General features: G+C 39.4%; 12 protein-coding genes across 19 annotated transcripts; 5 read left to right on the top strand and 7 right to left on the bottom strand.

Moving 5' to 3' along the window:
• Positions 1 to 187,164: 187,164 nt before the first annotated feature.
• On the bottom strand, positions 187,165 to 202,033 carry ATPSCKMT (ATP synthase c subunit lysine N-methyltransferase). 2 transcript variants are annotated; one of them, XR_014618255.1, is made up of 7 exons: positions 201,921 to 202,033; positions 201,297 to 201,580; positions 198,603 to 198,740; positions 197,523 to 197,573; positions 193,602 to 193,892; positions 189,172 to 189,244; positions 187,165 to 187,199 (listed from the first exon to the last, which is right to left on the bottom strand). XR_014618255.1 is itself a non-coding variant. In XM_084283133.1 (5 exons), the coding sequence occupies exons 2-5, from the start codon at positions 201,576 to 201,578 to the stop codon at positions 193,695 to 193,697; spliced, it is 669 nt and encodes a 222-aa protein (XP_084139259.1). In that variant the 5' UTR covers positions 201,579 to 201,580; positions 201,921 to 202,033; the 3' UTR covers positions 193,029 to 193,694. The 2 variants fall into 2 exon arrangements, 1 of the variants encoding a protein (XP_084139259.1); XM_084283133.1 differs by lacking the exons at positions 187,165 to 187,199; positions 189,172 to 189,244 and having other exon boundaries at positions 193,029 to 193,892.
• Positions 202,034 to 202,229: 196 nt separating this feature from the next.
• On the top strand, positions 202,230 to 209,801 carry CCT5 (chaperonin containing TCP1 subunit 5). The gene is made up of 11 exons (XM_084306856.1): positions 202,230 to 202,417; positions 202,769 to 202,829; positions 202,917 to 203,081; positions 203,579 to 203,777; positions 204,871 to 205,063; positions 205,788 to 205,937; positions 206,274 to 206,393; positions 206,832 to 207,017; positions 208,028 to 208,165; positions 208,374 to 208,554; positions 209,511 to 209,801. Exons 1-11 carry the CDS (start codon positions 202,313 to 202,315, stop codon positions 209,636 to 209,638), a joined length of 1,626 nt encoding a protein of 541 aa, XP_084162982.1. The 5' UTR covers positions 202,230 to 202,312; the 3' UTR covers positions 209,639 to 209,801.
• A 15,444-nt stretch (positions 209,802 to 225,245) lies between these two features.
• Positions 225,246 to 235,301, bottom strand: LOC311206579 (serine/threonine-protein kinase SBK2-like). 4 transcript variants are annotated; one of them, XM_084282008.1, is made up of 4 exons: positions 235,174 to 235,299; positions 227,441 to 227,630; positions 226,471 to 226,673; positions 225,246 to 226,210 (listed from the first exon to the last, which is right to left on the bottom strand). In XM_084282008.1, the coding sequence occupies exons 2-4, from the start codon at positions 227,619 to 227,621 to the stop codon at positions 225,641 to 225,643; spliced, it is 954 nt and encodes a 317-aa protein (XP_084138134.1). In that variant the 5' UTR covers positions 227,622 to 227,630; positions 235,174 to 235,299; the 3' UTR covers positions 225,246 to 225,640. The 4 variants fall into 4 exon arrangements, with proteins under 4 accessions (XP_084138134.1, XP_084138133.1, XP_084138135.1 ...); XM_084282007.1 differs by lacking the exon at positions 235,174 to 235,299 and adding an exon at positions 234,352 to 234,373; XM_084282009.1 differs by lacking the exon at positions 235,174 to 235,299 and adding an exon at positions 233,719 to 234,021.
• Positions 235,302 to 255,519: 20,218 nt separating this feature from the next.
• Positions 255,520 to 261,670, bottom strand: LOC311222651 (carboxymethylenebutenolidase homolog). Of its 2 annotated transcripts, none has more exons than XM_084307048.1 (6): positions 261,593 to 261,670; positions 259,050 to 259,277; positions 258,162 to 258,269; positions 256,880 to 257,022; positions 256,100 to 256,191; positions 255,520 to 255,761 (listed from the first exon to the last, which is right to left on the bottom strand). In XM_084307048.1, the coding sequence occupies exons 2-6, from the start codon at positions 259,262 to 259,264 to the stop codon at positions 255,582 to 255,584; spliced, it is 738 nt and encodes a 245-aa protein (XP_084163174.1). In that variant the 5' UTR covers positions 259,265 to 259,277; positions 261,593 to 261,670; the 3' UTR covers positions 255,520 to 255,581. The 2 variants fall into 2 exon arrangements, with proteins under 2 accessions (XP_084163174.1, XP_084163175.1); XM_084307049.1 differs by lacking the exon at positions 261,593 to 261,670 and adding an exon at positions 260,363 to 260,845.
• Positions 261,671 to 276,690: 15,020 nt separating this feature from the next.
• LOC311206287 (carboxymethylenebutenolidase homolog) lies at positions 276,691 to 281,748 on the bottom strand (the record flags this gene model as incomplete). The annotated part of the gene is made up of 5 exons (XM_084281546.1): positions 276,691 to 276,870; positions 278,366 to 278,457; positions 278,878 to 279,020; positions 280,802 to 280,909; positions 281,543 to 281,748. 5 exons carry the CDS (start codon positions 281,746 to 281,748, stop codon positions 276,691 to 276,693), a joined length of 729 nt encoding a protein of 242 aa, XP_084137672.1.
• Positions 281,749 to 298,936: 17,188 nt separating this feature from the next.
• Positions 298,937 to 346,494, top strand: MARCHF6 (membrane associated ring-CH-type finger 6). Of its 2 annotated transcripts, none has more exons than XM_084281854.1 (26): positions 298,937 to 298,997; positions 302,751 to 302,850; positions 303,715 to 303,788; positions 312,499 to 312,642; positions 314,113 to 314,185; positions 316,181 to 316,349; positions 316,897 to 317,089; positions 317,400 to 317,461; positions 319,975 to 320,007; positions 321,421 to 321,472; positions 324,425 to 324,483; positions 326,387 to 326,467; positions 326,896 to 326,964; positions 327,090 to 327,164; positions 327,980 to 328,114; positions 328,569 to 328,688; positions 330,844 to 330,944; positions 331,393 to 331,530; positions 333,108 to 333,309; positions 335,105 to 335,174; positions 336,361 to 336,542; positions 337,649 to 337,783; positions 338,126 to 338,215; positions 339,634 to 339,766; positions 340,730 to 340,865; positions 343,606 to 346,494. In XM_084281854.1, exons 1-26 carry the CDS (start codon positions 298,979 to 298,981, stop codon positions 343,694 to 343,696), a joined length of 2,736 nt encoding a protein of 911 aa, XP_084137980.1. In that variant the 5' UTR covers positions 298,937 to 298,978; the 3' UTR covers positions 343,697 to 346,494. The 2 variants fall into 2 exon arrangements, with proteins under 2 accessions (XP_084137980.1, XP_084137981.1); XM_084281855.1 differs by having other exon boundaries at positions 298,948 to 298,997; positions 302,754 to 302,850.
• Positions 346,495 to 361,683: 15,189 nt separating this feature from the next.
• ROPN1L (rhophilin associated tail protein 1 like) lies at positions 361,684 to 368,356 on the top strand (the record flags this gene model as incomplete). Its single annotated transcript, XM_084306938.1, has 5 exons — positions 361,684 to 361,814; positions 364,502 to 364,625; positions 364,804 to 364,968; positions 367,290 to 367,465; positions 368,293 to 368,356. The coding sequence occupies 5 exons, from the start codon at positions 361,684 to 361,686 to the stop codon at positions 368,354 to 368,356; spliced, it is 660 nt and encodes a 219-aa protein (XP_084163064.1).
• A 454-nt stretch (positions 368,357 to 368,810) lies between these two features.
• On the bottom strand, positions 368,811 to 375,123 carry SNRNP48 (small nuclear ribonucleoprotein U11/U12 subunit 48). Of its 2 annotated transcripts, none has more exons than XM_084306923.1 (9): positions 374,973 to 375,123; positions 374,747 to 374,860; positions 374,486 to 374,546; positions 373,599 to 373,673; positions 371,900 to 372,088; positions 370,858 to 370,979; positions 370,365 to 370,480; positions 369,212 to 369,376; positions 368,811 to 369,082 (listed from the first exon to the last, which is right to left on the bottom strand). In XM_084306923.1, exons 1-9 carry the CDS (start codon positions 375,006 to 375,008, stop codon positions 369,043 to 369,045), a joined length of 918 nt encoding a protein of 305 aa, XP_084163049.1. In that variant the 5' UTR covers positions 375,009 to 375,123; the 3' UTR covers positions 368,811 to 369,042. The 2 variants fall into 2 exon arrangements, with proteins under 2 accessions (XP_084163049.1, XP_084163050.1); XM_084306924.1 differs by having other exon boundaries at positions 369,212 to 369,373.
• Positions 375,124 to 407,481: 32,358 nt separating this feature from the next.
• Positions 407,482 to 444,743, top strand: ANKRD33B (ankyrin repeat domain 33B; the record flags this gene model as incomplete). Its single annotated transcript, XM_084282992.1, has 4 exons — positions 407,482 to 407,910; positions 433,939 to 434,068; positions 439,231 to 439,371; positions 443,893 to 444,743. 4 exons carry the CDS (start codon positions 407,482 to 407,484, stop codon positions 444,741 to 444,743), a joined length of 1,551 nt encoding a protein of 516 aa, XP_084139118.1.
• Positions 444,744 to 462,375: 17,632 nt separating this feature from the next.
• DAP (death associated protein) lies at positions 462,376 to 508,201 on the bottom strand. Its single transcript, XM_084283128.1, has 4 exons — positions 508,098 to 508,201; positions 501,911 to 502,007; positions 466,639 to 466,681; positions 462,376 to 464,920 (listed from the first exon to the last, which is right to left on the bottom strand). Exons 1-4 carry the CDS (start codon positions 508,150 to 508,152, stop codon positions 464,801 to 464,803), a joined length of 315 nt encoding a protein of 104 aa, XP_084139254.1. The 5' UTR covers positions 508,153 to 508,201; the 3' UTR covers positions 462,376 to 464,800.
• A 91,563-nt stretch (positions 508,202 to 599,764) lies between these two features.
• CTNND2 (catenin delta 2) lies at positions 599,765 to 1,125,508 on the bottom strand (the record flags this gene model as incomplete). Its single annotated transcript, XM_084281644.1, has 22 exons — positions 599,765 to 600,025; positions 602,866 to 602,939; positions 610,128 to 610,259; positions 614,442 to 614,568; positions 635,338 to 635,422; positions 638,778 to 638,988; positions 668,579 to 668,729; positions 679,116 to 679,289; positions 684,933 to 685,118; positions 689,090 to 689,207; positions 729,424 to 729,607; positions 745,301 to 745,514; positions 765,962 to 766,094; positions 833,821 to 834,073; positions 851,598 to 851,792; positions 872,153 to 872,453; positions 872,583 to 872,855; positions 880,909 to 881,081; positions 903,378 to 903,494; positions 903,974 to 904,008; positions 996,041 to 996,153; positions 1,125,380 to 1,125,508. 22 exons carry the CDS (start codon positions 1,125,506 to 1,125,508, stop codon positions 599,765 to 599,767), a joined length of 3,639 nt encoding a protein of 1,212 aa, XP_084137770.1.
• Positions 931,179 to 934,631, top strand: LOC311207097 (very low-density lipoprotein receptor-like; the record flags this gene model as incomplete). Its single annotated transcript, XM_084282996.1, is given in 3 exon segments — positions 931,179 to 932,117; positions 932,119 to 932,402; positions 934,481 to 934,631. Coding segments are annotated over 3 exon segments (1,374 nt in total).
• Positions 1,125,509 to 1,153,433: the final 27,925 nt, after the last annotated feature.

Below are 1,153,433 nucleotides of genomic sequence, written 5' to 3'. Positions count from 1 at the left end.
TAAACACTGGGTGAACAAGTGTACAATGGTCTGCAAGTTCTGCAAAGTAGTAGTAACAAAGGCCAACATTGAAAGAGAATCATAACTCTTCATGAAACTCCCCCTATGGTATCTCCTGATCATGCCCTATAGCTGGAAGACGGAGGACTCTAGGCCAAGCTCAGCTCAACTCCACAGTTGAAAGCCAAGACCAAAGAAGGAAAAGCAGAAACTCTTAGCAGAGCATATTCATTGGTGTGGGTGCTCACCTATATTTTGTGTTTAGGGCCAAAGGTCTACTTGGTACAAAGGAAAAATAAATGAAAGGGAAGCAAAGATTAAAAGCAAACAGATGAAGAAAAACATCAAGGTACAAAAAAGGAAAAAGTAAGGAGAAAGCAAAAAGGCAAAAAGATGGCACTGGCCACTGTCATGTCAGACAACAAAAAAGGCTTATTCAAGCATATCAATGGCAAGAAAAGGTCAAAGGAAAACATTGGACTAACATGGACTAACATTTGAAGTGAATGGTCACCTAACAAAGCAGGATGATGAAAAAGCAGAGGCATTTAATGACTTTTTTTTTTTTTTTTTTTTTTTTTCCCCTCAGTATTTAATAGTAATTACTGATCTGCCTGGACCTCAGACTTGGAAGGTCATGACTGAAGGAGCAGTGACTTTCCAACTGTGATATCCAGAGTTGAAGGGGAATGGCTGTATCAGCTCAATGTTCAGTAGTCCATGGGGCCAAGTAGAATTCACCCCAGAGTGCTGAAGGAATTAGCAGATGTTACAGCTGGACTCCCCCTCAACAAGCAAAGGTTACAGGAGTCTGGGGAGGTCTCTGGTGACTGGAAGCTAGACAATGTTACACCCATTTACAAAAAGGGCACAAGAAAAGACACAGGAAACTACAGACATATTGGTCTAACCTCAGCCCCTGGAAAAGTTATGGGGAAGATTGTCCTGGGGCGTACTGAAAGGCATTCAAAGAACAAAGCTGTTATCAGGTATGGTTAATATGGATTCATCAGGGGAAATTCCTGCCTTAGTAATTTGATCTCCTTCTATGATAAGGTCACTCACTTGGTGAGTGAAGGGAAGGCAGCAGGCATAATCTTTCTGGATTTTACTAAGGCCTTTGATATCATCCCTCACAGTATCCTTCTGGACAGACTGCCCAACTGTGAGGTGAACGGGTGCATGCCACTCTGGGTGATGAACTGACTCAGTGGTAGAGCTCAAATGGTTGTGATAAATGGGGCTACATCTGGCCAGTGATGTTCCCCAGGGCTCAATTCTAGGGCCAGTCCTGTTTAACATTTTTATCAGTGATCTGTATGCGGGAGTAGAGTGCATCCTCAGTATGCTTGCTGATGATACTGAACTGGGATGTGCTGTGGATTCCCTGGAGAGATGAGAGGCCTTCCACAGGAATCTAGATAGAGATCTAGATAGGGATCTAGGTTGGAGCACTGGTCAATCATCGGCAGCATAAAGTTCAACAAAGGAAAATGCCAGGTTCTGCACCTGTTATGGAGTATTGCCAGACACAGGTACAGACTGGAAGATAAGTGGCTGGGGAGCAGCTCAGCTGAAAGTGACCTACGGGTGCTGATGACAACAGGCTTAGCATGCCAGCAGTGTGCACTGGCAGCCAAGAGGTTAAACTGCATTTTGGGGTGCGTTAAACAAAGCATAGCCAGCTGGTGAGAAAAGGTGATTCTCTCACTATCTTCAGCATTGGTGCAGACTCACCTTGAATACTGCATGCAGTTCTAGGCCTGACAATATAAAAAGAATATTAAGATAACTTGCAAGTGTACATGGGATGGCAACAGAGCTGGTAAAGGAGCTAGAAGGCATGTCCTATGAGGAGAGGCTGAGGACATATGGGTTGTTTTGTCTGGAGAAGAGGAGGCTGAGAGGTGACCTCAAGGCTCTCTGCAACTCCCTGAGGAGGGGAAGAGCAGAGGGAGTCACTGGTCTCTGCTCCCTGGTCACCAATGACATGACAAGCATGAACAGCATAAAACTGTGCCAGGGAGGTGCAGACTGGACATGAGGAAAATGTCTTTACTTTGAGAGTGGTTAAACACTGGCACAGACTTCCTGGTAAGGTCGCTGATGCCCCATGCCTGTCAGTGTTCAAGGGGTATTTAGACAATGCCCTCAATGCTTTAACTTTCAGTTAGCCCTGAAGTGGTCAGGCAGTTGGACTAAATTATCTTTGAAGGTCCTTTCCAAATGAAATATTCTATTCTATTCTCTTTCCTGTCCTTGTATCATATGAAAGAGTAAAGGGTCATACCCCATGTGCCTTCTCCAGACTTCATCTGATTCTTTGAATCTCAATTTTCTGTCTTCTCAGCCTCCTCTTTCTGGCCAAAAACTGTAAACATCATTTTAGGCTCAGGATGCTATGGATTTCTTTTCTATTAATTCCTAACATTTTCTATTTTTGACCACCTCTGAGAGTCAAGCTGATAATTTAACATAACTGCCTCTTGCAACTCCAGTATCTTGTTCCTGAATAACGACAGCACGTTTAGAATCTACCACTGTTTGTGCAAAGTTAAGGTTGTTTCCTTCTGTGTGCATCCCATTACACTTATATAAGTGGAATTTCATCCCCCCTCTTAACATCCACTCATGCTATATTCTGAGGTCTTTCCACAGAATTTGTAGTTGTTCTCATCTTTGCCATCCACAATAACTCAGTATCATCAGCGTTTGCCCAATTGCCTCTTGCAGTACATGAAGAATGACAGATGAATTTTCCTCAGAGTGTATTAAACAAAAATGCCAATATTCATCTCACAAACACCTCAGCAAAATGCTATAAAATGTTGTTCCTATTCCATTGTGATTTTTGACTAAATTGGGAAAAAAAAAATAAAAAAATGTCAGGATTACTACTTTAACACAGAGAGTTTGGGATTTCTTAACAATTTTCTATTGCTCATATTCTTTCCTTGAAGAACAGCATAATGGTCTATGAGATTATTACACATTCAGATCAAAATGATTATTTTGAGTTGTAACTTTAAGATTCAGTGATGAATACTGACAAGAATTTTTTGAGCTTGATGTTGTGACCAAAAAAAAAAAAAAAAAGTCAAAATTACAACTGGCATTCAAGTACTTTAAACAATGGTCAGATAGTGAGCCTGGTTATTTCTAGAGCTCCGCTGTGGTTACTTAGGAACTGAAATACAATGCCATAGTCGTGCCAATGAAAACCATCAATTGTGAATGCAGAGCGCCAGACTAGTTCACAGTTTGCATCAGTGCAACTCATTTCAACTTACAGTTACAGTTATGACTGGCCACAAGTTTAAAACATACAAGCAACAGATGATTTAATTTTTTTTGGTCGACATGTACTAAGGAGATTCAAATTTCAGACACAAATCTCCCAATATATATATTGGATGGTATTTCCCCATACTTCTTATTTGTCATTTCAACCAATAAAATAGTAAGTTGCATTTATATAAATATGCAATTTCAAAAAAAGAAAAAACCCTAACTACTATCTCAGATAAATGAGAAAACCTAACAAGTGGTTTTATGATGAAAAAAAAAAAAAAAAAAAAAAAGTATGATTAAATAACTCATCTGCAGAAAAGCTTAGTTAAACAGTTTAATTCTTAATGTAATGTCTCTTTGGCTTCTGAATACATTAAAAAAAAAAAAAGGAATAAATCTGTGATCAAAAAAAAAAAAAAACAAGTTGTAAAAATTAGAAGTAAACAGAATGTGTTGTTGAAAAGAAGAAAAAAAAAAACAGTTTCAACATAATTTCAAGGTACATGATTCTCTTCAGATAATTCCTATTTTCAGTGATTCAATTAATGCTGAGAGGGAAAGTGTGACTGGGTCATTGCTTCCAGCACATTATGGGCCCATAGCTGTCTGCATTTCCTTTCCCTTTTTTCAGATATTTAAGGAAAAAAAATCAACAGGTAGCACTTGAGAGACAGAACGGAGGGAACGCTGTACTCTAAGACAGAACTTAACATGTAGCCAATATACAGGACTGGACTTTTAAGACAAGCTGTTTCCCTTTATCACTTTAATTCTACCTGGCCCCATAGAAAAGTTTTAGCTGACCAAGATTATTCTTCCTACTGTAAAGGCTCCACCAATTTACACATCACTCTTCCCTTAAAAGGCTATTAACGTTGCCATTTTAGGCTAATGCATAATTATCACTATTATTTTAACCATTATGCATAACTATCACTATCATTTTCTACATAATTGTCACTACCACAGAAAATACAAAAGCATAACTGGGTCATAGTTCTGCAATACTCAAAGAATTTTTGTTTCCTCTCTTTGAAACAGGGCATTAAATCTTTGTATACTAGCCATCAAATACCCTATCAATTTTAATACAATAAAGCATTGAATATGTTAAATAATCATGTTTAAGAGGAAGGCATCAAACTTTCATATGAAGAGTTTATTCATTATGCTGCAACAAAAGAATATAAAGTGTATGTTACACTCAAAATGTTCTTACAGGCAAGAAGGAAATATACCGTGTACACATAACAAAGCAGTTACAGTGAGCCTGACTGATATCTTAATCATCTAAACAAAATATAACTAAAAAATATTAGTAATCTAGTTATAAGAACACTGATATTTACAGCACAAAATATATATATATTAAAAAAAAAAAAAATGCACTCATTAATAATAATACCCATAAAAGCATTGTTCAAGAAAGTTTACTAAAACTTACTTTTTCTCTGGTGGGGAGACTGCAAGAAGTCATTAGAACCATCCTTATGGCCCTAGGCAAGGTGGGCTATACCTCGTGCTTTTCATGACAGATGCATATCTGTTCCTAAAAAATCCAGTGGAGGGGGCACCACAGCCTTCATGCATCAGTACTCCTATTATTCTATTATTGCAGGTTTTTCCTCTCATTTATCTAAATAGCCCATGTAACAACCGCAGCTGACTTCTTCTTATCCCAATTGCAGTGAAGAGCAGTTAATTTTCTCCTTTTTGCAGCTATATGTAATGTTTAAATAGGGTATAATAATACTTTTTTTTTTTTTTTTTTTTTTTTTCAGGTGAAAAATCCTAATTCTGTCATCATTTCTCCTCAGGTCACATTTTCTACACTTCCAGTAGTTTGTGTTCCTCTCTTCCAGACTCTCTTTTGCTCTAATCTCACCTACAAATTACACCATTAGCTTTATCTGAAGGATCTTGGACATCACTTGATTCCAGACCTCTCCCTTACTGAAAACGTTACCTTCATCACATAAGATCAAAGCATGCCTTGCTGACATGCCCTCGGGAACGAGTGGCTATCATCTCAAGTTCAATATAGCTATGAAGGTCAGACCAGACCTTCCAGCCATCTCTTTCCTGCCTTCACTCCAAATTCTCAAAGTTTTCTCACCATCCTGCCAGTTGCAGGCACCCATAACCTGGATGCCAGCTTTAATTTAGACTTTCAGCTATGCCTGCAGAACCCTCTCTAAAATGGAGCCTTTTTCATCCATTTATGCTGTTAAAATTCTCATTAAGGTCATAGTTATTTTACAGCTCACTTACTGTAGCATCTTGGCCCTGACAAAGGCGTTTTTGTCACAGGCATATCTGTTTATACACTGCTGCCAAGACTGTCTTCAGAGCCCAACACTGCGATACACTCATGCAGTTCTTTGAATTTTTGACTGTTCCCCTCACAATAATCAAACAACAAAGAGAACAAAAATTCATTTTTAAAGACACTGACAACTATTCTCATTTTATGAATAATTTTTCATTTACCAAGGGATGTGGTTCAAGCTTTAATTAGTCTACATATTACCCATCTGTTTATTTGTTTAAAAACGTGTTTCATCAAATCTATATTGATCTCCCTATAAACATACATAACTTTCCTCTTCCATATGCCCTTCATGCTCACCTCGTTTCTGCAGTGTCTAAAAATCTATGCCCCTCCCCCAAAATCAAAAAGACAGAAAGAATGATTGCTCTGCTACTGTGCAAGACACTAGCCCATTTAATTGACATTGCCCAATAATCTCCATGCACATGTTGGTTTGTCTTCACTATTTTGCCCTTTGTTATGGTGGACAACATCCTCTGTTACATGTGTCTGTTACACAATGTCTGTATTGTGCTTGGGGGTTCTATGAACAACAATGATAATAAAATTAATAGTTATATTGTACCATATGGAAACTGAACTGATCTAACCCAGCAAATAAATTCCTCAGCTAGGATCTTGCACAAACATCATGGTTTAGAAAGTTTAGAAAAGCAAAAATGTCTGCCAACATTGCAACATATCTGTGCTCATTTAGAGTTCCAGAGGCAGTAGTCCTGCTAAAACTAGTATAATTATATATAAGTGATGTTGGCATACCACATAAAATATGTCAGAAGGACAGAAACAGATGTTTCCTGGACTGCATGTCCTCAGTGAGTTTTACACCATCACTTTGCAAATAAAAGTGAAGTCCTTTTTAATGAAGTCAGTTTCTCTCTTTTTCCTGGAAAGACCACCTGTTTTCTGGTATTGTACAGAAACTAGTTCATAAGTTACCAATTAAGTTTTCCATCACTTAGGCCTTCTAGGCAATTCTGTTATTCTGACATTGTCTATTTCTGTGTTAAAAATGCCAGGCTTTGTTTGTATTGTACTCTGCCTAATTCCTTACTGCTGGAATTTAGGGTTAACATTTTAACTCATATGTGGTTTCAGAACTGCCTTCTAAATTGAAGAGACAAAGCCTACTTATATAACTTTTCTTCCAACTTTTACCTGTCTTGTACAAGAAATTAATAAACAACTCTGTGCTGCTATTCAGCAGCCAAGTTACATTTGCTCAGACTTTTTATTTCAAAACTGCAAGTTCTCTATGCTCTCCATAAGCTTTCTTTTGCAGAAACTGCAGTATCCTGATTCTAGTGTGCAGGTATTGCAAGTTCAGGCTTTTGTTTTAAATGAATCCTACCCCTGTATCTTACTCATTATCTTTGTAATGAAGTCCAGTGATTCCGTTCACAATCTCATATAACTTCCATTATCGATGCCTTTTTACTCAGACTGTAAAAATTATTTCTATATATATACAGATTCCCCTACAGTTGGTCATACAGTGGTATAACCTTCAAACTATTTCTCCAAGATCAGGATTTCCTAGAAGCATACAGATAACCTTTACTGAAAGCATATGTACATTAGGTATGCTGTATCTCAAAGAAAAATACTAGTAATTAGGAAAAAAAAAAAAAAAAAGACAGCAAAAAGAAACTCTTGAGGAGCTAGGAAGCATAGATTATTCTCAAGTATTATCACTGAAACAAATACATATTTCTAGAATCTTTGCTATCTGAGCATTAAGGAAGAACTCCCTCTTCCTTAACAAGGAGGGAGATATGAGTCCAAATTAATATATATTCTGGGACAGCCAACTTGAAGCTGGCAAATGTCGTTCCAATTTTCAAGAAGGGTAAGAAAGAAGACCATTGTAATTACATGCCTGTCAGTCTCACTTCAGTGCCTGATAAAAATATAGAGAAGATTTTCTAGGAGTTATTGAAAAAAACCTGAGACAATGGAGACATTGGTCAAAGCCAACACAGGTTCTTGAGGGGAAAGTCCTGTTTAACAAACTAAAATTCCTTTTATTACAAGGTTACCCACCTAGTTGACCAAGGGAAGCCAGTTGATGCAATCTTTTCGGATTTCAGTAAAGCTTTTTTCAATGTTTCTTACAGTATTCTTCAGGGCAAAATGTCTAGCATATGGCTAGACAAATGCATAATATGATGGGTGAACAGTTGGGTGATAGGTTGGTCTCAAAGGGTTATAGTAAATGGGGTTACATCAGGCTAGTGGTCAGTCACTAGTGGGGTTCCCCAGGGCTCCATTTTATGGCCATTTCTTTTTCATGTTTTCATAAATGACTTGGACACAGAACATGAAGATACATTAAGTAAGTTTGCTAATGACACTAAATTGGGTGAAGCTGTTGACTCCCTCTAGGGTGGAGAGGCCTTGCAGAGAGATCTTGGTGAATTACAGGGTTGGGCAATCACCAACAATATGAAGTCCAACAAGAGAAAGTGACAGGTTCTGCACTGGGAATGGGGAAATGCTGTCTATACATACAGACTAGGGGAAGTGAAGCTACAGATCAGTCTCCTGGAAAGGAATCTAGAGGTTTTGAGTGACAGCAAGTTGAATATGGGTCAACAGCGTGCCCTGGCAGCCAAAGTGGCCAGCCATATCCTGGGGTGCACCAGGCACAGCACTGCTAGCTGGTTGAGGGAAGAGATTTTCTCACTCTGTGCTAGTGTGGCCTCACCTCAAGTACTGTGTGAAGTTTGTGGCACCACAGTATAAAAAGGACATAAAATGATTAGATAGCGTCCAAAGGAGACCTATGACATGGTGAAGGATCTAGAGAGCAAGATGTATGAGGATTGGCTTAAGTCATTTGGGTTGTTCAGTTTAGAGAAGATGAAATTGAGGGGAGACCTTGTGGCGGCCTACAGCCTCCTCACAAGGAGGGGGCAGAGAGCCAGGCACTTATCTCTGGTGACTAGTGATAGGACCCGAGGAAATGGCATGAAGCTGTGGCAGGGGAGGATCAGACCAGATATTAGGAAATAGTTCTACAACAAAATGTTGGTTGGGCACAGAAACAGGCTCCCCAGGGAAGGGGTCATGGCACCAAACCTCCCAGAGTTCAAGCGTTTGGACAACATTCTCAGATTTATGGTTTGATTTTTGGGTGGTCCTATGTGGAGCCAGGAGTGGGACTCAATGGTTCTTGTAGTCCCTTCCAACTCAGGATATTCTACGACTGTTGCTTCACTATAGGCATTTCCTGATTAAGTGGTTATTGTCATGGCCTGATTCACATTGGATTCAAAATCATAGACTGATCCTGAAGTACCATTTTATAAGACTGGCTTTCTCCTTATTGTGGATAGTTTAATTGTGCCAGAGGACTGAATCCTTTGCCTACAACCTTAGTATCAGAGGTTAAGACAACCTTTCAGAATGAATGTCTTGAAGGTGAGGATGAAACCTTAAGTTTCCTTTCTACCACTACATGAGTTTGATACACCTGCGGCAGCTTGTATTGCCCAGTAAATACAGATATATTCCTCTGCTCTGGCCAGGCTTTCTTAAGCAATGAAGGCTCAGGGTTATATCTATTTCATCTAAGTTACATAGAAAATATTCCTCGTTTGTTTATAGATGCTGAGATGAATTGCAAGAAAGCCATGAGGTACAATTGCCTTAGACAAACTGTAAGTATTACAATTGGCATAGCTGAATTCCTTCTTATTTTTCTTATTCTCTGAGTAGGAGATCAGAGAAAACCCATGCATGAGACGTCTTTCCTGATATCTGCAAGAGTCATAGAATCACAGAATGGTTTGTTTTGTAAGTGATCTTAAAGCTATCCATTTCCAACTGCTAGATCAGGTTGCTCAAAGCCCTGTCCAACCAGATCTTGAAGAATTCCAGGGCTGGTGCATCTACAGCTTCTCTGGGCAACCTGCTTCAGTGCTTTACCACCATTGTAGTAAAGAATTTCATCCTAACATCTAATCTAAATCTACCCTCTTTTAATTTAAAACCATTACCCCTTCCCAGATAGAGTCTCACCCCATCTTTCTTGTTGGCACCCTTTAAATACTAGAAGTTGCTATAAGGTCTCCCTGGAGCCTTCTCTTCTCCTAGCTAAATAACCCCAACTCTTTCAGTCTATATTCATAGGAGAATTCTGAGATCAGACTTTCTGGAGAACCAACCAACCAACAACAAAAAAGCAAACAAACAAAATACTTGGAGGTTTTTTATTGTTGTTGGTGGTTGCTTGGTTGTTTTTTATGGTGAATAGGTCTTTAACTAGACTTCACCATTGAATAATTGATCCATGGACAGCCCATGAAAGGGGTCAGAAATCATCTCCTGAATGTATTTTTTTCCTAAATGGTTGGTAACCTATGGGAGATAAATGGTAATTAGGGTTTAACAACATAGCTGATGTTATGACCTAAACTTATTTGCCTTTTAGGCTGGAAAAATAATGAATGGGCTCTTACATTTTTGTTCACATAAGGACTTAGGGATGTATTGTCTGAGGACATCTGATCAGTGGAAATCTTTAAAGGAAGAAGGAACATCTTGCAGATTACCTTGATTTCTTTGCCTCTAAAAATGTTCATGTATCATCTGCATCTGGGATCAGATAGCAAGGATCATCCAATGGTCCGAGTGAGCAGTCTGCTACATGAACCAGCAACAGAGATTTTATGAGAAAGATGCATCTTTATGAACATTCGCAGTTTAAGCTGAGATAGGAGACATACGTAGCTATGTGACATTCCACAGCTTGATACAGCTTGATATACCAACCTCTGCCAGCTCTGTAACGGAGGAAGGGTGACGTCTGGCTTCAGGCACCGCATAAGTGCAAGCTGACATGTGGCGTAACAGTCTGAAACAGTCTGAAATCTGTGGCTGACAGATTTATCTTGGGGTTACAGATGACTGTCCAGATGGACTGGAATCCCCTCCTCTGGAAGGTATGAAATTGCTATTTGCAGACCACTTGAGCTCTAGTGAGTGACAATTCACTTCATTTTTTTTCAGGTTCAGCTGTTAAAAAAAGCTGAAGTTCAAGGATTATAGTGTTGTCCTGAAAGCTATACCTTTGAGTAATTATTGAACAAACATAACTGCATTAACTCCATATGCACAAGCAGCTGATGGACACTTTTTGTAAACAACCTTAGAACTAGGGAAAGTCTGAATGATATTACATTGCTGTGAATCACGAATATTTTATGGAAAAGAAATAGCTCACCGTATGGAAGCATGTGTCTTAAAGGAAGCTAAAAAAATGTCTTGAAAGTTTAAAAAGAAAGTGAGTGAGAGAGAAACGAAAGTAATGTTACCATCTTGAGTCCAAGACCCTCCAGTTTTCTAAACTCAAAGACAGAAAAAATACTTCTCCTTTTTTTTCTGAAGAAACAAATTTTTGGTAGTAGAATTTATTTCCTTGATTTCCAAAGATATTTCCTATCAAATGTATATCAAATAAAGTAAGACTGTATTAATTTCATATACTATTCATGAAAGACATCCATGAAAATTATGAGAAAATCCACAAAAAGAATATGCATATGATGACAATACCCCAAAAAGATAACTTCTAAGAAAAAGAGATAACTTCTAGGACCTGACCAATGATTATTCTAGCGCAATCTCAAAGAAAAGGTAAAGATGTTATCTGAAAACAAAGTTTGGGAAGAAATGTCACTGTTATTCAGCACATCAAACTGGCATTATCTTGGTTATATCACACATTGATTGTATTTGCAAACAATGGTAGATTTTTAAAAGGAAAAGAAAATTAATTTCATAAAGTGCAAATGGTTACCTATCACCTTAAATTGGTAAGTATTTCACAGCTGTCTGACCCTTGTATTTAAAGGGGTTCCACCAAAGGAGCAAGATATCTATGGGCAGATATTATTCCTGGGACTTTGTATGTTATCTGTTCAGTAGCTTAAGATGTTTATTCCTGCAAATAATTAAAACCTCCAGCGAGTTCTCTTCAAAATATGTCATGAACCCTTACTCATTACAATTATTATAGAAATATATATGGAAAAAATAAGTAATTATAAGGACAAAACTTACAGTGTTACTCATAGAAACTTAGTTACTCTTCAGGAAATTTAGCCATTTTTTCATTTTACATGTAGTTTGACACTCATTTCTGTTCAAAAAAGACAGATGCTTTGTCCTGTCAATAAGCAATATTTATACAGCAATGTTACTTTGCTAGGCATAGTTGGACTGCAATAGTGGACTACTTCCTCTACTCTTTTTTAATCTAGGTTTTGGAGTTCTTTAGCCCTGGGAACAGCTGCCATTAAATAAAGCTGTTTAGCTTTCTTAGCTACTAGAATGATAATGGCTGGGGTCATTTTTAGGTGACATCAGGATATCTTCTCTAATAGGCATCACTAACTTGTCTTCAGGACCTAAATGGATAAAAAATAATTGATAAGAAATCTCTGATCAAAGGTATTTCAGTCTTCAGGATCAGTATCAACTATAGACAGCACCTCTTGCAAAGCTCTGAAAACTATTGGGAGCAATGTAAAAGCAGAACAGTCTGCACTGATGTCATGACAATAACTTAATGATGAAGGGCTTTTGGAAGAAGCTGAAGGGCAAGTCCTTGTGACTCAAGATCTGTGTCTCCTTTGTTAATTGGGTGTTCATCATCTCTGTCTCTAAAAACTTCTTAGAGAGTTCTTGAAATTGTGACCACATGAGTATTAGGCCATTTTCATTAGCAGTATACTGAAGTGGGAAGATAATTTGCTTCTACACCTTAATAAACTCAGCAGTAAATTTACTGTGAATAGTACTGAAGAGAAGACAATTTTCACCAACAATTAATTAACTACAATTGTTTTTAGAATCATGACTGCTGTTTCAGTGTTGTCACTGAAACATATGGAGATAAATAAAGTATACTATATGTAGGAACAAGAGAAACCTTAAAAACTAAGCTGGCTGGTAAAGCAGCATCACTAGTGTCCTTACCAAAATGTCATTTTGAGCTCTGTTCTCAATCAGAAAACAAAGACAAACAGGACGAGCAATATATATAGAGAGAGAGATAAGAAGGTATTAGCAAAGGTGTCTTAATCCTTTACACATTCTCTACCTTTGCACAAGATGGTCAGCACTAAGAACCAAGCTGCTCCAGTTACTTTCTATCACCTGTCTTGGGAACTACATCCTTTCTGACAGCAAGAGACAGATCACAGAATTTAGAGACAGAAAAGATTCACGTTCTTACTTTTTGCTTTCAAAGAGCAGTCTTACTTTGTTGTGTGTCGATATTTCCTTCTCCTTGGAAGAGTCTTACTGACAGATGGAGCAACTGAATGTTTTTTCCTAAAACAATGCAGATAAAAATTCTGTCCTTCTGGGAGGAGCACAAGTCTTGTGTTTTGAATGCAACTTTTCAAATCAATAGGAAGCAAAATCTGATAAGACTTTTTATTATTATTATTTTTTAACATTATTAGGGAAGAAATTGGAATAAAAAGTGGTAGATTTTATAAGGAATTCATGCCTACTGGCTTGAGAAGCACAAGTTAGAGAATGAGCTACAAGTTAGAAGACGTTCATATGCTGTAAGTGGGAGTTAGATAACTGCTGACACTCTTTCTTTTATTTCCTTGCTGGATGAAGGGCTGCAAGAACTTTTATTTTTGATCATACACTTCAGCCAAACAACAGCACAAAGATATACACAGGCCATGAGTAGATAGAGTGGTTTCTTTACAGATGAACACTTAAAGAAGAACCACAGATTCTGTGTCACAAAAACAAAGGTCAAAAAAGGTCCTTCTGCAAAGTTAATAGCATCTGTTCAGAGAGCAGGAGGTTTAAAGCTTAGATACTTTTTCCATATCACTAAGTTCAGCACTAACAGCTCAGTCACAGAGACAGTTTTTCTTTTGATATTGACTTGGACAGTACAGATTGCTGGTTTTAGTTTTGAAGATTTTGTTGTTGCCTTTTTTTTTTTTTTTTTTCCCCGTTTTCTTGGTTTTTAATCTGGAGAAATCTGTTCCAAATGAAAAAGTTTAAGTGTTTTCACTGAATGTATCTAAGAGTTAAACTTGCCTGTGATTTTTACGGAATTATATAGAAAGACTGCAAAGAGAATCTGATTTTTGGAATCCAGGGCATTCAGTAGACAAGAAAAAATCAGAATCATCTTTCTGATGAACTCAAGTTTCATTACCTGTTTAAAAAGGTAAGCATAGTATACAAATGATTCAGTACAGCATAGTTTCAGTTGATTACACCTATCTGCACTTACCGCATTGGGAAATAAACAAAAACAACAAATAAACACCATCATACTCTAGGTGGTGAAAGAAGCATGGTTAAGGAATAATATATAGGAAAAGATGAGCCTATGACATATGGATGACCCAGTCTTCCTAGTGCAAGCCCAGTCTTAGAGAGAAGACATCCTCTTCCAACCCATGGTGCCTGTGGAAGAGGTTGTATTCCAGACTTGCCACTACCACCTACAATAGTTATGTCTGCTCCTCTGCTAGCAGTGTAGCTTGTATACAACGTGTAAAACCTGCCAGGCTGCCTTAGACACCAGCTCGATTAATTTTGTATTGAAGCAGATGATCCATACTGGCTCTGCTGCAGTAGTAACAAGAAGCAGATGCCGGAGTCATATCATAAATTGGCAGATGCATCTGTTCAGCTGAAGTATAAAACTTTAAACTTTGTTTAGATTAGGAAATTTTAACCATCATTGTAATTGTTACCATCCCATGTAAAGATTAGGAAAAGGAAAGTGGTGTGATTACTACAAGATCCTGCTATAACTGAGATATGAGTTGTTAAGTTCCTCATCTGTCATCCTCCAACTCAGAGCCGTTTGGCATGGCCAGAGCACAAACTCCACTGATTCTTTGTCCCACTCCCCAGTTTCCCATTTTCCCATCTTTGGACAGGCACTGACTATAAGATGTTATCCTATTTTGTGTCCAAGCCATAAGACCAACATTTCTAACAAAGCTACGTATGAGTGAGTGTAGGAGGTTGCTCCCAGGGGAGTAACATCTCTTATTTTTTTCTAAATAAGAAAAACAAGTATACTATACAGTTAGGGCTAAGCTTTCCTGAAATGTATTCGATGACCCAGAACAGATCTCCAAGTGCTTGGACCACCTCCATCTCTCTTACTTGCCAAAACAAGCAATAGCAACAATCTATACAAACAATAGAGGAATTTCAAACCTCAGTTCATACCGTATGAATGCTTTATATCAGGGGGATTTTTTGTTAGTTTTCTAAATTTCCATTTTATTTTCTAAATTGTTTTGTTACTGTAAATATCATACAATGAACTTACAAATTAGGACATTTAATTTTGGGGTTATGCTTCACGTATTCAAGACCACAGGACCTCTATGTTGGTGTGAATTTATTGAATATTTCACTCCTACCCAAGCTGCTGAACAGGCTGCATGCCTTTCCTTTGCAGAAGAAAAACACATTTATATCTTCATGTAAGTATTTGTGTCTTTTTACCTGTTCATGTATAATGGAATCAGTTTGAAGAAAAAAAAATAATCCTTTAATCTCCCCCCTTAACCAAGCTTACACAAGTGTAACACATGGCTGTCAACTGACTCCAACAACAGGGGCTCCTCCATGTGTACAGGATGTAGATCCCTGTGTGTACGGGGTGGAGATCAGCATCAGGGACTGAAATGCTCGAACCATGGTCAGCACCCAGTCGGTGCCTTTCAGTATCCGGTTTCAAGTGTCATTTCCAATGCAGCACTGATGAGCGTTTGCCTGTGCCTGCCGCTGCAGCTAGACAGCACGTAGCATGGCTTACCAGCACGTTGCTGACCTTCAATCAGCTACAAATTCTTTCTGTTGTGTAAATGAGACCTTACACAAAGAGAAGTTCCCAAAAAGATTCAGAGCATTTCACGGGCATCTCACTCCAGGGGAACAAGTACCTCTGAGGTAAGTTCTTCTCTTTATAGCAGTTCATATAGTCCAGACAGGTGTTAATAGCCAAATTCCAGATGGATCATCACTCCCCCTTCCCTTTCTATGCTGCCTGAACAAGGCTGGAGAAGGGATTTGCCACTACGCTGGGATAATGAGCTGTCTCAATCCTCTTCTTCACTGATCTTACCACAGTTGCTGTATGGCTCTCATACCTTTTTAACAGGACCGACCACATATTAATCTAGAGTTCAACAGAAGGATCCCTTCACAACCTGTGTTCAAAAGAGGTGTTTAATCTCCCTTCAGGACAAAATACAATAACATGATTCAAGTGGGAAAAGGTGGCAAAAGAAGATACTTGATGTATTGCATTTACTTCAAATGCAAATTGAATTTTTTTAAAGGCCAAATCCCACTTTATGTGAGTGCTATTAATTAAGAACTAGCCAACAGAGAACTTTAAGAGAGGTATTGGTAAAAAATTGTCCTTCACAGAGGGGATTTTCTATAAAGGTTCATATCTACATTCAAATCTATTCAGCTTCTCTTGGCTAGAAAAGTAGACAAGATAGTAACCCACAAACTCATCCAGCTTTTCATGCACTATCCAAAGGTGATTTAGACCACATCACAAAAACCTCTGTAGCAGAAACTACAGAGGATCTTGGTGAAGTAAAGATCAATACGTGACTTCTCATTCGAGCATTCTGCTGCTAGTAACCTTGACAGCTGCAAATAGTGAAGCCAGTCCCTGCCAGCATTTCTGGATGAACAATCTACTCATTTGCTTCTAGCAGGTTATCTTTTGTTCTGATGAGATACTTGTCTACATATGAAAATGGACATTTATCTCTAACATAAGTAATGTATGTCTCAGACAACACAGAGCATAAGATGTTATGCAGCCCATAATTGTTATGGGAATGATCTTTCTAAGCTGCATTGATTTTACATCATAACATTTTGCAGCAGGATATGACAAATGCTGCCTTCTCATGCACCTCAATATCTTCTGCACTGATTCCCCTAAGAGCTACTTGTTGCACATCAAATAACCAGAAATGCACACGGGATATTTCCAAGGAATTAAGGTACTTGCTGCAGTACTCAACAGAGCAATTAGCTACAACAGCTCTGGGGTAACACATACAACAGGACTTCAAGCTTGCTGTCAGTAAGCTATGATTCATGTCCTATCTCCTATCCCTGAATCACTTTTATTAATTTCCCAGCAAAATAAAGAAAGGATCAGAAAAAAACAAAGCAAAGGGCAACAACTCCATCATTCCACAGTATATAGAGCAAAAATAAACTTCCCCTTTGCATTGTTACGGTCAAAAAAGATAGACACGATGGTCTGCACTACAAAGGACTACTAGAGCACTGCTGAAGTCTTGAAGAACAGAACCTATGTTATGTTTTGTTTTGTTTTTATGGGATTTAGGCCTTCTCAGGTCTCATTTCGTACTTTAAGGAGATAACAGTTTGAGGAGTGGAGGCAACTGCCAAGCAGTTCATAAATTTAATATTCTGTAAGGCTTTCTATTTCTTGCCGTGTGGCATACTAACCAAAGGACAAGTGCTACACAGTATCATTTTGTACATAAGTTACCAGTCAAAAAAAGAGCTAATTGAGAAACATCTAACAAGAAACACAATGCTAGAAATCTCTAGGAACAGTAGGGAGCTTTCTTTCTCTAGGGAAATTTCCAGAGAAGCACTGCAAAACTATCTTGCCTCACATTATTAAACTTTTCACCAAAAATCCGGACTGCTGTAATAAATTCAGAATAAACAAAAATCAGCAAAAAGACAAACAACAAAATATTTGTTTAAATGTTAAAGCTTAGGTGTATGCATGATTGCTAGTATGTCAGCTCCCTTTGCCCATGCTTCAACTAATCAGGTGTCATAGGAACGAGGTAGCAAGTGTTGACTGGATGACAACAATGCTTTCTAGGAAAGCTGTTACAGTTCATGTAAGCTGAGTAAACACAAAATGAAAGAATGGTCAACCATATAGACTAAACTGGATCACATTCCCACTTGTCTGATTGGGAAATCAACCAAAATCCATTTTCACACTCAGTCATCAGGCTAATGAGAGACATCAGGTGACTCTCATGAGAGAGAAGACAAAAATCTCAGCAGTAACTCACAGTGTCACACTATGCCATAAGGATAGTCATTAAATTATATGAGTCTATGACAAAGGCAAAGAGTATATTTACTGCCACAATTGAGATCTATGCACCTATTTAGAGCAGGACAGTAAAAACTCAAATATTTGAAATGCTGCTCAGGTTTTACTCCACTACCAAAAATTTTAAGCACAAACAATTCATTTGGGGCTACAGTTTTTTTGATGAGTCTCTCAATTTTGTTAGTATTCGGCATTCCAAAGATTTACTGCCATAAAATTTGCTCATTTGCTAGCATATGCCGTTTAGTCCTTCTTTGTTCCAGTATTTTCAGGCATTGTAGGTTGAACTGTTAACTTTTCTCATTCCAGATTCTCTTGATTGATTTGGGTGAGTAATCATTCATTCATGTTTTCTTCTGTGCAGAAATATGATCCCCCTCAAAGAAAATGGACATGAGTAACAAAGGCTGCTAAGAGTGTTACCTACTCGGAGTAACTCAGGCATTAGCACTGTTGTTAGTATATGAGACACCAAATCATGTGAAAGATTTTCACTGTACATGAAATATAGAAAATATCACTTAGATTTTTGTGGATATTTCAGGTTCCTCTTGAATATTTTGATAAATGTCAATTATACTTACACCCAGATTCTTGTGCAGAAAATCAATAAAATCTCTGCCTGGTTTTAAGGACTCCTCACATTAAATCCATACAGTTAGAAATCATTTATCCCTGTCACTGGATCCTACATTCAGATTTTTATGGTGTTCTAGGAAACAAACAGAATATTGATTTACAAACACACAAAGCTGTGAGCCTTTGATCTTTTGAAAGACCTTTTGAGCCTTTCCATCCTCACCATCTGAGTGAAACCAGAGTTAGAAGAAACTGAGAAATTATGGTATTTGTTTATATGCCACTTTAAAAAACCACCTGGAAAAATTCCAAGTTGATTGATATTACTGAAAGACTCTACACATGAACTACAATGAGAGAACTGTGAACAGACACACTAAGGCTGCAATCATAAGAAAGAAAATCTAACAAAGGGCACATTGTAGAAGCAGAAAGGGGCGTTAATGGCAAAAATTAGCTTCCTGCCAATGTCTATTAAAAGCTGTGTCTAAACACTTATGGATGACCCATCAGAAAGAAATCTATCATAATTCATGTGCAGAGTATCTATAATATTAAATTCCATGTTCATTTCAAACACATTTTTATTTCTACAATATTTTAACCCATTTCAGTTTCCTGCCACTAGTGTAATACCACCTGTTGGGGTTGGTTACAACAAAGTACCCACATTCGTGTCAGAGGGAGTGATCTAATCTTCTTCAGTTCAATACACTAGATTGTTTTGCCAGGTACTGTTCTAAACCCTGAAAGTATCATGGTAGTTTGTATGCCAGAATATAAAAAATATCTTGTTTGCCAGATGTGAATGCTTGTAAGCCTGAAGATTTTCTAAATGTTAGAGCAAGACCTTTAATATATCTTTCTTAAAAGGGGGAATATAACATGCAAGGGCCATCATTAAAATAGATCCAAGAAATGAGAAGCAGTAGGAGTTTATGGAAGGGAAGCACTTTCAAAGGTATCAGCTGTATTTGCTCAATGATGAAGACTAAAATTTAGACAGAAAATAAATTTCATACTGACCATTACACTGTCTAGCATCCTGGTACCTACCTGTCCAGAGGAACCTGCAGCTATGCTACAAAAGGGGAACTGGCAAGAAAAAGATCTACAAAAAGCAATGTGTGTAACATAAAATATCAAATACGTGAAGCTTATGCCTTGGCACGCACACTTTCAGAGTCTTTGGTATCTAATTTTTAAAATAAGAAAGAACCTACTCAAGATTTCTTACTTCGGAAGAAAGTTGCCTAACCATTCCCTATAAAGAATGGAAGGAGGCAAGAGGGACTGTGGTGGTACCACAATCCCTTGCAAAGCCCAGTATGGTCAACTCCAGTCACTGGAACTCAGTAGCTAGAGCAGTTAGAGGAGATGTGAGTTCAAATCACTACAGGATGTAGAGGTAAAGGAAACAGGGTTCCAACAGAGCAGATGAGCTCTCCAAATAGCACATTACTGTTCAAAACACAGTATACTTTCTTCATCCTCTTTTTTGCCTTCTTCATATGGTGATGCAATAAGTATGGTTTGCAAATGAGCTACTGGGTTGGGTATCTTGAACAGTTAGCAGAACAATGTCTGTCTGCAGATGCTGTTATGTCTTACATATCTAACTGTTCAGCACTGTTAATGTACATAAATGCGGGCAGTCAAAAATTATTAAGAGTAGACAAATATGTACTTCTGAATTAAAGGCAGAAGAGTTATGTTGCACCAATGTGGGTTTGGATAATCTAAGTTGTAAGGCACAGGTGCATAGGTTTTTTTATGAATATATAATATCTGCCATGAAAATTTGAGATGTATTCAATCAAAATATATCCTTTTTTATATTTCCAAATTCCACAAAATCTCCAGGTTCCTAAGTTGTTTTTTGTTTGTTTGTTTGTCTCATTTCATGTAAAAACTAGGGAATGGGAAGAGAAAGAATCTCTATGAATGAGTTTGTTCACAATTATGTTTGCCATTATTACCTGTTTGGGGTTTCTAATTTGACACATCAAATCATGATGTATTTCACTACCAGCAGCACATAATGACAGCAAGTTTACATTCCTGAGTCCATTTCAGTCTATTTATTTCAATGATGTTCATGGACGTGAATGACCAGTTTTCTGAAGAGCAATTTTTCTCATGAAAGGATTAAATAGATAATGATATTACTCTGGTGACAATGATGAAAGGTGCAATGTAACCCGCTGAAAGAGAAAAAACTTTCAGTCAAGGTTTTTGGGAAACTATTCCAAACAACCTCAGACAGAATTTAAAAGTCTGTAATCATTCAGGAATCAGTTTTACTGCCACTATAGTAAATGGGAGTTTTGTTAGTACTCCCATTCCTAACAAAGAGAAAGAGGAACAGATTGGGAAGAAATCACTTCATACAAATCACTATTGAGTCAGACACTGAGAAGAAAAAACAGAGCTCTCCTGAAAAGTGAACAAGATGTCAGAAGAACCAACCCAGCAGCAGCCTCCAGGCTGCTCCTCAGATTCTCCTCCTTTCTCATTCTCTTGGCTGTCATAAAGGTTGATAGAAAGCTTCTTTAAATGTAGGCTACTAACCATAGTCAAAGAAACAAACATGAGAGATTACATTTCTAACTTTTAAAATCCAACTTGCTAGAGCAGGCTGTCAAGATTAATGAAGGTGAAAGCACTAAATGAAGTTTCTTCAAGGCTGTTTTAGTATATTTCACTGGGATTTAAAAATCAAACCACATCTGATAACTGCCTGAATGTACTGTGACTATGTGCTAGCATTTGCAAGCAATTCCAGTTTGTGTATTGTGATGAAATAATTTATAGATATATTTTTAAAAGAACAAACAGAATTGAATTGAAAATGTTAGCCTCATTTTCAAGTTCAGAGATTTGGAAAGACTGTATTTTTCGTTCTATTGTCAGCTTGCTTATTTATGTTGCATGAAGCAAATATGAAGGATACTGTTGCTATAATGGAGAAAGAAACCCGGGGTGGTAACAATGCACTGGCTGAATTGACTTACGTGGAGGACTGAAAAGTTTTTAAGAGAATGACCTGCCCTATCCTGAACAGCCTTTCCATATGAACTTCTTGAAGACAAAATGTCTCAAGAAATTGCATGAGGAAGAGTTTAGTTCAGAACAGTTATTGTTTGAAATGACAGGATATTTTAGGAGCAAGCAAAAGGTCACTGCACTGTTAGGATGAGTCTCTCAAACCACTTTATTTTTCAAAGGGGGTGGGTAAGTGTCTGCAGAAGTAAAATGTCAGTGTAACAAGACATGGTGACTTAACATCTTAGCAGATGCATTTTTAGCAGCAGCGGTGCCATTACCCAACCCAAACTTTGAAGCAACCAGTGTAGAAAGGAAAGGGGGAGGTGTTGCCAGGCACATGGGAAGTAACAACATAGAGAGTCAAATGGAAACCTGAAGAATGGAAAGCAAAAAAGATTGACCAATGACTAGCAAAGTGATCGTGAGACATGACATGACACAGCAGAAACATGAAGAAAAGACAGGGAGACGCCATCTGGCACCTCATTCACCCTGTGCTAGATGAATGAGAAGAATCAGAGAACGTCAGAGAGGCAATGAGAAACTCGAGTCGTCTGAAGGTGGCAGAATGGCTGCTCCCCAAACCAGTGGCAAACCCTCCCTTCACAACCTGAAAGGTTGCCCTGGAGCAGCCTTCATCAGAATTCCTCATGGCAATAGATTGGTGTGCATCAGTTTTAACTCAGCAGAGAACAGGTGGAGTGGGCATACTAGCAAGAGAACCATTGTCATGACAGAGAAATCTCTGACAGAATTAAAACTACTCAAGTTATAAGCCCTTAATAGCTATTTTCATGTCATTTTTACTTGTGTTCTGCTATGGCTCCTCATTTCTTGCCATTGAGCTGCTGCAGTAAGGCTGTATTCAAAACCTGGCCCTGAAAGAATTCTTGAATAATGTATCTTATACTTCTGTAGCAGGGCCTACAGACTGTTTTAGTCTCTTTAGACTCCTATAGTCATTTTTGTCATTTCACCTTTCTCCTTCTCTTCCTGGGATTGATACGCTTGTCTCCTCATGCTCCTGTGGGCTGCTGCTACCTCGTCCTTAGCTAATGGCTTTGGGAGCAAGCAGGTAGATATAACTGGCTTTGGACTGCATTCTTCTGCACGTTCACCTTTTCTGCTGGCACAGGTCACTGGTGTGCTTCTCACCAATTCTGAACCAGTAATCTAGATTTTAAATGTGCCCAAACTGAACAGCACAGACAGACATGATGAGGGGAAAAAAATAAAAAATATTTGCATGGTGTCATGGTAAAGCAGGTTTGTGTAAAATTGCCTCTTATTCTCTCATTTTCCAGCTACTGCCTGAGCTTGGTGTATGGGAAGTGCTACTTTTCTTCTTTGTTCATCTTCCCCTACTGTCACTATAAAGTTGTGCAAGGAGGAATCCATGAGTACGTCTTATGTTGAAATTACATTAATATTATTTTAATTTTTCTTCCCATTGAGGTTTTCATGAAGTCATACTCTTTGAACCATGCAGTCTCTTCATTAATTATATGCAGAGACACAGACTCTCCTGATATACATCTTCTTATCCAACACATACACTTTGGTCTAAAATGAGAACTGTGGTTGGTGACTGAAGGTATTTTAACTATCTTAATATTAGAACTAGAAAAGGGTCTTTCCACGGCAGATTTTCCAAGGGAATAGCCTTCAATTAGCAAAGAGAAAGATCTATATATGATTGTAACAAAAGATGTTTCCTTATCAAGTGTAGAGTGAAGCTATTCAATGACTATTTTGCTAAAACCTGAAATACTGGAGGACAGAAAGAAAGTTCACAGAAAGGCACTATGAAATGTTAGGGAGCAAGAGCTGAAATACCTGAAATTAAAATGATGGTAGGAAAACAACAGTAGACAATGTTAGAGAGTGGTTAGCAATACAGAATCAATAGAACTAAACTTTAATAAGTCGTAACAGATGTCACCAGAGTGCAAGAGAAATAAACACCAATGTAAACAGAAGAAGAGCATGAGAATCTGCTGTCATAAACCAACTCATAAATATTGCAGCTTATTATTTTGGCAGTGCTATGGAAATATTAGGTATACTTAGCATATCTAAAGCATTCCGTTATTCCGGGATTCCACCAAATCACCATGCAAAGTTCACAAAATACAGAGCTAAAAAAATTAACATGAAAGAGGGTATGGGAAAGAGCATCACAGAAGGAGATGCACTAGAAACGTGAAATGTGGAGAAAAAATGTCCTCATAACTCCTCAAATATTTTAAAAGAGAGTATTTGAAAACACTGTGCCTATAGTGTTATTTCAAGGTGACATGGTGACTAATATATTTCTAAAAGGTCATGTGTACTCTGCATCTTGCAATGGTTAGGTAGTTGCAAGCTGAAATACTTCATTTTGTGCCTCATAGTCAGATAAAGGGAACAACTGAAAAAAAAAAATAAGTTTCTTTGGCAGAGCATGAATGAACACAGCCTGCATATCAGACTTTATCAGAGCCCACAGAAATGTAAGCATAACAATTAAGATCAACCTGGTCTCCCTTAGAGGAAGAAGTGGGACACAGAAGAGGTCTTTCTTTTTCCTTTACACTCACAGCAACCTATATACTGAAAGCCAGAGAAAAAAATAAATAAATTAATAAACAAGTTTAAAAACAATAAAGCTTTTGACAGGGCAGAAATAGGTCATTTTAGCAGTGACATTTGAAAAATAAGTTTCAGTGAACCCAATAAAAATAAAATAAATAAATAAATAAAAAGAAAACAAAAATAAAAAGAAGCCAACCACAGCAAGCAAAGTTCAGCAGCATAGCTCTTCAAGTGAATCATCTCAATCTTCCCTGGATTTTTGTTTTAATAACAGGTATTGAGCAAAAACCTAAGTCATCAAAGGTAGAAGAAAAAAGTATGTTATAGAGACAGTACATCCATCTCCAGGACAACAACCTTGACCTTCAGCACTGACAGGGAGCAGAGAGTGGGATGGTGCATAAGACACTATAGATTTTATAGAAATAAAAAGATTCAGTCTGTTAATAAACAATTTTTTTTTTTTTCATATTCAAGAGTTTATGCAGGGACAGCCTGCCTGCCACAGAGAAGCTCATTTTACATCAATTTAACCTTCTAAGACACAAGATAAAGCAAAACCAGACCAACAGACATAATGAACCCTCCAAGACACTGCACCATTTTGGACTACATCTATGCAGTAATAAAGGATATGACTGCAGCTCATGTAGAAATCCGAAAACTAGCTTTGCACTATGTGCACTGGATGTTGCTACCCATGCACCAAGGAACGTGTATGATTTAGTCTTAAGTATTTACCAGGATTTGGAAAGTTAGCAGCTTGCACAGCAATTCATGCCACAGTAGCAGCACAGCTGTCAGTACCTGAGCTGGCAAGTTCACAGCTGAGACATCTCTTCTCAAATTGTGATGGTTTTTTGATGATACTTTAGAATGTAGCACTGGCATTCACACACTACTTCAGGATTTGTATTTATTTTTTGTCTTTGCTTGAAACTGGGAATTATTATTCATACAAATTGTATTGATCTTGTGGTCCATGTCAAGCATGTCAAGGCAAGATGACTAGAACATTTATAACCCATATATTTTTGTTTTAAAAAGAAATGCGATTTAAAAGAGTTAAACAGTATTTTAAGAATGGAGAAAAAAAAAAAAAAAGTGAGAAAGAGAGGGGAAAATAAAATAAAGAATTTGTATCTTGGTGTTCCTGTTCTGCCTTCTTTCTATGTCAAACTTCCTACAATACCAGGCCTCAGGCCTCAATAAAATAACTCTCAAGTTGTGCACACATGTAAACTGTAGACATGGCACAAGGCTTTTGACTGAACATTCAAATGATGTTATTTTGATTAAATTATTTTTGATTAGATATTTCCAGTCATCTACAATGAGTAATCATGGGTGGAAAATGGTAAAAGAGACAGTAAATAATTAAATGACAACTTCTAAGTGGAAGAGTGTCACATTGATATTCAGTTCATTTTTCACTTACAGTGAAAATAAAGATTTCTTGAAACATACTTACATGGTGATTTTTTGATAGGTATTACTTCTAATTTTCACTAGAAAGACAAAGTGATTATCTTTCATGTTATCTACTAAAGAAAAATAAAATCTATTGCTGGACAGGAATCTAAGTGAAAATGGACTACATTTTGGTTCTTTCTATCCCACGTGCTTCATCATACTTGACTCGAATGGGGGCAACTTTTGTTTTACAGTAAGTGCCCTTTTATTTTTGTTCTAGTATGTTGCAAGTGAAAGAACCCGTGAAAAAAACTATGTGACGTATTACACACAAGCAAAATTAATAACCTCCAGGAGAAATGACTGCCTAATTCTTACAAAATACCAGCCTGGTTCTCAGCCAACTGGTGTCATGTTATTCAGCAGTTGTTCCTGAGTCACTGACTTTACAAAATCAAGATATTTCTAAGTGGATGGCATACTTCAATACATTTAATATCATGTAACACAAACAAACATACCATGCTAATCTGAAACACCTCTATGCACATTTTCCATAGCTTATTGTGAAAAAAAAGTGAAAGCTTAATGTATTTAATTAAGTTATTCAGGAGGAAACATGAGGTGAGGACAAGCAATGGATAAGGAGAGGTTAGAATATGAAAAAGTAGCAATTTCAACTAACTACAGTCCCAACCTGCTTCCTTACCTGCACATGCCCTGTTTAGCTATTTATAACCACTTTCTAGAGTAAGAAATTAGACAGGGATATTCAATAGAAGTTTCTTCTTTTATATATGAAAGAAAATAAATTGCAAATGTTTTTTAGTTTAGAAACTGGCATTAACAACTGGGTTCTTGGCATCAGCAAGGGAAAAATATAAATCATTAAGAGAACATAAAAGAAAAAGAGCAAGAATCACAAATAAAATGGTGACATGCAAAATTTCAAATAGACAAGAAAAGATTTTGACTGTTACTTAGTGTTCTTCCTTGTCATTTCATTTTATACTGGGAAGATTATCTGACAGACACAAACACTTGTAGAGAAAGCAGATCCTCTGTTCAGTTACAGTTATATTTAAAGTAATTAATCCATTCATTGAAAGTGACAAGACAATCCAGGATATATTTTATTCAGTTAATAAATAAAACTCCAAATAGTTAAAAATATCAAGCTTACCATGCCACTAGTGAAAAACTTACTGCTGCACAGGAGGATGTGTTTTACTGTTCCCCAACATGGAGTACATGAATGACTGATGTGGTAGGTGAATTCCTTGTCCATGTCAGGGGGTTGGAACAGGGTGATCTTTAAGGTTCCTTCCAACCAAAGCCACTCTATGATTCTTTGACTATGGGCCACAGAAGACTGCACAGGGTGAAATGGAAAGAAATTGGATTTTGTTGAAAAGGTAAGGGACTAAATGGACATCAACACTTCCAGGTTCCACCTAGACTATTCAGCTGGTGAATGTACCAACCAAGAAGGAACATGGCCCGGTTTTATAGAGCAGATAGGATCAGTCAACCATATCAGCAATGGCGGAATATTCACAGGCACGTATGAGCAACAGAAATGAAAGAAAGCACAGTGAAGGCCATAGTTCCTTGTTGGGTTTTACAGAGCATGAAAATACCAAACACTTTTTTTTTTTTTTTTGGTCTAGATTTGTGGAGACAGCTCATGCAAAAGCCAAGAAGCTGCTAACGGATAAACATGTCAGTCATTAACATTGGACCTAAGAGTCTTAGTTTGCATTTAAGTAAGCCTGGGAACCTCTCTGGAAACTTCCATTTCTCCCTTTAGGACTATTGACTTGACTAACAATTTCATTTTTCAATGCAATGTGTTGCAGTAATCATGCTTGGCAATCACAAGCATGAATTAGCACAGCCAAGTTGAGCGTAGGAAGACAGGGTGCAGTTTCCTGTCCAGCCTCAGGCAGAAAGGGGACATTTTGCACAGCTGGCACTGTGCACGTTTGCAAAAGCAATGTAACTTGCAGAAGGCCCCAAAGGCTTACATTTTGACACATCCCAAAGTTCAATCTAGTTAAAGCGCTTCCTTTTGCCATAATAATAATAATATCCATACATAATTTGGAAAGTAAAAAAAAAATATCTTTAAAAAGCACAAAAATCTGTCTAGCAGCAAACTAAAAGTTGTGTCAAAAGCTAGATCATAATTTGTCAATGCAATTATGTTTTTCAGAAAAGAAGAGAAAAAAAAAGCATGGAGAGAAATGCTGAATTGATTGCAGATTTCCTTTTTGATAATTATTCTTTTCACTCTCTAAGCAATCTCAAACTTATCAATTGTAATATTGTAATTTTGCATGTCTGGTAAAGTGATCCTTGATTTACTAGCAATATTTTAGTCAGGAAAGGAGAAATAACTGTAGTTCTAGTACAACTGAAGACACCTTATGTTCTTTCTTGAAAAATGACTGCAGTTTGAACCTGCCATTCTCACTTCCTGCCTCTGACTCATAATCAAACTGTTCTTTTATTTCAAAAAAGGAATCACAATTTTTTTGTCTGAAGTTTGACTGGTGTTAGACAACCTTTCTGTTATGAAGAAACATAGTTTTTTTCCTATAGATATTCCTCTACAGAGCCAAGTACGATGCAAGCACCAGTAGGTGATCAATACAGGATGCTTCTAGAAAAGGACATAAAAACTGAAGCTGATCAATTATTTTTCATCAAAACATTTTCTAGAAGACCAATAGGATTTTGATTAAAAGTCTTCTAGGTTTCAATTGAAAAAATAATTTCAAAAAATAATTTCATGGTAAATGCAAAGGTGTTGGTTTTAGTAAGGGAAGTACAGTTGAGGGAAAGGTAAACAGATGAAAGGGCAGCTACAAACTGTGGAGATACTTTTTCAGGAAGAAGGGAAGAGAAACTTTTGAAATTGTCCCATGACAAATCTGGGAAGCTTTTCTGAACCAGTTGTAGACAAAACCTGCCATATGATTAAGCAGTATTCCTGGGGCAAAATGCTCATCAGTAAAATGTCTAGATACTTTATCTGCAATATAATTTATGAAACCTCTGCACTTACCTTTCTTTCTCAGCCTAGATGTTCTTACACATTAACCTGCCATAAAGAACAGAAACTTCTTATGCACTGAGAAACAATGCCAGAGTGTATGTGATTTCACTATACCACAAATTGAAATGAAAAGCACTTAGTAAATCATTTAGTTGTTTAGAAAATTTGTTTCCAGGTTTTGCCAGCTGAGACACAACTATTTCAGTTCATATGTGACAGTCTCAGAGTCCTTATCCATTCTAGACCTTATACATGACACAGCAAGGAACACACAGATTATTTTGCAGAAATTAACATTATTTCTGTTTGCTCCTCCACAGACATTCCACCAGCAGTGGTTATCAAGGATATGTACCACCAAAGTATCCTGTTAAATCAGGGTCACCACATCTTCTATATTCTACATAATCAGATATCTATGACAAGAAAATCCACCCAATTATCACCCTTAACAACTTCTGAACCACATCTGTTTCTGTTGGGTTCTGTACTGTGGCACAGCAACATTCATCTCTCTGTGACAGAAGAATCACTGGAGGAAGATTGGACAACTCTCCACAAAAGTGGTGCTGACAGCCAGATGTGCAGCCAGCACTGACACAAAGATGCTGTTAAAGTTTCCAATAACTGATTTTGCTAGACTTCTGTAACAGACCTGTACAGAGAAGCTAGCCAAAGAATAAGTTTTCTGGACTGGAAAACTTTTCTGGAGTGTAAGACCTGGCTTTAAACAACCCCAATTAATAAATACTCTTGAATTCTTCATTTATTTTTATGTGAGAGCCAACAATAATAAGAACCACTGGGAAAAGGAACGTACCTATTTATCCCTTGATTTGTTTGTTTTTGGTAGCATTTAAAATTCCAGAGAAAATGTTCAGTGTGGACACAAGCACAAGGCCCCATCTCCTCTTCTCCTCCTGGATGATAAAAAGAACAAAGAAGGTACAGCAAAAAGCCTCACAGAATTATTCATGTAGGAAAGGACCTCAGGAGGTCATTTCATCCAGCATCCTCCACAAAACAGGGTTCACACTGTATTCAGATCAGATTTATCAGGGTTTTATAGACCCCATGGAGTCATAGATTCCACAGCCCCTCCAGGAAACCTGTTCCCATATTGACAATCCTCACAAAACAAAACATGCAAAAACAATGAAAACACCTTATATTCAGTCAGAAACTGAATATAAGTATATAAGTATAAGTATATAAGTATAAAAGGAGGTGCTGGTCTCTGCTCCCTGGTCACCAATGACTGGATGTGTGGGAACAGCACAAAGCTGCACCAGGGGAGGTTCAGACTGGATATTAGCAAAAATGTCCACCATGCCTTTTCAAAGAAATGAAGTCATTTTCAAAGGAATGAAAATTCAAGGAATAAAGTCTTTTCAGCCTCCCTCATGTTTTCATGACAACTTGTTTAGGACTGCACTAAGTTTTTCATTTACCCTCCAATTCTGACAAACTGCCTGAAGTGGCATGTGATAGCAACTTTCTCCTTGCTTTTCTGTTCTCTGCCTGCTCTCCTCGCTCTGCTCTTTAACTTCTTTCGCTAAGAAGATCTTAATTCTAAGCATACTTCAAAAGAAACATTCACTCAAGAATGGAAACCTTTAAACAATGAATAGTCCCAGCTCAGCTCTTCCCTGTTTCTGTTCAAGTAAACCTCCTGAAAAGCATACCCAGTCCCTCCACTTCAACTTTCTGTAAGACAGCAACACACAGAAGGCCCTGAAAATGGTCATTGTTTCTCCTCATTAACATAGCCTGAATCAAAGACCGTCTTTTTGTCCTTGTCCTAGAGACAAGTTATCATCTGTAGGCCATGTGCGTATTTCTGTGTAGAGATTTACAATGTGTTGAAGTAGTGAGCCAATGAACTGGATTGCTCTTAATGTCCTCCCAAAACAATGGCAAAGCTGAATTACTGAGGCTAACTACTGCTCTCACTGCTAGCTAGATAGCCTATTTAAATCCTAAATACTCTTCTGAAACTTCAAAGAAAAAACAAAACAAAACAAAAAACATCTTTTTTATCATTATTGCATTTTATGTATGCTCCCTTCTCTGTTAACTTCTTTTAGTGCTCTTAATTTTCTTTGGTTTTCAACCGCAGCTTCATTTTCTCCTTTTCAATAATTCTCCTTTTTCAAAAATCAATGCACAAAATCTCTCTCAGCTTCAGTCTCTGAACTCTTATTATTTGCCTAAATAGAACTGGGGAGGACAAAAAAAAAAGGAAGAAAAAAAAAAGAACTGTTCAGTGTTTTCTTTTCTACCTTTAGTACACTTTTCCCTTTAATTTTCATCTAATATTTCAGTACATTGTCTCCCATAGTATTATTTCTTTCTCTCAAAGGTGCATGATCTTTCTGAATGTAATACCATTTTCCCTTCAACAGCAACCTCTATAGCTTACAAGGGTGTCTTTTGATGTCCCTGACCTTTCCTTTATAGGCTAACCTCTCATTCTGCTTTTATTTAGAATTATTCAACCACCAGAAGTTCAAGCCCCAGTTATTAAAAGCTTAAAACTTTAAAAGCTTCATTTTGTATGTTTGAATCACGCTCACTTTCTCTGGAAAAGCTAAGTAAACATGTCAGATAAGTAGACATAGACTAGACTAGATCTAATGGACTTTAATACATGCATAGCACATCTTTGTACAAATATGTGAGTGTATTTGGTATCAGAGACAGCAGTGTTAGTTTATATTCAGGTGGCCAGCAGCTGGAAGGACCAAGGCCAGAGTGAAGATAAGACAGGTTTGCCTGAAATCATAGACATAGTCATGCATGTATGCACATTTCATGGGCCCTGCCACTGCTTTATTGCCCTAGACATCACTAGAAGTATATAAATAAATACAGAGGACTTTCTGTGCATTTCTGCTGTCATCCTCTCCAACTAGTTTGGTCTCTGTATCCAGTGCTGAGTAAGGACACGCTGCAGTCAAACAAGGACTGCACGTTGTCATACTGAATGAGATACAACTCTATTGCTTATTGCATGTCATACTCTACAACTTAATGGTTATTAGTAAAACAGAAAAGCAAATGCAAATATTCTTTGGGGAGCAAAGAATATTTGGGTTTTGAATATTCTTTGAATATTGAAATTTTGAATATTCTTTGGGTTTTGACAGTGAGAGAAATTATTATTTTTATTTCACATAGTTTACAAGTGCTGAATGCTATAAAGAATAACACTTTTTTGACATATTTCCAAATTTTCTTCAACACTCATATCAAATGTCTACAAAAGTTTGAAGTCCTTATCCAATTACTGGTTTAGAGAAAAATGTATATAAATGAATGAAATGAGAACAGAAAGAATCCTGTGCACTGGTACTGGAGTCTGAGAAAACACAGTGCCCAACAACCACCCAAACCCCAGCTTGTGGCATGCTGTGCCTCCTGGTACAATTTGAGGGATTCTTGAATCTTCGCTCTGCAGTGGTCCAGCTTGTCTGGGGAAGAGGAAAATGCTTTCATTCAGCACGGGTGGTAGCCCAGCAGGCAGGGAAGTGCCAGGACAGGATGAACACCACTGCAGAGAGCAGCAAAGACTGTCCTCAGTTCTATGGTTAAGTGCTATAACTGGTAACTCACTGGCAACCTCCTGTTATCACTAAGGTAAGTGGGCACACATGCAATCCCACCTTCCAGACAAAGCTTGTGAGAGGCTCTGTACTGCCCATGCATTTGGCAATTTGGCAAGTTCAGAAGTCACAGCAGGACAGACATCACTCTGCTCAGCAATCCAGTCCCAGCAGGGCAAGGGCAGCAGGAATCTTGCTGCTTGCAGAGACAGGTTCAGTGAACCTGGGATTTTTTCTGGGATCATCCTACTATCAGACAGAGGCCAGTGTTAGACTCAGTGTTAGACTCCAATGCCCCTAGTTCACCTAAATCCTCTTTTTAGTCTCAACTATTAATCTAAAAATAAGCTCTCAGGGCTAATATTGACTGTCTGTTTGATACATAGTTGATACACAGCATATTTCTAGAGACTTAATAATACAATCCCAGAAATAATGTGCTGTAAAGACAATAAAATTCCACAAAATCTTCGTTCACAGATGTGTCATGACCCAATTTTTCCAAGGTGTCTACGAATAAAAAAGTCTACTGAGGAAAAAAGCACCAAAACGTGCCCTGAAATCAAGGAGATGAATATCTTGAACATTCTGTTGCTGAATAAATGTACACTTCAAATACACAAATTATAACTGTTATCGATAAGTCATTCAGCACAACAAATTTTTTAACCCATTCCCTACTCAGCAGGAAAAGCTGAGAGAAAGCTAGTGACGTATCATGGCCTTTTCTCATTATGTTTTTACATTTATGCATAAAAGAGTAATCACAGTCCACTTTGAGCTTCCCTCCCCATCAACCTTAAAGTCTACAATTCTGAGTCCACATGTCTTGTAATATAGCCATAAACCTTGTTATCATTTTTTACCTTTTCTTTTTCCAAGTTTTATTCCATAAACACTACTGTTGCAGATCTGTCAATACTATCAGTTTAGAGGAATAAAGGCAGCTGGGATATACATTATGCACACTGAATTTATCTATCCAGTTATGTGTTACTTATGGCCAGTGAGTTTGAAATCTGTAGTGATTACATTGTTTTCCATACTTCCAAGCACATGAAAAGTGACACACATTAATTCCTCAACATAGCAATGCACAACTATGGTGTGAGGTCAACATCACATAAACGAAAGGCCCAGTGTTTGAGGGTCAAACCAAATGCTGTCCTCTGCATCGTTGAGCTCTCTTAAGCCCTCACCAAAGACTGTCTCTAAAGGTTCAGCTTAAAAGCCTGACAACCAGAGAGGCCAGCCAGGCTCCATTTTCATTGCACCTTCCAAGAACAGGCAGGCAGGTCTAGCTGTACAGCGTACTCTCTGCTGTGGGGCATTCATTCACCCAGTGCTCACCAGCAGCAGCCAGAGAGGCCCACACAGGCACTGTGCTACCCCAGGGACCAGAACAGCAGCGAGACCCTTGAGTACAAGAACTACAGTAGCAAGCACCACACTGGTCTGCTGAGCCTAAAGCCTCCCTCCAAAAGTGGCCAGCTGAAGATGCTAGGGGATTTCTTTAAAAAATAAAAATAAACAATTCTGTGTATATCTTCCTTATAGTCAGGGATAGGCCTTCTGAGTCTGTATCCAGACCAGAGGAGTTTTTAGTCACCAATTGACCTATTCTTTATGAATACATACAGAGTCACTTTCAAAACCCATGTAATACTTATAGCCCTCCCAACATTGCATGGGCAGTGAATTCACAGCACAATGGTACACTGTGTGAAAAAGTACTTAATTCAGTTTTAGAGCCAATAATTCCATTGGTTGACTCAAGTTCCCATATCTTGAGAAATAGTGACTAAATTATTTCTTGCTCACATTCATCATGCTGTCCTGATTTTATAGATCTCTGTGATACCCTGCCCTTCTGAGCTAAAAGGTGTGAAGTTTCACCTTGTTCAGAACACATGCCCTGCTCCTGACCAAACTCACTGCAAAAAATTGAGATGAGTTATGGAAAGAGCAATGTTAACATGACATAAAACAACCTGAATAACAATCACCACACAATTTTGTATTCTTATCCCCTCCAACAAGGTCTTGAAATATCTAAACAAAGTTTACACTGAGGCTTTGTACACCATCTAACAAAGAGCTAGGCTGCCAGCAAGCCTTTCAGGCAAACTTGCCAAAGTGGACAGAAGCAGCAGCAGTTCAAAAAGTTCTGTTTCTCAGATGGGCTTATTATATTAACCTCAGCACAGCACTTCCAGATCAGAGCTGGCTTCAGGCAAAGCAGAGTGCAAATTACTGAAAAGGCGGGGGAGGCAGGCTGCACAGTGTGTAAGGCAGATGACAGCAGAAAGGCAGGAGCATCCCTTACGTGAATTGGAAAGCAGTGTGCCGTGGAAAGAAAGCCTGGCCCTGTTTATACAGTGTTCCTGCTGAGAGAGAGTGAGCAGAGCTGCACACAGAGCTCAAGAGGTGACTTGACCAGGACTAGGGCTCTCTGCCAGTAGTTTTAACAAGAGCAGTAATTTATTATTTTTTTTTCCCTAAATAAAAAATCTGGAACAAGAACAACAACAACAAAGGCTTTGTTTGATGTTTCATAATTTTTCTGTAATTTTTTTTTCCCAGGGAATGGTAATTCAGTGTTTTCTGTAAGGAAAAAAAAAAAAATATATATATATATATATGTATGTATATATATGTATATATGCTTAAATAAATGGAATAACATTACTAGGAGATGTGAATAAGAAAAGCTGAAAGAGTCCCTTACTCAGAAACTATTCTTTCACTGTTTGCAAAACCATCTTGTGTCTATTGCCCTGTATATCCTGATATTAATTAACAAATAGTCATTTGACCAATATATAGGGTTCTTCCATATTAAAGATAATATTGTGCTATGGATGCTGTAATGGCATGGCAGTTATGTTTCAGTGGTAGAGATCACCAGTTCATTTCTGCGTGCTTTAGTTCAGATGAGGACACTCTTTAGCTGAGCCTGTACACACTTCTGCTATTATAACCACTCAGCACTTCATTGTTAGTTGACTATCCTAATAAAATGGAACTTAAAGAATAAAGAATAAGGAACAACAAATACTATATCAGAATTCTGGGGATGAATATCTGGAATTCAGCTTTGGTGGTTTAAAAAACATATGAATTCCATTAAGGGATATTTTATTTCATTAATATCTTATCTACCTATGACTTTATAATTTTACAGGAATTTGTTCTCATAATATTCACATGGCATCAGTAGTGCCATTTAATCTGTTAGTAACTGTTTATACTCTTACAAAGACAAACATCTATTTCTAGGATGTCCCAGTTTGCTAGAAGGTAGACAAGGTGTTTTATTTGTTTGTTTGTTTTTGTTTTGCTTTTTAAACATGATTGCATGCATGTTACCAATATAAATGAGATTATTCTCAAACTAAAGCAAATAGAGCTGAAAACAGAATTTAGCTTAGTATTTATATGTACTTAAATTCATTAATTACAATTTTAATAAGATTAAAAATGAGTGTCTTGCAAAAACAGTTAATTTCACTGAGAAAAAATCTTCTGCTATCATTTTTTGATTTTATGGCATTACTGCAACTATTCATATTTATTATATAATTATTTTATCTGCTATATAAATGGAGTTACTTCTAAATTCCTTAATAGAAAATAATAAAATTATATTACTATATAATTGTATATATATAAATTAAAATTGATTTCAAAATATATCTTCCATAAAAAATAAAAACATATATTTTTATAAGCTCTTAACCCATGGTTCTTATTTAACAACATAACAACATTATTGTTGTAATTATTTAATTTATTTCCTTTTTGTTATAAAGCAAATTAAAAAAAAAAAAAGGAATAAAATCATACAGAGGCAAATACCTAACTTTATCTTTGTAAATCACAATACTGAAGCTAAGGGAATCACCTACATGCAAGATTTAGGCATATATTTAGGCATAGTAAAGTGGTGCCAAAATTACCAGGAATATGTTCAACAGAGCAATACACAGGTGAAATGATTGCCTTAAGGGAAAAAAAAAAAAAAAAAAAAAAAAGGCTTTTTTTTTTTGGTTTTATTCATGAGAAAAAAAAATGCTGTAATAGCAATAATGATAGAACAACATGAATTCCTAGAGAAAAAAAGTGAAAGAAAGGGATAGCACTCCACTGATGCCCAGGAAATGCTTTGGGATGTCACAGTATGGTATCATTAATAAACCACAAAGCAAGAGGATGCTAAACGTCTTATAGTCTTACAGTTACCAACACTGTAGCAAGGGATTTAATCACTGTAACGTTTAAGTTGATCCAACAGAACACTTGTCTCTGGTTTAAAACTGAGTATCTTAACATGTAGTTAATTAAAACAACAAATTAATGTTGTCTGATATTAATTCCCAAGTCTGCAAAACACTGAATTCTCTTCAATTCCATTGCAAAGACTGCAAACATGACAGTGCTCTGTTTTTTTTTTGTGGAAGCAACTAAAAGGTCAGAGTCAACATCAAATGATAATACAGGATCCTACACACTTCCAGCTGGATATATATATTTATTTATTTATTGATAAAGTCTAACCAAAACCATTTTGTAGCTAGCAGCTAAATCCTCACCCTTGTCTCAACAGCTTACTTGAATATCTGGTCTACGGTTGAGACTAAATTCCCTAAATTATCAATACAAGGAGTCAATAATAGAGTTCCAGACATGAATGTCCTTTCTGAAGAATTTCTACCAGAGATTTTATTTTAAATCTCTTTGCAGACCCTACTCTTATCTTCAGTGAGCACGGATAAGTTAAGACAGGTATGCAATTTCTTGCTGAATTTTGTAAGGGTAGGCCTTGATATTTATCAGCCTGGCAATAAGCAGGACTTGACAACATGTACAATTTTGGACTATGACTGCATCCTATATGGTGAGTATTCACAGGAAATAGATAGCATTTGTACCCATATTTGTACCTCAAATTTTATGTATTTATATGTATATATATATGTATATATGTATTTATAATACATAAAATTGTTTTATTATTGTCATCTACATTTGAAATCAGAATTCCATGTCATATTTGAAATTGTCAAGGGAGACTGTCCAAATTCTAAAAATAAAGGTGGCTTTCAGCTTTTCAAAAAATAAAGGAATCCCAGCATCAAAACCAAACAGGCTGAATGGCCAGGCCCAGAGCATGGTGACTGGTAGAATGAAGTCTGTAGGCCAGTAACTAGTAGTGTACCTCAGTGGAAAGAGGTGACTGCACCTGAAAAATATAAACCTCTTCCATATTTGCTCCCAACAAGCATTTTGAAAATTTGTGGTTTATTAACAGAACTCATAAATGAAAAAAGATTAAATCTGTTTTGCCACACTCCTCACCTGCATTTTATGGGCTTGAAATTTCTTCAGTCAGTAAAAAACTATTTTTGATAACAGTCAACATTTCCCAAGAAAGCTTCAGAAAACTACTTTGCAGCTTAGTGACTCAAAATAGAGATCCAATGAATACTAAGGATATAAGCCTGTGTAGGAGCTACTCAACACTAGGTGAAAATTGGAGACTGATGAAGTGAAATAAGATCATATTCTCCATCAAAAATCAGTTAACTCTGATTTAAAAAGTTAAAAGTTAAAAAACAAACAAACAAACAAAAAAAAACAGTACTATACGTTGTGCTCTTAAAGTTGTTATAAATTACTTGAATATGTATTTTTAAATTCATCTTTTAAATCATGCTGTATGTTACTGATAATATGCTCTTTTAATATGCTAATTTAAGTATACTCGTTCTTTATTCTCTGTTTACTAGGAAAGGTAGGATATCTCTATCATAATTAATCAGATATAAATACATATTCAAATAATTTATAACAACTTTAAGAGCACAATATACATAACTTTTTTTTTTTTCTTTTTTTTTTTTTTTAATGGCAGACATTACCTGTTGTCTGGCAATCTCTTAGAGTACAGAAGACAGCTCAGTACTGTGCTTTGGAACTCTTCTCTTATTCTATTTAACAAGTTCAACAAATATTGGAGAGATAACATTATAAAGAAAATATGCTTGTGCTTAATTTACTGAACCTTCCAGAAATTAATGTAAAAATGTATTAATAAAATCAAATGGATGTTGTATTATAAAAATCATTGTCCCAGTAGCAGTTCTGAATTCTAATGTCCAGGGTAATAGCCTTGTTGCTATCAGAGTACTACCCAGTTTGAGAGAAACCATGTCTTCATACCTTCAACACAGACTGAGAGACCAGTTCCCAACCTTTTGGGCCTTTGGATTAGATCATCCATAAACATTACATAATAAACATTTCCTACAAACAATCATACATCCAGATCATCCAATTTTTAATGTGAAACATTATTTTAATAATTGCCTTTATAAAAAGTTGTTGGTTTATAGAAGTAAAATGTTTTGTGCCCTAGTGGGAATAGCAAGATACGTTACAGGGGATGAACAGAGCTCAAGAGCTCTCTAATATCAGCACCATCAAGCATAGGATAATTTGAGTGACAAGTCTGAAATAAGCCTATTGAGAAAAGGAACATAGTCCTTGGACAGATTACTGACAGCCCTATAGGCCCTTGCCAGAGAGATCACCAAGCCTCATAGACAGCTCCCAGCAAAGTGGAAAAGAGGAAAGAAACCAGCACATTAACTTTCACTTGTGCTCAGCCAGGGATCACAGCCTCTGAATTTGGGTTCACTGAACTTCCTAGGCAAAGACAGAAGTATTTATCACTGCTGACGCAGATGCTGAACATCAAGTGGAGATACCCTGCATATGCAGTCTATCTTTTCATATCAGGCAAACAGCAAGTGGTCATGTCTCTGAGAGTGGGCACACATGACCTTATTTGAGTAGTAGGGCAGAAACTGAGTGTTAAAAATCCACATTCAGATTATGAAGCTATCTTTTGAGAGGCAGGGCACCTGTGAAACACAGAAGAGTATTCATGGTTCAGACCAATAATTGAACAGTAAACAGAATATGAACAGTATATTGAACTGGACAGGTAGAGCTTTTACGTGCTTACTTTAGCTCTTGAGTGCTAAAAAATGGACTTTACAGTTCAGTGTGAGAGATAGCCTCTTAAGAACCAAATACCTACATGGACAAAATAATGCTTTTTCTTTTGACGTATTATCTACTGCCAGGAGCTGAGAAAATCCACGGGGCCATGTGGAGACAGAATGGTAGAAACTTTTATCAAGAACTGTGTCAGCCTACAAGACAGCAAAAACACTCCCAGTGCAAAGACCTTATTGTTACACAGGACTCATTTCCTTCCTCTGCTATGAATCCTGGTGCTACTGATAATATTCCCATTTTTTATCTCTAAAGAAAGTCATCAGGTCATTCATCTCAAGACTGGTGTCAGACTCTAGCCACTTTTCTTTTCTGATAACAGTAAAAAAAAGTAGTTCTAAACTCCTTTCTTCAGAGGTGAATAAGGACCTGCTCCATGGCACTGGCAAGTCAGATGTATGACTCCTGTCAAAGAGCACTGCATAGGATGGGTGGCTTGAGGGCTGCAAGTACTACAAGCAGACTCTTTCCAGGTTCAATTTTTCTGAAATTATGGCCTATCATGCTTGGTGGAAGATGGGGAGAGTGAAGTAAATGGTTTGATCAGAATGGTCCGTTGCAGTATGAAAAACTTTGTCTCAGTGTTGATACGTGAAGTACAAAGAAGTCTGGTCCCATTTCCTACTGTCAGCAAGAAGCCTGAGAGCACTTTCTCCAAGGAGAAGGAATTTGAGAATCATACATTAGCCTCCACTTTGAAACTGAATAGCACACCCCAACAAAACACAGCTATTAAGCTTCTATCAAGAAAGGACCATCTCAAAAGTGCAAAATCAAAGCAAAAGTATCAAAGTAAAGGGAAATGACGTTTAGAAGTTATCAAAAAAAAAAAAAAAAAAGAAAAAAAAAAAAAGAGTTGTGACTTGGTACGTTGTCTTCAATGCACTTGGAAGAGATTATACATGGTGCAGCATCTTTCACAATAATGATTTGAAGAACCCGACCTGTCAGCACTGGTGCATTTTGAAGTAATGTTAAAATTCATTTTTCTAGTGACTGAGTTGTTAATGAGCTACCTCCAGGTATCTGTAAGGCTTCAGAGCAGGACACACTTCAGAATCAAAAGACTATATCTGGGCATCAGTTTAGATGTCTCCTTTGCAGAGAAGACAGTTCTTGGATACCACTTTCCGCCCAGACATTGGGCATTTCATCCAATTTTGAACATTGCCCTCTCACTCTGATTAAGAATATTTACTCTCTAATCCTCAAACACGCTAAGTACTTGAGAAGAAAGAAGCTTTAAATTGAGGCAGAACTCTGAGACAAGCTCTCAGAAGTATAGGCAAACATATTTATTTAGAACTAATTTAAGCTGTTTTAAAAACTGTTCAGACTTAATACTTACTTTTAAAATGGCTCTACTAGTGAAAAAAAAAAAAAAACGTTTTTATTTGACCTACCAAACCAAACGTTCTTTCAAAATGGGCTCTAATATAAGCTTATTAAGTTATTTAACAAATATAATGATTTCTAATATTTTTCATAGAACATATGCAGAGAAGTCACTGAGTTGTTAGATTACTCAAAAGATTACTCAACTCTAAGGTTTATTTTTAGGTATTTAAACATATTTATAATCTTTCCCATTAGCAATCTTTAATTTCCATTAAAGAATCCATGCATTGTTGTTTTGGCTAGGGTAGAGTTAATTTTCTTTTAGAGGCTCACACAATTCTGTGTTTTGCATTTCTGATGAAAATAGTGGTGCTCAGACACTGATATTTTAGCAGTGCTTACACAGAGCCAAGGCCTTTCCAGCTCCTGGTTCTGCCCTGCCAGCTAGGAGGCGAGGGGTGCCCCGGGAACTGGGAGGGGACACAGCCAGGACAACTGGCCCAGGCCGGCCCAAGGGATGCCCTACAATGTGCGGCCATGCTCAGCAATAACAGATGAGGGAAAGGAGGAGAAAGAGGGGGACGTTCAGAGTGATGGTGTTTTCCCAAGGAACCATTACACATGATGAGCCCTGCTGTTCTGGAAGTGAATGAACACCTGCCTGCCACTGGGAAGCAGAGATCAAATTCCTTGGTTTGCTTTGCTAGTGTGCATGGCTTTTGCTTTACCCAGTGAACTGTCCTTATCTCAGCCCATGAGCTCTCGCACTTTTACCTTTCTGATTCTCTGTCTCACCCCACCTGGGGAGAGGGAGAAAGTAGCTGGGTGGTGCTGAGCTGACCATCGGGTTAAACCACAACACCATATATCAAGCAACAATTAAGAACAAAATGGACTGTATCTGTTTCTCTTTGTATTTTTACTATTTTGCTGTACACAGGGTAATTTTGGAACTGGAAAAAAGGGATTATCCTTAACACTGTATCTTGGCTTTAGTTTAATTAGCTTAGCTCTGCTTGTTTGCATCTTGTGAAAAATAACACCATAACCTCCCTTTTTTCAAAGCCCGTTAAACAGCTTTATATATCATACCAATCAGATCATTTGCTCACTAAGATTTCTCTTGTTTTAATCATTCTATATTCATATTTTTAAACTTTGTGGCATAGATCATGATCTTTATGAGTATTTTCTACTGTTTGAGAAGTTAATCGATCATTTACAAGGATGCTTTAAAAAAAAAAAAAAACTTTTCAGAAAACATCAGATGTTCTTGAAGGACATTTGATGTGATTCTATTACAATCTTTCCTGTCAGATTTTGTTGTTAGTTGAAAAAGCAAGCATTCATACATAAAAACTGTGCTATGAAAGGAAAACATACACATTATTTTCATTGCTGACATAAAGTTCCAATGGTTGTCGCTTTTATTTCAGAATGGCTCTTGCCTTCAGTTGTGCTTCTAGTAGTAAGTTACTGATATAAAAACAGACACAGACACCTGTCAGAATTTGCTTCCTGAGACAGCAGCAGAAAACAAACAAACAAACATTTCTCCTCCTCCTCCTCCACACTGAGCAACTTCAGTTACAAAGGCATAAAGATGGAATGAGGGAACATCCTAGAATATGACTTAGAAGGTATTTATCAGCAACAACAACAGCAATAAAACAAAACAAAACAAAACAAAACAAAACGAAAAAACGGGAGTAATTGTTATTCTTTTTTGTTGTTAATAGCAATCTCAAAACTTCATAAACAGCACAAACACAAAAATTTGGAATAACAGATATCTGGACTCTAATTATAACTTTGTGACTGATTTGCTGGGATCTTGAATCTCTCAGTACTCCAGCTTTGTCTTCTGTAAAATGGATCTAGTAGTTCATGCCTAGTTTTCAAGACTACCCGAAATCTCAGAGGGAAGAAAAAATCTGATTTCAAACTTAACTTTCAACAATTACATTCAAAAAGACACTATTCTTTTACTGAGAATCACAATTTCCTTAAAAGGAAGGCTCTATAAAATTGCAAACTTTGTATTGAGGAGTTTTCCATAAACATTGGACAAAGAGAAGCCTTAAAATTGAACCCTGCTACCAACCCTACAACTGTATCAACCTCTTTCAACTTTGTTAAAGTAACTTCATTTACATTACTTTTTCTAATGAAAATATAATAAACGTTTTGCCCATTAACAGTAACTGATGGAACACACTGAATCCAATAAACTGCTATACAGTTTATTCCTTTTTTGTCTGGTTTAGCTTAAAAGTTTAGAAATAAAGCCTTCTGACCAACTTCTGCAATGTATTGATCAAAATCATCACCTTTCTAAAAAGCTGAAGAAAATACACACACATAAAAAAAAAATATCCTACAACCCTGGTCTCCGAAATCTCATTTATGGTAGCCCTCAATGACTGAAAATGAAGCTCAACTGTCATAAAGTGTGTTGTTGTTTGGTTTTGTTTTTTTAGCTATTCTGGGTAGCAATCTTCAAAGCTGCATATTTTATGTACTCAGACAAAGATAGAAATAAATCTGAAGGGACTCTTTTGTTACGGCAATTGTGGAAAATGTTGCATCATGCTCTAAGGAGAAAGGTCACTATGAAAATTCAGAAGAATTGCACATGAACTTCCAGCCAAGTGCGTGTCAGTTCCTGCCCATTAGCACTACTTCCTGCTTGAGTAAGGTGGAGAAACTACTCACTAGATCTGAAGACTTTTTGTGTAATTCTGAGATATTAAAAAAAAATAAAAAAAATAGGAAAAATGTCATAGTACAACAATATAAAAAGTCTTTTGGAGAAGATGAGGAAGTAATGACATTAAATCAAATCATTCTTGCCAAATATATGCTGCTTCGTATAAGCTTTTACTTTATTTTACCACAGACATAATTCCCTGTTTTAATTATTTTCCCTGAATTATGATTCACTGTTACTGTGGAGTCATCATCAAGCTTTCTTCCTTTAAAAGTTTCCTCTGCAACCAACCAGTTTTCAGTTAGTTTTTGACAAGTGCCCTCTTATAAGCATCCAGTCTCCACTGCCCTTCCCAGACCGTTAGGGAGCACTGCCTTAGGCACCCACAGTTCCTAGATGGCCGAGCCAAACACAAGAGAGATCTATGACACAAGATCTATAAACACAAGAGAGATCTATGGGAATCCTTCTGGTCTAGCAGCTGGGGTCTATGCAAACAAGATACCTGAAATTTCACAAGTTGCCTTTATCTAGGCACACCATGCAATCCCCAAATACCAGTCACAAGTAAGAAGTGCACATACACAGTCTCCGTGAACAGAGATAAAACACAGAATGATCTTGAGAACATCTCTCACCCCTATCCGATAAAACAGAATGATAGTGTATTCAGTGGCAATATCATGGCAATTGTTTGGCATTATCAAACCATTCGAGTTTTCCAAAGCAACAGTGATGGCCACATCACCCTTCAATTTACTGAAGTTTATTTCATACTACCACTTTTTTCTTTTTTCTTTTTTCTTGTCATCATGATGCATTCCACCTTCAGTTCCAGTGCCTGATACATTATTGCTTCTCTTAATAACAAGGCAGCTGGGAGCCAGCTAGGTCCACAGCCTTGATTACACCAACTTGTTCATGGATCTAATACTTTCCCAAACTCCTCAGAGGCTACAAAATAGCCTGCCTGCTGGCTAAAACATAAACTATATGTGTCAATGTTCTCCCACCAGAGTCTCAAACCTCACAATGATGACCAGTAGGGAGGTCCAGAAAAAGCCATTCTTACAGGAAAGATAAATAAAAATGAATACTTTGTGCAGCAGTAGTAGGAGCTAATAGAAGACTTCTGCCCGTGTCCAGTGAACTCTGTAGGAAACCAAGCATAAAAGGAGGCACATTAGTGACATTATGTGCTGTGACAGTAATCTTTGTATTTAAGGGATTAAAGAGATTTCACTCACTTCTAACATTTCCCTTCCTCTCTAAATATTCACGAGCTTGTAGGCAGTTGCAGAAGGACCTCACGTTGCAACGATGCAACAAAACAGCAGACAGAGTTCAGTGCCAGTAAACACCTGGAATGAGCAACCCTGACTGCACACGCTGTAATGAATGAGCTAACTCTGATCAAAAAGAGGTCTTATCCTCACTGCTAATAGTTCTGTGGAAACAAAGAGCAAAATGCTCATTTGTGACCAGAAAGAACAGAACATCAGAAAATAAAGAGAGAACAAAGAAGAGTTCATTATGTCACAGCATATATCTGTAATGTGCTCGAATTCAGAGTTACCTGCTCCTTTTTGCATTTCAAAAAATACATTATTACTAGAAAAAGAAAATCAAAGAACGAGAACAATAACCCTTTTGTGCAAACTGAAGGAACACAATTAGACACTGCAGACAGGAAAAGGAATGATGGAAGGGGTGCAACAGAGGTCTGCAAAATGAAAAGCAGCATGCAGTAGGTGAACAGGGAGTGTCTGTTCTCTGCTCCTGATAACAGGAGTGCTAAGGGTCAGGAGTTGAAAAATATCAGGCTTAAAGCAAACAGAACGAAGTATTCTTCTAACACAGAGTGTGATCAAACAGCTGGGTTAACTTTGAATTTTCTAGAACATTACAAATGAATTCAAAAAAAGGATTAGGCAAACTAAAGGAAGAAAACTCCATTATGAACATTGAAAGACAAAAATGCAGATGTGAACACTGGCTTGGGAAGGAAGCCCTTATGGTACAATTTGCTGGAAACTACATGCTGGATTAATTGTGGAGTAGTCAAATTTACTGCAAACAACTTCTCTGTTTAAACTTGCAGCAATCCACCAGGATAATGTCTGGAAGTATGTGATATTCTTGATTTGAAATCTGAAATGCACAAATGGTCTCATAATTAAAATCACATTGCTTTTGCTCCACAAGTGAAATAAACAGCAGGAGATTTAAAAACGTCATCAACACTACGATTCCTGCAGAGTGAAGGTGAGACAATTTGGAGAGGAGTCAGATGCAAATGCTGGATTATTATAAAATCCTTTCCCTTTATGGTTCATATAAATTTTGTATATGACACAGTTTCTGTAAAAGTTAATTCAGATCCCTGTAGCTAGCACGCTATTTCAAGAATCAAGAGAACTTTGTCCTCACCTTCTTACCTCTGCTGCTGATTTACTAACTGCCTCACTTCTTTTGTGCTTTAATTATCTCACCTACAAATCAGAGATTGTAAAACATTTCACACAAAAAAAACAGCCACTTTATTGAGATCTATGAATTAAATTCTCATTTACTGATCAACAACCTACAAAATGAACCTGACAGAGCAGCCCTGTTCAGAGACAAAGGTGCACTAATTTGAGTAATCTGGCAGAGATTAACTCAGAAAGAACAGTTCCTCATTAGACTGATTCTAAAAGATGTCTTTTAGAGAAGTCTCTGTGCATTGCCAACATCTTAGTTCATTTCACTGCTTATCCCTTTTATCAGGATTTCCACAAGACTTTTTTCGGAGCTTTTCCTGAAGATTAGCTCCACAGATACTTGCTCTTCCCCAGTGTCGTGGTTTAACCCGACCGGCAGCTAAACACCACGCAGCCGTTCGCTCACCCTCCCCCCTCCCTCTCTGGGACGGGGGAGAGAAATGGAAAGTGAAGCCCGTGAGTTGAGATAAAGACAGTTTAATAAGACAGGAAAAAAAAAAAAAAAATAACAAAAATAATAATAACAATAATAATAATGATGATACAATGGGGATAATACGAAAGTAATAATAGTATGTACAAACAAGTGATGCACAATGCAATTGCTCACCACCCGCTGACCGATGCCCAGCCTAACCCCGAGCAGTCCGGCCCCCTCCCCCCGGCTAGCCACCCCTATATATTGTTTAGCATGACGTCAGATGGTATGGAATACCCCTTTGGCTAGTTTGGGTCACCTGTCCTGGGTCTGTCCCCTCCCAGCTCTTACTGCACCCCCCAGCCTGCCCGTTGGCAGGACAGAGCAAAGGCTGAGATGTCCTTGGCTTAGTATAAGCACTGCTCTGCAACAATTAAAGCATCGGGGTGTTATCAGCACTCTTCTCATTCTAAGCCAAAACACAGCATTCCACCAGCTACTAGGAAGAAAATTAATTCTGTGCTAACTGAAACCAGGACACCCAGGAAAATGGGAAGGTGACGGAGGAGACTGTCAGGACAATTCCTGGTGGGGGAATGGTCGCACCTGCACCTCATTTCCAGCAGGTATCTTGTTGCCTGCACTTTCTTGGGATGATGGCAATTTGACTGAAGTAGTTTTTCAATATTGGGTACTCAAGTACTACACAAACAATGACTTGTTTATTCAAATAAGATATTGATAATGCATTAGTGTCAAGGTCTAAATTTCTATTAGTAACTTTTTTTGTACTTGTCTTTTTTTTTTTTTTTTTTTTTTTTTCTCGCACAAGGCAATGACTAATCCAAGCAGAATTTTGTTAGCTGTTAGATGCAATACTTTTAACATTCATTTTGTAGACAACAATACAGTCTGGATAGTTCTTGCTTTTTGTAGAGAAGTTTGCATTCCTATCAACCAATATCATATTAATACTGCTCCAACTTTAGTTAAATACTCTGAGACTACTGGTAGAGAAGGTGGCCTTCCTGATACTGGGGTGACGTTACAACAGGTCTCTATATTTTTCCATTTGTCTGTTCCTTGTACACGTAAATCACAAGGTTAACATTGCCTTTACATAACCCCATACAGTATGACTTAACTTTCTAAGAGATAACTCATGCTTTCGCCTGTTCTCTGATAAATACAATCATCCAGGTCATGCAACCTAAATGTGTTGGGGCCTGTTACAGGGTGCTTTCAGTTCACATTATTCAATTCTTGAATATTTGTTTACCCACAGATCCCATGTGATGCGTGTACTTTTAGCCCGCAGGACACTGGGAGAATCATGTTACAACAAAACAAACAAATTATAAAACTGAATCAGATTATGGCCAGATATCACATAGAGGCACTTTCCTTGCACTTTCATAAAAATATAAAAACAGTAGAAGAATTGTAGCTTTATAAATAGTGTGTACCTGAGAATGTTTTATGTATCCTTAGAAATAATAGTACAAAAAATAAAAAAAAATATAATTTAAAGTCCAGATATACAGATCTATCAAGATTACCACTTTTCAGATACAGAAATACACCAGTATAAAGCAGTCAACCTGTCATCATGCAAATATGATTAAAACAAGTGTGCTTATATTTCACGAGCTGTATCATTCTTCATTTGTCTCAAAAGTAGAAAATATAAACTGTTAATATGCTATGTCAGGACAATACTTGTGTACAGCCAACAATGCTACTGAATTTATGTGCTTGAATGTAGCTTGCTTTCACTGATAAATGAAAACATATATCACAGTCAATTTCAGCAGTAGATTCAAATTGATGATACACCTCAGAAACTATATAAACATTCCAGATTGCCTGCAACTTGAAACACATTTACTTTTCAAGGAATCATGCAATGAACGCCAAAGACTGAATTCAACTTTCCCTGTGGTTAGTCTCATATGAGGTATTCTTATAAGAGTTCAGCCCCACATGACAATAGCTCTTTTGAAACCGGTGCAAGAAATTTGGACAGTAACAAAAAGGAGGAAAAAAAAAAAAGTGAAATGAAGGAAGGAAAACTCTACAGCAGAGAGCAAACAACCCCTCAAAGCTTCTGTGGATAGGTTCTGTTGCCTGAATCTAAGACAGACCTTCAAATCAAACTTATTGACATTGAGATTTCCCTGATATTGAAGATGCAGTAATTGTTTTCAAAAAAAAAAAAAAATTATTGCTTGTTCTGTCCACTTCAGTTTTCAGTGTGGAGCTTTCTTAAATCATGATAAAAGTGCACATTGCTGTGACTCAGCTTGCAATGATTTTATTAAGCTGGCCTGAATAGAAGGATGATGGAAGGTAAACACTGCTTTCCTAACCCGCTTTGCCATTGCTCGTTAGGTTATATATGTATGCCTTGGTAAGCAAGTCATATGAACAGAAGCATAAAGAAAGAGATCATGTTATGGCTCACTTACCGTCTGCTTTTCAATTGTTAGCATGTTAAAGCTGTGTTAATTTAAACATGATTTATTTTTTAATCCTGGCTGACCACAGTTGCTTCATATTTTTAGAGATTAGGGAATTTACACAGAAACGTTTGATCATCCTCACCAAACATTGACTTTGAGGATGATCTTTGAGAATTCATCTTGAGATTTGTGATTGAAATTTATATTATTCTAAAAGCAAAACTTTATTGTTAACTATCATAATTCATTGACTTATCCTAGATTTTAATAATGTTTGCTTAGAAGAAACTTATTTTAGAATTCTCATTATCATGTTCTTTGTCTCTCCTAATAGTCCTCCAGATTATTTTTACAAATGTGCTGTTCATTAAAAAAAAAGGCATACAAAATGTAAAGAAGCAGAAGTAACTGAATCTGGCATGACATTGACTGCAGATGTACAAGTTTGTGTAAGATGCACGTAAGTAACGTTGCATGGTAAGTAACAATGCTGGCAACAAATGCATCCCACATAAAAGTCAATGGATTTAAACACTCAGAACATGTTAAAACAGTAACAAGGGCAGTAAGGGCAATATCAAAATAATCTAGAGGTGCAAGCAAGCAATACCCATAAGAAAAAGTAGAAGACTGTGGATGAGAGTTTGCTTCATTTTCAGGACTGGCATTGGTTTCAGTGAAAAAGTTACCTTCTCCATGACAAAGAGCCAAATTCACTAGACTTGTATTGGCTAAGAAGCACTGTCCATAATCTAGATGAACATACTACTTTCAGTGCAACAAGGAATGACGCACACCAAGAAAACGTAAAAGAATCAATTTTTATTGGAACAAAAACCACCTGGAAGGCTGGGTATAATATGCTTGGATAGCTAACATATGTAAATTTGTTTCCCTGGAAATCAGTATGTGTAAACTTGTCTGGCTGGTTACCAGGGTCTGTCAGTGCAACTCAGAACCAAAACACAGGTGCTTAAGAAAAAGAAATAAATCTCAACTCACTTAAATTCACTGAAAAATACTCAGATTTGAAAATCTAGTGTTGAGTATTTATGAGACAACAAATACTACAGCCATTTATTTCCAAAATGCAACTGCTTAAATCCTGCTGATACTATGCTTTAATGTTAGACCTGTAAATTCAAGAGAATAAAGCCAGAATTACACCTGAATACTGCAAATTCTTGTAATTTCAAATTCTTATAATTTCACTGTGATGGACACAATTTATTTAGTTGTTTAATTGTTTTCTTCCAGACTTCATACACATTATTTTAAAAAGAGATGACTGGTCACAGGGTAATCCTGAAGGAAAATGGGGAATGGCTCATTTTTTTGATATGATTGCCCTTATCCAGGAAAGTGGTCCCCCGGGTTCAAGGGCTGGTTTAGAGACAAAAAGAAAGCAGGTACAGTACACAGTTAGCAAGTGTGAACTGTAAGAGAAGAGCTGTGAAGTGTAAGAGGCTTTTGAATGTAGAACAACAACAAAAAAAAGTGTCCTCAGGTACCATGGATATGCTGCAGGATATTCTGTAATCCACCCCACCACCAAGCCAACAGGAGAGCCTGAAAGTAAGGATTCCTCCTCCACTTAAAGGCATGGGGAGAGTTAATTATGAATTCTTCTTAATCTAAGCTGTTTTACCTAGTCACTTTTATTTTTCCTCTCTATTTAAAAACTAATTTTTCCTAAGCTATACTTGAATAAAAGTCAGCTCCTTTGGGTTTAAAAGCCATTTTGGTCATTGTCTTTGGGGAGCCAGTTAATAAGAGAACATGTAGGCAGATGCACTTCAAAGCTTTGGCTGGCTCAGTTACACTGCACTTAAAATAATGTTTTCTGAAGTGTGACTGTAATTGTGCTTGGACTCTCTCTAAAAATAGAACTCCTGCAAGCTAGAAAGGGCATGGGCATTCTTTGATTCTGAAAATCTATACCATATAATTTCTAGTATCTTATCAAGTATTATATTTGGCTGTTAAAATGTTTATGAATCACATCCATTCTGTGCCATTTGCCATTTTTTTTCATACATGCAGCACTATTCTCTGTGAAGCCACATCCAGTAAAGTAGTCAATCCACAACTCAAGCAAAAGAAATTACAACACAAATAAACCACTAAGTAGAACTAAATTCACAAGGAGGGATTTGGGGGTGGAGGGATTTTAGCTCTTTTTAGGTATAAATTCTGTGAAGAAAAATATTTTAAAGTATTTTTTTTTCCCAGTTAACGTTGTATTTTGTAAGCTAGTGATGATTAGCACTAGTTGCAATAAAAATAAATTTCAGGACTGAGACCACAAGTTTTGAAATAGACACACTGAAGGGACTCTGCCTGCTGTGATCATTAGGAATCCAAGGCATAACTCACCTGAACGGAGAGGAGTGGATTATAAATTACAGCTAGATTCAAATTACATTTTGACTTTCCATACCCTTTAAGAAAAATAGGAAATCTGAGTAAGACGTGAGTATCTCAAATCAGTTTGGGGAGAAGTCTGTGCTCAGGCACATTAAATGGTGAAGGAGATCATCTTTTCCTATAATCCTGACTCCCTGCTAACTGATATCACATCTGTCTTATTGGGTGGAACAGGAAACACACATCTATTCAACTCCCTCTTGACTCAGGTATTATTATGTTTACTAGGTGAGGATGCAATAGATTTATTTTTTATGTGTTTGTGTTTCACTCCTAACCATAACCCTTACAAAGACAACAGTATGATAACATATAGGCATCATTAGTTCCACAGCAAGACATGTCAACACAAACGGAAGCATAAATGAACAAGTGGAGATAAGTCCTAGTGTAACACATTACTGTGTACGTAGTTTTGAGCATCCTTCACATCCCTCATCAGTTCATGCGCTTTAGAAGGGCTCAGTCCTTTCTTAGCTGTACTTCAAACTGCAAGGGGAAAAAACTCTCAACCTTAAAGCTCACTGGTCTCCACATTAACATAAATCAGATTTACCAGTGCAGGATTACTCAAGTACAAATGCTCCAGCACTAGCTTCTTCCTCATGCGTGATGATTACCATGTCACCTCTTGTGCACCACTTAAACAATATTCAATGCAACACAAATATCCAGCTGTCTTGCTAGAACATGATTCAAATGGGACAAGGAGAAGGCTGGCTGAAAAGTTACCTCTTCCCGTGAAGCTGGGAGAAAAATGAACATTTACAAATGAGGTTGTTTGGGGCTCAGTTCAGAAGGTGCACAGCACAGACACCTCACCAATTCACTTGAGTGCAGTATTTGAAATAAAGACAGGACCCTTTCCACAGAGGTTTATTTTGGAATTGCTGTGCATTTGACCAATTCCCAGTAGGACTCATCTATTGCAAATTAATCACGCCTTTTCAGAAGTAGCTGACCTTTCTTCAAAAACGTATTAGAGTAATTTGAAATAAGGCACTCTTACTGTGGAAGAGGCGTATGCCACAGCAGGAGCTAAGTCAGGGGTACCAAATTTAATGCAACACCCATTCCCAATCTGCACTAACTCTTTGCAAACAAGGCCAAAGCTTTGTGCTATTTTGGCTGCTGTGCTAGCTGCAGATAACCCAGTTGTAATTGATGTTGCTAAATATGCCCACATGTGCAGAGTCCTTCATTTTACCCAAATCAGAAGGCTGTTGAAAATAAACTATGAGTAGAGTAACACACTCCAGTTTTTGCATATGGACTCCCTGTGTGGATATTGTATCCCACCTGGAAGGAGTATCTGTACTGCAGAAAGAATGGTGACTGCCGAATATATGCTGCTACACCTAATTTAATTTTACTAGTTCATATACTAATGGCTGCAGCAAGAGAGGCATAGTTGCCGACCACATAAGCAGCACATGAGCACTGCAGGCACGGCCCTAAAAGAGAAGTGAGCACCTGTTTGTGTCTGGGCAGCAGGGACCCATTTTTTTCATGACATCGAGACCAGTGTCAGCCAGACCACACCGCTGGCAGCAGCACAGCTCCTGTGGGCACCCTCTAACCAGCTGCAGGCAGTCAGGCAGATTAGCATGTGCTGTTTGAAAAAGTGGTGGGAGGTAACCCAGTTTAATTCACTTGAAGCAAATGGCTCTCAGGACAGAGAAGGAAAAGCAGTATCAGATGGTCAAGATCTTTACATTTCACTGAAAATAAATGATCCCGTTCCTTCTCTCCTAAACAAACCAAAGAACCTGGAAGAGGCCAGCACAGAGTCCTGATGACAGTCCCCAAAGGGCATAAGCCAACCAAAGCAAACAAGACTTCTGAAGAAGAGTATGACTGGAAGGCGTGCAGACAGTCCTAGGAATTTATTGAGAATGCTCACTGATAAATAAAACATGCATGAAGCTTTTTTTTGAACATTTTTTTTTTCAAATGATGTCTCGTGCACAAACTTCATGTTGTAGGCAGGGCTCAGGATATCTACCAGCTTGTTTCTCAGCTCTGACCCCTTAGCTAGGATGTTGTGGACAGGGACACAGTGAATCCCAAGGTGAAAAGTTCTGGGATTTTATTTCTTGTTTTTAATTTAAAATTCACAACTTTATCATGCTAGTCTTGTAATCCTTTATACAACAGCCAGTTTCCTAACTACTAACCATCATTTCTTCTAGGTCCAACATCCCTACTTTGATGAGCAGCTAAGGGCAAGAAAAAAGACACCTGGAGGAATGAATAGCAGGTTTCCAATGATGAAGCTGAATGCAGAACACTAAGAACAAAGATTTTATTATTATTATTTTGAGCTCATCACTCAGAGCAGAACAATGAAACATTTCTAATATGCATGGCCCAAGGCCAAAGGGCTAAGGCAGGAGAAGCAACTGAGCATCCAGGTAAGCACAAGGCATCAACTGTATTTATCAATGGATTTATTCATCAATGATCCTAAGCTTAGAGGAGTGATAAATAGCCTGGAGGGCAGGGCTGCTGCTCAGGCAGACCTTGAGGCTAGAGAAGATGCCTGACAGCAACCTCAAGAAGTTTAGTGGCAATAAATCAACAGCAAGACAAAAAAAATCCTATATATGGGAGAAAATAACCTCAGCTGGACATCCACTGGTGAGGGAAAAGCTCTGCAGAAAAGTGACGTTCACAAGTTAGCAGTTCACATGCGTTAGCAGTTTGCCCTTGTGGTGAACAGAGGCAAAGAGACCGAGCTGTGTTTGCAGCTGAGCAGCCAACAGGTAAAGGGAAGGGGCTGCTCCCTTCTGTTCAACACATGTGAGACCATACTTGGAGCACCATGGGCAGTTTTTGCTTCCCCAGGGACAGAAATACACTGAAATACTGAATCAAGTCCAATAGATGGACTCTTTGAAGAGAGCTTGAAAGAATTGATCAGGAATATCTATCTATGTAACTAACCTTATGGTGAAGACACATGAGCAAAGTTGCCCAGAAGCTGTGGAATCTCCATCCCTCAAACCTTGACTAGACAAGGCTGCTGTGAGCAACCTCACCTTCGATTTTGCTTCTTTGAGTGAGGGTTGGACCATGTGATCTTCACAGCTCCCTTCCAGTTAACATCAGCCTATGATTCTACAAAACGATACCAAGTTCTTGATATCTTCCTTTCCATTTCTCCAAAACACACCCTTTCTTTTTAAGAAATGCTTAACTCTTCTTCCATTTACTTTTTTTTTTTTTTTTTTTTTTTTTTTTTTTTATCTTCCAGAACCAAACTGAATAAAACTGTCCCATATTCTTATTTTTCCTTTCCTTCTTTCAAGAAGCCTCAAAACACCTTTCTATATCAAAGAATTTTTCTTTTTCTTCAGAACAGGTGGCTAGAAATGCCCTGTTCCCTAGCATACTTGCTAACAACATATCTCTGGCAGCTCCCTAGGAATTAGGTCGTTACTTGAGAGATAAAACTAAACTGTAAAGGTGACTTAGCTTCTCAGAAGGAGAGGCAACTGTTTCTTTTTTAAGTAACTTTACTGATGACTATGAGATTTATGGCATGAGGCACAATTTCTTTTCCTAGCTGGGAAAATAATTTTTCATCAGAGCTGAAAGTGGTGTTTCTCTCTCAAAATTCATCTTCCTTTCCTCATTGTCAACTGTGCATTTTGTAACACTGAAAAAGAAGTTTAATTAGCCTAGCACATGGTCAATACATATACTTTCAAATATACCTATGTCTACAATGTCATCCAAAGGATTTGAAAGATACTTTGTATTATAAAGTACTCATCCTCAGCTCTAACACTGCTTCCATCTGCCTAATACAAATGCTTCTTACATTAAATAATGATATGGTTTTAGAGTTTCTTCTGGTTTGATTTGGAGTTTGTGTTTTTCACACATTTCATGTTACTCAGTGCTAACACTTAAATCATTATATTGAGATCAGGATTTATTTCCTGAAAGATAATGAGGAGAGAGAGGTATGACAAAAATATAAGACAGGCAGTTCCAATTGCTAGTACAACTGTACTTTCTGGAACTTATTTATTTATTTTTCATTCTGTCCTTTCAGTAATTTAATAAATGAGATACAAAAGTTCTTGAAAGTTAGAAATGTGTTAGCTGGTCAGAGAAGAAGAAAACATGCAGCATAACAAGGAGAAAGGAAGGCAATTAAGGCAACATAAAAAGCACTGTTCCTGGCCCCAGAGTTATACATAAAAATAAGTGTTGTATAATGTTTGCAGATTTTTATTAGTATTATGCACTGTCTATATAGCACAGTTCACATATCCCATTACAGCACACATAAGGTCCATAAGAACATAAGGTGCATATATTAAAATGCTTTCGGTTTATTCATCTGGATCTTGCTTAAGAAAATTAAGTATATTCCAGGTCAGCAAAACTGTTCATCTGACAATTGTAAATTAATAGTGTTATTTATATTAACTTTCTTGGGTCACAAGAGAAATTGACACTAATCACCAACTTGCTGCTCCAACTATTTCACTAACAATAGTAATAAGCCAGCATAAATTTTAACAGAATAAAAGCCTGATGTAAACAAACTGTCCCTCAATATTTAATTAAAATATAATGAGGAACAGGAAATACAGTCCTGGGTACTGTTTAAGGTTGCATGGCACCATTTCAATGTCACATCATGTGTCACATTTGTTTATTGAGAAAGAAGTGCATGTGACCCCTGGGTACAGACTTACTGGTATAATACCATGCATTTTAATGTTCACTTCTCATTTTGTGTATATTCAGGAAATAATCATTTTATCCTTTGCATTCTTGCACACCTTAACCATCAACAACAAGGGCTTTGCCAAAAGCCTGCTGAAGCCTGTGAAAGTCTTTCCTTCAACTGCAGTGGGCTTTCAATCATTTTACATACTACTGCTGCAAAACAGAGACATTTTGTTTTTTTAAATCCCTTCGCGAAGCACACATGCTTAAAGCAAAATTATTAGTTTGCTGGTTTCGCTTAAAAAACACATGAAAACTTGGCGAGAAAAATCAGAGAAAAGCATAGTACAAGCACTTATTTTTTAATCCGCACAGCTGCTTAATGACAAAAAGCAACTAACATCATACGGAAATGTACTCACTTGATTTTAGTATTTATAACTCGAGTTAGTTATTTATGGAGTTTTAATGGGAAAATTGACCCATATGAGCCAAAAATTCATCATAGAGCAAAAATGTATCTATTTTCATATCGTGCAGGCTTTGTACCTCTAAATGAAGACATTCATGGCATTAATAATTTTTGCAGGATTCCTCTCACTCACACCCAAACAGAGGAGTCATAAGTGTAAGGCTGGGCTTTGTTTACATTCTTTCTGAAATACAGTAAGAAGAAATGAACCTGGCTACAAAACCATGAACACTTTTTTATTAATTCTGTGATTCTGTGATTCTGTGATTCTAAATATTCACCAAGGGTAAGTGTACAGATAAATAATATTGTAAAGCAGAAATTACCAAAGAAGTGACTAGGTCTAAAAAGTTCTTTGTTTATAAATAGTATCATAGTACCACCTAATTTAGGACCTAGACCTACAAAAGAATGCAAAGCCTTTTTTAGGGGAAAAAAATGGGGGCAGGAGGAGAAAATAAAAGGCAAGACAAAACAAACAAAAGTCTCCCACACCTTAAAGACACTTCTGCATTACAAGAATTCACCTTGAAAAGGAAAATGACTACACTCAAGTCAGCTCTACGTGAGCCAGCTCACTTCCAAAAGGTACGGGAAAATGGGCTGTAAAGTCAAGGACAAACATATCTGGGCTCTAAACCTGGCAGTAAAGGTCTGCACTGGGTGACTCATCAGCAAGCAGCAAGTACCAGCTTGGAGTCTGTGGCACAACACTCATCCGTGAGATTAGGTGAGAGGCTAAAGTTGATCTGATTAAACTGATGCAATGCGTCAACAAGAACTAACCTGCAAAGAACTCTTATAAACCTCAGTACAGTTAGTTTCAAACTGAAAAACTGGATGACATCCTTGACAAATCCTGAAAACAACAGCGAATTGTTTTGCTTCACATGCACTCAGCCTCAGACTGCCTGTCAAAACTGTCTTACCTCTAAAACCTGTGGAGGAAAGCCTGCTGAGCTCTAAAGTCACTGGCACTACCAGGTTGGTGCCATTGCCTCTAACCAAAAACTGCATGCTGAGAGACAGGATTGCTGGTTCCTAGTCTTTACAAAGAACCAATTTCAGAATGCCTTGATGCATCTTGATAACCTGCTAGAAACCTGGGTTCCGAATCTCTGCTCAGCTCCAAACCATATTTCCATTTGCTTGACAGACCCATATAAAGCACTGATTTTAGATTGTTTAACCAAGGCAGTCTGCTGAAAACACTAACTGGTGCACTCCAACATAACTGCAGATCACTTCAGGCAGTCCTTCCACACCCCAGGTGAATAACATAACCGCTGAATAAAAGGAGCATAGAGAAATATGCTCTTTCCTTTCAGGTTTCATTATCTAGAAGGCTTTCAGAAAAGTTTCCACTGATGTAATTGTTAAATTCAGATTGAAATTGAAGTATTTTTGGTTGAATAAAGCCATGTTTCTGGGGAATAAAGGATTATTAAAATAATAATCCAGAGCCACATAAAATACCCTGCTTCTGGCCTAGAGGATTCAGAGAAGAGAAATTCAAAAACAGTAATGTAATTATATCATAGCATGTTTTCTTCCTGCTGGAAATAAGCCGAGGCAAGACATCCTAACAAAAGCAATTCTTCTTAAGGCATACTATGTGCTTTCTCTCTCAGTCACAAAATTGCTGAAAATGTTCTCAGTAAAGCAACTTTAAGAAATACGAACTATGAACTATGATTCTTGTAGACTCTTAAGAAATTGTATTCAAATATGTAGGCTCAGTTCTGAAAGTTTACTTGGGTACCCTTCTAATTAAATCTGTTTGTACAAATAACTGTCTTAAGCTTACCACTATGACTTCAAAAGTGGTGAGACTCAGTGCAAAGCACTTCTTTGACAGTGGATATTTTCTCCTGGGTTTTATGGCCACTTAGAGAAAGCCAATACTACATCATAGCACTACTGTGACAAGAGTTCCACAATACTTCCTCCTGCATTACGTGCTTCCTTAGTCAGCCCCTAAAATAGTACCCATTAAATGTATCTCATAGTTGGATAAATGTAATATTTATTTTACAGTTGACTCTAGAAATATGCTACCATTGCCCTTCCTGGATTCTGTCTTGTATCCTTCATAGTGATCACATCTACTGTCAGCTGTGAGAAACAATACTCTTTCCAGAAGCTCCATTTAGCAACACACTCAGTGACTTGTAAATTGAACTCAATTTACAGTGATTTGAAAATTCTTCTTTTGGTTGAGCAAAGATCAGAGAAAGAGAAAAGGAAGAAATACATCCAGCAGTTCCTTCTGTGGCCATGTAGATGACAGTCCTGCTCCTGATGCCTTCAGCTGAACAGTGATGGCAGCAGAGCTTATGTAGTCTTGTTTTTCCCTGCCACCATGAAAGGAAATGCATCTATCTGGCTGCTTGACAGGCAAACTGAGGAGGTACATGCAATGTACTAGGTTAGGGTTACTGTTTGTCTGTCCTATTCTCTATCTGGTTTATCTCCTTATTTGATTTCTTCTACAGAAAAAGGTATACAGCTCATGGCCTTCTTTCTGTACTTAACTTCCCACACTCTCTGCAAATATTAAGACTAAAATGTATGCTGATTATACTTTAAGTTTTAAAGTCCAAGCTCCAAAAGAAAAGATTGCCAAAAATAAAGAGCATTTCAATGGTCAGTATTAACTCTGACATTCACATCATGTTTTACTTCTGTAGCCTTTCCAGCTTTTTTCTTTTCCCTGCCTCCCGTGCTGAGCTGATTTTGTGAGCAGAGAAAATAACTCGGGTACAATTTATGCTATCTCAAACCTCTAATAAACTAAACATTTTTCAAACTTTGAAAGAATCATGATAACAGCTATGATTTCATCATTTTAATGTTCTGTTTTTGGATTTCATCCAATAATGGATGTAGAAATTATGATTCTTCAGATGCATCTTTGATAAATATCACCAATGTGCTCATGCTATACAGGACACAATGATAAATGTTGTCCGTATCAGTGCCATGGATGCTCAAAGACTCACAGGGGAATAGGTTCCTGTAACAGTTCTTGTTCACTTGCCTGCCTAAAACCTGTCATTGATCTTTGGAATGAAAAATTAATCTCTATGCATTTTCATATTCGTGAAACCTTCATCTTATGACTATGCCCAAATGAATGCATCTGTGATAAATACACATCAGACATACCAGACTTCTGCAAAATGCGGATTGTTACTATACTAAAACATCAGTATTCAGGTTGGCTCCAAAGCCTTGAAAATTGATGCCAAAAGACTGGAACATTTGGAAAAACTTTGGTTGTAGCCATAAGATGAATCTAAACAAAAATAATACTTCTTCGTGTCTGCCCCACAAAGTCAATGCAATGCTGAACAAAGCAACACCATGATTAATATTCAACAGAAAATTGATCATGATGAGGACTGATTTTAATCTTTGTTTTTTGTGTTTTTTTTTTTTGTTTGTTTGTTTTTGGTTTTTTTTTAGACTTTGATGTATAGCCAACTAAATTCAATAGCATTGAAGAGCCTGCAGATTCAATGGAGTTTGGATTAGACCTTTAGTTCTTCTGGCTGCCTAGATGTACTGATTCACAGCGAAATTGTTTCATATTTCTATCTGCAAAAGGGAATGCATCATCTTGACTTTTAATTTGATTGGTTTAAATAAAAACAAAACAACAACAAAAAGTTTTACATTGTAAAAATACCTACGCAGTAATCTATATTATTTCTGTGATAAAAATCTTGCCTAGAGAATTACTAGGACCGTAGTGAGAAACTCTGAAGTCATACTTTGCATATCTGAGATTTCCGGTTTGGCAGGAACCTAAGCACATATACAAACAGAAGACTGTTCTCTGTAGCAGAAACATACATGGCAGCTTGCAGAACTTCAGAGTGAAGTGATGAAGGAACGTCTGAATAGAAATCTCATTGTTTTAAGACTGCTAAGACTGGAGACAGAAAATGAACAGCAATCACGGGAAAAACATATAAATGAAATGGAATTTTAACTTTCAGACAGATACCATTTTCACTTTTTCTGCCACTTGACATATGTTAATGCAGCATCAAAGGCAAACTAAATACTTACAAATACTAGGTATTGGTAAAGAGCATAATAATTAAATCTATCAGAAATTTGAATGAGAAACATTAGTGACTGCACGAGTCTTCCTCAATTATAACATTGTCATTTCTAATCCAACTCATCTATTCCAACCGCTTTGCACAGTTGTATTAGGTTAACACTGTAAGGTTTTTGTAGAAAGGAGGAGGCTGCCAGGGTGGCCTCTGTGAACAGAGCCCAACAGCTGCCCCATGTCAGACAGCGCCAGTTCCAGCTAGCCCCAAAATAGACACACTGCTGGCCAAAGCTGAGCCCATCATCAGTGCTGGTAGTGCCTCTATGATAACTTCAAAAACTGCTGTGTGACAACAGCTGCTGGGAGAATGAGGAGTGAGAAGCAGCCCTGCTCCAAGATGAGTGCAGCAGGAGGGCAGGAGGTGCTCCAGGCACAGCACAGAAGTTCCCCTGTGGCCTGCGGAGAGGCCCCTGGTGGAGCAGGCTGTCCCCCTGCAGCCCATGGGTCCCACATGGAGCAGATCTCCACGCTGCAGCCCAGTGGAGCAGGTGGATGTGGCCTGGAGGAGTCTGCAGCCCATGGAGAGCCCCTGCAGGAGCAGGCCTCAGGCCGGAGCTACAGCCTATGCAGGAGAGAAGCCTATGCAGGAACAGGGGATCTGGAGGGAGCTGCCACCCGTGGGGGACCCGTGCTGGGGCAGTTTGCTCCTGGGAGATGGACCCCATGGTACAGAGCCGTGTGGGAACAGTTCCTGAACTGCAGCCCATGGGAAGGACCCACACTGGAGCAGCCCATGGACTCCATCCCATGGGAGGGACCCCATGTGGAGCAGGGGAATAGTGTGAGGAAGAAGGAACAGCACTGCTGAAGCACAGCACAACCCCATTCCCTACCACCCTGTGCTGCTTGGGTTGGGAGGATGTAGAAGGGTCAGGAGAGAATTTGAGCCTGGAAAGACGATGCGGGAGGAAAGTATTTTTAGTTTTATTTTAATTTCTCACTATCCTGTTCTTTTACTGTCAGTAAAATAAGGTAATTTTCCCCAAGCTGAGTCTGTTTTGCCCATTACAGTAACTTATGAACAATCTCCATCCTTATCACAACATGAGTTCTTTCATTTTATTTTATCCTGTCTTGCTGAGAAGAGGGATTGAAAGAGCGGCTGGGTGGGTGCCTGGCAGCCAGGCAAGGTCAGCCCACCACAGTAGTCAAGCTACTCTATTATCCTCATCTCCCTGTTCTCACTGTTACTGTCTAATGCTCCCATTCTTTTCCTTTAGTCATTTTAGAAGCATGCTCTACCATTCTTAATTCAGCCCCCTATGAGCACTACCCATGTCTCTATCTGCATCTGTCTCCCTGCTTCCTTGCAGAACTGGAAAGGCAGAGCTTTTAAAATTTCAGAATCTGTTTGTTCTGCTTCTTATCACCAGCTGAGCACTCTAAAATGGTATGCAGTAAAACCATTCAACCAAAATTGGCCTTAGTGTTTCCTAGCCTCCTTGTCTCTACTCAGTTCCCACCCATTTCACATCTTTTTGTGGCAACTGACTGTATGTATTTTCCTACTAATCCCCATAAACAGCTAGGGCAGTGTCCCGGTATGGCTCTTCATTTGTCTTACTGCCTGCTGCTTCTGTAGTCTCTTTCCCCCCACTCATCACCTCCTAGGGGACCCAAGCTAAAGTTCTGCTTGGTGCCTACCAGCATGAGTATCAGTGATATCAACTCTTTCTAGAGTCAGCTATAGTCAGAGAACATGATTTCCTTTCCCTGCTGCCACCCCTCTTCACCCATTGTATCCTGTCCTCTGCATTAGTTTCCCAGTGTGACAAAACCAAATCACATTTGGGAATATCCAGTCAGGGCACTAAGGGCAGGCAAATCTTAGGACAAAGTTGTCCATGCAGCACCCTGTCCTGGGTCTTCACAGACTGCTTGGCAATCCAACATCCACCTGTCAGAAATAGGCCCAGCCAACCCACATTTCTCTCACAAACCAGCACTTCATGAGTGGCTGCAGCTTCCTCGGCCCCTCAACATAAGGACAGGCTCCTCAAAACCTTACGGCATGTTTAGAACAGGCCACGGAGGCCCTCAGCTCTATGTGGCCATCTACACTGCAACAGGAGAGGGACAGGGAGACAGCCCTTGTAGTAGTCACACAAGACTGTCAATAGAGAAGATTTATTCACACTATCAACATGCACATGGGGAGCAAAAGAGCTGCCTAGACAGTAAACATATTTCTCTTGGCAGAAATAATGCGGTGGTTAACTAACCGTTCTGTCCTGACTTGCTGCTTTGGGGCAGTGCTTCAACTTTACCTCTCATCACAACTCTCACAGCTGGATCAAGGTCACTCTCTGCCACCTCTGGCCACACTGGCCATCTCTGCTCACTTTGGAGAAGATCTGTAGGCTTTATCTGATGAAAAACACACAGATTGAAGGGAAATCAAGGTAACAGGTATAATAGGATCTGGCATGGCCCTGGCATCTCAAGGAAAGGACAGAGCTCCTTGCAGACTTTCTGGCTGGGCTAGAAATAATAACTAGTGCTTGGCACTCTCTCTGCTGTAGCTGAAGCCTTCTCAGTCACAGTCCACTCCTTAATCTTCTTGGCCCTCTCCTTTTCTCTTGTCTTTATGTCCTATGCTGTTTTATGTCATCTCAGAGGCAAGATTAATCACTTATTTTTTGCTCTCCAAGATGTCTCTAAGTTTGCAGGTTCTTTAACAAGAAATGTTCAAAAATCCCTTCTCATTATTCAGTTATTTTTCTCTTCCACCCCACCCCCCCAGTTATTTTCCTAGGCATTTTTATTAAAGTCTCTCTCTTATTTCCATATCTGAAACTCTTCTCATTCATATTCTTTACCTTACTTCTTCCCGGAGACACACACACACAAAAAAAAAAAAAAAAAAAAAAAAAAAAAAAAAAAAAACAGACCATATGCTTCCTTTCTGATCTGTATCTTTATTTACATCAGCAACAACCCCATTATAATGAAGAATTCATGGTGTTAAGAACCACTGAGTGTGAAGCTAGTTTACCGTAGCCCTAAAATGGGCTGTTAGCAAGGAACAGTTGAAGGACTAACATTTTCAGAAAGCATAGCTAGTTTTGAAAGAATATGTTTCTCCAAGGCTTAATTTATCCATGAAAAGTTTCACTGATTAGAACAAATATAAGAGGCTTTCTTATAAGTTATCTAGTTCTATAAAAAGACTAAGGTTTCTCTTGTGCCTAAACCACTTTGAAAATATTAAACAAATATTTACAAACTTACTTACTGGACTTCCCAAAGCCATTTATGTTCTTATGTTATTTTAGCTTATGATTGTGATTGAATTTAATGGGAAAAAAAAAAAAAAAAAAAAAAAGAAGATTATGCACAATGTGTAAGAGTCAAAGAAATACCCTTATAATGTATAACGTTTATAGATATATAAATCTGTTATTATTCTTATCTTTAAGAAAAGAATACCACCTGAAGAGCCACCACACTATAAGGCCAATCTTTCAAAAAAAAAAAAAAATTAGTACCTGACTTAGAAATGAGCTCTTAATTTGATGTTACCTCTTGCAAAATCATTTATAAAATACTTCAATAATTGCTTCAGAAAGCGCTTACAACCCTCAGACTATCAAATATCTTCACTTTGAAGTTAGGGTGTTGTGATCACACACAAAATGTATTATGCTACTTCTGGTTGCCAGCATATGAACAGAATTCTAGTTTTTCTCAAATCAGTCCCTTTATTCTATGTTTCATCATTTAAGTGAATAGACGTATAGCACATTGCTAAAGTAGGAGGCGTTTTGTTGTTGAAGAAGAAAATCTGGTTAACAGCGTACCTTTAAGCAAATTCACAAGTTTTACTATAAATTGTCACTAACATTTATCTCCTGCACTTACTTCCATCACTAGCCATGGTTAAACATGTGGATCAGAATTCTGCCTGAAGGTAGACTAAGAAAATCTATAATCTATTCTCCAAGCAGTAAACTTAAACTGTTTCCATCCATTGCCTCTTGGTTTTATAATTGTACCCAAATAATATTTGGGAGCAACTGCTTATTGCTTTGTCCCCAACCAGATGAAACTAGGGAAGCTATCTGGTGTCTTTATGCATCATTACTTCCAGTCCACACTCTTGTTTTCACCTTACATGTGGACTCAGGATACTATAAGGCACACGAGAAGCTAAGGAATGTCCCAGTGGATCAGATCAATGGTCCATCAAGCCGAGTGCTAACTTTTGAACCTGCTGATACTATGTCTCCACAGCTTCCTGCAGCAGCAAATGTCAAAAGCTCACAACCTGCAACATAACGTTCTCGCTTTTGACTGCTTTAAATTTCTCTGCTGTAATTTTTCCATAATGCCCCTCCATTCTTGCATTTTGGAACTGATGAACAGCAGTTCTAACAATCCCTACCTGTTCCCTTCATGACTTTGCAAACTTCAGTCATGTCACCATTCGGCCTTTTCTCCAAACTGAAGAAACTTAAATCTTTTAAGACCCTCTTCAAAGGCTGCTTCACCCACTTTATTATTTTAGCACTGCCACTCTGTATATCCCTTCCTCAATGATATTACATCCTCTTTCAAGTCAGGAGGACAAAACTACATGCTGCACAAGATGTAAGTGCACAAGGATTTTACAGAACAGTAAAATAATGCACTCCATTTTGTCTTTAAAATCCTTCCTGATAGTGATCAAGATTTATTTATTTTTTGACTTTTGACTTCTAACATTTTTCTGTCGGCTTCTGCAAACTGAGCTAATGGATTTCAGAGAACCGTCAGGGCAACATTTATGACAACTCCAAGATCTCTTTCTTGAGTTGTAACTGCCAGTTAGGAATATATTAAATACTACATTCAGAGTGTTCTTATCTAGTGAATAAAGCTTTAGGAATAAGTCACTGCCTTTCCAAATCTACTCTGCAAACAAAATTTGGGCTATGCAATGTTATAGCATACTTGCTTATTTAAGCTTAACTTCCATTTACAAATAGAATATAGATTGCAGTCTTGTTCTCCACCCCTCTAGTCCCACATTATAGACCACTTTTCTGCAGGGGACTTGTTCCCACCTCTTTTTAACCTGGCTTCTTGAAGAAGCATATCTCATGCAATTGCACTATGTCTACATGTGATAATTTGCCATTCTATTTCCCCAGTTACCTTTGAACTTGTCAGCCAATTTCAAACACATTCAATAGAGGGAATTTAACTGAAACAGGAAACTGGCAAGAAAAGAGATCCCAGTCAGTGCCTGTGCTGAAGAAACAGATATAACATGCAGTCATCCTTAACAGAAAACCTGCACAGAAAGAAATTTTCGATTCCTCAATTGTACAAAAAGTTTAATTTGGAGTTTGTACTTCAGTAGACATCAGAGAATGTAATCATAAGATACTAATCCATCAGAGACCAGTCTTCATTAATTCTAACACTCATAGTAGTACATATTGATTTACTTCAGGTAATGACTCACAGGAAACCACTTAAACAGTTTCATAGCAGGAGGGGAACCTGGGCCAGCTGCAGCCTCAGCTGGAGTTGCCAACAGTCCCTCTGTTCTGGCTTGAAGATACTCCTGGATAAAATTTTCTAATTAGCAGTGTGACTAGCATCCCACAGACCAGTACAGAGGAAGAAAATGAAGAAAAGTGTAAAATAGCAACTTCTTATTACTGCACCAAAACCCACACTTGTAGAACACAATCACAACTAACTGCAGAACAGAGGCTGGTAGTCAGTTTTGGTGGACAAGATCAAGAGCGGGGGGATTGTCCCATGCAATGACCAGGCTTTAGCTGGGAACTTTAGCAGCAAGGAGGTGACAGCTCATCTCCTGTAAGAGCAAACCCCTGCCAGTGGCTGAGGAAGCAGCCCCTGGTCCATGGTGAATGATTTGGCTTTGCTGTAGGACTTCTAGGAGAGGCAGGGACTGCTGTGCCCCATGGGAGCCAGTGTCTCCTCCTTGCCACACCATATTGTGTCTCCCCAGAGACAGGGAATCGAACTTAACAGAGAGATGACAATACATAAAACCAGTTAAATAATTAGTTATCCAGTGTCTCGCCAGCTTTATCTGGAAGTCACTGTAGGCCCAACCACACTCCAAAATCTCCTGCCTCAGTGCTAAGGACTCAGGATGTCAAGAGACCTAAATGGCCCTGACCAGCCTCACCTAGGCCTCCCCTGCACTCCTGCCTTCAGGTGTGCTGCATTTGGACAAGTCTTTGGCCATGTCTCCTAGTCAGACCTATGCTGCAGGTGTCTTTTCTCCTGTATGGACCCTACAGACATGCTGTAGCTCACCTCGTGTCCTGTCTCTCACCACCTTTTCCTCCTTTTGACTAGTCTCCCAGATTAGGCCCTTTGCTCATCACTGGCCATGTCTGTGTGTGCTCAGTCCTGTGTCTGCTATAGGCTTAAACAGAAACCCAGTGACATCTCAGCATAAGCAAGTTACTTAGCTCTCCAAGAGTGTGGACTGATACTGCCTAGGAGCTCTAAAACTTGTGGTTCACAAGAAAGAAGAGTCAATTCTTTGTCTCGTCCCCACTTTAAATTCTCTTTGAAAGCTGCCATCAGCCTCTCAACAGATTGCCCTTCTCCAGCTTTCTTTACAACTTTTTCAACCAGTAAGCAAGACTTCTAATTTGCCATTCTGAATACAGCTGGTGGTCTCCCTTCTTCCCTTTCATCAACTTTTAAAAGATCACAAAATCACACTTTGAGCTGAACAGCAAAACTCTGTCAATAAATAAATAGATAATAAAATAAAAAGCAAACAGCCAAAACACACCACCACCAGGTACAGACCAAAAGTTATTTGAGAATAGACCATAACTGGTAAAGCATCAAATAACAGTGACAAACAAGATCATAAAATCATAGAATATCCTGAGTTGGAGCAAATGTGGTAAGAGTTATCTTTTGAGCAAGAATTTCTATTCTCTTCCTTCTGGAATTCCCATTCAAAATATTTTTCCCCAAGTATAGCTAGAAATGAAAGTTAGTATGCCAAAAATTGAAAAAAGTGAACAAAAAAATACAGATTTTTGTGCATGTGTGCACTTGCATGGCTACTGTTAGCTAGAATCAATTTAGTTAAGTTCTAATTCATTTGTTAAATGCAATGTTTGTTAAATTTGTTGGGGGAACATGGGTGAGAGCTACCAAATTATTGTAGGAATCTGACTTTTGCACAGAAAAACAAGGAAAACCAGTTCTCTCTACTGCTAAAATCAAATACAGTTCTAAAACCCAAAACTTTCTTGTAGTTGCAGCTTTGATATTCTCAAACACAAACAAGTGCTGGAGTTTTTCCTTGGGAAGAGCCATTCTCTGCTAATTAACACATTGATTAACAGATAGTACTATGTATTAACTGTATAAAATGCATATTTTTATAGAGATCTATGTACTACACATAAACTAAAACCAAGCCATGAATAAATTTAAACATATCTTGTGATAAAGACATAAAATTACATTGTCCTAACATAACCTTAGCAAATGGAAAGCACATTTTGAAACCCCCTACAGTTGGCTTTTGAAATATATTATCAGTTCTAAGCATAATTTCTTCTTTTTTTTCTATCTGCTCAAAACACATTACAGTTCTAACAACTTGACACACTATAAAGTTTAGTAACCTTCTACATTTTTAATCAAAATCAGATATCCCCCTCTTCAAAGAAACTCCTTTTTCTGTACACTTACCATCAAAGCTCTTAGTTCACTTAGGACTATATTTTTCAAATTCAAAGTTTTCCCCTGATAATTTCAATAAAGATCCTAAATTAGAGCTTTATGTATGTAGGCAGCAGCCTCATACGAGGAGAAACAACCTGCACCGGATGATGCAATGCAAATGGGAAAACAGACAACTTATCAAAATACAATAGCTTTCCTCTTCTTTTAGAGAAACTGATACCTGGAATGATCTGTATTAGTGCCGCTGTACTAACACTATACCAACATGATCTGATATTTCAAACTAAATGATATACAGATGCTTAACTTCAGCATTTAGAAAAAAAAAAAAAAAAAAAAAAAAAAAAAAGGAGCTAGAATACTGCAGCATCCACAAAGATCATGTTCAGTATTACATAAAAATCCCTGATGGAGGACAGTATGGACCTTCAGTCTGCATGCATCCCCTGACAGAAGACTTGTATTACACATAACAGAAGAAATAGCATGCTATTGTCTGGATCTGCACTACTTCTTAGAAGGAATCTCTTCCATTCAGACACACAGAAAAGGAAGAAATGGTTAGCATGGATTCAGCAGTAAACAGAACAGAATAACCAGTCTGTCCCCCAAAAAGGGAGATTGAAGTTTGGCTGCTTGCTTTATGATTTTAAAAATAATTTAATTCCAGAACAGTTCGGAGAGAGAAGTCACCAAAAAATAAAATAAAATAATATTAATAATAGCGGAACTCACAGAGCAACTGCATCACATGGTGACAGTAATGGTCTGTATGCTGGGGAGTGGAGGAAGGAAGAAAGGGGAAGAGGAAAGGATCTGGAAAGTGAGAGGCTACAATTTAAATTAGTTCTCTACAACAACAGCCTCAATCATCTCAGGGTGTCATTCATTTGGATTTTGTAAACAGCCTGAAACAGCAGATCCAAGAGGAATAAATATGGCTTCTATTGACTTTAATGATGTGTTAACTGTACCTTTGTTGTGAATTTGGCCTCTTTATTGCTGATGATTTTACTAGTAACATCCTACTACCTCCAACACCCTTATTGGTAGAAAGATTGAAGAGAAATCTAAACAGCTGTTAATGTCTTCGGCTACCCTTCATCTAGCTTTTTTTTTTTTTTTTTTTCCCGTGGTGAGGTTGAACTTTTCAAAACATAATGGAAGCACACTGAAAAGTAAAAACAAATTCCCCAGCAAATATGCCAGTTACGTTTCAGTTTAAGATGATAAAATGAACACACAAAGCTGCTGTAGAAATCTGTCACTGTTGAAGGGCCCAAGGATTTTGCTACCAAGCACACCCAGGGCCCTCAGCAGAGAGGAATTAACCAAAGCTGGAAATAATGCTGTGACCTGCATGGTTCGTAAACCTCTAATCATAAAGGATGCACAGCAAGACATTGTGAATCAATGAGGCAGCACAGGAAAACATTTGCAGTTGGATTTTATAGACATACTTTGTTTCTTTTTCACTAAAACAAGACAATTCTACTGTACCCAGAATTTCAAATTAGGCTTTACAAGCAACAATATTTTACTAGTAATTAGAGCTAGTGGCAATGTTTTGTTGTTCTATTTGGTTTGTTTGTTTGTTTTCCTTCTGCCCAGGACATATTTCCTGGTAATAATCTGGAAAGTTTTACATCTCTTCCCTTTACAAATGATTAATATTGTACTGGGAGGAGGAATTTTAAGGTGCATCTTTACTAATGGAAGCAGCATAAATTTTAAGTCTCGAAAATGCAATCCTTACTCATGCTGCTGAACGCTTGTTAAAAGCAACAATCCCATTAAAATTTATCAGTTTCCTTGGGTGAATTCACCAAATACAAAAGAGCAGCTCGGGGGCACAGAGGGCACATTTCACTGCAGATGGATTACAGAAAACCATCAGAATACTTAGGAATAACCCCACTACTGGAAAAACTTTCCTTGCAGTCATACCAACCTCAGTCTCTCTTGGAAACGTCTGAGGGTAAGAAACACACAAGCAATAGCATAGGCAGGGTACTGCAATCTGCCAGCTCCATACTGTGCTTGCTACAAATCTTACACAGGGTGTAGTAATGGAACATATGTTATTTTGAAGTACAAACTACATATATATACAAAAAAAAAAAAAAAGGAGACCAGAAGGATAATCTTGTATTGTCGTCCTGATTCTTGCACGATTGCAGTGCTGGATCAGTTCAAGAACTTACTCTCATATGAGCCCATTCCAGAACTATAAATTAATATGAATCCAACCCATGGAGCAAAGCATGGATTAATATCTTCACTCTCTAATGTTGAACTAAGAACGGAGCAGTTCTTTCCACCTTTCTTAGGAAAGCAATAGAAATGTAACATTTTTTCTCATTGTGCTATAGGAAAGATGCCTCTGGGGGAGTGGAATAGAATTAGTACCATTCAGGGAAAATATCATTGTTAAGGCCTGTGACATTTGTATGTTCTTTGTAATATAATTTCTCAAATCTCTCTGCATTTTACCTTTATCTTGTCATTTCATAATATATGATCAGAAATGGTCTTTACCCTGTCACAGAAAACCTTTTCCAAGAAAATCTGGAAGTGACAAATGGAGAAAAAAACAAAGCTTTTGCAGAAAGATAAGAAATTGCTAAAACAAAGGGACAAGCTGATAAGGACACATCTTTGAGATCATGAAGTTATACCTTCTTATCTGGTTAGATAAAATAGCATTACAATAAGTTACAACAGTTGTAAGAACAACTGTATTTAAGTTTAAAATAAGAGTGTGATAGGTTATGAGTCACCAGCCACAGCAGACAACTGCATTTAAACTTTAAAATGTCACTACTTGCTGTTATTGCTTTTGTGAAATTCTAAGCAACTCTTAAAAAAAAAAAAAAAAAAAAAAATAGTCTGTCAACAAGTATGTCTCAAACATCATCTTTTCTCTGATGTCCAATATGGCAGTGTGTTCCTAGTTCTTAGTCTTAAGGGGCTTGCTTCTAAGTTTTATTAACAAGAATACCCAGTGGATCTATTTCAATCTCTAGTTTAAATAGAAGTTATTAATTAAGAAATCTCATATAAGAAAAGCTGATCAGTGCTGACCCTCAATATTTTCACATGCTGTGATTCTAGATAAATTTCTGCCTTAGTCAAAGAACTCAGAAGCACTATTTTTTTTGCCTTCTATAGTTTTATACATCAGTATGAATATACAGTCCATACCTGTTTAAAATGTTCGCTTTATTTATTTGCCTATGGCTGTGCATTGTTTAGTTTCACAGCAACACAACCTGGAAAATCTTGACATTAGGAGTATTGTAAAAACCTTTCATTTGTATAAACAGCTTCAGAAACAAATAACTTTTTCCCAATTACATTTCTCTTACTTGGGAGTATTTTGCTTCAGCTATCAAAGTCTACCTTTTTTGTTGTTGCCCTTACAACAACAAATTGTATAATGAATTTATTTATTTCAATAACAAATACAAACTCAACAAGCTGTCCTTAATCTACAGGCTGCCACAAAGGAAACACATATAAATGTTTCTTTAATGAATATTAATTTGTATTTTTCAATTTCATTAGACTTTACTTGCCATGAAATGGAAACTGCACTTCCTGAAAATGACTTGCTTTCTGATTCTGCAGATGAATGAACTAGCCACAAGGCCAAATTGATGGGAGGCAAATGGGGAACAAAAAAGAAATGCACTTAAGAGTTGCATGCATACATAATTATCATCCATACGTTTTCAGACTTAAACTGCTTATCTTTCATAAATCTCAACTAGTAAATCTTTGTGAAAATGGTTGAATCACAACAGCACAATAGTTTCTCTGTCCTCAGAATGGAGCAGCTGACAAGCACAGACCAGCCTATAGAGCTACAATAGGTTTCTACAGGAGTTGTACCATATAAGACACCTGTTTTACATAATTCTGCACTTTTCAATACATGGCAGGTTACAAAGTGTTTGGGGAGGCTAAATGTCATCAGGAGTATCCTGTTTACAGAGGGGTAAAAGCAAAATAAAAAAGGGAGGCAAGAACTATCCATATCCAACCAAATAAAGACATATCTTCTCCTAAAATAGAGACTCAAGAGAAGGTAGGGGATTTTTGTTTTAAAAAAGAAAAGCTAATGCAGCATCTTATGAAAGAAAATTTTTCTTGGGCATGTCTAGAGAAGTTATGCAGTACTGCTGGCACATTTCTAATAACATACTTCCAGTTTTACTAGCTGGTCAAATTACAATGAGGTACAGCACAGCCAGCCTTTATTATTTTAACTCTGTCTAAACACAGCCGTAAAGGTTTTTACAGCCAAGGTACTTTGATATCTACAATGAATTTAATTAATGCAGGCTCTTTTAGAGTATCACACAATAAAGAATGGTTTCCAGCCTTTTTAACCCATGACACCCATGCTTCAAACAACTCAGTACTCATGAATTAATCACTACTTTAACAAAGTAGAGGTTATGGTCCCTAACCCGAAGAAAAGGGAAAATCTGTGTAGACATCAGGTTTTAGCTTTTGTTGGCAGAAGTTTTTGAAGAAAAATATAACTACTTAACAAGAAAATGAGATTTAGGGTCATTTTTCTTTTCTTCGAGGCTGCGTGTCCCACTGTTACAAGAATTGCAGTGCTTTAAATATTAAACTCACAGACACAAGAAAGCAAATAATGGCCTTTAATTTCGAGTCAGGATGACCGGACACCCTTATCATGACATTGTTGAAAATGATTATGTCAACGTCAAAATCTTACTTCAAAGAAAATACAAAAATGATCTCTGGAAAACCTTGGTTAGACATGGTTAAAGGGAGTCACAGTGAATAAGTTGGTCATTGAGTACAGCTCTTACCTTGAAATAAGCTACAAAACATTTTGTGTCCCTGCAAATGCTCTCAGAGACAGGAAAAAAAAAAATACAAAATTGCCAGCACCTCAAGAGAGCTACTTGACACACTGCTTGAATTTTGTTTCTCCTGCCTCCTTGTTGTCTTTGCTTTACATTCTCTTTCCCTGCCTGTTGCACATATTCTACTCAGCTGATCTTCCTGTTTCTAATGGAAAAGTTCACTCAGTAGCATTAAGCAGCTCTTGCTTGCGTGATTCAGCACATGCGAGCGAGCTTCACTGAAGCCAGAGGAAAAGAGGGTGGGCAGTCTCCTTGGGTGCCACAGACTTTCTCAGATGCTTTTTTTCAGTTCAAGTGAGCATTTGGCTCACATTTCTCATGAAACGTTCAAGCTGCTGCTTAGCTCCAAGAGCAAGGAGGGAGGGCTATATCCTAAAGAAATGTAAAACAAATAGCTGATCCAGCTGCATCCAGGCTGAGGGGGATAGGAAGCCCTGGCTACCGACATAGCACACTTCAAAAACCTCTCTCTCCCCCTCTCTCTGAAGCAGCACTGTGAATATGAATTTCTTGATTCATTCTTTCTAGAGCTACAGCAGCTATGGAATTTATGTTTCTGTTGAAAAAACTCTGGGAACCATCTAATGTTTCTGGCTACATTTTTCAATGGAAAATGAGAAGGAGCTGCTGTAGAGTTTTGAAATGTGAAAGGAAAACTAGACTACACCTGAGAAAACAGGAAGATTTGGGACAGCATATTGAAAGAGAGCAGCTCAGGAATATTAAAACGCATATGGAAAATATTTTATTTACAAAAAAGAAAGAAAGAAAGAAACTGTGTGCAGTGTTAATTCTTAACAAAATAACATTTGAAGGGGGAAAAGAATCAAAATAAAATAAACATTTGTGACCCAAAGACCTACACATGTAAGCAGGCAACTTAACTGTATAAATGAACCAGAACTGACCATAAAGTGACGCCAATTCTTCCAAACCAACATCAGAAGCAGTTTTGGGTCATTACATCCACTACCATGCTTTTTCTGCATACCACATAATATAAACACTTTCATAATATAACAAGCTCCATTTAAAACACTTTTTTTTTTTTAATATTTTTTTTCTTGCCTAGCTTGTACATCAGAGAACATATCATGATTCAGATATATCCAGTGTTACGTGTATGAGCAGACAACAGCACAAAGATTCATGCAGCAAGATGCAAAATTGTAACAAATTTGTAAACAAATGCTTTTTTCTTTTAAACAATGGCATCTGGCCTGAAGGTATCTTATAAAAGCAGATACTCCCTATTGTAATCTGACTTCTACTCTCAGCTACACCAAGCCAACACAGATTTCAGTCCAAGATCTTTGTTGCAATTACTTCAGAACTACCCAGATGAAGAGGAGACAGATCACATCCTTTAGACCCATGAATTTAGTCTCTTGACAGATGAACTTTGACAAATCTAGCAGGAATGGTTTAATCTATTACCACCCCTAACTCTCCACATCATCCCTCTCTGGAGGCTATCACATCCCAACAGACAGGAATGCATGAGTTGGTCACTCCAGTTCACAGTGCAGTACATCAACTTAAACCACTGCTGAAGGTGTGGTTTGTGTGAATTCATCAGGCTATGAGCTAAACCTATATAGGCTGTGCACGTTTTAACAAATCTGCGTAGGGGTTGGCAAGTTTGGAGATAGCAAACCTGATACAGCAGTACCTTTACACGTGCAGCTACATTGATTTGCTCAGTGAATATGAATAAGATCTTGCGGTCAGATGAGTATGGGCCTTGGATGAGCTGATAACGCTTACCTTGTCCGGGTGCTTAATTGGCCATACCTTCTGATCATCCTTGTATTTTAATTGGCTCACCTGATACATTTGTATCCAAGGCCTTCGCTGTCTTATATAAGAGTGCTTAAAATAAAATAATGCAATTTATATTGAAAAAATAATGTCAGTCAGTAAAAATAGCTCAGAATTTGATTTTTTTTTGTTGTTGGTGGTGTTTTTTTGTTTGTTTTCTTCCTGAAAGGAAAAAAGACTTACTGCTGAAGCCTAAGCATCCAGGCTACTAACATCACAAAATTATAGCCTCAATCATATATAATTTCTAAGTGCATTTTACCTCTTAAGGAAGGCCATACCACTGAAATCCAATCTTCTGTTATGAATTTCTCCCCAGCTTTCTGTAAGTGTAACTCAAAAAGGTAAAGAAAATCAGTGGCTAACAGAGATGACAAATCAATTGTCATATATGGAATACTGATTTAGGAAAAAAAATAGAGGAAATTTAGAAACGATTTTTTTGTTTGTTTGATTTGGCAGCCAGTCATTAATGGGGTTCCCCAGGGCTCCATTTAAAAACCAGTTCTCTTTCATGCTTTCATAAATGACTTGGACAAAGAATTCAAAGTTATAGTAAGTTTGTAGATGACACTAAACTGGGAGGAGCTGTTGACTCCCTTGAAGGCAGAATGATCCTGACAAATTAGAGAGCTCAGCAATCACCAACTACATGAAGTTTAACAAGAGCAAGCACCAGATTCTGCACCAGGGATGGGGCAACCCTAGCTATACATACAGACTGGGGATAAGAGGCTAGAGAACAGCCCTACAGAAGGGGGGGGGGGAGTTGTTCAACAGCAAGCTGAATATGAGTCAGCAGTGTGCCCTGGCAGCCAGGAAGGTCAGCCATACCTAGGGATGCATCAAGCATGGCATTTCTAGGCAGCTGAGGGGAAGGATTGTCCTGCTGTACTCTGTGCTGGTGCGGTCTCACCTCAAGCACTGTGTGAGAATATATTTCTCCTGTCAGTCGTGCTCTGTCCTAGCTAACAATTATTAATCTCTGACTTCATAAAATATCTGTGATGCTGAACTGTCAAAACCCATCTGTAGTATTTTATATGACTGTTACTAGTATGCTCAAGATAATAACTGTTTGCTTTATAATACATAAAATTATAAGCATACAATGATAATCTACCATGCAGATTCACTTTTTACATTTACAGAACAACATAGGATGACTTTAACAGAAAAAAAAAAAAAATCCATTCTCTTAAATTATAATGGATAGGAGAGATTACAGCTCTGAGAAGATTAAATATTTTTTGTATAGAGAGGGAAGAAAAACAAAGGTTGCTATAGCACAAAATAAAATATGAAAGTGCATATATAAAGAAACTGAAAAAAATAAATATAAAATGGCTAGTTTGTAAGTTTAAAATAAAGTAGATTTTGCATGGGAGATTAGAATCTGAATAGAATCCAGTGACTCTAGAGTTCCAGTGCATTTCCCATGTCTCCCTATACTTTTTGGAGCACGAACACTCAGGAAAAACAGCATCAGAAGTGGTGACATCTTTAGTGTTTGGTTGATTATATCAACATCTCTCAACTTCTGAGTTCCAACCCCCCCTCTCTTTGCTTCTCTTTTATCCTCTCTCTTTCTTCTTCTCTTATACACACACTCCTGCAGCCTGTGCTACTGAAATCTAGAAGGTCTGCATCAGTCCCTAAACCAAAACTTATTTGTCATTAAAGCTTAAAAAAAAAAAAAAAAAAGAAAAAGGAAAATAACTGGAAATGCCCAAATGCTCCTCTATTTTCCTGTCCCCAACATCACTAGAAAATAATTGCTTCTTTGAAGTTCATAGAAAAACGTGAAAAAAGCATAGCAGTGATCTTCAAGAATATATCTGGGAACAAGACAAAATAACAAAATAATAACCATTATGAGGAATAAAACATGTTCTGCAGTACATTGAACAAAAGTACAGCTGCTATGTAAGACAGTGCAATAAACTCATCTTAGGTGCTTGTGCACAAAATAATTGCTTTTGTGCCCCATAAATACATAGCCCTTCTTCCTCCTGCTCACTTGGATCAAAGTATCCTCCTGCTTCCAGTTTAGACCTCTCTTTATCCTTTCCTTAAAAGGCTGTTGGCATACACAGATCAAGTGTTCCCTTTGTATTCATCAAGAAGATGGGCTTAAAATCTAGATAGTCCAGCTCAGAAAGAAATATATAAAAAAAAATAAAATAAAAAATCTGTTCCACCCTTGTTTTCCCCATTTCCTTCCTTCCCAGTTCTTAAGACTAAGAACGTTAGGGAATAACAAGGGTGCAGGTGATCAGCTCTTTCCTTCACCCCATAATTTTTCAGTTGTAAATCTTATCAGGAGCTATGCACTGCTCTGCTAAAGACGTAGAGCCTAAGGAAAGGGAAGGCACACAGACTGCACAGAGGAGCCAGTACACAGCAGGCACAGCCTAACAGATGAGATGTGTTTTATTTTACACCACAGGATTACAGATACCTCTTCCTTTCCACGGCCACCCTCATCTACTCATCAAGTGGACACTGGAAGTTCTCTAGGTTAAAGATCCAGCACCTCATTTTCACTGATTCCCTCATGTTTTATTGAGGAGATAAGTTTTAATAATAATAATAATCCATGGTTGTTCAGACTAGGTTTATTTTTCTCTTCCAGTATTTCTGTATTTGCATATGTGTCCCTGCAATGTAAGGGTTGCAGTGGAAATTGCTACCCTACTGTGGAAATGCTCAGTAATCACTGCAGTAAACCTTGCATAACATCCAGAAAGCAGCTTAGACTTGGCTCCAGACAGCCCTCATTTACATATCCAAATGTATTTCTGTAAAGCTAAACTAAATGTGTGTTTATCACGCAAGTCATACATTCAGAACTACCGTGTTCTCAGCCTCTTCTCCACAAAAAGGCAAGCCTTCAGAAGGGAGCTAGAATTTATTACCAGGCTGCCAGTTACCGTCAAGCAGAAGCCCTTCTGCCTGGGAACACACACTAATTCGATTCCTGGACCAAAACTAAAACTGGCCCAGAGCAAAATACTTATCCCCATTGCATAACCAGTTACATCCCCTAGGGAAAAGAAAGTACACAAACAAAAAATACCCACAGACACACACAAACAGAAAACCAGGGGGGGAAAAAAAAATCCGTTTCCCCTAGGGTGAAGATTTTCTTGGATCTTGTGCCCATCTACCATCTCACTAGCTGATTTAGTGCTTACAGGTATATTATTGATCTACAAAAAGCGACACTTAACAGCAAAGTAGCAAAATTTGCTGATGGCATGCTGATGGTGATTTAATTAATTGGTTAAAAATAACATGATTGAAGTCCCCTGAACAGAACAAGCACTATTAAGGATCAAACTCTGCATCGTAATTAGGGAGTCTCTCATCCTATTGAATATATCCAGATGAATTACTTACAAAAATTATTTAATCAATAGCTAACAGTGATAATCCCCAAAAGAATGAATAATGTGAATAACAATGTATGCAAACACATACATTTGTTTTTTTGAAGACTTACCTCAAAAAAAAAAAAAATAAAAAACACTGTAAGAAATTGACAGTAATTTGGTAACAGTTCCTCACAGAAAATAATAATAATTATTATTATTATAAAAGCAGAACAAAAGTGGAATCTTAATTAAAGAAAAGCTTCAAAAAGAAAGTCATAGCCAAAAAAATAAGAAATATATAAAAAAAGAAATAGAGTATTCGGAGTGTGACAACATCACAAGGAAAGCAAAAAACATAAAAGAATAAAGGTGAAAACAGGAGAATTGAAAGTAAAAGTGCACCTGGCTCTATCAAATTGAGATGAAATAAGTCAATATAAACATTACTTGTTTACTATTGTCTTAATATGCTCAGAAGGGATATTTCCTTAAACAGCCATTTAACATAACCTTTACTTTAAATAAATAAATAAATAAAGCAAAGTTATTCACAGGAGAAAAGAAAATGCTGAAGAATGCCGAAAGGTGTTGAAATTAACTGAAGTGTTAAAAACAAATCTGCTTACTGACAAAAACTACTTTCACACTGTATTTCTAAAGGTCAGATTAAAAAAAAATAAATAAATGTTAGGTGAGTTAGGTGCTATATGACACAAAGGCAAAACTGAAAGCAAGCAGACCCCAGACTGCAATCCCCTTCTCTAGTTGACACTCAGTAATGTTAAAGGCATCCAAACACTACACACACTTCAGTCTCTGATCTGAAGTCCACAAACAGTAACTGTGTGCTCAGAAGTGCCTCCGTGTACCCTTTCCAGGCACAGCCTGAATGGGATTCAGGAACTGGGAGTTCCCCTACACAAGTTTGCTGAAGCACTAGTGTGGTAGCCATCTGAGAACACTAACAAAATCACAATTCTGCAAATGCAGCTGTATCTCTCTCCCGGGCTTTGGGATTTTTATACTGAATTTTGCATTAAGCAGGTGTTGGATAAAATACACAAGCTGACCTGGAAGAAAGGACAAGGTCCGGGATAACCGTATGTTCCTAGCTGAACACCAAGCATGAAATTCTTCTCCTAGTGCAGGTGTCTAAGCTCCCTCTACAGTCAAGAGAGGGCTAACCAATGCAGCCAGAGGAGACCAGATAGCAACTAACATCCTACAGCAGATGCATTGGTGAGATGAATCAATGCTGACCAGCTGACTCCATCACGGATTATGATAGAGCTTTGACACCAGCCTAAATAAAATTAGCGCTTAACTTGCTGGCACCTAAGGTTAGGTAACATAAATCCTATTATAGATCACTTGCTCCTGCATTAATACTGCATTCAGTATCAGCAAAGTCCACCTTCCTTGTTGTGCACTAGTGGAGATAAAACTAGAGGAAAGGGGAACATCCTTATCCAAGCCTAGTACGGCAACAAGCATGCTTTATAAGATGAGAAATAAAAGTATGATCTCTCAGCTGAGAAAGGCAGCCAGCACTGAATTTTCCCCATCCTGAAAAAGTATTCCCACTATGTTATGAAAAATGTGCTAGACGCATTCAATCATTCTCCCAAAGGAAGTCTGGTTTGTCCCCAGCTACATTATTAGATAGAGCACAGACTCTATAACAACCCTCCCTCCTACAACAGGGCTGCAAATCCCAGGCACACTCCCAAGAGGAGAGACCATGCCTGAGAGTGAAGTAGCTCTCTACACAATTACGTCTTCCCATTCTTTTTTATGGGATGGCTCAAGGTAGGATATAAAAATATTTAGTACTGTACTCCCATTTAGGTACCTAACACTTAGTGGACCTAGCTTACTCACAAAGCTGCTTTGCACAATTCAGTTATAATGTCTTTTCTGTCATCTTTTTTTTTTTTTTTTTCCTGTATTGCAACTGCACCCATATAATAATATTAACTTGACATATTTCCAGCTGAAGAATATTCAACTACTTCCTACAATACTTATGGAAATATCTAGGTAAAAGAGAAGTCATACATCCCAAGAGCAGAAAGGTCAGTTCAAGGCAGAAAGGTAACTCAGTCGTTCATCATTACTTCCCATCTAACATTAATATGCTTGAGTATGCTTCCCCATTACTGAGCTGTTTCGGCTTTGAAACTTACCGAGATGTACAGTATTTTAGTGAATGGCAAAGAAAATTATATGCCCATGTTACAATATATAATAGACTAATAAAAGCCAAGGTCATTTTAGGGCTGAAGGCAAAACAGTACTCCTCGACATCCTGTTCCTGAATTCATAGACAGAGTGGTCACAAAGTGCACCGTATTCGTCCAATGTGAATAAATCTAGAGATATGGAGTTAGGAAAATGGCTTTGGCTCTCACTTTGATATGCAAAATCCTATCAAAAGAAATACCAAATTATACCCAAATTTTGTTCTGAAGGAGGTTTAGCAAGAAATACAGAGAATAGCATTCAGACATGTAGCACCTGTGCCATCCTTTGCTTCTGCTATTAATGGACAAATTTAACAGTCTGAGGAGATCATTACCTTTGCTACAGTATACATTGCCCTTAATGCATCCTAGTGAAAGAGAAAAATAGTTCAGGCAGCAAACACAAAGCTTTTTTGACCCTTCTCAATCCAAAGTTTTTAAAGAAATGCAATGCATCCTTATTTCCAAAGCAGAATATTTCAGATACAGATGCACACACACACAATCACATATACATACACACTCAGTTCCGTAGCCTGAGACAAGAAACAAAAAATACCACGTGCATAATGTTTGTCTTGCAGCAAGGGGAATAAATGTGGAGATCAGTTGGGTAAGAGGGGGGAGATGGAACAGGATGGCTGTAGGGCTACTTAAGGACCATTATTTTCAAACCAGAAAACCACAGTGCATTGCTTGCCATGCCAAACAAGATTCTAGTACTGTATCCTATAAACAGACATATTCCAACTTTTCAGAACTTTCAGAGGCATAATTTTTTCAGTGACAGCTGAAATGTAGCTACTTATGTAGAACTGCAATGCACTTACAGTCGGTTCCTTCCTCATTGCTGCAGGCGATCACCCTGTGTCCTGGACCAGAAGCAATAAATGACTTCCAGCATTAGGAAAGAAAAGCATGGAGAAAGAAAAGTCTTACATAGAAAATAACAAATTATTGTTATCATTAGAAAACAGACCAAAAAAAAAAAAATGTAAACATTCAGCATTAGTCCAAGAATATACAACTTAGCATTTTTAAAATCTCTGACTGGATTGCAATATGGAAAGGAAGCCTGAAGTTAGACACAACAATATTAATAAAATACATCACAAACATTTGGCTAGTGTTATACCTTCATACCATTCCTTTATGATCTAAGAGCACATCCCATTAGTTTTGTACACTCACATTATGAAGAATCTTCCAACATACATATTCACTGGGGCAAGGTGAACTTACAGAAGAATATTAACTTTGATTTTCATACGAATAAAACTCCACTCTGAATGTAGCTTTTCTGAACATTAATAAACTTAACAACTACACAAAAGTGCAGTATAAAAATGATGAGCCAGTATCTTTTTAGATTTGAAGCAGTTCATTTTGAACCATAATTTCTGATCAGCTTTATGACCAACTTAACGTCACATAGAATGGTTTGGGTTGGAAGGAACCTTAAAGATCAGCTGGTTCCAATCCCCCTGCCATGGGCAGGGACACCTCCCACCAGACCAGGTTGCCCAGAGCCTCATCCAGCCTGGCCTTGAACACCTCCAGGGATGGGGCATCCACAACCTCTCTGGGCAACCTGTGCCAGTGTCTCACCACCCTCTGAATAAGGAATTTCCTCCTTATACCTAATCTAAATCTCCCCTCTTTTAATATAAAAACCATTCCCCCTTGTCTATCACTATCTGCCCGTGTAAAAAGTCACTCTCCCTAGTTTTATAAGTCCCTTTTAAGTAGTAAAAGGTCTCCCCAAAGCCCCCTCTTCTCCAGGCTGAACAACCCCAGAGCTCCAGCTCTCTGATCAACTTCATGGACCTCCTCTGGTCCTGCTCTAACAGCCCCACATCTTTGTTGTGCTGGGGGCCCTAGCACTCCAGGTGAGGCCTCACAAGAGGCAGAGCAAAGGATAATCTCTTCCCTCCACCTGCTGGCCTCACCTCTGTTGATGCAGCCCTGGACTGCAAGCATACACTGCTGGCTCACATCGAGCTTTTTGTCCCCTAGAACCCCCAAGTCCTTCTCTGCAGGGCTGCTCTCAATGAGGTGTTCTCCCAGTCTGTGCTCATGTCTGGGATTGCCCTGATCCAGGTGCAGCATCTTGTAGTTGGACTTGTTGCGCTTCATCAGGTTCACATGGGCCCACCTCTCAATCTTGTCCAGGTGTCTTTGGATCCCTTCTTTCTGCTGTATCAACATCCAGTGGCCAACTACAGAAAGCCCTTAAAAACTCTGTTGGATAAGTAACAGTGTCCATATGTTCCTACTCAGCTAAAATAAATGCAAACTGTGATGTGACATGGCAACAGAAATTGATCATAACATTGAGATACTGCTTCCTTGGAAATCCCAATGAAGTCTCCATGCAGGAAATCAAGTTTAGCTTATAAAACACTGCCCTGTACTCCCAAAGTGAATAAATTCAAGTTTGACCACTTTACAATTTTTGTGTGATACAGAGCTTACTTTTCCCTCATTTTGGCAAATCTGTTTATGGAAAGTTCAAAGAAACATGGAAAGCAGTTGGCAAAGTGGATTCATAGATCAATGAAGACACAAATCATAACGATTTTTTTTTTTTTTTGACAATGGAGAGATGCTTTATTACTCATGTAAATTAATGAATGATCATAAAAGTAAAGATCACACAGTTACAGCTCGAGCAACTTTGCTTGCTGTGTTTAAAGCTAACAATATCTGGGAAAACTTAATAGCTGTACAACTTTATTTGTACCATGACATTTCAAAAACAAACAGAGAGCTTGATTTTATGCTAGGGACAAGTTCATTATGTTAAGAACAGAAGTTACAAAGTTTATGAATAACATCAACCATGAACGAAGAGAAGTAAAGATAATTATCCTTCTGCTTTACAGTTGAAATTTTAAATCAGATGCACCATTAGTGAGAAAGGAGCAGACTGTTTTAGGGAAACAAAAAGTGACCTTTATGTGCACAATGATATTATCAGCCTTAGCAAAAATATGACTCCCCCTTACCATGAAGATGTCTGCACCAAAACAAAGAATGAGTGCACGTGGTGGAAATCAGCAGCTTCCAACAACTGCAGAAATTCTGTTTCCACAGCCAGCTTCTTTAATTGACTTGCGTAGTCAGCAGCCAACTGACTCCCTTGATAAAGCCTCAGGAAGATAGCCTTAGCCACAGTTGCATGAATACTGTCCCCCAAAAGCTGCTCCAAAATGTTGACCAAGACATCAGATATCTAGAGCAAGGGGACACTGAGCAGCCACATGCAGAGGACAACTAAGTCTAGGGCCATTAAGAGCTGGGAAATTGTTTCTGTTGATCAGCTTATATCTGTTAGGTTGAGCACTGGGAAGACACTAAAGGTCAGCTGCACGTGACTGATAGATCTCCACACTCTCATCCCAGCTCAGCTGAAGGAGCAGGGGTTATTCTGGGTGCCGAGGATGTTCAAAAAGGCTGAAGGGGGTACATGCTACTTCTGTATACTCACCATAGCTCCCTGCAAGATCCGGAGGTCATGCAGGAGTTATGCAGCTAATCCACGAGGGAGGACCAGCTGAAAGCTAAGAGTGAACATAGCACAAGCAGGATTGCCACTCACCACAGCATAGTCCCACCACAGGCAAATGGAGCTGGGTTGGTGAGAGCACCAAGCAGCCCACGGTCACCAGATGATGCAAAGGCAGAAAAAAATATCAGGTCTGAGGTCAGTCTGGGAAATCCAAATGATAATTTAGGAATAATAGAAGACTGACCTAGACATAGACTTACCAACAACAGAGGCCAAAATGCAGCTCCTGGGCCCATGGGCAAAGGATGCAAGGTAGAGCCAGGTGAACCTGATTGGGGCCATTAAGGCCTATTAGTGCCCTCAGAGCCCTGACACATATTGCATGTGTAAAGGGAATTAACCAAATTTAACCTGAAAGCTCTTATATAACACTTAATGTTTATGAACTATGGTTTAGTATTTTTCTGCTTGCCTGTAAGATAGCAATGATATCACTTTGAGACCTCAACTTCTAAAGTACTTACTGATTTATGGATTTTGTTTTTCAGATTCCTTCATAACTGCTGTTCCACAATTCCGTATTGCACAGATAGAGTGGTCTGGACTGAGTTCATGGAGAACTGAGGAGTCACAACAAATCTGAGCTGGTTCTCAAACTGAATTCAGTATCAGACCTGAGATTCTTCAGAGATACCTTTAGGCTGCAAACTGCACAATACTAAGATATTCTGTTTATTGTGTTGGTTGGTATACGTATTTTTGCTGTGGAAAAAAATTATAGTGTATCTACAGAACAAAGAGATACAAAGTCATGATGATAGCTGGTGATTGAGAATAAATTAATTAATTAACATTACTAACAAAACAGACAATATCTACACTGATTTTTTTTTTCAAAAAGGTTGGCATGGCTTGCCACCATTAATCCACCGATTAAATAGCTTTTAAAAAAAGTCAGTAGTACTAGATTTTATTTACATGCCAAAAAATGCAGATGACTTGCATATAATTAAAATCATTATTCATTGCTCCTTGTGTCCTTCTCCCCATAACAATTATAAAGATATGCATGTCTATTCAAAGGCAAGAAGAGCTTCTGCCCTTTTTAAAGGCCTAAGCAACAATTACATCACACTTGAGAGCACAAAATAGTGAGCTATTATTTTGATATCAGGGGACACCTCAGAAACATGTGAATGTTAAATTGTAAGAACATACTTTAAACTGACAAATATTAACTCAGCTTTCCTTTTTCTACTCCATGCAAGTTTTAGTTAAAGATTTTATAGTATGTATTAATATTTAAATTTTATCAACACAAAGGCCCTCATTCACCCAAATATTCCCCTTAAGAGATTTAATATTAAAAAAATATATGATGTGATACTTAGTAAAACTGACAGATTCTTATGAGAGCAATTCCATTAATTTCTGAAGTGTTAATGTCTGTGAAAAAATACTCCATTAGCAGAAGAAGATTAGCAGAAGTCATGAAAGCTAACACAAAAATAGTTGTACTGTCATGGCAATTCCTTATTTTACACGAGAGATAAGGTTCCCATATGCCAGTTCTTGCCTTCTCAGTTTTAGTCTTCCCTATCTAGTTCTGCTCTTTGAAGCTGACAAAAGCATATCAGATTTTTTATTCATAACAGAAGATGTGTTGGCATAGTTGTTAACTCAACAATGCCAGTCACTAAAGGCAGAGAAGATATTATGAAGTGATTCTCAAATAACTTAGGCTTGGTCAAATTTCATTAATGCAATGACCTGAATTTTAAGTAAATTGCTGTTGACATGTTCCGTGATTCTATGTTCTATATTCTATGATTATATTATGATTCTAATATCTTCAGGTTTGTTTTCAATAAACATCCTTGTTTATTTCCTCTCATGATAGAATATGTTTTCCAGACCTTTGATTCTCACTTATTCCTTGTACTTTTCCCAGTAAGGTGATGCTTTCCCAAATATGTGTGCATTACCCCAGTAAAGCCATGGAATAAAATCCTGGAGTAAAACCAAAAGCATTGCTTAGAACAAAAGAGATTTCTTCATATGTCTTGGAGCTGTGTTCCCATTCACACACCTCAGTATGGCATTTACCTCTCTTGCAAACAACAGCACATCATCAGTTCAGGCTTTGATCTCCTGAAATCTCCAGAACATTATCTGCAGAACTATCATAATTTCCCCCTTCTGTATTTGTACATCTTACTACTATTGCCTGAGAGAAAAAACTTGCATTTTTACTTTTCATCCTTATTTCTCCAGTGTGTTCAGGAAAAGTAGAGAGGAACAAAGGAGAATACATTTTCAGGTATATACATTTGAATTCAAGTCTGGGATTTTAAGCTCAGAAACTGAGTGATAATTACAGAAGGAAACCAACAGAAGTGTGCTGTGAGGAAAATATTGTATTTGGTGGAAATGGGAAGCTTTAAAATCAGTTGGAAAGGGAATAGATCAGTGCACGAAGCACCTAGTAAGTTCTAGGTTTGTTAAATACACAAACAGGAAGAAAACAACTAGAAAATCCTTACAGATTAGCTTCCAGTCAAGAAAGCCATCAGTGTGCCCTTGCTGCAAAGAAGGCTAATGGTATCATGGGCTGCATTAGGCCAAGTACAGCCAGCAGGTTGCGGGACGTGATCCTTCCCCTCTGCTCAGCACTGCTGAGGCCACACGTGGAGGACTGCACCTAGTTCTGGGCTTCCCAGTACAAGAGACATGGAAATATTGGACAGAGTCCTACAAAGGTACATGAAAATTATGAAGGGACTAGAGCATTTCTCCTTTGAGGAGAGGCTGAGAGAGATGGGACTGTTAGGCATCGGAAGAGAAGGCTCCAGGGGGATCTCATCCATGTGTATAAATGTGTGTAAATACCTGAAGGGAGGATGCAAAGAGGATGGAGCCTGGCTCTTTTCAGTGGTGCCCAGTGCCAGAACAAGAGGCAATGGGCATAAAATGGAACAACTGGTTCCCTCTGAATGTTTGTCACCACGCAGGTGACTGAGCACTGGCACAGGTTGCCCAGAGAGGTTGTGGAGTCTTCCTCCTTGGAGATCTTCAAAAGCCATCTGGACATGGTCCTGGGCAACCTGCCCTAGATGTCCCTGCTTAAGTGGGGGATTGGACAAGACAAACTCCAGAAGACCTCATCTAATCTCAACTATGTTGTGACTCTGTGAAGAGGGAAAAACTGAGTGAGAAAGGGATCTGGGTGAGATGAAGTGTTACCCTCTTCCTCTCCCTGCCCCCCCCCCCCAAAAAAAAAAAAAAAAGCACACCACCATACAACAACAAATAACAAAACAAAACAAACAAACAAAAGCAATAGACTAATACACAAAACAGAGGATACCAAGTGTAACAAGATAAAACTTTGTTAGTAGTAAGGGAAGAAAAAGAATTATAGCATGGTTCCACTACTAAAGACAGAGAGAAAACTATTGACATGGAACGCTGGAAAGCAGAAAGGTTCAGTAAAGTGTAAGGAATAAAAAGACTAACTATGGTATTCACCCAATTTATTCTAAGATTGTATTAACAGCATAGGAGTTCAGCCTAAAGGAGAAGGAACTAAATATTCTCAGCTAAATTAAATATTCTCAGACTGCACAGTTTGCCTGAATTTCATGCAAACATGGTTAAAGACTGAACTGGCCTCACAGCAATTAAATTGCTATCTGTAGAACCTCAAAGAAAAACAAAATATCAAATGACTAGAAAAAGAAGCATAGGCCATATCTTTAAATAGGTGGAGAAAAAAATCAGGGGAGTTTTCAATCAACATTGATTCATAGAAAAGTACAAGCAGAATTGTAAGCACAAAGGTAACACACACGAAACATAAATAACAGCTAAGGCTGATTCTTTATGAATAAATCATATTAAGCTAATGTAATGTGCATCTTTGGCAGAATTGCATGTCCTGTGAATAATGTAAAGGCAGTAAAATCAATAAGTTATAAAGATTTTGGCATGATCTCATGTACCATTTTTGTAAGGAAGCTAGGAAACCAAGGTCAAAAGCTACAGAAGTTACAAAACTAATAATTATAAGTACTGCTATGTAGTTAACAGGTCTTCACACTGGTCTGCATGGTACTGCTAGATATTTTCATTAATCATCTGAATAATGCAGCAGAACATCTATTGTTACTATTAAAAGACGTCAGCAAGTTGGGTAGTAAGAAAGAATGAACTCAGAAGGATCTCAAGATATCACTGAGTGGTAGTTATTAATACCCAGTCATGCAGTGCAGTTCCTGGGACAGTAATCCTCAGTATAAGCATCCTTACTATGCTAATCTTAAACATATTTAGAGTATTACAACAGTCTAATTAGAAACTGAAAAGATAAAAGTCACATTAGTTTCTGTTTCACTCATATGACAATGGAAAAAGAAAACTATTGTACTATGAAAATATGGAAGATTTATGTTGTACTTCAGCCTGCTTCCAAAGTTAGTGTGGAAGGCACTCGTGCTTTGCTGTAACATACAATCAGCAAAAAATAGGATAAAACAGAACTAAAAAGTTACAGTAAGCATTTAGAAATGCATATAAGTCAATTTTAAGAATCTTGTTCATTCTTATTAATCCTTACAAGATGACCTAGCAGAGATCCACATCTAAGATGGATGCCTAGATATAGATCTGCCTACAGCTCCTTTGCAGTCAGTAAACAGAAGCAGGCACATCAAGGTACAGTTATCATATCCTAGCATACACAGTTGATCATACCTCTGTATCCTTCTCTCCATTGACCTTAATGGAGATTGCACAAGTACTCACACACATATCTCAAATTAGAGGAGCACAGTCTTGTCTTCAGTATTTAAGCAGATATTCTGAATTGTGTGTGCTGTCAGAAAAACATCATAATGGTGCCACAGTTCTGTCTTTCTAACTAGGTTATCACAAAATCAATGAGAACCTCAGGTTGCATGCTTCAGTCTACATTTCGGTTGCCAGGTAGGCTGAAGTTGATGTATGAAGGTTATAAAGAGTCATAAACAGGCCTTAATAACTCTGAGCTTGTATTTTTCCAAAGCAAGTAGCTGACCTCCTACCTTCTAAGCTTTCTGAGGTTCCTCCGATTAGAGACATTAACTTCCGTGCTGCTTTTGGATAGATTTCCCCATGTGTTCCCTTTCCACCATGGCTCACAATTTCTGTCAGATGGTTCAAAAGAGGGAACATTCCTGTGGCTCTTTGTAACTTGGTTAGGACTGCTCAAACTCTGGCCTGGAAACATCAGCAGGGGTTTTGCCTTTGATTTCAGTGGTACTAAAATTCACTCACACAAGTTTTGGAGCACAGGGTGTGAAGAAAAAAGGAAAGGGGAGGAAGGGGGCGATTCTCCTTGCGTTGTTCCTGTACAGCTCACATTTTCAGTGGAGACATATTGCTTCATGATTTTCATTACCAACTTGGAAGAATTTATATTTTATAATTAAAATGCATGATCAAATTGTTCAACAGCATCTTAGGGTGATCAGAATGATGCAATGGCTGCCACCTGTTCTTCAGAGAGGTATCTTCCTGAGTCATACCCATTGTCTACTGATAATACAACCACCAACCACTTTCAAATGCAGCTTAACACTGTACGCCCAGAGGCAAGCTGGGCTAGTTCTGCCAAATGGGAATTTGGGGGAATATCAGTGGCTGCAAAAAACAACCCTCCTCATAGGCAGATGAGACAAGACAGTCCTCTAGAATTTCAGGGATTAATTGTGCGTATATCTCTCCCATTTATCTAACAGCTACTTCCAGTTCTCATTGAATTCCAAAAACCCACAACAGTGGTAACAGAGAGAAAATTAAACGCACCACACCATCTTTTCTCCTGTTTCTTTCATGTGTTGAAGAACCGATGTCAACTGTAGTTATGTAACACACAAAATATTACCCTTTGATATTACTGAGAATTCAGGAATTAATGACAGCCCAATGAAATATAGTGCTATGAATGAAGCTTCACAGCATCTTGTCTGATTTTAAAGGAAAACTGAACAGTTTTGTAGAGGATCATGAACTTTATCTGGCAGAACATGCGTACAGCAGCATACTACATTACATGGTTTCAAAAAGCAGTATTAGTTTTCAAATGAGGAAATAAAGAAGCCCTTACTGTTCTTGTGATATGGAATATTCAGTGAAATAATTCCAACTGCCACATAGAGCAGTTAATTTTTTTTAAGATAGACTTTTAACAAATTTTCTCTTCCCCTAAACTCACTACAGGACATGACAAAGATGCAAGTACGTATTCACATCAGGTCACACTGAAATAAGCTGAGGATGTACTAGAATAACCCTTGAGACAGCCAGGAGTGGGTTTCTGAGAATGGCAAGCTGGAGCTGTGCAATATGGGGGCAGCATATCTTCAGCTCTGACTACTGCATATTTCTTCTGACAGTAGAGGTGTTGACCTTCCTGGAAGGCTTTACTTTTAGACCACTTCTGTCTGATTTAATTTTTTTCCCTCATTTTTTCTAACAAAATATTTTATTTATGGACATTTCAGCCTAATATTTTTTTTTCCTACCATAATTCTGAGTGGCCTATTCTTCTCAGAGGCATGAATTTCTGAAAAGCAGATAGAAACCCAAGGTCAGCACTTGTTGCACTCAGGGAAAGACAAAATCTACTTATCTCACAGTGTCCTGTTAATGTCCTGTCTATGTTGATAGAATACATGGGGAAAGGGGAAATTTTGAGTGACTGAGGAGAAAATGATTCAAAAAGAACTGGTTTTCTGATGATAAACACAAAGAGACATACTTCCAAGACATCATCCTTGGAAAGCGTATGTACTGGATTCCTAACTGGCCAAGGTTTGACCTCTGATGCACAGCGGTTGAAATAGAATCCCAGAATGACTTTGAAAGGGATTGAAAGGGACCTTGAAGACTGTCCAGGTCCAATCCCCCTGCTATGGGCAGGGACACCTCCCACCAGACCAGGTTGCTCCAAGCCCCATCCGGCCTGGCCTTAAGCGTTTCCAGGGATGGGGCATCCACAGGTTCTCTGGGCAACATCTTTCAGTGCCTCACCACCCTCAAAGTAAAGATTTTCTTCTTATATCTAATCTAAATCTATCTTTTTTAATTTGAAAACTGTTACCACCTTGACCCTGATAAAGTGTCCCTCCCCAGATTTCTTGCAGGCCTCCTTTATGTAATGAAAGGCCCTTGTAAAGTCTCCCTGAAGCCTTCTCTTCACTAGACCGAGTAACCCCAACTTCCTCAGCCTCTCTTCATAGCAGAAGTGCTCTCTGATCTTCGTCATGGCCCTCCTCTGGACTTGCTCTAATAGGTCCATGACTTTCTTGCGCTGGAGGCCTCAGAGCTGAATGCTGTGCTCCAGGTGTGGTTTTACAAGAGCAGAGCAGAGGGGGGGAATCACCTCCCTCAATGTGCTGGCCATGCTGCCTTTGATGCAGCCCATGATACAGCTGACTTTCTGGGATGCAAGCATACATTGCTGGCTCATGCCGAGCTTATCATCAACCAACACCCCCAGGCCCTTCTCAGAGCTGCTCTCAATCCATTCTCCACCATGCCTGTGTGTGCTTGGGATTGCAAGGTGGGACACAGGTGCAGGACCTTGCACTTGGCCTTGTTGAACTTCATGAAGTTCACACAGGTCCTTCTCTCAAGCCCCTCCAGGTCCCTCTGGATAGCATCCCTTCCCTCCAGCGTGTCAGCTGCGCTACACAGCTTGGTGTCATTGGAAATTTGCTGTGGGTGCAATTGATCCCACTGTCCATGTCACTGACAAAGATGTTAAACAGTGCCTGTCCCAATACAGACCCCTGAGGAACACCACTCATTACTGATTTCCAGTAGGACATTGAGTCATTGACCACAATTATTTGAGTGCAACCATCCAGCCAATTCCTTACCCACTGAGCAGTTCATCTGTCAAATCTGTCTCTCCAATTTAGAGAAAAGGATATAATGCAAGAGCATGATAAGAGCTCTTCCAAGCTCTTCCATGGATTATATATTTGGTCTGTAGTGCAGTGCTGATAATATTGTAAATAATAACAACAACAACCACAATAATAATAATAATGACAACATTACACAAACATTTGCACAAAGAATCGGTCTAGTTTTAAAATTCCACACCAACTATTCTGTTGCTTTCTGATCCATACAGTTAATCAATCATCACACCTAGTTTCCAAATACAAGACTAGAGGAATTCAAAGTAGTGCTGAAATTGCTCTGTGCATAAAATTCAGTCTTCCCAAAGAATGATAAAAATAACAATCTTCCCAGGAAGATGGAGGACATACAACAGTTGTCCAGACATAAATCATAGAAAGGAGAGAAGAAAAATTTGCCTATATATCTGAGCAAGAGACTATTTGTCATTATCTGTGCACTCTTTCAATGAAAAAAAAAATAAAAAATTGTTATGATAAAAAAACGGTTATGATAAAAAACAGCTGGACTAACTAGACCTTTTGCTGCCTAGTAAGCTATCATTTTTCTCAGTGTGCTCTACTTTGAGACTGGGTAGTTAAAAGGAAAGTAGGGGAAAAAAAGTATCTAAAGAATTGGAATTGTTATACTATACCTGGACAACCTAGTCAATGTGCACACTTTCTATTAGAATGATTCAGCACTAATTTGATTCACCTTTGCACATATCCATGCATACATGCAATTTTTGTCAGTTTAGTACATCTCATACAGATAGCAGAACTCCATACAAGCAACATTATTCTTCTGCTCTAATATCTGCAAGATCAAACCCTTAGTAATTCAGCATTTGCCTGTGAAGCTTAGGCCCTTTACAGCACCCCCTTCTCAGTAGGTTTCTTCATCATGAAATGAAGCATTTTGAGAATACTAGAAACATGAAAATCAAAGCCATAGTCACACACAGATTCCATCTTTAGAATACTGTTCCAATTTTCCCTTTGTAATACAAACATTTGTACCTCTACAGTAATGTATCTTCATTGCAGGATGGGGAGAGAAGCATTTTTCCATTACTTCAAAGGTCTGAGTGGACCTTTGAAAGCTGTATTAATTAATGGAATTCCTAAACTCACAAACTTTTTCTACTTTATTCACTGTTTAGTTAGAGAATGAAGTACAAAGTAAACATTAATTCTCTTATAAAATTGTCTTGGAGCTGTTCTTTAAGAAAGAAAAACAGTGAGTTCAGCAAGGAATAGGTGCTAAACTTTAAGTGCAATTGCAGCTTCAAAGCACCTTGTGGATGCTTAATCTCAAACCTGTTTTCACTTGAATTGCTTAGAAACTCTTGTGAAAGTATTTCAGCCTTTTTATCAAAAAAAAAAAAAAAGTGAGAATACTCCATTAGTTCATCCAAACATTTTCTGCAAGGTGTTAGGGAGAGTTTCAATCATCTCTAAGACAAGGTACTAGAATAGTAAACTTAATTTAGACATAATGCAAGTATATGGCTCTGGATTGGTCACAGTTTTGGGTAGTTCAGCTTATAGCTGACAACATCTCAAAGAAAGGTTCAGTTACCTGGTTCAGAAACTGGGCTGTGATCACATAATGGCTCTAGTCCAAAGCATGCAAGAGGGACCCTTTGACTTAGGATTCAAAATAAGGCAAAAATTTTATTCCTAATTTGAATGGGGTTGGGTTGGGGAGCTGGTCCCCAGTCCTGGTCCCCAGTCCTGGTCCGTTTTGGCATCGCAATCAAGCTGCTCCTATTTCTTTCCAGGGACAGAGGTGAGACTTACTGACCTGTAGTTTCCCAGATCCTTCCTCCTGCCCTTCTTGAAGATCCGAATGGCACTGGCTTTCCTCCTGTCTTCAGGCACCTCATCTGTTCTCCAGGACCTTTCCAAGATTATAGAGAAAGTTTCACCGATCACATCTGACAGCTCCCTTAGCACACATGGATCTAGTAGCTTTGTAGTAGAACCCCACCAGTGTGTCTCCCATACCAGCCCACCCCTTAATTCTTATTCAGAAGCTCTCCACCTGTCCATCACCCTCGCCCAGCTGGAGCTGGCTACACTCTAATTGCTCCCTCACATAAAGGGCAACCCCACCCCCTCACTTCCCAAGCCTGTCTCTCCTGAAGAGGACATAGCCCTCCATGACTGCATTCCACTCATGTGAGCTGTCCCACCACGTCTCAGTGATCGCAATGAGATCGTGGCCCCACGACCAAACACAGATCTTGAGCTCGTCCTGTTTATTTCCCATGCTCCGTGTACTGGTGTACAGGCACTTTAGGGAAGCAGCAGGTACGGTTACCCCAGGGGCATGCAAGAAGAAGGTACTGGATGTATTTGTAGGCTTTTCCTTGATGTCTCTGATATCTGGGGGGGGACAGGGGGGGTCAGAATAGCTGCTAACTAGTATGACTATTGCATGGGACACCATGCAAGTCTCTGATATCTGGCCAGGAGACTAAGGAGAGAGGGAAAGCTGAAGAAAGACTAAAAGACAAAGCTTGCAGGGGGTGCTGCACAAGTCTCTGCCGTACAGCCAAGTTGGACAAAGGAGAAGGACAAAAGGGAGGAAGACTATGAGCCTTCAGCACGAGAGACCCCCAGAGGGACAACCAGAGCCTGATACACACGCTCCAGTAGGAGGGTTTGGATTCTGGAAACTAATTATAATAACCCTGGTTGCTTTAGAAGCAGTAATGAATATGTATTACCCTAGGAGCATAAAAATCAGCTGCTTGATGTAACTGGGGTGTGTCTTGGTGGAGCAGAGACTCCCGGCGCACCCAGCGCTGTTTGCTTACCTCTATTCCTTTAGTAAATTGTAAACTTTGATTATAGTCCTATTTTGAAGACGGAGCTATTTATAACAGTAGTGAGGACTTCCCCCAGCCCTTCTCTGTCCCCTTTAGCTCCCCTCCCTTCCCCCATCACACCTAGTTTAAAGCCCTGGTAATCAGCCCACAGAGCTTGCGCCCCACTTGCCCAGTCCTGGTCCCCAGATTTTTGCGCCAGGAACATGATTCCACAGAGCCTTCAAGCCTTTCTGTAGCTTTAAAGATGCTGAAATGCTTAAGAACTAGTTCCCCACCTGGCACTACGAATCGGTGCTTAGGGCTAAAAGCTGAGGCTCTTGTCTGTTATGTGAACAGCCAGGGAGACTCAGCCTTCCTTCTCTGAGTTCGGTGCTGCCTAGCCTTAACATTTTAATTAAATGTCATTTTATCTCAAAGTTTCAGTGTGTTTTAGCACTTTCGGGAAAGACTGGAGAGAAAAAAAAAAAATACAGTCAAAATACGGTTTATTGGCAAAATATTTTAAACAATTAATTAAGAGAAACTTAAGTACTTCCAAAACTTTTTAATGTATGTACGTATGTATACACATATTTATTGCTAAAAATAAGTCATTGCATTGCATTTCGATGGAAGTGACCAGTGAAATAATATCTCATGTACATCTGTGTACAGTTCAAATGAGAAAATGCTTACTCAAGTCTACCCCAGGAAATTGAAACATGATCTGCAGAAAATGAAGGGTTTGCTTTCTGTTCCACGATTAGTGATATCCTCCTTGATGTGCAAGGAGTTCCAGGTCACATATTGATACTCTATGTGTTTTTTCCTTCTACGGGATGAAGCTGAGGGATCATCTACAGTGATCCAGACCCCCTCTGTAAAGAAATCTTGGAACAAGCGTTGGCCATCCAACAAAAGAATATAAACTGGAAATTCCTACTCATGTTTGGAGAATAATGAAGTCCAAAGTTCAAGGAACATGAACAGGATATTGAGGACAGTACCAGGACACCAGGACAGTGTCCAGCCTTACTCAGTTTTTCATAGAAGCCACATGTGCTCTGTTAAATAAAACTTCATACTTTTTTTTTTTTTTTTTCCTAAATTACTTCCCTCTCTGTTATCTTTTATCAGTTTGGGAAGGTTCTGCATTCACAGTTACTGAATCAAGAACAGTATTTGAGCATGACTTTCTAGACTGAGGAAGCCCTCCCAGTTTCTGTTCTTGCAAGCTAAATTGCAAGTACCTTCTTGTTATCTCCAAGCTTGATATAGTAAAAAAAAAAAAAAAAAGCTTCAACAAAGACCCCATCTACTCATAAAGTACACTTACAATGGTATTAAGATAGATTTGTGCAGCCAAAGCAGAGCAGAGGATGGAGGCTTATTTGTTTTCCAAGTAGCATATTTTCACAGACTCACAGAATAATATAGGCTTATTAGATGAGGTCATTCAGGCCATGAGCAGTCAAGTCTTAAACCCCTCCAAAGGTGGAAATTCCACAGTCTTCCTAGGTAACCTGTTCCTGTATTTGATCATGGCAAAACTTATTTCCTTGTTTAATCATTTTTCTCCATGTCCCGACTTCTGTCCTTTGCATATCATCCTACCACTCTGTACCAAGAGGAATATGGCTCCATCTTCTCTGCATACTCCAATAAGCCAGCATAGACAGCAATAAGATCTCCCCTAAGTTTTCTCTTTTTCAGGCTGAACAAACCCGGTTCTGTCCTTGTATGTCAAGTGCTCCACTCCCCTGATCATCTTGATGGCCTCATGGGAATGGGAATGGGCTCATTCCCATACATCAGTGCCCTGTATTGGGGAACCCAGAACAGGACACCATACTCCAGATGCAGCCTCACAAATGCCAGAGAGAAGAGATCACTTCCCTGAAGCTGCAACCACATCCCTGGAGCTGCTGGCTATATTCTTGCTAATAGAACTCAAGAAGATGTTGGCCTTTGATGCTTTAATCTGGGTGGCCTTTTTGTTTTAATTAATTCTATCTCGAATCTATACTTCACAGGAAATTAATACAAGCCATTCAAAACTGAAATAAGACTACTTACATGGATTGTCAGTTGTTTAAACACAGACAGCAGGAATTGGTTCAGTTACTATGCATACTTACACCTGGGGCCTTGTTTATACCCAAGAGATGTGCAGATTTAACTCGCGCAGCTTTCCTCCAGCTCTGTGGACACAAATTGGCATGAGAGCGTTTCAGCAACTAAACCACTGTCAATAGAATTACTTGTTACTTACATCATGGTAAATGAGGGTTAGGTTTTAACAGTTGTGAAGTAGAAAATAAATTAACAGTAACAAATGCAGTACATACTGGTAGTTATCCCTCACTACCTCCAAGCCCTTGACAATATGCCCAGTTATAAAAGTGGTAAGACTTTTGAAACTTCTATTACTTTTCACACTGTTAAGGTATTGCCACATAATGACTTAAATAATCATTTACTTTTTGATGAGAAAAGGTAAAATACCGCAATTTTTTGCATCATATTCATTTACCTCTTTGACTTAGTTTAGTAAGATTTCAAGACCTCTCAAACAACAGGACTGATTTTTTGCTGAAATGACTTTAATAAAAACAGGGGCATTAAAGTTTTACACAGAATATTGCAAAATGCCAAAGTATTAATCCAGGGTAATAACTCCTACAAGCATTACTGAATTATACATTTTAAATTACAATTTTCAAAAATGGGAGCAGGCATATTACAAAACTGAAAATAAATTTCACAAAACCTATTTTAAGTATTCTCTATGCAAAGAAATTCCTGTGAATTATTTATCATTTTCATTAACACAGTCTGGAAATGTGTAATTTTATCTGATTTATGTCTTCAGATTCTTGTAATGTTAAAGGACCTGTTTCTGCAAATTTTTAGGCCCAGGCATACCACTAAATGCACACACACATACCCACTTCTAGAATTCATGAGATTCAGTATTGAAACTATAAACTAATGCTGAATGCCAACACCATTTAAGTTGTATTATATGTATATTGTTTCCTTCCAACCATTAAATATTTATTCTTCTATATTACACCAAAAAACTCATGAACTTCCACCCAGTTTTCATGCTCTTTTAGAAGTGTATAAAATGTAGGCTTGCAAAGAGACGTGATTCCAAGAAAGAAAGGTTTTCTTTCAAAGTGGAACACAAAATAATTAAATCAAAAGTATTCAAACACCGATTAACATTTGTCTTGAGGTTCAAATAATGATTTAAACTAGCTCTTATGTTATCAGAACCACCCAGACCCTCTCCAGTACATGAGAGAGATGGACAGATGACAAGAGTTATCAAAAATTATAGCTGCTTAATTGTTTACATCAGACAGAAGGCAGTCAAGAAACATACTGCTACAGAGGTTTAATTCCTCCTCCCCATTGCATTAGCACAGTCCTTCAGTGCATGAAAAGTCTCACCAAAGTCAGTGTTGAAAATTTTTACAGGAATTTTCAACCTAGATATATGGAGGGGAACTAGGTCCCTAGTACTCTCCTAAACTCCAAAAATATTTTAGAACCTTTTAGTCACTGTTGAGCTTTGCAGACATCTAAACCTCTACATGCTAAACAGACACGTGTATCAGTTAAAATTCAGGTCGTTTATTAGTCAGTAATTAGTGTCACTGAGTTTGCTTACAGATGGCTTCAGTTTGCTATTCTTTAAAACCCACATACTAATTGGAGGGGAAAAATAAAGAAAGAAAGAATAAAAAATAAAAAACAGAACTCAGGTTTTCCTGTCTAATATGTGTCTAGCCATAAATCCACTGAATCCATTTCTCTTTTTCCAACATTAAACTTACCAGTTGCTGCAATGTCTCTTTGGCAGACACTCACAAATAAATGTACTGAACTGGGCCTTTCTAATTAACACATATGAATAAAACTCAGTCAGGATGTCATTGCATTAGCTTGAGATGTGCATTACAATTTGTTTTTCATAGTGTTATCAAAAATTTCCAACTGCCAAAGACTAGCTAAGGTGAGGCAGAGAAAGAAGTGTGCACCTTTGCTGCAATTGGGCAGACATAAACAAGGCTAAATCCTTTGTATGGATTTCCTGAAGAAATCAAGAACTCAAGAAATCAAGATTATCAAGAACTATCTTCAGCATGATGAAGATTATAAGTGAGATTTAATCTGGGGGTATTAATAGCTATCTTGACAATTTAATCTCTGCAAATGTTATTACTATTAAAGGAAAAAAATTTATACGCATTTTGCTGAGGCTATTAGCCTGGAAGTTCATGTGGTGAGAGGTATTTCTTACTTAGAATATAAATTCTCTTGCACAGTATGCATTTTCCAAAATGAGAGAGTACATTGGTTTCCAGCCTTTTTAATGAGTGATAAAAAGAACTACAGATTTATTTTTTTTTAAATCTTTGCCTTTGCTTTGGCACTCATATACTACAGGTGCCTACAATTATGTGGAGGCACACACAATATTATCACTTAGATATTTAACGTCATAATATGCCTATCTAGACAGATGACTAAATGAGGAACTTTGTACTCAGATTATATCATTACAGAAAATCACATCTGAAATCATTTTGCCCACAAAACAGTAGTAGTAAAAATGGAGAATATGACTATTTTCCAAACAAAACTCATAATGTCAATATCAACAATTTTATACCCTTGAATGAATGCTTCTTACATATTTTCATATCTTAGCCCAGTAAAAGTCGAAATCTCAAACCACAAATGCTGGATTTTACAGGGATATGGGATACAAATATACGTCTTTAGGAAAGTGTGTGAAACCACAATATAAAATTATATGTTTTCCATAGAAAATCCCTGTGATTCACTAATTTTACAAAGAAAGCAAAAGAAGAGCAAAGAACCTAACAACAAAACCTCCAAGATTTCAATGTATTCACTCAAAGTATTGGTACAGGCTTATACTATGAAAAACAGAGGGTATGAAGCTCACTGTTTCTAAATGAAGTACACTAACATTCTTGATTAGCAAAACGTTAATAAAGAAAAATTTTTAAATGGTACAAAATTGATTATAAAAAAGACAATATCAATAAAATTAATGTATAATCTCTTCTCTTTCAAGATTGTCTATTAATGAACATTCCTTTAATATTTATACATTTTTTTTAAATCATGTATATTTAAATAAGATGGAAATTATGTCACTCTCCTCACACAGTAATCCTATACACTAACTCAATTCAAAATAGGTATTTTTTTAAGTTAGAATCCTGTCACTCATGCCTTGTATTCAAAAGACATAATATTATTTATCCCCAGCTAAAAATCATGGCAAGACCTAGCTCTGTGAGAATTGTGTAGCTAACAATAGCAGCAGGAGTAGCATTAGTACCAGAAGTATAACAGAAAAAAAGGGCTAAGAGAGAAATAACCAAAGCAAGTGTATGTCCCAGCTATCATTCACTCATATTTGATTCAAACAAAACATTTTTTTCTGTGTAAGACATTCTAGAATTAGTATAAATCTAACTTTCTTCCTAATATTTTGAGATGCAGGAATATTCACAAATCTGTTGTTCAGTAGCTATGTAAATCTGCCTTTTGTAGCACCACATAAAGCCAGAAAATGATGGAGAAAGAAAGACAAATAATTGATGCCAACCATTCAGCATATATCAGAGCAAATGAAAGAAATTCATTTTGTCTCATTCCAGGATGACAGCATTGTGATTGACATTGTTTAGCTGGTTGCTTAGCATTTGGGTCAGCAGACCAAAATTGCAGTGAAAAGACAAGACTAAGCATTCTACGATATTTTTACAGTGCTTCTACTTCTGGTGCATTTCTTCACTGGAGAGAAAAAAAAAAAAAAAAAAAAAGATTTGAGATGAATATAATTCCATCGCTTCAACAGAAACTAAAGTCCCATCTCAGGTGATAGAAGAGGAAACTTTTTTGGGACCTAGATTCTTGAGATGGATGTTAACTTTTTCCAAGACAAAAGCAACTCTTTTCCTCCCAAGGACAAGCAAGAAAGGATCCAGAAAGAGAAACTGTTTTATTTTCCAGCAAGACAGGACATACAGCAAGACAGTATTCTGGTCTCCAAAAACAGAAACATTCATTAGCAAACCTTCCAGTGTCTTCATAGGAGGCCAGAGTTGTTCTCTATATCTTGGTCTCATTATGAACTCCATCCCAAATTCAGAAATAAAACCATAAAAACGACACATCAAAAAGACAGTGTCTTTGGCACAGTCACATCCCACTGACAGATGCAATTAATTGTGTCATTGTCCCAGACTGGTGCTGTTTTCACACAGTCAGACTTCGAAGTCAGACTTTGACTAGCAAATACATCCATTTAAAATGCATGTTGAAGTCACACTTCTCAGAGGGTATCTGGTCAGCCAAACAGATGGGCATAAATCTAAGTGTCTGCTTCAAGCTTTGTATATGGATTTTCATCCATACCTGCTATAAGCAAAAGTGTGTGGTGACTATAACAGCACATAAAGGGTGCAAAAGCTAAGCAACACCTCAAGGACTGAGTCTACAAAATGAACTCCATCACAAATCAAGACCACTGTTGCAAGTTCCCCTAGAGTTTCTAGTATATAGCACTTCCAGTAGATTTTCTTTCATTTTTCAGTCTCAGCAAGCCATACATTAACTATACTTACCCTGTTCAGTACTATCTTAAGGAGGCTTTTGACAGCAACCAGTCTATGATACATTCAAAATCAAACACAACTGGCTTAACACTCACATGCAGAACTGTAAATATACATATGCAGTGCTCAGAGCTTTTTAGTTTTAAAGACAACTGTATACCTGCCAATATTTCCTGAAGCAAGAAAGATTCATATTAAGGACACTTTCTTAAAATTTGAATTGTAATTTTCTCTCACCATTTCCTGTTTTCTGGGGACCTGTTGCAGGCCTGAGGAAAACTGACTGGGTAGAAAGGTTTTACACATGCCCAAGGACATATTTTTCTCCACGTAGTCATAGATCAAAAGACAGTGAAACCTTCCTCTGCCTTTGCGTCAGATGGGCTCAAAAGCCACCTTAAAAATTTAATTCAAAATTAATCCTTGTTCCAACTTTAATTTTGTAGTCTGGTGAGTGACAGAATGACAAAAGTAAACCTGCCATACTATATAACTGCTTTAACTCTGCCACAAATTAGTCACTAAACACTCTTCAAAATTTCTAGCTAATTGTAAAAATTGTAAGGCATTTTGATACTAAACCATGCTGATTAGGAATGAAAAACTCATCATTGGGCCCTTGAAACCAGAGAACTTTCTTTGCAATTTATAGCAAAATAAGCCTAATATTCATTTAAATTTTATAATACAGTTTTAAAATGTAAATATTCACACTACAAATTAACCTTGAAACAACTTTGACATTTTCAAAATTTCTTTGAAATTTTTTTGAAACTTATAAGACACTGTAAGTAGAACTTTTGTTTCCTTCAAAACATTTTCTTCAAAAACATGTTCTTCTAAACATTTATATATGTGCATTTGATTTATGCGCAAAATGTAGTTAGTAGAACATAACCTACATCTTTCTTCCAGTGACTGCCCACATCCATTTCCATGGGAAGGTTACTTCAAATGAACTCCATGCTCAATTACCAGTGTCTTGGTGCCCTTCGTTCAGGCATTAGCTGAAGGATTGTATTACCAAGACATGCCCACAGTGAATTCCTCTGCAATAAAGGAAAACTTAAGTCTGGGATTCAGACTACTAAGCAAATGTTAAGATATAAAACATTTTTCTGTGAGGTCCCAGATATACCTTGAGCTGTAACAGAGTATACTATTTATGCAGAAAAAGTTTTAACTATGTGGAAACGAATTTTCCTTTAGACCTGTAGCTATTAATTCAAATAGTCCCTCCAATATCAGAAGGAGGGCTGTAAATGTAAGAAGACAGGGTTCTTTCAAAAACAGAGGTTTGAGGTGTGAATTAAGCCTTAGAGGAACTGAATTTAGTCAAGAAAATTGTATTGAGGTGAAACTTGGAAGCTATCTTTGCAAGAAATTTGCAAGGGTACATAGGAATGCATTAAATCTGGATTATTTTGTCAGTAAACTCCCTTTGCCCAGGAAGAGCAGCAGTGTTCTAGTGATGAGGGATACTCAGTATTCATGCCATGAAGTAAAGGTGCTTGCACAAGGAAGTTGAGTGAGTGGATCCAGACTTGGGGCAGGCTCTGAAGTTGCTCCTGAACAGACAGATGAGGAAGAAAGGCACAGACTTGGTCAGAAACACATCTCAGGTGTGCTTTTGACACCATCTGATTAAGGACCTGAAAACCTAATCCTTTTTCTTGGTATTTATCACAGAGGGGTTCCAATTTCTAGGTTACTCATTTTAAACTACCATTTCATCAAAAGATGTCCTCCTGGACCTCAAGAAAACAGTTTAACAGTTAACACTACATAACAGTTTTGTCACCAGTAGCTCAGAAGCAGATCCAAAATGTTTTACAAGCTCTGAAATTGCATATTCACATGGGGTTTCCAGTCTCCTCAGAATCAGTGTCCTTTTTATGGCTGCCTAAATAGGGCACACAAACAGGAGGTATGAGGTCTGTCACATCAAAGCTGGGCTGTGGGAGAAGCTAGGAAGGGCACCTGCTTACAGACCCTGGCTTGAACTATCCAAAAACCCAAAAAGTACATTACCGGGAGAACTGCTGTTCTGGATAGACAGGATGTTTGCTTGAAGAATGCATGGTCCTTAGCCAAATAGTCTAGAATTTGGAGGCAGAGTGACACTTAGATATCTTATATGTGTGTATTTTCTTGAAAGCACGCGGAGACAGAGAGATGACTAAATCATAAAACAGCTTGTAATGCTAATTTAAGGAAATAAGTTTAAGGCAGAAAGGCTTTCTTTGACACAATATCCAGTACCATCTCATTGAAATGTAAAACATGTAGGATTCTGTATCTGAACTTGGAGACTTAATTCTGAGGTGCTGAGTGTGTTCTGAAGACAATAAAGAACCTATTATTTGAACAAATGTCTAAGTATAGTAACAACAGCTAATTTCAGACAAAACAAAATGCTAATATGACAGACAGGAAGTTGAAAAAAAAAAAATCAGAGTTAAATAGATCCTGAACATAAAACCTTTGAATAGAATGTCCTTGATTCATTGAAGTTCATAACTTCTCCATGTGTCACTCCTACCCAGAGGCAGGGGAACAGAGGTTAAGCTGAACAAGTCTATGATCAGTCCACCGTGAACAGCTATCAGAGAATAAAACATTGACATTCTTAAATTTACAGATATGACAGTTTTACTTCCTTAAGCCAAGGATAGATTATGATCTTTCTTTTCTGTTATGAGAGGATGGAGAGCAACACTTCCTACCTGGACTAATATGTCACCAAATTAAGAGGAAAATAACAAGTCAACCAGGAGGTGGTGACAGTAGCAGTAAAGGAAGAGATGGGTGATAACTCTTAGATGTTGGCAAGGCAACAAAAGCTCAGCTGAGGATTAACTGCCAGAAGAAGCCTCAAGTGATGGAATCTCAAACACCTTTCCTGAGGTTAGGTTGGCACTGGAAACTATGAGTTTTGCACCTACGAAAACGGGCAGTTATATGGAGACAAAGGCACATCACAAAATCACCATGCCCTTTTCAAGTAACAAAAGATACCATAAATCTTCACATTGTGATTCTAAAGAGTAAATCATTAACTTAGGAATGTATATCCCTCATGCAATTAAACTAATAGAGTTAAGAAGCATCGTACATTTAGCAGAGGCTCCTCAATGAAAGCTGTGAAAGCTGGAGCCCAGCTGACCTGTTTGCCAGAATATAGAAGCAGAGGCCATCAGGCCATCAAGGGTCTTACATTCACAGTAAGCAGAAGATGGTCCTGGTAGTTGCCTAGACAAACTAGAGGGACACGAAGCTAATACTGTTACCCAGAGTCTCCAAACACCTGCAGCAATAATCTATAAATTTATCTTCCTTGTTATTTTCTCTCTGAAGTAGCTGCTATCTTGAAATTTAGCAGCAGAAATAAAGAGCATCTTTTTTTTTTTTTTTTTTTTTTTTTTCTCCCCGTATTTGTCTTTCTGGTCAGGGGAAAGAAGATGTGGAACATGGCCAGCTTCAGAATGGCTTCAGTTACAGGCAAGAAGGTTCTGGATGATCCTTGTCAAGTATCATCTTAGTCCATTAGGAAATTTAGTTTCACTCTCCGAAAGACATAATTTTCTAGCACACGGCAGAGAAAACTGAATGTGACCATTGTGTGTGGTAATTCATGAATGGTTGTTTCTATCTTCTCCTCTGAGACAGAAATACTGAGCTTTAACATAAATTAAGGAAGGCTGTGGTTCAAAATCAAAACTGGGGCCACACTCGGAGGCAGAATAATGGTTTGTATTATTGAGGTTATCAGTACAGGCTGCTGTACAAGTCAAGAGAGATGTTTCCTATGCTCTCCACCCTGCCCTTTCTGCATTCTTCATGAAGTAAACAATTGTCAAGAAATAACATGTAGATCATATAATGCAACATAATAACCTAAGAAGCCAGATTTTTTTTCTTTCTGGCTTAATTTAACAGTTCAAAATACATAGTTCAGAACACATTGCAATAATGCTCTTAATCCATACCTGTTCTTTTATAAGGAGAAGACAAATATACCACATTACAATCCCCAGCATACTTGCTATATTATATCAAACATTAAAAATATGTGATTTAGCAAATGTTTATCTAGGTAATAACTTAAAAATGACCATGCTATTTGGACCTCAAAGATTAGCTTCGTACCACAGAAGGAAGAATATTTACATGATGCTTAAACTTTTTTTGTTGTCACATGTATTCTGTCAGGAAGATGAAGTACTTGCCCCGCCGCTTGAAAGCAATAAAAAGGAAATCATAGGAAATGACCCATAGATTTGGCTCTCTGCCTGCAGTGATGGTGCTCTGCTATGGTGAGAGTGCACTGGCTTTTTTAAAAAATAAATAAATAAATAAATTTTATCTCACAGCAGTGGTATTGTTAAAAACAAAGTTCTCTTAAGTGCATGGAAGGGAGAAAAATGTTGTCTCAGGTTTTAAGGGTTGCAGAGCTACAAAATATGTTATATCTGCATGAGCTACAAGATGAAAATAATGCACTAACAATCCCCTTCACAATGATAACCAACCACCAAAATGTCAAACAAAAGGCTGAAAACCTTTATTGAGTCAGCTGCTTGTCAGTCTTCTGACAAATATGTCAGCTCTGGGTATTTTAGTCAGCAATTTCAGTAACAACCAAATGGCCTTTTGTACACAGAACACGAAGACAGCCTTCGATTGGCACAGAAAATAAATCTCAGGCTTTTGAACTTCTTTAATTCTCGCTTTTCTGGGGGATGTGTTGGAAGAGATAAATGGCAGCTTTACTGATCTCCTTCTTCACATTGATCCAGAAGGTAATTTTATTCAGAAATTTTATAAATTGCAAGCCTCATTTGAAAATCTGGAATTAAACGTTGCCTTCCAATGTAGGTCATCAGCACAATTCTCAAAACAACTTGAAGACGGCAGGCTTTATGCACAGCATAACAATGCTCACAAATAACTACCCAACTGGCAAAGAAGGGCGTGCTGAACTAAAATCCAGTTTCAGGGGCAGATTGGAAGTGTTCAGCCCCTGATTGTTCTGAAACTTGGTGCTTCATGAATTTATTGATTTTGGCAAGGAATGTTTATCAGGTCTATCTCTGTGGGCAAAACCCCGGCAATGTCTGCTATTTTTTCTTTTTCTTTAAAGTCACTTTTCTCCTCCTAAGAGCCACAAGGGATGGAGGCAGATGAGACACAAATTTAAAGCAGACTAACAGTCTGTTTATCAGGAATAGCTCTCCCAATTTGGTGAAAATTATGCCATGTTTGCTCCATAATCACACCATAGCTCCATTCAAAATCTGAGTATAAGGAACCCACTTCAGCAAAAATGCTCAAAGAAAATCTTATCTGTAGCACTGATAACCCTGATATCAGTAGGTGAGATTTTCTGTAACCAGAGAACAAGAGGTGATGGAGAAAAATGGACCGTTTCAGACACCTGTGCCAATTATGCTTAGTAAGGAAAATACCTTCACATTGACGAGTACAACTGGCTGCTGTTCATTACTCAACGCCTAACCTACCAGTTCATACTGTGAATGTTTTGGAGGGACAGGAAATGGATCTCCAGTACTCTTGGGAGCACTAGCATGAGGCTGGCAGTTCTTAGTGAGAATCAGTCAAGAGCAAAAGTTTAAAATAAATAAATAAATACATAGCAATGACAGCTGCAGGGTAAGAATGCAGTTTTGTCTCTGTGCCTATTTAACAGTTGTCTGGCAACAGCCATGTGGCAAACCCAGCCATCTCAGGGCCCAGACAATATCATGGCTCACAAAGGTGACATATTGCTCAGGTTTGCTTCCAGATGGCCTAGAAAGAATCGACTTGCAAGTCCAAAAGAGACTTGATTCAGGAAGTCCTGTTATCTCTGCTGTCAATCAGTGCCCTTTGTAACAAATTTCCTTAAGAACTTGGTTGAGACATCTAAACCTCTATTTCTTACCTCATTGCCTACAACAATTCTGTATCATGTTATCTTCACACTGAATCTCTCAGAAATACTGAATATACATACATTCACAAAAATTGAGTACATCTTAAGAAAGACAGCTTGGGAAAATGAAAATTTTACTATACCTTTTGGTTCTTTTTTAAAGTATTTTACTGGAGGAAAAAATTAAGAAAAAAAAAAAAAAAAAAAAAAGAACAGTAAAAGATTTGCTGTAAAAGATGACTATTGACAATTTTGACTCCTGAACGTCAATTTGTTCATTTACTACAGCATGCTACAGTAGCACTACTAAATCAGTAACCTATCTGCATTGACGTATACATATATTTATGGTATATATATATATATGGTGCCCCAACTGCTTTTTTTCTTGTTTTACAAAATAAGTTCTGCAGCTTAAATACTGTAAACTGATAGCCATCATAAACTGTCAGTAGGGCAGAAAGGTATTGATTTTCTTTCAGGACACTGAAGCCCAGACAGAAGTGCATACATGTCGCTGGAAGTCTTTCTATCAGCATGACTTCCCTCTGGAATGTCCACAGAACAAATAGCTTATAATTAGAATCCAGTGCTATTGTGAAAGAGTTACAAATAAAGTCTGCCTTTCTTTTAAGACAGATTATTATTATTATTATATTAATATAATATATTAATATATATATTAATATATAATAATAATAATAATAATAATAATAATAATAATAAAGTAAATAAAAAACCTGAATATTATGAAAGAAAATGGCTTTAAGGAAAAAAAAAAAAAACTGCCCTGAAAGATCAAATTAATATTTCAAATGTCTCTCATATCCCTCTTCTGCCTACTTGACCTTTCTGAAACCATAAATGGAACTTTGAGGTCTCAGAAAAAAAAAATAAAATAAAATGAAAATACTCATTTTTTCAAAGCAGATATTCACACTTTATTTGATCTCAGCAAATTTCCAGTACAAGTTTAGAGACCTTTCTTTTTTCCTTTACAGACATCAAGGCCTTCTAGAAGCTTATTCCCACATGAAATGATAAATCTATAAGTAAGAAAAGATGCCTAAAATTAAGAAGCCCAAGTTAGAGCTCAGAATTATCATTCTTTAAATATTATGAAAGAGGTAAGCTAAACATCAGAGAGAAAAACCTGAGAGAGAATTTATTCAGGCTGCTCATCTATGAACACTAAGTGACAAAAGCAGTTTTCTGGTAGTCATTACACTCAGTTTGAGTTCCTAAAAGGCCACTTACTCTGATACTCTTACAGTTACCCATGAACTTAATCAGAGCACTACTTCATACGTAATGATAAATTCAAATGCAAAACAGGAATGTGAATAGTGACACAATAACAATCCTCGTTTACATGAATTCACCTCCATAATTTTCAGCAAATCTACAAATTCAGATGGATCAGTTATACTTAATCCTGGAGAATAATTGAACTAAAAAGCCCATTTTAAAAAACAAACTACCTAAGGATTGATTGCAATATTTGTCCAACTCTTTTGCAGAAAGACTGTGACAGCAACCTCAAAAGAATCACTGACTCAAAATAATCAAGGTTCCAGCAAGAAAAGTGGAGACATTCTGAGAATGAAGAAGCAATATGACCTTTTTTGGCCAAAGCAGATTATCATGTTGCATCAGTCGACACAGAAAGAATATGAAAGAGGTGATAGGAAGGGAATCCATTGCAGCTCTGGAAATGCAATTATAATTCTGGGAAATGAGAACCGATTTACAGGCAGCTCTGACAAATGTAGTCCTTATAAAGTTGTTTGAATGCATCAGTCTATGAGTCAGTACAAATATGCAATATCTGAACTGATCTTTTCCCTGCACTGCCACATTTACCACTTCAAGAATATAATGTATATAGTACATATGTATATTTTTAATAGGTTTACTGTACTTTTTATTTACAATAGTTTGTTGTTTTCTTTTTGGCAGCTATGATATGCTCAGCCAAAATTTTTACTCTTTGTATCGCAAAAGCATAAGTGACTTTTCAGGGCAGAAATTCTTTGTATCTCTGTTCTGCACTCAGGTGTGGAGGATTGCCACACCGTGGTTTATGTCACAAATCAGCAGGTCAGGAGGTCACTCCTCTGAAATGGTTATCCACACACCCACATTGCCTAGAGCTATTGTCTGATCTTTTACTGCCCTTTCTTTCCAAACCAGCAAGGAAGTCCCGTAACATTTCTGACCTGCTGCAAAACTTAATGTCTGTTCTGTGAATGGAATTCAATTTACACCCCAAACATCATTCTTTTCCCTTGATTCAGCATCAGTTTTTACAATGCCATACTTACACCAGGATATAAAATGCACTCTTCACACTAATGCATTCAGAAGTAATTTCAATGACAAATGCTGTTATCAGAGATGTGCAACATATCTGACATATTGCTGCAGGACTATCTGTTTGGTGCCAAAGCATTAGCTGATAGCATCCATTCACCGAGAAGAGTTCAGCTCCTCAGGAGGCATTCTCTTAAAAGTGGGTTTTAGCCACTTCAGTTTGACAACTTCTGCTTGGGAAAAGACTAACACAATAGAACTACCTAAGATTTTCAGCAGAAATTTGGAAAAAAAAAATCTCTTACATTTAAACAGGTGAAAAGCAGCAAGAGATTACTTGACATTTTAAGAGAAGGTAACAACAAAAACAAATAAGACTTGTCATGTTGTCCTACACAATCTTACTCTTAGCACAACACGTACAAAACCCAAAGGTGATATGTGCAGAGGTGTTAAAGAACAGAGTGCTTCACTGCCGTGCTGGAGATTGGTGGGAGAAACCAACAGTTGTCATGTGGATCTGAAAAGTAATGAACTCACCTTGAAGTGACAACAATAAACCACCACTAGGTACATGCCACTGCTGCTGGGATCCAAACTTACCATTAATTTGATGACTGTTGTTCATTATCAATAATAACTGATCATAACATGACCCTGCATTGACAGACATGATCCAAATGGAAGAAAAAGGAGTCCTTATCTCAGATAGTGAAAGGTTTATAAAGATCAACAAATGTAAAGGAGTAATTCAGGAACACGATGAAACAGGTGTTCGAAGTTCTGGTGAGCACTAAAGCCAAATAGCAGCAGCAGCCCTTTTCCTTGCCATCAAAGAAAATAAGGGTTTTGATGGAGGCAGATAAAGAAAAGGTTTGTGGTTTTGCTAAGGCATACCAAAGAATATGAATAATTTGCAGACTACTGCAGACTATGTCATATATTAGATCTGGGTGGAAAAACAGATTATATCTTGCATGTTGATAGAGTTGATTTGGGAATATTCTCAGGTAAAACAGTAAAATCAAATTAAAGTTACTTACTGTTTATTCTGCAATCTAAATGCAGTAAAATTTCTTTAAAGTGGTCAAAATGACTAGTAGTAATACACAAAAATGTGAAAACAGATCTCTCTTCTTTTTTTATCTCTATGGTTTAAATGAGATATCTTTTCCATTTATTCTCAGTATTATCATTACTCTCGTTGTGACTATAGCATAGACAGAATATGTTCCTCACCTCTTATATATAAGAAATTTGCTGGGCAGAATGCCTCTGATGAAAAAAAAAAAAAAAAAAAAGAAAAAAAAAATCTTTAAAAAAGAAGAAAAGCAAAAAGAAAACCAGCAAGAGTGCTGAGATTAGCTTTTCCAAAAGAAGAAAAAGAAAGATTAAATATGGCAAAGTGGGGAGTCTGGTAGAGAGAAAATGAAAGATTTTACCAATAGTTGCTTCCCATTGTCTAATTTAATATGTAACTTTAACCTTTTTTATGAAATACTGAAAAGTAGGACCTCAAAAATAATGCAGCATAGCTTAATGGCATAAAGATTTTAAAGCAAAACCATGCAATGTTACATTTGTGACAGAAGGAGTGGGGGTGCTTTAAAGAACAGGGAACTTTTAAAAATAATGGCAGCAAGTAAAAAGGGCTTTAAAGAAGAAAGCATTCAGACAGAAGATAAGTATCTAATGTTGAAAAGAACTATTTGTAAACAGATATCTGAAATCCATTTTGATGAAGAAAAGAGTAATGCCAGCAAGTCAATAGTACAGTCAGACACTAAAGATTTTCTCATACTGTGATAATGATGCAAAAGCAGCATGCTCTAAATATTACACATATCTTTAGTAACTTAATTACAACTAATGGGATATTTTTTTAAGGCCAAAACACAGGAGAAACCTTGGAAGGAATTTTATAATTGCTTAGGGATTGTTGTCATGGTATTTGACATCATATCATTGCCATAAAACCAGTATAACCACTGGGGAAACAATGTGTAGGTTTGGAAATCAGACAGGCAAAAGTGAAACTTTTTGTTTGAAATTGAGCAAGTTTCCATGCTTCCACGTGGAATATTTACACGATTTGATTTTTGTGTATGTTTTATGCTCAGCTTCAAGTATAAAAAAGCCTAAACACATTTACACAAGATTTTCATCCATACTCACTCATGATGTGAGTATGAACAAAGAGAATTTCTTTCCGGTTGAGTTCGTGGAATAGGACTCCATTTACTTATACAAACATGAAACCAGTGTTCAGATGATTCAGCTGAGAACCAAAGGAATGAAAACATGAGAAAAGAGATGGAGCTGTCCTGATCAAATACATTTAAACAGGAAGGCTTTCTCTTTAGGCATGCTTATAGAGGCAACCAAGATCCATCCTCTTTCTGTCCTTAGCAAAAAGGTTACCCTTTTACTTTCACATCAGGACTTATCTCCTGCTCTTTTGGATGCTACCCTTTAAATCCTAGACTGCCTTTGTTAACGGCTAGACAATTCATTGATTTGCTGTCAATATTCTAATACGAACTTCACTCACACTGGTCACGCATGCATATTTATCCTCAGATTGCAACAAGCATTGGCTTCTGATGAGTGTAAGTGGACTTGCAGAATGAAGATCTCGGGAAGTGGACAATCTATTGATTCTTTCCCCTCTAATTTGAAAGAAGGTATACAAAATAAAACATAGATTTCAACTTTTTTATTTTAAAGTTTCAGATAGGAAACAAAGAAGGGTCATGTGCATGTGTTAGGAGAGATGTGCTTTTTCTATAAATAAAATATCAGCAATGTCAAATTTGATGATTATCCATTTAAAAGGACTTTCTGGTGAGCCTGAGAACATTCATTGCATTTCAGTTAAATTTTGAGAAACCTATGTATTTGAACAAGCTTTTCTCCACTTAAATTATAACATATAGAATAAGTGATAAACAAGAGTCAACATAACCAAAAAGGCAGACTAATTTCTATAATTAAATATATATATATCTTTTCAGATTCTCAAAATAAAAATTCCAATAAGAAGAAAGTAGGGGGAGAGAAACTCATCTTTCCTCTTATAAGATTTATTTAGTGTATTTTTCCTAAGACAAAGGCAGAAGCAACATCACTTAGCATACTGAAGAATATTCTTCTAAAATTGCCACATCTTGTTCCCTAGAAACTACCTCAAACTAACAGGCAGCACAGAAGTTATCTGCTAGAGTTTGAAGACTGAATGTACATATAAATACATGTATTTGCATATATACATGTACGTATCCATCTGCATTCAAGACCATGTATTTAGAATAAGGTTAAGGGTGTACATTTATGATTACTCAGTCTGTCCTTTAACAGGTTCCATCATTACAGCTTGCAAGAAGAGGAGGACAAGATTCTGGTGAATCAGAAGATGAAAAAATATCTAAAAGACACTGTTTTATGAAAAAATATATATAAATTTTATCAGAAATTCTCTATGCACTCTGGACTGTATGTCCTTTAAGAGCATTATTATACTTTCTTCAGGTGAAGTGTGGACCAGCAAAAAGATGACCTATGTTTTACTCACAAAAAAAATCATCTGAAACTGTTCACATTTATTTTTTCTCTTGATTTACAATATTAGGCATTCAACTGTAAGGTAGCCACAGTTATCCTTGTAAACACCTATTTTGTGGAAAAGAGGATATTTACAGTGGGATGTTCTCCCCGAACACACTCTTTAAGAATAGAAAAGGTGGCAAGAAAAAACTTATCAAGTTGTACAAGGATTATTACTTTATTTCAATGAGGCCAGAACTCTTCCTCTCCTCTAAATCTCACTCCAACATTAGAATCACAGAATCACAGAATCACAGAATTTCTAGGTTGGAAGAGACCTCAAGGTCATTGAGTCCAACCTCCAACCTAACGCTAACAGCCCTCCACTAAACCATATCCCTAAGCTCTACATCTAATTAGAAATTTAAGTTCAGCCTTGCTTGTGGTGAAGGAGAGGGAAAATAAAAAATTCAGCATATTCCAAGAAAGACTCAGCTAGAGAGTCACAAGGGAAAAGATCGCTGTCACTGTTGCCTATTTTGCATACAGAAATAAATGATTCACTGAGACAACAGAGGGAGGCAGGAGGGTGAGCAACAATCTCCAGCCTTGTGATTAGGCTGCACGTACAGGAGTGTGGGAGACGACGAATTTTTTTTCCTTTTTTTCAGTGGCCTTCTTTTCAGTACCTTCTTATTTATTTATTTATTTGTTTGTTTATTTATTTATTTTAATCTAAAGACACATTAGCCAGCCCAGACACAAGTGAGCATGCAATGTGTGTCACAAGTATCCTGTTTGAACATTCTACCATATGTCCTGGCTAATCAGCACCAGGGGTACAGCACCATGACTTCCTCTGCCAATCTTCACCACCACCACTAGACTTCTAGACTTGCACAAAAAAAAAAAAAAAAAAAAAAAAAAAAAGTTCATGAAGTTCATGCATGTGAGGTACAACAGCAATGCAGTCCTGGAGATCAGGACTCGCAGGCATCACCTACCTTGGTAATCTCACACAAGACAGCTATAATCTCATCCTTGTTTTATAGCAATATGTTAGTGTTTAAAAAGCACAAACTGATGCTTTGTGTGAGTATGGCAACATAGCTCTTGAATCAGCTGAATTGGGTACTGCAGGCAAAGTAGCTATGTTGGCATTGTGACCTTGCAGAAAATCTATGTTATCTGTCTCTGAGGATCCTGAATAGTATGTTATTTTGTACATATTTCATATAAAAATGAATATGGTGTTACAGAATAATACTGAAATTTGGAAGGCAATGGATAGGAGCCAAAAGGTCAATCTCCTGTTGAGAAGTTATCTGGAAGATTTCAAAAAATCTCAGAAGAAACTTCTTAACAGGTGTATATGTGCATGAAGTGCAGCACCTCAGAAGAGCAAATACTGAACAAGTCGTTTTTCTGATCAAGTACTGTCTTCTGAAATGTGGAGGTCTTCTGAAAAACTTGAGGTCTCCTGAAACTTCTGACACCACATAAGTGGCAACAGTATCACTAGTGACATCCAGTGATTACTGAAATGTAATTCTAAAGGACAATTTGCTGATACAGTAGAAAGAGGGAGAAACTGATTTCCCAGGAGTGTTGTACTGATGATAAATACATCTGATTATAGGACACCATCTCTTCTTCTTTTGAATAATGACTTGTACATGTAGGACTAGTTTTCACTGTCCTAGACTGGCAGAAGACTTTGTGGGCTTACATACAAGATGCCTCAGGTACCACAAATAGTCTTAACTCATGTCTGAAGTGGTCATGTAGTCATAATATGCTTCATACCAAGGCAGGAGGAGTTGCAACCATGTCAATAATCCATAGGCAACACAATGTCCAAAGCTAACAGGACAGGCAGTAGCCATTTAAAGCCAGGTTGGATAGGGCTTTGGGCAACCTGTTCTAGTGGGAGGCGTCCCTGCCCATGGCACAGGGGTCAGAATTAGATGATCTTTAAGGCAATCTTTAAAGATGAACTTAAGAAAAGAAAAAGGGGAAGGGAACATTTTTTTTTTTTTTAAATGGCTTCTAAAACTAAAAACTCAAGAGCTAGCAGGGAAAAAAGTCTGTACAACTGAAGTAAGATGCAGGTCAAGATCTGAGAGGATGAAAAATTTGTTCTTACTCAGTGAAAAAGCTGAGGTGAACTCTGAGAGGCTATTTACTCTTTCCCTCTTTGAGATGATTCATGGATAGCACCTCTCAGAGATGGGGTAGGGATTTGTCTCATGGGTGTTCCCAGGGAAAACTTCTTCAGCAATACTCACATATAGTCACATACCAAGTGTGGACATCCATGAAGATAAATAAAGGAAAATAAAGGAAAATTCCCACTAAATAAGACTTCCTGGAGAAAAGCAAAAATAATCAGATGAAAGACTAAACCATATGTGTTCATTTATACATATATATATGTGTGTGTCTTAACATCACATTGAATAAACTGTTCTTTATGTCCTTGGCAGACACTAAAATAATAAAACTACAGCAAGGAAGAGTTAGGCAGGGCATTAGAAAAACAGAAAGGATATTCAGGCACTTGAATCTTGCCATAAAATCTCCAGTACCCAAGAGCAGATCAGACAATCTGTTAACATCAAAAATACAGCTGAGCTCTACTTGCAGGGGTAATATTGAACGGGGGGAATCCATTAGCTGGCCTCCAGATCTCTGTTCTCACCCTATCTTTATCCCCATGATTGAGGAAATAGTTCTTAAGGAAAGCCTTGCTACAATGAATCTTAGGAATGCTTTATTTCTGTGACAAATTCCAAGCTCAATAGTGTATGTTTTCCAGCAGTAGTGATTTCAGAGGTGAGGTTCTATGAACAACACAGAAAAAGCTGGTTTAGCTCCCTTGAGACCTCTTCTTGGGACAATTTGTGTTTGTCAAACATACACAGAACTTGCAGCAGGAATTGGAAAAATCTAACCCTGTGATAAACTATTCTTAAATAATTCATGTGTCTCTGGACAGTGACCAAAGCCTTGTATGTCTTTTGGGAATTCTGAAATAGCAGGAAATGTAACTTTTTATTCTCCACAACTCAAGTAGTTAAAATAAATAATTCTAATCAGCTCTGTTTCTTAAGCCACAAAATCCTCTCTAATGACACCATGCATAATTTACCAACTAACTGTCCATCCTCATGAACAAAGTATCACTATCTATCTGAGATGTACCTCAGAAAAAAAAAAATAAAAATCACCCTGACCATATAAGTATTTACAAGTCTAACTTTTAACTGACATTTATTATAATCAGTTTTTTAAACCTGATATGAGAATATTCTCCCCTAAAGTCATCATCAGCATTCTGGGCATAAGTTTCTTCACTGAGGCATAAAGAATGAAGTGTTCTAAGATTAATAGATATATTTTATAAAGTAACATTAATATGATTTACATTGTAAAGCAAAAAAAGTGCAACTTGTTTTTACAAAAATACATTCCTTTCTATTACTTGGAGATCTGACTGCCCTAAGCATCCTGGGTCTAAACCTGCTATTTAGTCTCTGCTAACTTAGCCTGTTTTGCATCAGTCCTTTCTGCCAAATACAGTTCCCATGGGCACAAGGTTGCAAGAGACAAAATGGATCATATGTTAGACCTAAGTCTCTGCAGATTCTGATCTCAACTGATGGGCAGCTTGGGGTCCTCAACAATACTTTTAAACTCAAATTATCTATATTTATTACCAACGTTACACGGTTTTGAAAGAGAAAAGATGACTATTTTGGTCCCTGAAGAGACAGATGGGTAAGTACAATGCAGGATTAATTCAGAGCATCATCACACTTATTTCAGTGAAAATCCTGGTATAGTTGTGGAAACACCAGAAGATCTTTGGCAACAAATTTAATAGCACTAAAGTCATGGTATGTCTATCCCTGCTGTCCAATGTACACTACAGGATGCACCCTAGATGTTAGTCTTTTCTGTTGAAGCATTCCAGAACTAAAGAGATATTTAGGGATAATTTCCCACACCTACTCAGAGAGAGGTATTTTAAACAATTCAGCTGCCTTAATCTGGAAGAAGAGACATCTGTCGTAGTCTAAACCACATCCTGTCATTCTCTCTGTTTCCTATTCTGATGGTGAAGTTCTGTTGAACCCCAGGTTTAGGCATCTTCTTTCCTCATACAGCAAGCAGCATGACATGCCTAAGCCATGGCCCATGGAGACAAGTAGTGCAATGTCCACTCTATCTGTTCTTTCTTCTGTCTACTTAAGGGAAAATGATGCTGATTAACATAGAAAGTCCTTAGACCTACATTTTGTTGTGAGTTTGTGTGACTTTCAAGAATATCACTATTTTTCCTGTTAGACAAGATAGTAAATTTTGTTGGAGGAATTGTTTGAAGACTGTGTCTTCATTCTTTCTGATTTTTTTCAGCGTTGATAATGTCATGTCTTGATCACAAAAAACTCTTCCTAGCCTCACTTGATCTGTTTTCAGTGGTAATCCATTTCTCCAAAGCTGGTTTGCTTTGGCTGTCTAACTGCAAATTCCTTTGTATTTCCCATATAAGAATATGTATACACAAGGATGAGTACTACCACGCCCAGTTCAAGTCCCATTTATGCCTTGGCCTAGTCACAACCTATGTATGTTGACATACTCTACAACATTAATGATACTTTTTCAAAAAGCATTGGGAGAAGTAGTGAACAGAATGAGCTAGGACCTGCTGCAGAGTTAAAAACAAAATAAAATTGCATGTTAAAACTGTCTATGTTGATTATGCATAAATGATCAGGATTTGTATAAGCATTCACTCTTCAGATTTAATTTAAGCACACCGATGATACTCACTGGAGTATACAAAAATATATAGGTTACATCAGGTTGAATGGCATAGTCATGTTAAAATTCTTAGTCGACGTACTGAGAAACTGATAAAACAACCAAATGAAAGCAAAAACCTGGCATTAGTATTTGCAATATGCTAATTTAAAAACTAGTTTTATGGGACATAGCTCCAGCAGTAGAAACCACCTCTAAACACTAATGTATCAAATATACTAAGAAAATAAAATGAATTTACTACTGAGAACTTCCCAAACTGGTATGTAGTTTTAGTCAACAATTCCAAAAAGGTGTGGAAAACACTTAAAACACAGAAGTAGATCAACATTTGACCTGAAAATGTAAAATAACTAGAGAAATGAGTGAAAAGAAGATAAAATGTGAAAATAAAAATGAATATTATAGAGATGCCCAAAATTAGGATAAAAAAGATAAGGTTAGTCTACCCAATAAAGACCAGGTGATCCATCATTTTTATATAGGTTTAAGGTTTTTCACTTGTTTAAATATTAACAAAGTTCATATTTTGTCACCAATATAGGATGCAGAGTGGAATAATACAGCTTTCACAGGAATCATCAAACTCTTCTTCATTTAGTGGGAAAGAAAGCATAAATAATGCAGAAACAAACTATTCAACTTTTTAAGTTCGAAACATTACTGTATTTTAAAAGCAGTCAAAATATGAAAGGCTGTTACATAAGCATTTATCATTTATACTGTTCTGTGTTTTTTACTTTTTATATTATGGATCCATAAAATTAGGTAGGGAACTGTAAAACGTAATTCTCTACCCTGTGGCAGAGTGATTATGATTAAGTACATAAATGAGTGTTGCATATTTAAAGGTCAATTATTTCCATTTATAAATGGATTAATGCAGTTCTATTTTGTTTTTCAAAATAAAGGCTTATTCTTTTAAAGAATGGCATTATTCTCTTATTTCATCTGTCTTTTATAAACCCTCTTTATGTTGATGTATAAAAAACATTTGGACCATTTTTCTTATTGATACGTAAAGAACCCTAGTACACCTAAGGGGGGGAAAAAAAAAAAAAAAAAAGAAAAAAGAAAAAAGAAAAAAAAAAAAAAAAAACAGGAGAAAAGTATGATGTTGTAAGTGAAGCACCATGCCCTACTCAGACAGTAACATCACATGCTTTTCTTAGTGGTTCCTTTGAGTGCTAATAACACTTTGTATATCACAACTTTTAACAGTTGAGAGCAAGTGGCCCCCAAAAAGTCAGTACAGAGTAAGACAGCTATCAGAGCAGACGTGCAAAAGTTCAGCACCTCAGATTTCTTCCAGCTGTATTTTGGGAGTAAAGGGGGCTGCCGAGTTTCTTACAAGAATGAAGCAACAGGAGATGCTTCTGACTTCCCAGCACTGAGCAGACAACCTGGTTCCTTTTGAATTCTCTGCAGCACAGTGCTCTCAGGAGCAAACCTGGAGTACAGATACTACCTATGTGTGTATAGATGCTGGTGTCTCTGTTTAGGTATGGCAAAGCAGCAGCATGCTGATATTCTCTTGTACATAACAACCACAGCCTACACTGTTCAGGAACATTTGTCTCTTTATGTTGCCTGAAGGAACAACTGTACTGTTTTTTATTACTTTGTCCCACAACATGCCTTAACTTTAAAGGGTAAATAGAAAATTCAGGAATGTGCTAGAAGAATTTGCAGTTTGACAGAAAGATAAGGTTCAAAAACCTCTAAGTGCCTTCAAAACCACCACTACCTATATTAGTTTCCAATCTCCAAGTACTTAAGACTTTCACTATGGTGTTTTTTTATTTTTATTTTTTTTCCTTACAACAGTCATATAATCAACAGTTACAGTATTGCCTTACAGGAATAAAATGAAATGTTTATTGGCTTTTCAATGTGGTAATGTCAGAGCTTGGCACACCAGAACCCACTGCTGATGGAGTCATTCTTGCTTGTGACCCCAAGACCACAGAGCCACATTACATCCTCAGCACAATTCACAAGCAATTCCCATTCCTGCCCCTGTTGTGCCCATTGCAGTGTAAGCTACTCTATGATGCACTTCAGCAGCACAGGCAAGCTCCATAACGTTTTCTGATGAGTGTAGCTGCCTTATGAAAATACAACTCTACAACTCACTGTTGTGAAATTTTCTTCTTAACTGCATTTATCCTTCTCTACACTACATTATGACAGCTTGGAATAGGAACATCAACTTGAAAAACAGACCTTAAAACGGCATGCCTGAGACACCAAAAGCTTCAAACTTCATTTACATGTACCAAACTGTTGTATGAGTACAGACAATACTTCATTTAACAGGCTTAGCAGAGCTGATTAAACTTTGCCTCTGCAATGATGCTTCCCAGCCACTCTCAGTGTCTGTCTGTGTCTCTGTGAGTGGTACATGTTAAAGTATAAAATTGAAGGGCTAAAAAGATGGCATACAAAAAATCCAAAAGCATGCAACTTTAGAAACAATTAAGTAGGATGCACTATTTTGTTGAAAGACAAAGCCCTTACAACCCAATTTTCCCCTCTACATGTGAAAATACCCTTGTTACAGCTTTTACTCCAACCATGTCAGCTACGAGCTATCAACCGTTATACCACCACTCATTTCTTACTTAGGTTTTATTAATAAGCCTGAAGTTTCAAAATGCAGAAGAATGTGACCTATGCAGATAGGGACCTATGGACTGTATTTAGTTTTTCTTATTATTATTTTTTTTCTTTTTCTTTTTCTTTTTTTTTTTTAGGGGGGGCAAGGGGGGAGAGGGGAGGTTCCACTACAATGAAGCACATCGCTGCTGCGTCTTATGTAGGACCATGAAACACTGGGGTTTCACTGATGATTTAATCAAACGAAAAGGTTGTCTGTGGCTTTTTTAGGATAAAAAAAAAACAAATGCAGAAGGGCCTCTAGTCCTGCTGCTCTCTTGCATGTAAGTAGAATGGATACACGCCTGATTCCAACATGTCCATTTAACCACATTGCATAAGTCCACACAGGGTAAGCAATCAACAGGCTTCCCTGATGCAACATTCCTTCTCTGTTGGAAAAAAATAAAGAGAGAGAGAGAGATCAGATTAAAATATCTGTCAGAATCAGGGTAGGGCATATCACTGGAAGAGATCACAACCTGCTTTCACTTCCTGTATTACAAAGGCCACTGTGTCTGGCCTGTATCTTTCAGAACAGTAAGTCTGGACTGAAAGACTTTCAATGGTGATAAAAATCGTCACTCTCAACTGTTAATTGCTCTGTCAGTCACACACATAGCTAAACAGCTATTCCTCTTCTAGATTAAAGAGCCAAGCTGCATGGGAGAGTTTCTCCCACAGATCTGCAGTTCCATCACTTGCACCCTCCCCATGAAGCCCCAGTTCCTCAGACTGAAGCGGCTTCTCACAGCAGTGTAGGGAGCTCAGTGTCTCTGCACCGAGCCACATGCATGGTAAGGGAAACCATCAGAGGCTGCCTGTGGACACATGATTGTGTGTCACTGTTTGTCATAGGGTGTACATGTGGGTGCAGGGAAAACATCATGTCAAGCAACAGCTGCTTCAGCAGCTAACCAACTTGCAAGCCAAATAAACAGGACTCCCTGCCTCTTCATACTGTCTGCAGGGCAGGACAGAGGTTGAAAATGTTGTAGTGTACAGTGCCACCACAATGGCCTCAGCCTCTAACTGGTGCGTTTGAGGAGCAGAAGGTGCTGTGTGGCAGGGTCTCTGTATGGAAAGACAGGAGCATGGCAGTGTCAGAACAGTTATGTGCACCACTGACTTGGTCACCAGTATTGACCTCATCTAGAACAGCAGCAAGGGAATCAGTTTCTGACATAGGTGTTTCACAGTCATGGCTCACTTACTCCAGGGAGCTGCTTTTATAGGGCACAGGATCCCTCGCAGTCAGACAGGGTCAGAAAACTCAATCAGGGTGAAGACAGGAGTGCTGGAAGCAAGAGGTCATTGTTAATGCACATCAGAAAAGTATCCCTGGATGTGTTATCCTTGTGAGGGATCTTGAGACATGAATCCCAAAGCACCTCTTTCAGACTCTCTCCTACATGACAGTTCTAGGAGACAGAGATATAAACCAACACCTGGCTAGGTGATGCGGGGTGTGGCGGGGGGGGAGAGATCCTGCAAAGGACTATGGCAACAAAAGATAAAATACGGAGAAAAAGAAAGAGGTTATATACCAGGAAAACTGTAGATGTATAAGGAAGGAGCAGCAGTCAAAATGAAGCACTGAGAGACAGCAAAGGATGGCAAAATGAGGATGCATATGACATTTAGTCCTTGATACAGTGCAAGAAATGCTTCAATATAGCACAGGAGTTCTCAATGATTCAAGAACATCCTTCTGTGTGTTAAGTACTGCATGGTGAGGTGGCACTTTGTTGGTTCAGACCCTTACAGTTGTTCCAAATGGGCTCCAGAGTTCTTCTGGATTAGTTTTCCCTGAAAGAAATCCCGTTCACATACAGCACGACCACCCTGAAAACTGAGTCCACGTGCAGTAAGTGGAGACATTCATGGGGGGTTGCTTCAGAAACGCATTACTGCTCAAAACCAGGCTGCTAATGTACACACAGCCCCAGAGATTGAGATCAATATTCAGCTACTGTTTACTCAAAATGTTGATACCTAATAACAAAGGAAATACAATATAAATGTTTGAGAGTGGTACATGATGATGCACTCCCTAAACAATTAACTCCAATTTGATAAGTTCATGGCAATAAATTCCCTAATTGCAAAAGGAAGTGCTACAGTCTTCTAATCGTGACTGAATACAGGAAGATCTCTTCATCATACATTATTTAAGTGGACTCAATCAAAACAACCCTAAATTACGTAAATACAGATCTCACCTCTGGAAATGAAGCCTACTTGGAAAGTTAAAATTAATTCAGTAGTGAGACTGCAAATCATTTGCGTATCCCAAATAGAAAACCCTACATGCACTGAACCGCAATCATGTTATTGTTAAAGCAAAACTACAAATATGAGTCAGCTGCTGGCATAATGTCACTGAATTTTAAGCTGAAAACATCCTTGAATGGAAATATGAGAAATGCAAGAAACTCTTCTCTCAGTGGAAGAGTTCAAGGCTGCACGATCAAGTATAGGCACTGATATATTCATTATCTATCCAGCAATTTCCAGATCTAGATATCTTGTCCTTAAAATACCTTCAGGTGTTTTCAAACCACCTGCAAAACCCACAGCAGCAAAGACCAATCACAGAACTTAAATATGGTAATAACAAGGGCCTGGAATAAAGAAAAATAGAGCAGAAATCCCATACATTTGACCTGTTTGAAAACATCAGCTTGCCAGTCTGATTAATTTGTTTATCTTGATTTAATATACCAGCGAAGGGAAGTAGTTAAGAACAATTCTCACACTTCACAGTTTACACTGTGTTTGCAAGAAAATGATGAACGTTCATAGTCAAGGCACTGTGTTTGAGAGTAACAATTACAGTGAGATCACACAGAGCAATTAAGAATATATCTAAATATATGTCATTGTACCCTTCAGGATTTCCTATCACAGTTGACTGCCAGAAAAACTGATCCCTGGAACACCTCTTTCCTGAGGCCAGCTCCCCAAGTTTATCAGAAACTCGAAGACACACTGGACATGAGTCTTCCATGCCCTTGCAGATGTGCAGTGATGAAAAAAATATGGTCGGATTTTTCTCAGTAGTGTAACAGCAGATAAACATTTCTGTTGCATAAAGCAAAATACAAACCATCCCCATTTTGACTCTAGCCAACTACTCTCACAGCACGTTTTGCACAAACCATATATTTCTAAATCCTTTGTAGGTGTTACTGAAACAATTATTTGCAACAGCCCCAGTTACAGGAATAATTGATCATCAGGCAAAGTCCTTATCAGACAGCAAATAACTATGAGGATGCCCTTCCTTTAACAATGACAAAAAGGAACCGAAAGACAGAGGAGTTGACAACCCACCTGTTTCCAAATAAGCTCCCATAAGCTCCATAAATCTGGAACTGGCTCCAAAAAAAGAAAAAGCCTCCTAGCTGAGGCTGTCCTTTCCTAGAAGATCATTCCTGCATGCAGAATTTTCTCATGGATATTTATCATACACTTAAGCTGTCATGTCAAACTCCTGGAGGTGAATCTGCCACAGTATAGATATAAGGCAAATAAAAAAAATAAAAAAAAAAAAAGAAAAAGAGAAAGAAAAAAAAAAGGAAAAAGGAAAGGAAATGGAAAGACAAATTAACTAACATGACAAACAGTAGGAATCAAGACAGCTGAAGGTGTTATGTATTATCTTAACCAAATTTCATATTACCATAACAAAATTCCCTGTTGAAATAAAATGATACTATTAAATCCACATCAGTGGAATAGCATCTGCTAGTATCAGAAGGAACCCCATCGATTTTGTTTCCTTTTTCTGAAGAGCGGGAGAAAAAAGCATCTTCTTGCAACAGTCACTGCAAAACTAGTGTAGTAGATACACAAATAGAAAATTATGGTTTGTTAAAGACATTGAATATACAAAGGCCAAATGGTTTTAACTAACACATTTGCACACACAGACAGACAGAATTGCAACTACTTATAGCCTTCCTGCCTCGCTTCTCAATAGAGGCCCAGCAGTCATAATCTTTCACACCTAACTGTTCTTTGGCGTCACTGGTTTGGGTCTGGCAATGCCAAGACCCTTCTCATTCTCATTCTTCTTCTGTCCACTTATCCCAGCGTGGTGTGTAGCAGTGATATGTTGCTTCTTATGGCTCTGCCAGGTCACTGAAAGCTGATATTACAAATCAGAATTTTGGGGGTGGGGTCTTGAAAGAAAAACAAAAGAAAATGTTGGAACTAGGCTACTCCCCCATACCTTGGAAAAGAAATAAACTTTATAAAAGAATAAAAAAGTATTTCTCAGAAGAGCAAGCAAATACAAACAGCAGCCTTTATTATTAGAGTTTTCAGCAAATTCAATACCACCCTGCAAAGCAGAAAGCTTTCTGACCATACAAAAATGTGTATTTATTCATTAAACAAATGAATTGCACTATTCAGCCTGTAGTCACTCTGAAAGACCACACAGATCTTACCAGCAGTTAGAGTCTATCAAAGGCTAAAAGACATCTGGAACTGTTTGTGTGTTCCACGAGACAGGAAGTCAAGTTTGGGGCCCCCCAGTGTAAGAGAAACATTGACAAACCAGAAGGAGACAAGCAGAGGCCACTAAAACAGCTGGGAACTAGAGCACATGGGGCAGGACAAAAGACTGAGGGGACGGGTTTATTCAGACAAGAAACAAAGGCTTCAGGCTGATCTCATCACTCTAGTCATCTATAGAGGGAAGCAGGAGAGGGGACAAAGAAGACGGAGCCAAACTCCTTGTAGGAGTGCACAGCAAAAGGACAAAATGTCATGGCCACAGGTTGTAGTAAGGGAGATTCTGACTACAGATAAGGAAAAAGAAAATTTATGATGAGTGTGGGTAACAGCTTGAACAGGTTGTCTGGAAAAGCTGTGAAATCTCCATTCCTTGAAGATTTCAAAATTTACCTGTATAAAACCCTAACTTTGAAGGTACCTGCTTTGAGCAGGGGGCTGGATGAGATAATCTCCAGGGTTTCCTTCCAAATCTAAGCCAACCCTATGATTCTAAGTGCAAAGAGTTGTAATGATACCAGGGGATGACTGTAAATCAATGTACTGTATCAGTGAATTCATTCTGCTCCCTACTTTATATCTAAAACCATTACTGTAGATGTTAGACAGATGTAATTCATCATGCTTTCATGACAGCTTCCTGCAAGGATAATAGTGTAACCCATGATGAATATATACTGCTGTGCAAAAACAAACCTGCACACACTGTTATACACACAGAGCTTCTCACTGAAAGATTAAAAAAAAAAAAAAAAAAAAAAAAAAAAAAAAAAAAGTGTCAAGACTCTGAAGCAGCAAGGGAAATAAAAAAAAGAAAAAAAAAAAAGAAAAAAAAAAAAAAGAGTGTTCTATCTTTGAAATCTTCTTTTTCCTTCAGCATTAATCTATTACTAGTCCTTCCTGTCTGGCTGAAGTTCTGGCTCTCAGGTAAGAAGTCCAGGTTACAAGCCCTTTGCATGCAGCCTGCTCTGCTGCACAGCAACTCGGATAAATCAGTGGACTTCAGGGTAGGGAGCACAGATGAAAGACCTTAGCAAACAGGTCAAGGTATGAATGCAGAGTCTGCAGAGCCAGGTGGGGAGTCTGAGAAAGAGTCGTGACCACTTACAACTCAGCAGTACAAATGTCAAGCAGTTCATTCCAGCTTGCACAGACCACACTTCACAGGAGAAAAAAAAAAAAAAAAGAGGAAAAAGCAGAAGCTGTGTATGGTTTGTGCTATGGCTTCCCAAAGAGTGCTTCGTTTACCAACCTGCTGGTTGTTTTCAGATGGCTGTTCATCAGCTTTTCCTGGTGAAGAAGATCTGCTTTGTATAAATATTTAAATGGTATCAGAAGGAGATAGTGAAGAGGAATGACTTTCTAAAGCTAGTAGCCAAAATGCTCACTTAAAAAAAAAAAAAAAAAAAAAAAAAAAGAGAACTTGGACTCTGGTTACATTCCCAGGAAATATTTATACGTACTAAAATAATGTCAATAGAATTTGAAAACATTTTACAGTCTTGCCTCTCTGGAGACTAGTTAATTCATTTTTTCTTGGAAAATGAAACATGAGTTTTAAAGCCCCTTCAGACAGAGAAAGACCTGAATTTACACTTTTCACATTCTGGATCAATATTCTGAGGCTTGTGCTCTCGATTAGAAGAATATTACTGTTATCACCTCCCATTCCTAGTAGCAAGTATTTGTTTCTGCATTTTTTCCTGAAGCCTCTCAAAGTAGTACCAAGCATAAATCGAGTTATCACATAAGGCTCCATGCAAGCAACATGTGCAAAAGCACATTAAGGCTTCTCCTCTAAAAAACGATTTTCGTTACCAGCACAATACTAAAAGCATTGCATTTCTCCTTTGGCTGTTACCACTTTCTTTCACTTTCCTGAACTCTGCCATATGTAAGAAGATAAATTATGTATTGATTTTTCCTTTGTTTAATAGCCTCATGAACAAAGAGGCAGTGATGTTGAAGATGGTGCTTCTGGGAGAGAATGGACATCAACAGCAAAGTATTTTGAAGCATAGCTCTCTTCTGGCTGTTTTTTCTTCAAGCTAACAGACTTATCACTACAGAAGCACGCTTCCAGAAAGTGCATTCTACTGATTACTCCCTGCATTGGAGCAAAGGAGAGCCATATGCATCTATCAGTATAGCTTTTCTGCCAACAGTCTAGCACAGCTAATGATCCTTTTCTACCTCTGTCCCCCTCCCTTTGCTCCTTCATATGTTTTATGAAGAGCATACTATCCTCAGTGTTGGTACTTTGGGGCTACTCCTGTACCTGGTAACGTTAATGAGCCCATAAAAACTATTCCACTGCTAGAACTGCCCCAAGTTATGTATCACTGGCAATTTTGGCCTTAGGTGAACAATCACTCTACCATTATTCAGTGTGCTGTCCACAATTATGACTACAATAGGTTACTTCTTTATTGAACACTTCAAATCCCTCAGCTATAAATGGCAGAATTTTTAACATTCAGCAGTCAAACATATTCAGTCTGTCTCCTCTTAAAGCATATTTTTTGATGGTGAGTTAATTTAACCAGGTTAACAAATACCATGAAGATAGCCCCCTCAAGTTTTTTTGTAATTTCTTATTTGTTTTGTAGCACCTTCTGAAGTCCTCAGCCAGACTAGAGACCAGCTTTGCCAGAGGCTGTATGAATAAAGTCAAATTGTTTATTAAGCCGTACTACCACAAGAGAGCTACCACAAATTTTTAGGCTTTGCTTCAAAAACACACTAACACTGTCAATCTTCTTTTGATCCACAAACCAAATAGTTGCACGTATCCCAGTGGGACCACTCTATTTCATATCAATATTTAAATGCCTGTACTCTGAGGTTCTTCTTTCAAAAATTCAGTAGAGTATTTAATTGTATCTTGCTCTTGTACTAGGAGATACAAAGGAAAATATTATTTAACTTGTACCAACAAATGTGACACTAAGGAACGATGTTCACCCATCAGCTCAGAGCACCACTCTGTGCTATTTTTCAGGTTGAGAAGTACTTTACTCCACAAATAGCCCCATTTGGGTCAATGGTAAGACACTATACTCAGTGCATAAAAGCAATACATTTAAGCTTCCTGGAATTAGCTATTATGAAATTAACTATTAGGAAAGGAAAACTGCAATGCATAGGGAGCTATCTGCATAAATTATATTATTTGATTTTTTTTTTTTTCACTCGATGCAGAATCATTACTTACTGTTTAACTTCCTTCTTTCTTACACAGAAAGAAATACAACAGGACAGACACAATTTTGGTTATGTCAGAAAAGCGTAAAACTTAATGAAAATCTATGTGAATCGCAACTAGAAAGCTGAAAGCAAATCCATTCAAAATTTGTTTCCCTCCACTCTTAGAGATCCCATATCCAGTTCAGTAATTCAGGTTACATATCAATGAAAACAGACATTTGTAACAATACAGTTTGAAATGATGGGATTCCAAGAGATATGCTACACCCATCACCTATAAAATAAGCATTTCAAAAAGTTTATTGTTGACCAGTTGCATATGGTTTTTGCTGGAGAACGCATTTAGGTGCAACACGGTTCCTTGACAGGACCCACAAAGTGCAAAGTGATAATACCAACATAAAACACAACCAACAGCATTAAAGCCTGGCTTACTTTTATTTCTGTTAGGGTCACTGTGTCACTAGCTTAGGTGTGTTTCTCTGCTCTCCTCCTGTGCCTCACCTCCTTGGCATTTTAATTTTTATTTTTTGAAAATCCAAGAAAATTAAAACTGAATTAATGCAGCATTAAGGGCAAACATTTAAATATGCAGAGGTCAGGAAAATCAAAAGCTATGGTTCTCAGAGCAATACTATTTAACCATACTGATGACACTTTACATATAATTGATTGCATGTGCTGCTACTAACAATAATGTTAGATAATATAAATCACTCACCACAGCCAAGTAATTATTACTATGGAAACCTTTAGATTTTTTAATTTGCATGACTTTTTATAGCTATATTTTTAATTGTGGCAGTAGAAGATTTTAGATTTTCTCATTTGCTTCATAGTTTTTCTATAGTATACTTCAGCTCCTCCAATACGCTCCACAAATAGTTACTTGACCACTCAAAATGGAGAACTGGAAATGCTGGGATTTTTACTAGATAGAGCAAACTTCAGGAGATTTCAAAAGTTCTCATTTACAGGTAACCAGGAACTGTGAGTGTATTATCAATGAAAATTTTGGACATTTCGCTGCAAATTTATAGAATTCTCATGAAAGAGTTCTCTCACTGTATACAACAACTCTTCCAAGGTTTAAGAAAAGTTCAGAATGTGTTTTAAATTCTAGCAATAAAAGCACAACAATTGTAAAGGCTTGGAGATACTGGGAATTCAAATTTATATTCAACCATCAAGAGAAAAACACTTCAGTGTAAAAAAAAAAAAAAAAAGGTGCTACCAGCTCATGAAAAGTAAGCAACTTCCTTTTTAAGGAAGAATAACTATGCAGAACTAGCAGCAAAAAGGTCCATATCCATCTCATTACAAAATGTTCTGAAAAACAGCAACAATAGGAAAGGAAAATCATCAAATTCAAATGCCAGACCAATCATCAAACTAGGAAGCTAAGATTGTATCTTTGGGGTTCTTCTGATAACAAAGCACAAAATCATAAATCATGAATTTTATTTTTCTTTCCTTATTGAAAGGAAAAAAAAAAAAAGAAAATACCACTTGTAGACGTCCATTTATTAAGTCCATAATATTTACAAATTGCCCTCTGAGCACTAGGCTATCTTGGTTATGTTCCTTAGAAGCTGGTACTATAAGATGGCTTCTAATTCTCCAAGCAGTTAGTAAACATTTAGCTGAGATGCAAAAACCAAACCCACAGTGGACTAGGCTTTCATACAATGAAAACTGAGTTACGATCACTTAGACCTTCACAATTGGCTTAAGCTGACTGTATCACAACAACCACCATCAAGAAAAATGGGGTTATTGTCATAGGGTACTCCTTTCTGAGGGGAACAGAGGGCCAGACCCAACCCACAGGGAAATTCTGTCACCTCTCTGGGGCTAGGGTAAGTGAAATCACTATAAAAGTCACCTGATATGGCCCTCTGATTATTACCTATTATTGTTTTTTTCATGTTGGCTGTGATGAAGTAGCAAAGAGAAGTCCAAGGACAATCAAAAGGGACTTCAGGGCTTTGGGACAATTGGTTAAAGAATCAGGTGCACAGGTATCATTTTCCTCTATCGTTACAATAGCAAGGAACAATATTGAAAGGAATAGGTCGAATAAGTTAATTATACATGACTCCAAGGGTGGTGCCACTGGCAGAATTTGGGGTTTCTTGATCATGGGAAGGTCTACATGACACCAGGTCTAACGGCACCTGATGGGATGCACCCTTCTCATAAGTGAAAAGGAATTTTGTGCCAAGAAAGTCTTGTGGGTGAAGTGGCAAGTGGTGGCCATTTTAGCCATAGTGACCATGAAGCAGGCAAATTTAAAATCCTCGGTGGTAGAAAATCCTTTGGTGGCAGAAAAACTGCCACCAAAACTTCAATCCTGTGTATAGGGAAAGCAGATTCAAGCTGCTCAGGGAACTAGTTAGTAAGGTCTCCTGGGAAACTGGTTTTGAAGATATCAAGGTCCATCAGTGCGGGTAAATTTTTAAGACCATCTCCTAATAGCACAGGAACAGGCAATTCCAAATTGTCCGAAGTCAATCAGGCAGGGCAGAAGGCAAGTGTGGTGGAATATGGATCTTCTTCTAGAGCTTAGGTGGAAAAAGAAAGTGTATAGCTGCTGGAAGCAAGGTCAGGTGAAATTGGAGGAATACAGGGACGCTCTTTGCCTTTGTAGGGAAAAAATTTGTGTGGACAAAGCTCAATTACAGCTGAAGCTGGCCACTACTGTGGGGAACAATAAGCACTTTTTTGTTGTTGTTTGTTTGGTTGGTTGGTTTTTTAATGTCAACAGCAAAAGGAGGACCAGAAGCAACATTGGTCCAATACTTGATGAGGATGGTCGCCTCACAAATGAGGACATAGACAAAGCAGAGATGTTTAATGCCTTCTTTGCCTTTGTCTTCGACACTGATAATGGGCTCTGGGACCCCAGATGCCCTGAGTTGGAGGACCATGACTGTGGGGGGAATTATAAACTCCCAGCCAATCCTAAACTTGTGTGGGATTTGCAGCTCCACCTGAACACATATAAGTCTATGAAGTCTGATGGGATTCGTTCCAGGGTACTCAGAGAGCTGGCTGATGCCATCATGAGACCTCTTTCAATTTTCTTTCAACAGTCGTGGGAGTGGAGTGGTCCCAGTTGATGGGAAGCTCACAAACATCATTCCAACTTTAAAGAAGGACAAGATAGAAGACCCGGGTAATTACAGACCTGTCAGTCTCACTTCAGTGCCTAAAAATTGTAAAATTGTGGAGAAAATTATTCTGGAAGTTACTGAAAAACACCTGAAGGACAATGTGGTCATTGGTCATAGCCAACACGAGTTCACATGGGGAAGATCCTGCTCAGTAAATTTGATTTCTTCTTATGACAAGGTCACCCATCTAGTTGACCAAGAGAAGCCAGTTGATACAATCTTTTTGGATTTCAGGAAAGCTTTTGATACTATTTCTCACAGTATCCTTCTGGAAAAAAGTTTCAGCATACAGCTAGATAAAAACGTAATATGATGGGTGAACAATTGGCAGATGGGTTAGGCTCAAAGGAGTTTAGTAAATGGGGTTACAAACAGGCTTGCAGCCAGTCACTAGTGGGGATCCCTAGTGCTTCACTCTGGGGCCAGTTCTCTTCAATGTTTTTATAAATAACTTAGATGTAGGACTAGAAGTTGCTTTGAGTAAGTTTACAGATGATACTAAATTGGGTGAAGCTGTTGATTCCGTTGAGGGTGGAGAGGCCTTGCAGAGAGATCTTGACAAATTAGAGGGCTGGGTAATCACCAACTGCATGAAGTTTAACGAGAGCATGTGCCAGATTCTGCAGCTACAATGGGGTAACCCTGGCTGTATGTACAGACCGGGGGATGAGGGGCTGGAGAGTAGTCCCATGGAAAGGGATCTGGGAGGTTTGAGTTGCAGCAAGTTGAATATGAGACAGCAGTGTGCCCTGGCAGCCAGGAGGGCCAAAAGTTTCAGTCCCAGCTCAGGAAAAGAAGGCCTCTATCAGAGCTAAACACAGCTCAGTAAATGAAGCAGGGAAAACTAATACATGTTTGTTTCCTGGTACTTTTGAAACACAGAGCCAATAAAAACACCATGTATCAACCAAGCACTGCAAAATAAAATACACTTCATAAAAGGAAATAGAGTGGGGTTTTAATTTAAATTCTCAATGTTTATGGGTCAGACAAAGAATAACTTAATTAAATCAGTCTGCAGATACTGAGTTTTACTCAAGAGTTTAATAACATATGCTGTGCCTGACTGGGATGGAGTTAATTTTCTTCACAGCACCATACAGGGTGTTGAGTTTTAGATTTGTGAATTTGTGACTAAAACAGTGTTGATAACACACCAGCATTTTGGCTACTGCTGAACAGTGCTTGCACAGCATGGAAGTTTTCAAGGTTGTTTTTTCTTTTTTTTTTTTTTTTTTTTTCCCCTCACTTCTTTTCTCCCCACTCTGTCCCTCCAGGGAAGTGGGCTGTAGGTGAGAAAGAAGCTGAGATGGGACACAGCCATGACAGCTGACCTGAACTGACTAAGGGGATGCTCCATACCACACAATGTCATGCTCAGCAATAGAAGCTAGGAGAAGGCAGGGAGTATAATATGTAGGGTTACATTTGTCTTCCCAAATAACCATTACTCGTGCTGAGACTCTGCTTTCCAGGAAGGGGCTGGAGATCTGCCTGCCAATGGCAAGTGAGGATAAAGTTCCTTATTTTGCTTTGCTTGTGTATACAGCTCTGCTTCACCTATTAAAGTCCCTTTGACTTGACCAATGACTTTTCTCACTTCTCCCCTTCTGATTCTCTCTGCCTACCTGCTGGAGGTAGTGAGGAAGCAACTGGGTGAGTGCTTACCTGCCAGTCAGGCTCAACCTAGCACATAAAACAAAATGAATGCAATAATTAGATTCTGCTACATATACAGAGCCAAAGCAGACATATGTGATTTTAGTTCCCAGCTGTTATATTCGGAAGAGTAGTCTAGAGTGATAAAGTTAGTTGGTAGTGCAAAATAACAGGGAAAAAAAAATAAAAAAAAAAAATAAAAATAAAAATAAACAGATTCTCAGTGTCATGCATCAAATTCATGAACTTTGATAAAGGCTTAAGGAGAGAACATCTGAGTGGTTGCTGCCAGGCAGTTCTAACTATTAAGAAAATTCATTAGCAACAGACAGAAAATTAGAACTAAGTGCAGAGAATGTTAGAAACACCTACTGTAAGGAGAGGTCTTTTACTGAATATTAACATACTGAGAGGGAAAAGGAGAAAGATCAGAGGAAACAATGTAAGAAAAAAATGTAAATGATTTCATATTCTCAAGAAAATGGAGGAATATCCCTTCATTTTTGGACTGGAAGAAAGTTTCTTTCGAGGAAACTTATGGCCACTGCTAGAGAGCCTCAGGAAGGAAACTGTTCCATGATCACCCTAATAGATTAATCTACTAGTCACCTATACCATATTTCATACTTTGGCCACCACTTTCTTTTCCACTGCAGGAACAATTAACATCACAGAATGAGAATCTTCCAGGAGAAATCAGAACGGAACCTCAGAAACTTGTCACTCTGTTGAGTTTATTCTTATAAAAAAACAACACCAAATTCTAAGCACTCAACAGCTTGTACTTATGCACAGTTTGGGGTTCTCATGCATAGCTGATGCATGTGCATCATACGTTCAAGCACATCTTTATTCAGGCCCAAGCTACAAAAATGATAGCACAGTGAGAGCAGAGACCCCACCTCACAGTTCTTTGCAGAAACATTCATAATGGCTTTTTCTGCCCCAGGAATAAGGCAGTTATCAGGTTTCTGGACTTCATAATTTCTATAGCTAAATCAATAAGGGGTGGGGAAGGAGCCCAGAAGGCATGCCATGCACAGAAGAAAAACAAAAAGTCTTGAAAAACATTGCACTGTTTGCTAGGAGTGGCAGACACTAATGAATAAAAACGGAAGAGGCACTACAGAGGATTTTGCAACCCTCATATTGAAGTGTGGAACTGCTCCACAGCACTGGATACAGTGAAAAATACAAAACAAACGTGCATAATTTTGAATACCTAGTGAAAAAAAATAGTATTAGCTACCTAAAAGTTGCTTGCTTGAGTGTCATTTTCCATGAGTTGTGCTACATGTAATTGCTCTAAAACAAATGAATCAAGATGTGCTCTTGGGTATTCTGCAGCTTCTTCAGTAATTAATTCAGGCCTCTCACCACCTGCATTTGATAGAGGATCTGAAGGTAAGAGAAGGAGTTTTGTTTTTGTTTTCTATAGCTTGTCTCATTATGCAGCTGTGTGAATGAGCCCTTGTCTGTACAGTCAGCAAGCAGAACAGAACTCCTGAGCACTAACAACTGTGACTGAAATCAATAGGAACTGCAGGGATATTGTGACTTTGAGAAACAGTTTATCCTTCTTCAGGAGCCTAATTATAGAAAGGTTGATTCTAGAGCTGCATACGAAGTTTTCAGTACTGGTGAAGTTTTTTCAGTTTAGATTCATTTCTGGAGGACAAGATCAGGCACACTGTGTCAGACAGGCTAAGTCCCAGGGCATGGTCAGAAGGAAAAAAGAAGACCTTTCAAGAAGGTCAGCAGAGTTCAGAAGTATCCTTGAATCTCTTTGTGCACAAGGGCAACAGGTCCACAATCAACAATGTATTCTAAGAGCAACACATAACTGAACATTGCAAATGAACAGGCCCAGCTGGGGTGCCCATGAGAAAAATCCTTCTTTTATCTATGTTTGTGTGTTGCACGCATTTGCCTAGCTAAGTTAAGTGTGGAGCATTTGGCATTCAAAGTTGATGCAATGAAGATGTCCTATCAAGGGAATTTTAAAGCTTGTCTTTATTCTCTCTCTTGTAAAGCATTGCTATCAGAAGGAGTTGAGTGGTTCATAGTGGTCATAGCACAGGGGTCAAAAGGCCAAGCTGTGCAGCTATAGGCAGTTCTTTAAGGAAAGGCCTTTGTTTTAGAGTACAAGAATTGCAGATAGCACTGCAAAACATTACATCAAAGAACATGAATGCATCAAGAGGGAGGTGTAAAATATAAAGAGATTACCCTGATCTTTCAGCAAGTTCTCCTGGGTTTGGATTCCATCCTTTTCATGGCATGGGGCTTAAGTGAGAAGTAGCAACACAAAATTCAGTGGACAACACGAGCAACTCCCTGGCTCAGGCAGTGGGATGTGGCTGTCAAACAAAACCAAAAAGATACTCTGCTGAGACAGAAGATGCAGAACCTGGCAATAAGTTCAAGAAGTCCTGAAGATATAGGCAGCCATGGGATAGTTAATTGAAAGTTAATTTGCATTATCTGCAAATAGTGTCTCAGGAGGAAATAAAGAGTAGTTGAAATGGCACAACACTCCACCTACCTTATGCATACTGCACACAACGGAAGATAGGAAATAAACATATTCAATGTTTATGAAAATATTCAACAAATCATGCAAGAGTAGTCCAATAAACCTACAATACCAATGCGGATAAGGAACACTATTTGACATGAAATATCCAGAATATACACAAAGTTTCAGCTTACTGCTTCTAAAAAGTTACTTTTTCCTCCTATATTTTAAATCAGTAGGCCCTGATGTGCAAAATACTACTCCACATTCCAGTGTATTAGGATATATGCAGAGGACAGTGCATTTGAAATCTTTGTAGCTTTGAATTTTAACACATTAGAACTTGAACGCTATCTACTTTCATCTTTTGTTTCTTGACATCCAATTTCCCTTTGTCCATCCATTCCTGCTATTTCGTTTTTTCTCAAGAGCCTCTTAGAACAAACAAACAAAAAAATCCCAGATAGTTAAACCCAGTGGCTCATTACCACTCTTCTGCATCAGTGTCCTTGTCATACCGGTCCTTTGTCCCTGATTAACTTTAGCAATGTCTCATATTTTCCCACGTCAGACTTTATAGATAAGATTATTATGCAGAACAAATGCATTTAGAAGTACACATGAGAGTATTCTGAAGCAATGTATTAATATCTTATGTGAAATGCCTAATCAATTACAGTTTAATATTGAATATTTAAATTAGCCCTCATTCCATGACTGAAGAGAGCTTCTTACAAAAATGCTGATATTGGTTGCTTTTACAGGAAAAAAAGAGCAGATCTCCAAAAGGCCCTGCTGGAAAGACAACGTGGGTCAGGGAGCAGCAAGGGCGAGTGCCTCCCTTTGGGATGGGGAGCCAGCAGGGCCTGGCAGCCAGGCCCCATCCTAGGGTATCCTAGGGATGGGCCAAGGCCAGGCCCATGGCCAGGCATGCTGGAGGCCAGCCTTGTGCAGCATCTATGGGACAGGCAGCTCTAGGGGGTGGTCATGCACAGTCAAGGCTAACTGTGCCCCCAGAGCCACGACAACTTGCACAACACCATCAGCAAGAGCTGGAAAGCAGAGCACATGAAAGTTTTGTCTAAAATCATAAAAGTTTCACAGTCACCTAATAAAATTTTACCTGCTGCTTGTAAACCCCACAACATCCAGTTAAAGGTCTTCACATTTATTTGTTTTCCAGTATAAGAAGTGCATGGATTTACAGTGGCTTCACAGAAAGGGAATGTCTCATTGGAGACTAAAAGTAGAAAAACACCTGTAAAGCTGAGCAAGGAATATATGGGCCTGCTGCTGAATGAGGCAGGTGATTTAGCAACACCAAACACAGATAAGGCCAAGGTATCTAATGTCTACTTTGCCTCAGTCTTCACCACGGTATCCCACACCCCTGTGATTAGTGAAAGGAGTCATGAAGATCTACCAGCAACCTGTGTGGACTCAGCTAGGGATTACTTCAGATAATTCAACTCATGCTAGTCCATGGGATCCAACAGGCAGCATCCAAGAGTACGGAAAGAGCTGGACAATGTCCTTGCAAGGTTACTCTGTATTTTCTTAGAAAGCTCATGGATATCAGGTGGTACTTGACAACTGGAGAAGGGCGAATATTGTATCCATCTTCAGAAAAAGCCAGGAAGTAAACTGAGGGAACTCCAAGCCCCGTTTTGCGGGAAAAATCACAGAGCAAGTCCTCTTCAAGCATGTTTCTGGGCACATGAAGTAGTTTAAGGTGACTGCGAACAGTCAGTACAGATTTACCAAGCACATATTGTCTTCTAAGATAAAGGATTACATTCATAGATGAAGAAAGAACAGTGGATATTATCTACCTTCAGCTTTAGAAATATGGTTGACTGTCTCCCACACTATTCTTGCATCCAAATTAGGATGTTAAGAACTGGGTTGGTAGGCAGATAGATTGGTAAAAAGCTGCTTGGATGATCAGGCTCAGAAGACAGCAATTAGACAAACACACTCAGTGACCTTGAGAAAAGTGATGGCATGCATTCTCAGCAACTTTGCAGATGACACCAAATCAGGAGAAACAGCTGAGATGCTTAAGAGCAGGACTTTTGTCAGAAGGGACTGAATGGGCCAGCAGGAGCCTTATGAAATTTAACACGGATAAATTCGAAGTCCTGCACCTAGGAAGGCTGGTGAACAGCTCTACTAAAAAGGCAGACAGCCAGCAGTACACCCTGACAGTAAAAAAAAAAAAAAAAAAAAGGCATGGACTCAAAGTCATGGACTCCTGGGTTGTGTTATCAGGAGCATAGCTTGCAGATAAAAGCCCTTATTAGAACACATCTCACATATTGCATCCAGTTTTGCTCCCTTCCATTCAAAGAATACATTGATGAACTGAACCAAGCCCAGCAGAGTTCAGTGGAGTGCTACCAAGAGGTCAGGAGTCTGGAGCACTTGTTGTAATTATACTGTCTTATAGTATAGAAGGTCTCAAAATTTCTCTAGATCAAGGTGTGGACTTTTTGCAAGTGCTGTCATTACAGTAATACAGTTCTTTTCCAGAACATTCTAGATTATATAACCCTTTGACAGACAAGTAAAAAATGGAAATCACAGCTGAATCACAAAATCACAGAACTGTTGATATTGGAAGGGTCCTCTCACTATGCCTAATCCAAGCCACCTGCCCCTGCCCAAGTTTGATCAGCTAGATGAGGCCACCAAGGAAAAACAACATATGCAGAGGAATTTTTTATTCACTCTCCTATTAAAGAAAAGTTCCTGCCTTTCTGGAAACCTTTGTTTAAAGAAGAAAAACAACGTGGCACCTCCTCATCTGGATGCGAGCAAGCCAATCTGTCTTCTCTCCTCTAAACAGTAACAAGAATATTTTAAGCACTGCTAGCATAAAGTTGGTGAAGTACTAGAGCTGTGCAAATCTGGCAGAAGATGAGTGAAACAAAGACAGATAATTCTTAGGAAAACAGAATGGTTATGGTCTCTCAAAGATCTGATTTTAAATGTCCAAACAAACTTTTGGGGGGTTACTTTCTTTCAACTCATTGAAACCTGGACACACAACTACAGTTAAGAGCCAAATCCTTCACAGATCAACCAAAAGTAGTGCTATGGATCCCTAATTAAGAATTGTCAAATGCTAGAGTAGCAAAGTAGATCATGCCTTTGTTCAAACTGAAATATTACCTAGGACTGAATTATATTTTTTGTTCATCTTAACATAGGCATAGGAGAAAATAAGAAAGTAATGAATTGAACAATACGAGGGCAGGGCTAACGAGCTTTCCCGAACTAATCTGGGAAGGTGAATTTTAAATATATCAGAGAATGAAATTATTCAACCAAGAGTTATTTCTTCCCCACAAGAAGTTACACTTTCTCACCTCGAGTGCACAATAATTTATTTATGAACCAATTAACTTTTAATTTCACAATTACTAGTCGATATTTCATCCAAAATAGAGAAAAGTATCACTTTTTTTTTTAATATCTGAAGGTTTATTAGTTCATTTTCATAACACAGGGGCAAAAAAATATATAATTAATACATCAGTGAATTCTACTGTGCAATATAAAGTTTTGTAAGTGACTTACAAATATAACACTTCTAGGACCCTCTTCCCAGGTAGCTGTGTTTCCTAAAATGTCACCATATTCCTGGAAAAATCATACCTTAGCCAAAGGCAAACCTTTAGCTTTATGCAGAGTTTCTTTCCTTCTTCATCAGGATGGAAGTTATCTATACCAGTAAAGCAGGTTATTCCTGCTTCTCCCCTCCAGAGATGAAATGCCTCTGCTGCTGCCAGTAGTGCATTGCATTTATGTGGCCTTGTCTCAATGAGAATATATCTTTTCTCTACAACTCATGTTAAGACAAAAGGGAATCAATATTTAAGAACACGAAGTGACAAGTTCATCAGGAATAGTTAGCAGGGATTTACCTAGGCCAAGTTGTGTTTGACCAACCTGATTGCTTTCTATGATGAAGCAACTATCTGTACAGACAACGGGAGAGCAGTGAATATCAGGTCAAGGGAGCTATCACATTGAAGAGGCCACAGCTGGTAAGCTGTGTGCAGTTTGAGGCTCTGCAACCCATGAAGGATGCTGAGAAGCGGAAGACCGTCCAGTAGAAGACTCTCCAGTAGATGGTCAGCACTTGACCCATGAGGAGAGGTTGAGGGAATTGGGCTTGTTTAGTCTGGCAAAGAGGGTTATACAAAGATAGGTCTAATAACAGACTACTACAGCTACTTGAAAGGTAGTTACAGTGACAATGGAGCCAAACTCTTACAGTAGATCATACTTGGCAAACCAAGAGCAACAGGGAGTAGTTGCACTTTGGAAGACTTATGGACATCAGGAAAAAAATCTTCACTAGAAAGATAGTTTAGCACTGAAATATGTTATTCACATAGGTGGAATCCATCCTTAGAGGTTTTCAAGACTGGCTAGAAAAAAATACAGCTGACTTGATTTGGAATATGTAACAGTCCTGCTTCAAGCAGGAAAATGGACTAGATGGCCTTCAGAGGTAACTTCCAAACAATTTTATGATTCTGTGAAAATGTGTGAGAAAAATGGCACTGGCCAATGTAACTTGCTTTTCACAGTAATGCTTAGAAGGATTATGGTATATGCCTCTTGTTCATGAAGCATCCTGCATAAACGCAACCATATTTGCAAAAGGACTAATCCAAAACAGATGGATCTCCCTTTACGCTACCTATAAAAATAAACAATGATAATGGTTTAGGACAGTACTTCACCTACTTAGGAACTGGACGTATTTACTGAATTACTAATTAACACTGAAAGGCAATTTCATAGGCCGAATGTAGTTTAGACTTGCTTCTAGAAAACAGCTTCAAATGTCATTCCCTTTTCTACATATTTAAATGTATCAAACTTTTTTTTTTTTTTTTTTTAATAAACATGGCACCTTCATCACAAAAGTGCCAAAAGCTTCTAGTATTTGCTTAGGGAAAAGAATCATGAACATTATACCTCAACTTCTTGGCAGCTCTCCCACACAAATATTGCTTTGCTTCTTTTAAACAAGACTGGAAATAGCCACACACACACACAGACTTGAAATTAATAAACTACAAATTAAAAAAGTGAATTTAAATCTGCAAGAAAGTAATGACATAATGAATTTCATTCATGTTTTTCAGTGTAAGTATGGCACAGTGTTGCATTCCCACTGACAAGTAATGAACATATACCACTGAATTTGGCTTCTTCCTGACTATGAAGGAAACCCCTGGATATGATGCCTACCCTGCCAAGTTGTCTTTTAAAAATCCTGCCTCCTACTATGCACATTATTTAATACATACATATTAATATACACACATATTAATACATACATATTCTAGTGTTATGCCAAATGCATAAATGGTCTATGCTGATTATTGACTAGTGATTCCAAATAATTTAAAAGTAGAATTGTATTTGTAAACTGCATTAATTGGTAGTATCCACATCATACCTCCACAAAAAAAAAAAAAAAGCATTAGCACAGGACCACATTCTCCTGTACCCCAGGATCAGAACTGACAGCAAAATCCCAGGCAGTATCAGCTGGTATCAATGCACACTGTCTGACTCCAAAATCAGTTCTCCACTGCTCTTTATACTTCAGCATATATCCACTACGGCACTTAACTGCTCTTTCAAGGAGCAAAGGGTATGTCTGGCCTTCACTACTGTAACCACAGCTCATGTAGACATTCATGATAAACCCAAAGCACAGAGGCTGGATACTGCTGACGATGCAGCCACAGCAAGACGCATGCTCAGGCCAGTGGGTAGTTTTTAACCAGCTTCCCGCTGCAGCTGTAATGCTGACAGTACCTGAGCTAAGCAGCTTCTAGCTTGCTCAAACTGGCTCACCCAAACCGCAGCTGCTGTAACACAGCCATACCACAAGTCCAGCACTCGGCAGCCATAGCCATCTCCAGAAGCATCCCTCAGCTGCTGACCAGCCCGGTGCTGGTTGGAGCTCCCAGGAGCAGGCAGAGAACAGAGACTGAGGTGAAGCGCAGGCCCCAGCGGGACTGTCAGAGAGCCCCACTGCCACCCCTGGGCCCGGCCTGTACCCAGACACCGAGCACGCCCCAGGGGGCAGCCCCACAAGCAGACAAGGGTAAGATCCCCCCCTCTACCAAACCAGAGGGTTTAGTGACATCGGGCAGAGGTAAACTAGTTTTAAATGTGTACACATGCAGTTGTACAGCCTCAGCAAGAAAGGCACTGAATGCCACCACAAAGCACATCACCAGCCTCCGCCCTTTCTAGGTGCTTGTGTGTGTGTTTGGCAGTCGTACTCCAGCTCCTGGATGAACTCTCTAGGAGACAGCTTTTTCTCCGCTCCTTCCTAAGTGTTGACAGGTTGAGAGGTTCCTGACTGACAATCCCGAGTGGAGACAAATGCCACTCTCTGGCCACGAGTTCAGCACTTCCTCAGCATTTCGCACTCTCTAGCTTAATGGGCTATCTACTCAGCTACATTTTTGAGTATTTCTATTGGTGGGAGGCTGGCCGAAAGCACAACAGACACCGGTTGAGTCAGATCATGCTGCTCCATTTTATTGCCTGAATAGCCTAACTTTTATAGTGAACTTTACAGGGGCGGACAGTGCTTCACACAAGATTATTGGTCAAAAGCACTCAGACAAACAACTATAAGAAAACAACCCCACCTGCAAGAAAAGAACCCCACTTGTGATTAGTGGTCACGTAGACCTTGTCCCTGAGGCCAGCTGCTGGTAACAATATTTTTCTGAGTTCCTTAACTGGGCGATGTGGGAGTCATTGCCGTGGGAGCTTCTCACAGTTACCCTGGTAGCTTGGTTTGCTCAGCTACAGCAGGCCATGAGATTTTCTAAGGCCTACTTCTGGTTGCTTAAGGCAAGCTCAGATCAAACAATTGTTCCACGGACTCATGTCCAGGCCCTGTATGCCAATTCCCAACATCTATTCTGATGTGCATGGCTTTCCTCAGCTACTTCACAGAGAGGTCTTCCAAAACAGGATGGTGTTCCTTAAAAAGCATTGTTGTACCCATTCCTAAATCTGGACAGCGTCTGGACAGATCCCAGTAGTAGCAACATGGTCATGGCAAATGTTGCCCAGAATATGGATGTAAATGTTCCGCTCTAGTGTCAGTGGAACAAATTAGTGTTTCCCTAAAAACAACAGAAAAGTACTTCGTGCTGTATAGTCCCATCAAACAGATAGAATTCAGTAAGCTGTACACAACTCAGTGCGTATGTATATATGAAGCTACATTTCACTCAGTGAAAAAAACATCTTACTTGAGCTGACATTAAACTATTTTTGTTAATGCTTGAACAGTTGCCCTAGTAAAACATTAGTTTCTCAATTGGATCAAACTAATTTGACTAAGAATAAGCAGGAGGAACTGTTTAATTAGCACTACTGAAAATATTCTGCACCAGACTTGATTTTCTTCTCAGCATCAGGCTGAACTCATTAAAAAAAAAAAAAAGAGAACTGAACCTTTTGCTTATAATCACCTTTGGAAGACCAGCACTTCAGACAATTTTCTAATTGCAGAAGAGAAATTGCACAAAGCTACTATTCAAATGCATCTATTAATTTACTTTTATTTTCTGCTCAGCCTTCCAAAACTAATTATCTAGCACTGAAGTTAGAAAATTGGAGAGTGAGCCTCAAGAGGGTGGTTTCCTAAAAAATAGTATTTAAGCCTTAGGGGAAGGGGTATTCTACAATATAATGTTTGTGAAATTGCCCCCACTCCCCCCCCCCAACAATCCCTGTAAAGGGCAAGCACTTCAGCATTGTGTATTTTTTATTTTCACGCAAGTGTCTTACAAGATCAGATAGTTATGTGGCAGATGAAATACACAGCTGATAAATGTAAAGTAATGCATATGGAAAAAGAGTTTCACATACAGAATGATGGGCTCTGAGGTGACTATAACTAGCCAGAAAATACAACACAGATTTGCATTATGACAGTAGCAGCCATGAAAGCAACCACTGAGATTGCCTCTGATAAAGAAAAGAACAATGTACAAAAACAAAAGCACAAAAGGCAGGGTTTCCTGCTCTGCATTTATTACTTAGAAGGCGTGCACTGACTACACATATAGCAATCTGGGTGCAAGAAAACATAGGAAGCCACCATTTTAAGTTAAATTTTAAAATAGATTTTGTGACTGTGAGGAAATTACTTTCACACGATGTAATTCATCATCACCTAAGTGGCTGGCATAAAGTTCATACATCAGTGCTCCCACTGGACACCCTTAATCTGGACAGTATCTAGAAGGAAGGGCACAAGAATTACTACAGTAACTGTGTTACCCAAATGTTTTCCATTGCAGGAAGCAATCCTTATACCAAGTTTAAGACTTACTTTGGCTATGTTTAAAGCACAGCCAAAGATCAAACTATGCAGTCTTAACAGTAAAGAATGGATGTCAGCAGATGGTCTTAAGTATCTTCCAAGATTTACCTCTGAGTCTATACATTGTCTTTTGAGTGATCTCAGTGTTTTCTTGCTTACAAGAATGATTTCTCTTGCTTAATGCAGAAAATATGTCTTACAGTCATCTGACTGTGTCAATCTTCTTAAACACCACTTACCACAACTATAGCTAGAGCACGGATGGGAAGCCACTACTAAGAAATGTACAAACACCTTCTAAAAAGGTACTCTCTCTGCTAATTTACTTCAGTAGCAACTTCATCTATAAAATTATTGACAATCAATTCTTTTTTCAATGTAGAGCTTCAAGTATTGGTTTCTCAATGATGGAAAGAAACAACACCTAACATTGTTCATTAACAGGTGCTGCAGAATTCTGCAACTCCATCTAAGGTTATTGTGCATTTTAATGAACAACAAAGTGAATCTACATGTCTACATTAGGGTTCAGCATTGACAGCAGTGTTCAATACATTCACTAGCTACAGTAACATTACTATTCACAATTATCAAATACAGTTAATCAACTACTTTCACATAAGCATCAATAAAGAAGATGAGCACGGGCATCACAGAAATCTTCACTCCAGCTTAAAGCTTAGAGAAGAGTAACTGTGATGGTTACAGATCATGCAGTGCAGAGAACACTGAATAGTGACAAGGAGCACTGAGATTAAAGAACAAGCCAGTGCCCTGGCTGGGCAGTACCAAGTCAAATCCTCAGACAGTCTAACCAGAACCCTGTGCAGGAATCCTGTAGCTTAAGGAAAGCACTGCCCCAAATCCACATGAATTCTATCCCATATCTCACTTGTCCAAAATCACCACAAGTCAACAGTAATCTCTGGCAGTATGCTACCTAAATTTTAGCAAGGAATTCTATCTTCTTTAGAGAAACTGAAAATATAGTTTTTCATTTCACCTCATTAATTCTAGTTTTCTTTAATTGCATCTCTTATACAAACCACAGCTATCTACTCATAAACTAACCATGGGGACTCTTGCCCCATGACAAGAGTCTCAGATTCCCTGGGAAGAAATAAATACTGGACAAGAAGCCTATGGCTTGATGGTATTTTCATTTATGAAAGCAGATCTCTCTTTACATTTTGTGGTGGAATGGGCAGAAAGGGCTCCTCATTCAGACCAATGTGACTGACATCAGAATCAGACTTTTACTCTTTCTCCTCAGAAAGAGACTTGGAATCAGTAAAACCAGGCCTAAGCTTTTAATAACCTTCTCGAAGAAGAGCTTGATTTGAAAATTTACACCACAGAAAAGCAATGGAAGATTACTCAGCACTGCGGGATAAGATTTGTTGTTAAAAGAAATAAAGAGAAAATGCAATTTAAGAAAACCCTAACTATAAAAAGAAAGGTAATGCGGTATGACAAAAGCACAGGAATTATATCTAGAATAACGCACTTCTTATAGCTGCAATTTAATTATTATGAAATATCTTACACTAAGACTTGAATAAAAATGGAAAGAAACAGGAGTAATATCTAAAGCATAAAAATTATTATATTTTATGGTGTTTCATCAAAATTATACCTAACAAGATATAGAATTATGTACTTCACAAGAATAAATCATATGAAGATTTGGAATATGAATTTAACCACAAAAAGAAAAAAAAACACCTTATGATAGGCCCTGAGTAAAAGTCTTTTTTTTTAAATTCAAGACTATCTGTAGCACCCAAGTAATTAAAAATGAATATGATTCAGAACTATTAAAGGAAGAAATTTGTGTAAGATAAACTAAATCCATTTCAAAAGTTTGAATCCTTCATCAATGAGATAGTGCATTGCAATCCCTAAGAGCCTCATGCACATGAACAATATTCTGTATAAATATAAATATTATTAAATAGGTATCACTATTACAGGGTAAAATAAAATACTGTTTTTTTCTGTAAATGTGTCTCCTCATCCCTGCCCCTGCACAAAGAGTAAAAACACAAAGAAAGATGTGCTTGCAATAAATTAAAGCCCTAGATGCATCTAAAAATAATTATTATATGAGTCTTCCAGCAGGTACATGCCAAAAGGCCTGTTAGCTCTAAGAAAGATCAGGGGAAAAACAAAACTGAGCATTACCCTCTCGCAGGGTAGAGAACACTATATGCCTGAAATGTAATCAAGACTTAATTTATTTGGGCACCACTTCCTAACAATCTTAAAGAATATTTCCACTCCAAACATGGAAGCATATACTAAATACGGAGTTTCCAAATCTTCTTTTTTTTTCCCTTCTATCTCCTGACCTCCTATAGAGGATGTCTTCACTTCAGTGGGCTATGGATCAGGCTTTTAATTAAATGACCACCTAACATAAATTTTCAGTATTCAAATGGTCCAAAAATACTTAGCCTGATCCTCTTCTTCCCAATTGATCCTCTTCTTCCCAATTGCTTCCTCTCTTTGTAAGCAGACCAGTACTTGTTCCCCCCCAAAAAAAATGTTTTAAAAAGATCAGCAAAATGAAAGAGCTATGAGAATAAAAAACCTCTCAAGATTTCCCTTCTGCTATTCTTAGAAAGGGACTCACTCCTTCAGAACTGTAATGTCCCTTTCTTTCCTTTTAGGAAGTACCACAGTTCAGAGGGAGAATCCAGCTAACATCTGCAGGATGTTGTGAGAACCATGGCGGTGGTCATGAGATGAGAACTCCAAAACTACTACAATTTTTAGGTGACTCTACAGGAAGCGTTCTGTTATTTTGCTCTTGTTTTTGTAATAGACAAAAGACATGTAAACCAGGTGGCATTATAAGATAATGTATAAAGGAATAAGAAGTATAAAGGAATTCCAGTGATGTCCATTAAAACTGAATTCAGCTGAGTGCTTTTGCTGTGCTTTAAGAAACTTCTTTCTAGATTTTAGAATTTCCATTATGTATGTAACCTGTATGTATTGAAAAGAGGCAGAAATATATTGCGAGCATCAAGCACATTAAAAAGACCTAGAAAAACATGACATTTTCATGACATCAAGATCATATTTGTTCTTCTCATATCTGAATATTTATAAAAATAATTCAAATTGTGTTAGTAAGGTTTGGAAAGAAAGTGGCAATACACTAAGAATGCCAAAATGAGAGTTTGAATCTTCATCTCATCTCAAACTTTTTATTTTTTTTCCCCATTGGATGCATTCAAGAAACAAGAAGAAAAGGCATTTCTGATCTCTCTGAAGTTCACCAGCCGGCTGCTAAATAGCAGCATTCTAGTTGCTAGGCTACACCATGTTTTGCAGGTTCCACGCAGCCTGAAATTCATAGCAGAGGACATTGAAGAGAGACTTGTCTGTGGGCAGAGCACCATTTCTGAGGGTGGCATGCTTATTGGCAATAAGCAACCAAAAATCAAACCACCACAAAGCTAGATAAGAGATTCAGCTACATTGTCTCCACAGTCCAAGAAACAGTAAAAAATAGTTCACCAGGTGAAAAGAGAATTCAGTCACCATGTTCAGTCAGTCCGCTGCAAATGGAAGTGTTGAGAACAGGATTTTTCCCGTGGGGATACAAAATGGAAAACTAGTTTGTTTTACCTAGACCTTTGCATTCCACTTTTTCTCAGCCTCACAAAGGAGTACAATGGTATCGGTTGCTGGAACATCTCACTGATGTAAAAGTACCAGTACAACATAAAAACAGAAGCAAAGGAGTCCCCAGGTGCCATTGCCGGGCCTTTCAAACCATTCATTAATCTTCTTCACCTGGAATATACAGGTATATGGACGGTGAAAACCATGCTGAGGAGACACTGGGGAGAATCCTTCTCTCGTGGCTCCTTTTGCCTTCAATTAACTTGAAGAAAAAGCCTTCTGAATGCTTAGATGGGACCAGAGAATGGTGTTGAAGTTGTTCGGTAAATCCAAACTTTTTTAAGAATAGGGAAAAAACATAAACTAGCATCTAATTCCTCTTGGATAACAACTTCCAGATATCATTCACATAGGCATTCTCTGATGTAATCATGATATAAATCCTTTCTAAGCTCTAATCTGCACACCTGCCTGGTGTCTACCCCAACTTCTCTGATGTTTTTCATCCCAGACTTCAGGTATTCAGTTCTGACTGAACCTCAGCCTCATTTCTTCTCCAAGTACTGTTCACCCTGATGTCCCAGGTCATGACAGGCCTTAGCAGTACCCCAAGTCCCCTGCCTACACTAAATGTAAAAGAAGGAAAGAGTAGAGAAACTGTGCTACTCACTAGCTACAAGGATTCTGCAGACTGCTCAGTTCTTTCTGCCATTTTCTTTTGTGCTCCAGATGCAGCAGGAAAGAAGAATGAGTTCAGCATATCTCCATGGCAGACTTAACTGGATGCCTCTGCCTCTGAAAGTGAGCAAACAAGGTAGCACAAGGCACTTTTTTTTTCCCCTACTACTGTTCCACCCATTTTCAAAAGAAAAGAAACACCACCATCATTCAGTATGACAAACAACAGCAACAACAACAAAAATGCTTAACAGTGCAAAACTAAAATTGCTGCTGAAGAATTCTGTAGAGGCTAAGTCCTGTGCACTGATTAAGACAGCTTTATCCACCTTGCGGTGAAAGGCAGCTATCTGGCATCTTCAGCACCATGTGTCTAAAGATTGCTGCAGGTAGCACTTTTCTATAGTAAGGCAGGTCAGTTGTAGCACTAAAACAAGGGGAAGGGGAAGGACAGTGGAATTCCATCATATTAAATCCTTCTGCCTCGTTAAGTTTATGAAGATAATAAATATATTAAATTGCAATATGGCATATGAAAGCTGTAGGGAAGAAACATCTGAGGAAAGAGGAATCTAAAAAGGACAAAGAACAAAAGGGTTAATTTTTTGTATAAAAATTGATCTTCCTAGTGCTTGTGTAGAAAACAAAGTCTTTTGTTAATGATAGCAACAATGATGTCCAATAAATCAATCTAACAGGGCAACTGGTGCATAATTTACAGCAAGAAAACACACAGGAAAATATTCAATTTTCCCTGCAAAATTTTCACCACTTAGTACCTCATTAAGTACACAATATGCCATTGAAACTTTCTAAGCCATCTTTGAATAAATATCTATAACCTGTAACTTTTCCCTAGTGGAAATCTTTAAAAAACTTATTTTGCAATTTCTAAAATACTGTTCTAGCATTTTAATCAAACTTCAGCCATGTAACCAGAGTAACCTCACTTTTCTAAAACATAACGCTCATCAATATGCTAGATACATCATTCATTCCCATCAGTCAATCAGAAAGTCGGGTGGATGAAATGTGAAGTAAACATTCGTTTGAGATAAAACCAGAATTGGTAGATTTACATTTTAGTCACAAAGCTGCACTTCTGTAGTGTGATCTCTTGCTAAAAAATACTACTGCTCTGCCCATTTTCAAAAGTACATGCTACATTTCACTTTTAAATTTACTGGTGTTTATTCCAGTAATTCAGAAGTAAAGAACATAGAATTACACAGGAGCGTTCAGAATAAATTCAAGATAATTTCTTGGTAGAAACACATAGAGGAATACAAATAACAGCTTCTAAAACAAAAAGAACCTCCATATTTTATTTCTAACTCACGGGCATTAAGGATCTGAAATCTGAGTCATGACTGCAGGATATTCATCCAGGATGAAATTCTTAATCAACTGTTGTAAAAATTAGCTCTCAACATCATTCTGAATTAAGTATGAGGGTTTTTTTTTCCCTAAAATACAACTGCTACTGAAGCTTAAGTGGTTATGGTGTTCAATATGCTCTGCAGTTCCTCTCTTAAAGACTTAATCACTGTGTGTACATACAGAAATTGTTCTGGGACTAAAACACTGGAGCTAAATACTGTATCATTCCAATATTACTTGTTAAGAAAATACTGACAGCCTTTAACAGGAGACTGACTTTTGGATTGGACATTTGAGTGTCCTATTCATTTCAAACCTATTCATTTTCTAAACCCACAGTCAGAAAGATCACATTTGTTAACTGAATGGCCCTCTTGCCTTTATACTAAGTAGTACATTAAGTCATTCTGGAAAAATAAGTTCAGGAAGGAGTGAAACCACAATATACCTGTAACAAAAATGATAATAGCAGAATAATTTCACATTATGATAGGAACATTTAATTTTTTTAACCTGTCTGGCTACCGGACGAGTGTGCAAATGGAGGACTGAGAGATGAATGCTTAGGATCGATGAACAGACAATTCAGAATAAACTGGACTTTTAAAATGCCTGGGAAACAGCACAAATGGATATGTGACTATTTTAGTCATACAGTTCATTTTATAACACTACCTGTAGTGATAACAATTTAGCATTTGCTGCAGACAGGGTCTTTAAGAAGATGTGAATTAGAGTGGTAAGAAATAATCTCTCCCCCCAACACAGAATAATTCCAAGAGCTGTTCCAAATAGGAGAGAATAGAGTAACATTTGGTCAACATGAAAGCGATCTCATATGACAGCTAATGAAAATGAAAGCAGAACTGTAACCACGGATGCTTACTCTGTCTCTATGTTGCAATATACAAAATGGATTATTAGAGTACTCCATTCAGACTTTTAAACTATGATTTTACTATTGCTATGCTCTTTCCAAAATTTGAGTGGAATGCAAAGCTTAATAGCACTCTGACTGAGTTATACTTCAATTACACATGCATGATGGCTCTGTGATGCTATTCAGACCCATTAATAGATGAAATAGAGGAACGGAACAAAATCTGTTTAAACTACAAATCACAGGCAATTATTTCTGCATGTTTTGCATCCCCCTTTTAAAATAGCCCTTCTTACTATTAAAGAATGAGGAGAGGGACAGTTGTCCAGACTGCAAACTAAACAATAGTATCTGCTAACCAATAGTAGATACAAGAAACTGCTGAGGAAGAAACAAAAAGCAGAAGGAACCAAACAATCTGTTACAATGTTCCACTAAGCCACTATGTAAGAAGAGCTCCCATCAGGACAACAGATCCAGGCTAGAACAACTGGGACTGATATGGAATTCCATATCCTGATATGGAATAAATCTTCCATCAGCCTTGCAGATTTAGGAGTAATATTAAGGACTGCAGAATATTGGGAAGATGAGCAGAATCCCTCACAGAAATAAAAACAGGAGGTCTTGCTGATGAAACAGCGAGAGAAAAGCTATCTGTAAAAGATGGTAGATCCTTGCAATTTCAATAATGTTTTTCTGCTGAAATAACATCATGTTATTGTTAGATTTACATTTTAGTCATAAAGCTGCACTTCTGTAGTGTGATCTCTTGCTAAAAAATACCACTGTTCTGCCCATTTTCAAAAGTACATGCTGCATTTCACTTTTAAATTTGCTGGTGTTTATTCCAGTAATTCAGAAATAAGGAACATAGAATTATACAGGAATGTTCAGAATAAATTCAAGATAATTCTTTGGTAGTAGCATTTCAGTCTTACATAGGAATGAAGCAAAGTTTCATTGTGGCACCAAAACTAGACGTAGTGTTTCCAATCAGAAAACTCAAGAAATTCATGGGGATGGGTTGTGCTAGCAAATGTTTCTTCATTTAAATAAGCATAGTGCCATAAGGTTATGCACCCAATGACTTGGTAAAGGGGAGTTCAGGCTATTTGTATAGGTGCTACATGTGGAATCAAGTACAATGAAAATGCAAAAGAAAGCAGGATTTTTTCAACACAGACATTGTGAACTCAAAGCACATCATGACACTCACATACAGCAGGCTGACAGGAATATTTCTTAATGTGCACTCAAATAAATTCATGCACACATCAGACCAGATTGAAGATGTTTTCTTCAGAGGAATACTTTACTAGAATGTACTTTAACAGAAACACAATACACCAATTACTGTGGAAACTCTTGCCAAAATGTTTTAGCATCAATTTTGAAAGGGCTGGCAATAAAAGGAAACAATGAATTCATACCAATTTATAATGATTGAATTACACTGCAGAACTCCTTAGCTAACATATGTATGACTGCATAAAGTTAGGCACAGCAAAGAGAGTGACTACATTGCACTATTTCCTTTGCAACACACTATTACATTTTGATGTTGAAAGTCAAAAAAATGACAGCACTAATGAAGCAAATGACAGTGCTAATCTCTCTCTTCATCTGAGTTTTGAAAAGAAAATGCCTCCTTACTCATTTCAGGATCTCAGCTTAATTGCTACTCAAAAAGCATATGTGAGACTGTACATTAATTGTGATCTAGAACTGTCCATGTACACCAGATAACTGTCTGTTTTATAATTTGCTCTTAATTAGCTTACAGAGAAAGCAGAATGTACTATGTAGTAAAAACTCTAACTTTTTTAAAGTTTACAGTCACTTACTAGCATGATATCAAATTGATAATTAAGCCTGGAATAACAGCACAATATTACTGGGCTGCAGTATGGCTTTTACAACTAAACCTCATGAGACAATTCAGCAACCTGCCCAAAGACTGTTTAGTAGACAGCCAACCACTCTAGGGATCTGGGATCCCAGCTGTGATCCACCAGACAGAGCTCTGCACTGATTCAGGACACCTAAATTCACCACACGAACTTTGAAGAATCATTTCAGATTTCTGTAGAGCAAAACCAAAATTACTTGTCTGCTTCTGAGAGCTAAGATTAGAAGATAAGATAAACAGCAAGAATTATGATAAATACAGCTGGCAGGATTGCTTATAGTTAAGGTTGCTATACTTTACTGTCTGAAACACCCCCTTTCACTTTAATAAAAATGTTGCCAGACTTTAAACAATCTACTTCCATGCTGCATCTCTGCTTCAACCTCTTGCAACTTCTCCTTTCTCCACTCTTGCATGCAACCCTAATTTAGTATCATTTGATGTTTCTGCACACCCTGTCATGCCAAACAAAGCCTGACTTTTTGCCTGTACAAGGGGAGAAGATGCCTCTCCTGGGAGTCACTCACTGTAGTCTTCAATCTGTGGGACACTTGCATCCTTTGTTACGGGACCTGGAAAGGTCTGCACCAAATGAGTCATGGGACTGCAGGAGACAGAAGGATGGTCATATGATTAAGGCAATTTAATACCTTCCTGGGAGGCCTGATTTGATCTTCACCTTCTCAGACCTGAAGCTCTCAGTCTTAAGCAAACTAAACTTCTCACAGCTGATCACCAAATGTTCTGCGTGTCTATCTGCTGAGGCTCCAGATGAAATGCTGAAAATGCTGATCATGTGAAAAGATACATCTGAAGACCCTGGGAAGTCTATTTTCATTTATATATATATATATATATATATATATATAATGCCATGCCTGGTCTTTTAAAAGTGCATATAAAACTCAAGAACGTGTGACAATTTCAGCTTTAAGACTCTTTGTACCTCATTATTTTCTCTGTAAAATGAAGACAAATTATTGCTTTCTTAGCATATTCCTTTCACAGCACCTCTGTGATACTTGTAAAACTATCATCCTCAGTAGAAAATTTATATTAAAAAAAGTGTTTTCAATTTTCAGGAGAAAATTTAAATCATTCATTAAATAAGGTATTGGGGTAAGTATGGAGGGGATTCATTTACTACAAATTGCTTTGCTATTCTGTTTGCTGAACTCTGTGATTTGTATTTAAGCACTATCCTAATGCTGAACGAATCTTCATTTCAATATTTCCCAGTTTCTAGGTACTCTGCTTATGCTGCCGCTCTGCTGTCCGAAAGATCACCAAGCTTTATATCACAAGAAGAAATATATATTAAAGGGCATAGAAACAAGGAATATTTGTGGAATATTAAAAATTACTGAGTGTGGTTTCAAGTTCAGATCAAACTTTCTCAGTAATTCACATTTGATGTGCTCCAGCTCATCCTTCCCCAATTAAAATTTGTACGTTTGCCAATAAAGATTAAGAGATCAGCAGTTCATTTATCATGTTTGCTTGAGTTACTCATCTCTAAATCATATGCTGGTTCCAGCTACTTACCACACAGCAGTGTTGGAAGGATTGATTAAAGACCCTGGTTTCTGTTGCTAGTGACAACTACGATAAAAGCACTTTTGACTGAAGAGGAAGGATTGGATCCAATGCCATGAAAATACTGTGTTGAAATATAGCAAAGTTTTTAAATCTAAAGATGAAAGTATGTTCCAACAAGACAGATGTACTTGCTCTGATAAAACAGAGGCTATGAAAAACACGGCCTGCTAAATACAAATTGTGTGAGTTAAGGAAAGATAAATAGAAAATTGTGTGTTCACCTGAAAAATCTTATATATTCCAGTAGCTGAAAACCGTAAAGAATATTCAGTTTGTTTAAAGTTTTCTAAAAAATTCATTAACAACAAAACTAAGTATGAAAACTCATCACCAAAAGCCATGGCAGGGAACAAGGAATTAATGTTTAAAGGGAAATAGAAGGGAATGCTACAAAGATAGCAATTCCTGTGATCATACTGATAAATTCACTTGAATCTGTTTGCTTCCCATAGAGGATCCAGTGCTCAGCAGTGAACATTTTTTCTGTCTTATTTGCAATACTAAACAATTTGAAAGATTTGAAATCCATCTCTTACTGATTCCACTCTGTTTTGCTGCAGGGTATTTTTTTTTTATATTTTTTTTTTTTGGAGAGGGTTTTTTAGGTTAAGTCAGTCAGATCTTAAGCAGCTAGCTGTATAGTACATCTGAAATATAAACCTTTCATCCACTTTGGCAAAACTCAAATTATAATAATGACTGGAACACTTAAGCAAAGAGGAGAAATCAAAGGATTAAATCTGACTCTCCAGGAGAGTCTCCAGGATAAAATGAAGCCCTAGAAGATTAGAAGTATTCATGCAACCTCTTCAGGAAAACCACTCTTTAAACATTTAGAAATGAATGTCCTGGATAAACAATGCTTTGTTGTGTTTTTTTCACTATAGAGGTACCAGAAGAGAATAAAATACACTCACCCAAGAAAGTGCACCTCAGGCATGTTTTTATCTTATTATTCAAATAGGAATTTTCTGACCTACACCCTCGGTTTACTTACTCAGCAAAGCTGCTCATGGTTTCAGTATAGATTCTACCTTCATAAGGTGCATGTGGAAAGAGTACACCAGGAAAGTTAAGTGGCAGTAATACCTATAGAGGACAGCTCAAATGCATCCACTTTAAAATTCCAGGCTATTTTGATGATGCTCGTGAAATTTTAGTAATCAGCTCGTGATCATAGTTTAAAGGAGGCACCACTGAAATTAGAATAATAAAGGCATACACATATAAGAGTATGAGTATATACTTTTCTGAGTATATTTTTTCTCCAAAAGTTAAATTTTAAGAGTTAGGAAAATACTGAATTTGGCAGTTGTTCTTTGCTACCACCTTGCATTACTATATTGACATTACTGCATGACCCTGGCTCCATAACAGACTCTGAAAAAACACAGCAATTGGTCCAACTAGACTTTTCCACTCTTGCTGTTTCCTCACATACCCATAAAGTATCAGTTACCCACCTGCATTCTCAGGACTTTTAAAAATACATTTAACGTGCTAGTGAATGTTTTGATATAGCAAAAATACTCAAATTTTACCCACCTACTCCAGGGTTTTCACCCTAATGGGCAATTGAAATCTACCACAACCAATCAGTCATTTCCCCTCCTCAAAGGAAAAGGGGGAAAGAATACAGTGAAAAAGGGCTCAAGGATTGAGATAAGGACAGGGAGATCGTTCACAAATTAACATCAAGGGCAAAACAGACGAAGCGTAGGGAGAGTAATAAAATTTATTGCCTATCAATAGCAGACCTGGTGAGCAAAACTAATACCTTCCCCATTCACCTTCTTCTAGCAACTTTCCCCAAATGGCACAAGGGAACGAGGAATAGGGGCTGTGGTCAATCCATGACACTTTGTCTCCACTGCTCCCTCAGGGTCCCTCCCTGCCCCTGCTCCCCGTGGGGTCCCTCCCACGGGATGCCGTCCTTCCCCAGCTGATCCCACACGGGCTGCCCACAGGCAGAAGCTCCTCAAGCACTGCTCCCACACGGCTCCGTCCCACGGGGTCCATCCATCCATCCCCCAGGAGCAAACTGCTCCAGCACGGGTCCCCCACGGCTGGGCGGCAGCTCCCCCCAGACCCCCTGCTCCTGCGGGGGCTCCTCTCCATGGGCTGCAGCTCCAGCTTGGGACCTGCTCCTGTTGGGGCTCTCCATGGGCCGCAGCCTCCTCCAGGCCACATCCACCTGCTCCACCGGGGGCTCCTCCACCCACGGGGGGGCTGCACCGTGGAGATCTGCTCCGTGTGGGACCCATGGGCTGCAGGGGTACAGCCTGCTCCACCAGGGGCCTCTCCCTGCACAGCCCACAGGGGAACTGCTGCTGCCTGCCTGGAGCACCTCCTGCCCTCCTGCTGCCCTCACCTGGGGGGGCTGCAGGGCTGCTTCTCACTCCTCATTCTCCCAGTAGCTGTTGTCACACAGCAGACTTTTTTCCCCATATCTTAAATCTGCTCTTCCAGAGGCCCAACCAGCCTCGCTCCTTGGCTCAGCTCCAGCCAGCATCAGCTCCCTTTTGGAGCCGGTGGGAGCTGGCTCTGATCTGACATGGGGCAGCTGCTGGGCTCTGCTTCCAGAGGCCACCCCTGCAGCCCCCCGCTACCAAGCCTTTGCCACATAAACCTAATTCAGGTACATGCCAAGGACCTTGCCTCTGAACACCCTGCAGATCCTTGCAATTACATGAAAACAACATTTTGGGTCACAACATAGCTGTCCTTTTAATGGGTGATGCTTCAACACAATAACAAAAACTATAGCGAATGATACCCTTAGCAAACATCCTTCAGGGGTTTACAAATAGGAATGGAATTTAATTAATTTCTCAGTAGAGTTTTGCAAAGGTGCCTAGGCATAACAGGCTAGGTCTGTAGAACCTGGAGAAGGCTGAGAGGGGATTTTATCAGTGTATATAGATATGTTAGGAGAAGGTGTCCAGAGCATGGGGTCCACACTCTTTTCAGTAGAGCCCAGATACAGGATGAGAAGCAGCAGGCACAAAGCGAAACAAGGAAAGTTCCATCTGAACATGAGGAAAAGCTTTACTGTGAGGGGGACAGAGCCCTGGAATAAGTTGACCAGAAAGGCTGTGGAGTCTCCTTCTGTGGAGATACTTAAAACCTGCCTGAACATAGTCCTGGGCTAGGTGCAGTAGGTGACCCTGCTTGAGCAGGAAGGGGTGCGCTGGGTGTCTTAGGCAGACAGGAGCTTCCCCCTGGAAATGCCCCTGAAGGCTGCCAGTCAGGAGCTACTTGTGATTCTTCCAGCCAGACAGGAGAGCTCTTCCTCTGAACGAGAAAGCAGAGAAGCCACAAAAACGTTGAGAAGGTTTCACCTGAACACTAGCGAAGAGAGCAAGGGTGAACCTCAGACTGACCCCCACCACCCCTCCACCTCCAGGCCCCGAGGACCTCGGCAGCCCTCCCACAGACTGCCCGTGTTGTGGCGGCACAGCAGCGCAGAGACCAGGCGCTCTCCTCCCCCATGCCTTGGGGCACAAGCAATGGCACTTCTTCATGCTCTGGGGGCAGGGGTAGGTGTGGGAGATGGCCCCTGAGAAGGGCTCCCGCAGGACTTGAGCATCAGCAGAGCTTTTATTGACCTGGTGCTGCCTGGTCGTGCCTCCCTTGCCCATCTGCAGGATGTCTGGGTGCTTTGCCCCCTCTCAGATGCTGTCAGCATGGGGGGCTGCACCACTTGCAGGGAGCCCGGTCGGTGGCAGGGGGGTAGTGGAGGCCCTGCCCCTCCAGAAACACTGCTGCCACCGTCTTGTGGCACAGGGAGCCCAGGCACAGGATGAGGAGGGGGCTGGAGGCCAGGGCACAGGAGGGGGCTGGAGGGCAGGCCCTGTGCCTGAGGGGCAGCCTGTCTCTCTGGCAGGCAAAATGGCCAGGGAGAGCCATCCCCAGGAGAGGGGCCCTCTGCCCCCCGACCCTCCTCCTCCTGCCTCGTGAGGGCGTCTTTCAGGCCACCGACACCTCTCCCAACACAGCCACGTCTGGCCATGCCTTGGCCACCGTCACAGAGGCTTCCTGATGTCACAGTGGCATCTACCCCCGGATTGTTCCGGGCCCTATAAAAGGCCCCTGCGCAGGGCCCGCCACTCGCTGAGCTTCCAGGTCCTCTGACGACAGCCACCATGGATGGAAGGAAGAGGACCTGGAGTGGAGGCTGCCCACGCTTGCGTGGGTCCGAAGAGGACTCAGTCCTCAAGTCAAAGAGAAGAAGGCCACTGCCTGTTCTGAGGAAGTGGAAGAGGTCCGGCGCCCGTGGCATAGGAGCGGTGCCCTGCGCTGTGGAGCCCATGGAGGTGGATCTGCCTCCGGATGAAGACCTGATGGAGGTAGATCCACCTCCAGATGAGGCAATGGAGATCGACGTGCCTGGGCTCCCTGCCGCCAAGATCCATTGGCGGCACCGCAGGAGCAGCCAACCAGCTCCATATGCACGGCCCGGCCGCCGTGCCTCATAGCACGGCCATCCTTCCCTTCCCTTTCCTTTCCCCCATCCTCCATCCCCCACCCCCACCTCGTCCAGAGGTGTCATCTCTTCTGCACGGAGTCTTAAAAAGTGGACGAGAGGGGACTTGGCTTCCTCTGGGATGCTGCACCAGGGCGGCAGAAGGAACCCCTCAGAGAGCCACGGTGGACCTTGGGACCTGGAGCCCGGCGATGTCTCTGTCTGAGGACAAGAAGGCTGCCCCATGGCTGCTTGAAGAGGAAGCCACACCTTCCATGGCAAAGCACAAAGAAGAGCTGCAGATCAAAGCTGTTAGGGAGACAGCTGCTCCTCTGAAGAAGCAGAAGACTTCACGTCTGCCGGGAAGAAGTGCTGGAGCGCAGCGTCACTGTTCACTCAGAGAAGAATGAATAAGAGCTTCATTAGTAGGTCTTCCAAGACCGGGCAATAAATAGCAATAAAAATATATATATATAGTAATAAAAATAACAGAAAACCAGTTTCCTCTCTTCTTTGGGGACAATTTAGTGACTGTGTCTGGACTCCCACATCCCCTTCTGGTGTTCCCAGTAGAGGAAAGATACTGATGTGTGTGCAGTGTGTGTAGTGTAGTGTGCCTAGCCCAGGGCATTCAAGACAGCCTGGGCCCAGGGCACACGGCGTACAAGGGCAGGCTGAGGGAGCTCCTTGGGTCAGCATTAAGGAGAGAAGGCTCAGGGGTGGACCCGACTGCTGCCTACAGCTGCCTACTGGGAGAGTGTAGAGAAGATGAAGCCTGAGACTTCTCAGTGGAAAGGCAAACACCCCCATGGCCACACTTGCCGATGGAGACATCCCCATGGATAAAAGAAAAAGATTGTCCCCACAAGGGTGCTCAGATAGAAGAGGTGTCCAGATAGGCAGCACAGTCTCTGTCCTGGGGGACACCTGAACTTGACTGAACAAGGTTGGATGTTCCCAGAGGTCACCTTGCCCTTGGTGTGCCACTCAGGGATCTTCAGGCAGATGTAGTCCCTAGGCTTCCCAGATAAGGAGAGGAGGCTGGTCAGCTTGTTGCTTCTTGGACCCTCTGATTTACCTTTCCTGAAGATGGTCCCAATGCTTGCCTCTTTCTAGTGCTCAGAAACCTGCCCCTGATCCACGTGAGGTCCCTCCCACAGGATGCTCTCTACTGATCTTTCAGATAGATGGGGAGGACGCTGCATCCCATAGTCTGAGGGTAATGAAGAAAGATTTCAAGGCCTTGGGACAGTTGATGAGAGTCTGGGGCACAAATCATTTTCTCTTTGCTCTTTCCATTATGGGGTGATGACGTGAGACGGAATAGAAGGATCCAGTCCATTTTGAGCAAGTTTGCTGATGACACCAAACTTGGAGGAGTTGTGGACTCAAATGAGGGCGTAAAGGCCTTACAGAGGGATCTGGACAGGTTGGAGAGCTGTGTGATCACCAACCACATGAAGTTCAATAAGAGCAAGTGCCGGGTCCTGCACCTGGGACGGGGAAACCCTGGCTGCACGTACAGACTGGGCGATGAGACGCTGGAGAGCAGCCTAGAAGAGAGGGATCTGGGGGTCGTGGTAGACAGCAAGTTGAATATGAGCCAGCAGTGTGCCCTGGCAGCCAGGAGGGCCAATCGTGTCCTGGGGTGCATCAAGCACGGCATCGCTAGTAGGTCAAGGGAGGTGATTGTCCCGCTCTACTCTGCGCTGGTGCGGCCTCACCTCGAGTACTGTGTGCAGTTCTGGGCACCACAGTATAAAAAGGACATGAAACTGTTGGAAAGTGTCCAGAGGAGGGCTACGAAGATGGTGAAAGGCCTTGAGGGGAAGACGTACGAGGAACGGCTGAGGTCACTGGGCCTGTTCAGCCTGGAGAAGAGGAGGCTGAGGGGAGACCTCATCACAGTCTACAACTTCCTCGTAAGGGGGTGTCGAGAGGCAGGAGACCTTTTCTCCATTAACACTAGTGACAGGACCCGCGGGAACGGGGTTAAGCTGAGGCAGGGGAAATTTAGGCTGGACGTCAGGAGGGGGTTCTTCACAGAGAGGGTGGTTGCACACTGGAACAGGCTCCCCAGGGAAGTGGTCACTGCACCGAGCCTGTCTGAATTTAAGAAGAGATTGGACTGTGAACTTAGGCACATGGTCTGAACTTTTGGGTAGACCTGTGCGGTGTCAAGAGTTGGACTTGATGATCCTTAAGGGTCCCTTCCAACTCAGGATATTCTATGATTCTATGATTCTATAAATGGCTCTGTGACTGGTGCTACAGGCAGGGCTTTGGGTTCTTGGGAAATGGCTGATTTTATAAGACACCAGGCCTGACAGTAAGATGCAGGAGAGGTTTATCTCACAGGAGCAAAAAGATTCTGGGACAGGAACTAGCAGGGCTCATTAAGAAAGCTTTCAACTAGATCCAAAGGGGGACATGGTTGTAGCTGGGCTTGCACCACTACATCTCTGCATCACTGACCTAGCAGTGGTGAAGACTGGGAGACCTCCCACCCCCTAGGGTGACATCAGCTTGCTCCCTGAAGTGCCTGTACACCAATGCAGGGAGCATGGGGAATAAGCAGGAGGAGTTAGAAATCCATGTTCAGTCGGGAGACTACGATCTAGTGGCAATTACAGAGACATGGTGGGACACCTCACGACTGGAATGTGGTCGTGGATGGGTATGTCCTTCTCAGGAAAGAGAGGCCAGCAGGGCGAGGTGGCAGAGTTGCTCTTTACATGAAAGAGCGACTACTTTGTATTGAGTAGTGTCTGGGGTGGATGAGGAGCGAGTTGAGAGTCTGTGGGTGAGGATTAAGGAGCAGGCTGGCATGGGGAATACTGTTGTGGATGTCTATTACAGGCCGCCAGAACAGGATGAGGAAGTTGACGAGGCCTTCTACAGGCAGCTGACAGCAGCCTCGCGATCACAGGCCCTGGTTGTTGTGGGGATTTCAACTACCCTGACATTTTCTGGAAGGCCTACTCAGCCAGCCATTCGCAGTCCAGGAGGTTCCTTCAGTGTATTCATGATAACTTCCTGATGCAACTGGTGGATGTGCCAACTAGGAGAGGAGCGCTGCTGGATCTTGTCCTCACTAACAAGGAGGGGCTGGCTGAAGCGGTGAAGGTTGAGGGCAGCCTTGGTTGCAGCGCACGCAAGATGGTGGACTTTAGGCTCTCATGTGGCAGGAACAGAGTACCAAGCAGATCTGCAACCCTGGACTTCAGTAGGGCTGACTTTGGCCTTTTCAAGCTATTTGCTAGGGGAAATCCCATGGGACAAAGGAAGGAAAAGGGGCCCAAGATAGCTGGTTAGCGTTCAAGGACTGCTTCTTCTGAGCCTAAGAACAGAGCATCCCAACAGGTAGGAAGTCAGGAAAGAGAGCCAGGAGACCTGGATGGTTAAACAGGGAACTACTGGGCAAACTCAAGTGGAAGAGGAGAGGCTACACATCATATAAGGCTGTTGTCAGAGGATGTAGGGAGGCAACTACGAAAGCTAAGGCCTCCATAGAAGGGTCAAGGACAACAGGAAGGGCTTCTTCAAATACACTGCAGATAAAACTAACAGTAGAGGCAATGTAGGCCCACTAATGAATAAGGTGGGTGCCCTGGTGACAGAAGATAAAGAGAAGGCAGAGTTACTGAATGCCTTCTTTGTCCCTGTCTGTAATGCCAGAGGCTGTCCTGAAGAGACTTGTGCCCCTGTGGCCCCAGAGGAAGTCAGAATAAAGGAGGAGTTTGCCTTGGTTGATGAGGGCTGGGTTAAGGACTGATAAAGCAAGCTGGACATCCATAAGTCCATGGGTCTTGATGGGATACATCCACAGGTTCTGAGGGAGCTGGCAGAAGTCATTGCTAGGCCACTCTCCATCGTCTTTGGTAAGTCGTGGGGAATGGGAGAGGTGCCTGAGGACTGGAGGAAAGCAAATGTCACTCTGGTCTTCAAAGAGGGCAAGAAGGAGGACCCGGTTAACTACATACTGGTTAGCCTCACCTCCATCCCTGGTAAGGTGATGGAACAACTTCTCCTTGGTGTTGTCTCTAGTCATATCAAGGATGAGAGGGTCATTAAGGGCAGTCAGCATGGCTTCACCAAGGGAAAGTCATGCTTGACACCAACCTGATAGCCTTTTATGAGCATGTAACCAGGTGGATAGATGATGCAAAGGCAGTGGACGTGGTGTATCTTGATTTCAGTAAAGCCTTTGACACCATCTCCCACAGCATCCTCACAGCTAAACTGGGGCAGTGTGGTCTGGACAATTGGGTAGTGAGATGGACTGTTAACTGTCTGAAGGGAAGAAGCCAGAAGGTTGTGGTCAATGGGACGGAGTGGAGTTGGAGTCCTTTATCTAGTGGAGTCCCTCAAGGGTCAGTACTGGGACCAGTGTTGTTCACTATATTCATAGATAACTTGGATGAGGGAATGGAGTGCACCATCAGCAAGTTTGCTGATGACACTCAGCTGGGAGGAGTGGCTGACATGCCCGAAGGCTGTGCTGCCATCCAGCAGGACCTCGACAGGTTGGAGAATTGGGCAGGGAGAAACTTAATGAAATATAACAAGGGCAAGAGTAGAGTCCTGCATCTAGGCAAGAACAACCCCAGACACCAGTAAAAGTTGGGGACTGTCCTGCTGAAGAGCAGTGAAGGGGAGAGGGACCTGGGGGTCCTGGTGGACAGTCGGATGTCCGTGAGCCAGCAGGGTGCCCTTGTGGCCAAGAAGGCCAATGGCATCCTGGGGTGTATCAGAAGGGGTGTGCTTAGTAGGCTGAGAGAGGTTCTCCTCCCCCTCTGCTCTGCCCTGGTGAGACCACATCTAGAATATTGCGTCCAGTTCTGGGCCCCTCAGTTCAAGAAGACAGGGAACTGCTTGAGAGAGTCCAGTGCAGAGCCACGAGGCTGATTAAGGGAGTGGAGCATCTCCCTTACGAGGAAAGGCTGAGGGATCTGGGTCTCTAGCTTGGAGAAGAGGAGACTGAGGGGTGACCTTATTAATGTTTATAAATATGTAAGGCTGATTGTCAGGAGGATGAAGCCAGGCTCTTCTTGGTGACATCCAGTGACAGGACAAGGGGCAATGAGTTCAAGCTGGAACATAGGAGGTTCTGCTTAACCATGACACAAAACTTTTTTATGGTGAGGGTGACAGAGCACTGGAACAGGCTGCCCAGGGCAGCTGTGGAGTCTCCTTCTCTGGAGACATTCAAAACCCACCTGGATGTGTTCCTATGTGACATGATTTTAGGTGTTCCTGCTCTGGTAGGGAGACTGGACTAGATGGTCTTTCAAGGCCCCTTCCAATCCCTCACATTCTGTGATTCTGTGATGCCATCCTTCCCAAACTGAGTCTGCAGGGGCTGCCCACAGGCAGCAGCTCTTCATGAACTGCTCCCACACGGCTCCGTCCCACGGGGTCCATCCATCCATCCCCCAGGAGCAAACTGCTCCAGCATGGGTCCCCCACGGCTGGGCGGCAGCTCCCCCCAGACCCCCTGCTCCTGCGGGGGCTCCTCTCCACGGGCTGCAGCTCCGGCCCGGGGCCTGCTCCTGCGGGGGCTCTCCATGGGCCGCAGCCTCCTCCAGGCCACATCCACCTGCTCCACCGGGGGCTCCTCCACCTACGGGGGGGCTGCAGCGTGGAGATCTGCTCCATGGGGGACCCATGGGCTGCAGGGGGACAGCCTGCTCCACCGGGGGCCTCTCCCTGCACAGCCCGCAGGGGAACTGCTGCTGTGTGCCTGGAGCACCTCCTGCCCTCCTGCTGCAGTGACCTTGGGGGCTGCAGGGCTGCTTCTCACTCTTCTCTCTCCCAGCTGTTGTCACACAACGTTTTTTTTCCCCATCTCTTAAATCTGCTCTTCCAGAGGCCCAATGGTATCTCTCCCTGTCTCAGCTCCAGCCAGCAGCAGGTCCCTTTTGGAGCCGGCGGGAGCTGGCTCTGATCTGACATGGGGCAGCTGCTGGGCTCTGCTCCCAGAGGCCACCCCTGCAGCCCCCCTGCTATCAAGCCTTTGCCATGTAAATCCAATACATACTGACACATAGGTACCCATGTAAAACGCATATATGTGTGCATGTGTGTTTCTCTGTATATTTATTTATATAGTCCTTAATTCCATGTCAGGCTAAGACCTGAATATACATATCTGGCCCTTCCTTCTCCGCTGAAAGATTTAAGGGAAGGAAATAAATCACATGGATCCAAAGAAATTGGCAAGGAAGAGGAGCACTTCAAAGTTCCCCTGCTTTTCGGTATAGCCAGCCACTTCTTTATGGTCTATTTAGGCAAGCAACTTAGTCACTTGAACGATATGGAAAAAGTATCTTTTGGCAAATGTGAGCTGTGTCTACAGCCAGTAGACTTTGCTGGTAAAAACTGTATAGATTAGATCTAAATATCTTGCTCCATACCAGACACCTCTTTTTATTCTGCAGTCTCCAGCTGTTTCTTGTACTTTATTCAGATACCCAAAGCTTTTAAAAGTTGGACTGAGCAGCTTGATAGAAAGGATGTAGGCTTGTCTTGAATCTCCTTTCAGAGAAGAGAAGCATTTGGGATTCCTGCAGCCTCAGAGGAATTTAGTCAGTGTTTAACCACTGCATGCAAAAACAGCAGGGTGCAGAGGAAAAAAAATGAGTATTTCCCCTATGCAGTTTGATCAATACATCTCAAACCGAACTTCCATTTCAGCTGCAATTTACAAATTAACAGAACTGTAACATTTTTGAACAAATGAGAAATAGGGAGTCAAAGGAAAGTGGGGGGTAGTACTGTAATTAGATATTGTAGCTAGAATTCAGATCCCAAGGTGGGACTGAGACATCCAAAGAAAAATCCTACAGGGTGAGTTTTCTTCTCTCACTCAGTTCAGTGATCAAACAAAAATAAAGTAACACCCTAAATCCTTTTCCCATAAGAAGTTTCTTCAAGACTTATATGTTGAGTTTGGAGATAAGGTAGTTCCTCTTCATTTGTTTTCCTTTCTCAAAACCAAATGGCATTTCTGTGTTCCTGGTAACATGAAAATGATTGGTAGCATACATCAAGCAAATAAATTAATTGAATAAAACACATCCATTCTCACAATTACATGGATGTGATTTGGTTAAGGTTTTTAAACTCAGAAAATAAAGAGACCTTAATACTAGAGTAACAGAAAATCAATGCTTTTCGTATTTGAGGAGTGGAGGTTTCAGCTATGGATCAACAAATCCATGCCATTTCCTGGTTTTCTCTATATAAAAAGAATCATCAGTCCTTTGAGTCAGTCAAACCTCTGAAAGAACATATGTCCTGTTTTCTCTCCTGGAATAGCACAAAAAATAAATAAATAAATAAATAAAAAATCCTTTGCGCTATTTCTAGAACCTCTTAACTACAGATAGATGGACAAACACCTTTTAACTTATTCACTGCCAACAGCATGTCTGGTATTTGAAAACATGTCATTACAGGTAAATAGAGACAAGCAAGAAGTGAATGTATATAAATAAATTCTCTTTACTGCTTTTTTTTTTTTTGCCTTTTTTTTTTTTTTTTTTTTGCTTTTTGCTATTATTTATATGTCCTATCTATTTTGAAGAAATTATTTTCATCAAAATGAATCTGATGTCTTCTGCTGGAGAGTGAATACACTAAGAAAGGTCAAAATGCATTATCATCTTGTAATAATTATGAATACATTTTTTCCCCATAGCTGGAAGGTAAAGCTAATGCTGCCATTAAAGATTTCCAGATACAAGCTGTTTCTTTGGACTACTACACAGCAAGTTCTGTAGCAACAGACTAAATAAAATCTCCTGAAAGCTTATGAGGTTCTACATAGACCTTGATCTTCCCTTTCCACCATATTCTCCATCTTTCATGTCAGCATGTTAATAAGTGCCCTGGATTGCTCATTAGTTTTATGATCTCTTGAGATAGCTCAGAAGTGGAGGAAACATTTCATTGAATAAACTAACAGTGGCAAAGATCTCCACTTTACAGGTATCATTGTGCCACATTATGTTTCACATCTAACATACCAGGTTTTCTGTTCCCTTTGCTGCATAAAGCACGATTTCTTTCTGATATTTGTATTCAGGACAGTAATTGGATTGGAATACTATTTGAGCTGTGAGAGTATTTATCCTTGTATCAGAGTTTTTTAAAAAATTGACACACTTGAGTAGTAATCCACAATAAAATAATATTGATCTATATGAAATACATGACAACTTTCTGAAAGTAAAGCAGTAATCATACAGAATCACTACAGTCACATAGCACAATCACAACTAGTATTAGTCTGGTCACTGCTCATTGTTTGTGCCATTATAAGTGGCAATCTATAAAGGATGCTAAACTAAAGGTTTCAGCTAAATTATTGCATATATAACCTTGCAAATGTAGCACAGAACATAAAAGAATGGGAGCTTGCAAATACATGGGAGAATGTGGACAACATATGATTTAAATAGCCACGTTCTCAACAAAGAATTTGGCATTAATTCTATATTCTAGTGCTAATTTTACAGCACCAATGGTGTTATTTAGTGCTATCAAATTTATAGTTGATAATTCAGCACAAACAACTAACACAGACACTTGTTTTGTTACCCAATAGCAGAACAGGCAAGCAGATGCACTTAGAAACATAGAGAATATAAAACTGAGTTCAGAGCCACCTGATGTCATAAAACATCTCAATGTTAATTCCCAAGAAAAATGTAAAAGGGCATTGCATATGCCAAAAGCCCTAACTGACCTTGAGAATGCAAGACGCCAAACTGGTCCCAGTGATCATGCTTACTGTTCCCTACACAATTACAGACACGTACAGCTTTTTTCCCCCACTTGCTCCTATAAAGCAGTTATGGGCTGTAAGCCCAAATATCTTTGATAAGTTAAAAACTAAGCCTTTTAGAGAAAAAAAAAAAAAAAAAAAAAAAAAAAAAAAGCAGCACCATAAAACCAAAATCATAATATAAGTCTATAATCACAGAATCACAGAATTGTCTGTGTTGGAAGAGACCTCAAGATCATCGAATCCAACCTCTGACCTAACACTAACAAGTCCTCCACTAAACCATATTGCTAAGTTCAACATCTAAACATCTTTTAAAGACTTCCAGGGATGGTGACTCCACCACTATCCTGGGCAGCCCATTCCAATGCCTCACAACCCTTTCGGTAAAGAAGTTCTTCCTAATATCCAACCTAAAACCTGGCGTAACTTTAGCCCGTTCCTCCTCGTCCTGTCACCAGGCACATGGGAAAATAGACCAACCCCCACCTCGCTACAGCTTCCTTTTTGTGTACCCGTAGAGTGTAATAAGGTCGCCCCTGAGCCTCCTTTTCTCCAGGCTGAACAAGCCCAGATCCCTCAGCCGCTCCTCGTAGGACTTGTTCTCCAGGCCCCTCACCAGCTTCGTCGCCCTTCTCTGCACCTGCTCAAGCACCTCGATGTCCTTCTTGTAGCGAGGGGCCCAAAACTGAACACAGTACTCGAGGTGCGGCCTCACCAGAGCTGAGTACAGGGGGACGATCACCTCCCTAGCCCTGCTGGTCACACTGTTTCTTATGCAAGCCAGGATGCCGTTGGCCTTCTTGACCACCTGAGCACACTGCTGGCTCATATTCAGCCGACTATCCACCATCACTCCCAGGTCCTTCTCTGCCTGGCAGCTCTCCAACCATTCCTCTCCCAGCCTGTAGCTCTGCTTGGGGTTATTGCGCCCCAGGTGCAGGACCCGGCACTTGGCCTTGTTGAACTTCATGCAGTTGACCTCAGCCCATCGGTGCAGCCTATCCAGATCCTCCTGCAGAGCTTTCCTACCCTCAAGCAGATTGACACACGCACCTAACTTGGTGTCATCTGTGAACTTACTGAGGGTGCACTCAATGCCCTCGTCCAGATCATCGATAAAGACATTGAAGAGGACCGGCCCCAGCACCGAGCCCTGGGGAACTCCACTAGTGACCAGCCTCCAGCTGGATTTGACTCCATTCACCACGACTCTTTGGGCCCGGCTATCCAGCCAGTTTCTAACCCAACGAAGCGTGCGCCAGTCCAAGCCAAGAGCAGCCAGTTTCTTGAGGAGAATGCTGTGGGAGACGGTGTCAAAAGCCTTGCTGAAGTCAAGGTAGACCACATCCACAGCCTTTCCCTCGTCCACCCAGCGCGTCACTTTGTCATAGAAGGAGATCGGGTTCGTCAAGCAGGACCTGCCTTTCATAAACCCATGCTGACTGGGCCTGCTCGCCTGCTTGCCCTGCAAGTGCTGCGTGAGGACACTCAAGACAATCTGCTCCATGAGTTTCCCTGACACTGAGGTCAAGCTGACAGGCCTGTAGTTTCCCGGGTCTGCCCTCCGGCCCTTCTTGTAGATGGGCGTCACATTTGCTAGCCGCCAGTCAACTGGGACCTCCCCCGATAGCCAGGACTGTTGATAAATGATGGACAGTGGCTTGGCCAGTTCCTCTGTCAGTTCTCTCAGTATCCTCGGGTAGATCCCATCTGGCCCCATCGACTTGCGTACATCCAAGTGCCGTAGCAGGTCACCAACCATTTCCTCATGTATAGTGAGGGCCACATTCTGCACCCCATCCCCTTCCGCCAGCTCAGGGTACAGGGTATCCGGAGAGCAACCGGTTTTGCCGCTGAAGACTGAGACAAAGAAGGCATTAAGCACCTCCACCTTTTCCTCATCTTTTGTAACTAAGTTCCTCCCCGCATCCAGTAAAGGCTGGAGATTCTCCTTAGTCCTCCGTTTTGCATTAATGTATTTGTAAAAACATTTTTTGTTGTCTTTAACGGCAGTAGCCAGATTGAGCTCCAGATGAGCTTTGGCCTTTCTGATTTTGTCCCTGCACTGCCTCACAACATCCTTATAGTCCCCCCAAGTGGCCCGCCCTCTTTTGCAAAGATTATAAACCCTCTTTTTCCTCCTAAGATCAAGCCACAATTCTCTGTTCAGCCAGGCCGGTCTTCTTCCCCGCCAGTTCGTCTTTGGGCACGTGGGGACAGACCGTTCCTGCATCATTAAGATTTCCTTTTTGAAGAGCCTTCCTGGATTCCTCTGCCCTTCAGAACTGCTTCCCAAGGGACTCTACCAACCAGTGTCCTGAACACTTCAAAGTTGGCCCTCTGGAAGTCCAATACAGCATTTTTACTGGTCCCCTTCTTGGCTTCTCCAAGAATGGAGAACTCTACCATTTCATGGTCACTCTGCCCAAGACAGTTTCCAACCACCACATCTCCCACCTTCTTCTCTGTTTGTGAAGAGAAGGTCTAGCGGGGCACCACCCCTGGTAGGCTCACTAACCAGCTGCGTCAGGAAGCTATCTTCCACGTTCTCCAGAAACCTCCTAGACTGCTTTCTCTGGGCTGTGTTGTGCTTCCAGGATATATCTGGGAAGTTGAAGTCCCCCACAAGAACAAGTGCTGATGATTTCGCAACTTTTGTCAGCTGCCTGTAGAACTCTTCATCCGTCTCCTCATCCTGGTTCTGCGGTCTATAACATACCCCCACCAGGATGCTTGCCTTGTTGGCCTTCCCGCTGATCCTAACCCAAAGGGACTCAACCTTGTCATTCCAAGCCTCAAGTTCCATGACATCACAACTCTCTGATATAGAGAGCCACACCACCACCCCTTCTGTGCTGCCTGTCCCTTCTGAAGAGCTTATAGCCAGGCATTGCAGCACTCCAGTCATGAGAGTGGTCCCACCACGTCTCCGTGATGGCAACCAAGTCGGAGCCTGCCTGCTGCACAATGGCTTCCAGCTCCTCCTGTTTGTTACCCATGCTGCGTGCATTAGTGTAGATGCACTTCAGCTGGGCCATTGCCTTCTCTCCCAACCTTGCCATTGTTCCCCCTGGCACAGCTCCAACAATCCTTGCTTCAGCCCCATCCCCCTTCTTACCTAGTTTAAAGCCCTCTCAATGAGCCCCGCCAGCTCCTGGCCCAGGATCTGTTTTCCCCTTAGAGATAGGGACCCATCTGCGGCCATCAGGCCGGGTGCCGAGTAAAGTGCCTCATGGTCGAAAAAAACAAGATTTCTGTGTTGGCACCAGCCCCTGAGCCACGTGTTTAACAGGTGGGCTTTCCGTGTCCTCTCTGTACCCCTCCCTGCCACCGTAGGGATGGACGCAAACACCACCTGCACCCCTGCTCCATCCACTAACCGTCCCAGTCCCCTAAAGTCTCGTTTGATAGCCTTCAGGCTTCTCTCTTCAATATCATCACTACCTGCCTGGACTATCAGAAGAGGATAATAGTCAGAGGGGCGAACTAGGTTGGGAAGCTTTCTGGCAATGTCCCTGACCCTGGCCCCAGGGAGGCAGCAGACTTCCCTACGGGTAGGGTCAGGCTGACAAATAGGGCCCTCTGTTCCCCTGAGAAGGGAGTCGCCTACAACAATCACCCTTCTTTCTGTCCTGGTGGAGGCAGTCCTGAGGCGTGGAGTCGACTTCCTCGCCCTAGGCATCCTCCTGGGCAGACTTTCTACCTCTTCCTCAGCTACCGGTCTCTCAAGCTCCAGGGCCTCAAACCTGTTGTGTAAGGGCACCTGGAAAGGCGGGCGGCATCGCCTGTGATGTCAAGCAGGGACCTGTCTCCATTCCTCCTCAACTCCTAGGTCCCCTGCCTCTGCCCGACAGCAACAGGGCAGGGGGTCCACCCCCATTTGGGGTGTCTCACCCCGGTGCTTGTCCTTCAGGCCACACAGGGAGTCACTCCACAAGTCTATCTCTCGCTCACACTCCCTGATATCCCTCAAGGTCTTGACCTACTTCTTGAGTTCTGCCACCAGGCAGACCAGGTCGTCCACCTGCTCGCCCCTCACGCACACAGTCTCTCTGGCCCCCACAGGTGGTAGCAACAGGCTCAGGCACTCCCTGCACCCAGAGACCTGAACTGCCACAGTTTTGAGCAGGCAGTCGGTCTGCGTGTGTACAGACTTCCTGGAGAGTGCACTGTGCCTGGTGTTAGAGAAAGCGCTTTCATAATTTCAGGGCTGTTTGAGGATATCCTGGCAGAGCTAACAGGGGTTTCTAAAGAAACTAAGGTGAAATACTGCAGGTTGTGATCACACTGTTACCACAGGGACAGTAACAGAAACCCAATATTTGCCCATGGGGGTTAACTGTGATTTGGGAAAGTTTTTGTTGTTGTTTCAAAAATTTAATTTTCTTCAGTCTTCAGAACTGTCAGACTGTATTATACAAGAGCTTTCTTTTTATAAAGTTAACTACTGTTGTGAAGCATAAGCCAACCAAATCTACTATAAACAAGCCAAAATAACCAGCAGATGCCAGAAAACACATTCGTCGAAGGTAGTGGTTTTTATTCTGATACCTGCATGATGGCTGATAGCAATTCCTCTGATCTATTAGCTGGCAGAACGTGCTGCTCAATACAGAGGCCATGTTCCACGTCAAGACTGTTGTGGAAAACAATTAATTGTATGCCTTTCACATATCCATTTATCTAGCTTGACCTAATACACACTAAGTTCAAACCAATACAGAGACAAACAACAGAAAGATAACACTGAACTCAGATAAGAATCATATTCAAGTAGGCAGAGTAATTATACAGCATACAATCAAATTCATATACTTACATAACCTAGCTTAGCACTGTCTCTTCAGAAATGGAAGAACTATAGGAAATCTGGAACGTAGTACAAGGTTTAAATAATGGACATTTTTAAAATAATGCAAAAATATGATAAAAAAAAAAAAAGGATTCTATTTGTTAATTTAAGTGAAAAGCTATGCATGCTGCCTTTATATTATGCCACTAGTAAATTATTGCGTAAGAGCTATTAGCACTTACTGAAAGACATTGTTTTCACAGTGTGCAATGTGGTGGTACAATGATCCAATCTTTCACTGCTCAAGTCAAAAGCTTATCTTTTCAAACAAATCCAAGAGCAAAGTCCCACATCTGGGTCGGGGCAATCCCAAGGACAAATAGAGGACGGGTGGATTGAGAGCAGCCCTGAGGAGAAGCGTAAGGGTGTTGTTTGATGAGAAGCTCAATGTGAGCCAGCAATGTGTGCTCGCAGCCCAGAAAGCCTACCATATCCTGGGCTACATAAAAAGAAGTGTGGCCAGAAGGGCAAGGGAGGTGATTCTCCCCCTCTGGTCTGCACTTGTGAGACCCTGCCTGGAGCACTGCATTCAGCTCTGGGGCACGCAGCACAAGAAGGACATGGACGTATTAGAACTAGTCCAGAGGAGGGTCACAAGGTTGATCAAGGGGCTGGAGCACCTTTCCTGCAAAGACAGGCTGAGAGAGTTGGGGTTGTTCAGCCTGGAGAAGAGAAGGCCCTGGGGAGATCTTATAGGGGGCTACAGGAAAGCTGGGGAAGGACTCTTGTGTCAGGGAGCGTAGTGATAGGACAAAGGGGAATGGTGTTAACTAAAAGAAGGGAGATTTATTTTAGATATAAGGAGGAAATTCTTCACTCAGAGGGTGGTGAGGCACTGGCACAGGCTGCCCCATCCCTGGAGGTGTTCAAGGCCAGGCTGGATGGGGTTTTGGACAACCTGGTCTGGTGGGAGGTGTCCCTGCCTATGGCAGGGAGGTGGAACTGAATGATCTTTAAGGCCCCTTCCAACCCAAACCGTTCAGTGATTCTCTGCTTTTAAATTCTCTAAGAGTAAAAACTTCAGGAATGTCTTACCTTGTCTAGGTCTTCCCATATCTCCATATTCACAGGGCTATTTTGGGAAAAGAAAGATGAAAAACCTTTTGTGAAACTTTAGAAGAAACATAATACCAGTCTGAAACCACATATGATAAATGTCAGAACAGACATAACCTCTAGAGAAATTTAGAAGATTTTAAGTTACATTCTCTTCATGTAACCTTATAGTTTATACCTGCAGCCCCAGTATGTTAACATGTTTCTCAGAATCTAGTTCATGGTGTCAGTGACAATGGCAGCTCCTGATGTAGCTTGCAAGAGTGGATGTCAGAGTAGTATATCTGATGGTATGATTTTGAAATATACAGGGACTTGAGAAACAAATTCCTATCTGTTTCATAATCTCCCTTGAAGGAAACATGACCAAGAAATGTGAGCTCTACAGACACCTGAGGGAACCATTTAATGGTCTCCACAGACACAGTAGTAGGTGTGGAAAATATTTGAGGGAGATTTTTAGATGAAAATATAAATGCTTTGCAGAAACCAATACGGAATTTTGAAAGTCCAAGATTTAGAACCAAAGTAAAGAGTACAAAAATAGGTAGGAACAGAAATCACTGGGACACAGCCATATGCTATAAAGAATCGGTAGGATTAAAAGGGCACTAGGAAGGGCAATGTATGAAGAAAGGAACGAGGCCCTGTTCCTTCAAAAAAATGCTGGTTGTAAGCAAAATGAGAATATGGGAAATACAGAAGGTAAATGAAACAAATGAGCTTCCTCCCCAGGTACAAATTTAACCTCTTTTCACCAGTTCAGGAATACTTAATTTTCTGCAGTCCCCTTCCTCTCCTACAAACTCATAGTGATCAGAAAAGTCCAGGGAGAAAGCTGTGGGCTGGGCTGCAACTGCTTTCAACACCGAGCAGCAAGGCAAAGAAGCCTGAGGCAATGGAACTGCACTGACAGGAAACTAAATGGAAAGTGTTGTATTAATTACCATGAAACAGATAAGCTCAGAGATTCAGTGATGCCAGCAAGGATCCTGTCACTCTCCAATCCTAAACAGTTAACTGTAGTTCAGAGAGCTGAGTGTATCTGATTTGTCTCATGGCAACAATCACTGGTAAATACTTCTGCAGACCTTTAACAAAGACAACACAACAAGAGCACTTTAAGTTTAAAACGAAAGCCTAGCAGTATTTCAACAGCAAACTTTCAACTGCAAAGCATTTCAAGAACCTTTCCCTTCTCCATGAAAATCCTCGGAAGAAAGAGCACTAGCTGAGTTGGGGTAGAGCTCCTGCTAACATCTGAATCACTTTGCTTAACACAAGACAATACACCAAAGAGCAATGAAACTAGAAAAAATATATAAAGACTTATGGTAATCTTCAGGGCTGACTCACTCAAATTCAGTGCTGGTCACAGCAGAGTCTTATCAGTGACTTCAAGTTCTGGCAAACAGACACTGCCCTCTGGCTACAACTGGCTTCTCAGTTACTGACTGGCAAAGATAGATTCCTCTTAATAAAAGGCAAAATCTGTAACATAAGAGAAACAACTAGTAAAACAGTGAAGAAACATATAAGAAAGGAAGGTCAGAAACTTTGCAGTTGAATTCCAAATACCTGGAATTTAATAAAACACATGTGAAATGATGGTTAGAAAATCCATCTTAACAAAAAATAAATAAATAAATAAATAAAATTGCAAATACATAACCCACTGAAAGACTTCCATCATCACAACTTGCTCATAACTGATCAAAGTTTGCCTCTTGTACATTTCATGGAACAGTTTTAAATTGAAGGAACAGGTTTTGTTTTCATAAATGAAAGTTTTTCAGATACCCCTGAATGTTTTTATTAGGCTTGAAGGTTTGTCTGCTAAGACAGTTGGTCTCCCTTTACTACTCGAATTAACCCTGACCCAGATTCCAATAGGAATTTAAAATTTGTATAATACGTCAGATTTAAGCCTGAGTTTTGTTTTTGTTTTTTTTTTACTGTTTCAGCTGAAATCAGTGGGACCTGGGGTATTCTCATCACCCCAAAGCTGTTCAAATACAATTCTCAGGTGAGGAGTAATTCTGTCTTTTCTAAGCCCTTGACAAAGTATAAAGCTTAAGGGAGTATGTGAGATTAAGTGAAGTACATTTAACATATACCAAAATGAACTTGGAAAGATGCTTGTCTAAACATAAGCAAGAGAGCATTTAATGCTACACATAAGCCCAGTATCCCACAGTGCTCCTGTTCTCAAATCTGGTAGTAACAAGGTGATATTAAAGAGTACCCAGCAGAAACTGCAAGCAGATTTAAAATTGACCAAAGAGGTTTCCACAGAGAATACTGACAGGACCAGCACCACAAACACATTATGTACCAATATGTGCCAAAGAAATAACTGCTAATAAATGTAAGTTGTGTTGGATATGCTACTCAGATTTTTTACAGTGGTCAGAAAAAAAAAATGAAAGATTTACAGCTACTGTAAAATCTCCTTGGATGCTGACATCTACAGAAGGACACTTCCCTGCACTTCAGACACTTCTTGGGCACTTCCCTGTTCTTCAGACATTTTTCTGCAAGTACGTCTAGAGTTTACAATGCCCAAAGAACTGCCAACTCTCAAGGACAGGTAAAAACAACTGTGAATGCATAAGAAACACTGTTATTTTTATTGAACTATTTCTAGGACAAATTCTGAAAATAAATAAATAAATAAATAAATGATAGAAGTAGTTAAATATTTTCCCTTCCCATACTTGAAATTTCAGCATAAGAATTTCAGTATATCTTCTCTACTTACACAATTAAATTCAAGATGCATGAATAGTAATTATTTTTTAAATTAAGAACTCATTACTCTTCTCTCAAATGACAAATTACTAGACATAGCAATATCTCGGTAATCATCTGAATACTTATAAAGGCTTTTTTGAATTGCATTCACCTGCCTGAAGTACCAAAAAGTAACCTTTAATCTCAAACTTTTGAAATACATTGAACATATTCAATATTCATACACATTATGGGCAGATTACTGAATTCGGATAATGACCTCTATTCACTTTTCCAATAAACTCATACAGTTAGGTCTTTATTTACCTATAGGCATTTTTCCATGCAAAGATTAAACATGCTTCCAGCTTTCTGATGATTGCTTGAAAATACAGAATATTAATGCAGATATGATTGTCTTCAGACATCCAGTTTTCTGAAAAACAGATGCCATTTCTCACTGTAAAAACTCATGTCCCAAAATACTACTAAAAGAAAAAAAAAAAAAATCTGGTTACAACAAAGTTAATCTTCAAACATTAAGAAAACAACTACTGCAGAATTTGCATTATTTAGAAGATACTGTGAAAAGTTTCCATCATATTAGGGGGGAAAAAATATGGGTCTTTTTTTTCCCACCTTCATAATAATGTGAACCATATTCTGTACAAAGACTATCCCACTCAATTTTCCCAAGGCTTGACATACTTTTTGAAAAAGTACAAATTTAAACTTGACAAAATTTAAAGAAATCTAGTGTGAGACCTGATATTTAAACTTCAATACATTTTAAAATATATTCATTGATTTTTCTGCAGCAAGGAAGTCAACAATTTTCTTCCAATTGTTGTGTTTACATGACAACTTAATTCTAGCCAGCAAAATCCTCTGCTTAACTGTAACGACATCAAAACAGAGACTTTTTGTTATATAATACATTATATCACAGTTGGTAAAATATGATTTTGTTCAATGTCAATGTGCTTTCACTTCTTCATGGGAAATCAATTGCTAAAAACATAGGTAAGTAGGCAAGAACTTGGAACACGGTTGAAATAGATTTTTTGCAAATATGTGTATGCATAGCCTCAGGTCATTGTTGTTAATGCCAAGGTTTCCTAAGCAGCTCATTTCTCCAATAAGCCGTTTACCATAAGACTAAAGCATGAGGTGATATACTACATCAAAACCTCTGATTTTAGAAACACCTTCACAATTACTGATCTCACATTTAAAGAAAAGCAATCCAAGAACATTAACTGCTTGAAGACCTTCCAGCTACAGAATTATCAATAATTACAGAATAACTATGTCTCTGTAAACAATCCATCATTTCTTTTTATGATACTCAAATACTTCAATGGGAAGTGTTTGTCAGGTTGAGACAGTGACACAAAAATAGATATGCTACAAATGGATTTATATAGGATCCCTTAATGGTAAAAAGCATGTACTACAGCATATAGGCACTGAGCTGCAAGATTTACTTTCAAATGATACAGACTTGGCGTTATTCCACTCCTGTTTCCTTATCATTTATCTTACCTACCAGATATACCACACTCTGAAATTCTGTTTGCTTTACAAAATCATTTCATTGCTACAAGAACTATCATTTAAAATCTTCACATACTTTCCACAGCTACTTTTCTTTCATCTTTTACCTCATTTTTTTCTTCTTCTTCTCTTTAACATCTGTCTCTATTTATTTCCAAATAACATCCATCTTCAAAAAGTAACATTATAGGTTTGAGTGTCATTCAATCACAGGTTGCCAGCATCAGATAGAATATTACCACTATTGATCTTGCCACAGATACTTAGGTCATACTCAGCAAAATTTTTGCACAAAATATATCAAGCATTATCTGTTCTTACTGGTAATTATTAACATGAAAATGTGTCACAATTAGCTCTGTTTTCTTACCTAAGCATGTAATGTACATAGTGACTTTAAGTTACTATGCATTGCCTTGTACTTCAGCATTCATAGGCAAATTGTCAAAATTTAAGTCAATACAACAGAACAACAACAATAAAGAATACCAAAACAAACAAACACCTTCCTTCAGCCTACCACTCAGATCTACTACACAGACCATTTTCATTGAGAATAAAATATGTACAGTTCTTGCTTTATTTGGAATTCAGTTTGTGGAAGGGAACTCATGACTGACAGATGAAAGTTTTCCAAGTAAAATACATGAACGACGAAATACCTTATTTACCTTCTCAACATGAATGTAAGACACTAAATTGTGTAAATAACAAAACAGGAACCCTAGTTCCATCTACTGACCAAATGTTCTCTAGTTAAATATGTCGCTCTTGTCTTAAAGAGACTGGTTTAAGAATCTGCTAATATATGAAATTCATTATAAAGATAAATAAACGGAAGTTTTATAGTTAATTATCATGAATTATAATGTTTTCATTGCAACACAGTAGTAAAAACCTTTGCTTGGGTTTTATGTTTCTGTCTTCACATAGTATGCTAAAAAATAAAGTAATTCAGGAGGGAGAGAAAAAAATCCATCTTTAAAAGACAGCAGACTACGATAACCCTATTAACATGATACTGTACATTTCTGTTTTGACTGTGCTACAATGGAATGCTATGCTGAATTATGGATTGCAAAATAAAACGTATTATAAAGGCCTGCACATTAGGGTGTTAATTATACTCCATATGCAAGTTTTCACATCAGTAGGTTTAAGCATATCATAAGATCAGGAAACCATGACAGCCTTTTCAGTTTAAACTTACCATGTAATTGTTAGTCAGAGTTGAGGACTTAGGGCACGACCCAGAGTGGCATTTGACTGAATAGTAGTACAGGTACCTGTCTCGTTTGTCGTTTAAGTCTAAAAAAGATTTATGATGACAGAAAAGAAAGGGCTGTAAGATAAAAAGAGGAGTATTCGTGTTGCCAAAAAATGTTTATGGATAGAAAATGAGCAGGTTTGTTCTCCTGACCAATGGCATCAATGAAGCAAGGAGAAACACACCCAAGGGTGGCAGTAACCATTTCATGCACTCCCCAACTCTTCTTTTGGGTGAAGGAGGAGACAGCAGAGCAGACAACAGGTCTTTCTAGGGGAAAAAGGTGGGGCAAAGCCTCCCTAGGAGAGAGCTGGAAGTTTCCACGTCACTTCCACACCATGATAATGCACAAATACCATTGATTTGCTGAAAATAAGGTGAACACGAGAGTTAAGAGAGGTTTAAGAGCTGCTGCTTGTTGTTTTCCTCTGGTGGCAAAGGGTCTGCTCTGTCAGCAGCCAGGATCCCGATGACAAGGCTCTCCTTCAGCACCAGTTACTGGGATGTGGGACTTCCAGCTTGCAACCCCTGTAGCAGGAGTTGCTTAATTATTCATAGCGAATGTAATAGCTCTGTGCCCCGGCACTATAGGGGCACAGACTTTAAATTCTCTCAGGCAGAGAAAGGTTTATAACACAGGCAACTGTAATATTTTCCATTGAAAAACAGAAGACTTCTGAATACTTAATTTCAGTAAGGAAGAATATTCCAGTTTCATTCAATTCAGTTATATCCAGTATAAAACCAAACATTTGTATCAAAAAATCAGAAAACAATGCAATATAATAAAGATCTGATATTTATATAGATGAGATATTTTTATTCCCATTCTTCTACTATTACATCAAATAGTGCTCTCTGAAATAATATATAATCTAGGGGGAAAGGGCTATAATATATGAGTTGTCCTCAGCTTTTGTAAAGCTAGGATTGTCACTCACACTTTGAAAATGAAAAGATTGCAGCTAGAGCCGAATTATCTATATACAGCATTGTATGGTATGTTGCATAGAAACCTGTGCAATATTTATCAAGTCTCATTTACTTTTAGAAAATACAATTCCAGGGTCAAAGCTATTTGTACATTAGGTCACAGTTTAGTGAATAGCTTTAACTGAGAAAAATAGATAAATACAGAAATCAGAATGTTTTCCTTCAACATTTTCCTTCAAAAAGTTAAAATCCAAGAACATTTTGTTTACAGGCAAGCCAAGTATACCAACTATTCTTTGAATATCTACACTCCGTTCATTTTGCTATATACAACGATTTTTGGTCTGCCATTTTCATGGCCTTCATTACACTTGGCCTTTATCAAAGATTTAGATGTCATTGCATCAATATAATTCCTCTCCTTTACATACGTTCTGAAAGAGCAAAATAAATACCTGTGTCCTAAATTCACCTTTAAAAATGTCTTCAGCAAACAAGAATCATTTCAGAGGCATATTGTCTTAATGGCTCTAAATGTCATTAAAATACATTCACAGGGAGCAAAACACTTATTTTAGCATTTCTTCCAGATCAGAGGTCCTAATATGTCAGCGTTAGCTTCCATGCCCTGTGAACAAAACTAATTCTATACAAAATGAGGCATGAGTTAAACACTTAACATGAGAAGAACACATATATCATGAATAATTCTGTCTTTCACAGACTTGCTATAACTAAAGTAACAAAAATTATTAAATATATTTCAAGAAAAATAGTTGAAGCCAATGTAAGACAAGCACTAGTTCTAATATCAGATCTACCAGGTAGGGGTAGAAGGAGCAAACACTGCAGAAATGCAGGCTGTGAAGATATCAGGAAGTCAGTCACTGTACTTGTGTATGAGCAGTGCTACAATATGCATTGATGTCTCCATTGTTTAATCTTAATTAAGCTAATAAAATAGCAGCATCAAGCTTGTTATGCTACTATCCTTCACGTTCTGAGTATCAAAAACAATGAAACACAAAGCCGCACATTGAATAGGAAAAAGGGAAAGTAGTTTATCACAAAAGCAGAAAGAACATAGCATCCCATCTAAAATATAAAGGGAATAATTGTACAAGGGTTTGTAGAGATAACTGCACTGGAATAATGGCTTCAGAGTTAAATACGTTAACATACTACTGGTATTTTGCAATACTAAACAGACAAATTGTGGCCCAAGTTTCAAGCACAAAAGAAAAAAATTCTTAACCTGCCTAATTACTATGAGGGACAGAGTAGACAATGTACCCAAATGTGTGAAAACATATCAACAAACCAACACATAGAAATAGTATCTAAACAAAACAGAGTTCTGGCATTTAAATCTTTTGCAGAACACACTAAATTTGCATGTTTTTTTTATTATTATTTTTTTTATTTTCTTTCCAAAGAGAATAATGCCTTAGATGGTTCGATGGTTCAAACTAATGAAGTGTGTACAATCTTGCTCAGAGCCATATAGCGCTGTGCGCCTCATCATTAACTCTTGCTACACCTGAGAAATTGATAGCTTGTAAAAACAAAGAAGGCCAAAAGACCAAGTGTCAGTAAGCAGAATAAACTTTTGACTTCTCATTAACCACCCAGTGCTGTCAGAGGTCAGGCCAGGAGAGGAGCAAACTCAGGCAGGCTGGTAATAAACAGATACTGGGCTAAGAACCAGGCCCTACACTAGGCAACATCAGGAGCCAGGTCATGGGAAGCAGACCTGGGAACAACCATGGAGTGCATCCATAATCAAGAAGCCTCTCACTTACAGAACGACTGAAATAAAAGCACCAAGCAGGCCCACAGCCCCATTTCCAGCCTGCTACACTCAGGCTTTCTGGTGTGGGTCAGGATGAGAAACAGCTGACAAACCTGTGGCTGCTGAGTCTCTGTCCCCTTGTCAGTACTGGTTGGTTAAGGAGGACTCTGAATTTGCCTTCAAACATTTTGGGACATGATTAGAAGCCTACTATAGCACAAAAGATTATGCGGGGAAGTTCACTGAGCAAATCATGACTTTTCACTGAAAATAAGTTTCCAAAGGGCACTGAGGTCCTCTGTGCTTCCTACCACTGGCAAACAGTTACATCCAAATTAATTATGCCAACAAAGTCTTTTCACATGTGGTTTGGGGCAAAGTACAACAGGATTCAGTCACATTTCAGGCTTACAATTGTTCCTGAATGCAAGTTATAAAAGTAAGGGCATTTATCTAGAGAAATCTGTGATAGAATAAATCTTACATCTGCCTTGTATTCCATTTCTTTCAACATCTCAGGCATTTTTTTTTTTTTCTTTGCCTATAGAGCGAGCTAGTGCCAGGAAGTGGGCAAACAGGACTGAATGCTGAGGTTGCCTCTTTTAAACAAAAACTACCACATCATATTGTCTTGTGATCTCATCATAAAAGCTTTCTCTGGAAAATGAAAGGTTAGCTCATCAAGCAGTAAATGCAAACAATAAAATAATGTTGTCCCTTCACTGTTGAGATCGTGAGGATTTATCATACACAAGTATTTATTTTTAGCCATTTTCCCCATCTAACCTTTTATGCTATTATCATTTCAGTATGGGGGTCAGGCAGATTTAGTACAATGACAGAATAAAGTTAACATTCAGCAGCTCTGTTGGAGTTCTCTGTTTAATGAGACAGAATTGTGCGCTACAAGAAAATAGTTGTTTGGATACCTTACCATTAACAATTGGCCTAGGAAGAGAGATTGAACTACATCCAGAAAGGCTTAGATGCAGCAAACTGAACACGCTCCAGAAGGATTATCCTGTACTTCAAACATATGTTGCACTACAAATATTGTGACATGCAATACCAACCAGCAAAAGGCTGAGGACTACGTTGATGCTGTTTAATTGAACAGGAGTAAAAAGACAGTGTTCTAGATACAAGGCTTACTATTGATTTAGAAGTCTGCATCTCAGTTACAGTTTCAATTTTCTTTCCAACAGCTTCAAATAGTAAGATTTCTTAGTGACCTCCACTAATATTCATGTACAAAATGAGGGCTGAAACCTGTTGAAAAAGGTATTTACTCTTTTATTTTTATATTATCCATACTGAATGAATACTAATAAAGGCGAATGTGTGAATAACATCACACTCAGGAACCAGACAAACAGAATGAAGCTTCTGAATTATCTAAATGCATGCAAACAGTAGAGAGAATATTGACCAAGGTTTTGTTTTGTAATTTAGGTCTTGTTTTTGCTACAGTTTCATCAAATTCTGCAAGAGTAATTTGAGACATTCCAAGTGTAGGATTCAGCATAATTGTCTATGATCATATAAATCTCCACCTGCAGAAGCTGTCTGCAGCCTTGGCACTGCAATCAGCTTCATTTTCCATAGGCCAAAGGCCAAGGAACCATTCAATCAGCCAAGAGCCAGCAAGTATAAAAGTGTAGTAGGTGCAGACCAATTACACTTCAGAGAGATTTATTGCTAGCAAAGGCTAATTAATATCTTTACTCACTCCATCTAGACATTTTTTTAGGAGATAGAAAGTTAATTCTCCTTTGTAAGTCACAAGAGCACTAGCAGCTATTAATGTCTTGCCAACAGCAAGAAAATTATCTCACTTTTCTTTTATGTGTCATTGTTAGCAGCCTCTGCAGCATTCACTTCAGAGGATACACCTTCTCTTCATGCCTAGTAATATTTCAACCCTTGTAACTAGCTCTCACATTGGGATTTGGCCTGCTGGCATGCACTTACCCAGTTTGTTCCAGAAAATACCAGGAGACAGCAATTAAAAGAACCTGATCCTTCCAGTAGAGACAGAAGCCCACATGAAAACTCCCCTGGGTGAGCCTCCAGGTTCTCCTCACTTGCCAGATGTGCATTGAACTGAGGCTTTCAGCTGTTCCAGCTGGGGCTCTGCCAACACACAGGTACAGCTCAGACCTCTGGCAAAGGGACAAACTCCACCTTGCCAGAACTTTGGCAGATGGCTCCTATTCAATCTACATACTCAGGAGAGCAAGACTGTAAGAAAAAGCAGTGCTAACATGAATAGCACTCACTGAAGCTTGTATATTGAACATTTCCTTCTTTTCTGCATATTTCTGATGGACATCTGGTTTAGTAACATTCAGGATACCCATCCTCTCATTTTTCAGACTCCACTTTCCCCCCCTTTTCTCCTCCCCATTCTTTAGTTGAGGCAACCAGCATCTGCAGCCTGGGCTGTATTTGCAACATTCATTCCAGTAGGCATTGAGAGGTCTTTCTAACTTTGTCTCTGGAAGATACAATCTCCTTTTGCAGGTTTTTGTTTGTTCTCTTCAATCTTGCACTTTGAAAAAAAAAAAAAAAAATTCTCTATTCAGGAATGTCTTCTTTAAAATATAAATTAATATATTTGGTGAAGGCACCAAAGTAAATCCTCCTATTTATACCTTCAAGACTATGATTTAAGTAAACGTTTCTAACATAGAAATAATATCTCAAGACTCTACTAGTTTAACTAAAACTCCATAAACCTACCACCTAGAAAGGGTGGGGAGGGAAGGTAGGTGGGTGGGTGGGCGTTGCAGATAGGCCAGTGGTAGACAGGACACCGCTGATATACAGGTGAAGGTTTGACTTCTGTCTGGAGAGCAAGTAACAGAATTTGATCCAGAGAGTGGAAGGCAATTGAAAATAGCAAGAACAATCTGAAAGAAGTAGAACAAGGATTACAGTCTTTGCAGGTTGTGCAACTTACAAGTCCCCTGTATCAACCAAATATCAACAGATTACTCATGGAACATGTTCAGGATATGAAACATTTTATTTTAAAATCAGTTGGTATGAAGTTTTTCTTAAAGTGCAAGTACATTTATGCTATAGTTTTTTACATCTCAGTACCTTCTGCATTACGAAATATATGAGCTGAAACCTGTTTCTGAAATCTTTGGTGTCTAATGGCACCACGCACCAATAACACACCTGGCCCACAACACAGGAGGAAGCACATTTTTACTGAGACTGACTGGTATAAATTCACAGTGCTCTGTGGGATAAACAAACCTAAGAGATATGGATTGTAATCTATTCTAGCAGACTATCCATACAAACATATTAAAAAGCTGGCATTTGCAGCACAGACATTTGATCATTGAAAATTAAAGCTCTGTTACACAATCACTCAGAAAAACAACAGCTTTCTTTAGAGCAAAACTACATGACGGTAGGCAGTGTTTTGTTTGCTTGTTTTTTGTTGTTGTTCTTGTTTAAATCAATTTCCTATATTATTTTCACCCTTAATGAAGGGATCTCATCTTTCTTTTTAATGCAAACTGCAGGACAAGTGATTTTTCAAATAGTTTTTATCAGCATAATCTGTTACTATTAAAGCTGTCTAGTGAACAGATACTCCCTAATGCCTATGGATATAATAGATGGCTTAACAACTCCATAATAAGGAAAACAATTTAAATCAAGGGCTGCACATTTCTTCTCTATTACTTTCCAATAAGCATTTTGAAAGCAGGTAGCATAGGCTTCTTCCTTCTCAGAGGCAGATTTAATTGTTTTTCAATTCAGTTGGTCTTTCTGGGTTGTTCATTCTCTTCTCTGCCTTTGCTGAAAAAGTGTATTGATTTTTATCTGATCTTATGGCTCTTGCTGTACCATCAATGTAGCATGACAGAAGTGAATGCTGAACATCCAAGCCTTACTATGGTTGAGTAACATTACCTAATCAGTGGGACTGAGCAGCAAATCCACTATTTTCCCTAGCAGCTTTTGTTTGTTTGTTTTAACTCTAGTGGTCTGAATAACGTGTATCAACATGTTGGAGCAAAGTAGCCTTCTGCATAAGGTGGTGCAGGGAAAAGTCTTTCCATTTGGGGGCTGGGGAAGGGCTGTCACTGATCTTTCAATAATTTAGGTTGCAGAAAACAGTTGCTGTGCATAAAACTGTCTCAAGCAGCCTTTTCTGTATACTCATTCTGAGCTGTTTTTTGATTTTGCAAGACTGGTCTGATTTCGTGATTGCTTTTCGTGATTTGGTGATAAGAGACAGAAACCAGCAATGGTGTTTACTGTTTTGCTGCTGGACTAATAACCTTTAATTATATTTACTTAACTGGTAGATAAAGAGCTTTGATTACCATGGTGAAAGTAGTGTATTTGTTCATGCATCATTCAATGTGGATTTTCCTGTATATGATAGAGAAAGCAGTATTTTGTCTTGGGGTTGTTCATGTTTAGAGAGGATAAACATCAAGTTTTGACTCTTACTTTTGAAAAGTTGGCCAAAGCAACTAGCCTAGGAAGACACCAGAAATTTCAGCAGTCTGTTTTCCAAACAAATAGAGCACATAACATTGCTGGGTTTGAGTTGGTTAAGCTTATCACTGTCAAATATGTTCTGAAATAAAAGATCAAGACAGTAGCTGTACTTTAAACCACTGGTAATCTCAGGGTGAAATGAGCTTGGGCTTCCAAGGACAGTGAGTTATAACAGCAAGAGCTGCAGCCAATTCTTGTGAACAGAAAAGTTTTTAATTCTGTTTTACATGACATTTTGATAAAAGGAAGTCATTGAGGCCTAAGAAAAACAGTCCTTTGAGTTCATCTCATTTTTATCTATGAATAATTACAAATAAAAAATAAGAGTTTGAAATGAGAACATGTGAGTTTACAAATGCAGACCATGATGGGTCAATCCAATGAGTTTCTGAAGAGAAAAATCTTATTTATGCTGATTTAGTGACATGTCAACAAGGCATTAACACACAGACAATTCACAAAGGCTAAAATAAATAAATAAGGTAAGTAAAACAATACAATAAGAAGGTCACAATAAATACAAATTGTCTGCAATACAGCATAGTTAACAATGGTGGTTTGAACTTTTCTGTCATAAAAAATGGCAATGATCAATATACAGAAGAACCAGACTGACTCTCATAAGTTATGTGAGACAATATACATTATGTATTACATCTTTATCAAGTCATACACTTAAAAAAATAAATTAGAAGTTTTATTATGAAGTTGCATCTATAAACAGTAACAGAAGGATCCAAATGCAGTTAAAAGCTAGTAACCAAGAGACATCAAATCATAAGAGCTATTTGATGTAGCAAAGGATATAAAAAAATGTAACATTGAGGAATGTAAAATCAAAATCAGGAACGTGACAGACACAACCACTGCAGGTGCCATGTCTTATGGTCATCAGTAAGAAGGCAGCACCAAATGGCAGGTGTGATCATCCGACCTTTGTATCTCTGGCTACTTTAGTTGTCAAAATGCACAGGTAATGCAACCATTCAGCCAAAAAAAGAATTATTTTAGCTGAAGATGTGGAGATGCAGACATGCCATTGCAGACTTAGAAGTCTTCACCATGGTCCTGAACAATTCAGCTCTTTGCTTCAGTTTTTGCAGTTGTATAGGGTGAAGGCAATACCAGCCAACCCTACAAAGCGTTGTGAAATTTACTATTCAGTAGCAGTTTGAAATTGAATACTGCTGTGTTAGCATCACGATTTACAGCAGGGGTGAACGCAATGCTTTCCAACGACCTTAATTTTCTTTTTGATCTTTTTAAATGCATATAATTTCCCTCACAGTTAATAGGAACAATGCACGCTTACCAAAGGGAGAAGGCACTTGTGTCTCTTTCTCCAACCTAGAAACTTCCATTCAGTAACCTTTGGCTTCGTCTATTGCCAGAGTATCAGTGATTATACTTACATTTTCATTATATCAATATATTATGATATTTTTTATGATAGAAATTGTGCTGTAAGGACCAAAACTTAGGTTATGTTAGGTTATGTGGCAAAAGATCACCCGCACACCCACAGAGGAGCACAGAATGGCAATGGGGACAGCCCAAATAATCCCCTGCCCACTCCCATCCCAGCAGCCTGCCAAAGGGCCCAGAGGCACCACGGCAGGCAGGAACCCCACAGGCAGGGTCAGTGGGATTCCCATCACCACGAGGCACAGGGAGCAGCAGCTGGAGTGTCCTTCATTATGTAATGCAGGGGAAGAGCACGTGGGAACTGCACAAGACTTGCTACAGGATGTATAAGATCAGACAAATCCTCATTAAAGATCCAGTATCCAAGTCTCCTGTTTCCTGGAAGAGTGCTCGAGACTATCTAATTTTCATGCAGCAGACAAATAAACCTCAGAAGTGTGCTGTTTGATCAGGATTTTTATTAGAATGAGCAAACAACCTGATTTAGACGGTTTGTCCAGGAGGCTTACAAGAAAAGAGGGAGCACTTCTAAGAAACTTAAGCCATTTGTTAAATCAATATGGATCTGACCTACGCTATACTTAACTCATGGTGAGCCAGCTGCTGAAGCCAGCAACTGTGTTCATATTAGAAACTATTTCTTCAGCTTCTCAGGGTGATAAATGCAGTTTCCTTTTGAGTTGGTAATGTCCTCACTTGGAAGGGGTTGGGTTTATTTGTATTTCAACACAAGATCCTACCATCCCCATCATAAATAGCATTGGTATTCATGCATCGTGAACGTTACTTGTTCTGTTCATGCTCAGAATCTTTGTAAAATTGCTTCAGTGTGAGATCTGTGTTTGCAAATAACCTTAATTGGTGTTTGATTGGTAAACAGTTATGAATTAACCATGCAGGTAGTCAGAGTATAAATCTGGCTTCTACATGTGCAGAAGAAAAGGAAGAAGCAATGAAATATACAGGAACACAGATGAGAAGCCCTGTAGACAATTTAAAGAATGGCACATTTGTACATATAAATTATTTCAAATTGTGTGTGCACTCTGAAAAGCTTGGGAAAAAAACATGGGAAAGAAAAGGTACACTTACAAAAAGAGCTATGTAGTGCCAGGGGACAAAAAAAAAAAAAAAGACATAAAATTTTAGGTGGCTAGAGGAATGGTGACAGGGAAGGCCCCTTGCATTTTGATTATACCCCACACCACACATTTCTCTCCCAGAACTTACACTTCATGCTCAAGTGTTTTTGTTTTTCATTCCTTGTGCTCTCCTCACATTTCCGTTTTCAAAGCTAGAATTGATTAGAATGCACCTGCCCTCACAGGGAGATACGAAGTTGTGTGCTTACAAGAAGAGGCAGAGATTCATACATTGGTATAATGCAAAGGTTCAAGGCTCAGCAGCCCAATGCAAGGGACAAGAGAAAGACAAGAAAAATCCATTCCTTTGATAAACTCATTCCCATTGGCCCATAATGTCATACCTAAACCAGTACTTTTTAGTTCAGTAACTCTCGGATGTTTGTTTAAGACACAGTAAAATTTTCCAATGGAAAGACAAGACTACAGTACCAAATACAAACCTACTGACAGTAGACCTGCCTATTAAATTACATCTGGACTCCCCAGAAGCAGCCCACAGACCTCAGGTTGAAAGCCATTAATTTACTGCTTCTGACCTTGCAAAGACCTCTGATGACCTCAAAACCTCATCCCACAGGCTTTACATGGGACTTCCAAAACTTACTTCATCTAAAAAAAAAAAAAAAAGAAAACAAAACAAAAAAAAAACCATCAACATACAGTAAGCGCAGAAGTATCCCTTCACATTTACTGGTAAGCAGTTTTTACTTTTTTATTTATATTTTTTTTTAAACCAATCCTAGCAGTTCACTGGATTGTATTACAGTGATTTTTCAAGGACTACGCAGCAATTCACAGCAAAAACACCAGTTCAACATTTCAGCCAAAGCCTCTAATAGAAAACCCAACATTACACTAAGAAAAAGAAATCAGCAAAAATCCCACCTGAACAAATAACCCAAGTGAAAAGGACTACTGAATGGATAAAAAGCCTGTATTCATTTCCCAAGTGATGAAATATAATAAAAATGCTCAATTAAGTACTTAAAACTACTAAATGTCCAGAACCATTGTAGACCTAGGCTGTTTTTCAGTCTAATACCATATGGATGGATGTGTTTTTCTTTCATTTACTGGAAACAAAAATCATGCTATGTCAGCATACAGGCAGCTAAATAAATCAAGTGGGTTAGTTAAATACATGTTAAAAAATGTTACAGAGAAAGAGGACATTCCTGCAATATATTTAGTATTTCTGCAAGGTTTGCTGGAAAAAGGCAATCAGTTTACAGAAAATGAAAGGAAATGGGAAGCCCTGATGAATTTATGAAGACAAATAGTCAAAACTGTTAAAGACAGTATGAAAAATAAAAACAAACGCTGAAATAAGAGGAAGATAGCAGAAAAACAGAATGCAGAAAACACTGTTAACTAACCATGTAAAAGTCTTCCTTGGTAAAGCACACAAGGATGAGTAGAAAGATTATCATAGGAAGAAAAATACTGAAAATACTTATTTTGCAGCCTTCACACTTGGGGTGATTTTTAACTGTTAAACACAGAGGCCACATTTTCTAATCAAGATTTCAAGAACTATTCTGGCAGAAACATGTTACTTCAAAAAAACAAATTGTGGTTACTTTACAAAACTAGAGATATGCTGATTTTGGACGAGTAAAGGAAAAAAAAAAAACCTCCAATCAGAATTTCTTGTCATTAAATCTGATGTTAGGCTGCTCTCTTTGATCATGAACCCAAAGGATTCGTGGTACGGACCACTTGAACAATGCTTCAGTATTTGCAAACCAACATAAAAACAATCTAGAGAAGCCTGAGGTGATCTGTGAAGAGTTAGTGTTCATTCAAGCACCGTGGTATCCAGCTAACTCATTTCTAACTCCCATTTCATCACACCCTGTTCTTACTAAAGATGCACCCATCCACTGAGAAATGCACACAGCTAAGATGTGAGTCTGTCAAAGTGCTTTTGAAATAGTTCAGACTGCCATACATGGGCTGTGAGGCACCCTTCTTTTCTCCCCATACTTCAAAACATAGAAGATGAACAAGATGCTGCCTCTGCTTACTTCCTTCTTGGATCTCAGAATGGTATTGTGGTGGCAATATTTGTTAAAGCTTACATGCATGAGAAAAGTCTATGTTAACACAAAAACAAAACAAAACAAGCAAACAAACAAAACAAACAAACAAACAAAAAAAAAAACACAGAATTTGGGAGATCTCTATCACCTTATGAGATGTGTCCTTCATTAAAGGCTTTCCCTAAGCCTGAGCTCTCAAAGTGTTTTCACACCAACCATACTCATTCAAGCGGCCTTGTGGAATGTGGTAGTGTATTTTAAATTTGATTCCTTATTTTCCTACCTGTCTACAGCTCATGAGTCACAAACATACAGCAGCACAGAGACAGAGGCTTAGCTTCCTTGGAGTAGTGTTAGATTATATGACAGCATATAATCAGACTCCAGAGGGTAAGTCAAGAACTTCAATACACCTACTAACACAGAAATGCCCAAAGCTCATAAAATATGTGCACATTTCACAAACAATTCTGGGCAAGCTTAGCTGAGACTTATGTAGTTACACTAACTGTGTAGTACATACTGAGCGACCTGCATATACAATGGCTCTCTTGAAACCATACCACTGTCCTTCTCTCTAGAAAGTCAATTCGTGTCAAATAGAAAACCACAAGATTATGTAATAGGAGCATTGGTGCGACTGATCTTGCACTACAAAGCCCGTGGGGACACGACGTGCCTCAAAGAATAAATAAAAAATAATTTGAAAGTCCGAGTCCAAAAGAACTCCAATCCATTTTGTTTTCAAACAGATCAAATTCTACAGGATTTCTGGAAAGCATTACTCTTTCAGAAATGTAGCAGCTTTTTTGCTAAGATCTGGCAGCACGAGGAAAGGATGAAACAAGTGGCTCCCAAAAGTCAAGTCGTTCTACTAGAAGATGTAAACAAAGATAAACTACTGTTGTTTTGTTTTTTTCCTGCGTATCTGAATTACTTCGGTATTGAACAGCAGTGTAGCTTGGGGGTTTCCTTCTGGTGGCTTCAGACTTGTGCTGTAATTTAATTAAGCCAGTTCTCTATGGCTTTCTTGGTTTCCATAAGTAACAAATGTGTACTTCGAAGCAGCACATCAATGAAATCATAATCACCTGAGCAATTGGAAATGTATCAACATAATAATCTATACAGTGATAACTGAAGCCACAGTTGTGCTCCTCTGATAGTTTACTTGATTAAATACCAACACGAGTGACCATGAAAATTGAGGATGACATGACAAAAAGCGCTTTCCCAATCCTCCTGTGTAAAGCAGAGGAGCTTGCTTTCTGCTTTACACTTCAGCCACGGAAGCAGGAAATGCACTGCATTCCTCTATGTAATAAGGAATAAAAAAAACCTATGGACCACTGTATACTTCAGCAGAGACACTTAACAAAAGGTAAATGTCCAGAGTAAGAAACAGCCCTCTGCTTCATTTTAAGAGCCATCATAAATTTCTCTTTGCCTTGAGAACTGTACTTAGTGTACTTAGTGTACTTTAGTTCCTAAAGCTCAGGCCATCAAGTCTTTAATTCCTTATCTCGCCCTCCTTAACAGGTATTTCTGGAGCCATAGGTGGTGACTAAGAAGCCCGCTCCAAAGTCTTTACATGTAGAATTCAGAAATTCAGATTTACTTTTTAAAAGACAAATAACTGATAATGCAATAGACAAATATATAGCCAAACAAAAAGGAAAACAAATATCTACTTCATTCCTTGCAAGCTAACTTTAGTGACCACTGGTGAAAGCAAGCAGTAGAAACTTGGCCGAAAGCACTGCATGGCAGATGAGTCACAATTTACCAAAATCTTTTGCCTCTTCTCCTTTATAAACATTCAGGGAAGGACTCTTGGCTTAGTTACCCAACATCCCCTTTGTACCATCTTTTTGGTGGAAATATTTTCAGACTTCCTTTGTCCAAGATTTCAGCTGTATGGCCTTGGGATATTAAAGTAAGTGCAGACATTCAGATAAGCCACTGTAGTTCAGTCCTATCATTGTGTAGTATTTATAGCTCTTAGATCGTGGTGGAAAGAGTTTAGCGTAGTTTTACAAGACCCACTATGCTACACGGCAGTGAAATGCTGTAAAAGATGGTTTACTAGCAATCAGTGTTCTTCAGGACATACAGCCCCAGTGCTCACAGCTGTGCCTTGCCATATGTGAGGCTGAAATAATCTCTCCTTTCGCAGACTCCTGAGGATACATCTGCCCCTTTCTTCTCCTGTTTTGTATACCGTATAAGGAGAAAAAAAAAATCTACTGCATCATTTCATCTCCTCAGTGAGGATTTTATTTCACATTCTCCTTCCTCCTCCCCTCCCACACACACACACGAAAAAGCTTGAGAACAAGTATACCTGTAGCTACACATCCCAAATAACAACCAGCTTCTCTTCAAGTCAGATACCTTAAACTCAAGAAACATGTTTTTGTAACTGCTAATGAAATGTCACAGGGTTTGTGTTGACCCAAGAGCAGCATTTCTCTGCTTCTCTTGGCCTGAGCTAATTTTAGGTATGGTAACAACTGCCTAGCAGTCAGGTGGCAACTCCCTAACTTGTTCAAGCTTAGATCTCCAGACAGCACTTGTGCAGAGGTCTGACAAACTTACATAGTCACTGTGCAGCAAAGGCTTTCTCCTTGGAGATACTCAGAAGCTGTCTGACACAGACCTGGGCAACTGGCTTCAGGTGGCCCTGCCTGAGCAGGGGGCTTGGACCGAATGACCTCTGGTTTTAGGCTAGCCAATTTGAGCATTTGAACTCACACATGCTTCCCATAACAGTACTGAACCCTGTTTTATCCTGTTTTCTATACTAAAGTTTTCTGATTCTGTAACACTTTCCAATACTTTTCACTAAACACACCAAGTCCTTTAACTAAACCTTTCTGTGTTTTCAGATAACCAATGTACTTCAGTTATTTTAGAGAACATACATCTCAAAATCCTGGTCTCCATTTCATGTTAATCTCATCTTCCAGCTGGTGAAGTCAAAGCTGAAAAATTCAGTACATGAACACATTAGATGTTTAAGATTCTGTTGTTGGTGTTGTTTCTAAACTTTTACTTTCGCTTCCTCTAGGGCACTTCAAATCATAGGCCCAAACGGTGTCTATTCCTTCTCCTGTAGTATGATCTGGGATCCAGCAAGGGAAAGGAAAACGACAGGCGATGATTCTGGCATTAGATTCAAGCTCTTCTTTGAGCTTCTTCTCCAACTGTGGCATCTGTGAGGCAGCAACAAAAAACTTTCAGGAACAGTACAAAACAGAAACATTCTCTAATCTAAGTGTCAAAGACAAGTCCAAGGTTTTAGGAATATTTGAAAAAAATTAGGAAAGTATTCCTGATGTATGTTCTGTTTTGATGCACTGACAAAGAATACCTAAACCTAGAAAATGGTTATTGAGCCCTGACCAATGAGAACAAGGAAACTGTAACTAAGTCTTTAAAATTAAATTACAGTAGATAAACCTTTAGTTTAAAAAACAAAAACAAATAGACACACAACCACATTAAGGCAAGACTTTGCATTTTCTAATTCATTATTTTCTTCAGTGAGATTCTTCCCTGCAGACAATTAGAGTTTAGCATCCGAAAATTATACAATTTATAACACCTCAAGTTGCGTGATACTCAAAGGCCGATGCTTTTCATGATTTCCAGTCTAACGCCAAGATATATCTTGGGAGGCTCAAAACCCCACATCTGGTCAGCAGACCAAAGCAAGCATTCTGCTCTCACTGTATGGCAAAGTATTGGTGTGGTACACAGCACTGAAACTGTGCTTTGTTGGCTCCAGACTATTAACAAAAACGAACACCTAAGTCCCTGCACAGCACTATGTGAAACAGCACATACCACCCTGCAGCTTGCCTTGGTTGAAGACCTGCTCCGTACAACTTTCCTCCATTGGCTTTTGTATCAGCTCAATTTTTGCTACAGGAAATATCATTGCCCCTCCAGAACTGAGCAACACTCTGCCCAGGTACTTTATCTCCCATAAGTATGCCAAAAATGCCTCTACGGATTAAGTGAGAAATGAATTAACACATCTATTTTCTTTCCAACCCCCAGCTTGCTGTTATATTGGGGGCTGGGAGGACGCTGCATAGATCTATTCATTTCTGTCCTTTGCAAAAATCGGGTGTTATGCTTAAGTAGATCACTGCACATCCATTTGGAATTCCTTCTGACAAATGATATCTATCTCAGCGAGTAATTATAGCAGCGAGCTCCAAAATTAAAATATTTTTACTTTGATATTGTGGCAGAGCATTTAACTATTAAAAGGTTGAAAGGATAGTAATTATCTACAAATACAGTTCAATTCAAGTCAGGAAGGACACAAGATAAACAAAAATTTCAAACCAAAAAATACAGAACACATTAGAAAACAAGACTGGCTTTCAAAAACGTTTTCAAAGGCTAAAGCTAACTTCAACTCTCACATACACGCAGGGCCTACCTTTGATGCTCCATCCCACTATAGCTAAATTTAAGCTTACAATGGGATATTTTAGGAAAATTGTTCAGAGGTTACTCATGGGTATATTAGATCTATGAATGCCTTTAAGTATTCTGTGCTCTGATTTATTCCATACAGCAAATGCTTTTAAACATTTTTGCTTAAATAAATGAGAAAAATAAGCCCAATTTCATATCTCAAACTGAACTAATACACCAGAAGAGACAGGACTAGGTTGTTATAGCAATTAATGCAGTCCACAAACATGGTCCTAGCCTAACCTTTACTGAGTAATTATGAAAAACAGTGGTATCTCATGTCTCAAATTAGAAGATTTCATTAACAGCTCAGCCAAAAGCAATTGCATTCTTGAACCAAACTCAAAGTAGTTTTAAGCTAAATCTCTCAGTAACATTAAGCGTTATAACCATACTGTATTTTATATCATTCAGATTTTATTTGTTACATCTATATAGATAAATAGCTTAGTAAAAAACTTTTGTACAGGACATATTTAGTTAAAATTCAACTGCAGTTGTGAACATGAACACCTGGTAAAAATTCTGTCATCCCACCCCGAGCAAGTAAAAGTCTCTCTGCAATGACTCATTGATAAACACATCTTCCCCCAGATGCTTGCAAGAACAGAGAGGTCTCAGAGTCTTCACTAAAGATCAATACATCCCAGTTCTGTTAGCTAATCTTGGATGTGAAATAAAAGCACAGTGTGACAACATCAAACCAGACCATTATTACTATAAAAGCTAAAGACATTTATTGCCCTCAGTCAAAAAAAAAAAAGAGAGAGAAAATGCATTAAGAGTTTCTAGAAAATCAATTTAGTCATTCAGGAGACTAAGCATTCACAACAGAGAAAGTAAATTTAAAGAACATTATGAGCAAATTAATTCTCAGGACACACTGTAGTTCCTACGTTTGGGTCTGTTACATTTATGACAGTATTTTATTGGAAGAATTAAGACTAATATTTGCTGAATTTACTGAAGTTATTCTGAGACTAAAGGGTACTCTTTCTATCATAGTAGTATAAAAATGGGGTAAATTAGCTGATTTTAAAATTCAGCCAGTATTTCAACTAATCACCCTCACATTCTCCTATGGCATTTGTTTAGTTTACTGAAATATCTTTCTTCCCTTGCACTTGTGCTCTTGGTGCAACTGCAGACTTTGTGACTGCAGATTCAAATCTCTATACTGCCCCCTCCTGGAATTCAGGCCAGAGAACACGCAGCATTCAAACCTGGGAACATCTGCAGCACGAGCACTGCAACAGCTCTCGCTAATACGCCACCAGAAAAGTAGGAAAAAACGCATTTTCACTTCAGTTCTCACCACGAGTTACAACGTGAATCTGAAGTAGGTATTTTAATTCCCATGCTGCTAAAGGAAAAATCAGAGAGTAAGGAAACATCATTATGCTTCTTGTTGTGTCTTCCTGTTACTACCACACCAATGCATATTGCACAGTATAGCATCACGTAAAGCTCTTCGCTCCACTTCATCCCACATCTGCCCTAGCACAAAAAAATAAAAAAAGCAGCAGTACGGAAGCATTTATATATTTCCATTTCACTTCTCCATACGCATTCAACATATATAGAAGTTTCTAATGATAAATATAGAAAATGTAATTTTTCTCTTCTGTAGTAAAAAAGAAAAACTAGATAAAGCCGAAAGTCAAAGTAAAAGTCCTGACTGAATTTATCTAATATACCAAAATAGTCTCTATGCAGTAATATCTACAGCAATTTTGAAGAACCCATGGGACACGATGAACATAAGCTACAAAGCCCTCCTAAAAAGCAAAGAAATTTGTACACTTGTTCTCTAGCAATTACACTTGAAGTATTTGTCTTTCTTCCTAAAACCCTCACAGTCTAAAATGAGCAAGGAATTATTTCAGAATACTAGCTACTAGCCTAATTTGAGGTCATCCCATTTTTAGATAATCTAACAAAAGTTCAGTAACTTCCACTGACAAGTTCACAGAAAAGCAGCTGTAGCCAGTTTCTTACTCCCTCCTCTCCCTGCAAACATCACTTTTTTTTCCCAGTATGAAAACCTGAAATTTTCAAGAATTGATCTATCACCTTCTCAAGGCAACTTAAGTACGTCAGTTTTCATTTTGATTCTGAACTTCACTAATTGATGGTAAATACAACGCTACCACTGCTGCCATCCAGGAATGCTTTTAGAGCTCCAGTCTGCACACCATCACAAGTTTTACCAGGTTTTATCATGGACATTAATAACCAACGATGAAATACCTAAATATTATTAGTACTACCTTTGACATTTTGTAAGTTGATTTATTTTGCAGATGAGTACCTTGATATTAAAATAACTGTGCAAAAATAATAAAACTTACCATTTGAGGTACCCCAAAAATAACAACATTTGTATAATGGGAAAAAGAAACCTGAAAAAAAAAAAAAAAGAGCCTTAAAGAAATGAGCACTCTAATTGGAGAAGTTCTCACCATTCTCTCCTGAACCTTCTAAATACACTCCTTTGAACAGGGATTTAGACCAACAATAAGAAAGGAGATCCAATATCAAGTATTCATCACACAAACTTCCACATACAGACAACTTTATTCTGCTGAGTAGCAGAAAACTACTGCCAGGTCAAGGATATGGCTCCAATTTCAGGAGCACGAAGAAAATCAATTTAGAAAACACTGTATGATTTTATTCACTGTTATGTTTTCCCACAACTCCTATATATGTTAACATAAGATATGTTTTAAGTTTGCCCCATCTTGTTAAATGTTAGTTATTGGAGCTTCCCATTGCAATGGCTGGGTTCTTCGAGACAGTGCCCAGTTTTCCAACACACCTCTTCTGAATAATGAGAAAAAAAGACTATATTTACACTTTTTACCGATTCCTTGTATCTACTTTACTCTTTACAAAATGCTACTTAAAGAAAAAAGACTGATGGGAATAGCTGGGGGGAGACAAACATAAATATAGCAAAAACTAAGTCTCATTAAAGATGCAATTTTCATTCAAATGAATGCACGTTGAAAAAAACAGCATGAAGCAACACTAATAATCAGGTAACATACTGCACAGCTACAGAAGAACGCACATCTAATGCAATACCACAAGACAGCGTTCTTGCACATTAGGTAACAAGAGTCTTGTTACCAACTCCACAGAAGTAGCTCTCAGCGAAGCCTGACATTACAGTAGCCCACATCATTCAACTGGCAAAAGTACGATGTAGTATGCTCAGAAAATCTGTACTGGAAAAGCACAGCAAGTCACTACAGCACAAAACCAGCAGAGCATTGTAAACGTGCAGTGAGCCTTGTTTCTATGCTGTAAGCACTCTTCTCAAAGCCCAATACAGCATCTTGTGGCCAGACAAATACAATTCTTCCAAGAAAGTATCTCTGAACTATGGAAATCTCCCATTCATTCTTAGGTACTCCAGCACCTACCTTCCACAAGTCTGAGATATAGAATTTGGTGTTGTGATGTACCCCATCTCTCCAGGCACGGTATCTGGAGTACCAGACTAGCCAGGGATTTAACTCATAACCAACAGCTTTGAATCCCATTTTGGCAGCTGCTATCACCTACAAGGAAGAGAAGAAATCTTCACTTAAAAACAGAGAGAGTGCTAAAAGGTATATTCATCCAAACAGGAGAAAGGACAGAATTTTATTTCCACGTCAAAGGAACGCACATTTGGAAGTAATAAGATTTTAATTCCTAAGAGAATGGTAGTATAGCAAACAAAAATTCAGATTATATTTTGCTATTATGATTAGTTCTGTTGAAACTGATATTCACACAAACAAAATTAACCACTTAAACATTCACAGGACAAAGCTGTAAGCTTGTACTATGTCTACAGCTCACATAAAAGTTTAATTTAACATATTCATGGCACTATCTTAGAATTCAAGAGTACCAAAACTGACCCTGGGGACAGTAAAACACATAAGCAGATACGCTCAGAATTAGAGCATTCAACCTAGTTGAGAAGCAGTGAAGGGTAAGGCACTTGAAAGATCCCTGCATCAAAGCCAAAATGACCTATCAATGGAAAGTCTGTGAAACCAATCTGTTGACATCCATAAAAATAAAAATTAAAGAAAAAAAAAATCACAGAGCAGACCTCAAAGTGTATCTTTTATCTAATGTTAAACTTCACACATAATTTTGAAAAGGCAAAAGGTAACTCAGTTAACAAAATGTATCAAGTATACTCCCTCAAATCAGACCTTAATATTCAGAATCATTACGCTGTATAGCAAATGTCTTCTAACTAAATCAAAGCTTTTTTTTTTTTTATTTTTTTTTGAGGAAACTTCAAACCAAAACAGCACACTAATTTTTAGAAATATTAAAATCTAGGACTGAGCCATAATTTAAAAGGTTACTGCCAAGCTTTAATCAGGAAAAGCCTTATCAGCTATGAATTGCAGGCAAGGTAGAATCAGGAAGAAATACAAATTTTTTAATACAACATCTCAAACAGCAGTATCACACAATGTGCTGCACAGTATTAAAATAACGCCACTTGCATCACACACACCAAATTTTCAAATATAGTAAAAGAATCTGACATTTTCACCATGCTTGAAAATAAAATATGTTCATATTTGTTCACAGAATACACCATGTAAGTGCTAAATATTTACAAACATGAACAGAAGCTCAACTTTTTTCAATACAGATGCATTAAGGCAACACTGAGCATCCAATTTGGGGCACCTGGCTCTCCAAGCAGCCTTCAGTCTCCATTTAGGCACTAATGTGCATATATACACATGTATATTTATATATATGTATATATATAGGTGCCTACATATGTAGATATATATGGAATTGGAATAAAATACGCAGTAGCTAGTCAAATTAGGTGTCTCGGATAAGGGTCAAAAGCCAGAATGCTGAGTAGAGAGGACATCAGAAACTGCAGTTCTCTTGTACCTATGTACTTTTCCCTAGGTCTTACTTAGGTGCAATTCGTTCACAGATTTGGATGTCCAAATACAACTGCAGTATGGACAGATGGTCAAATCATTCACATGAAATATGGACAAAAGCAGTATTCAAGAAAGATCTTCCTTGTTTCCATCAACAACCCACTTAATGCACCATCCTGTTATGTAGGTGCTTTAAAAATAGTACCCAAAACGCCACAACTACAAAAAAAAAAAATACTATTCTCTGCAGCGCTCTCCCTCACCACCACTTTTGACAAATGGAAGGTCTGGGCAATGCCCTGAAAGCACAGCATCACTTTGGCTACCCAAAAATTTTCCCCCAGACCTCCCTAACTTCTTTTTGCATCTATTTCTGCCCCAAAACTCCACAGCAAGCTGTTGAGCTCAATCTTAAAATAATTTTGCAGTGGGTTGGATGAATCCTAACTTTGCCACATAATGATAAAGACCAGAAACTGACACTGAAAAATGGGTGTTACAATACTAAAAACATTTGAAGCCAGTAAAATTGCCTGTCCTATATACTAATTTCCATACAGAAAAAGCCTTGAACTAGCTTCTGTACTGAAAGTCTGCTGAGAGCAGAGCAGCCTTTCCACAGTTGTTTCCTACCATTCAGCTTTGCAGTGGCTCTGGTTTACCACATTCGTGTTGAAATGGGGCAGCCAGCAGTGTACAATGGCATTAAGACTACAGTTTTAATGATACCATGATATTTATTTTTGTAATCCATCATTCCTTTCTCATCTTTTTGTTCTTCTGTCACTTTTATGCAGTAATCACAGAGCTGCAGCTCCAAAAGCAGAGGGTTATTTAAGCTCACAGCCTCACATGCTGCAGCTATAAACCTATGTGGAATACAGCTCTCCGGGAAAACACAGTGCCAATACTTTAATTACATCTTTTTATGTGAACACAGTGCAATGCCTCCCAAGCAACGAGATGAGGTTATGATTTGGGATGCTACTTTGTCAAGCTGAGAGTAAGGCTGGAACAAAACTATCGATTGTTCACCTAAACTAAACGTAAACCATTCTCAGGCTTGTGCCTTTGCATAAAGCTCAGTAAAATACAATGGGTGTGAAAAACATTGGTAAATATGACAAAGCAGAGGCCGGGAGTGGAGTATTTGCTGTTTTGCTGAGGTGGAGAAGGAAGGAGACGTCTGTAACTTACAACGCGGCCATCCCCGCTGCCAATGTCAGCTAGAGAGCCGCTTCTGCCCTGCAACATTTTCAGGACATTCTGGATCTGCGCTGAGGTGGCGGGGACGAAGGGCAGGCACACCTTCCTGAGGGCCGGCGCCAGGAAGGGGGTGACCACGGCGTACAGGGCCACCAGCACCCCGCCAACTGCGCCCGTGGCCAGTAGTCCCCACTGCCTTCTTCTGGAGGGCTCCTCAGGGCTTCCTTGTGCGAGTGGAGCGGGGCTCTCGGCCACCAGTGCTTTGGACACCATGCCTGTGGACAAAGATTAACAGGGGGATGGCTTCACTAACTGAGGGATTAACGGGCAAAACATCATGATGTGACACGTGTAACACAAGGGGGGTGCTTAAACACTTCAGCTGATTCCTAGGTCTTAAAAAAAGTTAAATAAAAAGTCAAATTATTGCATATAAGCGGCTGAGGTACTAGGTTTATTGCTCATGAAGAAAAAGAAGAAAAGACACCTTGCCCTCCCCCCCCGACCCCCCGCCCCACACCCCACAATGAGGGACCCCCCGCCGGCGGCCTTATTTATGGAGGAGGACCCTACCACCCCTCTACGGCGGGGGGGATAAGGGAGGAGAGCGAGCACCTTTCTGCACACGCTGAAGAGAAGATCCGCACGGCTCCGTTCGGCAGCGGAGCTGTCCTTCCTTATTCACTTTCCGTCACCTCGCTGCGGCCCGCCTGGCGCCCGAATTGCGCCTAATCGCATTCCCCACCCCCCCCGCGCCGCGTCGCGCTGGTGGACGGGGCCGCGAGCGCCGCGCAGCGCCCGGAGCCCCCGGCCGCTTCCAGAAAGCTCCGCCGCGGGCGCCACATAAGTTCCCCCCTGCGAAATATGTCGCGGGGCGGCCCTTTGCGCAGGCGCGGTGCCGCCGGCGGGCGAGCGCGTTGCGTCACGGCGCGGCGTGCAGGGCGGGCGCGGCTCGTGCTCGGGTGGCCGTTGGGAGCGGTTGGGGGCCGTTGGGAGCCGCCGCAGCCATGTCGGCCATGGGGACGCTGGCGTTTGATGAGTATGGGCGGCCCTTCCTCATCCTCAAGGACCAGGAGCGCAAGACGCGCCTCATGGGGCTGGAGGCGCTCAAGGTGAGCGGGGGGGGCCGGCAGGCGGCGGCGGGGCCCTGCCGGGGATGGCCGCCACACGCGGCCGGGGGGAGCCGTGCGCTCGGTTTTCCTCTGTGAGCCTTAAACGTGCGAGTGAGTTGTTTTTCTATAAGCCTTGCCTCCATGTGTGACAAAAAGGCTTGTGAAATACCTAGCCTAAAAGCCATGTGCATGTGTAGGTCTTTTTCCAGTCATAGTTCTCTGTTGCTACTTAAAATATAACATTTGCCATACTTAACTACCACAATATAATAGTCTTTCTCTATATTTCTTAGTTTAATACTGCTATTTGTGGACGCAAAATACTGATTTAACTTTTCCGTTCTTTTATAGTCGCACATAATGGCAGCAAAGGCAGTGGCAAATACCCTGAAAACATCCCTCGGGCCCAACGGTAATAAATCACTTTAATTATTTCTACTTACTAATTGTTTTTTTTTCAGGGGTTTCTAGATTTGTCCTCACGTTCTGTCTTTTTCAGGCTTGGATAAAATGATGGTGGACAAAGATGGTGAGGTGACAGTAACCAACGATGGTGCTACCATCCTGAATATGATGGATGTGGACCACCAGATTGCCAAGCTCATGGTGGAGCTGTCTAAATCTCAAGATGATGAGATTGGGGATGGAACTACAGGAGTCGTTGGTAAGAAAAGATTTTACATCTAGTTTGGCATTTCTAGTTTTAAAACCAAGTTTCTTAAACTATTTTAAGAAATCACTTATGGAGTGACAGAGGCTTTTCTGAAGCATGTTTTTAGAGTATTTACTGCGTCAGTATTCTTTTTAGTTCATCTGTTAGAAGTTTTTTTAATCCAAAAGATGCTTTTGTGTCTCTCTTAAAGTATGGCAGCATTTGAAGTTAGTGTTGGAAGGCCTCTTTGTACTTTCAGAACTCTTTGCATAATTTTCTTCCGTAATGATCTTACTGTCTCCTGTGCTTTTACAGTCTCAATGCAGTCTTCTTTCTCAGTAAGTAGGGCATTGATGGTATTATTATTACTGATATTATTACCTAATAACCCTCAAACTGATACTGCAGAATAAATCCAAAGGTATACTTCTTAAGCTTTTGATAATGTATAATACAGGATGCCTCCATCTGTGGGAGAGTGAACATCATTTACAAATTTTGTTTTACAGTTTTGGCTGGAGCACTGTTGGAACAGGCTGAGCAGTTGCTGGACCGTGGTATTCACCCCATCAGAATAGCAGATGGTTACGAGCAGGCAGCTCGCATTGCTATTGAGCATCTCGACAAAATCAGTGACAGCTTCCCAGTTGACCCACAGAACACAGAGCCTCTGATCCAGACAGCCAAGACAACACTAGGCTCTAAAGTGTAAGTTCACAAAACCTTCGAGAATATTGACAAATGTTTATATTTTCCATACGTACATGAAAAATTACGAATACTTATATTTTCCACTTAAGTTGGAAGGAGAAATCCTTGATGCTTTGATGAATTATTAAGTTATTACTAGAGTTGCTGCTCTTTAATGTTTCTTTGATTTTGGCTGCTTTCTCAATGGACTCTTATCTCTGGATAAGAAACTGTGAAACCCTTGTTCTCTAAAGGGGCAACTCCATGAAGTTAAACAGCTGCAAAATCAATTTCGTTCTACCTATTTTATTCTGTGTTTGTGCATCATAGCAAGTGCAAACTTTGTAAAAGTAGCTACCTGTTAGTTCTCTTTTTTTTTTTTTTTTTTTTTTTTAACCCAAAAAGACATGTAGTGGTAGTTACTGGTTCCATAAGTGCATTTTTATTAAAAATACACAAATCTAAATTAAGATCTTGGGGGTAAAAGTGAGCTTTCCATTTGTACTGTAACGTTTATTTGCTATATAGTATGGAGTAAATGAGCATCAGTGTCATTTCCCAGTTTTATTTCTTGGGACAGTTTTTGTCTGTCCCTCTTTGGGCACTAGCTTTCTAAGATATTGTGGAGTTAATACCTAAAATTATAGGAAACGCATGAGAGAGAGTTAAAACAGAAAAGTACAGAGAGGGATGTCTCTCATTTTTAGTTACTGTGGGCCTGTTTTTGCAAAGTGCAGTTTATGATTGCAGTATCTTTTGACACATTGTAAGAGCTTCCTATGCAGACGTGTCTTAACGTTGGTTTCTGGGACTAGAGTATTTTGAGTAGTTAGTTCTCCTTGCTTGTTTCAAATCTGCGTCTTGCAACTGTGTTCATGAAGACATGCGTTCTGGTTTCTGTCATGTTTGGCATGTTCAGGTGAACCAGTGAGCAGGACACCCTCTCTTCATACAGCAAACAAGCTATTAGTAATACTAATATGTATATATATATGTATCTGCACATACATATATATACACACATATATTATGTTTCATATTGACAGAGTTAATTTCTTTCTTCTGAACTGTATACATGTAACACATCTTCCTTGTATTCTCTTTTATTTAGTGTTAACCGCTGTCACAGACAAATGGCAGAAATTGCCGTGAATGCTGTACTGACAGTAGCAGATATGGAACGTAAAGATGTTGATTTTGAGCTGATCAAAGTGCAAGGCAAAGTGGGAGGTAGACTGGAAGATACGCAGCTGGTTAAAGGAGTGATTGTGGATAAAGATTTCAGTCATCCGCAGATGCCTAAAGTAAGTGAACACTCTGGTTGTCATCTGTAACAGTTTAAATGATTCTGCATAGAAATAGACCAAAGATGCTGTTCTAGCATTGAAGCATTTAAACACCGCTGTGGTTTGGCTTGTTGCTTCACTCATGTATCAACAGAGGAAGGGAAGAGGAATGTTAAATTCTTTGTTGGATAGGACCAACTTAGAAGTCACAAGAATCTTGAGAAATGATTGGGGAGATGATTACTGCACAACTAAGTGAGAACAAGCATAAAGTGCAAGTCATTTGTAGAGAGTAATGCGAAGAACTGTGTTAGAATTGAGAACCAAATGTCAGTGTACTGATTTTTAATGCAACTCAGTATCACAAAACTTGTACTGTTACACTCTGTGAGTTGGAGTGTTGTCCTGTTTGGAACACCATAGAAGTAGTATTTTCAATGGTCACAGTAGGTAGGAGTTTTTTTTTTTATTATTATTATTAATTTAATACTTAAAATAACTGGTAAAGATTGAGTGCTTAAACGGTGTCTAGAAGGTGTGGAATTTCTTTTGAATTAGTTCAATTTTTGATAGAAGTGTGTGGCTGTTAGTTAAAACTTCAGAAAGAGTCAAGTGATCTTCAAGGTTCTTTCTGTCTCTACCTTTTTAACAACGTCTGTACATTGTGCAAATACAAGAAAGAGGTGTTACTGTGATTAAAATGCAACCTTTTCATTTTATTTTATTTTATGTTAATGTACAGGAGCTCAAAGATGCTAAAATTGCAATCCTTACTTGTCCATTTGAACCACCTAAGCCCAAAACCAAGCATAAGCTTGATGTCACATCTGTGGAAGATTACAAGGCACTGCAGAAATACGAGAAGGAGAAGTTTGAAGAAATGGTGAAGCAGGTGGAGTGTTCAACGTTACTTCTCTGTTTTGTAACTTTTCATAGCCTTTACACAAAACAGCATAATGCATTGATTTATTTCTGCAAATGAGCTACTAATCCAGATAAGAGGCAGCATACAAGGAATTGTAAGGCTGTGAGTGAAAGTTAAGTTTATGGAAGTAATAGATAACACTCTAGTTTGAAATGTACTTTCAATTCTGTATGCGCCACTTATACAGATACATGCCTTCTTCAGAGAGTTCTGTTTTGAGAAAAGTGCAATTAAAACTGTTAAGAAACTTGTCTTCCTTTCTGTTTTAGTGCTGATCTGTAGATTGTTGTGTGTTGATTTCAGATAAAAGACACTGGTGCAAACCTTGCTATTTGCCAGTGGGGTTTTGATGATGAGGCAAACCACTTGCTGCTCCAGAACGAGCTGCCTGCTGTTCGTTGGGTTGGTGGACCTGAAATAGAAGTAAGTAAAATCTTCAGAAACCAGGATTCGCACCAGTCCTCGTGTTATACAGCCATATTATACAACCAGCTTGTTGTGTAGTGCTGTACCAATTAAGTGTGGGCTTTTTAGGTAGAACTGCATAATGAGGTGTGATATTGGTAAATATTGGAGCAAAATCACTGGGAAGATCTAGGGGAAGAAACGAGGATTATTGGGGTTACAGTCTATTATTGGTGTCCGTGCGTATTGCCTGTTGCAGATTTTATGTGGCTGGAATTGCTTCTCCTTTCAGTCTTAGTGTTTGTAGAAACAAGGCATTGCCTGAAATCTGCCCTTTGACTGAAGCAATGAGAATGTAACTTTGGAGGCATTTGATAGATTCGTTTCTATTAGCTTATGCTATTTAAGCACTATGGAAAAGTCTTCTCAAAATAATTGATGGTTGTTTAATTTTAGTTAATTGCCATTGCAACTGGAGGGCGCATTGTTCCTCGCTTCTGTGAACTCACACCAGAGAAGCTGGGGTTTGCTGGTATCGTCCGAGAGATCTCCTTTGGAACAACAAAGGACAGGATGCTCGTCATTGAACAGTGTCAGAATTCTAGAGCTGTGACCATTTTCATTAGAGGAGGAAATAAAATGGTAAGGTGCTTAGTTTATGTCCTCGTTTTGTCTGGGATAGAATTGATCTTTGTCCTAGTAGCTGGTGTGATGCTGTGCTCAGATTGAGGATGAGAATAATGGTGATAATGCACTGATGCTTACTTGCAGTTAGCAAGTGGCTGTGTGCTGTTTAGCTGCCTACCAGGTTGGATCACAGCAGTTCGTTACTAATGTTTGATGCCTCAGTTGTTGAATGTGTAGTTTTTTTCATATTAAGAGCACGTTAACTCTTCAATTATTTTTATCTAAATTTTACTCTGCACTGTGGAAGAATTTGGGGGAAGTGGGGCTATAGGCAACAGTGACTGCTAAGTCACGTTAAATTCATATCCCATGTTTTTGAATGAAAATGTTATGTTTCTCACTATTAGACCATATTGTTTGTAAATAGAGAAATAATTTTATTTGTGGGTGCTTTTTTTTTTTCTCATGGAAAGGTCATTTTTATGAGTAAAGATATATTAGTATTTTTGCGAGATCAGGTTTTCTGTGCTTCTGTATGTCATTTCTAATTTATAACAGTTTAAAAGAACAGAATGAGACCATTTTTAATGCTTCTCTACTTAATCTAGTCATTGACTGAACTGTTAGTGTGGAATTACATTTAGTATAGGTCAAATTCTACTTTGGGTGAAAAATGGGAAAAAAAGAATTTTAAGTGCCAGTCTAAAGAGTTCTTTCAGAAAACAAAAATGCTTCATGAAAGGTTAGCATAGCTTGTTAAATCCTTCTACATCTGTTGGAGTTGACACAAATTGCAGTCTGAAAATAATGTTGGCATTTACATTTGTGGCTTTTGTCTTGGTATGTATTTTTCATTCCTTCTCTGCTACTAGGAAGCCAACACTTCTGAAGTAGTATAGTATAGCAGCAGTAGAGCAGTGAAGAGATCCTCTAGTTCATGTGCAGTTTTTGTTTCTGTACTCGGAAATTCATCTTCGTATCAGTCAGTTGTGTGCTGTAAAGTATGTGCCATGTTCTAATTCCAGATCATTGAAGAAGCAAAGCGATCTCTTCATGATGCATTATGTGTGATCCGGAATCTTGTCCGTGATAATCGTATTGTGTATGGTGGTGGTGCTGCTGAAATTTCTTGTGCCTTGGCAGTCAGTGAAGCAGCAGATAAGGTAAGGAAGAAATATTCTACAACTCTCTTTAATTTCCCATGGAGAAAAAAAGGATTAAGACCATTTTAAGAGTTTCCAAAAAGCTTCAAAGAGCTTCCAGAAAAATGCATATTACAGAACTTCCTGACATTCGCTGATAACCAGCGTTAAAGTTTTGCTTCCCCTCTTTGTAAAGTTGTTGCAAGTGCCTTTTTATGTTTTTTCCTAGTGCCCATCTTTGGAACAGTATGCCATGAGAGCTTTTGCAGATGCTCTGGAGGTAATCCCCATGGCCCTGTCGGAGAACAGCGGAATGAATCCGATACACACTATGACTGAAGTACGGGCTAGACAAGTGAAAGAAAATAATCCTGCTCTCGGCATTGATTGCTTGCAGAAAGGAACAAATGGTAAGATGTGTAATGGGGAGAAGGAGAGAAGCATAACAGGGTTTTCTTCCTCAAAAAATGAAAAAGGTTATATTTTGTCCCCCAGCCCCTTTTTTCTTTTAATTTTTTTTTTTTTTTTTAAGATGTCTGTCACTTCAATTATGAACTTTTTTCCCTTGTCCTGATAAATGGGAGTGGGAGAGACACATGATGTCTGATAGGAAGAAAACGTGTAACTGCTTGAACCAAAAGTGACAAGATTAGTTGTAGATCCTGCTGACCTGGTGGGACAGGAATAAAAACTATTCACTAAGAGGCAAAAATGGGATGTGTTCTTAGCACTGTATTTTTAGTGATCCAGTTTACAGTGCAGTCCTACCAACCAACAGTTGTTCTGAGAAACAGCTTGCGAAGAAGAAAGCAAAAGGTTGGAAATGTCTTTAGGTAGTCTTGTTCACACTGCTACATGCACATATATAGACCTATAACAAGCAAGTGAAGGCTACAAAATCAGTGTATGAAAATACGTTTTCATCTGAATTTACACTGTTCAAATTCTTATTTTCATGTTCCTTTCAGGAAAAAAAAAAAAAGGCAGTACATTTTGGAACACAGCATAAAGCCTTGTGTTTGTGTAATGCATAGCCCTTCCTTGATTAGATGTCTCTGCATTATGGCACGTCAGCTTTCAGTGGTCATTCTGCCCCTAGGATGCTTCTAATATTTGTATATAGAAGTACAGGAAGGTGAAGTTATGATTGAGGAAGGCTTAATTGGGGAAAAGAGTTTGATCTTAATGTTTTATGGTCTTTGGGAAGAACCCAGACTTAAAGCTATAGTTTATGCAAAGTATTCATTAACTATGGTGGGCAAGAGTAATTTAGTATCTTTAACATTATATAGTAAATAACTGTCTGGGTTAAACATTACATTCAGGTTTGAGGAAGCCATCTAATTCTTTCACATGTCTTTTACAGATATGAAACAGCAACATGTTATAGAAACCTTGATTGGTAAGAAACAACAGATTTCTCTGGCGACTCAGGTCGTTAGAATGATTTTGAAGATTGATGATATCCGTAGGCCTGGAGAATCTGAAGAGTAAAGGTTGAAAAGCAAGAAACATTAAGGGGGCCACAGCAGTAGCGAAGACGGTAGTACTCTGATGCTTCATCTTCAGCTATTTATTTTGGACACTGTTTCAGATACTGTAATGGCTAATTGTTGGAAATAAAACACAATTTAGCACTGATGGTTTCAGTACTAGTTTTGGAAGCCTCATTGCATTTTTTCTTAGAGGGGTGTGAATGTTCTTAGGGAAAAATTCTTGAATGTATGGGGAAGGAAAAAAAAAAAGCATGGATAATGCATTAATAGAATTTTGTAGGTCCTTTTTCCATTGCTCCTGCAGCTAATTCCTTTATCTGCCTGTGAGCTAAGTCTGCAGATTTTCATTTTAAGAGGTCTTCTGTCCCTCTTCAGTGAAGTAAGCAGAAAATTATTGTAGCCTCTGGTAATTCTTAAATATCTCAAGTATGAATTTTAAATTTGGCAATGAAAAATATCCAGATTACATGCTTCCAGTTCTCACTTGTGGTACTGAGTAAGAATTTTTTTTATATCAAGGCAACCTGTGCTTGTTGCATTCCTGGGTTTTGACAGCCATTGAGTAATTACAGTGTTAGAGCCATTTGAACAGTGGCATGTATGAATATCACATTACAAGAAACAAGCTAGATAACCAGTTCTGCACCAAATATGACCATCTTAGAAGTTCAGGGTTTAGGAAACCCTAAAAAACAAGGTTTTAGGAAAGGGTTTAGGAAAAAAGATTATTTGGATCCTTGCAGAATCTTCAAACCAATTCTCTGAATACTTTAACTTTCATTGGGCCTGTTACCACTCACATTTAGTGTATTCCTGATTGATGTGAAGGGAGGAGATTTTTTACAGGGATATGCATTCAGCCATGCGTTTAGTTTTGTTTTTTTTTCTTCCCAGAACTTACCTATGCTACCAAGAGTAAATGTACTTACTTCATAAGTCCCAAAAATGATTTTAAAATGGAGGAGTAAAATTTACCTGTAAGCTGCCTTGCATCTTTGCATGTATAATTCCTAGTAAGAGGCAAGTAGCAAACCAGAAATAACATGTAGTTTTTTGTTGTGGGGTTCTGTTAGGTGTTCTGGTTTTTTTGTTGTTGTTTGTTTTTTCATAGTAGTACAGAGGAAGCTACTTCTCTTGCCTCTGTTAGCTAGCATGTTCTGTTTTAGTTGTGTTACGATTACCACTTGAGTGAAACAAAATCCTTCAGTGAGTGTCAGTAGAGGAAGGTTAGAGAAGTCTGATTTTTATGGTGTGAAAGTTCCAGTGCTGGTTATGATAAAAGTGTATTTCCATAACTATTTAAGAAGGAATCCTGCAAAGCTTTATTTTAATTAGTTAGAAACTGACTACCGTAACTTCTGTTCGTCATTGTTCTCTTCCAAAATAGGTTTATTTACATGCAGATCAATGAACAGAACAGTTGCACAGTTTTACTGCAGCTGAAGTCTGGTACTTGGAATTGATTCATGGCTGTAATTGTGAATAAAATCCCATAAATCCATTGGCTCATGTAGAGCCAGCTCTTACTTTGCTTAATAGCTCCAAATGAACGTGGCTATAGCTAGGACTTCCAAGGAGTAGTTTAATTGTACTGGTGGAATTGTACATAGGATGAAAAGGAAGTGAGAAAATGGTTTGTTATTTGTGTTTCATTAGCTTTTCCCTTCAAGTCCTTGCCTGTAACAGTGAATTCCATGACCAAATTATTCAAAAGCTTCACCTCTTTCAGTAATATTGTCTTTTGGCACGGCATAGATGATGTGACCTATTTAAAATGGGAGATGCTCAGAAGTAAGGCAGTGCTGGACACTGCTTCTCTTGTTCTGAGTTTGGTATTCTGACCAGGAGACGTGAAGGAGGGCAGGCTCTGCAAGCAGCACTGCCACTAGAGGGGAGAAAGCTGTGGCGATGCTCCACACATTGTATATGGAATCGGTTCACAGCAGCTTGGAGCCTACAGTTTATGTGTACACCAAATTGTTCTCGCTATCAAAAAGAAATGCAGCATGTTATGCTGGTAGTTTCTAATGATACATGAGTTGAAATCTGGCCAGATTTACATCGTGGTTTTTAGCATTTTTTTTTTATTATTCCTGGGAACATATTTCTTTAGTAGTAAACTGCCTAACTGAGAAGTCTCTAGAACAACAGGGAAGAGTCCAAGAATTGCAAGATCATGTGTTTTTGTTAATCTGACTGAAGGAAATAAGACTTTGTGCTCTGTATATAAATATTAACCTTCAGTCAGACCTTAGTATTGAAAGTTTGAAGTTCGGTGATGGAATGCTGAAAAAGATCTAAAAATGAAGAATTACTCTTTTATTAGAGACTTTGATTTTCAACATTTAGTAGTATCAGCTACATTGTTGTTATTTAACATACATTAGTTACTTGAATTTATAACATATTAGTTGTTTAACATATATTTAGTTGTTACTGTTGCATAGGCAGTTAATTGGAAGAAAAGCAACATTCAGCTGAAAACATTAATCCAGATTAATGGAACTGATGCAGCTCAAACTGGTACGCTCTCGGGGCTGATGTAAATGGATTTGTGCTTTAACAGGGCTGTGGGAGTACCAGTATTTGACTTCATGCTGTGGTCTGCCCTAGTCACATAAAGTGGAGGAGACATCTGAGTGATGATAAAGCTGTGGCAGGCAAACACAGACGTTTAAATTACGCGTGTTGTATCTGTAAACGTTAGTACTTTCGGGAAGCCTTGCCTAGTGGTGTGTGTATTTGGGGCTGAGGATCTGAGGCACCCCACGTTCCCTTCAGGTCCTACTGCTGCTTTACACCAGGGAAAACACGAGGTTCGCCACTGGAGGGCGATGAATGCACACCCGTGTTGAAGGGACTGCGGACATGGTTAAAAGCCAGCTGAAGGAGCCGAGCAGCTCTGCCAGCATCACCCACATGGCATGCGTTTGTCAGCAGCAAGAGCTGAATCTTTGTCAGGGGCTCAGTTGCTTTGACTGATTTCATACACGTTCCACGTGCCCTCTTAGATCCAGTTTTCCACATTGTCCTAGGGCCCTCGCCCCAGCCCCTTGCTTTGGCAGTAGTTGTGCTGCCAACTGCCTTCCTCCAGCCTCACTTCTCAGCCTCCTGCTGTGCTCCTGAGGGCCTGAGCTCCTTCCCTCCTCCCCTCTCTGCTCGTGTTGGCAGGTGCATGAGGTGAGGTTGCCCGGAGCCCTGCCCGCAGGTTCCCCCATCCCTCAGTCACACCCAGCCCGTGGCAGCCGCTGCCTGCTGTTGGTCCAGGGCCAGGCCTCGGGCTTTGGGCGCGTCCTGGTGATTCAGCTTAACTGGGGCTGAGAAGATTTTTTCCAGGAACAAGGTTATGCAGAGCTGTGAAACAACATTCTTGGTTTTCTGCAAACTGTTGCTTTCTAGTACAAACATATTTTTCCTACACTTAAGAAAAAAAATTGCTGTCTTTCAAGTTGCCCTTTTCTGACCGTTCTGCGCAGGGAAGGCAGGTCATGACATGAGCAGTTCCAGTCTCAGCAATCCCACCTGACGAACAGGCAAGCAACCACAACCAGGATCCTAAATGGAGCCAGTCCAGCAGTCTTGCTAAGCAGATCATGGCTTAATCAATTTTGCTGTACAGAACAAGTCAGGTAAACTTCCCTCCTCTGTCGCTGCTGTGCCACGCACTGTTAAAAATTGCTGTTGTAGTGGCTGTGGCTGTGACAACCCCTGCCTGAACCCTCACCATCACCCAAAGAGGGATGATTCAGTTGTGAGGAACTAGCCTCATTTGTCCTCCCTGCGTAGAAGCACCTCTCCATTTCACAGCTTGGAGGGTTTCCCGGGAGCTCTCTGCCAGGGAACATTTCTCGCCATGTTAAAGAGCCAATTAAATGGACTGACAGTGTTTGCTTTGTAAACAAGTCCTCTCTGTGATACAAGAGAGACGTTTGCTGAACACAAATGATTGGAGGGTAAAGCTCTAGCGTGTGCCCTGCAAGACACCAAGCCTGGGACACATGTGCTAGAGTCTGCATCTCCATGAAGCTTCTCCCTAGGGTATTCAGGAGTGGTCTCTGTGCTCTGGTGAGGCTCCTGGTGCGCAGCGTGGGCACTGAAAGGAACAGCTCTCTGCCAGCCGCTCGGTGCCTAACTCCTCTCTGAAGGTGGGACGCTGCTCTCAGGGCCCTGATGGACCTCCCCTTGCTTCCCTCCCAGAGCTTTGGCTGCTTGTGTCAGGGCACAGCTCTGCCACCTTGAGGTAGGCTGCTGGGAAAAGGGCAAGGGGTGAGGAAGAGCTGGGAGAAGCCCTGGGAGATGCCCTTCTCCTTCCTCTCAGGAGCATTCTCTCTCAGCGTGCTCCTGCTGCTTCCTGACAACGGCCCCACATCAAGCCTGCGATCAGTACTCGCTCTGCCTGATGTCTCTTGCGAGGGAATGAAGCCTTAACGCCAAAGACAAGTTTGGAGTGACAGAGGTTGAAAGGGATCATGAGTCTCAAATGATTTGAGGAGAGACACGGGAGTAGACAGACACTTTCATGCTCTCTTTCTCTGAGGTGAGCAGACTGAATAGAGAAACTAGATAAGGAGATAAGAAATAGAGAAAACCAAAGCAGATGGAGGTGAATGAGCAAATATAATCCAATAATAATAATGAGCCAATGTCCAAGGTTAATAATAAACCCTAAAATAAATATAAACCAAATATTTAAAGGTTTGGTTTGCACTTTAGGGTTTCATGCTCTCTGATACAGCATAGCACCTTTTTATACCATGCAGAGAACACTGTCAGTTTCCATAAAATTTATACATAACCAAGCTGGTTCCTCAAACACGACATTTATTCCTTCCCTCCGGGTCAGGAGGCAGCAGTCTCCCTGCTGGCACAAGCAGGGCCCGTGTACAGAGGGGAATATCTTGTGTCACCTCAGCTGCTCTGGCCGCGGGGCATCAGGGCCTCAGACTTTCTCAGTTTCAAGAAGCTACTTTGATTTATGTGCCTTATGCCACCTAGTTCTCGGTGCATCGTAAAAAACCCGTCCAGCATTAAAGCTGCCGTGTGCCCACACTCTAACTGGACTGTCTCGGGATGAACTTCTCTGCCAGCTGCTCGTACTCGTCACTCACCGGCCATTCCCATCACCCAGCCCACAAGTGAAAAGCCCTCGGCAATCTCCTGACCTTTCCCCCACGTGTACACCGCCAGCTCCTCTGCTGCCAGACCTGTCTCCGTAACCCGGTGGCAGGAGCTGATGGCCCTCATGCTCAGCCGGGCTTCCAGCAAACGTAATGCTTCTCCAAGGACCCTGCAACCAGCGGTCTTAGCTGACATTAGCTGGTTTCCTATTTTTTGCATCCAGCTACTGTGCTGGCTGGCATTTTGCAAATGCCGTGACTTGGTGATTAGATCCGTGGCCTTCTCATTAACACGTCGCTTGTAATTGGAAGAAGGCCACAGGCCAGGAAAGGCAAGTTTCCAGCGGTGCCTTTGTGTTAAGGGCAGCACTGGTAATTAAATTTTAAGAGATTTTGAGTTCTAGTGGCCAGGAACACAGCTCGGCGGGATGAGAGGTAATGTGTGGAGAGGGCAGGGGAAGCAGCAGTATCTGAAGGGACAGAAAACCTGCTTAGGAAAGATCCTCTGCTGAGTAACTTTGGCACAGCATTGCAGTGGAACATCATCTTAATGCTGGTTGTGCTTTTCAGCTATGTTGACTCAGTCCCTAAGAAAAGCTACTGCGACAAATCCCATAGGAGCGCCATTCCGGGCTCCTCAGGATCTCTGTCAGGAGAGGGACAGAGCAGAGCTGCCTTGTCCTCTCTTCCTTGACAAAGAAAGCTCACAGCAATTTCTCCTCTTTTGCTAATGCGAAAAGTATATAACCCTCCCCACCAACCCAAAAAAAAAAAAAATCCCACTTTGAAGCTAAGTGGGGAGAAGGAGTTGCTCTGTTGATGGGCGTGATGGGGATGGCCTACCTCCTGTGAGGGTTTACATGGTGCCACAGATGAGACAGCAGAGGTCAAACCCACAGAATAAATAATTTAGCAGCTCTGGTGTCTCAGTTGTCCAGATCAGAGACCTGATCCATGCATGGTGAGTTCATTCTGTGTACAGTTTACTCACTGACAAAAAGTGTGTATGTTTATCCTCTCTGCATACTAATATAACTGAATTTCGAGGCAAAGCTGCAGTCCCAAAAAAGTAGGTTTGAGAAGGCTTTGAAGACCTTTTTCAGGAAGCCATTCATTCATTCAACACTTCCATAACTGTTGGCCTACTCAGCAGCTCTGTAAAGAAAGAAAATGTGGGGAGGTGAAGAAATACAGTTTATTCCTCATCTGAGAGGCTGTGAAGTCTGTCTCCAGACATGTTCTTAAAAAACTTCCTTCTCAGCCCCTGGACACAGGCAAGAAATCCTTATTTTCAGTAATGGCCCAGACATGACTGGCATGGTAGTTCTTGCCTGACAAGCTACACTGAAATGTGATTTTCAGTCTTTTAGCAATATATCTTTACATAAGCTCTTGCCTTGTCTGCAGGCTGACAGGTAGTAACCTTGGTTCCTTGCTGCAACAAAATGATCTGGCAAGGAAACAATAAGCAGATTTTTGTCTGAAGCAAAAACATGTTCAAATATCATACACACACAAATAAAGACAATGAAGCTAAGGCTAACAAGGGAGAGTTGCAAAGCAATCATTCTTTGAATCAGTGTAAACATTTCTGCCAGCATCCTAGGAGATCCTGGAGTAAATGGAAGAGCCAGAAAAGGGAGCTGAAAAATATCCTCCCTAAAGTGAGCCTGTCTTGAAAATGGTGTCTGCAAAGGTTCTGCACCTCTAGCAAAGAGTTTCCCATTTCTTCCTTTTTCATTATCATCTGATTAAGATCACCCATGTGAAAATAGTTTCCCCATGCCATTGTCCTCAGACCTTAAGAGCAAGCTGCAAGTTTAAAGGCAGGGGTGTGAAATCCAATCTAGTCTTCAGCATTTGTCCTGATCTGCTACTCTCCCCTCCACAATTTTAACATACAAATGTTCCTGCAACAGTCCCAGCCATCCCCCAGATAGCAAGCTGAAAATAGCCAAAAGAGCCACCAAAGAGAAACAAAATCCATATCAGAACTTGGAAAAATGAGCACCCATGCCAGAAAAAAAGAAAATGAGAACACAGGAAACAGGACCTGAGTCCACACAGGCACTGCTGCTCCTGCTTTCCCCAGCATCAGGAATTCACAGCCTATATGGCTCTTGGGGAGGTATGTGCTTAACACAGCTGATATAAGATCCAAACAGCATGACTATAGACAGCTCTATTTTAAACAAGATGAATTAAATGAATCATTAAGTGACCTGGAAAGGAACTGCCAAAGCTGGTCAGAGGAAATTGCTTTGACTAAGCAGAGAGATGTTGTTTTCAAAGCCTTTCATATGGAACCCAACCCCAGCAATAGAAATGCCCCAAACATTTTGCTTCTGTGGGAATTATGTGTGGGGTTGTGTAAAGATATATCTGTGCCAGACTTCATGAGTTACCGGCCCACAAACCTTTCTTCAGCTACAGCAAAATGATTTTGTTTTAAAATGAGACCATCACAGACTTTTGTGTCATTCTTCCTGTATTTGCTGTGTGGCAAGAGCTGTGTAATTTAAGTCACAAGTGTCAAACTCAGGTTTGTCCTATAGTTATAACTATCACGTAGCTGGGTGGTAGGGTTGTGCACTTAGTCGCCATTACTTTCCTTGGCTCTCCAGGAACTCCGAGGCTGTTCATCTCCATGGATGAGGCAATGGACTGATCTGAGGCAGGGGGCTGCTGAATGAGATCAACCAATTGACTGAGCTCGTAGCCATTTTCACAATTAAGCGTTTGACTAATTGCTGCAGGAGTCTTCAGATGGGAATTTTGGGCTGCCATGGAGAATCCCCCAGGCAGCTCCTGCTGTGCCCAGACCAACTGATGTGTGTCGGTGTGCAGATTAACGTCCTGGGTAGAGAATCTGCCCATCCCAGAGATTCTCAGGGGGCATCGGATGCAACCCTGATCAAGCTGTATGTAGATGAGATACTTAGAAAATAAGTGTTCCTGCAGATGAAGAAATGGATGTACAGGACAATCTTCTGTAGATAGTTCAGGTACTCAGGAGATGTTTGGTATGTAGTTTAAGATAATTAGTAGCAATGGACTATGTACATGCTGGAACAGTTGGTGGTGGGTGGCCAGTCATGCAAGTGCTAAAATGTGGACAATGACATCCAACTAGACAGGTGAGATGAAAAAAAAAAAAAATGTAAACTACCTCACTCCAGCAACAATACCTCCCCATCCTGAGGTCCCATCATTCCTATAGCTGCTGGCACCTGGCAGCCCCCACATACCACGTGCCATAAGATGAGTGATGGAAGGAAAGGAAAGGACAGGGGCATCCTGTTACAGCCAGGTCTTTGCCAGCCCTATCCAATTCCTGAGGTGCCCTTGTGCAGCCAGGTTCCTGTGGGAGGGTGGCAGGCTGCTCAGGGCCATCAGAACTGCTGCCTACTGCGGCTCCCTCATAATCCCCAGATTTCCATTATCCAGAAGAGGCCAACAATTTCGGCAGTCCCTGTGGGTAGCCCAGCAACAGCAAACTCAAACAGAGATTGTCAGTGGCTACCTTCAAAGACACGCAGAGAGCCACCAGGAGGCCCAGCTTCCCCCTGCCCCAACCTCCTCCAGCGCTGGGAATAGAAGCGCCCATCCTACTGCTCCCAGCAGTGCCCGGCCAGCAGCTGCTCCTCACGTGAGCGCTCTCATGAGCTTCTAGCTGAGTGATAAGCCACCCTGGTGGGATAAAGGTGCTGCAGTCTTCTCTGAAGCACTATGAGCACTATGAGAACGAGGGAGGGGAGCCCGGCCCAAACGCCCGAAACTGAACGACATGGGCAGGTGGTGAACTTCCGTGCCTTTGGAGCAGTCAATAGGGATTGAACACAGGAATTGCATGCTGTACTGCTGGTTTATGTGATGGATCCAGCCATGGAAAGACACGAGACTGTCCCAGCACAGAGTTCATAACATTATTGTGTATAGGCACCCATGTATTTGGGAGGCATGGCCATCATAGCTGTGCTATGCTTAAGGGTCTGGATTAACCAAACTGGGTGCCAAGAATGGCCCCAAGTACATGGGGCTTGTGCAACATTGCTGCTATGGACTAATATCCCTCACGCTGAAGAAGGGCACTAACCAAGGGATTCTTCCCTCCTTCAGGTCCTGAGGCACTTTTGGGGATCTTCCTTGTGTGCTGCTGTTTCTTTTCCTTCTCTTTCTTGCTCTGTGCTCCACCCTTCTCTCTCCTTCAGCCCCATCTCTGCATCACTTGCCCAGATCCATGAGCTGCAGGGAATTGACCTGTAGTTGACACAGGGCTTAGCACATCATAAAGGTGCAAGCCATTAAATGTGTTTCAGTTCCTCCTGAAATAGCGGGCTGAGCAGCCAGGAGCTATTCAGTAGCTTCAGAGAGAGGTGCATGGTAAAGCAGAGAGCGGCTCTGCAAAAAGGAGTGTCAGGAGATAGGAGTTCGGCCTGCCCTTGCTGGGCCTCCATCTCCCCCTCCGGCATAACCGGCTGAGGCAGGCACAGAGCAGGGCTGGGGACAAGGGCCTGGGGACAAGTCAGTCTGGGTTAAAACCCGAAAGGTGCTACCAGAGCCCCGTGTGCGGGCAGGAACACCGTGCTGCTCCACCCTGAGACACGGGGGTCAGCCAGAGACACGAGTCCTCGGTGTGGGGCAGCTTGTAAACAGCGCAGAGGGGTTAGAAGTGCAATTAGTCTGCGTGACAACTGTGACCACCTTCTGTCACCACCCTGGGCCGGGCCAAATTCCCCTTCCTCCTTCTCTTGCACAAAGCTGGGCCAAGGCACAGGGCCTATAAACATGCCCAGCTGCCCATCAGCCCGAGGGAAAAACACAAACACATCCACAGCAACGGGCAGCCCTGTATATGGGCAAGCCCAGACCATTGGCAGGCATGGCTGGCTGTCAGACAGACCTTGGATGGGGTGTGAGCAGGGAAATCCAGGACACTGGAGAACAGTTACAGGATTTAGTGGTGGTCAGTTCTCATCTTGCGGTCAACACCAGCACTGACAGTCCAACACAGCTCAAGGAGACTTAAAAATATAGTATGGGTAGCAAGGTACTCTGCAACCCAAGCTACAAGGTGTGGAAATTATTGAACCGGTTCTTATGATCTCTGTGCCTAAGGCACTTTTCTCTGGTTCACACACCTCCACTCAGGGATGCCAGATGCAGTAAATAAAGGGTGATGACTGAAACTCCATGAGCCATTGCGTGTTTTCCCATCAAGGACCAGCTCTAGGAGCTCTAGGAGCAAGCAGCTGGGCTGCAGTCACGGCCAGCCTGCCCCTATGTCAGTAAGGATGAAAGGTAACAAATTCCCACCATCTGTATCCCCCAGCCACTGCCTCTTTCTATTCCTGTGCTCAGAGGGACACGTGTTCAGAGCAGGGTCATATTTTGTGCTTTGTTTGTTTGTGTGCTTGTTTTATCAAGGCTCTGGCCTGCTTTGTCTTTGAAGTGAAAGCCAAAACTCAAGAAAAAGCAGCGTGGGAGGATGCAGCAACAGGCACTTATACAGTCTTTCATCTGCCCTATCATATTCTCTGGCCTGAGCTTGCAGAGGACTGGTCCTTCACTAACCTTCCTAAGAAACTTCAGTCACAATCCTAGCAATGGCACTTAGCAGGATTTAGGTGGGAGGAGATGGAAGTGAATGTTGGAGTTGACATGGCAGGTGGCAGAAGGCAGAAGAAAGATTATATGCTGCAAGCTTCCAGAAATGAGACCAGAAGTTTAACTGGAGAGGGCTTGAAGGTTGGACCTGTGCTCTGCCTTTTGCTGCTGGGTCAGCCAGTCTAATAGGGTGGCTTTCATTAGTCTTCCTAGAAGGGGGAGATGGCACTGACACCACCATCCAGCCTGGTCCTGTCCTCCATTTCATGTCCTGAGTCCAGCCAGCATCACAACACACTCTGTTTTCTGGGGGCAGCTCTGACCTGTGGTTAGTCCAGGTACTTTTCTAAAGCACTCCCTTGAAGACTCAGCATTTTAATTCCCAGATGATGTGTCTGTGACCCTGTTCAACCACTATTAAGACCTGAGGTCCTCATTCTTATGCGTGCCTTTGCTTTCACATCTCTGGTCTGGCCTAGTGAACAGCTTCCACTGCTTCCTGCCAACACTTTCTAACCAGAAGGATTGTTGTGACCAAGGGTTAAGGGTCCAGGCTCAATCCATCATCCTGCCCTTGCAACACAACACAAAGGTGCTGTAACTGGCCTTTCCTGCACCATGTAGGCTTTTGCTCAGACTGCTCCTGAGCATGGCTATTCATGAGCCATACAGAGTGTGCAGTGGTGGAGGAGAGGGGGCAGAATGCCTCATGAGGTGCACAAGGAGATCAGGAAATGCAGACCATGAGTCCTACTGAGAGCCTTGGGATGCATGCACGGGGGCACTAGGGCCTGGGTTCACACTTCTTGTCCCGCAGTCACCGTAGCCAGAGCCCACATAGCGCAGTGAGCTCCGTAATTGCCCAATTTATCTCTTCATTCCATCCCGGAGAGGAGTGAGGTACCAGGTCTTTCCCTCCCCTTTTGCAGCCACCTGATGCCTCTTTGGGGACGACACCAGATCCACCCCATACCTTGTGCCTACATGAGCTGAAGCGTTGCCCTTTACGCGCTGGGCGTCTGGCCAGCCTTGCTGCTGTGAGCGGCAGAGCGTGCAGAGGGCCGGCGTGTCTGCACGCAGCTCCCTTCCATTCAGCCTCTCCCAGCAGCTGCTGCGGGGGTGATGGGGCCAGCAGATCTTCTTTCAGACCCCCTGGGGGTAGGTTTCAACAGGTCTGTTTGTTCATTGATTTAAGAAATCCAGATGCAATTATGGGTAAGCCACTGAGAAAAGGAGCTGGGCACTTTGCTGTGCTCGCTGCTGTGCTCATTGTAATCCTGCCCACACCACCATCAAGTGCATGGTGCAGGCACACTGTGGATTTCATCACTAAGCTGTACACTGCACAGCTTTCTGGCAGCTGAGACCCCTTCCACAAATGTTTCAAGACTGTGACAAAGGAGACAGGCAAACAGTCCTGGTCATCGCCACTGGTCACTGCAAAACAGCATCTGCCACATCACCTTTGTCACCTCACCTTGATCCTCATCTGCATGATTGGCTCCTGCAACAAACAGCCTTGGTACTGATGGAATTGGACAGCTTGACTTGTTGCCCAAAGATGTCAGTGTTTCACCAGTTTAGGCTTGCTTTAATGTGTAATCAACTCTAAAACCTGGCTCATCCTTTTTCCTCAAGCCAGTTTTGCACCTTGTGCCCAGCTCTGCAGAGACCACTGCCTGCAATACTGAGCAGGTCCAAAGCAAAGATACTGGGAGTCCTGCACATCTCTAAGTGCAAAACTGAATGTCTTTGAAATGAAAAATGTTGCAGAATAGCAGAACAACTGATGGTGGACAGGGTCTCTGGAGATTGCCTAGTCCATCTTCCTGCTCAGAATAGGGTCAGCTAGAGCAGGTTGACCAGGACCTTGTCCAATCATGTTTTGAATGTCTCCAGAGATGGAGACACCACAATCTCTCTGTCTCAGTGCTTAACCACCCTCACTATAAATCCATTTTTTTCTCATGTTTAAACAAATTTTCCCATATTTCAATTTGTGTTTATTGCTTCTTGTCCCAGTACCCAATAAGACTCTGACCATGATTTTTTTGCACCCTCCCACTGGACATTTATAAGCATCAATAAAAGTTCATAAACACGAAGGTGTCCTTCTATAAGAATGTTTTTTATTTCTATGTGCTCGTGCTGGAACACATTCCATCTACCTCTAAGATAATGCATCTTGTTTGAATACACCCACCCTATTAATTTATCCAGACCTCTTTGGAAGGCCTGTTCCTGTTGCTGTTTATCAGCCTATTCATGTTTCTGCCATCTGAAAGTTTTTGTCTCTGGTGGTTTTGTACATACCTTCAAGTCATTGATGGAAATATTGATCAGTTTTTATTCTGCTATTGATCCCTACAGAAACCAACCAAAATAATCAAACAGCATTCCCAACTGACAATCATTTCTTCTGTCCGTTGCAAGCTCTCAATTCACTTAATATATGCTTTATTGACTTTGCATAGTGAACCTTCTTACTCAATACAATGTACTATAATTTTATTTATATCAATAGGTCATGCCTCACAAAAAAAATATACCAGAAGACTATGAATTTACTCGATCAATCATGATTTCATCAAGCACAATTATCAAATAGAACATCGAGGGTCACATTGCACAAAGCCATATTCTTGTTCATTAATTCTCTATTAATAAGCACCTGTATTGGATTTTCTGTTGTTTTTCACTGGAAATAGTTAACCTATACTTGGCCTATAGATCCCTTGGTCTCAGTGCATCTCCTTTTTAAATACAGGAAATCCACTGGTACTTCTACACTCTTATGCTATTCCTACAGAAATCAAAGAGTAATTAGAGACAAATCTCTGTGGGCCAGAGTTGAGTATCATTTATTATGTTCTGGGATAATGAAAGACTCAGAAATGGAAGCAGACAGCAGAAAACTGTATCTTGAAGGTGAGCACTGTGCTGATTGATAATGTAGGGCTGGGAGTTGGAAGGAAGACACGAGGAATGAGTAATGTAGGGAGCAGGAAAAGGACAAAATAGTATGGTGGTGATGTTGATGAGAGAGAAACAAGAAAAATGGGTTCATCAGGTAATGAGTGGTAGAAAAGGAATGTTAGTGTGGAAGCTAAGTAGGAGTAAAATTCCAGTGAGTGAGAAGAAGCTGGAAAAAGAGAGCTGGTGGTTGGGAATTACAGAAGAGCATGTGGAGAAAGGGACCTGAGGCGAAAGAAAAACTGAGATGGTAGAAAGTGTGGTGCTGGAACAATTCATTTTTTGGAATTTACAGAGTCACTGAGAATGGAAACTGAGCTGGGGATGTTTCTGGCAATGGCACTGTGCTGAGAGCTGGAAGGGATTACCAACTGTAATTGCCTGAGGACTGGAAAGATGTAGGAATGTAAGAAGAGCTTCTAATCCCTAATTCTTCCCTTGCTATCCTTTTCCAGGATTAAAATGTATGCCTAGAAGGATATTTGGAGATTAGGCAAGGAGTGTTGCTGGAGGGAGGGGAGGGATTACAGTAGTGATGAGAAATGGGATAAAGAAGGTCTTTTACAGTGTTATGCAGGCATCTAAAACCACATAGAGGACATTGTTTTAGGTCCTGAAGGCAGTACAAGGGAAATGTGCTTGGTTGGAACTGGATAGTTTTGGAAATGGTTCCTTGGGACTGAAGGATTCAGGATAGGAAGAGGGAAGAAGTGGTAGTGGAGGCTGGTACAGAGAGGGGCTGGCTCTGTGAGGGGATTAGGAGTGGTCAGTCTGAAGGAGGATTAGGAGTGAGAGCAAGGCAACAGTGTAGGACTGCTAGGAGAATCAGCAGGGGAATATAGCTGGGGTTATTCTGACGGATAAAGTGGCCTGTGGTTACAGCTCTCTGTTAGCCTTTCATAGTGATGCCCATGCCAACCATCCTCACAGCACTGTCTTCTCAGCTGAATCATATATGTAGATGTTCACGGCAGTGAAGTCACCTTTCTAGTTGCACTTAGGCCACTTGAGAGAGAGAGGTGAGTTGTGCTTTATTGAGGATGATGGTGTTTGCAAAAGGCCATTTTCCTGAGTTAAAGGAGCTAGAGAGAAACTGAACTGACACTGGGACTCCTGCTGTTAACAGCCCATCATCCAGAAAAGCCCACCTCTCATCTGGTCTGCAATATAAGCAAATGTGAAGAAATGCGTGACCTGTGGCTCCCTGTGGCTCTGTCCCTTTGATGAGGGAGGCTTTCAGAAGGAAACTCCTACTGAGCAATCTATATGGTTGGCATTAAGTATCATTTCAGGAAGAAAAGAAAGTAGATGAAGAGAAGCCCAAGAAGTTGCGGTCACTGTAGACTAAACAGGACAAACTTCAGAGACAGTGAGGGGAGTGGGCAGCAAAGACATCCTTATGTTAGAGATAAGCCTTATGTCTAACTGCTGACAGGAAAATCCTCAAATGGTTTGTGCAAGAACCCATGATAGCTACCTGTATGCTAACAGCTGTGCAGAGGGAACATGAGTGGCAAAGATGAAGCCAAACCAGAGCTAGATATGTTTTAGAGCTCCAGAGGCAAGGCACTGATCAACATTGCCACAGTCCTCACACACACCTGGCTCCCCTCCACCCTTTTCCTGTGCTTATTTCCTCACAGCACCCTGTGAACACCCTGCCATATCCACTTGCTGCTACCAAGTTGAGGCTGAGGTCCCTCAGCTGGTCCTCCGAAACCCCACCTCAGTGACTTCCACCACCTTCACAGCACCATTATGAGTCCCCAGCTACTGCCCACAGTGACATGCTGGGGGCTCCCAGCACCTCCATCCCACCTCTATGAAGCCACCCATTCAGGGACCCAGGCAGCATAGGGAGGCCCCTGCTTTGAGATGGCCAGAGGCTTTGTCATGCCCGTGCTCTCCCACAGTAAACAGCCCCCATTTTATTATGATAGAAGATGAGCCACATACAGACACACAAGGATAAATAAATATCTTACTCTATTTCAAGGACAAGACAGGCACTGCAGCCTCTAGAAACCACCCCTGAGAGGAAGAAAGTGGGTGCTTCACACAAAGACCACCACTTGCAAGAGAAAGGAGATATTTTCAAGCCCCAAGGAAGTACAAGGAGGTGGCACTGAGCAGTGGTGGTGAGGACCATGGCTCCATGGTGGCACGGACAGTGCTGTGGAGAAGTTTCTCTTGGGGTTACCATGGTCTCTCAGCTGCTCTGCTGGAGGCCTACCTTGATGCCTCCAACCCTGAAGCTCCTTGCAAGATGAGACTTGCCTTCCCTCCCCCATGGAGAGCAGTCTTTAGGGCTTCACAGCAGCCCCCTCACTGCACCCGTCCTCCAGCCGCCAGGGGCAATCGACATAGCGCAGAGCCCCGCCAACAGGGCCACGCTTGGCAGGATCTAGGGCCAGCAGGCTCCGCAACATGAGGGCAGCCTCTGCTGTCAGGCGTTTCCAGTGGCGAGGCAGGTTCTCCTCCAAGCCCGTCTCCTGCCAGAGCATGAAGTCCTCAAAGAAAGGGTCATCAGGCAGGCTTTGCTCCCAGGGGAAGTAGCCAGTCAGCAGGCAGAACAGCAGCACGCCAAAAGCCCAGGCATCCAAGCTGGTGTCGATGGGCACCCCTTGGGTATCAGCGGTGTTGCTCAGCTCGGGGGCAGTGTAGGGGATTACCCCAGCCACCAGCTTGAGCTTGGTACCCTTGGGCCGTGTGAGCCCGAAGTCAGTCAGTTTGATGCGCCGGCACTCCGGATCAAAGAGCAGCACGTTCTCCGGCTTGACGTCACGGTACACGAGGCCCCGGCTGTGGATGAACTCCAGCGCACTCACAAGCTGCTTGGCACACTGCTTGGCAGCCGGTTCAGGGATCCCATCCTGCATGGGGAGAGAGACAGGCAATAATGCGCCCTCATGGCATTTTGGCAGCCCTACTAAGGTGGTGGGCTCTCATCTTTACTCTGCATTAGGGAGTCTTTGAGCTTCTGGTCTTGTAAGCTCGAATCTTCTTCAAAGCTATAGACCCCAGAGGTGGGAGACCCATATGCCATTGACTCCTCTCTCCCTCTGACCCATCCAGTTTGCACAGAGGCCAAACACTACAGTCCCAATCCCCACACCTTTGTAGCAGCACTCACCCGGGGTTTGATGATAGAGATGAGGTCTTTGTGCAGCGCTGGTTCATAGAGGAAACCATAGTACTGGCTGGATTCAATTGCAATTCCAAACATGCTAATGATAGCAGGGTGGGTGGCAAGGGACAGTGCCACGCAGTACTCATAGAGGAAGGTGTGCAGCTTGGTACTGGCTTTGGGCAGCAATTTGAGAGCCATCGGAGTCCCTAGGAATGGGAAGAATGGGTTAGACCCTGCTGAAAGTCACTCACACCAAGACCAGACAGAGAGAGCACAGGGCAGCCATGGCTGTGGAAACTCACAGCCACAGGGAGGTCTCTGGTCCAAAGTTTTGTATGGAGGTATGTCATACTGATACCAGATACGAAAACAGACACTGCTACTTGTGCGAGTTTTGAGCTAGTCAGTGCGTGCCATGGGAACACTGAGTAGAGGAGGGGAAATTCAAGCTACACAGGCTCATCAGTCTGACCTGAGACTGCTGGAGAAGGCACCATCAGGGTCCTGAGAGCACATATATGCCTTAATGACCTTGACCAGCTCTACCTTGGACATCCATCCCCATCCCTGTCCATGGGCCCAGAGGCCCCATTTAAGCTCAAGCCCAAGGCTTCATTCCTTGTCTACACTGTGCTGTAGGATTGCTGGTTCCAGCTATATGATATCCATGCCTGTGCATGTCCATGAATGCTGTTGATCTTGACTGGTGGATTGACATCCCAGCTTGACTTTGGACCTACCTCATCACCTCAATCTTGCCTGTTGCTCTGGGCTGCCTCCCTGTCTTGACCCATTCCCTGGTTGGGGTCAATGGGATGGTCCCTGGCTGGAAGGCCACTGCCCTGCTGGTTCCTCTGAGCACCCCCTGCCACTCCTGGCACCCAGCCCCAGGGAGCCACTAGCCTACACGGTGTCCTGGCAAGTGGAAAGGAGACGAAGCACAACAGCTCATAGGGTGCAGTCAGTTCCTTACCTCTCTGCCTGTGGGTCACTAGCACCACATGGCCATACTTGCCCCTGCCCAGTTCCCGAATAACCTCATAGTGCTCAGCCACCTCGGTGCGCACCAGGCTCTGAGCCGTGATCTCCAGGAGCTCATCTAGCACGGTTGGTGCTGCCGTCACTGTTGCTGGTGCAGCTGAGCTCTCGGCCATTGCTGAACGCTGCAGAAACACCACAGCCTAGGTCAGGAACAGCACACCATGCACAGAGCAAAAACAGATCAGACATGCCACAAACCATGCCATGGCCAGGGATGCATTGGGGCATCATCTGTGCTGGGGTTGAGTCTGTGCTTTTATACAGTGTACTTCTTGGCAAAGCCCCTCTTTATATCCAAGGTCCTTGTCCCTGAAGGGAAGCTTTTCTTGTTTAGCCCCCTAATCCTTCCTGGCCTCCAGCTAGGTGTTCATCTCTCCCTAATTATAGGCCCTGGAACCCCTCCTTTCAAAGACCCAGATGTGTCTATGTCTGTATTAAAGCTTGGCCTTCCAGGCCTCTTCTTAATCTACACTCAATGGTGTTCAGCAACAAGCAAAACATGAACAGTGTCCCAGACTGCGACATGTGACCCAGCTGTATTGCCCTTCTTAGCCTACCACAGAGAGGCCTTGTCTCCAAACAGAGAAACCTGTCCCTAGCACTTACTGAAGGAAGTCTTTAAGGTAGCAGCATGGACATACTCACCCTTAGGCAGAGGCACAGCTAGTGCATGACAAAAGGGGGATTACCAGTCAGAGTATGGTGTGCACTAAGCAGGCCAAAGGGAGCTCAGTACCTCCTATGCTGCCCTTTCTGACACAAAGTCACCCATCTGCGTGGCCAAGAAACTTAGGCAGGAAGGAAGGGGAGGTTTAGGTTAGATGTTAGGAAGGACTTCTTTACTGAAAGGGTTGTGAGGCATTGGAACAGGCTGCCCAGGGAAGTGGTGGAGTCACCATCCCTGGAAGTCTTTAAAAGACGTTTAGATGTAGAGCTTAGGGATATGGTTTAGTGGGGACTGTTAGCGTTAGGTCAGAGGTTGGACTCGATGATCTTGAGGTCTCTTCCAAACTAGAAATTCTGTGATTCTGTGTGATTCTGTCAGTGGCATTTTGTGCTAGACCCAGCTGCTTCAGACCCATTTCAGATAAATGCTTTTTTTGGTCTTCCTAGCCTAATACAAAGCAGCATTTCAAAGCATCTGTGACAGGACTCTTTCCCTCTGCTTCTTCTGCTATCCCCCTGTGCTATGAACACAGATGCTCAGTCTTCCTGGGCCTGGATGACAGAACCACAGAAACGCAGGATGGCTGAGGACAGAAGAGACCTCTGGGGAGCACCAAGAGCAACCTCCTGCTCAGGGCAGGTTGATCAGGACTGTGTCCAGGTGGGTTTTGAATATCTCCAAGGATGGAGAAACCACTACTTGTTCCAGTGTTCGATCACCTTTATGGTTAAAAAGATTTTCCTTAGGCTTAAATAGAAATTCAATTTGTGCCCACTGCCACTTGTCCTGTCACTTAATACCACTGAGAAGACTCTGGCTGCATCTTTTTTACGCCCTCCCATCAGGTATTTATGCATTATATACATTGATATGGTAATTCCTTCAAGGCTAAACAGTCCCAGCTCTCTGTGGGTCTCTTCATATGATGGTCTGGTTCCTTAATCACTTTTGTGGCCCTTAACAGACTCTCTTCAGTATGTCCATATCACTTGTTTGCTGGGGAGCCCAGAACTGGACCTAGCACTGCTGATGTGGCCTCACCAGTGCTGTGCAGAGGGGAAGGATCACCTCTCTTGAGCTGTTGACATCACTTTGCCTAATGTAGCCCAGGGTGCAACTCAAGAGCCTGAGGGCTGTAGCATTCTTGGGCCTCTTGGTGTACAGTAAGACAGAGCTGTGGTGTAAAATTAGTGCTCACTTCAGCAATTACGAACTCAAAATCTCTTCCCATGTAACATTCTGACTGACATGATGCCGTTAGGGGAGGGAACAGGACCTCAGGTTGCTATAAGGCAGATGGCATCCTGGGAATATGAGTGGGAGCAGAAAGAAAGAAGCCATTTTCCTTAGGTTTTACATTGCTCTACCTGATATTATTGCAATTCCTTCACCTTACGGCCCCCACTGCTGCTAAAGCTGGTCATTCTGTACAATGCAGTAATGTCGCAAAAGAATTATTCAAATCTAGGAAAACTGCAAATATGCTGGATTTTTATAGGAGCGTAGGGCTGCTTGTGGGAGAGCTCTCCTTCTTTTCTCTTCTCTTCTTGTCTAGATTGTATTGCTAAACTTATCCAGTTCAGAAGTACCAAGTAACTGGCCCTGGTTTTCTGAAAAGGCATTGGCTTGGTGTGAGAGCCAGCAGCAGCCAAAGTTAGCACAGTCCATAGGGAATTCAGCATTGAACAAATGTGTGCTTGGGAGCAGACAAATGAAGGGTGGGGAGACACAGTGAAAGTCAGTCTGGAAAGTATTTTAGAGATTTTGCTTTGATGTCCTCCTGTTTACTGTTCAAACACAACAGCCTGCAAAACTGCACACAGCAAGGGCACTGCAGAACCTATGTATGGGTCTGCTTTGACACTGACATTTGCAAACTGCTGTTGTCGTATTTAGGCATTAAACAGAATATCTGAAACAGCCTTTTAAAGAGTCCTATCTAGGAATATGGAGAACAACTTGAACTGTAATAGACCTTTGAAAAACAGACTTCCCCATGATATTAGATAGGCTAAAGTCACGCTAACTAGGGAACAAAAGGAAAGATGTCAGCTTGCCTTGTGCCAGATATGTTAGATTTATATTTGTGATAAAATATAAAAAGAAGACCTGTAAGACAGTAATTCTCCTATATCAAATTCATGGTCTTATACAACTTCTTGTCAGCAAATGGCTCACGATGTTCTCAGATAACTTAATTTCTCCAACTTGACTTAGATAAAATTTCTTTCCTTGTAGGCTGGCCACCTGTTAGTGCCATCTAACCCAAAGGCTGGAATCTTATCATTGCATCCACCTAATGAATCATTCAATGGAGATATAATTTTCAAGCACCTATATATTCACTAATCTGCTTTTATTAGTATTGAATTATTTAATATATGATTAATCTATTCTATATATTACATGATTCATTAATTGTCTCCTATTTACTGTGTGAAAACTTGCTTTTGTGAGTGGGAAGATATTCTTCTCTGTATATTGGTTCTCACTCCAGCTCAGCTGGAGCCAACTTGTTTCAGTCCATTAACTTTTGCAAGAAAAATAACCAAAAATCTCTTGTGTCTTTCCCTCTCACTTTTCAGATGAACTGCAATATAAATGGCAAGGATCCTTACCTTACATGGTTCACTGGCATGGAATTGAAGATTGTCCAGGTACAGAGAAGAGAATCAAAGTGAAATAGACATCTTGGAAAAATAGATCAGCCATAGAATACATGTAGAGTGTCTTGAGAGACGGTGACAATCCTGTCTATCTGACCAGGACTCCATACAAAGGAAGCCTAAGCTGCAGCCACTCCAGAACAGTTTGCAGGATTTGGCCCTTGCTGTCCCTGAGCACTGATATGAAGTTAACATTTAGCTAGAAAGTTAAGTGAGGGCTACATTTGGGCTACCACTGAGCAGAGTGTGTCTGTGTGTCTAGGCAACCTTTGTTACCTTCTGGAGTGCCATTTGCCCTTTGCAGAGTGACCAGCATTGGGAAGGACGCCTTCAGGGCCCTGGCCAAGATGCACTCACCGTTTGGCTGTGCTGTATTGAAGGCAGTAGGCAGGGTCCTTTTCAAAACTGTTCTTTCCTCCACTATCCTTCCCTGCTTGAGATCCTGATTCCAGGCTGTCAGTGTGTGAGAAATCCTAACTCCACAAAGAGTGTGTAATTCCAGCAGAAAGAAATTCACACCCTTTCCACCATCAGGAGATGCTACCCAAACTCCTGAGGAGCTGAGGAGGAGCTAGCCTATGGAGATACAGTGTCTACGTCTAGGTAATGTTACTCTGCTTCTTCAGCCAAAATGATTACTATATTTTGCCCAGAAAAGCACTTCATACATGTCAAGAGCCAAAGTAATCTCACTATAACAGAAACAGCACTGTGATCACAGAGTCACAGAATTGTTTAGGCTGGAAGGGACCTCTTGAAATCATCTAGTCCAATTCCCTTGCTCAAGCAGGGGCATCTGGGGCAAGTTTTCTATGAAGGTGTCCCTTTGTATTTGATCACCGTCACAGCAAAACAAAACAAAACAAAAACCACAAACACCACAGCCATTTTAGTTTGTTTAGATTGAATTCCTTGTGTTTTAATTTGTGCACACTGTCTCTTGTCCTATAAATGGGCTCTAATGAGAAGAGTCTGGATCCATCTTCATCACTGCCTCCCATAAGGTATTTATGCCCATTAATAAGATCCCCTCCGAGACATCTCTATTCCACACTGAAGAGCCTCAGCTTTCTCAGCATCTCCTCATATCACAGATGCTCCATTAAAAACATCTTTGAGCATACAGCATATAGGGACTATTTTTTAGTCTGACCTTCTACGGAGTATTAACCCAAACCAAATAACCAACAACAGCATTTGGGGCACCTCTTACCAAAAATCATGCAGGCTTGATACAAAGATAAACTGTGGTCAGCTATAAAAGCCAGTGTTAGTTTTATGTATTTATGTGATATCCTAATATCAGTTTACCTCCCTGCTGCTGTTCATCTAGAGAAAAGACTTTTCTAGTGCTCTATAAGTTTCTTCTGACTGTTGCAGGGTTTATAGGCATCATGGTCAGAGGTATGACTAGAGCCTATAAAGACATATTTAATCTACTTAGATTGAGTAAAATTAGCAGGGTGCAGCCTGATACTCAGCATCTGTATTTAACCAACACCTTACTTGGTCTTTCCAAACCATCTCGCACACTGCGCTTCTGTAATATCCACATCAGCTAGTTTAAAAAGAGGTAGGATGTTTCCAGAAATTGTAGTCACATTTTGAGTTTTTAATAAACATCTTCATGCTGTCAGATCAAGATACCTGTAAGTCTTCTTATTGGTTTAACATCTTCCACTAACCTTCTGTCTAATTCTCAAACCAAGACCTTCTGTCCAACATATCTCTTTCAGAGTGCTGCCTGCCTTGTTTCTACCTCAATACTTTTCCACTGCCCTTAATGCAGCACATTTTACTTGAATAGACTTAGCATATCCAGTAATTCAGATCACTCAGGGACTCTGTTGTTATCAAAACACCACATTTCTGTTTCAAGGCTGTGTAAGGACCTGACCTGCAGGGATTTTTTCATTAACAACTAAATCTTTGGTGGAGGTTCTGAACCATTCTCAGCCTCATATTTGTTTATACAGCACCTACTGGAAACATCCCATCCAGTGAACATTCTCTAAAAAAAAAAACTGTACAAATGCATTCTGGCATTAATCAAAATCAGTAAATCACATAGTTTGTAATGGATTTAAGAACAAGCAAACTTGAAAGACTCAGTATAGTGGAAATTATCATGTTTTAGTGATGTCCTCATGCTACACGATTAATTTCATTAAATCCCAGCTCTGTTCTAGGACATTTACCTTTATCAATGATCTAGAAGAAAGCACTGAAGTCATGAGAAAATGCTTGCACATGACACAAAAATGGGACCAGGTAATCAATACATTGCTTGACAAAACTAGTACATGCAAACACACATATAAAAAATCATTATAAATGAACAGAAAAGACAGAAGTTTAGTCCGGCATTGGGGGAAGAAAAAAGTTAAATGTCATGGTAATCAGAATGATCTAAATTCTTTCTGCATTTTTGTAAATAGAATGGGTGCTGTGTAAACCCAGAAATATAGATCTGGTATACCCTTACTTCCTTTGTAGGCCTTAATGTGTTGGAAGATGTAGAATTGTATTAGAAATCGACAGCAGTGATACAGATACACATCTCAATGACACAGACACAAGTCCAAGAGAATAATGTATGAGAGTTACTAATGCTGAAGATTCAACCTTTGCATTCACTCTGATAAGGAGAACATCCACAAACGATCAGATGCACGAAACATCAGCCACAAGAGACAAACGAGAATTTTACAGATGTTAAATTGAAAAATAAGCTTCACTCTAAACCAAAAAAGAACAAAACAAGCAAACAAACAAAACCACTACCAACAGCAAAACAGATACAGCCATTCAGCCTTACTCGTATTAGTTACAATAGAAGGTAGCTAGATTTCTATTAGTTACAATAAAAGAAGATACCTGTTGTGAGACAATATGCCTCTTGCACTGAACTTTAGTTTCTGGAGAGTTTTCTACACACAGATGCCTTGAGACAGCGTGAAACTTAATCTCTGAAAATCAGCTGAGTTAGGAAAGCTGTATTTCTACAGAGCTGGCCACCTGCTAATGACTTCTGCACTGGAACTGAGAATATTGTGCACCAATGGCCTTTGTGTTTTCATTAGAAACGCATTCCTTTGGTTTGCTCTGCCTTGCATTATTATTTATCCACTTTTTATGGTGTGCTTTTTGTTTCTTTTTTTTTTTTTTTTTTTAATATCTTTGGAATGTCAGAAATCTACTAATGTGAAAGCCTGGTTTCTCTAGGGTAAATTTCCTCAACCATTTTGGAAGGCAAGCTGATGTCTGAGGATCAACAGAGTTAGCTATCGGATGCTTGCTATCTTTTTAATGGAACTGGTGAGACCACAGTTCAGCAGACTAGCACTGGTGTGCACAGTTTGACTGAAAAAAAGACCGGAGAAGAACCACGAAAAGAACCATGATTATGCTAAAAGGGCTGACAGGAAATTTCCAGGGCAGCAGCCTTTTTTTTCACTTATTATATAGATAGTGAGAAAGTGACTCGATGATTTTATGATCTGCACATACCTTCATAGGTACTAGGAATTTGTTGAAGAGGCTCTCCCACTAAGTCATTATAACAAATCCTGAAAGCTGAAATGAGGCAATTTCAGACCTCAGATGTGATGCAAATTTTATGAAGAAGGATATTTACCCCTAAGAAGCTCATTAGAATATTCCTCCATCTTTGGGGCTTTTAACCCAAGAATGTGGATTTTTTTTCCCTATAAGGTACACTCTAGCGCAGACCATGTTTAGTACAGGCAAGAGACCAGAGCATATTAGCACAGTGGCTGTTTCTGGCCTTTTTACTGATAGATTTACGAGCTGCTTTCTATAACAGGTCCGCAAGTTAGTGCTTAATCTCACCGAGGAGAACAGCCTGGCTATCTCCTCCTTAGCACCGCGCAGTGCTCTTCTCAGGCAGAAACACCCACCAGGCTCCCCACGGACAGCCCCATGAGTGTCTCCCAGGAAGCAGTAAACCAGAGCCATGGTCAAAAATCAGCAGCCATCTCTCTGGGAGCAAGCCACATCATGCTCTCCTCCCAGCCAACACGCCGGTACCGCCGCACCGTCCCACCAGGCACAACCGCTAAGCGATCCCCCGTACGTAGAGCAGTGTTTTGGGGCAGAGACACCCAAGGAGCTCACCACCACCAAGACCACGCTGGGCACCAAACATGGGGAATTGGGGCACTCCACATTGTGCCAGCACGCGAAGCCGGAGGCCAGTTGGTGAGGGGTGCTTGGCTGAGCCCCTTCACCTGCCCACCCAGTCGGTGTCATCCTGCCACGGCTGCACCCTCTCTTCCCACACACCCTCTCCGTCCGTCCCAAGCCTCTCACCTTCTCCAGCGGCGCAGGACAGACAGCCGTGGACAGCCTCGCCTCTGCCGCCTCCGCTGCCTCTGGGCTGTGCCGAGCAGCCGGAGGGGCTGCCAGGCATTACGGGGCTGAGCGTGACGCTCCGCCCCTTCCCCAGCCTCTGGTCCAGGGGGCACACCGCCCCGGGGCTGAAGGTGACCGCTGGGGAGAGGAAAAAAGGGGCCCAGGGGGAAGAAGGGGGTCATCCATCAGCCCCCTTCGTGGAGGGGGAAGTGTCGCAGGGATCGGGGTGGAGTTGTTGTTTCTGCTCTAGCCGGGCCATCATGAGCCCCAGGGGTCCTTCAGCAGATCCACCCTTTCCAGACCATCCCTACAGCTTGGGCTATCCCTGCAGATGAGGGAGCAAAGCTGTTCCTCCGTTTGGTGCATGGTCCTTGCTCTGGGGCCACGTGCCAAGTCAGAGTATGGCTGTGACTGTAGGGCTGAGGGCCACTGTGGGCTACCAGCACTTTCTCTTGGCCACCAAGGGGACAGAGACATTTTGGTTTCAATTGCTTCTTCCAGTGAGCACCAGAGACTAGGTGCAAACTGTAACTGGCTCAAAGTCATGTCACGGGGGCAGAGGTGAAAGACAGTCTAACATGGGACAGCCGTACAGCACCTATAAGCATAGGCACTCTGGGTCACCAGCACAGGACTGAACCTTACTGCCTGCTCTCTGAAGGTGGAGGGGTTTCCCCAAGGGCTTGTCTCTCAGGGCTCTGGCCAGCACAGGGGCAGCAAGGTGAGATGCACTGGGCTGCCATCACAGACCTGTGAACAGCAAGTCTGCTGCCACCCAGAGATGGTGCAAGAAAATAGAGGGCAAGAGCAGTAGCATAGTCAGGCTTTCAGCTGTCCCCGTGCTTCTGGATAAGAAGGTGGGGAATGAGGTTGTGGTGCTGATGACCTAAAGGTCTCATGCCATTCAAGGCTGCCCCTTCACACTTGTGCTTGAAGGATGATTCCCCGGTGATTGGGAAAGGCCTTCAGCGTGCAAAGCTCCTACTGCAGAACATTACGGTTGGGCTGGTGGGAGTGTATAGGAGAAACCTATCCAATATCCAAGGAATCAGCTCCGGGATAAATGGTATGGTGTAACCATAGCTCCCCAGGAACATGGCTTCTGGCTGTGTGGGGTCAGAATGGGTGAGAGTACACAACTCAACAGTTGAACTGAGAAGGGTCCCTGAGGACTTGCTTGAAGTCACAGTTACAGGGCAACACTGGGAAAGGAACCCAAGTGCCCTGACTCCACAGTCCCTCTCTCCCTCACTCCAGTCACTGATTCAGACCTGCTTCCAGATCTAGGAACTAAATACAGCAGTCTTCCTCATTTTCCAGCTGTTTTTTTTTTTTGTTGTTGTTGTTTGTTTGTTTGTTTTGATTGGTTGGTTGTGGTTTTTTTTGTTTTGTTTTGTTTTGTTTTATTTAAGCAAATAGATTTCCTTTATTTATTTATTCTGGGCACAGAGCAGCTGTTGGAGGTCCTAGGGCTTGCTATCTTACTAATTAAGCCTGTACTTGGGCATTTCAGGACCTCCGTTAGTTTAACACCTACACCTATCTCACCTATGCTGCACACATTTTATCGCACTGGCCACCAAGATATTGGACAAAGTCAACAGAGGCAGAGCTGCAAGTATAATATAACCAAGACTGCCTTTGTCTTTCTGAAAGTTTGTCCCAGCTATGAACTTGAGGATACCAGTACTTGAGTTTTGTTCAGACCTTTCAGAACCAGCTTAGTGCCTGATGCTGGGGTGAGAATAGCTCTTTGATTTTCCCCATTGCCTACCCACATCTTCTTCTATTAATAAATTTGTGAACTACAAACACTTGCATCCCCTCCAGCCCCAGCAGGCAGGCAGGCAAAACAATCTGCAGGGTGCTACAAGGTGGGGGCTGCCTCCTGGACAGGGAGCTGGGGCCCTGAGCTCTCCTCGGCACAGGCAGGGTGCTCGGAGGAGTCCACCAGCTGCACAGACCACTTGTGCTCTGAGGTCATTCAGAGCTACCCCATCGCTGAGGAATCTGCTGGCCGCCTTCCTGGCAGCGCGGTGCAATGTCCCACCTCGCCTGCATTCACACACAGAGGAGGGAAGAAAGATAGTCCACCAGCAGACACATTCCCCTCAGAAACAGCACTACACTCAGGGCTACAAAGCATGGGGACTGCACTGTTGGGTGCATTGGGTGCAGGGTGGTTGCAAGAGGCAGTGCCGCTCCCTTCGGTGATCGCTGACCCCAAGGCCTCAGTGCAGTGTTGGGGCAGGGCAGTGCTCAGGCGGTGCTGTTCAACCTCAGTGCAGGGATGAGGACTCACAAAAGGTGTATTTTAACCTTTTGCATTAGGATGTCTCCCAGTCACTCCTCCAGGGCTTAAAATAATATACAATATCCAGCAACCAGGGTGCATATCAACATTCTCCCTGAGGTTCAGTGACTTATCTGTCACCATAGGTACAGGCCTAGGGACTGTCCCGGTGGCAGCTCAGTGCACAGCACCCACCCCTACCTGGTGAGACGGTGCCATCGCAGCAGGATGAGTTGGCGGGGTCTGGTCAGCTTGAGGATATCATTGGAAAGGAAAGGTTGTGGTGGGGCTTCACAGGAGAAATGACTGGGCCTGCAGGGGAAGAGTGGACTTGGACAGTGGTGCAGAGACACCATGCTTTGCTGGGAAAGCTACCTTCTGTCAGGGCACAGAGAGGGGGCAGCTGGTCCCTAAACATCATGAAGCCAGGAGATGAGTGAGATACCAAGGCTGGCAGGACAGGGGCTGTCCCACCACAGTGCCTCTGCAAGGCATGTGGGACAGGCCCAGAGATGGAAGCCAAGTTCTGCTGAGGCAAGAACTCAGGCAAATTTGTGGTGATAAGCAGGTCCGAGGTCCAGCTGAGAAGCTGATCTACAAGTCAGGGACAGTCCCAGTACTGGTAACCCATGTAAGATACAACCTGGTGACTGCCAGGCAGAGCTGAGATCAGGCAGGGACTAAAAGCCAAGACCTGAGCTTACCTGGAGCACCTGGTCCCACATGGTGAGGGTGTGAGCTGAGCCCCAGGTGAGGCTGGGCAGGGCCACCCATGCCCATTAGCACCCTGAGGGCACTGACACTTTTGAAGAAAGGGAAAATGACGGTGCCTGCCTGCCTTTCAAATTTGCAATGGTCTCATATCTGCCTTTAGCCATGGCTGCAAAGCAACAGATGCTGTGTCTCCCTGAGGAAGGCTCATCCTTGCTGTGCCACATCACCCCATTTCTATACCTTCATCTGCATGGAGCAGCAAACCATCTGCCACCCCTTGGAGACCACTGCTGCTGGGACACCATCCCTGGTGTCAGTGTCTCATCTAATGCCAAGCAACTGCCTGGGCTTCTTCTGAGGTTGTCGTCAATATCAGGAGAGAAAGAGATGGCCCCCGTGGGGTGTCAGCAGTGAGCACTTGCTTTCTATTTGGGTGGCAGGGGCATGGGGAGCACTCACAGCTGCGCATTTGTGACACACATCAGCTGGCCTCTGGTGCTGGCTGGAGCAACACGGCATCAGAGTGTGGAGAGGTCCCTCTCGAGGCCAGCTGATGCTTCCCGGTGCCCACACTGGCCTGCTTCATTTTTGTTCAATTTGCTCTGAAAGACATCAAGTGGCACAGGCTCCTGATTGCCTGTAACAGCGCCTTCTTCTCTGGAGAAAAGATGACAGGGGAGAGAAACTGTAATAGATATAATAAATAGGTATAATAAAACTTTGCGGTTATTCCTTAAGGAATAAATAAGATGAAAGGATAATACTGCTTACTGCCTCTTCAAAGGACAAGATACAAGCACTAGAGGCAGGACCAAAACAAGCACAAGGCTTCCCCACCCAGGCAGCATGCCTTCAGCTGTGGACACCTTGCCTCAGGAGAGGGTGGGTAATAAACATTTATGTGGTTTCATAAAATAACTGGACAGAGACGCTGCAGAGGAAAAGCACTATTAAAGACAGAGATTCAACATCTGTCTCAGACTGCTGGAGGCTAGGAGAATATTTGAGGGATTTACTACATACTTCCCTGCTCTTATATCTCCCACAAGGAATTTGCCACTGGATAGTCTCACAGCCAGGCTATAGAATTAAAGGGTCTTTTATTCTGATCTGTCTCAGCTGTTCTCATTCATTCCACTAATGAAACGCTTTGGTGACATTAATATGCTGCAGCACCCCTTGGGCAAAACTAGCAAGGCAATAAGTTCTGTGGCCCCACTCCACAACCATTTATCCCCCAAAATTCCCATACCTCCTATTCAATTAGCTGGTGAGTGAGCTTTCAGAAGGGTCAAGGAGGTGAGATAGGAGGGAGCTTGTCTGCTACGTGGATAAGAGATCTTACAGGACAGGTGTCCGGAGATGGAAAGGAGACTAGCCCTAAACTGGAACATCCTGGTTTGTTTGATGTTTCTTGTAAAGAGACACCTGGGAATGCTTTGTCTGCAGGATGGTGTCAGAGCAGTGGGCAGCAAGCCAATCTTTCAGAAAACAATTCTTCAGTAACCGAGGGAAACAGGAATTTCTCCAACTTTTCTGAATCTGTTGAGGGAAAGGGATTACTTCTCTGACAAAGACAGTCTGGTCCACCTTGCTGTCTTAAGAGGAAATTATCTCCCAAGAACTGTAGCCACAGTGAATCAACCTTGGATATCTCAGGCTTGAAAGTAATTAAGAATGTAAGAAATGCCTTATTAGACCAACGGTCCACCTAACCCAGTGTTTTACCTCCAATAGCAGGAGTAAGAGATGATGCTTAAGAGCACAGGCCTAGCCACTTTCTGCAGTCTGTTTCCCTGATCCAGCATCTAGAAGTTTTGTGTTATGGAAGCTAGAGGGTGCAACCCTGCCCAATTCTTGTAGTATCATAAATGTGTTTCATCCTTTTTTGAACCCACTGATCTCTTTGGCCTCTACAACCTTCTGTGACATCAAGTTGCACAAGTTTACTCAGTGCTGTATGAAGAAATTCTTTTTCTTGTTTGTTTTAATTCCTCTTATACTAACTTCCCTGTGTACCATCTAGTTATCATGTTGCAAAATTTCATGAAGGACAGATCCGCATTCACTTTATTCACCATCTTTATGATTTTATAAACCTCGGTCATATCTTCTCTCAGCCTTACCAACTCCAAACTGACAAGCTGCAGACTCTCCAGTGATTCCTCACCAGACAAGTATTCCATCCCCGTGATCTCTGTAGTTGCCCTTCTCTTTACCTTTTCTAACTCCATCATCTTTCTTGAAGGAGACCAGAACAACCCACACTGCTCAAGATCGGGATGCATGGAGGTTTTATCCAGCACTAAAATGGCACCCTCTGTCTAATTCTAATTACCAACATTGCCCAGCATTTCTTTTGGCTGCTGCTGCATGAGCCAATTTTAGAGGGTAATAAATGACAGGTCTGAGATCTTCTTCACAATTTGCAACTGTAGATTTGAGTTCTGAGTATTGGCATCTTGTAGGCATGGGTTAGATTATTTTCTCTGAATTATTTTCTCTAAACCTTACATCTATCTATAATGAAGGTCATCTGAGGGTTTACTGCCAAACCTCTCTGTTTTGTGGGCATCTTCTAAAGTTCCTTGCCATTAGAACAGTATTTCACCACCCAAACAAAGTTAGTATCATCCTCAGACTTGACTTTACTGTTTAGTCCCTTGTCTAAATCATCCTTGAAGATGCTGAATAAAACTAGTCCCGGCAGCAACCCTTGGGCTATCCTCTCTATTCATTTTTCTCCATCCAGGAAAGTGCCAGTGAGCCCTACGCTTTGCTTCTTGTCCTTTGCTCATCCTTCATTCCATAAAAAGACCTTTTGTCAAACTTAGTTCCTTTAATGACTTTTGATGAGGAAACTTGTCAAGGACTTTCTGGAAGTCCAAGTGTATTATTTCTCCTGGATCCCCAGTATCCACATGCTTATCAACTCCCTTCCAGAACCCAGCATGGCAGTAATGCAGAATTCCCCTTTACAGAAGACGTACTGACTCTCTCAACAGACTGTTTTTCACATACTCATCAAGCTTACTTTTAGACACCACTGTCTTGTCACAGATGGACGTCAGACTCACTGGTCATATTTTATTGTGGGGGTTACACTGGCAATCCATCAGGGCTCTGGCATAGAGACATTAAAGACAGTTTATACAGCTTGGCCAGCAGTCTGCAATTTCACATTTGAATTCCTTCAGGACTTTCAAGCAAATGTCATCCAGTCCTGGTGACTTATTAACATTCAAAGTATCTATCTGGTCTTACTTCAAAATAAGCTGTCTGTTCTGACCAATCTACTGCAAATACAGCATCAGGAGTGGAAATCTCCCCAACAAACATGGCACTTCCTGCTCATGGGTGAAAGAAGCAACTGTATTCCAAGACTTCTCACCCAGACATGCATAAAAGGAAGGAGGGTGAAAGTTTCCTAAACTTCCTGGGAGAAGTATTCGAAGCCTGATGTCTTGGCAAATCCACTTCTCAAAAGCTGGCTTCTCATGTCTCTTTCCCAGAAGCATGACAGCTAGCGTGGCTGCTGCTGCATCTGCAAGGTCATACTATTAAGAGCTAGAGGCAAGAAAACAAGATTAGTATGGAAAAATATAATATGTGGAAACTGGACCCATGTGACACTAGAGGGTGATATTAAACTATGGAAAAGTTCATTAGCTATATGGATTCACTTAGCTGCTTTGACATTCAGTGCCACAAATGTGAAATCACAGAATCACAGAATCACAGAATTTCTAGGTTGGAAGAGACCTCAAGATCATCGAGTCCAACCTCTGACCTAACGCTAGCAGTCCCCACTAAACCATATCCCTAAGCTCTACATCTAAACGTCTTTTGAAGACTTCCAGGGATGGTGACTCCACCACTTCCCTGGGCAGCCTGTTCCAATGCCTCACAACCCTTTCAGTGAAGAAGTTCTTCCTAACATCTAACCTAAAACTCCCCTGGCGCAACTTTAGCCCATTCCCCCTCGTCCTGTCACCAGGCATGTGGGAGAACAGGCCAACCCCCACCTCGCTACAGCCTCCCTTGAGGTACCTATAGAGAGCGATAAGGTCGCCCCTGAGCCTCCTCTTCTCCAGGCTGAACAAGCCCAGCTCCCTCAGCCGCTCCTCGTAGGACTTGTTCTCCAGGCCCCTCACCAGCTTCGTCGCCCTTCTCTGCACCCGCTCAAGCACCTCCATGTCCTTCTTGTAGCGAGGGGCCCAAAACTGAACACAGTACTCGAGGTGCGGCCTCACCAGAGCTGAGTACAGGGGGACGATCACCTCCCTAGCCCTGCTGGTCACACTGTTCCTGATACAAGCCAGGATGCCGTTGGCCTTCTTGGCCACCTGAGCACACTGCTGGCTCATATTCAGCCGACTATCCACCATCACTCCCAGGTCCTTCTCTGCCTGGCAGCTCTCCAACCATTCCTCTCCCAGTCTGTAGCTCTGCTTGGGGTTATTGCGCCCCAGGTGCAGGACCCGGCACTTGGCCTTGTTGAACTTCATGCAGTTGACCTCAGCCCATCGGTGCAGCCTATCCAGATCCTCCTGCAGAGCTTTCCTACCCTCGAGCAGATCGACACACGCACCTAACTTGGTGTCATCTGCGAACTTACTGAGGGTGCACTCGATGCCCTCGTCCAGATCATTGACGAAGATATTAAAGAGGACCGGCCCCAGCACCGAGCCCTGGGGAACGCCACTAGTGACTGGCCTCCAACTGGACTTGACTCCATTCACCACGACTCTTTGGGCCCGGCTATCCAGCCAGTTTCTAACCCAACGAAGTATGCGCCAGTCCAAGACAAGAGCAGCCAGTTTCTTGAGGAGAATGCTGTGGGAGACGGTGTCAAAAGCCTTGCTGAAGTCAAGGTAGACCACATCCACAGCCTTTCCCTCGTCCACCCAGCGCGTCACTCTGTCATAGAAGGAGATCAGGTTCGTCAGGCATGACCTGCCTTTCATAAACCCATGCTAACTGGGCCTGATCGCCTGCTTGCCCTGCAAGTGCTGCGTGATGACTCTCAGGAGGATCTGCTCCATGAGCTTCCCTGGCACTGAGGTCAAACTGACAGGCCTGTAGTTTCCCGGGTCAGTCCTCTGGCCCTTCTTGTAGATGGGCATCACATTTGCTAGCCACCAGTCAGCTGGGACCTCCCCCGATAGCCAGGACTGCTGATAAATGATGGACAGTGGCTTGGCCAGCTCCTCTGCCAGTTCTCTCAGTATCCTTGGGTGGATCCCATCTGGCCCCATCGACTTGTGCACATCCAAGTGCCGTAGCAGGTCACCAACCAGTTCTTCATGGATAGTGAGGGCCACATCCTGCTCCCCATCCCCTTCCGCCAGCTCAGGGTACTGAGTATCCAGAGAACAACCGGTATTGCTGCTAAAGACTGAGGCGAAGAAGGCATTGAGCACCTCCGCCTTTTCCTCATCTCTTGTAACTAAGTTTCCCCCCGCATCCAGTAAAGGATGGAGATTCTCCTTAGTCCTCCTTTTTGTGTTGATGTATTTATAGAAACGTTTTTTGTTATCTTTAACGGCAGTAGCCAGATTGAGCGCCAGATGAGCTGTGGCCTTCCTAATTTTGTCCCTGCACAGCCTCGCTACATCCTTAAAGTCCTCTCTAGTGGCCTGCCCACTTTTCCAAAGCTTATAAACCCTCTTTTTTCTCCTAAGATCAAGCCACAATTCTCTGTTCAGCCAGGCTGGTCTTCTTCCCCGCCAGCTCGTCTTTGGGCACGTGGGGACAGACCGTTCCTGCGCCATTAAGACTTCCCTCTTGAAGAGCGCCCAGCCTTCCTGGACTCCTCTGCCCTTCAGAACCGCCTCCCAAGTGACTCCACCAACCAGTGTCCTGAGCAGCTCAAAGTCAGCCCTCCGGAAGTCCAATACAGCGGTTTTACTGGTCCCCTTCCTGGCCTCGCCAAGAATAGAGAACTCCACCATTGCGTGGTCACTTTGCCCAAGACAGCTCCTGACAATCACATCCTCCACCAGTCCTTCTTTGTTTGTGAAGAGAAGGTCTAGCGGGGCACCACCCCTGGTAGGTTCACTAACCAGCTGCGTCAGGAAGCTATCTTCCACGTTCTCCAGAAACCTCCTAGACTGCTTTCTCTGGGCTGTGTTGTGCTTCCAGGATATGTCAGGGAAGTTGAAGTCCCCCACGAGTACAAGAGCTGACGATTTTGCAACTTCTGTCAGCTGCCTGTAGATCTCCTCATCCGTCTCCTCATCCTGGTTCGGCGGTCTATAGCAGACCCCGACCAGGACGCTATCCTTGTTGTCCCTGCCGATCCTAACCCAAAGGGACTCGACCTTGTCATTCCCAGCCTCGAGTTCTACAACCTCGAAAGACTCTCTAATATAGAGAGCCACACCACCACCCCTTCTGTGCTGCCTGTCCCTTCTGAAGAGCTTATAGCCAGGCATTGCAGCACTCCAGTCATGAGACTGGTCCCACCACGTCTCCGTGATGGCAACCAAGTCGGAGCCTGCCTGCCGCACGATGGCTTCCAGCTCCTCCTGTTTGTTACCCATGCTGCGTGCATTGGTGTAGATGCACTTCAGCTGGGCCATTGCCTTATCCTCCGGCCTTGCCATCGTTCCCCCTGGCACAGCCCCAACAATCCTAGCTTCAGCCCCATCCCCCTTCCTACCTAGTTTAAAGCCCTCTCAATGAGCCCTGCCAGCTCCTGGCCCAGGATCCTTTTTCCCCTAAAAGATAGGGACCCGTCTGCGGCCATCAGGCCGGGTGCTGAGTAAAGTGCCCCATGATCAAAAAACCCAAGATTTCTGCGTTGGCACCAGCCCCAGAGCCACGTGTTTAACAGGTGGGCTTTCCGTGTCCTCTCTGAACCCCTCCCTGCCACCGTAGGGATGGACGCAAACACCACCTGCACTCCCGCTCCATCCACTAACCGACCCAGTCCCCTAAAGTCTCTTTTGATAGCCTTGAGGCTTCTCTCTTCGATGTTGTCACTGCCCGCCTGGACTATCAAAAGGGGGTAATAGTCAGAGGGGCGTACCAGGTTAGGAAGCTTCCTGGCAACATCCCTGACCCTGGCCCCAGGGAGGCAGCAGACTTCCCTACGGGTAGGGTCAGGCCGACAAATAGGGCCTCTGTTCCCCTGAGAATCGAGTCTCCAACAACAATAACCCTCCTGTCTTTCTTGATGGAGGCAGTCCTGAGGCATGGAGTCGACCTCCTCGCCCTAGGCATCCTCCTGGGAACACTTGCTACCTCTTCCTCAGCTACTGGTCTGTCGAGCTCCAGGGCCTCAAACTTGTTGTGTAAGGGCACCTGGGAAGGTGGGGCCGGAAGGGGAGGGCATCGCCTGTGATGTCGAGCAGGGACCTGTCTCCATTCCTCCTCAGCTCCCAGATCCCCTCCCTCTGCCCGACGGGGACAGGACAGGGGGTCCGCCCCCATTTGAGGAGTCTCACCTCGGCACCTCCCCTTGAGGCCCTGCAGGGAGTTACTCCAGAAGTCTATCTCTCGCTCACACTCCCTGATGGCCCTCAACCTCTCCACCTCCTCCTTGAGCTCCGCCACCATGCGGACCAGATCATCCACCTGCTCGCACCTCACGCACGCAGTTTCTCTGCCTCCCGCCGATGGCAGCAGCAGGCTCAGACACTCCTTGCATCCGGTGACCTCAACTGCGGCATTTTTTAACGGGTAGTCGGTCTGGGTGTGTACCGACTTCCTGGAGAGCGCGCCGTGCCTGGTGGCGACCATTATCGCCTAGCTACGGCTGTTGTTAAGGAGGTGTTGTTTGTGTGTAGGGGGAGCGCTCTGCCCTTCCTGCGCGAACTGCCGCGCCACTCCCTTCTGATGCGCCACGCCCTGTTTGCCCGCCCTGTTTGCCCGCCCTGGTCACCGCGCTCCCTAGGGGCAGCTTTTGAACGGCTGGGGAGGGGGCGCTGCTGGCTCCGCCTTCGCCTCGTCAGCCTCCCTCACGAGGGCTGCCGGGTCCTGGCGGCTCCCTCAAGTAGGCTCGATGCCGGAAAAAATTAGCCCTGCCTGGCCCGATCCCCCGCTCCGCTGCAGAACGCGTCTGCCCCGGAGCCGATCGCCTCGGCAAATGTTACATCTAAATGTTACATCCAAACCCTTCAGGTATTCATTTTTTCTGAACTGGTGACCTCCCAGGGCACAAATCTCAGTTTTCATTGTCACCGTGGTCCAGTGATCCATCTCTGGTGTGAGATGACACAAATACCTAGATACATGGATGGCTGAAGACCTGCAACAGAAGTGAATAGGGAAAAGACATGCAAATATGCAAGCAGAATCAAAAGAGACAGAAAAAATTCCTTGTCCTGGTGAGATGTCATTGGATGGATAGCATGTAAGGGTAGGGAACTCAACTTCAGCAACCTTGCTACCACAATTCGTCTGTCTCCACAGAAAAATGAGGCAAAAGAGTCTTGGCCATTTTCATCAGCACCTCATTCCTGATAACCTGGAGGTTTGCCTTCATGTAGTCACTGTCTACTACTGCGGTGCCTGGAGATGTACCAGTTTGCATGGTGCATCCAGGGAATTGCCCTCTGAGGGACAATCTGAAGGCATAACACAAGCTATAGGATGCCCAGTGGTGCTCCAACCCTTGGGAAACTCAGATTTAATTTGAGCCTTCCAGGGAGGAGATTTCCTCAGCCTCTGTGGCCATGTGAAAATGGATGCTTTGCTCCTGGGAGGCTCAGTGTCCTCCCTCTTGAGCGAGCTAGAGAAAACTGCTGCTGCTGCGAAGTCAGCAGGAATTGTTCCAGAGGTGAAAAGAACCAGGATAACCCTGACTTACCTCCTGCTTATACCCTGTCACAACTGGTGACTCCAACAGTTCTCAGCAATTTCACATACCTGGTAAAATATTCCCATGCTTTGTGAAGAGGCTTTTATCTTCTAAGCCTCAGTTTCTAATCACAGAATCAGGCAGAAAGGACATGTCCAGGATAAACATATCTGTCCTATTGTGGCCTGAAATGTGCAGGTCGTCATCTTGTTGGTGTTACCATGCAATGGAAGGTTCTTCTGCGAGATTTTTCCCTTACTTATGAGGAAGTTCAGATATTAAAATTAACTTTTCAAAGAAATGTGTAGTTTTGTCTCCTTGAGTTGGACAGCCCAGAACCAAGCAAGCACCAAAGCTGCCAGAACTTGAAGTGAAGACAGCAAACAGTGCTCAAAACTTCTCAGAGATTCAGGCTCTGGTTGTTTCTAGTTGAACCCCCAGATTGGTTTTGTACGTACAGGTCTGAACACCAAAGCCATCATGTGAAACAAGTATGTATAACATATTCTTATTTCTGACATATGGCAATGCAAACACACAGCTGTGAATGGATGTACCTAACAGGTTTGGAAAACTCCTGAGTAGGCTTGGCTAGTAGGAGTGGACATACTAAGATGCTAAACCAAAATGTATAATCCAAACCATATAAAAAGGGAAGCTAAAAAGACTTTTTGGCCCTCTTTCACATCGTATTCTTTTTCACCTCCATAGATCCAGTGTAACTCCACCAGCTACAATAGACTCTCTTCATTCTGAAGCACACTTTGGCTCAAATTACTCTAATATTCCAAAGCTAGCTAGCTAGATAGATAGAAGATAAGCCTAGAAATAAAATTATATTTTAAATAAATGTAATTTATTTAATAAAATAAAAAATATTAAATAAAATTACATTTTTTAAAAAATGTAGTAAGGGTTCTTTTTTAAAAGCATTTTATTTCCTGGAATCTTCTAGAGACATTTAATTATTATTATTATTATTTTTAATATTTAATTATTTTTATTCATTCTAAAAACAAAAATGCCCAAATTACTGGAGGAAAACAGAGTAATGAAAGCAACTGCTTTTGTTATTGACCAAGCATCTGGTTTCCTGGGAGAAGTGACATTGCTGCTTCTTGCTGTAGTGCATGTCTAGTCCAGCACCAGCCAACTCCTGCTGAAAACCTTGCAGTGTGGCTGAGCTAGCAGAGATCATGGACTAGCATTGCAGAAAGCTGGTCTTGCCATGTGGGCACATGGCCATTTCCAAACAAGTCTTCACTTATTTCCCAAAAGTTCACTTACGTCATTGCTAGCAGCATTAGCCATTTGCTCAGATGAGGCTCCAGGTGTTTTTCTCCATAGCCACTGTTCCAGACTGGTCAACACGACCAGCTGTCAGTGATAAAACCAGGACATTAAGTAGATATTTTCCTCCATTAGGAAAGATGTATGGCAAAACCTCTTCCATGCTAAACATACAATCTCTTTAAAAACTATCCGTCTCTTGGAGTCTATGAATTACACTTCACTATTTCTTCAGAAGAAGAAACAGCTAGGGTATTTATTATGATCTGGCTGGAGCACAAATTAGGTTCCTCTGTGTAATGTTGCTCAGTGGCTTTCTGCCACAGCTTGGAAAGCTGAAAGCTCTCTAGCTAATGCATTATTTTCTTTCAGTGATCTCATGTTCAAAGCATCATTTCCTTAGCCGGAGGCTCTCCCATGGGGTCCGTAAATTCTACATTCAAAGAAGATTTTAATTACTTGGTGAGTGACAAGCTGGAATGGTGATGCAAGTCCTAATCCCTTTCTCGAGTGGTGAATTGAGCTTCTCATCATTAGTACTTCAGACATTATATCAAAAATATCATGGGAATAGTAGTCACCAGTTTACAGTAAGCCAGCTGGAAAACAAGACATGGAAGGTCTTCTCCCCACCACACCAGCCTGCAGGGGTCCCTGCCAGACCTTCCCCTCCTTCCTCCTAGCAGTATGGCATGATACAGTGCACACATATTTCTTCTCCTTTCTCTCTCATGTCTGTTCCTTCCTTCAAACCTACCTGCTTGCTTAGGAGAGAGAAATTAACATTCAAAATGTGTTCCACTTCATTCTTTCATGTTTTGCCTTTTCATTTTTTTTCTTTGAATTATTATTTTTCCTTTGAATTATTTTCCAGATCCTTGTCTTTTTTTTCAAAACATCATAACACGTTCCTCTTCTACCTCCTGTGCTCCTACCTTGCTCCTTCCTTCTATCAGAGATGCACAAACCCTCTCAATTCTGCATAACTCTGATTTTCAGCAGCCAACACCACTCTGATCTCTTCAGTGCCTGACCCCCACACCATTCCCTTTCCTAGGCAGCCCTGTGCTGCCTTTGTCCCACCTGGTAGTTCCTCACTCCCTGCCTGTTTCAGTTTCATAAGAATCCTCCTGCCTTCTTCTTCCTTGTCCTACCAGAAGGAGCCTGAAGTTGTGCCATCTCTGCTTTTGCTCTCTGGCCTCTGCTGCTCCACCTGCAGCCACCTGCCACAGGTAGTTGCTTGCAGACATTTAGCCTGCAAAAATAGAAAAATGAGAGAGTGAGGTACAGAGAGATAACTAGGGATGGGCCTCAGCAGTATTTTGTAGAGTCAAGAAACAGGATTAAGTCAGCTCTAGCCATGTTGCCAGCCCCTGTAGTACAAGCCCAGTCCTACCTGGAAGCTCTTTGGCTATGAATAATGATTTTGAGCTGACATAACCTTCTTAGTAAAGCTCCCTGCTAACAAGGCTGCACAGCTTTAGCCTGGCTCAGGCTACAAGGGTAACAAGTTCATGGCTGCTTGCAACAGCCTTGACAAAGCCAAACACAACATGTTGCTCTCTGCCTCGATGTTATGTAGCAAAGCGACACCAGCACGCGTGGGCTGGAATGAGGAGCAAGAAATAACATTGCTGCAGGGCACTGCTACTTTCATTCTTCTGGCCTCGACTGATTTTAATGACGTGAATTTATAGCTGCATTAGCTCAGAGGGTGCCCCTATCATGTTTTATGTTTATTCTACCATTTATTATATTCCGCTATAAATCTATTTATCATATCTGAAAATATACAGGGTAGCAATGAAATCATCCCATTTTCCCATAGTCAAGTTCAATATAATCTTTAGTTCTTTAGCAGGTCCTGATGTGACCTCCAAGTACTTTGTGATGGAGAGAAAAGCCAGTAACAGATAAAGATAACAGACCTTTGCTTAAGTCACACAGTAGAGTACTGGCACAGACAAAAATGGGACCAGAAGGTCCACCTTGCACAGGTCCTTACACCAGGACATGCTAGGAACCCCACTAACAGTTATTTTCTCCTTGGCAGCCTTTCAATTATTGCAGAGAAATATTTTTAGAGTCCTTTTAAGTACCCTCAGATGACCTTGACCCCTTTAGTTTCAACATCCTAGATTTTTGTGCTACAGACACAAGCAGATACAACCTATAAAGTACAGAAACCACCATAGAAAAGCTTTCATCTCACCTCCTAGATGCTGAACCCCCCCCCCGGCAATTTGTAGAATCACAGAATAAAAAGCTGGACCCAAGCCCCCACTCAAAGCACCGCTAACATTACTGCTTCCTCAGCGCCTCTTCTGGGTGAGCCTTGGACACCCCCACCACCTCCCTGGGCACCTGTTCCATTGCTGACTGCTCTCAAAGTGAAAATTAATTCCCTTATAACCACTCAGAGTTTCCCATGCTGCAGCTCTTGTTTGCTGCCCCTCAGCTTTTCCTCTCCATGGTCTGCCCCTGTAGGTAGCTGAAGAAGTCTGCAGCCAGGTAGAGCTGCTGAGGCCACAGCATGTCTGTCTCAAGACTCATGAAGCCCCTGTGTCCTCTTGGCAGCAATTTCTGCATTTGCTCACCACAAGGGTGCAAAACCAGACTCAGGCTCTTAAAGTACCCTGACTTACAGAGAAGACCTTTGTACAGGAATACGCCTGGACAAGAAGTGATCTCTGCCTAACCTTGCTTTGTGGAGATTTCAGCTGTGGCGTACAACAGAAACAAGTCCGTTCCTTTAATTTCAATCCAGGTTGTCTGTGTCTCTCAGGAAATAAAAATCTGAGTGAGGGCAGAGCTGAGCCAGCTGTGTGAGCAAAACAGAGACAACCTGGGACAACAGCAAGCACTCGTTCTGCTGAAACCAGCAGAAGCTGCTAACCCACCCTGGGCTGCTGGGTGCTACACACTACCATCATGGACAGTGACAGTCACAGGGAGATCTGTAACCACTCACTACTCTCTAAAGCAGCATCATAGAGTGCTGCAAAGTACAGTGTTTGCAAGTATAAACAACATATGAACTACCCATCCCCCCTGCATCTTTCCCCTTGCATCTCTTTCCCCTTTCCCTCCTCAAAAGAGTCAGAAGAAGCTACAATGTTTTGTCTCAGCCCTTTTTATTTTATTTTATATTTTATTTTATTTTATTTTATTTTATTTTATTTTATTTTATTTTATTTTATTTTATTTTATTTTATTTTATTTTAATGAAAGCAATTTTCTTAGTTGTGGTTGGCAGGCACCCAGCTGAGGTATTTTGGTAGTTCTCTAATTTTTCTAAAGATTCTGGAAAAAAAGAATGAACATTAAAGAAATCTTCAACAATTTGTAAGCACAACACCTGGTAATAAATAAAAATAAAATAATAATAATAATAAAAAATAAAGAACAGTTTAATAGCACAGTTGGAATAATTTCCAATCCCCTTAACAAATAACATTATCATAGCTCTGCTGAAATTCATGGCAAACTACCAGCCCAGATGCAAAATTTCCTCATCAGCTCTCGATCTAGCTGTGGCAGGAAGGAAAGGAAACGTATTGCCACAGGTGTCACCATCTGCTCCATGGTCTGAAAGAAGAACTTTGTTTTGGAGCTTTATTAGCCCATTCCACTCCCTGCTTTCTGAAGTTACATGCTCTAATATTTGCTGGGCTTTGATATACTTCAGTGCCAAAGACCAGAAACAGGCAAATAAGCGAAGTGTGCCGAGGGAGATTTCTAGGGGCATAAACAGGAGACAGGCACCAGACTCCCATCACTCTTCTCAGGTAGCTCTTCAACAAAGTACTCTCTGTGGGTCTACCTTTACTTTTCTTTACCTTAAATGAAATTAAGCCAGACTGTTTTGTGTCCCTGTGACAAGCATACTTCCCTGAAAAATGGTCTCCTCTCTACAAATTACTAGAGGCTAAGCTACCACTCACTGCCTGCCATGAAACACATTGAAAAGTCAATAGTTAAAGGAGCAAAGTATGGTTTGATTAAAAGCTATGCTAGATAGGCAACTACGGTCGTAAATAAGAAGCTTAGTATGCCTGTGGATGTGGCCAAAATGAATTACAATGAGGCCCTCAGATGGGCTGGAGCTAAATCTACTGGTGTGGTCACCTCTGCTACTTCTTCCATCAATTCCCCATGTTCCATCACATTTAACTTCTGGTTGCTCCTCACAGCGCTGAAACCCCTCTAATCCAGCACAGCAATCACTGAGCTTCTTCCTTAGGGCCTACTCTGAAGAAAGCAAAGCCAAAAAAAAAACCCTTAGAGACCCAGCAGCAGAGTTCCCTAGAGCTAGATGTTGCTGCTGAGTAACGCAGATACAGCCTGGGGAAGGAGAGCCAGAAGGCCAGAAGATGTCTGAACAGTTCATGGTCTGAACTTTTGGGTAGACCTGTGCGGTGTCAAGAGTTGGACTTGATGATCCTTAAGGGTCCCTTCCAACTCAGGATATTCTATGATTCTATGATTCTATGTACTTTTTTTATACTAAGTAAGCACACATTGTTTTATGGGAGTTTTGGCACTGCTGTGTGTGTGCATGTGTTGGGGGAGTGCATTTCTTTGTCCTATCTGAATTCAACCTGCACACTGAAAGCCCACAGCTGTTTAGAACCTGGAAGCCAAAGAAGCTGAGAATAGTTGTTAAGATAAAATATTGACTATCCGTTTTAGGTACCACAGTAAAAAGAAACAGTAAAGGCTAGCTTAATAGAGAGGAATACAGAAAATATAAAAGGGTTGAAGGAAGAGTCATCAAGCTGATTAGAAATTGTTGCTATAAAGATTATACCAAAAATCCATAAAAGAGTTACCGCTCAGTATGTAGAAGCAGAAGCAAATGAAGAACTAGTAGTAAAGTCTGGGTAACATAAAATTGATTATAAAGATCAGATGCTATCAAAATATTTGTGTCAGAGAGCAGAAACAAGGACACAGAATTCAACTTCCAAGAAGATCCAGTGAACCAGATTCAAGTTGTGTTTTAATATTTTCTTTAACGTAAACGACTTCAACCTTCTGGAGATCAGGAGATGATCAGCAGTATGCATGATAAGTGTTCTTGCTCTTCACAATGCTGGTGTCCATCCACTATGCTCTGTTTTCCTATCTTTTCCCAATCCCTGTGGTTTTCCACCAGAAGATTTCTTTCACTTTAGCCTATACAGTTTCCTTCCTTAGTTTAACACTTTCTCAGTGGCCAAAATCCTACTCACCCTGGAAAAGGTGTGAGTAGGATTCTTCTAGGTTCTCTCTTCCTGCAAAGTTAAAAAACAATAACTACAGGTTCCCCTCAAGGAAGAGTTTGGCAAGTTTTCCTGTTATATTGGTTATTCAAGGCTGTTAACAAACAGCTTTGCCTACCATATTATTTACAGAAAGCAAAAACCTTCTGAGGTTCCTGGGTTGCCCTCTCCCAAGGGAAGCACGAGCTGGCAGCATGGCTATTCAAATTTCTTGTCACATGCTGCAGTCTCAGAAGGTAGAAATGCATATGAGGTGTTTTGAAAAAAAATTACAGCAGATTAACATTTCATCTTTCACATAATACACAGTGCCAACAGGGAATCCCTCCCAAAGATGATTAAATTGGAAAGGCACAGACTGTTTGAATTGGATAGACCTGTAAACGTACCTTGCTGGCAGAAGGATTTCTGTAACCTATATGTCAGTGCTTTCTAGACACAAATAACATTCTCAGGTGCCAGTTTTGTTAATGTGTGTGTGATTTTTAGTAAAGAAAATGTTAACACTGGCAAAATTCTGAATTTTCCATGTCAGTTCCCATATTTCTATGGTCCCAGTGATGGCAAATATGAATAAATGATGAAATGCAACACCTGCCCTATAGCAAGCCACTCTGAATTCTCCAAGGATGATTAATTTTGACAAAATACTACTCACAATACTATTCACAGCTTCACTATTCCCTTGTCTCAGAAAAAATTTAGAAAAGCTTAGCTCAGTTCCCGGAGACATCTGTCTGTTCACATTTAAATAAATAAATAAATAAATAACAAGAAACATAACTCCAATCTGTCCAATCTGGAAAGGCTTGCTAGCCAAGATATTACTGGTTGTCTCCCATGAAGCAAAGTGGTGAGCATTAAGGAAAGACATCAAGATCCTTTTATGTAAAATCCATGTGAGGCAATAGTTGTAGGGTGTTTCATTTCATCACCTCTGTCTGTTCTCATAGTAACCCTGGCAAATTGGGTAGGAATCCACATCTAGGAACTAAATTCACACTTCACATGTGGCTTTCTGAGCCACATACCCAAGTTGCTGCCTTCTGGGAAGGTTTACACATTGCAACCCTCGCGTTGCAGCGGAGCTACATAGACACACTCATGGGACATGGATGCGCCAGTGAGCAAAGGTGTCTGCATGTCTCTCCCGTGCACCAGTTTCTCCTGTACGTGGACAGGAGAAAGGACATGGATATACATGTATTAGAGTGAGTCCAGAGCAGGGCCACAAAGATGATCAAGGGGCTAGAGCACCTCTACTATGAAGGCAGGCTGAGGGAGTTGGGGTTGTTCAGCCTGGAGAAGAGAAGGCCCCAGGGAGACCTCACAGTGGCCTCCCAGTAACTAAAGGAGCCCTACAGAAAAGCTGGGGAAGGACTCTGTGCCAGGGAGTGTAGTGACAGGACCAGGGGAATGGCTTTAAACTAAAAGAGGGTAGGTTTATATTAGATATAAGGAGGAAATTCTTCACTCAAAGGGTGGTGAGGCACTGGCACAGGCTGCCCAGAGAAGCCGTGGATGCCCCATCCCTGGAGGTTCTCAATGCCAGGCTGGATGGGGCTTGGAGCAACCTGGTCTGGTGGGAGGTGTCCCTGCCCATGGCAGCAGGTGGAACTGGATGATCTTTAAGGTCCCTTCCAACCCAAACCATTCAGTGGTTCTATACGTGCTGAGTCCAGGACCATGTCAGGACTGTCAGGAAGCACAGAAATGTCTGTCCAGCCCTTCCCTCTGCCCTTACATCACAGGGGAGCAACATGAACCCAGCCCAGTTACAGGGCCTGGGAGTGCAAATTTAAAGATCTTTTTTACAATTAAGGCTTTCTGTGATTGAAAATTTTTATGCATCTCCTTGGAAAATAAGTGTATGTAAGTAGTGTTACTGCAAAAGGGTTTTACAAAATATTTTGGTTTTAAGTACATTTTAATCAATATAATCTTTATTATTTTATTATTTCCTTAAAATATCATTTACTTTATGGACATTTTATGTCTTCTACATGTATTTATTCAGCCAGTTGATCATATCCTTTCTTCCTTCCTCAATATAAGGTTTATCCTGAGGATTGATATCTTCTCTTTTACGGTGTACAAAACCATGAGTCTGTCCAGGGTAAATTTTAACTTTATAATCAACTTTACAGTTTTGTTTCAGCTTCTGCTCCACCTCGGTGACCTGTAACAGAACATATCATCTTGGCTGCATACTGAATTAGCATGTTATGTATTTACAGACCTCAAATCAACCTAATCAACCTTTTTTTTTTTTTTTTTCCCCTCTTGCCTCTTTCCTCCTAGCAACTCCCACGTATAAAACAACTGTATTTTGCAACAGAAACAGAAAACATTTTTTAGTGTCACTGTAAAACTTTGGGGATAAACAACACAAATTTATGTAGAACTACAGTAAAGAGGAAGAAAATTCATTTTCTGTTTTCTCCTAAGTAAATATACCAGATTACAAAACAAGGATGGAAAGCATACAAAGATAAATATCTTTGATGGGAAACTCACTTGCTCTAGTGGGACGATATGATCATTTTCAGCAAAAATGAAGAAGGTGGGGTGAAGCAAAGTGGATCTCTCGTCAAAGAACCTGATCACTCCTATGGAAAAAGCAAAGACATATGAAATGATTCATGTTAGTTAAAGCGGTTAAACCACTATTAAAGATAAACAATCACAATGAATGCCATGACCTGGTGGCCTGCTGCCTGTGCAGACCCCAACACAGCTGACTTAGTGAAGGTCCCTGCACTCTGACAGAAGGATAGCAAAACATTGCAGAATATCACTATTGCCATGTCTTTTCCTGTGAGCCTAACAGCAGAATAGAGTACAGACACATATTTCAAAAAGATTTTCCAAATATTGAAAACCAGACAGTGGGCAGAATCCTGCCTGAAGACTTATGGAAATGGAGGTAGGTGAGATCCTTAGGCAAAGACCCACCTCACAATAGCTGCTGGATCCTAACAGGTATGAAAGATTTGTACAGAAACTATTTCGTTGTCACCAGTCAAGAGGAATCTGAGACATGGTGAGGCCCTTGGTGTCCCTTGTACTCTATGGTGCACAGAAGCCATCCTGGCTTTGCCACTCAAACCCTGATGTTTAGGATTGTTTCTGTGCAAGAATGTGGGTGCATAAAGACAAATTGTGTAAAGATTTTCTGAAATCATATCACCTTCCCCCATAAGATGTCACGTTAAGTTTCGTTACAGTAATGTTCCTCTAGGATAGCTCCTGCTCTGGTCATGTTCTCTCACAACATAGCAGACCTTTGACACTTACCATAGAGGGACACCCCCGTCTTTAAATGAGGATTTTTCAGCATCAGATGTTGTACTGCTGCTCCACCCCAGCAGAACCCAATGACACCAATATCCTTCACACCACACTGCTCCTTTAGATACTTCAGGACAACATCAACTTCTCTAAAAAATATAAATAAAAGTGAGTTAAAGCTGGAGCCTGGTTCCACAGTGGCTGCGGCTCAGAGGCTGATTGGGCATTGGTCTGCTTGTGGAAGGTAGAGAACTTTTGCATCATTTCTGTTTTTTCCTCTTTCCTTCACTTATTAAATTGTCTCTATCTCAATCCACAAGTTTTCTCCCTTTTTTATTTTTTTATTCCTCCTGTTCTCTCCTTGTCCTGCTTGCAGGGAGTCAGAGAGTGGCTGTGTGTGTGCTTGGCTGCTGGCTGGGGTCAACCCACAACACTTGCTTACAATTACTCATTTCTACATGTAAATTATAGGACAAACCACAGGTCAGAAGACAGGAGAAAGCATGTGAAGTCACTCTTCCCACATCACTGTAGTTAGAACCTAAAGTGATTTTATAAACAGCAACAAAATTCACCAGTGGCAATATGTTCACCAGTGGCTTACATTAGGGAAAAAAAAAAATGTTTAAAAGAGACACATCCAGTCAAGAACATCCTATTATCACAAATGTGACTAGAGGTAAAGTATTACCAGGGGACACAAATACTTCATGGAATTGTGACAGCAAGTTTCAAATTGTTGATTAAAAATCAACAGCAGTATTATGTAATTAAGCCAGGTCAGATAAAAATGGTTAAAAATACAGCTAGAAAAATAGCAGCTAGAAAAATAGCAAAACAGTATTATTTAAAGTTGCTGGGATCTGATGGGGAGCAGGACAAATGTTCCCCAGTTAAATCCCATTCGGTGACTGTGTTTGCACCTTAACAGAAACTCATAGAAGATGTGCCTGCCCATAGGAATTGAATCAAAACAAAATGGAAGAAGCTTGCTGTATCCCCTAGCCTTTGTTGATGCTTTTCTTTTGAGTCATTGATCCCCCTTTTACTCTCTGCACAAGTAAATAGTGGTCACTCCTATTCTTGTTCAAAGATCTGCTTTTCTCCAAAAAGCATTCCTCACACAGCCTTCAAGCTTAACACTTGAACTGCACAGAATTTTTGTTTCTGGACATCCATCTGTATTTGATCCATTAATAATTTAGGACCTAATCCTGCATCTTTACTGATGCAAAAATTCCTACTAAAGAAGCACATCCACAAGCTGGACCATGAACAACAGTTGTACTTGTCTATTTTGCTGGCCTGTCGAGTTTTCAGCCAATCATCGAAAGAAGCCCAGTCATTCGAAGGTTTCCACCCTTCTTGTCCCACAAAAAAATCCGGGCAGATGGCTCTGCAAGAAAAATAAAAACATTTTATGCCCATGAAATAACACTGAGAAAGGATCGAAGGGAAGTCTGTGTGTATTACAAAAAATTCATTTTATTGAGTACACATAGAATGTAATCTCCATCAAAGCATTTTACATGCAACCCTCATTATTTTTCTGTCTGATAAATACAGTTAGCATAACTTCCAGATATTTGTTTTCTTTTTAAAATTCATTAATTAATCTGTCTTTTTTTTTTTTTTCTCTTTAACTGCAATTGAAAAACCTTAGTGGTTTCCTACTAAATTAGAAAGAAAAGAAAATCTACAATTTACACAGTCGATACATTTGGGCAAGAAGGAATGCTAACCCAGTAATACAGGGAAGTGGATATACAATACTCTTTTCACGTATCTGAGACCTTATTTCTTTCTCTGGCACAAGCTGGTACAGTTCACTTTCACAGAATTACTTTCAGCTTGCCTGGAATTTTTGCCATAGCAGTGAACTTGCGAACGTGCTATGTAAGGGAGGAGGATGCAGCTGTTTCATGTTCACAGAGCCATTCCAGTACCCCAACTAAAGATGCAAAATAAGACTTTTTCCATTTCCTCCTTTCCTTCTTTATTTGTCTATTACCTCGTTATGGTGGGATTGCTCAACAATGATGCTTTAACAGGAAATTCTTTACAAAAGCCTGGAAATGAAGCCTACGAAATTGTTCATGTTTGTATGGTTTCAAAAATAAAATAAATTAAAAAAAAAAAAAATGGAAGGCATTTGCAAAAGAGTAGGATTTCTTACATGTATCCATTGGCTGTTAGCATATCAGCCATGTATCTCGTGTTTGGGAGTTGCCATCCAAATATATCATGAATCACGATCACAGCTTTGTCTGTGCTGGCAGAGGGTTTGGAAACATAAGCCCTGATGTGCTCAATTTGTACTTCCTGCCCACGGCCGCCGTAGTCAAACTTGTCTCCAATGTCACATGGGCAGGGCCTCAATTCGTTAGCCATGTGTGATATCACCCTGGGAAGAACAGAAAACATTCAGGTGTGAATATCACAGCACACCACGCTGAAACAGACCAAAACACAGAGGTGTCATAGACTGTTGAATTTTTGAATCACTACACTTACCAATCATTGATAGATCAAAAATGCAACATCAGTCAATCAGCATATCAGGATTTTTTTATAAGTAACAATCTTGTTGGTTGTCTTATAAACTATTATCTTATAAAATTGCTTATCTTATAAACTCTTCTGCGGGGACCTGGCACATAACTAGGGCTTGTGTGCCCTACAATAATACAGGAAAAGTAAAGAACAACCAGCCAGGCAACTGTCATAAATTAATTACATAGTGATGAAGCTAGCTCTTTTAATCTACATCATGCATGTGTCCCTGCCAGGAATGCGTTCTTTGTTATAGACAGTAAATGCTTAATACAGGACCTTGCATTTTGGAAAAAAAAAAAAAAATATATATATATATATATACATACACTAATAATAATAAATAAATAAACAACAACAACAACAACAACAAAAAAAACACTTGTGTAGAAAGACATAATTACACCTTGATTAATTGTGGTATTTTCCTGGACGTTTAAACTTCCTTTAGCAAACATATTCAGAGTCAAGAAATCCCTTTTCTAAACCAGCATTAGCCTCAGATACAGCAGATTTTGAAAGAGGATGTTTAAAAAATGCGTCAGAAAAATGTACTGATCAGTGGAAGTTGGAATATAAAATTTTTAATACTAAAAAAAAAAAAAAAAAAAAAAAAAAAAAAAGAGAGAGAGAGAGAGAGAAGGAATACATTCAATCTCCAAGATAGAAAAACAAGGAAAATGAATGTAAGGAAAAATCCGCGAGTTAAGCCAAATATTTTACGAACAAGGTAACAGTATGGTTAAATTATTACAAACTATTGCTTAGGTGAAAATAAACAAGTTATTCACAAAGGTCAAAAACCACCAACAGAGGCTAACACAGGTTGGTGTAGATCCTTACACTCTCAGGTTAATGATTTTATACCACTGACCTTAGATTAACCAACTGGGTGGTCTGACTTCATATTACTGCAAAAAGACTCAAATAACTTACCTGAATATGCACAGGGAACCTCCAAGTTATTCAAGAATGTGGAGAGAATTTAGGTAAAGCTTCGCCTAAACTTCCTCCAGACAAAGTGCAAAGGTCTGTGAGCACTGTCTAAGAAAACTTTGCTTAGTACAGAAGCAAGGATGTTCAGTATTGACTGCACCAAATGTGCTCACAGAGAGAAACAGGAAAAGCAGGTACCAAACAGTCCCTGAACTGGCATGACTTAAATAGCTGCAGCCCTAAAGGGACAGCTGCAGGAGAACCAACCAACAATCAACCTTACTGATGGGAGATTTGCACAGATTTCCAGGAACAAAGATGTCCTGTATTTACATAATTTACATTTCAGAATATCCCAAGAGTTAGCAAAGCTAGGTTTTCACAGATGAAAATTTCAAGACAAGCCGTATCTTATTTGAAAGCTGTATTAACTGTAGGCACACATATATACAAATCCTCAAGTTGTTTGTTTTTTTTAATAAACCTATGTGTTTTTCATATGCTGTAGTCTCATATAAAGGACTCATAATTTAAAATAAGTCTACTAGGAAAAATGAATTAATCAACAGAATTTAAGCCAAAATTTAGTTTAAATGCATAATCAAAAAGAGTAGATAACTGCTTTTCCTTAAAAAAAAAAAAAAAAAAAAAAAAAAAGTTAACTAAAATCAGAAAATATAACAAGATCAATTGAATATTAAAGAAACAAGTACTATTTCCAATTTCTGAGATTCTACTGAACTATTCCTTAAAAATTTATCTTTCCCTCCCTTATATACAATAAATAGTGTTCTAGGAGGAGCTGTAAGCCCACATCCATCACTGCACTCTCTCTGTTCTATCATCTCCACCTGCAAGCGCTTGAGCATTTGAAGGCCAAACAATAACTTTAGCTTTCAGCAACCTGAATCTACAACTAGAAAAATATAAAGATATGCTCTGTGGCTCTTTCACTTTCAAGAGGTTCTCCTGAGTCTCTTCCTGAGATGTCTTCCCCATCTTGAGAAGGAAACCAACAGATTTCCAAACTGCCACCTGGAATAATTTGGGAAGAAAGCACTCTGGTACCATTTAAATGACCATGGACTCTTCAAAAATGCATGTAGATAATGTGCAAGTCCTCCAGACACACCGAGTTCAGACTCAGCAGGCACTTGCTTTATGTTTCTCACGAGGAAAAGCTGTGAAAGTTAAAACCAAAACCAAAAACAAGCAAACAAACACACATACCTGTAGCACAGCCAATGTGTGAGACAGCAGAGCCAAGCCACAAGAGTGTAGCAAGGACAGCAAGCACTGAATGGGATCGCGAAGAAAGTGCTAACTCATAAAATGGAAGGGGTGAGTGCAAGGATCAAGTTTCTTCAAATAAGAGTTGCGTAATTTACTGCCTTTATCTGTGCATATCACAGAGTCACAAAGCTAGAATTTCACTTTTTTTTTAAGCCTTTAATTTTCTTCTGAGTATAAGCAGGGTGTGCTACTGTGACAAGTCATGCTGTATGTGGATACAAAACGTTCCCTGTAGCTTATACAAAATGGTATTAATATTGGTAGTTCTTCTTAACTCTTACGAAACATGTTTACTTAGCTGAGCAATTCATTTAATCTTTTTTTTTTTTTTTTTTTTTTTAAGGGTGTTCCTTTGTTTTTGAAGGTTGGGGTAGTATCACTTTCAAACATTATGCTCATGTTTTTATTTCTTTAGACTATTTATCCATTGGTAATAGAGAAATCTGAAGTCATCAGCACGGTGAGGTAGTGACATAGAGACATTGTTTCAAAGCCCTATACAAGACAGAGCATAGCACAGGAAAAATATTTTCTCTTTCAGCATGAGAACAAATAAAATCTGAAAAGGCAGCAGTTGTGTAGATTGCTCTACATATAATTATAATAATTATTTTAAATGCTGATATATTTTTATCCTATCAGAACATGTTATATATTTTTTCCCTTTTGAATTAAAGTGACTGCCTGATCCTTGTATCCCTCCCATTTGGCTTTCTGATCTTCTTTTTGTTGCATAATCGGTTTTATTCTTTAAAGAGCTTTATGTAAAAATAGCAGTGAAAGTTCACTGTTTCTTCACAGGTACATCTGAAAAATAGCACTAAATGCACTTTTGTCCCATGTTGACAAAGTGACGCGTTTTGCAATTTAGTCCTCACATATAAACTGTTTGCCCATATTCTAAATAATCTTATCACTATGACTTGCTTACAATTCCAATTACAATTGCAGCAATTCTTCCAGAAACTTCTCTTCACTGGGATTGCTTTGCCCCATGCTCACTTCCTTGAGTGACTGTACTGTGCCTGTGGAAACTTTCCTTTATATAAGACTATTTTCTATGACCTTAATATTAACATTAAACTTTATAAATTAAACGGGTTTTAATTTAATCTCTTGTTGATTCTGTGTTCCCTGACAATCCATTCAGATTTTCCCCTTATAACTTTTAATTAGAAGTCAAAATTTAATTCAAAACATTCACACTCTCCGTATGCGCAGTTGATTGTACTTTGTACTATAAACTCACAATGCTAGATCTTACACAGTGAGTTACAGTTTTATCATGAAGACTTGACCACACTTGTAGTAACTTGTATTTACCCTTTCAACTTCTAACAAATGCAGCATCTCAGTTGTTTTTTTTTTCCTTTTGCTTAGTCACAGTATTAGTTTTACAGTACACATGCCATTTAAACGTTTATGAATGACAGCCGTTCTCTAAATATATGACCTGATCATCCTCTTACACAACAGCTTACCTTGTAATGCTAAGGGAGCTCGACTGAATTTAGGATTACCTAGGTTTTACACTGAGGTAATTAAGACACACCAGACTTCCAGACCTCTAACAATCTTCTCCTGGGAAAAAAAAAAAAATGTTACAAGAGCTGTATCACCTAGGCAACAGGTAGATTAATACATTAGGTATAGACAGTATCTTATCAAAAGCAACACTTCAGCAGCAGCCACAGGCCAGAATTAGAGTTCTCCTGGCAAATTCACAGAAGGTAGGTCCATCAGTGGCTATTCAACACATTGCCCCAACAGGCACATCCAGCACAGAAAGACCCAAAACCGCTGCTTGCCAGGATGTGGAGTAAGAGGAAAATTCCCTAAGCAGCCACTGATGGCCACCAGTGAAGGCTGGGTGTTGAGGTAGATGCAATCTTGAGATGATGCAACATAGAGATTTTTGCTGTATCATCAATGGAAAAATTACGTAACAAGATACATTGCACAAAAACATTTAATATTTCTTCTTTAAGCAGTAACCATGGTTTGTAATCCACAAAATAATGCCGTTTGTCATTTGTATTATACTTTTGATTTCTGAAACTGTCGGGAAACTGTCTATACAGTATCACAGGACCAGTATCTCAGTAATGTGAGAAAGCAGTACCCCATTTGAATAACCTCAGACTCCAAATTTTGAAAAAAGACATGCACAATAAAGTCACTTGTTAAATAAATACCTGCCACCAGGGTACCAGTCAAAGAAACCTAGTGTCTCAGAAGGAGTTCCACCAGACAATCCATTTGTGTCCCTAAATTTTGGGCCTGTGATTTAAGTGGTACCTAGGTGAACAGTGGCCACAACATATAAACATTATTCTACTACTAGTACAACTTATTTCAAGTATTACACTAAAACCCAAGGAATTGTAAACCATTTCACAGCATATTAAGACATGACACTGTTAAGTGACATCTGAAACCACCTCAAAAGAATATAGCATGGAATTATGAGTTAGAATCTACTGACCAAAAAAAATAAAATAAAATATTGTTTCCTTTTTTCTTTAATTTCAACAAGCTCTCCCTCCTAATTTTCTAAAATGTGCTATCAAAAATCTCCACAATATGTTACATGATTACGTTATAAGTTAATTGATTGTTTTTCTATTAAATATATTTATCCAGCCAGTTGATCATATCTTTTCTTCCTTCCTCAATATAAGGCTTATCCATCTCCTCTTCTGTGATGTACAAAACCATGAGTTTGTCCAGGATAAGTTTTAACCTGATAATCAACTTCACAATTTTGCTTTAGCTTCTACTCCAGTAGGGTGACCTGTAATATAGAGCAGAGTCACAGTTACATTAATATAGATATATTCCATGCTGCCAGTCCTTAGTTTATTCATCATTCAACTCCCTGATTTATCATGCAGGCTAGACACTAATAATCAAGCTCCCTATGGAAAAAAACAAAAAGTAAAATTATATAAAGAAAAAACACCATTGCAATAAGGGTCTAGAAAATCTGTTAGAATATAAAGGTAGGTACAACAACTTACAAAGATATGGATACAATAAAAGTACTTCCTACATACACAACATATGAAAATACTAAATAAACTAAAACTCAATAACAAGCCTCAATCAGACACCAATGGATGCAATTTGGCTTATCATATGTGGTTTATGAGTGTATGTGCCTGGAAAGCTTGAAAAACATTTGTATGTATTGTTTAGAATGACATAAATGAGGGCAAGATATCTCTTTTTTCAAGTTTTAGGAACTCGTGTCACTTTAGTGTCACTTCCAAATGTTATATAAACACCAAATTTTCAGGGACCTTTGGGGAATATGTAGTCTAACCCTTACTGTCAGCTACAGCTCGGGGCCTTGTCCAGCTGGGTTTTTAATACCTCCAAGAATGAAAACTTCACAACCTCTCTCAGATTCAAATATTAAAGCACCCTCAGAGGATTATTTTTTTTCTTATGTTTAAGTGGAATTTCCTGTTTCACTTTGTCCCCATTGCCTCTTCTCCTTTCACTGAATACCAATGAAAAAAGTCTGCCTCCATCTTCTTTATTCCTACCCATTTCTGTGTCACTGCCTCCATCTTCTTTATTCCTACCCATTTCTGTGTCACTGATGACTTCAGTTAGCACTTTGAAAACCATGTGTTCTTTCATCTCACTAAGACTTATTTAAATGTGTTTTATTTTATGGCTAATCAATCATGAGCATGACAGTTTACCTAACAAATCTTTCTTTCTCTACATCAGACTATGTGTGCAAGTGTGAAAAATCCAAGTGGAAATTCCTGTAGACCAGATCTCCAGTTATGAACTTGGACTTGTGTAGGTAATGTGAGATATCCTTTTATGAACATGTACGCATGGGAACAAGCACATCATCCTGCATGATGGCCTCACTTCACAGGATACATGGAGACATCTACACGTAAGGCTTATTAACTATCACAGTGCAGACACTCATTAAGGCTTCACAGCAAGTAGTTGCCAGTAATGTTGGGGAGTGGAATGACCAAGTGCTCGTAAATCACAGACTGAATGTTTCCTCAGCTGACCTAATTCTATCCTTTGTGTTATATTTCTTAATGTTACTTCTAGGGTGTGGGTATTTTATCATTTTAAAGTTCATCTTTCTATTTAGCACACAAATTTGACTAAGAAAATTTGTAAAGTGAACAGAATTTGTGAAAGCTGGATGAGACAAAGAATCACATTAAAAAATCTCCTTCATTGCAGTACTAGAAATTTAATTAATATTGAACATTTTTTCAATTTCATGAGTATGATCTCCCTAGCATATTGGCTAGAGTAGAGTGTGCAGCAAGAAAAATTGATCATTTTATCAAAAATTGCATTTAGGCACATATATTTGCACACAAGGGAGAAGAGCTTATGTTGTAAGTGAAATAAAAAAATAGTAATTCTCAATACAGGTGTTTTTCTGTGCAGTTTAAGTGTACCTTTTATACTGAAGGTAATTGCTCATGGGCTTACCTTGTTCCATTTGCTTTATACTAACTTAAAAAAAAATATCAAATGCAGATAAAAAGAAGAAACAGTCTTCTAAATCACTGTTCCTCATCATATCCTTGACTTTATTTAACCCACTAACTTTACACTTTTATGTAAAAGTTTTTCTTTTACATTTTTCTTCACTGTGAAGTCTGATAAAATTATCATGCCTAGATTACCCAGAATCAATAGGAAAAAAGAAAAAAAAAAAAAAAAAAAAAAAAGCATACAGCAAAGGATTGCTCCCTGAATAGTCCAAAACTGCAAGAGGATTTTTATAAAACTTTTTCACCTGGGTTACTGGAAATACTTTCAAAAAAGAAAGAGATTTCAGGAAAAAAAAAATATATATATACATATATATAGTTTTAATTCTTTTTCTAAGTTATGCAATTCCTTCTAAGTCTGCCTCCATTTTTCTGCTTATTTTTTTTTAATAAGGCTGAGTTCTGGCTTGTAATTCAGGAGGAAAAATTAAACACAGAAATGAAAGAAGACAGATGTTATTTGCGTACTTGATGAAGGGGAATGAAGTCATCTTTTCAGCAAAAAATAAAAATGTAGGGTTCATCAGATAGGACACATCATCAGAATCCTTGATTAGACCTAGAAAACATTAAAAAAAAAATGTCAATTGACTTTTAAGTTGAAATTCAGATTCAGCACTCTGTTTATGCAGTGAAAAGTTTTCCTGTCTTATGCAACATGTACCCGTAAATGTCATTATGTCAGGAGCTTTTTAACAAGCTACTGTAAGCATGGCTTCTAGAAGAACACCCTTCTAGATTAAAACTTTATTTTAGTTAGTTTCTTGAGCTACAGATTAAATATCTGAATTCATAGGACTTGAAAGATGTTTTCTGTGCATACAACGTTGAGTTACTCTGAACTGATGGGGGAAGTCAATGTTTTAATAAGTACCCCCAAATCTACATTCTAAGAACAGTTTAGCTACCCCAGCTTCTTGAGCAGAGCATAAAAGGACAACTGACGCTAAAATAACCACTGTCTAACTACACGGAGTAGCTAAATCAAAAACAACACTTCCTGTATGTGAGTAAAGTCCTAGCCCTGCAGCATGCCGTTGCAAAGCAGTAGTAAACAGGAAAAGGGAACTGAATTGGGAAGGTGACCCAAGGACATGTATGTCTGTCTAAACCTGAAGCAAAGACGCAGATCCTACGATTCATTATGAAACTAGAAACAAATGTCCTCACCACCATCTTCCTTGCATAATATCCTTCCTACTTTGCTCAAAATATGTCATCAACTGAAAATCTAATTTGAAGAAACAATGCTAGATCAAGTACCTCAGCTATACAGTACACATACTCATGTGTACCTGCTTGTATTACATCCTTGAATAGAGAGGTACACCAGCCCTTAATTTGGGATATGTCAGCATCATGTGATGTGCAGCAACACCACCCCAGCAAAAAATGATGACCCTTAATTTCTTAACACCACACTGGTCATTTAGGTATTTCAGGACAGCATCAGCTTCTCTGGAACATATAAACAAATGCAAATTAAGCACCCATCGTAAAATCAACATTGTAAAATTTGAAAAGTAAATATAAATATGCATGTGTCCCTCTACCGTGTTGCTATTATATCTTTTTCATACACATTAAATAAACTATTATTTCAGGCAAATATTATGGCTTGCTAATCTGAAATCATCAAAGAGATAAAAAAAACTAATGGAATTAAATAAAAACACAACATGGATAACATACATCAAAGGAAAGCTACATGGATGGAAAACAGATGATTTTTTTAAACACCTACCTTAGAGGTAAAAATGCTTAAAACTCTCTGAAAAGTTGGATGATTTTTTGTTTTGTAAATGTAGACACAAAAAGTAATAACAACCTCTCCAGAGAACACTATTCATTAGACAGTCAATATGTTGACAATAACTATAAGTTCAGCTCGGAGATGCTTGCTGCAGGAAAGTCAACATGACAAACATGGAAGATGTTTTGAGGATTTATAGTGTCAGTTGAAATACATCTGGCCCAGATGCTGTATTCTGGAAGTATCCATTTACCCCTGAAGTACCCCGAAGGCCCCTGTCACCATGCAGAGGCAGTAAAGTATCAGAGGGAGAGAGGTAACAGTTAATTGTTTTATATCACCTCAAGACTATATTTTCAGCCTCACAAATACTACCTAATCTGTTGTCCCACCACCACCACATATACATATACAAATGAAGTGCCAAAAATTTTTCTTCACCATAGCTGACATTTAAAACATGTAAATTGCCTGTAAGAAATGCCAGGCAGAGCCCAACCCTTCCTTCCCATTCCAGCAGAGAGAGGACAGATTCCAAACTAAGAAGTTTCCACAACAACTGACCCCTCTGAGACGGGAGCTCTCTGGATGTGATTCAATTATGCCTCCCATAACCTTCTCACCAAATACCTAAGCCCTGCAACCTTCAATGTAGCTACTCCCCACAGACCAAGAAAGAGATTTGCTCTCCCAGTAAGTTAATTAGTTTGATTTCTAATTAGTCTGGCCCCTTCACAGTACTGTCTTGCCAGCAGCTGCCTTCTGTTATTAAGGCAGCAGAGCACCTTTGCTAGAGACAGAAGGTCTTCGATGATAAATGCTTGAGCAGCGTTGCACATGTGCAAGTAACAGACATGATCTCTTCAGGGGCAGCACACTTTACACCCTAATATTAACAAGTTAAAATCAAACACAAGGTTAATTCCAGGCTAACTGGAAACCAGGGTAGATCACAGATCACTGTTTAAGTGGTGTTCCTTGAGGACTGCTACAGGTGTTAAGCACTAGCTTCTGTTTCACGGTGGTCCCAGTTTCCTCATGGAAGTGACATGAGAGTTGTCTGTCATAAGAACAGCCAAATGGCTGTGGGGTACTATCCATACTATCCCTCCTTGAATTTAAAGGTTTAAAGATTTTAGTCAATGTGATATGCGGTTCCCTGACACCTTACTTGTTTATTTTTCTGGGATCTTGAGTTTTCAGCCAACCATCAAGCCTGGATCAGAAGGCTTCCACGCTTCTTTTCCTGCAAAAAAAGTCTGGGCAGATGGCTCTGTGCACGCAGACACACATAAACAAAATCAAAATTAAATAAATTCATCGACCCTTAGACTTTTTGTCTAAGGGTTGTCTTGTTGTGGCCCTTCATACAACAAAAAGCTTCTACCCAAGCAAAATATTGTTTTTATTTCTTTTCCTCAAGAAAGTCATGTTTTTAAATACCATTGTTAACTACTCTACAGAAATGCCTATATACTTTACAAAACATTTCTAAGTATATATATATGCTTTTTTCAATGTTTCAATGAGAAATGATCAAAGAGGGTCCTGATTACAATTTTAGGTTTTGCATACAGCATTATACCACTTAACATAAATCCACCATTAAAGCATTCAAAATAAACAAAGGCAGCTACAAGAAATAGTTATTTACTACAGAGCACATGATGGGGCTTGCTTATGAGCTAGGGAAAAAAAAAAAGAAAAAAAAAAAAAGGATGGACTGACTGCTTTACTGCAGACATCATTTGGTGACTGAAAAAAGAGACATAGAGTAAGATCCCGCTCAGTACTGAAGAGCTCCTGCATCACAAGAGTAGCTAAACCCTGGCTCAGGATGACCTGAGATGTGCTGCATGACCAGCAGAAGAGGTGATGCATTCACTAGAAAGAAACAAACAGGGACTCTTGAGGATGCCGTCTTTAGGTCACCCTTAGATATTGCTGTGTGCTCTCCCCAGCACAGCCCACAGGGCAGCAATGGGATCCCTGGGAAACAGTTATCTTTCATTTATTAAATGCCTTTGTCTCCTTTATCTTCTAATGGTAGAAAACAAAGAGTGGGATTTCTTGCAGAAAACATTTCTTACCTGTGTCCATTAGCTGCGACCATATCAGCCATGTATCTCATGTTTGGGAGTTGCCATCCAAATTTGTTTTGAATCACAATCACAGCTTTGACTGTGCTGGCAAGTGGTTTGCAGACATATGCCTTGATGTGCTCAACTTGTATTTCTTGCCTACAACACTCATAGTCAAATCTGTCTCCAATATCACATGGGAAAAGCCTCAATTCATTAGCCATCTGTAAATCTGCAGGAAAGCAAGCAGGACAAACAGTAATGTCATTTATTTGCATCAGTAACTATGCTTATAGGTCTTAATCTTCATGCAGTCCCCACATACCCCTAGTAAAATGAACTTTGTACCACAAGGTTAGAAGTAAAGCTCTAGGCAGCTTGTAAAGCAGCTCCTGGCGCTGGCCCTCTTTGGTTGCCATTCATGAATTCCAGTCAGTCAGCATAACCATAGTGTGTAATAAGCTCAGAAGAAGGGCTCATGTCAATCCACATCAATCCATCATTCCTAGCTTTCTGCTTGGAGCAATCCAACTTGTGCTAGCTACATTTCCATGTGAACTCCCAACAAACCATGCCTCTCTTGTGGTCTCCCACCTCCTCCTCATGGTCTGGCACCTGGTTGTCTTTTGCTGTTACTCCTGTGAGACTCCACTGCCAGCAAGCCGCTCTTCTGACTACTTTTCCCTTGTAGTTTTCACTGTGAGTGTCCCCTTTCTCTTCCTTTATGGGGAATCCAAAGCTGCTGTTGCTTACAGGCACTTTGCTGATCCCCCAGTATCACCTGTTGAGTACAGCCCTTTCCCAGGGAACTCATCGTTAACTGGCATCTCTAAAAGTTCCCATAAATCAGCTCAGAGAAGGTAAATCAGCAGGGGTTTCTCTGCACACTCTGTAATCTGAACTAGAATGGTAAAAAGAATATAGGGATGTACACCAGGGTTGTTTATGAGTACATCACAGATACCTAAATTTCTAGAGTTGTACATTTTAAAGGACAAACTAGAAGCTACTTTATTTCTCCTCAAGTGAAGAAAGGTTTCCAAACAGTTTATAGCCTCAGAGATTTTCTCGGAAGAATCCCGCAAGCTCATTTTAATGTCTTGTTCCTTTCAACAGGAGATAGGCCACTGTAGGACCTTGTGTTTAAAAAACCCAGTTAACTTCTGGTGCCCTCTGCTCTCCCCCTTCCACCATGCAGTAGGTGGTCATACACAGCTTTTTTTTTTTTTTTTTTTTTTGGGCCCATATTAGGAAGCTGTTTAACCTGATACTGTTGCCACTCTTAACAAATCAAAATGGCAATGTTTGCTTATTAACAAGGGACAGTCTCTCTTCCCATGTAAATGAATCCACTGGAATAATATTCCTTGATCTGGCTGGTGTCATTTCTAAAGTGAAATCCAGCATGCTGGCAATAAAATTCAAATGCGCTTTTCAATGATTAGATATGCTTGCTAGGAATGTATCTTAACCATTTATACCCTTCTGGATTTTCTAATTAATTCTAGCAGATGTCAGCGAAGACCCACAATATATCTCCAGTATTCTCTCCCCTCTTCAATTCCTCTACTACAAATATACATAAATAACATGGTAAATGGTATTAAAACCAAAACAGGAAAGCACAGTGAACAGCACCACAAATTACCCCAAATCCTGCCTCTTTACATCAGTTGTGCTGTCTTCACAGGGCAACGTGCTGTGGGGTGACACATGCAGAGGTTCCCAGCACCAAGAACTGGCCCTCTTAGGGACGGCTCGCCACAGTGCTGTTTGTGAACAGAGCTTCCAAATCAACCTGAAAAAACCCTCCAGAAGATGCAGTGCAGTTTAACTAGACTAACTGCAGCTTTTCCAGCACCTTTCCCAAACCTCAGGCAAAGCAATGGGAAGAGATTTCAAATGCACGCTGTACAACTGATCAGACCTAGAACAACTCCCCTACCACTGTGATTACTGTTTTCCCTCACTTTGCTCAGTTCATCTGAGCAGTAAGCTGGCAAAAATCCATTTATATTTAAGTAGAAGTCCCGTTTCTTTTAAAAGTACCCTAATATTACATGTCAAAATACAAGCTGTGTTTAAACAAAAATAATGGCATTTCCAAGGCTAGTAAACAAAAGAAATATGCTGTATTGATAAGTATGATTTTAGTCATGTAATGACTTGAAGAATGCTGATGAGTTATGTATAGAAAGGAGAAAATCATCTTGTACTGCTGAGGTTGCTGCCAGAAACATGCCAGAGTTCACTGCATAACCTGTGAACAGCAGTGAATGCCTGCTATAAAATATTAATTAAACTGACATAGATGTAGATTATAAAATCTACATAAAATAGTTCACAAAAGGGATTAGTAGAGATGTTGGTTAGACAATGAAAAAATAAAAAAAAAACAAAAAACAACAATGACAAAAAAAAACAGATTCCTCAACCCACTCTCAATGTAGAATTTATCTAGTACTGTTAAGAAAAACATGATTAAATAAAAATTGGAGGAAAACAGGATTATTGAAGTTGTTTATTAATTGAATTATAATTTCCACCCATGTGTAATTCAACCACCACAAAGTTAATGAGAAGGAGTTTGTTGGTTTAGGGATCGGACTGCTTTTGCAGTTTAGATCAGCTGCTTGTACTTGTAGTTGAGATCAGTTCATCGTGAAACTGCGCATGAAACACGGATCAAATGTGTCTAAAGCCTCAGACACGTGAACACTTCTTTACATATGAAGTACTCAGACTTGATCTCCACCTAAGAAATCAGATGCATTTAGGCCTCCTATAAAAATAAAACCAAACAATAACACGATTTTCATAAGACCTAGTTTTGGCTATGTCTGATCTGTGAATTTTGAGGTCATGGCACAACAGCATCTGTGCTGCTATCCCACCCACAGAGGGGAGACTGGAGCTCCAGTATCAATACAGAAATAGACTAAAATCAGCTCTAGTTTTAAACACCTCCGTGCCTTCTCCCTCATCCCTCACTTTGTTTTTGCCACTGCTCGAAAACACCTTGTCAGCCCTTTTGCTACTTCCTCTTTGGCATGCTACCAAGGTGGCAACTCCCCATCTTCTCATCCAGCAAGCCCTGGCCCTCTAGTGCTAAGCGTGCCAGAGACAAAACTGGAAAAAAGTGGTCTCCATAGGAGTCTGCTATAGCAGGGGTTACTCCTGCCTTTCAGAGCACTGGTGGTGCTTGTATGGCAGAGGATCAGACCTACTAGCTGCTGTTCTTTGGATGCTATTTCATCAAATATATACGTAGGTTGCCTAAGGTTTGTCCTCCTTCAGTTGTGTTTCAGTTTGCTGGGTCATCTTAGTGTGACTGAGCTATTTGGCCAAGCAAGTTTAAATAACAGAGAATTACAAGATTAACCTATCAGAGGGAACTAGTACTGTTTGTCATGATTAAAATCTCCCTGAGAAGCCCAGCATATCTCTTATTTACATTTGTTTGTACAAGAAGAAAGATCATACTCACGATGAGCAAGCATAAAAAGAGCACACTCAGAGTACAACTTAAATCATGCTTCTTACAGCTCATCGGCTTATCAGGCTTTTATGATACTCCAAGACAACCTGATTTTGCTGTGTAATGATAAGCTGATCTTTCGAATGACCTTTCAAATAATAAACATTCAGTCGTGCAAAATAAAACACAAGGTGTAAAGATAGTGTATCACAACCAGAGCTCCCTCTTATAAACTGGAGAGTCATAAGGAGGTGAAATTCCACGTTTTATCAAAATCCATCAGGCTACAGTGCCTTGCTGCATACAGAGACAATATGCAGCAGCTTTCTGCTGACCAGTAAGCCAGGTTTCCTCTGGGACTATGTAGTGGGTTTACGTGGCAAGGTTTTGGTAGCAGGGAGCCGTAGGGGTGGTTTCTGTGAGAAAGATCTAGAAGCTGCCCCATGTTTGGGAAGGGCCCCATTGTTTTCCAGATCCGAGCCAATAAGCGATGTTGTTTTGCGCCTCTGTGAGAGCATATTTAAGACAGGGAAAAAACGCTGCGCCACACAGCAGCCGGGAGAGTCAGTGGAGCGAGAGAACAGCCTTGCACCAAGGTCAGTGTAGAAGGAGGGGGAGAGGTGCTCCAGGCGCCGGAGCAGAAGTCCCCTGCGGCCTGTGGTGAGGACCATGGTGAAGCAGGATGTCCCCCTGCAGCCCATGGAGTACCACAGTGGAGCAGTGTTCCACACTGCAGCCCGTGGAGGAGACCACGGTGGAGCAGGTGGCCCTGCACCGACGGAGGCTGCTGCCTGTGGAAGACCCCTGCCGGAGCAGATTCCGGGCCGGACCTGTAGCCCGTGGAGAGGAGCCCACGCAGGAGCAGGTGACCCGGCAGGAGCTGCTGCCCGTAGGGGAGCCAGGTTGGAGCAGTTTTCTCCTGAGGGATGGACCCCGTGGTACGGACCCATATCTGGAGCAGTTCTGGAAGAGCTGCTGCCTGTGGGAAGCCCACGCCGGATCAGTTCATCAAGGACTGCATCCCGTGGGTGGGACCCCACAGCACAGGGGACGAGAGTGACCGAGAAGGAGCGGCAGAGAAGAAGTGCTGTAGACTGACCATAACCCCCATTCCCCGTTCCCCTGCGCCGCTCGGGGGGAAGAGGTGGAAGAGGGTGGATGGGGGGGGAAGGTGCTTTTGGTTTTTTTTCTTTGTTTTCTCACTTCTCTCGCTTGTTAGTTGTAGGCAATAAATCTTACTATCTCCTTATGCCGACTCTGTTTTGCCCGTTACAATAATTATTGCGTGATTTTCTCGTCCTTATCTCAATCCTTGAGCCCTTTTCACATATTTTCTTCCCATTCCTCTTTGAGGAGGGGGAGTGAGAGAGCGGCTGTGGTGGAGCTCGGCTGCCCACTCGAGCGGAACCACGACAGACTAGTACACCATTACTGCAGTGTTTGGCAGGGACCATTCAGAGCCTTATTACTGTGGTTGAAGCCGAACCTCCACCAACTTCTCTCGATGACAATGAAGGAGCAGGGCCCCATCTTGTGGACATTTCCTGGAGTGAGTAGGGCTGTGACAGCTGCTAACCACAGCCGTTGTAATGCAGTGCTGAAAAGCTAGCTCTGATAAGGATCAGCATCAGATCTTGCCTAAAATAGAGATTTACGTCTGGGCTGGGCAGCTAGAATTTATGTGAAGAAAGCTCCTCCTTTCTCTCGAGGCAAACCATCCTCTCTTTTCTGCAGGTGTGGGGAACCCTGCCCAAATTAAGGGTTTCAAAGACCTGGAGAAGAGTCTACACACTGCCTGCAAGCTCCGTACTCATGCACTGGGGAAAGGTAGATGCAGGCAGATAGGAATGAACAGGAATGAAATCAAGGCACCCATCACCACCAAGGTGGACCAACCAAGCCTGGTAACAGAATCACAGAATTTTCTAGGTTGGAAGAGACCTCAAGGTCATCGAGTCCAACCTCCAACCTAACGCTAACAGTCCCCACTAAACCATATGCCTAAGCTCTACAATTTAGCCCAGGCACCAGAAGCCACAGCATCCACAGCTGTGGGCTGTGAATGGCAGGAGAGCCTGGCTCCCCAGCAGGGCTTGAGAAGCCCTGGGCTGGCCACAATGGCTCAGACAGAGCATGTTTGGGGAAAAGTACTGGGAGGTTTCTACATCTCTTCTGTAAAAGCTGCTCGCACAACCTGCAGCTCTGTCTCACACGTGCTATGCCACAGCTGCAAAACCCGGCTCATCAGCTCCAACTGAGGGGGCTCCCCACAGAATATGTATTTTGCTTTCCCAACTCCCTCAGGTTTTTTATTTTCTTGATAAGCAAAAAGTCTTATCGTGCTCATACACACACTCATTTACTACGAAAACCGTGTTAACGTGTGGTACTGTCTTCACCAGCCTGCAATATTTGGAGGATTTTTCTGAGGCTACCTAAGAACATGGTGACAGCAGCACCAAAGCCCAGAGCTCTCCCCCGGGAAGTGTGAATGCTGCAGGACCAGGGCCAAGATGTTCGGCTGAACAAGACAAAGCTGGTGACTTGGTATGCCTGCAGGTATCTGGGGTGGGGAGGCCAGGAAGGGCCCCAGAGCTGCTCTGGGTTGGGGCTGAGCACGGTGTTCGCCTTGCAGTAGTGTTGTTGGACACACTCAGCCCTCTGAGGTTTGCAGAGAATGGTGGGAAAATGCATGGGAAATGGGAAAATGCATGGGAAATTCTGTTCAGTACAGCAATACATGTATATCTGAAACAAATATGTTTCAGATAATAAAAGTATTGTCTTCATGCATGCAAAAACAGGGTGTCTTCATGACAGCACCTGTGAATCCTCATACCGAAATAAAAACTGTAACTCAAGTAATGCCAAAATAAAAAGTCATACCCACAAGGACAGAAGAATGGATAAGCAGTTTCATTACTATTGATGTCATAATGCAGAATAATGAAGCAAATACGAAGCAAGATAAATTCAAGCAACTTTTTAATGTCTAAAAGTCCTTTAGTCCAACTTTGAGCTCACAATCTTCTGTGAGTCTTGTAAAAAATAAAGAACTATAAGTTAAAATGTTCCTAGTTTTCAAAATAAAATATCTTCCGACTGATTTCTTCTCTATAATTTAATTAAATTGATCTCTAATTGTGAAGCCTAGTGTTACTTCATGGTTTTTGTCAAATAAACATTTTGATCCAGTCAATCATGTCCTTTCTAGCTTCTTCAATATAAGGTTTATCATCAGGTTTCATGTCTTCTGGCTTCAGTTGTGCAAACCCATGAACCTGTCCAGGATAAACTTTAATTTTATATGCAACTTTACAGTACTGTTTCAACTTCTCCTCCAGTAAGGTAATCTGTAAAAGAAAGCATTTTTCTGTTAGCTTGTGGTTTTGTACGTTTGCCAAACTTGCCATTACTCATGTTCCTACATCTTTGCCTTTTCTCCACTGTTATGTTTGAAGCAGGTTTTTGTTGATCAATAGATGAGAAAACCCTGCTGTGGAATGTAAGACTGAAATGGTTTTCAAAAGTATGGGTACATCTAAGAACCCTCAACAGTGACTGCAAAGAGTTTGGCAAATCTCGTTGCTGTAAATGAACAGGTGCAATTATATTCAGAGACTTTATACGGCTTGTAACCTGATTTTAAACTCTGATCTTGAGAGAACATATTCTCTAAATCCCAATGATTCTCAGTCTAAAATATTTTGATAGTTAAGAAAAAACTGTTACTTATTTTTAGTTTACAACAAAAAGGCATTGCTCTTGTGCAATCTTCAGATGTTAAGTATACATACAATGTTAATGATTATTTTCCTGCACACATATATATATACATATTTTTGTGCTTATTCCCGTAAGAAACTCAGAATATAAAAATAATGTTCACCCGCGCAAGCTTAATTCTACCTATTGTGTGTTTCACCTCATGTAATATATTTCTTGTTTATGTTTCTTTGTTCACACAACCCTTTATTACTTAGTGCAGAAAACAATCCATTTGAGGATGTTTTTTATTAAACTCAGGATTTTTTCATAAAAAACTGCACAGGGAACTCTGAGAGAGAAAATCTCAGGAGGAAAAGGTATGGTTTCGAGGTGTAATGTATGTATTCATGAAAACTGTGTTTCATGGGGGAGGGGAAGGACGACTTTAACCAGAAAAATGGATGATGAATGAAGAATTTGTAATTACACCAGAGGTAGTATGTTATCATTGTCACTAAAGAGAAAAACTGTATGCACAGAAGAGTGCTTCAGTTTCTATCCATGTATTTATCCAACCTTTCAGATGAGCTTATGATAGGGGTTATTTAGGAATATAGTTGGCATCCAGGATTCAAAAGAGGGTCCACAAGTAGTGAGCTTCTTTTTTATAAATTCACAACCACTCTTTTGACAGAGTTCATTTTGCCTTGTTGTACCAAAAGCAATTAATCATTGATCCACATCATCTGAAAGTTCTGTTTTTGAGCTGGTTTTTTGTTTGTTTTTGTTTTTGTTTTTTTTTTTTTCCATTCTGGGTCCAAGTTCATTAGGTTTACTACCCATTCTCCCATCCATGGCAGTAATATCCATGTCTTTAAGGTGTTTGATTCATACCAGTTGGATCTCCCTGCTCAATTTCACACTCTATCCAGCCACTGAGACCAATCACTGGTCTTTACTGCATTTTTCAGCCCCAAAAGGAAGTTTTGAAGAACCTAAGCAAGATATGTGGGGAGTTGAAATAGAAGCAAAACAATCTAGTCTGTCTGTTTTTTTGTATCTGAAAATAGGTTCTAACAAGCTATGGTTTCTGTGTAGGATAGAAGAACAAAGGAAAAATAAAAATCATTTCCAGCTTACCTGGTCATGAGAAATAGTGTGGTCTTTCTCACCAAAAATGAAAAATGTGGGATTTAGTAAGTTGTATCTTTCTTCAGAGTCCCTAATTATTCCTGTAATGTGTTTGAGAAACAGTCTGTCAGTGAGGTTAACATTCTTGCAAGATGAAAGAAAAATTCAAAGACAAAATTTCTATTTAGGTTTACTTGTTAAATACATTTTTTACTTCAGGACAGCTTCTATTCTGATGGATGAAAAAAAAAAAAAAAAGGAAAATATTGTTCCAACTCTCTAAACACTAAAAAAATACTTAGAAAATTTATGTGCCAAAGGAAATACTTTTTTTTTTTTTAATTTTACACCATTCTTAAATATTGATATCAATATAGCATACTGCTGAAATAACCGTAATTAAAATCTGCAACTCACCTTTGAGTTTAGTATTTACAGAAATCATTACAAAGCAATAACTAGACTTAGAAACTACATATAGTGGTGTCAGCCCATGTAAGTTTTCATGTATTCTACACTACCATAGAGGGACACCCCAGCGTCTAATTGAGGATTTCTCAGCATCAAGTGGTGTACTGCCATTCCACCCCAGGAAAACCCAACGATACCAATCTTCTTTGCACCGCATTGTTCCTTTAGATACTTCAAGACAACATCAGCTTCCCTAAGACATATAAACAAAAGGGAACTAAGGAATCTATAGCAGAATCAATATTTGACAATTTAAGAAGTAAATTAAAAGAGATACTTTTTTTTTTCCATCGGCACCCCCCAGTTATTTAAAACAGAGAATACATTAAGGAAAAAAAAAAAGAAAAAAAAAAAAGGGCAAATTGCAAACCAAAGCAGTAGCTTCTACTCTTGAATGAGAGTTAACATCTGTGGTCCTAGTTTAGTAGCCATAAACAGTTGTAGGTACTAAAATACTTACCTGAATCGTGACCCGCTCCTTTGTTTTCAAAAGAAGCATTTTTTTTAATTGAATCACTTTGTTTAGTACAGAACAAAAACCAAGACATATCTGCAAGAAGAATAGCACCTTACTTTATGGAATGTGGGAACAGATAAGCTTCACTGTGCTATCTCTACAGGGTTCACCTATTTAGATAAAGTTTTATCTTAAGCATGTCATGCCTGTTGCATGAGTTAATGTTAATAATATCCTACCAAGCCTACATGCAAAAATACTATATCAAATTAGCAAGTACTCCAAATTAAACTGTCAGCAGCTATAATGTTTAAAAAAATAAAAAAATAAAAAATTAAAGATACTGTGTGAGGTATTGTATACAATGCATAAAGTATAAAAATTGTTTTTAGTGTAGACCAGAGCAGGTCACATTTTCAATTAAATTTTTATTACTAACTTTGTAAGTGTCAATAGTTTATATTTCTGATTATCTAAATAATTTTAAATTAATTTTAAATGCAGACCACATATACTAATAACTATATTTTCAAGTATTAGGCATATTAGTATGGTCATCACAGGTTTGCTTAGGATGACAAAAAAGCAGTACGAGAGTGATATCATCAGAATATCATGTTCTAGGCCTGCATGAGGAGCACAGCGTGAATGGATGGGCTCTTTCAGAGCTAGTTTATTTGAAATGGCACAAGAAAAGTTACGGGTATGTCGGATGAATTTTTATAGGTATTAGTCATTTGTTTTTTCCAAAAATTCAGTCTCAGCTTCTGCGACTCTACTGTCAAAATCTATGCTGAGGGATATTGACGTTAGGGTGCGAGCGCTGGAACCTCTTGAAGGGGCCAGAAACACTTTGTGCTGTACGAGATGATAGCTGAGTAATAGGGTGTCACTGTCTCACTATCATTATCTCAAGTTTTAGGCTGTGGTAATAGATGCTGAAGAAACAGGGAAGCTTTGTTACAGGCACTGCTTGGATCTACAGAAAGTAGTTCCTGTACTTCACAAATAGAAAAAAAAACAGTGCAATTGATCAGATGTCTCATAGATTTGGGTCAGTCTTGCAAATTTTGATCTAGTGCTGCTCAGGAGATTATCTCACCTACTATCATTTACAAGGCAGAAAGCAAGGTGAGCAAGTGACAAGTGGCAGATAGCTTGAGCACTTGTGGAAGAGTTTTCCTCCTTATCCTGAGGAGCTGAGGCAGTCTCAGCACTGGTGAGCGGAAGGGCTGTGAAACACCAGTTACAGGCCTGTGCAGGCAGCATGACATAGTTAGAAAAGGGCCCATGGAAACGAGATGGGGACAGTAAGTAGAGTGATGGATGGAGCAGATGATCTGTTCCAAATCTAAAGGCAGTGCTGAGGACCACAGAAGAACCACCCAGAATAAATGACTGTGTGCATGCAGCCATCTTGCCTCACTGTCAAGTGCCACTTTAAACACTTCAGACACATATAAATTCCCCTTGTTTGCTGAATGCTTTTTAAATTCAAGCACAAATATGCATCTTACCTATCTACTTTCACAGGATCATGTTCTTTCATCCAGTCAGCAAAGTCATGCCAGTGATCAGTAGTTTTCCAGGGGTCTTTCCCCTTGAAAAAGTCTGGGCAGATGGTTCTGTGTGAGACATGGAAACAAGTCAACTTTCACATCCAGGTGGGGTGAATCTGTGGATGTCTAAATGTTTTCTTATGTCTTTTCTACTCCAGAGTACACACCTACATGGTTATCATCTGAATCATATTCTACTCATCCTGTTCTGGCAATCGGCAGAGCTAAAAGTATATGTCTTGCAATGGAAATTAAAAAAAAAAAAAAAAAAAACACAATACAAAAGTAAAGGGATAGAGCAACCCTCCTGATTATATATGAACAAATATTTAGCTCTTTGCTAGTAAAAGCTAAAGCAACCCTTATTGTTGTTTGGACTCCAAAAGGCCTGGTATGGCAAACTTACACAACTTAAAAGTGCATACCAACATTGTTATTGCTTATCTTTTAATCACCTGCACTGCCACATAAACACAAACACTGGCACTTCATGACCCTCCTTCTAGCTTTTTGCTCAGGGAGACATTTCTGTTTGGTCAGTTTCAGTAGCTTTGGTGGCCACGGGAACATTTCTGTTCACACAGAGTAAAATGGTCTGGCTGCCCTATGTGTGTGGAAAATGTATACCATGCTTAGCTTTGGGCCTGGTGATCTATCAGTGTATTTCTTAACAGAAAAATAGTAAAGATGGGTGCTTACATGTATCCATGACCTGCAATCAAATCAACTATATATCTAATGTCTGGGAACTGCCATCCAAATATATCATGAATCACAATCACGGCTTTGTCTGTGAAAAAAGATGGTCTACAGACATATGCCTTGATGTGCTCAACTTGTACTTCGTGTCCAAGGCACCCATATCCAGACCTTTCTCCAGTGTTATATAGGAAAGGATCCGCCATTTGGAAACCTGGAGGGGGAAATGAAAGAAAAAAGAAGAGTGAGAAAGTCTAATTTGCTAATACAAGATTAAGACAAATAAGGGCAAATGCAACCTGCAGAAAGTAATTCAATATTTTTTTTTTAAATAATATTTACATCCTTGTCTGAAAGGAGAAAGTGGAATAATGCAAAAGCAATGTTCCTGTGCAGAATGGTTCTTAGTCTATAACTTATTAAGCTGCAAAGAGGGACAGAAAGCTACAAAATGACAAATAATATGTTCATGAATGTCCTAAGTCTCATGTCACTTTTGTTTTGTTCCCATGCAACTCTTCAGCACTGGCATGAAGCGGTACAGCTTCAGATGTTGTACTCTTCCCAGATGTAGGAGAAAGTGACCAGTTGCAGCAGTCACATGTGTCTTCAGCTGGAATCACAAACTGGTTTCTCTGAATTATGTGAGGGTAGGCACAGCACTCAGCTGCTACAGAAAAGGATAGCATCCAGTGCTTCTTGCAGCCCATGGCACCCAGTCCATTGGGCACAGCTGGCAACTGGCTGCAGTGCTGGTTTCCAAACTAGGTTGCAAGGCCTTGGGCCCATACGGCTTTGAAAGGGATTGCAAGAAAGCAAGCAAATGCCAGAGAAGTTAGAGTCAGAAGTTGTTCTGACTGTGTCTGGCACATGGAATGGACTCTGTGCAAAAAGTAGAATCTTATCTTTTAATTAAAAGTAGTACTATAATCCATCTGTACAATAAATCCAATTAGGTCTTCAGGAGCAGCTTGCTAAATTAAAACAGGTTCAATGATAGCATCACTTTTTTCTTTTTTTTTTTTTTTTTTCTTATGCATTTAGGCTGCTTTATGCCCAAGATAATCAGCCTTCCCAAAGTACATGTATCATCTAGGTACACCATTCTTCCACCAGAAATCCTCTCCTAACCCTGGGGATGGAGTCATCAGGTCTGGCAGGTAGAGCACTGACTTTGACTAGATATGCTTTATCACCACAGCAGCTCCTGGATGTTAAAGTGTGCTGCAGAGCTGTAGGAACTGGACGGATGTGACATTACTGCCAGAATCAAGCTGCTTCACAGATAGCCATGAGATGGGTGATCTTACACAGTGAGTAATTCCCTCTGCTGATAACTGAGAGGTGATTACACTTGTTAATTGTTCTCCCACATTTTCAACATCTGAATGCCTGGGTTGGTATTAGGAAGCATGAATTATCCTGATCTTCAGGGCTAAAACCTCCATTGCTTTGGCATTACATGCAAGTAGATGTTGTAACATGTGGAAGAGTGTCTCCTAGCTCATGTTCCCCATAACAGGACTGAAAATGCTTGAATGATGTCTGTTTTTGAAAAAGTACTTCCTATCTTTTTTTTTTTTTTTTTTTTTAACCTAAGATGAATGAGTGCAAGAGCCTGCTTGAAGAACTGACAGGTATCCCCAAAGTCAGCTAACACCACTGGCTTCTGAGATGGCAGCCACGGTCTTAACCCATTAGCACCTTTAGTTCAGAAGGGCACAACCTATGGTGTCCCCTTCAAGGAAATAGTGTTTAGGAGGCATTAAGCTTTGCAATAGTTGTGAAAGAGCCTACTGTCTATCTTTTGGTAGCTTCCCAGAAATCATTTCTTTGGCCTATCTTGATTGATTCCCAGCCAGCTGGCTCTTCTCCAGGAACCCGGCTGCAAAGACCTTAATAAATAGCCAGCCACACCTGAACTGCTTAGAAGTCTTTGATGGGATCCTGTTTAGTCAGAAGCTTTATTTGTTCCCTCCCGCTTTGATCTGTGCAACACGGTGTAGTGAAGCAACGACCCAGGATATTTCCTACCTGTCCTGTCTCACCTCATTCCCTCTTGCCACCGATTTCATCCATTGCACTTTTCCTCTTCCTGCTTTCCCCACGGCCTGGTTCCAGGCAAGCAGAACCTCACCTCTACAGCCTGCTTCTCGTCACTGAGCTCTAGCACGGATGAGACATGGGCACTAGCACAAAGCAAGGAGCAGGGGAAACTACTGCTACCAGGGAACAAGCAGAGACATCCATGAGTTTCAGGGCATCCTTTTGCTGGTTTAGAGAAAGCCTCCTTATAGCTTCTTTGTCTCACTTCCTTGGTTTACTGAGTTCCTCAGTGCCACCCAGCTTTTGTGCAAGTAATAAAAAAAAACTGAGGAGAATCATTCAGTGTTATCACAAGGCAAAGGTGGGCTCCCTTGGATGGCAGGACAGACCCAAACTAATTCATTTGTAGGGAGCAGCAAATAACATGATTATAACCTGTCAAGTCTTAGTTTTCATTAAAAAACAAACAAACAAAAAACATAATTGAGAGGTGAGGCTAATATTCTTTCAAAAACAATCAGATAAAACTGAGGAAAAGATATTCCTAAGGATAATCCCCACATCTCGTAAAGTGGATAGGAGCACATGATCTCACATTGCTTTGCTTTTTGCCAGGACCTAGCACTAATGCTGCCAAGATGTGACATGTCTGCCTTTTTCCTGGGTCCAGGGATAACATTTTAAACACCAGTGGTAATTAATTTCAATGATAAATGCTCCAGTGGACCAAACAAGGGAAAGAATGGGAATTCATTACCATAAGGGCAAAAGAGATTATGGTCCTGTAGCATGATCTTGCTACTGCTGGCTATAAAATAATGGCCAGTAATTCCTACAGAAAGCCCCCAGACTGTGAAGTAGGATGCCTCCCACAAAGTCAGGCAGTCTAGAGTTAAAGCTTCAAGTGAACGTACTACCTCCCTTACCTATTTGTGCCAATGTATGATGACATTTAGAGGGAAAAGCGTTTGGGTTGTCCTCAGACCTATTGCTATGCCGCAGCTGCAGACACTCAAAATCTGATTTTTCCCAAAGTTGATATCCTCTATCTGTACCTTATCTGCTCCTTAATACTTGTCTTTATGCAGTTGTTTTTTTTTTTTTTTTTACCTTTTTTTTTTTTTTAATGAAGTCAAAATAAAAGTCTTTCTTTAAAGGAGTGGTTTTTGCTGAATGTTTTGCATATTTTTCAAAGAGCTGTTTCTGACTGCTTAGCAATTTCAGATTTCTCCCACTCAACACAGTTACAAGCAGTTAGCCTCCCTCTGCTGCCAGCTCAGTCTTCGTGGACCAGTTTGCCATGACATACCTGGAGTACAGGATCCTGCGTTATCCCAGCTCGGTTCCTCTGCTCGGTGAGATACCAGCTAGGCTTCCCTAAACACAGCAAGAAGAAAACCCGTTCTGCTGGCAGTTTTGCTCCAGCTGCTGCTTCTGCTGCCCATCCAGTTTCCAGGTGCTTTTCAACTCTTCTGCAGCCCTGAGGATTGGGAGACGAGGAGGAGACGCTCAGCACACAAATCATCCTGACCGGAAGGGGTGGAGACAGATCATGCAGAGAGGCAGGGTTTGGTGGATTCAGTAGGCTCCAAATCAATTGCCTTTTACTCCACCTTTTATTTATTTTTATTATTTAAGGAGTTTAGAAAGCAAGGTGCACACCGATGCTAAACCGCACTTATTTTTTCATCATCTCTAAAGATGTGTAATTCCTAACACAATAGCATGGAGAGGTTGAAAGAAGGACTAGTGAATCTTCTTACTAACAGACTTCAGTTTTCCAGTAAGATTTCCCTTCCAGACCTGTACACTACAAAGCAACTGGTATGTGCAAAAATGGTATGAAGCAACGTAATGGTGCGGCCATTTAAGACTGCAGAACCTTTGGACCCCAGCATTTTTAATTGACACATCTAGCACCTAGTGGCGCATCCGCTAAGGTGCTGTTAAGTTCAAAGATGCATTTTCTTATAGCATATTCACGCACTTTTGTTGTCCACGATAAACACCTTTAATGGAATTTGTGCTGAATGAAGCCGAGTATGTCCTGGCAAACTTACAGCGTAAAAACTAATGGAAGGCTCCCCAGCACACAGACGAAACATATTATGACCACACCCACAAGTATTCTCAACAAGTCTAAAAGTGTTCCAGGTTATTTTTGATCGGACTTGCTTTCAACAAGTCAAAAACATTTGAGTCTGAACCGGTTGTTATTGATGGTGACTCGCTGAAATTTTCCGTTCCGATTTCCATAATGGCTATGTATGCAAGGAACATTAGTTCAGCCCTCGGGCTGATGTCTACTGTAGGTTTAATTTTCTCTGTGTGTGCACGTGATTTATGTGTGCGAGCGTGTTGGGGTAGGGGAGAGAAATGAAAGAGACAAAAGAGCTAAATGAAAATGACCATATAAAGGTCAATAAACAAATTTTGATCCCAAGTGTGCGATAAACTGTGGGACAAACAAGTCCCACGATTGCTCTGTAGATCCTGGGCCGTACTCTGTGTGGTCATGACCACAGGGTAATCTGAGAACTGGTGGTGGTTGGGTTCAGTTCACCCAAACTTCAGACATCTGCAATTAGGATGGCCATGTCAGCAAGGTGTCTACGCCCCCACAGCTGCCGTTGAGACCTAGGGTATGATTCACACCCTATGGGTGTCTTTAGCGTGAGGTGGATGGCCCCCGAGATGTCACCAGATGTGCTGATCTGATTGTCACCAAGTTTAATGGCCTAGCGCAGGTGTAGGTTGCTGCGCTGTGAACATCACCAGTCAGGCAAGGTGAGTCCCACCTCTGTGTGCTGCGGGAGCCACATGCAACTCAAAATTAGGGTTTGTCACGACCAGAGAGAGGGTGTTTTTCTCTGTCCTGTCATACCTGTCATTAGCTTTGCACATCAAGATTGTTTAAGAAACGATTAAAAAGATTGCTTGTGTTGCAAGGGAGGGAGTGGGGAGACTTCACTGAAAAGATCTGGTTTGTATGTTGATATTAATGACATCTGGCTTGAGTTTGTCTAACCCCAGCTGGGTAGGCATCCTGTAGTCTGATCCACAAGACTCAAGCACTGTCTTTCTACTTTGCTCCCCCTGGATTTGGGTCCAACTGAGCTGTAGCCCCCTGTGCAAGGAATAGACCAGCAGTACCAGGCGTCTGATCCAACAAGCATTGCAGCAATTGTAAATCCTGTCTTTCTGCCCAGCATCTCTTTGAGGGTGGCTAGGCTGAAAGGAGAGCAAAGGGCTAGCTCTGCTGTAATGCATGCCTTTGCCTGCATGCTGTGATTGTTTAACCTGCAAACCCTACGTCATTCAGATCTCCCAGACTTGCAGAAACCACCTCTTTCCCCACAGGATGGAATCATATCTGTAATGGGCTCAGGGTTGTGGAGTTCACTGTACACATGCATTTCCTATAGTCTCAAGCAACTTATAAATTTATTTTTTAATCGTTCTGTAAATAACTCTGTTTTTAGGGATTTACAGAAAAGAAAAAAAAAAAAAAAAAAAGGATATTTGAGGGTTGGAGTGGTCAAATTTCTCCTTCACCTGAAGCACACAGTGCGTATCTTTTGCTGCTTGTTTTGTTGGTTTGGTTTGGTTTGGTTTGGTTTGGTTTGGTTTGGTTTGGTTTGGTTTTACCCTGAAGGTTTGCACCAATACTCCTGGTTTTACAGAACGGGGTGTGGAATAAAACCCCAAAGCAAAACCTCACAGCTGTCAGCTGCATTTTTACCTGTGTGTTAACATAAGAGACAAGATCCTAGGACATGCAAGCCTGCTGTCCTGAGGCAAAATAGACAGATACGCTCTCACAGATAACTAGTGATACATAAAAACCCAGAAAGGCAAGTACTCTGCTGGCATCTAGTGCAGAAGTGAAAGAGTCCAATGGAGAGGCCAATGTACAGGCTTAAACATGCCTCATTTACCTTCACCTGGTACAGTGTTTGGAGTGCTGCTGGTAGCAACAGAGTTGTCAGAAAGCTGAAATCATCACAAACACTATATTTACGATGTGAAAGCCCTGTTCAAAGCACCTGCAACGAGTGATGTTCTGCTCGCAACTTCAGCCCGCAGAAGCTGCAGGCAAGGGAAGGGGGATGGCGGGGCTCGTGGTGGGGTTGCTGCTGCTGAGGGCACCTCGTGGGAGCTGCCAAACGGAGGAGCTGGTGGAGAGGCTTGGAGGAAGGGAGAGCTGAGAGGGATGGAGGGGTAGGGCTCAGAAGGGCTCCGTGCTGCAGATGCATAAATGGTGAATATTTACCTTTTGAGGAAAGAGCTTGTGGGATCTCGGAGGGTGTATTTTGTGAGCTTTACAGAAAAAATGCGGAGTGTTAAGTTTAATTTTGCAGTAAAATGAAAACTATTTTAATGTTGTGGATGATATGCACAGAGGCATATCAAAATTACCTAATGCTGTCCAGGTGCTTCTAGGTTATTCAATAGCTCATCATTTTATTAAAAAGCACTTCTAATGGAATTTCAGTACAAGGCACATAATTCTAAATATTCATAATTATGAATATTAACAGATATATATAGGAAAAATAGTAAATTTTGAAGCAATTACTCCAAAATTCCTACTGACGATCAGAGAAGCATTATTGCAAGGAATGCATGAGCAAGACAAGAGAATTAAGATTACATGGATAATTGAACGGATTACAGGATCATTTCCCTCTCTAAAACCTACACATTTGTTTTATGCAATATGTCCATTATTTTTTCTTACCAAACATTTTGTCTTCTTCTCTAAAACTGCTAAAATTCGAAATCCAGAGATGGCTGAGAAGTTCTTTTTCTTTCAGTTGTTCATCTTTAGGACTATTACCTTCAACGGTGAATTAATGCCACATATTTAATTACTGAAAGCTGGATTTTGTGTGTAGAATCATCCCCACAAACAATGATTTAAAAATACTTGTATTTGGTCTAGTTTGGTCCAGGGAATGAGACCTTTTCCTTTTCCTTTTCCTTTTCCTTTTCCTTTTCCTTTTCCTTTTCCTTTTCCTTTTCCTTTTCCTTTTCCTTTTCCTTTTCCTTTTCCCTTTCCCTTTCCTTCTCCTTCTCCTTCTCCTTCTCCTTCTCCTTCTCCTTCTCCTTCTCCTTCTCCTTCTCCTTCTCCTTCTCCTTCTCCTTCTCCTTCTCCTTCTCCTTCTCCTTTTTAAATTTTCTTAGTACAAGTTCTCTCCTTAAGCACAGCTCATCTACTGTTCATTTTATATTTCAGGAACTTTCTGGGATTAATCAGCTGTAAGCAGGTCATTTTGTTTGCCTATAATTGTGGCTGTGTTTGCACTGAGATACAAACACAATTTTGGTCTTCAATATAAACAAAATGTCTTGGATTAAAAGCTGGACCTTGTGCCTGTAGATTTTACTGCACTTTTCAGAAGAGGGAACTATCATGAGTAGAAATCTGGCTTTTCTGTAAACTCCCATTGTGCACTTGAACAGTTTGATTGGATTGAGAGAGATTTTCCAGGAGATCCTTTTCGAAACATAGAGGTTCCCAAAATTTCTGCTTACATATGACCCCCCATAAACCATCTTTCTTCTAGATGAACATTCAGAGGTTTTTTTCCTAGCTCAAAAAAGGGTAAAAGTTTGCTACCATCACTGGTTATTGGTAAATTCTGGCAAAAAAAAACTACTATACTAATCAGTGTTTTAAACTTCAACATTAAAACAGAATGACAGGAAAAAAAACCTTCCTATGACTGCTTGTCTTTAAAACTTCTGTTTTCCAAACTTGTCTCCACATTAGTAATTTGGCAATAATCCAGACAGCTTTGGACTGTATCCCACAGAGCAATATAGACGCCCATATGCAACATCAAAGCAGCAAGTTAAAGGAAAGCAAGTATGAGGCCTTCTAATTACATTACAAGATAATTATCATACATAAATCAATTCAGAGCAACCAAGGTACTTTAATAAATACATTTGCAGAGAGCACCTGTTCTTACTTTTTTTTTTTTTTCTTTTTAAGCAAAATAAGGAACTTTGGGCTAGTATTAAAAAATTACGTTTCAGTGCAGGCCTGTAAATTGTTGAGTTTGTGCGGAGAGTGGGCCTGTTTGACAGTCTGTGCAAGTTCAATGTAATAAATTTCTAAAAGTCCTTTAGCATATGCTGAAGTAAATACTGAATGGAAGGTCTCAGAAGAAAGGTCCCAGGCAGTGGAGGAGCCAGCCCACCACATGCTTTATGCCACCATACGTTGGCATAAAGGATCAAAACAAAAGGACCTCAGGTGCCTGATAGACCTGTGAAGAGATTTCAGAAAGCTGAGAAGCAAAATGCTTAAGTCCACCTTAATCCTTTGCAAGATTCCTGTCTCAGGCCTTTTGATTTTCCTCTACTTCCCACAGTGGCTTGCCTGTACCTGACAGAGCAGCTACAATACGTCAGGCCCCTTCCAGAGCCTGGTCTTGTGCTGCGGCTCATACATCAGGCCAAGCTCGTCTGTTCATTACAGCCTGTTCTCCTGGCTCAGTAGGAGAAGAAAAAGCAACCTGAAACCCATCCCCACCAAGCTGGCATAAAATTTCCAGTCACCTGCTTGCCTTCAAAGAGACCAACAGTCTGCATCACAACATATTAGCTTCCCCTGATCTCTTGGCTTGCTTGGAGGCTTGCCTGGGGAGCTGAGATACATGTTTTCAAGTGAAATCACAGCTTGCCACAGACCACAGTGGCTTTCTTCTCGTGCTGGTGCAAACCTTCCCACCAGCCTGGATATAAACAATGAATGAGTTCTCCAGGGTGTGGACGATCTCTGGGCTAGCTAACTACATAAATAGGGGGAGGGAAAAAAGGGAAATTAGCTATTTTCTCCCCAAAAGGAATTCCTTGTGTGTCCCTGCCATCATGTACTCTCTCTCATGAGAGAGAAATAGATTAACATTAATGAGATAGCATTTTCCTGAATGTCCATTCAAGAAATGAAACTTGGATATAAAGGAGACAGGAATAACTTTGTGGGAGGAAGTCTTGTGTAGGTCCTGAAAGAAGGACCCAGGACTTTCTGTACAAGACATATGCTCATAATCTGGCCCTGAAGACTTACATATATATACTAGGTCAGAAATTCTTGTTTAAGCTACTCTTTCTTCTATGTTCATTCATGTGTGGACTGCCATACCCACATGGCTATTTGTTACCCTCTATCTTCTCTGGGAGATCTTCCCTATACATATTATGATATGTATAGGGAATTTAAATATATATATATACACATTTAAATATATATATATACACACATTTATATATACATATATATATATATTCATGCGAGTGGGAACCAGAAGCCTCATTCCTTTTGTTTCAGTCAGATGTAGGTATACTATTAGCTATTCCAACACTCCCTCTATGGTTTTAAGCAGAAATCAGTGCCTGCTGCTGATCTCTTCCCTGAAAATTTCATCAAAAGTGGCATCAAAACTGAATTTTGGTCATGTGGATTCTTATGACAATATACATTTATCCAAAAAAAAAAAAAAAAAAAAAAAAAAAAAGATTATAGGCAGCTTATTTCTACTCATCAGCATCAAAAACAACAACAACAACATATAGTTTAGCTACCACAACCATTTCTATATATTATGCAAAAATCACAAGTTCCTTCCTCTAGGAAAAGACATAAATGCCTGTATTTTCAAACTTAGGAGCTCTGAGGCCTTAAACAAACTCCCAGGCACAACTACAAATTATGTGAGCTGAGAGCAAACAGTAAGCATGGCATGACTCAGAAGAACAGCAATGAAACTGCGCATTCCTCAGTGAACTTGTGAATTATGCAAATAGAAAGTCAGAAATTAAACAAGCATCCTGCCTTGGCATTTGTAATTAAGACTCTTCATTAGCACACAAGATGCTCTTATAACATGTTTGTTAAAAAGCCTGTTTTAAGTTTTCTGCTTTGATGGGGTAAAAAGGTTTTGTCAAGTCTGAGAAACCACTGGTTTCCCTAAACGCAAACTAGATGCTGCACATTTCACCTGGGTACAGTTCAGAGTAATTTTGTATGTGTTTATGTTCATTTTCCAGTCAGCTGAACTATTGGCAGTCCTGCTGCTTACTCCTGGAAACCTCCCAGAGAATCTGCATGCTTCAAAGGCTGTTAGGAATTCTTTATATTCTTTAGATAGGGTATCTTTTTGAGGAACTCTTCTTTTTGTGATCTGCCAAGAGCAAATGAAACCCAACAATTCTAATCTCCTCACCACAACCATACCTTTCTTTTCTCTTGTACTAAATGCCTCTCCATTTAAATTAAATGCTAATTTTAAAAGAGGAAAAAATACTTTTTTTTCAGAGATAATTTGGAAACAAATAAAAAAGTTGTTGTTGTTGTTGTTGTTGTTTTGGTTGTTGGTTTGTTTTGTTTTTCAGCTTGTATCCAGATTTTAAAAAGAACATGACTGAGATGCTGAAGAAGAAGCCAAGCTCAAACCAAGCTCTGAAGAGACATGTCGGTTTTTGCCCACATCTTACAATGCGCTGCACTTTCTTGAGGCCCAGCTCACTTTTATGCCCTGGGCTCCATGGAGGAGTTTGATTTGTCTATGGAGCACAACAATAAAGACATATGGCAATTTTGTAAGTACACAGTGCTTAGGATGGACATGCAAGTGTCAGTTTCCAACTTTCATTAAAGTATGGTCATGTTAATTAACTGAGAATGAGTAGGCAAAGAATTTTACAGAGCGTCTGTGATTGCATGTGATATTAAAGTGCAGAAGATTAGTAAATACCTCTGAGAAGTTGACAGAGATTAATATAGCAACTGGAATATAGTACACAGGGGAACTGTGATGGAAAAATAGATTGAAAAGTCACTGACCTGTAGTTATGTTTTAGGAAATGGTTTGTTGTTCTGCATATTATAAATATGGGTTTTCAAAACCAGAAGGATTTCTTTGAAGTCTTTCTTCTTGTTTCTTTCAGTGACAAAGTAAATTCAACCCTATTTTGGTCATGATGAATGACCTAGTATTGATCTTACATCCAAAATTTACAAGCCAATCCAAAGTATACTGCAGGCCCAAAATCATTTATTTCATATCAAATCATATCAAATCATGGAAGATATATTAACATAAATACTTCAACATACGTAACACAAGCATACATTATTAAAATCCATATTTTGACTACAATGACAAAATCTAAAGCAGAAAGCCAATTGCAGGCTCTCTTTGCTGCACAGACTTCCAATTCAGCTACACTTAGAGATCGTCTTTGCTCAGACAAAATAGATAGCTCTGGATCCCTTCTCCCATGACCTACTTGGATTTCCTCCTGTAACTGCAAGGTAGCTGCTAGTGAGGACACATCAGTCCACACATGCATGCTGAAAAGTAGGACTGTGCGGACGTGCTGCCAGACAAGAGCTCATTCATTACGACCAGATCCACACAACAAGCTCTTGGCATGAAAGCATTTGCTGTGTCAGTGCTGGAGTGCCTGCACTTGCCCGTCTCTGTCCCGTGCTTCTTTGCCTATGGGCAGCAAAAGTCTTCCTCCTGACTTTTGACTGCTTGACACTGCTGAGACAGCATTTCACCAGGTAGCATTTTGCATGGAAATTCCTAGATTTAAACCTGAAATCCACTGTGAAGTGGAAAATCTGGCACTGGCATGACAGTGACTCACTCCTACCTGAGCCCTCATCAAGGTTAGAAACCTTGGGCAAGGCTAGAAACTCCGGGCAGGTTGTCCCCACGTCACCCAGAGCAGAGTGACAAGGGACACTTCCCACAGCTGAGCAGAGGTGGAGGCCTCAGCCCAGGTGCTCCTGGAGGAAGCCCTGACTCCTCAGGTCTTTCTGGTTCATATCACCGTGCTCCCAGGCTCCACGCCTGGTTGGCCCATTGCAGGCATCTCCCTGGTCAGCTTCTACTCCAAGTCCCTAAGCCACCTCCATGGGCTGACACAGAGGTGCCCTCTTGTGGCACCCACACAGCACCCTCACCATCCTGCTGCCCTTGTGCTGCAGGCCCCAGCAGCCATGAGGCTTTCACTACATTTTCACCATGCCGAGGTCAACAGCAGAGCATATGAGCAGACTATCATCTTCTCAGGAGCCATTTGCGTTGTGCTGGCTTAGCAGTGGGCTGGGCCCTGCGCGTCCCCAAGCAAATTGTCCAGTTATCTCATTACAGAAGGAATTGGGGTGGTCAAACTTGATTTACCCTTCATAAATCCACACTGGCTCAAATAATGTCTTGTCATTCAAAGACTTGGAAGTAGTTTGCAGGGAAATTTGTTTCATGACCTTACTGTGGACTGAGGTTAGGCTGACTGACCTGCAGTTCCCTCAACTCTACTTGGCCTTGAAGATGGCTATGACACTTGCCTTTTTCTTTTCATCAAGGACTTCCCCCTAAAACCAGTTCCGGACTTCTTCCAGACCCTCTCCTAGCCTCTCGTCTCCCAGTTCCCTGTATACACACATCTCCCCACTCTCTACACTCCTCTTGGCCATGCTCTTCACTGTAATCCTTTCTACCATATTTTGCATCTCTATAGCTGCTGACTGTTCCCACACTGCTGCATTGTAGGACCCTGGTATGTCTTCTTCCTTCCTGGAAGAAGATCAGTGATAGAGAAAATAATGAGGGAAGGGAATTGATCTTGAGGATCCAGGAAAGAGATGAAAGAGAAGGAAAACCCCATATCCACCCTGAATATAAGAATGTCGACTAGAAAAATCTTGTACAGGTTTCTGACAGCAATTTGTGTACTCAGGCCTCAGCTAACAATGAAAAAAAAAAAAAAAAACAGACTTTGAAAAGACTCCTACTTCTGATGTAGGAATAAAGTAGACACTAAAGTAGGGAGTTTTCCTGTTTTGAAAAGGATAGTTTCCAAATAAGCTCGTTCTCAGGAGCTGAACAAGGATGCTGGGCTGAACTGCTCAATTCGTCAGATCATCTGAGGACAAGTCTGTGAGAAAGAAATACCAAGCACTGCCATTTCTGTGTGTATCAGCATCTTTGTGAGATGACTCCTCCTTTAGGCTAAGGTCCTGGCAGAGGCTCATTAACATCATGACTGCATTCAAAAACTCGTAAATCAAAATATTTAATTGATCCACAAAGAGCCAAGAAAATTTAGTTTTGAATGTTTGATTTTCCATATCAGTCATCCAAATGAAAATCTACCTCACTGAGACAAGCACTTTGTTCTCCTGTTTAGACATCAAAAGCATTAAGAGGTTTCTTCACTGTGTTTGCCAATCCTACAGGAAAGGCAATATACACAGTAAATGTGTTATTGCCGTAAGGAAAGAAACCAAAGCTAGCTATTATGTCACATTCTCAGTGTGGAAACTACAGTGAAAGGAAAGCTTCTACAGAAATCAGACGACCTCATAAAACAGAGGCCATTGACTAATCAACCTGTAATAAGTCTGACCTTTGGACTACAGCTCCCTTTTCCCTGGCCAAGACAACCCTCACCCCGTTTCCTGTTGCTACATATGTTTGAGAAAAAGTAATGACAAGTCATTAGAAATCTAAGCCCTTCCATATTTCCCTCCTACTCGGTGCAGGAGAAGCAGAGGCAGTAACACAGGTGTCTTTGTAAAAGCTATCTATAGTGACTATGTGGGTAGAATGAAGGTCGTTCTCCACAATAGACACATTCTTATTTTGGCAACGCTCACAGTTTTAAATGTGGTTTTAACTTCAATTTAAGTTGGCTGGTAGGCCTAACCTCCAACAACATCCACACCAGAAGGTCAAGAAAGAGGTTTCTGGCAAAATAAGATTGCTCCTGCTAAATGCTAAGGATAAACCCTACCTGATGTCATCTGTAATGGTATCTTCAAAGATTTTTAAAGATAGGACAACCAACATTCTCAGAAGGACTTTTAAGCAGTCACTTGACATGTAACACATTTCACACAACACCCCCTATTATCAAGGGGAACAAGGAGAACTATACAAAAATATAAAAATCATCGTTCTAATCTAATGACACAAATATCAAACTATCTAAGAATTTCACAAAAGGCTGATGGGAGTGTTTAAGGTACAGAAGCACATGCCTTAAATGATACTCCCTTTGGTAGGAATGGGGTATTCTGGAAGACAAACACGGGCCATTTTTTGAAGCTGAGCGTCTTTTGAAGAACAACAGCACCTGCAGAACTCTGAATCCTAGGCAGGTTAATAACAGCCATCACCTCCACACTAAGCCACACAAGGTAATAAGCTCCACACAGGGAGATCACAAGCAAGATGATAGGGCCTGTATTACATGGAAAATCCACTGTAACAAATACATGTGAAAAGATCTCTTCTGCACTTCAGCAGTGCAATTTGCTGATGTGCATTCTGCAGATTTTCAGAAGAACCAAGTTCTGCAAATACCTCTTTAATACGTGGAAATGGGTATCTGTCAGTCATCCAAGTATTATCTAGCTCCTTGAAATCCAGACACAGATAAACAGCCTTGCGTTTTCTCTCAGTCAGATCTGTTCAACAGAGATTTATCCCGTAACATCATTTTAGGTAATTTTTTTTACTTGATAGAAAATCATCATCTCTCACTGAAAGCAGTAGTGAGCATCATTTCTTTCTTGGTTGTGTTTTTAATAATCCATAAAACATATCTCATAGCCAAGCGTCCCCTCAGAAATATTTTCTAAAATAAGCAGATCTGGAGCCTACATAACTGCTGTGTCTGATGGTGCTAGGCCACTACGTCCATCCCTAAATTTATATTGGGTGCATTACCACTATGTATCTTATAGAATACATGCAAAATATGAAACAAATTCACATTTTCATGCAGGAATTTTGATACTTTAGGTAGCTACTACTTATAGCCTGGGCTCAGCACAATGCAAACACCAGCTGAAAGGAAACAAATTGGTTCACACAGAGGCTTCAAAGTCAGCATCAAGCACTAACGCAACAGCCTGAGCAAATCCTCCTAATGTAGCTGTAAACATTTTTGTATGTGCAGTATATCTAAGACTACTTTCCTCCATTTCCATGTCAGGAATCCTCTGGCACAGCAGATACCTGCTGAGTAGATGCAGTTTTATGAGTTATTGTGGCCAAATGGCCAGTTGTCAGGACATGTGTCCTTCAAAAGACTCTGCAGCACACCAGGAAGATCCGTGGTGACAATGTTTTTTACCCAGTGTCTTAGTAGTTCACAGAACTTTTTAATCTCTGATTTTGTCATGCTAACTTTCTGTAGGATGTACTTTATGCTGTATATCAGAGTGCTTAATCTACTTTTAACTTAACAGCACCTCCTCTGCCATGGGGACTCTTTCTAGATTTCCCTCACGGTGGTTGGTAAGTTGCTCAGGAACCAGATACCTATTCACTCCAGATGATTTATTAATATAAACTAGAATCCACTTGGTTTTCTTTAAGATAATCCATCATGTTGTCCACATTTCTGTAACTTGCTGCTTATAACCCCCTGACCCATTTTTGTGATGAGTCAGGTGGACAGCTAAGGAAAAGAACTAGGACAGCACATTGGAAGTTAAGCTGCTGCCACCTCCAAATGAGAGCCTTCTGTGGCTGGAGATGTAATTTAAAACAGAAATAGTGGACATAGTTCCTTCTTTTTTTTTTTTTTTTTTTTTTTTTTAAGCTGATTAAGAAAATAAATGTGTTTTGAAATGTTCAGCTGAAGCAAACTGAAAAGCATTAGCTTTTGCTGTTTGGCTTTTTCAATACTGCAAACTTTAAAACAACTCTAAAAACGTAAGGGACACATTTCTATGAAGTTATTTTAATACTGGAGAAAATATGGAAATGTTATGGTACAAATGCTGCATGGTTTCAATTTTTCAATTTTCATTTCATATTTTCTTCAGAGAACATTTGAAAATAGACAAGATATTTTCTAAGCATTTAAATGTCACAAAACATAAGTGTTTTGCCAAAATAGGACCACGTTCAAAATAATTCTTTTTCCACTCCTCCCACTCATTCTAAAGATGTCTTTCCTTTTGCCATGACCTTCTGTGATTTGGGATTACATCTATCACTATCTTAGGTTCCCACCTATAAAATTTCCCCGTTTCCTCTGTTACTCAGGTTATAACTTATTTGAAGCAGATATTATTTTTTTTCGGTATGTTTGTTCAGAGCCTGTTGACACTAGTTCTTGACCTTGATCACAGTCAGAAGCAAATAACAGTCTCCTAACATCTTCCTCTGTACGAAAAGTTAAAATTTAGGTAACCTGTATGTATTGCTCAGGTGAATAACAGGCAACATATTACTGGATAGACATGTATTAATAATATGTTCATCAAAAACACACAGAAGGCTCAGAGACATTTAATTTAATTTACAACAAAATATTTTTTTCTGTCCTGTTTAAATTATAATGGGCTGCCTTCAACTCATGTTTACTAGTAAACTATTGTGTAGCCCATACTGAACCACTGGGTAAGAACAAATTTGGGGGATTAATTCTTTCTAACTGCTGAGCAGATGGTATAAGTGTAATGTTAGGTAGTTTAAATGGTGGAATAGATAGATAAAGGCAGGAATAAGATTATTCCCTGGCAGCATGTAGCAACTCATTTCAAAAGTTTTTATCTGATTTTAAAACACTCTACCTTAAAAGCCTGAAACTGGGAGAATTGCGTACATTAATTATGGAGAATTACATGCGTTAATTATGGAGAATTACACACACTCATTTTGCCATGGTCTTTAAATGCAAATGGTAATTCAGGGACCTGTAGATGACATTTAATTTGTATTTATTGCCAAGTGAGCAACAACAAAGCTTGCACGTTTGGAAGCCATAGAGTTGGAGCTACAAGTGAAGGTGGAAACTGGACTGCCCTGTGTCTTGGTGTGGTTTGGTTTGGGTTTTTCTGTGTTTTTTTCTTCTTCGAGTGTTCTTGCACACAGAACTTGAATACGCTGCCGTTTCTACAGTACCACAGTGGTGCTTTTTTAATATGTGGAATGAATTGTTGGGATGAAAATGAGCTTTTAAAATAAAGTGATTTTCAGTCATAAATGGGAGAAGATGAAAATAAGCTTTTAAATAAAGTCATTTTCAGTTTTGAGTGGGAGTTTTTCCCCCCTGCCTTTTCCGGAGGGAGGACAGGAGGAAGACCTCCACTGCGTACGTGCGTTGTACTGAAGTGCTTTAGCTACACGCTACCGGAGAGCCACCCCTCTCCTTCCCATTTCCTTGAATTTGTGGTGAATCTGGGGCTATTTCTGCGAATTTTTGTGCTCAGCGCAGGCCTTCCGAGTCCTCCAGCCCTCCGCGGCGGCTGAGCGGGGCGCTCTCCCCTCGCCGCCCCGCCCCGCCCCGCCCCGCCCGCCGCGGGTCACGCCACCCGGCCGGCCGGCGCTGCGTCAGCCGCACAAGATGGAGACCGCCGAGGAAGGTACCGCGATCCCCGCCGCCTCCGCCGCAGCGCTCCCCGCCGCCCTCACCGACAGCCGGGCACGGCCGGGAGGGGGTGAAGGGGATCGGGAGGAGGGCGAGCGGACCGGGACCGGGACCGGCAGCGAGCGAGCGAGTGTGGGGGGGGGTGGAGCTGACGGGGCTCCCCCCCCCCCCCCCTTCCCGGCTCCGTGCCCGTGCCCGGTGGCTGCGGGGGGCGCGACGCGAAATGGCGGCGGGCGGAGGGGGGGGAGGGAGGGGGGGGTGCTGCCCTTATGTAACCGTCACCGTAGCGGTAACCGCCGCCCTCACTGCCCGTGTAGGGCCGAGGGGCGCTGTGGGATCGGCCCGGATCGGCAGCGGGGCCCTGAGGGGCCGCCGGGCACGGGATGAGCCCGGGAGACCCGCTGGGGCTGGCCCCGCAGCCTGGCGGGTGTGCGAGGCGCTGCCCCCGGCCCCCGCTGCCCTGCCTCGATGCCTTGAGTGCTCCCTTCTGCCAAGGGTAACGCCGCGCTTAGCTGCCCTAAAGCCTGCTCGGAGAACCCAAAATATAAAGCGATGCAGGAGCCCAGGTGGTTCCCTCTCTGTTTTACAAGAGATGAGTACCTCGCGTTGAAAAAGTTGTCCGAAAGATTGCAGCGACGTGTTTGTAACGCGTAGTTCCCGTTTGGGGGTACTGCGTGGCTTGAAGCCAAGCGTTACATTGCTGTGCGGCTCGAGCTGGCAGCGCAGACCCTTCATCATAAACCCAAACAAATAAAGGAGCTGCGCGGTGCTTCTCGGCAGCACAGGAGCGCTGCTTGCCATCCCAAGCAATACCTACAAATACGCGTTGTGGTAGCCGGGTAGTTCCAAGGAATAGATAGCGTCTTGGCGTCTGCTGGTGAGGAACCATTTTCAGCGGAGCTGTTTATCTGCTGTCACTTATTTCCCAACTTGAGAGAATTGAAAGGGAAACAGTGGTTGAAATAAGTCAGTGTCTTTGCAGAGCGTCCATCGGGTCATGCTGTAAACAAACTGGGTACTTGTGGAAACCGGTGGTTTATCAAAATACTTGTGTGCTTAAAATCTATCAACTTCTACAACTGCCGCAACTCCTGAGCCTCTGTAGTCCCACTATTGCATGTATTGGTTAAATTAACAAAGTGACTGTTGAGATTTTGTGTATTTGGCGTCTAGTCGTCCAGAAAACCTGATTTATAGCAGACTGTGAAGTCGATTCTCAGCAAGGATAAATTGAGTTCCCACTGTTCCAGTAGTTGGTAAATGCATCTTGGTGGACTTAAGCCAAAAAATGTAGTTGATCATTTGTAGCAGGCTGTTAAACCTGGTAGCCTTTGGTCGCGTGTGCTTCTACAAAACATGATCTGGTGAGCAGTGGCAAGACCAGGAAGAGAGAACAAAGCGGGGTTGTTAGTTACATTTTAGGGCACTGTCTTCATTAATTAAACCTTAGTGCTGTGCCCTGCACTTGGAGTTTTGGAGTTTAGACTTCTATGTGTTTTGTTTTGTTTTTAATATATTTAGTATATGCATTTATTATTACTGTATACAACACCTTACATTTAGTATTATGCTCTTGTCAATGTTACCCTCAAAAGCTCAAAAATAGTAGCATTAAAAGTACGTAGGCTTCACAGTCACTGTCCATAAATACTGCTGGGACATGGTGACTTCTGCTGGGGTTTCAAACTTCAGTTCCCACTATTAGAATTTCATAGCACTTGCCAATGAACCAAAGAGACTTCCCAAGATTAGAAAGCTTTAAACACTAGCAGCTGAAAAGACTTTGTGCCTTAAGGAAAAGGAAAGCCGGGCTCTTTATCGTGTGGCAGAGCCCCAGCTTCTGCTGTATGTTTCCAATGGACTTTTTGTGACTGTTGGTAACCTGTTAACGATGATGTTGATTCACTGATGGTGGCCCTTGGTTTCTGGTAGGACTGGTGGTTGACTGAGCTGTGTTGTAGAGTTAGCAGAAAACTGAGTGGATGGTAAGAGTTCAGAAAAGAGAGGCAGTTAAGGGCAGTAATGGGCAGCCCTAAGGGGCAGCTTCTTTGCCTTGGACCCAATGTGGCAGCTGCTCCTTGGTAGCACCTGACAGCACCAAATAGCAGCATCTGCTGTTGACAGGTGCCCCTGCTTCTTTCTAGCTAAATCATGTTTTTGCTAAATAGCCTGATCTTCAGTTTTGGATGTTACAGTGGTGAGCGTTTCATTAGAGAAATGTGATGGGCAGAGGAATGTTCTCAAGAAAGAACTGTATTACCCAAGGTCATTATTTCCTGAACACATACATGACTAACAGGATGCCAAGTGTGTGTGCAAGTAGAAAAGCAGTGTCTGTTACACACTGGAAATCTCCCTGAAAGTGACAGTGTATGGGTTTTAAGGTGAATAGTTTGACATGCTGACCCTCAGCAGGGTTTGTTGATTTGAAGTTGTGTTGCTTAACAGTCCAGATTGTTACTTGTTTTGTGTTTATTCGGGTTTATGGAACAAGTGGGAATATCTAGAAGTTCTCGTATCCTTTGAAAACCTAAAGTTTAGGCATAACTTACTTCAGTAAGCTAACAGAGGAAGGAAATCCTTTCCCTAATACAGAATTAATCTATTTTCAGTAAAGAACGCACCGTTCTTCCCAGCAGTTTCTGCTGAGAAAGCCAATGGACCATTAATGAGTGGGTTGGTTGAGAGAGCTCTGGGGGTCTGCCAGGGAATATGCTTTAAATTGCTTTCTGTGGTGTCAAAGAGCATCCTTAAGGCGGCAATGTCACGCCAGCTTAAGCCAGTGTAGCTGCTGGTTCCCACGTTTTCCTTCTGCCCCGTATGTTTGGTGCTGGCCCTAGTGCTGGCCAGACCCTTTGCAAGGCTGCTCTAGCCTGTCAGGTTGTCAACCTGCCATGGGGAAGTAGGCCTGTTAGGAGTGCTGGAGGAAGGTGGGGCTGCAGCAGCTTGAGGCTCTACCCTGGCTGTAAGCTGGAGAGAGCTGCCGTGGGCAGTCACCCGCAGGAACCCTCTGCGAGAAAAAGGAATCCTTTGCTTCTTGGGGAAAACCAGGGGCTTGTGGTGTTTGCAGCAGCATGATGTTGCTTCGTACAGCTCTGGTGGACGTACTCCTTGTGCATGCTTGTAGCAGCACCGATGTGGTGCTGAATGTGCTTCTGGTGGCCTCACTCAACTGAAGTAGCAAGCTTACAAAGTACCTATTCACATTTGTTGTATTTGGTTTGCTTTTCCTGTCATCAAAGAGCACAAAGGAACATGCGTGTAAGGTTCAGTAGTGGTAAATGTCTTCAGTAATTGTTAATCATTGGTAAATCCCTTCTGCTCAGCCTCTGTTTAACTTGTTCAAAACTCGGATAAAATTACTCCATTTTGAAGTTTATAGCCACATGCAGGGGGACTATCCTTAACAATCTAGATGGTGTTTCAGGTGTATTACTAGTATTAATTTCTGTTTTTATGCAGAGTACCCCTACATATTGGTGTGTATATGCTAGAAATCTTAAATATATAATAAGACAGTGGTGTTTGTTTGCTTGTTTTGAATGAGATGAACAGGGAGATAATGTTTTTTTTTTTTTTTCTGGTTGTCTCTGAGTCTTCCACCAGATGAAATCTAGCTCCCAGACTTTTTCACTTTAAGTTACTTTGGCTTCATCTTGCTACATGGCAAAGTTTCTGTAGTGTATAATTTGTTTGGTAAACCTGAGTTCTTTAAGCAGAAGAGTAATAAGCTTTATGTCCTGCTCAGCAGATATATGCAGAGTCTGTCGGTCTGAAGGAACTCCGGAGAAACCCCTGTATCATCCATGTGTGTGTACTGGCAGTATTAAATTTATTCATCAGGAATGGTAAGTTCTGTCTTTTTTTGTTTGTTCATTTTTTTAATTAAATGCATTAACATATTTCTAAAAATGGTACCTCCTAAGCCTTCATGTTAACAAGTAAGAAAAGCAAATTCAGAGGCAGCACATTAGTTTTAAAGAGCGGGTTGGTTGGTTGGTTATTTTTTTTAACACGATGGCTCATTATAGTTCACAAAGAATGTAGTAATTGTATACAAAAAGGAAGTACAAATAGTTATGTGTTTCAGATGACAGTTTTGCTCACACATCTGCAGAAAACTGTAAGCGGCCAAATCAGTATGCAGATTTTTTTGTATCTGCTTATAATTCTGAATGAAAACGAATACCTGACCTCATACCAAAAAAACAAAATGAACAGAATTTTGAGGTATATGGTCTGTTAGGGAAATGCTAAAATGAAAATTAATTCTGGTCTGTAACACACACACACATATGCACACGCTCTTTTTGATTGTATTTTAATAGTCATTCTTTCATGAATACAGTGGTTTTAAATCTTCATTGTGTGCATATGTGTCATATCTTGAAATATTTAAGGATTGGTGTCTGTGAGGATACATGCTCTGAGGTGTTGGCCTTTTCGGTGACTTACATTACTGACGATGTACATTCTTTGTGTAAGTTAAGTAATAGAAGACATGTCATTGTTACTCATAGTCAGCTCATCTTTTCCACTTTTGAAACTTCTGTGGCCGAAATGAACATAATAAGCATGCTAGTTTAAGTCCTCCTTGCTAATACCAATATTCTTTATGTTTGAGGGTAGAGAACTGGTGTGGGTTTTGTAATGGAGGGAAAAGGGGAGAGAGATGCAATAGCGTGTATTAATGGGATGACTTTTTGTTGCAGCTTAGTTCAGTGGCTTAAACACAGCAGAAAAGAGTACTGTGAATTATGTAAGCACAGATTTGCTTTCACACCAAGTAAGTATGTTTCACTGGTTCTATTTCTTCAGAACTTCATTTCTTTTTCTCTTAGTATTTGTGAAGTCTTTTCATTCAGCATGCTAGACCCAAAGTAATTGTTTAATTTCTGAATTCTTGTTTGAATTGCAGCTCTTATTATTGCAGACTGGTTAAGTAATACGATGCTTTCATAATGTTATGCGAGCTGTAATAGAAGTCTTTTTTCATACATTTCCTAACTGCCTCAGTCCCATTCTTCTGTAGTCAGCATTACAGTGGATGGTATGTTTTCACTTTATTGATAAATTTGAGCGTTTGGACCTCTGAACGTTGAGGTGAAATCACAGCAAAATTCCAGTTTGAAACACAGCTTTCCATTACCTTTGAACTGCCTGCCTGCAACACTGCTTCGTGACTTCTTTCAGTTTCACTTCAAATGGTTTTGACAGATAATGTAAACAATAATTACTCCACTTGCATTGCACTCAAGGTACAGTGTTTACCCAGTGTTACATCACCTGTTATGTTAGATTCAGCTGAATACCTTAGTCATCAAAATGACTACATCTCTAAATAGTTCCCAATAGGATTCTTAATTATATTTTGACCAACAGTAGTAGAACTCAGCGGGGCCCTTTAGCCTTGTGACAGGCTAGGCTCATTATTTAGTATTGCCAACTTATTAACTGTTGAACGGGTAAAGTGATTCTTGTGTATGCTACAGGTTTTTCTCATTAAGCTCATTTGTGCCATTTTATTCTTCACAACTGCTGAACTTGGCTCTTCACAGTGCAAAATGTATAATTTTTTTTTTTTGACTGATCGGTATCTGCACTGTAAATGCAGTCTTGAGTCGGGAAAGATACTGTGGTTTGAGTATTTTAGGTGTTTGGTACGATCAAAATAAAAGCTCCCTTTTAGTGTGGCTGGTCCCTGTTAAAAGGATCCTCCCCATTCAGCCTTTAGCAAGGGTTTGTTTATCTTCCTGTGTCACACACTGGTTGCTCCCCAGACTTAGCACCCTCAGTGGTTTTCTTCTTGGCTTCCCACATTGCACAAATTAGAAACAAACAAAAAAGCTTTTTTTTTCCTACTAGACATGCTACCACCGTGTGCAATGTCAGGTACCTAGCATAGACTTCTCTGCTCCTCTACACAGCATGTCTTGTTTCATCATTTCCCTCACACATAAAATGCATGCAATGACACTTTCCTTAGTCTCTGTTATCCCTCTGCATTTGGAGGATAATCTGGATGTGTGGTTTGGAAACTGGATCTGCGTGTGGGATCTGGGAAATAGTCACAGATGCTGGAGGGAGAATGGCAAGGCAGAGATGGAACTGGAGTTGTGGTTGATGTATATGCCTGTCATCCAAAATGAAGATGGATCTGGCCTATAACCGTGCCAGGTTTAAAACACTTAGCAGTTAATTTACCGTGGCATGTGGTGGAATAAGCACATGTGTAATCAGTATCCGTGCTTCAACTGGCAGGCACTAAGTTGAGGAAATGTAATTGTGCAGTAATACCAACCAGTCCTCTTTTAGTTCAGCTTGATTTGCTTATTGAGGCTGTCGCTGTCATTCTGGCAAAAATGATCCTTTGCTAGTGTAAGAGAGTGTGTGGAGTATTCATAAAATATTCCCAGTGTGTGTATTCTTTAAGTCCTTCACTATCTTTACGTTCTGTAACATCTTGGGACTTGTTTAGCACCTGGACTGCTGGGTTTGTTAGCCTTCGTAAGGGAAGGAAGTAGGAGGTTCAGCCCGCATCTTGGAAGGGGCACAAAGAACTGATTTTTCTTTTGAATAATAGCGTCATTCTCTAAAGTGTCTGGCCATGTAGGCAAGTGGCCTGATTTTCAAATGCACACTTTGAAGCTTAAGTTTATATATTTTAAAATTCATTCATTTTTTGCTGTTCTTCAAATTATGAGTTCATCCAAAGCTATTTTTTTAATAGTTGTATTTTTGAATGATGCCAAGGGGTTTGTTTGTTTTTAACTTGTACATTTTCTTCCTGAGGTTTTGAAAAGCAGCTATTTTATATTCTTTTCCTACCCACATACGTACTTTCCTCTTTGTGATGTGCTGAGATGTACTTTTCTTGATGTCACACTAAATATACATAAGCACTGATCCATGAAAAATGAAGCTCTATTTCCCATGAGGAGGCAGTTTCTTTTCTGTAGAACATAACATTAACATAAATATCTTCAGAAATGCAAATACAGAGGTAGACTAGTCTGATACTCAGCTACAGATGTGGATGGGTTGATCCCTTTGCTTTCTAAGCAGCTGCATTGCTGATAAGTGGTGGATGTGACACTTCAAGCTTAGTAAATACAAAGGTGGTAAAATGGAAGGAAGCTGTGTGGGGAAGGTGTTCTTCAGTTTATAAATCATAATCTGAAATAAGCTTTTGATTTATGCATGGAAAGCTACTAATTCAAGGTTTGCATACACTTGGAGTTTTTTGTTAGTATTGTTGTAATCCTAATTTGTTACTGTTCTTTCTCTTTCTTGCTTCCCGCCTTTGTTCACATGTGAGAATCACAGAATGGTCTGGGTTGGCAGGGACCTTAAAGACCACCCAGTTCCGACCCCCTGCCATGGGCAGGGACACCTCCCACCAAACCAGGTTACCCAAAGCCCCATCCAGCCTGGCCTGGAACACCTCCAGGGATGGGGCATCCACAGCTTCCCTGGGCAGTCTGTTCCAGGGCATCACCACCCTCATTGTAAAGAACTTCTACCTATATCTAATCTAAATCTACCCTCTTTTAGTTTAAAATCACTTAAACTAAAAAAAAAAAAAGCCATTTTAAAGCCATTTAAACAGAAAACAGTTGCAAGCACATGTAACTGTTAGTATCAAAGTTTGCTGTCTCAGGAACTATTTATTCCTGTGAATCATATAGAATGAGCTCCTGAGTGGTCCTGTAGCAGACTGAGATTCTCCACACTGAATATGTAAGGTTGTTTGCTTGTTTTTCTAATTAATCCATTAACCTTTATACTTCTTTAGATTCTCTTAAAACCTTCTGGATGTGACTAACATGTCTAGCGTAATGTGGAAGAATTCAAGGTTCATAGACTATGACAAAGAAAAATAGGTATCTCTGCAAAATTGTTAAAATGTAATTGTATATTCATGTTCTTAAGTAGCTTATGCAAGAGCATGGCTTAGTAATTGCATGTTGTTTGTTGTAGTACTTCATTTATTAAGCTCTAAACTGCTGGATCTTTAGCTTTATACAAAATGATCTGTGAAATGTTATATGATTATACTAAAGTGAGTGACCCATTTTCTTGGGCTCGTTATCTACAGTAATTAAGATTTCATGGAAGGATATAATGGAACAATTCTTTTGCCTGGTCATTTGGACAGACTAACACAGTAGCCCATATCCTCAACCTATCTAGATAGTCTAGTTTGGAAAAACAAACTTCTGAAACACAAAGTACTACATGTGGGTATGGGGTTCAGTATATCTGCTGACAGCTGCAGGCTGCACAGAGAACATGCAGTTGAAATTCATGAGATTGTTAATTTCAGACATTGTGTTAGGGCTGTGGCTTGCATGAGAAGGGGTGACATTTTTCTCATTTTGCATTGGGAGTCTGGAGCAAAGTCTGTGCGTACATCTCAAGAATGTAAAACGTACCTGTTTTTACTCTGATGTATATAGACTGTCATGGTCAGGGCACAAGGATGATTGAGGTGGTATATAAATGACTTGCAAAAGTAAGGGTAGATGGGGAAATCTGTGCATAAGGGGACCGTTGAAGTGTGGAGATTCTATGAAGTATGCTAAGTGACAGTTTTATCTAAGCAAAGTAAGATGTTCTGCTTTTTTCCATGCTGGGCACGCATGTGTTTAGGTTATGGGCAGATAAATAGGCAGACTCAGATGGGAAAAGAGTGAGAAATGAAATGGGATACAATTGCATTGTGACAGCTGTGAGGAAAAATAAAACTGTTAAAACCATTTGAGCTGTCGTAATAAATAGTGATTTATTTATTTATTTTGGATACAGCATATGTCTGAAGATTGTTGCTTTTCTTTATGCAGCTCTGCTTCCCTCAGTGAACAGTAAGATGATGTGTAGTAGGAAGAAACTCGTAGGAGGCATGAAATCCGTAGGTATAATATAAACTGGCAAAAAAAAAAAAAAAGACATTCAGGATCATTAATTCCTTCTAGGGAAAGATTTGCATTTTCAGAATGCTGCTGGCCAACAGCATGAAAACCACAGATAACTCTCCGTTGTACTTTATTAGCTCGTTATGATCATATATCTGAGTTCTCTGCAACTGTTTGCATGCTTCACAAATCAGCCACTTACTACCTTGTGTCAGAACTAGCCATAAGTGGGGGAGGTGAACAAGCTTGTAGCTTGCTTAAACCTGCACAACCTGTTCTAATTCACTGGGAGTAAGCCCTTAGGACACAGGGAGATTCTTGGACAGTCACTTTGGTATCAGTTGAAAATTGCTGATGATTCTTTGTGGAAGTAGGATTGTGGAGGGATTGTACTGCTGCTGCTTCCCACGGCCTTTTTTTTTTTTTTTTTTTTTTTTTTTTTTTTTTTGTAATACAAGTCATAAATGTGAAGTCTGAGGTTACCTGTTTTTATAATATTGTTACGCTTTACGTCATCATAACAGTCTTTTTTGAATACCTGTACATGTTTTTATTGCTTAGGCATTGCTCTGATAAGAGCTTCTTTCTGTACTGCCCACATCATCAGGGCTAATAATTTCTGTATCTCCTTGGAAGGAAAATTGTGTGTGCAGTGTAGTTTTTCTTTTGGATTAACTTCTGGTACTTGGAACAGGCTGGGAAGGAGAGGTTAAATGGAAAGTGTTAGTTTGTTTTATTTCTTGGTAAGTTTACTGGGAATTACTCAGATTCAGCAGATTACCCCTATTGTGTTTGTCAAAACACAGTTGTGTGGTGCTTCTGCTAAATAGCCTCAGAGGAAATTGGGAATGCTAAGAATGCTTCCTGCAATAATTCTGAAAGTATCAGTCACTTTGGTAAGCTAAAGCATTGGGAATTCTTTTCCACTTTTCTGTTGTGGATTTTTTGCCAGCTGAAATTTATTGATAGCTTGCTTCCCTGAAAAGTCATTGTCTAATCGTTGTCTGCCTTCCTACTTTTTTTTTTTTTTTTTCTAGGAGAAGGAAAATTTCTAAAGCCTGCCTTGTATTTTTCCGACTTTATTGGTGTCAGTGTAGTACCCATTATAAGATTAGTGGCATGAGCTGTCTGTTTTGGAGAAGGAAAATTAATATTTGTATTACTGAAAATGTCAGAATTGCAGGGAGGAAAAAAAAAATTAGTGCTCTGCAAGTAAAATAGCTGCAAGCTCTGCAAGTAAAATAGCTGTTAGAGTGCACAGTTGTGACCTAAGAGTCCAAGAAGCTTCTGGTTGTTCTCCCATGGCATTGACAGCTGAAAAAAGCTGAGCTAAAGCTGTGAAAACTCATGCTCAACCAAAATCTGAATTGCAAGCTAGAACTGTAATAGAAAAAAATACTGCTTCAATTGTCCTCCAGTAGAGAAATCTTTATCTGGAGGAACTGTGGTAAAATAACTCAGGAGATTGACTTCTCAAACTGTTCTAGGAAAGATATTGGGATGGGAATTAAGGGATGGAGGAAGGAATGGGAGGACAAGTATGAGAAGGAGATAAATGAAGGATGTAAATAGGGCAAAGTCTTGGGCCTTATACTGGTGGTGGGAAGTGGAATGTGGAGAGAAAAACATACAAGTGACAGACACAAGCAGGGGTGATTGCCTGTGAAAATCATTGGTAGAAAACTTCAGTGCTGCAGATGTTTGCACACCAGGGGTTCCTGTAGTGCTAGGAATTTTTTACATTTTTACACCTACCTGAATGGTGCAGGAAGATTTCTATCTTCTCAGCATGGTTCTTGAGTCCTTTTGAAGTAGTGGAATTTGGGGTCATAGTCACTGAGCAGCTGCCCACGTTCTTTTTCTGTTTGCTCTGTGAATTAGGATTAGCACAAATCCATCTGAGATTTATACGCGCACACACACCCCAAACATGAGGTACAAAATTGGGAAACTTTTGAATTGCAGAAGTTGATAGGCAGTAATGAAAGCAGGCTTTTTCTCTGGCTTTATTAGGTCAACATGATTTGGAGAGCCCTCAGTAAAACAGGAGTGAAAATACTAGATAGGGATAATTTCAACAAACGTGTATGGAAATAGGGAGGTGACTAAGCACCATTTAGTTTGTTAGCTTCCTGGACTACTGTTTGTTGTACTTTTCTGTTTGGATGGCTCAAAGGGGAAGAGAAGTTGAAATGAGCTAGGAATAGCAGCAGAAGCTTTACATATTCTGAGGTGTGGCAAAGCAGAGAAATACAACCCTGCTCTCTGCACCCACCTACCCAGCTCCTGGCATCATCGAGAATCACCAAACTGTTAAGATTTGGGGAAATGTAGCTTGTCTCCTCTGAGTAGGAGCTAAATTCAGCATTTATCTGAATGCTGAGTAATAATCCTAAAGCCTTTAGAAAAATTGGTATGTAGAATTACTAGCATTTATAGCCACTGCAGCTTTACTGAACTTTACTGAGGATGGGCATCTTCACTCACAGAGGGGACTGAGTATGAGTTTGGAGTAATTCCTAAAACACATTTTTTGTTTTTGTTGTTTAGCCATTCTAACTTCTCCCTAACAATTACATCATTAATGCTTAGTTAATATGTTGTTGTGGCCTCTTTTGGAGTTCCAAAGAATTGATCAAAATACTTTTTTTGAAAAGTGAAAAGAAGTAAGCTTCAGAGTATCTGCTGAGTTCAGTTTTGTCTGAGTGACATAATAAATCTGTGACACGTGCACATCAGGTAACTGCTCTTTCAGTATCCCTAACAAATGTCTGCTCATCCGCTTTTTAAATTATCAAGAATGTTAGTTTAGTATGAGCTGAGTGTTTGCTAGCAAGTCTTTAGTATTTTCTATGGTACTACCAAAATTGTAAATTGGCAGACATCAAAACACGTGCCCTACTTTTGAATTGCTATTCTGTGTTCTCACACCTGTGCTTCCCTAGCATATTATATTTTAGTCCTCTTCTTTTTCTTTGAAATTTAAAACCAGTTACTGTTTGTCTTACTGTTTTGCTGTTACTTCAGTCAGATACAATCCACATATTGTTGGAATGCACCAAACTCCACATTCTTTGGTATATTGATACTGCTCTGCTGTGTTCCCTTCTTCTCTTTACAATACAGAAACTCAGGGAAATATCCCTAGAGAGTAAAAAGGTCTGTTCACGTAGGGGCTTTCTCTCTGAGATTAGTAAAAAGGTGGTTAAGAATGCAGGTAGAAGGGATGTTCATTAGAGAAAAGGGGGATGCAGGTAGATTTCATGAAGCAGTGTTTCTCAGACTTTTAAGTATATATATATATAAGTAAAAGATTGTATGAGAAGGAAAGGAAAAAATCCCTTATGGTTCTTAAAAAATGACATTGTTTATGTGGTTAAAAGTATGTCAAGTTTTTTTTAATTAAAAAAAAGTTTAGTGGTTAAATATATTGAAGTCTCCAAGTTCAGCTGGTCTTAACATAACCTTTAAACATCCAGGCAGCAGTGTCTGTACACTTAACTGTAGTTTATCTTCTTCGTTCAAGTCCAATATTGATACCGTACATTAAGACTTCTTGGCATCCATATTAGTGTGTAGAAGCTATTTAAATGTAATGAAGTTATTAGAAGTAGATTTCTTCTAATTGTTTAACGCATAATGAAAACTTCAGGTAATCAGTGTCTGTAATCTGAAAAATATGATTTCATGTTTTCATAGCATGTGGGGAAGGATAGGTTACATGTAGAGATATCAGAGGTAATTTGATAAAAGTGAAGATATGCTCAAGGTTAATGACCTATCAGGCAGCATTTTATGTACTGACTGTGGTAATAAAAGTGAAAGCAAAAGAAAAAACCTTGTCACCCTTTTTCTTGGCTTTTGAATATGGTGGAATTTATGTAATACATATGTGTTGACTTAAAAGTTGAGAAAATTTACTATTTTAAGTGTCTGTGTAGACTGAGAGACTTGCCTCATGTTCCTTACTAGAAATTTATATCCATTGAAAGTAAAAGCCTTTCTACATAAATTTCAACATCTGTAGTTAATTGGTTGCATTCATTTTTTCCTGTTTTTTTTTTTTTTTTTCTGTGCTTTCACTTTGCTAGATTTTGTGCTGTTGGTTGGCAAGTGGAATCTAAATTATCTAGCACAAATAAATTGACAGAATGCAAAATTTGTAATTTATCTTGTTCCATGTGCTCTTTTGTTGAACTAGATTTGTAATTAACAGAGATCTCTTTCAGGTAATATTGAGTTGGAGGACTACTGAATTCAGCATCTGCTTTTTCATGCAGGCATGAGCTTATTTTGAGATAATTAGACTCTGCCATTGATGTAATAAAGCTACTAAGAAAACTCTTAGTTAAAAGCTAGCATGGAACCTATTAATTTTCCTATTGAACTCAGTACACAGTGTAACAAATGTGTCATGAAGTTTTTTGCTATTTGTTTGCAGTGATCTGTTGGGAATCTATAGAATATGCTTTTTCTTACAGTAGGCTTTTTGTCAAGTACAAACATTTTGTAGTTGGCAGGACTTTTACATAAATGCTTCTTTAAAGGAAAAGCTGTTTCATAAGTGCCTTTTCTACGCAGTTTATTCCCCAGATATGCCTTCACGGCTTCCAATCCAAGACATCTTTGCTGGACTGGTTACAAGTATTGGCACAGCAATACGATACTGGTTTCATTATACACTTGTGGCCTTTGCATGGTTGGGAGTAGTACCTCTTACTGCATGTAAGTATAAATTTTTTGCCTTGTAACACTCTTATATACAGAAGAACGTGTTGCTTGCTGCAGAAATATTTTGTGTGGCCAAAAAAAAAAACCACAACAAATAGTTCAAAGACATATCCAACTTACTTTCACTCAGAAATTCTAGCTATTTGACTCTTGAGCCAGCCCTGCAATGCATTTAAGGTGTTGAGATAGGACAAAATGCATAAAGGGGCTTTTAAACTTTTGTTTCCCTAAAATGCATCTTCAATTATCATCTCTTAAATCTGCATGGAAGTTTTAATTTGATACTCTTTATTAACATTTAGCTAGAAGAAGAACTGTCTTTTTTTTCTAACAATTAAAAATGAAAGTGCAAATTTTCTGTTGGTATGAACATTATAATTCTTTATAGTCGTAAATAAAGTGAGCAGTGAAACTGCATAGAAAAATTAAAGGCCTATAGATAGTAAAAGAATTTGGCAGAAAAAGGGAAGAAGTTTAAGTTGCTGCAATATCTAGTTTGAAATTTACTTTTCAAATACAAACATTTCAACAAGGTAGAAATACCAAGAGGATGAAAAAGAAGGGAAAAGGAATATAGTGTTCAGTGAAGGAAATGATTGGAAAGGCATCTCGACAAACAGAGTACCCCTTGAACAAAAGAGCAGGAAGCCGGTAAATGAACCTCCCTAGACAGTTTCTCAGTATGTTCTGTGCTTTTAGTAGTAGCTGATGCTGGCTTAGTTCGAAAGTAGCACAGTACCAAGGTCAGCTGTAAAAAGGTGATCCTGTTTCTGCAGCCTGTCCTTTCTGTGCAAGAGAAAGAACTTCTCTGGACATGGAGTAAACAAGATTACAAACTGCCCTAGACCAAAGCAAAAAATATTTTCAAGTCTTTCCATGGCTGATTCTGAAGTAGGCTATACATATGGGTAAACTCGTTTTAAGATTGTGACTGAAAAATGGCAGTAAAAAGCTAACATTAACTAGTATTAAGTGACAAAGCAGTGATCTGAAACACATAGCCAAGAGTTTCACCATTTCGTTATCGTGATACAAAATGCGTATGCAGGTTCAAAATACGATTGAAAAATCAATAGGAAGGAAATCCAGCAAGGATTAATTAGCACAGGTATTTTGGCAGTGAAACATGTGAGAATGTACTGAGGAAGTATTGCTGCAAGTACCTTTAACCTGTTTCCATACTCTTCCTTAGGCATTTGTTGATGTGACCAGTGTTGGAGACAGGTCTAATTGAATATTGGGTCTAACAGCATGGCAGTTCTTTTAATGTCACCTCATCAAGTACAGCTTTGTTCCATGTGTCGTATGTGGTCTTGAGTTCAGCTGACACACCGGAAGTTAAGATTTTTGCTTGTGCTACAAGTTATTTAGAAAGTCAGGTGAAAAGAAGGTACCTGTGATCCTTCCCAAATGAGGTCATAACCAGAAACAACTTCATACCATGCTTGTGTTTCTCTTTTGCAGGTCGTATCTACAAGTGCTTGTTTACTGGCTCTGTGAGCTCACTACTGACACTGCCATTAGATATTCTGTCAACGTGAGTACTTCACCAGTTTATTACAAATTGCCTTCCTCATCAGATAACGGTGAAAATGGTCCCTCAGTGTCCTTCTCTTCCAGCTTTTTATCTTCCATTGTCTTACACTAGGAACTGTCCATTTCCCTTTGCATAATGGGATGTTTGGCCCTCTGCTTTACAGCACAAATCATTCCAATTTGAAGTTCTGTTACTCGATAGCTTTGGAGATGGAAAGCTGGGTTTATAAAATGGGTCCTGGTTAGTGGCTTGAAGATTCATATGTGATGTTAAGAAAACTTATGTGGCAAAATTGTTTAATTATAATAATAATAATCTCCTTTAAGTACTTCTACAAGATTTTGTAACAGTATAAACCCAATGCTACATAGTAGAATGTTAGTATATATTACTATGTATAACAGTGGTATACTGTTTGCTTTGTTCCATTTTTATATTCTGAATTTTATCTATCCTGAATTTCTCATGTAATAGAGTTTTTTTTATCTGTTTGCATTTTAGTTAGCATTTATATTTTAATGTTTCAGTCACCATACATTGTTGAGTATTGTCCCCTTTTGTCTTTTTTAAATCAATATAATTTAAAGAACTACTAAATTATCAATACAACAGAATTTCAGTTTTTTTTCTTAGATCTGTTTTTTTTTCATTCTCTTAAACCTGAGGAAGTGAAACTCGGTTTGATTAGAATCACTTGCAAGTTCAGCAGATGCTGAATGAATGTCCTGTCTTGTTTAGATAACTCATCTCATTTTTTTGTTTAAATTACCTGCAGTTGAACTATTTGATTTTTAGGCACTGGGGCGTGTTACATTTCATTAATTTTTGATAGTCGGGAGAGATGCTCACTTGAGCATGTCTCTTACAGCCTATGGAATCTATATTTAGGGAGAGAATAAAGGATTCAAAGTTTCACACACTATTAAGATTTGACACATATTTCTTTGACAGAGTCTATTTCCATAGCATCTCATGTCATCTTTTCATTTCTGGTCCCTGTGGTATTCACCGTGTCGTGCAGGCAAAAGTGTTTGTGTGGCTGCGTGGAGAGTCAGGCCGATACTTCACAGGGGAATGGCAAAGTACAGTGATAGCATATTTCTTCCTTATTTTAAATGAATTAGTGTCATCAGGCTGTTCCCTGAGCAAATTCACTGTGGCTAAAGAGTAATGCAAGGGTGGAAATAGTTGGGAAGGGATACCCTGAATAGGCATGAGGGTTATTTAAGTCAATTTAAGTACCTATTGCATTATTTGGAGCCTAGTTTCAGCTAGCTAACTGAACTTTGTTTTGCTCCTGCTTTACAGTTAGATACGACTTGATAGATTGGGATTTTTAAAGTGCACTGTGGAACAGTAAATGTCTGGTATAAAAGACTACCTGAAAAGTAGAGTCAAAGGCAAACCCAGTTGTTCCATTTGTTTGGTTAGGATAGCTCAGCAGATAAAATGTTTCAGTGGATGAAATTATGCATCTTGCCATTTAGACACATCTTTTATTGTATTGAATCCAGATTCTATATCTAGAAGAAATAACTTTGATATAGCAATTTAGCTTACTTAGTGACAATTGTATTTCATTTGCATACCTTGGAAATAGTTTTTCCTGAGCTACACTTGAAGCTTCTCTTCATCTTGTGTCACCACCTGTTTCTGAGGAATATTTCAGTTTAAACAGTAATTTAATTTTGAAAGCCAAACTAGAGGGAAATACAACGTTTTCCAAATCAGTGTTTATCTTGGCACTTAAGATCATTTTTATACAGGTACTTAGAACCTTCCTAAATGAAACCTCCTTTGAACAGATTTTTAAAAACTAAATAAAATTACATCTACATAGTTTCTTTACCTAGATAAACTAATAAAACCAACTTTTCACACAAATGTATGTTTTTGTTGATTTGAACTAGGAATATCTGTGGTAGTTAACAATGACTAAGTGCAGTCTTAATAAGCAAAATAAATTTATAATTAATGTTTTTCTCTCTTTATCAGGGAGAACTTACTGGCTGACTGTCTGCAAGGTTGTTTTGTGGTGACATGCACTCTGTGTGCATTTATCAGCCTTGTTTGGTTACGTGAACAGATTGTCCATGGAGGAGCACCACAGTGGTTGGAACAAAATCAGCAGCAGCCACTCAATGGTGTTGGTCAACAAAATGAGGTAAAACTTAACTGCCCAGTAGTTCATAATAAATTCAGGAAATATGTTGATGTGAATAAAAAACACTCAGGCTGGGCCTTGTTAGTGTGTATAGGTCCTTGATCAGAGGGTGTAAAATATGGAGGCAGAGTCGTCTTGTAGTATTGAGTGACAGAACAAAAAGTAATAGGCACAAATCAAAATAGAAATTACATAACGCCTGTTTTACTGTAAGGGCAATCTGCTGCTGAAACAGGCTGCCTAGAGAGGTAATGGAGTTACCAAAAACCATATGTAAACAGCACTGAGCAGCCTGCTGTAGCTGATTTAAGTAGGTGGGATGACTAGATGACCTCTAGAGGCTACTCCCAACCTCAGCTCTTCTGTGAAGAAGTCTTGAATGTCTCTCTTTTTTTTTTTTTTTTTTTTTAAGAGATAAATTGTTGCTTCTCAATGCTTACCTAAATAACTAAATACTATTTGTTACACTTTTTGTTTTTCCTGGATACAAAATAAAGTATAGAGAGTATGATCAATTTACCTGAGTGCTAGTCACCTGTTTCTGCAGGCTCAGGCTGTTGCAAATGGTGGTGTTGAAAATGCCGTGCTTGATCAACCTGCTAACCCAGCTGCTGAGAATGCAGTTGTAGGCGAGAACCCTGAAATTCAAGAAGAACAAGTAGATGAAGAAGAGGAGGATAATGAAGATGAAGAAGATGCTGTAGTAGAAGATGCAGCAGATGCAAACAACGGAGCACAAGGTAACAGGTGACTCAAAACAGTAATGTTCTAATTTTTTTTAAATATAAATGAAACTTGAAAAATCAAGCTGTTGTAACTCGAGGAAGCTAATTGTATAACTTCCCACTTCTTATTATTTACCTTTTGGTTTTGCAAATTTCATATATTTCTTTTGAGTATTAAAGCATTTGCTTGCTGAAAAGCTATCAGCATTCGTGAGTTGAACATTACGCACATAAGCCCTTTTGTTCGTTTAAAGCATAGCATAGAGTAGTTGAATCTGGTTTGGGGTGAGTCTGGCAGCTGTAAAAATGGTTTTTGTCTCCTCAGATGACATGAACTGGAACGCTTTGGAATGGGATCGAGCAGCAGAAGAGCTTACTTGGGAGCGAGTGAGTAAGAATAACTTCTGTGACATTTCTACATATTTCTGATTTATACTTGAAATGATTTGCAGTATTTCTGTAATAAAATCCATCGGGATATATTTGGATACTGTTCTCTAGTGTGAAAACTGGTAGTAAGAGTCCTTTACAAACCCGAAAAGGTCATTGTATTAGAAATAAAATATTATTATACCCCTTAAACATCAAAAAGTCATTTCATTGATGTGTAGTTCAGTAACAGCTTAAAACCTATTAGCAGAGACTTTTCTGAAGTCTTCAATTTGGTGAGGTTTAGAAATCAATTACAGTTCGCATTAAAGATGCTAGGTCAAATGAACAGTGCGTTGTGTTGTTGATTATAGTTTAATGCTTTTATATTCATGAAAGCATCGATAACATCAAAACTACTAAAGAAACCTGAAATTTTGGTTAGGTACTTTATTTATGTATTTGAAAAACACAGATATACTTCATAAAAAATGATGGAGCATTTTAATATAATACTGCTTCTCTTTTGTTTATGGATCAGAGGTCCCATAGTTAGACATGAGATGTACGCTGTAATCAGGCAGCAGTGTAGAGGCTCAAGAATTAGATCAGATATTGATCTAAGCCACTTAGATCAATATCTGAGCTCAAAGCTCACTGCACACAACAAAATCTACCTGAAGATAGATGAAACGGCTTCATTTCGTTTACCGTTACCACTAGTGCCCAAGGCAGACAGTTGTTTGTTACAGTTGTTGCCTTGAACAAGGTCAAGAAATTCAAGTTACATCACGAGGGACAAGCAGCTAAGTACCAAACAGCCACTCACTCACAACCCCCAGGTGGAGTGGGGAGGAGAATAGGAAAAGTGCATGAACTGATGGGCTGAGATAAAGACAGCTTACTAGGTAAAGCAAAAGCCATGCAGACAAGCAGAGCAAACCAAGGAATTTGTTGCTGTTTCCCATCAGCAGGCAGGTGTTCAACCACTCCCAGGAAAGGAAGGCTCATCATTAATGCATGATGTCTTCTTGAGAAGACAATCATCATTCTGAATGTCCCCACCTTCCACCTTTTTCCAGTTGGCTGTTATTGCTGAGCATGACGTATGGTCTGGATTTATCTGTTTGATGAGTTTGAGTCAGCTGTGCTGGTTGCATCCCCTTCCAGCTTCATGTGCACCCCCAGCCTCCTTGCTGGCAGGGCAGCACAAGAGGCAGAAAATTCTTTGACTCCGTAAGCACTGCTCTGCATCAACTAAAACCATCAGCTTGCTATCACCACTACTTTCATCAAAAATCCAAAATACAGCATCATATAAGCCTGTATGAAGAAAACTAATTCTATCCCGATCAAAGTCATGTCAGGGACAGGTCGTGATCTTTGCATATATCTAATGGAAAGATGCTTAGCTTGTTTGGAGAGGTATTCAATGAAAAAGAGCATACATACACTCAGGTTTCTGAAGCCTTTTATTGCGTACATCAAGAGGGAAGTCTTATTTTTGAACTTAACTTATGTTCTAGGAAATGTTGATATATTCCTAATGGAAAATATTTTGATGTCTCCACGAATATATAAATAAATTTTAGGAAAGTTGCGGAACCATTTCTAATCCTATTGCTGGCATAGGCAATAGATCTCTAACATTTAAGATCAAAAGCGGGGGAAGGCTTCTCTGCTGTTTCATCTTGTGAAAATAACATGCAAGCTTTCTGAATTTTCAAAAATCTCTCTGCATCTTTGTTTACTTGGTACAGTATGTACAACTTGTAGCACAAAACCCTGGAACAAGTTAGCTTTGAGCCTGGAACTTTATAGCAGTAATCATATGAGTGTCAGGACTAAAGTAGTAGAAAAACCTTGAATTGTGGAGAAATAGACATCCTATTTTTGGCAGTTCTGTGGATGCTTCCTCTAAGAGCTGTGCAGAATGATGGTGGATTTGTTTCCTGTCTTCCCTAGCTGTAAACCAATTCTGTTCTAAATTTAGTAGCATACGGAATAGCAACATTATCCAGTTATGAGTTACTTTTTGCATCGAAGGTTAAAATAATACTCTTCCACTTCGCTCAGTGAAACATAAGGTCATATTTTGAAACTAGGAAGCAAAATAAAGTTGTTCCTTGTTTTAATAGTGTATTGTTTAGGTGATTTTTAAATAGTTCAAACACTAAAATTTCTTACAGAATTTAACAAAGACTTTTGTATTTATAATGTCTTGGATAGAAGTAGCCTTATAAATTAGGTGGTTACGTGGGTGGTTTGTCATATATAGGTACATATATATATTAAGATAGTCTATATGGTTATCACTGCCTTTCATCAGCTAAGTATACTGTATTTAATGAGAAATTAGTTTCTACCTTTATCATTAAGAATTTGTCTCTGGATTTTGTTGAGTGAGCAATAGAAAAACTCTTGACTATTGGACATTTAAAATTAGAGTGTAAAAGGCTTCTGTGATGCCAATATTAGACATGTTACTTGCATTTTTCTGATGTATAAAGATAACTTTCTTATCTTCACAGATGCTTGGGCTTGACGGATCCCTGGTTTTTTTAGTAAGTGAAATCTTGCATTTCAAGAATTTCTATAACAAGCTTGTCTTAAAAAAAAAAATAAATAAATAAAAAAAAATTATATTTGAAGTCCTCATTTTCATTTAATGTAGATTCTTTAAGGAGATCTTCATGTAATATCATGACCAAGCAAATTGTATATTTTTAGGAGTTTCACTTTGTTATTATTGAAGTAGTGAAGTAGTGCCCTCATTTTGCCTTCTCTAGTTTGCTTTAATACCAACAAAATAGCATCAGTGATTTATTTATTTTTTTTGGTATACACCAGATTTTAAAATGTAAAATATTTAGTTCTGTTTCTTGACTTCGTTGGCTTTTTTTTCTTACCCCCTAGATTTTTTTCCCTGTTGCATGTTATTTTAATTGATATCAGTATTAAATCTTGTTTAAGATCTTCACAGTAATTAGCATAATGAAAATTATATCTTTTTGAATTGATTCAATTTTTTTTTCTGGTTAAGAAAATTGAGCAAAGCGTTCCTTAAAAATTGGCTTTTTAACACTTGTCTGTTGGTGAGCCCATGTTGATTATCTCCTTGACAAACTCTTATGTATATTGCATATCATCTAGTGGGCAGTTTCTTACAGTTTACTTCTAAGATTGTCTCTACTGCCCATCCCACCTGCTTGCTGGGGATACCAAACGTTGAGTTCAGAGGGAAGGGAGTGCAGAGTCAATGGCAACAAACTTTAACTCATCACAGTTACATTCGTCAGGTATCATCTGATAGATCTCTATTTTAAAAACAGAAGCCTTTTATATTTTAAAGGGAACAAGTTTTGCTGTCTTCCAGCGGTGTAATTTTTGCTTTATTTTGTGCGCGAAATAAATAGAATTCTTAAATATTAATCTATTTACTAGATAATTTAGTGAATAAACATCTCATGTTTGAAATAAAGTAGCTTACATGATTAGTAATTGATCTCAGTAATAATTAAAATTCCAGTGTACTTACAGCTGAGTTCACATCTTAGCTAAAAGTTCTAATAGTGCTGTCAGTTCTGGAGTTAATGCTGTCAGTTTTGTTGATAGGTTTCTTTTTACAAACTAATTGTTAAAACTCAAAAGAAACTTTTCTTATTTATAAAACAAATATTCACATACATTTTGTGTAACTGCTTTTAAAGGGAACAATTTATATTGATTTTAAAATTAAAGATTTTTCTGTAAAAATAAAAATGTTAAAGCCAAATGCTAATGTTCTTATCCAGGTAGGTATCCATGAAAAAAACAGATGTTTTCATAATCTGCCCTAACATGAGATGTGCAAGTTCTGGTAATAAGAGAGTTAAAATATGTTTAGATAAAAACAAGAAAGTGAAGTCGCTTTTTTTAAAATGACTGACATTTATGTACTATTTTCTTCTTCCCTTCCTCCCCCATACTCCTTGCAGGAACATGTCTTTTGGGTGGTATCTTTAAATACATTGTTCATACTTGTGTTTGGTAAGTATCATTTGCTCTTAGTTTAAAAAAAGTTATTTCTTTGTAAATTAATAATTCAGCCTAATTTTAAAGCTAAACAGATGTTGTGACTTTTAAAAATAGAACCACAAATGCCCTCAGAATACAAATAATAAATCTTCATTGCTTTTAGCATTATCATTTAATTCCTTTAAGTGTTTAGTTTGAAATAGGAAATCTAGCAAAAATTTAATGATGTCAGCTAGATCAAAGGAAATAGCATTTTTGGAATGCTGGTAAATTAAAGGAGGAACCTTGTGGAATTTCATTTGTGAGCAATTAGGAAAGAGTTGGGTATGTTTCTTTTTATAGTTTTCCTTAGATACAGTCACATCACTTTTTAGATCAAGAATCCATTTTTGGAGCTCAAAACTGGAGGGAGAAGGCAGGAAGAATGTAGCTGGCTCTGTAAAGTTGTCAAATATAATTCCATTTTGTGTCCTAGACAAATACTGAACAGCTTTACTTAGTTCATACAACTAAATTAGTCTGACTTACTTTTTTAGGCAGGTGGTGCTAACAAATTTAGAAATGTGTATTTTTTGAGATCCTCCTGAGAGGCATTAGACTGTGGTTCAGTTTCAGTTCTGTTTGTATGTTGTACCTCGAGTGACATTGGAGAATAACAGTCTTTCACTGTGCCTTAATTTTGCCTGATTTACCTCTGCTACTGTCTTTCTGAATACAGTGGTCAGGCTCATTTGTGCTGTTAATTTGACACAAGTTTGTATAGAAGCAGCATTATTTTACATGCAGGGTAGGTCATTTTATAGTCTTGAAGAGATACTGGAAGCAAAATTTCATTTGCTCTTAATTACCATCATAAAAGTAGGTTGGTTATGATGCCTTTTTTTTTTTTTTTTAAGCGGTCTTTCTTGGCAAAAGACATTGAGCTTTAAAAACTGAAGCCATACTGTAGATAGGATATTTTCCCTTTAAAGTAAAGCTCACAATACCAAACCAGTGATTTGAGCATTAAGTTACTGAAACAAATGAGATCAAAATAAAGTAAAAAGAATCATAATATAAATTTTAATTCACTATAAACTATAACTTTTCTAACAAGAATGTAGGAATACACTTGAGTTCTTTCGTTCTGACAACTACAGATTAAAATTAATTATTAATTGGCAAGCTTTTATTTGCTATGAAATTTAGGCTTTTTCATAGCTGATAACTCTGAAATACCTACGTCTTTTATTTAAATTTAAGAACAGCTGAACAATAAGAATAATCACCAAAGTTGTCATATAGATGGTTTTTCAGTAGCTTGGAATGTGTTTTTCAGATTGGAGACTAACAGAATAGAAGGTGAATGACTTTCCAGAGCAAGTGAGACGGAGATCTGGGAATTTAATTTGTGTCTCAAACCTATTTCTAGTATCTTCCTCGCTAAGTAATGCTGCCTAACTTGGAATTGCCAAATCTTTAGTTGTTAGTTTTCACAGTCGTGGTGAGTTAAGTGTCACAGGAAGTACTTACTAGTAGATAAAACAGAGGGAAAGAATTTGGATCTTTGGAAAGAACGTTACTGGTCCAAAAGTTCTCCTATGTTGTTCTCTTCAAGTTGATTATGTTTTGAGTTAATTCTTAAGTGCTGTAGCTCGTTACAGTACTCAGAGGGATTCCTTCATGTTTCCTATTAAAAAGGGTCAATTAAAACTTCTCTTTTAAAGAAAGTTATTTTAGAAGACATGATAAACTGTGTACTGTAATCTCATAAAACATTCAAAATAAAAAACACATGGCTTCGAAGTCATGAATTTCCTGTCTGTAGGAGTTGTAGTTATGTTTTTTTCATCTGACTTTTCTCCTGTTCTCACTGAAGAATTTGAGGCCTCTGCCTATCTTTCACATTTTTGCCCTTCTCAGTAACTGATGAGTCTTTTTTTATTTTTATTGAAAGGGCCTTAGATTAACAGTTTCTGATTGTTGTTGAAGGTAGTGCATGTCCTGATAAATCTTTTTGCAGTTTTTTAATATGTTGGTTTGTATAGAAATGAGGAGAAGAGAGAAAATCATTATGCTTTTCGTTTAGGGATATGTTTGGTCTACAGTAGTACACAGAGTGGGTTATCATAGAATCACTTAGGTTGGAAAAGACATCTGAGGTCACCATTGAAGGCAGTATAGGCAAAAATGAAGGTTATAGACAAAAATGAATGCAAAATAGCCAAAAAATGCAGTTATTGCTTCTCTTTTACTTTCTTGTTACATCCCTCTAATCCCATAGGAAAGTCAGCTTTGAACTCTTGAGTCCTTTGGAGCTTAGTTAGACCACAGAGTGAGCTAAAATGACTGTTTGATCTTGTTACAAATGCAGAGATGTCCGGAAGCAGTGAAAGTACTGTGTGTTTGAATTCATTCCTCCTGAGACCTCAAAACTGGCAAGAGCGAGTTCTCAGGAATGGTGATAGTTCTTAATACAGTAATTCAGGGTAGAAGTAAAAGCCTGAGATGCTCAGTTTCTCTGTATCCCTTCACTGGACTGTTGTTTCTCCTTGTCATCTTCAGAGCTTTCATTTTTCATAATCCTAAAACTGAAAGCAGTAAAAGTGAATCGGAAGCGTGGGAAAGTAAATATTCGTACCGGTTCCTATAGCAGTGTATGTATGAGAATGATACAATCTAGTATGTAAGACTGGGGAAGGGAATTAATTTACACACTGCAATATGAGCTAAGAAGACTGTCATCTTAGTTTGTGCAGGTTTATATTGTTTGTAGTCTTTCAGTGTGAGTTCTAACCTGACATCATAAAATAGTTGAAGTATAGCACAAATATTTGTGTAGTTATTTGAGGTTTTTTACCAAAATTGATGAGAATTGGAATAATTACCAGAGGAATAATTACCATACATCCTGCAAATAAGACTCTGATTAGCAGTTCTCATGGCCTTTTTTTTTTTTTTTTCCTTTTTGCTTACATTATGCAGCATTTTGTCCATACCACATTGGTCACTTCTCCATCGTTGGCCTGGGCTTTGAGGAATATGTAAGTGCTATTTTATACTTTCAAAATGTAAAAGCTGCCACTGTTCGTATAATCACAGTATTTTTGTAGGATCTTTACACTTTTATTTGTGATACGAATTGTAACCTGGAAAGTCTACAACTTCTTGTAATCTATGTTTAAAAATGTTCTCTCACTCTTTCACACTTACTCTATTATTTAACTTTCAAGTGAGGTTTCTTCCTTTTACAAAACATGCATGTATGGTCTTCTTTGTGGTTTTGTTAACAGCATCTTGTTCATGTACATTTTTAGTGTGTAGTGGGTAACTTTTACATTTGGTGATGGTAGTTAGTGAAGGCTAGGAGGAGGTGTAAGATAATGCTTTGTTTCATATATGGAGTCTAATGGTAGAATATACTGAGTTGAAAGGGACCCACAGGGATCACAGAGTCCAACTCCTGGCTCCACACAGGACCACACAAAAATCCAACCATGTGTCCGAGAGTGTTTCTCAAATGCTTCTCAAACTCCGTTGGGCTCGGTGCTGTGCCCACTGCCCTGGGGAGCCTGTCCCAGTGCCCGACCACCCTCTGGGTGCAGACCCTTTCCCTAACCCCCAGCCTGACCCTCCCCTGTCCCAGCTCCATGCCGTGCCCTCGGGTCCTGTCGCTGTCCCCAGAGAGCAGAGCTCAGCGCCTGCCCCTCCGCTCCCCTCGTGAGGGAGCTGCAGGCCGCCATGAGGCCTCCCCTCAGCCTGCTCTGCTCAGGGCTGAGCAAACCAAGGGACCTCAGCAGCTCCTCATACGTCTTGTCCTCCAGACCCTTCACCATCTTCATTGCCCTTCTTTAAACACTTTCTAGCAGTTTTTTGTCTTTTTCATACCATGGCGCCCCAAATTGCACACAGTGGTCAAGGTGAGGCTGCAGCAGCACAGAGCAGTGCAGGACAATCCCTTTCCTTGACTAGCTGGCAATGCTGTGTTTGATGCAACCCTGGACACGGCTGGCCCTTCTGGCTGCCAGGGCACACTGCTGGCTCATATTCAACTTGCTGTCAACTGGAACTCCCAGATCCCTTTCCACAGGGCTGCTCTTCAGCCACTTGTCCCCCAGTATATCCATGGTTGTCCCTTCCCTGGTGCAGAATTCAGCACTTGCTCTCATTACACTTCATGTTGGTGATTGCCCAGCTCTCTAATTTGTCAGGATCTCTCTTATAAAAACATAAGAGATATGGCCCTAAAATGGAGCCTTGAGGAACCACACTAGTGAGTGGCTGCCAGCTTCATGTAAGCCCATTTACTAAAAGCCTTTGAGTCTGACCTGTCAGCAAATGGTTCACCCATTGTATTAGGTGTTTGTCTAGATGTATGCTGGACCTTTTGTCCAGAAGGATACTGTGAGAAACAGTATCAGAAGCTTTCCTGAAACCCAAAAAGATCCCATCAAGTGCCTTCCCTTAGTAAACTAGTTGGGTAACGTTGTTACAAAAGGAGATTAAGTTTGTTAAACAGGACTTTCCCCTTCTGAATCTGTATTGGTTGTTACCAATGAATAGTTGTCTTCCTGGTGTTTTTCAGTAACTCCTAGAATAATCTCCATAAGTTTACCAGGCACTGGTAAAATTTACCAGTGAGACTGACAGGCCTCTAATTACTGTGGTCTTCTTTCTGCCCTTCTTGAAAATTGGGACAGCAAAAAGGTTGTTACACGAGTGAAGAAAAGTGTTATGTGGCTTTTCCAGTAAATGGAACGCTTTCTGCTCTCAATGGAGCTATGAAAAAAGTAGCAAATTAAAATATGTAAAAACTAAATTAACTTGTCATTCTTCTTGAAGAGTTGAGATTTGGACTCTGTCTTAATTGTGTGAAATAGAGATGTAATCTTCTAAGAGACTGATAAATCTTCCCTTTTTTTTTTTTTTTTTTTTTCCCCCCTCCAGGTTCAAGCATCTCATTTTGAAGGGCTGATTACAACTATAGTTGGATATGTTCTGCTGGCAGTGACTCTAATTGTTTGTCATGTATCCTTTTGCCGTTAGTTACCTGATTCAGGTTTTACATGAGTCATCTTTCTGGAGATATTTTGGGGATGTTCAGAGGTGTTGCAGATGCAACTGATTCACTGTTTTGCCCTGCTTTTTCTGTGAAATTAGAAGAAAAGCTTTCAGTTTTCCTGGACCTTTTTCAAGTTGTGAGTGGAACTGCATTCTTCAGAACCGCTCTACGTCTTTCATGAAACAAAATCCTAGGATATTATGGGGGGTTAAAAGCATACTTGAATGCCTCTGGGTAAATTTTGAAGGTCTATCCAAGAAGACTAGTGAAGAAGCCTTCCCCCCCTCCACTCCCCTTTGGTAAAAGCCGCATAACATAATATTTTATATTAAATTAAGAAATGCTGGGCTTGTTATAAAGTGCTTTTCAGTATTTTCTTGACAGAATCATTTAGGGTTTGGCAGCGCTTGTTAAGTTCCAGCGATCACGTCGTTTGTTAGGAGTTTGCTACATTGTTGTCAAGGTAATCCCTTTTTTTGTGTAGCAAAACAAATAAAACACCTTTTTTGCATTTAAAGTTATGTTATAATTTTCTTAATTTCTGTCAATCTGAGTTGTTCTTTACTTTTTTTTTTTTCCACCCCTAAGGTTTCCTTGTTAGTGGTGGTAGAAATTGGTGTGTTTCCTCTCATCTGCGGCTGGTGGTTGGATATATGCTCTTTGGTAGGTATAGAAATATGGGATAATTTATTTTTTTTAAGTGTTTATATTTAAAGGAAGAAAGTTCTAATGAGAATTGTTGATACGAGTTGGATGACACATTTACTGTTCTTGTAAACATAATGTTTCTAGGGTGAGAAGGTTGGGTTTCTTGTAGGCACGTAATTTTGTTTGCCTTTATGTGACTCATAATACTAACATAAGTTAACCTAGTAGAACTAAGCTAATAAGATTGTAACCATTTTTACTGCATTTACAAGACCACTGTGATAATAAATTTACAGGCAAATTGGTGCACTGAATATTTATGGTAGCTGTCTTGCACGAGATGCTAATGACTTCATGGTATAATAGTTACATGATCTCTTTTAAAAAGATTCTTGCTGTGTTTCCTTGGAATTAAAAAGGACAGCTTAGTAAAATTTGAAAAGATTTTCCAGAAAAGATTAATTCTAAACAGAGAAAATTAATTTCTTCTACCCTTCGTAGAACTGTAATTTTACTTGTTTTATTCCATCACAGTGCTACTCTGTTGGAACTGATTTATAACGTATGCAGTGTATATAAATGCTTGAGTTGGCTTTTTTCTTCTCTCTGTATGTCATGGATCAGAAATTGATCTTCACTTGCTGTTCTTAATGTATTTACTTAATGTTCATAAGTATTCTTTTTATTTAAATGCTATAATTATTTATGGATGCATGACTCAGACATCTAATTTAAATGTCAAATAGTGTGTATGCACTAGGATAAACAAAATAAGTAATTGTAGAAGTTCGCCAAATTTTATCTATATTTGTTTATTACTTACCTTTTAGGAAATGTTTGATGCCACCCTGAAAGACAGAGAATTGAGCTTTCAGTCTGCGCCAGGTACCACGATGTTCCTGCACTGGTTAGTTGGAATGGTTTACGTCTTCTATTTTGCATCCTTCATTCTTTTACTGAGAGAGGTAAGTCTATAAGGACAAAATTGTTAGGCAATATTAGTTAGAGAAGCTAGCATGTTGAGCTGTTAGATCTTTTGCAACTGGATATTGCTGTTATTGTGTTCTCTGTGGATTTCAGTTTTTTTTGAAAATGGCAGCAGTGGTTCCTACTGCACTGGAAAATTATGACAGAGTATTCAACGTTTTCAGATTACAGAGTCTTCAAAAATTTCAATTGTTAAATATTAACACTTGAAGGCAAAGCTTGTTAATAATTTAGAGAATTATTGCTTCTCTAGTCCTCTATGAAAATGCTTTCCTTATTCTTTTTCTATATCATTTTGTTGAACCATGTTATATTTATACACCCGTTGTTATTTTTTTTAATGTGTAGCAGAGTTACATAGAATGTAACGTGAATGATATGAAATACAAAGATAATTTTCCCTTGATGATTGTTTTCTATTTCCCACTTTAGGTATTGAGACCTGGTGTCTTATGGTTTCTCAGGAATTTGAATGATCCGGACTTTAATCCTGTGCAGGAAATGATTCACTTGCCCATTTATAGACATCTCAGGAGGTTTATATTATCAGTGGTAAGGACTTTTCTTACAAACTTCTGTACTTGGAAAGAAAACTTCATCTGCTACTTTTAACTCCCATATACAATACTACATATTTAAGGAAAAACATTTTCACCATGAAGGTGGTCAAACTCAAACTGGTTGCCAACAGAATTTGCAGCTTTTGAAATAACAAAAACTCAACTGGATAAGGATCTGAGAATCTTGATGCAATTGGGTTTGCTCTGAGTAGAGGGTCAGACTAGTTTACTTTAGAGGTTCCTTCCAAAACAAATTATTCTTGAATATCTTCCCTTTACACAAAATTGCAGCAAATGTTTGTGTATTCAGCCAACAAGTGTTTATTATTATGGGTATTGTAAATCACTTAACTGCTTCATGATGCTCCCAGTAATTGCAGTAAACATTTTTGGTCTGGTTCAGCTAAAGCAGTGCAGAAAAGGTAGAGTAACTTTCTGGTTAAGTTTTGTGTTGAATTGCACTGATGTAGCCAGTGGTGTCTGTTTCCAGATACCATTCCATGATACTGGAATCAATGAACTTTTTTGTGATTTCCTTTAAATTCGTTTGTGTAAAGTCTGCTTAGCAGGGCAATAGAGGGAAGTGTCTCAGGCTATCTTTAAAATAAGGTCCTGCGAACTGTGAAAACCAGTGTACTGGAAAGTTATTTAACACACAGCATTACATGCACCTGAAGTGCTGTGAGCAGTGAAAGCTCATAGAGAGATCTTAGCACTCTCTATTAGAGAGCCTGTCAGAACATTAGAGGAGTTGACCTGTTTGCCTTTAAAAATATTTCCTTTGTAGATAACCACAATATTCTAGTTCCATTAAACATTGTGTCACAGCAAGTGGCACAAATATTGGCAGGCATCTGCTTGTTCCCAGAGGTCTTAAACATACGTTCTGTGACTGCATTGGAACTGGCTGTTACTTGAACTTCAGCTTACGGTTTGCTTAGCTAATTAATTCAAGAACTTTTGCTGGCCTCATGCTGGAATACGAGGCTCAGGATGGTGATGGTTTACAGGTTGCCATTTCAAAAAACATCAGACCTTCCAAGTTGTTTCTTTTTCAATGTTTTTAAGGAGGTTTTTGTGTAGAACATGAACTATTAAGTCCAAAAACAGGATTTGATTTCCTCCTTGCATATTAGGTATGCAATACTTGCTGAATTTTTATTCTCTAGTGGCATTTTTGTATACTGTGTAAGAATGTATTTAAAAATAATCAATTTTTAATTTGGTTCCTTAAGGAAGTGGAATTTATAAAAGTGTGTGGTTTCCATACTTCCCTCTTCCCCCCCCATGCTTTGATCTTTCATCTAGTTGACGAAATGAAACCTCAAAAAGAGTTTTGATTTTTTACAAGTTGCTTGAAAACCCAGCTGCTAGGAAAAGAGAGAAATCCAAAATTCATACTCCTGGTGTTGAAGGGGAAAGAAACTAGAACTGTTCAGCATTATTCTGTCAGTGCTTATTGAGCCAAAATCCTGTTTGGTGCTCGAAGGTGTTCACCATGAAATGCAGTGTATTTGGTCTGCCTGGGGTGGAGTTGATGTTTCTTCAGAGCGGTCCACGTCCTCCTGCAGTTTGGATTTGTGGCTGAAAGTGTTATAACACACCAGTGTTCGTGGCTATACTTGAACACTGCTTGCACAGAATCGGGGTTTTCCCTTTCCTTTCTGCCCTGTTCCCTCAACCTTCCAGCAAGTAAGCTGAGTGTGGGTAGGGTTTTAGGAGCAGGAGATAAACCTGGAACAGCTGACCCACACTGACAAAGGGATGAGATTCCATGCTGTATGGCTTGTGCTCCGTAATAAAAGCGCAGGGAAAGGAGGAAGAAAGGCAGAGTTCATGGTTATGGCATTTGTCTTCCTGAGCATGTGCCCTGCTTTCCAGGAGGTGGCTAAACATGTGCCTGCTGATGGGCAGCGGTGAATGGATTCTTCTTTTTATTTCACTTGCACGTGCAGCTTCTGCTCTCTCTATTATTGTGGTTATCTCAATCCACGAGCCTTCTTTCCTTCCTTCTGTTTTCTCCCCATCCAGCAGGAGAGGGGAATGAACTAGCAGCTGGGTGGATGATGGGCAGTTAGCCCAGGGTGGGCAGCAGAGGGTTGGTTGAATCTGCTACTCAAACTAACTGGTTACCTTCCTTGTTGCAGATTGTCTTTGGATCAATTGTACTGCTCATGCTCTGGCTTCCTATACGCATTATTAAGTATCTTCTGCCTAACTTTCTTCCATATAATGTTATGCTCTACAGGTACGTATTTCGTTTCAGAAAGATGTTTTCTCAATGCCCATGTAACTAGAAGAAAAATGTATTTGAGCTCTTTGAGCATTAATGTGACATGTTTTCACAGCTAAAACAAACTGTTCTAGAAAAGTAAAATGTCAAACCATGTGGATACACAGTATAACTTGTCAAAAAGCTGTTAAGAAAAACAGCAGGCATTTGGGGTTATCTCCATAATGATAACTGTTTACTTTCTGTATTCCTCCAAAACAGCTTTCTCTTAAACTTTTTCATAGGGAGGTTAGTGTGTTTGTTTTTCATGTTCATACCTGATTATGAATAAAAGAATGGCTGTAACTGCATTTATTTTTAATGACAAGGTTATCGTTATATTATTGTTAGTATAATTCAGTGTAACAGATTACTAACAGAATGTTGCCTGTGTTTGATTTCCTGCTCTTCCTGTTGTTTCTAGTGATGCTCCAGTAAGTGAACTTTCCCTAGAGCTCCTTTTGCTTCAGGTGGTGCTCCCAGCTTTGCTAGAGCAAGGGCACACAAGACAATGGTTGAAAGGCCTCGTACGAGCATGGACTGTTACTGCTGGATATTTGCTGTAAGTGCAGAAAGCCAAAATCAGCTCCAAGCCTTGTGTCCATCTTAGCCCTTTTTCAAATGAAGGCAGCATGCTTTCAAGAGAAATATCCCAACAAGTAGCTTTAACAGTTGTTTTATAGATAGATATCTGATTTAAAAACAAACAAACAACAACAAAAAAAAGTATAGTAAGTTCCTGTGTAGGTACTTCCTTCTGTGTTGTACCTCAGGACTAGTCCAGTAATTTTTTGGTACGTTATTAGAGCACTTGCTTAGTAAAATTATAAAAATCTGACTAACAGGTTGTTAACTCTGTTAAATATGTTAAATATTAAGCTGAAGACGCTGATACCTTAAAATTAGGTGTTTTAAAGGTAGATATCACTCTCTCAAAAGACAACTATAAGTGTGTCTTTGTAACGCGAAGTAAAGGAGTAAATGCACAAAACGAGGTTCTTTAATTTTGACTGCAAGCCAGACTTAATGTACCTGAAATGATTTTTGAGTTCATGTTGTAGTCAAGAAAGAAAAAGTTGATTTTGTTGCTATATTTTTTTTAATTTAACTTCAGAGTAGATTGGCATTCTCTTACCAAGTCTAAGCTGTCTGAGACTCTAAGAAAATGAATGAGAGAGACTTTTTACTCCATTGTAGTCCAGTGTATCTTTTCAACTTCTCATAAGGACCTGAAACTGTCACCACCACATTCTTAGTTTGTATTTTGGAGAGTTACTCTTGGAATGCATTTATCAGTGTTTTTATAGTATTTAAACGTGACAGAAGAAGAGAAATGCAGATATGATAGAAATGGGTTTGCTTTCTTCACTATCACGGTTGCTAAGAACAACTGCAAAATATTTCTGTAGCAATTACAGTTGAGCAAAGATTAAAATTCTTTACTTGGGTTTTATTGAAAAGCAAGCAGTGTTGTGAAAATGCTTTCATTGTCTGGTATTAGAATATCTGCATGCATCTCACTGCTATAAAAATTCTGCTGCAGCTGAGGAAAGTTAACTTCTAAACATTCAAGATCTATTTGCTAACGAGGTATGCAGGGAATATGAATAGAATGTGTTTTAAATAGACTGGTTCTGGGGCTGATGTTCTTAAAAAGTTGTGAACGGGTTTTGAATGGTTTGGAATCTTCTTGAAAGATAGTGTAAACGTGTCTATGGTAAAGCAGTATTGTCCCTGTGCTGTTGAGGTTTGAAGGCAATTGTTTCCAGTAGAGCTTAGTAGCAGCAAAATAAAATCTTAGTTGAACTGTCTGCTTACGTGAATGGGAATATTGATGCAATTTCCCTTTTATATGCACAACTTCAATGCCAGGTTATGTTTTAAAGTAAACATGAGTGATCTTTGACTGTATTTCCACTGTTCTAATCTGCATCCGCACTGGCATTTTCCTTCCACAGTCTGTGTTTAAGAAGACATGGAGTAGTTCATCAGAAAATGGTTTATTTTACTTTTTCAAGATTCTGCCAGTATTCCTCTATAAGTTTTGTACTCATTCAGAGTATATATTATGGCATTTATGCATCTGTAAGATTTTCATTCATATCAAACAGGACAAAACTAAGATTTTGGTTGTTGCAGAGACCTGCATTCTTACCTACTTGGTGACCAAGAAGAGAATGAAAACAATGCGAACCAGCAGCCAAACAACCAGCATGCTCGCAATAACAATGCCATTCCGGTTGTGGGAGAGGGTCTTCATGCAGCCCATCAAGCCATACTTCAGCAAGGAGGACCCGTGGGTTTCCAGCCTTATCGCAGGCCTTTAAAATTCCCACTCAGGGTAGGTATATCTAACAGATTAAGAGAAGGGCATTTGAAAAATAGCTGTGGATTTTATTTTTTTTTAAAGATTTGGCCCACACCTTCTCAGAAGTCAACTGGCAGATCATGTTTTGTGTTCTGTACAGTTTGCAACTTCTTGAGTTTTAGACTTTTCATTCTATTCTCACGTGCAGCTTTTTTCAGCTTTATAATGTGACCTTCAATTACTATTTTATTTATAGATGCTACACTTACTATTGTGTATTTTATTGAACTTCATGTCTTATTTTCCTCATGATTAGTAATGGAGTAATGGTGTAATAAACTCCAGCAAACAGGTGCCTCAGGAAAATCTGTAACAAGGCATAGCTTTCGAGAGGGTGTACTCCAGTCTCGTAGCTGAAGCGTGTTCTAAACTCCTTTCCTTTGTTGTAAAGTTAAATGGAAAACTTCTGTTGTGTCTGTATTACACAGAAAGGTGTTAAATTACTTTAAAGTTCTAAATGTCTGCTATTAGAAAGGAGATGCTTCTTGGCAAATACTTAACAGTCAAAAATAATATGCAAGTCAAACTAGATAAATTGTTTTGGTTGTACCAGATCTCTGACTGAGTTAATCAAATGTAAATTTCAGGAGAGCTCATTTACCATGGCTTCAGATATAGCTCAAGGGTGGGAATAGTGGCTGAAGTTAGAGCAGTGTACTGTTGGCCTCTGAAGTTTCCTTAAAATGCTTAAGCTAAAAGAAATCTCACAACAGTGTACAAAGGAAAGGGTTTGTTTGTTTGTTTGTTTTTCTGTAAGACTCAACTAAGTAGAACTGAAAGCAAATCTGGAAGGATTTCAGGACTTAACAACAGTTAAGTCTGTGCCTGTTCTAAGTCGGGGCTTTTTTTTTTAATTCCCTCCACTGCTATTTTTACTCTTTGAAATATCTCTCTGCAGGAGAGCATGAGCTACAACAGTTCCCACTGTTGCAGAAAGAACAGTGGGAGGCAGTAACTCAGGGATGAAAGGACTAGGGAAACAGAATGAATTTGCCCCCCACATAGGAGATGCTGCTATACCTGTTTAGTCCTACCAGGAAGTCAAGGCATGCTTTTGACTCAGACCAATTTAATCTAGAATAAATACGTTGTTCTTACTGAAAGGAGTGGTCCCAGTCTTACTTCTACGGCAACTGCTCCTTTCTTCCCTTCTTGATATGCTGATCAGTAAAGTGGTCCAGATGAAAATGGATGCATACACACAAGGTGTTGGTTAGACACATTTGAAGATTCAGATAAGATTATGGTGTTATTTTTAAAGAAACTATGTTGCTTGTAACATTTTGAGTTTGAGTCAAGTTCATACAAAGTTGCTGGGATGATGGACAGGTTAATTGAATTTAGTTTGGCTGCTAAGGGGGCAATTAGAGGGCAGTCATATCTTTTGTGATCTGCTAATATACGGCAGCTGTAGTGTGGATATGCTACTTTCAAGGGGAACAGGTGTGTTAAACCAGAGGCTTGGAAAGTCCACCTTTCTCTAAGTGCCTTTGTATTTTTTTGTTGTTGCTTGTTTGTTTTGCTTTGTTTTTGTGGATGCTTCTGGATAAGGATATGGGCTGAAATCATCGCCCTTTTAAATCATTGCATAGTATAAGTTTTCAGTAATTTGGGGTGCTGACGTTGAACTGATGATGATAACTAAGCAGTTACTTGTTCAGCTGCCAAAGATTTTCTGTTCATCTGGTGTACTTTTCTGTGTCTAACATTTTAAGTTGTTCTTCGCAGACTTCTTTCTTATAAATAGTTTTTCTCTTTCTTCTTTCAGATATTTCTTTTGATCGTTTTCATGTGCATAACGTTACTGATTGCTAGTCTTATCTGCCTTACCTTACCAGGTAAGTTCGTTATTGTAAAACTGTGATTAAAAATGCAGACTAATGCTCAATAATAGCAGGTGTTTCCAAATCACACCATAAAGTTAAAAGAAGAAAATAGGGAGAAACGATGTCTCGTTTTGAAAGGTACACCATAAAATTGTAGAAGCCTAGAATTTGAATGATAGAGTTGGTACCTTTACATAAATGACAACTCAGTAGAGAAGAGATCAATATTTACTTTACTTAGTTACGTTTTTTGTTTTGTATTTTTTAAGGGAGAGCTCCAAGTGTTGAGACTCTTCATAGTAAAATTGTGAGAAAATTGATACCCCTTGCGTTTGCTTTGCCATTTAGAAAAGGAAAATAAACAGGCTGTTACCTGGATTCCTACAGTATCTTAATTAAATATTTCTGAAAGTGTTGCCATGACAGGTCACTAGGAGACTTTTAAATAATATATGTGCTGCTTCCAAATGTGTATGAAGAAGCAGTTTTAACCAAGTCAAAAGTATTTCAGAGTTGTTATAAATAATTCGGAACAACTTAAGACATGTAGATTTGTTGGAATTCTCTTAAATCTGGCTACCGTAGTACCATGTCACTTTTACCTCCTTTTATTAGTGATCCTAAAGTCAATAATATATTGAGGTGTGAGTTCTAAATTTTGTAGTGGTTTGAATAACATTACATAAAAGTAATTCCGTGGTAGTATTAGTGAATAGAAACCCTATTTAAAAAATGAAACAGCAAATGTGCCTTGCCATTTCATTAGAGTGCTTCAGAAAACCTGATAGTAAACCTTAAAAATAAACAAATAACGTGAGGCAGTGAAATAGCCTAAACATCACCCATAAGATTTCAGTTCAAGCTTATGCAGTGATCCATTATTGCCTTTGAAGTTCTGAAGATTGCTATTTAGGCTCTGAATAGCACAACATTCAGTGCTTTGTTTTGTGCTAGGTCAGGTGACATCATTGGGGTAATGAAATTTTAGAAGAAAATATCGTATGTATGTATTCGGCATCATCTACATGGTTATTTCTGTAGGGCTTTGCATGTTCGTGCTTTATGGGTATAGTACCAAAACACCATTTAATGCTAAAAACTATTTGTGGATTGATAATTAGCAATGAATTTGGTAAGTATTGTTATAGGCATCCTTCCTTAATATATCAAAAGTACTTAAAAGTGTTTGTGTTTTCAGTATTTGCTGGGCGATGGTTAATGTCATTTTGGACGGGCACCGCCAAAATCCACGAACTGTACACAGCTGCTTGTGGTCTTTATGTCTGCTGGCTTACCATCCGAGCAGTGACTGTGCTGGTAGCCTGGATGCCACAGGGCCGTAGAGTCATTTTTCAGAAGGTCAAAGAGTGGTCTCTCATGGTGAGTCTTACGAAATATTTCTACTGAAGTATCAAGGGGAAAAAAAAATAAAGTAGATTACATAATTGTTCAAATTTTCCTTGCCAATTTTGCCCTGTAATGTACTATATTTTCCTTTTTGAAGCTCGTGCAGGTTACATTCCCATTGCATGGGCTAACTTTTGGAAATGTTAAGCAGTGTACATGATTTGCATATATGTTTGTTCACGTCTTTTTTTGTTCCTGTAAAAGTGAGTATGTTGCATATTATCCCATATGTGATGCGTCCTCAAATATATCGACATTTTCACATGCACCTGAAAGATTAACCGTTACTTCATTAGTAACTCAATGTTGTCAAACAAACAAAACAAAACAGTAAAATAACGGATAATGAATATGTCTCTGAAAAGTAACTTGGTGCATGTTTTCAGGAAGATCTTTATAATCTGTCTGATCTTCCAGAGTGTTGTTCAGATTAAGAATTTTATAGAAAAAATCCTTTTATTTTCAGGAGTTCTTGCGTAATATAGTTCTTGTGTAATATTCTACCTGTTCCTTAATCTGAACGTCTTAATTAGGTCATACTAGTTTTGTATCTGATTTTTGGGTGACATACGTAAATTAAGAGAGAATTCTAGAATGAAGAAATATTCAGGCATGTTATTGTTAGTAATTCTTTTGCTTAAGTTAGATATATTCCATTATGGATGAACTTGTAAGATTTGGTTTTAACTGGAGAAAAATCTGTAGTTTTGGAAAGATTCTTCTAAATGCTTGGAAAATATGTACGTTCCTCTACATTCTTGTAAATGTTTTAGAAAAGTACAACGTAATAATGCCATTGGATGGTATTCCTTACTGATAAAATGCAAGTCTGTGGTTTAAAACTATATGGATAGTAATAGGTACAGTCATGTCTTTTTCTGGAGAGGGCTTAGAATAGGACCTGGTCCTGAAAATTTTATAATTGCTTTTATGGGTGTCTATGTATATGTGAATTAGAAGTCTGTAGTGTTTTTTTTTTTCTCCAGTTTTATCTGGTTTTGTAGTTCAGGTTACGTTTTGAAGATTTAAAAATAACAAATCATGACAAACATACTAATTGCATGTCTTGGATGTTTTAGATAATGAAGACGTTAATAGTGGCTATACTGCTAGCAGGTGTGGTTCCACTTTTGCTTGGTCTTCTGTTTGAACTGGTCATTGTCGCACCTTTGAGAGTTCCTTTGGATCAAACGCCTCTCTTCTATCCCTGGCAGGTCAGTTGCTCTCATTCTTCTGCTGCTATTGATCCATTTCTTTACTTCAGATTAATGTTAGTCTGTTGCTGTAAGTGTAAGGCTTTAATTTTCTAGTTACTAGCAGAAGCTGATCTTCCCAGTTCCAGGGAGTTGAGTATTTTATAGATGTTAAGTGAGGGTGAGTGTCCTGTCTTTCTTAGGAAATGGCAAAAGATGATGCCTCTTTCAAACAAATTCCTCTGTAAATAGAAAGTAATTTTTTCATTTCCAAGTAATATTAAGAAGTTACTCTAAAACTTTTCAGTCATCAAGGTATTTAAAAAGTTATTAATGCTAACTAACCCATTTTTATGAAATTAGGACTGGGCTCTTGGAGTTCTGCATGCCAAAATAATTGCAGCCATAACTCTGATGGGTCCTCAGTGGTGGCTGAAAACTGTTATTGAACAGGTAAGAAAAAAATGTCAATGTGAATTACCTGTAGAGTATGTTTTGACAGATGTTTTTTTGAATGTGTGAGTCAGAAAATTAAAATCACTGTTGTAGCAATTGAGTAATTTGAATAACTGAGTAAAACTCAACTAGTCTTGTAGAACTCCTTTAAGTTGCAAATCCAAGTCCATTATGGTACACGTAAGAATAAAAATAAACCTCAGAAACTGAAAATCAAGAAAATGCTGTATGTATATGCAGTTTATCAGGTTTTTGTTAAAGTGAGATACAATTCTTCAGATGAATTCATGTGTGTTCATATTGGGGATATACATAATGTTCACTGCTCAAAAACAAAATCTCTGCGGTCACTGGAGCTGTAGAGATTCCCTCATGCATACACAAAGATCTGAAAGATAGTATTGCCTTTCCCCTTTGATTAAGTTGGTGTGAGTGGTTACGAGTTGCACAGCTTGTTGCTTTTTTTGGCACGAGTAATTTTTCCTTGAGTGTAACCTCTAAGTTCCACACTCGCCTCAATAATGCATCTCACTTGTTTCTTGGAAAATAACTTTTCAGCCCTGCATCAAATGCAATGGCCATGGTGCAAGTCTTGACCTCTGTACAAAAGGTTCCTGTCTTCATTAGATGTAGCCCAGAGTCCCAGTTGTTGAACCACTTGCTGATCGTTTTAGGTGTCACACTGTAGAAATGTAGCCTTAATTTTCTGAGTACCTCTCGCTTCATGGCACAGCTCCTTTCATTTCAAATGCTTTTTCTGGGCCTGTTTGTTATACACGTGCTCTTCTGAGCCATCCTTAGAAATACTTACACCCAAGCTGTGGGACAGAGGCCCTTGCCTAGCTCTGTGTGGTAGCTGTTTGAAAATGATCATGTCCCATGATTAGTCACGTTCAGACATCAGTTTCTAGTCATAATTACAGAAACCCAGGAGTTGGGGAGGTGCTGTCTTCACAAGCAGAGGCTCTGGTCTGCCCAACTGAGTACATACATCCAAGAATATTTTAGAACCTCTTATTTTTGGCCTCCGTTGCCAAATATAATAGGTTTGCTTTACTAGCAGCCACAGGATCTTTCAGCACAGTTAACAGCACAAAGCAATCCCAGGTCACAGACAAAACCGCCATTCCACAGCTCTGTTTAATAATCTTTTGGGTAGTCTTTTACACTGCTGCAACCAAATCCCAACATTATTTCAGATTGTTATTCTCCAGGGAGCTATTCAAATGATTTCCTGAGACACTCATGGTGTAGATTGGCATTTTTTTTTTCTTCAACTCTGACTGTCATGGTTTTCTTCACGTTGGGAATATCGTTTGCATCTCATGAGGAAAGTTGTGTAAAACCTTACTACTTTAACCACAAGGTGTGGCTGTCTTGACTGATCCGTTCTATTTCTATCTTGTTCTTCTTAGGTATATGCAAATGGCATTCGCAACATTGATTTGCAATTCATAATCTGTAAACTGGCAGCACCCGCGATCTCTGTTCTGTTACTTTCCCTGTGTGTACCATACATCATAGCTTCTGGGGTGGTACCTTTGTTAGGTATGTATACATCGTGAATACCTGATTCTCTTCTGATGCTGTAGGGCAAGGTAAACATATCCGTGGAAATAAAACAGCAAGCTCTAGGTTATTTAAACAAACAAAAGAGCCAACACTATTCTGCCAGCAAATGTAAATGCTTAAGGGTTTCTGTCATCTTAAGTCTGGCGGCTTTTTTGTTTGTTTAAGAAATTCAGTATGTTATTCTGACTGGCTTCCTAACACGCAGAATACATCAAAAGTATGGGATTAAATAATATCTAACTGCAGAAATGTAGGTATCTAGCTGGCTTGGGAAAGGGATGTTTTATTAGTTTCCTTTGACAGTCAACCTTAAATTTTATTCTTTCTCTAAGAGCTATAACTGAGCTGAGGACATCTTTTCTGACTTGTCACATTTTGAAGGAAGGTTAGAAAAGTGAAAATACTGGTTTTGGTTTGAGACTTCCATTCAGTATTAAGGTGTTTCCTTTTTTTAAGTGTAAATATGGATTTATTTTTTTTTTCAGACTTTCTTATCCCCTTATACTTGAATGAAATAAGTTGCATTAGAAGCAAGATGTGCTTTTTCATCGACTGGCTGCTTTTTTGTTGTTGTTGTTGGTTAGTTTTGATGATAACGGGATATTCAAGAAGTCCTGTGTTACTCTTCAGTCTCTCATTTGCATGCATACTTCTACAGTGTCAACTTGTTGTTGATAAGAGGTACACAAAAGTCAATAAGGAAGAAAAGCTGATGAGGGCCACTGTTTGCTGGGGATTTTCACTGTATTAATGGAAAGCTTTCTGCTGTAATGCTTACGATGACCAGGACAGACAGTTGTCATGTTGGGTATCTGGGATATGTGGACATGTTACTTCACTGCCCTACCACTGAAGTTACAGTATAACAAAAAGCCGAAGCGGGAATAATGTTACCTTCAGCAATGCCAGATTATGTGAGGGTTGTATTTTCTTTTGTAGGAGTTACTGCTGAAATGCAAAACCTAGTTCAGCGTCGAATTTACCCTTTTCTGCTCATGGTGGTGGTTTTGATGGGAATCCTCTCCTTCCAAGTCCGCCAGTTCAAGCGCCTTTATGAACATATTAAAAATGACAAGTGAGTATATAGTATGTTTTTGTTAGGGGTTTTTAATTTATCCACTTTAATGATAACCTTAGATTGAATTTAGAGTCTTAGGGCTAAAAGCGATTTTAAGAAGTTTTTTAGACAAGTGACTTTCCAAGGCAGATTTAACAGTAAAGTGTTCTTGGCAAGTGTTTTACCTGTTCTTCAGGCAGACAAGCAAAGGAACAAACTCTCTTTATAAATGGAAGATACTCCCCTATGTCTAACTTGAAGGTTTGTTGGTTTTTTTTTTTTTACCCCATATGATGCTGGTTGCTTGTCTGTCTCCTCTCTAAGCCTTGAAGGGCAAGTGAGTGTAAAAACTTATTACATGTTTGGAAGTAAAATCTTACATCCATCTGCTGCTTATAAAACGGTTTCTTCAACATTTTCTGCATAATGTTTTTTCTTATTCTTTCTAATTGTTAGTCTAATTAACCTGTTAAAGTTCAGGTGAATGGATAGTTTGTCTTTACCAAATTTTGCACACTTCTGTGATGATTTTACTAATTATTACTCTGCATTACTCAGATGCATGATAAAAACTATTATTTTCCCGTTGTTTTTCTGGTTAGCCTGAATAGTTTCTAAGCTTTTGTTGTTATCCTTATTACCCATGTTTAAAATGCTTGTTGTTCTCCAGTCATTTAAAAACATGCCCTTTCTTCTCAAAGTTGATCAGTAATGCATCAGGTGTTACAAAGGATCTGTTCCAAAGCATTTTGGTATAAGTATGATTTAGTTTTTTAGATTTGAGTGCAACTAACTGATCAAATTATTCTGTAACTTTTTTCTATTCTAGACAATTCCATTTTTAAGTTACTAACCTACTCCATTCTCTGTTTCTACATTACATTTTTATGCATCTTATCTTAACATTTTTCTGAAGTTGAAAGCAACAAGAAATTAAATGTCCCTTTTTTTTTTTTTCGGCAGGCATGTTGTTTTCTCACTTTTAACTGTTGAGTACTAGAACTTTTGTTTCCATCATGTTTCTCGTACATACAAGTACATACTTCATAGGGCCTTTTCCTTAAGACATTTTATTTTATGTCCCTTCCTAATTAGTGCAGTGTGCAGTTCCACTGCTTTGGGGGTTATTTGGAAAAATAGTTTTAAACCCCAGCAACTAGCTTTCTTAGTTTTGTTTTGCTCTTTTTTTTGTATAAAAAAGGAATAAATGTGTTACATGTTCATGTCCTGAGTTGCCATACAACAGATCTGCCTTCCACTGTCTACAAAAAGAGTCAAATCTAAAATGAACTTATTTGAACCTTAAACGTTCTGAAGTTACTGATACTTTAAAAGTGTGTGGTGTAAATGTACAATTAATAAAATCTATAAGTATTAGAAGAGTTTTTACTAAAATTAAACCCTAGGCTGCTCAATGTATATTTTAGTACCTTGAATTTTATCATGCATTTTAAATCTTTGTTCCCAACATGCCTTTATTTGTGCATGTATATATATATATTTTTTACAAATGTGCTCTCAGCTAAATGTTAATATATTTTAGGCAGAACGCATATTGAATTGCAACTTGAATTAATATTGCAAGTTTCTTTCTTGCAGCCTACAAACCTGTGAAAATATCTAAGTGTAAATTACTTTGATATTAAATGAACTTATCAAGGAAAGTATTGTAGCCACCCTTGTAGACAAGAAGGTTGTGTAACATAAGTTAATGATCTGATTATGATTACAGTACGCAAAGCAGGCATAGTCATGCTAACCTGTAGAGGTTTATAGTCTAGAAATATGCTTAATTACGTCTTTTACATGACAAATTTCAAAAGAATATACAAATTTTGTGACGTTCTCCAATGTGCAAACAATATGTCATGGTTTGATTATGTTGAAGTGGGAAAAGGTGCTAAAGGAAATAGTAAGTTTCAGTTGGCAAATTCATGGGAGCATATGGTTCTTTTACACATAGAACCAACAGACAAATAGGAAGCACATAAAAGAATTTATATGGCAAAAAGTAGATGTATGAAATGATATAGAGGAGGTAAGGAATAATGTGAAAGATGAAATCTGCTAAGCTGATGAGGCAATGTGATGTGGAAACGGAATTTAATAAAGTAATCGTACAGCCCTTAGGCCCAACCCTGACCTGAAATATCATGAGAATATTTTCTCTCCCTTTAAGAAGGACTGAGCCATGGTAAAAGACCTTCATTTACGATACTTATTTTTTTTTTCCAACAAAGGTCTATTTTCATTGGATATATGAGCTGAGCCTCTTGTACTCGTATGATGCATGTGCCAGATTCTTTACTGGAGTTAGAACCTCATTAACACTCATTTGGTTTTGTATTGAGTTGTTGTTACAGATGTTTTGTTCATCTGGGTGAACACTGCAAAAGTGTTCATAAAAGTATCATTTAGCAAAAGGGACTGGCTTTACAAATAATACTAAACACGTTCCTTTTATATATATTTCAAATCTTATTTGAGTTGTGTATTTCTGGTATGAATCCCAAAGTTAAGGCTCTAAACACAACCCCATAATAGGTATATATTCCATTGTGAAATACCTGAAAGTTGAGGAAAAAAAGATGCAAAGATGAAGACTGTTGAAGGCAATTGTTGGGGTGGGGAGTCATGTGTAGAATAACTTTTACTGACATGAGAAAGCTCCTTCTGCAACAAAGGAGATAGAGTGGATTTATGGTACAGAATTGTAGTAACTTCTGTTCAATTATTGCTGTTTTTATTATAATTTCAGATACCTTGTTGGACAGCGACTTGTGAATTACGAACGGAAGTCTGGTAAACAAGGCACATCAACAACTCCACCTCAGTCTTCGCAAGAATAGATGGTCATATTAAACATCTTGACCTTCCCTTTGCCTTTACATGTCCTTTTTTCATAGACTTTTCTTCAGTTTTTGGATATCTCTCCCAATAATACTCTCAGCAGTGTTTCGGCTTCTGTTTGTAGCATCCAGATAGCAGTTAAGGCACTGTTCCTTATCTGTGTGTTCTGGTGTTATCAATGCTGTCTGAGGTCTGTATATGTGTAAATAGAAGTATCCTGACACCCTAAAACCTTGGATTAAAAAGAATGTGCATTGTACATCTTTAAAAAGAAAAAAAGTATATTAATTTATTAAATCTAGTTGTCACTTTATTTTGGACTGTTGTTCTGTTGACAAACAATGTGCCACAAAGCAATAGTGCAAAGAGGCAAGATGTTTTTATAAAATTTGGAGCTTACTTTATGGTGTTCATAACAGTTCTTATTGTAGTAAGATCGTATGATTTTTCATGGATGGAAAGGCCACACAGAGAATATCAGAAGTAAATAGCTGTCTTACAGTCAGCAGTGAAGTGGCTGTGGTGAGAACATAATGAACTATGTCTCTTGCGGTCAAGTCTTTTTTTTTTATTATTATTTTGTATAACACCAAAGCTGTTGTACATTTTCTATTGCCTGATTGTTTTTCATGTGTCTGAGTTTGTAATATTGTACAGTTACTGTTAAATCAAGAAAAGATGTCCTTTTCTGAGAATTCAGATGTACTTGTTGAGGCTCAGCTGGGTTTTCTGTTTGTTTGGGGGTTTTCTGGGGCTTTGGGAATCAGGATTTCCTGAATTGAAGCAGTAAGTAAAAACTTACTGAAGCTAGGTGATGGAAGCATTTAAAGGTACCAAGAAAAATTAGATAGGTTTACCACTTACCAGTAGTAGAATTTTTCAAGACCTCAAGAGAAGGGATGAACCTTATCTGATGTGTTTGCACAGAAACAAAGAGCATAGTATAAGCAACATTCTGACCTGGTCTTTAATTAAAGAGTTGGAAATCTTTTTTTTTTTTTTTGTTCCTTCTTTCCTGTGAGTTACCTAAGTTGCAAATTACAGTGTGAATTTTATATTATACAATTACATTTAAAAATATATATATTCTTTCAGAATTGGTCAGCATGAATTTTTTATGGGAGTAACCCTGAGGAAGTCATGCATCACATGCCATTGATTGCCTCTGGGGCAGGGGAATATATGTTATTATATATGCTATTAAACAGGCAAAGAAAAGTTAGGTTTCTTTGCAAGGACACAAACAAGAGCCACCAAAACAAGTTTGTGTTATTTCTATATAGAGATAGAGTTCTTTTGCAGTAATTTTTAATGTAGATGTTTTGAAGAAAATACATACCAGTATCACAAGGCTTTAAGTACCATCAAATCTAGTGCTAAGGTTGCAATACTTTTCTTAGATTAAATGGGGAAATGCAAGTATCCATTGCAGTAATCTGAAAATTGATGGAATGATTAAATTTGCTACTTGGTACGTTGTCCTTCAGTATTCTGCACTTAACTGTATGTGTATCTAATTAATACTTGAGAATCTGGCAGGTGCTTGGAGCGTGTCATCTCCTTTTATTAACGTTGCATCTCTGATCTGATGTGTTCTGCGCTAATTTGGTCCAGGCTCTGGTGGTGGTGGTGCATTTCCCAGTGTGCGGGCTGTCCTGTCATAAGGCAGTGAGCACACCAGCCGAAAGCATCAGCACCTAGTGTCAGGAGGATGGGGCTGTCACGGTCATAAGGACAGAAACTGCTGTTATACAGAACTATTATTTTCCTGAAAGCTTTGAACCCATAAATACTAGCTTTTGGAGTGATTTATTAGGATTTTTTCCAGTGAAATGAAGTCATGGAAAAATAGCCACAATATTTCTCTCTAATTCACCTTTGCTGCCTAAAGGCTAAATTGAGTATTTACCCCCGAATATTTTTGATGTGCATAAATGTTGCATTTGAATATTTACAGTGGCGTACGTTGTGGGGCAAGTATTTTTCACAAGATTGCATTCACTGGTAACATCCATCCTTAGTTATGCCACAATTCTGTCCTTGACAAATCTTTTGTAAACAGTTCCAAACAGATCTTATCACTCAAATATTGCCAGCACTACTGTGCATCATGCGGAATTTTCAGTTCTTGTAACATTGTGTTTTTATCCAAACTGGTCTTAACATTAAAATTTATTAAGAAAAAGCCTTTGTGCTGTTCCTTATTGCTGTTGATTTTACAAGTCATGGCATGAGAAATAATTACTTGGTCCAGTCTTGTAATGTGAACTGTAGCTATTTTGTGGTGGTTTATGTTATTTATGCTTGCTCTCTGTTAATGAGAGCTGGTTTCAAATGAAACTGTTGTTTGGTTTTGCACTGCATTATAGATGATGGGTGTGGAGTGAAATTTCTGAAACTGTCCCTTGTAAGATTCCAAAGAACAATCTCATCTGTCTCCTTACATTAAGTGTGTTTGGGGAAAGAAAGCTGTATAGAACAAGAGCTAAATGTGACATAACTTTTTTTTATTGTTTTATATTTTAATAGTTTGCCTTACTGTGCTGTGTACTCTTCTGGGATAGAAACTTGATAGCAAGCATGCAAGTGAACTGGCTGTTGCTAGGACAGCTGACAGGCTCTGTACCAGTGGCTTCCATCTGTGCTAGTGACACAGCGTGCAGTGGGGGAGAAACTGTGTGCGATTTCATCACAATTTGTGCTGACCTTGGGTCTGGAAGGGGGGGGCTGGAGATGTGTACTGGCTTAATTGTGTCCCCTCTGTGGTGTTGAGTGGCTAATGCTGTTAGTAGGTCTACAAGCCTTTGTCCGCGACTTGTCAGATGGCTTTGTAGCCATCTCTTGCGTAACAAAGAAGTTAATTGCAGCATGGCTTTGACTGTTTTTACACAGGATGTTTTATATTGATTAAAAACAGCGAGAACTCTGCATCTTTTCCCTTGACTACCCCTTCTCCGCTGGGTAAAGCCTAAGTTTCTTGTTTACATTTCTGAGGGCCCTCTGGAACCTGTAACTATTTTCCGTCGGCTGCCTCCTCGGCGAGGTGCAGGCTCCAGCAGAGATTGCAGCGCTTGCATCATTTTTCAGTTGAGCGCATTCGTCCCTTGCTTCCCCCTGTGTGTGAGCAAAGGTCTTCATAAAAATGTTCACAGCAGCCCTGTTACTCTTCAGAGAATTCTGGGGAAAAAGAAACAGAAAAAAGAAAAAACACCTTTACCTTGTGTTTACAACTGACAGTAGCTTCTTGATTCCACTGTCCAGCGGGCTGATAGTGTTGCTGCCCTGTACTTTGCTGTCTGTCCATTTGTTGGTATCTAGGTTGTAAATTCTTTGTATCATCCGAGCAATGACAGGGGTTCTTGGCAGAATTTGTAATAAAAGCATTAAACAAGGAACTGAGCCTTGACAAAGTTTAGGATGCAGGAATCCAACATCCAACAAAGTTTAGGATGCAGGAATAGAAGCTGTCTTCAGAAGCAGATAAATTAATTTTTACAGTGTCAAGGTAAGTTAGCTCTCTTCCTCTGATATCTCAGTTATTAATTAGATCAACTGGAACTGAAGAATTGCAAAGTTACAAGAATTGTATTAAGTCTGGGATTATTCCAGTGACAAGCTATGCTTGTGCTTTTAATTTCTTTGTTTAGAAGTCAACATCAATTGGGAAATGAGATGCTGAAATCAAAGTTTCCTAATAATGGGTATATTCAGAAGATATTTCCAAAGGTCAAATATTTTTCCAAAATAAACAATGCTTGGAAATCCCCCAATAATAATAGGGGGATGGAGCAGCAACAAGACTTCACAGCTGTACACATCGGTTTTGATGCCTAGATGCTTGCTGTTGATGCTTGTTGACTGCTGTCCAGTGCCAAAGCTGCATAGGCTTTATTTTGTTTTCCTTCTGTACAAGGAGAAGTTAAACATATTTGGAGTTGTCTGACATCAGGTTGGAAGGTGGGAGTTAACCTTACTAACGGGATGAATATTAGCTCACTTGGTCTTAAGTATGGGTCCTGCTCTTGGAAAATATGTTTTACCAGGAGGGAAGAGCTTCCTTGTTGCTTACAAAAATACAACACTGCAAAACTTGAGACTTGTTTATGTTGAATAGAATTTGTATTGGAGTCTTGATAGTGAATATCTGGCATTACATGTTAAGAATGTGCAAAATCGGTTAAAGGTCTCAGTTAAGTTCAGTATGAATGGGCTGAACTTAAACATGCTGCTGCATTGAAGTGGAGTTTTAATAGAGAATACTTTGGCTAGTTGTGATTAGGAGTGGTGGAAGCAGGAAGAAGCTGAAGAATTTAGAAGATAAAATCAGGTGATCCTGCTATAAACCAAGTATGTCCATAGATACACTTCCCTTCCTTGTAAAAATCATTTAGTAATTGGTAAAGTGCAGGGGTAAAAGTGCTCAGTGTCTAAGGCAAGAATTTGAAGTACTTCCTTCACTTGAAGCTACACTTGGGTATATTTATACCCTGTGTTATAACAGTTTTATCAGCTTTATTTTGTTCCCAAAATTGCCTTTAAAACTTAGGGCCAAGATTCTCAAAATGTTGTATGACTGTCCCTCATGATGTGTCTTTGTGATCTCTTTCCTTCTTCACCAAAAGGGTTTTTTTACCTACCAGCCAAATGACTAAACTCTGTAATCCTCAGTTTCCTTAAACAACCTAACATTGACCTGTTTCATTGGCAGCTGTCATCACACCATGACTCCATGAAGCTGAAGCCTCACTCCCTTACTTACCTGTTGAACCTAATTTTACTCACTATTTCAGAAGTGACTGCTTTCTTATACATGTATCTCTGAGAGGTCAGGATGACCCCAGAAGATTCCTGAGAAAGAGGCAAGCATTGGGACCATCTTCAGGACAGGCAAATCAGGGGGTCCAAGAAGCAACAAGCTGACCAGCCTCCCCTCCTTATCTGGGAAGCCTAGGGACTACATCTGCCTGAAGATCCCTGAGTGGCACACCAAGGGCAAGGTGACCTCTGGGAACATCCAACCTTGTCCATTCAAGTTCAGGTGTCCCCCAGGACAGAGACTGTGCTGCCTATCTGGACACCTCTTCTGTCTGAGCACCCTTGTGGGGACAAACTTTTCCTTTTATCCATGGGGATGTCTCCATTGGCAAGTGTGGCCTTGGGGGTGTTTGCCTTTCCACTGAGAAGTCTCAGGCTTCATCTTCTCTACACTCTCCCAGTAGGCAGCTGTAGGCAGCAGTCGGGTCCACCCCTGAGTCTTCTCTCCTTAATGCTGACCCAAGGAGCTCCCTCAGCCTGCCCTTGTACGCCGTGTGCCCCGGGCCCACGCTGTCTTGAATGCCCTGGGCTGGGCACACTACACTACACACACTGCACGCACATCAGTATCTTTCCTCTACTGGGAACACCAGAAGGGGATGCAGCAGTACAGATGCAGTCACTAAATTGTCCCCAAAGAAGAAAGTGGCTCTCTGTTATTTTTTATCACTTTTTTATTTTATTTTTTATTGCTGTTTATTAAATTATTATTATTCCTAATGAAGCTCTTATTTGTTCTTCTCTGAATGAACAGTGATGCTGCGCTCCAGCACTTCTTCCTGGCAGACGTGAAGTCTTCTGCTTCTTCAGAGGAGCAGCTGTCTCCCTAACAGCTTTGATCTGCAGCTCTTCTTTGTGTTCTGCCATGGAAGGTGCGGCTTCCTCTTCAAGCAGCCATGGGGCAGCCTTCTTGTCCTCAGACAGAGACATCGCCGGGCTCCAGGTCCCAAGGTCCACCGTGGCTCTCTGAGGGGTTCCTTCTGCCGCCCTGGTGCAGCATCCCAGAGGAAGCCAAGTCCCCTCTCGTCCACTCCTTGGGACTCCGTGCAGAAGAGATGACACCTCTGGACGAGGTGGGGGTGGGGGATGGAGGATGGGGGACAGGAAAGAAGGCCACCCTGCTGGCGAGCCAGCAGGATGGCCGTCGATAGCTTCTCAGCTACTTTGAGGATCGGAGGCCAGGCCGTGCATATGGAGATGGTCGAGTGCTCCTGCGGTGCCGCCGATGGATTTTGGCGGCAGGGAGCCCGGGCATGTCAACCTCCATTGCCTCATCTGGAGGTGGATCTACCTCCATCAGGTCTTCATCCGGAGGCAGATCCACCTCCATGGGCTCCACAGCACTAGCTGCAGTGCAGGGCACTGCTCCTCTGCCGCGGGCACCACTACTCTTCCATCTCCTTATCACAGGCACTGGCCTCCTCCTCTTTGCCTTGAGGAATGCGTCCTCTCCGCACCCACACAAGGGTGGGCAGCTTCCACTCCAGGCCCTCTTCCTCCCATCCATGATGGCTGTCGTCAGAGGACCTGGAAGCTCAGCGAGTGGCGGGCCCTGCGCAGGGGCCTTTTATAGGGCCGGGAACAATCCGGGGGGCAGATGCCACTGTGACATCAGGAAGCCTCTGTGACGGTGGCCAAGGCATGGCCAGACGTGGCTGTGTTGGGAGAGGTGTCGGTGGCCTGAAAGACGCCCTCACGAGGCAGGAGGAGGAGGGTCGGGGGGCAGAGGGCCCCTCTCCTGGGGATGGCTCTCCCTGGCCATTTTGCCTGCCAGAGAGACAGGCTGCCCCTTGGGCACAGGGCCTGCCCTCCAGCCCCCTCCTCATCCTGTGCCTGGGCTCCCTGTGCCACAAGATGGTGGCAGCAGTGTTTCTGGAGGGGCAGGGCCTCCACTACCCCCCTGCCACCGACCGGGCTCCCTGCGAGTGGTGCAGCCCCCCATGCTGACAGCATCTGAGAGGGGGCAAAGCACCCAGACATCCTGCAGATGGGCAAGGGAGGCACGGCCAGGTGGTGCCAGGTCTCCCAGCAGTCAATAAAAGCTCTGCTGACGCTCAAGTGCTGCGGGAGCCCTTACTGTATTATTAAACCATTCATTAATGTGGTAGATAAAAACTCTGTTGCACTGAGAATCTGCCGTGGCATCACAGAAATCACAGAACCATAGCCTCATTTAGGTTGGAAAAGACTCTTAAGACCATCAAGTCCAACCATCCACCTAACTATCAAGTCTACTACTAACCAATGTGCCTGTGCGCCACATCTGCACATTTCTTAAATCCTACAGGGATGGCAACTCCACTGCTTCCCTGGGCAACCCGTCCCAATGCCTTACCACCCTTTTCTTGAAGAAATTCATCCTTATACCCATCTAAACCTCCCCCGGGGCAACTTGAGGCTGCTTCCTCACGTCCTACCATTTGTCACCTGAGAAAAGAGACTGATACCATACTCGTTTCAACCTCCTTCCAGGCCATTGTAGGGAGTGGTGAAGTCTCCCTTCAGCCTCCTTCTCTCCAATGTACCCTGCTTGGAAATGATGCAGATATGCCATGACAGGAAAACAATAATGCGATGTAACGTAGCATTGGGCTTTTCAACTTGTGGAATATTTCTGTTGTACTGTTTAGAACATGTACCACAGTCAATTTCCGCTTTAAAAAAATCCTTTTTTACCAAAATGGAATCTTGGCAGTGCAGTCTATGAAATGATTACTAAAACATGACAGAACACAAAGATGAAAAACTCTTAGTGTAGCATTCACTGCACTGACTCCGTGTCATTTTAAGTTCCTGATACAGTTTTTAAATGTGCCTGGACAGCTTGAACTGTATCTCTGGTACTCAGCAAATAGCAAATGACTGTACTTAAAACACCTGAAACTGCACCAGCTTACATACAGAGTTCAGTGAGCAATGCACTTAGGCATGAAGGAGGCTGTCACCAGCCTTTTATTTCTTCAATATAATGCAGGAAAAACCTATATTTTCAAAGCTAGGCTTTAAAGCTAATTTCTTATACTACTATTGCAGTGTTTAAGCACCTCACAGCCTTCACCTCCTCTTGTAGTGTCTCTGTAAGATAGAAGAAGACACCTTGGACACTGAGATAAAACAGAATCACAGAACCACAGCATTACTGAGTCTGGAAGGGACCTCTGAATATCATCTCGTCCAAATTCCCTGCTCAAAACAGGGTCAACTAGAGCAGGTTGCTCAAGGTCATGTCCAGTCAAGTTTTGAATATGTCCATAGATGGAGACTCTACAACTGCTCTGGGCAAACTGCTCCAATGCTCACTCACCCTCACAGTAAAAAAAAAATACATATACATATTGACAAGATCCCTCTGATCCTTCTCTAAACTGAATAATCCCAGCTCTCTCAGCCTTCATCATATGAGAGACGCTCCCGTCCCTTAATAATCTTTATTACTTTCCACTTCACTCTTGCTTCAGTAAGTCCATGTCCTTCTTGTAGTGCAGACCAGGGGAGGACCCAGTGCTCCTGGTGGAGCCTCACCACTGCTAAGTAGAGGGAACATCACCTCCCTTGACCTGCTGGCAACACTGTTCCTGATGTAGCCCAGGGTCCTGATGGCTTTCTTTTTTTTTTCAAAGGCACACTACTGGCTTGTGTTCAACTTGGTGTCCACCAGGACCCCCAGGTCCTCCTCCGCCAAGCTGCTTTCCAACCAGTGCTGGTGCATGGGGTTATTCCTCTCCAGGTACAGAACATAGTATTTTCCTTTGCTGGGCTACTACTCTAAGAAACTTCCAGGTCCAAGGAACTGGGATATTTTCATGAGTAAACAATGGATTAGCAGAGCTTTGAGAAGTCAGCGTTGGGCTTTGCACCTTAGTGCCCACGGGCATGCAAGATGCAACAAAGCCTGTGGTGGCATTTTGTTCTGCCCAGGCTAATTGGATTTGCTTGTCGCTTCAAGTTGTGCCGTAGCAGAAGACAAGACTACCTGTTATGTTACAAGGAAATACTGGAGGAAAACCAACTTGTTTCTTTGTGCTTTCCAAAACATTAAATATAAGGTGTAAAATTAAGCCACACTGTGTATATATGAGTGTGACCATACACAGAGGGGACATACTTGACAAGCAGAGTATTGTGGTACCAGTGCTCTGACAACTTCTGATGCAAACCTTGGAAACATTTAGTTGGGATAATATATCACTTATTTACTGCCTTTTTGAATTCTTCAAGAAATTTGACAAACTAAAGCTCTGCTCCTCCCTATCTAGGAAAAAAAAAAAAAAAGTAAAAAAAAAAGTAAAGGCTAAGTATATTTAAAAAAAAAATGTTTTAAAAGCAGAAACACAATTGAGTAGCACCTGGAGAGAACAAAACCAAGGGTCTGGGGTGGTTGTCAGCTTCTGTCAAACATTTATAACTATTCCATAAAGACGCAGTCTTAAACTGCAGAAAGATTATGTAGGATCTAATATTTGTCATATTATAGTATTTGAGCTATAATAATCTTAAAATTTAAACAATCCACAGTATTTATTTAAATTGATTTTTATCTGCATTACTACTTGCAGAATCCTTGGGGAACATCTCATATTTTCATTGAAAACACTGAAAATAACATCGACACATCACAGGCAACTGATTTATCACCGTTTGAGGGATAATAGTTGCAATAGTTATTGGAGGATTATTGAGTTTATCACCAGGCAGACTCGAAAGAGAAAGTTAAAGCACGTATGTAATACGACATAGAATTGTAGAGAACAATACACGGCTTCTTATCATATCATGTGTATACTGATGTTAAAGTTAAGAAATCTAATTATATTCACTTTTCTCTCTGTTTGCAAAATGTAGGGCACGCACACTATTAAAAACGTATTGTCACTGTAGCAGAATTTCGCTTCTGGCAATATCATAACTCCATTTAATATCCTTAATTTAGTATTTTATGTTTAACACGCAGCTCTCTCTGGCTTAAAAAGATCTTCAGGTAGACTTATTAAAATTTTGAAACTCTGCATCTGAAATGGGCTCAGATACTGTAACATAAATAAGTTATTGTGCTCCATACATGCTATTACTCTGCTAATACTATCTGCAAAAACAAAGATACTTCTGTGCTTATATTTTATTTGGACTTCCTGAATTTCCACAGAGTAATGCAATAAAACATGAATAACCATAAAATATATAGTAATACAAACAGAAATTTTAAATTTATATGTGTTTTGTATTTTGCTAAGTCATTTCGAGTTATCTCCAGCATATCAAAATTGTCTTGAACGGTAATAGCTGTGTCACCCAGTTTAATGGCAGAAAAGTAGCAGCTGCTGTGGTTTTGGTTAGTAGAATTGTTAATCTTAAATCTCAGAAGAAAAAATACCACAGGTTATTTATTTATTCATTCATTCATTCATTCATTCATTCATTTATTTATTTTACCCAGAGGGATTGCTGAGAGACTGAAATTTGATTAAATTGTCTCTGAGTACAAAGAAGTTTTGCTCGCATTTGAAAAAAGCAATAAAGATGAACTTGGTGTCAGATAGCTTTGACTTCTGGTAGACTTAGTCCACTGACAACTAACCATCAGCTGTCTAACTAGATGGTTAGACTGAAGCTAGTCCTTTAACTGCAGGAGAGGGAGGAAAGTGGAACATTAGAAGTTAACCTCACAAATGACAGCTGTTGAAGCTCACATTGCAGGGGGCAGGTTCCCAGAGTTTCCTTTCTCCTGTTACATCAATTCCTACATCTAACAAAGGTAAAGCAGTCAGGAGCTGCAGCGAATCCTCCCACTGCCATGGGCCTCCTGGGGCTCCCTGCTCTCTGCGACACATTAGGTCATGCCCTGGGGCTGCACTGATGTGAGCATAGAGGTTCAAAGGGGTGTGTGGGCCACACAGCAGGGAGATAGGCTCCTTGTCGACCAAGTTGGGCTACAGGGCACTCCCCAGTGCTGCCAGGTCTTTTTCTTGTCTGGAAATCAACTGGTAAGATCCAGTTCAACTCTAATTTGCATGTGTGGGCCAGAAGTGAGACCAGATGAGATGAAGGACAGACATGGCCCTCACCACAGCACCAAAATACTGTCCACAGTATTTTGCAGTAATGCCATGCAGTAGTGCAGTAATGCCATGGATGCTTCCTCACTTAACTCCATTGCCTAAATCCCCTCTGCTCTGTCCCGGGGAGCAAATACCATGGAAGGACTGGCATGCATACAGCTGAACCCTTCCTTCAAAAAACAGTGTGGCCTGACCCATCATGATGACCCATAATGGCGAATAGTTTATGATCCTTGCTAACTCTATACTGTGTCCTGGCACTTTCTCAAAGAGTACCAGCCAGTGCTAGCAGAAACTCTGGACATTCACCAGGCAACATCCTGTGAAGCTGTGTCCTTCCCCCATTTCACTTCTTAGCCAGGGTGCAGCCCCATTTCCTGCTAATCTGGGCAGGTTCACTTTGCTGAGGAGCTCTGGGTGCCTGCAGCATCAGGCTTCCAGCACAGGCTGCGCCCTTGTAGCATTTCTCCATGAAGCTGCAAAGCTGCTGGAGTGCTTAGGTTTGAAGGAGCTTTAGGCGGAGCAGAGTGGAGGATGTCTTACTCCAAGACTGGCTCAGCACCATCAAGGCACGCTAAGCAGCATGTTAAACCACCTTCCATGCTCATGGAGATGGGTCAGCATGAGTCTGAAGGACATGATCTGTTCCTGATTTTACCTCACAGAGATAAACTCTTTCTTTCCTTACATATGTATCTGTACCAAACAGTTAGTTCATACAAAAGTTTTAAATTTATATATAGAAATGTTTTGGAATATATAATTATAAGCATGTAAATCTATATTCATTTTACAAGCATGAGGACTTGATTTTTACAAAGTACTTTTACAAATGAAGTAAATTAAACATCACCTTGGAAATGAGCATGTAGCTACCAAAATGAGAGATCCTATTTCTCTACTACCGAGTACACACAACCTGATTCAAACACTAATGAACACTGATGTTGTTAATCCTATTGCTACCTCACAAAGCTCCCAGTTACCCCAAGCAAAGGTTTTCATGTCTCCAACCTGAAGTGTTACTATGTTATGTACTTGGGCAAAAGTCCAAGTTCCCCTATTGTGTGTCCTTCAAAGGGAATAGTGGTTGGACGCAGTAATATACTACAGGAGCAGCACCAAAGTCTAAAGGAGATGGGCTCCATAAGTCTCAGATAAATTTAAAACCACTCCAAAAGCAACACACCAGGAGACATCTGAAATATTTTCTCTGGTCGACAGAGGCAAAAATAACTCATTGGGATTTCTGGCAGCATTTAGCAGCAATGAAATGCAGGCATCAGATGGACTGCTATCCAGCATACAATAAGATGAGCTAGGCCTGTCCTGGGAAGAGACCAACACATTACTCTGCACTGAACCTCCAGTTTCAGGAGGTTGAAGGAAGTTCCATTTTCATAGTGTTGTCACATAACTTGTAGTGGGAGAGGGAGAGGGCCTGGCCTGCCTGGGACCCCTGAAGCTAATGTGCTATACTTGGAAGACTTTGCTAAATAATATGGGTATTTCAGATAAGAGGAAGCAGGATAATTATATGTAATATTTTTTGGTATCTTTATCAACAGTCATTTCAGAAGAACAAGGTTTGGGCACTTCAGTTGCCATCCAAATGGTGACACAGATACCTGGAACTGGAAAATTTCAACACAGCACTACAGTCAATTTACAATATTGCAGTTAATTGTACCTGACAGAGCTGAAATAGTCTATTACTCTGAAGGACAGTACTGTGCTCAGACTGCATTATTCTAATTGGCAAACTACTTAAAGTCCCCATTTGGCCCTTGTTATTTTTATTTGAAACCTGTAAAATCGCTATGTTATTCATCCTCACAACACTGAGTAGAGGGGTATCTAATTCTAAATTCTTAACAACTCCTTTCCATCTAATGAGCTTTTTCTGTTTCTAGAAATCAAGCTACTTAGATGTTTAAAGTTGTACTATTGTACACGGACTAATCCTTTCTTGGGAGCACACATGCACTTTACTAGGACAGGATTCAGAAACATGTTCAAGCACTCAGTGGTTGTCTTACACTATTCTTGCTGCCATGTGAAGTTTGCATGCTCCTTAGTATGTGTCTCTCCCACGCCTACCAGCAACCTCTGAAACAGCTGAACCAAAGATGAAGACCACTAGGGAGCACTGGCAAGACCATACTAAATCCATTTGGCTGGGAGCTGTACTGGGTTTGCTTGGTAGCAGGAGGGCTACAGGGTTGCTGTACAGGCTCTCAGTAGGCAGCTGTAGGCAGCAGTCGGGTCCACCCCTGAGCCTTCTCTCCTTAATGCCGACCCAAGGAGCTCCCTCAGCCTGCCCTTGTACGCCGTGTGCCCCGGGCCCACGCTGTCTTGAATGCCCTGGGCTGGGCACACTACACTACACACACTGCACGCACATCAGTATCTTTCCTCTACTGGGAACACCAGAAGGGGATGCAGCAGTACAGATGCAGTCACTAAATTGTCCCCAAAGAAGAAAGTGGCTGTTATTTTTTATCACTTTTTTATTTTATTTTATATTGCTGTTTATTGAATTATTATTATTCCTAATGAAGCTCTTATTTGTTCTTCTCTGAATGAACAGTGACGCTGCGCTCCAGCACTTCTTCCCGGCAGACGTGAAGTCTTCTGCTTCTTCAGAGGAGCAGCTCTCTCCCTAACAGCTTTGGCTGATCTGCAGCTCTTCTTTGTGTTCTGCCATGGAAGGTGTGGCTTCCTCTTCAAGCAGCCATGGGGCAGCCTTCTTGTCCTCAGACAGAGACATCGCCGGGCTCCAGGTCCCAAGGTCCACCGTGGCTCTCTGAGGGGTTCCTTCTGCCGCCCTGGTGCAGCATCCCAGAGGAAGCCAAGTCCCCTCTCGTCCACTCCTTGAGACTCCGTGCAGAAGAGATGACACCTCTGGACGAGGTGGGGGTGGGGGATGGAGGATAGGGGACAGGAAAGGGAAGGGAAGGATGGCCGTGCTATGAGGCACGGCGGCCGGGCCGTGCATACGGAGCTGGTTGGCTGCTCCTGCGGTGCCGCCGATGGATCTTGGCGGCAGGGAGCCCGGGCACGTCGATCTCCATTGCCTCATCTGGAGGTGGATCTACCTCCATCAGGTCTTCATCCGGAGGCAGATCCACCTCCATGGGCTCCACAGCATTTGCTGCACCGCAGGGCACTGCTCCTTTGCGACCGGCGCCGGCCCTCTTCCACTTCCTCACCAGAGGCAGTGGCCTCATTCTCTTCGAGTTCGGGACTGAGTCCTCTCCTGACCCACTTAAGGGTGGGCAGCCTCCACTCCAGGTCCTCTTCCTTCCATCCATGATGGCTGTCGTCAGAGGGCCTGGAAGCTCAGCGAGTGGCGGGCCCTGCGCAGGGGCCTTTTATAGGGCCCGGAACAATCCGGGGGGCAGATGCCACTGTGACATCAGGAAGCCTCTGTGACGGTGGCCAAGGCATGGCCAGACGTGGCTGTGTTGGGAGAGGTGTCGGTGGCCTGAAAGACGCCCTCACGAGGCAGGAGGAGGAGGGTCGGGGGGCAGAGGGCCCCTCTCCTGGGGATGGCTCTCCCTGGCCATTTTGCCTGCCAGAGAGACAGGCTGCCCCTCGGGCACAGGGCCTGCCCTCCAGCTCCCCTCCCGTGCCCTGGCCTCCAGCCCCCTCCTCATCCTGTGCCTGGGCTCCCTGTGCCACAAGATCACACAGACACGCAGAATTTCTAGGTTGGAAGAGACCTCAAGATCATCGAGTCCAACCTCTGACCTAACACTAACAGTCCCCACTAAACCATATCCCTAAGCTCTACATCTAAACGTCTTTTAAAGACTTCCAGGGATGGTGACTCCACCACTTCCCTGGGCAGCCTGTTCCAATGCCTCACAACTTTTTCGTTAAAGAAGTTCTTCCTAACATCTAACCTAAAACTCCCCTGGCGCAACTTTAGCCCATTCCCCCTCATCCTGTCACCAGGCACGTGGGAGAATAGACCAACCCCCACCTTGCTACAGCCTCCTTTAAGGTATCTGTAGAGAGTAATGTCGCCCCTGAGCCTCCTTTTCTCCAGGCTGAACAAGCCCAGCTCCCTCAGCCGCTCCTCGTAGGACTTGTTCTCCAGGCCCCTCACCAGCTTCGTCGCCCTTCTCTGCACCCGCTCAAGCACCTCCATGTCCTTCTTGTAGCGAGGGGCCCAAAACTGAACACAGTACTCGAGGTGCGGCCTCACCAGAGCTGAGTACAGGGGGACGATCACCTCCCTAGCCCTGCTGGCCACACTGTTTCTTATGCAAGCCAGGATGCTGTTGGCCTTCTTGGCCACCTGAGCACACTGCTGGCTCATATTCAGCCGACTATCCACCATCACTCCCAGGTCCTTCTCTGCCTGGCAGCTCTCCAACCACTCATCTCCCAGCCTGTAGCTCTGCTTGGGGTTATTGCACCCCAGGTGGAGGACCCGGCACTTGGCCTTGTTAAACTTCATGCAGTTGACCTCAGCCCATCGGTGCAGCCTATCCAGATCCTCCTGCAGAGCCAGATGGTGGCAGCAGTGTTTCTGGAGGGGCAGGGCCTCCACTACCCCCCTGCCACCGACCAGGCTCCCTGCGAGTGGTGCAGCCCCCCATGCTGACAGCATCTGAGAGGGGGCAAAGCACCCAGACATCCTGCAGATGGGCAAGGGAGGCATGGCCAAGTGGTGCCAGGTCTCCCAGCAGTCAATAAAAGCTCTGCTGACGCTCAAGTGCTGCGGGAGCCCTTCTCAGGGGCCATCTCCCACACCTACCCCTGCCCCCAGAGCATGAAGAGGTGCCATCGCTTGTGCCCCGAGGCATGGGGGAGGAGAGCGCCTGGTCTCTGCGCTGCTGTGCCGCCACAACACGGGCAGTCTGTGGGAGGGCTGCCGAGGTCCTCGGGGCCTGGAGGTGGAGGGGTGTGGGGGGGTCAGTCTGAGGTTCACCCTTGCTCTCTTCCCTAGTGTTCAGGAGAAACCTTCTCAATGTTTTTGTGGCTTCTCTGCTTCCTCTTTCAGAGGAAGAGCTCTCCTGTCTGGCTGGAAGAATCACAAGTAGCTCCTGACTGGGAGCCTTCAGGGGCATTTCCAGGGGGAAGCTCCTGCCTGCCTAAGACACCCAGTGCACACCCTAAGACACCTAGAGGAGGGGGTCTGGGGCACTGCTGCCCGTGGGGGACCTGTGCTGGAGCAGTTTGCTCCTGGGGGATGGATGGATGGACCCTGTGGCACAGAGCCATGTAGGAGCAGGTCTTGAAGAGCTGCTACCTGCGGGCAGCCCCCACAGGCTCAGTTCGGGAAGGACGGCATCCCATGGGAGGGACCCCACGGGGAGCAGGGGCAGGGAGGGACCGTGAGGGAGCAGTGGAGACAAAGTGTCATGGGTTGACCACAGCCCACATTGTCCTTACCCCTGCACTGCTTGGGAGGGATGAATGGGGGGGAAGGTGGTTTTAGTTTGCTTCACTTTCATATTCTCTGGTGTTCTGGTGTGCTAGTGACAGGCAATACATTGCATTAATCTCCCTATGCCGAGTCTGGTTTGCCCATAACGACACTTGGTGAGCAATCTCCTTCTCCTTATCCCTAGAGCCCTCCCCACCATATTTCTCCCCCGTTCCCGTTGAGTAGGAGGGAGCGGGAGCGTTCAGCTGCCCAACAAGGTACAAGCACCACAGCAGCCTCTGCAGCATACCCAGGTTTTATCAAAAGACTACACAGGCAATAAAAAGCGTGCTCTTTGTTTCCCAGAGACTAGTGAGTGCTTTATCCTGATCCCGCGTGCCCTTCATCGTCCAGCAGCTGGACGCCCACCCAGGCGGGAGCCGGGCAAGGCGCCCCCGGCCCGGGCAGCCACCCCAGCACCTCCCCTTCGGCTCCGGGCCCGCCTGCTGCCCGGGGCCAGGCCCCGGCCCCTCCCTGCCGACCGGCCGCGTTGCCCGGGCAGCCTCGGCCGAGCTGAGCCGGGCCGGTGAAGCTGCGGAGCCCCCCCCGGCCCCGGGGCCGTCCCCTCCCCGGAGACCTCGGGCAGGCAGGACGCGGGGGAGCGCTGCGTGGGGCGCCCTGCTGGAGCCGGGTAGACCTGGCGGCCCCCAGCGGGCCCTGCCACCCTCGGGCGTTAACGGCGTGTTACAGCAGAGAGGGTCACGCTCTTGTTTATTTATTTTTTTTTTTTTTAAACTGCTTTTTCTTTGATTAAATTCGGATTCTTCTCCTTGGCCGGTTCCCGAGGACACATCAGCACACACAGGTATTCCTTCCTGAAGGTTTTCCTGCTAAGTCTCTATCTTATCCTCAAAATGAAAGCGTGTGACCAATGTAGTATTTAAAAGTCTGCCCCCGATGCAAACTTGCTGTGCCAGAATGGCGAAGAGGCTGTACCCTGCACCCTGTACCCCTCTCGGCTTTCTTCCAGTCCTCGGGCACCTCCTCTCTTCTCTACAACCTCTCAGAGGTGATGCAGAGTGGCTTAGCCACATCCTACAGCTCCCCCAGCACTCATGGGTGCATCCCACCCAGACCCATGGATGTCTAGGTATCACGTCTGCCTAAATGATATCTAACCCGATCCTCCTCAACCGAGGGAAAGCCTCCTTTCTCCAGACCTTCTCTGTTGTCTCCAGAACCAGGGATTCCTGCGGGCTGTGAAGACTGAAGCAAATTTATACACACTAAGTTAAGAAGTTAATCTGTACTGAAATGACAAGCGGTATTTAGTTGTCAACACAGGTGTTTTTCACACTTGTGTATGGTTTGATTTGTCTGAACTCATTGTTCTACAAGTGCATATGGTGGTAAGTGTGAGGAGGAAAATGAGTTATCTAAAGATAGGTGTTAAAAGTTGTAGTTCTCTTTGCCTGGAGCTATGGTTGGAGACCTAGCTCCAGTTTTTTGCTTGGTGTTACCATCGAGATTAAGGTTTGTAGAGACTTCCCATTGCTTGTCTGTTTACCCTAACAAGGTTATGTCCTCTAGCAGCCCCAATAAGAAAGGAGGCAGTTTTGGTAGTAATACTTTTCCCCCCATGCATGCAGACAGTGTTTTATTTTCATCCTGCATATGTGACCTGCTGTTTTGTTGTTATTTCTTTCAGGTCCTGGTAACTGAATTTGAAAAGACCATGCCTCTTCCAGAAACCATGTTTTGTGCTGAGCAGATCAAAATTCCCCCTGAGCTGCCAGATATTCTGAAGCAATTTACCAAAGCTGCTATCAGGACTCAACCTCGTGATCTTTTGCAGTGGTCAGCTGCGTAAGTATGGTGTTCTCGTAATGATGTAGTGCTATGAATACGGAACCACAAAGTCTTGATGGTCCTTTTTATTGTACAAGGGAGCTGAATTGTACATTAAACAACATGTATTGCATACATGCTTCTGTGTATTAATGGAACCTGTTAGCCTTTCAAAAATAGTATAGTACTCGATGTATTTTCTGCTTCACTGACATTTAGGACTGGCATATCTGTGGAATAGCTTGATTTTCATTAGAGATAAATGACTCTTTTTTGTTGTTGTTAATTGCTATCCTGAAGACCAAACTATTTTTTTTCTCTCACGTGAGAGTTAATTCTCAGAATATAAAGGACATGTAGAAATAGCCATTTAATTCTTAAACTTGCTTAGATTACTTTTTTGTTTATTTCCAGGAAAAAATCTCCTTAAACATTAATAAAAAAGGAAAAGGTCCTACAAAGTTGTGACTTATAGGTGCTAGTCCGTATAATAAATTTCTCACTGTGAAGTTTAAGATGTTTAAGATGTTTTTGCTTCTTTAAGTTCTATTTTTCTTTGACCTCAACTGCTCACTATCATTTTGTCTTGTTGTCATGGTTTAACCCTGTGGCCAGCTCAGCATCATCCATCTTCTCACTCCCTTTCCCCAGGTGGAGTTGGGGAGAGACTCAGAAAGGTAAAAGTGTGAGAGCTCATGGGCTGAGATAAGGACAGTTCACTGGGTAAAGCTAAAGCCGTGCACACGAGCGAAGCAAACCAAGGAATTTGTTCTCTGCTTCCCATCGGCAGGCAGGTGTTCAGCCACTCTGAATAAAGCAGGGCTCATCACACCTAATGGCTCCTTGGGAAGGCAAAGAGCATCACTCTGAACATCCCCCTCCTCCTCATCCTCCTTTCCCCCAGCTGCTATTGCTGAGCATGGCCCCACACAGTGTGGGGCGTCCCTTGGGCCAGCCTGGGCGAGCTGTCCTGGCTGTGTCCCCTCCCAGCTCCTGGAGCACCCCCAGTCTCCTTGCTGGCAGGGCAGCACCAGGAGCTGGAAATTCCTTGGCTATGTGTGAGCTCTGCTCTGTGACAACTAAACCATCAGCGTGTTATCACCACTTTTCATCTAAAATCAAAACAGCATTGTGTGAGCTCTGTGAAGAAAAGAAACTCTGTCCCAGCCAAAACCATGGCACCTGTCCTACAGCTTGTGTGGAGAAGTGCTCCGAATGGTATTTGTGAGAATGTCTAAATTGTGAGGAACTGAAAACTGTCTGTACCTGTGTCCATGAGGGAGGAAAAGCTGTTAACGAAGCTAGGTTTGAGTCTAGCTAGTCCATAAAAGAAGTGCAGCCAAATTGCTACAACTGCAGCGTTGGAGGAAGACAGTGGGAACATCTTAACAGTGCACTGTTAGTGCCTTGTTTTATACCACGGGAATATGATACTCATGGTGCATGGTGTACCTCCTCATGAGGGATGGGTAGGGAACATGCTGAAACAGAAATCAGCAGAAACAGCTACTGCCAGGTTGCTTAGGGAGACTGAAATATGGGTCTGATTTGAGCAGGGGCAGCACCACACTACCCTGGCTGTGCTGCTTTCCATGCTTGGGCTGTGGGACACCTTGGTTAAATGTTGAAGCAGCTTGGTCGGAGCTGCTGAGGAGCTCTCTGGTGTGCACCCCTCTTTCTGGAATACGTTCTTATGTGAGGGCACCTGAGATGGAATAATGCCCGGATTTGGGAACCAAATGAAGTAGAGGCAGGCCATAGTTTCATACGTGGTGCCAGCATTGCTTGAGGAACTTTGTGTCACCTTGTGTTGTAGTGTTTGTCCATAGGAATAGTCAGATGGGAAAACTGATCCAGCCGAAAAATAGCCCAGCTGTTACACCAACATACATGCAATGTATTTATTTCTGTTTGGTTAAGTGAGTGTGGTTCTGCAGTGCTGTTTGCTGTGCTTTTTTGGCAAGTATTTGCACAGCATGGGGTAGCCATGGCATGGACATGAATGACCAGCACATATGAATGAGGAAGAATGAAGAAATGCTCGAGTTAGACCCACGACTGCCTGAATGAAAACTGTTTTGTTTTGTTTTGTTTTGTTTTCCCAGTTTAGATTGTTGGCTACTTTATGGCAGAGATGGTAGCTCTAAAGGCTGTGGTAGCCTTATAATTAAAAGGATGTGCATCTCATTCTCTTTTCGCTCTATCCCTAAATTTTATTTCAGAGTGGACAGAAATAGCACCAATGCTTATGTGAATGCTGCAGTGCTAACAGTGTTGCCAGGGGTTTTTGGGTAGCATGTGGGGGGAATGTTAATTAAATCAGCAGTAAGATGCTCATCGGTCTAATAGGAGAAGTCTGTGTGAGGTTGTGCAAGCACATTCTGAAGTTAAGAACTTGCTGTCCGCCGTTGCCAAGCAGGGCTGAGTATATTGTGCATAAAATAGGTTAAGTTACTTAAGAATTATTGGAGTATTATAAAAAGGACTATGTAAAGTCTTAAGAGTGTGGTTTCCACTAAAAGAAACGGTGGAATTACCCCCTGGGCAGGGGAGAATAGCAATCCTGCATGCAGAGAGCTTGCTTAGTGCTGCTGCCTATGTGTGGGAGCATGAAGATTCGTTTATGGAACTGTAAGACCGCTTACTTCTGTGTAGCTTTTAATCATCCTACGCATTAAGCTATGTTGCTGTTCCCATTCATGTAGGTACTTTACAGCGCTGGCAAAAGGAGAAGCCCCTCCTGTGAAGGAGAGGGTGGAAATGCCTTTAGCGAAACAGAAAGAAGACGCTGGTTTGACCCCAGGGCTCCTTAAAGTCTTGCATAAACAGGTACAAACCGGCCTTTGGCAATAGTGACAAATGCTAATGTGGTTTTCTGAGACAAAAAGATGTTGTAGACAGCTGGGGAGACTGTCAAATACTTGATGTGTTTTGGGGAGGGACTTGTGTTCTTAGTTTCACTCTGGTTTTCAGCGTTCTTAGTGTGGTGGTATGGTTTTGTTCACAGCTTTCTCCTAAGGGCATGGTTAGCGTTGAAGAACTGAAGGAAAAATGGAAAAACCTGTGCTTGCCCGAGGAGCAGCTAGAAGCTATCCTGCAGTTGGATGTCCATGATGAAGAAGAGGTGGAGTGGATGAAGATCCTGGCACTGGGGTGCAGCGTGCTTGGTGAGGTATGTTCGCAACGGGAACCTTCAGGACCAGCACCTAATGGTCACGTATGAGTATAAGTAATGCAAATGGACCTTGGGGTTAGGTTGTGTAAAGGTGCTTTTGTGTCACTTGGTGTGCATCTGCAAGCTGCACCTGGCTAAATGGCTCCTGTGTTTACTTCTGCTCTCTGACAGCTTTTTTTAACCCAGAAAGGGCGGGCTGTGTCCTCACTTCACAGGGTGGCAGTAGAACAGCAGGCCTGGCTGCGGGGAGCTTAGCTCATGAGAGACAGGACGATGGAGGCATGGTGCTCATGGCTTCGGTGCAGAAGTCCACAGAGCAGAGCTGGAGGGAGAAATTAAAACATCAGTTTCTAATTGTGTAGCTAATTACATTTTCACAGAAGCAGTTAATGTTACTAAATCTGCATTTAATTCTTTTAATGTCAGTAATGCAATCTCAGCAGAGCATTTTAACAGAATGATAGATTATAAAGTACTTACACTAAGCTGATGTTCTTCTGAAGGATAATATTTAAAGGCTTCTGCAATAGGGAATAAGGGCTACTAGGAGGAAAATATTTTTGAATGTTGAGATATCCAGAAGTCCTAGTTCTCCACTTGAACTGTATATTTCTTGATTCCAGCTCCTCCCTTTTTCATTTTTGAAAATGAATAATTTTGCATTCTTCCCCTTGTTAAAAAACAAAATGAAAATAAATAACAATAAAAAAAGCAACATAAAAAAATGCAGTCACAGGAGCATCATTCTGATGAAGCTGTGCAGCCTAGATTTACCTCCTTTGTCCATCCTTTCAGATATTAAGAGACTGATTAGATTTTGGCTCTACATAACAAAACTTAAACTTCAGTTTCCTAAACCTGAAAGGAAGAAGCTCACAAACTGTTACATTCATTTCCTCCAGTTGTAAATAGCATCCCTATTGGAGTAGGGTCACAGTTAAGATACAAGACTAGACAAGTAGAGTCCTAACCTAGAAGCATGTGAACTTCTTCATAACACCAGTCAACCGAAGTATTTTTCTGTAAAACTGATCTGTATTTTGAGTCTTACCTGTTGAGAAATAACCACACGAGTAGCCTGTTAAGATGCCTTTAAAAGGTGGGAAATTGAGTGGGAATAAATCTACTGCGTTAAGTGAGGAAATGAGTAGCAGCTTGGCATGGGAGGAGGAGGAATGGTGATAAAGTGGTAGCAAAGTGCTGAGGCTAGAAGGCCATGCAGAGATTCACATCGTGTAAGCAGCTGTTTCTCTGTCCCCAGAGAGACCTCCTGTAGGAGGAGCTACATTAAGTAAAAACTTCAAGAAGAGGTTTTACTGAAGCTGCTACTGCTTCAACTGTTAAGGGATTATAAAAACAAGACTTCTCCGGCAGGTATTCTAGATTGTTGAATAGACATTGCATTTATTTTGCTTTTTTTTTTTTTTTTTTTTTTTTTTTTTTTTTACTATTAGGGATTTTTTTTTTATATATACAAAGTTGTTGCTGGCTTATTAATGAAAAGGTAAAGGTAAATTTTGAAAAAGTTATAACAAAAATATGACTTCCTGGGTTAACAAAACCCTGTTTGTTTGTTTTAATAGTGTCAAACCAGTCTCTCACTCAATGCAATGCCATGGCAAATTTTTCCACACTTCCCCATATAGCTCAGTATGGATAGGGCAGTGGATGATAGACGTTGTACGGAATAAAGCATTTTTTTAAGCATACTTTGAACTAACACTTTGAGGCATGTTTTTTGTTGCTCAGAGAACTTGAACCTTTTTTGGCTTTGATTAACTGAAACATTCTTGAAATGTTTTTGGCCTCAGTGTTTTTTCTATTAACTATTAAAATGGAACTTGCATACAAGTAGGAAAACAGTAAATTCCATCGTTCCTAATAAAATAATATAATAATTTTTTTATTTTTTTTTTTTGGTGGATTTGTCTGTCTTAACTGCTGCTACAAATTCATTTAGACCCGTTGAGATAATGTGTGTGTATAAATGGATATATTAAGGTCTGAGTTTTTACAGTAGCAGAATAGAGCAATTTGGCCATATTGGAGGTATGGCTCAGAGTACCCTGTGTGATCTTTAAGCATTACAGCATTATGGTATTCTTTATTTCTGTTACTTGAACTTTAGTATTGTTTCCACCTCACAACTTGTACTGGCTGGTAAATTTGATAATGAAAGTTAGGTAATGATGATTAAAGCCTTCATTTCATCTACACTTGATTTTCAGTGGCTTACAGTCTGCATTTTGTCATGATGTACAAAGGATGTTCATGGCTCTGATACTTCTCCTTTCATATCTTGACTGCCCCCCCCACAGTCCTTGCTGAGTTCAATGAAGTATGCCTGCGAAATTTTAACAGAGGACCCAGAAGGTGGAGCGGCTCGTGTTCCCTTCGAAACATTCTCCTACCTTTACTCCTATTTGGCCAGTATCGATGGAGAGATACCGGATGAGAAAATTCAGGAATTCCTCAATGGAATTAAAGAACAAGCGTAAGTATTCAATTCAGCCATCAATTTTAATATAAGCATCACTTCTGGGCTCTCTGCAAGCCTGTAATTGTAGATGCGTAGTCTAGCTTCTCTTGGGTGTAGCCATACTTACATGAGTAAAAGCTGACTAAGGTTAGATCAAAAGTGTCAATAGTTATTTTCTCTGAGTGGTCAGCCTTGGGGGTTTGAGCTGTTAAATGATAAATTTTTATTTTTCCACTTCTGAAATATTGAAGTTACTGCCTGGTGATGTGGTTTTCCCCTTAGGAAGCAGTTACAAACTGCTTTGTATCATCTGTGTGTTAATGGTAGTGGAACTATCGGTGTCTTATGGGCTGCTCTTGTGGTGGTTGAGATAATAAATCAGAGAGAAAATAGGAGCTCCCACTTGAAGTCTGTGAAGTTTCTATTGTGTTTCTCCCACATTACTCCCCCCTGGTGCAATTTTTGTAGCATTAGCTATGGTAAATTGTCCTTCTTGGAATGGTCTTGGCATTGGTTGCCTTCGGTTTGTATAAAAGACAAATACTATACATAGTCCCACCTGAATTCATCCTGTTTTGGTTTTCATACCGAGTTAGTCTTTTTGGAATGGGTCTTTCTGTCTTGACCGCAACCAACTTCACACACAAGAATCCAAAAACGCACAGGCACACACATGAACTGAACTTTTGTCATTAGCTACCAGATTGATTTTTACTTAGAACCGTGTTTTAATAATAGCACTTCTGCTTGCAGTTAATATAGGCCTCAGTTGTATCTTGCCTTGCATGCTAGGATTTACCATATGTGCTTTTCTAAGACATCTGCTTTTTATTCCTTTCCAGTGACCAACAAGATGGCATGGTACAGCTCAGAAACTTTCTGAGCCAGCCTTCAACGCTGTTTTGATCAAGCCTACCGTTCTGGACCAGGTGAGGGTGGAAAAAATAAACAGAAGTAAGTAGCATACAAGAAGATTCTTTTCTCCAGGATTTTTTCTTTTTTTTTTTTTGAAATTACCCTTTATCAGACATTAGTTGTGTGATTATATTGATTTCCTGCCTCTCAAATAGATGCAGGCACCTTCAGAGTGGTACTTTGACTCATTTGTTTATACACAGTGAAATGTATTTTGCTATGAATCTTTCTGTCTGTACTTCATAAAGACAAAACTATGTGTAGAGAAGACTGGACAGTGACAAGTGGTGCATTTCTCATTATCCTTCTGTACAGCACTGATTTTTTTCTTTTATTTTTAACTGGTGTAGATTGTCTTTTGACTACCTTGTCTGCAAATTAGTCTGACAGAGATGAATAAAATCTGAGAGAGGCTGTACTAAACTCAAATAGACAAGAGATCAACATAATTTATTAATAGATACATTAGTCTTACACATTTACACATTTTCTGGCATACACTGCTTCCATCCTGACAACCCCTGAACACTATTTCATTTTGTCTCCGAACACAGCTGTGAAGCAACACCAGTATTATGTTCACAGAATTACTGGCCCTGGCACAACACAAGTAGCAGTATGTTCTGTGCAAGTAATTCTTTGAACAGCTGGCAAACAAAATCATTACGTTCTTGGTCCTACTTCCTTCTTTTATGGCTGTGATATTTGTCTTCTTCCCTGAAAGGAAAAAAGAGAAGTGTGCATGCTGTTAGATTGATACCTTATTCTCTGTACTAAATTCTTACACACAAGGGCTACAGCTGCCTGACTCGGAAGCAGGAGTCAGCTGACACCATTTAAGCTCACCTCTCTCTTTTTCTCCGTGACTCTCTGTCTTTGCCTCGTTCACGACTCCTTTTTCTTTTACTTGGACTCCTGCTGGTCTCTCTCCTGTGTCTGGTGCGTTCAGCGTCCTTAGAGCTTCCTCCAGACTGCCGCGAGTCCACTGAAGCAGACCGTCTGTCTTCCCTTCTGAAGAACAGTTATTGATTGGTACTGATATTATTCAATAAGAAGCTTTGCAATCACTATTGTTTTCAGTATCACTTTTGCAATATACTGCCTAATAACAAGAGGCTTAATGAGTCTTCTCCATCTCCCCCCAAAATGCAATACCTCCCCCAAAAGAGGTCCTGGGTCAATACCCTTATATGCACCCATTTCAGCAAACTAACTAATCCAATTATCATTTCTTACAAACCTTGCTCCTCAAAGCTGCTCTAATATTGCAGTCTTATCTCTACTTAAGAAACAGGAGAATGTGGAAGGGATTCATTCTGTTTTGCTTTAAATCCCCAAGTCTTTAACCACCTGCCCTGAGCTGCTACCTCCCATTAGAGGAGCCTGCAAGCTTGACCTAATTCCTTTATTCACCTTTACTTTAGTGCTGAAAACAAACACCTAAAGTGTCACCTTTCAGTTTGTTTCATCTCAGTGAAGAAGCGTAAGTAGACCAGGTAATAATTCCACTGACAAATGCATTGTGTTAAGAACTCAAGAAGGTCCAAATATTTAGTAAACTTGGAAAGCCTTTTCTTTGAGGTATTATATTTTACTGTACCACATGACAGAATATGCTACAGAATAAGAAGAAATCCTGCACTTGTATTTTCAAGTATCTTTCTGTTCCCAGCTATTATGTGTATGTTTGGACACAGGGAAGCAGTGCTTGTTCCCCAGCTACATCAGAAACTATCTATCCATGTGGATCACTTACAGCTCATCTTCTTATCCCTGAAAGAAAAGTACTAATTCTTTTTTCTCCATCCTTTATGTAGTCAGAGCTGCTCAAGCAACAGCTTAACAGAATTGGCATACAATAAACTGCATGTGTCTTAGCTGAAGGTAGTATGTGCTATATAGAAAGCAGTACAGGATAACACTACAGGCTGTCACGCTGCTCTGTCCACGCAGAAAGGACATTTTAGCATTCATGAGGAATTTGCTATCTGTGACATACCTTCCTGAAGATTTTGTCTTTCCTCCTTCACACATCTCTGCATTATCTAGCCTATTCTCCTCCTGCCACTGACTGCTGAGTTCTTCCATATGTACACCAATCACATCCCGAATCACCTGCAGATTAAAGAAAGATTTTAAACAACACAAAAGCAGCATGCCATGGTAGTTGCCTATGACATACTATATATCTTAAAAACAAACAAAAAAAAAACCCACAACATTTCAGTATAAATTTAATAGCACCATTTCACAACAGTCTGGTGTATCTGGTTGGCATTTTCACATTCAAAATTTACTAATGTCAGAAATGCTTCAGTTATTTGTAATTTGCTTCAACTAACCAAAACAAGAAGATTTCTCTATAGTTTGCAATTCTTAAGGCAGAGCACAAGAAGCAGAATAGATGTCTTCTCTCAATGGGTGTATTGTTTATACCAATATAAAGTATACAAAAAAACCAACAACTCATATCTTTGTCTTAAGACATTCACCTCAGTGTAAGACTTCTTTGTGATGTGAACGTTCTTAGCCCTGTACGATTGCCGTCGCCGTTTGTAGTCTCGCATTTCAGCCAGAATTTCAAGATGGGACTTTGGACCTTTCTGACTGTCATCTAGCAAAAAATTAGAAGTAAAACAAATGGCCATTAGCACAACATTAGCACCTGTGGGTAGGCAAGTCTGCTGGATTTAGTAAAAGGAGTCTGAAACAAAATACACTGTATTGTTTCTGAAGTTTCTCCAATACTTAGTAGCAATTATGGACTTAACACAAGCTTCCTTTCCAACTTTCTTACTGTTTATACAAGGCTAGAAAAACACCACGCAGATGTTACTATGTGATCTGTCTCCCAGCAGTGACCCAAATCAACATACAGGGTTGCAGTTTGGTCAAAATGCTACAAAACACAAGCCATGTATCCAAAGCTGGTATTACTGTAAGAAACAATGATTGAGAAAGCCAAGTTCTGTTGAACAGTTACCTGTATAGATAACAAACACTATCTGCTAAGCACAACAGGGTCACAGAATAACACAGAATAACACCAAGTTTCACGTGGTACAGTTACACAGCAGCACGTCTCAATAGTGGTAGGAGGCCTTGTCCACTATATCCCTTGCTATGATGCTCAAGAATTCAACTGAATGACTGCACCAACCTGCCTTGTTAGGCTTTTTTTAATTTTAAATGATCTTTAATCTTGCCATCTCTTATAGTAAATACTGTTCCAAACTTCACAAGTAATTGTCAGTATTAAGACACCTGAAGTCAGTTGCTATGACAGAAGATCTATCCATTAAATATACATAACATCTATGCCAAGGAAAGAACACCACGGCTTTCTCAGAGCTGTCAGCACAAAGACTACCAGACCAGTATTTTCTGATGCCAGACTGTCATTGTGACTTTGAAGAACAGTATGTTTTTCCTCAATAAAAGTAGCAAAATTCATGTTGGCTTTCACCAAAAGTCATCTACCTATATGACATAAAAGCTCCGAGCAATAAAACAGCAGTAGGCCATCTTCCAAACCTTGGGTGATCTTTGCTGCTAAATCCACAAAGAGATCGCTGTCATTTTCTGTGATTTGTGACTTCGACCTCTGTTTCTTTGTTTCCTCAACAACATAATCATAAAGAGCAAGGCGGTCAGCTTGAGTCAGGTCACAAGTGTAACGCTTATGATTTTGAGGAACTTCTACAGGCAGTGATGAATAAGATCCTGGAAGTTGAACAGAGAACTGTTATTAGTAAGACAGCATAATTATACAGGAAAAAAAAAGGAAAAGGTCAGCAATGCCATAAACATGCATGCTATGTTCATCCTCCCCTTATACATCTGTAAGAAGTTAAGTCCTTCTTCACTTGAAAGGGTAACACAGGAATTTTATTTTTAGAATGCACTGTTCTTATAGGGTCACAGAAGCCCATAAAAGTGCCCTAACAGTTATGTGCTCGTGATTTTACAAGAATCCTACAGCTTATGATCAATACCAGCCTTCCTGTCCTATTATACAGCTACTTTTTTTTTTTCCATTTGTCTTTGTTGACAAAGACTTCCAATTAAACAAGCAATCTCAAGTCAGTAAATCTTAGAATAGGCCAAGACACCACAATAAAAATCACTCTGTATAGTTTTAGTGAGATCTTCATAGAAGTGCAAACTTGGAGTGAAAACTGCACAGCAAACACTGGCATCTAGTGGCTCACTGACATATCTTTGTGGTGCACCGGGTGACAAAAGGCTTAGTTTCTCTACTTGGATATACACGTGTCAAATTGAGTTACCACTTCTCTCCAGAGCAAAATACACTCGACGCACTCCAAAAAACACAGTGCCAATCAGATGAAGGCTTTGCCAAGCCAGAGAAAGAAGAACGGCGTGGAAATCTATGCCTGAGCAAGCGCTGCTCTATTTGTCAGGTCAGGAAAAGTACAAGTGCACTTTTCCTTCTGCACATGTGCTAGCCAAACCAAAAGTGTAAAGGCACAAAATGCTGCATCCTTTAGGTGTTGCAGTAACTTCCAAACTACATGCTGCAGCTTTACACTGGCTCCTATAGGTGGCCCTACTTTTCTACTCTTAGCCTCAACTCTTCAGGAGAAGCATAGGTCACAGTCAACCTACTCTACAGACTAGTCACAAAACCCACTGAAAAACGAGACAAACTAATGTGCTGAGAGCATCGGCAAAGGACATTATTGTATGTGTAGATGTGTATCTATTACACAACTATGTAGAGCCTTGAAACAATCCAACATAATACTAATGTGAACATCGCTCAGTTTTTGATCTATGAAATGTTGGACAAGCGCACACAGTTCATGTTTAGCAACTAATCCTTAAACAAAATTAAAAACACAGTCCTCCTTTTTCCTTTCCTCCTCATCCATTCCATGAACAAGAAGTCTGGAGGCTGCTTGTGAAGAGCTGGGGCCACACAGGGCAGAACACAGTACCAGAAAATACAGGCAGAAAACTAAGTGTATATAATGGGATGGGAAGGAAAGGACTAGTGCTTCCGAAAACTCTTGAGTTTTGCATCTGAAGAGAACTAGAAGTCTGAGTACAACAGACTCAAATTCTTTTACCTGGTTGACCTGAATAAAGAAAGTTGTTACGCCCCAAAATAAAGACAAGAAGGAATATTAAAAATTAACTTTAAAAGATCCTTCACAGCAATTCCACAAGAGAGCTAAAGAAATCATCTCCATACCTGCATTCTACTTACCTTCACTGTAGCCTATGCCTTCTTTCACACTTTGAGCTTTAGCTTGCTGAACAATACGAAACTGGAGATCTTTATCTGCAGATAGAGAAGAACTTTTACATCAAGTAGTTGGTAGGGCCAGTCTTTATTCCCCAACCTCTATTATGAGATTTATGGTATTTTACAGAACATTGTAGTTTTATTGATGCATAAGGGAGTCTAAACTAAAAGTGTTTTATTCTATCCCATACTTGAACTATGGGGAGGAGGGGTAAAAAAGGAAAGGATTTCTGGGTTACAGGGATATGGAAAGACGTGTATGTACATTGGAACTCTCTCCTGTATCGTTACTGTATGTCCAAACTCTAGGGCCAGTTTTTCTGCCTTATTAAAGTGCTTTTTAATGCACTTTCTGCACTTGATGTACAGAAGAACCTAGATAAATTACCAAAGAAAAACGATTCTGTTTTACTATTAAAATGGCCCAGGGACCTACAGAGCAGAATTACACAATGAAAGAGGTTAAATGAATAAGGTAAAGTAAGGCAAAGCACAGTGACAAGACAAAATAAATCTATGTGATGGAAACACTCAGTTTTTCTAAGATGTCTTGGAGAGTTTATGGGCAAGGTAGTGCAGTGTGCTGGTGTGAGGACACAGGCTTCACCACACCTGAGGTGCTCCACACAGGCCACCCCACAGGAGCAAGGATGGTGTTAACAGGTTGCCCAGAGAGGTTGTGGTGGCTCTCTCACCTTAGAGAGACTCAAAAGCCATTTGGACACTGTGCTGGGCACGCAGCTCTAGGTGGCCCTGCTTGAGCAGGGCGCTGGATCAGGCGACCTCCAGCCTCCCCTTCTGACCTCAGCCCCGCTGCAAAGCGCCCCCACACCCACCCACCCGCTTACCCATCGCAACGCCGGGCACCTTCAGGTTTTCGTAGAAGAAGCTGGAGTCGTACATCTCAGCCTGCGGGACACAACAGCTTGGTCACAGCACAGCAGCCCTACCTCATCAAGCCGCCCGTGGCGTCCCCAGCCCACAGCCCTCACTTGGGGTCCCCGGGGGGATCCGTGCATGGGGGCTACTTGCAGCACCTTAAAAGCCCCCATTACCCCCCCCCCCAATTCCTCCCACAACGCAGGACCCCCCCTTAAGCCGCATCGCACCTGCTCCTGGTCGGAGTATCCCATCTTGCGGAGGCGGCAGGACGCCGCATGCCTCTCCAGCGACGCCCGGGGCACCCGGTGATGGCTGTCGTAGGGGCACACCACCCGCTCCACCTGCCGGCCAAACACAGGTCAGCGCCCACGGACACCCCAAGCTCCCGCACCCCCGAGGAGCCCACCGCCACCGCCAACGCCACCGCCAACGCCACCGCCCTCTTGCCGTTACCAGGTCGCCCAGCCACACGGCGCTGCCGGCCGCCATCGCCACCGAGCGCCACAGGGAAGGGGAGGGAAGGAGACGCCGCCGCCGCCATCTTTACTCCGGGCGCACCCCGAGATAGGGCGGCGCCATTTTGTGAGGCGGCTTCAGCCCGGCTGCTGAGGGCGGGGAGGGAGGGAAGGGGCCGAGGGAGGCGCCGCTCCGCTCCGCCCCGGCTCCTCCTCAGCCTGCCCCGCCGGGGGGCAGGGGTACCAAAGGGTGGTGCTGCATAGCACAGGGAGGGAGGGGGTGTGCGTTTCGTCTTGGCACCATCCCCACACATGCACAGCCCAAGGGACAGCGTGGGAGAGAGCCACAGAGCTGGCACATGCCCCCAGGAATCCTGTCTGCTGTTTGACCAAATTACAAAAGCCTTCCCTTAGATGCTGAGGACTCAATAAAACTGGAACATAAAACAAGGGAAGAACAACTATCCTAAGAAATAAATTTAGTGTGATTGACAGTTTTTGCTCGCCTATTTTTGTCTTCTGTGAGAAAAGTGCATATGACTCGAAAGACGAGTCAGTGTAACAAGGCGGGGTGGGGTGGAGGAAGCACGACAGATGTAGCTGCCAGAATGACTCTTGTACATCTGCTTTCCTTAGCAGATTACAGCCATTTCTCTCCTGCACTGTGAATTTGAGACTCAGCTGGGGTTTTAGCCCTCTGGGAGATTTGCTGGCTCTCGCTATGTTTGCCTGAGGATCTTTGACTTCACACAATAAAGAATACTTGGAGCTGAAGACTTCCCATCTGCCCTTGCCGTTTCATCTATGCTGTAGCAGGGTGTGCTGGCTAACATTAGCACATTTTGTCATAAGAGTAATGAGAACAGCTGGGCAAAATGGTGCTGACCATCTCATCTCCACTGGAAAATGCTGTTTCTTCAAAATTACAAAAGTCAAGTTCAACAAAATATCAAAGCAGTTGTTTTTTTTTTTTTTTTTTTAAATAATAATTTGCTAGAATTAAGCTAAATTTATAAGTAAAAAAATATATATCAAAATAAGATGATATTTAAAAATCAAAATCAGTATAGATAATTTGCTCTGTTAAACCAGAACATTTTGTGTGATTCAAAATAATCCTTGGGTGCTTTTTTCCCCCCCTAAAATAACAGCTCCTGTGATCATTTTTCCTCTGGCCTGTATGGATTTGATGAAATGGCTGAGCAACAAACCACCGGGGTGAGTGTTCTCCTTTCTAGAGCTGTAGGAGAAAAAGTCCAGAGAAGCTTCATTCCTGTGATACAGTAAATCCAGTTACGAGGCCGCTAGTGCACAGACCACAGTGGGGCCTGGGCTAAGATTAAGCCTCTGAAATAGGTTTACAAGAAAATCAAGGACAAAAGGTGAGCCAAGGCCTTTAAAAAGTCCATCGGGATACTGTGAAGCAGCTCCACGACACAGCAAGTCAGTGTGCAGCTTCACGGGGATCCTCTGCGGCAGCACCGAGTGCCCCGCACCCCTGTGCCAGCTGAAGTGGTGACAACGCTCTGGGAGGAGATGCTCCAGCTGGTCCTTGGGTAGGGCTCCCAAAAACTGGAGGACAAGATTTTAGGTTCAGCAGTGCCTTGAGAAGTGGCTGTAGTCACAGTGCATCCCAGGGATGCCCTCAGGGCAGCTGTGAAAGCTGCTGTGGCTCTTGCTGCGTTTGTCACTTTGGGGCATGAGGGGATAAGGTGCTTCCATGAGCCACTTTCCCAGCTCACAAAAATTCACAGCACTGCTTTCCCTTACAGGCAACAGCACACTTACATTGGTTTCCCATCAAATGGGAGGTGAGATCACCACAGACGTTCAGCTACATAGCCTTTTGTGGCTGATTCCAGCCTGTGGCATACCCTCCCCTGCACGCTAGGACCATGCTGGCTGCAGGCCAGCAGCTTTGTGAGCCTGTCATTGAACGACACGGCTGATAACACACCATTGAGTTTAACACATATCTGCCTCCGCGGTCCCTTCTGAGGAGGAGAGAGGAAACAACACAGCTGCATTTCCCCACGCAGAACAGCCTCCCAGAAGGGGGTACGTGAACACAGCCTGCCCCCCTTGCAGTGCTGCAGTGCTGAGTATGCTGGGAATCTGGTGCTCTTTCTGAGCAATATTGATCTCCTGAGGAAGTCACTGCAGGAACCGGCCCCAAATACCCTCACAGTGCAGCAGAACAATCTGAAACTGCAGGATATGCAGAAGGCACAACAGGGAAATAGCGCATACATTATGGCAGCATAAAGGCTGTACAGCACTCCTGGGGAACTCCATAAGTGTACCACCCCTCCTTCTCCTCCAGATACAATTTATACTGCTAGAAAATCCAGCTGCTTACACATCTGATACCCTTTAATACTGCTCATACAGGCCAAACCTTTCTGATGATCATGCACCAGGGGTGGGAGTCTCATTCTGAGAGACAAAACCCTTCCTCACACAAATCACACAGGGAGGAGCATCCCTCACCCATGGCTTGCATTTTTATTAATTCGCTGATAACAAAACCTTGCAGGCACTCTGCAGTCTTTTAAATATGTATTTAGAAGCATATTGGCTCCTTGAACAAAATGATTTGTTTCCAGTGTAGCAGAGAACATGCTTTTCATATTTAACATTCCCTCTATTGCTTAGATTCATTCTTAGAGGTGTATTGTGTTAAAAGTTCCTTCTGGAAAAAACAAACAAACAAACAAAACCCACAAAACACCACCACCAACAAAAACCTATGAAATCTCAAACTATTCATTCTTTTTAACATGTTTCTGGTAAAGAAAATTTAAATAAGCATTTTAACATGCTTTTCAGGCCTTGCCATGGCGTACTTGCATGTTTCTGGAAAGAGAAAGGTCCAGGGAGCAAGGGAAAGCAAGCTGAAAGATGAAAAGATGCTTCTTGGGACTACTCAAAGGCCAAAATGGAAACAGCCTGGCTTATAGCTCCAGGCAGCCCATGCTGGCTTGGCAGGTAGAAAAGACAGCTTTTGACCTGCAACTAGAATAGATTAGTGCTGGGCCCCACCCCAAGATATCTGGCGAAGCTGCAAGCTAGCACAGGGCCTGGAGTGAGCAGCCTTCTCCTGGCAGCCACCAACACGTCCTGAAGCTGGGGTGTGCTCCACCAGGGCATAAAACTCATTTTCTCCAGGGAAGATGTGGTGCCCGGGTTGATAACCCAGGGTTCACTCAGCAACCTACTGAACTAGACAGAGATTTTGTCAGGAGAGAGCACACAGGCACTTGAATTTTATTTTTTGGTCAGTGCAGCTATTGCTCCCTGCTCTCCTAGACTTCAGCTAAGATGCTACGCTCCAAATCCGCAGCACAGGCTCAGCTGGATCAACCTTGTTATCTGCAGGGACACGAGGTGAGCTTCTCTAGCAGGCGTGAATCAAATTAGAGAAATATTCTTCACGGCATAAGCAGACTCCTCAAAATTCCCCATGCCAGATTCGTTACCAGAGATTAATTTCCATCATTTGCTGTCTGAGTTCCAGCTTTGCTGCCCTTCCAGGTCACCCCGAGCCCTGGCGTGGGGCAGAGCAGGTACTAATGGTAAGCAGAGAAGTTGGAGATTGCTCTCAGGCCTCATTATTTCCTCTGCCACGGGAGCCCAGCTGGTTTATTCATTCAGCTCTGTACCACCCAGAGCCTGCTATGGGTCCTTGGCTCCTGCATTGTACTGCTTGCTGTTTTTTACCTTAGCCTCGTTCACAATTACAGCCCAAGGTGTATGTTACAAACTGCACTACGCTGGACACTCCAAAATTGATTTACAGGTGGCAGCTCTAGCACCTGCTAATGCCTTATTGATTCCTCTTTTTGTGTCTCCTGTGATCTCCGGTGGAGGCAGCAGATTTAGATCGGCGGATCAGATTGGCATGACCCTTATCTTTAAAGATAAAGAATCTGAAAGCTTGGTGTTGCCCCCGCATGTCAGATTTGCACGGAGCCTGGATGCCAACCTGTGCTTGCACACGGCAACAAGAGGTATTGCTGCAGGAGTACTGCCAGAAAACAGCCTCGCATGATGGACCTGGAAACTCACTGAAAGCAGGTGGAAGCAAATCCAACCTCCTCTTGTGTGGTGAAGCTTTAATGTGGGTGGGTTTGCTCCTGCGTGGACTTTTCCACATAAGCCCTCACACCTTCATGGCTGCTGCACTGCGATCTTTGGCCCTTTTTCTGCTCCTGCTTTGCGAGGAACTCTCCAGCCAGGCAACGCCTGCTGCCTGCTCAGCGCCGAGGTTGCTCACCTGCCTCCTTCTCCTGAATTTTGCTTCCAGCACGTTAATTCAGTTAATGCCCTCAATGATAAAGCATCGTGCCCTACACGCTCTCGGTGTGGCGACCCTTGTGGCACAGGGTTGCTTGTCCTCTGTGCTGGACATGAGGAAAGAACATGCATTCATTTTAAAGCCACACGAATGAGGTCTAATTGATTTTTTTTCTCCCACAGAGGTGAGACCCAACGATTTACCCATCTGCTTGCCATTTCCATGCACCAGTCTTCCTGGAGTGGCTTTGCAGCCGGAGCTGGAGGTGAGGCTTTGTAGCACACCCCACCAGGAGCTCGGTCTCTGCCGAGCAGAGGTGTCAGCCCTGGAGGCAGCTCCCTGCTGGTGAACGTGGGCCGAGAGCCCTCAACGCCCCCAAAAAGCAAGAGCTGAGCATCCAGTCGGGCAGGGGAGAGCAGACAACACACAACCACCTCTGAAAATGCGTGTCACTGCCTCTCCGCTTCATTTCCCACAGTAACAGCAGCAAGGGCTAATGGATGAAATATTTGTTAATTTGTTACTTGGCCCGAAAGGTGTTGCCCGAGCAAGGAGCGCGGTGCGTTTCCCTCCCTCTGAGCATGTACCTGGGGCTGCAGCCACAGGCTGCTGCTGCTGCTCTGAGCGCTGCTGTCACGGCTTGACACCAGGCCTTTGTCCCTGGGTCGCTGCTGCCCGTGCCTGGCGTGCGTTGGTAGGATTTTATTTTATTTCCTGAGCACAGGGAGCTGGCCCAGCTGATCACCTGCCAAAGATCAGCTGGAGCCCGTGGTCCCCTTGCTGCCCGCACCGCCCTTTATTAGCAGGGCACAGGAAAGTGCTTTCTGTGGGGGAGAGCATCCCTCCCTTTGTGCCACCTGCGACCTGTGAAGCACCTGGAGCCGCGAGGTGAGCCAGCTGGGTCCCAGCCATGCTCCACGGCCAGCTGGAGCCCTTCCACCCTCCAGCAAATGCAGAGCCACGCTCAGTGGCCAGGCACGCGCAGGCAGAGCCGCTCGCTTCTGCTGCCACCGCAGGCTTGTGCAGCTGCAGAGGTCGCCCTGAAAACGCGGCCTCCTGTTATTCTCTCGGTGAGCAGTGGTAGCTGCCCCTGGGTGTTTTCCTTTGCCATTTCTTTCCAGAAGGGTGTGCGAAGCAAGCGACGTGATTTTTAAGCTGAAGCAACGCTTCAAAGGAAGCGCTCCAGAAGGGGAAACTTCACTCACCCACAGCAGTCTCGTGGAAAAAGGAGCCAGCAGCAGGCACAGCACCGGGCGGGTTTTATAACAAGCCTTGTGCGCTGGGTGTGGATTTGCAGGCACTCCTACCAGCATCCCCCCCTTGCAGGAGGATTAGCCCGGTGGATTACGGATGCCCTTGAAGGAGGCTGGCGTACGCTCAGGTGCTCTCAGCACAAGAGCTGCACCCCAGCAGTTTGGGACCACGAAGAGCCGGGAACCCCCTGCCCAGAGGTGCTCAAGGCCAGGCCGGACGGGGCTTTGGGCAGCCTGGTCTGGGGGGAGGAGTCCCTGCCCATGGCAGGGGGCTGGATTTATATTGTATTTATATTTATATTGTATTTAAGGTCCCTTCCGACCCAAACCACGCCGTGGATCCGATCCTGGGCTCGTTGTCGCGGCCTGACGCCAGGTGGAGCTGCACAAGCGACAGCGAAACCCCTCAGCTCACCGAGACGCTGCCCTGCAATGCCCGCCCTGCCTGGCTCGTCTTCTCCCTGCTCCTGCCTGGTGCAGGCAGAGGTGAGAGAAATCAGGCCTGGGTCCCTCTGCAGAGCAGCACAGACCCAGAGATATTTTAGTAGTGAATCAGTTACACCAACCCCTTCCCGTAGCTTCTGGAGGGGTCTGGCGTCTTTACATCATGTAAAGATCCTCCCAGCATAAACCTTGAGCATGTCTTTCACGCGGCCTTTTCCTGTTTTATTTGGGGGTTTTCTTTCCCGACTTCACAAGGACCCCCCGAAAAACTTCCCCATCCCCTTCCCCATCTCCTTCTCTGTCTCTGTCCCTCTCCTCTTGAAGCTGCTGAAAATTAGCAGCTCAATTTAAGAGCACTTCTGTGCTTGTCAGCAGCTTAGCCCGCTGCAACAGCGTCTCCGACCGCACAGAGGACACCAGAGCCTGTCGGTGACTCCTTCATCTTTATTTTCTCTTCAGTGTGAAGTGTCAGTGGTGTAAGCCCAGCGGATTTTGGAGGGCTTTGTTTGCTATGACACAATCACGATGGGAGTGAGGCAAGGTTCCTCCAGCCTGGCACTTCTAAACCTTCCCCGCAGTGGCAACCCTTCACTTCAGCCTTCCCTGCCTCTTGCTCAGAGTGCAAAATTTAAAAAACAACAGCAACAATTTCCAGAAATAAGAGGCCTCCAAGTTCATCTGGAGGTATTTTTTCAAGAGGCTCCAAGGAGTTCTCTAATATCGCTTTGTCTCCCCTGTGCTTCTCCAGCCTCACTTGTGACCCGGACAAGCTGGAAGCTGGAGATTTTTAAATTAAGGTAGAAAACCCCCGGGGAAATGAGGCAGCTGTTTTTCTAATATGTACACAGATATCTAATGCATATTGATGAATTACATATACCATTTATATTTATGTTTAAAAGGTCAACAGTGTATATTTACATACACGCACGTATGTATGGATGCATACAAGATTGTACATAAAAGGTCAACAGCATGAGTAAGAAAAACAAGCTGGTATTTCTAGCTCTTCTGTTTAATTTGAGAGACACTGGGGGTCACCTAGGACGGCAGCGAAGGCTGGTGGCAATCATCACCCTGTTCTGCAGGTCTGTAGGATCACCTGCAGTGCCTTGTAGCCTCAGAGAAAATCCCCTCACACACTCTTTTTCCACTCAGACTGGGGAATTCAACAGGGCACTTTATCATGGGGTGCTTTCCATCGACTTACTGGGGGGGAAAAGCAACTGAAAATTAGAGTATAATTTTCCCCAAACAAGCCTAATTTAAAACAAACTAAATGGCCTGTGTGAAACCAATCAAGGAAATAAATTAAAAAAAAAAAAAAAAGATCTGGTTAACAGATGGTCCCAGAGCTAAGGGAAGCTCTGAAATGAGCTCAACCACACTAAGCTGTTAGAGGCTCCCAGCAAACAGGCCAAAATAGCCACTGCTAAATGCCGGAGTCATTATCAAACACACCAATCTGCCTGTAAACGAGACAACGTTTCTACTGAAAGCAAGACTGTTAAAAGTACAACCTCCTCATCCTGCATATTTGTGGTGACTGCTGTTATTAGAAGTGGGTATTGCTGTTTAAGTGCCAATAATGAACTTTCATCCCTTGCTTCTCTTTCTCCTGTCAGCCCAATATAGGTCCGAAGGCAAGACGTGCATGGCCTTACTCTTCCAGTCTTACCAGGAGGTAGGAAAAAAGCAGTTGCAGTTAATCTTACTTTTATTCCCCTGTTCACACCTCATCTAAAGATTGATTGGGGCCCTGACCCAACAAAGCACACAAATGCACGCTTAGCTTCGAGCAGGCCTCGATTTATAGTTCCAGTAACTTCCCAGCAATGGGAGCAGGCACGTGCTGGCACTCCATGCTCGAGTGCTTTGCTGGATTCGAGTGCTTCGGGGTACAGCCTGCACAGTTCTGTGTTTCTGACCACTGTGTTCATCTCCCTCCAGAGAGCACTGGGGCAGGAACAGGACTCAGCTACGCCTGATGGTTAAGGAGGCTCCACTTCCAGATGTTGAATGCAGATCCCCTTCCGCTGCAGCTGTAGAAGAGACAACACAACATGAGACGTCTCAAATTCTTCTCGTCTCTTTTTTCCAGTTTTCTAATGATGTAGGGGCAATGTGACCGGCACTGCACATCGCTGCTCTGCTTCCCTACCTCAAATGTGCCAGAGGCAGGATTTGAATTTAAAGGTGACAAATTGGAGAAACAGACTGCAAAAATAATAAGATGGAAATCTGTAAAGACAAGTGCAAAGCATTACACTTGAGCAGGAATAATCAATTTCCTGAGTACAAATTGGGACCAAATAGCTAGGAAGTGTTAGAGAACAGGTTCTGGGGATTGCAGTGGGTCATAAACTGAACAGACCTATGAGAGATTGCTATGAAATAAGTGAACATGTTAAGGGGGTCAGAGAACCCCTAGCTGCAAGAGAAAAACCCCAAGAGAGAGAAAAAAGGTGTAGTCACCAAAGATCTCCAATCTCCCTATAGAAACTTTGGAGCAGTAAGAGTTATACATGAAAAGAAATCAATGACTAGAATCACCTGTCCATGTTTATTTATGTGTTTGTTTACAGCTTAAATATATTTTTAATACATTAATAGCCTTTAGATAGAAAAAGCCAGCTATAGCAAGCCCCTGTCTGTTCTCCTTTCTCTATTTCACACTTCAGGCTTTGCAGACAGTAAGGAAGATATCTGTGCTGCTCCTCCGCAAAGGCATTGATGGCAGTGGTGTTTCACGTGTTCCAGTGCCACAAAGGTTTCACTGCGCCTCCAAAAAATACCATGTAAGAAAAATGCAAAGGTGCAGCAGCACAGACTATGAAATGAGGCTGTGCTCTTGGCTTCCCCAGTGGAGAAGGATCTGGCTAATGGTGTCCAGGGAGATCAGATCCTGCCCAACTGCACATTGCTGAAGAGGGACATCCACAAAACCAACCAGCCAGTTTCCAAAAAGCGTGCCTCCTGAGTCCCTCACAGACTTGCTTGGCTTTACCCTTCTAATCTCACTAGCAGGAAGGCAAATCTGATTGCAATTAATCTCACGTGACAAACAGAGAAGGGAGCCAGAAAGGCAGGAGGGCTCGCTGAAAGCAGCAGTGAGATGGGGCAGCACAGCCAGGACGTGAGCTCAGCCTCACCCAGCTGGGATCGCCCTGCTGGGCAGGGCTTCAGGAGCAGGCAGGCTGTACTTCCCCTTGCAGCTGTGACTAAAAACACCCAAACTGCCCATAAAGCAAGCATGTTTAGTTTTTTTTTCCTTCCAGTTCTTCCTCTCCTTTATCACTACCAGCATATTCATGCCACTGTCCCAGATGAGTAAGATTCAACGTTATTTATTGAGTTACACTGCTGCGAATGTCTACTTCTCCTACGCAGCCACGTGCTCAGCAGCTCTCAGCTATCTCCCACTGAAAAGGAAATATTTTGGTAGAAAAATGACACTTGGCAAGGCTTGGTGCCATCACACTCACCAGGCTGAACTGGGGTTAAGGAGAAGGGTGAACATAGGGGAAAGAATAACATTGCTCTCAGCATGAGAGCCTGTCTTCTATATTCACAGCAGTACAAATTGCTGCTAAGTACTGGTGTGAGGAAAAGTATTTTCTTATGCATATTTATAAAAATGCATAGAAATAATTTGAGAAGCAATAGATCACCATGTAATGCAAAGTAAACTGACGTATATTTTCAGAGATTGGTCTCATAATACCTACACTTGCATTGAAAAGACTACAGAGGGTAAACTGCTTATCATACTCCTCTTAATACTTTATTCCTCTTCTTTTAAGGAATGTTTTTAAACTGCTGCATGTATTGCTTTTCACATTTCACTGTTTGTGTTAGAAGGTAAACCTGCCCTAGAATAATAGATTACCCCATCTGTAAGCGGTGCAAAGGTTAATGCAAAGATTTTTTGCTCTTGTTAAGCTGCATTAGCCAATATGATGGCTTTTTCTAAAATGTAGTTTCAATGGTTCTGCTATTTCAAAATATGTTTGACTATTTTGCTATCTTTTTTTTTGAAGCTCATTATTTCCCAGCTGGGAATAGAGCAGACTGTGGGCTGAGGCAGCTGGCAGATGGACAGGGAGGAAGAACTGCCATCCCCCAACAGGCTTCACCCACACTTGCTGGGGAATTGCTTTCCTCAAAGCACAGCCCCAATTTAGGTTAGCTGGAAGCAGCTCATTTTTAAAGAAATCTTATGATACCCAGTGTTAAGAGAAATGAAGTAAAGACTTCTGAGATGCATTGCTACTTCTCACCCCACTTTAAAGCAGTAACTCCCCCTACAATACATAATAGATTAAAAAAAAATAAAAATCTACCCCAAATGAAGACTTTTTAACTGTTTTCCCTCCTCATGTTTCCTTTTCTTCTTCTGTCTTGATCTATGCATATTCAGAACTAATTGGGAAACCCACTCTGCTAATTTTCCTTTGGGTTTTGGAAGGAGGAATTCATCAGACATTGACAGCACAGAAATACCAAGTACTCCAGTCAAGTTTTTTGAAGGGGCTGAAGAAGGAAGTCCATCCAAGCACGCTCGTTTAGACATCTGAGAAAAGAAGTCAGAGTGGACTTCTGAGTGATGAGACCCAAGGATTCACAAGGAGCATCTTCACTGGTGCTATCTACAGCAACGGCAATAAACAAACAAACAAACAAAAAAAAACACAACACTATTTGTTTGTTTGTTTTGCTTTTGTTTTCTTTTCTTTTTTTCTGATCTTCCACTTCAGACACAGTTTGACTATGCAGCTGGAAAAGCGAGTGAGTCTCTTCCACATATGTGCTCCGTATTCCAAAACATACAATAAAATGTTCATGGTGCATATGGGGCTTGGCTGTGCAGTCGCTGTGCAGGCAGCGAAGCGAGGGGCTGGACCACCGGGCTGGGCCATAAATGTGCTGCTGCTGCACTGGTGCTTTATTTCTGGCTGCAATTCAGAGCCCTGCAGAGCACACCCCCAACAGGACGCCACGTCCCCTCCGAGTGAGCCCTCGCTTGACTGCTGCAAACTGTGGTGACAGTCCGGAGAGTCATGGCAAAAGTGACACAGCAAAGTTCCTCTTTCACTGCCATTTACCTGTTAGCTTAAAAAAAACACAAATTCACATGCCTTCATCGACACCAGCCGCTATGAATGACTAAAATTCATGACTTTTCCTAGACATTTCTCCTGTGGTAGAGTTGGCATGGCTAAATTATGGTAGTTATTTGCTAATGACAATATTTAGGCTCGCAGTAAGACTGTGGATTTAGGAGCTTCCATCTGTCCAGCCAGAGGGTGGCAACTACAGCACCTTAGGTGAGTTGTTCATTTCTTTGTGGCTGTAACCATTTCCAGCCCCCAGGAAAGGCACAGCACATCCAGGAGTCCTTCAGGGACCAGCAGAGGCTCACCGTGACAATATTCACTGGGTGATCACAATGAGTTATCGGAGTCATCCTGTGCTGCATTATGCTTCCTCGACCAAAAGCAGCCTCTGCTCTACGAGAAGATCAAGCATAGTAGCTGGGTCCACAAACAAGCTCTGGGTCCTCCCAGGCAATTTCCAGCTCGGCTCCAGGAGTGCTGTAGTGCTGTGACTGACTGCTCCCCTGAAACCGACTGCGCTGGCACGGCACTTGTGTTCTGTAATTTACAGGGCTAGAGCCCGAGGCTTTAAATCCCTTAGGACAGGAGACCTCTTTTAGCTGGGGTTATACAGAGTGCATAATAATAGCCCTGTGCCTAGCACAGTAACGGCCTACCACGTCTACTCATTATTACTGATGATCATGTTACGGTGTTAGTAACAATTGTCTTTATGCCAAGACTTCTCCAGGAAGCAGCTGGATGGCAGAAGGCACTAAAAAGTTTCCCTCTGCTATCCTGACTTGTGGCATGAATAGGTAACATTAAATCCCTGTAAAAAATACACAGCTCAGGCTTCCTTCCTTCTCTCATTAAAAGGCACTTTCTTAGGGGGAGGTTAATTATTTAACGAGCTATTTGATTCACCTCCTTAACCCACTTTGCCTGGTCTTCTGTGGCTGGCTGCCCCGATGCTGCCCGTGCTGTGAGGATGCTGGGCATGATGCTGCCACTCCTGCCAAAGGCAGCTGAAGGAGGCTCCTCACAGCACAGCTGGAGGCTGCCATGGCTGCACATTTCCCACCTGTATCTACCACCAACAGCCCTTGCTGCAGGGGCATGCAGCCAAGAAAATACACTTGCGTGTAGCAGGAACCTCCTTCCTGGGGCGTGGACTCTCTTGGTTGAGTTGCAGCTCTACATCCCACATGCTGGCCTCTGCCTCATCCCAGCCCTCCAGAACCTGCTCTGGTTTTAAAATGCTTGAAGATCCCACAGCATTTTCTACCTTAGCAAACACCTCTTTCATAAATCTTTCTTGATCAGCCACAGCAGATCCCTATCAAGTGACTTTGCTGAGAAAAGACCATTTTCCGAATGTTTAGACCAAGTGCCTTGCTGCTGGCTCTGTGAGCACTGGTGTTTGTGTCCAACACGGAGTGAGAGGGCTGACTGGGCAAAGCACTGCCTTTTAATTTCAAGAGAAACCTGTGGTTTCAAGCAGGTCAGTGTTGAGGCCCCTCAGGAGAAATTAATTTCTGAGCTGGTCATAAACATATTTTCTAAGCCAATGCCCCGTATTCTACTCCAGCACATATTGTAAAAATTACAGAAAAGAAAAAAAAAGTGCTTTAAATGGCAATTATAGACCATTAAGCATACTTTAGCAAGGCAGCATTACGCCTAAAAGACAACCAGAGTCCCATGAAAGAGCCAAGGGAAAAATTAACAGCGCCGGCAAGAACGCTCAGTGCTGTGGAAATCCGTCATTAGCCACGCGGCCGTGCTGCAGCGGCTCAGCAAAGCAGCCGGTCCGATGCCCATCCTGCTGGTGCCGACCATTTGCAGGACATGGCTGGTGGTAATGACCCACAGTTTTCATCTCAGTACTGTAGGGTACGTCCCAGTCACTCTAATATTGGTTGCCCGTAAAGAAATATCGTACCTGAATAGTAGAAATAAAACCTTACTCACAAGGTTTTATGACAGACCTTTACAGGATTTAGTTATATTTTCATCTGAAGCCCAAGTTAAGGCTTGCAGACTGCTTTTAAATAAAAGCATGTTAACTGCAGATGATGAGAGCATTTGTTCCAGCTCAGTAAAAGACAAATTGACTTGATTAATGAGTACCTTGCTGGAACACTCACTTTAATCAGAAGCTTCATATCAATAGTTTTAATATATCAAAGATAAGGAGAGGTGGAGATTCGCTGATTGCTTGTTAACATCACACAAAGTTTGTCTGCTTCTGCCCTGCAAACTTTGCTTCTGTGCAATAAAGAATTTCTTGGCTCCTAATCCAGACATTATTTTTTCAAGGAGCTTTCAGGAAAGGAGGGCTCATAGCTAGTGTAAAGGTCTTACCTGTGTTTCTAAATGGAGTATTAATACTTTGTGTTATCTCGGGGAGCTCATACTGTTGGTTCCTTGAGTTTCCTTAGTGAGACTGAATACATTACTCCTATGTACAGTGGAAATTATTCCATCAATACTTGTAAGCAACAGAAATATTCAATGAAAAGTAGGACACGTGCTATTTCTTTTCTCTGTAGAAATTTCTTGGAGCATAAACTTAAAACAAAATAAATCTTGCAATTTTGCTTCTGGGTGAGGTATATTTTCCTGACTTGGCCCCGTTTGCTGCTGCTGGGCCCATGTGTCAGCCCCAAACTGAAATACATTCACTGTACCACCGACAACATGGCTACGTCTATTTTTAGGATTTGCACATGCAGCCAGCGAGCTGAGCTAGCCACACATAATGCAAACCTCCCTTCCAGCTGCTGAGCTCATTAAAATCTCACATATAACACTGTAAGATGGAGCCCATCACTTTTCCAGCAGAGGCCGAGCCACTGATGCCGAGTGGCTGCCCGTTTGGTGCTGTGCCTGTCTGTGGCACATCACGTCTGAGGTTACACCTCCGTGGTAGTCCATCAGCTGGAGCCATAATCATCCAAAGGTTTTAATATGCTCTGAGGACTGTTTTTCAGGCACTCTCCTCTCTGTACAGCTAATGGGCTCAGACAGCTGCCCCTGTAACGAGTGTGTTCTCATTAGAGTATTATCTCAAGGTATCATTCAGCGAATTTACTTTTCTGATGTGTTCAAAACACTGAAATGAAATCAAAATATAAAATGGCACAGTATGGCTTAACACACTTCTGTTCCTGCCGTCAGGAAGCCCTGTGGCAGTCGTAGGAAGAATGTCTTACAGAAATCCCCAGACCCTCATTCCTAGGGACCTCAATGAGCTGTGTGTCTTGGCTCAAATGCGCATTCAGCCTGTGGGGATAAGCTCCACACATAAATATAAAGGGAATTATATATGTGCCTGTGTAATACACACATGCTTTCAGGACCCCTTTCTATTTGAGCTGTAGGCATCAATCCATCGATTGCCCTCCCCAGTATGCTCAGCTGCTAATGATCAGAGATAATATACCAACTTTTCCTGAGAGCATGCTTGAACTCTCATTATGTTTGGGGCACAAAAGACTTCTTTTGACTGCAGAGCTATGGAAAAGATCAAGCTTTAGGGAGTTACGACACAGCAGTTTAGGACCAGCTGCATGGCATCAAAGCAGTTGTCTACCTGAAAGTGCCCCAAACCAGATGTCAATAGGGAAAGGCAAGTGGGTATTCCCTCTGGGCACCCTCCAGAGGTCTGTACAGCAGAGAGAGTCCCTTTAACTTGCTTTGTAGCCCCTCTACCCAATAACAGGTTCAGGCTGGAATGAATGAGGATTTTTTTTCACAAATTCAGCTTCTTTGACCACATGAATCATTGAGGGTTTACTGACAACCATTAAAACCAAGCGAGCTAAATGTTTTTATCTTGTAGAGCTGTCCTTAGGGTATTTAATTAAAAATAGGCTCCTGACCAAAAGAATTTCATCAGATTATTTCTCATGAAAGCATTTCTGTGAAAGAAGGTAATTGCTTGGAAAAGACTTATCCCATGGCATGTTCTTCTATTATAAAAGCTGTTTCTGCTTATATTCCAGGTATTCTGCCAAGAAATGAAGGACCATTACTGGGTATATATCTTATTTTCCCCCCATATAGTATTTCAAGATAATACAACGAGGATTTGACAAAAAACAGTTGTTGCTTGTCCATTAAAGCAGCAATTAAACTCTTGGCTATCATGGGAGGTTTGATGACAAGGTTAAAATTAAAATAAAATGATCCAATTCTAAAAAACAGTGTTGGTAGAAACACGATTATAGGTTTTCCACTTTCTCTTGCAATTTAGTCACTTGTCCATGAGATCTTCTTGCTTTCCACCCCCAGAGATACTTCACGTACATGGAAAGCTACTTCAGCGTTCATTCATGCAGTCCTCCCATAACACACCTGTAAATTGCTTTTATTGTCGTGCCTATAGCTAGAGGAATGAGGCCTAGAGAAAGTGACCGCTCTGTAGCCACAGGAGAGGTCTGCACAGCACAACAGCCATTTTCTCCAGTGTCCAAAGGTAAGATGTTAAATCATCTGTTGGAACACCCCCACTCGCTGCTGGTCAGGCCTACAACCTTACTCCTGCAGCTGAAAGCCCAAGCTATCATCTTCAGATGACAACGCCTTACTAAAGTTATTATTCAACAAACAGGACTCCTGTTTCACACCTAAATTCTGGCATTTTAAGCTGTATTTTTATATTGCAATTTAATACATGAAAAATAATTAAAAATAATACATTTTAATACCATATACAAGCCAAAAAGGAATATAGTAAAATGGTATTGTTGGAGGAAAAGATAATGTTAAAATAAATTCAATAATATTTTTGAGCATTATTGAAATATTTTTCTGAGATAATGAAAGTCACCAAGTAGATTTAGTTACATGTAACATGTGATTAAATATACTTTACAAAACATCTAACATAACTTTTCATTTTTTAGTTGGAAACAGGCCTTTTGAAAAACTTCCCCCAGTTCAAATCACCAGTGATTAAGATCTTGTAAGCCAAATGCTTTCAGTTCTACCTGTCCAATCTCATTTTTTTGTGATTCTGCATTTACAGAAAAATCTAACCAAGTTTTGGGACACTTACTGGAAACTTAGCTTTCCCCAAAAGCCGTCCATCTTCCTTCTGCCTTATCACAAGGAAGGAAGAACACTTTATTCCAGCAGTCCAGAATTGCTTTACTTCTGTTTGGGGCACAACTCAAGGCCAGCTATCCTCAGTATGTGCTAAGTGCTTTAGAGCAGACTGCACCTTTTTATGCAATAGGTTCTGCCATGAGAGATGAGCAGTTCAAGCAAGGGGATGACTTGTCTTTCCTATGAACTAGCTGCTGTAGAGCTGTTTGACAGTGTAATTCAAAATGAAATTGGGCAGCTGGGTTTAAACAAGAAGGGAAGAACATTTTACAGGAGGTGCAATGAGTGCTGTACTTTATTCCCTCACTGGCCCAACCTGCCTGCATCAGAATCTAGTGCAAACTTGCTCTCTCTCTTTGCACTGGTGTCAGCCTGATGAAATCCATGTTTTTTCATACTTGTTCTTCGATAGCGTTCTTTTTGATCAAATAAAAAAACTTGCTCCTTTGCCCCCAAACATCAGCAAGGCTTTATCTTTTATTAATCGAACATAGCACAGGTGACAACTTGGTTTGCCACCTTGATTTTGATAGAAATGCCAGGATGGCCTTCCCGTTCCTCCCAGCCCACCCCCTCGTTCTCACCAGCTCCCCCACCTCCTCTGGCCAGCAAAGGTGAGCAATAGGTCATGGTCCCCGGACTAATGAGCTGTTCCAGCACCTCTTTCACTGCCTTATTGCCCAACTAAAACTGGTCCAATAGCTATTAATGGCAAGGGAATCAGTCACCCAATTTAATGAGAGAATATTTTAACCTCCTGGGGGACATGCCACTCAGAGACATTATTTTTCCCTTTTCCCCAAAATATAATTAACCTCTGCAGAGTGTGGAAAGCATAGGCCCTGTGCACTGAAGCCTTTTTATTTATTTAATGAAAAATAAAATAAACACACACCTCCCTCAGCCCTTGGTGCACCTCATTATGCTGAGCCCTCTTCTAAAGCTGCTCTGGGATATTAGCACTAACACAGCCCTGCCCTAACGCAGTGAAGAAATGAGATGTCACAGCCTTAGAGGCATGGTGTGCCAAACAACACCACACAACGTGTAACAGCATGCCCCTACAATGTTCACCTCCATTTAGGCATAGACTGACCTTTTCAGAAGAAAGATGGCCATACACAGACATTGAACATATTAATAATGATAATTAAAGTGGGGTATTTTAAAACACAGCACTGGGTAACCCTGCTCACACCCAGAGCCCTGGCACAGCTGCCCTGCTGGCTGGATATCCTGGGCACAGACCCACAGAAGTCTTGAGGTGGTTCAGATGCACAAGTCCTAATGAACCGTAAGTGATGTAGGCACATTTATACAACTGCCCTCGCTCTGTTGGGCCAGTTTCCTCCCTCATTATCCCCCAAGAGCACAATCTGCCCAGGTGCTGTGGCAGAGACGTACAAGAGTTAGAGTAAGGACTCACCGGCTGCTCTCTGGAGCGCAGCGGGGTGGATATCAGACCTCCCTCCCGTGTAATTCGGCATCTGTGGGTTTAGCTCAGTTACTTTAACCAGGGACTAATCCATCACCGACGCTTGAGTAACAGCACAGTTATTACCAAACATTCGATGTGTTTTTCTTCCCCTGGTAAGAGACTTTTACAATCTTAGCTGGCCCCTTGGCTGACATAATTCTGTACAAGCCTGGAATAATATGTTCTTCACTCATTTTGTCATATAATAGCCTCTACAACACTGAAGCAGATCAGTGTCCATTTTCCCTTATTTATCCCCCCCCAGAACAGTGCCTTTGTGTAAACCACGTCTTTCATCATTCTCCATTTGACAGCGGTAAGTTTCTTCACCACGCTAAGGAGGAAATGTTTTATTTACTCCACATAAAGCAAATATCCCAGAGAATTATTCCTTGATTAAGCATTAAGAAAGAGGGTAATGAAAGATCTTGTTTCACCGGACAACAAATTACACCTATTGGCCATGGCCAGCCTAAGAGTAATGCAAGCAAACACAGCGATGCAATAATTCCCCTCGGGATATGCCACACACAGTTCTGCAGTGAAGTCAGCTGAGACTCTCTTGGTCAAAATGTCATTAGAGACATTAGGAAAATGCCACTGCTTGCTGATTTATGCAAAGTCCAGGGACTCCTCAGAACAAGAGAAAATGTTGCCTGTGAATTTTAAGTCCAGCAAAAATATGGTTTCATACTGTTTCTGTGAGTATTTTTTGTCATTCCCCTCTTTGTCCTAAAAAGAACAAAAACAAATCTTGATTTATTACTTGATTCAGACACAGAAGAATAATTATAAGAATATAATTATTACACTGGAATAATGGACTTTGCACTACAAAGTTGACAGAAGATTAAAAACTTTTTTTGGGGGGTGGGGTGGGGTGGAGGGATTGTTTGTTTGTTTCTGGTTTGTTTTTAAATTAATACCATGCACCTCTCCAGAGGATATATATCTGACCATACTGCTCTTTATCCAGCTCCTGAAGCTTTAGGCAGAGGAATGTCTCTTCTTTCTTTTTTTTTTTTTTTTTTCCAGTTTCTTTTGAATGCCATTTACCCATGATTCTATTAGGAATCAAGCATAATTAAATACATTTCTTTTGCATGGTGGTAATATAAGCAGAATTAATATATTTGATATGGGAGTTACAAACCCAACCTGCCTTTTAATTATATTTCATTAGAAATACCCCCGTGTCATTGGTAACAGTGATGCCAGGTCTACATGTCAAGGAGAGAACCCAGCTCCAAATGTCAGTTTTCCACCAAACCACAAACATACCAGTTCTGTAATTACACTGCTGAGCAGATATATTATTATTTGTCAGATGCAAATTTTTGTTTGTAACTTCTGAGTAGATAAATGCATTCTTCCCTAAAAAAAATTATTGGATATGCCACTTAGTTTATGCACAACTTGCTAATACTGCTTGTTAATTTATAACAAATAGCCCTCTGCCTTGTATTCAGATGGGGATACAGACAGGAATTGCACATCACTTCATTCTGCTCTAGCAGCATTTTAATTAAGGGAGTGGTCACCTTGATAAAAAAGGCATGCAAATCTGATCCAGTTGTGGCATGTGGAATTCCCTTCCAGAGACATCAAACTCATCAGAAGCTATGTATTTAGCTTCTGATAATTTAAATTATCAATTAGCATTGATAATTTTTGTGGACTTTTTTTTTGGGGGGGGGGTTATTTACACTTGTATAGAGTTCTTGTTAAGAGCTCTCCTTAACCTGCTAGCAGAAGTAATACGCAATAAGATTGTATACATGCAAAACTACAGTTTTCTGATTTTGTCAGCTAAATCCTATTTCCTCCAAATCTTATGATTTTCTAATTAGGTTTACTGCTATGGTAAATTTTCTCTTTTAATTACTTTCTCTCTACATGGCACAAAAACATAATTGAAAAGCCCAATGTAGAGAAGTTTTGCAAGCTATTCTAAGGGAAAAAAAAAAAAAAAAAAGATGGTCCAAGATCCAGTGAAAGCTGTGAAAAGCCTCCCTTCTTGTGTCTTTTGGAAAGGGCCCTAAAGGGCAGAACAGAGTGCTGCCAGACTGTCCACCCACAAAGGTCTGGGCTCCAGCTTCTGTTCCTTGCACAAAAAGGTGGAAAATAGCAGGTAACACCTCTGCTCCATGCCCATGCATTCCAACACACAAGCCCAATGCATTTATACAGCCACATACGTAGGTGCTGATACACCAGCCCTGTTCTTAGAGACTCTCACTGTAGGAAAATGAGAAAATAAACTACTTAACTGTGCAAGTAATTTCAGCTGGAGCCGATTATCCATCTGCTAATGCAGTGCAGCCTGGAAGCTTTGCCAATGACAGATTAAGGTCAAACAAATGATCATTCCTAGGAGATGCGCTCCTCTTCCTAAACGTGTTTTTCTTTTCACATGCTGCCCAGCAGTGAAATCAAAGAGCCAACAATTATGTTGTATTAGTACATGTTTTGAAGTGAAGGTACAGCAAGTTCCTAGGGTAACACCAGGGTCCAGACAAGCCAGACAGGGTTTATAAGAAAGAGAGACCGGTCTAAAGAGCTCAGAGGCAAAACAGACAAAGCAGAGGAAAAACTGCAAGAAGACAGCACTGCTATTTTATTTTACAGTTGTGCAATAAAAGCAGACGCCTTGTGGGAACAGGGCATGAGGTGTGCAGACACTTAAATAACAGCAACATTAAAGCCCGCACCCAGTGGCAGGGTGAGGCCAAAACCCCTCTGTGATATATGCAGGGATAGTTTCCCCTGACCTGAATTTATGCCAACTTGTTTTTGCAGAAGCACTTTTTCTAAAAGGCCTTTGGAGATCTCTGACAACCCCAGCCTGAGCAGCTGGGTGCGCTCACACAAACTGCATACAACTGAAAGCAAAGTCTTCCTATGGAAACTTGAGCAAAGTGAGTTATAGGCACTGCTAGCTCTGCGGCCTGAAATATGAAGAGGTCAGACAGCCTGGTGATTAGTAGTGTTCAATTTTATGACTGAAAGTTTGCAGAGAGAGGTAATTCAGGCTTATGTCAGGCTAGGATGCAGGCAATCCTCATCCACTCAGGCACACTGCTTTAGAGCTCAACCGTTGTGAATCTTTGCGCCAGCTGTCCTGCCTCTGACCACAAGAAAACACTATTTTTTCCCAGCCAGGGCGCTGAAGATGCAAGCTGAGGATGGCCACGCCACCCTCCTTTTGCAGAGCAGCACAATACCCCCTGACAAGGGACGGATGGATGCTGCCTGGGAGCCGGGTACCTTACGTAAACCCAACATCCTTACACCACTAATCCGCAGATATCTCCTGAGGGCTTGTGTAATGGGCTGGTGGGGTGAGGCACCCACGGGGTCTCCTCCCAGAGAAGCTGCTTTGTACAGAGGGTAGGAGCCTGCTCAGTGCATCTTGATGCATCAGAGCCCCACACATGTCCTCACACAGGGACCACAGCACAACCTAGGTATGCAGAGTTGGGATTAGAAACGGGTTGAGTTGCATTTTTGAAGGGGATAGAGTAAAAGGAGGAGTTTGCTGAAAATGGAGAGAGTCTGGCAGAAATTTGTTTTTTCTTACATTTCCGTTCTTCTAAGGTAGTGCACAAACTATTATAGTCCCCATCTCCCCTTAACTTTTATATTTCATTGTTAAAAAAGAGAGAAAAAAAGGAATAGAAGTGAAGTAAAGCCTTACTTCTTAAAGAGAGTGGTTCACTGTGAAATAAGTTTTGTCACATACAAAGAAAGCTTTTTCAAAGAAAGTAAAGCATAAAAATGGGTCATAAATGTCCACTGATTTACAGTATGCTGCTGCTGGAGGTGCTTAGGACAGATTTTTTTCAGTGCATGTAGGGTAAAGAAACATATTTGGATAACTAATACATGCCTAATTGCTTCTATCTTTCCCTCAAGAACTATACAGCACCTATATTTTACTATTTTTCTATAACATGGGTATGCTTCAGTTGCAGCAGTGAACGTTCCATACTTTCAAAAAACAGATCAAGAACTTTGAAAGGAAAGAATCAAGATCCTCTGAAAACAAGGAACATACAGCTAGTGACCACTAGACAGCTTGGTGTAATGGGCTGAAAGAAAGTATCTTTAGGAAAAAGGTTTCATTAAAAATTTTATGGAAATCTGATTTTCAAAAAAAAAAAAAAAAAAAAGTGCTTTTTGTTGTTCCTAAAAATATGCCAGAATACGATTTTTTCCTTGAAAAGAGCAAAACAAATTAGGGTTAAAAGCAAACAAACAAAAAACCCACCAAATTTATAAAAGCAGACTTCCTAAAAAACAATAATTTTTGCCTGAGCATTTGAAACTCAAAGTTTTAAGGATTCCTTGCAATGGGAAAGTGTTAAGCTGCCTTAAGCATAGAAGGACCCGAGAGGCTAAACCTTGTTATGGAAGGCTTGGTATCGATCAGGAACTTCTCTTCGGAGGTCCAGCACGGATCTATAGCTAATGAAACTTGCCCCCCACTAACAGAGGTGGGTCATGTGAATTGGCTTTACAATGTCCTGAGGCCACACATAAAAAGTATACAGTGAAGGAACAGAAATTAAAGGCTGACACAGAAAAGTAGCCAAGAACTTGGTGGGTTGTAGATGCTGGACTGCTAATTATTTCTAAGGGGGGAGCTCTCTAGCCAGGCAATATGGTGAGGGAGCACCCAGCTACCACTAGCCTGTATCTTCTTCATCAGAACCATCAGCCAGGTATACTTCTAAACCACTGATTCCTAACAGCTAAGTTATGCAGAGTTTTTACTAATTAATGACTAACCTGTGAAGGCATTGAAATGCTGCCTCACATCAGCAAGCATTCAGAGAGTGGAAGCTGCATCTTAGGTCTCAACAGAATTAGTTCAGACAAATCACAAATTTGGGGGCTACTCACAGTCTGTACATCATTTTGTAGGAAATGTATTATGGTAGGTCACAGGTTTCAAGCACTGCCACATGCAAGCTTTCAAAGATCTTGTACTCAACAACAGAGTTAACCACATAATCTTCAAAATCACCAGGTATTTAAAATAGCAGACTTATTATTCTTTTTACTTACTTTTCTAGTTTAAAAATGCCATTACAGATAAGCTGGCAATTTCAGAAGCTCTGACTTCTGGTGGAAAAGGAAAGAAAAAAAAAAAAAAAGAGAGATTATCATGAGACATCTAAAAACTGAAAAAGTTGGTTACCCAGGACCACAGCCTACTCCTATTGCTCACAGGGAGCTTCCCCACTAGCTGATATCTCATTCTCAAAGTACTACCAATGGATCCCAAAGCTTTTCAAAGCACTTTAAAGTATCCTTCAGTAAAACCTCACCCAGGACCCTTTAGCTGTGTCAGCAGCCTCCCTCACCACCTGGACCTGGCAGGTAATCCCTATTTCAGAGTCTTCAGATGGGGCACGTATCAGAATTGGCATGCAGAAAGATCCTCAGTCCTCCTTCCTCCACACCAAAAGTGAACCCACCCATGGCACTAACGAGGGGAGGTGGATGGCAGGGAGCGGCAGCACCTGTGCTGTGTGGCCCCACCACCATGCAGGGGGAGGAACACCACCTATGGCAGCACCCGTGCCGCCCTAGCATCTGCAGTCCAAAACAACTCACTGCAAAACATTCAAATAGGGAAACTGTGTGTGAATTGAATGTGTGTCTCACAGCACTCAGATCTTCATCTCTTGCAATTCTGTGGTGTTTCAAAGCATTGCAAATGCATTTGCCTTAGCTGTCAAGGGATTCGTTACTCAGAGGTAAACAAAAGTTGGGTGAAGAGCATGGCGTATACCACTAGAAGGAAACCTAAATCCCAGTAACACAATTGCAGAGTTAGATATAAATGGGTAAGCAAAAGCCTAAATTGTTAAATTATTAGGTTTCTTTTTAATTATTACTATTTAAAAAAAAAAATAATAATTTAGTCAAGAACAAAAGAGAGGTATGGGAGGAGTTTTTTTTAAAGTTAAAGGCCATTTCATTCTTAACTGGCAAACTGTCCTTCTCAATCGATCAGATAAGTGTTTCGAAATCCCAGGGAAACCTGTTAAAAGCTTATCTCTTATGGTTTAACTTCAGAGCACGCAGTACAGCGTGGCACAATGAAAAATCTTAGAGTGGTACTGACAGATTTGTTACAGCAAGAATGTGTTTCCCTATCTCAGTAATATTATTAGAAGATTTTTACCTTTACAACAAAAATTAGCAACAGTCTTTCTTTTTCTCAATTGTGTTGTAACCCATTGTTCCCAAAACAGCATTTTCAGCAGTGTTTGCAATCAAACACAGCTCAATATACAAGTCCCTGCTGGTAAACCACATTGCGAGGTGATAAACAACATAACGGTTTTATAAACCAGTCAACAAAAAAAGAAAAGTCAGTTTGCTAGCAAGTTCCAAATTCTCTCTGACTATTTTTTCAGTAAAATCCCTCCTGGAAATTTCTCGGAAATGTTAAGGTTTATGCTTCCTGCTTGCATTCTGAAATGGCACTTTTTGCAGATCACTTAGTTCGCACTGAGCCCTTGTACCAATTACGCTTCATTATGTTGCTTGTATTGCTAATAAGTCCCCTTTTTAGCTGGCCTCGTGTTGGGCAGAGCATGCCCAGGATGCTCTGTGCCCCCAGGCAGGCCATGCCATTGCTGGGTGGTAAGGAGAAAAGGGAAGCCTGACTTGACTCTCACATCTTCTAGGGGGAGAGAAATGCACAGTGAGGGTGGTTCAAAGCATGTGAAGGATGAGCTAAGACCTCTTGTTTTGAGTTGTATCTTCTATACTAATGCACTCCTGTCATGTCTGCTGAAAATGGGAAAAACTTGGTTTTGGCCACATACATAACATGAGAGAGGGGGCTAAAAGGGCCAAGCAGTCCAAAGCAATTGTGTTTTACAGTTAAGTAAACCTCACACCTTTAAGAGTTCTACAAAATCCATGCATTCTTGCTATGCATTTTGAGTGCCAGATGGTCAGGACTTTACTAAAAAATTGCTCGTAAGCAAAAAGAACACATCGGCCGTACTGCTCTAGGTCTGTATCACTGCTTGCCACCATACTCTGGGCTCCTTTTCAGACTGGGTTTTTTGGATGCAAAAGAGAATTGACTGCCAATCCTGTCCTGAAAAGATGCCTTGACCAACCATGTCCCGTCCCTGCTACTCCCTTCTGGGAAAACAAGATGCTCTCTCTTCCCTCTTCTCTCGTCATAAGGAAAGTACGTGTGTTCATCTTTTCCACAGCCACCCACAGGACGGGTGATACATTTTTCCTTCACCAAGAGTGCAAGTTCCTTCATTAGCATGAGACAGGCTGTAGTGAGGGAAACTAGAGGAAAGCTAAGTGCAACATAGCTTCAAGAGCAACTGAGATTTTAAAGGAAAAACTCCTCCTAAGATCTTGGTACAACACAAGTATAAATAAATAGAGGGGGTAATTTAAGTGCAGATGTCTTCTGCTGAACATAAGACAGAACCCCAGAAACTAGAGAGACTCAGGGTATCTTTGACTGTGACCTAACATTGCCCTAATCATTAAAGCAAGAATGTTTAACTTGGTTACACCACTGTCGGCATATACATGAGTTCAGATTTTCATGATTCCCAAGAATGCACAGTCCTTTTGACTTCATAGGATTTAAAAATTTGCAATTCATTTCACTCATTTAGCTGTTGAAGTACAACCATATATTTTAAATTGGAAGACATTGACCTTGACCTCTTTATTTCAGCTTCACCAACTGAAAGGCAGAGATAACAATATTTACCTATCTCAGTGTCTTCTGATTATTAATTGCTGTTTGTGAAGCAGCTTGACAGTGGAAATTTCATCCCTCAACGCTGCCTTCTTACAGAGGAAATTAAAGACTTTCTTGTTGCTGGATGTGCAAGAAGCAATCAAAAGGAAAACACACAGGACTCGTAGGATGTGTCCAAAGAAAACACAACCACGCGGAAGCATATATTTCTTTTACTGAATCAGTCACAGATTTATTTATTTTTTTTTTGTATTTTTTTTTTTATCTTTAAAGGAACAAGAACAACACAGGAAGGAGATATCATAGTCTCAGTTTGGTGTTACTTGTTAACTAGCCTGGTATTGAGGGCCAGTAAGACCCATACTATGCTTTGAACTGTAAACAGCTCTTCATTTTCATAGACTATATCCATGTGGAAGAGAGCTGCGCAAGGCAACAGAGATGAAACCAGCAGAACTGCATAGTTTGCCACAGAAACTGAGTCAATGTTATTTACTGACCTACCTCTCTAATTTCTTCTGTAGCAAATGAAAATACGTTTGGTATTTTCTTGCTAAAGGGTGCTGACAAAAAGAGATACAACGGAGTAAGAAAGGTACTTCAAATTGCATAATTGATGATCACATGGGAGTTACGGCTTCTAAGGAGGTACACTATAGGTATAATATTCAGCTTTTACTTGAGCGTCTCCTGAACAAGTCCCATTATATTTTTGATTTGTGAAAATTGCATTATGAAAACAGCAAGAAACAAGGGAACTTTCAGATGAGACAAATGTCTATTTATTTTAACCTGGCAGTATGACAATTTAAACGATTCCAGGAAAATGTTAAATAAATAATCTCATTGAAGAACACATCTCTGTAAAGATGAAAATGAGTATTTTCCTGTTAGAGACAATAAAAGCTAACAGATACGTGCACAATAGGAAAATAACAATAGCCTCACAGTCATTCTATGAGTTTCTAAAATGTTTTCAAAGCACACATATCTTCACCAGGGCACTAATTCACTAAATTGATAAAATACATGCATAAAACATTGCCAGAATATTTAAGCATATCTGTCTTTCAGTTCAAACCACTAGTTAATTGTGTGATTGCATAGTCTGGTGAAACACCAGTTAATGCCAGAAAGACCAATTATCTCAGGAAGAGGTGGGAGAGAGAAAAAAAAAATAAATCCTCTGAGGCATGATTCCTGGCACATATAAGGAAATCACATTTTCTGATATAAGGTATTATTATTTTGATACCTTATAAGTGCAGACTCTGAAGTAAAATTTGAAGCAACAAAGTAGTCTTGTATCCAAGCAGCCTTGCTGGAGACCACTTTGTTTATCAGTGCTCTGGTTTAGATTTAACTATCTAGAAGAAAGAGTCTGAGAACAATGCAGTACACTGAATATAATAACTGTGTTTGACTTAGATGTCACAAAGAGCCTTTTACAGTGTTTACTGGATGGCATTTGTTACATTCTGATAGGAGAAATAGCTTCAAGATGATGACTTGTTGCCTTGGTGGAGGTACACACTAGGTATTTCGATGGATTTCTCTAGCCATTTCCATCCTCCCAGCTGTATGATTTTGGACAAGACATTTAAACCATGAGTCATTTAAAGCAGTTGAGCGGTGCCAAAATAAGACATCTGCATGTTTAAAGTTATATTTTGCATTGCTCTGCTGCATCTGAATACTCTCTAATTCAATTTCAGCACCTACCAAATGAGAATGATATTAACTTTCACAACGTGAAATCAGATTCTGTGCTGAAACGTGCCACCCGATGCAAGGTATATGTTAAAGCACTCCAAATTCTCACAAGAGGGTGCCTGCTAAGATGAGTTGGTACATACAAAAAAAATTGGGCAGCAAAACTTCTAGATCTTGCCTTTAATTTCTTTACTTTGTGAAATCATTTCTTTTTCTGTTTTTGTGTCAATGTTTTTCCAGTTCTGCATTGCATTAGATAGCAGTCTCCAGCTCTCAATTTGTATTAGACAAAACTGAAATAAAAAAGAGGATTAAAAACATAATATTTCAGAAACAGAAACTAGGTCACATATTAAGGTTTTCTCAGGAATTTGCTGGAAAAAAATCAGAATTAGAATGAATTCAGTACTGACTTCTGTACAGTTTACTGATGCTGGAGAAAACGGTGAGGACAGAAGGGCATATATGTGTGGTACTTGGCTGGTACTTGGTACCCATGGCTTGAAGTCAAACACCTCTTCCAAACTGTAATGCCGTGTCCTGAACATCCCAAAAGTACAGAGATGTATCATTATTGTCACTCATGAGATAAAACTGAGGGATGGGTAGGCTCTAAGCCCCCACAGTCATGCAGGAAATCTGCAGAAGAGGAGTGAACGGATCTTAAATTTTAGAAGTGCAAGGGTAGATGTGCTACACATTTCGTCCATATGGAGTGGCATCATCAGGCTTATTCATACCAGTATCAACACAACCTATTTTTGGTTGCATAATTTGACAATAAAGTCAGAGGAATTATTTTAGGAACATGTGAAGCAACTACATAGCTTACTCTCTGTATGTGGAAAGAAATCCTATTAGGGAGGAACAAAAGATTATGGTGTAAAGATAACATTGCTTATTAATTTTAGATCCCAATTCAGTAATATGTTTTCACATATATGTGGGGAGTCCTCTGCTACACAAATTTCAAAAATAAAATAACAGTTTGCAAATACATTCTCTTACATCCAGTTAAAACAACAACAATCCAGTTACAAACAATCAATCTTAACAATCCAGTTAAAAACAACAACAAAAAACACCAACAAATGAACCAGTAATTATAGTCTTAGAATAGAATGTACATGGGATTTTTCCCTAGTCCTTTTTATACATTTATTTATTTATTGTATAGTATTATTTTATTAAAAGATAAATTAAGCTTACCATTTGAGAAACACTTTGCTCTTCTACTGTCAATATTCCTTAGCCGTTGTCCAACAGAAAAGACAGCAACTGACATATCAAACAATGACTGTTGCAATGCCATTATGTGCAAATGTGTAATATTTTAAGAAAGACTATGCAAACTAAAAAGAAAACAACAACCACAACAATAACAACAACAACAACAACAACTTTAAAGCAGAGATTTTTCTAATCCACTCCCCAGAGGTGGCAGAGCCATGGACAGAGATACAATACAAACTTCTGTTTTCCCTCAATATTTTGATAAAACAACATACGAACCCAAAAAATACTTCTTCATCAGTTTTCTGATGAAGCAACGAGACAGAAGCAACGAGAAATATGAAAATAGAAGTTGCACACTGGAGAATTACTGGAAGCTTCAAGGGCCTTCTTCATCATTAACATAGTCTACAGTAGCATATATTAGAAAAGAGCAGCTGGAGTGGAAACTCCATCCATCTCTATCCCCCCCCTTCTCTTGCACTTGCTCCTTCACCACCAGCCTTCTACCCAACACCTTCAAAAACATCAGAACAACACATAACAGCACAATATATTCAACGTGCCTTAGCAGGAGCATGCTGCAACAGTTTGAGCTCCTCGGGGAGCTCAGTATGGGCATGGCTTTCAAGGTTCAATACAAGCTAAGCTGAGAGCACATAGATCCAGTACCATTCCTTAAGGAAATAAGCTTTTTTTTTTTTTTTTCTAGAATAAGTCATGTGTTAGATTTCAAGTAGAAAAAAAATACAGATTCATATTAAAAGCAGAACACCAGTTATGATCAATCATAGCTAGTAAATGAACTGAAAAGAACCAATATCACATTTTTGCACTTGGGCCCCTCTATTATATTAACTGGACAGAGACACCAACAGGCTGGTACCACAGATACTTTAAGCACCATTTCCTCTGACTGAGCTCCAGCTGGAAAATAACAGCAACTGAGAAAACACTAACATTTAGCAAGATGATTGCTAATATTTCCTATTCTCTGGCTCCACTCTCATCACTCAGCTCAAGGCTTTGGTTTCTAGGAAACATCTTGCAATTTCCACCTGTAGCTCTTCAGCAGATGTCACTTCTCAGATCAGGCAGGATTTCTCATCAAATATTGGCCAGAACTTAAGAAAACTGAAGCTCCAATACTGCTCCTTCTAAATGGGGTGGACTTTATAAATGGTGTGGTCATAGCAAGTGCTGTTAGGTTCACAGCACTTTATAAAGGCTCTTCCTCACACTTCCCTCCAGTCGGGTGAATACTAAAACAAATTCTGCCTCTCTAGCAAGTGGGATCTGCTCTGGATATTTTAATCTCCTGACTTGTTAATTCCCATCAATAAAATTTGATCAGATGTTGATGATAATGATGATAGTATTGGGCTAATTGCTTCAAGATAATCTTTAATTTTCTTTGCTTTTTTGTTTTTACTACAAAATTTCTAAATACAGTATTTAACTTAATAGACATTAACTGGTACCTCTTCTAGATGAAATGTTTGAGGCTGTCCTCCTACAAAAGCCACAGGAACAGCTTTTTTGATAATTTGAAAACATGTGCAGGCATTTTTGGCCTTTCTTCACATTGTTCTAATGCAATTTGCACACTGAAGCACAAATGACAAGAAACCCCATTTGCCATGCACAAGCTGGAGGAATTTAGAAACTGAGCATAATCTGGTTTAAATATACAACCATGCCCAAGCAGACCAGCATTGGTGGGAGCCTCTGTGCTGGCAGACAAATGGCTGTAGCATCACCTCAGGGACCTGCACAAGGGTTTATGTCCAATTACCTGCACCCTTCTGTGGTAGCTCGCTGCTCACTGTCAGGCTGCACAGAGATTAACTAATGTGAACTACGGGCTCGACAGCACTTGTAAAAGCAATGGAATTAAATGGGAAACATGGTCACTTCTCTTTATTAGGAGTATTAGCCTGACTCCTTGCTTTGAGAACTCAAGGAATATACCACTGCTCTTTGAGAGAAAGGGTGAAAGTGTTGAGCTTGGATGAGAGAAATGTTTTCACCTGAGGTCCCTGCACAGTGTCTCTACAGCTGTGGGAATGGACTGAGTCATTTCTCCTCCACTAATCAGCAGATAAGCTAGATTCTGAACATAGGAAAAAATCCACAAATTTTCAGAATCAAACTTTTTTTTTTTTTTCCTAAATTGAAATAATTTCTGTATCCCTCTAGGTGGAATCAGGGTGCTTTTTTTTTTTTTTTTTTTTTTCTCTTTGAAGTTTTTACTGCCTGCATCTTCATTAACATATTTATTATAATTAGATGATATATACTTAGTAAAAAAAAAAAAAAAAGCCTTTATTCTTGTGCATTTATTTCATAAAACTCAAAGCAAATACATTTGATGAATTGGTTCCTACAGATGAGCCGAATTTTCACCAAAACCTTTTTGTTCCCATTTTGTTAAATTCATTCTTTTAACCTTTCTGCTATTCAGAGTTACTACAGGCAGAAGTCTTTCTGAGCACCGAGCTTTTATGATAAGTTCTGGCTGGGAACAATGCAAACGTTCCCTGTCAGCAGCAGGGTCTCAAGGAAAATTGAAGCCCTTCCAAAACACAAGTGGTGCTCTAAGAAATCACATTGTGTTGGCCAGACCGACGGCCACACTAAGTGAGCAGGGAACAAAAAGTTCACTGAACGGAGCCCTTAAACTCCACAAACCGGTAGGCAACAGGAGTAAAAAGTCAGTCCCACAGCGCTGTCGTGCTGCAATTAAAGCCATGTTTGAAGTGTGTGACTGGGGAGCAGCCAGAAGTGATGGTGTTGGGGAGCAGGGCCCTTGCTGTTCACAGAACTAAATGGGAACAGGCAGCATCAGCACGCCCATTGCTGGGAATGAACGTCAGCCCTGATCTCAGAGGTTTCTGGAGGTGAGCAAACAGTTTAATCTCATTTCTTCCCGGTTTAGCCTCTTTGCAGAGGCAGCCAATCGGGGAGCTATTTATTGCTAATTCTGATTACAGATATCCATCTGCTAGATGCTGGGCTAAACCCCCCAGCCGGGCATCGGCAAGAAGCTGCTGGGTTTGGTATCAATGGAGACATCTGCTTTGCACAAGGTTTTCTTGCAAGATTACAAGCACTCACTGCTCAGACACCTTTACACGTACCTTTGCTTTCCCTTCAATTCATACTCTTAATTTTAGAGACGTGTCTCATGCTCTGTCTCACCTCACACAGAAAACTTGCTTCTCTCTTTTCAGACAGGCAGGAACTTGGTCCCTGGACCAGCTAAAGCTTCTCATATACCCCAGGCTCACTTCAAACTGCTGTGGGAGAAACCAAACGCCCTGTTTGGTTGGCTCGTGGGCTTTCTCCTACCTTCTCGCTGCCAGAGAGTTGTGCTGATAAGGAGCTTGAAAAGGGAGAAAGGCTACAGAGGAACCGTGGCACTGTGACAGCTCGGTGTACGCACGCACGATTGCTCCCCAAGTAATCTCTCGATGCCTTGCACAGAAACTATGTGCCTGGCATCTGCCTGCACGTGTTCAGCTGTCGGTGCTGTGCTTTCTCTGTTCATGAACTGCTCACAGTAAAGTGAGCTCTCCCTTCCGACCCAGAGCTCTGCAAACTGCCCTCCTCCCCCCCTCGGCCGGCAGCCCCTCGGCCAGAGGCAGGCTCCGGGCGCCTCTCTCCCCCCTCGACGAGCCCATCCCGGGCTCGGGGGCTCTCGGGGGCTGCCTCTGGGGGTCCCTCCGGCCCCAGGGGCTGGGGTCCCGCCGCTCCCTCTCCTCCGAGGCTGTCCCCGTCTTTTTGCTGCGCCTCCCCGGAGCAAATCGCTTTCCAGACGTGTCCCTGATGTCAGCGCGCTAAGCCCAAGCCCCAATCTGCTCCGAGAGATGCTGATCGGCTTACGGGCCGGGAGTTTGCTCGCCGCCCTTCCTAAACCCCAGACCTGCCTCCCAAACCCCTCTCCCCTCCCTCCCGGACCCGGAGGGATCCCCTCAGCGGCATGGCCCGGCCCGGGGGCGGCCGGCGAGCAGGGGGCGACGAGACCCCCCCCAGGCTCCGGGACGCCTAGACGGCGTGCCGGGGTGCCGGTGTCAGGGGTGTCGGCGACAGGGCTGTCGGTGACAGGGCTGTCGACATGGTGCTGCTGTCGGGGGCCGGGGGGCAGCTGGCCGGGGAGCGGGTCTGCCCCGCTCCGGGCTCCGGCAAGGAGCTGCCCGAGGCGGAGAGCGGCCCCGAGCAGGGGGCGGAGGGGGCTGCCGGCCAGGGGCAGGGCGACGAGGAGGAGGAGGAAGAAGAGGAAGAAGAAGAGGACTGCGAGGAGTACGAGGATTTCTCCGAGCTGCCCGACACCTGCAGCATCGCCTCGGACGACTCCTTCTACCCGCCGGGGGGGCTGGAGGACGAGGCGGAGGACAGCTGGTCCCTGGAGCAAGGCGACGGCGGCAGCCCCGAGGCGCTGAGCCTCTTCCGAGCCTGCTGCACCAACAACGCCGTGGTGCTCCGGGCAATCATCCGACAGGGCCCCGAGGAGGAGGAGGTGCGGGAGACCGACCGCAACCGCCGGGTGAGCAGCCCGGCACGGCCCGGGGACGGGATTTGGGGGGCACGGGGGGTGAACCGCTCGGGTTTTGGGTCCGCAGCCCCGTGGGGTAACGATGAGGTGTGGGGGAGCCGAAATCCCGCACCGCCAGGGTGGGCAGCCCGCTGGGGGGCAAGGCTGCCCCTTAGGGATCTCTGCTTTAGGACCAAAGCTTCCCCTTCGCCATCCCGTCCCTCCCCTTGTCACATCGAGAATCTGGAAAACTGCTCCAAGACTGCCTTCCCCTCTCTGCTTTGTGTTTATTTCTCTTCAGCTCTCCTAAAACTTTCGGCTTGCTCTCGGTTCCCAGGACGCCGGGGGCAGAGTTGGGGGAATTCCTGCTCTACAGTCAGACTTGGTGGAATTCACCTCCTATTCACTTTGTAGCCTATTTTTGGATCTTGTGTCATTGCAATCTCTGTGATTTGGTTTTTGGCTGTTAGTTAGCTAACTGCAGGGCTGGAAGGGTGTTTCACTAAGTCAGAAAGTGAAAACTTTTATGGGAATGTGCAGCTGGGACACTTGAGTTACACAGAAAATTAGCAAGAGCAACTCCAATCACTTGTTTTTCTACCGTTTATATTGAAACTAACGAAACTAAGTAATTTTTATTTGTAATTTGCATAATTTACTTGCTGTTTGCATGAAGAATCTCCAAAAAATGTCTGTGACTACTCTGTAACAGGAAGATTTTGAAGGAAAGCCTGAGTGATTTTAATTGGGCAAGTGACTTGCAGGTTTTGGCAACTTAAGAGGTCTTTGCATGGCAAATAAGACAATAATTTGGCTTGGGACCTGTTCAGAGATGGACTTTTCTTTGGTCTTAATTGTATTTACCTGTAGGATTTTTCCTACAAAGAAGCTTTTGTTCCCTCATACAACTGTTTCAGCGATCCAATTCAGTCTATTTCTACAAAAGCTACCAATGCAACAAGTTGTATTAACACATGCAAGGGGCAGCCAACTATGCCATGGGGTCGGGAAGGAGCTGCAGAGTGTAGAAATGCTTTAGATCTACTTTTCTGCCAAAGGCAAGGTATAGTGCAGGTACACTCCTTGCTGGTATCACGTGAGATCCAAGCCTATGTTGGAGCAGGTCGTGAAAGCCCTGCTCAGGTCCCTCCATCCCATGCATGAGGCTCAGGCCTGTGCATGTGGTGCTGGCCTGGGCCTGGGCCACTGACCTCCATCGGCATGTGTTCATCAAGGCCTGACAAATGTGTGGCAGTAGGGACAGTTCTGGCACAAAATGCCTGGAGCTGTCCCTTCGGGGACACTTTTGGTGGGAAAAAAAATCAACAAAACCAACAAGTAAAATAAATTCTGGAATTCAGCGACTTCTGGAAGCCTCACTGGTGACATGGGGAATGTGAATTCAATCCTCCCTCTGCCTGAGGGGATAGGACCCCACACAGAAGTAACCTAAAGACAGCAATGCAGAGCATGGCAGTATGACTCTTTGGACTGATGAAAATGGGATGCTAAAAGCTGTTGGCCCCATGGCAGGACTCCTGGACCCTCTTTCAGGCCCTGTGTGGAATCAGTCCATGAGCTGGCAGCCTGGTTAAACCACAGTGCGTTCTCCATTGGGTTTAAATAAAATGTACAAGAAAACAGATTTCTCTTCCGATTTTGTGCATCTACTGCCAGTACTTTCCCCAGCCACTGCTGCTCAGAAAATCAGGGCAAATATATATTATTTTGCAAAAGAAAAGCCACATTTCTTGGGGAATTTTACCTGACAAAAGTTAAGTTTCTCTCAGCAATTTCTTTTTCCCGTGGAATTTTTGCTTCTGTTAAATTTGCAAGTTATATAAAATCATCACACATTACACATAAACAAAACTTATTTGTACTGCCAAAAAGTAACGTAAGAAGCTACATATCATATTCTGCTCGTGCTAGCTCCTTTTATTTATTTATTTATTTATTTATTTATATTATTTTTTAATTCCTCGTATTTTTAATATTAGCTTGCAGAGTCTTCTTTTTGGCCAGGATGCTGTTTGTTTACAATGGTATCTTGCATCTTACATTTATTGGAAAGCACCTTTAATGTTGTTGGGTTTTTTTGTTGTTGTTGTTATTTTTTTTTACACTGTGAACAAATAAGGTGAACTTTCATTTCTTCTGAAATGTTGTTTCTTTTCTGTGTGAGGCAGGAGAAAGAAAACTTGAGAATTGGGGTGGTGAATGGAAGACTGTCCAACTGAGTAAAGTGACTATTTTCATGTCTCTGATCTGATAACTTCTGTAATGTTTGTACTGTGCAGTTGCATTTTCACATTCATTTTTTTCAAAAAAAAAAAAAAAAAGTGTAATAAGTAACTGTAGTAAGACAAGGCCATATTTTGATTCCCAAAGTAATTAAACCTAAATCTCAAAATATAACATGAGGAAGAAACTTCCTAATGGTTAAAATCTTAAAATGAATTTGGGAGCAAACATCTGGAGTTTTGGCATTGTTGTGTTTTTAATTTTTGACCCCAGCCCTGAAGTGATTCCATGTGTAAATTTAAGATTTGGAAGAAATTATTTCCAAAAATGCTAAGATCCAAAGGTAACCTTACTTCTTACATATTTTTTTCTTGATCCTTTTATTGAAATACACCAATTGTCTGTTTTGAGTCTATTTTCCAAGTCTAAACAGTGACTTTTTGCAGGGTTTCTGCAGGAGCTGACTTTTCCCATGCTGGGTTTTTGAGCTGCAGGATCTCCCGCATGGGAACCACCTGTCAGGCACAGGCTTTCATTAAATTCACCTTCCTGCAGTAAAACAGACTTCGCTACACCCAATTTATTAGTCACCACATGTAGCCTGAAGACTGTCTCATTTTCATTGCCATGAAGAGAACAGCAGTTTGTACCATTGTCTGTGTATGTTCCCAAAATGCTTCATCCCTGCATCCTCTGCTGCCTGAGTGGGGAGTCCTGAAAGGCCTCCTTGATGGTGTCTCTTTCCTCGCCTTGGCAGGTCTCATACCAAAATATTTGGAAAACAATTATGACAACATATAATATACTAATTGCAGATCAGGCAGGATTGCCTCTCATTCCTTAATGTGTTTACCTGCTTCACATTGGCAGTATTTACTGTGTTTACCTGCCTCACACTGGCAGCATTGAGGGATCTGCAAATATATATGAGAAGATAAAATCTTGGTTCCAGTGAAATCTCTTGACCTGAGTGGGACCAAAACACCATCCAGATAATGACAGTCTGGTGACAGACTTTTCACCAGGTGGTGTGGGGACTTCTCCTTACTGGCTACATTTTCAGGATTTCAGGTATTTCCATTTCATAAGTTTATCATAATATTAAATCCTGTCTGGAGACAAGGATTATGTATACTCAGAAAAAAAGAATTTCAAAATTTGTTATTCCCTAACCACAAATGAGAGCCATGACAACAGAGAAGTCAATCAAGGAAGGGAGGAAAAGAAGACAAAGAACATCCCCATGCCAGATTTAAAATAATCACTGTTGCTTATCCTCAGAAAGGTTTTGTGTCAGCTACCAAAGTTGTATAATCTATTTTATTATGTATGCTGAAGGTCCATATTTTAGAGCTGATATATGTGTAAAAATGTTCTGTTGTAGTCTTCAGCTTTTCATTTTTATGTCAGTATTCAAGGGGTCTTTCACCCAGCTCCACACATAACCAGGAACCACTACTTGAAAACCAATTGGAATTAAACACCTTAATGTTGTAAGTACACCATTATACAGTGGAGATTGCATATTTGTGATCTTAGTTGCTCCCCTTTAAAAGGTGTGAAACAAAATAATATAGGTGGCTCCGCTTTTGAGCTCTTACTTCTCCTTTCGAAAATATTCTTAAATCCATCTAGGAGCACAGCTAATTTTTCTCATAAATGCCTCATAAAGGATGCTGTTAGTCTGTACTGCTCTGTAGCAGGTTGTGCTTTGAGGCATGATAGTTCTGTAGCTCTGTCATCAAACAGGCTTGAATCTGTTTGTTTGGCCTTTCTCTCCTTTTTCTTTTGAAGGAAGAAAACAGTTTCCAAGGTTGTTGTTATTCTTTACAATCTAAGTTTCTTTTGATTTCCCCTCTCATTAGCAACTGATGTTAAGTAGAAAAAACAAAAGAATAAACACCTGGGGAGAGATAACAATGCTTCAAAAGCCTGGAAGTTGCTGTACTCAATAAGCAAAACAAGGTAGCAATGTACTGTCTAGACACCTACCTAAAAAGATTGTGAGAATGTGGGGTTGTGCCAGCCATGGCAATAAGTCCAGTGAAGTAGGAGCAGGAGAGAAGTTTCCCACTGGGGGTCTGCACCATGGTGCAGTGCATGAATTAGGAAGAAGGTTTCTGCTCATTCCTTCTCTGCTCTGCAGAGAGCTGTGGATTTCTCCAGGGGGTGTTTCAAGGGTCTGTTATGCTTGTGCTCTCTTTGTTGTCCCCTCAAGCCACTGCTGAACAGCCTCCCTCTGCTGGCTTTTGAGAGAGTTTACGGAGACTGCCCTCCTTGTCTGGGCTCCGTGAACACCTCCTGAAGCAGATAGGGTGCATAGGAGGGAACCAGAGACTGACCCCCTGAATCGAATGGAGATGTTTCACAGAATGCAACCTAGATTTGGTTGTGAGTTTCTGGCTGTAAAAGGATGTTTCAGAATGGCATTGCTCACCTAGTCTCCTCGGTGGACTTGTAACAGGATTCAAGGCATAAAACATTTATTTTTCTCCTTGCCTTGCACTGCCGACTGCTCCTCAGCAAGGCAAAATAGCCCACAGACTTTTGTGCCACCACAGCTAGACTGCCTCAGGTTTCCAAGCTAGTTTAGGTACTGTTACCCTTCAGAGAGTTATGCACGGTGAGTACTCCATGGAGATGACACCTGAATTTACCTTTGCCAAAAGGCTGTACTTCTAAAACTGTGACTGGCTGAGGGGGACACGGAGCTAGTGGTTCCCAGTTCCTGGGCAAGAGGGTACTGGGCTTGATCAGGCTGTTCCAGAAAATCATGTATTACTAAAAGTGCCAGAACTTGTGTAACATGTAACGTGGTTGTTTGTTGTTTGTTCTGTCTACATGACGTGAACTTGTAGAAATGAGAAATTAGGACTGCAATATTTTGCAGTGGGAGATAAAGTTCTCTGTCGCATACTACTTTCAGCTGTTGTGGCACATGGTGTCTAAGTCATCCCATGTCAAAAAAAGAAAAAAAAATGTCATCTGCTACACTTGTGGGAAATTTTTCATATTTCCATAGGCAGTTTCAGTTCCCTCGTGTTCTCTCATGAAAGGTATTCTCATGGGAGGGATTGCATTGAAACTTAACTTCATGACATTAAACCATAAAAGGGAATTTTTTAGGGTGGAATTAGTTTTAAAGAGACCCTAAAGGCAAAAGTAGTGTAATTTAATCCTTCAAAATAGTACAGAAATACCCAAATACACCAAAAAAAGTCCCTGGGGATATTTACATATTTAAAAAGGAAGTGAGCGAGCAAAACAAAGCAAGGAATAGTAGATGGCAAAATACAGAAACAGCTCAAAGTGAATTGTGAACCCTTCACATATTGTATTTGCAGCTCAAGCAAAGCCATCAAAAAGGAGTGGATAGACCATGGAAAATATGAAGTCATAGGCTAAGAGGGAATTTGTTGAAACAATCACAGCATGGACCAGCCTGATATAAATGGGCACTTGGAGGCATCATCAGGATAGTGTAGGCAGGTTAGATGACTGCCTGCCCTTGTTAGGTGACTAATGCCTTTCTAAATCTGGCACAGACACATATCCTTTAAAATAATGTAGAAGAGATATATACATGGAACATTATTTCTGTGGAGTCAAGAGAACAGTTAATAAGGATTATGAGGGTGCTTAGAAATAAATGGAAACCCTTTGTCAGACCACTGTAAATGCGTAATGAGACCCGCTGCATCCTCCACTCATTAAGCAGTTAGTAAGGCATGATTCGTACTTAGTGTCAAAAGCAGCATTCGCTAACAGAAGCAACTTAGTGGAATTGATCGATACAGATTTGAAGATGTCATCAACATGAGAAACTTGTACAAGTTTAATCTGGTTTCAAGCAATGCAGCTATTAAAGAAAACAGATGAAGAGCAGTTTCCTTGAAGAATTTTGACAAATTGTTTCTTGTAAAGTGGATTGAACAGGAGAGAGGATTTCAGCCGGGCAGTAGCCCAGAAGTAAAGGTCATAAAAATCCTTTGTTCCAATATAAGTGGTATTTCACATCAGTGTCTTAAGTATTTGGACTTGCAGAGCTCCTCAGTGACGATCCTGGTTACCCAGCTGAGCACAGGTTTACTCCAGATGTAATAAAGTATAGCTACATTAAGAGTCTAATGGTATTCTAATGAGACTGATTTCTGGGAGATTTGTCATTAATAATTATGACAGATTTATAATAATGTTTTCAGTAGAACATGTCTGTAACACGGATAAGAAATGTAACCTTACTAAGCCTTACTGCATTTCTCCAGTACAGCCTTTCAGGTTTATTTTACTGTGCACAACGTGACACTGTTAATTTCCTCATCCTTTAGGAAATGCAAGTTCATATTCTTGACAGGGGACTATGGAGGAATTACTCTAGAAAGAATACTGACACTAATTTTTTCACTTACATGCTCCTAAGTTCCTTTCCCTGAAATTTTGTTGAGGCATAAACTGCTCTCCAAATTTCAGGATTTAGATAAATGTCAAGTTCTTGTAGTTTGCTATTTGCTATTATAAAAGTGCTATTTGGAAGGAATGCATAGGTATTATAGATATCTATGCAACTTCAGACAAAAGTTCCTTTTGTTGCTGAAACTGAAAAAAAAAAAATAAAAAAATAAGTAGGTCTAAAAGAACAGGCAGAAAGAAAGAGGCAAAGGGAAAAAGGAGCTCAGAAAAATCCATTAAGAACAATTGTCTTTAGAAAATTCTGTTTTAAATCCTATAATAAAGGATATGGAAAAAGATAGTGATATTGCTCTCCTCCTTGCTTATGGTGGGGCTAAAGACTCCAACACAAAAGACTTAGGTTTTTAACTGAAGCCTGATAAAGGACAAGAAATCTATAGAAGCATCCTGGGACATGAAATAGAAGGTGATTTTTCCTTTTGGCTGTCTATCCTAGCTGTCATATATCGTCTTATAGCAGGAAACGAACAATTCTTAATAATTTCTTCCTGGTTCTGTTTTGCCTCCTTTCAATTTAAGTATTGTAGTTCTGTTTTTCAGCTCCATAGAAAGTCTTGCACAGATCATTAGTAGTGTCAAAGGTGCCTTAAAAGGGACTCCGCTTTGGACTGAGAAACCTCAGAGGAAGCATCAAATTTTCTTAATGCTTCCAGCATAAAATCAAATCTGTGACAGAGTTTGTGTGTCCTGAAACATGTCAGAGATGTTCAGTCCTTCTCAAAGAGCAAAAAGGCAAGAAGTTTTTCGAGGGATGGCCATCAACTTTCAGTAATGATTCACCTCTAGGAATAAAACAACCACAAAACTTGAAGCTCAAGAACTATATGAAGATGTTTAAGAGGAGTGTTTTAAAGAACTTGCATGTGGGATATAGACAGCGTGGCTGCTGCAAATTCAGCATCAAAAGTTCAGAAGTAGGGGGCATCTTCCACTAGTACAAAACTATACAAAAATTCACATTCCCCAAAGCATTCGGTTGCTGTTCTTGCTGCCTTAGGTTTTCTGTGCCATGTGTATTTTCATTAATAGATTTTTTTTTTTTTTCAAAGAGGATAAGACCAAAATGAAATGAAGCTGGAGGTCTGTACTGTTTTGTAGTGGCATTAAAACATTCATTTTTGAGCCATTCATTCAGTTTCAGTGAGCGCTGACATATCTAAAGAATGTGTGACTGTATGGAGAATCCCCTTGTTTTGATTCCAGCAACTCTACTGATACCTGGCATACTAAAATGTAAACTAGTGGAAGTGATTTGTCTCTGAGCAATGTTGTTCTTCTACATTCCTCTGCCTTCCTCAATGACTAAGATATCTAATGTAGATTATAAGAGTTTTTAGTTTTCAGTAACACTTCTCTATGTGTCTAAGATAGCACAAATGCTTGACCATAAGGGTATTTCAGATCTTTGGACAAGGAGTGCCCCTCCTCACTTTTCAGACCTCATGCCTGACCTGAAACAAAGTGCATGGCAATACCATCTTTCATATATATAAAAAAAAAAAAAAAAAAAAAAAGTGGAAGTTAAACAAGATGTCACTGTTAAGAAGCATCTACTAATTCTGAAAAACTGGGTCCTGTTGGGTTTCAGTAGGCTATAGAAGCTTCAAGTACACTGGGAAAGGATGTGGATACAAAAGTCCAAAAATTCCAGAATTCAACTTTGAGCTAAGTAACAGTGGGTCCTTGTACACGAAGGTTTTTGGTCTTGAGGCATGACATCTAAAGAGGAAAAATAAATGTTTCCATCTCAGGCATTGGATTCAGAATTTCCTGCTAAATGAAACAGCATGGGAGCAATGGATATAGGTAAAGGCTGAGGGTAACAACAGTTTCTCATTCCACATCTGTCAGAGTCATTGAGAGTTTAATTTTGAGTTATCTTCATGTCCGTTGCTCCCAGTAGTATTGGAAGTAGTGATTTGGGTTTTGGCTTCTGAAGGACCACTGTCACCACTGCCATGTTGAAGGGAAGAGCTGGGCATCCCTCCCAGCAGGAGGCTCTTACTGCTTTTCCTTCCGCTAGTACACTTCTCAGAGATGTGAGATGTGTTTGTTTTCCACTCAGTCTGGCTTATCTCTGGGTTTCAGGGGCCATTTCAAAATGGTTTTGAAATATGTATGTGCCTCTTTTGCAAGTGGCACAGGAATTGCTTTTTTTTTTTTTTTTTTCCATAATAATTTTAGTCATGTGATCTTCTGTATGTGCTTGGGAATAATATAAACTGTGAAAATAAATACTGAAAAATGTTGAACAGGGAATACAATCAAAATAGCTATTTGGATTTATTCAGACATTTCAGCAGGTACTATTATATTCAAAATCTGTCCTACTGTTCAAGAAGTCGTATGCTGGAAGATAAAAATTCCAAAGACCTGTTATACATAGTGGTAATAACTACTGTGCAACAGAGACCAGCAAAAATCAGGTAATTTATCACAGTACTGTCCTATGTGAGTAGGACTTCATTTTCAGAGAGATTCAATAGTAACTCTTGCATTACTTTACAGGTGTTGGTTGCTTAGAGCCAGATGAGCTTAATGCATATCAGGTTTATTTTAAATTACATTTCATTAAAACACAATTTTCTTCCTCTACAGAAAAATGATATGTGATCATTAAGTAAAAATCACTGCTAATTTTGCAATAAAGATTGATTTGGAAAGAGTTGGCAGCATTTTAATGTAGAGGGACACATTCCATAAGCACAGGCTGTGTGATCGTGGCCAAAGGAGATGGTCTCTGGCACTGGAGGATGTGTCCAGCCCAGCTCACGTCCACCTTGCCCAGGGTCAGCCCCTCTGGAACGGGTCAACAGTGTCCACACATCTAGCACTTGGACGAGACCCAAGTGGTTCTCCTAGTTTGTCATTTATTTCAGGCTTTTCAATAAATGGCTAACTATTTTTCTGTGGGTTCTTCCTGTTGTACTGTGGAGTCAAATATAGCTGCACAAATGCCACTTACTAAAAACTGCTGGTAGTTTTTAAAATAGAAATCAAAATCTCTGGAGTATGTGCAAGCCATGAGGAACTCTTACTGCCTTTATTGGAGACAGGAGTTGTCCTTTAATGCTTTCATAAATAAGGCTGCTCTCAGAAGGTTATATTATTAAATTATTTAAAATGCTATGCCACATAGATATGGATTTATTCATCTCGAAGGGTTCCGCCATTAAAAACAAAACCAAAATCCCTCCAACCTGGGCTAAGTATAATTTTGTTTCATGCCCAGAATATTACAATAAGAAATAATTAAGTACCATATGAAGGGAATGGTTGTCACAGAGTCTGTAGTTGCACATCTGGCAGCAAATTAGCAATTCAAATCGCAGCCACTATGGGAAAAACCCACAATGTGGAAATAGTTCCCATTTTTCAATTCTATTATTTTCTATTATGTCTGTTAAATTCTATGGGGAGTAATTTGAAAGCAAGCTGATTCAAAATGGGAATGACTCACTGTCAGGCTTTTGTTGCTTCATGCATTTCGGATGTATAATGTTTCGAGCCTGACCCCGTAATACTTGGGTGGCTGATCTGGTGATATGTTAAAACCCTCTCACATATGTGCTAGGTTTTTGCTTTTGTTTTTGTTTCTTTGTCTTTTGCCTCTCTGTACATGAGGGCCTGTCTTTGAAACAGCCCTTAAGTAGGCAAGCACTGATGCTGAGACCTGCCAGCCACCGCCACTGCCCAAAATGAGGCCCTGGAGGGAAGTTTGGTCAGTATTGCTACTAGAGGGGCAGGCTGGCACGTGAGCTGTTGTTATTAGTTTTATGAAGAGGAAAAGTGGCAAGTAATTGAATACATTCATTATGCTTGAAAAAAATAAAAGGAGGTCTTTGGCATTTTTCTAGAAAACCTAGTAGGTATCTTGCTATTTGTAGCTCCTGCGAAAAAATCTTGGCATGCCATTTGCTTGGGAAACAGGAAGACCAGCCATGTACTCATAAAAGTGCCTTTAGGCATGGATGGAAGAAAAGCAAAGCAAAACCAGCACCAGCCCATGTTGAGCTGCTGTCCTCTGGCCGCTGACTTAGGGGAGGGCTGAATCTTCCTGGCCATCTGCCTCTCCTGTACGGGAAGGATGCTGCTACCAGTTTTGCTTTGCTTTGTTTTGCTGCTTCTGGCATTGGTGGTGTTTTCTCCTGCTGCCACATGGGCTGTGGGCATTTCTCAGCCAGAAATATTCTTCCTCATGAAGGTACAACAGGGTTAGCCATGTGCAAAGGTATTCCTGAGCATAATTGCTTGTGGCATAGGACCCCTAATTGAGAACTAGGTACTTCATAATCGTGTTAGCGCCTTACCTGAGCTAAAATAACCTGTGTGCAGCTGGCTGAATTCAGGTGTCTCAATGCATTTACAACACTCATCTCCACACAAGTTCTCTTGAAGTGCACTGGATCCATGACATAAATGTGAAAAACTCCCTGAGAAAGCGAGGTAATTTGATGTGACAGACAAGAGCTGCCTCACCAGTCATACCTGTTACAAGAAATGTAGCTGCCTGGAGACTTTGAAAAAGTTGCTTTTGAATTTTAAAAATACAAGCAGATACCGCAGGCCTTTACTGCCATACATTACCTCCCAATCATCCTGTTAGTGATACGACGTGAATCAAATTGAAATATTTAATGCTAAACAGAGACACTTTAGAAGCAGTAAGGCATATGAGGTTTCCAGGAACAAAAAGGAGGAAAACAATGAATGAAGGAGGGAGACATAGTGAATGAACGTCAGCCTTTCTCTTAAAATTTATCACCCAAATTGTTCTTCTCTGAGATGCAGGATTGTGAAATGTCTTTCACTCGCTATTGCCGTTTTATCTTCTGCAAGCACTTTTAGATTGACCCAGTTTATGCTTATGGCAGGCAGTGCAGCTGATTTATGAGCAGAGCTCCCTGTGCAAGGAGCCTCCCAGCAGGACTGCCTACAGGTGGGTGCCCAAGGAGCAGCGCTGTTTTCATGTGCGGCTTTGAGATTGTTGCAGTACGTTTCATGGACTGCATGCATTCAGTGAACAGATCTCCCTCCAAGGATTTGAATTCAAATAAGAAAGGAAAAATTTGCCTGGAGGTTTCTAGCAAGGTGATGCTGCTTCTCTACTTCTCATATGTCAGGTCTAGCACTTTGTTCTTGCTGTCCATAAAACTCCCAAATGACCTGACCTTAGATGAGGTCTGAAACAAGAAACTGCAACATTCAGTTAGCAACTGTAAACCATCTAAGTAAATTAGCTTTTACTCATCAAAGAAAGAAAAGAAAAAAAAAATACAACAACATGTAGCTTCTGAAATTGTGACAAAGATGCTTTGCCTGATGAGCTGCAGGTGGAAGCTTGACCACACGGCCATACTTGTTCATATTTTTTTGTTTCTATTTCATTTCATTTCTGTAAAAAATAGCCTTTCTCATCTGTGAAAGTGAAGGAAGATCTGAACAAGCTTTCCTTTTGTTTTTACCACAGTGCAGTTTTGCTGCACAGACCTAAGTCACCTTAATTCCTGTTGAATTAAAAATAAAAGCCAGTGGAAACTGAGCTTCACAGCCTATCTCCATATCAAAATGTTTCTAAAGAGTAATGAAAAATTTAGTAGACTTGATAGGGGAACTAGAAATGACTTAGATATTTAATTATAAAGTCTCTGAAAAGATTTTAAATCTCTGTAAGTTTACTGGTGTTTTCGTTCTTAAGTGATTGTTTAGGCCAGAGACTTCTGATGCAGAAAGCCACATGCTGATGAAGTTCCTCGTGCCACAAACAATTTACTATGAACCAATGAAGATATATGGAAGGTAAAATGCTATTAAATCAGTAATTTTTAAATCTAGCTGTGAAAACTATTCTACTTGTTCATGAGCTTAAAAAAGAGAAGGAAATTGTAAGTTGTCAGTTTTCTGACAGAGGCATGACCTTGATATTTCCTCCCTGAGCTTTGTAATCCAGCTGAGTATAATGAGTTAGCACACAATTTTTAACAGAAAACCAAACAACAACAACAAAACATGTCTGACTTAAAAATAGAAACAATCATATCCTGCAAACAGTGCTTTCTTTGGAATCAGCAAGGTGCACACTGCCTTCTGTTTACTGCTCCTGTATGAGTCATTGCCATTGTGTGGCTGATACCCTCTCATGTACTTCCTGAGGTGTGGAAGGGGCTTTTGGGTCTCATTCAGTAGTGCTGGCACGAGAGTGATGGACTTCTGTGGGGAGTTTTAAGTTCTCTGTCAAATGCAGGGTCTGGAGGTTTAGAAGGCTACAAAGTGTACACGTCCCTTCTTACCTTTTCAGGACTGGAAGTGTTAGCTGTACATTTATTTTCTTTGGAAAAGAAGTGGGAAAGTCAGTCCTAGGAAATGAGACATTTGGCATCAGATGATAAAACACACATTAGAAAAAAGAAAAAGAAAACATCACCACCAAAAACAAAAGCAACAGAAAATGCAGACCTTAATGCATTAAATTCAGAGATTATGGTTGAAGAAACAGCATAGATGTGGATTTGGTGGCAGTGAAGGACAGTGCTTGTGGCTCCCACGGGTCCTGAGGTCCAACAGAACAGCAAGCTTGGGGGCAATGCCTTGTGCTGTTGGTGTGCCCCGGCTCAGCTCTGTGGGGAGATCAGGGAGGCTGGATTTACATAGAGCATTTCAAGGATGCTCAGAGGGGTCTGCTGTGGAAGGAGGATGGTAAATGGTCCACACACTCAGTTATGGCAATGTGACAAGGAGCCAAGTGCTAAACAGGTGCAGAACAAAATATTTACCATTTAGCATCTTTCTTGTGGTATATTTAATCATCAAGCAAACCTGGAAATGCCACTCTTCTGGTTTTATTCAGCCTACTGCAAAATTATTTGCTTTGTCCACAAGTGTGGCCTTTGAGTAATTGCTAAAAGGATGAGGGCTAACTTTATAAAAATGACTGTTATTCATTTATAGTGTAGAAATGTCAGTTAGGTTGCTTGTTTTTTGTTGTTATCTTCAGAATAATGTATATAATTAGGCTGCAGGACTGAAAATTTACATTAGGAATGTCATGCGTCACTTCTAACTAAATGCCAAATTTATAATAATAGAATCATAGAATGGCTTGGGTTGGGAGAGACCTTAAATATCATCTAGTTCCAACACCCTATAATATTTAGTCTCACCTCTATATGTTATCTTCCTTTCAGACGCAGAAATACCTCTTCATCCCACTGTTTTATTCTCACTATTCCTGTTTACTGCTAACCCTCCTATGGGCATCCAATTGTTGGAGAGTTTCTTTATCACACTCTCCATCTTTATGAAATAGAAAAATCGCCCAGATGTTAATGGAATCATTTTTACAATATTTCTTCAAGGAAAATGTGTTTCTTTGTTCCCATTTCCTAGTCCAGCGCTGTGGAGTTGGGCACCACAAAAATGAAGAAAATTGTGTTTCCAGGCCATCTCTGCACTGGTTTAATGGCCTAGCGTCTCCAAGCAACCAAATCCATTTCCACCAGAGGTCCTCATTTACCATATCAGGATCTCAGCAGTTGTGGGTATACCTTTGTTTATACCTTTAGCAGAAAAACACTTCCAGTTTTCTGCGCTTGCCAGCCGTTTTGCTAAGATGGAGCTCTCTAACAGCAACAGATCAGCCCTGACAGCCTGTGCGACCTCGATGCAGTACAGAGCCAATGGGAACTATCCTTCTGCTGTACAGATCCTGGGAAGCAGCGCACAGAGCTGATGGATGTGCAGGCCCATTTGTTAATCTCTAATTTTTTCAAGACATGAACAGTTATGGCTGCAGCCAAATGTGTAGTTAGATGAAAGTGCGAGCCCAATAATTGCTATGATGTTTGGCAAACACTGAATGTAATAACGCGTTGTTATAAGATTTAATAAGACGAACGTACTGTTCTTGTGAACAGTAATAGCTAACACAAACTGAGATGGAGTGCATCGGGTAGTCAGCCAATATTTTTCTGTATCCTGTTATTTTATATAAAGGTATTCATTTGCTGATCTTCAGATGGAGAGATTGGAAAGCTTTTGTGGTGAGTCATGGGGATAAAACTATGTTTATTTTCTTTTGAAAGCTCTGTGCTGCTTTGGAGCCAGCTAGGCAAAACTATTTTTCTTTTGTTTGCTTGGTTTTATTTGTTTGTTTTGGTTTTGTTTTGTTTTGTTTTTAGTGTGTAGTTTCTGACTGCGTATTGAAAATTCTCTGTAAGACAGAAATCTTTTCTCCAAGGGCCTGGAGCATCATTCAAAAGACCCTTAGTGTGTCTAGATACTGCTCTCATTAGTGAGCCACTAGCAGGAAAAATGCCAACACTGCCCCGAAGTACCCAAAGACCCTGTGTCACTCCGGTGTAATTCTTCAGTTGCTGTGTCAAGCTCACTGCAAACAGCTCTGAAAAACTCTGTCAGATATGTTTGATATATACCGCTTTATTTATCTGTTTATTTATTTATTTATTTGGTAGCAGGTTTCTTTTCAGCAAGAGGTGTTATTTTCTTTGGAATACTGTGTTTTAAATGTTTACTATTTCTCTTATAGGCACAAGTCCTTAAGAGGTAGGTTGCTTATATGAATTCCTGGAGTCCTGACCCAAATATTTTCCAGTTTTATAGAGCAGAAGAAAAACAGTTTCTGGATTGTTTGACTGAAAGAGTATTCCATAAAGTGGATATACTCTATTAATGATTTAGCAGTCCTTTATATAGGCAGGTCATCTTTAGTAATTCTAGGTATTTGAATATAAATATGAAACTACTCCTCCGTCTTTTTTTTTTTTTTTTTTAGTTAATTCTGTCTTCTTTTTTCAAATCCAACAATGTATCAATGATCAGTTCCCTCCCTACATATCTTTATTATATAGGTAAATGAGGTGTACTCATAACATGATGAGAGCCTTAGGTCCAGACACAGAGGCAGAAGACACTTTCCTGCCTTTATGGCATGAAACTAGACACTCAGCTGAGATGGATGGCGTGGCCACAGGCTTTGATAAGAGGAAGAACTGCACAAATGGCAGGTAGAACTTCACTCAGCTCTTGACACTAAGTAGTGACATACAGTTCAAATGTGTAATGCTTTGGCTTATTCAACTCCAGCTGCAGTACTGTAGTTGACTTAAGACAGGTAAGGTCTTCATGCTAGTGTCTCACTTGGATACTATAAATACAATTTTCCCCTTAATGGAGCTGTTTGCTCATGTATTGATACTGATTACAGCTGCAGTGAATGATGAATCCTTACGCAGCCTATTGAGATACTGAGAAATTTAAAATTGGACTGTATATTAATAAACAAACAAATAAATGAAAAGCTGCCTAAAAGCCATCCTCTTCGAGATTAAAATAAATAAATAAATTGAGTCTACAAAAAATGGCCAGCTACTAGAGGTAAAAATGTCCCCTCTGAATTCGATGTCATGGTGCATGTTTGCTCAAATTAAAAGTCAAGCCAAGCTTCTTGCAGGTAAGCATAATTGTGGACCAGCCTGTTCCCTAAGCACAGTGCTAAACAAATGTAAGGCTACTTGCTAGGGCTTGAAAGCCAGTAGCAACAGTGCTCTTGATCTAGCCAAGTACTTGTCTCTGATTTTTCAAAAATACCATCCTGCCTTTTGTTAAAGCAGATGCATTTCTCCTAGGGTGGTGCCGAACCTACAGGTTCCTTACTGGGTTTCCACTCCAGTGGCTGTATGCATCAGTTACTGTATTTATTAAATAGCAGAACAGTAGCTGGATGGTTTAATAGCGGGAGTTCTTGCTCTCTAACCAGTCATGAATGTTACAGAGTTGTCAGTGCTTGATAGTGTAAATCACAAGAGCACAATTTTCTTTGCCCTCCATCAAAGCGTTTTCGTTATGGAGATTGGTCTGTGCCTCTATGTGAAGTTTGATTTGAGACACACATGTGCATCCCACTGCCACACTGTGTGGGAGCTGGCATGCAAGACAAGTAAGGTGCAAGACAGCTGAGAGCTGACAAGCCTGATTTATATCATCCTGATTTATATCAAGCTCTTTCTTAACAAGGTTTGGGTCTGGTGTGATTCCACTACGAGATGGTTCAGAGAAATATAGGCCAAATGAATTTACAGAAGTTGGAGGAAAGGAATTGAAATTTCATGGGAAGTCTTTCCCAATATGACTACAGGAGCTCACTGCCACAAGAGGGTGCTTGCAAACTCATCACTGGCAGCGTCTCTTCAGAGAGCTCCACAATGAAAATGCACTGCACTAGGGCCTTCAAAATGTTTTTTTATAGGAGAGGGAGATTAGAAACAATGATAGATTATGAGGGAGGAGAAAGTTGTGCATTTATTTATCACCCAATGTCAAATTTAAAGTTATTGTTTTCAGACAAAGATTTTATGAATCATTATTTTTGGAGAGATCTCCCCCTCTCCCCCAAAAAAACAACATCCTATGCATTCAAACACTGTGTAGCCTCTTGCAACAGATCTAGGTTAGAGGCAGCGTGTGTCTGAAAGAACATAACAGCAAGAAAAATGCATCTATTGAACACATAGAAGAAGAGCTGAATGATAAGCCTTAAAGACAAGGGAAGTATTTTGTGACAGTTATGTTAGTGCACAAAATGTGTTTCACGTTGCTTCTGAATATGCATATTGATAATACGATAATATGATAATAATATAATATGAATATTATATTTATAAAATGGTGCAAACTCTTCTTTTTAATTTTAAATGCGTGTGAATGGATGAACGGATGTGTGTGTGTATATGTGTGTGTGTGTGTTTAGAGGCCAGAAGAGAAACGAACAGTAGCATTCATAAGGCCCAAGACATGGAGTTCAGATCTAAACTGATTTCTGCACATTCCTAAATTTACTGTGCTGAGAGAGGACACTGGACTGAAGTCACATCAGGTCTGGGTTATGGTGTTAGATGATCTGTCTTTCATTTTGTTTAGATCTTAGGTCTTTTGCCTTTTTAGGGGAAAAAAATGCTTCAATAGTGTAATTGATAGGAAGATAATTATTATAACTCTATATTTTGAAGTCACTGAAAATTGAGAGATCCCCCAAAATGGTTTCTATGCACTTATTTCCATAGAAAGTCTGATGCTTATGACAATCTTGTTTTACTTTCAGTGGTTCCCAGGCTCCCTGCAGCTTTGCACAGCATCGGCAGGAGCAGTCAAAGCTCCCAGCCAAACTTATTCATGGGGGGAAGTGTTCAGTGCTGCCCTGTCTTAAATCCATCACTCGTTGGAAACAACAGTTCTGAGCAAGGCTTCCTAACCTGCCGTTTATTTTATGAACCAGAAATACTTTATCCTTGTTTACAGGACTGTTTACAGCCCTTGGAAGCCTTGCTAAACATTGTATAGGAAGAAGGTGAAAGACAAAGATGTGAAATTGAGATCAGCTCACCATTCACTGGGGCAGGATCCCTGTTAAAATGAAGTCCATCATTTACATTGTTTTCTGAAGTCAGACCTCTTGCTTCTGCCTTATAAATCTCTCTTCCCTTACTTTACTGCTGGAGAAGACTGATCTGTGTCTAGCACAAGCACTGAAAAGCAGGCATAGCAAGGAGGAACGTACAAATTTGGCTGCCATGTATCCTGCATTATTACTGTCAACACCACCAAAACATAGCACTAAAATTTGACAGTATTAACACTGATTACTATGTGCTATAAAACAGTAAAGCTGGGATTAGTAAGGTTGCATTATTTGTCAGGGATCATCACTTCTTAGTAGTTGTACCTAACATAATGGTCAAAATAAACTGAAAATGTGAAATGTAACCTGATCAAAATAGTGTTACTTCCCCCGCCATCTCCCCACAGTATATTTTGTCCTTTACAGCCAGGCCCTCGAAAGCAGAAGGCAGAACTTTTCCCCAGAAGCAGAATCCTGGTCTGTTTTCAGTGGTATTGAACCCAGAGATAGCTTCCTATTAATGTATGGCTAATGGAAATAAACTAGCCTAAGGCAACTGCTAGATGGACTGTCCATTAATTTTAAGTACATTTCATTTTTATTAAACACCATTTCCCTAAAGTTTCCTTACATATTCCTTTTCTAAAATTGCACCTTGTTTACTTCTGCTGTGAACGTGTCACATACATTGCTTAATTTTGCATTGATCTTAATACATTGAAAGTAACTTTTGTTTTCAGTTGTATAACAATGATCCCAGTTCCCTCTCTTTCCACATAAATTTCTTTATGATCTTTATAGGTTCTGCTCCACAAGCCTACAGTCACCAGCAGTGGCATTTCTCCTACCTGATGGAACTTAAGGCTGATCAGTACATTTCTAATATAGTCTCACCAGCTGTCACTGTAAAATTGTATATTGATTTCACAACATTTTTTTATTTATCATGAGTGTGTATACCTGCTAACATCTTGAACAAATAAATTATCTACATATATATATGTAGATAAACTTGTATCTATTTCAAGGGAAGCACATTAAAATTCCTAACTCAGGTGCCCAAAAGTTAAAGTATTCCTGAGTTTGTGGTACCTGCAACTTGCTCTTATCTGTGTGTTCAGGTCTTCAGTTCTTTATTTCAAGCTAGAGTTCAGAGAAGAAACAACAAGAAAACATTTTTCATGCAGTAACATGATTCTGATTGCTTCTGTTTTAAGAATAATCATCAAGTGTCATCTGACCCCACAACAAAACATCTAGCAATGCGATCCACTTTCCCTGCAACTCAGCTGTGCCCCTCAGATCTTTTTATTTATGCAGGGCTGTTTCTACTCCTGAATGCACTCTGCTCTTGGCCTTCTGCAGCAAAGAGGATGATAAAAAGGATGAAAGGGATAAAAATGGCCCTGCTTCTGCTCCACGCACTACAGCAGTCAGGATGGCGAGGTACTAGCAAGCACTGGCTGTTGGTCAGGTTATACAACCAAAAAATGCCTTCTGTACTGCAGCAGCTCTCCAGTCCTTTACACACAGCATGATTTGGGGAAAGTGCATGCAGAAGATGGCAAGGATAAAGGAGTGCTTTGCAGACTGAGAGAAGAAGTGGCCCTCTGTGTCTGAGCCTCGCTTAGGAGATGAAGTGTGGTGAAGGGCTCCTGCGCAACCAGCTTGCCTCAAGGGAAGGTCATGAGAACTTCCTGCAGGAGTGAGAGGGAAAAAGGATTGCTACTTTCTGTGTAGCAGTCCTGTTTTCATCTCATTGAGTTCATTTTTCTTGTATGCCCCTTAGATCCTCAAGAAGCAGCTTCCCAAGGCTTCTGCCAGCTGCTGGTGTTGCTAGTAACACCGAGACCAGTTCAAACTGTACATGTTGTTGAAAAAGAGACATCACACGGCTTTAATTGCCCACTCTTTTTACTCGATTCATTACACAAGTGGTTTTATTGGTTGTGTAATGCAAGCTTTTGCAAGTTCATTCAAAAATGAACTTTCCTGAAACTATTCTTAGAGGCGATTACCGAGATTTAGATTAGACGAGGTTAAGTAAAGACCTTTGCAGAGATGATACGTACGCTAAACTATACGTTTACTTAAAGACATGTAGCGTGACTGATACAAGGGGGGGTTATTGCATAAGTGACATAAAACATATCCCACAAAATGGAGGGGGAAAACTGTGGTTCGTCATCTTCCTGTTTGAAGACCAGCCCGTGTTTGTTTCTCCTGGAGTAGGATTTGCAGTGTAACATAAATCTGTTTGTAATGCCCTGAAGCAAAGGTGGCATTTTTGTGCCTTTCATGTTCAGCTGCTGGAATGGATAGGGTCCTTCAAGTTTGCTTTTGGGTACAAAGTGCTGCTGTAGGCTGCTGTGTTCCTCTGCAGATCATGGGGTTTTGCATGCCGCTGCATCACTTCGTGCAGGAATACTCTCCCTGCTTTTGTCTCATTGCTTTCCTCTGTGGAAACAACATCTCCCCAGGCCAGGTGTCTGGGGTTTTGTCCAAACAACGGTTGGACAGAAATCATTGAAATTCCTGATTTTTTTTCCTCCAGTTTCCAAATATAAATGTGTATATGACTAAGCTGTAACAGTTCTTTCCCTCAAAGGTCAGCCTGAATTATTTTGTGCAGATAATGTTGAAGCTTATGCGCCTGATGGATTTCTGTAGCACATAAACACCACTTGTCATGGGACTGATGACCTGAATAATTACCTCATCTCAGTCACCACTGACATAATCAACTAAACCAATTACACTACAAGCTCAAGCCACTTACAAAAGTTTCTCAGGTTGTTTTATATGGACGGGAAGTTTTCATGCATTGTACACAAATTAGTATATAGCCAATAGTGATGCTCAGCACTAAATTTTACTCTTCGCTAGTATGTAAACGTGTAGTTTCCCTGTTAACTCAAGCTCCAAACGGTTGCAGAGTATTTAACGGAGATCCAAATTTCTCTCAGATAATTTTGGGAGATTTCTTTCTTAGACTGATTGTTTTGCTTTATCTAATTAAAAAGAGATACACTTTAAGGTTATGTATAACATGAAATATTAGATTTATGAATTATTTTTATTTTCAGAAATTAATAAGAAAAAAAAATAAAAACAGCTTTTTATTCCTTTATGTTTTATTGATCTTCCTTTTCTGTTACTCACCATATAGTTTGTGTAATATGCTTTTAATTTAGACATAATTTTTATAGTTCTCCCTGCATATGATTATGGATTGCAGTGAATCATTATCTCATTTAATTGAATTACAGGCTGGTTTAATCATTGCTGTTAAACCAACCTTGCAGAATTGTCATTAATACCATACAGACTGTATGCAAAGCAAAGTGGACAGTTGTTTATCCCGATGTTTATAAAAAGATGAGAGTAGTGTCAAATGAATCTTCTGCCAGACTAAATTTCTGTTTGGGATAATAAGCAAAAAGCTATAATAATCTGTTCTCATTTTCAACATCTTGGTGGAAAATACGTTGCCTGAAGAGATTTTTTTAAAAGCTAAAATAATTGTGTGTGGTATGTGATTTGCTCTGATACTCAGCTTGAGTTCTTTATTGATCCTCTAGTACTTTTTTTTTTTTTTTTAATCTCTATTATCCATAATTATCTAGTTTACAAATAGCATTACATCTGTAATTTTGTCATAAAATCTGATTTATAAAATTGTCTCCTGAGATATCCACGGTCTCACTTAATCAGACACATTCCTGTATCGTTAGCCAACAGAGCAAAACAGACTGTTTTTGTAGTGGCAGCATTATTCAAGCCCTACATGAAATCAAAGGCACATGAAGAAATGTCAGTTTAAGAGGAATCACAAGTTTCCCAAGACTATTTTGTTCGATTTCAAGTTTATGCTTCTATGGAAAATTTTTATAGAATACATTTATTCCAGTTACAGAACAACATTGCGAATCTTCTTGAACATGGCTTGAGGAAGATGTTGCAACATCTGGTTAACTTTAGGTAGCCTCATGCCTGAAATTGTCCATTTAAGTATCAACCTAGCAATACTTTATGCAGAATATATGGAAAAATGGTCATTTATCTCAGGTTGACTACTTCGCTATACATTTTAAATAAAATACTGTTAATTTTGCTCTGTCACTTCAAAACAAAAATGTTTGTTAAATAAAAATAAATATGTCATAAAGTATAGGAAAACTGTGGGGCAGCTCTGTGTAGTGCTACATATTCCACAGAAGAAATACAGAGCCCTCCACACCTGGCAGTATCATTTGTAGTTGGGAAAAACAAAAACAAACCAAACCAAACAAACAAACGAACAAACAAACAAACAAAAAAAAAACACACCACCAAACTCTTACTGAGCTCAATGTCACACACACACACACACACACACACACTTTCTGTGAAACAATCTGCAGTAAATTTTAACATAGTTGATGTGATGGATGGCTCATACTTTCTTGTTTGTCACATGGAGTCTGCATGTGATATCTGAAGATGAAATAGTATCTCTTGCACAGCCCAGGGAAGCCAGCAGCCCCAGTCTCCTCTAATGAAGAAATCACCTTTCTTACAGTCCAGAGGCAGCAATGCTTTTTCGCATTTATGGTCTCCTCAGCTCTTCTTCTGCACAGAGAATTGAAGCAGATTTTTTGCCTGTCATGTTTCATTGGTCTTGGGGAATGACAGGCAGCAACCCTGGCTGCTGAACAGGAGAGAAGAGGTCTCAGCCAAAAAAACAGCCCTTGGAAAGCAGGAATACTGTGCTTGCATGGTGTGACACACCATAGCTATTCCTTCAAGTCATTCATTATTATTATCACAGAGTCATAGAATTATTAAGGTTGGAAAAAACCTCCAAGATCATCTGGTCCAACCATCACTCTACTACCAACGTCACCCACTAAACCATGTCCTAGGTATTATCAATCTTTCTTCTCGCAAAGCACACACACTGACCATTTCACAGCTGCCCTAAGACCATTCATATGTGGAGCAGAATAATTGATGCCTTGGTAGAATATTAATGAGGTGAAGTGTCATACCTTTTGTGAGGATAAGCAGATGACTCAGGCTCAGAATTTTCTAGATAAAATTAGTTTATATTGCTTTATGTTTATCTTCTGAAAAACATTGAGCACTCAGCCGCATTTTATTGCAGTCTGCTAAGATACAGGCTACTGCTTTACTGACTGCTTCAAAAAGCCATTTGCTGAAGACAGTGTCATATCAGTCATAACTATTAATTGAGATTTTTTGAATGAGCTTAAAACATATTATGGTGGTGGATATTTGGTAGAGGAAGTTAAAAATGTGATGCACTGATTGTGTGTGCTGGCTAATCTGCATTAGTAACTTTCAGGAAGCACAGTGCAGGCAGGGCAAGAAATGGGTGCAGGGAGGAAAAAAGGGGGAAAAAGAACAACCTGAAACCACAAGTTGTCATGGTGTTATTGAAGCAGGTTTGGGGAAATAACAGCGAATACGAGGGTTTATTACAGATTTCATTCTAAAGCTGCAGCCTCCTGTGACTCCCTTCATACCTAAGGCATTCCTGAGTGCTAGGCCAAGGAGGGCAGTCCTGCAGCACACCATCTCTCCACTGTGCCATGACCCAGGGGGGAACTCACATCAGCTTTACAGCCCTGGACAGTGTCAGGAAGCATGTGGCACTGTAAATGAGTTTTAGGGTCTCAGGCAACTGCTTGTCTTGCTGCTCAGCCAGAGGACATGGGTCATTCACTGTCAAATGCTGGGTTGTTGTATTCCTACCTGAGCCACTTCAGATTTCTCACGATTGTGCCTCGGAAATGATTTTCCACGTTGCTGCACCATATCATCCCCCAGCAAGCTCCGCTCTCCGTTGTCTTTCCTTTTCCTTAAGCAGACAGTCTTTGACAGCATCTTTGGAAAACTGAGTTTAGAAAATGTTGATATCTAACTAATCTCCTCATTTTGTAAATGCAAATGGCGAATGAGACTGATTTATTCTGAGATAATTTGTGCCTCATATCTCCCGAAATCAGAATGTTGGGATGTATTGGGCATGTCGTTAATGCTCCGTTTGTTGGAAATGCCCACCGAAAGTCAGCAAATGGTCCCTACATACTGTAATGCCAAAGCTTGCTTGCAAAAAGAACTAATGCTCGTCAGTTTTTTCTTGTCTTACTGCTTGCTTCACTTTTTAAAAGAACAATAAATAAGCCTTTTATTTTTTCCTTAGCATCTGGTAAATAATTTTGGAACACAAAATTCTGTTAAAATATTTGTGAAAATACATCTCAGACACTGCATGAAACACATTATTCCCTTAGAGACAACATCTACATATGTACTCTAAATAATTCACATGACTTTGCCGTAAATACCAGTCTCTTCAAGAATTTTTCATTAAACATTATTGTCAAGAATTTTAGGCCTTTTATTGTCAAGAATTTTAGGTCTCCAAATTATTGTATGCTGAGTTTTCTGATACATTGGTCATTGTCATTTTTCTGAATGATTGAATGGTGTTTCATATCTGCAGAGTTTTTGGACTTGTAAAGACCTATATCCCAAACATTAGGTGAAAAATGAAATTACTAGAAACTAAAATAATGTTCTAGTCCTTACCAAGTTGTCACTGACACAGTTTTCTTTCTTTAAAGCTATGAGTGATTACATTGTAGCAAAACTTGGATGAATCTGAACAGTCCCCAACAAAAGAAATCTTTTAAAGTAATGATCTTACCCAATGATGCAATTGCAAAATATCATACATAGCCCGTGAGTATCCCAAAGACCTGGCATTGCCTCTGTATCTTAATGAAGCCGATCGCCAACTAAACCAAAAAGACCATCCAGAATAACAATGAGGCAGGACACTGAAATATTAATACCTGGTTATCATGGTAATAGATCAGAAGCCGCAGTTGTGGTCATTTGGTGAATGTCTCTGCCTCAGCAGTGTCCACAGGGAAAAGAAATAAAAAGAGCATTGAGGCAAGAGCTCTCTGATCTGGAGAGAACTGAGCCACGTGTTGGCCATGCAGAGGGACTGCAGGAAGCTTTGGTGCATCTGCAAGCACCCGTCTCCGCACCCATCAGCCCCAGGCAAGCAAATGCTGGGCTACTGAGTCATCCTGACGACTGGGGATAATGGATTTAATCCCTGTGGTCAAGCAAGGAATCAGGATTACGTACTGTAGTTCCATGTAATTAATGACGAGTGTGTCTTGATACATTTTAGAGAAGCTCTCAGTTCATTGCCTTGGAGTGAAATGCTAGCTGAGCAATAAATACCGCACTGAGTTATAAGGCTCACTTCCTGGCTTGGCTTCTCCTGGAAGTTTTACAGGTGTCATAAAGCACATGAAACAGGAACTCTAACCCCAATTTTATGTTATTTGTGCTCATCAAAAATGTCAGGTTCTAATGGGAAACCCCAAACATTTAAGGACAGCAACAGGTAGCACGAACACATGGCTCCTCCCTATCACTTTCCCTTCAGAGAACAAGCATTTGTTTTTCAGAGGATTAATATTCAGGTAGGGTAGAATTCATCTTACCTGTCTGGTTCATTTTATTATACAATAAAATCTGATTTATTCTCATTTGGATACGGAGTATATAGCCGTATGAGCATGCGACACTTACAAACAGTTACTTTCCAAGTGGTACAATATAACACCTACTCTCCGAGGTATTTCTGAGGAATGACAAGTGTCACTTGCCAAAGGGAAGAGATAAAAAGCAGTGTTTTGGATCAGAACATTGCGCCTGGAGCAGATGACTAGTTATGCTGATACCTGTTCAGTTCTTCAGCCTAAAAAATAAAATAAAAAATAAAAAAATAAAAAAATAAAAAAATAGCAGACTACTATGCTGATTTCTCAATGAACTTTTCTGAGTCTAGTAAACCTATCTCTCTCTTTATGCTTTGCTTACAGAATGGTCTTATTGTTGCCTGTTACCAGGGGTATGTGGATATTGTAATAGCCTTATCACAATGCCCTCACCTTGATGTGAACTGGCAAGACAACGAGGGGAACACGGCCCTCATCACAGCTGCGCAGGCAGGTAAGGTTCTTTGCCTCGCCTCTTGTACAGGGTCTTAGGAGAAACGTGTGTTGTGACTATTATTGCCAGTATTTTTTTCTCTTCAACTAGTCCATAGTAAAAAGCAAAAAGCCCTTCTTATACAGCCTCAGCAGGACTCAGCGTTGACCAGTGCTGATTCTATCACAGACCGGCTGTATTGACATCAGCCGTGTTAATCCTGATGCAGACTGGAGTGAGAGCAGAGCTTGTCTCCAGGCTGTCTTTTATCCCACCCAGCATGGTGATATTCTGTCAGCAAGTGTAACAGATCACATACGTGCAGGGAGTGCTCCCTAAAGCAGTACCGGCTCTAAGTGCACATACACAAAGCAATCTGCCGATTATCTCTGTTAAAACTGCGACAATGAATGTTAAGCCTTTCAGCAAAGCTCTAGCTTTCTTTTCCAAGTGGTAACAAAACGCTGAAGCATATGGATTAGGAAAAATCTGAGCGCGGGGGCTATCCCTTTGTAGTCTGAAAGCTATCCCCTGGGCCTGCCTGGCTCTGTGTCCATGGGTTCCTTTCCTTCAGTCAAGTGTGCTCCTCAAAGGCACTTTGTAAGGACTGCACACCGAGTCTTTACCATTTCTTCTCACAGATGAAGAATTTGGGAGATCATTGGAAATAACATTCCCTCCCAGAGCCTGCCTGTTCTTCTCTGGCTGGAAGGAGGAAACAAATTTCTGTCAGACAGCGCCAGTGGACGTTACAAGATTGGAGTGCTTAGGGTTTGATTTTAACTCAGTAATATTGCCACTAAGAATTTCCACTTAGTAACTAAACTTTGCTCTGTGTTGTACCAAAAAGTGAACAGTGCTGAAGATGTCACTACGAGACAGGTCTTAAACACTGGAGGAAATAATAGGAACCACAGTTGTCACGTTTCTGGCAAAGCCATGGGTATAGCAGTTCTCTAAAGAAAGCAGAGAAGTCTCCAAAACCCTCGTCTACTTCTATTTGGCTGCCTAACATGAATCTGGACTATAAAAGGTTTAACATTAATACCGACTCCTTCCTGACCCTTATAACTCATGCTAATAAGCTCAGAATTAATCCGGGGGGCTGACATTGACCTGACTCTGTCTGCCAGCACTTGCTATTGATTCCCAACGCAACTGGAAACAACTGCAGTCAGCAGAAGCTTATGCAAACTCCTAACAACTGGGATGTTTTCCCCCGCCTGCAATAATCCCCAGCTCTGGCGTTGACACCAGTTATTTCATTCATTATCACAAGATACTGCTGTAGCATTACTAGAGATTACCATGTGGTTAACGTTGCAATCAGAGGAGCTGCAGCGTGCTAGATGGTACTTAATTACTGCTGAGCCTTAAGTATTAACACCGAGCAGTGTGTTGTAAAGAACCGAAGGCAAAGTCTGTACGATCTGTCCTTTAGTGGTGGGTTTATTCAATTTTTACTCATAGGCCATGGAAATACTAATATTTCTTCAAAATAAATTATTCACAGAGATCACTGCTATTTGTGACAAAAATACTGTTTTTGTTTTGTTTTGTTTTGTTTTGTTTGTTTGTTTGTTTTTCTTGTGAAAAGTCTAGTAGCAAACCCACTTTCTTTCAGTTAATTGCAAGATGATATCAGATGTTTTCAGAGAGCACTTCTGGTTTTGTTATGATGCTCTTCTCAGCTGGCCCATCACTGACGGTCTGACCCCAGAAAGCAGCTTTGGGGTGGGAAGAGGCCACGGTCCTGTGGGATTCTTCTGTGGGCTTCAGGGGCTGCATCTGCACAAGAGGGCACAAGTAGTGGGGAGACAGCAGGGAAGCCTCTTTACTTTCGCCAGAGGAGTTTAAAATCCACACTTGCTTATGCAGGTTCATGGCTGCCTAGACATGCTGCTCCAACCTAGACGGCAGATTGAAGCAAACAGAATTATTTTAAAGACCAGCTGAAGTCTCAGAAGATAATTGAATTCAGCTCCTTATACCCATCTGCTTTTGATGACTTCAGATTCACATATTTCAAAGAACCAATCTGAAACTGAAGGTCTTCTGCATGGGTTGACCTGAAAAAAAGTAGTCTGGAGGGATCAGTGGAAAGCAGTAGGTTCTTAATAAGCTGATTAGTACAGAAAAATAACCACAAACAAAGCACTTAACTTCATGTGTCAATTCCAGTTTAGAAACTTAGTCTGCTTGCTTGCCCTTCTCAGTATTTCTTACAGACATGGGATGCTTTCTCAAAGGGAGCTTGCCCTTCAAAGCTGAAAGTTTGTTGCAGCCTGCAGGGGATGGTGCCCAGAAATGGGTGCTGAAGCAGACGCAAAGTCACCTCGTGGCAATACGGGGGCAGCATGGAAAAAATGGGAGATTGATGAAAATGAGTGAATGGAATAACAAGAAGTGGAAAGAGAGGAAGGAAGGGAAGTGGTCACAAAAAAAAAAAAAAAAAAAAAAAAAAGGGAAAAGGAAGGGAAATTACATTAATTAGAACCTGCTGATTCTCAGTCTCTGTTCATGAGGACGTAGTTACATCAGTGGCAACCTATGATAATTGGTATGTACTGGTATTTACAGAGAGGGGTTTATTTGCTCCCTTTTAAACTATAGATGTTATATGATACAAGAACCAGTTCGGGGCAGGCTGCAGCTCTTCAAACACAAAATCACAAAGTAACCCAATCTCTTTTCATTAACGAAGACATGAGAACACAACCACCTAAAGCACACAGATCATAAAAGATTGGGTTCCATCTATCCCCCAGAAAGCATTCACTGCTCAGAGACCACACACAGTCTGTGACAGAGCATCTTCCTCACTACGCAGATTATCCTTCTGCCTGTATTACACAGATTATTAGGTAGCATTGTATTCATTATATGCATTTCTTTTGTGGCAGCAATTAAGCGAATTAAGCTATTACAGACATCTGTGCTGATCCCTAAATGTGTCTCGCAGGGCAAAGAACTGTGCCCTTAGCATGCCGGTTCTGCCATGGGGTAGATGAGGCTGGCAGACAGCAGGAGCCTGATCCGAATTCAGTACGACCAGACCGGCTGAGGCCACGCTCATTTATTTCAGAGCTGCAAACAGCTTTCAGAGCAGGCTTTAAATCATTGAAGGCTCACCTGGTTTACGATTTAGATATGCGCTTTTGGTTCCTGCAAATGCAGGAGAACTGAAGCAAACGTTGTGGCCTTAAATCAAAAGCATATGACACAGTTTGAACAAGAACTTGGCAGCTCTGAGTTTTGCTTTGAATTTGATATTTGTTTGAACTTGAAATTTGAAGCAAACCTCAGAGGACAGAGATTTCTGCAGATTGAAACTGAAACGGTTTTCAGGAACCCTCATGACATGAAACTTCTGAGAATCACAAACCTCTTTTTTCCCTTTCCCTTTCCATTTCTCTTTCTCTCTCTCTCTCTCTTTTTTTTTTTTTTTTTTTTTTTTTGGTATTTTATTGCTGGGTTTTGTTTTTTATTCTCTCCATATCATACGAGGCCATCTGTAGTCCCCTGGAGAGTTTTGCATGAACAAGGCCTCTCAGGATTGACTCTCAGGGATCACCCTAGATTTGCAAAACATCTCTTAATGCAGCTATGGTTTTGGCAAAGCAAAGAACATCTTTAATAATGTAATAAGTGCTGAAAAATCTTCCTTCTTCCTTTTTTTATTATTTCTCCTTGTTTCAGTTCCTGTCTCTGATTTTTGTGGTTGAAAAACATTATTTCAGCTGTTCCAAAACCATCCTGAAGCATGCTGTCCGTAGACAAAATACAGCATGTCCTGCAAAACAGTGCGGGAACAAAGATTCTCCTGGTAGTAACTGATATCATGTCAGGATTTGGTCTCACGCCATAAAGTCAGTGAAGCTGAAGCCTCTGTGTTGAGTAAGCAGGACTGGGTCACTTGATCCTGCCATGAACCCAGATCACTTTTGCTTTGCTCAGTTTGCTGTACCTTTATGTTTCATTTGCATCAAACTGGGAGCTCTTCACCTGATTTTCCCTGACTCTGGCATTGTTAAACTGATCTGTGCTATCTCCACACGTGCTCAAGTTTCAGCAGTTTCCAGCTATGCAGCAAGGTAGCAGAGTCCAGCAAATTCTAGGAGACCAAGAGCAACACCTAGGAAATAAATTAATTGGTAAAGGTTTTCTTAACTTGCTTTCCAGAGTGCAGGACTGTGTTGGAACAAAGCAATGGCTGATGAATTCTGCACCAGGTGTGATACCACAGACTTTAAAAATCATCCTGTATGAATTATAATCTGCTTCAGTTACATTTGTAGATGAATTTGAGTGACATGCATCACAGAATATTCAGCTGGACTGCAGAGTGAGATGAGAGAATATTTTTACAGCTCCTAGTAATTAAATTGTGATTGTTGCAGCTGCCTGACAGCCTGCGTTATTTTATAAAGCATCAAAGCATCATAAAATGAATGACAAGTGAGGGAAAAGCTGGTTTGGATGACTCATAATGGCACTAGATATTTTTTCCTGTTCTGATAGTCCAATTATAATGGCTTGATGTTTTAATTGGTCTTCCCACCATCTAGCTAGAGACACCTACAACTACTTGCTACACCCTTGCTGACACCAGTTATCTGGGCTCATGAGGCACATGACAAAAATAAATGTGTGGGATACAAAGCAACGTATTTCTTTGTCTAATATCAGGCCCTTAGTGGTTTGTTAGTAGTATTGGCAGGAACCGCCACAACTGATTGCGTCTTAATGGAGCACTGTGAAGGAAAGGCTCAAATTTGCCAGAGGAGTGAAAATGCTGAATCTTTGCAACCACTTTCCCAGGGGACAGGCAGTACTACCCATTGATTCAAGAAACGGAGACCCCTTACAATCTCTTCTGGCCTTTAATCATTCCCTTACCTCAGAATGATTTGCAGAGAGGACCCCCCACTGAGAGCAATTTGAGGGAAGGTGGGAGCCCAGGTTTCTACACTCCTATCCCAACACTCTTGTCACAAGACAGTGCCATCTAATGCTAAAGCTAGTGACTGCAATGATCAGAAAAGGACACGAGGAAAACAGATCTCATTAATTGCCTTAATTTTTAAAGTTTCCAAACCCGCAGGATCGATTTTTGGTTTTGCCTTGAGACTGCCTCTTAATTCTGTGGTGGATTTTCTCTGTTATTTTTCATTTCTTTAAAGGGCACATAACCATTACAAACTACTTGCTGAACTATTTTCCCGGGCTTGACATTGAGAAGAGGAACGTGTTCGGATTCACAGCACTGATGAAATCTGCAATGCAGGGACGAACGGAATGTGTGAAAGCCTTGATGTTGGCAGGTATGCAAAGCACTTTGCTGCTTCTTCTTCATCATCTACCTGTAAATACTAGACAGTCACACACAAGCAACAACAAAAATTGCCTCTTGATGTGTTTTTCTGAGAGGTGTGGTGCAGCCTTCCCTGGAAAGGGATGCAGACTTTAATGAAACTGTAGACCAGGAGGTGAAGCCACATGCTGCAGGTGGAAGAGAGCTCTGCTTGTCTGTGAACCCTCATCCGTGAACTCTCCAGGTGCTCTCGGTGCCAGATTTATTGTCTCCAGGACAGGTCAGGGAATGTGATCGCTGAGATTTGTAGATGGTGAGCTAATGAAATTTGTGACACACCTGGGAAAGACATGCAGATCTCTTGCTGCCAGCTGCTGTGGGTGTGATGGTGCACAGGTGGGTGATGGTAGTGTCACCATGGGGCCTCGTGGCCAGACCTATACCTCTCCCTATAATAGATAACATATGAACATCATTGCTATTTAGACCAAAAATCCTACAGGTCGATTTCATTGTAGACTGAGATGCTGAATGGGTGGTTTATTTCAGCTGTTTTGCTGTCACAGAAGTCTAACCCTTCATAATTTGAGTGTTTTAAGTAGAAGGCATTTGTCAAGCATAATGGTATTACTTTCATCCATTTTCATAATATCCAGTTTATAGATGTTGATATGGCACAGAAAATGCTTGAATGATATGGTAACTGACATTATTTTCTGCAAGATCCTCTAGCTTCTTACACTGGAATCAAGGTTTTGGAGTCAGATCAGTCACTTTGGAGTTGAATTTTTATATGAATAAAAGTTATAAAATTACTTTTAGAGCTAGAGCACTGCTAGACACAGATGCAGTTTCTGGACTAATATCTGCTTTGTGCAGATGCTAGTTCAGAATTTTCCAGTGGCTGCTATAAGTTATCACTTAAAATGAAACTTCAGTCACCAGACCTTAAAATTTATCAAATTGACCTGATAGTGTCATGGCTTTCTATTACTATCACTGGAGATCTGATGGAAACTTGTTCCTTCTGTTTTGGTCACTACTGAGTCCCAGTTATTAGATTTCTTGTACAAAAAGTATCAATATCAAAGTTGAACATATGGTTGCTGACTCTGTCATCTGGATAGCCACCTTCTCTTTTTCATGTTACTTAAGCAAACAGAAGATTGGGAAGAACAAACTTTCAGCCAGCCAGAAAATAGGTTTGTTAGCCTCCTATCAGGTTTACCTACAGAAAGTTATATTGGGCTGTTTGTTCATTAGGAATAGTGAGGATAGATACATTGGCTAAAGAGTAAAGGATTAATATACTCCAAATTTCTATAGTGCAGTTTACTTACATGTTTAAGTGAGTATTTTGTGGGTTTCAGCTTAAAATTGGGGCCACAAAGGAAATATGGCAAATTGCCTGCACCCCTTTTAATATCCGATTACTGTCTAGCATTGTATAGTCTGGAGAGATGTAGGGAGGGAGCAGCTCATTCAGAGTTGGGGGCTGAAGGGAACTGAGTGACTGCCAGCAATGAAGTGCTAGGTTGCTGAAAAAGGTGAAATAAATCATTAATGAAAGATTTGGGGAAAAATCAGTTTCACAAATAAAACAACCCCTCAGGTTCTAGTTAAATTCTATGTTAAAAGGTAAGAATAGTTGGAAATATAGGGGGGAAACACCTGTAATTAGCCATGGACCTCTTGCAGAACCTATGCCTGTTGTACAGCCACAAAAACAGGTGTGTGTCTTGAAAAAAAAAAGAGTTAGAGCCAGGCAGTTTTTAACCCCAGTATCTGCTTAATGGCTTGGGTAAAACCTCTGTTTTCTGGCACCTACTTAGGGCCATGCAGGAGGTCAGTGAAGAAAAATAACTCACCTTTCCAGCTGCCTAAGTAGGATTTAACAGTCAGATGGAGCAGAGGCAGCAGCAGAGTGTGACAGATGGCTAGAGCTGAATTTTCAAAGTGACTGCTCTTCCCAAAACTTGTGCTCCTGGAGGGTAGCCAAGGTCAATCACTACACGACGAAGGTGTGCTGAGACACTTGGCCATAATGTCTGCTCTTTCAAAGCAAATCGTTGAAACACGTGGATTTGCTGTTTCGGAATGCAAAGCGAGTAAGAGAGGACCCGAGCCGCTCACTCGCGGGCAGTTTGTCACAGGCTGCTGCACGGCCAGGGCCGCAGCGCTGCCAGCAGCCAGCCAGAGAGCCCGGGCAGGAGTGCAGAAATGCCAGCCATAACTCACCACACGAGACCCATTGCGATCTCCAGTGTACACTGAGTGCTGCTTTAGTAAATCCACTGGAGTGGAAGTGGATCTAGTGACTGGGCTTTAAATACTGTGTGTGAAACAGCTCAGTGATAGACGCCTGTCTTTCTGAGCTCTCCCGCTCCCTGTCATTAAACTCCGCTCCCGCCTGGGAAAGCTGTCCTATGGTTTTGCTTTCTTCTTTTTGGTCTGACGCCTATTCCTAAGCCATGTGCTGTCTTGGGACCCGAGTCTGAGGAATATTCTGGAGCTAAGAGCTCCCTAACCCAAAGCCCTGCTTCTTGCAGGTCTTCTGAGTTACCATGTGTGAGCCTCTGTGCCGAAAAAGCCCTGCTCCGCTCTACCCCTGTCCTGCTGAGCAAGCCCAGCAATGCTTCTTAAGCACATGCAGTGGTGTTTGACATTTCCAGGCCCACTGCAATCCTTTCAGAGGGAACCAAGGGGGACTCAAGCCCCCACAATCACACTGAGTGTTGTCTGAAGGGAATCGCAGAGCTGATCTTTAAGTTCTCCCTTTCCCTGGACCCTTTGGCACAGCAAGACCAAGCAAAAGGGGCCTGACTGCCCGTCAGGAAACCCACTAGGATCTGATGGGGGGTCTGAGATGGAGAGCTGAAACTGTAGCTGTCTAGTTAATATTTAAAAAGGGACAAGACTATTCATGTCTTGTGCAGGTGACACGTTCTGTTGAGTGACACCTTTGTTTAGAAACGCCTCTGGATTTGTACAGAAAATCAATACCACTGTAGTAAATCACGCCTTAGAGAGATTTCGTGATACAAGTTACAAAGTCAGCATTGATTTTTGTTGAAAGATCAGGATTTCCATACTCTGTACTATTGTTTCCCTACATAAAGTTTCCAAAACACCTGGGGACGCATCTGTCAGGGATCAGCAAGTGTGGGCCTCACCTCAAAGGAAGGTGAGCCAAGGGTGACGGCAAGGCACACAGAGGAAGCTCTAGCTTCACCAACAAAGGTGCTTCTTTAAGAAATTGGGTGGGTCTAGTGGCAACAACCACGGTCAGCCTGTACTGCTGTGACTGCCAGGCAGGCCTGTGGTGATGAGGCAAGTCCATAGGGTCAAAGCCTGAGATCAGACCAGGAGCCAAGCCTGCAAGTCAGGGGCCAGACCAGCAAGGCACAAGACCAGAGACAGCTGCAACACAGCTCAGGCAAGAGCTGAGAGTCCGAGCTTGAATGCTGCCACCAAGCAAAGACAGGGAGCCCCCAGTGATACTTCTCACAGCACTTTCTCACACAGCTTGTTTTTGTTTGGGACTCATCCAGGGTGCCACAGCTGCAGCATATCAGAGCTGGCACTTATTTTTCTTGAAGATAATGGTAAACAGCTGTCTTCACCTCTTGCCTGTTTACAACCAGAGCATACTGTTCCTTAAAACATATATTTGGACCCAGTTCCTTTAGCTACTACTTTTCCTTCAGTAAATCCATGCCTGTTATGTGTACAACAAGGAAACATCTTCCACATAGTTTACCATGTTTCCAGTCAGCTCTAGTGGGAAGGAGTGCAGACACAGGCAAGTGTTAAGAAGGGGACAGGAAAAGTGGCTAGCCTGAAAGGAGAGAGTCAGGAATAGGAAATTTGGGTAGGGTGGGTTCAAAAACAGGCTAGTGAAGTGGAAGGACATGTTTTTGTGTACCTTTTTCCATTCTCCCCTCATTGGTTTGTCTGTTGCTTCTGCTGTAGTGAATGTCTTCAAACCCAGCTGCCTTTGAGCTCTCACAATCCTTTCTTGTCTCTACAGCTAATGAACTCTCTGACTTGATTACATCTTTCTCTTCTTTGCCTCCTTCCAGACTGGGTCAGACTTGACTCTTTGAAGTGCTTTCTCTTGTAGCAGTCATTTTAAACTTCGCTTAAACTACATTTAAATCAAGATCAACTTATTTCTTAGGGTGCCGCCTTCTATCCACAGCCCAATCTGAGAGAAATAGTTTATCATAATATTTCTGTCTCTGCACACTTCTGTCTCCCAAAGCAATGTGACAGAATGTCTTTTCTTTCATGCCAAGATCTGTGTAGGTCAGTTATGTGTTGGCTGTTTGAGAATGGTGCTTCAGCTGGCAGAGAAGCCCATCAAGAAGCCAAAAGTTGTAGCCCATTCATATTTTAGCTTAAACCTTTTTCAATATACTCAAGGTATCTACATTGCCAGTGATACATATAAACAAAAATTGAATATGAAAGTGCTCAGAAGTATGGGAAGTTTCATTAATTAACAGTATTTGTTTTTCTTTTCCTTGAGGGGCCAATGTTCACTCAACTGACCCAAGCCGTGGGCTGACTTCGTGGGAATGGGCTTGTTTTACGGGAAGGTCAGAATCTGCCTTCATCATGCAAAAGCTGATGGATAGACCATGCCCAGAACAGTTATGTGATCAATACAAACCAGAATGGCCAAAGATGAAGGAACTCCTTGCCAAGGCTGCGGAGCCAAAGACCTGTTTGCAGAGGATTTCTGAGTGCATGAGATCGGCTGTCTCATTTCGGGTTTTCCATGGTCCAGAAGAAGACGGGGTCCTTGATCACATGGTGAAGGTGACCACAAGCTTAGGCAGCCCATTCATTGCTCTGTCATGCAGGACTGTGTGCCCAGGAAGCCCACCTGCTGTGGGAAAACGCAGACTGGCTGTGCAGGAAATCCTTAGGAAGCAGAGAGCCGAGGAGATCCGATCCCTGGACAAAGACCATGTTAGCAGCTATGAGAAATTATTTCAGAACTCCAAAATCACATTGATCCCCAAGAAGAAGGACCGGCGAGCCAGCCTGCAGCCCGTCAGCCTTGCAGTGTCTCAAGTGAACACTATAGCCACCAGGAAAACAAGCCTCTTGCCGCTCCACCTGCTCAGACGGAGCAGCGTGAGACCAGGATTTGTCATCCCCAAAGTCCGTATCAGCAAGGCTCCTCCACCCACCTTCCAGCCAGAAAAGGCAAGAAGGAGGAGCAGTGCTAAGGACGACCCCTATTTGCAGATTCCTAAATGGAGGTACAAGGAGCTAAAAGAGGAGCGGAAGAAAGCAGAGGAACTGGAGAAGAAAAGAGCCGAAGAGGCTCAAAAACAGAGGCAGGTGTCTCCTGCCAGATCCAGGACCTGATTTAATGGCAGTGAGGAAGGTTTGAGAGCCATTAGTCTTGTTATCTGAGCAAGATAGCAGACTGCGTGCCATCATGCATGCCTGCTGTTGCTGGAGCTGGAATACTGAGCGATGGCCTTTACAGTGCATAAACAGGGCAAGGGCTATGCCTCGGCTTGTCTGATCATGGACGTGAAGGTACTTTGGGGTGGGAGACAGAAAAGTTTACCTGTCTGCTCCTGATAGGAAGCTTAAGAGGTGCCGTCCTTTTATGGTTTCCTTTTTTGCAGTTCCAGGTGAATGACAGAGGAGCACCTTGAAAAACAACACGTATGAAAGGATCATATTTTGCGTTTGTTCATTTTGCAATGGACAAAATTAAGGAGTTGTGCTTTTGACACTAGATGTTTTTCCTCTCCTTGTATAGGTAGATGTATTTCAAAGTTTTATAGTAATAAGGAAGAGTTTAAAATACACCACAGAGTCTCAGTGGGCAGTGAAAATCCAATCCTATAATTGTTCTGAATATACCAAGCACTTTATATTATATTAATACAGTAATCAAAGTTTAACACAGTATAGGTATTAAACTGTACAGTCCTATATGGTCTGTATGGATACAATTCTTAATGATATTGTTTTGTTGAGTTTAAAAAAGGGCTGTATGTGAAATATTTCTATAGTTGAGGTATTCGCATCCTCTGCAGATATAAATCAGGGGCAAGGACTGATTTCTTTGGAGCAACAGAGAAGCTGAACTAATTTTTGTATGTCACAGTCACCTAACATTTGCCTCCCCCATTAAGTTTCCCTGAATCCACCATCTGTTGTCTCCTCTTCAGTCTCAGGGATTTCTTTGTCTTTGCATTTAACTGTGAAATGAGGGAGATGGTGAACCACAGGTGGGCTATTTTTTTCTTTATATTTAAATTCCTATTTTAAAAATAAAACAAAACCACCAGGCTTATTGTGAGTGTCTACTTTAGGTCCTTTTTGCATTATAGCCAGGACAGAATAATCATGCACCTTCTGGAAATTCAAGCAATTTTCCGAGCTATCAAATCTAGCCATATGCTATGAAAATCCAGTCAGTATCAGGCAGCTCAGCCACTGATGTTTGGAAACCATGGCCGGATTCATTGTGAGCTTTGATATTATGCACCTGGGTGCCCCCAGAGGGCAGGACACTACTCCCCTTTCTCAACACTGGAAGAAAACACTTCCTGGCACTGAAGGTAAAGCAGGAATGGACTATGACGGTCCACAGTAAAAGACTGCCACATCAGACATCCTGTCCCAGACCCTGAAGCCCACTGGATATGTGGGGACACACTGTCCTCAAGACTGTGAAAGCCATTCTCCCATACCCAGATGTGATCTAAATTGTTGGGTTGGCCAGAACAGCACATTGTGGTTATGGAAACACATCGTCTAAACTTGCTGCTTAGTTAAAAATAAAATAAAATAAATAAATAAATAAATAAATAAATAAAGCACATTCATAACGGTGGAGTTCAAAAGCAAAAAGCAGATGCTACAGTAAATGGCCATATTTTTGCTCAGGCTTTGCTCCTGTTTGATAAGAAATGGGCTGTGGTGCGCTCTCCTCATGGGGTTGCTCTGCTGGAGCCCAGGCTGACCACAGCTGCTGCTCTGACCAGCTTCTTCCAACAATTAAATACAGAGAAAACATTTACACCCTTCACTCCCACAGCACAAAGGCTGGCCAGAGTCTCAATGAACGTGTAAAGAAACTGTACGTGTCATGGCAGAAATAAATTCAATCGATTGCAAACCGGTGCCCAGGCAGGTACTGCCAGCTAGCAGGGCTGGGGTCAGGTCTCCACAGAGGTTACAGCAGACTCGTGAAACAAGGATTTTCCACAGATCCTGTTCTTTGTACATCTTGCTGGAATAGCTGTGCAGGCTAGTCTGCTTTACCAGATAGCCCTCCAGCCCAGAGCTGATGGAATAAGCATCCTGCTAATAAACCTCTCCAGCACTATGAATATAAAGAGGATTTTGGTCTGCAACTGCATCAGGTCTGTGCAATTCACAGGCACTAATGTTGTAATGGGTTTTCTGTGACTGGAATATAAGGTAGAAGCTGAAGTAATTTCTCTGGAGGGTAAGAAGATGCCCTTTTAGCCATCGGTGGCAGAGATGTCAGGATGGATTTTGATGTGGTACACCATGTTGAGTGGTTTAACTACTAATTTCTGCTTACTGCCAGCCCAGTGTACTTAAGAGTTAGCATTCGGATTCAGTGTCGGAAAGCAACCTGTGCTGCAGGGGAATTTGCACTCTCAGGACCACTTGCAGGGGACACGCACTTACCAGGTGCTCTCAGGGATTACCATACGGTGTGTTAGATACAGGGGCTGAAAATGAAGCCTGTTTTCTAACCCTTTGTACTTCACTGTGTAAATGTGTATAAATACGTGGTGTTTCCATTAAAAGAGGCACAAGCTGTTGAACTTATCTGTTGACCTTATTCTTCAGAGAGCAGTGGGGAAGTCGCCTGCCACTCCTTGGTGCAGGGGAGTAGGGAGGGGCAGGGGCACAGCTACCAGGTGGTGGAGGAGGAGAGAGAGGTCCCTGGCACAAGCTTGGCAGCTCCAAATGACATCTCATTGGGTGAAACGCAGAGGTGACACCCTCTGACAGGTGTCTGTGTTTCTTCAAAGCCCCAAAGAAAGGAGCCTGGGCAGTTTTTTGGGTGCTCAGGAAGGTCCCAGCCTGTCCCCTCACGCTGCTTCTGAGCCTGCTGTGGCCAGACCCAACGAGCACCAGCAGCAGAGCTGCTCAGGGGTGCCAGCTGTAAAGTAGGGCAAAAAGATCTGCAAGAAACGGGAATTATCTTCACATTTTTCCTCCTTTTAGATCATCACAGGTAGAGTTACAAACCAGTGCAGCCATCTGGGTCATTTAGAGAGGCTGTTCATTACTTAGTTAATTACTCACCAGGAGAGTGTATTCAGCAGAGACAGCGGACGAAGAGGCAGCCAGCAGTCCTCTCCAGGCAAGCTGAGCTGGATTGACAGTTCTGCAGACTCTGTACAGTAAATTGTGCAATTAAACCTCCGAATTCCCAGTCACTAATGAAAAGTGCTAAGCTAACATTATTAGAGATAACAACCAGCAGAGGTAATCCCCGGGCAGAGAGGAGAGTGGACAAGAGGTAGTGGAGGCAATGAAGGGGGAAGAAAATGCATTGACGATGCTGTGATTCCTCTGATCTAAACCAAGACTGGCTTTTTGACCCAGCCATTTCTGGCTATTGTGCAGACAAGAGTTAAAAGCAGTCATAAAGGTTTGCTGTGGTCCACCAAGAAGTATATTACTCAAAGAAAATGGGATTCAGCATGGGCCTCCTTCAGTATCTCCAAAGTTTCTCAGGGCTGGCTTTTCTACTTGTTTCAAGTAACCTTTTTCAGCACCTTTTCACACCTTCCTGAGCACAGAGTAATTGGTTTGTACAGCATATGCAAATACATTGATATACTTTCTTAGAGGCAATGGTATAGATATTGAAATGTTTTAAGCTTCTTTTTTATTTAGGCAATGAATACCCAGTAATATGTCACTGCAATCATTAGGAGGCAAAAGTTATTGCTACAAAAAAAAAAAAAAAAAAGCAAAACCTCAACCCAAGCCCCCAGCCCCTCAGTTATCAGTTGTTATCGGTTGCTCTGATGTAATGTAGCTGCAGTATATATCCCACAGAACATGGGGTGGAGAAAAGAAAATAAACAGATTAGAAGTAATATGAAAAAAAGAGCTTATTGACTGGATAACGTACCCAATTACCACCGTGTCCAGTAGCTATCTCTTCCTTTGGTAACACGTACATTAAATTTTTACAAGACAAATTTATCTTGTTCTTATTTATGCTAGAAACAAATGAGTTGATAGCCTGAATGGGGTCTGCTATGTCCCAGGATGTTCTTTTGGAGCTTTTTATCCAGCAATGCCTTTGGATGCAGAGTTATGAAAGACTTGATCTGAGATTGGGGAAAATGCCTTTGACGATGTCTTGAAACAAAGAGAGTCAAATAAACAGGCTGGCCATCAGGGACCCTTGTTAAATTGTAGAGCATCCAGTCTACCAAAATGTAATCTGTTCAGATGAGTACAAACTCAAACTAACAACCCACCTGCTGTTGTCACCTCAGCGTGGCCAGCACTGCTTGCCTGTGTTGTTACCACACTGCCCATCCACCACGAAGAGGCAAGCAAGCAGTACTTTTTGATTCACGAGCAACAACACTTAGGTCCTTCCATGGACTAAAGATGTTCAAGGCTACCAGGCCTGCCCTTTGGAGAAAGAAGAGGAGCAGAAGGCAAGGAGCAGCCTGCAGAGCCATGAGAGGCTGTTTGTAGGGCCTGCACAGATCAAACAGTGAAAGCTTGAAAACAGCTCATTCAGAGCAGGAGACATCCAGTAACTGTATAGACACATTTCTGCTATTGCTCCTCCTTAAAGTCCAAAATCGTTCCTTTATGTTAATAGAGAGGCCGAAGGTAATGAACACAAACCAACTTTAAATAGTTTGTGAGGCAACAGGCTCCTGACAAATAAAGCTCTTCAGCTGAATAACTCACACAGTCCTGTATCAGCTCAGTCCTACCAGGTTTTCCATGGGAGCTCTACAGGCTTTTTATCTGATCTTCCTGGGAGCACTGTTTCTCTAGGGTCTCCCCCCACAACCCAAATCATAATAACAATAATAACAACAATAATAATAGAATGATAGAATATCCTGAGTTGGATAATAGTAATAATGATGATGATGATGATAATTGCAATGCTCATTTTAACTGGTATTTAAAAAAAATGCTCATCATCCCCACATAATGTTTCTCTCAAACCACTTCCTCTGCTTGCAGAAGGCCAAGGGAGAAATATTTCCAGGGAAAATCAGTTTGGAAAGCCCACGAAGGACTGGGAAATTGCATTAGGATATAATGTTTGCAGTGTTTCTGACCACAGCTCTTGAGTCATCCAAGTAAGCAAAACATGTAACATTCATAGATAACTCCAAGGGTACGGCAGGGTGTCACAGTGCTAGAAAAGAGGCCTGGGTTACACAGAGCATCACCTGGTAGTTGAGAAGGGCCAACTCGTATTGCTCTGGAGAACAGGGATTTTCTTCTGCCTGGAGAATTCCTGAGTACAGTTAAATGCAGCATTTAAGGAAAACCTTATAAGCTGTGCACTCCCTCTGCCTTGGGTGTAGAGCTGCTGACCACTAAGCATAAATTTCATCAGCCAGAGCCACACTTAGACCAAGACATGCTTTATAATGTTAAATATTCTGAATAAGGACATCCCAAATGTGGTGAACTGAATGCCAGGGAACACCTTAATTCCCTGCCTTGTAATTAAATTATATTAATTATGCATGGTATTAAATTAAACCATACCCATAAAAATATCTGTAGGTAACACAGTCATACATTATTAATACATATAGTAGTAGAATTATATACTTAGCATTTATATATTCATATGTATTTACAATTTTTTTAAAATATACACATACAAAAGGCCTCTCACCTCCCAGCGATGATGTAGAGTGCTCCAATATGTTAATGGTGACCGCTGTAGGAAAGCCAGCAGTGAATAATTGTTCTGTAATAGCCTTTCATTCAGGCTATAATACAGAGGCTACAGAGAGAAAATAGACCAGCTGCCTTTTCACTGAACACTGTGGAGCTCTTGCATGGAAAAAGGCAGGGGGTTCTGTGAAAAAATTATACTTCATTGGGTAATTAAAGTTTTTATGCATATTAATTTTGCCTAGTCAGGTTAAAATTTGGCACTTCTCTCTGCATGTTTGAATTCACAATGTTGTTAGCATTCTTTCGTGGTTACAAAACCACACAGAGGCTTGTGGATATTTAGCAGGCCAAATGCTTCTGGTTTGGGCTGCTCTTAGGAAAGCAGGAGAAGCTGGGGAAATGGTTTCAGGTGGCTCCTTTCCCCCCTCTCACCACAGCAGCTTCCTACATGAGTGGTAGTTTGTTTGCACAAGCCCTCCTCCCAGACAAATAAAAAATGAATGCAAGCCCTGAAGAGACAAATGTGGAGAACCCACACCAGAAGGCTCCATCCTGGATGCATTTAGGCACCAATTGAACTGTGAGCACGAGTAAATGTGGATCAAGAGATGCTCCAGCTTCTCTGCCCGGTGTGTGCACATAAGGTATTTTTATCAGGGCTGTAGTAACCAAGACCTGCTCAGGGCAGTGTTAGCACCTGAGGTGTTTCTGAGGATCTGTACTCAAGGTGATAAAATATTTACATCCCAACTGCATCTGGCAACCGGATCTAAGGTTTCCCCATGCTTGCTGCTGCCGTATTGAAGCCAGTTTCTTTTAGAGGCTGGTCATGTTGGGATGATCTGCTTCATTATGTGACACAAATCAATACGTGGTTCAGTTAAGTAATTGCCCCACTAAAAGCCCTATTCCAACACAAGGTGAAACAGCATTTCAAAAGAATATACAAATGCAGTTGTGTTGAAAATAGACATGTTTTATTACCAGCTTGGCTGCTTTCCCAGGAAAGTGCAGTGAAATAGCTGCTGCTCAGGATTTGACCAGTTTCCATGGCCTTAGAATTGATCACTTTGACCACCTGGTATAATCTCAGGCTCCCCAAATGTATCATTATAACTGAAATGAAACTCACTTTTGCTGAGCAACGGAACTGAACAGACTAACCGTGCTAGATTAATTTAGGCTTTTTTTTTTTTTCCTTGAAAATTTGTTTTGCAAACTCGACTTCTGCTAAGAAACTCATTCAAAGAAGTACTCTGTGGATGTTTGACTTGATCAGTTTTTTGCTTGTAGTTTCTGCAAACTATTTTTTATTCTGTATATGACGGATTGGATTAGCCTACATTTTTTTTTTTTTAAATACATCCATGGTCACAACGAGCAGCATTTGCATGTGGTTTCCCAGCCATCATGAGGCATCCCTCTCTGAGAGCCTTTCTGGGCTTCCCTGGGGCTTTCTGCACCAGTGGTGCTACGAGTATTTATGAACCTTAAATTGAGCTGTCATAAGGCTTTCATGACTGACCTAGCTGCTGTGCTCAGACAAAAACAAGGCTAACATGCTGGACTTCAACTGCAAGTCAGCTCTCCAAAAAAGACATAACCAGCTACCTCAGTAAGGTCATGTCTGTATTTAAAATAAATAAATAGCAGCTGAACTTGTGTAAGTGAAGAGCTGAGTTGAACAAATAGGTACAACAAGCAACACTCACTCTCTTATGTTGGTTTAAATCAGGCTAATACTCACTTTGCTTACACATACAGTTTCTGGACAGACTTGAGCCCTGGGCCCATCCATTTCATTTTCATAGAACCACAGAACAGCCTGGGCTGGAAGGTACCTTAAAGACCACCCAGTTCTGGCCCCCTGCCATGGGCAGGGACACCTCCCACCAGACCAGGTTGCCCAGAGCCCCATCCAGCCTGGCCTTGAACACCTCCAGGGATGGGGCATCCACAGCTTCTCTGGGCAGCCTGTGCCTGTGCCTCACCACCCTCTGAGTGAAGAATTTCCTCCTAATCTGTAATCTAAATCTCCCCTCTTTTAGTTTAAAGCCATCTCCCCTTGTTCTGTCATTATCTTCCCAAGCAAAAAGTTGCTCTCCATCTTTTTTATAAGCCCCATTTAAGTATGGAAAAGGTGGATTAAGATCTCCCTGGAGCCTTCTCTTCTCCAGGCTGAACATCCCCAGCTCTCTCAGCCTTTCTCCATAGGAGAGGCGCTCCAGCCCTCTGATCAATTTGTGGCCCTCCTCTGGACATATTCTAACAGGTCTACATCTTTCTTGAGCTGGGATGGGTTTTTCTTGTAGCTTTCATTTTTCCAGCAAGACAGCAAAGTCCTTGCTTCTCATCCACAGCCCATGAGCTCTTTGCTACACAGCAGAGTCAATGGCACCTCCAGCTGCAGCTCATTGCCTCTTACTTACCCTCAGACAATTAGCAGTCTCCCTTTCATTAACACGGATCACAACTTTTGCTTGCAACTTCCTCAGCAGCATGCTATGGCTTTGCATTATTGTTTGGGTGACTTTAAAGTACTGCAGTGCAGGGTGAGGAGCCACACTGCTACAGTCCTGCTCAGATAGCTGCTCTTCTTCCATCAGGTAAGACACTGGCTTCATCTTTAATTCAAGGCTGTCTTTAGAGGATCACAGCCCCAGCTCAGGAACAAAGTGGGCCTGACAGCAATCGGAGGCAGATGATGAAATATTAATCCATGCTTTTGTGACATCCAGGCTCGATTATAGTAATTCCCTGTTTGCAGGTCTTCCCAAGGCTGCCTCCTCCTACAAAGCACAGCTTGTAGGGAAGTCAGCCACAGGGTTTAAACACGTCCTACAGACAAGCAGCTGCCCTCTGAGCCACCAAGCTTAGAGCTTACTCAGAACCATCGATCAGTTCTTTATGTAAATGTATGCTGCAAGCAGAGCGACAGCAGCAGTTATTTTTAGCCACTAAAAACATGTCTCAGGTTCAGGATGTGTCCTACCTGCATGAAAAAGAAATGGTGAAAATCTATAAATGCAGTAGGAAAGCTCTGTCTCTTCCCTTCCTCAGCCCATCACCCCAGGATACGGAACATGTGCTACATTGGTCATGCTTCTTCAGACCCATGAGATAAAAAATGCACATGCTTTCCCCAGAAAAACAGTAAGCTGACAGCATCTTTGGCCTGATCTTCCCGCTAACTGCCTTCCTCAGATAAATGAGATACTGAAAGCTTTGCTTAGAAATACAAGGCTAAAAATTTTTGCCTCATATACCACCACCACACACCACGTTTTTGAATGCCTCCAACTTCTGGGGATTCCAGTGAGCTATTTAAGAGATTTATGAAGTCATGAAAGCAAAAGCCAGGTCTGTGCAGTCTAAATGACATTAAATCCCTGTGTTGCCATTTCCCATTAGCTAGACTCTTCTGCAATCGTCATGGCAGCCCAGAAGACACATCAGAGATGACACTTAGAAGGGATTTAAGTCAATTGGGGGTAGAGTGACAGAATGCACGGAGACAAGAGGGGGACAGATGGAGGCAGCAATCCAGCTGCAGCAACACATGAGATGAAGCCAAATTCTAATTTAACAGCAATTGTCTTCCACCAGGGTTATTTAAAAATTACATTAATGTGTGGACGTGAACTTTGAATCTTCCCAGGCAATTGTGGGTTTGCACCCACCCCAATAACCTTCGTATTTCTAGGTCCAGGGTGGAGCTCATTAAGTAGCATTGCCTTCTCTCATATAGCCCGAATGCCCCCCACATCCCACCAGGGCAGGGATATTTATCTTGCCATAATTACCAAACCCAACCTGACTAGCTGATAATACAGCTTGTGGAACAAGTAAAAGATGCTCTGAGCATGAATTGATACATGCTTTAGATTGAGATATTTCATTACTTCAGCCTGGGCAAGATCACTTTTTAAAAGCCATGCAGTATTCCAGCATCATCTTTCCTCAGCTCCTTTGAGATTTTTCATAAATATAGCTGAGGCAGATGATGTTTGGATGGGGTTGTAAAAACTTCCTGTGCAGTGGGGGAGAATCGTGTGCGAGGATGAAGCAAGAGATGGGGAGCATGGCCCCAGGGACACTACAACCAGCTGAGCCCATCCCCTGTCACAAGATGCAGGACATGCAGCAGTTTTTCATCTGCTTTAAATGGAGTTATTGAATTAAATATAAAAAGAAATGCTACAGTCAGTACAGGAATCAGACATCTTATTTTGATATGGAGTATGTCTTACCCTGCCTTCAGCTTCAATTTTAATGATGCTGCCAATTGTCAGCTTCAGCTTTCAGAGTCAACAATGCCATTACGATGCATGAGGAGTCTCTTGTTTCTCAGAAATGGTGTTTCAGGTGGCCTGCAAACTCCTTTATCAATGTGCTAGTGACACTGTTCACAATTTCAAGATAACATCATGAAAAGCCTCATGGTGGAAAGGAGGGGCAGCTGCAATTCTTGCTCACCAAGCTGCACCTACACCTCTGCAGCAAGGTCTATACCTGTGCAATCTTTCAGGAGAGGCTCACACCTTTCTTAGGGTTCCTTGAAAAGCACTGTTGCTAACATTAATTATACAGACATTTTTCCCTTGAGAAAATATCTGCTGAGTTAGGCAGTGAATGCTGGGATGCTGGCAGGGCATGGAGCTATTTAAAGGCCTTTACACATCTGTTTTCACAGGCAAACCCTATCAAATTGTAACAATGACCACATGCATTTTACTGTTAAGCAATCAATTTTGATGAAAGATAACAAAAGCCTCCACAGAAATAGGCTAGAAATTCAGATCCCTTAAAATCTGAGTCCATATTCTGAGTGCCACACTCCAGGCATTGCTGTAAACACTGCTTACTGAGGGACTTGTGCATGCTTTTATTAAGCATCACCAAAAGACGTTGCCATACGTGGTGGGTAACCCCACGCATTTTGTGTGTGGTGCAAACTCTAAACATATGCTGTGGTTTGGAGGCGAACACTTGTGTCCCCCCCCTCTCCTGCCAGCAGCTCACCAGTAGCAAGCCTTCACAGTGTCCGCAGGGCTGGATGCTGCTGGACATCAGGAACACCCCATGTGCTGGGGCTGTCAGAGCTGCCTGAGCCTCACAGGCCATGCAAGATGTTGCCCAGAGCAGCGCCCCCCCCCAAGCTCCTACATCAATGGCATTTGGGTGTAAACCTCAGAGAACCTCACCAAGGACGGATGCAGAGATCACATTCTGGTTAAGACCAAGGGCTGTACATCACATCATTCCTACAGCTGACTGGAAGAGACCAACACACGGTGACTCATTTCTAATGGCAGAAGCTTTTGAGAAGACTCACAAACACTTTTGGGTACTTCAGAAGATCTTTTAGGCTTTGTTGCTGCTGATTGCTCAGATGATCAAAGACAGCATTGAAAATCCTTTTCTTCGAGTATCTATTTGCTCTTTTCTCTGCCGTACAAATTTCTGTCATGCCTGGACTCTCCCTGTGCAGCTGAGGAAATTCTGTGGAAGCCAAAGGCACCTTTTCAGCATTACTGTTTATCCCCTTGCTGTCAGCTGGGATTTCAGCAGTATAGTTGCCTCCAGCAGGGCAGCTCCAGTGAGGATCAATTTCAGGCAAGTGGGACAGGAGAGTTTGGGACGGGGTCCCTAGAAGACCACAGAACAGCCACCTTTTCTGCAAGAGCTGATGGGAAAGGTGAAGAAAAAAAAAAAAAAAAGGGGGGGATCTGTGCCTACAGGAATGATGAGGCCAGACAGGTAAAAGCTGCTAGTCCATCACACATGTATTTCTCCCTCTTACACATTACGTCATGATTTGCTTATTCTGAGTGCTTTAGAAAATGTAATCCTGAAATATTATGGGAGCTGTATACACTCTTTTCTGAACTGCACCTTCCTTAAGAGGTCTCATGTCTGCTCCTCCCAGCTCCAACCTCAACAGGACCAGGTGCGTTTCCAAGAATGCCGCCTGTAACATTTCCCTCTCACAAATTCACAATTAAATCAGCTCAGTTTGCTTCCACAATCTTTTGGTAATATCCTCCTCAGATTTTGTCCATCTGCCAAACCGTCCCTCATCAAATCCACAGAAAACGCCTATCTGGCTTCAGTGGTCAGTAGTGATTTCAGGGAGCAGAAAAGACGTGTGCTCAGCGTGAGGTCTCTCTGGGTGCTCTTCCAGCCACTGCCTTTAGACACCCTGGACAAGCTTTCCCCTCAAAGAAACCTAGCCCAGCACCAAGCAGCCCCAGCTGCTATACCATTTGCAAGGCAGGTGTGGGAGCCAGGCCAAGGCATGGCATGGCAGCCTGTCCCTGAGAGATGCCAGCAGGTGGGACAGGCCTAGCGTTACATGCTGCTGCCTCCCAGGGACTCCAGGCTCAACAGGCTTGGCTCACAAGTTAAGTCCCTCTTCCTATCCCTTAGCTGGTGGTTTTTCAAAATATTTTTCTCCCTTGTTACTATTGGAAAAGTCTGTGAAGCAAAAGAAAGCCTCACCCAAATCAGCACTGATCAGATGGAAGTGATGCCACAGCCAACTCCAGCAAATGCTGCCAGCAAGCTGCATGGGGACAGAGGATTTCTTCTCAAGAAGCATTTCTGTTAAGCATGCATGGTGAAAACAAGCCTGCCTCTCCTTTTACACTTGAACAGGTTTTGCTGCACAGCTGATGGAAAGCAAAAAGTCTTCAGCCGCACTGGTATTAATGCCAGCAAACATAGCTGAAAATACACAGGGCTCATATTCATTGCTTGGAGCTTACATTACCCATTAGAACTATAATGCTATCGAAGTAATATTCTCTATTTACATCAGCACTAGCATTTTACCATGAGTGCATATCATAAGCTAGCAAAAAGCAGTAGCCCATAATGAACACAAAAGTGCCATCTTTAGACACCTTTCAGCGCACTAGTGCCAGGTCACTAATGCTGTTTAGAATTGCTTCTCAGGGTAATTGGTGCGCCTCTTATTCCTGAAGTGCTGTGCTTTAATCTTTTCACTCCATAATCTCAGCTCCTTATGGACAGTCACAGAAATATTCTTATTTTCAGAACATAAAGGACAATAAATCAGGAGTGAAGTTCCCGCTTGATTCTGACTATTAAAAGCCTTTCAATAGTACCTATTTCTGGGCTGAGCAGGTACTTTGCCAATTGCTTTGCAGTCTTGCTTGGTCATAGGATAAGCAAAAAGTGAAGCCTGAAGTTAAAAGAAACTGAAGAACAATAAACCTGGGACTGCTTTTGTAGATTAACTTGGGTTTCTTACCATACCCCAGAAAAATGACTGTGGTAAGACTTACATTTCTGCTTAGATATACCATATACTTATTTATTAGGAATAGAAAAATCAGGGAAATTTTCCCTAATTATTAAAATCAGGTAATGCCGAATTATATAACGTATACATAAATATATATACACCTACATATTATATGAGTGATTATTTTGCTTCCTGTCTAGTAAGCTAATTTACTCCACACTATGTTGTTCAATCTTTTCCAAAATAATTTTTTTTTTTTTTTTTTTCCCATTAGAAACATCTTTTTTTCTGAAGTTGCTATTCCAGCAAGGATCATTGCATGGACAGTTGCTCCTGACTCCAAGGAGCTCTGTTAGTTCCCATCCTCTGTTTTCAAAATCCTGAGACCTAGGCAATGAGACACTGAGCTTCTATTTTACATGACAAATTTTGTTTCACTCCCTGAAACCAGGGCTTTACAACACATTTGGGAGTCAGCAAGAAGCCCAGAAGCCAACATTAGTGCAGTGGTTTAGTAGCCACCAAGCCCCAGAACTGAAGCAAATAAAGTTGTCTAATACTGACATCCCTCTGCAGAGCTCCACAAGAGTAATGCACATAAAGCAAAAGGTCTGCCCTCAAGATTTCTCTTCCACCATTTTTCAGGTTGATAGGCTTACGAGGTCTGAAAAGAGAGACATTTGGAGGTCCATATTTTAGTTCGTGTAAGATCTAGCTTGACACTCCAGTCCTGCAAAACAAACCTGAAGTTAGCTTTAGGCCTTGGAGAGTATCACTGATGTAAGCAGGACTCCCTAAATACAAAGTAAAAATCCTCTCTGAAAAACCAGTAGCCTTCACAGGATGCAAAAATACTATTTTGCATTACAGAAACCTGAATCTGTAGGAATCATCAATCCTCTCAAGATAGATCTGGTGTTAACATGTTGTGCATCGATCTGGGGGCTGGCAGAGGGTTCTGCCTTTTAACCTGCTCCCGGATGAACAAAGTCACACCTTTTGCACGGGGCCAATCATCCGGGGGTGACACACGCCGTGCACAGTGACAGCCAGGAAAAAAGCTGTCTATAAACTAACCAAATGCCACGAACCTAGGAGAGAGGCGCGTTCGGAGTCACGATAAATAGTCAGATCACGCGCTATACTTTCCATAAATATTTATCTTAGAAACAATTGGCTAATGGTGAACCAGCTATTAGCATGTAAAGCAGAGCTCTTACACTACAAAGTATAGGTTTCCAGTGTATACAGTTTAGGAGCTATTTGGCACGGTGAAAAGCAAGGCTGTGTGTTTAACAAACGTCCTCATAATAGGCTGAATTGAAAGGCTTATTTAAGGTTTCAGCCTTTCATTCCCGACCCCTCCAGCTGTCACAATTGTCGTATCAGCAGCAGTGGGCTGATGTTTATTCTGTTCTGGATGATAAATCAGGCCCTAAAAAAGAACTCTTGCATTTGCTATTCATTATATTTTACCCAGCAAGTAGGGATTAGGTGGGGAATCTGCTTCTAATGTATTTTTTATTAGCAACTCGGATTTAAAGCAGTGAAAAGGTACCTGCAAGAAGGATGTCAAAGGTGTTCATCCAAGCTATGCGTTCCTAGAAATCTGATCTCACTTTGTTGAATGCACCTGGGATGAATAAAATATTAGATCTTAGGTTCTAAATCTGACTACTTTCTTTCTTTGTAGGTATACACACACACACTATAATATTAATTAGGTCTCACTTCAACTGAAATACATCTCAATCCCACAGCCTACATGTGTGTACACCCAGTGCTGGCTCTTGCAGCAAAGAGAATGCATTTCTTTAAATCTTTTGGGTTAAAAGAACCGTAAGGGTGATAAAATTTGTTTGCATTTGTAGATTTTCCTCATCCAAAGTTCTCTCCCATGCAAAAAGATTCAAGGCCATGTAGATTTATGGATCAATGAATTGTATGCTTAGTACAAAATTAAGCAGTGCAAACTGTGGTTGTTGTGTACTATAGGAAATGGTCAGTGTCTGGTCCTGAAACATGATGAAAGCTCAGTTTTTTTTCTCTTGTGATCTTCTAAGAGCACTTTCACAGAACACTACTGAATTAACTACTAGACCCAAAGCCAGGTTAGTTGTTGTGTTTTTTAATGCATTTGCTTCTCCGTGTGTACAAAAGCCACGTCAGTATCTTTCTGAACATGGTTTCAGACATCCGCCGACACCTGACACATCTACCAAAAGTGACTGGTAAGAAGTTACTTTACTCCCTTTCATAACCTGATGCTTGTCAGCCAAACTGAAGGATAAAACACATTTTGCTGAACCAGCTTTAGGCACAACAATGTGAGAATATAACAAAGGTAATCCATGTGTCCTACTCTTGGCTGGAGAGAGCTCACAGCTCGTTAACAGCTAAACGATTTTTATAATCCTTAAAATCACTGTGGATTACAAATGCTTTTCTTTTTTAAAGCTGGGAGTGACCTACAGAGCCCTAGCCACTTGAGTTTTCTAAAAATACCTTCAATACAAGCTGGGCAGCAGAGATTATATTACAGGGGGTCCTTTCAAGGTCACTTGCAAGATTTATGCTCGCAATGGCTTTAACGCCTGTGTTTCAGTGTTATCCCAACCTGGCAGGGTTGGGCGTGAATTTTTGGGGAAAAAAAAAAAAATGTCAGCAGCATCCATGTGTGCCTGTCAGCTCCAAGTAATATAAAATTATATTTAAGATTGTATTCTGTTCTCACCTGAAATCAGCATCCTCAAAGTAAAGGGAACAGTCTTTGTAACATACTTCATTCATGGAGTGCTTTGTAAAATATAACACATTCCACCTCTCCTCTGGGGCTTCCTATCTACACACCCGTGTTAACATTTTATGAGAAGATTCGCAGAAATAATATACACCAGATGCAGTCTCTTTTCTGATGCAAGATGAGGAGAACCAATAAATGTGTTTTTAAAGGCGACCCAAGAATACAGCAACAAGCAAACTACAAGACTCTGCCTTCTTAAGAAAAACCTATACGTGCCAGAGGTGTCAGAGAAATTCTCAGGAAAAAAAAAATGAATTCCATAGAAGAGTAAGTTAAGTACCTTTACTAATTATACATAATACAATCCTGCACAATACTTACCAATGCTACACCGACAATGTACGTTATTTTTAACCATCTGTTGAGGAAGTTTGAAGATTCACCACTGTAGGCTTGACTCAGTTTCTTCTCTAGGCTCTTACACTCAATATAATCTGGATTCCACTTTTACTGATAAAGCAGATGTTATCTGTAACCACTAGTGTGTTGAAGACATTTCAATGAAGACATTTCAACCTTATGAGCATGGAGGCTTGTGCACAAAAAAACCCACACAGATTTCTCCTTTACATGATCTTAGCATCTAACGAGCTACATCTCTTCCTGCTCTAACATTAACTGCACCCTTACTGACAGACCCACATTTTCCCAAATGCAATGAATATATCGTAAAGGTCAAAGCATTGACCTAGACTTCAATCTCATTTAAACTTGATATACCAAAATCTGAAGGGGACACGACAAGTGGTTTATACTATCCATACCCTCCTCCGCTGTGAAGACTGTAAGCATTCAGAATAATGTTGTTCTAAAGTTACAAAAACATATGTGCAAGCCATCCCCTTCACCTCTGTATGAAAGAGATTGTTAGGAACATTTTCATTAAAGAGTCAAGGAGCACATAATAATTATACTACCATGAATAAGAGTCTAAGACTTCCATTTCAGTCTATCCAGTGAGAAAATGTTAAGCCATACTGTTAAAATTAGAAGTAAATAAACTCTAATTACTACTAACTGCTGAAAACAGGGCCATGGTACTTGGAATAATTATGGACAACTCAATCAACAAGCATGCCAGATGTCACACCCAAGTATTTTTCCAAAATTGAATGAAAGAAGACAGTTTTTGAACAATGTAGTACATGACCGCTGAGGCTAAGGAGCTAATATTGTAATAGTCTCAAGAAAGCAAGTCTATCATATTTGTACTGTGAGGTATTCTTTATGTTTAATATATACACACTAACCATATACTAAATACAGGATGCCAAAAATATCAGAAAGCTTCCAAAAACCCTGTGGTCACTTATCCAAAGTCTTATGTGAATCACTTGTGTAACGGCACGTACAATGCAATGTTACCACTAGTATTACAGGAAGCCTGCCAACTCTTCTGGTTATAAAATTTTCGTTTCTGAAAGAAGACTAGGACTTGAAAAGTAGCAGAAAATGTTAAATCTCATTTCCTTTACCATACTGATTTATTACCAGTCTAAGATCCTATACCTTGGCAAAGACCTAGTGGGGAAACTCCAGTTTCATAGTGGAAGACAGCAACTTGCCTTCTAGTTGGAAGAATTCAAAAACAGTTCATCCACTATGTCATAAAACCTCCTAATAATTTTCAATAACTATAAAATGTTGATTAGTCTTGTGGCATTCTGTACTAAAATTCCATAAACCCCACAAAACTCCACCCTGATTTGCACTGTGCTTATAGAAAAATGAGCCCAATATACAATCTCATGCTTTATTGTTGCATTATTGTCACTTTGACAGTCCCAGAAAATTTCTTTTGCAATCGTTTAATATTAATATCTGAACACCTGCTGTGCAATATGTTATTGTGACATACTTACTTACTTAGAAAGTATAATAAACACCAGTATAATAATCACCAGTAGACAATCCAGATCACCAGTTATGATTCTTTATTCTCAGCAAGGTAACACTTTGGTAAGGCAACCTATGCATCAACATGGATACCTTCCAACAATACAGAATATGCTTTCATACAGAGACATTTTCTAACTGTATAGGAATTCCTGCACTCTAAAAGGCACTAAAGCTATCTTGGGAGTCATACTCCATTGTACAAACGTATATATATCCATCTAAGTAATCACAGACAAAATTCAGATACTGTCTATATATGCTGTATATATATATTGCATTAACAACCAGGAGCAGTTTGTAAGTCAAAAGCACCTGTATTCGCAATTTTTAATAAAAGGCTAGAAATATGGTGTTGCTTGCAAAAGGTAGAAACACACATTTGTACCTGCTGTTACTAGACACAGAGTAGAGGTATCCAGCCCCACAAAATTCTGTGCAACTATACCAAAGTACATTTAGTTTTCCACTACAGTTAATAGAGTTGAGAGTGATTCAGGTTGTCTTGAAAATGTTGGTCACGTCATACGCACACTGACTGTTTTGACTACATTATTGTCTACAGTTTGAGTGTAGACACTACTTCAGATGTAGACACAAAACTAGAGCTGAATCCCATCCACATCATTCCCAATCATGGTCCATGCACTATAGTGCAATCAATAGTCCCATGCACTAACAATGAGATGCCACCCCTTGCTGTCCTGAATCTTCCAAATGTTCCTGCCAGTGCATTAGCTCACATAAATATTCCACAAGGTTCAACAATTCTACCTTTATGAATAAATTACTCATTTGTGAATCACTTGGACACTCATGAGTGGCAATGAACAAGGCCTCAGAAGTACCGACATCAGAAACAAAGCATATTTAAAAATTATGCATATTCTAATACAGAATAATTCTTAAAACCAATGTTCTCATTCTCTAAGACAAGTAGTCATCTAATTAAATTGAAAATAAGGACTGCATACATGGATTGTACATCCCTCCCTGGGTGCAGAATAAATATATGCATGCATGCCTATCCTTTGTAGAACACCTTTTCCATTTCAAGCCTACAAATAGATGGACGTATCAGGTCCCTTTTACCTACATGAAGCGAGTTATTTTGCTTGTGAAATGGGCCATATTTCACAGAATTGTTGTTTTAAATCAGTTATTCAAAGAATAATTATTGAAACTGCAGATATTTAAGGAAAATCCTAAAGAAAATTGTTTTGAAAACCCCTGTTCACTGTTTTTCCTAGTATTTGCTTTTAAACATAAATGAACTAGTAAAGCACCAAGTGATGACAAACTTTAACTAAGCTGGCAGGTAAATGATTGCAGAGCTAGCTCCTGTACCCAGTTTTTGAGGATGTTAGAAGTTTTATGAACCTACACGGCATTAAAACCTGCACTGTATTTATAGTCAGTTAAAAACAGAAGTACACTTTAAAAATGTAGGTGGAATGTTTAAAAAAATATTTTTCCTGGGTTTTATAGAGATGAGTTGTAGAAGGAAGATGATAGAGCTTGTGATTTTTTTCTTTTTGAACTGTGTAATGAAAAGATGTGATTATGTGGCCTAACCTAATCAAATTGCTTTATCTGAAAGGTAACTTTTATTCCCTTGTACCATTATTGTCCTTACAATAAAGAAAGGATGCACAACAGAGGTTGGGTCATAAACCTAAACACATTTAATGATGTTACCACTTATCTTCCAACAGTGATCTCAAAGTGTAATTTAAAAAAGAAACCAGATTTTTCTTCAGTTTATTTTAAGTTCAGTTCTGGAAGGTCCTGAACTGCTTCAGCTTGTTATTAGAACTGAGAAATTACCACCTCATAAAAATACAGGCCGCAGTGGGACCCATGAGATCACAGATCGGTCATCTACAGCAGCAGCATACTTGTAATTCTGACTGCTTCTTCCTCTCCATTCCACAGACTTCCATACGTGCAGAGCCTGCACTGAAGAATTTCAGCAAGACTACGAGTGCGAAGGGGTAGAAAGAGGATTCAACTGGATTTCTGTCCAATTGAGAATATATTTGGACCCTTTTATCATTTCACTAGTTCAAATCAGAGGGCACAGCCACTGACACCTAACATTTTAGGAAGCTATCTATGGAATCTGTCTGTCTCACACACAAACTCCCTCCAGATAATAAAAGTACCAGTACAAAAGGGTTGTTCCATACTGATTTAGCATAAAAACTACATAATTATCTGCTATTGTAATGCCAGAACTAAAAGTACAAGCTTTAAGCTCATTAATCATATTCATACTAAAGTTTTGTCTTGGCAGTAAGAGAGTCTTATCAAAAAATCCCACCCTTGATCTGCAAATACTAAACAGAGAAGGGGAAAATTCTCCATCTAGTATATCAACTGAATGTCTTCATTCTTATTAGCCCTTTGGAATTAAAGTAGAAGAAACAGAATATAATTTTAGGGGTCAATATTACAGATTTGATAGTGTAAATCGTTAAGTGTCATTGTCTTCTCTCAAACATGTTCACTGATGGCAGTTTGGCTGAGATTTTGATGGAGAGCTCACTTGCGAGGTTGGTGAATATGCTGCTTGACGTGTTGAGGGTGAGGAAGCTTTTCCACAGAAGGATGTGGTTTCTGATGAGCCACCTGAGCTGCAGCTGGAGGGAAGTCCTTATCACCCTGTTTGAAGAACACATCAGGAAAAATTTAAGACACCTTAGATCCCTGTGTTCCGTTTCAAGTGGATATAAGTTGTTTTTTTTTGTTGGTTTGTTTGTTTTTAATGTAAAGAGCAGATGCAAAACAGTGCAACATATTCCTCTAAGTCCCCTGTACATGTACTATCTTGCTATTCTTTCAGACAAGTTCAAAATTTCACCTGCACAGATTTAGCTTCTTCCAATTATACATAGCACCTAAGAACACAGTATCTTAAAGCAATCCAATGGGAAAAAAAAAAAAAAAAAAAAACAACGTTTTAACTTCAGCATTTAATAGATGCTTGTGCTAAGTCACTCTTCACTGTCTCCGTAGAGTCAGATCTATTCAATGTACTTGGTTTTCACAACACAGCAAGAAAGAGGAACTATTTCACAAATAATCTAAGGCAGCTTGAGAAATGACCTGCACAGGAAAACCAACTGTAGAAATGCTAGTTCTGTAGGAAGAAAGGCAGGATCTAAAACTACTTTTGACTCAAATCTTGGAGCTCCCTAGCTTTTAAGTTTAACTTGCTCTTCTAACAAGGTCTGTTAGTCTTAGTTCTCACTTGCTACTGTTCTACAGTATCAGTTCACATGTAATCCTCATGTCACCAACTTAGAACTTTCTTTTCTAGGGTCAGTCCCATGAAGTTTTCAAAAAGTAGTGGGAAACAACTTCTCTCAGTCCTCAGTGACAGGGAGAGAACAGCACTGCAAATTCTGTTTGGAAAATGGGACAAACACAGGCAAAAACAGTCTGTATTCCATGGGTTCATGGGGTGACAGAGTTACACAGAAATATTTTGTATAAAGCAGACACCTCAGATTGCCTGGTTCACATCTGACCCCATTCCAACCTACTCCAAATTCTTCACTTCTACTCTGCCAGCATTTTATTTTTATCTTGATCACGAGGTTAGCTTTTTATATTTTTTCTACTTTGTTCTCTGCTCCAAGCTGCTTCTAATTTTCAAACACCTCTTCTCAGAATTAACATTTTCTACATTCTTTCCCCTTGATGCTGTTCTGCCTTTTCCATACCTCTCTGACCCCTCACACCCTGTTGTCTCAAACAGAAGATGCAAGTGCAGCTCTTCTCTGACTTGTTTGTAGACATGTAAACCACCTTACACACCCTAGTGATAACCATCATGTAAAGCCAAGGTAAAAACCCTATGCACAAGGCACGAATTATTGACCAGATAATTAATGGCTTGTTAACACTGATGATTAAGCTTATGGATTTCCAGGTCTTGCTTGTTGTTAAAGGTCAGGGAACAAACACCTAGAACTCCCTGTACCCCAAGGCACAAAGGGTAGCTCCGTGTCTTCAAACATGTGTCACCACAGGCAGAAGTGCTGCTTCTCATCACAGGTCAAACTGTAGCAGCAGGTTTACATGCAATTGCCTTTAAAGACAGGAATGCAGTAATATCTGCCTTAGATATGAAAAGAAGATCCAATAAACTTTAAGTGCTGAAATTAAAACAGTGGAAGCCATTTCAATAATTTCAATTTCACACAAAACCCAGACAGAATGCTCAAAGGGACTGAAACAAATGTAGAAACCATAAAGCTCTTTATAATAAAAGAGAAAGGGGAATGAAAAAGATTAATTTTGTTCTGATCAGTAATAATTCTGAAAAGCCTACAATCATTTTCCTATGGCTGAAAGAAATTTAATGATAATCTTACCCGAGCAATGACACCAGAGATGAACACCGTTGGCTTAGGTGGGCTGAAAAAAAAATAAAAGGGATTACTTTCACCAAATATTTAGAAGGTAAAAATCAAAAGCATGTAACACATACAATGAAAAAAAAAAAAAGTGGCATTTTTGGCAATTAATGTTTCAAATAAGAAAAATTTCCTCTTCCAATGACTTTTGCCTTATTACAGCCAAGAACACTGATACAGACCTGTATGTTCTGACTGCTCTTACTTCATGTTAATTGAGAGACAGCAGTGAAAGGCTAGTCTGAAAGCTTACTTTGTTACTTAAAGCTGAGAGTCTTGGTTTGTTTCCATTGGTTTATTAATCGTCCAATTTTATATATGAGCTGCCTCCAGTATGCTTTGGGCTTAGTATATTTGTATTGCAAGAAAAAATGGAAACTGCAATGAGACTAAACTTACTGCTGTTATGGAAAATAAAATAAAATCCAACTTTATATAAGTCAGTCAAATGAATTACGATTCCGAGTCTTAGAAAAAACAAGACCTAATACTTTAAATCACAGACTTTAAAGCAGATATTTATCTACTCTATTACACAGGAGAACTATGTCCACAATAAAACAAATGCTAAAAAACATAAAGCAAACTCTGCTCCACTTTTTGATTTGCAGACTTCCATTCACATCAATAGGAACAGACTCAACAGTAGAATTCAACTCACACTTGGTCAACACAAGGAATCAGATTCCCTGGACCACTGACCTACTGAACTGACAACCTTTACAAGAAGACCAAACTGCAGACAGGCCAGCACATGTGGTGGTGAGCATTGCCATAGCGCCTACATTTCATACGCTCAGCAACTTTGGTGGCATATGGTAAAACCATACACCCGCGTGGAGGTCTGCAACAGGATCAAGAGCAGCAGCTTCACAAAATCTCTGTCATAGAAAGCTTCTAAAGATTTTTGGTATGATGCTATGCGAAGTTAAGGTGATAAGCAGCACACTATGAGACCTTGATATAATGGTCTAATAAATATCACCTGAGCCCTGATTAAGTCATGGTATTGCTAGAGTCTCTGAACACTCCAGATGTTTAAGAAAACTCACCAACCCTAGAAATTTTAAAAAGTGATAAAGAGTAGAAGGATTAGAAAAAGGGGGGAAAAAAAGTTTTGCTTTATAATAGTTCCATTTCAAAGTACCAGTAATATTTCCTGCAATGAGAAAGAGTATTTTGTTAGCTGAATTAGCACCTCTTCAATCTAATTTTCTGTTAATATAAACTAATATCAAGCAAAGATCAACAGCAAAGTACTTTCATTTTACCCTGATTGTACTGAGCCAATTAGTACATTACAGTCTGGATAAGATATCTTGTATGGCGACCAACAAACTCAAAGAAATAACTCTGAGAAAACACAGATGTACTGTGGTGGCTGACAGCTCCATTCATAAACTAACACCATGACAGTATAAAGGAAATGAATGGCAAAAACAGAAAAAAGACATAGCAAGTTCTTTAATTACACATGGGATCTGGCTTTAATCATACTCAATGCAATATCAAACAAATTGCTGTTTCCCTATTAACAATATTAGATTGTGAGAAATTCAAATCAGATTGATTTTTTTCTTATATTCTTACTATGACCTTTGAGTGTTCACTATGCTTGGGTGATGCACGAAATTCAAATCAACATTTCCTGAAAAGAGCCTATATTTGCTGAACGTGCTATGGCTTGTCTAACCACCACCATGCCATACTTCTTGCTTTAAAAACAAATGTTTCATTGTTTTGGCCAAAATTGAAAACCAGAAGGAACCTCTAGCATAATGGTTGTTTCAAATTGAGCTTTTTCCACTGTATATTTTAAGTCTTCTCAGAAATTCTGGTATCCTGTTTAGGAATGTAATGCTGTTAATATTCAAGGAGCCTGAGCTCACAAGTGCTAAGTTCCCTGGGTACACAACAAAGTTGGACAGAGATAGAAAATACCGTACGTTTCTGTACTTATTTTTCATTTAGTTGTCTGTTCTTTTGTCTCAGGAATTAGGCTGAAGATCATATAGCGATCATTTTCATAAAAAGTTATGCTAAAAGCCAGTCAGAATTCTACATTTCAGGTAGTAACACAGATGTAGTTGACATCTCCCTGTAGAGATGAAAAGAAATCAGTAATACCATTTTCCTGGTAAGAACTATATCCTTTGTATATGAAGACTATACCTTGAACTCTATCATGAAATAATGTATTTAGCCTTGTTTGTGTACAGCTCATTCTGGGACTGTCATTAGCAGCACTATCTTAAGAATAAGAGAGTAATCAGGACTCACAGGTGGGGTAGTCACCAGAATGCCTTATGCCAACTTGCCTAAAGTTAACGCAGAACATTTTAGGATGGCACAGAACACAAGGGGAACAACCTACATGGAAACCAGAGTTGTAAAAACTTACCTACATCCAGCCATACTTGGAAAGGATTTGACATCAATTTTCACCCTTGTTTGCCCTCCTTGTGGTTTTTTGATTGAACTCCTCTTGCTTTGTGCTAGATTTCCAGCCAATGGGAACTAATGAGAATGCTGACCTGACTTCCAGCTCAAGCACTTCTACTCTCCAAAGGCCTTTTGTTGTTTTTCTTTTTTTCTTTTTTTTCCTCAGAAAACCCTGCATTCATTTCTGTCTGACCTGAGCAACTGCACTCAATAAATGCCGCAATGAAGCTTCACCTCTGTAGTTAACTGATGACAAAAGCCAACAAGTGAACACTTCACTCCAATGGAAGTAACACCAGCCGACCACTGAGCTCATTTACATACGTTAATTATTCTTTAGCAGGGAAAAAGACAGAAGGCTGGCCAGAAATGTGAATGATTGAATGCACCTGTATCCTTATGATTCTATCTTAGAGCCACCGTCTTTTTCCTAATTTCTACTAGATCACATTGTCCCCGAAAAAATCTTTAAAACTTTAATATTATCAATTATCTCAGATGATCTATTGAACCAGAATCAGGCCAGAGCATCTATAATCATACACCTATACTAATGAGGAATTCAACTGACCAGAGAAAGACCTGGATAATCACTCACTGAATTTATTGTGAAGAAGATCATCTGCAAAAAGATTTCTCTCATTAAAAATGAAATTAAAGTATGAATCAAATCTCCACTGCCAGACTCTCAAACCATTGGCTTTGTCAGACACAGATCAGCTGCCAGGCCCGTAATTTCGTAATCACACTCCAGGACATCTAGTGCAGTTGTGGTATTCCAACATCACTCGTTATCCTTCCAAAGAGCTTACCAAAAATAGATACAAAACTAGAGACTATGCATAGGCTATTATTGCTACATTTGTAAAACACTGTCAAGTGCTTTAAATTCTATTGGTGTTTTATGTAAAGCACAACCTACATTTCTATTATTTTGTAAGCCGTTGTGGTTGCTTTGAGGATATACTTAATCTGATGAAAATTGGTTTGACAGATGTTGTTTTGAAGATGCAGCATTCCTTTGTTTAGGCATCAGTAAGCAAGAAAGCAAAAAAAAATTACTTTCTTACAAAAATTGGACTTGTTTACAAATATATGTTTTAAAGCTATTTAATGCACACATTTGTTTATCATTAAATGATAGCCTTAGCTGATGTTGTGCAGGAATACAACAGTGTATTTTCCCAGACTGCTTATTGTGTGTCAATATTTTCAGAGCGAACACTTGTTTTATTATAACGGAGGAAGAGAACGCATCTGTCAAGATTTCAGTGCTCAAAGAACTTACCCTGATTTTACATTTGCGACGCTGCTAAGAACGGCACCTGTTTAACTTCCGAATCTCCACTAGATTCATTTATCCTGATTGTATTCACATAAAATAAAGATTTCCATTATTTCATAATACTTAGCTTAAATAAGGTCTTTATCTGACATTGCAAGTAAATGGAATACTTGAAAAGATCATTAACTAGATGAAATGAGGCATTAATAATACTAAAATCTTACGTCTTCACCTCAGAGGGATTGGTTGAGCTCAAGTCTGACAGAAATATTGTAAAGACAAACACAAAGGCATTACTGTGGAATCTCCTACAGCCCACGGAAAACATGCAGAGGTGGTTATTTATCCCATTCCATTTGAAACTTAACTAATCAGTTTTCCAAGTTGTCCTGGTTTCAGTTAGAACAGAGTTAATTTTCTTCCTAGTAGCTGGTAGAATGCTGTGTTTTGGCTTAGGATGAGAAGAGTGCTGATAACACCCCGATGTTTTAATTGTTGCAGAGCAGTGCTTATACCAAGCCAAGGACATCTCAGCTTCTTGCTCCGTCCTGCCAACGGGCAGGCTCGGGGTGCAGCAAGAGCTGGGAGGGGACAGACCCAGGACACAAGTAAATAGTGATTGTTATAGTCATTAACTGAATCTGTGCAGTGTATGCACACACACGCACAGGCTACGTACATATACAGAGTACACAACTTTTTAAGAGTGGTCCAAAGCACAGGAAGGAGCCCAGCCTCTGCCCTGTTTGCAGCACCTGGATTGCCTAGTACCGTGTTACTTGACAGGGTGGATCTGACGCCAGTTTCCAGTGGCTGGTTGAGTGGCAGTCCTGATCTGGATAAAAGATGGTAAGCATTACTCAAAGCATGATTCAGAATAAAAGACTGCATTTAGAGATAACTAACTAGGAAATAGAACCATGGATCAAAGCTAGCACTCAATAATCACTGGCAATTGGAAAAATGAAAACACACTAAAACAAATAAAGAACAGGAAAAAGCAATGGTAAACATAGTACCTCACAATATATGTCGTATAAAATATTGTATTCACTCCAGGAACACCATAACAAAAGAATCAGAGCAGAAATAAAGATGGAAAAAATAACCAAGAGGGCATGCAGAACCTTCTACGTGAGTAAAGAGCTAAGACCTATTTGCGCTCTGTATACGCAAGGCTGGAGAATATTGTTCCCATTTATCTTCTTTATAGTATACATAGAAAATAACACTTGCAGAAAGTAAAAGACATGCATTTAAAACTGGTAATAGCAGACACCTTTAAAATACTAGAGAATTAAATGCAGAACCTCCTGAAAATAAAGCAACATTAAGACCAAGAGTTTAAGGAGATTCAAAACCAGAATTAGACATTTATACAGCTTAAACACATTCACATCAGTATAGAAACATGAAAAAGTTGTAAAAATGCTGGTATTCTGGGGCTCAAGTTAACCTTGAAATTACAAGGACTACAAAGAGACACCCGTGCAGAGGTTAAACTTTGAAATTTCATTATCTTCTCTGTCTTCGATTAGGTATCACAAGAGATTATTTTCCTGATACATCTGATTCATCCAAAATTCATCTCAGTACTGTAGATCAGGGTATAAGCACAGACTCAGGATTCCCAGTATGGAAATATTTAAACAGGCTAGCCTGCTTTAAAAAGGATAGAACTGAACACATGACAGTCTTTTGCGAGGCTAGAATTATTTTTTTTTTTTCAAAATAGGTACAAAAACAGTAATTGCTCTAAAACTACATTAAACTGCATTATCTTCTAAACATGTGTAGCTCATATTTGTCTTTTCCTCTTTGTGGGAAATAATTATTTGTCCTCTTACCAGTCGTCATCATCTGCTGTTACAGGGGCCTGGCAAACAGACGCATGATATAATGGCATGACATATTTTTCAAAGACTTAGGAACCACAAACAATGTCACAATTTTTAACTATCAAAAAGCAATGGTGAATTTTTTGTGTTTCCTTGCCTCTCTCAAGCCACCCAGTGGCATGCACTGACCTGTAGCTGGCCTCTCTAACCATGGAGTGTGAAGGAGCAATGCCAGAGACCTGCTGCCAACTGGAGAGGCACCCGCACTGCTGGGCAAAGGCAGCATGCAGACAGCACCTCGCCCCTCGAACACCCCAATATAGCAAGGACTTGAAAAGGGAGAATAACCTTCTATTGACCAGCTTGCACTCTATTTCTTTGCTCATTTTCCAAGTAAACACACCATGCAGTCTCCTTAACAAGTTGCTTAGGCAAGCAAAGTGAATAACATTAAGTAGTATGTTCAATCACCCCTTGATCCCCCAACTGTTCCCTAGTTAGAGCAGGTTTTATACCTTGTGCCTACCAAAACAGTCGCTCTATGAACAAAAAGTCCTCAAAATACTCTAGTCGGAAATCCAACTTCAGTCAACAAAACTTCTGACTTTAATCTCGCCCTTGGCTTTCTAGAATTAAAACCGTTTTGGCAAGTTGTTCAAACCACCTGGCTTAATCTTCAAGGTTACTTGGAAATTCATATATTCTGGTTATGAAACATTAAAGCTAACTATTCTTAGTTTAATTCCTTTTTAAAGATGTCCAGATACTACTTTCTAGCGGTGCTTATTTGAATTTACGTGGTTGCTTTTAATTTTGGCATTGTCTGCAAAAATAAATTCTGAGATGATTAAAAACACACTGAGATGATTAAAAGCACATTTCTCAGCAATAGAGAAAGACTAACAAGAAGCACACTGCTCATCAGCTTGCCTGAAATACTTTCCAATTGGCTGTAATGCATTTAGGTTATTAATTTTCTGGACAGAAAAGTAATAATTAGCCTGACTGACTACCAGAGGGAAATATGCTAGTTGATTGCGCAGGGACGTACAGTATCTGATATTCCATGTTAATTTATCCTGTTGAGGTCATTTATTTATCTGCCATAACTTTCAAACCTTTAAGATCACCCACAGGATGGCACTGTTGAACCTCTGAGTTTTCTGTACAGTAAGTATACACCATCGAAAAAATCCAGGTGTTGTGGCAGACACTAAAACAAGTAAAAGAAATGTTTCCTCTCGATGAACAGAAGTGTGTGTATATGTATGTGTTCATATATATTTATATATATGGATACCCAGGCATACACATACATGCACACACAGCCACACGCTACTTTTAGAGAACAATTTTCTTGTCCCCACGTGTTTAGTTTGTGTCCCAATATATCCCATAAGCTAGGTTCCACTCTGCTCAACCCTTTTCTTCCTTAAAGCTTGCATTTGTCTGCATAGGAAGAGCCTAAAGCCCTAGCAGGACATTGTAATGACTATTTGCTTGGCTATTCATACACAAGCAAATTGTGTGTCCTGATCTTTTAATGAGATGGTAAATCACTGCCCATTACATTTGATAGCAACCGATTGACATTCATTGTTCTTACAATCACCATCAACTAGCCGCAGCATATGGCCTGATTAATCTCACCAGATCAATCTCATTCATCTTTGGGTTTAGTGCATGTTTTAGCCATGGAGAAAATTATTTAAGAAAGAGAGATTGCTATCCACAATCTCTCATCTACATTGTTGTACAAGCTATACAGAGAGTAAATTTCTTTCTTGCCTTCTTCTGATCACAGAACAAAGACTTAAGTATAGTTAAGTATAGTCTGAACCTTTTCTATAGGCTCAGAGGATTTAGAAACAGTCCACAGTTGGTTTGTTTACTGGGGTTCAACCTCGTCTAACTGCAGCATTAGCCCACATAGCATTTGTAGCCCCTTAAAAAGAAAAATGAGAGCTACGAAAACTGACATAAAGCAAGTAATAATTAAATGCTGATAACTCAAAGGAAACTCTAAAATAAGGAATTAAGAAGGGCAGACTTCAAGCATTTACAAAATGGTTGGCCAGCAAAGACCATGGTGCCAAGGGAAGAGAGGACCAGGTTTTTCACTCTAGTCACACAGTTAAGTGCATTTCAGAATATGTTCCCATGATGGTAACACGCTTTCAGACTGAGAATATGACAGCTATGGGCCTGCACTACATCATCTCAGCATCAGAGATACATTATTCAGTTGCAGCACTGTTGCAGGTCCTCCAGCATCTGTAGCAGATGGAAGATGGAGTAGAATTTGAAAAATGCCATTGACACTGCACTAGGAATGTGTGATGTGAGTGCGATGAAGGGGATGCAGAAGTTAGAAGCTAATGAGAAGGCTGAAGGCTTCTCACTCCTGTCCTGGTGAATTTGTTCATCTCAGAGACACGCAGCAGTGGCCCAGAACGTCCCAATCACAGCTGTTAGAAGCCATACCTCACCCTCGCCTTCACACGCCTCAAGCCATTAACTAATTCAGCAGACGTGCACATTTCACTCTATCGCTTTCAACAATTGCATTATCTTTCCTTATTACTCCAAACGACACTCTAGACACAGAGAGACACGTATGCATATTCATGTATGTAAATACTACACCATCTCCCACATCCACAGCACTATTACAAGAAGCCTCCTTAACCCAATTCTGCACTACACATGCGGCGCAGTTTCCGTGCTGCAGTAGCGCCTTACTGTTGCATGAGTCTCTCCAATGCCAACACACAAATAAATCAGCTTTTTTGTTACTCCTGTGGATGTTCACAACTCCCCCTGCAGCAGAAGAGATCGTGACAAAATTCTTGCCCATTTCAAAATGCCACACCTGGGAAGGCTCCAAGCACAACCAAGGGTGCTTTGGAAGGTTATGTCTTGCACTGTCAGATCCCAGGCTGAAGATTGTGCAAGTCGCCTGGCCAGGAACATGCTTTAGTTCAAACCTTTCCAACATTATTGACACAATCCTCCTTACCATCCAATGGCAAGTGCAATTTCAAGGGGAATGAATCTTGTCATAGGAATAAGAGACTAGCAAATCTTAGAACAAAAACATCCTCTTAATTCAGACGCAGGAAGCAAAGGAATCATGCTTGCTGTATTCTTGTATTTAGAGCTCATAAAGAAGCAACAGAAGACAGAGTTTAAAAAATGTTTTCAATTTAACAGCTTATTTCTAATATTAAAAAGTAAGCAACAAAAAAACCACTAGTCACTAATGAACTTAGCCCAGTTAGGTTTTTAATACGACAGAAGGCACAGAACAAAGCTCTCAAAAAAGAGATTCAGTTTCTCAAAGTTCACTTAAACAAACAGCATATAGCAATTAAATAGCACATAAGTTTAATATGCTATTTAAACAAATATATTTAACAAATAGCATATTTGTTTAAGTGAACTTTGAGAAACTGAATTTCTCCACAGAGAAAACAACCTCCATTGACCTGCCAGGAAGCAACCACTTAATTCCTCTGCTACCACTGCTACCCCCATGCTGCTGATCTGTGGTGCTAGGACAGTCAGAATCTTCCTTTTTCGTCTAGAAGCATCCAGCCACCTGAACAGTCAGAACAGATGGTTTCTTCCCTTCTTATTTATCTTAAGGGTTTAATCCAGAAGGTCAACATTTGATATTACTAAAATCAACTGCAGAACTTCCACTAATGTCAGTGGGACTGGAACTTCATACTGAGGAAACACACACAAAATGACCCTGAAGAAATCAATAGCAATGGGATTTAAAGCATTACAGTTTGAGGATTTCAAGAGGAGTTCTTGGATGTTAAACTTTCACTCACTGTGAAACAAATGTCCAGATTTTTAAGTGATAATAAAATCTGTGGCAATTCAAATGGATAACGGATCAATGTGCTGTTAAATCTGAATATAGTTCTGTAATAGTAGCCATTCATTTAAATGGGATGTAGGAGTCTTCAAGCAACTAAAAACCCCTGAATGTCAATACCTATAGCGATTTTTCTGTTAATCTAACAAAAACAACTGCTAATTTTCTAGTTTGGTCTGTTAGATCTGTCACATCCTGGTACATTTGTTTGAATGGCATGTATTAATAACAGCTACAGAGCTTCTGTTCCTTAATCAAGTGTTATAGCACCTGCAAGAGGGCAGCTAACCACTTGCCTACACTGGTTTCTACCATTCATTACCAAACACTTAGTATAACATGTTTAGATTACACCTTTCTCTGTGACACATACATAGCTCTGCTTCTTCGCTTTGCTTTTAGAGGACAAACAGATCAGTCTGAGGAATTAAAACAAGCAAAACAAGAGTCTCAGCTGAATTTAAATTCATTAAACAGCAGTAATACTGTTGGTACTTCATATCAGTCATTTGCAATAGTATTTTACACTGGTCGTTTCCATGCAGATGACAACAGAAATAAAAAGACTGTAAAAATGACTCATTTTACCGTATCCACTACCTGGTGGCGCATTTCTTGCTAGAGCGCTGTCTGAAGTTATGTTTCTGTAATTGTAGCTATGGGGTGTCCTCAGCAAGAACACGGCTTCTCCAAAACATCTGCATAGTGGTAGTACCTCTGGCTACTGTCTGGATATTATTAAAAGAGACAATATAATAATGGGAGTTGACTTAATATGTTATCACCTTCCTTACCTTTGAAATCAGGGACAACAGACATAAGTAAAGCACATTTATTTTAAAAATAAATTGCACCTAAGCATCAATCCAAGTTAAATTAGCAAAAAATAAATAAATTTTAGAAGAACCCTTGATTCTCCTGTACACTTCAAAGAGCCATTTCTGTCATCCTGTGTGCACTTGGACATACAAACATTTTAATTAATAATTTCCTAATGAGATAGGACATAGCTTTTCTAGAAATCCATCAACATCTAAAGGTGGAGAACTCTACCAATTCGGTAGGTCATTTTTACTCTGCAGATGTCAACAGAGCAATGGAGTCCCAGTAAATCACTGAAAATTAATGGATAACATATGATACCGGAATGAGGTTTTCAAACAATTAAAAAAATGGAAATAGCAATTACTGAAGTAAGTGCACCTTCCATCACACACACACAGCCAGGTGTGTGCATTTGTAACGCTATAGTGCAGGACAGTTCATAAAGCAGTGTGACTGATGGCTTATTCTTTTCAATGTTCACATTTTGAAGAAATATTTTGTAAATATGAGACATTTCAATTGCAAAAAAAATATATATATACTTCTGTTTGTTTTTCAGTTCATGCTTCTATAACATTTCCTTATGTCCCTTCCCACTACTAAGACTCTCCAGGCTCCTGGGACTTACAGCATTACTGCATAATGCTGACTATTTTAAGAATTCCGTACAAAACAGCTCCGTTTAGGTTTAACTACAAAAGCAAGTGGTTAGAGGGAGATCAACATCTGCAGGAGCAGGAACCAAGAGGAAATTTTTAATGGTACTTTTTGGTAGAGGGTACAAGGAAGGCAATGATCCCATCCTCTCTATTTCCCCAACCTCTAGCTGCCTCTGTCTCTTAGCTCCCAAAGACTAGCTCTCAAATCAATAGCTTTTTGTTTGTTTTTAATGGTAACACATTAACTGTGCACAATGGCAAATTAATCATCAAATTGTTTATTTTCAGAGGAGTGAGGACTACGGGTAACACTGCTCCAAACCTGCTGCTTTCCTAAAACACACCTCTAACTTACTGCACAATCACTTCACATGTAAATAAAAAGATTGGGAATTTGTAGCAACCAAATTTTGCTGCAGTCTGGAGCATAAGATGATGCACTGCCTGATTCAGGTAAACTCTTCTGAATTCATGTGATCTTATAAATAGCTCAAAACCTCTGCAATATGTGGTCCGTGGCCACATATTCTCGGTCTTGTAGTGATTCCCTTCCATATGGCAGGTGCAAATCAAGTGGTGAGGCAGGACTCTGCCCCCAGAAACATGCTGGGGTCCAGTGAAAATTAAGTCTCTGATGGAGGATTAAAAAAACAGTCAGGGGAAGTACTACAGGTTTTTGGTCAAAACATGATAGTTATGTTTATGAACCCAAAGAACAAAAAGCCATAACAACTCCGGACACTTTTACTGCTTGTTTTTGTATTCATTTGTAATCCTCCTTTCACAGTCTTTCCTGAGATTGTTTTATAAATTGATACATATAAACCTTCAACCGGCAAAAAAAAGTTTGCAGATTTTTCATACCAAATACCTACCCATTCATTTTGAGTTTTATCACCACTAAGAAAGCAGAATGACCAGCTGTAAAGAGAACACCTTTAATTTATCAAAAGGCCAAACCATTTTCTAATTTTCATCCTCTATTTTATGGCAAAATTTTGTATTAACCAGTGTGGCATTCCTATTATGAACCTGCATGTTCAGAAGAGAAGACAGACCTCTTGAGTATACTCGCTCTGAATTCTTGCTGCTATGACATTAAAATTGACAGAAGGGTATTGGGCTCCTGTCATATTTATTTAAAATCTTTATAGAGAAGAAGTCCGTCGAGACATACCCTAGGCACCCAGATGACAGCAATGCTATTGCTGCAACATAATGGCCAGCTGCAAACTGAAGTTTAATTTCTTTTTTGTCTATCAGAGGGATCTTGTCTAGATACTTCCAGTCGCAATGAAGGAAATTTCCACAAATTTTACAGCAGCAATTCTCGCACGTTGCTGTACATATCAAGGGAAGTAGAAAGTAAAAGAGTGTAAAGGAGCTTCAAGCAATAAAAGAATTCTTTTTTTTTTTTTTATGAAGCTCTGCTACAAAGAGCAGCAACATTTCCCAGTGCAATACATATATACTAGCACAACCCACTGTTCAGAGAAATCACAAAGGAAGCACGCTACTCGTGCTGTGCGTAGAAGTAAGAAGAGAGGGCCCATTCTTCCCAAGGAACGGATAGCTCAATTTTTGCTTGTTATTTTTTAAATAAGAGGCATGTAAGTACAGAACAGTAAACTGTAGGGGCAAGAAGAGGGAAAGGATGGGGAAAAGGATTTCCTAAAACATGGTGGAAGGTGAAGTTCCTGTGACAGGCCTAAATAACAGGGCAGTAAGAGACATCAAGAGAAGCACTTCTTGTTACAAGAACTAGGGCTGAAACCTGCAGGCTCAGATGTGCTTCCATTAAAAAATAACCAGGGAGGCAGTTAACAGGCAGGTAGGTATTGCAGAGCTCAGTTCATTGCAACAGGATCACTGAAGTACAGCAAGAGGACTGGTGAGTTCTTCAACAGGGCACTGAATAAAACCCAGAATATCAGAAGCGAGAACTAACATCCTAGTGAGATACAATTAAACCACCTTGCAACTACAGTTAGAGCAAGGTAACAATTAATCTGCCTTACCTCCAGATTGGTAGTGAAGATCTCTTACAAGGATAATGGAGGACTGAAGCAAAAATGAGATTCGTTCAAATAACAAAAGCTGTTAATAAGGATGCAGGAAGGGAAGCCAACCCCTACCTCACAGCCAGGCACACATAGCCCAGTAAATATTCAGCATAGTATACCTCTTTATACAAGGAAATAAACACATGCTCAATGCTATCTGCCAGAAGTCTGAAAGTTCAACCTACCTTTAGCCTCAGTCATTTGGAAAATACAGCCTTATGCTGCAAGTTAAACAACCACGTTTCTTTACTTACTGCAAAAGCACTATGGCCTTAAAAAATACACAGCTTTGACACATTCTGATCCTTCATTTTATATTCACAACACACTTTTAAACACAAATCTAAAAAAAACCTCTCTGGCTGTTCTATATATCCAAAGTTTGTTGCTTGAACTCCTGCAAATTTCAGCATCAAAACTTCTCATGGCTTCAGGCACCTGATAGGAGCAACAAACTACAGGGAACACTGATAAACTGAAAAGACACCTTAGCTTCTGATCTTTCTGCTAAAATGGTATTAAATTTGCTAACTTTTGTTAACCTTTCTAAATGCAAATCCTGCCTAATCAAAGCCACTTAGAATTATTAGCCATAAATGTACCTTGTTTTGTAGATAATACAAATAGTAGAGAAAGATTATGAAAATATGTTGCAAAAATGCCATTGATTTGTCCATGAAAACCTTTCTTGTAGATGTTGCAGGGCATAACTAATGGGTATATTGCCATGGGCTTACTGCCTGGTCCAAACAAAGAACTCAGCTACAACCTTATTAAGCGTACAAAGGGAGCAAACATTAGAATTTTTGTGCACTTTCTTCCCCCTTTTCCACGTGTTTCCCCCTCAAACACGTATTTTATTCATGTCACACGAAGAAGTGATCCAAATGTTTTGTAGTCTATGCAGGGACAACGAGCACTCTCATTCTGCCAAAAGAGAGTACCAAAAGATGCACTTGCAAATAGGAAGCCAGCAAGTGTCAACAGCAGGCAATCACCCAGCCTTGGAATCTGTTCTGTTCTGGCACAGCGCGATCACGATGCGTGACATGAAGGATATTCCCAGCCTGTGCTAAAGGGGGAGCGAGCTGTGATCATTATCAGAAGTAAAAGAAGTCATGCTGATTTGCATCTGCATTTGCTTTGCAAAGCTTCAAGTAATAGTAGGGTGCCAAGGCAGAATGGAAACTCTACATTAAATTCTACATGAAAACATTAGTTGGACCCATTCATTATTAAGAAAGCACACCTCTGTGTAATTCCCGTCCTTCTTTAGACAGAATCACAGGATCATAATCATCTATGCTGGAAAAGACCTTCAAGATCATCAACCTGACCTATCAAGTGCCATCACTAAACCTTGTCCCTTCATGCCACATCCACACATCTCTTAAACACCTCCAGCTACAATGCTTCACCATCCTCTCCACGAAGAAACTCTTCCTCACATACAACCTGAACCTCCCTTGACACATCTTGAGGCCATTTCCTCTAGTCCTAACACTTGCCACCTGAGAAGAGAAACTGACACTCACCTCAATACAACTTCCTTTCAGGTAGTTGTAGAGGGCAATGACGTCTCCCCTGAGCCTCCTCTTCTCCAGAAGAAACAACCCCACTTCCCTCAGCTGCTCCTCACAAGCCGTGTTTTCTATTCCCTTCACCAGCTTTATTGCTCTTTTCCACACTCAAGCAACTCAGTAGCCTTCATGGGGACCCAAAACTGAACACAGTATTTGAGGTGCAGTCTCACCAGTGCCACGGACAAGGGGACAATCACTTCCCTAGTCTTGGCCACACTATTTCTGACAGAGACCAGGATGCCATTCACCTTCTGGGCCACCTGGGCACATTGCTAGCTCACATTCAGCCAGCAGTCAAACAGCACCCCTGCTCCTTCTCAGCTGGGCAAGTTTCCCAGTTGCTATACTACTGCATCGGGTTGTTATGCCCCAAGAGCAGGATCCTGCTTTTAACCTTGCTGAATATCACGCAATTGGACTCAGCCCACTGATCTAGCCTATCCAGCTGCCTCTGCAAAGCCGCACCTCACACACTGGCAAGCAGTCTCGCACAACCTCCCCATCAACTAATCAAGTGCTCAAAAATTCTCATATTGATTTCGCTTAATGGTCTCACTGACATTCTTGGCATAGGAAGCAACTTGATCACCTGTTATTATTATTTCTTTTAGGTACGGTAATCTTGAGGAAAAAATCGATTAAAAATCTAAACCTGGCTGACTTGAAATTTGGGTATTTACATGAATATAACCTGCCCTAGTTTTCACACGGATTAGGCATTCACAATTCCATCTGATGTAAATAGGAATACTGTATCTCTGAAAATTGTGAAGAGTCTCAAGCAGGGTACTTGCACTCGAGAAACCGCTTCTGAATTTTCAGTAGAACGTAGCCTGAATGACCGCTGTCAGAGAAGCACAGCAAAAGGCAAACATCTGACATAATCCTTGGATAAAATGCCAACAAAAGTTGAGAGCGAAGGCACTGATTAAAGAGGACAAAGCAAGATAGCTTGTTGTCCACAGCTTGGTCTTGCTTCTTCCAGTCTATGTAAGCTGGTTTTCTGTATCTAACCAATATTCTCCTATAAACAACTTGGCTGCGATAAGGAAATGCAACATTGTGCAAAACGCAGACTTGACAGCCAAGAGAGCTCAGTCCTTCAAAGTACAGAAGAGACAAAGAAATCAGAGGCAAACCTCAAACACCATTGCTATCGTGACCTTGTTCCTGACCTGTACTTCGTGATCTTCCCTGGTGGTTTTCCTGACTGTTAGCTCAGGCTCTGCTGGCCATGCCAACAGGCACCAGGCTACAGATAACAGGCTCATCACTACACTGTTGCACTTGCTCAGTGCTCAGGGCAGAATATCTCTGGAGATTCAAATGCCCATGGCAATTTGCAGCATGTTCCACTTGGAAGACCACTGGGTTTTTCTTCCTTTGTATGTCACTGTTATATTTGATTATATTTTATACAGTGTGTCACTGCATACGAGCATTTTTTGCAGACACAGTTATCTCACACTGGCACTCTGTTGGTCAGAAATCAAATCAGACAGTTTGGACCAGTGGGCTTGTAGAGATAACCAAGAAGTAGCTTTCAGTTGTCCCACCGGAATCAGTAACCACAGTTACTCCACCCACAATTAGTAACATCCGGGAATACCTACACAAAGCTTCACCCTGAAAAAGCTAAGTGACTCTGCTAGATCATCCAGGCTCCAGCATTTGCTGCTTAGATGGCTCCTCCTAGACAGTGGCACAAAGGAAAGTGCTTCCTCCCAGACAACTCTCACTAAAGGTCACTGCACTTTGGATTGATTTAAAATTGCTGTCTTGGATTATATTACTCCTTTAAAATGATACACGTCTCTTAAGGCTGCTCACAGTACCGGAAAAAAATAATTCCTAACCTATTCACTGTACTTACTGTTTACACAATTCATAAAGCAAAACTGTCTTCAGTGATTCCCCTGACTTTTAAGAACTACAAGAACCACTAAATCTGGAAGACAAACACCACAAATAATAAAAAATCACAGAGCTGTAATTACAGGACACTCCATTACAGAATTACAGAAGGGCTGATAATTGCAGGGGACCTCTGGAGTCATCTGTTTCAAACCACATCCAGGTGGCTACTGAAGATCTCCAAAGAGGAAGACAAACCCTCTGGGCAACCTGTGCCAGTGCTCCATCATGGCACAGTAAAGAAGGCCTTCTTGGTGTTTAGACAGAAAGAATCTCTCTTGCCTTCCAGTTTGTGCCCACTGCCTCTCATCCTGGCACTGGGCACCACTGAAAAGAGCCTGGCTCCATCTTCTTACACCCCCCTTTAGGTATTTTAGCCTTCTCTTCTCAAGCCTGAACAGTCCTGGCTCTCTCAGCCTTTCCTCATCAGAGAGGTGCTCCAGACCCTTAATCAACTCTGAGTCAAGTACAATTCTTACTGTATTGCAAGTTTATCTTGTGTACTTCATGAAAACAAAAATTCAACTGCAAGGGTGGGATTGATATGCCAGTTACAAATAAAATTTTTTTGAAGATTAATGGACTTTACTGGTACATACAAATAAGATCTTTTCTTCAAAACATTTTATTTTCATGTAGTTTGATGAATTTGGCTCACAGCTTTTCACTTAAGTGAAACTTTTAAGTGCCAAAGATAGCTCCATGTAGAGCAATTACAATTTTTGAAGTTGAGACATATACAAGATTACATAGTATTATTCTGCAATAAATACCAAACATAACCACTGAACTATAAATAAATTATGATATACACATTTACTTTTTTACAACTATGTACATACACATTCCTCTACAAAAAGCAAAATAGGAAGTTTCAGCAGTAGAACACTTGCATCCCCCCAAAAGTTTGGGATTTAAACAAGGTTTTAAAATTACTACCTACATAAAACAGTTTTTACATAGCACTATCTGCACAACAGCATTCAATTTTCTCTTTCCTGGCATTCATGAACTTAGCTTCTGCTAAAAGAATTCAAGCATTCTAATATCCTAGCCTGCTTTGCTTAGAGGAGCTATAAGCACATAGGGGCACACTGAAGTATAGGAGTGTGTAATTAGGATACTGTTACACAGATACTTAATGGATTGTCTGCCTTAAAAGACGTGTTTTTGTTATGTTTCGTAGATTGACCAGCACTAGTCTGATGAACAGCTAGGGTTCAGCCCAGGACTGAACACTGCCAGTATCTACTTGTTGAAGGATCTTCTGTCAGGGTGAGGAAAGAACATCGCAAGAACTGAAAGTTAAACCAAGAAGGAACACAAAGAAAACTTTCAAAATCATCAGCAATCTTGAGATGAGTCTCCAGACTCTAAGAAGGTCAAATGACAGACTGTACAATAAAATCTATGAAGGTACTTCTTCATAAGGTCTACAATTATTAGCCACTTCAATCAAGAATCATTTCTGATCGTGCTAACAGCTGGATGGGATGCTCACCTGTGCTACCAAGAACTGGAAGCCAATGGCATTCTGCAATCCTAAGTGCCAGTAATCAAACCTGTAAATCACACACCCTCTGCCCAGCAATGTTTTAAACTGCTTCCTACTGGGATGCAGAGGAAACATTGGGAAGCATACCGTACAGACAGGGCAGCCCTGAGAGGTCATTTCATTTCTTGTTTCTCACAACTGACGAGGCTGCGTGTCAGTGCAAGAAGGTAAGTTGCCAATTCTAACAAAGCAAAGTACCTTCTAGGGCCCAGCCTCGATTCACTTGATCCAACTTTCCTGTGTATTCCTGTTCTGTACTCTGGCAGCGTAACTTCATGCATTACTCCTCACTTTCTCTAGTTCTAGGAACTTCATCCAAGATGTCTGTCCCAGTGAAAATGAATTCTTATCCATCACAGGAACTGTTCTGAGGCACTAAAGTACTTGCAACAGAGGAACGATAATCCCACATGCTCTGCATTATGTATTCTACAAATTGAGAAATGAGACACACAGGACAAGGTATCTGAGAGAAAAAAAAAAAAAAAAAAAAAGGTAGTTTAAGAACACCATACAGATTGGCTAAGGATTGCTTTCCAGAAATAGATAATTCTTGTAATTTATCAAGTAAGGGAAGGTTAAAAAAAAAAAAGAAGCACACCAGAAGTCACATGAGGTGACTTCAGAAGGGTTGGATTCACATAACGTGATTCACTGGAACACCTCTAGCTATACAGAAGTCAGAGCATATTACTACTCAACTTTTAAAAAAATTCAACCTGATGCTTCTTGAAATATTCATGTATGACTGACAGCAGAACTCAGACAGATCCCACCGGGACTTGACTTCCCACACAGCAAAGAGGCTACTTACCCTCTGCAGGTAGAATTCTTCTCACGGGAGGAAAAAAAAAAGTGGGGTGTAGCCCAGCTGTTTGAATAACTAGCTTCAATGGGAAGGTAAGTTGTTCTGCCACATGAAAACTGGAACTTTAAGAAGCAGGAGCATTACCACAGCTTAGAGGAGAGCCTCAGCTGATGCTTCCTTGTCAGGAATGTTCCCTCCAGCATTTGTGAGAGGGGGGCAAAAAAAAATATAAGGGGTCCTTGAGGTGATAGCAGATAGCATTCATCACACAATGGCATAAGAACACGGACAAGGCAAGATGCGTAGGTGCTTTCAGGTGTGAAACAGAAGTCTTCATATTTGAAATATAAAAAAAGTACACAAGCCCAAAAGCTTGTCTAAATTTCCAATGGTCTAATGAGATATTTCATCTGTGTTTGTACGTTATGCTTTGAAAATATTTGTGCTTGCAATTATTTACTAGGCCTGTGCTCAGGTAGAGTGAATACAGCTCACCCTGTACAAGATTCCTCAAAGCTTCATAGGTCAAATGGGACTTCCTGCAATTTCAGCAGACTGCAATATCTACCAAGAACAACACATAAAACACCATCTAATCTTTATTATCATTGCTTCTGTGTTGTCCCTATTATATACCCTTACACAGACAAATCCCAAGAGGTCTAAGTGCAGAAAATATGAGCTTCACAGGAAAAGCCGGAACAGATGAATACAAAAAAAAAAAAAAAAAAAAAAAAAAGATTGGGATTTGCAGAAGAGAGGAAGAGACACCTGAAGCTAAACCAGAGAGAAACCTAACACAGAGTGCTAAGTGATAAAATACAGGCTGTAGGTGACAAGGCCAAAGAAGAGATCAGAAAGTTTTACATCTAATACTGTGTTTTTCTTGTCCTGGTGAACAGCAAACTGAACACGCCAGCAGTGTTCCCTGCCAGCAGAGAGGAATATGGGGAGATTGCGTTGGAGATTATCTCCTTCTGCTGAGTACTCACTGGACCACATCTGGAATACTGTATACAGTTTTGGGCTTCAAATATGTAACACATCAGTATAGTAGAGTGAGCTCCGTAGAGCCACCTAGATTACCAGGGCATTGGACCACTCAGCCTGTGAGGAAAGGCACAACGAACTGGGTTTGTTCAGCTGCTTTGGGGGAAACCTAACAATAGCCTGCCAATGCCTACAAGGAGGCTATCAAGAAAATGGAGCCATGCTCTAAACAGCAGTGCATGGTAGCAGGATAACAGGCAATGGGCATAAATTGAAACGAGAGGTCCACATGGGCTGTAAGAAGGAACTTGCTCTGAGGACAGTCGAGCAGTGAAACAGGTTGCTCAGGGGGATTCTGTGGGCTCCGTCTTTTCAAGACCACACTGGATATAGCCCTGAGTATCCTGGTCTGATTTCATAGCTGACTCTGATTTCAGTCCAGACTTGAGGTCCTCTTGAACATGAATTATCCTATAGTCCAGAGCCTGGAGCATGGTAGTAACACACTGTAGTTCACAAGAAATTTAGAAGCATAGTACCCTAAACCAACCTACACCAGGCAATTTGGTTCCAGTGATCAACAACAAACCTTTAACAAAGCTGATAATAGCTAATGAAAGCATACTGTAATCAGTTCCCTGCTATTTATCTCATCAACAGCTATTTGCCTTCATCTGTTCCCCTCCAGCTTGGCAATCCGCAGTTGAGAGATTTTTTGAAGTCTCGCCATTGCCTTTGCTGTCAGCACACACCTGTAATCAGCTCCAAAACGCAACTTATGCTTCCATTTAACAATAGTCTGAAAAAAAATAGACAGGTCTTTCACAGCTCCTGCTGTTTTTATAAGAAAATTGCTAAATCAAAGCTCAATGAAGGTTAAACAGATTTATTTGTATTAAGCTTAGTTTCACCTAGTAATATTATTCAGGCTACCTGAAATCCCTCTTGCAGCAGCAGGGTGAGTAAAAGGAGGATAGCTTTTGTTCTTCTGAAGATCACTTTTCAAGGGTTGAAGGACTGCACACAGATCATCAGATGTTAAGTCTGCATGGGGTCTGCGTGCTTTTAAAAAACAAACTGGAGAAATCTGAGAACAGGTTTTATCACACATCACCATAATGACCATCACAACAATGAACATCTGCAGTTTCTTATATTCACTGTAAGTATTTCTCACTTCAGCCAGAAGAGTAAATGATAGCAGCAATGAGCTGTCATCCTCTGCACTGGCCAGCACTGCATGAGGTAAGGACACTGCTAGTACTTTGCATCTAATTCCTGGCCACATAGTAGTAGCAAAATTAGAAGCAAATAAGCTTCTCTGCACTCCTTTCTGTTCTTCAAGTTTAACCTCTTCTGCCATTCCACTTTGAATATTGATTTCAGTCTCCTCCTTCCTTTCCCCCTTCCTACCTAGCTCCATATAAATTTCAGCAGGCTTCTCACTCACTAGTGGGCCCTCTGCACTATTGAGTACAGTTCAGGTCTCATACTTGAACAGCTTCACCTTCCCATTATCTTTTCAGACAATTACAATCTCTTCTTCCAAGTGCCCTGAATCTTGCTTTCGTCCTAGAAAGACACTCATCCCCTCAGGACCTTTAATTCTTCTCCTTATTAACGAGCTCTGATAAATCGCTGCTTGGAGACATTAGGCCCTGCATATTTCTACAGCCAGGATCCTCTGCTGATTTACATCTTGTTGCAGAAGCAAAGTGGAAATTCAGGAAGTGGCACATTTCTCTGCTGCCAATAACCAGTAACACTCCTAAACTGAAAATTTAACAGATTGCAAAGAAGAAGAAAAAAAAAATAATTCTTCAGGAAGAAACAAATGCCTACATATATTTATTTAAATGTCAATTTAACTTGACAAGTTGTGCTAAAATCTTTCTGGTACTGTTGTGCAGATGTGGCCACTATCACAAACCAAGAGCTGATCAATGTACATTACTTCTTCAGGAAAACTAAATAACTGGTGGAACAAAGCAAAGATAAGAAACTAGTGGTAAAGGTAAAGGCAGCTGTCTTCAAAGACAGCACTTAATCCAGGTTGGTGCCTGAAGTCTTACTTTGCTGAGAAAACACTGTGCTTCTAACTTCAAAGTTGGTCTCGCAGAACTGTTTTGCAAGATTCTTTTCATTTTGGAGAGAACCAAGTGCGTTCCGTGACTGCCTAAAAGGTAATGCCTAATAGCACTCGTATGAAGAGATCGCAGTAAAACTGATTACTCATTCAGCTGGTTCCAAGCTTACCTATACCAGTTGCCAAGCAGTTCTTTTCAGTCTCTGGTTTGATCAGAGAAAATGACTTTGTTGTCCTTTTAATTCCAACTGTAAAATAAGCTTGCAATTAGTTCTTTAAAGTTCAAGTGATTCTAATGAAATCTCTTATGACCAAAAATGCAAATTAATGCATTCTACATCTTGATAGTTCTACATCTTGATAGTTTAGGGAATTCAGATTGTTCTCTGTCCCAGATACACCAAAGGAAAGGAAACACGAACAAGACCAAAAACATAGGGCTAAACATACTAATATGTCACCAGAACTAGCAGTATTTTTATGCTTGCGCTAGTTAGCAAAGATTACAAAACAAAACAGTTTTTAAAGCCTTTGATGAAAAGAGTACGAAAACTTACATTATTTCTACAGAAGTGCAATTTATAGGCACTCATTCCTGAAAACATGCATGTTTCAGCTCTTCCTTTCTCATTAAGTCAAACAACAGTTAGATAATACAGCTGAAAACAATTTTGGTACCCATGTATTGAGTTTCCCAGCACATCAAGCTGTCAGCCTAACAATTAGTTTCATTTCAAATTAAACCTGACAGGCAGTTCCTTGATGAAAGAACATGTGTTAAATTAACTAAAACATCTCTTCTCTTTCGAAATACCTCCTTCACCAAGCACACAGCTTTTGCAATAGCCTCTTCCTACTAGGTGACTTTGTTCTTCCTGTCATCTCACAAATTCTTACCGTGAACACAGCAAACCTCTAACTTACCCTCAGGTGGTATACAAAATGAAGACTTCCCTCCCTCCATCCCTAAAGAAAGGGACACAAAATCTGGACTTAGGCTCCCCATAATTCACTAGTGTAGCAGCTAATAATTTATAAAAACAGAATGGCAGAGAGAACTTCTACATTAGTCTACTAAGGGAGGATGACACTATACTCTGAGGAGCTGATGCTTAACAAACAGTGTCCTCTATACTTCATTGTTTATCCTCAGCCAGATTCATTGAGGGCAATTATCAATGCCCTCAATGCTTTGCAACTGAGATCTACAAAGCTGCTCCAGGAGAGAGAGCAACAAGAACCAAAGAAACACAACGAGGACAGTGGCCACTTAGCTACCAGAAATTCAGGACACTGAAGGACAGCTGTCTTCTCATATCTAAATGAAAAGAAACACTCAGAGAAATACTAGCAAAATTAGCCTTAAAGATTTCCTCTTTTTCATTTAGCATCAGCCAGTGTTCCCTTTCATTCACAGGCTCATCTTGCCTCAGGAAAAAGTGTCAGACACACAGCAGTTAGCAAATTATGTAAGAATCTGATAAGGAAATGTATTCCTTCTATATCACATGTAAGTTGTTTTTGCTTTTGTTTTTTCTTTTAGGACAGTTGATACATAAATTACACTATAAATATTGCTATTTTAAGTCTTTTTAAACCCTGCAAAGCTCTCACTTGCAATGACATCACATTTCTCAAATGTGCTTCTGTCATTTTTTTGCTTGGACATCTAAAAATACAGTTAAAAGCTACCCAGTCATCTGACATTTCACCAAACTAGGAAACAACATAATTAAAGTACTAACCGTTGGTTATACAGATATAATCTGTCTCAACTCAGTCCTTACACTCTCTTAGACAGGAAGTTCCAGAGTATCTTACAAAGCTGATCTGTCTCTTTAACAGATTTGGAGTATGTCAGATTTTTACGACCTCCTCAGAGCACTCTTACAGCACAATGCATTGAAAAATATCAAGTTCAGCAGCAATATTTATTGCATGCCAGGTATTGAAGAATAAAACTATTTAGGATTTACAGACAAAACCAAAACGCCACATTTGCTTCATTAACTTAAGTAAGAACCAATGCATCTGCACAGACTACTATTAAACTTATTGACAAAGTCAACTTCTGCATCTTTCTGCACTGAAACTGCAGTGGATTCAGCTTCTCAGTGATCTGTTACAGAGCACAAGGCAGCAAAGGAGGGACATTGGTACCTCAGAGTAGGAAGGCTAGCAGTTATCATTTGCGACTCCAAAAGCCTTAGAAGCTGCTTCCCTGGTTGGCCTGGAGAGTGAACACAGGGCTCAAAACCAACAATAACCTCAGGCAACAAACTCTTCCTTGCAGGTGGATGCAAGGGGAAGAGGATGATTCGCTTTCTGGCTGCAGCCTAGATTTGAGTAATTTTATCTGTTAACTAGCACAAAATTGTGTTAGCCCATGATTAGGGCTCAAAGGTTAAAGCTTCTAACAAAAGCAGAGCTCTTGCTACAGAACAGAGAGATTCAAGTATTTTATCAGTTGTCTTACCCTGCTCACAGCACACTATTTCTAACTCCATCTTTCTTTCTTTTCCTACTACCATACCAGAGACAGGAATCTAGCAAAGATGGCAAGGTACCACATGAACATTTCAGACAGTAATCAGACTGCAAGCATCTCAGAAGTGTTACCATGTGTGAGGCAATACAGAGACTACAGTGCACTTGAAGGAATCTTTATCAGCTTCTCACATTGCTGTGATGCATGATCATAAAAAATTCTCTACACATAGATCAGTTTGCTAGGAGACCTACCAAAAAAACTTCAGTCATTTCTTTCTAGCTTATCTGAGAATGGACACATGTTCAATATTTTTATGTTCACTGGATATTTGTCTTGTGTTATGGAAGAGGGCAAATAAAAGCATCGCACATCACCTCTCGACCTGATTTACTGCTACTTCTGTTAGGTCCTTCTTATTTCATAGTATTACAGGATAGACTGCAAGGAACTTGCAGCAGAAGGTTGGGCTGGTCACTTCCAAGTGCTGCAACATTACTGTGACTTGACCTGTCAATTTTTGCATACCTTCAAGAAGGATTCTGAAAATCTCCAGACATCTTCAGGGCCTGGACACCATCATCATTACAGATTATCTTTTTCCCCGCTCTAATACCTAGTCAGATTTTCCTTTGCTGCCATTTGCAATCCTTGCCTCTCACTGTGGACTGCTGGGAAAAATCCACCCCCATCTTCTCTACAATCACTCATTAAGCTGTTTACTTAACAGATAATGCAGTGATCAGGCTCTCTAAAAAGGAGAGCCTTTGCCCATGAAGGCTGTTTCAAATGCACTTTGAAGATATTGGTACAAGATACCAATTTGTTTCAACCAACTTTTTTGTTTGTTTTGTTTTTACAACCTTTGTTAGTGAAATTTTTGAGTATAATCACAGAATATCCCAAGTTGGAAGGGACCTACAAGGATCATAGAGTCCAACTCCTGGCTCCACAGAGACCACCCAAAAATCAGACCATGTGTCTGAGAGCACTGTCCAAATGTTTCTTGAACTCCAGCAGGCTCAGTGCTGTGCCCACTGCCCTGGGCAGCCTGTTCTAGTTCCTGATCACCCTCTGGATGCAGACCCTTTCCCTAACCCCTAGCCTGACCCTCCCCTGCCCCAGCTCCATGCCGTTCCCTTGGGTCCTGTCGCTGTCCCCAGAGAGCAGAGCTCAGCACCTGCCCCTCCGCTCCCCTCGTGAGGGAGCTGCAGGCCGCCATGAGGCCCAGCTCGCTGACCTCTGCTCCCAGGCAGACCCCAGCCCTGACCCACCACCTCGCCTGGCTGCGATGGGAGCTGCCCCAGGACCCCCTGTCCCTGCTGTGGGACTGGGGGCACTGCTTTGCTGCACCGTGGCAGCTCCAGGCCAGGTATGCACTTTGAACTGGGAGGTTTTGGCTTGGTTCCCAGCACGCAGTACGAGCCACATAACAAGCAGGCTTCCAGCACTTGCTTGGCTAGCACTCCCAGAGGTAAGAGGCCAAACGTCTTCAGAATGCAATTCTTGCCTCCGGAAATGCTTCTCTTGCCCTAGCTTAAAAGGATTTACTTTCTAACGATGTTGGAGAACGATGTTGGAGAAGTGTCTCTGGTCTCAACTACTATGTGAGTAAGTGATGGACATCAGTTCTGAAAAGTTATAAGATTGTCTGTAATTACTAGTTCACGAGTGCTACCACAGAAGTCAGTATTTACTCTGCCAATCAAATAGGAACACTTTGAGGACACTGTCTCCAAAACATCATTTCCAAATTATTTCAAAATGCCTTGCAACAGATGCACCAGAGACTTGCACCCTAAATGAGAATTATCACACCAGGAGTGCAGTAAGGAGGACACGCAGAGAAGCTCATTACCGAGTAGCAAGTCATGAACATCAAGTACCAAACACTGAATTACAGCAACTGTATTCCACATGCATATTTTTAAGGTTTCTTCACATACACTGGCATTTCATCTATTCTAACAGTTTACTTTACGGAAATCAAAGTACACGAAGGAGTACAGAACCAAATTAAACTTCTAGATCAAAAACATCCATGCCTTGACATCTATCCAAAGACAGACTAGCTTCACTGCAGGATTTATTTGCAGAGACTATGCTAGTTAGACTAACGTGATACTTAAGTTTCTCATCTATATTTATCAGGTTTTCTCAGTCTTCAACTGAAAAAACAGACAAATCTGTACAAAACCTCTGCCAGATTTTTAATTTTTTTTTTCCAGCTACTCTAACATTTCCTTCCTTTTCCATATTTCGAAAGCTAAAACGTGATGTTAGGGGTTTTTTTGTTCTCTTTTTAATCAAGCTGTGTTTGGCAGATCATGAATCATCAACCAACACTGCAACTCATACCTCCCTTCATCTTAAAAAAGAAGAAATCAAACGAAATTGTATAAATTGAGGCTCCTATTCCCTTTGCTTTAATGATCATTTTCTTCTCTCTTTTCTGATACAAAAGCTCAATCTGTACTTATGCGTGTGACTGTAGTCTGAAAAAAGAAGGAAAGAATTAATATTAAATTTATGCTGCAGATTAAAGATAATGGAAACAAATCTAAATAAAGCCTAGATGAGTTAAGGTGCTGACCCATGTACTGATGTGCCAAAACTGAAGTCAAAGAAGCACTCACTGGCAATCAAACCTAAAATTTAAGAAGAAGAAAAAAAACTTGTATATTGTTTTGTATTAAAGAAAACTCACAGCATCTAAACCTGGAGACTATGTCTTGGAATTTGGTCATACACCACAGCAACGAAAGCATCTCCTCTTTCAATGCATTAGCAGTCCTAGGCTTACAGTACTGCATACATGCTAAGGAATGAGTCCCAAAGAAACTCGAACTCATTAGAATTAAGATTTATGTGAATCTTGCTTAAGTATTTTTTGCTAGTTGCAGTTTAACAGGATGCCTCTGACCAAACTGCAATCGTATAAATATTACAATAAAGTCAGAAGGCAGCAAGTCTACTGCAGCAAACGCCTTCCTGGCAAGTAATCTGCTGCAAGGGAACAGCTAGCTCTATCAACTGCAACAGCAGACTAAATAAAACTCTGATGATACAGCAAGTGTTTTCAATGTTTTCTTTAATTCTCTCATGCCTTTCTGGCTTCTGGTACCAGTGTCCTGGAAGCAGCTGAGTGAAATTCCTTTCTGTTTTGCCCAATGACAGTTTTTTTTTTCCGTTTTTTTTTAAAGATAAATCTTAAGTTTATTTTAATGCTCAACTGCTTCAGCATTCAGTGCCTGACACAGTTGAGGCAGAAGAAACTTAACAAGGGAGAGGAAGGTGCTACTTGAAAAACTAGAGCCCCCCTTGGCACACATAGTGTCAGTCACACCTCCTACTCATTTTTAGCTCATGGCAATTTCACTTCAAACATAGGTTTTTGATTCTAAATAAATGAATAGCATCTGGTCCTTTGGCAGCTTTTTCTTCATAGAAATTCATACCTTTAGCTTCAGAAAGGCCCCCAGAGTTGCCGAGTATTTAAATAACAACAATTTGGGCTTAGTTGGCATAATGAAAAACATTTGATTATACTGTTGGGTTTGGAGATTCCTGTGTGTTATAATGCCTATGTAATACCTCTTTCAACATTGTTTTCTGCCTTCAAATTAGCAGAGTGACCTTCATTCCATGTATTGCACTACTTTGGAAAGAAACCAAGAGAAAAGCACAATGCAAAATAACTGCTAAAGTTATTGGCTTAAGGTATTTTACTTTTTGTACAGACACAGTGTCGTGCTAAATAAGCTATGTCACTCAAGGCACTACTTCCCTTCAGATCATTCTACTCCCGCATATGACTAAGCTTTTCTCACTTTCTTCATCACACAGAATACAAATCACAGGCTTTCATTCTTCTAAAATCATTTTCTTATACCAGCTTGGCTGACAATTCAACTCAGCTTTCTAGCTAATTTCATAAGACAACATATGTTTCTTTGGGACTGAACCCTGCTCTCACTGAGATGGATGGTGTATCTTCTTATTCACTTTGAGGGGGGGAAACATCAGATCTTTTCTTAGTTCTTTTCACACATGCACACAGTACTTGGTGAATATGCAAAGAGCTATCCATATAATACCATAACTAGCACTTACATTGATGGATTTATCAACTTACTGCTTCAAGCATCAAGAAATACTGGAAGCACGCAACAGTGTTTCAGTAAACTCATATCTTTCTGTAAGAGAATGCTTCATTCACAATCTCGTTTAGCTTCTCTTCCATTCCCAACATGCACAGATGTTTTCACTGAATCAGAGATATTCACAAACTCTTTTCTTGCTTTACGAAAGTTCTGCATTTAAAAATCAGTATTATGTATGCTATTTTTGTATTTATAGTTGAATCTATAACCATACATGCACTTGATAAGGTTCAACACAGGTCATGGTAATTATTTTGCTACTTCTCCTAGTGACTTGTCATCTGGAGAAGGTATTGTCCTGAAACAATTGCATGAACATTGCTAATACTGTTTTTGTTTTCATAATTAAACAAATTATGCATGGATTAACAGATGCTCAAGCCTAATAAAGTTAATCATAAGCACTATGCAAAAGATTAAGACATGAAAATGAAGAAGGAGGTGGGAAAATATGTTGAGAGCAGTACCACTTATGGAGAGGAGAAGAATGTGATGTGTAAGAAGCTGTTCTCTTTACTGTGAAGCAAATTTAAGACTGAAGTAGAGATGAAGAGGATGGGGGGATCAAAACAAAACAACATAAAGTACCATCTTTTGTGAAAAGAAAGATGTCTTTGAGAAGTTGAAAGCTACTTTCCCTCACTGTGCTAAGATGTTCTATTCTCTGCTTAATAGTATCACAAAATTATAGTTGCAGATTTTTGCAGCCTTTTTGCAGCAGAACTTCCTTCTACTCTTTGGAATATTTAACCAAGTAAAGAAAAAGTTCAAGTCACAGCAAATTCTTTTATGAAAAGGAGATAATGCCCAACGTTTGCTGAAGCTTGCATCTTTTCCAGAAACTGCAAGCATGGCATTTGCAGCCAGGTTGTGTTTTCCATTGCATTATCCCCAGACATTTCATTCTCTAAGGCTAACTGCCTCCAAATTCCATACCTAAGTAATCAGAGCTAAAAGACCGAAGACATGAATAAAATCCTCAGGAGTCATACCAACTGTACCCATACAGTTAATTTAAATAGTTTTTTGGTTTTTTGCTTGACCATGTGAAAACTCACTCTTTGTACATAAACTTTGTATCAAGCCAACCTAGCTTGCAGAGCTAACAGAATGAGGCCCCCAAAAGATCAGGAAAAAGAGTGGTAAAATAAATGTGAATACTGTCAAAGAAAAGAAACTGCATGTAGATGACTAATGCTTGTACATACTATCAATTTACTCCTTCAGAGCTGCCTCCACTAGCACAGTAGCACAAGGGGCCTCTTAAGGCAACAAGGTGGCACTGTTGCCAGAAAAGGAGTCCCAGTCAATCCTCGACCTACCCAGAGATTTTCCTCTCAAAAAATTAAAGCAGATGATAGAGCCTGTCCTACTCCACCTCTTAAAAAAAAAAATTTGTTTTGAATATTCACTACACTAAATCAATGCCCATTTTTCCAGCGTTTTGTTTTTATAGATATAGGAACATAGAGTTTGTTCAAGTGTATGTTGGTGAACTAAATGAGACAAACACTAATGCGCTATTCATTCTGAGCATGTGCAGCAGTGCTACACGTTCACAGGGCTCTGGTTTCTGTGCTTAACAAGCTGTAAATTCTCTCTCTCTCTTTTGTTTTTAGTTAGAACTTTCAAGGTTTCCTTCTGTCAAGCATCTCTGTCTCTAACACAGACAATATTAGCACAAATTGGACTGAAACATCTTCACCCATGATGTTAATTACCTCCTACAAGCCAGTGCAAGTGAACTGAACACCAGATGTCATTTCCAGTTCCTGGCTACAGTGAATGGCAGCTGCTTCAAAACTGAAGGGTCAAGACTTAGACTCTACAGCTCCTGCCTCAGTTAAAATAACCAGAAAAGGGTGAAGTAACAAGGAACAGAAATAATTTCCAGCCTTCCCATATTTAGGGTGTAAAGAAGTATACACGTCTGCTCTAATGGCTTAGTTGTATCATATTTTTTTTTTCTGTCAGAAGTTTGCATAACAAGGGACACTACATGGCAAAAAAATAAATATTTCAGTGACAGCAGACTCTTCAGTGGCAAATGAAAAATGGAAATATTGCCTGCAGCTTACTTCTTGTCAGTTACAAGAAGGCTAAGCGAGGGAAAGGAAAAACAAATTGATTTCTGAATGAAAGTATAAAGCCACAGCCTAGACTTAAAAGATTTCCACTGCACTTCTGGAAGAAAAAAAAAGCATGTGTAGCTTAACTAGAATATTCAGGCTTAAATAACAGAGATACCTGAAGAATGACAGGGAGCTTCAACAATTCCTCTCTCACTGTGAAACTGAGTAAGAACAGAGACAGGCTCTCTGACATATGGTCACCCATATGCTTCATTAGCATGGTTTTGCTTTTGAGTCCCCACGTTCTAGATTATCCTCTTCAATTTTTCTTGTTCTATTGCACAATAAATACAGCCAAGGCCAATACCCAGATCCTAAACTGAATTAAAATCCAGGCTGCATAATTTATTCTTTCCATAGTTCAGGGGAAAGTCAGACGTTATGCTAGATTCACAATTTCCAGGTAAGCTGAAGATACAAACCACATACAATTTACGTATGTATACTGAAATACCACTACTGCATTTATATTCAGTAATTAGATCCCTGTAATTACCCCGGTTTGTATTAGAAATACAACAAAAGAAAATGAAACACTCTTTAGTCATGAACGGCTTTGCAGTTTATCCTGTTTGTTACAGAATAAAATGAGCCAGATTTGCTTTACTTTTTCTGAAACCATCCAGATACCAATATATGATTATAGTTTCTTCTTCCTGAGGTCCTGGAGTGACAGTTAAATGAAGTTGTTGTGCGAAAACTGAACGAGTAATTCTTACGTCAAGTTATCTGCTTTTCAGTATTTATTACGGCTACAGGCAGATTTTGGCACAGGAACTGAGCACGACGTTACAAATCTCAGTTAAACATGCATTCTAATAAAGTCCTGAATTACGAGCAGCCTATTTGTTCCAGATGACAAACAATCCTGAAAAATGACGGTTTCTACTCATAACCCTACTGCTAATTGTTTCACCTTCATCCAGTAGCACAAAACTTTCCAGCAGTATGTAATCAGTATGACTGTCAATCAAAACTGCAGCCATATCTGGTGCAGTTTTGTGTTTTTTTTTTTTGTGTGTGTGTTTTTTTTAAAAAAAAAAAAAAAAAAAAGGAGTCAATGCAAATCTTAAGCAATTACAGAAACACAAGAAAAACAATACACGATCACACCAAAGTTCATCCAGACAGTACACTATCTCCAACCAAGCTGATCAAAAATCACTGTTGTCCTAAAGAACATGTGGGCCACAGACCTCACTCATCCTCACATTCAAGTTCACTGCTGACATCCTGACCACAGTGGTGCCACTGGTTTTGGATGCCATGAACACATGATTTTTAGTTTACCTAAATCCAGCAATGCAACTCTTCCCTTCCTTCACTGTGCTCTTCTCCATATAATCAGATCCAGCGATTCCTCTAAGTAGAACTTTATTTATAGCAGACATATAAAGACATATAAAAATACTTCCATTACCATTCAAGGCTGAGAATTGTCTTGTAGGAAGAATTTAAAATTAGTATAAGATCGTCTTACCACATATTGTTTTAAGGAATCACAAACCGCCACGATGACAAGTCAACCTACCATAAAACGGCAGGTTGTCATAACATTTTTATTTTAGAAACCAAGACCGAATAGAATACTTTGCAAAGTAAATTACAGTAACTGGATTGCAAGGTGTTAAGTAACTAAGAAAGAATTATTTAAGATCTACATGGTGAATGTTATTTTAAAGGCATCTTTGTCACTGTGCTGTTAGTTACTTCAGCTACCTGTCTCAGCTTTGCTTATATCAATGCTAGGAACACGAACCCAATGCCTTATTCTGCAAAAACACTGCAAAAACAATGTTCTCTGTCTCAAAAGCAACAGGTACTTTTATGAGCTCTAGCTGAGAAAGCTTTCTTACTCAGCAACTATTTAGATTCCCATGCTGATGTGCAACCTCAGACAGGACACATTCTTAGAGTTCCCAGGGAATTTTGAAAGAATTTGAAATCTGCTGCTGCAATTTATTGCCATTTCCACTATTCTGTCCTTAACTAAGCCTACAGTGAGATTAAAATAATCACTAGGTCAATCTTAGCCTCCCTCTTAACATGCACAAATTGTTACTGTGTTTTATTATTTTTTGTTGTCAGCTGACAGTATCACCTAGTAAGAACTGCTTGAAGGTCTACTGTTTCTTTTGACTTTGAATGCAACAGGGAGCACAGATTGCATCATATCAAAAATACTACCTTAAAATTGTTGTCTTAAAATGGCAGACTGAAAATGTAACAGGAGAAAGTTAAACATCTGCTCTCCTCCCCTGCTTAGCAAGGAGACATAAAAGACCAGCTAGCAGTGACCAAAAGCTACACTGATGCCAGAGAAACCAGAACAGAAGGCTAGTGGCTTCTTCTACCCCTGCTGATAAACCTCTCTCCATTGGCATCAGAAATACAAATGTTTTAGAACATCACCATGGATCGCCATGAGCAGTCAGAGAAACTCTAAGGGACTGCACCTCCCAGAATGAAAGCAGAGGGCACACTGCAACCACGTAATTTAAAATTGGCCAACTGCTTTATGTACTATGGCCCATGGAATTTGCTTTTTCTGCCTATAGCTTTGATTTAAATCAAAGAAAGGAAATTCAGACCAAAGCTGTTAGTATTAAAACACATGCTCAAGAATAATTGTATGCATATGAGTGCCTAAGGGACAGATAAAGGATTATCTACAAGAAAACCAAAGTAAAAAGCAGAGTCTAAGCGTGTATTTTGACAATGAATCGATCGGATGGCTAAAGCAATGGATTTTGAGGTGCAACAGCTAACTATACCCTAGTTAATGAAGTAGCTCCAGAAATCATTCAACTTTCTACTCTCCTTTAGGCACAAAAATTGCTCCTGGACCAGCTTTATGGTATTAATAGGGGGCATGTATTTGCCAACCTTTTATTTAAGACCATGGGCTTCCCCTCCTAATCATTCTGTTGGCTGTGCTCTGTTTTGCATCGTGGATTGATCTCGGGGCACCTGACCTGGACTTGCTGCAGAGAAAGCTGAACTCCAAGGACACACCTCATACGTGCCAGCTATTATTGGGCATCTGGAGCAGAGAACCAGGCTAACTAATCTCCAGAACACATGTGCGTGAACATTAAGTTCCCAGCACTGTTTCTTTCTGTACATCTTTTCCCTCTGTAGATTTGCTTTTACTGTGCCACAGTACTTGCCCGACCAGGCACAGCCAAATATATCAAGGTAAAACTTTAACTTTTCCCTACACTGTTTGACTGAGAGACAAAAGTGATAAACTTGTTTGAAGAAATGAATAAAGCAGATAGCTATGCTGTACTACAGGTTTAGATCTGCGAGCAGCCACAAAAAGTCCTCTCATTTGGATCCTAATGAGATTGCCTCAACACAACACCGGCATGCCAAGAAAAAGGAAGAAATGGCAGGTATAAAACATACCGTAATTAAAAGCATGCATTCCCAAATTTAACTACAAAATACAATCTCTTCCTTTGGACAAAACTCAAGTGCAATACAAACTCTGTTGCAACTTAAGTTCCACTAAGCAGAATTACAAGATGACTAATTTGGTTAAAGTTTATTTTGCATTTAAATATATAAATTAAAATTACTTTCTCTTTCACATAAACATGTCACTTCTTTCCTATTCACATTCTGATGTAGTAAATAAATTAGTTTTATTCACAGACATTTTCACAACGCCTGTATTTTCTTACCATTGTTCTAGATGTTAAATAAGCATTATGTAAGTCTGCCTACTTACCAAAGTACAAGAATAGCTATGCTTTTTTTTTTTTTTTTTTTTTGCCTTGAGCAAATTGCAAGGACAAAGCAATGCTAGTACATAAGGATTTGGGGTAAATATATTATTGGCTACAAAGAAAAACAATAAGCCAAGGAAAACAGAAAAAAAAAAAAAAAGAAAGCTTTTGTATAAACACATAGCTTAGTTTGTCGAACCTTTCCTGCCTTCATTTCTACTTAGATTTGCCGTGTAGCAGCTGTCTGTCTTGGTATCCTCCAGCACCAAAAGTGAAATTACCATATAAATAAAAGTGGCTAATATTAATAACTTGATTTTTACTTGTCTTTGACTGCCATATTGTCAAATACCACTCAGAAAAGGGATTATGAACTGAACAGCAGAAGGAATCAACTAGCACATGGCAAGAAGACTTCACGTGTGGGATATGTAGGCTGACGGTCTAATGCTTGTGTCCAAATGAACCCAGACTGTTTCTGCACAGTCTGAAATGATGTTCAGAGATTTTTAGGAAAGTTGATGTCTTTCTTTAACTGCATTTTTTTCCCTCTATCCTTCTCTTACCTGACAGAATCATACAAAGGAGGCTTGACAAGGGAAAAATACCTAAATTCCCCAAATATCTCAAAAGAACATACAACTTGCTACTGCTTGAAATCGATTTTGATACCAGCCATCCGTACCATTTGTTTACTATCTGCAAGGAAAAACTGCTGATAACGTTCAAGGTGATGGAAATTAGCTGCAGCATATGCACGAAAACAAAATGCTCACCTGCTGGTTTCCCAGTCTTGGTCATCCTTATCTTTTTCTTCTTTGGCATCAGAATTGTGTGGGTGTTTCTGCACAATCCGCATCCCCCCTGCTTTCACTGGACAAAAAATAATGGAGAAAGACACAACAAGTCTCAGTCAAACCAGTGTATGCAAAGAAGAACACTTTTAAGGGTGACACATCCCCCTCATACACACTGTATTTTGCACAGTAATTTAATAATAATCACAGTTTGAGAAAGGGGCCCAAGCTGTTTAGAAGTGGCAAATCTAAGGAGCAGCTACTTCAGGCCTGTATCTGCCATCTCCACTCATCCTGAGAGGCAGCAGCTTGTTTTATCACCCACTTTCAACAGTTTTAGAAAACTCAACTCCGTTTTAACTCTTCCCCCCACCTCTGTTAACTTGTAGCCATCAGAAGAAACCAAGGTGATGGCTTGCATAACACTACACAAAAGTCCACAAACTCGAAAATTAAATACTCTCATAAAACAAGAAGGGCTGAGGAATCTCACTTGTCATTTCAAGTTAAAAACTACAGCTATTATATAGCCATATTTTGTAAATAGCACAGTAAAAAGCAAAGTTTAGGAGGCCTGCTAACTTGCATTTAGAACAGAGCTTTTGATTTTGCAGAACAATTACCACATTTCAGATCCTTGTCATGATTTAGTTTTAGAAATGATGCAAACACAAAAGAATCTCTCTGACACACAAAATAAGAAGTGAAAGCAAATCCACTGATGTTCATCATCTATCCATGGTAATGCTTACATTTGAAATAGGAGCTAAACCCAGACTTTAACACTGCAGCTACTAAGTGGAGCAACAGGCAGGATGGTTTTGACCTGCTTTCTGTTTTAGTACTGCAGGGCTTTGTGTGCTTCAGCTATTGCTATAGGTGCTTACAGTGAAACACGGGATGTATGAGGCATCTTGGTAGCTAACTGGATGAGTTACAACACTGCAACCAGTAACCAGCCAGAAAACCCCTCGGGCAGCCAAAAGTCAATGAGAACACCTACAGATGTGCTGGTCTGTGCTGGAAAGGCCACGGGCATCACACACTGCCACAGCACAGAAGTGGGTGACTGAAAAGGAGCTGAAGCAGCTTGCCTGTGTGGTTAGGGGAGGCTGGGACCTCTGACAGCCCTTTTGTACCCAGCCACAGAGAGATTAAGGCACCTCACAACCACTCAATACCAATCCCTGAAGCCTAGGAGCAGGTGAAGTTCTTAGTTTTTAACTTAGTTTTTCAGAGCTGGGACGAGCAGACACTCCTGGGCACAGGTTTCGCAGCCTGCTTCAGGGAAGGAAACAAAGGGAAAGTGACCTGCCCCAAGAAGAACCGCACGTTTGGTCCCTGGATTTGTTAAAGATATTTTTAAGCTTTGTGATATGTGAAAGACAGAATTCTGATTTGATAAAGGACCTTAAAGACAAGCAATTAACAGAGGGGAAAAAAACACAACTTCTATAGACCATAAAAATTATGGCATTGTCATGCATTGAAAAAAAAAAAAAAAAAAAAAAAACAAACACAAAACAAAACAAACACACAACGTATTAACCGCTTTTGTATTCTCTCCACCATAAAACCTACAATACTTAAATTTGTGAAATGGTTGACATGGCACAGGGAAAGGCAGAAAGATGAGGTATCAAATAAACATAACTTCAGAGATGGCACAAAAATAAAAATCCCTATTATTTTTTCCTGATGCAAAGTCCTTATGCATTCAAGTTGGCTCATAAAAGCAAACACTGAATTCTGTCAAGTGCTGTCCTGTTCTAACGCCTCCATTTAACTTAATCAAAGTGCTTGATACATCCACAAGCTAGAATAAGAGCAAGACTGATCAGCTAAATAGCTGACACTGTATGCCACATCTGAGACAGAAATAAACTACATCTAAACACTTATGCTTTTACAAATCCAAGTATTCATCTGCAGTCTGTAGAAAACCTATCAATTGAACTAAAAAGAGTACAAGGCTATAGAAATGATTTATTTTTAATCTACAATCTGATGGGACAGCATCAATCTGCAAAAAAAATCCTAAAATCCTTACTTGCAGCACTTGTTTTACTTTACCTTCAATATTTTTTTATTAGCAGTAGTTTATAGACTCAAAGCATTGCACAATCACTTCCTCTTAGCTCAATTTAAAATCACTTTTTTTGTGGAAGATGCTATTGCCCATCTGCCAGGTCACAAAACAGCATTTCCAGACAACACCTGCACGCTCCCACTCTGCAGCTTTTCACCATCTAACAGAGAACTAAGGGAAACAACACCCAAGGACTTAGCACTAACTTAGCTGGCCAAAATCCCTCCCTGCCTACATAATCTATCATCAGGCCACCAACCCCTTGTTTTTGCTATTTGTCACTCGCAAGGACATCCAGCTAACACCATCAGATTTTTCTGCAGATAGAGTTACGAAGGATTAAAAAACAAATAAGCAGACGATTAAAGGGCATGATAGCAAGTGACCAGTGCAACAGGTTTGGGTCTTTTTCCCCCTCACTAATATCTACTGACATAGTCATCTAGAAGCACATTGGTGCATAACTGAATGATCTTCAGTAACCCAGGGTTACTGTGCAAATCTGGAAACTAAAAGAAGAATCCAGCTAACAAGTACAGTAATAATCTGAATGTCTGAGAACAAAAGTGAAATATTTATATAAACATCCTGTATGTGGAGCTGAGGTGCATCTATGCCACCCAAGATACAATACAGCCATACCCAATCTGGTTTCAAAAGACTCCGCCTTGGAAGAGAAAGCATCTCTTTGCCACATAAAGCACTTCTGTTTTCAACAGATTTCAACCCAGCTACGTGCCAGTGTTGGGCAGAGAAGAAATGATTATATGCACCAACCTAAAGTAAAAAATGCTCCATTTGTGAGATTTTCTTGGATTAAGAGGATTCGTCTATTTCTTATTTGCCTGGTTTTTACCTTATAGCTTCGCAGATGCTTACTACAGTCATTTTGTTGCTTAAACGTTATTCTTAAGAGAACATGAGCTCAGATTTTCCTACAGCAAATCCTTCACGGAGCGGAAAAAGGATTTAAATAACTGAGAAATCACCTTCCAAAACACTGCCAAAAATAAATGCCCAAAACAGGAACGTGTCAACAATTGGACTGGGGGTGGGAAGACGCCAGTTCCCGCACTGAAGATGGGAACTGACGGGCCTCAGGCTGCAGTTACTGAGGGGGATCCCGGCAAGGGCAGGAGCCCAGGGAGCAGCTGCAGGTGGTGTGGGGAGCTGACGAGAAGCCACGAGCTCCTAAGGTGAGAAATAAAGAGGGGATCAGCTACCGGCAACAGCAGAAGTCTGTTTGCCTAGTTGCTGGATGACAGCTTAGCTTTGGTTATCAGCTATCGCTTGCCTTGTTTGCTTTGAGGGGCAGACAGGAGCATCTTGTTTATTCTGTGACTGGCAGCCTGTGTTCCTCTAAAGGGTACACCTCTGCCAGACACCCTATTGGAAATGCATTAAGCAACCACGTCAATCGATTAATATTTAAGACGCTCTGGAATCAGTAATCATTCTCATTTTACTTACCCCTTCCTGACTCCTAGTTTCCAAGACTTACTCCTGAAATAAGTCAGAGACAGCACCAGGTACATGCAGAACCACTGCTGCCTGGCCGCTGCTCATTTAGGTAGGTGATGTTCAGTGTCATGGCCTGAGGCAGTCCCTTCTGGGCAAACCTCCTGGTGCAAGAGAAGTCACCCACTGTACTAAAAATCAACAGTACAACCAAGACCTTTAGCACCTCCCTGTTTTCCTTCAGCGTAGTATTAAATATTAATACAGAATTTATTTCTCATGAACCATATCAATATAATGGAATCTGTTATTATAAGATGCATGAAAAGCTAATATTGAGGGAAACTTTAAACAAGCCCTTCCACATGCTTAAGGGAACATACATTAGTGTCTGACAAAACAAGAATAGAAGTAAGAGTTATTATATGCCACTATTTCATAGAAATCCTGGCTTAGAGCTATTTTTTTAAATGTAGAACAAAAGCACATAACCATTTCCATGAATCTATTGTAAAGCTTCATAAATAAACTATTAATACAATCACCTTGCTTTATTCATCCACAGTAGCTATTAGAAGAAATGAACAGCTGAAAGCGTAATTACACAGCCCTTTGCAGAGTGACTGCAAGCCATACAAACCTAGTCAGCATGGTATTATGGACGCATTGATCTTACTGACAGATGGAAATATATATATATGGGTCCCAACTTAAGCTTTATTAAGTTTCAGAACGGAGTTCAAAGTCGCTTCATGTACCCTGTTGCCAACCTGGGGTCTTAAGGTTTCCTTCCATTTCATTATCCTTTCTATTTTCAAGTGTTTTTCTTGTCTTTCCCCCTCACCCCCCATGGGAAAGATCAATGTGGAGAGGAAGCTAACAGACTGCATGCAGTCAGTAAGCGAAGGCTAACAGCACATGTGAAATACTATGAGTTTGTCAATTCAGCTTCAATTTCACGATCCAAATCTTTCCTAACTTTTATGCACGCGATTCATACTCAGTGGGGTAATACATCCCTAATTACAAAAACAACCATATGCAGCAAAAACAGAGCTGTCGAGCCATTAGTCAAGAGTTCCCCCATTTGCATCTTCGCCTTGCTAGGAATTAGCCTTTTTATTTATGAGTGCTATTCCAGCTGTATACAAGCAGTCATTTTTTGTTGTTGTTCTCAAGAATTCCTTACTTCTGTTTTATTAAAACTTCTGTGCAAACTGCCATATGGCTTTACGTTATCATTCGAGGATGTAAAACGGCTTGGGATAGAGGATTAAAACCCAGCTTCAGCCTGTGCAGTAAGTATAAACTGCCATTAGTCAGCACGTTTATTGTGGATTCTCAAAGTGTTAACAGGACAACGCGTCAGAGGGACTTTCTTCTGCCAACCAGTTCAAAACCACCCTCCTGCAGGAATGCCTTGAGGATACTGCAAAACATGGGTTGTCTCTGGCCTCAAAGACAGGGCTGGCGATCCCCTTCCAAAGCGGAATTGGTGCATACGCACAGAATACCCTCAGGGTTGCTACAGACCTTAAGAGGTACAAAGGTCTTCAGCTCGTATGTGGATGCAAGTCTTAATAGGGAAAAGAAAATACTAAAATGCTCTGACAGCAATGAAAACCTGTATTGTACTGCAATTACAGTTGAGCACTGTGCATTGCTTGTTTCTAAAGGTGGCCTGCGAAGGCTGAACTAGGCCTTTAAAAAAAGAAATTCCCTCTGTTTAAAAAACACAGGTTTTGAAACAAAACTTGAAAACATACAACAAAATAAATAACATGGTCCCAAAGCAACTAACTAGATATAGATGCCATTCATCCTTCCTCCCTGTCAGCCGATGGTTTAGCTGTGTCCTCTGGCTGCACCACTCTAACATCTCAATAATTTCTTCACACCGAAACTGACCTGAAAGTGAGTGAAATTGAGGAGCTACAGCAGCAAAAACCATCGACATCTGGCAAATTAATTTGCCTTAATTACCTGAACCAGCTCACCAGCAGGGCAGGCACGGGCTAAGGCTGGGACAGGGCGGGCTGCAGAAGGGGGGACAACTCCGCTTTTGCCAGGGGATCAGTTTAACTCGGCTGCTGAATTGTGTTTGCCAAGCACAGGAAAGCGATTACCTCTCGCTTTTTTTTTTTTTTTAAGCTATTTAAAGGAATTTCAGGTCGCTATAGGAAGGAAGCAGAATTCAGTTCGGGTACGAGGACTGCTGTGTAACAGGCAACGTTGCAAGCTAGGAAAAAGCTGCCGGTGCAGGGGACTGAGGTTCCCCTTTTCATAAAGCAGGGATGAAGAGGAAGAAAACCACACAGCAGCAAGACACAGCCCGGCCACACCGTGCTGCGGAGCTGCGGCTGGCCGCCCCCCCAGAGGCAGGCCCGGCTGCTCCCCATGCCCGAGCACTGCCCAGCACGGCCGGGCTGGGCAGGGGCAGAGGCAGGGGCAGGGGCAGGGTCTGGCAGCTCGCCTCCCCCCTGCCCACCTCGGGCTTTGCCGGAGCAGCCCCTGCCCGCCCAGCCCCGCTGCGTCCCCCCCCTCCCAGCCCCGTCCCCGTCCCCGTCCCCGGAGGCGAGCAGCGCAGCGCAGCAAGGAGCGGGGCGGCGGCGGCAGTACCGGCAGGAGGGTGTCCGGCCCGCGTCTCGGCTTTCTCCTTGGGGGGCGAAGACATGGTGGTGGCGGTGCTGGTGCTGCTGGTGGCGGTGCTGGCAGCGCCCCGACCCCGCTCCCCGCCCCCTGTCAACGTGGCCGCCCCGGGGCTCCGCCAGGCCGCGCCCAGGCACCGTGGGGGCGGCACCGGGCCCGGCCCGGCCCTGCGAGGCCTCCCCGGGCACGGAGCGGGGCGAGCCCGGACCCAGCCCCCAGCCCGCAGCCCCCAGACCCCCCGCCCGGGGCTGGAGGCTCTCGGTGTTGGCAGGGCCCGGGGCTCAGCGCTTCCTCTGCGCCGTGAAGTGAGCGCTGTGAAGCCGCCGCCTTGCTGGTTTCATTTTATTTTTTTTATTATTTTTTATTTTTTTTTTGCGCGCGCGGTTTGTGCAGCCGGTTCCTGCCTCTGAAAACCGCGTTTGGGTAGCGCCTGCTGCTTTAGAGGGCAGTACGCCTTTATATTTCATCATTAAGTTTGGAAGAGAACTCCAAGATCACCTGGTCCAACCACCCCCCTACCACCAATGTCACCCACTGAACCGTGTCCCCAAGCACCACGTCCAACCTTGCCTTGAACACCCCCAGGGACGGTGACCCCACCGCCTCCCTGGGCAACCCGTTCAATGCCCGACCACCCTTTCTGAAAAGAAATGTCTCCTCAGCGACTCATCGGCAGCTCAGGCCTTCACCTTCACCTTCTTCTGCCAACCACACACGCATGTTAAGTGGCGTGTACAACGCTCATCTTGCTTGCACCTCGGATCTCCGTACCTTTTCCTTTGAAATCACCCCGCTGATTCACACCCATATAAGATGTCTTTTTTTTTTTCCAAACACTTTGGTTACACTATCAAAACAACACAGAAAGGTATTGAGCACAGTGCCGAAATCAATTATTTTATCAGCAAAGCGTAAACCGTACAAGCTGTTTGGGTTTTCTCTTACAACTTGCCGTAAGGAAATCTAGCCCCCAAAAGCTGAGCAGGTAATGGCTGCAAGTTGAACCGCCCAAAAGCGCTGCAGTCATACTGGCTTCCAGGTGTACCACAGGGAAATTAACGTAGCCATGTGGTGCAGGTCTTTTTTTGCAATTACTATATTACCCTTGCCAAAATATAAGTAATGGATAATGGCATGAGGGGATTTTTGGCAACAGACCAAAGTATAATCACATCACAGTATCCTTAGCAGTCTGCATGAACAAATGTTATCAAAATACTGTAACTCAGTTGTTGCATTTTGCTGCCGGGTAATTTAATTTCCTTACACATACGGCACTTTGAAGTCTCAGATTATATTTTCAGTTGTCACCTTCTCTGTAGCCTAACACAAATTACTCCAATTCCCCTTCCAGTCTCTGTCAGAGTCTGTTCAGATTATAATTCTTTTTCTAGGACAGAATTATCTCCTAAATGGAGATTATAATGTTTCCCTGTCTACTTTCCTCTTGATTTGAATGAAAAGATTACGTGTTTGGTTGTTCTTGGTTTTCCCAGGTATGCTTGGCTTGGAATTCCCTCTGCTGGTTATGGCAGTCAGTATGATTTTTTGCTGTTGCAGGTTTTATTTAAACCAGGATAACATTATAGAAGTGAAATTCAAGAAAATGTGCTTTATGACATTAATTTTTTTTCCTCCGAGAATCAGTAATACTTTCATATTTCAGTGCAAGGATTTGATGTGTGGGGGTGCGCTGCAAGGAAGCATTGCATCAAAGTTGTACTTGGCTGTTGTTGGGAAAGCTGCCAACATTTCATAACGCTCCAACACTTGGATGTTGCTGTTAATACAAGTCCTTGTATAAAGGCTTGCTGTGGCTTCACTCCTAAAACGTAACATCCACCCTGAGTACGTGTCAGAAATGCAGGGCTGGAACAGGGCATTTCCTGCAAACGCAGTTGTGCGTCAGATTTGGGAGCAGGGATTGCCAAGCAAATCATCCTGGTGCAAGAACTGGCATGGGGGAATAGAGATAAGAAACAGAGATGCCAAGGTGCAGGAGGACTTGGCCTGGGTGGACAAGGAGGTGACGAGAAAGAGTTGAGTAGGAGGCGGCTGAGAGGTGAAATGAGAATTGTGGCAGCAGGGAGAGTACCAGGGTGGGAGAGCAGAAACACCTCTTGTTGTGCAGTGAAGGGAAGCTGGCTGGCTGGATGTGGCTAGGATGGGAAGCCCAGAGGGAGAGAGGAAAGGCCAAAGGTAGGTCAGGCAGGAGCAACACCCAAAGGATCAAGCTGCCGAAAGGGAGAGGAAAGGATCTTTGCTGCCTTCCAGAGCCTGAAGATTCTTGGGTGGTGTTGTACTTACGTGTACGTATAATTACTCATTTGCATAAGTAATGAGCCTGTGCAAAAGCTGTCTCTGTGCTGGCAAAAGAGCTATATAGGTTTCAGTATGCCATAGGATAAAATTTCATTTTGAGTTATTAAATTTTTTAGTGTATTTGAAGTGTTTCAAGAGAAGCAAAAATCCAAATTAAAAATAAATAAATAAATAAATACATACATACATATATAATATATTGAGGTTTGGAAAATCAAACAAATGAGAAAATGACATAAAGGTTCTAAGAGAAATTTCGTTTTTGTACAACAGAGCACTTGGTTTCTTGGCAGATCTAAGGCTACAGGCATTCCTCCTGCTCGAGGCATTGCCGTAATGTCCTTCCCGATGATGCCAACAAGCAAGAAGTACAGAGGTGGGTGGTAGACATTAAAATGCCAGGAGCTGTCAGTCACTGACATTTCTAACAGTCCTGTTATTTCTACCAGGAGGCACGAAGGATAACAACTGTGGGAAACTTGTGAGGAAAACAGGCAGAGCATTTACAAAAAGTTGGCCCAACTTCCACTGCCAAGCCAGCCACACCTGGTGCTGACACCCGTGTCTCAGGGGTTGTAGCAAAGGCAAGTTTCTACTGGAAAAGCAGTAACCAAGAGCTTCACAGGACAGGGCATCAAAATGCAGAAGCATGGTGAGGGAAGAGTACATAAGTCAGGCTGCTTAGAATATTTTTATTTCCTGCTTTAACCTGTTTTGAAGACGATTGTTTATTTTAGAATAAGAGCACTCTTGTGAAAGGTTCCACAGCACAGCTCTTCAGTTCACGGTTAAGAGCTCCTAACAGGCATCTCAAGCATCGACAGTGCTAACCGGGACAACCAGGAAAGAACACTCTCCAGCCACTATTAATTTTAGCTAAAATAACAAGCAGAAAGAAGCTACATGTTTTGTGGTAATGGTGGAGGCAAAAACCCAGCTTTCCATGTTCCTTCCCATCCCACAGTTAAAGGAAAAAATAAATAAAGAAAAAGAGAATAGGAAAAAGCCCTTTACAGAAAAAATCCACATGAAGAGATTAGATAGGAAAGCATGCAAAAGCATGCTAATAGAAACTATTTTCAGTTGCACTTGGCCGTTCACAAGACTTCTGACAATAATACTAGGCTCTTATTTTTGTGCTCGATAGCCCAATGTATGTTCAGTAAGCAGTCTGTTTTAAAATAGGCAGTCTGTTGAACTATGATTAGGACACCGTTTATGTCTATTTTGAAACTAGTCCACAGTCCTTAACAGATGGCTACAATTTTTTTTTTTTTGCTTCCTCTTGGGCCTGCAGCAAAGCTTTATGTTCTTTCTGAAAATATTAAAACATGTAGAAAAGCCTTTTCTTGGTTCAAGGCAGGGAGAAATTACAGTAATGCAATCTAGGGTCACTGAGCACTTGAAAGGCAGCTAAATACTTTGCTACAACCCCCAAATTCTACCATCATCTCCAGCACACGCAAGCACATGTATGCTGCAAACCTTGGGGAGCATGATAAATTGCTCTATATTTAGCCAAGGGTTGGGCAAGACTCATTCAGAGAATAGGCTTGTGTCAAATTTATAGATGAGCATAAAGTCAATGAAAACAACTAGCTGATTTTGATATGCATATAAAACAATTTCACCTGAAAAGTTGTGTTGTTTTTTTTATTTGTTTTTATTATTTTTATTTGTTTTTATTATTTGTTTGTATTATTTGTTTGTTTGTTTTTTGTTTGTTTGTTTTGAAAATTGGGCTGTTTTGTTTCAGTGTTTTAAGATTTGGGTATTTTTAAAAGATTAAAAAACACGGGGAAACTAAATGATTTTTATCAGTTCTCCACATAGTTCTAATCCTTCGTGACATTTTCAGGATAGCATTTCTAAGAAACAGCAGATAAACCAAAGGGATTTTTTAGGGGGGAATTTTATCCTTCACTTTGACCTTTTGTGTTTGTAGATTTTCACTTGTATGTGTCACCACCCACTAATAAAACAATGGTTTCACAATGTGATACAGTCACAGCATGGGAAAATTTCCCACTTTTCCTCCTCTGTAGAAATAAATAAATCCTTTATCAAAAGCCCCATAATGGTCATTTCAGGTCTGTCCACTGCTACTCTGCATTAAGAAAAGGGTGCGTTTTTAAGACTATGGTTTGCTAGGAACTCTTCAGAGATTTTGTGCCATCCAGAAAGGCGATTTTGTTGTAATGTACAGATCTGGGAAACAATTTATGTAAAAGAAAAAACAAGCAAATTTGGGGCAACGAGTAACACATTTTTCCACTCTTCCCGTACCGACTTTTGTTATATTGTCTTAATGATTAAGTCACTTGGCTTGCCACTGTTTGCTGGTTTCTTCATATCTGGATGGTATGATTGATTCCATGTTGTTACTCCAACTGCACTGTTATTCTGACAAGAAACACAAATTTATTTGCTAGCTGGATTTACTAATTCAGTTTTCCAGGAAAACCTATATAATTCATTTTTTTTTCCTTTGGAGCTAGAGTAGGTTTCCACTGGGGCAAACACATAAATCTGTGAGTGTTAAAAGTTACTGAACTGAATCATAATGTGATTGTAAAACTCAAACCCTCTTTCGTCTTAGTGTTTTATTAAATTTTCTTGGAAATGGTTCTGCTAAAGTGTGTGCAACAGGTCTATCTCAACAGAAATGTGGAATGATATTTTCATAAAGAAATGTTGCAACCTTATATCGTCACTCTTTCATTATATTGTCATAAAGTTCAGGCTTCTGCACTGTTATCAAACGTAAAATCAGCACAAAAAGCAATTTCTTGGTGTGATGGATTACTCCTGAGATGCCAGTCACATTCAGGAGGTTCCTAGCAAGCTAGGAAGTTGTCCTGTATACCTTTTTCACATAAGAATCCTATTTTTTCTGTAAGTAGTTTTCTTAGATGTAAGTATTATTTTTTTACATTTGCTTCTCCCCATTGTTGTTTACAATATTATTCTAGCTGCTAAGTTTTTGGAACAGTGCATGCTAAAGTGACATAATTTGATGCTAGGTGTTTTTTCTTTCAAGACCAGTTTCAGGGTTTTTTGTGCTGTATGGCTGAAGCAGAAATTGGTTTGGACTTCACGGGAGAATTCTGCCTTTACAGAAAACCCAAATGGAAACCATTATCACAATATAGCCTCATGTTAAGCTAAAAGGTAGTGCTTTCCACTGAAATTTTTATAAATGTGTCTACTATGAAATGCTGGAAGGAAAATAAAGAAAAATAAAGCGAATAAATGTCTGTAAGTTTCCATAGACCTTGTGCTATAAAACGGCACTGTTCACGCTTGCTCCAATGCAGTGCGATTCAATTCTACTTTAGGACACAGTGATAATACTACAGAAGTATGCTGACATGTAAGAGTGATATAGCAGCTTATAGATTCAAAGGAAGGAAGGACAGAAGGAGGGAGGAGAGCAAGGGAGAAGGGAAGGAAAGGAGGGAGGAAGGAAGAAAGGACAGGAAACTTCAGACTATCGGGAGAGATAAAAATGGACTCCAGGCCTCTTGGGGCACAGTTCTCTCCATTAAGTCTCATTAGTCTTGGACCTTTTAAAGAAAATTGCAATATATTATCATTACAGATAATGGATACATTAGTGTTGCCTAGTTAGAGGGTCTTGCTTCTCCAGCTCTGTAGATGACAAAGCTTCTTTTTGCACAACTGTGAGTGTGCACAATCTCTTGGTTTTCTGGGTCACATGGAGGCACTACTACCAGTGGAAATGGTGACTGTGATTGCTCCTGTGAACTACTGCCACATCCAAGGTACATGACACCAAACTTCATCAATTTTAGTGTCCTAAGATTCTTTCAGTTCCTTCATAGAAATTGTTTTTGGTGTCAGAGGGAATTTTGTGTGGATCCAAGTGTGGGTTGCTGGACCTCACATCTTAGAAGCCATTTAAGACTGTAGGATCCTAAACCCTGTTCAACCTTTTAGTACCTGATGTGGTGACCCTCTTGGTGCTAAAGCACAAGCAACTACTCCTAAGCGACACGATTAAAGTTGGTGTTCAGCTTCCCACAGTAACAGGACCTGCTTTATCTAACCCCACTTCATTCATCCATGAGATAATCCTATTTAAAAACAAACAAACAAACAAACAAACAAAAACCCAACTTTATCTCCTGGAGTAGCCTTAGTTTCAGATCTCTGTTAGTCAACCTAAGGTTTCTGTTAACTCTGCAGAAAATTTATCAATTGCAAAGTTTGGGTATTTACTCCATGCAATATTTATTTATGTTCCTTCCAGAGAACATTAAGTAATAGACAACAACAAATTATATCTTGTGGTATATATTTAGTCGAAATGTGTCTTTGTCTGGTGTAATGTAGTGTTTTTTAATCTTGGAACAGGCCATAACACATAGCTCAGCTGTAAATCTAGCCAATAATTTTCCTTTAGAAACACTACCTTATAGAGAGAACAAATTGATAAACAGCAAAAATTCCCTTTTCAGCTGAATCCTAGCTGCCAGATTTCCATCCATAATTGTACCTCCTTCTTGTTAGAAGGAGTCTGAGTGTGTCAACATTCTTATTGATGTTTTCTGCTGAATGCTTTGTTATAAAATGAACATAATTAAATGTAAGTAGACTGGTATTTCATCACAGCTCAAGGGTATAAGGCTAACACATTCTTTCTCCTGTTATCTCTCTCGTCCTCTTTCTTCTTACATGAAAAGAATGCAAAGTATCACAGTTCTTTAGGTTTGGGATGTCTTATGACCTCTCTGCAGGAAACTGCAATGTTTGAACAATGTTGGAAGGATTATTTTATTTTTCAGTTGTATTCCAGAATTGTGTCAGTTTAAATGAGCATATTTTCAAAATATTTGTTGGCTGAGAGCTAAAAGTTATAAGACATGCTTGAAGTATGCATCTATATTTTATTTTTCTTTGCACAAAAATTCATTTTTTTATTATTTCTCTTTTTTTTTTTTTTTTTCAATTGTCCAGACTACATAACTTAATTTAATTTAGTTGCTAGTATTACATTTTCTATATTATTCATGGAAGTCTAGTTTTATGGTTAGCAATTGTCCCGTGTGGAGCATTTATCAAAATATAAACAGAAGGTTTTTACTGTTTCATGCTTGTACTGGGTCTGGCCGGGATGGTGTTAGTTCTCTTCCTAACAGCCCCTATGGTGCAGTTTTGGATTTGTGACCAAAACTTTGTTGCTAACACAGCAGTGTTGCCTGTTGCTGAGCAGTGCTTGCAGAGCATGGAGGCTTTCTCTTTTTTTTTTCTTTTTTTTTTTTTTTTTCACTCTTTCCCCCACAGCAAGTAGGCTGTGGGTGGGCAAGAGGTTGTGAGGGGACACAGCTGGGACAGCTGACCCGAACAGACCAAAGGGATATCCCGTGCCAAATGATGTTCTGATCAGCAATAAAGGTTCAGGAGAAGAAGAAGGGGAGGTGTTTGGGATTATGGCTTCCTCTGAAAGGAAATTCTCCATAAAGTTTTTGTTTAATCTGGTGGCAAACTGATAGAAAATTCTGTAAACTGCTAAATGCAGAGTCTGACGTATAGTGTGATGACTGATATCTGTCATCATACTGTGTGTAAGCACGTTTATATATTAAAAAATAAAAATAGGATATGTAGAGGTATATTTGTTGCATTTATAGCAGGTATGGATAGACCAGTTGGAATGTCATATCAGGAATCATTTCATTTTCTTCTCTTCTCAAAACACCAAAAGAAAGGTAAGGCACACTTCAGTGTGCATCACCTACTGCATAACTAATAGCCATGTGTGAAGGCAGAAGTCTGTGTAGACTAATGATTGAAACTCTATCATCATCCATAAGTAGGGGGCATGCATCCTCAGCTTTTTTCCAAGAAATCTAAGTTTGACCATCTCTCCGTCCCAGATGGAAGTGGGACTCCCGCACATTTCCATAAAAGCCATCAGCCCTGTACTCAGAGAACAACTACTGACTGACCTCTAGGGGATGTTGCCAGGTCCTGCTCAGTGAGGAAATCCATATCATGCAACCTGCAAGCATCACAGAGGTCATTTTTCTCCAAATTTACTTTCCTCAAGAACCTTAGAAAACTCTTCAGAATGTGCTTTTGTAGGCTCTCAGTGTCTTCGGTGCAAAATAGATTTGCCTCCCTTGACCTAGCCCTTATTCAGGATCCATAATGCAAAGGCAATGCCCTGAGCATTTCACTGTCTGGGGAGCTAGTTTCCCAAACCAACCTGTTGTCCTGAATTTGAAATGAATTGTCTCAGGTACATTTACTCAGCCCCACTATATCCTCATTTGGAGTAAGATGCAATACCATCAGCAGTGCACCACAGGCCCCTTCCAAGCTAAGATCTAAGTGTCCCTCAGCAACACCTCCAGCTGTTTGAATAATCCTTCTTGTCCCCCTTCTCGTTCTGATTTCCATCTGCTCCTCCTGGGGCAGAGGTTGCTCTTTTGTGGGTTTCTGCCATGTTTACCTTTTCATGGCAGCTTCTACAAAGAAACCCTCTGCCCTCTCACAAGCCCATAGGGACTCCTTGCCTCCCTGCCACCACAGCCTGCCACCACATGGTTGCGTACTACTGTCTTTTTCCATCAAAGTGCTCAGGACAGTAAGCTATCAGAGAAATCCCACTTCCCATTTCACTGCCTATATTGCATTTTGATGAACTACCAGAAGCTGCACTGGCCACAGAGACACCTATTGACATTGCTTTCTTGAAGAAACACTGTCCCTGGATCTTGAATCCCAGCAAATTGAAATCATGATGGTGAAGGGGTAATAGCTGAAATACCAATTTTGTGTCACAATTTGCAAGTTGTGTTACAAGGCAGTAGGAAAGAATGACTGATGCTGTTGGGCCAAGGAAAATGTATGTCAAAGAGCTAATTGAGGGTCACCACCATCATTTATGGACACCCTGAGGATGGGAGGGTGGTGGTGGTGAATGGATCATTGTGAATTCATCGCATCCTTTTGTCAATACCTGTCCTAGAGGAGTAAAGGGACCCATATCCTCCTTGCAGCCACCTCATTTATTATTTTTTGATAGGCCATTTCGTTCCAGCCCTTCACTGACTTTAAATTCTTGGCTGCTACAGTACTCCCGATTCCCCCTCAAGGACAACTCTGCTAGAAATATTGTCTCTTATGGGTCATCCTTAAACTGAGCCTCAAGTTCATAAAGATTAAGTGGAAAACTTCTGACTCCCTAAACTCCCTTCCCCTTCTGCACAAGGATTAGTGCTCCTTCCTTGCCCTTTTCATCTAGTCCTTATTGTTCTTCGTGCCCTTTTCCCTGGCACAAACCTAGCCTTAGTTTCCAAACCTACATCTAGCACAGCAGCATGAAAGTTTACAAGCTGTCAGAAAGTCAGTGTTCTGCGTCAAATCTGAACTTCATTAAGAAGCTGGGAAAAAAATCCTCCTTCCCTTTCCTCTCTCCCTCTCTCCACTACTTGTCAGTGCAGACCTATTGTCTGGAACCTGCTGATCTGTCACTCTGGCTGTCATTATCAAGAGCCACAAGCCACACTTCACTCTGCTGTCCCCTGGTCAGCCGTTAATTCCTGTCTAAACTCAATCACAGGTTAAAAGCCCATCCTTCAAAAGATGCTATTTGCCCTGCCTCTGTTTCTGTAGTGCTTGCTGCTATCTGTTTTCTCCTTCCTCTGCTCTACTGCTATCTTTTCCCAATGCAGCAATGAAAATACCTCCATATATTCCCGTTCCAAATGTTGTCTTTCTAGATTAGCCAGTCCTCTGTATTGCTACCAGCTCTGAGCTTGTGATGGAAATCCCTCCACCAGCAGATTGTTCAGGAAAGAATGCCCCATTTCTTTGCTCTGCTCAGTCCAATACATCAGATAATACCTGTTGTTTTGCCTGCCTTCTGTTCACATAATCCTCTGTTTGTCCTTTGGAGACAGTCCTTTGGAAGACAATCCTGCAGCATCAAGCTCGCCCTCAGCAATTGAAATTTATATGAAAACAATCTAGCTGCCTTTTACCTTTTCTCATATCTCAGGACTTCCAAGTCCTCCAAGGGAAAAAAATAAAAAATATAAAAAGAAAAATCCCAAGCAGTCTCATGTAGTCCCCAAGAGCTTCTGTTCCATCTGTTGGTGTGTTTTTTGTGGCCTGCTGCTGATACCCCTTACCCCATCTGGGCATCTCTGCCGTCCTCTCAGCTATATGGGGCTTTACCTTGGGCATTTCCTCAGCAAATGCTGGAACTCCAGCCAAGGGAGCCAGTGCCTGGAGAGCACCTCTGTTCCAGTGGCCCTGGGGCACTGCTGCGATGTCTGAGAGGGTGAGAACCTGCATGCTGCACTGAACCCAAGTAGCTGGATCGTGAGCTGAAAATGATCCAAACCCCATGCTACAAATGTAGCCATCAGCTAGCGATGCTCTGCAGACATCAGCATGACAGGAGCAGACATGGGCTCGGTTGCATGTCTGTAATTGCGTCTGATAGCCAGGTGTGGCATAGTCCATTGCTATGTGTGTGTAAAACATGGGTGAAGCCTGATGGGAAATAAAAGCTTCTGAATAAAGCAATACTTCATACTGATTTTCTGAAATATTTTGGCTTTGATCAGGTTGGAAAAGAAGCATATTGGTCAGCTGATTCACTGTTTGCTAATGCTCAAACCAATGGGTTGGCTACGTCTGGTTTGCTGAAGAGAAACCATCATTTTCAAAGAGGCAAGGGCAATTAATAGTCAAGACAAAGATCCAAAGTGAAGGATCACCTTTCACTTACGAGGTGAAGGTTCAAAATTATGTGAGAAAAGAAATTTGATTTTGAGTGCATTCTTAAAACATATTTTAAAGGAATGTAGCACAAAGGGTAACATTATTCTCTCAGCCAAGATCCGTTTGAAGTCTGGATCCTCAGCCAAGAGAGTGTGAATTTCTGACAGTCTCTCAGCTGCATTGTAATGGGTAAGAAGAAACTTTAGAGGCAACATAAATAATGACCAAAGATCTGCATATGTTTTCCATTTCCTATTTGCAGCTTGACATTAGATAATTTTGCAGCCACCTATTTTAAATCCCACAGACCAACATTCTTCTTCCTTTTAATGGTGGCTGGCTTGAATCAAGGATGATTTTGTGGTAAATAGGTAATGACTTAATCCCATAGGTGCAGCTATTCTTAGAACTAATTTCGTGGAATATTCTTGCAATGCCCAGTTTCACAATGCATTTTTCCTTTCTGGAGCCTGTATGACAGGGGTCTAAGTGGAAGAAACATTTTCTGGTGCGAGTGAGGGAAGCAGCAGAATGGGGGTTAGAATGTTTAACCTACGAATTATGCCACTTTGGGTGCGAGAATATTGCCGTACACTGACTGAAAGGATTTTTTAAATGTCGACTTTCATAAAATGAAAGGCATGCAGCACTGTGAGAAGCAGTAGGAAGATGATCTGTTATAAATATTTGAACTCTTGCTGAGGTATCTTTTCTCCTTTGTCCTCCCCGGAACAGCTAAAACTAACACCTCTATTGAGCTTAAAGGACCAGGCCAGTCAACTGCTGAACAGAGAGCCTTTGTCACCTAGAGGAATGAATAATTAATGTAGCCTCACTAATCTGATATCAAAGGGAAGAAATTGTAAAGGCAAATATACCTATGCATAGGGGAAAAAAAAGACAATAGTAACATCCAACCAGGTGTGCATAAGTGCTTCACACACATGAACCTGAGCTGAGGGTGCAAACTGAAATGCTTAATGGAAATAGGCTGACTGAGAAACCAGAGTAATTTATATATATATATATATATATTTCTGGTAAAAGAAGTGAGATAAAGGCAGAAAAGATTTCTGAGCCTGTTCAAAAGGAAGCAGAGGAAGTATTTCCAGCTGAAGATTTTGGACTTAGGAGATGAAATCACTGCTGCTAAGCTTGGCTATTCTCTAAGGTAATGAAAGATTCAGGCTTGTTGTATTTCTGTAACTTCTACAGTATATTCTGCCTCTGAATATAACTTAGGCAAATCTAGAGGTAGAAATCCATTTCATTTTCGATTCATTGTCAGAATATTTCTTTTAATGGTTCTTTCTCAACTTTTATGTATGTGTGTGTATATATATATATTCTGAAGATATTCCTATAAATTTGAACCAGCTGGAAGCTTGGCCACATTTTTGCAGGTAGATACTGTAGACTAAATGTTCAAAAATGTGCTAGAGACAGTGCAGTCCACAGAGACAGTGTGGAGAAAAAAAAAAAAAAAAAAGAAAAAAAAAAAAAGAAAAAAAAAAAAGAAAAAAAAAAAGAAAAAAAAAAAAAAACACAGGGTGAAAAGGAAAACAGGCACTGGTGAATAGCAAGTGTAAGCACAAGAAAATGTTTGGAGATTAGTAAGGTCCCCAGCAGCTGCAATGAAATTTATGCATGTTTCTGTTTTGGAAACAGCTAAAAAACTGTACTTGCGATCAGAGATGGAAGTGTGGAAAAGATGGGGAACTGGCAGCACAGAGCAAAAATGCTCTGGGGGACTGTATATACTTTTTTATCTTACTGTGTGTAGTTCAAAGACTTCTCTATAAGCAAGTTGCACCAGGCTATTTAGGTATGCAGTTTTAAATAAATATCCCAGATATTTCTGTTTAAGCTTTAGCTCTTCCCTTCCCTTCCCTTCCCTTCCCTTCCCTTCCCTTCCCTTCCCTTCCCTTCCCTTCCCTTCCCTTCCCTTCCCTTCCCTTCCCTTCCCTTCCCTTCCCTTCCCTTCCCGTCCCTTCCCGTCCCTTCCCCCTTTTTCCCCTAAATTCAGGACAATGAAAGACTTACATATGCTATATACCAAGTAAGACAGTCTACACAAGAATTTGCTTTAGTTAAATAGAATTGTTTTTAAGCCTGGTTTAAATTAAATCAGGACATTTTTCTGTTTCAAAGAAGGCTTTAAGTATGTTCACTGTCCACACTAGAGACAAACTTGATACAAGAGTCACAAAGTACTTCACTGCCAAGAAGGTACAACTGAGAATTCATTATTTTTTCAGATAAATACTTCAGGAAAGAAGCAAGAATTAAGAAAACCTGACCGCTTAATGGAAAACAAACAAGCAGGAAATTCTACATACATAGCATGAAATCAGACCACAAAATCAGGAACAAAAGATAGAAAGTGCAATTTAACAAGCAGCATTAAAGCAAGTCAAGAGCATTGATACAGGCAGAGAAATACATAGCATTTAGCGTAACGAAGAAACCTAATGACCAGTTCAGAGAACTTAAACTATGTCATGTTTAACACTTTGAAAGATGAAGAAAGATTCAGTGACATGTTATTGTTTTTAATGGATTGAATCAAAATCTGAAAGGCTGCTGAGTTGCCAACTCATAGGCAAAGAAGAGCATGCATAAAGTCACATTTATCCCTGCTCTGCTCAGCACATAAGTGAAATCCATTCACTTTTTTAGAAAAATCCGTGTAACTTCCTGCTGCGAGGTAGGTGGGCCGTTGACAGTCTGTTGTGGGGAGAGGAAATGCAACTCCTTGGTTTAGGGTGATGTGGGGGTTTTCTCTTCTCCAGCAGTCATACATCTTTGTAAAAATACAGCAATCAGTGGAAGGCAGTCTGGGTAGAAGGCAGACTGTACATCTGCCTTCGTGTCTACATCTGCCTACATATTTCCTACAGATCTAGGAAATTTTAAGAATTTCAGAACTTGAAGAGAAATAAAGGACAAATTTTGCAATAATTTCCCAGGAAAATGTTCTCATTTTCAACAATCTGTGTGTACTAATGGAGGTAACCATGAGAGAAATATGGAAGGCTCAAGCATATGCGATTCAGTAACACAGAATGGCAGCAAAGGAATAAAAGCAACTCTGATAATAAATGTAAGCTAGGAAAGGAAAAAGGCATAGCTGATAAATAAGAGAGTCCATGGACTAAAAATACCTAGTGGTAGTGGTAGGAGACCATTACATGGCTGACTGCAGACTAATTGCATTTGTTCAGTCATTGCGAAAATGGATACAGATGGGATGCACAAGTTTGGAAATATCCTACCGTTCAAGAGAAAATAAAGCGAATGTTACGTGATAAGCCATTACCTAAGATGATGGTGTTGGGGAGAGCTCAGAGGATCATATGTCTGAAATATTCTTTGCTGCTTTAGCAGCTCTTTTATTTATTTATTTTTACATTTTCTTGTCTCTCTCTTTTTTTTTTTTTTTCTTTTTCCCTGTCAAAAAGAAATGTAGGATGGTGACTGGGGATGCATATCTTAGCCAGTCAGGTAGGTTTTCTTATTCTGCCACTGACTCGAGTAACATAACACTTCCTTGCTTGAAACAGACCTTTGTTTTGTGAAAACCTACTAGATCTGGTTGCAGAGCTCCAGTGGCTCAACAAGTATTTTGCATTTCCTTCACTGCTGTGGAATTTCAAGCTCTTACTTAGATGCCTTAGAAGGCACAGTCCAGGTTTTACAAGGTTTTCCTAAGTAGAAACAGATGGGAAACAGCTAATATCAAAGTTAACAATTCCTCTGAGGTCTGAATACGTTCCAGATTAAGAGGGAGGGGAAAAAAAAGCCCAGGCCAGTCTTTTGTATCTGGTTTTCATACACTGATAGTACACCTAGTGGAAACTGGGACTCACAGCTGTTAATCCTGACTGCTCTGATTTCATTACATGGTTCCTGTGAAGTCTGATCAGGTCCCAGTAAATCTTGTGCTGGCCAGAGGGGGAGCATAAAGCAAAGAAACTGTCTTCAGCTGCATAAGCAACACAGAATACTGTTCATTATCAAAATAGTAGGAGGTAGCTCATGTGTGCCAGGAAGATCTTCCTTACCAGTTAGTGTCCATCATGTCCCACAGAGAGTGTTGTCCAAATGCTTCTTGAACTCTGTAAGGCTCAGTGCCATGACCCCTGCCCTGGGGAGCCTGTCCCGGTGCCCGACCACCCTCTGGGTGCAGACCCTTTTCCTAACCCCCAGCCTGACCCTCCCCTGTCCCAGCTCCATGCCGTTCCCTCGGGTCCTGTCGCTGTCCCCAGAGAGCAGAGCTCAGCGCCTGCCCCTCCGCTCCCCTCGTGAGGGAGCTGCAGGCTGCCATGAGGCCTCCCCTCAGCCTGCTCTGCTCTGGGCTGAACAAACCAAGGGACCTCAGCTGCTGCTCCTATGTCTTGCCCTCCAGGTCCTTCACTATCTTTGCAGCTCTCCTTTGGACATCCTCTGATAGTTTCAAGTAGCAGTTTCTAATAGCTTCTAGTAGTTTCTAATAGTTTCTCTAATAGTGTTACACCTCATTAGCAAAATTTTAAGATGCACTTGGCGGTCCATTCATCTTAGCAGCGTGACTATGACAGTTGGTATGGATCTGTTACAGAGCTGTTTCACTTTCCATCTCAGTACCTCAGGTAAATCAGCTTTACTACATGCATGTGTGTGTTTACTCATCTCTCAGAAACACAGTGACAAAAAAATAGCGAATATTTGCAAAATGCTTTGAGATTGCAGGATAAAAGCAGAATGGAAATGCAAAAGACATCTTGTGCATAGATTAAAGTCTGAAGATTAAAGTAGCATTGTGCAGTGAGCAACACTGAGACATTTATGCTGTTTCTTCAGACTGTCAGTTACCCTAATAAAGAGTCAGAAGGTCCCTGAGCTCTGGTAATTTAACACAAATTTTCATTCATTTTGGCTATATTGCTACAAACTTATGCAACCCATACTAATTAGATGAGCCATGGGAGCTCTCTCTATTACAGCAGGAAGAACCTGTGAGGAAGGACCTTAAGACCTTTTAAGAAAACTCTAGAAGAAATGAACCACAGGGAGGATTGAAAATATACAGGAGAAACTCAGAAAATTGAAGTGTCAGGAAAAATAAAGAGCTTGTGAAAAAGGGAACAATAGGGAAGGGGAGACAGAGACAGTGATAATAGTTTCAATATCATTTAGAAGAAGGAAGAGGTCAGGTACAGCAGCATGCACCAAAGAATTATGTCTGAAGTTCACAAATCAGGAGGAAAAGCTCACTCTGTCTACCAGTAATCCACCTTTTTCAGGTTTAACTGACAGCAACAGGGGAGACTTAAAAAGCACTCCTGCAGGTACATCGTAAGAAAGTATGGGGGACATCACTATTCATTCTGTGAAAGACAGATGCTAAATATTTAAATTGATTTAAATGCAACTGTTCCATTGTAAGTCAGAGAAAATCTGTAAGTGCATCAAAGACACACAAGGATTTTGGTAGCAGACTTTCCAAGGAAAGGACCTGAAAAGCAATTACCTGAAATGTAATATCTAAACATCTGTCTTCCGTATCTGAAAAACAGGTACTTAAGCTGGTGTGACAAAGTCATTTTCCAAATGTGTGGAGTGTGGCTGCAAAGCAAAGGCTCTAACTGGAATTCACAGAACTGCTTCCTGTGTACTTCCTACCTCAGAAACCTTCATGTGACCTACCATCTGAACCTACAACAGGCCGATGAGAGGTGCCTAAAGCAGTCCAAATATCTCACAGCATCACTGAAGTCATGACTTGTCTTGCTGAGTGAGAGCAGAACTTCCAGGTGCTCTGGCTGGAAGGATGAGGATGCTCTGTCGAAGGGAGTAGAACAACACCAAAAATATTACAGAGGTGTTGCACAAGTAGTTACATTAAACACTATAGTCTTACCTTGTATTTTATCATTTTTCTAAAGTCTTTGACATCAAGTTTTGCACTTTTATGTGAATTTCACTATTTTTCACTTTACTATGTGTAGCTGACTGTATGTTTTGTTGGAACATTGTGGTGTTGTATTGGTCACTCATGTCCAATCTAACAGTTGGCTATCCTCATTTGCCTGAATTAGTTGTTTGCAGTTTTCTATGTCCCATCAATAAGCAGGCCAATGTCACCCATTGCTCTCTGGGCTGGGACTGCTGGTTTCCCTCTGGGAGGGCTGAGGCTCCTGTGCTGGTGACCAGGTTTGATTGAGGATGCCCATTGGTAATTTATCTGGCTCAACGCCCCTCTGAAAATGATTGACAGTGATTGCCTTTCTGAGCTAGAAGGCCACAAAACTTTCCAGCTCTGCAAGTACAGTTGTGTTTTCCATGTTGTCTCACTAGCACAGCCGGGATGACAGGAGCTGCGGTGAGCAGTCAGTCTTTTCCCTCACTATGTTTTACTGTTGATCCTGTGACATTTCTTTCATGAAGTGCTGCATGTACATTCAGATCAAACCAAACTGCCATTCAAGTCCCTGTATGTTCCAATGAATGTACCATCCCCTTGCGTATCATGAAGTCTTTTCAAAAGTTAGTTTTATTAGGAGGGTCAGGAAGAGTATCCAGAGCAGCAGGATTCACTGTGTGACTAGAATGTCTGGGCAGAAGCTGCCCAGAGGTTTGACATGATAGCAGTTTTAACTTTCATCCTGGGAAGTGAAGTACAGGCTCGATAGTGCATGTTTGCCTGAGTCTAAAAGTTTATTTGGATGTGGCGCCATGTTGATGATAGCTTCTGGCTGTCATAATAAATAGTAGCTTGTGGTCAAGCCAAGATACACATCCCTTCTATGCATAGCTTCATCAGTTTATGATATTTACCAAGAAATCAGCCTTCATGATAAAAATTAGTTTGTATAATTTCTCATTATGCCTTTGACATCTGATTTATTTAGGGTTTCTTTTCTTAAATATTTCATTGTCTTACTTAATCACCCCTCAGTAACTAACATTTACAGCACTTCAGGGACTTCCCTATCTTCAGAGAAAGCATTGACTGTCTGCATTTTTAGCATAGTTCCAGTTTTACAGTACTTAATTAAGTATCCAATTAACTTAAATTGTGAAAATTTAAATGGGCCTTTTGGTCTTGAATTGCTTTGCTAAGTAGTTATTATCTAGCAAAGTAGTTATTTAGTTAGTACATTTTACTTCAGGAAATTCTTAATAGTAATTGCCTTACCTGATTCCAAGCTGCACTAAATACTCTGTCTTTGTCTTCACATCTTGCCAAACATATTTTTCTTGCTGTCATGACATTTCCTACTATATATGTGTCCTGATACTTGGGTCATATATCTGGTGAATTGAGCAGAAGTTTCAAGTGGCATGACTTAGGTTTTGATGGCACTAGTCCTTAGGTGATACAAATAATATGTCTTTCTTAAAAAAAACAAAAAAAAAGATTTTAATGGGTGACAGGCTTTAGGATGGGTCCTGAAACCATTATTCCTGTCATAAAGCACTTGGTCTTAGTGAGACAGACTCTTCATACTTTATTGAAAATTAATGAATGAGAAATAGAACAGAGTAGAATTTGAGTACAAGTTTGATACATACTGCATGACAAATTCCAAAATATTAGAAAGAATAGCAGCCAGATAGATGGCATATGTACCTAGGAGTCAGGTCTCTGCAAGATGGTATCTGAGATGGCCTTAAGCAAGTCACTTAAGAGTAATTCTCTGAAGAGAATTGTGCATGCGCCATAATGCCTGATGTAATAGCTCTTACGTTTGAGGTCACCTGGTCACCTGAGTGGGAGCTCTCATTAGGAAATGGAAACCAAAGTTCCCACTTTCTCCTATGCTTGAGAAAGGTTCAAATGCACATCAATGTGGGTTTTGTTTGTTTGTTTGTTTTTTCTAGAAGTATATTCTCAACATTAAACAGTTAGATACCCCAGTGGAAGGGAGCAAGAGAGACTGTTCCTTCAGGGACATGCCTCTTGGCTGTACTGGCCGAAGCATGCCTAACCTAAGGATCCGTATTATATTTTTAGAGATATGTCTGACTACTCAGCTGCAATGACTACATCTGTACCAGTAAGCTAAATAACACTAAAGAGTATTCTGTGGCCCTGAACTCTGTAGACCAGAACTGGTCTGGCCCAGCTTGTACTGAGTGCATCCACTACATAGCAACTAACCTTAAGGCTCCTCCATGGGGTGCTTCTGAATCTTTCATCTCATAGTGTCTGAAACAATGAGGGAGCTTTAATACAGCCTGAAATGAAATGAAATGAAATGAAATGAAATGAAATGAAATGAAATAGAAGGTACGTGCTGCATGCATTACGGTATGGCACAACAGCATATAAAAAGGTTTGAGATTGCATGGTTGCCTGCAATAGCATTGAAGGACAGTGCAGGTGTGGTGTTTTTACCTGCTATGCGTCTGAACTTCACCGCAACTACTTCACTCATACCCCCTCCTCAAAGTAAAAAAGGGAGAAAAAATGCAATGGAAAGGGCTCAAGCGTTTAGATAAGGACTGGAAGATCACCACCAATTATTATCATGAACAAAACAGACTCAGTGTAGGGAGATTAATATAATTTATTGTCTATCACTAGCAGACTAGCACAGTGGGAAGCTAAAAGGAAACTTAAAGCACCTTCCCCCCATCCATCCTCTTCTGCCTCCTCTTCCCGAGCAGCACAGTGGAACGGAGAATGGAGGCTGCGGTCTGTCTCTGACGCCTTGTCTCTGCTGCTCCTTCGTGGTCACTCTCTGCCCCTGCTCCATGTGGGGTCCCTCCCATGGGATGGCATCCTTCCCAAACAGATTCACAGGCAGCAGCTCTTCAAGAACTGCTCCAACATGGCTCCGTACCATGGGGTCCATCCCCCAGGAGCAAACTGCTCCAGCACAGGTCCCCCACGGGCAGCAGTGCCCCAGACCCCCTCCTCTAGGTGTCTTAGGGTGTGCACTGGGTGTCTTAGGCAGGCAGGAGCTTCCCCCTGGAAATGCCCCTGAAGGCTGCCAGTCAGGAGCTACTTGTGATTCTTCCAGCCAGACAGGAGAGCTCTTCCTCTGAACAAGGAAGCAGAGAAGCCACAAAAATGTTGAGAAGGTTTCTCCTGAACACTAGCGAAGAGAGCAAGGGTGAACCTCAGACTGCCCCCCCCTACCCCTCCACCTCCAGGCCCTGAGGACCTCGGCAGCCCTCCCACAGACTGCCCGTGTTGTGGCGGCACAGCAGTGAAGAGATTAGGACCAATCCTCCCCCATGCCTTGGGGCACAAGCGATGGCACCTCTTCATGCTCTGGGGGCAGGGGTAGGTGTGGGAGATGGCCCCTGAGAAGGGCTCCCGCAGCACTTGAGCGTCAGCAGAGCTTTTATTGACTGCTGGGAGACCTGGCACCACCTGGCCATGCCTCCCTTGCCCATCTGCAGGATGTCTGGGTGCTTTGCCCCCTCTCAGATGCTGTCAGCATGGGGGGCTGCACCACTCGCAGGGAGCCCGGTCGGTGGCAGGGGGGTAGTGGAGGCCCTGCCCCTCCAGAAACACTGCTGCCACCATCTGGCTCTGCAGGAGGATCTGGATAGGCTGCACCGATGGGCTGAGGTCAACTGCATGAAGTTTAACAAGGCCAAGTGCCGGGTCCTCCACCTGGGGTGCAATAACCCCAAGCAGAGCTACAGGCTGGGAGATGAGTGGTTGGAGAGCTGCCAGGCAGAGAAGGACCTGGGAGTGATGGTGGATAGTCGGCTGAATATGAGCCAGCAGTGTGCTCAGGTGGCCAAGAAGGCCAACGGCATCCTGGCTTGCATAAGAAACAGTGTGACCAGCAGGGCTAGGGAGGTGATCGTCCCCCTGTACTCGGCTCTGGTGAGGCCGCACCTCGAGTACTGTGTTCAGTTTTGGGCCCCTCACTACAAGAAGGACATCGAGGTGCTTGAGCGGGTGCAGAGAAGGGCGAAAAAGCTGGTGAGGGGCCTGGAGAACAAGTCCTACGAGGAGCGGCTGAGGGAGCTGGGCTTGTTCAGCCTGGAGAAGAGGAGGCTCAGGGGCGACCTTATCGCTCTCTATAGGTACCTCAAGGGAGGCTGTAGCGAGGTGGGGGTTGGTCTGTTCTCCCACGTGCCTGGTGACAGGACGAGGGGGAATGGGCTTAAGTTGCGACAGGGGAGTTTTAGGTTAGATGTTAGGAATAACTTCTTTAACGAAAAGGTTGTGAGGCATTGGAACAGGCTGCCCAGGGAAGTGGTGGAGTCACCATCCCTGGAAGTCTTTAAAAGACGTTTAGATGTAGAGCTTAGGGATATGGTTTAGTGGGGACTGTTAGCGTTAGGTCAGAGGTTGGACTCGATGATCTTGAGGTCTCTTCCAACCTAGAAATTCTGCGTGTCTGTGTGATCTTGTGGCACAGGGAGCCCAGGCACAGGATGAGGAGGGGGCTGGAGGCCAGGGCACAGGAGGGGAGCTGGAGGGCAGGCCCTGTGCCCCAGGGGCAGCCTGTCTCTCTGGCAGGCAAAATGGCCAGGGAGAGCCATCCCCAGGAGAGGGGCCCTCTGCCCCCCGACCCTCCTCCTCCTGCCTCGTGAGGGCGTCTTTCAGGCCACCGACACCTCTCCCAACACAGCCACGTCTGGCCATGCCTTGGCCACCGTCACAGAGGCTTCCTGATGTCACAGTGGCATCTGCCCCCCGGATTGTTCCGGGCCCTATAAAAGGCCCCTGCGCAGGGCCCGCCACTCGCTGAGCTTCCAGGCCCTCTGACAGCCATCATGGATGGAAGAAAGAGGACCTGGAGTGGAGGCTGCCCACCCTTAAGTGGGTCGAAAGAGGACTCAGTCCTGAAATCGAAGAGAATGAGGCCACTGCCTCTGGTGAGGAAGTGGAAGAGGGCCGGCGCCGGTCGCAGAGGAGCAGTGCCCTGCGGTGCAGCAAATGCTGTGGAGCCCATGGAGGTGGATCTGCCTCCGGATGAAGACCTGATGGAGGTGGATCCACCTCCAGATGAGGCAATGGAGATCGACGTGCCTGGGCTCCCTGCCGCCAAGATCCATCGGCGGCACCGCAGGAGCAGCCAACCAGCTCCATATGCACGGCCCGGCCGCCGTGCCTCATAGCATGGCCATCCTTCCCTTCCTTTCCTTTCCCCCATCCACCATCCCCCACCCCCACCTCGTCCAGAGGTGTCATCTCTTCTGCACGGAGTCTCAAGGAGTGGACGAGAGGGGACTTGGCTTCCTCTGGGATGCTGCACCAGGGCGGCAGAAGGAACCTCTCAGAGAGCCACGGTGGACCTTGGGACCTGGAGCCCGGCGATGTCTCTGTCTGAGGACAAGAAGGCTGCCTCATGGCTGCTTGAAGAGGAAGCCGCACCTTCCATGGCAGAACACAAAGAAGAGCAGCAGATCAAAGCTGTTAGGGAGACAGCTGCTCCTCTGAAGAAGCAGAAGACTTCTCGTCTGCCGGGAAGAAGTGCTGGAGCGCAGCGTCACAGAGAAGAACAAATAAGGGCTTCATTAGGAATAATAATAATTCAATAAACAGCAATAAAAAATAAAATAAAAAAGTGATAAAAAATAACAGAGAGCCACTTTCTTCTTTTTGGACAATTTAGTGACTGCGTCTGTACTGCTGCATCCCCTTCTGGTGTTCCCAGTAGAGGAAAGATACTGATGTGTGTGCAGTGTGTGTAGTGTAGTGTGCCCAGCCCAGGGCATTCAAGACAGCGTGGACCCGGGGCACACGGCATACAAGGGCAGGCTGAGGAAACTCCTTGGGTCAGCATTAAGGAGAGAAGGCTCAGGGGTGGACCCGACTGCTGCCTACAGCTGCCTACTGAGAGCCTGTACAGCAACCCTGTAGCCCTCCTGCTACCAAGCAAACCCAGTACAGCTCCCAGCCAAACGGATTTAGTATGGTCTTGCCAGTGCTCCCTAGTGGTCTTCATCTTTGGTTCAGCTGTTTCAGAGGTTGCTGGTAGGCGTGGGAGAGACACATGCTAAGGAGCATGCAAACTTCACATGGCAGCAAGAATAGTGTAAGACAACCACTGAGTGCTTGAACATGTTTCTGAATCCTGTCCTAGTAAAGTGCATGTGTGCTCCCAAGAAAGGATTAGTCCGTGTACAATAGTACAACTTTAAACATCTAAGTAGCTTGATTTCTAGAAACAGAAAAAGCTCATTAGATGGAAAGGAGTTGTTAAGAATTTAGAATTAGATACCCCTCTACTCAGTGTTGTGAGGATGAATAACATAGCGATTTTACAGGTTTCAAATAAAAAGAATAACAAGGGCCAAATGGGGACTTTAAGTAGTTTGCCAATTAGAATAATGCAGTCTGAGCACAGTACTGTCCTTCAGAGTAATAGACTATTTCAGCTCTGTCAGGTACAATTAACTGCAATATTGTAAATTGACTGTAGTGCTGTGTTGAAATTTTCCAGTTCCAGGTATCTGTGTCACCATTTGGATGGTAACTGAAGTGCCCAAACCTTGTTCTTCTGATATGACTGTTGATAAAGATACCAAAAAATATTACATATAATTATCCTGCTTCCTCTTATCTGAAATACCCATATTATTTAACAAAGTCTTCCAAGTATAGCACATTAGCTTCAGGGGTCCCAGGCAGGCCAGGCTCTCTCCCTCTCCCACTACAAGTTATGTGACAACACTATGAAAATGGAACTTCCTTCAACCTCCTGAAACTGGAGGTTCAGTGCAGAGTAATGTGTTGGTCTCTTCCCAGGACAGGCCTAGCTCATCTTATTGTATGCTGGATAGCAGTCCATCTGATGCCAGCATTTCATTGCTGTTAAATGCTGCCAGAAATCCCAATGAGTTATTTTTGCCTCTGTCGACCAGAGAAAATATTTCAGATGTCTCCTGGTGTGTTGCTTTTGGAGTGGTTTTAAATTTTCTGAGACTTATGGAGCCCATCTCCTTTAGACTTTGGTGCTGCTCCTGTAGTATATTACTGCGTCCAACCACTATTCCCTTTGAAGGACACACAATAGGGGAACTTGGACTTTTGCCCAAGTACATAACATAGTAACACTTCAGGTTGGAGACATGAAAACCTTTGCTTGGGGTAGCTGGGAGCTTTGTGAGGTAGCAATAGGATTAACAACATTAGTGTTCATTAGTGTTTGAATCAGGTTGTGTGTACTTGGTAGTAGAGAAACAGGATCTCTCATTTTGGTAGCTACATGCTCATTTCCAAGGTGATGTTTAATTTACTTCATTTGTAAAAGTACTTTGTAAAAATCAAGTCCTCATGCTTGTAAAATGAATATAGATTTACATGCTTATAATTATATATTCCAAAACATTTCTATATATAAATTTTTAAACTTTTGTATGAACTAACTGTTTGGTATATAAGGAAAGAAAGAGTTTATCTCTGTGAGGTAAAGTCAGGAACAGATTATGTCCTTCAGACTCATGCTGACCCATCTCCATGAGCATGGAAGGTGGTTTAACATGCTTCTTAGCATGCCTTGATGGTGCTGAGCCAGTCTTGGAGTAAGACATCCTCCACTTTGCTCTGCTTAAAGCTCCCTCAAACCTAAGCACTCCAGCAGCTTTGCAGCTTCATGGAGAAATGCTACAAGGGCGCAGCCTGTGCTGGAAGCCTGATGCTGCAGGCACCCAGAGCTCCTCAGCAAAGTGAACCTGCCCAGATTAGCAGGAAATGGGGCTGCACCCTGGCTAAGAAGTGAAATGGGGGAAGGACACAGCTTCACAGGATGTTGCCTGGTGAATGTCCAGAGTTTCTGCTAGCACTGGCTGGTACTCTTTGAGAAAGTGCCAGGACACAGTATAGAGTTAGCAAGGATCATAAACTATTCGCCATTATGGGTCATCATGATGGGTCAGGCCACACTGTTTTTTGAAGGAAGGGTTCAGCTGTATGCATGCCAGTCCTTCCATGGTATTTGCTCCCCGGGACAGAGCAGAGGGGATTTAGGCAATGGAGTTAAGTGAGGAAGCATCCATGGCATTACTGCACTACTGCATGGCATTACTGCAAAATACTGTGGACAGTATTTTGGTGCTGTGGTGAGGGCCATGTCTGTCCTTCATCTCATCTGGTCTCACTTCTGGCCCACACATGCAAATTAGAGTTGAACTGGATCTTACCAGTTGATTTCCAGACAAGAAAAAGACCTGGCAGCACTGGGGAGTGCCCTGTAGCCCAACTTGGTCGACAAGGAGCCTATCTCCCTGCTGTGTGGCCCACACACCCCTTTGAACCTCTATGCTCACATCAGTGCAGCCCCAGGGCATGACCTAATGTGTCGCAGAGAGCAGGGAGCCCCAGGAGGCCCATGGCAGTGGGAGGATTCGCTGCAGCTCCTGACTGCTTTACCTTTGTTAGATGTAGGAATTGATGTAACAGGAGAAAGGAAACTCTGGGAACCTGCCCCCTGCAATGTGAGCTTCAACAGCTGTCATTTGTGAGGTTAACTTCTAATGTTCCACTTTCCTCCCTCTCCTGCAGTTAAAGGACTAGCTTCAGTCTAACCATCTAGTTAGACAGCTGATGGTTAGTTGTCAGTGGACTAAGTCTACCAGAAGTCAAAGCTATCTGACACCAAGTTCATCTTTATTGCTTTTTTCAAATGCGAGCGAAACTTCTTTGTACTCAGAGACAATTTAATCAAATTTCAGTCCCTCAGCAATCCCTCTGGGTAAAATAAATAAATAAATGAATGAATGAATGAATGAATAAATAAATAAATAACCTGTGGTATTTTTTCTTCTGAGATTTAAGATTAACAATTCTACTAACCAAAACCACAGCAGCTGCTACTTTTCTGCCATTAAACTGGGTGACACAGCTATTACCGTTCAAGACAATTTTGATATGCTGGAGATAACTCAAAATGACTTAGCAAAATACAAAACACATATAAATTTAAAATTTCAGTTTGTATTACTATATATTTTATGGTTATTCATGTTTTATTGCATTACTCTGTGGAAATTCAGGAAGTCCAAATAAAATATAAGCACAGAAGTATCTTTGTTTTTGCAGATAGTATTAGCAGAGTAATAGCATGTATGGAGCACAATAACTTATTTATGTTATAGTATCTGAGCCCATTTCAGATGCAGAGTTTCAAAATTTTAATAAGTCTACCTGAAGATCTTTTTAAACCAGAGAGAGCTGCGTGTTAAACATAAAATACTAAATTAAGGATATTAAATGGAGTTATGATATTGCCAGAAGCGAAATTCTGCTACAGTGACAATACGTTTTTAATAGTGTGCGTGCCCTACATTTTGCAAACAGAGAGAAAAGTGAATATAATTAGATTTGTTAACTTTAACATCAGTATACACATGATGTGATAAGAAGCCGCGTATTGTTCTCTACAATTCTATGTCGTATTACATATGTGCTTTAACTTTCTCTTTCGAGTCTGCCTGGTGATAAACTCAATAATCCTCCAATAACTATTGCAACTATTATCCCTCAAACGGTGATAAATCAGTTGCCTGTGATGTGTCGATGTTCTTTTCAGTGTTTTCAATGAAAATATGAGATGTTCCCCAAGGATTCTGCAAGTAGTAATGCAGATAAAAATCAATTTAAATAAATACTGTGGATTGTTTAAATTTTAAGATTATTATAGCTCGAATGCTATAATATGACAAATATTAGATCCTACATAATATTTCTGCAGTTTAAGACTGCGTCTTTATGGAATAGTTATAAATGTTTGACAGAAGCTGACAACCACCCCAGACCCTTGGTTTTGTTCTCTCCAGGTGCTACTCAATTGTGTTTCTGTTTTTAAAACATTTTTTTTTTTAAATATACTTAGCCTTTACATTTTTTTTTTTTACTTTTTTTTTTTTCTTAGATAGGGAGGAGCAGAGCTTTAGTTTGTCAAATTTCTTGAAGAATTCAAAAAGGCAGTAAATAAGTGATATATTATCCCAACTAAATGTTTCCAAGGTTTGCATCAGAAGTTTTCAGAGCACTGGTACCACAATACCTCTGCTTGTCAAGTATGTCCTCTCTGTGTATGTTCACACTCATATATACACAGTGTGGCTTAATTTTACACCTTATATTTAATGTTTTGGAAAGCACAAAGAAACAAGTTGGTTTTTCTCCAGTATTTCCTTGTAACATAACAGGTAGTCTTGTCTTCTGCTACGTCACAACTTGAAGCGACAAGCAAATCCAATTAGCCTGGGCAGAACAAAATGCCACCACAGGCTTTGTTGCATCTTGCGTGCCCGTGGGCACTAAGGTGCAAAGCCCAACGCTGACTTCTCAAAGCTCTGCTAATCCATTGTTTACTCATGAAAATATCCCAGTTCCTCGGACCTGGAAGTTTCTTAGAGTAGTAGCCCAGCAAAAAAAAATACTATGTTCTGTACCTGGAGAGGAATAACCCCATGCACCAGCACTGGTTGGAAAGCAGCTTGGCGGAGGAGGACCTGGGGGTCCTGGTGGACACCAAGTTGAACACAAGCCAGTAGTGTGCCTTTGAAAAAAAAGAAAGCCATCAGGACCCTGGGCTACATCAGGAACAGTGTTGCCAGCAGGTCAAGGGAGGTGATGTTCCCTCTACTTAGCAGTGGTGAGGCCCCACCAGGAGCACTGGGTCCTCCCCTGGTCTGCACTACAAGAAGGACATGGACTTACTGAAGCAAGAGTGAAGTGGAAAGTAATAAAGATTATAAAGGGACGGGAGCGTCTCTCATATGATGAAGGCTGAGAGAGCTGGGATTATTCAGCCTAGAGAAGGATCAGAGGGATCTTGTCAATATGTATATGTATTTATTTTTTACTGTGAGGGTGAGTGAGCATTGGAACAGTTTGCCCAGAGCAGTTGTAGAGTCTCCATCTATGGACATATTCAAAACTTGACTGGACATGACCTTGAGCAACCTGCTCTAGTTGACCCTGTTTTGAGCAGGGAATTTGGACGAGATGATATTCAGAGGTCCCTTCCAGACTCAGTAATGCTCTGGTTCTGTGATTCTGTTTTATCTCAGTGTCCGAGGTGTCTTCTTCTATCTTACAGAGACACTACAAGAGGAGGTGAAGGCTGTGAGGTGCTTAAACACTGCAATAGTAGTATAAGAAATTAGCTTTAAAGCCTAGCTTTGAAAATATAGGTTTTTCCTGCATTATATTGAAGAAATAAAAGGCTGGTGACAGCCTCCTTCATGCCTAAGTGCATTGCTCACTGAACTCTGTATGTAAGCTGGTGCAGTTTCAGGTGTTTTAAGTACAGTCATTTGCTATTTGCTGAGTACCAGAGATACAGTTCAAGCTGTCCAGGCACATTTAAAAACTGTATCAGGAACCTAAAATGACACGGAGTCAGTGCAGTGAATGCTACACTAAGAGTTTTTCATCTTTGTGTTCTGTCATGTTTTAGTAATCATTTCATAGACTGCACTGCCAAGATTCAATTTTGGTAAAAAAGGATTTTTTTAAAGCGGAAATTGACTGTGGTACATGTTCTAAACAGCACAACAGAAATATTCCACAAGTTGAAAAGCCCAATGCTACGTTACATCGCATTATTGTTTTCCTGTCATGGCATATCTGCATCATTTCCAAGCAGGGTACATTGGAGAGAAGGAGGCTGAAGGGAGACCTCACCACTCCCTACAATGGCTTGGAAGGAGGTTGAAACGAGTATGGTATCAGTCTCTTTTCTCAGGTGACAAATGGTAGGACGTGAGGAAGCAGCCTCAAGTTGCCCCGGGGGAGGTTTAGATGGGTATAAGGAAGAATTCCTTCAAGAAAAGGGTGGTAAGGCATTGGGACGGGTTGCCCAGGGAAGCAGTGGAGTTGCCATCCCTGTAGGATTTAAGAAATGTGCGGATGTGGCGCACAGGAACATTGGTTAGTAGTAGACATGATAGTTAGGTGGATGGTTGGACTTGATGGTCTTAAGAGTCTTTTCCAACCTAAATGAGGCTATGGTTCTGTGATTTCTGTGATGCCACAGCAGATTCTCAGTGCAACGGAGTTTTTATCTACCACATTAATGAATGGTTTAATAATACAGTAAGGGCTCCTGCAGCACTTGAGCGTCAGCAGAGCTTTTATTGACTGCTGGGAGACCTGGCACCACCTGGCCGTGCCTCCCTTGCCCATCTGCGGGATGTCTGGGTGCTTTGCCCCCTCTCAGATGCTGTCAGCATGGGGAGCTGCATCACTCGCAGGGAGCCCGGTCGGTGGCAGGGGGGTAGTGGAGGCCCTGCCCCTCCAGAAACACTGCTGCCACCATCTTGTGGCACAGGGAGCCCAGGCACAGGATGAGGAGGGGGCTGGAGGGCAGGGCACAGGAGGGAGCTGGAGGGCAGGCCCTGTGCCCGAGGGGCAGCCTGTCTCTCTGGCAGGCAAAATGGCCAGGGAGAGCCATCCCCAGGAGAGGGGCCCTCTGCCCCCCGACCCTCCTCCTTCTGCCTCGTGAGGGCGTCTTTCAGGCCACCGACACCTCTCCCAACACAGCCACGTCTGGCCATGCCTTGGCCACCGTCACAGAGGCTTCCTGATGTCACAGTGGCATCTGCCCCCCGGATTGTTCCGGGCCCTATAAAAGGCCCCTGCGCAGGGCCCGCCACTCGCTGAGCTTCCAGGTCCTCTGACGACAGCCATCATGGATGGAAGGAAGAGGACCTGGAGTGGAAGCTGCCCACCCTTGCGTGGGTGCGGAGAGGACGCATTCCTCAAGGCAAAGAGGAGGAGGCCAGTGCCTGTGATAAGGAGATGGAAGAGTAGTGGTGCCCGCGGCAGAGGAGCAGTGCCCTGCACTGCAGCTAGTGCTGTGGAGCCCATGGAGGTGGATCTGCCTCCGGATGAAGACCTGATGGAGGTAGATCCACCTCCAGATGAGGCAATGGAGGTTGACATGCCCGGGCTCCCTGCCGCCAAAATCCATCGGCGGCACCGCAGGAGCACTCAACCATCTCCATATGCACGGCCTGGCCTCCGATCCTCAAAGTAGCTGAGAGGCTATCGACGGCTATCCTGCTGGCTCGCCAGCAGGGTGGCCTTCTTTCCTGTCCCCCATCCTCCATCCCCCACCCCCACCTCGTCCAGAGGTGTCATCTCTTCTGCACGGAGTCTCAAGGAGTGGACGAGAGGGGACTTGGCTTCCTCTGGGATGCTGCACCAGGGCGGCAGAAGGAACCCCTCAGAGAGCCACGGTGGACCTTGGGACCTGGAGCCCGGCGATGTCTCTGTCTGAGGACAAGAAGGCTGCCCCATGGCTGCTTGAAGAGGAAGCCACACCTTCCATGGCAAAGCACAAAGAAGAGCTGCAGATCAAATCTGTTAGGGAGACAGCTGCTCCTCTGAAGAAGCAGAAGACTTCATGTCTGCCGGGAAGAAGTGCTGGAGCGCAGTGTCACTGTTCATTCAGAGAAGAACAAATAAGAGCTTCATTAGGAGCTCTTCCAACACCGGGCAATAAATAGCAATAAAAAATATATATATAGTAATAAAAATAACAGAAAACCAGTTTCCTCTCTTCTTTGGGGACAATTTAGTGACTGCGTCTGTACTGCTGCATCCCCTTCTGGTGTTCCCAGTAGAGGAAAGATACTGATGTGTGTGCAGTGTGTGTAGTGTAGTGTGCCCAGCCCAGGGCATTCAAGACAGCGTGGGCCCGGGGCACACGGCGTACAAGGGCAGGCTGAGGGAGCTCCTTGGGTCAGCATTAAGGAGAGAAGGCTCAGGGGTGGACCCGACTGCTGCCTACAGCTGCCTACTGAGAGCCTGTACAGCAACCCTGTAGCCCTCCTGCTACCAAGTAAACCCAGTACAGCTCCCAGCCAAACGGATTTAGTATGGTCTTGCCAGTGCTCCCTAGTGGTCTTCATCTTTGGTTCAGCTGTTTCAGAGGTTGCTGGTAGGCGTGGGAGAGACACATGCTAAGGAGCATGCAAACTTCACATGGCAGCAAGAATAGTGGAAGACAACCACTGAGTGCTTGAACATGTTTCTGAATCCTGTCCTGATGAGGCTATGGTTCTATGATTTCTGTGATGCCATGGCAGATTCTCAGTGCAACGGAGTTTTTATCTACCACATTAATGAATGGTTTAATAATACAGTAAGATAAACTGCTCACATAAAATGGTTTAATGATGGATGTCAGAACAGTTTGTAGATTGGATTTGTTTTAACATAGGCAAATGTGTTTCCTCAGGCATCTGTGGGATTACTACTAATAAAAGGAATGAACGTCATTAAATTGGTAACATCATGTGCCTACGCTTTTATTGTCATTACTTTTATTATGTTTTACTGGATGTTTTGAAACGTGAATCGTAAAACACTCTTTGCCACATATACCAGCAGAGTTGAACAACCTGTGTTCATTGCAGTGTTACCCAGTGTGTGCCCCTCATGGCATGTATTTAAATATATCTAAGCCACCTACACAGGTTAGAAGAATACCACTGTATCAATTAGACTGATAGAAGAATCAAAACTAAATGATGATGCTATAAAAAATGCAACTATTATTCTCTATTTAGAAGAGAATGTTAATAAACTTTTTTTCTTCTTTAACTGACAAGTCATAGCTATACTTCGGACTGAAGCTGAAATAAATGTTCTAACAGGCAATTCAGATTATTACGTTAAAGTACAAAGCACCAAAACTTAGTATTTATGTAAAGATATATTTGGAAAAGTTTTGTGTATTTTTTTCTGTTAAAACACATGAAAGTAAGACAAGTTGGGAAAGAAGTCCTAAGGACAGCATCAATATTAAAGCCACTGCAGCAGAACAAATTTAAGGACAATACAGATTCCCCGACAATACTGAACCTCCTTAGGGTTATAAAATAACAGCTCTCAATGAATGTGTCTCACTCTCATGTTACATTAATCTATAAAAATTTACAAAATAAATTTAATTAAGAGTCAATACCAGCAAAATATCTAGTTTCTCATTTGCTTGTTGAAGTAGGAAAACAAACAAACAAAAAATCCACATTGTTTTATTTATCATTATTTATCTTTATAAAAAACATATTTGCATTATATGTGTGCTATATAAAACCTGGATAAGGAACTTAGTAGACAATCTTTCCTCCATGTATGAAATTCATTTAAGTGAGCATAGTAAAACTAGATAGATTAGACTAGATTAGATTATTCACTCTTCTGTTACCGTGGTTTTGCTGCAAAGGAATCAAGAATTTGAAAAATTATATGAAGTATATTTCACTTCAAGTCTGAAATCCTGCCTCTGGCAGTGGCCAGTCCTTGGTGCAACAGATGAGGGCAGCAAAAACAAAACAAAACAAAACCTATAATTTGTCTATCCAATCATGTAATACTAAATATCTAGGGGAAAAATTTCATCTTGACCCTTACAAAGATCTGGATCTTTGTAAGTATTCCTTACAGTATTTATATTAAGTATAATACTTTGTAAGTATTCCTTAAAGTATTCCTTACAAAGATCTGGATCTTTGTAAGATCTGACCCTTACAAAGACCCTTACTAGATCAAGAGCAAGAGACATGAATGCCCATGTTTCCAACATTTGTGCCCTAATTTAATCCAATGTGACTTTCTTGAAACCTGCTGCTGGTAAAAGAAGTACCCAATGTAATACATATGTATGTATATAATGTATGTATATATATATGTATATATTTAGGTGTATCAAGTAAAACAAAAACAGAATACTATATAATTTTAGTAACACATAACAGAATTTATTCTGAGAAGTCTTCCACATTGCTAGTTTCATTGATGAAAATAGCATTTAAAGGTCAACTGCAAATTGTTTTTAAAGTATTCCTTTTCTGAGGTTTTTGCCCTGACAGCTGTACTCTAAAGCTTTGACAAGTTTCCAAGGGAACTAATGGCTACAAATGTGACTGATGATTGAATAATACAATTTTATTTCCTAATGCAGCTACTAAAGCACAATGTCCTTCCTGAAGTCTTTGTATCCTTAAAAAGCAACCCTTATTTCTTCACTTCTATTAGGAATACGTAATTAGTCTTCATTATTACACAGCAGTATGATTTATCTTTTTTCCTTCTATTCATGAAAGCTGGGAAAGGATATGTACAAGCAGACCCACAGAATCATTTGGATAATATTTCGATAGATTCTTAGGCCAGCATTGCAGTCCTCAAAAACCTGTGCTCTGCTCACTCTTAACTTCCTCAAAGCTCCCTCAAAGTTACCCTTTTTTTTTCTTCTTTTCTTTTTTTCACTGTCCATTTGTATCACACTTGCACTTCCATTTGTGAGGAAGCTTAGAAATCTCAGTTTTGACAGGGCAGAGCGTCTCAAAACCTACTCATGCATAAACCCTGTTAGCACCCATTAGGCAGGTACTTCTCCACCTATTTTGCCAGAGGGCCTCTGTCAACAGGCACTGCCTAAGTGCATTTAATGTCTGGCTCTGCTCGAACTGCAGCAGTGGCTGCCATTCCTCTTGATTTCCACTCACTTTTGCTCACAGCACCTCTACAGTCCCGTGCACTGGCTCAGGAAACCTGAATCAAGTCTCTGCTTTTGCTAAGTGACTGCACCGCCTGCTTTGCAGGAGTTGATTTTTGGAATCCTGCTTTGGCAAGACATGAGTGAAATTATTTGCTCCTTTGTATTAGAAGCTTCTTAAAAACACCATCCAATTTATGGAATGAATTGAGAACATCATCCTGGAAAAATGGCAAACTTTTTACAGTGTTTATGATATCTCGTTTGGTATTTTATGCATCCAGAAGCCCCAAGGTTTCTGTCCTCAGCACAGGTTCCCTGAACGCAGGTATTATTCCCACTTCACTACACTAATCTGCAAATACTGTTTCACCTGGGAAGGTCATTCTCCATGACAACTCAAGCCTTGGGCTCCTGGCTAAAAATAGCAAGAGGGATCCCAGCTGTGTCAGTCCTCTCTGCAAGGATGAGAAAGGAAGCCAGGAGGGAGTTGGCAGGCCCTAAAAGAGGGTGGCTGGGAGAGATGTGATGTTGGCCAAAAGCTCCTGGAGGATAGGGGAAAGAAGTCAGCTGGTGGCAGACAAAGAAGGACCACTACTGACCTGTGAGGGCATCAGATGAGGTGAGCTGGTAGGAAGTACGTGGAGGCAATTCCTCATGCATCTTCTGGCTGGCTTTCCAAACTCCCTTCCATGACACGATGCACCTGCTGGGAGCTTATGTGAGTTAAGGATAACCGGGCAGGAAGAAAATGAATTAATTGAAAGAGATTAGATAATCAAGCCACCAGATATAGCTCAGGTAGCTCCTGAATCATAAACTGTGGAGTGCTAGGAGAAGGCCCCTGCCCACCGGGCCACAGCTGCTACTGCCATGATCCCCTGCCACCAAGGCAGGGCCAGGCACGGCCTGAGGCCTTGTGCTGCCATCTTCCTAACGTGCCTCTGACCTTCTGCTAGCAACAGCAGTAACTGTATTCACTTGGCTGCAACCTGCTCGCCCCCTTTCTTACATTTTGGTCATTTTTTTTTTTTCTCTAGTTTTGGTCATCGTCACAAGTAAGATACAGATTGTTGGACTTCTGGATCAACCTAGTATGGCTGCACTTAATTTCCAATGCCAAACTCCCTCTTCTCCTGCTTAGGGATGAGTAGCTGAGGGCAGAAATAATGAAGGTGGAATTAGACTACAAAATTCACGCTCAATCTTTCTGTTCTTCCTTTCTTAGACAACAGATATTCCACAAATCACTTCCAGTCATTCTTGAGTCTCTTCTGTTCTTGCCAAAAAGGTAGTTTTCCTGTAGAAAAAATATTTTGTTACCTCATAATGACAGCAAAATAGATTTTGGTGTCCTCTTCAGACAGAAAAATTCAAGCACTCATTATGTACTGTACTTATGCAAAGCCTTGAGCCAGCTCTGCTTCAGGTTACACATATGAAAATCGCATCATATCTTTACTTAACCTTCATCATGTACTTTACTCAAGCAAATTCCTTGTGAAATAAATGTAGAAAAAGTTTTGAACTTTTCAATAGCTGCAATAAAAATATCTATTAATAAATAATCCTCCAGGACATTCACAATGCTTTTGAAAAAGCTGGGTCTCTTTTCACTACGGTACACTTGCAGGAATGTTTTCTCTACCACAGTGGGCCATACATCAGACAAGACCACAGCCTACCACTAAACCAAGGTACACAATTTCACTGATAAAACTTTCAGAACATATGATTTTGATTGTTCAAGAACTGACAAAAGTAGAGAAGAAAGACCAGGGAGGTCAGTCTCCTCCAGTGTGCAGGGCAAGTTATCCAATCATTCTGAAAGATGCTCCTGTCAGATTTCATTCAATATTGGTAGCACTCCAATTTTAGTATCTTTTGTCTTTTACTCTCTACTTGATCTGCACAATGCATCCACCCCCCCCCAGGTACAGAGAGATCAATGGCCACATGTTCACTGCTGCTGTAGGAGGGCTCACCGGCTTCGGAATCATTAAAAAATGTATTCGGCTTTGATAATGTGCTTTACTCGCAGTGTGTCACTACATTATTCTCCATTCTATGCTAACCTTCATCAAAATCAAATATAAATTAAAAGCAAGAAAAGGAAAGACTCAACTTTTTAGTTATACTTAAGCTGTTTGGCTAAAGTTATACTGTCATACCCAGATCAATAATCGCATCTGACAACATCAAGTGAACTTTTATGCTTCACTAAGGGAAAATAAAATAAAAGTTCATATAAACAGAATTTATTTTCAGAATGATACTTTTTCTCCATTACTTTTATAGGTATTTATAGTATTAAAGTATATAGTATTATAAAGTATTTATAGGTAGTTGAAATATTTCCGAAAGATCTTAACTGCAGCACCCTTTTAACCCAGTGTACATGGGCTCTGATTTTAAATGCAAGAGCTAGCTTATAATACGCATTTAGGTGATCTTCATCAGTTCTCACAACAGAAAATTTCTTTTTTTTTTTTTCTTTTTTCTTTTTTTCTTTCTTTTTTTCTTTTTTCTTTTTTCCTCTTTCCTTTTTCCTTTTTCCCTTCCCTTCCCTTTTCCAGCACACATCTTTCCATGTCAGCACACAGCATGGGCAGAAAAATGGACAAAGAACTGCTTTAGTGATTGAAATTTTGCCCTATATTTACTGATACCGAGAGCAGCTCAGCAGTGAATTTCAGTAACAGCAAAACTCTTTGCTCTGTCAGAATAATTTCCTAGCTTGTAAAGGATGTCGACAAATGAAAATGCAATTTCAAATGATCTTTATATTTCTCTGTACATTTAATATGTAAATTTGGCACAATAGCACTCTAACAAGTCCATGTTCTGCATTTCAGTAACTACAAGACACAGGAATACTCTTACTACAGCTACTACTATTCCAAGTGCCTTAAATGTTGACAAGTGGCAATAGCAAGGAATACCTCCTGTCTGGTTAGTTTTGTGCTGAAGTGTAGTGTTTGGTTTAAGGAGATGTTTGATACATCTCTGTGGAATCAACATCTTCCTTAATGTTCAGAAATGGCAAATACATGCATTTCTTTTTACTGCTTGCTGAAGGCTATGTATCTTTACTTCTTTCTTTATATTTTTGTTGAAAACCATTTTCTTGTTTGTTTGTTTATATAAACATTAATGTCCAAAATCCATTCCTCACTTCCAGTGCATCTGCATACAACTTTTTTTAGAGTAAGTCCATAATCAGTGAAATTTCTTGTTCTGCCCATTCAACATGGCAAGAACCAGCCACTTATACCAGGCACTCTTCTGAGATAACTGAGAAAAAAAGTTCTTACATCAAGAAACAGCAAGATTTTTTTCTTCTTTTGAGGTTGCTTATTAAATGATTTATTTTGCAATCATATGCAAGTATGTTAGAATGAGGCTCTATCTTGTGGGAAGGTTTATGAAGCACATGTATCTCCTGTATCCTAAAAATAATTCTAGTTGGATTTATGTATCTACTTTGGGAGGGCCCTAATGTCAAACACATGGAGGAGTGCTTCAAGGACTGGACTAAGCTAAGGTAAGAGCCAAGGATAAGTGTAAAGATCAATGCAGACACGGGGAAGACAGGCAGAACATGTAAGCACATGGTAACAGAAAACATCTGTGAGAAGCAAGATGGTTGGTTTTTGTTTCCAATTTAATTGAAAAATAACAGATATAACCTATGGAAAATGTTAAAACTAGCAGAAATAAAAAGTTATTAATGAAAGGCATATTTCTACTATGAGTTTATCAAAAGTTGCTACAAATACTTGGCCTTCCTCTAACATAATTCATATTTTTATTTTGCAGGGTCTTGGCAGATACATGAAACAAATCACAACCACACTGCAGCTTTACCCACTGAGGAATAAAACAGATGACTGGAGATCCCCAAGATAAAAGACATCCAAGTCTATAAATGCAGCATGTTGCAGTATCTGTTGTAGTCTTACTTGGACTTAAAAACATACAAGACCCCAACTGTCTATCATAAAAATAAATAAATAAATCTCAGAATGTTTCCAGCAAGAGAAGAAGTTTGTGTTGATAGTGTTTTACTTCTGCTTTCTCACACTAGAGGAAAATGAATTCAAACTGGAACAGATGTTTGAAAGAAGGTCTTAGCATTACAAGAAAAAGAGAGATTTGCAGGAGGCTAGTAAAAGAGCCTTGTTAGAGAAAGGAGTGTGAATGTTATCTAAGAGCAGCAACGTGCAGGATTTAATAACAGGAGATAAGAACTATTTAAAATATTGGACAAGTAGGAAAGGTGTTCAGTGGAGCACTCAACCACGACTCAGAAATAACAGTTTCAGCTGCTTCCTTGTAATGTGGATAGTGACCTGCAGTTTCTTTCTCCTCAGATATCCAAATCAGTAGGCTAGGGGCATGTTCTTTCTTTCTTTTGTAGTTTCACAAGAGGTGGAACTAGTGTAAGAGAAGAAATGATGTCTACCCCCCAGTCTTTTACATCAGAGTGCTGTAGCCTGTTGGTTTCTAACTTATCACAACACAATGAACACGAATGTCCCAGATTCTTCCCACGAATAAGGTAGGAGATGGTTACTGTAACAAAATACATCCTTTTACACAGCTTTCATCTCCAATGCCGTGCAATATGCTTCTCTTTGTTAGGGCCTCTTCTGCTTTTGGGAGTTCTGGAGCCTGATGGTCAAAACATGCTTCAGAAGAATTATATCAGGAGAGAGATGAACCAGAAGCTCCCACTTCAGTAACTGAGCTGTCATATACAATCTATTTCTGTCCTCTTCATTTTGTAAGACATTGCTTTTGGCACTTGACCCTGGGAGAGGATGCAGAGAGGATGCAGAAGCCTGAAGGGAGCCACGCACCTTCCTCTATGTTAGGACAAGGCAAACAGGCTCTTAAAGAGGACAAAATGTAAGACAGACATCTCAGATTTTTTTATTTTTATTTTTGGTTAGGTAAGCTATCCGCCTAGAAGAGCCAGCCAACTGGCTTGTATGGATCCCTTAGGCATCTATCCTTCTGTCTCCATGTATTATATAGAGAGCTTAAGCCTGAAAAAAAATCTGTATTCTACCTCGTTGATGGTTCCATGACACTCCTGTGGAAGATTTAAGAGTATGAGAAGAAAAGGTTGTGACAGATGTTAGTCAAATTGTTTCACGCTCTACTGGAAGGTCCTCATATGAAAAGGAGTGTAGCCTAGTTTAAAAATTTCTGCCTGTTGATGGTCAAGATCATATAAGGCTTTTGTTTAATGGCGGCTCTTGCCCACATAAATCTAGCTGGAAATCTTGCAGCATGAGTGAAACTCCATTTGAGATCAGAGCACATCTTTATTATATTTTTCAATCTGCCTTATACTTTTAGTACCTATCTACCTAGTCTGTAAATTCAATACACATTTTTAGTGCATCAGTGTTCAGATGACTAGAGGCCAAGATGTTCTGATCCCAGTACAAACTTCTCATTGTTTTATCACAACAAACTTGTTAGTCGAAAAAGCAGAGGCTGAACACAATGCCACTAGCTTTGCCTTGATGCTTTTCTTTCCCATGTCCCATCTTCCCAGAACACACAGCAAAGTTATTAAAAATTGAAAAGTAGAACTATTAATGAGTCTCAGCCAACATGACATTTTATTTTTTTTTTTCACTGCATCGAAGAACCATGCATATTTTTCCCAGTGTAGCACAGCTCCTTAAGGCATCTCATCATAAAAATGTTGGCTCCAGACAAGGAAAGAGTGAAATGTTTAGCCCAACCTAAGTCAAAACCTACTGAAAAATCCCCTTCAAGAAAATGTAATGCCACATTTGTTGACCATGCTTTCTTTCTGAATAGTCTGCCTGTAGCACTATAATTTGCAGATAGCTCTCAGAATTCCCAGAAGATGGCTGTTGAAGCTGGTAAGCAGCTAAAAAGAGCATCAAAGGTAAGATTACTAACAATATAGTTGAAATGATGTGTGAAAAGCTGAAATAAAAAAGTGAATAACTTTGAGTCTGTTGCCAGAGCAAAGACAGAATACTGAGGACTACACATTATTCAAAATTTGTGGGTTTAGTTTTGTTCCCAAACTAGCATGCAGACAACCTTTTGATTTTTTTTTTAATAGTCTTATTTGTGAGTAATCCCATGAGTAATCCCATTTAGCCCAATATTTTGAGGTAAAAGCCCAAATGATTGATCTGATGTAACATCTTTCCTATAGTCTAGACTGCAGGCAGGGATTGACACTATTCTGCAATGGCTGGAGTTAATGAATAAAATATTTTCATGTTTTTAGCACTAAAAAGCCTATCAATGAGTAGCCAAGCTGCAGAGGAAGGTATTAAAGACCTCACTACATAAAAAGACAAACAGAAAGTAATTTGATTGTGTCTTGAGATGTGCAAGACTACACTGCAGACTAAACACAAAAGATTTCACTATGTTATTTTTCACACATTTTTGCATCTCCCCTTCATACACATTCTTAAAACCTTTGTATATTGCATTTTCGTCCTTACAGGTAAGCCTGTCTTCTGAATGTGAGATCATTTTAGAACATGGACAGTTTGTAGCTACAAGTGCCCTTTGCTGTCTGCACCATTACACAGACAGTTCTAAATTAGAGTTGTTTTTGATTTCCATGAGTGGTTTCTAGGAAAAGGTGAACACTGTCTAATTTGAATTTTAGTTTCCATGAGTTGACATTCTTTGCATTATAACATTTGGTGCTCAACAAAAGCAGGAAACAAAAGCAGAAAGCAAAATTTTGCTTCAATATTTCAGGGAACAGGCCTGTATCCCTCTTGCACACTGCTGCTTAATTGCCAAATCTGTTTCCAACCCTTCTTTGCTATAGTTAGCACGTGCCTTATTACTCTGCTTTAATGACAGCTACCATCAGTTGTGTTCTACCACTTTAGGGGGAAATCAGACATTTTTATCTCATCAGAAACTTGAGGGAAAAGACTTTCAGCTCACTCTGGGAGGACACCTTTCTCCTTTGCGGAGCCTCATGTGGAAATCACTGGGTCTCTTAGTCAATGCATTTATCTGGTGTGTTTTGGATCAAAAGGCTGATTTCTTAAGAAATCCTTTGGTGCAGTAGTGCAGTTTTGAGGCAAATCCTATTTCCATTTACCACCTTTTGGTAATTTCTCAGCGTGACTTAGGCGCACAAAAGTAGATCTACTTCGAGGAAACTCAGCTGGAAGTTCTTCTTCAAAAATCACTCTAACTTTTAAATGGGGGCATTAAGTTCTGAACTAATGGGTGGGACACATCCAGTTTTCTAACATGAAAGTTTTTCTTTTCACCCAGGGTTTGCAGGCTGTGCCAGAAAGGAGGAGACTCAAGGAGCATTACAAACCAAGCAGGAGCTGAGATTCATGAGCTGTCCCATAGCAATGCAAAGAAGATCTCGATGTAGTTTTATTTTCCATCCCTTATTCATTTATTGCATTTGAGGAGCTCTCTCCTGACTCTCCACTCTTCCTTTCTGTTCCTCTTTTCTTCTCCGGTCATCCAGATGCTTGTTTCGCTTTGTCAAAAATTGATGAGGATTTCATTAAGCAGGTTGTGTCTGGGTTTTCACCTTTTCTCATGTAGGAAAAGACCCCATGTTCAGGATTTTTTTCCAACCTAGTCTAAGTAGCTGCTTTGGTCCAGAGGAGTGAAGTCTTTCCAAAAAATGAAAGGCTATGCCCTTTCTGTCTGCAGAAAGAAAGAAAGAGAATCATTGCTGTGCTTTTTTGTGTCACGAAAAGAATTTCTGCATCAGCCAAGACTTGCCTGAGCATCAGCCTGAGATTAGCTGAGGCTCAAGTTAACTTTGTTCAAAACTTGGCCTGTCCCCCAGAAATTCAGCCTTTGTTTGCCAGAATCTTTATCAGGACTCAGGATACACCCACTGCAGCCTTAGGACCAGATTAACTTTGCATTATTACTTATTTTTTATGAAGTATAACATAATTCCTATCCAAGCATCTTACTTATGTTAATTGGCTGAAATCTAAATGTTCTAGATTTTTTTTTTTTTGTGAGACCATTTGGCTGTCAGTACCTCACAAACATGCAGGATGGTTTGCTCTTTTCCCATCCACCACATTATAATTTGCATTCAAGGTGCATGCCATCACACTCTTCTTAGAGAATGACGGTGAAGTAATTCCAGAGCAGCTCCACTGACTCCAGTGGAAGCTGAAAGTGTCCAGTGCCTTTGAAAGTCAAGCTCCTTATTAAAGACTTAACTCCAGACATTCAAGTCTCGATAAAACTTATCCTTCAGTGCTCAAATCAGAGGATAATAAAGGGGTACAGAAGAGAAACACATAAGAATGATACAGTGTAGAGACCTGGCAGCTTTTAGGCACACAAAGTAAAGAAAGGAAAGAACTATGAAACAGGAGCTTTGAAGCTTTTGGGGAACAACTTGGAAGTCACAGCCACTCTCTCAGGCAAAATGTCCCAGCTGGATTTCACAAATTTTATACAGATTCCCTAAATTCTTAAGGTTTGAACTCCCTGTTATAGACCTACTGGAAGAAAAATTTCAGGAAGGATTCTCAGAATTCCCTGCTAATCTGACTGTCTTGAGAAATGTGATTTAGATTTCCAGTTCTCACTTAGAGCAAAGCTAACTGTCCAAAAAATAACAGTGACAGAATTGTTTAAATGAGGTAATCTGATGAACAAGAATAGAAATTATCTTTTATTATGAGTAAAACTTTCAACCTAAAAAATGCAGTATATATACATGGAAAAGAATAGAGAATATTGTAAATAAGTAGAATAAATTCTGTTTCTATCGTCTAAGGAAACCTGCTGAATTTGAGAACTGTTCTGCTGCTTGTATTATCACCATATACTGTGGTTAGATTCACTGAAGTCAGGATATAACAAAAAATTCAGGCCTCTAAAAGAAGCAGGTTTTACTTCTGGTCTATTCATGATGCAGGTAAGGGATTTCATAGTATGCCAATTTCTGCCATGAAGGTAAACAGGGTATAAATATCTAAACAGAGACAGGTGTTCCCTGGTTAGTAGATCTTGTGATGGACCTGCAAACTGTTGACCAGCTTAGCAGTAGAAGGTGTATCTGAATGCTGAGAAGACTTCAACAATGATATTGTGAAGTGACAGATTCCTTAGAGTCCCCCTCACCTTCTGTGTTTGTTTGTATTCAGCTCTGAGTCACTGCTGCATGACTTGGTTCTTGAATCTGGGAAGTCAGTCTGCTTCTATCTCATGTCAGGCTTGGTCTGCCAATAATGTAGCGTGATCTCCCCTGACACGCAAAGGCCAACGTGCTGGTGACATACCACTTATTAACTTATTAATGCTACAAGGACTGAGATTATTTATTTATTAATATATATATATTTTTAGTTATTTCACTTTCAACCCTACTCTTCTCCTGTGCATATGTATCTGTGTGTGTATGTGTGATTTTAAGGAACTTTAAGTGCCTCCATTTGTGCTGAAGACTCCAGCTATGAAACAGGTTTCTGAATTAACACAGGCTAAGAAAAAAAAAAAAAGAGATGAAAACTGTACAGGTAGAACAAAACAGTTGTGAAATCCTCTTTTCTTCCTCAGTTGACTTAATGATGAAGAATGTCTTCCCATTCTGTTCCTCAGTGATTTAGTGGAGCTAATATGATGGCATATTTTTTATCTAATCTCTAATTATTGCATTAATATAAACTGTGCTTTGCGAAATGCAGTGAAAACCTCATTGTGCCAATGTGTTAAAAAAAAAAGGTGCTGAAGCACTCTACAAGTTTGAAGTTTAAACTGTTTCCTTATTTACTGGACTTAGTCTTCTCAGGTTAGGCCTGAAAATAAAATGAAAATAACATCATACGTTGATGTGGTTCACACAGGCTAGCAATGCCCATGATATAACCAAGTCCTTATAGTAAGTATGTGTTGTCCTAGTAACAACACCCATGATTAATGTAAAATGTGATGTGTCTTACCAGAGAAGGTACTACAGAGTAATCACTAAATTGTTTTGCCTTCAGAATCTAAATGAGTTTTGGTTTAAGCCTTGATTATTTGTTAAGAAAGTCCAGTAGATATTTGATAATTTGTTAATGCATTTGTTATATTTTCTTGCAATGTTTGATAATTCACTACATTATCTTGCAAGATAACATTAATTTAGATATTTAACACATTGTATATGCCATGAAGTTGAACATGAAGACAGGCTTATGTTAGAAGAACAAATCAGATATTACATGTTTCTGGAGTAATTCACAAGCATCAAAATTATAAAAAGGAAAAGCCGAAAAGCTCCATAAGCTAGAAGAAAGTATTATCTTACAATGAGATTTTTTTTTTCTCTCATATTGTGAATTCTTGTGTTTGAGTAGTTCAGCATAGGAGATAATGGCTTGTTCAATAGCACCAGAGCTGACTTATTTGAGATTAAATAAGTCACAGAGACCTGACCAGCTCTGCCTGCACTCCTGCACTCTCAGGACTCCAAAGGGTGAAATATGCTATTTGGTTGGAGTAGCCCATAGCATTTGCAGTTTTTTGCAATCAACAAAGGCTGCTGCTGCCAAAAAGATTACTTCCTGTAGCCTAGCTAATGCCTGGGAGCACACGTAGAACAATCTACATCCTGCAGTATACACAGAAGTCATGACTGCAGTAACCCAGAGAAACCCTCTAGCACCCATGACTTAGGCAAATCTTGTTTCAAGCTAATCTGCAACCAAAATGTGATCATCTTCTTCACTCTCCACTGCCCTGTTTCTGATACAGAGTGCCAGGGACCAGAACTGCACATCCGAGGCAACGTAAGGCCAACACACAAATTTTCTCCTACAGAAAATCCGTATTAAGAGAATTTAGCAACTTGCTAGACTTTTTGCTTTGAGGGCCATTATCCATGTTTCTTCTTGAGAGAACTAAATCCTTCCTTTAAAACTCTAAATCCTCTATAATGTAATAGTTATCACGGCTGTAAGTGATAGTGACAGATGGTCTCAGATGCTATGACCCTAAAATGTAAAATATTCCAGAATATCAGTGAGCACGTCTTCTTAAATATAAGGCTTAGAAAGCAATAATTTTCCATGGAGTTTTTTGGTCAATTTGCTGTATTTTCCAAAGGTTTCAAAATGGAAATGCCTATTTAAAAATGCCTTTTTAAATAGTAAATTCTCCGTGATAATAATTGAAGAACTACCTTGTGATTTCAGAAGCTACAGTATCTGGGGAGGTTCTGCACAGCACAGGGTCATCCTGGCATATATATATATATACTTTTTTTTTCTTTTTTTTTTTTTTTTCAGGAGTGAAGCTTTGCTCAGCTGCCGCTGAAGGGAAATATATGATTAGTATCAGAAAGATCTACTACTCTTTGCTGACATACTGAGGTTTTAATTTTATGCTCATTGCTGAAGGCCCATACTTTGTCACCCTCGCTTAGCTCCCTGGAATTTCGCCTTGTTATACAAATCCTTGCTTCATGGAGATGCTGTAAAATCAACCACAACTAGATAAAGACCCACAATTGGTGTAGCCCTAGGCAAAGTAGATATCTGCCTTCTGGTTAAAGACTTGGGGAAGTAAAAGTGGGAGTAGAGGAGAAGAGAAAGGAGGAGAAGGAGGTTATTGCTGATTGTGCCTACAATCAGTCCTAAAAGCTGGTCATTGCTGCAATCCCAGAGGTATTAGGTTCTCCACTTGTGAGATGGAGATGGGGACCCTGGCTCCTCCAAGCAGTCACGGCTACCACCTCCCTGCTTTCTGCTCCCTGGCAGTTCCCTGAGTAGTGAGCCCAACTCAGCAGGACTCTTTTCTAATGACAAAAGATTGGCATTGGTCTGTCATCCTTGGCTGAGAAAAATTTGATTTTGCTTGTTTCCTATGCCTTTAGTCAGTTCTGCTTATCTGTGTCACAGCTGAAGCCTGAAGATAAGGGATAATTTAGAATTTGGAAAGGTACCTAATTCATAAATAAAATATTATCTATACAGATCTTCTATTCCTCTGTGAAGTAGTTTAGATTGCATGACACAAGCTCAAAGGAAATTGAAATGTTACATCACCTGTAGTGCATACCATAATCCTCTTCAGCCACAGATGTGCATCTTCTTGCGATCAGAGCAATCCAAAGGGAACTTCAGCTTGCTAAGCACTGGAAGCTTTCCAGAGCTTCCTTAGCCAAACTCACAGCATTACATACTCAGATGCCAGTCATCAGGTGCTGTTGTGAATTGGAAAAATCAGGCAAGGAACACTGGAAATGAGCATTTTGCCCAATTTACGCAGAGGGAGCAGGTTGGTTTGGCATGATGAAAAATTATCAGCTGAGGTTTTGTGGCTATGACAGTGAGGCCTGATGTTACCTGGAGCACTGAGATGGCACTATCAGACCTGTCCTTCTGATCAGGGCTTTCCTGTTTGTGACATGACTTACATCACCTCCTCTGGCTCTCCAGGCAAACATCCTCTCGCTGTTTCATGTCCATCCACTTCTTGCTTTGCTCAGCCATTTCCTCGCTTGCTGAACACCTGCTCCCTGCCACTCCTCACCCAGCCCCACCCTGAGCTGACACTTTCCCTGCCCTTGCTCAGTGGATCCCAGGGAAAGCAAGAACTATCTTCTGCTCCACCCAAGGATTTCTCTTGACACAGGCTGCAGCAGCCAGGACAAGGCTCTGAAATAGGGCAATGGATATCACACAGAAAACCACAGACACTGCAGATGTCAACTGCCAAAGCTGCCCACTTCCTTCGGTTGTCTCTCCACTGTGTTTGTGGGTCTGTGTGCAAGAAATAGCATGCATTAATGCTAACAGAGTCTTTCAGAAATGTTGTTTCCACTGATCTTGCAGTGTAAATATCCTAATGATACAAGTAAACATCCTGACTTTTACCAAGGATATAATAAACAGAAAAACAGCAGAATAAATAAGCATGCAAACTATTCATAAGCACCTAGAAGATAATGAGGTGAGGTGGCATATCCAACATGGACTTCCTAATTTGCTTTTATTTTATGGCAGCATTACAGGCCTTGTGCATATGGAGGCAGCAACAAATTTCATATATCTTGACTTCAGAAAGATATTACCCAGTCTCTAAGTGAGTCGGAGAAGCACAGACTACTACAAGAATTACTTTTACACAGGGTGGAAACTCTAGAAAAAGAGACAGTATCATAACAACAATTCACTGTCAAAATAGGAGAAAATATGTCAAGCAGGTTTCCAACAAGGGTTGATCTGTAATCAGAGTTTTTTTTTAATATTTTAATGAATGATATGGATCAGGAAGTCTGAGAATAGAAAATGGGACAGTGGAAGCAATGGAAGGGAAAGTAGGACTACTGAATCTGCATTTGGTGTCAAACTATGAAGGACCTTACAGAACAACTTTAGGATTCCTGATAATCTTGTCAAATTGGAGGAATATTCTGCAAAGGAGACAGGGTACCATTCTGTCATAATCAGTAATATGCTTGGGCAGGAACAATCTTTTATATAAATGGAGGGGCAAGAACATGCAGGGTAGTAATTCTGCAGGAAAAAAAAAAAAAAAAAAAAAGCTTCATCACGAATAACATGTCTGTCATGTCATGTTACCATGTTATTGCTAAAAAAAAAATACTAAGCCTACTATATTGGGAACTATTTTATATTCTTATGTATCTATATACAGGTAGAGAATGAAGGCATTATAGCTCAGAAGACTGGATTCTGCTGCAACCAACATTGCTAAGGACTCAGCAGGAGTTTTGGTCGCATGCTTTGAAAAGGATATGAAAAAAAAAAAAAAAAGCACTGCAGAGACAATGAGTGCTGGCAAACATTACCTACAGAGAAAAGTTAGTCAGTTGAGGTAATTTAATCTAGAGAGGATAATGTCAAGGAAGATGTGTGGTAACAGTCTTCAGATGTGTAGAGATGTTGCTGCAGAAAGGAAGTGAATAAGCTCTTCTGTATGTCTGTAATAGGCAGGGGTTAAAGTAATAGGTTTAAACTCAGGAGGAAAGATTCAGGTTAGACATCTGGGTATCAGGCATACTATTTTTCCCACAACAAATAGAAAATTTAACTCAATTGAGGTTGATTTGTCTCAGTAAGGGGACTGCATGTAATGGGCACTCAGAGAATGATCAGAACTTATCTGACAATTACTGAATTAGATGTTACTCTATTGAGGAATGAAGGAATGAAAGGAAAATTATACAAGTTGTGATGTAGAGAGAGGAAAAGTGTGGAATCCAGTGTAAATAACATTGCAGAAGAAAGATGAAAGGAAAATTGGAGGCAGTATGCAAGAGGAAGCAATGGGAAATAAATTAGGGTGGTGAAAGAAAGTGAGGATGCACCCAGAATATAATAGGATGGGGATGGGGATGAGAAATGAGACACCCAGCACAGAAGTCTCAGTCGTAACTAGATCCCATGAGAGGTCTGGGGTATAGACAGAAAGATGGTCAGAAAGATCCGTTTTCTCCTAGATACTTCCAGACCAGCTGTTTTCCAGACATTTCCACAAAGTTCTCTGTTTACATTCTTCTACTTTCAGGAGTGACTGTGAAACCTATGAGGAAAGTGTTTCATCACTTTCTTCTTCCTTATTTTCTCACAAAGGATATAACAAGTGCCTGTGCTTCCTTACTTTCTCACAGCAGTTCATTGCACAGCCTCAATGTTTCTCAGTCACTGTTCTGAGAGATCAACACTTCTGCAGACCTGGCCCTGCTTGCTTTTGGGTACCAAGGAACTAATTACCCTGAAAAGTTTAATAATGAAGGAATCCTGCAGTAGGAGGTTGGAGAATAAAACACATTTCTCCATGGCACCATTCTACTGTCTCGTCTCTTCTTTTTCTTCCTGCAGTCTCCATCTTTACTTACCACATACTTCCTAAAATCTGCAATATAAGAATCGAGGGTGCCATACATGTAGGAAACCATGTAGTTTGATGCTTGATTACCTCTTCCATCTGCACACAGCCTGCTCTCACTTCAGAAGACATGGCAAGGCAAACATAATATTTCTGAGGGTCTTGCAGTAACATATTGATATCTTTTACTGCTACGGTAGTATAAATATAAATTAATCATTATAAACTTGCAGGGTATAGTTGTTTATACTTCAAGAAAGGATGTATAAATAGCACAGGTGGTAGCTCCTTTGGGGCACGTAGTTACATTGCTCCCACTTTTTGTGTGGGAATACAAAAGAATCACCAGCCACAAGGATTTCTTAGGGTAGTGCTAATGTCAGTGGCAAAATGACTGGGAGGAGAACCATCAAACAACATGCAAGAGGAAAAAAATGAGCCATTTGCTTCCTGTAGCACAAAACATAGCATTGCATTTGAACTGCCAAAGATTTTAACTGCAAGGATCACACATAGGATGTATATATAGCTTACTGAAAAAAAAACAACAAAACAACCAAACAAAACCCAACCAATAGCAACAAAAAAACCATCAAGTTCTTCTTAAAAATATGTTTTCCCATTAACGTTTTTAGCCGTGTGTCTATTATTCATTTATTGGCTAATTCTACACAGGTGCATTGTCTTGGAAGTTTATGGCTTTTCCCCCTCAGCAACACTGTTTAATGTGATGAACAATGTTGTCACAATGAGCTCTAATAATTTTCCCCTTAGCCAATAATTCACTGAATTACAGCCAGACTAGAGAATCTTTATGGAGTTAGAAAGAGCTCCCAACAAACCCCGTTGTGAGAAAAGAAAGTGAGCACTCTGATGCTTCATTGCCTAGGACAGGCCTAAGATGACTGTGACACCAGTTCAAGGAAGCCACAAGGCCAGGCCTGCTCAGGTTATTGGGGGGTGGGGAATGTAACTAAACTAAAACACAACTTTTTTCCCATCTTAGGAACACATTCATACATTAAAAATTCAGAAGTCTCCATTTTTATGAAGCCCTCTTTCTCATGCCCTTTTTTTTTATTCCTTTAGGGAATACTTTCTGTCCACCTAACTAGATCACCACTAACATCAGTGTTCTTTTTTAATACAGGCTGTTTAACTTGGTAGTGAATCTCAGAGAAAAATGGCCTGGTAATGAACATTAAGATATCAGGCTGAAGGAAATGTCATGAACAGAAGCAAAGCAAGGACAAACTAATAACAAGCAAATAGTCTCCAAGTCTTTTATGCAATAAAACTCTGAGAGGTTGAATACAAAGCCCTAGTTCTGTCATTTTGCCCTTTTGAGCCTCTTGCAGCCTCACTTTTAAGACTATTTCCCAATCACAAGGGAAAGAAAAATGAAAGTGGACAACTGTGAGGTCCCAGCAACCGTACAGTGTGTCTCCCCACACCCTGGACTGACACACAGGAACATTCCTACTGTACAAAGAAAATGTGCTAATGAGCTTATTTCCTCCCCCCCTCAGAGATAAAAGGTAGCTTTCCTGAAAGGGAGTTGCTGTTAGAAGTTACCATTGAAGTAAATCAGCAGCAGACAGCAGGTTGCCATCATTTCTGGATTTCACTGAGACCAGAGGAAATTATATTCTTGTTTTGAACAGCAGATAAATTTCTGCAGCTGAAAACAAAATTCAAAAGACTTACAATACAAATCTACCCCCCTCCAACACTTTAACGTCATTTAACAGGTTCTCTCCACTTCCTTTTCCCTGCTAGTGAAAGTGCACAACTTCAGTAAGAATTCTTCACACAGGGACTATGAAACCTCAGCTCTCAACCTTCCTCCACTTTTTCATCAGAAATTTTCAAAAAAGATGAAAGCACTAGGAAGCATTTTTTGATGTCCCAGGGTATTTCCTCCATATCAGAAGTTGAAGAGGTTCCACAGACAGCAAAATATTTCTTGGTTTCAACAGTGTCTTTGTGAACAGAAAGACTATTAAATGTTACTTTTTTTTTTTTTTTCTTTCTCCTTAGTGATGGCTTGTGTTTACTTTATACAAATTCACCAATCCTTAAAAAGAAAGCTGTATTTTCTACCCCTCCCAGACATGGAAAATGAAGCAACTCAAGACTTCAGTCTAGCTTCACCATCCATTCAGTTCCCTTGATTGTTGGTATGGACCAACATGTTTGATATGATATGCTGGTAGTTAATGACAGAGTGCCTTCTGGAGCATGAAAGCATGCATTGCTTAAGCACTGCCTTGGAGCAGTAAAACAGCTTGTATTCTACATGTTTCTCTTTAGGCACAAAAACATCACATTGCTGCTATGACGTTAAAGGTCAAAACCAAATGGTTTATCTAATTGCATACCTTTAACCACCCCAGACGTAGGTCAGACAGGAAAAGAACAGAAGGTAGCTTTTTCCAGCGAGCTAACCATCATGTGCCTGTCTGCAAATGGAGTAGATGCTGTGAGAACATCTCAGAATAAATGTGACAGACACACAGCTCAGAGGGCAACCTGTGAAAATTTACAAAGCCAACTCATGTGGAGCTGCGAGACAGCAAATCAAAAACACGCAAGTAAAATAGTTTTACAGCTGCAGTATACTGTCAATTACTGCATGTTGCCCTGAAAAAGAAGGAAAGAGAGAGAGAGAGAGAGAGAGAGAGAGAGACTGAAGAAACAGCAGAAGTTGTGCTGAGGTTTACCACAGAGTCCAACCGAAAGTGAAGTTCCTGTAGACGATGAGCTTGTGCTCAGCGTGAGTAGAACCAGTACTGTTCAGGTCTATCAGGATGGCTCCAGAACACTAAATCAATGCTGGACTCGACTCAGACATTTCTGTACATATTTGAATCCATTATCCCACAGATCCTTGGGAGCCTATCACTTTCTTAACCTATATTATGTGGTTGGTTGCCCGCATACAAATATGTCTTTTGATATATATTGTGTAGCTGCCAAATCCTGTATAACGTATAGCTGTACTGCTGTGCTAGGCAGAGATTTGCTTGTTGCACTTAATATGCAGATAGCAATTGTTGCACTGTCTCAATACTACCAAAAACATTAAAATGCAAACTGCAGTTTGAGTTATTACAGGAGACAGTACTGTGAAGATGTTTGACTGTGCAGTTTGTTCTAAAGATTGAAGTTCAACATAATGTGATGTCCATATAAGAATGACTATATCCATATGATTTTCTGTGATAGAGGTTATTCCATGAAAGCATAAAAACTCACGATTTTTTTTTTTATTATTTTATTTTCTCATAACTATATTTCAGCAGGAGGCCTTTTCATGAATTTAGGAGAGTCAAATAAAACTGTGGTACTGACAGCCTTTCACTGCGAGGTTTTGAACAAGTGCTAGCAGAACTTTTTGAAGATTTTCCACCATCAGTTTGTACCCTTGGGAGCTTTCTGGACAATACTAAATTGGTGTGTGTTGGGGGGGGGGGGGTACTTACTCTGAATGGTAGAGCTTCAATTCAAAGGGATATCTAACAGTTTGTGAACAGTCATCAGAAATCTGAAGCTCAGTAAGGAGAAATGCAGAGGTGGACACCAAGCTGAGTAAGAGCTACCAGTAAGCTCCCTTTAAAAATAAGGTGTGTAAAAAAAAATTGCTTTAAAAATAAAGCAAATGGTGTTCTACATTAGGAAGCCACATTAGGAGAAGCATAGCAAGCAGGCCGAGGAAGATTTTTATTCCCCTCTGCTCACACTGGTAGGGCTTGGAGTATTATGTCCAGGACATATCTCCTCCTTTTCAAGAAGGATGCTGAGAGGCAGGGAAGAGTCCAGCAGATGGCTACCTGGGATGACCAGGGGCCTACAGTTAGGGAAAGATGGCCTTGTGTAGTCCAGAGGAGAGGAAAATAAGGGACCATGTAACAGACGCCCACGGCTACTTCAAGGAAAGATGGAAGAGCTGGGAGACTGCAGACAACTTCTGGTGATGGTTTTATTTCATTCCTTTGAGAGCATATGCATGTTGCCCAGGGCAGAGGAACAATTCAGCAGCAAATTACTGAAATCATAATTCAGGTTTGGGTATTCTAGCAGAAGAGTCATGCCTGACTCACTTACAATGGGGAAAAAACAACAGCCTCAAACAGACCTGTGGATTTAAAGCTGCAGCTGGCAGCATACATGTACAAACACAGGACAGAGTCCCCAGTGGGTCTTGAGCTGGTTTGGTTTTGGGGTTTAGCAGATCTGACAGACTTCTGGTGTGCTGTTCTGTGGTTTTGATAAACCAAGGGTGAATGCCAAAGCCAGACGTGCCACATATTATTTCCCTCTTCAGGAGTTCCAGAAGCTATTTAATCCTCAGCATTTCTGCATTTCTGCAAAGTAACGTGCCGCATAGCAAGGAGCTTTAGTGAGTGCACTTCAGCTGCCTGTAGTGGGTACATTACAAAAGCAAAATCAAGCATCTTGCACAGCTGGAGAGCAGCACAGATAAAGCTTTTTAGACACTAGGGAGGTGTTGGTATGGATACTGTAATAATATGCACAGTTACGTATTCTCATACATCTTCACAATTACAGAGAAGTTTCTGCAAAGCTTAATGGGAGTATGGGGATTTTCCATTTTTTGTAAACCAGAGCAGATTTACACAATGCATGTGCCTCAAAGTCCTTGTTCACTACAAAAGAGGTGATCTGTATGTGTGTAAAAAGTGACTACACAAAATCATGGTAGTGACACCCTGCTCACAGCTTTTAATCTGACAACATCAATTCTGCTCTAGGAAGTCCCTTGAGTGATGGCAGTTTGCTGCTCAGAAACTATTCACACTCAGGGAGAGTGAGGATAGCCCAGGATTGGTGGGTAGGGGATATGATAAAGGTGAGATGATGATTATTTCCTATGTAAATGTAGTCTTATATCAAGAGATCTGCTACATGTTCTGCTGAAGTCTTTGATATATGCCTGACTGACTCATCAAACTGTTCCTGTCTGGACACCAAAAGAGAGAAGTTTATATCTCTCAACTGAAGAAAGATAAATGCAAACCCCAAATTCTGCAATAAAGAAATGAAAAATTACAACTTGAAAAAGTAGTTATATTGACTACCCACTGACACCTACGTTATGCCTGCTGAACCTTAAAGGTTTTTGTATAGCCGCATGAATCATTACAATATGGACATACGAGTTACAAAATTTCCTATTTTTACCTTTCCTATACTAATTGTAGTACACACTTAAAGCACACATTTTAGAAGGTGCCGGCAATTCTTGCTGGTAAACCCAAAACTTATAATTTGTCTCCTTTCTCTTCCAGTGCCAACATTACAGTAGTGGCAGGGCCTCTTCATCCCGTTCCTTAAACAGGTGCAGCCCTTTCCTTATGGAGCTAGGGCACAGACAAGTGATTACTTGTGACTTTGCTTATCAAGTTTCTTCTCCACAGAGAATGATTTTCATGCTGTAAAGTACTTTTCATATTCTGCAATGTATTCATATTTCTAGGGATACAGCCATAACTGGAATAAACTGGAGTAGCTCCACCAGCATCAGTGATTCAGATTTTAATATTTATTAGTATTAATTTAACACATACTGACTTTTTGATACATTGTGTATTAAAATTGTGTATTGAATTCCAACATTTATTTTCACAAGTCAGAATTATTAGAAATGTCTGTCAATACTGTTTTGCAATATGCCTTTTTGAAACATGTTATTAGGAACTTATTGAATCTATTGATCCAGAAAGAGTAGGGTGGTAGGACTGCATTTTTATAGACTGCATGTTGCCTTCATAAGCCAATTGATCTAAACAACCTGCTTCACGCTGGAGCACGACTCTTTCTGCGTTAACTGTTATTTTACCTCTGTTATTAAATTACTTTCTAATTGAGATATGTTAGATTAAATCATTTTAAAGACCAAACAAACAGCTCCAAATTTGATTAATTTGCAATTCATGAGTCACACTGAAGTCAGAAGAGGCTTTGTTTAGCAGCAAATTAGTATTAAACAATGCAAGTTCATGTTCATACAATATCACTGAGAACCCCATTGAGAATATGCCTTACACAAATAGTTTCTGACTAAAAAGAACAAATCACCAAGTTTATCAGTTTCTTCTTGATTATATTGTAAAAAGATAGGAATATTCACACTGAATTAATTGTAGTAGCTGAGATGCAAAATTTGACATCTATAGAAGAGGAAGGCCCACATTCCTGACAATGCAGTCACCCTCCTATTTTTGAAGAAAGAAAATCAACTGCAGTGGAATTACATAGTGGTATATTATCATGAGAGAAGAGTCAGGCCATGACATCCCTTATATTATGGAAAGACAGCTGATAAGGTTGTCATCTGTCCTATTGATAGGTTGTGGGGGACAAGGAGGAGTGGAGGAGGTGTTGTTAGTTTTGTTTTTCAGAAGCTTTATTTTAAAGTCTTAGCTCCTGGAATCATGATCCTACTCTAGGATTTTATCTTTCTTCTTTTAAACATTTTAAAAATCTTGGAGACTGCTGGTCACCAGAGATTGCCTGTTTTTTTTGTTTGTTTGTTTGTTTTTCACTTGAATGCTCCCTGAATTTCTAGTTAACACTGTAAACAACCACTCATACAACTGCAACCTTCCTGATGCAGGAAAGGAGAACCAGCTCACGCTGCTGTCTCCACTCACTGATTCTTTCAAAGGTCACTTGAACGCCTTCTTGTTTGGCAGGTGTTTGCCACCATCTTGTCCTTTCCTTCCCCACATGAATTTAGCAATGTTTGTGTTTTAAATGTCTATATTTAGCATAAGTATTCTCTCTTTTTAAAATTAACCCTGAAGGGTGGGATGGGAGGTCATGACTAGGGACTATACTGACAGTGGATATACTAAACATAATCCCCTTTCACGGGAATTATGTTCTATCTTCATAAAAGACAGATCATTGGCTTAAAGATGATCATGTTAGCTCCCTTCATAGAAAATAAAATAAGCACTTCCAGAAGTCATTCCTCCAATAGTAAGATGAGTCCTTCTTTCAGAGGAAGCCTATGAAACTAGGTTAAACTAGGTGCCTCGTAAGTGGCTGCAGTGTGGTGGGACACGTCTCTACCTCTCTGTAAATACTGAAGAATAAAAAAAAGCTGCACCCACTACAGACTGAAATTCAGCATGCTGGATAATATCCTTAATGGGGAATACTTGAAAATTCATCCCTGATAACTCACCCAGAATTACAACAACAGGTCACTGAATTGCTATTTATAGTGAAGCGTATTATCATTTATCTTACTCAGGCTGAATGACCTTGGGATTTTTTTTCATCAGACCCTTGAAATTTCATTTATTGCCTAGTCTCTGGCAAGGAAAGGAGGCCAGCTACATGCTCTGCTTGCTGATGTGAACATAGAAGCACTATTTGCTACAGCATTCTAGCTCTATGTTTCAGCTTTTTACCACTGTCCAGTGTCAACAGCAGGCTGTTACTGACAGTCACACTTTCTAAAGAAAGGAGAATCTACTGAGTTTGAAGCTAGCACAAGTGCTGCCTTTAAGCAAGTGCTTTTTTTTGCTGTTCTTTTTCCCCTCTTTTTTTTTTTTTTTTTTTTTTTTGCCTGTCCTTTTTTGTCCCCCCCCCCTTTTCTATTTTTTTACATTTTCTTTCCTGTTTGCATTTTTTCTTCAGTGTATATAGGCACACAGGACTTAAAGAACTACCTGTGCTGAATCCTGTCCCTTTCTATCACATGCACCATGAAAAAAACTTTAAAGGTGAGATGTAACAACCCAAAATATTAATATAAAGGTATAAATATAAAACTCGTAGTGTAGAGAGCTTCCTTGATCCTGGTCAATTAAAAATAACCTCCTGAAAAACTCATGGTGTTGTATAGGAGATAATCATCACTGCCTTTGGATTACAAATAAAGTTCCTAGCCACATTTCCAGTTACAGACTTAATATGGTTGGGCAGCCTTGAATGCAACAAGGAAAACTTGCCACAACAATTTCAGGATATTCCCTCATTTTTGTCATACTCTATTCAAATGTTTCAGTGATCCTAATGCAAAAGATTGCTTTTGTCTTTTTAGTCAGTTGAAGGAAAATGTTTTGTTCAGAATGATTAAGCATGGATAGAAAGGGTGAGAGTGTACTTATGCTGAATCTTGAGAAAGACAAAATCTCAGCGCACTCAGAGAAACCCAGAAGTTCAATAATGTGTGATGACATCATGTGGCCAGACTGATGTTGTGTCTGAAGCTTATTATCTCAGCACTCTTACTATCCCAGTGTCTGCACGGTATCCCATCACATCCAAAGGGAACACCAATAACTGGTGCAGACAACACAGGGTGGTTCACTGGTGCTTCTCTGTTCCAGGGAGAGCAACTTTTATTGTTTTCAATCCAGTGCAGAAGAGCATTATATATATATATATATTATTTTTTTTGTGTGTGTGTGAAATGATGCAATTTCCCACATAAAGGAAAACTGGGTTCCCAGGCATTTGCACATGTAGTTAAATGCATAGACACATTGGTACAAGCTAAGGTGCCAGGGCACTCTGGCTCTTGCTAACTTGATAATGTGACCTTGCAGCTTTTATAATATGCTCCCTATTAATGCATTTCTTGCACAATTGCTTATAGTTCTTCAAAAGCAAGCCTCAGCATGAGAAAATCAACACAAGTAGTCCTGCCAGTGGGCCACCAGGGTCATCATGTGGCTAGAACTTTTTATTCTGATGTTTCTTTATGTTGAGGCAAATTTTTAACTGAAGTGTTTTGTCATTCTTTATTCATAAATGGCTATATTCTCAACACAGCACACAGAACACAGTCCTTCAAACTAATTCCACATTTATATCTGGTCTCCAAGCAGCCAAATCACCTCTCTGCAGAACTGCAGCATGCTCCTGCAGAGCATCCCATTTGTTCTTTCCAGGCTGTAATCACTTCATCGCAGTGGGCCACTTGATGCCTCACCCTAGCTCTTTCACTCACAGGCGTGAATGGAAGTGCTTTTTGACACTAACTTCAGGTAGCTATTCAAGTCCTTTTTGTATGGAGACAACAGTAACCCATTACTCCAGCCAAGATTCCTGCTGGAAGCTCGGTGAGGCTATCAAGACAGCAGGCACATACCTGCCTCACACTTAATGGGTAAATCCTCCCATCCATCCCAAACTGTCGTTACATTTTCTGCCAGTTGGTTTTACCTGGTTGTCTGCAACAATAGATGGATGCCTTTTACTGGAGAGCATAAAATATCTAAGGGGGAATTTTTTCTTTAAGTGTTCCTTCTCTGGTTTATTTAGTTACTGCATCTTGCAATGGTACAGAGGATGGTGACATAGACATATTTGACTGCAGCAGCCCCCAGGAATTAGTGCTTTGGGATTGAGAGCTAGGCCAGACTACACACAGAGGATGAACTAAGTGTCTGTATTTAGTTCTTTGTTTTTCACAAAGCCTTCTCCAGGAACATCAGCAGAGTTCAACCGGAAAGGAAAAAGTTCTGAATACATTTCCATCCTGGCTCTTGGGCATGTGAGCCTGAATCCTCCCAAATACACTAGAGAGGTTCTCTGAAAACCACACTTGCTGTGAAGGGCCACTGTGGCTTTCTGTATACTGCTCTGTCCTGCTGGTCTGATGTCAGGGTGTCTGAAAAGACAACCTCCCAACAGGCTCCCTCACCCTCACAGCCTGGTGGCCCCACCAAGGAGGACATCAGTCCGTCATCTGGTGTCTTCTGTCTCTAAAGTCAGCCCTGTTAATACCACCAAAAAATATTTTCCTCCTATATCACTAATAATCCTGGGAAGTGGTGTTAATTAAACTTACCCTTTTCTCTAGTCATTACACCAAATATATAGGTTTGAACACCAATGGCTTATAAATAATACTGAGACTTTAATTTTACAAAGCTTTTCACCCTTTTTAATCACATACCCCACCCAGTTATTTAATTCCTCAATGTTTTCATTTTGCTTCTTCTCTTCCCTACAGTTTGGAATAGGTAGTGCTGAAGCAAAATAAATCCCTGTTATTTTCAGATCAGCTCTCTACATTTCTCCTCATTGTTTTAACAAGTATCCATTTCCTTGTTTCATGCACTGTGCAATATGTGGTCTCCGTGGACTCTGCAAATTATTCCCTGTAATGTCTACCAAAGGGCAAACTACTGGCAGCGCAGCATAATCTCACCAAGCCTCCCTTCTTCATTTTAAGAAGCATATATGAAGATATCCAAATAGTATGCCACATGGGGCCTATTCATAACCTAATCAGGCAGTTTCAAATTTGAAACATGTTATTCCAACAGCAGCTTATAGAGGTAGTCGCTAATCATTAGGAAAAATAGATATACCATTTACTGCTGGATATTATACTGTGCACATTCTCTCTGCTATGTGGATCCATGGAGAAATCCTGACTGTAGGCACATTTTTTCCTGTCCCATACAGTTTAAGGAGTTCTCTGTCAGCTGCTTATGGGCTGTATGAAGAGAATCAGATCTTGATAAATCAGAGCTGCTGGGAGTTCAGAGGGTTTGGACAGTTCTCCTGCTTACTGTCTTTCCAAGATCCACCAAGGACCTGGGTAGGATACTTCCTGTATATGAATGGTAATAGCCCAATAACAAAAACTGCTGTATCTCTGGATGCTCTTCCAGTATTTCTTCTATTTAATTTCTTTGATCAGTATTTTAAAGACTTAGATTGTTTCTAAACACTCCACAGTTATTCCCTTCTGCATCTGCAAATGCATTTCATAACAATTTCAAATACCCAATCACACTGGGAAAAAATGATTCTACACTGCTCTCTGGTTTCCAATGCACCATATTGAAAGGTAGCTTTTAATTTTTCAGTGAGAGCCCAGATACCTGATCGCTAGAGTCAGTACTCATGATTTGAGATAAAAGAAAATTGCTGCTATAATTTGGCCTTACAAACCCACTGAACCATTTGGATTCTGCCTGCTATAGTACTTGTGCACAGCTTATCTCTGTCCCTCGTGCATGGCAGCAAACATGCACCAAATTGTATAAATACATAAATACATTTTATTCACTTTTTCCCTCACTCCTTTCAAATCTACAATTTGCATGTACTATGTGTGCATAGCTCCTAGCAAATCACTGTAATCAGAAAACGTCCAAGTACCATCTGGTGTTCGCCAGTCCAGCATGATATTAGTCATAAACCTGTAACTACCCATAGCTTTATGCCTGCTGCTGTTGCAAGTAGGAGCCACTTCACAGCAGCAGTGGGAGAAGTGCTCCCACTTTTGCAAACACACTGGACTCCCACATGAACTTTGGGGGTTGGAGATGGATGATCTTTAAGGTCCCTTCCAACCCAGACCATTCTATGATTTTATGATGCTAACATGAGGAGAATAACCTTTAGATTTACAGAAGTGTATAACTTACTGTGTGGCACAGAGCTGGTCTGATTCCATATGTGCATGAGGCAGTACCTCATAGCATTTTTTAGATTGTGTCTAATTTCTCTTCCTCATAAGCCAGGGTTTTTGCTTGGTCATGACTGCTATAGTACATTATATGCGGGCAGTTTTTGATTTTGATTTCTAAGCAAGAAGATCATTCTGTAGGCAGATATAGAAGACAGTATCCCAGAGAGAAACAAACAAACAGACAAATAAATAAATAAATATGTAAAGAATCCTGGGAGATGGGGCTATTTTTTGTTGTCGTTTTGTTCATTTTTGTTAGTTTGCTTGTTTGTTGATTAATGACTGCTTGTGTTCCATTAATTTCTGTTTTGTATTAGTGGTAAAATATAGGTATGTTCTCACAAAACTGGGATTATTAAGAAAGAGTTCAATGTTGCTTATTGGGTTTAACTGTACATTTGATGCTGTTAATAGCTGGACGTAGTCCAGACTACTGTAGTCTTAAAATTTACCATGAATAAGACTGTAAGCAAAATAAGAGATAATTGAGAGACATATCAGCCACATCTTGATGTCCTGGCATCTATATTGCTAAATCTTGTTCTTGGCCTTAGTATTCTTCAGAGCTTTCCTTCAACACAGAGCCTAAATATTATTTACACTACTTTCAAAAAATTTACTAGTTTTTATTCATTTGTTTTTCTCAGGAGCACAGAAAGGTGACATCTTTCTAATAAGTAGGCCTACAACCAGAGAGCAAGATGAAGAGCGAGTATGCTAAACATCACCCAGGCTGCATGCTTAACACTAATGACATTAGCTTACTGGCAACCTGCAATAACATACCCCTATAACAATCTGTCCAGAGATCACAAAATAATGACCCTTCACTTGAAAGCAGACCTGGAACTGTACCCTTTCAATTGCAAATATGTTAGTCATCATTCAAGAAGAATGATTAGTCTTAATGTCAGTAAACTCAGAGACTAACTTAACCGTCTTCCCTGTCCACCAATCTGTTGCGCCATATGTCCAAGTCTACAGCAAAGACGTGTCTCCAGAGAAGGTGGCATATTTTGTGCCTTGAGACATCTGTCACAGCTGGGGCTATGCTCTGCCTTCTGAAATTCCTTCACCTGTGTCAGCCACTCCATCATCCCCCATAGGTGACATCCCAATGAGGCTGCTCACAGAGTTACTGAGCTGCTCCAGGTGACAGGAAAATGGGGAATGGTAGTCTGAGGCCTTACAAACTAAAAGGCTTTCCTTGAAGCCCGTCAGTATCCAGACAAATGATGGAGCGTCCACAGCCCGGAAGCTAGCCAAGACAAGCTATTACAAAGCAGCTAATAATACAGGAGCTGTAGCACTGACAACAAACATTATATGCAGTGCCTTGATTTATTTGCTGAGAATTAAGATGTGATAAATGTGTAGAAGAGCACTGAGACACAGAAACCGAGGACTCTCAAGGATTTGAGAGCATTTACTCTGCTTTTTTTCACTTGGAAGTGAATAGGAGATGCAGTTACATGCATTCACGTAGCTTCTGAGAGTGTTGATTTGTGCATCTGGGTGGTTAGTCTAAGAGGCCTGTGTTTCACTCAGAAATGCAGATCATGGTTTGCTTCTTCATCAGAAAATTTGATTTAAAAATGCATGCTTCCTAAATTCATCTAAAATATCAATGAAAGTAACTTTTGTCCCTGTAATAGGTAGGCATTACTTTTTCCTTTAGTAGGTAGTGGAGCTTAAGACCAATCCTCAGTGAGGGAGTATAGGAGACTCCTTCATCATCCAAAAGAGTAGCTGAGGAGATGAAGCCAAGTTTGGAGAAAAATCTTGTGATGGGGGAAGGACTAGAAGAGGAAGGATTTTCCTCACTGAGATTTGTGACACAACTCGAGTTAGAAGTTATGTGATGTTCTGCATGCTAGTTGAGTACAGGCAAGAGTCTGCAAGAGGGCTGACCATAGTCCTAAATATTTTCAGGACCATATTTGGCTATATTTGATGTGTGGATCATGAACCTGATTCTCTTGACTGAAATCATATATTCAGCTGTGTACATGGTTGAGCTGATCTCCTCAAAACTTTGTCTCCTGAAGTAGGTAGAAAATCTCTCTTGCTTAGAACATCTTGTAAGACTGGGATCTCAAGAAAAACTTTGAATATATATTTAATTTTTTACAAAATACATGTTATAAATATTTACAATCATATATATGGATACCGAATAATAAATATGTAAATACATAATATACAATATGCAGTGCACAAACAGGTAATATACAATATACCTATATAACTAAAATTATAAAGCTTTACTTTTATAAGGTATAAGAAAGAAAGAAAGAAAGAAAGAAAGAAAGAAAGAAAGAAAGAAAGAAAGAAAGAAAGAAAGAAAGAAAGAAAGAAAGAAAGAAAGAAAGAAACTCAAACATCTTTGATACGATTTTCGAGTTATCTTTTATCAGTTCTTTTATTGCTTTCAGCCTTCCTTGGAAAAAAATAATTGAAGTTCACTGCAGACCATGATTTCTAATACTCAAATGAATTCTTCTCTCCCTCTGTCTCTTGGCAATATTCTGTACAATTTTTAACCCTATTTTTACTTCCAAAAACTACTATGGCTCCATGGCCCTTAAATATGTGTTTTACTTGTTTAGATCAAAAAGTGATGCTAAGCTAGGCACACTTTACATTTTTTTTCTATTCTCTTTTGCATATTCCTAGTCTCTCTTGCTATACGTAGTGTAGCTAGGCCAAGCTGGATCTTCTGTGGGGCAGTATTTATTGAAACACTCATAGCCTTCATGCACCAGTTCCAGAGCACCTGAGTGCTTAAAAGAGTGTGTTGTGGTAAGTGGTATAGTGTTTGCAAGAAGCGCTAGCATGTACAGAAACAATTCTACAAATAAAGAAAGAGGTAGAAATTCATGTACCCATCTGCAGCTAGTCCTTGGAGGTCTGGTGGAGGTCTTGATTTGTTTGAAAGAGGAATGGAAAAGAAAAGTGAGCCCAGTATGTTGCTCCATATTTTAGAAAAGCTTGTGAAGAACTCCAAAAAGCCTTACAAAAATCTTATTATTTGCTAACCCCCAAGGAACAGAGTACCTCATAGCTTGTGTATGCTGAAATTTCTTCAAAAACTGTGAATCTCTTTGAACTACAAAATGACAAAGCTGCTTAAGATACCCTTTGTGTGTCAACAAAATATATTTTATACAACAAATATAAGTTGTGATTATGAAGTCAGGCTATACAAAGAAAAAGACAAGACTGCAATATAAAAAAAAAAAAAAAATTCAGAAATGTCATATGCCTTGCTGTCCTTGCCTTGAGTAGCCTGGTCAGACTTTATTACTTAGTTTCAAAAGGAAAATAAAATTTCAAAAGTGAAATAAAAGGGATTGGCTTGTGAAGGGCCACAGGAGATATGAGAGCTGGAGAGGCTGTGTGAGTGGAGTAAAAATTGCCATTGCTGGAAAGAATATTAAGAAAAGATACGATAAGAGGCCATGAAATATTGCTTCAGCTCAGGACAGAGAGCTGCAACTCAAGAAAGAGATATTGGAGACATTGCTGAAAGTTCTCCAAAACCATTGACTCAACGTGCAAGAGCATCCAGAAAAGCCAACAAAACCCTCTGCTTCTCTAGAAAACATATTGGTAAGAACATGCAGGGTGCCCAGTACAGAAACTGGCAGTCATGTGCTCTCTGTAAGAAATGGACCCTAATTCTGAACCCTCTGGGCATTTCATACATTCTTAATAAAAAGTGCAGTAAAGGATAACGGGGATCCCTTATTAATACCGGTCTATAAAATGTAAGCAAGTGGACACTTGGTTTATTCCGTAATCAATCAAGTGCAAACAAACAAACAAAATAATAATGAAGTTGTTTCACATGTTCCAAATTCATGGAAATGATTGTGAATGACATGGAGTTAAGTAGGTCGTTCAGCCCATACTTGAGCCTACCCACCAGATAGGGTAACAGCAAGAGAAATGTTTGTCTATTAATCCCCGAAGACAGGAAGAGATTCTTTTTGTGCATAATCTGTTAATCACAGTATGATTCGGGTTGGTTTGTTTGTCTTCTGGCACAATTATTCTATTGTCCATGTGGAAGAAGGGAATTAATTCACAGTGTATTGCTGTCACTTTCTGCAAAGGCAAAAACTTAAAGAGCAAGTGTTAAAAAGTAAGTAGTAACTTCCATAAATGAAAATACGTTTACTCTTGCTCTCTTAACTGTGGCAATCATGAATTCAGGATAGGTTGCTGTGTTCAGTTTTTCTCTGCACAGATTATTTTGAACAAATTTTCTCAAGTCCATACCTCTCCGATGGTCATGTCCGCCAACTTTTGCTGTTTCTTTTTATTTTCTGTCAATGGATGGAGTGGGTTTTTATTTCTCATTGTTGTTGTTGACTTTGATTTTTTAATTATTATTTTTTATTTTTATTTCAGAACAGCTTGAGGACCTGTGCTGCCAGAGTTGAGCGCTGTGCTAATGAGAAATATCTCCAGTAGCACAAGGGAAGCCCTAAATCTAACAGTTGGAAAACATTTTATAATTACAAAGCAGGAATGAAACCCCAGTTTGTGACAATGTGCATGATTTTGTATGAACTCTATTTTTACAACTTTTCACCCTGACAGAAAACCCAGGTTTTCAACAGCCAGATTAATGGAAGTTTTAGGACTTTATTGTTATTTTCTTTCTAATTCTAGGTTGCCTTTATGCTAGTATTTAACAAGATAAGTTAAGCCACCGCACAAAAGAGATTTAAAGAAAAAATAATAATAATAACTTTAACTTTCTAGCTTAATAAAGCCTTGAAGATTTAGGCATGTTTTGCTGTTCTGGTTTTCTTCCTCTCCATGACCCTCTTATTAAACATGGATATTGTACTATGAGAGACTCTGATGTGGGGCTTTAGAAGTTACAGCACAGTAATGTTGCCAAGAGCTATTCTGAGTGCTGAATCTCTAAATTAAAAGGAAATGTCTGAAAACTCACCTGCAATATTACTTCCATGTGAAGTTACAGCTATAAAGAATGTTTTGCTGGAACTCTGATTTAGAGAGACTTTAATTGTTACTGACGTTTCTGGGAGACAAGTAATTGTTTTCCCTGTAGCCTCAACAAACGAGGACTGCTTCTGCAAAATTTGAGCAGTTTGAACAAAACTGAGCAGTTTCAGAAACTCTCTTTTGTTCTGCTCGGGGAAAACGCATTACAGAAATTTCTAAACTTTAAATGCTTTATCTTGTAAACCTACTCTCTTACCCCAGTCAGCATCCAAAGTGCAATCCAACTTGCTCATACCTAGATAATACAAGAGGACGATCCACATGTCCTCGCGGTGTTTCGTAATTGCAGGTGCCTGGTATCACAGGATGTACGGCATCTGCAGCATTCTCGTTTCATGGTATCTGTGTTCAGCCCTTGTGCCAGGACTTGACTGACAGCAACAAGGGCCCACTTCAGGTTTTAGAAGTCCCTAACAAAACGTTGGCTTGCAAAGGCTAGGGGAAATTAAATTAAACTGGCACTTGCTCAATGACCTAATCTTCCTCACTTGCGAGCAATGAATTAGCTGGCTTAGAACAAAGAGCAGAGCGTAAAGGAAGAGCAAGAAAAATGTAATGGGAAACATTACATTTAGATGTAGATGTATATTAACTAAATATTCATTCCCCAAAGTGTATCCACAGCTATTTACAGTTTACTGCAGTGCCCCATGAAGCAGTTGCTTCCCATCTCCTGCAGCAAACTCTTGCCCACACTTTGGGGCTGTGAAGCCCCTGGGCTCTGTGCCAGGTCCAGCAGGAGAGCCCCTGCAGCACTCGTGTCCTCCGAAGCCCCACGACACACCCCAGTTGAGCTGCTCTGCTCACAGCCTGGCTCTCAGCTTCCATCCTCAGGCACTCCTGCCTCTCAGCAGAAATACACGTCCTTGGCAGGCCACCCTGTTTCTGCAACCTTCTGCTTTGCACCATCCTGCTGCAAACTGCCTTAGCTTACCTGATGTGACCACTTACCACCTCAGGAACACGTAGTTCAGGCTTTTATTATTGCAATTATAATGTTTATTTAACTTTATGGCTCTTTCCTTTAGTGGAAGCATTCGCACATATATTAAAAGAAGCCGTGCTCCATGGATCTGTTTTATTAATCACTTCTCTCCATCAGATGTCGGCAGGAGAGGCTTTTCTATGTTTTCAGGCATCAGTCACTGTAGGCTCCTGTGCAGAATCCATGTGGACAAGCAGGGACTATCTCTACACGAAAAGCAAGAGAGCATACAGGTATCACCACCTGTGTTTTAGGGCTTCAGTCCACATGCAGATGAGACTGTCACACCAGACAAACCCATTCTTCAAAGTCAGAGGTAACGCCACCTCCAAATTCCAGAAGACAAAAAAAAAAAAAAAAAAAAAAGAGCAAAGGTGGCTGGTTTTGCTTGAGAAGATCTTATTGACAGCAGCAGTTATGAAATCTGAAGCCCAGGACCCACTGATGTCAGAGCAGTGACTTTGCAGCTCACCAGAGGCTGCTGCACAGACTAGACATGAGCCTCCAGGCAACGCAAAGTGTAAGGACTTGAAGTTTATGGGATGACAATTTTTTTAATCTTACCTGCTACTGTTGGATTTGCTTCTGAGAGAAAACGAGAAGGCTTTGTCAGGAGCAACTTGGAAGAGGTCACTGAGTTTTGGGAATGCTCTTGATCTGGGTTCAATGCTTTGAAAGAGAGCAAGCGTATCTCTCGGTTACCATTCAGCAAGAGCACAGGGCAAAGGGATGGAGGATGAGCTGTACATGTCCAAAAGAAAGGCTGGAGACCTCCAGGTATATTTTTTTGGGGGGGAAGCAGTGCTGCTTCCAAGACACCTATGGAGCAAGGACATGTAAATTGAAGCCTAATGGGACACAGGCCCTTCAGCATTTACCAGCTCATGCTCCAAACTGCATGTGACAGGACTCCAGATGGTGTGCAAATGTGAAGGGGATTTGCCTGGACCTTTTCCTGCAGTCAATTCCCCAGGCAGCTTTTAAACTCAGAAAAGCCTAGGTTCATTGCAACGCAAACTACACTGCTTACACTTGTGAATGGAGAAAGCACAAAGGTACTGGGGTTGCAACCCAGAAAGAGGGTGGAAAAGGGGATCCACAGAAGGGTCTACATTCTGCAGAAGTCAGGAAGCATGCAGTCCATGCTGTGCCGTTTCTTCACATAACTATAAGATTTCAACTGCTATTAGTTTAGGAGCTGGAAATATTTCCCCAAGTAGTTCTTAATGTCTCAATAACTGGGTTTTGTTTATTTTTTTTTAGAGAAAAGTTTCTTGTTTTAATTAAGCTCAAAATGTTGGTTGCATGACTGGTTTTCAATTCCTTCGTTCCTTCCACACTGCCTTTCTAAAGAGATCTTTCTCTGAGCAGCCTCACAATGTCTTCATCTTCATGTTGCAAGGCTGTGGTAATTAGCTGGAGCATTGCTGAGTTTGTGGAAATCTTGTGAGTAAAGTCATTATAACAGAGTTTAGTGTTTCAGCCTATTGCTTTTATTTGCAAGATTATTGGCTTGATAAAAGAAAGAGATTTTGACAAGGCGATGGCTGTAGATACTTGAAAAAATATCTCCAAATTCTTTTCTTAGTTAAGTGTACAGTACAGTCCCTTATTTAAGGAGCATTGTGACGCTGTGGGTAGGAAGTTCAGGGAGATGGTGGCAAGTAGCTTAAATAATAAAGCACAACACTGTCACCAATTTAGTTATGAGTCTCCAGCTGTGGCTAACCTCATATATTTGCATCTTGTTACCACTTTTTATGGGTTCACATTTCTTTTTATTTATTTATTTAATTTTTAAAAAGCAATTCAGGAATTGCCTACTCTATTCTACTTAGCACTGATTCAGAAAACTTATGGATGCCCCCTCCCTGGAATTGTGCAAGGCCAGGTTGGGTGGGGATTTGAGCAACCTGTTCCAGCGGGAGGTGTCCCTGCCTTTGACAGGGTTGAAATTAGATGATCTTTAAGGTCCCTTCCAACCCAATACCATTCTGTGATGCTATGATTCCATGAAAAAAAAAAAAAAAAAAAAAGTTATAGATTTCAAAAACATAAGCAACAAATCAGTGTTATTAATTAAAGCACAAACTTAAAGGTCTTCAGAAACAATGTCCTCAGCTTTGAAAAGTGCAGTCTCAGAGAGGTAAATCCTTTCCAGGCAAGGCAGGCATCTGCCAAAGCAGCTGTCTATATAGACTATTTAGAGTGAAATATTTTGATAAAGTAGGTAATAAACTGGTGCTGGAATAGGTACAATAACAAAAGAAAGGTGGACATGTTAGCAATAAAAGCCAGCTGATGGGAAAGCCAAACAATTGGTGCATGAGTTAGAGTCTGACTTAGAAATATACCAGGTGTTAATGTGCTCCAGTGACTGAAATGACTTTTGAACCAAAAAGGTGTGAAAAATTTGGGCCAGGATAGGGATGGCTGCCTGCCTAACTTCCACCTTACACATCTGATGATGTGAGAAGAAAGATGATGAAAGATCAGCTTGGATTCAGTATTGGAACATGAATTCAAAATTAATATGTTTTAATTTCCAGTAATGATATCCAAGGCTATGTGATGGTGTTTAAATAAGAGAGTCTGTACACCAGACTTATTCATTTATCTTGGTAAGAGGGTAAATGGTGGGAGCCAAAGACAATTTATCAGTGTATTTTCTAAAACCTGTTTATTTCACATATGAATTTATTTCAGACCTGAAAGTCCTTATGGCTAAATAAAATAACTCAGTGCAACAGTGAAGTATTCAAATAATTTTCTGCAAATAATTTTACGACAATTGTAGCTCTTTTTCTGCTAGCAAATTATTTGCCAACAGGCTATGAATTTTGAGTTTGTTCCAAAACAATTTTCAACACATTTCTTGCATATAATTTTTGTCAGCTTGCCATGATGAGTATTCACTGTTTATTTGTGCCATATGAATATTCATTCAAATTTGCAATGATGTTTTTCTCTACTGATTTGGCAACAATCATGTACGCAAATAATTCATTGAACAGTTGTAATTTTTAAATAAAGCCTTGGTCTGAAGTCTACCAAGAGCATTGCAGCACTGCGAATCAGCTGCAAGAGATGGGGTTCTTTTGTCCAGATGCTCAAAAGCATTTGCATTAGTACGTTTGAAGTTTGGCTCTTTATAAAGCCCTGTGAAACTACCGTCCTCAACTTGTCACCTCAGCGTTACAGCACAGACTCCAGCCACAGCTTTCTGCGACTGCTGAAGTCTGAGCTACAGATTTCATAGCTTATTCACAGACTGGATAATCTATTATACACAAGCTGTGGTAAAACCTTGCCCTGTAGAGGCACGGCTGTGTCAAGTGTTCCATGTTTATGCAAGATGCAAGTTTTCAACTAAAGCTCTTAAAGGGAACTGGCTGGTTAGCAAGGGGACTGGAAAACAACATAATACAGCATAATGAGGATAATGTGTTGATTATGTGCAGTGACGATGATTTTAATTGTCCAATTTCATGATAGAAAAAAGAAAATATAAAAGTGAAAATGGATTTTGAAATGGAAATGGATTTCAGAAATAAGAAATTTTCCGTGTTCCATTGCCTCCTGTATTCTTACTATACTTGCATACTTTGTTTTTTATTTTAAAACAGAAGAGAACGTAATTAAAAGTACATTTGTGTGCAACACTTTTTCTGCTGCCTTCACCATTTTTTTATGTCTCTCAAGCCAACAGAGAAGCCATAAGGTGATTGTGAGGCTTTTCTTGTGATTTTGACTTGGTAATCACATAGTTAGCATCATGGTAGCCTTTTCAAAAACGTTTTCTATCTCAACAAAGTGTTGATAAAAAAAGATAGTAAAAGTGATACACAGATATTGTAAAAGGGTAGTGAGGTTCAATCATTTATGTGACAAAATTTTGGGGCAGTATATTGTGAGCTCCTCTGCAGTGATTCATTCTAAAGCTACTTTCCAGTTTACAGTCTCCATGATTGAGTGGAATAAAACCTGGAAATAGAATGAAAATAAAGGACTTCATCACTTTGGATTATATTTAATGTTTGGAAGACTGAGAAATTTATCATATAGCCGGAATAAAGAGTTTCTTTTTTCATAATTGTTCTGTGTGATAAGGTATATCTGAAACGGAACATTTTGGAAGAAAAGCAAATACATTACAATAACTGTTTAAGGTATCCTTTGTTCACCTCATTGTTCTTTTGTTAAAAGGAAAAATCATTAAGTCTGATGGTCAGATTCGTTGCTATACTCTGCAGATAAAAGGGAACAATAAGCATGGCTTGACTAAATGTTTAACATAATTTACATTTTACTTGGAATAATGGATCTAATTGCTTAATCTCCTGTTCAACATCCCACCTCATTCTTAAAGCAGAGAGCAACTGGTACTCAAAACAAGCAGTGGTTCTGGAGCTGGCAGTGGGACATCAGCTATGTGTGGGACTGAAGATGTGTAGTTATACATTTATATACACTTATACATGCACACTTACATATAAATCTGTGTGTTTGTGTGCACATGCATGCAGAAGAACCTATGCATGCAGATTCTAGATCTCCAAAATAAAAATAAAAATTAACCAGACAACACTTTTGGAGAGTTATAACTGATTTCAATACTAATATTTCCTTCTATTTATTTGTTTTAAATAGGCATGCAATTTCCTGTCTGAACCTCTCCTCGTCACATTATTTTGCCAGACAAAGACAAAATTTATCTTCTTTATTTTCTATTCCATGTTCTTTCTCAAAGAAGAATCTCAATTTCCTTCTTCAATATAGATATCTACTTCAAAATTATTATTATTTTTCCCTGGAAATTCTGCATTCCTGGCATACCTGCACCCTATAATGCAGCTACTTTGCAGTTTTAAATTCTTCTCCACTCTCTACACACATTGGTCACATTCCCCTCTGCACCATGGATCTCACTCAGTTTATCTTGGGCAGAATGATGAATTTGCCCTGTAGACAGGGAGTCAATTCTTAAAATGAAGTTAGGTGTTCATTAAGAGCAATGATGAAGTGATGCAATTGCAACTGCCTCCTAGCAGCGTGCACAGGCTGCTTCCCTCGTGGCTGCCTTAGACCTGGCCTCTCCTCTCCCATTCTGGTGCAGCTCCACAGATGATTTGAAAAACATTTTGTCAGGACTTGGATTTCTCTTGGTGGTCCTACCATCAGTGTATCACTGCCCTATCTATACAACACTACTGTGAAACCACTTGTGTAGCAATGTATTTAATATTTTGAAATGGGGTGATGAGCCTTGAAACAGCATTTCAAAAGCATTTTATTGACCAGCACTATTAGTGTGGTGGTGGCAATATAGTCTTTTAGTTAATTAGCTTTGCTAGACATCCCATAATCCTCCTTCTAAGAAAGAAAAATGCCCTGGAGAAGTTTTTCATATGCTTTGGAACAGAATTAGTGAACATTTGGGCAATATTTTATGCATTGTTTTATGTGAGATAAACTTGTCTTGGACAAATTGATCATAAAATCTGAGTAAAACCTGCATGAACCTATGGACTCCTGCTTCTGTACTGGGAGGAGCAAGGAACAAGCTCAATAACAATAGCTCAGCTGACCTGTTGGAGCTTGTGTGAGGAGCAATGGCAATGCCCGAACTCTTCCCTTCTCCAATGAGAAGAGGAAAAGCTCCGTCATTTGAAGTGGTCGATTCAGTAAGGTTGAATGGTGAATGACTTCCCCCAGTTCTCCCACACGATTGTATTAAGAGACAACCAGTTAACAGTTCACATGGATCTTTCAATAAAAAAAAAAAGGTGGTTTTTTTTTTTATTTATTTTTCTAGAAATAAAAATTGTTCTCATTAACACAGTAGTTAATTCTTCAAAACATATGTTCAGAAAGTTTAGTAAAATCTATTTCTGTGCAAATGATGTGAGACTTTTGCAAAGTGTTGTAGAAAAAAAAAAAAAAATACAAAAGAAAGCACAAGCTTCTGTCTTCTCACAATTATATGGGAGCCTCCAGAACTTCATTGACTTATTTGATGTTGAGGAGTGTTTGAACAGTTGTGAGTAGGCTCAGACTTACAGATGGTGGTGTCTCTGGTCTAAATGACATATCTTGCCATAATCGAGATTTTTAAATTATGGAGTATAAATAAGCATGAGAAACTAAGACGGTCTACATTGCCAAGCAGAGGCTATGGGGTGTGCTGGGGTGTCCATCTTCCCAGCTCTTGTTATTGCTCCCATTAGCTGTTGTTTAGAAACTCATCGTGGATTTGCCCCTGACTCTGTGCATGGTTCTTGTTTTGGAAGGGAACTAGGATGTGGAAGCATCTTCTTCCTATGAAACAGCGATGGACCCCAGGGAGCAGGATGGGGGCATACCACAAGTATGTTAGGTTAGTCTGGGTGCTGTGACTATCATTTTCTGGTTTTAGTATTGATCTTTGCAATCTTGATGGACCAAATCTCCATCTGTGACATCATTATGAATCTGGAGATAACACGCATAAAGGTCCAATTGGATTGGATCACTAACTACACCACAATTGTGCTAAGCCAGCAGCTGAGATAAATACTTCAATGCCAAATATGCTAATACATGCTCACACACAAAAACTGAATATATGTATATAATATAACATGCACAAACGACAAGACGTGATTACGTAATTGCACTCAAATTCTTAAAAGAGTATGCACTTAATTAATTTTACTTTCACTCAGTCTTTATGAATTTCATCTTTAACCTTCACAGTCAAAGTTATGGCTCAAATCTTTTGGCTGTTTTATTTAAAACAACAACAACAACAACAAAAACTATGTTATAATGTTGAGAACTTTTTTTTTTCCCTTAAAAAGGCAATTTTGCATTTTAACTGAGATTATTATTTATAGATTCCAAGCCAGGTGCTGTAAGTAGATATCAAGATGCTATGATAAAAAATGCAAATAAAATTTGAGAGAGCAGATACTGTTCTCGAAGAATGAGAAACTAAATTTTAAAGATTTCTGTGTCTTTTGTTTGTTTGTTCTCTTCAAGAACTGCTCCAACATGGCTCCGTACCATGGGGTCCATCCCCCAGGAGCAAACTGCTCCAGCACAGGTCCCCCACGGGCGGCAGTGCCCCAGACCCCCTCCTCTAGGTGTCTTAGGGTGTGCACTGGGTGTCTTAGGCAGGCAGGAGCTTCCCCCTGGAAATGCCCCTGGAGGCTCCCAGTCAGGAGCTACTTGTGATTCTTCCAGCCAGACAGGAGAGCTCTTCCTCTGAACAAGGAAGCAGAGAAGCCACAAAAACGTTGAGAAGGTTTCTCCTGAACACTAGAGAAGAGAGCAAGGGTGAACCTCAGACTGACCCCCACCACCCCTCCATCTCCAGGCCCTGAGGACCTTGGCAGCCCTCCCACAGACTGCCCGTGTTGTGGCAGCACAGCAGTGCAGAGATTAGGACCAATCCTCCCCCATGCCTTGGGGCACAAGCGATGGCACCTCTTCATGCTCTGGGGGCAGGGGTAGGTGTGGGAGATGGCCCCTGAGAAGGGCTCCTGCAGCACTTGAGCATCAGCAGAGCTTTTATTGACCTGGCGCTGCCTGGCCGTGCCTCCCTTGCCCATCTGCAGGGTGTCTGGGTGCTTTGCCCCCTCTCAGATGCTGTCAGCATGGGGGGAACCCGGTCGGTGGCAGGGGGGTAGTGGAGGCCCTGCCCCTCCAGAAACACTGCTGCCACCATCTTGTGGCACAGGGAGCCCAGGCACAGGATGAGGAGGGGGCTGGAGGCCAGGGCACAGGAGGGGGCTGGAGGGCAGGCCCTGTGCCCGAGGGGCAGCCTGTCTCTCTGGCAGGCAAAATGGCCAGGGAGAGCCATCCCCAGGAGAGGGGCCCTCTGCCCCCCGACCCTCCTCCTCCTGCCTCGTGAGGGCGTCTTTCAGGCCACCGACACCTCTCCCAACACAGCCACGTCTGGCCATGCCTTGGCCACCGTCACAGAGGCTTCCTGATGTCACAGTGGCATCTGCCCCCCGGATTGTTCCGGGCCCTATAAAAGGCCCCTGCGCAGGGCCCGCCACTCGCTGAGCTTCCAGGCCCTCTTACAGCCATCATGGATGGGAGAAAGAGGACCTGGAGCAAATGCTGCCCACGCTTGCGTGGGTCCCAGGAGGATTCATTCCTCAAAGCAAAGAGAATGCTTCTGATGAAGACCGGTGCCCATGGCATAGGAGCGGTGCCCTGCGCTGTGGAGCCCATGGAGGTGGATCTGCCTCCGGATGAAGACCTGATGGAGGTGGATCCACCTCCAGATGAGGCAATGGAGGTCGACGTGCCTGGGCTCCCTGCCGCCAAGATCCATCGGCGGCACCGCAGGAGCAGCCAACCAGCTCCATATGCACGGCCCGGCCGCCGTGCCTCATAGCACGGCCATCCTTCCCTTCCCTTTCCTTTCCCCCATCCTCCATCCCCCACCCCCACCTCGTCCAGAGGTGTCATCTCTTCTGCACGGAGTCTCAAGGAGTGGACAAGAGGGGACTTGGCTTCCTCTGGGATGCTGCACCAGGGCGGCAGAAGGAACCCCTCAGAGAGCCACGGTGGACCTTGGGACCAGGAGCCCGGCGATGTCTCTGTCTGAGGACAAGAAGGCTGCCCCATGGCTGCTTGAAGACAAAGCTGCACCTTCCATGGCAATGCACAAAGAAGAGCAGCAGATCAGCCAAAGCTGTTAGGGAGACGGTTGCTCCTCTAAAGAAGCAGAAGACTCCATGTCTGCCGGCAAGAAGTGCTGGAGCGCAGCATCACTGTTCATTCAGAGAAGAATGAATAAGAGCTTCATTAGGAGCTCTTCCAAGACCGGGCAATAAATAGCAATAAAAGATAAATATATAGTAATAAAAATAACAGAAAACCAGTTTCCTCTCTTCTTTGGGGACAATTTAGTGACTGTGTCTGGACTCCCACATCCCCTTCTGGTGTTCCCAGTAGAGGAAAGATACGGATGTGTGTGCAGTGTGTGTAGTGTAGTGTGCCCAGCCCAGGGCATTCAAGACAGCGTGGGCCCGGGGCACACGGCGTACAAGGGCAGGCTGAGGGAGCTCCTTGGGTCAGCATTAAGGATGGGGGGGGGAAGGTGCTTTTGGTTTCTTTCCTTTGTTTCTCACTTCTCTAGCTTGTTAGTAATAAGCAATAAATCTCCCTATGCCGAGTCTGTTTTGCCCATTACAATAATTACTGCGTGATCTGCTTGTCCTTATCTCAACCTTTGGGCCCTTTTCATCGTATTTTCTCCCCATTCCAATTTGAGGAGGGGGCGTGAGAGAGCGGCTGTTGTGGAGCTCGGCTGCCCACTCGAGCGGAACCACAACACAAGCAGATCTGCAACCCTGGACTTCAGTAGGGCTGACTTTGGCCTTTTTAAGCTTGTTGCTAGGGGCAATCCCATGGGACAGAGGAAAGAAAAGGGGCCCAAGATAGCTGGTTAGCGTTCAAGGACTGCTTCTTCCAAGCCTTCCCAACAGGTAGGAAGTCAGGAAAGAGAGCCAGGAGACCTGCATGGTTAAACAGGGAACTATGGGCAAACTCAAGTGGAAGAGGAGAGGCTACGCATCGTGGAAAGAGGGGCTAGCCACTTGGGAGGAATATAAGGCTGTTGTCAGAGGATGTAGGGAGGCAACTAGGAAAGCTAAGGCCTCCTTAGAGGGGTCAAGAACCTTGTGAGAGGGGTCAAGGACAACAGGAAGGGCTTCTTCAAATACACTGCAGATAAAACTAACAGTAGAGGCAATGTAGGCCCACTAATGAATAAGGTGGGTGCCCTGGTGACAGAAGATAAAGAGAAGGCAGAGTTACTGAATGCCTTCTTTGTCCCTGTCTGTAATGCCAGAGGCTGTCCTGAAGAGACTTGTGCCCCTGTGGCCCCAGAGGAAGTCAGAATAAAGGAGTTTTCCTTGGTTGATGAGGCCTGGGTTAAGGACTGATAAAGCAAGCTGGACATCCGTAAGTCCATGGGTCCTGAGGGGATGCACCCACAGGTGCTGAGGGAGCTGGCAGAAGTCATTGCTAGGCCACTCTCCACCGTCTTTGGTAAGTCGTGGGGAATGGGAGAGGTGCCTGAGGACTGGAGGAAAGCAAATGTCACTCTGGTCTTCAAAGAGGGCAAGAAGGAGGACCCGGTTAACTATATACTGGTTAGCCTCACCTCCATCCCTGGTAAGGTGATGGAACAACTTCTCCTTGGTGTTGTCTCTAGTCATATCAAGGATGAGAGGGTCATTAGAGACAGTCAACATGGCTTCACCAAGGGAAAGTTGTGCTTGTCACCAACCTGATAGCTTTTTATGAGGATATAACCGGGTGGATAGATGATGGAAAGGCAGTGGATGTGGTGTATCTTGATTTCAGTAAAGCCTTTGACACCGTATCCCACAGCATCCTCACAGCTAAACTGAGGCAGTGTGGTCTGGACAATCGGGTAGTGAGATGGACTGTTAGCTGTCTGAAGGGAAGAAGCCAGAGGGTTGTGGTCAATGGGACAGAGTCGAGTTGGAGTCCTGTATCTAGTGGGATTACTCAAGGGTTGGTACTGGGACTAGTGTTGTTCATTATAGCACTGGAACAGGCTGCCCAGGGGAGCTGTGGAGTCTCCTTCTCTAGTGACATTCAAAACCTGCCTGGATGTGTTCTTGAATGACATAATTTAGGTGTTCCTGCTCTGGCAGGGGGATTGTACTAGATGATCTTTCAAGGTCCCTTCCAATCCTTCACATTCTGTGATTCTTTGTGTAATTTGAAGCAAAATCTTTTATTGGTCTCAGCATTAAAAATTTCCATTCTATGGTCAAATATGTTCAAAATGTCAGACAATAACTACTTGCATCAAGATGCTACCTGTTCTCAGTATAATATACTTCAGATGTCAGAGAAAGTACTGCTTGGTCAGTCTGAAAGCTGTAAAATTCACAACAGAGAAATTACAAGTTGCTTTACTGAGCAGTGTCCAATATTACAACTAAGGCGGCATAAAAGCAACAAAGGAAAATGTCACCCCATTGATATACACCCAGCAGAGCTGTGGTGCACTGACTTGTTCCAGGCCAGATCTCCACAGTCTTTTTGCACCCTCCACTAGGTTAGAACATTATGAAACAAGGATGTCATACAACAGTTTTTGAGGCTAAATATTATGTCTGTCATTCAGGCTCTGGGAAGTGAATAATATCACTTTCAGGGGAGAAGAAATGTTATGACTGGAAACTCCACTGATTTACCTGGCAGTGCTAAGGGAGAAGAAACTGGAGAAACTCTGTACTACCTTCAGGGTATGGAGGCATGTTATGCAACTCGATAACAGAGCCAGAAGTTAGGGCTCTGATCCTGGAAATAGTTCACAGCCCTGTGCACCTGAGCATCTGTGAACGGCCACACTGAGCTGTGGGTCTCTGAACATAGGCAGTGGTACTCATATACAGAAATGCCTTCAGGATCAGGCCCAAACGATCAGAGAAGTCGTGTTTCTAAGGCCTAGTTCTAATCACCAGAAGACAAGTTGAAACTGAGCAGTACTGCTGTCCTAATAATACAGTGAATGTGGTTATCTACCACCCTGTAATTGTCTAAATCACAATAAAAATAAAAACAGGTCTAAACAACATTTTTATCTTTTTCTTTTCCAAAATATCTCTTATTTCATTTCCACCTCACTGACCCTGTAAGCTGTTTCATTTTCATATTTTGCCAGACCTCTATGTCCTCTTGGAGAGAAATAACTGTTCTCAAATTGTGAGGGCTTGAACAGTTTCTGTTTGCTGATTAAAACTGGAAAACGTCAACCCTGACTTTAGTCCTTTAAAAATTAATCTTTTATGCACTTCTGTTGTTGTTTTTGTTGTTAAAATATTCCAAGTACACCTCCAAAATCTCCTAAAAGTTAAATTAACATCTGGTGAAGGAACTACCATGCCAACTTTTATCCTCATGGCAATGCATATTTTAGCCCAAAATTCACCTCAAGATAAAAAAGCAGAGGGGACAGCAGCGATTCAAGACCTGTCAGGTTATGCTTACCTGTCAGGTTTCTTTGTATCATCTGCCAACTAATTAAGGTAACCTTGTCACAGAATTAAATTAACACTCAAGTGAAATGACAGAGCTTTAGATGTCCTGGTTAGAGGTTAGCCCATTTCTCTTTTCTGCAAGTGGCTGTTGCACACATGCTTTCTGATGTCCCACTGAAATTTCATTGCAATGCTGAGTCTTTTTAAACATTAATACCTTTTCCTCTAGTCTTCAGTGAACCATTTTTTATCTGCTTTCTTGTTGAATTTTATGTATAGTAGCCAGACAGAACATCTTGGGTAGCAAAACCACAGGACAGCAAGGCAGGACATGGTACCCAGTTTCTCTGTTTTTACTACAGACACACTCTGCAGACATCAGCTGCTTGATTGAAGACATTAAAAAAAATATTGTCAAAGTCATATTTGTCAAAGTCACGTGAAATCTTTGAAAAAAATACCTGACCATGAAATTTTTATTAGAAACTTTAAAGTGCTGAATATTTTACAAGATTTGTTATATGATTGGTAAGTTTACCTGTGTGCATTGTAGTATCTTGATTCTTCATCCATATAGCAGTGCGTTGATTCCTACGGATGTTTGGAGCAAAGGAAGCTATTGCTACGTACATGTAGAATGCTCAGAAAGTAGTGACTGAGGTTTTGGATGGCTTCGCAAAAAATAAAGCTTCTCATCTCCTAAGCATGTGTAATTTGAAAGGGAATTTATGCTTTCAAGTCACCTTGGAAAAATCACTGAGACAAACACACCAAATGGATAAAACTACATCCTAGTGCATACATGCAATGCCTGCTTTACATGTGATTTTAACAGCAGAACAGAGATGTGTTTAATACAATTAAGGTAAAGGGAACACGGTAATAAATATAGAAAGATTTCTGAAAATTGTGTGAAAAGTCACCTGTACTAATAGTGGAGCTTAATTGTATAATAAAGTAGACTTATTTATGAAAAACTCAAGTAAAAGAACCTGTTTAGTTGGAAAGACAGTACAATCACATGAACAGTGAAAAAATGACAAGAGAAAAAGGAAGCCAAAGAAGCAGTGTCAGCTCAAAGTAGAGTTAGCTGTGAATTTTATAACTCTCCAGAGAAGGGAGGACTCAAGAGATAGAAAAAAATCACTTGCAAGCTCATCCAGGCACGAGAACAAATGGTAAGAGATACAAACAGTCTTGCTTACGTTAGAGGTAAATAAGGTATATTGGAAATGAATGCTGAATTAATTAGCAGTGCTTGGAGCGATTATTTTGCAAGAGTGCAACATGAAGAGAACGCAAGAGAGGAATTAAATCATGTAAATCCAACTGGGATGAGATTGGTTGTATTTAGAAGGAGCAAGTCATAAAAGCAGGTAGGGAAATGAAAATGAGGAAAGTATCTTGATGAAGTGCCAATACATTTGCTGAAGTGACTTGTTATGGAAGGCATGTTTGATTGCTTTCCTAAGTCAGAGAAAGTACTAAACAAGTGTTGTAAAAGCTTTGCAGAGCTTATATTTAAATGTGGAGAAGTATTAAGCTCAGCACAAATTACCCAGTGAAATGGTGCTGTAGAATATGAAGCCTTGGCATAGATTACTGAAAGCATCTGGAGAGACTGAAATTTAGAGGTGTTAGACAGTTTCACGGTACGAAAGAATGGAGTTAATGGAAAGCTTGCTGAATGTATTTTCTTGGAAATTTAAATAAAAAAGGTAGCTACTGGAATGGTCTTTGTACAAATAGAAAAGGCACACAGACATGTAATAAGAATGAGCAAGCTGGTTTGGAGAATTTGCGCATGCTGTCTCTGGCAAAAAAAAAGGTACTCAAAAGTGAGAAAATATGAAGGGTACTACCATAGGATATGATGTCATTTAGTGAGATGTGCAACAGCTTGTGATATCGTATTAGGTAAATGTTGTCAATGGTAACATTTTCTTACTTAAGCAGGAGTTAGAATGATTGTTGGTAGGACTGAAGCCTCAGTAGGTGGTGAAAGGTATCCTCCTCAGAGGAAACAGAGGACAAGACCTTAGAGGAAGCTAATAATAAAAGCCTTTCCTTCTTTCAAGGGCATGCTGACTAAATTCTAATATCTTTCTTCTTGCTTTTTTATTGCACCTCAGGTCTGTGGTGTGACTCTCTTCTTTCAAGAGTCATGGTTAGTCACAGTGTGGGAAATCAGTATGCCTCAATTTCTGGAAATTCAATTGATGAAATGTAAAATTCAATCTACTTTGATTAGCCATCTTCAAATGGTTAGCTGCTATATGAAAGGCTATAAGGAATGAATAGGGCATTTTAGCGCAGGTTGTTACAATCAAAGTCATGCTGGGGAAAAAAAGGCTGAGCTTTGCTAGTGGGGCATATAAGCAACTCAGGACAGTATTAGTAGGTTAGTTCTAATACTACAGTGAAGTTACAGTTGTAGGAGGGATTATAGACCTTACATTCAGACAAGATTTACCAGGAAGTAAATTTGCAAGAGATGCTTCTATACAGATATGGTAAAGTAACCTCCAGATGTCAGTAACTCCATCCAAGGAAAACTGCAAAGAAAGAACGTTCATAACTTTAGTCTCTTCTCTGAAATGTCTGTCATTATTAAAAAAAAAAAAAAAGTACAAAAAAAAGTACTATGGCATTTGAGAATAAAAACAGAGATAACTTATTAGACACCTACTCAAACATAAGCAAATAACCTATATTGTACATATGTTCAGATTTCTACATCTTTTCACAGGAAATGTATGACTATGTATGTAAAGCATATGTATAGATAGACACTAGAGCATATCTTTGGTTCTCCCACCTCACCTTTTGAAGCAAAGGGCTTTATTCTAACACCTTCAGTGCTCAAGTTTATGACTACATGGATGTGATTATAGCCATCAGTCAGGCAGCATGTTAAATCCTTCATAAGACAGACGTCATATTGCTCATTCTACCACTTTTACTTATAGACTAAGGAGGTTAAATCTAGGTCTAGCAGTTGGACTTTTTTCATTTGAAGAGTCCACATCTCTTATTCAGTCCTTGACTTGTTCTGAATACTGCCAACAAATATTGGCTTTGTGATGCTTATTTTTTGTGTGTTGTGGTTTTGAGTGATTTAGAGTAATCCATGTTCTTCCAGCTCAGCTCTACAGATACAGAACATGTCATGTATTCTCATAATGATGTTGTTTTACAGATATCTGTTGGAAGATAAAAGCCTTTTAAACAGAACGCTCTCTTCAAGCAGTTAAGGCCAGGTTGGATGGGGCTTTGAGCAACCTGCTCTAGTGGGAGGTGTCCCTGCCCATGGCAGGAGATTTGGAACTGGGTGATCCTTAAGGTCCCTTCCAACCCAGACCATTCTGTGCTTCTATGTGTCTATTAACCCAGTGACTAGCTACTGCCTTGTTAGTTCTGTAATAAGTTATATATTATTTTGGTCTCTGTAATTATTTTCTCTGTGTTAGGCTAGCTTACAGTTGGCATCAAAAGCCATGGACTGTGCTCACACTGTTTTTTTGTGAGAAGAAACTATTCCTTAATGAACAAATCTCAGAAGCAAAGTTGAATTTAGTCAGAGTGCCCCTGAAGGAAGAAAAGGCTTTTATGAAAAACTCTAGGTTACATTTATGTTTCTAAACATTAAAAAAAAAAAAAAAAAAAGAAGCTCAATTTAATTTATTTTAAAGTGGATGCTTAAATGCCTCCTGCATGTCTGGAAAGTCCAAGACAAGAGATGCTCCCTGCAACACAAGATGTTTACTGACTTTGATTGATCAGAAGAACAAAGTAGTTCTGAAACCAAGTTTTAACCAGGATGAAGATCCTTAGGCACCCTCTGATGTAAATCCAGTTTTAGGATCTCATTTTTACTTTTGTGAAGACAATTATGACAGTTTTACAATACGCACAGCTCCAGAATCTATTGGGCTATATGAATTGATCACACGTCACACCTGATGTTTCTGAAAAGCAATAGAAAGTCAGTTATGCACTATTTGATTATTGCTGTAAGGCATAAACATCTTCAGTGAATTAACAGAAATTGCAGACAAATATTTTGTTTCCAGAAAAAAAAATCAATAGAATCCGTATTTTGCTACATAGCTCTATAATAATGAAGGAAATTAAATAAGTAAATATTGCAAATAAGTTATCAAACACATAAAAATAGAGGCAATCATCCTTTCAGGGGATAATGACAACAGCATAAAGAGAACAAAGAAGAAAAATAGTATATGGTCTTGTCTGTCCACAGTGAATTCTATCTACATTTTAAAGCACCTGTCTAATCTGCATCAGATTCAGCCAGACACAGCCAAATGATCCTATCGTTCTGCTTTTAGAAAATGGAGGTCAAGAGGAAAGGTTGAAGATAGCAAAATCACTTCCTGCTGAAGCGCAATACTTTTATTGTCACCTGGAGATCCCTGCCGCCTGAGCTCGCCTTAAACTTTTGCTCCACAGAGCACTGAGTCTTTTCCTGTCATCCTCCAGCAGGAAGGAATGACATGTGGCATTCTCCCCTCCTGAAAGCTTTCTGTTTTATTAGATCTGACCCCGAATTAACACGTGCTGAAGGATTTTTTCTTTTTCAGCAAAGTAAGCCAAACCCAAAGTTGAGCACATCTGTGGCTTTGACAGCTGAGAGCTGACTGAAACAATATCTCATTAAAATGATTAAAATTTGAAGTCCTCACCTATAAATTCACTGTTGCAGGCGTGGTAGGGAGAAGAAGCAACTCACCTTCTGGTGGATTTTCGTTCTGGAATGGGCACAGACACCGCGCTGTTTTGCAGGTCTTGGTCCTGTCTGTGCTACACAGCAAACCATTTGACAATACCTCTTGATTCTTGATGTAATTTTAGCACATCTTACACTTGTGAAGAACAGACACACGTTTGAAACTGAGCTAATTTTCCTTCCCTAAGCTTTCCAGGCCTGGGAAATATTGAACTGGAGCTCCTTGCATGCAGAGAGCATCCTCTTCTGGTATCCCTCCAGTGGGGGAAACGTAATCTTCCTTACACATTTGCTGCTAACCAGGTTTTCTTCTCCTTCCATCCTCTTCCTGGCTGGTTCATTGGTTTGTGGGCACAGAGACGCTCTGCAATGCTTACCAGTTTGGCTGGCCTTGGATGCTGCTGCCCAGGCCTCAGTCTACAGCTGTTCAATTGGTTATACTTTCTCCCTCCTGTGTCTGGATGAATACTTTTGCTCTCACTTACTGCTGACACCAGGCAGTTGTGCAAGACTCAGCAAAAACCCCAGCTAAGACTGATAAATGCTAAGACAGCTTCAGAAAAATGGATAACAGATTTGCTGCTACAGAAGTTTTTAGGACGATTTTTGCAAATACTGCTAAAATAGGTTAAAGACCAGACAAATCCAGACAAGGCCTGAGGCTTAATACAGTCTGTTATTGTCAGAACGTTTAAAAGTTGCTATTAATAAAAAACCATCATTTTCATTAATACCATTACTGGTTGACAGCCTTCCCGACCTCAGCCTAGGCCTATCTCAGTGGCAGTGCCTGAGTCTGGGGAAGCGCTGGCTCCTCTGTGGCTCTCCTTAGCTCTTGTGCCTTGGCTTCCCCTGTAGCCTGGTGCCCCACATCCCTTTCCAGGGTTAGGGGAGATCTTTCAACACACGGCACTGCAAATGGCCCCAGGACCTTTGTGTTGCAAGTCTCTTCAATTGCATCAAACCTGTTTGCCTTCAGTAGGCCTCAGCTGCCTTCAGTTCCTGGTGGCAGTATTTCTTAACTTGCTTGCTGACCACAGTACAGCAGCAGAAGGGAGAAAAATAAAGACCTAACAAGGAGGTAAAGGCAGCGTCCAGTTGTGCCCCATGTTGTTCCTTGCTTTGCCAGTCAGGTCTGCAAAAAATTCCTGTGATTTCGCCTTGCCACAAAGTCCTATCTCACTTAGGGCCTACAAAGTTCTTTACACATGGGAGACTCCTAGAACAGCCTCTTCACTTTAGAGTTGGCTCTAAAGATCACAAACAAGTGTTTTGTTGTTGTTGTTGTTGTTATTTTTTTGAGTATAACTTTTGCATCCCGGGACTGGTTGCTATTGCATTGTAGTAAAGCAGTTTCTTGCCCCAGGCACCTAATTGGCTCAGTCATCTACACACATACAGTTACAAAAACTTCTTTGTTTAAATTTTTTTTTTTTTTTTTTTTTTTGGCAAAAATGCCTCCCAAACACAATGAAATGACTAATGCAAGCTGTACCTGTTACAGGCCTCGCCATTCCAGTTGTCTCTCCTTCTCTCCCCTGCATGTTCATAGAGCACATCTCCCTTTGTAGCAACTTCTCCCCTCTGGATAGCTTTGCAGGTAGAATCGCTTTTATTCGTCAGTCACTAGATCTATCCATATGGCACAGAAGAGTGAGTAGCACCTGGCATTTCTTTGTTAATAGCGTCTGAATTACCTGATGTTCCCAGTGGCTTGCCTATGCTGAAATTGCCCCAATCTGTTTCTTTTGTAAAAAAAAAAAAAAAAAATCTTCTATATCCTTTTAGCTAAGATTATGTATTGAAACTATATCAGAAGCCACACACCAATAAAACAACAGCTAAAACGCTTTTAAACAGTTTTGCATGCCCCTAATCCCAGGGCGAGGGTGGGTTTTCTGCGTTTTGCTGGTTGGCCGTGCCGAGGGCTGCTCTACAGTACAGCCTGACCCCACCACCCTATTTTATCTTGTTTTTCTGTCAGCATGGCAAGGTGCTCACCTCCTGTTTGGCTTCCCAAACTCAGACCCGTGTGCTGAGAGCTGATAAAAATATTGTTGGCCGTGCTGCAGGGCTCAGGTGGTGCTTTTGTAAGCATCCTTGCGATGGGCAGCGAGGACCACCAGTGAGCACAGAGAGGAAATCCCTTGGAGTGAAGAGTCCCAGTCTTTCTGGGATAACTCGCGATTGCTGGATGTGCTATTGGAAACACAGTAAAACGTTATAATTTCCTGTCTTGTAGCACTTTTTTAATCTGAAACTTGTATGTAGGTATGTACACCATTAGCTAGATAAGGTACATACAGCTACCCTGATAAATATGGAACTTCACAGTCTACCTTATTACATTATTTGTATTTAAATCACGGTGCTGTTAAATCAGATTTTATCTTAGCCTACACTTATACATCTAATTTTAGGAAGTCATAACAGTTTGTCTCAATCTGTCTTTTTCAATTATAAGTATTAACATAACTTGTCCTTTTACTTAACTCAAAACACATTCCACAGATTGCTACATCAACATTTTTATTGCCCTAAACCCTAATTATGAAAATAAAAAAACAGTAACAACAAAAACACAAACCACATCCCTTAGCTGTGGGAAGGGAACCCACACTTTTCCCCTGTGTTAATGACTGCAGCTTTAATTCACCTGGTGTCTGGCTTTCAACTTGAAATTCCCTTCTGACTAATGTGAAATATTTTATCACACCCCTTGTGCTCCCTGAGGGAGAGCCTAGGCCATGGGCATGGCCTAATGTGCATGATTTAACGTGCTATCAGACGATGTACATTTGAAGTATCCAGGTTTTTATTTAAAAAATTGGCTATCGTGCAGATTTTGTTCAGGGCAGATCATTATCCTTACCTACTAAACAAGTGGCTTTTTAATTCTCCTTTCTTCTCACCACCCCAAGAAAAACTCAAACCCACGGTAGCTTAGAAGAAAAGGGTTGTTTTTTAAAGGTTATAAATCTTTTTTTTTCCAAAGTGACATATTTGCTATGTGACATGTTAAGCTTCCTATAGTACATGCTCTTTATTTTTTTTTCTTTCTTGGTTGATGTCAAGAAGAGGTAAAAATCAATCGTGTCTGTGTACAGCAGCCTGAGTTCTCTGTCACACATTTACTCTTCAGCCTCGATATGTTTAGTTATTAACATTTTCTGCCTATATAACTTTCATGTACAGTAACTAAATTATTTAAAAAGCAACTCTCATAAGGGTTATATATAAATGAAAAGCTTTATATCAATTAATACTTTAATTGAATTTGTGAAAAACGGTGAATCAGCAAACAGCTGTGATTTCGCTTTCTTAGATTTAGTGCTAGGTTTGACATATCTCCTGTCTGAAAAATAAAGTATTTCAGTGTCTGAAAGTACTCATCAGGCTACTGAAATTAACTGCAACAATCAGTCACTTTTTATCCAATTTCTTAAAACCATGAAAATAAAATTAGAGAGAGCTGAAGGCTATACAGTAAATTTTGAGAGACAAGTCCTAAGAAATAACTGGCCTTTTTCTTCTGCTGTCTACTAGTGCACTGCAACCTTCAGCATGGTGGCTGGGATGTCCTTGATGCTTTCATCCTGTGAGATGTTTGCACCAAAAGTCTTTGACACTTCTGTCTTTGGGCCTGGCCCATTCCTCCCTGAAGTTACTGGAAGTCTTTCCAGGGACATCTGTTGGCTTTAATAAGTGAGCTAAAGGTTTAAGCTTTGTAACAGTTTAGCATGTGCTGTCTTCTTGGAAACCAATACCAATGCCCACACGGGAAGGAAGCTGCTTTTAAAATTGCATTAAAAGCGCTAAAAGTTGGCTTGATTGGGAATCAGTTTTAAGGGTAATGTTTAGGCATGGTGTCTTGCTAGCGGGCCATGTCTGGCCAACACCAGGCCTCATGTGCAGGCCTTGCAGCAGGCCATGGTGTGCAGGTCTGAATGACGTGGCCCTGTCACGATCATGCAAAAAAAAACCCAAAAACTGGGGGAGTGCTGGGGAGAAAGAACCTGAAGTGCTTGTGCTAGCTGGTCACAGGCCTGGGCCTCAGCAGACTTAATCCTGGAAGTGCTCCTAACGCAGGTGTATCACCAAAGGTGACAGTCACTGCTTGTCTCCTGGTCTTTTCTGAACATCCTCGGCAGTGGTGATGCCCCCCTGCAAGTCAATGGCTGCTGTGTGCTGTGTGCCCCATTAGACCGGGGCAGGCAGGAAACTCACATCTCCCACTTTCAGAACAAATGTCTGAAAATGGCTTCAGGCCACTATTTAAAAACTGGTGAGCCCTCTGGAAAAAAAGAGGTGGCACAGCACAGCTCTTTAGGAGATGCTGATCCTACCGGGCCTCAAGAGAAAACAATGGAGTCCGTAGTCACTGGAGCCACTTCTCAGCTAGCTTGGGTTCAGACCCACCTGTGCGGATAGTAAAGGCCTTGTACCAGCTGGGTCCTTGAAGGAATTGTGCCCTGTGTGCACAGTGTCCCCGTACCTGCTGGGCAGACAGCACTGCCATGGAGGATGTGTGGTGGGGGAGGGATTTGCAAAGAGCTGCCTCTGTTTTAGCTGTCGAGCCTCTGTTTTCGCTTAAAGCCTCTGATCAGGAGTAATCCCCCTCCTCTGTCCTTCATAGCAGCCAGCAGTCGGGTCGCTGCCCTTGTGCCGATTGTGCTCAGCGCTTGGCTTGCTGCCTCGCAGGACAGAGCTGGAAGTGCCCAGCAGTGACCTGTGACTTCCCTCTGCTGTCCCCTCTCACTTGGCTAGTGCAAAGCTTTGCGTGCAGCATGTCGCTGCTATGAACGCCTCAGTGCATCAGCCTGTCAGTAATATTTGATGATCTCAGTGCACAACATACTGCCAGGCCCCATTCCACTGTTGGTCATTAGGGGCGTGTACAAGCCCTCTGTTTCTGTATGTTTATGCCCTTATGCCCCCTTTTTTCCCACTCCAATCCAGGTTGCTCCCTTCACACCTCCCACTCCCCACGATAGAAGCAGTAGCACTAAGCTCAGACTTTTTTCTGCTCGTTGGCAGGAGGGGGTGAGTAATAAAGGCAAAGGAGTCGAGAAAGCCTCTCCTGCAACACTTTTAACAGTAGACTAAGCTGTGCCAAGGTAGAAGCAAATAGTCAGCATTCCTAATTTTAGTTGTAAGTCTCCCTGGCAGGACACTTCTGCAAGTCTTAGGCAACCTAGTCCCCGTAAACACTCCTGAGCTGCTACATGTGGAGGAGCCAAGCTCCTCAAACATGCAGAAATAAATTACTGGCTTTCTCTGAGTTCCTTGGCCATAGTCTACTTAACATTGGTGCAATTTTTAGTGTGCTCCCATCCAGTGACACCAGCCTTGAGGCTTTTCAGCTCTTTCAGCCTTACTTAGGGGTGAATTGGGTGTTGGTACTGTTCTCAAAAATACATTTCCCCTTCCCTTGCTGTTTAAAGTTGTGCTCATAAACCTGATTGGGGGTAAAGGGGCAGGAATGACTTGAGAGATGATTAATATCCAATTAACAGTTAAAATAAGGGAACTGCAGGGGGTTGTTGGCTGTGTGAAGCTAGGAATCAACCTATGGAGTCCACTTCTGAGTTTAAACATATTGCACTATGACCAACAATTCTCCACAATACAGTAGGATTTATTAATAGAAAATATGTCAATATGAGTTTGTCTTTGTACATGTTAGCAACATGTACAGTGAAACACATTTTTTCTCAATCTATATTTTTATAGCTCTTTTTGTGTTATTTGACATAACCATTTATATTTTGGGCTTAAATATGTTATTTGTCAAAATGTACTTTCAGTGTTAATATACCTTTAAAATCATAGTTTATCTTTTAAATATTGAATTCACTTTTTTTTTTTTTTTTTTTTTTTCAAATCAATATTGCTCATGTTAGTGCAAATTTGTTAATCTTGAGATAGGTTAACCATTCCTTCCAGACCATAAACAGCATTTAATAAAACAGTGAGATTTATATAGGTCTACACAACTGATCAAGATTCTAATGCGAAGCTTGTTAAAAAGAAAAAAAAAAGGAAAAGAAAAAGAAAAATCCGACATTTTACAGTACATCAATTGCATTTTATACATTTTTTGGAACAGTTTTGTTTCTCCTCTATTTCTGTGTGTGATCTAGTACAAGAATGAAGGGAACAGCAATAGGCAATGATACTTTCCTCAGTATTAAAAAGAATGCATCATAAGTATCCCGTTCAGTATGGCAGCAGTGTTGGATTTTCAAGCCTGGAAAAGAAGCCAGGTAATTCCACACTTCTCAAAACTCAGTACAGCAAGAGTGAACATTATTAGTTGGAGCACTTGCCACTACAGAAGAATGGAAACGAAAGAACACAAACTATAGACAAAAGGTATTTTATGCCACTTCATCAGTCTAAAACGTCTCACTTGAGCAATGGTCAACGTTTGACTCTAACTAATTTCTAAGAGGAGCTGCAAGGGGGCAATATGGCATTTAAGTAGTTTGAAGAATGGAAATATAATCCAGTTTACAGTAACGTTCTCTCTAAAGGACTTTAAACAGAACCATGGGTCCCTTCGGCCTTTTTGCAATCCTGCATTTGAAGAACTGCACAAATCTGGTGGTTATTAGGCAGGCAAGAAGAACTTCAAGTTGCGAGTGACATTCTTTATTAAAAAAAAGTTTTTATACTGAAAATGTGCTTTGTTCAAAAGAGCACTGCAAATGTCACTTATTAAAATCAATGTAATAAATAAAATATAAACAACCTGTGTCCAAAACTATGAATAATATTTTCATCTACCTCACTATACATCTGGCCCACTGTGCCCCTCCCACCCACCCTTTTTTAAACGATTTAAAAATTTTTTTGCATGCGATTTTTTCCCCCTGTTTACTACAAAGAGCAGATAAGGTTACATATCGTACACCGGGAAAAGCTGCCAAAAAAGATTAAACTATAGTCCTAGATTACCAAAAACCAATTCTACATCACAACACCTGCCTGCATGAACTACTCGGTCTGCATCCTACAGAGCAGGCAATGATTTGCAAGAGACTTCTTCCCCCGCACACAGCCAGAAGTGTGTCAGGTGATGTTGAGACTATTACAATGACTAATCACAGAAATGTTTGCAACCTAAAACAAATTCCTTAATTGTAATTTAAGCAATTTACAACTACTCCTTTTGTGTTGGATCTTATTCTGTGGAAACTGTATGCCAAACTCTTGGCTGAATCAAAGAAATGCTAGATGATGATTATTTATTTTTTTTTTAAGTTCCCAAGAGCTAAGATTAGTATGCTAGCTCTTCTGGTCTCTTAGCCTAGTTTCCTTTCCTTTTGTTTGTTTGTTTGTTTGTTTGTTTTTTAATTCTGTTGCTTACTTTTTTTTTCTTTTTTTTTTTTTTTAAATTTTTTATTTTTTAGGGTTTTATTTTAAATGCACAGAAATGGCCAGTATCTTTCATATTTGAGGAATGCATTTTGGGTGTTGGGTTTTCTTTTTGGTATGGGTTAAAATAAATGATTGTCCAAATGGTTCAGGAGTTGGACCCTTCTGTAGCCTGAAGAGTTAGGAGACTCCAGACTTTAGTCTGTTGGGTCTTTGTTTTCCATTCCCTCAGGGAGATGGCAAGATCAAACTCTCTTCCTTGAGTGCTTGCTGGTTGGTGGCTGGAGAGTAATGAAATTTCTTTCCCCAAGAAAAGATCAAGAGATGCTATTTTAAAGGAAATGGCACCTAAGGGTGAAGGACTCATTGAAAAACGTCCTACAACCCCTTCCTTTGTGAGTATGTGGCCTAACAATTTTGAATTACTATCAATGGTTAATAAAGTGAGTAAGAGAAAGCACATACTGGAGTTTCCACTGTTTAAAAAAAAAAAAAAAAAATCAAATAAAAACTGAAATTTGAACAAGGAAAACATTGGATGAAAATAGGTCTTACACCACACAAACGCACACGCTCAAACACATACACACACACACAGAATACTATGCATACGTGGACACACACGAGTAAGAATGTATATTTGTATGATAGATTCCTGGAAATAGACATTCTTAGCAAATATGGATGACAGATCAATTGTAATTTATTTTCTTTTAACACTGTATCATCATAAAGAAAACTGGTATAAATGAAAAAAATCTATTTCAAATATCTACATCTAAAATTTTAGGCAGTGAAAAAGCACTTTGTTGACAAGGAGTGTGGAATGATGAATGTTAATTGTCAGAAACTGCTGAATGCCTTTTTTTTAGTTGCCACAAACAAATTCACATATCAGAACGAACAATACTGCTAAATATTCCTTTTTTTTTTTTCTTTTTTTTCTTTTTTCTTTTTTTTTGTTAAAACGCACCGGGGAGAAGAAAACAAAAAACTGGAAATTCATACATCTTTCAAAATTTGAAATTGAAGCAATATTTAGAACCATAGATGAAGAAACACTGTGGCATTGGTGTAATATACACAATGCACTTGTTTTTTTTATCTGTAATGTACATCAAATACTTTACAACAATGCATTAACAAAAGGCAAGAAACATCTTGCTGTACAGAGGAAACCCCAAATGCAACTTGAAGCCTAGATTCACAATGAATGAGGATATTAAACAAAGTGTGAGAAGCTGTTCCCCATAAAGTATGTACGCTGCTCAGTTACTTGTGCTTAACTCTTAACCCACATCCACTGTCATGTTCTCCCTACTTCCTTCAGCCACATTCAACACACAGCACCGAACTTTAGACTCTACAGGCCAACAGTAAAGTTGTCCCACACGTAAAATATATATATGTGTATATATATATATATTTCTTTCTAATTACTCCCAGGTTTAGCTTTCATTTCTTTTAGCCTTCTAAAAAAAATCTCTTATTTTTTTTCCTTACTGGTTATCTGGGCCTTCCTACGGAACAGGCTTTAACAAACTAAATTTGCAGGAAAAAAAATGTCTTGTGGTATGCATGCACATGCACAGTTCCTGGAGCTTTTGTATCTGCCCAAGTCTCAAACCCAGGAGTCGGGAGAGGCTGGATAGTGGCTTGTTTCATAGTTAAGTTCACTATAGGGACGAGCAGCTGAATAGAAGTCGACGTAGTTGCCAGTTGACTTTAGTCCCAGGTGCATGTTGTATTCACTTGCAGGTGGGCGATGATGCACTTGGTCCTCAAAGAAGGACTCATCATAGTTTCTGGTTGAATTCTGAAACGGCTGATATGGTTCATAATCTTTTCTGCTGGGCTCCTGTGGAACTGGCTGTGTTGAAACCTGAAAGATAGCAACGCCCGCAGGTTGTTAGATGCAAGATGTTGTTGTAGGCAACAAGAGGGAAGAAGGAGCAAATCTCATTCTGTTTGTCATGCTGGAAATAGAAAGTTGTGCATTGTCTTAACCTCTGCCCCAAAGCAGTGCTTGGTAGTCAATTAATTCCACAGCTCTGCCTTGTCAGTACATTCTTTACATTTTCATTTATTATTTTATATTACTGCTGCTAACAGATGCTGCTGCTTTATTTCAAAAGTAATTCAGATCTGGATCTGAGCAGTGTAGCTCACAGTAACTTTAGTAAATATAATCTGTATATATGGCTTTCTGACTACTTCACAGCTCTACAATGCAAACATTGTTGGCCAAAACTCAGCCTTGAAGAATCTGACTGGAAGCGATACACACTCCAAAGATGTTAAACATTTTGCAGCTTCCTTTGCCACAGGTGAGATTGAGTAGCAGCATATTGTTAAGAACCAAGTAATAGTCTTTGGGGCACTGACATGAGAACATTTCAAACTAAGTGCCCTGAAATGTGTTCTTCTGCTGCTGTTAAGTTGAACCAATTTCTTACCACTGCCTCAGCGCTTCACGTTGACAATCTTGTGTTGTTGCAATGTTCCAGCAAGTTGCCTTGAGGTTGAAGTATTTATGATACACAGAAAAAAAAATCTCATGCAGTCCTCTAACCTAAGTAAGCCATAAAGTTTTTTTCAGACAGCCCTAGTGAGACTCTGCTTTTATACTTGGGGCTTAATGAAAATCTGAAGTTTATAAGCATTTACTAAGTGTCTTTGTGACTGCAAAATGACACAGACTTCCAGTCTTCAGATGGTGTCTTTTCCAATGAGCCACCACTGGGAATATCGATGCTCCAACATCAGTGTTAGAAGAGTTTCTGCAGAACCTGCTGACTATGCACAAGCTCGTAAAGCTCCTTCAAGAAGAGAGGAACAGTGGCACTGCTGGACACCATGATTCTACAATATTCTTTGAAAGTGTCTGTATTGGACTCTATGCACAGAATGCAAAAGGCAGTCAGTGTCCACTGCCTTTAACAGTCCCTCAAGTGATCTTACAACACTGGGCACAATATTAGAATGGCAACAGGAAGCATAACAACCTCCTGAAGATTTCTATTTCATCTCACTCCACGTGTTCAAACAAAGGTGCTTCATTTTGGACACAGAAGAAAAATTCTATACTAAATAATGTATTCATAAGCCAAAAAGATAGAGCTGGTTGATTTTTTGAGTAGAAAATAGTGGACTGAGTTAGTACTTTTTAATTTTGCTGGTTAAACACATTATTTCTGATGGGTCAATCGTAATCTTGACATTTCATTGAGACAGCCAAGTGGGAAAAGGTGGAAAAGCACCCTTTTTTGGGCTCTCACTCCAAAAATCAGATTAGTTCATTCATGACTGAAGCTACATTGCAGCAGCTGTTAAAATATACCCTTACTTCCTCTAAGTACTGTGTTGGTTAGAAGGGCTTTATCTCTTTAAAGGCAATAAAAGCAGAAACACCTCCATGCACTAAAGTGGCTCACACAAACAAAGGATATGGTGCACCGCACGAAATCCTGTCTTAGGAGCAAAACCAATAAAGGGAAAACGGGGGCACAGAATATCAGAAACTCTCCTCACTATAAGTTTGTGAATTGAAACTGAAATATCATTCATTGAAAATGAAATTTCAGGTAATCTAGTAAAAATTTTCGGGGAAACTTCTTTTTATCAATTCTACTAAATATTCCTTTACTTGTCTGATGTTAGCAATCATTTAAAATGCTTGTCTGAAATGTTTTTTGGCCTTATATCTCTATTTGAAAAATGCTGCAACTTTTGCACATTGCATAAGGAAGCTATGAAAACATTAAGGAATTGTGGTAATTAAGTGTAAAGTAGCATTAGGTATAAAAATGAAACAAAAGCCTATGACTGCAGAAAATGTTTTCTAGGGACTGAGGAAATACTGTACTGGAAGTATATGGCCATATGAATGAAATACATGTCAATATTGTGACAGCTCTTTTTCTCTTTCTGTGAGGTTGTGTTAGCTTGGCACCCATGCTGCCAGTTACGCTTTTCAAATGCCCTACTTTTCCAGACATACTTTTTGCTTTCTGGTTTTCAGGGACAGGGCATTTTAGAAGCTCAACGTTCCTGACTGAATGGTTTGGATGTATACACATTAGTTGTGGAGTGGCAAAATGACAAACCTGAGGGCATAAGTACACACATAAGTACATAAGTGTATACACATAAGTACAGTGCATATGCCTCTCTAAGAGATAGAGGAAAGTGCCTTTTCCAAGCCTGTTCAATACTTGAGTTTCTTCCAGAACGACTAAGCCTCTGACTCATGCGGTGCCAGCAGTAATGCTGAACGTCATGATGGATACACCCAAGTAATGAGATGCCAAGTTCACTGGCATGGGACATCACGAGGTATTTGACAAAGCAGAAGTGCCCATTATGTTAGTTTGGCTTTTAGACTATGCATCACAAACCCAGAACTTTAAAGGCATTCAGGTCTCAAGCCTGTCTTGATTTCATTAAGAGTTACCAGCCTTAATACCTTAGCTAATTTTGCGCATATGCTGTCATAACCCATTGGAAACCCATTTTTGAAACTTGGGCTGAAATTTTGCATTAGCATAAAGGATATAATTTGCCTGCAGCCAGTGGAATTGCTAGCAGTTGGTCAATCAGATGATTCATTTATTCTATCTAGATTTTTTTTTATCCTTGTGATATTTTTGGTAGTTTCCATTTGAAAATGTGACATTGGTGTCTTGCCGTCTAGAACAGTAACATTTTAGTCTCCCCGCTTACCTGGTTATGTTTGATATCTTCAGCAGGTGCACCGTAAGAATTCCTGTACAAAGTTGAGATGCCAGTGCTCTGAGCTGGAGAGAGAAAAGAGGAAGGAAAAGCAGTTTTACCAAACATACCTCTTTGGTCTCAAAATGAGTTGTTAAGGCTTTATTTAATACTTACATAGTGCCCATTTCGCGTGCACAAACATTTTTAAAAGCGTTTGCAATCTTCCATTTTCTCTCCCTCTCACTAAATAGTCTTAATCTTTGATTTGTAGTACATGCATGTACATGGTGTACACTTATTAATGGTTACAGGCACTATGTCATGTTCATACCAGTCTTCTGCACTTCACACATAAATCAACAAAATAATTTCATATACAGCTAGCATTCAGTAATATATTCCAGATTATACATATGATTTTGTATCACACATAGGCTAAACAGGTAGCAGTTGCAAGTAATGAAATTAAGAAATATTTATCTCCTTTCAGGTCAGTTGAATGATGTTATACCAAATCTTATCCTACAGTGCTTTTGCTATATTGTGAACTCATTCTTGGGAAAACTGATTAAATACAACTGAAAAAATAAGTTATGCAAAAATGTAATAAGCAGTTACACCAAAGAGATCTGGCCACGATAGTCTCAAATCCATAAACTGCTGTCACTTTCTTTTCAGATGTCCTACTACTAAAACACATGGACAAAATTGAGCTAAGAGTTTGAAATCAGAAGTAACTCTAAGGAAAAAGACAACATCATCGTACTGCTTTGCAAAAAATATATTGCCCATCCTGCTCCCACCCACATCCCCCCCCCAAAAAAAAAAAAAAAAGAAAAAGGCAAGAGTTTTTCCTTCAAGGCTTTAACCTTTACTGATGAACTGATGATCCTGATTTGGGTATCTGCCTGAAGCTCAGCCTGCTGGTAGAACCAGAAGCATTGCATGCATTTCTCTTATTTGAAATAATATGAATAATACGAAGGAAAGATGTGTGGCTGCTGCACAATATTCTTACTGGATTCGTGTTATTAACTTCCCAGATATTTGAACCAATGTTTTGATGATATAATCATGACTCTCATTATAAAAGCATGTGCCTGAAAGAGAATTTTAGAAGTAGCTGTGAATCAGTCCCCACAGGAACTGAAACACGTTGCCCATTCAACTTCTCTCAGGTCTCTGTGCAATGGTATAAAGCCCGGAGGCACCAAAAGATGCTTTTAGTACCTTTGCAACTCAAAACTTTGAGGGCAAGGACTGAGCAGCAGAGCTGAAAGCTGGCTGTGGGACCCATGCTAGTCACGTCACTAAGAAGAGCCACTGTTACTGAAGAAGTAACCACTCCTTCTTCCCTTTGCAACCTGCTAGCATGGACCCCAGCAGGCAGAACTGCCCCCATCCTTCTTCCCCCAGCTACTACACCCTCTGTGGAAAAAAGAAAGAATGGAATGGTTGATCATCAAAGTCGACTGTGAAATGCCAATTCTGATCTTCACATCTGCCACAGGTATCGTGCTGAAGGTACAATTTTTGACAGAGCTTGATGCACGGTCTCCTGTTGTCACTTTACAGATCTCAGGTGGTGCTCTTGAAGTTCTCCACTATGGTCTTGAAACGGGCTTATATAGTCAGGTGATGAGATTTAACAACTGGGGGGAAGAAAAACAACACATTTTTTTTCACTTGATGACCATGAGCTAATAGGGGTGAAAAAACCTCTTGGTTCTTCATGTGCTGGATGCAGTTTCTAAGACAGATGACAGTTCTGTGTAGGAAATGTTGCAGAGCCCCACAGGTCTCTGAGTAGTGCAAAGGGATCCTTTCTGTGAAAGTGGGAAGTAAATGAGCTCTGGTAACAGACAACGGTTGGTCTTTTTGGTGGGAGGTACTCTCAATTTTGCATGTGTGCCATCAGGTGGTAATAGATGGTAGTGATGCCTGCTTGAGTAGTTTATTGTTTATCTTATTGCCATAGATGTTAGCACTGAAGGGTTGATCTACAAAGGTTCTCTCTGTTCAGGCTGCATTTTGTCACCAAGCTTGATTGATGTGTGAGACTTGACAGTTATTTTGGTGTTTTTTATGAATTACAGCTGCATCCTCTGCTCTAGTGTTTGAAACTCGCCCTCCTGAAGACAGCGTTTGGTATTAGAGGAGCCTGCATCAGCATTACTGTCTACGGTGCTCCTTATGCCTGCGTGGCTCTCAGCAGTGCCAGTGCCAGACCCTTCTGTGATACCAATTTTTTTTATGCTGGCTTTATGAATTCTTTGCTTGCTCCATGGAGTGCTACAAGAAGCTGGCTTGAACAAAATGGAAGCGATACTCAGTGTGTTGGACTCTCATTAACAGGGAAGGGCTTCTTGTAACTATTTTCGTTTCATGCAGATAAATCTCAAGCAAGACTTAAGCTTCATGCATGCAAGTTTTCAGGCAGGCAGGACTGAAAATATTTGATCTGGAGAGGACAATACTATTCATAATTGTTTGCTGTCAAGAAAAGAAGAGGCGCAACACCTGAGGGTTTTATGGAGAATATGATGAAAAATAGTAGATTGGTAACATGCTAGTTTACATAGTATTCCCACAGGCAATCAGAAAGACTTCAAGGAGTATCATGACCGTTCCATCTTTTTACAGGTAAATAAAAGGGCACTAGGATCCTGTATGCCCCTAACAGCTATGATTATTAAAAAACAGAAACAGTTCAGAGTTGGTGCATATCTGTCCAACACAGTACTGTGAAATATGTTGTATTTGTCACATGCTAGATTGAAGACTTGCAGTCTTACAGATCACAGATTCTGCGATGGAAAAAAAATGGGTAGTCTGTGTATAAAAATAGCTGCAAGGTCTGCACTGCTGATTTGACTGCAGTCACATGAATGCAAATCCACAAATTCAAAATGCAAGCAAACTGTGGTATTCTTTTTGTAATGCGATAAAAGGGAATACAATGACACATTAAATGCTTGGAAATGAATGCCAAGAGTTCACAGACAAGAAATCTTGGCTTTGTCTAGCTGCGAGGCTGAGATAATTCTGTTTCTGGAGGAAATGTAAGTCGAGCAATGTAGCTGCCAGTAACGCATGCCACCCCACTCCAGTACCTGCTTCTGAGCACGCAGGCAGCACTCCTGGGAACTCCATTCCCCCTCTGCCATGCCTCAGTGAGCAGCTGACTCTTGCTGTCCAAAAGAAGGGGGCGAATATAAAAGAAAGAAGGGAGAGAATGAGCCAGGTATTGGGGTGATTAGTAACTGATAATTGATGTTACATGGATGGGTGTCATCACGGAAAAATTATCAGAGAGAATTAATGAAACGATCTTATTTTTTAAAATGTGGCAGAAGAAGGGAAAGGGGTACAAGGAGCAGGAGATGGAGATTTTCCAGCAGCCATGCTTCCTTACAGAGATGTAAGAATCTTCACTGCAGATGAAATGATTCCAGAATTGATGAGTGTGGGCGTGTGTATTTTATGTAGCATATAAACATCAGCGCCATATAAACATCAGTACAAGATAGTACTGAGAGGTACATCTTACTGGAAAAAATTGTGATGGTTCTAAAGTGAGTACTATGATCAACCTGCAGCACTCGGTGGTTGCGTTGTATAAAAAACAGAGAAAAATGCCTTATTTTTTTATTTTCTTCATTCAGTTTTAAAGGTGATATTGATTTAAAAAAAAATAGCTTCCCACAGAAGTCTTCACAGCTGATGAGAACTTTGAAAATTACGTCAGTCAATGGTTTATGTGACAAAGTTATCATTGACCAAAGCCCTCCCCGTATATCTCAGTCACTTGGCTCATGGTTTAACATTCAACTTTCAGTTCCCAAAAGTATTCATTCAGAACAGATTTACAGACACTTTCAAATAATAAGGTACTAACCTTTTACACTCACAAACACAGACTGATATTAAGAAAGGAAAGATCAACTGGGCAGCTAGTTATCCTCTGCCAGGATTGCATAGCCTGCTTTTTTTACTGCCATCAGCAGGACCCCATTTTCTAAAATTTATTTCAAGACAGTAAAGGCAAATGCTTCTGTGCCTCACAAATATCATCTAACAGAGATCATTGCCTGTCATTACCACCGCCACCTTCTCCTGTGGTGAAAGGGCACGACAAAGATTACAGCGTACTGTGGTTTCTTAAAGTAGTAATAAGTTCAAGTAACCCAAGCATCTCTATCTACTATAACAGACTGTGGCTGTTTGTGTTTAGACAGTGCAGGGACTTATAAGTAAGCTGAAATGAGAAAAGTACAGATGATAGATTACTGATAAGCAAAAGAATAAACTAATCAGGAGTTTCTGCTGGTGGAAGTGAAGATACAGGAGGCAGACTGTGATGCACATATTAGTTCAGTAAGGGATTTAATAAAGTGAAAGAAACTTTGCAGTAGAGTCCCATGATAGTATACAGTAAGCTTATCTTCTTTGTTCTAAAGGAGAGCACCAAGGCATAAATAACGTTATCACATTCATTTACAGTTCCTGTGTTTTTTTTAAAGGACTATAATAGTTTTTGTCTTAAAAATATACTTTAGGTGATAAAATTTTATTATTGGTTATTATTTTCTACAGAAAAGAGAAGATGGATTGTAAATATACAAGGCATCATAAACCTGCAAAGTGAAGAGGGCAATGAGAACTTTGATATTGTTCCTCTATTTTTTAGCTGTCCTTGTGAAATCAATATAAGTTATCATTTTCAGCCAAACTGTTTACTTCATAGATTCTCCATTTTTTCCCAGAGGTTTCCTGACAACTCTCCACAATGGCAAGAAGCCAACATTTCTACTTCAAAAATCCATCAAAAAACCTTCATTTCAGTCCCAGCCAAGAGGTCATAAAATTTTTGAACTATAAACTGAGAAGAGCTTTGGAGAAGAGCATGGAGACAGGTGTGGATAAATTGGGACTACATCTGTAGCTCTACACTCTCTGTAAATCCATAAGTCAAGGAAAGCTTTGTGTAATAGATCAGCTTGGCACAAAACACAGGAGCAGCTCAAAATATGTATACGCCAGGTGGAACTTGAAAAAACATTTATCTAAGTCCCATAGGCTCTGTGGATGTATGAGCTGCAATGCATTATTTGATGCACAAAATGAAATACAGGCATTAGAATAAACTTGCTACATGAACTTGCATTAGACTAGAGAAGTAAAGCCAAAATGCCTCACAATTAAAACCACAAATACTGTATTTTATATTGTTCTTTAATGAAATATTTATTGTTTAATTAACTACAGATACATTATACAAATTTCATGTCCAATGTTGAAAAGCAGGTCTCCTTCTGTTATTTTCTTCTGTTCTTAAAATAGTGCTTAATTTGAGCCCAGACCAAACAAGCAGAGATTTGGTGATCTATCTGAAAGAGAGAGCAAGTGATTTGTTAATTCCATATCCATTCATACAATGTCTATACAAGATTTTGAAATATTATAGAACTTTTCAATTTGTTTTTGATACTCCTCACTGAGCTCAGTAACTGAAAAATAATGGATAGTCGAGCATGATGCTGAGAGCCTTGAGTTTTCTTATTAAGAGCCAACCCAAAAGATCAATAAGAACAGATAAAATACAAACACATATTAAAGGAAAACAGGATGCAAAAATCAAAGTAGAGCAAAGGTTGCTGGGGAAGTACAGACCTCAGGCTCCTAAAATTATATAGAAAGAGAAAGGAAATAAAGGAGAACGTAAGTACTACAGTAAAGGACAAAATGAAAAGGGTTGGGGAAAAAGAAATCAATAATGTTTTGAAGTAGGAAGAGACATGAAAGAATAAGTTACTATCTGCAAGGAAGCACAGAATTTCCATGCAAAAACCCTTTCTTGAAAACATTCTAATATAATCTGGTTATCTAATTTGCAGACAGAGCTAAAATGAAATACTAATGCTTCTGCCTTTTCAGCTGCTGTTCTTACTCCTTAGATTCCCTCTACCCTCTACCCGGATCCTTGAAAAAGCAATGAAAAAAAAATTAAGTCTTGTCCTCACAATTACACAAGTAATGACCACTGAAGTGTTTATAGTAGTGTTTTGTGTAGTAACTACGAAACACACAAAATGTTATAGATACATTAAATACAGTACCTTGACAGAACTTTCTGCAATTCCATGTAGTATCCTGCAGAGGCGATTCAAGACACTCATCGTTTCTGTGGTTTCCGTATGTTCTTGACTGTCATTTCTCTTCCTCTGACTTTTACTGTCTTGCTAATTAATGTTCTGTTTTGCATTTTGACACAAGTTCAAAGCCTGGCCTTTAGATTTTGATTACACAACGGTGTGTAGCAAAGAAGAAGCTGTATGAGTCATATCATGTCTTGAAAGCAGACACTGTAGCATGGAGGGCTTGACACTAATCAGCACAGTACTTGTGTCCCTGTGAGCTTAGGACCACCCATTCTGGCATTCTCTGAGCAAAACCTACGCAGGGGGAGGGGGAAAAGGTAACAGGCAGAAAGTGCAGAATAACTCCTCGCTGGAATTTTTTACTTGCACCAAGGTAACATTTGGTGGAGAAGACACCATGATGCTCATCGCTGTGTAAATATAGTAAAATGCTCAACAACAAAGGTTATGGAAGTCTGTGCAACAGTGATTTTGCAGAGAATTAAAGAAGAGATGCTGTACTAGACAAGAGTCAACATTTTGTAATTACTGAAATGCTAACAAGTTAATGAGCTCACTAGGAGAGAGAGGCCTTCACTAAAACCTGCAATAGATGCCGTAACACACACCACGAACATTTTGTGCATTTGAATCACCCTAGCTAGGAAAGAAACAGGGACAGACTTTACAAACTGCTGCTGAATCTCCTAGGAATAGGTGACATGTAAAAACATCTAACTGGTCCCAGAAAGCCAATCCCAGCAAAAGACAGACATTAGGGATCACCACAAGTGCTAAACCATTGTCATGCTTACAGAAACAGCACTAATTAATATAAGGTGGATTTACCCACTTCCTTCTGAAAAGAAAACACAATTAAAAAGAAGTGTACAAGTGTTTTTAAAGCCTTTTCTGTTATAAAAAATCACGGTCTTCACAAGTCATTTTTGCAAAGCATTGTATCATTAAGATCAAATACTTCTTCAGTTGTATTTCTCAAGGTTGCTAAAACTTTGGAATCAGCCAAAGCAAGTTAACTCTGTTCTACATTACAATAAACTCAGACAACCCTATAAAATCAGCCGTCTATCACAGCTGATTTTTACATATGCTATGTAATTATAATCTCACCTGTCATGGTGTCTTTCCTAGAAGTGTGTTCTCCCTTATTTCCATGGTAAGTGGCGTTTGTTCCAGTTGATTCATAGTCTGTTTTCCTTTCTTTTAGGCTGATCATTTCCCGGGGTGAGGCTGGGGCACTTGCTAGATCATAAAAATGGATTTATTTTTTCTCGCCACATATCACTGAATGTACTGTTTAAAGTAAACATTTTAGTAACGTATGTATTTGCTAGCAGATTAATGTCAAGCTGTTTGAAGAAACACCTCCATGTTATGAAAGAAAAGAAAACGTGCTGTTATTTCAAATACACTACAAATGTTTTAATACGATTATTAACTCCAAATATCATTTTCACCTTTTTTTTTACTTACACCCATCATCTAAGGTGATCATTAAGAAAAAGTACAGTAATAATAGTTTTTTTTTTCTCTTTTATCTTTTCAGACTCTGATGTGTCAAAACTTTCTGGTATATGTACTTTTGCTTTTCTTCTCAAAATGGTCAATTAATTAACTTTCAACTGAGTAGAAAAAAAATATAAAAGGAGAAAAGCCCTTATAAAATGGATTCCTCCCTTCTCTGTTGAAGATAAACAAGCCCATGAAATAGTTCTAAAGGGAATGGGAAGAAAAGAAAGATTTTTTTTTCATAGAAAACATGTAGGAAAGAATCCCTAACACTTAAAGGTAAGTCTAATAATTTCTCTGTCACTATCTATGTAGGAACAGTTGATATTAAAACACTATTTCTTTCATCATGTGCTGGGAAACTCTGCAAGTGTTTAGAAGCTGAGACTGCTGAAAGAAGGAGGTTGGGGGGGAATGTTATGGAAAAAATTGGCTCATACGATTGTTCCACAATTGACTCTGAGTGAATAAGACTGACTGTCAGTCAGTAAGAAAGATGCTAACTGAAACTCTTGCTACAGCTAAAAGCAGGGAAGTGCCAGGTGACTTGTAGTGCCAGGTTTGTATGTGATTTTAATGCACTGGAGAATGTGAGGGTGGCGCTGATCACAAAGACTCACAGCTTGTGATGCTTAGACAGGAAAAGGGGAAAAAAGCAGGGACAAAAATAATGGATTGCAAGTGAACTGACTTCACTGATTTAGGTGTTGGGAGATACCATGTGGTTTCCCTGTTGTGGAGGGAATGGGAGGGGAGGGAGTACAAGGTGAGCATCCCAGAGCCTAGTAAAGGCATAGTGGTAGAAAAATAGATAGACTGCTCGTGCGTATTTCCACACCTTCCCCAGCTGCCACCCAGACATTCAATATATGTTAAAATAGTCTCCAAAGCAATAGCAATGTCATTTAAAAATAAATAAATAAATACATACATACATACATAAATAAATAAGAAACGTCTTCCAGCATCTCTAAACAATGTTATAATTTTTAGTTAAGGAGCAGGGAAGCCTTCCTTGCACAGTGATGCTGAATTCTGTTCAAATTGGTTCTGCTGGCCCTAGCCTCTGAATTTACAGAGCAAATATGGGACAGATAGCTTTTATTATGGAGGTATTAAAACTGGGGATTGCTTTTAAGTTGCTTGTCAATACTGATGTAATTCTAAAGATGATAAAGGCAGCAAACATGAAGATATGAAGAAACGTGACATTAAGTTACCATATCATCTAATGGGGACTTGACTCCCACAGGGGACAAAACAGAATGCATACCTTGAAAAGGTAACTAACACTTGGATGCATTTTGTTTCACGTACTCTGGTAACACTTTGAAGTATTCCAGTGTTTTGAATACAACTGACTGATAAGAACAAAACCATTTCTCTCTGTTCCCTGTAGAAATTATACCTTTCCTCTCATGTTAGAACAATTGCCTTTTGGCAAGTGTTAAAATCCAGAATTGCCTTCCTCCAGAGTTTTTATTGGAAGCAGAGATATATCGAGTAGTCGACATATTGAGAAGTAACATCAAGACTTTCTCCTCTTATTCTTAAAGTACACAAAATAGACAGAGCTTTCTACACTACTTACAAGTACTGTATCACCAAGTCCTCGAGATGGATGGGACATTATGGGTTCATTTACTTCAAACATTTACCCCAAGGTAGGATGCACTATACCAAAATAATTCTTGACAGACTTTTGTCTACAACTACAGATCTCTGATGACAGAGACCACATAACTGCTCCAAGCAGTTTATTACAGCGTTTTGTTTTCCTACCATTAGAAAATGTTCGATGTCTGGCTAACCTGACTCCTTGCTGCTCAATATTTTAATTCGTCTGCTATGAAAGTAGAGAAAGTTCACACCATGCCTCTTTGCAGCTGCCTGTTACATGTTTGAAGACTTGGTGTGTACCTCTTCTCGCTGCCCTCATCTCGTCTCTGTTCTTTGAGTTAAACAATTACAGCCCATTCAGTGTGTCCTCATATCCCAATTTCTCCATTTCCTGATTTATGTTTGCAACTGACAAAACCCCCTAAATCATTTCTAATGCACTTTCATCTAGCTAGATATTCCCCTTAGAACTTATTTGTAAATGATCGGATCTTTGTTTCCCTTTGGGCAGTTATCTCCAATGTCTCAGGACAACTCTGAATTCTAACAATGCCCTCCAGGGTAGGTGACCCTTTCCCAGGTTTACGTCACCTGCCAAGTTAACTGGCACCCTTTGTGTATTACCAGGATCATTACGAAAAACATTGCAGAGTCCTGGACTCAAGACAAACCTCCAAGGAAAGCAGGCTTCCATTTAGCAAAGCATCACACCTATTCTTTAAGAATGGTTTTCAGTCTGTTTTGTGTTGCCACGTTTTCTGGACTGTTTGCAAACTTGCCCTAGCTTGCCTATAAAAATCACACGTGAAGTAGTTTCACCGATTATTGTAGATTTCATTTACTGGCTATTCCTTTCCACAAAGCCTTGTGACTATGCTGTGGAAGAAATTCAGGTGGAATTATAAGAAGAAATCCTATTGAATCAATGCTTGGATTTGATATGGGTACTACCAGACAGTAACTTGTACTACAATGTAGAAGTAGATACTCCTAAGCAGCATTTATGTTCCTATAATCTCTGAGGTATTCAGATTGTGATTACTTTCTCCAACAGTTTTCTAGAACATAAATCTGAGCTGACTGCTCTGTAATCACATGGGCTCCTCTTCCTTCAGAAACAGCCACTATGTTTGTCCTTTGCTAGCCTTCAGATGACTCCTCAGAGCAGTAAGATTCATAAGAAATATTTTTTGAAGTGTGTTCTATAAGCATCAGAAGTGAGGAGATAGTCCTGGGCAGAGATAGAACTAAGGTCTCAGGGCCAGACATTTCAAGTGCCTTGCACTTGTCAAAATGAGATTTTGAACAAAAAAGGCAAAGAAAAAAAAAAGGAATTCCTTGCAAACCGACTTGTGTAATGACAGTCAATAGCAGCTCTCACTGGGCTGTACTTCTGGACACTTCAAATTTCCTCAGTGGTTGCTCTGCAGGACTAAGACACCACTAATAGATACTTAAAACTATTTTCGTAAAAATCCATCTACTGCATGATGCTGATGGCAATAATTGGTTTGGCCTATTTTAATTCTAAATTCTTAGTATACCTATGGAATGGCAGCATTTGATTGAGCAAGTAGTAAAATTGTTTTACTCTGTTTACCTTAAAGGAATTTCACTGAGAATGGTTTTATCTAACCAAGATATGTTTTACCTTAGAATAAGATGATGAAAAAATGCTCAGATTTCTGAACAGAAAAGTAAATTAACACGGAGGTGTAAGTTGCCATACTTACACTAATTCATTGCAGGGATTGTACAGAATTAATGATAGCTGGTCTAAATTTGTCATCAATATTACATGAAGACCTGTAGTCAACCTTTTATTAAGCTTGCATATGCATGTGTATGTACACTTATATACACATACACACATTCACATATAATCAGAATAAAAGCTGACATAAATCATGTGGATCTTTCAAATTCTGCCAAGTGTACAGAGCAGTCATAAACAGCTTAATGGTTGTCATGACTAGCAAATAGAGTAGCAGAGTTTCCTCATGCTATCAATAATCAACCTGAGATTAATCTCAATCAGGAAAACACTGCATAGTAATTCATAAGAAAAAGTTAAGTAATATTCTTTCTGCTGTAGAAGTTGGCACATTGTCATGCAAGAAAAAAGTAAAGGTAATTCCTACCTTGAATAGATAGTTCAAGTAAGAGTAAATAATGCATTTTGTAGGCTTTCATCATTCTTAACAGATCTGCATGCCAGTGACATTGCTTAACAGAGAAAAATGACAGTGATGGATTATTTCTGTCTTTACTTCAGCCCTGGAAGCCTGCACTTACCTGAGCGGTTGTTAGGAGACATGCGCACGGGAGAGATGGAGGGCGTGCGTGATGAAGAGTATGGTCTTTGCCGATCCCTTTCTATTGTTGAAGATGAGGCTACAAAGTGATACTGTGACCATCCATCCTGCAACATCAAACATTGTGACAGCAGTCAGCAAATTTGCCATACAGTTCTTGGCATTAAGCAGAGAGTATTTTCCTCTACTTTTTTTTTTTTTTTTTAAACTACTTATATACAAGTAGACTACTATCTTTTTCCTGCCACTGGGTGGCAAATACTCTTACTGGTGCAGGATTTGATTTGCTGACTGTACTGAAACACCAGAACAATCAAAATGCAGAAAGTTCTGTAAAGTAACATATTTCGGAAAGATTCATATTATGAAAACACTGAACAATGTTTTAAGTTATTTGTTTAATAGTTCTGTCTTTTTCCTTGCCTCTAGTTTCACATTCTAAATGATCTGAAAATATTCCAAGTCATGAAACTGCCTGTTTTCACAAGGTTTTGCTTTAAATCATTTCTGTCTTATTAGGAAATGGAGGAAGTAGATGGTGAAGCTGCAGGATTATCAAAATTAATGTAACTACTTGGGTATCTGCAGTCTAGTAAAGTACATTAAGTGCCCATTTGTTCAAACTGAGTGAAAAAGAATCTATTCATTTTCCTCATTGCATTTTTCTCCAAGATGCACAGAAAGAAATTGTATGTCTTGTATTTAAGACTGTGGTAATAGTGATGCATTTTAAGAAAAGAAACAAAGTAATAAAAATGTTAGAAACTGCCAGTTTTGAAATAAAAAGGGAGTTTCACATTTCGTTCTTGTATACAACGTCACACCCAATAATTATGAACTTTACATTTTAAAATGGAAACTAAAAATAATATTTTGAAAGTATTGTGAGAACATAAATTGACTTTAGCTAGTGCCCTTAGAAACCACAATATTCCAGATGTCTTAAAGTATTTACAGATTTTAACCACCTTCATCACTGCTTAATGTTAAATCTAACTCTGTAAAACAAATTGAGTTTGCCCAGTCTAACACTCAAGATACAGTCTAAAAATGCCTACTTTCTGTTGTGCTCAGTGGAAATTGAGGCAAGCACCTGGCATGGCACTAAACAAAAAGTTGCAGTGAAATACTGTGCTGGATAAAAAACAAAAACATTATATAATATTGCCAACAACAACAACAAAAAAAAGCTGGAATTTCACTCTTGCTTACGGAAAAACAACTCTGCTTTGGGGCTGAAAAGGATATTTCCACCATAGGCTGCTCCTGACACCCAGCTGTGATGCCCACCCTCTCCCACCTCTGCCTTGGCACAAGCCATCTCTCCAGCTTTGTGCCCTCCACAGGCACCAGGCTCTCTGAGCTGCAGTAGGGGATGGCTTCAATGCTTCCTTTCCACCAAACTTCTATGAAATGGAACTCAGCAAGAGTGTAACAGGCTTCTCTTTTGAAAACAGCAGGAAGAAAGAAGGCACTTACATTTGGTGCAGAGGGAAATGTTGTAAGTATATTAGGAGAGACAGACTTGACACCTAGCTACAGATTCTGAACGTCTGTACTCCTTACATAATGCATTTGTGTAAACACGGGTATATCTCAGTCATGAGTTTAACAGAAAAAAATGGAGGAGAGAGACATGGGCCATGGCTTTTCTAGTGGGATCATTATTTTCCCTAAAATAGGTAGTGAGCATATGTCCACGGGGGTCAGTCATGTTAATGAACTGCATCTTGTATTTCATGACAGTCATGTAAGAAACTATGAGGAAGAAAACCGGTTAATCAATATAAGATAGTAAGAATTCTTGAAAAAGAAACAGCTAATCTTTAATACTGCTTAAGCCAAAAATTTCTATATCTAATCTTTCATTTCCAGCAAGCCACTTTTACACAAGCATTGTCCTCCAATGTGGAGGGAGGATAAGAGCGCTAACAAAAACATCTGTAACCCCCTAACTACTTAATGCTGAATCAAATTGGAAATTATTAGAAACCTCTCAATACATGCATATAGGTTTTTAAAAAGAACTGATGGCTTATAATTAACAGCTTACATCTAATCATCTTATCCAAGCATCAAAACTGTAAGTAAAATACTTTTGTGTTATTTAACTTCCATGGTATTTTTTCTACTATACAAATGAAGCCACAAACATAAGAAGCCCGTGCCTTTATCCTGCTGAGGAAAAATGGTTCCCCTCTTTCTCATTCTCCAGGGTCTGAAGTTCTTTTAAGAAAGGTGACCTCTATAATTCACTGTGTTACATTTTGCTAACCATTTAGTTCTTTTAAGCAGACTCCTTTGCTGAAACAGAAAATACCAAGAGGACCAGACTCTAGATCTGATAAAAGAAGAAGGAAAAGGCTATTTATTCCCATCTACCTGCAAGAGAAGGAGATACCTGCCATGCTGAGGCAGTGCAACTCTGAAATGCTTCCAGCTCCATGTATCTGGATGCACACATGGCCATGCACACTGTCCTTTTGCACTTTTGTTTCCCACAAATAACTCCCTGGCATGTGGGTCACAGCAGAGGCATAGCACTCCCTGATGCATCCTTTGATCGAGATGATCAAGGGACTGAGCCTGCGGAGTGTGCTGGAGATTTTGTACCTGTTCCAGTACCTCAGCAAAGCCTGAGCTGCTTCAGTGAGACTCTGGGATTGTTTGCAAAGGGAACCATCAAGAAATTCAGGAAAAACTCTTTACAGAAAGGTCAGCCCCTGATGAAAGGAGGTGTACAAAGCCCTTGTTACCATCTTCCATCTTTTCCAGATAAATCTTTTTTCAAATTATCCATTAAACGATGAATGCTTAGTAACGCTATGAATTACGAATTATTAAAGCTAGAGTGCAAGTTTGGATTTTCTAGATCCTGTCCACATTAGAAACTGGAATTGTACAAGCTGTGACAACTACAGTTAGAAAATGAATGTAGGAGGCATGATTGTGCTCCATGAATTGACATAAACTTCTACAAACTTACAGTGTGAACTTAGCATGTGAGTAGCTTAAATAGTTTATTTTTATTTTAATTCAGAAAAATAGTGACCCAAACCTTCCCCTAAGTCTAAATTTTCTCCCATTCCCTACTCCCTCCTCTCTCTGTATTGTTCACATTAATATCTAGACCCACTATTCTGATGGGAAGTGGGTGAAATCCCTGTAATGTGCATGGTCCTACAGACTGCAGAGAAACTGTGTGTGGCACCAGTTCTGTTCCGTGGAGTATTAACAGATACTTTGTCAGCATTGCTTCCTCACCAAGAGCATTGCAAGGTACCTCACCCATTAGGGAATGAAATCCAGCTGCAGCTAGGATGCTAGCAATGGCATTCTTCTCTGTGGCAGACTTTTTGCCCCTCTTCTCCCTGCAAATCTTAACTTTTCTCTTTGCTGAGGGTAACGTCTGTTGTAAAGTCTTCAAATAAAATGTGCTATATAACTTTCAAGTTTGCAAGCATGATCAACTCAATAAGTTGGGCCAAGAGTGAACTTTAGCATGAATATTGCTGCGACTTGGCATTGCTTTTGACTAAACAAGGCATATTACTGTCACTGTATGAACAACTTCATGGTGTTTCTCAAGAGCATTATGGCCAGCTCACAGATGCCATAGTATTTCAAAACGTTAATAATTTTAAGTGATCTGTCTTTAGCTCTCCTCTGTTAGAAGAAAAAAGTTCCTTTCTTTGGAAAGGTAAACAGTTTGTAACAAATTCATTAAAGCTATCCCCATCAACAATTCCAAAAGCTATTAGTGTTAAATATTGAAACTAATTTTTAAGAGCCTAAAGGGAGTATTTTCAATTTAATGCCGAGATAAATACCACCTGACATGATGGCTGCTTTCATTAGTTTGTTTCAGCTCTAGTGCCTGTAATGAAATTTAATTAAATTGATTTGGGTACTTAAAGGTACAGTATATAAGTGTCCTGCAGAGACAAAAGCTAACTCAACAGCCAAGTGTGTGAGACTGCATTTCAGAAGCCAATTTACCAGCCACAAACATGATCTAGGAGAGGAAGAGGGAGACAAAAGGACCTGACAGATTGAAAAGAAATTCAATGTAGTTCTGTTACAGAATGGATGGCATTTGTTAACTGGCAGCAATTAATTAATAGGTAGCAACTGCACACTACAGGAAGGCACAGAACAACCAGAGCACAGAAATATCATCCTGTGTTCCTACCATCTCTTCCAAAATATCTTCTGTTGGGCTTTTCTCTATATTTTGGCTATAACGAATACATGCATTTTCCCTCAATTGCACTCTGTTAAGTCAGATGTTAAAGGGTATGTGTTAAAGCTCAATCTGCGATGATGTGTTTCTGATCACATGCTCCTTGGAAAGCTGTAGGGATTATAATGTAGGAACTGGGGTGGAGGTTGGATCACTGCAGAAAATAAGTGTGATATTGTAGTCTCACTGAACACCTCTTACTGGGCTTAAAGAGTCAACAGGTCCTTGGTCTCCCTGCTCAACTCAGACTCATTTTGAAAATAATTTTCTTCAGGCCCATATGAAATAATGATTTAGTCAGGGTGACTAAGCTTACTATGCCAAATACCTATTATTACCTAGGTATTTTATCTTATAAAAAGATAATTTGGGTTTTCTCCATTATTCTTTTTCATGTTTAAAATGTAAGAGAAAAGAGAGAGTAGTTTTCTATTCTGTTTGAAATTTCCATATTGTGCTCAAATTTTTTGTGTGAACACAATTTCCAAATGTGTTCAAATTTCCATAGCTCTGTGGTAGCAGAGTCCTTGACTTCAGGTGGTGTCCTCCTGAGGTGGGTGATACCATACATGCTATTTCTCTCATTTGTAGTACAGTAACACCAAGAGGACTGAATGAAATTAAAACCTGATTGGAAGTGACACACAGAGACACAACAGGGAAAGAGCTCCTGCCTGAAGAATTCACAGACCCGGGAGGTGAGAGGGGGTAAGACAAAATGGTGTGGCTAAGGGACAAAAAATGGAGTGGTTGGGGACAGATACGGCCAGCATGGATGACCTCGTGGCATCTGCTCAGAAAGAAATCCCACATCAGCTCAGATGCAAACTGCCATGCAGAAAAAATAAAAGAAACCCTACCCTCTGGTGGATTATGCTGATCAGCTGGTATGATGACACTGACTTGAAAGTAACCAGTGGCGTAGAAAAACTACTATGGCTGCAAACAGAGAAATACCCTTCCATTCTGAAGAGCATTTTCTGCCCTGAGTGACTCCTAACCACCGAGGTCCTAACATCCTTGGCAGGTCCTCAAAAGCAGAAAAATCTCACTAGGGAAAAGAAACAAAAATGATGCAACAACTCTGATAATGAAACAGCCAAACTCCTAGAAACTACAGAAGATGTGTCCCTCCCCCTTTTCAGTTTGCCAACTCCCCACCATGCTACTTCTTGCCTCAGGCCTGATCCTGCTCACGTTTGATTTAACAGCCCATTGACTTAGAGCATACAGGACCAGACCTGTTTTGTCCTTCTTCCTACCTGTAAGCTGGCATTTTACTGGTTCCAGTATATTAATTGTAATAATAATTGCTTGTGGTAATAAGCTGTAGAAATGTAAAAGTTTAAGAGGCAACCACTTGCAGGAAACAGTAACTAGACCCACCACAAGCGGACAATAGTGCAATAAGGCAAGGTGTCTGTAAGAAAATACATAACATTGGATGAACTTGCTTTGAAACTCATCCAGAAATTGCTGCAGGAGCTGCTGGTTTTGCCTTTTTCACGAGCTCAGGCCCTGCTGTCAGGTTACATGAAACTTTCTGACTGGTGTACTCCAGCATGACACTGTCTACAGTAAAAGATAAATCTGATGTGAACTAAGTCAAGGCACATCAGACTTACACAGGTTTGGGCAATTCTTCACTGGAATGTGTTGTCACGACACTAAGACGTAACTGAAATCAGAACTGTATCAAATTATCTATGTACCTCGACATATGAAAGTTATGTGCGTCACTTGACTGTGGTGAGAAATGGGAAATGATAACAAGGCTGGGGTGATCCACACATGTATCTAACTAAGCTCCTGAATGGGATTTTTGACATAAGTATAAATGTTTAGCAACCATCAAATTTATCATTAGGCTTTACAACCTGGGATCACATAGTTTTGTTCCAATAGGAGGGGCAGAAAGAAGAACAAATACATTTCCCAGGGCTCCTCAGGAGGCTGCTCCATCAGTATTGCTACTGAGACAGCGAGTCTGGCTTCTCTCTCCCCACTGGCACCACTCCAGCAGACCCAAACCACCACCGCGAACATACATGAATTTTCAGCTCCCTAGCAGGACTGCACTGTGTGTGCTAGTAAAGTGGCTGGCAAGGAAATGTCAGCGGCTGAAGGACAGGAGAGATGGCTGTTCTCTACAAAGGCCCCTGCCTTTGTACTCGAAGTGTGTTTACTTTGAAAGAGGGATTTCAACAGAATTAAAAATGTCCCTGATGCTGGAAACACTCCTGAAACAAACAAACAAACCAACCAACTAATTCTAGATAGACCATATATGTTAAAAAATAAAGGTGTTCAATTCTGGGGTTTAAATTTACAATGCCAATTCCTACTACCAGTACACAATTCTTGAGAAGATTGTCCTTTCTAGATTTACTTTTTTTTTTTTTTTTTTTTTTTTTTTTTTTTTTTTTCAGGGAAAACTCAAAAACAGTAGGGAATTCCTGGCCACTGATCTGCTTCATAATGTATTCTGAATTAATCTATTTATTTGACTATTTATTTATTTATTTATTAATGCCATCAGCTAAGTTACAAACACTTATAAAGAGGAATTTGACATTTATACTCCAAGGGTTTCGTCTTTTACTTCCAAAATGGGAACTCAAGACATGTTAAGATGATATAAGATAACAACATAAGATATGTTGTTGAACAGAGGGGTAGGGATTGTGCCTGGAAGATCCTGGCATTGTCCCAGTTTACACACTAGTTGCGTGCTTCTGAGTTAGATCCTTCAAACTGATTCTGCATTAAGCCTGCAGGTGGAAATCTGGAGTAATTTCACTAACTTCAACAGACATAGGACTGCTGACTCTAGTTCTCCTGTTTCCCCTCCTCTCCCAAATAGTTATGAGCCATGCCCTCAAAATCCACAAATACATGAAATAAAGACATGGATTATCCAAGCTCACATTAATTTGAGGGTTTTAGTATTTGTGTATATAGTCTTAATAACACAGCTTATGAAAGCCAGAAAGTTACTTAAAACAGAGATATTACACAGGTTTGGTGGAGCTAACAATATTATAATTATTTGGATAAAGTTGCTCACAGTACAACCACTTGTACCATATAGTTGTAATAACTGGAAGTGGTCAAAGGACAATAGAGTTTGCTTTCCATGCCTTCTGATGATGGTGCTATGCTGACTTGCTGACAACACGTTATGCTGGGAGGAAGACACCTGAAGCTGCTTGAGCTTGGGATGAAGGCCTCCCAACCCTCCCTTGTCCCAGCGTAACTGAGGGAAGTGGGCAGGGATCCCACTGAGGGCATTTCAGGAGCAGTGCAATCCCTCCAGTGAATACGAAGAGCAAGGGTGGCTGAGCTGGGAGGTGAAGGAGCAAGCCAGCTGGGTGGCAGAGCTGCCAGCAGATCGGCCACTCCTCCTGGTGGCTTTCAGCCCTCGATGCCTACTCACTGAGGGACTCCCTGGCCAGGTCTGTGTGGCTGTGCTTAGGACGCACACCACATCAGTCCCCTCTTACCATATGCAGTGGGCTCGACTTCAGGATTTCTTTCCTTTTTACTCCAAATTTAAATGTACAAATGTGTTTTACTTATACATGACAACATCTGCATTGCAGACACAGAGAAACTTCAATTTCTTATGAAGTTGTAAGAGGAATATCCATTCAGGGCAGCATGAGGCTAAAAAAGCTCCCAGCCAGACAATCATTTACCACAACAGAACTGCCTGGCGCTGAATGAGGATTATTAAGTTTTCTGTAGGGTCTTTAAAGTGCCATTTTCACAATCAGCAGTTAGACTCCTTTGCTACACGAGACACAAACCCCCCAGCTGCCACCTCAGCGGCCCTGCGAGCAGAGCCATTTTTCCCCGATTGTCAGCCTTCCACACCAAACTCATCTACAACATTTTCTCTCCCTGATTTTCACTTGTCATTGCAAAGCCTGAGGTACTTTGGAGAGCACCACCCATTTTTTCTTTTAAAGTATCTTAGATAGCCTTGTCCAGTTTATTTATTTTTTTCCCCAAATGTTTTGTTGGTAGCATTATCATCTTCTAATCACATCTCCTACCGTAACGTTAGATCTCATCCCTTGATTTTAGCAGTGGAGAGCCAAACAATAAGGGAGAGATATGTTAATTGCTTGCCAAATCTAGCCAAGTGAAAAACAGCTAGATAACTATCCCTGGTTGTTTTATACAGCGCAGCTCTGGGGGGTTCAGGAAGTCACTGAGGCATTGCTTTACCTATCCATAATTAATTATTGATTTCCTGTTTTGTGAGTTGCAAAGATGACAAGACCTAATCTGATGAATAAAATAGCTGTAAGAAAAGGGAACTGTACGTGAGGCAAAGCATCAAGGACAAGATTTCAGATACAGCAGAGTTCATTATTCATTTCGCTCAGCTTATATGCAGCCAAATAATAAACCTTTCAAAACACTGCAATAAAATGAAATAAATTCATTTTTCAAAGTATCACTTTGCCTCTTATACAGAAATAAAATTATTCAAATATATTTCACAGGAAATGATGCAGTATCTGGCCCTTCAGCTAGAACTTCTGCTCCTTTTCTATTTTGCCCTGCATCAGGCATGTTCTACAATTTAAATTATAAAAATCACAAAGAACTGTTTTTGCTTCTATCTCATATGCACAAAGAAAACTGTCCAAGAAAGTATTTACAATAATTTTTGACTTGTTTTGTTATTTTAATCCCAGTAATGTTAAGCTCTCTTAACATGCTTATGCCCTATAAATGCAATCTCTAGGTTTTGCCAGGGACAACCCAACCAAAAAAACATCCAACACACCTTACTTATTTTGTATGTATCAAATCATAGATCAACCAAATACAACCTTCCTGTTATACCTGTGAACATAAACCATGATAAAATCATCATCAGAACAAAATTTGCACAGCTGGTTCTTATGAAAATGGTAGGATTACCTACAATGATTGTGACCAAGACCCCTTAGGGTTTTGTGCCTCCTAAGGAGCAGCACTGGGAATCACTTTGTTCAAAAGTGTAGCTGTCTGACAAACAAGGAATCGGTGACCCTTCAGATAAAATCACTAGATAAACCCCTGATGTCCTTGGTTTCCATTCAAAAGATCTTGCAAAAATATGCTTAAATTAGAGAGTTAGAGATCTGAGTGACTGTTATTAAGCTGCCTCAGTTTTAAGGACATTCATCTTCAAACATGCAGTTAACGAACATACACAGACATTAAGAAAGAGACCTGCATATTCTTTTTTACTGAAATACCACTAAGAGTTTTCCGTTCAGTAAATAAGACCTTTAGTACTGTTACATCAAATCAGAATATACTATCGCACCAAAGCCTGTATCTCTATGGAGGAAACACAACTTTATAAGCACTTTGTAAAACTGCAAGTAATAAAAACCATTTAGAAACTGTCAGTGAGACTTTTCATTTCTCCTTCTTGTGGGAAGAAGAAGCTATAGCTCTTTTATCAAGATGAACTATATCATCTAGTAAATAAAGTAAAACAGCTCAGAACAAAGCACGGGTACTAGAAAAGAGACACCTTTCAAAATACAAGGGTTCTTTCTCAGAGTCTGAACTGGCAGACATGTTTTGGTCATTTTGGTATTCTGTTAGCCATTTTAGGAAGATAAGAGGAAACAAACAGGAAGGACTTCCAGCTATTTTTTCACCACTCATTATTAGGTCAGAAAATAAGAGAATTGAGAATAGGATATCACCCTACCAGCTTAATATTTCATCAAACTCTGAGCTTAAAATTTCATCAAACTCTGATTGAATTTACATGTTCTAGCCACATTAAACAAACACTTTTAATCTCTTACAGAACCCATAAGAACTAGGATTTTGATAGCATAAGTACAGCATCACACAGGAGCACCAGCAAAAGATGACCAGTGCTACGTGTCATACCATCACAGATTGACTGTTTACCTATGAAAAGAAAATACTCTTTGAGAACCATAATAATGAATGCAATTTAATTTCCATCCCCTCTCTTGTGCTTGCATATTCCATTATCAGGAAAAGCTCTGCTGATTTGATTCCTTTGCAAAACTATAAGCAGCTCTCTGATGTATTGGTTCAAGTTTTCTGGGAAAAACTGAATTTATTGCCCATAATTGCATGCATGTGCTTTTATCTCTGTCTGAACCTAGATATGCAAAAATTGACTAAATTAAATAAATTAAGGATGATATTTAACTGTGAAAGGTAGAAGTGTTCCTTGAGTGAGTTTTTGGGATAAAGATTGACATGAATAAAAATGGTTTACCCTAGCATATATCATTACAAGACAATGTTTTTAACTACAGAAAGGACTTTCCAGTATTGAACATCTGAACTGAGCTTAGTTTTGTTTGCCACTAACTGGTATTATTTAAATATATATTTAAAATTTTAATACATTATTTAAGTGGAGTGGGAATGTTCCCAGTCCAAAAGGATATGCATATAATTTTCTTGTTTTGTATTCAAGTATTAAAACCTAGTCTTATTCTGAGAAACTGTGCTTTTGAGGGGAAAAATTCTGTAGCTGTGACCTTCCACTTCTGCATACCTCTTCAGACTCCCTTACCCTAAGGATATTTAAGAAACTTCAGTTATATAATTCCCTTCAGAAAGAAGGCTCTAAGTCAAACATACTCACTACTGGGTTGCATTTTAAATGTTCTTTACTTCAGCAAAGTTCAAAAGGTGGAGTACCTTAGAGAGACAGACTTTACACAACCATAAGTTTAAATTTCTGTCTTTAAAATCTATACTTAGTCATCTAAAAATGGAATTGGGTTTTCAAGTGAAAAATGCCTAGTGGTTCCCACAAAAGTCAGCTAGAGCTTACCAAGAGATACACTATCAGTGCTGAGAATGCTTTGGCATCACATACATGTATGGTTCAATCTAGTGAATGGTTTGGAAAAACTTTGATTCTTTCCTGATTTGTTTAGCACCTCTTGAGACCAGCAGGTTTGGGATGAGAATGCTGTCAGCTTCTACACACCTCTTACTGATAATTTAGTGCAGCCACTTCTGAATCTGCTTTTTGAAGCAGACTTGTTACAATGCTGATGTTAAAGGAAAGCACTAACGTGCCTTTAAGGCCCTCCTGGGAAAAGCCACAGTCAAGCACAGCTGCAGGTATTTTCTAAGTTCACAGCTCAAACCATCAAGGTTTATTCTTTTAGGAATTCCCAGTCTCTCTGTTCAAACATCATGCTTAAAGGCAGCATCTTCTAAGTCCATGCTGTGTTGTGAGTACATTTTACATACATGTACACATGTTCAAGTACACAGATATATGCACATACAGATATTTACCAGCACATATCAGATATGTAGTTGCACAGATACCTGTGTATTTGCGAGGAGTGGGATGATTAACTTTGCTTTAACTGATCTTAGTAATCACATTTAATTTTTCTGAATACCATTTAGTAAAAGAGCCTCTACCAAAACAATATAAGGACAGGCAAAGTTTGGCTTTAGCTACGCAGGATGGTTTTCATGAAAATACTATCATCAGTACTGAATATTCAATTGAGTATAGACTGTATCTCATTGCTAACTTTTAAAATACAGTAGTAAATGTAAAATGCTTTACAAAGAAACAAATACTGAAATAAGTGAAACACGACTAAAGCAATGGTACATGATAATGCATTGGAAACAAACATTTGAGAGGAATATCACAGAGAATTTAACAAATACAAAATTATAAAAATAAATGAAGTCTATTATACAGTAAATATGATGGAATTCAGAAGCATAAGACATTTGAAAATATATACCTCTAAAGACTGAAATAGAAACACAAGTTCTGATACTCCATCATGTGTTGTCATCATCGTATATGTAATACTGTTAGCATTTTGGATTCTGAAAGACTTTTTGCCCTCTTTGTACGTATGTAAAGGCTGGAAGTAGAATTCAGCACAGACCTAGGCTAGAATATGTTTCCCTTTTGTTATTCAGCTAATGCTGAGCTTTGTCCTAGTCACAGTACTCTTTACCTATATACTAATAAATGGGGTATTTCATATATTGTCAAAGTTAACAGTAACTTTAGGCCATGTAAAATACAAAAAAAAAATTGTAACAGTGTAATAGCAGTCCCTTCTCTTTTTTCTGGTATTGTTAAGAATTCCAAAGGGGTAAAAAGAACTCAGAAAAATATTACTTGATACGTTGGCTAAGTCAGGAAAATCAAATATTATCAAAATCAAAAATTATCTGCTTGACTGCATAAGTGAAATGACAATTCTTGGCATCAAAATAAAATCTGAATAATATTCAGTTTGACTTCGCATCTTATAATACTTCAGCTACATACATGCCATCTTTTTTTCTAAACTGTTCTTAAAAATTTGCCAAATCATGATAAAACAGCTAGGTGAAAAGACTTACTATATTTCTGTTATGCTAGATGCTGAGAATCTCCTTCCTTTTCTCTCTCTCTCTTTTTTTTTTTCCCCAATACAAGAACAGTTTATATACCATTTTTACAAGTGAATACTTTTGCATATCCCTAAGTTTTTACTTGTATAGCTCAGCTCAATTTATCTGAACAATTTCCCCTTTAGACTGAACGATCTTGCTAAATTTTAGAAATTTTGTAAACTGCTATTGTAGAGACAAACGATATATTACTTAAGCAGGAAATCAGCAATGAAAAATACACAAATGCTAAAATTTACTTGACAGTTTTGAATGACTCTTAGAAAATCAATCCCTGGGAAGGCATATGCAATCAAAAGAGGAGTTAAGTCAAACGTTAAGTTTATAAGGTGTGGTGATGCAGCCTAGTTCTAATCATGGCGAAAAAAAATTGTATCAAGCTAAAAAGAAAAAGAAAATTCCAGACTAACATATCATTCCATTAAAGTGTCTTTTGTCTCTAAGAAAGACTGAAAAGATTAACAGGTAATTCTTTGGCCTGCAGCTACTACTTGCTATTGTCTGTGAAATAGGAAATGTATCTTCACTTTAATGAAGAAATACTTCATATTTGCACATGTGTTGGGAAGGGCAAACCTACCTTACATGAACACTGGAGGCTAATATACAGCATGAAATGTAGAATTAATAATAATTCAAATCACAAACACAAAAATCAATAATACCAATTTTTCTCTGGTATTCAAACCAATGACAATTTCATAATTATTTAACTGAATTGTCATTTGACAAAAAGCCACATTTAAAATGTTCATTTAAAAGTAACATCTTTTTATGTAAGACAGACTGAAATAGGAAATATGTATTTGAAGACTATAATTTCTTTTGCTATATTATTTATAGGGTCTGTATTTCCCAGAATTACTCAGATGATGCTTTTAAAATGCATGAATAAGTTAATTCCATATGAATGTTTCACATTTCCTTTATTTAATATCAATTTAGGAATTTGCTTAATTCCTGATCAACATAATAAAGGGATGTCACACAGCATGATGAAATGCTGGGCATTTTAAAAAATCGTATTCCTGTAACATAGAGATTAAAGGATTTACCCTAACCTTGATAGATATTTATGCCTGAGGTATTACAACGAGATCTTCTCTGATGTCTTCTCTCTTCCAGGTAAATTTAGTAGAGGAAAAATAAACCAAAAGAAACAGCATAACCACTGTGTCCTGTGTTACCAGCAAAAACATGCAAATTCCTATTTTCTCTAAATATTTTATTAGAAGTAATATATACATATATATACATAGGTTTCTACATAGATTTACTTAAATGTCACACATATATATAAGATACTATTTTGTTCTTGAAGTAATGCCACATAATCATACTTCATGCAAAAAAATATTGGGAGAAAAAGAAAAGGCTATACTGGATTAAGGAAATGGAATTTTAGTATCTAACTTAAATAATACCACTACTAAAAATGCCCAGTTGTGCTAATTCTCATTGCACTTTAGGCTGAAGGAACTCTTCCTTTTTCTTTATTAACAGAGAATTTGAAAATTAGTACTTTAAGAATTTCATTGGCTATTGGATACACTGATTTCCCAGTAGCTATACTAGTTCACCTAGAATCCTCTTTCTGAAATACCTAGCTACTGCTTTTCTCTTAAAGATGCCATCAGGCCAGAAAAAAAGAAAGCAAAGTTTTTGATAAATTTAATCTGCTATTGCAACACAATGGTTATCAATATCTGCCTTTCTGTTTGAAAGGTTCTGACAAAAAATTAGTTACATAAATGATTGGATGACTGAAACGAAACTGAATGGACTCCACTTGTTCCTCTCTGGTATATGTTGTCCTGAAAGCAAAACTCTGCCTATCTTAGACACACTGCTGAAATGAATCAGATTGCTCCTTCAGTGAAGTGAGCAGTTTTCAGTCTAGAAACTACAGAGTTCATTATATTAAAATGTATAATTTAAAAATGTATTCTCTAGTAGGTTTTTCTACTTTTGATTCAAACATCGTCTGTAGAATGCTTTTGGGTACAAATCTCAGTATGCATTAAACATAACAATTCAACACTGGTCAGCTGACAGCCGGAATACCTGGGTTGGGGAATAGATTCTGGTTTCTCGGCTCTGGGAGAGAGTATGCTGAGCGTGCCATGACCCAGAGTGGTGGGTTGGTGAAAATCCTCTGTCCTCAGCCACAGTGAAGCTTGGGGCCGCCCACTGCCATAAATCAATCAATCAGTCAATCATTTATTAATCAGGTACTTGCATTTCATAGTTAATATAAAAATGGGCTCTAGACAATGCCTTCTCTGTAAAGATAATCCAGTTTTATATTACAGTGTGTGCGGGGATTTACCTTAAGTTAATCCACCCTTCCCCTAAAAGGGTGATACACTCATCTGGAAAAGGCCTTCTTGATTTTATAGAAATACATTAAGTCCCACTGAAAGATCAGTACAGGAAAATACATATGCACATGAACAATTTGAGAACACCAACTGTTAGTTCCTTCAAGTCAAGCCACTCTTTTGAGGAACTTTGATGTTCTGGATTTGAAACTTAGACCTTAATGTAGGGTTTAAGTTCTGCACAGACCTTTTCACCAGACAAATTTTGCCTAAAGACAGCATCTTTTGTGGGGATGTCTGACTGGTGATAACCTTGCCAGAAGAAAATCTAAATGAAGTGTTCCAAGTCTACAAGATAGCATAATGCAATTAATACTTTTAAAGGGTGAATAGGTGTATTTTAATAAAGGACTTTAGTTTTTAAAACCCCTTGCCTAGAGTTTTGAAGTTTATTGCTGGCAATTTTCATGGAACATTTAGCAATAAAGGACCTTCTCACAGAGTCATCGGTTTATTATTCTGAAAGTCACATGAAAAGAGTGTCTTCTAGATCCGGACTGGCTTAACAGCTTTTAAGGCTTCAGGCAATTCTAAATATCTTTTCCAGCCAATGACAGACAAGGCCATCTTCAGAGTGATTACTCTGACTTCATTAAATGCCTATCACAATACTCTTCCTGCTGTAAATGGCATAGTACACACTGAAGGACAACCACCTTTAACAGCCTCCTAGTTTCAAGTAATTGGATGTATTTTTTTCATATAGTAGCTGAACAGGACAAGCATTTCTATTATTCCATGCAGAACAGAAACCTATGATAATAAATGGAAAAGAAAAATCATTTCTACAAAGTCTTTGTGATCTCTGCTTAAATTTTGGAAGACAGAGTAAATGTAAATATAATGAAAGAATGTAAACAGATATTTTGTTCAAGTCTAAGTGGTTAGGCAAAGCAAACCAATTAATAGAAAACATATTCTTCCTGACAGTTCCTTCAGCTTTTTAATATTACACACATTTAATGCTAATTGAAGCTTGTTTTAGGCTAATAAATTTTCTTTCATGTTAAACTCATTTAGTTTCCCTTTTTGCACAACCCTTTTGCTCAAATTTCCTCATGCAATTTAACAAGCTATCTGTGTTTAAGAATAGTTGGTTATTTTCTTGAATATTGAGATAAATAGTCTACCGTCCGCAGCTAATAGAAATCTGCTCTTCTATAGTCACATCTGGGTTTTCCAGCGCATCCCCACATCTTCAGCCAGCTAAGCACACTAAAGATTGGAGCAAGGTCTGGTGTTCCTCACTTGGAAATAGGGGCCTTTAAAGAATCACCACAGTTGCTCCTTTTGCCTTGCTTGGGTGCCCAGCCATAAGTGGTTCAGGACCTCTCTCAAGAGACCAAGCTGTGCTTACTTCTCTCACTGACTGTACAGGCTACCCAGATAATTCAAGAAGAGGGGTGTCCCAAGGGGCAGCTACCCCACCCATCTTACATTAAGTGCTGAGCCATTGATCCACTCTAGCTGTGGGCTGTGTGACCATTAAGAACTTTTGAAAACCAGATTTTAAATGTTAAGGGATGGACCCCTAAAAACAGACACAGATTAAATAAATGATCAATTAGGAAAATGTTAAGTCTTGCTTGTAGAGAACAAAGTTTGAAAATGACATGACATTAAAGTCACTCTTTGGAAGAAAATATTTCATCTACTGATGAAAAACTGCAATGATCACTTCTTTGTTACTTGCTAAGCTTTTGTGGTATTTAGAAATTAACCACACTGAATCATCTAAATACTGCTTACTTGGGATTGAACCATGCTTTCCTCTACATGGGAAGTTTTCAGATCAGAATTCTGTTTCAGCTGCTGCTCAGCAAACTAAACTATTTCTTGAGAACTCCACCATGATGAAGCACCTGCAAGACATCTGGCACCTCCTTCACTTCAAGACTGAATTCATTGCTTCCTCTTGTTCTGTCTTTTCAGGACTGAAAACACTTACACTTTTTACAACTTTTTCTTTTTGGACTATCTTAAGTTAGTGCCAAATTAACTATACTAGAGAGTGATACTCTCTTTTTTTCCCAAAGCGCAAGCCAACGCTGGATGGTGAACACTGCGTCCTCTCTCACAGATCTGAATGCTGACTATTTACCTTTTGTATCTTCTCCGTGCCAGCCCAGCCTAATAAGTCTATGCGTCCCATTAAAGCCAATCCATAGGTATTAACTGGAAATCCTAGTGCACTGGATAGAAGCTGTCAGCATGACACAGCTCTGCAAACACGGTGCGTAAGTTATGGTGACTTAGAGCTTTCCTAGTAGAAACTGAGACCGCAGCTCCAGCTGTGGGAAATCTACCCATCACTCTCCTGATCCAGAAAAGCTACAGCTTCCACCTGAGCAAGCTTTTTAGTGAACAAAGAGCTATTTGAGAAAAGAAGACAACAGTTTAAAGAGAAGTGCAACTCCTCTTACATTAGCAATTAATAAATGGACACGATGTTCCTGATCTGGCAAACAGCTGAACAAAAGCAACCCACACACCTTCAGTCCTTGTTTTACAAAATCTTGGGAAGCCCAGAAAACAATGGGTGCTGCAGACTAGTTAAGCTGTCGCCCCAGGGAGGTTCAGTTAGCTGCAAAAGTTCCAGATCTTGCTTTTGAGGCCTTAGGAAATTTCCTAGGAAATGAATAGGGGCTTCTCATTGCTTTCATTGAGTGCAGGATCAGCCCACTGCAGAGGAGTTCCTGGGTGCCAGATCTCTGAGCTCTCGACGATAGACGTTGTGTTACTGGCAGGGTTTGTCTGTCCACCTGCTTTGCCTTTCTGTTCAAACACAGCATAGGAACTAGCCTGAAACTCTTTCCAGAAACACTTAAATCCCTTGTTTAACTTGGTTTACCAGTTTTAATATTCTATGCCTTCTGTCTCACTGATTTGTGGAAGCGTTTTGCATTTTTCAGGGTAAAAAACCTAGAGTATCTTCTCTAAAGATATTCTTTGTATTCTGAGCCAAATACACTAGCACCTTGAGACAGGGCATATTGTTTGATTTGGTCAATAAAGTTAATTGAGTCACTGCAGTTGCTGCAAGTTTTGCAGTTTTTGGCTTTGAATTGCCCAGAGAAACAGGCAATTTGGTCAGACACCGAGCAGCACAATAAAATCTGTGCACACAAGTATGCTTTTCAGCAATATAACTGAAGCTGGCACCCTGAAATCTGTCAATTTTGTCTATTTTGTATGCAACAGCCAAACTTGACAGCTTCCTTAGAGGCTGTTCAATTTAGATTTCACCATACAGGCATACAATGTCATCTTGGTAGAAGCTGCTTACCCACAATGGGGTGGGGCTTGGTGTTTTGATGTTTTTACTGATGCAGTCATATAGTTGGACTAAATCTATCAACTACTACTGTATTAGCAGTAAACATACATCACCTTCTTTCCCCATTAATACAAAAGATAATGCTCTTATTCTTTCTACCTCTCCTAATTTACTCTACTGTAAACATATAACTCAAAAACATACCACAATTCAAACTATTTGGCTACACTGTTTCTCAAACAGTATGGTAAGTGCTGTTGCTTTTTCTTACATGCGATGTGATAGTTGTAATTTCCTTCTATCACAGTACTAAACTGTGCCTCTCCATGCCACCAATTCTTTGAAAGTAATTGTATAGATACTTCAACACATAGGAAGAAATTGCTGATGATTAGGCACTGGGATTTTCCTGCACTTCAAAAAGGCTGTGCAACTGCAAGATACGGCAAAGTGCTGATCATATGCTGCCAGCTGTATGGTCACTCATTTTTACTAGCGTAAGTATTTTAGTAGGACAAAATAAAGATTCTATTGACCAGCTATGCTTATATTGCATAACTAGCTGATTCCTAGTACAATGTAAACTTTTGTAATTTTCCAGTTACAAAAACACTATTTTCCCAACAGTCATGACACACAGACATCCAGCAAAACAATCGGCCTACTATAGGCAAATTTAATAAATATTATGACTTTGTAAAGATTAGCACATCTTTCAACACACAGAAGAATCTTAAATTAACTATCTGAACACTTTGAATACAAGAAACTATTTATATAATGCTTGACAGCATATGTAAAGACTTATTAACAAATAGGAATATTGCAGAGACTGAACTTCAAGATTTTGTTAAGTCTACAGAAATTAGCTAATCCAGTGATTTTTAAATTACTTCCTGAAAGTATATACAGTTGGACTTTATGCTAAGAATATCCTGTAACCTACCTCAATGGCTAGCCTACCCTATTTTCCACACCACAAGTTTATACTTATGGCCTCAGAAAATGTTCTTCTAAGCATGCAAGGTATTTAGTACCCAAGCATGCCTGGCATATAAGTACATTACTTGGCAAATTCGCATCGGCAGCCAACAGAATGTCCTTCAGGTAGCAGTATACTCTAAGGCCATACAGCATATAGATTACCTCATGCATGGAGCAACCCCCGAAATTGCTTTTACATACACAGCATAAAGCCAGAAGGCAAAAAATGAGCCAGACATCATACAAACCTCTAAGAGATTATGGTGTGGTAAAGTTCATCCTCTACAATGCAGCCACCCACATGCCCAGAAGTCAGGCTATGCACACCTCAAGTGTGTGACTGCTTTACCTCAAGAAAAGCCTACTTTAGCTCATGTTTACTTCCACCTCTCAATGGGACAACTGAGTACCAGTCATTACTTGAAATGCCATCACATATGGTATCCCTGGGGCACCAAGGGTGACTGAAACTAATGGAAGTGAACAGTGGGAGTGACTCAGTAAGTGTCTTCCGTGCTCCCCAGACTGACACAAGTCAGAGATGAGGCATGCAGACAAACAGCATTTCAAGCAGAAGATCAGCATCAGCCAGTTTGAGATTTGGTGCATAAATTTCACATAGCTAAGTGATTTCCTTGTGCAAAACATACATAGCGTGGACTACACCTCCGTGAACCTTCCCTCACTTACATCTGAGTCTTAACCAGGACCTGAACTTTTCTTCCAGATGAAGCCTTAGCTCTCTTTGCTGAGATTACAAGTATCAGTTAGATCAGGCGTGAAAATCCACATAGTAAGAAGACTTTTGAGAACTAAGTCTGCAGGCTGATAGTTGCACTGTCAATATAGTCACACTGTAACCATACTTTTGTCATTTACTAAGCAGACACTTAAAAAAAAAAAAAAAAAGCTACAAGAAATTGTTTCAAAGGATCATCACCAGCATTGCAATCCATTTTTAAGAGGTCAGTGGGCTGGTGGGAATCATATGGTGCTCTCTACAGGCTGTCTGAAAACTAAGTATATGGTGCTACTGTCTACCAGCTGATTGGAAGTGATGAAGCCACCAAGTTTCAGTCAAGCTCTGTAAGTACCTAAGCACCACTCCTTCAGATACTCTTGTTGGCAATCTCATGAGGAAATTTGGGAGCCGAAGGGCTGTAAATCTGGTAACCTCCTCAGGGCACTGTGGGAAGGTGTAACAAGGAAAGATACAGCAGGAGAGCTTGCACAGGTTTGTTCAGCATGCAGAGGACTTCGCTCTCCAGAGCTGCCGGATCCAGCATTTTCTGCATGAATTCTTTGAAAATCAAATTCTCAGCCTCTTTTCACCACCACACATTTTTTTTTAAAGGCATTTCTATGTTAAAATTAAAAACGGGGAAAAAAAAACACATCTCCAAGTCTCTGGAATTTTAAACTCTAGGTGAATTTCCAGTTCATATAAAAGTTTTGGTCTAAAGTCTCTCAGCCCCCAGATTCAGGTAACCATGTGAAAGATGACAAGTCTGGAAAAAAACACAAACCCAAGCCTTACCTTCTTGTAGAGACTTCTCAGGTCTCTGTACTGCCACATACTATTGAGGACCTGAGATGCTGCTTTCACCACTTTTGGCGAATGCCTGTTACATACATATATTAAAAAGAAAGAGAGAGAGAGAGAAAAAGGGTGAGAAAGAGACTGTTAAGTGCCAGACTCCATTTATCCAAATTTTCAAGTGCATTGCTATGGATTTAAACCCACAATTAAAGTTGTGTTATCAGTGTACCCTAAGATCTTATGTTGGCATCTTGGAGAGCAATGTGTTTTTAAGCAAGGGCAATACACATTATTTCTACAGTACTAATTATTCAGTGAGGAGGAAAATGTGTGTTGATCAGCACACTGAGAACAAGGATTCATGCTGAGAGCATAATTAGAGGAATGGGAGAGGTAGCAACATGAAAACTGTTGAGGAACCAACTGGCATTATGTACATCTAAGATGTCCTGGTTACAATTTTGGTACAGAGGAGAAGAATTTAGAGCCAGAGTTTTTTCTTCTATAAATGGCCAAACTTAAGTCATGACAGCGTGCCCAAAGCATTAAGCATCTCTCAGCAGCGGCCAGAAAAAACACTCGATGGGTGATGAGCACCGCGTTTGAAGCTGCAGAGCAGTCAAGATGCAGAAATGCAACTGTTTATAAAAAGTTATGGCAAATTTCATCAGGATTCCCAGTTAGGATTTGTATCTTGCACACACTATGCGATTCATGAGGGAAATCTAATGTATGTCATGTTAAAAACCATGCATAACTTCATGCGAACTTCCTCTTCGAAAAGGTTTTAAAAGAGGCTCTAAGCTACTGTTTGAATCAGTTAGTCATTAGAGTCATATACTCCTCTTGGGATGTGTAATTTGAAAAAAAAAAAAAAAAAAAAAGGAAACAACAGCAACATTTGAGTGTACTCAGCTCAGTGAAGAAGGGTTGCAAAGAAGGGGACCAGGAGGATAATACAGCCCATGCAGGGAGCATACACCGTGTACTTAAGCTCTCTTGCTGTACCACTAGTACATATAAGGCAGCTAGAAAACCTTGCAAAGGCCAAATTCTGAAGTGAAGATTGATGGGGTTTGGGGCTGACGTTGAGGAGATTCATATTTTCCTCAGAAAAGGTAAAAGGACTGCAAAACCAAAGAGAAAACCTGAAAACGTGCAGCATTTGTTACTGGTTTGGGCAGCAAGCCTTCTTAAGGGTGAGGCTCTGGTGCACTGTGACCCTTGAGATGGGACAATGGGAGGCTGACAGTAAAGCTGGTAACACAATGCTTATTTGGTGGATTTCCCCCCCGCCCCATTTCCCACCCAGAGTACAGCAATAGATGGGTAATTGGTGAATAAATAGCAATTTGATAAACACTTTCAAGCATAATTGTTTTTATTATACTCCCAGCTGTACTGGCTAGTGGGGTGCTGGTAGCATGGAGTAGCCAGGAAAATAAATGTGCCAACCATACTGCAAGTACTGAGGAGAAACAGGAGCTAGGTGAAAACCTGAGTTTGGCCAATATGACCTTATGAACACCGGTCTGCTCATGCTGTCTCATGCTGGGAGCATACTAAAGCCCTGGGTGTATTCCAAAGGCTAATGGGGCCAGTCCAGCACTTCTGGCACTTGTACATTTGTGTCCTACAATGCCACCAGGATGCATGGCCAGACCAGTATCCTGCACTTGCAGGTACAGGTTCTTCATCCTAGACAAGAAAAATCCATGCTGAAGTGTTTTACTGTATTAAACTGAGGATACCAGAATTTGCTACCAGTCCAACAACTAGCAATTCTGTTTTTTAAACAATGAGTTACCTGTAAGAAAGCAAACTAAAGCAATGGTGCAAAATACCAAACATTTCTGAAAGCTGAAAAAATGAAACTTTCACTTAAGATGAGCATGATTATAGCTGTGAGTTGACAGGCTTTCTTGTTCTGTAACTGTGTAACATGTAACAGTAATAATGCAACTCAAAGTACTTTAAATGAGGGATAAATATCACAATTTTGGAGGGCATTTTAGAATTATTCAAAACTACCTGGGCTTTCAGTCAACATAGACATGTCTTTCAAAGGTATGAGTGATACTTAACAGAGAACTATACCATTAGATCCTCCTAAAACTGCCCATGATACTTCAAAAATCCCAGACTTAACAGGTATTAATAATCTATACCAGATAATGAACAGGTAGACAAATGTATTATTTTGAGGAGAGACACATTCAACTTAAGAGAAATGGATATGAACCTGCTTGCAATCTATACACTTGATCTGTCAAAAATAAATCAAAAATCTAAATAGATATAGTAATAATAAATAATGCAAATGTAAATAGATTAGCAGAGCATGGGGAGCTCCCACAACTTGAATCAAATACTTTGTTACGCTACTGCTTTTTACCTTTTACAATTAGCATGTGAGAATGTTTCAGTAATGAATTTGGTATGAAAAGAAAGAGTGACAATAGAGGAAAAGAAATGTGATTATATTGGCAATGCTCTGATCACATAGGCGAGCATAAGTTCTCATACCAAATGTAGGGTGCATAAATCTTTCCTTCAGGTTGTGGCCTGGCTTTGTGGGGCTCTTTTAGAGCTCTGATGCTGCAGTAGGCTGTGTGATGACAGCTTCGAGCAGGTGGACTGGACTGATGGGAGGTTTTGTACACTACAGTGAAGGCTTTTTGTTTTCAAACTGCCATAGTCCCATTGCACTATACTTCTGCGGGTTGACAAATATGAGAACCAGGCTATCTGTTTTAGGCAAAAGAAGGATAAAGAGTGAAATCTTCATGAAGAGTGCGTACATAGGAAAACAGACAAGATGAAACCATAGCTGCTCTGACAATGTCACAGTCGTGTAAGACTTTGCATGTTTTGGTGCCTCGCCAAGTAGCCTGCAGTTAGTTATCCTAATGCTCTCTCAGAAGCAAGGTGTTGACAAAATCCATGGATCTATTTTTCTACTACAGCCCACCTGACCAGCAAGCTGGTGGTGGCTGGGAAAAGGATGCTGTGAAGAGGGACAGTGACTATACAGTCTTCAGGCTCAGAGCAAGAGGAGCAGTAAGAGAACTATGGTGATGTCCCTTCCTTTCACAGGATCCCTCTACCTGCATGTCACCCCTTCTGCAGAGCACAGTCTGACAGCTCTGGTCCCTAATATTTAGCAGGATCTTCTGGAAGTGCTTTGAGGTAGCAGTTACTGGAGATAATTAGTCCTCCTTACACTGCACATACCTGCTGATGGTACATCAAAAATAAACCACAGCAGAGACTTTTGCTGTTGTCATTGTTTCTTGTCACCCTTCACACTGGGTACATGATTTTTGATGAAACTAAAGTATTCAACTCACGATTGCACAGAGGAGGCAAACACATTAAGGACTAGTTAGAACTACTGGAGATGTTAGAAAAGGTGCAAGATGATTTGCAAAACATACTTGTCTCCTTTACTCTTAGATATGCCAACCAGTTTCTCAATGCCGCCTGCGTCTCGTAAGGCCTTGGCATTCTCCATGTTTTTAGTGATGACTTCATGCAGAGTGCAGCAAATGGCAGTAACGGTGTCATCAGACATGGCCTTGCTTGCTGAGCTGTTGCTGTTGTTAGCGCCTGGCAGTCGGTGGACCAGATCCCTCATGGCATACTTGCCTTTGTTGAAAGAAAACGAAGGGAGAATTCAGTAGATACAGTAAAAAAGGGTGACGGTACAGGGAAAACATGCAAGACTGTATTAGCACCATTTTCATCATTGCATGTAATCTAATTGGCTACTGATACTGTTTTGGAGCAAGCCACATTTTTACAATTGCATGTTCAAGCATTTCACACCTTAGGGCCTCTGTTAATATTTCCATATTGCATGAGTTGGAGACTTCAGATATGGGCTACATCATGTCCTTATGAGAATGAAACAACGATAATAAAGACTAAGTATATGTATAAAGACAACCTGAACACCGTAACTTACAGAGCTTGTCAAGTCCTCATCTCCCACCACAGCACTCATCACACAACTAATTATAAATAAAATGTGCATCAGTTCTTAAAAATGCTACAGTGAATGCAAAGCCAATGAAATTGTTGTTTGAGAAGAAGCCTTCTCTGAAGGGCCAGTTTCACTGTACAAGGTCAATTCTATACTATGTGCAGCAATTTAACTATGTTTATTGGTGTTCCTATGACTTTACCAGTTATACAATGCCACACTGCACCAACCACAGTGCAGAGATGACACTGGTTTTCCACACGTCCTTAATTGCATGCATGGTACTGATCACAAAGGGTGCCTTCCTGACACATATTCCTGTCTGATATTTAGTAAGTAGCTATTTTATGTGACACTAGCTTCCAGAACTTAAAATCTTCCAAAATGAAAGGAGCAATGCATTTTTAAGATGGTCATGCTAAACTGAAGACACAGAAAAGAAATACTGCTGATTACTCCAACTTCTTCATGTTTAAATGAACACAGATTATTTTCTTAAAATTGCACCTGAAAGTCATATAGTGCTTGTGAAAATGACAGATGAGAAGCTTCTGAGGATTTATTTATATGGATGTATGAAGGTAGGGCAGGGTTGACACTGGCAGCAGAACGCTCCAGCACAGCTTTATGAAGTGCCTCATGCACTGCTAGGATGTTACTGTTGTGGGAAAATGGCAGCTCAGTCTTTCATCGTGTTGAAGACAAGAACAGAGAGGGTGAGAGCCTGATGAAGTTGCAGCTGAGGTCAGTGAAACAACTCTGAGTCACCTTCAGTGCAGCTGTGCTAGGAATTTGCATATAGCAATCATCATAAGAGTACATCATTCAGGATGGAAAAGACAGGAAAATTGGGAAAAATAAATGTAATTAGTAATCTAATCTACATCATGTTTTATGAACGACATAATCAGGTATGATTATTGTATATAATATGATAATTTAATCAGATTTTTTGGATAACTTTTAAAAGTTCTGATAAATTAGTATATATGAGTACTTATTAAAAATCTTAATTCTGAAGTCATGAATTCCATTGTGTGTCCATATTTGAAAACAGAGGTAAGAGGTAAATCACATCTTTTACCTGTCAAATACTATAATATTTTTATTTTCTCACAATTTTGCCTGCTGTAGAAGAAATATAGCTAGTCATTTCAAACGATATTCATAGTAGAGATGAAAACCAAAATCCTTGTACTGTAATGTTAAACTTAGAGGCTATCAAGTTGATTTCTGTGGTAATGTGAGATCTTAGAAACTACTCACTTTATATCATGCAAAAGCATTATAAAATCATAACATCACCGACAAAATGTGTGCAGTGGGATTTGAATCTTACCAGTGAGTGTGCTGCAATTCAGATACAAATCTTGTTCTCAGATATTTTTATTTCTTTGCATTTAGTACTTAATCAGTCGTTTGCACTATTAGCTTTTCAGGAATACTATGTTAGTATCAGATGCAGTACAGGTGTTAACACCAATTTCTCTTTCAGGAATAGTTTGTTTGAGCAAACTGCAATTCTTTTTTTGCCCTACAAATATAAGAAATACCGTTCAAGAACAGCCTGTAATGCTATTTACATCTGCATCTGTTTGTTGTATGTAGCATGAATACATTAATAGTTGTTTATTGCTCTTGGTGATTACTTCAGTCTGCAACATATATTAAATCAAGCTTGCATATAAAAATAAACAAACAAAACCAAATAAACATTCAAAAACCCCACAACAAACCAAAACTATGATTTATTGTAGCTGTTACTCTTTTAAATGCAGAGTCTACCCCCGGCCAGTACATCAGTGAGACTCCCTGCTTTACACAGTTATACCTTCCCAGAAGAGACCCATCTTCCTTTCTCCTGTAAAGTGCAGGAGTATTGCAGCCTGAGTCCCCTGGCAGAACTGCACGGTAATCCCATTAGCAGCCAACAACTGTGTCCCTTAGCACTGGGTATAAGAAAAGCTGGATGGTAGCCGCAAGATTTCTCCCTGGAACTGGCCTTGTATCCCAGACAGCAACATTCAAACTGGTACACATGCCTAGACACACAAGTTTCTCCTTACAATAAATTAAGGCTTTGAAGCTGTCAGGAAAAAAATCAGTAGGAAATCTAAAATAAACAATCAAACATGGTATAAGCATTCTGGACGTGTTACTGCTCAACAGCTCTAATATTTCTGCCATGCACACAATTAACTTTGCCCTGAGAAGACCAAATCAGTATTAGCTACATCAAACCAGCAGACCAGGCTTTCTGTAGTTAATGTGTGACAGTGGGACAGTACAGCGTCCCTTATTCTGAGCAGCTCTAGTGTTTCCATCTCCAACAGAGCTGCTCGCATGTCCAGGTAAAGCAACTGACTTCAAGAACAGAAATCACTGCTCAAACTGTCCTTCCATACACTCACCAGAAAATGGTGGCAAAACAGATAGAAGGTCAGGGAAGTGGCTGTGTTTTAAGGTCGATCTATAAAGGCACTATTCACATGGTCTTAAAATCTATTAACAAGTGTAACTGTTAACTGTTTGAAAATACGTGGGACAAAAAAAAAAGCCTTAGCCATACAAAACATGTAATTAATTAAATTTAATTCAAAGGCTCTGAACTTATATTGAAAAAGCAGCACCTTTGCTCTAATACAGTTACATCGTGTAAAGTGAAAGTTAAGGACTTAACACTGTAGAAAATATTCCACAGTAACTTGTTGCATTTCAAGTGTGTTTTCTAAAACTATAGAACTAGTTAATTAAAAAATTACTGTGCAACATTCACATATTTTTTTTTCTCCATTTATCAGTTACCTTTTCTTATTTCAGTTATGTTCCTGCTGCTTTAAAAGAGGCTTGTAGCAAACTCAAGTTTTTTAGCATTACCTATAAAAGAAATCCTATGCTAGTTTAGAGTGGTGCAAATGTTGAGCAAAGCCAATGAAAGCAAAGCTACAGCTATATCAGCCCAACACAGCTGACAACAACTGTAAGCCTTGACTTTGGCATTACTGCACGTTACATTTGCAGTGCTTGAATTTGGAATTCTTTTTCAACACTAAGAACATTTTTTGAAACCCAACTTAAATGTGTGATGGACACTAGCCTTATAATGTCTGCAAAGTTTTGTCTAGCTCTACCAGGAGGAGGACTGGGGAATTCAACCTGTGGCTCAAGAAACTTCCCTGAGCTGAAGGAGTGGGAACTCATGACGGTCCTGGGGAAGAGAGGAAGATGTGTGTGAGAATGGTATTAAAAACAAATGGCATTGTTAATTTTTGTCAGGATTCATATAGAACGGCTTTGCTCTACAAATAAATTGATTTTTTTTTTTTAATTTGAGCAACATTACACATTATAAGACCCAAAATAGATTCAGTACTTTTAAAGAGGATTTGCATAACATGATTAAACTTAATCACTAGCTTGACAAGGGAAAAAGAAATCATGCTTATTTGTTCCATTTCACTTGTAAAAGAAAGAAAGGAAATATTAAACAGACATAATTTGAGGGCACTGCCACAGGAAAGGGATTGCTTCATAGGAGTTTGGGAGAGCATTTATCTGACACTACAAACTTTCAAGTTATTTTTCTAAGATAAAACTCCAGTCACTGTTTTATATGGAGAGCAGGATTCTTTCTGGAGCATATACTGCGATGTAAAATGGTAATGTTTGCTTACTAAACACACCAGCAATACAGATTTAACGTACTTCCTTTGCATATAAGGTCTCATTAGCACCTTAGTACATGCATCTATTTCTTAATTCAGGAAATTTTCTCTTCATATGACCAGACTGATAGCTGTCCTAAGAAGGATTTTGCCTACAGAGAAAATCAGTAGAAGTAACTATTCTTCTGGTAGATTTAACAAGAGCAAAATTATTGTAGAAAAGGTTCCACTTCTGGAACTATTTCCCTACTGCTCCTTGAGACAAATTCACTGCTGATGTAACCCCACTGACTTCATTTCCATTTCACTCATCTCTGCAAAATGACTTTGACACATTGGCGTATTCCTTATATAGTTGTGGCATGGTTCCTGGTTTGAGAGAACGAGACTAGGAAAATTAATATATTGAAAACACAAGAAACCTCAAACATATTAATTCAAACTAAGAACCCTGTCGTAGAGGTAGAGCCTGCTCTAATATAAGTAATACATCATGATTTTTCCCCCCTCAAAGTTTCCCATGAATTCACACCCTGTAGCTAGATAATAAAACTCAGCAAAATGGCACCATATTTTATTGAATCATAGAATCATTCAGGTTGGAAAATACCTCTAAGATCATCTAGTCCAACCTTTAATTGCAGTTAATTGTAGCACTGCAATGCTACACATACCCTATCCCAGAACTACAGTATTGGAATGCTGCAATATAGAAAATTTTGTTCTCTCAGTTCTAACATGTACACTATTTAAATTTCCAGATATTCATGCTTTTGTGCATTTTCATCACCCACATCCATTTTTAAGATTATTCAGGCTCGGTATTTCACAGCCTTTTTGGAAAGATTATTGGGAGAGGTTTTATTGTTACTTTCAATCAATATTTAATAAATGTGCCCAAACAGTCTATTTAATTATTATGGAACAAATTCTGATCATGAATCTGTGTATTCGACTGACATTCTAATAAATTAGAGTGTATCCATCACATGATAGCAGTGGCAAAAATACCACTACTGTGTTTGATAAATAGTTCATCTGCATACTATGCTTTCTCTTGTCAGATACTGTCATTACCCGAATTAGTGTAGCCCTGAAAGTGCCTAGAGTTCCAGATGAGTCTTGTCCCTGTCCTGAACAGTGGAGATCTCGAATATAGTGAGGTGCAAGAGGGAGGTGTCGCAAACCAAGCAGGCAGGAAGAGCCCACACAGAAATGATGATGGTCAGTACGATGTGTAGCAAACTCTGGGCTCAGATTGCCAGTAAAAGGGATTTTGTAGGCACCAGAGCAGCAGTGAAATCACACATGATTTAAGAGGACAAAGGTTTATTGGTTTTCATAGGCAGATTTTCTACTGCCAGGGAAACATTTAGGGGAAAAATATCAAGACTCTAAAGGCAAGCTAAGTTAAGAGATAAGAAATGCTGGCAGAGGGGGCCTTAGGGCCAAACATATGTAGTAATTTGTGGGACAGAAGAGGAAGCAAATCCTGAAGATGAAGGGTAATTCTTCTTCCTATTACTGCTGTGCATGAAGTGCTATTGGATGAGGGAAGTGGAAAAAGTCCTGAGCAGCGAGACTGAAAAGCATGAACCCAAAAAGCACGGGCCCCATCACTTCTAGCAAGTGTCAGAGAACTGAGGTATTTGGATCGTTTTTGGACTAAGGCATAAAAGGAAAGCTAAAACCATCTTCAGGCAAGCTGGGGGAAATTTATGAGTCCAAATACAGAGAGCTAATGTGATTTCAGGTGCCCCTGGACACCTGAGATGTCTGCACAGAATGAGTAGACCTACAGAAGATTAACAGCCTTCTGGAAGGGCAGCTAGAGACAAGGTAGGATACTCTACTGTCTTTAATGTTTAATGCTTATCTTTAGGCTCTCTCAAATCTCACTCCTAATGCTTGGTCAGAAATGCTTTTTAGGTACTCAAGTCCTACCATCTTATGTTAGGAATGCACACAAGTATTTGTAATCTCTGGCACTCCAGAGCAAATGCATATTAAGGCATTTAAGTTCTTAAAGCTAATTGACTATAGTACTGCAATTATCCCTATCAAGAAAACAAAACAAAACAAAAAACAACAACAACAACAAAAAAAAAAACAATAAAATCTTTGTTCCATCATTTTTAAAGGACGTAGTGATGATTTAAGTGCTACAGGATCAGGCACTTAGAATGGTTTGAGTGAGCACCCCAGACATGCATGGGCCAGAGCCACTGCTTTAGCTGCTTCATATTAAGCTTGGCCTGCCAATTAAGTTGGGATAAAAGGTGCTTTGAGCTACAGTACAATGCTGAATTTCACCTCCTTGCATGTTTATCTGAAGTTATTTCAAAACTCTGTGGAAATAAATTATTTTTGGGGAAGACAGAAAGAATAAAAAACATTACACACACCCCCCCCTCCTCCTGTGTCACCAAGAACCCAGGTGCACTTTGCTCACGACTGCTGAGACGGAACAAAAGATCAGGTGGAGGTCTCAGATTCTCTCTTCCCCTCAGAAGCATGATACACACTTTTCACTTTTCCACTTCTGATGACAGGCGGCAAGATTTCAAGATGTAAGACATATTCAGGATGGCCCACAACAAAGAGGAACAATACCCTTCCTGACGCATTGTACCATTCATTGGTTTTCTTTTTTTAGTGTCTTTTCATCAAGAATAAATTCAGCCATAGGTAGTATAGCATATAAAGCCCTACAGGGAGCAGGAACATTAATCTTTGATAGTTTCAGGCAAGAAACCCTCAAACTGTCATAGAGTGATGAAAGCACATGAACCACCAATATCTGTGTTGGCAATGGCAATTGAGATTTGCTTGTAAAAGAATCAATTATCTAACAGAGTAACCAATATAGAAGCTTTTATCTTTTTTTTTTAAAAGATTAGCGATGCTGGTTCTACCTTTTCCAAGAGAGAGGTATGGCATGAAGAGAACTAGGAATGACAAAGAGCACAGCCATAAGAAGGATGGAAGAGAAGTATGTATAGAAGCCAGTAGCACTGGACAAAGAAAAAAGAGAGGCATTGTGGTAATTTCACCCTGAACATGCCATGGGAAATCACAACGGGGTGCAATGCAATCACAGCTTTTCAACAAATCGCTTTCTTAGATCCATGATCCTTGATAGATTTTCTTTCATGTTGCAGCATTTTAACCCAGCCACCTTTCTCCTTTAGCTTCCCTGTTACCAGAAACCTAACTTTTCTATTTCATGTATTTCTTGCCTCCCTCTGGCTGATCATTTTTCTTGCTTTCAACTCACCTTTTCAGGGCTGCCCCTTCTCCCCTCTATTACATGACTGATATTTTCTTACTTGAACTGTACTCCTCAGCCCTTTGGTTCTTAACCACTAAGCTTTCCTATTCCTTTGCTGTCTCTTGCATAGTTGATATTTAAGTGTATATCTCTGCATCTACTCTGTCTGCCAGGCTTTTCCATTCTCTCCTCATATTGGTTTAAACCACCTCCAGGTTGATGCTGAGCTATATCCTGATTATTTTTTTTCATGCCCAATACCTTCCTTTACCTGCTACTCTTTGGTGTTGTGAAAGACCGCTAAGCAGCCTGTCTCTCCTCACCCTCATGCTGGAGGTGACCTTACCAGCAAACAAACCATCATACACGGGCATTCCAGCTCAAGGTGTGTTCTCTGACTTGCAGCCTGGTTTTGGAAGATGAATTTGGGAAGATGTGTAGAGTAATTTGTTGACTGTCTCACCCACACCGAGACTATAAAAATGAGTCAGTTCAAGTCTAGCTTGTCCTGCTTAATTACATGTTGACATGATATGTCAAACAACTACAGAAGGAGAAAAAATCTCCACCAAGAAGCTTCTATTTGTTAACTTAAGCAGCAAAGGAAACAGCATTTTTTATGGTAAACTGTCACAAACTCACAGATATTGCTGCTTTTGTTGTTCCCCCTCTCCTGGACAGAAAAAAAGAAAAGAAAAAGAAAAGATTTGCATGTAGCTTTGGCCATCTTCCTTACGGTCTTAGCTTTACCAGTTGAATAGGAACAGAAATGACAGACACGGAATTCATTGTTCTTGGATGCAAGGAATTTCATTGCTTGGGCATGCTGGACTTTTATATCCTGAATGAATGGAGTCCATGTGGACAATCACTCAAGTAATTTGTCTTAATTCATTTTGTTCACATTTCTTGTCAGGCCTGCAAACTCAAAAAGGCAAGGCAAGGAGTTGTTTGCCAACCTTTTGACCCACGTAGGGCAAATATAGATAATTAATTTGCTCCTTTACACACCAACAGATTTATTTCTCTTGTTTAGATTGCACTGTCATCTTTCTTTTCATCTTTCCACTAGCCCAAGTTAAAAAAGATTCTGCAGAGGAGTGATTCTTCAGTTAATTGCTGCAGGCTAAGTTTTCTGATTACTTGAGCTGGTTTTAGCCCCTTGCTATCCTCTTCCCTGCTCCCTGCTGAGAATACAGCTTTTGAAAGGCTGAATTTGAAAAAAAGAAAAAAAAAAAGAAGTAGTTGTTTAATTAATGTTATGATTAATCAGTATTTCTAGTCCTTTGAAGAGGAAAAGTGCCATGTGAGTGTTGAGTGGAATTTCAGTTTTATCTGTATTATTTTCTGAGATAGGATAATACTTTGTTAATAGTCTGTTTCAGGGGACTTTAAATTAGGCCATAATGAAGAAGTAAGAATGTAATCTATTTTTGGAAAAATAAGTTTAGGTTTCAAGATCTATGCCCTGATCCACCACCCATTGAAATTAATGAGCCTGTCTACCGATGTCAGAAGTTATTAAACTGGATTCATAAAGCAGCAGCTTTTCTACTTTCATTTTTACTTTGTGTCCAAAACAAAGATTCTGACAGGAGACCAATGTAACCAGGGTAAATTTCACCTAGATTTTAGTCTGCTTTAACATTTCATGCAGGAACAGCTATTCATTTGCTACTATTTTTCTTCTTCTTCACTTGTTATAGAATATTACCTGGAACTCATGAACAAATCTGTCCAAACTGTATGGTGTGAAAGACTTTTTACATTACATTACATTTACATTACTTTTGCGTGCCTTTATATGCAGATACTATATATCATGGTGATATGTACAGAAATTCTTCCACTGTTTAGAGATTTATGTGAAAACAGTAACAGAAATAAAAACAAAATGAAACCTCGTGATATATTCTGGCATTAAAAATTAAATACAACGTGTAGATGAAAACATGTTAGCTCAATAAATATATATATCTTTGTAAAATGATAGCATTTTTTGAAAACAATTCTTCTAACAAATAACAAAACCACTCCAGGTCATATCGCAATGTCCATATATTCCTTAATTACTGCAATGTTCAAACACTTCTTAAATAATCACAAAGAAAATTCTACCTGGAGCAGTTAAGATAATTAATCTGTATGGAGGCAAAATAACAACACCTAGAATACATATCAATATTTCATATTACTTTAGTGTGCACAATACAATAATTTTTACTTAATGAGAAAACCCTAGTTAATGCTACCTTCACAGATGCAAATGTCTGGGAGAAGGGCAGAAAGGAAAAGAAAAAGAACACGTAAAAGACTGTCAAGAGGAGAAGTCCTAACTGTTTAAAAAATATTTTAAAAAGCTTCAAACATAATTCATATCCACGAAAGAGTACGATCTACTGAAGTATTTGCTTTTGTTTTGCAATTTTAAAATTGTTAGCAAAGACTTCATGTAGCCACATTGTTTGTGTGTTGAACTGCTACTTAATGTAACTAAAGCAGACCATAGAAAGGTCTGCCATAGTAATAAAGTTACAGATACATTTATTAGAAATGGGGTCATGTAGAAAGTGGACAGGTATTCGCTTTTGCTAGGTATTTTGTAGAGGTCAACTCAATTTGCAGATAATAATAATGTTCTGACTCAGTGTAATCCTGTTCTTGACAGGCTGCTTTGTGTTCTTTAGAACTCAGCAATTTGAAAACTGTAAATTATATTGTAGTTTTATATGTTAATTCACTTGAAACTACTACATGTTAAAGACTCAATACAGCAGATACGCAAGAAAGAATGCTGCAGAATTAAACTCTGTGTTCTCATGGTAAGGACGAAAATGAATCCGATAGCCTTCCTTATCTAGTTCATATTATATTATATTTTGTTTGGACTATGACAGGACCAATTTCTACATTTCACATGGGAAAAAAAGAAAAAATAAAAGAAAAAAAAAAGGGGAAAAAAAGCATCCTCAGCTCTTCCTGGTTGTGCAGGTCATTAATAGCTGTGTTTGAAGAACTTGTGACAAATGAATCCCAGGCCAGACTCCTCTGCTGGAGTACAGCTCTACCAGAGCACAGTCCTGCTTGTGCTTCCTCAGGAGGCAGGAGCCAGAGGGGTGACAATCTTACTTGTCTGTGGGTTGTGCTACTGCTGTTCGTTTCAAGGTAACAGCTTCAGATGGCTCCTTCAGGTGAGCTGGTGATCAAGTATTTTCTCTTGTGGCCCCTGGAGAAACCTCAGCTCCAGACATCCTGTGAGTCTGCTCGATGTCACTAAGTTACTGCTCTTTTTAACCTGAGTCACAGCTGCTCACTTTCATTTGAGTAACACATGGAAGGAAGAGATGCAGCTGCCTACAGGGCAAGGCCATACCTTACCTTCCATCTGTGCATTCTTGGAGATCAAGCTGGATGGAGATCTGCTTAAGGCAAAGCCCACAACCACTTATATCCTCCAAGTTATCCTCCCAAACCTCTGCAACCTTGGCTGATTTCTGCTTCTTCCAAAAAGAAGAGGGCAATTAGGCAAGTCTTCCAAAAGTAGTTGTGTCCTCTCTCCAGACTTGGGGGAAAAGAAGAATTTGCCAGAGACCATCTGGCTCCCTAACTCCATGTGCCCTATCCAAAACAATCAGAGTGCTCTGAAAGACATCAGAGGAGTCAGAGTGAAAGATTTACATGTACTCAGCAGCCCCTCCAGTGACAGATGGCTGAATATAAACTACAATCCATACTGCAGGGAAAGGATGGGAGTTCAGGTTTGAGGAGCTAGAAAAGACTAAACAATAACAACAAATAGAAGAACTCAGAAGAAAAATAAATGCTTTCAGTTAGAACAGGCGAGAATTCAGATGCAATGCAGACCTCCTAACCAGTGGAGATTCAGAGGGCAACATTCCCAAAGGCAAACTATTTCTTCTTGATAGACTGCTCCACTGCAAATGATGAATTACAATTGCATAATATAATGTTCCTTCTGTGAGAGCAACCCTCAAGCAGTGTCACCTTCAGAAATTTTGCACACAAATATATGACTTTGCATATACTCATGCTAATCATATGCATTTTCTTCTAATTAAAATTAGCACTCTGATTATTTGCTAGAATAACCCTGAGTTATGAAATCCAAATAATGTATAAAACATATTGCTCTAAGAGCACCGTGACTAGCACACAATCTAACAGGTCCTGTAACTTTTCTCCTAAGAGGAATAAGTCATGAGGCGATTTATTTTTCTCACGTTACATCAAAGAGTGAGTGAACTCTGAGTGATAACCCTATACATTCTTTTGGTACACTGAGCTGAATTACTGCCTTATACTGCAAAATCTGCAAACTTGGTCTAGGAGGTTATTCTCCTTCTTGGGATTGCTGAAGATTTCTCAAGATTTTGAGAAGAAAAGGAAATTCAGAGCCTGTATCTTGAATAACATGCAAGGACAGCTATAAATTACCAGCGTCATTCACTGATTAATTAAATGACTACGTTCCTTGTGTCAGAAAGACTAGTCCAACTCCGTTGCTGTTCCCCAAAGGGCTAAGTCTATAAAACAGAGGTGCATGAATGAGGTGCCTAGCTTAGTCATACTTGGCTGTGGACACTGATGCTTCTGGTAGAAAAATGAAACAAAACTCAGTGAAAATCATTTCCATACAAACCCCGGAATCACAGAACACTTAAAGGTTGGCAGGGTCCCTGGAGGCTATCTAGTCCAATTCCTCTACTCAGAGCAAGGTCAGGTTGGCATTTTTTTTTATATTCTGATGGAATTTGCTGTATTTGAAGTTGTACCTATGACCGCTTGTCCTGTCAGTGGGCATCACAAAAAAGTGTTTGGCTTTGCCCGTTTTACACCCTCCCATCAGGTGTACTATATACATTGATGAGATCCCCCCGAATCTCTTTTTTTCCAAGTTGAACAGTCCCATGTCTCAGCTCTTCCTCACAGGAGAGATGTTCCAGGCCCTTCATCTCCACAGCTCCTTGTTGGACTCTCCAGTATGTCCATGTCTCTCTTGTTCCGGGGGATGCAGGCCTGGACCCTGCACTCCAGGTGTGGCCTCACCAGTGTTGAGTAGAGGGGAAGGATCACCTCCTTCCACCTGCTGGCAACGCTTCTCATGCAGCCCAGGAGGCTGTTGGCCTTTTTTCATGTTGGGGCTCATGGCTGAGTCATAGATTTATTCAGATTTTTCTTGGCAGTTAAGGTGACGGCAGTGTAGTCACAATAGTGACTGTGAGACCACATTTGTTAGTATCCTAACCCTCACCACTAACCCCAAGACTAATTTACAACTCTTAGCCCTACTCCTACCTTATACCCCAATTCTGTTCCCTGACTGCAATACCACAAAGCTTAAGTCCAAACCCATAACAAAAACACAATAATGAAAAATGTGGTAGAAGAAGAAAATTAATTGCCACAAGAAGTGTTGATAATTGCCAAAAATACGTCATACTTTTTTTGGCATGATCTTGCTCTCCTAAAGCTGAGCAGGAGCAGTGAGGTGAGGCTTCATTTATCACTGTCTCAAACATTAGTTTTCACTGTGTAAGAAAATTGAAGTTTTTGCTCCTGTTAGCCATGTTATTTCTGTGGTACAATCTGGTTCCCAGATTACTTGACTTAGCTGAAATACTCAACAAAAATTCCTGCTTACGAACTAAATCCAGTGTAAAGCAGCTGAAGGATAGTGATGGATCTGATGCAAGGCACTGGTCTTCCATTTGACAATTATGCTAAATATTTAAACGGCATCACTAAACTCAATGTCTCTTAAATATCATAAGAGCCATTAAAAAATGGCTTCTAAAAATTCCACTCAGAAAAATGACAATTTTGTAAAACAAAAACAAAAAAAAAAAAAGAGGAAAGGAAAGAATGTTTTTATTGGCATAACATGACCATATACATGGCAAAAATACTATCAGCTTTTGAGTGAAATGCAGTAACAGCAATATTATGCAGCCATGCATTCCTTTAAATATGAGCTCCTTATCACATATAATCAGCAATACAAAAATATTTGCTGTAATGTTGTATCAAATTCATAGCAGAAAAACTACGCCGAACAGATTATCTTTTAAAATCATTAATATAAAGCACACTCTTACCAATTACATTGGATATTTCTTAGCTTTCGGATTCATTGACATGCATATTCTTATCTTTGAAAATGTTTGAAATACGTCCTCAGTACATATTTATTTCAAATATTAAAAGTAAACATCCCTGAGACTATCTTGGAACCTGTCCCGCTTCTAAGCTATGAAATCCTCTTCTGAAAACAAATTAAAGTAGATAAATCTGTCACTTATGTTCAAGTTCTCTTTGTCCTGGAATTATCTTTCCTTTCAGAGATTGAGTTAAATAATGCTCTCCTTGTAATTCATGGAAGTATTTGGTTTTAGATCCCCAAACACCTGAAAAAATGTTTATATTAATATCAAGTACATTTCATGATTATATCTAGAATCAGAATAATTGAGGTTGGAAAGGACACCTGGAGATTGTGTAGTCTGGCTCCCTTGTTCAAACCAATGTAATGCAAAAACATAAAACACAAAGCTGCATATTAATAGGTGGAGACTGTTAAAGTAAAACACATATTTTATCTGATATAATTGACATAGGACATAGCAAAAGGACCGGATGTCCTTTTGTTGCTCTCCTTCTGAAAAGGCTAATATTCCTAATGAAATAAATATTTACATATGATGAATACCTCTCTTCATGTGTGCACATGTATGTTTAGTCTTTTCTTCCAGTACAACATTTAAGGAGAATTTTTCATACATAAAGACACAATGGACTGAATTCTTTCTGATGTAAACATATTCTGGGAAATGAATGAATAAAGTGAGTGTGAGTGGAAAGATTAGCTAATACAAACCAGAAAGTATGTATTTATTTATAGAACTGTGGTGGAAAGTAAGAATGGTTTCTATGTATTGATAAACACACATACTACTGTGGAGTCACAAGTGTCCATTAGACCTAAATCTTTCTTCAGCAGAAACCACTAGTACATTAAGATTTTAAATTATTCAGTGTTTTAGCTAGTCCAAAAAACCCTATGCTTATTTTCTCCTGTCATAGCAGTTGAAATTTGATGCTAACTATCAAACATTTTGTAATCTGGGAGAAAAGTGGGCATAACGTCCCTGGAAGGAACACAGTGCTAGAGCAGCTGCAGTTTACTCTCATGAAGTTATTCTTGCAGGTGTACAGCCTGCAGGAATGAAGAAAAAAAAAACACAAAAAACTCAGAAACAAAGAACAGACTATTCAAAATCACAACAGCAGTAACATGATGTGCCTTATAATTTTTTATTTATTTTTTAAACTGCTGGTGCTTTGCACCTATTGAAATGTAAAAGCAGCAGAAAAATACAGTATGTTTGTGCATTTCGTAGGTAAGAGACATATTCTATAGCAGAAAGCCTCATGGAGGACAGCCTGTGGATTTCACTTCTGTTGACACTAGTAGCACCTACAAGAGTAGTGTCACATCACATTCTCATGAGAAAGCTAACAGCAATTGCTGCAAATGAGATGAAAAATGTTTGGATCCTGCTACTCAGAAGAGTTATCAGTTGTTTGTCATTAAAATAGAAGCATGTAGCAAATGGATTCTGTCAAAAATGTATGAAAAACTCTGCAGACCATCTTCTACCCTGGGCCTATATCTATCCAGTATCACAGTCAGCAGTATAGACGGTGAAAGAGAGGACAGGGGCTGGAAAAAATGTTTGAGGACTGGTTTAGAATTCAGTTATTTTGATTTAGGAAGACAGAATTCTTTAAAGGCAAATGGAGAATATTAAACACAGGAGATGATTATCTGCGGAAATACAGAACAAAGCATAACCTATTGAGAAATAATTCTGTGGAAAGGATCAGGAACTCTGAAAGGATCACAAGATAGACAGGCAGGCATTGTAACATCAGTTGCTGTGAAAGCTATGCAGGAGTCTATGAACAGCTACAGCTGGCAGAACATATAGGTAACATTTTCCTTTGTGCAGAGCCCTGTGGAGGAGTACCACAACCAGTGTGAACGCTGAACTTCTGGGAAGATACAGACCCACATGAGTAAGTCCAAATGAAAGCAAGAAGAATGTCTAGGAATACAGACCAAATTAACTGCTGGTATCTTAGATTAAATAATACATTCAGCTACTCTACCTCATCAATCTGTAAAAAAGGTAATGTAAGTTGCATCACCCTTACTGACTGTCTTCATGAATGAATAGACATATGGCAGAGGTTTCCACTGGAGGCTGCAGATCATCAAGAGAAGACAGAAGAAGCTGAGTCCCCAAATATACGACCCCATTCTATGTTCTGAATTGGGTCTTCAAATGGTCTACTTAAAGAACTTGAAGAAAGAGAATTGTGCACCGTGTCCAAATCAGAAGATTTTAAATAAATGGTTCAGTTTGTACTTTTTGTGGTTTCTGAACTTACACTTGCAAGCTTCCCTTTTCTGGCCTTTAAAAATACTCAGATGAAGTATTGGACCTCTTAGGTCCAGTAGCTGGAGTCTTGGAAGCAACCCAGTTTAAGCAGACATTCTTAGGTACAAGATAAGCAGAGAAGAGAGATGCAGTGGAAAAGACATGAAGTGCCATGTGATCGCAGTGTCAAAGGAAAAACAGGAAGAATTTGGGCCAGACTAGGAAAAAAAAAAAAAAAAAAGCAAAATGTGGGGACTGATGTGAAGACATTGTAGCTGGTGATGGTGGACAGAGACAGTTCAGGGAGAAAATTGAGCAGTTATCTGGAAGCCAAGTGAATGGGTCCACTACCTTGTTTGCAAAAGGAATAAACCACTCAGAGGTCCAAGAAGAGAAGCAAGTGAGATAAGAGACATGGCAGGTTCAACAACCTAAGGTACATGATCCAGGTCTTTGAATCTCAGTTTTCGCTACATTTTCAAACCCCACAATTCCCCAAGTTCATTTTATCACCATCTTTCTTTCCTTACCCCCTCATGTTGTCTGCTTCCTTTCCTTCAGGATCAGGAGAAGCAGAAAGCACGGACATCTTATCTCCTTCCAGTACTCTTCATAATCCAGACAATATCCTTCCTCTTTGATCACAGCCTTCAAGTGACTGGACAAACCTGGCTTCCAGGTCCCTGACAGAAGGGCCTGCTCTGACTCGCCTGCCTACCCTGCAAGAGTTATGTACACTCCAAGGGGCACAATACACAGGGCACTGCCCTTTGCAGCAAGATTAGTGTGTGAGTAGCTCACCTTGGATGCTTTCTCCTGGGCTCACTCTGCAATTTAATCTAGGCTATACGCCAAGACTGGTACTAAAGAATATTCTGTGTTGTTCATGGTGTCCTAGTTTACAGATTAGCACCACCATGTTTGCAAGTACTCCCATCCGTTTGTAGTTATGACTTGCTGTTTTAGAATGCCTTTTAGCTGATGATCTCTAGACACTTTCTGCACTTTACCATCCCTGACAATGACAGACTTGTGATTATTCATTTACAGTTAAGGAAACGAATACAACTCAGGCCAGTGACCTGAGCTATCAAGAAGCCGTCTAAAACGTAACAGTTCCTTTGCTCAGGAATAACTGAACAAACCTAGAGAACAAATTAACACTTCCAACTACCAGACATGATTGATTTTGCAACATTTGCCTTCTAAACCATTTAATTCTCTTAGTTTGTTTACTTCAGTGGCAAATATACAACAAATCTCTAGCCATAGGGCTCCTAATTGCAGTCTTATTAATACTGCCAGGCTAATAGCTACTGATGTCTTATACTTTAAAGTACATTTTATAATAAATAAGGGTGAAGAAAGAGACATTTGATTTCTGTAAGAATGTGGGAAGGGTTACAAATAAGCTAAACTCTGACACTTAATCATTTTTTGCCTTGTTTGAAGCTTTAACTAAAGGTGCAGTTCTTTTTTCTTTCTTTTTAATAACTTTGCTTCGGCTTTGAAGTTTCTGTAAGCTGAGGGTAGCTTATCAGAGAAGTCCCTGAGAATGAAAGATGCTTAAATAGGGCTACAAGCGAATGAGATGAATTTCAGTATTCCTACGAAGAGGCTGAGCTCTTCCATGTAAGGCACATACATATTCAATCTCAAGGCAGAAGAATGGATTTAACTACAGTGGATAATGCACAAAAATCCATCCTCAGAACCCTCATCTCAGAGGCTTTGCTCATGATGAACTCCCTATTTCAGATTGTTAGTGGCTCACAGGAGAGAAGGAGACATGCCCTTTTCTTCGGGGCTTGATTTAGACATTGGCAGTATAGTATTGTACAAGAGGGGATAACACCTTTAACTCCTGAAGATTTAATACCTACATAGGGAAATTATACATGTAGCCATGTCAACCTATCTGATATCATTGTATTCCAAAGCAGTCTGGTTTTGTCTGGCTGTTGCATGCAGCTTATCTGTTTTTTTATTGTAATTTTTAAGAAAAAACAGAAGGGAATTACCAAAACATTTATTTTTTTTTTTAGCCACATAACTGTTTACACTGGTGCAGCAATACTATGGTAAGGCTCATAGTGGTTGCATTCTAACAAATTAAAGCAACCTTCAGGGTGTGGGGGGACATCCAGTGTGCAAGTGGAAAGTATATCAGATAATGACCCCATTTTGAGCCTCACAAGCGCAACTGGGCCAAGCAGAGTTTTCCAACCCTCCTGTCAGCTACTCTTGTGAGTTGTTTGACTTTGTTCTGTTTAAGAAGAGTTTGTCTGCAAAAGAAAAGTCATTTTTTGCTCACTCAGCTCATTTTGACCAATAAGTCAGGCAGCACTGACTAACACAAGTAGTTTGAGTGTAGACACGATGTGTTAATGAGAGGCTGGAGGGAGGCTAGGAGCAGGAATACCTTCTGCCATGGACTGCCTCAGGGTGAGTTATGGTGTCTCAGATTTGGGAAATAAATTTTCTAAACATGCTAACTCAATCATCTAAGAACCTATAACTTTAGAGTGAGAACGGAAATTCCACTATTAAAAAAGGAACTCTCTTTATGTAATAGTTTAATATGATTTTATTTTCCTATTAGCTTTGCTTAGTGACGAAAGTGCAACATTTTCAAAGGAACAAAAATGACTTAACTGGCATCCAACTCCATTTTCCAAAATTGACTATTAGTCCCTTTACAATAGTCCGCTTAGAGCCTATGTCATGACTGAAAATTGAAATTCAGTTCTTAATGCACCACCATGCACCTAAAAACTCTACACTGTAAAACTAAGTTGTACTTTTACTTCTCCTGCTCTCATACTTAACTCTGGGTTTACAGTAGGTCTCTGCATTGCTTTACAATGTTATGATAATTAGCACCCTTTCAGACCTACTCACTTCTCAATAATGCTGCTTTGTTACTGTGAGTTGAATCCTGTTTGTCACGAATGAAAAATTCCTTTTAGCTTCCACAAGAAGAATATTAAGCTGACAGCTACAAGATTTTAGTTTGGTTGTTGCAATCACGTGACATAATACGCGCTTTTTAAAGATAAATGGAATACCTTTCCATATGCATGTGTACCCCACAGCACACTGTCCCTTCCTCTTTGGTGCAGGTAGAACTACATACATTCTTACAAACATAATTTTGTGTGTATGTATTCATTTATATAACAATTAATTTAAAGGTACTCTACGCCATTTAATATGGGGGTAATTTTGCAGATGATATACACTGCTGAAATTGAAGAAAATTACAATAAAGGAGAGAAGAGAATGAAAATGCCTTTGTATGTATTAGTGTTTGTGACCACATTGCCTACAACCACCATTTTTTCCAATTTATCTGCAACAATTTTAATTCATGTTATTGTTACACAATTGAGCTATTTATCAGATCAGGTCAGAATCTATTAGACTATACGTGATTACTAAGACTAATTACTACTGAAGAGATTACTACTACTGAACATTAACGCAACAACATTTATTTCTATTGATTTTAAAATAACCAAAAGACAACGTTAAACATTCCACAGTATTTGCCTTTTTAAATTAGCAAGGTAGTGCCTCACTAAAACCACAACATTTTGAACTATAATTCCCTCTCTCGTAAAGGAAGCAAACTCCTGCGTTTAAGTGGATTTAATGACAATTATCCTATTACTGCCTTAATTCCACAACAGGAATAATATGATCTGACCATGGTCCTCATATTTTGTGCCACTGAAATTGTGGTTTGAAATTTGGTGACACTGAAGTAATTTAAATATATGCAATGATGTCACTGAGGTTAAACACATTGAAATTGTGTTTATCCACTTCTAATTTTGGAATTACAGAGTTTACTCTGCATGGCTTGAAGTAATCAACACATCAGCTTACCCACTTCTTACTCACTATAGTATCCTTACAGCCAAACTGGTGACACTTTGATCAGATAAGTGGATGGTATGGTGGGTGGAAAACTGGCTTGACTGCTGGCCTCAAAAGGTGGTGATCAGCAGTGAAAAATCCAACTGGCAGGTGGTTACTAGTGGTGTCCCACAGGTGTTGATAGTGGGGGCAATACTGCTTAACATCCTCATTAACAACCTGAATGATAGAATAGAAAGCATTCTCAGAAAGCCTGTGGACAAAAAAACGTTGCGAGGAATAGTCAATATACTGGAACAGACAAAATACCGGAGGACAGGGCTGCTACTCAGCTGAACAACCTCAGAGTTAACAGGCAAGTCCTGCACGTGGGAGGAAATAACCACACGCATCAGTACAGGTTGTGGGACAACTGGTTGGAGTGCAGGTTTTCAAAAGAAACCCAAAACCTAGGGGTGCTAGTGGACGCTAGTGGATTTTTGACTCATATTCATATTTGAATATGAATTCATATTTGAATATGAATTCATATTTGAATATGAGTCAAAAATATGCCCTGGCAGCAAAGGCTGACCACATCCTAGGCTGTATGTGGTGGAGTTTAGCCACAAAAATGATTCTTCATCTAGACTCAGATGATTCTTCCTCTAGCTTGCATGAAAAGTATTGCACCCAGTTTTGGTCTCCCCTGTATGTGGTAAACACTGCAACAGTGGAGCAAGTCTAGTGGAGCACCACAAAGATACTCAAGGGGCTGGAACACATGGCATGCAAGAACAGCATTTGCTGGCACTATGAAGGTTAAGGAGAGATCTTACTGCAACTACTTAATGGGATAGTGTAAAGAAGAGGTTCATCTTGAAGTTTTATGACTCTTTCAACCAATATAAAGAGTGTATTTTAAAACATTTTCCTTAATTTCATGAAATATAACTGCAAGCAGAATTTGCTTACTCAAATCATTTCAGCTAGTATCCACACAAATTTCTCGGTATATTTATCCCAGCCTGTTAGTAGGTAAGGCTGCCTATAAAGAAATGTAAATTTTGACCTTCATTGTTTATGCCTTCCCTGCACATTCATCAGGGTTTACAAAACAGCCCTACCAGTGACAAGGCAGATTTTATTTCCTTTTCTTTCTATAGGGCAGGTCTCCATTTTCTCCTGAAAATTCTCAAATTGGTCTCTTTGGAGGTGGTTCTGTGTCAAGCTTGTTCAAAGTTTTCAATCTGGAGTACTGGAGGGATCACATCTAAAATATTCAATTATTTGGTTTCTTAAAAAAAAAAAAAAAAAAAGACTTCAATTATAAGCTTTAACAAAGTGCTGTATTCTTTTGTCATAATGCAATCCTTCAAATTGCATTATGCATACTATATTTCTACACCAAAAGCATGGATTTAAATAGTAATGCTTTCTTAGATCAATTGCTGAAGTCTAATCTATCATTATAAAGTATTATACATTATATATATAAAAATTGCTAACTCTAGGGGGTAGTCATTGTATCTTTTTAATGTTTGCACAATCTCTTGCATAATGCAGCCACAAGAGGAAGCAAAAGGAAAATGAAAAACGTAATACTAAAGATGATATCAGTAATACCAGATTTCAAATAATTTCATAGAGATGCCATGCAGAGATCAATGGGGCTTTGAAGATGATTCTGAAGGTTCTCTAGGCCTTCCTTGGGAGGAAAACTAAATTTCTTTATTTTGTTTAATTGAGCCCATCTAGATATTAAGTACCAGAATCACAGCCTTACCTTATGGAATTATGATAATAAGGCCCCTCAGCAAATTGATTATTTCCTCACTTATATCAGATGATTAGGATTTGTTACCCTTTTAGTATTTTGTCACTGTGTATTACAAAACTGTTGCTATTCCATCCCAGCAGTTATATGCATGAAACAACAGACTTGGATTATTATTTTTTTTTTAATTGCTTGTGAAGTAGGGTTTCCAGCTGATTAATCTGAGACCTATTCAACTAGTATTCAACAGAAGAACCCCAAAAGGAGCAGAAAGCTAACACACTGGCGCTACTTCCAGCCATCCAGGACAGCATGTTCAGAGATACTACGCACACCTAAAAAGGTACACTATAAAGGTAGGTAAGATATGCAAGAATTTATTTGCAAAAGCTGCTGCTATAGACTATTGTTCTGCTTTCTGTAATCAGAAGGATATTTGAAGTTTTAATAATAATATCTGAAACAAGAGCCTTTAACAGTAAAAAAAAAAAAAAACACAAAAAAAAAAAAAACAAAAAAACACAACACAGAATAAATGACGTAAAAAACTGGTCTATGCCTCAGTTTTTACAAGCACCCAAATCCTACATCAAAGTACTTCATGAAAAACAATTATTCTGTAAGCAAAACAGTGTCATCTGAAGATGCCATGCAGAAACCAACAAGTATGAGACTAAGCTGACTCTTTACAACCGTCACAGAGTAAATGAGCACAAGGAGCTCCCATATTTTGGGAAGGAATACATATAACTCATCAGAGAAATCCAGTCACATTCTTTGTAGACTGGGGCTACTAATAACAACTAGGAACGTTAATGGTCAGGAATGGAAAAGAAAAACTAAATTCAGTTTAACTACATTGAGATTCGGATAAAACACCAGCTATACGAATGCAGGTATCAGCACTACTTCCTAATCTGGCATTCCTTGAAAAACTACTCTCTGATTCTTTTATCTTTGTCATATTGCCCTTGGAAAATCAGACATTTTATGGTCCAAATGTTTAGCTAACAGATGATAACGAACATCTTTGTTGCATACCCACAGGTATTTTACACCCGTGCTAGCTTTTTTCCTTTCTCAGCTCCATGTTCAACATTCTTTGAAACTACAGTGCCCTAGACCCATTCCTAAAGTCTTCACATGCAAGAAGAATTTTAAATTTACTCTATCAAATGATAATTTGCCGTATTTTACTCTTTCATTGATGTGTCATGGGAAGGATAAGAGTTCTAGTTTCTTCAAGGAAATGTGCTTTTAGTAAAAAATGACATGTATGTAATTTTTATCATTTGAAAATGGCTTAAACTGATAACAATTCCAGGAGAGAAAGGTATTTTGCATCTTATGTAGAATAAAATTAACTTACTGTTCCATGAATTGAAGATGATACACAACAGGCTGGAAACATCTGCTTTGATACACTTACCTGTTAATGTACATCTGTCACAAAACTTCAATTTTTAAAACTGCTTTGCAGATATGGAGTAATTCCTTGTGGATTTAAAGGTACTTTTAAAATTACTTTGGCAGTTTAAGACATTTGCATTTCTACTGTTGCATGTTTAATGCAATATGCAACTGAACTACATGCACTTTTTAGATCAGAACTCTGAATTTCCAAAAGATAAGTAGCACTTCTCAGCACGAACACACTGAGAAACAGACATGAAAATTAATATTGAATTGTTTGAAATGTCAATTTTCTGAGTGAGAAGTGTATACAGTTCAATTTAATTGCTTTATACCGTGTGCAGAAAACCAGAACCAAACTGAAATTGTTTATCATCTCAAAACGTAACGTACAGGTTGGGGCACTTTCTTATGTGTGAAATGCACATCAGAGAGGTGAGAAGGTACATCAGTTGTCTGCTTATTTATTTAGTTAGTTTTTATGTTTGTTTTTGTTGTTTTTCTTTTGGCAGTCAAACTGAATCTAGGTTTTCCTGTTGCAATATTGCAGATGACTCTCTTGAGACTTTGGCATTTAAGATATAAATGCCAAATATAGATGCCAATATATTTTCTAGGCATTTCTGCAGTGTATTCTACTATGAGGAAAGAAAGGCTGACCTGGGGCTGTGTTATATGGTTAGTATTGTGAAGCATCTTGATCTTATTTTATAGAGAAGAAATGCTGTGTGTTTCTTTGACTATGCGATTACAATAAAAACCCCATCTCTGAAAGTGGTATTCTCTGATATGCTAGACCTGAGCCTGTATTCAGTTCTTTCTGTTGCTTTGAGTGGTAACGAAAAATTGCAGTGCTTTTTCACTAATTGTCCTTGTAAAACCTAAGCTAATTAAAGGCAAGCAAAACAACTTATTCTGCATTATCAAAAGAATTTCTTAAGATTCTACCTGCTCATCTTCAGTCTCCCAAACGCTAGTCATCAAGTCCCTGGCTACTGCTCTAGGTTCTCACCCAGGATTCGCTTCACCCTAAGATCCAAGACTCATGGTGACAAAGGTGACTGGGGCGAACACCTAGATGTGCTGTTTTCTCTCTGCAGTCTATAGCAGAAACCTACCTAACTAGCTTAAACAGCACATTTTTATATGGTTCATGGTAGAGGGAAACTGATCCAAATCCATACTGCCATACTTATGCTATAGGGATGTTCAGATGTAAAGGAGACTTAATGTAGTCTTAAAAATGCCTGATTGTGACTTTGATCTTAAAAATGAGAATTCAGTTTTACCAACCCTGTTTTTCTCCCTAAATCTCTTCACTTGAGAATGCTGTTTAATAAGAAATGACTGAGGAAGGAAACCTTTCCTATCCTCTATAACCTTCTGGTCTGCTTGCCAGAAATATATTTGAGATAAAACAGAGCAAACGGCAATGCACAAGTGGCTGAAGGCACATGAAATGTCAAAATCTCCTTGACAGAAAGCTTTTACACTGTAATGGAAAAATATTTAACATTTAAACTTCTGTCAGTTTAAGTTCTCAGCTAACTTATGTATACAACGTTAGAAAACAGGGAGTCTAAACTTTGCCATAGAGGTGTTATAAAACTACAAAGCTAAATTATGTGTTTAATAATATTCTTCTCTTCATTGATACAAAGTAAGGAACATGAGCTATTAATGCATGACCATCTTTTCCATTTGCTAAATCAACTTCTTGACGACAACATCTTTTAATTCAGGTATCTGTTTATTGTAATATATGTTTTGCACAGCTCAACTACTAAACATAGAAAATGAAGTGCAATAAAGAAGAACATACATTGAACAAATAGCGGTATATATTCTTTCTTCAACTTCTGAAAAAATGTCTACGGTTTGTGATTAACATCTTCTGGCATCTTATGCATTGTGAATTTACGTCAATTTAACATTTCAGTGACTAAGCTGCTTTATAAGTCAATTAAAAATTCAATAAAAAATCAGTGACTCAGATTCTTGCAGATGTATATGTGACAAATTCAAAAGTGTTCACATTTAAAAAGGAAAGAAAGCTGTGTGTATACACTCTAAGTGAGATGAAAACCGCATATTTTATATAATCACCTTCCAGTCCATCACTGTATTCTCTATCAATATACATTACTAGCACTTAGAATTTTTATAGCTTTTGTTCTTGTAACTAAAAAAGTAAATACCATCTCCACTTGGATTTATTACTGATACAGAAACAAAGTTATGGTATTGAAAAGTGGCCATGTTCTAGGATAGTAGGAATCCACATAGCTATTTATGCTCCACAAGTCACATTCTGCTGTTAGAATGCAAATGCTTGTTTTTGACATGTTTTCAGCCAGCAGCTGAAAGCAAATCTTTCCAAATGTGAATCAATATCACACTTTGAAATAACATACCTGACCCTGCTCTGAGTACGAGGCTGGGCTGGATGACCTCCTGAAGTTCCTTCCAACCTGAATTATTCTATGAGTCTAACAATTCATTAGAGTTGTGAACTCTTGATACATATTTCAACCAAACTTTCTCTGATTTAGCAATAAAACTTTCTACCAAACACTGTCTTCTTCAGACACTCAAATACATATACACTGCTCATGAGATGGCTCAGCGGCAATTTACACATTCCCCTTTTTTTTTAATTTCTCACAGTGGCGGGGCAGTAATACAGGGTGAGATCCATTTTATCATATTAGTTCAATCACTTTCTGAGAGTTTCTCTTCGTCTGCCAACTGTAAGGGAATCTATTTCATGTATATTACATGGGATACAAAACTTTTAGACACCTAGCAAGACTAAGCAGGTTCCAACACAAGCTGAGCAACAATTTAATTGATACACTATCTTTATAACTAACTGTATCACCAACAGATGAGTGGGAATTGAGAATAATTCAGTACTGACACCTTATAGCCCGGAACAATTATTAAAAAATAACCCTCCTTTGCACGCCCTGTCTCAAGACTTGATTCAAAACTTTGTGAATGCAACTGAACTTTTAGCACTAACTTCACTTATTTGAATAATGCTTTTGCAATGATATCCACAAAAGTGATGTCTTAATTACTGCAGCACTTTAATTTAACCCCTCACTAGAATCTAGAGACCTGAACAGATACATGGCTTCTCCACATACTGTAAATGAAGAGATATATAAGGATATATAGCTCCTGCATAGGTCAGTAAGTCAACAAAAAGCATTAGGTGGAATTGTCCTCCTTTTTTTTCAAGGGTGAGTGACCAAAATATTTTTGGTTTCTTAAAATATCTTTTATTTAACCACAAAAATATAGCCCAAGTGGCCACAGAAATTGCATGAGTGGGGCTGTTGAAATAATAGTACGATATTTCTCTCAATCACCGTTGGCCCAGAATCACATTGGAAATCACTGTCAGGATAAGGACAAGCTGACAGAAAGACCTGAAGCACAAAACCGTGCACTGAAAGCATACAACAGGCAATATCAACTGTCATACATCCCCAAGGCCCACAGCACTACTTCCCTCAGCCGTGGCACTGCTGGGAGAGAGACAACATTGATGAGCCTTCCCATGGGGCACACTTTTGAGAAGCAACATAGAACAGCTGCTATTTTGTACAGATGATGGTCCTGAAATGCAAGTGGAAAATGAATATGACCTGAAAATGACTGGGCAGTATGCCCAAGGAGGGAAAAACAGGTGCTGGATTACCTAGTATCAGTACAAGATAGGCTGAGCTTACTATGTCTTCATCTCAGTGTGGTTTAATTTTGGTGAGGAGAAAGATGAATTTGCCCACTGTCTGAACCTTCAACTAGAGAGCACATGGCACAATGTAGAACTGATGGAGAAGGAGAAAAATGAGGGTCGTTTTAAGGACAGAGAGCAGGTCCTAAATGAAACCCAGGAAGAAAAAATCACTATAAAACAAACAAACAAACAACAACAAAATGCTATATGGGGATGGCTGAGAAAAAGTTTAAGAGAAAGCTGGCCCCAAACTTTCTCAATATAACAACACACCTGATAGATTTGTGACAAAACCAAAATAGATTGGTAAATTCTACAAAGTCTAGAAAGAAATTTGTGGTCGTTTTGTTTGTTTTGTAGTTTGGTACAGGTGAGTCTGAATTTTAGCAATCTTTCTGATATGTTTGCCAGATGCCTCAAGACTGATTTATGGGCTGCTTGGCAGCAGCAGAAAGAAATATCACATTTTGTGGCCTATATCAGTAAAATTTTGTCAGCTGGGAATGGAACCACAGCACCACTGAAAAGAAATGCGATTATACCTACAGAATCTTTACTGTGTATACAGATGGACAATTAACCTTTAAAAAAGGTTATCCTAAGGTGAAAATCACAGTCTGTGAGGTAGAGTTTGTCACCACAAGAATATGATGCACAAACTGAAACTTCAAAGAGGCACGATAAACAGGATGCTGATTCTACTTAGTTAGAAAGAGCTCATGTGATGAACGCTAACAAGCGTTCCTTGAGCCCTCCTTTCCATAGCAACAGTGAAGGTATCTCAGAACATGTGGAATTTCAATATTCACAGAACCAGACTGCTTACAATGAGTTGAAATCCTTGACAACTGCAGATGTTCAGCATTTATGAAAATCAGATCTCTGATGTGACCAATTCACTATAAAATAATCGTGAACAAGAGAAATAGTGACCATTATTACTGTTTCTTTGAAGTGCAGTGATAAAAGCCAAAGAAATAAACATACAAAGATCATAGCTCAAATGGTTCAGGAACTATAGTCATACCTTCCCTATTGTATTGGCATGTTTGCACTTTTTTCTAAACTGCAACAAATGTGTTTTGTAATTATAAAGTACAATTCCCCAGAATCACCCCACAAATAATTTAACTCTGAGCAGCACTGCAGTCATAACCATCTGGCAAGATAAATAAAACTATTAGGTGATTATTGTCAACAGAATTTTTCTGTCTTTTTAAAATTCTTCTTTGTTTACATCACATGTTCTCTGAATATTCCATAAAACATTAACATTCGGAAGCTATGCAATCTTATTATCCATAATTTGACGAGTATTTTGTATGGCATGTCATATTAAAAGGCAGCTCTATTTTCACATGCTTAGCTTTACATTCCTAAATGAAATTTGAATATTCAGAAAGGAAATAAAAAAAAATTCAATTATAAAATGAAAATCACAGTATAGGAAAGCTAACCAAAGCCTAATTCATAGCATTACAAACCATGTTTACACTCAGTAAATTTGACTATTAAATATTTTGTGCATTGTCAATAAGTAAATAAGAGATTACAGAAAAAAAAATGTGAATGTGGTTTGTGAACCCTATAGAGAAAGTCCCATAAGAAAAGGACTAAGATGTTGAATAGACTATGACATGCTGAAGACTGAAAGTGGAGGTGGGATCATGAGACAAAATAAAAAGATCATCAGTTATTCACCCAGATTAGATGGACTGATATACTGGCTTCAGCAATGATTTCTACTTTAAAATTTCTAAAAAAAAAAAACAACAGAAAAAAACAAACACACACACACACACACACAAAAGCAAACACCCACACTTGCAGTATCTTGCTTCCTGAAGGCTGAAAACAATACATCAAACAACTCTAATTTCATGTCAATTTTATCAACTGTAACATGAGCAAAAGCTGACCAAGTACGGTGCTCTGGCATGCGAAGAAAGCATCAGTCTTGAGTTCAATTCCTGGGTAATCCTAGCAGGTTTACACTATTCACCAGTCTCTACCTCTATTTGCTTTACAACATTTTGTCAGTGAAGTTGTCACTAGTTTGTAAAATATGTCAGGAGAGTGATTGCCTTGTTTTAACAAGTTGCAGAGCACTGCTGTAATGAAGCACTAACCCTGAGATAGCACTGAATATAAATAATAAAGCATTATGATCAAAGTTTCTATTTGTGGAATTCTGTAATTAAAGGCAGAGGAGGATAAGTATGCTGTAATGATAACAAATTAGGTAGCTAGCAAAAATGAAGAAAAATATACCCTTAATGTACAGTGGAAGTAGAAATAATTTTGTCACGAACTGTTGAAGTAATTCAAGCCCAATAAAGTGATTATTTTTCAAAGACCGAACATGAAAATAGAATTTCGATGATTCATAGCATTTGAATGAATTTCAGCTAAAACTAAGCCAAAATAACAACAACACAGATAAACAAAATAATAATATTAATAATAATAAAAATAATAATGATAAAAATACCAGAAAACTCAAGAAGACTGCTTACCATACTATCAGAATTCAGAAACAGCAATGATTTATGTAAATATGTAAATTGTTTTCTTCCTATACTGCACATGTTTGAAAATTAAGTATCTCCTAATTCTCTTGCTGGAGATACTAATATGCCCAGTAAATTCCTGGAAACATCTTTAAAATCCATGATTCATAATATTACTTGCAATAGAGAATCTGAGGATCGGGGTGGCTGCTCTGCTCATATTCTTGATCTGGAAATTGCAAGTGCTACTGTCAGCCTATGAATGAAGTGCTAAAGCAGAACAAAGCCATTATTCTTCTTCTGGAGATTACAGTATGACAAATCATAAAGTGTTGCATGATGTTTAATTAATTTAACAATTCCTTGCAATATAGCATTAAGCTGTCACATAAAATGTGAATATAACACATTAGAAAAAGAATTAAAAAAATTATGTTAGAAATGTGAGAATAATTGCTTTCATTTTGCTTATCCTGCTGTAAGGTAAAAAAAAAAAAAAAAAAAAAAAAAGGTACAGAAAATAGAGACAGATTGGAAAGAACATACCTATTAACTCCTTATTTCTGACATCTAAGGCCATGTTTCGTAAAGCTGTAGCTACTGCACACACCACCCGGTCATTGTCTATTCGAAGCAGTTCTACCAGGATTGGCAGTCCTTTTTCTTTGCGGACAGCAGCGCGGATATACACTGACCACTGTAAAGACACATGGGAGAACATGAAGAAGAAAGTGAGAAATGCATCCAAGATAGCAAGGCATCTGAGGTTACAGAGTAAGGCGTAACAGAAGCATGTGGATGTAAACTCAAAAGAGAGGAAATAATTGCGTTTATGATGCCAGGCAAATACTTGATTTGGAAATTCACACTAATTTTTCATGGTGGCAGAGAAATTAATTGATGAATTGACTTGAATTCTAGCACACCTGGTTACATTTTACAGCCCAAGCCTTTGGAAAACTTGCTTTGCATCAGCATTTGCTATACAACATCTAATGTTGTTTGTTCACTGCTAAAACAACAACATTTGTATTACAAAATATATACTACTAAATAAGTTCAAGATGTATGAGAATTTCATTGCTGTGATCATAAGAATTAATCAGTTAAAAAATCTGGAAAATGATTTTATAATTTCTCTTGTGATTGCCAACTTGTTCAAGAAAAAAAAAAAACACGAGACAACTATACATTTGATTTTTGACACCTTCCACCTAACTGGAACAGCACTGTACATCAAGGAGTTAGTAATTCACATACCAGTTGACCTGAGCAGGTGCAGGCCAGTGCAGTGCCATGCTGCACACACCACTTGCCTATAGGATAAACTCAGCAGCTAGTCATAACAGAGGAACTTGTATGCACCTTCCACGTGGCACCCGATGACACCACTGACATGTCTTTGTCTTTATCTTAAAGTGAAGCAACATGTTCTTACATGAATACCCACCCCGCCCTTTTTTTTTTTTGACAGTGGAAGTGATGAACAGTTGTTTACTTCTGTGAAAATCCCCTAAGAGCTCTAAATACTATCATGCCAGTAAACCTCTTCGTGGATAGCGTCTGCACAGTGTGCCATGCCCTGAACAGGAGGTCCATTCATGGCTGTACTACCTGGGGTTCCCAGCATCTGAAGGAATGAAACATTAACTATACTATCCACTTCTTCATTCTACTGTTAGCTCCAGAAGCTAGAAAAATGCAAACATGATGAAAACTGTGATGTTGTGTTTTTAAAATCTATGGTTATTGCCAAATCTGACACCTACAGGATGTGCAGGTTGACCTAGCACAGTCTACTTTGAAACGGGCCATCTACCAGGCATGCACTCCTTCCAGTATTTTGAACTCTTCTCTTGATTTTTTATACAGTCCTAATTCACATTCCTTGTACTGATATTTGGAAGGAATTTACTGAAGCAGAGCTTTTTCCTCCTTTCAGCATTTTATGGCATGGATGCTTATCATGCCTTCACACTGGGAAGGTGAAGGCAAAGTTCTGGAACCCCTTGGACTTTGAAATGTTTCAAATATTTCAGAAATTCAGATGCCTTAGCATTTTCAGATAATGGTGACCTTTCTCTTTTGACAAAACCTTAAAGAACAGTTACCTCGCACCTTAATGAACATTTAGATCACAGTAGTGTTCTTCCAGAAACAGAAAAAGTAAAAAACAATTCCATGACATGAAGTATTAGAAAAAGGAAAGCACGCTCACTACCAGCACATCGTGCATAACCTCTGTATATGGCTTCTACTTATCACAGTTCAGGTGCTCATTTTAAAAAGCTCGTATCTGTTTATACTATAGACAGGTGCCCCTGAGCAGCAAAACAAAATGAATTTATGATAACAACGGCAGAAATAGGGACAGGCAAAGGCTGCAATGTTGCGATATTTGGAGTACAAATTCATTTCAGGTAATGTGACTCGGGGGAAATTGGGAAAAAGGATAAGAAAACAGCATTTAAAGAATATTATTTTATTATTTCTCCTCTGTAGTAAAGATGCATACCAAAAACTATCTGGCTGGACTTTGCTGTAGACAACAGGGATTATGGTTACAATAAGCTTTCAAGTCAGGTAAATGGGATGTAGGATTCTCAACATCATTGAGCACAATAATGTAATACGTCTAAAATGTAAATGTGCCATCATTTTCTGCAGCAAAGCAAAGAATAGCTCTAAGGTAAGAGAATATAAACAAATGGTAGCAGGATTCTGGACTGATCTTATTCTATCTATGCTTCTGCACCAACTTCTCCAGAACCAGTGTATGGGATCATGAGATATAAAACAAAACAAAATCTTAAGGATCAGTGATTTTAATTTAAAGCATCTGCTGAAAGAAAAATATCTTTCTTTTACCCAAAGTAATCTTTTTGAGTTTCCTTTTTTAGTAACCATGCATATACCTGCCAGTTAAATATGCTGTCACCTGCAGCTGGGTGTACCCAAAGCAATAACTCTTTGCACTTAAAAACGCCCATCCCTGTGTTTTCTATGCTTCTCCCAGGGAAGGTTGCCAGTGTATCTGCTGCGATTATATGAGGACTGCCAGCGTGAGAGTTCAAGCTTGCAGTGAAGTTGTCTTGAGAATATAGTGAGCCTGTCTGGTTGAGGAGTGAGTTCAAGCTAGCAGGCAGCATATTGAGAGATGCTGCTGTTCATTGTAGAAGTACATCCCAGATTTAGAGTTTTCAGTGGATTACATGAGGAATCAGTGGGGTGGTTTGTTGTTTTTTTGTTGGTTTGTTTGTTTGTTTTTAATTATTTATGTCTGCTCCATACCAGAGAGGATCTAAAATGATTTTATTGAACTTTCACTGTATTATAACCTCCATATTAAAACCTCTGTGAACGCTTTCCTTTGAACTTTTTAGCTACCAAGGGAAAACACAGGCACTTGTTTTATGAAAGACAGGCTTACAACAGACTTCTTGGTTGTTGCATTTTCATTATCTATTTCAAAACAAAAATCTAAAAGAAACAGGTGGAGTTAGGAAATAAATTAAGAATATATATTCTTTAACCTTGGAGAGAGCAAAAGATGTTGTAGGAATAACACTGAAATAATTCAGTATGAAAAAAAAAAGAATATATATATCACTTCACTGAATAAATGACATCCACGTCTTCAGTATATGTAATGTACCAATTAATTTGATCATAAAAGTCAATAATACAGCTTCCAAGTTTTCATACGGGGAAACTTCCAGCTATAATGTTTTACAGATGCACATATGCAAACACATAAATAAAACAATAGGCGAAAGACAGAAAAGAATGCGTGAAATCACTCCTCTCCCCTACACATTCCTCTTCCCTCCCCAGCTCCCTTTTCTGAAAGTGGAAAAGAGTGGTGAGAATGCCATCTGCTTTGGAAAAGTTCACAGGCTCCTCATGGCAAATCGCTATCATTTTGGCTCTGTTTCAAGTGAAGCACCTTAGGCAGAAAGTCAGAAATGTCTATTAATTGTTTCAACAGCCTCCGGAGAACTTTCCGTTTCGCAAGTGGTAGGAACTGTCTGTGTCTCTTTCCTTAAACTGCCAATTAGGACAAGTCTCTGCAAGCAATTATGCTGTGCTCTGTGTATTTCAGGAATACTCAAATTGAGATGCCTCAAAACTGCTATTTTATTCTCTCAGAGAATGGAAAAATTGATTCACTCTTGCGTATAGTGATAATTCTTTTGTTTGCCTAAAGCCATCATGAACATTCCTACATTTCCACATTGCAGGTCAGCTGCTAATATGAGCTCAGTGGAGTATAAAAGAAAGAGATGAAAAATCATAAAAAAGAAAAGAGACAAAGGGTTTGTTGCCTATTGGTAAGTGAGGCACTCTGCCAATATACTTAATCATCCTGTTACTCCACAAATCAGCAGCGGTGTCAATGATCAAATAACTGTTCAGTTTGTAAAGAGAAAGAACTCCTATGGGAACGGCGCACACTTCAGATGGAACAAGGAAACAAACAAAATCATTATTGCTGCATCAGATTGCAGCTAAATTATCAGAGACAAGCACAGGAGCCACAATCTGTGCACGAATAGTCTTTACCGATAATTGAATTCGGACAGCATAACTACTATACATCACTTTGAAGGAATCTAGTGCTCCGCTACGTCTACTTTCATTAGTAGTTTCTCTTTTATTTTTGTCACGGTAATTAAGAAGAAAAATACAGTAATCTGGAAAATTATTTCTTAGTTTGCCACTGTTATTATTATAAAGGACTCTTTCCAAAGCTGAATGCCTGTAGGGATTAAGATTACATTAGGTTAAAATTCAACAAAAGAGTAATTCATCTGTATCAAACTTATTTCTCTTTTAAAGAAAATTTTGAAAGCATTTAACAAGTTAACTCCTTCTAGTGTTTTACATAGTTTTCTATATTCTCCTGTAAATCACTGACAGAGGAGAACAAACTAAAGTGAACAAATGCCTAGCACAAAATGAAAACAAAAAAAGAAACCAAACCAAACCAGTCAAACAAACAAACAAAAACCCCCAAGGAATGCCAACAATTGAATAGACTTGATATTTTGGATGGATTCACTTTCCTGCCACTGACATCAGCATAATCTGAATACCTTCAGAACATTTCAACATCATATACTCCAGTTTTGACTAGAATCAGCATTGTGTTGCTACAGGTCAACACTGTGATGCAGAGACTCTGTAGAGATACTAAGTGTTAAGAGGAACTGGAGAGACAAAAAACACAAAATGAAAGCCAAATCAGGGCAGTAGGTGTGATGGAGCAAACCAAATTACCAACAGAACCAGGAAGATTAGAGACAGAATTTGCTGTGATGTATTAACTGGTTACTTTCCTCTTGCTCCAGAACCTTAGACCTTAGAGAGAAATGTATAATAGGGTGGGTAAAAATACACAAATAAATAAATAAAGGAAAACTTAAATGCTGTTAACAGAAGACATCTTCAATGTCTTCAAGACATCTTTCTCAAGTGTTTGAGAAAGATGAAGTTCAGAAGGAGCTGTCTTTGCACCTTGTCTTTCTTGATTCTGCAGTACAAGTGGGTAATTTGTATTCAAAATGATCTAAGAGCAATTACAATGACTTTTCTAAGTGTCGCACCTACTATCATTATAAAAGAAAGGCTTCAGGACAAAAGTGATGCATATCATGGGAAGAAAATTGACTGCGTATACTTATATACTGCACTCGCATTACTAGGCTGTGCTCCCATTCAACAAACTGATACCCATGTTGACCTCCCCACGATGTCTATGATACTGCTGTTTCCAGCAGCAGGTCTTGTTTCTTGAATATCTTCTTGGCCCTTCAATATCATTATCTTTCCTACAGGGCTAATAGGCTTCTCTGTACTAATTCCTGCAGCCTAATCTATGCAGGAGATTCCAGCCAGGTAAGAATTCCTGCTAGATTAATGCACTGATTCCTTAAAAAGTTTGTCTTTGTGGATTTGCTGGTGTGTTGTAAGTGGTCTTCTCCATCCGGTCATATAAGAGTTCATAATACTAATACTTTGCAGAAAAGAAAAGAAAGTCTTTTCACTGGAATCCAAAAAATATCCTCCTGGCACAGCCTGATGAAACTCTGAAGGATTAACATGTAAATAATTAGTCACCAGAAAAGCCTGGCAAGAAACCCACAATATGGCCTTGCCTGATAAGAGGAAGATTGATAACCTTGATGTCTGCTATTTTAGACAATAATTATTCATTATCTGCAAGTGTTTGGATGGCAAGGCGCTCCAAACTCTTTTCTTTCTACTCTTTGAAGTCGCTGCACTGACCTTCTGACTGAATCAGTCCCTTTTATGTTTTCAGTTTCTTTATCTAATAATTTACTTAATAGAGCTCTTACTCCCTGGAGACTCAGATTTCTCCAGGATGGAATTAAGAAAATAAATGTAGTTGTTTGCCTAAGGAACAAAGACTGGTATCTCATCTAGCTATCTCAAGAGATCAGGCCGTCGACCCAGAAACCCCATTCACATGGGTTTTGTACCTGTTGGGGATCAAAGGCAGGGACATTCTGTTGTCTAAACAAAGAGCACTACAGGAGGCAGAAAGAACCCGAGGAATGTTCTGTCTTCATACTCTTGCAAGACTTAAACAGAGAAGCACTTGTTCCTAGTGTTACAGAGCTCAAGAGACTAATGGTTGCTTAGGAAAATGAAGCCAGCCATCCTGCCATTAAAGCAGATGCAGGAAGTGTTTATGCATTACCTTTACAAGTTATAGTAGCACATTAAAACAAAACAGGGTCATGTGAATGAAGAAATGAGGTTTTAGGGGTTTATCAAAACTAAGGACATTATACTTGTGGTGACAACACTGTATTTTTAATTGTAAGTAAGAGAGCAAATAACATTGCAGGTGACGAGTTCACAGCAACAAAAATTTCTCTGGCAGATAAACTGACAGCAGCCTAAATTTAGCTGTCAGACATATATAGATAAACATAAAAATATACAGATATCTCAATATCTCTCCTTTCTTTCTGAGAGCAAAATGTTGTTCAGAAAGGACATAACCTTGGATTCTTGACATTGTTAACTGCAGGACATTTTGAACATAACTTTTTACATGCTCAGTAGATAGAATGCATTAATAGCCTATTGACCAAGGTGAAAACTAACAAGAACTTGCCTCTTTTTTTATTCCCACCATCCAAGGAAATGTACTGATGCCAGACTGTACATAAAAATAACTTTGGAGATTTCCTTTTACAGGATAAGTCTTGTAATGTTATACCTCATAATTTTTTGATATCCAAAATATTAAAATAAATGGTATGAGGTTGCAGAAAGGACTTCAAGTCTGAAGTGTTACAGTGACAGAAATTTCTTAATGAGCAGACGGGTGTCTTTGGAATGTAGCAGGGTGAGTCAGTGAACCTCCTGTTTCTATTTGTGGATACTCCACAAACTTGACAACACCCTAATTAAACGGTAAGGAAAGCTAACAGAGCTCCCAACTGAAGTGGATATCTAATGGGAGGTAAAGAGTCTCCACCACTTCAAAAGGCTACCCCAAACCTTATTTGCTCAGGGAAAGCTGTCGCTAAGTTTGATGAGAAATGTATTTGCTTAGGTTTTTATTATTTCACTGTTGTAAGCAGCCTTAGAATACAAGTTCAAATTAAGTATAATTGGAAGTGTAATAAATACAATTAGACAAAGTCTACTTCTGGAAAAAAATCTATGTAACAGTGGAAATGAAAGAAAACAACTAAAATCAATGCCTCTCCTTTTAATGTGCTGTTCCTTGTGCCTGCAGAAAGTTTAGGATACAGTGAGATTACCCTGGTTATGATTTGATGGGAGAGAACTTTTTGGAAAGCAATGAGTCTCCAGAAATCCACCATTATTATCATACAGCATATGCATGTCATTTTCCATGAAAGTAATGGATTTCTTTCCTCCAGATTCAAATACCTGTGTCCTCCCTGTGTAATTATGCCCTGGTGCAGTAAAGCAACATGAAGGAACTTCCATATTCACCTGAAACAGCCTCTACTCCAAAATCCTGCTTTCTGTGTAAACTGTCAATCTATTCTTCAGAACCAGAATATGTGTCAAAATCAAGATATACAGACATCATCTTTCCCAAGTTAAATTCTTGCACTGAAAATATCCTTTCTCTCACCTCAGGTCAGAATCATGTTTTATTGGTAAACTTACATTTCGACTGCTTAATGTATTTGTCACCATTATGCTCCTTTTTTGATTCATTACAGATTGCTTGGGTTCTAATAATAACTGTAGGGACCAAATATTGTATTAGTCATATCAAAAAAATCAAATTTACTCTACAAATGGGCAATACATGGCAGAACTTCAGGTAATATTATGGCAAAACATTGGCCCAAAGTGTTTTATCTTCACACAGAATAGTTTTATGCAAATACATTTATTTAGCACTTTTTTTTTTTTTTTTTTTTGTAGTGCTTGGCTTTAGAAGGAATTCCTGCAAGTGAAACAGTGCTAAAAATGTACTAGAGATTAAGATTTATTATGTGCATATGTTGATTTTACGTGTATGGATCAATGAAAAACTGTATTCCCCAAAATAAAAACACTTTCAGCCCTTTTCATCTGTTAATCCTTAGAGCTATGTACTGCTGCTTCTGTGTCTGAAACTTTGAAAAGTAGTCTAGGGGATTTAGACACACATCATCTGTTAATTCTGGTGGAAGACATTTATCTAAATCCCTTAGACTTTTTTTTTTTTTTTTTTTGTAATTATTTGAGGCTTCCTTTTATCTGCTCACTTTCCCTTCATAATGACATTGATTAAGCACTGTCTGTGTTAAAAGTGTTACCTCTCTGTTACCGAAGGGGATTTAGTCAGCTTTATACCACAGGAACAAGAAGGGTGAAACTGCTAGAAAAGAACCATACAAATACATGTATATGAACTGAATTTTTTTTTTTTCCAGACCAGACTGTATCTTTGGAAGTGTATGAGCATGCTTGGTGCACTGGCTACCTCATATATTCTGGAATTCTTCTGGCATTAAGATAATGTTATCTGGGGGGGGGAAATACCACCACAATTGCTATTTATTATTAATTGCAACTTCATCTGTTATAATACAGTTTGCTCTTTTCCTCTTTTGCTTTATTATAAAGTACTTCTTGATAAAGTTCAAGAAAAAAAATCATTTCCCATTTTCCCACTCTTTATACAAACATAATTTCTTGCAGGAGCTCAACAAAAAGAGAAAGAAAAGAAGAAAGAAAATCTCCCTTAGGAATAACCTCTTAAGATTTTTCTATCTTTTATTCCAGTCATTTTATATCCAGAAGACTGCAGCAGTGGAAAAGAGAGGTCAAAAGGTGGAAACATCAATGCTTATGTAATCCCCAAAGAGGATTATTCCCCTCACAAAAATGGCTGGTATGACATGTGAAATTAAAGATATTCATTCTGTGTCTGCACATCACTTGTAATGAAATTGGTGAATCTTTAGAAAAATAGAGCAACAAGAGAACAACCAAGCTTTTTCCATGGTATCAGCATGGATAGTATTAAAAGTTCAAATCAGTTATTCCACCACATCACTTGTCCAAGAGCTCTGCGGAGCTCTTCTTCCTCTCTAGTTCACTGTACACATCTGTGAACTAAAGGACGACAGATACAGATTTATTAGAAATGGGAGAGAGGGCACTGCTTGGATTTTAGCACTCCCATTAGTGCTGGCAAATACGAATGCATTGTTTTCTCATTTGGACTGGGGCTACACCCATTCCCGGATGAATAAAACACATTTATCACTTTTCTGTGCCAGAATTACACAATCATCTGATGTGGTCTATGATATGAGAATAATAAAATTATAATGATTTTCAGGCACAGTGTATACATAGCACTTCGTAGGGCAAAACCACTGGACAGAGACTTTTCACTCACTTCATCATGTCATAGAATGCAACAGTCAAATGAATTTTATAAGTTTGGTGGAATGCAGTACTCAAAAAAAACACAATCAGCCTCTAAAGATCTGCTGAATGTGCCAACTCAACTTCCAATAAAATTGTATGGGAAAAAAAAATGACATTCATTAGCCTCAGATCTAATATTTCGAAATTAATACTTACTGAAATTGGTACTTATACACACTTCACATACGAATGACCACATGCTTAAAACCAAACAGGACATCTTCTAAGACCTAACTTTCGTAACTGCATTTCCCTATACATACACGTATATGTTCATTGTAAATATGAAAACTTCCCATGGAGAGTAAACCAATGCATTACCTTTATACAACAGGATTAGATAGATAGTACTTTCACCCAATCAAATCAGTTTGACATCAGAAAAGGGATGAAGAAATTGCCCTAAAAAGTAAATCAAGCTCATCTGTTATCTCTGATTTTACCAATTTATTTTAAATCCAGGAATATTTTCTAAATCTAGTAAATGAATTCTTATTTTTTTTCCTCAGTACACCAGAAATAATTGGAGAGGGAAAAATGGATCATTAGATTACAACTGAAAAGTAGAATTCGCTGGAACATAGTGCTTTGACTAAGCATTTTCTTGCTAATTGTACACGTTTACTCATTCTGTTGACATATGTTAATAATTTCTTAATATTTTAAAAAAGTAGATGATGAAATTATTTGTGTTGGCATCATTTAATTTATATCTTGTTATGTTCCTGCCTACTTTCTCATAGGAAACAAAATGTCAACCAGTTTCTGCAGTGACAAAACAATATGGTTTCATCTGATTGTCACTGGTGATATTTTTGACTCATTTTTCATGGTTCTGCCACTACAGATTCATAAAGATGTTGCATCTCCACATTTGGATATTGTTTTTCAGCAGCAATTTTTCATACTTGACCAATGTGATTTTCACTGCTGTGTGCTGACTTTTCCTATGATATGATTATCTGTATCAATTCAGAAGACTTAAAATACTATCTCAGCTTTGACTGCAGATAGTTCTGTGAAAACAGAGAGTTATTCCACTATCAGGAGCACTCAGATAAACTTATACCAACAATTTGCTGTCATTTGTAGAAAGTTCTGAATTAAAAAGAAAAACTTATCAGGTCAATATTCCTACCTTCCAACTCCCAGCAGCCAAGTTCTGCAGTGCCCCTGCTGCCCCCTCCAGCGTGTCTGGATTTGAGCACTCAGAAAGAAGTGTGAGGTAGGGTTTGACTATTGAAGGGTGCCACAGCATCTGGATTCCTTTGGGTGGTTCTGCACAGTCTGGGAGAGGTCCTACTCCATCCCACTGTGGGAAAATAAAAATCAGATTGTCAGCAAGAAACAGTGACATACTTGAGAGCTGTCTCAGTTGAAGCTATAACACCTCGTATGTGTGTGCATGTAGGCATCTGCATGCACACAAGCAAACACTCTCAATTTTAGCATTTCATGTGATAGTTCTTCATAGGGAAATGAAGTTTCCTACAGAACACTCTTTACAGAAGAGCGGTAGCACTGGCAAAAATCACAGTGACATAGCTAGCTGACATTTATTTGTTTGATTGGGAACAGAAACCGACTGAACATAAGCGTATTACGAGGTAAATCTAGAACTTGCACAGGAAGAGATCGGATCAGTTCTCTGCAATCTCTATTTTCATGAAAGGGAAAAACTAACAACTCTAGAAAACTAAATCATTCAAGGGCATGAGCATGCCATCCCTTGACAGGCCCAAGCATGGCTGACGTGTAAATCTTCCCCAGCCATGTAACTTCTGAATGCCTGCATGTGTTCTGCGTGCATTTGGCCATAGCATCAGGCAACCCTTCAGGTTTTAGATTCTGATTTGTTTGGTAGGACCAACTCTCACATAAATACACTCTTCCTCCCACCAAATACAGTGTTTTGTCATGAAAATGATCCTAGCCTGATATCCAAAATAGTCGATATTAAAACCTGGACAACAAGCTGGATATTGCATAAAAGCTACTCACACTGGAAAGAGAAACCTTATTCTAGAAGAACACTGATTTGCCTTTCTACTGGAATGCACAAAACTTGCACTTAAGCATGAAACATCTTAAAAGAAGGAAATTCAAGGACCATTTTTATTTTTCTAAACAAAAGTAATCTGTGGAATACATTTTTAATGATATTTTAAATACATGATTTTTATCTACATATGCAGTAAATGTGTATTTTACTTTGCTTTGCACTGATAAATGGATTTAGAAAATTCACAGCCTTAATACCCCTACTAAAACCAAGCCTTAACTTTTTAATACAGTCTTTTTTATAACACCTCTGACATGTACAGATTTCATGTTGTGGTACAAAATAAAGCTTTTAATGCCCACTGTTATTATGTAGATAAAAAATATGTATCAGAACATTAAATATCTACTAGACATACAAAGTTAGCACAGGCAAATTAATTTCTTGTGTCGATTTGCAACTGTTAATTTTCCTAGTTGATTTAATCAGTTATGATTCATAACAACAACAGTACTCACACTGGGAAAGACCTAGATTCTCTCATTTTCAAGAAGTAGAAACTATAATTTTATTTAAGCTATTTTTAGAAATCTATGTATAATCTAAAGGACAATGAAGCCTTATCCAGTAACAGTTAACATATCTTAATCAATCGCAACAAGATTTTGCTAGATTACTTCTAAGAATCAAGAATACTTTTATTATTTTTTTTTTTTCTGAATTAAAGTAAAACAAACACCAAAATGGAAAGCTAGTGGGACTGTTTAACACACGAGCTATTACTCAAAACCAGACAGTTGCTCTGATATAAAACTCACTGCACTGGCCAAAAGTTACGATAGTTTAAGAGAATTGGCACAGCAATACCCAGCTGTGGCTGGGAAACAAGAGGAAAACTGCCTTCTGGAACAAAAAAGTCACTTTAAAAAAATGGTGTTATAGGGCTGTTCTAAGATTTTTTTTCAATTCATTTCTGCCTTTAAACCAATAGGTTCATTTCACTGTATATGACACTGTTCTCCAACTTAGTCCACATAAATCACCATTCTTGCCAGAAACGTCCTCTTGCCAGCTCATAAAAAATACATAAAAACCTGCTTCTTATTTTAACTCTTGGAGTTCAATCATTTGCACTGTCAGAACTTTTTGGAAAACAAATGAAAAACATGTCTTCGAGATCAAATCTGACTTCACACCAAATCTGGGCTTAGTAAGTCCACTAATGATTGACTTGCGATGTCTGAGGGCACAAGTTCAGGTCTTCATCCATCTCATTCCAATTTGCATGTATCACAGATGCATTATACAACTGAACACAGTTTGCACAGGGTGATTATTATACAATTTCAGGGACAAAGTACCTATCATGTATCAAATGTATCAGATCTATCCAATATATTTTTTGTGCACATGTGGGGATATAATTAAAAAAAAAAACACAACAAACTCAAGTATTTACACTCATACAATCCCAAGGACTGCTGAAAATCAGTGAAAATCAGCTGATGTGAATAGAGCTGTATATGTGGTCGCGCTGTATTGGTACATATAACGCACTAGGAATCATAATTGCAGATAAATTAATATTTAACGCGGTTTTGCCATTCTTTCCAGTAACGAGAAAGTATTTTTAAAAAATGTGTGACAGATTACTGCATTTCCCTGCTGTTCTTGCTACTCACTTTTAGTACATAATCACATAAATTTATCACCAACTACGAAGGAAAATGTCTGTGGGAGACCTTTCCTCAACTCTGTGATGCCTCAGAGTCACTGGAGGGGTGACGAAGGGTTTGGTACCTCACATGCACATGTGGCAAGGGTGTAGTAAAGGCGGTGAAGCACTGCTTAAGCCTCCTGCACTGTTCTTCAGACTTGGTATGTGTGTGCCAGGAGCAGCTGAGTGGCATGCACAGGCAGGGGTTAACTGCTAATCATGCACAGCATACGTACTGCGCCTGTGGTAGCCTCTTAAAGGTCATGCAACAAAGGGTCACAAAAAAAGATGCTCCTGTAGCCAGGTTCTGATCCTTTCTGGGAGGCAGAGGGCAAAAACATCCGTGACCTTTCATGCTCTCCCTATTTCCACGCTTAGCTTTCCTCCTGCATGTGTGATCTCATCTAAACTCACGGAAGGGCTTAATGGCTTCTGGCATCTTCCTCCTAGATGAGACCAGCGCCTCACCTGAGACACGAGGCATGTGGGACTAACACAGGTCAGAAAAGAAGTTACCGCTAAAGAAATTCTCCTGATCTTCACCCATTTCTTTTCTTTTCTATAGATATAAACATCAACTTCCCAAGTCAAAAAAGGCAATTTCCCCAAAACGATATAACAATACATTTTCTCAAACAGTGGCTAAGACGTGGCAGAAGTTGCTCTGTAGTTCACCTTGCTCAATATTAATGAGCCGAAGCAGTGTGTTAAATGACTCTAACCAGTGAATTACTGGGACAGTTACTGTGTTGTTGCAGACCATCAGGAATGATCAATAAGGTCTATTTGAGATAGGCTATGGATGTAGTAGGCATCTCTGAAAAAGAAGACAACTATATTCAATTACTCTTCCTAGCTTATGCTAAGGAGGAAGCAAGTCATAAACAAGTATTCTTTCCAGGCTTCCCTGCTTCAGCTGAAATTACCCACATATATTGTGGCTGAAGCTGACAAACTGTTCGTTATGTGGGTAAGATACGAATCTCTCATTTCCTGAAACTGGTGCAAAGAAGAGATGAAAGTCAAGAAGAAGAAAAAGCTGAATATAAAAATCTTTAAGAACTTCAAGACTTTTGAGAGTAAGAGTACTCTAATAAGTTTTTCAAGTTTTCACATTACTAAGGAACTTTGAGAGGAGCAAAAGATCACTCACTGAGGTGCTTCTCCGTGCCACACAACCAATTATCTATCACATTATTTCTCTTTTAATAAAAAAATATGTTTATCGCAGGATTATACTGAATAACTGGAAAGGTTTCAACTCTGTAAGAGTTCAGTGTTCTCTATTTTTTCCCCACTAAAAATGCAAATTAGGAGGTGTTATTAAAGAGTATCAAAATATGAGGTCTTTTACCTCTGATAACAAAACAAGTGATTTCATTTTCATTTATTAAACATAGACATTTTCCTATACAAAATATGACTATTAAAACAAGAATATCTAGGGAAAAAAAAAACGAACCACAACCAAACAAAATCCATTAATGTCTAAAAACTTTCTCCAGTGATCCTAGGCATTTAAGATACTCTTATAATGCTGTAGCTATGCTCTTTGTATCCGCATTAAAAAAAAATAAAATAAAAATTTGTATCAGCAATTTAACAGTCCTCACCAAAAGCATTTTTTGAAATTCCAAAGACTTTTAAACAAACAGGACAATGATTTCTCATCCTGCATATCCTAGTGACTGTGGAAGTCTATGCCAGCTGTCCCTAGACATGTCAGTCCAACAATCTCTTTGGGAAACTGTTGTCCAAGAGATGCACTGGCCAGTGCTGTAAAGAGCAGAAATCTGAAGTTAAGTGACAAAAGAAAGACAGGTGTGATACAGTACGACCCATTCATATCCAGACATGCTATTTTTCTTTCTGCACTTTAGATAACTGCAAGTGTAGTTTGTGGGAACTCTTAATTCAGGAACAGGGATGATGACTGGTTTATGGGATGAACTTAGTTTGATTTGGCACTCTAATTTCATTGCAGCCTAACACAGGAATTCCCCCAAAAGGCCATAATAAATGCCGGCTATCTAATGACTGCAGTGTTTAACTACAAGAACAGGTGAAATTAAAATCTTACTAGTCATGGCCACTGCATTTTTCAGCACCTGAATCTTAGCTTGTTAATGTTCCTACAACTCTTCCACATTAATAGATTTTGCCTTTATGAAATCTGGAATATTTTCAATAATTGTTTATATCATTTATTCAAGTACCCTGTTTGCCTAATTGCTTGCTCAAATTAATATTGCCTTTGAGCAATCTGAACGAGAAATAAGTAGTAACGGAAAGGAGTAGGTCTAGTAAGAGATGGAGAACTACCTGCTGCCATCACAGGTCACTGGAAAAATTTCACAAATCAGCAGCCATTCTCATTGCTATTTAGTGTGATAAAACAAGGTCTGTAATATCATTGCCAGCATTCCCCAGTTTTTCCATCAGAATGGGAAAGTAATGAAATAAACACACTTTCAATGCACCTAAACCAAAAACCCACTGTACCTCAAATAACTTGAGAAAATTAAAGACCATAATTCTCAATCTTCACTAACAACATTAATTATGTCAAAACATGTACAACATTCACTCACATCACTTGATTCAGTCCTGTATAGTTTCCTCTTAAAATGCAAAGGCAGAGTATGAGACTAACTTTGAAACAAATACATATATCTGAATTGGTCAAGCACTGGAATGGGCTGCCCGGGGGGTGGTGGAGTCCCCTAGAGGTGTTCAAGAAATGTGTAGACATGGCTTGAAGGGACATGTTTTAGTGAGGTCAGGTTGATGATTAGACTTGATCTTGAAGGTCTTTTTCAACTTAGATGATTTCTGATTCTATAATTCTAATTATAAGCCCGATGTTTGTCTGTACCAAGGACTCTACACACATGGCTATGGATGCAGATTACATCTGAATGTTAAGACTAACTTTTAATCATTAATAGTTTCCTTTAATTGACTGAGAAGTTTACAGTACTTATTCCATTCACAGTATACACATGACTACAGTTTCCAGGTGCCAACATGTAACACGGAGCTCTGTTAAGCAAATATATTTATTTTTATTACTGCAGAACCATACTCTGCTGTGAGCTCTCAGCTAATTAACAAAGGCAACAGTTTTGCATATTATGCCCTATGTACTTTATTTCTAATACAGTGCATAAATTATTAATATTTTCATGACAGGCATTTCAGCTACTTGCAATGCAATCGCAAGTAACTTTCATTACCTGATCTTGTGATTTCTTTTTCTTCTTCTTCTTCCCCCAGCACCCTGAACTCTCCGTGTCTTTTCCATTGGCATCGCCACAGAGTAATCCATCAAGTTCATCTGTTCCCATCTGCTGTCCCTGAGATGTTTCTGCAGCTAGCCTGTATGAGAGGTTCCTCAAAATGCACACACAGTTTTCAACGGTCTGAAAAGTGTGACAAAAAGAAAAAAAAAATACAACAAAGAAAAGCAGAAAAAATTAAAATCCTTCCCTTGCTCACTCCGTATACAAAGCAGACAAAATATCACTAATCTCTGCACATACATTTTCCTAGCACAATTTTTATCTGTTCATAAACTTACTCCTGAGTAACCACTACTTAAGAGATATAGAAAAAATTGGCACTATCTCACACCCTCTTTTAATGGGGAGAAAGAGAGAAAACAGCAATATGGGCAATATTTTTTCCATGATTTTTTTATTGTCTTTCAAAACTTCATGCTGGAGCCTTATGTAAAAGAGAAGCCAAGGTAAAAAGTGATCAAGAGAATGCGAATGCACAGAGAAAGCCAGTGAATTCCCACTTTGGTGAACAGAAAATGCTACACAGAAAGTGTCAACAGTTTTGTACGTTTGTTTGCTTTTAATCCAGAAATAACATTTATTTCTGCCATCAATTCTAAGAAAATTACCAGAAAAAAAATGGATCTGAGTACTGTTTCAGAAGTACTTGTAGCATTAACAAATCACGTTTCCCAAGGCTGAGAAGTAAGACTAGGAATTTCAGGACTCTTGCTTTTAGCTAGGCTGCAAATGATTTGTGAACAGCCCTTCCCTTTCATTCATTTGTCCCCCAAATAGATTGGGCCTTGTGCAAAAGATATTGCTGAAGATCCAGAAATGGACTGAGACCCAGTGGAGGAAAAGGATGGCACTGATAATTCAGCAGAATTTCTGCAAGTCTAAAACAAGTTCAATTTTAGACTTCCTTGAAGCCTACTCATTTACCTGGTTCAATTTGTTTTGACTATCTTTGTAAGAAGAATCTTGCTTAATTTCTGAGGGCAGGGAGAGCATGGTTTTCAAAAAAAGAAAATCTATCTTTATCTGTTTCAACAGTTCCTAATGCTCTGTGGAGATAAAAAAAAAAAAAAAAAAAAAAAAAAAAAAAGTGATAGTCACTATAGCCCAGCTCTGATGCTCCATTAACCCAGAACAGAATGAATATGAGTTTTCAGCTATATCCTACTCTGCCATGTTCACCAGCAAAGCAAGCAGATGGAGCTTCATTTACTTCTATGTATTGTATGAGCTTATGCCAGGTATGCATTTGGCACACAGTTTTTGAGATGACATTAGTTCTGAGATGGTATTGAAGAGACTTCTCCAGACAGGATTATTATCATTTTCTGAGTAAATGAAACTTCACATTACACTTGCACTGATTTGAAATCCCCAGTCAAACACATAAACACGTATAAAATATATATATATATATATATATATATATAAATGTAAAACCTCCTAGTACCTTCCAACGTGGAAGCTATGACCTTATAGTGACCATAAATTTTAAAAAAGTTTGTTGCCTCTTACTCTTCTTTAATACTTCCATATTTGAATTTTATTCACTGTTGTTAATAGTTACACCTGTCCAGCCGTAACTTGCTGAAATTGCAGCTTTGTGTTTGTTGCTTATGGATTGATATTTTATTTCCCATTCTTACTAACAGTAGTTTTCACTCTTCATATTCTCATTCTGCCAAAAAACAGCTTGCTGAATCCACCATGAGGACAATTTTACCTCACAACAGAAACTGACATGGCCTCGAAGGCAACCGATACCTTTGTCATTTGGGTAAACTAATACAAGACAAGAAAGCTGGTTTACTCATGTTGCTGGACAGACCTCACTTCTTTCTGATTTATAGCTCTGAACTTTCAAAGGACCTTGCATTCCTCATTCCTACAGTCTTCAGCTTCATCAAAAAGGGCTGAAATACAAGTTTGGCAGCCTTTCTTCTTTAATAGATCAAATTAAATTAAGAACAGTAGCTTTGTCACATAACCACACCTAACTCACTCACTTTTAACATCATTAAGTATCATAGCTTTTTCTTACTAGAAGATACCACTGCCAAGATGTTCATAATGTTGATAAGATTTATGCACTCTTAACTGCACCTGCATGAATCGTTTATCAATTCTGCCTGTGCTTACAAGTCCCACGCCCTCTTTTGGAGTCTGCAAGAGCAGGGACCTGTTTTTCAGCATTCAGTTCTTTGTCAATAACGCTACTATAAAATTATCTAGTAGCACAGTTGTCATGGCATTTGGAAAATGACATTTATAATTCAAAAAAAAAAAGAAAGGAACTATAAAATTGTTATAGCAGCAGCATTTTTGAAACTAGATTACAAAATGATTTAGAGCCAGTTATTAAATTATTAAGTTTAATTAAAACCACTTTCTACTTTGTGAAAAGGATGCAAGACAAGAGGCAACAGTATGGTGTTTTTTTCTTTAACTGCACAAGTGCTTTACATCGTAGAGTTGAAAACCTGCTGGACGAGAGGTTAAAACTACTAAGCCAGGGAGAATAATTTTTGTCTCATGTCCTCATTTTTTCCTCAGTATGATTTAGCCTACAGTTTTTACCAAGTCCACAACAGTTACAAATGAGGGAATAAAGGGAGCATTGCATATTAGTGATAAGAGGCAAAACAGGGAGCTTACTGTGCTCCTTATTTAGTCCCTTTAATAGTATAACAATCTTGAAATCAGCCTGGTCACCTACAAAGAAACTGTTGAAAGAGCAGCAGCTAAGCCGTGGGATGGTGAGCAACCTGCTTTCTTCCCTACTCCTCAATCTACCTCCTGGTCTGCTCCACTGATGCCCCCCAAACTTCTTTCTAATAGACAAACTGAATCAGAGAGCTTTGAAACAACTCCCAGTTCAGCTTTTCCAAAGCTAATGAAGCAAAAATCACCCCCATATTTCTGGGCTGCTCTGCAGGAGGTGGCACTAAGGGGCAGGAAGGTGGCTGCTGGGTTTGCTCAGGGCACTGTTGAAAGTGTGGTGCCTACTTTGTGGGCGAGCCTCATTCGGTCATTACTACTCTACTAAAGGTTTGCTAATAGAAAGCCTACCCTAGACTACTCAGTTGTGGTGGGTTTGGGGTATTTGCTGCCAGACCTGCACTGCGTTCTACAAACCTTTCGTTATTCCTTCCTCTGTCCCCTGGATGTCTGAGCAAGTTTCACCTATTCGGTTTAGCTAACAAACAGAAAGTTCTGGGGTTTTTCCCTCTCCAGTCTACAAAATACCAGAGGTTCATAGACAACTCTGTGAAAGGTCATTCAGAAATACAAAGCCAGGAGGCTTTAAAGCTTTGCTAAGTAAAAGGACACACTACTCTGATTCTTAAGGATTGGCAATTTGACCAAGGTTGTCCTAAAGCAACAATTAGAATTACTTTAGCACCATATACTGAATGCAAAAAGTATTTGAAGCTAGCCTTTTCCTTCTTCTCTGGAATACTTTAATGTATTTGATATACTACAGCCCTTCAGTTTGTAAGTTCTTGATGTCCTTTTAATTAAGCAGTGCCTTTCACCTTTGGAGAATCATGTCCATATCCTAGTACTTTCAAAGAAGTGAAGTTGACGTAAAAATACATCTTAAAAGAGTTACTGAAAGCATTCATTGATCCTCTTTAAAGAAGAAATCACGTTGGTACCACTGTGAAATTGCCTATTAATTGTCCACTTTTTTTTTTTTTTTTTCATTTGCCTTTTAAGCCTATCACACTATTATTAGGTCTGTCTCATACTAGGTATTGGAAATCAATTTTAAGGTAACCCTGGCAGAGTAATATAAGGACATTTACTTGGAGTATGACATTTGCTCTTAAAGCAGTTATTACATTTTTTCTGTTAATAATCCAAGTGAAAGGAAGACATGATTACCTGCACACGCTACATAGCTAGACACAAATCCAATATTTAGCACACAGAAATACACAGCTCAACAGAAGGAAAAGAAAAAGATGGACTAAACTACTCTTTGCTAAGCCACCCCTTGTGATGTATTTTTTTTAAAACTGTCACTACATAGTCCTGAGGTACCCTGAATATCTGTATTTCTTGCTTCTGAAAAGACAAAGATGACAAACCTTACTATCAATTTCACTGCTCCCCAGAGCAGACTGGATCACGTACAGCAATGCATCCGTCAGGCCATCACACTCCCTCATCCTTCTGCGGGCCTCCTCTCCAGCAGAGCTGACATTCCTGCAAGGCAACAGCAAAGGTCACCACCTGCACAGCTCCCATGCCCACTGCCCCTCCTCAAACATTTTTGCAATTAACATACAGATAAAACATTTGTTTCTTCTCCTTTCATCAGTTCAGAGCTGTGAATAATGAAGACAGCTGTGAATGAGTTCCGGAAATGTAACACAGAGGGGAGCAAATGGAAGTCATCAGGTCCTCCACAAGAAAGGGCTAAGAGGCCAAGCAGCATGCGCCTACCTGAGCTGAGACTCATCTTACTATAATTTGTAGAAGAGCTGATCATTTATCTTTTTCTTCTTTTTTTTTTTTTTTGTAAAGAATGGTTTTATATTTATGAAAAAGTGTCTTCAAAATGTGCATATGTACACATAAATCAAGCTTTGAAAAGTCTACAGGTTTTGCCAAAGACATCTCTTAGGATTTGAAGAGCCCAGTAGTTGGGGCTCTTAACCTGTGAGAAAAAGATTATCAAAGCATAACATAAAACACCTGGTATTGCTTGTTTCTCATTTTACTTGAGTGTTTCCTTTTCTCTCTTTCTGAGAGAACACGGATGCCAAAATCTTCTCTTTACATCATAATTTGCAAGTTGTTTTACATTGCAAAATTCAAAACCTCATCTTATAATAATTGTGTTTCTCAGAAAGGGCCACAGGGCTTTCTGAACGTCTTTATAGAAACACAACTGAAACAAATTTTACTGAATAATATGTGTTATAAAGTTCAAAATATTGATATAAAAAGACAATTCTGTATCAATGTGCATATATAAATAGAATCTGTACTTGTTAACATCAAGAAAAACTGAGAAAACTTGTATTCAAATTTGTGCAGCGGTTCTGATTGGAAATGGGTAAAGTAGCAGTCTCAGGGATGGGGTAAAACTTTTCAGATGGTTTCCATCAGTAAGGGTAGACATCTGAGGTGCTCATCCATAGCTCTCCTCTCCCCACTCCTGAAGTTTATACAAAGCAAGAACACATAGGCACTCACACCAGCCCTAGGTACTCAATACTGCATGTACAGAAATGGAAAAGAGGACATTGGCCATTTGATTTGGGAAAAAAGAAAGCACTTTCTTTCTTTTACTCTACTTTAGATTGCCTTTGTATCAAAGGCAGAAAGAAGATAAGAATCCTGGAAGAAGGGAATAAATTTTAGGTGGAGGAAGGTGAGAGAACTTAAGGTTTCCTTTCAGTTCTTTGCTCTATCTACTTCTGTTCTGCCTCCTTATCATCCAAAAAAAGAGCATTACCATTCCAACAAAGCACCAAAGATTTTTCCTAATCAAGTACTCTCATAACTAGACCATCCCTCAACCACTTCAATGCAGGTTCCTAATTGATTCTACTCCCTAAGCACATGTGATTTTCAAGCTATACTTGCCACCCCACACTGTCCTAATCAGCCCTGCTCTCCCCCGCACAAACTGCCTCAATTAATTCAATACTGTTCCCTTCATGTATGCAGACAGTCCCATGTAAAACATACAGTCCAGGAGCTGTAACCAGAATTGATTCCTTTATCTTGCCAGGACACAAATTCATGCTTTCCATTCTTCTAGAGACTCCACACTTCTCCCTGCATCACACATCAGAAATGTGCCCTCAGTAATGGCTTGCAAGTTCTGTGTTCTGGCAAGTTTTATGTCATCTTGTTCTTCTGATCCCTGAACCCAACACCTCTTCCCTTCTTCTGCTACAGAAGCAGTAGATGAGTTTTCTTCTAACTCAGGAGGAAACTCTCTTCTGTCATCCAGAAAGCATCAGCTAGAAAAAAATCTTTCATTAGCTCTCTGTTTTGAGTGATGGAAATCTTCTGACTCCCCCTTTGGGTGACAGAAATCAGAAGATAAAAATTATAGTGTATGGCTTTCCCCAAATAGTGCCTATGCTTTTGCAGTGCTGGAGACTCTAGCTTAGGTACATTTTGAGTAGAATGTCCCCTTTCAGCAGCTCTGCCTGAAATTCCTGAAGGGAAGCAAAAGTAGGACAAGCAGAGCTGTGGATCTGAAAAGTCCACTGGGGGTGGAGGGTGGGTGGTGAGGAGAAGAGGGGATTAGTGGACTTCTTTTATCTAAAATTCTACTCTACTACCCTCTGGCAAGATAAAGAAAAACAGGAAGAGAAAGAAAGCTGTATCCAGCCCTGAAAGAATACTGCAAATGGAGTAACTGTACAAATTAAAATAAGAGGATACTGAGGAAGTATCATTAAAAAAAAATAAAATATTACCGAATCCCTTTAAACAGCACTAGATGTAGCATTTTTTATTACTGTTGCATGTCCAGGCTTTTTCATTTTCTTAAGTTACATATGCTGAGTGCAAGCTTTCAGAACCACAGGCCAGTTGAAACAGAGAGATACATTCTCCCTGGTCTTTTCACTGCCGTGATTTCTCCTTCTCTCTAGCATGGCCAAATGCATGTCACCAGAGCCTGCCTGGACTGGAAGCCTCTCAGCTCCTCTCCAAGCTCACCAGAAACCCCCCAACAAGCCAGCAATACAGATACAGACAACCTTCTAGTCCCTGAGCTGCGAGCTGTCTGCCTCATTCACTTCTAGCTAAGCAAGGAATATGAAGCCTTTATACAGACACACTAGGGGCACATCTTGCACAGAAAATGCACTTCTTCACCCTGTATGGAGGAGCTGTCAGGTTCACTTTTACAGTTTATCATCCTTCCTCATTATGCTCCAGCTGGTTCTGTAATCATAAGGTGGATATGCTGAATTCCCATGACTGCTTCTCCTTTTTTTAAAAGTCTCCATGTAGATTCAGTACCATCTCTTGAATACAGCTTACAGCTACTGCAGCTCTCAAGATCTAGCATATTTATTTAGATTTGAAATAGCTTAAAAAACAAGACAAATCCAAACTTCACATGAACACTTAGGTATAAATAATTATTTGATTATTTAAAAAATATTTTGTATTATCTAATTATTCCCATTTCACCTCTGTTGAAGGAAACAACCTTGCAAATCATTGCTAACTGAGATCTTTCACAGAAGGGCACTAACATAACCACGACCACATTTGGGCTATGAAGTTCTGTGCAAGAGAAACAAGTTCCAGGTTACTCAACCTGACAAAGAAAGCCCTCTGCCATCTTAATTTTCTTATTTCTAGTTGTTAACTCAAACAAGCCATAGCTGGCAGTGTAGCAGGGAGTAAGACATGCTTTGCCACTGGTGAATTTACAGGTCACTGTGCAAACCATCAAATGGAGCATTAGTACTGTCTACCAGCAGTAACATGTCCCACTAACTAAACACATATTTTTCCAGTATCAGTCTCCAAATAGCTTTAAAGGCGAAACTATGTTTTCTGGATTTTAAAAGGATACGGAGATACAATGCACAAGTTTTCAGGAAAAAAATAGTTTTCCATCACAAAGACAGCCCAGCAAAATCTGGATTGCCTGGTATATTTTCTTTCTGTGTGGAAGCTCTGTTCACAGGGTATATGTGAGAAAAGATTTATCGGGTGCAAGCTGACATTTTGAATCTAGGACAAGGAGCACTTTAGACATCCATAAACTAGTCAAATTAATCTCAAATTGAATTCACCCACACAGGAATACCAAGAATACAAAGTACTGAAGAGTAACTCTCAGGTTAATCAGAAAGTCTCACTCAGACCTCCAAAGACCAGCTAATGTAAACAGCTTGTTCTCAAGAGAAGAACACCAAGAACAGAGAGTCTGAACAAGAGCTCAGACCCACGGCTCATCACTCTGCTACTTTCTGAATAGTGGCAGAGCAATTCTGCAAATAATCTGCAGATAGAAAGAGAACTACAATAATCCAGCTTCAGTTTTATGGGAAGATGCATCACAGTTATCATGTCATCGCCTGATAACTAACAGAAGGTATGACCCTCCAGACATACTCAATGGGGATGTCAATCCAATGTTCTACGCATACAAACTGGGTGGTACAGAGGTATTCACCGCACAACACATACCTGATTCCTGTCAGTCCTGGTGCTTACCTTAGTTATTCAGTGAATTTGGTGAGATTTGAGGTGGTGGAAGATGGGTGGTGCTAAGCAATTTCTCTCTCCTTTAGAGTCTTTTCCATACAATATCCTGATGACTGTAAGATAACTAAGGCATTGAATAGAACAGTTTGGGTTGGAAAGGACCTAAAAGATCAAATTCCATTGCCCCTGCCATGGGCAGGGACACCTCCCACCAGAACAGGTTGCCCAAAGCCCCATCCAGCCTGGCCTTGAACACCTCCAGGTATGGGGCATCCACAGCTTCTCCGGGCAACCTGTGCCAGTGCCTCCAATAAATAAATTAGTAAATACATTTACTAATTAGTAAATACATTTACTAATTTATTAGTAAATAAATTGTTCCAAACATTCAATCTAAATCTACCTTCTTTTAGCTTAAAGCCATTCCCCCTTGTCCTATCACTGCATCCCCTGACACAGAGTCCCTCCCCAGCTTTCCTGTAGGCCCCCGTTAGGCACTGGAAGGCCACTATGAGGTCTCCCCAGAGCCTTCTCTTCTCCAGGCTGAAGGACCCCAACTCCTGTCTTCACAGGAGAGGTGCTCCAGCCCTCTGATCATCCCTGTGGCCCTCCTCTGGACTCACTCCAACAGATCCATGACCTTCTTGTGCTGGGGGCCTCGGAGCTGAACACAGTACAAGTGGGGTCTCCTGAGAGCAGAGCAGAGGGGAACAATCACCTCCCTCGCCCTGCTGGCCACAGTGCTTTTGATGCAGCCCAGGATACGGTCGGCTTCTGGGCTGCAAGCACGCATTGCTGGCTCAAGCTGAGCTGCTCATCAGCCAATACCTCCGAGTCTTTCTCAGGGCTGCTCTCAGTCTGTTCTCCACCCAGCTGTATTTGTGCTCGGGATTGCTCCAAGCCAAGTGCAGGGCGTTGCACGTGGCCTTGTCGAACTCTATGAGGTTCGTACAGGCCCACCTCTCAAGCCTGTCCAGATCTCTCTGTATGGCATCCCTTCCCTCCTGCGTGTCCTCTCCAGAGAGGGACATGGAGTTCTATGGAAGGATCACCTGCAAAGCCACTGTGCTGAGAGTCATCCTCTCTGGATATGGGATCACTTAGCAAACTTTGAACTTACTCCCAGTAGTAGTTCTAGAAATTGCAAAGACAGCTTTTACAGAGGCATCTGTGTTCCTTGAGCAGGCTCAGATCTCATCAAGTAGTTCGACCTTTTCTGTACCAGCAACAGTTCCACAGACTGCGGATGTGACTGCAGTCATGTACGATAATAATTGAGAAAAAATTATCTGTGTTTAGCAAAGATGAAATTGGTCCTTCTTATGGCCCCTTGCTAAAAAGAAAAAGCATGTTTAATATTCAGTATATGTAATTTTTTCCTGTAAACTAATGTGACATAAGAAAGGACAGACACAGAAAGGGCAATAAACTAATTTAGGAGTAACTCTGAAGTTATCTTTGGTATGAAACTTAAGATGAATCCAAAGTATAGCTTCATTCCAAAAAGTTTTGAGTAAGAAGGACTAAAGATAACAGCTTCAATCTTTTCCATCCTTCTACTCGAAATAATAGCCAAAAAAAAGGAGAGTTTTCCCAGAGAGGGGGGAAAGTTTATATAAACCAAGAACTCAAAAAAATGCCATTAATGTCATAGGAACTAAGTTTATGTTTCACTGAGGATACTAGCACGGGAAAACCCCTCAGGAGAATACTGAATAACCGAGTTGCAACTGAGTGAAAAAAAATGCCTGAGAATAATTTTGAGTGAGGCAGCAGGCAGATTTTGCTATTCAGCACATATTCATTGAGCTGCTAGAAAGCCCCATATTTTAACATCCAAAATAACTCCCCCTCACATGCACAATTTCATCCTCAGTATCATACCCAGAAGAGCCTTTTCAGGCTGACCCATCTACATATTACACTGAATGTCTAATCTGTTCAGCTGTAAACACGTACTTGGTGATAAATTATTATCAAGGCTGCTGCACTGCAGGAGGAGCTTTAGTCCTAAAAGCCATCATGCAGTAGACTACAAGGATGTCAGGCTTGCATGAAACTCTCTCTGTGAGGTGCTCTGTATGAACTCTGCTATGTACTGAAGATTGCAAAGGGACCTGCCCTGAAATGAGGAAGCTAGAAAGCAGGACTGCCTCAATCACCTTTAAGTACTGAAAATTGCCCTGCTAACATGCTGTGTGTCATGTGCGTAAGAAACATGGGGCTCAGTGGAATGAGAGAAAGGCTGAGCAGGGAGAGCTGGAGAGTTAGAAATGCCTATGAAAGAATCACGGAAGTTGTCTGATCCTGTGTTGGGTTCTCCTGAGGCACAGAAACTGACACATAGATGGAGTCAGCACTGGTAAATTCATGAAATGGGTTCTTAACTTCCTGCTCATGAACTCACTGTTTCAACTTGGATAGCCCTTTAAAGCATGCAACTATTCTATAAAGTAGTCTGTCAATGGCTATGTTTTATGATACCACTCCCAGTGATCACTGCTTCCCACCAAAGGCAGCAGACCTGGGACTTTTTTATGTTGCATGACCCAGGGCGTTGTCCAGGGCCTCAAACTATCACACAGCTTAATGTGTAGTGCATACTACAGCTTGGTTCCATACTCCATCTGCAACACGATGGTTGGCCACCAAGTCTCTTTGGCAGAACTGAGACCTTGTGACATCTAAAGCTCACCCTCAAAGCACTTCTTCACATGGGTTTTGCTCAGAGGCTCACTCTGAAAGGAGCAGTCCCACTGAAACATTTGGCCAGTCGTACCATCATCACTGACAACTCAAAGCATACCAGAACATGACATGGACACTGACATTAGATGCCTGTTGGATAAGCACATAGAGAATGACACATCTGCAGTCAGGAGAAACAAGCTGCCTCAATGTATCTAGCTATAGGACCAAAGGATATTATGCATTGCTTTGGGATGAGACATCTAGTTGAAATACCATGAGAACAGCCATCAGTGATGCAATATGCCACGGTTGAGATAGTGCTCAGCCTGCTGCTCAGAGTATGTCATGAAAGCAGACTCCAGTGCAGCCAAGTTGTTGAGAGGAACTGTGACTGTGGGGCAGGCTTTGCTCCTGCCCTGCTGCTATTCTTGTGTGTGTGGAGCATGAGGGATGACACGCTTCTAGAGTTATTGCTAACACTAAAAGAAAAAGAAAGTGTATTTACATATGACTATGAATATGCACGAACAAGACAAGTAGAAGAGCAAAGTAAACTTTTGTGCTCCAGCAATATACCAAAAGCACCATGCCATATGTCGTCAAGTTGTCACCGATTACCTCCTGTGTCTGAATTTGAGCATAAACAATTTGAACATGAAAATCACAGAATAACTGAGATTGGGAGGCACTCACAGCAATTGTTTAGTCTATGGTCCCTGCTAAACACAGGGTCAGCTACGGCAGGTGGCTCCAGACAACCTGTTGCACTTTGGAACCTCTCTGGGCAACTTGTTCCTGTGTTTGACCACCCTCATGATAAAATATATTTTTCTTAGGTTTAAGTGGCATTCTGTGTATTTGAATGTTTCACAATCATAGGATCACAGAATGGTCTGGGTTGAAAGGGACCTTAAGGATCACCTGGTTCCAATCCCCCTGCCATGGGCAGGGACACCTCCCACCAGACCAGGTTGCCCAAAGCCCCATCCAGCCTGGCCTTGAGCACCTCCAGGGATGCGGCATCCACAGCTTCTCTGGGCAACCTGTGCCAGAGCCTCACCACCCTCTGAGCGAAGAATTTCTTCTGAATACCTAATTTAGATCTACCCTCTTTTAGTTTAAAGTCATTAGTCCATGTCCTATCCTTATACTCTCTGATAAAGTCCCTCCCCAGCTTTCTTGTAGGCCTGCTTTAGGCATCGTAAGGCTGCTCTAAGGTCTTTCTTCATAGCCTTCTCTTCTCCAGACTGAACAACCCCAACTCCCTCAGCCTGTCTTCAGAGGAGAGGTGCTCCAGCTCTTTGATCATATTTGTGGCCCTCCTCTGGACTAGCTCCAATATGTCCCTGTCCTTCTTGTGTTGGGGTCCCAGAGCTGAACACAGGGCTCTACGTGGGGTCTCATGAGAGCAGATCAGAGGGGGAGAATCACCTCCCTTACCCTGCTGGCCACGCTTCTTTTGATGCAGTCCAAGATATGGGTGGCTTTCCAGGCTGAGAGCACACACTGCTGAGCTGCTCATCAACTAACACCTCCAAGTCCTTCTCCTCAGAGCTGCTCTCAGTCCATTCTCCATCCAGCTGTACTTGTGTTTGGGATTGCTCCAAGCCAGATGCAGGACGTTGCATTTGGCCTTGTTGCACTTCATGAGCTTTGCACAGACCCACCTCCCAAGCCCGTCCAGATCCATTTGCTCATGGCCTTTTGGCTTATTTCTCACTAGCACTGAGATTCTAGCCATGTCTTTTATACACCCTCCTGTAGGGTATTTATATACATGGCTCACGTCCTCCCTGAGACTTCTCTAAACACTCCCAGTTCTCTCAGCTACTCAGTTTCTTGGAATGCACAAAGTATTCATTTAAAAACATATTAAAATAAAATAATAACAATAATAATAAAAACAACCAACCCTCATAATGGCCTCCTCTGCATGTGCTCTCTTATATGCTGTCTAGTTTTATTTCTGTCCAACTGGCTAAGCATTCTCCTTCAGTAACAGAGCCTTGGCCTGGTGGCAAGCTGGCATCCCCAGTCCTATCATAAGCTGCAGCGAGCAGTTACAATTATTTATGTTGGTCTGCAATGTCACAGATGATTCCGTAAGAGCTACTGCTTTTCTGCTTACTTCCAGCTGTTTCTATATGCATTCAGACTCGTTGTTGCTAGAGTCTAACGTATTAACATTTACAGCAAAAAGAAGCAACCAATGCCATGCAATCAGGACATCAGTCAAGTATGCTCACAATCAGCAGCAGTCCACTGACAACTATGAAATTTTAAGGGCTTTTTATAATGGAGTAGATCTTGAGTTGCATTGACTTATCTGTAAGTATTCAGTGCAGCCTTTGGACATGCAGTAGAGAGATTAAAAGGAGTTTTCCTATAGACAAATTATATATTTTTTTAATCATGATTTGTACACTAAGAATTTATTTAATAGTTCCTTACTGCCGAAAACTAAACTAGCTGATGAGAACAGCTATTTCTCAGATAACATACAAATTTAAACTAGCCAATAAGTCAAAGACAGAAGATGGTTCATCTTCATTATTATGACTTTCTAACTGGTAGGCTTTTAGTGACTACAAAACCAGCTTATTGTTTGGACGTACTAGTAAATGAAAATAGATTTTTCAGTAACTGCCTTAGATCTACTTTGCAGTTTTGCCTGGTTTGAATGACAGTTCAATGCAGTATCATTTGAAAAGAACAGGAAAATGCAGGACATTTTACCACTGCACTAAATCCAACTATGACATGCAATAGTATCACCATGAAAAATTCTTCTTGTTAAATGTTCTCAGTACCAATTATAGCCTTCTTATAAATAAAGTTGGTTTACAGACTAGTAATCATTTATCAATCCTGCACGTGGATAGAAATAACGCAGGTTTTGGGGCAAATTCTCTACTACTAATTAGCATAGCTCAACTGTAATTAATGAAGCAGGAACAATTTATATCAACAAAAAAATTGGCTTCAGATCTTTATCTCTTAGGTATTAATTTCACTGTAAAGCATACTTTGCAATTAGACAAACATCTGACAGTTTAATGTGGATACAGTCTTGGTTATTAACCTTTCTATCAAATGCTATGACAATGTGATTTAGCTTTGATTATTCAGCCATACCTTTCATTTTCAAAACATCAGAGCAATTAGCCTACCAAGTCAAGCACTCAACAGGTACCTTTTATTGCTGTGCTTCTGCCTGTCTGTCTATTCCTTAGGCTAAATGTACTCTTTTTTTATGACCAGTGTGTGTGATCTGTGAAACAACTGACATCTAACATCATTTTTTTGCTATTTTGATATGTTTTGAAGAGATACCTGCTAGAAAAAGAACTTACACTGCCATAAACATCTTAAAAGAATTTTCTCTATAAAAACAAAACAATAAAATTATGTCATACAATATTTTCTGTAAAAGTTCATGCTACAGTGAACGACATCTGAAATAAACAAAAAATGTTTCTAAACTGCCTGCCCACATTTTGCTATGTGTTGCCATTTGAAGTGCAACTTCTATTTAAACACCATAGACGGAATTGCATACAATTTGTTCAGCAAATATTTTAAATTATAGAATGAAAAAAAAAAAAAAAAGAAACTGCAGCAAATTTCAGATTTGGTATTTATTTTCTTGGACATAAATCTGACTGCGTAAGGTTAACTGTACTTAATGCTTAGCTGTTTAACCACTTTTAAGGCACTACCTGCACGAGGTGAAATTCAGTTTGACCACGGTGTTCACTCAGCTGGTAAGAACTGAAATATAGTGTCACTTACTGCCCTTGGGAAGAAGCTGCTGTGGTGCAGACTCTGAAGGTCACAACAGGAACAGTTTAAGGATGCCAATGTGAAGGTATTTTTCTCCATTTTGAACTGTAACATTTCAAACCTGACTCTTTCCCAGAATTTAATAAGATGCTTTAAAGAGCAAACTCTCTAAACGGAGCTCTAAATGTGTCAGAGACCTTTTGCACAGAAGTGTGGTGTGGTGGCTGGCCCTGGCCAGCAGCTAAGCACCACTCTGTCACTCACTCACACCCGGATATGAGAGTGGAAATTTGTAAAGGCCACTGCAGTAAATCCAGAGATGAAAAAAAGGGGACTTCTATTTCCAGTGAAGTCTTTTCTGTTTCCTCTAAGTATGAGGAAGCACAATAAACTAGTCAGTCCTGAGAATTTAGAATGGCTGCCTCATCCACTGAAAAGCACAATGTTGTATAAATTAAAATGAGAATGTATTGGGTAGAATTCAGCCTTTGTTTCTGCTTGAACATACACTGCAGTTGCACTTTGAAAATCTTAGGGAGGTCATCCTTTGAATCCCTAATGATGAAGCACAGTCTTTACTGTCACCTGCCTGTGCCATAACCACGGTGTACAGCCTCTCACTTTAAGCCACCTTGGTATTTCAGCACTGGAAAGATGTAAATACAACAGCGTTTTGAAAAATGCTGTAAACTACAGCAAACTATAAGCAAATACAGAACTAGGGGCACAGAAATAAATAAGATGTCCTAGGAGGAATAAAGGGGGCTGATTCACAATTCCACCTTTGAACTCTGAAGATACAATACAGAGGCAATAAGCATGTTAGATAAGGGACAGATGGATTGATAATATTTATTTCACTTTTCAAAAGACTTTTGACAAGATCTCTAACAAAAGGACTGCAATGAAACTAAGCAGGCATTGAAAGATAACGGACAGATAATCGTTAAAATATAGGAAATGAATGGTCAGTCCTCACAATGGAAGGTGGTCACCAGTGGAGTGATTTATTCATAAGCTATCAGGAACAGGAGATGAACAATGAAATGAAAATTTGATAAAGATACTAAGTTACTATTCAGCGTAATAAGATGAGTGATAACAAGGAAGTGCTGCAGAACGACTTTAAATTTAAAATAGATAAATGTAAAGTGATGTATATGAGATAAAATGAATTAAAACATTCCTGATTTCGCTTACAATATGCTGGTCTCAGAACTGACCACTAAAACCTTGGGATTATAACAGATACCCCCATCAAAAGATAGCACAACACTCAAGAGCAGGCAAAAAAGCCAAATGGGCTGTAAGGATGTATGGCAAGCTACATAAACTAGAAGAGAACAGCACTGTACCACCATGAGCATCATCCTTACTATGGTATGCAACTCTGATCCCCTCAACTCAAAATGATACGGCAGAACTGGAAAAGATTCAAAGGAAGGCTACATATTTCTCCATTAGGAGCAACTTAGTAAGCCAGAACTCATTGGTTTGAAAGACAGACAGATAACAGGTCGGGGAGAATATGACAGAAATTTATGAAGTCATTATGGTCATGGAGAAGGTGGATAGAAACCAACTTTTCACTCCAACTGGAAAACTGTGTGTCACCAGATGGCACCAGACAAGGCAGGTTTAAAACAAAAAACAAATGGTAGCCGAGTGAAATTGAGCTGTAGACATCCTTCCCTAAAGAAGTCACGGCTGACAAAAGTACATATGGGCTCAAAGTAAGTGAAGTTCATGGAAGAGAATTCTAGTTAAGAGTTATTAAAACCAAAGAAATCACATCTGTTACAGGAAGACTGGAAGCCAGAAAGAGGTTTGAAGAGCAAAGAAGTTAAGTAGGAGAAGTGAACCTGAAATGGCACTGGCCTCGTGAATCCAGAATCCTGAATTTAACCCTGGATTTGGGTCTCTTGCTCTTAGGTGCAAAAGAAACCCCATGGAGTCATTCTGTTTCCCAGAGAAAACAGACAATTCGAATAACTATCCAACAGCAGGAGAAGAAAGGGGAGGTGTACAGCATTTCAGCAATAGCTTCTAAATAGTGCTTGGAGCTGGTGGTGTGAGAGCCATGCACTTCCTAACCTGTGTTAAGTGATATTATCATGTATAGCAATAAACACAGCTGAGTGCGGAAGAAGAAAGGATGTGGACAGTCTGGAGGGGTTTCTGGTCTGCCACTGTGTGTATTAGAAGAAATGAAGGTGTTCCTACAAGACACAGAAGAACAGCACAAATGCTAGTACAGCAGCATTGTTCCTTGCATGTGATCTATCTGTTCCAGAATTAGGTGAGGTGCTTTTGTTGGAATTTCTTGCCAGAAGATACTGGAGGTTTTCATTTTTGCATGAACCCAAGAGCAACTGAACATATTCATAGGGAAGAAAGCCACCAAGGCTGCTAAACACAGGCATCGCTCTCCGCGACAGCTCCCAGATAAATGTCTACATGGCTGGGGGAAGCATACTGGTCTAATTTCTTCTTCCTTGGCCACCCACTCTATTCACTGTGAAACTCAAAAACACTGTGTCAGATGCTTCAGTGTTGCAAAGTAGTCTTTCCTGTTTTTTTCATTTTCCTATACAGCTTGGTATCTTATTCTGAACAAAAGCACTAATCAGACATAAATGGTTTTCAATTAACCTCAGTCTACCTATTATTTTCTAGATTATTTTCTTCAAATGCTTAAAAGTTGGCCTGTTTTGATGTTCTTAATTGCCTTCCTCTACATTAATTGTTCAAGCAATTTCTGAAGTATTTAAAATCAGGTTATTTCTTCATCATTTCTATGTCTACTTCTCTTCCCCACTTAAATATGAAGTCTGTATTTATTTTGTTTAATCCTGTGGGAAAGTCTGTCTTGCATGAGTTGCAAGAATAACCATAAAAAATAATTCCATGACAAGAAAAATATCCCTTTTTTATTTTTCATATATTCTCAGTAAAAATTTGGCATTACAGCTGCATTCATAAGAGTAATTGGAAAGAAGCAGGCAAAATGCTTTAGAGTACAGAATAAGCATAAAAATACACTTCTTTCTGCAACGACAGTGATTTACTCTGTTTAAAACTATTATTCTTACTGTGTTTATTTATCAGCACTTCTTACACTGCTGAGATCATTTTGTAAAATCATTTAAATATTACTGCTCTAACACAATTTTAATTTTGTAATATTTTTACAGAAAAAAAAAAATCCTTCTCCTTCAGCCAAAACTTTAACATATACAACAGCTGGGAAAAGAGATTTTCTTCCTTACCCGAAACCTGAGGAAAGAAATTTAGTCATCTCCACATGGTGTGTGAAATTCCTCACAATCCTATGATGTATTTGACCTTGTTTTAGCTTTAGAACAACTAATACTAACAAATGAAAACAAAAATTCTTGGTTTTGACAGTTCTTTCCCCATGGCTTATTCCCAGTGCAGCTCATGTGATTTTCAGGGATACACGCAAACCTCTTCTCTGTACTCTGAGAAATATTTGGAATGTCTGATTTGATTATGATCGAAGTATAACTTCAGAATCTAACATGGGGCCAAAATGTATTCCTGACCTGCTGCCAGGTTTTACCCTAAATTGTTCAGTGCTAGCAAGAGTGTCCAAGCTACAGAAGTCATGTTCATATCTAGAATAATACGAAAGGGCCAGACCATCACACAAAATAAACAGTTAAAAGTAAGCATGACACATTTCCAGACAGAGCAGTTTGCTTAATAAAACTTCCACATCAAAAAATCTGTAAAAAAATTTTGAGTTATGTCTTTTTGATTTATTTTTTTTTTGGTGAATACCTTACTTTCTTTCTTAATCAACCGGTTTACTTGCCTGTTCTTTTTCTCTGTCAAGGAATTATGAACCCAAGAAGTCCTGAGAGTTTGTTCTCTTTGGAGTCATCACCTGATCCATTTTAAAAAGACACTTAGAACATGGTCTGCTGCATGCACTTAAGAGGTCTTCTCTGAAAGAATACAGTTATGTTACCCCACAGAAGCAAAAAAAAAAAAAAAAACAAAAAAAAAAACAGTGATTTGAAGTCTTCTATATATATTTATAATTTGTCAACCATTTGTGGGTCTTGTATTCAAGCAAATTTCAATTGTTGCCTATACATTCTCTTAATTGTCTGTTATAAAAGACAAATAGTGTTTTAATTACTAGAATACAGAACTTTATCTTGCTGATATTATTACTTTAGCCTCCTTTTTTGTTCACATGTACAAATGAAACACCAAATGCTCGTAACACCTAATGAAACACCTAATGCTCGTAACATAGTCTTTAACAGTCCATTGTACCTCTCAACCTTCCCAGAGGCTTGTGGGTGGTAAGGGATGTGGTACACCCACTCAATACCATGCCTCTTTGCCCAGGAGGTAACAAGATTGTTTCGGAAATGACTCCCATTGTCAGACTCAATTCTCTCTGGTGTACCATGACGCCACAATACTTGTCTTTCCAGGCCCAAGATAGTGTTTCGGGCTGTGGCATGGTTTACAGGGTATGTTTCCAGCCACCCAGTAGTTGCTTCTACCATGGTGAGTATGTACCGTTTGCCTTGGCGAGTTTTTGGGAGTGGTCCGATATAGTCAATTTGCCAGGCCTCACCATATTGAAACCCTAACCATCTCCCCCTGTTCCAGGGAGATTTTACCTTCATGGCTTTCTTGATTGCAGCACAGGTCTCACACTCATGGGTAACCTGTGTGATGGCCTCAATGGTCAAGTCCACCCCTCGATCACGAGCCCATCTGTAAGTGGCATCTCTCCCCAGATGTCCTGATGTTTCATGGGCCCATCGAGCTACAAACAGCTCACCCTTACGTTCCCAGTCTAGGTCCACCTGAGCCACTTCAATTTTCGAAGCTCGATCCACTTCTTTGTTGTTCTTATGTTCTTCAGTAGTGCGACTCTTGGGCTGTGGTCATCCTCCCAGACAGAAAAGGCAACCTGACTATCCAGTGAATAAATAGCCTGGTAAGTGCAAGAATGTCCTTATGCCACATGAACCCATTGGCCTGAAGGACCTCCTAAAGTTTTAGTCACACAAATTCAGTTGAAGGCAACCAAACTTGTACAGTTAAAACCCCCATGCCACAGCTATCAAATTCCTTCTATAAGACAAGACAGTTAACAGACAAAGCTGTGATAAAGGATAAAACTAGTGACTTTATGGTCAGCTGGTCAGACAATTACATTTCCAGACAAATGGATATTTCAAAACAGTGGAAAGCAAAAATGAAATCTCCTAGTTTGATGATCTACTGACATCAATGTGTGTCTATGCAAACATGAAAGCCACAATAAAAAAATGAAACAAATGAAACAAACAAAACAAACAAACAAACAAACAAAACCAGCGAGCTTGCTTATTATATACACATTAACTTACGACAGCATACGTACAAGGGCAATCTTGGGGCAGGATCTCATGGGACTTTTTCACTCTGTGTTAGACTAACATTCTCCTTGGGCTAGATGACAATTCAGATGTGACTTTGCAGTCGTACAAATCTGAACAGGTGCATTCTGGTTCCTATTTTGACAAATGATTGTATTCTTTGTGTTCTAATGCTTACTTTTCCATATGCTATGCTGACTTTTAAATTGACACTGTTGTCACTGAACCAAATATTGCATATTCCTTTCAAATACCTCCATAGCACCTAAGCTCAGAAAGTTTGTGTGCACGTGCCCTTGGGTTTGAAACATCTAAAAGCATTACTGTTAATATGCTTCTTCTCAGGTCTTATAAATCAAAATATTGGAAAGTAATACAGTCCTTTTGCTTTGGTTTTAGAATCAAGTGAGAAAGATAATCACCAAAATCAGATCATAAACAATGTAAATATATTTAGCAGAGTTAACAGTTTGAAAATCCTATGAATAAAGATTAAGTGCAGAAAAAAATAAACGACTTGCAATAAGCAATCCTATCAACCTGCAGGAACAAACAAATAGGATCATGATTGCTTAAGTAAGATGATTCACCCTAACCTACAAAGCAATCTCTCTGTCACATCTGAGTTTCAAGTGCCTTCCTGCATCTTCCTTACAGTCTTGAAAAAACATTATCAGTGCAGAGCCTTGAGAAGAAAGGATGGTAAATCAGCTTTGGTCGTTGACTAATCAGATAAGCACAATTAATTACAATACCAGTCAGTTCATTAGATTATTAGGTTCATCTTGTTCTGATCAGCTACTTAGGAATTTTAATATAGAGGATAAGAAGTTGTCACAAGCAGAACGCTCATTAGAATATTAGAAAGTATGAAACACTTTGGAATGAAACAAATTAAGTTACCACACAGCATAGAAAAGTAGAAGTCAAATGTTTTTCATCTGTGTGTATACTGATGCTCTCAGTGAATCAACTGCTATGACTGAATTGACTGATATTTTTCAGGCTGGAGCATTTCTCCAAACATGAGAGGGATCTTTCTGCTCTACCAAACTAAAAATTCTTATAAACGCTCTCTAATATTAGTTCCTAGTTTAGACTAGTTACTACTCATTAATTCTACCTTTTATTTTACTGTTATTATCCACTCACTCTATATTACCAGCATTTCCTTCACAATACTCAGTTAGGTATCTCAAAATTCATTTATTATTCGCTCGTATTATTTCTTTCTAGTCATATCATTCATTTTTATGATACTGTGTTTGTGAAATTGCATTTTATTATTCCAGAATAATCTCTCCCCTCAATTTTCTTATTTTTATGCTTTAACTCCATTAAAAACATCAAGGTATCTATGCTGCTTTCTACTAACAACATCTCTCACAGTGTTATGATTTTTTATGCTAAATACCTGTAAAAAAAAAAGTCAATATAATAAATTGCCTAATTGTAAAAAAATAAAATGTGATGCATAATATATCATAATTCTCATACTTGGGCTAAATTTGCCTTCAGAATAAGAAATAAGTATGTACGCTTATGTCCTATTTTCACGACAGTTAACCTGAAATTGCCAGAGTGTGTATCCTACCTCAGATTATGTCACTTCATCATATCTCCAAACGGCTTTATGTGCATACTGAGAGATGATGAAAGAACTGACCCTCTAGCGTGCCCTTCAGCCTAATGAGTCATTGTGCATCATTGCTGCTTGAAATAACCTGTAAAAAAAGAAGGGAATCACTCTACCATAACCCTACTTAGCCCCATCTAGTCCATGCCATACAAAACAATGAACACTCTTTTCTACTAGCACTGTTTTCAATGCTCTCTGCCCCTTTGGCTTATACCCTAGGGATGATGTCTGACAACTTAGCTCTTCTGCCAAAACAAACCTCTTTCAAAACCCTACACTGCTCTGTCTCAATGTCCAACTTTGTTGTATGTCATAATGATCAATTGGGGGACTGGCACTAGGGATTTCGTTTTTCCCCTTTCATTTTATCACACACTCTTTGAGTCAATTCACTGGTCTCTGTTAAACTAAACACCAACTTCAAACTTCCCATCAGTGCCTCAAGATGCTCATGAAACTCTTGCATGAATAGCAGGCTCTCTTCTTCCACTTTGTCCTTTGCTTTGCCATGAAATGTATTACGCTTGCCTTCATACATTTTACTTTCTCATCTGCAAGTAGTATGTATAGTATGTATTCATTTAGCATGTTACCATATTTGCCTCATCCTGGTTCTTCCTATAAATTGAACGAAATTGCCTGCATGGAGTCAAAGAAGAGGACCAAAACCAAACCAAACCAAACCAAACAACAACAACAACAACAACAAAAGACATGACCAAAACCCCATTCTCCAAAACAATGGACTTTGCCAGAGCTGCGTGCATCTTACAGAGCAGAATCATTATGTTCTGTCCTTGGGATCACTTTTGTGCTTCCTGGTTCCATCAAGCGTCACTGACACTGGGGCTTTACTTTGCATTCTTTGGGCCAAGGAGCACAGCATATTTGTCTTCTAAAATCCCATGATTAATCAACAACAAAAATAACTGGGGGCTGAGGGGCAGAGGTAATTATGCAAACCAAACAACTAAACAAGCAAAGTTGAGAGTTGTTTTCAAATAGAAAGTTGCTGATGCTGTGGCAATGTTGAGCCAAAAACTCTCTGTAATCATTCCTACAATGAGGGATTTCTGTAGCTGTGGTTATTCTTTAGTTGACAGATAAGCATACAATGAGTGACAAACACTCAGCACCATCAGACTTGCTCCCGTATGACCTGCTTTTCAACACACCCAGTGCACAAAACCTCATCTCTGGTACAATGCTTTGCCTGTGGTGCTGTTATGCCTGGGAAGAGTTTAATCCTTTGTATGCTTTGTGTGCCAGTCAGAGACCAAATTAGCAAAAAGATAATTACAGCTTATAGAGGTGTCTGTTCTTTTATGAATAAACACTCATTCTAATTTCGTAATTATTATTTTAACATTCTCAGTTAATTGTCAGTTACTCAACAACACAGCTTTCTCCGGTAAGCGCAAACACAATTCCCAGAATTACAGTAAAATTTCCTACATTAGGTACAAGAGTACAAATTATTTAATACAACTTTATCAAGCTCTGAGCTTATCTGATTTCTACTGCCAAAGCTTTCTGAACTAAATATGCTAATCCCAAAATTCTGCAATACTAGTGGATTTTTTTTTTTTTTTTTTTTTCCTTACTGAGCAGGTGGCTGTGGCAAAACGACAACCCATCAAGACAATAGCTACATGCATAAAGCATCTCCACGTTCCAGCTTCCTGTGCTTGAATTATCTCTGTGCCCAGACCAGAAGAAGGCCCATGTAACCTCAAAGGATACTGCCCATCTCCTTTGTGTGAGATGATGCACGTACAGACGCTGAACACACAATGGCGGAATTACTATGATCACAGTCACCTTTATATATATCACCTCTATATTATTTAATTTACAACATTTATTATACACACACGCTACCCTCCCAGGTTCACACAGCTGTGCCCATGGCTCAGGACACCATTTCAGCCCAGGCCTGGTCATCAGTCCCTGCCCCAGTGACACTGTAGCAGTGCTGCTCCCCAGCCCTGTTTCTGGCTTTCCTTTTGGATTTCTTGACTCATCCTTAGAGACTGACTGGTCCTTTGCTTTCTCCTGATGCTTCCTGGATCCTCCTGAGAAGTTCCTGTGCTGCTCGAGGTGCCTTTTGGTGAGGACATTGCCCGTCATGTCACAACCGGTTCACCAACAGCTGAGGAGCAGCTCTGCTCCTGCTGTCCCCCACAACAATTCAGTACAAAACTGACCCTCTCAAATCTGTTATTCTGATCATGAGTTTCCTTCTCTTTCAACTCCTACAGCCACTCAAGACTGAGCAGTGCTTTTGGTTAAAGGTCTATTATTCTGAATGCCCTAGGACCTGCATAGTTCAATGGACTAGCCTGAAATTTATTGGCCTCCACAAGCGCAAAGCATTTGGTCTAAATCTGAGATCCTCTGAATCTCAGCTTCCCCATAAACCCAAGGCCGTACCCATATAATTTTTAAATTCAGTTGTTCTTATAGCTCTATACATACACAGACTGGAGGATCAGATCAGTCCTGCATTTTCCTCTTCTTCCTGTGGAGGGGATCTGCAGGATGCTACACTGCTGGCAGCCCTACACCCTCCCCTGCCACACGGGGTACAGGAATCAGAGTCCTCAGCTAAGACTCAACCCCTCTTCCTTACCCACTCTGTTATCAGGATCAGACCATGATGGAGCATGCTCTATCCTGACAGTATTCACAGGGAGAATTACTGAGAAATAGCTATTCCGCAGCTCTTTGCTCTCTGCTCTTCCACTGTGTAGGCAAGTTCCTACGACAAAACTTAATGACTTCTCTTGGCTAAAATATGGGTTTAGCCCAGCCACAATAAGCAGAAGTAACCTATACCTGGGTTCAACTGAAGCCTTAAGCCTGCTTCTCACCAACTATATCTGCATTCTTGTCTGAACGTTTTACCTCAAACGTTGCCCTCAGCATCATGTTACTAAGCCATGAGACACCATTGCCATGAATGTTGCCAGCTCTCTGAGGATCTCCATTGAAGCAGCACCTCTTACACATTCTGGCAGTTGAAAAACAAGGAATTTGTGCTCATCTGCCAATGCTTACCCACACTTTTTGTTGCTGTGCGGAGCTGCTCCAACTAATGCTTCCGCCAGCCAGCAGTACTGCTGTGACTACTGCAGCAATTCACGTAGATGAATGCTGGAATTTGAACCTGTACAATGAAATCTTCTGTCAGAACATGCCTAGTTACATTGAACTGTTTAACATTTATAAATCAGGAGGCAAAACCTCATACATTTGCATTTGCTCTTTGATATAGCCTTTTAACAGTAATCTTCTCATGACATCTAGTATGCGTCTCTTCCCCTTTCTCCATATAAAAATGCTTTACAACACTTAGGTCTTCTTCAGTGCACACATTTATAACCTAAAGTCCATCTGGAGAGTGGCACTATCTGCCCCAGAAGATTCAGGCAGCCTGTCACACTAAACTTGCTTTAGAAATCTACCCTGTTAACCGACTGAAGCATGACAGCAAAGAAAAATGAAAAATTAAAAAAAATGTGGTGCCAGAGGAGTTGACTGCTAGAACAGGCAGGAAGAACAGCCATAAGAAGCATAAAATCTGAAACTACTTCAAAGATAAAGTGCAATCATCATGTTTATTTTGGAGGTATTGGTGAGATAAATTGAAAAATAATACCTGTATGTTCCAAAGTCACATTAATTAGGAAAATAAGCTAATTAAAAATCCACTGAACTTCTCCTACCTCTCTTCTTTCAAAAAAAAAAAAAAAAAAAAAGATAGCATTAAAGTTTTGTATTGAATTTTGAAGTTAGATCTCAATGTGGGAGATCTAATTGATTTTAGAGACTTGCAAATGTCATTTTAGACACTGTGCATGTAATGGTCAATACTTTTGTTCTGACTACAATTTCATCTTGATGTCAAAATTATAAACAGCAGCTTGTAGCAGCAATTCAAGATTACCTGTGCTCTTTTCATTATAAATACATATTTGAAAAAGTGGTAGTTACTGATAAAAAAGAATTCATCTTTTTTTCTTCCAAAAAGTTTGCTTTATCAATGTTTTTCTGATCATTGTTTTTTAATCCCATTTCTCTCTCTTTTATTGTCACACAGTATTTTTGCTTTCCATTGTGCAAAAACTAGTGAAGAATGAAATTTAATTAGAAGAAAAATACATATGGGAACGAGTAGTTCATTAAACTAAAACAGTATGCTGCCTCCTAAATAAGCTGCCAGTGTCCTTCCTCAAAGACAGATAGCATCACAGTGTCCAGCCTCCCGAGGAGAAGAGCAGCCAGTTCCATGTGCAGGCTGGCACCACTCCTGTGCCATCAGTGAGGGAGGTCTTCCTGGGGAGCTTGGCAGCAAGAAACCCCTCTTTAGCAGGGCACTTAATACCACAGAGTAGACAGTTTTGCCATTGAACTCAAGTAGCAGGTACATCTGGCGTGTTTCTTAATGCTGCTATAATATACAAACAGTACACTTCAAAATTCATTTTCAGAGTTTTCAGTCATTTCACAGTTAGTTTCATTAAAAACAAGTTTTCTGGAGTGATGCCACTGCATTTACACAATGATATTTACGCGAAGAGCAGCAAGTAGAACTCCTGTTACTGTATTTCTGTGAGGGATTCTTATTTTGAGAACTAAATTCCACTTACATGCCTTGTGTTCAAACTATCTGCTTAGTGTTTAAAGTCATGGTGATTACTTAATGCTGCAGTGTGTGGAACAGTCTATTTACATAAACATCTTATACATGTGTCCAATGGCATAACTACACATTTCAATTTAAAATGCCATCAAAACACTACTTACTAATTCACAAAACTTTATTTACTTCATAAACTATTCTATGATTTAAAATTGATCTTAACAAAAATTAAGAGAAACACCAAATGAACACTCATTAATCTACACAACTGCAATTAAAAAAAGATGTTCCAAACACAAATCTTTCTTTAGCTGTTCAGCTGACGTTTGAAAGTAATTATACCTGCAATTGCTAATCAGTTCATCATTATGAATTATAAAATATTTTATAGAGCAGTAAGGTTACAAAGTCAAGCACTGATGAAAACTTAAGTAATCACCAAATTTAAATTTGCTCCTGCAACTTACCTTTGCCTGTTTTTTACAAAATGATCAAGGTACGCTCTCTACACTGTCACTTTTCATCCCCATAGGACTACATACCTCGTGCACTGCACAAGAGGGCCTTATTTGGTGTAAATCAGAGATACATTGCAGAGAACATTGTTTTCTGTTAGTCTGCTTGCCTCTGTCAGAAATTAGTATGAGCACTGCAGGAAAGCGAAATAATGGCCTGTACGGGTAAAGGAGGTAAGGGAATTTTGTACTCTTCCAGATTTTGTTTCAGAGCTTTCAATTTCTGTTTTCCTTGTTTTCTGAGGGCTTGACTAGAAACTCTGGAATCACTCAGAGAACCTCAGATATGCTGGGAGACAACCAGTCCACCCTGTACTTGAAGCAGCACTATCACCAACATGAGATAAAGTCAGTGACTTTGCACAGGGAGCCTTGAAGACATCCAAGACAGACATCCCACCACCTCTCTGTTCCAGTGCTGCAATGCCTTCTTGGTGAAGCATAACGTCCAGTTTGAACCTCCCAATCTGAAACTTGTGGCCTCTTCCCTACACTAAGTCCAGTATCTGAACATCTTTGTTGAACTGAGTGGACCCGAAGCTGGACACAGTATTGCAGATGCAGCCACTCCAGTACTGAGTAAAGAATTTACTTGTTAAGATTGAGGTGAAAAAAGGTGTTGCGTTCTTCAGTCTTCTGCCTTTTGTCCATTGCTTCCCCATGCAACAGTGGACTCACATTCCTCTCACTTTCTTTGTGCTTTTAGGATAGATAAACCTGTAAAAACTCCTGCTGTGACCCTAGTTTGCTCTATCTAGCTGGGCTTTGATCTTCCTTGTTTCATCCTCAAGTGCTGGAACTTGACTGTTTTTTCTGGTTTCCACTTCATGCTCTTTTTGTGCTTCAGTTTGCATCTTGTTGCTTCAGTATGAATCTTTTTGTTTACTCCAGTGAGCCTTCTGTCAGAATTTCCAGTCTTCTTGTAAGGAGGTTTGTTCCCAAGGTCTCACCAATTTATTTATTTATTTAATTAACTCAGTGAACACCCTTCTCCTATGAAACAGCTCCAGAGAGGGTTCTGCCTGGCAACCTTAGAGAAAGCTCTGGTCTGCAGAGGTGTCAGACATTCCCAACAGGAACTGACATTAAAACAAACTCATGCCTGGAATAGATAAAGTGTCTTATAATGATCCACACAGACTGTGGCCTCTCAGCTACTGATAGCAAGGAATGGTAGTAACTGGATTCTTAGGGTGCATCTTTAGACTCTTCTTTCTATTTCCTCTTGATCTCCTCTGCCATATTTCTACAGCCTGTTCTATCCTGGTTTTCTCACAAGTTAGGATTTCCCCCAATTTTCTTCAGACTCAAGTCTCAGTATGTGCTCCTTAGGATGCTCATTCTAGTCCATTCTGCTCTCTCAGACCATCTGCTACATTGGTTCCACAAAGCAGTTACTGATGTTCTTCTGTACCAAACCTCTCCTTCTCCTTACACTGTGTTCCAGTTCCAGTGGCAAAGCCACATCTCTTTCTTCCATCATCTCCTAATATCCCTCATTGCTCTCTCCATTTCCTCTTTCCTACTCTGAGATTCATCCAACCTATATAGCTTTTTTTTTTTTTTTAATGCTAACAGTGCTGATGGCCATAATCCCGTGTTCCCCTACAGAAAAGGTGCAAAACTTTCTCCAGCAGAACAGATCACACTTTCTGGGTAAACACAACCTGCAACAGCAAAGCAGTTCTTCAAAATCCACTGAATTTGTGACTGTCATGGAGATATTGGTGATGTTGTCAGGAAGAATGGTCAAAGCATATGTAGGTATGGTTAGCAACCAAAGTTAAATAGGAAAGTATGCTATTACAGGTGAGAATTGCAATCTGAATTTATAGTCTGGGCCAACGGGAGGCATATAGGAAATGCAATGTTCTGTACTGTTGACTGAACAAGGTGATGTGTAGTTGCTGCAGCTACACCTACCCAGTGCTGCAAGCTAATCTTTCAGTTGCACCGCCAATGTAATTTCTGTTCCCTGCCTGGGTATCAAAGACTGACGATAGTAGTAGTGCTTTTAGTGAGACAGGAGCAGGAATTGTGCCAAGGCCACTAAAATCATTTCACACCAACTATTAAAAGAGCAGAGCGAACTCCAGACTAGCATCTGCTGGAAACCACTCTTCTTCTTACTGCACATTTTGAGCATGAACAAATATTTATTATTGGTAATATAGCAAAAGCATTTATATTTTACTGTACACATGAGCTTCACAAAAATAAACAGCACAAGGACAGACCTCCAACAGAGAGGAATAAGTGTGAAATGAATGACTAAGCAGGAAAGGAATGAATAAGCTTAGATTCTTGCCAGGAGTCACATTCCAAAAACCACTGTATGTCTACACCAAGGAAAACTCCAGCTACTCAAATATCATTGTAAACTATATTGATGTCTTTCTTATTGAAAAAAAAAAAAAAAAAGAAAAAAAAAAAGAAAAAAGGAGAAAGAAAAAAGAAAGATTATTGGTATTTTTGGAAACCAAGAAGGAAACTGGTGGATAGTTTCACTGTTACCTTCATAACACATTCCCACACTTGATTTAACAATGGGAGCCCTTAGTTTAACTTGGCTTTTAAGAAGAAAAGGAGTCAATTTTAGTTTGTGGCAACTACTTCTAAGTGAGGAAGGCCAGTACATTACAGTTACCAAAGTATTAAAGATATTCCCACATACTTGTTTTTACCTACTATAGGATCTGGTTTGTAGTAACATCTCCCACATTCTCTGTGTACTAACCGGAAAATAATTTGAAGTGTGTCTTACTTACAAGGTAAGATATATTTGCTTCGCTAAAGCGAGAGCTTAAAGTTCAGACAAACTCGGAGGAGAGGAAACAATAATGATATGTAGGAATTATAATACTTTCACTTTGTAAACTCTAAATTCTTGGAGTTTCAAGTATAATTTACAATAATGATCTACTCAAACCCTTGAAAAATGGCTGACTATATAACACATCCACTAGCAATAAAACATAATGATAGGGCTCATGCTATGAAAAACTAACATTTGTTTACATAAATTACCCCCCATTTAATAATTATACTGTGTGCCTACAATAAGGTCAAGCAAAATGTAACCCTGGCAGAAGCAACACTGCATGCATTATATAGTCTAGACAGAACTATGATGGAGAATTATGGAGGATAATTAATCAGTTAATGCCTTCCATGTGTTTCATGATATGTGCAGCCACGATTCTAGAATAAAATGTTTGTTCTAATGAAGTCTCTTTCCATTTTCTTAAAAGAAATATTGCCAACTGTTTTTATTCAGTCCAACGACAGCTACAATAAAAGGAAGTATATAAACACATACAAACCCACACAAAGAATCTCAAAATCATTCAGGTTGGAAAAGACCTCTAAAATCATCAAGTCCAACCATTAACCTAGCACTGCCAAGTCTACCACTAAACCATGTCCCTAAGCACCACATCTATACATCTTTTGAATACCTCTAGGGATAGTGACTAAACCACTTCCCTGGGCAGCCTGTTCCAATGCCTAGTAACCTTTACAGTGAAGAAATATTTCCTAGTATCCCACCTAAACCTCCCCTGACACAAGTTGAGGCCATTTCCTCTTGTCCTATCACTTGTTGCTTGGGAGAGAAGAATCACAGAATCACTGAGTGGTTTGGGCTGGAAGGGACCTTAAAGATAATCTAATTTCAGCCCCCCTGCCATGGGCACCTTCCACTAGACCAGGTTATTCAACCTGGCAAAAGCCCGGTCATGAGACCAAGCCCCACACTGCTACAACCTCCTTTGAGGTAGTTGTAGAGAGTGACATGGTCACCCTAGCCTCCTCTTCTCTAGGCTAAATAACCCCAATTTCCTCAACTGATCCTCATAAAACTTGTTCTCTAGACTTTTCACCAGCTTCATTGCCCTTTGGACTTGCTCCAGCACTTTGATGTCCCTCTTGTAGTGAAGGTCCCAAAACTGAACACAGTGTTCAAGGTGCGGCCTCACCAGAGCTGAGTACAGGGGGACAATAACTTTCCTAGTCCTGTTGGCCACACTGATACAAGTCAGGTTGCTGTCAGCCTTCTTGGCTACCTGAGCACATTGCTAGCTCATATTCAACCAGCTCTTGACCGATACTGACCAATACCACCAGGTCCCTTTCCACTGGGCAGCTTTCCAGCCACTCAACCTCAAGCCTGTAGCACTGCACGGGGTTGTTGTGCCCCAAGTGCAGGACCCAGCACTTAGCCTTGCTGAACCTCATACAGTTGGCCTTGGCCCATCAGTACAGCCTATCCAGATCCCTCTGCAGAGCTCTCCTACCCTTGAGCAGATCAGCACTTGTGCCCAACTTGGTGTTTTCAGCAAACTTATGAGGGTACACTCGATCCCCTTGTCCAGATCATTGACAAAGACATTGAAGAGAACTGGCCCCAGTACTGTGTCCTGGGGGACACCATTTGTGACTGGTCTCCAGGTGGATTTAACTCCATTTGCAACAACTCTTTAGGTCAGGCCACCCAACCCCTTCTTTTTCCAACGAAGTGTATGTCTGTCCAAGCCATGCACAGTTAGTTTCTTCAGAAGAATGCTGTGGGAAATGGAGTCAAAAATTTTACTGAAGTCTAAATCGGCAACATCCACAGCCTTTCCCTCATCCACTAAATGTCACCTTATCACAGAAGGAGATGAGGTTAGTCAAGCAGGACCTGCCTTTCATAAATTCATGTTGACTGGGCCTGATCACCTGGTTGTCCTGTACGTTCTGAGTGATGGCACTCAAGATGATCTTCTCCATCACCTTCCCTGGCACCCAAGGTCAGACTGACAGGCCTGTAGTTCCCTGAGTCCTCCTTCCAGCCCATCTTGTAAATGGGCATCCCATTTTCTAGCTACCAGTCAACTTGGACTTCCCCTGATAGCCAGGACTGCTGAAAAATGATGGAAACTGGCTTGGTGAGCCCCTCCATCTTTTTATTAGCAATTAATGATAATATATATGGATTTGATTTTGAGCAACCGGACCTAGTGAAAGGTGTCTCTTCACATAGCATGGTGATCTTTAAGATCCCTTACAACCTGAACCATTCTATGATTCTGTGATTCTACCTTCATTCCGTGTAACAATAATATCAAAGTCTTTAACGTACCCGTAGGTTCAGTGAAGCAAATGTTAAAACAAGCAGCTTATTTGTAAAAGGTCATCTGTGTATAAATAAACGTGACATACTGAAGTAGGATGCCTCTATACAATCAGCACTAAATTCTGGTATCTAGTTAAACAACCAACATAAAACAAGCCAGAAATTGCTTTCATAATCAAAGGAAGGTGATTGATTTCCCTTAAGTCCTCCCAGATGGAAACACTGCCTACTTAACCTTCAGCTTTTCAGGTTTCTTAATCAAATCTAAAATAAAAAACAACAACAACTCGCTATTCCCCTCTCCTCCTCCAAAAAAACACAACTATACAAAAACAAAAACAACAAAAAACAGCATTCTGGGGAATCTGAGGTTCTTTCAGTGCCTGAAGACTCTTTTAGTCCACTTTGTCTACAATGTAATTGAAGGGTATTTCCCTAATCAAAATTTCCAGACCTCTTAGAAGTAAAGTCTAAACAAATTTAAAAAAATATAATAACCATATACCTCAAACATTTAAAAACAAATAAAAAAATGTATAATTCCTGTAAATCTTGTAAAATTTCAGTTTGGAAAATATATCCTTCATGTGAACTTCCCTTTCCAGCATAGGCTATCCCAGTGGCAGCCACCCTCCAATTTCTTTTACTGGTGGATCCTTTACCTTTGTGTGGCTTAGTTACTCTTCTTGGTAATCTCTGTAGCCTGCTGACGAAAAAGTCTGATGTGATTGTCAGGGAGTAGGATAAGAAAAGCTCCATTGTTTTTGCCTAGCATAGAAGACATCATCTTAGTTACATCTCTGACCTTATTGGAAAGTTAATAAAGCTGGGTCTTCCTTCTTAAATTTGTCCCAGGAGCTGAACATTCTCTTGTGCACAGCAAGTATTTGTACAACCTCATAAATGTTTGTTTCTGCTTGGTCCTGCTGTAGGTGAAGGTAAGCAGAAACATTAGTCTCTGCTGTGCCCTCTTCATCACAGAAGCTATAAGAAGAATGCTCAATCACACTCACCCAGTTTGTTAACTAAATATGAGATCTCTCTTGTTTCTGTGGGGTAACAAAACAGAAAAAATATTTCTGAGATCACAAGATGTGTCCACAGCCAGGCAGACTTAGATCTACCCATTGACTGCAAACACTCACATGAGCAGTCCAGAATGCATCTAGGTTGTGAGCACAAGCCCCTGTACAACTATAACATGAGTTATACCAAAAATACATACAACATTGCATATTTTCTCATATTTGTATAGAGTAGAAGACACTCCTTCTTAGTGTGAAGTCTGACAATGAATGATAGTAGATATAAATCAAAATCAATCAAGCTGACTGGTCCACTGAATAATTAGGTCAATACAAATTAATTATATAAATTGATTCTAAGGAATTAAACGAATATTTCGATGTATTTTTTCTTTAATTTTCTTATTTATTATGTATTTTTACTTTGTTAGTGGATTAAAAAAATCCTATATTTGTGTATGCACTATACTCACACCGTGCCCTTTCATGACTACCTCTCTGGAAACACTTTTCAATTATAGCACTTTTGTGCATAGTAAATCGGACATAAAGATGGATGACTGACAGCAGGGGAAGAGGAGGAGGTATTTCACAACACTACTGTCCTTCAAGAGAAAACGCTGAAGCTGTAACCAACTAACTATAATAAATGAGTACCTGACAAAAAGAAATGAGCTGTGAAAGTAAAAAAGCTACCCTAGGATGAATACTTCAGAACTACTTTGTCACAGTAATCCTCTGTAGGTAGTGTGCAATCCTAGCTAAAAATACTATCCAATAGATGTTAAATATTTTTATATAGTTAATGCAGATTTAGTTAAATTACAGGATAATAATTATTATTAAAAATAAAATAAAATGCTTGCATTCTTTCCAAAAGAAACTTTCTCAACAGCAATATTGAACTTGAAAACACAATATGAAACTAATTTAAGGAATGCAATTGGAAGGAAAACAAACAAACAAACAAACAAACAAACACAACCAAACCCCTCAAACCTTTAAGATCTTTGTTTAACTCCTTTTTAAAGAGCTAAGTCTTCCACTCTGCCTGCCACATTACCCTGAATCTTATCACAGACTCTGCTGAAGAAAGACATGATAGAACTCTTGTCCCATTCTGTTGTTGCACTGGGACCAAGGCTCTTGCTAAGCCAAGCAGTGTCTGCAAGGCTTTGGGCTTATCAGTGAGCTGGAACCAGCATCACCTTGCAGCTTGCCCTGACTTGCCCTGTTACTTCACATGCGTGGTAGTTTTTAGCATGGCCAGAGAAATATTCAAATTTGATACAATTGATGAAACTGAACTAGTGACAGGCATCACACGCTTTTTTACTGTGATCTTTATGAAAGTCTCAATTTACTCCAAATTAATTGTCCCCTTTGCAAATCCTCTCAGAAAGCGGGAAATTGCAAGTAATGGACTTCATCTTTCTTTGTCAAAGTGTTCTTATTAGATCGTCCTCTCTACTCAAGGGAAGAATCTTATGAAGAGCTAAAATTCTTACGTGCAGATGTAGGAGTGTCAATAAGAATACAAGCTCAGTGCTCACCAGGCGAAGTTTCACAAAAGATGACATCCAGAAATGGTCTTCTGCTTTTCAGTCTTCAGCTCAGACATCATGAGTGGACTGACTGTATGCTAAGCAGGCTCAGCAGTCTATTTCATCACACTCCCAAGAGCTCTATTTTTATTTCTTTTCTATTTACTTACTTCATCGTGAGGTTTTGTGGGAAAATATTTCCAGAACACATAACAGCAACAAAGTTTACAAGTTTGGCTAGTGGAGACTGCAGGTCTTAGGGCTTTAGTACTAAGGATATTACTGTGACATATTTCTCATGAGCTCTCAGTAGCTCACCAACTAGCAGAAATTTGGAATGCTATGAAAGCCTTGCAGCAAAAGACTTGAGCACTGGCTCAACTTGAGCTGCTGGCATTAATTACTCTGGTGCTTGAAGTGAGACAGTTCACATGCTCAATACGTTCTGAAACAGGGTGATAAAATGTTTACTTTGCGATGCTGGCTGGCTTACCCAGAAGGATGAAGCAAGCTCAGCACACTTCAAACAGATATCTCTACTGAAAATCCTCAGACCGACCAAAGAGACCAGATGATCTTCTCATCCCTAAGGGAAGTTTGTTCGTATTTGAAGCAGTCTCTCATACAATAACGAGGGAAAGCTGCACAATATGCCCTGCCTTTCCTTCACTCTGCGGAGCCATGTGTTTTCAAAAGTCCTCTAGCACTGCAAGAGAAAGGCTGGTTAATAAAGAAATCAAATGATGAGGGACAAAGAACCTCAACCCTCTTTGTGACTAGGCATATAAACTCAGGATGCTTGTGTTTCTCATTTTCCTTGGGTAAATGAAACACCATCCTCTACAATCAGTCATCATGACCACAAGTGGTGCTAGAGAATTACCACAATCAGTTTTTCTGTCATGCTGAGACAAATAGTATTTTCTACAGGGCCAGCCAGACCAAATCAGCTTTACAAAGTAACCATTCAAAAAGGACCATCTGCAATTTTGAGCAGTCAGCAAAGCAACAAGTGAGGTACATGGTGGCTCCAGCAGACACCAGAGGCCTGCTGCCCCTCCTGCTGCCTTGTGATTCTTTCTCAACCAAATTGTTTCTGGCCAACTGGCCAAGACAGTTGAGGCACAGCTCTGTCTATTCAGCTCTGTTTGCCTGTAGTGACTGCCTGGAGACATGTTCTACAATACAGGCAGAGCCACTCTGGCTTGAAGACTTCGTGAAAAGAAAATGGCTGGGTCACTGTGGTACTCAGCTGTGCAGCTGGCCATGGGGGAGAGGAGGACACCCCTTACAGTCAGCTGGACTTGGATTCAGCTCAAATTCAGTCAGCAGGCCACCAAAATTCAGATAATAATTTATTATGGGTTCCTGAAAACTGCCAAGCTTAACACTCACTACTACACAAATAAATACTGTTCTGAAATGGAAAACAAAACATAACAAACCAAAACAAACAAACAAAAAACCAACGACAACAAAAAACACAAAAACCTTGCTCCACTGTACAATCTAACCCTTTTCACAAAGCAAACAACTTCACTTTCTTCTGAACATTGACATCTTCACTGGTTAAAATGGTGACAGAATGAAATGTAAATTAACACCACCTAACCAGACAAATGTGAGCACACGTGTAATTTTCACATTAGGCTTTAGTGAACAGCAGGCACTCAGCCTGAAGTGAATTAAAACGATCAAAAACTGGGAAAATAGTCAGTCATTCAAAACATACTTGAGATATTCACGACATCCCTCATCCAAGGCTAGGGCACATCATAAACCATTTAGCATAAGAAGAAGCAGTCAATAGTTTTGTCATCATCATTGAACTTAAGAATATCGTAAAATGAAAGCGACAGAACTGAGGCATATTCATTCTTTTGAGATGTGCGTGTATAATTTCCAGCAAGTGTATTAGTAAATTACAGGAAGAACATACTCCTGTCATAGGAACATGTAAATACTTGCAACTGTATGACACCTAGTGTGTGTTTTTGTTTTTTTTTCCTAAAAAAGCTCACATCATGAGTATTGGAAAAGATCTCAGTTGAATAACAGGAACTAAATTTCAGTTATGTACTAAATTATCAGACTTTGACGAATATGTCCAATATTTTTAATTTGTATACAAACATGAAGTCCCATTGAAATGTATGAGTTTCCTTGTTTGCTCAGAAATTACTTGAATAATACTCAGAAGATGGAGGTTCACCATCGCTTTTTGCTGTCTTGGTGCAAAATCATTACATTGGGAGTTCCTTCTGCATTTGGCAGATTTAGGCAGAGTAGTCCAGGTTCTCTTACCCGATAAAATGATGGAGGAAGAAGGCACGCTGCCATAGGCTGTTACGTGTTTCTAAGCATATAGCAGAGCAAAAAGTGTCTCAAAAAAACTATGATGTGCTGTTTTTCAGACCAAAGAAGAATACAAAAGGTACTCCACAACAGTTTAAAAATAAAATTTCTGGTTGAGATTTTGATAAAACTTGAGCCCAAAATGAACTTCCAGATGCATGTGGAACTTGTAACATCAGTTTCATTGGTTGAAGCAAAGCTTTTACCAGAAATGCTGAAACAGCATTGAACTTCAGAGTGCTATTTGAATACCAGTGCTATAATTAATACAGTATGACCTTGTATAAACCTTATAAGTTTGTTCATGAATATGTAGAATGCAAGTAACTGCACCATTATGAAAAAGAGGGGTGCTTAAGGATCTGACACAGCTACACATTTAACACATTTAATTCTGTTCATAATTTTCCCTTGAGTATTTTTCTGAATAAAAATATTACAGCAGTAATCAGAGGACACTGATCTATTGAAACTAAAATCTTCTTCTGCCCCAAATTATAAGGTTTTTATTTCAGCTACATTTCTGAATCATCACAGATTTCAGTAAGGCATAATCTCCCTCATACCCTGCATAAATTTACCTCCTAAAATTTGTGTGTAAGTGGGATGCACCCATCATTGTAGCCTCTCCAATTGGTTTGTGACTTTTTCCTAGATTGGGCCTTTCACCTTCTTGAAAAGGTGAAACATCACCCACATTATAAGGACCACATTAGATTGAATCTTTATTCATTTCCTATGACTTTTCCAGTTTTGGCTTGTGCTTTCAAGGTGAAGAATATGGCAGCGAACATTTATACATGAGTTAGTGAAAGTTTTAGGCCTTTTTAAAAATACACTTTGCATATTTCAAGTCCATGAAAGCAGCCTGTCTGCAAGTTTTTACACTGAGGTGCCTGAAGTTAGACACTTAAATTCATAGTTAACTATCAACAACATCAAAATGGCAAATGATTTTCAGAGCTGAGTCAGTGATAGTCTAGAAATACTCAAAGCCTCTAAAACATAGGCTTTTATCGAGAGCCTACTCACTGATTAAAATGCCTGCCACTAGGTAAGTGCAACTTAGAGTTTGCTCCTTTCTATCTTGTTTTAAAGGCAAGAAAAAGAAGTTCAGTCCATATTCCACGCAGTGAACTATGCTCCACTATGATACTTTGGAAAGTATTATCAAGCTTATTAAAGACAGTTTTTCAAAATTCATTGTGTACAAGTAATACGGAACCTCTAAGCTAATAAATTTAAAAGTAAGCAATACAGTCATTATTTTAACTTCTATTTTAGCATATGAATATGCTACTGAGCTTTATCCTGGAAAGAAAGACAATATGTAGAAGTCATGATCAAGGTACCTTCATTTATATTAAATGTATTTATTGAATTGGAAGTTATCAGGTAGTCATTTATACAGTATATATCAGGAATCCTTGGTCTCTTCAAAATACCAAAGAGTTGACATTAATCCTTCAGTTCCTCCACAGTCTGTTGTTAGTCTGTTACTGGGACACAGGCAAATAAATAATATAAGATTAATGAGAATTTAGGTTTTAATGAAAAGGGATTGAACTACACTGGCCCGGACATTATAGGCTCGAAAGCTAAGCTTCTCCTTAGCTTCTTGAGAAGACTTTTATCTGCACTTACTTCTAAGTCCAGGTCATAGCAAAACTCCCAAGCTGAAGAGAAATATCAGGAGAACACATCTGTTTAACAATGGATGTTTAGGAATTCTCTTGATTCAACATCCTAACAGTGACCAAATGAGGCTTAAAACACATGGTGTGCAGGTCTATGGACTGTGTAAAATACATGTTTCACTGCAATACATTTACAGAATAACTATAAATACAGAATAGAATATATATATATATACATGTGTATATATATATATATATAATATGTATGTTTATATAGAATATCTTGTAGCCAGATAATTAGCATCGAAACTGCTGATCTGATGATGCTTGGATTTTAATTACACTAGCTTTGTATTAAAAAGACAAGAACAGTGATGCTTATACCTTTCTCAAGGGTAAGAGAGGCCTCCAAGAGGCTAGGAGGAGGAAAACTCAAGGGAGTGGATTTGCAGAGCTACCTCTCTATGTAACCCTGCCTCATTATGCCTCCAGGTAGCTGTCATTTTCCCATGACTCTTCTCCAGATCTGTCTGTAGTAAAAGCCCCTCCCTCGATTAGGCTGCTAATAGCAACACACAGTCAAGAGGAGTTTTGTGCACTATAACCTAACCCTGGATTCTGACAGGTTTCTTAATAGAGCATGCACTTTCTGTTACTTGATGCTAAGACTGCAAGGTCAGCTTGAGAATAGCTCCTAGACTTTAGAAAAAGTAATGAGAGATGCTGGATGGGTTGGAAAGTCCAACATCTCTATACTCATGACAGCATACAATGATGGAAAACCTCTGCATGCCGTTGATAGGAGGAGAATCAAAAAGAAAAAAAAAAATCATCAGCAAAGGTCCTGGTCCTACTACTAGAAGCTAGCTCCATTTATATGCAACTGAAGATACTCAGACTTTGCACTGGTCAGTAAAGACAGATACACATTTTAGCTTCAACAATCAGCCCTTTTATATGCATATATATATACACATATATACATATGTGCATACAAACTATATCAGTTTAGTATCCTAATAAGTTTCATATATATATATGTTTCTTTATATATATATGTATCAGAACATATGGTAAATAATACTGTCCATGCTATTTATTTTATGCTGTTCCCACATTTTCCTTCATCAGTATGCAGCAGAATGTTGTTTTCAAAAGAGATTATAGAATTTCCTAATAATATGAATCAAGAGTCTCTGGATGCTTAGAGAAGAACAAGAGGAGAAATAAGGCTGTGGGATAAATGCAATGGCTGTAAATGTCTGGGAAACAAATCGTTCATCTGCAAAACAGATAAAAAGAGTTGCTTTCGGGCTACACAGTTAACACAAATTGTTGTAAAAAGGTAATTTGTTCCTTCTAAAAGTTGACCTGTCTAGAAAATACTACTAAGTCTGTTACATTCAATACATATTTTAAAAGCAGTTTATCCCTTTGCTTTTCTACTCTGAGAACTTGCTACCTTTTTTTTTTTCATTTGAAAGAGATAATTCTACATATTTTCTGAAAGATTTGAAAAGTATGAAAATATGAAGTAGTAAAATTTGAAAAGTATGGGGCTTTATGAAGAAAAACTACTGGAGTTATTCTCCTATAGAATTTCAAATTTACTAACATGGGGGGAGATATCTATTTTAACATATTGCTGATTTTCACATTCAGCCCAATACCTTCGATGTATGATGAAAAATTAAATAGAACATGGAAAAAAGAAAAAGTCAGCATTTTATGATTTTGAATCTTGAAATAGGATTAGAATTTTAAAGCAATACTTTCTTAAAGCTCCTTAAAATGCTCAGATTACATTCTATTGCCTTACATTTATTTCCAATTAATGAGAAAAAAACAAAACAAAACAAAACAAAACACCCCAGTATCTCCAGGCTCCAGATTGCACATCAGGATGAAGACTCTTGAAAAGATATTCTCTGAGATTTTTTCAGATGGTCTTTGCACAGGGATCTACTAATAAGTAAACTTGACATGTCAGGTTAAAACAGTATTGTACAATGTGTCTCCTGTTATTAGTAAATTTCAGATTAGGAATTATAAAACCTCCTATAAACAACGGGGACTCAAAATTCATTTTTCACTTGATTTTCTGTAGAACAAATAAATGACTCAGAAACGACAAAACAAAGATATAGTATTTCACAAACACAAATAAATGAGTCATAGCTGAAACCTGAAAAGGAAAAAGAAGTCAGGCTTTCACAGAGCTTAATGAGGTAAGGTACTAGTATCTCAGTGGGGTGGCAAGTAAATTGGGTGATTACTCTAATACATGTCACATTGAGGCCTGGCAGTTTTGGAAAGATGAATATTAAGAATAAGTTCACAAGAGATAGGTATAAGATGGTATTTAGAGCTTTGAATTATCTAAACAATTTCAAAATATTTGACGTGAAATTAACTATCACAATATTGTATTAAAGCTATTCTTTTATCAAATCATGAAAGTATGCAAGAGTGCAGTTTGTAAATAACCTCTTTCAGGGAAGAAGAAAATAACATTAAAAAAGGTCTGATTTTGCTGCTGTCTTCATATGATTTCATACTGATTTCAGCTGGATCACTGTGCGACAGGAGTGTTCCTACATAGTATTTTTAAAAACATATTAAAAACTTGCTTTAAAATGATAATGAATAATCAGGTAAGAGTACTAAAATTGTAGATAATAAGCTACTCTGTAATTGAAAAAGCTAAGAATATATCTCAACAAGAAATTGAGAAACGGGAAAATCAGTAGAAAGAATAACTCATCTAATATAGCAAAAAATAAAAATAAGAAATACACGAATCAAAGACCTTTCTTCTATATTGTAAGCACTGTGAACTGTTTATTGGCATTGCATATAGGAAGGTTTGTATTATAGCACCTCTGAATTGTTATTTTAAGCTTTCAAAAGTGAATGCATCAGAAAATCAAATGCACAGATTAAACAAAATGAGTCCTGGCATATTTGGTAGCATTAAAACTTATAAAATACATCCTGATGTCTCTAAAGTCTGTCAGCATTAGAGATTTAGGAACATTTGACAAATAGTTTGAAGATCATTCTACTATGATATACTGAGCACCACCACTGAAAATCCTGATGCAACTGCTATTAACCAACATCCCTTCACAGACCAGCTCAAACAAAAAGAGAAAAAAAAAATGGTGGAGGACAACCAAATGAGAGTCTTAGAACAAACCCTCCCATGGAAAACAGCGATGAACTTTACCACGTACACACCACGATGTTTCAGCCAGCAACCCCATTACATCTTCTTGCCTTACACTATTTCCCCATCCAGTGGTATCTTGAAATGGAAATCTGAAGCTTGTATCCAGTCATCAGTGGCAAGTGTGAAAGCTTGTTGGGGGTGGCATGTATTTAAGGAATGTTAATTAGCATACTAGCAGCACAGAGTATGCACTACACTCACCAGCTCCTGTAAAACACTGAGCTTTCTCATCTTTTCTTTCTGACATTCACCGTTTCCTCCAGATAATGACCCCATTACCTTAGATGAATACAACACAGAAGTCCAGGCACCCTCTCAGAGGTCAACTAATACTTTTGTCCCTTGCACAGCCTCAAGTTTTACATTCTATTCAGAGAAAAAGATTTTCAACAGCAACTGAGGAAAGGTAAACAAGAAAGTTCTTGCTAGTGTGAAGCAAAAGCAAATTCAACTGTCTCCAAATGTTCTGGCTTTGCCAAAGAGCATCCACACAGACTAAGTGGGATGAAATTATCTAAAGAAGATGGATGAAGGCCAAATAAATATCCGAAGCAGATACAGAGGGGAGAAAGATGCATCTAAGAAATAAGGAGGGTTTGAGATAAGAAAGGTATTAAAAAGCCTGGTTTTAGAAGGAAAGAAGACCAGCCAGCTCAGGACAGGCATTTGAATTATTGCAGCTATCTGGGAAGGATTCAGGAGGTATAATATGCACAGTCTTTTGCAGGCAGATATGAGCTTATTTCGCACGAGATGACCAGAAGCCATTCTGCTATGACAGCATACCATCAAGCACTTGGTAGTAAGCCTTGCTGCAAAGCAGTGTAAATATACTGTGTCAGGCAAACATACCATTCTCGTGTGGCCACAAGTCCTCAGGCTGACCCAGAGTGCAGGCTACAGTAAGCTCACATCAGTTTGCAAATGGGCGTGCACATACACTCACAAAAAGAAAAGAAAGAAAGAAAGAAAGATTTCAAGACCAATGTGCAATGAATCCAACAACTACCAGGTGGGAAGAACTGAGGTTTGCAGGAACAAGGATGGGAGAAGCAGTTGGGAAAAGTTAACAGGAAGACAGATCGTGGCGTCGGGAGACCAACACTGAACATGCATGTTTAGGGAGGGGGCACAGTGAAGGCCCAAATTTATAAAGGACATTTCTTACAGAGGCAGCTTGTTAACTGAGACAGATTAAACATCAGAAGTGTGAAAAGTATTACATGGGACTAGTCCTTATGGAATGACTTCTGCCACAGTGATATGAGCAACCTTTTTTTTCTAGGGACTTGAATGTTTTGTATAGAATTATACTCTTTTCGAACAAAACTCTTTTCAAAACTCTTCAAAATTAATACAACTCAGATACAAATACCTAGCTACAAACACACAACCTGTTATAGCTGATATATGCATATACATACCTGTATTTAAGTCAAATAAAAGTATATTTTCAATAAATTATTACCCTCTGTATTTCATTATCTTCTGATTACATATAAACAATCAATAGTAATAGTTATTAGTTTTTCCCTTAAACTTTTCATATTTCATTTCTGAAAGGAAGATAGTTCATTTGATGAAAAGCACAAGGAGAAAAAGGTGCTTGACATACTTACATAATAAAACACTGATATTTTATTTGCCTCCAAATCAAATAAAGTTTTTTTGATTAACCTTTATCTGATGGGTTTCTGATTTATATGCAACATACAACACATATTGTATCATTGATAAATACTACTCACCTAACAAATTTCCTGTGATGTATATAAAAATATTAACTAATTAATCTTCATAACATGTCTCTGAGATAGATTACAGAATCTCTATTATACATGTAGAAAAAAAAGAAAAACACAACACTTAGAGAACTTGTCTCATAAGTTAAAGCATATAAATGCACTAATATGGATTGGAATTCAGAAATTCCTATGAGTCAATCCTTTTGTAAGGTTTTGTCACAACTGAAACTCTTCTTATTCATCCTATTTTCAGTCTCTACAGTGACTTTTAGGAATAGATAGGTCACGTTGCATATGTTTATGTAAGTGTAATTTGGTGTTGCATATACGCATTTGGTATATAAATATAAATACATACCATATTTTCTAAGGATCTATTTAGGTATGTTGGTTGCACGATGTTAAACTGGTTCGTCTCTTATTCCACTCCAACTTTCATCTTCACAGAGCAGAAAAAATGTACTTGATGTATTTGTCAGAACTTTACCAATGGCACTGGGAACTTTTAAGGCATGTTACTTTTTTTAAGCATCTTAATTACTTTTTGTTTTAATTAAATTGGATGTAATTGTGACAACATACTGGCTTCACTTAAGCAACTGGGGGAATAGGAAAAATCTACAAAGAAAAAAACATCTGTAATATACAAACTTTGATGAGAAGATTGGTCAAAGCCATTAAGAAAAGAAAAATGGCAAATTTCTAGAGATTGTTTTAGAATGGCCTGAAGCTTGTATTCTAATTAATTTCAGACTTGAAGTTTACTGCACTGAAAGTCATCTTCATTGCTGATGGAAAAATTATGTATTTTACAGGTGCCTAAGAATGGGAAACAATTCAAGATAAAGCAGTATGATTCAGGCAAAGCAAGTGTTTTGCTGTACTCACCTTAGGCACCCAGTGGCATTGCGCAGCACCTGTGATGAATGAAGTTGTATTTTATGATCATCCTGGAGCGGAGAGTTTTCCCATCCAGAGTGAGGGATGATCACTGCATTGGTCAACACTGCAAGGGCATCCTGGATGATTGGCATTTTCAGTGCATCACAGGAGGATAGATTCCAGAGAACTCCTGAAAAAAAAAAACAAAAAACAAACAAACAAAAAAACAAATGACTAATAATTAACACATTTAAAAAAAAAAAAAGATTTAATAGTTTTAGATTCAAAAACAAATAGCAAAACCAAACCACATTATTGGTGCTCATAATGAAGCTGTTCTTGTCAAAAGAAAAAAAAAAAATCTGCATCGTAAATGGGGTTGAATGATACCTGAACACTTTCACGATAGGAATACAGCCTTGAATACACAAATTGTCACAGAACCACTGGAAATTTCTCAGAGCTAGGCCTCAGCTCATTCTTACTTTCCTTCCCATGGAAACAGTAGCCTGGCTTGACAGCTAGCCTTGAGGGACAAATTTCAGTTTTGCCTGTATCACTTTCATGTCTTGAACCAACAATGCAAAATATTATAATCACCATACATACATAATCACCAAGGTTGCAAATATGAACATTAAATTACACTATGAAAAAGCAAAGGGAGTGATGGTGGGTGGAAACTGCTAAAGACCTGAGAACGTGGGCTCAAACATTTATAAATATAAGCAGCAAGAACACTACTTGCTCCAGGCTTTCTTTAGCATTCTCTGTGTTGAAGGAGAAGTATAATTAACAGGAATCAACCTACTTTTTTTGGTTTCCCTTTAAAATTAATTACTTCTGCAGGAAGACTGTTTCAGTTATACAACTTCATGTTTTAATTATTTTATACAGAACTGTATATAAAGGCAGTTTTGCATTTTAATAAAAAATTTTGCTTAGCATACCAATAAAAATCCAACTTAAAATCATCTGTATATGGTAAACAGACCGAAACTGTTAGATTTTAGCTAGATAAAACAAAAAAAACCCCACAAACAACAGAAATAAGAATACTGCTCTTTTTTTTTTTTTTTCCGCTCGTTACTTTAAAAGGAAAAGAATCTTTGTTTGATTTCTGTTATGAATGCCTTTATGAAAAGAAATACAGTATTAAAAGGAATAAAAGCATTCAGAATGATATTGAGATTCACTTATCTATAACCTGTTCTTGGTAAGCTTCATTGGCACATCTACTGTTCCTGAAATACCTAGTATTTGTTTGTTTGTTTTTTTTATTTTTTTTTTTTTATTTTACATTTATCTAGATAGGTGTAAATGGTATGCAAATCCTTCCCTCTCCAAGGTCTGATTTAATACTTATGCAAGGCAATGTGTTCCTTCTTTGTGAAGAAGTCCTGTTTCAGATCTGAAGCAGAGAAGAGTTCTTTGATGGTAACAAAACAGCACTTTGGGCTTCAAGAACTAGTCATAAACTGGAGAAGCAGAAAAAAAAATATACAGAAGAATCAAAAATAAGAGCTCTTTCTAGCAAAATGCTTAAGAATGTTTATGTACGTACTATCTGTTACTCACAGAATCACACAGAATCACAGAATTTTCTAGGTTGGAAGAGACCTCAAGATCATCTAGGTTCTTACTAATCAGAAGTAAACTCACGTAAACTTAATCTTTATTCCCATGTTTTCTACTTTAAATACTCTTGATACTGCACACAAGAGCTTTTGCTCAATAAATTTCCATAGGAACTGGCCAGCTCCAAATAAAAACCTACTCGTTCATTCAAGAGCCAGAAAATAGGGTCTGATTTCACTAACTGGAAATAAAACCTTCACAGTAACAGAATGAAGGGATCACCGGACTTGATTCAGCTGTTCTGTGCTCTCCTAAATGATTACAACATAAGGTAGAGTTAAACAAAACAGCACTGCCTGGTAAGCCTGACAGTCTTCAAAGTTGTTGAACCTCACACACAGTTTAAAACTATAAGATAATCTTCTGTGCTGCAACAATGCCTTTTACCTAATTTTAAGTTTTTGAATGCTACCAACTACATTAATGATGAAACAATTTAATTCTGACAAGTTATATTTTATTTTCTCAGCTGGTGGACTCTGCTGCTTGCTGAGGTTGGCATTTTAAGTGCCTCCTTGTACCCTTCCTTAATTAAAGGCTTTACAGTTATAAAGGGAATTGGGAATTCATTTCCCATTACTTTTGCTCAGAAGAACCTGGAGTTGATTTATGTGGAGACAAAGAAGATAATCCCTTCCCCAGACTTTCCAAGAGGCAGGAAGAAAACATGAACATCTTTTACCTGAGGCATCTCCCAATGTGGACCTATCTCTGGTCCATATGACTGAACACAGCCCATATGCATTACATTCCCTTTTAAGACTACAGTAAGAAGTTAATCATAGAGATCATTTGCCACTTTGCTCTGACTAAAAGCCCTGACTAAATTGGCTTTCCAAGCACAATAAGCAAGTCTGAAATAGCACTCAAGGTGCCTTGACTGCCCCCTAAATATTTGTATGCTATCAGCTGCTCATAGGAGGAGAAGGGACTGAACTCGGAGTATCAACGACTCACCGAGAATAGTGGAACCTACCCTGCTGAATATGGATTGGAAGAGTTGTTAATCCAACCTAATCATTTAACTCAATATAGCTTACCATCTGTAGAATGACTTTTGTGAGGGGAGAGGAAATAAGGAACTGGTCAGATCAATGCTGAACATCTCTTTACTCCATCACTTGTGTTTGTCATACCTTATCTCCTCCTTGCGTTTAAGGTTGTAATACATTGAAAGGAGGTATTTTGTCTCCCTGTTTGTTTGCAAGCCACTTCAGTTTCTGCTGAATGCTGCACAGAAAGTGAAAAATAGCCACACCAGACTGATCATGTTTATTTGAAGGTTGAAGCTTTCATCCTTACATAAAAAGAATTGAAGACCACAGAAAAAGTATCTTGCAATCTCATTTTGAGTTTAAACATAAGAAACCTGTACTGAAAGCAATCCAGCTGGAAGATGGATTTGGGGTCTGCGTACCAATTACCAGTCTGCAGACATCAGATGAAGGACTCTTCAAAAGAGTCTACTGGAATGCTTGCTATGGAGATCTTGCTGTACCAAGATAAATCTTCTGGAACAGCTTATCAAAGGACGTGCATTTACTAGGTTCAACAGGTTGTTTAACACACTTGAGAGAAATACTCTTTCCTAAGAAGGCCTTTCACAGACAACAACAATCAAATTTTAAAAATTTTGAAAAACGTTGTAACCAACATTTTTAAAAGCTATTTTACAACTCGCTACAAACAGCTAAAAGGGTTTAAACTCAATTACTGGCATCAGCGGCCACTACGCAGGTTTTTTTGTTCTCTCTTTAATGTGGTAACACCAATCATGCCCTAATTCTTTTAAATTATGCATAGCTGAAGAACTTCATCTTAAGTTACAAATTAGTATAATTCTTAGTTCTTCCACTAGAACAAAATCATATGGGCTCCTATTACCAGTTTTGTTTTGTTGCCATCCTTTGCAGAAATATGTATGCCGGCAAATCAGAAATATAGCACAGAATCACAGAATGGTTTGGGTTGGAAAGGACCTTAAAGATGATTGAATTCCATATATACCTTAACTTGTATGTCCCCCTGGGATCTTTTGACTGTACAGATACAGTTCATAAGGAAAACTACACACAGATCTTAATTAGAGTGATTTAAATGTGTTGCCATTGGAAGAGGGAACTGAGAACAGAGACCCAGGGAAAGCTTTGATTTATCTTTCTCTTAGCTGAAGTCTAGATTGAAGTCAAAGTCTAGACTGAAGACAAGACCAACACTTTTAGAAATACAGTCCAGTAATATCCGATGGGATATTACTGCTGCTAAGCAGACAGTGTATATCCACTATGCCTTCAGCTTAGAAACAGCACTGCTTTCAGCATAAATCAAATTAATTTAAGCTACTGCAAAATATAGAACATCATTTAACTGAAAGGAGCAAAGCAAAATATTTTTTAAAATTTTAAGACAATTTAATGGAGCAGTCTGAACATAAAAAAACCACTGTCTTTAGATGGGGAGCTCAAACTCAACCTGACTAAAATCTTCAACAGATTTTTCAGGCAGTGTTTTACTCAGAACTGGTACTCATAAATATTGATCTATAGACACGGATATAAAAAATGACCTGATTAGACAGGTACTATCCTTATTCCACTCAAAGTTAAGAAAATAGAGATAATATAATTCCATGCAAAAATATCACCCTAGCAAGAGACTATGTGCAAAATCAGGAAAATCTAAACACTTATTCCATGTATGCTCTAATGCCACCTCAAATTATGACTTTTATATGTATAAAAAGCCCATACAACAACTTAGACTACTTATATGGAAACCAAGAAACTGGAAAAGTCAGCTTTTACCAAAACTATTGTCCGTCCCACACTGCCACTACAGATTTTATTTCTGACTGCTGTAGGAGAAGTATGTCACCAAATCATTACAAGGACTGTAAGTACACAAGTATTATTGGGAAAAAAAAGACCTTTGATTTTTCTCTATTTGGTATGTTTAAGGCAGCCTTAAACTTATACTTAAGACTTGGCTTATTGAATATTCTTTGTGAAAAATAAAAATCTAAGTCTTCCAACTCATCCAGGCTTTTCTTTCCATCTTAGTTTAATAGTTTGGTCATGGTCTGACGCAGGGTCTGATTTGGTAGAGTTGAGACCCTGCCTGCCTCACAGTGAGTACAGCTTTGGCAGGCTGTTTGTTTATAAGCTGAAGGCGTGCTGGTACTTCAGGGAGTTACGCATATAACAAACCAGATTGAAATCTGAGAGCTAAATACCCTGCTGAGAAGCTAAGCGCAAGGGATCTTTTGCTGGTGCCCTTAGGAAAAGCATCTTCTACCCCAAGCTCTCAAGTGCTAGAAAAGTCACTTACTGGCTCTTATGCAGCTTTGATGCTCAAGAGCCCCTTGTAATTGTAATGTTGCTCAGCAGAGCTGATCAGCTCCATGGCAGCAGGGTGTGGGCTCTGTATGCATTACATCAGTTCTGTTGAGTTCAGGGCAGAGAAGAAATCATTTATCCTACTGAGAAATGCATATCTCTTTAAATGCAACTGGTGTTTAAGAAGCACAGGAGCCACCCTACACTTCAGGAAAACTTAACTGATGTACGTAAAAGATGTCAAACATTGACCACTGCATCATTTCTTTATGCTAAGTGCAAGAATACTACACAGCTAGCTCAACCATCAGGAATTGATAAGTAACAGACTTTTGACGGGTGAAAAAAAAACAACATAAATGGCCACTTGAACTCTGTCACCTGAATAATTCAGAGCTCGTAACATAGCTCCTTACAAGAGCACTTCATAATAAATAAATAAATGAATAATCAAAATTGGCATGACAGAGAAGGAAGCTTCACCAATTTTCTTGAAATAGTATTTTAACTGGTTAATTTATGACTACCTTATGAGGACCTTCATGTAATTCAGTACATGCATGTAAATGCACAAAGGTGGTTTTCTATGTACCTGTGCATCAGATGGCCCATGAAAAGTGCAAATTGAGAAAGAATGGGTTTCAGCGAAAGTCATAAGCAGTCACAAGTCCATGGAACAGAAAGTGAAGCTGCAGGCAGTTCAGTTCTTTTCCTTCTGCAGCCATTCACAGCCTTACAAAGCAAAAACTTTCCTGGACAGAGTATAAAGATTTTTTTTTTTTTTTAATTTACAAACAAATACAAGCTTGATCTTAACTGAACAGTAATTATAAGCATTTACTCTGAAAAGCTCTTTTCCTCTGTCCTTCTTGATTACTGCTCTTTTCATTCCAAAATTAAATATGGGTTTCTACTAAAACCTGAAGGACTGATTTTATTATTGTTTACACACACTTTGCTGAACAAATTCTGTCCAAATGCTATTGCATTAACTGAAGAAGTCTGTATACTTGTCACAGGACTGAACTTTGACCTAGCATTACTTCTCTCTCTCTGCTGTACACTTTAAAATGACATCCAACTTTGTAAGGGAAGAATTATTGGACAACAAAGTTAGACAGGTATTAGCTTTAATGTCAGATAGCAGAGGAATTACTAGAAGAGTTGAATTTATTTACTATGGAAAGACCACTGATTCTAGCTTTTTTATTTATTTCCCTAACTGATGGAATTGAACTGGTCCCATATTACTGCCATAAAACACAGAAACCAAATCAAAAGCACTTAATTCTAAACGAGAGAAACACAGAAAAATAGACTGTGTTCAAACAAAATTTCACCCTAATGCATAATGACAATACCATTCTCAACCAAATCCCCTGTTAGAAAACAAGGAAATCAAACAAGCATACATAAATGGATGGGAAGATTTTTTTCCCAGTGTTTAAACATGTATTTTACAGAAGATTTTTTTAGAATACCCGCAATTCAAATATATGTTTTGTAACAGACACTAAGACAGAAGTGTTATACTTGAAAATGAACATCAAGTTAAAGCTCTAGGTACTAAAGTCCTTTCTCATAAGAACCATTTAGGAAGTAAGACCTATCTATAAAGTCATAGCTACACGCAAAATGGAAAGCTCAGTGTACACTTATTCAAAAAAAAACACAAGCCATATCTTAAAATTGATATACAAGATGAGACAGGATTGAAATACAGATTATTGAAGGGAAATTGGCCTAAAATAAAAAATAAACTTTGCTTGGCCACAATGAAAAAAGCAATTCCATCACAAAATAAAATGTTTCAGCTTATCCTCAATTTAGTTAACTTTTTTCCTTGTTTGTTTGTCTATCTCAAAATATTTTAAAAAGAAAATGTAAGCTTTCTGTGTTGCAAACACAAACATTTCAAACTACAGAGTCCTTTTGAACTGCAAGTGTTTTAAAACTCCATCATTCAGGCAGGGGCATCAAAATTATATGCCAAGCTGATTTTTTCCGAAGGATTACTACTTGCCGAAGAAGTTCAATGCAGCTGTTACGTCAAGCCATATGCTGCAACAGATGTCCTCTATTTATCACTCCAGATTGTCTTGTTTGATATTTCATCTTAAACTTAGATTTGACCAAATTAAAAAAAAAGTAAATACGAAAACGCTTCTTGTAGTATATTAGCAAGCAAATTATGAATTCCGTCCCTTTCATTGCCGTATGAATAACCTGAATGAGTTTCACAGAAGAAATTGCATAGAAGATGCGTCTCCCTGATTGAACAAGGAAGAGATGATTATTTCCAATTGTGCCTTGAAAGTTCGGTTTGGTTCATATTTGAGTTATTCCAATTCTAGAGAGGAAAGGCAGGCAATGAGCGACCACCTTGGGCTGTGGGCTAGGACCAGGTGTGGTAAATTCAGGACAACTGAGTAAGCATAGCAGGGAGCTGGTGGCGCAGGGCCTCAGGCTGTGCCATGGTGCAGGTCACAGCAGTGGCAGCCATGGCCATGTGGGCAGGGGCCTGCTGCCTCCCTGATGCTGACTTTGCTCCAGGAGGGCCTTGAGCTGTGGAAGCAGCCCCAAGCACACCCTGAGGCAGAGCAGTGAGGGACTTGCCCACTGTGGACGTCGCAGTGCTGTCAGCCGAGACCTCAGGAAGCCGTGGAGTCATCGTGACTCCCCCCATTTGTCTTGAAGAAGACTGACACTGTCAGCTTGAGGAAGGTTTTGTGTCACAGCTCCATCCGTGCCCACAGCGACACATGGAGTGTAACTGACACACCAGATCAGTGCCCTGGCCTGTCACTAAGAAAGCAGAGCGGAAGATTTTGGACAGCATCTGTTTAAAACCCTTTCCATATTTAATCGGTAACAGCAGGGGTGAATGAGTTCATCTGATCGTTCAGAAAAAGTTGAGAATGACTCTTCATGAAAACAACAAATCCTATCAGTGGGTTTCACCATTTTCAGGGCCAAAATAGTGACAGCTTATTGAGAAAGGGGGGACAAGCTGTTTTATAATTAGACAGCAAATTGTAATAGATTTTGTAGAAAATTATTCCACTGAAACTGTCAATATTGTTTGCATAAGTATTATTTGATCAGACAGCATCATTTCTGAGGCAAAATTACACAATTTATTAAATTACTTTTAGATTTGCCATTACAGATGAGCTACAAACGGAATGTGTTTTGAGCGGTGCTGCAATTTGTTGGTGATGCTGTAGCCCACAGGCTGGAAATCAGCTTCCCAACAACTTACAAATATGAGCAGCGCTGCCTTCTCCTTCCCTGGTGTGTGACGGCTTGTCAGGACAAGGACTTTGTGCCACAGTAACTGGTGCCCACTAATTCCTTCCCTGTATTTGTTTGGAAATCTCTCCTGCATTTCTAGAAATACAATGTTTTCTGTAGGTGACAAAAAATCCAAAATTTAAGCATCATCAGACTGTAGAATTGTACTGTAATGTACAATATCATTTCTCCATTTCACCACTTCTGCAGGCCAGGTATCTAGGCCTTTATTGGTTTTACTTCTGCATAATTGTGTTACATGCAAATTTTATTAAAATAGTAGCAGCAATTACTTTTCTGCATACAACAAATCCTTGGCTTCCCTTTCACCTCATAGTATCTTTTTAAATGTAACAGAAAGAGCCATAAAGTATAATACGTAAAGTTTCTGCTATGGGTTGAAATTCATGCTTTTACTGCAACCCAAAATTTGCAGATTTGGAGGAGTTTGGCATTTTATATGAAATTCTTACTGACTCACAGAGCTCAGGGAAGAAGGAGGTTGAAGAATATCTTGTATACAACTGTCTCAAACAATGAGAGTCAAATTATTTAGGTAACTTTGTGAACTAGAAAGGCTTCTGTGCTCAAAGAAAAGAAATATGAGTAAAACTATACTGTGTAATTCCTCATTCAGCCATTGGCTTTGATCCAACATAAACAGATATGAATTTTCAGCCCAGAAATAATTTTATTAATGTTGAAAACATATATCATTTAAAACTCCAAATCAGAGGTAAATTAGTATAAAAAGATTTAATCAACTTTTAAAATTGATTTTGCTAGGAAACTGTACTTATAATTACATCCATTTAATGAAACAGCAGGAAAGATTAGAGATAGTACCTGTCAAATCTCCCTTTTGAAGAAAATGCATTTAACTTTTAAACATAAAAGCAAATTTAAGTGGCTAAGCAAGTAGATTTGAAAACTGTGATTTTTTTCCTAAACCTAATATTAAAAAAAAATAATAAATTTAAAAGTACCCTTAAGAAAACTTTAGAAGTTTTTTTGATTTCATTTTTCTCTTCCACAATCTTTGCAGTTGTTGAGTTTAAGAAAGGTAAACAGAGTTTGTAAGTCACCTGCTTCTGTGCTTGGTAAGTTCTTCTAAGAACTTCTTTAAAGTTATTACAGGGAATTTGCATATCTGCAGAGGAGAAGCTAAACAAGACATGAATTAATGCCTTTTATTGCCCAAATCAAAACAAATGCTTCTGAAAGTTGTGTTTTATGCTAGCGGTTATCTATTTCCACACATCCCCTTTCTAATTTCCATGATTGACAGGACAATGTGATTGGATGTTGGAGGTGCAGAAGCAGCTAATTCACAGAGCTGCATCTTAAAAGGCATTTGTAAACTTTCTTCATTGATTCCATTTTCTTTAACTACATAGAGTTACGTGCCCAAAATTATTTTCGGCAGTCTTATTAACTTAGCTAGGCATATAGTGAACCAAATTTATGTCAACCTTCTAGCAATGGTATTATCATGGTTATACCAGCACGACAATTTAAGCACATGCATGACTTTTCAAATTGTCTGTTTGTGATAACCAGCATACATATGTGAACCTAAAACATATTATATCTTCATGATCTGATTTTCAGTTACTGTAAAGCTGAAAGCTTCTGTTTGGTTCTGAAAGCTACCTTATACATATATACCTTCCTACTTAACTTTTTACATTAAACATGAAGAGATGATAATTATTTAGACCTCTCACTGGCCAGGCTTCCTTATACTTTCATTGCTTCACTACAACATTTAAATATAATTAATAAATGGGACACTTAATACATTAGACACTGTTAGAGCACATCTAGTGTAAACCTGAACAACAACAAAAAAGGAAATAATAGATTTTTAGAAATATATCAAGGAGATATATTAGGTTAGATGTTAGGAAGAACTTCTTTACTGAAAGGGTTGTTGGGCATTGGAACAGGCTGCCCAGGGAAGTGGTGGAGTCACCATCCCTGGAAGTCTTTAAAAGACGTTTAGATGTAGAGCTTAGGGATATGGTTTAGTGGGGACTGCTAGCGTTAGGTCAGAGGTTGGACTCGATGATCTTGAGGTCTCTTCCAACCTAGAAATTCTGTGATTCTGTGATTCTGTGAGAAATATTATAACAACACAACTAATAGAAGGGTTTGGTTTTTCTTTACTCAAGTCAGTGGGAATATCTCCTGGGAGTGAAAAAGAACACCTTTTATTCATCTTGAGATCAAATCTCCCAGGTACAACAGGACTACAAATAGTTGCCACCTCTAAGTGAAAGTTTACATCACAATAATATGTCACATCTGTGTTTACACACTCCAGTAACTGAGCTAATGTCAAGGGAACTTTTTCAGAGAATTATTAAATTGATAAACTCCTTCAAGATCCTAAGTACTAAATACTCAGTCCTTTGCCATAATATTGTTAAATATTATTTACCATATATGAAATCAAAAGCCTAATATGTCAAAAAGTCTGATTAGAAAATAACATCACAGATAAGAAACAGCCACTATTGTGTTACTTTGACTTTGGGAACTGCTAACAGAAGAATTGACATTGTACAATTAAGTTGAAAATGCCAAAGAATAGTCCACAATTGCCTAAAAGATGAAAATAAAAATCACGATAAAGCTTCCACTGAGATAAGCCAAAGGGTCAATTTAAACAGAATATTCCCTTAAACTTGCTTTACACATCACTGCAGGCACTAACTTGCTATTGCACTGATTAGCACAGACACATACAAACCTCAAAGAGACCTTGCAGAGTTTCCTGACCAACCTGCTGATAATTTATGCACCTATTAATAAGCAGTATGCAATCACAAAGAAGTTTAAACTGCAGTGGTTACCTCAAACCAGGTAGTTACAAGCAGGATAACATATAATAGCTTTCAGTAACACTGACAGAGTATCAGTAAGTTTATAAACACCTCATTTGAAACATCTGGCAAATGCTAAAAATGCAACATACAGCATAAAACAACTACATAATAATGTTGCGTAATATGGGGTGACAAACCAAGCCAAAAAGCAAATTGTCCAGAGCTGAAATTAGAGACGACATAAACACATAATAGAAACCAAAACCCATGAAGTAGATGAAAATTTTTCATGTCCAACCCTACTATATGCCAACACTTGGGGAACTAGTAATTCTTTGAAAGAAATATAATGTACAAAAGTTTTTATATATTTATTTTTGGCAGGAACAGAATGTATGTTTTTCAATTCAATGAATATAAATGTGAATGAAATATACTGGGACTACATGTGTCTTTCTATACAGTATGTATTTATAGTGTTACATAGTTCGTGCTTATTTAATTTTGAGGGGTGAAATTATGATTTTCATATTTTTTTAATTTTCATTAGACAATAGTTAAATCTCTGACACCTTAACGTCAACCAAATAAGCGGCAGGCTGGCTGCCAGTACAAGTAAGAAATAATTTCCCCTATCATTATTTATAGCTTTATTTCTTTATCATCATGTGCTTTCTAAAAGTGGATCATCCACTTTTATCTTTCAATCAAATATGGTATATACTGTTCAAAAACTTTTGATATAGCCATAGAGGAGTCCTGTTTAAAAGGAGCTATTTCTAATTTAGCTAGCTTAATGTTCATGAAGCAGAAACAGCTCTTCCACTGGTGATGGATTTTTGTTTGTCAGAATTAAGAGAATAGGAGTTCACATCATTGCATCTGAAATAGCTAACCAGTTACCAGATTCCTGCATTATTATTGCTACCACATCTTACTTTTTTATTTTATTTTATTTTTATTTTCTGTTTTATTCTTTTATTTTTTTAATTTTTTTCCCTAATAGTAAACCAAATAGGAAGAATGCTAAAATAGAATTTTATGAAAGTGTTCATAATTAACATTAACTCAGGAAAGAAAAGCTTAGTCACAATCAGCTACGCATTGTCGTTATTAAGAAGTGATAACATTTTTCTACCATCTGCAGAATCTGTGCTAATTTTGTACTGTGTTCTTGTCTATTTATATTTATTAGGAAAGTGTTAACATACAATTACTTAAAAATAAAAGGCTTTTATTTTTTCCCATGAACAGGAGATATTGTGGAATATAGAAGCACAGGGCTTGGGTGAAAAAACAGCTAAATTAAGCGTGATGCATTCAGATTACATAGATTTTCATTTACAGATGTACTCAAAACAAGGCATTGCAATTCAGATTCTCCTTGAGTCTCTGGAGATTGACAGAGGTTGCAGATTCCTCACTGCAGGCCCTTATGAAAACCCTGTTTTTATCAGTGTATTTCACTTCCTCATAGCATTTCCATTTTTTTTTTTTGTTATACCTCAGTTACTTTACCCAGGTTCTTCTAGTAAAAAAACAGTTGCTATGGAAGCGTTTCTCAAAGAGGAACCTTTCAGTATTTCAAGAAGTACTGGATGGGTATTAACACCATTTAATTTCATCACAGTTGGGCAGCCCAGTTCTCTCAAACCTTTGAGCTGGGAGCCTGTACTGAAACCATTTGCTCCGTGTAATTAAAGTCTTGAAAACGTATCACTGCAATAAGGTTCAGTTTGCCAAATTCAAAAATTTGAGCTTAGTAAAGTTTTTCAATATTTGTCCAAGCCCTCTGCTACCAAGGAGAACAATGAGATAAATGAAGAAGTGAAAAGTGTTGGGGGGGGATTATGGCAGAAAGAAATTTCTGAAAAAAAATATGGGAGAAGCCATACATGGTGCTAAGGGCAATGTTGAAAAGCAAGGAGCTACTAGGATAGAAAGCTGGTTTGCAGGTTTAAGTACCCTTGCAAAACCAGTCTTGAGATAGCTGGAAATTGAAATTCTAAGCTCCTTGGGGAGAAGCAACAAGAAGCAAGAAAATGTACATGTTTGAGGGAAGAACTAATATCATAACTTTCACCTTGGTGGGCATGTGCTTCATGGTACTTGAAGCAGGCAGTGAATGCTTCGCTACTGTTCAGATAAATTGAGCTGCTAGAAACATTTCCTGCCCATATTTCTTCCCTCGCTGCTAAGTGCCTACTCAAAGTGATTCACACCTTCATCTTGCCAGATTTCTGGACAGGTCATTTAGACCTGATAGGCTCAGCTCCCCATCTGCAAAACTGAGATAATGATACTTCTCCACCCAAGAGAAACACTCCGAGGACAGATGCATGAGGAATACTTAGAGGCTGTGCTGGCAGAGTCCATATGACATCTTAAGACAGGAACTTTGTGCCCTCTCCAGAACTAACAAACGAGAACAGCTTTATGTAGACAGGATGCACAATGAACGTGGGATTGAAAGGCTCAAGGTATTATGTTTACTTCTAAAATACCCATTTGCTATTATTTTCCCAGTACTTCCTTCAGGCTATGGTGGCACTACTGAAATAATTATCTTCCTGCCACCTCAAATCAAGAAAGCTGACAGGAAGCAGGAGAAATTTTTGTTTTCCCTCATGCCCACCACCAAGTTAAATATTTTTTATTACTGAGGCAGCTGCTGCAGGAGTTATCCTTCCTTCCTCAGAAAAGACAGAGGGAAGGAATCTAACTGGGGCAGCTGTCACACGGTAACACTTCACAAAAAAGCAAAGGAGAACTGATTATGATGCACAGTTCCAGCCTGTTTTCTAAGAGACGGAGGATGAGAGGTACAGTTATGAGCACGGCTTTGGAAAGGAGCTTTGCAGAACACCACCACTATCAGGATTTCATTTTCAAAGCCAGTGCTACTGATTTGCATTCTGAAAGGCACAGACGCAGCCAGGGGAAACGGTGGCCTTCTGGGATGTACTGACTAATTAAAACAAAACAAACAAATAAAAACAAAACAAAAGCTGGCCCAGGAATGAAATCCTGAGCTATCAACAACTCTCATTCCATTCCTCACAGTCACCTCTCTCTGCGTGCCTTCCATGGACGTCCAGCTCTCCTGATGCTTACTGTCCCCGTTAGCTGCATCTAACCACACAGGCTGGCTCCTACCACTGACGGTCGGCACCTAAACTTCTCAGCAGTAACAGCTTAAGGGCACGCAGCACACACATCCTTTCTGTGGGAATTCAGAAAAATTTAACACCATACTGTGCAATGGAAGGAATGTAAACTGTAGCTTATTATCTTTTCTTTGAATGACCCGATGACATTATGTATTCTGTCTACAGACAACATGGAAGCTGCTACTGAAACTGCTGAAGTGTACTGCTGATGTTCATTAGCAGTTTGCCACTTATTTCTCAGAGTAAAAGAACAGAATGTTCCCTAGAGCCGGGGCATAGACAACATAACCAAGAGACAAACAAGTATGTTGAATCTGAAGCAGTGGTTACACTTTATTAGATCTGTCAGTAATTCTGTCACTCTGCAGGAGGCACCATCAGAGCTTGTGCAACCCAGCATCTCTGCACCATTAATCCTGCCTAACGAGTACAAGGTGATAGGTGTTGTAACCAAGAAACAAAATCAAATATAAAAATCTACATTTAATAAGCACCGTGGAGTTTATTCAGACACCCTCAAGGACGGAATCGGGAGCCAACCGAAGGATGGAAATCTTATCAATTGTGTCCTAAATGAGGCCTGACCCACCAGGTTAAATAATTTCTGCAGAAGCACAGGTGATGCTGTGTACTCTGACACTTCTATGACAGAAATGAGAACTTTTTTCACATACTGTAGTAGGAAAATCATAATGGAAATTCAGGCATTGTAAAATGGGATGATGAAAAGATGTTAAGATTTTTTATTTGTAGCATTAATTACCACATTGAAATTAGCAATCAAATAGAATGAAATCAGAAATTGAAAAAAATCAAAAAAGCCATCCATCTTCTCTTTAGCATATTAAATAGGATAGTTTAAGGGGAAGGAATCTCCAAATGTTCCAGATTGGTACTGTTTGAAAGCATTTCTGTATTTCTGTAAAAAACAAACCTGAATTTCATAAGGGAAAAAGCTTGAACAACCTTAAAAATACTGGATTTTACTCTAGTGAGCAAAAAAATTTACCACTACCTGAACATCCTACATCTAACATACATCACATAGCATGATATCAAATTTCAGAAAAAAAAAAAAAAAAAAAAAAAAAAAGCTTCAGAAGAGGATGCTGTCTATCTCTCCAGCATGCTTTTCCACTTTCCTTTCGAAGCCTCAAGAAAATTTGAAAGCAACAACAACAAAACCATCCTTCTCACTACATGAAATACAAAAGAAATCATTAACAGTGTCTAAGAAAATTCAGTAAATTCTGACTTCTTAATGGGCAGCCCTACACTAGACTGGATGGAGAACAGAGCGCAGCTGATGGTAGGATTCTGCCCTACAATTCCACATCTGTACACGGAGCATTTCCTGCAAGAGCATTCATGGCTGAGAGTAAAATCATCAGGAACTGTAACAGGAAACCATGCCTGCCCCAGAGAACAGACTACATAATATCGAATAAAGCTATTCATACATTACACACATCCAGGAGTCTTTGAAGTGTTTTATTACAGCAAGGAAGATGGTAATGAAACAAGAAGTTACTGATGAAGCTACTGACACACACCATAGACCTGTGCTTGTAAGGCCTGCATAGAGTTTGAACAAAAAATATCAAAAGATGCAAACCTGTGACCAGTTCTCTGATTTCCAAATCTGTAGTCTTGCGGAGTAACCGTACTAATGCTGGGATACCACCACAGTTTTTCAGAGCAATTTTGTTGTCATCATTTGCCTTCCCATATACCAAGTTTCTCAAAGCTCCACAGGCACTACGGTGGACTTCTGTCATCCGATGGTCCAATAGGTCCACCAGTAATTGTATTCCGCCTTGTCTTCTTATCTGAAACAGGCCAAAGTGATAACCATAACATTAGGGAATAAAGACCAGCATTACATATGTTACCCCCATTTACTTAAGGTGTGGTTTATGCAAGCTATGCTCCAGTAAAGGTATGATGGCAGCCTTGCAAAGCTGCTCTGTTACACCCATTTGAATCCTAGTATCATTTTTTCAGAGGCAATTTAACCATACAATGACAAATTTAAACCTCTGAAAAAAACAGCCGAAAGTGTTGCTTCAGCAAGATTTCTCATGATCCAGCCAGGTTTGCCTTGGAAAGGGTTCCTCTTGTGCTGGAGCAACATCATCTGCTTCAGAGTGCAACACGTCACAAGTTAAAGATAATACGCACTGTAGGAAAAGACCACAAGACTACTGCAAATTAAAAACAAACAAACAAAAAATCTCAATTCAATAACGTTATTAGGAGTCCCTCCTTTTGCATTTCATTAGTTGGAATGTGTGCAGCTACTATAGTACCTGTAAGGATATTGTACCAACAAAACTGGGAAAAAAAGTCTTACAAGTGAAGTTGAAAGTCAAAAATGAGGAAGACTGCAGAAACAGAAAGACAAGGATGATGGACAAATCATGGAAAGTTCATTTTATTAAGTTTGAGGGTTACCCTTACGTGATGTAGGAGAGAAGTTTTATTCATTCCTAAGGTGGCCTACGAAGTAAGTTTCTAATGTAATATCTCATATAAAATATCATTCTACAGGAAGAACAAAAATATTTGAAGCAGATGATCAAGGATGTCAAGAATTTCAAGAACAACTTATTACAAAATATTTTGCAGCAAATCCAGCTTGAGGGTACTCTGGTACTACCTGCTCTAAAAACAATAATCAAACCTGGATCTAGTTTTAAGAAACCAGACTGACTTGTAGCTAAGATCCAAGGAGTACTAAGTTCAAGTGAGTTAGAAAGACATCTGTCAAAAATTTTCTCACTGCGTGGGTTGTTGTTGAAAGCTCAAAGCAAGCCAGGCACTTTACCTGGCCATTTTACTACCTCTACTAATATTCTGCCTAAGACAACATAGAGGAGGCAGCTATAGAGTATTTTCAAAACTGCAGAGAAAGGTGAGACTTTTTTAGAATCAAAGTTTATGATGACAAAGTTTGGAAATTTTTGTGTAGTTGTTCTTGGCTGTGTAACTGTTCTTGGGCTTGTCTGCAAGGGTGAGGCTTGAGAGAAGGAAAAGGTTAAACAAACCACATTAAAATTTATTAGAAATTCATACTCTATCTGCTAACTTCAAAATATTGAAGTATAACTGATATATGGCATTTCATACACCTAACACAAACTTCACTGCAAATATAAATGGAAAAACGATTCAGACTTTGAGATTCCAAAATTGAGCTATACAAAGCTACCCACTGATCAAATAGAAGCTCTCTCTTCTACCAGCTTATCTGGCATATTCCTATTTCTATAATAAATAATAGAAAGACCCAGTAATAGAGCAGTTTCACACTTAAAAAGCAGATATACTGAGATGTTACCATATTAAATTGTTATAACGTGTATACGTTTACAATACAGCTTTGGGCTAATCACCAAAGCGATAGCTACTATTTAAAGATGAACTAAAACATCTTCCCTTACATAGTCACTCTATCATGTCCAGCCTTCCGAGCAGTACTCCGGTCACTTGACAGGCTGTGGCAGCCAGTGCCACACGGGGAGTGCAGTGCTGGGAACGGACATCGGTACGGTCTATCAGCTGCAGGCATAACACTGCACTGATCTATTTAGGAGCCTGTGTTTCCCCTGCTCAGAGAAATGGTGAGACCCTGCAGTTCAGAAACCAGGAAAATAGATCAAAGAGAACATGTGCTGTGGCACAGATCACACCTTTACCACTGTTAATAGTGCATTGGAATCAGTTGCTCCTGTCCAAGCCAGGCATTAATAACCACATCTATCTGGGAGGAGTTTGGATGGGGGCAGCGGGAACTGGGGTGTTGTTTGTTTCCTTCCTTTTAGAATTTACCAACATTTAATCTTTGGATTAAAATACATTTGCTTCCTTGCTTAACCAGATTTTCAAAACCAAGCAAACCACATGAAGAGCCACCTACATGACAAAATAGATGACATTTACTGAAACAGACTAGAAACAAAAATTTATGCATCAGTACTACAAAAGGTGAACCAACCACTGAGCTTCACACTTATACCTCTGAAAAGAGACAAGATCTGATGGAAGAAAAATGCCATTGAAAAAAACACAAGTTGTTCTGGTGTGATGAGTAATATCAGGAACGACAGAATGAAAACCCGCCTGCTGATCTTTGTGTTTTATATTTTTAAAGCACAATATGTTGAATGAATGTTTTAACTGCTTCATGGTTGAAAAAAAAAAAAAAAAAAAAAGATTATGTATGATGATAGGAATGAGAAAAAATACTAACCACAGAGCAAAAAGTCATAACGTATATGAAGCAGGAAAGGGCTCAGCCACTGCTCGGCAGCAAGCTGTGCCTGTGCTGTTTTCCCACTCTTCCTCTTGGACACAGAGGACACCAGAGCCTGGTCCCTGCCCTGGTCCCAAGGTGAAAGCCGTTTTACATCTCCTAGTGACCAGCCAAGTGACAGGTTTTGTTGTCCTCTGCTCCTTTCAAAGTGAAAACGCCTACTTCTGCCACATTTAGATGCTATTTCTGAGTTGTACCATCCCTTTTCAGCCATGGTAACGCACAGCCCAGTTGTGTTCATCTCATGCAACTCATACTTTGACTAAACCTGAAGTTGTCAGTGGACTGAAGTGATTCAAAGATAGTTTCTTAAAAGCAAGGGAATTAAATATTCATCTAAAATGCATTTCTGTCTTGAAAAAAAACGTAATACAACAGAAATGAAACTGATAATATATAACACTTCACCTAACCTGACAAATTTTCTTAAATTCTACTGTAGAAGGAACCTACTGGTACCTGGGAAAGACAAGCTTTATCTTGCAAACTTCCCTTGAATTTCCAAGCTCAGATACTTGGCAAAGTAGCTATGTCACGCATGCAGCAAGGGAGCTCATTCCTCACCACTGGGAGCTCAGTTATTGATGCTGTTCTCTACCTGGACTACTCTGTTACTTTGTTTTTGCTTTTCCAACAGCCAATTATTTCCTAGAAGTCCCACCACATGTTTGTATTTCCATCACATATGATATAGCTGATTAATACTATATTCTCCAGCATGTTTAACTACTACTCACAAATCATGAGACTGCGATGAACATTACCAGAACCTGTTCACACTTACAGAAACTGAGGCAAAGAAAAAAATTAAATTATTTCTTCAGGTCCTTTATGGAGTTACAGCTGCAGTCTGGAGGAGAATAATTCTGAGCTACTGAGTCTCTTTGGGCAGATTCTCTGCGGAGCTAAGTTGTCATGGCTCCTGTGAGCTCAACAGAGCTACTGCCAGATGTCTTTGCCAAGAATACTCGGATGGGTGGATAAGCAGCAATTTACACCACTGGGGCATCAAATCCCACTCCTCCAGAGAATTTTGATAGGTACTTTTGCCTCTCTCCTGACTATACAGATAGAAGGTTTCTTACTGCAGTACTTATGGACACATTAGTAGCTACGGCCTTGCTACATCTGGAGGAAAGGAAAACAGAATATAACAAAGCCTGCTTACCTTCTATGACCACATAATCAGCATAGTACCAAGTTATCAAGGAATACAGAAGACAAACTCTGTTCTCACACAGGTCAATTCCTGAACAGTCACTTCTGAATTCAGAAGAATTACTGTCTGCTTCTGCAGCACATCTAAGCTCAGCCGCTCATATAAAAGTTCATTCCCCCTTGAATATATTGTCTCTTTTTTAACCCGACAAGAGGATCAGACAATATGTCAGATCTACAATATGTCCAAAGTACTACAATATGTCAGAATCAATGCTGATATACTTGATTACTGTATGATTTTAGCATATGAATTATTTGATAGCTTGTTTTTCTAATTTGATATAAAAGATTGCATGGATTTGTGGAAAGAAAAGAATAGTAGGACATGAAGGATATGCAGATACCTGGAATGCAAAGACATCTGTTTTGTGAGAACTTCTGGTTAATGGTTGTCCAGCATAAAAACAGAGGTGAGATGGGAGTGGTAATAAACCATGCTCTCATTTGCAAACCCTGCAGAACAGGAGACAGTACCAAAGACCAGGTCTAAGGTCACTGGCTGATGACCAAAGAAACCACTCAAAGGCTTGGAGAGGTTCAACCAGAGCTTTCTAAGTGGTAAGTATATAACTGAGGTTAGTATATACTGCACTATGCCTGAAATTTTAACTGGGTTACATGTTCAGCCTTACATGTTTGCTGACAAGAGGAATCACCAGCTGGCTCCTTAACCTAGTCTAAAGGAGAAGCGTCTACCTTTTGATGCAATGCCATAACATGTCCTGCTCCGTTTCCAAGCAGCAGGTGGAGTTTGGTCCCAATGACTTGGAACACTACTACAGCCAGAAGGTAGTTATGTGGCACTCAAGCACTACTCGAATCCAACAGAAATACTGAAGTCTGTGGATCAAATACAGAGCCACATTCAAAAAATACCAAGGGACCTCTCCCTGGGTATATTTAGCTCCCTTTGGGAAAGATGACTGGATCTACAGCTTTCGGTATCTTCTTGCTCTGTTTTACACTGGTTAAATATTGCCTTTACTCTTTTTGAGAGTGCTCTAGTCAAAGAATACTTTCTGTGCTCTAAAAGCTGTCAGAAGGACAATTTATGAACATGAGACCCCCAAGGGAAAAGCATAAAAAAAAGTGTAAGTATTGTAGGATATTTTGCAGCCTTCTTAATTTCCCTGTTATTTTTCATGATAAATACATGCTGAAGCTTGTACAAATCATAACACAGCTTGAAACTGAATTATTGTCAAGTGTAAGCAGTAACAGCATTACAGTCCATGACCTTAATTGACAAAACATGCTACCTGTCACTGATTCAGCACAGAAGCCATGCTGTTCCTCCAGGCTCTCTATTTAAAGTCTAACAATTGGATGTGAAAACTCTACTGGCTTGCTTCCCTGGGGAAGAGGAAGGTTTGCCCTAAAAGCGAGGATAACCAGGACTGTCAGCTCGAGCAGAATGCCTGCTTTGACTTACGATCAAAAGTATTATTTCTCCTACTTAAAAGGAGAGATAACTTTTCAAATGTGAGCACAATAAAGGTGAGTCATCTTTCCATGTATCAAAGTATCAGAAAAACAGCCCTCACATTTGGCTGTTGCTTATGGCAGAAGCAAAGTCAAAGCAAATAGGAATTAGGTGTTTTCACTATTACTACTGTTCTGAACTCCAATGAATGCTGAAATAAAAAATATTCTATTCCTCCCAGCAGTAAAGAAGAGAAAGAAAAGACTCTCTTTCAATTGTTGCATAATGGAAATTGCCTCTTCCATCCATTAAAAAGCTGTAAAAATCAGAGCTAGAGACATAAAAAGAAAAGTAAAACTTCAAATTTTAACCAGTTTAGCCAAAGACTGTTAGATAATGAAGCATTCCAACAGCCTAAAAATATTGCTGTGGTAGAAATCAAAACACCCTTCCTCTTCTATTTATACTTAGCAAGTGGGCATCTGAGATATTGTTCAAATGCTGCCAGTAGATATAACTTGAACATCCTCTTCTGTATTGAATTCTAACTACCATGCTTCACAAAGTAAAATATAATGGAAACAGAGGTGGATTAAGAATAGGTGACCAAAAAAAAAAAAGAAGTGTGTTTCTAAAATAATATCTTGTTGGGAACAGGAGATTGTAAGTGCTCAGCCATTATGAACACCACAGTCTTAACGCAAAGATTAATTCATGGCTAAATATTCACTTTCAATATTCTTTTTAACAATTACTTTTGAATAACTCTTCATCCAAAGGAAGTTAAAAAAAAATAATAATCTAACAGTCAAGCCTTTTAAGACTTCACATATATTAATTGTCGGCTTAATTGACATAACACACATCATCCACCACTTATTCAGTGACATTTCCATTATTAAGAAAGCATGTCAAAGTGTAAGTGTTTAAACGTGTACAATTATTTCCAATGCCACTGTGTTACGTATGCAGCAATTGGAAAATAACTGACTGTTAGCACTGATAATGGTATATATCCAATAGACCCCAAATTAAAAGCACAATTCATTTGAAGACTGGTTGTTGAAATTTATAGTGATCATTGGTTTTAATGTATATAGATGCTGGGAGTGGTTTTCCAACTATCAAAATGAGTGCTTATGATTTCACACACAAATGGATTCCCAGCAATTCTGCTCCATGGATGAGGAAAGGCAGAACCAAATGCCAAAGGCATTTTGACAATGACAGGCAGTGCAGTATTTATGAGATATTTCTTGACTACATATAACCAGTTTAGCACACTGGTACCTCCTTACAGACCAGTGCTACAGGCCAGTCCAAGAGGCCAATGCCCACACAGCAGCTTGGTCACACTGTCCAGTTGTATATAGTATTCATAACATTATTACATATCTATTTTTTGTATTTCAATCCGAAATCCTTTCCACGAGAACTTCCCATTACTTACTATTTGTTTACCTTATTAAAAACAGCTTTCATCTAAGAAGAAAAACACTTTTTTTCACTTTTTTTTTTTTTTTTTTTTTTTTTTTGGAGAAGGGTTTGGTAAGTGTGCAGCCTCACTGGTAACTGTTAAGACCCCTCCAAAAGCCGATTCTTAAAAATTAGAATGTGTTTGAATGGGAGAAAAATCTTCATCAAAATAGGATAAGGGAATAATATTCAGGACAATAATTCTCTTAAGATAAAATTATTGGTTCGAACTATAATTCCTCTTCACTATTTCTTTTGAAATGCCTATGGAGCAGCAGGTAGACAATGCAAAGTCCTTACATTGCAAACACACATGAGATTTATTACAGACCAATTTACCTGCAACATCATAGAGTGATTTAGTCTCGTTAGCAAAGCAATTTGCTACAGGTTTTAAAAAGTGCTGAGCAATTTCAGCTTAAAATAGAGTGGAATGTTATGCAAATTGCTGCATTAGCTCAGAAGTCTAATTTGTTTAAGGAGTCTAAATCAAGGTTTGGATCTTGGTCCCATTTAAGAACGGTTTTGCAGAACTGTCATTAAGGACTAGTTAGATCAGACACCAAGGTGACATAAAGCTGCCAACAAGCATAATTTAACTAAATTCAACCACTGGTACATATACAATGTTCTGCTTTAAGTTGAATAAGAACTGTTCTCCACATGCTAAACTGCAGCATGTGGAAAAAGAGGGGAACTTCTTTCCTGTGTTTGAAGAAATCACGTTGTTATTTGGGGAAATGGTTATGTGACACATGACTCAAAGCACAGGGCCAATACTCAGAAGTTTTCCATCTGGGAGTGGATATTTATTTCTGTTACCAAATATACATTTGTTTTTCCCTGTGTTTCTCTTAAGTGACCTCTTTAGATCCTGGGATCTATATGTGGGGTCAACACAGACACAAAAACGTGTTCCGACAGAAGGAGACTCAAAATTATGTTCTAAAATTGCCCTGAAAAAGTGCTGCCTCCTCAGTCAGTAAGCCTTAATGTATTCTATACTGTGATGCAGTTTGTTTTTCACCCTCAGTAGGAAGGCTATGCCTATTATAAAATCAAGCTTTTAGCATGATTTTGTTTTTTACAACTAAGAAAACTCTATGGCTAGGTACAAGTTACCTACAGTAAAGCAGTTTACCTTAATACTCATTGCAAATAGTAATTTGTAGGCCCATGCAAGAATCCTATCCTAAAACTAAACATCCAGTATTAATAGGATTATCCAAACAACACTCCTATCTGCAGGCACAGGGCTGACCTAAAGTCCAAGCCTGAATGTGAAGGTATCAGGAAGACAATTTTCAAGCCCCCTCTCCAAAGCAGCATCTCCTAAAATGAACAGATCAATAATGACTTGCATTAACCAGGCTTTTCAGCTTTTGAATCACTGGGGGTGTGTGACTCAAACACACACATATTAGGCAAGATACAAACAAGCCAAAGCCCCCAGAAAGTATTGAAATTAATTGCTTTAAATTTGTGGTCTCTCTGTTTTGAAACAGTTGAAAAAGACGATATTAAAGAAGGTCCAGCAGCATGCATTCAATAGATAATGCGACAGCAATATTAATTTAGGATGCAAAAGTCATAGACATTACTCAGGCGGTGATCTACCACTGTCTGAAATTAAATGAAAAATGATGATTAATGCCAAGGGTTTGGATCATTTACTTTCTGGTATTAAAAAAGAATTAAGCATCTCTTTGAGTATGAAGGATTACATTTATTCTTGGGAAAAATAAATTAACATATATACTTCACCTAAGAACATCCCGTTAACTCCTATGGCCAGATTCCTTGTGAAGATAAATATGATACAGAAAACTCAACACTTTCCTTGCAAAAAAAAAAAATTAGATTCTTTAGACAAATGAAGTAGGTCAGTAGTTCAAATACTCTAACAAACAGTACCAGAGAACATAACCATAATGTCAGATGAAAATTTGTGAAGTGGCAATTAACTATATTCAGTTCAGCATATTACTAGTGGGATTTATTCAACATAAACACAAATACGATCATGGAACAGCGGTCACATATAAGACCACAGACAATTCCTTTTTTTTTTTTTTGTGTTTAAGGACAAACATCTGACATTTCAACTCTAATTGAAAATTGAAAAAGGTACATATTTGAGACATGCTGTATCCATCTCAGGCAGTTTGCCTCACAGAATAAACAACAGACCATTACTTCTCAGATTAAAAATACATTTACAAACAGTTATTAGATCAAGTATCATACTGCCACCTGATGACCTCTGCTCCCATGACATTTTCTACTGCAATTTAAACAAAAAGTATTATCTTAACTGATACATTTATCTTCCAAATAATCTCTCAGTCACATGAGAATTTTCTGTCTTATCTAAGATATTTGGGGGATAGTTACTGTCTCAAAACCTAGTTAATGTATTCTCACAACATGTCCCTTTGTAAGAAAGGTTTGCTAATACTCTTGATATATAGAAACTTGGGCAAGTAAAATTACATTATTTGCCTGAGGTCACAAAGGAAGGCTATGGCACAACTACGACTATAATGTGTAATTCAAGAGTTCTAATACAAAGCTGCACTACATAACCTTTCTTACACTTCCCCATTTACACTGCTATTACAAACAGAGTGAAAATCAGCACAAGCATCTGTCTCTTTCTCATCTTATAGACTTCATAATGCTCACAGTTCAATATACAAAATTTTAGGCATACATAAACACATGCTTGTATGGGTTTGATTTTTTTTTTTTCCTTTGCCTTGGTCAAGTTCCTTTTCTCTTCTGTGTCTCACAACTTTCTTCTGATGCGCCATGTACCACAGTATTAGGCATTACTTTCATTCATGGTAGACTACCTCAGTGTTTCTGCTATGATATGGCTTTGGAAACAAGACTGTGAATTGTGGCAATTTTTCAGTTGTCTTGGACATAAGAATAGCAAAATAGCAATTTCAAACAACAAGAAAACAACCCCAAACCTATAACACTTGTGTCTGGAGTACAAATTATGTCCCTTTCTTTAGTTCCTTGCTTGGTTAACCATGTATCTGCAATATGTCTGGGGAAGTACCCAGCCAGATCCAGCAGTGCTGGTGACACTGGTGAGCAGTATTTCCCATCTGCTCTTCAGCAACTACAGTGGCAGCAACAGCTCAGATGTAATGGTCTGACTCAGACCTGTTAAAGAAGGTTCAGAATGGGTATTACAATCCTTAGTTTTTATCCAGATTTATAAATCCTTAATTTTTATACAGCTAAGTATGCAGGAACAAATCAAACTTCTTTGTGAAACTAAGAAAGTTACTATATTCCAAATAACCTGTCAAACCACGGCTCACAGATCTAATGTATTTCCTCTTCTGCCTGAACCGAGGCCTGTACAAGACACCAGCCTTAAAAACAGCAGCCTTTTATCGTTCAAGCAGTACTTTTCTGGGATGAGGAGAAGGGAAGAATCAGGCCCATGATCAGTACAAAATGCACTGTCATGCGTCAAACTTCTGAATGGATGATTTTTATACCTTGCTTTTATTTCTCTTGGTTACGTTTTTATTTTCTTTGCGGCATGAGACAAACTCTTCTCTGAGCGATGCCTGTGTGAATCTAGAACAGCAGGACCAACTTCAGCATTTAAGTTTACTTCAAGATTACTTAGACTCTTTGGTTCAAGTACCTTCAAACATTTTTTTTCAGTGGCTGGATAGATAGGTAGTAATTTTAATCTCAGAACCTTAGGCATCCCCGTGACTCTAGAAACTGGTGCTTTCTGCTGCTCAATAGTTAAGTGACAGCCACCTCTGTATTTTTAAAAACATTTTGATGATCATCTGATGGTCTTTCCATTAGATGCTTCATTTGATGTAGCTTTTCTATCAGGACTAACATTGACCTTATTGAAATCATTTTGCTGCCAACCTTTTTACTATAGGTATCTTGAGAAAGCATCAAATTACAGATATTGATATTGATCTCCTTTATTTATATACAGTGTGTATGAAGTCTTACCTTGGCTTGTTGCGTGATGAGAACAGTAATAAAAAAGTATGCTCTATAACAGGAAAGTAATCTCCTCCATCCATACACTGGCCTCATAAATCAGAGAGGCAATTGGCAGAAGGGTTATGTATGGACAAAAATCCCTGGAACGTACACTAGAACATTATGCTTTTTCAAAAAGCTGCAGATGTATTTAGTGCCCATTTACAATGTGGGAACACCATATTTCTTATGTCAGATGACGCTGCCTTTCAATGTGCATTATTTTTCCTTCCTACAGCCTAGTATTTTCAAATACAAAAGATAAAGCTTTTACAAATGTTTCAATGCAACCAGGACAGTTTTCCCAGGCCGATGAGAGAGGTTTAAGGAACACCGCAATGTTCTTTCTGCACCTGCTGCAAGCCGTAAGACGTAGCATGAAGGCATTCATCTTCTGCACACAATACCGTTTTTTTTTCTTTCCTCCTAATGGCATGAAAAGCATTGTCACCAGATGTTCACATCTGAATTTTCTGGCTAATTGAATTTATTGCCTAAAATTCTTTTATACAAGGTTGCTTATTCAGAGGCAAACTGACTACTTAATAGCATCATAGAAAAACGTATCTCAGAGGTACTTCTGGGAAGAGTGGGCAAAACTGGCAAAATTCTCATCTGGAGAGGGAATAATGGGGTGGCATTGGGGGAGAAACAGGAAAGTAGTATAAAGTGGGGTGAGCGGTAAAAATCCTGATACATGTTCTCAATATTAAGCCCATCATTTTGCAAAATAATAATGTTTTCAGTCACTTTGTAAAGTCATTTGATCGAGCCTCTTTGAGAGATGAAAACAATGCAACTGTGCAAAATAACTGAAAACAGAAAGTATGCAAAGTGCCTAAATTTTGCTTATCTAGCAATAACTCAAAAAATAACTGCAATGAACTACAATTAGATTTTCAATTACATTTATGAAATCGTATACTTTTATTTATTTCTGAAACCATGTCACTTCACAGGACTGATGCTTTACTCCCAGTTGAGGCTGATTTGCAAAAGGAATAATTTCAAAATGTGAACAAAGCAAAGCCAAAACATTAATCAAGGTCCTTAGCAGTGCAGAGGAGAACAAAGACGAGAACTGATCCTTGCTGATCTGCTACTGTTTTGCAGAGCAGCCTTCAGTCTGCATCCTAACTCTTCTATTTTCTGTTTTAACCAAATGGTACTCTGGTGGGGCTTGTCATTAACTTGTTTATTTAACAACTGTAATATTTTCCCAGTTGTATCAAGTGAAATATGCCAGGCACATGGTAAATTATTATTATAATTCCGGCACAATATCCTGACAATGAAATTGAGAGTAACCATGGTTAAATGACCACTGAGGGACCCTAGAGTGTAAAATGCCACTCTGTACAGAAAGTACAGGTTGTGTACACGCAGTACAGCACTCAGTGACATTCATTAATACTTGGTCTAATTGCATGTAAAGACTGTGCACAAAGCAAAGACATGCACTCTGTTGTCGGAAGGGATAAATGTCACAAAGCAGTATTGCATAAACTAACTTGTGAAACTGATCAGAGAAATGCATTCATAAATGCTTTTGAAAGTAAGATGACCAGTTTAATTCCCTCCTCCTAAAAGGTGGGCTCGTGCTTTTTAAAAAACTTAGAGTGAAAAGGCCTGTCATTTTACAGTGAACCATGTTTCTGGAATTTATTAGCAAGAAGAACAGATTGATATATTCTGATAAGCATTATTTAGTAACTAAAGGGAACTCAGCATTGCACTTTAGATTAGAAGAGACTTAATTATAACACTTTAATGCTCGTGAATGGAAGTATATTCTTTACTATCATTACTCTAAATAATAATATTTTAAGCCCATTATCAGTATAAGCAGTCTTAAGAACAATGGTAACACAGACTACTGTGTTTAGACCAATAAAGCCACTTCTGCCTCATCTGTTTCAGTTTTGTATTAAAGAAGGAAAATGGTCAGTCAGAGGGCTGTGATACAGAGGGTGAGTTAGTGCTTCTTTTTTATCCACACAGTTCAACTAAAAGAGGAATGAGGGTATCAGGGAGACAGCACAAAGGGACATCCAAAGCAGACACCTAAAACTAGTGCTAAAGTCACTAAAATGCTATAAACTGTACTCTCCTGTACATATATCAATAGAGATGGGCTTGAAGTACAGAAATCATTGTTATACTCTGGAGAAACAGACCGATTACATCTGCCTTCCTTAACACAGAAATACATCTTAAACCACTGACTACTGGAATAAATAAAATGGAAGGGAGCAGAGAGTTTGTGAGAGGTTATGTAGTTCTGCAGAAACGATCAAACGGGGCTAATTAACAAAAAACAAGAACCACCAACAGCAAAAAGCAAAGGCTGCTTTTAAGAAAACTTCTCATATGGAAAGAAGGAAATAGGTGAGACAAGTCATAGTTTCTATATCTGAGTGATGAGATCTTGATCATAGGAAGAAAAAAATGTGTAATTTCTAAAAACCTAACAAAACAGAGGAGTTGGCTGCAACATGTTCCAGACTTGTGCTTTATCAGTCTTCCAGTAAGATGGAGGTAAATATGTCTTCAGTCCCTACATCCCACTCTAAATTAATGTGACTCAGAGAATGGCACAGGAGCCACTGGGCCAGGCAAACAGGACAGATCAGGATCACTGGGATGCAGCCTTGCACCCTTCCCTCCAGCCCGTGTGAAAGGGAAACAAAAGGGATTTTGGCCCTATACAAGAGCCTGCTGCCAGTAAGGATCCAGGATTTTGTGCCCAGCCACACTGAGTGCAAACCTCTGACGCCTCCTTTGGGCAACTTTCCACCTCCTGAAGCTGCCCTGCATGAAGGACATACCTAAGCACTGAAACAGAGGCATGGGATAAGCCTTTCACACACTCGCTGCTCAGCTAGGGAACTCCTCTGCTCTCACAGGCGTCCGTATCAAAGAGAAGGATCTGGCATTTCAGCACCATTTGGGTATTTCACAAAAGTACCTTGAAAGCAAGCCAAGTGGGAAAACCCTCACAAAACTTTTCAACCTGAAACTGCACAGTTGTCTTATCGACAGGTTGTTGCTGCCAACTTATCACCCTTGAGAATAGTAAAATAAAGTAAGTAGAATAAAATTACCATCCTCATTTTACAGGAGAGCCCATGGTAACACACAGCTAAAAATGAACCTAGGGCTTGAACTTCAGTCATATGCTTTCACTATAAGCTGATTTATTTCAGATATACTCCGGTATACATGATTACCTCATCTGTATCTCATTTATGACATTTTCTCATATTCTCCCTATCTTTCTCTTCTATCTCTGTCTACAAGGAAACATGTAGAAAAAGTATGCACTTGTAGCAAATGTTTTAGAGTCTGCAATTTCTCATTACTTTTCAGTATAACCTATGAGATACTTCTTCCATTTAAATTAAATGCTGTGTCTGTATCATCTGTCAGGAAGAGATTAAAGGAGTTTATATTGTGTCTCTAATAGAAGCCTGACAGTATTACAACTGGACAAGCCAAATTCCAGCCTTTAGTTAAAGAGATATTAAAGGAAAGACAGGAGAAGAAGATTATTGGAAGGCAAGGATGATGAGAGTACCTCCGACCTCTCCACAGGATCCTTCATATACTAAGGACTAATGAATTCCGACAATGTTTGCTAGCAGACCTAGAAGTCACACCACATGAACCATTTGTCCATCACCTAAAACTACATGTTGTGTACTCCCTGGGACAAAGCCCTTCTAGAGAAAGGCACATAAGTATCCTTGACCATCATGGGTCTGGTGGCACTATGGGTGATATCAAAGTTAGTACAACAATGCAATTACATGAACTACCGAAGTAAAAGATATACAGGAGAGAATAAAATATATCCTGGAAGATGACGAACTAATTTACATTATACAACAAGATGTTTTTCTTACACTGTTTATGTTCATCAGGGTGGTGAGGGAACAGGTTGCCCAGAGAAGCTGTGGATGCCCCATCCCTGGAGGTGCTCAAGGCCAGGCTGGATGGGGCTTTGGGCAGCCTGGTCTGGTGGGAGGTTTCCCTGCCCATGGAAGGGGGTTGGAACTGGGTGATCTTTAAGGTCCCTTTCAGCCCAAACCATTCAGTGTTTCTGTGATTCATCTTCCATTTCAATCAAATGGGCTACTGTGCACTTACCAGAGTAGCGAATGAGAAAGAAAAAGATATATTTATCAAGCTCTCACAAATGACATCAACAGCAACATTATAAAAATAATGAGGATAAATGAGTTACTAAACTCATAGCCTATGCACACTGAATGACATATGAAAGAACAGTGGGACCTTGTTGAAAAGGTTCTGGGCATATTCTGAAGAACTCATAGGAGAAGATGCAGAAACACTTTTAAAGTTAATGACAAAATGAACGTGAATCATGGTTTTGAGCAAGAGAAAATGAACACTTTAGGCATGCAATCACTCATTTTTTGAACTCCATGCAGTAATGTCTGGACTGGTACTTTTCTTCTAAGACTGTGAAGTGACTATACAAGATAAACAGGAAACTCTCCAATGCATCAGGGTTTATTAGGGATGCAAGGGAAGGCTGCAGGCAGGACAGTTCAGCAGTTAGTGTTCTTGGCATCTTTGCACAGTTTTCCTGAGATAAGGATGTCCACGTGCTATGGCTTTGATAGCTAAAATTAATTTCCTAGCTTGCAGAAGGGAGTCATTGGTGCCAAAAACCCCAAGTGACCTGTTACACCTTTGCAGCTGATGGCAGGTTGCCATGTTCCATGAGAGTGAAATGGTGTTGGCGTGTGAAACTGCACAACTCAATCCTTTTATATGGCGACCTCATACAAAGGAGTAAGCTGTCATTACAGGAAGAAAAATTGCTGTAGAAGAATGAATCCTGTGTTTAATAGAATGTGCTCTTTTAAAGAAATGTTCTCTGCTGACTAATCTAAAATGCTTCTCTTTTCCTATATCCCATGTTTGTTCCTTTCTGGCATCCAGGGCTAACTACTCTGGCTCTGCACACAATCCCACTATTGTTGGTGTAAAAGCCCTCTCCTAAGGACAAAATGTAATCTGAAAGACCCTTCTTGTGCTCTTTTGCCTGATAGCTTTGCATTTGCCTTCAAATATCTGATCTAAACCCCTTTCCTCCTTTCCTTTTGCATTCTAGTCGCATTCTTCACTGTTATCAATGAAAGCCTAATTTACGTGATAAATCTCTAAAGCATTCTGAAATTCTGCCTTTCAGAATTATGATGCCTATCTATAATGGGCTGCCTCAGAATATTTACAATCTTTAGCGTTCTCCCTACCTATGTCCCCTTTCACGTATGCAAGATCTTCAGCTAGGATTGTTGTTTTATTCTGAAAAAAGAAAAACTATCAGATATTAGCAAAAATAATCAATGTTATTCAACTCTGCTCTAATACTAGTCTGTTGCACCACTTAAGCACCAAGCACAGGGCATACCAGTAGAGAATTAGAAATGCTACTGACAACAGCCGTAGTGATCGTCTTACAGCCAGCAATACTTAAGGAGATTCAGAAGTGGCATGTGAGGAAAACTTCCAGGTGAGACCAGCAGCTGCAATCATACTTTTAAATAAAGACTCAACTGTTTTGAGCTGAATAAAGCAGCAGCATCTTCAAGCAGTAACAACACCATATTTACCAAGTGTCACTGCTTATCACATTTACATAGTACTAGCATGTTCAGGGCTGGAAGGAGAAAAACGAAAATTCTAATAGAAATCTAAAACCTATTTCACTCCAGAAGTTTCCAGAAAGTTTATTTATTTTATTATTATTATTTTGTGTGTGAGTCTGCTTGAAAAAATAAATTACTTCCAACAGCTCTGTAGCCAGCCTGGAGCATCTTCACATGAACAGTTACCAACTTTGTCTGAAAGTCTTTTGAGTTAAAGTAGGGCTTTTGCAGATCTCATTGGTCTGAAAGAGCTGCTGCATAAAAGAACGAGCAGGGCTTTTACACTTATGCAGAAATAAAGATGCAATTAGAGTGATATCATCAAATTTAAAAGAAATCCTGAGATCAACATGTGGGTTAGAAATATCACCTAGCATAAAGAACACAATCAAGATTAGATGAAAAAGTTCTTTTCCCTAGCCGTACTTGGTGTTTTGGACAGAATTTCTTTTTCAAGGTTGTCTTCTATAGAGCATTTCTACTTCCTTTTCTTGGCGATGACAGAGAGGAGCAAGGGGTAGTTTTCCACACTTCAGCGACAGAAATTAAAATATTTTAGAACAGAAAAACATGTTAGTAAAACCCTAAAAGGTGTTAGCATATCAGAAATGCATATAGTCTCAGCTGCTGTTTTCCATTCCTATTTGCCTAAATTTTAGTTGATGCTATGCTACTCAGAAGGAATATAAAGGCTTCAGACCTCCCATGTACATATGGATGAATTTTATAACATATCACTAAACGCTCCTAAGAGTAGGACAAGTTTATCACTACACAAACACAAAACTGGAAGAATGAAAGAATGGTCAAGTTCTGATGAAAAATCATTAATCGCCTTTTTGGTAGACAATATAGCATAAATCATGCTTAAAATAATAGTGAATTTATTTCAAAATGGTTATTTCCAGAACTACATGACAAAATAGACTTTCATTACAGAGTGACAATTTGATGTTCATTAGCGATAAGTAAACAAATGCTACTTTTTTGTCAGGTAACTTCCAGAGTTGAAACTTTAACAACTACATTGCATTTCAAATTTCACACTGCCACGGTCTAAATCGTTGCATAGTAATATTAATTCTCTCCGTGTGCATGATGACGTTCAAGGCTATGTTACACATTAACACTTATATAAACTACTGAATTCAGCCAATTTGCTTTCCCTCACTGACTGTCAGGATTATGAAACACCAGCAGTTTTCTTAGTTTACATGTTCCTATGTTTGGCCTTTCTCCAGAGTCTGAAAGGCCACCAAGGCAGTTTTCTTTCTTTAGTCCAAGCTATTTGCTATGTTGGTATTCGGTGAAAGAAAAGAGTTTTCTATGCTTCAAAAGAATAGGAATTTTTCAGCTGTGTAATCCCAAACTCACATTTGGACTTCACAATTTCTCAATTACTAATTTGAAAATAGGTTGCAAGGAAAACAAAAATTAGTCCTGGAGCTTCTTTTCTATCCACCTGGCATTCAAGCTGGTGCATTTCCCTGTCATCATGGGTGGCACAACTAGAGCTACAACTACAACTATTACTTAGCATCTTCTTTCAGCTTGTAATTCAGACACATCCTTAAGAGTTAGCACGTGCTTTGTCCATTAGGTTTAGCAGAACCACTCAAGTTCTGGCTGGGCAAAAGCCTAGTACGAATTTGGCCAACTTTGGGGTTGAGATCTGGTATAACATTCCCGTTATTGACAGAATTTTGATCTCCTCACAGAAAAGGCTCCTCAAAAAATTATTTTTCAGTGGAGAACCTAAGCAGACCTTAGGCATGCTATCTATCCCCTGGGGAAGCTCCTGATCCCAAGAAGCACACCCAAAATGTTTAGGTGTTTGGCTGAATCATGGCATAAACACAAAATGTACTTCTGGTTAAAAGCTATAGGGAGATAGATAGATACAGATAAAATAGCTTGGTAGCATTCCATGCTATAGTTTAAAAAGTTTCATAAAGCATTAGAAAATACAATGATACATATTTTTTTTTGTCTTCTTAAAAAAATTCACAGTACTAGAAGTTTGAATGAATATTTATTCTTCAGTGAGCTGTTGAAAAAAATATGGATTTTGGCTTCTTTCCAAAGACAGTTTACCTATTATAGTGAGAAGAGTACATCAAAGCCCTGAATAATAGCAAATAAAGTGGGAAATCCTCATCTCATCTGCTGTCCTTTTTCAGAGAAGCACTGCAGAGAGCTGCCTTGTGTTAGCCTGTTTGATGTTGCTATATTCTGTGGTGGTTTTACCTTGCTAGGAAGCTGAACTCCACCACAGCCACTCTTTCACTCCCCCTCCTCAGAAAAGGAGGAGAAGAAGAAAAGAAAAAAAAAGCAACTCACTGGTTGAGATAAGGATAATTTAACTAAAGGAGAAGAAATTAATAAGGTAAAATTATTATTAATGGAAAACAAAATAATTTAACTAAAGGGGAAAGGAAACCTTTTATTGCTAAGTGTGACACCACATGGTATAGAATATCCCTTTGGTTGGTTTAGGTCAGCTGCCCTGGTGATGTCCCCTCCCCACCTCTTGCCCACCCCCAGCCTGGTGGCTCTGGAGGGCGTTAGAGGGAGTCCTGACGCTGTGCCAGCACTGCTCAGCAGCAGACACAACACTGGTGTGATACCACTGCTGCTCTAGCTGCACAGCACTGTGTGGGCTGCTGCAGGGAAAGTTAACTCCATCCCAGCCAGACCCAGGACAACTCTCACCCTCCCAGGTCATGAGTCCAAAGCTTACAAAGGCTGATGTCCTAACAGCATGGGTCACATTGACAACAGCTAGTCTTATAGGCGATTTTTCCCTTAATAGTTAGCAAGAAAAATCAAACCATTTTCTTCCCTCAAATGTGATAGCTACCTAAGAGCTCTCAATCTATGGCTAACAGGAGGAAGCACAGATTGTACAATGAACAAATTGCTCTAATCATTTAACTGCCTTTTCTCTGTGACTGATCAATTCCTTTACTGAGAAACTAATTAGTGAACTAAGGATGGAGAAAAGAGTAGAGAGTGTGTAATGAAACTTTCAGCTGTACCTGTAACAGAGCTCTCTTTTCTTCTCTTTAACTTTTTATTATTATTGTTATTATTTCTGAGATGTTTGGGGTGATGTATGCACACAGTGCAGCTCTGCCAATGCCAAAAGACAGTACGCTTACCTACTCACTTGGGAATTTCCCCGGCATGAAAAAGCCCCAAAGGGAAAGCTGCTGTGGTGTGCAGTGTGTTGAGTGTGAGGGTAATGAGGGCTAGCAAGCCAGCATCACTTCACAGCTCAGACAAACAAGTAATAGCAGATCTTGATCTCAGTTCACCTCTATATACCAGGCTAAGGGATGCCAGTACAGGCATGGATTTATGTGCACTCCACGTGTCCCTGATTAGCAGTATTTTTGAGAGGGCCAGGGAGGCAGCTGGGGCTGGTAACAGCTTCACTCATTCAATTTTAATTGACTCCTGTGTGTTTGTCAGATCCCTCAGTGCTGCCTTCTTTCTGTTTTAACTTGTGCCAAAAGCTGAATTCGTCCCATCAACCACGGGGAACAAGCAAGCAAGATGTACAGATCAGCTACAGGTACAGAACAAAGTCTGTGTTGCCTTTTGAATTACATTTTAGGTACAATCCGCACTGAATTTCAAGATCATAGAACAACTATCACAGTTCAAGCTACAAACCCAGTGAAATTAATCTCTAGTCGCACAATTGTACATTAAAGCAGGCTTTGATTCAGGGTAAGTTTGTTTATTTCTCATTTTGTGTGCGTTTATATTTAGTGTCCAATCTTCTGTCTGTGAAAATCCTAACGAAATGCTTCAGTGGGATCAAGACTATACCACTAGCTGTTTAGAAACAACTACTGATAGTGTTTAAATGGTATGCAATCAATCAAAATACTTATAACCAAAACCAAAAAAGCCATCCAAATGAGTGATGATAATGTTTTCTGCAATCTTCCTTTCTCTAACAGTAACAAGTGACTTAAGTGAAACCTTGAAAAAATTGGTCCAGACACATATACAAGATTTCTGTTGTAACTCTTTTAAAAATACATATAAATAATGGTGGGGATAAATGGCAGACAGCATCACAGTTGAAAATAAAAGAATTACAGATCTTACCTCTGCTTTTATTTTATTGTCTCCAAAACAGAGGTGTTGTAAGTAGGCTGCAGCATTGGACTGTACTGAGGGAAATTGATGCTGTAACATCTGTATAACTTCTGGAAGCTCTGGATCTCGCCATCCAAACTCTCTGTGTGAAAACAAACATGAAAGATTCAGCAAAAATTCTGCTGTTAGAGGATAAATGTGGCAACAGTTTGGCCAGAAAGACAAAATACATGTCTAAGTAAAATCTTGATATTTTCTGCTACGAAGTGAAGATTCAATCAAATATTAAGCTATTTTTTCATTCTAAACTGTACTACCAAAAAAAAAAAAAAAAAAAAAGTTAAAGCTAGAATAGCTAGAGTAAAGATATAAATAGAATATTTATAGAATAAATAACTTTATGGAATTACATCTCTAAGCGCTAAACTTCCTTAAATAAAAAAGGCTATATAAAATTTAATATAAGAACAGAAAGATCCATGCTTACACCATTATACTGTCTCTATTAAAATTCAAATATGGAGTGCTAGAATCAGAACTCTTAAATGGTTTGCTAAGAAATGTTACTTTGTCAAAAAGTCTTTTTTACATACTGCAATCTTTATTTAATAAAAAAATGCTCTCATATAGGAAGTCATTACCTATTTTGTGTTTCAGTTTATTGTTGCCAGATATGGTCCATGTTTAAAGTTATATTATAAAATTTGTATTATATATTATATATACTGTTATATAATTTTACAAACATTACAGTTATACAATACACAGTTACACAATTGATTACTTTTAAGTCTTCATTAATACTACCCAACCTAGAGCAGATAGGCCAGTACAATGACTCAGTGTTTGCAGTGTCCTTTAATCCTACAAAGCATGACATGCCATTAGCATCAAATGAAACAACCGAACCCAAGTGTGCTGAACAAGCCCCAGCAGGCATTCTGCAGCTTCCAGAGCCGAACTTAACATCAGCCTGTCTCTGCAGGTAATTTGTCCCCTCTGTATCTCTGGGTATAAGGAGTCATGAAAATGGCTTTGGGCTTTGTGTCCCGAAAGCCAGACATGCATGCAGCCACTCTGCACGAGATACTTCAGCTCCCACATGCCTTCTTCCTAAGGGCTAATTTTTGTGCCATATGAATAGTTTTCATCATCTTCCATCTAGTGCTGCACATAGAAGGTAATACAGGAATAGGGCTCTCTGGCCTTGGCCACATTCATCCCACTTGCCCTATAGGAGGCAACAGGAGATTTGACACCACCTCATCCTCAGCATTCAGCTGGGATCCCTGCATGGGGCACCTGGGAAGCCAAACCCCTCATGTCTTCATTGGAGGCATACAAGAGCCACACCAGGGGATAATTCAGAGCAAGCAGCACTGAATTTCCATTTGGTTTGTTTCTCTTCAGTGGAGCAGCCATTATGACGACAAACCCAATTTAGGTGTGTAAGTTAGGTAGCTAAAACAAGTGGAAGGAGTTGACTCCCCGAACTTGTGTTGAGTCCCCCACCTGTGTTTGAATAAAGCTTACAGTAGCTCTGCAGTCTCAAGTAAATCAGGCATCTCATGCCTCAAATATGACAGCTCTCCAAGACATTTCATTGCAACAGGACTCATTTTACAATAATAATGGATTACTATGAAAGAGAAGTATTGTTTGTTCTTTTGTTTGTTCTTTTCTCACCCAGAACATTTGCCAGATTGAGTTATTGTTACAGTCGTATCTTTATGTAAAGATCTAGAATATAAATAGATGTAGAAAAATAAACCCAGAATTTCATCTGCTACTTCTGCTCTGACAAATTAGATGGTAAGACATAAATATTACATTTCACATTAAGTGTTTAATACAAAGAAAACAGAAGTGTAATAATAAATCGTGTGCGGACTATTCCAGTGAATCCTTGGGACAACACAGACTGTTAGAAAGCTTCTAAGGGAGACTTTTAGACCATAGATCAGAAAGACTTTAACACTGAACTGATATTTTGGTAATGTGGAACAATGAAGAGGTATTAGGGAAGGCTAGAAACTTTGGCAGCTGTTAGGAACAAACTGGGACATTAAGCAGCTAATGATGTTAGAAGCAGTTTCATCTGTAGGATAAGGACAATAACTATGGATTAAACAAACAAGCTTTAAATAGTTCACAGAAATGACACAGAAGAATACCTAATTTAAAATGAGTATCTTCCTGAGGAGAACAAAACACTTCTTACAGAAATACAGCCTCACAATGTTGGGAGACTTGAGTAGCCTTCACCAAACAGACTCAGAAACTGAGCTGGTGCTTAGAAGGATTCAGAGAACCCTGTGGTTTACAGGCTGAGCACCAAATACTTTGCTAGATAGTTCCTCTGAGAGAGGAAAACTAGCTAACTAGCCCTTAATAAGATCAGGGCTTGCAGCTGAAGATGATGGCATGACAAACACCACATCTGCTGCATATGCTAGCTCACTATAACTCTACAGGTTAAGTTATTTGGTTAAGCACTTATTTCTGTTCAACAATGGGCTGAACAAACTCATTAACAAATCATAAATTGACACAGGGCAGTGACAAACAACGTTATCTGATGTGTTTGCTTCCTCTTGTACTTACTTTCTCACAGTTATGATACCTAGGTAGTTACAAATGTTAACAGGGAGTTCAACTATGCTAGAGTTCTCTCCTATATACATGGCTCTCAACCAACCAGAAATCATTCAGAAAATATTTTTACATAAAAAGAAAAAATGAAACAAAACAAAACCTCTTACTGATGAGCAATTCATTATTTGAGCTCCTCTTGTAATTTATTCTCATTCCTAGATCCCTAGTGCAGGTGTTGGTATTTTGGAGAGGATATAAAATACCAGAAGAAAACAGCTTGTATGACCAGACAACGAGTGGGAACATTTGAAAGGTGTTGTTTTAAACCAAATAACTATGCTTCAAAGTGTTGGAATTTCTAACACCAAATAGCCTCCCAAAGGAAATTTTTTCCTTAATATGTGTATTACTCAACCAAATAAAGAAATACACACACACAAAACCAAACAGCATTATGTGCAATAGTATACCATGTACTATGATAACCAGCTCAGATTCTTTGTTGTCTTATCTTGGAATCCAGGAGAAAAGAGGCAATCAAAGGGCAAAAGGAAAAGGTCCCTTAATCAAAGGCACACTTAATTGTCCTAATGAACCTGAAGTCTTAATATGGTATTTACATACAAAAACAAGGCTGCGCTTACTTTTCCCCTCTGATCTCCTAAAAGACAAGCTGACAAGTAAGTGATGGATAAATACTTCTTGGCAATGTTTGTGTGTACCTTGGGCTTAAGAAGAAAATTAATTCCAAAAAGCAACTTTTAACACAGAATACTGTCATGTAACCAGTTCTAGGAGAGCGAATGAACAAAGCAGAAAAGTTTAAAAAAATTTAGCTCTGGTAAGCACTATCATTTCAAGCAGATGGTCTCTAAGATTGTTATATTTTTAGTAGTTTCTGAATGAAATATGGTAGCTATATAAAACAAACAAAAATTTCTGTCAACAGTTAAGGTTGCTTGAATAACTGCAATAATTTTAGCAGCCTTCAGGGCAGGGAGGACTAGTTTCTGGGAGTTTATATTTTTCAGTTGTTTTTTAACAGTCTATTCTAGGTGGGAAAAAAATGAGGTAGGGAAAGATGATTTTACGTTTTAGAAAAGCAAGCTTGCAGCTCTATTAACAAAATTTACTTCAAAAAATAAGTATGCACATTTTAAAATTCAGGTTAATTATGAATAGTTAGGATGGCTACTTAATGAAGTCTACTGGACAGAGGCCTTGAGGCATATCTGCGTGACAAAAAATACTTATTAAAATGGAGAGTAAAACAAAAAGTAAGAGAAAAACTGGAAGGGATAGGAAAGTAGATTGTAGAAGTCAAGAGTTTGGATAGAGTAGTAGAGTTGGTACTTGATGAAGATTAGGGTCTGATTAAAGGAAGGGAAAAGGATAAGGAAAATCAAATCTATCTCCATTTCCGTGAAACATCTGATATTGTGCCACATGCAAATGAGTGAAGCTGGCAACAAAAGAGGCTCCAATCCCTAGTAAAAATATAATAGTAGAATTAAGCAAAATTTGAAAATTTATTGGGTAACCTCAGCAACCACTGTGTGTCATTTATTAACATCCCCATGCTTACGAAATCTGAGAGAGGCGATACACATGGATGATGAAAGGAGCCAGAAGGCTGCAGTAAATCTGAGGAGATGCATGGCATGCAATTTTTGCAAATCCTATCAAATTATCTGTGCAATCGATCCAAAAATGAACAGTAAGCTAGCATATGCATTTTCAAGATCTTCTGCTACTGCCTACATTGCCCTGGGAATATCAACACTATGCAGCTAAGGACAGCTAACGGCTTCTGGTGTTGGTGTGGCTTTTGCGCAAGGAAATTGTAGCTGTGCAACAACTTGGCAGCTTTGGCTGGAAAGCAGCATTTGCAATACACTCCAGATAGTTCATCAGGTTGTAGAAGTACATTATTACTAGGAAGCACCCTTATCTGAGGGGACTGACCAAACCAGGGCACTGTGTTCCTTCCACCTTGTCTCTTTGACAGAAATTGTGTTTTAGGAGTGTAAGACCCATCTCATCTTGAATCCTTCAAAAGGTTTTAGCTGGAAGTGGTGACTAATGACACGGATTGTGGTAGGCTACGGTCAAGAGGTGGAAGATGACCCAAAGGGGAACATTGAGTTATATGTAAGCTGGCTTTACATGTATGTTTGCTTAGAGAATATTGTCTGGGATCAACTGAAGAGAATCAGTTAAGAGTTAGACACGAAATAAAATAAATCTGAAATGGAGCAGTATAAACAACAATACCAAGAAATCCAGTCTGAATGAGGACACTAATTATTGCACTGAAACCAATTCCTGCTCCCGCCATCATAGGGAAAGGAGATGCAGACTGCAAACATAAGTGAGATTGTTAGTAACACAGCTAACTGCACTGGCTATGTGGGATCACTGAAAGGTGCTGTGTTGAGCACAGGGTATGTACAGCACCTGAATATTTGCTCCAATTTTGCAATAACTCTTTTCTTCTGCTACTGCAAATTCTGATGACACACAGAAAAGCAACACCAAAAGCACTGATACATCTACCTGAGCACCTGTTTTCAAAAAAGTACAAAATAATTTTTATAACATAGGTGTCCAGCTGGTAACTAAGGATACCAATCAGAATCCTCACAGAGAATTTGAGAAGCAGGTGTGATGTCTCTGTATACTCTTTACCCATTGGTCACAGTAAATTTCATGAGAGCTTGGATTCTTATTTCTAATTTACGTTATTAGAGCAGAACGTTCACATCTGATCAAGCAGTTGGCATAGGCAAGTCCTGACACCCAGAACTATTCCAATCTCAGCAGCATTCCCCAAAGGCAGCGCTGTGAAGATGCCTGCCACCAAGAGCCATATGTTTGACAAAGACTGAACTACCACCAAGCACTTATCAAAGAAAGGGAATGCACAGTCTGTAAATATATTTATTACAAAATTGTATGTTTAAACCAGACTTATCTGTAGGTACCTACCTATCTTAATAAGCACGCTTGTGTGAGACAGTCTTACAGACTGGTGAAGGAGAGGTTATCATATATGAAGTGGTGCTCAAGGGCAAATACAATTCAATCTGTGCTAAAGATAATGTTTCCTAGATTTCTGGCATTGCTAATGCCAGCCTACAAGATTTTTGCTGTACTTTATGCCTACAGAGATATACCTTCTGTTTACTTTTCTTTTTTTTTTTTTTTTTTTTTTTTTTAACCCCCTACAAAATTCAGTAAATAAAGACTGAAAATATCTTTCAGCTCATCTGTGAAAGGAGAGCTCTGAGAATAGGTTTCTGGTAGTACTAGGAAAAAACAAATTATATATAGTTTAGGATCACACACAAAGAGAAACTAATCAAGAGTCAAAAGAAGATCAAAGAAGGAACTACCTCCTACATTTAAGGGGAGAAATGTACTTCTATTAAAACTATTTGGAAGAGAATATATCAATACTATAGGGATCTCACATTAAGGACTTTCTCATAGTACATTTAAAAAGAGCATGATCGACAAGATGTTAAACCTAATACAAAAAATAATAATAATAATAATAATAATAAAGATCATCCAGAGACAAGGATTGTGATAGAAACACAAAGAAGCTATCTAACAGCTCATTCCTTCTTTTTTCTCTGTGATTCTAGGGCTGTTGGTCAAACTGTTGGATTGTATTACACTTGGTTCAAGAGGCATTTGGATAATACCCATAATAACATGCTTTAACTTGTGGTTAGCCTTGAAGTGGTCAGGCAGATGGACTAGATGACCTCTGTAGGCCCTTTCCCACTGAACTATTATAATTCTGATTCTAAAACAAAAGCGAGCATCTTATACTTCATTGATTGGGAATGGTATTTGAAATATTTCCCTAAAATATCTTCCCTTTTTCAAGCATACTTCTCCATATCTAAGCACACCCATATACACATAGTTATTTAGTTTATTATTGCAGATTGTAAGCCTGGTCTGAATCATCTGCTACAATTTAAGAGGAGGTAGAACTACTATATTTGCTACTGGCATTTCTGAAAATGTAACACATGAAAATTGGTTAGACTCAGGACACAATTCTAGGAATAGAATAAAAAGATGTCAATCTCCATTCCACTCGCCCTGGATAATGCACAAAACCCTTCAACATATCATATTGCCTTCTCTGACTTCTAGTCTAACTCGGAGGAAGGAGTGTGCAACATCGAGCAACTGATCACCTTCCCCTTCAGCCCCACGCTGATATGAACAACATACATCCACAAAATGTAATAACACCAGGTTTAGGCCTAAGCCCCTTAAGGCAGCAATGAACACGTATCAGCAGAGAGCTAACTGTACTGCTGGTTCGGTCTTTCAAGAAAGATAAACCACACAAAAACTACTGAAAAAGTTAGAAAAGAAAAAAGACATAATTTAAACTGAATATGGAAGTAAGGACAGGGAAAAGGCAGCATGGATGTATCTTCTGTGAATAAAAATGTCAGTTCTAATAAAACAAATACATTTACATTATTGTTTATCCCAACCTGAAAACTGCATCCTATGTGCATCCATGTCTGTCTGTGTGGCACACAGGCAGGAGAACAAAACAGAAATTATATTCTGACTTTACAAATAAATAAAAGCACAATGACTCTACTACAGTTGATGGACCTACCTGCTTAGGTTATGGAAGAGCAACTGCAGGGCTTTGCATGACAGAAGCAAATGCGTCCAATATCACACAATCCAAGTAAATGTTTACATCTCACCAACCCTGCCATTCTTGAATCTCACAAAATTTCACCATTTGTTTCTTCCACTAACTGAGTTCTTAACACTTTTGAGAGAGCTGCTGTTCGAGCCGTGTGCTTGCCAAATGGCTTTGTAACACTGAAAAATGACTGGAATAACCTCTTCATTGTGGGGTTGCCTGTTTATTTAATTTATTTTATTTAAACATGTGCACAACTGTAAATTTGCAGGCAAAAAAACAACCCAAAGCCTGTAAGACTTGTACAGATGGGTTCAGAAAGAGAAGCAAGCATTTCACTGCAGAGTCCCACATTACGTATGGAAAAGCTGATCTCAGATCTTGCCAGCACTTGAATGGGCAAAATTTATAAAGATATGCACGGCTCAACAGTTCCTGATTTTCACTCGAGTAACACGCTGGATCTACTTACTCGGGCATACTGTGACCTGTTTCTATACGCCGTGTTAGGATTCTATCAGCCATACCTTGACCCACTTTACTGGATCGACAATTTCACTGAAATAAAAATAAACAACATTTTGCATTCTGGCAATGTGCCACTTAAATATTAAGTGCATCATGCATGAGCAGTCAACAACATTTGACTGCACTTCAGTAACATACTTTTTTTTTTTTTTTTTTTTTTTTTTTAAGTGTGTGGCTTACCTCTTCTCCAGATTTCAGATTTAGCACAGCTGAATATAAAACAGCTGTACAAACGTTTGGCAATCCTGCTGAAAATCTGCAGAAAGAACCTTCAAGATGCTGCTCCAGGGTTTTGACATTCTCTAGGGTTTTGACATTTTCCTCGTCTTACGCTTCCATGTGGCCAAACCTGGAAGAACTATCCAGAAGTACTTCCCCAGCTCCCTCACAAACCTGATTTTTTGGACTGGTGTCACGATGTGTTTGTGTCTGCAAATGAGGATGTGGATGAGGATGTGCTATGGCAGGTGCGCAGAATTCCTGCAGAGCAGCAACAGAGATGCTCAACTTTTCCCAGGTCGTTAACAGAACTGCAAGCCTGAGGTCTCAGGGCGATCCCACCACTTCAAAACACCAGGTCTCCTGTATTGCAAAGGGCTATAGTTGATTTGTACAATGGCAAGCACACCCTACTGCTCACTGCTAAAACAGTTCTGCCTTTGTATGTTTTACATGCTCTCTTTAAGGTTGGACCTGGTGCTTAGGGACATGGTTTAGTGGGTGACGTTGGTAGTAGGGTGATGGTTGGACCAGATGATCTTGGAGGTCTCTTCCAACCTTAATGATTCTAGGATTCTAAAGCATCCCTCTTCTGCTTTTACACTACTACCTGTGATTTAAATTTTAAAAAAAGAAAACCTTCAGAAGTGAGCTTGTGAAGAGGCAAGATGAGAACTACTTCAACATAACGAAAGTGATCTGGAGCTGAGTGGCCTGTAGATTTTTTGAACATCTCAAGAGGAAGAGGTTTTTAAGATGCTAGAGTTGAGAGAAGATTATCTAGTGACACTGGCCCACATGGTATTATTCACTGCTCTGTGGTACTGCCTGCAAACAGCATGATCACTCTTAAAGGTACGAGTCTTATCTGTTCAAGGTCACCCTGACTTCATTTTTAAATTGAAATATATTTACAAACTGCTATGAAATAATCTTTCACAGTATTGATATACTGATCTTTACTTATTTAATTCCCTTACTCTCAGTGAGGGAACTTTTAAGAAAAATGATGGCTGTCCCGAGGTAGCCATACCCTGCTGTTGCTCATATAATGTTATCTCTCCTCTAGACTGTGGGGTGGAGAGCAGAGAAAAATTAGGTACTTCAGTACTTTAGGATATCTTTATTTTTGCCATTTGCTTTTTGTTTGGTTTGTTTCTGTAGTGTTATTTTATATTATTTTATTTTATTTTTGTCAGAAAGAGTTGCATTATTCTTTTGGGGGCCGTTGAGCTGAAACAGTCTTGAAAATCTTGTTTCATCTCTTCCTCTGCAGGTATTTGCATATACAGGGACTGCCTCAACAGCAAATAAAAGGCAAATTAGGTAAGCTATCAAGATGTCTTTAGGCTGCCTAATTTATCTTCCTTCTCCCTGCAATGCATAACATTTCCCTGACCCCCTACTACAGAAGGGTTTCACGGTAGCTTAATGCATCACAGCTGTGAAAATATGCCACATTAACCCTTCCCTGAGAGACCCGCTTACATCTGCTTCTCTCTGTGCACAGGAGCTCACATTTCACAGGGAAGATTTCACCAGGCTGTGAAACTTTGCTCAGCAGCAGCACTGCTGCTACAGACATGGGCATGCTCTTCTCGTAGATCAGGAGGATGGAAATGTAGATGGGAGATGAGAACAGCCGGCAGACCTAAGGGTGTCTGGCCTTGGCTCTGTCATGGACTTTGCAAGACAGTCATTTGCTTTAGTGCCTTTCTCAGAGGTGTGACAGATTCTGTGTTTGTAGGTCATTAAACCAAAATTGTCTCTTTTTCTAGAACTAGCGTTCCCATTCAGAGTTTCTTAAACCTTTCTACATTTCCATGACACGGGGGGAAAGCTTTTGGGATCCCACCTCTGCCTGACCACATAGAAACGTGTGATTTCCAAAGAACAAATGTCTCTCGATAAAAGCCCTGTTTTCTTAGGGAAGTGGGACAAGCACTTCAGAGAGGAAGACAGCTGTTTTATATACCTGCATGCATGAGGGCACTTCACCACTGTACCTACTAAACCAGCAGCAGGACAATTTCACATTAACCCACCAGCACCAATGGCACCAGTTGACATCATCTGTGGGAGAGGAAAGCAGCACACACTCCCTCAAAGCCTCAGAGCATCCACTTTTTGTCTGAAATAACCACCCCAACAGATCCCGAAAGGTGCTGGGGCACTCAACACCTCTTCAGCCTGTTTTTAACATCAAGTTATTACGCAAAATGATACCCAATGTGACAGCACATGGCTCTGCTCACCCCTACTTCATGTTCTCTCCTTCCCTAGTGGTTGGTTACTCCATCCAGTGCACTACTGGCTTACTTTGATACTGCAAAGCAGCAGCTCTCTGTGCCTACACACCCAAGCATCACTCTTATCTATCCAACACTTCAGAGCACTTCCCGTCTTTCTGAGCACATTAAACTCTTCAAAGTAGACATTCTTCTGATGCTCAAATGATGAGTATTAAACCAAAAAAAAAACACGTAAAGGTGATTCAAAATATCATACAAACTGATAAGCCCCAGAATTTTCCCTCAAATACTCAAGCATGGAGTCAGGAAAGCCAAGAGAAAAGCACATGTGAATTTACAATAATGAATTAGAAAACAACAATATTCTCATTGTCTTTTTTACAATTACACTCCTATGCAATCTTTTTGAAAAGCAGAGGCACTAACTCTGTTCATTAAATTTGCAAGGCGTGCAACACAGTAAATGAACCTGAATTTGGCTTTCCTGTAAAAGGCAAATACAGGCTTTTCTTTTTGGCTTTTACTTCAGTTTTCATTAAGCACGAAAAAAATGATCTCCTGCAGGCTAACTAGATATATCTCAACATAAAAGCACCAAAACAATGCCATAATGCAAAATACACTTGACACTCATGAGCTAGGGAGTTCATTGGATCAATAACAGAAGAGATAAATTGTTAAAAACTAGTCAAATGTAAGGCTGATGGATAGAAGGAAAAATACCCACCAGTGCTGGGTACTGACACTCTAATACTACTGCTACTTCTCCTGTCACATGCCTTTCATCTATTTTAAAACACTATAGAGATTCTTGGGACTTCTCCTAATGCAGTACATAGATATCATCACCTCATGTCACACATGGGTAGACAGAGACAGCACTTACATGACTCTCTCACAGGGGAAAACTGAAAAAAGTAGCAGGAGCTAGAAGAGCAACTGCAAAATCTCAGCACGTTTTCAGCTCTCTGAACTGAATACGCTGATTCACTGTTAGCTGACTGCAACAGCAACAGAAAAATGCAGATGATATGGACAGCATTTCAAGGGAGTGCAGGACAAGAAGAAACCTTCTGGGTCATCAAACCTAATTTCTGATTGCAAATCTGCTACGTGGCCCGTATGCTGCACCACACATTGCTCTAGCTAAAGACAGACTCACAAAGGAAAATTTTAATCAATCTCAAAATCCTTTGACCAACAGTACAGGTTTATACATGAAAAAAATAAGTATCACACATATCCAAGAAGTTTTGTGTTGTTTTTTTTTTTTTTTTTTTTTTTTTTTTACCCTCTTCTAGCAAGCTGTTCCAGTCACATCCAACAAATGTAGTATGTATCTCATTTTTCAGATTGCTAAATCAGAAAACAAAGTTGCACTTGCAGGGGAAGGTAGAAGGAGAAAGGATGGTTCCTAGCTTGGTATCTAGCAGGATAACATTTTTGTTCTCTGTTTGGCCCACAGGATAACCCAGAGACACCCCACAACGGTACAAAAACTAGCAGAAGAATAATGAGCTAACCAATGGACAAACCAGGCTAACAGGACTACCACTGCCCTAGAAGACCAGGGGATCTCACAACCCTCCATTTGCCAGTAACAAAACCAGACCAAGAACAGTGTCTTACCTTAAAAAAAAAAAAAAAAAAAAAGCCCCTCCCCCCCCACACAAGCCAAATCAGAAAATGATTTTACATGGATGACAGAGTTTATTACAGAAGGAGGCTGTAGATTTTAAGTAAACCTAAAATAGACAGCTTGACAGCTCATATATGCATTTGTTAGCTTCACTTCAGTAAAATGCAACTCACAGAAAAACATCCTTTGAATGAGCAAAACCAGCTCCTCTTTAGGTGCCATCATACCAGGTTACAACTGGGTCATGACTTTTCCATCCTTTATCAGAAGAACAAGACCGCAGGCTGTTCTGCAGAAATGCTTCTAGGTGAGCCGTGAAACACCAATAAACCCTCCGCACAAAATAATCACGCTATTGATTCAGGGCAATTGCCCTTATTAACGAATGGGAGAAATACTGCCAAGGATCTGTCATTTAGAAATCAGAATCAATATCGTAAAGATATCTTTGAAACTAGAATTTATTAAGGGATAATATGGGCCTCAATCTATCAGAAATGTTTCCTCAGCCTGGGGAAGTACAGCTACCTACAAAAAATAACGAGATCATGTTAGTTGCAGGGTACTTATTTCCATGCAGCATGCTCTAGGTGGGACTTATCATCTGATATACCAAATTCAAGTGCCCATTACCTTAACTGTCCAAAGATGGTAGGTGGTTTGTGATACCCTGCCATATATTCTGCCAGCTGCAAGAAGTACAGGCTGTGAATTGCATCCTCCCCTTTTCACTTCAGAGGTTTTTTTTTATTGTTGTTGTTGGTTTTTTTTTTTTTTTTAAATTTTCCCAGACCTTGGGTAACCTTTTTCCCCCACATTTCCTTCTTAGAACTTAAAAGACGTTGCCTTTCCCTCTGCCCTGAAACTGTCCCCTTCGTGTTCAGGTGACAGCACTGACTCCAACTATAAAAACATCCGACATTTACATCCTACAGCTCTATCGTAAAGAATTGCCTCAGACTTCAGTGACCATGCACAGACCATGGTTACATACAACTAAGCAACTGATATCATAGTTATTTCTAAAATAGTCTTCTGACATGTTTATAATTTAAAGTAGCTTAAACTGTGGTTAAAGACTTAAGCATTGATTCTGCAGCATGTGCAATTCCTGTAGCATGTGTAACCTATACATATCTACTCGATTTTGACTAGATTGTTATTTGAGAAATTAGATTTTACTCTAAGACACTCCCATAAATGAACAGTGAGCTCAGATGCTGAACTAATGAAAGCTGTAACAACCCCTGCCCTCCTGTGCAGGCACTGAACCCGTTCTTGACAGCCACTGATTTCTTTCCCTCTCCTCCTGAGGCCCACTCAGACCAGGGGCTGGACATCATCACCTGCTTTATGGAAGACACATGCACACTTGCACAAGACAGATATGACAGTCAAGCGATCGTTTCTTTTTTTTTTTTCTTCTTTTTAACAGCTGCTGATCTCTGCAAACAGATAAAACAGAAATGCTATTCCATGACGTAAAGCATCTGAGGTGAGGACACCTCTGGCCAGGTGGCAAGAGGGGAGAAAGGAAAGGAAAAAAAATCAAATTGAGCTGAAAACCAACGAGGGATACTCATTAGATTGAACAGACAGGTTCAACATATTGAAGAAGGACTTAAGGAACCAGACCAAGGGAAAATAAAAGCTGATGACAAAATGGTATGATACATTTCTTACACAAGCTTAATTTTATGGTTTTGGTCATCTCAGGACAAACATCTATCATTTTGAAAGATAGCAAGCTGCAAATTTCAAAATCAAGTTCAGACACAGCAACGTTCAGCTGTGTAGATTGCACAAGAGGAGGATGGGAGTGGGAAAAGTTTGAGATTTTTTTAGGTCCATGTCAATACTTGCTCTTCAAAAGTTTTCATCTAATGGCAAATACGAATTCACTCAGGACTTTGTGTTCTTGATATAACTTGATAAAAATGAAACTCATATCCAGTTTCATTAAAACACAGTGTGGAAAAGCTATGGAACTGTTCTATTATAGAGGATATTGTATCTGGCATTATTTATTTATTAGTGGAGAAATCACTATATAGGCTATTGAAATGATTTTTCTGTTTCATAAAAATATCTCCCTCTTTGACTTTTTTTTTTGCCTGAACATAAAGAAAGGTGATCATACTGCAAACCTCTGTAGACTACACTGCAAATGAAGTATGAAGCACACCGCACTTCAGTTTGAGATGGTGTTTTTTGACCACTGCTTTAATTTACTACACCACATTACTGGAGTCTCTTTCACTCAGGAATCCAATGCAAGAAATATGATCAGAGGTGGCTTTTAAAGAATTTCTACATGTGAATTTACATGCACAAAGGAAATAATATATTAAGACTTTCTCAGAAGCTGATACTAATTTACACTAAGGAGAATATTCTGCAGCCTTCTTTTCACAATCATGTATATCTGAGAAATAAAGCAAACATGGGGATTTTTGGAATATATAAAATTATGTGGTTGTTGGCAGACTGCAGGAAGCTTTCAGCCTTTCAGACAGGGGTCCAGATAGAACTCCGAAAATAAAGTAGTTGGGCATCTTTGCTTTTCAGTATTCTACCACAACTGTGCACCTGCATTATTAAAAGTGGTATTTAATGAATAAACATCTAGTGTATAAGTGCTTAGAACTTTCTTCCTTTAAAGCATATCAAGTACAAATTTCAGCTTGCTAAAGACCATAAAAACTGATGTTAGATATGCACAGCAAATAAAGTCTCCACTTTCCCTTGCTGCATAATGAGATCTAGAATATTTTACCTTTTGTGGAGAGCACAAGAGATCACTATGTCATAATTGTTTTCACATGAATTACAGATGTGCAACTGTCAAACTGGAAACCAGACATTTTACTCAGACATTATATATTTTAAGCAGAAATAAAGTTAAGTGTGTTAATTAGTTACTTGTGCCCACTGTCATTTCAGGATAGAAAAACTAAGAAAAATTTCACCAAAGCAATAATTAAAAAGATATCGAGAGTATGCTTCTCATTGGCTCTGCAATTTTTTCATTTCTGAAGGTTTTGTGTAACTGATTACATCTTTTTTTTTTACTTCTATGAGTAAATAGCAAAACTAATTAGCTGCACACTATTAAGTTAATGCACATTTATCTACAACAATTCAATTCTGACTGTGAAATAATCTTTCTAGCCCATAATTACACTCCAGCTTAATTAGCATAATTTCCGCAGAACATTCTTTATTAAAGAAGCTGACATAAGGGTTGGTCTTAAATACCAAGGATATTCTAGACAACTAGAAAAAGGCAGACAGTCATAGCTGCATTAAACACCTATTATATCATACAAGATAGCACATGTAAAACAGAATATGAATTAAATGCTATCTGCACTATAACAAGCATCTGAAGATGTTTTCAGAGAAGATAAGCGGAACACTCAAGGACTTGAGATGTCCTCGCTAGATGTGGTAGCACTGCCTGCCTCCTTCAGCCCTGCCCTCTATCTCATCCCTCTCACCAAGGGTTGCTGGCAGGTTACTTTTGATCCCATTCAGCATATGAGCTTTCTCGATATTGCCTCTGTGAAGGAAAATATGATCTTACATCATTTACACCAACTTAATTGTAGCCAGTCAGTTCCCACCAAAGAGAGTGACTGTAAGTGAAGACACATCAGCCACCAGGCTCACTGAGTCCTTGGTCTCCCGGTGAGGATTTAATAATCAGGTTGCCAGCTGGGAGCACCTGGGCCTCTTATGGACACTTCATTCCCTGGTGCTTGGGATAACAATACCGAACTGATTTTCTATGGGCCAAGGAGCAGTATGTGGGCAGCAGTATCCAAGTACTGCTGTGCTTGATGCAAACAAGAAGTTTTGGAAGCAATGCTTAGCAACCCTCTGAGTCATCTCGCTCTTCTCCTGCTCAGGTCTGACACGGCAGGTGTCAGTGCATGTACGATTTATGCTTCTGAGCTATGAAATGTAACCTCTATGTAACACAAACAGCCAAGAACCTCTCCTTGCAGTTAGCTAAAAGGAAAATAAAAAACAAAAAACCTTGCTTGTGTCTTCATCTATTTCTAAACACTGGAAGCTTAAAATGAACTGTTACCTGAAATGCTCTTGGGCTTTGTGAAGGATTTTGACTAAATGTATGCTGTTGGTGATGGTGTCCTTGCACTTTTCTATAATTACAAATGGTATAAAAGATACTTTCACCTGTGGAGGATTATCATTTATTGTGTAAGACAATGAAAGGCACTGACTAAGATTTTCAAAATCAACGAGGTGATTTAAAGGCAAAATCCTCATAAAGGATTTTAATTTAACAAGGTTTCCAAAATGCCTAAGACTCTCTTGAAAATGTAGGCTTATGCTTTTAAATCAAATAGGCACTTTTAATAACTTTACTCACTCTAATTAACTTTTTCTTTTGAGGTTAGTGCTATTAAGCAAGACCAGGACCAAAACCATTGCAGCATACTAATCAGTCATTGAATCCTGCTGCTGAAACGTAACATGCGAGGAAATGTCCTAAAAATTCAACATAAATTCAGAGCAACAGAAACTAGGAAATCTGTTATTGAAGAAAAACAAATCAGCAATACCTATTTCACCTTATTGCTTTCCTATGAACACAAATAACTATGCAAAGTCTGCTTGATTAGAATTTAAGATGAGGAAATCCATCATAAATGAGGTTATAAAACAACTTTTTATTTTTATTCAGACATATAAATGATACATCAACCTGTGCCTCCAGACTACACAAACACAGCCAGTTCAAGATGTTTCAAAAGCACAAAGAAAGCTGAAGCTGCCCCAGGAAGCTTCTCTGCTGCTCATTCTGCCTTCACCCCAGCGTGATGCAATTTGATTTTGAGGCAGCCCTGGCTTTAGCAGGAATGGGGAGAGAGGCAGGGAGGCCATGCCTATCTAGTTCTGCACCTGTAATACCTGTTTGGCCTTTGGGCCCCGGGCTGTGTAGGAGGATGCACCCAGGACATGCATCTCATTGCCTGTTCTGAATCAGCACAAGCCAGGTCTGCTCGTGGCTGAAGTTTTGCAGCTCCCATCAGTTTGCAACACAAAGCGAACGGCAGTTGAGCCTTTGCTTAAAGCCGTCCGTTTGAGCTGGAGTCAAAACACATCAGAAATTAAGAACTAGCTTTTCAGAAGCCAAGTAACAAGCATTTCTGGGTTAACATTTCTTTTAACGGCTAAGAGCAGAATTCACAAGCAATAAAAGTAGTCATACCTTCTGCAGACTTTAATTGCCTTTTCTAAACTATTTCATTTTGGCTATCTGTTTGGAATCTAGCTATCTAAAAAGACAGATTATCTGAGATTATCAATAGCTACTAATGATTGTGGCTGCTACACTAAAAATGGGCTTGGCTATTTGTCAAACTATGCACCCAAAATTAGTGTACATGTAATTGCTTGCTACTTTTAAAATCCTGGTCTCCTGTTAGCCCTATATTTTCTCTTTGACAGTTATTTAGCTCTGCCCATTTTTATTTGCCTTCTCTTTCCAGAGCATCAGAGCACTAAGAACAGAAGAAAGAAATTCAGTTTCAGCCTTCGATCCTGCAGCTTTGAGTCATAAGATAAAGAGTTATGGCTTGAAGACATGAGATAAAAGCAAAGCAATATACTCACAGCCACAAACTCAATGAATTAAACTAAGAAAAAAAACGCTGTAGGTCAGGCAGAGATCATGCAGAGTAAGCACAGCAAGGGACAAGGAAATGGGAGGCATAACTGTATTGTTATCTTTTCTGTGTCATTTCATCTCTCTATACATCCGTTCTGCTACCTATAAAAAAGGCTCTTCTGAAAGGCTCTTCTGAAAGAATTTTGAGAGCTTTCCATAAAAATCACTAAACTCCAGGTCAAAATATTATTACCTAGTGCTGCCATTGAGGTGCAGAGCAGACACTGAGGCCTGGATGATTTTAAAGAGGGTGAAAATCCAAGACAAAAAAAAAACAAAACAAAACACCAGCACCAGGAGGCAGATTATTGACAACAATTTGTTAAACAAGAGCTGTGGTGAAAGAAAATAAGAGTAGCTTAGTAAAAAGCAAATTGTTTCACGTGCCTAAAAAACCCTCAACATTTCTACACCTTATTAAATATAAACCTAGCACATGTAGCCGCAAGAGTGGTCAATCACTAGTACTCACAGAGGACAGGACTTACTAAAATGACATCTTAAGGCAACAGTCTACCTGTTCCTTCACCAAGCTGTCAATAAAATATTTGAGTGCCTCTCACAGCTGAATGCTTAGGGAAGTTTCAGGACTATTTTAGCAAGTTAAAATTGCTCCCAATTTTTAACGTGATAAAAGAATGAATGACTCATCAATACAGAGATGTCAAAAGGAAGACTCATCTTCCTGAACAGTTAGTTTTTACTTTATATACTTTGCAAGGCACTTCTATCTTACATATCATAGAAGGGCTTGGGTTGGAAAGGGTATTAAAGATCACCCAGTTCCAACCCCATCCAAGTAAGGGCTCTGGGGAAAAACTACTTGAAAAGGTTTCCTGTGAGGTAAAGTTATGAACTGTAAGCATTTAAAATACACCCACTGCCCATTTCCTTGGAGGGTAGGCAAGTGCCCCAGATCTCCAGGTTTGACTGGACTAACTGACAGGCAGTTCTCAACACGCAGAAGTGCTAAATCAAAGAACTACACCACAGTTCACTACAAAGATTCAGCATAATCTGAACAGTCCAAAGCCCCATTTGAAAACTGTGGAGACAATGTTCAACTCAATTATTCTCCGTGCCTACTTCATGCCATGTCAACCCCAAGGATGGTGAGAAGTCAGCCAGGAACCTGCCAAGATGGGAACATTCCTCTGGAAGGAAAGTGGAATCTGTCTACTGAGATCATGACTACATCAGGGCTGTTCCAGCACTTGGGAGACACACCGACTGCAGGAAAACATGCATGGAGAGGACCAAGATCATGTCTGGAACATGAAGTAGCTGCTGATAGGGCTTGAGCAGTTTTATCTGATCTCACTTTGTACAATGAGAAGAGCTCATCTACCCACACAGCTTTAATCTTGTCACAAAAAGCTGCTCAGGAACAAAATAAAACTTATTTAAGGGTATTTTTTCAAAAAACTTCCTCTCAGCTTAATTATACGAAAAAAATCAGGTGTAAACTATCCTTCTGGCACCAAAGCGTCAAAATCACACCAAAAGGTGAGTGCACAGCTCCTTTGACGCATTCAGTTCTCTGCTCTCAGATTGAACTTATAGTTCACTAACTCCAGGAAGATGTATACCAATTTTTCTCATCACTGAAATACACACGCTTCTTCCCTATATCGAGTGGACTGGACTGTGAAGTCAGACTGAAACGACTGATGTCCATTCCATTCAGTAGGGACTATAGTAACAAGAGGTCTCTCCCCATTTCTGTAGGTGAAGATGCAGAGGAAAGATGATTTTCTTGCCTTTCATTGCCTGACCTGATGTCATACGGAAAGTAACTGGCGTTATAGAGCCTGCTTTAAGGACCCTGCAACACTTCTGGACCTCAGGGACCTGGTCATTCCACATCTGCTTCCTTTGTTCCATAGTGCACTGTAAGTGGGTTGTCACAGCTCTTTCAGATATAGGTAAGCAATCTCAATTTACTTCATGCATGCTACAGCATTACAAGATTGTACATGCACTTCATTACAGAAGAAGCTGGCATTTCATACTTCTTTTCTGACAGAGCAGATCTCTGTTACTTTAGTTAGCAGCTCCTCAGTGGCAGGTTGATTTCCCCATACTCTTATCTGTTCTTCTGGGAGCTTGGGGAAGACAGGAACATAGATAGGAACGCACATTTAGCTGCTTAGCAAAGGGAGGAGGGATGCCCACTTTGGGAAAACAGCAGCATGATGAAAACCAGAAAGAGTCTGAGTGGGAATTAGACTTCTATATTGGTTTGGAAATGAAACTGCTCTTAAAAATAAATAAACAAATAGAAGACATGGCACCCACCACTACCTAACACCAAAGTTGCAGAATGTCACATCTCCCTCTATCCTGACATTTGTAGAGGTTTTCAAGACTCCTGTAAAAATCTTGACACTTTTTTAAAGTTTGTAATAAAATTCCAGATACTAGAAATCCATCAGTATTCAAACTCCTCCGCAGCTGTAATGGAGACAGAGAACAATGCACGAATTATGAATATTTTTATGTGATGTTCTGAACCATATTGCATAATTGTTTTTTTAATGTTGACTACTGCTGAAATTCAGATGGAATGTCAGAAGAGTGTAAGACCATCCACCACAAAAGTGATTGACAATGAGAGTGATAAAGCCTAAAAACCTTAGAATTCTCAGTGAGATGTGTGACTCATTTCCTAGTGCTGGGTTCTAAGGACTTGTCAAAGGGCTGCCCAGAAAAATTAAATAATGACTTGATTTCTGTAAAGACTTGGTTTCAGAGCAAACTGACCTGCAAGTATCAGGGTGTCTCAAAATAAATGGCATGGGTTGTCTTTAAATAAAAGAATTCCCATATAGAAGTTCTTCTACTGTTTTTATTCGAGTGACAGAAAAGAAAGTAGCAGAGACAAGTTTTCTCCTTTAAATAGCTATTGACCTTGTGTACATACACAGAAAGTCTTATGAGTTACAGACACTTTATTCTTTTCTTTCTACAATCTTTGCACATACATCAAAACTGGCAATTAGTAATGCTAAATTCTGTGGACCTACCAGTATACTAAAAGATAATCTCCAAATGTCTAGTAAATTCCCATGTCAGAGAAATGGGAAAAACTACATCATCACCACAGCTTTATCATCAACCTGTTTAAAATACCACAAACTTGTAAACTGACCATTAAACAAAATGAGAGCAAAAAGAAAAAGCTGTCTCTACCATTCACCTGGACGCTAGTGATCTACATTTTCTTCTAAGATACATTTAACTTACCTTTTGTATTTTACTGGAAAGGTAGTTGTAAAAACACTTATTTTAGTTCACATACAGCATATGTTCTATTCCTCATATTACGAAACCAATTCAAGAACAGATAGGTCTTTGCACTGGATGAAAAGATAGCATCTAATATATATAACAATCTTTATGTTTTTACACACACCAGTTAAAAAATATCTTTGTAATAGGAAGGAGGTCAAACTGATACTACTGCTACACAGAAGAGCCATGTTTGTACACGAGCATCCTAAAGTGCAATTTATAAGCCAGAATGAGATAGCTGCGTGCCCTGCTTCACAAAACAACTAACTGATTTGAGGACAGACAATTTTGGAAAAATAACATAGGCTTACATTTTCAGTGTTTATTAAAGAGTAGTATAGAGTATATATAGTATATAACTATCTGCCATTGATACGATAATCACTTATATGATTTTTTTCTTCTAAACTAATGAATTAAAGAGAGTCATTATATACCATTAACATCTCTGTATCTTTTTTTTTTTTTAAACTGTATATATGTGGCTATGACCACAAGCTTCAAATCAAATATAAAATAGCTACGTAGGAAGCTAAGTATACTCTTCAGTATTTCTTATTCCTGACTATATAAGAAGTAAAAATGCAAACATTTTAAATTTTGATAATAATGAGTTCTGCCCATTAGATTTCTTGGTTTCTTTTTCATTATAACAGAAACAATATACAAAAACTATACAATAAATATGTTGTCCCTTATGAAATAACACTAATAAAAAATGTATATATCTTCACTAGGTAGTGCACAGAATATACTAACATGCTTTTATATGAATCTGTGTAGTATAGATAGCATCAGTCACTTACAGTATAATAACCTTTGAACTTGGTGTATTTTAGGTTTTTGACAGGCTTCCAGGTATTTTTCTTAGTAGAACTTTAGTTTGGTTCAGTTGTTTGGCCATAAAGCTCTTTTTATCATCCAGCGCCAACGAAAATTTGGGATCAGCACATCAAACTCAAATTTGCAGTGGGGTTGCTGCTGGCATCCCAGATCATCAGGGAAATGCAAGTGTCTTAACAGCCAGAGCTACCCAGCTCTGAACACATACCATTTGTGTGCAATGACATTCTGTTAGCAAACTGCACTACTGAGCAATCCCAACTTTATTAGATTCTTAAATCCTAATTTGTTTCAGGTTGACATGACATAGTATGTTTCGGCTCCTGCTGTTAGTGATATTGTTGCAATGAAGAAAAAAAAACCATCTGTATCTTCCCACACAGTCAATGACTGTGAGAATCTGCGTGCTAATGGATTTTTTGCTGCTCTGGAGTGTGAAGGCATTAAAATTTATCTCTACCACAAACAGCATGAATGAGTATTCAGATTTTCTAGCATTTTTTTTTTGTTGTATTTCTACTCTTTTTGTTGTACAACTGTACATTTTATTTAGAGAATTAGATTTTTCTATAATCTTCAGTCTTCTGTATTTTTAAGTGTCAAACTGCTCTGGATTATGCACTTGTAGTTATCAGTTAGATGTTTCAAGTCAGCCTGAAGCTGTTGGGACAGTATAAAAAAGGAAAGTTGATAGAGGATGAACCACAGTCGTGATCTGAAAGGCTACTTGCGGCACACTTGTTAGCATCATCTAGGAATTGCAAAGCAAAAGCTCAGATGACAGATATAAGGACTAACATTTCCACAGAAGAAAGGACAGGATGTGGTAAATCTGGGCCATTAAGGCTAACAAAAAAGGTCTTGCTTTATGCGTGGAAAAAAGTTCTCTAGAAAGAAGATACTGCTTACTAGTGGATTAGTTTTTAATACAGCTTTATGAACTATTGCATACAGACTAGAGCCTTTTACTGCATCACCAATTAAGGCCCATTGTTTTGACAAGAATAGTAGTGAAAGAAAAGGCACTTCTAGATTCTCCTGATGCATGACTTATCTTCTGTATCCAAAAAGAACATGGAATACATAAATTAATCCATGGCTTATTCTATTAATGTTAACCTGTATTACGTCCAGAATAATGAAATGGTCCACGAGTTTTTCAGCCTGAACCTCACTGTTATTTCAATAAAACCAACATCACTGGCTCTGAATATTGCTTGGAAATTTTTAGCTAGATACTGGAGGATTTGATGAAGAGAAACAGACCTGCAACAAGACGTAGTAGATAGCATTGCCAAATTCAGGATGTACTTCTGGGCTCACAATTTGAAATGCTGCAGAACTCATTAAACAAATCAAAGTTGTTAAAAGCCTCATCTCACTCTTTTCAAGTACCACCACCTTTTTTTGGTTGTTATTGACAACAAAACAGCCACAATGGAATTAACTATTATCTTCATAAGGCTGTTGTCCTTGCCTCATATCAGGTTAAAACCCATCTCTGCGTATGTGAAGGTCGGATTTTTTTTCTACATATATCACTTTATACTTAACCCAAGTTGATTTCATCTGATTTTGGTGTGGCATCATTTTTTTTTCTCTCTTTAAAAAGTGTATTTACTATCTCAGTTTATTATTTTAGCACCTGAAGTCATAATTTGCGTTCTTGCTAGGTTAAGGGTTGGACTCAATGATTTTGGAGCTCTTTTCTAACCTAAATGATTCTGTAATTCTTGATTACTATTTCTATTAGTTTGATACAAATGGGATACTGATAGGAGCTGTCTACACCTACTTTAAAGCCCTTTTAGAAAGCAGGCATCATGTTGTGGATATCCCATCCACAGAACCATTTGAAGTCAGGTTGGATACGGCTTTGGACAACCTGATTTAGTGAAAGATGTCTCTGACCATGGCAGAGAGGTTGGACTAGATGATCTTTAAGCTTCCAACCCAACCCATTTTAACAATTAGACAGCTCCCCGCAGCTATAAAGAAAAAGTCACAGTACTATAGCCTACAGTTGGGCTGTTATTTTTGGATGGACATTACCTAGTCCTGGCAATTTGTTATGCCTCATTTAGTAGTTCCGTATCTTTTGCCACCAATACTACAGTTTGAGATGGATCCCACAGTAAGTTCATTTCCTCTTCCCTCAAAAAGGAGGAGGGAACATGAAAACTTTTCACATCATCTTCAAATGTTTTGATGGAAATCGTGCAGCTGGCAAAGAAATTCAGGAAGAAGTGCGTGCTCCTCTAGTGCAACAAACACTGTGATTCACAGGTTGAATTGACTGTTGGCAAATTCTGCTTGAGCAATGTGATACTGAGGACGTTTTCAACAAACTGCTGTATTATGTTCTTCTCGATCCCACATAAGTTCATGTTATTTCTAAGCTTATCTTGATTTCAGGATGTCTGGTTCCAGAGATGACATTGTTTTTACTGATGAGATCACAAGTGATATTTTCCCAGTTCAAGAGCTAGCTATGGACCGAGAAATGGCACATACCGTTATGACATCAAGAAAGGCAGGAATCAGACTGCAAGCAGTATAGTTTAAGGCAGCAACAAAGTTAACAGCTACCACTTACAGAGCTTGGTGTTTCTCTCAGTGACATACACAAATGGTAGGTCATCTCTTAAACAGCAAAGGAAACCTGGAAATTTTTGTTGTAAAATCAAGCATATGCGAATGGGAAACACAAAAACATTATAGGCCAAGATTTCCCTTTCAGTCTTCATCACAAAAAAAAAAAAAAAAAAAAAAAAAAGATCAAACCAAAAGGATGAAGACCCATTTCTGTAGATAGGTTTGAAAATGTTTATCTTCTATTACGGATGATATGATATAAACACTATATTACACTCACTGCATCTAGTACATTTAGTTAATGAAGCTGTGGACAAGGCCTAAAACCTGATTGCTTTTAACAAATAAAAAGTATTTTAACATAAGCTTGAACTTGAATTTATGCCATAATTCCAAGTTAGCATTCATAAAATTGTATTTATTATGAATTTTAAAAGTCTTAAAAATAAGAATTGTAATTTGTTATCACTTCGTCAAACCACTTTGATCCATGAATCAGTCTTGCACCTATTCACTAGACAGATTTGCATGGTGATTAATGATGTTTAAATGCTGCATTCACATTCTTCCCACCTCTAAAAATTCAATGCCTAATTATTAGAGTTGCAGAAAAATCCCTTAAGAAAATTCAAAATCAGGAGACATCTCCAATTTTCAATTTCATTGATAATTTGAGAAATATTTAATTTCTACTGGATGATGGGCTGGGATTAGGGAACTGAACTCCAAATTTGAGAACACTGGTTTCATTTACAGCTTTGCAAATGTTAAGGAAAATGTTAAAGGAAAAAAAAAAAGATCAAATTTAGCACAGTCACTCAAAATTTTCTTTTCTTTTTTTTTTTTTTTTTAATGCATAATTTGAAATAAAACTTAAGACTAAGCCAGTGATTGGACAGTGAAGAACTTTTAAATCTAAATACTGCGAATCAGAACTTCTTACTAGTCCTATCCCATGCTTCTTCACATAAAATCTATAAATATTACAGGGGAAAGGAAAACATTTGTAAATTGGATTGAGCTGCTCTGAACGTTCCAAGTTCCATCTCCTACAGGAATTATGAAGATTCAGATCACGTCCTGCATATACGTCTTGGCAAACCTTGTTGTCTTATTCTTTCCTGACAGCATACATAATTCATATTAATAACATGATGAAAAGAGTAAGCTAAAGAAAAACAGGCACAAAAACTAAACACAATAAGAGTTTCTGAAACAAAATATTAAAAGAGAGAAGAAGAGTATTTGATTTTTAGAAAAGCTACACTGTCAATACTGAGCTGTGCAAGCATGTAATGCTTTGGAGTGTAATTCCAAAATACTATGATATATTTCCGATGTATTGCACTTCTCTGTTCACTAACAGCTCACTACTAGTATATTGAGCTTTGGCTTTGTTTTTCCTGCTTTGGTCATTTCATTGGAAAACTCAAACTGGATCATGAGAAGTCAAGTTATAAAAGCATTAGCAATTATAGATTTTAATATTAATCTTATGTTAAAGAGAAATTTTCAGATTTCTTTTTACTAGCCACAAAGTTTTGTGATCTGCTTCTCCATAATTTTCAGATTTTGCAATTTGCTTCTTCATTGAAGAGTAAAAATTTGATTTAGATAAACACAATTATTTACATTCTTTTGCCAAATGTTTCTCAGATGAACTGGAAAACAGTAACAGTTTGGATACCCAAAGGAATAGCAACATTCTTGCAAACACGATACATACAGAAAAATGTCATTAGCATTTGCTTTTTCATGTTAAATTTGTCTTTAGACTAATTCGGAAGAATGTTTTTCTCATATGTTATCTTGTTTAGCTTTAACTACAGTAGCTCTAATACCATATCTCTAAGATATCTGATTTGCCATCCACTATCATTCTTCATAATTACTTTTTGTTGTTCTTTTTCTACATATTATAAATTTGCAAGTAAGTAATACACAAAAGCTAGATGAGTAAATATTTATTATTATTATTTTATTTTTTCTTTTTTCTTTTTTGTCTTTATCTCGACATACAAAGAAAAAGGCTTCTAAACAAGAATTATGCACGGCTTTTACTGCTAGGCTTCCTCACTCCCTCTTCTGCTTTGTTAAGAAGGATGTGTCATTTAGAATGATCAGATATAGAAATTATTTAAAAAATAAAAAATAAAAATCCAGAACCTAAAACACCAGCTTTAATAATCATGCCTTTCACAAGCTCTCAGAATAGATGACAACCTCAAACTGAAAATATGCGAATTCATTTGAGTCACATTTCATGAGGCACAGTATGAAATGCAAAACTAAATCCTAACAGATTTCACGTAAATATGTTAAAACCCCAACATACTACTAAAATATTTAAATTACCAGACAGAGAATTTGGAGGCCAAGAAATGCCAAAATTATAGATCTGTGTTCAGTTTTTCTGTAGTACAAACACACATCAGGACAACTACATTGAAACAATGGTCACAGAAGATTTATGATTGCTGGAAATTTATGAAGTCTGAAATAGTCTTTTTAGGAAAGCATCCAGACTACAAATGAATAAATACAGCAAGATAAAATAGGGATAAGTAAGTGAAACAGTGCTTTATGTCTTGTGTATTGGCAAAATTCTTGTCATTTACACATCTATATGTCAAGTCTGTTCTGTTGGAACGCTGCTGAATATTTCAGTGTTCAGTAGCTATGTACCCTTTCTTATACAAAACTCAACCTCACACAAAATATCTTTGAAAACACAAGTAATATATTCTGAGCAAAAGGAAAAACTAATAATGCACTGTTATACTGAAAGCAAACAAGTGTGTACTCACAGTAGTGGAAAACAAAACATGGGGGTGAAAGCTCAGGAAGAGTTTCTGTGAAACAGCTGTGAGCTCCCGAAGAAACACAATAGCTATTCCCAGTTTAGGATGTTTCAAGCCAGTCATGGAATTAAGCCACAGAATTCCCCTTAATTAAATTTGGGAGCTTTATCATGTGAGAGGGTAAGAGTGCACATGCACTTTGCCTGTTTGTGTTAGGACCACTGGGGCAAAAGTTCATTGTCCTCACGTGGTTAAGGCTATTCTGGCGAGGCCAAGGGTGCAGTTTCTGAGAGTCATGAACTGTCCCTGCGAAAAATCCAGGAAATACCAGACGGGTACACGGCTGCATGGCCCAACCAACAGTCCAGTGCTCTTGATAACAACTTATTTAATCATCCTGGTTTCAGAGCTGAGGAGAGATCACAGGAAATGCCTGGGGAGCAAATTTGGAGATGGCCCAAAGAAAATGGACCCACCCAAGCCCTGCCAACTCTGAGAACAGCCTCAAAGATGGAGTGACTGTAGATCAATGTGTATGTCGTGGATAAGGGCAGCAAGACAACCTCAAGCTGTAACATGACTCGCTCAAGTATTCCTCATTTCTCAGAGGACAAAGATGGTTTTGGCCTGATTCCCTTATAGTTGGGAAGTTGTGAGGTGTTTTTTTTTTTTTTTTTTTTTTTTTTTTTAGTTTATAATTGATAATTAAAGACAAAAAACCACCCCTAGTAAAATTCCCCCAAGTAAATTGCTTTTTTACATTGAAATTAAAATCGTCATGAATTCTGTTTTGTGTACAGCATATTGTTCAATGCTCTTGCTATTTTCAAAGGTAGAGTCCTATTTTTTCCTGGTATTTTAAAACACGCTACATGAATATATTACTTTGTGCAACATTAAATATTTACATGTTTTTCTTTTGACCCTCTTGTATCAACAGAATTCAGTCTCATCTCTGAATCTTGTAAGATCAAGGACAGAAGCTCACTCAGGAGAGCACTGGGAAGAAGGAGGAGGGGGAAAGGAAGATGTAACCAGAGATACAAAACTAGAAGCTGGGAAAGAAGCCCTTCCTGAAGCAAGGTGGTTCCCAGCATGGAGTGAGGAGAGCTGTTGGAAAAGTCTACGGAAGTGAGCTGAGAAGATGAACGGAAGTTTGGATCCAGTGGGAATCTGGCAACATCTGGTAATTAGGCAGTCAGATGAATCACTGCGATACATAAACCATCTTAAAGAACCACTGTTATACATCCAGATAGACAAATAGAGGCAGAATTCCAGCAGTGATACGCATGCTTCCACACAAATGCTGGAAGCCTAAGAACTAAGATGAACTAGAATGCCTAGCCCTAAAAGGCAGCAAACAAGGATCTACATGCTTAGGAACTTGAAGGAAAAATTGGTGCGAAATGTAGAAAGAAGATACAGGATATACAGGAATAGTACAACAGCCTATAGCAGTGATATATGATAGAGCTCTGTTCAACGTTACACCAAATTACCAAATTCACCACCTCAATCTCTGTAGGGACCGACCTTGCAGGATTCCAAAGGAAGAATATAGCATAGGATTCCCTGACCATTATCCTGAGTCTGAGACATGTTAGAAGAGATCAGAGAAGCTGCAAACTCAGTAAAATATACAGTAACAAGTGACGTCACTTACCTCTACATAGAGTGGGTGAACAACACATCAGGGCATGACAGAGATATTAGGTATTGTCAGTGACCGTTGGTTGCAGCCAATGCTTAAGGAGTCTTAGAATCATAGGATTATTTGGGTTGGGAGTGACCTTAAGGACTATCCGGTTTCGACCCTCCTGCCATGTGCAGGGACTCTTCCCACCAGACCAGGTTGCCCAAAGCCCCATCCGGCCTGGCCTTCAACACCTCCAGAGATGGGGCATCCGCAGCTTCTCTGGGAAACCTGTGCCAGTGCCTCACCACCCTCTGAGTGAAGAATTTCTTCCAAATCTCTAACCTAGGTCTACCCTCTTTTAATCTAAAGCTATTCCCCCTTGTCCTATCACTACGCTCCCTGACAAAGAATCCCTCCCAAGCTTTCCTGTAGGCCCCCTTTAGGTACTGCAAGGCTGCTATATAAGATCTCCCCTGAGCTTTCTCTTCTCCTATGCTAAGTAACCCCAACTCTCTCAGCCAGCCTTCCCAGGAGAGGAACTCCAGCCCTCGAATCACGTTCACAGTCTTCCTCTGGAGCTGCTCTAACAGGTCCACATCTTTCTTATGCCGGAGACCCTATAGCTGAATGCAGTTCTCCAGATGGGGTCTAATAAGAGCAGACACTGACCTGCTAGCTGTGCTTTTTTTGATATAGCCCAGGATAAGGCTGGTCTTCTGGGTTGCAAGCACACAATGCTGGCTAATATTAAGTTTTTCATCCACCGGTTCATAACAGAAGTCCATAACAGAACATGCAAGTGGAATTTTGATGGCATGCAAGCTTGCTTGAACTCTTTTAACTGAAGAGCCATTCCATAACAGTGACTTAATTTCAACACCCCTATGTAAAAAAATGAAGGCAAAAAGGTCCTCCAGAATCTCACTCAACTTCAGAGAAGGAGACAACATAAAAAAATAAAAGGTTGCTTAAAATAAAAATCCACGCCTTTAAAGGGTAATAAATACACTTTTATCTCCAAAGGCAGTGTGAATCCTCCCTTAGGACAACAAAAGGGAAGCCCTGTAGTACTGCTATCAGGAACTTGAGAAAAGCTAGCTACAAAGGACCTAAGAAGATGAGAAAGACCTCAGAAGCACATCTTGAAAATTATCCTTTGAAATCTGTTTGTTGAAAATGTGCAGAGGTTAGCGAAGCTGGAATATGAGGAGAATTCTAGAGTGGGCTCAGATCATTAGCTCAAGATAGGCATAGTGAGACGATATGATTCCACCTAAAGAGAGATAAAATAGTAACATCTGTCCCAGCTATGGTATAGCAGAGGGGAATTCAGAAGGCACCTAAAGCACAGAGTGCATCACACCCATAAAAGGACTCAATAATGGAAGAACAATTTGAAGAGAGATGAAGCATACCAGCAGGGTAGTATTTAAATCATTCTAAGTGTGCTAAGTCAACAAAAATCTAAGGGAGAACTTCACAAATTTTTATGCATTTCTCATTTCATTTTGAGAGCTGAAAATACTTTATAAACATTAACTTACCAAGATGTATAAAATGGTATGGTTTAAGAATGAAGTCACAGCTGAGTTAGAACAGTTACCTAATAACTGCCTTCAAATACTCATTAAGAGCACATCATTATCCATGTCAGTGTAAGACGTGAATAGACTTTGGGCTAGCTAATATTCTAACAGAAAAAGAGGGAAAAAACCCAGATAAGCTCTTACTGACTAAAAAGCATCAGTCAGGGCTTTAGATTTTCTGTCTTTGCTGGCACTCCCCTACCATCATCCTGGGCTCTGAATCAGCAGATGACTCAAAAGGTAAAGACACTCTCACCTGCTGCATTCCCAGTAACATTCCTAGAAAGGCTTTATCTGAACATGCATCTGGCACATCCTTGCAAAAAATGTTGAAATCAGAAGAAATGGAAGCTTTACCTAGTAGGAGGAGACAGCAATACTACAAGTGAGAATCCCATTAAGAATGGTGATCAGTTTAGCAAAGCCATTTTCTAATAATTGTTTTGTAAAGATATACAGAGAACAGTAAGGAACTCTAGGCAGTGACTAATGTTTCCTGATTTCCTATGAAACCAGCAATCAAAATTTTACACAACATTTACAGTAGCTGAAGATTATGATACTGTCTGAAAAAAGTACTGCTGCAAAACAAAACAAAGGGAAACAGACAAAGGGTAGAATAGGTAGAATAGGGAAAAGAATAGGGAAAAACTGTACGGATAATAAGCTAGCTGAGGAGTTCAGTCTCTTGGTACTTTTCCTTTAGAGATTTGCATGACCCCTAAAGAATTCTGTAGTCAAAGTATCTCTCGTTCATACTCAGCAGTTGTATGGCCAGAGCCAGTATCTAAATCCATCTGAGGCTGTATAAAAAATGAGTGAGACACTTCTTAAAACCTTTTACTGAACTTGTTCTAACTACTGACTGCATAACATAAAATGTGATCACTGATACAGTGAATTGAGAAAAAGGCAGACTGAAGTGAATTTCCACTGACCATCATGCTGTGACTGTAAACAATCATATTAGTGTAGCTACTTTTTTTTTAATCTTGTAGCAATCACTTGTTACTGAAATCATATCCACTATTTCATGAAACCCAAACACTTGCTTCCAAAATATGCTCAGAATATATGTTCACCCCAATTGAATGCTCTCCCTATAACTTTTAAGAAAGGACCCAAACCCTTCATGAATGAACAACTTACTAAACTTTCATGATTACATTCAGCAACCAAGAATTTGGGGCCTCAACCCTACCTCTATTAAGTTGATGTTCCCCGATCTCAGTTAATAGGCTGTGAGAGAAAAGAGATTGATATCGTTAACTACCATCTTCAGACATGAAAACTCATGTACTGCAGTTGAATTAACCTTGGGTAATACCAGGAACCCTCAGCACTGATCTGGCACACGTTTCAGAATTGCATAAGCCTCTCTGATTTAAATGATTTTGACCTGTTTGATGTCATACTTTCTTTTTATTTTGTTAATTTCACATAATTATGCGGACATAAACTAAAAGTATGTAAACAACTAAATCTAAGATTTACTTTATTTGCAAGGTCTCCTGTATATCTTGTATGTTAGCATGTTTTTATTTTTCCTTTAAATAAACCACAGCATGTAGAAATCTGAAAAACAATTCTAACTTGGATAGTCATTGCTTGAACTCTCGTTATGCATTTCCTGTTTAATCAGGCTGGTTGGAGAGAAGACTTGATTATTCCAGGGAAATACCAAGACACAATAATTCATTCAGAACAATAGTGAAGAGAACACTGGGTCCCTGACAGTCCTTGAACTGCTTGTGATTTTTTATCCTAAGAGGCAAAAATCTTACAGATGTTTTAACATTATCTGAGTGACTGAGCAGTTTTGGCTTAAGGCATCATTGCATTCGAGAGACAATCAAAGAGCTGATAGAAAAAGCCAAAATATGAAGATGAAAATCAGCACTGGGGTAAGTTTATTAATATGACTGGAGAAAAAGATTTTTTTTAATTTAACCTTAAAAACTCAAAGAGCAACCAAGAGAAATACCAAGATTATCTGGATTATATTTTTGAAATAAAGAGGATTACCCTCATTAATAAATGCTATGAAGCTTGCCTTTTCAGTAATTATTTACCTGCTGTTATAGTGCATTATAATTTTTTTTTTTTTTTTTTTTTGAGTCAAGCACATTTTCCAGTTTGTTCTTCCCCACTTAGATACAGAGCAACATGCTTTAAGATGCCAAGCAAGAGTCCAACCTGTGCTAGCAGCTCCATGATTTTAAGCAATACAGAAGTCATATGTAGTGGCAATAAAATCACAGAAGAAATTTATGACAACGTCTGCAATCTAAAAGTGTTTTCCTAGGTAACTACACTCATGAACCTTTAATTGTACACATCATGAATTAAGCTAATTTCTTAACTGTATGATCATATTATATTTCTACAGCAAACACTGTAGAAAGTTAGAAAGTAACTCAGAAATTTACGTATGTGCTACGTAGATAGTTGTCCAGCTTAATATGCAGTGACTGTTTCTTAAAAAAAAAATCTTCAGAAGAAATTGTAACAGGAGCACAGCATGCAATGGCTGCTGAACTTCCCTGAAGGATTGGTTTAAAAGAAAAAACAATTTGGTATCAACAGTTTTGTTATATCTTCATTTACTGAATCTGTGCTTATTATTATCAATATAACATTTAATGAATTCATACTTATTACGATATTAAGTTAACATTAGTTGGTAAGCTCTAAGAAGCACTTGTTCAATATATACATTGCAGAAGCAAAGTTTCAAAATGTTATAGGGAATAAAGACAGCAGTATATACTATAATACCAAGCAAAGGTCAGGTACAATCCAAATGCAGTAGAAATGTCATTAATTATTCTATTTCTGATATCTATAAATAGTTTGAAAAAAAATCAAAAGAAAAAGATGAAGATACAGGTGAGCTAGATAGATCACAGTTTAAGCTGTGAAATTATTCTATTAGGTCACATCTATTTATTTATTTATTTATTTGAAAGATAAAACCCAATTCACTATTCCACACAGTATGGAAGCAGTAAGGAAGAGATGCACATTATTAGCTATAAAGATACCTGTTGCTGAAATCTAGCCCTTCCCGAACAGATGGGAAAGTCTGGTCTCTGCCTATTCCCCAGGTTCAGTCACCACAGTGCTGGCTGGCAAGTACCTGATGCCTCAAAGAGCATCAGTTCACGAAGCAGACTTGGCATCCTGGGCTGCTGGAAACCATCTACAGTCACACCACAAGCTAGCTTCATGCTGGTCAGCTGCTGTGTGACTTATCTTTTTGCTTTGCTGTTAACTGCTGTTCACATTTTTAAACAGATTCAGATGCCATTTGCACATTGCCAAATGGCCAAGTTTAAAGGATGCCTGTAGTCACTGCTCTACTTTAGAGTCCAAAGTACTTCATTAACCATGCTCATAACTTTCTGGAACATCCTTTCAGCAGTGACAGATTCTCCCGTACGCGTTTATTTTTATTTTTTCCCCTTTTTTTCCCTGCAAAGTTTGAACTCAATCCTTAAAGTTTGATTATTATTTTTTTAATTACTATTTTTCTTTTAAGTCCCGAGGAACAAATTACTGACAACACAAATAACTAAAATAAAAAATCCTGTGCCCCCTCAAAACTGTCACGGAGTCTAGTAGCCTTCCTTAAGTTGCAATCTGACTTGTTTCCCCCTCTTCTGAGAAGCAGCAACATGTCTTTGTAGAAAAGAGCTATTACTCCTCTCTTCCTCTGTGAGCTGATGGCTCTGCAATTCAGCTCTTTATGTTCCCATCCTGCAGCCAGCAAGGAGTCCCAAGAGTCTCTTTTAATACTACTATTTCCTACGTGAATGTCCCCATCTTTAAATAAATAAATTTGGTTCATTTCCCCCTAATTATATTAGTTTGTAATTTCCAAGTGAAATACTGTTTTGCCCTTCCCTTCTTCCCCTCTCCCCCCAATTGTGCCAAATCACTTTGTCCTCTGTCCTGATGGGTAACTACGATATTCTTCAATTTATAAGAAACAAAACGAAACAGAAAATTAAAGTTAGCATATGCTTGTGCTCTTTCCAGATTAATAATGAAGACAAAGTGGAACTGTTCCCAGCATCAAGCTCCTGGCACCATATGCTTTGCTGTCTACCTCCACATTGCTATGTATGCTTTTTTTTAATATATGTTCTTTGAACAGTATTTATATTTTTCTCCCTGTAAGCTTGAGCTTTTATTTTAGCTACTGTGAATTCATGATAGAATCAAATGGTGCACAGACACGCAAAGACTATGTTATATCTCTTCTAATTTCTTCCAGACAGGACATATTTTTCTAATTTGTCTCAAGTTTGAAGAGTATCACTGAAATAGTCTTCAATTTTTTCAGTGCAACAGCATGAATTTCACACAAAGAAACAAAAACATGTACGAGATTCAGTTACCATCGGAAACCTGGTTCAAGCTCCTGAGAAAAATCCAGACTTGTCCTTACTAATACTCATTCACTTGTAAAATTAAACAAGGAGAATGAAGACTAATCAACTGATTTATTGTCAGCACTTTATCCTCAGCTTTTGTCAAAGGACAGTGATGCAACAAACTGAAATAAACCTCAAGTTTTAATAGTGAATAGATCAAAATTATACATGGTAGCTTAACATTAACAAGCTTAAAATTATATGGCAGCTGACTGAAATCAGCTTCTGTAACATGAAGAAGAGATGGTGTTGAGTGTGGGCTGAACCTAACAGCAGCCTTCCATTATCAAAGAGGAGGTTACCCAGAAGAATGAGGTAGATCCTTCACTGAGGTCTGTGGCTGAAGGTGGAAATGCAGTGGTCATAAATTGAAACAAGGGAGGCTCTAACTTGATTTAAGGAAAAGATTGTTCAGTATGAGGGGAATTAAGCACTAGAAGAGGTTGTTCAGGGCAGGCTTCAGGATCCCTGAATCAGGTTCTTGGAGATTTTCAAGGAACACCTAGACAAAGCCCTGGGCAACCTGGTCTAATTAGTACCTCATGAAACCTCTTCCAAGTAGAATGATTTTACAATTCTAACCTGACACTCTTTTTAAGAAAGCTCCAAGCTAGTAATTAAGATCAAAACAAGAAACAAAAAAAATGGACAACAAAACCCACTATTGGGATAACCATCTTCAATTTTGGCCTACATAAAGTCTCTCCACTTAGTTAGAATTAACATTACATTATCAAGCACTGGTATCAAGTCTTGGTGCTTGTATACTGCTGAATAATTAATACTCTACTGAATTGGTTATTACCGTTTTAATGATTCTTTGAATTTAATGTTTACTCCACGAGATACAAAATACTGATTTCTTTCCTCTACGGTGGTACATAATTTCTAAAGCAACATGCAAGTAACACACTCATCTCTTCATCCTTTAAAAGTAAACATGGTAAGAATAATGCTATTTTTCTATTTAATAGAGCAGATAACTAAATTTTAAGTCCATTTATTTCCTTTCTTTTTGAGAGAAAGAAAATTAAAATTTTCCTTAATATAGATGGCCTATCTAACCACATGACTCATATGCTTCTATTTTTTTTTTTTTTTGACCTGCACAGGTACAGAAGTAAAACTAATCAAACATATTCATTTACCTTTAATTTCAGAGAGATTTACAGACGAATCCCAAAATCCTCATTAACCAGTCTTTGCAGAAGCAAATTTCTTGAAATGAAATTGACTAGTTGCATAAGAAAGGACTACCAACACGAGAAAAGAAGACCAAGAGACTAAGTACTTCCCAACTCAAATGTTTCACCTTCACAAGTACATTTATTGTTTCATGTGATGATGATACAACAGGGAAGAACTTCCATTGATTTTGTTCTTATAATTAAGCCACGGGCAAAGCAGAACAAACTGCATGGTTTATTTCTTCTTACTTTTTAGTTTGTTTTAAAACAACCAAATTATATTACACAACATAAAACACTAAAGCTACTCCGATGCTCTGTGCAATTGCAAGCACTCATAGCACTAAGGTGACTTGCTCAGTGGGATTAGAGTAGCAAATGAAGATATTAAGAAACCTAAAACATCTTTGTGTCATAACAAGCGCTTCTTCTCTTGATGTTTCTTTGGCCTATTGACAAAAATAACTTCAGCAGTAATCAATATTTACGTTTTCTCACATGCACAGAGAAAAAAAACACAAGATATGTAAAAGATGCTTAAGTTTCTCTAAGAACATTTACCTCCTTAAGTATTTACACAAGTGATTTACTACTGGAACATAGTGTACATCGATGCAGGTACCTCAAAACTCAGACCACCACATAAGCTCAGCTGCTTCTCTACCTATGTTCTAAGTAAAAACTTCTTTGGATTCCTACAGGTTTTCAGCATCTGGGGCTATAACATGGGCTCTGTGGATACAGGAGTATCTAATGATCTAAATTGTAATTTATATTTATCCTTAACTGGAGTAGAGTCTTCTAAAATGGAAGACTGCAAAAACGTTTTAGCATATTTACCATTTAACTATTTATTCCCTTATAAAGTACTGAGGTGTTTTACACATTCCATGTTAATGGAAATTAAAATTGCTTTGAACACGTCAAGTATGACAAAATATTATGACAGTACTCTAAGTTAATCTTGACCTTTTCTCTGTCTAGCTTCTGCCCATGTTGTGCCAGCAACAACGTTGAAAGCAAGAATCCAACATAGCTTTCCTAAATCAAGTAGAGTTTTTTTTTCTGTCAGAACTGTGTGACCCACTTCACCATAAGCTACATGGTAGTGGAACAGGGTATGAATTATGAAATCCTGATATCTGACCAACAGGTCTGGACCTGTCAGCTAGCTACTATACCATGTACCTTGTAATACCTGTCTTATCTGTGTTGTCTTTAAGGTTTGCTCCTTAGAGATAAAATACTTTAATTAGGGATTTGCAGTCCTGTACATTTAGTTGCCAAAAGACTACTTAAAAAAAAAAAAAAAGGCTTTATTCTTTATTCTTTTAATCCTTTCAAACAACAAGTAGTTCAGAAGTAACAACTAGAAATGATAAAACTAAACATTCATGAAAGGATGTCAATACTCTGAGCTCCTTGGCAAGCATGAATATATCCATCCGTAGTACATATCACCTTCTGAAACTTTCTGTGATCTGTTCCCATGATCAGACTATGCTTGCATAGTAGTCAAGCAATTATAAACAGAATTAAAAAGCCCTTTACTCAGGGAAAAATACACTATGATCCTAAAGGAAGGCAATACATTGCTAGTTGTAACTGCAGAAAGGTTTATTGTTTCTTTGTTTAAAGTACAGCTGCTGGGGTTGTCTTGCATCAAACACAATAGTCATTCATTCTGGATGCCAAAAACTATTGTGTTAGTTTCAGTGTTAAACATTACAGCACATAGTTATTTATGTCGGCAGAAATGTTTTTCTTTTTTTTTTTTTTTAGAGGGGACCATGCAACCCCAGAATCATTACTTGCTCTACAGACATATTCTTTCTATTCAGAGAAAGCTGTGACCTATGTATCCAGACTGAGCACATTCTTTAACAGGAGTTACGCTAAACTCCTAATACTTTGCAAAAACAAAAGTAGATGTAATTACTCTTAAGTGAACACTGTGTTGTAAAATGACTATCATAAACTATTAGGTTTGCACTCAGAATGGGCCCTCAGATAGACTGGTGTTGGGTAGATACAAGTGTGAAAAATACCAATAAATACTGCAGGGAAGTAAAGACATCCATTGCAATATATTAAGATCTAAAATTTAATATATTAAAATATATTAGAAGAACTTTCATCTGTGGGTCTAAATGAAAGCTTTGCTTTTTTCAGCTGATGTTAATGCCTACAATGAGTGGAATTTACCTTTCATTCTCAAAAATGACATCAGATTTTTCACCCTTTTTGGTCATCCTGTGGTCTTCGTAACTGATGTCAAAGTAGCAGGCCTGCATGGTGAAGCTCTCTCTAAGATAGAGGGGAAAAGGCTGTCACAGGTCTCTCATACACGGCCTGGGGAATCAAATCTGTAGATCAGAAGGCAGCTCAGAAACCAGATCCAGTCAAGCTTTACACATTTTTCCCATGCATTCATTACTCCAAAGAAGCATGCTGCAATACCACACCTGGAACTAACCACCTATTCTAGGTTCCTAATACCAGTCTGCTACCTAGAAAGCAGCTGTGATCCTTGATGTCAAAAACAGTGGTCTTCATACATTAACCAGCAAGCGTGCATACAATATAAGACTGGTGCTGTGAATACCCATCAGCTAGAGTGGTAGAGCACAGAGCTGTATCTTGAAGTCCACACAATGCTGGCAATTCCTGTCAAGAGACATTATGATCCGTTATGACAGAAGTCTACCCACCAACAGTAAAGATAAGCTCTTTTAAAAGATACACCAACAATTATTTCACCAAAAATAAGCCATAGCCCGTACAAAAACAACCAGATGGGAAAAGGACACAACTTACATTTCCATAACGACTAACTGGAAATGCTTTGTAAACACAGCATTGACTGCATATGCAATATATCATTGTTACTACAGTAGCATCCCTAAATAGCACCAATGGGATCTAAGCCTTGTTATAAGATGCACTCTATAAATGTATATGCGAAGACATAAACCATACTTTAAAAAAAAACCTTTCACCTATTACAGAATATCATCTACCCCAATTGACTACAACACAAGGAAAGAGAACAGATGGTTAGGATGGCAACTGTAAACAAATTTTACAGATAGCTAAACTGCTCCTCATTATATCGGTTTTGAGATCTTCTGTTACGCCTCCACAATTTACAGTATGTAGCCCCCTTAACTGCCCTGTAAAAAAGTCTATAGACTCCATGATTCAAATCAGACACCTTCGCTATCAAGCAGTTTCTCCTTGCTCCCTCTGTTCTTCCAGAGGGCATGGGAAAAGGCTTACCTTAGCTACCGCATGAATTAGGAAAAGACCAAACAAAACCACAAATTAAGTAAAATTTACGGTAGTGGTAACAATTACGTTTCTCTGATGTCTTGCTTTAATGTAGCCTCCTTGCACAGTGGTACCTGAGTGAGTCTCGCCTGGTATCTCAGACAGCCTATGTGATTGTGCCTCAAGTCTCTCTCCTGTAACAGGGTAAGGGTAGCAGAAGAGCACCTGAACACTGTCTCCTCATTTCCATGTCACTGCTCCCTATCCTTTTTCTGGAACTTTTCGAGGAACAAGTAGTGGTCAGTTATGAAAAACTATTAGAACTATTAGCATTTTCATCGTCTCTCTTTACCAATGAAAACCTAAAAGGTTAATTACTACCTTCTAAAGGAAATTGATCTTTTGTTACCTACAAAGTACATTTCTCAGTGGTGATCACCAGCAAAAAGTTGAAAAGCACTATTCTAATTTAAGAGCTCAAGTCCTATCTTTCAGAAAACTAAATATGTAAGAACTCCGTCATACATCATTAATACTATTCCATAAAAGTAATGTACTTTATAAACAAGAACCAGGTGTATGCCCAAGCCCAAATAGGACAGGTACAACGTCAAGACTGTACTACCAGGCATCTAGCAAAAACAGTGACAGCAGCTATGACATGCACAGAGAAAACAGAGATGAGTGGAAGCAAAAAGCACTATTTATACAAATAGGATATAAATAAAGACCAGTGAAAGGGGGAGGTTGATCTCAGCGTTAATTTTTAGCTATTGGCAATGTTAGTGCGTGGAAGGGCTAGTCCTTGCTAATCATGTAGGGAGTGTAATTTCCATGTTGGTCCTCACTTATGCAAAAGGTCTAGACCATAATTTCAAACAAAGTCTACCAAAACTCATAATTTATACAGAAATTAAATATCTTCGTAGACACGTCCTCCCCATACCCCCCATCACTACTGCTGTGTTTGCCTTCAAGGAGAGGAGTAACAGTAGAATGAAGCAGTTTGCTAAAAAGAAGTTAAGAAGAGCAGCTAACAGTTTCTATACTCTTCCAAGGTTTAACACTGTTTAGGACATTATACTCAAGTCTAATGCAAACTAATTTAAAATAAAAAAAAATAAATATATAGCAGGGAAAGGTCAGAATCGGAGGTTAAGAAAGTCTTCAGAAAACCTGGAATTGTTTAAGCAAGGTAAAGAAAATATCATTAACTAACATGTTAAACACAGAAAGTGTGGCAGATCAAAACAGTGGCCAAAACAGGAGCTCAAGAACAATTTTCAAAGAGGTATAAAAGCCAGTGATAAATCCTTTTTTTAAATATATATCAAGAGTCAAAAACAATCCTGAGAACAGGTGTCCAAAATGCAGTACAAAAAAAACATTCCTAAAGATGAAGGTGACAGCACAGAAACTAAACATTCATTATTTCCATGTCCAGTGTGGGAAAGTTCAACAAGCTCTTTGTAGGGACCTCGCTGACAAAGCTGTCTCAAATTCAATGCCGCAGGAAATGCTAATTAAAAAAAAAAAAAAAAAGAGGAGCGTTGCATGGGAACCACAGACCTGTAAAACCTTAGTCAAATTTTAGAATCTATTCTAAAAAACTGAATCAATGAACACACGCAACCACACAAACCACTGAAATCTTGTGAAGATGTGAAGGAGCACACTATTTTCCAGAAAAGCAAAGTCTTGGATTTTAATGAAGTTCTAAGAAAGTATCACCTTAGTACTCTGAAACATCCATGAAATCAACATGAATTTGAACAATTAGGAAAATCATTTAAGACAAAGATGGCTTTATCATTTTCCTAACATATATGCCTGTAACTTGAATTTTATGCATAATTCTCATCTTCTTCTCACAGAAGCAATGAAGTAAACCTCAAAAAAAAAAAAAAAAAAAAAAAAAAAAGGAAGAGAAGCCTGTCACAGAGGACTAAAACTTATAAAATGGCCTCCACAAAAATACCTGGGGAATGCCTCAACCTGGAAAAAAAAATTGAGTTACAGGATTTGCACTAGACATCTATACCATAATGAGTGGCATGAAGAAGGGGAATATGGATATACTGTCTACAATTGCTTCCAGTATGAGAACTAAGGAGCACCTAATGAAACCACCAAGTAGAAGTTTCCACAGAAATCTTCACACGCGGTACATATATGCTCAGAAACGTGCCACATGATGGGATGCTGAAGCTCACTTGTATTCAAAGGGAAACTAGATAAATGCAGGAATAACAATTCCATAATGGAATACCAAGTGCAAAGCTGCTGCGTTCCTTGCTAATGATACCTGGCAGTGGGACTGGAAGAACATTCCACACAACAACAGGCTTGCTCTGTCCTCTTCTCCACGGGTTTTATTACTGGCCTCCGTCACAGAAGGAATACCAGCCTGAACAGCCCTTTGATCTGACTCAGAATTGTTATTCCAATGTTACTTTGCTTTCTCTTTCAGAAGGATACAAGTGGATGGACCACATTAAAAATCACAGGTAGAAGTCAACAGCAATCTGAGAGAAAGAAAATACAAAACTCTCCTGGATGCATAACAGCAGTATTAAAGAGAAAGCATAATGTAGACAGCGGACATGTATCTGCTTTAACAGCACTGCTTTGGGTACTGCTATTTCACGGTAGTTTTTCTTATAATTTCAGTTGCCCTTGTATGCTATGATAAAAGACAAATCATGCAGTATGTGCACATTTGAATATGCATCTGAAACCTAATAAAGGCAATCTTTATTAAAGAAAAAAAAAGGATGCATAAAAGATCTGTAACAGAAAACAATGAGGGAAGTTAGCGTAATATTTAATTGCACACTTTTAAAGTGAAGTTTGATTAGCAGTCTCCTGACTTAAAAAGGTTCTCTAAATTGACTTCCCTCTCAGGTCTTATGTGGCAGCTGATTTTAATAGCATCGGCATTAGTAAATGTAAAGCCTCGTACAGCACGATGCTGCTCTTCCTTGGCTGCAGTTGTAAGTTCTGCCAGTCCAAATGAATGCCTGCAAGATGACATTTATAAAAGCATACTCGTTACCTGGTTACTTGCATTCTGTGGAACAGTGATGACAGTAATTATCTAAGGATTTTCACCGTAATTTTACTTACACAATTGCTTGCCAACACTTCAGGCAATTCAGTCTTACTCTTCTGACCACGAAGCTGCGTCTCACCCCCCTCCTTTATCTTCTTTATCTCCTTTATCCAACACTATTTGCTATTCCTTAAGTTACTGTGGGAACACACAATCTTAGTGGACAGCATATTTCCTAACATCTAGAATCTAGTGTTTTTTTCAGCTGCCTTCTCTTTACCAATGGTTTGAAGTGGACATCAAAAATTTCCAGAAACTTATCTAAAGTGAGGTAAGCCTGGGAAAAGAATAGATTCTGGAAGGAAGTTGTATGAAAATATTCTGTTCTCGTTTCACTGAGGGTCTAGTCTGAAGAACTTATATTCTAAACAAACTTCAGAAATAGGCACAGCAAATACAGCTTAAGTACAGTGATGCACATCAGCAAATCCTTCTGTAGAGAAACAGGGTTAATACCTCAAGAATAGCACCCTCCATACAAGCTTATGCTGTCTTCAGGACTGCTCCTTTCTTTTTGTCTTTGTATCAACAGCAACGTGCCTGTCAGTGTAAAAAAAACTGCAAAGACTGCCTCTCCATCTAGCTGTACACATACCATTAGTACATCCATCTGTACGAAATCCTTAAAAACTGCTGTATGGTCAAGACTTCTCTTAGGAGGATTTTACATCTTTCTTGCAAGAGGATACTGTAATAGTCTCTTTTCAATGTATTATAAGCTTCAGGATACAGTTTGCAAAAAAGATTTAAAATAACTTCTTGCAAGACTCCTACGAGCGTTGCTTTAAGAAGTTATGAAAGTTATCCTTAAATTGCAACTGCAAAAGGTACAGCTTATGAATATTGATATTTAGTATCTATAAGCAATCTTAAGAGGAAAAGCAAAGGAATTGCCAATGGTGCAAACCACTGTGGATATGCAGATAATATTCCATCAGACCCCTCACATCAGCTGACCTCTTTAGGACACCGCTCCAGCGAGAGATGCTAAATCCATTGCCTTGACATACAGCTTCTTCTTCAGTTTTGATTAATCTATTTAGAAGGCTTGGCATTCCTCATCTTTTCCTTACGTGTGTGTATGCACACACATAAATGAGGGAAGGAAAAGAACTAGAGCCCTGACAGTTTTCCTAGTGGCTGAAGACTTAAAGTAATATTCCTTCCTGAAGGCCCTTGAGAGAAAGATTTTCTAGAAAGATGCCATGTTCTTTGTTTCTCTGTCACTGCCTACATATGAATTTTGGCTAGGAGTCTTTTTTTTTTTTTTTTTTTTTTTTTCCTCTCCTGAAAATTGATCTTGAGTAAGTTTTTTGACTCTGGCTTGAGAAAATGATTGGTCAGTTATGACTCTGCTAAGCTGAAAAACACTAACTCTATAGCAGCTGTCTTGGGTAGATGATATGACAACGACGTAATGATGAAGACTCTACATCTTCCATGAGAAGAAAGAGGGTATACAGGCTGAGGAGTGATTATGCAAAGCTTCTCTGCTTCAAATCCTGAGCCCTCACAGAGCACCTCTTCTGATTGATCCTCTTGCCACTGGTTAAGCAGGAAAGAGAGGCTGTCTTGTAAAAGGAGGCCTCAGCATGTCATAGTAGCTTAGAACAGGCAACCGGGGCCTTACAGGCTGAACTATTTCAACATCTAGAAAGTAAACACTTATCAATAGGTCGCGTAGGAAAGCATTCTTTTCTACAAAGCAACAAAAATAATCCAAGGATGTTAATGAATACAGATCAATGGCATGCTCAATGGAGATTTGGTAAGTAAGGTATGAGACAAGAAAGATAAAAGTTAAAATTAAATAAGCAATCTTTCTTACGTTATTTTAACAGAAGAGTAGACTCATTTTGAGTCTGCAGAGCAAGTGTTGCCTGACTATCAGACAGACCATACGGTCCACCTATAACCTCTCAAGAATCAGAGGAATTCACGGCCTTCTCTTAGGTTGGTTTCCAACAGGCATCTCAAGCAGGCTAAATCAAAGGGCAGGTGATGGATGACAGCTGCTAATTCTTGCGTGCTATCCTGAAAAAGACATCAGTTGCTGATGTCTACTCAGGTTGTTTTCTCTTGCCCTTCTTTGTTTTCATCTATTCTTTCCTGGATTTATGGACATCTTGGCTTAGCCAGACAAAACTTCATGTCTTAAAGCCAGTTACCAGGAAGGAACCTATCAGCAGTGTTACACAGTATTATGCTAATACAGGTCTACCAGATCTGAGTTAGTTTATAGGACTGGGCTGCTCCATCTTTCTCTAACACCACCCTGTAAACAAGTCAGCATTTTTAATTTTCTTCTTGTACTAACTTTGCACTTGATCCTCAGATCTGGATGGATTACGAAGTCCTTGCTTGTTTTCAAAGAAGTAATATCAGACTGTAACAAAAGCAGCCAAAATTCTAGCCTTCCTCAGCTTACTTGTTTCTCCAGAAAGGCCAGTTAATACTAGAATACTGTCCAGCAGAAGATTCATTTTTTATAAACAACCTCACCTACCAACTTTAAAAAAAAAAAAAAAATATATCACCCGGTGACCTAAAAATTGCAGTTATTGCTAGAATTTTTAAGCGTAGGAAGGCATAAAATCACCCAGCTTTTGGTCATACACAAACTTTAGACTCATAACATAGTGAGAACTATTACATTTTTAGTAGTTCAATGAAAATACTTCACAGCAGTAATGATAAAGCATTTTAGCTTTGAAATAGCACACCAGAAAAGGATAACCACAGTTTACGCCAAACACCCAGCCAGCATATAATGCTTTCATTTTAGGCCAACCCGCTCCCACCCCAATCTTTAGACATGCTTAAAATGTTTCTCATCAGCTGAAAGAAAGCACACAGAGCCTCTGCTGAATCTGTTCCATTTGTGAATAGTATTTTTACACACATACACTTGTTCTTTCTCACTGAGGAACAACCTTGGTAAAAAGTCAAGAGATGTTGGGGCACCCAATTTCCACATTATGCACTTAAATTCAAGTTTGGAGGTCACATAATTACGTCAAAGCTGAACAGCAGGCAGTGTAGCAGGTATGTATTTCAATTGCAATTACTGATGAGGTACCATACTACTGTAGCCCAAAGACCTCAGGCCAGTTGAACCTTGCCCAGTCATCACAGAAACACACCAGATGGCAATGACTTATACACAGCTTCACTTCCCTGTATCAGCGCTCAACTGTCTCCTCTGATAACGTCAGAATAATCCGTCATTCTGTAGCACTAACTATTTCTTCCAAGGGAAGGATAGTTCTGTGGCTAGGATATTTTTGATGAGTTATGTTGCTACTTAACAATGATGTAATCAAGATAGGCAATCTAGAAAACAATTCTGTGAGGAACAGTGTGTTAGAAAAACTAAGGTAATCTTACGAAGTTCTCAACAACATTTTGCAATAAACAAACAAGAAGCCACACAGCTAATAGCTTGCTAAGCTCCCAATCTAAAAACTTGCAAGATTTATTTAATTCCATGTTGTATAGTATAATGAAAATAATTAATGTTTTGGAATTTATAAACAAACGTACCCCATATGAGGTAAGAAATGCTCAGTATCGGCATAAACCATTTTCCATTCTGGATTTTATATAAGCAAAGTCTGTAAGCAGAGCACAAAAGATATGGAGGTTGGAGGGTGCAAAACAGACAGATGATGGGGAAGCCCCCTAGGGTAGTTTATTTTAATACAGATCTTGCATTGTACTCCTGAATATCAGTGTTAGGAAAAAAATTCAATAAATTGTTTTTATCACCTAAAAACCCAGATGGCCTTCAAGGAGCAGTTGTTCAGGATAAACTCCGCTATCCCAGAGGATTTTCAGTTTAATAATATAATAAAAAATAGATCAAAAAAAATGTTTTTCAAAGTCTAGCTCATCTTTGTCCACCTATGCAGAGATATGGGTATCAGAAAAAATGAGCATTCAACAACTATAATGGATAATTTCCAATGTGCTATATGACAAGTTAATGTTAAGTATTATGGTTTCTACTTTTCAAATGAGCTGACATTCCCATCCTGCATAGCAAACTTTCTTAGCATCAGAACTTGTATCAGGAACACGATTAAAACTGCCAATTTTTTAATCAAGTCAGTGTTCACCATTTTTACCATTAGATTTATACTACATTTCTGCCTTTAACCTGTGGTCAAAATAACATATGTAGAGCATAAACCCAACAGTTTTCTGTGAAAACTGGGCAACAAGTTTTCATATGCAGTGCAGTTGTTTATTCACCAGTAGATCTTATAATAACATATGGCTGAACAATGGAAATTTGGAAGGCCAGCCACTACCCATTCATTCATACATAAGAAAATCACTGTTCTTGAACCTCCGAGGAGATGTAAAGTACCCTTAAAAGCCAAGGAGAGAGTTTATAATTATATGCTGTCAATCAATCTAAAAAATTAAGAACAAACGAACAAAAAAGGCTTCAAGAAGGTACTTTCAAGTAATTAAAATAAATCCCAAACAAGATACTGCAAGCCAACCCCTTATCCCACTTCCAAAAACAGTATGAAAAGTTACAGAAAGAGTTCCTCTTGATGCATTTCTCTACTAGAGAGAATTACTAATTAGAAGTATAAAGTAATACGACTTCCTACCTGTTACAATAAGTTATGTCTAATTCTACCTAAAGAAATTTCAGAGGAATTTTCCAATTAACAGATAAGGGGATTAAGGGAATAGGTAAATATCACTGGGCCTGAAGCAATCAGTGACGATAAAAAAAAAAAGTAGATCACAGATATGCAAGGATGTCTGTAGAAAAACCAATCAAGAATGCATGAAAGGGACTGTGTAAAAATCTGACTTCTCTCAAAGTACTGGAAAGAGGACTGTGATATGCATCAAAAATTAGTATTTATAGCAATCAGGAAAGCAAAGCTTTGTTTCATGGGTGAAGTTTAAACATAAATACCTAGGCAAAAGCTGTTAGATACTAAATTATGACTTGGTTTTGTGCTTTATAAGCCAAACTAGATCTACAGATGCTGGGATTGCACAGCAGTGCTATGGGCGTCCTATGGCATGATGCAGGCTGAGCTCTGCACTAGACAGTACAAATGAAAGATGAGGGGTGCCACATGACCCCCATCCCTTTCTTTTCCAAAGTTCTACTGCTAAGTCCTTTCATCACATCCTTTCTCGGATTTCTAGCTTACGTCTGTCTCTGTGATGAGCATACATGCACATAGATGTATGCATATATATTTATCACTCGCTTAGTGCTATCAGTCTTCTTTTGAAGACAACAATGGAATGTAACATTGATAAAATTTGCAGAATTGGAGCCAATCCACACTAGGAATAATATGCTATGTAAACACAGTCATACATTCAAATACCATCCTCTGGAAGTCTTACAGACAGATATCTTTCTTTCACATAAAACAAATACATTTTCTTAACAGAATAGTATCATTTTGAGAATTCAGTAATCTCAAGAGTATGCATAAACTAGAGTTTATGTTGACAATTCAAAGTACATTTCAGCTAAAACTGCCTCACCTACCCATAGAGATAGAAACTGATAGACTCCTTCCTCAAATTGCTTTGCAGAACAATTTTGGTTCTGCACATTGTTATCAAAACCCAGGCTGCTAAGCTCAGATTTGTATTATATTACTTATGCTGCCTGCCCAACAGTAGCAGTGTTGTAAGCTTACCTTTAGTGAAAAGTGGCATCGTCTTCCACACTGGGAACTTAAAGAGAGGTTGAAAGCAATTTCAATTCTGTTTTATATCTGTGGACCAGTACATTTTAGAGCATTTATTGTAAATCATACATTACACTTCCTGTCACAGATTAGTTACAATGAAGTATTCCAACATAAAAGATAAATGTTTAGGGATTCATCCTCTTAAGAGGCTTATGCCCTTGGGAAAATGCTTCCCAAATTTTCTTTGTGTTCTTACGCATTATTCAACAAACTTTGAAAAATGAATAATTTTCTCCCTGATCCGCCTCTTACTTACAAGAGGAGGCATTTTCATGCATTTTCAATTATTTTTGCATGGCTGTAGAATGTATAGACCTCTTCTTATAAGACTGGTGAAGTACTTATGCATTTATACAGTCTAGTCTTCTTCAAAAAAGCTGGGTAGACTAACCTCATTTAAATACTTTGGTATGAACCAATTTAAAAAAAGCAAAGGATTGTACCGTGAAAAATAAGTGACTTCCAACCATTATAGGTTACTCTGACAGAGACTTACCATCAAAAGTATCCATTTCAGCATCTTTTTGATATAAACCAAAAAGAATCTAATTTTGATTATGTAGCTTATTCCTAGCTTTGCTACTCATGGCACTGACAAAGCCTTTACATTAGTGTGATTGACTTGGTATCAGAAGAAATACCCATGTAAAAGACTGCAAGCAGGGGTTAACTTTTCCTTCACCTTAAAAGTGGTTTCTTATTGCACCCCCATCCCAGACAGGCTCTGTGGAAATGAACACTGGATTGCCAGAAACAGTTACAATTTGGGTGTTTTCCCCCTTCTCCCTATTACATTTTATTTATTATACTGGAAACAAAACTTTGGCAAATAGTCAGCAGATGAAACCTTGTCAAATTAGTAGCTACTATTTCACTGAAAAATGTAAACTGTCATCAAAACAGTAAATTTTAAATTATAGAACAAATCAGCTTGTGAAAAAGAAAGCCATCCTATGTGAAAGCGCAGAGAAACCTCCCACTCTCAGCATTTTATACTTTCTAAATTCGTATATTAAAGTGCTGAGGTATTGTGCTCAAATTCAAAGTCCTCTCTATGCTCAAATTCTATTAAACAAAAAAAAATTTTCACGTATTTGAAAAGTACAGCTTAATGTTCCAGAATGCAGACTGAAATGCAATTGCACAACTTTTTTTTAGTCACAAAAAGCTGTAGAAGGGTATATTTGTAACTGAATACGTGTATATGTGCATTCATGCATATGCATTCTTACTGAATACATCTATAATATTCTTTGACTATAAAAAAATAAAAAAGTACAGAACAAATTCATTTTTTTGCAATCAGCAGATACAACAAAATCATTTAGCATATTTAAATTGTTTTGTAAATTCAGAATGAAGATGCAGAGACAACTCATCTCAGAACACATTCAAATAACTTGAAATCTGCAAACATGGAACATGTCATATTTTAAATAATTCACGTTTTTGCATCAACTACAACTTTACTAATTTGTTTCCAATGAGAACCCTTACACCCCTCAGTGAGTGCCCTTCCGTGGGGAAAGGCAGACGTGATTGCATGTTTTTGATTATTTTTGAAGTGCAGAACCCTTTGGCAGGACTTCCAAAGCTAAGGAGACAGTGAGCTTGATACATCCTAAAACAAGTACACGGGACATTAAGCCACTGCTTTCAGGTCAGCTTGAATTCTGAAAATATTCACTAGCTTTCTATGACAGAAGATTCCTGATACCTACCTTTTTAACATTATTTTTTTCATATGGCTTTCCATATGGCATACTGTAAAATCTGTGACTGAATTTGACTCTTATTACAATTTTTGAAGTGGTGGGAGGAAGACAAAAAAGGCATCACCTCCTAGGCCCCCCACAGGTAACTCAAGCAACCAAGTAAATCAACGTGAAAAAAAAATATATTTTTTTTTAATCTACAAAACAAACAGTAGCCATCTTCTAATCAGCGGTTGTGTACCTCTTAGTCAACAATATGCTATGTCCACGTTCACTAAGATGAGTGTTTGTTTTTTTTTTTTTTTTTTTTTTTGTTTAATTACATGATATACAACCTGTAACGTTGAAAAATAAAATTTAGGCATCTCTTTCAGTATTGCTTCCCAGAAACATGATACATACTGAAAGCTGCTACTGTTAAACTAATCCATAAGCAATTTGTAAGCAGCAGCTTACTATCAACACTCACAGCTTCATCTACCAACTCAAATACATAATTTTTTTTTCCATTAGACCTGCTCCAGAAATCTCCTGGCTCTGCCAGCTACAACACTGTCAGTGAGGAAAAGTCAGTCAAATAATAAACAAGATGGGGACCAAAGTCTGATGCAGCAGAAACACACTGTGCACAGTATAGCAGGGAATACGCACCTCAGGGAGTATGCATGTTTCTTCCACTACCAAATTTAGGTTGCAATTGTTCTGAATGATGAGGAATGAAGTCATACTGACGGTCTGCAGCTGAGGTGCCATCACACTGCCTCTGGGATGTACGTACATGTAAGCGAGCAAGAGTTCGGCTTCACCCCCTGGCTTCTCACAGAACTCCGTGCAGCCATAATGAAATTCTGCTCCAAATTTCTCCTCTTTCACAAGAGAAGTTAGCAGTTATCCCAAGAAAACTAAATTTGCATCCTGTTTTGTGAGGGAAAATAAGCTTTATGTGTGAAGGAATGGGACAGAATCCCCAGCCTAAGCACAGAAAACGCTTTTGAGTTGAAGAGAAAGCTGTACACCCGGGCATGCAGCACATTGCTAGAGGCTCTAGAAGTAATAAGAAAGGGGAAAATAAAGGGCAGACACCAATCTCCATTCCAAGGAAGTGTTATTTGGCAGGGACACATACATGCCACAGTTTAACCAAATGCTAAATGCAAACTTTAGCATCCCACAGGTCTTACTTAAATAAGAATAATTCAGAAGCCAAGGAGCTAGAAATACCCCTGGGGATTACAACAGCAGGAAGCAAATGTACCACTAGGAACACTGCTCTTGGAGTTCACATGTAAATCTACTTCACCGTAGCTCGAGTGTTTTTCTACTTCTTTTCCCTTTGACAAATTTAGAAGAAACATTTCAATGTCAATCTTCTGACCATTTTAATTCATACTGGTTTTATATCTGTCACTCTACTACGTATTTTTAGTTACTTGTTAAAGATCACTCAACTACATCTTGTTAAAGTGTCAAACAAGCGAACATGACAGGAGGAAATTATCTATTCTGAGGACCAGGGGGACTGAATTCTTTGGCGTGCAGGTGAGGTTCACACCAGGGGGATTCTTCACTTGATTCTTGTTAGGCTTGTATTATTGCAGGGTGACGTTCTCCAGCACTCCTCAGGAAAACCAGAAAACTGGCTTTCGTTACTTTCCCTCGTTTCTCAAGCTTCCATGGAAAGTGTTATCCTCTAAGTCTGCAAAATATAATTCTCCATTAAGCTTGATGGGAGTCTGCTTCCTGCCCAAAAGAAGGAAGCATCTTCTAATGTGATGTAGCATGCCATCATTTAAAATTATTCCACTACTCCTCAGTAAGGGGGGATTTGAGCCTTTAACAGTAAGAGTAAAACCATAATCAGGAATGATTGTTCTTAAAAAATTGCTGCATTCAATTCAAACATAAAAACAATCCCAAAAAACTACCATATGTGTCAACAATTAAATCTCATCTGAAGAACAACTTTGCTGTTCTATACGTCCAACTTGTTTTACCAAGCAAAGATTTGCTCACAGACAGAGACTAAAATACTAATTAATACAGAGCCTCCTCTTTAAAGTTTGGGCAAGTTCAGGTCTCATTTGTATGTCTTCCAGGAAGAGCAGAATCTCCTAGGAAGCCAATCATCTACAACTAATCCAAAGCCTATTTATTCTCTTGCCTACTTCAAACTGAAAACCTACTTGCCTTTTTTTTTTTTTTTTTTTTTTTTATCATAAACCCACTCATGAAACAAAGATGGGAACTTCAATTTTACATATGGGTTTTATTGGGGTAGAGCTTCCAAATATCACACCCCTAGTAAGATGCCAGGCTTTCTTTTCACACCAGCTGATGTAAACCGAGTCTAAGCAATCCTTGTCACTTTAGAACTGCACTACCTTAACGCATATTTGGGTTCTTCATATAACTTACACGCAGAAGTATGATGCAGCACATCAGTCTGCTTGACAGGGGTGGCCTCCACCTTTACAACCACTGAATCAGATTTATGGTAGTATACAGTGTTGTAAAACTTTTGTTTGTTTGTTTTGTTTTAACAAAAGCATCCATACTTTCTCTGTACTTGAAAACATGAAGGTCTCTTCACATGAAGTGACCAACCTGCTATTAAAACACTGAAAATTAACAAGTTCTTTCATTGAGATGTCTGTCACTGACAGATACCACAGACAAAACTAAAATAAAATGATAGTGCAGTTTACACCTTATAAACAAGCAAGTTCCAGTGGCACCAATAAAAATAACTGCTGCAATTGAATTTGGGTATGTAAACTTTGCAGCTTCTGAGCTCATCGTTTCAGAGCAGACAGAGAAGGCTCTTTGGACTGTCTAGTACAAAGAACACACAAGGATGTGGGCAACATCTCTACCTGAAGCAAAGAGAAAGAACAACCAAATCCTTTCTGGAAAGAGCACATCCTTTTAACATGATGCTGATGTGCCTCTGAACCAAAATCACACGCTGCTCCTGAGCATATTCTGTATCCGCACCTACATACAGACACAGGGCATACAGCTCTATGCCATGTATACATGGATTATGGAGTCTGTGTAATAAATATATAGATATATTCACCAGAAGTGTGTGTTTATACTTGCTTTTGTAATATATACAAAAAGACTTAAATTCCTACTAGTGTGTCGCTGTAAAAAAAAAAAAAAAACCACAAAAAAACTCTGTGCTTTGTGCTTCCACTTTCTGAAACATCCAGTGGCCAAAAATGTGCTTGACCTAGAAGTCCTGAATACTATATGTATAGATACACATAAATACACACACACATATGCATATATATGAACACAGACTAAAACCTAGGAAATGCTAAGTGTGGAGTGGTAAAGAAACCACTTTTTTTTTTTCCTGAGTTACTTGACTAGACTTAATACTTGAACATTTAGGCTCCTAGCCTGTTTCAAAGATATGCTTTTTTTGTTGTTGTTTTTCTAGCAACACAGCTTTCATAGCAGTTTTTATTTTTACAAGATGACAGCATGAGACTGGTGAATATAGTTGGCTACATTTTCCAGAGTTTTCATAGATGTCCAAGGTCCTTCACATTTCTGCCCTTTGCTGCACTCTTGGAAATGATTTTGTAACGCCGACCATGAGCACATATTTGTCCACGTCTTCCAAAAAACATTTTTGCAATTTTCACACAGCCTCCTTCCTACGGACTTTCACAGCTGACCTACTCCTTTCTCTCTCAATCCTGCATTTTCTACTGAGACATGCTTATGAAAAAAGCAGCAAAACGTTCACTATATTAAAAGCAGTCTGAGGATACTAGTAATTATTTGTTGAGAAGAATAAAAGCTTTTGAGTGATTCATAGAGGTAAATCTATGCACGTAATTAAACAATTTAACTGTTCTTATTTTTAACCCTGCCTTCCTTTCTACCTTCTCTTGCTCATCCTATCTTCCTGCATTTCAAGTCAAACATAAGCTTTCTGATGCAAGGATGTGCATTTTTATGTAATCATATCATGTACAGTGAAATGAAACCACTGGACCATTTAAATGCTACCGAGATGCACAGAAACAGCACAAATCCATGTATTTACCCTTGTTTTACATCTTAACAAGGAATACAGGCGAGTAATTCACCTAGCACTTTTCATAGCTTTCAATCTAAGATGCATGTTCTCACCAGAGTTGCATCATTACCACTATCACCTGCATATATTGAGAAGAATACATAAATTGTCACAACAGTCTAGTTTTCATTGGGATTCTAAGAGAATTCAGTATTACAAAGCTTAATGTTTGCATGGGTTTAGGGAGAACGGGGAAGCCAATGTTCTCTTTCCCAAAAACTTATTTCCCTGAGGTAAAACAATTCAAGCCAGGGATTACGTTTTTTTTAGTAGTACTACAACGCTCAGCTGATAGCAGCCAGGTCTCTTGCCTCTGAGATTTCTAAACACCGAATGAATAGGCCTCTGACTTCCTAGAAAACTCAAAAACACCTATATCTATTCCAGTTAGTTTTCATACTATTTTTGGCTTCTACTTCAAAAGAATATTATTATTTTTCTGAACTTAGAAATCAAAACCAAACACTAGCATATTAAAACTACTACTCACTCTACTAAAAGTCCATTTGCTTTTTTTTTTTTTTTTTTTTTTTTTTTTACCACTGAGAGATGAATGCAAACTTCAGTCTTAATAGAAAAACATGAAATATATTTCTCTACAGGTTTAATTAAAAAATATAAAGCTGGATCCATGACATCCAGATTACAATGAAATCCTTACGCTAAAGAGATGTTGGCAGCAGAAATTTCTTGTTACACTGACATCTAAACATTTTTGAGTGAGTTACTCACATAGACAGTTATTATCCATGAAACATTCCCCCCCCCAAGCATTATCTGCCCAAATGTAGAAAAAAAATGAACAACAAAACAAACAAAACAAAACCACCACCACCACCAAAAAAAAAACCAACACCAAACTGAACTACTACTGGCTGTTGTTAAGAGGCTGAGACTTATCCATCTGCTATTAAACAGCGGCAGAAGGAAACTACAAGGGCATTTTAGAGGAAATAGCCCAGAAAGTTTTATCTATGTATTTCTCATTACATGTACTTCACAAATTTGATGTTTGTAACATTTCCCCCCCAACAGAGGAAGTTGCACAAAGTCAAGGAGCATATATTGATAAACCCCCATCCTTTGGCTGTACTGAGGGCAAACGCATAATTGCAAGCTATTGTCACTCAATTTCCTGAAATTCACCAGTTTTTGTCTTAATCCAAAAATGTCATACAAGTCTTTTTTTCCTAAGAAACCTACAAAGATAACAGGGCTCTAAAAATCCCAATTTGCATCTTTAACCACTGCTGATCAAGGCCAACTGTAAACTTTTCATTTCAAAATTCCTTTACATTGCTGCATTTACTCCATTCAAAGTTGCATTCCGAAGTAAATGGAATTTCCTCTTTGAAAAGGCTGCAAAATTTAGCTTATATTGCTGGCATACTGCTGCTCAGCAGAACTGGGAGCACTGTGGGCTGAGCTTTCCCAAGAAGCCTGTGATACCAAGGAAATAAATCAATACCATGTGCACAGAACTCCATTTTCCAAAGAAGTTTAAAATGATAGAGAAATGAGCTCATAAATAGTTTATTTTAAAATGGTTCTGGAAACTTTCGTGCACTTCATTATCCTTCAGGCTATATTGAAATTGTCAACACAAGCGTGACGGGCTACCTTCACTATTTTGAATGCATCAGCTGTCACTTACCAGCTCTATCATTCCTCTGCCATCCATTCCATTTTTAATTGTACAGAAGAAATATAAATAATACTCTGAAATACATTTTAGAAAGATTGATGCATAGATTGCTTTCCTGAATTTTTCCCTGTAATTATTTTTCTGAACAAAAAAGCACTCTACCAGTTCTTCCCTTCACCCTTCCAAAAACACTTTTTTTTTTTTTTCCTTTTTAGCAGTGGAAATGCAGCAGTTTTCCTCATAATGGATTCTTGAAAAGCAGTTCAGAAGCTGATGACTCCAGTTCTATGCACAGTGTTAATTTTAAAAAAAAAAAAAAAACAACAAAACAACAAAACACAAAACACTTCACTAAAAACTAAGTCATGACATAAAAGTAAAATCTATGCCAAAACCTTATTTTCTTTTAAAATGGTAGAAGAAAAAGATGTAAGTTCAGTAACAGACTGATCTTTATGTCAATGAATATGTAACAGGACAGGAATAAGGCCTCTGCATTCCCATTTCAAATTATTCTGAAAAGCTGTTAGCTGTATTATTACGAGGCAAGTCTAGCCTAGTAATAAACCTGCTGGGGATTAGAAACTATTAGGCTCACTTTCACTGTACCCATGTGCACAACTGATATGATTACAAGCATATAGGGGGTGATAAACAGAGCCCTCAAGGAAAGTATTTCCACCTAGCTGACTCCAAAACCAAATCAGCAAGCACCAATAATTGGAAAGGAAAATGTGGAGAGGAATTCAGCATGCATTTTGAGAACCAGCTCTTGAGTTGCCCTGTGAAACTCTGTCACATGCATGCAGTCATCAACAGCTCCTACACTGTTATACCCTGGCAGGGCAGCCAAACGTGAATGCAGTGCTACTCTCCTCTCAAACTTCGCCTCCCCCTAGATGACGCAACTCAGTGCAACATGCTATAAATTGATTAAAAGAAGAGCATTGTTACCGTTCTGACTTCAAGAAGTGCATAAGGAGTGGAGGCTTGCCCACCAACAGCACGAGGACATTTCATTTAGGATGCCCCTCTGTGGAAAAGCAGCCCCCTTCTTCCTACACGGCATGAAGAAACTGCTCTGAATTTTCAGTTATCAGGCCCAAAAACCGGACCCACACAAAATAAGTTATAGATAATCACACATCCTTTAGAAGGAAGCCTTTATGCAGCACTTTGTTTGGCTGGGGGGGGAGAAGGTTGTGGTGCGTAAATAGTGCAGAGGCTGAGACATAACAGATGGGTGCTGGAGACATGCCACAGAAAATGCAGTGGCTGACAGGATCTGTTATCCCTTAGTGGCTGCAGATAAAACCTTTACAGTTTAGGATAAAGTTTCATTAAAATAAATGTAGCTGCTGACAAAAAAAAAAAGAAATAAAAAAAAATACAGCCACTAGAGAAGACTAAGTGTATGACAATGAAGGTGTCACCCCACAGAGAGGATTTTGCGAATTTAAAATAATTTATATATACATGGCTGCAGAAGGCTTGCCTAAACGGAGATTTTACAATTTGGATACCCACAACAAACTTCATTCTCCATTACGATGTGAAAAGGCACAGGAGGAATTAAACCCCTTTTCCCACTTTTTCCTGAAAGATCTGATGTCTAAACAGCTAACGAATCCTCTATGCGCCAATTTGTGTGCTGTCAGAGTTTTACAAGAGATTTGGCAACTACTCTGATGTAGAAAACTGTCAAGTCGTCCCTATTAGAAGCTATTGGAAGAAATCAAAGAACCACACAGAAAACTCAAATGGGCACGAAAAGGGTAACCCCTCACAAAGGCCAACTTATTGTAGGGAAGGAAAAAAAACATCCATTTTATGCCCCTTTAAGACCATAATCTTAAGTACTGCGATATAAACAACTATGTGGTTACAGAATAATGTCACAGAACAAGAAGCAGCTTTTATTCATGAAACGTTTGACAAGAATTATGACTAAAATAGTTTAAACATTGTATTCTTTCATCTACAATGAACTTCATTAACAGGAAGGTATCAGTTGCAAGTAGGCCGAGATATTTTGACTCTCAGGATAACACCAGTAAGTGGATAATTAACTGGGCACTCAAGTTTCACAAATATTAAGCTGAAAGTATTGACCTGGAAAGGGGATAGCAGTCATACAATTGAGCCAGTATGAAACTAACGACTCCAAAGAAATGTAAAAACCTGTAGGTTGCTCCTCTTGGCCCAAATGAGTATTTTCTCCCTCTTGCAATGAGATAATCACTGGACATGGGGCTGTTACACAGCTAAATTGAACCTTAGGAGGTTTGGTCAGAGCAGAACCCCACACTGCCAAATTGTGGAAATAACCTTGTTGGTTTTAGGAGGCACATAAAAGTCCTGGACAGAAATCATACTGGTGTTTCCGTAAAGACATTGCAAACTGCAAACACTACGTTAGCTGGCATTGCTTTGAAAAAAGTTATGGAGCCTGAGTGTTTCAAAGGACAATGAAAGTACATAAAAAAACAGCTAAACAGGCCATTTAGTTTCTGAGTATTTCCAAGATTCAAAGGGAGTCAAGAACTTTTTATCCTAGTAAAAAGAGCTGGAACAGACAAGGCTGACTGATCAGCACAGTTTCTCCAAGAGAAGAGCAACACAATCCTGACCAACATGTAGGTAAGGGCCTCATTGACTGAGAAACTATCTTGTACCTGTGTTGTTGGCATCCATTCCTCTCACTTGCACTTACAGAAACCCAATCACTTTCCTTTAGCCACGTCAACTATCATGGACAAACTTTCAGACTTACATTCAAGACACTCAAATTCTGATAGGTATTAAGGAAAAACATAGCACCAAACAGCATAAAAAAAAAAAGCCAGTCCTCCTCTCCAAAAACGTAATATATGACATACGATATGTCCTGGTAGGGAACAAAAGGGTAATCAAGCTAACTTGAAATTACTGTTAAAAAGTTGAAAGCTAAATTAAAATACTTTATTTTTCAACTTACTTAAAAGTCCCTATATTGTGTCCCTGTGTGTATGTTTGTACAAAGAATCACAGAACCACTGAGGTTGGAAAAGACCTCTAAGGCCATCTAGCCCAACCTTTAACCTCGTACTGACAAGTCCACCACTAAACCATGCTGCTAAGTTCTGCTTCTACACACTTCTTGAAGACCAACAAGGATAGTGACTCAACCACTTCCCCGGGCAGCCTATCCCAACGCCACGCAATCCATTCGGTAAAAGAAACTTATCCTAATATCCATCCGAAACCTCCCCTTGTGCAACTTGAGGCCATTTTTCCTCACTACTTGGTGCTTGGGAGAAGAGCATGATCCCCGTACGGCTTTTGCACATTTCCTGAAGAGACTTTGTTTTGTTTTACTCTGCAACAGAATTTGAACAGCACCTCCTTCCTCCACAAGTGCCTTCTGCCTCCATAGTTTACCTTTAGTATATTCAGGAAATCTAGACATCCCCTTCTGTGCTCCTCTGGAGTAGAAAAACTTTCAATTTCCTTCCAGGTCTTCTGCTACCCAGTTCCCTCTACTCTGTTGCATGATAAACATGACTCCCTTTCCCAGATTATTAGAGGTGGAAGGCAAGCTAAACAGCAAATGATCCTGCTGATGCTGCAGTGGCTTAAAAACAAACAAACAAACAAGAAAAAAAAAAGAGTAAAAAACAAATACTTCAGAGTAAATCTAGAGACTGGGAGTTTCCCTGGCAACAATGGCTGCAGGATTTCTATGGGATCAGTGGTGGCTGTTGGTTCCTAGGAAACCACTAGCTTAATGCTAAGGCTTGTGATGCATCTCTGAACTTGACTCGTTCAACGAGATCCTAGAGTGGGGCAGTAGAAATGGGGTAAAAGGGAAGATTTAAGTGAATGTGATGGAGATCACCACAGGAACAGCAGTACAACAGGGAAGGAAAGGCTAGGAGCAGGGCCTCACATTAGGCTCTGACCTTCAGTGAGCTGGCAGAGATTGGCCTTAATCATACAGAACAGGTTGTTAGAGTCAGGCCCTTAATTTGTAACAGCTGTAAGATTTTATGAGAGACCAAGAGATGGTCCTGATCATTCTTTCCATATATCATTTTTAGCTAACCTCTACACTAGAAATGAGCAAACATTTTGGTTGTATTCTCTTATGTCAGAGAGAGTGAAGGATTTCTCTATTTTGTACAACTGCTACAAAATCTGTTGGCTTTTGTTTCCTGCTTATATAATAGCTGTACAACATCACACTGCGGTCCAGCTTCAGAAACTAACAACCTCTGCACAGCAATTTGTGTGTCAGAAAATGATTTTCAGTTTTTATTTTTATCTTTTGGAGAAAATTTCAGAACATGTGTTTTGATTTTAGCAAGCTTCTTGAAAATTTTGCCCATTTATCTTCTCCACCTAATGCATTTCCCTCCCTCCCATCACATTTCCCATCAAAGAAAGATCAAGATTACCCTTTGAACTTCAAAGCACCTTACAAATTTAACTTACTCTGAACATCCCTGTACAGAAGAAGATCATTATTATCCATTTGGCTGATGAGATGTCCAAGAGCTACTACTGAGAAGCTTATGTGGTTTATTCTTGCCAGGAGATTGTAACAGCTTACATGAGCCCAGTAAAACCTGAAAGCATGGTTCTTCCCCGTGTTTTTAACGTCTGGTTGGAAAATATACTTGCAACATTTTCTGGCTGTTACAGTCTGTCATCACAGAAAGGCACCACACGGATTTTGCATCTGTCAAAGTTTGCAAATGAGCCACAGGATACTGAGCAAAATGCGTGGCAAACAAAGGCAGAAACTGCTTTGAGACATAGATTCACCATTAGAAGCTGTGATGCCATTCAAGAGCCAAAAATGGACTATGGACAGTATGAGAATGAGGTACACTGTCCACCTGCTTCTTTCTGTATCAATTAAGATATTAAAACATGACAGATTAGGAAAGAAACTGGAAAAGCTATTTGTTGCTGTTCATCAATTGGCAGACACATTACTGAGGGGAAAAAAATGGCTCAAAAGGAGAAGACCTTGGTCTTTGTTTTCCCATTGTTTTTTTCCCCCGAACTTATCAACTCTACAAGGAGCTCCTGACACTGTCCTCCTGAATGCCCTTTATCATTGATAAGTACATAAGTGGTCTTTCACTTCTATCCCTCCAGCACAAAGTAAACAAATTACTTTCTGTTGGAGGTTGAAGATTGTAAGAGCTAAACTTTCAAATCAAACAAGAACTAAGACATCATCTCTATCTCAAAATTATACCTTGTATAGCATGTAAGTACCCTACCAAATAAAATGGCTACGTATAACATCTTCTCTGATGATGGTTAGGAACTCTAAGCACTTCAGGACACACTCATTACTCAAACTACATGGATCAGCAATATCCACGTTACTGTGATACATAAATTGTGATGTTCTGTGATTACAGTATGGCAGGTTTGCTAGTGATGAGATCAGATCTCATTTTAAACAATAGGATGATAGGATGGCAACAAAATGGAGCAGCCTCCTGCACAGTCAATAATTGGTACTAGCCATATAGAATAGTAAGTGGATACTAGTGCTTCATGGGCTAAAAACACAGACACTTTATTTTTGTAGAGTACACTCTACTTTTATAGAGTACACTTTTTTTTTTTTTTTTCCTCTCCTAAGGATTTCCAAGAGAAACAGAGAAAGGAGGTTGCTAAAACGTATGGGCCAAACTCAACTGAAAAACAAAACAAAACAAACAAACACATACACACAAAAAACAGCTGCAGATGATGCTTCCACACACACCAAATCACATATTGTGCACTGGGGAATGACTCCACCTCTGTCCAGTGATTCCCCAGTCATTATGAAACTACCCTCATGTAAGCAGGGGAAAGAGAAACTGTTGGCATACAGAGGAATGTTTTTTACAAGTTCTGGGTGCTACTCCTCCACTTCACCACAAGTTGACCCACACTGGATTACTTAGCACCTTGTTAATTGTGCCATGCCTAAGCTGGAACTAAATATTTTTAATGCAAGTCTTTTCCAGCCAAGGTTTCCAGCCAAATCAGTCTACTGAAATTCCAAGTTAACAGATGATAAAATAATCGGTGAACCCCACCTCAACTATTTTAAATAAGTAGGCTTCATCCTTATTTACTGAAAGTACAAAGGGGAAAGATCTCTGCTTAGTTTTCAGCTCTTCCACCTTTTCTCAAAGCTACTTTGCAGACTAATTAAAAATTCATGCCATTTATACAGAAAAGATCTGTATGAAGAATTGCAATTCGCTCTGGACTTGCTAGTCTTGAATTGTGTACTTTTGTCCTGTTTAGACTCTTTGATTTTATTTTCTCTTTAGGGTCATTTTTTCATACTCGGAGGAATATACATGAAATCCTGAGAGACTGTACCATTTTCACGCAAGGAAAATTAGCAATGTTTCTTTTCTGAAGGAAAGATATACTTAACCACAGTGTTACAAAACAGTCACTCTCAAAAAGCATCTGCTTGGTTCTGCCAATACAAGTCTTGGTCCATACAAATTTGCTGTACAACATTCTTAGCAGGGTGTTAACAGGACCACAGAAGCTGAAGCATTATGTTTCTGGAACTGAGTCTATGTTGCCAAACATACACATGCTCAGATCCACAAGAAATGTTTCCCATGGCTTCCCCACTACCACCACCTTTGGAGAACTTTCCCTTCCACTTTACTCCTAATTTCAGAGGAGGGCAAGAGAGACCTTTGAAAACTATTTAGTGAAAAGGAGATTTGCCTATTGCATATATAGAATAGGAGAGGTACATCTGCAATCCCTGTTTTGTCTCATTCTCACCAGGAATACACCTTCAGTCTTCTACCTCTCGGGTATGAGAGAGATGTCCTGGTACCCCAGCTCTACCCCACCTCTCAATACAGGCACACACACTCTATCTCCCCAAACTGTTTTAATGTAACTAATTCAGTATCAGAGATATCGATGTGATAGTTTGGTGGTAAAGGCTTTAGCCTGGAATGGGGTAGATCCACCCTCGCTTGGATAGATAACTACTGCAAGCTGCATTCCACCAGGAAGGACAGACACCCACCAACACCCTGTTGGATTTTGACAGCCCAAGTGCTATTTTGTGATCATAACAGAACCATTAAGGTTGGAAAAGACCTCCAAGATCATCTGGTCCAACCATTCCCCCTATCACCAATGTCACCCACTAAACCACATCCCTAAGCACCACATCCAACCTTTCCTTGAACACCCCCAGGGACAGTGATCACAGCAAGGCCTTCTCCCTCTGCCCAAGTCTATTTCTGTGTGTGACAACCCTTCCTGAAGGAGCTACCAGATAAATTCTCACAAAGATGCCCAAGCTCCCACACATGCGGGTTTACACTTTTCTTACCTTGTTACACTGCTCTACTGCCTGGCTGCTATTCAGGTTTACAGCAGACTAACACCATTAACACTGAGACAATCCTTGGAACAAAGCAAGATTAAATACATGGTAAAGACTCCTGCAGAAACATTTACCCTTTAACAGGCCACATTCCAAACTGCGTGTGCTGATCTCATAGGCACTTTTACTGGAACACAAAAGTTAACTAGAGTTTATTTTACTTCTACCACTTATACAGAAAAGAAAGCTTTCTAGCTTGCATTTTGGAAACAGCACATTTTTGGGAAAAAAAGAAAACTGAAAAAGAAAAATATACCAACAAGATAAGTTTTGAAATTTACAGTCCATACAGAATGTTCTGATCTAATTTATTTCCTTTCATAAGTGGAAAGAAAGCCAATTTTAAAGTTTAGAAAATAGGCAGCCAGCACCTCTATTTTCTGCTTAGAAGGAAAATTACAGCCAGCAGAGGTAACGGAATGGGATGTGGGCTCTGAATGCACAGAATGAAGCAGAAACGTCTCTGGGCATTACAGCTCAATCATGCAGTACCTGGAAAGCTCCGTTACTTTGTTGACCTATGCCCAGACAGTTCTAAAGCAAGAGCTGCTGAGAAGAAGTTGAATTTAACATTTTTATTTTTTATTTTTTATTTTAATTCTGCAGTTGCAACATGATTTCACTGCTACTGTTGGTATTAGCTTTCCTTTCTTTTTCCCTAAAAACAAAAAATGCAATCATTGTTGCAGTCTGCACTTCGCAGCTGCGTTCACCAAATGAGACCATTTCTCCTGAAGAAAAAGTTTTAAGGGCTCTGAAATACATATCTTGGGAAAGAGGATCCCATGAAGGAATATTGTTAAGTGTAGATCAATATAATGCAAATGAACATCTGAACACTGAAATTCATTTTGATAGCCTTCACAGAGCATTTTTCACAAAATTCCTGTAACCCAGCATCTTGCCTCTGAGGGGAAAAAAATATTTGTGTATATATGAGTGTAAATAAAATAGGTAAGAATAAAGAATAAAGAAGAGTCACAAAACAGTGAAAGACACATGTCAACTCAACCCATCAAAACAGACACATGGAGTTCAAAACCAAAACTACTGCTACTACAAAATGTCATTGGTATATACTTAGCTGAAATATAAGAAAATTATGTGTTTTTCACCTCTTATGAAGTTGGTATGATTCATCAGGAATGGTACATACGCATGGTTTTGTAATAATTCAAAAACTCAGAAATTAAGCAATTTAATTTACACATATTTTTGAGTAGAAATTGGAAGGTACATAGACTGACAATTGCATACTAACATTTGAATTTCTAGGGCTCCCCAGCTGCCCTAAATTCTAGGGATGGACAAACCTTAAATAATTTGTTGGTACTAAGGGACAGATTGATCCTTCTTAAATGAATGTAGGGCAGAAAATACAGCAAGCATATATTTCCAATACTTTAAAATACTCACACCTTCTCTCATTCACAGTTTAATAAGAAACAAAAGCAAGACAATAGTTAGAAAATGTTATGCTCTCACCCCCTCTCTATGCCACATTTCATATAGGAAATGATGGCATGAAACAGTTTATATCACATCTCTACTGCATATTTCCGTTCCTTTTTTGACCTGAAGTAAATATACAAGGATGCTCTGAAGAATCAACCTGTACATTGTCTTTGATATTTGACTTCTCTTTTTCCATACACATAAGTTTTATTTCTGACAGGTGGTAAGAAAAGAGGGCTCATTTCCTTTTTAAATAACACAAATCATCAGACTCTCTGCCAGTATAGATGCATGTAGTCTTCACTACGTCAGTTCATACCAGCTAACAGTCTGCCTAACTTAAAAATTATCCACGACCACAAACCTGATAAATATTCTGATACTTTCTGGAAAGTTTTTTCCTAAAGTTTAAGTTAATGAATATTACACTGTATTTTATGACAGTTGGATGATGGAGAACAGATGTTGAGCTAAAATTTCATTCGCCAAATGTCAGCTCAGAACATGTATGTAAAATGACAGTATTAGTAATCCAAACTACACAGTGAAAACAATGGAAAAAATTGTCAATTACTTCAGTGCCTGCCAACCATTTTTCTTGGACTTCAGATGGAAATCCCAGCTGAACTGAAGTCTAGAAAACAACGTTCAGTTTTAGAAACCATAATTGCTTGTTAAGATAAGTATATTCTCTTCTGGGCATTTTTTTTTTTTTTAAATCCTAAACTGACTGACATACAGCAAATGCTGTTCAAAAAACTGCAGTTAATATGCTTTTGTCTTGCACTTTGCTCTGACAGTGAATGCTTGTTTGGACAGGTAGGCTTCGTGTCTGAAAATTATGCTTGCTACTCTCATCAACAACTAAACAAGACCTTTTTAAAAGGAACAAACCAACCAACCAACCACAAAGGCAGCAACAGCTCTGTAAAGAAGCTCAAGATTTATCATTTTCTCAAGTCCATCTACCAGCCAACATGTTTCTTGTTTCTTTCTGCCTGAAGATGTAAGTGGTAACATTTTGAACAATACAGTGAAACTTGCCACAACTACTGAAAGTTGTTCTTATATTTGAGACATTCTCATTTTCCTTATTAAAACCACTACCTATAATTGTATCTCTTAAGTGCTACTATATAAAGTTCTGTCCTTAAATTTTTTTCAAGCATCTGGAAAGTCATCTGTCCCCTCCTTTCCGTGCTTGTCATTTATCCAAGATTTTGTACTCTATCCATAGAAATCAACATTAACAGTCTTCTGACCACTTTTATTTCTTTTCTGCACACTTGCCAATTTTTTACAATCTTTCCAATCTTTGAAATATCAGCAACTGCTTTGGCCCACAACTAGTTTCACAAAGCAGCTTGCCTAGGTGGACTATAGCTTCTGGGTACTAAGATACAACATCAGCAGTAATATTACTGACAGTGCTTTGTAAGAATTATTCTGCACTTACAAGCAGGGCAGCAAAATTAAGTGATGGACACCATGCACAATCTCATTCATTTGATCCATAGAGTAACACAAACCTCTTTTGTAGAAATGATTGTGAAAAATCCCAATTCATTTAATTGTGATCATAACAAAAGGGTATTTAATGACTCCAAGATTTTATCAAATTCAATTTATACCTCGATGTCTACTTGCTGCTACTTTACCTACAGAAATCAATACTCATGAACGCACAAATGGTCACAATACAAGAAAGAATGTAAAAAGCTGCCAAATGAAAAATCTGCGGGAGAAAATCTTCTTTTACGAGCACATTTCATAGACAGTAACTGACTATCAGTTTCAAAGTGATAGCAAAGCAACTAAACAGAGGTGACCTTTTATTTTAAATAGACATAATATCTAGCACCTGTAGAGATACTGCAAATATGTCTTTCTTGTCTATTTGGAATAGTGCCTTCAGTAACATCATGCATTTCTTAAGAACATTTCATATGGATTACAGTAATTTTTCCTCTGGTTTAGTGCACTCCTAAAACAATTTTCTTTAAGTTTGAAAATGAGACATTCACAAAGCAAAGCTTTTTCTCTTTCATGAGCTTTTATTTTCTGGAACACAAATGTATTGCAACATCTAGGTTTCAGAAAAAGACCACTTCTCTCTGGTTACCAATGCTTGTTCTGAGGCAAGGGGAAAATGGGGAGGAATTGGGTTCATATTTTTTCAAATTTCTGGAGGAATATCAAAAGCTAATGAAAAATGTTGAAGATGGAAGTTTTCTCAAGAAGTTGAACTCTGTAGTAGCTGCGGATGTCATGAGATGTGATACTTTTGATGTGCCTTAATATTTATCTACTCTGGGGTTTTGGGGGAGGGAGAGAGAACTTCTATGATGCTAAACGTGTAGAGAGATCAGTTTGTGGATATTGGATTCTTAATGCAGCAAGAGAAGCCTTTACAAATTGTTAAACACCTCTACCATTTTTGCTGGAGCAAATTTTTGGGTTCTCTTGTCATGTATTACATATAACAATAAATAAATACTTCACACCATCTGCCACAGGGAAAAAACCCACAAAACTAAACTTGTATAAATTAACATTTATGATGGGCTTAAACTTCAGTTACCAAAAATACTTGTTCTCTTTTCCATCTGAAAATTAAAGAAAATCACCAAGTGCATCAAGGATCGTAGTCAGCGTTTTCATTACTGTTACCATGGAATTCAAAGAATTTGACAGAAAACTCTCTACAACCTGTCCACCTGTGTGCCTGCTTGGCATATGCCAACTATAAAACTACAGAAGAGACTATAAAGTTTCTTCTTGCACCTTCCCTAGGCACATGAATGTATCTCAATGAACATGCACATACATTCTGCTACCACTCACTAGCATTAGAAGCCTGCACAAGACACAGGGTGAAGCACAAACCTGACCACTGGCTGTTTCACATCACTCAGCCTCATCGCCTAGTACCAGAATATCCTTTTATGAAGCTTTTAGGAATACTAACAGCAGAAAAACCAACAACTGTAACAACTGCTGCCCAAGGAGTGACTTAAAACTTAAATCCAAAATGGTCAGTCAAAACAGTCATACCACTGCTTTCATTTTCAGAAAAAAATAAAAATAAAATACTTCTCAGAAGACTTCGAGGAGCACCAGTACTTGAAAGCAGGCTAAATATACATATCCAAGACAACACCTATCACTTCGTTTCAAAGAAGAGCTCATGAGAGCCTTCCAAGGCAAAGCATTAGAACAGCACTGGTATAGAAACAAAATTTTATACTTACGATCAGTTTTCGGGTTGCGGCGTTTTTTGTTCTCGTTGTATTTTTGGTGGTGATATTCAGTAGCGGAAACACACAAAGCAAACTGCAATTTCAAACCTCTGCACAAACAAGAAATAGTAGACAATTAAGGTTTCACCCACCTGGGATCTTTCTGAATGCTATCAATGGAAGGTGACCTAGCCAAGGTCCCCTCAGGTGGGATGGCTGGCCCAGATTTGCTGTATGGTGATTCAACAGAAGGACAATACTGCAGCTGTCGGTAGGGGTCTGCGTAATTGGAGGCTGGGCCTGCAGCATAGCTGGCCCTCTGGAAGGTCGCGGTTGCGTTCTGTGTGCCGTGTTGACTGCCTGTGCGCTGTAAGGGTACGGAGTCGACACCAGGGGAAGATGGGGCTACGACAGGAAAGTAGGGACAAAGTAAAAAATTGAGGACCTGTTCACAGAAATGGTTAACCAGGTCTAGGCAGAGGAAAAAAAACACACACATATAAAACAGGGGTTCAAAAAGAATGAGAAAAAAAACAAAACAAAACAAAACAAACAAAGAACATCGTCATTTCCAAAACCATTGAAGTAAATAACTGTCAAATGAATTTCTAAAAGACATGCCACTCCTGCACTAGAAGGACTCTAACATCAGCTAAACAGACCGTAACAGTGCTTTTCACTTGGGGCTTTACTTGCACTAACCTGGAACAGAACAAGTGCAGAAAAGCATGGGACTAGTCAAACTAGGATTTACAAACACCACCAAGTGAGGCTCTTTTAGTCCTTCGAGAGGTGGATGGAAGCAGAAGGAACATCAAATCAGGCTCAGGAGGCCAAATTGCCATGGACAGCTCTACGGCAGAGGAAATGGACAGCCACGGCCAGCTCAAATTGATAGTCCTGCTATCGGTGAAACAGGTAAAACCAGACGCCTGCCCTGGCTGTTACTGTGCACACTTCAGTAACTTTTTTTTTTTTTTTTAATACTTTCCTTCTTCATATTTCACCATGAATTCATGAATAAGACTTAGAGGACTGCTACTGCTACCTGAGTCTGAAAAAGAGCCACGTACGAGGTGACCACATAGATGTCTTAATGCCAGCAATGGTTGTGCGCTGAGTTCGAGATTATTGTATTAGCAGGTTTGAGCGGCTTACTTACAGATTTACACTGACTTAATGCTTTTGCGACTCAAAAATCTCACTAATCTCCCTCGGAGCCCATTATCTTCCTGTTATGCCACAGCGTAATAAGGATGTGGTCACCTTTATGATTCTTATTAAATACACAATATTTTTCAACCAAGGCCTGGTTAACGGCAAATGCCTTTGCACTATAAGTGCTAGAGGAGCAACACCCATGTGATCTTTGGCCTGGAAACAAATACAAATTAAAAGCTGGCTTGGATTCCTTGAAGTGGCAAATAAATTCTTCATAGCTCCCACTTCCCCTTGGCCCAACACCACAAGAGCACTTTTGCAAGCAGGAGTGGGCCTGGCTAAGGATTAGTTTTAGCTGGGTCAAATTCATACACAGAACTGCACAGGCAAAATTGCATATTCAAGTGACAAGTTGTCATAAAATATTTCCCAATCCTTTCTTATTAATAGTACATTGTACAATCCTTTCTTACTGAAGTACATTGACACTTCAGGATGGTAAATATTTTTCAGTATACTATATATCCACAAAAGGGACTTTAAGCATTTCATCTTGAAGTGTCAGCAGATGAAATACATTGAGCTTAAAATAAAATTATTGCACTTTTGTCTGAGCTGGCACAGACCAGAAATTATAACACCTGAACATCTTAAATTTTCAAACAAATTAAACATTCAAATTCTGCCTTTTCATTTTTTCCCTGTGGTTCTCAAGTATAGCACTTTAAGATAATAAGTATGATCTTAAAATTTTGTTACAAACATATATTAGAGGGATTACCTTGACATAAATACTCAGCAACATTTTAAAAGCACTGTTTTTAATTGCTAGTATATAATTCCTCGAGAAATGAGTAATAAAGACACAGAGACCTTTTCGTAAAAATGCGTCAATTAAAATGCAAGAACATTTCACATTTCAAGTTCAAGAAAATGCATACTGAAACATCTCATGCACAAATCATTCCAAACTCAATGTTATGAAGACGTAAGAACATCATCACCTTTTAACAGAAAATACACAATTCAAACCCAAAGTTTGGTACCTTATGAGAAAAAGTGAAAAAAAGTTAGAGAATATACTGGAAATGATTTCAAGTGAAAAAGCAAAAACTGAATTGTACACTGACACAGCATACTTATAAGTTTTAGCAATATGCAGAATATCCTGTTAACTGTTACATGTAACATCATATGGGGAATTGCACAAAACCCCAACACTAACAATGCTGAAAACAAGAACTCACTGTAATGGAGATTACTTTGTGAAATATTCCAACCTACTTCCCTTCCTTTCCTTTGCAAGACAGTTCAATGAAAATCGTGTTTGTTTTTAATTTCTTTAAAAACTTTTCTATTTTGTTTGTCTTTTTATCAAAATAGGTATTTATATGAACCGAAACTAGCTGTCACCCTAACACCTACGTGCTTTTTGAGTCACTCTGATTCATTTCTCAAATTATCTTCCTAACAGACTTACTTCCTTTTGAATTTTATCACAATGAACACAAAACTACCAGAGTTAGAATATGAAAATGAAACAAATCTATGATTTAGCTGCACATCCACATATCAGCTTGTTTAGCCAATGGTAGATCAATTTGGAAAAGAAAAAAATCACTCACTTAAGAATAGCTTCTACATTTAACTGGATTAGAGTCACAGACTGTAAAGAGTTCGGTTTTAGTAGACATTTTTACATGAATAGTTTCAAGTAAAACCGAAGAAAGCTACCAGTTTCAAGTAGCACTGAAGATGGTACCAAGCAATTACTGTTGCTCAAGTAAATTCTTTTAGCAGCCATATTTATTCAAAGCACGGCTCTTCAGTCTACGACAAAGACTGCATTTATTGAGAATTCCCTTGGATTTAGGATATTTAAACAGCAAAATCATAGCTATTATGTCTATCAAAAAAAAAAAAAAACCAACAACAACAACAAAAAAACAAAGTCCTTTTGAAGTCCTTTTGCATTACCCAGAGACATTTAATCTTCAGTGAGCACAGGGTAATCCGCAGACACATTCAGTGGACTGGAGAGCGTTCACATATCATTAAAAAAAAAATCCTAAGTCACCATACATCATTTTTAATAGTTATTGCAGCCCACACTTTTTAAAAGCTTCCATGGAAATTCAGTGGTTAAACGACACACAAAGAAAAGTTTCAGAAACTCTCAGGTAACTTGCCCAGTGGTTCCTGAGACCCAGCTGCAAAGCACAGCTCCTCCATGCAGGGATGGGCACCGCATGCTACAAACCTGGGGCTAGCTGGCATGGACAGTAAGGCCAGAGCATCCACGCTCCGCACACAATTAGCAGACACTGAGTACAATAAATGACATGCTCAGAAGCAGGCCAGTAAAACCCTATGCATTCATCCTATTTTCAGCTTCAGTTCAATACAAGAACAATGCTTGAAGAGAATTTGAATTTTGGGTTGCAAAAGGGGTTTCACCAACAAGTTCCAAAGTGAACATTTCAAACTGTGCAAACCCAGAGCTACAGCCTCAGCAAAGAGATTTCAATTTGTCACCTAAAGACTGCTTTTAATATTTTGTTTTAGCTTGGCAAGTCATTGCTGCCTTAGAAGTACCATATTGTCTCCAGCCTTCGCTACTGCAGCACTGAAAATCATAACCCCAGAGAACTGAGGATACCATACAAATATTTAATATGTTTTTACAGATTTTCACCCATGACAATAAAAAGCCCTTGTTAACTATAGCAAAAATCCTCTGATGACCTGATATATTACAGTTCTCTTAACTGCAGAAATAGGCTGGCTCCTCTATGTGCTGTATCATTTCCTACAGCTTTTGCTTAGTATCAAAATATACAAGTTTCATATTATATTAACATTGAAAATTTAGGTGCTCTCATGGGCTCTTAATGAGACACTCAACTCAGAACTTCATTTATAGATTATGTATGTTATTTTCAAATCTGTAACATCTCAGGAAAGCAAGCAAAACCGAAAATCAAGAATGTGCTGATTTAGGCAAGAAGGGTATTGCAGCACCCTTAGGTGGTGCTATCTTAGGGAGACCAAATATATGTAAGAACTGTTAAGGAGTTCAGACTATCTAAGTCAGAGGGAATTTCGTTCAGTTAACATATATAGGATCAGACCTTCAGAAAGGATAAACTCGTTTATGAGATTTATCTTACTACACCTTCTTGCTGAAGATTACTTGGCTGATGCTACTGTTTGACTTATAAATAACACCTTGTAAAACTTTCTTCTCTGTACTCAGCTCACATGTTCACCTTCTCCTTGTACCTTTTATACAGATTTTGAATTCTTTACTTTGGAATTATTTATTTGTTTAGGAACTAATTTGCACCTGAAGTTAATGCTGATGCTTACTGTCATGTGAACACTGATTTTTTTTTCAAAAAATTGGACCACCGTATCACGTTCTTTGGTGCAAAGTATGTCCATCTTCCCTCTATGAGTTCAAAAAGGCTATAATTGCAGTGCCTTTTGTTGGTAGCAAATGTACAGAAAGATTTATAAAGCAGGTACTTTTCCCATCTGATACACTGTAAAAATAACACAGTGTATTCTCTATAAATTAGGAAACAGAATTCATCAGCTTTGAGGGATACAAACAATTATCTCTAAACGTTAACTGAGTGTAGGTGATTTTTGGTGTCCCTTCCCCCAAAAAAAGTATTTTAAAAATAATAATATTCCAAGCAAAACAGAAGCAAGTCAGCAATCCCAAGTACTCAAGTTTAACACCGTTCAATATGCATGACAATATACGTTATAAATTTGCTTAGCAGTTAAAACAAAGAACCACTTTTCCACATGGGAAGCTTAAGATTTTAGAGATATACACAGTCGGGAGAAAGAGGGAAAAAAAATACAATACTATAGTCGATATTAGTAACACCCTCTAAGACAGTTAAGATTTTATGAAAGCACTATCATGTCCTCTGTGAGAAGTATAACTGCACAAGGAATTTCATACTTTAAACATTAGAAAAGACCAAAAAAGCATTAAAGGATTCCAGGATATAAAGCTCCAATTTAGATTTAAAATACTCAGGACCTTATACAAATATCAACAGCACAGAGGTCCTCTGTAGCTTAGGAGCTTTGTAACATTTTGTATTCTAATCAGGAAAGGCAGTCCAAATTATTCCAACTTTTATTTTTTTGTTTTCCATTATCTTATCCCTCTCTTCTCTGTGTTGTCTTCTTTAGTTGCTGATCCTACAATCAAAATTCCATTTTCCAAATTCCATATTTATTTGCAGCCAGAAAAGAAATAATTAGAATCTGTAATTAAGTTTTCCCCTTGCATCCTCACAGGACAGTCTCTTTTCTCCAACTCAGCACATCATCCTTTTAGGACTTCCAGGATTGCATTGAACTCCACAGAACCAATTGCAAAAGCCTCTTTCCCTCTATCACCTCCACCTTTTGCCCCTCTCTTAGCAGTTTGCGCCAGGGGAGTTTTAGGTTGGATGTTAGGAAGAACTTCTTTACCGAAAGGGTTGTTAGACATTGGAACAGGCTGCCCAGGGAAGTGGTGGAGTCACCATCCCTGGAAGTCTTTAAAAGACGTTTAGATGTAGAGCTTAGGGATATGGTTTAGTGGGGACTGTTAGCGTTAGGTCAGAGGTTGGACTCGATGATCTTGAGGTCTCTTTCAACCTAGAAATTCTGTGATTCAGTTTTTAGACTCAGATATTCATATTTCCCTGATTCTTTCTGCTGGCTCCAACCGTCTCCAGATGCTCATATTCTGTGTACCTCAGGGGAGACAACAACCTTCTTCCCTCCAGTCAGCTCCAACACTCTCAACTCAGTGCCTTCAACAGCTAGGACATGGCAAATAGCTATACTCTGCTCTACCAGCTCTTTCCTTTTAGGGGAACATAACATGTAATACAGGGAATATAAAAGTAAAGCAAAGAAATAGAAACTGGACAGAATGGTAGTTTGCAAAAAGTACCCACAAGCATATTAAAGTTCCCTTAGGTACTTGCTATACCTGGCTTGCACTTTTTTTTTTTTTAATTAGCGTGTCTAGGTGCTGTTGCAAGTATCTATTCAGGTTATTTTATTTATATATTTGATGTTTTCAGCAACAGGGTAAGAAGGAAGGCTTTTTATCAAAGTAACGTGCATGCCTCTTCCAGATGATATCACAGGAAACTTCACTTGCTCATGGTTTCCTATCCTGCCTTCAAAATCCGAGGTAGCTATTTAGGCACTACAGTATTAGAGATATAATGAATATTTCCAAAAGAACTAAATTTGTTAAAACCTTGCAGCTGCCAACTACTAAGCCCAGTAAGTATCATAAACCTACTCAATGTGATTGTATGTCCCTATGTCCCAGTGATGAATTAATACCTATTTGCTATTGTGATCATTTCACAATCTTAAAATTATCTCCTTATCATCTCTGTATTTACATGCCACTGTTTTGCTGAAGAACAACTCCTTACGTCCTCAAAATCAAGGAATGTGGTTTCAGTGAAGGAAACAAGGAATGAATTTGTGCTCTGCATATGGTCATATTTAATAAATTCTGTTTCAATGCAAAAAAGTCTATAATCATTGAAGACTGAAGAACTGAAATTGCTACTAGAATCATTGAACCATTTAGGTTGGAAAAGACCTCTAAGATTATCTAGTCCAACCTTCAACCTAGCACTGCCAAGCCTACCACCAAACCACATCCCTGAGCACCACATCTATACGTCTTTTGAAGACCTCCAGGGATGGTGACTCAACCACTTCGCTGGGCAGCCTGTTCCAATGCCTCACAACCTTTCCAGTGAAGAAATTTTTCCTAATATCAAACCTAAACCTCCCCTGGCACAACATGAGGCAATTTCCTCTTGTTGTACTGTTTGGGAGAAGAGACTGATCCCCACTCCATTACAACTTCCTTTCAGGTAGCTGTAGAGTGCAATAAGGTCTCCCCTGAGCCTCCTCCTCTCCAGACTAAACAACCCCAGCTCCCTCAGCTGCTCCTCACAGGACTTGTGCTCCAGGCCCTGCACCAGCTTTGTAGCCCTTCTCTGGACATGCTCCAGGGCCTCGATGTCCTTCTTGTTGTGAGGGGCCCAAAGCTGAACACAGCACTCGAGGTGCGGCCTCAACAGCACAGAGGGATGATCACCTCCCTGGTCTTGCTGGCCACGCCGTTTCTGATACTGCACTGATGTACCCTTTCATTTTTATTTTCTCAGAGCATTTTCAGATCTGACATTAGCTGTTACAAGGCTGAAAGTTCCTTTGCTTAGAAACTGATCCTCCTCATTGATTCCTCCTGTATTATGGAAAAAAAATATTGTGCTCTGCTTCTGAGCTACTCTTCAGTTTACAGAACAACTCATATGTAGTCACTCTGAAAGCTTCTTTTGTCTATAGTGTTGCACTTCAGTTTGAACATTCTCACACTGTGTCTTAGTTTCCCTTTTGTGCTTACTTTTCCTTTGAAATACTTTTTTTTTCCCCCTTTTAATCTTCCCCCTTCTACTGGGGGAAGATGCACACTGATACTGCTTTACCCTTAGCATATGGAATAATTTTCTTGATCACCAATTTAGACTTGGCATTTCTTTATTAGTAATCATTTTATTTGTCACTTCAAGTATGTGATCAACAAGTATCAATCTGAAATCACCCATTTCCATTTGGGTTTGCAATGGCAATGAATACATACTTTATGAATAAAGGCATCTGAAAGAATATTTGTACCTCTAAACAAAAAAATGAAGAAATAGACACAAAAATAATTCAAGTAACAGCAATACTAATGGAATTTGTACCTTAGTGATCTGTATTTCAATTTAATAAATATGGTGCGTAAAAATGAAATCTTTATTTGCAACAATGTTTTAAGGCTTCATTGAAACCTGATAAAGTCAAAACTTGAATGCAGCCTCCTCCTCAGAGAGGTCTGTTACAAGGCTTCACTGCTGTGCCTAACCTCATATCCCCACACCCAAAACCTTTGCAGAATCTGTATCCTTCCCTTCAATCATCTTTCACCATCAGGTTCCAAAGTTATGGGATGCCCATCACAATAATACAATCTGCATCACAAAAGCACATATTGCTAAAGCATCATTTTGAGATCCATGTAGTTTGCTGAGGGGACACCATTTATGCAGATTAAATTTTTTATTTATTTATTTATTTTTTTTAATCAAGAAAGGCAGAAGCCATGACCTTTTCAAGTTTTCAATATAAAAAAAATCCTTTCCACCTTCAGGAACTGACTGAATTTTAAGACTGACAGATTTTAATCTCCACTAACTCATGCAGCTTGCATTCTCAGACTTTCAGATTTCTAGCATGTTTCAACATGCTTCTCTGCACAAAAAAAAAAAAAAAAAAAAGGTGCATCCACATAAATGTCATAATCAGATGCCAATTTGGCTGCTAAAGGTATTCCGCCAAGATCTTTCCTCAGATCGCTTCTCATCTCTCTGAATTGCACCCCTCAATTTGGGGAGAACATGCAGTTTAATTCATTTGTTACATGAGCATATAAAAAGAGAAAATATCAACTGCTGATGCCCTTGAAAGCAATTGCCTTTTCAGACTTTGAGATATTAAAATTCATCACGCCCATTTTCTCACTGGAGATAAAATTCAACCCTGAGCAATGGCACAACAGAAGACATATCCATCACTTTAGCCCTCTGTAGTACAACATGGTTTCTTTCACCTTGTGCACATGGAATATAATGACCATAACTATTATAAAACTTGATCAAAGCAAAAAAGAGACAGTGCCACTAGGTGTAGACAAGCAACTAAATTTCTGCTTCCCCTCCAAATTCACTTTCTCTGGAAGTCTCTGTTACAAGTTTCTTTTCCAGCCAGCCAGCATAAAACAAAGGCACGGACCAAAGTCACAATTATCATCACAAAATGTTAAAAAAAAAAAAAAAAAAAAAAAAAGACAGTGACATCAACAGATTAAAAATTTCCACACATTGTGGAAACCTGTCTTCTCCTTCAGATTTTGACTTCTTCCTAATAAGCATGCAATAATCCCAAATTATAAAATGGTTATTAGTCATTATTCTTTAGGACAGAGTAATGAACTTCAGCTATTTTAATTAACATTTTTGACTCTGGAATATAGAGTTAATTCATTATTAAATTAGTCACAGTTGTATTCCAGTGTCAGACCACACAATTAGTACATCTTAAAAATACTAACCTAAGTTCTGCAAATGATAGTTAGAAAGTTGATGGACCCGTTAGAGTGTAAACTGTCTTTGAATCCTTTATCTACTTGTAAAAACTCCTCCCTTACATGCACGATGCTGAAATACGATGAGAGGAAAAGATTACCTATAAAAGTAGGTAGTCTTAACAAAAATAATAAAAATACAGCTTTAGTTAAAAATTATAATGGGCTGGTGATTTTTAAAAGAGTGGCTTTAAATACAATGCTGCAGAAAGAATGATCCTTTAACAAAAGCATTAGCCCTCTTGAAGACATGACTGGGTATTTACCTCAGGCACAGCATTGTGTTTTCATTCAGCAAGTATTTACAAAGAGATTTATGGAACGTGTTTGAATCATTTCTTATTTCATAAAGGACAGCCTTCTATTCCTGCACAACAATGAAGTAAATAAGAGATAATATATTCCTGAAGTCTAGTGTGACCAGGCTTTAACCTACCTGAAGCTACAGTTATAGCGTAAACAGGTGATAAATATACAGACAATTTCTGACAGACAGTAGCCACTGTATTTTCTCAATAGAGGCAGGTGAGATTTCTCAGGGAAGCACGTACCCTGTATTCAAAAACATGGCCAAAATTTTATAATCACACTTCTACCTCGATGGGTGGCAAAAGTTAAAGGACATCTCAGATGCATTCGGACATGCTTTAAGTCATCCCACTATTGAAAAAAAGAGAACAGAAAAATTAGAAAATATGTAGGGCATACCACAAACCTCTGGAGGTACTCTGTTTATGAGACAGAGGAAGGAGGCTGTGAATACTAACAATTTTAACAAGTTTCTATTCTGAGCAACAGTGAAGTCTGGGCTACCTTCAGATAGGTACGATATTCCTCAATGGAACTTAAGCACAGGCTTCATACTTTAAAGCTATGAGCACCTTATTTGGAGGAAAGCTTCACGCTAAGGGGGATATTGCTAACATTAAAAAGGTAGATCTGCAGTTTTCATCTCCTGCCACTTTGCTCCCTCTCCCACTGCTGTTGTCCACAGCTTTACAGGGACCACTGAAATTCAAAGCAATGTCTTTCATTATTGTCCTTCCAAATGGTAAATAGGAATTAAAGAAAAAACAAACACAAAAAACAATCCTTTCTCAGACAAGATACCATACAGCATACCTGGAAGAAAAGAAGCCTTAGAACAAATATACAAGAATATAGTCACAGATAAGGCTACATTAGACAACCAGGATCTGTCAAATGAAATGGGATTACACCTTCCCATTGCTCTGAGGTGATTTGTTATCCTCTATGCAGATCACTGTGCTCAATTTACTTCGTACTGAAGATTTGTTCCCCACCTGTTTCCTATAATTCTCTCCCCCAAACCAATGTCATCAAGTGGATGTCAGTTAGGAATGCAGGTCTATTATCACAACATTACCAAACTAATGGAGATGCAGTGGTAGGAATAATTTTTCTTTTTTAATTTCCCTGAAAACATTATGTCCTATAGCCAGATCTCCATGCCGTGTGATTTACCAGCATGATTCTCAATTAATCTGCAGCTGTGGCATCACAGTATGCCACTGAATATCACTTCATCTTGTGACAAAGCAAAAGACAAACCAAACCAAACAAACAAACCTGCCCCACAGCCAGAAAAAAGACACAATCTAAGCAGAAGTAAATGATGTTTGATATTTATAACCTAACTGTTGTACTTTAGGACTGAAAAGAAAAAAAAAAAGGATTTGAGAAGCAGCATAACAGACAAAGGGTTTAATCTAAATGGGTTAAGTCAAAACTGTTTCTGATGTCACTGCTCTTTTTTGGCTGAAGTGACAACTTTAAGCCCCAAATTAAGAAAAATGTCTTTGAAACTAAAGTTACCTTGTTACTTCCAGATTAAATATTTGCAGCACAGGAATTAGCATGCAACAGGTAGCTTCTCATTAACAGCTAGATGTTATTCTGAAAGTGAAGTGAAACTATAGCAATGACACTGTAACACTTTGAAGACACTTCACTGCATGTATTGTAGAAAAACAATACATTGTTCTTCTATTAATTCTCTAAAAATTCATTTTACTCATCAAGTCTGAAGTCCACAGAATTAAGTCATACAACTTGTTAACTAAAATCCAATTCCATGAGGAGAAGCAATACTAACACAAACTGGAAAAGAATGAAATGGCTGTGGGATGGCTGGGATATCAACAGCTCTGTGAAGCCTGTCACTGGTGATGAGCAAGGCTGAAGCTCCAGGTCCAACTCCCAGAACTGATGCTATGTTTGCTGGCCTTGCAGCTGTCGAAATACTTTCTGTGAACCAAGCCCACTACGTGGAATTCATCATGACATTAAAATTGGACTCCCAAAATGTCACTTTTACATGGTCCCCTTTCAACATTAGAATTCTGTGCTAGTTTCCCACGTTTTCTTCCAGCACATTTAAATACTATATGACTTCAGTGGTTTTAAATGGCTAAAACCAACAACTTTACAAGGGGCTGGTTGCTATACAGTATTGTGAATTGCTATCAAAGACACCTCTCAAAGCAAAGTTTAAGAAACATTCTTATATTTGTTTTAGATATCATCTTAATACTGTTACAAACTATTTCATAAGCAATAAAAATAAATTAGAAGTTTATAGTTAAAATGATTAAAGGACAGTTTATCTATGACAGCAGAAAAATTGCTATCACTTTGTGATGCCACAAGATTACTATAAAGTAGGCTTAATTGTTCTTAAAAGTTGAATAAATCATTGTTTTATAGGATACAGACATCAACTTTCTTCATGTGGACAATTTTCCAAATAATAGAAAATTGCTTTGCAATTTTAGAAAGAATCTTCACCTTGAAATAATGCTGATTTCTAAAAATATCAAATATAACCTATACTTTATTACATACGAAGATAAATATTTAGTCTTGTGAAATTGATACAGTCTTGTGAAATTGGTCAAGTGATACATCCTTTGTAGTGCTGTGCTCCTTCTGAAAGAGATAGAGGAGCTAAAAGAAACAGATAAATTTTGGGAATCACAGAAAGCCTAAGCTGTGCCAGCATTAAAAAAAAAAAAAAACTGTAAAAGAAACATACAGCAAGTGGTGTATGTAAGAAGTTTGAATGGATCGGGACTGCAGCAATGTTTTGTATAGGAAGGCAAACTCCAAGGGCTTGAGACAAATGGCACATGGACCTGGCACCAAGAGATGGAGGTGGGTGGAAACCATACACTTGGGAGGCAACTCCCCTGAAGAGAAGGGGTTGTATGGCCTTGCTTTGGTTGTGCAACTCAAACAAGGAGAAGAGCTCAAGGCCATTTGCACACTCAGAAGCAACAAAACGAGCTGCACTCTCACAAAAAAGGCAGTACAATCAGTTCTGGAAGGCCTGTTCCTGTCTGGGGCAGCAAAAAAGGGGTTTTGCTTCTCCCTCTCCTGCCTTCCCTTTAGGTCCTGAACAGACCTGATCTTCACCACAGATACTTGGTAAGATGGAACAAGGAGGGAGAAAGAGAAAGAGCCCAGCCATGTTGCAAGGAAGCCATCAGCTCAGTGACAAGAAAGGGAACACCAATCGTGCTTGTAAATCCTTCTCTCAGCTACTGCCTGACCTCCAGGACAGTAAAAGCCAGGTATGAAGCAGCAGGCACCGGCATGGATCCTCTTGCTGTGCCTCTAGCAGCATGTCTGATCCCCGGCACATGTCTGTGCCCCACTTCACTCTGGAAGGTCACCAGAAGAGAAGACTGGACTCCAAGAGCAAACACTAGAGCAATAGTTCTACGGACAAAAGATAACGTTAGCTAGGAAAGTGGCTCTGTGCTGCATGTGTCCCTTGTGTACTGACCACTGAAAGCATCTGTAATAAGTACATTCTTGCCCAGTCACCACTGCTGAAGCGTGACACGCTGTCAGCAGACACAGGACCAGCCTACCACGGATAACTCTTCCCTCTGAAAAGCACCCCCTCTGACTCGCCGCATCAACACCACAGCGCTCTCCTGATTGCAGCCTCCCTCTACACAAGAAACCCAGCTGACAAGGAGCCCCGTTTCTGTTTGGCACTTGCTATCACAAATTTCACAGGCCTCTTCTCTTTGATCAGCATCCGCCACCATGGCACCCAGGAGGCAGAACAGCTTGTGGAGCCACAGGTTTTAACAAAAGACAGCTTTGGGCTGGTAGAGGCACTGAGATCCAGCATGAACAAGCTCGGGGAGGCCTGATCTGAAGAAGAGGAGGCCAGAGGAGAAGCTGTAGGGCAGCCTAGCAGCTGCCTGAGCACACAGGGACAGGCAGCTTCAGAAGCAGTAACAAGAAGTGCTGCAGGAGTGTCCCTGCCGCACACGCGCTCCCTGACAGATAAACCACACGTGGTAAATCCCTCACTTCCTGTGCCAAGCCACTCTTCAAAGGCAATGCAAATTTTGACTGCTTATTCTTCCACTGTTTGACTTCATTTGCAACAGATGTTTTGTTTTGCAGTCCCCTTTTTAACTTCAGCTATGCCGCACCTGTTCAACCACAGAGCCTACTCTCTCCTCCCACGATTTCCTCCCACTTCCCTGAAAAGCACAGACTGGTGCTCCAACTGCCTTACACACCCTGTCTTTTTCGAGAGGTACCTGTACTTCTGGTCTGAGCACCCAGCACTCAATACTAACACCAACTGACTGCAGGACCATTCAAAGCTGCTGGATTTCCCATGATGAGAGCTGGCCACTGGGTATTCCCCACGGTGACCCTCAGGGGCCAGGGGCAGAGACAGTCTGTGCACCCTGAGACAGTACTTCAGCTTTCTTCAAGGGTGTCAAGGCTCCTGGGAACCAGGGAGATGCATGTCCTTCACAGGGCTGAGGAGGACAGGTTCGTTCCTCCAGTGTAATTGTCGGTCCTTCCTTCCTGCTTAAGTGGGATTGAGGACAAAGATACTCACCTATAGCCTCTAAAACCAAGAAACACTCTTCAGAGCTTGAGCACTGTGCAAGTTTTTAGCTCTTACACATCCACAGTTCACCAGTACCTCCCTTGCTTTTAACAAGAATCACTTTTTTCAACTGATAATGCTCCAAGCCCAATTTGTGGAAGGTCCAGAGTAAGCACAGATGCCCCCAATTACAACCAATCCCTCACAGTATACTGGGAACCCCTCTCTTCCAAAGCTTTTCATAATTTTATCCAGCAATCACACCCTTTTATAGAAGAAGGCTTGTTTTCATTGGACCCTTGATGAAAGAGGCAAGTGTCTCTATAAGCGTGCACAGTGCTGTCAGCTTCCAAAGGGTGACAGCAACTGACCTCACAAATATACCACTGTCATAGCCACATTCCTGTACTGTAGGTCAACACCAACAGTCCAGAACCTGAGGAAAATTGCTTTCTCTTCAAGGAAGTTACAGAAGCCCCAGACTTGCAAGACAGCATGATTTTACAAGCTTAGACTTGTTTCATGTTTAACTTGAGTTAAATTCCAATAATTGAGTTAAATAGGACTAAATCCCTTGTCCTAACTTCTGATTTGACAAACTAAGCAAACTTGCAAAAGAATGCCTATTCTGTGACCCATTCTGACTGTAAGGAAATCTATCTATTAGTAATAGCACTCTTCAAATTCCAGTGGTGCTCATGTAAGCATCCCATCAAATAAGCTTGTCTCTACTTCTTGTTAGCTCATGGTTTAAATGAGTAAAGCAAGGTCTTTAGATTTGTAAGGAAAATAAGTGACATACCTGTCTTGACATAAATTATTAGTGTTATTAGGCTGAGTTGCAAATACAAGTTATGTTCCTATTCAGTAAGTAAATTATTTTGATATTCACATGTTGGAGTAGTCCCTCCAATTACATCTTTTGTGGATTCACGTTTCAAAACCAGAATTCACATTTATTGCTAGTTTTAGTGCAGAAGTTTAGGCTGTTTACATTTTATAAGACAGAAGTCACTACCCTTTGAAGACCGAAAGTGATTGTTTAGTAAAAGCTATGAACCAAAGAAGCCTATGCAGCTACTGCTGTTAAATTTGAAGGATTATTTTTAGCTGAGACACCATGACAGGAACACACCCAGTCATAATTTAAGCTTCAAAGTGATGAAGAAGTCATTCTGCCCCTACCTGAAATTATGCTGGAAAAGACGATGTTCTGCAAGGTCCTATTATTTATTATTATTACTATATTATTATTATACCTCCTGCAATACTTAGCCTTTATTGCAGAACTATGGTTATGCATTTCATTCATTAGTGAAATACATGAAAAATACAAAAGTATACACACAAGCAAAAATACAGTGAGTACATAGCACAAAGTGAATTTCATATACCCCACAGAGAAATCTTAAGAGTTCTGTTCACTGATTGTTGCTTTACCTAGAGGATGAGAAACTGATCAAGGCTTTATCCTTAGTTCTGTAAACATTCCTGAATGTAGTAACTACTTCAGAGCTCACAAAAGAGAGGTGATGTCTTTTTTTTTTTTTAAAAAAAAAAAACAAACATTTCCATTCTGAGTCAGAAATGTGAAAGCTTCAAATTCAGTAGGAACTCTCTTTTCAAAAAAAAAAAAAAAAAAAAAAAAAGAAGCATAAGTAGATGGCTTCCAAGTATAATTAGCATAATTTTGATTTCTGATGTGTAATGTCAGCTGAAGAGAAGAAAAATCAGACATTGTCCAAAGTCTTTCAACTAATTTTGCATTCTCTTTTCTGCATGAAGCAGAAGGAGTATGTTCCTACAGGCACTTGTGGTAGAGGCAGGAGACTGAGAGCTCAACAAGAAGGAGCCCAAGACTCCCTCTGAGTATTGACTGCTCTTCAAGCTGGTTGTGCAAAAAGACTGACAGCATCCATCTACACCAAGCAATACACCGTATAGCTTGGCATGTATCTAGCTTTCTTTGATGCCCTGATGATAGGGGCAGAGGGGACAAGTGAGGGAGGATCAGTGCAATGCAGAGCTGGACTGATGGAGCAGTCTGTCAGAATGAGCCAAGAGTAATGTTCAAGTCTGTATCCCAAAGACAACAAAAATGAAAATCACCTTCACAGGGCCCATTTCTGCTATCCACATCAGCATCTTCGTGCAACTCCTCCCCTTTCCTTCTGAAAATCCATCTTCACGTATTACCCACAACATCCTGTGTACCAGTTGCATTCCCTATACTTGTGATTTATGTTCATAGGGTTTCCTTACTTATGGAGGTGCTCTGAAGATAACAGCCACAGGACAGCCTGTTACTTCAGGCTTCTGCAAGCAAAACAAGAAACCCTCTTCAGGGCATGATTGGGAAAGCGTGCTTAGTATAAGAAATAGAAGGTCACATGTGGAATGTGAGGATCAAAGCTCAGTATGAACATTGCTTCACTCATTATCACTGCCTCTGCTGCTCTGTGATTTAGACAGATGTCTTATCCCAGTCACGGGAAGGACAGTCACCTTTCTTCATAGAAACATACAAAAATGACTATGCAAAACATACACTATGTTAGTTTCTTCCAATGGAAGGACGTGGTGTTCTTCAAAAAGTATGAAGTTGTTACAGGTATTTAAATTCTGTGAGTGACATCTTTTTTAGTTAAGTATTTCCACTTATACACTCAACACTCAAAACTTTCATAAAGCAGTAGAAATCTCAGCCATGCAAAACTACCAGCTTTTCCTTTGGAGGAAAGATTTTAAAAAAGAAAATTAAGTTTTATAAGAAAACAAACTCTCTTGCTTCAAAAAGTACATGTAACCTTTTCTTGAAAACGAGAGTAATTTGAAAATGGACAGAATCTTCCCTATTTGACCAATGCAGCAAAGATAAGACACCAGAAATACTTGCAATTCCTAAGGCAAGTTCTTTCCACATCTGCTTTAGGCTATTTTGGCTGTTGAATTTATATACTCTAATTATTTTGTGCATTAAATACCAGAAATATCCCTGTTGATTTGTGATCTATTTGCGGGTTCCAAAACAGCTGCACTTCACTTGGTTGAGAGGACATTCTGTGAGGAGGACTTGTACACCAATGCACTTCATGGACAATCATTCCTATTTACAGACAAATCAAGTGATGCTAACAGCTCTTCTCTGTGACATAGTTCAAGTTTGTGTCTGTACCTATACCTAGGAGTACCTTTGTAGGAGAGAAGAAGATCATTTACATATTATTCATCTCAAATCCAAATAAACAGTCCTTCAGTTTCATGAGGAAAGAACTTCATAGTCTCTTTACAACACACAGAATATCTTTGCAAGCAAAAAAAAAATAAAATCCTAGCATTTTCTTCAGAGATGACAGATTTCTCTTGTATAAAGTACACAAGATTAATAAAAACACTCTCCTTGTAAGTAAGCTCCCTCCCTAGATTAGCTTAACCTACTGTATACATAAAACAGCATTAAGCATTTCTACGTTTCATGTATACCTTTAGGGTTCTGCTGATAGCTGCATCTGCGTAAAGTATTTTGTTTGACTGGCATGCACACAATGTGTGTTGTTAAGCACATCAGAAAGAGAAGAAATAGTACTAAAGAGTAAGACAGAACTCATAAAAAGACAATCATGCAAGTTACATTCACCTACCTGTACTAGTGCGATATGTGCCTGTGTGTGCTGGTTGCAGAGGGTCCCCCTGACTCTGGCTGAGACTCCTCATAGGGGGCTTCTGATAAACTCTGTCTTCGTAAATAGGATCTATATGATGTTCTGGAGACTGTAGTGCCCTTAACTCGGAGCCAAGGTGGCTGTGCTGGCTGCTGTAAGATGCCCGAGACCCAGCTGCAAGAGACATTTAAGAGACGTTTAGGAGATAGGGGGAAAAAAAAGTAGCAAATGCAGAAAGTAGCAAATGCAGAATGTGACTTTATGAAAATTTTACTTGAAGGTAGCAATTAAACAACACCACTCCCTTTTCCCCCCAAAAAAAAGTTTTCAACATACAAAGCAGCAGCGTGCAATGGCAGCAGCAGCTCTGGTTGCTTTAGTCGCATCATCCAGCTGCCTGTTATCTACTCCAAAACCTAATTTTTTTTCAAGGGAACTATGGATATTGGAGAGAGAGAGAGGGATTACGAAAGACCGCTAAAAAAGTCCTACACAGTTATATGGGCAGGAGGAGCTGTTCCTAATCCATGAATGTTTCAGTCCAAAGGCAACCACAGAAGAATCAGGAATGGGGGAGAAGAGAAAGAGTTGGAACTAGCTTTGAGTGTTATGTCCATACCCCAATATCTACAAATGAAATAAAAGCTAATGAGCTGATGTAGTTGTATGAAGGCTGATCTTTTTGCTGATTCACTGGAAGTACAATAAAATGGTTGAGCCTTATCAGCATTCTGTCCTCAACTGTTTAAAACAATCGTATTTCTAAGACTCTACAACTTAAATCCTCTGAGGATGAATAAACTAAACACACCATATGGAAAAAATATTGCAAGGATACGATGCCTTTTTTTCCCCCTCTCTCTAATAACAAGATCGACTGGAATTGAATTAAAATATTTTGTTTTTCAACTATTAGAAATAGTTGAAAAATAGTATTTTCTATCATGACATTAAAAAAGAGACTTGTATAGCTGTGATTAGTCTTGTCACTTGCATCGTTTTGTCATATTAGGAACACAGGCACTTCAGTTCCGTGGTCAGCTTTCAGGATTCCCAAGGATAGTCATGGGGAAGGCATACAAACATTACACATTTTGAAGGGAAGAAGTAGGAAACTAAGCAAGCAACACCTGACAAAGGTGGGTCTACTCCACAACATGGTAGCATGCTATTTAAATATTTAGAAAAGCAATCAGAGATACAACTACCACATCCCTTTCTGATAATCCTATGAGATTAAAATCCTGGATGCAGGCTTCTACCAGCTCATCTTGTGCTGTTCACAGACAAGTTATGTAGGCATGCCTACTGGAAGTCTCTACCACATTCATTGCATTGACAGCGGTTTCATTACATAAACACTAAATATTTCTAAAACACAAAGCAAAGTGATGTGTGATATCAACGCAGGATAGAAATGAGAAGGACACACAAAATTATTTAAACCTTAATATAAATTGTCTGGAGGAAAAGAATAATTTCTTCTATTTCCTTCTCTCTAATCAGCATGTGCCATATTCAGGATTTATTGCAAAGTTTTCCACATAGATGCATGTTTTAAGTGGAATATCTTATTTGCATATTTTTCCCTTCAAACATTTTTCAGACTGAGTTGCCATTAGCACGCTACTGCAACTAATTCTGTTGTTGCCCTTACTGGAAAACCTGCCAAGAACCTGAACAACATATTTTACCTAGAACGACTGCAATTATCCAGGAAGTTGATATTATTCTTAAAGAATTAAATTCTCCCTGGTCCACATTTTCAAATGTTCTTTAACCCTTGCACATTTGTGACCGATACTCAGAAAAGCTCTGCCAAAGTCTAGCAACCCACAGAGTGTCCTAAAATACAGCCAATTATCATAACGCCCAAATTTTTGCATGAGCTGCTTTCACTGTGCACTTGGTTCAATCCGTATTTAGGGAAAATATATAGGGAAAAAATGAGGGCAATATTTCAGAGGTTCAACAGTGCATCAGCAAGCCAGGCTTGCTGCAGAATAATTATACCTCCTTCTATAGGTACGACTTTTGTCCATTTAAAAATGGACAATCTCTTTGAAGCAATAGGTTTCCTTATAATCTTGCTTACAGCAAACTGAAAGATTTTTTTCCCATTGATTTTTGTGGCAGTATAACCCAAATATTAACTTGCTGTCACACATTATGCTATGTTTATAGCTCTGGTGAGGTGAGCTTATTTCAGCTTCTTCCATACTCCTACCGACAGTCCCGAATCTGCAACTGCTAAATGCTGGTCTATTTAAAAATCCACCACAGCAGTTTATTTGCATACTGCACATACTACTAGGACTAGAACATCGTTGTACTAAACAGTAAACATATGTATAACCAGAGACACTTCTTGCCCAGAACACATTACAGTTCAAGCAAACAAGACAAGGACAAACAGTACATGAAAACCCACGTAACTTGCACAGTCTCCCTATTACATTTCAGGAAGGCAAAGATTTCAACAGATAATTAAAATACTTTCATTTCAGAAACATAAACACTCAGATCTTCAACATTAAGGCTATCAGAACATGAGCCATACCACTATTCTTCTCTTTGTACCCGTTTCAGTAACAGTCCTGTAATACACTTCATCTTGTCGCACAAACTTGGAGATTGTTCCTTAGACATCCAGCTTAGCAGCTTCGAAGTTGATACGACTTACTGTGCACGTTTCTTTGAGTAATTTTTGTGTTAAATGTTTGTTAATTCACAGGGAATGGTAAAATAAAACTACTCTAAGTAAACAAGCACTTTTTAAAACAAGTCCCTTGAACACAATTAGTTTCAGGCAGAAACTGATACTTTTCTACAGGGCTCACTAAGCAATTTTAATACACAATTTCCAAATAATCAGACATCAGTACTTAAACACAAGATACTAGCACCCTTAAAAGTTCTTAAATTTTGTTTAAAGCAATATATAAAAAGATAGAACACCACAATCATTTTAAACGTTTCTATTAACTTGCTATTTCTAAAGCCGGAATAGCTAGTTCTGCTTTCAATTAAAATGCCTTTTCTCTTGCTCTGTCAATTCTTACACATTAATTTATTCAAGTCTAAACTTAGGAGCAACAGATTTTATTGCACATTTATTTAAATATTAAAATGACTAACCAACAACCATAGGGAGAGAGGAGACAGTTGTGTCTGTTGCTGGTGCTGTATCACACCTGATAAAGATCACATAGATAACTTTCTGAAAAGCTAACGTGCAATTACAATTGAAATCAACAGAAGACTTTTTTTTTTATTATTATTATTAAAGAAAAAAGCGTGTGTGAGATAGATTTCAGACAGCTGCATCCTACCTACAGTCAGCCCCTCTCTGCCATGTCCTGCTGCTACTATGGAGGACATTGGAAAGATGGTTAGGATAATCAATCAAAACCAAGACCGTGAACTTGGAGAATTGATGCCACTGAGAAAGGGACAGGCATAACGTGCCTCCTGCCAGCACCTGGGTTAGTAGCAAACGGCTACATCCTTTACTGCCTGAAGCTATGAGTGGATCTGCACAGTTTGCTTCAAAACATCTTGCATTTGTGTAGTCTACAGCTCACAGAGGTCCAGAAAAGCAACAAGGTCAGAATAGGAAAGCAGAAATCAATATACTACAAGGAAGTAATAAACACTGGATTACCAAGGCCCATTAGCATTCTCATGTCCAAGGAGGCTCATCGCAGTCAGAAGTTGCTTCCCGAAACCTAAAGCTGTCAGGAAGGCATTGCTCACCCCAAACTGCGCTTGCCCAAACCCTCCTTTCACCAGGCACCATCCTTTCACCCCACCACTCTGGGTTTCTTGAAACCAAAGCAGAGATGTTCACTGAGCCCACATGCACCTCTGCAGATGATGCACAAGAATCATCGCCCTCCCTGGCCAGCCCACCCCAAACAGCAACACCATTTTGCCCTCGGGAGGGTACAAGGCATTGAGCCAGTTCAAAACAGGCCTATGTACAAGTCCAAAGACAACTCATTATTACATCTACAGTTCTGCAAGCTGTTAATTACAGATGAGGCATTTAGCACGAGAGTAGACACAATTCTTATGATCATGGTTCTGAAGTGTTTTAGTTACCTCCCTTCAAGATTAAAAAACAAAATAGAAGCACTGAGAAGAAGAAAACTATTACTTGAGGGCTGCATAAAACACAATTAATTCCTTAAATAGTCCAATCTTTCGTCTGAAAAAAAAAAAAAAAAAAAAAGACTGAGGAAATATTTAATTGCAATGCGGGAGATCCATCACAACGGAAAGTATGGAGAAGACTCAATGGCTCTAAGAAAAGCTGCAAGATAAAACAGAAACAAAGCAGACAAGTCTTAAAAAAACAAAACAGGGTATATACGTATATATATATATTTTTTTTTTTAAACAGAAATTGATTAACCATGAGAATGGAAAAGAGTCTTCTCTGCTTTCTGAAGTCTTCAAAATAAGACTGACACTAAGTGGGATGCCTCTAGTGTTTTCCACAAGTTTTACTGAATGAAGATATCACATTCCCAGAAGTTTTGCTCTCTTCCAAGGGTGGCAATAGAAAGAAGCTAGGAGAAGTGCAATCCTATCTACTGGACCAAAGAGAATTTCCACCCTTTATCCTTTAAAAAAATAAATAAATAAATAAAAATACCCCTACTAGATGAAGATTGCCATATTGTTCAGTAATATGGGGATATGGTTGTTTTCCAGGATTTTTTTTCTTTTTTTGACAAAAATCTCACTTTCCACTAAAAGAAAATATTATAATCAGGTAAGTGTAACGTGAGAGAGATACACAAAATAATCCCTAATTGCTTATTCAGAGTCTGTGCAAGCCGTCATGGAAATAAATACAATTGACACATTTAAATGACACTGTTAATCTGACAGTTTAGGTCAATACAGTAAACCACCACACTAGCAGCATTTTTCATTTTAATAAGCTAGGGCCATTAAAACTATTCAAATTAATGGATACACAGACATGTATATATGCATTAATAAATCCTGAACAGTTTTTATTTGTGCCACTTGTGACAGCCTGCACAACGAGTCACCCTGCCTTGCTGGAGCCCTATGCATTCGTGATACTCTGAACATCTCCAAGAGCGAAGCACACAGCACTGCCCTCCTCACCAGGCTTTCAGAGCTCTTTAGAATTATGAAATATGCAAGCAACCAGCTCAACCTGAAGAAAACCATCCAGATTTGACAAGATAAAATATTCAGCCCCTCATTTTCAAATCTGCCAAAACAGTCTTCAATGGTAGTGTTAAGCACTTTCCTTATACATGTAATCCAGGAACATCACTAATGAGATACGAGCTGAGGGTGAAGCTCAATATCCATTATATTACAAGAAAGAACACTTATCAGCAACGTGTTTACATCACTTAATCTAACATGGTTACAACCCCACTCATTTCAACACATTTTCTCTCTGGCTACTTCAGGCTCTGAGTACCAAACTCGGATTTTGAACACACTACAAGGCAAAGCACTCAGGAGATTTGATTTCTTAACAAAGAGGATTGACCATCCACAATTGCCTGTATAGATTTTTCATTTCAAATGTAATGACAACATCGCTCATTTAATTTGCAATGAGTTTTTCTTAGATTACAAGTGAAAAAATACACAATAAAATCACCCATACAACGGTAACATTGCAACGAGCTCATCCTTGAGATAGAAATGAGACTGCAGGCACAGAAACTACAGGAGAAGAAGTGCAGCATTTTTTGTGGCTTTGGCATGCCACATGCTTTGCAGAAGACAGAAAGAAGTGAAGTGAGGTATGGCTTCATTCAGAAAAAGCAACATGTGAGAAAGAGGATATAAACAGAGATTTCTGCTCTGAACTCATAAGTAAGAAGACCTATTTTATAGACACTAAACTGGTCTAGGTTACGCGTAAAGAAGCTGATGTGAAGCCAGGTGCAAAATTAGAGAGAACCGAGGGGATAGGAGAGGAAAGAAATCAAACATTTGTAACTGGAATTTTGCTATAAACACTGACCTTTTTCCTCCAGAAACATATGTAAAAACCTCTCCAGAGCACTTGTCTGATAACATGCATCTTCTCCTTATACCATCGGAAAAGGATAGTACAGCTTACAACAAACGTTACTGTATCTACATCAAGAAATACACTCAGAAACCAGGTCTATGCCAGTACTGAGTGACGAAAAGCAAGGTACAGAAGAAAACTAATCTAACCCAAGTGCTGAAAGTGAATACAAATCATCAGGATGTGACAGATGGTTACATTAACCAGTAAGACAGGACAGGCCATATGGCAGAACCAGCTAATGCATACCTTGGGTGCATCGGTTTGTGCCCCCGGCATACCAATAATCTGCGCTAACCAGAACCAAAATAGACTCTGGAGTGAGCTCCTTTTAATTTGAGTTTAGCTTTCTCTCATCTGGTTAGGTATTATGCACACATTCTCTATATGTTGATTTGGGTCTCAAGTTTTTGTTTGGTTGTTTTTTACCCAGATGTTGAAATAAAGATTAACGAGCAGAAGTTCAGAAGTAAACTAATATTTGTCCTTACGCTCTTCTTCCATTCTCCTTACATGACTCTGTTCATGACTCAGGCATATTCATATAAATAAAGAAGGAAATAATACCATCACTGAATTGATCGATTACATATGATGCCTTTCAATTCACGTCAAACACTGGGTGTCCACAAATAACATGGATGTGTTACTCTTGCATCCACAGCTCATACTATTTTTTTGTGTGATGATCTCTCATGTGCTAAAACACAAAAGCCATGAAAATTGAAAGACATACTTGCTTCACTTTTTGGTCTCTTAGACTGCTTTTCCTCATGCTTTCTATTTAAAAGATTAAACTGTAATATGATGAATGGTCTGAGGTGCTTCTTGTAAACTATCTTTGCACCACCAAACCTATTAGCAGTTTCACTGCCGGGATATTGTCGCATTCAGCAGCATGGTTCACACCCTGGAATTTCCCAGACACAATTTGTCCATTATCCAGATTAAGGGTCTTAGGAAAGTCTCCTCAAGAGAGATTGTCTTTGGCTGCTTAAAGGACACCGCAAAACCAGTCCGTGACCTAGGGTTAGTGCTTTTCCCATCACTGCTAAAAATAAAGAAAGGTAGCAAGAAAAAAAAATATACTTTTAAGTGTAGTAAAATAAGCTATAAAGTAATGTGATATGTTTACTATGTCTTATAAGAAATCTCAGCATAATTTTTATCCCACTTAAACTAGTTTTTAAACCAAATGTTGAAGCTAATTACATTTTAAAGTGCATTTAACAGATAAACAAATATTTTCTTAATTTTTAATGCTTACTTTTTAGTCATGCAATGTGCTTTCGCTGCCAAGTTATTGTTATCAATAGCCATATAAAAAGCCAATAACTATAAATTTGCTTTAAATTCTACACTACTATAAATCTAGGTGAAAACAAAAACACGTATGTTTCCTCACAAGCATTTTCTTTTTCCTGCCACTGTCCTCATTCTGTTGAAAAGCATTCACCTGCTTAAAACATTTTATCAAAAATAAATTGTTAGTGGGAAAGAAAAAAAAAAAGTAGCGTGACTGGGAGCAAAGAGATAAGAGGCAAAGATAGCCAGAAAGAAACAGCAGATTAAATGTGACAGACAAGTTCAGGGAGATAATTCCCATTTCATTTCTGATACAGAGAACTGTCACTGAAGAAAACAGAAAACAAAAAGTCCCCCAGACCAACCAATACCATACAGCAACAGTTTGCCTTCATCAAGGCAGAAAGTGAAAGACAAGGATCATATACTTTTTTTCCCCTTTAAATTATTAACTGCATGATCACATTGGGTGCTTCTTCCCTCCCTTCTATTAAGCTCTGCCTCTTCCCTTCCCCCTCAGCCCGGCCAAATTCATAGGAAAGGGGAAAGAAGCACTGGCATAGGCAGCACTCCATAGCCAGAACCCCATTTTCAACATGCAGCGTTAGGGCGATGCCTGGCTTGTGCTGCTTGGGGAACTCACCACTGCCTCACGACAACCAGAAACCAACACCAAGCCTCTGTGTCAGAAGAGATCTGTGAAGTTTTGCTTGACTTCTGCACCAACTAGAAACGAAAATTTACAAATTCCATATTTTTAACTGTAAAAGCTTGCAGCACTCCATGAGCTCTATGATAAGGCTGGTGCTGGGGCAATACATTCAGTGTACTTGGTAAGATGCAGAATAAATATTCAGAAATAAACACTCTGTGGGATATTTAACAACAGTTAATATATATTTTTTTGCAAACCAAGGGGAGGAACAGTGAGCCTGTAACCCCCAGGCGAGGCCTGCCTTCCTCCCTGAGGCTCCAGGCCTCCGGAGGCAGACACAGATATCCCAGCAACAGCAGTGCAGGCTGCACACCCCCAAACTCACGGACCTTTGTAGGGTGAGAGACCACTTCCAGCATCCAGTGTGATGTGCTAAAAAGCTGCCTCCACCAAGGAAAACCAGGGAGCCTGCTTCTGCGCTGGCTCCCCGCCACACACCGAGTGGGACGGACACCCAGAGCTTAGACCAAACTACACAGGGAAGACTCCAACTGGCATATAAAACGTGCTGATTAAGGAATGCACTTTGCAAAGGACTGATTCTGAAAAGGAAATGTCACAGTGTAACTCTTTGGTAAGGGTAACACCAGAAGACAAAACTCCCTGGGGTAATGAAGCGTCCACTCTGTCCAACTACACAATACTCCTCCATTGGCCTTTGCTGAATTTCTAATCTAATCATACTGGCACTTCCGCTTGTCCAGTTTCAGCAGGTAGTCTTCCTGATAACAGTGAAAATGCAAAGAAACCGTTCCAATGAATCCCAACCATGCATGCATCTTCTAAAAAATACTGTTCTCTGTTGAATATTGCACATAGTTCTTGGCAAGCATTACGTTCCAGACTCTGCTACACACAGCTGCAATCCAAGACACCACACTTGGGGGTTGCTCACAGAAAAAAAAAAAAAAAAAAAAAAAGAGTGTTTGCAACTTATCTTTTGTAATTCCTTTTACAATGAGATTGCATATTATTAGATGTGCGAGCAATATCAACTTCTGGAGATTTTGATCTGTAACACTTTGTACACAAACTTGCATTTCACCAAGAGAATGGAAAAAAACATCAGATAGCATTTGTTCTTTTAAATAAAGTCACCTTTGATAGAATATTAAACACTTTCTCCTCCCAGTAGCCTTCTCGTCCTCAGCAGGCATTTGCTAATTCACTAAGACCCCAGGTGTAGATCTGTGACATTCCAGGGGAAAAGGGGCTATTATCTCTGTCTTTCTTTCAATGCTTCATTCAAGAAAGAGAAAATCTCTGGGTATTCTGTAATACACTGCATACTCATCAAGTTTTCAATCATCTGTGTGAGACTCACGGCATTTAAAATACAAGAGTGAAAACATGAAGGTTTTATTAAATGTACAAATAATCAATTTGAATACAGTCTAACTACATTCTTTACTTACGCTTGTAAGAAGTTTAGCCCACTGATTATCCACTTTTACAATTACAGCTTTTTGTTCAACAGATTGTTATAGTATTATTCAAGCTGTTTTCAGGTTGTTCCCATTACATATATATCAAGACCTCTGTTAGAACACTTACAAGTAATCTCCTATTATTAAAATCATTATAATCTACAGCAATTCTAACAGATTTTCTCTGAATAAAAGAAATGCTGAATGTAGTGATGAAGAAAAGGAATAGTGTTGATACTGAGACCATGAGGGGCTTAAAGACTTGAGCAAAGTTTAAACTGGAGTAATTGCTGCACAGTTCAAATTTATCTTTTAATCCATTATGCTTATTATTAGAGCATTTAAACAATATTAGGAAGCATTTAATAATCAAACTTCCAAGAACTCAGAAAAAAAATATCATTTGTGAACCCTTCCAAAATAATCAGCAAATGAAAAATGAAATGGATGGTTACATTTTTGTTGTTGTTTTTCCCCAGGAACTTACTCAAAACAAAGAGACAAAAGGACACGCTCCCCCCTTTCCCTCACCTCCCAACAAAAAAACAGTAAAAAAGACTTTGCAGCGTGTCATTAATTTCACAGATTCAGATTTTCCCTAAAAGCACAGAAAAGAAAGGAGTAACCTACAAGAGTCCTGTAACTCCAAGGCCAAGCTAAGAGGAAACGGCCATGACAAATGCTGCAAGGGACAAATGCTGACAAGTCACCAGCAAAAAGAAGGCAGACAAGGTAAGAAGGAAGTTGTTCACAGTAGTTACAATAGTTCATGACAAACCATTGGAGGGATTCAGCTTCAAGGAGGACTTTAACAGTGGTTTCATTTGAATGCCAAGATGCACTGTAGTCCAAAGGTGACAGACAGTTGAGGGATTTTGAACTGTCCTGCAGTTAGTTCCTGATTATTCATAAATGCAAATCAACACTGTTTGCATATCAAATGGACGCCTTCTTTACCTGTGAAACCAATACTTCTCTGATCGTACAACTGGCAAATGAAGACATTTGCATGAAGTTTGGCCTAATTTTACAAAAGCAAACTGAATCTTACTGCAAGAGGGGGAAAAGCAGCGACTTGCATTATACACTTCAGAGAAGCAGAGATTTGAGGCTAAAATCGTAATTCCTGGATACTCAGGATGGGACATTAAGCCAGGCAGGACACAAATTAGACCACTTTGAATGAGACTGTTCAGTTACTTTCAGCATTAGCTTCAGATTCTTGTCAAATGCAGCTCAAGGTGCTACACAGACAAGAATTCCAACTTCAGACGGAAAGAAATACCAAGTTTTTATGAATAAGCTTTGAAGCTTGGTCAGAAACCAGAAAAAAGTGCAATCATCAAAAAGTGCAATCGAGAGCCACTCTATTTTCAACGTGGCTACCACTTTCAACTCTTCAACGGAAACCTGAAGAACATTAGCTACCACAAAGATTGTGAATACAAACCAAACGCATCACGGCTGGTTAGTCAAAGCCCTGCCAGCAAAGCCTGCTGTGCAAAAACATGCCACTAATGTGCTACTTTGTGCCTCCACACCCTCTTTGGTCAGCTGCTACTGCCCCAAATGCCAGCAGGGCCTTGACTGATCTTTGAAAAAAGGCTGGCAAATCCTTCATGAAATTACTAATTCTTACCAGGATTAATTAGTCTTGATGTACAGCCTCTGCTTACTAATTGCAGCTATACAAGCTAACAGCCGTTCTTAAGAAAAGGAAAGGCACAAAGTCAGGCTTCTTAATTTCTTCAGCATTCAGACAAATTAGTTCAGAAGAGAAGAGGTCTGGAAAGAGTCTTTCTTGAACAGAGAGGCTCACAGTTGTACACGGTTCCCCAGATAAAGTCCTTACCATGCTTAACACTCCCAAATTTTGCTTGTTACATGATAAGGCCATGAAATATTCTGTTGTGTTTCTAAGATAGGTGGCTAGGACATATTGCAGACAAGCAGGTCACCCAGGTCTTTCCCACTCATCTTTTCAGCCAAAGATCACTGATTTGTAACCAGCTATTAGTTGTGCTATCAGCTCAACTCCAGGTCTGTTTTTTCCTCCCAATCTGAGAAAATCTTTCTACGCAGGATTTATCTTCCTTTGTTCAGAAAATGCTTTATAAGACCACATTATCCAGAGTTTTCCTTTGCATATTCCTGGGTTTTGTGCCAAGATAAAAAATTGAAAAAAATATTTTTAAAGTGGCCCAAAGAGTTCTTCTTGCAGAACGTTATTAGTAGCATGTTTCCTTTCCACTAGTTTTATTTTCAAAATGACACACTGGCACTTCTCCTTTGACCTGGTCCTCGCCCAGCTCCATTCTTGCCAGAATATCCATCGTCTCCAGCTTAACTAAGTGTTTCCCAAGTGGCACTACAGAAAATTCGTACTCACAGTTCTGGTAGGAAACAGAACCACGTCAGATATAATCTAAGAACGGGTCAGGAAGCAGGTTATTCTAACACAATCTGGCTTTGGTGAACTCATGTCGCAAATTACCCCGTTAACCATTCACCTTCTTCTCTTGTATTATCCTTTGAATCAGCTTTTGTTGTAATGTATAACAAAGCACTGCGATTAGTGGGTCTGTAATTGTTCTTTTATTTCATCCCCCCTTTCTCCTGTGCTCCCAGCACATGCAGGGCTGTCTCCCTCCACCTTCTCTGCTTCCTCTTCCTCCCAGAAACATCAGAAAAGATCCAACTCACCCTCCACTGCAAATCACACTCCTAGGGCTTCAATACAAAGCCTTTGAAGAGCTTCTGGCACCTTCTGGTGAGCAAACTCAAATATATCTGCGTCCCTGCTGAACTGGGGGGCTCAGGGAAGGCCCCTGCAAGAAGGATTCCTTTTGCTCTCCAGTCATAGGAAACTGTCCCAGCATCAGAGGGCCAGGGCTCCTCCACCCTTGCTTTCCTCCCAGGCAATACTGTTTAAGCCCAAGGATAGCTTTAGTCCTATGATCAAAAGGTTTTACTGCCTGAGAGCAGCACAGCTGGCTATCCGATAAAAGGAACAGGCTCACACCTGGGCTGGAGGGGGAGGGAAAGGGGCCACAAGGCAAGTTATAGACCTACAATGTGTGAGAGAGAGAAAATATGAAAAAGGGTCTGCAAAATTTTCTCAGATAAATGAGGGTTGCCTGAGATTCCTAGCTACTCATATTAAAATATGGCACTTCTCTATTCTTCGCTTATATACTACAAGTTGCTACTTGATGTACTTATTATTAAAATCCCTGTCACCCAACTGGCAGTTTCATATGCCTTGCCTTATAATTGTAAGATTAGTCATCACTTGGTCCTCCTGATTTCAGCATATTAAATTCTGACTTTTGCTTCTACCCACTTACGATAATGCACAGTTCCACAAATTCATTATCATTAGACAATCTCCCTCTGCCCTCTCTAATACCACTCCTATTAAAAACAAAAAGTATTCTGTCTGCTCCAAGTCCATACCCAGGTGATCCTCAAGTTCGACCTCACTATTACAGCAAAATTGCCTCTTATCTCCCACAGGGAGAATTTGGCCCAGTGCAGCTTCTGGCAGCCACAATACTCCCCACAAGCCCTGCAAACACTTTGCACCTCAGCACCGGCAAACACAGACACATTCCCACTCAGGTTTTGCCCTTAAGTGAAGGGAACCTTCCTCATTTCCCCAGCCTGCAATCTTGCTACCATAATTAACCACTTTAATTTTTGATTACAAGCACCTGCACTGCTTTAAAGCTGGTGTGTGCAGAGGATAACCAAAAGCTGATAGATATCCCAGCAAAGGAGTGGTTACCCTACTGACTAGATCTGAGCTGACTTTCCAGATCTCACCTACTCTGTCTACTGCAGACAATTTGTGCACTACAATAACCAGAAATGATAAAGTTTTCCACTACAATAATGATGAAGGTGTGTGTGTGTGTCTTCCCTTCCCCTCAACACCTAAATAAAAATTTCTGATACTATTTATTGAAACTTTGACAAGGAACATTTCCAGGCTATGGTGCAATGCCTCGCAATGGGATTTCAGACCATGAGGAGGCTACAGCTCATGCCTGTGCTCCCTTGGGCCAGTGCACAAGCAAGACCAACACTTACTCTGATTTACACCACACAACACAAGCAAGTATTTGCACTGATACCCCAAAAGCCTGAGTACCAGAAATTGGAGCTCAAGGAGACCTTCCCCTTGCCTAATGCTCCCTATCCCCGTTAACAGGACTCCTTTCTACTCTCAGCAAATGAACCTAAGGCCAAAGACGTTTGGGAGGGCCCAAATCGCATACCTGACAACTGCAGAGGCAGCCAACAATGCAGGGACACCATCCAGGCCCACAGGACAAAGCAGTAGTCACAGACAGGCTCAGGCAAGACTCAGCCCCAGCAGCTTGGCCTCAAGACTCTGAGGTCTGGGCCCATCACAGTCCCTGAGACCCCAATTGTTTCCTGTAAGCTCAAACCTAAAAATAATACAGATGAACATAAGCAAGAAAAGGCTCTATGAATTAGCATCAACACCGGCAACGAGTTTTCATACTGCTAAACAAAAGTTCCATAAAGGTGGGTTTCTAAAACGCTGCTCTTCAGCTTAATATAGTTTTGTGGGATTTCAGTAGCCAAGAAAAAATGACAAAAGGATTCCACATCCTTGGATGAAGCGGCTCTCTGCTACAGACACTGACTCTTCTCTGCTAGCTTTTTGCCGAGTCCTTCCCGTACTTCTTTTCAGCAGGTAAACAAGCACAGGCTGTTGAAATTCTGCTCTGATGCTTAAGAAATTCCTGCAGGTGGCTTGCAAGCGTACAAACAGCACTTGAATCCAGCATTGTGGGTGAACTGCAAAAGTTCAAGACCAGAGGTCAGAAACTGCATGCCAGGCTGTGTGCTTACAAGCAACAGTGAAGGCCTCACTGCTGATCTGAAGCATCTTTGATGTTGCATTCACCTAAAAATCCAGCAACAGCCACTGACACTCAGTTTCCCACGTTCAGTTAACCTGTTGTAATTTCCTATCGGTTGGATCTCCTTTCAACAGCACCGTACACTGGTTTTCTTTGCCTAAGGGCTTGTTATTTTGAAACACTTATTTATTTTCTTATCCCTCTGAAAGACCATCAGGAAGATCAGCCAAATGATTTACCGTATCAAGAAAAGGAAGCACAGGGACAGGTTATGGCCAGGATGCAAGTTTAGACATATCCATAGTGTTTACTCACACATCCATAGTGTTTACTCACACAGGAAGTCAAAGCTCAAGTTCTTTAGCTCAAAGACATACCCACGTAAATGGAGCCTCTTTACTTGGTTCTGTCAATTATGCCTCTCCTTAATTACATGCAAACTAGATTTGAAAGACACAGGAACAAAAACTGTGGCAATAACAACATATTTCCAAGACATCCACCTTACACCTTCTGCTTTATTGCTGAAGACTCTCCATTTCAGGTACCTTGTTCAAGGGGGACTTGAGCACTACGCTAAATGTTTTAATTGAAACGATTGATAACGTAATTACTACTGAAGGAAAAGGTGGAAGTAGAACTAGAGGCAAAGAAAAGGACAAGCAAAGTGAACACTGAGATGTGTATTTGTATCGGTTGAGAGTCTAGCATCAGCACTTCTAACCTCCAGGTTACAATGAGGAAAAAAACCAACAGGATCACAGGGTTATCAAATTATAAGATTCTGATTAGTATCTGGAATATTACTGGATGCCTCAGACCTTTCTGTTTTGCTTTTTTGTCTGAAAGAAAGTCTCAAAACAAGAATAAAAGGAGGGAAAAAAAATCCTGGGACTGCGCTGTCTGTCCCAGAACAAAAGGGCATTAACAGTGCTGTCGTGTGTAAAGGCTCTGACAGGCAGATGTAGGAATTTTCCAGCTAATAAAAACAAACAGAACCTAGGAAAAAAAATCAATAGAAAACTATTTTGATTAGAATTAATGAAGCAATTTTGTTCTCACTATAAAAGAAATACAAGATCCTGTAAAAATAAAAGAAAAATAGTTGAGGGAAACAAGTGAGTGTCCTTTTTGTTATCATCAATCATACTGATAGCCTGTCTCATTGTTTAACTTAAAGACAAAAAAAAACAAAGATTTTCCTTCCTTACTTGTCCACAGAAGACTGTTACTAGCTCAGCCCTATACCTAAGATAGTGATTTTAAAGCACAAGGAACTTCTAATTGTGGGGTTTTAGATCCACTTTGGCTTAGCTCTTGGGGTTAACGCTTTGCTTGCACCTTTGCTATTTATAATGAATGCTCTGCTCAAAAGCTGAATGATGATGCATGTGGTGAAGTCTTGCCTGCATTTGCAAACGTTGGTGGGAATTTGGTTTTGACGCACTCTAAAAGAAAATAATACTTGCACATAGTTTAAAGCCCTTGAAGAGGCTGATTTTGACTCGGGTTAGGTCTAACATTGCTTCTAACACTAACTCTGCTAAAAGAGTTTTTTGTTCCCCAGGTAGAGGTAGGAAAGAATGGGATGGCTGCACATATGCTCACAAGCAGTAACTCAGCCCTTCTAACAGAAATGCATGATTTACTGTGTGATTTACTGGAGAATTTGTAACACTTGACTAGATATTTTTCTGTTAAGATGGCGATGAGCCAATGATATCGAGATGATTTGATATTTTCACACAATTGAAGGGAAATCTAAATCCAGGCTAGTGGTAATGTCAGTTATCCCATACGCAGTCACATAAGCTGATCTGTTCTGTGCCCCTATGATTACACACCAAAACGCTAAAACTTGTCAACACTCACCATTAAATAGCAGTCCTGCCATACATCTCAGCGGGAAGCAGGTTCAACATGTCACATGCAATGAAAAGCATACAGAAGGAGAAAGGGCAAAGGAAGGTTCCCAGCAAATAGGGAGAAGAGTGAGACAAGACAGATGAAGGAGCAGAAGGAACCAGTTTAGACCCTGATAAACTTAGAACTCTTTGTGCTATAAAGAGTAAAAAAGCATATTTTTATATTAACCCATGCCACATTTTTATAAACCGGTGTTACTGTAATACTAATACAACACATGCACACAGTCCCCCTTCAGAAAGGACAGACATAGTTCTCTTTCTGATTTTACAGAGACCTGAAAGAAGATTCTGCTTGCCAACGTGAGGCTGAGCACTGAAGTTTTGATAAGTGGCATCAGGAGTGTCTAAGGCATGCTTCAGTTCTTGTTTGTAACAGGTGATAATCACACACAGAGCGGCCACATAGTGTTCTGACTACCTAACACTATGCAAAATGATGCACATCACTACACATTTCTTAAACCTCACTTTTCAGTACAGTTGAGAGAGTATGATGTAGTCTTTAGACTTTTTTTTCCTTTTAGTTTTTAAGGGCAACTTGCAATAAAGCAACGCTTAACATCACTTTCCACTGTCTTATGTGCCCTTCATCTTCCTTTAGATGGATGAAAAGGCAGGGGCAGCTCTGCAACCCCCACCACATAACCTGAGGCACAAACTACCTCAGCAACACCCTTTCGTTGCCTCCTCTCCCTCTGGTCCTCAGAAGGATCCTCTTTGGATCGTGCATCTGATTCTTTCGAGCAGGAGATGCTTCAGAGGAGCCAGCACCTGTGCAGTGCTGTGCCTATTGAAAGTTTCCCTGTGTTTCTGTCACTGTCTGCCCTGCGTGATCCGTATCACTGAGTGAACTGTCAGCAGAGCAAGCTTCGCAGCAGCACAGATCAGAAAGCTACTGCCAAAAACTGCAATTGCAGTTCAGAGCAGTGAAGCAGCTAGACCAAGAATAAGCACAGCGACTGTGCAGTCCCACGAACCCCTACGTACACACGCACACATGTTATGCATACACGTGCACATTTGGCAGTGGCAACAGCTTGAGTGTAACTCGACTGAAACCCCTTTCCGAGGATGTTTCTAAGGTTACTTGGTTAAAACTGAGTCACTGCATGCTTTTGCATGCCTCACTTCAAATTCAAGATGCAGTCTATAAATTGCCATTTTGATAATTTCAAGTTGTTTTATAACCTAGTTTATAGGCGATCATTATACATGATGCCATCTCTTCAATTAGATCTTACACAGTTTCAGTTTTCGGCAATATGTGTTAGTATTGAACATTTTCAGCTACAACATTAAGAAATGTTAGTTATATCTGAAGGTCTTTCTGTTAGACACCCCGCCCTGGCAGTGACACCATCGTGTTTGTTAGCACCTTGAGACACAGAGGCATTCATGAACCAGACAGCTCCTGTAGGAATTTCTAACATCATGCAAAAAAAATAATAATAAAACAAATGCATTATTTGTATTCCCAGTAATGACTACAAATATTTATTTTTTCTTCCTGTGGATTCAAAAATATATATATTTCTTTGAGTAACATCATCGCTGCAATGACACATACATACCAATGCAAGCTTGTATTAATCACAGTAGGCAAACCATTAATCAGTGCAATGTGGCAACCATTCTCCACTCCTCCTCCTCCTCCTCCCTCAAAGAAAAACTATCTTGGGATGTAGCGAACAAGCAGGAAAAATCCCACTTATTGAACATTAGCCTTTCAACATACAGTTGCTTGCTCTCACTCTCAAGGGGTTTGACTTTTAATGCAATGATTGGAAAACTCCTGCAACAATATGCAATACCCACAGCTCACATACAAAACCTGTTCCAAGCAAAATTGCTTATAGATAAAAAAGAAAAAAAAAAAAAAAAAGACGACACAGGAACGCAGATTGCCTTAGTAGTATCTGTAACATCTGATCCAGGCTCACTCTAAAGCATACATTAATTTTAAGACTCTAAGTAGTCCATTGACTTCAGTGAATCCAGTAAAAGTCCAGAAGATTAGTCAAGCACTTAACACTGTTAGCAGATGTATAACTGCTTGAATGGTTGGCAGGCCACAATGAACATGCTACAGAATGTTAATGGAAAATAATGGCAGCGGGTACACAATAAGGGAACTTTTGCAAAAGAATGGGTCATGTGATAGAGATCCTTGCAAGGACTACTTGAAAGGCCTGTCACCACTGTGGGAAGAAAAAAAAAACAAAAACATCAAAAAACAACAGTATTTACTAACACAGTGCTGCTTCCACATATTTATTTATTTATTTTTAAGTGGCAACACTATTTCTGCATGTCTATCACCCAACTCTTCAGTTGTAGGATTTTCCATTTGTTATAAAATAAGACACTGAGATTTTGCATATGCTAAACACAAATCCCTAGGGGACACAGTAACTCGGAAGCTCGCTATGTCTGTTCAAAATGGCACAACACTCAGAAAAGTGTCGTTTTGCAAACTTAGTATCAAGTTCAGATAGTCAATCATTATTCCCCCCTCATATTAAGATCCCCGCAAAATACACCAGCCTTTTCCTAAAAGCATGCATCCATCAGCTTTTCTTTCACCCAGCCCTTACGCATCAGTCATGAGCAACTCCTCATGATAGATCCTAAAAAGAGGCAGGGAGGGAAGTACCGACGTCATGCAAGACGCAGAAGTCTATCAAAAGCTTTTATTCGAAAGCAGCCTAAGAGAATCAATGCCAGTTTCTTAACTGAAGTAGCAAACCCCAGGTAGGACAACTATTGGCCAAACAGCCTAAAACGGTCCAAGCCCATGTTGTGACTTGGGTCCAGTGTTGAACAAACAGCTGCTCTGCCACTGAAGCACTTTGGGGTGGTTACGATGGGCCCTAAGCCCTAATGAACACATTTTCCTCCAAATAACATTGCAGGGTTAACAATGCAATGCTACAAAAGATGCCTCCAAAAGAAAAAAAACAAACAACAGTACAACACAATTCCACTGCTAAAAAAAAAAAAAAGAAGGAAACAGGGACTGTGCCTGCCAGAAACCTCCATGAGCAAAGACATCTTCCCTAGAACAAAGATAAGGAGAATCAGGGGAATGCTGGTGGTAGATACCCACAGGTGTACAAAGTTTACATTTCATGACATTGACACTGAGAGCTCCCCCCACGCCTATTGAGACTCAGACAACTGTGTTATAGCATGCTGTTGCAAAACTCCCCAAAATATAAAGTCTTTGGGAATCCTGCATTTTCGCTTTATTCTACAAAGGCACTACTTAACAGCTGTGGTCAACAGCGTCTCTTCTCTGTGACTGCGGGGCGAAGAAATTATACTAACATAGCTGCTAAATACAACACGTGGTCATTTGAGAAGGGCTTAATGAATATTTGACAAGAGGAGCGACCAAACTGTGTCGCGGCATCGCCCAGTGCTGCTGTCCTTTTACACGTCCTGAACTTTGAGAGCAGTGTTAGATTTTAAAAACAGAAAGTTTTCCAACCCATGCTCCACACCTTTCAAATAGGAAAAAAAATAAATAAAAATCAGTAGCTCTTCGGATGACATAAATTAAGAGTGTGCTTGGTTATCAGTCACTTGAACCTGTATTTTTAGGCGTCTGAGAGGGGAGCTCTGTGAGTGCTGGAGCAGGGGAAAGGATGGGCGAAAGGGGACGAGCAGAGGCTTTAACTCCGGCAAGAAAGTTGTGTGTGTACCTGCCTGCGAAACGCAGCCGACCCCCTCAGCGCATCCTATTTATCTCCCGGTCTATTTATGTCGGGGAAGGGAACATGCGAGCATAGCAGCTGTTACTATAGCAATGAAACTGGAAATTTTGCGAACCCAAAAAAAAAAAAAAAAAAAAAAAAAAAGAGGAAAGAAAGAATAATAATAAAAAGAAAACACAGCACCACCACCGCCGGAGGATGCTCAGTTGAGCAGAGGGTCCCTCACTTGCAGGAGCTGCTCAAACTCCGCGGTGTGGTGGCAGCAATGCCGGGGGGAGGGCAGCTTCATTTTGGGGGTCCCCAAAATGCCACCCGTGCCCGGGGGGGGGGTGAGGGTGGTGGCAGCCAGGGGAGCCCGGAGCGCTGCCGGGGAGGGGAAGGAAAGGGGAAAAGGGGGAAAAAAGAGGGAAAGAGGGGGAAAAAGGGGAAAGGGGCCGTGCCCCCCGCTCGCCCCCAGCCCCCCGCTTACCTGCGAGGGAGCCGGGTCTCTGCAGGGTGGCGGTGGCGAAGAGCTCCTGGGAGTGCTTGGCGTACGGGTCGGCGGCGTGAACCAGCCGCTTGGTGGGCGACAGAGTGGCGTAAGTGCCGATGGCGGAGCTTAACTGGTGGATAGGAGAGGAGGAGGAAACGTTAGAGCGGGCGGCGGGCGGGGAGCTCGCTCGGACGGCGGCCGCCGGCGGTGCGGCCGCGGAGGAGGAGGCGGCGGCGGCGGTGGCGGCGTCGAGGGGCGAGCCGGTGGCGCCGGAGGGCTCGGCCGGGCGGCGGGGGGCCTGCCGCGGGGAGGAGGAGGAGGAGGAGGAGGAGGAGAGGCGCTGCGCCGAGCCGGAGGCGGCGCCCTCGGCGGCGGCGGCGGCGGCAGCGGCAGCAGCAGCGGCAGCGGCGGCGGCAGCGGGGCCGGCCCGCGGCGGCCAGCCGGGGGAGCCGCCGGCCCGCGGGGCCCGCGGGGAGCTCACCCGCTGCGCCGGCGGCAGCGTGGCGCTGCTGGCGTGGAGCCGGGCGGCGGCGGCGGCGGCGTGCTGGGGCTCGGGCAGGTGGAAGGCGCTGCCGAGGCTGGGCGCGAAGGGCTCCCGAGCCGCAGGGGCGGCGGCGGCGGCCGGCGGCGGCAGCGGCAGCGGCAGCGGCGGCGGCGGCTCCGGGCCGCCCGGCTGGGCGCCGCGGCCCCCCGGGCACTGCTGCGGGAAGGAAAAGGCAGAGACAGGAGTCAGAGCGGGGCGCCCGGAGGAGAGGGACCGGGGGGGGGCGCCACGGGGGGCGCCCGGTGCGGGGCGAGCGGGAGGCGCCCCGACGGTGCCCGGGGTCCGCCGCCGAGCACAGGGCGGGCACAGGGCTCCTGTCACAGCCTCACCTGCTCACAGCTTCGCCTCACCTCACTTCATCCTTTCATTATTTATTTATTTTTAAAATAAATAATACTTCTTTACTTTACTTTACTTCTTATTCATTTCACTCTTCTTCGATTATTTGTTTGTATTATTATTATTATTATATTTTTTTTAATCGTTCCGTTTCAATTTCATCCCGTCTCGCTTCATTCCGCCTGGCTTCACGTCTGTCTCCTCGCGGTGCGCACGGTGCTGGCTCCTCCGCACCCCAGCTCCCTCCGAGCCCCCCCAGTGCTGCTGAAATCGGCCTGAGCAGTGCTTTGCTCAGACACAGGCACCTCCCTCTGTGTTTGGTGAGGCGGAAAAGCCTTTAAAATGCAAATCGTGGGCTCCGCGACTCGGTTCAGAGTTGCGGTGGGTGCCCACAGCAGCGCTGCTTCAGGTTTAAATAGAAACGCGGCTTTTTTTTTTATTAAAATCGCCCTACAGGAAAAACAAAAAACAACAACCAAAACACATAAATAAAAGCACCGAGTTCCCGGCATGAAACTTGGCTTATTCTCGCTGGGACACCCAGCAGGCGATTTGGGGCAGGAGCTGAGGACAAGGCAGGTGATGGGAGCGCAGCATGTAGGAGGTCCATAGATGCCAGAAAGGCGTACTTCTGCCAGTCTGCTCCCACTGAAAAATGTTCAGTCCCTCGCCTCCTGCATTTAACTTTTGCAGCCCCGCCCCTCATCTTGAAGGCTTGGTGTTCCTGGGGGAAGACCAAATATTTCCCTAGGCATGGACAAGAGGCAAAGCCTCATGGACAAGAGGCAAAGCTCCTCCTGTGGAGGAGCCGCTCTGTTAGCAGCAGGGAGGCCACCAGCACCCCGGTGAGTGCTGACAGATCCAAACCTCCCAAAGAGGGGCTTCAGGAGGCTTCCCTCACTGCCGAGCCCTCTATATCCCTACAGACAGATTTAAGGTGAGCCTTGCCCTCAGTCCTGAGCGGGCAGGGGGCCCGCAGGTGCCAGGAGCCTGACCACCATTGGGTTGGACATGCAACTAGGGGGTACGGGTCCCACAGCACAACGTGGGCGTCCTGAAGCCTTGGTACATGGCCGACAGCTCCAAGCTGCTCATTTGAAAGACTTTACAAAAATGAGGAAGGCAAACGCTGGGAATATGGGAGAACTTTTAAAAGCGACTTTCGTTCCGAGCTTCTCACCATCTCTAAAGAGAAGAGAAGGTCTAATCTGCAGCTGGTTTTCCAATAACGCACTTGACAAGAGCACAGTTTTCATTTTCAAGGTTTAAACCGTGTGGCAACACCTTCTACAAAACAAAAGCAGGCTGCCAAGATTTAAAACAGCACGTACAAAGCAAGGTTTGCACGTGATAAAAGGTTGTTTGAACCAGCTACGTTTTCCATTGCTTCTCATTAACAAATTTTACCTTTTGAACTGTTAAAATGGACTGGCATAATAGTGTACTTTGCAATACTCAAAATTGCTACAAAATACAGTATTTTGGACCATTACCAAGGTGTAGCGAACATCCTGGTAACTTAAGTTTGTCACTGGTTTTAAGGATTCTAGGCAAGCCCTGTCATCATGTATACATAATTTCTTTTTCTAATCTACTTTTACGCTGCTTGATATGTCAAGGACTTACAGTAATTAATTTAAAGTAAACCAATAATATCCCATATTCACTCTATAAAGCTGTAAGCATTCTGCAAGCGCTAATTCAAAAAAAAAAATGCAAAAAAAAAAAATCCCTCACATTATGATGGTCTGCTATAAGGAAGGAGATATAGTAGAGGATACGAGAATTAAATGCTTAATTAAAAACACAGTGCTTAGCACTTTGTAGAAAGCCAAGCATTTGCTCCGTGTGAAGGAGAGAACTTTTGGATGAACAGATTGCAACGCAACGTTAGCATGCAGTATTTTCTGAGTTGTGACTAATCTCAGACCTGTCTTAAATTTGTTGTGAGGTTCTTACTTTTTCCAGAGGAACAAGTGTGTGCTCTTACTTTCCACTTGTGTTTTTAGAGGCAAAATGCATTTCAGATTCTCCCTGGGTTTATCCTTGTCTGTTGCTTAGGACAACCATACGTCATTGTTCATCGTGTGATGTGACATTACACTTTGTATGGAGGAATGAAATACAATGGTATTTGTTCCATTATTTTTCCATTTATCCATTATTGTTGTCAACCTGATAATGAAACTGTGTTTAAACTAATAAATTGAGAGCAAATTTGCTTTCCAGTTGTTATATCCTCCTTCATCAATCTACTTCACAGACATGAAAAAAAATCAAGGATTTTCTTTCTCCAGCCCTGTAAATATCTATTCTAAGACTCAGAAATTTCAGTTTTTCCAGTATCCCAAAGAAAAGGATCCTGTTTTGCTTCTTTGGATTCAATATGTGGGTTCTGTCGTATCCTTTTTAACAGCAGAAATGCGTGAAAAAGCACAAGAACATTAATATAGCTATGAAAAATATTTTCTTTCCTTATTTAATCTTATTAAAATATCATTTCCTACTGATCCTGGCAAAACAAGATCTGCAGAGCTCTATACATAAAATTACTGAGGGTGTCCAGTTAGGTTATGGTGGAGTAGAGAGAACAGCCTAACCGATGTCTGCCTGCCTGCCATTATTCACACTTTTAATGCACCAAATTTCAGCGCCTCTGCTTTCATTGAAGTCAATTTAAATTGAAAATTTAAATCAGAACTTTAGCTGAAAAAGATCAAATGGAAGACACTGCTAGACAAGACTGCTGTTTCATAAAGTGGTATTGAGAGGGGCAAATAACTGTGCTGCATTATTTATTCTGCTGAAAATTATTCATGGATAAGGAGCTAGAAAATCCTATATGGCTAGATAGCTTAAGCAAAACTTTGGGCTGCTAATTACTGAAACATCAGCGGGCTGATTCTTGGAGGTGGCTCCCAAAGGGAAGAGCAATGTGTAAAAACAGCAAAACCTGAACAGCCCAAGTCTCAGAGAATAAAATGACCGTTATGGATGTATTAGCAGGTGCAACAGATGTGTTTGGTGTATCACCTAAAATCCCTTCAAATTAATTTTTTCCTAGGCCTGCCAAAATGCAAAAGCGAAAACTGGTAGAGCCTGTACCTCTGTGCTTCATAGGTGTGAAGGAACAGAACGTCTGTCAATGCAGCTGGCAGCGTCTCAGCAATAAGGATGCAAAATGACTTTAGAGCCAGTTCTTGGGAATTAAATGAAATTACATTTTCCAGGAACACGCTGGAAAATTTGCAGCACGGTACCGGTTACCCTTAGGAAGCTGCAGGTTGTGCTCAATGTCCTGTGTACTGCCCTGACAGAACAGAAGAAACTGAAACACTGGGTTACCTTTGAGCAAGTTTTCAGTCCATTTAGCTCTCTGGAGCTCTCAGGGATTGCTTGGCCCTTAACATCTCAATCCCCAGCACACCAGCACATCTCCTTGAGACTTCTCCCAGCTTCCTGGGCAGGTTCCCAAAAGACGGTCACATCTGGTGACTGTGAAGACAATCTTATACAGCACGTTGTTGTCTACGAGGAGACCTTTCTCTTGATTCTAGGAAGGACCTTCCAACTGGACATTCAAGTTGCGTGGAAGGCATCTCTCCGGGCTGCTCAAACACTGCTGCTCTGGCTTGAACATCTGTGGTGGCTGTCAGCTTTAGGCAGCAAATTTGATCATCCTTACAAGGGTTTTGAGAGACCCGTGTTGTCTTTTAAGGATCCAACTCTCAGAATCCTAATGATGTTCTGTGATCTTTCAATCATTGCAAGACTTCCCAGTCTATTGAGGGATTTTTATTTTATTTTATTTTATTTTATTTTATTTTATTTTATTTTATTTTATTTTATTTTATTTTATTTTATTTTATTTTATTTTTCAACTCAAAGAAACTCCCATATGGCTTATCTCAAGGTATCACCCTCCTTTGGTCCAAAACCTCTATTGATTCTCTTCTACAAAGGGTGGAATAGGGCATGGAAAATGCTTAACAATCCCTCCCTTGTCTTCATGATGCAGACTTCCGTCCTTGGGCAGCACCTATGGAAGGGTCTTTCCCTTGCCAGGCTTCTTCGCTGTCATTTGTAAGTTCCTGACCTTACGAGGAAGACGCTACCGTTGTTCAAATGCACTCATATGGTAACAGATGCCAGACCACACCTGGGAATCCTTCAGCTGTAGCGTGTTTTATTTATTTCTCCCAATTTCAACACAAAGGTCATGACTGGTGCAAGGCCACCTCTACTGTGTTTTCAAAACAAACCCCAACACTATTAGGAAAACTTGTCAGCCTACCTGGTCCTAATCTCAAAGGTCACAGGTAGATGAATGTAGCTAATGCCATCGTCGTCTTCCACATACACAGACAGCATTGTGTGAGGTCATTTCAGGATCTTCAGAGATGGTCAAGCTCTGGTTGCAAAGCAGCGCCGCAAGCTGCAGTCATTACCTCCTGTAGGATCAAACCAGCCTCCTGCAGCCCTGTTTTTCACTAACGTAAACTCTGCTGGTGACTTGCTCTCTGCGAGTAGCAGTAGTAAGAGTAATCTGTCCCAAGATCTCATCTGCCTCCTCTACTTCTCACGTTCATATTCAGAATCCCATTTTAAACAGCTCATCATCTGCCACATCCTACCAGAAGTGGAGTCCTTATTTTAGATCTTGTTTGGGTAGAGCAACAGGCAGCTCATCACCTGACTCGTGGCAGGGGGAAACACTCTAACTGAGAAGGGCCAACTTACAGTTTTCTCTTGACAACTGAACACTTTCTGGTGCCCATGTGCCAATACTCTAAACAGGGCTAGTGAGACGCAGTGGTCCGATGAGTACAAACTTAACGACTTGGCTATAGGAGGAAGAAAACAAGTTGGAAAATTAACTGTTAAATAATTTTTCAAATTTTTTTTGTTTGTTTTTAGGGGTTTTCAAGTCCTGTGCCAGCACGTTCAGTCCAGAAGCTTTAGGAGCATTGGATAAAACACAGTAGTGATTTATGTTGGTTGCTGGTTAGCCTCTGAGAAAGTTACATGATCATGATACATGATAAAAAAATCTTCATCCAGAAATGTTAACTAGTTTTACTTCCTGCCCCTTCCCCTTGCAAACACATGGCAGAGCACACCAGTGCCCACCGGTTGTATTACATGCTATGTTTTATAGGATATATGTTATATATATCTACAGTGTAAGCTGACTGTTCTCACTGTGACGGTAAACCCCATCAGTTGTTCACAAGCTGCATGTTGTCCAAACAGAGCCTTCACCTTTGAGTAACTCATCTGCAAAACCTGCTGCTTTTCCTAACACATGCCACTACCGACTCTTTGCAAATAACGGTAATTGATCAATATAGCACGTATCAGGATCTGGACACCACGTTTGAGAAGCTGTTCTCAGCTGGGAAACAGAATAATTTCCTGCCACAGGAGCAGTCATTGCTAAGAAATTCAATTCCCATGGCACTTAGAAGATTAAAGTTTTGTTCTAAAGTATACTCAAAGCACTGGAAAAACTCTATGATCTATAACATAGTCCTCCAAATTGACAAAAATGTTAGATTGCACTTTGCAGCGCTATACAGGAAATCCCAAGACTAATTAGTTCCTGGTTTTTATACCATTGCATTTTCAGAAATTGTTCTTGCTGTCACAGCTGGCCTTGGGACTATTTACATATTTTCCCACACATTCGGGCTATCAGTCATGTTCAGAGATAGCTGTACTCCTTGCGCACAAGCAGAAAAGGAAACTATCACAATCTGAGCAGTTAAGACTCATAAGGCTTATTTTAATTATAATAGGGATAGCAAAACAATTCCAAGGATCGACTTTTTTCCCCTTAATTGTGGGATCAGCAATGGGATCAGGTCATATTCAGAACTTTTTAACTGACTCTTCCCTTTCTTGTATAACCCTTTGAAACATCCTTTATTATGTGGTGGTTTTTTGTTTGTTTGTTTGTTTGTTTTTGTTTTGTTTTGTTTTTAAATGGTGTTAATTCATAGTTTATGTGGCAGTTTGTTAATATTTTGAACATATATTTTAACTTAACTGAAGTTGCCAAACATCCTTTGAAATATAATGGTGTGAACTAATATTTATTATGTTCCATGAGTTATTTCTTTGCAGGAACATCTACCATATAAGCTGGAGGAACACAGAATAAGGAAATAAATAAATAAATAAATAAAAGATGTGCAAGGTTACCTTACTAACTTACTAGTAACCCTACTGGAGGTAACCAGTTCTGTGTGAATGAGGTGATTCGTGATAATTTTTTAGAACTAAGCAATGGCTGTTCAGTGTGATTTAAATGAAAAAAAAAATCTAGATCATTGTTCTTCTCCCTCTTCATAAATTCATCCTTTTCCATCATTATGAGAAAATTTTTATTAAGAATATGAATATTTCAAAACCTTAGGCAACTGCATGTTTACACTTTCCCCTCCTTCCACTGTTTTTTATTATTATTTTTAGGTTATTTCTTCTTCTCTCATCTCTTCTGTTTTGGTTTGTTTCAACTGCTCTGTTGCTCTTATAACCTGTTCCTTACCCGTTGCCTCACTCCTTTCTCTAGACTCCTTGAAGAATGCACCCCAGCCTTTCAGGCTAACCCTTGGCTACAATACTTTCCACAAAGCACAGCTCCTAATGACATCTGCCCAGGTTACAACCAGGTATTACAGCCTCTGCCTTCTTTCTTGCTGGAGTCCTGCCCTCCCGCTGGCTCCAGTCCCCAAGAGCATCAGGGAAGGCCTCTGGTAAACACCGGAAAACCCAGAGACCTTGCCACTGCACGGGCTCATTTTAAACCCTTGACAGAAGAAAAAAAAATACATATCCAATCTGAAATGAAATTTAACCGTGTTTTATTTCGTTTCTCAGGCTTGGAGAATAGTTTTTTGTTGTTTTTTTTTTTCTGAGCAAATTGGGTGAATGGAATATAGTATGTCTCTTGGTATCCCGCAAGCTGTGCGATGACTATATAATACTTGAAATCTCTTAGCAATTTAAGGCTTTGAAATTCAAATGCAGCTCACTTCTAGAGAATCCTGAATTGTAACGTGTCCCAGTGTCACACTGAGATGGTCTGCTTTACCGTGGCAGTTAAGTTCTAAAAAGAGAAAATAACCTGAACTGACCAGTGAAACCCAGTCAGACTTGGTTTACATGCAGAAGCATAAATACTTTGAGAAATTTTGGTCTAAACTGAAGCTTAACTTCCCAGTGAGAGGCTTCGATGTCGTGCTGGAAAGCACAAAATGTGAGAGGGTTATGTGTCAGAAATGGAGGCAATCGTTCAGACAGGAAGAGAGACTGAGAAAGTTTTCATGAGTATCTGAAACAAATTTGTACATGTGGCTCTCTGGTAAGTTTTTGACTTAAAGAATGGCAAAGAAAAAGCAAAAAGTGATTCTTACACATCAGTTTGGGCAACAGCACACGGCTCTGCTTGGCATCCCAAGCAGATTTTGCATCTAGTGTCACTTTGTTTTTATTCTCTGGCACCTAAGTGCTTTCTGAAATAACCTGATACCAACACAGCAAGGTCCTAGTTCTTCGCTGGGACTCCCCAGCAGCACAATTTTCAAACTTACATGGATAAACATTCAACCACCAAATATGCAAGCAAGAAAGTAAAACCGGCGTGTAAATCTTTCTCATCAGGATTATTTTACTACCATGCAAGCCAAACCGCTTCAGATTTATTATTCAGAAATCAAGGCGGTAACTCAACCCCGCTGCACGATGCCTCAAGCAAGGCAAAAAGGCAGGCACCGGAGAGCTGGTGAGCACTGAGCAGCTCTCCTTCCTTGCTGTTCCCCGGCACGATTTCGGGTGGGAGAGCACAGGGCAGCTGTAGGAAACCTACCTGGCTGTAGCTCTGGATGGCACCTCTGGCCTGGGCGCTGCGGGCCGGGAGCGGGGCGGCTGCCGTCTCGCCCAGGGCGAGGGTCTGGTTGCTGTGGTAGCTGGCCGAGTACTGGAAGGAGCCCTCGGGCTTGGCGTTGAGCTGGAGAGAACTCTGGGACAGGAGGCTGGGCCCTGCGGGGAGAGGGATGGAGCCGTCAGCAAGTCTCAGGGAAAGAGCACGCAGGCGCTGTGCAGCGGGCGGCCCTCGGAGGCGTCAAACGCGTGCCACGTTTTGGCTTTGCAGTGATAAAAGTCACCTAAATTAAAACGTCTCTTTACCCCTCAATCAGCAGTGTTATGCCATTCAAGTTACAGAGCATGTCTCTTTCTTCAAGAGTCACAAACTGTCTGGGAAAGAAATTCCAAGCCTAAATAAAGCCAACCAAACGATTTGATAAAGAAGTATTCAGCTCAGAATACTTTATGAGTTTCCTTTTTTTTTTTCTTTTTTTTTTTTCTTTTTTTTTTTTCCCCCAGATAAGCCTGTTTATTTCACTTAATTACACCCAGTCGGTCAGTATGGGAAATGCTAATTTGTCCTTCCCCAGGCCCCAGCACATCGGATCTATTGACTGCTGCTCCTCTGCAGTGTACACACGGTGATGCAATACTTTGGTGCCTGTAGGGATGGATGGCAGCCTTTAAAATATTAATAGCTCCTCTCATCATGTAGAGCTCACCCTGATCTTGGTGAATTTTTGATGACTATTTTGTCAGCCTATCTTGTCTTTCCCATCACAGTAGCACACAGTAGGAGAGCACAGCACAGGCAGAGAGCACAGACTGGGGCTGCCAAACCGAGAGGTTCGTGCAGCGTTGGGAGTATGAACAGTGACACCTTCAACAGGCATTTAGCTGCTCCACAAAACTCGAACATGCTCCCATATTCATTAGGTTCATTTGCTAGCAGTGGAGCTGATCACATCCACCCAGCAGGTTTCCTGATTTTGGCTGTGAGAGTGTGTACGGGGCAGGGGAAGGCTCTGGCTGCACCGCGCTGTCTGCATGGCTGAGACGGGACTTCCCGGGACCGCTGCTGCCGGTGACCTCCTCCTGTCCCCATGCACAAAGAGCTGCGCTAAAGAATACCCACCTAATCCTCCCCTATGCCATCTCTGATCGCAGTCTCTCCTAGTTTTCAAGGAACTAGCTGACTCTTCCGTGGTGTCTGGGCCCAGCAAGCGAAAGAGAAGAGGAGAGAAAAGACGAGGGTTATGCCTGGGGCATTGCACGTGTTACAAGGCAGTCTAGCTTCACCCCAACAGCTACAATGCACAGCATTTTCAGTGGCTCCGCGGGGACGATACCTTCACGTGCTGGCTAGCACAAACAAGTTCAAGAGAGCACAGCAGGTGACACAAACCTTAAGGGATGTGAAATGATAATGTTGGTTTAGCTCCAGGAGCACACATGGAAAAATTCTAAAGAGACTTACGACAGTCAAATTTCAATGAATTTTACCAGAAATAATTCCCAATACATCTCTAATACAAATGCCAAATTTTGTGTCCTGTAAGTCTTTGCTAAGAGGATGATTAAAAAGATTTCCATTTAAAAATGTGCAAACAACCCCCCTTCTCCCCAAAATTAACATGGAAAATATTTTTTCCCCAGCTTGTTTCTCAGAAATGGCAGACTCATTATAACTGACATTTTCCCAAATCCAACCTGAATGGCTCATATTATATAAAAAAAATAAAATGCAGTAGGCTGTGTAATAGTGGAAGCGCTCACATCTGAGTGCAGACAGTGATTATGACGCTATTTTACATATCGACAGTTTATCAATTGCCAAATCAATCTCATTCATCAGAATATTCCAGATCTAGGACAAATTTAGAAAATAAGTTCTGGGCCTTGTATTTTCCTTACAAGCACAGAAGGAGGCAGGGCTTCATGTATGTTGAGAGGTTATTAATATCACACGCACAGGAAAGTTGAATTAATCCTGCATGGATGCTTAAAAAGCCAGTATCTGGTAGCTTTCTACTTCCAGATAACCCTTACTAAGCATTTTCCATTTAACTGTTTTTGTTGCAAATCTTGTTGTTTAATAAAAAAAAATATTTTCATAGTTTTCTTTAACGATCATAAAGAAAATATAGGCATAGTTTTAAAATATATATTTTAGATGTTATATTAACCTTTTAACCTTTCAGATTTTGAATTTTCACTGAAAATTTGCCTACGATCAACTGCCATAATTAAGTCCACAAAATTCACAAAAGCATAACTTTCCCAGGAGGGGAAAAAAGTTGAAGCAAGAAAGAAATTTTTGCACATGAAAGTGTTTCAACTCATTCTTAAAGTAATTATGCTATGACATTTCTAAAGCTTAAATAATGATTAAACTATCACATGCTATGAACTCAATATGTTTAAATTTTCATTGCATCTGGCTTTTAAGCGTTCTTTTCATATTACTATTGCTCACTAGGGAATGCACGTAGCCAGCTAGGATCATATACAAGGGCTCCCTGCACCATTTAGCCTAAAAGTTTCAATGCACTTCAAGAAATATATCCAAACTGGAGAAAACGAAAGAAAAAAAAAAAAAAGTTAGAAAGTTTGAAGCACAGGGCTGTGAACTCACTAAATATTAGGTAAAAGTTTTTATTTTGTACCTTAACAAGCAGTAATGAGCTACTATAACCTACATGTATTTGAGTAAAGTAATTACAAAGTCATTTGAGAGAAACAGACAGATATTTAAATTTCAAACATACCCTCATTTCTCAACCAAAAGTAGAAAAAAATTGAGTCTGCTCACCTGCAAATAACTAAGTCTAAAACAAGCATAGAGACTGCATGGTACATTTGAAATCAGAGTGATCTTGAAAAAAACATGAGTTCCTTTTTTTAGGATTTAGTGACTACAAGCAGTCCCATCTTGTTGATAGGGAAAAGATGGATCACATCTCCCATCAGGATTCTTGAGATTTCAATCTGAAGGCACAAACAAACCCTTTGAAGAGCCTGCAGCTCACACAGAAGAGAAGAAGTGGTTTGTTTGTGTACTGCTGTACACAGAAATAAATGGTAAGGCTTACTGATGGCTCTTTACAGAAAACTACTCTTTCTACCCGGCAACAATTTCAACTCCATTGTGTTAGTACAAGAAATTGTGTATGCAATTATTTTCCATTTGTTTTTGGAAGCATTAAAGCAACTGGAAATTCTTTATTTTCAGTCAGGTACTCTAAATCAGCAGTTAGCTATTGGAATAATTCAATCTCATTTGTTACCTTAATGCTACATAATTAAATATCAATCTTCAATTTAAAACATGCTTGAAAACAGCTCCAGCTTCATAAGGTTCAGGTTAACAGACACTGAGTATTTATAATACTGCTTCAAATATTTGCACTACATTTTGTGTGGTTGCTGCTTGGGAGGACGTAACTACCTGTTTTCCCATACGTTTTTTCACCATTAAATCAAACACCTGTTCTTCTTGTGGGAGAATATTAGTGGTGGGTTATTCGTGGTGGATAGCACCAAACTTGTACTGATTCAGTGGATGTCAGTTTCCTCCTGTATTATCACTAAAATGGTTTCCTGAATTTCCTCTCACATTTGTACTGAATCAGAGCCATCACGCCGCAGGAGGCACCACTGTGGACCAACTTCTAAAGATGGAGCAGGGCTCAGTGAGGAACTCTTGGGTGTGCACCTTGCTTGGGAAACAAAAGTGCACTAAAGCCAGGGAAAGCTTCTGGAGCATGGAGAAGGCCAGGCAAGAAGGGAACAGAAGAGGATGAAGGACATTCCTACTGCAGGGAGCCAACCCACAAGGAAACCTCAGGGGTGAAGGAGAGCACAGGACTTCTCCAGGAATCAGAGAAGGCAAATGGAATTTCCTTCACAGTCTGGAAACACAGGTGCTAGAAGGCATGGCAGGGTTAGATGAAAAGTCACCCATTCAGAGAGTGAGGGAAACTTCCAAAGTTTCTTTGGAAGCCCTTTTCATTAGCTTGTATTACCCACTGCTCTTAAAGTCAGTTGTGTTATAGGTTATTATTTTTTCTACTTTAAAAGCCTAATAGTTTAAGAGCTTTGGAGTACCTGCTAGTACCTGGCACACTTACTTCAAGGTCAACAGGGAAGGGGAGCAGATCCCCTGCAAGACTCTAGCCTACTTTGAGTACCACCACTGAGGACATTAGCATCAAGGACTACACTTGCCCTTCTGCCACACTGTACTTGAGAATCACAGAATCATTAAGGTTGGAAAAGACCCCAAAATCATCTGGTCCAACCATTGCCCTACCACCACTATCACCCACTAACCCATGTCCCTAAGCACCACGTCCAACCTTTCCTTGAACACCCCCAGGGACAGTGATGTCACCAGTTCCCTGGGAAACCCGTTCCAATGCCTGATTACTCTTTCTCCTAATTTCCAACCTAAACCTTCCCAGGTACAACTTGAGGCCATTCCCTCTGGTCCTACCACAGTTACCTGTGAGAGGAGGCCAACCCCTAGCTCCCCACACCTTCCTTTCAGGCAGTTGTAAAGGTCTCCCCTGAGCCTCCTCTTCTCCAGACCAAACACCCCCGGCTCCCTCAGCCGCTCCTCACAAGACTTGTGTTCCAGGCCCTGCACCAGCTTCGTAGCCCTTCTCTGGACACGCTCCAGAAAATAAGCAGTCTGGCATTACTGTGAACAAGCTGATTTATGGCATTAAGTATGGTGTATACAGCCATAAATATAAGCTGCTGATTAATAGACTCCATCACAAACCACTGACGAAAGAGAAGCGGTGCAGCACCTCGCTGCTTCTGGCAAGGGTTGGTCACAGAGCTTGCAGAAGTGTGGGGCTGCAGAATTAGCCTCACCAGGCACGGCTGGGGCTGTTACTGAGCCCTTTACTTGTAGAGGATAAGGTGCTGCATGGCAGGATTTCACCTCAAGCCATTGTACTTCTTTCTGGATGATACTACAATGTGCAATGCTGCAATCTGGTGAAGCATAGCTATTTAAAAACCAAAGCAAGGAAGTGAGCGGTCTTAAATGATAAGATTATTATTAATTCAGTGAAATCATAGTAACAGTTGGTTACAGGAAATCAAAGTCACACAAAGAGTCCTGATTATAATCATCTAAGTCTGTGTCAAAAATGGAAAAAAAAAAAAAAAAAGAAAAAAAAAGAAATTATGAAAACATTTGTCCTTTTATTTTTAAGTGCAATATTTTCTTTGGAATTCAAATCTTCTGCCTGCCCATTCTGCTTTCTTCAGACCACCTCCTCTTCCATCTTCCAACATTCAGAATCAAAAAATCCAAGCCAACCACGTAACAAAAAAAAAGAGCAAGAACCAAAACTTCCATTTTGATTTCTTTTTAAAATAAGCAATTCTTATACAGCGTGTGTTTGCATACAGACAGAATTGTTTCTGAACAGCAGAATAACAAGATACTTCTCGGTACCTGCAGGTACTGTTCTGGCTCTAACAGTGAATTCTAAGACAATGAAAAAAATAGTTACAAATGCACATAAAAAATAGAACGAATACACATAAACTTCTCGTTCTACTTCTTACCCAAGAAGTAACAAAACATTATAGACCAGTAAGGGAAACAAAAAAGGTAACATAACAACAAAATTCTATCCGTATAATTATTTTACTATGTTTTTCTGTTTAAGTCATACCTTATGTTTCCTTTTCTTCAAACAACACTTTTCAGCCTACTCAAAACAAGATAAAAAAAGCTTTCTGTTGTTTGAAAAAAAGTGCAGTTTGCTTTTAAACAGTATCATGTTGCTCAGCACAGAAATTTGTTTAACTTGTGCAACTGACTTTTTACCTACATTTCATCAGAACAATCCCACTTACACAATGAAGGAAGGTCCAAAATGTCCATTTTTGTATACTCAGAAATCCTCAGGGGCTAAGGCTACTATATTCAAATCCATTGAAGTACACCTGGCAATTTCAGTAGGAGTCAAACCAGTTTTTAAGATATTTTAAGTGTAAGAAAGTAAAGCGTGCTTACAGAGAAAATGTACCAAATGAAAGTACAGTATAAAGTCAATTAAAAAATCCAGTGCTGGGAAAGTGTAGCTATATTATTTGAAATGCTGTATGCCTAGTCATTTTTTACTTTTTTTTTTTTTTTTTTTCCTGTTGAGATTTAGTCTATCAGGAATACCATTTGTAAAAGTAAGCTTTTGCATGGGACTGTGAGAAGTTCAGCTGAAAAGCAGTTGACTTGATAGCTATGTCGAATCAGTAACTTCTGCAGCGGAGATGCCCTTCCCAGGGCAGAGAGCAGCACTGGGCAGAGGCAGCAGCCACTTGGCTAGAACATGCGGGCAATGGAGCAGCACCAAAAACCAACTCCCTGGTGGGTCACAGAACGGTGTGGCAGGGTGGCAGAAGGTCACTAACAGAGGCAGCCTGTCCTCACATCAGCAGTATGGGTAGACTCATTTGAACATAAATCAAATCTCAGTAATTCACTCCAGTTTGGGCTACCTCATGTCATCAGGAGACTGACTACATCAGCATGCTCCACATTTTAAAGGGATGCTTCTTTCTGCTGGTCCTCCTGCAAAAAGAGGGATTTAACTCTCCCTGACATTGCCAAATTCAAAGACAATTGAATGCAGATTTCCTCACACCCTTGGAAACAAACACAGAGAGAAGCTGGATGCTCAGCTGCCTGCCACAATCCACAGTCCTGGGCTAGGAGGAAGGATGCTCAAATTAAGCAATGAAAGAATTAAATTAAATTTAAAAAAAAAAAAAAAAAAGACTGACCAGAGTTAATCAGCACAGTACTGAATTTTGATTCAGTGGATAGTCATTAATGCCTACTGGAGCTTCGGTGAGAGATGATAAAAAACAGGCACTGTAGCCATCAGCAATCTAATAGCTGTCAGAATCAGAGCTGGTTGGGAATCAGAGCTGGTGAGTCATGACGCGTTCTCTTCCCTTCTTTCAGAAGGTCCCTGTCTGCTGAATATGCAGTAGCAGTGATTTCCAGATCATATCCCATAGTGGTCATAAGCAAAAGAGTATTTCATGTAAGAAACCCACTAGGAATTTGGAGTCCAAGGAGCTTAACTGTGTCAGAAGTTAAGCATTTCTAGCAGTTAACTGTTGTAATTGCTGAGAAGACATGAAGTGCTGAGAGACTGGTGCACTACCTTTACACTGATTAGAGGTGGAAGGAAGAAACACAGCCTATTAAATTTTGCTATTTGCAATATTAGTATATCCTGAGTGAGGATTTAGAAACACATACGTGATGTAAAAGCTGATAAGAATTAGGTACAATCAGTATTGGTACTGATATATTTTTATCTACAGGACAGCCAGGTAAGGTAGTAGGAGTCTGTGGATTAACTTTATTATAAACTAAGATAACTTAATATATATATATATTTTTACCTTATCTTGTAGTGCTATTGCTGGTTCACAAAACTAAATAGACAAAATTTAGAATGTGGGATTATTGTGAAGGAGGAACTCACAAAAAGAAACCAAAGAAATCATTCCTTGTGGTAGTATTAATGACAGCCTATCCCTACTGTCTGCCAGTCAATCATCTGAAAAGTTACTCATTTCCTAGTAGGTAGACTGCAGTATCTCATGGAATACATCACATAGGAAATTCTTAGAAATTGTAGCTTCCCTGTACATGACAAGTCGAGATATTTTTAGTTCATGCAATATAGCTATTGTACAGTCAATCTTCAACAGAAAAAAAAATAAATTATTAAACAGGACTAATATTTTGTATTACAGAGCAGAAGCTATCATGTAATAAGTATTCAATAATACATTATCTGTTAGTTGTTAAATGATCAAATAATTATCATATAACGATAAGTTACATACAGTACTATATTAATACAAGATAAGGGCATGATTATTTCAGTAGTCTAAATGTATGTAATAATTACTTTTGAATTGGCTAAAATAATTGAACTACAAACTACAGAAATACATACCTAGTCAGCCTCCGTGAGATAATTACATGCTTGTTACTTAGTTTTCCGTGTGAAGTTTCCAGTGAAACTAGCACGTGAGTGGAAAGAGCAGGATGTTTTCTCTGCTTAAGATTTAAACTCAGTTGGAATACTGAGGCACATTTCCTCTCCAATTAAGTAGTAAACTGGAGCACAATTATTGTGTTATACATTTCCATTTGGTCAATCATCTATTGCAATGCCAGTTCTAATTGACAAAGGAAATAGACCAAAGCATGCTAGAACGAACATTTAATTAGCTCACATACCAATTATAAACAACACTTCACTCACCTTCGATCAACTGACAGAAGTAGTAATGATAAATTATAGAGTAAGTGTAAATAAAGTGTTTTTAATTAGTGTAATTAATCACTTCACACATTCTTCAACCTGCTTTGCTCATTTGGGTAAGAGTTGAAACAAAGCACTAGCGAAACTCCTTTAATGTCCTTTAAACATTCATTTACAGAGTTAATAGGTTGAGGTGCCTCACATTCCAGCTGGAGGAGTCATCTTCTAAGTGTTCATATAGGCCTAATTAAGGATTTCAAATACCAAAAGTCATTGTTTACTGTTCCTTCTTCCTCTTAGGTCATTTAGTTTCAGTGTGAAATATTGATTCCTACCCTACAACCTACTTTTCTTTGTTTAAGTGTGTATAGTTATGCAAAGTAGTTGCTAACCACTCCGAAAGCCTGGCTGTATTTGTTGCCCAGTTTTGCAAAGAGATATATGACCATTTGTTTGTTTTAAAACCCTCCACTGCAGCATGGTTTATTTCCGAGATCATCAGAAACATTCTTTGAATAAACTCTCTGTTGCTGGGATAATTTCGGACAGTGCTGGAAAGCTGAGGAATTGAGTGGAGGAACGGTGAGGGAAACCCTGCAGGGGATTGCTCAGGATGACAAGGAGCAGCCACCTAAGCTCAGACTTCTCTTCCCCATTTCCTAGTCTCTGTGGAAGTTGCAACAAATGTAGATGGAAGCAACAGAGGCAGTGGTCAGATGTAGGGAAAGCCATGGGAACTAGAAGGGAGACCTTTCTGGATATCATAAAAAGAAGATGTTTTCTTAATTACAGGCAGAAAAAGGAAAAATTAGGCCAAAGGAAAATATAAAATTCAAAGAAGATACTCTGCCATCAACATGGGCTTGAGTCAGAGGCTTACTATGCATAAGATGTCATGAGAAAAAATAATGAGGAAAAAATTAAATGTATCGATTAAGACAATTGGTCAAACATTCTGGAGGAAAAGAAGGACTTTAAAGACAGCTTTTAGTCATATCTCAGATCTGACTCATACACTCAGGACAGTACTAGGAAAATATTTCAAGATCTATATTCTAGGAGATACTAAATATTACAGATGTCAGTACCTCTATATTACAATAAAGAATGTCACAGCTGCAATGTAACACAGGCATTCCATGGCCTAGTAATGCATAAAGCTTAAAGAAAGGGGAAAAAAAAAGCATACACATACCTAAACTGAAGGAATAAGTTATAAACTCTATATTAAATTAGCTCCCTTGTTATGAAACAAGCATATCTCCTGAGATGAGAGGCAGCATTCTCGAACAAGTACACTGAAAATGAACTTGTTTTACAGAAATGGAAAGTAATTTATATGCAATATTATGCTCTACCAATACTAAGAAGGCTGTGTTCTACCTACAGATACAGAAAAGGGTTGTAGTGTTGTTACAGAACATATTTTTAGGTACTGGAAAATAGAATTTGGTGGAATACGTTCAGAAATGTAGCCTAAGCTCATTTTCATCCAAGCAGCCTATAAGTGATACGTATCCGGCGAAAAGATGTAAAAACTAGGCTGATACTATTATGTGAGGGAACAATACAAGGATATCCCTTCTAACTCTCTTTCTAACCTAATTACTGCTAGAATAAAAGACAAAGATCATTTTATTTTGAGAGTAGGTGAGCTGGGAACAGAAAATGGTTTCATTGCATTCTGGTTATCATATGCTTATGCTGATAAAAACTCAGCTATTATTGTAAGAGAAAAAATGAAAGCTTTGGTTAGGATTTGAAATAATAAACCACTGCTGCGTGGGACAGCAAAGCACCACAACCATCCGCAAGAAGTAGTGGGAAACTATAAGACCTGAAGTGAGAAAGCCATTTAGAAATTCCTCTGTCAATGACTCTCAGGAGCGGCTCTGCAATCAAGGCTGCTGGAAAATGAGCACTAGCACCGACTATCGGGACTCCAGCACGTTACTGCAAACCCATACTGCCCGGTGGTTAAAATTCACTAACTGTGCACCTGGGAGGGACAAGAAGAAAACCAGAAATAGCTGAACTGAGTAAGGAAGTGTTTTAAGAGGAGGAATTTCTTCATGGATGGCAAAAATTTGTAGTTGGTACATTATGAATGCAACAGAACCTCCAGTGAGATAAAATAAAAGTTGTTTGAAAGTTAGGAACCATATGTGGTGAATATGAAATCCCAGACTCAGAGAACAGGGCAACATAGCAAAGCCTAAAGCAACCCTGAAATAATAAGCTAAGTTCAGTGTTATTTACTCAGATAAAGCATTATGTTTTACTTTCTATATCCATCCAGACATGGTATTACTCCAGATGTTTGTACAAAATGCAAGACAGATGAATCTTCTTTCATAAGCAATACTTGGTAAAGTTTGATGGTAAGAAAAAATTGGGAGTTCTGTTTCAGATGAGAGAATTTATTGGAGATGTTAGAGATCAAGACCTAAAGATAAGCAACAAGCAGTAACAGGGTTAAACATATTTAACCTCAGAACACAGAAGTTTCCCTTGTCTTTGATTTTTATTGAAAAAAAACTGCCTGAAATTTAGATTAAAATCAAGGATAAGCTACTACTGCAATTTTTAACCGACCTCAGGATTAAACAACTTCTTTTGTGGAAGATTAATCATATTTTATGAAATCGTTTGCTAAACTCTGCACATATTGAAATCAGATATTATCTGAAAGACATAATTTATCATTAGCCATTAGGATGATGGGCTTTATAGGAGCAATGGATAGAAAGAACCCGGGTGAAAGATGGGCAGCCAGGATAACAGCTCAATTGCATTTACAGAGGACACAAAGAGGAAAAGTAATATCCTCTAGCCTTCTGTCTAGGGATGTGTAAGGTTGATCGGGAGCTCTTTTGGCAGGAAAATTTCTGCTGGCACATGTTACACCCTCACGAGGAGCCTCTGCCTACAAAACCTTGTCAGTGGCCTGAAGTAGACATGATGTGAATTACACCAGGAATATAGACCACTTCTTTCCACAAACAACCTGATTTGTTGATGGTGATGTTACTTCTGTGAAACTCTACAGGTGGCATGCAATACTTGAAGTGGCAGAAGTCACAGAGTATTCTGTGTAACAGAAGTTTCCTACGTATTAAAAGATCAGACTATGGAAGAACAGTAGAACAGTTGCTGAACTGGGCTTTTGGGATGGGATTAGGTATGTTTCTGAAGGTGACCACAAGAAGAAACTTGCATGCAGGAGGATGCAGCGTGTGCAGCTATGCAGACAGTAATCTCCGACTAGGAAGGAAGTCTCATGCTTCCATTTCAGTAACACTGAATTTTTGGCATAAATAATTGTATTTTTTTTTTAATATATGTTTTCATAGTCAACCTATCTCCCATTTTGCAAGAGATATACACTTTTAAAATGGAGTGTGTTCTTGGTTTACAGGAAAAAAAAGACAAGTAAATTAAGAACATCTTTTGTATGATTAAATCATAATTTTTGGAAGCATTTTATACCTTAAAAGACCAACTGTCAATTTCAAGTGTTCCTAATCACCCTCTCTGCCCACCACAGCTTAAGGCTGCTATTGATAGTATTGAACGAAAGTGTTCCCTTTTTATTTCTAGGAAATAAAATCAGATGGTTACAGACATCACACAAGCGTGACTCACATGAAAGCTGAGTGCATTATCAGAAATCAAAAAAATCAGACAAATCTCTTCTGGTAGACTTAACCTATGCTGCTAGCAAAAATAAAAACAAACAAACGTAAGCTTCTGACTACAAAGCATACACAACTATTCACAGATATCTGGATCGGATACCAAAAGGTATCATTGCATCTCGTATTTTGCTCTATGTACATAGCTACTAGCACAGAATAGGTCTCCTATGACGTGCAAAGTAGAACTCTTTTTTTTTTTTTATTTTTCCCTGACCTTTAATAGTCTTAAATTTTGAATCTTTTCTGTCCACAAATGAAAATGGCTATTTGGTTTCTGAGGTGAACTGGCTCAGAATGTATTTAACACTGCCTTGGAAGTCGGTTTACTAATAAGTAAGTCAACTAGGTCAAAATTTTATGAGAAACTTTTTCATATGCCAGAAACACCCAAGCCATAAAACAGAAGGTATGCCCCGATCTATGTGGGTTGAAGACAAATACTGCCTAAAACTTCTCCGTGGCCAAAACCATACCTGCCAAGATGATCTGCTCCATGCACATTTCACACAGGCCAACAAGCCAATTACCTCTTTGCACAGCTGTATCTACAGACCGGTTTCGTGCTCACGAGCTGGCGTGGGTAGTTCAGAGAGCCGTGCAGCTCTTGGCACTTCTAACCGTGCTGAGAGTGCGGGCGCTGGCATACCGCTACGGCACGAGTAGGGTGAGTGCTTTATCAGTCTGTCATGAGGATGTGGGTGCACTTGTTTCCTGGCCCATGCTACAGACAAAATATTTACTGATGTATTTCTGCGCTGCCAAAAATCTTTCCATGTTCTGCTTCTACAGATGCTACCATAAGTCACTGTCACTTTCTAATGAGTTTCAGTAACTGCTTCCTGCAGTGGATGAGGGAACACCTGGTTACTTGTGCAGGATTTCAGTTTGCCACAGGCTAATCATTACAAGCTGATCATTACCTCCTTTCCATCTCTGAAGCTACTACTAATTGCTCCTGCTTCCCTGGTTTCAGTGCTCCCACATTTTCATTCTCCCCCTCCATACATACTTTACCAGCTGTTATTACTCCTGTGTTAATTCAACTTTCACATTTCGAAGCACAGTAATAAAGCTAGATTTTAAAGGGTTGTTTTATTTAGGCAAGGGTTGTAAGTCACTTACACAGCATGAAATGACACCGCGTACTCAAGTCACACTCATCTCAGGACAAGCAAGCTCAGATGTGAAGCAATACGAAGTCATATTCCCTCAGTATGGTATTGATACATAAAAAGTCCATTTCATCATGTAGGCGTAACCTGAGATAAGGGAACCCTAAGAGACACGTTCTAGGTGACAGTGCATTGAAACAGGAAATCAGACAACAGGTTGCTGTACTGAAGTGGAGGGAAATTACAAATGACTGTTGTAATGTTGTCATAGTATTACCTTCGGACTTGCAACATGGCACATCAATGAGCAATGTGGATTAGCGTAAAGTTAGATAAAGGTGTAAAAAATGAGGACTACAAGGCCACTTTTATGCAGAAAATATGTTTTTATTTTTATTTTTTTTCTCTGAGGGTGAATAAGGTTTTGGGGGCAGGGCACTGAGGTTTTATTTCATGATTTGTGAAAAGAAAGATAAAGGAACTGGAAAAGAAAAGATGGAACTGAAGCAAGAAGGGAAGTAATAGGCATACAGGTTTGGTAAGACAGGAATGGGTAGTTTATGGAAAGACGGGATAGCAAAGGCTGAGAGAGCACAGGAAAGGAGAAGGCCAAAAGAGAGATTAAAATGGAGTCAGCATTTAGATCCAACAGGACAGGAACATACTGGACTGTCACGCTTTGGAGAGTTCTGCCAGTGCCTTCTAGCACTCTCTCCCTGAGAAGCCTGCAAATCCACCCGGATACCCTACTGGTCTATAAAATGTCTGCAGAAAAATTTAGGCAGCTGGTGTCATGCACAGGAGGGTGCCCACAGCAACCCCTGTGCCTGCCCTGAGGAACAAGCAAAAGCAGAAGCAGCTTCCCTGAATGCTGCTGGCTCCTTCAGGCTTCCCCAGGCCTCCTGCTGGGAAACAATCACACGTGAGCTTGAAGACAGGCAGAGCGTCTTGGCAGAGTGAGATCAGCTGGACCCGAGTTACAATCTATAACACCCCACTGCCTGAAAGCTGTGGCAGACCACAGCCAATGAAACAGATGCCAAAGGCTGTCAGGATTGCTGGTGGTGAGAGCTCCTGATGTGGCCCTGCTCCTAAGTCTGACTCTTTGCAGTGGCCTTCTCCTGCCTGCATAAGGGAAGTGACCACTAAGGAAAAGGAAAAAAAAAAAAAAGTCATTTGTACTCTTGAAATGAGAAGACCGGTATTAATTTAATTGGATGCAGTATGCTAGCAGCAAAGACATGCTTGTTTTACCCAAACCTTACCATGCTGATACCAGTGATAAGGAGCAAAGGTGACCAAAGGAAGATATAGAGTATGTAATGATGGTGTTTGAACTGCATCTTTTCATCTGGAGCTACTCTCAACACCTTTGAACTCAGCCTCTGACAGAGGATAAAAAAATGAAGTCCAAGCTAAGGATGCTTGTCGCTGATGGAGCATTTCCAGAGGAGCACTGGCTGTAAACATTGATTCTGAGATGTAAAAGCTGGCTCTTGGGTCAGCACTAGGGCTTGCTCCATAATATCAGATCCTCACGTCTTAACAGGGTTTAGCAATGAATGCACAGCAACTTTATGTGGTCAGCTCTTCTGTAATGACGTTAAGCTCCCTCTGAGGACTGCCACAGGGACCAGGTCTCAGTGTTGTAGGGATTGGTTTCACTGCTGGCCAGTGGCTATTACTATGTTAAATGACAGGATGATTATTTTATGCTCCTATTTAGGGTGACTAGGGCCAGAAAGGGAAGGCAGATAAGGATCAAGGAAGCAACATCTTATCCCTGTTACTCAAAAATCTAATTATTTAAGAACTGCTCCAAAAAACATAAGTTTATTCACAGTTCAGACAATTTGTGCGCAACTTTTTCTGTGAGAACATGCCACAAATAACTGTGAGACCACCCTTTAACAAAAGACGTTCGTGTTTGTCCACCTTTCAGAGGTGTACCTCATTACAAATTGGGCAAAGATGACTTGGGAACCCCAGAGTTTTGAAGCCAATATATTGAAAAGGCTTGTATTAGAAGAGATAGATGGAATAAGGAGAGGCGTCCAAAATGTCCATCCGCAAGTACTTACTCTGAATGTATTAAAATACTGTCAGATGTTTCATCAATAAATCAGAACTCCCTCAGGCCTCATACTTGGCCCGATTTATCTGCAGCTAAGAACTGTTCAGTCAGATGACTGCCCAGTTTCCATTAATGCAACAGGAAAGAGAAGTAGGAGGAAAGGTGAGGTGACCCTTGTTGCACACTTACGCCACCGCTACTCCAAAAATCCAATTTCAAAAATTAAAGAGGGGCACGCACACTGCCAAGGTGATTTTCTTTTCTGAAGCATACTCAAAGAGCACATGATTTTATTAGTGTGTATGTTTATCAGGAGATCCCATGAGAACACCTCCTTTGTGTGCACAAAGAATGACTCAGCTGGATCACCCAGGCACTCAGAGTAGATAATGAAATGGAAATAACTTCATCTATCAACAAATTGTGAGGTCCACTGATGCCAAATTTCATCTCATTCAGCATGTCAGCCATCTGACAGGTGGCAATTTCACAAAGCAAGAGCTATGGGATTGAAAACACATAAACACACATCTTTTTACACATTCATTGTGTAAATAGAGCCTTTTTGTTTCAATCCATTTTCAATATCTATGAATAAAGCAGCTGATAAAAGATGAAAATCATAAAGGTTGAACAAGGAGTGCTCTTTCAAACTGGGACATCTGCTTTCACACTGAGTAAGGAGGATCTCTGTTATTGTAAAAAATTGCTGAAACAAAACTGAATTAAGACAATAAAATAAGAGCTTAGCTCATCTTTTTAGCCTCAGAATTAGGCAGCTTAGTTAAGTGAAAACCACATCTGTTTAATACAACAGTTATACATAATTTCATGGGATAAAAAATATCTGTTCATGTAACATCTTTTATTCTTCAGAGGGAAAAAAAAAAGCGACATCTAAATGGTACTACTATTCATCCAGGCTGCATTTTGGGCAAATAGTTTTAAGGGACTAAAAGAGTTCATATATCATGAGGCCAAGTCCTCTATGGTGAGCCATGGTTTTTCTTTCCCAGAAGGGCTGAGATGTCCCTAACTGCCTGCATTTTTATTAACATGTAACAAGTGCACTCTGAAATGGCGATAGCCAAGAAGAGAGTGTTATTTAATCTACACTGTATTTATTCCCTTATCAGTCTGCAATTAATCTTGAGCATAGGGCAATAGGGTCACAGATGTAAACAAAAATATATTCAGAAACTGTGAAAAAAAAAAGTCTGGAGTACTGGCAGTGTCAGATGGGGAAAACTGCAATTCTAACACCAAATACTTATAAACTGAAGTTCAGAATGTAGCATTTCAAAAATATCAGACAATTGCAGCCATGTCACGCCGATCTAAGAATTTTTATGATTCATGTCAACAAATACTCTGTAGCTGCAGTCTGCGGGAACTATTTAGAGAGCAAAGAAGAAGGGTTTCCACATAAAGTGATTAAGCAAGTGAAAAATAACTGGTGAGACGATTCCATTTCAGTTAGAAACTTAAACACCAAAAGCTCCATAAATTTACTCCATAATCCTTTTAAGACCTGTCTAAGGTTCATTTTGTGGAGACTGAAGCAAAGGAAATAGCATGAAAGATAAAAGTATAGATACCTTAAATTAAAATTAGAGACTTTTGGATTAGGAGACATTTGAGCTTGTGGTTTAAGTTAGGAAGAAAGTGCCAATGGATTTGCTCAATAATCTCAGTAGTCTGCCTAGCCCTCATTTTGCTAATGCCATGACAGATCGAGTAACCATTGCCTCTCCTCACTGCTGCAACCTGTACAGGTCTGTAAGGACTCCATCTGCCTCAGCTAATTATTTCAGAACCAATTTTTAGGCCAGTATCAGGCAGTCCGTGATGGGACATGCTAACAAACCGTAGAGGCAGGGGCAGAGGGCAGCTACTGGGAAGGAAGAGTATAAAATACAGGACCAAAATTTTCCTCTCATTCCATGTTGATCTCACTCTTACTCACACTACCCATCTTTAAAATGCAAACTTTCAAACATGGGCAGGAAAAGGCAATTTGGTCTGTAATGATCGCTCAGAGGCCTCCAGGTCCTCTGTGTCACAGAGGATGGACATTTCACAGTGCCTCAGACAGTTCATCAGGACCTTTCCCACCTATCTGCAGGTCAGACTGTGACCTTATCAGGCAGTAATGAAAAATGTTCTCCAGCAAACAGCCTTCTTCACCCACAGTTGTATATGTGTGTTTACTCGCCTTCTTTCCATGAACCTTTCCAGCTTTTCAATTCTTCTTACACGTAACGGTAGGGAAAAAAATGGAGGCATAATGAACAGGTAGCAAAAGGAACGGACCTGTAGTAGTTACTTGATTTGAGTGGGGCAGTGATGGGGAGTTTAAAGTGCCTTTTTTTTCCCTCACCTTCAATTTTTCCAAGCTTTCTAATCTAAAATATTAATGAATGCTCTCCACAATGCATACTCAGTTCTCACAAAATGTAGGTCACAAAATGTGACCTACAGTCACCACTCAATGCTTCTGTGCCTTCTGTCTGACTGAAACATCCCTAGTGTTAGCTCTTTCCTGAATGTTGTTCCCCAGCCCATCTAACTCTTGCTCCCCTGCATGTTTCTGTCTCCAGTGATTCCAGTCCCTACACTTACCATGGATTGCTGTCCCTCCCTGTGACCCATTCCCAGAGTCTTCTGTATAACCAAACTTGGCTTCCACATCTCTGGTCTTTCCCCCAATCCTATTCAGAGTGACTGGTATTTATCTTCATCCATGCAAAAGAAGTACTTTGGGGCCCCATCAGAGGGAGACAACGGTGGATTGAGGAATAGTTTCAGAGAGGAACAGACAGCTCTGTTGTCTGCCCGGGGCTGCCACACGGGGTGTTACAGCTACTTAAGAACCAGGAGGAAGGATTGAGTGTCACAACAGCACACCAAGGGACCTGGCTGGTCCCTGGGACATTCAGTAGCTGATGGCTACTGCCATTAGCAGCAGCCCATACCTGCCACCCTCAGGGACGGAGGGTATGCGTAGACTGCTGGCCTTCTGCTGGTGGCATCCCCAGAAGCACTCAAGATGATCTGAACTCCCGTCAGACACCATGTCAGCTCCTGTTTGATGTAAACAGGAGTGATACAGCGATGACTGATCTATAGCTATGCAAAGACAAAGAGGATTTGGTGCAGTACAGGAAGCTGGACAAGGATATGCAGGTTTAGGACTTAACTCAGCTGCAGCCTTCTTCGCAGTTCTGGAAGTTTCCTTACTTTTTGTCTATTTATTTGTAAGTAGAAACACGTGTTTCTGGGAAGCCAGTTTATACTGAGTAGAGACAGAAGAAAGAGAAAGGCAACAGTGCAGGAGCACTCCTCAGATGCATACAGCCTTGTGTCAGGCACAGACAACCACAGAAAACTTGAGAGAATATAGCAGGCATGAATCCGCGTGTCTTTGTCTGACAATAATTACTTCAAAAAATTAATCATTAATCACTCTGCTTGTTTTGGCCCATATTAATAAAAGTTTTATGTAGCGTATGTACCTGTACATTTGTCTATTTGCTGATTCACACTCAGCAAAGATAATTAGCAAGCACCACTAGCTATATACAGACCTCCTGTGTAAGCCACTTTCATGTGATGTGTCTTGTTAGCCTATGTCCACAGCTTTTATTTGCTAGTAAAGGAATAGCAGATGTGATATTTGGGATTTAGAGAATTATAACAACTGCCTGTGCCTGCTATGTGACCACTTTTTATAAATAATTCTGAGAAAGTCAGAGTGCGTAAAACTGAATCATAAAGATTCTGGCTACAGACACACTAATCCCCTACAAAGATAGAGCTACTCATAGATTGACTTGTTACACTGGATGCACACAGTTCAGAAAAAGAAGCTGTGGTCACATCTCTGGGCAGGCTTTCTTATGAATATTTTAAAAATCTGCCTCAACTAGTCTAGAACTGCCGTGGCTGGCTAGAAATGCTTCGTCAGAGTCAACCTAGTGATGTAAAATACAGCTTTGCATTCAAAATGCATTAGTAAAATAAAGTAATATTGCAAGTTCAAGGCCTCTAAATTTAGAAGATGACTGAGATGCCTTTTATCGTTCTTCCTCTCCCTCCTTGTACACAGTGTTTGCACACAGTGCAAACCTATTCAGTGTTTGTTGTGCAGTTGCCTCATTCTCCACAGCATGACCTCAGGCCTTCCTTGCAAATTGTCCAACACAGAGAAAAAAAATGGAGCCCTGGTGGATTACTCTGTGACATTCAACATTTAGTTCAAATGCATCACAAACAATGTGTTTTCTACTTGTAAACTGAGACATTTTTCTCACTTCCTCTTTGGAGACGGAAGGAATTAAGACAAAAAGTGCCTATGAAATACAAATATCATGAGATATCTCAGAGTAAGTTTTAAATTTCCCTTTATATTATATTATATATATATATATTCATATATATATATTATCAAACATATATTCATATGTTTGAGACACTGCTTCCATAGGTTAGTTAGTTATGTTTGTTCTCAACACACCTGTGAACAACCCACTAATGAAAAAAAGTAGGTATCAGGAAAAGATAATGTGAATGATTTCACAGCTATGACATCAGAACTTTGGGATGCAAAAGAGATAAAGGTCAATTTTAAGTAAGATGTTGAACTGCCAAATATGAGATTTTTGTTTTCGTTTATAGCAAATACATTCTACTCATTGCTTAGAAAAGTTAGAAGTGTTCAAGATGAAATCCCCCTTCAGTATGCTGTGCAGTCTGAACCTTATCTTTGGGGTAAATGAGGCATGGATGGATAATGTTCAAAACAGGACGTGATAATAACTGTTGTATAATGCAGTCACAAGAAAGACAAATTATGTTGTACAGACATCCTTGACTTTGTTACTTTTAACTTTGCAAACACAGTAACATTTTAACTGTCTGATGTGTCCGTGATGTTTTATTCTAAATTGAGTAAAGACCACCCAACCAAAAAGGAACTCCAGCATATGACATCCTAATTGCATTTATGAGTGATTAGCAGAGCTGCAACTGTTGGCTTTGGCATATATATCTGATTCTTAATTACAACCATAAATGGCAAATAGCGATGTAGTTTCATTATGAGGGAGGCCTGAACAGAGGAATATTGGACACTGACAAAAGCTTCACAGATATTTCCTAACAATGAAAATCATCAAGCTTGCAGCTCTGTGGGGAAGCCTGCTCCCCTGTGAGCACATGCATCTGCCTGTACTCTCCAACTCTGTATTTCTTAGGGACAGCTGCTGTCCTGTCCATAACTCTATCAGCATTTCATTTCTTGAATGTCATTCTCATCACCCTGTTGTTCACTCTCTTTGCATCTATCTCCTGATCCCATGAACAAACCATCCAACCAAATTCAGCTTCCAACTCTCTGGCCTCCTGGTTTAACAAATCTCAGTTCTTATCCTGCTCATTCCCCACACAGTCCATCTCCATTGCTCCTCTTCTCCATCAGTGTTTTCCATTTGCCCACATTCCTTATTCTCCTTCCTATCTACATTCCTATTTGAGTCTTATCTTTTGGTGATACTCCTCAGAAATTTTTGTACTAGTTTTCTTCACTTACCCATATTTATTTCCATTTACTGCCCTCATCCTAATCTAACATTTTTCTTAAATTTTCACCTCTTCATCCAGTTTCTGCCAAATGCCCATCCATGCTAGCTCCTCCCTGCCATCCACCCAGATTTACTTTTCTACAGAATCACAGTATGAAGACAATCCTAATCACGTCAGTCGTTCAATCTGTTTCTCCTCACCCCCAAATGAATAAAAAAAAGGGGGATAAAACAAACAACAGAGCAAATTATAAGGGCATACATTGTTACATCATGATTTCTCAGCAGAAGATTTTGCTCAGATAAAACAACATCTTACCGAAACTGTGGGTGACATTGTTGACCCAGAAATCTTGTGTATGTCAAAAGTGAAAAATTGTCTACTGTCCCAGGACTGTCAGCTGTGAATTTTACTGCAAATCTTCTTTTAAAATAATTTTGAAAAATATTCTGACTTGTTAAAATTCTGCCTTGCAATCAATGCCTTGCTTTCACTTGGAATGATGATGACATTTCAGGTGACGATTCACCATTGCTAGAGGGGCTGTGCAGAAGGCGGTTGTCACATTAGCCCTTCCAAGGAAGAAGAAATCTTCCCCTTTGATTTTGAGGAAGCTGAATTTGGGCAACTACCTTGAAAGACGTGACTCAGTCACAGAGTACTGGGCAGCAGGGGACTGAAAAAAAACAAAACAAAACAAAAAACAAAACAAAACAAAAAAAGGCTCAAGGGAGCAGAGAGAAGGACATAGAGGAATACTAGAGAAAATTGAAAGGTCAAGGTAATGCCTGGAGCATCAGTAGGAGTGATGGAAAGGGCACATGCTTTGTGGCAGAATGAAACGATGTATCAGATAGGAGACTGAAAAAAGTAACGGAAAATAGGGAATTAATCTGCTTATTCAATGTCTAGGGTTACATCTTCTAACAGAGGTGTTAGCCTGTTGGGAAACTGTCTCAGTGTATGCAACTTATGAGCACAAACATTTGTAAATGTCTGCTCTGCTAATACATTGAGTGGCACATCCCTCACTCCCTTTTGCTACTGGTTAGCCTGAAATTGCTGATCCCAGCAAAAGATCTATCCACTCACTGCACGCTTCTGCAAACAGAAGAGCTGCGACATGACCAATACACCAACCTTTGAGAAAAGGCTCCAGGTTTCTTGCTACGGCTGACATTCTCTGCATCATCCTTAAGAAGTTCACCTAACTAGTTTTGTCTGTTTACCAGTTTGAAAATTATAGCGTTAAGGTGTACCAGCTACCTGATGGCTGTGTTTAAAAAGTGACATCAGAAAAACTCACACCACCACACTACAATCCATTATATTATTTTTGCATACTGAAACTATGCTGTTTGAAAGTTACTTTTGCAGTGGTGATGCTGAAGTCTTGTGTCATGACCTAGTACAGCCATACTGCAACTACAAAATATATTCCTTAAAATATACGCCACAGGGGTTTTGCCCACAAACTTCCAATAAAATTCTCTCCATTACAAACAAAACCAAAAATTAAATTGCAAATGCTGGGAGGCAATTTTCCTGCTCACAACTACATTGTCTTTTGCCAGCATCGGAAAATAATCAAGAAAAACATTATAAGAAAATGTACCAATTTTTAGTTTTAAAGAATAAAATGCTCCAAATACTTCTGGGTTCTGAACAGCACATTCTTAGCAACTTACTTTCACTGGCTGAATAGTCCTGTGGATCAAGTATCCCTGATTCCTGCAGTGATCTAATACAGGAGTCCACCAGCTCCAGACCAGTAGTGAGCTCATCTTCTATATCCTTCTGACCATCTGTAATAACATCAACACAAGAAAGTGAAAGAAAGGAAAAGGTAAAACCAGTTACATGCCATCATGTACAGTTACAGCTGATGAAGGAATGGAGAACACACCAAGATTACATGTTCAGAGGAGGCTGGTCGAATCTGTCCAGGAAAATTATGCCATCTTTTGAAAATGTGGCCTTGGATTAATAAAAGCTAATTGAGAAAGCTCAGGTCTCGTCTTAAGAAAAAGCTAAAGGTGTTTAGCAATGCCCCCTCTTGAAAGATTGCACTATTTTGGGTGTCCTTTTTGCTAACCCTAACAGCTTTTGCCAAGTTCTGCCATTTTTTTTTCTGTATTTTTCACATGCTAGCAATAAAAACAAAATAAACAAACAAAAAAAACACCCCTGCATAAATGCACACTGATTTCCCCTCTACCTTCTTTGGGAAGTATGACCACTCTGGTAGGAAATACATGTAGTGCTCTAATGATAAGTACATTACCTTGTGTTTGCCAGTGAAACTGCTCTTCTGTTGAACTGTAAAGAAAGAAAAAGTGTTATTTTTTTACGAAATGATTCAGTAGTATGCCACCGATATTCAGCTCTAAATCTGTTCTCAAGAAACTGACTTAAGAATAAATAATGGATTTTATCCAGTACTATTTTACTTTTTCCTTTTTTTTTTCTGGAATGACTTGCACAGCATTCATTCAGCAGGGCAGAAATGTCTTCACTTCTTAACTAAATAATTTAAAACATGCATGTAGAAATAACACTCTTGGTCTTAATATACAAATTACACTATTTCAAAGTAAAAATGTTAACATTTTGCACTTTTTTGAATCCTATTTGTCTGATTTTTCTTTTTTTTTGAGAACGCTACAAATTGTTTTCTCAAGTGAACAGTTACATGTGATTTCTAAATGAATTTATGTGCATGATTCCTGGTTCTACTGATCATTATGTGCATTTTTATTATTCAAATGTGCAGCTAAGTTAATTCAATTGGCCTACACAAGAGAGTAAATTTAGATACGTTTGTGCTTCCACGTACAAGCACTTAAGCTATGGAAGGTCTTAATTTTAAAACAATGAGGATGCATACAAGAGGATAGGTTAGGTAATTTTTTTTCTATAGCAGATAAAATGAAGGATATATTCAATTAGGCAATGAGAACACTTTCCTCATAGGCATGATATGCTTATCCTTCACTACAGATCTTTCTCACGTGCCAAATATACAAAAAAGTCTCAAGTTACTCAGCCAAAATCATTCTTTTAGTAACAGTGAACTGACTTTTGTAATTATGATTAAAATTTATTCTGTAGATTTTTACAAGATATTGACAGAGGAAAACAAAGTCACCTGTTGCATCTATTGGTTAAAAAAATAGAGAAAAACAAAACAAAAACACGACAAAATATTTTTAACTGTTCAAACTAAAAAAATATTTATGATGTAGAGAATAAATGCTCTTTTTAATAAGCAAATGAATTTTAAATCTCAAATTGTTTTCTCTTTTTCCAGCGGATGCTGGATCTCTTATGAATATGTGAGTACAGCTCATAGTATTTTCCATGAAAAAGAATAATGCAAATGAAATAAAATGTTTGGTTTTGGAGCCCTTTTTTTACAGGAAAATAACCTAGGTTAATTATTAATCAAATTTGATAGTTACAAAAAAAAAAAAAAAAAGGATAATTGCCTACTTTACATATAAATAGTACTAAAAGCACATTTTAATTTCCAGCTGGCATCAGAAGTGTTAATCTGACAAATTCAAATCTATAGATCATCATTAATTTCCAAATATCTACCATCTGTGGCTTATTTTGATGAACTTGAGAGGGAATTCATAGATTAAGAAGCTATCCTTTCGATGAGACACTCAGCTAAAATGCTTGCATTCAAGTCTATTGAAGTTAATAATATTGAAGATAAACACAGCCAGAGTCTTCAGGCAAATAATAATGGCAAGGCACTGAACTGGAAGAAATTACTTTAATTTAAATTACCTTTTCAAATGTAGCCTTGACTACATTTGGTGGTGACTAGGGACAGTGGCTCTTTTTGAAATATTAATTTTTCCAATTTGAAATTCCTTTTGCCTGGTTTTCAAAATCATTGAACAACTACAGCTTCAGCTGACACACTGGGACTTGAAAGCATTTTTCCTTTCTGGAATTAGGGCCATCCGTAACGAGCAATATGCTATTTCCCACTAGAAAATCCCTATTCCAGGTGGTGATGGGTACCACCCCAAACGACACCACAAAATTCAGTACCTCAGATGGCATTCTTGCTGGCAAAACAAACTACTCAATCTTGCTGGCAACAGCACAGGGATGTAGAAGACTGCGTCATCTCATCCAAGTCAGTGAGAAAAGCAAATGAAGTCTGTGCATGAAGAATGAGCTATCATTTTCAGCAATTCCCTTTTTAAGCAGTAAATTCATATAAAATGTGGAAGTTTGTTATCGTCACAGTACAGATAGCATTAAATGAATCACTAGTGTCTGATCAGTAGTGATTGTTAATGTCACCAGTCTGATTTTCACAGAAACTTTTTAATGTATTCATCTTAGGAAAACCTAAATGAGAAGGTCTAAAAAAGGACTACAACTAATTTTAACCATATTTTGGCTCTTCCAGTTTTAGTCGGGTTCCTACTCACAGATACTGCAATGGTCTTTTAATAAATACTCTAACGTACAGAGTGAAGGTAACACATTGATCAACAAACTTTTCATCCTGATGTTAACTTCGGATTCAACATATTAAAAATTTATCTGCTACCACAAGGATATCAACATAAGGTTATGAAAAGAGTGCTGCTTACTCTAGTTAAATTTGTGCTCTTGAGCTTTTAAACAGTCCCCTATAGTTACATATTATGGGACCTCTTCCTGGTTACAAACCAATGCCTAAGTCCTGCAGACAAACACATGGAAGGTTTACCTCAAAAAATCCTATTAGCATTTTATGTAGTTTAAATTTAGGTACCCTGGTATTTCTTTGCTTTTTGGTTTGGTTTTGAGCCTAACTTTTTTTTTTTTTTTTTTTTTAAATCTATTTCCTGCTTTTGGCTTGAAAAGAATTCCTGCCTGAAGCAACCAAGCACGGCTTGCAGGGAATCTTTAGACTGTCGCATGGGTATGCCAAATCAGCTCCAGTGAGTAAAATCCCTTTTCTGTGCTTTTCTTTTAGGTGTTTTTCTGCTGTAGAGATCAGTGCCACTGACTGCATACTGACATCAAATACAAGGAAACAAAACAGAACGAAAATAACAGAAGTATTCCCTCCTTAATTATTTTTTTTTCAGCACATTCAGCAAAATAAAGCTTTCTGCTTTATAGTTTTCCTAGAGGAAAGGTCGTAAGTTCACTATTAACCACTTTTCTGCACATTCCTGTCCCTCATTATATAAGTTTGTAAACTACCAGCTTGGACCAAGGAAAGCGAAAAACAAAGCACTTTATTGCAAAGTTGTGAACCACAATTTTTTTTTGAGTTTGAGGAGGGAGGAGGGAGTTTTTAACCAGTAGTACGTTCGCATGGTTTATGATAACAATAGCATAAAACACTAATGAGCTGAGAATTCAAGGAAGTATAATTATTACCTCTCTGACCTGTCCCAGAACTGCCAGCACCAGCAGAAAGTTCAGAGCAAGGTGAGCCATGTGTGGCCATCAAACATCTTACCCTACAATTTACAGGAGTCAAAAGCCATTCTGGTGGCTTGCAAGAGAATGTGAAGTGACACTAAAATATTACTTTCCTGGATCATGCTCACATATTTTTGTAAAAGTAACCCTCATGGGAGGCAAACCAGGGGTAAGGAATACTGTTGATCACTTTGGCAGAAGAAAAACTGCCAAAGACATTCTCAGACAGCTTTGCCATGAGGCCTGGGCAAACACCCAAGGATTTGCTTTCAATGCAGGTGCCAGGGAACAGCAAGGGCAAGCTATTTCGTGAGGACTAGGAGCTGGGAGGTGATGGCAAGGCAGTGACCTCCAGGAGATGGGGTAGTACCTTGAGCCAGTTAATCCATGTCAGGTTCAGGTCCTGAGTCGGCGACCAGAGGCAGCCCTGGTTACACACACAACTGTGTGTAACCACGTGTTACACATGGCACTTACAATGCAGGCTGTGGAAATGCACTTTCATTATCCCACTAAAATTCCTCAGTCACATGCACATTAGGGCATGTGATTCAGTCAGGACATGTGATTTCAGTTCAAGTCACACGAAAGCACACAGTAGCAAGGACATTTAAATCTTGGTAGGAAGGGGTGCAGGTCTTCTCTAAGTCATTCTTTCTGGCACATCTCTTGATTTATCAAGGAGCTCCCATACATGCATGGAGGGCAAACACCCACTGCTATATTCCTTTGACTATCCAAGAAATGTTTGTGTGCTTCTTTATGTGGTGAAGTCATTCAGTTTACAGTTGTCATTCAGTTTTTGAGAAAGTGCTACAGTTTATCTGCTATGCAAAATATTTCTTTTTATTGTTTCCTAAAACAATTCATGAAATTATATCTAACCCTACTATACAACAGCTATGAAAGGATTTTTACAAGGAGCTGTATCAGCACATGATCTTTTCAATTATTTCAGCAATGGAGCCACAAAACATATCTGTATAGAATTTACAGGCAGATACTGTCTCACTGATTTTTAAATTGCTATTCTGGATGTTCTCATTTGTGGAAGGTGGTAGAAAAAAATATTCAGAGGTATTTCACAAGAGGAAAAGAGGTTGAAAAACACTAATACTCCATCTCAAGCAAAGGCAAAGCAGCTCTTAAATCAGCAGTACATTTTATTGAATATTTTGCAGATAACCTAGTCTTTACCATCAACTGTCTGGAAAAGAAAAGAGACAAGAGCAAATTTTAATGTTTTACATGAAATAATCCCATGGAAAGGTACCAACCCCTTAATTACAATAGAAAAGGTCACCCCCGTATGCTATTTTTTTGGTTGCCCAGCATAAAATTACGTCAAAATTTCTAACTGCAATAGTCACCTCTATAGATGTGACACAGTAACCTCTTTTAAATCACACTCTATCCATAGCCAGATACGGCATCAACTTTGCTATCAGATCAAGAAGTCCTTTTGATGGTCCAACAAACCTAATCCAATTGTCTACAGTGACCATGGAAACTGGAAATAAATAAATAAATAAATAAACAAATAACCCCACCTCTTGAATGTACCAGTATTTTAATGATCACTGCCCTTTTCTACCCTCTGAATTTCAAAGTGACTTTTAAAACTGTTATGGAGTTTAAGTATAGCTTAAGATGCCAGAAAACAGTTCTGGTGGTTATTTCCACATCTGTATTCGAAAGACACTGCTACAAATTCCTACAGGGAGAGGGGATTGTCCATTTTCTTTTTCAGACAACTTTTTGTTATTCCCTAGGTTTTACAGAATCAATAGCAGAACTTTGTGGCTCTGCTATGAGTGTTTTGTACTTCGCTTCAATGATGAAGTGAAATATTCACAGCCAATTTCCAGTAGACTCAAAGACAAATTTCCAGTAAGGTCCCAAGATTGATGTGTTCTTCTACATTTAACACTTGCAGAAGTGTGCAGATATGCTTTCCTTTAAGAGCTTTTTTTTTTTTAACTGCTCCAGTCCTGTTTATACCCACTTTTCCTACACTGATTATGCTTAAAAATAACGTGCTATTTCTTCTTACTTAAGTGGGATTTAACATTCAATGTGCTGCATTTCGAAGAGCACTATTTAACTACAGAGCATGCACTGAAAGCCAGGAGAAGCACTTTTGCTTTCTTCCCAGGGTGCTGCTGATGGATTTGCAAAGCAGGCAGCAAGGCTGCTATTGAATGGAGAGAGCGTAATATAGACCATTTCCCTGGAGTTTTTACCCTCACTCCTGAAATGGTCAATAAGAGTATCAATTACAATATATTTTTGGACCTCTAAGTTGCAGGAATCGTTTCTCATATACCAAAACACACCTCAAAAACATTTACTGCAGTTTTGATTGAACGTGGCCACCTAGAAACAAAATGCTACTTAGCTTGCCAAGCCATTTAGCTTTCTTTTGTTTCAGTTTTGCAGTTTGTTACTTGCGTGACAGTGAAGACAGATTTTTTTTCACAGAAGAAGCCTGTGAAGCTCTGCTACTCAAAGGGGAAGAATTCAGAGGACAATACATGTGAATACTTGTTATATTTTACTTAATTTTAAACCTGGAAGCAATGACAGCATTAGGGAAACAAGTATTATATGATTCCCTATTCTTCCCTACATGTCTGTTTATGGCCTGTATGGGATATAACGTACTAGGCTAGGTGGACCCTAATTCTGAATCAATAAAACCATTCTCATGTTCTTATTTAGAGAAACTAAAATCAAATCAAATTACTTGTGTAATTTCCCTTTATTAATTAATTATGAAAAAGGATGATGGTTCACAAGTAGTAGGAATTGGCTTAAGGCTGTATTTCTGCTAAGATAATAGTATTAGTTCTTCCTGTTTACTTCAATGGCTATCTTTATTTAAGAAAGGAGCTCACTTTCAAAACTGCACTACCTGAACAGGAGAACATTAAAAATTTATCGTGCCTCTACATGATATCAGTTTAGACAGTGGTACACTATTGTATTTGTTCAGCCCTAGTGATGGTATTTGGATCTGATCCAAACAAGCATCTAAACCACAGAATCACAGAATAGCTGGAGTTGGAAGGGACCCACAGGGATCATTGAATCCAACTCCTGGCTCCACACAGCACCACCCAAAAATCAAACCATATGTCTGAGAGCACTGTCCAAATGTTTCTTGAACTCCATCAGGCTCAGTGCTGTGCCCACTGCCCTGGGGAGCCTGTCCCAGTGCCCGACCACCTCTGGGTGCAGAACCTTTCCCTAACCCCCAGCCTGACCCTCCCCTGTCCCAGCTCCATGCCATCCCCCCGGGTCCTGTTGCTGTCCCCAGAGAGCAGAGCTCAGCGCCTGCCCCTCCGCTCCCCTCGTGAGGGAGCTGCAGACTGCCATGAGGCCTCCCCTCAGCCTGCTCTGCTCGGGGCTGAACAAACCAGGGGGCCTCAGCTGCTGCTCCTGTGTCTTACCCTCTAAACACTTCACCATCTTTTTAGTCTTTCTTTGGACACTCTCTAACAGTTTTATGTATTTCCTATACTGTTACATCCCAAACTGTACACAGTGCTTGAAGTAAGGCCACATCAGCACAGAACAGAGCGGGACAATCCCTTCCCTTGACCAGACAGCCATGCTGTGCCTGAAGCACCCCTTCAAACTGATGCACCCTCCCCACCCTGCAACGAGGATACGGTTGGCCATTCTGGCTGCCAGGGCACACTGTTGACTAATATTCAACTTGCTGTCAACCAGAACCCCCATGTCCCTTTCTATGGGGCTATCCTTCAGCCTCTTGTTTCCAGTTTTACGTATAGCCAGGGTTGTCCCTTCTCAGACGCAGAATCTAGCACTTGCTCTTCTTAAACTTCAAGTTGCTGGTGATTGCTCAGCCTTCTGATTTGTCAAGATCTCTCTGCAAGGTCTCTCCACCCTGAGGGAGTCAACAGTTCCTCCTGGAGTAGTATTAGAAAGTGTTTGAGAAATAAATCAGAAGCTGCAAATTACAGAAATGCAATTGTGGATAGGTAGAATGACCTTCACCTTGAGGCAAGTGAACAACCCGAAAGAAGAAAGTAGGTCTGGTTCCTTCTTTCCCTCCTCCCTCTTACCCAGTCATTCAGGTATCAGAGCACTCAAGTACAATGTGATAGAACTAGATACGATTTGGTTTTATTCACCTGTGAGAATTCAAGCCAATACCTCATTTGTGTGCAACCATGAGAAGCTATTCCCTATCTTTCCTATGAAACCTCAATCCTATATGCAAAATAATATTTTATTTAAGGAGCTCATTATAAAAGATGTCACCATAGTTACCCTTCCTTTGCACCAATGTTTGAAAAATGTCTTCAGAAAAAGGGTGCAAGACAGTAACACGAAGTTCCTCTTCTTATCAGACAAACTGCACAAAAATACCCTTCTACACAAGGCTTAATCCTTAACATGCACATCGAGCCAAGAGCCTCATGCTGACCATTGCTTTAAGTAAATTATTTTAAGCATGACTACACATTTTTTTTTTTTTTATGACCATTTCAACCACACTATTTGTTTTGTATTCTCTTTGATAGCTAATAAGAAAGTGGTTTTCTCTGTTTCTTGAGGGGTGATTCATTTCGAGCTCAGCACTTCCTCAGGGAAATGCTGCAGACAGAAGCCAGACAGCCTCTACCTTGAAGAAAGCACGTTCCATGCAGAACACTCCCAACAAACAAATAGCCTGTCACTTTGTGAAATCACACACCACAGCCCTTCCCAGTTCCTCTCCCTACAGCCTCTTCATATTAGCTTCCAAGAAACCTACCCCTTTGCTTTCTCCTCTTCCCAGTTAAACAACCCTCTCTTTTCCTTTCCATTCCTTCTCCCCTCCTACAGAAGAAAACACAGAGGCAGGATGTTTCTTTTTGCTTGGCTGGTTATTTTGCTGTTCCCTTTCCCACAGCTTATGCCTGTTATCAGCTCCTTGGGCCAGGAGCAAACTCCTGTGCCAAAATACAGGTTGGAAGTCCCTTGTAACTAACAAAAAAATATTCTTAATACATGGTCTGAATTTTGAGATTGAACAGATTGCATGGTGATTCTGGCAGCTGGATGATTGTTACATGACTTAGTACACACACAACTGCCCGAGTTAATACCTCAGACCACCAGAAACACCGAGCAATGGAGAAACAGCCTTTTGAGAAGCAGGCAGTACCAAGAACCACATACGCAAGGAATGATGGGTCTTGAATTTATATTTCAGGGGATGAATGTAAAGGCAGCAGAAAACTACTTTCTAACCTCAGCTGTTGGATGGATGTAAAGGTAATTCAGACTATTAGGTGGATGTTAAGCAGCTGAATCAACCCGTGAACAATTGATATTGATTTATGAATTCAACTATGGGAGTGAAAATTCTTATTTGTAAACTGTCTGCTGGTATACAAAGCCAACAAATTATCCAAAATGGCACATGGTAATAATGGCTATTTAGCTATATGGATAACCTTTAATCACACATTCATTACTGAAAATGACTAAAATTATATTAATGCAAGCTGACAAAAAGTAAATGTAACCTTCAGACAGATCTGTAGTTTTGCCTGATAAAAATACAGTCTCTTTATCTGAGCTTTTTTCCCTCCTAAGGCTCAGAGGGGGGAAAAAGAATGTTTCCTACGAAAATAATATGCAGTTATTAATTTCCTACCAGTGACTAAAGAAATAAAACAGAGGTGATACTACTCATAAGGCAGACATTTGGTAAAGACAGATGTAAGAAACACATAATATTATTTTATTAACTATGTATGCATTAAAGAGAATATTCCTAAAGGGTAAAAGGGTGTTCTTGTAGCAGCTTGAAGAAATGATCTTCCAGAGACCACACTAGTAATACTGAGAACAAAAATATTTTGCATTGGCTTTATTCCTAGCAGAATATTACAACATAAAATGTTGTAATGTTGTCTTGCCATTTGACAAGAGCAATTCTTTGCCATTTTTTTGTTTCATTAACAAAAGAATGTAACCACCTTTCTACTTAAACATATTCTAGACCCAGAACATGAAGTTTCATTGTATGGTTCAGTATAGAAACTTTTCATTCTGGTGTATGTACATAATCTACACATTTCAATACTGAGTTAAAACTTAGCAAGAGAACTTCAGTGATGTGCTTTTCTGCTACTGTGCTCACTGACTTGCAGTTTAAGGTCTGCCAGACAGGTACACCATGAAGGGCTGCACTAGTAACAACAATGAGATTCAAAATCCAATCAAATCAAAAGCCAAACGCTCATTTGATCCCTGAAGTTCTGCTAATCACTTCTTTCCTCCATCTGGCTTTCCTATAATGCTCAGTGCCTTCATAGTGAAACAAGTACCAAACTAGTCTGCATCTCTAACCATGCAGCTGATTTTGCTGCAGCTTAATAGCTGGCAAATTTGTTTTCCTAAGACTTCTAACTTTGTTTCTCTTCCTTCTTCTGCTTTGGGCATTCATTCATGAAAAACAAGAGCATACCCCTGGATTTCCATATTATTGTTCCTTTAAACTGCCAAAAAGACTATATTTCTTGCCACAAACACCTGGAATTGTGAAATTCATATTACACTGTAAGTTTGGTTTTGATCTTTTATTATTTTTCCTATGTAAATGGGACCAATGGCTAAAGTTATTTGTTACCTAATTACCACAAACTTTTCTAATGCAAATTTGGCCCTAATAACATTAGGTCTGGTAACCATTAGGTTACTAGACAGGTAGCATAAAGAATATTATAGGTTCTCATGTTGAGTTCTCCCCAAAATCCAGGAGGCTTAGCTATCACTAAGCCACTTTTATCACTTGTAAAAATTTAAGAGACCAGTTATTCTATCACCTCTAGTAGAACTGAGGTCATATCTCAGAGGTTCTCAATAGCAGAATTTAACTGCTGAGATGGCTTGTTTGGTAAAACCAAATTCTACCTATCGGCATCCTGAAAGCATCTGAAATTAGAAATGTGGTAACACTTAGAAGTGTTAAGACAGGGCACTGATCTTCATTCTGCTCAAGGGGCCACTTAGTACTTTCTGGAAAGTCTGCATAATTATGCAGCAAAATGTTTAACTCTAGTAGGTTAAATAAAAGCACTAATTTTCTCCGCTGACTCTGCTGAAAAAGCAGACAAGGGAAATGAAACACAGATCTCAAGTACCTAGCTGAGCTTTACATTGGCAGATAGAGAATCACACTCAATTTTTAAAAGCCCTTTGTTTTGGTGAAGTGATTCCTGGATAACAGTAAAATTAAACTCTTGGCCACCTAGGCAAATCTCTCTTACGGATTTCTTAACATACTTGTTCAAAACAATTCATTAAAAAAACACTTTCTTCCCCATGGCTGGCAGAGTCCAAGTTTCAAAGTTTCATACAGCTCATGCCGCTAAGCAATCCTTATGCCCCTCCACATGTTCTATCACCAAAAATATACATACATGAAATAGAAGTAACCAGCTTTGCATTTATCCTTCTTTTTTCTAGTTATCCAAAATGAATCTTTGGAGTTTCGCTACTGTGCTATCCCATCATCTTAGCTATGCAAATCCTTTCCCTTTAAATATCTTAATCTAGCTTTAAAAGCTGCTCATAAAATTGAGAAGTATTTATTTTTCTACTTGTTCAGTCAGTGCATCTCAGAAATAGTCCAATCAAATGCAAAATCTGCTTCCACAGGCAAAACGGAGCTTATATGAAAAGAAAGGAAAAGGAAAAGGAAAAGGAAAAAAGAAAAGAAAAAGAAAAAGAAAAAGAAAAAGAAGAAGAAGAAGAAGAAGAAGAAGAAGAAGAAGAAGAAAAAGAAAAAGAAAAAGAAAAAGAAAAAGAAAAAGAAAAAGAAAAAGAAAAAGAAAAAGAAAAAGAAAAAGAAAAAGAAAAAGAAAAAGAAAAAGAAAAAGAAAAAGAAAAAAAGAAAAAGATTTTTTTCCCCTGAATAAGAAACACAGAAAATCTCTTCTGGACTTGACAAAATTAATTTCTCACAGTATGTATGTGCTAAAGCTAGTAGTCAAAAACAACTAAGAAAGCAATGCGTTTTGTAGTCGTTTTGAGGAAGGACAGTCTTTGAAAATTAGCATAAGGACAGTCAGTGTTGAAAGCTGAGACAGAATTTTACTCCCAATCATTTCATTCAACGTCCTGCTAACTTGCACTGATTTGGAGGTATGGCCATTCTTCAACTGCTAGAAATAGTGTCCACATCCTAATGTGTTTGCATTTCAAAGCCTATAATGTGTATGGAAAATAAATAAATAAATAAAACACCTTATAAATAGAAATAAAACTTATAAATAAAACACCCACCAATGAAAAACAACATTAAGAATTTCTAGTGGTTAAGCAAATTAAATAAATTAAAAATACAACAAAATAAATCCAGTACAACCCCAAAATGACTGCAACCAGGGCAATTTGTCAGTTAAGATAGGACTGGAAAAAAAGGCAATTAGATAGAGCCAAAAATTATGTCTAGCCTCTTCAACAGTGTTCTACAGAAGCATCATGGTAAAGGGAGTTCAAAGAACACGGTATACTCTACATTCCATGATGAACTACATAACCTCCATGTTCTAAACAGACATTACAAAGCATTGTGCCTGTTTAAGACAAGGGAAAAGAAAACAACCACAACCCAAGTCTAGTCTGACTATTAAAGTTTAATAATTTGCTAATAATTAGAACTGTAATGGCCATGAGGAAAACAAATGCATGCATACTAAGGCTTCACGCAGATGAATTAGGTGGTAAAATTTTATGAGAGTAAAAAAAGGAAATACAGGTCTAATATATTTGGAATTCTACCAGGCATTTAACCCTGGTGACATTGCTGAATCTGATGACATCGCTGAATTAATAGCTTAAAAATAAAGTGGGAATCATTACAAGATTTGAACAGAAGGCATCAAAATGGACAGATGAGACAACCAGTAGTGTTAAGGTGAAGTCGAGCATCAGGGAAATGACACAGAATTACTCAAATATCAGTCTTGGGGTTGATCTTGGAATGAACTTTTCTCCAGGAGTGTTTAAGGCAAACTCATCCAGTTTGAAGATGACGCAAGATCAGTACCTGAATTGTACTAAACCAGTCTTCTGATAGCACATAAGACTGGACTTATTGTTTCTTGGGTTAATTTCAGATGAGTTTCTTCCTTCTTCTTAGACAAATACTTTTTCTTTTTCTTTTTCTTTTCTTTTTTTTTTTTTTCATGATGAAATGGATTTTAAACAGGTTGTTGAAAAAATCACAGGAATTCTGAAAATACTTTATGGTCATCTACAAAATGAAACTTACCATAGCAATACAACTTCTATTACTCACAAGTCTTTAGTAAACTACTCCAAAATGTACCGTCAATAATGCAGATAGACAAATGGAAAGACAAAGAGGAGACAAAGGTTTACTGTAATTACTACTACATGCATAAAACAATAAGTCAAAACTTTATTTTGTCCAGTATGCTCATTAATTTTTCATTCAGCATGGAAACATTGCCTGTAATTCAAAAGATGAAAAGCACAGGACAGCCAAGAAAGAATATCCACAAAGTTATGTTTCAAACACAGGCATTTGTTTTCATAAGCACCACAGTACATGTACGTGTTCCATCTGCACATTACAACATATTTTCATCTTCCAAGATGACAAATACTAGTTAGTTTCAATTCCACATTCCAGGCTTCAAGGAAAAGAAATGCCTCTAGTCTCTATCATCAGGAAGAGCTCTTCACTTACACACGTGTATGTGAATATCTATGTATATGTATACATGCATAGATGTATACGTAGAGGTGGCATTGACCCATATAGAATCTTATCTGTGTCTGTCTTTACATTAAATCTACCACTTCATATATTTAAGTCTGAAACAAAATTTAGTCATTAAAAAGAATCTGAATGATTCCCTAACACTTATTTCCCGAAGTTAATCTTCTATTTATCACGATGTTTATATCTTGCAGCTCTTTATAAAGACTTGTACTAAAACAAATGCTAGTAGACAAATGGCATGTGAAGTTCGGATGATGCACACTAATATATGATTAACATTTTCAGTCCTCTTTTTTCCTTAAGTCATTGTTTCACTAAGAGTTTAAATTCAAAAACTTGTTTTTCTGCAGCACTCTGAGCCACAAACATCCTTCGTGTTTCTGTATTACAATAAAATGTCTCCTTAAACTCATGTGCACTACGAAGTCTGCTTTTCAATAGCAGAAGCACTTTGAAGAATTAGTTTATAATTTAAAAAATGATTCTCCTGCACAGGAACATAGGTACCGCTGCATCACAGACTGACTACGCTATGTGTCAGATAGGTGCCAGGCAGCTGCAAGGCACAGAGTTGAGGACACTGTGACAAGAAATGACCTCCATGTGACTGCCAGCACCATCACCTGCCTTGTAACAGGGAGAGCTGACCCCAGCACTGGGGGATCCAGAAACCCCCAAGCACACAGGCGAGCACACTGTCAGTATTGGGAGAGAAGGATTAAGCTTGCCCTTCTTATCTTCCCACTAAATCTACATGAGAAAATTTTTCCCAAAGCAGATGGCATTTGTAAAGGTGGTGGCTTGACTGCCTATTTGTTCCTGTCCTCTGCTACCCAAAAAATAGTCTTCTGATAGAACTGCAAGTTTGCTGGTGACTGCATGTATACTAGAAGCAGCATCTTCCTGGAAACCTTTAGCATGAAGGCTTTTAAAAAAAACAATCTGTTTTGCTTTGCTTTTTAGAACAATTATCTCCTCTTCCCATTACGCTTTTTTTTTTATTTTTTTTTTTTTGAAAAAGCATTAATGGAACTTGAAAAAAAAATCATCCTGGAATCACAAACAATATTTATCCCGTGAATAAACATATTTATATTCAACTATTCATGTGTTTTTTAATTTCTTCCAAAGCAGTTCAGATTTTACCCAACTCAGTAGGAGCTGAAGAAGGCAAGAGGCAAACTGAAACACAGGCAGTTCTGTCTGAACACCAGGAAGCACTTTCTTGCTGTGCGGGTGACAGAGCACTGGCACAGGTTGCCCAGAGAGGTTGTGGAGTCTCCCTCCTTGAAGATCTTCAAAAACTGCCTGGACACGGTCCTGGTCAAAGGACTCCGGGTGACCCTGCTTGGGCAGGGGGTTTGGACCAGACAATCTTCAGAGTCTCCTTCCAACCTCAGCCTTTCTGTGGCTCTGTGAAGGTAGATTACTGTGCAAGTATGGTGGCACTTATGATGCTAAAACTGATGATTTCTTAAGAGACTTGGTTCCAAACATATGAAGCAGGTATGTTTTGAGTATGTCAATACTTACATTAAACACATAAATTTCACTTCTGTAGACTAAGACCCAGTGCAACCTGGAAAAAGCATCTGTCTTGGCCGGCTTGTACAGTGTTCTTGGCATTACCAATTCTGTCCTGCTAAGCAGGACACTTCTGTGTCTACATTATATGTGAGACACCTGGCTGCATTTATAGTCCAGCCTGAAGCTTCAAGGTCACACTTAGGAAAAAGAGAAGGGAAATGTAACCCTTATTTTTTTTACTTCTAAACTGTGAAAATATAATCTGGAATCCCAGGAACAGAAGAAGAAGAATCCAAACCATCTTCTCAGCGCTGAACTGCATTTTCAGTGAAGTATTTCAAACAAAAGGATTGTTTCAATCTCCTCTTGAGCAGAGGGCAAAAAGACATATGTGGCACCCTCTGAAAAGCAAATGAAACTCAACAACAAGGCTACCTTCACTGCAATTCACTCATTAGAGCTCTGACACAAGGCATGCGTGTGACAGACAGGGCAACCTTTCTCACGGCTGCAGAAGAATAACCTGCCAGGAACAAACAGGGCATTATCTGAAGTGTCTGACAACAGATGGACTTCTTTCCCTTTTTTCTTCAAGCCCCAAGCTTATATTAGAGAAAAGAATAACCTAATGTTTTGGTTATAAAAAGGAAATACAAATCATTCCTTCTCAGTCTATTCAGTTGCTATAAGGCATTTGACATAGTTGTTGTGTGTGGCAAATTCAGCTTCATGGGGGCTGCTGACTATGTAGTTTTCACTTATTTTCCACAAGGCTCAAGCTTATCTGTTTACACAAATGAGTTCGAAACATCTGCCCTAATGTTTTATGAAAGCATCACCCACTTGAAAATGAGTCTGTAGAAAGCCATGCCCTACCATGATGTAGATTGCACCTGCCCTGAATTCTCACTTCTTTAAGTAACTGTATCAGAACAAAAGCAAAATCATACATTATGCAAACATCTTTCAAAAGAAAGATTTTTTTTTTTTTTGAGCATACACTGTTACTTGTCATCTAACCACCTTTGTCTTATGTGGGAAAAGAGTCACTACTTATCAGAAGGAATTAATTATGACGTGGCTTTATTGGGTGGCCTTGCTGACAGCATTTTGTAGATATACATTAGTATGTGACTAATTTGGGTTTATACATATGCCAACTGTACCGAGAAGTAAATTTGAATCAAAGGACAAGACCACAAGAGTTGTTTTGATGCGCTGATAATGATGTGCATCTGGGGAACACAAGGCTCTAACAAGCCACCATCAGCAAAACGAAGAAGTCCCTGGTGCCCACCAGCAGAAAGAGTCATAGCTTCTTGTGGCAGCATGCAGTCACAGCTCACAGAAGAGAGCTGAGACAGAGCTGCAAGAGCCGGCTGCTCCCTCAGCAAAGGGTGAGCACCGCACAGGCCGTGCCTGCACTGGCCTGCCCCGGAGCTGTGTGGCAGCAGGGCAGGGTGCTCAGGGGCTTCGCCAGAGGCCCCAGGCAAGGCAGGGAGCTTAGCCAGCTCCAGGGGCCCTCCTGACAGCCACCTGGAGCAGCAGGAGACAGGGACAGAGAGAGGTGACAGCACTGTCCACACTCCACCCACAGGACAAGACCTAGAAACTATCTAAAAGATAGGTCAATGCAGGAGAGAAGGCCGGATTGAGGAAGTGAAACAGGCCCCCTACAACACAGGACTGGCGGTGCTTGAGATGCAGAAACAGGGTAATTGGACACCATGTGTCCAGAAAGAAGAAAGACATCTCAGGCTTCTTTGACAGTGGCTTTTTCACTGTTGGATCACTTCCACTTTAGCCTTCAGGAGTACCTTATAATCTGTATTGAAACTGCAAGACATGATACTATTGGAAATGCACCTAATTCAATCCAGTTCCATCTCCTTCCCATTCAGTGACAAACTGAATGTGGGTAAAATGCTCTTGATTACGGTGTTGAATAATATTGTCTGCCTTACCAGCTGGAACTCCCCTCTACTTCCCGAGCAAATAATTCAGCATACCCTGCTGATCCCATTCACACCACATGTACCATCAGCCAGACTACCTGACAGACATACACTTCGGCAATAAAAGGCATGGGCTACTAAACCTAAAATAAAACTATTTTCCCTAGGACTTCATCAAAACTATGTGCGACTCCTCCACATATTTACAGCAGGAAAAACATTTCAATAATTCTATGAGATCAGAATACTAGCCAAGAGGGTGGTGTGGTGTTTTTTTTGTTTTGTTTTGTTTTAAATTATCATTATTTATTTATTTATTTATTTATGAAGCTACCATTACTTCAGACTTCACAGAGTGAATCATATTCAGAATTAATTTAACCTTTTAAATATTCTTGTCATAAACAATTTTTTTTTCTATTCATCTGACTTTCAGGTCTAGATTCTACTCTACCATTTTATCAATTTATAGCTTTAAAGTTGTGAGTAATTCTTTTTTTTTTTTTTTTTATACAAATGGATTAACGGATCCACAGCTGCCAGTACGATTATTGCCAATACCTTTGTAGCTTGAACCAAACTATAGAAACATTTAACTATAGCCTACTTAAGTGAATAACTAATAAATTAGCATTCTTGACAAAAATAACACATCACCAGGAAGACAGTTATTTAGTGGTTTTAATCATCCATTAAGTATGAAGTCTGGAATCATGAACTATTACAAATAGACATATGTAGAATACATTCTAAGCACTTCAGCAGCAATTTCAAGATGTTAGTATTTCCTAAACTTTCTCCAAAGAAATGCACATAATAATAATAATAATAATAATAATAATAATAATAATAATAATGAACAGAATTAGCTCCATACTTCACTTAAGAATCAAATTCAGATACTAGTAAATTGAGTTGTACACATACAACTTTATGTGTATGAAGTTGAAGGGGCATATACTGAAAACCAGGAACAGGTTATTTCCTTAGGTTATTTTCTTATCCTTTCCTTAAGGTTATTTAACCTTATAACCTTTCCTTAAGGTTATTTCCTTATCATTAAGACAGACTCAAAACTAACAAATCTGATGCTCAAAACAAAGACACAATGTGACCTTGCACCTGAAAATCCTACATTAATGGATGTTATCCATAATTATTCTTTCCTAACTTTCCAAGTCCAGTATGCTTTAGATCCAAATTGCTGCTCTGGAACCCCTTGTCAGGGTATAGGAAATTAAGAAGTGCTCTTCAGCTCTTTGTGTGCAGCACGTGGTGCCCTAACACCTATCCCCTCTCCTCATCATCTCACGTGAAAGGTGCCTAGATGAAAATATCACATGGATTAGTACTGGTCTGAAGCTGAGCATTTTGACCGTGATAATTTCATTGTGTAGATGACAGGACAGAGTGCGGCTTCAGCAAGTTTGCAGATGATACAAAATTCTAAGGAGTGGTTGAAAGACCACATGGCTGTGCTGCTGTTCAGAGGGACTTCAACAGACTAAAGAAATAGCCTGACAAATAGAATACCTCCTGAAGTTCAACAAGGGGGAATGCCATGTCCTGCACCTGGGCAGGAATAACCCCATGCATTGGCACAGGCTGTGGGCTTTCTGTAGGCCTAACCAGATGGAAAGCAGCTTTGCAGAGAAGGATCTGGAGATACTTTTGGACAAGAAGAGAAAACGGAGCCAGCAATGTCTCTTTGTGCTAAAGAAGGCTAACAGCATCCTGGGTCGAACTAGGAAAAGCATCACCAATGAACGGTGGGAGGTGATCCTTCCCCTCTGCTCAGCACTGGCAAGACACGTTGGGAGTACTGGGTCCAGTTCTGGGCTCTGCAGGACAAAAGAGCCATGGACTCAATAGAGTGATCCCAGTGAAGGGTCATTGAGATGACCTTTGCAATTGAGCCTCTACTGTATGAGAAAAGACTGAGAGCTGGGACTGCTTAGCCTGGAGAAGTGAAGGCTCAGGGGGATCTTACCAATGTGTATAAATACCTGAGGGGAGGCAATAAAGAAGGCAAAGCAACACTCTTTTCAGTGGTAGCAAGTGAGAGGATAACAGGCAATGAGCATGAATTAAAATACAATAATTCCCATTTAAACGTAAGGTAAAACTTTTTTACAGTGAGTAAACTGGAATGGGTTGAGAGAGACTGGGGAGCTGCCATCCTCCAACCCTACTGGACAGCGCCTTGAGCAAGCTGCTCTTTCTGACCCTGCTTTGGGCAGGGAGGTTGGACTAGACACCTCTGGAGGTGCTGCCTTCCAGCCTCAACCACTCCGTGATTTTATGCCAGGATTCCAAAAAGATGGAGCATGCTGGGATCCCTACCTGATTTTGTAAGGGTCTCATAGCCTGCCCTGTTTTGTAAAGGAACAGACAGGAAGTAGCAAAAGGTTTCTAGATTACCTGATTGCCCTAAAACATTGTTACCAAGACCAGGTAAATACTGAAAGAGAATTAAAACCCAGCTACAGCTACAAAGTGAAAAAAAATAAAAATAAATTAACAAAACCCATGAGGCATCATCGGCTTCAACCTTCACGTGTGACTTCATGGTTGTGTACAACACAAAGTATGAAACTTTACACTCTCCATTTAATCGCTGCAGCTACTGTAAGAAACCTGAAATTACCTACCTGGACACAAAACAGACTCGAAAAGTAAAAATTAAGTATAAAGAATGTTTGTCCTTTCTGTGACTTCCTACATTGCGGCTCTCCACTGGAGAGGAACTGACAGTAAAGCTGAGGTGGAGATGAAAGGCACTGGTATCATAACTGCTGACATTGGTCTTTGGGCATTGAGCCTGGCCCTGGTTTAGTTCTTTGATGCCCCCATGTGCCCTGCAGCGTGCCACGAAGAAGCAAGGATCCCGACTGCAAAGTCTGCAACTTCCACCCGTCACACTTTCCCCTGGCTGAAGCTGAAGTGCTCTCGGTCCCTGCCAACACGTGTACTAACTCCTTACAGAGAGAAAAGCTCAGTTAAAAACTCTGTTAAAAACTACACCTGCCATTAGATACAGGGATGCCACTGGCAGAAGTACAGCATGCTCTGACAGCTCAGCAGCAAACAGCCCTGTTTTGATCTAGTACTGAGGTTGCATTCAAGGAAAAATTTCATTTGGGCTATCCTTATAAGCCTTTCAGAAATACAACTCTAACTTTGCTATAAATACAATGGTATATCTTGTTTTAAAATATTATTATCATTAATAAGTTATTTTAGTAATTGCTAGTCCTTTATTAATACATATATGTTGTTACAAATTTGTTTTATTACTTTAATGTTAAGCCACTCTCAACTAAATTAGTCTTATTTATGCAAAGCCACATATTAAAACAAAAACAAACAAACAAAAAAAGCATTTTCTTATTTTCCATCTTAGCTACTAATTTTTTCCTCAGTAAAGTCCAATCCCTTCTTCCTGCTCCTTAGCTGTTTGCCATCCCAATCAGAGACCTAATTAAAGAGACTTTGTATCATTTGTTTTCAATTTAAAAATATTTGGAAGACAGCATAGACACATTTTTCAGAACACAGAAAGTAAGGTTCACATTTGCCAAAAAAAAAAAAAAAAAAAAAAGCAAATAATAATAATAAAAAAAAGAACCCGGGAAAAAAAAAAAAAAAAAAAAAAGATGCTGTCCTGGAGCTCAGGTTCTTTCAAATTTTAGAACCCAAAAGGGTGATCGCCCCATCCTCTAGTGGTCAGCTGGAAGAGAGGGGCTGGGATTTCAAGCTTAGAAGACATCCTGAAAATACGAGACATTTGCAACTCCCAAAAACCCTTGCCAGCATGTATCAACTTAGCTGGATCAAAAGCAAGCATCGGAAATACCATTTCTATTTTCAGAACATCATGCATCCAGGATGAAAGCTGGGTTCCTCCCACATCTAAATTGCTCAGTAAATCTTATATTTCAAGAACAGTCTCATGATAAATGTCAATTTTGTGCTAACTGCATTCTGCAAATATTTAAATTGAGATTTGTATAAAAAACAGATTAGGAAGATTTCTTTAATTGAGGATGTACCTTGGCCAAGCACGAACAAGATTTAAGCCACAAACTATAGGTTAATATTCAGTCCAGACGGAGTTGGGAAAGATGTTTTTGCACACCCTTGAGATGTGTCAAAAATACACACATACAAGTAGAATGCTTAAAACATGAAGCTATGTGATACTACAAAATAGTTATGGTTGCAACTTGGGGAAAAATTAATAGACAGATGGTCTCAATTTTCTTTTCTGAAAAGTAAAAAAAAAAAAAAATGATGACGCTGATTCTAATCTCTAAACAGAAAAACTATTTTTACAATCTAAATTTTGGTGAAGTATTAAAAAATAATCTGTTCAAATGAGATATGCACAGAAAACAAAAACATTGTAGATTTTTTCTGCATATGTTGGGTTGAGTTAAAATAACCATTATCTGATGTATGTACAACTAGAAATCTTTTCTTTCACAAGAAGTGTGGCAGCAACACTCCCTTCTCTTCAGAACAGTAGATGCTACTAAATTATCTATTTTGCATCTGAGTTATGCCAGTACAGAAAATAGAAAAAAAAATACAGCCATGAGACTAATTGGCTTATTATTTAAAACAATCAAAATATTCCATTATTAGGTTCTGAATCTCAAAACTGAATAAATACCTACCCTGATTGCTCCTTCCCTAAAAATACATGATTTTTTATAGCCATGTTGCTATAGTGTACTCAGCAGGCCACAGGCAGATGATGGGATAAGGATCTCATTTTACTGTCTAAATTGGAAACCAAAATGGAAAGTCTGACTTCTCTGCTAGCTGGTCTGTGGGTTAGAATTGAATGCATAATTTTAGTTCAATTTCTCCGCAGACAAAAATAATAATAGTTTAAAAGATACCTTGGTTATCAGTCTTAGCTCAGCACAAGGTAGGTCTGGAGATGTTCTCTGTCTCTGTTGCAAGACATCCTAGAAGATATTTCTGAAATAAGCAAGCCTACCAAGTAGTACCTGTATACTCAGAGCCTTTATAACTTTTCCCATACTTGATATCCTCTTTATGAAGTCAACATACTTCTGTTGTTTCTGTATATTTGTACTGTATTTAAGAAAATCAGAATTAATTAGAGCAAATACTGTATACGGAAATTTCCAGCTTTGTAGCTACATCAGATAACAAAGGATGAAATGTGAGTGGTGTACAGTGAGTGTGGCTGGTAGAAGGAGCATCTCTCAGATGTCAGAATAAAGCTACCAAAGTGCAAATACTCAGTTTCTCTCCCTTGAGAAAGATCGTCAAGTTATTATGACATTGTATACATAGCTGCACATAAATGTTTAGCAATGAGCTTGGCTATCACCGAGCATTAATACAGTATATATTCATCGATTCTACCAACAAAAGGTAGGAAAAATGCTAACAGTTTAGTTCTGTTATAACTATTTCATCTTTCATACTCTATGCAAACACAGAGAAAGGCACTGCAGGGATTTTAGGAGTCTTGCAAGAAAAAAAAAAAACACAGTAGGGATGAAATGAGTACCCCTAGACCTAACATGATGGAAAATAAATAAATAAATAAATAAATAAATAAAATACTAAGCTTGCTTTTCCAAGAAAGCCAAATAGATTTTTGGCTAAAAAATACAAACTGCATAATCAGGTTGAGAATAAATATACATAGTTTGAAGGAATTTTAAAGGAAAAAAATGTGGAATATTTTTTTGGATGTCACTATTAACTATCTAGAGTTTCTTGAGCTCCAACTGCAAAAATATATAATATATTAATTACACGAAACTATCACATTTTATATCCTCCATAGAACTCACAGCTCTCATTGAGTGTCACTTCCTGGATTAAAAGATTAAGATGAAAAATGTGTATCGGGATTCACATTGCTTCACAGTGCTTCAACAGACAGCTTTGGACAGGGTGGGAGTCTTGAATTTCTCTGTCAGCCAGAGAAATCAAACACCTAGAACAAGTAATGAGACATACTCTGGTGGATCAAAATTTTGAAGGGAATGTGCCAAGTTCTACCAGCGTTGACAAGTGTTTCCTTAAAGTGAAAGAAAGGTGAGCTAATGATTACTGTACCATCCATTCACAATAGCTTAACCTTCATACTGCATTTTTGCTAGAGCAGAAACACTGACACTAGCATTACCTAAGCACTCCCAATTCCTTAAGCATTTTGGACAATTTCACCTAAACAAGAAGAATGGGAGCTCATCCTGTTAAACTGGCAACACTGAGATTCTGCTTACTTTTATGCTGGAAGAAAGACTTTCCATGAAACAAAACAAAACAAAACAAGAAGAAGAAAACAAACAAACAAACAAACAAAACAAAAACAACAACAACAGAAAAGACCTTGGCTTTATTTACATAATTGTGGTCCTTTGTTTAGATTAGTGTATCAACTCTTCCTGACAGTATCTAATATGCTATGACTTGCCAGACTGGGCAAAACCACACAAATATTTGTTTGGGGGGGATGAGGAACCCATCAGCAGCCTTCTGGAGATGTCCATGCCCCCACTCACCTCTAGATTTTTTATGGCGGGGTAATCCAAGCCAGATGGCTCTTACCAACGACATCCTTAGCTGAACTCCCAAGCAGGGCTGTCAGGTAAGGAGAACCTGCTTGTGTCTGTAACTCCTTTACACTCGATCCTTAACTGAGTTAACTCAGTTGACCAGTGAACAACAATATTACAGGTTGTAGGAACTGCTGAACGTACTGCTGTGTCATGAGAAAGGCGTCGTGTTATAGAAAGTATGGTTTCCTAATATTACGTCTGGTGGCTAAAAAAAAGGAGAGGTGGCCTCCTTTCCCCTCTGAACCAGATACTGTCACCAACATGTTGAACACCGTGCACTCCTGCAGGAATATTACAAGCTACAGAAACAGCCCTGTCCCAACTGAAAAGCCAACTCAGTGCTGTGCTCTGATTCAAGACATGAGAATCTAATATATTATACTGTCCAAACTATTTCATAACTTGAATAATGAAAAAGAGAAGATTGGATTTTTTAATGGAAACAGGAAAATTTAATACAGGAACGCTGTTATTCAATTAACAGGTTAATGTATTCCAGGATCTTTAAAAAAGGATGGTGAATTATTTACCGTAGATAGACAATGCAAAATTTTATGAAGTTATAGCATGTGAACACAGTTCCAGTAATTCATATACAGGTTTATTTACCCTTGATCTCAAATGCTGATTGCCAAAGCCTACTGATTCAATGGGTTTCACGAAAAGCTCAAGGTTAATCTCTCATGTGATTTACACTTAGAAAATGTTCAGTTTCACAATAAAATTTAATCTATGCAGTCTCCTTAGTACTTTATATTTGAACCTTTATCTAGGTAAGACATTTAAAAACTACATACATAATCAGTGCATGAATACTTAGCACAACTTCAACAAAAATTACATCCCAACTCATGTTTCATCCATGTGTACTTGGAAACTAAAATGAAGAGCAAATGTCAGGTACAACTCAGGAAAGCGTTACGAGTTTTTCCCTGGCTCATCACAGCACTCCTCAGACCACAGCGGCTGCTTTGTGTACGTTGCTTGTTCTCTTGTTATTAGACCATCTCTTGGCTCAAACTGAAAACTGCTTTGGCAAATTCTAGCCAAGAAGTATACTAGTCTAAGCACAAGTTCTGAAATAAATCATGCCCGATTAACAACTGGTACAGCTGGAATCATACTGTGGAGTCGCACAACAGTGAGGAGAAACAACAGCAGTCTTGTTTCTGTGCTCTCCTTACACAGAGCAGGCAGATCAAATCTAGTTGAAAGAATTTTACCATTTTTTTTCTCATTTCACTTTGTTATCCTTCCATTTGCTGAAGCTATTGATGGATCTATTAAGATATTGTCTGCTTGCAATGGCCAGGCTAGAGCTGATCCCAAACGTCAGTCAACAAGACTTTCCTGAGAAAAGGTATTACCAAGGTAATTTAATTCCCTTCTGAGATCTAAAGCTTAATTTTTTAAAAGTAACAATGGATACAGTTTCCACATTACCATTTTGATTTTGTATTTTCAGACAGAAAATTGGCCTGGGCAGCATCAAAGTACATGAAGAGAAATGGTTGGCATCTTTCGTGGCGAATGGGGACAGTTTGTGGGATTCTGTATAGCTAGCAAATATAACATTTTCATTGATGAGCTGGAACTAAGCATTATAATCACTTTATAAAGGTTGCTGATGAGTAGAATTGGCTAAACTGTTAGTTATGAGGGAACAAGTAGAAAGATTGATTGCAATTACTTTGCTAGGTAAGAATGTGTTTCATAACTGCCAAAAGATGAGTAATTTTTTTTTTTTTTAAAGGAATCCTCATCTTTCCTACAGAATAGATAACGTTTCTTGGAAAAACAGTGACAGAGGGATTTAGGGGTTAAATGGTTTGACATCTAGGTAGGTGAGGGTTATATGCTGCAGCAAGAAGAGCTAATACAAACCTTGGATGCAAGAAGAGAATGAATAATACTAGGGAAAATTCTGTTTTGGTAGAAGGCTTTGGGAAAAATTCTTGATATTTAAATATTGCTTACAGAGATCAAACTCAAAAGGGGTCATTGAAAAGGGCTGGAGAAAAAAAGTGAAGAATAATACAAATTAAACTGATGAAAATGCCTCTGTATGACCTGTCTGATTAAAAACGCTTAGCTTGATCAGTTAATCAAGGAGATTGAGAGGTTGTCTGATTACAATATATGTGACACTATTTCTCCCAGTTGAGGCACTAGAATTTTCTTCCAGTACAGAAAGCATAACAGGAGTGCACTACAACAGCAAACTGTTCTTCTGAAAATCTGGCATAAATATTCATAAAGGTAGCTAACCACTAGGGCTACAAACTACCAAGGGCACTGATAGACTTTCCATCCCTAATGCTTGTACACCTAGAGTGTATGTTTCTCTGAAAGTTATGGAGAGGTAAACACACGTTACTCAAATCCATACAAGCTGGCTGAATTGAAGCAGCTTTAGAGATGTGAGAGGTCAGACCCAGGCTCTTTAAGTGTCATTTCTGTCCATGAAGCCTTTAAATACTGAACCCAGTGCATATTGGCATATCAGGGAAAACACTGCCTATCCATGTGCAAGGTTCAATGATTAAGAAGGAAACCAGAAAACAACAGGCAAATATAAGATACATATTTGACCCCTGATATTTACAAAATAAATTTTTGGTCTTCAACATCTATAATGTTTTCACAGACTGGGCCTAGACATCGTTCAACTTCTCTCCTGCACCTCTATACTAAAGCTTTGTCCCTCTTTAAAATGCAACAGCCTGAAACACGGTCTTTGGGTAGCTTATGTAAAGACAGTTTGCATAGCATATGATACTCAATGAATGCCCAAACAAGCTACACCTGGTGTTGAGGGATTTCTTGAAACAGCAAAAATCCCATGGCTTGCTGTAGCTGAGCAAACCAAGCTACCAGGGCAACTATGAGAAGTTCCCATGACAGTGTTCCCACATCGCCCAATTGAGGAATTCAGGAAAATATTGTTACCAGTAGCTGGCCTCAAGGACAAGGTCTATGTGACTGCTAATCACAAGGGCGTTGTTTTCTTGCAGGTGGGGTTGTTTTCTTGTAGCTGTTTGTCTGAGTGCTTTTGACCAATAATCTTGTGTGAAACACTGTCCACCCCTGTTAAGTTCTCTATAAAAGTTAGGCTATTCGGGCAATAAAATGGAGCATGATCTGACTCTACTGTGTGTCTGTCGTGCTTTCAGCCGTGCTTCCTGCAACATATGGCGCCCGAACAGGCTGAGACCTGAACAGGACCCGAACGGAACATCGCAGCTTCGCCGGGACAAACATCGCAGCGCAGCGGGACACCAGCGGCGCCGGCACATCCGAACGCAGGTAGACCAGGAGACCAGCGGCGCCGGGACCAGCGGCGCCGCGACCTCGCCGCGCCGTCGGGACTTCGGAGCGCCCATCCGACCGGCGCTTGAGCGGACCGGACACCGGCCCAGAAACACGGTACACAGGACTCACGGTGAGGCGTGGTATTCCCGCTGAGACACGCGGAAAACCGCGGGAAACGGAGTTGCGGCGGGACGTGGAATTTGCGGAGGGCCGCGGGAAACGGAGTTGCGGCGGGACGTGGAATTTGCGGAGGGCCGTGGGAAATTGACGTGATCACACTGCGGCGCAGGCCGTCCGGAGTCGAGTTGCTACGGGCGATAAGAGGCGTCAGTGGACAATGGCGGCCGACCCTCACCGTGTGGCCAGTCGGCACAGAGCAGAGGGCCGGAGATCAGGACCCTGCAGCCTGTCTGACGTAACCATGGAGACAGCGGCAGCAGCGGCTGTGCTGCTTCTCTCTGGCATTCTTTTTATAAGAAGTTATCTTGCAATGCAAAAAAAGACTATTCGTCCCCAGATCGGTGTTATAACTATGTTTCTGGATAACATTCCGTGGGGTTGCCACATTCTACAGACTATTAATGACGATTTAGCTCTATTGCAGGGCAGGAGAGCAGAGACGCAGATTACACCGCCAAATGACCACCGTCAGTCAGGCTCGTTCACAAACAGCTTCTAGGGTTGCAGCTGGCACGGCCTGCAGCCGTATAGCAGACATTACACTCTCTTTCCTAACTAGTAATCATGTGTCTCACCCATTTGTGGTGAATGGTCAGTGGTAAAAAAGAAAAGGGGGAGAGTAAGGGGCGACAAAGACAGAAACGGTACCAGGTGGATGCCACCGACACTAACGGCATGGGTAATAGGAGCAGTATAAGTGACACAGGTGCAGGGCGGCGGTGGGTGCTGCCGCGCTGCGGGGCACTCTGCCTGCTGCTCGCCCTCGCCGGCCTGTGCACTGCTGCCGACGGTGCTAGAGCAAAATGTGAAGACTGCTTAGATGGCAGTGATGAGAGTGCTTGTGTGAAGAAGACGTGTGCTGAATCTGACTTTGTGTGCAACAGTGGTCAGTGTGTGCCAAACAGATGGCACTGTGATGGGGATCCGGACTGTGAAAATGGGTCTGATGAGAGTGCTGAGCTGTGTCATACGAGAACATGCCGGGTAAATGAAATCAGCTGTGGTCCTCAGTCAACCCAGTGTATCCCAGTGTCCTGGAAATGTGATGGTGAAAAGGACTGCGACAGTGGAGAAGATGAAGAGAATTGTGGCATTGTGACTTGTAGTGCAGCAGAATTCACATGCAGTAGTGGGCAATGTATTTCCAAAAGCTTTGTCTGCAATGTTCAAGATGACTGCAGTGATGGTAGCGATGAGCTGGAGTGTGCACCTCCTACCTGTGGTGTTCATGAGTTTCAGTGCAAGAGTTCTACCTGCATCCCTATCAGCTGGGTGTGTGTTGATGATGCTGACTGCTCCAACCACTCGGATGAATCTTTGGAGCAGTGTGGCCGCCAGCCTGCACCTCCAGTGAAGTGTGCTACGAGTGAGGTGCAGTGCAGCTCAGGTGAATGTATCCACAAGAAGTGGCGATGTGATGGAGATCCTGATTGCAAGGATGGAAGTGATGAAATTAACTGCCCTTCTCGGACCTGCAGGCCAGACCAGTTCAGATGTGAAGATGGGAACTGTGTCCATGGGAGTAGGCAGTGCAATGGTGTGAGAGACTGTCTGTATGGCACTGATGAAGCAAACTGTAACAATGTTATTCAGTGCTCTGGATCTGGCAAATTCAAAGTGCAGAAGTGGAGAATGCATAGATATCAATAAAGTGTGTAACCAGCAGAGAGACTGCAAGGACTGGGGTGATGAGCCCCTGGAGGAATGCATCATAAATGAGTGTGACTGTCCAGCTGGGTTTGAGTTTATAGACAAGAGAAACTGTGGAGACATTGATGAATGTCAAAACCTTGGTATCTGTAGTCAAATGTGTATCAACCTGAAAGGTGGCTACAAAAGTGAATGTAGCCGTGGATATCAGATGATTCCTGCTACAGGAACCTGGAAAAGGCCATACTGGTACAAAGACACAAATAACACCTGTGATTACAATGACACTGCTAAGCAGGGTTTAGGGGTTTATAGCATGGAGACAAGGGGTAACAACTACAGTGTTTGGAACAATTGTACAGCTTTGGCCTTACCTCCTGATGTGCTTCTGAATTGTGGGGATGGCCTGGCAGGGTATCCCTGCAAATGCTATCAGATGTCCATGTTACATAGATAAACTCATTGTATTTGCTCCTAGCTTGTTACAGTTGCGTGAGATCACCAGACATAAATGGACATTGCTTGCATTGGATTGCAATGATAATGTTGAATTGTGTGGGGTTGCAGCTAGAGCGGCATTAGCAATTTCAGTGCCTGGAGTGGCATCTGCGGCCACACGTAACAACTTAGAAAAATTGGTATGCTGGGCCGAGAGGCAAGCCTATGCCACGACAGAGATACTTGAGGAGATGTTACCAGATCAAAATAGTCTGCGACATCTGCTTTTACAGGATCAAGCTGCTATTGACATCTTGCTTTTGGCTCAAAGGAATGGGTGTGAGGACTTTAAGGGAATGTACTGTTTAAACCTTTCTGATCATAATGAGTCAATTCACAAATCCATTACTTTCCTGAAAGAGCACATGAGAAAGATTCAATATGGTATCAATCCTTTCAATCAATGGTTCACTGACTTGTTTGAAACAAAGTGTAGATGGTTGCTGGGTTTAATCACAAGGGGATTAAGGATTTGGTTTATGGTGGTGGTAATCATCGTTGTGTGTTGTAAGTATAGCTAAAAAGTTACTTGTAAAACTGCTGTGTCAGGCTTGGTTTGCTCAAAAGAAGAAGGGGGAATTGTTGAGGGATTTCTTGAAACAGCAAAAATCCCATGGCTTGCTGTAGCTGAGCAAACCAAGCTACCAGGGCAACTATGAGAAGTTCCCATGACAGTGTTCCCACATCGCCCAATTGAGGAATTCAGGAAAATATTGTTACCAGTAGCTGGCCTCAAGGACAAGGTCTATGTGACTGCTAATCACAAGGGCGTTGTTTTCTTGCAGGTGGGGTTGTTTTCTTGTAGCTGTTTGTCTGAGTGCTTTTGACCAATAATCTTGTGTGAAACACTGTCCACCCCTGTTAAGTTCTCTATAAAAGTTAGGCTATTCGGGCAATAAAATGGAGCATGATCTGACTCTACTGTGTGTCTGTCGTGCTTTCGGCCGTGCTTCCTGCAACAACCTGGTGTATACAAAGGTCAGTTTCTGCCCTGTAAAGTCTCAAAATAATATGAAAATGGATGAAGGAGGAGGTTAAGAGGTGGGAAAGGTATAAAAGGGGCACTAAGAACTCACTTGTCCTTCAGTTTTATGTGACAGTCTTCCAGTTCTCGGTATCAGCCTTTTCTGTAGTCAGTACAGAATTCTTCAGTTTTATTCAGTGACCACAGAACAGTACAAGGAAGTCATCAAAGTCATCTGACTTCTGCAGCTCTCACACAAATACAGAATATATCTGAGCTGACAACTAGATTAGATGAAAATTAGACTTTCGACCTCAGCAAACAGCTCAGTCCTATCCCTCCACAAAGAGTCTTATGCAAACATTTTTAAAGGACAAAAGTACAACAATACATATGTTGGAATCATTTACATCTTTCCTGTACTTACATAAGAGGTTTTGACTATTTCCATCAAGTTTTCTTAATACTCAGCTAGATAAAAAATGAATAAATGTTTGTAGCTGCCACTGGAAATTATGAAATAATGGGAAATCAGGAAATAACTATCAAATCAGGTGCTAAAATTCAAACCTGCGGATTAAGTGTCTGTCCTCTATTTCAGATTTCTCTTAAAGCATTATTATAGTAACAAACACATATGTATGCTCTTCCATGTAGCTCATCGAATTGGCTGGATGATTACAAAGACTTAAAGATGAAGTGCACTACAATGGATTATTCTAATACTTGACTGGTCTCAGAAAGCTGCAGGGCTTTGACAGCTGATACTTGGCAGATGTGCTTCCATTTTAATACTGTTTATCTCCAAGTGATCTACTTCAAGGCATTTGGTCTTTTATTTGCAATGTGTGATTGTCTTCTGTAGGATCAGGCTAACACCATGCAACCACTTGACTGAAGGCGGTGAACTAGAACTGTTAACTGTGCAAAAACTGCAGACAGCTTGTAAAACCTTAAAAACAGGATTCATAAGGATAATTAATCTTATGACATCTGGCTCCAGTGCTAGTGCTTAATATTTCAAAACTTTGATTTTTTTTTTTCATCCTCAAGATTTGTGTGCTGTCACATGAGCATTCTTCTCTGTGAAGTTCTTCCTCTGAGAGTAGCTGCTAGCTTTCTGCTTTGTCCTCTTTTCAGATTAGAAAAAATGGCATAGGTGGGGAAAGGCAATTAACATTCCTCCTCATAAGCCTTGCACTCACTCTATACCAGCTCTCTTGAGCAACTAACATACCGTCTTGATTAATTTATTCTTACAACCTATGCAAAGCTCAGTACACTTGTGGGTAATGGGCACAGTTCTGTGCTGCTCCGGACATCATTAAAAGTGTTTGTCTAAGTTATAATTGCTTTTTTTTTTTTTTTTTTTACTTCTTCCAAGGGCAACAACTGCTACTGAGAAAATATTCTGAAAGCAGAACTACTCAAGTCTGACGTCTGTGTGTTGCCTCCAGCATGCCAGCAGTGTTGAAAGACCACACCTGCAGCTCCATGGCTGCTGATTTAAAAAACAACAACAACAACAACAAAGGTTTCAAAGGGAAAGCCTGTTACTTTAAACCACATTAAAATCCTAACAACTCTTTTAAGAAGATAAGTATTTTTCACTGTGAGACAACTTCAAATTCTATAAGAGGCATCATTGTGAGCTGAGAAATCTCCCTTTACTTGAACCAGCCTGCACTGAGGCTGGGGATGTTCCCCCATGTACTATTTTTACTGAACTAACTTCACACAGGCAGCAGCCTCTAACAGCAACTTCAGATATACAAACTGTATTCTCATCCCCCCGCAACAAAGGAACCACTGTTTTCTTTTTTTTTTTTTTTCCCTAGGATCAGAGCAACAATAATTAAAGCATCTTTTCATTTGTATTAATTTATTTGTTTACCCACATAAGATGTCACATTTAGCAAACACCGGGTTGGTAATAAAGAAAAAAAAAAAAAAGTTTGCATTTTAGATGTGGATGTCACAGTCCTTGAAAACACAGTACAGGAACAGTCCTGGAAGCACAGATGGGAATACAGGTACCTCTCCAGCTGTCAGAATAATGTTCCTTGACCTCTTTCCACTCAAATGAATCTTCAGTTCTGTATACAGTAGAACAGCCATAACAGGAGGTATAAAAGTAAATCTCAGTAAAATAATTCATATGACTGGTCATTAAAATATTTTTCTAGCAGAGGGAGGAAACACTTGAATCTGGTTCTTATATATTCCCTATGTCAAGCATCAAAAGCCTTTTCGGGTGGCTTTTTGAAGATGGGTAGAAAGTATCTGATACATTTTGTTAATACACAGTTATATATACAGGCCAGTGGACTGTAAGAATACAGAATTATCTCCTGAAGCGTGCAGTGAGGGACCTGAAACATGGCTAGATGGTTATAGCTGCATTCTAATATGCTGTGAATTTAGTTATTCAGTATGTTGACTGTTTCAGATAATACTGAGAAACTCTTAACCTCATGGTCACAGTAAATTAGACAAGTTGTGTCCACAGTAACCAGCAGTTATACCCTTTGGGGCTCAGCACACTAAAGAACACCTCCAGACTTAACCAAGGACGGTCACGAGATGTCTGATGGACAACTCCTCAGTCCACTGTACTATGCCTCTATTTGTCCAAGCTACAAATTGCCAGAGATGAGCTATGGACCTTCACATACACATATCTTTATCAATGAAAACATGTTGCAAACAAATGTAAAGCCACTAAAAGCTGCAAATCTGTCCACAGTTGTATAAAAGGTAGGACATTTTTATGGTGATGATGGCCTTAATTTTTTTTGTTTACGTGTTCTCAGTATAACAACTTATTCTAACTTGGACTTATGTTTCTAGTCATTGAAAATTACAAAGAATCTGTTTTAATATCATTCAAGCATTTGATGACAAATCTTCAAGCTGAAACTCCATCTTTACTATGCTAAAATGCCACTCATCCTCAAAGATTTTATTGAAGTTGTAGGATTTGATCATCAGCTAGTAGATGTCAAATGAGATGCATGCACAACTATCCAGCACAGGAAAACAAGACAGGTAAGTCCATGACAGCTAGACAGAACAAAAGTAACAGTTCGTCCCTTAGCAGTATTTCTGGAAGCAAAATGGAAAAAGAGACAAAACTTCTTTTGCTTTACACTATAACTTATTCAACATTGCACCCAAGTTTGTGACCACTACATAATTAGGAAGCACACGTTTTGTCTCAGACCTGTGTATTTTTCCATCATGACAACAGCTCTTGCATCAGCTTCTTATTGTTTTAACGTGAGTGCATGTGATTGCAATGTTCAGACATCAGAGTAAGTCATCTAGTTATATTAAATGAAATTTTGGGGAGAACCAATGCATTTGCCTTGATTATTTTGAATCAGTATTTCAGTACTATTACATTCATTTTGGATAACACATTCTTTTTCTATCTAAAATTTCTTTACAGACAGATGCTGTGTCACTTTTACTTCATTTTCTATTGCATTAACAATGCTACTTATATTTAAAACCTTAGAAACTTTGCCATTCAAAAAAAGACTAAAGAATTTTTTCACCATTGGTAGACAAACAAGATTTTTTTTTTTCCTGAAGCATAAATGCACAAAGAAGATGTATTGTGGTTTCAGTCCTTGGCATACAAATATCCAAAGGCTCTGCACTTGAAAAGTAGGCTTAAAAAGCGCACTGAATTTTCAAGTCTCTTGTTGAATGCATTTGTAATTACAGGTGTTTAAATGCATATAATCAACATTTGATTCCCATTTAGTGCTTTGTACTATACATTCACCTTATGCTAAGTTACAATATTTCTGTCAAAAGGATGCTTTGCAATATTATCCCAATCTCACATAATACAATGGTTAAAGCAATTACTAATGCTGCTGTCACTTCTTCTATGTTTTATATAAAAATTAAAAGTTACTACAGATGCGTTCCAGATAAACAGGTAGGAAAGTTAAGATTATAAACTTGTGCATACCCAGAAAGTATTAAAATGAATTTATACAAAGGCTGTGGTGAAAGATGGAAATTTAAAGAAAATAATAATAAAATAAAATCAGAGAAGTCAAAATACAATAGGAATACACCTGTAATTTCCAAGAGACTTGGAAGAAGAAATATTTTGTTTTGTTTTGGTAATTGCCCAGCTGTACGTTAGCACTATTTTTAACTAACTGCAGACAACAAGAAGTTTCTGTACCAAATCTTCCAGGAATTAAAACCACAATACAAACGCACTAGTTGTACCACTTTGCTTTACATTTAAACACTTTAATTGTAATGGGATATAACTGGGCCATCCTACTTCTCATGGACATACAAAGCAGACTGATGCAAGGGAATGTTGGAATATTATACTGTATGTGGGAGATGGGATTTCTTCCACTATTGTCAATACCTGAAAAATGTACCTTCCTACACAATAAATTAATAATAAAATATTCTGGGTGTTAAAATTAACTATTACAGTGAATTGAGAAACAAGCATTTTTCCTCCAATTATTTCTATTTTGTAGCTATAGCTCTATTTCTAGTATCATGGGGCAAGACTGTTGAACCTGACTTGCGTTAATATTCCAATAATGCCAACTTGATTCATATCAATAAGCAAGTTCACAATTTATCACAATAAAAACATGAAAGGCTTACATAAAAAAAAAAAAAAGAAAAGTTTCTAATTATTATTTCTGTCAAAAAAAAAACACAGACAGAAAGTTGGGTTAATATTTATTGTCAATGCTTTTGTTCCTCTCCCTTCTAACAAGAGAGTTACCTACTATTCTTGTACCTCCTTTTCCCGGAAAGTCACTGCTCTCCTGAACTCCTTTCAGTATTTATTCAGTCATCTTCTGCTGAAAGGACTGAAGAAGCAGAAAATTAGAGCTGATGGAGCCTCTTCTGGCTCTAAAGGGACAGCATTCACGCACAGCAGATCTAAACCTCTCATTTCTTGACTTACCCAACGATGCTCCCTTAAGCAGGTGACAACTACACCTTAAGCCACCACAGTATTTTTGTTAGAGAAGCAAATTAACCTTCCACCAGAAAATCATTTAGCAGAATAGATTTTGCAACGTTTGCTATGCTACAGTCTTTTCTATTAACGCAAGGGACATCTACAGGCATGAACAGGAACATGCAGTGCTCACTCTCAACCTGTTTTATTGTTCCTGGAGTGGAGATTCCTATCCCGATTGTAGGCATACTGCTGCTTCTAGGAGCAAAAACAAGGAGCCACAAACACCTTCCTTTGTACATTTTACCGACATGCTTCAATGGTTGCCTTAAACCATGGCAGAATGCCACTCACTTCAGCAACGCAGAGTTGGCAAACCTTTCCCCATTAAGGTCTTTTGCCGTGGTGTAGCTGTTTTCCCCTCTGCTTTTCCAAACTATTACTTATTCTCACAGATAATTAGCCTGACATTTCCATCATAGCATTAACATGAGTCGCAGCCTGGGAAATAATGGTAAGGAAAGGAACACAAGCTGAGAATGCAAAAGAGCTGCAAGAAGCATGGTTTGGAGAATAATTGTTGGAAGCGCATGTATGAAACATGAAGCCGCGGGGGCCAGCTTACAATCAGTGAAATTCAGATCATGTTTAAGCTCCAGACAAGGTGACATCAATTTGAAACGTGTTCAAAATTACAGAGGGAGGGAAAAAAAAGAACATTTAGGTTCCACAGCCTTTTTAAGGCCTTGCTGAGATGAATACTGCATTCTGCTACCTACGAGTCCTGCTGACTACAGCTCTGCCAGAAGAGTACTGGGTGTGAGAAGAAAATGATTTTAAATGATGTACCTGGCTAAGTAAAAAGTACCCTGTAAGTGAGGACGGAAAACAGAAGTACTTCAGAAGGCCTAAGACATCATACCCAAAGTGAGTGAATATTGCTTGCAGTCATTTCTCTGGGGAGAAAAGAGATATGAAGATTCACACGTAAGACCAGCAGGAGACTGGACCTTATGACAATAAACTTCAGGCTATAAACCATCCAGAGACTAGTGCAATGCCTATTTTTTCTGATTTCAAGCAAGGCACACTTTAAGAGGAGAGGTAACTTACTACAACAGCCATTACAGGTGGCACACAACCCCCTTTGTTGGGCACCTACACCGCACCACCACCTCTTCTTCAGAAGTTCCCATGTTTCTGGCAGCACTCCCAGTAAATGAATGTCAAAATTGCCAGGAGAACTTTAACTGTTGATCGAATGACTTCACTGGTGGAGCTTTCACATCAGAACAGAAATATAACAGAGAGCTTGACATTATTTAACATTTCAGCCATTAGAATAGAAATTAAATAGTAAAATTCTAAGGCAAATAAATCAGGCCAAAGCCTCAAATCTTTCATTAGCTTTTTAGACTGAACAGAAAACTGTTTACAGTAAATGCAGATTAGGAATGCAGGAGTTCCCATGTTAATTGATTGGGAAGAGGTACTGATGCTAGGAAGTAAATCAAGATTTAAGACTACATCACATTTAAATATGTAAAAGCCAAAGGAAAAAAAAAATTACTTATGGCACATTGTTTGAGTCCCTGAACTAAAGTAGCTTGAGGATGAAATGCATTAATCTTGAGGGAAGCTAGAGGGGGGTAAATACACTCCACTTGTTTACTGCAGTAAGAATACTTGTCTGTAATTTTCTGACACAGTAACATTTTCTTTTGGGAACTAAGTATACCACTAACCACAATTACAATTACTGATCATCAGTGATTGATACATCACTGATCATGATTACTACTATTATAAGCTGTGATATATTTGCCAAAAGGGAAAAAATATCTGAATATCACCTCTTACCTCCACACAGGATTTTGCATCTACTGAAAGAAACGTACTGGATCAAAAAAAGAAAGCGCATTGGTCACTGAGTTAACAAATAGCTTGGACATGCTGGAATACAATACTCTGAGGAAGTGACTAGTAATCATACCACTAATAGTAATTAGACCATCTGGTAAGCAACTCTACTAGTATTAAACTGATTGAGTTTAACAATTATTTCACTCAAATCAACATATTATTTGTATCACCAACTAGTACAATCAATAGGACTTCTCATGTATCCCACACCTTTTCAAAAAGTTGTTTTAAAATGTTTCTTTCCCTGTTTGAATATAAATTATGGGAAGGAGAGAACATCTTTTTCCACTGTATAACAAATTGTGGATATTGAAACTTGCAGGATATCCTGATAGTCCCATTACAGAGACAATGATACTCATTTTCTCAATTATCTTCTTAATCAATTCAATTCTTAAAATTGTCTTAAATAATTAAATAATTTCTAGGCATCTTTCCCCTTTCTGTAAGCTTTCTGATTCTCTTTCCTCATCTTCACATAAATTTATAGCTTGAAATTTATTTAAAATTAACTGTTTCATTTTATTTCATTTTATTTCATTGTTTCATTTTAACCAACCTGATAACCCTGGTACTAATAAGTCTTTCAGGTAGCATTAGTATTGGTGACCAGATGAAAGATTTGACTCCAGTGTCCTTAAGTGCAGATCAACAATACAGATCAATAATGCTTCTCTGAGCATCCCTCCCTTGTTCCCTCCACTTAATTAGGTAAAATTAAGAAGTGGAAATCATAACATCAGAGAACTAGTTCAGCTAAAGCAATATGAGACAAAAAAGAAATTTCCTTTTGAGAGCCTAAAACCAGCCAAAGTTAAATAATGTGATTTTTGCTTGTTTTTGTTTTTCCTTTTGTCATTTTTCCAGAGCAGCAAGGGAATGGAAGCTGTGTACAGCAACACAAGCAGGGTTATACCTCGCATTGTCACACTAGTACATGCACCTGCAAGGCCACTCATTTGGTAAGATGGCCTGAGAAAGCTCTCAGAGTTAAAGGGTAGTTACAGGCTGCAACTTTCACAGGTTTGGGAAAATATGCAGAGCCCTTCAGATTCAGCTAAGGTCTCAAATCTTTGACCAGTTCATTCCTTAGATGGATTGTAGTGTTTCGTTATCCATCTTCTATCTGCCATAGACATAGCTTGCATCTTTATATAGACATACTGTGTTGCAAACACATTTTTAGCCTGTCATTTACTCCTTTATGACTCCTTATTTCTGCCTTGGATTGCCTCTTTGTTCCAGGCTCTCCTCTCAGAACCTTCCTATTACTCCAAGCCACAAACATAACTTATTGAACAAACACAACTTTATGCAGGTCAGCATTTCCTGCATCCCTCAGTGAAACTGAAGATGAATGCAATGCAGGAGAACCTCTGGCAGCTGCTTTGTCAATTTGAAAGCCAGGTGAGGATAAAAAATAGCTTAGGAGTTTGAGATTCAAAAATAATACAGTATTTTTGCAGAATTAGTTGGCTGTGGACACATGTCCTACACTGTGGTCTACGCTTTTTTTCCCTATAATAAGGAGATGAATTATATGTGATGGCTATACAAGCATCTCTTGTATTTTATACAGCTGAGATCTTCAAAATTTGTTGTTGGCTTTTATCTTAGTAATATAAATGCATGTAAATATGTACCTGTATGTTTTTCATTCCTATTATGACTCTACAAGCTACAATCTGTAATAAATATACCAGGAAAACATTGCCAGATGCAACAGTAATAACAAAAAAGATGCTAACATTCAGTTATTTTTTCTCTTTGCTATAGCTTTACACCTGACTCAGGGTAGACATAAGACACTACACACCACACAGTGTTAACTCATATCTACTGAAATAAATTTTCTTCTGAGCTAGAAAGAAGTAGACAGAACTATATAGTAGCTTTAACTTTGATCAGATGTGCTTCATGCTGTTATCTTCTCCCTTTTCTCACAAAGGTTTATGGAGCAAATACAATGGGGGCAAACCGATCAAGTCCTGATCCAGCTTGTCCATGGTCAGAGATTATGGTTCTACTGAGCAACAGCAACGCTCACAGAGTATTGCCACTGGTGAATCCAAAAAAGTGCCTACTCAACCAACTTCACCCTCTTTAAGACCAGGAAAAGGAGGTATAAAATATATAGAGAAAAATATCTTTTGTGGTGTACACTTTTAGCCCTTGAAACCACCACGTCTCAGCTGTACCAGTGACCTCAACTTTCTTTCAGTTAAGTCAATGATAAAACTTCTCAAAATATGCAATACTTTACATAAAGATCATGTAACACTTTTTTTTTTCTTCTTCTGATTGCATTCGTTAAGACCTTGTGACCCATATTTTTCTTTCAATTCTTTCCCTTTAAGCATGGCAGCTATTTAAATGAGATAAGTGGACTTTGTATCTGTGATTCCAAATTCACAGTATCTAATTTTCATGTAAGTATTTGCTATTAAATTCAGACATTAACCATTTATGGGACACTATATGAGAAGAGAAACTGTAAAATTACTGCAGAAAACAAAAGAACATAAACTTACATCATCTCAAGTACTTATGTTCTTTATATAGTATGCATTTTTTCCTTCATAGCTCAAATATAATTCACATTTAAACTCTTATTTTTCTGAAAATAAGCCCTAGATCTTCATAAGAGAGGTTGGTGATTTCTTCCAACTACAGCAACAAATTAAATTGCCTACAAATGAAAGGTATACTCCAGGACTAAAAGGCTGCCGGCAAGAAAAGTAACCAAGATCCTACAAACAGAGTTCTTTCAATTCACTCATTGAGATTAGACTATTAAGATTTATGTTTTTTAGCTATTACCGATTCTGGGTAAGTAGCTCTAAAGAGTTCAAAGAACTGATGAAATCCTTCCAACTTATTATTGTTCTCCATAAAGGTGATGCACTTTTTTTTGGAACTTGCAGTGGAGGACGAATGAATCAAAAATCACACTGACGATTTGGAAGCCAAATTTTGAGAACTTGATTTCTAAAAGGATAGTGTGCAATACGGTTCATTTAACACATAAGATTATGTTCAGAGGTGTTACTCTTTTATATATCCATTTACATTTTTAAAACTTAATTTATTTTCAAAATATGCCTGGCCAAAAATTGCAAAGAAGGCTCAAGAGACAAAAGGGAAGTATGGTAATTCTGTAAGCATCCATCAGGCTTCTTCCTCTCAAGTGCCATACTCCTGCTAGATTGAAGAATACAGCATAACTGGATTAATACAATTTTAATATGCCCTACAATTAAAGAACTCATATTTAAGTTACATTTTGGATAAATGTATTTTCCACTGATTTCAGTATCAGTTTATGCTGAAGTTTCTTTAGCCTGGTGACATTTGAGAGCAGCAAGTTTTATTTCTGAGAGAAATTGCCTGAGCTTACTCTATTATGATTTGACATTTACATCGCAGTCATACCCTGCAGCTCCAGCCAAGATCAAATCCCCACTGTTCATGCACATAGAAATGTATGGTCCCTGCTCCACAGAATTTAAATCCGAGGTCACCTGCTAAGCCAGCTACAGAAAACCAGAGAATTTAAATAACAAATTATAAATGTAGCCACTTAGACAACTGCAGCCCTGAGGTTATTGTTACTGACATAAAAAAAAGCCCGAAGGAGGTTTTTTGCTCCCTATTGTGAAACTACTTTTTGTATGCAGCCCACATAATCTGGGTAAATATGCTTTCTAAGATGGAAACTAAACAACACAGATTTGTTGTGGCCTAATATTTGAATAGAGTAGTTTTTTCTTGTACATATACGTCATCCTATGATTCAGACCACTGAGAAAGGGCCATTAATTTAGAATTCAATTTCTTTTACTTGTACATGAAAGGTTTGCATTACTGATTTTGCTGCAGTTTTATTATGTTTGCTTTGACGAAGATACACTTCTTAGGAAGATAGGCCTTCATTTTCAATTTTTAAAATGAAGACTTGCTTAAGTCTGGACTTGGTCCTGCCGTTTGATTGTGAGACATACCTTATCTTGATTTCTGTTTCACAAAGATTGTACAAATTTGGAAGGGTTTCTGCAAACTAAAGGCCTTAAGTTTTTCTTAATGACAAGGATACAAAACACTGTACTGCTTAGCCCTTTTAAGATCCCTTTTAAGAACCCTTTCTCAACTCCTACCCTATAAGATGCCAACTATATTCAGTAACTATATTCAAATATGTATTAATAAATGAAACACACAGACTCAAAGCTTGAAGTCTTTTTACCTTTTACCTTGCCTAAAGCCTACTGCTCGATTTAATTGTGCAGCCTGTCTGTGAGTCGTGAGCACTCTGAATCCAAGATTTGATCCTATCCTACTTGGGAAGCTCCTGCAGCGACACGCTGACGAGGTTTCACAACTCTCCGTCATTCTGTTTCTCAAGCATAGACGTCCTTGGCAAGAAATTCTCTGGTGTCAGATAAAACGCCCCCAGGCACTAGCAGTGTTACAGAGGCAGGTCCTTCTCAAACAGCATAGCAGCAAGTGCTAGTGACCCAACTTATTCCAATTCTGCAGTAAGATAAGATCCATTCTTTCTTGCCAGAGATTTCTTTAGGTTAAAGATGTTCCCATCTGAAACAGCTTTTAATGCCATCCCTTGAATCTACTGCTTCTTTCTTCGGAAGGATATGCCATGTAGAAGTTCTCTACTGTATGTGTTTTCAAGTGTTTTCTTCAAGACTGCTAGACTGCCACTATATACAATATTTTCTTCTTCTAGGCTTATTTTTTGCACATGCAGAGAAAGTGGTCTTATTTCTTCTAATTTTACCGATATTTAACATTTATTTGCAAACTACTACTCTGAATATTTAGGAAAATTAAAACACTTCTTTTTTAAGGCTAGAATGTTCTCACTTTAAATCTCTGGTTTTGACTAATTGCTTTCATATGCTGTATTTGACATTCCTTCATCTCATATCAGTAAGAGAAAAATGCAAAAGACAACTATTTTGCTCAAATATAATTCTGCAAGGTTTTATAAACTTTGAGGGGAAGCATGGATATTAGAATTGAATCCTACTACCTATAAGGAGGCCAAAACGTTTAGCACACTTTGTCCTGCCATATTTATAATGTGCCCTTACTAAAATTTGCTTTTTCTTCATCTGCAATTAAATTTGCAGAATCTCTGTCAACAAAGAATAGTTTCTTTTTAATCCAAATCCAAGTTAAGATTACTTTTTACTGTTACATTTGGAACACTTTTTGAAATGTTATTTAAATTCCTTTATTGCATGACTGCACACCTCCGTTGTGAAGGATTTTATTGGTTTGTTGGACACACTTCAAGTCCCATTAAAGATTATTCAGGATGTTGTTTCACTGGTTACTTTTCCACCAGTGAACACAAACTATTTTGTTGTACCTTTCACTGATCTTTATTTGATCAATTTTGTGCTTTCAGGTCCTTTTTTTCAAGCCATTTGCCAATTAAGTTGCTTAAATACATCCTTATTTACTAAAAGTGTCCACATTTTCTGCATAGTTAGCAATAGTGCATAAACCTGTTATAAATACATACTGTGTTAAAATAATGACCGAGGCCTTAACTGTTATTATTTTCTCTGCTTAACTGTTATATTTTCTCTGCTTTGGTTTATACCAAGATCTGTATTATTCATAGTGGAATGCTTTGAACTCTGAAGGTTACGGAGAAACCGAGATGCCACTTTCAAGTTAGTGAAGCTCTGAAAAGCTTATAGGCTTCGTGGTGAATTTAAAATCCAGTATTGCTGTCACAAAGCTCTTGTTACTGTATGGCCTGAACACATTTCAAACGCAGTCACAGACAGGATTAATGTCTCTGGCCAAGCCTGTAGATAGGCCTGTTAACCATCATTCAGGTAAACACCTCTCTGTACTTTTAGTGTTCCCCCAGTTGTCTTCATCTGTGAAAGCCTGTTAGACTTTGAAGTCCTTCAAAAGGTTCAAATCCTCCCGAGGCTGTTACTTCATTAATGGCCAGCACCCTCGCACTCACAAAAGGGAAGGGAAACATCAAGAGGAAACTGAAGCAAAAGACAGCATCTCTCCAGTGCAGCGGCAGCTTTCTGCAAATGTTGGCCCTCTCTTTTTCAATGCAGACTCAGGTGGCAGTCAAGAAGGAAACAAGGGTTGATCGTATTTGGCCTCCCTACTGTCAACCCTGTGATTTTACTCCCTTAGGCTCTCCATACATACCCAGGGAGTGTTAAATCACAATAATCCTTCTGTAGTGTTGCCCACTTCTCAGTATTGCAGAAGCAGAGGTTCTTGTTTAGCTTTCTGCTTCAGTTTTCAAAATATATTTAAGGTGCACAAACATTTCATTGTAATGCTTGTAATAACCACCTGCATCTCCCCTCCCCCCCCCCCAACTAGATGCTTCTAATGAAGTCTTCTGTTACCACAGCTGGTCAATTTATGAACTGCTCAGACACATCAAGACCAGAGGAGCACCAATATCCCAGACCTGCCCTGGCCCAGGCCCAGGCCCAGATCCTCATATTAGCCCCAGGGCCATCAGCCCCAGGCCAAGAAGGCTGAAACAAGGATGGGCTCCAGCTCCCCACAGCCCTCATCCTGAATATGGCTAATCATTCAGATTATATATTTTCTGTGTAATTGAAAACCCGAGTGCTTATTTTCAAATAATGATGGTTTACTACGCTCAGCAGTACTGGTGTAGTACCACTTGTAGACCAACCTATGTAAGTAATGCCAGAAATAGGTACATTTTCTCATGACATTGCCATTTTTTGGCACAGACTGGACATAGTATTTTGCCAAATAAAGTCAAAAAACAAAGTCAGGCCCAATAACTTTTTTTTTTTTTTTTTTCTGAATGCTTAGCTGAACATGGATATGCAGTTCTCATAATGTCACTCAGACTGAGTTTTACGTAGTTAATCATTCATTTTAGTACGTAGTCAATCAATCATTTTGCAACAGTAAAGTTGCAAAAAATCAGCCATAACTCCCCAAACTCAAATATCAAGCAGCACGCTGGTTGTTTATTTATCTTGAAATATGTCAGCAAGAGGTGATCTGACAGTCAGTTTGCTAGAAATAGATGTCAATTCTAGGATGGTCCAACTACATTATCTTGCTTTTCAACATGGTCAACTGCCTAATGGGAAATGTTGACACTTCAGCTATATATTCATTAGCAACTTTGTAAAATATGAAAAAAAATGCTCACACTGACATGCAGATTATCAAATCTCACACTATCACAACCTATTTTATTTAATATTCAAACACTTCATTTGTAGTTGCAATTATCTCATTTTTACTGTCAGCCTTTCCAGATGTCTCCTACTTATTAAAAAAAAAAAAAAAAGCTTAAAAATACTGTAACAAAATAAAATTAGTTAACTAAGCATTATTCATTTTTTTGTGCATGAATAACGATATGACATTCCCATTACTCTTTCAGAAACAGTGATTCTATACAGCCTATGGATGAATGCTATAAATGCTAACAATCTCTTGACAATGTCAATAATTCTCTAATGGCTATGTACCCCTGGGGGGTTTCTTTGGATTCAAGTGAAGTAATCAGTGTTCATTTCAGAAGGGTAGAAGAAAGGTAAAGAAAATAGTAGACATGGACATTTCAGTGTCCTGTTTTCTAGAAAACCTTGCCTGGTGAGAAAAATTGTTCTCTAGAGTCAAAATGGCATAGAAATAATTGCAGGGCAGCATAGCAAATGATGAAGTGAGATTTCTCAGTCACAGCAATCAAAGCAGCCATGTGGCATTTAGATGTTAACTGGAGTTTCCTATGTCTGAGAGTTTTCTCTGCTGCAGAGGTGATACAGTATTATGTACATTTACAGCGGTAAAAGACAATTTCCACTAGTAGCAAGACCACTAATTTTAATTGCTCTTCCATTAAGAAGGAACTATTCACTGAACAGTGGAAGTGTGGACCATGTAGGAATGGAAAGGTTCAATAGTATCATTGACAGATGTATCACTTAGCACAGATAGTGCATACAGAATATTAAAAGCAGTGCTGCCATCTTTTGGTTGTATTTGGCTGTAGTAAACATGTACTGTGCTTTGTACATATTAAAAATAATAATAATAAAGAAAAAAAGAAAGAAATGCAACAATATGACACTGTTCAGCAATATCCAAACTCCAGGATATGAAAGGGTTGCATTCTATATGTTTCGTAAATGGGGCTACTCCTGCAGATGAAGCTCTTGCTTCCCTGCTGGCTGCATAGTAAACATTTATAAAGATGGTAGTGGTTTTTTTTCTCCTCTCTCTCTTCTTGCCTTTGGGGTAATTTTACTTCCTGAAGAAGAACGCATTTAGAGTAGACAGAAGGGAATGGTCTCAACACTTAGGATGTTACCTATTAAAATCTAAGCCTAAAAGTAAACGAGTTCTGCAGGGAAAATTTCTTCTAGGATTCAGGCATTTTTTGCTCAAGAGAATATACAAGTGCTTTAAACGTGTGTATAAATATATATATATGCAAATTTATTTATATATACATGAATGTTACAGCATATATAGTTGCCTTGTTACACTGGAGTAGTAAAAATCAATTTGCTTCATACTGCACAGATGTTGGTCCTGCGCTTCTGATAGAAATCAAAAGGCAAAAGTTGCTAACTGAAATAATCTACTGAAAAGGAAAAATGTATTTGTTATTTCAACTTGAACAACGTAATGAATGTGCTTCATTAGCTATTTTCTGCTATTTTAGCTGGACTCACCCTCGTTTATCATGGAACTATAGAAAAACTAAGGTTGGAACAGGCCTCTGCTCAGAGCAGGTCCAATTAGATCAGGTTGCTCAGGGCTGTGGTCATGTAAGGATTCACAGTGTCCATGGACAGAGGTTCCACAAGCAAACTGTGCACCTGATCCCATATTCAGCCACTCCTGTGGTGAAAATAAAACTCCTCGTTTCTAATCAGTAATGCACATGTTGCAATTTTTGTCCATTGCCTTTCATTCTGCCACTGCTGGCTCAAGTTCCACCTGCTCTCCAGAGGGTCCCCAGAGCTGCTTTCCATCCAGGCAGCCCCAGCCTGTTCTGTCACACAGGGTTATTCCATTTCAGATATAGTACTTAATCTGCATGCAAAACGGGAAAAAACACAGGACATGAAGGACAATTGTCACAAGTGATTAAATGGAGTACAGGGTGGAAAGGTAATAACGAAACCTATTCTTTCCATTGAATACCCACATCTAGCTTTTTTTACAGCAGCTATTTGGCAGTACAGTCCATTATAGCTTAGGTGCGGGTGCAGGATGGAAGAGATATCAGCTTATCAAATCTTTGATTCAGTATGACATCCGATTTTTGCCATTACAATTTAAAATTACAACACAACTCTGTCACAGCTTACTACTGCTTTATATGTTGGTAATGCAAGACTCTTCAGCTTCTTTACAGTTTGGGTATATGTGATACAGGGAAGCACTCTGGTACTGGACCCCCTTTATACATAGTAGGGCAAGAAAAGTACAGAAAAGAGAAGCCAAAACACAGAAGGGAGAAACCATGCTGAGCAGAATTTACAACCTGTCATTGATCAAATTAAAACATTCTGGATATAGTTGCAAAAGTAGGCTAGCAATTACTGCCCAGTACCACACAAGTAGAAGAGAAACGCTCTGGCACCCAGTGCAATGGAAACAGAACCAAACACTTTAACACACAGTCCAAACTTAGCTGATTGAATTCTTTAACTCACTGTTGGGAAGTCCTATATCACATCAATATTAATACATTCAAGCAATATAATGGGTGCACAAAGTCAGTCATTAATTGCTATTTTTTTCCTTTCAAGATCCTAGCTTATTTATAGATGTGGATGCAAAGATTGCCTTCATGTGAAGAATCTCATACTCAAAGCTGAATGGTTACGCTCACCTATTCAACTGAGGTTTTTGACTTGATATGTCCTAATAAAAAAAAAAAGGATCTTTAGGTACAAAATATGCTTTAGCATTTAAAACCTGAGAGGCTACAACGGAATCAAGAACCATTCTTTATTTTATGAAGTGGTAAAAAATATACTATGGAGTCCCACATTGTTGCCATGATTCTGAAGACAAAACGATCACACAGTAAAGGAGAAGCCTTATGTACAGATATGCAGGTTTATTTTCATTGCTTTATTTGCCTCACAGAAGATCTGAAGTCTTAAAGGAGAGTCAGATACCCCCCGAAATGTAACTGTTTCAGCAATAGTTTTCCTTTAAAAGTAAACAACTTATTTATTGAGAATGACAAAGAAAATATGCTCTAGGCCAGTTCTGTCTTTTGTTTCAATAGCTGACTGACTCTAGAAAGTTGATAATTTACAAACTCTTGGCTTGAACAAGGAAGGCATGTCTTGGTAGCAAATCATCACTTTGTGGATGCTTCTAACAAAAAGCATAAAATAAAGTTGCAACTGCCAGAGGTGTGAATAAGAACTGTGTTTTTTCCTGGTATTGTATGCAACTCCAAAAAACAACTAGCCCAGTGTCTTGTGTCTTGCTACAGAACTGAATGAGCAGAAAAGAAAAATTATGTTAAAAAAAATGAGTCACTGACACATCCACAGTCTTCAGAATTGATAAAGTGTGACATACCTTGGACACTATTCAGTGGGACATACCGTTCTGAACCTACTGCTCAAATATTATCGAACCTAAAATTCAATAATAATAATAATAATGATAAGTGATCTTGGCTCAGATTATTTTGACTAAGCATAAATATGACAGAGTGTATCAAGAGATCAGCTCGGGAAGATGCCACATACAGATTTTACTTCCAAATGACCACAAAGAGGAAAGCGTAATCAGCTTTTCTACTCAGATAAATAATGTTGGTTAGAAGAAATAATCAAAATAAATAAAAAAGAAACAACAAGAAATACTTTTAAAGACATATGCTTTTGCAATATTTTACTATAAAATTCAAGAACAATTTGCCTTGCAAATGAGGGTTTTAAGTTAACAAGTGGCACCCAAAGGGCATAGCCTTGTAGTAACAAAGTCACCAGATATAAAGTCGGCAGAAAGATAACTTGCATAAAATAAAGCATCATCATCACAGAACCAAAAGTAAGCATTCTATACTAACAGCAGGAAGCTGATAACAATAGGCAGCCGCTGAAATATTTGAAGACATTCTCTAGGCTTTAAAGCATCACTTCTGCATGACTGTTACTTCTCTAGTTTTTCAGTGCATTATTTTTATTGGTTTCAGTAACATTTGTATCATAAATGAATCACTTCTCTGACACTATAAGCCCAAGAATGGTAGTTACTACGGTGTCTTATGTACTACTGACACTCCATTAGTATATAATCTCTCTGACTATGAACTTTTATAACAGTTTCAGCCTTTCACAATGCTTTTGGCAAGTATTGGTTAGGCTACAATACCTAATCCTTGTAGTTTATTTGAGATCCAGCAGGAAGGTGGAAGCAAGTTTTCTAGATACTTTTTGAACAGATGCCTCTATTCTCATCAGTGCAAATATATACTCTTAGTATTGTGACTGGCGCATGTAACGAGGAACTATTGTCATATAGCTCTGTTCTTTCATAAGAGAATATGCCAGACATAGTACCATTTGCACAGTTGCTTACTACCCATACAGCTTTTGATATATAGCACCTTCATAATAATAATTTCCTAAAAAGATATTTTTCTTGTAAATAAAACACTGGTAAGGAAAACATTCCGACATCACCAGTCCAGAAATGTGAACAGGTACAACTATGTAATGCCCTAATGATGCATTTCTGATAATAGGGTCTCCTTCCCCCAAAACAATTAAGGCAATACTGAAATGTGCCCTAGAAGTACTCAGAGAAAGGTTTCTCGAAGCTTCACTCATGGAGGCCCATTTTATGGGTGGGATAATGTGCCAAAGGGTAATGTAACATTCACCTGTCAACTGATCCTGTCAATTTTTTTTTGTACCATCTCTAAAGGCTTCCAAAGCTGCAATCTGGGAGCAGATGATAGTTAGCATTACTTAATAATTTCACCGAAGCTCATTTTTCTGTAATGTTTTCTTATTGGGAATTTTTCTATTTAGAGGGAATATCACTCTTCCTAACACTTTTTTTTTTTTAATCATCCATTAAGTGACCAAAAATAAAGGTTTAGCTAGTGAAATGATTAATACTTATGCAAGAAGACAGAGAACGCTATCCTCATGAAATCCTCCTTAGTGCAGTGCATTTCTCTCCTGAAATTCAAAAAAGTACCTATTTCAAACACCCAGCACACCCTGCAGCATTCAACACACCTCTTCACTATTCTGTAAACCCAATGTCTACATGCACGGTCTGGAGCATCTGCATCATCCATTGTCATGACTCAATGATGCCAGGTAGTAGCTGTTCTTCCTAACTGTCTCTTAACTACAAGAGTTTCCTTAAAAAGAAATCAGTTGCTGTGGAGACATCTACTGAAAAGGAAAATCCATAAATATTCTGACAGTTTCTTTCATACCACCTCTATAAGGCTAATAGACAAGATACATTTAGTACTGTTTATCCCTGGTCCCTTCTCTGGCATTTCATATGAGCGAGGCCTTCAACTATAATGAAGATGAAAATTAAAATGTGCTCCTAGAAATTCCAGGATGAAAGAGTCTGTTATAACAAAGACTAAATTGAAAATTTCTTTAACTTCCCATGTTAACCCATTGTAATGTACTATTTGAGGTCAATTCAATTTCCTAGAATACCCGGGAGGCATGTTCCACAGCTAGGAACCTTTCGCAGACAAGTTTCGACAGGCTCGCCACCTTTAAAGATGAGCTTTAAGCTTAAGAGCTTATGTTATCCACAGCTGCGATAAGGATAAAAGCAGCCTTTCTACCAGCTAGGTAACAGTCCTCTTTGAGACTGGCCCTATGACATATTTTCTCCTGAGGCCCCATTTAAAAGCAGATCTGAGCAAGGCAAGATTTTTAACTGGAATCCAAAGAAGAAAACCTCAAAGGAGGGAACTGAAAACATTTTAGGGAATAGGAATTAGGTCCATTTCTCTGAAACTTCATCCTCTTGGATAGAGAAAGAAGTGCTGGTCACAGACGAAGCAATGATTTAACATATCTATGTATTTTCAATGTTTTTGTTCTACAGGTGTAGTACTGCTTTCCTACAGTGCTAATGTAGGATGTGAGCTTTCAGGAAAATACGTGTCCAGATCTGTGAAGCTTACACTGTAGCTGTGAAACAATGAGGAAACGATGACTGCAGTGTGGGTACCAGGGCTCTGCCGGTGTGCACACCCAAGGCTTTAGTCCTCAGTTCCCTGGGCGGCCCAAGAACAGCCAGGCTTGGGCAAACACGACTGAGACCCTGGAGTGGTTTGAGCCAGCAGACCAAACTCTCTCTGAGCTGCCTCGTTTTTAACAAACATACTGTCCACAAGTGTCTGTGCAACAATTATATCCAGCTGATCAGATCCTCTGAAATCAAGATGGAACATTCCTCAGTAAGGGTGAAAATTGCTAAAGGGCTGTTTTCTCTTCCCTGTTACACCTTCTTGGAGAGCAGAAAGGCACTTATGTTAATTAACAGAGATGTGTTAGTAGTTTTCAGTAATGTTTACCTCAACTTACTGCTATGCCCTGTACAGAAAAGAACTATTTCTCAGATAAAAAGAAGGCCTTAAGCATTGATGGGAGAGCCCTCTGGCTATTCAGGAAGACCTCAAGGCACCACAAGGAGGTGACACTTCCATTTACCAAAAGCAAAGAGGACAATTAAAAAACACATCGCAATCATATGAACAGGTTGAAGAGTCTCAGCGTAAGGATTCTGACAAAATCAGTCTACTGCTTAAAACCTGTGTTTATTCATGACTTGAACTTTCCGTAAGTCCAATGTAGACCCACAGCCTTAATTAATTGGGAGTCAAGGTAACACAAGAAAAGCTGTTTTCAGCTGAGGAACTGGAAAATGAGGTGGCCACTTGTTTCAGGTACATGAGAGTGTAGCACAATCTCTGAAAATAACGAAAAGATATACTCACATCAAGAAACCTGTAACAAGAAGCTGTACAAGCAGAAGCTGAGGATCTAGCTGCAGAGTCTGAAGCTACCATTTCTTTAAGAGATTGTTCTGTCAAGGCAATACTAGGTGAAAGATAAGACCTAAACCACTATGTAATTAAAAACACAGGAAATAATAGATTTACACATTTAGTCCAGAAGGAGTAGGTGAACGAAGACTGTTCAACAAGTGAGCTCTATCACCAGACTGACCACATAGCCAACGGAGAAATAAATTCCTGAAATAATCATTAACCAGAAGGGATTAAAAGAATCTCCAGATAGGTACAGTTTCCTAGATGCAGCTAAAACTGTGTTCATAACATTACTAGGCACTAACTTATGCAGAGTAAAGATCTCATAATAGACCCTCATTTATATCATCCTACACTAGGAGGTGCCAGGAGGTATGACAACTGCATCTATCTCAGAGGTATTGTAATCATACAAATACTCCGAATTTTCTAAAACTCTGAAGGGTGTATAAATAATTGTCTATAGTGGACCTGAACTGAACATTTTTTTCTTTAAAAACACTTAAATTTCTAGTAAACCATTTCTCTTTTGAAATTCATGAGTGGCAACTGCACCCTTTACTACTTATGCATCATCCTGGATCATGTGAGGTGCTTCTGATGTTTTTTTGACACCAGTTGACCTTGGGATAACACCCACCTCAGAAATAATTTCAGTGAATGAAATTATGTTTACCAATATGTGAAAGACCTAGACAGTTCTGATGAGAGAGCGTACACAGCTTAATAGAGGTCCAGGTTTGGGGAATTGCATTACCGCTTGCATCAGCCTAAATGATCCTACAACAGGCATCCCGCATTGACACGGTTTGCAGATTTATGCACTGTGTAGCAGAGAGCCAGTCTTATCATAGCTCATCCACTATCAAGTGTTTGGAAAAGATAAGAATGAATTTGCATTTTTAATGACGGTGCAGTGTCTTGACTTCTTTGGATGCCACATTGACAAATACAAATTATGGCTGCAAACATTTGCTTCCTCTAGGCGTATTACAGATGGTTTGGGGATATATTTCTTCAATAAAGATCAAGTAGTTGTATGGCACCAATTGACATAGGTGAGTAATTATACGGTATTAAAAGTTTTATTAATTCCTTGATAGAGTATTTTAATATATCCTATGACCTCTGGGGTCACAGGGTTACAAGTTTTATCTGCATTCCATTCTACAACCTGTCAGGATCAGAGATCACTACAAAGGTTTGTCAATAGATATTCACAACATGGAAATTAATTTCATCCATCCCTTCTTTTCCTCCCTTTGCCCTCATCAGGCTAAGGTGCATGGAAAACTGCAGCAGTCAGCATCCATTTGCTAAATTACCTAATTATTAATGATAGTAATAGGTTAGATAGGTCACTCTTTTATATAGCTATCTACTTTGTTTAGTTTTAACATACACATCATTTGGCTGAATATCCTTTTCCAAAATAAATATAACAAAATACACATATGATACCCTGACAGAAAAACATTCACAAAAAGATTAAGATACTGCAAATGACCTACACACTGCATGTTTACCTTTCATTTCCAATGTATAAATACTACTTTCTTAATACAAACACACCTTAATAAAGTAATGTAATTCTTCTGAGAAGCTAAGCTGATACAAAGAAGAATTAGCAAACATAAGGGACTTTCAAGGCATTGTACTTAATTAATTATTTAGTTCTGAGACATTTCCAGGAACATACACTGAGTTTATGTTATTTCTTAGGTCTGTATTCATAGTTTTGTACATCCTGAGTTAAACAACAATCATCCACTTTAAAGATGTCAACTTCTTATCCTGTGTGACTGCAGAACATTATCCATCCCTACTGAAATGTATCTCAATTTGATTAACAAGGCAGCATGCCTTTTGAAGGATTTGTTAAGGCATGGTGGATAAAGGCATTTATCTAAATTCCATGCTGTCACACACGATACGCAACTTCACCGATGGATTGGTATTTAAATGAGCTTCAACACCTTGTATCGTGTGCATTTTGCAGCAGCTATTTCAAAAGTACAACAGAAAATTCCTGGAGAAGCTTCCATTGAAAACACAAAAAGCAGAAGAGGGACATTGTGCTGTACTCCTTCCACATGGTTACCTTATGTACAATCCTGTTACACTCTGTAGTATGTTTCACTATACCAACTGTCATATGTAATTCTCACTCATACTAAGGTTTTGTTTTTTTACCAAAGATAAAGAAAGTGGAAGTAATTCACTACTGAAAAAATATGCCATAGAAGACTAGACTATGTTTTGCTATAATGAAAACAGCTGGGTACGACTTGTGAAATTATGGAAAATTTGACAAGATGTGTTTGAAAATACAGGCATAAATCAGAATGTGTATTTTATTATAGAATAAAACTTGTCTCAGTATTACCTACTCTATTATGAAACACCACACTTAAAGCAGCAAGAGAGTGCCATTTCATAAACCTGCAGCTAAACAGAAGACTTGCTAATATTCATTTAGGCTAATTCATGATAAAGTTCAAAGTGTGTTTCAGAGATGTATATTTAGTATTTGCTAACAACATATTAATTTATTTGAAAGTCTTAACTAAAAGATTTTCTTCATTCTTTTAAATTTTTTTCATTTACCTAACACACTTCGTATATTCAAAATTGGTTCTTGTTCATGTTAACCACAATCTTTTTTCAAGTATTTTTACATCTCTATTTCCTATTGCACATCTTTTCTTATTCCTCATATTTTTATTTTTGATCTGTATTTCCATTTCATTTAGGCTCAAAGCACGGTGGCCATTGTGGATGCAACTTCTGTACACATCGATGCTGTAGTGAGACAAAGACTATGCTCATGCCTTTTAGAATACCTCAGAAAAGCATTTCTCTGGCTCACTGCTCTCAGCCACACCCAAAATGAAATCACAAACTAAACCTCTATCCTTTTACAATTTCCCAGCAATTATTAGACCGCTATTTTATTGGTGTAAGACAAAATGTTTCATCCACAGACCTCCCCCTCTCACCTCAGAAGAAAAGAAATAAAAGTAAAAACAGGTATTCACCCAGGCCCATATTGACCTACAGACTCAGAACTGTGAAAACAAAGTAAAATTGCAAAGCTCATTCCAACTTGTAAAATCAGTGATGTAAAAACCCATGCTTCAAGCATTTTTCCCCATCCTACACTGAGCCTTCCCCTCATCCTTTAGACATTTGCCCTGCTAGCTGACCTGGTCTGAGTTACTCTCTATCAGCATTGCAGTTAATTTTTTGTTGAATCTATTAATATTGCATTTTTTTTTTTCTATTGCTAGTTTTTGCATCCCTATAGACTGATGTTAAATAAAGCTGACAGGCAATGCCCACAGTATAGTGCACATTAGTGTACATAGCAGAAGTTTTTATCTGCAAGGTAAACTATTCACAACACATGAGAGACCACATAAACTTAATCTGAGTGGCTGTTACAATATTACCTTCTTGTCTTGGGAAAAATTTCCCTGCAACATTTGAAATATTTCAAAAACACAGTCAGGTAAGGCTCAATGTTTGCTATCAATGTCTTGTGCTTTTAGTAAAATATAGGTGTAATTATTCACATGTGATGATCTGACTTGAAATACAACAAACCTTACACATAGCTCTGGATAGAGAAGCCTCTGTCTCTATCGTGTAGTTAACTAAGAGGTTTAAATGCCATTGGTCTCTATGCTGAAACAGGCTTTAGAACTATTTTTTTTTCTCCCTTTGACCTCTACAATGGAGTTTCAGCAAGTCAGAAAGGTGTGAAACAACCCTGCACTGGACCCTTTCTATTTTTCACACCAATTTTAGATAGCCAACCTTAAGACTGAAGCAGCACATATTTTTGCATTCAGATATAAGTATTGCACACAAGTACCAACTAAATTCATTGATAGAACAGGATAAAATTTGACATTTGGGAAAGCAGTAACTGCTACTAAATCACATTTTTAGAATGGCCTAGAATTCTGACTTTAATAGAAGGAATAAATCAACTTGTGTGTATTCTGATATTTGTGTGCCCCGCAGCACAGCAGCTGTGTACAATCTAGAATTTTACTAGGAAACAAGGAACACATTTCAGTAAACACAAGCAATCACGTACGGAGAAAGGAATTGCACGCATTCTGGAACCATTAAAAAGATAGTAAATGAAGTTTCCCGAGTTGTTCTTAACAGTTTTCTTGATTGAGGTAGTTTCGACTTGCTTCCATTCAGCACACACAATAACAGCAGATGCATGGAAGAAGACTTTCTCAGACAAACATCAATTTAAGTTTTTAAGAATTCAAAATTGTTTGAAACAATTTTGTCATTTTTCTTGTCAGGATACCTTCTTCTCCTCCCTGATATAACAGCGTGGTATTGCAGATTCTCAGCTGAGATTATGATACATACTATTTATTTATGTTTCATGCATTTAGGTCCTCTAGAAGAAGAGCCGAACTTCTACCGAGATACTGACAAAATGATGGGGAGGAAATATTAATGAATTAATAAGATAATGTACAGTTTCAACCATTTTCTTCATGTGCTCCTCACAGGGTATGAAATTTTGATAGGATGAGGGCCCACACTGGATACCCAGTTTCGCATGTTACTGGTAGGCTGTCCTTCAGATCCTCAAAAGGAAGAACATTTGCTATGCTGCAAGGTGTGTTTTTCACATAAATTCCTGCCTGTCCAGGGTCTGATGCCGAGCACACACACATCAGTGATGATGTTTGGATTAACTCATCCAGGTTAGGCTCCTAAGGAGGTCAAGTCCTGTCTGAGGGATTTACTTGAAGACTATAGACTCAGTTGACATCGATACATTTAATGTCGATATTTCAGTGTTTTTTGACATCGATACATTTAATGTCGATATTTCAGTGTTTTGGAACAGTGTCCCAAATTCACTGCTGTCAGAGAACATAGCCATAACTTGGGTGAAATCCACAGATTTCCATGTAATTTTCAGTGGCTGATTTGTCACCTTAACAGGCACAGTGCCTGCTGAAACATGACCAGGTTTTGTAATATCAACTGCTAATGACATTTATGAGGCAGTAAAAACACAAAATGGGATTATATAGTAAATATCATCACAAAAAATAAACATTGCTTGTGGTAGTGGAACATCTGTGTACAGAAAATAATGACAAGCTGAAGTCAAATAGTCACCTATGAAGGTTATTACAGCTAATTTTCTCAGAAATGTAAGGTTTTCCTTTTCTCCTCAATATAAACCCACTGCTCCCAGTTCAGTTTACCCTCACGCTTCACACTGCCCCTCTCTCGAGAGCCCACAGTAGAAAGTGGTTGTGGATCATTTTATTATCTCAAAAAAAAGGATTAAGAAATCCTCATCCTTAAGTCCCTGACAGTTCTGGAAGTCAGTCCTGGCAAATAAATTGACTATTGCCCTGGAGGCATGTGGGCTGAAGACGATGATTTTGACTTGTCAGCAGTAGCCTTAGGAGCAATGATCGAAGGAGTTTCGAAGTTTATTTTCTTTGATTGTAATTGCAGGGTTAAACCAGGAACTTTCTGATGCAGAAATTGCGCTTGAAGATATGCTTAACTTGAAACAAGAGCTATTAGCAACTTGAATTGGGGCCTTGCTGTTTCTCTGCTGAATTATAGTAAGGCTCAAATTCATCTCCTTTAGTTGCATTTTACTTCTGAAATGTCTCTTGTCAATCACTAGTTATAAAAGTAAAATGAACAGAGTTAATCTTTACAGAAAGAAAAGTTTGTCATAACTAAAGGCATTCTGCATACATATTCATTCCTACTTTTCTTCCTTCTTTGTAGAAGCACCTCATCTCAAGTTGTGTGACTTTGGAAGCTACCATACTCATTTTCCCATATCAATGTCAAAGAAAGGAACAGTTACACGAATCACCATTTAATATTTTTATATTGTTACAATGTAGTCATTTCATTCTCAGCTTTTCTCCTGCCATCGCCCAACATATAATTGGAGTACTCATCAATAAATATTAGTTATTTGTTCAAACTTGAGATACAGAAATAAACTACTCTCCCAATACTTGCTCTTTAGAAGTAGGCATTTTAATAAACTCTTCTTTTTATCTGAAGTCATTAAATTACTAAAAATAATATGCATAATCTACAATATGCATAATTGAAACCTTTGTCATCAGTCAGCTAGCATTGTGGAAGTGTACTTTCACAATGTCCAAACTGATTTCAATTACTACTGGCAAAATTAAACAGGTGGATATTTACACAGACTTAAAGGGACAATAAAATATATATAGAATCATAGAATATCCTGAGTTGGAAGGGACCCTTAAGGATCATCAAGTCCAACTCTTGACAACGCACAGGTCTACCCAAAAGTTCAGACCATGTGCCTAAGTGCACAGTCCAATCTCTTCTTAAATTCAGACAGGCTCGGTGCAGTGACCACTTCCCTGAGGAGCCTGTTCCAGTGTGCAACCACCCTCTCTGAGAAGAACCCCCTCCTGATGTCAAGACTAACATGTATATATAAATATTGATGAAAATTCTTTAAAAGATGAGCAACTTGAATCACTTTTTCCTTTTTGCATGCCCTTTGTATCTCTTTATCTACAACTTCTATTTTTTTTCTCTTTTCTTCTTAAGTTTTTGTCCTCATACTTTTTCTGCATATGTATGTTCTCGTCCTGCTGTGAAGACCAAGGTATATCAACAAACAGGGCAAGATGAAATGGTCATCTGTTGAAGGTGTAGTAAAACACAAGCAAATCTGATTCAATAAATAAAATCTTCACTCCTCATAAGGATGAAATGCTACAAATTATATGCATGACAACCTCCCTGAACCTCTCCTGGCAAGGAAGAATACTACAGCCCTAGAATTAAAACAGTGACTCATACTTTATGAACTATTGGTGTAGGGTGCCAAAATACTTGCATTTTAGTTAGTTTTAATAGACATCTTCTCCTGTTTTTATATGTCTGCAAACACTGATGAAAAAGACATCTCTGTAAGAGAGTTCAGAGTTCCAGGGTAAGCTGATGATTCAGCTTGATTCCTGGATATTTAGAGTAGATTGTTACTCAAAAAAATCTAATGTTTCCCAAGAGCTTTGGACCTACAGCATATGCAGTGTGCTTCTGAAAAGCCTTGACCCTACTATGCATGGGCGGTATAGACTAGACTTCATGTACCGTGGATATTGTGTGGACATTCCTTGAGGAAAAGACCAGTATTACTAAAATAGACTTAGTCACTGAAGCACAAAAGCAACTAAAAAGTGCATTTTGTAAGGAACAGCATTAACAAGTTCCCAAATCAATACAAAATTCTTTCTGATCATCAAGTTAAAGAAGGTATACCAAAAAAAAGGTAAAGGTAAAAAGTGTTGCAAGAAAAGTAACAAATATAAATGCCTCAACTTCTTTCTTTTATACTGCACTACGATTTCAATATTGTTTTAATTTCCATAATGGACTTCAACATCCTTAAGAGAAAACAACCTTCAACAACCTTAAGAGAAAGTACGAGACTATGCAACCTAACACAGAGTTAACAATTGGTATTTAAGATATTATCCTGGATAATAATTTGTTAAAATAAAAGTGGCAGAAAATAAGTTTGTTACACCCTTCCAACCTTTGTCACTGAGGTAGAAGCATTCAAATCAAGAAGTATTTGCCTAAGCATTAATTAACTACAAAGTATTAATCTATTCCAGAGGACCAGAGGATGTTGTCACCTTACAAGGCAAGTTGACCTTTATTTGAAAAACAAAAAACCAAACCCACACCTTCTTTGTTAATAAAGCAGGACAAGGAGAGAAAACTGGGTAAAGGATATTAAGTTCAAGGCCCAAGGGCTTCACAACTTATGAGTACAGTGGTGGAAAGGTTAATTTCCTTAGTACGTTTGTATCCCATTTTCTTTTGGTCTAGTTTCAGAAACCACAAAATCTAAGCTGATTTTTTTTACAAATACAACTTATGTCTGTAGGGGATGGGCTGATACCTTAAGTTTCTATCTGGCCACTCTTTAAATGATTTAGGTACAGCATAGAATTGATAGTTAATTGTTTGCACTTGAAGTGTTCCTTACACAATATGAAATAGTTAATAAAAACAAAACATACATACAAAACAACAACAAAATAAAAACAAGCAAACCCCCTTTCAATTCATCACTTCCAGACTGATTTCAACTATGTAGCTATATAGGATTTCTCTTCAACTCAGAGTAAGAATCATTAAATTCTTTTATCTTCAGCAAGGCATTGTAAACTAAATGTGAAAAGTAGCCATTTACTTTTACTCTTTTCTTATAATCTACTCTTTTGCTCAAAATTTTACACACAATGCCTTACTTTAGCAAAGAAAATAAATTACAAAAATTTCAAAGATACATTTTTGGATAGACTTCTCTTGCAGTTTTCTATTTGATTTTGTTCTCATTTCTTTGCACATTCTTCTGTACTTGTAGCATTTGACCCATCTTTTTATGGAAAATGAATCTTATGCTTTTTTTGGAGGGGAGGGTGAGGGGGGCTTTGTCTCCTGGTGTTATCAAGGGTGATGGCAACACATGTAGCTCTGGAGATTTTATAGTTTAAATGCCACTGATGGAAATCACAATATATTTTGCTAAGTTTTAAGGGGAAAAAATGTTTTCTGTAAATATCAGTCCAAAATATCAATCCAAAAGAGAGCCATTTTAAGAAGCTAAATATATTTCTTGTTCAGAATATATAAAAACTGATCAGATAATTCAGTCACTGTTAGAATACAGACCTGCAGACTGGGAGTGATAATAGAAACAAAGCAAACACATAGAGATCCCAAGTGTACAAAACAATTTCAAAAACAGATGTTTAAAATTAATTTGTGATAAATATGTACATATATATTTGCTTCAATATTTTACCAATACTTTATTTTTTGATAGTCAGTGACACTTAAAGAACATTCTGCATCAGAATCCAAAACAGTCATTTAAGTATTTTCTATTAAGTTCTGTTTTCCAAAGATTTGAGAGGGTTGGAGGGGAAGTATTGGCAAGAGGCAAAATAGTGGAAAAACTCCAGGATTGAAGGGCCTGTATTTATTTATTTTAAAAAATCTATCAGAATATCAATTTTGCTAGCAAGAGAGAATGCTTTCCTCTATCCATTCAAGGACTCCTCAAGCTAAAAGAATATTGCTAAGGTAGTAATTTGAAAATCTGCAGACAAAATGGGGATACAGCATTCACAGGGAAACTGCAAGGTAACAGGAAACAAACCAACCCTAGCTGAACTAGATGGATATGCAGTTTTAGGTATTTCTACAAAATGTTTACTGGAGCATGTATTTGACAAAATTCATCTTACTCGACTTGTAAAGAAGCACAAAAGATACAAAACGTAACATCAGTTTCAACTTTTTAGTGAAAAAAATACCAAGGTGCAATCCTTATAGCCTTTCAAACCCCTTCTGCCTGGTGATACATTCAGAAAAGTCACTCAAGCAAACACTTAGCCCAAGGCACCTTTTCTTGTTTGCCTGGACTGGAAAGTTTTTTGTCGTACAGCCCCTTACTAGCAGCAACTTGGTGCAAAACCACGAAGAGGGCATGCACTAAGAAGAGTGATCTGAGTTGCTTCAAGCTGCTGACGAAACCCTCCTTTCAATCCTCTGTTAGGAATTAAGAAAATTCCTCCCCCGTTTACAGAGAAGCAGTGTGAAATTACCACAAAACAAGAGTAGCCTGCTGAAAGGAAGGAATAGCTTTATAAAGTGCCAGTTACCAGCAAACCCATACCATGAGTAGCATTAAAGTGTGCTCCTTCTTGATTGTCTAGTGCTAACAGTAAGCCTTTAAATCCAAGAATAATTAAGGCTGTAGCCTGTTATTCCTGAAGTCAAGGGCAGCTTTGTTTTGCCTCAGACTGAACTGTGATTTAGCAGTTTGCTGGAAAGCCCCAAGCAGCTCCACGCCAAGGATTTTGGTGGCCGCTGAGGGAAACTATGACCAGGTGCCCTTGTGAGGCTGGAGGCCTGTGGGGAGCGCAGAGCTCCCTGAGGGGACTAAGGGCCGAAGGCTATGCCACCACGCCGGGACACCCAGGCCTGACACCAGCAGCTGATGCTGGAGGATCAGGCAGTGGGGCAGGTGGTCTCAGTGAGATGTGAGGCGTCTGGGGATAAGGTGGAGCCTGAGGAGCCGCTGAGCAGCCAGGCTGATGGAGTGGATGGAGCAGAAATGCAGCAAGGCCGGTGGGGGGATGTTGAGAAGGACTCGCTCACTGTACCAAGGCACAGAGGAACCACTTTGCATTTCTGTTCCGTTTTTTTCCTGGTTGCTTGGCATTTTCTGTATTTAAAAGACAGTTTTCCCCTCTTCTTCAGCATTTAAAAGCCTTTCTTGTCTCCTTTGGGGAGCTCATTTTAAGGAAGAAGACTAGGCTTATTCATCTCACTCAAGATCTTGTCACAGCCTCCTACAATGTACATCTCCTACCGGCAAGACAACTTCAGTAACACCCAGATTCTCTCCTGATGCATGGTTTTCAGACCAACTGCCACATAATTTTTGGCGCAAAGCCTTTTCCTCTAGTAAGCTGCAAAAGCAAAGATGAGTTGGTAGGTTCTGATGAAACAGAAGATGGAGTGCCGGGGTGGTGTCGTCTCTTAAAAAGGACCTGTCAGAAAGATTTTATCCTGCATATGCATTTCAGTTCCGTCATTCCTGACAGCAAACTACTACTGCTATGAATCATTTGGGTGTCCAAACACTTCCTGATTTTGCAGAGTTTTTCACAAAAGAATTCAGGCCGCGTATCCCTTAACAACTCTTAAACTGCTAAAACACTGAACAAATTAAAGTCAACAAAATGTCCTGTATTAACCGTAACATTCCGGGAATTTGGCAGCATTGCTTGAATGCACTTCAATATAAAACTTTCCAAATGTACCGAAGAGAAATGGTTAAGGAATCAGGCAGCAAAAATGTTTTAACTTGACATGCAAGCCATGTACCATTCTAAACAAGTGCCTAGAAAACAACTTTGCAGCTATGGTCAGGGTTTCTCCGTGACCTCTTCTGCCTCCGGAAAAAAATAAAATCCAACTTTTATTTCTGACAAGTACATATTAAACTAAGTATCAAAGTAAGTTGTACTATATAAATAACTGCAAATTACCTTTATTACTGTGAAATAACCTCCAGTTTTTCCTACTTGCTGTTTTCCAATGCATCGTTAATTTGGTAAGAATGAATAAATACATAAATGCAAATTACTGAGACACCCACTTCAGGTCTTCACTGTACATATAAACAGTTTTGATTTAAAGGTCTTCATCTTTTTACTGAACTGTTTTGTGCTGTGTCATTGCTCAGCAATACTCTTTGCAATTTCTTGTTACCTTTTTGCATATTGGAAAATCCCTAAGTGCTGCTGCTACAGTAAATAGATCCTAGCACCTGTCAGAGTTCCTGTTGATCACAGAAGTTCAATCTTGTCCCAAGACATTATCAGAATAACTGGAAATCTGTCACTAATGTAATTAATTAATTGCAGAGAAAATGTGAAAATAAACAAGCCTTAATAGCAGCTGGCTCTTTTAGTTGGGGTAAATGCTGAGGAACTTTGAAGTGGAAAAAAAAGCAGCAGTTCCTACAGACTCCCTGGAGAATATCCCCATTATACACAGGAAGCTTTCCACAGGCCCTGTATAAAGCACTGCCTCGATTTGAGTAATGAGGTCTACACAAACATGACACTAAATATCTATTCTATTACATCCCGGAGGCAAGGCACACTTGTCAGTAAGTGCTAGAAGAGATATCATTTCACCTTGGGAAGTCTGCCAGTTCAAAGGTGCCCAGAACCCCCAAAATCTTCATTAGGAGACCTGAGAACAGGTGACTATCTGCATTGGATTTACAGGCTAGAACTAACAGATTTTGATTTTCAGCTCTTGGAAAAATCTCTAGATCTAAGTGCTTCAGCAGATGAAGGCAAGGATGGGGAAGGAAGGAGGAGGAAAGTTGCTGGTCTTCCTTCATTTTCTGGTGTGTATGCATGTATGTTTTAGGTAGAGAATGAGACAGAGCAGACCCTCTAAGCATCTCTTCATAAAACTAGATTGAAATTTTTCTTTTGGAATGAAAATTTGTGAGTGCCTCTAGTGGTCTTCCGAGTGTTTGGGATGGCTGCCTGAGGATGGGTTCCCCATATTAATTTATAACCCAAATAGGTTCAAATAGAATTAAAGAGGGTTTTCTGAGCTTGGCTTCTGTTTGTGGCTTCATAAGCTGACTATTGCCTTAGTGGCTGCTAAGGGGGTGAGGTGGGTGGCTGCTCTGCAGTGCCATGCTTTGGTTTTGGGGCTGTGGGGAGCCTTAACTTTCCCTTCAGTATTTTGCTTTAGACCATATGAACGGATGATGTCACCTGCGCTAATCCCAGGGTCAGTATCTGTGTGTCTTGTGCTTATTTGAGGTCCTGTTAATGGTTTACAGAAACCTTTTTTTGGAGGTATGTGGAGTGTAAATAAGGGGGGTGGGGGGTAAGTCCCTACCTTAAACTGAGCTTTCATGTGCTGACTCGACCTCCATTTGAGTCAAGGAACTGATTAACAGAGGTACAACAGAGATCACCTGTCTTGCTTTCTAGCCCTCCCTACATAGTGCCTTCCACATCACAGAAGAGGGGGGTGGTCTGTGGACAGTGATTTTCAGTAAGAAGAAAAGGAATCCCTTTGCTGATAAAAGCACACCCAGGGGCCTGAAGATCTTAAAAAATATTTCCTTTAGATTTGCTCTATAGCAGGAATAAGCTCCTCTGCCTACCACAACTTGAAAGAATACTTGAAAGAAAATGGCACAGTCTGAAACAGTTTCATGCCTGTGTTGTCGCTAGTTGACAAGTAACATCTGTCTCCAAGATCGTACAGAGCAGAGATTAAATACCACAGATTCACAGATAAACAATACGGACAAGCATGAAAATAATTGTCCTATGTTGTTGTTGTTGTTTTATTTATTTTTAATAGTTCTTGCCCATTTCATGTGTTAATGAAGATAAACCAGTAGGTAGTCTTTGGAGGTGTATCCTGAATGTTAATGTGGTTAAAGAATTAATAAAAAGAAGATATTTTCCAGTCATTATTATATGAGATACAGAGATTAGACTTTTCTGTGACTGTCAGGGCCTTGAATGCCCTTCTGTCTAGCTTTCTGCTCAGAAGTCCAGCTGAGAAGCCCTGGGCAGCCTGGCAGAGCTTTTCAACAAAAAGCTGGAAGAAGACTCGGTGGCTCCCCTACCCTTTGTGCAGGAGCGGCTTTTTTAAGCTGAGTGCTGGACACTCATTTGAGCTGGGCCTGTGCCTGGCCGTGTTCTCCACTGAACCAGATCCAGACCCTGACCTGCAGGCTAACTTTCCAGCTTGACTTGTAAACCATCTCATCACTGTGATCTTGCCTGGTGGTCTCTGGACTCCAGCTCCAGAGCTATGTTGGCCACGACTCAATGACTTGTTCCCAGCTTCACCCCAGACCAGCCTCACCATCAAGAACTTGTCCAACATCTTCAGTGAACCTTGCATGCTCTGAACTCTTCACTGAAGCTCGCTACCATCTCCATACCTGCCCTACTTGGGAACTGCAGGATGGGGCCCCGGCTGGCGAGTCCCCTGCCGTGAAGGCTTTGTGAGTGCCCCTGGTCCCCAAATCCCCACTCCTCAGGGAGCAGCCGTCCCTCACGGGCCCTCACAGTAATCCTGGAACTGGGAGCACAGGCCGGATACGAACAGAATGGAGCTCTGGCACCGCGTGAGAGCCCTGCTGAGTTGGAAAGAGAATCCAAGAGCATCCTGTTAAGTGGTAAGAAATACTATTTTGTACTCAAACACTGCAGCCTTTGTAGAGGATGCTGGCAGAGCAGCAAAGTAAAACCTCTTGAACAGTCATTTCAAAAGCAGAATTTATACTCCTTCAGCTTGACATTGAGCAAAAAAGAACCTTAGCTCCCTGCAACTGTTTGTGGTGTGGGATGATCCTGCACGACAGGAACAGACTGCCAATGCACTGATTATCCTCATCACAAAGAAAGTCTTCTGGGGATCAAATTTTATTATTGGGCCAGTTAAACAGCAATTTGAACATAACCAGTGAGTTACAGTATCACCACCCAAATGACATCAAAACTGAAGTCACATGCACGTGAAAATTGTACAGGGCTTCCTCTATCCTGGGTGAAATTTAACAATATTGAGAAAACACACTAATTTTGACAAAAACAAATTATATATACTATAACATATTATAAAAAGATGAAGAGACTGTCCAAAATCCTGTTCCATTAAATTGCAATATTGAGATCACTTTTAATTCTTAGTAGAGGAACAGGTTTTTCAGATAAAGAATCATCTAGAGGCATCCTGATCTTCAGCCTCAACTGAGAACACTCAGTGCCTTGCAGGATCTAACATTTACTTTAGATTATATAACCCATATCTTGACACTGGCATTTGACAAGCGAACAATTTGAAAAATCTGTATTTTCTGAAGTCTTTGTGAGTTACCAATTTTAAAGTTGTCCCATACAAGACAGAATATATTTTTTCTCTTCTGTTCATTTTCAGCTTAGCATATATCAAACCGTGATACTTGGAACAGGCATCAAAACTTGTATTTCCTGCAGTGATGGTAGGAATGAAGAAGTGTTTAGGACCATGGCTTGACAAAGGAAGAAGAGTGAAATCTGAGAAAATATAAGGCAACTATTTGTCCTTCATACTCTTCCTCCAGAATACGCTATTTGAACCCATCTGATATATCTCTTCACCTCTTCTACATACATAAAACAAGTCAGAGGCAGATGCAAAGCCCTGAAGGCAGCTGCTAAGATGGCTTTGAGGGTTCCTTCTAGTGTTGCCCTCACAGAACAGTCTGTGGCTCCTCCACTGCCACTGTACAGAACAGTGACTACAGTGAAACACAGCACAGAGAAACCAATCCTTACTGACACTGGTGTTTCTATGGTCAAGGAAGAAACGAGAAAACTCAGCTGGCTGAAAACAAAGACACAGCAGGCCCCCAGGAAAGGTGGCCCCTCGGCTCCAAAATGCAAACAATTCAAGAGCTTGGGCAGCAGGTCAGTGAACGGGAGTGTCTCCAAACATTGCCACAATAAATTCTGTTTCTTTTAAAGTTAAACTCCCCTCCCCTTCACCTTTCTTGGCCCATTCCCCCTGATCTTGGAATTTCAATTGCAGCACAATAGAACATTTTGTCTGCAGGTTCAGAGCTGAACTAGCCTGGCTGTGCTTTCCATGCCCAGAGCAAAAAGGTCTGGATAGAGGAAGAGACAGTGTGTACCAGGTATGTGTCCTCTTTGGAGAGTTAAGCATTGAGCTTGAGCACTCAGCCCTGAATCACTTTGCCACAATAAGCATCCTCAAGATTAATCAAGCCATCAAAAGAAAGTGGTATATGCACTAGGATTTCTTCTATAAAAGCACAGCAATGACCTTTGTTCTTTAAAAAAAATCAAAAAACAAAAAACCTTCTGTCAGTGACACTTAACATTACTTGGTATTTTCACACAGAACCTAAAATGTCTGCGGTTATTTAGTCATATTTTTTAAGACTAGTTCACTGATAAGTTGATGGCTGGATTGAGAAATGAATCTTTTCTGAAAGATAGTCAACAAGCATCTAAATAAAGTATTTGCTTTGCTGCACCAATATGAAACAAAATTATTATTACTTTTACCAATCATTTAGTACAATGAAACCACAATCCCTGCAGTCTAGCCTCAACACAAAACTTGCTTATCTCCCTATGAATACATGTTTTGGCTTTATCCTCATCCATTATTTCTGATGATAAATTCTTCAACTCCTTCAAAGCAATCAGGAAGTAACAGGGGGCTATTGTCACAGACTGAATACCAAATTCAACTGACTTCTCTCAAATATATCCAAAATGTAACAAAAGCAGTTATGAAAGATCACTTTTCACTATACCATAGCTTACTGGAGGTTTTAACAGAAATGTACAGACATGTATAAAATGATTAGAAAGTTACTTTTGAGATGATCTGCCGTAATACTATCCATTTATTAATTTTTATATTTATTAATACCTTAAATTGCGTAATAATTTTAGAACCATCCTCAGACCTGATCCATCCTGTTTACAGAATGACACAAGTGTTTATAGACAAATAGTACATGTCCGTGCTATTAAGGACCATAACTTATAAAGCATAAAACACTGCTACCTGGTATAATGTGTAAAACAGAAGCTATCTATTGCACAACTGACTCCATAAATATGGCATTATGGCAATATGGACTTCACCCCCTCTCTGGAAGGCAGGTTGTTCCTACTCCACCAGGCTCCTCTGCCTTTTCTCCAAGCCCAACCTCTTCTGCTATATACAGTACATTTCATTTCAGCTTGATTATAACCCCAGCATCTTTGTCCTTTCCTTCAACTTCTTAGTCTTTCTCTCGCACCCCAGTGAAAGTGCTTTTCTCCACGACCAGCACAAGGCCAGAGGCACAGCAGGAAGATGGCAGTGCAGGCCTCAGGCCCTTCCTTGGCAACAGGGGGTCATGGCAGAGGCAGCCATAGCCTGGTGGGCAGGGGCCTGCTGCCTCCCCGGACCTGGCTTCACTATGGGAGGGTGTGGGGCAGGGTCTGGCACCCCCGTGCAGTCCGTGGGGAACAGACAGCCCCGCTGCAGGACAGGGTGGGGGCAGCCTGTGGCTACCAGGGTGCAGGGAGGGGAAGGCAGACTGTGGCAGCAAAACTTGTGGAAACAGCCCCAGGGGAAGCCCCCCACCATGATTGCTGTGCTTGACCCAGCAAAGACCTCAGTACACTACTGGCATCCTGCATCTGCCCAGCCATTCCCAATGTACCCTCTACTGCTCTTAACTTGACCTCCTTACCTTACTGCGCTCTCAAGCTTCCCACCATTAGGCATCAATTTGCATTTCTCTGCCTCCTCCTCATTTCTAGTTTTGCTCTGTTCAGTTCCTAGCTTCCCTTTTTCTCAAAAAAATAGCACAAGGAGAACCAGATGAAGACAGAAGGAGAGGTTTGGAAGCTTGCAACTTCCACACAGAGCAGAACCTTCTGAGAACCAGAAAAAGGGTTCCTGCAGCTGCATCCACCCCCTCCGTATTCATCAAGGGGGTGCAACGATGGCATTTACTCATATTTTAAACAGGTTTTCTTACAGTACCTGCTCTCGTTAATTAAAGTGTAATTAATCCACACCCCTTTCTCCCACCTAAGCCGTACTCTACACTTGCACTGTGCTGCAGTCACTAGCTGCAGCTAGGTTTGAGAAACTGGTAATTTTTCTTTTCTCGACTTTAAAGGGGAAAAAAATGATGGCGGAGAAAGAAAATGGATATATATCAGGAGCAAATTTTGTGCAGTGAGAAAAGATGTAGAATAGAGGATTTGGAACCCTCAAAGCATTTTTTATGTGCCTTCAAGAACACAGAAGGCTGTCATTACTTTCAGTACTACATTGAAACTGATTTATACTGGCCATTATAGTAAAAGACCAGGATGCAGCCTTGTGGATCTACATCCAGGCTTCCTCTTCTTTCTCTTTGGAAAAGGTCTGCAGAGCGCTAACAGCTCTGCATCACTACCCCTTTTCTCCTTGCTCCTTTAGGACCCTCCAAGAGGCCTGAGACTTCAGTACTTCCTCGTGCATGTCAGGTTTTAGTGCATCAGTCCTCAGAAAACAAAACAAAACAAAACAAAACAAAACAAAACAGCACAATACAGACAATGCACTGAACAGTTAACACAATTGAGAGCACACTTTCAGGTAATGTTGTTCTCCACTTAAAAACTCTTCTCTGAAAGAGACTTCTGATGAGAGATAAGAGAAAGTGTTGAAGTTTTTGAAAATATGAGTCTAGAAGTCACGAAAATCAAGAATGGGATTCCTGGGCTACAAGTCTTCATCACAAGCCCCAGAAGACTGCTGGGCATTAGTGACCTTACATTTAGTTCTTCACAAAAGAGTTTCCATGATGCTGTATGGCCGAGAAATGTCTTAAAAACTTCTCCTCTGAGCAAAACTTCTCCTGCAACTGCAGGAATGGCCACGACCCTGTTGTTTTCCCTGTAACAGATATATCAACAGAACTGCATACATCACAGAAATATTGTCACTTCCCACTAGGCTCACTCCTTTTACATAACATTCACGTCTTCAATGATGCATATGGTATCTAAGTATTGCTGTCAAACCTCTGACACACCATGCTATTTTGCTGTGATTCTTAGCTAGGATGATGAGAAATAGGAACTGTCAGGGTTTGAATGTCCTTATTTTTGTAACTGAGGCAGCAGTCTCAGCATAATTTAATTAGATATTTTGTTTGGTTATGCCATTGACGTATATTCTGGAATATACCTGGAATTACTGACAAAGTAATTGTTTTCTTTCATGTTGTGATAAAATGGCTTCAATCAAAATAATTATGTAGCTGCAGTGGTTATATGCATTACATTATCATTTACATATACACATTCAGCTGTGATGTTCTCTACAACGCATGTAAGAAACCCTACGATCTTGTAACTATGGCTTTGTACCAAGGGGCAGCCGAAGCTCAGAACAACACAACTCAAGAGAAGCAGGTAAAGCACTGGAATTGCCTACCTAAGGATAATGTTAATGATGATACTGATTTATACTGTGCTGCAGGGACACATGTAATTCTATGCTGACTAAAATAAGAAAAGAAAAATGGTAGCTGGCTCAGTTTTCATTTTTCAGACTTGGTTCTTTTTTCAGCTGGTTTGGGAAGCAATTTTAATGAATAGGAAATATTCTGAAAGCAAGTTGTAGAAAGGTATATAGCAGATTTGTGACTGAAAAGGGAGCAGTCTTGGGACCAAAAAAAAAAATCTGTGTCAATTTTATTTATATATATATATATATTTACACACAGGGGTAGGAAGAAAGGGAAACCATCTATGAAGGTTCAGAGGCCCAGCTAGGTTTCATTGCCCTGATTTTGGAAGTAGGGAAAGTAGTGGTGGGTATCCCTTGCCTGGTCAGTGACAGCAGGTACATTTTGCTGCCCGCTTCTCACAATAGAAAAAATAAATAAATAAATAAATAAAAGCAGAGACGTGTCTTGGGTTGGTTTCTTCTTGGAATACTCTGGATATGTTTCATCATGATTAGGCTGCTTTTCTTTTTTTTTTTTTTTTTTTAATGACCGCAACCAAAAGAAGTCCTGAAAATAGACGTGGGTCATCCTTTAAGTTAGCAAAATTTAGCTTGTGATAAAATGCTGTGTATGCTAATGACCACAGAGGGGGATTTTATTTATTTATTTGTTTGTTTGTAATCCAAAAATATGACGACTCTAAAGCTTTTTCTAGCACAATCCTTAAACATGCTTCAGAAGTGCTGCCTTGGTAATTCCTGCATAAAGCTCCATCACACAAACTAATATACTTTGATATAACCTGTCACAACCTTGCCGGACATATTCACAAGGGTGTTTTCCCTCAGGGAAAAATCATTTCAGTTTCATGAACAGTAACCATGGAAATATCAGATCAGTCAAGGTTTCAGAAGACAGATATGTTTATCAGTGATTTCACTTTCCCAAAGCATGTTTAATATAATAGATATATAACAAACACTAAGTACATTAAAAACATAGGCTAACTGCCCCACACATTTATATGCATTTGACACAAACCCAATACTAAACTTGGATTGTCCTAGAACACAGTATCAATGACTGCAGGATATAAGTAAGGCCAAAGGATCTTGCTTAGTATCTGCTTCTTTCCTCACACTGTATTGGATGCTTCGTACTGTCGAACACAATGCATGAATGTTATCTGCTATTTTCACTAAAAACATGCATGTTTAGCTATCTTTCCTGGCTGCTGCACTCTGGATTTAGAACGACTATACAGAGAGAGGAGGAAAGGCTCCTAGGATGAGGCAGACATGGAGAAATGCACAGAGGGGAGAAGTCCTGCTCAGAGCAGAAAGCAGATCTCAACCATACTGCAGAGAAATCTCTGGGGGGGAAAACAAAAAACAAATCCTTAGGAGCCTAGAGGGCTTGTACAGAATTCATTCGACCCAGGAAAAAATATCTGAAAGCTGCTAATGTACAAGCAGAAAGAATCAACTTACTGTGCACAAATGTAAAAGGGAGACTTGATTTCAGAACTTCTACTTCATTCTGCCTGTATACCAGCACGGAGACTTTCAATTTCCAAAACTAACATGCTCTAATTAAGTAACATTATTTCTAGCAAAATCTGTATTTAGGGAGTAGAATACTTTCTTGCCTTTTGGTATGTTTATTCTAAAGCGAGGTGAGAGTAGTTCCATCATGAGAATCAGATTCCATCATAGACTGAGCAGTGTTTTAATATAGTATTTTAAGCAATTTTCTTTTTTTTTTTTTTTTTTTTTTCTTAGAGAAAAAATGGATTGGAAAGAAAACAGAATGGGAGTTGTGTCAGGCATAGGTAGAAAAATACAATGCACAATTCCCATTTTTATCATCTTCTGAGTAGACAAAAAATAAAATTTGTAAGAGAATTGACCTCATACCAAAGCTGATCCCAAAGATTTTGGATACTAGAAGAGTAAGTTTTATGGGGCATTTGCTACTTTATCTGCCTATGAACCTCATGCTGATATATAACAGTTTGCTCTTACATCCTGAAATCCTTCCATTCTTTTGAGAAGGCCAACAAAGAAAATAAGGACATCCAAATCCAATGTTTCTGCATTTGTCAGGAAAGATTTCCATAAAACAACTAAAAGCATGCATTAGCGGCTGCAAACAAAGCTCTCCTGAAAATAAAACAAAACACAAAACGAATGATTTGAGGAATTCCACTCCATTTTTAAACAGTGAAATCTCAGCTGTACACATTCTCAACCAGCAGTCATAATCTCTGAATAAACTTACATGCTTCTCCTTCAGGGTGTAGTTTCACATTATACTTAATTCAATCTAACAGCAGGCAGAGGCCAGAGGGGATGGACCTGCTTTCCCCCCTCGCTTTTGTGCTTCTTCCCTTGAGTTAAATTTAGCAACTGTGCAATTCTACAGTGACAACGATCAGTTTGCTGATCTGAGGAAAACTCACCATTTTCCATGAGTTAGCTTTCCCTCCAAGCAGGGGTGAGTTACAGTGACACGTCAAACTCAGAAAAGGAGGCAGAAGCGGCGCACAGACAGTGATGTGAGAATGAGGGCTATTACTCGTTTCAGCTCCTGTCTAGTTAGACCAAACTAAGCATAACATGAAATCACTTCCTAAGGCTGCATCTACATTACTGTTTCAGTCTGAAGCAGTTGTAGGATTTGAAGTGCATCACCAATTAATAACCATATTAAATGTTGGTTTCGTTAGCAGAATAGCTGTAGTGCGTGTAAACTGGATTTTTCAGGAAGAAACTCATCTGAAAATATTGTTCCACAGGTACACCAAGCATTCACTAGGCATTCATATGCCATCATGTGTTACCTCAGTCATTTCAAGCACAACCTGCCTATGCATTTACAGAGCAACACAGGAAAACTCAAAAGCAAGTTCTGTATCCTTGTCACTCTCACAGTCAGGCAGTCAGTCTGCAAGAGCAGTCATCTTGTACGAAGCTCAGAGAGAACAAACATATTGTCACTTGGCGGCTACACTTGGTAAAAATTGACAATGCCACCTATCCGGGAGGCAATATTCATTTTCTTTAGGTAAAGCACTAGCATATATTCAGAAAGGCTTTTTTGGTTAAGCTTTTTTTCAGAGAACATTTAAATAGTCCACATTAAGTAATTCCCAGACGTTTCATTTGATAGGTTTACACTTCTTTAAACGTGCTTTCTAAAAATATCTGTCAGGGCCATGTATTTACAGTCAGCAGCTTCCACTGAAAAGCCATCTTTCCCTAAGACTTGCACTTTAGAACACAGCTGTCCTGTCTGTGTGCAAGGGACCAATGATTGGCACCTTGATACAGGATAGTAACTGTCCCTGTTTTTCTTTGTTCTTTTTATTTTTTTATCATTAAAAAACAATCCATTGCATGATTCTATGAATAAGCATAACTTAAAGGTTTCTAGTGCAAAATGTAGATTAAAGAAATTATCAAATATTTATCAAATATAAGTGAAATAAGAACAAAAAGAACAGTTTGTGTTCTTAACAGAGTTTGAAGTTTGGAGAAATTTTAATATTTTCAGGGTAATAAATGCCAGTTTAACACTTACGAGCAGACGTAGAGGCCCGCAAAATCCCACAAACAAGGTGTATATCTACCCCAGACAACGGACCAGGAGTATTTCCTGACCATCAAGACTGACTGCAAGCAGACTACATGCTAGAATGAGATATGAGTGTGCATCGTGACCTTGGCTTCCACTTGGTAGAAACTTGGCAAGATGGAAAGCAATGGAGCTACACCCAGACACTCAGGACTTCATGCCGGGACAGCTGGAGGACAAGTGGCAATGGGGAACAACAACCCTGCAGGGTAAACATGGGCAATGACTACAGAAACCTGCAGGAGGCTGACCGCTCTGTTCCTCATTGTACCAGCAGGCAGCCAGTCTCAGCGGGTCCAGACTCTCCAGAGCAGAAACTCAGGTTTTTCCCTTAAGCGCCACATGGCCTAGTACGTCAAGAAGAGAGTCTTCTAAAAGTCCTAACTCAAAGTATTAGTAATGAAAGAGTTCCACGTGAAAGACATTGTTATTATAACCCCTTTAATAAAACAATCTTAGATTGTATTTTTTAATCGAGAAGACACTTCAATTGTAACATTTGATATTAAGTAGAGCAATTTGTAGTATGCAAATTATCATTACTTTGAATATAACTGAAAACAATCTTTAATAATTCTCAATTATTTGGATCAATTGAATCTTTGGCTTGCTTTAATTACTTTATGTTTACAGTCTCACAGGAAATGTGGAAATCACTGAAGGCCTCACAATGTCATTTTAAAGAAACACCTGTTATTACTTTCATTAATTAAAAGCATAATTTTGATTTGGGGAAACAGAAAAAAAAAACAAACAACTATTTATGTAAAATGCATTTCTGATATTATTCTATAGCTTATGAACTTGGCTGAAATACGAGAAGCTTCATATGCTGCAATATTGGAACAAATTGGATTTCAGGAGTAAGAGTATTACTCTGAAAGTGCTAATGTTGCTACAACTTCTAATAAGGTAGTGAATTCGTTTGAACCCTGATTTTTCCCATATTTCTTTTTAAAACATCATCTTTATTTTAGAAAACCTCATGCAGTCCAAATTGGCATTTAAAGGCATTTTGGCCTGAGTTCTAAAAGTAAGCAATGCCATTTTAGATGCTACATTTCCCATAAAAGTCAGTTTGCTCTTGTGTATTTGAATCTTTTTTCCTAACTTGAAGAGGAACTTGCTTCCTGAAGCTACCAGAAAACCATCAAGATGACAGTGGAAGAGATAAGAAGAGTAAGGCTGACTGTAGTGTCCTCTCAAATAAGTAAAGAAACTCTACTGCACCTTCATTTACTCCTACTCTCCCTCCCCATTTCTTTAACTGCAAATTTTATGTTCAAAAAAAAGCCAAGCTTTTCCAAGCAGTAGTTGGCGAAGCTTTCCCATCAGGCTTCATGTTATCATATTACAAACCCATGGACTGAAAAGATCCTAGCTTGAGAAAGTCTCCAACTTAAAATAAAGAAGGTATCACAGTGTGACAATCTTGGCAGACTGCTGATGCCACAGGAGAGAATGGAGGCTTTGGCAGAACTGAATGCTTCATTCAGCCTGAAATCATCCCTTCTTCCATGCAAATAAACTGTTGGGTATTTTGTTTTTGTTTTTCCCTCTCCTTCCTCTGCATGTGAGACCATGTCACAAAAGAATTGAAAGAAAGAAATCAACTTGCGTCCACAGGGTACAGCATCTAGGTCCTAACCTTTTAGAAATGAAGCATGACAACTCAACAGAGAAGCAGAACTTCAGTATTTATCTCTGTACAAACTGCATTATGGAAAGCAATTAAGATTTGACCTTCTTGATATAAAAATGGTCTGGTTGCTACTAGAAACTGACCTTGAACTTCTGCCTTGAAATTCTCAAAAATCTTATTTCTACAGATTTTCAAAAGGCTGAGCCTCCGAAAAAGAAAACTTGTAATCTCATAGAGATAGTTTAAATTTAGCTGTGATTATACTGGCTTCTCTTGCAATTCCATCTTTTAAGAAAGGCCAATGTCAAACCAATGCTGTAAGATTTTGGTGATGCCAGTTTTTGTCTTTTTTTTTTTTTTTTTTTTGAAGTTAACCTCTAACCATGGCAGACTAAGTCAGAGAGGGTATTGGCAACCTTGTGAAAATCAATATAGAAGCATATCTACAGAATGTAATTAACCATGCATTTAACATCTTTATTTATACGACCATAGCTCTTTTTCATAAGAATGACGCAACAGCTCCACTAGCAATTTAAATAGGCAAAATCAAAGGTCATTTTCTAAGTTCTTTAGTCAAGCAATACCTTTGAAATTAGTAAGAGGTCACTGAATTAAAAACCAGCTGACAGACTTGTATCTTCCATTAAAAGCGTTCCTGCCTGCTTACAAGTCATATTGCATAGTATTCCTCTTTGAGATTTGGCTGCACTAAAATTAAACATCAGTTGAAATGGATTTAATGATTTAGTTTTTGAATAGATTACTTTACAAACTTTAGCAACATTGGTGCAGTACTTTCAGACTGAGCTATTCAAAGAAGCCTAAGGGAGGAAGGCAACCACATTTCACTGAAACAGATGAAATGTCAGCTGAAATAAGTGCATGTGTCTGCATATAATCTTCTATTTATAGCTATTATCAAGAAATATAGTATGTAGTATTTCTGACAGACCTTCGTGGAAGTACTTTATTCACTCTGAGTGCAAGCATCTATGAAAGCTTTGTCATTTTTTCCAAACTTTATTACCTCTTGTCTTGGAGCCCCAAATTCCAAGCTGGGAACCATTACTGAATATTATTAGCAGCATACATAGGAGACTATGTGCTTTTTTTCATCATCATCAATTGATGATAAAATGTAAGTACACGAAGTGATCATTACTGTAGAAGCGAAGAGGCAGAGACCTTCAAAAGACCAAAGAGAAGGTGAGGAAGGGATGTTGTAAAGTCCCATACCTATTCCTAGATGCGCTGAGAACCAGAGACACTCAGCAGAAAAAGAAAACCTCTGCCCTTTCAGACACATCTTATTTTTCAGAGAGGACTAATTGGTGAGGAATTACAATTGTTAAGACTTCAAGACCTTACGTCTTGAAATTCACGCATATGACATCTTTCTGGTGAAATAAATTATTTACCTCATCAGACACTCCAGGAAGGCAAAATCCTTGAATCACAAGGCAATGATCATTGCTCATCGAAAGACCAACACTTTTCTAATACTAGTAAAAGAGAAAAGGCAGGACAGCAAAAAAGCTATAAATATAAAAAGAAGCTAAATCAAAAATGAAATGTTGAGAAATATATGGAAGTAGTAGAAAATATTAAATTGCAAGAAGGCCAAAAATATATATATTAAGAATAACAAGTCATGTTTTATACCACAAAAGTGTAAACCAGACTAATTACAACTACTCCTTGTTTATACCATCAACTACACTGAAGAAGAAACAAATTAGCAGCTCGGAAGTAAAGCACATGGATACCTGTTGGGGATCTGTCATGCACGAAGGTGTCAGTGTGACTGTCATGCAGCTCTGGGGCAGGAAGGTCCTGCTCTTCCCAACGCTGTTTCACTTACTGCCTGTTTTACTGTAATGAGTAAAACTCATTACGTCCCACTACCAGTCTGCTTTGTGTTACTATCTTACTTCATGCAACGCACAAGAAATGTTCCACGTAGTTTGTTTGATGAAAGATACCAACCATTGTATTTCACAAGCTAAAATTGAGCCACCCGAACTTGGAACAACAAAGCAGTAACATCAAAACAACACACTCATGTAAAACATAAATAAAAAGGCAAAATAAATCTTTAAAATCCTACCTTAATCATTGGATTAGATTAAGACTGTTTAGCAATATTACCTCTTAGCATCACTTAATATAACTTTAAATTCTAACAGGATAAAGGGAAAGAATAGTATATCCAAAAAACTTACCCCAGACTGGTTGCACTCATAACTAATACCATGCTACTGCTGAAATACTCAGGTAACTCCGGTTTTGTTCTTCACTAAAAGTCAGCACTAATGCAGAAAGCTGTATATTTACCATAATATATTTTTAAATGACCAGTCACAATTCTATCTCTTCACTGTGTATATCCAGCATTCTTTTAAACACAAGAAAAATCATCCATAGGCTAGCTTTCCAGCAAATGCTTGAAATAATCAAAACCTGACAAGGGTTTTATTATGCAAGTTAACAGGGCTTTCTTTAATTTTTACTCATCAAGGAATAAAAACCATGATTATTTTAAATCACTAATATTAGGGGGGTTCATGTCACAGATTATCTTCATAATGTGAACAAGGGCATTTATTGTAACTGCGTCAATATCCCTTTTTGTTGTTGGGGGGAGTTTAGCTCAATATAAACTGTCATCTAAATTCATTGCTAAGGAACAAAATACGGCATTATCAGTGCCTCGCTGCAGAAACAGAGCTGAATCTTGCAATGGTTGTGTATTCCTGGGCCACTAAAGTAAATATATTTACAGGCATTACTGGATATTTATTTATTATTGGTATTTTGTTATTTTCTCTGCAAAATGGATCTATGAATAATAATAATTTTTAAAAGTGATTTAAGTGGAAACCTATGTAAAAATTAAAGCAGAATGCCTGAGTAAGATTTTTGGTTAATTACTCATTTCTTAGGTACTAAGACTAAGTTCACATTAGTAAAGTTGGCACACGCATAAGAACAAAACTGAGCCATACTACAACAGGGTGGTGGGGAGGGTAACACATAACCATTTGCTATTTCTAGAACTTGTGATTAGAGCCAAAAATAAAGACTTGAGGAAGGTGAATGTCTTGCAAGTCTTTAGCTTCAAATGAAAACGCTATTGTCTTCTTAATTACAGCACTAATTGAAAACACTTGAGGGAGGAAAGTCTAGAGAACAGGAATGGAGAAGAGATGGATGAGAGAACATCCAATAATAAACACACCACTCTTTTAACACCCAACTTTAAGTATTTTTTTTAAACCAGAAAAAAAAAATCTGGGACATATAAATGCTGCTGTAGAAGCTCTTTCAGGTGGACTTCTGTAATACACTGCATAAGCTATACCCCTTTTGCACATTTTATTCTACATGATTAATACTGACTGGACAGAGGAAATCAGAAAGCTTTTTGTAAAAGCTTTCCATATATGAAGTCACTTATATCCTGACATTTACATATTCCTAGGAAGGAAATTGCAATATATTCTAATGTAATATATTTAGCAGACTAGCATATAAAGCAGAGGTAGTGATTACTTCAATTTATTAATAGGGTCTTCTGTTCTTGTCAGCAACTTGCAATGATTATTTCCTCCCAACAACTACATTTATCAATTTACATACACTACATTTCATTGACAAATTATTTGGCCATGAATTTCCAAAGATCTGCCAGAGCTTTCTGTTAATCAACTAGAAGGGGAAAATTGGATAGCTGAACTACAAAGCACTGATTATAATTGGATCAGTCCTGTGAGTGTAATAAAGAAATTGCTTGTAATGTTCAACATATACTAGCCTAGCATTTGGACTAGAAGTGACTCAGTATAGACTGATGGTTCCACATTAATGTTCTTTAAATGCTGTTGCTGTATTAGATTGAAGTGGGTTTAGATTAAAACGCTACTTACAAACTGTTTTTTGGAATGAACAAATTTTGTGATTAACATAAAAGTAAAAAGGAATGATTAACTGCATTATGTTATTCCAACCACGTACACCTCAATTTATGGACGGGAAGGTATTTCAGCACTGGCAACAACTTGGCTTTGGAGTGCAAGATCACACACAATGACATGTAAATAAACCCCAGTGCAACACTATAGATATTGTAAAGGCAACAGTGTGTTTATCACTCAGTGAACCCATAAATCAAAAATTAAGTATTAATACGTCTCTTTTACACTGGGAGATCAGGGAAAGGAAGTGGTGTCAGATGGGGAAAAAGACCAAAACTAGAACTTCTGTGCAAGTGTTAATGCTGCATTTTCTGTACTGTGAAAGAATACTGCAAGCCTTCAGACAACCACGACGAAGGAACTGCCTGTCTGCCAGTGTTACCCCCTAGTCCCTACAGCCGCCTTACTTTCACAGAATCGCAGAATCGTAGAATCATTAGGGTTGGAAAAGACCTCCAAGATCACCTGGTCCAACCATCACCCTATCACCTGCCATCAACGTATCACCCTCCATCCAGCAGAGGTACCTTGCCAACAGTACTTGCTGTCTTTGGCTTTCTTGCAGGGCCTGACCTAAAGCAGGGTTGCTTATTTCAGATTCCAGGCAGCTCAGCAGAGCAGTTATCACTGTTGTGAGATGAGCAGTCTTCTCTATCCCAGTCATCTCCCAAGTGGGATTTGTGCTCCCCAGGGATGTGCAAGACAACCCACTGGAGTGCAAGAAGAAAGTATTTTTCATATTATTAAATAAAGTGTTTACTTCATCTTTATCTCATCTTTTACTAATTTCTAGTTTGGTGTGCTTTGTAACGTACAAAATATCTTAGTACAATAGTACACATAATCTATAAATAAAGAACTATACATGTAGCGGGAGTGCTTGCTTAAAGATGTTACACTGCCAGGGGTGCATGACCAATATGTTTGGCACCCACTGCTCTAATTCAGCAGGGAGGCTGATGCAGGAACACTGATCAGAATCCACAGAAGCTGCTCAGAAGTCAGTCTCGAAACTGATGACAGTTTTTGTGGGTGGAGGAATGTCATTAGGAACATCATTGCTTTAGGGAACCAGTGAAGCTGGATGAAGCCCTCACTGAAGCCCTAAGATGTCCACCAAATATCTGAGGACTAAGATTTTTTTTCAGATAAATTTTGAAGATAATATGTTTATCTAAGCCGAAGACATTCCTTTCATGATAATCACTGGCTCCTGTGACCCATTTATGAATATTTTCAACAAAATCAGTAGCTGTGTGGAAAACCTTCAAGGCACCTTTCACAGGGTATTTGGAATTAGGCAGACTTCATGCTCTACTCAATTTGATCCTTATCCTATTGCAGCTATATTCACAGAAGTCTAAGTGATGAAGATTTAATTGAAAACAAAATACAACAATTTAATCTTGATCTACTTGTTTCAAGATAACAGGATACAAATGTAAAGGCTGTACTATATCTTCCGTCTCTACACCTGGAGAGTAGGGTGCTCTACAGAGATTGAGGAAGTAGAGAGCTGAAGTGTAAAAGTCTATTATTTTTAATTAAACCTTTGTTCAGGCAGATGAGCAGTGTTGAGATACGAGGTAAAAATAAAAGGGGTAGAGGAAAGCCAGAAGGAGGCACAATATTTATTCACAATTAGTAGTAACTGAGACTATATCTACTATGTGCTGAAAGCATGAGAGATTTAAAAGCCCCTTAAAGTTTAACGCATTAAAATCTATAAAATCTTCAGCTAACTGCTGAAATGGCAATGTGCCTAGAGAGCATATAACATTAGCCATTCAAAGCATGTTGCTATCAAATTGTGAGACGCCTGCGGAAACGAACTGTGCTCATTCATCTCTTTCCTGGAATCCAGCTAAATATATTAATACCTCCTATGTGCTTTTGATATTTGATATACTTGAGTGTCAAGGAATGCAAAGTTCAGTTTCTGCTTACAGAACAGTCATGGTTGTAGCAGCACCACTGAGATGTTTATCTATGTTTATCTCATTCCTCAGAAAAAGCAAAGACAACAAAAAGGAAAATAATATCAGGACCAATTCCTGTGCACATTATCTCATATGAACAAGGAGAAACCTATTATTAATAATAACAATGTTAATTTCTAAAGCAAGAGGGAAAAAAAATCACCACCACACAAAAAAGAAAAAAACAAAAAACACACAAAAACCAAAACCAACGCACAAAGACAAATCTTTTCAAAGTGAATTTATAAGTCTTAAATTTCCTGCAAACACTACAGCTAAATACAACAACAGGATACAGGATCCACTTTCAATGTGGCAACAGAAATTGCTAGTGTAGACATGAGTGCATTTCTGAAAACTACGTCTAATGAGAAATATGTAATTTCCACCAATACATTTTTATTGAAAGTTTCCATTTTATGAAAAGATTGTATTGAAAAACAACTCCAAATAAAACCATGACCAAGCTTAAAAAAGAAAAAAAAAAAAACATAAACTTAGCTTAATGGAAAAGTAGTCATTTGCTAAGGACAGATAAACTACCTTGGAAGAGTTTTTGGCAGGAATTATTAGCATCTGTTCCCATATCTACATTAGTGAAAGGTAATCAGGACTTGTCAAAGTAAGGAGGTGCAAGGCTTTATTTTGGCAAACTGCAGTGTTTAGGCTTGTGAACTGGGTGGAATATAAACTTAGGCAATGGAGAAGGAGAGGAGGATGGTCAAGACAAGTCAAGGTCACCTACACAAGCTCAGAAAGTGAGAAGCAGAAGGTCAGGGTGATGAAGGGAAAAAAAATATAGTCCCTGACTGCAATATTTCTTTGAAATGAAACAAAATTGAATTTGTTCCCTCAAGAATAGGGACAAGATAGGCTTTGTTTTCATCTGTGGAACAACAAAAAAAATAAACGTTTGGAGTTCTGGGAAGCTTTCAGCTGGCTGCATTTGGCTCAGCCCTGGTATATATGCATTGCTATACAACTTCTGTTTCATGACCATTTCATTTCTAAACTGCTTTGGGGATAAATCATGTTGTGTGGAGGGATGCTGTTGTCTACAGAACCAATGGAGTTTCATAAGCTGCAAGATGTGTATCATGGAGAGAAATATCTACCTGCGTGTAAAAATAGCTGAAGGCAATCCAATGCTATTGTATCAACTTCTGCTGCCTAATTCCGTTGTAAAGATTCATTTGAATTGTTGTCAGGTATTCGCTGTTTCTCATTTCCCTGTACAGCCTTGCAGATATGCAGAGATCCTAATAACAAGATAGTATCTCAGGAACTGACATACAGATGTGATAACTACTCATAACAGCAAATTAGATTTGTTTTCAACAATTAGACCCCACATATCTCAACTCAAGTAGCTGTTTTGAATGGGAATTTTCAACTTTTGTCTTTGGTTTTCCAACAGTAAGAAGGGCACAACATGGTTACATGACATCTCTGCCTTGTCCTCCTGCTCTCTAGACTCTGCCCCAGTCTCATTTTCCTCATCCAGCTCCGCCCCGTTCTTCGTTTCTCAGACTCTCTGATTCATGTGTGTGCCTATTAAATCTAAGTCTTCACTTTTTAGACTGCATCTGGGTTTTCCCAGATGTCTCACCCACTTTATGTACAAGTGTTCCCCCTCGCATACTCTTCCCCCCCCCCACGCTAGTAACTGGGATCCCACAGGCCCTTGGAGGTCTGCTTCTTGACTTCTTTACATTGGGCTTGAAAAGAGTCCTCCTCACCCTGACCACTCTGGGGGATGGATGGGATAACACCACATAGACCGCCCTTCCAGCTCCAGCATGGATGGGCAGGGGTGAGGGAGCAGGAGCCTGGCCCTGATGTGGCCCCTGGGGCTGCTGTGGGGGCCCAGGCCTGGGCAAGGTGGGTTAAGGCCCAGGGCAGGGGACACAAGGAGAATCAGGGCTGGTGGCACAAGTCTAGAGCAACACCAAGAGCAGCGATGATGATGATGATTACTTGAAATCCCTGTGAGAATCTCAACATGCCTCTCAATGTGCATCTTGAGAAGGAAATATTTAACCTGAAAGGCTTAGCTTGACAAAACAAGGGACAACTGAAATCTTGGTTTAATACAAAACAGTAGACAACATTAGTGATAGATAATGCTTATAGTTAGTCTCTGTCATCAACACTGACTCTTTGAGGCACCTTGGCTTCCTTATTTCTGTTACAGTGACTGATTTCAATTGCCCATGGCCATTAAATAATGTCACCGTATTACAGAATTTGTTCTCAGCCATAAAACACCTACTTCTAAGATATCAGAAATAAAATAGTATCTAGTATGTTTGGTCAACGGGCAGTAAGCATTAAAAATCAACTTTCCTGGACAAGTTTAATCAAACTTCCCTAAGAATACTCTAAATTCAATAACTTTACAATAACAAGGTGCTTTCCCTCAGCATTATCCTCAGTCTTGTCTTCCTCCAGCCCTATCCAAAAACATTTCAACATCTGATAAGTAAGGATGGGGACAAAAAGGATATTGTCAAATTATTAAAGCAGAGCCCAACAAACTATCATAAAAAGTAGAGCTCGAAGGGCTGTAGAGAAATAGTTGTGTCATCCATATGCCATTCTTGACAGATATTCTACATGTGTTTAAGCTTCAAATGATAGTATTTACAGTCTCTTTAGGCAATCTACTGCAGTGCTTATCTGTCCTTAATGGCAGCTGGTATTGCTCAAATTTTTCAGAAAATGGTTTGTTATAAGTGGTCCAAACACAGATCCTGATTCTGTAAGATATAACTAAGATTTATGTCAATAAAGATAAACATGGAAATATCGATCTTAGGAAGCATATTTCAAATTAGTGCTATATTCAAGTGTCAGGCTTGCAACAAGACATACACGTGAATGTGACAATTGTTAAGAGTTTTCAGACATCTCAGTATCATCCTAGCAATGCACTGAGTTGGAAAATACATTCTTGAACCGTCTTCATTGGCTTACTTATCAGTAAATGATTACATGTAAAATATAAAAGGTTTTTATTCTGTTGTCTTCATTATGCTTTTTTTGAGTTTTTAATTGTCCTGGTATTAGTGAAACAAAAAAAAAGAATAATGAAAGACAAGCTAATTGAGAGAGAAGCAAAGTGACAACTAGCAGCCCCAAATAAAGGCTTTTAGCTGAAAAGACCATTTCTTAAGGCACTAGAGAGAAAAATATCTATATCGTTATTGTCATAACTTCTCTGAAGTAGTGTGGATGAGATTAAAATAAAACCTGATACCTTAATTTCATAAACATGCCAGCGTTACAAGTTTGGCAATGCTGAATGTTACTGTGTTACTGCTCTCATGGAGGTGATTTCTCAGGCAGAAAAGGAGAGTACTTGGCAGGCAGGAGAAGGGAGAGAGCATCTGTGGAGGGGGTGTTTTACAAAGTCTTGTTGGAGTTAGTGCCTTCAGAGATATGTCTAGAAATGATACGACCTATAATACTATTGCAAAAGATATGGAGGTATTGTAAAAAAAAAGAAAATCACACTAGACTCAATTGCTTGGACGTTTGCTGGAAATTTGCCTTTCAGCAACAGAAGCTTAACTGCTTCAAATCCGTGAAACTAGTTAGTTCCCTGTAGGAGATCAACAGGACGAATCTGTTTTCTCAATGTGCTTTATTGTAGAGAACTAGTACAAAGCAAAAATTTAAGTTAATGGAAATACCAAAAAGTTTTACAATTTTCACTTTTTGTGATTTTTTTTTTTATTTAAAAAAAAAAAAACACAAACACTGGCTTCCTAAATCATAGAATGGCTTGAGTTGGAAGAGACCTTAAAGATCACCCAGTTCCAAGCCCCCTACCAGGGACACCTCCCACCAGACCAGGTTGTTCCAAGCCCCATCCTTGGCTTTGAACACTTCCAGGGATGGGGCATCCACAGTTTCTCTGGGCAGCCTGTGCCAGGGCCTCATCACCCTCTGAGTGAAGTAAATACAGGACTTCCTTAAAGTGAGTACAGACAAATTCATACTTATGACAAATATGAGAGCTCCACCATAATCATATAGCAGGGTATTTATAATACATCCTTTATTATATATACTTTGGCTAGCCATGTATTAAAAGAAATTCTATAAGGCAATTGTTTTCATTTTGTCTTTTGAATCAGCTGTAGAGATTTTAAAAAATGAATACACTTCTAAATAGAAAATATATCTAACATACCTCTAAATAGAAATAGCAGTCCCACTGAAGAGTAGAAATAAATGGAAAAAGAATGTTGTCATCTAAATATGTAATAGTTACATGTACTTTTTCTTCATGACTACAGCACATGCAAACCTAAAATCTTAAATTCGAAAATTAAGAAAATTATAAACAATTATTCATTGAAAATTTCTTTTCAGAATAACAAGTTTTCAGATTAGAAGCCTTCCCCCATCACTGAATTGTTTTACTAGATTCAGGATTATACGAAAATCAAATGTTATATCAGGTTGCTCTAAATGATCCAGGCATAAGTCTGATGTATTAATAATGGTCTCAAACTAACTTATTCACCAAGTCTGGAATGTCTACTGGGATACAGTGTCCATCACTGTTCAAGTCTATCTTTTCGCTATCTCATAGCCAAAAGATCAAGAGAGAGCAAGTACAAGGCAAAACAAACAATTAAAATACTATTAAAATAGTATTCAAAATACTTACCTCCGTATTTCCCTAACCACTTTTCTTACTTCTAAACCACATCCTCTGACTTTCACACTCTTAAGTGTGGTGCTACACATGAAGCCAGCAACATCAACTATTGACGTCAAATTCACATAGGAAATCAGACGTGGTGCGTTGTGATACGTGTCACATTAAGCAGAATCTGTCCATTCTGCTTCTTGGCAACTTCACTACTTCACAAAATTCTTATTCCTAAACAAAGACAACAGAAGTGCCCAAATGCTGTGTTTAGGCATGTAAAACAGTAGGCTGACTTTCAGAAGTGCTGGGTTTCAGCCTTTACCTAGAGGAAACACATTAGCACAGTGATCATCATCCACCAAGTAGCAACTCGATACCACTAAAGTCACCAAAGATTTCTGTGATAGGTGAATAGATTGCTGGAGACTAACAACACACCCTGAAACACCATTTGGTAAATGGGAGACCTTTAGAGAGATGCATGCAGACAGAGAGCTCTGTTATTGTGGCAGTATACATTTTAGTTTTCTTGGAAAAACAGTTACATCATAAGAAATTTGAACATTACTAGATCTCATTTTGCAACTGTTTTTTATAAGCATATGCTCTTTACAGTTTTGATAATGTGCTTTATACAACTATTGTTTTCCTGTCACTGTCTTTTTTTTTTATTTTACTGTGGGAAGTTTTGAAGGCATCGGTAAGAATAACGGTAACCAAAAGGAAAAAAAAGCATGTATGTTTTCACCTTGGTGTATGAGAAAATGAACTATTGTATCTCAAATAACTATTTTAGTTAGCGATTTTTTTTTTTTTTCATTACTCATATTTGTATCTCACTTGTCTATATTTCTGGCAAGGTCCCTATAAAGACATACGACCATGAAATTTAGCACTTCCAGAATCTAGTACTTGCTGAGACAATCTTCAGAAAAAGTGAAGTATTAGTAAGACCTAAATCATTAAGTCACTCCATATCCAAACTACTGATGCCACCCATCTGTCCTGTGTAACTAGAATCATTTCTCACCAGGCAGGATCAATCTGAGGTATGGAGCCATATCCCAGTATTGCACAATGACTCCAATGCTGCATACCTATAAGCAGTTGCATCGAGGTATTAAAAGTTACCTTGCATTACTTTCTGTATCCTGATTTCTATAATAAGATAAAAAAAGGTTATATTGTAAGTTTATAATGACTAAAATTGAGCCACCTGGAGCTTCACAGTACAGCTGGATACACAGCTCCTTGTGGGCCATGTGTTAGATGTGCAAGAAAAGTGCAGAAAAGAAAAAAAAAGAAAAAGAAAAAAGCAACCAGAAATAACAGGCTTATAGCATGTTCCTAAAAATGTGGTTTCTAGGGCACAATCTCAAGACATACAGGAAGACTTCATAAAATTTCAGTTCCGAGGAGGTAAAACTGAGAACAATTTTCCTGGTATCTCCACTATGAAGTGCACTATAAATACCTCTCTGCTATGTGCATGTGCAGTTGTTTTTAAGATTTTAGTTCAAGATATGTCAGTAAACAACACTGAAAGCTGGTTTAGCTGGACTACCATTGCAAATATAGATAGCTGCTGCACATACTAGATTTAGATACTTGTGTCTGATACCACCTATGTAACAAATATTAACAAGAAAAAAATCCTTTTTGGTATTTTGAGTGAATTTTAAGGTGATTAAAAAAAATCTAAATTTACCGTATTAAAATATGCTGATTATAATCAGTCCAGGTTGACTATTCCCTGATAAGAAAAGGCATGTGAATAATAAATCTAGATGCTACCAGATCACAGAATCACAGAATTGTAGGGGTTGGAAGGGACCTCCAGAGATCATTGGGTCCAACTCTCTTGCCAAAGCAAGTTTCCTACAGCAGGGGCCTTAAATATCTCCAGAGAAGGAGACCCCACAACCTTCCTGGGCAGCCTGTTCCAGTGCTCCATCACCCTTACCATGAAGAAGTTCTTTCACATGTTGGTGCAGAACTTCTTGTGCTCCATTTTGTGGCCACTGCCCCTTGTCCTGTCCCTGCAAGCCACTGAAAAGAGGTTGGCCAAATCCCTCTGTCTCCTACACTTAAGATATTTGTAAACATTGACAAAACCCTCTCTCAGTCTTTTCTTCTCAAGGCTGAGCAGACCCAGGTCTCTCAGCCTTTCTTCACAGGGAAGATGTTCCAGGCCCCGTATAATCTTTGTGGCCCTCCGCTGGACTCTTTCCAGGAGATCCCTGTCTTTTTTTGTACTGAAAAGCCCAGAACTGGACACAGTACTCCAGGTGAGGCCTGACCAGGGCAGAATAGAGGGGAGGATCACCTCCCTTGACCTGCCGGCCATGCTCCTTTTTATGCACGCCAGGATCCCACTGGCCTTCTTGGCCACCAAGGCACAGTGCTGGCTCAGGGCCAACCTGTCATCCACCAGGACCCCCAGGTCCTTCTCCTTAGAGCTCCTCTCCAGCAGGTCATCTCCCCGTCTGTACTGAGACATGTGGTTGTTCCTTCTCAGGTGCAGGACTCTACACTTGCTCTTGTTAAACCTCATTTGGTTTCTTCCTGCCCAGCTCTCCAGCCTGTCCAGGTCTCGCTGAATGGCAGCACAGCCTTCTGTGATGATGATGGTGGCATCACTGAAGGATGTATGGTCACTTCTACTGGAGACTCAGAGGTAGGATTTCACTTTAAATGACAGAATTTAAAGTAAATGCAACTTATTTAAAGATGGTTTTAAGAATGTCTTTACCTATACAGGCTTAATAATAAGAGCTTTAAGTTTTGGTTTTAGTTTACGTTCTGCCTAAAAAGCATGCTTAAAACAGACACATCATTTCATTCAGAGATCAATTAATTTTATTTATTTTTTTGAATAAACTACATTAAAATAAGAGGATCTTTATAACCCATATTCAGAAAAGTAAAATGGCTTCATTTATTCAGTAGTAACAATGAAAACCCTTGTTTCAAGAAAAGGATCCAGAGCGGGATTTTTCTTACTTTCTTCCACAGTACTGCTGAGCATGTATAATTTCAGAAATAATAGTCCTTTGTTAATTTTAAATCCTGCTTTGTCACGTTCGAGATGCTTTCTGTTACTTATACAAACGTGAAGGGCAAACTGCACTCACTGTTTTCACTGGAGTTTCTGTTCACTCATTCCGCTCCACTAGAGGCGTAGTAATTCCTCCACGACAGGAACAGTATTACTGTCTCCCATAGTTATGGGCCCACACTTATTCCATCAGTATATTTGAAACTGCTATAGGGCAAGTGGTACCCATCGTAAGTACAGTCCTTAGCGTTTTATTGCTGTTGTTGTGATTTTATATTAGCTGTAGGTCTCCACTGATACTTGCTAGCAAAGGTTATACAGTTTTTTCCACATGGGTGAAAAGTGCTCTAATGCAATTGGCTATTGACCTGTTGTGAAAATATCAGAAGAAGAAAAGAGATAATAAAAGTAAACCCCAACATGTATTTTAATTACATGGTTGAAGCACACTTTATTTTTCCAGAACTTTGGTTATAGTTTTGTCCCCAAGGTTTTTGTTTGCTTTTTATTTATTTTTTTTCTTTTTCCTTAGAAGTGTAGCAGTATAAGGATGGAACTAGGCAGAATCACACAAGCTGTACTCAGGGAGAGCAAACATAAGACTGGAGAATGAAGCTTCAAAAGCAGGACTTCCCATAACAAAATTTTAGGAAGGAGGAAGGGGGCTTCTTCCCTCTCTCTAATAAGACACTTCCACATTCAATCAGCTCTGTAATTGGAAAAGCAAAAGCTAAACACAGATAAACAGAGACCCAAAACTGTGCTATCACTATAATACTGACTGTAATGGAAACCTTAAGTACACTCTATTTACATATAATAACAAGCTAAGAAGACAGATAGAGATATTAAAATCCATACTGTTGCTTCAGAGGACAGAAGATGTCCCATATACTAGGCTGAAAAAAGATTAAGGGAATCCCAAATTCTTTCAGAATTCTTTTGTTAGCCACAAACTTATTCTTCTGATCAGCCCAGTCTTCTTCCTTTTTCTTCTAAGCAGAGATCAGTCTCAAAGGAAGACTGCCACTATGTTCAGATACAGAGATGGGGTCAATAAATAATCTTCCCAGTATGAAATGTTGCTTTGTGAGGGTTTTTAATTTCTATCAAGTTAATAAGAAAACACAATTATTTTTAACTTCAAATATCTCCAGTTTCCCCTGTACACATACTGAAACCTCTTAAGAAAGTTCAGGATTTAATCTACATTTTTGGAACTATTCTCATCACTTGAACTCCTTAGCTTGAAAGAAATTGATTGAAGTAGGAAAGTGAATAAACTTTAAATGTTAATGTGAACATTAATTACAAAAAGTCATGGGACAGAATCAATATCTGCTGAACCTGAATCTTTATTCTCAAAGGAATTATCAAGTTTTGCCAAACCCAGTAACTTACATCAATTTACTTTAATACTAAATACAAGCAGTATTTTAAAATTAATTCTGATTATTTTCTTGTAAAAAAAAAAAAAAGTTAACTGCAGATTATCATTATAGCTACAGAAGTGACAGGATTAATTGGGAATCTACTAGGGAACTCTTAATGAATGATTCAAAAACTTGTAATATTGTCACTTCCAGTTCAGTAGCAAAGATGTTAGCATTTAAATGATTTAACAACTTAATGAATGACATTTGTTTTTATGGTTATTCTGGGAAGTGTAGCCTGCTTCAGAGTTCCTGGGTTTGCTCTCTTGGCTGAATAACAAAGACATAAAATTCTTCAAATTATACTGTATCAGTAAAAGAGTAATTTTTTAAATGCTTACAACTTTCAATAAAATTAGCCACCTAGTTTTACGGTATGTCTGCCTAAAAAGCTTAGCTTCACAGGTGTTTATATCTATGAAATAAGTATTTTGAAGCAAGTCTAACTCTACAGACTCCAGTCAGCTGGAAAGTCAGCATATCAGCCTGATTGATATTTAATTTCATTTAATATTTTTGTTTGTTCTACACCCTTCCATAATTTTTGAATATTTTAAAACTAACAAAAAAGGCCATGTAGTATGTAAGGGAAAAACAATGACCCAACACAAACGATACTAGACTGTTAGTAATTTCCTTTTTAAATCACATGTCAAGTCTACGAAATCCTATTTAATTGTAAGTTTTCAATGTTATTTTAACCAAAAACATTTTAAGAACTACTTGAAATGCTAGAAATTTTAAACTCTCCTATGTAAAATATTTCAAGGGCAATTATTATTATTATTTTCTTTTTTTTAAAAAACATGCAGTCTCCTAAATTATTCCAGGTTTGTTCTACAGAGAGATTAGTAGTCAAACTATTAAATTTCTCAAACAACTGAAGAGCCTTAGGAAACAGATGGATGACCTTGACACCACTGATGACTAAAAAGTCTAACTTCAGTGACAGGAAAGAAATCCACCACAAAAAAACATTTCCTTCCAAACAAGAAATTTCCCAGCCTCCGTATCACCAACCGGAATAGTCATAAGATAATAGCATTATTCAAACTTAGTTCAGGCAGCTTTTTTGAAATGCAGTCACACCGCATGTAAAAATGAAATTACTGTGGGAATGCACCTCAAGTGCAAATATAGTATGGTACTACATCGCAAAATGTTACCTACTCTGTGTTTAAATAATTCAAAGTACTACAGATTCTCTAATGCTAATAAGTGTAGCTGGTAAAAAAGAACACATAGATTAGAATAATTTTTTCTCTTAGGGAGTTAATTATTGATTTATTGTTAAGAATTTTTGTACCTAGATGAACTTCATCTACAGCTTCTGTTGAATTACTGAAAGATTCTTCTGAATTTTGCCATGTTAACGGCACTGTTACATATAGCATTTTTGTTACATCTGTTGCATTCTACTGAATAGTTATTTCATAATTAACATGGAAAACAATTTATTTAACTTAAGTGCAGTCTGAGTTACTTAAACTGAATTTATTCCTATAGTGACAGATTTTTTCCAATTCCAGATATTTTCATATGTTTTTCTACTTGGATCACACAAAACTTAATACTAAGCTTGGCATATCGTACTTCATCTTATGTATTCAGAAGATATCACATTTAATATTTCCACGAATTAAAAAGGGAGATATGTCCATACAGCATTTTTCCTGGTCTTTGAAACCAAAGTGCTATCATCTTTCATTTACTAACTTCATCTGAGAGAACAAACTACTATGAAGAAGCTCAAGGCTACCAAATCTTTCCTCACACCAAACTGACCAAGAGCTCAACCTGCTTTTGTACAACTGCCATCATCCAAACAATTTATCAGAATAATCTCATTTACGAAAGCCAGTGTTTAAAAACATATTTTTAAAGTGATATTATCACATTTTGATGTCAAGTTGGCAGCTTTATGTAACTTAATTACATATGCAGGTAAAAGGATCTCTCTAAAGCTTTTAACACTTTCAGTGATGAAGTTTTGATAAAACAGATTCACACACTTATAAATACATCTCTGCTCTCAGAAATCTCTGTCTGAAAATGATAGCTGGAAATAGGAATTCCACCAAACAGGTAACAGAAACAGGAGTTCTTCTATTAATCCACTCAGACTACAGCAAGTCAATGAATTCCAAATATGACTAGTATCTTGTTACTGGACAAAGCAGATAACAATTACATAAAATTCATCCTCTTCTTGGACTTTAAAAAAAAAATGTGGATCAGAATGCAAAATTCCAAATGACTAAAATCTCATGCTTCTTGATATATGTATACGTATTTTTTTTACAAGATGATCAATGCTATTTGTTTTCAATGGCAATTCATAACAGCAGCAAAATTCATTACCAAACATAGGAATTAGTAATTTATACATTACCTAATGCTGCTCATGCTTCCAGTTTCTGATCCAAGCTTACATCTCTCCAGTTGGCTAGCTACAATCTGACGTTCAGCTTCAAGTTCTCGAGTCAGTCTCTCAAATTGCAGTTCCTGAAAAAAAATAAATGAAACCATTCATTTTAACTTCTCTCGAGATTAATAAGGTATCTCAGCACATAACAATAATCATGCAAAAAAAAAAAAAAAAAAAAAAAAAAGCTAGTATAGTATCTTACAGGAAAACCTTTTTTGTTTTAACACATTCACAATTCAAGTTTTTGAGGTAACACCTACTCATTCCTTCATTCACTTTAATGATACGTGTCATAGAATCAATAGTTTATCAGGAATGGAATTTAAACAATTCAAGCCATATTAAAGTCATTCACAGTCTACGCAGATCTCTTACTAGAATAAAAATGTCTTTCAAAAGGTGATCTAACTATATTATCATAAGAAAATTTCTATTAGTTAAAAAAAAAAGATGTAAAATTCTGCGGATGATCATATGGCAATTAAAGCTTTTCTAAATGAAAAAAAATCAGTCATCATAGTACAGGCTACTGAAATAAATTATACTGAAGGTATATTGTTACGTACTGAACATGGTTTAATTTCAGCATTTAATGATGTGCAGAAGGGAAACACAAAGTTTTGGACAAAAGCCGTATTAAAAATCCTGTCACTAAATGAATGTATTTTATTTACTCTGTCATGGAAGCCAGACTAGCCCCACCAGGCAAGGTTTATCCATAGACCTCATAAATATATTTCTAAAAAATTTACATTTTTATACACAAGAGACTATTTTCTTAAATAAATAAATAAATTGATAAATAAAACAAGAAAAAATAAGTAAAATCCTTTCTATTCCCTACAGAGCCGTATTTCCCAAATATGGTATCAGTACTTTTATCAAATACAAAATAGAAACGCTTTTAGGGAATTATGTTTTTTTTAATTTTGCCAGACTTTGCTGCCCTTTCATTCTGGTCATAGTCACACAAAATCACGCTCATATGTAAAAGGAAGAAGTTTTCTGGCCTCTCTGTGCATTTGTTGAGGGCTGAAAGAGATGTATTTTCTGAATCCACTTGTTAAACTATTCTTGTGTCCACACAAATGTATTCATTCTCTGTTTCTCAGCCTTTTCTTTCTAAAGAGACCTTCCCGTGCTGCAGAGGTATGGAAGAGGGTGCACAGAAAATGGTCTGGGCTCAGCTCTTAGACCCAACTACGTGCCTCTGAGGAACTTGGCATGTGGGAGAAAGGGGCAGAAGGAAGGATCCAAAAAGTCTTTGTCCTCTCTGCTACCTAAAATCTTTGACCAAGAACCCAGTAGTATATGGAGCCATAAAATTTGTAAGTAGGGAAACAGTAGCTGAAATGGAAGAAGGGAAGGGCTGGTGGCTGTTCTGTCTGACTTAGCTGGGCCACCCCCCTTTGTTTCTATTGTTACTGGCACTGAATGATTTCTCTCCTGCGCTAAACATAAGGGGGAACCACCACACAGATTATGTACAGCAAGAAAAAGTTGGTGTACACTGAAGCGGCCACTAACTTTTTAATTTGACAGAGCTTACTTAATTCTGCATTCATTACTCCAAGCAAGACTACCAAGGGTACACCACCATCAAAAGAGTCAAATTGATGTAAAGAGCAACCAAGACCTAACACTCCTCGCTGAATGTTAATACTGCATCAGGAATCGTTGTTAATATTCTCTGCATGTGCTTTTGTTGTACTCCAAAATGTCTTTTTCTTTGTTAATAGATAACACTACTAAAAATCACCTAACAGAAATCATCTGGCTTAGATACGCCTACTTCACACAGAGTGTTTGCTTGCTCACCTAATAAAATCACTTGTCTGAAAAGAGACTGTAGATCAACTTTCCAAGAGTTGTTATTCAAATTCTGGCCTTATTTGGGTGAAATAATACACTTACTGCAGAAAGGATTGTAACAGAAATGTTATTGAAGTTTTGAAGAACATAAAATCAAAGTGCTATAGAATTTGCTACACGAGCACGCTTATACCTAAGCACATAAGCACTGCGAATTTTTGATAGCATGAAATAAAACAAAACCAAACATAACATAGCTTACTTTCAAAACAAAAGCTGTAACAGCTGGTCTATTCCACAGCCTTTTTAAGTTACTTTATTCTATCATGGCAATGCTACCAATGCAGACTTTGAAGCTTAGCTTAATGGCTTCAGCCGTCCACCTTCACTTCCTTTCCCAGCTGGGGTAGGCCAGACACGTTCTTGTCCACGGCCTAAGAGAAGGCACTTTTTTTTTTTTTCACCTGTAACACCTTTTCCTTTTCTGCTATCTGCATGGTATACCATGTATTTTATGTGCTACGTATTCTTCAGTTAATCACTCCACTGACTACTTTCCAGACATTTCTGTATCTTCCTAACTAAAACCTTTATGCTGCAAGAAAGAAAATGTTCTGAAGACAAATTATTCCTGAATCTGTTCTTCAAAATACACCTTTCTGTATTTGACGACCATCATTTATCGTTCTTTTCTACTCCTTTCTCTTCTCTTCAGCATTCCCCCTCTCATTTCCTAGCACACTTCATGACTCACCCTCCACTAATCTCCTTCAGTCCTACTATACGAATTCCTATTTTAGCAAATTCCCTAAAATTACAGGTTTCGGTAGGCTTTCTCTCTAAACTATTAGTCCCTTATTGAGGGAACACTTCTCTTCTTGAGACGTATAAACCCATGTTTTCTGCTTTCACTGTCCACATTATTTAAGTCCTGCCCTGCAGAGATGAATGGAAAAGGACAGTTGTGCGTACAACCCTTCTTAAACAGGAAGCAGAGAGGTACTGGATCACTTATGGAAAAAAATATCCTTGGGTTTCTAGAGCATGAAAGTGGCTGGAACAGGTAATCAGTAATTTCCTAACTAGCCTGCTTCAATGTCTGCCATTTCTCACTTCATCGTCTTCTATCAGGTGACATCAGAAGTTACCAAGAGAAGGAAGGAGACAACGGTGGGGGGACTGAGGGTGTGTGAGGGGGCAGACCCACACAACTATCCTCATTCCTTATTTTCAACATTCAGTATAACAAAAAACTGTGTTAAGTATTCCCTCATGTGATGTCCAACATGCAGGTCCACAGCATTGCCTCAGGAGCGAAAGAAGAAAAGGACTCAAATAAGAGTAGGGAGAATCTGCTATTCCTTTTCATCAAGAATCTGTCAGAAAAAAATTAATAAGCTTCCTCCTCTTCGTATGAGAAGCAGTTAGAGTGACTAATATTTGAATAAATCCATATGTTTAGATTTCAAGCAGCTGTCACAGTGCAAGAAGACAGAAACTAGAAACAGTATTTGCTTACATTTTATAAAAATAACCACTGAACCTGACTCCATCATTTGTCTTGCTTGTTCTGTTTACAGTCATTTTCGCCAGTTCATGCCATGTTGTGTTATCATCACAACCTTCTATTATTCATCGGAACCAAGCTAATCTGAACGTCAAATTTAAAAACAAATTCCTACCCGCTGATCATGCAAATCTGTTGTCAAGACAATCGCAGAATGAAGAACTGCAGGACCTACAATGCAACATGAAAACTGATCTAAGTAAGGCCACGTCAAACACAGCCTCATAGACTGCAAAGGCCAATGATGCCAATGCAAAGTGCACATGCAAAGGCAACGCAAAGCTGAAGTGACCAGTCTGACAGTCCTTAGCACCTAGCAACAGAGAAAGTGTGGGAGTGTGAAGCCAACAGAAAGATTAGACATCATGATGGGAGTAATCCAGAGAAATCACGCAGGAGAGCAGCTTGGAAAGGGAGGAACTTCATGACAACTTTATCAAATTCTTCTGAAGTGCTAAAAAGAGTACCTATCTGCTAGGGCATGAAGCAATTTGTGTTTAAAAGTCGTAATTGTCCACTATCAACATTTTTTGGGGAAAAAAAAATAAAATTAATTAGTCTATAAAGGGCAACTAAACAGGTTTTCTTTTTCAGTGTGGTAGTCCATCTACCCTCTGCAGCCACTAAAGCATCAAGCAGTAAATAAGACTTGAGGCAAACTACGTGTCTAGCAGTGGTCCAGAAAACTGAACAGGCCCGACCCAAAGTTTCTCATCTGTACCTGCTGAGTGGCTTGTACTGGCTCATTTGCATGTCGGCAGCAGTAAAACAGCTCCAAAGAAATCTGACTGATACCTAAAGCTGATCCCGCCTTACTCTGCCCTTTGCAATCTTAAAAGTAATCCTTCAATCCTTTCACAGACAGATGTGTAATGATGCTGAGCAAAAGGCACAATAAAATTATCAGAGATGGTAGAAAACTGCTGAAAAAATAATTTTAATCTAAACCGAATTTGATCTAAATTTAGGCTGACCAGACTTATGAATTTATTGAATTCCTAAGAATCTTAGCTCCATAACATTAAAAGAGAAAAATTGTCTCACTTTTGACTGTAAACACGCTACATAAAACCACATTGGTACACTGACAGTCATTTAAATCTTCAAATACAGACAAATAACAGTACTGAGGAAAGGTTGGGAATCCCTGGTGAGATGAATAGAGAATGCTTGGTTACAGCTAAACAAAAGAAATGCTCTTGTGGACTGAAGTCTCTTATAGAAATATCTCAGGAAACACAGAACTTCCTAAGGTGCACAGGACATGGAAATGTACAACACTCTCTACCTTGTTTTAATCTATTCAACAAGAGAAGTTGTACCTCAATGTCACAAGCCGTCTGTGTATATTGCTATGCATATCCTACGGCATCATGCATACTTCCATACACTGCACATCTCTAAACTCCCAATTAAGCCATTATTAGCACTGTGGCGGCAACAAAAACTTCCTAACATATCATACTGGAAAAACATGAGCAGCTGCATGCGAGGTACCTACTTCCTGTGGAAAACAGGAAAATCTAGAAAAGTTTAACTTGTTGGAAGTCCTGGAATAGCATTCAGACATGAACGAGACCTGACAGCCCACCCTGCATTTAGAAGGTAAACAGGAAGTCTTGATGCTTTCAAGCCTGATTAAAAACATCACTAGCAACACCCCTATCGATCTGACACTGAATGTTGTTCAGAAGCTTCAAAATTGGGCTTTAGACGGTACCATTCAGCCATTCTAGCTTCTCTTTCTCTGTTATTGGACTGTGTTTTCACTTGTACTGTTCTTACTCTTTTCCATTGAAGCATTTCATTCTTCTCCATTTAATAAAATTAGGGTGTGGGTAACTGCCCAGAACAAGGCAATAATTAGATGAACAGGGCAGTGGAAAATTCCAGTAACTCTGTGGTAAACACGTCTCAGGATCTTAATGGAGGCATAAAAAGTTAAGAGTAAAAAAAAAAAAAAAAGAAAAAAAAAAAGTCTTGGTAATAGCTATGAATGTACCTGTATGAAACTTCAAGTTTCCAGGTGACATCAATTTGGAGGAAGCAATTCATATATTGAAGGGCAGGACTGCCATTCAGACAAACCTTGAGAAGTTGCAGAAACAGACCAACAGGAACATCATGAAGTTCAAGAAAGAAAAAAAAATAAAGTCCTGAATGTCACGAAGTTCCAAAGAGAAAAATGAGAAGTCCTGCATGAAGGTTGGACTAATCCCATATAATCAGGGCAGCATCTCCACAAAAATGATGTGGCAGTCTAGTGGACAAGAAGTTGCGAGTCAGCAATGCAATGCTGTGGTGATGATGGCCAACAATATACTTTGCTGTGCTACCAAGAGAACTGGCAGCAGGATAAGGAAATAATTATCCCTCTCTGTTTGGTAGTCCTGAAGCTGCATCTTGAGTACAGTCCCTGGTTTGGGGCCAAAAGAACAAGAAACACAAGATTTTAAAGACAAAACTTCAGAAGGCCACCAAGATGGTTAGAGGATTGAAGCACATATTGAAAAAGGAGAAGCTGAATGATTTATTTATTTATTTAGGCTGGGGAAGAAAAGTTCTCCTGAGGACCTAATTACAGACTTTTACTACTTAATGGGGGACAGTAGGGAAGACAGCACCAGACTCTAGTTAGAGGTACGTAACAAATGAATGGACAAAAGGCAGCAGTGACAAGTTGCAATAATGCCTTATATCCAGTCAGAATTTGCAAAACAAAAAGACAGAAAAAAAAAAACAAAAACAAAACAAAACATCAAGGGTGCTTAAACTCTGGAAGAGGTTGCAGTTGCCTAGGCAGGTTGTGAAATCTTAAATTTCCATTCTTGTAGTTTTCAACTGCTCATCTGATCCAACACTGAAGCCAGTCCTGCTTGGCGTAGACCTCCGATGGTCTCCAGAGACTTTCCGGGATTCTAGAACTGACAAGTTCTGGGAATTACTGTTCCAAGACATGTGCCAATCTGTTTTATGGATTAGAAGAAGAGACCTGCCCAGAATAGATCGATGACTACCAAACTCTGATCATCATCCTGCTTACAAAAGATACATACGAGTTGGCACAAGTGCTACCATTTTATCAGCTAGAACCTCCATTTTTCTAGTTCATGCACTCACCCTATGCGAGAGCTTTTACAATCACGTGCTTATCTACAGGAGACTAGCATAGCAATTCCCAATTTATGCTGGTTTTCATACGGATTATTTATGAAGTCAAGAACAAGTTTAGATGATCATGTTTAAATATACACTATTTCTTCCTTTTCATGTAAGATTACTTCAGAGAAATCCCTTTCATGCCTTTAAAAACTTTTACAGAAATCAGACCCCATTTTATTTTCTATTTTTTGGATTCTGATACAAATGAGGTCACAATTACATTCAGTTGCATGTTTCAGCTCTCCAGGCACACTGCCCTGGTTCCTCTTTGAGTTACAGGCAAGCCTGGCTCTCTGAAGGCATACTGCCCAATTGCCTGGACTTCTGTTCCTAGCAAAATTACATTATTTCTTCTCTATCACAATCACCAAAGTTATTCAAATTATTTATTTTTTTTTGTTACAAATTACCCAGTCCCTTTTAATTCCGTTTTTCCTCCTGTTTTGTATTCAGCTTCCATCTTTTAGCTCTCTCCCTTTTTTTCCCCTTCTCACTAGTTTTTGCATCCCTTGCCAACACACACAATGGTTTATCATGCACCATGATTGCTGTGGTATTCCACTTCCTCTCAGGCAAACTACTTCAGTCCCCAAAGTAATGAAATGTAAGCAAAAGCCTTGGACTGTTAGGACAGGATTAGAACTACTAAGAGCTTTCTTATCTCATATGTTGGCTACTACTCCTTTCGGAGTAGCAATGTAAAGAGGATGTAAGATAAATTGACTTTCTAACTCACTTTGACTTGCTTTAGGGCTTATTAATTGTAAAGTTCAAGGTGGTAGCAAAACAAAACTTCTGAGACACTGGATATTCTCCAAAGAGAGTGAGAGAAACAGGGCTGGAGTTAAGTAACAGATCCTGACTCTTCAGTATTAAATTGGCCTGAAATTGTAATCCTGGTTTACTCCTCTGCTGTCAAAGATTTACTAAATCTATGTTGAAAATAATAACATTTTAAAAAATCCTTTTATGGTGGCAGTTTTTGGAGCCCAGTTTTGCATGCTCAGGAAATCTAGCACATCAGACAGAACTGTGGACTGATGCCTTTTACCTTAATCTTCTGATACATATCTGTAGGGCATTTCTGTTCTGAAAAGAGCAACGTAGCCCTGTTATAGCCGGAAGATGCTTATGATGATGTAAAGATTATTTGTATGGTTTAAAGATGTGAAAAGCTAAGAAAGTGAAACAATGTGGTTTCATGAAGTGAAACTTCTAAAAATGATGTGGACAGCAAAGCACCGAGAGAACACTTTTTGATTCTGACAACACACTCAGGTTCCACTTTTCTTTCTTCTCTGATCTATAGTCTGCTGTGCATTATGTCGAGATGCTAGTGATACCTACAGAGGTGTCAGTATACTCACCAACATATATACATACTAAAGCCACACAACTCTTTGCATGCAATCTTTTTGTCAGTGTTTATAAATTCAAAGTCTTCTCCAGCATCTCACTCATGGGGTTCTCCAGTTCTCCATTTATACGTCTCTTACTAGTCTTCCCTTCCAGAGTTTTGAAGTTACATGTCATCCTAGGCATTGCATGCAGATGAAGAGCAAGCACTATAAATCCTGCCCAGAATGGTCTTAAGGAATTAGAGATGTCTGGTCCCTTCCTCTTCTCCTGCTTCCAGTGGAGAAATTATTCAGGTGAACAATCTTCTCTCTTGTTTTCACTTGTCTTGTACGAGACTGATTTCTCAATCAATACATAGACTGTCAGTGTAGTACATCCAAGAACAGACTGCGTAATTTGCAATTATCATTGAATGTTTGAATTAATCAGGATTGTGGATCTGAATATTATCATGAGTAGCTATTAAAGGACTAGTCATTAATATGTTGGTCAGAGATTCAGAAATTATATAGCAAAGCAAAACAGGCTAGTTATTTTTTAGGATAACTTACTCTATGTAACCAAATGTCTACAAGATTTTGTTCTTCTTTTCTTCCAGCTAATAACACAGAAGCTTGATTTTCTGCATACTTTCAGGACTCAAGTTTGCTACACTTACTAAATGTGGCTGGACTTTCAAACAAATAGAGAATTATAATGAATCTGATTTTATAATGTTTTTAAACAACAACAACAAAAGTCTAGTATTCTAGCAGAGAGTACATTGATTAGTCAAATAAATTACATATATCTACTACTCTGAAGTAGTAAAGAAAAAAGGAAAGAGTCTTTCAAACAACATTGGCTAAAAAGTTGAGCTTAAGGACTGCAAGCCCTCAAGATTTACTCATTTTCTCTCACAGATGATTCTATGGCAGTAGCAGTTAAACTTGATAGTCCAAAATAGGCTTCTGAATTTTTCCTCTTTCATTACTTCTGCCATTAAAAATACAAAAAGATGAGAACTAGTACAATAATTAGACAATTCATTCCTTTTCTGGCTACCCTGCAGAAATATCATGCATTAAGGTAATTCCCAACAGATTCATATTGTTTCTTATGAAAGAGAAAAGCAATTAGTAACGAAAATGTTAGTTTTAAAAAGGTAACATTATGATCTTAATGTGGTATGAATAGGCTCATCATTTGAACAAAGTAAAAAGGTTTTCATAATGAAATTACAGTCTAAAAATTACCTGTTTGAAAACAAGAAGGAAAGGAACACACAGTTCAGAATAACACTTGTAGTGTGGACGAAGATAATTTCTTTAATTTGACTGTAAGGTCTTTATCTAATTGAATGAAAATAACTTGTATGGGTTGACACTACAAAAACACAGTATGGAATCTGCAGTACTGGCTGTCTAGTAACAGAGAGACATTTTGAAAGAGGTTAGAGAAGCAAGGAGGGTACAAAATTAATAGTTCTGGGAGTCTTCTACTCTCTCTATGGCTTGTACAGTCCACAGGAAGGGTGACAGCAAGACATCACACAGAGACTGGATTTTGGATCCCAGCGTAGGGAGTGTTCAGGATGCCCACAAGAAAAGACCGAATTCTTGCCATAGTCTCAAACAGTGGACAAAAGATGATTTGACACCTTGCAGCTGAGAAGTTGCTCTTTAGCAGTGATCATTGTGTGCTCAGATCTAACTTCCCTACCAAAGCCAGAAAACTGACCAGTTATCACAGAATCACAGAATTTCTAGGTTGGAAGAGACCTCAAGATCATCGAGTCCAGCCTCTGACCTAACACTAACAGTCCCCACTAAACCATACCCCTAAGCTCTACATCTAAACATCTTCTAAAGACTTCCAGGGATGGTGACTCCACCACTTCCCTGGGCAGCCTGTTCCAATGTCTAACAACTCTTTCGGTAAAGAAGTTCTTCCTAACATCAAACCTAATAAAGAGAAAAACAAAGTCGAGCATTAGCTAAGAGTTAAGTCCTCACAGGTAGCACGATATGGCATCCTTAATAACATCATACTGGAAGCACATGCAGGGCCAACACAGGAGTCAAGAAAAGCTTAAGACACAACAACAAGAAGTTAGTACAGTGAAACGGGAAGGCAAAGGAAGTCAACGGAAACAAAAAGTCTCCTTCTGAAAGCTGAAATCGTATTCCTCCTAAGTGACCATAAATACTGACAGGTTGAACATAAAACCACAAGACAGGACAATATGGTTTTGAGGGGCAAATATCCAAAGGCATCAAAGCTAACAGCAAATCCTCCTTCAAATGCATCAGGAGCAAAAAGCTGCCTGGGGACTCTGTAGGGCCACTGTGTGATCAGGATACAAAAGGGTTCACTGAAGAGAAACTAAGTGATTCCTTCAGAGAGGTTTGTGCTAATTCATGGGAAATTCCTGTGGTAAGAACTCACTGAGGGAGTTTTATGACAGAATCTATCAGAAATTGAAGTGACTTCAGAATAGGTTCATGAAACACAGCGATGAAATAAACAGTGCCATCTCATCGTCCAGTTTATTTCCTCGGGAGTTCTCAAGGAACTAAAAACACGCATCCCTTAAAACTCATGCAGTACCTGAGAACTGAAAGACACTGAATTTGGTGCCAGTTTCCAGGGAGATTTGATTTGTACCAGGCCAATTAGTAGGGCCTGTTGCATGGAACAGAATTAGCGGACACCGTGATAAACATGAACTACTTATCCAGATGGCTTCTGTATGGCAAAATACTTTCTTAAACAGGAGATATAGAGCTAAACAGGAGATAAGGAGATAAAGGGTAAACTCTCACAGATGAACGTGTCCACCAGTGAAGTTCTCTTTCAACACTGATTAATACACATACAACCGACCTGAAACAAGGAGGGTACAAGAGCGTGACCATGTTTGCCAATGATACAGAAGCATGTATGACAGTAAGGTTGATTACATGAAGTTTTAGAAAGATCTTTTCACAGTCTGGAAAAGCAAAATGGGAGATGCAGTTACAGAAGGTGATCCTCAAGGTGAAGGGGATCCTTTGGGAGTCTGCTCCATTTTGCACTGCTCTAGTGCTTCTTTCTCCATCTGAGCTCTCTGTAGCTCACTTCTTTCCAGCTAATTTCTTTTTATGCCTTCTCCTTTTCCTTCTTAAGAGGTTAGACCTACTCTTGTGCTTCAAGAAGCAGCTGTAGAAGAAAATCAAGACTCCAGACACTTAAACTTTCCCACTGTGTTCCTGTAATTCCAATGACATTGCAACTCAGACCATACAAGGAACTCCATTTCTTCTGTTTTGTTCTCCAGAGTGTGAGGATTGGTGCACAGGCACTTGAGATGATGTCCCATCTGCTCCTTGCCTCCAAGGAGCGCATCATAGCCTCCCCTCTCACTCTGCTCCATACGTGCTTTCATACTGTCCCCTCTGGCCTTGCTTGTCTCCAATTCTTTAACCCTAGCTTCAAGTCCAATTTATTGTCAGAGAGAATTGGAAAAGATGTCCCAGCACCTGTTTGATAAGTGTCTCTCTTCTCCCCATGTAGCTCACAGTGGTTGAAGAGTGTCACTTGATTATGGAAGCTGAAATACTGTCAGTGACACCTGCCACACAGGTAGGTGTTGACCTAAAAAATAAGCCCACTTCTGCCTGCACTCTTCCCTGGCAAAACTGACTAGAAAATCTGAGGACCTGTCTCCTTGACTTCAACCTGAAGGTCACTGCAGTCTTGCTTAACTTTTTCCAGGTCACACTTCACAATATTATTGGTTCCCACATGGAAGGGCAGTGAGTCTTTGGGCTTGATGAGTCGTTAGGATTCTTGATGGAAGCAGCCAGCATCCCATGACTGTGTGTCAAGTCACCAGATGCACACCAGTTTCCCACAGAAAGGACTCTCCTGCTGCTGATACTGTTTCTTCTCCCTGACTGTTTAGACCTGTTAAGCTGTTGGCCTGGTTATCTCTTCCAGAGGAATGTATTCATCTTTCCATTCTATTGCCAAGACTCTGCATCTGTTCTTCAAGCCTTTTTTTTTTTTTTTTTTTTTTTTTTTTAAATGAGAGTGGAGCTGCTGCCTTGCTGCCACAGGTCTCAAGCTTCCAGGGTGGCTTGTTTTGCTATTCTTTCCCCTATTTAAGTTTGCTTCTGATCTTCTGCTTTCTGCACAGAGGCCTCAGATATTGTCCCTGCTACATCGCTGAAATCTTCTTTATTTCCTGCTCAGTCACCCTACTGAAAAATAACTTACCTGCACTGCATGCAGTTCCTACGCCTGCCAGCTCCACAGTCCATTAGGATATGTGCCCCAGAGGTGAAGCCCCTATCCTGACCCCTGCCCAGTGAAGAGCAGCAGGCCCTCCCTGCTCTCACTTACCAAGAGTCTGCATTCCCTCCCTCAGGAGCTCTGGCTTGGTCAATGCCTCTGTCATCATATGAACAGCCCTATGGTCAGCAGCATCACATCACCAGTGTTTGATCACCAGCTTTACTACCACAATGTTATGCCACTGAACAAGGGAAGTTCTGCTCTTTTCATGTCAGAAATGACGTGGCAGAACTGAAAAGACGGAGAGAAGGGCTGCAACGATGATCAAAGGTATGAAATGGATTTTCTGCCAGGAAAAACAGAGATGTGGTGCTTCCATCTGGAAAAGAAACAACTTAGGGAGGATATGACCGAGGTCTACAAAACCCTATACGGCATATTCATTAGCTCTTCCAAACCAGAAAGTAGGGCATAGCAAATGAATAAGAGGCAGACTTGGAAACAGGTGAAAGAAGGTGGTTCTTTACCTAAAGGACATGTTTATTGATGTTTACTAAACACACAATGAATTTACTGGGTTGTCAAAATGTGAAAACAGGCAGGTTTTTATTATTATATTGCAGTATCATGTATTTCCTTCTTCTTACTCTTCCTTCCGCATACGGTCATCGATTGCCACAAAACAGAAACCAGAAAACATAATCAATCACGTATATATATATATATTTATATTTTCATATATATATTTTCATCCACAAAACATCCAGACTTGGAATCTGGACCATTCCTCCAGTATAACACAATGTTTTTAATAAACAGCCAAACAAAAGCTGTGCAGTATTCATTCCATGGAAAATGGAACACAAGAATTTGATGCACTGTAGTGGATCTGTGGCTATGATTCTGGGAGATCAGACATAAAAATGACACTTCCAGAAGTATCAGTCCTCACTAAAACAATGAAGCTGCATTCACAACAACAGTGATTACAGACTCTTGGTTCTAACACTAGTCATCTGCCACCGAAACGTCAGTAGATGAAAATGGACAGAAGCATCTCTACAGGGATGTTCCTTACAGCAGAGATAACCAGCCTTACAGCTACAGTACAATTATAAAATAAGAATGCCATAGGAATCATTGGTATTTATCATCAAAATGGGAAGAAAGTAATTCAAATCAATGAATCAACTTGTTCCATAACTGCAATCAGGGTATTTCATTGACATTGCTGTAGAAGTCACCTGAAGTTTAAGTCATTATTACAGCAAAAGACAACAATCAAAACTGGATCTAACCTTGCATGATGAATGCAGAAGCCTTATTCTGGCAACATCATTACCTCCAACTATTCTGTGCAAGACCAGGTACATATAATGCGTATCGTTACAGCCCCAGGGCATGAGCACAGAGCAAGCAGATAGGAATTCGTGCTCCCTTTTCAGAACAGACTGTTTTTTGGTATCAGAGTTGCTGAAGTAAGGCAAAGTATAAAACAAAACAAAACAAACAAACAAACAAACAAAACAAGCCAGACAACACTGAATTTTAAACTCAGCACCTCAAGCTAATACAATGGCAGGAAGGGGTGTGGGGGTGTAAGAACTGATCTCCAGCCACAGTTTCCAAGCTATGGTCACCTCCCATCTTAAATCTGCCTCCCCTGACCGCGGTGGGAGCGGGGGCTCAGCGAAACATAGGCTCCCTGCTCCCCAGATCTGGCAGCGCCTGCGTGCCACAGACATAGGCACCGTCTCCATGGCAGCACGAGGAAAACCGCTCCTGCCACGAACCAAGGCCGTGCCTGGGCCCTTGCTCTTACTTCACGCGTACAGATGAAGGCTGACATTTCTGAATGATCTTGGCTAGCTTAAGCTGTGAACCTGGAACGGCAGCGCACGCTTGCACAGCCTATCGAGGACATGAGATGACTCTGGCCAGTTGCAACCCACCTGCTCGGACACCGCAAGGCAGTATCTCAGCACCACACTAGGCCCTGAACACACATGACAGAAATCTTTGCAGGATCACAGAAGGGTTGAGGTTGGAAGGGACCTCTGATGGTCATCTGGTCCTATTCCCATGCCCAGAAAGGGCCACTTAGAGCAGGCAGCCCAGGACCACACCGGCATGGTTTCTGAAGACCTCCAAGGGGGTGGCAGACTCCACCACCTGTGCCAGTCACCTGCAAAGGGCAGAAACACTTTCTGATGGTCAGAGGGAGCCCTGTGGCCCCACCACAGCTTCAGCAGAAGGGAAGAATCACCTCCCTCAGCCTGCTGGCAGCACTCCTAATGCAGCCCTGGAGACCGTCAGGCTTTTTTGCTGCAAGGGCACACTGTTGGCTCATGTTCAACTTGGCACCCACCAGGACCCTCTGGTCCTTTTCTGCAAAGCTGCTTTCCACCTGGTTGGCCCCCAGCATGTCCTGGTGCCTGGGATTAAATGGCGCACCCCGTTTTTGCAACGAGACCTACCAAGGTTACTAAGGGAAATACCGTCTCAGGAGCAGAAAACATTGACTAGCCTTTCCAGAGGAGTCTCTGCAGTCCAGAATACACAAGTACTAGTGGCATTTGCAATGCTAAACTGTAAGAATAGAAGAAAGACTGCTTAATTTGCTGGGTCTGCTCTGTTGTCTATTCCTTGCATATTTCAGATTATGTAACCACTTGAGGAGGAAAATGTGAAATCAGACTGATTACTTAGCAAGTGCTGGGAATTTATGAAGTGATTTAATCTTTGGCATAAAAAGGAAGCCTAAATATTTAGTGTACTGAAGTCAGGTTTTTAAGCCAAATTTCATCTCTACCAAAACTTGTATTATTATTGTGTTGGTTTCCCACTCCTAAAGCTTGATTTTTATTCAGTAAAGACTGATTTTTCTTATTACATGGCTGGCAAAGTCTATATGTTTTCCAAAAGCAAAGTCACTTGCATTAGAATGAAAGAAATAATTTAATGGGATGCACTGACTGTACTCACTCCACTCTACTTCATTTCCTCAAACAAGAGGCTGCATTGACTGAGAGAGACACTTATCTGGCTCATGTCCATTGCACAGCAAAGTCATAAAGAGAGAGAAAGGGAGAAAGCAATACAGCCTTCCCTCCCTTGAATACATTCAAAAAAAGTGGGCAGAGACCCATTTGCAACAGTGTTTTGGGATGCATTTGACAGCTACATCGGAAAATAAAGCATCTCCAGCTACTTTATGTACCCCCCTTCCCCTCCCCCAAGAGCAAAACCCTCTACAAGTGTAACACTACTTCAGGGATTTTGAAAAAAATCTAGCTCTTATAAATCAGATCCCTTCCCATTCAGCAGCTTCATATCCCCATACAGCAGAACAGTTCCTCCCTCTTCTTCCAGTTCGTGCTCAACACAGGGAAGTAGTACAGAGCCCTCAGAATCACTCATCCCAGATGCATAAGGCAGTCTCTACATCCAAGAGGAACTACGAAAAACTAACCCTTTTTCTATTATGGAGTTCGGCAACCTCATTATTATCAGAACCCGGGGAAGAAGCCTCCTGGAGGCCATTGAAGTGGGTACCAATTATTTATTTACGAACAGAATTTTAGTTTCATTTGACAAACTTGCAAAGCATCTCTCAATCCAGGAAAACATGCTTTGGTTTACCTGCTATTGAGTTTACAGGCAGTTTTATGCACGTTACTACTCTGGGCACATTTTCTACCATTCTCATCACTACGTTTCTCACAAAAAGAGGATGGCAGGAATCTCTGTAGCAATATAGTACCCATTGCTCTCAATACAGAACTTAAGTCAAGATAATTCACAATATTTTACCTAGAAAAATACTCCATAGTTTAACTCCCAATAAAACGGAGACTACAAAGTTACACATGGTGAAAGAAACTTTAGAAGCAGTCATGGGAGAAATAACACTGGGTTAAAAGGACAAGAACTATGTGTTCTGAACCATAAATTCAAATATTTAGAGCTGGGAAAGCTTTAGATAATCAGATCCAAGACACTGTAACTACTCAAAGTGCCAAATTTAAATGACAACCACCATATGTAAATGATCTAATTACAAACATGAACACAAAATACTTTGCTGAAAACCAGCAGGAGACGTCTTGAACAGTTTAGAAAGAAGAAAAAAATATACTTTAAAAAAATATCACAGTGTATGTAGAATAATGAGGTCTCCTAATAAATACTGAATCTTATTTACTGAAGTTTTGCTGTGCGATTCAGATGTTAATTTCATGCTGCATTAAACGAACGACAGATAAAAACCCCTTTAAATGCTCACATCTGCTTTAAAAAAAAAACTCAGTTTGATACGATTTTGAATTAACCTTACAAAAAAATTGCATTTAAATTTGCAAGTCACAATGACTTATAATTTTTATAATTCTAGTAGTGGGAATGGAGAGAGAAGGGCCTGGAAGACATAGGATAATCTACTCATACCTGCAGACTGACAACAAGACCTTTTGATTATAGGACACCTAGATTCACCACCAGTTTAATTTATACTTAAACAGGCCTGAAGAACAATGATTAATAACTTAATGATCTAAGGATTTTATTAAAAACAATTAAGGATTTTAATATTATATTGATTGGGTTTGGCCAAAGTTTTATTTTGTTCATTTCAGAGTTGACTACATTCCTGGTGCACACACACAACGGAAAACCAAAGGCAAAAATAATTCAGTTAAATAAACCTATGGGCTTTCAGGCTTTTCTTTTTCCCCCAAGGATGAAGTTTGAAAAGTGTGTAATTTATCTTCTCTCTCTCTGTGAAGGTACAAGGTGTCCAGTCTTGTTTTCTCACAACAACAGCCTTCTAGATACCAAAACCACAAAGCAAGCTTAACGTTTAAGTAAGTTTGGAAAGAAAGGAAAAAACAAGAAAGACAAGAAAAAAAAAATATTAAAGAAAATCAGCAACTGAGACAGTACACTCACTACATGGCTGCTGCAACAGGTGGACTGTTTTGTAAGATTAGCAGCCTACCATAAAATCCTTCTCCGTAACACAGCGAACCACAACGTGACAGTAGATAAACTCCATTAGAGTGAATTTAAGCACATGTATCCATGTAGACAGAATATCCCAAACATCTGCCCATGTTTTTTTTCTATACTTTGTTGATGCTGCTGTCATCTGGACACATTATCCACACGTCCCCTGAAACCATGTATTGCAATTTCCATCAACTGAAATTACACCTGCTGAAGAGGGCAGAACTGATCGACTACAGCTTCTCCTGCTGTTGAGCTCAGACAAGCTGTTCATGAATTCAGCAGATGTTTTGGTAAACTAGGCCAAACTGATCTTTTGAAATCAATTTTCAACTTCACAAAAAATATATATAAATGCAGAGTAAAAGTCAGTGCTCTTCACAGCTATAAGTTCCCTCTTAGTGCATGCTTCAAAATATCCTCGGGGACCAGCATGAGATGATAACAAAAATACGTAATGAACAGTAATTCCCTAACACGTAGCAGTATTTTTATGTCATGACAGAAAGGCATCTGGAAAGAGTAGGGGCAGTGCAGACCATCAATAGTGACTGAGCTCCCATTGGAAAGGAGGCCAACCTAGTGCCCAAAAGTTCCTGTAAAAATCACAGCAGATGCAGAAGCACTTTCATTCCCCTCAGTGTACAGATTTCATTTTTCCAAATTGCCTTCTGAGATTTTTAAAGGGAATAGCATTTTTAAAGGGAATAGCATTTTTAAAGGGAATAGCATTTTTTCTTAAATAAACTTACTCTGTCATTCGGAAAAATCAATGAGACAACTTCAAGTCCCTGTGCCATCTCAAAATTGCAGCTGATTTCTTCAAAATAATAAAAAACAAAGCCATTTGGTTGAGCTTTCCAAAAACACTGAAAATAAAAGTTTAAAGGAAGAATAGTTACACAAGCAGGTTGTGCAACAGCTTGGGTAACATGCCTGTGCCCCAATACAAGTTGCACTGATTTTATGGACAGCATTTCTGTTTTTCAACAGCCAGTATTAATTAGGACACAGATTCAGTGTGTTTCCTGTCATACAAACATAAAAGTAAGGACAGGAGTCCCTGGCAGGACAAAAGATTTAAAAACAAATCCATTCAGAGTTTGTCCAAAGATATATCCAGAGTCTATTTGGAGGTCACATCCAACCAGGCAATTTGTTTGGCTGCCTTATCTTGCATGCAGGCCACAGCCATCCCTGTTGTACTACTTACTAACAAAAGGAGGTTATTTACAGAAACCAGTGTCTGGACACCTTGCCTCTACATTTATCCAAGCTCATTTCCATTCTGGGGCAGTATAATGCTGATGCTGAAAACTAGAAGTAAGAATAGGAAACAGTAATAACCACTGCTGCCAGACTTTCCGAGCTGAAGCAATGCAGTAGCCCCAAGTTTCTGAACATGCTACAGGAAAGAAATGGAATAAAGGGATATTGACAGTCTAAACAATATCATAGATTTTGAACATTCAAAATACTGAATTTATTTCTAGCAACCCAGAAACTAATAGTTGGGATCAATATCTGAATTAATTTTTGTTTTAAAAATCTCAATTACTTCGAAAAAATGTTTGAAAACTCAAAAGTTTACTCTACAAGACACACTTTAATCTGCATGTATTTACAGAAAAAATAAAGCTGCACTCAAAAAAAAAAAAAAAAAAAGGTAATTTTTGCATTTGCATTTCTCTTTATGAGCAAACGAGTCTTCACTTATCCCTAGGAGCAAGTTTACTATAGCCATATGTGCAATTTCTAAGCACATCAACAACTAAAAAAGAACACAGAATTCAGTTAAAAAAAAACAACTTCTGCTTTTAGATGAACTCATGCAATTCCCATTGAAAAACATACCATATGCTTCAATACATAACATCAGGCAAGAGAAGGACAGCCCTAAGCCAGAGCAGCCTTCGGGAACTTAGCAAGCCTCATTCATAACAAGGTAGGATGGCAGGAGCAAACACGAGTAAAAGCCTAACAGAGGAAAGGAAGTGGTGCAGCACTGCCAGAATCACTGACACAGTTGGTTACTCCTGATGTGACATGCTTTATTCCTAGTTAAAATTAAAAAAAAAAAAAAAAAAAAGAAAGACAGTAATGTCAAAGAAAATGCTGTTTCTGAAAGTTGTATAAGCCAGAGAAGGTGACTATCACAGTCAGGAGATCCAGTACAAGTAAGACCACCACGCAGTCTGGCAGACGAGACCCTTCGAACTGCTCAAGACTTCCTCGATGGTCTCATCAACCACACAAACACTTCAAATATGAGAACACCTAAAACAACCCCAATATAATTATGATAGCTGCCCTGATGATAGGTTTGTGCTGGTATGGTGTATTGGACACACGCGCCTTACTTGCTGTCACATGTTGCGATTACAAGCGACGGTCTCCTTGTCAGTGCTGTATTTCTGAACCTAAACATGGGCTGGATGGTAATCACCTACAATTACATGGCTGTTCGATGACTTTGTTGTTTACATACAATAACAATAGTTCACAGTCCAAAACATATGGGATTTGGCTACTAATTCAAGCAGCTAGCATCTTATCCTGTGAAACACTAGCACTTAAGAGCATGCACCTGCAGGAAAGTGGTTGACAAACTGAACCTTAGGCAAAATTATCCCGCCTGTTTGTTTCTCTTAAATATCACCAAGCATGATTTCCACTGCAACTCAAAGGCTGAGATGTACCACGTCATTTCAGATGCTGAGGGTATAAATACATAATCGCATACTCAGTGGTCTATTGGTGTTTCCAGAACCCCAGTACAGGTGACATTTTCTGCAAAGGGAGAAATTCACAAACATAGCACACATGCTCTGGAGAGGTGCTGTTGTTTGTATGCAAATCTTCCCTGACACATGGGGAAACTGACAAAATTTAAAGATCCTGACACAACAGGCTAACAAAGATGCCCTAAACATGCAAGTCTGAGGAAGGCACTGTAACAGCTTATCCGTGAAATGAAATCCTGTAACTTTCAGGTAATGTTTTCAGGTAGTCCTCTGGATAGCGTACTCTTTGAGTGCACAGAAGAACTCCTTCCCAATCTCTTGATCCATCCTACTTTAGTGGAATCTAATATCCAAATGCATACAAGAACACCGGAAAGGTGCTTTGGGTCTCACTCAACACATGGTGATGGATTTGTAAGTCTTGCTGCTTGCTTCCTTCCTTCCGACCATCGATCTCCTGTTAGCATGCTGTTAAAGAGCAGCAGCCTTTCCTTTGGAGTTAGAAGGATTGATCTCTGAGCTGGAAGTCTGAACAAAAAACAGACCCTGAGAACCTTTTAAAGGATCTGCATATTGTTTAGCCTCCTTTGCCCTCCCTGAAGTCTAGACTTATCTTCAGGTCCAGCACAGAGCTACAACTACAAAGCAAGTTAACTTCTGGCCCAGCCAGCCACCTGGAAGTGAGCACTTAGCACCTCAGAATGAAGGAAGGCATGCCTGAGTTAAAGTCCTACACATACCAGAACTTAGTGACAATATATGACATTCAGCTCCTACAGTATTTATTATGCACTGCACAGGTTCATATGATAATTTAACATTAAATTAACGATGTAATTTTAAATTACTGTTAAGCACTGTGAAAATAACACACTGTCAAAGTAAAAGGTACTGTGAACAAAAGTGTTAGGAAGAGTGTTTTGTGAAATGTTAGTCTTCAAAGGCAACTTGTGGAACGAACACAGCATTACATGCACGTTCTAGGTAAAATTCTTATTTAAATGCAGAGCTCATTTTGATATTGTTTACATTTATGTAAATCTGCACGGTATATAAATGTGCATGTGCTTTTAAACAACTGCAGAACTTTATTTAAGAGGGACATTGGCACTTGAAAAGCCCTGTTATGGGTACACTTTAAAAGAGAAAGTTTTTCTTGTTTAAATATTTATAAGAATAAATTGCATAGGGTACCTAGAGCAATAGCAAAATAATAGCTGAAAAGCTAACAAAATAATAGCTATTTAACCTTGGAAATAATATTAGAACAATGGTCTTTAAAAAAAGAAAAACAAAAACAAAACAACCAGTACCACAATAAAACATGGATTGTCTGCACATCAGTAAATGCAGCTATCTGTGGTAATGAGATACTGGAGACGCATTCTGATCTGCTCTAAAAATGGATGTGAGAAACACCCAGAGTTGAAGCCCTATGACAAAAATGAATGAAAAATCTATATACTCCATTATGTTACTGAAAATAATTTCCTACCCCTGTAACTACAATTTCACTACATTTCATGTTTTGATTGTGAATGCACAGCATCTCTTACAGAAGCTCTATTACTTCTGATGAAAATTACTAGCATTACAGTACCAGAGCATCCAGGCTTAAAGTAAATGGAGTCAAAAGAAGGAAATATGGTTCATGCAAGGGCTACTCAATACAAGTTTTATACTACATACGAGGATGTGAATAGTTAGAATAAAACTGCTCTATATTATTTTCTATATGCTTGTTCAATTAATCATTTAGAAGAAAAAAAAAACAACAACTATTAATCTAATCCTAGCACCACCAGATCACTTATTGGGAATTATTTTTTAAGTATCTGTTCTTTGTAAAAATTAAACTAAAACAAGTCAGTCTTTGAAGCATTACAAATGTTGAGCCCATGCTTTTCTACTGTGATGTCTAACCTCATTACTGTTTAGAAGGAAACAAACTTGATTAGGATGCTGAAAGAGTTAGTTAAAATGTTTTTTAACAGTTTATACACAAAATACATTTTTTGTTCTTTTAACCACATCTTTCTAGATGAACAGCTTCGAGCAATTTTTGTAGATAAAGCTGGTGATATTTCCTCCTCCACAGGTTATACCAATATGTGATTTCATTCAGTATGCCCGAAGTCACTTAAAGCAGCTGTGCATTTGCTGAAACAACGTCACACTAGAAGACCTATGACCCCTGAAAGCTCAGGTAAGTTTCTTCCACAGCTGGAAGTGTACCATAAAGCAACCCAGCACAGACCTACCTTCTCCAGGTCAGTTAAGCTGCACTAACTTCAGTAGATCTCATTATCTTTTTTTAAAACCATCTGAGAACTTGTTCTGGCTTTTATTGCAAGTCACTGATTTGGTTAGAAAAGAAAGCACTGGAAACAAATTAAAAATATGTTCTTTGACCCAGCAGCCACAGGTTTCCTCCTTAACGGCACTGAATTTCACACGAGAACTGAGGGACGGTTCCCTCCCAAGCTAATGGCAGGGACTAAACTGATAGAAGCTTTTTTGAAGGACTCACAGGGTAAGTCTGAGCATCAGTTATGTGGAAAGTTTTCTAAAAATTGTCATAGCCTAGGAGTATTTGGCTGTGCACAAATAATGGCTTCCAGCATTAGGAAAGAAAAAAAATACGTCGCTGGCCAGTGCAAGCTGAAGAAAAGGAGCACAGCCCAAGCACGAGGAGAACTTAGAAAACTCACACTGAGCCATTTGTATGCTCAACACTTCATCTGAAATGTGGCCACTGAATTTTTTAGCACATCCAAACCAGATGAGTCAGCTGTGGAGCCAAAGGAAAACTGCTCTGAAACCAGAGCAGCGCTGATGCATAACACTTCATCCCTGAAGGACAGAAGAAAAAACTTTAAAAGTCTTTTTTTAAACCTCTGCTATCAGATCTTTTAAAATTATTTTTCTGTACTCATTGACAAGTTTTCCAAGTTATAAGTCTCTTGCTTGTTGACCAAAATGTGAGAACAAACAGCTTTGACAGTCCAAAAGAAAAACATTACAAGGTTTGTGCTATCACTGGGGCCAGTGATAAAATATTGGCCCATCTTAAGATAAGCCACTAAAATAATAATAATTATTACAAAAAAAATGTAATATAGCCTCTTCACTTTTATGTTATTATCTACATTTTAGCCAAAAGTACCCCTTTGATATTATTGATTATGGATGAACTTTCATATCTATGCAAGAGAACGTTAGATTTTGGCATATCACTTCAGCATGCTTGTAATCTTCAGCAATTCAGAAAAGTTGAAGTTATACACATTGAAAAGGGAACCACGTCAGCTAAGGTAAGAAATCAAGATAGAACTGCCTATAAATACTGAAACTATAATACTAATAAATTCACTCAACACCAAAAGAATGAGGGGACCAAGAGACAGAGGCTAACTCGACCGTGTTTTACCTTAGAATTACCACAAGGAAACTGAAACACATGAAGATGCAGAGGTTTCACGAGTACGAGATGAGCACCTGCACAACCAAGGCTGGAAGGAGGATGCTGTTGTTTCCTGTGCAGTTTGCTGGGCCACGCTGCGGGCTGGACAAGCAGCCTACCTTTCTCTCACCACAGCATAGAGCTAGAAAGCAAACTATGTACTAGAAAGCAAAGACATCTGCCCGCAGTTCCCAAATGAACGATTTGCTACCACTCCAGGCACAAATATCCTTAGACAACACTTGTACAACCCTAGGAGAATGGTTATAGTCAATATAAATCTTTATTACATGATCAAATTATCTTGGCACATGCCACACACACACTCACTGATGATGCTATTTAAACAATGCAAGCCTCCTTTTAATGAAGACAAAAATCAATATTCATCACTATCAGTGAAATGAAGGCCACAGCAAGACAATACACAGTGACATTTTCCTCAGTGCCAGGTCATCATCAAAGGATCTAATGTTATATCTCACTGTTTCAAATATTATCTGTTTCACTGCCTAAGGCTTCAGCAGTGGCTGTCACTGAATGCTCATTTCATCCTCTTACAGCGTTTCTTAGCCCAACAGGGAGAAGCATCCAAACTCTTAGCGTCTCCAACAACTTCTACAGCTGTGGAAGTTGTTCAGCTTCAGGATATTTCAATCCACTAAGAAGGAAACTTTTAGCATTGGTCGAAGCACAAGTTTTAAACAACATGGATAATTCACAGGCACTATACTAACTATACTTTATGCTTTTTTCCTATCCACTCCAAAGTTTTGATCTGCCCCGCTTCACTCCTCTGCTGTGCAACCAGGGCCCTGAGCTGAGCAGCATGGTCACACACCGCAAATTTAGAGGGTGAGGTGCAGGGTGTGCAGGGAAAGCCTTACCCTGACTGGCAGCCAGCTGTGTTTCCCTGGGCTTTTTCTTCCAGATCCTGAAAAAACACAGTTCGGTAGCATTTGCTATGGACTGAGACAGATTCACAGCTCTGCAGCCACACAGGGCACATGTTCAAAGCTGGGAAAATGAGGTGCCCGCCTTAAGTATCAGGCAAGCTTTTTTACAGGCAGATTAATGGCATGGCCACACTGAGAGCTTCATGCCAGAGGTCGAGACCTCTGGAAGAAGCTATTCCTAACAGCGTGAACTGCTGCTAGCACTCTTCTGAAAGGACCTCTTTGAATCTCAAAAAAGAAATATTTGAAGTTTCTCATTAAAATGTTCCCAATTATTTCCTACAGTACTGATCTCTAAAAAAAATTAAAAAAAAAAAGTCAAGAAAACTCTAATAAAAGAATGACCAATTTCATACACCAGATTCAAATGTAGGGCTAGCTGCGTCCATCAGATGCACTGTTTACTCCCCCATCCGAACACCCAACCTGATAGCAGCATGTTACATCTTGTGTTAGATCAAGGCTCGCCATTTTCTGTTACTTCTGTCTAAGAGAGAGAAGTCCCTAATATAATTAGGATACTGGCAAGCATTCAGCTTACACACATATTTATATACATACATGCACATACAAATGTAGAAAGTGTATCATGGACCCACTGTACGAAAAGCTATGTAAAATAGGGAAAAAGTTTCTACTGTAAAAAAGTATCATACTCAAAAAAAAAAAAAAGTGTGTCAAGACCTTCTAATTTAGTAGGTTATTAGGATGAGTTTTTCCTACAGGCAGACAGCAGTTTTATCACATATCTGTCAGTTATCTTTGGGTCCAACAAATAGAAGACTAAAGCAGCAACTAGAAGACTGAACATTTTTGTTTGTTTGTTTTCTTTTTTCCATAAAAATAAGTAAAAAAAAAATATATAAATGATACCTTCTGCTTATGACTACTTTAATGAAGGAGTGCCTAAGCCACTGATACATTATTAGTTTCTACATAAACAACTTCCACCTGTATAATAAAAATCACTGAAGTGAGTCCAGCTTTGCCTTGAACTTCCAAAAAAAATCAAGATATACATAGGGTTGAATTAGTACAGTTACTCAGAAATCGGTGGAGTAATACTAAAGATAAATTTGACCCATTATCTACCTGCAAAGCACAAATGAATAATGCAAATGTGCATGCAAAGGACCATGAAGTCTCTCAGCTTAGCAATGCATTTAAAATGTATCACTAACTTTCAGCTTCTTGAAATATTTATCAGCTGCACTGGGTTCCACAGAGAGTGCACTCGATTAGGGACTTCACCCAATTTGGATTTCTACACCTGACTCAGGGGATTTTAGAAAAGGAGTCTGAAACCAAACCCTAAGGCAATGTCAGGTCCTTCACTCCTGTCAGCATGCCCTGCAAAGTCCCTCACTACCCAGTGCTGGTTCGCCTCAGTGCCCACCCCATATCCCACCAGACTGGGGTCTCCACACTTTGCGTTTCAGAGCAAGGGAGAGGAGAATGGGACGCTTCTCAGGTACAAAAAGCTGTATGCAACCAGAACTCGGAACTAGCTTGGAACAACTGGGCAAAGCATTTACGCTACTGAATGCCTGTCAAACGCTGATTTAGTTTCACCAAACTTTTTTGAGATAAAATTATTCCCTCATCTTGAAGGGATTAAAATATGCTCCAGAATATACTATTAAAAAAAGAAAAAAAAAGAGGGGAAGGGCAGGGAGAGAGCAGAGCAGAAACCAGTCCTTACCTTAAGACTGAGCAATAAGGCTAGTTTAATCTAGAAAGCTTTTCGTTTCTAACAATATCGAACCCCCACAGCAATACCAAAAGAGAATTAAAAATGTATGTTTGATTCAGAGCTTTTGGAAGGTCCATGCTTATTCATTTAAGCCAAAAATCACACTCCCCTAATTAACAGTATTAATCCACAACATACTTTTGCAGTATCTCGAGTCAATACCTAGAACCAATCTATTGCTATGTGCACTTTTTTTTGTATTAAGTATTAGGCACAGGGGGATTCATTTTTCTCTCAAGCATTTCAGGTATTTTTCTTGAACTCGGCCAGAAGGTGAGGCCAGTAAGTGCCCTGTTACTCTACATGCAGACCCGTGTCAGAAAAGGCTGCTTGAAGTGTTTCACGCAACTGACTTGCACGTGAAATTAAATTAGTTAGCTCCTGGAGCAGGCAGCCCCATCGCCCTGGGACTTCAGCAGCACCAGGTGAGCTGAGCAGGTCATAACCACGCATCGCTTTCATTAATCTTCTGTAATGAGTTTCGAGTCAGCCGACCCCTCTACGCTTCGGTCTGCCTGGAAAGCTGGCTGAGGACTTGGAGGTTACACAGAACTACGAGGAACGCAACTCACTCCCACTTAATATTACAGTCTGACAAGAAAGAAGAAGGAGATACCAATCTCGTTGGACACATCGCTGTTTATTGAGCAGCTTTTATTGGCTAGAAGCGCACAGCAACAGGTCCAGAGCGCCCAACTTGGCAGAGCCCCTCGGCCGGGACAGGCAGGGCGAGCGCGGCACAGGCACAGCCCCAGCCCCAGCGGGCTCCAAAATGGACGCCCCGCGCCCCCTCCGCCCCGCCACCGCCGCCTCCCCCCGGCCGGAAGCCGCCCCCGGCCCCTTACCTGCGGCGCCCGCCCGCCCGCAGCGGCTTCAACCCTGCAGGGCACGGCGCCGCCGCCAGCTCGGAACCGCGGCGAGGGCACGGCCGGGCATGCCCGGGGCGGCAGCAGCAGCAGCAGCAGCAGCAGCAGCAGCGAGGCGCCCGCCCGCCCCGCCGGCTGGGCCGAGCGCAGCCAGGCACAAAGGTCGCCATGGCAACAGCGCGCGTGCCCCCGCCGCGCCGTGCAGGCAGCGTTTCATCACCCCGCTGAGCCCCGCCCTCCAGCCCGTTTAGCCACGCCCATCACAGCGCCGAGCCACGCCCATCGCTCCGCTGAGCCACGCCCACCGCCCCTCTGCGGACAGCCCCGCGCCCCACCATGGCGGCGTGCCCCGTAATGGCGGCGTGCCCCTTGTGCTGCTCGCCCCCTCCGGGACCTCGAGGCGGCACAGCCTGGAGCTGAGTTCACCACAAGCTGGGTGGTTTGGCTGGGTGGTCCCCATCGTGTGAAACGCCGTGTTCAGGGCGCTTGCTGCTGCTTTTCAACTTGGTGGAGTTGGCCACATGCAGCCATGAATCTTTTCTCTCAAATCATTGAGTCGTAGCGTAGTTCATAAAGTACACATGAGTCATAAATCATACAATCATATCGTAAATTCATAAAATTCAACTGAATTATATCACCTACATTTTCCCTCAACTAACTGTACACTTAGCCAGCAGCACTCGCCATCGCTCATGCCCACACCCTCATGAGCACACACAACCCCAACAGACGAGGCTACAAGGCGAGGGCCACCTGCCCCTCCCCTCCATTCTGCCCTCGGCCCCAAGCCCAGAGACAGCTGCCCATGCGGGACCCTTCACACCCATCCCTGCAGGCCTGCACTGCCTCGCCCGGCAGCAGGAGATGCTGAAGAAGGCACCAAGGCACAAGAGAAATGGTTGACGGATTCCCACAAACTCCCGCCAGATCGCTGGGGATGCGGTCGCGGTTGGGAAAGCTTAATATGGGTCTTTGGAGAGAGAGGTGCGAGCGGGTAAGCGATTCAATTATTCCGCTCAAGTCGAAAAGGCTTAGCTTGCTCCCAAGGATTTCCTGCTCAAGTGCCTTCTTCGCGCTGCACATCTCAGTTGGCCGACATCTACGCAATCTGAATGCTGGAGGATAACAGCTATTTGATTATTTTGTATACAAGGTTCTTTCATGAAAAACAGCCTTCCCTTTCTTTCACAGAAATACGAGCTTCATATTCAAATATTTCATCTGAATAAAACTGCATCAGCTTAGACTCCAAAATGAGCACTTCCCTTAATGATGCTTTTAATGAAAGTAAATGTACTCATTTTACTTAAAAAATAAAATAAAAACACAGTACATACTCTTCATTATTTGCTGACAATATTTAGCTAAAAGGCTGACAGATTAGACTACTTGCATTTTAGCCTTAAAAAAAAATTAAGAAAAAAATCAATCCAGATTTTCAAGAAATAGCTACTTTCTACTTACAAAGTAGAAAAGTAGTCCCCTTTTCTGAAACATGATGGTCAAGTACCTACCATCATCTATTAATCAACAACTTGTACCATTAGCGACTGGGAGTCATAAAATTTCAGTGTGCATTTCAGTAGTCTTCTCTCTAAATGTCACAGTGGAGCTGAGGTCAGTTCTGCCTCATTCTATTGCACACCGGGTATGCATTTGAGAAGGAAGAGCAACATTTCAGGGTCTGAAGAAAATAAACAACCAGCACTGACTCTGTTTCTACCAGCCTTCCCTCAGATAAATCCACCCTCCCTGGGGCAAGGGTGAGCACAGGGGCTCCCCAAGCCCCCCAAAAAGGGGTCAGAGGGAAGAAAGGAAAGTGACTAAGCAGGCTCAGACGGGCACCTGGGCTTAGCATTAAGAACTTCTTTTAAACACCCGAGGAGGCCAATGCACTAACGGAACAGGATGCCACCAGCTGTTTCTCCCAGAAACTTTTGGAAAGAGAAATCACGACAATTAACTGTATTTCTAAAATTCCGAGGATGTAAAATATTGCTGGGGGCAATGGATGGAAAATACCTTGTAAAGCCCTTTATTTTAGCTCCCAAATTGCAAACATACTGGCTTCCTTGTAACTCTGCCAAGCTGTAAGTGTCACTTAAGGAGAACAATGGAACAATTTATTGTTGTTCTCTGTTGCTGCCTAGGATGTAGAAAGGAGATTGTTTATGATAAATTAAAGGTCACAAATAAATGGCAATTTAATAGAAGAAAATCTACTCCACATGAAATAATATCTCCAAGGGGTAATTAATTATGCAGCAGTCTGAGCACGTTCTGTTTCATTGAAACATTGTGAATGGCCATCCTGTTTCATTTCAATGTGCTAATATGCATCACTGTCTCAGAAAAGCTCTGCTGGAAAAAGAATGCAACGGGCACTGGAAAGTCATCGCATCTATTGCAGCAGTACACAGAGCATGCAATCTAGCAGTATATTTATTAGAGAAATTTATTATGACTATCAAATACAGAGGGATCTCACTCTTGTTGCAGAGGTCAATGATTTTGAGTAAAAATGGATTGGCACTGAATCATGAGAGGGCTGTTAAATATCTGAAATTTGCACAGATTGCAATCTTGATGTAACCGGATCCTATCTCATATAAAACTGATTGATGAAAGTGGAAGAAAGCAATTTTTATTCTAAACCTATATAAGCTCTTCACATTGTTAGAATACATACTTTTTTCTGGATCACAATAATTCGTTTAATTTGGTCGGATCCTTAAGTGCTTTGTTGATGTTTGACTTCAAGATGTGTGACTGAAGATGTGCAAACTTTGAGAGTTTGGACAAGGAGAAATAGCAGGAAATTCTATAATGTATTTTAGGCTTTCTACTAATACTCACTGCCCTTAAGTTGGTATACTGAGATTGGAGCTTAGATATGTGTGCAGGATTTTTCTCTTGCTTATGCAGCATAAGAATGGTTCTTTCTAAATCATTACACTGACATTCACGTCACTGACACTCATTTTAAATCAACATAAATGCACGTGCCCATCTTCTTCACACTGATTCTTTAGGAATAAGTTCCAACATCTCCAGACATCTAGAGTGTAGCAGCCAGATGCATTCTTTATAATTTGAATGGAAACCAACAATATTCAAATCTACATTTTTTAAGAAGAGTTAAATCTGTAAACATTTCAAGGGAGCAATACTAAGGCCAGAGTTAAAGGTTAGCTTGCGCTTTTTCCTTTATGTGTCTAGTAAGCCAAGAGGATGCATACATGCAAAAAATTGCTGTGCAAAGCAGAAATAAGATTACTACACTTAAAACCACATAAATATTTACTGAACTAATTTCATATGGAGTTCTGTTCTTTTTTTTTTCGTTGTTGTTTCCTGTCTACTAAATCCTTTCTAGGGCACATTTAGCTGTTCTTCTGCTTGACAGTCTATGCATATGTAGGCAGAGACTACTCCAGAATCACTCCTCTCTCTCTACTACCATTTTCTGTTTTGTGACATTAAAGCTACCATGAAACAACACTGCAATTACTGCAAAACTTCAGATGCTTTCCAAAGACTCAGACCTATGTCCCATTTTTTCTGGTGCTTTATTGAAATGTATGTTTTGATTTGAGGTTAACAAAAACAAACAAGGTTTTTGTGTTGTACTGTGTATGGTGACTCTGTGGACCCCTACGATATCTATTGCATTGCATACTCTGCTCAGTCAAACAGTATACATAGGGAATTTTGTTCTTCCGTTAAAAAAGAAGAAAGCCTTTTTCATGGTCTGAATAGAAAGTAATATACAACATTTATTTCCACCAACTTCCACTCTTTATGTACTGCAAAACTAATGAATAGCAGAATTATTTTAAAAAGATACTATAGGGCAAGCAGTCTTTAAAACTTACCCTGTTACACTGTCTGTGGGAACAATCACTTCACTGATTTTAAGAAAGAAGAGAAAATGTCTAAGCACTAGAACATATTCTGCTAAACCTAGAAATTCTCTACCATTTTGTAACAGCTAAGCATTCCTGAAAGTTCTTTCACAGACAACAAAAACTTTGCAGAATAGGAGCCACAGTGAAGCAAGCCAATAGAAAACAAGACAATTTGAAAAGGGTTGGGCACATCCATGACTTGCTGGTACCCAGAAGTAAAACTCAGTCTGACTCCAGTTGTAACAGATGGGTGGCAATCAGAGTTACTATGGAGAGCTAGCGCTTATGGAAGTGCTATTCTCAAACCCCGACTAACTGGGATAGTGGTGATTTCTGCAAGTTACAGAAAAAGGTTTTCTGGATATGCTGTTCAGAAAATGTTTGAAAAACAAGATTTACAACTAAAATTTCATACGATCTTTCTGGATTTCTCATGGCTATACAGTTTAATTGTATTTCATGCATATGGTTTTAAAGGTAAGGATATGCAATCAAATTTGTGCAATCTGCTAAGGCACCAGTAGAACATAAAACATTTATTATAATGAGAAATCATATATCATTGGATTTCTCTTGCACACACACACACATTCTATTTCTACAATTCACAGAATTGTGTTGTGTTACTATAAGCACAAATAGGACCAGTTTGTAGTTTGAAATTTGTCAACAATATTTCCTCTCATAGTTAAAAAAGAAGAAAAACGGCATACCAGCAGGCACGACTGCTGGTTAAGTCTCCAAGAATGACTCGGTAGCCTGTTGACTGCATCAAAAAAATCCACCCAGCAATGCTGAATACCAAGCACTGGCATAAGAAAACTACCTGTTCACTTTAGTTTCACATCAAAAAGGTGCTAGTAAAGGTTTTCTTATCAACCAAAATCTAATTATCCGTGCTGATTCAGAGTTCAAGGCCTCATTTCATATCTTTCTGACACATACTGCTAGCTCAAAATACTAGAATGGAAAAAGAAACATCACATCACAAACAATGAAAGGCTTTCTTTTCCCCTGACTAGCAGTATTATGCTGAACAATTGACAAAGAAGGGGTGCAGGAGTACCCACAATGAATGATCTTACACACTAGCAGAGGATGCCCCCTTGTTAGAAGTGCTGTTCCAGGAGACCAGTATTTTGCACAATCACAGGAAATAAAAGACAGGTGCTTCTTTCACAAGTGCATTCATAATACATCTCACCTCAACAACAGATTTGTCACAGTAGCAATATGGAGCCATGGAAAACCAAATTAATGAGAGGATATGCTTCACTGTTAAAATCTTAGAGGACTGGGTGATGTGTGCTATTTAGCCATTAAATACAGGACTATTTTTTTTTTTTTAAGTTAAAAGTTATTCTTCAAATAAAGGAAACTTCGATGTTACTTTATGTAATAGTAAAATAAGTTCTATGGGGGAAAAAAGAGGGTATATTGAAAAAAAATCAATATTAGAACTAACAAATGGAACGTGAAAATGTATTATTACAGTGGTGTACTGCATGGCTAGTGTGATGATCAGCGGCAAATAATTTATCACCACAACACAAAACAATGTCTGTAACCTAATTCCACTTATTACTCCTTGTTTGATGTATACAAACGGCAGGTATAGTTCAACACCTGTGATGCTGAAGCTTTGTAATAGTCAAACGTTGTGATGGGCTTTCTATCAAACTAAAATGAGTTCAAGAGCCAAGGGGGCATTTTGAGTCTGCAGAACAAGCACACTGTAGCTTCATGTGTCATAACAGTCTTGCACAAAGTCACTTCTTCAGTCTCTCAGTCACTCCAAACAAGCAGAAAGCTTTTAAAGTCTGACTTTGTGTCACAAGGCAAAGAAGAAATACATCCTTTTATCTGGGAATTCATCTCTGACCAGGAATAAAGACTTGCTGCTCACAACAGGTTATCTTCCTTTTCTTTCTGAATATAAACCTATTCTACTTGCCTGGTGGCATGAGCCTGCTATTTGCCTCCAAAAGGATCTTGAAAATGAAGGTATGCCTTTTGCCAAAGAACATGGTACAATGTAAGAGATGAGAACAAAGGTGAAATTCTGTATGGAGAACAAAGATTTTGGTTTTCAAGTAAACCTCAGCATATACGGATCAGGAGCTAGTAATCAAAAACGTAATGGAAATCCATGATGGGGGTGGACAGTACTGACAAACATGCTTTTAATTAGAAAATACTTTGTGTGTCAATTTTTAAATTAAGAAAATCAATCAGAAGTGAAGACGTAGACATAGCAGCATGCAGAAGCAGCAGAAGTAAGTACAGCAGTGAGAAGCTGAGAAATCAATTTGACCTTTAGTCAGAAACTTTACCAGCTCTGCAGAAATAATACTTTAAGCAAATAGTCCTAAAACAGGTCGAATTACTAAGCAAGCATGGGAATTCAAACTCATCCTAAACTCTGGCCTACCTGTATCAGTAAATCCTGCTGCTCTGGAAAACAGAGCCTTCCAGGATGCAGCTGCAGCTTGGTAGGAAGGCAAGAATAAGTAGAAGCTCTTCAGGAAAGCCAAATTCTGTGTTCAGTTCAATTACCAAGCAGATGTAACTAAAATTTTAGAGGGAAAATGGAAGTGTTTTTAAGGTCAAAGATGAGGGAAAAAACAGGAGAAGGGTGTGAGGGAGTAAAAAAGCCATTTCAGGCTTCTCTTTTGATAGCTTCAATACTCTACTTTTTGAAAATGTCCATATACTGCTTTTTTTTTTTTTTTTTTTCTTTTTCCCCATGTATATTTAAAACTTACATTATGAAATCATTGGGCACAGACATAATGTTAATAACTTCTCTTTTTTTCATGCAAAATTTCTTTGACAGCTTGGCATATAGTTAATCACTTTTTAAAACTGAATGCACCCCAACACAGAGGACCTAATTTTCCAATCTGTCATCCAGAATTTGTCATTAACAAACTTTACAAAACAGATTAAATACTTCATATTTTTTTTCCCATGCTTGTGGCTTGGCAATGGGCTGAAGAAAATGTGTATTTCCAGCAAGATTAATGAGTAATTATTAGTTGAGATTAATCTGTTATACAAATTTAATGGATTTCTATATTGGTTGTGCAAGTTCTCAGAACAAATTGATGAATGATTGCTACAAATGAAAATAAGTTAACCTGATCAGAAGGAGTCATGGAGGCTAAGGAAGAAAAGGAGAACAGGTAAAAAGCAGGGAGTGAATCCAAGGTTCAGAAAGCTATTTGTGCCATTGATACCAACAGAAAAGAGAGAAAAGCACTCATTAATGACTGAACCCACCATTCCCTTGGGGGTGACAGACTCATTAACCTTTGTGAGCAATCCTATCAGGTACAAAATAAATCGATTTCAGAAAATTATTTGGGAAAACCACGACTGCTTGGCTACTGGGATTTTAGTTCAGGCTTTTGATCAGAGAGAGGTAGAGGTGTTATTTCCTCTGAAAAACACAAAGTGCACCTGGTTCACAAGTTTTATTAAGGATATAATGTCTTAGTGGAACAGGAAGATATGGAACTATACTCACATAATTTAAGAGCAGATATTCAAGGCCTCAAATACTACTATTTAAAAATTATTTACAGAAAAAAAAACAAACAAACAAAAAAAACAAAAACAAAAACAAAAAAAAAACCTGTTATGTATGCTCAAGAGAAAGCAAGCAATTTGGCCAGTGACTAAAAGACTTAAACTTTTCCAAACATCCTCCAGTCAATCATACATTCACTCTAATAACTTACTTACAGGTGCTATATTTAGATAATATCCTTCCCACACCACCAACTTCACTCTGCAGGTCCATCATTCTCCTCTCTCAATATCTCTTTCATTACCTTTTCCTTCCCTTTCACCCATCTCACCTCTCTCTTCAGGCCAGGCCCAGTTCCCCCAAGAAACAAAACAAAAATACCAGCAACCATCTGCAAGCACACCCTTCTTTCTACTTCTGTGCTATCTCTTTTCCTGCCCCTAAAATGAACTTAAAAATATTTTGGAGTGAAAAAACACCTACAGCCCTTTCTGTTTATGCTGTCGGAGCCTATGTTGCAAGTAGCTCACAGCATGGTAAGCATGAATAGCAGCAGCAAGAGCTATACATCGCTTTCAGTCTAACTTGCTTCCTATCCACCTCTTTACACTTCAAAATGTAGCACAGGGCAATCAGTGCCTCAAAACCTTTAGACCCTCCCCTACACGCAACCACCCCAACGCAGGGTGGCCTGGCAGCCAGACACAGCGCTGCCCGCTGCAACACTGTATGGCCTCAGCGCCCACAGGCCCAGTGCCTCCATTTTGGCTCAGCCTGGGCCTGCAGCGCTGTTGTCAGCCCTCCCTGGGGAGCAGCAGCCTTTGGGCAGACAAAGGTGCCCATGACATGGGCAGGGCAGCAGCACCACTGCACCTCTTCTGTGTCTGAAAGGTGCAGAAATTGTGTATAGGCAATACGCATCGCTGCATAAAATATCCTTCACCCCACCTCTACTTGCCCCGGCAGCCCTGAGTAACATTGACGTAGTGGATGAGAATTTTTCTGCGCACAGGGTACTCCTCCACTCTACTTCCTTCACCCACTCCACAAATTTCAAGAGATTTTGGTCATGTCGCCTCTTCCCATGCAGGGATATAAATTCGTTGCCTCCTTTCTGTTTTTGGCAACACATCTTGCAAGAGCTTCTGCATGTGACCTGACCCATGCTGAGCTGTCTGTCAGCCTTTACACCTTGCCTGGGAGTGTTAAAGTCAAAATCTGCATCCAGGCTTTTAGAGAAGCTGCACTCGTGGTGAAATGTTTGTAGCTGTTACCGATTCAAGCTGATGATACGTTGTATGGCAAACACTAGTGGAAACGACCTACAATAACTAATGGGACTGGTCTAAATACTTACTTAGATACTTGACACCATGTTATCTTTATAAACTGGAAGATGCAAAGTTGCATGTTGATCCACATAAGAGCTTGGACTGACCTATGTTAAAAATATCACCTGGGAGTGGGCGAGGAAAGGCAGCAACACATTTCCCAGAATGTCTTACTAGAGAAAGAAAGCAAAGCCTCCTAACAAGTACTTCTGCTGGCTGTATAAATTTCCAAAAAAGAATGGCTATAATCTTCCTTAACTCATGCCTCTTGAAACATCTTTAAAATACTTCACTTTTGGATTAATCCTGCTTAGGATTTACAGTACATTGTACTACCTGTAGCTGTAGGTGATTCAGCTTTCTAGCTGTAGTAATACAGCAAGACTTATAACCATTAAAAAGTTGTGTGTTTTTTATGAAAAAGATTTTTTTTCTCATTCAGAATAAAACAAACTGCCTTCTCAGCCACCTTGAATCTTAAGCAGATGTAAATATGTGATGGTCATAATTGATAATCATATCTATGTTTCTGCTTCTTCACGTTAATGAAGACAATGAGAAAACAAGGAAAGGTTCAGTTAAAAGAAAAATCTTTTACCAGCTGTACAGCAGTAAGTACTGGAATAAAGTCAGTATGGAGATTAATTCACACTACTTCATAAGCCTAAAAAAAAATTACTGAGCCTGTGGGAACATAATTGAAAGCAGTCAGTAAGGAGAGCATAGAGCATAGAGCCTAGCAAAGCTCTTTCACCAGCTCCCATAACATGTGGGATATTAGCTATTAGTGCTACTTCAGGAAATCACAACCAAAAGCTCAGGGGGGAGGGCTTGTTGCCTTGCCTCATAAGCAGTCTTTCACTGAACAAGACTAAGACTTACAAATGATGTCTTAGATGTCAGAATTATTCCTTAAACTCTTCACCAATTCACAAGCAACTCTCATTTGGGGGAGTCCATCGTTGGCTTTGAAACGTCTTAGGGATCTGACACAAAGGACTGTGTAGTAATAGAGAAAAACATGAATGACTAAATCTAAGTCATTCAGAAAGGGTGAGGCATTTTCTGGCCTTTCTGTCCCATCATGGTAGTTGTTACTCTTAATGCATCAAAAAGCTGGGTAAAGCAGTAGGCAGCACTTAAAGCAGAACACAAGGCTAGCTGCAGAATGTGTTTGCTTGTTTTGCTTTTTCCAACTCTCTGCAACCTAACATTTAGAAGCTATTTTTGTTATTCTGCCTTTTCCAGTCTTTTTGCCCTGCCTCTCACAGCTTTTACTTTTTCTATTAGAGTTCCCCTAATTATTTTCCTGCATCCTAAGTTAAAGGCAAGTATTCTATTCCTTCTTTTAAATTTAAAATAGTATAACGTTCACATGGAAGACTAGTTACAATGCAATACTCTTTTTTAATTAGGACAGCTGCTTCACAAATCTAATAAATTATATTGCACTTAAAAATGCCAGGTAGTTTTTCAATTCAGTATTTTGCACAAAACAAAGAAACCCCTAGCATATTACTGAGTACCTAATTACAGAAAAAAATGTCTATGGCATAAAAGATTCAAAGAATCTTGCTTATAAGCCTAAATGTTTTGTCACCTGCTGCTACTTCACTGGAGGCAGAAACCCCATATACCTTCATAATTTCTTCTACAACAAAGACATTTGAATTACTTAAGTCAAATATCCAGGAGAAAAACAAAAACAAAAAATAGGAAGTAGTGTGCCATATGTGAGGCACGTCATATTTTTCTTAACATGAAGAGATTTTTAATTAAATTAAATTCAATTAAATTCACAAAGTAGATGCTAGCCATATTGAGCAATTAGGTGTAAGTAAGGAGCTCTATTTAATACCTGACAGTATTATGGCCTTATATGTATATATACATATTTATATATATATATATATATGCATGCAAAAGTAGATTTAAATAAAATATATAAGTATTTTTTATCTAACTATAAATTAAAATATACTTTTGGTTTTTGTTTGTTTTTCTGGGAAACAATACAACACTTTTGAAATGGGGAAAAAGTTCTTAAAGTCTAGACCACCCCTATATATTAAAAAATAAGTTTGTATCGAACCCTGAAACAGATTAGAGATGCATTACTGGGCTAATGAAAATACCAGAATATAACATTTTAAAATTATGTGAAGATAAAAGTAACAATAACAAGAATTGTGTATCAGCTTGGAGCATAATTCAAATGAATATAGAAGATATACAGAAGAAATTTTGAAGTACGTGCCTAAACAATGACAATTCCTTTTGATTCTGTCATTATTTTATATACTTGTATTTAAATATGTGAAAATACAGACACAGTATATAGTACTTTATGGAAAGCCACTTCAATATGAGAGCAGTAAGGACTAAACTGTTTCTGTATAGAATTCAATTTTTGTTCTGTTATCCAAAACAATTCTTTACTCTGGAAACACAAAATGCCCATGGTGCCAATACCTACTATAAGTACTAGGAGATGAACATACAAGGGCATCATTTCAGTGCTTCAGGCAGTTTTACTACTGCCAGTCATGTGTCTGCATAGTTCAACAGTTAGATGCCATGGTTAGATACACTTACACATCCCCCTAAGTTACATGAAACCATTAACACTTTCAGTCTTTCAATGAGAAGGAATTTGGAATGAAACTAAGTGAGAGTTTAAAAAAATAAAAATAAATAAAGGCAATGAAGCAAAGTAGCAGGCTACGTTTTAAACTTCATTAAACCATATGAAAAAAAATATGGCACGATACATTTATTATTTTCAAAATGGCTGGGACAAAGAATAGTACTGTGAGGGTGTGACACAGAACCTGTCAGGCTGTTTGGAGAAAAAACATTTAATTTTGAAAAGAAAGTTACATGGCTTTAGCAGTGTAATAGTCTTACATAGTACAGGTTTTGCAACAGCATTCAACCAAAATGGCACTGCCGTGCAGTCCATTTTAAATGTATTTTATGAACTTTTTTTTTTTTTTTTTTTTTTTTAATAGACAATCAGAAACTCTGCTGGTTGGAGAAATGAAAAAAGCCTTCAGAGTATTACATTACCCAGTAGTACATGTTTCAGACTTGGTCTTGGTGGAAAAGGATGGCAAATTAAAACCCACATCCTTCTCTCTTCCAAATAAATCTTTGTTACTTGAAATCCAGATATATGAAATAAATAAAAAGAATTTATCACAATAAAAACAATATTCAGGCCAACAATGTCACAAGATAATGTACTCTGAAGGCAAAATCAACTGAAGAATGTGAAGCCCTTCTTTCTTCCCATCTTCTATCCTTCTCATGGCCTGACCTCAAAAATTAATTTCTCTCTCTCAAAAACAAATACAAAAGTACAGCTTCTCTGTATTTATCGGATCAATGATGCTAGAAGAAATTAAGTGCTTGTGAAAACTACCGTAGATGTGCCATGCCAAAAAAAATTGCCATGCAGGTTAATTTAATATTTATACCTCGATCTTGCTCTCTTTTTTGATTTTAAAACCTCTTCAGACCCTCTGGTTGGCAATCTACAGACACAGAACTGTTTGAGAAGGTCAGCTCTAGATACCAGAGCCCTGGCAAATGACCATTCACCACTCTAAATGTTTTTCACGTTGTTTTGCCTCCAAGTTATGAATGAAAGTAAAGACTGAGGTCTTAGGAAAGTAGGAAGAAACTGCAAGGATGTTCTGTGCATTATCTTCACAAGCACATAATTCTAAATTTTCCTCCTTCACATAGCATAAAACCCCGTCTTTTTTTTTTTTTCCTCACAAGAATGGGTGAAGTGGTGATAACTACAATGCTGAATCAAGGCCCTGGAGTGTGTCCAAAGAAGGGCAACAAGGCTGGTGAAAGGTCTAGAGAACAGGTCTTATGAGGAGCAGCTGAGGGAAATGGGGTTATTTAGCTTGAGAGAAAAGAGGAATCAGGAGAGACATTTTTGTACTTTACAATTACCTTAAAGGAAACTGTAGCAAGGTGGGGACTGGGCTTTTCTCCCAAGCACCTAGTGACGAGGGGAAATGGCCTCAAGCTGCATGAGGGAGGTTTATGTTGGATATTAGGAAAAAGGTCTTTACTGAAGGGGTCGCATGGCATTGGAATAGGCTGCCCAGGGAAGTGGTTGAGTCACCATCCCTGGAGGTCTTCAAGGTAGATGTAGAACTTAGGAGCATGGTATAGCGGTGGACTTCAGTACTAGATTAAGGGTTGGACTATATGATCTTAGAGGTCTTTTCCAACCTGAATGGTACTATGGTTAACAGCTCACTGCACACCAAAAACATTATGAATAAACTAATCCTTCTGAAAGAAAAAGAAAAAAGGAGAGGGGAGGGGGCACATAATTTCCTTATGTACCTCATGCATCATTTGCTTTACACTGTGCTACACGTGAGTTAGCAATACTGACATTCACAATGGAATAACAGCTTCAGTCACACTTTTTTTTATAAAGATAGCTAAAAAATTACTTTCAGAATATATTTGAATCTTCATACGAAGCAAATCATCTCATTTTTATAGTGGTTCCCTAAAAGTGTTCTTCAATTTTTTTTCAGACTTTCAAAGTGTTTTCATCCAATTATTTTTGTACTGTCATACTCTATTTTTTCACAACTCACAACTATTTTTTCACAATTTATTTGAAGATAAATTTAAAAATTAAAATAAAATGCACTCCCTGGTTACCTGGTGATTTTTAGTTTTCTTTTATTTCATTGTCGTGGTTCCGCTCGAGTGGGCAGCCGAGCTCCACCACAGCCGCTCTCTCACTCCCCCTCCTCAAAGAGGAATGGGGAGAAAATATGTGAAAAGGGCTCAAGGATTGAGATAAGGACGAGAAAATCACGCAATAATTATTGTAACGGGCAAAACAGACTCGGCATAAGGAGATAGTAAGATTTATTGCCTACCACTAACAAGCGAGAGAAGTGAGAAAACAAAGGGAAAAAAAAAAAACAAAAGCACCTTCCCCCCGTCCACCCTCTTCCATCTCCTCCCCCCGAGCGGCGCAGGGGAACGGGGGAATGGGGGTTATGGTCAGTCTACAGCACTTCTTCTCTGCCGCTCCTTCTCGGTCGCTCTCGTCCCCTGTGCTGTGGGGTCCCACCCACGGGATGCAGTCCTTGATGAACTGATCCGGCGTGGGCTTCCCACAGGCAGCAGCTCTTCCAGAACTGCTCCAGATATGGGTCCGTACCACGGGGTCCATCCCTCAGGAGAAAACTGCTCCAACCTGGCTCCCCTACGGGCAGCAGCTCCTGCCAGATCACCTGCTCCTGCGTGGGCTCCTCTCCACGGGCTACAGGTCCGGCCCAGAATCTGCTCCGGCAGGGGTCTTCCACAGGCGGCAGCCTCCGTCGGTGCAGGGCCACCTGCTCCACCGTGGTCTCCTCCACGGGCTGCAGCATGGAACCCTGCTCCACCGTGGTACTCCATGGGCTGCAGGGGGACATCCTGCTTCACCATGGTCCTCACCACAGGCCACAGGGGACTTCTGCTCCGGCGCCTGGAGCACCTCTCCCCCTCCCTCTACACTGACCTTGGTGCAAGGCTGTTCTCTCACTCCCGGCTGCTGTGTGGCGCAGCGTTTTTTCCCTGTCTTAAATATGCTCTCACAGGGGCGAAAAACAACATCGCTTATTGGCTCGGATCTGGAAAACAATGGGGCCCTTCCCAAACATGGGGCAGCTTCTAGATCTTTCTCACAGAAACCACCCCTATGGCTCCCTGCTACCAAAACCTTGCCACGTAAACCCACTACATTCATACATTCTATTGCCCTAATAGTGTTGTTCTCCACCTTAGATGGGTCATTACAGGAAAACTTATGACACAGGCATACTAACTCTGCACTAATCTCTGGAGTCCTACCCTAATCTCAGCCTGACTGACTTTTCTTTATGTCAAATATATTTCATGTCACTTTGAATTCTGAAGGTGAATAACGTTGGGACAGATTCCTTTGGGCAGTTCAAAATGATAGGTTTGTTTGGTTATTATTTTCACAGTTGAAGATAGAAAATTAACATAATATTATTAATGATGCTGATGCTTCCAATTGGCATTGCATGCTTTATCAGTGGGCATGTTGAGCCAATTTGGACAAAAAGTATGACAGCATAGAAGTAGTGGTGTGTGTACTAATCACAGACACCAAAGGCCATACTGCCTCAAAGGGTGATATTGTATTGGCATTACATTGCGCAGAGTAAGGGTAAAAAATCCATAAAGAGACATTTTAGTGCCAAGGCCTTTCCAGACATAACTGAGGATCCCTTTCTCAAAGGTTTTGCTGTCACAGCAGGAGAACTGGGATGCAGCTGGAGGAAAGGAAGAACATCCAGGACAAGGCTATAGCCCTGTATCTTCTGTAGCCACACACATATGGGTTGTGTGGCCTCAAGATGTCACTTGACTGCTGTGAGAAGGCAAACTCTCCAGACCTGTCAAAAGATGAACAGGCTAGAAAAGGAAAAAATAAGCCAAAGGAGTTGTGCTCAGCTGGGGGAAAGGAGGAGAAAGAGGTGGACATTCAGAGTGATGGCATTTGTCTTCCCAAGGAACCATTACACACTATGAGCCCTGCTGTCCTGGAAGTAGCTGAACGCCTGCCTGCTGATGGAAGCAGCAAATTTCTTGTTTTGCTTTGTTTGCACATGTGGCTCTTGCCTTGCCTTGTAAACTGTCCTTATCTCAGTCCATGAGCTCTTGCACTTTTCTGATTCTCTCCCCATCCAACCTGGGGGAAATGAGTGAGTGTCTGGGTGATGCTGACCCGCCTGCCAGGTTAAACCACAATATTCACCTAAACCCACGACTTCAATTCCTCTTCACTTCTTCCCATTTTTATTATTCACTCAAGTAGTCACTGAATGTGTTAAAATTTAAATTGCAATCTGAGCAGAAAGACAAGACACAAGATCAAATCCAAAACTTCTATGAAAGTTGAAAAACAATCTCTTCACTCAGCATACTGTAAAAATGCAGTATTTTGTGCAGACATTGCTAGGCTGATATAAAGAAATATGCTTTGAAGTTGTTCCTAGAACAGAAAAAAAAATAAAAAACCCTTACATCATGGAGGAGCACAGCAAAAAAATAAATCAACTTTAAAATATGTAATGTTATTATAATGTATCACGTGTTGAATAAGTCTTGGACACATGTATCCTCACTGTGATAACCTCACTATTTTACGATGGGAAAGAAGAGAAATTATTGTCTTGAAATTGGAGACATGGATTTGATGGACGGACCACTTGGCAGGTAAGGCATTGGCTGGAAGGTCGCACTCAGATTTTTGCAGTCAACAGCTCAGTGTCTGGGTGGAGGTCAATAATGAGTGGTGTTCCTCATGGGTCAGTATTGGGACAGGCACTGTTTAACATCTTTGTCATTGACATGGACAGTGGGATGGTGAGGCACTGGCACAAGCTGCCCAGAGAAGCTGTGGATGCCCCATCCCTGGAGGTGTTCAAGGCCAGGCTGGATGGGGCTTTGGGCAGCCTGGTCTGGTGGGAGGTGTCTCTGCCCACAGCAAGGGGTTGGAACTGGGTGATCTTTTTCCAACTCAAACATTTCCATAATTCTATGATTCTATGAAATTTGTTCTTGAAGTTTAATTGCAAAAGCTGTACTTGCCATCACCTAAACAGGAGAAAAAAAACCACGATGCGTATGCATGTGGTGTATGCCACATTTCAGTTTGCTTTATGGAATCTAAAAGCTTAAAAGGTAAAGTTAATAGCCAAATCCATAAAACTTCCTCATATTCAATTTAGGACCACGCGTGGTTTTGTGTCTCATCTGAACTTGAATGCTTTTTACAAACCACTAGCATTTCTGGAGCATTTTATTGAGTCATATCCTTTAAGAATTACCCCACTTTAAATGATTTCTTTTAAGAAATATTAATAAGTGTTTTGGCTTCGGAGTATAAATAGGGTGTACATGAGAAGGAAAAGCCCTTTAGTTGACAGACAGCTTATTTGGCCTAGCTGAAGGAAAAGCAAAACAAGTTGAGAAATAAGATGTAAGCTTTTAACAATAAAGGAAATAAAATATAAGAGTCACTTCCCAGAATTGTAATGGATTACGCATCACTTCATATTTTTAGATTGACTGACTTCTTAAAATGACTCAACTGAGCAGCCACAGCTTTTGAGATGGATACCATGATTTATGCTTGAAATCTCATGCCCACAAAATGCATCCTGGGTTATCAGAATGGATCCCTTTATCCTTCAAGTCTCTTCTATCAAAATCTGAATGGATGACAACTGAAGGCTCCACATAAAGATAGTTGAAGATAGATAAATACAAGTGAGTAGAAGGACTAAGCAAATAGAAAAGCCTTTTTTCCTTCTCCTAACACAGAGGGGGTATCTCAACCTAAGAATAAGAGTTACTTGTGTGCTAGAGGGGCACAATAACAACAGGCATTGATGTAAAGAGAAGCTTTCTCACTGAAATGTGTAATCCACTTCATTCAACCAGGAATCAGTGAAGATGTAGTAGGACTAGAAACAGAAAGCAAAACAGAAAAAAAAAATATTTGAATACCGTCACAAAAAGGAAATATTAACTAACATGTTCTTTAATATCATAGTCAATAATAAATATTTTGGATGTCTCATTATTAGAGTTGTATTGTATTTGCCAGAGATAGGTAAGGGTATAAGACATTTTGTTTTCTTACTTAGCAAAATGTGGTATAGCGTACGCAGTGAGTTGCATGACAAGCTTCATGGCTTCATCAAGCACTGTTGAGTACCCTCCTCTGGCATCCTTCCTACCTACCATGTATTCCCTGTTTTATATGTACCCTAGAGCCCAGATTATTTAATTAGCCAATAAACAATAACAGAAAAAGGTTTACCTATTGCTCCTTTTGATTGTACAACTGCATGTTATAAACCGATTATTTTTTGCCCAGTGCTGCAAACTGATTACCTGATTTAAAGCTCTTAATTAAATAGCCATTCATTAAACACACCGTTAAATAGAACATGTGATATTTTGTAATTAAAACAAATTGTTGCACACAGTATCTTCTAACGCAATAGATTTATATAGCCTGTTAACAGTATTTAAAGCTTGAACAGAAAAGAAAGTGTGACTAAAGAGAAAAAGGGATAAACCATATACTTTGAATGGAAACTAACTACATGGCAATCAATAGCAAGTTATTATTTATAATAGTTATTATAATTTTATATCAATTTTAAACAAGGTTACAATTATCTCACCGATCAGCCCCAATTTTCCATACCCATACCTACACCAAGTGTTTGGCAAGAGGTGCTTGCTGCTCCCTCCACAAAATATTCAACTGGGTATGGCATCCAGTAGTATGAGAAGAAGCAATCAGACTCTCCTTCACAGGACATGTGCACATAAATGCTCCAATGCATGTTGAAGAATCTGAAGTTGTTTCCCTTTCCTGCTAAATCAGTTTCCTTCCCAGTCTTTTTTTCTATGTTACAATTTGCTTTTTCAGCTCCAGTACTGCTTCCCCCGTCTTGCCTCCTGCCAGCAAGCACAGAGCCTTCCAGTTGTGTTCTTGTCACTTGGTCACTACAATTTTCTGTCCTGTACTTCTCTGTTTATTTATCCTGAGCTATCTGTGGCTAGTCAGATCATACTTCTTTTTTTTTTTCAGAAAGGAAACTATTTCTTTTTTGTCCTCCCAGGACAGTACATTGACCACTGTGACTAGACATGAGATGAGATATGGAATGAAGGTTATTTTTATCATAGTAGCATAAAAGGTAATAAATGACAGCTTCTGCAACTCCATACAGTGAAAAGAATACTGCCATGAAGCATCCAGTGAGCTTTGGATACACACGGATGCATATGGAAAACAATGGCCTTTTTTTTTTTTTTTTTTTTCAAGAAAATAAGTTTAATCTTTAAATCACTGTGCTGTGCTTTTGCTGGTTTATTCTTCAACAGCCCCTTCATTTGCCTGTTGCACATAGCCAGATTTTTGCCCTTTGGAAAATAAACCAGGATCAGAAGTGTGAACTCCACTATCTTGACAAAGAAGAAAATAAAAAGAAAGAGGAATGAAGTACAACACCTTACCTCTTCAAACTAAAAATCTTCACATTATGGAAAGCAATGACCCAAATAATAATAATAGTTTAAGTATGTTCCTTTTTTTTTTTTTTTTTTTTTTAAATATTCAAGTAGACAAATAATTTCCTGGTTGGAAGCTTCTGAATAGTGGCGTTTTCTTGTAGTTTGAGTTTATCTACTTTTTTTCTTTTGTCAATTAATAATAACTTGATAAAAATAACTTTATAAAAATAAATGTATAATGCTTATAGTTTAATCCTCTAATAAGACTTAGCACAGAATACCAAATTTATTCAAGTGCATTTAAAAATTTTACCTACTTGCTGCTAAAAATGAGTTATCTGAAAGTCAAGTCAATGTCAAAATTAAATCTTGGTTTTATTTTGTAACAGAATGCTAATGAAGATTATAATACCTGCAAGATTAAAGCAGTGTTTCTAATAATGGGTACAAGAAAAACGTATTTGATTCTACTTTCAGGGTACAGCACTCTGTGCACCACAAAATTGGCCTTGCACATAAAGCTTCAGTTTCCATTAGTACAGCTGTCTATGCCAGGGCATGATGATGAAATACACACCTTAGTAAAGCTGCAACCCAAATTTGTTTGGCTATTTGAGTTACATGACGGCACATACAAAATATTTTTCCTCACTTCAGCAAAACTGAAAGCATCTTTTAGACAAAATAGTCATAAAGAAAGAGTTACAGCCAAGAATGCGGTCCTTTAAAATTATATTAATAAATTATACAATTCATAACCCATCTTTACTGCTTGTAACTGCTATTAAGTTGCAGACATAGTGCAACTCCAAACTTAATTAGTCATCGTGAAATCTACCCTTTTCTCACCTTTAACTACAAGCATGAACTGAAAGGTCTTGCTACATGCCCTTTATTTACAACACACCTGAACAGCCTTTCAACCCCACTGGATTACTTATCAAGGAGATACAAATCTACAGCAGTGCAAAATTTGTCTGCCCAGGTATAGGACTCAATGTTTAGTCGAAAGAATTGCCCTGGTTTCAGGGGTCCGTGTATCTGTTTCTAAGCTTCAGTGTTCATCTCCACGCAAGAAGCAGTTCTGAGAATATCCCAGTTCTGCTGGTAATGGCATATATTATTTAATACTCCTAAAATAGTGGCCTGTACTAAAGAATCGAGTCCTTTTCTTACATTAATTTATTCCTGTGTAAGTGCCGTGTTAAAAAATGAATATTCTCCATCAGAGAAAAATGCAGTCTAGTAGCAGTAACTACAGTTCTTACAACTCCCCCCACCACAACCCCTTTTTCTCCTGGAAAAAAAATGCATGAAAAACAAACAAACAAACCAAGTGGTTAAGTGCATTTGTAGCCAGACTAGACCTGCCCTGACTCCCTCCTTGTTCCTTCCATGTACCCCACACAAAGGTGTCCTCCCAAATGAGGTATCCCGCAATGCTTTTATCTTTTCATTGTCTAGCCTTTCTCCCTCTCTGTGTTCATCTCCATTCAGTTCCTTCTCCCTACTCCAAACAAGCAGCCTCATGCAACTTGCTTGTACTCGCCACGCTTCTCAGGCTGGGAAACTCCTCTGAAGGGGAAAGGCTCTGTTTGCCAATTGCATGGCAATGTTCGTATTTCATTATCTACTAAATATAACTTCTAAGTATAGAAATATGGTTTATGTGGGGCTAAATGACCTCTGCTACAGCAATATCTCAGTATCCAATCACTTTTTATGTATTTATCCTTACCTACCCCATTAAGTAGGGAAGCATGGAGAACTGGGCAACAGAGAAATTGTTCTAACAACAGTAACAAAAAGAAAATCATATAAGCATCTGCTACTGCAATGTCCACAATGTCTCAACACCAAGATCCATAAGAATCATTATCTCTTTTCTCAGGATGAAATTCAGCCTCTGTATCACCAACATCCTTTTAAGTGCTCCAAATGGTCTTGTTTTCGACGCCGTAGCTTCTAAAAGTCTAAATACAGTATAGTGTATCAGTAACCACTCCGCCTCCAGCTATTTCAATATCTGTCACAATGAATATGGAGAGGAGCTGAATTGACCTATATCAGTGCTCACACATACAGTTAGTTTATTTTCACAGCTTCAGCACAATGGGCTTGTTTGCTTTATTTTAAAATTTTAGTTTGCTGAAAGACTGACAATCTTTGCATTGTATTTTCACTTGCATGCATGTGGGAAAAAAAAAACAAAGGCCTTTGTCACCAACAAAAATTTCTGAAAATTTGCAGCACATTCAGTTTTCATTCTCGGTCTGAAATATGAGTTGCTATTCACAGCTGAAATCTCTCTCTCACTAGGTGCAAGTGAAAAACAGCTAATATTTCAGGGTATTAATATAGTGAATTAAATTATTCATTAGGAAAATATAGTAACCAACTAAAAGTAACTTCAATTGACATAAATCTGCCAGCACAAGGAAATGACTGTAGTATTTTTATAATAGATTGATTACGAAAAAATTGCTTAGAGCATTACAAAAAAAGAACATCTTTAATGGGAAGTTTTCTTTGGGCACCTGAATATAAGAGGCATATAAGGCCAAAAATCCAAGAGTACAAGCTAGAACAGGGCTCCTTGATAAGGTAAAAAATAAAATAGTATTATTTCATTACTATGATTGTAAAAAAATTGCCCAGTATATTGTCAGAAAACAGCATGTATGTAGAGAGTGTTTTTTGAAAGAAATATTGTGGCAATGCAGATTATGGGATATACTTTCAGAGATAATAAACTTCATTTGTGATCAAGTTTCAATTATTTTCTACCTTAATTATAGTTCAATATATTACAATGACCAAAACATGAACACTGGCAGAGATTTTTTATAGCCCAGAAGTTGTGAGTTCCCACAGCGGGACTGTGAATGTGTTTTGCTACTTAAGATGGAGTGTGTCTTTCCCACTAGGTGAATTTGCAAAGGGAAAACAGCAGAGAGACAAAACAGAGCTAAGAATGACTTAATCTGCACATATAGATCCTCCTGCATAAAATGCCTTTTTGCATGTTAGGAAAAAAAAAAAAAAAAAGTTGCTCAAAGCTGCTAAATCAAATTACTCAATGAGAAATTGTTTGTGTCCTTTTCTTGGCTCTCATTCACCTAACCAGAGAAAACAAATTTTGATAGATGTACTGCTGAACCCTGCTAATCAATGCATTGCCAAAAATATTTGCTTTTGTAAGCAAAATGTGTGATTTTGTGTCCTGGAATAGCTGAATCTCTTGCCTCGCACTGCTGATAGTGGGTCTTGAAGGGGTATAAAACTTGTCTTGACCAAGTGGACAGGCATTTTGACAGTCTGATGACCACCACTTAAGCTTGTTACAGTGTTCAGGGATTTCCCACACAAAGTAGTCTAAAATTCAGTAATCAGCAAGACCTGAATGGAGTCAAATTATCAAACAATTTAAATAACACAATGTTTAAATGCTCTTCCCAAAAACTCATGTAATAATTCTAGAGGATTCATACCCAAAGCAAAAGGTAAAGAAGTGTAAGAGAGATGTTGATGTGATGAGGACAAACCAGGAATGGATAGCTGCCCAAGCCAGCACATCCTTGCATGGCTGCAAAGGATGATGACAACACCAATTAATGGGATCACTCTGTGCACTCTATTAGATAATTATCCAGATAAGGTCAAGGCTCACATTCTCCTCAAGTGCTTTGATAATGGTTTATTACAGCAGCCCATTTCAAGTTACATTAGGCTGACAGTTGGTGTATGGAATACATTTCAGCACAGCTGCAATGAACCAATCTGGAGGTTAATGGAGGGGCCTGGCAGCCAGACGCGCAGGGCTCTCCTCTCCAGACCGCCTCTACAAGGGCTGAGAAACCACCATGTAGCATTCCCTGTGCAATCCCCACTGTGTATGCACCATGGTGTGCATTACTTCTGCAGTCACAAAAGCCCCGAGCATTGTACAGACAGCTCCTGCCTCCGTGGGATTCCTGCTGATGAACATTTAAGACAAAATGCCTCTTGCGGCATCAGGGTCCCACCCCTGGGATTCCTGTTATTTGCACGAGCCTTGCATAGATACCACAGTCAAGCCCTACATCACCAAGCAATTTAATCATTTTAATGAAATCCTCTTTTCATCTATATTTTATTTATAAATCCAACTTTTCAGAATCATATTTCAAGAATTAAAAAGTACTTCAATGTTGTTGTTAGATAATCCATTTAAAAATTATTCAAGGCATATATGCACTTGCAAAGCTCTGGCTGAAATATAGAACTTAATAAAGAGATACACCTTTTTCTTCCATTGACTTCACTGAACTTTGAATTATGCCTGTAATTTTTTAGCTGCTTGGTGCCACTCACTGCCTTTAAAACACCTGCTGTAGTTGCAGACTCTATTCATTTGATATTACTATTAAGTCCTGCTTACAAGAGTTTATTTATGGATGAAGTCTTCACAGAAGGCACATTATGACTTCCCTATATAATGAAAGCCCTTCTTAAATTTTTTAATATTCTGAGAAGCCAAGATAACTAAAGCTAGCTTCTTAAATCCATACTTGAAGCAGCTGTTTAAGTGACCTGATTAAAAAAAAAAGAAAAAGAAAAAAGAGAACTTTGCACATTTCCTCTTGACTTCAGTGAGAGCTGCTGAGTACTCAGAACAGAAAATGAAGTCACATATTCAGCTGCCTTACTTTGATTTAATTCATCCTGCCACGGTTCAGAAATTATGGTCAGATAGATTTTAAATCAAATTTTCAAGTGCAGGCTGCAGAGGTTTCTCACTTCCCAGGATTTCACTTCCTAGATTAGAAAAGGAATTTGGCTCTCTGACTTCAATGAGATTACACAGATAAAAACACAAATAGATTGTTCTCCCTCATGTCTTAGATTTAACTGTCCTATAAACTTTCATCTTTGAAACTTTTTCTAAATATCAACTAATTAATCCTTACAAGATTGTGGGAAGAAAATACTCTATTTTACCACTGGGAGAAGAGGAGCTACAGCCACACCTGCAAAAAGCAGCATGTAACAGTGGATGTGCAATCTCACAAACTGTCCTCAATCTACACCACCAGACCTGGGCATCCTGCTACACATACACACTGTCCCCATAGGCCTGTGCTGCTCAATCGTTTATCAAAAGAATAAAGTAAGTAGTGGCAGTGCACATGCATCAACAGTCTTGCTGTTACTGCATAATCTTTTGATTATGTCACTCTACCAGTTGACTAAAAAAGCTGTCTCGAGACAGCATGCTATCTGGAAGCACACCTCTTGAGGTCTCACAGCAATTCCCCTCATAACAAGAAAATCACTCTGCCTCCAGTGAAAGGACACTGCCAGAACAGGTGAGCCAATGAAAGGTCTGACTTCAAATAGTTTCATCAGTCATCCTTCTTTTTCTGTTGGGAATTCATGACAGATCACGGCTGTGAGCTCACAGTATGCTTTACGATTTTGCTTATGTGCCTGGAATGTAAGCTGCCTAAATTGTGCTGATCATAAAAAAAAGACTAAGTATCTATCCCAAGTATCCCTAAGTTGCCTGGCTATACCATACACAGGCCCTAATCATGCACAACAGACACCTTCATGGAATCCCACAATGCTTGAGGTTGGCAGTGACCTCTGGAGGTCATCTAGTAAAAGAAAAAAAAAACCTTCTCAAGGAAGGCCACCAAGAGCCACTTGCCCAGGACCACATCTAGACAGCTTTTGAAGATCTCCAATGATGGAGGCTTTGCGGTATATCTCTAGGCAACCTGTGACAGTGCTTGGTCACCTGCCCAGCACAGAAGTGCTTCCTGATGTTCAGAGGGAACCTCCTGTGTTTCAGTCTGTCCCCACTGCCTCTTGTCCTGTCATGGGGCACCATGGAAAAGAGCCTAGCTCTGTACCCTTCACACCCTCCCTTCAGGTATTTATACACGTTGATCAGATCCCCCATGAGCCTCTTCTTCTTCAGGCTAAATAGTCATGGTTCTCTCAGCCTCTCCTCTTAGAAGAGATGTTCCAGGCCCTTCATCATCTTTGCAGCCCTTCGCTGGACTCTGTCCAGTATGTCCAGGTCTCTCTTGTACTGAGGAGTTTAGACCTGGACCCAGCACTTCAGGTGTGGCCTCACCAGTGCTGAGAGAAAGGGCCACATCCCTCCCTGCTGGTGACATTCCTGAGTAGCTCAGAATACCATCAGCTTCCTTTGCTGATAGGGTACACAACTGGCTCACATTCAATTTGGTTTCCACCAGGACCTCCAGGTCCTTTGCAGAATCACAGAATTGTCTAGGTTGGAAGAGACCTCAAGATCATCGAGTCCAACCTCTGACCTAACATTAACAGGTCCTCCACTAAACCATATCGCTAAGTTCAACATCTAAACGTCTTTTAAAGACCTCCAGGGAAGGTGACTCCACCACTTCCCTGGGCAGCCCATTTGAATGCCTCACAACCCTCTCAGTAAAGAAGTTCTTCCTAAGATCCAACCTAAAATTCCCCTGGTGCAACTTCAGCCCATTCCCCCTCATCCTGTCACCAGGCACGTGGGAGAATAGACCAATCCCCACCTCGCTACAGCCTCCTTTAAGGTACCTGTAGAGAGCAATAAGGTTGCCCCTGAGCCTCCTTTTCTCCAGGCTGAACAAGCCCAGCTCCCTCAGCCGCTCCTCGTAGGACTTGTTCTCCAGGCCCCTCACCAGCTTCGTCGCCCTTCTCTGAGCACCTCGATGTCCTTCGTGTAGTGAGGGGATCAAAACTGAACACAGTACTCGAGGTGCAGCCTCACCAGAGCCGAGTACAGGGGGACGATCACTTCCCTAGCCCTGCTGGCCACACTGCCTATACAAGCCAGGATGTTATTGGCCTTCTTGGCCACCTGAGCACACTGCTGGCTCATATTCAGCCAACTATTCACCAATACTCCCAGGTCCTTCTCTGCCTGGCAGCTCTCCAACCACTCATCTCCCAGCCTCTAGCTCTGCTTGGGGTTATTGCACTCCAGGTGCAGGACCCGGCACTTGGCCTTGTTGAACTTCATGCAGTTGACCTCAGCCCATCGATCCAGCCTATCCAGATCCTCCTGCAGAGCTTTCCTACCATTGAGCAGATCGACACACACACCTAACTTGGTGTCATCTGCGAACTTACTGAGGGTGCACTCAATGCCCTCATCCAGATCACTGATAAAGATATTAAAGAGGACCGGCCCCAGTACTGAGCCCTGGGGAACGCCACTAGTGACCGGCCTCCAAACTGGATTTGACTCCATTTACCACGACTCTTTGGGCCCGGCTATCCAGCCAGTTTTTAACCCAACAAAGCATACGCCAGTCCAAGCCATGAGCAGACAGCAGAGTTTGAGCTCTTGATTACCTCGATATATAAATTTGCCATTATAATTGTGGACTGCAGAAATAACAGTGATACACCACAGAAAAATTCTGCCCAGCCTGTTCTGATGGATAGTTAGGGAAATGTATGAAAAGCTCTCAACAAGACAAGACTAGATGCAGTCAACACATGTTGGGGCTTATCTTTATTAAGAGACATTTCAATGGCTTCAGTTTTTCTTAATAAGTTGTTTCCCCAAAACTAACTACTATCTATCTGTAGAAGGTATTTCAAGAACCCAAGGATACAGTATTTTTTATTTTTTTTTAAATCAATCAAGGGAGCTTTGAGTCGATTTGTGAGTATAGAAAGTATTACTGAAATTTTGAAGTTATTTTATTACTGAAATATTGAAGTTTAGCAAAGACACTGCATGTGTCCGATCCTCTGTCATGCAATACTTCAGCAAGTACACAAAATTGGAAGTTTAAAGTATAGGCATTTAGAGTGAATGAAGCATGAAGAGTCATTCCTGAATGCATATATATCAAGCAGCAACATTTTTTCTGGAAGCTAAAGTCACCTCTCCAATAATATATTTTACTATTTTGTTACTAGTTTCTCCCTCTATATTTGTGACTGATAAGCAATAATTTACGATATAATTTAAGAACACTTTGATTTTTAATTTGAAAGCAAGAATGGTTCTATGGTTCAAAGTCCCTCAAGTATTGAGTAATAAATCTAGCAGCAGCACTCATGAGGCACCATTTGCCAGATTTGATGGCACCAAAATTGAACTATGCCATCTAGGAATGAAACATTTTGAAAATACTTAGACAACTTCTGTCTGGGATATTATATGTGGAATATGTTGCTCTTATGATGGCAGAAGAGTATAAAAATGACTGATTAGAACATACCAAACCAAAAAACTTTAATACACTCTTTAAAACAAAGTACTTTTGCTCTTCAGTGTCTGCCTCCTTACTTTCCTCACCACATCAAGCCTGCCACATTCACATCCCAGGAATTTTCTTTTTAAGTCATGCCTGCGCAGCCACCAAATATGCACAAGATGAAACATCCATAAGTAGAGCCACTCCCTATTACAGCCAAGAATCCTTAAAACCAATGGAGCCAGATTTCATTTCAGCGAGCCAGATTTCGTTTCACACCTATTTTCTAGGACGATTTCTTAGAAATATACTATTATTTATCTTCCTTCCAGGTACAAAATGTGATTTTATTTCTCACACTAAAACAGCTAAATGGAGCAGACATTAATCCTTATGTGAATGCTGTACATTACAATGTATGAGAAACAATCCAAGTTTTGATCTGCAAAACATTCACAGAAACAATCATTGCTATAAAAATAATAAAAATAGTGAGAAATAAAGTCTTAACTTGTGTTGTATAATAAAGATAGGTCTGAAAACAATGTTGAAAATTACTGTTTCTCTTTTAAAGGAAAAATTACAGAAGAACGTATTACTGAATAAGCCTAAAACAGCAAGACTATATCTCACTCTAATAATCTAAATCTCTTTAAAAGTGAGAATCTTCAGGACACAGACACATAGTGGCGCCTGCTGAAACTGTCAACAAATCAATGAAGATAAACAAACAAATGAAAGACCGAAATTGAATTAGGCTTGGACAAGAGTGAAACAGTTCATTTGCTTTTGGATGGCCAAAATATAGCTCGAAGAAGCTGTTGCTAGGGAATGGAGGGATCGAAAAGAAATGTAATTTCTCTTATTTTTCTCATGGTAAAGACCAATTGTTTATTTGCTTGTACTTTAGTGGACAGAATTGTAGGCATCCAGCATTTTGTGGGAAAAAGATTAAAACTGAGTAAAATTGCTTATAATTATTAATAGAATGAATATTTTTCATATTTATATAAACTAACTTTACATAAAACATTATGTTCACTTTTACTGTTAAATATCATATTCTTGTATTATGTGGTCAACATAGCAACATTAAGGTTTACATTTCTCTTCTTACTTTGTATTCCTTGGCTGAAATATGTGTTATTGTAGTACACAATAAACGTGCCTTTGTCTTGGAAGGGGCTTACATACATCAGATTCCCTATGTACATCATGAAAAAGGTCAGTGCGCATTTTACTACACAACAGTGGCATAGTGCAGGATGAATAAAATCTGTTTGCAAAGGTGGACTGTAAGACTGATTTTGAGGCAATAGTCTTGCATGATTGGAGAGAGAGGATCAACTTAATAACTAAAAACAATCTATGTGTATAACAACTAAGCTAGCTGCTAAAAACGAGGAAACAAACAAAAAAGAATTACAAAATGCTGGAATTGACTATTCTGCCTTCTGATGATTCCATCACAGTGGAGCCCCCACCAGCATATGTGGGAATTGAAGGAATGTATCAGAATGACAAAATAGCAAAGAATATTCTTAAAAGAGCTCTTGCCACAGAAAGGAATGCAGTCTGTTTAAGCCAATTAAAAGTTGTGTCAATGAAAATAGTAAAACATACATGGAAGTATGGTTACTGAAACCAAAATTTAAAAATACTGTGAACCATTTTTGTTGTACTAAAAAAAATGAAAAGTGTATATTATTTGTCAGGTAAATCTTAATTCAAGGAAAAATTGTGCATCCAAGTAAATGATCTTAGGTTAAATGCTGTAACAAATTATATATATATATATATATTTAATCTATATAGTTGCTTACAGTTCAACTATGCTACAAATGTTAACACTTACCAGAACCAATGTTAACACTTATCAGAACCACCTCATTGTAAGTGCACCAAATAGGGAATATTGGTTGAAGTGGTAGTAATTATAAATTTGAATGAACTTTTAAAGTAGATCCACTGCATAGATTGTTGAAATGTTAAAGCAATTAGAACAATTTTTTTTCAGCAGATTAATTCAGAAAAAAATTCCATGCAACAGTGAAGTAGCTCTTGGGAAATAATTACTAAGATAGTAAATGAAGTTCACAATCAACAAAGATGCTAAGTTAATGAAACACAGTTTCCTCCTGAATAGATGATATACCACGTCATGCTAACCAAGCTGTGATATAGGTCACTTGAAACCATATCTTGAGAAAAGAAACAAACAGCTGCACGAATGATGGCATCCAAATCTCATTCCTGCTGGAACTGATTTAACTTAGGAAAGCTGCAACTACTCATCATTGAAACTTACCCTGAAGACAGTAACAAATGCAGAAACAGGAGAGAGAAAAGAAATAAAGAGTTCTGGTCGTGATAGCTATTGGGATATATCTATGATGGGAATAACTTCAGTAACTAGTTTCATCAATCAGAAAAAGCTCAAATTTGCTTCTAAATAAGTGCTCAGGCAAAATTTACACAGCAAAAGTTGGGGCCTTTTCTGTGGTCTAAGCTAGGAGAAGAATTACACAATAGATCACATTTGCTATCTATGAGAAAAACAAGAACTTTTGGATCTGTTTTGTGGTATAGTTAAAATCTATTTTGTTGCAAATCAACAGATTGGCATACTGTTTAAAATCTGTAGTAGAATTTTTTTGTTACTGTTCAAAATGCAGCTTGGATGCTGCCATTCAGTACATTGCAAATAGTTTTCAATCTTTAATGTATCCAAAAAATGACATTCCAAAGCACCAAGGCAAAAATACCACATCTGAAAGGCAGGTTGCAGCATTCAGTTCAATATAACTGGGAGGATGGAGGCACGCATAGCCCATACTGGAAGTTCATCGCTCTCTAGTTCCAAGGTGTCCTGTCAGGTGAAACCAGGTCATGTTAGGAACCTGCTCTAGCACCAGCCCTTCTCTACCTCAGCTGGATGCCACTGTCTGCATCCCCCGCTGCTGCCTGCACCTGGATTTAAGACACATTTCTGCATGTGCAGCTCTTCACAGCAGGCTCTGTCAACATCGTTTCTCAGCAGAATCATGCAGCTCAAGATGGAGACTGCAGTTGCCACATGGGAGGCAACTCTCCATCATGAAGAAGCCACCTAGGCCCTGGTTGATGACACTTTGATACACTTTGATACACTTCTTGAGCATTCATATTGTTGTACAGGATGTGGAGATCCTTATTAAACCCCATTTTACATCTAAAGGGATAAAGGGCAGACAAAACAGGATGGAAAAGAAGGATCTTAAATAGGATCCACGTGACAAGGCAGGATGAGACAGGAACGATAAAGGTCCAGTACCAAGGAAGAATATTTTTTGAAGACTCATGCTGAAGAAATGTATATTAATGAAGCTCTAACACAGATTTACATGCACTTTATCCTGTTTTTAATGATCAGGAATCAAGTTACCTGGAAATGTAGTTTCCTAAAGAAGTTGAGACATTGGTTCATATGGACAATGAATGTGAGAGTCCCAGTGAAAAAGCTTTAAGTACTCGCTCCTAAGGTTTAGGTATTCACAACTCCATGAAGTTTTTGGCTGTGGTGTCAGTCATCCTGGCCTCGCTTACGTGACTTGTACTGTAACTCAGAGCTCACTTCAGGCCAAACTGACAACTGAATGACAGCTTATAATTCAAACAGTATTGATCCAAGTGGTTCTGGAAGGTTGCCCACTGGTTTGTGATGCTGTCATATTCCTAGGTGTGGACAACCTTGCAGAGATACTCAGTGTAGACGGTACAGCTAAAGTCCAGATAATGTCTGGCAGGGAATTTTAGATGTGTGCCTGGCAAAGCTTAAGCTCTGAAGAAACCAAGATTTAAGGCACCTGGCAAACTACATTTTCTTCTCTTTCCCCCACAATATTTCCTAAAAAGATTAGGGAATTATATTTCCTTACCATGGCAGCACATCTGTTGATATGCAGTATTTCTTACATTGCAAGCTGTACCTTTATCCTTGCTTTCTTGTGTTTGTGGCATCTTTTTGCAGAACTTTGGAATCTGTATGGCTCTGCCACAGTTTCAATTAACAATAAATTAATTTTATTTATTTTCTTGTTTGTTTGATTGACTGTTTTAGAAATTGTTCCAGCAGGAATTTGGCTAAGTGAATTCAGGTAGGACAATCCTATTACTTGAAGACAATATAGTGTGATACAGAGGAAAGACATAATACTTCATGAAGCTTGGGGAAACCTGGGTTGTTTCTTCTTTGTTGTAGTGCAGAAATAAAAAAAAATGGGTGGTGGCGGTGAGGTAGTGGTGGGGTGTCACATGACAGAGATCTTCCCATTTAATCTTCCTTTCATTTAATAAAAAAACGGAAATTAAAAACATACCATGCATTTGGAAGAATGAATACTTTGCTTTGGACCCTCCTCACCATAATATGAAAACTTTATAGATAAACCAACAGATGAATCAAGGAAAGACAATGAAAATAATCTACTTAATAGGATACAAAAGCCTGACAAATTTTGTCAAAACAGAAAGGGGATATGCATACAGTGTTACTTCACCTAGAATATATCCTATTGTGGGCTTACCTAGTTTCTTTTACTGTTTCAAATACAGATATTATTTCCTGGTGGAACAAAATGTCTGCATTGAAAAGTATCCAAAAAAGTCTTGCAAATTTAATGAAACTTTAATTGCAACAGTAATTGCAAGGGCTTATCTTATTTGGAAAGAGTATTTTACTGATCCCTTCATGCAATAATTAGAAAGTTTATCCTAAATTGTTGTAATACCTATTACCTATGAATTAAATCCAGGAATAAAGAAAAAGGAATATGAAAATAACTGCAGCTTAATCTCATCCTTTGAAATGATGAATTTTTTTATATGTATTTTATATATATATATATATATAAATAATATATAAAAATATAAAATAAAATCATTTATATATGTATATACACACACAAACAAAGAAAACTTATGCCAGGATAAGACAGCATCTGTATATTCAGCTTTCTGAACCACTGAAAGGATTATTCACGTTTATTTAAGAACAGACTCTGTCATCTTCATTTCCATAGGTAACTGCTTTTCTAGCCAAGTAGTCCAAGTCACTACTAGAGTTTTAATGTGGAATAAGGTGTAAGACATAGCAAATAAATATGTCAGGAACTGATACGAAGTCAGGTTTTCATTTCCTTCTGCAAGGACCCAAATTTTGTTTACTATACAAATTTCCATCCACTTTTTTAATGTGATTACAAATTCATCCAGTTACTTTATTTATTTTTTTCTTTCCAGAAGCAATTGTAGCTGAACATTAACAACTGCAATAAAACTAACTTAAGCAGAAAGGAACTTTGTTGACACATCTCAGTGAATCCTTTACAAAAAAACCATTTCTACAGCATAACAATACTTGTTTTGTGGAACTTCCTAACATAGCATGAAATTAATCCAATATACATAAATTTAGGACCAATTTCAACATAAAATTCTTTCTCATTGTTTTAACTTCAGTTTTCCAAAGATGTAATCTAATGATCAAACACATACCCTGATCTGAATTCATTAGAAATTCTCATTAATATTCATCCATTACATTAAAAGCATTCAGGTGGAGAACTGCAAGGGCACTCAACTTGCAAGTGATCAGAAAGCAAAGAAGTTTAACTTGTGCCGTATTTCAACCAGATCAGATAGTCTAAAATTACATCAAATATATTAGCTCAAATTAACCCCTGATGTTGCAGAAAATCATACCAGCTCCTCAGGAGATGGCATCCCTGTGCTTACTCAAGTGAGCTGCTGCTAAACTGATAGCTTCTGATTGGAGGTCAAGTTGCATTGCAACCAGGGAGGGGCATAAAAAGAAAAAAAAAAAAAAGCACCAGAGGAAATAATTTCTGCTCTTTTAGCATAATCTTCAAGGCTGAGAAAGAAAAGCAAGGATCTAGCTGGATTTCAGCACTGACTAAGTATTTCTTTTCAATGAAATTCATTCTACTTCATTCTTCAGAAAAAGGTAATATTCACTACCTCTGATGTATAATCAAATCATATACAAGGGATTCCTTTTAAAAGGTTTATGATTCAGTGTTAGGTTGCAGTTTGGGATATTAAAGTCTTAAATCATGGAAATACTTCATTAAAGATTAGGTGATAATATTATTTTTGGCATTTTCATGTTAAGTAACAAGACCTAAATAACTTGGGAAATGCTAAATCCTAGCTTGCTGTATTAGCTTCCTTCATTATACGTTAGGTTGTGTATTATTTCATTCTTTCCATCAGGAGAAATAAAATAGACAACAGTATATGTTTACACATGTACAAAAATGATTTCAACAGGTCATTTGCCACAGCTGGAGCACCATAATTCCTCCAAAATTGAAAACCTAATGGGAGTCCCCTACACAGATTTCATTCTCCCCAGCTGTGGTCAGTTACTCAGCCAATGTATCTACACTGTCATATAAAAATCCAGAAGTTAGCTATAAATTACAGGCTGCATTATCACTGAAGGGAAAACTTGCTTGGACCAGAAACACTCTGATCATTTCTTGCAGCATGAAAGTGATCAGTTATCCTTGCTAGAAGATTCCAGGAGGCATGGTATACATTTGTTAGAAGGAAACTCCAAGCTGATGACACCATGATACCAGCTTCCATGTTCTAGGCTACTAGGGAAGTAAATGCTTATTGCTTTTGCACTCAGATTTGTATTGCTGAACCTCCTAGTGGAACTGGAGAAATGGGAAGAAGTGAAGCTGCTTTTGCAGGGCTTGTTCAGTTCAGAGAAAATCTGTAAATATTCAGACAGCCTGCCTCTAGTCCTTTAGCCTTCATTGCAGCAAAGCATTTAAACACATAGTTAGTTTCAATTGACTTTATTGGGATTTAAGTGCATGCTAAAGTGCTTCTAATTGTATTCTGAATTGACATCTCAATGATTAACAGACCAAGAATATTGTCTGCTGCTATTACCAGGAATCCAAAGGGACTTCAGGCAATAGAGTGACTGGTCAGAAGCTGAGAAACTGCTTCACAGCAAATAGGAAGACATTTCAAGCATGACATTTTCACTCCATCCGTTCAAGAGTAGGATCATATGTACTAGGAAATCAACATACGTGGCAGGGTTTCCAGAGGCTTCTGAAATACCTTTTATGATATAATTAATTATTACTTAAATCAAATTATAAAAGGTGTTACTGAAAACGCCATTCGCTAATTTTGCACACACAGAAGTTAATTACTGCTTTGCTCCTGCAATTTAGGAGCATGCAAGAGAAAAATCACTAGATTTGTGTTTGAAAAAAAAATATTATAATTACAAGTAAAAGAAGAGAGAATTCTACCTAAAAGGGATTTGTGAAAGAATTCTTACACAAAGATATGAAGGGAATCTACAAGTTGGTAGTTTTCAGTTTCCTTGCATTGACAGCATTCTCTTACTAGGAAGGAATGACTACTCCCACCCCACCCAGAAACCTTTTTAAGAAAACAGAGAGAAAAAAATATTTATTTTTAAAAAGGAATTAAAAATAACCAAGAGGGAATACAATTTTGGGTCAAGTCTAGTCAAGTCTATGTCTTGAAGCCAGACCAAAGGATGATAATAGAGTTTTAAAATACTATTTTAAAAGAGTTTTAGCACCCTTACAACTGTTATTATGTAACATTAAATGCACTTAAAAAGGTCTTTAAGGAAGAAATTCCCTTTTCCAGGTTTACAAGATACTCCAGTTCAAAAAACTCCCCAGGAAAATAAATATTATTACATAATGTTTTAAGTTCTTACTGACTAGGAGATGATTCTTTGTGCATGAAAAGGAATGACATGCTGCAGAAGCAGTCAGCCTGTTCTTCGCCTGAGAAGTGGCACAGAAATGCTACAGGAGTATCCAAGACTACTCCATTTTAAGACTGTTGCAGTGACTTTCCTTGTAAGATTACCAAGTATTGCAGGGATTAGGCCAAAGCAGCAGTGTTTTCGCTCGTTATTCTTGTAACACGTGACTTATTTGTAACATCAGTCACTTATTTCTAAACATCATTGTAACCTCCATCTGCAACACTAGCTTCTGCAGGTGTAAATTTAGAAACCCTATTTTCAGGGTCAGCATGTAAGGCTCAGATTCAAGAAAGCACTTAAGTAAACATTTGACTTTTAGTATGAGCTCAAATGCTTTACTGCAATTGTTAATGGGGTCTGCAGCAGATTTTAAAAATATCTTCTGCACTGAATGAAAAAAAAAAAAAAGCAAAAAAACACACCACCATGTGGACATTAGCTAGCAGAAAATGAAGTGCCCCTGTGGAGTGAGAACTGCTCTTATATTAAGCACAGCAGGGAATCTCTCATGTTCCCTGGCTTGCCTGTATGTTTCTCACTTTTTGCCAATAAACTGCATAGATCTGGAAAAAAAAAAAAAAAAAAAAGGAAAAACAGATCACCATTCCCAAAATAAAACACATTAAATTGGTTCCCATCACATATGCCCTATGACAAGGCAATAACTTAGGTAAATTTTGACTAACTTTTGGAGTACTGGCATTGGTTCCAAAAAAAAAAAAAAAAAAAGTAAGAAAAATTGCAACAAACCTTTTCTTCCTGACTAGTGGAAAAAAAAAACAAACAAACAAAAAACACATTGATTCCAGTCACCTCAGTATTTAGCAGCTGGCAAAGTTTTCCCATGAAAATAAAACTCAGTCATTTAAACATATGCATGAGCAATATAAGTAATAACAGAAATAAACAAACAAAAAAATCCTTCCTTAAATGCTGGCAGCTGGAAAGAAGGTTATAGAGACATTAATTTCACACAGAATCAAAGAATTGTCTAGGTTGGAAGAGACCTCAAGATCATCGAGTCCAACCCCTGACCTAACACTAACAAGTCCTCCACTAAACCATTTCACGAGCACCTCAGTGTCCTTCTTGTAGTGAGGGGCCCAAAACTGAACACAGTACTCAAGGTGTGGCCTCACCAGAGCACAGGGGGACAATCACTTCCCTAGCCCTGCTGGCCACACTGCTTTTTATACAAGCCAGGATGCTGTTGGTCTTCTTGGCCACCTGAGCACACTGCTGGCTCATATTCAGCCGACTATCCACCAATACTCCCAGGTCCTTCTCCACCAGGTGGATGAATTTGTCAAATGAAATTCTCTTTAATGCTGAAATAACAATGGGGTGCCATAAGCATGGAATGAACTAAACCTCTGACTTGCTGGGGAAGCTGACCAGGGCCTCTGCTATGCAGCTGGTGAGTGGTTATGAGCAGGAGCACTTCATTTGAACAAATCATTGAAAAAAGGTGAAATACACACAGTCCAGGCGTTTTATGTCCATTCAGACTACTACCATTCAGCTGACCACCATGTGTGTGTGAGCTTGTAAAACTGTTTTTGCTTCTTACTTCTGAATGACTTCTTGCACATTTGAACAGTGCATCAATGTCCACTAATTGTAATAACTACAAGTTGTCCAGGACAACTCCTTACTTTGAAGCCACACTCATCGCTCTGCCTCCCACTTAGCCCAGAGGTCCAATTCCCTTTCTCTCTCAAAGGTATGTGATTGTGGATCCTATACAAATGAAGATTTTAGCAGCTAATTCATAAGGTGAGGAAGGCAGCCATATGGCCTTGAAATGTTTTATTTTCTATCAATGAAAATAAGACAACTTTGTGCTTTTAGTGAATTAACTTTTGTCTTTTGTTAGGTTGGTTGGTTTTGTTTGTTTTCAGTTGACTTTTAGATCTGGTTAGTCTTTCCCTTTTATCATGAATTGATGCTTAAGCCAACCAAGTACTGTCTAGTTTGCCTTTTTAGGTTTTTCAATTTTCTTTAAACTTTGGGTCAGTATCTGTTGTGCCTGTTCATACCAACCTTAGTTTTAGTTCCCCCTTCACAGGGAAAGTAATAACATTCAATCAAATTCTTCCCTAAAAATGAATTTGGAAATAAGCTTTGTCATTATGCTTTTCTGAAATACAGAAAAATAATTTGATTTCCTGCTTCAGGCAATCAGTGAGCTAATCATTTTGTAAAATCAAAACTGGGACAGCTGAAAAAAGTCAGTTTCCTTTCTAGTATTCCTAACGACTTTCTCTATTAAAAAAATAAAAAATAAAATAATAATAAAAAACCCTTCTTATTATCCAAAGGCTCCCTGGAGGCAAATAGTCTTTTCAACCACAGGAAGAGTTTCTTTTATAACACAAAGATGACATACTCAATAAAATCTTCCTTCTGCTCTCTCAGTTTCTATTTAAACAGGCATATTCTATCAAGCAACCCCCAAAAACTGACTGGAGAAGAACGCTCTCTCACCTGACTGAAGGTTTCCAGCTCACCACTTTCATTGCTAAAACTCATCGTCTAACCATTTTCCTTATTTAAAAAGAAAAAGAAGAAAAAAAAAAAAAAAAAAGCCAACATTCACTTTTTACTGCTTCATCCTTGAAGAAAGCTTTACTGTTTAAGCTTTAGTGTCTCAGCCCCATGGGCTGCCATCATCAACCCATGTAGAAAACAACAATAAAATGAAATCACCCATAGAGGTCATTCCTTTTGTCCTGTGATAATATGAAGAACCAGAGGACTAGCAATGAATTCCAGAACTTTAACAACCTGAATAAATTGTGAAGTACAAAACAGAATGAATATAGGATGTGACATTCATTTCACATGAGTCAATGCACAGAGGTGCAGTCTGAATTCTGCAAAGATATCTTCCTGCTTTTATTGAAGAAAAATGACAATGAAAGATCAGTTGGTTTTTACTCTCTCTCTCTCTTTTTTTTTTTTTTTTTTTTTTTTGGTGCAGCAAAAAGAACAATATTTAGATCTGGAAAGTGTGAAATAGTAAATAAAATACCATCCAAAATGAAAGCATTCCAGAATTGTAACCAAAGTCCAATGACTGCAACAAGACTTCTCATTGTTTCTCTCCTCTCTTCTCTCTCCCCAAGACAAACCAAATCCCCCAAACCCTCCTCTAAAACCGGTTACATAGTTCATTATTGAAATAAATAGGCTTGCAATGACTCAACCTGGAGGAGTACAACAGAAAAAAATATTTAAAAGCACCATCTTCTCACTTAAAAAAGCCTTCAGTCAAGCCTGACTCATCAAAATGGCGATGTCACTGAAAATGTTCATTCACTCCTTTTAACACAATTATATAACTTAACATAAATACTACTTTTCTTTGTGACAGCACAGAACTGAATATTAAGGAGAACAAAAAAAAGGTTGCAAACTGTCTTAAGTTCTCAAGATCATCTCTTAATGACACAGCTTCAAGGACCCAAACATGACTGTCACTTTAAGCTTTTTTAGATGAATATTTTGCAAGACTGTTCCAATATATATGATAATGTATACCACACATGGAGAGAATGAAAATATTAAAAAATTACCAAGATTTAATTTTGCCAAGGAATTTCTATGGTATTTTCTGTACACTCAGACACTTAATATGCACAGAAATTTAATTCATATGTTTAATTCCAGATTTTTAAGCAAATATCTAGTTAATCCCATTACAGAAATTCTCTCTGCTTTTGAATGCAGCAATAATTCAGAATGACCAAACATCAAGAATGTTCCCTTGACTAACATGACAGCAAATCACAAGGCGGCAAAGGAAGAGGTATTTAAATATAGATGTGACTTTAGGAGACTGAAACCATTGGATTAATTTAAGACCTGCAGTTTTCAGAATGGTCTAATCAGTGACCACAGACACAAATTGCTATATCATACACTCCCACCTTTTCCTGAAGAATGTGCATGCTTGCATAAGTTAGCCTGGTTAGCAAGGACAAGAAGAAAAGCATTTGAATCAAATAGGTGCACAAATGGTTCCCAGGAACAAAGTCTTGCTGCAAATACTGCTAAAATATGACTTTTCAGAACAAAATAATAGTAACTTTAAGAGCAATCTTGAGCCAGGTACTAGAGAAAATAAAATAGTGTATTAAGAAAAATCACAGAATCACAGTAAAAAAAAAAAAAAAAAAAAGTGCAGATTATATATGTATACATTCTACATGTATACTTATGCTTTTTATATAAATTTAGAACCAGTAATACTAGGAGTTTCTGAAAAGGCTGATGGAACTGTTGTTGACCACTGTTCTCCAATAACATCCATACAACTACAACTCGCTGTATTGAGAGTTTCATGTGTGTAGCTTAAACATCAGCAGCATAACAAAAAGAATGAGATGCACAATTGAAGCATCTGGAAAATCAAATGACATTTGGCAGCTAAGCCTGAAACACACTGTGAGAAGTCCAGCCAGGGAACTCCTGTAATACTTAACCAATATATTCAGCCTTAAAGAATGCTTTAAGTACCTGGTCGTATGTCCAATGGAAGAACAACTTTTATTTTTTATATAATAAAAGAAAAGAATAATGATTTTATTTTTCATCTGAGGTAACCCCAAAACGTAAACACAAACAATTTTGTAGATTCAACATCTTCAAGCCTTTCAAATTCCTAATGCTTCCTCACAAGAGCAAGACCCCACATCTGTTTTTCTGTTTTTCATTGAATCTTAAAATCCAAGGAAATCTCTCTGGTTTGAACACCCTCACAACACAAAGGCAAAGTCCTCCCTGCAAAATAATAGCATTAGATAAAAATTACGTATTTACATTCAAGGAACAATTTCGAAAAATTCTGATAGGAGAAATGATCAGGAAATGCTCCTGCTTATTCATAGTAGTAGATACTAAAACTACGGTTAACAGAATGCTATTTTAAAGGAGAATTTTCCAGAAAGAAAAATAATCTGTCCTTTTAATCTATTTTTTTTTTTTCGTCCACTCTCTACGAGATACCTGAATGAATAAAACAAGATTTTAGAGACTTTTGAGAAATTTCTTACAAATCTCTTTATGGGCTTCATTTGAGTATGAACTGAAATCTCACAGAAAACTCTGACGTGATCAAAGCTGAGTGGTGTATCTCTGTCCTCCTCAAGTAAAAACCTTTCTTACTCAAGTGGACTACACTGATACCAAGAGCAATTAGCATGAATAATACTAGTTATTCACCCTTCTGGCAGAGAAACCAGAAGAGTACTCACTGCCTTTCCTAATTCTACTTTCCTGCCTTGTGTAGTTTTCTCTTAGGCCATTCCTACCAAGAAAACCTCTTATCCTTCCTCATATATAATGTACGTGTGTCTATCAAGATGAAGGAAAAGAAAACTAAAGCCCAGCTACACCCCACTCCCCATACCACACAACTGGATGGCTTAATGAAAAACTAACTTCAGTTAAGTCCTGTCAGGTAAAGACATCACACATTAAAAAAAAAACCTCTCTGAAAGAAACAAAAAGGCTCCTTTTAAGCCTGTGAGATCAAAGTATGATACACCCTCCCTCTGAACAATTTGAAGATTTTTTTTCTTCAAACTTCAATTTGAGAAAACCAGCTCAAAAAATGGTTTAAAGGGAACACTACTACATAAATTATGTTAGTCACAATGTCTTTAATGGAATTTTTCTTCTGCATGCTTCAACTGGCAATTCAAATAAGCTCTAATATTTAGAATTTCTAATGACCAAAGATGGTGACTGGCAATACGAAGGAGAAATACATTAGTAGGAGACATCAGCAAAGACATAATATATATACCATCTATGTACTCTGTCTTGTATAGGCTCTGCTACGAGTAGAAAAGCTTTTTTTTTTTTTTAAAACATATTTTAAGGAGAAGTAGTGGAGTGATGACAGCAAGCCATAAGGCTGTGCAAAGATGAAAGTCGTGCTGCATCTCACTTAGCAGCTCCCAGAATCTGCATGAGACATCTTATCCATCTTATGAACTGTGTCTGCCTCATACCAGAAGACAATAGTCCTCCAGCAAAGCAAGGCACTGTCTTCACATTCTAGGGGGAGCAATCAAAAATGACATAAATCCTAACAACTTTTCTGTATGCAATGGAAAAATAATTTGTAAGCATGGTTAAGTACGGCATCTTAAATTCTTTACATTCTCTAAACTCTAGAAAACAATCTAATTTAGTAGGAGATGATGAATTTCAAAAGCATATGTCGTGTATTTCCAAAAACAAACAAACAACAACAAAAAATGAAACACAATATAGATTATGAAATAAACTGATCTTCCCTATCTTTAAATGAATAAATAAAATCTTTGTGATACTAATGGTTATTTTGTTGTTCTTCACTCTTTCACTTTTCTCAGAAAAATAACTGTAAAAATTACACAGTGAGATGTGTGGAGTCTGATTAATGTGAACAAAACATAATAGTACGAAGTTACCAAAAATATGTGCTTGTGTCTAGAACGTTTATGGTAAATTTAATAAGACTGTATTGTTTATTCTCAGCACAAAAATGCTTTCACTGCTTATGGGATGTATAATGACTATAAGAAAAAGGAGCAAAAAAGAGGATTCTCAAAGAATGACTTAAACAGGAGAATGCGATGAACCAAAACAATATCAATGACTTTAATGGATCTACTTGAGAGTTATTTGTTTGCTTCCACATTTTTTTTTCCTTCAAATGTGCAAAACTTAAGTTCATAAAAGAACTACTTGTAATAAAATGTATTTATCATGGCTCATTTTGTCAGCCTGCTGCAACTGTAACCCTTCAAGGAGAGGGATCTATGTCTAACAAGTCTCAGGAGTTTCAGTCATACTATTTAGCAAATAACTCTAAATGCTAAGTCTACAACTGCAATTTCTTGGGTTTTACAATGCTAACATAAGGAAAAACCCAAGTCATTTAATTTCATTACCTCATTTAATTATATTCATAACTGTAAATCATTCCTGATACTTTAGGTGGACTGCAGAATTGCAGCTGGACAGATAAAATGAAACAGACCTAGAATTGAACTCAACAGGAAATAAAAGTAGGGGAAATAAGCTATATACCTGTCAAATGTTAGTCCAAACAAACTGGCTGAAGAATAGTTATGCGTATCTGACATCCATTGGCTAGAAAACTCAGCTAGGAGCAGCTTTTGAGAAAAAATGGTATTGCGATAAGGGAAAAATAAAGTCTGGGGAACGTAGCACAACAAACGTGCACACTAAGCACATAATGCCTTCTAGATCCTGAAAACTTGATACATTCCTGAATATCAGGATAAAATGATATTTTATCCATCTGTCAGGAAACACCTAAGAAATAACTATGTTCTTAGTGTTGATCTATGCATAAAATTACAATTACTATCAGTTGTCTCCTCAGCTTCACTGACAGAAGCCCATGCAACAGATGTGATAGTTCAAGCTCTGTGGTTTTCAGCATGTTGCCCCATGTTGAAAAGTGCTTTTTCATTTACCTTTGGAAAACTTTCCTATCTATAAATAGAGGAAAGCTACATAACATGGTATTATCAAGATTACAAAGCAACTCATTCAAAGCTAGGACATATATCCCCCCCTCAAAAAAAAAAAAAAAAAAAAAAAGAAAAAAATGTTCAAGAAAAATCTGCCTATTTCAAGGCATGTGTTGGGCATATCCTGGAAACATTCTGTAATCACTAAGACCATTTTCTTCACAATTTGTTGAGAAAGCTGCAATTTACATTCCTTAGCTTTAGACTTAATGCATGAATAGACAGGATAGCTAGATAGTTCAGGCACTACAGTGCTCTACTATACAAATTAACTTGAATTTAAATAAGTGTAAGGCTTTTCAGAGTGAGTCATCACAGGTTGTGAGTTCCTCACATTTCTTTATCTTAAGAAAATGGGAGCTGTGCTTTGAATATATAAAACATTGTATAAATGGAGTACAACAAAAGGTCATGTTCTAGGCATCTCAGACGGGTAATGCAAAATAAATACACACCTTTGACAGCAATTTTTCTGTGCCCCAGTTTCCCACCACTGAAAAACTAAACATGTATTTTTGCATTGTCGTACAGTGCATGCTACTGAAAAGCGTCCTGGAAAAGCCAATGAGGAAATTGAAAAATCTATTTCAACACAGAAGTCAAGTGGTTTTAATTAATAAGACCTGAGGCTGAATGAAGGTAAAGCAAATTACTGAATAGACAAGTGAATACTAAACACTTAACATTAAATAAAGCAAATGCTCTGGAAAACTCTGGTGTGATCACATAACAAGAGATTATCTGAATGTGAACACAAATAGGTTCCTTACACATCTTAATCCTAATGACTCAAGCTTTGAGCAACTGATTTAATAATCCTGATTTTATTCTCTTTCTTCAACCATTTCAAAAGTAATAACAACATACTTGGTTCTATTGTACAAATTTCATTAAAAAAAAAAAAAAAATCAGGGGAATGTCATTCATCTTCTCTGAAAATCACAAATTCCCATTTCCTTGCTTTAAAATGCTTTTCTACCGGCATCTTCATTTACCTCCTACTTCAGAGTTCTTTCCGTAGGCATTTATCTCTGGAGTGAAAGCCTGTCAAATTCTTTTGAAATGTAAGGATGCTACATCCTCTAAATTCTCCTTATCTTTTTTACCACTAATATCTTCAAAGAACTCAAACAGATTAGTTCAGCATGACCTCTTCTGCCTGAATTCAAGCTGGATATCCTTTATCAAAATGTTTTACTAGGTGTTATTCTACTTCATTTTTAAAATAGATTTCCAAAGTTTTTCTCAAAATAGGGGCCTTAGGATACTGTTTTGTTTTTTTTTCCTCTCCATTTAAATAATTTTGTAAGAAATCTTAAGCATGATATCAAGTATCTTTATAATATCAAGTGAGAGTTGAGCAGAATTTTATTTGCAAATCTTTGTAGATTATGTATATATTTTGTTAAGGCTGTATCTGTTCTCATTGTACTGCCTCTCAGGTCCCTGCACAGAGTTTCTGTACTTGTTACTTACATGCTACCTGAAACTATACAGTGCTATCAAAATATGCAAGTTTGCACGTGTTCTCCATAGATGCTCAAATCCTCAGACACATTTTCGCTATATGCATTTTTTAAGCACTCATAACTATCTGGGTTAATGTCAAAATGGAAGAGAAAATAAGAGGAACCCATACTCAGACCACCTCTCAGTGCCTGAGATTTTTACATTTCTCCTGAGCTGCATTTCACTAAAACTATACAGGACTGCTAACAATTTTTAACTGTCTATTGCTATGTCAAGAAATCTACCTTGATATACATGTGGAGGATCACACTATCATTAAACTGAAGGAAGGTAGAGTAAGTGGGAGCTGGCAGAAGCCAGACTGCCAGCTTTACGGTTAGAAGAGAGAGCCCACACGGAAAGTCAAACCACAGCAACAGATTTGGTCACTATGATGAACTACTACAATTTTACCTTTTCTCCTCAACTGTGTGACTCTTTCTTGTGTGATTTTATCCCTTCACCAAAACCAATATTCTGTCAAAACACTTGCAATAAAACCATACTTATCCTATATAAATAGCAAACCACCTCATATCCTCAGCCTTAATAATATGCATTTAGGCCTCTGTATGTGGTGACTAAATTTTCTTTTTCTCAGCCTCCACTTCCAATTAGAAAAATCTATCTTTCATGGTTGCTATGTCAGTTTATTCATTGTCCATTTCATTCTTTATACTTATTTCTATAATATTAATACTAAATAATAGTGGTCAGCCACTTCCCTTATTTCTCTGCATTTTAATGTTTACGTTGTGTACTTATTTCTACTAAGCCCCAATGATTTCTGTTCCTTTTTCAGATATTTTAGGTTTCCAGTATTCAGCTCTTTTAAATATCCCTTTTCAAATGTCCATTTCTCAGATGCTTCTGAGTTTTCCTCCACTCTTTCCATTTTCTTTCAGAACTAGTACAGAGCCAGGAAGGGTAATGCATTGGCATCACTGGAGCTGAGTCCTAGGCCAAACACCAAAGCTTGCTTATTCTCCCCTCACATATTATTCCCCCACATCTCTCTCTACCACCCTCACATGGCTTTTGTTGCACTGTTCTCTGTGAGCACTCCTGCCTCGAAATGTTCTATTTCCTTTTATTTAAAACAACAACAACAAAAGCACTCTTTCTGTCTGTGTCATTCTGCTCCAGAGGATAGAGGATGCTCTCCCACATCGCGTCCGGCACTGCAGCATGCTGTAACTCAGTGTTCTGCCTCGAGGTTCACTCAGGACATCCTACAGAGAAACTCAAGAGGCTGGCAGTGCCCTTGCATGGCTCCTGGGGCAGCATATTCTTGGCACTAGCTAGACCCTGCTGCGTGTACTGAGAGGCTCCTGCTAAGCTGTTGTGCTTAGGAGACCATTCGTGTGAACAGGGTGAACAGAAGCTGCTTGTCTTTGTCCTTAATCTGTGTCTTACTGCCACATTATTTTTTTTTTTTGTGCCAAGTGTTCAGTGTTGGAAACCACTGCTCTTTTTTCTGCTTTTGCTTCCTGCCAGATTTTTCTGATTATTCTTATAATTATCTTCTTGAATGATTTTTTTTTTTTTTTTTTTTTTTTTACTACACAGGTATAATGGACTAGTTTAAATGTGTATGTCATCATCCAGTGCAAATACAAAATGGGTTAAAGCCTTATTTTATAACACCTACAGTTACATTTGTTGATGATTATACTCATATTTTATAATGAAAAATGAACAAGAACCTCATAATAGTATCTAATCCTTAAGAACAGAAGTATTATTTTTTTTTTCCAGCCAAATTTAAATACCTAAATCAAATAAATCTGTCTTGGGCAACTAGCCTGAATATAATGAAGTGGTATGCTTACAGCAAGAAGGCTCTTTGGTATGATTCTTTATCTTCCTTTTTAGAAAGCAATTATTACAGCAATGCATTCCTTGCATTGTCTTTTTCCAGAAGCAAACTCCAAAATACTAGATACACCTTCTTTACCAACATTTTATGATGAAGCGGGCTTACTATCATCAGTATAGTGTTTGCTTGAAATATTTTTTCCTGGCTGATTTGTTGGAACTAAACACTTGTTTTCACTGAGTTCATGATCTAGGGAAAAAAAAACAAAATCAGATATCCATCAGGGAGAACCTGATAAAAGGAACAACCTGCAATCAAATTTCAGTGAAAAACATCAGTCTTAAGCTCAGCGGAAGTGTTAAAAGTGTTAAACAAACAAACAAAGAACTCCCTATCTGAAATGCAGGTTATATCCCCTTCCTTGTTATATTTCATCTATTACTAATTGAAAGTACCTGAATTCATAAAGAAAAAATAAACAAAAACCAATAAAACATATTAATAAATATGAAAAAAATTGTCCAGATTCTGTCAAATTTCATTTTTTTGGGGATCATATAAGGGGTAAGATTGCAAATAGACAGCAAATCTTTTCAAAAAGGGAAAAAATACATCTTTGATATGTCTTATTTTTAAAACTTCACTTTTTTTTTTTTTTTTTTTTTTTTTTTTTTTTTTTAAATGGGCAAAACCACTCTGGTAGTCAGACAATTTTATGTAAAAATCAGAGTTAAAATGTCATTCCTGAGAAGATTTATTGGTCCTGTTACAATTTATCACATTTGAAATGTAAACTTCTTAATGTACTCACTGGCTCAAAACCAAAAAGTGTTTGTTTATTTATTTGTCTTGTTTTACAGGCATGCTTGGATTTGGTGGAATCCCTGCAGCGGTTTGTGAATTATGCATGCAAAAAACAAAAATATCCCTGTAGTGGATATCTACACACCCACAAAACAAAACAAAAACCTTTCACATCAGTCTTATCACTTCTCTGCCATTTGCTGTGGAATAAAAAGATAAAATTTTCACTTCTCTTAGCCAAGATTGTCAATTCAGTTTATAAAATCTAAAACCAAACTCATGTTTATTTGAAGTTCTGAAGAATTATTTAAATTGCCCTTTTTTTATGTACCCTCTTAGGCATTCTACATGTTTCAAACACCTTTATGCATAAATATCGATTGTGGTATACAAAGAATGCTTTTTCTTCTTGTTCACAGCTCTTTGATTTGAATCAAAATAAAATTAAGTCACTAGTTTTAAAACTCATTTTCTGTGTTTATTTTATATCCTTCAAAAGAGTTGGCTTCCTTTAGTGGGCAACCACAAAGACATTTAATTTTCACTTAAAAATGACTAAATACAGAAATGAACAAAGAAGGTTTTGTATAGTAAGGTTGCAGACTAAATTAAAGGCAATCAAGATACGGCCTAAAAAAAAAAACAAAAAAAAAAACAAAAAACAAAACAAAACAAAAAAAAAAACAGATTAGTAGTGCACTTAATTTTTAGGAAGAACAGCTTTTTAGGAAAGATGAAGAATGTCGGATGAAATAAGGATATTGAAACAGAAATGACTACATCCAAATTGAAAAGAAAAAAGAAAAAAAGTCATAGAGTTTATCAAACTCAAGTCAAGAGCTGGCATAATGTCCACGACTAACGCAGCTAACATAAACAACGCTACTCAATGAGAAGTATCAACAAATGCATCAAGTGACTGTAAAATGTGAAACACAAACTAGAGGTTTGGAGGTACTGCAGATACTATGAACTCATCTGTTCTTGACAAACAGCAAGGGACATTTTTGCACAGTCCTTTTGGTGGCTTCCCTTTTGTCTTCTATCTACAGCTCTGTACCTTTTCACCCCCAGGCCAGGGGAGTATATCCCAAAGTCTCCGTGGATGTATTTTGCCCTGTTGTTCCCCTGTAATTGCTCTCATGCTATTATCCCTATGATCTTGCACCTGCAAACTGCACCAGCGTTGTTACAGCAGTTCTCAGAGGAAACCACCACCACCAGTCACTCTTCCTTTCTCCTCTTTTCCTAGCCCTTCACTGTAGCTCTTTGTTTACATATGGTGAGGCAAGAAAAGCAAGCAGCGAGGTTAACAGCCAAGCAGTGTGCAGTACTGCTGCCCTCGATCTAAGCGTGCTATGAGAGGCAGGCAGCTGGGAGTTGGAGTCGGCCCTGAGTAAAACTGGAGGGAAAATGCTATAAGGGGAGTTGCCTGCTGCCCTAGAGAGGACACACAGGGAAGGACGCCTGCCTGGGTTCCCATGAATGCTTCTCTTCCCAGCTGATCAATGGGAGAGTTTGCCCTTTCTCTCTCTTTGCCTCTCTTCTCTTCTTTTTCTCATTTTTCCCCAGAAGTAGCTTTCACTGTTAAGAGTCAGGATATGTCATCAGATGCAGATACCTGCTAATAAATCTTCAAGCTTGTGAACTTGTCTCAACATCTTTTGTGTAACAGCATGGTCATCTACCCTAGCAGAAGACTGGCACTTTGAACTCAGGGAGACTGTCACTCTTATGTCCTTGTTAATAAAACTTAAAGATGACCAAAACCCTTCCTTGCTTGTGTTCTTCACTTCTAATCATCTTAACCACGCACAGAAATAATACTGTCAGGTAGACAAGCAGACTCAAACATGACTGCTGGAATATACATGAGACTTTCAACACGCTTTTCAATGCACACATTGTATTTTGTATTTATCATGGAATTTCAACATATTCCTTTATTTTTTTCCATCTAAACTTCTCACGACAACTTAGAAGCCTCATTTGAATCATTACAAAATCATTGTGGTAAGTGCTTTTTTCTTTTCTACTCTGACCATATTGCCACAGTGAGAAACCTTACAAGTTGTCCCAATCAGGAAAAAATGAGTAATAGAGTGCTTCTCTTATAATACAGCCATGTACACTGACAACAATGATAAATGACAGAGAACAGGATCCACACTTTAAAAACACAACTTTTTTTTTTTTTTCTGCTAGCATCCAAATAAAAAAATATTTCGCTTATATTGGTTTTAGTAACATTCCTTTTGTCATCCAGTGTCACAGTGCTTTCAATAATGTCATTGTACTGGGTAAGAATTTAGTCAAGATCTAAATATATATTGAAAATGAAATTATATGAAATCTTCCTTATCAGAATTACCTGATGTCAGAGTAGAATGCATCAAAACTTGTTTTCTGAGGTTCTGAGCTTTCACTTGCTGTGATAAATTACTATGGCTGCAGGAATCCCTTTCTACACAAGAGAAAGGTTCTCACACTGTAAGACAACTCCATAGGTCATGTCACAAGTTTTAGCCTCATTAGAGCTTTTCAGAAAATAATTTTAAGAGGATGACCAAGTTTTTTCTCACTGACAACCAGTCAGAAAACTCACCTGGTTACCATGATTACTATTCAGATCTGGTCCCCTCATCTTACTAAAAATGAGGGACTGTAACATCAGATGAGTAAGAGGATGCTCAAAAATGTAAGCAACTATTTGAAAAACAAGTAAGTAGAATAGAAGTAGATATCTAAAAAGAAAATATGACTAACAAGGAGTAAATAAGGAATTTCTCTGCTAGTACAAGACCAAGCAATCACCAAAGGAAGAGAAGTCACTATTTCCACATAAGACAGTGGTTCTTACAAGACACAGTGAAGCTGTGTAGGCTGATGAAAATGTACATGGGTTTTCGGTGAAAATCCAGAAGCACCATTTCTGGTCCAGGAAGTAAAGGGCATCCTGAAAAGGCATCCTGAGGAAGTGGTGGTACATGTTTACCTTCTTATATTTTTTTTTTAGACACTTGCCTATGACTCTTTTTGAAGATTGGATACTAAGCAAGTTGGATCTTTGCCCCAGCTTGGTATAATAGTTCTTATATAAAGTATAAACTGCACACTGCTGTACACCATTCAACATAATTCTTTTGTACTATGAAGGATTACTGTGTACTCAAAATCATTTTGAGTAGTGACATTTGAGTTTTGATTAGTATTATTTCTCATGTTTGTTGAATTTGAAAATGTATTCTGTAACAAGTAACTATATCTAGTTTGGTTTCCAATATAAAAGAAGCTGTAAGGTTTCTTCGAACTAAGTAACTTCATTTTAAAATACAGTACACATAGTAGTATAATCTTAATGGTATATGCATGATAACTCTTACAATAGCTTACCAAAGCTTATTTAATTTATTACTACCTACTTAACTCTTTAACTTAAATTTATTAATTTATTCAACTATGAACTTTTCCATTAATGATTCATGACTCATTACTTGAGTATGAACTTTCACAGACTCCATTTCTAGAGTTTGGATGATTTACTTCTAACTCTCTTATCACATATGTTTCTCCTGGGTAGATATATCTCTATTTGCTCATCTCCTTGATAAGCTAATCAAATCAAGTTTTCTGAATTTCTCAACACAGGAGAAGTTTTCTATACCTTTGGCCATTCTCATTCTCCAAATAATCCTAGATTTATCAGCATCTTTCTTGAGCTACTGACAAACGAAAATGAGGATATTTCAGTAAAAGTTGTATTAAAAACAAAGACTGCTAAAATGACTACTGGTCTCCAACCGAATATTCTCAGTTGGTTTCCAAGTGACTTGGAAAGGAACTCTTAGCAAGGAACTCTTGCATCATGACTCTCTGCCATTTCCACATAAGAATTGATGATTTTTAAATGTGGTCTGAAATCTTTGTATATGCAATATACAAATATATACATAAATATATGTATACGTATAAATATGACATTTGAGTTTTTCTTTGTCTCTCCTGAGATAACACTGATTAACCTGTCTGTAAATTTACCATTTATGACTGCTCCTTTACCAACACTTATCCTTTTCAGTTGTAGTAATCGTTATGCAAATATCTAAAGCAGTAAATTTATGTTGCCATCTGGGACACTACCAAAAAAAAAAAAAAAAAAAAACTTACAAAAAGAAGAGTCGAAGTTTTTTTGATGTTCAGTAGACACCAATAAATTTGGCAGTTTTTTTTTTTTTTTTCCCCTAATGGAGTTTTGAAATTAATCAAATACCCGATTATTTATTTATGTAATTCATGCCATTTTGAATTCTTAATACAGAGGTAACACCAAATTAAGTATTTTAAGAAAGTCTGTCCTATCATTGCTGTCCCTTTTGTCAATGCATTTTGAATTTAACCAAAACAAGAAAAAGTATAATCATCTAAAAATCCTGACTAAATAGCGATTCTATTTCCTCTTTTAATATTTTAATAGCAGTAACACTAGTAAGAGTCCTCCTAATGGGAATAATTTTTTGACTACAAATGTTGCAGAATATGAACTATTATTCTTCAAAAAACAATTTTTTGTCATCTTAACTTTGCTAACTACAGACTTACCTCCTAAATTCTCTAAATCTCTCTGATTGGTTCTGATTATATTTACACTTAATAACTTGACATTTTTATCTATATTATGAAAGCATAAATACACACATATATGTTATTAAACTGCCTTCATATTGTATTTTGCTGCCTGATATTTTCTATCCATTAACTGCCTTATTTCCCAGTGATCACGAAAATTAATTGCTTACTAATTATTTCCTTTTTTATTGTTTAAATACTTTCTTCCAGATAATGTGCCTTATAATTGTTTTCTCTGCTGTGAAATCAGCTATTTAGAAGCAGCACCAGTCATTCCTACTGACTTGCATTTTATTCCATTTCAAACCAATAATTAATAATCCAATAATTTATACAGATCACTTTATTAGCCAGATCAGATGCAGAAAGCATCTCTGAATCATGAATTAGAGCCCAAAAACTAACCTCTCCACACCTACAATCCAAGGGCTCTGAACAGACTTGCTTCCATTTTTTACCTGTCAATAATTAATGTTATGTTTTTTGTTTTTTTTTTTATAGTGGTTTTCTGACCTATTTGTAACTCTGGAAGATGACTGCAGAGAAAAGAAACCTTTACACCTAACTTGCTCACTTTTTATTCAAGTTTTTGCATTTCTTTTTTGTTTCTCACTCATCTTGATAGGTCTCCCATTTTTGCTCTTAGTCACCTGCATAAAATGCTATTCTTTTTGTGCAATTTCATAAGGAATGTACCCCACCATATAGGTAACATGTTTTTACTGTTATGAATTATTTACAATACTAAGTACTGGATATCACAGCATAATTGAGACTCTCTGTTTTAATAAACATAGCTGATAGAAAACACATCCCCATTCCAAATGGCATCTACCATTAAAAGTCAAACCAATTCAGCTGCAAGTTAATTATCCTGAAGAGTAATATGCAGGGTCACAAATACCAAATGCAGAACACATTTTAGAAAATGAGAAGTTGTCTGAAACACCAATATGAAAGATGAATCAGAGGAAGGAGTTTTAAAATATTATGGCAAACCACCTGTACAACTCTATGAAATGAACGCTATGATATTGTGTTAAAATTAAACAAAAACAATTCTATTAAACTACATTACAGTCTTGCTGAGGACATCATGATAGATACTATAAAGCTGAAATTTTAAGGATAGATATTATAAAACTGAAATTTTAAGGAGTGCTGCAGTAAAAGCAAATAAATTAAGATGGAAGAGATGAAAATATTCCTTAGAAATTATTTTCTGATATAGGTTATGTACCAGTTATTCCCTGTCTGATGAACAAAAATCATTAGGACTATTTCACTTGCAACACTTGAGAGCAAACAAGCTGAGATGTTTTTTGTGTTCTTCTCAAATATCGTGATGAAATATTGCAATTCGGGTTTATTTCACTGCAACTGATTAGGGTCATTATTTAAGCTGTACAGCCCTGGAATAAATGTACTTATTTTTAGCTTTTGTAATTGAAACTATGTAAAACTTTCCAATTTTGTGCCTAGTTTCAGAAAAGGAAGGGGAAGCCATAATATATTTGAGCAACTTAATTTTATTCATATCTTCTAAAGGGATTTGAGATGAAAATATAGTTAGAAAACACATGGTATGGGACAAAAGAAAATAAATAAAGGCTGAAAAAGGATTTAATTGATTGTCAATGCAGTAAATTACAGGTTAATTAAATGAGTAAATTACAAATATATGTATATGCTTATAATATTAAGTATTTATTTAGTACTTATCTGAAAACACTTTGCAAAGAAGGAATTAATCTGTATAAAGAAAAAATAACAAATTACATTGACTGTGAAAAGTTATGAAAGCTAGAATGTTGATTTAATTCAATTTTTTCTTCAATCTTTATTTTAGAGCAAAATTAGTTACCTGATTCTAATGAAAGTCAAGATTACAAGGAGTGAGAACAAGCCATGGTTCAACAAGTTTGAACTATCTCATTTAAAACACTGTTTTTCTTTCTTGATGACTCGCTTATACACAACTGACACTTTGTTTTATTAAACAAGTGGAGAAATTCAAATGTCAGAACAAAGATGTCAGATGTAAATGAAGTAACCTTTTAAGCCTGAAAAGAAATATTTCATGTTTGTACAGCAAACTGTAAAGAAAAAAAATAATGACAAATTTATGTAAATGTAGATTTTTAGTCATGCATATTGTGATCTGAGCCTGTGATTCAAATGTAATTTAAAGCTGTGTAAACCCATTAAACAGCTTAGTTCACTTGCAACAATACAGCCAATGCAAGAGTAAAGGAAATAAGGCAATGCAAGGGCATTGGAATCAAACAATTGAATATACATCCAACAAAAATAGCATCTACAAAACTTAATTAAACAGAGAGGGTTATGAGTCTGGTTTGTTGTTGTTTTCTTAGTTTACAAGAGGTAATTTCCCCATTCTGCTGGTGGAATACAAGCAAAATATTCTGCCTTTTTAAAAAAAAAAAAAAAAAAAAAAAAAAACAGGCTGTGAATGTGTTAGCAATTCCATTTGGACCAAGAGTGCATTTCCCAGGCCAAATACTCTGATTCACTTCACTGAATTTCCGATGTAATTGCTCAGCTCTCAGAGCAGTTTTGTGAACAAATCAGACTTAGGAAAACTAAACTAGAAGTATTGCACCAGAGCACTGTACAACTGTTATGGGTACCAATGGGTCTAAACTCAGGTGGTGCTGACACCACCACATACATGTACAACACTATCACCACTAAAAGGTTCTTAAACCATCACAAAAAATCAGGAGGTTCCTTCCACCACATGAAGTGACAAATTCCGTGTGTCTTCCTATCTGCCAATGACAGCAAGTCCTCAAAGCTTTACAGAATCACAGAATTTCTAGGTTGGAAGAGACCTCAAGATCATTGAGTCCAACCTCTGACCTAACGCTAACAGTCCCCACTAAACCATTTCCCTAAGCTCTACATCTAAACGTCTTTTGAAGACTTCCAGGGATGGTGACTCCACCACTTCCCTGGGCAGCCTGTTCCAATGCCTAACAACCCTTTCAGTAAAGAAGTTCTTCCTAACATCTAACCTAAAACTCCCCTGGTGCAACTGAAGCCCATTCCCCCTCGTCCTGTCACCAGGCACGTGGGAGAACAGACCAACCCCCACCTCGCTACAGCCTCCCTTGAGGTACCTATAGAGAGTGATAAGGTCGCCCCTGAGTCTCCTCTTCTCCAGGCTGAACAAGCCCAGCTCCCTCAGCCGCTCCTCGTAGGACTTGTTCTCCAGGCCCCTCACCAGCTTCGTCGCCCTTCTCTGCACCCACTCAAGCACCTCGATGTCCTTCTTGTAGCAAGGGGCCCAAAACTGAACACAGTACTCGAGGTGCGGCCTCACCAGAGCCGAGTACAGGGGGACAATCACCTCCCTAGCCCTGCTGGTCACACTGTTTCTGATACAAGCCAGGATGCTGTTGGCCTTCTTGGCCACCTGAGCACACTTTCTTCAACTCTGCTGCTCCTTCTTCACTCATACACATCCCTGGTCTGAAATCCTTTCTCTTCTTTACCTATCTTTCCTTCTACTTCAATCTCCTTCTGCTAAACTTTATTTTTCCTACTGCAATTTATCTCTTTTTGCTTTTAACTCTCTTCTGTCACATTAATAAATGGCTCTCTCTTCCCACTGGTGGAAAATCAGAAGTGTGACTTGATGGCACAACAATATGATGATACTTATGACTCACCCTCTCCAAGAGGGCTGCAAGTTTCTTGGGCAGCAGCTTATCTTGGTGATAACACCGCCCAGTTGACAAATTATGACTGCAGACTAACATGAGAGGAAGATAGAAAATAGTACCATGGCTGAGCAGGGTGGGTAATGAAATGCCAGTGGATACGGTGGAAGCTCCCGGGCCTCCTCCATACTTAAAGGCAGGGCTCAAGGAGGAGAGGAATTAGCAGCAGTGAACGATGACTAGGTATGAGATTACTTGTGAGAACTCTATTTTTGCAAGTCTGTCAGACTTGTTGAACTGCATTCAAGGTTTCTGAAAGAAATGTCATAAGCAAAGCCAATCAGCCTTCCTTCAGCCCATGGGAAAATTGTGGGCAAATACCTGTTTGTGTAGGAGATTGTAGTAAACTCCTTATGAAGTACCATCCAACCTTAATATCATCTGGACAATTTACAGAGACTTATGCCACTTATGTGTTTTCTGTATAAGAAAGCAAAAAAGGCACTGAAGTAAATGTGCAGGTAATGGAAGCATGACACAGACTAACCTAACATTACAGAAAAGTCTAAATATAGAAGACAACATGCAGAGTGCATCAATGACAACAATTTATAAAATGTCAAGTACAACCTCATGTGCAAACTGATTTGGTTTATGCAAACTGGACAAACCAAAACACAGCTAGAAAAAACTGTGTCTGAAGGGATACTGCACAGTTATATGTATAGTCTGGCAAGTGATATGAATGTATTATGAAAAAATGTAGATTTTAGGATGGAAAAAAAAATAGTTGTTTTTATTCTTGTATTACAAATATCAAATATTGTTCCTCACAAAGAAAACTTTTCAAGTTGAAATTTTCTTCATTATTACATATGATAAACACCAAGAATTCAGCACAGAAGAGAACAGATGACCATATCATAGAAACACTGAGCACTTGCATGAAGATGATATAAAGAAACTTTAAGACTTCTGGTGTCTGTGATATGACAGTATGCCACTACTAATGTGCATACAGACAGCTGAAATACAGTAACAACAGCCTCTAGGATGGGACTTTGCACCACTGACTCTAAACGTCTGAAACAAAATGTGATTAACAAAAGAAGGAAAAACAAGAGGGGAAAAATCCAGTTAGCCTCAAACCCCTTCCCTGAATTATGATATCCAAGGTATACTATCCTAATTGTTTGTAGGGTTCCTGTGAACACTTATACACAACATTTGAAGAGTGGCTGCATAAAAATACAAACAAAAAGATTATTTGAGCAGCTCGTTCCTCATCCTTCTGCTAACAATGCTACTTGTTCTTCCTTCACCTTTTTGGGTTTTCTCTGATACTACCACCTCAGACAAGGCAAAGAAACATTCCACTCTTCAGGAAGATTCCTTCCTCAATCAACACATAAACCCAAACCCTTCAAGCAGCACATATCCATTGTTCAGCTAGCATTTAAGGCAGGGTAAGTTTGAATTCAAAAGCAATGTTTTACTTAATGGCAATAATAATTTAGTTGTAGAGTTAATACTGCCTTTGGAGTCAAAAGCTAGATGACCTCATAGGTCTCTTCTAGCTCAGTTTTTAATGATGCTATGAAACAAACCAAACTAACAATGTGAAATGACAGATTATATTAATCTTTAAAGGAACAATGAAAAACAGTATGTAAAACTGTATGGCATTACGTTAATACAGAAAAAGACATACTAACTAAAAAAATCGTGAAAGCTTATAATATTAATCCTTTGCTAACAGTAGCCTTTCCCCTACTATAACGAGGTACTGGCTTTATTGATAATAGGTCTAACTATCAAACTCCTACATGAAGAGTTAAAGAAAAAATAATGACCTTCTTTTGATAACAAGCTATCATACTGCATCATCTTACTTGGAAACTGCAAATGAGTGTTGATGTCGGGTTCCCTAAAGCAATTCAACAGAAATAACCAAGCCTAATGCTGTGGAAATGCAAGACAAAAAAAAAAAAAAGTTTGAAAAAAGACTGTAACCATCTGCAGTAGCTTGGGGGGAGCATTTCAACTACAAGAAAAAAAAGTGAGAAAAATATATTTTATTTTACATCATTCATTTCCCACTGTTTAAAATTAGCTTCTTCCATTTAAAGTCATTAGCTACAGCTAACATGCCATCCAATTGATCATCCTCTCCAAGTCTTCATGCCTTAAATTGTGATTTTTGAGACAATAAATGAAAACAAAACACTTTAATCCAGGGTAAAATATTAGTTACTGTGGTTCCAATGAAATAAAATACATAAGCACATACTATATACATCTGCTTGGCTAAACACATTATGCACAAGGCTGAATTTGGGGCATGTGCTTAATATGAAATTCATGCTTAAACTATGAAGTCAAATGTGTGACTGAGTGACATTTCTAACAAAAAAAACAGAAAGGATACTGTACCGTCAGATGTTGTTTACAGAAAGAGTTTCAATACACAATGAATTATTTAAAAAGAGAAAATTTGGGTACACCTGTTAACACTGAATGAGACTGCATAATTTTGTCACTTAAGCAAACTTGAGGGAATTTGAGGCAGAATCCCATCCACCAAGACAGACAGAACCGCAAAAGCAGTAAATAAGAACTAGAGAGTGATCAGGCTTTCTACTGTTTTCTAACATAGATCATCATCCTGAAAAGCACCTTGGGGAGTTTGTTCTCCCACAGACATTTTTCAAAGAGATAGACTGCTAAGAAGAGAGTTTGTATAATTCATTTCCACCTAACTTTAAGATAAAAAGGATTAAAATTATAAGAAAAAGTCATCAAAATGCTTTTAAAATTATATGATAGACTATCTTCTCAGCTAATTGCTTTGATGTTATCTTTTGTCAAAAATATTTCTTTTCCTACTTAATTGTAAATTGGGTACAAATAATTATACCTTCTGTTGTAATATCTGTACATTTCTACATCCTCATTTCATTTTTCTAAAACGGGAAAAAATGTATTTGGTCTGTTAGATACTGAACTAAATTGTAGCAAAGCACATTTTTTTTCCCTGTATAAAGCTGCTAACATCTTAGGCTGAGGTGTTGTATACATGGCTATGATTTTTTTGTGTATGATGCTCATTTTGACTGCACTATTTATATACCATCTTGCACTGTAATCCTAGGTATAGAAGTAGGAATTATGCCAGCTTACTGGACTCTTAGTCCATGCTAACCCATCCTGAAAAGGGTTTATTTTTCTTAGTTGCCTCTGGATTACCAGTAAGTGAACAAAAAATGAATCTTTAGTTTGCAAAACAGTCAAGCTGCCCTCACACACAACTAGCTTTGAAGAACAGCTTGCTAGCCCCTGTGCAGGTAAATACCGCAATTATTGTCCTTGTCTTCACACTGTTATTTTGTAATTCAGTAATACACCATCTGCAGCTCACTGCTGGCATCCTAACGCTTGAACTATCTACATGCTATGTAGTGGACATGACGTAAATGCTATAACCAAAGCATTTAAGAAAGCTTGCTGGGTGTCTGTCTGAGTAGCTGCTCCTTAGGCTACTACAGGAAGGTTTATAAAATAATCTAACCCAATCTTATTTAGACAAAGTACATCTTACCACAGAAAGCATCTGTATAACCCTACTACTACTTACTATTAACAGACAGATGGCAGTAAGATGATATTGAACTTTTTCCTATACCACCCAGAATTTCAGAGATGTCCTTGCAAGAGATATTTAAATGGACATCTGCTTAAGTTCTCAAAGAAGCCCCCCGCCCTGATATTTGTAACAGATGCCAGATTTAAACCACCAAATTAAAAGTACCGGAAAATCTTATTTCTATAGATACCAATCTTGGGAAAATAAAATAAAATAAATGGAAGAGTTCTGGCTCCTCCTCCCATAATAACAGTACAGGAGAAGTAATATCTGTGGAATATAACCTGTTAAGAGAACAAGAGACTAATGGCTTCTACTTTGCTATAGGCTCAAAATATTCTAAAGGCATCTTACTCCACTTTGCCAAACTCAGAGAATAGCTTTTTCTTCATATGATTCACCAGACTTCTCTCTCCCATAACTTCTGCTTTATCATTTTGGCCCTTCCTGAGCTCACAACTCCTGTATGATCCTGTCAATCCCCCCGCAAATGTCCAGATGCTGTGAATTTCCCAGAACACTCAGTCATATTTTGTGCATCCAGTGTACTCCACCTTCTGTCCCATGCACTTTAGAGATCAGTAAAAGACAACAGCACTTCTACCTGCCTCAGTTGCTTGAGCTTCAACCACTGGAACAGAAAACATGCATTTATTGGCAATGCCACAGAAATAACCTAAAGATTTCCAGGATCATCTAGCCAGGAGAACAAATCCAAGTGTAAAACCCCAGGGAACATACGGGGAGCAGGCAACAGAGAGCCAGCACCTCCTTCTCCTCATGCATCTGCTTACACACATCAACATTTTGCACCCACACAGGTGATAACAGGTTGCTCCATCTCTTCTTTAGAAAGGGGCAAAAACTGGGGAGGAGAAAGAGACATAATGGTAATGATGCCGCACAGCAGTTCTTTAAATAGAAGCAGTAAGCAAAAGGATGCCAAGCTCTGGAGTACATGCATTATTAGGAATTAAAGTGACTTCAAACCTTCTTGTAGAGGCCACAGAAAGCACCAGGACTCTGAAGCTTCCTAGAAGGGAAGCTGTGCTCCCCAGCGATTCAATTTCAGAGCAGCCCTTGCCTGGTGGAAGTCAGTGGTACAAAAAAGCTCTGACACTCACCTCCAGCTCAAGCAGATTTCCAACCCAAGCAGTCTATATTGTATGCTTCTGCAGAGAAGCTCAGCAGAAGGAAGAGGGTGGCAGTAACTCCTGGGGGGCCTGGCTCAGGACTGGCAGAAGGACAAAAAACCCTATTTGGCTCTGAAGTAGTCGTCACTGCTTACACCTCTGTGGAGGCGTGATGAAGCTCTGTTACACGCAGCAACAGGACAGAGCCCGCCTGCCTCTGTTAGAAACTGTTGCAGAATTAGGTGAGGAACCAATCCCTTTCCTACCCTGAGATTTTGTAGCACAGTTTCCCCAAAATGATACTTAGAAGTAGTTCAGATTGGACACCTGGGGTCATAGAACAGCAAACTGGAAGCTAGGGATGCTGTGGACATGCATGAGCTGGTTGAGCTAATGCCCCTAATCTTAATTTACTATATAAACAATTTGAACTTGGTACTGAACACATTTCTGAGACTTCAAATCAGGTTTGTACTTCACCAGAGTGAAAGGAATTGCATCATAAGTAAAGCAATTTTCTCTTGTGATTTGGACACGTAATAAAGATGGAGGCTCTTGGATTTATTGTTTATTCTCCACATGCAATTTAAATAACCCCTATTGATTTATTACCACATTGACTCATGGAAAGGGAAAAAAAAATAAAATAAAAAACCTTCCCAGCAATTCTGCAGAATGCTAAGAAGTGACAAGACCCTAAAGCAGGAATGTAAGATATAACCAGACATTTTTCCCTTTTAATCTGGCATAATGAATATACAATCCAGTTACTCTTGACTTGTGCCTTTCTCCCCCCCCCCCCTTTTTTTTTTTTTTTTTGACTATAGGACTCAATTGGCAGCAGTTTATAGAAGCCTTGCTAAGATGACATCAAGAATTGACACTCATTTTCATGCAGAATTTCTGCATGAAATTCTGGATTTCATATACTGGATCCAAGGCACTTTATGATTATCCATATGGGACTTGGAATTAGGTTTTCTATTTTTGAATCATTTTAACAAGCCCTTCTCTCCTACAGCTGAAATTTAAGTCAGCTAGAAAGTTAACCACCAAATCTTTTTTTTTTTTTTTTTTTTTGTATAGAGAATTAAAATTTTCAAAATTACATAATTTAAGTAGAATTTAATGAATCTGTGAACTTGAGATATTTTGCCTCCCACTTTGATTTGACATCTTGCTTAGCGCTGATCTGAAAAGCTATGATTTTCTCTTTTGAAGCATTTTTGTTACCTTGTTCTATCATTCTACTTAATCATTTGCAATTGTATTCATCTCTTTCCTGAATGTGTTAACATTCTTAGATGCCACACGTTCCTTGTATCTTTATTAAAATTAACACACCCCATTTCTCACCCTGCTTCTGTGTCAGTTTTTGCAATTATCTTTGCACATAAAAGGCTTTGGTAACTTCTCACAATGTCCCTATTTATGACTCCCATTGTAGTTTATAGGCTAACAGTGACAGGTTGATTTCAATGTGCATAATCTGCATTTGATTTGAAGAACTTATACTTGCAAGGGGTATATATTAAATGCTATCTAAGTGTTTAGGAAGATAATTAGTACCTAAGACAATTAGTTGAGGCAAATGATGCAAGCCTAACACAGGAACAGAAATCACAACACCTTGAACAAATGTGTCAACCGATGTTCAGAAAAGTTCAGGATAACACTTAACAATGAATTTTAATGAAGTGAGATTCAGAAACATATATGCTGAGTTAGAGGTACTCAGAACACATGAGAGAAGTGTAAAATAGGAGGCACAGATTCCAAAGTTCAGAGTATTAATTCACCCAATCAGAAGTAATACTGATGAAGAATGGAGGAATTCAATGAGTAGCAGGCCTGGATTCTATCATTCTATCTACCATTCTATCAAACACCTTCAAGAACTAAACTGGCTGATGCTTATAAAAGACCGGAAGAAAGCCAAAGACTATGAGAAACAGAACTAAAATCCAAGAACATAACAAGTTACCTAAAGAAGAGCAAGATAGGAAATAGCCAAGAGAATATAAGAGATGCCTTATTCTCAAGAAATCTGAGCAAATTCTAGCCACATGGAGCTTGAAAAAAATCTCATACTGCCTTAAAAACTGTAATTCTTCACATTTCTATGAGAAAAATGTGATCTTTCTGAAAAGAAAATTTCATAGGATAAAATCATATCACTGGATTGTTAGAATTACAACATACCTTTCAAAAGAAAAGAAGCTAAAAAACAATGCCTCCTGAGAAGTTCACTCATTTTTTCCTCACACTAAGTGCTTTAATTTAAATGGAACAGACTAAGCAGACTTCTTAAGGTTGTTTTTTTCCACAGTTTTGCAGGCTCCATCCAGTTGTAAAATTATATATATTAAAAAAAATGTATCCATTATTGTACAAATAAAGCTTAAGGCAGACAAATGTTACATTTCTCAATATCAATATTTGTTGATTTATTAACTCCAAATTCTATGGATAATGGTTGGCACTTTGTTTCCATTTTCCTTTACCTGCCTATTATAAACAAAACCAGTCTATTCCATAGCACCTCAGTACAACACCATTAATATTGGATGCAAAACAGGAAGACTACAGCAGGCTACTCTATTGGAAGACTTCAGATATGTTCAGACTTTTTTTTTTAATATTAAAAGTTACTACATAACTTTTACATTCACAAAGTGTTTCATTGGACTACTCCTGGGGAGTAACAGAAAATACAGAGCCCTACACAGCCAGCAGTTGCACCCAGCCAAATAAAAATTTTAAAATTGCCAAGGTTACACTGAATATGGGTAATATTATTACCCATACCTATATCCCACTCAGGTGTCCTGCCCTCAAGAAGCTTCCTCTATACTTCAGTTTGAAGCTTGTCATCTTCCATCCAGCATGGGAATATAAAAGAGAAATTTATTTGCACGAAGAAGCCATCCATTGAAAATAAGGCATTCTTTTTAAGTACATGTAGTTCTGGAACTACTTAAAAAGATGTAAAAAAGTCCCCCAAAACCAGATACAAGTTCCACAGGTTGTTTTTTTTTTTTGTATCTTACTTTTTTTTTTTTTTTTTTTTTTGAGTATCATTAGGTGAGAATAAATATATATGCTTAATTATACATTCACAATGCTTTGATACTGAGGATTAACTTGTAGCTTAGTTTGGTTTATTATTTTACAAGGTACAAAACGCACAGAGATATGCATCACGTTAGTTATTCAAATATGCAAAAAGTAGTATTTCTTTCCTCAAACAGGTTTCTAAGGCTATTTTATTTATCATGCTGTGCATTAGGATACTGGCCTTTTCAATTCACACCTGATTTGACAAGGACAGAGTTCGAGTGATAATTAGATTTTCTTTTATTGATTTTGGCTGGTAAGTAACCAAGCTAATCTTGTTACATTCTGCATTCTGTCCTCACTTTGAGCCCTTTCATGATTAACTGCTCTGGACATATGAATTGTGTCGTGGCATAAGTAAATGCGGCTCATATTCTGACAGGTAAATTCATATTACAATTCAGCCAGCCCAATATATACGCAACTGTTGCTTTTATGTATGCATACTTTTCGCTGATACACAATGAAGGTGAAACCTAAGGAAGATTTCAGGAAGCTTTGGGGACAAAAACATTCTTTTTCACTGCCTTTTAGTATGTTATAACTGAAGAGAACAGAAGATTACAAAAAAAACCTCTTGGGATACACAGATAATCCAAAAGCGGAAAGAAAAACTGTTATCAGGATTAATTGTTGAAATAATTGGTAATATAGGGAGTTTGCACAGCAGAGATTGCCTCTTCCTACTTCAGACATGCAATTATACTCTGCAAACTTTGGGTATCAAGAGAGGAGAGAGAAGCCACTGACAGCTACTAAGCTCCATTGCATGGGATTTAAACTGAGAGAAAACAGGAACAAAAAAGCATATCAGTTTTCTGTACCAGCATCCCACATGGGAGGTTGCAGCCTCAGTTTATAGGAGGGGATGGCTGAATGGATGTGTCACTGCCATGTGATGTGAGAGCATCAGCTGTACCAACCCGTGCAATAAAAGGCAAAGTCACCTTAGCTCATGTGGTAAATCTATATCCGTCTCTCACTTGTCATACCACTCTCTTGGGCCTGCAACTGCCAGTCATTATTTACAGAAGGTTTACTATTTCTTTCTGTGGCTGATACTGCAATTTAAGTTGAGCAAATTATGTTACTTTATCTTGAAGTATGACTCCATCATAATCTTAATCATCAAAAATTATCAAAATAAAGGAAGAGAACACAATTTTCTGAAATCATTGAGATATTTTCTGAATCTGCTTAGGAAGCCAAAAAGCTGAAGTCTTTGGCATGTTTCCTTAAATTAAAGAGTCTCTCAGGAAAATAATATTCATAATAATTACATTATCATAGGGAAAAAAGAAAGAAAAGAAAACTGCCAGGAAGACAGTGAGAAAAAAAAAATGAGGTTCCAATTTAACTAGTTAAAATGTGGAGAATTAAGAAAGGCACTACTCTTCAAATTCCCAAAGTTAAAAGTATCAAGTGTTTTCAAACCTAGGGCACTGAGAAAACATTTCTAATGTATGTGAACTAAGCAATGGAAATTAATTTTTCAGTCCAGCTTCAAAACTATTCATATATAAGCTTGCTGTTAGAAATTCTGAATCTTTAGAGAAGTAATAAGGATATGAATTTAATCGTTACTTTGAAATCTGAGGTGCAGACCCACAAAGCAGTTCAAAAGCTTCTTTCACATCTCTTGCTCAGGAGACTGTAGACAACACTACATATTCTCAATTTATTCAACAGAAAGCAGCTAGAACCTTGGAAGGACAGAAAATAGTTTCTACAACCTCTTTACTGTAAACTGGTCAGAAGTCATGCGAGAAAACGAACAGCTTTCAAAGATATAATAATCATAATCTGTTGCTCATTGGCTTCATGTTATCTTTTTAATTAGTTTGAATTTATATCAATAGAAAACTAACATACCTCACAGAAAGTTTAAATGAGTACTTTTTAACATAAGATTAATGTTTCATAACTAAATTTACTTTTAACCCCATTCTTTCAAGAGCAGTTATTTATAACATAAATAATAAAGCAAGTAACTGTATCTTTAAAACCCACGTATTTTCTTCTCTGAAAATCAGGTTTAATTTTGATTCTGCCACCTTTGTTCAATCCTTGTCACTAACAGTCATGTCCTAAAAGACATACCTTTACTGGCAAATGAATTAAAGCATTTCAATTGTTGCTTATTCTAAGCTTAAAACTCAGTAAGATCCAAGGCATGATAGTTTTAATTAATACCCTCACAAGTTTACAAATTGAATCAAAATAATTTACCCGTTTCCTTTACACTCACCCTGTAGACCAGCTACTTTATTTATCTAGTTTTCAGTTAATTAACTTAAGAACATTTTTTCTGAATGACAAAACAGATCAAAGTATTTTTTTTAATCAGACATCTACAAATAATTTTAAAATAATAATTTTCCTAGATGGCAAAGTAAAATCCAAATATACAGCGGTAATAAAAATTATGTAGTTTACATTGCACTTTGAGGTCAAAACACAAAATAATATCAACTATAGTGTGGTCTTAAGTATAGCATTACAAGTTCATAAAATGAAATACAAAGAATACTCAGTGGGTATTGATTATGGCTTCCAAGCAAATTCATTAATAAAGCAATTGGATTACAAGACTAACGAAAATGAAAACAAGACAATATAGATACATTATTTCTGGAGTAATTCATGCCCTTTCTAAAAACAAATAAAGAAAAAAACAACCAACTAAACAAACAAAAAGCTAAATAACCCTGGAGTTTTACTTGCAACTAAGATGTGTACATAGACTTCTGAAAAACAGATTGTGTGAAATGATTTTAGATCTTTAACACAAAGAAGGGCAAAGCAGCTCTCTTGAAAAATATCCCCTATAAAAATATCTAATATTATCACCATTGGACATATTATATCTACACACATATTATATCCACTGTTTACATCACAGAACTTCCAGTTTGAAGCTCTTTATCTGGAGGATTTTTTTCATGTGAAATGAACGAAGGGAATTAGCATTCTGTCTCTCAGCATCCTAAAGTCTCAGCCCTTAAACACAGTATGTTTTAGAAGTAACACTTCTAAAAGTGTCATTTAAAGGGTCATTTAAACATTCCAGCTGAGAACACAGGTCTTCCTTTCTGTCCACAAAACTATATAATCTCTGGTGAAAGGAGTGATGTAATGAGTTACATTAATCCATATAAAACAAACAAACAAAAAAGACTTGTCCATTGAGGAAAAGCAATATAGAACAACAGTTTCCCTTCCTTAGCCCTTATCTTGCTTCCCCACACTAGGAAGTCCGTCAATCAGTGCTATAGAGGTAGGATTTACTCTTTAATCCGATTTTACTCCGAACAATTACTCAGTACCACTCCATGGCATATTTTAATATTCTTTCTTCCCACAGAGGGTCAAAACATAGTTGCTAAGATCCCAGATCAAGCTATCATCCAGAATGAGACAGCAGAAACATTTAGCATACTCCATGAATTGGAGTATATTACATTTCTTAGATAGGAAATTTCTTTTTGTCCCACCCCCCCCCCCCCGATTTAAATGAATGGATTAAGACATGAAATGTAACAACTTCTACAGAAAATTTTGTTATATTTTTTCTAATGAGATACTTAGCTCATCTATGAATACCTTCAAAGATGTCTCCTGGTTTTATGTAGTTTATTCCCCATCTGATTTGCAGAATACTGCTATGGAGATTCTCTGATAAGAGAAAGTGGAATCTGTATATAAGTACTGTACAAAAAAAACTTTTTTTTTTTTTTTTCATAAATCATGTTTTTTGTAAGTTCTTTACAACTTTTCAATACATAAACTAGAAAATTCAACATATCAAGGATAGTCATAACCCCTTTCAGTATTTTCAATATTAGCTGATAACCTTTATAAGAAGACTCTGCTACAAGGCAGGGAGCCAGAAACTGTAAGAGGAGCTAGGAAATAAATATCCTACAAGAGGTATTCATACAGCTAACGAACCTGAGAAGACCAGAGGTAAGTGAGGGATTTGAAGAGTAGGTTTTATCCAAACATGCCTGTAGCTACAGAACAAGCACAACAAATGAAAAGAATCAATATTATCATCTTCCAGAATTTTTAAAGCTTGATGCCTTAATTTAGAATTGTAGATCCTGGCTCATTCACCAAGTGCATAGCTTGATTTCAAAATACAGAGCACTTGCAGTTCCCACTATCACAGAATTCAATAATCCAAACTAACTTCATCTTCGTGATGCAAATATGCCAGTGCATAGAGACACAGACCTTTAGAAATCAAGTTTGAAAATTCCATGTTTTCTTCAGTTTATGAAAAACAATGTTCTTCATTACATGAATGTTTCATTTTGCTTTTATTCATGTAGTTATATTATCCTTAAATATCCAGGATATTTCTAACTATTATGGATAACAGTTGTTTCCTCATTGCCAAATCACATAAAGAAAACTTACAAAATAAAAGCAAATAACTTCTCGTCCAAGTCTCACTTATATGTAGACCAAACAAGTCTTAGCAGAAACATGTAAAAATGAATCTAAAATATGAATGTGGGTGTCTTAAGACAGAGGTGCCAAACTTACAAGCCAACATTTTACTTCATATATTCAGATAACCTGTCATACAAACATGTTTTTCAATATTTTCAAAAGTAGTCTTGTACTTCAATCAGCAATACAGCTGATTGTATATCACATGCTGAAACAATCATGCTGCTATAGAATAGGCTTTCCTGTATCAAAAATGATTATACACTTTAGGCAGGACAGAACAGAACTTTTTATGGATAATCCCAGCGCATGTGCGTGGGATATAATTCTCTTCTCATGTACCTCTAGCAATTTAACAAGGAATGATGTCAAACCAGACCTGCACTCGGCATTCTCACAATGTAAGGATTATCAATCAACATGAATAAACTTTAAAATCCACCAGGAAAATAAAGCTGGCATTATTTTTGGCTTCATAAATAGGAAGAGTTTCTTCAGCCTTTTTAACAGCACAGAGCTTGACAGCACAGAATGAACAGGTCTAGTTTCTCCACAGTATGACAGAGTTTGGATGAATCAATTATCAACTGATTTTAAGGTATTCTATGTCTGACATATAACTGATTTGTGCACTTCAAAAATATTGGCATACACACTGCAGCTCAGCTCTAAGATATGCAAATCCTAAGTGAATATTTATGTCAAGGTCATACCTACAAAATTCCTTACTTTTGAGCCCACTTTCCCAAGTCATTTCCACACAAAACACTCATCTTCTGCTAATCTCTGCTTATCTGTAGTGGTTTATGGGTTAGGTTACCTGTCTTTATTTATAAAGACCGATCGTGACACATCCACTTGGCTGCTCAGGAGAGTCAAAAGTGACATTTGGGATTTTGGATCTTTTCAGGACCATACTGCTGCACTTTAGGCCTTCCTTTTACTTGGATTAACACCTCTATGACATTTGATAGGCACATCTGGACAAATTCTTTGCTCTTTATTTTACAACATCTATCCTATTTAAACATCTGTCTTATTTCTGCAGTACTCCTGTCATCTGTCCCAGACAGTGCTGGAAGCCATCACCCCATGATGCTGCTGCCTGGTCAGAAAGTAGCATCAGAGCTTTCAGGCAGCATTCAGGGTGATTTCTGTATAACATGCATTTAACATTTTAAGCTAAGTTTTTAACTATCATTCTGTGAACTGAGTTTTACTGAACATTGGTGCTTTGTCACCCAATCACCACTAACTGCATTCTCAAATACCTACCCTTGCAATCTGTAGATTAAGAACAATTCAGGTTTAAAAATCTGTCTTTAAAAGCATAAAGCAGAATACCTTTCTATGATCTATAGATGACAGAGACTTGCTGAAATGTTTCCAGTTATGTAACATCCAATGTCTAAGTCTGACATAAGCTTTGCTATACTAAAATAGAATTATTCCTGTGTTCAAATACATTCTGCCTAGAAGACTTCAGTGAAACAGAGCTGTGAGTTTGAAAAGCAGCTGCAATAAAGTAGTTAAGGTTGTGTGGGTGTTGTGAGAGGGCTGTTAAGGTTATATGGGTGCCCTAACTGTGCATTTTCACATCACAATATGGCTGACTTAATTTTAGAAAAGACGGAAATAGCTGAAACTTCATGTATCTAAATAAGGCATAATCTTACCATATGTCTTGGTTTGATTCACTGAATAACTCTTCTAAATTACTACATTACTACAGAATTCCCCTAAAACTAGGGCTTCTGGAATATTCGGTATTACTTATTGTCATCTGTATTTCATAACAAATAAACAACATATTGCCTCTGTTGTCAGACTATTAACAGAAAACATTTGATCATCATATGGATTATAATTATACTGAATATCACAAGATATTAATTGAGCATCACTAAGATTCTAACTATAAATATTTAGAATAGAAACAAGTTGTTTATTTAAGAAAAATGAGTTACTGCAACGGTAGTTGAAGACACTGGATATAAGAAGTTACTACATAAAACAACTATAAATTAAAACTGATATTTTCAGTGTTTTTCCTAATTAATATAGTTAGTATATTTAAGATGCAATGATCATAGAGTGTATACAACTCTTGTAAGATAGTTGCAAAAAGTAAAACATGCCTCCAACATTTTGTACATAGGTTTGCTAATGTAGCTATCCTTCTGAAATAGTTTTTGTTAAATTTTCAAATCTATGTCACACCTGAAGCATTTTGAGCATCTATAATCTTTTTAGCTGACAAAATATTAAAAAAATTCCTTTTACCCTGAAGACATAAAGTTCCCTGCGCATCCATACAACCCATATGTACAGAACTTCTTATCAGCAGTTCTGAAAGCAGAATAATATATATATATATATATATGTATGTATTTTTCTCCAAGACAGTTATCATCAGTAAGTTCCAAAAGACACTATGATTCTTCAAACACAACTTTGTAATGCATCTGTAAATAAATTTGGCCAAATCCCAGTCAATCTAGTGATGCTAAGGGTAAATGATGACAGAGACTGTTTCACATGATGCATATCTTATCTTCTGTACATGAGCATTTAATACTGTTTTTTCTTTTTTTTCTTTTTACATCATACCTATTATGTAGAAGCTGTTGAAAGAAACCCCATACAAATGTCTACTTTGTACATGCAAAACCAAAGGCTGCATCTGCTACTAGTTTATATCCAGTTTGCCAGCTTTCACACACATGCAGTAAGCATTCACATAACTGAGGCTAAATATTAGTGGAATAAAATTCTCTCCACTGTCAGGAGATGGAAGCAGAAACAAGCTACTAAAAGAGGGAGTTAGAAAACATTGCCTAGGCATGTAGGGATTGTCTTGGGAAAAGCCAAAACTCAACTAGAGATAAGACTTCAAACAGACACTGAGCACTACAAAAAGACTTTCTACAACTACATTACTAGTAAAAAAAAGAAAAAAGAACAAGTGAAAAGTGGGAACATGGGTGACTGGGGCAGGTGATTCAATTACAGCAAATACAGGCACATGTTGAGGTACCTGGTGCCTCCTCTACTTGTCCTCACCAACAAGGTCTCCCGAGGCTCTGTACTCAGAGGAAGAATTTGGAAAGGAGAAGAAATACAAGGAGTGAATGAGGATCAAGTCAACAATTACCCAAGATTTCAGCTCACATATGAGACCTGATGGGCTTCATCCAAGCATGCTGAGAGCTGCCTGATGTCCAGATACAGAAAAATGATAGCTGGACAGTGGACTACAAGTTAATGATAAAGAAAAAGGATGCATACAGTTCTTATTTGTGTTCATGAGAGGGTGGGGGAAAAGAGAGTCTCAGACATACTAATGTAGAACCCTTTTCATTTCTTTTTTAAGGGACCTGGATCTGCCAGCTGTTTCCTTCTCAGGCACACATTCCTTGTCAGTGTACTGGAAAGGTGAAGTCTCCCCCTTGTTCTTCCACATTTGAGGAAAACCAGCCCTGTGTGGACATGAGTGGCCCTGGGACTCATCCATGCTCTTCTGTGAGCGGAGCATGGAAGGTCTCCCCTAAGATGCACTCTGAGTGTGGACCAGGACGAAGAGCTAAAAACAGTCATGACAGTTACCTGGGAAAGGAGGAGTGAGATCACTAAGATGAATAAGCTCTTGAACCTTCTGGACCTCTTGTATTCATCATTCAATTAAAAAATAATAAAAATCCAACATCAGGTGAAAACACTTTCTGCCTCTCAATATCTTTAGAAGAATCAAGATTAAATTTAAAGAGAATTTAGAAGTGTTACTAAATTTGCATATTTACTAATATCTAAAACATTTGGGTCAAATTTGAGTTCGATACTGGAAAAGGAGAGAAAATGGTTAACAGATTGATTTTTTTTGTTGTTTTGTTTTCCCTTTATTGTTTTATTTACTGGGTTTTGAGGTTTGTTTTGTTTTGCTTGAAGACTTAAGTAAAAGCTCTTATGTTGTAATAACTAAATACCTACTCTAGACCTTTCTATTTTTTATTTTTTTTTTCATATTACAATCACAATCCTCTGTGAAAGAAATGGTCAGAGGAATACACGAACCCTAAGTTTTTACTATGGATAAATAGCTTAAGACATGATAAATAGAAAAGCATTATTTAGCATATAACCTGAGCTAAATGGTATTGACATACTATATGCTGTCCACATAATATACTGTTTTGCAATATACTCATCAAGAAGAGGAATAAAAGAAAAAAGGTCAATGTTTTAAGTGTTATTAGCTTCTAAAATGACTTTAGAAGGTGGGGAGTGGTTGAAAAGTTAAAAGTAATAACCCATATGTTGAAAGGGATGCTAGAGTAGGGTGTAGAGTAGGGTAGTTAATCACCTTAAATTTAGGAGTTATATGCTTATAAGTACTTTTCCCTACTGCACCCAAAGCTGTTAAGGCTGAAATCAGAACTGTGATTCCATTCACCCATCCCATTAAGCAGTTAGGCTTGCAAAATTCCAGCTTCGGCCATTCCCACAGCAGTGCAGTGAATGGGGAGAAGCCCTCAGTGATCATGTACTATCACTAAGTCAACAACCCCAGGCTGAAAGTCTCATATGTGTGCTGTATGATCATGGCTACTAAAAAGAAATACTTCCATTACATCTTACATTAATGACAAGCTATGAGGATAATGTATACATAAATTTGGCCAATGCTATCAATGGTCTTTGCAAACCAAGTTCAATGAAACTCAAATATTTAGAAACCTGACATTCAAGTTACTTGTCAAGCTGAACCACTCCCCTTCTCAAAGGACTGCTTCTAACCCTACATGTTTTCATTACAAGACCATTACATTGAGTTAACAACTTGCTGTATACAAAGAAAATAATCTGTTTGCACTGAACACTGTTTTCAGCCTACACAAAGCCTCCCATTGTTTACCTGATGCTATCTAACACAGTACTTGCACTTACCCAGCATTAAACTTATGGCCCCACCTTGCTGCTAATGATCCCTAAGGAAAAGACTACCTGTTATCTGAACTGTAAAATATGACCTGGGACAAAACTTCTGGCAATTTATTTATTTTTTTTAAATTTTATTTTATTTTAAGATACCAGAAAGTTTAAATCCATATAGCATTCTCCTAGCAAGAAACCTTCATGAAATACTGTTAAAATGAAGTAAAACCAAGCAAAGGAAAGATTTCAATTCTTCTAGATTTAACCCAAAATTTGAGTGTCTGTAGATTGTTCTTTTAAATTCTTGAAAGAGGTAAGCGCTGAGATGACTTCAATTCATTCAGAAAGCCTTCTGGTATGTCAGACATATCATAGAATTATGATAAGGCAATCATACATAGCAAACTTTCAATAGTTTAGAGAAGCAACTGTAAATATTCAATATTGCTTTATTCATAAATACAACTTTTGCTTTTATACCACACATTTCTGGAAGACTAAAATAGCACACTATTTATGAGTAAATTTATTTTGTATCCATTGCAAGTCTAACTGCTTGAGTGTAAATTCTTTACAACAAAGTACTTCTGAATGAAATGGGTGAAACTTAATGGAACCACAACTCTTCAGCTTTGTACTGGTATTTTAGGTTTGCCTGCTTTCACAAAAGCTATTCCAGCAATCTTTCCTTTATATACAAATCAATGTAATGGTTACAGAACTAATATCTCATAAAATAGTGTTTTACAAGGAAAAGCCCAGAGTTATTGCATCAGTTTTCTTTATGTGATGATTACTGTTCAGAGGTCTAAACAGTCTATGAAACAAGGGAAGTTTAAACAAATGCTTTATATTTTTAGTGCTGCGGTTAAAACTGTGCATCTCTCCTGTAATTTCAAATAAAGAGCTTTAAAAAAAAAAAAAAGAGCTTTTTTTTTTTAAAAAAAAAAAAAAAAAACTAAAAAATTGATGACCTCAAGTTGAAACTGAGCCTGGAATAATTTCAGCCCCCCTAAAAAGGACATGAGGAAGTTACGAGCATTTAAAAATCTATGAGCTATATAATGAAAACTGCATTTCAACGTGACATTTCCTTATTAGCACTGCCTTCCACAATCCTTCAAAAACTGTTTAAGCACTGTCTGAGCTTTGTGTCTATACATTACAGCTACGCAAATCTTCCTCTGCTTCACAACGGTATATCACGAACAACCAGACACACGGGTGAGATTCCCAGCTGTATTCTTTCTGCAGGTATGAACAGGCTTTACAGTTAGAACCAGAATGAGAGTAAGCAGCTCAGTTTCCTGTAGGCAAGTTTGACTGAATCCATCCATGCACACAGCATGGAGGTAATCATTTTTTAACAGAAAGCTGGCAGCCAGGAGCAAGACATCAACTTTCTTGAGAGTCCCTCCACAAAGCCAAGCTCTGCTCAGGTAAGGTCAACAGAGAAACCAAGTCAACAAGGTGCCTTATACCGAAGCACTAATTAGCAGACTAGGTGTCTGAACCAGGAACCCAAGAAGTTCATGGAGATTAATAAGAACAGTCTTGCTGAACATGCAGAGGACCAGTTCGGGTCAAATGCTACATCTGAGCCAAAAGCTCTTCTGTCTCTCAGGGCACTGCAGCACTTAGCACAGATGCCAGGAAGGAGCCACCTCTGAGCCAGTCAAACCACCTATGCTGCACAGACCACACCACACTTGGGCTGCCCTAGGCAGTGTGGGCACAAACCATTGCTACCAGCGGTGTCTGGGACAGCTACACTGACACCAGTTCCCCTCACGGGATGGTCCCATGAGGTACCAGAAGCTCACTGGTAACCAGAAGCTCACTGTTTTACAGGAAACCCCATGCTCCAAAATATCCTTGCTAAAGATGGGGTATCAAAGCATTAAATGTGTATGTCTTTATTGCCAGAGGGAAAAAAAATATATATTAATCTCTCCATGAGCTGTGTTAATAAAGAACAACTACAGGTGTTGGAAAACATAGCTTTTTTTTTTTTTTTTTTTTTTCCAAATGTCTATTTCATTCAGTTAGTACAGCCATTTGAAAAAGACTTTCCATAACAAGAATGGCAGCCTCTGAAAAATATGAGGATTTTCCAGAGATTTGGTGGACTACAGAGTGAAGATCCAGACTAAATAAATTACATTTGATTTTAAATTTACTATAACATGAATTTTCAGGCGGGAATCAATTAAGTGGAAAACTGCATTAAACATCTGTTGTGAACTTTTAGTGTTTATTCAACAGGGGTTAGTACACACAGGATTGAAGTATTAATTATGAATGAGGTGCTGGTGAGCATTCTCTGAGCTCCAGTTACCTGCAGTTGACTGTGACTGGAGAATCCAAAATTGCAAATTGAATCATCAAATCAAAATATCAACGTGCATATATAATGCAAGTAGCTTTCTTGTAATACAACTCACATTAAATATGCAAGTTGAGTTGCAAGTAAACTGCTCTCTACAATCAGTTCTAACTATGGCATGACTATAGATATTAGCTGGAAAGAGTTTTCACTATTCGTTATGCTGTCATCAGAAATGCTATATGTCAAAAACAACATTCAATTACTCATTCTTACACACCTAGTGCTTTTGCCAGACAGCTTTTTTATTTGGTGCTTAAGTAACTTAAGACAGAGTCCTATGCAACTGGATGCACTTGGCCCTCAGAATTTCAGACAATTTCAGACTTTTTGAGTGATGGGAGGCTCAAAAATAATACCTCTTTTTTTTTCTTTTTTCTTTTTATTAAGAACAGTTACATTTTCTGTCTGTTTTCATGAGTCTGTTTCCTGCCTCTCATAAATTTTATATTCAGTTATTTCTGTAACAATTTGTTTCTGCAAAGGAAGTCTTTATGTCTCAATGCAAATTTCACTCTTGTTGACTGTGATGTTGTGGTGAATCAAACTCCAAAATATTCTACTGCTTCATGGACTACTGCAAAATCAAGGCTCCTTAATACTTTCACATGTTTTACTAAGCAGGAGTTCAAATACAAAGCTCAGCTTTCCTCGCAACATAGTGATACATTAGGGTCATTCAATGTTATTACATATGCCCCTTCAGAGGACTATGCTAGTAGCAAGGGAGGACTGTACTGCAGGACATTTCTGGTGACAGCTTTTATTCATTTACTCGAGCTGAGCTGGAGTATGCTTAAACACAAGTGTAGTTAGTATTCAAGACTGTTCAAGCACACCCTTACCTCAGGAAGAATCCCATACCACCTGCTACTACCAAGCACCCTCCAGGTGCCTGGGTCACTGGCATGAAACATCTAACACAGCACAAATCACTTTTGAGATGACTTTCATTTAAAAAGAATTCAAGCCCTTTCATTTTAGTGACACTCTAAAAGCCTCCTACTCTTTATCGTGCTTCTCAAACTTGGACAGGTTCACATCTATCATTTCCCCATAAAACAAAACTGAAGCAAACTGGTAGTCTTGGCTACACTATTGGTACCCACTTTCAGCTTTTCAATTCTTTTCTACCCTTAACTTAACAGTTGTGCTATTTTTATTTTCTGCCCAAGTAAAATTCTGCCATTCGTGACACTGTATTCAACGTTTGAGATTTCCACACAAGCTCAGCAGCATCCAGAAAAGTAGATTAAAAACTGTACCTGTGCCAACCTGTCAGCATTTCTAATAAGACTGTTATTTAAATTTAGCTTTGACAGCAAGTTAAATATTAGTTTAATTGTAAATTACATTCTAAACCAAATTTTCTAGTAGGAGCAATGAATGTTTGCTATTGAGTGATGGTTTAATTTATTTCTAAAAGGGTCTTAAAAGACTTCTCTTGCAATTGTACTCAAAGTGGAAAGGATGGAATGAAATAAGAACTCATTTGTAGATAAGTTTAAAGGAAATTTTGCACATTATAAAAATACCAATTTAAAATCTTATGAAAACTGGATTGGGAAATGCAGAGATTAGAAATAACTTTTTAAAACTCTAAAAGAAACAAAGGGATTGAGTGGGAACAACATTTGAGAGATGGGTGGAGACTGCCTTTGTATTTTAAGTAACCCCCTAAGTATTTTAAAGAATTTTTGAGAGTTCGTTTTTGAGTTTGATCCAGTTCTCCCAGCTGCCACACACTGCTACTATTACTACTAAAAAAGACTGGATTACCTAAAACATTCAAGTATGAATTACTGATTTTCAGTGATTGCTAGATGATTAATATAGCTAGCTTCATATGACCCACCACACTTGGATATTAGACTTAATTTACACATCCAAATATTAATTTATTAGGCCAATATTAAGCTTGAAGAAAAAATACACACATATAACTTTCTGTAAAACAAGGAATATTTCCAAAATTAATAGATTCTATAGTAACAGAAGAGGAAGCAATAATGCCTCATTTATGCCCCCCAAAAGCCAAAGCCATCTATCACATATGCACCGTTGCTTGCTGCTTCTGGGTGCAACACTCCGCATCGAACTTCCTGCACTGCAAGAATTTACAAGCCTGAGTTATCAGTTTTACTGGAAGTATAATGGATGGTGTTATGATCTTTTTAAGCACTGGTGCCACTTCCAATGTTCTGGTGATATGATTAGATCAATGATAAAAATGAAATAAAAGTTTTATTTTGCTCACTATCCTGAAGATCATGTTTATTAAAAATAATAGGAAGCAGGATTGAAGCCAACTTAAACACTTTTTAAAAATTAGCACCAAAAATGCTTAATTCTTTAACTGAGATAAAGTTTTTTTTAGATTTATTTGAAATTAGACTAGGAAATATTTCTCATACAGAGCTTAGTTATTTGAATTTGTAATTATTTTACAAAGATGAAAAATAAGTGTTATTTCTGACAGATTTAATAATGCTTCCTCATTCATTACTCATAGTGTTAACTGAAATAAGGGGTAATTTTACCCTTTGGGCTTAATCTAGAGAAGTCACACTTTTAACTATATTTACATCTGTACAACCTATCTGTATTGTGGCTCTTAAATGAACCTCCAAGTGGTTTATTTATACCTCGACAAAATTCAACTGAACTTCAAAGAGATAATTTTAATGAAGTTACACACCATTAATGAACTGAATAAACAATACCTGCTCATTTAGTATACAAATAATCATAAATACAGACAGATAATCTAGAATTTTTAATATTGAAAAGAATGAGCTAAACTTAGACTATTTCCTAGTTTAAGATTCTGTAATTAACCCTGAATAATGATTTCCTCTGTAAATCAGAATACTTTCTGAAGAACTCACGAGAATATCAAGAGATCCTAATGTTAAAATTTGTACAGGGACACAACAGATTTCCCACGTTCTTTATCCTTGCCTACTGCAAAAAGTAGGTCAAAGTGGCAGCCTTCGGGTCATTTGGTGTCACATTTCCTGAAAGCTTTACCTTTTTTCTCTCTGGTAGTTCCAAGAAAATCTCATTATATTTATTTATTTATTTTTCTTTCAAAAAAGACATATCCATGCCATGTGCTTATGAAGAAGCATGAAAATGTTAATGACTCAGTTCAAAATCTGAAATTTTAAATAAATGTGATCCAAAATAAAATACCAAGATTTTTGTTGGCCTATGCAAGAATATTTACATTTGTAATAAAAATCCTTTTGGGGGGAAGATGACTCTCTTCAGTCTTGTTTCTTGACTCTCTTCAGTCTTGTTTCTACTACCACTGTGACATAAGGCAGGAGGCCTTCTTGCCTTTTTTTTTTTCCTTCACTGAACACTGAGTCCAAAGTAAAAGCTCTTCTGTCTATAAAGCACTATATAGCTTATCACTGTCTGTGAAAACACTGCCAGTCTTCCAATTAACATTTGATGCAGTATAACAGTGACATAGAATTATTTCTTGCAATAAAAGATGAAATCAGCTTTTTTTTCACATATAAATCATGGCAGAAAATGTTCAGCTAGTTAGTTAGTTAGTGTGAACTTTGAAACACACTATGCAAACGCCTGAGAGACCCAGTGGCATATAACAGCTATTAAGTCATCTCAAAACATTTCAGTGCTCCTTATCCTCCAGAGACCTAGCTGCATATTGACATACTGATCTCAGCAGGCAGACAGGTCAGCTAAAGAGGAGACAGCACTCCGCACTGTGTTGCAGAAAGGGGGAAGGAAATGCTGTGTCTAACACCAAGTCAGCAGCACCTGCCTACTGTCTTGCTCCCTTCTCCCAGGTAGCACATACAAAGCAGTGAAGCATGTGCTGTTCTCAGGTTTAAGTAAACTTCTATTTTTTATTTATATACCCATACAGGCAGAAAGTGAACAACAAAGCAACCTTTTCTCCTACGGTGGAGAAATTTCTTCATCTAACAAAAACAAAGATTGATTCTAGCAACTGAAAGCTTTCACTGCATTAAAATGTGACTGGTGGGAAAGAATTTTTAAAGGTGTTGACAGGTTTAGTTGGAGGGTATGCAGGCACATCAGGCAAGAACAGAAAAAATAACCAAATCAGGAAAATATAATTTGAATTTTCATGTTTTACTAAGAACAAAGATAAAATATTTAGATGTTATTTGGAAGTGCCTCTTTTGTTATTGCTATATTTGCTTGTTTCACTGAAGCTGGTATTAGGCAGATAAGGTATAAATATGTACAAAGCCAAAATAATTTATAACAAATTACTGAAAAGATTTGGATGACAGATATAGTTTTTTTCAGTCCTCTCCTCTAGTTTCAAAGACTGTCAGAAAACATTAAGGGGAAGGATAAACAACAACCAGCAGCTCAAGTTTTAAAAAAGTACTACAGAAACAAACATCAATGTAATTACCTTGTCCATTAAAGACCAAAGAGCAAATAATAAATTGTTACCAATTCCTTTCTTTACAAGGAGGTTTATAACCGATCATATTGGATTCGATCTTTTGTAGCCTTCCAGGGACTTAAATACAAATATTTGAAAGGTATGCTCAAAAAGTATATTTAATTCTACTTTGTCCAAAATCTGCAGAAATGGTGTTGAAACAAGTATGCCACAGAAACTCACTCATTTCAATTCTTTTGCTTGCTAATGCTTGTTACTGTGCATACCTGTGTATGCCTATAAAAATGTTTTCCTGTTTTTACATGGTATCAGATTAAAATAAGCACTTTTTTTTTTTTTTTTTTTTTTTTTTTTTTAATGAAAGTAAAACTGGAAAAGAGTCCTGCTGGTAGAATTATAACCAGTGCATATTAACATATATATTTTTAATGTACATTACACTGTCATACCCCAACAAGCAGTTTTTTTAAATAGTTACATTTTTGCAGCACAGGGAAATATATAGCTAAGGAAGAAAATTATTAAATTTATAACTGAAATTAGCATATATTAAAAAAAAAAAAAAAGTATTGCTTAATAGCATAGAGACACAACACCCCAGGAAATATTAAAATAATGAATTTTAAGTTTTTAAGTCTTCATAATGTCCTTCTGACAAAGTCTACATTTGAAAACTTTTTTAGAATGGAGGCAAAATACGACTTATTGAACAGTGCAGTGCATCCCTTTCAACTGTTCTGCTCCTAGACAGTCTTTTATTACCTTCCACCTCTGGTGGCTCTGCAATAAAAGTACCTGATGTCTTTTTGTGTCTATACAGACTATTCAGCCATTCCTGCCTCATAACGGAAGGCACCTACTGTCAAGTACCCAGTTCCATGACCTTCTTTAATATATTTGCCTTTTCCTGCCTCCTTTAGGTATTTGCCAAGCCTAGCCTACACTCTGCTTATGTGATTCCACTAGTGTAACAAGACTGGGATGCAACTCGGAACAGACATGCTGCACATGCGTAAGGTGCAATGTCTTTTGAGCTCTCAGAAGTAATTTCTTTCTCCAAAGACTGCCAACTGCCACCTGTTTACAGCACTACTTGATCAGTGCCACTTGTTAAATTAGTCTGCATCACTGCTAAAAAGCTCAAAGCAATCCAGCCAGAAATTTTCAGGCATCACTTTTGTAAACGTATGAACAGGAAATGGAAAAAACAAAACAAAACAAAACAAAAAAACAACTACAAACACATCCCAAACAATTTCAGATGAACAGGATTTCTTTTTTTCCTCCAGGCAAATGTAAACATAATTTTCAGTAGTTTCAAACACTAAATATGAACTGCAAGCTGCGGTTCAACAGGTATAACCCTGATGGGCAGATGATGTCCCTTCACCCCACCCATCACACCTGCTGCCATACCCTGGAATTAATTAGCCATACAGTAGAAAAAGATTCATTCTGGAGCTGAAGTTATATGCCGCTATGTACACAAACCCAAATGGTGTTATTCTGATATCCATTATCAGTTTTCAGCCACAACTATTTCTGTCACAATTACACAAGCCCATCTTAAACACACTATGAAACCGACTTTCTGCTCAGTAAGATAACTGAAATATCAGTGAAGCTTTCCGTATGCTGGTCCAATTGTCAAAAGATGGTGGGAGCCTACACTTATTGACCTTAGAGGAAAAGGAATGTTCAGCATCTGTTTAGAACAAAAAATATTCTTTGCTTTTTTCTTTAATTATTATTATATTTCTTTCCGTTTTTAAGACCTTGAACACATTTCAGTTTTGAAAAAAATCACTTGTTTATTAGTTCTGGCAAAGCTCCTGAGATCTATAATCAAGCCACTTTTTTCCTCTTTGCATATCAGTGCAAGGATGATGAGGCAGTACACAGACTCATACCCCTGCAGCTGTGAATCTCCTTTTATTTTGTTTGTCTTGCAGTGATAACCAATAAAATTCAATGAGCTTGTAAAGGAGGTAGTGAAGACAGAATACAAACATTCAGAACACAGAGAAAGATCAGACAGCAGATGCATGAGAACAAAAGGCATTTTGCTCCCTCTTCGGCAACATTATTGTGCTACCATGGCTAAAATAACTTTGCAGTTTTCACTAAGTGCATCTAATGATCCTTAAAAATAATTTAATCTTTATGCAAAATAAACAACCTAAAGTTCTTCTCTATCAGTAGGTTGGTAATATTTACAATCCTCATTATAAATATATTACACTTTCTGATCATATCAGAATTGGCTGGTTAAGTGGTCTAGAATTCCTTCTTCAAAGTGACTAGATAGCAATAAAATTATAGCATTCATCTAAATGAATGACCTGCTTTCGAACATCCCATCAAAATATTTTCTTGTGGGGAAATTAGTCAAGGAGCAAGATGGTACCATGAAAGACAATTTTAGTTGTAAGGTTGGAGTACAGCAGGGAACAGAGAAGCATTTCATTAAGGCCAAGGTGTTTGATCTTGAACATCTTGGGGGGGGGGGGGGGGGGAAGGTATTTTGTTTGAAAACAAAATAAGCAAACAAACAAAAACAGAAACAAAAACAACCTCACATTCTTTCTTGCACAGTTCTTTTAGGAACCTCACAACACTGAGCCTAAAATTGAAGATTTTAATCCTATTTTTATTTTATCTTAAGGGAGGAGAACTAACCCTGCTACAAGTAATTCTCAAAACATTAGCTTGTCCTACATGTTACACCCCTTTTTCTGTCATCAAGCACATGCAATCTAACTTTCTATTGATACACAAGTATTTTACTAATAACACTCTAAAGTAGAATTTATAGTGCTAACATTTTAAATTATTAATCTGGATGCTTAACTGATCATTTTCTTCCAGATAATTCTTCGTAGTATTTATGAAGACAGAAGAACAAAAGTACTTCTTTAGCAAAAGACAGGTAAAAAATGCTCATTCTCAAAACATTGCCATTGATAGAATTTCTCATTTTAGATTTTCTCAACTGCAGACCAGCCTTTTCACATTCTACAGAATTTCAACAGTATTAAAACAAAAAACAAAAAACAAAAAACAAAAACAACAACAACAAAAAAAGTAATTTCAAATTCCCAGCAAGTCTAACAGAGATACAGGTATCTTAATCTTGAAACCCATCTTAAGTATAAAATGTGGAAAAATTAGACAAAACCCCTCTGTAAACCAAACACACTATGCTACATAATGTATAACATGAATTATGAATAAAAATGTTTACAAGTATGTTATTTGTAAAATTATGTAAATTCAATGGCCTACTTCCTTTTCATGCAGGAAATAAGTTTCCAGAAGTAGGAAAAAGAAAAACGGAAAAATGTAAAAAGTCATAGGATTTTGATACTATATAATTTACATTTGGAAATTTGTGTTAAATTTGCTTTTATACTTTCATATATGGTTTCACTATTATAATTATCTTCATCTAGTTCCAAGTCTTCAAAGGTGAATCTTCAGAATTAAAACCAGGACTCAAATCTCTAAGCCATCTGACTTGCAAATAACTCATACAAATAACTTTATTAGTTGTAATATGATAGTCACATGAGTGTAGTTAGTTATGCTCAAGAACTAGACCTTTTTCCCAATTATATTTACACAGAAACAGGTTGAAAATTGAACTTTGGGCTATTGAAATTAATACAGCTGCTTGTTCAACAGCCACAGGAGTCTGTCTGCTCTCCACATGCTCTGTGGCAAGACAGTGCATATGAAAGGGGTTCTCAGATACAGCAGTATCTGTAATGGTATGGTGGGGAGCTCCAACTAACTTTCCTACCCAAAGAAAGATAAGATTATTTCCCATTTTCCATAACTGGACAACTAACATGCTTTATGATTCCTTTTATAGTATTGCTTTTTGTCCCATTTCCTCTTCACACATTTATGTAGCTGGAAGATGTTTAGTACCTTTCATAGCTCAGAAAGCTGAATACAGCTTGGTTGAAAAAATGCTCAGTAGCAACTTCAGAGCATGGAAAAAAGGTAGGTTTTGGAGAAAACAATCCCAGAAGGTAGCAAGACACACTCTTGGAGCTATAGAACTTCAAAAAATTGAGAGGTCAAGAAGAGTCTTTGAATTTTATTAATTCAGGTACAGTGCCAATCTTTGTAAGCCATTACACACCTACTGGGCTCTAGAAGCAACAAATTTCTTTTGTTTCTTTGCTTTTGAAACTAAGTGCTGGAAAACATGGTGAATTCCTCTGATCTCATAAAGCCAGCTCGGGTCTCCCTAAGCACACTGGTGCAAGAAGAGCATTAGCCTTCCCAGGCACTGCCTGCCTGCTAAGCCAGTGAGGAATCTACACCTCTAAAATCCAGTCGATCCATTACCCAGCGCACGCAAGTAACAAAATCTTGTTTAGAACAACTTCAAGAGATTGTGATAAATGTCTATTAAAGCTTATTCTGAAAATCAAATTATTCTAATTCAAAAATTGCATGACAACATCCAGAGGTCCCAGCAATAGATAAGGATGCTGCTGTGCTGGGGAAAAAAAAGAAAACAAACAGAAAAAGCTAATAAAGAAAAGTGATCTCTACACAACACACATGTTCTTTCCACAAAATTCAATAAAGCAGACCTCATTTAAGAAACAAAATTAAGACACGGACATGGTAAATGGATGACAATTCTTGCTGTGCTACATTATGACTAAAATTAAAAAGTGCATAAGTGACCAATACACAGTAACCAACAAGCTTTAAAAATCTCATCCTGATTTGAAATCTTTGCTTTCATAAACTCCAAGTCTTTATTCAACTATTTTAGAATGTATTCAGTACTGCATAATCCACTGAGAAAAACAAAACAAAAAACCCCACTGCCAGATGATATCTTTAATCCAAATCTAGACAGTTTCTAAGAAGGAAACATATTCATTGATGTAACCAGTAAAACTATTGGAAAAATATTTTAAGTTGTTTTTTTAAAAAAAAAAATCTCTGAAGACAGTACAGCTTGACCAGCATAAGAAAATGTAAAACACACTTTAATTTTATTGGCAATGATGCAACAGAAGGAAATTAGGCAAGTAAACTTTAATGGTAAACAGAGACTGTTAAGAAAACACTGACATCTATTACATTAGACAATGTAAGCTGCAGCAGGTTTTGCAGAAAACTTATTATTACATCCCCTTTTGGGGCACTGTTTTAATACACAGGAGCCAATAAGGTACAGAACAGAACTGAAAAAAAAAATCCATTAAAATAGCACAAAAACTAAAACAGTATGGGTGAGTAACATCTCAGTAAACTACACAATGCCAACCAAAGGCAGTTAAGTATGGATTTTCTTTAAAGGACCACGCATTTCTCAGGATTTGTCCTGGTAGGATGGAGGGGGGAGGGAACGAGTATTGGTTTACAGCTACTTTACCAATAGTCAAATAAGGTAGACAGAAACAGGTCACAATCCTGTTCGTGTTGCATGAAATCCTAACCTGGCATTAAAAATTCCTCTAAATAAGCCCTAAATGAACAAGAACCATCTCCAACATGAACAATCTTTATTTTCATAGCAACCACTTAAGCATGATGGAGATAACAATCAATGTACTATATCCTAAAGTACATTACTGCAAATATTACATTGTATTTCTCCCACAGCTTTAGAAAGAGCTGAACAAACACCAGGAAATACCTCGCTAAAGCCAAGGATTAACGCAAAGAATTGTCTCCTGCAGATCTGGTCACGCATTCAGGGAGTGTCGGGCCTTTCTCTGTGCCGCTGAGACCAAGCAGCTCAGGCAGCCAGCTTAAGCAGCGGCCCGAACAGTCATTCAGCTTCATTTATTAGGAATATCTTGCCCCAATTTCTAGTCCATTCACCCATATGCTACACACAGACTATAAGGTGATTAATTTTCTTACTGAAGGCATAACTGATTTGCCTGCCTTCATTTTTTGTGTCACCTGAGGTTCAAGTCACACAGGAAGATACAGAGCATCTACAAATGAGTTCTGAATCCTCGTGATGGGAGTGTTCAGCTGACATGGTATAGTAACCTTCACCACATTAAAGTGTACAACATAGTTTTTGTACCTATTTCACTCTTTGTCAACTATTCATCTGATACAGTCAACTGACAGAAACCGAACTGCCTACCCTAAGGGATCTATACTGTTCTCTTCATGTACTTATACAAACAACCTGTCTGAAATTTAGGAAGAAGTTAATATTACCAGCGCAAAGGGAAAAAAAAAAAAAAAAAGAACTAAGAGATTGTGAAGAAAATGGATCTGTTACATAAAGTTTGATAAAGGATATCAAATTTAAATGTGAGGCTACATTTTAATTGTATTATTAACTTTAGGATATTTTTTTTCCATGTTGTTGTCCTTTAACTATTTAGGTCTGGTCAAGTTTGAGAAGTAATAGCTTTGCCTTTAAAACCTGCTTAGAAAGTTAAACCTTCATAGAACAACAAAGATGGGAGAACAGGAAACAGAAAAAAAAAAGATCTTACCAAAATCTTCCAGTAACCCATTCTGCATTCAATAGCTTTCTCCTTCACCAATCCTGTTGGCTGATTTATTATTTAAGTCCTTATCCCTTAACACAAACATTACAAATTAATGAGATTATTCTTCAATAATCAGCTTTCCTCTGTCTCTAATCTTATTTTTAAAAGTGTTAAAAACTAAAGTAATCAAATGGGTGTAATTATTAAGCCACACTATCCTCCTTCAAAGTTTATTTTCCACACTCTAGGTACAAAGGCGTACCTTTTGAATTTGAAGGAAAAAAGTGCATTATGGTTGAATTAATAATCTTAAAACTACAGAAACTTTGGATGTAAGTTACTTAGTCTCACCTTCCACTAAAAATACAATCATTTCCAACACCAGATTGTGACTGATTCATGAAAGCTCAGGCTCAGAGCCTCTCTGGGTCACCTGTTTGAATACTATGGTAGCCTCTACAGTAAAGTTTTACTGTGTGCAGTCTGACCTGCCCAAGCTGCCATTTATAGCTATCACTACTGGCTGAACTGCACGTCACCACTGAGAGAAGTTTGGTGCCATTATCTTTGTCATTCCACTTGAAGTTATTGTGGGCTAACATAAAGATCATCACTCAGCCTCATCTTCACCAGACAGCCAAGCTCCCTAAAATCCCAGCTCCCTGTCATCTGCTCTTACATCATGTGGTCCAGGCCTCTCACCATTTTGGTATCCTCTGACTGAACTATTTCCAGATTCTCACCATCTCCTTTGTATTGCAGATTACCAGAACAACACACAGCTCTCCCAAATCAGCTTTATCAGCTCCAAGCAAAAGGGGTAACAGCTTCCTTCAGTCCAGGAGTCATGTTCCTCCTTCCTTCTAATGTAGCCCATTATGCAGTTAATCCTGTCTGCACTAAAAAAACACCATTGCATATCATCTCATATTCAGATTGACATTCATAATGATCCAAGGTATTTTTCAGCAGGACTGTTACTCAGCCAGATGCTTCCCATCCCGGGCTGATGCATGGGGTTATTCCACCTCATATGCAGAATTTTAATCTGTTTATTTTAAAATCCACAAGCTTCCTGTTGTCTCAGTCCTCAGGTTTCTTAGGGTCTCAAGATGCTTTAAGATTGAAGCTGTACTTCAACTTTCCAAGCATCACCCTAATTTAGCATCACTCACAAATTTGCTGAGGGCATGGTCTGTTCAGTTCTGTCATCCAAGTCACTAATGAATCAAATAGCACAAGAATCAAGCCTTTAAGAGTCCCACTTATTACTGTCTGCTAAGTAGACAAGCTATTGATTACTACACCCTTTCAGTCCAGTAGTCCAGCCAATTTTCAGCCCACTTAATACCCAGCCCATGCTTCCTCAGCTTACTGTTGACAAAAATGTGGGAAAAGATATCATAAGCCTTAATAAAGTCCTAGTTACAGCATATCACCTATTCCCCCCTCATTCAAATTGCCCTAGAAAGCAAGATAATGCCTAGGTTAGCCAGATATTGATTGCACTTAAGAAATCTGTGTTGACTCTTTCCATTTACCCTCTTGCTCTTCACATGTCCGGAAACAGGTGCCAAGCAGAAGCATGCTATAATCTTTCTGGGGACTGACACTGACCTGACACAGCCTATAGATCCCTCCATCCTTCTCTTTATCATTGGTAAACACTGTTATAGCGTTAGCCTCCTCCTAATTCTCAGGACTTTCCTCAATTGTCATGTTCTTTTTTTCTCAGATGACAGCTGCCTTGCAATCATATCACCTGAAAGAGCTCTTGTTAATCTTGGCATAGAGTCCTAAGAAGCCGAATACACCCACTTTCTCTAAATAGTCCTCCGAAGTGTGGTTTTTCCATGTTGTATTCTCTTGTCTGTAAACAGTTAAAAATGTGAGAAATTTCTGTCTTTTTTATGTTGTCCATCATTAAATTGCTCCCAGTGATCATCTCTGGACATACATTTCCTTGGGTTTCCTTTCACTACTCACCTAGTTGCAGAATTCTTTCCTTTACAGAACTTTTACTTTATGCCCCAAAATTCAGCTCCAAATAGCCATTGGTCTTCTTGATTTTATCAGTCTTCCTTCCTCAGAAACAACTTAGAAATTAAAGTTAGCATATGAAGCACACTACAGCACAATTGTACTCAACCTCTAGATCAGCATGTGTGTAAGGTTAGATATCATAATCTATATTCTCTGAAAGAGAACAGGCAAGGTGAATAGGTGTAGGCTTGTTAATCACTGTCACAAAGCACTGCACATTGAAACTTTCATCCCATAGGGAATGTGTATGCCAAAGTTCTGAAAAGTATCTGGAAGCTTTGTAGAAAAAAAGCGGAACAAAAGCTGATGAGTTTTTCCTTACTATAAAATAATTGATACACCACTAAAAAAGAGAATACAGCTGGTGTTGATCTTATTAATTCACTTATTAAAATGAATGGGACTGAATTAATTTGTTTCATACTATGCTCTTCAGTAATGAGCAGAAGTATTTTGAAAATAGCGTAGTATTTATATATATCTAAACCAAATATTGAACTTACAGAAAAAAGAAAAGCAATGCTAGAGCACAACTTCAAGGATACATTGTCTCCATAATTTAATGACTCTTTCAAGCACATACTGAGAAAAGAGAGGCTAAGAATAAACATACCCAACTAAGAAGGAATATATCAACAATATTCAAATTAAAAAGAATTATTTTTATTTCAGTAACTGCTGCTTCTTTGTCAACATCAATTCAATCCTTTCAAATGTTAACTTGAAGCTTCACAGTTTTCTTAAGTCAGCCCATTCATCCCTAGCTTACTGATGAGGTAAAACCTCTATCCACAGTTCTCTCTTTTGAGGTAAAGCAGCTTAGTGATCATAAAAAAAAAAAAAGGCAGCAACAGACACACATTGAAACCTTAGTCTGACAAAATAGGAAGTTTAAGAAAGTATCTAAAATACCGAACAGAGAAGATGCAAATTAATGTGCTTTTAAGATACTTTCCTTCTCTGCATGCAGATGCACTGACATACCGAAGGAGCCATTGGCCGTCATCATACATTGCAAACAGTACAGTTATTGCAATATTATTTAAGTATATTACCAATGCAGTATCCAATAAATTTTTTTTTTTTTCTAAAATATATATATATTTTAAATACTGAGCCAGAAAAATACTAACACCATTTATTATATGATGTCTTCGTATCAGGGAAGGCTTGTATTAAGAAATACATGCTGTTAGAACAACCCAATGGTGAAAAAAATAAAAAAATAAAAAAAAAACAAGGTCAAGCATCCAGGTGTACACGTCAGACCAGCAGAAAAGCTTGCATGTCTTTTTCCTTTAATAGTTGGTCTCAAAAGCTATATTACCTATGCCTATAAATCTTGCATTATAACTACATGCTAACAGCCTATCTTGTCAAAGAAAAGGCAACCAAAAATTCTCAAGGGACATTAATTATGTATCATTCAAATTTACAGAAAAAAATCATAAAATAATTCCTTGCAAGACCACAGATGAGCTGAGAGGGAGCAGATACAGTTGTCAATGCAAGAAAATAAGGAGCTAAATTTTAGTGAGAAAAAAAAAAAAAAAACAACAAAAAACAAAAAACAAAAGGGTAAGCTCCACTTGAATCTTATTATGGTTGAAAAGGGGAAGGGAACACATCGGTTTCTGTTCAGATGAAACTGAAGAAAACCAGACAGATTCCTCTTAATCCATTTGTTCCCGGTGCATTCGGGAAAACACGACTAGATATGGTCTTCAGAAACCAGCAAAACGTATCAAAAAAAAGTGATAGCAATAATTCTCTTTCTCTCGTATTCTCTCTCAAACATTCTAGCAAAACATTAAGTATTGGATAATTTCTCATGCCATGTAAGGGAATACAGCTGCACATTACCTAAGTCGCAATCTGCCAAAAAGTATTTTTCATTTGTATGTATACTTACAGACTCACAGAATAAACTGTAGTTCATTTTCTGAAGGTGAATGACAAGTTCTTAATGGACTTACCAGCCTCCAAATACTCACATGCTACTAAAGAAATAAATGTACTAATTTGAGTCATTAGCTTAGCTCTTCTGCATGTACACTGGCATTGCTGTGGCATATGCTATCAGTGAATTTATATTTCTGTGTGTGAGAGTGAATCTGCCGGGTTAAAGTACAGCACAAGTAGCAGTGCCAATTCAGTATCAGCAAACAGGCACCATGTCAAACCTCACTCTGTGGCTATCAAATTTATTACGGACAACTGTCCTTTTCCTACAGTCCATCATTCAGCCTCAGCATGAAAAACCTCCAAAGAGGATGTTGGTGCTCAAAATAAACTGTGGGATGCTTACAAATCTTTACAGACTGCAGTGGGAAAAAATCACAGTTATGTACACCTTTTATGATGTTTTTCAAACCCAATATGCATCACTGCGGTACATCCAGTCCCTCTTCCAGAAACAGAATTACTTACTAGCGTTATACCTGGTTTTGCAATGCATTCGTGCACATAAAAAGAGCATGATGAACCTACATTATTAATTTAATCTTAAGAATTCAGACATGATTTAAATAAGGTTTCAGAACCAGCAGGAGTTCCTGAAAACAGGAATCAGAAGTTGGTTATTTTATATGTGTAGAAGCATACGTAGCAGTCAAAGGCTTCAGAGAGAAAGGTGCTTGTTCACCAGAGCTACACCTAAATCCCTTCATGAAGTTGTAGCCATACAGAAAGTACAAACTATCACATTATTTTTTTTTCACGACTGACAACCTTCAGCCAGTAGAACAGTACGCTAGAGCTGTATTGGAAGGTTGCCTTAAACTGCAGCAGGAATGCGGGGTGTTTGGTTGGTCCCTGCCACAATTTGTCAGGAACAAACAAAAAACCTTATTGAAAGAAACGTGTATTTTCACAGCACACACTACTGAGAACTTGTAGAAAGAGGAACACCATCCTTTTATTTTCTGTGACCTGAAGCAAAGAGAACAACATAAACTGTGCTGGAGCAGGTTCTTGTACAGAAGCATTGCTTTGTGAAATAAAAACAGAAGTTTAAAAAAAAATAGTTTGAAGGGTCCATTTTTTCCCTTGCAAACAAAATGATAATTCAGACTGATTCAATTCTAGAATATCAAAGTTTCGAATATTCCAATACATTAGAAACTGTAATGCTACTGGTTGACAAAAGAAAGAGGTAAACCTTCCATTTTATCAAATTTTACGAACCTGAGACTTTTCAAGTGAATCTGCTGAGTTGCTATGAAGAACCAGGCCCATTTATAGCATCAGATGCAGTTACCCTCAAGTGCTCTGTCAACAAAAGCTTCAAATAATGACCTACACTGACAATGAAGTGAACAAAGATGGGTATAACTACATACAAGAGAGATAGTATTTAACAAAAACAACAAAAAAACCAACAAACTACTTTGAAAAAAGAAAACGCTACTTTCCATGGGAACCAGTTGTAACATCTGAAGCACAAATATACTTCAGTAAATATACATTAAAAACATAAATAGGATTTTACCAAGATATATTGTTGTGCTGGAATCAGATGAATGGTGAAAGCAGGATATTTACCAGTTTCAAGACAGCATTCTTAAGTATGCCTATAAACAGCAGAACTATGAAGACTATGGAATATATAGAAGTGAATGGATAAAGGCAGGAATTTTTTCCATTCTTTTTTTTTTTTTTTAACCCCTGAAAAAATGTGTTGAAAAATGCTTATGAATGTGAACCAAAACTAAGAGACTTTCTAGATGAAGAGGCTCATGAAAAAAGGCTGGACAAAAGTCCTGATTTAAATCTTAATTACACAGCCAGACATGTAATTGCAGTGTTGCTGTCTGTTGGGGTGGATGGATACTTGTGACGGAGGGATAACACTGCAACATGAATCGCAGTTTTATTGTGACAGAATACCACATTAACCAGCACAATGTCATTCCTGGCAATTATTTTGGAGGGTACTGGACAGCTGAGGAAGAGAGGCTCAACGCAGACAGGTACCAGTTATACATACGTGGAACTGTGAAAAATGCATTAAAAAAAAAAAGTCTTATGAGGACTCTAGGAGAGCCAGTTATGGAAACTGAACGAACACAGATGAAACCTGAGAAGCACAGCTCACATTTTGAAACAGCCAAGCAGCTACGCACTGCGTGACAATCCAGACTAAAGAAATTGAGAGAATACTAATGGAAATAGAAATACTACTTTGTATGCTGTCAAGTAGATAACCAGTAGCAGTTTTTCACTGACAGAAGTTGCTGTCACAGGATATTATTACCCACAAAGGTAAATTTCTGCATATAAGAAAGAAAGATTTTGTACCACTATAGGTAAGATAAGGGGACAAAGGGCTGGGACTGATCAGAGAATTCCCCCCACACATACCCCCACAAATCCACATCCACAGCAAAGAAGTGCTCTGAAGCGATAAGTAGAGGCTACATGGTCTTAAGCCCCTGGGGAGAATAATGAAGTGATTGACCACAACCATTGAAGAGGAAGTTAAACTCAGCTCAAAGCTGAAGGAAATGTAGGGTGCCTTTGTTTTAGACAAATCTGCTACACCAGCAAAGTATTGCAACTGTTTGCACAACTCCTTGTCCCTGACATACAGAAACACATACCAATGCAAAAACACGGCAATGCAGAACTGGGTGTTTAGCACAGTTAGGTGCTTTGCTGTAGAGCCCAGCCAACCCCTCAGCAAGTGACTTTGCCTGCTGTGATTCCACCTACAGTTAGTGGCTGACAAAGCAGCAAAAGAAGAGCAAAACGAGAGGCAGGCCAGCAGAGCTGAGCCCACCCCACCTGTCCCAAGAGCCTCACTGCCCAGTGGCTGCTGGCCTCACACAGCAGCTCTCCCTGGAGCTCAGAGAGAGGGATGTGTGCCCCACTGCTGAGCTTGCTGGGCAGCTTCATATGAGCCACGTTAACAAAATGGCTCAGTGCGGCACCAAGCTCACAAGAACTCAGGACTGATCCTTGTCAGGCTTTCTCTGTCTGAACTTTGCTTGGCCTGCCTGCTGCTTTGTTTTACTTGGTTTAGCTGTAGCTGTAATTTTTGTAATTGAGCAAGTGCCAATGGCTAATTTGTTACGATCGTAGTTTATATAGATCGCAGTATTAAGCAGTTCTTCTGTGTACAGCAAGGTATTTAATGCCACTGCAATGACAAGAGACAGGCCTGATGTGATAGCAGTGGCCTCAGAAGTGAAAAAAAAAAAAAAAAAAAAAAAAAAAAGTAGTGTAATGCAGGCAGAAAGTGATAAGAGGTGGGCCACTGGTTTGGCACTGGAGACCTTACAGCTGTAACAATGTGAACGGACCAGTACTGGGAGCATTTATCTAAGCTCTACACAAGGTACCAAAATCAAACAATGACAAGCAAAGCGCTCTGAGAAGAGCTATGAGCTTCAGCTGCTTCAAACCCACATACTCCTTCCTGATGTCTGTGGGTGCTCAGCATCATGGTGGTGAGCATATTCTAGATAACAAGATTCATATTTATATTGTTATCTGTACTGTAATTGCTATACTCCGATAAGTGTAACTTCTAATTAAATTGTAATTGCAGTGCACTGCTGTGTCACTGTGCTAAATCAAAATCCTCTGCAACTGCAAGTAACTTCAAATTAATTAAGATTGATATTATATGTTAAACCCTCTGCATGTGGAATATCCAAAGGAATGTGGTCAGAGAGTATTACTTGTGACAGGTCTCAACACCAACAAAAAAGATATCCCAGAAGACAGGTTTCCCCATTTAAGTACGCATAATCTCATCTCATCTGTCCCCTAAATAAAAAATAAATAAAACTTCCACAAAGTCTTTAAAAATAAAAACAGCTGAAAAAACTCTGCCCTGGGCCTTAGAATTTGGATTTGCTGTTTGCACAAAAGAGGAAAATATATGTACAAAGAATAGCAGGAAACCCATGCAAAACCAGTGTGGCTCCACTGTTACACACTATAGGCTGTACAAGTAAAACCTCCCTCTGAAAGAAAGCGAGTGACCTTCCACCAAAACTGCAATTTAAACTTGAGGGAGAGAACTTATGAATTAAGAACTTTTAAAAGCTGTGAAGATTCTTAGCAAAGGTTAAAGTCTTTTGCTGGCCTCTTATCCCTTCAAAAGGAAATGTTCTGATCAGAGGCAACTGTAGAATAAGTTTCTGTCACCAGAAATTTCAGAGATACACTTCATCTTCACTACAAAGGAAGGAAAAAAAGATAAGTGCATACTACACATTGTTAAAAATAGTTTATCATGTGATTCTAAACTGTTTTATTATCTTAACTACATAAGTAAAAGACAAGGTTAAAACATATTTGGGTAGTAATGCACCTTAACTCTCAAGTGTAGATTTATTTTACGTTTAAACTTAGCGTAGCATTTGCTGGGTTCTAGTTTTTGTCATTTGGGGATAAACAGAATTGTAACATATTTTCTCGAAGTGTAATATGCGTAGTGTTCAGCTACCAGTTAAAGCTGATTTTTCTTAGAATAAAAAAGATTTAAATTACCCACAGAAAGATAGAGTTCCATTTAGCAGTAAATGCATCAAGGAGTAAAAAAATGCCATCATGTGACAGAACACACAGAAGCAGATGGGAAAGCACAATGGAAGTATTCAAGTTTTCAAAATGACATAAAAGGAACAAAAAAATAAAAAATAAAACAATGATGAAAATTCAATCCCCTTCAAAAAATCTTTTCAAAGCTGAAGTTGTAAAAGTAAGCAGCCTGAAAAGTACTAGCAAGGTAAGTTAAAGGAGAAGGGTTACCAGGGGACCCAGAGAGTGCTTTTACTCTTTTTCCTTCATTTCCAGAGAAGACACAAGAAATTAAAACAATCACTAACTGAAGTGTTAGTCTTTTAACAGCACTTTCTTTTCTCTGTAGAAGAGGTATGCTGTCTTTGAAAGCCAGGAGCCTTACAAACCCTTATTTTTCATGCAAATAAAAATTGATGTAGATTGATTTTGCTTGATAAGTACAGAAGGAGAAAAATACCAAAAATAGATAAATCAGAGGAACATCAAATATACAGAACAATGACTTTGACAACTTTCAGACAAGGAAGTGGGGCAGAGGTGGGGAATACCCAAATCTCCTGCTACCCTGCACATTTTGCACATTTAAACAGAGATGTTACTTTAGACTTTCTGAAGCATTCTAGACACTGCAAAAAGAAGTTAACTCACAGTTTCAAGTATATTTTTACAGCAGCCTTGCTAAAAAGCCGAGCTCTTGAAAAAGAGGTAAACTGATCCAATCACCATTCCCCCTTCCAAAAAAAAAAAAAAAAAAAAAAAAAAAAAAAGAGGCGAAACAACTCAACCTTCCTTATCACAAAGCTGCCTTCTAATCTTTCTGAAGAGTTGTTTTCAAGTCATTTAGCTCCCCAACAGCATTCCCCTCATGGCTGCATAAATCCACATGCTTCATTCAGCACAAGTTCAGTAGCCACTCCTGAACATTTCAAGTTCAGTTGGGTCTTCACAATGACTTCAAGGTAAGATTGAGAATCTGTGCCACTAGCATGGTTAAAATACTTGAGCTTAGATGTGAAAATATTTTAGATTAAAAAAAAACAATGAATGATATCAGAGAGAAGATCAGGAGTGTTAAACTGTTACAAATGTAATATATTAAAATTCCAATTCAGAGCTCATTATTATATTGCTTTCTTAGGGTATCTTTATTCTAAGTTTGAAATCCTTCTACTAATGACAAAAAATGAGTTGAGGCAGAAGTGCTTGGGGATCAGAAAAAGCGTGTTCAAATCCTGGCTGCATGATAACAAAGAATATTTTGCCTTTACAATGCCCTTTAATATTGCTTTAAATTAGCATTAGACTGAGCTGTCACTAAGTGGTATTTTACCCAGCTTCTCTGAAATTCTTGGCTTTGAATTACTAATTTTTCAGCACTACTTTGAGTTAAAATAGCATAATATTTAACTAATTTTATTCTCCTAATTGGCGTTTTCTTCCTTCTCCTCAAAGATGGTCTTGCTGGGAGGTTGTATTATCTCAATATCCTTCATTACACTAAATCTTCACAGAAGCCTTTCCACTCCTAGCTCATCTCCAACAATCTGCAAAATATGTATTTTGGATTATCACCCCATCCTTTTTTCCAGTAAAGTAGTTTTTAGTTTCTTTATACTCCATTGTGTACAGCTTCTGTGTCTTTGGGATGCCTTACAGAATACAGGCTTCTGAAAAGGAAGCAGGCGATCAGGCCCAGTCAGCATGGGTTTATGAAAGGCAGGTCCTGCTTGACGAACCTGATCTCCTTCTATGACAAAGTGACGCGCTGGGTGGACGAGGGAAAGGCTGTGGATGTGGTCTACCTTGACTTCAGCAAGGCTTTTGACACCGTCTCCCACAGCATTCTCCTCAAGAAACTGGCTGCTCTTGGCTTGGACTGGCGCACGCTTCGCTGGGTTAGAAACTGGCTGGATAGCCGGGCCCAAAGAGTCGTGGTGAATGGAGCCAAGTCCAGTTGGAGGCCAGTCACTAGTGGCGTCCCCCAGGGCTCGGTGCTGGGGCCGGTCCTCTTTAATATCTTCATCGATGATCTGGACGAGGGCATCGAGTGCACCCTCAGTAAGTTCGCAGATGACACCAAGTTAGGTGCGTGTGTCGATCCGCTTGAGGGTAGGAAAGCTCTGCAGGAGGATCTGGATAGGCTGCACCGATGGGCTGAGGTCAACCGCATGAAGTTCAACAAGGCCAAGTGCCGTGTCCTGCACCTGGGGTGCAATAGCCCCAAGCAGAGCTACAGGTGAGTGGTTGGAGAGCTGCCAGGCAGAGAAGGACCTGGGAGTGATGGTGGATAGTCGGCTGAATATGAGCCAGCAGTGTGCTCAGGTGGCCAAGAAGGCCAACAGCATCCTGGCTTGTATCAGGAACAGTGTGACCAGCAGGGCTAGGGAGGTGATTCTTCCCCTGTACTCGGCTCTGGTGAGGCCACACCTCGAGTACTGTGTTCAGTTTTGGGCCCCTCGCTACAAGAAGGACATCGAGGTGCTTGAGCGGGTGCAGAGAAGGGCGACGAAGCTGGTGAGGGGCCTGGACAACAAGTCCTACGAGGAGCGGCTGAGGGAACTGGGCTTGTTCAGCCTGGAGAAAAGGAGGCTCAGGGGTGACCTTATTGCTCTTTACAGATACCTTAAAGGAGGCTGTAGCGAGGTGGAGGTTGGTCTATTCTCCCACGTGCCTGGTGACAGGATGAGGGGGAATGGGCTTAAGTTGCACCAGGGGAGTTTTAGGTTGGATGTTAGGAAGAACTTCCTTACCGAAAGGGTTGTTAGACATTGGAACAGGCTGCCCAGGGAAGTGGTGGAGTCACCATCCCTGGAAGTCTTCAAAAGATGTTTAGATGTAGAGCTTAAGGATATGGTTTAGTGGGGACTGTTAGCGTTAGGTCAGAGGTTGGACTCGATCTTGAGGTCTCTTCCAACCTAGAAATTCTGTGATTCTGTGAATTACTTGTTTAGGTCTTTACTTTTGTAACACTGCCATTTTCTAAGAAGCACAACATGAATACACATCTGGCTGATCCACAGAGCTCTATGAAAACGGAACTAAATTAAATCAAGAACTCAAGAATCCTACAGAGCAGAGCATAAAGTATATTAAATGATTTTCTTCTTCACTAGCCACTGTGATGCCTCTCTTCAAAACTTCTGCACTCAACTCCAGTAGTGGGAACTGCACATCTCAAAAGCCATGCTGTCAATTTGAGGAGGTATCTAGGAAGCAGTAGCTGTACTCGCACAGCTTCAAATTTCAAAAGGAAGTTGGTCATCCAGCACCTTAGAAAGATGGTGTCCGCTGTATATATACTTGTGATATTCAAAACACATCATACAGTTAAGTTCCTTTTATACTGTATTAACATCTGAAGTCAATATATTAATGAAAAGTAAAAGTTAGCAAAAAGGAAGAGGAATCTCTCTGAAATATTTTAAAACTCCATTGGAAACAAGTGAGTTCTATAGCTAAGGATGTGAATACATTGATGTGCTACTGGGAGAGATAGTGAAAGAAATATATAAATTGAATATAATTAGTCTGGGTCTGAAACAGAGATGCCAAAACTTGTACAGACAAAGATGGAGTCTGATGTTTGAGGGCAAGAAAGACATGAATATATCATAACCGAAGCTATTTAGAAAAGCTACAGAACACTTCAGGTTATTACACTAATTATTGGTTCCTATAATGAGATTTTATTTTGGGGAATATTATGCATTACAATATGGCATTCAGTATAATAGGATAAACAGCTGCAAAAGTCATTCTGTGATCAGATTTGCAGCTCAGTACTTGGATGACTGTATGAAATGAAGTGACCTGCTGGTCAGACTAAACGATTTCCTAACACTCTTTTGTGCTTAAAACCTTAGAAAAAAATAGTCTGAATTCAACCACTCTCTTAAATTTATGATTTCTGTTCTGAAACTTCTTGTATGATATAAAGACATGGCATAAATAATCTGGCAGAACCAAGAAAAAAAAGGAAATCTTTCAACTTTTAGAGCCATTTTCTATCTGTAGTTTTACTTACATACGTAAAATGTACATAACATATATAACCATTTCCAAAAAGTATTAATACCATATAAACAAGTTCACATAAGTCATACATATCTTCATTTAATACTGACATGCATTACAAGGCTAAGTTACTATTACCTTTTGTTTGGTTTTAGGTCAGTTTCAGTCAGAATTTCTTGACAAACAGGTAGTTTACTAACGATAATATTGGTAAATATTTAAAAGTATCAGAAGTTACTTTAGAAAAAAATATCTAAATCTTGCAAAGCTTGGAGAGGTTTAACCTCTTTCATCCTTGTTTTCATCAAAAAAGCCATCAGTAACCATCACAAAGCCAGAGACACTTGTTTTCTCTGAAATAAGCATATTTGATTTAAAGAACATATTAATCAATCATTTATTTTAATGGCCTGAGAAACATTCCAACAGTGTAAGAGCTTAAGCTTTTTTTGGAAGGGGAAGGGAAGACAAACATCTGAAAAAAAATATTGATTTGAAAGCAATTCAAAAGAAAGATGAAATGTTACACGAGTTGCTCTTCACACAAGTTTTCTGAAAGGTAAAGGAGCTGTTCTCTGGAACAGGCTACTACTAAGATGGTGAAAGAAACTAAATATAAGTCACAAAAAAAAAAAACAAAAAAAAAAAACAATGAAAATACATGATACTATTTCTGCACTGGGTCAGTTCTTGTCAGTTCTTCAAGAGTTCTCTTGCTCTTAGGAAATTATTTTATCTCATGTTCTTCAAGCATGTTCACACACACAAAAAAAAATCTGCCATAACAAGCCTCTACTAGGTCATTGTCACTACACTCTTCCTCAGCTTCCACGAGAACTGTTTCTGTACACCAGGAAGTGAAGTACTGTCAACCACAGCCTTCGACGAAAAGCATTAGCCTTACTCCATATTTACTCAAAAGGTTCTCCAGCAGCTATTTCTACATTCAAAACAGCATTAGGGGCAGCTTTCTTCCCACAAGCTTTTATCACCAAGTGGGGTCAAAAGTCTCTTGCACAGATGGAAATTTCCAGCCAGAAACACACCATGCTTTTTGCAGAAGAAAAATTCTTCTAGTTGTACCTATCATTTATATTATCAGAAATTATAAAATCACATCTCATTCTGTTGAAAAACTGTTCTCATATTTACAGATATAAAAGCAGATGGCAATGCAGAAAAAGAAATGGCCTAATAATGTTTTCTATAGCCTGTGAAACATTTTGTCAAATGTGTTTGCCACTATATCATAATAAAGAATAAGTCTTTCTTCATACAGATATTTGACCACAATTTATCCAGCATGGAAAACTGAAATTGTCTAGTGATTTTAAGAGTGCTGGATGCTTTCTCCTTAAAAGACAGTATTCTGACAGAAAAAAAAAAAATATCCACAAACAAACAAAAAGCTTTCATAGATGTTCTTAACCCACAAAAGTTCTTATTTATGGGGACAGCTTGAAAACACCTAAGCTGAAGTTCACTGCCTAGCATCTTGTGATTTCTTAAAAATATGGGGTATTATTCTGACCTCACCTTCAGCAGTGCCTGTTGACTTTTTAAAAGTTAGAAACATGGGACAAAACCTGGGTTCATACTGTTTATCCATCACTTCTTTTCAATTGTTTCTTAAAAGTCTGAAACTTGAATGTCATTCAGTGTGCTAGTTCAGGGTTAAAACACTAAAAAGATGTCTTATACAACAAAGTAAGGAGCACAGCAAAACTTCCGATTTTCCAAATAAAGTATTTGTTTCACATAGGAAATTTCAGTAAAGCAAATATAGCACCTATGACATCTTCTCTGCGCCTTCTTTTACATATTCTGCCTTCTTCAAAGAAGCACCCATTACAGTCATCAACATCAAAAATTCCACAGCTTACTCCATTGCAGTCACTCAAAAACACAGATATATCATGAGAAATAACATATGAAGTTGCCCACAAGTGTTTCAAGATAATTTTAAGAAGTAATGTAACTTTTTAAAGTTAAGAATCAGCAAAGAAGAAAATATTCTGTATTTGATTCATACAACCATAAAAATTATGAACTCAATACTCTTTTTCTTTACTAGCAACAATTTTGAAAAATTGCCTGTGTTTGTATTTCTAAAACTCAAGGTCTATTTTTGGCTACAGTCAAAACCAAAGCAAAATCATATACCAGGCAGTCAAGTCATTCATTCATTCTTCTAAAAAGCAAGGGATAGACATCTGAGCAGAGAGTTAGAGACTTCATAAACTCTCCTAATGTTGAATTAACATGATGCATTTCATCTGCCTGCAGCATGGGAACAGTGGCCTAGGATTCCTCCAATGAAACACTAACTAATGGAAGCCTATCAAAACATAAACTATTATGGAAAACAAACAGTTTGCTCTTTCCAAACCTTTACTACAACATGGAAAGATAGTATTGGAGTAATATGGCTTCCCAGTAATGTGGCTGAACATAGAATCATGTCAAACTGCTGAAGTAACGATATACTCTGAGGAATGAATTAACATCCCTGAAAAAATAAGGCTCATTTTTTAGCTTAGTATATAAAATCTTCCAGCTTCAAGATGGATCTGACTACAGATCACCTATCAAGAAGGAAGTTCACTTCAAAGAACACCTGTCAAACTGGTATACCCTGTACCACAATGTTTCACTAGATTATCTTGTTAGTCAGTAGTACCTAAGGTTAGCTGTCCAGGCTGTTTTAAATGAGGGAGTGCAGAATTCCTTTCCTGCAGGCTCCTTTTTGCTGTGGTTCACAGGAATCAGAAATAACTTGGATAATTTTTTTCCAATTAAAACCCTTTTTGGACAGTAGATTTGGTGACAATTCTCTCTAGCACCCACTGATTGTTTTGTTTATTTGTTGGTTGTTCAGTAGCAAAATACATGACTAGGCATAATCTAGCAGCATCATCACCAGAAAAATACTTCTCACTGTTCCATTCCGCGTTTCACATTCCAACAGACAGGCACAGTCTATCTTCTACCCATGTAACTTCCATGTACATTCTTTCAGCATCAGAAAATCAATACCCAAGGCAGATACTTTTCTTGGTAATAACATAGTACCATAGGCTGAAACACTGGCCTTACATGGTTTTAAAACACAATCACATGCACAGGTAACACTACTGTCCTGGAAGAAAACATGCATTAAAACATTTAAACCATAGTAAACCCAATACAACAGCATGCCAGAAATCCTAAGACAAAACTCCACTTTGCAACCATTCTTCCTTGCACTTGCCTTTAAAACAAAAACCGGAAAATATAAATAACCTCTAACACCTGAAAGAGATACTTGATATATATCAAAAAGAAAAAAATAAGAGCAAGATCACTTTTTTTTTTTTTTTTTTTTTTAAAAAAAAAAAAGGTCAATGACTGGAATGGTGCTAGATATCATAAACTGAATTCACGTATTAATTTCATGCAAGTAACAGTGTATGTCTTAGCCAGGTAAGTTCATTACTTCAGAACGCGAGGAACAACTTAGACACTTGTAGAAAGATAAAATTGACTAAAAGCAACCATCATGTGTCTCTTGAGGCTATCTGCTTCTGATGAGGCAAATGAGGTAGTAGTCATGATCAGGTGTTTTCATGAACTAGAATACCAACCATCTCCTCATATACAGAGACATTAAGCAAAATCTGAGGCAATCAGCCCACTAAAATTGACATAATGCCCAAATTCATCTTTCTAGAATCATGCAGAGCATCACACAAGAAGTCTTTCCTTCAAAGATTTCTACTAGTTTTGGTTTTAACTTTCCAAGGCCAAAAGTCTGTCTATACCCAATTTTGCCCTACAATAATGACATGTCGAGTTTTGCATACAATAAAAATATTAACAAGCATATGTTAAATTTAATAATCTTCATATTCTGTAAGTTTTTACCTAAAAAGTCTATAATACCAACAAACAAGTAGCTTTAAATAAGTGTTAGTTCTTGTATGCCATGCCTACACACTGGAACTCCACATGCAGACTGCCAACAAGAAAAGCAGACATTTTTCAAAAGCACCATTCACAAAGAGTCAATGTGCAGAATAAAATAAACAGTTCAACTATATTGCATCTATCATAGGACAGTACATGGAAGCATACTGACATGAAGAAATATTTCAAATTCTTTGCAATTTGCATTTGCTAATGAAATTATTCATATACCACCTATGGAACCTTGGTAAAACCATTAAATCATATTATTCTCTTACAGTATGCAGATGCAGCAATTACATACCTGTTCTTTAACTGAAGCTAGAATGGCAGAGGTCGTCTCAGTTTCTGAGCCATCGCCGTTGGATGTGTTCAACACAGGACTAAGAGAACTTGTCTTATCAGAAGACGAGGGCTGGTCTGGCACAGGCATAGTTTCTGCAATTTATGGAAAAACAAAACAATGACTTTGTTATAAGAAAGCCAATATATATACATACCAGAAATCACATGCACCTAAGAATAATAATACTAATTTAAAGAAAAATGTAGAACATATATCCATCTGTTATATAATACAGGCATAATTAATTTATAACTTATTTTAAACTATAAATGCACTTAAGTTTTTTTTCTCTTGAGCAAATCTCAGGCTAGATTATAGTTTACATATTGAAGCATGAGATTATATATCAGAAGACTCAGAAGACATTATTTTTAATTAAAACAGCTACATGTTTCTGTATTACTCTCTTTTTGTAAGCAAATCAACTAAAGTGGTAAACACTGATTTTTAGCTTTGGTAACATCATTGCTCCAGATACATAAGTAGGGTTTTTGGGGAGGGAGAGGGTGAATGAGCCCTGTAGGAGGAGCTCACCCATCACCTCACCTAAGAGACCGAGTTTAACAGGTAGTACTGGGACGGGACACCAGGGTGGGGGTAAGAGAGGTGTCTTCTCCATATTTTTCTTTAACCTTCTTTGTCTTCTCTGCTTGTCAATACCAGAATCAATACTTTGAAGCTTATGTTAATTGTCAATATACCTAATTAAGAAAAATTCCTGGACTCAGGACTGGTTTTGGCCTGTGACGCTCTCCAAGAGCAATGTCAAATGAGGCTGACCAAGGACTGGTGGTTTTCTACTGCTGTTAGCTTTTCAGGAAGGTGAGGGAAAATGAGCCTGCATGACTTGCTGGAAGACCTTTACCTGCAACACAAAATACTTGCCTAGCACAAGCACTCCAAAATATTTAAAGTTATATGTGAGAGACAGCAAAGATCAATGGGGAAGCTTCTCTGTGACCTTAAAAGACACTACTGAGAAGACAACAGCCTTTTCTCTGTGCTCAGAATGATTACATCAGTGTGATACACTGTGTGTTTCTATCCTGAACTTTTTTTTTTTTAAACCATATGCCACCTTTTTATTATTATTTTAATTTTCAGACAGATTTTTTTTTTTTTGTAAATACTTTGTTTCCACCAAAGAACACTGTATGTTGCTAAAGCAGTTTTTGAAATTTTGCAAAAATCAATTTAAGTGTGAAAAAATCTGGTAACACAACCAACTGTTACAATAAACTGTAAGTACAGCTTATTGCAATGATCAAATAGGCTCAACATCTGGACTGAACAGTAGCTAATATACAGCCACTCCATGTTTCCAGGATTTCTGTTTTTGTTTAATTTTGTTTGTTTTTATTTGGAGTTTGAAAAATGATTTTAAAAAAGTCACATCCTGTTTAGCTAGAAACAGAGAAATCACAAGCAATGTGCCTGATGTTAAAAGTAATGTGTTGTTTTAATGGGTGCACACTTCTTTTGGACAAAAAATAATTTTTAATTTCTATGTCATTAGTTCAGTTTATTGCTACAGGTATTTGAGATGGAAAGATTGCAACAAATTGCATTTAATTAGATAATGACATTGAATCTTCAGCATGACTTTATCCAGCTGAGGTTTTAAATATTATGTGCTTCAGCATTTTTGTATTACACAAATTTATATGAGAAACACCGTGTAGAAAGAAAACAGAGAATGTGTTTTCAAAAATAACTGAGAAGCTACTTACTAAAGGTAGTTATGTTCAAAAAAATCATACATGAATCAGCAGCAATAGCATTGTTCAACACTTAATGGATCATTTGCACTAGTCCACCTGATCAGTTTAGGTACACATTTTAATTCAGCTTGGTCTTCAGTATAAGAAATTGGATATTCTTGGGTCTCAATGGGACTTAAAATTGATAGTACTGAAGAATTACAGCAGACACAGCTGAAAAGGACCTCCAAGTTCCCTAGCCAAACCTCCTCAACACTGTAGATTTTTTTTTTTTCTGCCCAAATAATCTGGAATATTTAAAACAGTCCTTCACAACATCCCTTGCTGAAATCTGCCATGGCCTCCTCAGCCTGTCTCAGGTTTCCACCCACCTTTCAGGCAGAAAGCTTGCTTTACTGTTTACTATGAGCTTTTTCTAGTACAACTTAAGTTCTATATTTCCTGTCATATGTATAATGGACACAAATTGAATTGTTTCATCAGTCCTCTTCAAAAATCACTAGCATATAGGATGACTACCGTACCTTTCCTTCTGCTCTGGGCTCTTTTCTTAGAAAACCCACCCCAATTTTCATCTTTCCTCATAAATTAAGTTTCATGATAAGCCTTTAACCAACATACAAGGGCACTTAGCATTAAAAACAAATGGAAAAATAGAGCAAGTAGAAGAAAAATAAGAATTAAGAAGCCTAACAGAATACACCATAGCTGAATAACCGCAATGTAAAATAAATCTGTTGTATTTAATTTCCACAACAGCAGCACTATTTCATACCAGTGTCACAGAAAAACAAATGAGATTCTGTAAGTCAGAGCATATACATGCTCCTGAGAGAATCAAATTTAAATCTTGGATGATCATAGATAGATGAACAGGAAAAATACTACTAGCCTGTTGGGAACATACTGGAAGTCAGACATAAATAATTCATGTATTCCTGTACCTAATATCACTGCTGAAATTCTACTTGGAGTTTGAACACACACACACACACACACACACACACACACACAAACACACACAAACACACAGAGAACTGTCTTTCTAAGATTATCTGAAAACTTCACCTCTGTTTTTATGGAGGAAAAGAAAAAAAAAAAAGCTATGCATCCAAACAAAAACATCTTATCCCCACTATTGGGCTTTGGGTACCCAGGCAGCAGCAGGGGGCTACAGGGCCGCTGCATGAGGGGAGGCTGGGGCTGCCCCATGCTGGACCCAGCCTGTTCTGGCTAGCTCCAATGGCCCCACCTGATCAAGGCCAGCGGAAGCATATTCTGATTTTTGTCTCTCACCATCCTACTCTTATTTGACAATACATTAAATTCATTTTCCCCAAGCCAAATCTGTTTTGCTTATGACGGTAATTGGTAAGATCTCTCCACCATGGAGGTGACATCACTGGCTTTTCCATCTAATTTCCTGTTGAGGAAGGGGATTGAGACAGTGACTGGGTGGTGGCCTAGCTGCCACCCAAAATCAACCTACCACACCCCACATACTCTTTTTGACTTGAGCAAGAAAATTAGACAGTAAAATTGATTAAATTCCACAAGAAACACTAAGTCCCGCACCAAGGGAGGAACAACGCCAGGTACTTGGTGAGGGCCACCTAGCTAGAAAGAAGTTGTGCAGAAGAAGACCTAGGAGTCCTGGTGGACACCAAGTTGAACATGAGTCTGCAATGTGTCCTTGCTGCTACACTAGCTAACAGTATTCCAGTCAAAGTATCCCCAGCAGGTCAAGAGGCATGATCCTTCCTCTCAGCAATGGTGAGGCTGCACCTAGAGTGTCCAGTTCTGGGCTTCCAGTACGAGACCTAGACATACTGGAAAGAGTCCAACGAATGCTACCAAGATAGTCAAGAGACTGGAGCACCTCTTCTTTGAGGAGAGGCTAGGAGAGTTGGGACTATTTAGCCTGGAGAAGAGGAGAGCTTAACATAAGCACCTGAAGGGAGGGTGCAGAAAAGGATGGGGCCAGACACTTCAGTGGTGCCCAGTAATAGGACAAGAGGCCATGGGCACAAACTGGAACACAAGAGGTGCCATCTGAACACCAAGAAGCACATCATTACTTTGTGGGTGATGGAGCACTGGAAAAGGTTGTCCAGAGAGTCTACGGAGTCTCAGAGATCTTCAAAAGCCAGATGGACATGGTGTTGGGCAACCTGCTCTGGGTGTCCCTGTCTGAGCAGTGGGGTTGGACCAGATGACCCTCAGAGGTCTCTTTCAGACTTAAACATCCTGAGATTCTGTGATTATTATTTATTTATTATTTATTGATCTTGTGACAGCATGGTTTCCTGGACTCATGGAAACAATCTACAAGAATATAACCTGCAATCAACAGCTACAATTGTGACCATCTCATGACCTAACGACAGCTGTATAAAATGTCAGCAGGTTAATATCCCCATTAAATCACTATTAAGTACAGTGATGGAGAGCATAAAAAATTAAAAACGGACTGAGCAAAATAAGAAGTAGAAGTAAACAACAACTATGGTAAAACAGATAATCATCAAAAAAATAGCACCAAGGTATGTCATTGAATTCCACTATATTGTCTGGAATACAGATAGAAAAATACTGCTCATTGTGTAACTGAATCAGACAAACTACCCATCTTACATAGATATATTAGTTGCTTTAACTCCCCCATCACAGTAACTTCAGCAACACTTCACTCTGCAGTATCTACCCACTACATTTCCATAACCTGTAACTAAATGCCAAGGAATCCATCTCCTTTAGGATAGCAACTGATTTCAACTTTTTTTTTTTCCTAAATTACTTTTTCAAAATTGAATAAATTCAGCCAGCAGAGTTAAAAATCTTTCTAAAATCTACCTTCTACATACACATGAAAAGAGAGGTTTCAGTAACTTTTAAATACTTATTCAAACTAAGCACTGAATATAAATTTCAAAATTATTTTTTAATTATTTCTCTTGTATTTCTTTTAAACATCTGTAACAGCTTTTTCCAGTGAGTTTTTAAGATTCTTCTGGGACACAGTTCTTGGGCTGGTAGTAGCCCTTTCTCAGTCATATGAAATTCTATTAAAAAATAAATGAGGAGATGGTTTGTGCATCTAAGTCCTTTCTTATGTTTGCGTCATGGAAATTTTAGCAATGTGGAAAAAAATTGAAACAACTTTTTTTTTTTTTTTTTTTTTTTTATGACTGGGCTCCACAAATGCCCAGTAGCAATAGTAACATAACGTTTTGAACTGGAAGATGAAAGATCGCAAGACCAGATTCCTTCTGTGACCCTTGGGATGACAATGGATGGTAGATGGTGGACACCATTCCTCATAGAAGGGTTTCACACCTCAGAGGTTATACACCCAACTTTGCACGCTCCAAGGTCAAATTGCAAAAGCCTGTTCAGGCTGAACTCAGGCACAGAGTACACACAGGTACATAGACATATTTGTATAGGTATAAATAGGTACATAGGTATATTTGATAGTATAAATAAAACCTTAGGTAAAACAAAAAAATATTTATTCTATTTATTAATGCTCATGGAAATGTCACTGTCAGATCTATGGTTTCATTTAAAAGCTTAATCTTATACATGTACTTATATGCAATTTTTAATCATACCGGGCATGGATTTGCTAAATAGGGAACTCATTGGGAGCAACCATGAAGACATTGCTCGTAAAAGCACTTAGGTGACATAGTTCACTGCTGACATGCTGTCACTCTGTCGGGTGGTGTAGCTACATCTACCTTTCAGTGATCTTATTCTCCTCCTTCACAACAGAAATACTATGCTGCAATCAGCACATCCATGTAGAATACTGAAAGAAACACCCTAGAACTGAAAAGGCAGTATAATAATTTGTGAACTGATCTCTTAATTCCTTTTCCAACTTAAACTGAATTGTTTTAATAGGTTCATGTTGTTTTGTGAACTATGTTTAAAGAAGCGATTCTTGTTTAAAGAAGATATATTTTAAAATATTAGACTGACATTCCTTTAAAAGCCACTTTCTTAATCTTGTTTCCATAATCTACTGTTACATCACCCTTCTGTGGGTACAAAGTACAGATACATTTAAAAAAAAGCTCCAGTGTTGGGAAATCCATGGTAAAAGCCAAATTACCCACTACACTGGCAACTGCATCAAATCAGTGGAATAAGAAAATCTAAAATACGTTTCCTTAATTAAAAGGTATTGCAGTAAGGAATACGTACTCCCCAGTGAGTTTTCCCTGTATGGTGAATCATTAATCAGTATGAGTATTCATTATAAAAGTGTAAGTCATGCTGTCTTACTGCACAGCAATCAAATTTGGCTCAAAGAAGTGATCTGGAGAACCATAAATGACACTGAAGTAGCCTTGGATAAGAACCAATCACTTACAAGAATCCAATATCTAGTTATGCATCTAGAAATAATTTTTGCTTCCTTTCCTCTACCAGGAATATACTGTATACAGAGATTACAGTGTGACTACCATTTAATAATATGCATTTATATTATTCCTATAAAAGTTTGCCTTTTTTTCCTATTGTTTCAAAATTATGGGGATTTACCATAAAATGAAAACATTTGAATACTTTTATTTTACCTAAAAAGTGTATGTTTATGGCTATACTTCAATTTAGTGTTTATAATTTCAGTGACTCACATCAAGATTTCAGAAGCAAAGACTAATGCCGATCCTGTTGCTAGCTGATTTTAATTAAAAACAAATATATTAAATACTTCAATGTTCTTCAACACAATAATTGCATGATTGCAATAGGAAACCTCTATTTCTCTCTGCGTGAATGAACAACAGATGTTGTGTGTAAACTTACCATTGTGAAAAGCTCTGACACACTAGGTTTCAACAACTATAGTAAACAAAAGAAGCAACAAGTTTGGAACTGTATCAATGAACATGAAAACAACCCACTTTCACGGCATTCACTGAGGCATCCTGACAAGGAAAGAATTCAATGGATATAAATTAGGAGCCAGAACAACACAATAAAATAGCCCTGACAGTTCTTGCAGATTATTACCTATATATAATTAATCAAAATTCATACATCAAAAGTCTTGTTTGGTGCAGATATAGAAAAAAAATACACAAAATAATCATTTCCAATATTATAACTTGTTAAGCCAATTCAAACATTTGAGACTTAGTTTAGTCTAGTTATTACATACACATGACTATTAGACTAACCAGGATGTTTTCAGTAAGTTTTCAGAATAAAATCCCAACTGGAGGAGATAGAAAGTGGCACTGCTTGAGAATTCAGACATGCAAGGAATCAACATCATCAGAGAGATCACCCTCTTGCACTCCTTTGGTAATGTCAAACTACAGAGGTGATGGAAGACTGAGACAGCACTGGCTCTAGGCAGCAGAATATGTTATCTACTAACACTGCAACAAACTTTTCAGTATTGTGGTTCAAATACTTGTTGTCACATAATATGTGTAATGAAACTGAATCCTTTATCTGTGTGGTAGGGAAACAGGAAGCACGTAAAGACACGCCTTTCCTTCTTCTGCACACAGAGTCAGTGAAACTGTAGATTTCTTTTACCGAGGGCTCATTTTGCCCTATCTTTGCTGACAGTTTGATACAATTTGTGCCTGGGCAAGTGTTCTTAAAAATAGGTTGATAATCTCTTGAGTCCACGAATCAAGGGGAAGATAAGAAAATCTTCCAGACCCTGTCAAATACCTCAAAGAAGAAAATTTCTTCTGATTGCTTAAGTAGTTATCACAACATCCTAAAGCATGTATCTGCTGTGTTGAAATTACTAGATGGGAAAACAGATTAGTTAAAGGAGACATAATATCTTAAAGACCTTTGTAAAGGCTTAAGCTCAACGAGGGGCCAGGGATATGAGGGATCAAGTCAGCACTCTTCCTATGCTAGCTAGCCCATCACAGGGGCTTTCCAAAAAGCAGAGACTCCATTCTCTAAGATTTTTTGCTTACAACAATTTGAATTTCAAGTACTCTGAATTACTATTCAGCCTTCCTCCTTAAAATCAAACAAAAACTCCTAAAACATGCCCAGTGATTATAGCAGAATAACTTGAAAGAACTGAAAGAAGTACATGAGAGAAAAGCCTTAGCATTTAGCCCAGAGCACTTTGGAAAAAAAAAAAAAAGAAAAAAAAAAAAAAGAGAAAGATGTCCAATTGTACATCATTTTTTTTTTTTATTTTTTTTTTAAACTTGAGTAAGCACCAGTGCTGGTTATGTGAAGATTTAAAGACCAGACTCAACCCATGAAGACAAAGTACTCTGTCAGTTAACTGTTCCCAACCCCCGTCTCTACCAATATATCATTGCAACTAAGTGATTAATTAGGACAGATAAAACACAAGCTGGCTTGAAGTATGTTCCCACATCACTGGTATTGAAACCACCTACTTAATCTGTAAGAATTTTCCCTTTCCAGTTAGCATACACCATTTGAGACCTGAAAGACCTCCTAAAATTCTTACGAAAATATTTCACAGTTGGAGTCAGCAACATGATCACAAAGAAAAACAGACATAAAAATTCATACTGCTGCCAACATTCTACAGGCCTCAGCATGAGGATATACAATAATTGATTTCAGTTTTGCTGAAAAGTCTATTCATAAATCAAACAAAATTGTTTTATTTGTGGAACCCCGTAAGAGGATATTGTTTGCTGGTGTTACCGAGGGAACAACAGTTCTTATTTTAGTGACAATGCCAATATCCTCAAGCATTCAAAACAAAACACAACTACAAACAAATGTTAGAAACACTCCTATAGCAAATTCTTAAAATTTTGTATGACCTAGACATCATAATAGAAGATAATACTAACAAAGTATGGAATTTTTACTTTGTATTTCTTCAGTCAACATTTTTATTCACAGGTCACCCCAATCGGTAAGTTGGAAATAAATTGGAAATTTATTGGAAATTTCAAGTTGGAAATTAGAAATTTCTCCTCAGATAGAGTGGTTATGCATTGGAATGGTTTGCGCAGGGAGGTGGTGGAGTCACCATCCCTGGGGGCGTTTAAGGAAAGGTTGGACATGGTGCTTAGGGACATGGTTTAGTGGGTGACATTGGTAGTAGGGCGATGGTTGGACCAGATGATCTTGGAGGTGTTTTCCAGCTTTAATGATTCTATGATTCTAAGTGACACCTGGTACTTGGTCTGGTTGGGATAGAGTTTATTTTCTTCAGAGCAGCTCATATGGTGATGTTATGTTTTAGGTTTGTGACAAAAACACTGTTTTAGCTCCTGCTGAACTGTGCTTACACAGCTTCTAGACCTCTTTGTTTGTCACACTACCCCCCAAAGCAGGGAGGCTAAGGGTGGGCAAGAGGGCTGGTGGAGGATGCACCTGGGACAGCTGACATGAACTGATCAAAGGTATATACCTTACTGTATAATAGCATCCACAGCAATAAAACTGGAGGAAGTTTCTCCAAAGCAGCTGTTGCTTGGGGACTGGCTGGTGGTGAGTGATTGCTTCTGCATCACTTGTTTTTCTTTCTTTCATTTATTAAACTGTCTTGATCCACTTGTTTTTCTTCTCACTTTCAACCATCTGATTCTCTCCCCCATCCCACTGGTGGTGGTGGTGAGCAACTGACTGAGTGAGGGCTTAGCTGCCAGCTGGGATCAGTCCTCCGCACACCATTAGTAATTCCCCCCAGCATCACCAGCAGTAATGAGAGAAAAACATATTTCCTAGTTCAAGAGATGGGGTCAGTGGAAGCAACACCTGAGGGCACATTTATTACAAAGAACGGAAATAGCAAGGCAAGAGCACAGCTCTTTAAGTCTAAGGCAAGTCATTCACTAAGGTTTTGTGCCAAAATAGACTGTTTACTACACCTACTTAAATTTAAATTGCAAGCTGATTCATGCTGACTACTCTTAATGTTTCCCATGGCTTTGAACCTGAAGTAGGATAGACAGTTCTGTTACTGGTGTAATCTCAGGACTAATCTACTTCTGCACTAATTCCTCCAGTTAAGGAGCTTACTTATATATATCATACTAAATTGCACATATCCTCTTTACCTCATCACGTCTCAGTCTTTTATAAGAGCCAGAGAGCAGAATGCGTACTTCCAGGCCCCATACAGCATTGTGCGGTGCATCTCTGGATGATCCTTCAGAGACACAAATGACATCTAGCAGCCAGGACTGCACTAGGGAACCGGTGCCACAGTCCCTCTGGGACTCCTTTCACAGCTGCATCCCCTAAACAGAGAGCTGCTGAAAGAGCACAAAGTATCCTCACTCACATAATACATGCTGAACTAGCAACTTATTGGGGTAGGGAAGCCTTCTCTTTTAGATGGCTGGATCTACCTCCCCGTGCCTAAGATGAGCACAACAATCAAACAGTTCCTTAGTATTTTCCTGAAGAGCCAAGGTGTGTCTGCAGGGCAAGTGACTGCTTTGATTTTCTCTCCCCACACACAGTATCTTGCTGTCAAGATACTGGTAGAGCTGTCTGGTGGTCTGGCAGTCCTGAGCAGTATTCCTGATGGGAGCTGTGGCTGGTCGTTTGCTCTCTTCTTTTTAGATGGACAGCAAAACTTGCATCAGATTCCTCCCTCAGGTTACCAGAGCTTTTCACCATGCAAATTAGAGGGAAAGAGCTTTCTAAAAGAGGTTACTGCAGGACCTATGACACTTAGCACATTACCCAGGGGAGATACTACACACACCACACACTTAGACTTCTCTGAAGATCTGTGAATGTCGTGCATTGTCTGTTTGACATACCTTCCTGAACCTTTCCTTTCAAGCTTGTAATTACACACCACTCTTGTTTTCTCACACTATTCCTCCTGAAGCTGGTTTGATCCCAGCTTCATCCATTCTCTCACAGACTTTCCAATCTGTTCCCCACCTCCTTGCTTCTGTTTAACAAAATAACGGATTCTGAGATCATTTTAACACATGAAGCTGGTATGTTTTACCCTGCTTCCTCCCCATAAGTGCTTCATTTTACGTTAATCCACATAAATTTTCATCATGCAAGAGCTCGGCTTTGCAAGATCCTTCTGCAGTTTTTCCCACTTTTTTTTTTTTTTTTTTTTTTAAATCTTGAATAGTTTATCATTTTCACAAAACTATGTCCTTTCACTATTCACTTCCTTTTCCAAGCCATTTATGGATGTGTTGAACAACACACACCCACTACTGGATGTCACTTTGGTGAGCTATCTCTACAGTGAAAACTCACCACTTCCAAATATTGTCTCTTTCTTATATTTTAAACAGCTTTTCACGTAAGAGCTTTCCCCTTATCTGATCATGACTTAGATTCTTTAAGAGCTCTAGGAAAGTGACATTATTAAAATCTTTAGGAAAATCCAGTAAATACCAACCAGAAAACACAGGCAATTTTGAGGAACTCCAGCAAAATTATGATGAATGTTTTCCCTTTCACGAGAGCTAGGCTTCACAGAACTTCATTTTTATTTATCCACTAATTATTATATTTTACATAATTTCAACAAATTGCCTAACATTGACTTGTGGTCTCTAGCTCATGAACATCCCTGACAGCCCTTTGAAATCTCTCCAGTGTGACTGGGCACTTTCAAATCCTCTAGCACTCATAGGGGAGGTTACACAGCACCACCCTTATAGATTCAGGGATTTGATTCTTGAGTTACCTTAGAACTCTTAAGTGAACATCACCTTATCCTGGCATTTTATCCCTGTTCATTTTGGTTTCTGGCTTCAAAGCCTCGTTACAATATTTTGAAATCCCAGACATCCCCACAAAGAATGGTTTCAACATGGAGAGTTCCTCAAAAACCTTAGTTTTTCTTCACTATCTGTAGCAGTTAACATGACTTACTCCTAGACGGATAGCTCTTAGCATAAGCCTGTAAGTGTTAACCAACTCTTTGCTGTGGCAGAAGCAGATGAAATATAGTCAACCACCTGTTCCAAAAAACAAAATAGGTTTTATGTGCTAAAGAAAACAGATAATCAACCTGTTGATTATCAGAAAGTGCGAACACATCCAGAAGCATCTGGAACAAGCAGATCGTGAGCAACAACAAATCACAATTTGAAATGACAAACCATCAATAAGGTATTCCCTGACCAATCCTACAACAAAGGATACTTAATACTATGAGTAACAAAAGCACCAAAGAGGCAGAGAGGAGAACCCCATGGCAGGGCACCAGAATCTCACAGAAGAGGGAAAACTTCTAAATTTTTAAAATTCCATAGATGTGTGACAAAAGCTTTTCGCATCCAAATCCATTTAGCCTCCATACTGTGATCTGGTCTTAAATGGCAATGATCTCTAACTGTCCTATTAACTATTAGCCCCTACACACCCACTGCCAAGCTTTTCGCTCCAGATATTAAGAAGTTTTCATTACTTTTTAATACCTTTTGTTATCTCTTAAACTTTTTATAATTAGGTTATTATAGTTTTATATTTATTCTGCCAAAGTGCAAAATCCTTCCTATTTCTTACATTGGAACTCCATCTCAATACGTGGTTTTGCTGGATACCCATACCAGCTCTCTTTTTGCTTTTTTTGTTGTATCCAGTTTTTCATCACTCAAAAACTGTGTTCTTCAAGTGATCTCTATGCCTCCTTCAAATAATTAGTCTTTTAACTGACCACTTTTAGCTTTCTTGAGAATTGTTCTTTTCACATGTTCCTTGGATTGAGCTCAGTGTGGTAGATACTTTGCCAATTTCATCTTTGGTGGAAAAAATAGAATACAACAGGTGGGCTAGCATTTACTTTCCTAATGATGGGTTTTAATTGTACATATTTTTAAAGCTGAGTGTTTTAGTGTTCCCAAAATTCTGCCTATAAAATCATAGCTGTACTGCTCCTTTGCAGTATGCTGTACTTGGTATAGTAGGTCCACTTCTCTTCCTCTCTCACTAAATCAACAGGTTAATAGTCACATTTCAGTAGCGGTGCGTGAAGACATTTTAGTTGAAGCCTATGAGAAAAATAAAATTTCCTTTTATTACCAAAAAAAAAAATACAACTTCTAGGTCAGATGACACCTGAAATGTCTATATGTAAACAACGGTATGTATAATGCTATGAAATTTGAGACAAGACAAAGTAACATGTTATCTGCACAATTATGTTTTAGAATATACATGGACTTGGAACCCATGCCACAGTTTTGTGTGAATAACTGATCATAAAACTATAACACCTAAAATAGTAGCAAGATGAGGGAGGGAAATGTACAGCTGAATTGTCAAGTTTACGGAAGGACAAAGAATAAAATAATGTCTCAGCTAAATAAACATGAAAAAAAAATACTTTTCCCACTACCAAAAAAAAAAAACCAACAAAGAATACACAATCAATATGATTCATGAGGATCATACTAGTTTTTCCAGAGAATTCAATAGCATTCCTGTGATTGTGTGCATCTAAGATGTCAGAATACTTTCCCTAAGTAATTTACGTGATCCACCTCATCATTTTACAGTGTAAGAAGTATTATCCAATATTCCTAAGAAAAGAAAATAACACTTTTGGGTGCAGACACAAAAAGGACAAGTATTCTAATTTTTTTTCCCCCCTAAACTGCATACAGAGAAATATTGTGTGTGTTCCTGAGCACGGAACCTGGATTTTCATTTAAATAAACGCTGAAAGAAATTGTTTCTGACATATCAACTATTAACACGAATTGAAAACACCATTTAAAAAAGCCTGAAAAAATACAAAACCATCTCTGCCTGACATAAAGCAGAGGTAGAAATCCTCATTTTAGTACATGTTTTTTTGCAAAGTCTACTTTACATACACAAAATGAGCTTGAAAGTTCAGATTCAACTCAAGTACACTTAAAACAACAAATAACAATAATCATGAGTGTGTGATGACAACTTCTTTAAATGTGGTTTGTTGAAAACTTACAGCAAGATTTTGTGGCATTAGCTGAGCAATTCACAGTAAAGTACATAAAGTACAGGGTTATATGTCTGCTTGTACATTGTGTCCTGTGATTTAGAGAGAGTCAAAAAAAATTGAAATGACTGCTATCTGAAATTATTAATCCCTTCACATAGTTGCTCAACCAAGCACAGTGTTCTTATATGGTATGTATCTTCTATTTTGGTTTCTTTCTAGCCAAAACGATATCCAGGATATAAGTAATTGATGAAAAAGGATAAAAATGCGTACATTTAAGACTGCAATTATTCTAATAGTTTCAGTCTTCAGTCTGTCACACTAAAAGGGTATCAATTTACAGTGTATCTTTAAATATATATAAGTATCTTTAAACATATATGTTGAGCACATTCTTAAAATATATCAGCTAGGAATACGTCACTTGCAAGACTTAGACTGGCTGTGTTATGCCTTTCCTCTTCCTGTTTTCAATACATCAAGACAGTTACATTAAATGATAGCAAAAATCAATGGGAAAAAATACAGACAAACATAAACCTTTGCGTAACTCCCTCAGAGCCAAAGTGTTTTGTTTGTTTGTTTGTTTTTTGTTTTTATTGCTGCCTTCCTTCACCAACAGGTTGGAATTTCTCATCCTTGTGTCTTGATCCTCCCAGATTAGGGACCTCAAAGTTTTGTTAATTTAACAAATGCATTGATCTGGTATGTATAAAATAAAATCTTATGTATATTACAATATTTAGAAATACTACAAAGTGTACACAAAACCAAGAAGTGGAACACAGCATATAGCATCCCAAATAGTGACAGGGACTCAGGTGCACGCAGGCTCTAAGTGTGAGGGTTTCAGACTGACAGTCTGAATTGCATTTCTGAATAATGTGAATCATGACATGCTTATCCACAGCCATTTTGCCTAGAAAACCCACAAGCTAAATGTCTCCAATTGATCTCTCACTTGGAATCAACAGACTAATTTGGTGATTTTTAAAACACTTAAGTGCCATAGCAACTCCTGTAAATGAATGGTCCCACAGCATTATCTGAACCCCAACAAATTTCTTACTTCAATGTCAGTGTTGCCTGAAAAGACACAAACTTTTCTAAAAAGAAGACACGGGACTCTATTCACAGTAACAATAAACAATTTAACTAGTATAGCAACATTTCATTAGCCTTTAATAATGATTACTTCTTTATTGCACCTACAAGTATCCCAAGGCAAGTGAATTTGTAGTAATTTCCTTAAAAAGACTAGAACCAGAGCCTGCTTTTACAATATTGCATCAGCACTGTCTTCTCTTAATGGCCTGTTTTCTTTGACAGGACTTACCAAGGATGTTTACTGATTACCATATGTCAGTACAGAATCTGATTCTTAAACCAGACTCATAATAAAAAGGTACACTAAGGTATCAGAAACAATAATGAAGCAGTCATAGCAACAAGGCATAGGAAACAACTCAGCTCTCCCCTCAGTAAGTTAGGTTTAAACCAGATGGTTGCACAGAAGTGAAAACTGCCCTAGAATCAGCCCTAGAATTTTACTATTCAGTGTTATATCTGTTTTGCTACATCAAATATATCAGCAATAACAGAAAATGAATCAATGTTTAGTTCAGTACATATTCTCTAGCACCTACTTCTTCCATTTATTGTAAGCCTTATAATCTTACAAAAGTACTTTATGTTTTCCTTCTGTTTCTTTGACTGACTACTTCTCTACTAGTCTATCCCAGTCTCCATGCAGATCCACTTATTTTAACTGTTAGCTCTTATTATAATCTGAAAAGAAGTATCATCCAAGTTTTCAACAGAATCAATGCCAAATTAATGCAACGATTAAATACTGAAAATTGCCTTGCTGTCTGCTGTTGCATGTAATACAGGTTAAACTAGAGCAGTATAACAATGCTGACCTCTGTTTTCATTTGTGAGGTTGATGTAAGATGCCAGAGTTCCTTTGGACCATCAACTTGCTGGAACAGTAGCAACATCCACCCCAAGCAATATATTTCACTGCACATGCGAAGTCATACACACACAATTGCTTTCAGTTATACGTGTTTACCAGTGTCTGTGCTGGCTGCCTACATTGCCTAGTTTTAACCAGCTACATGTACATTTATTTACAGGATATTACTGTATCTATAGAATCTAAATTGTACGTATGATTTTATTTACAAGCTCATCCTGTGAAATTACACATCACGGCAGATAATCCAGTTTCTCCATCTTAGAAGCTTGCACAAGTTAAGCCCACATTGTATTTAGGCATGCACTGCTGGAGATGTAGCAAAAGACCCTGGGGATGAGGCCAAGAACATGGGAGGGAGCCAAGAAGGCAGCTGCCGCTCCCCCCAGTGCCACCTCTCCCCTTCCCACCCCTCCAACAAGGTAAGAAGGCCCGCATCCCAAACCAGGGCCAGCACAGAAGGGAAAGGTGTGCAGTGCAGACCTGAGATGTCGCAGCTTCCAGGAAAGCAGCAGCAGGGAGTCAAGCCTGCTGAGAATAGTTTTTAAACAGCTTTGGTGGAATCCACTTATTTCACAAATATAAAGCTGCTAAGGAAGTTTCACAATTTTCTTTCTAGCTTTCCCTTGTACTTACAGGCAGAGCCAGCAGTGCTTAACACTTCTCAGTTTAAGATCCTATTTTGAGCCACTTACACTTTTTACAAGCTAACTGTTTGGGCTGAAACACTCCATCCAAGCAGCTGTGTCATAATTAAGCCCCCCTCTTCCCCTCAGTCTTAAAACAGTTCAGGCATTTCCAAGAATTATATTTCTGGAAAGTATCTTTTTCTGTTTGCATTTATATATATATACACACACATACATGTATATATGAAGTCTCTTTCTCTCAAAAAAGTGGAAGCCTTGGAAATGTTTATATTCTACAAGGCATAGCAACAAATTTTTATTTGTATTATAAGGAGCATCTAGAGCCTTCAACTGCAACTGAAGATCCACTGCTCTAAGGACTGCAAAAAATAAGAGAAGACATTGCTCAGCCCTGGAAAGTTTGTAGCCTAGATGGGTAAAACAAAGAATGGCAGGGAAAACGTATGCAGAGAAAGTGATCTGTTAAAGATTAGGATAAGGATATTGCAGATTGATAATACTGCTCAGGAAAAAAGGCCAAATGTGAATTCCAGTCTAGCCCTATGACCCCTAGACTCTGCTGTTGCCTCTCCTAGAGAAAGCCTCACAGAGGAAGCTCTTAGCCTATGTTAGACACAGCCTGAGATGTGCTCTCAAGTAGAGTCCTGAGGGGAAAGCAGTGCAAGAGTCCAGTCCCACTACTCTGGAAGAAGGGTGCATTAAAAAAAAAAAGAAGGATGGTGTGTCCTACAGAGCTGCTTACTCTGTAGCTTATCAGTTTACCACAACTGTGCATCATCCCTCAGTACTTGATTAAGATTGATAATGTAGCCTTTGTGAATCAGGAATCTTTGAGACATATAAATGAGAACAGTGATAGAAAACGCATGAAGAATAGAAATCGTATGCACTCATTCTTCACATGCTAAACAGAAAGGAAGACTAGCAGACACGGCACTAAAATTGGTAAACATTTAAGAGATTAAAGATTTGTCTAGAACTCTCTATTTCCATACTACATAATCTTACCCTGCCTTACTAAGTCCTCCTATCATTCAATTTACTGAAATATTCTTTGCTTTTCCCTCCTCAATTCTACATGTGGTAGGGTATTTACATGCATGCATATATTGTACATACTTACAAATAAGATCACATGTTTTACCCTTGTATCTTCCATGCACACACATAATATATAATATATTACAATGTCCAAGACATAGAGAACTGTCATGGAACTGTAAGTAGCTATAAGCAAGCCCATAAATAGAGCAGAATATCAATAAAAGGAAAATTGATGGCTAATTTAGTCTTTTAGAGATATTCCAAGGTAAAAGTATTATAAAAACAAAATACACAATTATAAGATACTGAGATACATTACAGAAACTCAGACCTTGCTACTGAATTCCATACTCTCAAATAAGCAAGCACAAAATTTAATGTGATTATTTTCTGACTACAAAATAAATTATTCAAAAATGTTATGAATAAATTGTTTGTTACTATGAAGAGACTTGCAGCTGGTTAGTCCAAACATGCACAAAATAAATAAATTCAACTGCAATAAAGCTGGCTAGGAGAAGAAGTGGATACTCATAGCTCTGAAGTGCCCTCCTACACTTGACAGAGACTTAAATATGAAGCAATCTAGAGTTAATAGCCTCTGTGTTCACTTAAAGGCGAAGAATTTTTTCCCCTTGCCCTTCCCTCTCAAACAAACAAACAAAAAAAAACAACCCTCTAAAATAATTTTAAAAGCATTTAAAAATGTGCAGCAAATCATTGTTTGCATGTCTCCAACATCTGCGAGATTTACAGATGAAAACACAGACACAAAGACTGTATAAGGCTAGAAAAAGATGTTCATTTGCTGTATTCATGACTATCCATTTCCTTTATTAGTGGTGTTAAAATTTGCTAGCAACATTTGAATATAAAACCCCCAAAGAACAGTTATTCTAATACTCTTGACGTAATATTTATTGTGCTGTTGCCTTCCAATGACAAATCTTAGTAACACAGTTGTTTCCTGTCCTGTATCTTCAATCAAATACATTCTATATATTGAGCCGATACAACATGACTTTCATTGTTCAGTGCCAAGCTGAAAGATAAGCATTTTTACTATTATGAGTTCAAGTTGGACTCTTGTAAGTACCTATGTATTGACAGGAGTTGTTCTTTTTTTTTTTTTTTTTTTTTTAAATGAAGTATACTCAAGTCCTCTACTAGATGAAAGATTTTTTCTTTCAATTACTGTTTGAAATAAATAATACTTCAGATTTCATCTGATTTAATCTGAAGTGGATGCATGCCCACGTATCGGACCTGTCCCAAAGGGACCCATAAGGATCATCAAGTCCAACTCCTAGCACCGCACAGGTCTGCCCAAAAGTTTAGATCATGTGACTAAGTGTACAGTCCAAATGCTTCTTAAATTCAGACAGGCTTGGTGAAGTGACTACTTCACTGGGGAGCCTGTTCCAGTGTGTGACCACCCTCTCAGTGAAGAACCTCTTCCTGTTGTCCAGCCTAAATCTCCCCTGCCTCAGCTTGACACCATTCCCATGGGTCATATCACTAGTGATTAAGGAGAATAAGTCAGCACCTGTGCCTCCACTCCCCCTCATGAGGAAGCAGTAGACTGCAATGAGGTCTACCCTCAGCCTCCTCTTTTCCAGGCTGAGCAGGCCAAGTGACCTTAGCCATTCCTCATACGTCTTCCCCTCTAGGCCTTTCACCATCTTTGTAGCCATCCTCTGGACACTCTCCAACAGTTTCACATCCTTTTTGCACTGTGGTACCCAGAACTGCACACAGTACTCAAGGCAAGGCCAGACCAGCGCAGAGTAGAGCTGGACAATCACCTCCCTCGACCGACTAGCAATGCCATGCTTCATGCATCCCAGAATAGGGTTGGCCCTCCTGGCTGCCAGGGTACACTGCTGGCTCATATTCAACTTGCTGTCAACCACAGACCTAAGATCCCTCTCCGCAGAGCTGCTCTCCAGTATCTCGTCGCGCAGTCTGTACATATAGCCAGGGTTGCCCTGTCCCAGGTGCAGAACCTGGCACTTGCTCTTGTTAAACTTCATGCAGTTGGTGATTGTCCAGCTCTCCAATCTGTCCAGATCTCTCTGCAAGGCTTTTCCACCCTCAGCTGAGTCTACAACTCCTTCAAGTTTGGCGTCGTCAGCAAATTTGCTCAAAACACCTAGTCCTACATCCAAATCATTTATAAAAACATTGAAGAGGACTGGCACTATAATGGAACCTTGGCAGACCCCAGTAATGACCATCTTCCAACCTGATGCGGCCCCATACCCTCAAAGGATACCACAACCCTTTGAGCCCTGCCCATCAGCCAATTGTTCACCCATCATATGATGGTTTTGTTTAGTTGTATGCTGGACATTTTGTCCAGTAGAATCCTATGGGAAACTGTGTCAAAAGCCTTGCTGAAGTCCAAAAAGATCACATCAGCTGGTTTCCCTTGATCAACTAGATGGGCAATCTTATCATAAAAGGAAATCAATTTGTTAAATTTAATGGAAGTATTAATATTTTCTGTGTTTTCTCAAGTCCTGTAAAAATCCTGTTACTGAAAACAAAGTGTTGCTTCACTGTATTTTGTTGACAGTTTTGAGGTTGCCTCTAGACTCCAGTACTGGAGTAAGAATTTCTGAGAGATCTCCAGAGAAGGGGTGGTTTAACAAACATACCAAAAACAAAGAAACAAAAAACGACTCTCCCCTCTGCAAACAATCCACTCTGTACATCTAGAAAAAGATAGACAACTATGTCACTGTCTTCACGTTTCCAAACAGGCATTGCATCAGGTACATATCTTCATTTCAGGCTCCAGTTGGAATACATTCCAGACTACTAAGAAGAAATGCAAATTTGCATCATCTACCAGTAGCCCTAAAATGGGCTTAGGGAATTTAAGATTAATCTTTTTTAGATGTGCTCGTTTCTATTCCTCCAAGACTTAGTGATGTCTGTAAAGAGAAGCACAGTCCAGAATTAGTCTGGATGTTGAGCTTTGCAAAATAATTACATAAAACTAGTTGTCCTGTAAGAGCTAACTGCCTATATTCTCTTCCTAGTTCATAGGGGAAAACAAGTGCTTATGCAGAGTGATTAATTCTATCACAACACAAACCTCGAAGGCAGACAAGATGACTCATGTTTAGGGAGAAGAGGAATCATCTCTATTACCTGTAGCGAGTGCTTAGACAACTATTTTAAACTCAATGACTACATTTTCAGGTAGCTAAAATTAGGTAAGATGAATTGCAACTGAGATGAGGAATAAATATACCAACAAATAAGCTCATCAGGAAAGTGATGGCTAATCAGGAGGTTATTCAGAACTTCTAGAGAGATGAGTATAAATATCCAGTGCTAGAAATTGTCCCGACATGTAAATACGTAAGTTTTTCTTATACCTTTTCTGTTTCACAGATATAATTAAGTAGCATGGGAAAATTTTTTTCCCCATACATTTTCAACAGAAATATACGTGCATGCAAATTCAGTACAAAAATAATTATGCTAAATACACTGCATTTATAATTAAGTTGATTGATTTTTTTTATTTTTATTTTTATTTTTTTTTTTTTTAACCTTTTGAGAAGATGATGATGTAATACAATTCCAGTGCAGAGAATTGATTCCTAACAAGGAGTTCTTACAGAAATTATATTTTTACCTGTTCTTTACCTATGTCTGTATTAAAATATAAGAACTCAGTCAAGTGAGTGCTAAATGGCAATAAGAACAGATTTATTCTCCACAATATAATTCTTTTTTAAAACATTTGTTTTTCAGCTAAGAGGTTGGATATGAATAAATATGCAAGTATAACATGAAAATCAGTAATATGGAATAATTTTTCAGGCAAGAACAGACCTCAGGAAGCTATGTTAGCAATGTTCCTGATCAAAGCAGATCAATACTGAATTAAGACAAGGTTAAGGCTTTTGTCCAGTTGGTTCTGGACAAAGAATTCTCAACTCCAAGAATGAAGATCCTACAACCTGTCCAGATGACTTATTGCAATGGTTAATTACACTCCCAGTGCACATTTTTCTTTCCTCCCTTAAGTCAAAATATCTCCTCTTTTACCTAATGAGTCAACCTCCAGCTCTACACCTCAGCAAAAGAGCCTGCCTCAGTCTTCTTGGTAACCTCATTACAGATATGAGAAGGCTACTGACAGGTCACCTAAAGCATCCTCTTTTCCAGGCTGAACAAGCCCCATTTTCTCAGAAAATTATCCTGCATTGGGGTGCCCCCGGGCCTGGGCACAATATTCTAATATACAGTCTAATGAGTGTTGAATAGAACTGAATAAACTTCTCTCTCAGACTACTGGATGTGCGCCTGTAGATGCACCAAGATGCCATTGGCCTCGTTTGCTGCCACAGCACACTGCTGGCTCACACTGAGGTTGCCATCTGCAGCAGAGCTGCTCCCCAGTCATTGTGCCCAGTCAGTACTGATGGCCTGAGTCAGTCCATCCCAGGCTCATGACTACATTTTTTGTCCTTATGAGTTTTATGAGGGTGCTGTCATCCCCCTCCTCTAGGCTGTACAGGCTCTTCTCGATGGCAGCCAGTCTCCTGGGTGCTTCAACTGCACCTTCCAATTGGTTGTCATCCACAGACTTGATGAGAATGCCTTGCATCTCCAACTCTAAGTCACAGATCATGAACTAAGCAAGACAGGAGCCCAGGACGGACCCTCTAAAGGACTGCACTTGTACTTGGATTCATAACCTAACCAGTTTTTCATGCATTCAGTAGCCCACTCACCTGTGGTGTAGTGTCAACCTGGATACAAGGACATTGCAGCACACTGTCAAAGCTCTTCTAAAGCTTTTGGGTAAACAGGAGAGGTATCACATAGGATGGAAGGTCCCTCCATGAGTAACTAATTTCATAAGAGGTATATTATCTTAAAGTAGAGAGAGAGTAAGCTCTTCCTATGGAGCAAAAGCAATGACTAATTCTCAGAGAAAGCTGTGTTGCTGTCTGTGGTGTTTAGTATATCCATATTAGTCCTTTTTCTGGACTGCAGGAAGCAATGAAATTTACTAATGATACTAAATTGAAAGTATTACTGAAAATAGGTAATTAGGGAGAACTACAGAGCACCTTACAAGACCGAATGACTGAGCAACAAAATAGCTGTAGTTGAACTACCTCTTGAATACCACAAGGCAGCTATGGTTCCTCTTCATTAAAAGGGGACAGTAGAATCGGAAAGGCAGAGAAGGACAATAAAAACAACCAAAGGCATGAAATTGCGTCTGTGTAGGGAACGATGAAGCATACCAGAACTCTTTGGTCCAGAAAAGACAGAGCTGAGAGGGTGAGTGAGAAAGCTTTCTAAAATGCTCGGTAGCACAGGCAGGGTGAATAGCAGGTAAGAATAAACTGGAAGAGCAAATGAAGTGAGGAAGCAGTAAATTCTAAGCCAACAAAAGGAAGAGGTTGCTTGTCTATCACAGAACTGTTGAAGTCTTTTCAAAAAAAAAAAAAAAAAAAAAAAAAGACTCATTACTAAACAAACACACGGAAAACACACAGAACCACAATTCTTTAAAAGTCTCTGAGACTGCTACTATGCTAAAAAGATATGTAATGTACACTTGCCTTGTTCAGATCTTTCTTTCCGATGATTTGGTTTGGGCCATTTTTATCAACCAGACAGTGGGCTAAATGGACCCTCAGACTGATCCAATACAGCCATTCACAATTTTTTATTTTGGCTTCTCAACATAACCAATTCAAAGATAACTACACTAAAGCTAACCGTAGGTGTGTACTGCCTTTGGGTATCATGTCTGCACTCCAAGCAGAGACTCCTGGAGTCTCTTGTAGGTCTTGCATCATATCTGTCATGCAGAAACCGCAGGTACCAGGGATGTCTCAAAAGGCATTAGGCATCGAGGCCGAGGTAGCTGAATTGAAGCCCTCTATTCCTAGAACACAGTGAAATGAGAAAAATGCCATATGAAGAGCTTAGTAAGGGGAATATATACATATTTTTCACAGAAAATTTTTGTTTTCACAGCACATGCCTAATTCAGAGGAAATGTATTGCAGAGTTTGCTATGGAAACAAGACCCTTATTTTGACTGCATGCTGAGGAGGTATGGAATTACTTTGTGCATAACAAAAGGAGTACTGCAACTCCTCAGTGGTTCCAAGTTTACATGAGTTTTAAACAATGAAGTACTGAAAGCTGCAAAGGCTCAAAACCAAATCCAAAATCAAATCTTGATAACCAAATTGACAAAAACCACGAGTTCATGAAGTAAAAATTGAGCTACATTATTATGAACAAAAGGAAAAAGTAAACTTGATACTGGCAAGCATGTTGACTTCAGGACTATGCCACTGATACATTGATCTATCGTGAACAAGAGGACAAAATGATTTCTATAGAAATAAATTCACACGCTGCTATCCCTCCTTTCTTTAAGAGCCTGACAGTGAATTTAAATATCATTTCTGAAAGATCCCACTGTTATATTATTTACTAGATTACCAATTTAAAATTGTTTTTATATAAAACTGTTACTTAAAACAAGAACGTCTGTACATTCAAGAAAACTTGGGCAATAGTGTTTCAACATTGTGCTTCATTTCCTAAATTATTTTACTAAGCCTCTGTAACTTAAAAAGAACCACTGAGGATTTTCACTCTACCATTTTGTTAAGACAAAGTATTTTTTTTTCCCTTTCCTATTTAGGCATGCAACATAACCAACATATAGAAGTAGATTAATGATCTGCCAACAAATACTAGGTGTTGCAAGGGTCTAAATGGAAGCTGAATAGATTCCCAAATACTCTGCCCCAAGAATGTCACAAGCGGCCAGCAAACTACTCAGAATTACTGGCAGGAAGCAATGGAGCATATGCCCCAGCCATGCTGAGTTAATCAAAGTTGCCTTCTTCAGAAGGATTGGGGTTCAGGAGTTACGAGGCAAAATACCATTATTCTGTCGCATTAGACAAACATACCAGCTGGAACAATCACACATTGTTGAGCTCTATTTGACTTGATGGATATAAATTGAGCTCTTCCTGTACAACAAATCCTTTACATAACTTTGCTTTGAAAATTTTACTTTTGTGTTTAGGTGCAATTGCTTTTGAGACATATATTGCAGGATGATGTGTACAATTTAAATCTACTGGACAAATTTTCCAAATTAAGAGTGGATGCCTTGAAACTAAGGCCCCAAAACAAGAAATGTGCAGCAAAAATAAATGTAAATAATATTCATAACATTTGCAGTTCCATTTTACTTACCCTGAATGTGCAATGTAAAAGTTATTTGCATGGAGTACAAAGAGATTATAGCATGTTACTGACAATACAGATTTAAAGTGATGGTTGTAAAGACAAAGGTTTCCTCAGCAAAGTGTCTCCTTGTCTGTTTTTGTTTTTTGCTTGACTATTTACACAAAGAAAATTTGTACTAAAAATAACAAATTGCCCGAGCACAAATATAATTCAGTACACATAATTTACACAACAGATTCCAGAAAAACAGGCTCCTCCACATTTCTCTTGAACACTGCAGTTGCATTATAAAGCTTCTGCCTGTGGAATAGCTCTTATCCAGTATGAAGGAAGCAACCTTTTTCACTGAGCAAGAAAACAGTTCTGTCTACATACAGTGAACCTTTGACCTCTAGAACAAGGTGGTAAGAGAGGTGCGTAAGGGCCAACAGTAGTGCACAATCTGCTGCTTGCTCCCTACCAGTGCTGCACTTACATTTGTCAGCATCTGCCAACAAATAAATGATGTTCAGCTAGATCTGCTGGACTGAAAGTAAAAGCTTTATTATCAGAGCTTTGAATTATTCCATTTCTATGAAATCCTTTTCCTGCCCACATGTCAAGCATCTCAATATAAGAAAAAATCATCTATTGAAGAGGCAATAGTGCAAAGATTTATACAGTTATGGAACTGGTACTGTATGAATTCCCTCTTCTGGAACTAAGTTTACCACTCAGACGTATTTTGAAGCATGAAAACAAGTATAATCAAAAGCCAGGTATCAAAGATAATATGTAATAAAGATGAGTAAATGCAATGAGACTTATAATAAGGCTAAGCTTTACAAAAGCCTATGTAAAGACTCTGTAATGCATTTAAAGACAAGTAACATCATGTTTTTCTTAAATGAATATAATTTGCAATGTAAAAAATAAACAGTAGTATTAGTTTTTTTTTTTTTTTTTTTTTTTTTTTTATGTGACATCATTAAGAAAAAAAAAAAAGTATTTTACCATGCTTGTTATTTGCTTATTTGTATTGGCAGAGCTTCTTTATCCTTAACAACTACAAACCTTGAGATCAGCTGGTTGGGCAGACTGCACTGAATAGATAAGAGAATTTTAGCAGGACAAACAGGAAAAAAAAAAAAAGGTTTATTAGAAAAAGATGTCTGACTTTAGAATGTCTTCTCTAATACCGACCACAAAACTAATATGGAAAGGTTATCTTAGAAAAAATATGGACACCATAAAGTATTGCAAGTTGAGCAAAATTCTTCTAAAGAAAGATTCTTTCCCAGATATCAGATTTTACCGTAAAGTTTATGATTATGCTCTTTTATTTTAACCAGTGAACGGTAGGAACTATGATAAATTCTCTGTTGCAATCAACTGACAAAGCATGAAACAGGCATTTAAAAACCATTCATACACATTTTTAAAATACACCCTTTACCAGTATACACGTGATTGTATGTAGCAACAATTTTTCCAGTCCAAGTAACAAAAGACTGTTACAAGCAGAGTTATGATTTGTATATATATTATCTTAACTTCAAACCTTGTATTTCTGCACTGATTTTAAACCGTCCATTATATTTAATAGCACATAATGATCCGGAAAACATTGGCGTTCACAGCTGTAAGAAAATGGCTAATCTCCTACATAAATAACAGCAACTAGATCCAAGGGAAACATGTCAGGAAATCAGTGTTATTAGAGATCAAGGAAAACAATACATAGCTCACTTGAAATATGCAGTGTAATACATCAATTAGCAAAGACCAGGAGAATAGCTAATGAAGTCTACAATGTTGACAGTTACAATTAGTTTCTTCCTCAGATATCAAGACAAAAAAAAAGTATGGCACATAAATCCATATCTTTCTTTATGCTCAAATTGTACTTCAGGAACCTAAAGCAAGTGCTTACAAAGTCTTTTATTTTTTTATTTATTTATTTTTGTTAAATACAGAGTACAGAGATTATGGAACTGTAAAATAATCCAGCTGGGAAGTTTGTCAAGCCTACTTGGAAACCATACACCAAATAAAACACGTACTAAAGTAATGCAGTACTTATTACTGCTGTGAGGTGACTTGGACTTAGTGCTGTCAACAAATTGTCTCAAGACAGAGAAATAATGAAATTACTAATGACAGTAGCCAGTCATTTTGAAAGCAGATAGCCAAGCCAGGCAGCCAGCAGGAATGATTAGACAAATAAATAACTGAAGATTTCCACCAGAAGTGACAACTACAGGCCCTGAAAGGTAGCTTCTTACAACTGAAGTCAGATCTGAAGCAGGATGCTGTTGAGAAAATCAGCACCTGAAAAACATTTCCTAGACTGTTAATCAAGAGACTGAGAAACAAATCAGAGAAGGAACAGCAAGCCACAGAAATGGCCTTGGCACACTGGCCTACATACTTTTAGTGCAAAGGATCCACACACATTAATGTCACAGAACGCCACTGAAGAAGAGGGATTTGTCTGTGCCCCCCTTGCAGTGGAATATATCCACTTTCATAAAAGCTCTGGGATTTGCTTTGATTCCAAAGTACTTGTTATGCTGAGTCTTAAGGAAATGCTTAGGAATGTGGCATGTTTGGTAGACATCTAGCATTGCCACTCACTATTCAGTGAGTACCTCCATTACTTTTATTAACAATACATATTCATGCTAGTTCTCATGCATTCATTTACAAAGAATATTAAATTTCTATCTTCTCAATGAAATTAATTAACAACTGCTAAGTGCAGTGCTTTGAACCTGATTTAACCTTTTTGAAACACTTCACAATTTCACAGAGTTGCATGGCAAATCTGGTGAAACACACTAATGTTTCAAATAATCTACAGCAAGTCATGTTTCTGGCTCATTTAGTCGCCTTTCCTCTATTGTTAAGACTGATTTCAAAAAAATACTTTATCCACCTTTTTCTTCCATACTGAGGGGATATAGATGATTTAAACAGCATTTTCCAAACTTGTATATACCTCTATAGTAAGCAAGTTTGGCTGGGAGATACTTTCTGCTTCTTTGGCCTTTAATTACCACAAAATTGTACTTGTGTCCTATAGTTTGACTGAAGTAATATTTGCTAATTCTTTGTTTTATACTTCACAAAAATAATTTCTTCTTTTCTCTATTGTCATTTCTTGGATTGTATTTGTGATTTTGTTTGACTTGTTTATTTTTTTTTCTTGTTTGTTTGGTTGGTTCTTCTTCCTCCTTTCCTCATACAAAGGCATGCCTTCCTACTTTTGATCTTTAATTGTGCGTTTCTTATTCCATCATGATTCTGTGTTGTCTTTTACAAACTTGAATTTTTGAGCTGCAGCTACATCTGTACTTTTTCTTGTGATTTCACTGTACCAGTAACAAGCAAACAACAGGTAATTTGCTTCATGAAGAGGTCCATTTTTACCCTAGGGGCTTACAGTCCCTAGTTAGTTCCGTGAGTCCAT

This window comes from Netta rufina (genome assembly GCF_964035555.1).
Source record: "Netta rufina genome assembly, chromosome: 2".
Classification (NCBI taxonomy): Eukaryota; Metazoa; Chordata; class Aves; order Anseriformes; family Anatidae; genus Netta; species Netta rufina.
Note: the sequence above shows the minus strand (reverse complement) of the source record. Positions and strands in the feature narration are given on the sequence as shown.

Excerpts from the sequence above, each read along its gene's own strand:
- ATPSCKMT (XM_084283133.1), bottom strand. The coding sequence starts at position 201,578 with ATGGTGTCCAAAGCACTGGTGGCCGAGAGCCCCGCTCCACTCGCACAA. Across the intron at positions 198,741-201,296 it reads GCAGCGGGGATGGCCGCGTT|GTGATAGCAGCTGCCAAAAT; the intron begins GTAAGTTACAGA and ends TCTTCCTTGTAG. Across the intron at positions 197,574-198,602 it reads ATATCTCAGACTTGTGGAAG|GTTTCTTTTTCCCATTATAC; the intron begins GTAGGTGCTGGA and ends TTTTTTTTTCAG.
- CCT5 (XM_084306856.1), top strand. The coding sequence starts at position 202,313 with ATGTCGGCCATGGGGACGCTGGCGTTTGATGAGTATGGGCGGCCCTTC. Across the intron at positions 207,018-208,027 it reads TTAGAGGAGGAAATAAAATG|ATCATTGAAGAAGCAAAGCG; the intron begins GTAAGGTGCTTA and ends TTCTAATTCCAG. Across the intron at positions 208,555-209,510 it reads CTTGCAGAAAGGAACAAATG|ATATGAAACAGCAACATGTT; the intron begins GTAAGATGTGTA and ends TGTCTTTTACAG.
- LOC311206579 (XM_084282007.1), bottom strand. Across the intron at positions 226,674-227,440 it reads AGTGACCCACAGGCAGAGAG|GGACTCCGATGGCTCTCAAA; the intron begins GTAAGGAACTGA and ends TCCCATTCCTAG. Across the intron at positions 226,211-226,470 it reads TCTCTATCATCAAACCCCGG|GATGGGATCCCTGAACCGGC; the intron begins GTGAGTGCTGCT and ends CTCCCCATGCAG.
- LOC311222651 (XM_084307048.1), bottom strand. The coding sequence starts at position 259,264 with ATGGCTAACGAATTGAGGCCCTGCCCATGTGACATTGGAGACAAGTTT. Across the intron at positions 256,192-256,879 it reads GACGGGGGTGTCCCTCTATG|GAGTGATCAGGTTCTTTGAC; the intron begins GTAAGTGTCAAA and ends CTTTTTCCATAG. Across the intron at positions 255,762-256,099 it reads ATATCGTCCCACTAGAGCAA|GTCACCGAGGTGGAGCAGAA; the intron begins GTGAGTTTCCCA and ends GTTCTGTTACAG.
- MARCHF6 (XM_084281854.1), top strand. Across the intron at positions 324,484-326,386 it reads GCCTGGGCTTTGAGGAATAT|GTTCAAGCATCTCATTTTGA; the intron begins GTAAGTGCTATT and ends TCCCCCCTCCAG. Across the intron at positions 336,543-337,648 it reads TCAAAGAGTGGTCTCTCATG|ATAATGAAGACGTTAATAGT; the intron begins GTGAGTCTTACG and ends TGGATGTTTTAG.
- SNRNP48 (XM_084306923.1), bottom strand. The coding sequence starts at position 375,008 with ATGGCGGCCGGCAGCGCCGTGTGGCTGGGCGACCTG. Across the intron at positions 374,547-374,746 it reads GATACTCCGACCAGGAGCAG|GCTGAGATGTACGACTCCAG; the intron begins GTGCGATGCGGC and ends TGTGTCCCGCAG. Across the intron at positions 370,481-370,857 it reads CAAAGAAGTCTTACACTGAG|GTGATTCGGGATGTGATTGG; the intron begins GTGAATGTCTTA and ends TTTAATCTGCAG.
- DAP (XM_084283128.1), bottom strand. The coding sequence starts at position 508,152 with ATGTCTTCGCCCCCCAAGGAGAAAGCCGAGACGCGGGCCGGACACCCT. Across the intron at positions 502,008-508,097 it reads GGCCGGACACCCTCCTGCCG|TGAAAGCAGGGGGGATGCGG; the intron begins GTACTGCCGCCG and ends TTTTTTGTCCAG. Across the intron at positions 466,682-501,910 it reads CAAGACTGGGAAACCAGCAG|CCCACCTAAGCCAACGGTGT; the intron begins GTGAGCATTTTG and ends TTTTTTTTTCAG.